General features: G+C 43.0%; 4 protein-coding genes, 1 non-coding gene and 1 pseudogene across 6 annotated transcripts; 3 read left to right on the top strand and 3 right to left on the bottom strand.

Annotated features, from left to right (window-relative positions):
- Nucleotides 1–5034: 5034 nt before the first annotated feature.
- PP2D1 (protein phosphatase 2C like domain containing 1) lies at nt 5035–34385 on the top strand. Its single transcript, XM_044295529.1, has 3 exons — nt 5035–5240; nt 11111–12069; nt 33715–34385. The coding sequence occupies exons 1-3, from the start codon at nt 5035–5037 to the stop codon at nt 34383–34385; spliced, it is 1836 nt and encodes a 611-aa protein (XP_044151464.1).
- Nucleotides 34386–42033: 7648 nt separating this feature from the next.
- On the bottom strand, nt 42034–81748 carry RAB5A (RAB5A, member RAS oncogene family). 2 transcript variants are annotated; one of them, XM_044293786.1, is made up of 6 exons: nt 81597–81748; nt 66538–66783; nt 61309–61460; nt 56848–56970; nt 53987–54080; nt 42034–43132 (listed from the first exon to the last, which is right to left on the bottom strand). In XM_044293786.1, the coding sequence occupies exons 2-6, from the start codon at nt 66701–66703 to the stop codon at nt 43017–43019; spliced, it is 651 nt and encodes a 216-aa protein (XP_044149721.1). In that variant the 5' UTR covers nt 66704–66783; nt 81597–81748; the 3' UTR covers nt 42034–43016. The 2 variants fall into 2 exon arrangements, with proteins under 2 accessions (XP_044149721.1, XP_044149720.1); XM_044293785.1 differs by having other exon boundaries at nt 81574–81730.
- Nucleotides 81749–103937: 22189 nt separating this feature from the next.
- On the top strand, nt 103938–174202 carry EFHB (EF-hand domain family member B). Its single transcript, XM_044295255.1, has 13 exons — nt 103938–104060; nt 123391–123453; nt 128578–128721; nt 128938–129118; nt 133519–133629; nt 147108–147237; nt 147491–147574; nt 162660–162727; nt 164385–164539; nt 166767–166953; nt 170773–170931; nt 171445–171626; nt 174012–174202. Exons 1-13 carry the CDS (start codon nt 103983–103985, stop codon nt 174177–174179), a joined length of 1710 nt encoding a protein of 569 aa, XP_044151190.1. The 5' UTR covers nt 103938–103982; the 3' UTR covers nt 174180–174202.
- A 96387-nt stretch (nt 174203–270589) lies between these two features.
- On the top strand, nt 270590–270780 carry LOC122939722. The gene has a single exon (XR_006390159.1). It is a non-coding gene; the product is annotated as a U2 spliceosomal RNA (small nuclear RNA).
- Nucleotides 270781–471307: 200527 nt separating this feature from the next.
- Nucleotides 471308–1110142, bottom strand: KCNH8 (potassium voltage-gated channel subfamily H member 8). Its single transcript, XM_044294135.1, has 16 exons — nt 1110067–1110142; nt 866953–867186; nt 789435–789566; nt 762039–762166; nt 743426–743666; nt 691258–691415; nt 685796–686000; nt 583722–583919; nt 578461–578660; nt 572257–572506; nt 548912–549126; nt 541179–541217; nt 508971–509293; nt 501019–501125; nt 492151–492221; nt 471308–472006 (listed from the first exon to the last, which is right to left on the bottom strand). Exons 1-16 carry the CDS (start codon nt 1110140–1110142, stop codon nt 471308–471310), a joined length of 3276 nt encoding a protein of 1091 aa, XP_044150070.1.
- On the bottom strand, nt 587730–588767 carry LOC122938554 (annotated as a pseudogene).
- Nucleotides 1110143–1153433: the final 43291 nt, after the last annotated feature.

The raw sequence follows: 1153433 nt of genomic DNA, 5'->3' as shown, positions 1-1153433 counted from the left end.
TAACCTTGAGTACAAACTACTCCTACCCCCATCGGCTCACCGTAGCCTCGCGTATTGCCCCTGCGGTCCGGTTCGCTGCACGCTGAGCAACCATTAATGCACAGTGCTTCAGACCTTAACTGGACGACTCCAGGTTCCACTGTTGTTAGCTGAGAATAAGAATTTTTGATTACAACCAGCTAAGGCCTTGTGCATACTGTGGATCGGATGCAGACCCATTCATTTCACTTGGGCCGCAACAGAACAAAAAAATAGAACAGCTCCCATTCTTGTCCGTTTTGCAGACAACAATAGGCATTTCTAACGGAGGGTAGGGCTCACGAATCTGCGAAATGCGGAACACACATGCCCGGTATCCATGATTTGCGGATCTGCATTTTGCGGACCGCACATGGCTGCCACTATGATAATAGTTTAGTGCTCTCATTAAGAGAAACAAAATAAGAGTATTGCAGGTTTGATACCTTTTTATGGCTAACAAAAATAGAAGTAATGGTGTTACATAGCGAGCTTTCGAGACATCACCAGTCTCTTCATCAGGCGTACTACAAGAATATATGAAGAAACAGCGATATATATACAATAAGAACAGAGGCATGGGGGGAATGAATGGACATTTGAAAAAAACAGAACAACATATTAAAGATCTTGAGAATGAGTCCTTAATTATCTTACAGATAAGGGGTGTGAAAGTTTTATGGTCTCTAAATTGATGTTATCTCAGAGACCTGGTGCCCCGACTATGTCTATAGAAGACTCTTTAGATCTTGTAGTGTCTCCTATAGACATAGTCGGGGCACCAGGTCTCTGAGATAACATCAATTTAGAGACCATAAAACTTTCACACCCCTTATCTGTAAGATAATTAAGGACTCATTCTCAAGATCTTTAATATGTTGTTCTGTTTTTTTTCAAATGTCCATTCATTCCCCCCATGCCTCTGTTCTTATTGTATATATATTGCTGTTTCTTCATATGTTCTTGTAGTACGCCTGATGAAGAGACTGGTGATGTCTCGAAAGCTCGCTATGTAACACCATTACTTCTATTTTTGTTAGCCATAAAAAGGTATCAAACCTGCAATACTCTTATTTTGTTTCTCTTAATAAGAGCACTAAACTATTTTTCTATTGGCTAACACGGTACCAGACTTTTTCCTTTTTCTTTCTGCCACTATGATAGAAATGCCTATTCTTGTCCGTGGCTGCGGGGCCGCGGAACAGAAGTACGGATGCGGACAGCACATGGTGCGCTGTCCGCATCTTTTGTGGCCCCATTGAAATGAATGGGTTGGCACCCGTTCTGTAAAATTGCGCAACAGATGCAGACCCATTCATGTGGACGTGTGAATAGACCCTAAGGCCTCACGAACACGGCCGTGTCTGTATGTTGGTCTGCAAACCTCAAATCGCCAAATACAGATACCTTGTATGTGCATTCTGCATTTTTCTCACTTCCATCAATAGAAAGGACTATTTTCATCTGCAATGCAGACAAGAACCGGACGTTCTATAATATGTAGAATGGCCCATACGGATCTGCAAACAATATGTGTGCTTGGCCCCATAGAAATGAATGGGTCAGTGTGCTACCTGCAAACAAGGAAAAATACTGGGGAAGAGTCTGGGGAACTTTGAAATCAGCTTTCCTTGGTCTGCATTGCCATAATTTAAATCACGGAAAAAAATAGAGGCGCTAAAAACTAAAGCTTTTATTAGTATTCACTAAAAGAGAGGGAAGGAATTCATAAACCCTTTAAAACCCCTATCGGTGGCAGACACATAACTGCGCTCAGAGGACTTTAATACATAGGTCTTGAGTGTCAGGCGTGGAATGTATATGCTTGATGCGTCACCACCCACCTGTTACTGCCACAGGGGGGAAAATGTATATCTTGTCTGATTGACGTTTTATACACTGAGCCCAGAGTGTATCATAAACATAAAACACCCCACACGGGGACCCAGTGAATGGAAAAACGATAAGCCATATTAAATGGAGAGGATTCTCTGCAGCCAGGGCCAAATCAAACCCCTTAATGTAGGGGGAAAGAAGAAAAACTGTGTTTAAGTAAATACATACACCTGAGGCTCAACTGGAGCAGTGAAAAGATCCAAGCCAAACTAGTATAGATCCACAAGGGTGCCCCACATAAACTAGGGGATTTATAAATAACCCTATATGTGGGATACAAGGAGGGAATCCCAATACATCTGTAAAGTATCTGGTTTTAAGGACAGATGAAGGCACCGATCCTCTGTACTCGGAAACGACATCAATAGCTCAGCTTCATCAGTATCCGGCAGCGCGTCCTAGCTCAACGCGTTTCTTCTAAGATCATCAGGAGCTTTATCGTCTGCCTAGGAGTATGCAAAGCATCAGCTGTCCTACCAACGTGGTGACAGCATCGGCGCTAGTTTGGCCGTGAAGCGGCGGCCAAACACACTTCTTTTTAAGGACGGGGTCCCTCCCTCTATGTGACGCGGGGATCCCATGCGGACGAATCGCGGGCCAGGGGGCAACTGGGGTGTACGCATTTTTGCGGATGTCATTGAGATGTTCTCCTATGCGACGTCGGAACTCACGTATAGTCTATCCCACGTATTGAGTACCGCAGGTAAACGTAATCAGATATATCAGTCCAGAAGATCTGCAATTAATAAAAGTACGGATAGTATATGATTTTGTAGTAACCGTACTGCAGAATGTGGACCCAGGCTTAATGGAGTCGCAAGCTATACACCCGCTACAGCGAAATGTCCCTTTTAAGGGATTCACCAGACAAGTCCATGATGTTGATGTCTGGAAGAAGCTGTGGCATAGGCGATTCTTCAGATTGCGACCCCTCCGATACGTGACTGCAGGAGTGGGGCTGACAAGCTGACCAACGTCAGGATCCATCTGCAAAATCCCCCAATGCCTCCGAAGGATATCCCGAATCAGACCATTTGCCCCACCAAAGGTAGCAATTAACCGGACCTGTCCCTGACCAATCTCCCTCTCACAAGGGTTAAGGAGTGATTCATGGGCACAGGAAAATGAGTGCTGGTAAGCAGTGGAAAGGACCTTACGTGGAACCATTTTGTAGCGCTTAGTGGTTTTGTAACAGTCACATGTACCTTTCACATACCACCAACATGTCAGTTTGTAAATTTGGGGCATGTAAACCTCGCCCCAAGAACGCCGCATTGCACACTTGTGAACATGGGTTTACACAAGCCCCACCAATTTCAGCCCAGGACACCCCAAATGTGCTGGAACAATATCTGAAATTTAGGTACAGTCCCTGAATATTTGGGACTGTTGGCGACTATGCTTTTATCACCCAATAATACACCACTTTGTATGGGAGAAAAGAGAGGGCGAGACCTGGGACTGTGCGGCCCTGCACCATGTACGACCATTGTGTCTCACACACCAGACCTAAGTAATAGCTAATATCCAGGCTGCAGGTGCTGTTAGAAATGTAGCTAGGGTTACGGTAACCGTAGTAACGTGTAAACACGCATGCTACATACATCAAAGCAAGGACATTACCTGAGACTTCTGCACAATCCATGGAGCAGCTTTCTATTACCTCAGGTGAGTTTGTGTTGGGAGCTCCATAAATCATGTGATAAATCTGTCGCCTTCCGCTATCTACGGTGTCTCTGTACCGTTTAGGAGGGACAGTCATACCCTAACGCGGGTTCACAAGGTAGAACATATTTTTGTATATTCATTTTAAGGATAGGTCCTTAATGTTAAATCGGTGGGGGCCCCTGTTCTGTGACTCCCATTGATCACTAGTACGGGGTCCGTCCCTCTGTCTTCACACTCACAAAAGCTTGTGTATACTGTGGTTGGGAAAATGCAGAAAGGTGATCAGTGGTGCTGATCAGAGGCAGATTTTATTTATTTAAAAAAAAAAAAAATTATTAGGTTTTTTTTTGGGGGGGGGGGGGGGGGGGGTATGGAGCAGTCGCTAAACCCAGACCACTCAGTTACAATTGTGATTCCTCCCCTCTCCTAAAATTAAATTGCATAAATACAACTGAATATAACAGCAGCGCTGGTGATACAAGGTGCAAGGGAGCCTTACTAAGTTCCTTGCACCAGTGCGCAGCGCTTGCTCTGCGATGCAGGAGGCGCAACAGTGTCATCACGCCATCTGCATCATTCTGCAAGTGGCTGGATGACAACGTGTATTCTATACTCGGGTGCTTTATTTTATAATTATGCATACTTCCATTATGTCTATAAAAAAAAAAAAAAAAAAAAAAAAAGCCATCCGTGCCTTGTACTTTCAGATGTTGGAGAACATAGGACCCGCCTGTGAACTGTTGCTCAGCAGCAAGGCACATGCCACCATGGCTAGTGGAGCAGCTGTTAGGCTACTTTTACATTAGCGTTTTTTGCGGATCCGTCATGGATCTGCAAAAACGCTTCCGGTACAATAATACATTTTCGTGCCTTCCTTTTCGTTCAATGAATGGGCTAAAACGGAAGCGTTTTCTTCCGCTATTGAGATCCTATGATGGATCTCAGTAGCGGAATTGAAAATGCTAATGTGAAAGTAGCCTAACGGCCAGGGTCAGTACTTGTCTTTCCGAGCCCCCTGGGTCAATGTTTTGCGCAGCAGTGGGGACGCAACACCACGGCAACGCTCCTATTGAAACCTCTATGTTTATTTCAGTCTGGTTTGCACAACAGGGTCTTATCCACATCTTCCCTCCTTGTCTGTCTCGATGGGCTTCCTCCTATCCCTAACAGAAACTGGGCAGAGCTTTGCTTCCACTCCCGCTCCTTCTTTTCATATGTGTAAACTGAAGCATTGTTATGCTGTCTTCGAACTGAAGAGCCTGGGCGAAAGTTGCTAATTTGCATCAAGCAATACATTTCTTGCTGGATGTCTCCCTGGTAACTACAACTAGGCAAGGTAGTCAGTGACAATGGCAGGAACATTGTGGCTACGTTGCATTTGGGGGAAATAACACATGCTGATGCACTACACCACCACAACGTCATCTTCCCCTGATATTTATATTAGAGAAAATGCTCATGCTGATGCAACAAGGGAAGGTGGAAGAAGAACAGCTTCCACATTTTGCTGACCACCATGTAGCTGTTGGGGACCCGCATGGACAAAGTCCCATGGAGGGGAAAGTGGGGGAGGATGAAGAGCTACCACTGGAAGAGGAGTCGGTGGCACAGGAGCACAAGGCTGATGATGACAACACTGACCATGATTACCAATCATTGTAGTGGGGAGGGGGGAGGGGTGTATAGCCAGAAAGAACAGGGTCCTCAGGCACACCAGTGAGCATGGAAAGCTGAACGCTTGCTTATGTGCTGACAGGTGTATCTTTAACATCAAGTAAACATGCTTTTAGACCCTCACTATCAAAGCAAAATGGGGAATGTTTTCATGATGGCAAAAGAGAGGCATAATTGCTATATTACCAGGATAGATGCCTGCCATCCTCATGTCTGACCTGGAGGCCCCTCTCCGCCCTACTGAGTCACTGACCTCCTGCGGTCTCTGCTACCACAAGTAGCAGAAGCTGTAGCAGTACCCAATTCAGTTTAATGATCATGATGGAGCAGGTTTTTCATGTGCCACACCAGGTTGACACACATCAGCAAACGAATACGTACCTCCTAAACAACCAGGTTCAGTCCTACCTGGACTGTGCCCCTTCTCTGACATATATCCACATCTACAGCCTTGCCACTACTACCTCTACAAAGTTGCACATCTACTGCCTTGTCCATTAAGTTCCATGCTGTGCTGATGCTGCCACTACTATTGATGCTACTATAACCCCTACACAGTCGCACATCTCCTGCTTTGTCCATGAGGTTCCACATCCACATTGTACTGCTACAGCTCCCAAAGAAGGGAGAGTTTATTGTTGCTAGTGTGTGTGTGTGTGTGTATAACACAGTCTGGCATTGTCCCTTGTAGAGGAATAATTTCTGGATGCTCATTCAGAACAAGCTACTGATTCTTTTGATACTACCATATGTATATAAACATGGGCAGGCATATGCCCCTGTTAAGGCTTATTTTTTGGGTGCTTGTTCAGAACAAGCACATGTTTTTCCTCCAATAACGCTGTGTGTGTTTAAACACCATCTGCACCCAATAACAACCCAATAAGGGACAATTTTTGGAACATTTTTCAATTTACAAAAAGCATAACAAATCCAACAGAGCAGTGTGTTTTCAAACACTCTGTTTGTTAACACAGTCAACCATGCTTTATCACATAGTTATATACTGTATGTCAGAGTCAGTCTGACATTATTTACTATTGTTGTCATTGAGTTAAGAGTTTAAAAAGGTAGACAGATAGAAAGACAAGGGAGATAAATATGTGTCATCAGAGACTTCTGAGTGTCATAATACCAATTTTCAGGCTGATTGGAGCACCTTTGATTTGGGAAGAATTGATTTGGACCTAAATCAATTTTTTTTACCAATTCATTAGAATTGGACCTGAAACAAATTTCAAAAAGTCCACGTATCTCTAGGTGCAAATTCCATTTTTACCTTACTTAGGCTTCTTACTGTCACATATTGTATATTATGAGTAAGACTGGATTCAGACAGTTATAAAGCGAACAATTAGACTTTGGAATTGTTCAGTGCTCTAAGTTAGATTCAGCAGAGCCATGGGGCTCAGACTGTGGCACATTACTGCTGTCTGAAACCAGCCATAATAGCAATTTCCAAATATAGTGTTATTATCAGAACTTTCCCTTTACAGCAGGATAAATCGAATAATTTGTATCCCTGTAAACCACAAAAACATACTATATCCCTAGGATACACCCTTTCTGTAAAATGATGTACAGTACATGCCCATGTCAGGCTACTGCCATTTTATGCGATCTTCCTGTAATGGCTGTAGGTAGGGACAGACAAGAACAGTGAGCCCTAAGGCTAGAACCCAGCCCGCTTTACCTACCTACTTGCAGTAAAAGCTCTAGATAGCTAGACCGCAACTGATCGACGGTCTCTATGCTACTTAAGTGAAGAGATGGACAACAAACAAAGACAAACACAATACCAGAGTTGTACATTAATGGGGAAGAAAAACTAACGAATCAGCACCTCCATAATAAGTAAATTTGAGAATGCAGGTGCACGCTACCATGGCTGAAACACAATGGGATTAGTAGAACTACAGGTAACAGCACACTGCTAGTCAATTGCACAAAGATATACATAAATATTGAATAAAAATAGCGGCTTGGTGGCCACTATACAAATCGTGAATAAAAACTGAATGCAATGATGTGGATGTGCCAACTTCTAATATTTTTTCAGAATACAACATAAATCACGGAACAAAAGTTTAAACTGAGAAAATGTACCATTTTAAGGGAAAAATATGTTGAATCAGAATTTCATGGTGTCAACAAATCCCCAAAAAGTTGGGACAAGGCCATTTTCACCACTGTGTGGCATCTCCCCTTCTTCTTACAACACTCAACAGACATCCGGGGACCGAGGAGACCAGTTTCTCAAGTTTAGAAATAGGAATGCTCTCCCATTCTTGTCTAATACAGGCCTCTAACTGTTCAATCGTCTTGGGCCTTCTTTGTTGCACCTTCCTCTTTATGATGCGCCAAATGTTCTCTATAGGTGAAAGATCTGGACTGCAGACTGGCCATTTTAGTACCCGGATCCTTCTCCTACGCAGTTATGATGTTGTGATTGATGCAGAATGTGGTCTGGCATTATCTTGTTGAAAAATGCAGGGTCTTCCCTGAAGGAGATGACGTCTGGATGGGAGCATATGTTGTTCTAGAACCTGAATATATTTTTCTGCATTGATGGTGCCTTTCCAGACATGCAAGCTGCCCATGCCACACACACTCATGCAACCCCATACCATCAGAGATGCAGGCTTTCTGAACTGAGCGTTGATAACAACTTGGGTTGTCCTTGTCCTCTTTGGTCTGGATGACATGGCGTCCCAGATTTCCAAAAAGAACTTCGAATCGTGACTCGTCTGACCACAGAACAGTCTTCCATTTTGCAACACTCCATTTTAAATGATCCCTGGCACAGTGAAAACGCCTGAGCTTGTGGATCTTGCTTAGAAATGGCTTCTTCTTTGCACTGTAGAGTTTCAGCTGGCAACGGCGGATGGCACGGTGGATTGTGTTCACTGACAATGGTTTCTGGAAGTATTCCTGAGCCCATTCTGTGATTTCCTTTACAGTAGCATTCCTGTTTGTGGTGCAGTGTCGTTTAAGGGCCCGGAGATAACGGGCATTCAGTATGGTTTTACGGCCTTGACCCTTACGCACAGAGATTGTTCCAGATTCTCTGAATCTTCGGATGATGTTATGCACAGTTGATGATGATAGATGCAAAGTCTTTGCAATTTTTCGCTGGGTAACATCTTTCTGATATTGCTCCACTATCATTGTGGATCTACCCATCTTGGCTTCTGAGAGACACTGCCACTCTGAGAAGCTCTTTTTATACCCAATCATGTTGCCAATTGACCTAATTAGTGTTAATTGGTCTTCTAGCTCTTCGTTATGCTCAAATTTACTTTTTCCAGCCTCTGATTGCTACTTGTCCCAACTTTTTGGGGATTTGTTGACACCGTGAAAATTTGAATCAACGTATTTTTCCTTTAAAATGATACATTTACTCGGATTAAACGTTTGATCTGTCATCTACGTTCTATTACAAATAAAATATTGCCATCTCCACATCATTGCATTCAGTTTTTATTCACAATTTGTTTAGTGTCCCAACTTTTTTGGAATCCGGTTTGTATATCCTATACATGCCTCTCCCAGGCTGTCAGCCTGCAATATGGGCAAGGTAGGATACAGCTGTACAATCTATCAAATTAAAAGCACATGGTAAATGGGCAGGAGGTGCACGGTTCAAACTCACCACCAGGGGGCGCCACCCCCCAATGGCAGTGACAATAGGGAAGAAAAATAAACGAACCAGCACCTCCATAATAAGTAAATTTGAGAATGCAGGTGCACGCTACCATGGCTGAAACACAATGGGATTAGTAGAACTACAGGTAATAGCACACTGCTAGTCAATTGCACAATAATATGCGTAAATATTGAATAAAAATAGCGGCTTGGTGGCCATACTTACTGCTAGACATATGTTTGATCAATTATATGCGCAAAGAGCTTCTATCTGCTTTTGCAGTAAGTATGGCCACCAAGCCGCTATTTTTATATAAATATTTACGTATATCTTTGTGCAATTGACTAGCAGTGTGCTGTTACCTGTAGTTCTACTAATCCCATTGTACGTTAATGGGTCAGAACCCGATGGCCTACGCAGTAACAAATGAGAGACAGAGAGTGGTCACAAGCCAGGGTCAGAGGCACGAGCAATCTAGTAAAGCACAGGAACAAGAACCAGGAACACAGCTAGTGAGTCCAAAGACTATGACCGGTAATGGTGTATGACCAGGAAGGGATCAGAACTTGATAAGTAATAGAGCAGCTGAGCTAATCAGCCCACTGCTAATCTCCCCCAGCACACGCCTGCTGCAGAGAGAAACAGAGCATTGCATCCTTTCACTACGGATGTGGTTGCGTCACTAGGGGTGTGGCTCAGCAGTGCGTCTTTCCCAATGTGGCCATGCTGAGCATCGCGCCGCTGTAGCCCGGACAGGTAAGTTTATTACACTTCTGTAGAATAATGAAATGACTGACATTGATACTCCCACACTAGACAATCATTCAACATTCATCAATGTGTCACCAAATGGAGAGGGCTCCTTTTGTTCACCGTTCACCTCGAGGACTGTGCCCTGGGAGTGCATATTAGGGTATACTTTAGGGCAGTGTTTCTCAAAAGGATCTTGCCCCCTGGTGAAAGAAATATCAAACAAGTCAATCTATAGTCTATTCAAATTTTAAAGGGGTTGTCCAGATTTTTAGACTTTGTTTTAACTTTCCCTAGCAGCTTGTTGTACCTTCCTGCTCTGCTCTGACTCCATTCAGTAATATTCTGGTCCCTGTCCTGCAAACTTCCAGACGGATGGGGCCATGTGCACTGCTGAAGCCAATCAATGGCCTCAACAGTGACATGTTCCCAAGCAACATGTAACATTTTGGGACACGTCATCAAGGCAATTCTTTTACTGCAGTAGCGCACATGACCTCGCCCGTTCAGACGTTTACAAGCCAGGAAGCGGAAGATTGGAGCCAACCAGGGAGCCAAAACAGAATGATAGGGAACAGGTGAGTATGATTTTTTTTTAATAGGTACCATACGCTGCAGTCCCAAAAACGGGATCACCCATTTAAGAAACTGAACTCAGTGGGCAACATATTAGATTGTGATGTAATTCAAGCTTAAAGCAATCACAAATAATGGATTATAATAGGCGTAGAAAGGCAGCATGAAGCTCCTAGTAGGTTTCCTTTAAAGTAGCACCCAGTGATAAAGCTAATACAAGATCAGAGGGACTGTTTTTGCCATAGATTCTCTTTTCCATGCACCATTAGGACAGGATTGGCACTGGTAGATGTTGGAGGAGACTGCTGACACCTTTTTTTATTTATAAAAACAAAGGAAACATGGATATAAACTTATCAGCAATAACTTGTGTTAATGTCATGATGATGGTACCATACTTTGTATCTCTGATCTGTTACACTCAATCATTGGGATCATCCATCACATATTCTGTAATAATATTCTGGGAATATAGCAGCAAGCAGTGCTATTTTGTCCTGCAAAATGAGGGGAACCCAATGGGCTCTGTTATAGTCACTGTGATCCGTCAGGAGGTGTTCAAATCCTGCGCTTCCATTATTTTTGTTGTTTTTCTCCTATACTGGAGAAGAACATTGGAAAAACAATGGAAAAAAGAATTCACAAAGAGAGGATAAGGTCCAGTGCTGATTGTGGGTTAGTATTTTGGAGTATTTTTAGTGTTTAGTGTATTACCCCACAGCTATTGCTTGGTGTGCCCTCTCAGTCTTACCTGAACAGTTCCTTTCAGTTCATAAGAAGATACAATTTATGGAAAATGTTAAAAAAATGTATTACTTTTTTTACACAAATTACATGCTTTATAAATATATTATCAGTGTTTTTTTTCTTACTTGATTGTAGAATGAGAAAATCCCTACCAACTATCGCAGAAGCATCAAATGTGGATTTACGTACTCCAGATGATAAGAATGAGCAAATACCTCAAATGAATGAGACTTGGTTTCCTTGTTCAACATGCCAGGAACTAGTTAATCTGTGTTCACTTATGAACCACAAACAATGCCACCGAGCTAATAAAGTACTGGGCTGTAAGCCAGGGGACAATCCATCAAATCTTCATATCCTCACAGTCCAAAAGGAGAAAATGATATCTCGGATTGGAAGCTCTTCGGAATATAAATATCGAGAACACCAGAAGATTAATCAATCCTATGAAACACTAAAAGGAAATCTGCTTTCTATAGCACCATATAATTGCCGAACATGCATGCCCTTTGAAGCTAGTTGCCATGTTTATGACATGGGAGGAGACAGTAGCTTAATAAAATCTATAGTAATCTGTTCTGATAAAAATACTTCCTGGCAAAGTAGCATGGAAGACTCATTTACAGTTCATAATAACTATGGGCAAAGGCCAAACACATGTTTTGCTGGTATATTTGATGGGTATCACGGGAATGTGGCAGCAATTACTGCAGCCACAGAGTTTCCTATTTTACTGCTAGATCATATTTCAGCAATGGATCCATCTTACAAGTTGAATGAAGAAGAAAAGCTCTTTATCGGATCATTTGATACTGTTTTTAAGGACAATTATAAAGAAACGGAGCATATTTTCTCCATAGGGAACGAGAAAGGAACCAAAGAACCAGGTGTTGAAGGTATACAGCTCGCCTATGCTAAAGCTTTTTGGCGCATGGAGAGACTATTGAAGCTAGGAAGAGCAGAGAGTTCAAAGTCAAGATGGAGTGGATGTTCTGCCGTGACCTGTCTCTTAGATGGATTTAAAATAATGGACCCCCAGATATCAACACTTAAAGATAAAAAAAGGCTTGGCATGCTCCATGTAGCAAATATTGGTAAGTGAGCTCTTACCAGAATGCAAAAGAAAGCGAGAATTCAAATGTGGCAGATATTAGTACAGACATTTCTGTGACTGCAACTTGCAGAAATCTATGTGGTTGTTGCCAAAACAGGTCCATGAATGGAACTGATCTCTGAAACTAAATCTGCAGCGTGTGAATCCACCCTAATAATAATATATTCCAATAAATACACTGTAAACTGAAAGCTATGAAGGGATGTGACCAAAAAGTATAATTCTACCTTCACATCTGTGGCTGGCTGCTCCGGCAGAGAATGGCTGGAATCAGGTGGACAAAAAGCGCTGCACACAGAGGTTTTTGTCTGGCCAATTCTCGGCATATTTGCTGGTAAGCAGCCGGATCTCTGACGGACTCCATTAGAGGAAATGCTGGATCCGGAGATCTCTGGCAGCCTCTTCTCTACTGGAACAGCCTACCAGAGGCTCTGCCGCAAATGTGAAACTAGCCTAAGGCTTCTTGCACACGGCAGAACTACAGGTCCATCTTGTATAGGGTCATAATACATCTCTCATAAAGATGCATGAGGCTTCTTCTGAATCTTCATATCCCTCCATTTTTTATAAAACCTGACAGAAAAAATGTCTATGCACAAAGAAAACAAAATAGGGCGTACTGGTCAGTGGTCAAAATCGCTGATATGTCGAGAGTGTTGGTTATCCCCTGGCCTGTCCCTAAGAGAACAAATAAGTATATGTTCATAAAGGTAAAAATTAGTGTTGATCGAGCACCAAAGTGCTCGGGTGCTTGAGTAGAACACTTTGGGATGCTCGGGTGCTCTACAGAGCACCAGAGCCCAATAGAAGTCAATGGGAGAACCCGAGCATTAAACCAGACACCCCCTGCTCTGAAGAGGGGAGGGTGTCTGGTTCACAGGAAAAGGTCAGAAATTGATGGAAACGCCACCGAAAAGAGCTGACCCTCTAAAACATTAGGGGCGAGGGCCTGCTGCTGATCTGACCATCTAAAAAATTAGGGGTGAGGGTCTGCTGCTGATCTGACCATCTAAAACATTAGGGGCGAGGGCCTGCTGCTGATCTGACCATCTAATAAATTAGGGGTGAGGGTCTGCTGCTGATCTGACCATCTAAAACATTATGGGCAAGGGCCCGCTGATGACCCTCTAAAACATTAAGGGTGAGGGTCTGCTGCTGAGCTGACCCTGTAAAACATTAGGAGCGAGGGCAGCTTGATAAGCATGTTGATATGATGGAGGAGGAGGACGAGAAAAGGAAGATTAAACCATATACCATTTTTTTGTGGTGAAGGGTGCATGGGAATACAGTGTATTCAATATACCATAAAAGCCACATTTAAAGTGCCTTTATGTTCAGCCACTTTCCTCTGGTGGAGTACAGAAGTCAGGAGCAATCCAGGCCTTGTTCATTTTGATAAGAGTCAACCTGTCAGCATTTTAAGTTAACAGGCGGATGTGCTTATCAGTTATTATGCCCCCAGCAGCACTAAATACCCGCTCTGACAAAACGCTGGCAGCAGGGCAGGCCAGCACATCCAAGGCGTAGAGCGCTAGTTTGTGCCACGTGTCCAGCTTGGACACCCAATAGTTGTAAGGCACACAGGGATCACTGAGGATGCTGACACGGTTGGCTACGTACTCCTTGACCATCTTCCAAAACTTTTCCCCCCTTGTGACACTAGGATGCGCATCAGGGTGAGGGTGCTGGCGGGGTGTCATGAAACTGTCCCAGGCTTTGGAGAGTGTTGCCTTGCCTCTGTTGGAACTACTGTGTGCTCCCCTCGTCTCCCCTCCTCGGTTGCCCAAGGGATTACATACTCTGCCACCAGCGTTGTCAGCTGGAAATTTTTGGAGCAATTTTTTCACAAGGACCTTCTGGTATTGCACCATTTTGCTAGTCCTCTCTTCCACAGGAATGAGAGATGAAAATTTCTCTCTGTAGCGGGGGTCGAGAAGGGTGAACAACCAGTAATAGGTGTTGGCCAAAATGCGTATAACGCGAGGGTCATGGGAAAGGCAGCATAACGTCAGCCCTGTGTGCTAGAGTCCCAACAGACAAGACTTCGCTGTCCTCATCAAGAGGATCTCCTCATCCTCTTCCTCCTCTTTGGCCCATCCACACTGAACAGTTGGAATAAACCTGCTATGGGTACTACACTCTGTAGCGGAGGCAACCATCTCCTGTTCCTCCTCCTCCTCATCCTCCAATTCACGCTGAGAAGACGAACTGAGGGTGGTCTGGCTATCACCCTGTGTACTGTCTTCCCCCATTTCCATCTCTTCCACGTGCAAAGCGTCCGCCTTTATTGTGAGCAGCGAGTGTTTGAGTAGACACACACCATCTGTGTTGATTCCTCAAAGTTGCGTAAAACCTCACAGAGGTCAGACATCCATGCTCACTCGTCGCTTGTGAAGAGTGGAAGCTGACTGGAAAGGCGACGACCATGTTGCAGCTGGTATTCCACTACTGCCCTCTGCTGCTCACAAAGCCTGGCCAATATGTGGAACGTGGAGTTCCAGCATGTGCTCACGTTGCACAACAGTCGGTGAGCTGGCAATTGCAAGCGCTGCTGCAGTGTTGCCAGACCAGCGGCAGCTGTAGATGACTTTCGGAAATGGGCACACATGCGACGCACTTTCACCAGGAGCTCAGGCAAATTGGGGTAGGTTTTGAGAAACCGCTGAACCACTAAGTTGAACACGTGGGCTAGGCATGGTATGTGTGTGAGCTTGCCGATCTCCATAGACGCCACCAAGTTACGGCCATTATCAGACACAACCATGCCTGGTTCTAGGTTGAGTGGTGAGAGCCACAGCTCAGTATGGTTCCTTATACCCTGCCACAGCTCTGCGGCGGTGTGCGGTTTGTCACCTAAGCAAATTAGTTTCAGTACGGCCTGTCGCTGCTTCCCCACTGCAGTGCTACACTGCTTCTAGCTACTGACTGATGGCTGACTGGTGCTGCAAGATGAGAATTCAGAGGCGGAAGTGGAGGAGGAGGTGGAGGAGGAGAAGGGGGGGGGGCTTGCTGCCACTAATGTAGGTGGTGGCGGAAATCCTGATGGAAGTAGGGCCCGCAATCCTTGGCATCGGTAGTATCTGTTCACCCAGTGTGCCGTCAGGGAAATGTAGCGTCCCTGGCCACAAGCACTTTTCCATGTGTCAGTCGTTAAGTGAACCTTCCCAATAACTGCGTTGGTCAGGGCACGGGTGATGTTACGGGACACATGCTGGTGTAAGGCGGGGATGGCACACAGGGAAAAATAGTGGCAGCCATCAGGCTGCAGAAAGCCTCAGAGTCCACAAGCCTAAATGGCAACATTTCTAGGGCCAGCAATTTGGAAAGGTGGGCATTTAGTGCTATGGCCTGTGGATGGGTGGCTGGGTATATGCGCTTTAGTTCAAAGGCCTGGGGTATGGACATCTGTATGCTGCGCTGGGACACAGAAGTGGATGTGCTAGCTGATGGTGCTTGCGAAGGTCCAGGTGCAGGGCAGGAGGCATCCGGGCCTGCGTCTTGGACAGGGGATTGGCCAGCACGTAACACAGGGGAAGAGGAGGCAGTGGTGTGACCCGCAGACACTGATTGTGTACCCAGGCATTCGGCCCACCTATTAGGGTGCTTTGATGCCATGTGGCGGATCATGCTGGTGGTGGTGAGGTTGCTAGTGTTCATTCCCCTGCTCATTTTGGTACGGCACAGGTTGCAAATGACAATTCTTTTATCGTCTGCACTTTCCTCAAAAAAGCGCCAGACTGCGGAACACCTACCCCTTGGCAAGGGAGGTTGCCGCAAGGGGGTGCTCCTGGGAACAGTTGCAGGCCTCATTGGCGTGACCCGCCTTCTCCCTTTTGCCACCCCACTGCCTCTCTCAGCCTGTTGCGATGCTGCGGATCCCTCCCCCTCTGTACTGCTGCCCTTGCTCGGATTGCCACCTTCCCAGTTTGGGTCAGTGATTTCATCATCCACCACCACCTCTTTAACTTCCTCACTCTGGTCATCCTCCTGACTTGTTGACCTAACAACCTCACTTATTGACAACTGTGTGTCATCCTCATCATGAACCTCTTGAGACACTAATTGCCGTTGACTTATTGGCAACTGTGTCTCATCATCATCATCCACCTCGTGAAACACTAATTGCCAACCGTCATCTTCTTCTGACTGGATGCTCAAGAGTTTGGGAATCAGTGCACAAGATCTCCTCATGTCCTTCTTCATGCGGGCTTGGCGAGAGGCCCAAATCAAGGAATGGCGATGAAAAGAACTCCTTGGAATATCCGAGTGTGGGATCACTTGTTTGCCAAGACTCTCCATGGTGGGAGGAAGGAGGATAAGGGTGAGGATTCTGTTGATCAGAATCTTGGCTACCGAGACTGGACTTTGTGGAAGACAGGGTGGTGCTTAACCGACTGGAAGCCTTATCTGCTGCAATCCAATCGACCATCTGGTCGCACTGGTGTGACTTCGAGAGTGGTGTCCTGCGCCGCCCTGCAAACTGGGACATGAAGCTAGGTATCGTGGATGAGTGTGTTTCTTGTGCTCTGGCAGCAGGTACAGTTTCACCGCACCCAGGGCCACGGCCTCTGCGTGCACCATCAGCAGCACAGCCACTTCCCTGTCCTTTACTGCTCACCTTGAGCATATTAAATGGTATATATGCTTGCAAGTATGTCACACGTACAGTAGCGCAGGTTTTGTAAGTGTATGTGCAAATAAATTAGACTGAATGTGACAAATATTTAGGAAGCGCAAATGTTATACAGGAGATGTAGCGCAGGTAATTTTGCTGTCACCAGCAGGGAAATAATTACACTTAATGTGACAGATATTTAGGATGCACAAACGTTACACAGGAGATGTAGCGCAGGTAATTTTGCTGTCACCAGCGGGGAAAAAATTAGACCGAATGTCACAGATATTTAGGATGCGCAAACGTTACACAGGAGATGTAGCGCAGGTAATTTCGCTATCACCAGCGGGGAAAAAATTACACTGAATGTCACAGATATTTAGGATGCGCAAACATTATACAGAAAATGTAGTGCAGGTAATTTCGCTGTCATCAGCGGGGAATAAATTTGACTGAATGTCACAGATATTTATGATGCGCAAACGTTATACAGGAGATGTAGCGCAGGTAATTTCGCTGTCACCAGCGGGGAAAAAATTACACTGAATGTCACAGATATTTAGGATGCGCAAACGTTATACAGAGAATGTAGTGCAGGTAATTTCGCTGTCATCAGCAGGGAAAAAATTAGACTGAATGTCACAGATATTTAGGATGCGCAAACGTTACTGTCACGAGGGCGTCAAGAACCACACCTGACGCCGTTATACCCGGGGTCAGGAAGTCGCAGCGGTTGGCTGCGTGCTCTATGTAGAAAGATAGGGCTGTTTCTTTATGGTAGCTTTCTGGGTTTGCTTTGCAACCCTTTTTGGCTCACTCAGGGATCTGTAGCTCCTTCTCCTCAGCTGTTCCTTGTCCAGCACTCCCAACCTCCTTATATTCCCCTCTCCCACTTCTCTGGTTGCCAGATATAGAGCTTCCTGCCTGGACTTCTATACTGACCCACTGGAGCTGTGTTGCTGCGTTCCCTGGTTGTTGTTCCAGAACGTTACCCTCCGGATCCCTGTTGGGCCTTTGTGGTCGCCCACCTGGGTTTATGTGTTTGTCTGTATTGTCTGTCCTCTCCTTGGTGTTTTCCTCTTAGTGTCAGTGGTGCGGACTAGTGATCCCACCGCCCCGTTCACTGCCTAGGGCTCATCTTAGGGAAAGCCAGCATTTAGGGACGTGATGGGCGTACGGGTGAGGAACCCGTCTAGGGACGTCAGGGCAGTCAGGTGCCAGCCGCAAGGTGAGTCAGGGGTCACCACCTTTCCCTCTCCCTTGGGCAGGGCCTTCCCTTTTCCCTCCCTTTGCGTGATGCCGGTCATTACAGTTACACAGGAGATGTAGCGCAGGTAATTTCTCTGTCACCAGCGGGAAAAAAAAATTACACTGAATGTCACAGATATTTATTAGGATGCGCTAACGTTATACTGGAGATGTACCGCAGGTAATGTCGCTGTCGCCAGCGGCCAAACAATTGCGCTGAATGTCACAGATTTTTAGGATGCGTCAATGTAACACGACAGATGTAGAAGAGGTTGTGTCACTGTCAGCAGAGCGGAAAAAAATGCCACGCAATTTAGCGCAGGTTGCGCTAATAATATATACAGTAGCTAGATAAAACAATAGTCCTTAAAAGGACTTTTGGGTCTCTAACATCTTTCAACACTAAACAATTCCTGTCCCTACACTCTCTGTCCCTTCTGCTTCCGGCCAGCCAATCACTTCCCCACACGTTTTTTGGCTGCGTAGCAGCCAACAAAAGCACGGGGAGGAGACTCGAGCATCGCGCTCGAGCACACGCGTTGTTAGGCCGAACACTGTGATGTGCCAAGCATCGCGATGCTCGAGTGAAAATGGTGTTCGGCCGAGCATGCCCAACACAAGTAAGGGCTCTTTCACACTTTTCTTCCGGCATTGAGTTCCGTCGTCGGGGCTCTATGCCGGAAGAATCCTGATCAGTTTTATCCTAATGCATTCTGAATGTCTTCAGTTTTATCCTAATGCATTCTGATGTCTTCAGTTCCGGGAACGGAACGTTTTTTGGCCGGAGAAAATACCGCAGCATGCTGCGCTTTTTGCTCCGGCCAAAAATCCTGAAGACTTGCCGCAAGGCCGGATCTGGAATTAATGCCCATTGAAAGGCATTGATCCGGATCCGGCCTTAAGCTAAACGTTGTTTGGGCGTATTGCCGGATCCGACGTTTAGCTTTTTCTGAATAATTACCATGGCTGCCGGGACGCTAAAGTCCTGGCAGCCATGGTAAAGTGTAGTGGGGAGCGGGGGAGCAGTATACTTACCGTCCGTGCGGCTCCCGGGGCGCTCCAGAGTGACGTCAGGGCGCCCCACGCGCATGGATGACGTGATCGCATGGCACATCATCCATGCGCATGGGGCGCTCTGACTTCATTCTGGAGCGCCCCGGGAGCCGCACAGACTGTAAGTATACCGCTCCCCCCGCTCCCCACTACTACTATGGCAACCAGGACTTTAATAGCATCCTGGGTGCCATAGTAACACTGAACGCATTTTGAAGACGGATCCGTCTTCAAATGCTTTCAGTACACTTGCGTTTTTCCGGATCTGGCGTGTAATTCCGGCAAGTGGAGTACACGCCGGATCTGGACAACGCAAGTGTGAAAGAGGCCTAAAAATGTGCCATGCTCTATTAGATGCTGCATGTATGGAGGTATTACTACCTAGAAGCACTGCTTCTAGAGGTAAATACCTCACTACATTACTAGAGAGCCATATGGGCCCCTGGGCAAGAACCATTAGACTATAGGCTAAGCTCCTCTAGGCAGAGAAGTTAGTTATTTGGTTTTTATTTCCTATTATGCAGAAATAGCTCTATCAGACTTCATGATCAAGGAAGTTTCACCTTTATACATTCAGTTATGGAAAAGTTTTAAAATGTATTCACCGTTATCTGAATTGAAGAGGTAGCCTGCTTTAGGCAACTTCTTTTATTTAGGAGTGCTCTCCAACCAGCTGATCAGAGGGAGTCGTACTGCTGGGACCCCTCAGTGATTAATTGTAATTTGTTGGGGAAGCTGGAAACAAATATTCAGTTCTCCTGCAGAGAAAAATGAAGTAATACACAGTTTCTAGTCATGTTGGTGGGATGCCCATGTAATGCATGCACATACCGTTTCTTCCAGAGAGAGATGCTCGTTGTAGCCATTTTTTGCTGCAATATATGAAGGTCCTGAATGAGGTATTTGAAAATTGGCTTTTCAAACCAGGCAACAAACTGACCCTGCATGTCTTCTGCGGAAGCCACCTTGACGCCTGGTAGATGGGCCCGACACGTATGTGCGCTAAGAGCTTCCATTATTCATGTATACTCATTTATAGTCAGTATTGTACCACTTTTACCTAGAATGACCCCCATTTCCTAGCTCTTTTGTTTGTGTATATAATGGTGTGCAGCCATTTTGTTTTTTTGTAAGCCTGCATGTCTTCCACCATGAATGGGTGTATTTTGAGTGATTTTCTACTCATACAGTACATTCAGAATTTTAAAAATTACACTGATACAATTTACATAAAGAAATTATAGTTTTATTCATCAAAAAGTTGTAAAATTACTAAATGATTATACATATAATCAAGATATTAATAGGCTAAAAATAATGATTTCTGCTTAAAACGACGATTTAGATATACAAACTTTGTTTCCAGCCCCTGCTTAGTGAAGCTCCTCCCACAAGTTAGATTGGCTTGTCGGCACTGTTCTCCAACCATATGGTCAAGCTGCTCCCACAACAGCTCAATAATGTCAGGTAATTGAACTGGCTATCAGATGCAGACAGAATATTAGATGATTGCTTTGTTCCTAAAAAGGTCCTGCATAAACTGGGGCATTCACTGCATTATTGTCCTGTTTGAAGCATGACATTGCTCCAGTCAAAATTATCTAAGGGTCATCACATATCAAAACAGAATTATGGCCTTCTAGGTTTTAGATTTCTTTTACCAGCAACCAGGAACACGCGGATCATCACATTTCCTTGAGTAGTCATCTAGCATATTTTCATTTGCTTTGCACCTCTTCAGTCTATTGCTTTATTTTTACTGGCTAGTTTCAAATATGGCTTGTTCTTAGAAGCATTTGTTTCACGCACTAAAGACACCAATGTGTTTATCGCCCTGCGCAGTTCTACACCAAGGCAATACAAATTTGTAAAATATCTTCACTTGGCAATTTGCTGCGCATAATAGCCTTCATTTCTCAGAACAATAGATTGACGGGTTTCAGAAGAAAGCACTTTCTAACCAGCCACTTTCAGCACATAAGGCAATAAATGTTAATTCCCCAAGGTGGGCTGTCTGGGCCCATTTACACATGCCAAACATTTCCACTCACCAATTGACATCATGATTTACTAATTTCTGAGCAATGTAGGTGTACAAAAATCAATTTAAATGCCATAAAAATAATTATCTGTGGCACGACCGACAAAGTAAGTACCCCTTTGTGGCATTTACAGAAGGCTTTGCTTCCTCGTGAACAGCATGGTCTTCAGCAGTGCAGACTGTTCCACCACCATACTGTGACTAATTAACACAGTGGTGTGGCTGAATAACACCACCCTACCAGAAATGGATACTCCGATACATAACTAAATACCAGCAGTGACTGAATAATACCTCCATACTGTTGCTGAATAAAAAGAATATAGAAATACCAAAATGACCACCCTACTAAGACCCTATACAAAGATGGTTGTCCCTGATATGTGTACCAATAAACTAACAAAATACTAATTAGAGGTAAAAAACTGATTAAATCTAGTAACTCACAGGTGACATCTATACTAGTCCCCCTCTTCTCCATCTGGTCCAGACTACCATGACAACTTTGGCTCCATGCTTTTCCAGCTCCTTCCCACCCTCGTTATCCAACTCCAGCTTCCAACTTCTATCTTGCTGTTACCCTAATATACAGTAAATCTACTTCACTGCTGTAATAGACAGTTCCTTTTTCCTACTGCGAGAGCTATCTCTGTCAGTCTCATAGAGATTAATTGAGCAGGGACTTAGGAACCTCATTATTGTGATCATGGGGGGTCCCAGCAGTTGTCCCAACAGCAATCATATACTTATCACTTATTATCTGGTGACAATAGGTGATATTATTTTTATTTTGGTGGAACAAACCCTTTTAAGACCTTGAAGGTCAAAGATTGAAAATATTTGGGCAGGTTACTATTAGTGCCTTTTTAAAGGAGTTATACAGCGATGACTCTAATGTGTCAGGCGTGGCACGAACATCTATTCTGCTCAGCAAAAATAAATAATACATTACAGGTCACTGAAATGAGCCAGAAGAAGGGACAAATATGGGCAATAATAAATCTGCCCCTGTGCGTTCAGGAACTGATTGTTTTTTTTATTGGCTGTTATTTGAGATTTGTCAAATGTATGCATTTCTCACACTGTCCTTACCATAGGTTTACTGTAAACAAGCAAACAGCCTCCTCGCCTTTGCTATAGTCATCACCATGTGATAGTTGATCATATGGATGAAGAATCAAGACACGTTTCAGGTCCTTCATTTTGAGTTTCTCCCAAATGCATGCTCATAGGTCTGACATGTGTTAGCAAATGGAGATTAGTGAAAGCAAGCCAAATGGCGAGATCTTGCTTACCTTGTCCATTAGCAAGCCTAACAAATAGGTATAATGCCGCAATTAATAGACTTTCTGCCTCTAGGGAAGTCTGTGCAAGGTACATTTTATAAATTGGGTCAGACAAGCAAGCACTGCAAGAATGAAGTATGTGCAGGTAATTTCACTGGACTGCACGTATTTTGTAAAAAGACTGAAAGAAAATGGAATTCAATCTAATGTAGTCTCAAACCGAGAACACAAACAATATGCTGACGTGTAATAGTATTCCATTAACACAGTTTTCACTGTGAAGCATTCTCTTACGCTAAAATAGCCATTTTACAGGCACTGAAGAAGCACATAATTTTGGTCTCAGGAAAGACTTTGATCTTGAGGAGTTGTGATATATTTAATGTGCAGAAAACAATGGGAAAAATTCTCTTATTCACCCAAATACAGTAAAGTTCCTAAAAACGCTTCTTGAAACTGGACAGTGTGTACCATCAGTTACCTATACAAATACATATCTACCATCATTTAATGCAAAGCACCCAATCAAGTACGGGCAAAACAGGGCAGCACTAACAAGAGTACTAGTACAGGTATCAGGGACTGCCATAGACAGGCCAAGATCTATAAGGTAAAATGCTGTTAATTCGCTAGGGACTGCCATAGAGAGGCAAAGATCTATAAGGTAAAATTCTGTTCATTCTCCAGGGTCCGCCATAGACAGGCAAAGAACAGGTAAAGTCCTATTAATCCATTAGGGACAGCCACAGACATTCAGAGATCAATAAGGTAAAATGCTGTTAATCCTCCAGGGACTGCCATAGACAGGCCAAGATCTATAAAGTAAAATGCTGTTAAACCACCAAGTACAGCCATAGACATACCAAGATCTATAATGTAAAATGCTGTTCATTCGCTAGGGACAACCATAGAGAGCACTAGATCTATAAAGTAAAATGCTGTTAATCTGCCAAGGACAGCCAAAGACATACCAAGATCTATAATGTAAAATGCTGTTAATTCGCTAGGGATAACCATAGACATGCCGAGATCTATAAGGTAAAATGCTGTTAATACGCCAGGGACTACCATAGACATGCCAAGATCTATAAGGTAAAATGCTGTTAATCCGCCAGGGACTGCCATAGACATGCCAAGATCTATAAGGTAAAATGCTGTTAAAACGCCAGGGACTGCCATAGACATGCCAAGATCTATAAGGTAAAATGCTGTTAATCCGCAAAGGACAGCCATAGACAGGCAAGATCTATAAGGTAAAATGATGTTCATTCGCTAGGGATAACCATAAACATCATAGACATACCAAGACCTATAAAGTAAAATGCTGTTAATCCGCCAGGGACTGCCATAGACAGGCAAGATCTATAAGGTAAAATGCTGTTAATCTGCCAAGGACAGCCAAAGACATACCAAGATCAATAATGTAAAATGCTGTTAATTCGCGAGGGATAACCATAGACATGCCGAGATCTATAAGGTAAAATGCTGTTAATACGCCAGGGACTACCATAGACATGCCAAGATCTATAAGGTAAAATGCTGTTAATCCGCCAGGGACTGCCATAGACATGCCAAGATCTATAAGGTAAAATGCTGTTAAAACGCCAGGGACTGCCATAGACATGCCAAGATCTATAAGGTAAAATGCTGTTAATCCGCAAAGGACAGCCATAGACAGGCAAGATCTATAAGGTAAAATGATGTTCATTCGCTAGGGATAACCATAAACATCATAGACATACCAAGACCTATAAAGTAAAATGCTGTTAATCCGCCAGGGACTGCCATAGACAGGCAAGATCTATAAGGTAAAATGATGTTCATTCGCTAGGGATAACCATAAACATCATAGACATACCAAGACCTATAAAGTAAAATGCTGTTAATCCGCCAGGGACTGCCATAGACAGGCAAGATCTATAAGGTAAAATGCTGTTAATCTGCCAAGGACAGCCAAAGACATACCAAGATCAATAATGTAAAATGCTGTTAATTCGCTAGGGATAACCATAGACATGCCGAGATCTATAAGGTAAAATGCTGTTAATACGCCAGGGACTGCCATAGACATGCCAAGATCTATAATGTAAAATGCTGTTAATTCGCTAGAGATAACCATAGACATGCCGAGATCTATAAGGTAAAATGCTGTTAATAGGCTAGGGACTGCCATAGACATGCCAAGATCTATAAGGTAAAATGCTGTTAATCCGCCAAGGACAGCCATAGACAGGCAAGATATATAAGGTAAAATGCTGTTCATTCGCTAGGGACAACCATAAACATCATAGACATACCAAGATCTATAAAGTAAAATGCTGTTAACCAGCCAGGGACTGCCATAGACAGGCAAGATCTATAAGGTAAAATGCTGTTAATCTGCCAAGGACAGCCAAAGACATACCAAGATCTATAATGTAAAATGCTGTTAATTCGCTAGGGATAACCATAGACATGCCGAGATCTATAAGGTAAAATGCTGTTAATCCGCCAGGGACTGCCATAGACAGGCAAGATCTATAAGGTAAAATGCTGTTAATCTGCCAAGGACAGCCAAAGACATACCAAGATCTATCATGTAAAATGCTGTTAATTCGCTAGGGATAACCATAGACATGCCGAGATCTATAAGGTAAAATGCTGTTAATAGGCTAGGGACTGCCATAGACATGCCAAGATCTATAAGGTAAAATGCTGTTAATCCGCCAAGGACAGCCATAGACAGGCAAGATCTATAAGGTAAAATGCTGTTCATTCGCTAGGGACAACCATAAACATCATAGACATACCAAGATCTATAAAGTAAAATGCTGTTAATCCGCCAGGGACTGCCATAGACATACCATGATCTATAAGGTAAAATGCTGTTAATCCGCCAGGGACTGCCATAGACATGCCAAGATCTATAAGGTAAAATGCTGTTCATTCGCCAGGGACTGCCATAGACAGGCCAAGATCTATAAGGTAAAATGCTGTTAATCTGCAAAGAACAGCCATAGACATGCCGAGATCTATAACATAAAATGCTGTTAATCCGCCAGGGACTGCCATAGACATTGCCGAGATCTATAAGGTAAAATGCTGTTAATTTGCCATACAATTGAAATAAAGTCATCAATCCTTTTAAAGGCGTTATCCCGGAATTTTATATTGATATCCTATCCTCAGGATAGGTCATCAATATCAGATCGGCGAGGGTCCGACTCCCAGCACCCCTGCCGATCAGCTGTATGAAGAAGCTTTGATGAGCACCGTGGTCTTTTTGCAGCTTACCAAGCACAGCGCTGTCCATTGGATAGTGGCTGTGCTTAGTATTGCTGATCAGCCCCATTCACTCAAACGGGACTGACCTGCGCCTAGGCCATGTGACCGATGTACGGTGACGTGCCGGGATTTGGACATCCACCATCTGATACTGATGACTAGAAATGAGCGCATGTCTCAAAAATTCGGACGGTTTGGCGAATTTTTAGAAAAAATGTGGTTCGATACGAATTTATTTGTGGCAAAAACGGCTATTTCATGGCTGCAGAGAGCCTTTATAGTGGTGTAGAACACTGTGCCTTGCAGTAACACGCATAGCGAGTCTACTGTGGTAGTGAAATAATACTGTGAGTCAGTATGACATGCAGATGACAGGCGTCGCTCTTAGAATCACTGCACACTTCACTTATTTGTTCAGTTACGGGGCCAAAACTGACCAAATACCTCAAGTGTGAACTCAGCCTTACAGGTCAATGTTAGCGTCAAGAAGAAGCGCACTCCTTTTACAACGTCGGCAGCTGATTCCACTTAGATGTCTACAGGACCTGTTCTATTAAACACTTATACAAGCAGATCCCCCCCCGACAGAGTGGAGAGGGTGTCAGCAGTAAGTTTGTGTTGAGGTCACTGATTATTTTGCCCTTCCTCTGATCCGTCAGAACAATAACCCCCAAAAAACGGATCCTGTCTGTGGAGCATCCGCCTTCATTCGGTCAGCATTTGGTCAGTAATCCATCAGTATTGCTAAAGCCCCCCCCAAAAAAACAGGAGTGGATCCAAAACAGAGATGACACGTGAATGGAATATTTGCATGTCTTCTGTGTTTTGTACCCACTCCTGCTTTTGGCTACCAAATTATAAGCCAATTCTGATGCAAAATAGGGACCATGTCATGCAGGCCTTACAGCTGTTACCTAGACAGGATCCGTTGTGAGTCTCATTTCCCCTTCCTTCTGACAGATCAGAAGAAGGGTCAAATAAATGATGATGTCAGCCAGGCCGAAAGGCAAAATAGTGGCTCAGTCCTGAAATGGGGAGGGTGGGAACAGCATGAGAAGTCCACAGTGTGGCCCTATGACATAGTGGTGAGGTAGAAGCAGCATGAGGAGACCACAGAGTGACCCAATGACAGATTCTGGAGGTGGCAGCAGCATCAGGAGGAGGCCACAGGGTGGCACAATGACAGTGTGGAGGTGGCAGCAGCATCAGGAGGCCACAGAATGGCACAATGACAGAGAGTGGAGGTGGTGGCAGCAGCATCAGGAGGAGGCCACAGGGTGGCAAAATGAGAGTGTGGAGGTGGTGGCAGCAACAGCACCAGGAGGAGGCCACAGGGTGGCACAATTACCGTGTGGAGGTGGCAGCAGCATCAGGAAGCCACAAAGTGGCACAATGAAAGAGTGTGGAGGTGGCGGCAGCATCAGGAGGAGGCCTCAGGGTGGCACAATGACAGTGTGGAGGTGGCAGCATCAGGAAGCCACAGAGTGGCACAATGAAAAAGTGTGGAGTTGGCGGCAGCAGCAGCATCAGGAGGAGGCAACAGGGTGGCACAATTACCGTGTGGAGGTGGCAGCAGCATCAGGAGACCACAAAGTGGCACAAAGACAGAGTGTGGAAGTGGCAGCAGCCGCATCAGAAGGAGGCCACAGGGTGGCACAATGACAGTGTTAAGGTGGCAGCAGCATCAGGAGGCCACAGAGTGGCACAAGGACAGAGTGTGGAGGTGGCGGCAGCATCAGGAGGAAGCTACAGGGTGGCACAATGACAGTGTGGAGGTGGCAGCAGCAGCATGAGGATAGTACAGAGTGGCAATGACAGAATGTGAAGAGGGAAGCAGCAGTATCAGGAGACCACAGAGTGGCAAGGTGACATAGTGTGGAGGTGGCAGCAGCATCAGGAGACCACAGAGTGACCCATTAACAGAGTGGGGAGGTAGGTGGCAGTACCAGCTGAAGATGGTGGGTGAAAGAAGGAGCACTTGGCATCAGATGTGTGGCATCTGGAGGGTGGCAGCATCAGAATAGTAGCTGGGGCAGGTAGCTAGAAGAAACCAGTCTCTTTTGTCAAAGTGTTGGTGTGGCACCATGGATGATCTAGTCTGATGCATCAGGCATTGGTAGGTTAAAATCCTGGCTGATCCACGCCTGATTCATCTTGACAAAGATTAGTCTCTCCACACTTTGGGTGGACAGGCGAGTTCTTCTTGGGGTAACTATGGCCCCCGCCTCACTAAACACCCACTCTGATGCCACACTACTGGCCGGGCAGGACAGCTTTTCCAGGGCAAACTCTGCCAGTTGCAGGCACAAATCCATTTTGACTGCTCAGAAGTCCAGCGGATCTTCAATGTGGGGTGGCAGGGTGCTGTCCAAGTATGCCACCCCCTGCTGGTTCAGGTCCTGCTCCAGGTCTAGCTGCTGCTGCTGCTGCTGGTAAGTAGTTTCTTCACTAGGCGGGTGAAGAAAGCTGCTCATCAGCGACTCTAGACTAAAGTTACTGCTGATGGAGCTGGAACTGCTCCTAACCCCCCACCCTGTCACAGCAGCCAAGGCAGAGGAACGTGAGCGCAGAGGGCCACCCCGGTCAGACCTGCGAGAGGATGGACGATGGCGCAGATAGGCAGCGGCCAACTGACTACATAGGATGTCTCTATAGTAGTTCAGTTTGTCCTCCCTCTGAGTGGGTGTAAAAAAGGCCCACATTTTGGACCGGTAACGAGGGTCCAACAAGGTGGAGAGCCAGAAGTCATCCCTCTGCCGAATGGTGACAATTCGGCTGTCACTACGCAAGCAAATGAGCATGCATCGGGCCATTTGTGCGTGTGACTTGGAGGATCTCCCCGCCTCCATCTCCACTGCATACTGCCACGGTGTGTCTGGGTCCTCTGCCTCGTCTTCCTCATCGCCCTGTAGCTCCTCTGGCTGCTCCTGCTCTCCTGTCACCTGTGTAGAAAAACTACCCATTTTGCTACACATTGCTTGTGGTCCAATGTCCTCCTCGTCCTCCTCATCCTCCAATTCAGCCACCACATGTGGCGTGAGATCTAGGCGCCACGTCTCCAGTCCCTTGACCAGCCAGATTTACCAGCATCTGTTCCAGGACACCAAGCAGTGGAATGACATTGTTTATCCCGTAGTCCTGGTGACTGACAAATAACTTGGCCTCCTCAAAGGGCCTGAGCAAATGGCAGGTGTCACGCATGAGCTGCCACTGGTTGACATCGAAGTTACACAGGGGAGTACTCCTGTCCGCTTGGATCATCGTTTATGTACTCTCTCTGTTCGTATAGTCGGTCCAACATATGGAGGGTGGAATAACAAGTGGAAACGTTGCATGTCAGCCTATGTTGAGGGATGCCGTTCTGCTGTTGCAGATCAAGGAGGGTGTGCTTTGCGGTGTATGAGTGGCTGAAGTGCGTGCAAAGTTTCCTGCCCATTTTTAGGATGTCTTGCAGATGGGTGGAAGACTTCAGGAACCGCTTGACAACCGGATTGAACACGTATGCCATGCAGGGTGCATGGCTCAGCCCTCACTGATGCAGCGCCAACACCATGTTCTTCCCGTTGTCAGTCAACATGGTTCCAATTTTGAGTTGTTGCGGAGAAAGCCAGGATTCGATTTCTTGATGAAGGACACGGAGCAGTTCTTCTCCTGTGCAACTCCATTCGCCCAGGCAAACAAGGTGCAGAACAGCGTGACACCGCCGTGCCCTGCACATGTGGTATGCTAGAGGGGCACTGTGAATTGTCCCTGCAGTGTAGGCTGAGGAGGCAGAGGCGGAAATTGTCGCAGGACCAACGGCATGAGAACGTGGAGGGGGAAGCTGTCTCAACTGGCCAAGTTGATGGTGTGGCTGTGCGGGAACCACATTCACCTAGTGGGCCGTAAAGGACATGTATTGTCCCTGACCGTAGTTACAGCTCCACACGTTGGCGCTGCAATGCACTGTGGCAGACACCGACAGGCTCAAGGACTGGCACACATACTGTTCTACATACGTGTGCAGGGCTGGTACTTCCTTTTTGGTAAAGAAATGACGGCTTGGGACTCTCCACCTCGGCTCGGCAGAAGCCATCAGTTCTCTGAAAGGTGCAGAGTCCACCACTTGGAAAGGGAGGCACTGCAGCACCAGCAACTTGGCCAGGAGCACATTCAGCTTCTGCGCCGTTGGACGAGTGCACGCATACTGTTGTCTCTTGGCAATCGCTTCGGTAATCGATTGCTGACAGAATAACTTACGAGGAGTAGGAGGAGGAGCATCAGGACCAGCAGATGATGGGAAGGACAGACATTTCCCTTCAGCTGAAATGGTGGAGCCTGAAATCGGGTCTGTGCCACTGGGCGATGCAGCAGGCTGGACCACCAGATCGGAGCCACGGTTCTCTCAGGCCACTTTATGGTGACTCTGAATATGTTGACGCAGGGCCGTGGTGCCAACATTGGCACCCTGGCCACGCTTCACCTTCTGTCCACAGATTCTACAAACGGCCATGTTCACCTCCTCTGGCGGCTTTAAAAAAAACGCACAAAACTCAACACTGACTGACTGCTACCGCCGCTGCTTCCATGAACCCCTGCACCACTACTTTCCAGGCAAGTAGGCTCCTGCAAAGCGTGTGGTCTACCCCGGGCACGTTTGGCTCCCAACCTCCCACTGCTGCCACCCTGCTGACTCCCGGCCACACTAGCGACTTGCTAGCTCCGCCGCTGCCTCACGGGCAAGCTGCCACCCTCTTTTTCCGATGTTGATGAAGTCCCTAATTCACCTGGCTCCCAAGTGCGATCAGCTACATCATCATCATCGAGTACTGTCTGTACGTCACTGATGTCCTCCTCAACGGTCTCTGGGTTTAGGAGCCTGACCGCTCGCAACCCCATCTCCCACGCCACTCTTCTCATCACTACTTGCCCACCTACTGGAGGAAGCAGCGGATGCCTCCTTCACATCTTGGTTGGCCAGTAGCTGCTGACTGTCATCTAGTAGCTCGTCCTCGCTGTATAGTGGAGCTGAGCCCACAGGATATAATTCTTCTCTGGCTGAGTTAACAGAAAAGGACAGAAGCAGGTTGAGGACAGGTGAGGGCACAGGGCCTGCTCCCGGGCCATGCCAACTAAGGGTTGTGTCTGACGAACCCACCGACTCTTGGCTGGGGGTGTCTGATGTCACTTGGAACAAATGGATGACCGAGTCAACCATTCAAGAACTGCTGGGTTGCTGGTCAAGACTTGACCGCTAGATGACACTGGTAGCTCAGGCCTCTCGCTGTGACTCCTGCTGCCACGCCCCCTTACTCTCCTGCGACCTGTGTCTGTGCCAAAAACATTTAGGCCTCTGCCACTCCCCTGTGCAGGGCCTGGCACTTCTCTGTCTGACATACTGTTAGATCAAATAAATAAATAAAAAGGAAATGAAAACACCCCAAAAAAATTCTGTAATTTTCTCACTTCACCACACAACGGCTAATAAGCCCTTTTGTTTTCCACTAATACACGCCAAAAAGGGCTTTAGAACATACAACTGCACCGCTGAATGGCAAATAGGCCCTTATTTTTTTCCACTTATACACGCCACAAAAGGCTTTAGAAGATATAATTGCACTGCTGAACGGCAACTATATTTTTTTGCCACTAATACAGGCCAAAAAGGGCTGTAATTTTCTCACTTCACCACACTACGGCAAATACTTTTTTGTGCCACTAATACACGCCAAAAAGGGCTTTAGAACATATAACTGCACCGCTGAACGGCAAATAATATATATTTTTTTGCCACTAATACACGCCAAAAAGGGCTTTTGAACATTTAACTGCACCGCTGAACGGCAAATAATATTTTTTTTTTGCCACTAATACATGCCAAAAAGGGCTTTAGAACATATAACTGCACTGCTGAACAGCAAATATATATTTTTTTGCCACTAATACACGACAAAAAGGGCTGTAATTTTCTCACTTCACCACACAACAGCAAATACTTTTTTTTGTGCCACTAATACACTAAAAAAAAGGCTTTAGAACATATAACTGCACCGCTGAACGGCAAATAATATATACTTTTTTGCCACTAATACACACCAAAAAGGGCTTTAGAACATATAACTGCACCGCTGAACGGCAAATAATATATATTTTTTGCCACTAATACATGCCAAAAAGGGCTTTAGAACATATAACTGCACCGCTGAACGGCAAATAGGCCCTTACTTTTTTCCACTTATACACTCCACAAAAGGCTTTAGAACATATAACTGCACCGCTGCATGACAAATAATATATATTTTTTGCCACTAATACACACCAAAAAGGGCTTTAGAACATATAATTGCACCGCTGAACGGCAAATAATATATATTTTTTTGCCACTAATACACGCCAAAAAGGGCTTTAGAACATATAACTGCACCACTGAATGGCAAATAATATATACTTTTTTGCCACTACACACCAAAAAGGGCTTTAGAACATATAACTGCACTGCTGAACGGCAAATAGGCCCTTACTTTTTTCCACTTATACACTCCACAAAAGGCTTTAGAACATATAACTGCACCGCTGCATGACAAAAAAATATATATTTTTTGCCACTAATACACACAAAAAAGGGCTTTAGAACATATAACTGCACCACTGAACGGCAAATAATATATATTTTTTTGCCACTAATACACGCCAAAAAGGGCTTTTGAACATTTAACTGCACCGCTGAACGGCAAATAATATTTTTTTTTGCCACTAATACATGCCAAAAAGGGCTTTAGAACATATAACTGCACTGCTGAACAGCAAATATATATTTTTTTGCCACTAATACACGACAAAAAGGGCTGTAATTTTCTCACTTCACCACACAACAGCAAATACTTTTTTTTGTGCCACTAATACACTAAAAAAAAGGCTTTAGAACATATAACTGCACCGCTGAACGGCAAATAATATATACTTTTTTGCCACTAATACACACCAAAAAGGGCTTTAGAACATATAACTGCACCGCTGAACGGCAAATAATATATTTTTTTTGCCACTAATACATGCCAAAAAGGGCTTTAGAACATATAACTGCACCGCTGAACGGCAAATAGGCCCTTACTTTTTTCCACTTATACACTCCACAAAAGGCTTTAGAACATATAACTGCACTGCTGCATGACAAATAATATATATTTTTTGCCACTAATACACACCAAAAAGGGCTTTAGAACATATAATTGCACCGCTGAACGGCAAATAATATATATTTTTTTGCCACTAATACACGCCAAAAAGGGCTTTAGAACATATAACTGCACCACTGAATGGCAAATAATATATACTTTTTTGCCACTACACACCAAAAAGGGCTTTAGAACATATAACTGCACTGCTGAACGGCAAATAGGCCCTTACTTTTTTCCACTTATACACTCCACAAAAGGCTTTAGAACATATAACTGCACCGCTGCATGACAAAAAAATATATATTTTTTGCCACTAATACACACAAAAAAGGGCTTTAGAACATATAACTGCACCACTGAATGGCAAATAATATATACTTTTTTGCCACTACACACCAAAAAGGGCTTTAGAACATATAACTGCAATGCTGAACGGCAAATAGGTCCTTATTTTTTTCCACTTATACACTCCACAAAAGGCTTTAGACCATATAACTGCACCGCTGAATGGCAAATAATATTTTTTTTTTTGTGCCACTAATACATACCAAAAAGGGCTTTAGAACATATAACTGCACCGCTGAACGGCAAATAATATTTTTTTTTTTTGGCACGGATCTCACACAAATCCAGGGAGATATAGCTGCAAAATTGTTACTGTATGTATCACGGATTTTAAAATGTGTGGATTGGGTTTTGAAAACTCCATCCATACATATTGTAATTTAAATTACAGCAATTCTTGAGCATCTGAATATAGCCTTATAATGCAATCCCTGCTGGGGATCATATCGAATATGTTGCAGATTTCTACCCATGGTATGACCCTTGCAATGGGTTAATAGCTAAAACCACCACATCTGAATGACAAGGCTGTAACCAAACATATGCATAATCTAAGTGTAACGTGCATGTATGCCTGAAGGTTCACTTATCTTTTTTCATTCTTTTATTTTTAAAGGAAACATTAAGGCAGTCTTATGTAAAAATGGAAAGAGTCACTGTCTTACTAGAGACCACAGTCCAGCGAATGGTGAAGAAAGAAAACGAGTCTTGGAATCTGGAGGATCTGTTAGTTCTAATGAAAGCTGTGGATTAATTGATGGATTCAGTAGAGTTACAAGGGGACTTGGTTTCCATGGCGACCCCCAACTTAAGAATTCAGTTATCCCGGCCCCCTATACCATATCCATTCCAATATATAACTCATGCCAGTTCCTCATCCTTGCCTCCAGTGGCTTGTGGGACGTTCTGAACAGCAGGGAAGTTGTAGCAATGGCCCAGGATCTATTGACAACTTTCTTAATGTACCCACAAGATAGAAATCTGGGCAGTATAAGAATGGAGGAGGACATTCCGTCAGATGTCACACAAAGTGGTCAATATGATGATCCAAAAAAACCTGAAGATCTCCATGCTACTAGTGCAAAAGAAGATTTTCTAGAAAACAGTTCAGATAGAGCGACAAAGGCAAATAATACAAGTCAGCTGTATGATATGGCAGCAGTTAGTGTTTGCAGGCAGATAGTGAAGGCAGCGATGTTGGCAGGATCTCAACAAAACATTACTGTGTGCCTCATTCTTCTGCCCGGGTGTGAAAAGGCTACCAGTCCAGAAAAGTCGTCCAGTTGACAGCGCTATTTAACAAAAATCCCAAATAAACTACAACGTTCAGTCTCACTGGGGTTAGACACCATTTCTAATCCAGGCAGTTGCTCCCTAGCACCAGATTATAATGGGTCATTCAATGATCACTGTTACTAAGGATCAACAGAACACAAATTCTCTGAAAGTTCAGATTTTGTTCAGAATCACACTAGTTTTTAACATTTACAAGGGAATTCAGCTTCTGCAGTGATGGGCTACATTTGGGCTTCCTTCACACATATTTTTCATGGCTTTTTTTTTTTGGGTGGTAAAAAAGTTTTTTTGCAGATTTTTTTCTGCATTTTATTCAGCGTATTCTTCAAAACAGGCGTATTTCAAAAACTCCAGTGTTACTAAGGACCAACAGAACATCTATAAAACATGGGGCACATTTATGAAGACTTTGTCCACACACTTTTTTTTATTTTTTATTAAATCCTTTTTTATTTTTCAACAATAACATACAAAATATTAAAGTTTACACACTCTGAGTCTTCCAAGATTTTTTTTTTTTTTTACTCATAACATATCCTCTGGATAGGTCATCAGTATTTGATTGGTGGGGGTCCAACACCGAGGACACTCGCGGATCAGCAAAATTGGCGTGGAAAATGATAAATGTGTCGGGCCGGCTGGCATGCATGCTTCCCCGCCCACTTTTCTCGCCACTTCGGAAAATTTGCAGAATTTGCCGCAAAAATGTTGGGTGTCAAAATCAAACCACTATTGTGGCGGATATAGCTTAACAAATGTCCCCCTACTTGAATATGTATATAAGAATATGTGTATATATATATTTAAATAGGCTATACCTTTCATTTATATGTATTGGTAAAAAAATAAATAAAATCGAGGGGCTATTGATTATAATTAATAAATTAAATAAAATGAATATTAAAAAAAAGGACCAAAAGAACAGTAGTTCATCGAAACGTTCTGATTTTGTTCACAATCACATTAGTCTTTACCTTGTACAAGGAAATTCAGCTTCTACAGTGATGGGCTATATTTGGGCTTCCGTCCAATATATGGTGGTAAAAAAGCCTTGCTCTTCTTAATTTTTTCCAGCATTTTATTTAATGCATTTTTTAAACGGACGTTTTTAAAAAATTGCATATCTAGGGCATGCTGCGTTTTGTCAAAAGCGCTAAAGATGCACAGGCTCAATGCAAAAAAAAAAAACTCTTTGTAGTGAATCTCATAATTCATAAACTTTAAAGTATAATTTGGCCGCAAAAAACAAAACAAAAAACCAGGCTCATTCTTTAGAAGTAACTTTTCAATTGCTGTTACATTGTAGTATTACAGTAAGGGCTCATGCACACAAACGCATTTTGTTTCCGCATCTGATCTGCATTTTGTGTGGGTCGGATGCAGACCCATTCACTTTAATGCGTCCACAAAAGATGTGGACAGCACACCGTGGCACCCGCCAAAAAAATAGAACAAGTCTTGTCCGTTTTATGGACAAGGATAGGACTGTTTTATAGAGGCTAGGATGTTCTGTTCTGCAAAATGCAGAACGCACGCGGCCGGTATCCATGTTTTGCAGACCGCAAAACAGGCTACTGTCTTGTGCACGAGCCTTGACTCAATGTTTCCCCGTGGAAAGAGCTGTCAAATATTTGTGGAGCCTGAGCCTCAATGTGTGACCACCATCATCTTCCCCTGGGGATATCAACAGACTGCCAGGATTTCCGCAACTATGCCTAGCTTTGGAGAAGTCGTTACCCAGTTGTGACAAGCCATTTTTTGTAACCAACCAGAAGGGCACCTACTGGAGATGCCTTTAGGAAAGGGAAAATATTTCTTTTCACTGATATGTGTGAAGTGTCAGACTAGAGTCTTCTTAGTTCTGCTGCAAACATCTGACAGGTCTGCATGGTAAGTCAAAACCAGTCAGCAAATCTAAAGAGACAATGTTGATACATACTTGTATTCCCCATAAAGTACCAATTCTGGAACATGTACAGTTTTTCTGTTATTCCTCCTAAAAATGTATGAAATAAACTGACTAGTGCAACCACTACCCTTTTTAAAGGGGAGATGCTTCCAACTGGGTGAGAAATGGCAAAATATAGAATTCTAAGTAAAGATGCTTCAGAATTGTTATTTTATGGTGAATCCAAGTATTTACTAAAACAGACAAGTCAGAAGAGACAGGTCTGTTTTAAAGGGATATTTCGGATGCAGCTCGGTCTCATGTACTAAATGATGAGGTGCTTAGTAATATAACAACATCTGGTGTCAGCTTTGTTTCTAGGCAGGTACGGATCTTGGATTCCATGGCTATCCTTCCCTGGATCATATTAATGTGATCATTAGAAATGTAACATATGCATGTATGTTAGCGTTATCCCATGAAAAGTATTACTATGCAACAAGTAGTGCATTTTAAAAGAAAGATTATTGTAATATACATGCAATAAAAACATTGAAAGTTTATGTACATTGCATTTTGCTCTTTGGCAGCGCCCCCTGCTGTTTATCCTTCAGATCCACCTTATCCTGCATTCAGTGGTGGACTAACACGTTTGGTACTTTCGCTGCACCCTTTCCTTCCCCCTCAGTGCTGGCATAGTGGAGCAGGTTAAACAACAGAGACGCCCTTCATTCATTTGTCCGTACTTCTAAATTAATTCAAATAAATAGCTACAGGTGCTTCTCAATAAATTAGGACATAATCCAAAAGTTAAAGGGGTTGCACTGATGCCCTATCCTCAGGATAGGTGATCAATATCTGAGCAACAGTCCAGTTCTCTTTCTCCTTAGCCCGGGTAAGATGCGTCTGGCGTCTCTGGGTCATGAGTGGCTTGACATGTCCTGGATACATCTGTGTCTAGTGGCTCTTGCAGCACTGACTCCAGCCGCAGTCCACTCCTTGTGAATCTCCCCCAAATTCCCCAATGGCCTTTTCTTGACAATCCTTTCAAGGCTGTGGTTATTCACTGTTGCTTGTGCACCTTTTTCCTTCCACTCAACTCCCCATTAATATGCTTGCATATAGCACTCTGCGAACAGCCAGCTTCTTTAGCAATGAACTTTTGCGGCTTCTGGACAAATGTCAAGTCAGCAGTCCCATGATTGTTTCGGACCATTTAAAGGCTTAGGGAACCTTTGCAGGTGCTTTGTGTTGATTAGCTGATTAGAGCGTGTCACCATGAGTCTACAATATTGAACTCCTCCACAATACTCAAATTTTCGGAGATACAGATTTTTACGTTTTCATTAGCTGTAAGCCATAATCATTAACATTAAAATAAACACTTGAAATAGATTCCTCTGTGTGTAATGACTCTATAGGAGTTTCACTTTTTGAATTGAATTACTTAAATAAGGCTACTTTCACACTTGCGGCAGAGGAATCCGGCAAAACGTATGCAAACTGAAGGCATTTCAAGACTGATCAGGATCCTGATCAGTCTTACAAATGCATTGCAAGAACAGATCCATCTGTCCGTTTGTCATACGGACAAACGGATCCGTTTAGATTCACATTTTTACTGGTCTGCGCGAATGACGATTTCGGCATTCCGGTATTTTGAATGCCGGATCCAGCACTAATACATTTCTACGGAAAAAAATGCTGGTTTCGGCGTTCAGGCAAGTCTTCCGTTTTTTGGGCCGGAGATAAAACCGTAGCCTGATCAGTCAAAAAGACTGAACTGAAGACATCCTGAACGGATTGCTCTCCATTCAGAATGCATTAGGATAAAACTGATCAGGTAAGTACAGCTCTGAGAGCATTGACATCAATGTGGAATGGTCTCTACTGGAATAACAGTCACATGGGAACTGTGCCTGACCCGAGACACCAAACAACCCAAACCCTAACTACTTGCCCCACTTAGCTAGAACTACCACATATAGCGTCTAGGCAAAAGCTCGACGCGTTTCATCACTAACAATCATCAGGAGCGGCTTTCAGTGCATGTGGTGAATTGTAGCAAGAAAAGCGCTGCCACACTAATGGTATGTGGTAGCGTGTCCGGTGCTAGGATGGCCATGATTGCACAGTATCCTACTGTTTATTAGTGTAATTGTCGAGGCTGGGACTATTTTCTATGCTTTGTCAGGTTGGATGAGGACAGTTGGTGGACAGCCATTTTCAGGTCTCTCTGGAAATATTCGATTGGGTTCAAGTCAGGGCTCTGGCTGGGAATCTCAAGTAGAGTGGATATAAAAAGTCTATACACCCCTGTTAAAATGTCAGGTTTCTGTGCTGTAAAAAAAATGAGACAAAGATAAATAATTTCAGAACTTTTCCCACCTTTAATGTGACCTATAAAACTGTACAACTCAATTGAAAAACAAACTGATATTTTTTAGGTGGAGGGAACAAAAAAAACCTAAAATAATGTGGTTGCATAAGTGTGCACTGGGGATGTAGCTGTGTTCAGAATTAAGCAATCACATTCAAAATCATGTTAAATAGGAGTCAGCATACACCTGCCATCATTTAAAGTGCCTCCGATTAACCCCAAATAAAGTTCAGCTGCTCTAGTTGGTCTTTCCTAAAATTTTCTTAGTTGCATCCCACAGCAAAAGCCATGGTCCACAGAGAGCTTCCAAAGCATCAGACGGATCTCGTTGTTAAAAGGTATCAGTCAGGAGAAGGGTACAAACAAATTTCCAAAGCATTAGATATACCATGGAACACAGTGAAAACAGTGACATTACCAAGAACTGGAAGTCCCTCCAAAATTGATGAAAAGACGAGAAGAAAACTGCTCTGGGAGGCTACCAAGAGGCCTACAGCAACAATAAAGGAGCTACAGAAATATCTGGCATGTACTGGCTGTGTGGTACATGTGACAACAATCTCCCGTATTCTCCATATGTCTGGGCTATGGGGTAGAGTGGCAATACAAAAGTCTTTTCTTACGAAGAAAAAAATCCAAGCCAGGCTACATTTTCCAAAAACACATCTGAAGTCTCCCAAAAGCATGTGGGAAAAAGGCTTTATAGTCTGATGAAACCAAGGTTGAACCTTTTGGTCTTAATTCCGAAAGATATGTTTGGCGCAAAAACACTGCACATCACCAAAAGAACACCATACCCACAGTGAACCATGGTGGTGGCAGCATCATGCTTTGGGGCTGTCTTCAGATGTAACTGGGGCTAGAGGGAATTATGAACAGTTCCAAATACCAGTCAATATTGGCACAAAAACTTCAGGCTTCTGCTAGAAAGCTGAACATGAAGAGGAACTTCATCTTTCAGCATGACAACGACCCAAAGCATACATCCAAATCAATAAAAGAAATGGCTTCACCAGAAGATTAAAGTTTTGGAGCCCAGACCTGAATCCGCTTGAAAATCTGTGGGGTGATCTGAAGAGGGCTGTGCACAGGAGATACCCTCACCATCTGACAGATTTGGAGTGTTTTTGCAAAGAAGAGTGGGCAAATATTGCCGAGTCAAAATGTGCCATACTAATAGACTCATACCCAAAAAGACTGAGTGCTGTAATAAAATCAAAAGGTGCTTCAACAAAGTATTAGTTTAAGGGTGTGCACACCTATGCAACAATATTATTTTATTTTCATATTTTTTCTTCCCTCTACCTAAAAGATTTCAGTTTGTTTTTCAATTGAGTTTATAGGTCACATTAAAGGTGGAAAGTTCAGAAATGATTTATCTTTGTCTAATTTTTTTTACATCACAGAAACCTGACATTTTAACAGGGGTGTGTATACTTTTTATATCCACTGTACATTCACAGAGTTGTCCCCAAGCCACTCCTGTGTTGTCTTGGCTGAGGTCCAGAGCACTCTACATGAGGTTTTCTCTGTATCCAGCGTAGCCAGATGTTACCGCAATGCCAGCCAGCCCCCATTGACTATAATGAGATCCAGCAGAGATCTGGCCACTACCCAACAAATATGCCTTGATTTAGCTGAACAAAAACGCTGCATGCAACATCTTTTGTCCGGCCGAATCCCGGCATATTTGCCAGGTGGCGGCTGGATCTCCATCGGATCCCATTTCAGTCAATGGGGGCTGGCAGGCATTGTGATAACATCTGGCTATGCCGCATCCAAAGAGCTCTGGCAAGCATGCTAGAGAGCACATCACAGATGTGAAAGAGGCTTTATGTGCTCTTGGGAAATTTCAGCGCAGCAGAATTTTTTTGGTACCCTTCTCCAGATCTGTGCGTCCACACAATCCTGTCTCTGAGCTCTACAGCCATTTATTTCCTCCTCATGGCCTGGTTTCTGCTCGGACATGCATTATCAGTTGTAAGACCTTATATAGACAGGGTTGTGTCTTTCCAAATCATGTCAAATCAACTGAATTTATGACTCCAAATCAAGGTGTACAAACATCTCAAGGATAACCAAGAGAAATGGGAAGCCCCTAGAACAAAATTTCAAGTGTCATAGTTTAAAAAAGTGAAAGGGTCTGAAGACTTTCCAAATGCATGGTATGTACTCTATCTAAATTCTCTAAGTGCATGTGGAAGATACATTCCATGTTTCATTTCAGGGCATAAAGAGGGTTTTCATACCTATCAGAGGGTTAAATTACAAAAGGAAACTCCAACTGAGAAGCACACTGGAATTATATTTGTCTTCAGTCACATCATCTTAAAGGGATGAATTTATGGTAAGATCTCATTTACCACTATTGAGTCTAGCTTCCATTTATCCTTTTCATGTTCTTGTAATCATTCGTTTTTTGTGGGTCTATATGTGTATTTGTATTCTTACTACTGTAGTACTGAATGTACAGAGCTGTGCCTGGTAAACAATTAAGAGTCACCTTCTGAATTCAGACCCTACTGATGACCTATCCTAAGCATTAATCATCAATGTTACTTTACTGATTTACTGATCAAAAGATTGTGTGTTCTAGTCCCCTTGTTGGACTATTTAATGGTTAAAAAAAGAGGGGTAAAAAAAAAAAAATGCTTTTTCCATTGAAAAAGCGCTTTTCAACAGAAAAAAAATTGAAAATTTAAATCTCCCTCATGTTTGGTAGCCACGTTTGTAACGACCCACACTACAAAAATATCATGTAAATTATCTTATGCAGTGAATGGAAAAAAAAAAAAAAAAAAAACGATCAAAAAGTATGTATGTATCCCAAAATGATACCAATGAAAACTACAAAATTGTCTCACAGAAATCGAGCCCTCACAGCTCTGTACAAAGAAAAATAAAAAAAAGTTATGGGTCTTAGGATGTGGCGATGCAAAAAGACTTTCTTATAAAAAAAAAAGGATTTTTATTACGCAAAAGTAGAACATTAAAAAAAAATAAAAAATTATTTGATATCACTGTAATTGTACTGACCCACAGAATAAAGTTATGTAATTTATGCTAAAAAATAAATGCTGTAAAATTTATAACGTCAAAAACTCAGTAGCAGTATTGCTGTTTTTTTCCCCATATCTCCCTCCCAGAAAGCGTTAATAAAAGTTATTCGAGTTATGTGTACCCCAAAATGGCACTATTAAAAACTACAACCCACAGAAAACAAGCCCTCATACGGCTACATAGACAGAAAAATAAAAAGGTTATAGCTTTTGGAAGGCATTTTGGCTCGTTCCATATGTATGCAATGCTGTCAGCTACAATGTATTTTTTTTAGATGTTATTTATTCCAACTAGACAAAATAAAATCCAAATAGAGGAAAAAAATTAGCTTTTTATTTCATCATTTTAGTAACTGTACAATTTTAACCAAATCTTACAAGTAACAGAACATATTAAACATAAATGAAGACTACAATCCAGTACCCTATTTACAATACAATTTTACCATCCAATTTTAAGATAATTAAATGGAGTACACATAATTGTTAGAACATTGTATTTGTATTGGGCAAAAAAACAAAAAGAAACCCCATGAAAGCAGAATTAACGGATACTAGAGTGTTCTGTAAGGGAAAAGAAAATTACATCTCTGATGAATCACCTTTGAATAATAGCGGACAATTTAGCATGATTTTAAGGAGTTGCTCTGGAAATAAAACCGTAAACTGTTCCCCAAAGAGCTAATGAAACCGGTATCGCACTTCCCATTCTCCTAGGTAAGAAGCAGAACGATTAGTGGCTGATAAGTTACACAGTAAGAAGCGGAATGTACATTTTAGCAGAGGAGGCGACTTTCAGTGAACACTGTGAAGAGGCGGAACCCATTTCTTATTATACTTTTTACTCATATTAAAAATTTTTGAACAAACCATTTAAAACGTTCCCCTATGGATTAATGATAATCATTATGAATTAGTCATACCCGGAACTCATCACTGATAAAAGTTAGGAGGTGCTAATATTTGGCGACAGGTTCTCTTGACTGTTCCATGTGTATCTGCTACAAGACAACATTTTTATCTGCTTTCAGAAGTTAATGCATGCATGTTAAAAACCAGATTCAGCACGTAAAGAACTGAAAAGGGGGGGGGGGGGCGGGAGAGACGACACTGCAAGTCTCTTCTGCTGTTTAAAGTTTCACTGGGCCACGTTATTGAACCTATTGCCTGGGGAGACTTCCAACACATTGCGCTGAAGGGTCGGCGCCGAGGCTGAAAAAGGGTTAGACACTCAATTGTTATTTTAACAATTAGGAAGCAAGAGAATATCGAGAGTTTTAAAAGTACGTGAAGGCTTAGTTACTACAGCATTGACTTTTGCTAGGTTGTGCGCTTTCGGTAAGATCTACTCCACGTCCTCGAACAGTGTTGCCTCCACCAGTCTGTGGTTCCGTCTTCGGAAGCTTTTTGGCTTTATAACAGAAAAAAGGGGAGGGGAAAAAAGAAGTGATATTACAAATCAAAGAAATGGTAGGACAGGCCGTTTTTGAATTTCTAATGTGCAGGATTACCAGATGTCAGAATAAGCACATACATATATAGTGCCTTGAAAAAGTATTCATACCCCTTGAAAGTTTCCAAATTTTTTCACATTACACCCACAAACTTAAATGTGTCTTATTGGGATTTTATGTGATAGACCAACACAAAGTAGCAAGTATGCGTGAAGTGAAAAGAAAATGATACATGGTTTCCAAAATGGTTAATAACTGAAAATCTGAAAAGTGTGGCCTGCATTTGTATTCAGCCCCTTGTACTCTGATACCCCTAAATAAAAATCGAGTGTGACTTACTTAGTAAATAGAGTCTACCTGTATGTAATTTATTCTCAGTATAACTAGAGCTGTTGTGTGAAGGTCTCAGAGGTTTGTTAGAGAACATTAGTGATCAAACAGCATCATGAAAACCAGGGAACATACCAGACAGGTCAGGGATAATGTTTTGGAGAAGTGTAAAGCAGAGGTAGGTTATACAAAATATCCCAAGGTCTGAACATATCACAGAGAACTGTTCAATCCATCATCTGAAAATGGAAGCAGTATGGCAAAATTCCAAACCTACAAAGACACGGCTGTTCACCTAAACTGACAGCCCAGTTAAGGAAAGCACTAATTAGAGAAGCAGCTAAGAGGCCAATGGTCACTCTGCAGGAGGTGGAAGAATCTGTCCACAGGACAACTATCAGTTGTGTATTCCACAAATCTGACCCTTATGGAAGAGTGTCAAGAAGAAAGAAAGATTTTTTTGAAAGCAAACCATAAGAAGTCCCATTTGCAGTTTGCCACATGCCATATAGGGGACACAGCAAACATGTGGAAGAAAGTGTTCTGGTCAGATGAGACCAAATTTGAACTTTCTGGCCTAAATGCAAAATACTATGTGTGACGGAAAACTAACAATGCACATCACCCTGAATACACCATCCTAACCATGAGGCTGGGTTCAGACCTGAGCGTTTTACAGCGCGTTCCTACGCGCTGTAAAACGCTCAACAGGCAAGAACCAATGATTCCCTATGGGAATGGTTCTCACCTGAGCGTTTTACAGCGCGTACGAACTCGCTGTAAAACGCCCGACGCCCCAAGAAGTACAGGAGCTTCTTTGGGGCGTCTTGTCGTGCGTTCCCGTACATAGACTTCAGCGGGAACGCGCGACAATGGGCGTTCGCTTGTCTCTGTATGCGCGATTGCAAACGCCCGTACAATCGCGCATACAGAGCGCACGTTCAAGTACGCTCAGTCTAAACCCAGCGTGAAACATGGTGGTGGCAGCATCATGATGTGGCTATGCTTTTCTTCACCAGGAACACGGTAGCTGTTAAGAGTTGATGGGAAGATGGATGGAGTAAAATACAGGGCAATCCTGGAGGAAAACCTGGTAGAGGCAGCAAAAGACTACAGATTGGGGCGGAGGTTCTCCTTCCAGCAGGACAACGTTCCTAAACATACAGCCAGAGCTACAATGAAATGGTTTAAATCAAAGCATATTCATGTTTTAGAATGGCCCAGTCAAAGTCCAGACCTAAATCCTATTGAGAATCTGTGGCAAGACTTGAAGACTGCTGTTCACAGATGCTCTCCAACCAATTTGACAGGAATGGACAAAAATTTCTGCCTCTAGATGTGCAAAGCTGGTAGAGGCATAATCCAAAAGACATGCAGCTGTAATTGCAGCGAAAGGTGGTCCTACAAAGTATTGATTCAGGGGGGGCTGAATACAAATGCACAACACACTTTTCAGATTTTTATTTATTACCAATTTTGAAAAACATGTATGATTTTTTCACTTGCTACTTTGTATTGGTCTATCACAGTGGTCGGCAAACTGCGGCTCGCGAGCCACAAGCGGCTCTTTAGCCCCTTGAATGCGGCTCTTACAGGTGATTGTGTGGCGGTGCTGCTAAGATTTGTAACTTCGCTACTGTCGCTCCGCTAAGCGCAGCTGCCAATGGAGTCCTGAGCGGCGCGCGGTCCGGACTAATATGGAAAGGAGGGGGCCCCCCCCCCCCCGCCGGCGGCCGCTCTGCCTGCCTCTTTAAGAGACTCGACGAGCAGTGGCTGTGAGTGAGCGTTCCGCATCTGTCTGACGTTGCCACAGCTCCGCCAACAGAACAGAGAAGAAGAACCAGCGGCAATCAGCCACAGCCCACAGACTGCCAGGGAAGGCCCGCAGCCTGCCGCCCACACACACAGAAGACTTAAGGACTGTGACAGGAGGCAGCCAAGTTCCAACAGTTACTACTAGGTGGGTTGGTTAGTTATAACAACTTAGTTACTGGATCCCATTCCCACCATCTCACCCGTCCCAGTAGTGCCAGCCAGTGTACTGTAACTAGCCTGTCCTGGTTCTGTTTTTTTGGACTGGACTGGAGAAATGTGCATTGGATTGGGGAAATGTGCCATGGGGCCGCCCTGGTTCTTTTTGAACTGGAGAAATGTGCATGGGGTGGGTGGGGGGCGAATGACTCAGAGTCATGAGAGAGATGTGACAGAACCAGGGCGGCACCATGGCACATTTCTCCAGCAGTGCCAGCACATGCACAGACATCTCTCTCATGACTGAGTCATTCAAACCCCTCCCCCCATGCACATTTCTCCAGTCCAAACAGAACCACGGCGGCCCCATGGCACATGCACAGACATCTCAGATCCATGAGATAGATGTCTGTGCATGTGCTGACACTGGAACTGCTGGAGAAATGTGCCATGGGGCCGGGGCCGCGGCCGCCCTGGTTCTGTTTGGACTGGAGAAATGTGCATTGGGGGGCCCTTATTGTTTTTCGCCCCAGGGCCCCATTTCACCTAGCAAAGCTGGAGAGGGTGTGTACATCTCATATCACCCATATTTCCTCCCACTATTAGGAACCTCCTCCTTCCAAACGTCGGAACGTGCTGCGTCACAACAGGAAGTGACGAGGGCAGTGAAAGTTCCCGGGTAGGGAAAAAAATGTGTCTCTTAAAAGAAATTTCAATCGCGGGTTTTATTAAAATTTGGCTCAGTTGACTAAAAAGTTTGCCCACCACTGGTCTATCACATAAAATCCCAATAAAATACATCTAAGTTTGTGGGTGGAATGTGAAAAATGTAGAAAAGTTCAAGGGGTATGAATACTTTTTCAAGGCTGCAAGGATCTCTCCATTCTACGGGAGTCAGCTGTATTTGCCTGGATGTGGCAAACAGGGGACATCTCACAAAGGTGGGACCTGCATTACCGAGACATTTATGGCATATACTGTGGACATGCGACACTGATGTCTAAGATAGGAATATCCCTTAAAAGTACCTTTTTGTGATATTTGTATTTGATGTGGCTGAATCAGTTGGAAGGTTCGATTACAAATAAATTTGACCCTAATTGAAAGTGCTCCAAATCTCCTGAAAAGTTGTGGATGACATTATGGGGTCTCCTAGGACTGTATGAAGCAGACTTCAAACTCTTTAAAAGGGGTTGGTCGGTGTCCTAGATTGATGACCCATCTCCAAGATCCCGACTCCCGGCACCCCCTCATAATTGTATTTGATGTGGATAGGTCATCAATATAAATTCCTGGATAACCCCTTTAGCTTTGTCTACATGATAAATGTCACTTGCTGAAGTGAGACAACCCCTTTAAAGGGAACAGCCACCAAGTTCTAAACAGAAACATACATACGCCGCCAAGGTAGTACACAATTCATGAATAAGGCATTAATAAATGTAGAATACTTATGAAGTAAAAAGGTAGGCGGACATGGTGTGCAGGTAAATACGCCCCACGTGTATCGCCAGTCAGAGGTCCATGTACTGAGGCAAACAAAGATTGGGTAATTTGGAGACCAAATTTGTGCAATATGATGAGGATAAAGTGGATATGTTTTATGTGAAATTGAGGGAAACATTGGAACGTTATGATGGTGGGTAAGAAAACAAAACTTCATCCAGATAAATTGGACTTTGATAGGAAACAGGCCTTTAAATGGAAACATACTGGTAACATACGTGGCCAGAGGAGGGATTAGGAATGTTAATATGGCAGCAAAAAATGTGGCTAGCATAAGTGATGGGGATTTTTTTTTATCTGAAATCAGCGACGATGGAGGACTAGAAGGGGATTACGTAAATCTCTAAAAAAAAAAAAGTGTCCCCAGCATCGCAAGGGCAACAATTATCCCAGAAGAAACGTCTGCCGCAACAATAGATCCTCTGAGTGCTGACTCTCTTCAAGTGATTAATCTTTCTTCACATGTTTTGATGTTGGTTGGATGAGAAGTCATTATTAGAGAAGGGATTATCTTTTTCACCTATGTGTACTCTGGATAAATTTTAATTTGTTAAAGATACTTATTTTTTTGCAGACAGTTATATGACCAACCATCGATGGTCCAAGATCTTGTAGAGGACAAATGAGGGGTCTTTTTAGACCTTATGGACCTGCTCCGGGAGAATGACTCAAATACAGGTAGGAGGTGTTTCACCCTACGTAGACCCTCCTCAATTACACCTTCTTTCAGCTTGTTCCCTAACGTTAGCCTGTTCTGTCAAACAATTCTACTGGAGATTCAGAAATTGACACCAAGTACTGATCTCTATATATGAGGCATTGAAAAACAAATTGTTTTATACTCCATTACATTTAGATCCTACCGGAGTATTTAAAGGGTTTCTACCACTTGGATTTCACATAATTAGGTGTCAGACACTAGCGCTCCGCTAGTGTCTGCTCTGCCAAACTATCCTGCTATAATAGCTTTTGGGGCAGCCGTTTACCTAAAATAAAAGAACTTTTATTAATATGCTAATGACCCTCTAGGTGCTATGGGGGCGTCATTAGCACCTAGAGGATCGGTCTACCTTCTCAAGATGCCGCCGCTCAGCGCCTCCCTCCAGCCCGCCCATCTGCTTCGGAATGCATCAAACGGACGACTTCACGCGCATGCGCCGTGCGCGGCTGTATTCGGCGCATGCGCAGTGAATGTCCGACCGTTTCCCTGCTCAGACATCTCCACTGCGCCTGTGCCGATGACGTCATTGGCGCAGGCGCAGTGGAGATGTCTGAGCAGGGAAGCGGTCGGACATTCATTGCGCATGCGCCGAATACAGCCGCGCACGGCGCATGCGCGTGAAGTCGTCCGTTTGATGCATTCCGAAGCAGATGGGCGGGCTGGAGGGAGGCGCTGAGCGGCGGCATCTTGAAAAGGTAGACCGGTCCTCTAGGTGCTAATGACGCCCCCATAGCACCTAGAGGGTCATTAGCATATTAAAGAGGACCTTTCACTACTCTACAAACGAAAAACTAACTATACCTGTGGGCAGAGCAGCGCCCAGGGGTCCCCCTGCACTTACTAGCAAGTCTGGGCGCCGCTCCGTTCGCCCGGTATAGGCTCCGGTGCCTGCGCTCCCTCTGACTGTTTTCTTGTAGGAGGCGTGTCCCTTGTGAAAGGTCCTCTTTAATAAAAGTTCTTTTTTTAGGTAAACGGCTGCCCCAAAAGCTATTATAGCAGGATAGTTTGGCAGAGCAGACACTAGCGGAGCGCTAGTGTCTGACACCTAATTATGTGAAATCCAAGTGGTAGAAACCCTTTAAGAAAAATTGGACAAACTCCTAACTACTGCTTGTAATATGAATATTTTCACCAAGAGGTTGGTCATCTTATTAGCCCTACTTTTTATATGTTACCAAACGTGCACAAGAGCCTTACTAATCCCCCAGGCCGCCCAATTGTGGCCAGAATTTGTAGACTTTGCGAACAGGCCTGTATTTATTAGAATTTTTTTCTTCAACCTTTTGTTTTAGGCCTGGAGTCTTATGTTTGTTATTCTATGCATCTGATTGAAAGTCTGTGTCATATTACCGCCGAACACTTTGTTGGTCACATGTGATGTTGAATCGATGTATTCAAACATTTCACATACTGATGGCATCACTGCCACCAAGTACTTCTTGGCAAAATCTTTAATGGGTGATCCAGAAAATCATTCCATTTTGGCAAGTTTATTGGAGTTTATCCTTAACCACAATTATTTTGTGTTTGACTGCAGATTTCTGGTACGGCAATGGGTGCCCGTTGTGCGCCCTCCTATGCCAACCTCTTCTTGGGTTGGTGGGAGGAGGCACACGTGCACCCATTGGATTTGTTCCGGGAAAATGTAGTGGGCTGGTATCGCTACATCGATGAGGTTTTCATTCTTTGGCAGGGACCAAAAGACACATGTGAACGATTCATTGGTTTATTGAATCAAAATCGGCTCAACATCTTCCTGACATATAGGATCCCGGAAGTGGAGGTTGATTTTTTGGATTTGAAGATTCGGATGGATGGCCCTCACATTGTAACATCTTTGTTTCGCAAGAATACTGCTACTAATAGTCTACTCCACTACTGCAGTTTTCATCCAACTCACCTTGGGAAGTGGATACCGAAGGGCCAGTCGCAACTGTAGACTCCGTCGCAACTGTACCTCCATGACGGACTTCAAAGGAGGCTTCTGCTGACCTATCGTCACTTTTCCAAAAGAGGGGATACGCGAAAAAGATCATTTCACAGGCTTACCAACTTGCTAAGGGATCGAATAGCGTCGGTAGCATCTCATTTTTGGGATTTCCACAGAGGTAGGTTCAGCGGTCTTAGGGTTGTGGGGTTGGATCTTGTTCACAGTAATATTAGGGGAGCACGTGTGTCTCAACAATTACTTAAATCTGAATCCAGGCGGATCTTAAACCTAGGGTCTCTTAGGCTACTTTCACACTAGCGTTCGATCGGATCCGTTCTGAACGGATCCGATCATAATAATGCAGACGGAGGCTCCGTTCAGAACGGATCCGTCTGCATTATTTTTAGCATATAACAGCTAAGTGTGAAAATAGCCTCGTACGGATCCGTCCAGACTTTCAATGTAAAGTCAATGGGGGACGGATCCGCCTGAAGATTGAGCCATATTGTGGCATCTTCAAACGGATTCGTCCCCATTGACTTACATTGTAAGTCTGGGCGGATCCGCACGGATCCGCACGGCCAGGCGGACACCCGAACGCTGCAAGCAGCGTTCAGCTGTCCGCCTGTCCGTGCGGAGGCGAGCGGAGCGGAGGCTGAACGCCGCCAGACTGATGCAGTCTGAGCGGATCCGCTCCATTCAGACTGCATCAGGGCTGGACGGCTGCGTTCGGGTCCGCTCGTGAGCTCCTTCAAACGGAGCTCACGAGCGGACCGACGAACGCTAGTGTGAAAGTAGCCTAATTGGTGTTTTTATTATTATTAGTCATATTTGAAATGGAATATTTAGTTCATATTATATTTTTTTGATCATATATGTATGGACTGGACATCATGTTTATACTGATCATATTAAATAGTTTTTTATTTTATGATCATAGTTATATAATCACATTATGATTTAATTCACACACACACACATATATATATATATATATATATATATATATACACACATATACACACACACACATATACATATACACACACACATATACACACACTGCCTGTCCGCTGACCGCTGCGCAAAGCCTTCTGCAGCACATCCCAAAGATACTCAATGCGGTTAAGGTCTGGACTCTGTGGTGGCCAATCCATGTGTGAAAATGATGTATCGTGCTCCCTGAACCACTCTTTTACAATTTGAGCCCAATGAATCCTGGCATTGTCATCTTGGAATATGCCCGTGCCATCAGGGAAGAAAAAGATCCATTGATGGAATAACCTGTTCATTCAGTATGTTCAGGTAGTCATCAGACCACATGACCTTCTATTGCTCCAGAGTCCAATCTTTATGCTCTCTAGCAAATTGAAGTCTTTTTTTCTGGTTTGCCTCACTGATAAGTGGTTTTCTTATGGCTACACAGCTGTTCAGTCCCAATCCCTTGAGTTCCCTTTGTATTGTGCGTGTGGAAATGCTCTTACTTTCACTACTAAACATAGCCCTGAGTTCTACTGTTTTTCTTCGATTTGATTTCGTTAAACGTTTACGATCATTCAGGATTTTTTTGCTGCCCCATTTCTTCCTCAAATGCGATGGGTCCCCACTATCCTTCCAGTTTTTAATAATGTGTTGGACAGTTCTTAACCCAATGTTAGAAGTTTCTGCAATCTCCTTAGATGTTTTCTCTGCTTGATGCATGCCAATGATTTGACCCTTCTCAAACAGACTAACATTTTTTCCACGACCACGAAATGTGTCTTTCGACATGGGTGTTTAAGAAATGAGAGGCAACTTATTGCACCAGTTGGGGTTAAATAACTTGCTGCCAGCTGAAAGATAATCATCCATGCAGTAATTATCCAATAGGAGGCTCATAACTATTTGCTTAGTTAAATCCAAGTGGCGATTTTTTGTTTGGACAGGCAGTGTATATGTAAAAATATATATTTTTATTTATTTATTATTATTTATTTTTTTAACTCATGAGCTTTATTATTTTGTTATGTCATATTATTGGGTTATAGAACACAGGAAAATGGATCATGAATTATATGTATTTTTATGTTATTTTATTGGTCTCCACTGTGCAGTATGGTGGTGGGGGCATCATGGTTTGGGGCTGCTTTGCTGTGTCAGGGCCTGGACGGATTTCTATCATCTAAGGAAAAATGAAATTCCCAAGTTTATCAAGACATTTTGCAGGAGAACTTAAGGCCATCTGTCCACCAGCTGAAGCTCAACAGAAGATGGGTGTTGCAACAGGACAACGAGCCAAAGCATAGAAGTAAATATACAACAGAATGGCTCAAACAGAAGAAAATACGCCTTCTGGAGTGGCCCAGTCAGAGTCCTGACCTCAACCCGATTGAGATGCTGTGGCATGACATCAAGAAAGCGATTCACACCAGACATCCCAAGAATATTGCTGAACTGAAACAGTTCTGTAAAGAGGAATGGTCAAGAATTACTCCTGACCATTGTGCACGTCTGATCTGCAACTACAGGAAACGTTTGGTTGAAGTTATTGCTGCCAAAAGAGGTTCAACCAGTTATTAAATCCAAGGGTTCACATACTTTTTCCACCTGCACTGTGAATGTTTACATGGTGTGTTCAATAAAAATATGGTAACATTAAATTCTTTGTGTGTTATTAGTTTAAGCAGACTGATTGTCTATTGTTGTGACTTAGATGAAGATCAGATCACACTTTATGACCAATTTGTGCAGAAATCCATATCATTCCAAAGGGTTCACATACTTTTTCTTGCAACTGTATGTTGTTTCAGGGATATGCATTTACTCTTTCACTAATATTAAGTTTATGATGGATCAATACACATGTATATTTTTATATATTTATTAAGGTACATCGTTACTGTTATTTTTTTATAAATGTCTTTTTTCTGATGCCATGGTATTGAACTTTTCTATTTTCAGATGTTATATGTGGGGTCCAAGATACACTTCCTGTATCAGGAACGCATATTGACACGCAGGTTCGGGAGCCAGCGCAGGCGCACACTGGCGCTAGCTAGGATCGTAATGCGTGTGCGGTATTTGGAACGTATCATGGGTGAACTTACGGTATGGCGCCATTTTGCATGTGCGCAGATTGTACCTCCCACATGCCATCCTACTATGGACGGCGCCATCATCCAAGGATACGGGCCCTGCAGCGGGGACACTTATGCAGCCTCACCACACCCCCTTGCCTCCTACAGAGTAATCTTTTACAGGTGATTTCTATTGCTCTTTAATTATTCATGTATATATATTGGACACATTTGCCTCACTGGCGATACGTGTGGGGCGTATTTACCTCCACACCATGTCCGCCTACCTTTTTACTTGATAAGTATTCTGCATTTTTCGATGCCTTATTCCAGAATTATGTACTACCTTGGTGGCGTATGTATGTTTATATACAAATGAATGGAGACGTGTCGGCTGGGCATTTCTAGATCTGGACGTGTCCTTGTGGTCATGGCACTAATTACGACCAGCTTTCTTTGATTGGCTTGCCAGATGTGTTCTGCGCCATCTACAGTCAACAATAAATCTTATGTATGTGCCAAAGGCTAGAATACCAGTAGAAACAGCCTGGTCTGGGCAGTGGCCTCATATTCCTTCCGTTCATGTGCTTGTTTAGAGCTCAGCCTTGCCTTAGTGGCACACAAATATATATTCAGAAAGATCTCTCCATCACCTGTATGGCAGTTGCAGTAGTTCAGGGGGGCATAAAAACAGCTGGCATGCTTCTTTAAATGCTCCCCATATGCCCGGGCCTCTCACACACAATGTACTTACCTCGCTTAACAGCACCCGCACGGCCGCCGCTGCATCTCCCTGTCGCACGTATTAAAACATCCGGTGTCAGGGGAAGCCAATAGTAGGCGGTGATAGGAATGAGCCTTTCTAGCATCATGGGTGACGCTAGGGAGGCTCGTTACCGTCACTGCCTGCAACTGGATGCAGCGGCGGCTGTGCAGGCTTTAGAAGTGATGTGGGTGCTGGGGAGTGAGGGAAGTTCAACCTCTGTCAGGGGGCATTTCAGGGGTGGGATAACCCCTTTAAGAAGCTATGAGGCCAATGTGGCCATCACAACGTTGCAACCATGATTAGCGTCGGGTACAGTACAATTAAGAAAGTAAATATATCCGAAAGACTTATTTTTCCATTGGGAACATTTTTAGGAGGTGGGGGAGGGGGTTCCTTTAAGCAGCGGGCAGAGAATTCTGAGTACATCTCCCAGCTCTGGAATGGAAATGAAACTTACTCTGCGTTAATGAAGCACATCCAGAATATCCAATATTCTTTGTATATCAGCATGTCATTCATTGTTATGCTTACCTATGGCCATGAATATTTCATTCACATTCGCTGATGTTTTGGCAGAAGTCTCCATAAACAACAAGCTGTTGTCATCTGCATAAGCCTGAGCCTCCTGCAAAATATCCAGGCGCATATTACTCATAACACACGACATGAAACAATAGGACAATGTGCTGTATGCATTCCAAAAAAATTAAAGGGAACCTGTCAAACTGTAAGAATAAATAAAAATAATTGCAAGTCAAAAGTCTTGATTAATGGGGATCCAAGGGCTGAGACCACAATGGTCTCTAAAATGACAGGGCAGAGGCTCTTTCCCAGCAACCGCCACAGCTTCCAACAGAAAATTGAAACAGAGCGCGTGCAACCACCTCAGTGAGGTGGATAAGAGATAAGGAAAAGGACAAACAGCAGGTGGCGCTATACAGATACATTTTACTGAATAACTCAGTGACCGTACAACATTTTTAATTACATACAATTCCCAAAGCATTCAGATCCAGGTGCCGATTTGAAAGATGTTGAGTATTTTTTGTGGCACAAACCCTTCAACCACTTTACGACCGCCTCACATAAATTTACATAGGCTGTCGGGTATTCAAAAATGGTGCCCGCCCGCATGCGCAGTGTGCGCCATAGCCGCCAGGTGCCTGTTGTTTTAAACAGTAGGAACCCGGGATAGCGTTGATCGCCTACATTAAATCCCTCATATGCCATGGTCAAATGTGACCACGCCATCTAGGAGGTTAAAGACCGGGAGCATGCACTTCCGGCCGTGCCCCGGATCCCCCACCTGCAAGTATTGGGCGAGTGGAATGGAGTGTGCGGCAGCCTCGGTCCTCCCGAGTTACAGGGAACTGCCACACGTTTGTTCCTGTGGAGAGCCTGCCTTTGGCAGGACTCCATAGGAACATCGAGGGAGATTTATCAAACTGGTGTAACTAGGGCTGCAGCTAGCAACTATTTTTGTAATAGAGTATTCTATCGATTAATCCAACGATTAAAGGGGTTGTCCGGGTTCAGAGCTGAACCCGGACATACCCTTATTTTCACCCCGGCAGCCCCCCTGAGCCTAGCATCGGAGCATCTCATGCTCCGATGCGCTCCCGTGCCCTGCGCTAGATCGCGCAGGGCACAGGCTCTTGTGTTTTCAATAACACACTGCCGGGCGGTAACTTCCGCCCAGCAGTGTGTTCGGTGACGTCACCGGCTCTGAGGGGCGGGCTTTAGCTCTGCCCTAGCTGTTTTACTGGCTAGGGCAGAGCCAAATCCCGCCCATCAGTGCCGGTGACGTCACCGGGCTGCCTGTCAGCCCCATAGAGAGCCCCGGTACGTCACCGGAACTCTGAAAAATGCCTTTGCCCTGCGCGATTTAGCGCAGGGCAAAAGAGAGCATCGGAGCATGAACTGCTCCGATGCTCATGTCAGGGGGGCTGCCGGGGGGAAAATGGAGGTATGTCCAGGTTCAGCTCTGAACCTGGACAACCCCTTTAATTGAGTACTCTAATAACAAAAACTCATCAGCCCCCCGTGCAATCAATCAGATGCCCACTCAGTGCCATCAGCTGTCCCCCCCAGTGCCACCAGCTTGCCCCCCGCCCAGTGCTACCATCTTGCCCTCCTAGCCATGTCCTCAGCGCCAGTGAAACAAAATACTTATCTCTCCTCTAAGGGCTTCTTCCTCTTCTCCACACGCTGCACTGTCGTCCTGACATCACACAGCTGCACGCTGTGTCAGGACTGAAAGTGCAGCGCTGTGCGGGCTGGAGGGTGACCACGGAGCGGTGAGTAATAGCAAGCGCTTCACTCCTGCTCCGTGGTCACATTTCAAACTAATCCACAACGCAAAAAAATTGCATTGAGGTTTTTTTTTGTGTCTAATTAGTCAAATTAATAGAGTAATCATTTCAGCCCTAGGTGTAACGCAGACCTGGCTTAGTTGCCCATAGCAACCAATCAGATTCCACCTTACACCAGTTTGATAAATCTCCCCCATAGTGTATTTCGGATAGACTCCAATGCCATTAGAAAATACAACCTGTTCCTCCCTCATACGACTATGTGAATGAAAAAATAAAAAAAGGGTATGGCTTTGGGAAGGCTGGGAATAAAAAAACAACAAAAAAAAAAAAAAGAATATTAGCCGGTCTTGAAAGGGTCTATCCTCAGGATAGGTGATAAATATCAGATCAGCATCAGTCACATTGAGGATAGGTCATCATCATCATTTCCTTGAGAACCCCTTAAAGTTAACAGAGTTGTGTGCCAACTATATATAAAACTTATTGAAGATCACTGCTATATGGGATCTGGATCTGAAATTCTAGCTTCTTCTAAGGCAGAGGGGTTTTTGGACCACCTCAGGAACCAAAGCCCAGATGCAACTGCAAATTCTGCAACTTCTATAGCTACACTCCTTCCAGTTGGTTCCCAATTTGTTCTCCTACCCTTACCTCTTAGCAATGATATTACCCTGATAAAGTGGCCGTGCAGTTTTACCCAATATGGATACAGACATTCCAAACAGAAAATTAAGTCTTTACTGATTGAGCTTCGTTTGCAAAAAACTAGAAAATCCATTTAACCCAACATGCCCTTGATTACGTTATTATAGCCCTTCTGCAAAAGGGACCTTCATCATCATCTCATTCCTATGCATACAGTAATTAGAAGAGCCTGGGATAAAATGACATCTACAGAACACCGACGAGCAATTATTACACATAATCACAGTCGTCTTCTGCGGCTGACACCAGACATGGACATTGCAATTATGTTACATAAAGATATATATCTCACCAACAGTTTGTGGCAGACATGATCATATGACATAATGTGAAAAGGATTCAAAGACAAATATGTAAAAAGGAGAAACGTACCTGGAAGTCCACAGCTCGCTTGGAAGCCAGATCGGCTTTGTTACCAGACAGCGCTATCACAATATTGGGGCTCGCTTGTCTCTGGAGTTCTTTTACCCAGTTCTTTGCTCTTGCAAATGATTCCTGCAATAGAATACAGTCAGTAGATGAAAGCTATATGAGGCAATATGAGTGCTGGGTCTCATGGCCGGGTAACTTGTGCACACAAATGAGGTCTCTGCCACCTAAAGTGGTTTAGGGCTGCTTTAGCTGCATTTCAAGCTTTCAAACAATACTGGAATAACAGCATTATCTTCACTACATCAGAAGATATTGCTGTTATAGCTCATGCATATGACCGTTGCCTGTTTTGCGGAACAGAACGTCCAGACCATCATAGAACAGACCTATCCTTGTCCATAATGCGGATAAGAATAGGACATGTTATATAATTTTGCAGGTGCCACGGAATGAGTCCGCATCAGACCCGTACAAAATGCTGATCGGACCAAGAATACGTTTGTGTGCATGAGGCCTTAGAAATCGGGATGGCAGTGAATGCAGCTGAAAGTGAAAGTAAATGTAGATTTTACCGGGTTTTTTCCAGAATCAATGTCTAACTGATATCTCATGCTGATGTTGTGCTAATGTTATGATTCTGGTCTTGTATAAAAGCTTGGATTGTCAGCTTTCAAACAATACCAGTCCCATATCTAGCTGCTACCAGTCCAGAGATATGAGCAGCTAAAGCAGCCCCTCCCCCCCTCCTTTCCCCTGCTGCCCAAGCTGTGCTCGGGCAGAACTGTTAGGTGGTTAAAGGGGTTGCCCGGGAATACATTATTTCTGTCAGTTGCCGGCAGCCTGTCTCCTGTACTGAAAGGATCATACTTTCCGGCTCCCTGCTGGCTCCCATATCTCTGTCTTCTGGCTCAGGGTTTGTTTTCTTCCTCCTCAGCATGGTCACCTGATCCTCTTCAGCCAACCGCTGGTTTCTGCAGTAATGTGTCTACAAGAGACTGTGCTGGGGAGGAAGAAAATGAACCCTGGACTGGAAGATGAAGACAAAAAGGGTGCCAGCGCAGAGGACCGGAGAAGAGGGGAGCAGGTAAGTATGAGCGTTTCAATATGGGAGGCAGACTGCCGGCAACTGTTAGAAATGATGTATTCCCAGACAACCTCTTTAAGGGTCCTCTTACACAGGCCAATAACACGTGCTGACTGAAGACATATATGCTGATCAGCTAAAGTTTTAAGTTTTCATACACTCCAATTAGGGATGAGCGAATCGATTCGCATAAAAGTTTGTTTTAATACTGTATGGAGCTGGTGGCACTGGGGTGGGGGAGAGCTGATGGCACTGTTTTTTTTTGGGGGGGGGGGGGGGGGGGTGTTTCCGCGCGGTATGGAATGGTATCGAGTATCGCAATACTTTATTATGGTATCGAAATCAAATCAAAATTTAGGTATCGTGACAACCGAACCAGAGTTTGATACAAAGTTTTTTTTACTGTAGAAATAATTTCCGAAGTTATTACACGAAGTCTCGGAGCCAATACATTCTAATTCTGTACGGAGCACCCAAGTTAAAACAAAGATTTATGCGAATCGACTTCGGATGAAGCATCCGAAGTCGATTCGCTCATCCCTAACTCCAATGCTAAGGACAATGCGTCGTGATTTTAAGTGCCCCATGAAAGACATAATCGTCCGATATTGATCATTTGTCAGGTTTTCGGCGGCACCTTTATATGCCAGTTATTGGGAACAAGTAGTTGTATGACCTTTCATTCCAAATAATTGGTCTGATACTAAGCCAACACTGGGGTCTTCGGTTCTGTTCACATCTCGATTCTGGAGTATTTTGTGACTTCTATCTCCTATGTGCTCAGAGTGTCCTTTCGGCAAACGCTGGACTGGTATGCGCCAGCCTACTTTTTCTCACAGGATGGGAAAGTGCGGTCTACTATGCTTTCCTATTTAGACGGATAATGTTTATTTTTCTTTTGTTAACATTTTTTTTTATTTCAATCGGTTACTGTATGCCATCACAAAGGGGAATACTCCTGATGTGTACCTCTGACAGCCAAAAACGAGATGTGAATAGAGCCTTATCTAAGGAGGGCTGGTGAGTTTCTAAAAGTATTAGCGTTGGGGTAAAGCATCATTTCATGCTGTGAAGAGGGGGTAGAGGGCAGTTCAGCTGAGGACGCCGCTAAAATATTGAGTACAAAGCTTTCACAGCGTGCACATTAATAACTCAAACAAGCCTTGATGGGGTTTTTTTTTAAAATAATGTTTTCCTCAGAATTTGAAGAATTGGCAGTGGTAGCTGTATTCAGTGAGTTCAATGAAATGCGGTCACTTGGGTTCCTACAAGGAAAAGAACTAAGCAAATAGTGTCTCCCAGCGACGATCTCTTATTCCTGTAAGGTATACATGGAGTCACAGACCGGGTCACTCGCAGGTCCACTATGGTAATCCTCATAGCCGCCCTGCGGGAATACTAATGTCTTCCTAAATAAGCACTAACTTCCCTTTACATTTTGTGATCCAAGGAAACTAATGAGCTGGAAAAGCAGACGCATTATGTAGGAATAGGCGTTAGAAGCCGCCTGATGTTGGCTCTGTGCCCAGCCATGGCTAGTGTTAGTGAACAGGTCTAATAAAGCTTGTAGTGTCAACACTTTGGGAAAAACTAAAAACTACAAAGCAGCAAATGTTATAAAGTAACAAAAAACATCCAAAAGGAGAGGCTGCTGCCGCCACCCAGCGGTTCTTGGCCCGGTGTTCTGCCACTTTTCTATACCCTGACAAAAGTCTACACCCGGAAGTGATGTAGCTGCACCGGACGTCACGTGGACGCGTTGGAATCAGCTGAAGGAGGGGGGGGGGTTGTGCGCTGCGCAAGCGCATTCGGTTAAAGTATAGCAATCTGGCAGAACGCCGCGAGCCCGTAATCTACATTAATTTGTACGCTCGCCACGCATCGGGTTCGGCCTCGCTGCGCTCGGCATTTGCTAAAACTAACTCTATGCCGCCATTGATAGTAAAGAAAGATGGATGGTAAGGAAAGAGATGGATAGTAAAGAAATGGAGGGCTGGGAAAATGCAGGGGCATTCTGCCAGATTAACATACTTTAGCCGAATGCGCTTGCGCAGCGCGCACACCCCCTCCTCCAGCTGATTCCAACGAGTCCACATGACTTCCAGTGCAGCTACATCACTTCCGGGTATAGACTTTTGTCTGGGTATAGAAAAGTGGCAGAACACTGGAATCCGGACCAAACTCCACTATCATCATACTCTGGTCCAGGGGTGGATTGGCCATAGACCTTACAGGGAAATTTCCCGGTGGGTCGATGCCCCATCTCTGCCTCTGGTTGGGTACATAATAAGCCATCAGTGGTAATTAACTGACATGCCCTCCTTTTTGCCTTCTTTTTAGCATTTGTTGCTGTTTTTTTGTTAAGGACCGAATAACCTCTTTAAATGGGTGCTCTAAACTCAAGGAATAGGGAAGTAGTTATAACAAACACAGGTTATACGGACACCGAAATACTGCCTGCCAAGGGATCCATTCACATTGCATCATTCTGAACGGTGCATTTTACCACTATTGTAATCCAGAATAACTACGTACCACAATTCCCAGCACGCTCTGCACTCACAGCAGATATAGAACATGAAGAAGGAACTGACCAGTAATGACAGCTCCTGATTGATTAGGACTGAAAGGTCGACCACTTAAAAAGAAAGTTACCTTGCTTCCAAGAACTTTGAAATATGCTGTTTGTCAGTCTTAGGCTTCATTCACACATCAGTGTTAGGTCTGGTTTTTCCGTCAGTGATTGTGAGCCAAATCCAGGTGCGGGTCAGAAACACAGAACAGGTGCAAAATTTTCCATTATACTCTCTGTGGAGGCTTCACTCCTAGTTCTGGCTTACAATTAGGGATGAGCGAATTAACTTCGGATGAAACATAACTTCAGAAATTGATTTATACTGTAAAAAAACATTTCCTGAACTCTGGTTCAGGAAATGTTTTTTTTTTTACAGTATAAATCAATATCCAAGTTATTATGTGAAGTCTCGGGAGACTTCGGCCCACCTAATACTGTACAGAGCAGACTCGCTCTGTACAGTATTGAAATGAAGTTTTATGCGAATCGACTTCGGATGTTTCATCCAAAGTCGATTCGCTCATCCCTACTCACAATCACTGATGGAAATCACTCACTGTGCGAATAAGGCCTAAGGTCACGTGCACATGGCGGTGTCCGTGTTTCTGTCCGCAAACAATGGACTGCAAAATATGGATACCTTCCGTGTGCACACAGCTTTTTTTCACTCCCACTAATAGTGGCTATTCCTATTCGCAATGCGTTGTGGAACGGTCAAACAGATTGAAAATATGGTCGTGTCGAGTCCTAAGCATGAAAAGAAATACATCCACATACAAACCCGCAATATAACGCACAGTACCTCATTTGTGATGTCATATACAACTATGGCCGCTTGGGCTCCTCTGTAGTACATTGGCGCTAGGCTGTGGTACCGCTCCTGGCCTGCTGTATCCCAAATTTCAAACTTTACTGTTGTATCATCAAGACACACAGTCTGGGTAAGAAATGCAGCTGTCGAAAAAAAAAATGTAAAATTATAAAAATAAAAAATAAAGAAACACATTTCTACAACAGGTATATACGTAACGTGACTTAGCTGCATACACCAGTCAATGACATTTTCATAAAATGCGGTCTCAAAAGACAACTCCTTTTAAACTGAAGCTGACCCGCTATCGACTGACCACCACAAGCCCAGCCTCAGAAACCCCTTGTGAAAATCAGCAGTCACCACGGGGGGGGAGCCTCTGCACATGAAATGTAGGGCACAGGCTCCACGTTACCCATGGTGCCCCTCTGACTTCCATGTATCCCCATGCGGCATATGGAAAGTATCTGCGTTTAGGAGACAATCCCTTTAAAGAGGATCTCATATCTGTTTTAGGAAACACTTAGGAAATGACGTTTCTCTATTATCCCTCCAGGAAATGTATGGGTACTGCCATTCACCTTGTCCAGGGAATGTGTTCCTACACAGTCCGGCGCTGATTTCACACTGTCAGAGTGAGTAGGGACACATCCCCAACTGGTGATACCCAGCTATCAATTTATTCATACATTTCTGGGAGGAATAACAGAGGAAAAGCACAGTTCTAAGAAAAGATGTTCCAGAATTGTTGTTTCATGGGGGTATAAATATTTACCTAAACAGACATTTCAGGAGAGATGTTAAAGGGAACCTGTCACCGGGATTTTGTGCATAGAGCTGAGGACATGGGTTGCTAGATGGCCGCTAGCGCATCCGCAATACCCAGTCCCCATAGCTCTGTGTGCTTTTATTGTGTAAAAAAACGATTTGAAACATCTGCAAATTAACCTGAGAGGAGTCCTGTATGTGAGATGAGTCAGGGACAGGACTCATCTCAGGTTCATTTGCATATGTATCAAATCATTTTTTTTTTACACAATAAAAGCACACAGAGCTATGGGGACTAGTTTTTGCGGATGTGCTAGTGGCCATCTAGCAACCCATGTCCTCAGCTCTATACACAAAATCCCAGTGACAGGTTCCCTTTAAAGGGGTTGTCCCACTTCAGTAAGTGGAATTTATCATGTAGAGAAAGTTAATACAAGGCACTTACTAATGTATTGTGATTCTCCATATTGTCTCCTTTGCTGGCTGGATTCATTTTTCCATCACATTATACACTGCTCGTTTCCATGGTTACAGACCACCCTGCAATCCAGCAGCGGTGGTCATGCTTGCACATTATAGGAAAAAAACATCAGCCTCTCTAGTGGCCGGGACCATGGGAGCTCACATAGGCTGGTGCTTTATCATATAGTGTGCAAGCACAACCACCACTGATGATGGATTGCAGGGTGGTCGTGACCCCTGGATATGAGGAGTGTATAAGGTGATGGAAAAATGAATCCAGCCAGCAAGGGAAGCAGTATGGGAAATCACAATACATTAGTAAGTGCCTTGTATTAACTTTCTTTATATGATAAATACCATTTGCTAAAGTGACACAATCCCTTTAAGGTGCAATAATATCAGTAAAATTGAAAGAATTATTTGGGTATACAGAAGGGGGTGAGAGTAGGGACTGTTTTTTTATTTTATTATTGGGTGTCACTCTTAATAATAGAACAGGACCACTGCTAGCAAATAACTGTTCACAGTGTCTGTTTCAGGATCAAAATAGATTTTTAGTCCGATAGGTGCCATATCCAGGGTTCCTTCAGACGAGACTTGTCTACAACACAATGGGGAGATTAATAAAAAGGAAAACTGGCTTAGTTGCCCATAGCAACCAATCTGATTTAATCTTTAATTTTTCAGGGCTCCTTTGGAAAATGAAAAAATCAGGCTGGTTGCTATGGGCAACTAAGCCAGTTTTCCTTTACACCAGTTTTGATAAGTTTCCCCCAATGACTGCATGTATTTGAAATGTATATTAAACTGTTGCCCTTAAAGGGGTATTTCCCATGTCAATACTTATGGCACATCAACAGGACATGCCATAAACATCCGACAGCTGCGGTCCTGTCTTGCAGAGTATGTGAGTGGAGAGGTGGCCACACAAGCATGACTTTCTCCATTTATTTCTATGGGGGTTCTGGAAATGGTTACGCTTCACATCTAGGGTAGCAGCGTTTCGGTAGCCTGTTCCGGCAGGCAAGCAGAGGATCGGCAGAACGTAAACCGCAGCATGCAGCAGTTTGTGTCCGGCGGGTTTTCCATGTGTCAGCAAGCTGTGAACACAATGTCTGCTGGACCTCATTATACTTTGATGGGGCTGGCGGACATTCCGTTTGGATCCGGCAGCGCCGGACCTGGGTCATTCTCAGACGGAACAGCCTGCCGGCATGAAATACGCAGATGTGAAGCTGGCCTAAGCTAAGCATGCTTGACGATTTTGGGAACTCCCATAGAAGTGAATAGAGAGAGATGCATATGCGGGCAATCTGTGTATTCAAAGCAGCTGTGAGACAGGGACCAACCTCAAGAGAGATGGGGGAGGGGGGTATAAAAAAAATATTTTAAAAAATGACATAAGGGGCAGAATAGGTTAAAAAAAAAAAAAAAGCATCACTAACCGATACCCGCAGATGCCGTTCCAACCTTTAGCTGGTCCCAGCTCACCACACAGGACATGGCGGGAGATGCACACTCCACCAATCACTGGCGGCATCGGTGACCCACATCAGCAATTTTTTAACCCATTTTGCCCCTTATACAAAAAAAAAAAAAAAAGGGCAAGCCAGAGGTCCCCTTTAAAGAGCCTTTCCACCTAACATCAAATCAGACGCAAGTTGTTCTCTTTGGTCAAGTAGTTCCAGAATTGTACTCGGCCATTTCTTATTTAGATATGTTTCTGGGAAAAGGGGAGAACAGGTCTGCCATGACATCTCCCACAGAGGGTGTGAGACGGGCGAGGTGGAGTTACTGCTGCATGACTAGGTTCCTCACAATAGAGACAGGCAAACTTTGGTGCTGACATACAGTGGTGGCCATTTGCACTTAAAAAAAATATATATCAAGGTCCAAATTTTTGTGATGGTCGCAAAGTCACTTGCAACTCTGGTCCCCACAAGTAAACCCTGAAGTCAGGGTGCAAGGCACAGTCATAGCCTCCTAAAGGTCTGCCTAGTTATACTTACAATCTCCATCCACTGCAGAAGAGACACCGAGGTGTAGATCCAGCCCCCGAGCTACTCTGCACGGTAGGGGTGCAGGGTGCCGGACCGCCGCCGATCAGACATTGAAGGCCTATTCTGAGGATGGTCCATCAACAGTAAAGGAGTGGACAACCCCTGTTTTCTAACTTTATATAAAGAGTGTGTTTCTATTTCGCACCATCTTCAAGAGCAGGGTTAGGTATGAGCAGGTTTACTGTCACTGACTGTAAACAACAATGTTCTCATTCACTGACAGCAAACAGATCTGGAAAACAATCTAAAATTGTAGCACAAAGTATATCAGAAACTTGAAGAACTTTTAATTCATACAATGGTTAAAAGGGTTGTCCGGGCTTCAGATACTCATAGGATAGGTCGTCAGTATTTGGTGGGGGCCCACACACCGGCACTCCCACCAGTCAGCTATTCCAGGCTGTTGCGGTGCTGAAAGCCAGCAGTGTACAAAGCGGAAGCCTCTGTAGACGGTGTCGTTTCTGGCACTGGAGTACTAGGGGCCAGTTCACATGGAGTTTTTGGGCGCAGTTTTTGTTGTGTTTTCACCTCAAAATCAGCTCCAAAAATGCCTCAAAAAAGAGCCTCCCAATTAATTTCAATGGGAAGCAGAACTTGCTTTGTTTTTTCCACATGGAAAAGAGAATCAGCATGTCCTATCTTAGGCTAGTTTCACACTAGCGTTCGGCTGTCCGCTCGTGAGCTCCGTTTGAAGGGGCTCACGAGCGGACCCGAACGCTTCCGTCCAGCCCTGATGCAGTCTGAATGGATGCGGATCCGCTCAGACTGCATCAGTCTGGCGGCGTTCAGCCTCCGCTCCGCTCAGCAGGCGGACACCTGAACGCTGCTTGCAGCGTTCGGGTGTCCGCCTGGCCGTGCAGAGACATGCGGATCCGTCCAGACTTACAATGTAAGTCAATGGGGACGGATCCGTTTGAAGATGCCACAATATGGCTCAATCTTCAAACGGATCCGTCCCCCATTGACTTTCAATGTAAAAGTCTGGACTGATCCGCTCAGGCTAATTTCACACTTAGCTTTTTTTTGCCAATATAATGCAGACGGATCCGTTCTGAACGGAGCCACCGTCTGCATTAATATGATCGGATCCGTTCAGAACGGATCCGATCGAACGCTAGTGTGAAAGTAGCCTTAAAAAAACTATGTGCTGAAAATGCAGTTTTGTATTGAAGTAAAAACCATAGTTAAAGAAAAGGCGTGTTGAAAAACGGCATGCAAAAAAAGTGTAAAAAAAAAAAGCACTGAAAAAAATAATAACAAAAAAGACACACACAAACAGATTCCACGCTGAATTTTTTAGGAGGATTTTCAAAATCGGTTTTGTGAACATAACCTGAAGCTTAGTTCCCTGAATGAGAAGTGAGCTGCAGTACCCAGGCACGGGCACCATACCATCTACAGAGCTCCATACACCAGCACCGCAGCCCAAAACACCCAATCGGTAGAGGTGCCAAGTGTCAGACCCTCACCTATCGGATACTGATGACCTATCCTGAGGACAGGTCATCAATATCTGTAGCTCCATTTACAAACTAACTGGGAAACCCTTTACACTGGGTTCAGACCTGAGCGTTCGGGATGTCACGCTCTGTATGCGCGATTCTACGGGCGTCTGACATACGCGGCTCCGGAACAAGCGAACGCCTATTGTCGTGCATTTCCGCTAAGTCTATGTACGGGAACGCGCGACAAGATGCCCCAAAGAAGCTCATGTACTTCTTGGGGCGTCGGGCGTTTTACAGCGCGATCGTACGCGCTGTAAACCGCCCAGGTGAGAACCATTCCCATAGGGAATCACTGGTTCTTGCCTGTTGAGCGTTTTACAGCGCGTGGGAACGCGCTGTAAAACGCTCAGGTCTGAACCCAGCCTTAAAGTGGTAACTGGGCTTTGGACAGTAACTGCTGGGTGCAGTAAGTGGTATTTTCTAACCTCCGATCGTGCTTTCTTGGAACTCGTGAAACTGTCCCTTGACGAAGCGTAGCACTAGGCTGGACTTTCCCACAGCGGACTCTCCTAGGAGGACGAGCTTGAACTGACAGATTTTATTCCCGGCGTTGGGCCCATTAGGTCTGGAGGCTCCTCCTCGGTTCGCCATGTTTAAAGGTGGACAGACAAGTCTAATGTGTTTGGCAGTCCGGGAAGCAGAGCTCTGGGATCACTTAACCGTCTGGAAATCTGTAGGTAAAGCAGAAAGAGACAGGTTATAGTGTGAGGCCTATGACAGGTTTGAAGGCCTCAGTGCAGTCACAGCAGGTCCTAGACCAGTGGAGGAGGAGTGGGTCACTGGGACAGTTGTACCATTCAGTGCAGCCCCCTCGGCAGAGGAATCAACTGGACAATGCTCGTGTTGTGTGCAAGCTACTTTACACAAATGAAAACTTATATGGGGAATATTTTAACCACTTCTCAGAGGGAATACAATGGCTTCCTAAGAAATAGCTCTGATTGGCTAGAATGGAGTACGGACCTGCCGCCAGTGTCCAACATAGTCTATCACTAAAGCTGCCCGTACATTTTAGCGTGTTCAGTTGGAAGTTATTCCTCCCAATCCACCCTACACATGCATGCTTGGCCGAGAAAAAATATCCTCTAAATGGGGAGAAAAGCGCTGACAGACACTTTTGGCAGCAGTTTATCTCCTTGAAAATATAGGCATCCGGCATGTGGAAATCCAGCCGTCCGATCCTTCATTCCCCAATATCTCCCATCAGGGGAGAGTTGAGAGGCCCCATACGCATTAGATCAGGGGGTCAACAACCTCCGCCACTCCAGCTGTGGTAAAACTACAATCCCAGAATGCTCCATTCACTTCTATAGGAGCTCTGACAAAAGCCTAATAAGTGTGCATGATGGGAGTTGTGGATTTAACACAACTGGAATGTCGGAGGTTGCCGGTCCTTGCATTGGATGGTCAGCCGACGTGTACATTTTTATCTCCCAATACGTTACTGAGGCCATGCGCTGTCAAGGGCTGTGGATCTCAATGGGGAGCGAACCAGCACCTTTTCCAGTCAGCGCAGACCGTGTCATAGCTCTGGTTCACTCCAAGCGGAGAATCACGCTACCTTGACAGTGTACGGTCTCAATGGCATTTTGGGAAGAGAAACTACCAGCAGCGATTGTTCAGGGACAGGGGAGCTCTGCTGAGGCCAGTGATTTATGGCATGTCAAGAGGGACCAGGAAGTAGAGACTGGTGAGGACCGGGAGACCACAGAGCAGCTACAGCGGAGGATCCGTACTCTGACTGGCAGTTATTTTACGGATCTAAGCCCGTTTTTTTTAAACACATAATTAAATCAACGGCCATCAATGTAACTCACTGACAGACCAGGTCTGCGAAAGCAGGGGTCTGTACGACGCCCATTTGGGCCAATAGTGTCTTAAAGGGGTTCTCTGGGGATTAGGAAAATGAAAATACTTCAATATTACTTTATTATAAATATATTCCCAAATAACTAGCCATTATAACTAATGAAAGGCTTGTCTGGGGAGCAATCATTAGGATAAATAAAATGGCAGCCATCCTATTAGTACACACAAAACCTGTCCTAATCACACAGGAGGACAAGTTACTTCACAACACTGAGCTAAAGAGCAGCCTACTCCTCCTCTCTGCTCTGCTTGTCAGGGATTATCGTCCTGAATACAGATAAGATGTTCAGCTGAATCTCTGTAGATATGGAGTCCATGAGGAGACATGAAGTACAGAGAGGACGGACAGGACAGACTGTGGGAATGGAGACTGCACACAAGTGCTGCTGCTCATTACCACATCCCCACCTCTTCTCTGTACTTCTTTTCTCCTCATGAACTCCATTCCTAAAGAGATTCATCTGAAGATCATATTATAGTGTATTCAGGACCATAATCCCTGACAAGCAGAGCAGAGAGGAGGATGAGGCAGCTGTTTACCTCAGTGTTCATGTCCTGCTGTGTGATTAGGACAGGTTCTGTGTCTACTAATAGGATGGCGGCCATTTTTTTTCTCCTAATGATTCCCCCCCAAAGAAAACTAGCCATTATAACTAAGGATAGGAATATATTTATAATAAAGTAATATTTAAGTATTTTTATTTTCTTAATTCCTGGAGAACCCCTTTAATGAGAAAACCCCTTTAAAAGGGAACCTGTCACCATGAAAATGCAATGTAATCTGCAGCTAGCATATTGTAGAGCAGGAGGAGCTGAGCAGATTCTAGGCTCTCTCTGTATAGACAATCACGGATAGGACCGCCTCCTTGACTTCAAAGCCCAGAATGACACGAATTTACATGTATAAATTGCAAGTTTTACTCAATCTGTTCCAATAAAACTATATATCAATCTGCTCAGCTCCTCCTGCTCTATAACATGCTGCCTGTAGCTCAGAGACCATGTTCAACACGACATTCTCTTTAATGCAATCAGCCAAGCATATACATAAACATTAATAGAAACTAGTAACCAATTAGATATCTTCTTTTGTTTTCAATTATAAACTATAAAAGCTGGAACCTGATTGGTTGTTCTGAAGGGGTTGTCTGAGTCTCACTGCTGCTCCCCACCCATCCGCTAAACTTCACTTTCATTTTCAACACCTTGTAATAATGGAGGTCGCGGAGCTGGTTAGGTGATCGTTTCCTCTGCTACTGCATCACCTGCGCTGACGTAACAACCATGACTCCCATCACGCCCTGTCTCGTAAGGCAATGATGTAAAGGCCATGTGACTTTGCTGTGGACCAGGTAACATTCCCCACACCCAGCGCATGCACAGATACTGCGACCCCCCCCCCCACTTCAGCGTGTGCCACCCTAATTTCACGGTAGGCCCAAGTGACGTGCTCTCTGGGGAATAAAACAAGCAAAATGGACAGTGCAGGAGCCGGATGTGGTATCCAAGTGCGAGTGTCTGTGTGAGAGGACTAGAGAATACTTTGTGGGACCAGTCAGGGTTCAGAAATAACAGAAATGCCCACAACCAGGAAAATCGGCATGTACACAGAGGGAAGCAGAAGAAAATCGGGGTTTGGCTGAATTATATGCAGGCCAACAGGAAAAGAAGCAGCTATATCTAGTCAGGCGAAAGAGACTGCAGTGTTATACAGTGCAGAGCAGACGGCTTCATCAGGGGGCCGAGGAAGGGCAAGTCCTAGGTAAAAAAGATTTCCTCCCTAGGATAGCGCCAGTCACTAATTAGAGGAAATGCCCAGAGAACCCCTTTCCACTAATAATTTTCCCCGAAAACTATGTATTGGTCTGAGTGGGACTGCGAGAGCTCACATACAGCTGCTTCCGACAGGTGATTAAAAAAAAATTAAAGGGGTTATTCAGGAATCTGTGATAGTTATAGCCTATCCAATATCAATTCGGGGGGGGGGGGGGGGGTCCCAGGAGTTGGAGCTGTATGAAGAGGTTGCGGCACTCTGTGATCACTTCGGCCTCTTCCTAGGCCAGTGAAGTTACGGTACATTGGTTGCATGTTTTAGGCACAGCTTAGTCACATTCATACCGCTATACACTGTACAGTGATGTTCTTAGTAAGCTGTGAAGAGACCACCGTGTTCACCAGAGCTCCGACGAGTGTAACAGCCTCTTTAAACAGCTGATCGGCGATCAATATCATCAAACTCTTGGATAACCCCTTTAAACCATTCAGCTTTCAAGGATAAATGAGTACATCCCCACGAGCGGAAATGTGCCAAAAGTTATAATCACCCCTTTTCTCTCCTGCCACTTCCTGTTCCCTGCTTTGTGCTCCCGCTAGTGTACTTTTTCTGGCTGCAGTAATTAATTTATCGCACTTACATAGCGCTGATGTATTGCGCAGAGCTTTACAGACATTAGCATCAAGCTGTCCCCAATGGAGCTCACAATCTAAGGTCCCTATCAGTATGTCATGGGAGCGTGGGAGGAAACCTACGCAAACACGGGGAGAACATACAAACTCCATGCAGATGTTGTCCATGGTCAGATTCGAACCTGTGCTGCCCTCAGCAGTAACATTCCATACACAATGTCACTACTGCAGCCAATCACTGGCATGAGCAGTCATGTGCCGTAACCTGCACCAAGAGCCATCTCCCCCACATAACTCCTACCCCTGAGCAGATCCAGGTTTATATCCGCACTATGGCTTTCATTAATAAGTAGTAGTTTTCACAGCAAGAATAATGGTTCTATTTTTACGGATGAAGGGGGAGACTCTCCCCCGAAACGCATTGTTTTTAACGTTGTTTTTAAATAAAGAATAAGTTTACTATACTTTTATCTGAGAACGTATGACTCCATGGGGCAGCGCTGACAATTTCAGAAGTCTTCCCCTTTTGATTCTAATACTTATCTGAACTCTCCCGGTGATCCCGAGACGAGACCGGCCCGGGGTCGTTGGCAGCAGCAAGGAATGACGAACACCTAACTAAAATCTACATGCTTTTTAAAGGGGTTATCTAACCCCTATAATGCCCGGGCCTCTCACATAGGTTATACATACACTGCTCCCCGCACGGCTGCCACTGCATCTCCCCGTCGTGCAGATGAAAACATCCGGCAAAAGTGGGGGGGAAGCAGCCAATAGCAGGACACGACGGGAACGAACCTCCCTAGCGTCACCCGCGATGCTGGAGAGGGTCGTTCTCGTCGCGGCCTGCTATTGGCTCCCACCAACGTCACTGGATGCAGGCATCAGGAGTGACACGGGTGAAGGGGAGCGAGGTAAGTATAACCTGTGTGAGGGGCCCGGGCATTTTGGGGGCATTATACGGGATGGATAACCCCTTTAAGTTGTTGTGACACAACAGAAGGTTAGAGTAATACTTACCCATACCCTGGGTATACCAGATGGTATTTCGCACTAGACACTCCATATGTTGTTCTTTTTCATATCTGCATTCTGGCTTTCACTAATAAGCAGTAGCTGACAGCAAGAATAGTGATCAAGAGAAACACCTGATAGATGGAATCTGGCACCAAGATGTCAGCAACAGATCCTTCATAGATTGGACTTCTTTTTCCGTTAGAGAATACCGAACGGTTGTACTTGGACTGCAACACTGTTTAGGTGATAAGTATCAAAGTAACAACTACTTGTGTCAAAGTAACATCCGCTTGATTCCCAGGACCGAAGCTTTCCCAGCAGAACATCGTCCAGAACATCACACTTGCTTCCTTCATCTTGGTGCCATCTCTTCCCCAATGTTTCTGGCCATCCACATGATGTAAAAAAAAAAAAGATTATCAGACCAGCCCACCTTCTTCGTTCTCTCCATGTTCCAGTTCTAATGCTCATACGACCACTGTAGGTGCTTTTGGTAGTGGACAGGGGTCATCCCCTTGCTCATCAATGCATGCTGGACACCTATGACCCTGTTGCCAGCTGCTCTTCCTTACAGCCATTTGTTAGGTACTAACCACAACATACCAGGAACAACCCCAACGTATTGGAGATGCTCTGACCCAGTCACCTAGCCATCATAATTTGCCCCTTGACCATTTATCTTGTTGCTGCCTGCTCCCTTTCTGCTTTTCATATCCAACCCTTGACAGGCGCCGATGTCAGTAGCTTATCAATGTTAGTCACTTCACTAGTCAGTGGTTTGAGGCTGGGTTTCCACGTTCAGGTTTTCTGAAGCAGTTTTTGAAGCAAAAGGTGTCACTAATGTGTCACTTAAAAAAAAAAAAAAAAAAAAGTATCTGTTCTCTTCCTTCACACCTGGTTTTGGCTCCAAAAACTGCATCAGAAAACCTGAACATGCAAAGTCAGCCTCAATGTTATGGCTGATCAGCGCACACTATAGGCATGGAAGTCAGCAGCGGCAGACGTCTGGAGCTTTTCTACATTTCTACATTCCAGGGCGCTATGACCTGTTTGTACTTGGCAGGTGATGTCATTCAGACAAGGGCGTAAGGAAACTCTAGACTCAGCAGACACACCTCTGCTTACCACGAATTATATAACCTTCAGGCAAATTGTGAAGTAAGTACAAAGTATGAACAGGTCTTACCTAGTGTATACACTATCAATGGAAGCAGCTGTTACCCTGTTTATGACAAAGTGTATGGGAGAAGTCCAGGTTCTGGTCAAAAGTGAGGAATCAAGGTCATTTATGGACCTCTAATAGCAAGGGTGAAGCTAGTTTCACACTAGTGGCAAGGAACTCCGTCAGGCTGTTCCAGCGGGTGAACAGTCTGTCAGATCCGTCCAGCCGCTAGTGCACGCAAACCGCCGGAGGTCCGCCCCAGCACCTATGACTATAATGGGGGCAGGCCGGAGGTCCAGCGGCAGCACGGCAAACATGCCGAGAGGCGGCCGGAATAAAATTACGACATGTCTGCGACAGCCTGCCGGAGTTCCTTGCCGCTAGTGTGAAAGTACCCCGAGGATATCTTCACACCAGATTTTCACACTGTCAAGATCCACCACTTATAATGAATAGGGCTGTCTCGATACCAAAAAAGTATTGCGATACTCGATACCACGCAAAAATAAAATACAAAAAAGCTGGAGGTCCGGCCCCAGTACGGCAAACAGGCAGAGGCGGCCGGACAAAAACCGCATAGTGCTAGAGCTTTTGTCCGGTCGTCTCTCGACCTGTTTGCCGTACTGCGGCTGGACCTCCAGCCCGCCCCCATTATAGTAAATGGGCCTGGAGCAGACTTCCGGTGGCACGGTGGGCTAGCATTAGCATGGATCCGGCAGGCTGCCACAAGTGTGAAAGTAGCCTAAGTGGCCTGTATTCTGTAACTCATTACCCCCATGTTGCCCATTATGTGAGATGGTACTTTGGGGGTCACTTCCTATTAATGTGAGGCACATGGGGTCCAGTCCAAAAGCGTGTGCCCAGCCTGACATTGAAAACAAGTGACCCCCATCATGTTTAAAACATGGTAGTGGTAAGATTGGGGTTAATGAGTCACATTAACCCCAAATGTTGCTGGCTGCCTCATACATGTTTTTTGCCTGCCTATATTGTGGGCCTGGTACCTGCGCTGGCTGTTCAGTGGACTAATGCACGCCGACGCTGGGGAGAACACCAGACTCCACTTTATGCTGACCTCACTGAGGGCAGCATAAAATAGTGACAGAAATGCTGATTTCTGCGCTGTGTCACTCATGAGCAAAAAGTAAGTGGTTGCTGAGAACCAGCATCATAATCATTGCAGCCCAGGCCTCGAAAAGAGTCCAATCTACCTGAGAAGAGTCCTGGTTATACATAATCTCCTGCTCTCTTGTCCATCTGCTGCTGATTGGCAGTTCTCTCCTAGGGAGAAAGGGAGACAACTAGGTAGAAGCCTGTCAGTCATCAGCAGGTGGCAGGAGAGCAGGAATTCATGTATGACCAGGACTCTTCTCAGGTGGCCGGGAATCTTTTCCAGGCCCAGTCTGCAATGATTGTGATGTTGGTTCTCGGCAACCACTTACTTGTAACTTATAAATGACAGACCGCTGAAATCAACTCACCTGTCTCTACTTTATTCTGCCGTTAGTATGGGAAGCATAAAGTTGATGGCAGGTTCCCTTTAAACCACTGGCCCCCTGAAAAGCAGCGCTCCCATTGCATTTTCATTTTTCATTCCCTGCCTTCACAAAGCCATAACTTTTTTAGGTTTCCGTTCACACAGACGTATAAAGGCTTTGTTTTGTTTTTTTGTGGGACAAGTTTCACTTTCTAGCAGTATCATTTAATATTACACGCAATGTAGCGAGAAGCTGGAAAAAAATCCAAATGGAGTGGAATTGGAAAAAAGGCATTTCCATCATAGTTTTATGGGTTTTGTTTTTACTTTGTTCCCTAGGCAGTAAAACTGACCTGTTCCCTATATTCTCTGGGTAAGGCTACTTTCACACTAGCGTTTTTGTTGGATCCGGCATCTGCATTCATTATGAACGGTTCCGGCTGTATTATCTGTAACATAGCCAAGACGGATCCATCATGAACTCTATTGAAAGTCAATAGGGGACTGATTTGTTTTCTATTGTGTTAGAGAAAATGGATCCATCCCCATTGACTTGCATTGTGGGTCATGGCGGATCTGTTTTGCTCCGCATCCCAGGACAGAAAGCAAACCGCAGCATGAGCAGGTATGAGAACGGAACAGAATGCATTTTGGAGCATTCCGTTCAGTTACGTTTTGTCCCCATTAACAATGAATGGGGACAAAACGGAAGCGTCTTTTTTTCCGGTATTGAGACTCTATGACGGATCTCAATCTCAATGAGGCTGTACAGCGCAGTATTCTGCTGTACAGCCTCTCCGGGGGCTGTATTTCCCCTGTAACTGGGGCTACTATGTCAGCCCCAGTTACAGGAGAAATCAATAGTGTGAATACAAAATAAATGTATGACCTTTTGGGGGACGCAAAGCGTAAAATAAATGGTATTGCCGTGTCCCTGACAGCCAGCTCTATAAATATATAACATGATCCACCCTGTCCGATAAACACCATAATTTTTTTTTTTTTAAACTGGGTAAAAAAAATTAAAAGCCATTTTTGTCACCTTTCATCACAAAAAGCGCAAAACCAAGTGATCAAAAAGGCATGTCTCACAAAATGGTACCAATAAAACAGTCACCTCATCCCGCAAAGAATGATCCCCTACATAAGAAAATAGCTTAAAAAATAAAAAACTATAGCTCTCAGAACATGGAGACACTAAAACATTATTTTTTTTTTTTTTATGCTATTATTGTGTTACAGTGAAATAAAAAAAATACTATACATATTAGGTATCGCCGCGTCCGTAACAACCAGCTCTATAAAAATACCACATGACCTAACGCCTCAGGTGAACACTGCAAAAAAATAAAAACAGTGCCAAAAAAGCCATTTTTTGTCACCTAACATCACATAAAGTGCAACACCAAGCGATCAAAAAGGCGTATGCCACCCAAAATAGTACCAATCAAACCGTCACCTCATCCCGCAAAAAATTTGACCCTAACTAAGACAATCAGTCAAAAAAAGCTATGGCTCGTAGACTATGGAGACTGTAAAACATCAATTTTTGGGTTTTAAAAATTCTATTATTGTGTAAAACTTTAATAAATGAGAAAAAGTATACTTATTAGGTATTGCCAAGTCCGTAACGTTCTGCTCTATAAAAATGTCACATGACCTAACCCCTCAGGTGAAAAAAAACTTCACCTCTCCCTGCAAAAAAACAAGCCCCTGCACAAGACGATTGGCAGAAAAAATTAAATAAATTAATAGCGTTCAGAAAATGGAGACACAAAACATTTTTTCTTTCAAAAATGCTTTATTATGTAAAACTGAAACAAAAAGTAGACATATTTGATATCAATGCGTCCGTAATAACCTGCTCTATAAAAATAGCACTTGATCTACCCTGTCAGATGAATGTTGTAAAAAATAAAAACAGTGCCAAAACAGCCATTTTTTGGTTACCTTGCCTCTCAAAAAATGTAATATAGAGCAATAAAAAAATCATATGTACCCCAAAATAGTACCAATAAAACTGGCACCTTATCCCCTAGTTTCCCAAATGGAGAGAGTTTCTACTGTAAGGGTGCATCAGGGGGGCTTCAAATGGAACATGACATCTAAAAATCAGTTCAGCAAAATCTGCCTTACAAAAACCAAACAGCGTTTCTTTTCTTCTGTGCCCTGCCGTGTGCCTTTACATCAGTTTACGTAAACATGTGGGGTGTTTATGTAAACTGCAGAATCAGTGTAAAAAATATTAAGTTTTGTTTGGCTGTGAACCCTCGATGTGTTAAAGAATAAAAATGAAAAATCTGCAAAAATAGCCCAGATGGAAAGTAGTTAGAAAAAAATAGAATAATTTCATGAGATATTTATTTTTTTGATATTTACGTCTATGGAGCGGTGTGATTTTTTTTTTTGCGGGGCGATCTGTAGTTTTTAGTGATACCATGAGGGGCTGTTTATGCCTTTTTATTATTTTTTGGGTGGGAAGCGAAACAATGAAAAAAAGGCAAATTGTTTTTTTTTTTTTTTTCCTGTTACAACATTCACTGTACGGAATAAATACTTAATAGTTTGGGCATTTTGGGACACAGTGATGCTAATGATGTTTTTTATTGTTTATTTTTATTATGGAGAAAAGGGGGAGATTTGAATTTTTATACATTTTTTTCCCTTTCACTTTTTAAAGTTCCCCTGAACATTTGTGCTGTCCACATCCATATGTCCATTCTGCAAATTATAGAACGTGTCCTATTCTGGTCCGCAAAATACGGTCCACTGACCCATTGAAGTCAATGTGTCCACAAAAGAATGCGGAGGGCACACGGACAGTATCAGTTTTTTGGAGTATACAGTTGTGTGCATGCAGCCTTATCCTGTCCATTAGTAAGAATCCAAAGCCACGGGTGAACTGACCCCTACTAATACTAGTTTAATATTATAGAAACCCATACCGAATGTAAAGGTTGTGTGGGATTTACATATTGATGACCTATCCTTGAGATAGGTCATCAGTAACAGATGGGTGGGGGTGCAGAGAGTGAAACAGCTGTTTGAGGGGGCTGCAGCACCCCTGTAGGTGCAGCCTCTTTGCAGCTTACCGAGCACATCGCTGCACACTATATAGCAGCTGAGCTTGGTATTTCAGCGGCGCCTCTTCATTCAGCTGATCGGCAGTGGAGGATGGGTCAATGTGTAAATCCCGGAGAACCGCTTTAAGCCATACACATTAAAGGGATTTTTGGCCTATCCTCAGGATAGGTTATCAATATCGGTGGGGATCCAAGACCAGTGACGCCATGCTCATTGATCACATGGCCTATTTGCTGCTAAGTCCCATTCAAGTGAAAGGGCCTGGGCTTTATGGCCGTTTTTGCCGGTAGTGCTCCGGCCCTTTCCAGCTATGCCAGGTATGATGAACTCTTGGCAGGCTGTTACTCTGCTGGAACAGCCTGCCGGATGGTTGTAGCACTAGTGTGAAGCTACCCTTATGGCGGATTTACACCGCACAATTTTACAGCCGATTGTTGGGAAGAAAGCGTTCCTTCCCGACAGTCTGCTGCTCGGTCAGTGAAGGAGACCAGATCTCCTTCACAGTATGAAGGGATCGCTATAGCAATTGCTTGTCTCCACACAGAATCGTTGTTTTTGGACAGCACGACCTGCTGCCCAGGAACGACGATTCCAGTGCCAGCACGAACGACAGGATCACCCGATGAACAAGCGGCGCATTTAGATGGGCAGATTTCCGGGACCAGGCGTTCGTAGGAACAGTCTGCTTAGAAGTCGGGCAGTCTAAATGCACCTTCAGCTGACATGAGTCTTGGAACGACGCGGCTTTATGGCATGGAAAAAACTAACTGCGCAGTATAATGACAAGTATTCATATATTTGACAAACACAAGCAGAAAGGCAGCTCCACCACTAATCCCCATGTAAATATGCAGCATATACTTGTTCCACCACCACTGGGGGACGTGGAAGTCTCAGCTACTGGTCAGGCTCGATTTACCTGGTGCCCAAAGCCCATGTTTGTCGTATACAACGGGAAAAGCCAAATGTCTCCTGATGGAGGTCAAAAAGTGTCCTTGTGGCTATTACCGGCCAACATAGGTCAGTAGGGAGCAGAAAGCAGTTCACAGTGGGGACCCTGGCATAGATGGGTTGTCAGCAACATGGGATGAGCGAGATGAGTAAAAGTTGGGGGGGGGGGGGGCAGGCCAGAGAAAAGCCTTTTTGGGGGGAATACTACCTTTAGATTAGGCTTGAGCGAATCAACCTTCGGATCACAGATCCAAAGGTCGATTCGTTCAAAAACTTCAATGTCATTGCTGTTTCCGTACAGCAGTAATATGTATGGGCTCTGTGGAGCCAAAATTCATCTCGCCCAAAGTCGCGCGAGACCGGTGAATTACTACTGCGTATTTAAAACCAATTTAAAATAGTAATCCGAAGTAGGCTTTGGTACCGAGGTACCAGCCAGCACCGAAGCCTACTTTGGATTCCTATTTTAAAATTCTTTTAAACACGCAGGAATACCGTACTAATTCACCAAAGTCTCATGCAATTTCGGGCGAGACGAAGTTTGCCTACGCGGAGCCAATACATTTTAATGCTGTACGGAAATAGCATTAAAAACTAGGTTTTTTAACAAATCAACTACAGATCTATGATCCAAAACGCCATTCGCTCAAGCCTAGTCATCAATATTAAACATCCAGAAAAACTTTAACCGTCTATGTGTGAATATTTTATTATGTACTTTTGAATAAAATAAAAAAAACGTGTGGATAGTTTCCTGGATATCATTTATGAAGTCACTCCATCTATTCTACTTCCTGTCCCGATTCTGTAACTTCCTCCTTTACAGCTTTGCTCAGACCATCCACTATGATCAGAGAGGGAAGGGAATGAGTGACTCAATTAGAGCATCTCACATTACACTGGTCTATGCTCGTCTCTGGATATGCATATCTAGGCCTATCAAGAGCAATCATACTGTTATCCCAATTCTGCTAACTTACTATTATACTAACAGATAACACCTTAGCTGAGCATGGATTACCTATCTACATAGCAGTATCATCACGCTGTGCTGACTGCTAAAGCAAGATCATTTATTTCATTACATTTTTTAATAGCATAGTACTGCCAAAACGGAAAAAGCTTGCACATAAAACAGAAGCATGAGCAGAAGAACGGGCAGATTTCCTAATACAGCCTAAAAACACCTGATTTTTCGCAGTGGCGCACCTACAGAAATTTGTACCCGAATTTTGGTGTAATTTTGAAGCTCTTCCCGATTCCCTCATCTTGTGGGCCATCTCACTGTTCCCATGGCAACATTGGACTAAGCACCAGCCCTAGGTGGGCAGGTTTAAGAAAACAGCCGAGTGGGCTGGCGCTGCGCTGTTCCTCTAACTCCCATTTCAGTGAGTAGGAGGCACACGAACCGCTCAGCAGAAGTAGTGGCTTGTTGTACTACGCTGTGTGTGGCCCCTATTCACTACAATGGGAGATACGGAAACAGCGGAGTACCAGTCCGCTTATCTGTTTGGGTGAGCCCGTCCACCTGGGTCTGGTCGCTGTGGAAACGGTGAGATGGGACAAGCCTTTTAAAAGTAAATTTACCCCAATCTCTGTACAAGCAGTTCCCATAGTGTATAACGGATCCTAGTCCTTACAGCGCCAAGACGATCAGCATTGCTGTGTGCTGTTGGCTCTAGTGCCACGGATCTGTAGCTGTAATATGCCAATCTCACATAGGCCAGTCCATGAAGCTGACTAGACAGTCTTACCCCAATCCAAGAGTCACATAATACAGCTGAATACAGAGGAGACCCCTTAGGGGCGGCAATGTGCCGAGGAGATCTGTATAACGCAATGGACGGCGGACCAATCCTCCTCCTTACAACCTACTAACAGTGTTCGCTCTCATCCCGAAGGGTTGTCCGGCAGGATTATATTTTATATTATAGGTGCCTCACCAATCCTCCGCTGCTGTATGCTGTACCGGGTCCCCGCGGGAAATGCTTGCTCAGCAAATCCCTGACTGAGGCGGTCACTGCAGGGACCAGGAGGAGGAATCCCCCGCCATTACCTGTGTGTCAAAGCGGGACAAGAAAGTGGAGACTAGGGATGAGCGAGCTTGTGTTTTCAAGATTCGGGTTATCTAAGAATTCCGCTATGGATTCTGCTCCACAGACCATAACTTATGCTCTTTGGTAGCGGAACCGATAGATAACTCAAACCTTGTACGCCGAACTTGAAAACACAAGCTCGCTCATGCCTGGTGGAGCCAGTAAATGCCGGACCGGCAACGGTGATGGATCGCAGAGGTGAGTAAAGTATCTTCTTTTTTAATCCATTCTGCCCTATATAAAAATACATAACGGCACTGGACAAACCCTTTAAAAGGCTTCTGAGGGCTTTTTTTTGGGGAAATCCTGGTGTCTTCAGATCATTTCCTCTACCTACCCACCGACGTCGCCATGACTGCTGCAGGCTCTAATGTTTTCCCAAGTCTTTCGGTTCAGCTGCACAGACAGGAAGACTTGGGGAGAACACCTGTCCAAGCGCAGGATGGTGGGGTAAGGCTCCATTCACATGTCTGCAATTCTGTACTGCCGAAAAAAATAGAACATGTCCTACTCTTGTCTCAAGATTAGGCATTTTCTATTTGCCGTCAATGTGCGGTCCGCAAAATGCGGAATGCACATTTCCGGTGTTCGTGTTTTGCGGATCCGCAAAAGACATACGGATGAGTTAATGGACCCTAAGCACAGAGAAAACGACTTCCTGCCCAGGATCTGAAGACGCCAGGATAATGACCCAACCCCCCCAATGCCCGGGCACCTCCATCGTGTAACAAATGCCCAAGAATCTTCTAGTGGGGTGGTCTTCTCAAAAGAGCTCAGCAGTATGCATAACATATAGTAGAACTGAACATCTGATCAGGGTGGTGGTCCTAAAGAGGTTACACTGTGGATGATATATACTTATATACTGTATAATACTCATTGATCACTGGCGGTCTGCACTTCCAGTGGTGCCCACCTACTGATGGTGATCAGAACCATCCTGCACTGGATCACATGCAGTCTATGCTAGGGGCCGGTCTCAGGACATTTGGTGATCAGAACCATCCTGCACTGGATCACATGCAGTCTATGTTAGGGGCCGGTCTCAGGACATTTGGTGATCAGAACCATCCTGCACTGGATCACATGCAGTCTATGTTAGGGACCGGTCTGAGGACATTTGGTGGTCAGAACCATCGTGGACTGGATCACATGCACTCTATGTTAGGGACCGGTCTGAGGACATTTGGTGATCAGAACCATCCTGCACTGGACCTGTGGATTCCCAGCACTGGGGCCGGTCTCAGGACATTTGGTGGTTCACTTCTCTATGGTCACAGGCCTGAGGCCGGTCCCAGGCAGGCGCTGGGCCGTGTTATAGGGTCAGGATCCCCCGTCCAGCGGCGCCATGTAAATAACAACACACGCACATCAATACGCCCCCGGTCACGGCTATTACCGGAGAGCGGAGCAGACACTCACGGCAGCCGCACGGTCATATCAGGCGGACGGACTCCTTTCCTGGCTCTCCCTGCACTCTGCCAGCTTCCTGGGCTACCCGACGGCTCCGTTCTGGCCCAATCACATGATCTCGATGACATCAGCCCAGATACGGGGAGTCGCTGGGCCAAAACTCCTCCAGTGTCACAGCGCGTTTTTTTTCCACCCTCTTCCTCCTTCTTTCAGCCGGGTTATTACGTTGTGCACCCACTATGACAAGCCTGTGTGGGTGGGGCTGGCACATGCCCATGGGTGGAATACTTTATGTCTGATTCTGCCCCAAAATAACATACCCCGTATGGAGTGTGCAGATAATCTTATCATAAAGTGCGTACACAACCATAAAGAGCTCAGATAATGCTGCCCTATAGTATACTGCCAGTCATATAGAGAGATGTCAGTGCACATTGGGGTGAAGCCAGTTATAGCAGTGCTCCCAATGCCAAGCTCATCAGCATCTGTATAATAATGGCCCGTAGACAGGGTCGCTAACCAAAATTTTTATTTTTTCATTTATCCCAAAATTACAGACAGACAGGGATCTGAACCCGGCTGACAAATGCATTGAAACACCGAATCTGTCTCTCCGGTGTTATCCGGAAAAACGGATCCAGTATTTATTGAGCATCCGTTTTTCCGGAACACTTGGTGCCGGATCTGGCATTAATGTATTTCAATGGAAAATAATACCGGCAAGTGCTGCAGTATTTTCTCTGGCCAAATACCGTAAGAGTGACTGAACTGAAGACTGATACATACTGAACAGATTGCTCTCTTTTCAGAATGCATTAGGATAAAACTGAAGCGTTTTTTTCCGGGATTGAGCCCCTAGGATGGAACTCAGTACCGGAAAACTTTAACGCAAGTGTGAAAGTAGCCTTATTTATTCTCCGATGCTGCAGTTATGACAGTAACGGGTCCCTGATGGGCTCCACTTCTTGCTACTGCCCTAACGTGGCAGGAAATGACTGTGAATACTTCTAAGCCAATCACTGGCCACAGCCAATGACCCACCACAGCCAGTAATTGGATCTTTTACAGAGAGCCATAAGTGTCCCTCTTTGGCCAAAAAGTTGGGTGTTATGTAGTAGTTATGCCCCCTTAGTGCCCCCACATTAATTTTTTTTACCCATAGTGACCCCACATGGTAATTATTACACATTATTGCCCCCTCACAGTAGTCATACCCCTTAATGCCTACACAGTAGTTATACCCCCTTAGTGCCCCACACAGTATTTATTCCTCGTTAGTAATGTCCCCCTTGTGCCCTCACACACACAAATGCACATTTAATGCCCCCACATACAGTAGAATGCCCCCTTATTGCCAGACACAGTAGTTATGTGCCCTTTACTGTCCCACACAGTAGTAATGACAGGGGCAAGGCCGAAATTGGCGCTTGCCCCTCATGGTGTCATTGAGACACGTTTTTTATGGTATGGCCATGTTTTCTCACCCCCCCTTTCTCTTTTCTCTCCTTGTTTTTCTCCTCAGGTTAAGCTGGCAGCTGGACGGCAGGTGATTGGCTCAGGAGGGTTGCTGTCCGGTTGCTGGGCTTAGGCTATGAATCGAGGATTGGCCAGGAGGTTCTGTGGCGGGAACTGGACCACTATTTAAGGTCGGTCACTCACCTGGGTCTTGGCTGTTGGAATCTTCAAGCAAGAAGGAAGCATCCCCCGCCCGCCCTTCCAGTTTATGTCGCGGTCTTGTTGAATATGGGGGGGGGGGGGGGGTTAGTCGCCCAGTCTTTTGGGTGGACGGATATTAACTTAAGGGATTGTTAGGTATTTATTTAATTTGAACTCAGTATGATTAATTTATTGTGGTAATATTTATTGGTTAACCCCCAGATTTAATAAAGACCGCGGCCTTATTTATCCACAATTGGTTGTCTGTCGTTATTATAGGAATTAGTTATAAGGGGTTTTTTAGTTGTTGATTGTGACACCATGCCCCATTTGTGCCCCCCCAACAGAATGCCCCCACACACAGTAGAATGCCTGCTTAGTGCCGCACACAGTAGTTGTGCCCCACACAATAATGCTGATTCGCTGCCCCCTTACAACTGTGATGCCGGAAGCATTAACAAAATAAAAAACTGTCAGTCACCATCACCCTGCCCCTATTGAATGGAGCTCATTCTGCTCCCCCCGCAGCAGGTGAGAGGAAGTGACGTCATTGCTCCTGCTGAGCTGAGCACATAAGCTCACAGGTACGAGGAGGATGCTCATCATTCCCCGGCCTGTGCGTTCTCTTACTCATCCCAGCAGACTCTGCTTCACCTTTATATCCTCAGGACACAGAAGCAGTTGGAAGAGGGTCATAGCCGTCCCAGGACTACGGGACAGCTGCTGGATCGGGACGGTTGCGAGGTAAGTTAGGCATATATCAGTGGGTACTTGTCTCTCCTTATGGAGTGCGCCTAGTAGGTGTAAGTAGTCTTCTATATAGATTGGGGACCTTAAAACCAGCAGGGCTCAATGTAGAGTTCGATTTAAAACCGTGTCTGGTAGAGTGAAGAGGGAGCGAGGGGTGAGTGTCGCTACCGTGGTGGATCCATGCAGGATAGTGGAATTCCTTCCTTGTAGTGTCACGTCAACGGGTGGTGTGTCCTTGGATGCTCGACTATGAATGAAGCTATTGTGGTGGGCTGCTATTGGATCGAGGGGAATCATGTGGTTCGGGTGTTGACAACCCTGTGTTTATGAATGAGAATGGAGGGAGGGAGTTGTTTTGTATTGTATACTCTGTTCATTTATGTTATTTTGTTATTTTACATTAGTACATCTTGAGCCGGAGAAGGCTTTGAGATTCTTGGTTAGTTATTGCATTATGTGAACATCCAAAAGGAGAAAACAATATAGGAATATGTATACTAGTGGGCGGCCCTTGGAAGGGGTCGTGGCTCAATAAATACTGCACCTGTGGGGCAGGATATCATCGCCCCTGACGAAGCTGGACTGGCGAAACCCGGGTCGGGTGGATTGTTTTTATGACTGAGATTTTAGACCTTTTTGTAAGTAGAATAAAACCTGCTGATTGCGATAAATACCTGGTGGAACTTCCCTATTTGTACTAATACTTCCCTCTAGGGTGCAGGTGTACGTGAAGGCACCTAGCCTCTGGTAACCGATTGTGTGGCTACAAAGTGAAACAAACTGAGCATTGGAAAAAGAGGGTCTGGGATTGGAACTTTTGCACTCAGAAGGCAGCGCGATCAACAAACTTGTGGACATTTTAACTGTGAAGCGACCTATACTCACGTCGCTTGGTGGATCTGCAGCGCCGATAAGTACACCAAAAATTGGAGACTCTTTTTATATTGTTTATTAGTCTTCTAGGCCAGGCAGTGCGCCTCTGGGAAACAAGTATGCAAATTAGCCTTCTTTCAAAAATGAAAAGAAAGTTGAGCCTCTAATGCCACGAGAGGTAAAGGTAGCTATTCTGCACGTTTTTTCCTGAACGTAGAGATGATCAATGAAAATTGGTGCTTATGTGCACAGACCCAACCCATTAAAAACGAATGGGTCAGGATTCAGTCCAGATGCTATGGGTCAGGATTCAGTCCAGATGCTATGCATTCACTACAATTGCCACATCTGGACAAAAAACTTGTTCATGTGCAAGGCCCTAAGTCAGGGATGGCCAACCTGCGGCTTTCCAGCTGTAGCAAAACTACAACTCCCAGCACGCCCAGACAGCCTACAGCAGCACATGGTGGGAATTGTAGTTTTACAAAAGCTGGAGAGCCGCAGGTTGGCCAGCCCTGCCCTAAGTCAATGTCTGACCTTTTAAACAGTCCTTGAGACATAATTTAGGATTATAGCTAAGACAGTACCTCATCTGCAGACAGCTGAGGTGATTGCCCCTCATCAGTGCAGAACGGGGTACTGGCTCAACTGGGCGAGAAGCCTACGCATATGTACACATAACACTGTAGTGCCCATATAATGTCAACTACACTGCACATGTAAGGCCCCTTTCACACTGGCGAGAATTCCATGCGGGTGCAATGCGTGAGGTGAACGCATTGCACCCGCACTGAATCCGGACCCATTCACTTCAATGGAGCTGTGGAAGATGAGCGGTGATTTTCACGCATCACTGGTGCTTTGAGTGAAAATCGCAGCATGCTCTATATTGTGCGTTTTTCACGCAATGCAGGCCCCATAGAATTGAATGGGGCTGCGTGAAAATCGCAATCATCCGCAAGCAAGAGCGGATGCGGTGCGATTTTCACGCATGGTTGCTAGGAGACGATCGGGATAGGGACCCGATCTTTATTATTTTCCCTTATAACATGGTTATAAGGGAAAATAATAGCATTCTTCATACAGAATGCTTAGTAAAATAGTGATGGAGGGGTTAAAAAATAAAAAACAATTAATAAACTCACCTTAATCCACTTGAACGCTCAGCCTGGCTTGTCTTCTTTCTTTTTTGATGAAAAGGACCTGTGGTGACGTCACTGCGCTCATCACATGGTCCATCACCATGGTGATTGACCATATGATGAGCTCAGTGACGTCATCATAGATCTTTTAGCCAGGTCCTGAAGAAAGTAGAAAGAAGAGGAGATCCGCTACGCGATCAAGTGGATGGGGTGAGTTAAATGTGTTTATTAATTTTAACCCCTAAATGGACATTTTACTATGCATTCTGTATTAAGAATGCTATTATTTTCCCTTATAACTATGTTCTTCTGTGAAGAAGGTCTGGGTACCAAACATGCCGATTCTTCTCACACACGTGCAAAACGCATTAAAACGCTTTGCACTCGCGTGGAAAAATCGTGCATTTTCCCGCAACGCACCCGCATCATGTCTGGCCCTCACACGCGACGCCTGTGTGAAAGAGACCTTATAGTGCACAACTTCACATATACACACAGTACACAACAAATACATACAGGTAACAGATTCTATGTCGATTTTGCACCTATTTTACCCATGCATCAAACATAATACAATATGCGTTATGCCTGATCCACACAAACGTATTTTAGACATATTATACTCCTGTAGGCGGGGGTCCAACACCACTCCGACGCCGATCAGCTGTTCTGCAGTAGCTTCAGCGCTGAAAGTCAGAATGGGAGTACATAGTCAGCTGTCCTGAATTAGCAGGAACTGTCCCTGATTTTCTGAGACAGTCCCAGCAAATTTGGACTGTCCCGATGTGAAAATGGGCAGGGCTATTGATATCCCCGCCCATAAGTAGGTGTTTCCCAGGGGCGGGGTTTTGAGTGCCCCGATTTTTCCATCCTAAACATTAGTAAGTATAGGAGCAGTGCTGCAGTAACCACACCACGGAGAGAGCTGTGTAGTTTCGGTGCAGATCTGCAGAGTGTCTGTCATGAGGGTGTCCCGACCTATCGCTGTCCCTGTTGTGCCTGGGGTCAGAAGGTCGTAGAGGGTGGCTACACGCTCAGTTTCTCAAGGGATCGCTCCATGACCTAATGGTGCGAATGGATTCCGGTCCAGGTTTTCCTGCTTAGGTTTGCGATCCTTTTTGTCCCGTTTTGGAATCTGTGGCTTTTCCTTTCAGCTGTTCTCTCTCAGCCACTCCCAGCTACTATATATTCTCCCTTTCTGCTTCCCTTGTTGCCAGATATAGACCTTCCTTCCAGATCTTCTATTCTGACCTCAGGTGGACAACTGTTGCTGTGGAGCTGTTGGATCTCCGGTTCACTCCTGTTGTCTCTCTTCGGGGATTGTTTGTGGTGTTGGTCCTTTCCCTATTGTTACCCTAGGTGTCAGTGATGAGGACTAGTGCTCCCACTGCCCTATTCGCTGCCTTGGGCTTATTTTAGGGTAAGCCAGGGACAAGGCACATGATCGGCATATGGGTAAGCAGCCAACCTCTCCCTAGTGGAAGGGTACTCTTCCCTCCCCTCTGCGACGCATGTCTGTTACCTGCCATCTCAGATGTGATAGTGTCGGACCCATACTGATCAGACAGTGATGGCCTACTCTGAGGATCGGCCATCAATTGTAAAGTGTTTGGCACCCCCAATAAGGGCGGGTCACACACTGCTTTTGTGGCAGTTATCTATGCAGTTTTTTTTTAGCCAAAACCAGAAAATGAGTTGGTAGGGAATGAGAAAGATAAAGGAATAAGGTATACGTCTCCTTCCTGCTGGGCCCACTTCTGACTTTGGTTAAAAAAACTGGCACAAAAAGCAGTGGGTGACACCAGCCTTATGTGCTGAGACTGATCAACACGTATTTGCTGCATTTCCTATGATGTTTTTGAGTGGGCAAATTTGCGTGTATAGGGGCCCTTACAGAGACTCCAGGGGGGATTTATTAGACTGTACGGCACCTGAGGGGTTAATTGTGCGGATCACAGCCCCCTGTAAGAGATCGGGTGCTGCCAGGCAGCAGGGGGCAGTCATGTACACAGTTCTTAGTATATTCTAACTTGAAGCGTCCCCATCACCATAGGAACGCCTCTGTGTTAGAATATGCTGTCGGATCTGAGTTTTCACGATATAACTCAAATCCGATGGTATATTCTAACATAGAGGCGTTCCGATGGTGAGGGGGACGCTTCAAGTTAAAATATACCCTGACTTTACATTAAAAGTCAATGGGGGACGGATCCGTTTGCAATTGCACCATATTGTGTCAACGTCAAACGGATCCATCCCCATTGACTTGCATTGTAAGTCTGGACGGATCCGTTTGGCTCCGCACGGCCAGGCGGACACCAAAACGACTTTTACTTTCCTTCATGTCTGGTGATCCTCCAAAAATCACGGAAGACACACGGGGAAAAAAAATGGACACGGATCAACGGAGCCCCGTTTTGCGGACCGTGAAAAAAAACAACTGTCGTGTGCATGAGGCCTTAAGGGAAATGATAAATAAAAGTGATGTTTTATAGAAATACAACAGCACATGAAATAAGACGTAGATAGGTCCTAATGGACCATTGGTTAGTTTACTAATATAGTTAACGTCGACATGTGCTGAGAGGTCACTTTAAACTGTAGTTGTTGACCAGTGTATTGCGGAAGCGCCGTATGCGTCCCGCAGCACAGGCATGGAGCCCTTACGTCCGCGTGAACAAGCCCTAAGGATGACTTTTTTTTATTCCAATTTTACAATTAAACTTTTAATAGAAAAAAAAACCAAAAACAAAAAAAGAAACACAAGTTCATTAGAAATCTGGGACGTTGCACTTTGCATTCTGCATTGCCTGGGGGTGTTTGATGCAGGTGTACAGGGAAACTAGGTGTGGCAGTGGGGGCATACTGAATTTTGCTATGGGGCCCAATGAGATTAGTTTACGCCTCTGCCCGGCTGGGGCATGGACATGACTATGTGCACTGCTGGTCTGATATTGATTGCTTATCCTGAGGATAGGCCATTAATATTAAAATCCCGGACAATCCCATTAGAGGCAAAAATAGACTTGTCCTAAATGGCGTTAATCAAGTATATACAGTCATGTGAAAAAATTAGGACACCCTTTGAAAGCATGTGGTTTTTTGTAACATTTTTAATAAAAGGTTATTTCATCTCCGTTTCAACAATACAGAGAGATTAAAGTAATCCGACTAAACAAAGAAAACTGAAGAAAAGTCTTTTCAAGATCTTCTGTAAATGTCATTCTACAAAAATGCCTATTCTAACTGAGGAAAAAGATAGGACACCCTTGCCCCTAATAGCGAGTGTTACCTCCTTTGGCTGAAATAACTGCAGTGAGACGGTTCTTGTAGCCATCTACCAGTCTTCGACATCGGTCTGAGGAAATTTTACCCCACTCCTCAATGCAGAACTTTTTCAGCTGTGAGATGTTTGAGGGGTTTCTTGCACGTACAGCCCTTTTCAAGTCACCCCACAGCATCTCAATGGGATTCAAATCTGGACTTTGACTTGGCCATTCCAGGACTCTCCATTTCTTCTTTTTCAGCCAATCTTTGGTTGATTTACTAGTATGTTTTGGGTCATTGTCATGTTGCATGGTCCAGTTCCGCTTCAGCTTTAATTTTCTAACTGATGGTCTCACATGTTCTTCAAGCACCTTCTGATACACAGTAGAAGTCATCGTGGATTCTATGATGGTGAGCTGACCAGGTCCTGCTGCAGCAAAGCAGCCCCAAACCATGACACTTCCACCTCCATGCTTCACAGTTGGTATGAGGTTCTTTTCTTGGAATGCTGTGTTTGGTTTACGCCAAACATGTCCTCTGCTGTTGTGTCCAAATAATTCAATTTTGGACTCATCTGTCCAAAGAACATTATTCCAGAAGTCCTGGTCTTTGTCAACTTTATCTCTGGCAAATGTCAGTCTGGCCTCGATGTTTCTCTTGGAAAGCAAAGGTTTCCTCCTTGCACACCTCCCATGCAAGTTAAACTTGTACAGTCTCTTTCTGATTGTAGAGGCATGTACTTCTACATCAACAGTAGCCAGAGCCTGCTGTAGTTCTCGAGATGACACTTTAGGGTTTTTGGAGACCTCTTTTAGCATCTTGCGGTCTGCTCTTGGGGTGAACTTGCTGGGGCGACCAGTCCTGGGCATGTTGGCAGTTGTTTTGAAAGCCCTCCACTTGTAGACTATCTTCCGGACAGTGGAATGGCTGATTTCAAAATCTTTTGAGATCTTTTTAAATCCCTTCCCAGACTCATAGGCTGCTACAATCTTTTTTCTGAAGTCCTCTGACAGCTCTTTTGCTCTCACCATGGTGCTCACTCTCACTTCAACAGTCAGGAGCACACCAAACTAAATGTCTGAGGTTTAAATAGGGCAAGCCTCATTCAACATGCAGAGTAACGATCTACTAATTATGTGCACCTGGTGTGATATACCTGTGTGAGATCTGAGCCAATTTAAGAGGGAATACATGTGAGGGTGTCCTATCTTTTTCCTCAGTTAGAATAGGCATTTTTGTAGAATGACATTTACAGAAGATCTTGAAAAGACTTTTCTTCAGTTTTCTTTGTTTAGTTGGATTACTTTAATCTCTCTGTATTGTTGAAACGGAGATGAAATAACCTTTTATTAAAAATGTTACAAAAAACCACATGCTTTCAAAGGGTGTCCTAATTTTTTCACATGACTGTATATGTTTATTTTTATTTTTATAGATGTATTGGAGCAATTTACAAAAAAAGTCAGATTTTTTCAGCAGTGGATGGACAGGTTGGTTGTATACCATACAGGAAAAGGGTTCCTAGCAATTCTATAATATTGTTTCATCATGCCATGTGGTCAATAAGGTCTAATATGGGGAACTTGTGAGGCTCCCTTGCAACTGTTCTAATAATGACATTTTTGGGGCAGAAACGGACCGATTATGCAAAAGATTAAAGGGGTATTCCTATCTAGACATATATGGCATATTTGCAGGATACGCTATAAAAGTCTGCTAAATACAGTTCCCACCTTACAGCAGGTCATACATGCACAGCAGTCTTATGCATTCACTTACATGGGACTTCAGAAGAGGAAGCGAGCAAGCATGCTTGGCTATTTTTGTATGTCCCATAGGAATGAATGGAAAGAGATGGGCATGTGCTGCGTGCTCGCCATTCATGGTGGTATAAAATAGGTTCCAATAAGATATCAGCAAGTATAAAATTGAATGGAAAGCAGCAGATAAAATAGAATGAAAAGCAGCAGATAAAATAATACCGACAATAAGATAGGTAATGGATTATAAATGGCAATAAAAACGAAGTATATAAATATATTAAATCAGACAATATATTCGGTGTGTATATGGATCCCAATATAAACTTTTAAGATAAAAACATTGAATTTGAATATTCGATCAGATAATGTAGATCACTGGTTGAGCTTGGTATAATGTTCCATACAGGATTTATGCGATAATATAAATCACCCTCATACCAGACGCGTTTCTGGTATTAATCCCCCCATCAAGTAGAGAGACCCTGCAAGACCGAGGAAGTCTGGATAACCGCTACCTTAACCAGGGAATTGCCGAAGTCAGCTACTGCTATTATACGAAAGGTAACCATACCACGTGCAGCAAACAAACCTCACTGGCGCCAAAATTCGAATCTGGACATCAGCTCTTGAGACCGGAGTCAAGACAGACACGCCGAGTCGAGAGCCCACTATCCAGCATTGAAAGACCCTCGGGTAAGCCTCTACATATCTCCAGTAAGCGATCGCTCTTCATATTAAACACAGCGGGACGCCGCTCTGCGCATGAACAGCCTGACTACTGTATAACCAAACTCTCAGGCTGCATACGCTTGGGACTTTTGATTACTGCCAATATTGGCGACCAAGGACTGTCTGCAGGAGAGGGTGATTTATATTATCGCATAAATCCTGTATGGAACATTATACCAAGCTCAACCAGTTATCTACATTATCTGATCGAATATTCGAATTCAATGTTTTTATCTTAAAAGTTTATATTGGGATCCATATACACACCGAATATATTGTCTGATTTAATATATTTATATACTTCGTTTTTATTGCCATTTATAATCCATTACCTATCTTATTGTCGGTATTATTTTATCTGCTGCTTTTCATTCTATTTTATCTGCTGCTTTCCATTCAATTTTATACTTGCTGATATCTTATTGTATTGTTATTAATAGTGTTATTAAAGATCCCTATACTTTTAGAGTGTGCCCCACTTCCATTATTTATATTATTCACTACTTTCCGACTGGGTGTTGTCTGTTTAGTGGGTGCACCTCTGTGTGGTTCTCCACCTCATTTTAGTGCGACATTACGTTTTTCGTTAATTATAAAATAGGTTCCCTTAGGTGGAAACCACACCTATTGGCATTAATACATGGAATACCCAGAGTTTATTTTAAAGGAAATGTGTGTTCAGAAAATGACCTATTGTTTAAATCATTGGAAAAATTATTGGAAAAAAATATATAAAAAATCTAAAATCCTAAAGATATTTAACATAAAAACTGGATTTTAACAACAGGTTATTTTCTGATGACATATTACCTTTAAGTCATGCACTTCAAAGAGCAGCCATGTTTGGACTACGGTAATCTATTATGTGAAGGTGGCGGTAGGACATGTAGGAATAAGGAGGCAGGTGTTACGCCATGAATGATGTAAAAAATGAAAGTCAGACATCATGTAGAACATGACAATTTCTAACAAAGCTAGAACCAGCCCTGTACCTCACATGGATCCAGAGATCTCCCCATTCATTGCTCCAATTGCTCTGATAGATTATCTTCAGCCTGGCAGCTCAGGGGGAGTGTCCTTTCTGCTGAAGGTCTTTTCCTGTAACTGACACAGCTTCAAACAGAGCATATGGACAAGAAACCGAGAGCGTATGACCACCTTAGTGAGATGGACAAGAAATAAGGAAAAGGACAAACAGCAGGTGGCGCTATACAGATACATTTTATTGAATAACCCAGTGACTGTACAACATTTTTAATTACATGCAATTCCTAAAGTATTCAGATCCAGGTGCTGGTTTGAAACCACTTCCAGACCGGGTTATTTGCCCCCTTCCTGACCAGGCCTAATTTTGCTAATTTACTTATCCAAGCCATTCAGAGATTGTTTTCTCGTGACACATTGTACATCATGTTAATAGTATATTTGAGTCAATATATTTCACCTTTTTAAATTAAATAATCCAAAAGTTAACGGAAATTTGAAAAATGTCAACGTTTTCTAAATTTGAATCTCTCTGCTTTTAAGACAGATAGTGATGCCTCATAAAATACTCATTAATTAACATTCACCATATGTCTACTTTATGTTGGCATCAGTTTGGTAATCTAATTTTATTTTTTTAGGAGGTGTGGGGGGTTAGCTCTTCTCCGGGGGTCATTCACACAAGTATTGTCGCCAGACACCAAGTTTCAGGACCAAACATTGCTTTATTTGACACCTCAGCAAACCAAACATAAATGATACAAAATAAACACCTGCCCCGCTGGGGTATAACTAAACATATAATAACCTGACTCTCCTAAAGGACCGTTCACACACGGTCATAACATGCGGCTTTCTCAGCCCAATAGTCCAGCAGCCTCCAGGCTGTAGCAAATGCAAGTCCCTTTGGGGGATTGTGGTCCAGCAGTCCTCCCGACTCTGACCTTGTGGCCCTTGTGCTGCAGGCGTCACTGCGCCCCCCAAATTCCAGGCTGTCACTTAGCCTCGTGGTCCCTCAGCCTAACCCGGCTGAGACCACACACACAGAGCCTCAACAGGTCTCTGTTTCTGGAAAACACACTCTCCTTCCCCAGACTGGGAGCCACACCCAAGTCCAGCAACAGGATTAAATACCATCCCTGGACATTGGCATATTCCAAAATTCCGGACTGGAGCATGGGGAACAGGCACCCACCCAACACATTGCCTGTTTCCAGTAAAAGCCCACCCCGGACTAGCTGGAGCCAGCTAAGCTAAGTAGCTTGGTGTCCACCAACTAGCTTAGTGGCCACCTATATCTAGGGCCTTTACTCCACCAAGGCCGGGCCCCTTGGTGACACGCTCCTGTTGCAAACACCCCTTTTTCATGCTTCCCCGGGACTTTACTGCACCCATCACTATTCACATTGCCACAGAGGTTAGAAAGTTTAGAATTTTAGAAGCAATTTTAGAAATTTTTTAAAATTTCCAAAATCAATTTTTTTTAAGGACCAGTTCAGTTCTGGAGTCATTTTGAGGAGCTCACATAATAGAAACCACCCATAAATACCCCATTTTAGAAACTACAGCCCTCAAACTATTCAAAACTGGTTTTCTTTTCAACATTTTATTCAAATTTTTCAGTTGAACATTTCCAGAAGCATATGGATAATATCGACAAGTTCATTCGTCAGTAATACATATATGCAGGAATAATATCCATTTTACATAGACAAGTGCATACATTTCATGTCCCTATTCTACCTTCAAATTCCCCAATGACCCTTTTAAGTCTCTAACCAGATACCACTCTGTATGTTTGAAATTTGTCATAAGAGTATTAAAATGTTCTGCAGACAGATGTTTAGAAATAAAAGCATTCCACTTGTCTAGGAATCTGGTTGACTTCTGATTTTTATGTGCCTCTGCCTCCAGTTGATCCATCAGTAAAAAGTGTCTCATTTGATTCTGGAATTCTCCTTCTGATGGTGTCTCAGGGACTAACCATTTGCGCAATAGACATCTCAAAGCTACAAGTATCGCACCATCTACTAACCCTGGGATCTTAAGACCTTCCGGGAAAACATGAAATAGTATCACCCCCGGTTCACAGGGCAAATCTAGTTGCCAAGTGTCTTTGATCCAGGATAAGATCCACTCCCAAAATAGACGTACCTTTGGGCAAAGCCAAATACAGTGATCAAGAGTAGCTTTAGGAGTACTACATTTAGGACATTCGGTCAATCTGTCCCTGTTGACGCCTGAGCCTGGAATGTTAAAGGCATATATTGCTCTGTGAATCAATTTTAATTGCGACTCCCTCCATCCTTCACACACTACTGTTTTCCTAGTTCTCAACCACCCATGTATTATTTTATCTTTCCAATCTTCTTCCTCCCCCAATAACGCCTTCCATCCCCTACATAGTTGGCCAAAAATTGTATCATTCTCTCTGTCCCTCAGATGTTTATATATTCCCGACAGTGACATCTTATTCCCCAATTGTTTGAGTAATATATCAAAACTATTTGCTGAACATTCTCGACTTACATCTCTCAATCTGCTTTTACAAAAATGCATAAGTTGATAATACTGAAGTTCATGCCCCTTTGGTATTCCAAATTTTCCCTGTATTTCCGAGAAAGTATGATATCTGGGATCTCCATCATGGAGGAGGTGACGAAACAACACAACACCCCTATCTTTCCATAGACTAAATAATTTATTTTGGCTTCCTATTGCGAAATCAGGGTGGTTCCAGAGTGACATAAATTTAGAAGCCAAAAAGGGTAAGTTATACAACTTCCTCACCTCCTTCCAAGTAACTATTGTGTCTCTCACTGTCACCACCGATTTAATGTCTACTGGTAACAATGCTAATTTGGTGTGTAAAAGTGCACCTAAATCCCAACCCTGAGCTAATTCTCCTTCTAGTTTAGTATTAGAATAGTGAGATGTCTGTGCCAACCAATCTTTGCAATGTCTGAAAAGGCTCGCCAAGTTGTATCGTCTTATATCTGGAAAGCCCACTCCTCCTTTTTCCACAGGTAAGAATAAGGTTTTTAATGTCACTCTTGCCCTGTTTTTGACCACACAAATTGTGCGAAAGCGCCATTCAGCCTTTTTATGTCTTTGTGTCGGATCAAAATAGGTAAGGTCTGCATAGGGTCTAATAATTTAGGGAAACTGACCATTTTTATCAAATGGCATCTGCCCAGGAGTGATATAGGTAAATTTTGCCACCTGTTTAGGTCTTGAGTAATTTGTTTTATTAGGGGTGTATAGTTCAGGTTATAAAGTGAGTGGGTTGAGTGTCCAATTTTAATTCCCAGGTACGTGATGTATTGTTTGGCTATTAAAATTGGGCATCCCTGGATAACCTTGGCCTTCTCGGGTCCAGTGCCCCTATGTATAGCAGTTCACACTTACTAGTGTTGATTTTAAAACCCGACACCTTCCCAAAGTCTTCTATTACTGCAATTATTTTGCCTATGTCTTTTGGGGGGTTGGCCAGGAAGAGTATAATGTCATCAGCAAAGAGAGATATTTTCACTTCCTGCGTACCTATTTGAATCCCCTCAAATACATCAGATTGTTCTAGGTATCTTGCGAGAGGTTCTATTGCTATGTTAAACAAAAGTGGGGAAAGGGAACACCCCTGTCTAGTTCCTTTAAGTAACGGAAAGGATTTCGATAAAAACCCTGGTAATGCTATTTGCGCTTTTGGGTCTGTATATAATGTCGATAAGTATGCTCTGAATGCCCCCCTAACATTCATGGAGTCTAGGACCCTCATCAACCAACCCCAGCTCACATTGTCGAATGCCTTCTCGGCATCTATCGTCAACAAAGCCATGGAACCAGAATTTGTTTGTTGCCTATTGGCATAGTCTAGCACTGCCATTACCCGTCTTATGTTGAAAACTGACGATCTTCCTTTTACAAAGCCTACCTGTGAAGGTCCTATTAGGTCCGGCAACATCAAAACTGGTTTTAGAAATGTTGTTAACCCTTTAAGTATTCCACAGGAATTAAAGCAAAATAGAGGTTTTGCAGATTTCACATTTTAATCAATATTTTCCTGTAACACATCAAGGGTTAACAACAAACCAAACCTCAATATTTATTACCCTGATTCTGCAGTCTACAGAAACACCCCATATGTGGTCGTATACCGCTGTATGGGCACACGGCAGGGCGCAGAAGGCAAGGAGTGCCATATGATTTTTGGAGGGCAGATTTTGCTGGAAAAGTCTTTGGGCACATGTTGCATTTGAAGAGACCCTGAGCTAACCCCACAGTGAAAGCCCCCAAAAGTGACCAACTTTTGTAAACTACACTACCCAAGGAATTTTTAAGGGGTGCAGTGAACACTTGACCCAATAGGCGTTTCATAGAATTTATAATACTGTGAAAATGAAAAATATATATTTTTTTTTTACAAGAAAATTGTGCTTTAGGCCCAAACTTTCTTTTTCACAAAGGATAACAGGAGAATATCCCCCCCACAATTTGCTACCCATTTTCTCCTTAATACAGTAACACACCAATTGTGGTTGTAAACTGTTATTTGGGGATATGCCAGGGCTCAGAAGGAAGGAATGGCATCTGGATTTTCTAGGCAAGGAGTGACATGGAATTTTCTTGGTTTTTAAGAGCGATAACTTTTTTATTTTTTGTTGACTGAGCTTCGTGAGGGCTTATTTTTTGCAGAACAAGCTGTAGTTTTTATTGGCACCATTTTGTGGGTACATTTGGCTTTCTGGTAGCTTTTTATCTCATATTTTGGGAGGTGAACTCACACCGTTCACTTGATGGGGTAGATTATGTGATAGTTTTGTTTTAGATGCAACAATACCAAAATTGTCTATTTTTTATTTTTACGTTTTACACAATAAGAACATTTTTAGAAAGAAAATCATGTTTTTGGGCCAATTTCTTAGAGCCATATTTGTTAAATTTTTCTGGCTATGGTCTTGTGTGAGAGCTTGTTTTTTGTGAGATGAGGTGACATTTTTTTTGCTACCATTGGGTACATGTGACTTTTTGATCTATTAACATTATGTTTTTTGCGAGATGAATAAAAAAGCTGTTTTGGCTAATGTTTGTTTATTTTTTTACGGCATTCACCTGATGGGGTAGATCATGTGATATTTTTATAGAGCTGGCCATCACGGAAGCGGCAATACCAAACATGTCTAATTTTTTATAAAAAAATTTTTAACATTTTTTATATGATTGCCCCAGTTACAGGGGAAATACAGCCCCCAGAGGGGCTGTACAGCGTAAGGCCTCATTCACACATATACGTGGACCGCGGGGAGCCGGCTTGGTGGTGGCCGGTCTGGTCCACATATGTGTGAATGAGGCCTTATACTATGCTGTACAGTCTATGGAAGACCCGGCAGCTCCTACACTCTCCCGGCCCCAACGCTCACATGACCACCGGGCCGGTACAAGAAGCAGCACATTGCTTCCTCATCTGTATACACAGCGCTCGTTCGATGCTGTGTATACAGCGATCTAAAAGGCAGCTAAGTATGTTGCACCAGAATTATGGTGTAAAATGCACCCAAAAAAATGGCGTTTTGATTTGCACCAAATATATCAACAGTTTTCTCCAGAATTTTTGCCATAAAGAATGCATCATGCCAGAAATGAGTTATAAATGTCAAAGTGGGCGTGGCTATAAAATTGGCGCATATTACTCCTCAGTTATCATCCTCATATCTGCAGAAATGGCTCAAATTGTTGCAGACAATTAAGCCAGCTTATGTGGTGGTGTTTTGTGTTAAAAGTCGCATTTATGGCAGAAAGATGAGACTTTTTGTCAAAAAGTTGCACTTATGAAAAGAAAATCAATTTGTGGGAACAAATTACATAGTTAGGGTCCATTCACACGTCCGCAAAATGGATCTGCACCCGTTCCGCAATTTTGCGGAACGGGTGCAGACCCATTCATTTTCAATGGGGCCGGAATGTGCTGTCCGCATCCACATTTGCGGATCCGCACTTCCCCATCCGTGCTTCCGTTTCCGCAAAAAAATAGAACATGTCCTATTCTTGTCCGCAATTGCGGACAAGAACAGGCATATTCTATTAGTGTCGGCAATGTGCAGTCCGCAAAATGCGGAACGCACAGTGCCGATTTCCGTGTTTTGCGGATCCGTGGCTCCGTGTATCCGCAAAACAGGTTGCGGACGTGTGAATGGAGCCTTTTACATAGTTGTTAAGGTTGGAAAAAGACAAAAGTCCATCAAATCCAACCTGTAATCCTGCTGTATAGATCCACGGATCGATCCCTGGATCAACGTTCATCTTCCTTTTAGGCCTCATGCACACAGCTGTTGTGCACGCCGTTCCGTGCATTGGGGACTGCAATTTGCGGTCCCCAATGCACGGGCAACGTCCGTGCGGCGGTCGGGACCCATTCAACTTGAATGGGTCCGTGATCCATCCGCACCGCAAAAAAATTGTCCGCTCCGCGTCCATGATGCGGGGAGCACATGGCCATTTTTTGTTTCCATTGTGTTTCTGTTTTTCCGTATAGCATATACAGTATACAGTAATTACATAGGAAAAAATTGGGCTAGGCATAACATTTTCTATAGATGGTTCTGCAAAAACGGAACAGATACGAAAGACATATGAAGTACATTCCGTATGTGTTCAGTTGTTTTTGCGGACCCATTGACTTGAATGGAGCCTGCAGAACGTGATTTGCGGGCAATAACAGGACATGTTCTATCTTTCAACGGAAATATGGAAACGGAATGCATACGGAGTACATTCCGTTTTTTTTTGCGGAACCATTGAAATGAATGGTTCCGTATACGGAACAGCAAAAAAAGGGTCCGTAAATGGAAAAAAAAAAACGGAGTCCTAATAGAAACGATCTAAACTGCAGGATTTTGTCAGTAAATTGACATCCAACAAAAATAAATAAATAACATAAACGTCACGAATCTGAGACAAAAGTCGCAATTTACCACTGTAAATGTCGCAAATATGCTTCAAAAGTCGCAAATATGTTGAAATGTCTCAAGTGTGGTCTGGCAGTGGGGTTGGCTGAAATGGGGCATTTTAGTTAAAAAAAATAAAGTTACATTTTAGTGTCCATTGGTGTTAAAATGTTACATATAGAGAGAAATAGGCGGATAATCAGGTTTATATTTTAAAAAGTCAAATTTTAAAACTGGCGTGCGCCTTTTGATATGAGGTGAAACAAATCACCACTTTTGATTTGTGATGTTAGTATTTTTTTTTAGCAAACGACATGATTATTGATAAATGTCCCCCAAGGTCTCTTATGCTACTTGCGGCAGGTGTAGGCTTCAGTATGGGGGACATACTATGGGCTCACGCTGTGTTATACCCCTCTGCGGGTTTTTCCGTCAGCGGTATATGTTTGAATACCTGAAAACAGTCTTCAATATATACCGCAATGCATTTACTGTAATGGGTCATACGAAGTCCAAAGGATTATTCTTTAGACTTCTTTTGATCTGCTTTCCGTTTTGCCAGACAGAATATCGCAGTCTACCACACCTTAGAACATGAGGAGCCCGAAAGCTACACATTGGTGTGTGTTGTCTCTGTAGTGTGACATCACTGTGTGCATTATCCTTGTAGTATGATACAGAGTTTCTATTATCTCTGCTGCTTCATCGATAGCCTTTAGCAGCTACATCACTACATTTCTTATCACTGTACTGTATAATCAGTGTAGCCCTTAGCTTTTATTGGTATCGGTGACATCACTACATATTTTATCGCTGTACTGTCATTGCGGTCCTTAGTCTTTATCGGTAAAGGTGACATCACAGCAATTATTATCACTGTGACGTCACCCGCTCAGAAGTGAGCGAGAGCAACAGGTAACGGGAGCATACCGCCACCGGCCGGGGCGAACTCCCACACTTGAATACTATGAAATAGCCTATGCTGAAGCCACCTTCCCTCGGATCTGTTTCCTGCTGCCCCACGTATAGAAGAGGAGTGAGGATCGCCGCATGGTAGAAAACCACAGCACGGACACCTATATCAAGGTAGGATTGATATATTAAGATATCAGTGCTGTGGTATATATCTGTGTGAGAGTAGGAAGGTGGGGACAAGTTAGCGAACTATTGTAGAGTAGAGCGTGCAGTGTTACATTGTGTATTATCACTGTACTGTGTCGTTAGTGTAGTCTATAGCCTTTAAAGGGGTTGTCTCATCATGGACAATGGGGGCATATAGCTAGGATATGCCCCCATTGTCTAATAGGTGAGGGTCCCACTGCTGGGTCCCGCACCTATATAGAGAATGGAGCCCTGAAAGTGAAGGAGAGCGCACTGTGCATGCGCAGCAGCCCTCCATTCATTTTCAATGGGGCTGGCAAAAATAGCCGAGCCAGCTGTAGGAATTATAGAAATTAATGGGAGCAGGAGCCGCGCATGCGCGGTACGTTCCCATTCACTTCTATGGGGAGCCGGCTTGGTGGTGGCCGGACTGGAGTCCTCCAGCCACCACGTTGCCGGACTCCGTTCTCGATACCCGCATCCTAGAGATATGCTCCCATTGTCCATGATGAGACAACCCCTTTAAGGCTACTTTCACACTAGTTTTCCGGTATTGTCCCTATTCATTGCCAATGGGGACAAAACTGAACGGAATGCTCCAAAAGGCATTCTGTTCCGTTTAGTTGCGTTTCCATACCGGAGAGCGAACCGCAACATGTTGTAGTTTGCTTTCCGTCCTGGGATGCGGAGCAAGACGGATCCGGCATGACCCCCAATGCAAGTCAATGGCGACGGATCTGTTTTCTCTGACACAATAGAAAACTGATCCGATCCCCATTGACTTTCAATGGAGTTCATGACGGATCAGTCTTGGCCATGTTAAAGATAATACAATGGATGCAGACGGTTGTATTATCAATAATGGAAGCGGTTTTGCTGAACCCTGCCGGATCCAGCAAAAACGCGAGTGTGAAAGTAGCCTTAGGGTCCATTCACATATCCGCAGAATGGGTCCGCATCCGTTTCGTAAATTGCGGAACGGGTGAGGACCTATTCATTCTCTATGTGGCAGGAATAGATGCGGACAGCACACAGTGTGCTTTCCGCATCTGAATTTCTGGAGCGCGCTTCCGGTCCGCGGCTCCGGAAAAAAATAGAACATGTCCACAATTGCGGACAAGAATAGGCTGTTCTATGGGGGTGCCGTCCGGGTGTATTTAGGATCTGCAATTTGCGGATCCGCAATACACTATGGACGTGTGAATGGACCCTTAAAGTGACATCAATACTTTTCTCCTGAAAGTTTTGTGACATTCCCGCTGTTCAGTGACATCACTGTGTTCATTATTTCCATACTCGCATCACTTTGTACAATGTCATCTATTACTGTGACTAATATTCCTGTGCCGCTACTTCACGTTGCTCATTGCCCTTGTGCTGTGACATCAGTACCTTTATTGCCCATAGGCAGAGCTGTCACTGTTTATTATGTCTCTATGGTGACATTATTGGGGGCTCATGTATTAATCCTGCTTACATTTAGACAGCCTAAAGGGCTTGTTCAAGTTAATAAACAATTATGATGATCAAAAAACAGCGATTCAGACATTTTTATTTTTTTGCTGCTACGGCCTTCACCACGGGATAAATACATTTATATTAATAGCATGGGCACTGGACGCAGCAATATCAATTGTGTTTAAAGGGTTATTCCCATCTCAGGCTTTGGGGGTATATCGCTAGGATATGTCCCCAATGTCTGATAGGTGCGGAACCCACCCCTGGGACCTCCACTTATCCTTAGAACGGAACCCGGAAAGTCCCGGAGGGCGCACCGCTCATACACAGCTGCCCTCCATTCATTCCTATGATATCACTGAAAATAGCCGACTGCTTGCCGTCAGCCCCATAGAAGTGAATGGCGCAATGGATGCGTTTACCCAGTACTGCGCCTCCCATTTATTTCAATGGGACTTCTGGAAATACCCAAGTGCACTGTTCGTCTATTTTCAGCGCCCCCATAGGAATGAATGACTTTGCGCGCTCTGTTCTAAGTACGAGGTGCCAGTCCTAGAGGTGTGACGTGCACCCATCAGACATTGGGGGCATATCCTAACTATGTGCCCCAATGTCTGAGATAGGAATAACCATTTAACGTCTTGTTTATTTTAGTCCTCCTTAGGGACTTGAACATATTGTTTGATTGCTTATACTATAGCCTGCAATAGTTTACTATGTAGATTGTGTGATCCTTCACAAGGCCGCAGACTTCCATGACGAGTGATAGGTCCCCCAACGCAATTTTGCCACAGGGGCCAACTGGAGGTCAGAAGGATCCCCTTCCCTCTAACCGCTTAGATGGTACTGTCACTATTGACCGCAGTATCTGAGGGTTTAAGTGTCTGTGATCAGAGTTATCTCCAATCATGGACACTGCTCGCTGGCGGCATCTGTGTAACACAGCCATCCCCTGCCTGCTATAGCACAGGCTCAGCTCCTGAGCAGGCACCATCTTTAAACTCTTGACATTTGCCACACATATAAGGCGGATATCGTGTAGGGGTTAATGTTTTTTTTTCAACCCTATATATTTTTAGTGTAAACTGAATGTGAGATGAAATTAGAAAACAATAGGGGGAATTTATTAAGGCTGGCATTTGATACAGCGCTGGAGTAGGAAAAGCCAAATTTATTAAGAGTTGGCGCATCTTCAGGCAGCCCATGCACCAGAACAGCTATAATATGGCATCCATTTTATTTTGTACAGAAACTAAAGCAAGCCGTGAGAGGACGCGCCCCTCCCGCTAATCTCTGCGCCACCTTTCCAGATGTACGCCATAAAGCTGGCAAACTGGCCTTGATCAATTCCCCTCATTCTGGTGGTTCTGTTCCCGAAGTCCACCACCACCTCAAACACGATTGCCATGATGTGTGTGGAGATGATGCAACAGCATGGCTTTGAAGCAGTAAACAAGGACTGGTGTGGGGGCAGAAGCAGATCTTACATCAGATTTTATTATTTTAACTCCCATTTAGTTTTGGAGGTTGAAACCATTGCCATAGCCTGCCGATAGAGGGCAGTGTCACAGCCGGGAAGCCCAGGGCTCCACCTACAGGCGTGCTAAGGAATAGAAGAGCAGCGCGGAGTGACGTCACTGGTTGCCGGGTAACGCACTGTACACAGCCGCCGTTGCCGGGCAGCAGTGGAGTCTTGAGTGGAGCTCCGGGAGTGAAGTTACCGGACGTATAATGGGAGCGGAGAGGTCCGAGGAGCCGGCGCCGCTGTACCGGGGGAGGTTTATAGACCGGGCGCCCCATGTCCGCTCTGTGAGTACCTGCAGACCAGTCAATGGAAGCTCCTCTATAGTAAATCCCACCCTAGGCTATAATATCGCTGCAGCCTACGGTAGTTACTGCTTTACACAGGTTTTTGATGGTGGTTTTCTGCATTTTTAGTAGCATTGTTTTTCCCCATCATTATTTTCATTTTTTTTTCATTTTTTTATTTATTTCTTCAGCAGGGCTATGAATTTAGCTTGTAAAAACGCCCAAATAAGCGCTGCGCTTTTTATCTTTGGACCCCCGTGGTTTTGCGTGTTTCTGGCGTTTTCTTCATGGCTTTTTCCCCCATAGAGAAGGTGATGTCAAAACGCCAGAGTCCTGCGTGCTGCTGTGTTTTATTTTAAAAGAAGGAAGAAAGACGGGAAAAAAAAAGCCACCTAATAAAACAAAAAGCGTAGGAAAAAAATAAAAATAAAACACGTGTCCTTCGTTTCATATTTCCCATAGACCTTCAGTTACTAAGCTTGTGTTTTTTTTTTTTTTGCGGAAAAAACGAAAAAGTGCAGAAAAATTCCAGAAAAGAACCTACGGTTGACTTCATGCGTGGCGGAAAAATCGCCAGAAGATTTTTACAATGGTGTGGATTTTGGTGAAGATTATTTGTAGATTTATTCTGCAACCGCGCACAGGGCAGGAATTGACGCTTTTTAACCCCATAACATAGGGGGGGGAGTCTTTATGCTGTGTATTTGCTGGCACATTTTTCTGCCATGTGTGGCGGCGCCCTGAAGAAAACACTAGTGGTAAGACACACTGGGGGACGTTTAGTGGCGTAAAAAAAAAGTCGGAAATGATGGTACTCGCCTTATCTGCGACTTTTTGAGCTTCTCACATTTCCAAAGTGTTGCGAAAACATGCAGGGCTTAGTAGGACGGGACGAGGCTTGTCGAGGCCCACCGGATTTACCAGAACTTCCAGCAGAAACTGACGAAGACTTGAGTTTGTGGCGCACAGACTGCCAGAGATGAGACTAATATAGTAAGGCCAGGGGCGTAGCTAAAAGCTCATGGGCCCTAGTGCAAGAGTTCAGCTTGGGCCCCCGTCCCTCAGTGCTTGTTGGCAAGGGGCAGGGGAGCACGTAGCCTTCCTGCTGCCTGAGGCAAACATTGAAAGGGCACCCCCTCATGCCAAATTCCTAACCTAACCCCTTCCCTCCAGCCAGAGGTGTAACTTGACCAGCATGCACCTTCTATAAAACAGGTGTCTTCTCATGTGGTACAAGGGTCTTTGGGGCCCCTCAGGCTCCTGGGCCCGGTAGCGACTGGTACCTCTGCACCCCCTATAGCTACGCCCCTGAGTAAGGCGCATCTTACACCACCACAGGGGGATCATATGGGAACGCTGGCCTTGATTAATCTCCCCCACTGTATGCAAAGTATGCCAGAAAAAAATGCCTAAAATAACGTGAGTAGTAAATAAATAAAAAGACTCCTGCTGTAATTCTGGTATTTTTAACCCCTTAAGGACCAGGCTCATTTTCACCTTAAGGACCAGGCCATTTTTTGCAAATCTGACCAGTGTCACTTTAAGTGCTCATAACTTTAAAACGCTTCGACTTACCCAGGCCGTTCTGAGATTGTTTTTTCGTCACATATTGTACTTCATGACACTGCTAAAATTGGGTCAAAAAAGTTAATTTTTTTGCATAAAAAATACATTTTTTACCAAAAATTTTGAAAAATTAGCAAATTTCAAAGTTTCAGTTTCTCTACTTCTGTAATACATAGTAATACCCCCAAAAATTGTGATGACTTTACATTCCCCATATGTCTACTTCATGTTTGTAGCATTTTGGGAATGATATTTTATTTTTTGGGGATGTTACAAGGCTTAGAAGTTTAGAAGCAAATTTTGAAATTTTTGAGAAATCTTCAAAATCCCACTTTTTATGGACCAGTTCAGGTTTGCAGTCATATTGTGAGGCTTAGATAATAGAAACCTCCCAAAAATGACCCCATTCTAGAAACTACACCCCTCAAGGTATTCAAAACTGTTTTTTCAAACTTTATTAACCCTTTAGGTCTTCCACAAGAGTTGATGGCAGATGGAGAAACAATTTTGAAATTTCTATTTTTTGGAAAATTTTCCAATATAATCAATTTTTTCCAGGAGTAAAACAAGGGTTAACTGCCAAACAACACTCAAAATGGGTTGCCCTGATTCTGTAGTTTGCAGAAACACCCCATATGTGGTCGTAAACTACTGTTTGGCCGAACGGTAGCACATAGAAGGAGGGGAACACCATATGGGTTTTGGAAGGCAGATTTTGCAGGACTGGTTTTGTTTATACCATGTCCCATTTGAAGCCCCCTGTTGCACCCCTAGAATAGAAATTTCAAAAAAGTGACTCCATCTAAGAAAGTACACCCCTCAAGGTATTCAAAACTGGGTTTACAAACTTTGTTAACCCTTTAGGTGTTCCACAAGAGTTAATGGCAGATGGAGAAACAATTTTGAAATTTCAATTTTTTGGAAAATTTTCCAATATAATCAATTTTTTCCAGGAGTAAAACAAGGGTTAACTGCCAAACAACACTCAAAATGGGTTGCCCTGATTCTGTAGTTTGCAAAAACACCCCATATGTGGTCGTAAACTACTGTTTGGCCGAACGGTAGCACATAGAAGGAGGGGAACACCATATGGGTTTTGGAAGGCAGATTTTGCAGGACTGGTTTTGTTTATACCATGTCCCATTTGAAGCCCCCTGTTGCACCCCTAGAATAGAAATTTCAAAAAAGTGACTCCATCTAAGAAAGTACACCCCTCAAGGTATTCAAAACTGGGTTTACAAACTTTGTTAACCCTTTAGGTGTTCCACAAGAGTTAATGGCAGATGGAGAAACAATTTTGAAATTTCTATTTTTTGGAACATTTTCCAATATAATCAATTTTTTCCAGGAGTAAAACAAGGGTTAACTGCCAAACAACACTCAAAATGGGTTGCCCTGATTCTGTAGTTTGCAAAAACACCCCAAATGTGGTCGTAAACTACTGTTTGGCTAAACGGCAGGACATAGAAGAAGGGGAACGCCATACGGTTTTTGGAAGGCAGATTTTGCTGGACTGGTTTATTTACACCATGTACCCTTTCAAGCCCCCTGATGCACCCCTAGAGTAGAAACTCCATAAAAGTGACCCCATCTAGGAAACTACGGGATAAGGTGGTTGTTGTTTTGGGACAATTTTTGGGGTAAATTAGATTTTTGGTTGCTCTATATTACTCTTTTTTGAGGCAATGTAACAAAAAAATTTAATTCTAAAATTGTTTCTACATTCGCTATTTAGTTTTGTGGAACACCTAAAGGGTTAACATAGTTTGTAAAGTAATTTTTGAATACCTTGAGGGGTGTAGTTTCTTAGATGGGGTCACTTTTTTGGAGTTTCTAGTCTAGGCTACATCAGGGGGGGCTTCTAATGGGACATGGTGTAAAAAAAAAAAACTGTCCATCAAAATCTGCCTTCCAGAAACCGTATGGAGTTCCCTTCGTTCTATGCCCTGCCGTGCGGCTATATAGCCATTTACGACCACATATGGGGTGTTTCTGCAAACTACAGAATTGGGGCAATAAATGTTTAGTTTTGTTTGGCTGTTAACCCTTGCTTTATTACCGGCAAAATGGATTTAAATTTAAATTTTGCCCAAAAATAGGTGTTTTGGCACCGTTTTTATTTTATATTTTTAACACCGTTCATCCGAGGCGTTTGGTAAAAAGTTATTTTTATAGCGACGACTTTTACGCACGCGACGATGCCCAATATGTATGGCTCTCAGACTTTGGAGACACTAAGCAGGCATCCTAAAACTGCGGCCCTCCAGATGTTGTAAAACTACAATTCCCACCATGCCCTGATGATGGCTGTAGGTTGTCTGGGCATGCTGGGAGTTATAGTTTTACAACATCTGGAGGGCCGCAGTTTGAGGATGCCTGCACTAAAACTAATATTTTTTGGGGAAAGAAAAATTGTTTTCGTGTCTCCAAAGTCTGAGAGCCATAGTGTTTTATGTTCTCTAGTGAACTGTTGGGGATTATAAAAATTTAGTACTCCATGGAAGTGTGATACTCCCTGAAGCAATCGATAATGCAGAGGCCCGGATGATCGGGGCACGTGTCACATTGAGTTGTGGTGTCCTTCCGTATCCCCCTCTTGTGACACACTCTGCACTTTTTTTGGGTTCGTCCCTTCTTTCCAGTATGGGGGACCACACCTGGAAAGTGTTGGCCAGGGACGATCCGGGCGCCTCCAGTTCCCGAGGTACTCCGGCCTGCTCTTTCCCGGTCCGAAAAGATCAGGTCTTTGAGGACTGCCTCATAGAATTGGAGGAATGTCCCTGTGCTGCCAGCGCTTCGGGACAGCACAAAAGAGTTGTACATGGCAACCTGCACCATGTAGACCGCAACTTTTTTGTACCATGCCCGGGTTTTGCGCATGGCGTTATATGGCGTGAGGACTTGATCAGAGAGATCAACTCCTCCCATATACCGATTGTAGTCGACGATACAATCGGGCTTGAGGACCGTTGCCGCGGTACCTCGCACAGGGACTGGGGTGGTGCTGTTACCGTGGATTGTGGACAGCATAAGGACATCCCTCTTGTCCTTATACCTGACCAGCAACAGGTTTCCACTGGTAAGTGCACGGGTCTCACCCCTGGGGATAGGTACCTGGAGGGGGTAGGCAGGGAGGCCGCGTTGATTTTTCCGCACGGTCCCACAAGCGAACGTGGATCTGGCGGCAAGGGACCTGAACAAGGGAATGCTGGTATAAAAGTTGTCCACGTACAAGTGGTAACCCTTATCCAGCAGTGGGTACATAAGGTCCCACACGAGTTTCCCGGTAACACCCAGAGTGGGGGGACATTCTGGTGGTTGAATCCGGGAATCTCGCCCCTCGTACACACGAAATTTGTAAGTGTACCCTGAGGTACTCTCACAAATTTTGTATAGCTTCACGCCATACCTCGCCCGCTTTGTGGGAATGTATTGGCGGAAACTGAGTCTCCCCTTGAACGCAACGAGAGACTCATCAACCGCGACCTCCCTTCCAGGTACGTAGGCCTGCTGAAATGTGGCCCCAAAGTATCTTGTACAGCCGGTCATAGGCAGGATCACCTCGGGGTGGACATGCTGCATTATCGGAATAATGCAGACATTTCCGGATGGCCTCAAACCGGTGACGTGTCATGACCATACTGTACAGTGGGGTCTGGTACAGGACGTCCCCACTCCAGTATTGCCTGACACTGGGTTTTTGGACTAGACCCATATGCAGCACGAGGCCCCAAAATGTCCTCATCTCGGCTGCACTGACCGGCGTCCAGCCACCGGGTCTAGCCAAAACTGAGCCTGGGTTTTGAGCGACGAACTGTTGGGCGTACAGATTCGTCTGCTCCACCATCAAATTCACCAGTGGGTTACTGAAAAAAAAACTAAAAAAGTCTATTTCAGTAAACCCCACTGTGGGAATCTGGATTCCAGGATTGCCAGCGAAATCCGGAATCTCAGGCTCAAAGTCCACTGGGGGACACCAGCTAAGTTCATCGGCAGGGGGCTCCGGTGAACTTATTTGGTGGGCCGGGAAACCAGTACGAACCCCAGGGCGGCTCGTACTAGGGTGGGCCACAGGATCCCTAGCATGTGTGGCCCCTGGCTCCGCCTGGCGGCGTCTCCGCTGCCTTGGTGGCTCATCGTCATCCGATGATGATGAGGAGGATGCGGATGACAAAAGGAACGTGGGGTCATCCTCATCCTCACTGGGGCTCTCAGAGTCGGAGGCAATCTGGGCATATGCCTCCTCGGCCGAGAACACCCGGCGGGCCATGGGTGTGTGTGTGTGCGTGTGTATGTGCGTGCGTGTAAAACTTTATTCTATGTGCGTGTGTGTGGGGGCACGGGTGTTCACGTACTAAAAAGTCCAGGCAAAAAAAAGTGTTAGGAAAAAAAAAAAAAAAAAAGTTCAAACTTGCTGATCTGCGGTTCAACGCTGATCAGCGGTCGGTGGGGTGGTGGGGCGGGCGATGCGCTAACAGTGGACGGACGCTAAAAAGTGCCGGCCAGTCAGCGCACGCAGAAAAAAAAAAAAAGTGAAGGGTCTGGTGGTGGGGGGAGGGGGTTGGTGGGTGGGGGGGGGGGGGCTGGTGGTGGGGGGGATGCGGGGGGGGCTGGTGGTGGGGGGGATGCGGGGGGGGGCAAGTGGCAGGGGGGGTCTGGGGTCTGAAAGTTGAAAAAAAAAAGTTTGGAATAAATGTGCTTTTTTTTTTTTTTTTTCTAACTTTTCCCTTCTATCCCTGCCTAAAGGTGCCTCTCCCTCACTGACCCTAACCTACCTGGGTGGCGATGGGTGAAGGAGGGTGATGGATGCCGATTTAGGGGGACACAGGAGCTGGTGCTGGACGATGCTGCACGGTCAGGGTGCTGGACAGGAAGAGGAGGGGAGAGAGGAGCGCAGGAAGTTTGAATCTCGCGCCTCTCTCCCCTGCACCAATCAGCACCCTGGACAGCGGCGTTCAGCACCAGGGCCAGCTCCGCCTCTGCAAATCCTCGGACTGCGATTGGTGGTGTAAAATTACGCCACCGATCGCAGTCTTTTTCCGGTTCATCGGGTCACAGGACACCCGAATGGACCGGAAACGCAGAAAACCGCAGGTCTGAATTGACCTGCGGTTTTCTGCGATCGCCGATACGGGGGGGTCCAATGACCCCCCCCTGCGTTGTTACGGGATGCCGGCTGAATGATTTCAGCCGAAATCCCGTTTCGATTAACCCCCGCGGCGCCGGAATTCAGATTTTAAGTCAGGACGTACCGGTACGTCCTCGGTCCTTAAGGACTCGGGAAATAGGGCGTACCGGTACGTCCTCGGTCCTTAAGGGGTTAATGAAACACCACCGCCAAATTCGTGTGGGTACAGACCCTTAGATTGTGTTTATTTATTTTTTGGGCTTGTACTTACTAATGTCACACGGTCAGGTTTCTGCATTCAGTTTTGGGAGCCAAAAGCAGGAGTAAATTTTAAAGAAAAGGGCAATTCGTATGTGTCCTTTAGGCTGGGTTCACACTTGAGCGTTGCGCAAACGCGCGTTTTACGCGCGTTTTTGACGCGCATTTTTATGCGCGTTTTTGTAATAGTAAACTTTGACGCGCGTTTGTGTGATTCACTACAGTGTCCTATGGCCACAAACGCCCCAAAAGTCGCTCATGTACTTTTTGGAGCGTCGGGCGTTTTACAGCGCGATCGTACGCGCTGTAAAACGCCCAAGTGTGAACCATTCCCATAGGGAATCATTGGTTTCTCCTTGTTGAGCGTTTTACAGCGCGTAGGAACGCGCTGTAAAACGCTCAGGTGTGAACCCAGCCTTAGGCCTCATGCACACGACAGTTTTTTTTCACGGCCCGCAAAAACGGGGTCCGTGGGTCCGTGATCCGTGACCGTTTTTCCGTCCGTGGGTCTTCCTGGATTTTTAGAGGATCCACGGACATGAAAAAAAGTCATTTTGGTGTCCGCCGGGCCGTGCGGAGCCAAACGGATCCGTCCTGAATTACAATGCAAGTCAATGGGGACGGATCCGTTTGACGTTGACACAATATGGTGCCATTTCAAACGGATCCGTCCCCATTGACTTTCAATGTAAAGTCTGGAGTTCTGTTATACCATCGGATTGGAGTTTTCTCCAATCCGATGGTATATTTTAACTTGTAGCGTCCCCATCACCATGGGAACGCCTCTATGTTAGAATATACTGTCGGATATGAGCTACATCGTGAAACTCATTTCCGACAGTATATTCTAACACAGAGGCGTTCCCATGGTGATGGAGACGCTTCAGGTTAGAATATACAAAAAAACTGTGTACATGACTGCCCCCTGCTGCCTGGCAGGTGCTGCCAGGCAGCAGGGGGCAGACCCCCCCCCCCCTGTTTTTAACTCATTGGTGGCCAGTGGGCCCCCCCTCCCCTGTTGTTAACTCGTTGGTGGCCAGTGTGCGCACCCCCCTCCCTCCCTCCCTCCCTCCCTCTATTGTTTTAATACATTGGGGCCAGTGTGCGCGCGCCCCCCAACCCCCCCTCCCTCCCTCTATTGTTTTAATACATTGGGGCCAGTGTGCGCGCGCCCCCCCAACCCCCCCTCCCTCCCTCTATTGTTTTAATACATTGGGGCCAGTGTGCGCACCCCCCCCTCCCTCCCCCCATTGTAATCATCATTGGTGGCAGCGGAGTAGAAGATTTTCCTACTTACCTGGCTGCTGGCTGCTGCGATGTCTGCGTCCGGCCGGGAGCTCCTCCTACTGGTAAGTGACAGCAATGCGCCGCACAGACCTGTCACTTACCAGTAGGAGGAGCTCCCGGCCGGACGCAGACATCGCAGCAGCCAGCAGCCAGGTAAGTATGAAAATCTTCTACTCCGCTGCCACCGATGATGATTACAATAGAGGGAGGGAGGGGGGGGGGGGGGGGTTGGGGGGGTGCGCACACTGGCCCCAATGTATTAAAACAATAGAGGGAGGGAGGGGGGGGGGGGTGCGCACACTGGCCCCAATGTATTAAAACAATAGAGGGAGGGAGGGGGGGTTGGGGGGCGCGCGCACACTGGCCCCAATGTATTAAAACAATAGAGGGAGGGAGGGGGGTGCGCACACTGGCCACCAACGAGTTAACAACAGGGGAGGGGGAGGGGGGGGGCCGCACAATGATATTCAAACTGGGGAGGGGGGGGTCTGCCCCCTGCTGCCTGGCAGCCCTGATCTCTTACAGGGGGATATGATGGGGTTAATTGTACTATCATATCCCCCTGTAAGAGATCGGGTGCTGCCAGGCAGCAGGGGGCAGTCTTGTACACTGTTTGTAGTGTATTCTAACTAGAAGCGTCCCATCACCATGGGAACGCCTCTGTGTTAGAATATACTGTCGGATCTGAGTTTTCACGAAGTGAAAACTCAGCTCTGAAAAAGCTTTTATGCAGACGGATCTTCGGATCCGTCTGTATGAAACTAACCTACGGCCACGGATCACGGACACGGATGCCAATCTTGTGTGCATCCGTGTTCTTTCACGGACCCATTGACTTGAATGGGCCCGTGAACCGTTGGCCGTGAAAAAAATAGGACAGGTCATATTTTTTTCACGGCCAGGAAACACGGCTCACGGATGCGGCTGCCAAACGGTGCATTTTCCGATTTTTCCACGGACCCATTGAAAGTCAATGGGTCCGTGAAAAAAAACGGAAAACGGCACAACGGCCACGGATGCACACAACGGTCGTGTGCATGAGGCCTTAGGGTGTGTTTTGCGGTCCGAAAGTCGCAGATCTGCAAAACATGGATACCGGCGGAGTGCATGCCGCTATTTTTTTTAACCTGTAGACATGTCCTAACCTTGTCGGCAAAACTGACATTTTAAATTTTTTTGCGGCTCCGTTGAGATAATTGGATGTGAACCCAAACTACGGCTGTGTGCATGAGCCCTTAGGCTCCTTTCACACTGGCGTTTTGGCTTTCCGTTTGTGAGATCCGTTTCAGGGCTCTCACAAGCGGTCCAAAACGGATCAGTTTTTCCCTAATGCATTCTGAACGGATAAGGATCCACTCAGAATGCATCAGTTTGCCTCCGTTTTGTCTCCATTCCGCTTTGGATGCGGACGTTTTGGTGTCTGTCTCACGATGCGGAGGCAAACTGATCCGTCTTGACCACAATTGTAAGTCAATGGGGATGGAACCGTTTTCACTGACACAATATGGCACAATAGAAAACGGATCCATCCCCCATTGACTTTCAATGGTGGTCAAGACGGATCCGTTTTGGCAATGTTAAAGATAATACATAACGGATCCGTTCTGAACAGATGCATGCGGTTGTATTATCTGAACGGATGCGTTAGTGCAGATCCATGACGGATCCTCACCAAACGCGAGTGTGAAAGTAGCCTTATACTTTCTCCCCTTTTATGATTCACTCCTTTCAAAACTGCATGCAGAAACCTGATTGTGTGGTGGCACCCTTAGGAAAAAAAAATGCCACAAAAGCGTCGTGAGGTGCCACTTTTCAACACACTGTTAGGCTGGGTTCACACCTGAGCGTTTTACAGCGCGTTCCTACGCGCTGTAAAACGCTCAACAAGGAGAAACCAATGCTTCCCTATCGGCATGGTTCTCATCTGGGCGTTTCACAGCGCATACGATCGCGCTGTAAGACGCCCCAAGAAGTACATGAGCTTCTTTGGGGCGTCTTGTCGCGTGTTCCCGTACATAGACTTTCGCGAACGCATGACAATGGGCGTTCGCTTGTCTCTGTATGCGCGATTGCAAACGCCGGTACAATCGCACATACAGAGCGCTCCTTTCAGAACGCTCAGGTCTGAACCCAGCGTTATGGTGTTTGGGACAAACTTTTCAGATGTTTAAGAAAAAGTGCCCGGGGCTTCAGAGCTGCAAGGAGTGTGTTTCATTGAGGGTGGTTTCACCCATGGCATTAGGCTGTGTTCACATGGCACTGTTATGCTGCCACTTTTCCACCCAAATTTGCGGAGGGTTACAGTGGCAGCAAATATCTCATCAAAAATTGCAAAAAAAAATCCATGCGGATAACGTGTAACATTTCACTGCAGATTTGACCTTTTGCAATGCAAGCATTGATATTTGGGGCAAATCCGTATTTAATAAATGCAAAGAAAAAAAGGGGGCCAATCAGCACATCCCAATGTACAGGTGCAAGTCGCCATGGCTGAAAGCGCAGAAGCAAAAAACACAAGGCAACAGCACAAACGAAACAAAAAATAAAAATAAATATATATATATATATTAAATAGTGCCATAGTCACAATAGAGAGTGCACTAGTACTAATGCTATTCTCACTATTAGGGATGAGCAAATCGACTTTGAGCGCTCCGTACAGTATTAGAATGTATTGGCTCAGTTGACCAAGGTACCACTTGGAACAGAGTTCAGAGTTCGGTAAAAGTTTTTTAACAGTAGAAATTAATTTTTGAAGCTATTACCCGAAGTCTCGCAAAGTAATAACTTCTGCTCATCGGAGCCAATACATTCTAATACTGTACGGAGCGCACACTCAGTACAGTATTCTAACGAAGTTTTATGTGAATCGACTTCGGATGTTTCATCCAAAGTCGATTCGCTTATCCCTTCTCATTATATAAATGTGAGGTTCTTGGCAGAAACATTTAGTACAAAATCATTTATGGACACTGCTCGTTTCTGAGGAGTGCACGGCATTATGCTGATTTATAATGCTATGTGTCTCTTCATAATCTTATTGCTACAAAATCAAAGTGACTGCAAAATTTCAGTATAATTCAGTAGCAGTAAGATCATGCAGAGACACACAGCATTATAAATCAGTATAAGGCCCCATGCACACGGCCGTTGTTCACGGCCGTGTGCGGGCCGTGGAACCGCGGCCTGGATCCCTTCCTGTGAGCTGGAGCGCACGGCGTCACTGGTTGCTATGACGCCGTGCGCTCCCTGCTGCCGCCGCAATACAGTACTACACTGGTATGATCTATACCAGTGTATTACTGTACTGTGTCGGCAGCAGGGGGCGCACGGCGTCATAGCAACCAGTGACGCCGTGCGCTCCAGCTCACAGGAAGGGATCCAGGCCGCGGTTCCACGGCCCGCACACGGCCGTGAACAACGGCCGTGTGCATGGGGCCTTATACTGATTTATAATGCTGTGTGTCTCTGCATGATCTTACTGTGCATGGGGCCTAATGCTGTGCACTCCTGAGAAACGAACAGTGTCCATAATGGGGAATCGCGCTAAGATTCCCGCACAGGACATGTTACAAACACTGCTTTTTTGTGAGGAGTTTTGGTCACTTTTCGTGCATTCTTTGGGTCAGTGCCTTTAAAAAAAACAAAAAAACAAAAACAGGTGTGATGTTCGTAAACTGAAGTGACACATCAATGCAGCACTAGCAGCCAGTGAGTGCGGTACATCTTTTATTTGAGTCATCTACTTCATAATAGTAAGGTGTTCAGCTGCCCACAGCCCCACCGTTTCCGTTCCACTGCCCTTTTCCCATTAGCTTTCAGTCCCTGCTGGTCCAGACGTTGCTTGGTCCCATGACAGCTGCAGCCAGAAACTGGCTTCAGCAGACATGTGCTTGAATGGTATGTCGCTAACCTATCAGTAACAGTGACTCACTGGTCAACCACATGTGACTGCTGAGGCCAGTGATTGGCAGCGGTCACGGGGACCGCTTCTGGTGTGGTGGTGTCACGGCCACGGTTATGGTCGTGACTCCTTGGGAGCCGCATACAGTTGCCCGCGGTTGTGGTTGTTGTGTCAACCGCAGCTGAGGCATAATGTAGTTGGCCTCAGTGCGGTTGCCGCGGACAACAGCTTTGTGTGCGGTTCCCGGGGAGTTGTGTGCGTGTGTGGATGCACTTGGTTTGTATGTCTGGTGTGCACTGTGTTTTATGTTTGTGTGCGCACGGACATCATTCCCCGCACTGTGGTTGCCCGTGGCAACGTTTGGTTGTTGTGTACATGTGGTGGCACTGTCCCGGCCCTCGGGCTGACTCCCTGGACGGCTGCTACCCATGCCGTTGCCAGCGTTAACAGCCACAGTGTGTTCTGTTGGACACTTTCCCTTTTATGTGAGTTTCCCTTCTGTGGTGTTTGTAGGGTTAACTCCCTTCCCAGTGTGTGTGTGTGATGTCACTGGGTGTGTCCGACTGTGGGTGTGGCTTCTTGGCCTATATAGTCTGGGGCGTTGCCAGGGCTCAGTAGGTTGCTGCAGCCCTGCTAGCTGGAGCAGCCTCCTGTGTTTCCCATTCTGCCTGTGAGAGCCACCACTGTGGTCATAGGTCTATGTTATGGTCAATATGTATAGTTGTATGCCTATGTCTTTCTGTGTGTGTTGTAGCAAGTTGTTTCTGTTGGGACCTTTATATGTTTCTGTGCAGCATACGGTTCTGGATCCCTGTTTGTGTAGGGATCCAGTCAGCAAGGCTGTGGCAGGTTGGTGAACTTGTTGTTCGCCTGCCATTTCCGTATTGCTGTTTCTGTCCCCCTTTTCCCAACAGCTTGGCCATTGAGACTCCTGCTCCTCCGTGCCAAGGAGGAGTAGGTCGTCTTACCCAGCTCCTAGCGCAGGGATCTGCGGAGGGTAAGATAGGGCTCCGAGGTTCCTGCGCATGGGCCCTCCTACCATCAAGGTCGGCCCATGCAGGTTAGGAGTTAGGGTCAGGGTAGGGATGCTGTAGGAGGTGACCTGCTCCCTATCCTGTTCTCATGGCCGAGTAGCCGCTACAACACCTGGCATCTCACGGCTGAGGGTTTCCCCCATCCTCAGCCGTGACAGGTGGTTACTGGAAACAGTCAGGAATGGTGGCCTGTGGACCGGTGAGTGTTTTACTTTTCAACTTGCCACCGACAAATGTCCATTGGAGTTGTCAGCTCCTAAGCTTGACAACCCCTTTAACATGTACAGTGATACTTGAAAGTGTGAGAGCCCTTCAGTATTTTCCATATTTTTTGCATAAGTTTTACCTAAAACTATATCAGATTTTTACACAAATAAAGATAACCAAATCAAACAAATGAGTCAAAAATATGAGACTTGGTCCTTCATTTATGGAAGTATGTGAACCTTTGCTTTCATATATGTGGTGTGACCCTATTGTGCAGTAATACCTGCAACTAAATGTTCCCGGTTGATTAGTTCTACACATCGGCTTGGAGGAATTTTAGCCCATTCCTCCATACAAAACAGCTTCAACTTGGTTATGTTGGTGGTTTCCTCCCATGAACTACTCACTCCAGGTCCTTCCACATTGTTTCTACTGGACTAAGGTCAGGACTATGACTTGGCCATTCCAAAAGTTACCTTCCTTATTCTTTAATCATTCTTTGGTAGATGTACATATGTACCTAGGGTCGTTGTCTTGATGCATGACCGAAGTTCTCTTGAGATTCATCTCACAGACAGATGACATTTTTCTTTAGAATTTGCTGGTGTAATTCAGAATTCATTGTTCCATCAATGATGGCAAGCTGCCCTGGCTCAAATACAGCAAAACAGGCCAAACCACGATGCTACCACCACCTTGTTTCATAGATGGGATGAGGTTTTTATCCTGGAATGCTGAATTGTCCTTTCTCCAAAAATAACACTTCTCATTTAAACTAGAAAGTAGTACTTTGTGGGTTTGGGAGTGTGCCTCAGGCTACCGCAGTCATAGATTACCTTTCCGGTAGCTGTGATGGCCCTGTGCTAAAAAGCAGCCAAGGAGCAAGATCTGAGGAAAGTAAATCCCCCTTTGTGGATACTGACTTACGTATAATTTCTCAACTCCTGACTTTCGGGTCACTTAAATAAATTTTTTTTTTATAAAATCTGTACTATTGTACAGTACCTACTGAATGACCCCATAAACTCCTGTTTAAATGGGTTGTCCAGGCTAGCTCTCTCACCTGATCTGTTATTGGTCAGGTTTCTGAGGAAATTGATACCCAGTGAGGATCATGCAAAGATCCAATTCTAACTTCTAGCAACCAGAATATTCTTTTAACTAGAAGTCCTGTGGATAGGGGATAACTATGAGATCAGTGGGGGTCCTACTGCTGGGAGCCCCACTGAGTATTAAAACTGGGGCAACTTTACTCCTTGGAGCCCCCTGAAACGACCAAAGCGACAGGTCAAGCATGCTCACCGACGCTCCATTCATCTCAACGGGATTTCTGGAGATAGACAAGTACAACACTCTGCTATTTCCGGAACTCCCACAGAAATGAATAAAGCGCCAGTTTGCATGCCCAACCTGCCGCTCTGTTCCTTTAGGGGGCTCCAAGTGGTACGGGGTCCCAGTTCTCATGATTGGTGGGGGTCCCAGTGCCAGGACACCCATCGATCTTCTAGTTATCCAATATACTTCTTTCTACCAATACTTCTGTCATTGCCTGACTTCTAGTGTTGTCATGGGGAACAATTGCCTGATATTATACACATCTTTGGGGGGAGATTTATCAAAACTAGTGTAAAGGAAAAGTGACTTATTTGCCGTTTCCACTTTTCATTTTCTAAGGTTCCATTCACATGTCCGTATGAATGGTCCGGATCCGTTCTGCAATTATGCGGAACAGGTGCGGACCTATTCATTTTCAATGGGGCCAAAAAAGATGCAGACATCTTTTCCGGTCCGTGGCTCCTGCAAAAAAATAATCATGTCCTATTCTTGTCGGCAGCTGCGGACAAGAATAGGAATCCTCTATATAGTGCCGGCCATGTGCGGTGTCAGTGTTTTGCGGTCCTCAATTTGCGGATCGCAAAACACTACGGATGTCTGAATGGACCCTAAAGGAGCTCTGAAAAGTGAAGGGTGGAATCTGATTGGTTGCTTTGGCAGGTGTAATTACAAGTATGGCACTTCTATGGGATGGCTCTGTCTCTTCAAGTGAATACTACAGAGCCATCCCATAGAAGTGAATGCGGACGCCATACTTGTAATTACACTGCTCACTACTGCAATTGCTTCGGTGAGCAGGTGAACGGAGCACTCGTATGAACGCTGCCTACTCTTCAAACAACTGATGGGCAGGGGTGCTGGGAGTCGGACCCCTGCCGATCTGATAGTGATGACCTATGCTGAGGATAGGTTATCACTATGAATAAAGCAGACAACCCCTTTAAGGGCAAAACACATGTCGGGGTCTGAGGTAGAGGTTGCTGCCTGTATTCCTCTTAATGGTTACAGTCTCACCTGGACAGGTGGATCCGCTAAGCCACTTCTCTGGTAAAGCAGTGGCACAGATAGGCAGCAGTGGCGTAGCAGCTTTGGGAAGTTAAACACTAGAGCAGAGCTGTACGTAGTGCTGGAGTAAACTAATTGTAGACGTGAATGTAGCAGAGCTGAACCCATGGATGTAGCAGAGGCAGATGACTGGTATGGAAAGAGCTGGATTGCTGCTGTAGCCGAGTTGAGCTGGAGGACCAGTGTAGCAGAGCTGAATTGGAGGGTGGATGTAGCAGTGCTCAGCTGGTGGACTGATGGAAATAGCGGGATGCAATGGCCGAGTTTGAAAAACCCACCTGGATATGGCAGGAGGAGAGACTCAGCAGGTCAGAGGAAGGGAGCGAGGCAGCGCACAGCACTGGATCCAGAGCAGGTAAATAACATCGGGTTAGTATTCTGACTCTTTAGGTGGATTGAACTGATATATGGCTTAATGATTAACCCATATTCACCTGTAGGACCCACACTGTTTCCAGCATCGCCACTCCTCTGCCTCCCGCAGTCTTTGTTTGCCTGGACGCAGCAGTGACATGCCCATATAGAAACATGACTGCTACCAAATTCTGTCTTTAGCGGTCTCATGTCATATACCTCAGAGGCCGGTGACTGGCTGCAGCAGTCACATGTATATACAGGAATGTCACTGCTGCACCCTGGTAAACAAAGACTGGAGGGAGACACCTCCACCAGTCCTCCGGTCCCCGCTGCTCTGCACTTCCTGTCCTGGCTCCACACAGCTGGAAACGCTAGGAAAGGCCTGCTCAGCCAATCACTGGTTGAGGCGGGGCACTGCTAACATCAGTGATTGGCTGAGTAGTGACAGGAAGTGCAGAGCAGTAGAGAGAGAAGCAGTGGTGGGGGACCAGTAGCTGAGTTCCCATAATTTGCTATTTTTAACAACTTTTGCCCCCCCTTTTTTTAAACTTCCCAGAAAACTCATTTAAAGTGTAACTGTCATATATATATATATATATATTTTTTTGCTAATGTGTAGGGACAGTTATAGGGTACACAGTGCTGTACTAGGGAGTGCAGGGGGGTAGGGGGAAGCTATAACAGTACGTAGGGGCAGTTATAGTATATTACTGTCGCTATGTCCCTATGTACAGTAGAAGAGCTCCGCCTTGCTGCATTGCTTGTAGTGAGCGCTCACATAGGCATCGCTCCTGGGAGCTGGTTAATCACACAGCGCACTGGGCATACAGGAGGAGAGCTGACAGCGGTGGCTACAATATACATTTATTTATATATTAATATATATTTACACTAGTTATTACTTTATTAGTCCCACTATATGAGGGAGCCCCGAGGGCAGACGCCCGCCAGCTCCCAGCCGTCTCCCTACAGCACTGGGACGGACGGCTGCTAAAGGACATCTCAGACCTAGTTTTCTACTATAAATAAAGGTTTTCCCCAAATAAAGTATGTTGGAAAAATGTTCCCTATTCCTGTCCCTACACAACAGCAAAACAAAAGTAACAATGAAATAGTTCCACTTTAGGCCTGTACACACTATACATCGTTTTGTTTGCTTTTAATGAAACTGAAGCAACAAGACATTGACGATGGGGACAAAGCAAGACTCGCAAAAGGCGCAAATGACTCGTAGTCCCCGCTGCAGACTGTGCAAAGGAGATAAGGTTGATAAATGTCACCCATCAGCGGTCACTTTCTCAGTTACACTTTAATTGATGAATCCTTTATAGACTGTTACTATTTTGAGTTGTAGGCGCCTGAGGCGTACAATACTGGGCATTCTGCAAGACCTTTCATACCAAACCATTGGAAAGTATACACCCGCAGAGGAAACCGAGAAAATGAAAGGCATGCTTTACTGGTTATGGTATTTGTGTTACATTCATCCGTTTTGAAACATTAGGTCTATGCTTTTCTGACATTTTGTTCTAGTAGCTGAAGCTTTATGCAACTTTACCCTATTTCCCCCAAAACATTGTAATATTATAAAATGAAAAGTAATTTATACGCTGGACTGATTTGTTAGATCTGCTTATTTTGTTCAAGAATTCAGTCCCAATATATTTTTTGTTTTACAGAGTAAATGTAATTTTAGATAACTTTTCTGAATTGCTGCCTTGTGTGTGTACATGAGGAATCGCGGGATATCTGGCCATTTTATGACTTATATCCTGTATTTTTCTCTCTACATGCTTCATCTTTAATTGTCAGTTGTCCCTAAGGTTAAGAGTAGCTGCTGTGATGTCTCCCATACATAGCAGACAGAGGATCATGGTTCCCTGTCCGGGCGCACAATAGCCTTAGGAACATTTACCCACCCTCCTGCTCATTGTTTCTTGCGGCCTGTGCCATCTAGTGCTCCGTCCGATCCATACAGACTGAGGCCTACTTAATTCCAGCAGTGCCTCTCACTGCCCATAGGGGAAGTGCAAGCGCTCCCTATCTGGCTCTTAAAGGGCCACTGTTACACTTACTACTCGTTCTCAACTCCTGTCTGACTGCCAAATTTGACCCTCTGCTGCCTGACCTGACTTTTGCCTGATTCCTGGATTTGAACCTGTGCTGTCTGCCTGACCTTTGGTCTGTTACTGGATTGTAAGAACGCCTGCCTTCCCTGACCTTACTTGTCCTTCAATAGGTAGCAGCCCGGTAGCTCCCTGCAATAGAGTCCAGATCCCTGTACAAGGGTTAGGGGTAAAGGCCAGGGGCCTGCTGAGACAACACCCTTATGATTGACCCCAAAACCAAGTCTGTTCAGTAGCACAACGAGTAAAGTACGTTGCTTTGGTGCTGCTTCCCCAGGGAGCACAGTAATAAAGCAGTGCAAGGATCACTGGGTTCTGAGCAGTCAGACCCCCACCAATCAGAAAGTGATGGAATATGCTATTGATGGGAATAACTCTTTAAGAGCAGGGTATGACTTTAGGAAAGGCAATCAGTTTTACATCAGTGGGCACCGCTGCAGACCAGCTGTTTTGCAGGGTCTTCATTGCTGACGTTGGATTTTACACTGGTTTGGGCTGCAGTCATCATAGTATTCGTAGTGACTATACTTTGTATAGTTTAAGTGAATTAAAAAAAGCTACAATACGAAGCACAGCCACTACAAAAAGAGAAGAAGCTGCAGCACCACAGACTCTTCAAACAGCTGGTCTGCAAGGATATGCATCCTTACCGATTCAATATTGATGGCCTATCTTAGGTTTGAAGGGGTTGTCCACCTGAGGGTGGCCTTTCAGCCAGACAGTTCCCTTGTCGCCAGGGCTGTGGAGGGAAGCATGCTTACCTGCTCCATGACATGTGACCCAGTGATGTAACGCATAGGGTTCTTATCACTGCTGTGGCCAGTCATTGGCTCCAGATGCACATGTAACCCCATTTAAACTGGATGAGTGGGACCACTGAAGGACCGAAGGAGTCAAAACCCATTGCTGGGGAGCAGGTAAGTATAGTTTCATCTGCAGGTCCGGTGACGTGAAGGGGTCTGGATGAAAGGGGTCTGGGTAACCCCTTTAATACAGGAACTAATACAAATGTAACCCTTTCACACCTACAGAAAACATTCAACCTTTGATCTTGCTGTTGCAGGCTGGAAAACTATTCCCCACAGGAGAGAGAGCAGAAAGCTGTTTAGCTGAAGTTTACCGTAGGGTAAGAAAAAAATCATATTTTTTTTTATTATTTAACCCTTTTTACCCCGGGCCAGTTTTAATTTTTGCAAATCTGACTTATGTCACTTTATGTAGTAATAACTTTGGAACACGTTTACTTATCCAGGCCATTCTGAGTCTGTTTTCTCGTGACACATTGTACTTCACAACAGTGGTAAATTTGAGTCAATATATTTTACCTTTTATTTATAAAAAAAAATCCCAAATTTACCAAAAATTTGGAAAAATGCACAATTTTCTAAATTTGAATTTCTCTACTTTTAAGACAGATATAGTTATTAGTCATCATTCCCCATATGTCTGCTTTATGTTAGTAAATGTAATTTTTTTTTTTTAGGACCTTAGAAAGCTTAGAAGCTTAGAAGCAATTTTTTAAATTTCCAAAACCATTTTTTAAGCACCAATTCAGATATAAAGTGATTTTGAGGGGCTTGCATAATGGAAACCACCCATAAATGACCCTATTTTAGAAACTACACTCCTCAAATTATTCAAAACTGATGTTACAAACTTTGTTAACCCTTTAGGTGTTCTACAAGAATTAAAGGATAATGGAGGTGAAATTTCAAAATTTCATTTTTTATGCAGATTTTTCAACGTTTCGGCCTTCATCAGTCTTTCTCAAGCAATACCTATTGCTTGAGAAAGACCGATGAAGGTCGAAACGTCGCTTTACCAGACTGTTTCGTGAATAAATCACCACTTGATTCACTACATTGGCGAGTGCTGCGGATCTTTTTGCAATTCACTGGCAGTATTTTGTGATGGACTGTGGTATTTGGTTCTTTTGGGGTGGTATAATGAGCCACAATGTGGAATCACTGGCCCTGCCTTCCATCATCTTGGACCTGGCTACAAAACGTGGTCCACTTTTAGTATTTTTTCCAGGGCCACTTTAAGTTCCCAGTCCGCCCCTGGGAGGAGCGATCGTTATACCATAACTCTTCCCTGTACTGAATCATTATTTGCCGGCAGCAGATCGTGATTAGACACCACAATCTGCCGCTTATAAATGTTATTATTTTTTTTTTTTTTACATGTCAAAAGATTTGGATTGCCTGCTGAATTAGTGCTTGTTTCGTTCATCGGACACTCGCGGCAGTATTAGACTGCCAGATGATTGCTCAGGAGCATTCGTTTACGTGTGTATTTTATGGTAGGCACAGCAGTCAGAGACAGTGACACAACAGCTCAGTTTACACAGGAATTTGCCTGTTTTCTTTATTTTCATCCACAAGCAAAAATATAAGGCCTTTTTATTCAGGCAAAAACACAAAATAAATTCCTGCTCGGCTGAGCACTAACTAAACACAAGATACGGGTGGCCTACTACCAGCCGCACCACACAACACAAAGTAAACTTGGTCCCCTTTTTGTCATTTTAGCAGACTTCAGTGGTAATGGTGAATGACAGTCTTATTCAACCAGTCCCCACCCACACAAGCTCATAGTGCAGACCTTTATAGCCCAGAAAGGAGCTCCATCACCTGGCTGAGAGCTCTATAGGAAACCTGTTCTGGACAGGAAGAGAATGAGGAGCCCCACTACCAACCTGCTCATCATTCCATAAAAATCCAGGCCCGACAACACCATTAACCAAAGTCCTCAGCAAACAATGTTTTGCTAAGGCAACCCATCTTTCCTAGATTTCTGAGATCTCACCCAGATTTTTATAGTTGAGAAATCAACTTCATGTAGCCTAGTACATTGTAAATGAAAGAAACATAGGCGAAATATAACAATTCTCTACCACTTTTCCAGTCACTGTCTCACAATTTGTTAACTCCTTCTGCATTTCCCAGTTGCAACCTGCAGATCCTAGATATGGATGGTTACATCGTCTCAAAATGTGATGGGTGCCGCAGGCAATTAATTCTTTACTCAGCAATAAAGTCTTCAATGCCATAAACAAGCTGCATCTTACTGTCTGAATCCTGTGCACAGTCTTGGTGGTTCTAGACCTTCTATAAGTTTTTCTTTCCCTTAGGCCTCATGCACACAACCGTTTTTTTTTTAAGGTCCGCAAAAACGGGGTCCGTAGGTCCGTGATCCGTGACCAATTATTTTTCGTCTGTGGGTCTTCCTTTATTTTTGAAGGATCCACGGACATGAAAAAAAAAGTCGTTTTGGTGTCCACCTGGCCGTGCGGGGAACCAAACGGATCCGTCCTGAATTACAATGCAAGTCAATGGGACGGGGACGGATCCGTTTGACGTTGACACAATATGGTGCAATTGCAAACGGATCCTTCCCCATTGACTTTCAATGTAAATTCAGGAGTCCCTTTTATACCATCGGATCGGAGTTTTCTCCAATCCAATGGTATATTTTAACTTGAAGCGTCCCCACTCTCCACCATGGGAACGCCTCTATGTTAGAATATACCATCGGATTTGAGTTGCATCGTGAAAACTCATATCCGACAGTATATTCTAACACAGAGGCGTTAGCATGGTGATGGGGACGCTTCTAGTTAGAATATACTACAAACTGTGTGCATGACTGCCCCCTGCTGCCTGGCAGGTGCTGACAGGCAGCAGGGGGCAGACCCCCCCCTCCCTCCCCTGTAGTTAACTCATTGGTGGCCAGTGCGGCCGGCCCCCCCTCCCTCCCCTGTAGTTAACTCATTGGTGGCCAGTGGGGCCTCCCCCTCCTTCCCCCTCCTTCCCCCTCCTTCCCCCTCCTAATTAAAATCATTGACTTTCAATGCAAAGTCAGGACGGATCCGTCTGACTAACAATTAGACTTAGATTTTTTTCTGAAATATAATGCAGACGGATCCGTTCTGAACGGATACCATCGTTTGCATTATAGGAGCGGATCCGTCTGTGCAGACACCAGACGGATCCGCACCTAACGCAGGTGTGAAAGTAGCCTAATACTGCCCTGTACTGCATTCATGGACATGTAGTAGTTCAGGTTTCTGCAGAGAATATAAAATAAAAAACATGAAGCAACTTTTCAGATATGTGTATCTTTACCAGCACTCTGAGTGTTACCCTAAGTTCACACTTGCGCGTTTTACAGCGCGTTCGAATGCGCTGTAAAACGCATAACCGATGCAAACCAATGCTTCCCTATGGGACTAGTTCACATTTTCGCGTTTTACAGTGTGTTCAAACGCACTGAAAAACGCCTGACGCATAAACAAGTTCTTGAGCTTCTTTGGGGCGTTTTGTCGCGCGTTTCCGTACATAGACTTTCGGGAACGCGCGACAATGGGCGTTCGCTTGTCTCTGTATGCGCGATTGCAAACGCCCGTACAATCGCGCATACAGAGCGCTCCTTTCAGAACGCTCAGGTGTGAACCCAGGGTTACTGTGTGCATAAGACAGCTTTGTGTAACGTACAGAGACAGGCTTCTCAGCCGGCCTCTTCTTTCTCTACCCAAGCAATCTGACTTGCTGCCAAGGAAAGTGCAGGGATGATGGAAATAAGCAGAATTGCCAACAATCCGTGCTGGCTGCAAGTTGGATAAGCAGGGACAGGTCAGAAATATCATAGGGCACATGTAGGGAGTCAGAGGCTAGGGTAAGGAGAGAGTTACACATAGCCATTGTCAACGTACGGTACACACTGAACACGCGCTCTCCTTAGCAATTCAAGAATGTTGCTAAGCAGACACTTTACAGGCCACGTTCTTATATGAAAAATACACACATTTCCCTAATAAGGTATATTACAAAAATAATTCAAATCTCTGTCCGTACACAATATAAGAAAGTGAAATAAGGCTAGTTTCACACTTGCAGCAGCGTGATCCGGCAAGCAGTTCCGTCGTCGGAACTGCCCGCCGGATCCGCCGATCTGCATGTGACTGAAAGCATTTGTGAGACGCATCCGGATGCGGATCCGTCTCACAAATGCATTGCAAGAACGGATCCGTCTCTCCGCTTGTCATGCGGACAGACGGATCCGTCTTGTATCTTTTTTTCACAGTTTTACCGGTCTGCGCATGTGCAGACCGGAAGGACGGATCCGGCATTCCGGTATTTTGAATGCCGGATCCGGCACTAGTACATTCCTATGGGGAAAAATGCCGGATCCAGCATTCAGGCATGTCTTCACTTTCTTTTTGCCGTATGTAAAACCGTAGCACTACGATTTTCTCTTTTGCCTGATCAGTCAAAATGACTGAACTGAAGACATCCTGATGCATCCTGAACGGATTAGGCTCCATTCACACGTCCGCAGAATGGGTCCGCATCTGTTCCGCAATTTTGCAGAACGGGTGCGGACCCATTCATTCTCTATGGGGACGGAATAGATGCGGACAGCACACAGTGTGCTGTCCGCATCCGCATTTGCGGTGCGCGGCCCTGATCTTTAGGTCCGCAAAAAGATAGAGCATGTCCTATTCTTGTCCGCAGCTTGCGGACAAGAATAGGCATTTCTATGGGGGTGACGGGCTGGTGTGTTGCGGACCCGCAATTTGCGGGTCCGTAACACACCACGGACGTGTGAATGCAGCCTTACTCTCCATTCAGAATGCATGGGGATATGCCAGATCAGTTATTTTCCAGTATAGAGCCCCTAGGACGGAACTCTATGCCATAAATGAAAAACGCTAGTGTGAAAGTACCCTTACAGTTACGTTTTAAGCCCATTAAAGAGGTTTTACCATTTACACCATTTATCATGTTCCACAAGACAATGGGTAATAGGCAATAAATGTATGATCTGTTGGGGTCCATCCGCTAATACCCCACAGTCCTGAAAACAGAAGTCCACAAGTTTTCTTTGTGAATGGAGTAGCGCTGACCACCGCTCCATTAACTTCTATTGGATTGGCGGATATAGCGGAACACTGTAGTGGCAGTACCATAAGTATTGAACTGAGAAGTCATCTAGATCAGGGATGCTCAACCTGTGGCCCTCCAGCTGTTGAAAAACTACAACTCCCACCATGCCCTGCTGCAGGCTGATAGCTGTAGACTGTCTGGGAATACTGGGAGTTGTAGTTTTGCAACAGCTGGAGGGCCACAGGTTGAGCATGCCTGATCTAGATAGGTGATAGGTGATGCATTGATTGGTTGTTATTGGCCTTTAAGCATTGTCGTGTTTTTACTAGATCACACAGAGATACTGTTTCATCTGTTTTTAGCCTGCTACTCCTCCTGTTGTGCAGAAGTTTCTTAATTCAAGACGCCCCAATCCAGGTGTGCGAACTGTTTTCTATGGCAAAGCCAATGACCCTAAGAAGGAAAACTACATCATTCATGGTGTGAGCACCCGCCCTTCATTAAGTGTAAGTAGCTTGATGGTGTTTGTAAATCTGAATTAGCGCAGTATAATGGAACCATACATTTCATGCATTTTGCTTATATGTTTTGCCTTATGCAAGAAAAGGATTGTCTTAATATTCAATTTGAATCTTACATCATGAATTTTGTATGCATTGTTTCTATCATCATTGTTTACGTATGTTTGTCATATGATTTTTGTCTGCTTTTTCATAACTTAGGCTGGTTCACTAATAAATGTGCCATTAAAAACTTTGTTCCAACAAAAATTACTGGAGAAGAAAGAATCTCTATATTCTAGTGCCAGGAGAACACCTCTTGGGAAATCTCATGATCAAGCAGCAGCGTTCCCAGCTGATATCAACTTCAATGAATCTACATTTGGGCGAAAATATCAACGCAGTTAGTAAACAGTTTTATTCAGTTTTGTAATTTTATAGAGGAGATTATATTATGTTTTTTATATCTTTCTGATTAAATTATACCTTTCTTTTGGATGACGTGAAACAATTTACTGCTCATTTGCTGAGGATGCAAGTTATTATGAGTGAAGTTGTAAAAACACTCAAAACTAATTAAATTTCTTCTAGTTGTTTAAACCCTACAAAAAGAATGAAAAAAATCTACATTAAAGTAGTTATCTGGAAATTAATAAAATACAATGACTGAAAATACTTAAATATTACTTTATTAGAAATATATTCCCAAATAACTTTCATTAGTTATAATGGCTCCCTGAATGAAGGTATTTTCTAATATAAAGGGGGCAGGAATATTATTATATCAATAAAGGACCTTTCATCTGTTTAGCCCTAGTCTAATTAGGGTCTTACCTTATAGGGGAGGGTCCCACTGATGTCAACGTACTTTTTTTTTTCTTTTCAAAAGACCCCCCCCAGTTCATCCGCTGTTGCCCCCGTTGATTTTGGCGCCTTATATTCTAATTAGCCGACTTGGTTATACTAGGCAGAAACTGGAGCGGTTCTCTTCTCCCTGGCTGTGAACGCATCCAATCAGAGTGCACCACTTATAGCCAGGGAGGAGCTCATTCTCCCTGGCTATGAGCGGTGCGCTCTGATTGGATGCGTTCACAGCCAGGGAGAAGAGAACTGCTCCAGTCCCCGCCTAGTATAACCAAATCGGCTAATTAGAATATAAGGCGCCGAAATAAACGGGGGACAACAGCGGTCTTCGGAGAAAAAAAAAGTGCGATGACATCAGTGGTGGCCACCCTATAAGGTAAGACCCTAATTAGACTAGGGCTAAACAGATGAAAAGGTCCTCTTTAAATCTATACATTTTATTTCCCCTGATGATTGCTCCCTAGACAAAACAAGCCATTATAGCTAATGAAAAGTATTTAAGAATATATGTCTAACAAAAAGTCAAATGTAAGTATTTCAGTAGTTTTAATTTATGAATTCATGGACAACGTCTATAGAAGAAGAAAACACTCAGAAAAACAGGACATTATATAGTGTTATAAGCAATAACAAATGTAGATGTATAAGCATTTAACAACCTGTATATATATAATACTGGTCCTTTATTAATATAATAATATTCCTGCTCTCTTTATATTAGAAAATATCTACATTTACAATAATTTTTATTAGATTAGTTTATATATTGCCAACATATTCTGCAGCACTGTACAGAAGTACCCACATTAGTCTGCATTGGTGCCCACAATCGAAATGCCATATTACCCTATCAGTATGTTTTTGTAGTGTGGGAGGAAAAGGGAGTTTCCAGAGGAAACTCACACAAATATGAGCAGAACATAAAACTTCATGCAGATGTTGCCCTTGGTTGGATTTGAACCCAGAACTGCAAGGCAGACGTGCTGGAGTTCTGCTGATTACTATTAGAAGCTACAAAAATCTAATAGCTCGATGTTGCCCATCATGGATTTTTTTCCTTGTACAGTTGTTTTTTTTTTCATTATCCCTCCTTACCCCCCCCTCCACAAAAAATAATAATAATAACAATAAAAGTTGATTGATGATGTCAATGGGAAAATGAAAATGTTCTTACTCTCAGAATGCAGTGATGAAAAAAATAAGTGAAAAAAATGCTGCATCCTGAAAGCCAGGTTGTCTTTAAAGGTATTTTCTGTGAATAGAGAAGGCCCCTAGCCTGCATTGCCTCCTGAAAGATTCATACCTGCCTGTTCCGCGTCACTCCAATCCTGTACACAAGCTCCCCTTTCTCCATCTTCCGGTCCACAGCTTGTTTTCTTCTGGCTGGGGCATGAACTTGGTTACTGCAGAAATTAGATGTCACCGATGAAGCCAATCTTTGGCTACAGCAGCACACATGGCTATGTCCAAGCCCTAGCCAGAATAAGAAGATAAGCAGAGGACCAGAAGATGTAGGAACGGGACCAGCATGCATGACTGTGCAGTGGCGAGGAGCAGTTTAGTATGAATATTTCAGCAGGTGACGCAGGTTGGGAGCCTCTCCTTGATAGTTACTATTCCCAGAGAACCAGGTACACCTACAGTATCTCACATCCCTAACAATTTTGTAAATATTTTATCTTTTCATGGGACAACAGTGTAAATTTGGTGTGCCCTAAAAATAACTCAACACACAGCCATTAATATGTAAAACACTGGCGACAAAGCTGAGTACACCCCTAAGTTTAAAAGGCCAAATTTTGCACAAAGTGTCAATATTTTGTGTGGCCACCATTATTTTCTAGCACTGCCTGAACTCTCTTGGGCATGGAGTTCACTACAACTTCACAGATTGCCAGTGGAATCCTCTTCCACTCCTCCATGACGACATCACGGAGCTGGTAGATGTTAGGCTACTTTCACACTAGCGTTCGGGCGGATCCGTTCTGAACGGATCCGCTCATAATAATGCAGACGGAGGCTCCGTTCAGAACGGATCCGTCTGCATTAAAATGGCAAAAAAAAAGCTAAGTGTGAAAATAGCCTCGGACGGATCCGTCCAGACTTTCAATGTAAAGTCAATGGGGGACGGATCCGCTTGAAGATTGAGCCACATTGTGGCATCTTCAAACGGATCCGTCCCCATTGACTTACATTGTAAGTCTGGACGGATCCGCACGGATCCGCACGCCTCCGCACGGCCAGGCGGACACCCGAACGCTGCAAGCAGCGTTCAGCTGTCCGCCTGTCCGTGCGGAGGCGAGCGGAGCGGAGGCTGAACGCCGCCAGACTGATGCAGTCTGAGCGGATCCGCTCCATTCAGACTGCATCAGGGCTGGATGGCTGCGTTCGGGTCCGCTCGTGAGCCCCTTCAAACGGAGCTCACGAGCGGACCGACGAACGCTAGTGTGAAAGTAGCCTAAGAGACCTTGCGCTCCTCCACCTTCCGTTTGAGGATGCCCCACAGATGCTCGATAAGGTTTAGATTTGGAGACATGCTTGGCCAGTCCAGCACCTTTACCCTCAGTTTCTTTAGCAAATGGTCATCTTGGAGGTGTGTTTGGGGTCGTTATCATGTTGGAATACTGCCCTGCGGCCCAGTTTCTGGAGGGAGGGGATCATGCTCTGCTTCAGTATGTCACAGTATGTGGCATTCGTGGTTCCCATAATGAACTGCAGTTCCCCACAGCCGGCAGCACCCATGCAGCCCCAAACCATGACACTCCCACCACCATGCCTGACTGTAGGCAAGACACATTTGTCTTTGTACTCACCTGGTTACTGTCACTCACGCTTGCCACCATCTGAACCAAATAAGTTCATCTTGGTCTCATCAAACCACAGGACACCGTTCCAATCCATGTCCTTAGTCTGCTTGTGTTTGGCAAACTTTATGCAGGTTTTCTTGTGCATCATCTTTAGAAGAGGCTTCCTTCTGGGACGTCAGCCATGCAGATCATTTAATGCATTGTGCGGCGTATGGTCACGGACAGACTGACCCGCCACCCCTTAAACCTCTGCAGCAATGCTGGCGGCATTTATACCTCTATTTTGAACAGACAACCTCTGGATATGACGCTGAGCACGTGCACTCAGCTTCTTTGGTCAACCATGACGAGGCCTGTTCTGAGAGGAACCTGTCTTGTTAAACCGCTGTATGGTCTTGACCACCGTGCTGCAGCTCAGTTTCAGGGTGTTGGCAATCTTCTTATAGCCTAGGCCATCTTTATGTAGAGCAACAATTCATTTTTTTCCGATCCTCAGAGAGCTCTTTGCCATGAGGTGCCATGTTGAACTTCCAGTGACCATGTTGAACTTCGAGTGACCAAAAAGCCATAATGTTTTCATATTCTCATCATTGACATCACTGATCAACTTACATTATTATTTTAATTTTAAATATTCTCTGACAACCCCCTTAAAGGGGTTAATGTTTATTATTAGAATAGCTGATAATATTTATTATATGCTTTAGTTTATAACGCACTCATTACAACAAGAGGGAGGAAATGTTTCCGAACACAAGTTTACCAGTTCATCAAATTATATAAGATTAGGAGCTCAATGTGTTGCTGTTTTTTTTACAGAAATGTGATTATATAGCCAGGATTAATGTGTAAGGCCTCGTTCACATTTCCGCATCAAGGATCAAAGTAATGCATGTCCCTGTGATTTTTTTTTACTGACCCACGGTCAGTAAAAAGATGCTGAAATGTGAACAGGTACATTTAAATTAATGGGCACGTGTGCTGTCCGCAGAAAATGCGGGCAGCACACGTCGGTGAGAAACGGAAACGTGAACGAGGCCTAATGCTTTTTCTTACCCCTCCTTTGTAGTGTAATAACGAGTAATAAGCCATTTATTAATTACAGAAACTCTTTCCCTTGTTTTCTATTAAGGTTTATCAGCAGGTGTTCTTATAAATCCTTCTAGAAGCTTGCGAGAAATAGAGGAAGACTCGGGCAGAGGACATGATCTTTATGTGGTTACACATAACGATTATGACGTTGGTGAGTACATAATATATTTCACAACTAGAGCTTCAACAGAACTGAAAACTTACAGCATGTCGAAACTAGCAAAAAGAGCAAACACATGATCAAAAGGCAGTGTATTATAAAAACATGACTGGCATATTATTTGAATGTTGAGATGTTTTTATACATTTTACTATGAACATAAATATATAAACATAGATATATGTATATATATTTTTTATATGACTGCCAAAGCTGCACCCTCTTCAAAACTTTACCTGCATATCGTCTCGTGCCGTGTAATTACAACTGTGTCGGGCCATTCAAATGAATGGGATCAGCAATTCTAATTACCCTGCACTGCCGCTACGGCAGCGGCGACATGCAGCTAAGCTTTGAAGTGGACCCAGAAGAGGGAGGAGCAGACTGGCGGCGGCAGGAAGCAGGACTATAAAGGTATGGTGGGAAATCAAATCTTTGTGTACTCCACCATGGAAGGGCCAGTGTCTGGTTGGTCTGTGCCGGGTTCATGTAAGTCAGGTTTGCTATATTGGCCCTGTAATAATACTTTTGGATTTCTGCATAGTTAGCAGTTTGTTTTGTAATTTCAGGATGATAAAGATGTGGTGCATAAAAATCCTTCTGAGCCTAAAAAGAAACTGAAAAGATGCGCTACTTGTGTTGGGCTACTTTCACACTAGCGTTTTTTTGCTGGATCCGGCAGGATTCAGCAAAAATACTTCCGTTACTGATAATACAACCATCTGGATTTGTTATGAACAGATCCGGTTGTATTATCTTTAACATAGCCAAGACGGATCCTTCATGAACTCCGGGGACGGATCTGTTTTTTTATTGTGTCAGAGAAAACGGATCTGTCCCCATTGACTTGCATTGTGGGTCATGACGGATCTGTTTTGCTCCGCATCCCAGGACGGAAAGCAAACTGCAGCATGCTGCGGTTTGCTCTCCGGTATAAGAACGGAACGGAATGCATTTTGGAGCATTCTTTTCTGTTCAGTTATGTTTTGTCCCCATTGACAATGAATGAAGCGTTTTTTTTCCCGGTATTTAGACCCTATGACTGATCTCAATACCGTAAAATAGAAACGCTAGTGTGAAAGTAGCCTTAAGAAGTTGGCAGAGTCTTACTCTAAACGACTTTGCAGTTCCTGCATTGATAAATTGATGAAAGAAGAACAGCCATCTTTATTAGCTGAAATTACGAAGATTATAAAGGAGGAAGTACGCTTCTCAGTGGTCAAATTCATGCCCAAATCTGTTCCGTAGTCTCATGTTAAAAGACCTAGGGCCAGATTTATCACGACTCTGACAGCTCACTCCACTTTCACATGGCTAAAGTCAGTTTCAGCCAAGTCAGATTTATGATCGGCCCTTTAAGACTGTAATAAATGTGGTTTGACGGTAGCAGTTTATCCGTCAGTAAGCAGCTTTACAAAAGTCGCACGTCCTTACGAAAAAGTTGCATGTTCTATTAAAAAGTCTCATAAGATAAACATGGGCCTCACTGGAGTGAAATTGCGAATTTTTTTGCGACTTTTTTGCAACTTTTTAAAAAGTCCCAATAGTAAATCTGTCTAGAGATTCATTTACATAAGAAAACACGCCCACTTTCATAAAACTGGCGAGCATAGTGCAGAGCAGAATAAAGTCGCAAATTTGTGCGCAGTTTTAGCGTTTGCGCTTTTTTTTGTGTGACTTTTTCACTCCATTATTCTGATTTGAGCTAATGATAAATCTGGCCCCTAGAGTTGATATGGACTCGAATTCAGAGGCTAAATCTACTAGTAACATTAGATCAGAGGGAGAAATAGATGATATTGAGGAAGATGAAATGGCTTCTTGTTCTGCGGAAGAGGGAAAAAAGTTCTTTTTTTCATCCAAGCATTTAGACGTTCTCATTTCTGCTGTCCGTCAGACAATGGAAGTTGAGGAAGTCGCCCAACCTCGTTCTATACAGGGCGAGATGTTTGGTGGACTAAAAGCAAAAAAGAAAACACTCTTTCCAGTAAATGAAAATCTAAAATTACTCATATTGGAGGAATGGGCGGAGTTTAAGAATCGTCTAGCCTTTAATGCAGAAGATACAAAATTGTGGCTGGATACCACGAAAATTTATATACCAATTGAGAAAGTAATTAAAAAAACCTCCTTGAGGATTCCTCGCAACTCAGGGACGCTATGGATAGAAAAATAGATGGTCTTTTAAAAAATCCTGGGAGGTATCTTCTGCATTGATCAATAACAATTTTTCGGTTACTTCAGTGTCTCGATCGTTATTTTTATGGCTCTCCCAACTACGGTAGATAACAATCTAAAGATGAAAACCTCCAGTGAAGTCCATTCCACTCTTAATAATGGCAACTGCGTTTGTCTCTGTTGCTTCAGCGGAATCTATTCCCTTTTTAATGCCTCCAGACGTGCGTCGTGGCTTAAAACTTGGTCTGGGGACATTCCGTCAAAAAATAAACGTGGCACGTGCGATGTGTGGAGGGAGGGAAAAAGGAGCCATCTGGTCCCTGCGCTGATGTGACGGAGACCCGATGGCAGGGAAGGCAGCCCGATGCCTTCCTTAGGCATCATGGCTGCCTTTCAGGAGAGCCTGTGAGATCCAGCCTGCTGGATCTCACAGGAAAGCAGTCTGTAAGTGTATTACAGTCTGTAATACACTTACAGCCAATGCATCACAATACAGAAGTATTGTAAAGGGGATCAGACCCCCAAAAGTTGAAGTCCCAGAAGTGTAACAAAAAAGTTTTACAAAACAATTTAAAGTTTCAAGTAAAAAAAAAAAAAAAGGCCTTTTCCCAAAATAAAGTAGAAAAAATTTGTAAAAATATAGGGAAAAAAAGAAAAGTAGACCTATTAGGTATCGCCGCGTCTGTATCGACCGGCTCTAAAAATATTATATGAACTGACCCCTCAAATGAACACCATCAAAAAAATACAATAAAAACTGTGCTTAGAAAAAAACAACTTTTTTTTTGTCACCTTACATAACTAAAAGTATAACACCAAGCGATCAAAAAGTCGTGTGCCCCCCAAAATAGTACCAATCTAACCGTTACCTCATGCTGCAAAAAATATACTTTACCCAAAACATAAAAAAATTATGGCTCTCAGAATATGGAGACACTAAAACATGATTTTTTTTTTTGTTTGTTTCAAAAATGATATTATTGTGTAAAACTTAAATAAATAAAAAAAGTATACATATTAGGTATCGCCACATCCTTAACGACCAGCTCTATAAAAATATCACATGACCTAACCCCTCAGGTGAACACCGTAAAAAAATTAAAGATTAAAAACGGTGTCAAAAGCCATTTTTTGTGACCTTGCATCACAAAAAGTGTAATAGCAAACGATCAAAAAGTCATATGCATCCCACAATAGTACCAATCTAACTGTCACTTCATCCCGCAAAAAGTGATCCCCTACATAAGAGAATCGTCCAAAAAATAAAAAAAACTATGGCTCTCAGAATATGGAGACACTTTAACATAATTTTTTTTGTTTAAAAAATGCTGTTATTGTGTAAAACTTAAGTAAATGAAAAAAGTATACATATTAGGAATCACTGCATCCGAAAGAACCTGCTGTATAAAAATATCACATGACCTAACCCCTCAGATGAACACCGTAAAAAAAAAAAGTGTCAAAAAGTTATTTTTTGTCACTTCACATCACAAAAAGTGTAATACCAAGCTATCAAAAAGTCTTACGCACCCCAAAATAGTACCAATCAAACCGTCATCTCATACCAAAAAAAATTAGTCCCTACATTATACAGTCGCCCCAAAAAAATGCAAAAAACTACGGCTTTCAGAATGTGGACATGTGGAGACACTAAAAAATATTTTGTTTTCAAAAATGCCTTTTTATGTAAAATTGAAACAAACAACCAAAGTAGTCATATTTGGTATTGTCGCGTCCGTAACAACCTGCTCTATAAAAATACCACATGATCTAACCTGTCAGATGAACGTTGTAAATAACAAAAAATAAAAACTGTGCCAAAACAGCTATTGTTTGTTACCTTGCCTCACAAAAGTGCCACCTTATCCTATAGTTTCCAAAATGGGGTCACATTTTTGGAATCTCTACTCTAGGGGTGCATCAAAGGGGCTTCAAATGGGACATGGTGTCAAAAAACCAGTCCAGCAAAATTTGCCTTCCAAAAACCATATGGCGTTCCTTTTCTTCTGCGCCCTGCCGTGTGCCCATATAGCAGTTTACCACCACATATGGAGTGTTTCTGTAAACTAAAGAATCAGGGCAATACATTGAGTTTTGTTTGGCTGTTAAACCTTGCTTTGTTACTGGAAAAAATGGATTAAAATGGAAAATCTGCCCAAAAAGTGAAATTCTGAAATCTTATCTCCATTTTCCATTCTTATGGAACACCTAAAGGGTTAGCAAGGGTTGTAAAATCAGTTTTGAATGCCTTGAGGGGTGTAGTTTCTAAAATGGGGTCAATTTGGGGTGGTTTCTATTATGTAAGCCTCACAAAGTGACTTAAAAAGTAGGTTTTGGAAATTTTAAAAATTTTAAGATTTGCTGGGGAATGAAAAGTAATGTCTATTTTTGGAGGTATCACTATCTATGATAAAAGTAGAGAAATTTAAATTCGAAAATTTGAAATTTGTTTTACAATTTTTGGTAAATTTGGTAATTTTTCATAAATAAAAATGAAAATTTTTTGACTCCATTTTACCACTGTCATGAAGTACAATATGTGATGAGAAAACATTCTTAGAATGGCCTGGATAAGAAAAAGCATTTTAAAGTTATCACCACATAAATTGACACGTCAGATTTGCAAAAAATGGCCTGGTCCTTAAGGTGAAATATGGCAATCCCAATACTACATAACAAAAACAATGACGTTCTTCCAGTGGGAGGAAGACTGAAAACCTTCCTTCCACAGTGGAGAAAAATTACTCACAATACTTGGATTTCAAAAATAATAGAAGAAGGTGTAACAGCAGCGCACAGCCGGTGCTTCCCATTCACTGCTGCAGTCCTGGGCTCTGTCTGTGTGGGTGCTGTTCTGGAATCCGCTCCACAGTTTGCTCTCAGCCTCGGCCACAGCATGCTTGCTGTTTGTTTCCTGCAGCACTTCCTTAAGGTGCGGCGCGTGTCACTTCCTGGGCTTTATGGGTTAGGTCATGTGACCTTGCTGGCCTATCCTAGCCCTCCTGTGCATATATGTAGCCCAGCCCCCTTCCCAGATGCCTCAGTGTCAAGGTCCTTGTGTCCTACTATGCTTCCTGGTTTCCGCTAGTGTTCCTAACTCGTATCTGTATTCCTGGACTATGCTACCTGTTAGATCCCGATCTGCTTGCATTGAATCTCCTGTTGCCAACCTGGATTGCCTGACCTGTGCCGCCTGCCCTGACCTTTTGTCTGTCTGACTACGCCTCGGCCTCATCCTTCAGTCCTGCACCTCTGGTATCTCCTGGTGTACCTGGACCAGCTGCCTCGTGTGCCTATCCTCCTCAAGAGGTAGCGACCTGGTGTTCCCCTTGGAAAAGTCTATCCCCACCATCAGGGGTACTGTGAAGATCCAGGGGTTTACTTAGACAATGCCCTTAGAGGAGGTAGTACACATGGCACAGTGGCTTCACACCCGCTGATTCGTGACAGAAGGATACAGAATAGAATTTTTATATCCTCACCAAGGAAATTTGTTGTGACATTTTGCTCAACCAGAACAGAATTCTGCAATAATGTCAGATTTGGAAAAACTATTGCGTCTGCAAGCCATCAAGCCAGTACCACCAGAAGAAATCGGTCTGGGACATTACTCAAGAGTTTTGTTTTTTTTTTGTAAAAAGGTCAAATAGGACATATCGATCCATTCTAAACCTAAAAATACTGATTCAGTGGGTGAAATATCGACGATTCAAAATGGAATCAATAAATTTGCAATTCAGTTGATTTGTCCAGGAGCGGAAATGTGCACAGTGGACTTAAAAGATGTTTATTATAATGTCCCAATATTTCCAGAGCATCAAAAATTTCTGAGATTTGCGGTTCAGATGGATTCATCCATTCAACATTTCCAGTTCCAGTGTCTACCCTTCAGCCTATCCTCAGCACCAAGAATCTTTACAAAAATAGTAGCAGACGTTGTGTCCTGGTTGAGAAAAGAAGAGGGTATAATAATTATACCTTATCTGGACAACTTCCTATTGACAGGTCCATCTGCCACCATTCTAATTAAACAGCTGGAACTCACCTTGTCAAGTCTTTCCCGCTTGTAATGAATCATAAACCTAGAAAAATCTAACCTTATTCCAGAAACTAGGAACCCTATTGAACTCGGAAAAACAACGTTAATTTCTGCCGATAGAAAAACAGGCAAATATGCGCCAGATTTCCTTATTCCAAAGGAAAGAAGTCTGGTCTAGTCAATTCCATTCAAGACCTTCGCAGAAAACAGTTCTCATTTGTTGGAACCCAGATCTAAATACTTTGGATCAGACGCTAAGACGGAGTCTTTCATGGTGGATAAATCCAGAGAACTTATCATTGTGATTTCCATGGACTTAAGAACCTCAGATTCTAGTAACAACAGATGCCAGTAAGTCTGGCTGGGGAGCCCAGGTGCAGGACTTATACTTCCAGGGTCCCTGGGGTCACAACCAAAGGTCTACCAAAGGTCCTCAAACTTCAGGGAGTTGAGAGCAGTCTTGAAAGCTTTCCTAAAAGTGGAAAATCTTCTAAAGGGCCTACATGTACGGGTTCTCTCAGACAACATTGCAATAGTATCATTCCTGAAACATCAAGGTGGGGAGGGGGGTCCGAGATTTCCGCCCCTTCAGCATTTATCAGATCGGATATTCAGCTGGACAGAGAAAAATGTACTGTCAGTTTCAGCAATCCACCTGAAAGGAGATAAAAATGTGACCGCAGATTTCTTAAGCAGACATTCCATACATTCAGGGATTGGTGTCTCAAAAAATAGGTATTTCATGTACTTTGCAAGAAATAGGGGACTCCTCAATTGGACCTCTTTGCCACAAGAAAAGATACCCTTCTTCCGTTTTTTTTCTTCTCACTGAATCCGTGGGACAGACCAGTGGCAGTAGATGCTTTGTCTCAGAGTTGGGATATGGATCTGGCCTATGCCTTCCTGCCTTTTCCTCTAATTGGGCCAATCCTGAAAAAGCTGAGGTCAGAATGTGTAACTCTGGTCCTAATAGCTCCATATTGGCCGAAGCAAAGCTGGTTTCCAATTCTAAAGAACTTGGCATTGGAGGAACCCTTCTTTCTTCCCCCAGAAGAAGACGTATTGTCTCAGCGGCCTCTTTGGCATTCACAAGTGCACAGGTTGAAGCTGGCAGCATGGTTTCTGGAGAGCAGATACTACGAGCCAGGGGCCTGTCAGAAAGAGTTATAACAACCATACTACAAAGTCACAAGAAGGTTACTTCTGCCATCTACAGTAACATTTGGAAGAAATTCAGTTTCTGGTCTGTTTCTCTTCAAAAAGAGTTAGTTTCCCCTCCTATTCAGGACATTCTAGAATTTCTGCAGGAAGGTTTTGACATGGGTCTCAGGTCCAGTACTATAAAAGTTCAGATTTCGCCTTTAAGTTGGTTTCTTGACTTCCATCTAGCAGAGCACAATTGGAGGAAAACATTTTCTCGTGCCATCTCCAGGATCCGGCTTTTGATAAGAAAGTCAGTTCCTCCTTGGAACTTGTCACTAGTATTGAAGCACCTATGTAATCCTCCTTTTGAACCTTTAGAAAACTGTGAAATAAAAATACTCTCTTTCAAAACAGTATTTCTAGTGGCCATAACATTGGCAAGGAGAGTAGGAGAGATACAGGCTCTCTCTTCAAGAAAACCATATATGAGGATTCTGGATGACAGAGTAATCTTAAAATAGGACCCAACTTTTATGTCAAAAGTCGTCTCATCTTTTCATCGTAACCAGAAAAAAATTCTACCCTCTTTTTGTACAGATCTGATGAATATGAAAGAACAATGTTTTCATACTCTAGATGTTCGTCGTTCAGTAATACAATATTTAGAAGTCACTCGCCCCTTCAGGAAAGATTCAGCTTTGTTTGTACAATTCGTGAAAATCTATTGCAAGATGGATTAAATCAACAATCCAGCAAGATTATACTTCCCAGAACAAAGACTGCCCATTCAAAGTCACAGCCCATTCTACTCGAGCTGTGGCCGCTTCTTGGGCAGAAAGAGCTAATGCCTCAGTGGAACAAATCTGCAGGGCAGCTACCTGGTCTAGTTTTCAAACCTTCTGCAGACTAGACCTATCTGCTAATAGAGACTTAGCCATTAGACATAAAGTCCTACAGGCTGTGGTTCCTCCCTAAAGTAGTATTATCTGGTATTGCCCCATGTGTGCTGTCATGGAGGACATCCTGGAAAGTAGAATTTAGACTTACCGGTAATTCGTTTTCCAGGAGTCCGACATGCCAGCACCCTACTTATTTCTCTCTAAAGATATATGGTTTATTTCTCGAGAATATATATATATATATATATTTATTTATTTGCTGCTTGACCGTTGTGATGATTTAAAAACACTGGTGTTGGAGGGGAGGCTTTTAACCTCTCCGTGCTTCCTGTCCCTTTAGAGGTATATAAGGACATCCTCCATGTGTGCTGTCATGTCGGACTCCTGGAAAACTATTTACTGGTAAGTCTATATTCTACTTTCTTTTGTTGATCTGAGGCTCCGTTCTTGAGTTATGATGCTTTTTTTTAATGTACAAATTGAGCCTTTGGTGCAGTAAGGGTGTCACCATTGCTCTTGTTGCACCCAAGCTGCACTCCCAGAGAGGGGCTGGCCACAGAAAGGAGTGTAGCTTGGTTGCAACAAGAGCAATGGTGACGCCCTCATAGCACCAAAGACAATTTAACCCTAATTTGCATATTAAGAAAAAGTATAATAACTTGGGAACAGATCCTCAGATCAAGAAAAGAAAAACACCATTTTAATCAGGTGAAACACAGCTACAGGGAGTGCAGAATTATTAGGCAAATGAGTATTTTGACCACATCATCCTCTTTATGCATGTTGTCTTACTCCAAGCTGTATAGGCTCGAAAGCCTACTACCAATTAAGCATATTAGGTGATGTGCATCTCTGTAATGAGAAGGGGTGTGGTCTAATGACATCAACACCCTATATCAGGTGTGCATAATTATTAGGCAAAATGGGTCAAAAGAAGGACTTGACAGGCTCAGAAAAGTCAAAAATAGTGAGATATCTTGCAGAGGGATGCAGCACTCTTAAAATTGCAAAGCTTCTGAAGCGTGATCATCGAACAATCAAGCGTTTCATTCAAAATAGTCAACAGGGTCGCAAGAAGCGTGTGGAAAAACCAAGGCGCAAAATAACTGCCCATGAACTGAGAAAAGTCAAGCGTGCAGCTGCCAAGATGCCACTTGCCACCTGCAACATCACTGGAGTGCCCAAAAGCACTAGGTGTGCAATACTCAGAGACATGGCCAAGGTAAGAAAGGCTGAAAGACGACCACCACTGAACAAGACACACAAGCTGAAACGTCAAGACTGGGCCGAGAAATATCTCAAGACTGATTTTTCTAAGGTTTTATGGACTGATGAAATGAGTGAGTCTTGATGGGCCAGATGGATGGGCCCGTGGCTGGATTGGTAAAGGGCAGAGAGCTCCAGTCTGACTCAGACGCCAGCAAGGTGGAGGTGGAGTACTGGTTTGGGCTGGTATCATCAAAGATGAGCTTGTGGGGCCTTTTCGGGTTGAGGATGGAGTCAAGCTCAACTCCCAGTCCTACTGCCAGTTTCTGGAAGACACCTTCTTCAAGAAGTGGTAAAGGAAGAAGTCTGCATCCTTCAAGAAAAACATGATTTTCATGCAGGACAATGCTCCATCACACGCGTCCAAGTACTCCACAGCGTGGCTGGCAAGAAAGGGTATAAAAGAAGAAAATCTAATGACATGGCCTCCTTGTTCACCTGATCTGAACCCCATTGAGAACCTGTGGTCCATCATCAAATGTGAGATTTACAAGGAGGGAAAACAGTACACCTCTCTGAACAGTGTCTGGGAGGCTGTGGTTGCTGCTGCACGCAATGTTGATGGTGAACAGATCAAAACACTGACAGAATCCATGGATGGCAGGCTTTTGAGTGTCCTTGCAAAGAAAGGTGGCTATATTGGTCACTGATTTGTTTTTGTTTTGTTTTTGAATGTCAGAAATGTATATTTGTGAATGTTGAGATGTTATATTGGTTTCACTGGTAAAAATAAATAATTGAAATGGGTATATGTTTTTTTGTTAAGTTGCCTAATAATTATGCACAGTAATAGTCACCTGCACACACAGATATCCCCCTAAAATAGCTAAAACTAAAAACAAACTAAAAACTACTTCCAAAAATATTCAGCTTTGATATTAATTAGTTTTTTGGGTTCATTGAGAACATGGTTGTTGTTCAATAATAAAATTAATCCTCAAAAATACAACTTGCCTAATAATTCTGCACTCCCTGTATGTGTCTATGCCAACAGTTTGATAGGGTGTTGCTGATGAGATTCCCTTTTAAGCGTATTCCGTGTGCTGACTTCCACTGGAGTACTGTTTAACATGAAATATGCATGATCCAGAAAGTAATAATTATATACATAAAAAATTTGCAAACTGAATGTACCGTGCTCTAATAAATATACAATAGATTGATTCTGTAGTTCATACCTGGAACATATCTTGTGTCCAGACAAAAGATTCAAAAAGCTTCACGCTCTAACACCGTCCAATCACAGCTTCATCAGTATGATCTCTCTCTAAATATATTGGCGCTCAGAATGATGAAGATGACTCCACCTCAGTAGAAGACTTGTGGGAGCCACCCCTTTTGGCAAACCACTAAAAATTTACATATAGGGCACCAGAAGTACCTAGGACAATATCTTGGCGTATCTCATAAACTGGAGGGCAAAGGATGCCCAGACAAATAAAATAAACACCAAAGGAAACAGCAAAACAGCCACTAATTCAGGCAAGGAGCTAGCGTTGAATATTTAACCCCTTTAGGAGACAAACATTTTTCAACTTGCTGATAGAGCCTATTTTTGCAATTCAGATATGTGTCACTTTATGTGGTAATAGCTTTGGAATGGGTTTACTTATCCAAGCAATTCTGAGATTGTTTTTTCGTGAACAATTGTACTTTATGGTAAAGGTAAATTTAAGTCGATATGTTTTACCTTTATAAAAAAAATCCAAAATTAACGGATTTTTTTTTTTTTTAAATTGATATTTTTTTTACATTTGAATTTCTCTGCTTTTAAGATTGTGATACCTCATAAAATACTTAAATTAACATTCACCATATGTATACTTTATGTTGGCATCATTTTGTAAATGTCATTTAATTTTTTAGGAAGTTAGAAGGCTTAGAATTTTAAAAAGTAATTTTTCAAATTTGTAAGAAAATAATGTAGATCATGTAACATTTTGATAAAGCCGGTCATTAAGGACGTGCCGATACCTAACGTGTATTCGTATTTATTTTTCATTTTATTTTTTACATTCATTTTTATTGATGAGGGGAAAGGGTGATTTTTTTATTTTTGCTTGTAACTTTTAATTTTGTATTAATAAAATCCACTTTTTGAACTTTTTTTTTTTGTCCCACTGTGGGACATCAACTTTTGTGAGTCTGATCCCCGCTACAATGCATTACAATACAGGAGACTGGGTGTCATAGGCTTCTAAAGCTGGCTCTGATGCATGTGGAAGGCATTGGCAGCTGCATGTGGAAGGCATTGGGCTGCCATTTACCAGCCATTGGGTCCCCATAACTTCCCGCTGCCCTGTACATGTATGGCAGATGTTGAGAAGGGGTTAAAGAAGACCTGTGACATGTATGTTTTTAGTAACTACTGTACTTGCATTCCCCATGTAATAACAATTCTGGAGCATCTATTCTTATGGCTTTATGTTGTGTCATTTCTGTATTATTTCTACTAGATCTACTGCTAATTGCTAGCAGTCTGCAGTAAGGGTACAGAGGGGTGGTAACCTGTTTGGTGTATGTACCTGCACAGTCTGAAAATGGCAGCACTGATTGGATACAGTGAGTCTGTGCAGGTACACTCCCCCCCCCAACTGGTTACCACCCCCCCCCTGTACCCTTACTGCAGACTGCTAGAAATTCATTCATAACTTCTAGCAGGAATAATAAAGGAATGGAACAACATAGAGTCATAAGAATAAATGCCTCAGAATGGTTATTTCACGGGGAATGCATGTAGTTACTAAAATAGACATGTCAGGAGCGGTGACAGGATCTCTTTAAACGGGTCCTTTTTAAGGTCCTGTTTACATCATGGCTGATATTATGTTTGATCTCATATACCACACCTTTGGCCAGGGATAGTCTATGAGCATGTTGACATATGTCAGCAAATGCTGCAGACATGTATGTGAAATATAGATCCGGATTGTGATGTGTTCACTGCTTAACATAAAAAATAACAAGCAGTATATAAGAATTCTTTTTGGGTACATTCACACAATTTTGTGTATTCGCTCATCTCTACAACCAACCTATATATAGGTGAAGGCACTATAGCAGGTTGCCACAATGTAATGTTAAGGGTGCATTCACACGACCATATGTTTTTTGTGGTCCGCAAAACACACATGACGTCTGTGTGACATCCGTGTTGCATCCGTTTTTTATGTGGACCCATTCCTACGGCCAAGAATTGGACATGTTCTATCTTTAGCGGAATGGACTTCCGGATGCAGAAAGTACACAGATGTCTTCCAGACGTCACAGAGATGTCAACTGTATTTTGCGGATCCGTGTTTTGTGGACCGCAATATACATAGTCGTGTGAATGCACCCTTAACGTTACATTGTGGCAACCTGCTGTAGTGCCACCTAATATTATATACTTTATATTGGTTGGCTGTAGAGATGAGAGAATCAATTTGTCTCATTAGCCAGACTTCTTCAGCTGTGGTGGGGCTGTCCACCTACCGTATGATTGACAGGGCCGGACAACCTGGGTGACCCTGTCATTCTCCTGCCTGTGCTGCTGAAGCTTAAATTTAGGCTCGGGAGCAGCTACTGCGCATGCGCTGCTACCCAGAAGTGTAGCAGCACATGCACAATAGCTGCTTCCGCAACCGAATATGAGCTTTGGCAGTGGCACAGGCAGAAGATTGGCAGGGTCACCCAGGATGTCAGTCCTTGTCAATCATACGGTAGGTGGACACTTCTTCACCTGGGGAGACAGCCCCACCACAGCTGAAAGTCTGGTTAATGAGACAAATCTACTTATTAGAATCAATTCACCCATCTCTAGTTGTTTTTATATAGCAGAAACATTGGATATAGATATAAGATTTCTGTTCGTAAATGAGGGACCAAGTTGCAGCTTTTATTTCTCATTTTATTTTGTAAGTTTATTTTGTATTAAGGTATTAATACGGTTCCTTATATCTTAGGGGAGATAAGAAACAGAAAATATGACTGGACAAAATATAAAAAGGACACCAGGTTTGGAATTGAGACGCCTCACTTTAATGATGGCCGAAATGTTGCACGAAGCTTAAGGTGGCTTCAGGAAATGAAAAAGTAGGTTCTTCAGCACTGGACTGTATGTATTGTTGGGCTTTATTTTGTTATAGCTGCTGTAAGTAACCCTTATTTATTAAGATAACCCGAAGCAATCTTAGTACAAGATGTACCTTGTATGGCATTACCCTTCAAGGGTTCACAATATAAACATTTTCTATGAAAACCATTGCCCTTTTATTCTTTTCATAAACTCAATAAACAATAAGCAGATATATTAGAAAATAATGACCTGAAAACGTCTGTGTTTTAGGAATGAAGCAGCTAACATAGTTTCAAAAAGAGTCGATGATTTCCGGGAACGTTCACAGCATCAACTTGGGAAGGTTCTGGACCCGTAAGTGCCACCAACTCTCCGAATTATCCTACAAATGCTAATATCAAGAGTTAGGGTCCATTCACACGTCCGTGTGGGTCTTGCAGATCTGCAAAACACGGACATCGGTGATGTGTGTTCCGCATTTTGCGGACCGCACATCGCCGGCACTTAATAGAAAATGCCTAATCTTGTCCGCAACTGCGGACAAGAATAGGACATGTTCTATTTTTTTCGGGAACGGAATTGCAGACCCGTGCTGCCTCATAGAAATGAATGGGTCCACAATTCCGTTCCGCAAAATGCGGAACGAAATTGCGGATGTGTGAATGGAACCTAACTCTTTCTGTTCTCAAATTTTAATTTCATTGGTCTGAAACAGAATGTTTCCTATGTGTATGTACGGTGACTATATGGCACATACTAATATAGTCTTTGTTGCCATTCTGTGCTGCTTCATTATCCATGTCCTTATAGGGCAAATCTTCTGTGCTGTCCGCATAGATGTCCTGTCCATAAGATGGCCGCTGATAGAGGGTCATGTGACTAGACACCTCACTTGGACTCCTCCATCCTAACACACTCCCAACCATCAAGTGCTGATGGCAGGTGTAGTGTATTTGAATGGAGAAGACTGAATGACATGTCTGAGTGACATATCTGGGCATATGACTCTCCATCAGCAGTCATGTTTAGCAAATAGACTTGCTTTACAAAGGGACATGGCTTACGAAGCAGAGAAAATGGCGCCCAACATCAACTAAGCCTTTATTAGTAAGTGCCATAGCTATAAACCTGTGCTGATATATGCGTTATACACTTATTTTTATTGAGATATTTTAGGATTGCATCTCTTAGAAAACCTTCAGTTTACCAACAATTGAGGTTAAAGAGGACCTCCCCTTCTGGACCTCCCCTTTATTCTTCCTCCTAGAAGTTTTGAATGAATTGCTAGCTGTTTGCTTTGAAGGCCCAGATGGGTGTTACCAGTTGGGGGGGGAGGGGTGCTCCTGCATAGTCTGACAATCATAGCACTGATGGGATAATGTGAGACTGTGCAGGGACACCCCCCTCCAACTGGTAACAACCATCTGGGCCGTCATTGCAAACTTCTTGTAATTGATTAAGGCTACTTTCACACCTGCGTTCAGGTGTCCGCTCGTGAGCTCCGTTTGAAGGGGCTCACGAGCGGCCCTGAACGCAGCCGTCTGGCCCTAATGCATTCTCAGTGGAGGCGGATCCGCTCAGAATGCATCCGTCTGCCAGCGCTCAGCCTCCGCTCAGCTCAGTGAGCGGACACCTGAACGCTGCAAGCAGCGTTCGGGTGTCCGCCTGGCCGTGCGGAGGCGAGCGGATCCGTTCCGACTTATAATGGAAGTCAATGGGGACGGATCCGCTTGAAGATGACACCATATGGCTCAATCTTCAAGCGGATCCGTCCCCCATTGACTTTCAATGTAAAGTCTGAACGGATCCGCTCAGGCTACTTTCACACTTAGTTATAATGCAGACGGATCCGTTCTGAACTGAGCCACCGTCTGCATTAATATGAGCGGATCCGTTCAGAACGGATCCGCTCGAACGCTAGTGTGAAAGTAGCCTTACAACTTCTATCAGAAGAAATAAAAGAATGGCACATCATAGAGTCTTTGTTTTGTTTTTTCTTTGTAGTTTTTAGTGCTTCTTTACTGCCTTTCTGTTTTAGGAATTTAAATGCTTTTGTCACGTGACCAGATAGTGAACGCAATAAACAAAATCCCCAAAAACTATGGTGGAATGGTGAAATTTTGTCTTTGTCTCGTAATAAAAAAATTCACTATACAAATTTCACACTGGCCACTAGGTCTTATATATGTCAAGTCATCCTGTTCTTTGAGAGCTGCCCCATGGGCCATAGACACAATGGAGGGGACCTCATTGACTTCTATGGTAGATTTTTCTAGGCATAATTGGTGACTTGAAAGGGTTGTCCAGCCGTTAATATTGATGACCTTCCGTCAGGATAGGTCATCAATATCTGATCGGCAGGTGGTCCGACACCCAGAACTCCTGCTGATCAACTGTGAGACGAGGAGGCGGCGCTCCATGCGAGCACCTAGTCTTCTCACTACATCTAATCTCCTGTGGAGCGGTGGTGTAGTGTAATTACAAGTGCCAGCTCCATTCACTTGAATGGAGCAAATACTTATATTACACTTCTTCCTAGATGAAGTACAGAGTAATAAAGAGGAAACGGCGGTCGCATGGAGCACTGCCTCCTCTTCAAACAGCTGATCGGCGAGGGTGTCTCGTGTCGGACTCCCACCGATCAGATATTGATGACCTATGCTGACGATAGGTCATCTATATGAATGGCTGGACAACCCCTTTGAGTTGGTAAGCTGTGATATCGCCTATTGAGAATGGTGGATCCCGTGTTATCTATACAGAGTTGATAGCTGTCAATGTAATTCTGCCTGCCTGTGATTATAATGTGATATCTACTGAAAAGTTACCTGAACAGAACAGGAAATCTCAATATATTATTAGGCTTAACCTCTTCAGGACCCTGCCATTTTTCACCTTAAGGACCAGGCCAATTTATGCAAATCTGACGTGTCACTTTACGTGGTGATAACTTTAAAACACTTTTACTTATCCAAGCCATTCTCAGATTGTTCTCTCGTCACATATTGTATTTCATGACAGTGTTAAACTTGAGTCAAAATATTTCATTTTTATTTATAAAAAAATACCAAATTTACCAAGAATTTGGAAAAAATTTCTATTTCTTTGCTAAAATAGTTATTACTTTACATTTCCCATATGTCTACTTCATGTTTGGATCATTTTGTAAATTACATTTTCTTTTTTTTGGAAGCTAAAAGTCTTTTTTCAGAAAATTTCCAAAACCCACTTTTTAACAACCAGTTCAGGTCTGAAGTCACTTTGTGAGGCTTATATAATAGAAACCACCCATATATGGCCCCATTTTAGAAACTACACTCCTCAAGGTATTCAAAACTGATATTGCAAACTTTGGTAACCCTTTAGGTGTTCCACAAAAATTTAAGGAAAATGTAGTTGAAATTTCAGAATTTAACTTTTTGGGCAGATTTTCCATTTTAATCCATTTTTTTGAATTAACAAAGCAAGGGTTAACAGCCAAATAAAACTCTATTTATTGCCCTGATTCTGTAGTTTACAGAAACACCCCATATGTGGTCGAAAACTGCTGTGTGGGCACACGGCAGGGCGCAGAAGGAAAGGAATGCCATATGGTTTTTGGTCTGCCATGTCCCATTTGATGCATCCCTAGCCGCCACCGGACCGCCTAACGCAGATGTGCGGTCCGGAGGCGGCAGCCCTGCGCAGAGTCACGCATATATGCGTCATCTCGCGAGGGCCGAGATTTCCTGTGAACGCGCGCACACAGGCGCGCGCTCACAGGAACGGAAGGTAAGCGAGTGGATCTCCAGCCTGCCAGCGGCGATCGCTCGCTGGCAGGCTGGAGATGTGATTTTTTTTTTAACCCCCTAACAGGTATATTAGACGCTGTTTTGATAATAGCGTCTAATATACCTGCTACCTGGTCCTCTGGTGGTCCCTTTTGTTTGGATCGACCACCAGAGGACACAGGTAGCTGTGTAAAGTACCACAAAACACTACACTACACCCCCCCCCCCTGTCACTTATTAACCCCTTATGAACCCCTTATGAACCCCTGATCACCCATGATCACCCCATATAGACTCCCTGATCACCCCCCTGTCATTGATCACCCCCCTGTCATTGATCACCCCCCTGTCATTGATCACCCCCCTGTCAGGCTCCGTTCAGATGTCCGTATGATTTTTACGAATCCACGGATACATGGATCGGATCCGCAAAACACATACGGACGTCTGAATGGAGCCTTACAGGGGGGTGATCAATGACAGGCGGGTGATCACCCATATAGATTTCCTGATCACCCCCTGTCATTGATCAGCCCCCTGTAAGGCTCCATTCAGATGTCCGTATGATTTTTACGGATCCACGGATACATGGATCGGATCCGCAAAACACATACGGACGTCTGAATGGAGCCTTACAGGGGGGTGATCAATGACAGGCGGGTGATCACCCATATAGATTCCCTGATCACCCCCTGTCATTGATCACTCCCCTGTCATTGATCACCCCCCTGTAAGGCTCCATTCAGATGTCCGTATGATTTTTACGGATCCACGGATACATGGATCGGATCCGCAAAACACATACGGACGTCTGAATGGAGCCTTACAGGGGGGTGATCAATGACAGGCGGGTGATCACCCATATAGATTCCCTGATCCCCCCCTGTCATTGATCACCCCCCTGTAAGGCTCCATTCAGACGTCCGTATGATTTTTACGGATCCACGGATACATGGATCGGATCCGCAAAACGCATACGGACGTCTGAATGCAGCCTTACAGGGGGGTGATCACCTCATATACACTCCCTGATCACCCCCCTGTCATTGATCACCCCCCTGTCATTGATCACCCCCCTGTAAGGCTCCATTCAGACGTCCGTATGCGTTTTGCGGATCCGATCCATGTATCCGTGGATCCGTAAAAATCATACGGACGTCTGAATGGAGCCTTACAGGGGGGTGATCAATGACGGGGGGGTGATCAATGACAGGGGGGTGATCACCCCATATAGACTCCCTGATCACCCCCCTGTAAGGCTCCATTCAGACATTTTTTTTGGCCCAAGTTAGCGGAAATTTTTATTTATTTTTTTTGTTTTTTCTTACTAAGTCTCATATTCCACTAACTTGTGTCAAAAAATAAAATCTCACATGAACTCACCATACCCCTCACGGAATCCAAATGCGTAAATTTTTTTAGACATTTAGATTCCAGACTTCTTCTCACGCTTTAGGGCCCCTAAAATGCCAGGGCAGTATAAATACCCCACATGTGACCCCATTTCGGAAAGAAGACACCCCAAGGTATTCCGTGAGGGGCATATTGAGTCCATGAAAGATTGAAATTTTTGTCCCAAGTTAGCGGAAAGGGAGACTTTGTGAGAAAATACAAAAAAAATAAAAATTGCCGCTAACTTGTGCCAAAAAAAAAAAAAAATTCTATGAACTCGCCATGCCCCTCATTGAATACCTTGGGGTGTCTTCTTTCCAAAATGGGGTCACGTGTGGGGTATTTATACTGCCCTGGCTTTTTAGGGGCCCGAAAGCATGAGAAGAAGTCTGGGATCCAAATGTCTAAAAATGCCCTCCTAAAAGGAATTTGGGCCGCTTTGCGCATCTAGGCTGCAAAAAAGTGTCACACATGTGGTATCGCCGTACTCAGGAGAAGTTGGGGAATGTGTTTTGGGGTGTCATTTTACATATACCCATGCTGGGTGAGATAAATATCTTGGTCAAATGCCAACTTTGTATAAAAAAATTGGAAAAGTTGTCTTTTGCCAAGATATTTCTCTCACCCAGCATGGGTATATGTAAAATGACACTCCAAAACACATTCCCCAACTTCTCCTGAGTACGGCGATACCACATGTGTGACACTTTTTTGCCGCCCAGGTGGGCAAAGGGGCACCTTTAGGATTTTACAGGTCATTTTTTACACATTAGGGCCCCTAGAATGCCAGGGCAGTATATCTACCCCACAAGTGACCCCATTTAGGAAAGAAGACACCCCAAGGTATTCCGTGAGGGGCATGGCGAGTTCCTAGAATTTTTTTTTTTTTTGTCACAAGTTAGCGGAAAATTATTATTTTTTTTTTTATTTATTTTTTCTAACAAAGTCTCATATTACACTAACTTGTGACAATAAATTAAAAATTCTAGGAACTCGACATGCCCCTCACGGAATACCTTGGGGTGTCTTCTTTCCAAAATGGGGTCACTTGTGGCTTAGTTATACTGCCCTGGCAATTTAGGGGCCCATATGTGTGCGAAGTAGTTTGAAATCAAAATCTGTAAAAAATGTCCGGTGAAATCCTAAAGGTGCTCTTTGGAATGTGTGCCCCTTTGCCCACCTAGGCTGCAGAAAATCATGTGCTATTTTTATAGAGCAGGTCCTTATGGACGTGGCAATACCTAATATGTATACTTTTTTATTTATTTAAGTTTTACACAATGTCATTTTTGAAACAAAAAAATATCATGTTTTAGTGTCTCCATAGTCTGAGAGCCATATTTTTTTTTTTTTTTTTGTGCAATTGTCTTATGTAGATGCTCATTTAGGTAGTGCATCATTTTTGCGGAATGAGATGATGGTTTGATTCGTACTATTTTGGAGTGCATATGACTTTTTGATCGCTTGCTATTACACTTTTTGTGATGTAAAGTGACCAAAAATGGCTTTTTGGGCCTTTTTTTATTTTTTACAGTTTTTACCTGAGAGGTTATCTCATGTGGTATTTTTATAGAGCAGGTTGTTACAGATGCGGCAATGCCTAATATGTCAACTTTTTTTAAACAAAAAAAAATCATGTTTTAGTGTCTCCATAGTCTGAGAACGATAGTTTTTTTTATTTTCTGGGCGATTTTCTTATGTAGAGGCTCTTTTTTTGCGGGATGAGGTGACAGTTAGATTGGTACTATTTTGGGGGGCATACACCTTTTTGATCGCTTGGTGTTGCACTTTTAGTGATTGTAAACATTTTTTAGCACAGTTTTTATATATTTTTTTTTTTTATAGAGCCAATTGATACGGACGCGGGGATACCTAATATGTCGACTTTTCTTTTTTTTCCCCTGTTTATTTTTATTTTTTTATTACTTTATTTTGGGAAAATGACATTTCTTTAGTTTTTTTTTACATGAAACTTAAATTTTTTTGTAAATATTTATTTTTTTTACTTCTTTTTTTACTTAATTATTTGTCCCACTCTGGTACTTCAACTTTTGGGGGTCTGATCCCCTTTGCAATGCATCACAATACACTTACAGCCTGCTTCCTGTGAGATCTAGGGGGCTGGATCTCACAGGCTGTCACGAAAGGAAGCCACGATGCCTAAGGAAGGCATGGGGCTGCCTTCCCTGCCATCTGGTCCCCGTCACAGCAGCATGGGAACCCAATGGCCACCCCGCACTCGGCAGGATCCCGCACGTGCCACGGTCAACGCTTACCGCCGTAGTGCAAGGGTTAATGCGCCGGCATCGTTGTTTTCACGGAATGCCGGCGCATACAGCAGGGGTCCGACTATCAGTGACTGCTGGACCCCTGCCGCTGATCGGGTGGGCGCAGCTCTTCCACCCGCCCCATCAGCCCGCTGTACATGTACGGCGCTGGTCCTTAAGTCACATCCACCAGCGCTGTACATGTACAGAAGTAGACAGAAGTTGGCTGATGATTGAACACCAGTTGAACAAACAAACATCTGGTGAACGATCTGTTTGAAAACGCGGCCATACACATTTTAGTCCATTTTAGCCATTACTGTTATCCAAATTGGCCATACATGTTCAATGAAGCTAAGCCATGGACAAAAAATATTTCTGTGAATGTTCTTTCGTTCATGAATGATCTTTCTTTTAAATGAAAGGTGTTTCATCCAACTATTAAAAATATTAAAATCTGAAACAAGCCCAACTTCTTTTCAAACGATAATGGTCTATTATCGGTTGGCTAAAATGATCGTTTGTTAAATTTTAACCAATGAACATTAATTTTGCTGAAATCATTCTTTTTCTACTTTAGACTAGATTTGTAAAAACGCCTCAATTTCCTTTTTGGTGAGACATTGTAAGAAAACATAGTATCCCTAAGGCCCCATTCACACGGACGTATTTTTGTTTCGCATCCATTCCCTATTTTTTGTGGATTGCATGTGGACCCATTCATTTAAATGGGGCCACAAAACCAGCACATCCATACGTCTGTTTCATGGCCCCACAAAAAATTGAATGTCTTATTCTTGTCCGTTTGTGAACAAGAATAGGTATTGTTACAATGGGTCTGCAAAAAATAAATAAACAGATGCAACATGGACGTCACACGGACAACATCTGTATTTTTTGTGGTGTCATGTGAACGCACCCTAATGCTTAGGATGCAGATGCTTCTAGAAGTATTTTAGTTTCTGACCCCGTTGTCACATGTATTGCCTCTTTTTCTAGGAGGGGAGAAGGAAAGGAAAATGTGCTGTGCAGAATGTTGGCGTATATCATAAATGCATTGTAATTTGAATCTGAAAAGAGGTTTTCAAAGCTGGGCACCACTGTGCCTATTGTACGTATACAGTTGTTATATAAAATATTTTCTAGTTATAATTGTGTAATATAATTATCGGATTTGTCATTTGTGCACTTTTTTGTGTATTCATTGTCTCTCCTTTAGCTCGAAGGCCTCTTTCACATGGGTGTTGCGGAAAAATGTGCTGGTGCGTTGCAGGAACACGCACGATTTTTCCGCGCGAGTGCAAAACATTGTAATTCGTTTTGCACTTGCGTGAGAAAAATCGGCATGTTTGGTACCCAAACATGGGATCGTTGTTGTCACGGATGGTGTAACAGAAAACAAGAAGTTACAAATAAGGATCCGACTGGCTTGATCCGAAACTAAGGAACAAAAGGGTGACCCCTATTTAAGCCCTGAAACTCTCCCTGTCTTCTCAGCCCATGCAAAGATCTCTGATAGAAAATTGCATGCCCTCGTGCCTCGACTGTATGATACCTGAACACCCTATAATATTGAGGGGACACGACCACCGGCTCCCTACACTTAATACGGAGGGAGTCAGGGACACCTAGGATCAAGCAAACAGGAAAACACAAATGAATGAACAGACTTATCTGTAGAAGCATCAGTTGTAGCATCCAGCATGTACACACTCCAGGAAGTTGTATAAACCACAAAGTGATGCAGTATGGGAGGGGATTTAAAGGGATGCAATCAGTGCAACTAGATGACAGCTGAGAGAGGGAAACGAGATGACAAAACGAAAGCAAAACAAAAGAACCTCAAGCAGGAGGTTCTGAAGAACGTCTGTCAGAGCTTCTCAGATGTCTGGCGTTGACAGTACCCCTCCTTCTACGAGTGGACTCCGGACACTCAGAGCCCACCTTCTCAGGATGGGACCTATGGAAAGCCCTGATGAGACGCGTGGCCTTAATGTCCGTCACTGGGACCCACATCCTCTCCTCAGGACCATAACCCTCCCAATGAACGAGGTACTGGAGAGAACCGCGGACAACCCGAGAATCCACAATCCTAGAGACCTGAAATTCAAGATTACCATCAACCAGAATCTGAGGAGGAGGCAAAGAGGAGGGTACAATGGGTTGGACATAAGGTTTTAATAGGGACTTATGAAAAACATTGTGGATCTTCCAAGTCTGAGGAAGATCAAGACGGTAGGCAACAGGATTGATGGCGGACAAGATTTTGTAAGGCCAAATAAACTTAGGACCCAACTTCCAGGAGGGAACCTTCAATTTGATATTCTTAGTAGACAACCACACCAGATCACCAACATTCAGGTCCGGACCAGGCACACGTCTCTTATCCGCCACACGCTTATATCTCTCACTCATGCTCTTTAGATTATCCTGAATCTTTTGCCAAATAGATGACAAAGACGAGGAGAATCTCTCCTCATCAGGTAAACCAGAAGGCCCCTCTCCAGAGAATGTCCCAAACTGCGGATGAAACCCATATGCACCAAAAAATGGTGACTTATCAGAGGACTCCTGACGATGGTTCAGCAAACTCAGCAAGGGACAAAAAAGCACATCAATCCTCCTGATTCTCCACCACAAAACAGCGTAGATATGTCTCCAGATTCTGATTGACGCGCTCTGTTTGGCCATTCGACTGCGGGTGGAAAGCAGAAGAGAATGACAACCTAACCCCCAAGCGAGAACAGAAAGCCTTCCAGAATCAACTGCGTGCCCCTATCAGAGACTATGTCTGAAGGAATACCATGCAATTTGACAATGTGATCAATAAATGCCTGCGCCAGCGTCTTAGCATTGGGCAACCCAGGAAAAGGTATAAATGCGCCATTTTGCTAAAACGGTCCACCACCACAAGAATAACAGTCTTCCCCGAAGAACGAGGCAGGTCCGTAATGAAGTCCATGGACAGATGTGTCCAGGGACGGGAAGGAATGGGTAACGGAAGAAGAGGACCTGATGGCCGTGAATGAGGGACTTTGGCACGAGCGCAGGTCTCGCAGGCTGCCACAAAACCCTCAACTGACTTACGAAGCGTCGGCCACCAGAATATCCGAGCGATGAGATCCACTGTGGCTCTACCCCCCAGGTGCCCAGCAAGGACAGTATCGCGGTGCTCCTTAAAAACCTTGTGTCTTAAAGCGAGAGGCAAAAACAACCTCCCAGGAGGACAAAGATCAGGAGCCTCTGCCTGGGCTGCCTGAACCTCTGCCTCCAAATTAGGATAAAGAGCAGAGACCACCACACCTTCAGCCAAAATGGGACCCGGGTCTTCAAAATTCCCGCCTCCCGGAAAACAACGTGACAGGGCATCCGCCTTCACATTCTTAACCCCAGGGCGGAACGTGACAACAAAATTAAACCTTGAAAAGAACAAAGACCATCTGGCCTGTCTCGGGTTCAGACGCTTGGCTGACTCCAAGTAGGCCAGATTCTTATGGTTGGTAAACACGGTAATAGGGTGTCTGGCTCCCTCTAGCCAATTGCGCCATTCCTCAAAAGCTAACTTGATGGCCAACATCTCCCACATCGTAATTTCTCTCTGCGGAAGAGAGTTTCTTCGAGAAAAAGGCACACGACCGCACCCACACCCACCTCAGAAGCGTCCACCTCAACTATGAAGGGCAGAGCGATATCAGGTTGTACCAAGATGGGAGCGGAAGCAAAACTCTCCTTGATACTAGAAAAGGCCTTACGCGCCTCTACCGACCAGGAGGAAAAATCTACCCCCTTTCTAGTCATATCAGTGAGTGGTTTAACAACAGAGGAATAATTCAAAATAAACTTCCTGTAATAATTGGCAAAACCCAAAAAACGCATCAGCGCCTTCTGATTCTCAGGAAGCTCCCACTCAAGCACAGCGCGGACCTTCTCGGGGTCCATGCGAAAACCAGACGCTGAGAGAAGAAACCCCAGAAATTGAATTTCTGGAAACGCAAACACACATTTTTCCAGTTTAGCATACAATTTATTCTCCCACAGGATGAGCAAGACCTGATGTAGGTGGTCCTTATGAGTTTTGAAATCAGGAGAAAAAATCAGAATGTCATCTAGATACACTAGTACAAATTTCCCCATTAAATGATAAAAAATGCTGTTCACAAAATGCTGAAAGACGGCTGGAGCATTCATCAAACCAAAAGGCATAACCAAATTCTCAAAATGGCCCTTAGGGGTATTGAAGGCCGTCTTCCAGTCGTCTCCTTCTCTGACCCTATTACCAGGTTGTATGCCCCTCTTAGATCCAACTTGGAAAAAACTTTAGCCCCAACAACCTGGTTTAACAGGTCCGGGATCAGAGGAAGCGGATAAGGGTCACAAATTGTGATACTGTTCAGCTCCCTGAAATCCGGACATGGACTTAAAGAACCATCTTTTTTCTTAACAAAGAAAAAAACTGCGGCAACAGGTGACTTTGAGGGTCGTATGTGTCCCTTTCTCAGGCTCTCAGAGATATAAGCACGCATAGCGACCCTTTTAGGTTGGGAGAGATTGTATAAACGAGATTTAGACAGCTTGGCGCCTGGGATGAGATTAATAGGGCAATCGTACTCCCTGTGAGGGGGGCAACTCCTGAACACCACTCTCAGAAAACACATCTGAAAATTCAGAGAGAAAAGATGGTACAGTCTTAGTAGAAACCTCTGAAACAGATGTTGTGAGGCAATTCTCTCTGCAAAAGTCACTCCAACCATTTATTTGCCTCGCTTGCCAATCAATGGTGGGGTTATGTTTAGTGAGCCAGGGTAGCCCCAACACTAGAGGAGTAGGCAACCCGCTTAGGACGAAACATGACACATCCTCAACATGAGTATCACTCACAATCAAACGGATATTGTGAACTATGCCCTTTAATGATTTCTGAGAAAGTGGAGCAGAATCAATAGCAAAAACAGGTATATCCTTTCCCAAAGTGCCTACCTGGAAACCATGTGTTATAGCAAATTGATTATCAATGAGATTGACAGCTGCTCCACTATCTCCAAAAATCTCACAAAAAATGTTCTTGCTCTCTAGCGCCACCCTGGCAGGTAGGACAAAACGGGAACTACAAGCAAACGGAAAACCTTCAATTTCCGCATCAACCTTGCCAATAGTAACAGATGGAACATTTTTAGAGGATTTTTTTCTTTTTGTTTCTTTATTACTCTCAAAAAACTGCCTGAATCTCCTAGAGGGACAAACATTTGCCAAATGATTTATACCTCCACAACAGAAACAAACCCTCCTCTGAGAGCTGAATCTTCTATTGTCAGAGGCAAGCAAACCCAGCTGCATGGGCTCCTGCTCATAGGGGATTGAGAGAGACTGAGACCCCTGCGAACTGAATGAGACCGCCGCACTGTCCTTGTACTGAGTATGACAGGAAGGAGTGATTTCTCCTCTCTCTCTAAGACGCCTGTCAATACGAACGGCCCGAGACATGGCAGAGTCCAAGGAGGTAGGTCTCTCATGAAAGGCAAATGCATCTTTCAATCTCTCTGAAAGACCATGGCAAAATTGACTTCGGAGTGCAGCATCATTCCAACCAGTATCAGCTGCCCATCTCCGAAATTCTGAACAGTATATCTCTGCGGACTGTTTACCCTGGCATAAAAGACGTAGTCTAGACTCAGCCAGAGCAATACGATCCGGATCATCATATATCTGACCCAGGGCTAAAAAAAATTCATCCACAGAACGGAGGGGCCGTGCCCCCACCGGCAGCGAAAAGGCCCAAGACTGAGCGTTATCCCTGAGCAGCGAGATAATGATCCCCACCCTCTGCTCCTCATCACCAGAGGAATGGGGAAGTAGGCGAAAATGGAGTTTGCAAGCCTCTCTAAAACGAACAAAATTCTCACTACCCCCAGAGAACGTATCCGGAAGCGAGATTTTAGGCTCAGAACAAATTCCATGAACGCAAGCAGAAACGGTCACCTCAAACTGAGAGACAGTTTTCCTGAGATCTGCTACCTCCAGTGAAAGACCCTGCATGCGGTCAATCAAGGTTGAAACCGGATTCATGCTTAAGACGGTTTTGGCGGTTTATAATGTCACGGATGGTGTAACAGAAAACAAAAAGTTACAATAAGGATCCGACTGGCTTGATCCGAAACTAAGGAACAAAAGGGTGACCCTATTTAAGCCCTGAAACTCTCCCTGTCTTCTCAGCCCATGCAAAGATCTCTATGATAGAAAATTGCAATTAATAGTGAGGGGACACGACCACCGGCTCCCTACACTTAATACAGAGGGAGTCAGGGTCACCTAGGATCAAGCAAACAGGAAAACACAAATGAATGAACAGACCTATCTGTAGAAGCATCAGTTGTAGCATCCAGCATGTACACACTCCAGGAAGTTGTATAAACCACAAAGTGATGCAGTATGGGAGGGGATTTAAAGGGATGCAATCAGTGCAACTAGATGACAGCTGAGAGAGGGAAACGAGATGACAAAACAAAAGCAAAACAAAAGAACCTCAAGCAGGAGGTTCTGAAGAACGTCTGTCAGAGCTTCTCAGATGTCTGGCGGTGACAGTTGTTCTGTAGATTGTATTATTTTCCCTTATAACATGGTTATAAGGGAAAATAATAGCATTCTGAATACAGAATGCATAGTAAAATAGCGCTGGAGGGGTTTAAAAATTATACAAAATAATTTAACTCACCTTAGTCCACTTGATCACGAAGCCGGCATCTCCTTCTGTCTTCATCTTAGCTGTGTGGAGAAACAGGACCTGTGGTGACGTCACTCCGGTCATCACATGATCCATCAAATGATCTTTTACCATGGTGATGGATCATGTGATGACCGGTATGACGTCACCACAGGTCCTTTTCCTGCACACCGCACAGAAGACAGACAGAAGAGATGCCGGGCTGCGCGATTAAGTGGATTAAGGTGAGTTACATTTTTATTTTTATTTTTTTTAACCCCTCCAGTGCTATTGTACTATGCATTCTGTATTCAGAATGCTATTATTTTCCCTTATAACCATGTTATAAGGGAAAATAATAATGATCGGGTCTCCATCCTGATCGTCTCCTAGCAACTGTGCGTGAAAATCGCACCGCATCCGCACTTGCTTGCGGATGCTTGCGATTTTCACGCAACCCCATTCATTTCTATGGGGCCTGCGTTCCGTGAAAAACGCACAAAATAGAGCATGCTGCGATTTTCACGCAACGCATAAGTGATGCGTGAAAATCACCACTCATGTGAACAGCCCCATAGAAATGAATGGGTCGGGATTCAGAGCGGATGCAATGCGTTCAACTCACGCATTGTATCCGCACTGAATACTTGCCCATGTGAAAGGGGCCTTATAGTAGACATTTTAAAACAGTTGTTTATACTGTACTCTTTTTCACCAATGAATTTCCGTTAGATACCTTTAGTAGAAATTGCAGATCACCCCTGTGACTCCAGCAACTGCTAATGGGATGAGTGTTGTGCGAGTTCTGTGTCTGAACAGAAATGTATGGGCTGTAAAGATAGGAAAAGACTACTTTGAATCTTTAATGTTATTTCCATCACTTGATTTCTGTGATTTTGCAGACATTGAAAAACGACACATATACCTATGCTATGCCCACTCATACACATTGTTCTCAGTAACATTTATCAATCATAATAATCATATATTTTATGCTAAATGTAAAGTGAAGAGAAACTAATTAATAAATAGATTTAAAAAAAATTATATTGTATAAGTAGAATTTTCATAAAGGGGTATTCTTATACATTTATACGTATATACCGTATAGATATATCCATGAGATGAGGCCAAAATGTCTGATAGATGTGGGTTCCACCCCTACAGATTTTTGCGCCCTGGAAATAAATAATGAAGTTCCCATTGAATGTCTGCAAGCAAAGTCTTGAAAGTCGCATGATATTAGTACTGAGACAATTTAAAATGTCTACAACATCTGAAATAAAAAGGAAATCATTTCCTATTCTTCACAGGATCGCAGACAGTTTGAAAGTTCCTGCTGATCATACTTTTGGGATTCTGCTTCGACCTGAAAAATATGGTAAGAATTCTTTTTTGTAGTGAAAATCTAATTTTACATTTCTCATTTCTTTTAGACATGCTTCGCTAATTTTATTTCCGTGGAGTGAGAAAACTACGAAGCCTGAGTACTTTGTATGTGATATAAATTAGGTTGTAGATAATTATCCAATTTCTCAGACAGCATCCTTTCCAAGTGTAAACCCTTAAAGGGAATGTGTCATCAGAAAATGACCTGCTGTTTAAATCACTTTTTTATGTTTAACATATTTTTAAATAATTTTTGATGCTGTTATATTACATTTTTCATGTCATTTTTACATTTAAACTAAAACAAAAAATGCTGCAGTTTTTGCACTGGCCCCTATGTTTAATAATGGGGACCACTTTTTAATTTGTACAAATCACTTTACTGCAGTTTTTTATTATTCTAATCCTGCCTGTATTGAAAAGGAGATATCACCTCTGTGTATAGATAAGACAGGATCTACCATTTACAATAGGTGATTGTCAGAGCTTATCTGTTCTTTCCTTGTACAATGACAGGTCACAGAAAATGCCTAGAAAACTCTCCCATAGAAGTCAATGAGGTCTCCTCCTGACCATCGTGTCTATGGCCCATAGGGCTGCCGTAAAGCAATTTTTAATGCTTTGTAAATGCTCTTAAGAAGAGCTCAGGCAAGATGGCCGCCCCCATAATAATGTTTAGGAAACAGAATAAAAAAATCTACAATCAAAGAGTAAATGTGTTACTATCTGGTTTTAACTGGCAGGTACAATTTTTGGTGATCATTTTCCTTTAAAGAGTAACTAAACTTTTGTATATATTTTTGTTACCCTGTCCCTAATGCCCTAATAACACTTTTTGTAATATAGTCTATTAATGTTTTTAGTATTTTTATTTCACTTTTCCCTACCTAAAGCACATGTTTCGCTGTGTGGTTAAAATCTACTGTGTGGTTAAAATGACATTTTTATCAATGGGGCTGCAGCACAGCGAGTACGGGCAGGAGAGCATATTGCTGCTCCTGCCTGTGCCCCTCGGAGGTTTACTAAATGCTGGCATAGCACATGAGTACTCTGACCTCAGGTCAGACAAAAAAAAAAAAATCAACTATCACCTCTCCTGTTCCATATGCCGCTGCTGCTGCTCCTGAGATCCAGCGCACTTTCTGCCATGCTGTGCTGTGACCCAACATCGCACAGCGGGAGGTGGCTGAGCATGCCTACGTCCTTATGTGTGCAGGTCACAGCATAGCGTGCGGCACCAGCAGCCAAAGAGCAGGGAGCGGTGGGTACAACCAGCACAAAGGGCGCTATATTCACTGCTCCTTGGTCCTAATGTAGTAAGGACTACTGTAAAGGATACACATATATTAGTATTTGCCCCATAAGACGCATTGACATTTTCAAAATGTCTTATAGGGTGAAAATATGGCATATCGCCATCTGAGCCAAAAGTAGTAAAATATAAAAATAAAAGCTATACATATTTGGTTAACAGTGGAAAAAAATGCAAAATCTGATCAATAAATGTACCCAAAATAATGCTAATGAAAAATACAATTTGTCACACACACAAAAATAGCCCTTATAGCTCTAAATAAACAGGAAAATATTGTGTGGTAAGGTCATTAGGAACCAAATAAAACTAAACTTTCATTCTTCTCTTGTTTCAGGAGTTGGAGATGTTCTTCACTACAGAGCCCCCAAAGATTTTCTGCGTGGTAAAGAGAAGCAAAGGGCCATACTGGCAACTGTTCAGCAACACTTGAAGAAAGCAAATCATCAACATTTTACATCATTATTGGAAGCTTTCAGGCATTATGACAAGGTTGGCTGCTGTACTGCTTGCAAAGCATCAGTAGTTTGTGCCTTTGCATACTATATGTATAGAATTAGAAAACGGCGGTAATGGGTGCTAGCCGCTGTAAAAGGGGAAGTGGCAGCCAGAAAAGTTCAGGTAGTAGGTAAGGGCCAGGATTGCTTGTAGTCTCCCAAGCAATTTGTCCATAGAAGTCAGGGATGAAGTCCAGCACTCTTCTGAAGTAAATATAAAATTACTAGAAAAATTAATGGCTGACGCGTTTTGGACTGTATATCTTTCTTCATAACCTAGATTATGAATAAGGGTGTATACGTCCAAAACGCATAGGACATTGCTATGGACTTTTCTTCTCTTATCATGTATCTACTGTAAATTGAGTAATTTTTTTCACTACCTCTAAAGAGTGCTGGACTTCATCTTTGTTTTCTATGGACAGTAGTAATAGATGATAGAAGGGAGTGATAGTACAAAGCAGAAACTATAGGAAACAATGCATGTAACAGAGCTTAGTCCATGGAAGTATATGAGTGGAGTTCCTCTGGCTCTATATTGTGGAGCTGTAGGTACAATGTGCCTCTTTTTGTCACCATATTAAGGAGGTATTCTCTAAAATGTATGCTTCTTTGAGAACTTGCATCCATAAATATGACAACTGACTGCCATAGGGGGTTCATTTCTCCTATATCAGATGACCGTACAATACCTGGTATAAAGACTGCACCTCCCAGAATGTAAATCTTTAGTTGGCAAGGAGATTTCTACTCTGAAGCCAGCAGAATGGTAAGTGCAGCCTGAAGCCCAGACCCTGTAATAAATAGTACAGTGTATTTATAAGGTTACTCAATGTTTTTGTAGATGAATTCTACAGGTAAGGGTGGGTTCACATCACGTTTTTCCCATCCTTTTAACGTATACAAAAAAACGGATGCTTCAGACTGATGCAATACAGTGGGATCCGTTTACCATAGAGTTCCATTGTGGGGAAAAAAAAACTATACTTTTTTTTTTTTTTTTACTAGACGTCGCAGGATATAAGAACGTGGTGTGTTACGTTTTTGTATCCTTTTTTTTGTAACGTATATGTCAAACGGAGACAAAAAACGTGTGAACCCAGCCAAAGCTGTAAAATGGTGTCCAAAGATGAGTATGCACTCGGACAATGTCCAATGAGTTCTGATAATGTCAAAGTGTGTCGGGACACCCCCAATGTAGTAGAATGGTGCCTGCCAGTTGTCAGTTTCTTCATACATGTCTAGGTGTGATAACAGAGCAAAGGCACAACACAGAATTTGAAAAAATGCGCTGACATTGTTATTTCAAAAAGAATATGCCATATTTTTGGGACTATAAGACTCACTTTCTTATGTCAGCTGTGTTGCATAGCTGTGTTACTAACAAGTACTGACATTGGACCCTCCACTTCATTAAACCACCAGGGAAGCTTTAATTCTTCAAGTTTTATGTTGTCTAATCCTGGGGTGCGTCATGGTCTGGTCTGGTGCATCTTATAGTGCGGACAATATGGCATGCATTTACTAAAGCAGACATCTCAGTACAAGTGACAGGTCCTATTAAACCTATGCCGTCCCACAACCCTGCTATTCTCTGACAATTCAACTGTGAAATGGCAAAATAAACCCAGTGAGCATTTTACATCTAACTCTTAAAGGGGTTGTCTGGGATTTTTTTTTTTTATCGGACTGCCAGCCAGTGAGACCTGTGAAGGCAAACATACTTAGCTTCTCCTCGCCACTCACTTACCACTCCATGACTCTCAGGCTTTCTGCACTGCACTTCTAGTCCCATCTGTGAACATCTGCATGGCCGGGGTCACGTGTGCTACAGCAGTCAATGACTAGCTTCAGCAGTGATGTGTCCCATGACCCAGCAGTGAAGTCCCATTTGGGGACATATCTTTGCCTGCAGTGGTGCACATGACCGTATGTTCACCGACGGGGGCTGGAAGTGCATTGCAGACAGTGTGGGAACCACAACCAAGAACTGAAGAGCAGGTAAGTATATTTTTCTTCACAGGTACCACTGGTGCGATAAAAAAATAAATCCTGGACAACCCCTTTAAGACTTATCCTGTCCATGTTAATGGTTTTGATACTTATAGCCAAGCAGATTAACCAGAAATGGTATTTAGATGTTTCCTACTGTTCTTTGTTCGTTCCCTCTATTTGACCACTAAGAACTTTTTCCTATTGATTTTATTATATTTTATCCTTAGAATGGTGATGGAAAAATCGATAAGGATGATTTGAAAAAGACCTGTGACCAGTTTGGTCTTGATTTGGACCCTGTTCTCTTGGACTCCTTAATAGAATATTGTGATGTAGACAAAGATGGTTTGATAAGCTTCATAGAGTTTGCAAACTTCCTGAACTGGAAAGATAAAATGTCAATTGGAAGTGAAGGTAAGAGTACATAACCCACTATTTATCTATTCACATTCAGGTTTGATGTGCTTTCAATTTGGTTTTATGAAATAAAAAAATAAAAAAAAAAAAATAAAAAAATATATATATATATATATATATATATATATATATAAAAATTGATATTATTCTGTATTGTAAAACAAAAAGGACAATTTAAAAATGTAAAAATGTATTACAATCACATAAGAAAGGTGGGTGAGCTGGAAGGGTAATATAAAGTAATCGCTAGCGTAAAAACAGCCTTCTTACAATTGTATAGATCCCAATAAAGATGCAGTTGCCCCCCATTTAGCAATGTTCAGTATCGAACATTAGCTATTTACTAATGTCAGTTGAGTCCATATATATCACTCTTACCTCTCTCTGTGCTGTAATTTCTTAAAAAATCTTACTTTTATAATATGCTAATTACCTCACTACCAGCAAGTTGGGCGGTTACTATAAACACGCCCCCTCCTCCACTAGATAGACAGGGCCAGTGAGCGCTCTCCTCCTCCCGCTGGCCCTGTCTACCCATGAAATCCCGCGCCTGCACCATACCGGTCCTCATTCGGCGCAGGCGCACTGAGGAAGGAGCTGGCAAGCGAGCACCCTTCTCTCAGAGCGCCTGCGCCGAATGAGGACCGGTATGGCGCAGGCGCGGGATTTCATGGGCAGACAGGGCCAGCGGGAGGAGGAGAGCGCTCGCTGGCCCTGTCTATCAAGTGGAGGAGGGGGCGTTTTTATAGTCCGAGGATGATGCGGCTACCAGCAAGTAACTGCCCAACTTGCTGGTAGTGAAGTAATTAGCATATTATAAAAGTACGATTTTTTAAAGAAATTACAGCACAGAGAGAGGTAAGCGTGATATATATGGACTCAACTGACATTAGCAAATGGCCAATGTCCGATACTGAACATTGCTAAATGGGGGGTGACAGAAGCCCTTTAAAGTCAAGACGTATACATTGTAGGCTACAAAACAGAAAAACAAAATGGTCAGAACGCCATTAAAAAAACTAAGAAGTGAAACAGCGGAATTGAATATAAAAAATTTCTGGTGATTAAACTACCACAAATTTTCACAAATCTCATCCACATGAGAGCGTCAGCACTGGAATCTGTCAAGTTATGCTGCAATTTTTACCTTTTAAGACTCAATATGAAATCTGTGGAAAATCTGCATAATCTCTGCACAGAAATTGACACGTGGATTTTTGCCAGATACACTGCGGATTTTCCTGCTCCGTGTGGCTGTACTAAAGGTCTGTGATCTTATGGGGGTAAGGAGAGGGTACAATGAGTATTAAAATTAAATAGAAAATAAATACAAAGAAAAAAACTATTATTATATAAAAATAACTGTAACATAAAGTGGGACACAGCTTAGTTATATTTAAAAAATTGCGAAAAATGTGAAAACAGATGCAATGAAAAATCCAAATAGAGAAATGTAATAAAAATAAAGCTGCACGTGTCATGCTAAAAGGAGATGCAAAAGTGATTGAAATTACCAAACAAAAAATATAAAATAAAACATTATTGCTTTCAATAATATACTATTATACTACTGTATATCTGGTCATGAACAGAGGAAAATGGCCTAGGCTCGAACTGGTTAAGCCATTAATATAACTACCAATTTTTTCCCGCTAAACGGACAAGAATAGCGCAGGTTATTTTTTTTTGCGGAGCAACGGATGCGAAAAGCACACGGAGTGCTGTCCGCATCTTTTGCGGCCCTATTGAAGTGAATGGGTCCACATCTAAGCCACAAATACTGCGGCTCGGATGAGGACCAAAACAATGGTCGTGTGCATGAGGCCTAATTTGCTGATTATTTTTTTATTTAATGCCATGATGATAATGGTTTAATTGAGCAGTTAACTCTATCGTAATCTATATCAGAGTGCACCCTAACTTTTATTTTAAAATCCCCATCGATTTATCATTTGTTAGGGTCTTTTTATATGGGGCAGTTGCAGCCCCAAATAAGTTCCAATTGACTACATACAAGTCAATCTACACTCATTTAAAGGAGTTATCCCATGACTAATGTAAAAAATTTAAACCAGACAATATATAGTACATGACAACCTCTTTCTAACAAAGCTAGAACCAACCCTGTTCTTCATATGGATCCAGAGATCTTCACATTCATTGTTCTGCAAAATTTATATCAAGCTGACCGCTCAAGGGGAGTGTCTTTTCTGTTGCAGCTGAGGGGGCGTGTCCATGCTCTCCCTATCACAGCTCAGGAGGCAGCTGAAGGATGAAACTGAGCATGTGCGGCCTTCTCAGTGAGCTGGACAAAGAAATAGGAAAAAAACAAACAGCAGGTGGCGCTGTACAGATACATTTTATTGAATAATTCGCTGGCTATGCTAAATTTTGAATGACCTGCAACTACAAAAGTATTCAGATACAGGTGCTGGTTTAAAAACTGTAGAATATTTTTCGTGGGACAGCCCTTTCACATGGTCTGAAAGTGAATGGGGACGAATTATCTTTATTGCAATCGTTCATTTCCCATTCAGTTTTCATATTGTCAGCAGCGCATTTAATGTTTACACAATGTGAAAATGATTTTTGGTGCCACATGACAGATTCCCCGACAAATTAGTTTTTGCCCGTTTGTCAGTGGATTGGCAGCACATTTACCTGGGACAATTATCATAACAATGTTTTGCATGTGTAAAAGGGCCATCCATCCAGTGGATAGGTGATAAATGTGTATGGCTGCAATACTCCTCAAGTTATATGTATAACAAGCATATTGTGACCATTAACGGGGTTGTGCAGGCAGTACATATCGATGACCTATCCACAGGATACATCATCAATATCTGATCAGTCGAGTCCGACTTCCAGCTCCCCCGCCAATCAGCTGTTTGAAGAAGAGGCGGGGCTCTCACTTGCGACAACACGCATTGTAATCTTGAAGAGGAAGTGGAGCTTACACGAGTGCTGCCTTCTCTTGAAACAGCTGATCGGCAGGGGTGTCGGGAATTGTAACCCCGCTGATCAGATACTGATGACCTACCCGAGGATAGGTCATCAGTATGTTCTGGCTGCACAACCCCTTTAAAGGGAGTCTGTGAGCAGTATAAACATACCTTTTTTTTTTAGAGCTATTATTATCAGGAGTAGTGTGAGTATGAAATTTTATTCAGCCAAGTTCTGTTCCTGCAAGTGCACTGTTTTGAGCTGCTTCACAACCCCTCCCCTCTGCTTTGCATGACAGCTGTAGTGGTCTTCTGGTTTGATGTTACAGCTGTTTCTCAGAGAACTGGTGTGGAGGGGGGTTGTGAACAAGCCAATACAGGGAGCATTTTCTATTGAAGCTGAGCCGCCAGGATACTTGCAGGAGCAGAAACTTGCAGAATTAGGGCTCACTCACACGAATGTGTGCCAGCCCGGTCCAGGCTGTGGACCGCAAATTGCGGTCCACAATGCACGTGAACCGAACGCGCGCCCACCATTGCGGGTTCCGCAATCTGCATCCGATGGTCCGCACCGCAAAAAGTAGTGAATATTCCATAGTACTTCTGTGGGCTTCCGATGCCATGCCTCCATTCTGCACCGCACCATATCATCGTGATTCTGGACCTATTCAAATGAATGGGTCCACATCCGTTATAAGGTGCACACTTAAAACTTTATATTCACACTACTCCTGATAATAAAAACACCACAGTATGTATTTTTGTACTTTTCTCCCCAGCCCTGACTTCATACTGTCAAGTTTAGCATTGTCAAAACTCCCTTTAAACATTTAGTTAACTATATGAAAACTTAAAGAAGACACTTCTGTAGTTTCACCTGAAGGTCAACTGAAACCTGAAGATCTCATGTTGGAAGAAGGGGCATCAGAGAAGATACTCCGGACTCTTTCAAGGGGAAACCAAGCTCCTGAATTTTACGAGACCTCATCTTCTAGGATAAATTCAGCGGTTGGACATCTAAGTTCTTCTTGTAAGTGCTATGTAATCTATAATCCTGCACAGTGTATTATCTTAGTTTTTTTAGTGTCTGGCAAAGGGAACCTGTCTCGTTGAACATGGTGTCAGAGCTGCAGACAGCATGTTATAGAGCAGGAGGAGCTGAGCCGATTGATATATAGTTTTGTGGAGGAAGAATAAGTTAAACTTGTGTTAATTCATTTATATTCCTGTTTATTCTAGAGGTTCTCCTATCGGTGATTGTACAGCCTTCCCTCTATGACTGTGTATACGGAGATAGCTGTCAATCACTAATAGGACCATCTCCTGGACTTCAAAAGCCAAAATGAGCAGAAATGTAATTGAATAACTTGAAAGTTTTACAAAATTTTTCCCCATAAAACTATATATCAATCGTCTCAGCTCCTCCTGCTCTATAACAGGCTGTCTGCAGATCAGACACCATGTTCAACGTGACAGGTTCCCTTTAAGATGTCAGACTGAGATTGATTGACTTTTAAAATGTATTTATCTTTTTGTTACTCAGATATTCAGACTTATGGCATACCTACTATTCGGACAGATCTTGCACCTCCTAGACTTCGCAGGATCAGTGATAGAACTAATTATGGGGATGAGTCAAATGCATTTGGATTGCTGTGTCCATCCATCTTTACTCAACACATGGTCTATGAATGTGATATGTTTAAATCAAGACCAAAGGAAGAGGTAATAGTAAAGCACTTTATCTTTGCTGTGCTACAGTTTGGGTTTGCTGGTGGTCTCTGATCTCTCATTTCAGTATGTGTTATTGTACACATTTTAGGTTACTTTCACATTTGCGTTTTTGCCTGATCCGGCAGGAATCGGCAAAAACGCTTTTTCGTTATGAACGGATCCGGTTGTACGGTATTATCTCTAAAATAGCCATGACGGATCCGGCATTAAAACCATTGTAAGTCAATGGGTGCCGGATCTGTTTTCTATTCTGTCTGAGAAAATGGATCCGGCACCATTGACTTGCATTGTGTGTTATGCCGGATCCGTTTTCCTTCACATCCCATGCCGGACAGAAAACCCCTGCTTGCAGCAGTTTTCTGTCTGCTATGGGAATGCAACTAAATGCATTCCGGTGCATTCCATTCTGTTTAGTTCAGTTTTGTCCCCGTTGACAATGAATGGGGACAAAACCGAAGCGTTTTATTCCGGTATTGAGATCCTCTGCTGGATCTCAATACCGGAAAAGAAAAACGCAGATGTGAAAGTAGCCCAAGCCCCATGTACGCAACTGAAAAGCATTACCAACATATTCAGGACGAGTTATACAATCATGTACCTGACTCCCTTTTTGTAGCATCTGAGGGATTCTTAAATGCATTATAAGGCTAGGTTTACACGGGTAAAATCCATGTGAGCCAAAACAGTGGCAGATCAGCAGCACATTTTTGGAAAAACTCCACCAAAAACGTGCCCAAAAAAAAATGCTAGCTAGCTTTATCCTTTTGACTTTAGTAGAGAACACAGCTAAAACCCCCTTAAAGAAGTAACATCACTTCTCAAGCAGATTTGAAATTAGCGTCAGACAAAAATGCAGCCATGTGAGTATTTTTACATTGGGATCAATGGGAGGCTGTTCGTGGCGTTTTTTATGTGGATTCCGCAGCCTTCTAAATAAGTATGTATATGGCAGTTTACTCTGGAGCCTAGCAAGAGGTGTGATTGTTTAGCATGCTTTGAAATGCATAGAGTGAAATCCACAGCGCAACCGCACCAAGATCTGTGACAAAATTCCACTGTACTACATGAGGGGTTTTATTTCAGATTTGCTGTGAAATCTGCAAAGGCACTCAGCCTAAAGCCTCATGCACATGACCGTATTTTTGGCCTCCATCCGATCGGCATTTATTGTGATTGCCTGCTTTTTTTTAGCAACTCCAAGAAATGAAAGGGTCCCATTCATTTCTATGGGGTTGCATAAAATGCAGACAGCACACAGATATCATCCGCGTGCTTTCCACATCCATGGGGCCGTTCCACAAATGATAGAACAATAGCCATCTGTACAATAGGGGCCTTAAAATACATATGGTCGTGTGCCTGTAGCCTAATACTGGTTGTAACTCGACAAATACAGAGGAAGTCATGTAATGTATCTTGTCACGGTAGGTGAGGGAAGGGAAGCAAACCAAGTACAACAAAAGCAACAACACACCAGGCTAGGCCCCAAAGCTAGGGAACAGGGAAAGGTCACCACCTGACAATCCCTGAGTCTTTCCCTGACTGCTGACGACATGAGCAAATCCTAAAGGTGAAAGTGCTCATGCGCTGGAACCTAAGCCTAGCTGAAACTGAAACACACCCTCAGCTAGGAAGCTAGGCATAAGACAACCGGTTCCTAGCGCATAGTGCAGGAACCAGCGTCTTCCTGAGGCCTAGCCAGAGCAAACAACAAAAGGGAAGGAATAGGACATAGCTTAAGACGGACGGGGAGCAGGAGATCCACCAAACACTAGCTGAGAACTCACGCCTCTCACAGGGCAGGGCGTGACATAGCTACAAAGTTAGGCTACATGCACACGACCGCGCTGTGTTTTGCGGTCTACAAATTGTGGATCCACAAAGCACGGATGCCGGCCATGTGCGTTCTGCAGTTTATGGATCAGGCCGCGCATTATAGAAATTCCTATTCTTGTCCGCAAAACGGTTTGATCTGCTCTGGCGATCAACTGTGGGTCAAGCTCTCTACACTTCTGGCAAACAGCTGATTTCCCCATTCAAGGGAAATGGAAAATTACACAGATGTCATTCAGATGAACGACTGTCAATGTAATACATGGATGGCTTGAATCCACCAGAATAGGAGCTGCGTTATCTCTGTTCTGGCTTATATAAGGGGGTCTTGGCCTGGGGACCACCCTCTATGACATCCATATGATCTAATATGACATGTGGAAAGAGGTAGTTTTCTTAATGTAGTACAGTTCTAAGGCTGGAAACTGGTGCTCAAAAGCAGATATGGAAGGTACTCGAGAGCTGTCCTCTGGAGCTGGTGATAAATCTTTGACAGATTCTGTGAACATTCGGTGAAGGAAATCTTTTTCTCCTCTTTTGCAGATTGCACGCATTCTACATAATATTGGTGTTAATATTCCAGATAACACTTTTGAAGAGCTGTGGAAATTCGCTGAAAAGAGACATCCAAAAGGAGAAGTTTCTGTTGAGACGATGAGAAGTGTTTTAGATGATGTGCAGTCAAACACCAAATTATACTCAGTGGCTTGAATAGCAGTTTAGTTAAATGCATAATTTCCCTGGAAATACATTGAGCTAATTTAAATATTAATTGTGTATTGTTAAAGTATTTCACATGAATCGTATGTAAAAAAAAAAAAAAAAAAAAAGTTCGATGTATGGGTAAATGTATCTTATATAACTCCATTTAAATGCATATTCTTTTATTATTGATATAATGGATATTTGTTGGAACCTCAATTTTGGAAGATCTTTAAAAGGGTTTTCCGAGAATTTTGAGTACTGATATCTGATCGGTGGGGGTCCTATACCTGGGACCCTTGGCAATCAGCTGTTTGAGAAGGCACCGTTGCTCGCAGTAGTGCCGCAGCCTTCTCACTGCTTTCCCTAAGCCACGTGACATCACTTTCATTGGTCACATGGCCTAGGCGCAGCGTAGCCCTATTGAAATGAATTGGGCTGAGCTGCGATACCAAGCAAAGCCGCTATCAAATGGACGGCGCAGTGCTTAGTGAGCAGAGAGAAGGAGCGTCAGTGCCTTCTCAAACAGCTGGTCGGCGAAGGTCCTGGGTGTCGTACCCCCCCCCCCCCCCACCAATCAGATACTGATGACCCATCCAGACGATAGTAAAGTCTTGGAAAACCCTTTTAACGAGCATAGGTCATCAGTATTTGTTTGGTGGGACCTGACACTGGGCAGCGAACCGAGCACATCGCCATAGCACCATACATTATACAGCGGCTGAGCCTTATATTGCAGCCCAGGCGCATTCACTTGAATGGGACTGAGCTGCACATAGGCCACGTGACTGATGAATGTGATATCACTGACCTAGGAAGAGGCCACAGTGTTCACCAGGGCGCCACAGCCTCTACAAAACAGCTGATCGCCGGGAGTGATGGGAGTTGATCAGATATGATAGGTCATCAATATTTTACTCCCATAAAACCCCTATAAGTTACATTATAAAGCCAAATTATTGGGTGTTACTTTGTATCCAGCAAGGTTAATATCATACTGGAGGCCACTGACATGAACATTTTTTTTCTAATGATTTAAATAATGTTTCTATTAGCTATCAACTCTTTGGCATTAAAAATGTTTCAAATAAAGGAAATATGCCCAACTGGTCAGAACCCTAAGGCCACATGCACACAACCATATTTGTTTTGCGGTCCGCAAACAGTGGATCTAAAAGATACAGACACCAGCCTGTATGTGCATGCCGCAATGTCTTTGTAAAAATGCCTATTGTCCGCAGAATGGACAAGAATAGGACATGTTCTATCATTTGCGGAGCCGCTGCATGGATGCAAACCGCACACAAACCACTGCTCAGGTGACTTTTCAGAATAGGCTGTCATATGTGTGACCATCATATGACTGTTATTCTGTATTTATCAGACATTTTCTCTATCTCTAATTGTTTGTCCTGAGCTTAGCCCATGTGGGGAGGAGACTAGCTGCTATGACAGCTATACAAGGCACACCGAGAAGAAGAGATCCTGCTCCCCTATCTTTCTGTAACACACCCTTAGAAACTGCAGCATGGAGGATATTATACTACAGTAATGAGCAGTGTAGCAGTGAATCCAGCTGTAGGGTCAGGTAGCAAAACCCTTGCTAGAAGCAGCAGAATTGAGCAGGGAATGCTCCCCTTCTGTGAGAAGCAGCTGTAACATGATTCATCAGTAAGGTGATAATACGACCCCTCCCAATGGTGCAATCACCTTGTGAAGGCTGCTTCTTTGAATATGGATATTACCAGTGAATTCAGAGTATGATTGCTGACGCTCAGGGCTTTATGCCACTTCCACATAGTGAGGATTTGACCAGTATTTTTCCTTTATATTTAAGGGGAGTCTGTCAGCAGTTTTAACCTCTTTATTCCCCTTCATGCGGCAATCTCAGGTGCCCCATGGCATTCTTGTCATTTGCAGTATCCCAGGCTGTCTGCACTGAATGCTCCATGGCCCCTCTCCTTTACTATAGGGTGACTGCTCTAGTGTTCTCCTTACTGAAGACCAGTTAGTTACTTAGATCACAGGGGAGGGTTGACCAGCCTATCACAAATTTTCCAAAAGCGCTGTAAGCTACACTATTTTGATGATATAAGGGAATCTGGCCTGATGTTCTCATATGGGAAGTACAGTCCCCTTTTTTAATATAGTCTCTTCACTGACTAAATGGTGCTCCGGTGTGGAACATGGTCAACGATGAAAGGGCACGACTAGTACATTAGTCGTTTCCATTGTGTAATATTTTGCTTTCTTTAGTTTCTAATGCCATGTGCAGTGTTATTCAATAGCGACTAATGATGTGGTCATGTTTCCCTACATCAGCATACATGGGGAGCACCACTCCGTCAGTGAGGGGACTGAAGTTTTGTAGCATGTTTACTGTGAGAAAACTCCTTCAAATAATCCTAAATATTCTGCTAGTGGACAATTTAAGGTGTTGCCCAATAACCTCAAGTAGGACTACCTTCTAAATAGTATTATGAGGCAGTGCATCCCAGGCAACCTGTCCCAGAGTCGAGTAGCATTCTATTTAAAGGGGTTCCTTGGCATTTTGATATTGATGGCATATCCTCAGCAATATCATCAGCAGGCGTGTGACTCCCCGCATCCCCTCCGATCAGCTCTTCGAAGAGGCTTTGTGCTCTGTGAGTGTTTAGGCCTCTTCTTAGGCCAGTGACCTCACCGTATATCGGTCTCGTGGCCTAGGAGCAGCTCAGTCAAATTTAAATGAATGGGCCTGTATGGCCCTGTGCTTGGTAACCTGTGAGAAGGCCGCAGTGCTCCAGTGAGGTCAGCTGCCTCTTTAGCTGATTGTCGGGGGTCTGAATTCCACGGACCTGGTATTGAAGGCCTATTTTAAGGATAAGCCATTAATATCAAATTCCTGGAGAACCCCTTTAAGGCTGAAATAGCCCTAACCTGAAAAGAGAAGGGGTAGGAGGCCTGTCAGTACTCAGACCAGACCATTTTGTGACCATTTTATATGAAGTTAGATTTTTCTGTTTTGGCTGTGTTTGTTTGGCAATTCTTTGTGAGTAACACACTAGTCCCTCACTGACAGCTGCTACATTTATGCTTCTGATAATCTTTATGAAGAGCAAACCTAGGGTAATCCATGCAAGATAAATTGGTATTGGTATTTTCAAAATGTTTATACATCAAGGGGAAAACAAATCTGAGCAAACCTTTTCTATTTTGCCATTTTGATTTTGTACGCCGCTGTTGCGTGAAGCTCATTCATCTATGTGGACATTGGCACATTCATTTACTTTCCTTCAGCCAAAATTTCTTTCCCAATTCCACTGCTGGGAAAAATAACATTGTTCAGACAGTTTGTCTGAAAAATCAAAATGAGGACTAAATAAAAAGAGCTTCATTCCTTTCGCCAGTTTGTTATTGCTGAGTGAATAGAGGTTCCCTGTTGAAGTCAGATTTGAAGTGAACTTGAATCAATGCTTCTCCAGCCTTTTCATCTTTATAAAACCCATTATGGGTAAGTCTCAGAACAGGCTATTGAATTCTGTCTTGCTTTGACTCACAATATGCACTAAACAGTTCTGTAAAATGTAATCACTCAGACACATAGATATGAGAGCATTGTCAAAATGGAACAGACTTTATGAAATGAAAGTGCTGTAAGAATTCTGGAATACATAATGAATGCATATAAATTGGAGCACTAAACTAATTTCTCATAAGCCTTTTGCCTTCTGTTTCCAGATCCAAGTAAACTGTTCCACAATGAAACACTCAGAAAAGTCGATTTTGTACTGTATTTAAAATTTTGTGGAATAATGCAAGTTAATTAAGGATGAAGTCATTCGATGTTAATGAACCTTGGAAGTTTAGGCTACCAGACGTGGTATTATATTTTATCCCGTTTTCAACATTTGACGTACATGTACGTCAAAATTAGTGTTGATCACAAATATTCTCATTTGCAAATTTATATTGCGAATATCGGCACTTCGAGAATTCGTGAATATTTTGAATTTTATAATTTTTTTAATCATTACACATGATCCCTCCCTGCTTCTAGCTTGAGAAGTCTGCAATATCTTTGACTTTAGGAGTAGTGTTGATTGCAAATTTTCAGAATGCTAATTTTTATAGCAAATTTTTCAATTGCAGATTTTCGCAATCAAGAAAATAAGGACTGGAGATAATGAATTCGCAAATTCGCGAATATATGGAGAATATTTGCCCAAATATTTGCGAAATATCACAAATTCGAATATTGCCCCTGCCGCTCATCACTAGTAAAAATAGCAGAAGGGGTATATGGAGCGCCAGGAGCTCAGGAGCTTGCGGTTTTATACAGTTGACAACCTACTGTAACAATGACTGATTTCACTAAATGGAGTGAAAAAAATTAATCACCGGAATAATATACTAATACTCAAAGGTGAATTTCATGTATGAGATATTTGTCAAATTAAAACATAGCCCTTAATTAATCCACTAAAATATACCCCTACCGGAATCCTGTACAAGAAAAACCAGAATGGCCATCTGAACTTCATTAAGAAGGACTATGCCAACGTCTTTGTAATCATTCCAGGACGTGGTAGGACAACAGTGTTATTTGTACCATTTTGGTTGGTGCTGCCGTGCACTATGGTACCGCCGTGTACCAAAACAGGTATGTTTCAGGAATTATCTTGTCTATTTTTGTGTCTGTGTACACTATATATTTTAGTGGATTGATTTAAAGGTTACGTTTTAATTTGACAACTATACCATACATGGAATTCACCTTTGAATATTAGTACAGTTGACAACCTCCCTCATTGACCAGTTAGACTCATCTTGTCCTTTGATTGCTCCCCCCCTCTGAGGTGAAATCGCAGGGTGCCGATCAGTTGTCTTGGCAATCCAGGCCTGTTATGTAAGTATTTTGTGGCAGGGCTTAATAGGAAGACATCACAAGTACCACAGACTGCAAAAGTAAAGTGCCCTATAGGAACTAAAACAAGGAAAAAACTTTTTTTTAAACATTTAAAAAAGTATAAAAAAATTGAAATAACTTTCTTTCCAAATTTACATATAAAAAGAAACAAAAAATAAATATATTTGGTAGCATCATGTCTGTAAATTATTTATTTATATATTTATCTTACGTTTTTTGGCATGCTGCAGTTTTCTCTCCGGCTAAAAATCCAGAACACTTGCCGGAATGCCATTGAAATGTATTAATGCTGGATCTGGTACTAAGTGTCCGGTTTCTTGATCTGCTCATGCGCAGACCTTTAAAAATAGGAAGAAAAAATATATTGGATCCGTTTTTTCCGAAAAGACAGATCTGGTATTGCAATGCATTTGTCAGATGGATCCACATCCGGATCCATCTCACAAATGCATCTGGATTGCCGGATCTGCCTGCCGGAATCCTCTGCCTGTGACTACCCTAAGACTACAACCCCAATTCCAAAAAAGTTGTGGTGCTGTGTAAAATGAAAATACATGTAAATAAAAACAATGCAATAATTAGCAAATCACATAAACCTATATTTTACTCACAGTAAACATAGAAAACATATCAGATACTGAAAGTGACCCCTGACGAAGCCAGTTTGCTGGCGATTCGCATAGGGTACTTTCTCCCTCCCTGGGGTCAGATTGAGCTGCTGGACACATGGTATTATAGGTTGCTTTCAATATGTTTTATTGGGCCATGCTTGTCTTACACATTAACCTGTTCTGACCTGTCCTTCACATTTGTTGTGATTCTGGGGTACAGGGAGTGGGTGATGGCTTACCATGGCAACCCCCATGTGTGTTTTATTTTAAATGTTTTTATGGTGTTAGTTATATATGGTATGCATTTGGGACTTTAATAAAGCTTGATAATATCTTTTATTTTTGCCTTTGGTGTGCTCAAATGTATTGACTACCACTTTTCTTTAGTGTTGCATGGTAATCTCCAGGTATGGCAGTTGCTTGTATATATTTTGAGTAGTGCCCACTTGTTGCTGGTATACAAGATGCTGAAGGTGAAACATTTAACAATTTCATGAAAAAATTTACTCGTTTAGAACTTGATGGCAGCATCGCATTTCAAAAAAGTTGGGACAGAGCCATGTCTCCCACTGTGTAGCATCCCCTCGTATTTTAACAGCAGTTTGTAAACAAGTGGGAAGAGAGGAGACCAATTTTGCTGGAGTTTTTGGAGAAGAATGTTGTTTCATTCTTGTCTGATGTAGGATTCCAGCTGATCAACAGTCCTGGGTCTTTGCCGGATTTTCAGTTTCATGATGTGCCAAATGTTTAATGTTGGTGAAAGGTCTGGACTGCAAGCAGGCCATTTCGGGACCCGGATTCTTCTTTTGTTATGATGGATTTAGTATGTGATTTAGCATTGTCTTGCTGATCTATGCAAGGCCTTCCCTGAAATACACATTGTAGGGGAGCATATGTTGTTCTAAAACCTCTGTATATTGTTCAGCATTGATAGTGCCTTTCCAGATGTGTAAGCTGCCCACACTATAGGTACAAATTCAGCCCCATACCGTCAGATACAGGACTTTGTACTGGGTGCTGATGACAAGCTGGATGACCCTCTCCTCTTTAGGGTGCATTCGCACTACTGTAAGTGTTTCGTGGTCCCCAAATTGCGGATCTGCAAAACACGGATACCTCACTCCGCATTTTGTGGTTAAGAATAGGATATGCTCTATATTTTTTTAGGGGCCGCGGAACAATGGAAGTGGACAGCACACAGTGTGGACTCATTTATACGGTCATGTGAATGCACCCTAAGTCCACAGGACACAATATCTGTGGTTTCCAAAAATAATTTTGATTCTTCTGACCATAAAAAAGTTTTCTATTTTGCCTCAGTCCATTTTAAATGATCTTTGGCCCAAAGAAGATGATTGTGTTTCTGGATTGTGTTGACATATGGCTTCTACTTTGCATGAGACAGCTTTAACTTACGTTCGTGGATTGCATGGCAAACTATGTTAACATACAATGATTTCTGGAAGTGTTCCTGAGCCCATGCAGTGATCTCATGTACAGAATCATGCTTATTTTTAATGCATTGGCAACTATGGTTCTGTAGATCACCAGCATCCACTATTGACAGTTCACCTTGTCCCCTGCTCACATGGATTTCTAAAGATACTCTAAATCTTTTGATGATATGTGCTGTATATTGTGGGATATTCAAAATCTTCTCAGTTTTACGTTTAAGTACATTTTCCCCAAATTGTCCCACAATTTTTAGATGCAGTTTTTCGCAGATTAGTGAACTTCTGCCCATATTTGCTTCTAAGAGACTGTTTAACATCCTCCTATTACACCCAGTTTTGTGACTTACCTGTAGTTGCAAATTGCTTCTCAAGTTGTTTTGTATTGGTACCACTTAGTTTTCCAGCCTTTTGTTTCTCCTGTCCAAAATTTTTTGAGATGTGTTGCTGCCATCAAGTTCTAAATGAGTTCATTTTATTCATGAAATGGTAAAATGTCTCACGTTCAATGTCTGATATGTTGTGAATCAGAATAAGACCACAGCACTCATCCACTAACGGCTTTTATGGGTGCACGTCCCAGGTTGATTCCTTCCACCACAGAAATCTGTATATATCCTGTCTATTAAGTTTGAGACAGCACGCCAAAGGAATGATTTCAAAAACTCTGCTTTTCTTCATTCAAATTTCAACACCAGTGGAACATTTATTGCAATGTTTCGGGCCCAATTTTGGTGCCCTTCTTCAGGGCAAAAAGATAAAGATGCACAATCACAATACATAAAACTTGATCATCACTTGATGAAAAAAAATAAAAAAATGCACTTAATTACAAAGAACAGAAAAAATTCTTGCATGATTAGAACAAATCGCTTTATAAACCCACGGCGTGCACCATGTGCACCATATATTTTTTTTTTTATAAGCTTTGTTGCAGATTCATGATCGCTATGTAGGCTTGCTATATATGCTGGTCTTCAGTGACCTTTGACTAACATTTTCCTATGAAGTACGTGTGATGTTTATTCCACTGCATCCTAATGGCTCTCTTTCTGTCAATTGCTGATGGGTATATTAACCCAGGATTTCGGCTCGAGATATTTGTGAGATCACTTAGGAAATAAAATTCAATATAATAGGCAGTTGTATATTTGCCTTGTAGCTATATATGTGTACTTTGGTCCTGTGGCAATTTGTTTTCCTCCTGACACTTGATCCCTAATTTGTATCATGTTTAGCCCTGTGATATTTTGATAGTACTTGACCTTTTATATATCTCAATATCACTAGGCCATGTAATCATGACATTGTTTTATTGTTCTTCCCCCTTTGTTTGAGAATTATGTCAATGTCATTGAATCATGTTATATGATGACACAATCATGTATATCACCATAATGAAATTATGCATAGTATTTTAAGCTGATCATGGTAAAATTTTCTGATTATGATTTACTGCCATAGTTATCAATCATGTAAATGAATATTTGTTCTAATCATGCAAGAATTTTTTTCTTTTCAATTTTTTTCATCAAGTGATTTTTATATTTTCTGATTGTGCATCTATATCTTTTTGTAGCCTGAAGAAGGGCACCAAAATTAAACCCGAAACGTTGCAATAAATGTTCCACTGGTGTTGAAATTTGAATGAATAAAAGCAGAGTTTTTGAAATCATTCCTTTGGCGTGCTGTCTTAAACTTAATAGACACAATGTCTGATATGTGTCTTGTGTTATATTGGGAATAAAATATAGGTCGATGAGATTTGCAAATCATTTCATTCCATTTTTATTTGTATTTATACATCTGTCGTGGGTAAACTGTTTAAAGGTTTTCTAAGAGATGCTGTCTTGGAGTACCTCAATGAAAATAAGCAAATAACACCATATCAGCATGGCTTCATGAGAGATCGGTCATGTCAAACTAATGTAATCAGTTTCTTTGAGGAGGTAAGTTCTAGACTTGACAGTGGCGAATCAATGGATGTCGTGTATCTGGACTTCTCCAAAGCATTTGACACTGTACCGCATAAAAGGTTAGTATATAAAATGAGAATGCTCGGACTGGGAGAAAATGTCTGTATGTGGGTAAATAACTGGCTCAATGTCAGAAAAGAGAGGGTGGTTATTAATGGTACACACTCAGATTGGGTCACTGTCACCAGTGGGGTTCCTCAGGGGTCAGTATTGGGCCCTATTCTCTTCAATATATTTATTAATGATCTTGTAGAAGGCTTGCACAATAAAATATACATTTTTGCAGATGACACTAAACTGTGTAAAGTAATTAACACTGAAGAAGTGTCACCACCAGACATCTGAGAAGCTCTGACAGATGCCTTTCAGAACCTCCTCCTTGAGCTTCCTTTGTTTTGGTTTTCAGTTCCTCATCTCGTTAGCCTCTCTCAGCTGTCTTGTAGTTGGACTGATTGCATCCCTTTAAATTCCTCCCCATAATGCATTAGTGTGCGGTTTATACAACTTCCTGGAGTGTGTGTGCATGCTGATCCTATTTTCCAGTCTTCTACAAGCTAAGTGTTGTACATTCATTTGTGATTTTCTGTTTGCTGGATCCCAGGTGACCCTGACTCCCTCTGTGGCTAGTGTAGGGAGCCAGTGGTCGTGTCCCCTCACTATTATAGGGTGTTCAGGTGTTATACAGTCGAGGTACGAGGATATGCGATCATCTACCATTGGGATGTTCGCATAGGCTGAGCAGTCAGGGAGAGTGCCAGGTCTTATGCAGGGGTCTCCCTTTTTGTTCCTTAGTTTTGGATCCAGTGAGTCATATATTCATTTTGTATCGTCTTGTTTCCTGTACACCTTCTGTGACATTGTAAACCGCCAAAACCGTCTCAAGCATGGATCCGGTTTCACTTTTGACTGAACACTTCCAGGGTCTTTCATTGGAGGTAGCTGATCTCCGTAAGACCCTTTCTCAGTTTCAAGTGACCGGTTCAGCTTGCGTTCATGGAGTTTGTTCTGAGCCTAAGATCTCGCTCCCGGATACGTTCTCCGGGGGTAGTGAGAATTTTGTGCGTTTTAGAGAGGCTTGCAAACTCCATTTTCGCCTTCTTCCCCATTCCTCTGGTGATGAGGAACGGAGGGTGGGGATCATTATATCGCTGCTCAGGGGTAACGCTCAGTCGTGGGCCTTTTCGCTGCCGGTGGGGGCACGGCCCCTCCATTCAGTATATGAATTCTTTTTAGCCCTCATATATAATGATCCGGATCGTATTGCTTTGGCTGAGTCTAGACTACGTCTGTTATGCCAGGGTAAACAATCCGCAGAGATATACTGCTCAGAATTTCGGAGATGGGCAGCTGATACTGGTTGGAATGATGCTGCACTCCGAAGTCAATTTTGCCATGGTCTTTCAGAGGGATTGAAAGATGCATTTGCCTTTCATGAGAGGCCTATCTCCTTGGACTCTGCTATGTCTCAGGCCGTTCGTATTGACAGGCGTCTTAGAGAGAGAGGAGAGATCACTCCTTCCTGTCATACTCAATCCCAGGACTGCAGCGGTCTCATTCTGTGCGCAGGGGTCTCAGTCGCTGTCAGCCCCTTCTGAGTAGGAGCCCATGCAGCTGGGGTTGATTGCCTCTGACAATAGAAGATTCAGCCTGCATGGGAAGGTTTGTTTTTGTTGTGGGGGTATAAATCATTTGGCAAATGTTTGTCCCTCTAGAAGATTCAGGCAGTTTTTTGGGAGTAATAAAGAAACAAAAAGGAAAAAATCTTTTAAAAATGTTCCATCTGTTACTATTGGCAGGGTTGAGGCGGAAATTTAAGGTTTTCCGTTTGCTTGTAGTTCTCGTTTTGTCCTGCCTGCCAGGGTGGCGCTAGAGAGCAAGAACATTTTTTGTGAGATTTTTGTAGATAGTGGAGCAGCTGTCAATCTCATTGATAATCAATTTGCGATAACTCATGGTTTCCAGGTATGCACTTTGGGAAAGGATATTCCTGTTTTTGCTATTGATTCCGCTCCACTTTCTCAGAAATCATTAAAGAGCATAGTTCACAATATCCGTTTAATTGTGAGTGATGCTCATGTTGAGGATGTGTCATGTTTCGTCCTTAGCGGATTGCCTACTCCTCTTGTGTTGGGGCTACCCTGGCTCACTAAACATAACCCCACCATTGATTGACAAGCGAGGCAAATAAATGTTTAGAGTGACTATTGCAAAGGGAATTGCCTCATCTGTTTCTGAGGTTTCTACTAAGACTGTACCATCTTTTCTCTGAATTTTCGGATGTCTTCTCTGAGAGTTGAGTTCAGGATTTGCCCCCGCACAGGGAGTACGATTGCCCTATTAATCTTATCCCAGGCGCCAAGCTGCCTAAATCTCGTTTATACAATCTTTCCCAACCTGAAAGGGTCGCTATGCGTGCTTATATCTCTGAGAGTCTGAGAAAAGGACACATACGACCCTCGAAGTCACCTGTTGCCGCTGGTTTTTTCTTTGTTAAGAAAAAAGATGGTTCTTTAAGACCTTGTCTGGATTTCAGGGAGCTGAACAGTATCACTATTCGTGACCCTTATCCGCTTCCTCTGATCCCGGACCTGTTTAACCAGATTGTTGGGGCTAAAGTCTTTTCCAAATTAGATCTAAGAGGGGCATACAACCTGGTCAGGGTCAGAGAAGGAAACGAATGGAAGATGGCCTTCAATACCCCTGAGGGCCATTTTGAAATTTGGTTATGCCTTTTGGTTTGATGAATGCCCCAGCCGTTTTTCAGCATTTCATGAACAGCATTTTTTATCATTTAATGGGAAAATTTGTATTAGTATATTTGGATGACATTTTGATTTTTTCTCCTGATTTCAAAACTCATAAGGACCACCTACGTCAGGTCTTGCTCATCCTGTGGGAGAATAAATTATACGCGAAACTGGAAAAATGTGTGTTTGTGGTTCCAGAAATTTAATTTCTGGGGTTTCTTCTCTCCGCTTCTGGTTTTCGCATGGACCCCGAGAAGGTCCGCGCTGTGCTTGAGTGGAAGCTTCCTGAGAATCAGAAGGCGCTGATGCGTTTTTTGGGCTTTGCCAATTATTACAGGAAGTTTATTTTGAATTATTCCTCTGTTGTTAAACCACTCACTGATATGACCAGAAAGGGGGTAGATTTTTCTTCCTGGTCGGTAGAGGCGCGTAAGGCCTTTTCTAATATCAAGGAGAGTTTTGCTTCCGCTCCCATCTTGGTACAACCTGATATTTCTCTACCCTTCATAGTTGAGGTTGATGCTTCTGAGGTGGGTGTAGGTGGGGTCTTGTCTCAGGGTTCCTCTCCTGCCAAATGGCGACCGTGTGCCTTTTTCTCGAAGAAACTCTCCTCCGCAGAGAGAAATTACGATGTGGGAGATAGGGAGTTGTTGGCCATCAAGTTGGCTTTTGAGGAATGGCGCCATTGGCTAGAGGGAGCCAGACACCCTATTACCGTGTTTACTGACCATAAAAATCTGGCCTACTTGGAGTCAGCCAAGCGTCTGAACCCGAGACAGGCCAGATGGTCTTTGTTCTTTTCAAGGTTTAATTTTGTTGTCACGTTCCGCCCTGGGGTTAAGAATGTGAAGGCAGATGCCCTGTCACGTTGTTTTCCGGGAGGTGGGAATTTTGAAGACCCGGGTCCCATTTTGGCTGAAGGTGTGGTGGTCTCTGCTCTTTTTCCTGAATTGGAGGCAGAGGTGCAGGTAGCCCAGTCAGAGGCTCCTGATCTTTGTCCTCCTGGGAGGTTGTTTGTGCCTCTCGCTTTAAGACACAAGATTTTTAAGGAACACCACGATACTGTCCTTGCTGGGCACCCGGGGGCAAGAGCCACAGTGGATCTCATCGCTCGGAGATTCTGGTGGCCTGCGCTTCGTAAGTCAGTTGAGGGTTTTGTGGCAGCCTGCGAGACTTGCGCTCGTGCCAAAGTCCCTCATTCACGGCCATCAGGTCCTCTCCTTCCCTTACCCATTCCTTCCCGTCCTTGGACACATCTGTCCATGGACTTCATAACGGACCTGCCTCGTTCCTCGGGGAAGACTGTGATTCTGGTGGTGGTAGACCGTTTTAGCAAAATGGTGCATTTCATCCCTTTTCCTGGTTTGCCCAATGCTAAGACGCTGGTGCAGGCATTTATTGATCACATTGTCAAATTGCATGGTATTCCTTCAGACATAGTCTCTGATAGAAGCACGCAGTTTGTTTCCAGATTCTGGAAGGCTTTCTGTTCTCGCTTGGGGGTTCGGTTGTCATTCTCTTCTGCTTTCGACCTGCAGTCGAATGGCCAGACAGAGCGTGTCAATCAGAATCTGGAGACATATCTGCACTGTTTTGTGGCAGAGAATCAGGAGGATTGGTGTTCTTTTTTGTCCCTTGCTGAGTTTGCTTTAAATAGCCGTCGTCAGGAGTCCTCTGATAAGTCACCATTTTTTGGTGCATATGAGTTTCATCCGCAGTTTGGGACATTCTCGGGAGAGGGGTCTTCTAGTTTACCTGATGAGGACAGATTCTCCTCATCTTTGTCATCGATTTGGCAAAAGATTCAGGATAATCTAAAGAGCATGAGTGAGAGATATAAGCGTGTGGCAGATAAGAGACGTGTGCCTGGTCCGGACCTGAATGTTGGTGATCTGGTGTGGTTGTCTACTAAAAATATCAAATTGAAGGTTCCCTCCTGGAAGTTGGGTCCTAAGTTTATTGGGCCTTACAAAATCCTGTCTGTCATCAATCCTGTTGCCTACCGTCTTGATCTTCCTCAGACTTGGAAGATCCATAATGTTTTTCATAAGTCCTTATTAAAACCTTATGTTCAACCCATTGTACCCTCGCCTTTGCCTCCTCCTCCGATTATGGTTGATGGTAATCTTGAATTTCAGGTCTCTAGGATTGCGGATTCTCGTGATGTACCTCATTCATTGGGAGGGTTATGGTCCTGAGGAGAGCATGTGGGTCCCAGTGACGGACATTTAGGCCACTCGTCTCATCAGGGCTTTCCATAGGTCCCATCCTGAGAAGGTGGGCTCTGAGTGTCCGGAGTCCACTCGTAGAGGGAAGGGTACTGTCACCACAAGACATCTGAGAAGCTCTGACAGATGCCTTTCAGAACCTCCTCCTTGAGCTTCCTTTGTTTTGGTTTTCAGTTCCTCATCTCGTTAGCCTCTCTCAGCTGTCTTGTAGTTGGACTGATTGCATCCCTTTAAATTCCTCCCCATAATGCATTAGTGTGCGGTTTATACAACTTCCTGGAGTGTGTGGGCATGCTGATCCTATTTTCCAGTCTTCTACAAGCTAAGTGTTGTACATTCATTTGTGATTTTCTGTTTGCTGGATCCCAGGTGACCCTGACTCCCTCCATGTCTAGTGTAGGGAGCCGGTGGTCGTGTCCCCTCACTATTATAGGGTGTTCAGGTGTTATACAGTCGAGGTACAAGGATATGCGATCATCTACCATTGGGATGTTCGCATAGGCTGAGCAGTCAGGGAGAGTGCCAGGTCTTATGCAGGGGTCTCCCTTTTTGTTCCTTAGTTTTGGATCCAGTGAGTCATATATTCATTTTGTATTGTCTTGTTTCCTGTACACCTTCCGTGACAAGAGGACAGTATACTGCTAACAGAGGGATCTGGATAGATTGGAGGCTTGGGCAGATAAGGTTTAACACTGACAAATGTAGGTTATGCACATTGGAAGGAATAATTTGAGTCGCCCGTACATACTAAATGGTAAAACCCTGGGTAACACTGACATAGAAAAGGACCGAGGACATTTAGTAAACCGTAAACTAAGTTGTAGAATCCAGTGTCAGGCAGCTGCTGCCAAGACCAATAAGATAATGGGTTGCATAGATGCCCGTGATGAGAACATAGCCTTGCCACTTTACAAATCACTAGTCAGACCACACACAGAGTACTGTGTACAGTTCTGGGCTCCTGTGAACAAGGCAGACATAGCAGAGCTGGAGAGGGTCCAGAGGAGGGCAACTAAAGTAATAACTGGAATGGGTGGACTACAGTACCCAGAAAGATTATCAAAATTAGGGTTATTCACTTTAGAAAAAAGATGACTGAGGGGAGATCTAATAACTATGTATAAATATATCAGGGGTCAATACAGAGATCTCTCCAATCATCTATTGGACTATGACGAGGGGTCATCTACTGCGTCTGGAGTAAGAAGGTTTGTACACAAATATAGAAGAGAATTCTTTACGGTAAGAGCAGTGAAGATGTGTTTTTTTTTATTTTTTATTGCGAAGCAAACAACAAATAGGACAAAGAAAAAATATGGGGAATTCAGCCCGCACAACCCCTAGCAGGTGCAGATTGCTATGGCGAAATACAGATACAAGCGCAAAAACACAAAATGCAATCGCACACTGCAACCAGCACTCTGCCCTGCCTTTATGCTGGATGTTGAATAAGGCATTGGTGTACATTTTGGCCAAAGCGTAATAAGCCACTCACCACGTCAAGGTTGCCTTAATGAGTGGTCCCTAACACTAGTTCCTACCTTTTATGGGCCATGACAGCCACACAAAGTCCAGGGAGCGCAGGTACAGCATGCACGCCAAGCACGATCTGCTTTTAACCCCGTCCGGTGCCATTACAGCTTTCATGCGATCCAGGGATGCAAGTACCAACATGCATGCTGAGCCCACTATATACTTCTCCTGGAGCCAAATGGCTACTGGTAGGTGCTATATAAGCAGACTCAGTTTTATACTGACTTTAAAACCAGCCTCCAGGGCATACTAGCTGGTCAGGTGTGCATGACTGCTTGGAGATCGCCACGCCTCCAATATATACTACAAAGAAAAAATATGGGGGATTCAGCCCGCACAACCCCTAGCAGGTGCAGATTGCTATGGCGAAATACAGATACAAACGCAAAAACACAAAATGCAATCGCACACTGCAACCAGCACTCTACCCTGCCTTTATGCTGGATGTTGAATAAGGCATTGGTGTACATTTTGGCCAAAGCGTAATAAGCCACTCACCACGTCAAGGTCGCCTTAATGAGTGGTCCCTAACACTAGTTCCTACCTTTTATGGGCCATGACAGCCACACAAAGTCCAGGGAGCGCAGGTACAGCATGCACACCAAGCACAATCTGCTTTTAACCCCGTCCGGTGCCATTACAGCTTTCATGCGATCCAGGGATGCAAGTAACAATATGCATGCTAGGGGTTGTGCGGGCTGAATCCCCCATATTTTTTCTTTGTAGTATATATTGGAGGCGTGGCGATCTCCAAGCAGTCATGCACACCTGACCAGCTAGTATGCCCTGGAGGCTGGTTTTAAAGTCAGTATAAAACTGAGTCTGCTTATATAGCACCTACCAGTAGCCATTGGGCTCCAGGAGAAGTATATAGTGGGCTCAGCATGCATGTTGGTACTTGCATCCCTGGATCCGATGAAAGCTGTAATGGCACCGGACGGGGTTAAAAGCAGATTGTGCTTGGCGTGCATGCTGTACTTGCGCTCCCTGGACTTTGTGTGGCTGTCATGGCCCATAAAAGGTAGGAACTAGTGTTAGGGACCACTCATTAAGGCGACCTTGACGTGGTGAGTGGCTTATTACGCTTTGGCCAAAATGTACACCAATGCCTTATTCAACATCCAGCATAAAGGCAGAGCAGAGTGCTGGTTGCAGTGAACAAATAGGACAAAATAACAGAAAAAGTCAATGTGCATAACTATTCACCCCCCTAAGGTCAATACTTTGTAGAGCCTCCTTTTTCGGCAATCACAGCTCCAAGTCGCTTTGGATAAGTCTTTATGAGCTTGCCACATCTTATCACTAGGATTTTTGCCCATTCCTCTTTGAAAATCTGCTCCAGCTCCTTCAAGTTGGATGGTTTGCGCTTGTGAACAGCAATCTTTAAGTCTGACCACAGATTTTCTATTGGATTGAGATCTGGGCTTTGACTAGGCCATTCCAACACATTTACATGTTTCCCCTTAAACCACTCAAGTGTTGCTTTAGCAGTGTGTTTGGGGTCATTGTCCTGCTGGAAGGTGAACCTCCATCCTAGCCTCAAAATCACACACCGAGTGGTACAGGTTTTGCTCAAGAATATCATTGTATTTAGCACCATCTATCTTTCCCTCAACTCTGACCAGTTTCCCAGTCCCGGCTGCAGAAAAACATCCCCACAGCATGATGCAGCCACCACCATGTTTCGCTGGATGGTGTTCTTTGGGTGATGTGATGTGTTGGGTTTGCGCCAGACATAGCGTTTTCTTTTATGGCGGAAAAGTTACATTTTAGTCTCATCAGACTAGAGCACCTTCCTCCATACATTTTGGGAGTCTCCCACATGCCTTTTCGCAAATTCACAATGTGCCTTTTTGTTTTTAGCTTAAAGTAATGGCTTTCTTCTGGCCACTCTGCCATAAAGCCCAACTCTATGGTCGAGCGTACGGCTTATTGTCATCCTATGTACATATACTCAATTCCCTGCTGTGGAACTCCGCAGCTCCTCCACGGTTACCTTAGGTCTCTGTGCTGCCTCTCTGATTAATGCCCTCCTTGCCCGGTCCGTGAGTTTTGGTGGGAGGCCGTCTCTCGGCAGGTTTGCTGTTGTGCCATGATCTTTCCATTTGGTTTTCTGATACATTTGATGGTCCTCCTGGGGATCATCAAAGATTCTGATATTTTTTTAAAACCTAACCCATACTTCTCAACAACATTGTCCCTTACTTGTTTGGAGAGTTACTTGGTCTTCATGGCAGTGTTTGGTTAGTGATGCCTCTTGCATAGGTGTTGCAGCCTCTGGGGCCTTTCAAAAAAGGTGTGTATATGTAATGACAGATCATGTGACACTTAGATTGCACACAGGTGGACATCATTTCACTAATTTTGGGACTTCTGAAGGTTATTGGTTGCATCAGAGCTTTTTATGGGCTTCCTAACAACGGATACGCACATGCCAATTTTTTGTTTTCTATTTCTAAGCAATAGTTTTATTTATATATTTTTCTCATTTCACTTCACCAACTTAGACTGTTGTGTTCTGATCCTGCACATAAAATTCAGATTAACAAAACATTGAACTTAAAGGGACACTGTCAGGCCTTCTGAGCACAATTAGATCTTTATATGCCCTCCTAGGTCTTGTAATAAGTTTCCAATTCATATAAGTATTATCTCTGTGCGCATTGTTTACAGTGAAAAATAATCTTTATAATCACCTGTCAATCAACTGTCCTTTATGCCCAAGGGGCGTTATTTGCGCCGCATTTGTGCCCAGCCACGCCCCAACTGCCAGATCCTTAGACACGCCCATCTTATTAGAATTCACTTCGCTGGGTGGTATTTTCCTGACCCAGACATTCCGAGATCCTGCGCATGCGCCCGGCACCCTCACTCGCCGGGATCACATCGCGCCTGCGTCCCCTATTGAGGCCGATGACCGTAACTTCGTATTGGGCATGCGCGGGATCTCCGAATGTCGGGGACAGGAAAATACCGCCTAATGAGGACAACGCTACAGTACACAATACCCGCAGGACAAGGGAATTCTTCCAGGAGAATAACATCACTCTTTTGGCCCATCCTGCGTGTTCCCCTGATCTAAATCCATTTGAGAACCTTTGGGGATGGATGGCAAGGGAAGTTTACAAAAATGGACAACAGTTCCAGACAGTAGATGGCCTTTGTGCGGCCGTCTTCACCACTTGGAGAAATGTTCCCACTCACTTCATGGAAACGCTTGCATCAAGAATGCCGAAACAAATTTTTGAAGTGATAAACAATAACGGCGGAGCTACTCATTACTGAGTTCATGTTTGGAAGTTGGATTTCTGTTTTGGGGGGTTTAGTTTTTTTTTGGAGGTGTGGTCCTAAACTTTTGATCAGCTGAAAAACAGCCTGTTTCAGTTTATTCGTTGTTTTCATTAAATTGAATGCTCAAAAAATGTTTTGTCTCACTCCCATTTCTTCTTGTTGCATGTTGACGCTCTACTTGGAACCTTGTTAAGATCCAGCCATGCTAAATATGATTTTTTGCCATTTTTCAAGTGGTCTTAAACTTTTGATCAGGACTGTATTTATATATATATATATATATATAACACAGAAAAATCCGCGGCACTCCTTAAAGTAGAAAAATTTGCAATTTATTCACACATGTCAGCAAAGACAACGTTTCGGTTCTCTCACAGAACTTGACTTGAAAAAGGTTCTGTGAGAGAACCGAAACGTTGTCTTTGCTGACATGTGTGAATAAATTGCACATTTTTCTACTTTAAGGAGTGCCGCAGATTTTTCTGTGTTACATTACTGGTCCTGGATCGAGGGATCACTGCGGGCACCGCTACAGCTTCAGCTGCATATTAAGGAGTGCTGCCTGACCTTTGTTATGGATATATATATATATATATATATATACACACACAGTACAGACCAAAGGTTTGGACACACCTTCTCATTCAAAGAGTTTTCTTTATTTTCATGACTATGACAATTGTAGATTCACACTGAAGGCATCAAAACTATAAATTAACACATGTGGAATTATATACATAACAAAAAAGTGTGAAACAACTGAAAATATGTCATATTCTAGGTTCTTCAAAGTAGCCACCTTTTGCTTTGATTACTGCTTTGCACACTCTTGGCATTCTCTTGATGAGCTTCAAGAGGTAGTCACCTGAAATGGTTTTCACTTCACAGGTGTGCCCTGTCAGGTTAAATAAGTGGGGTTGGGCCCAGCACACCACTGAATGCACTAAGACTGAGTGAACAGATGAATGTGTGAACAGGGTCAAACACATGACGCCAATACTTACTGATAAGCAGTGAAGAAGCTCTTAGCGCATATTATTGATCAAAAATATGTCGGGCCCACCTACCAGACGACAAGGTAGCTTCTTATCAGGTAGGACCTACTCTAACACAGAGGGTCCAGCTCCATTGTTACTCTGATTAAAAACACCAAGGGGTGGGGGATGGACTCGAAGTGCTAAGTTCCCAAGAGGATGCCTAGTCCTCTATAATATACATATAACCAAAAAACAGAATAATATGCACTAAGAGTTTCTTCACTGCTTATCAGTAAGTATTGGCGTCATGTATTTGACCCTGTTCACACATTCACCTGTTCACTCAGTCTTAGTGCATTCAGTGGTGTGCTGCTACTTTATTTGTTTGCTGTATTATTGCCGGGTAGCTTGCACCTACAATTTGTCTCTGGAGGTGCTGTTCTGTTTTTTGGTTATATGTATATATATAGATATATATTTATTTATTATACTGTAATTCCTTGAATTATTATATCCCCTTCGGTGTCCCAGTTATATAAACATAATTATGAGCCTCTGCTAGCTCAGCTACAGGCAGAGGTGCACCATCTGACCAAGTATGAGATCTCTTGGATAGTATTCTTGCACACACACACACACACGATTATAACAGTACCTTTGTTGTTTTTGTCCCATCTAGTAAGGCTGACAAAACTAGTTTATAAAGTTATGGAAATGAGGGCACACAAGTGCCCAGGATTGGCATTCTGGCTGCAAGTGCCCTGGCCCCTCTGTGATCTGCATGCCTAACCCCTCCCTATTGTTTCCTCTGGCCCGCCCTGTAATGTGTAATGATCAGTTCTTGTCACGGCCTATCGTTTACGCTGTGACCCTGTTGCCACACTTGCGGTTGCCCGCGGCAATGTGTTGCTGTTAGAGCATGCGGTGGCATTGTCTCGGCCTTCTGGGTGATTGCCATGGCATAGTTGCCATGCATGTTGTTGCCGGAGGTAACGTGTGGCTTAGTTTGCTTGTGTTTGCACTTCCCCTTTAAGTGGCTTCCTTCCTCTGTCTGGTGTCGGAAGGGTTAACTCCCTTCCTAGTGTTTTGTGAACACTGGGTTTATGTGTTTGTGGGTGTGGCTGCTTGGGCTATTTAGTCTCTGCTGGAAGTCTGTAGCTGAGGGTTCATGGCTCCTGGCTTTACCATCAGTCCAGTGAGGGCCACCCTTGTGGTCATAGATGTTCTATGTCATCCTGGTGTCTCCTTCCCTTCTTGTCCCTATTTGTATGGAGTGGGTTATGTGCAGGGTGTTTGAATGTCTAGTTTGGTGTTACATGTCTGGTTGTGTTTGGTGTCATGTTTACTAGACATTCCCCTGTCTCACGTTATTGCAACTATAGTGTCCTGGGTTCCTGTGTGGTTTGTGGTGTGTGCTGTGTCCTTTTTATGTTGGTGTGGACACTAGCACTTGTGCACGGGTTCCAGTCAGTGTGTCTGTGGCAGGTAAGTGTGTTACTGGTTTCACTTACCTGCCATCTCCTTTAGCTGTATGTGTTTCCCCTGCTTGCAGCCTGGCCTTAGTTAGAGACTCCTGTTCCTCCGTGTTGTGGATGAGCAGGTAGTCTCTCCCCTGCTCCTAAGTGATGGATTTCTAGGGCGACTCAGGATATTAGGTATCCCGTGTATAACAATATAACAAAACAATAACAAATACAGGTGCACTCTGCAGTCTCACTAAACCCTCAAACTGATTTTAAAATTGAGAGATTAGTCAATATGTCCTACGGTGTAGAACATGTCTAAGCCCGGGCACCACGTCAAGGTTTCTCAAGTAGCCCGAGACCTAACACTCTCCTACCTGAGCCGTATGGGCGATACCAGGAGCCAGTGGGCAAATTACAGGAGCATGAGGCCGACTCACAAACAGATCACCAGTTACCTCCAGCATGTAACCATGCTTGCAATGGGAGGTGGGAGGAGTCTGCAAATCCCACTCAAGACTGACTGATATGGCCCAGGCCTCACAGGTGCACCTAAATGTGGCCTGTAGATGGAAAACAGGCACATTTAAATTGGAGTTTATACACCTCCAGGAATCTATATATACAAACCAAAAAGACAAGGTGGCATTAGCAGGAGGTGCTCAAACCCACATGCAGTCGTGCATATATACAGGGGAGCAAATCCTGCACTTGTGGCCCGTTGCTAATGGCGATCCCCAGCAAAATGCATACGGTGGAGGATGCCCGCGGCGAACCACAAGTACCACAATAGACATCTCACACAAGGTAACAAGTGCGGATGTCATAATCAATATAACAATATAACAAAACAATAACAAATACAGGTGCACTCTGCAGTCTCACTAAACCCTCAAACTGATTTTAAAATTGAGAGATTAGTCAACATGTCCTACGGTGTAGAACATGTCTAAGCCCGGGCACCACGTCAAGGTTTCTCAAGTAGCCCGAGACCTAACACTCTCCTACCTGAGCCGTATGGGCGATACCAGGAGCCAGTGGGCAAATTACAGGAGCATGAAGCCGACTCACAAATATATCTCCAGTTACCTCCAGCATGTAACCATGCTTGCAATGGGAGGAGGGAGGAGTCTGCAAATCCCACTCAAGACTGACTGATATGGCCCAGGCCTCACAGGTGCACCTAAATCCTGTGTATAAGCCGTCCCACCATCACGGTCCGCTCATATGGTGAGGAGTCAGGGAGAGGATTAGGGACGCGGTAGGAGGTGACCTGCTCCCTTATCACTCCTTTCGGCCAGGCTGATCCCCTTTTTGCCTCCTCACCGCACGGTGGGGGGTTTTCCCCACTCCCCGGCGTGACAGTTCTTGCCTGTTCACTTCACCTCCTGCCCCAGGCAGGCGCAGTGCTCATAGCATCTTTACAGTGGCAGGCCTGGGAGCCTTCACAAGACTCCTGGCTGGCATAGTAACTGAACGGCTCCCCTGATCTCGTTGATACCATTTGATCATCAGATGGATGGAGCCACATCCTTCTAAATGACCTCTCAGATCCTGTGGTTGCAATTCACTGTGGCATCTGAGGGTTTAAATATCAATGATCAAAGTCATCTATGATCATAGATACTTCAGGCAGATGTTTGCGATGCAAAACAGCAGGCACCCACCAGCTACGGCATCCACTCAGCTCCTGAGTCACTGCAATATATAAAGACTTGACATGTCTGGCAGATGTTGCTAAGGGGTTAAAAAATTCAAAATATTCTAGTCAAAAATATAGTAACAAATGGGTTTATTTAGCAAACTGGTGTAAAGTAGAACTGGCTTAGTTGCCCATAGCAACCAATCAATTTTCCAACTTGCATTTTTGACAGCTTCTTTGGTGAGATAAATGCCCCCAATAGTTTGTAAAGCTAAAAAATAAAACACAAGTTCATCCAGTTTAGCCTATTACCTTGCTACAGTGTATTGATCCACAGGAAGGTAAAAGACCCCATGAGGTAGAAGCCAATTTTCCTTAACTTAGGGGAAAGATTCCTTTTCACTTCCAAAGCTTACCATCAGAATGAGTTCCTGGATGACCAACCCTTCTCCAGTAACCTAATAACTATAACATGTAATATTATTACACTAAAGAAAGGCATCCAGACCCTTTTGGACTTTTTAGTGAGTTCACAATCACAAATTCCTCTGGCAGAGTACCATAGTCTCACTGCTCTTACCGTAAAGAATCCTCTTCTATGTTTCTTTACTTTACATCTGTGGATGTCCCCTTTATACAGTTATGATGCTGAGTATAAATACACTGGACAAAAATATAAACGCAACACATTCGGTTTTGCTCCCATTTTGCATGAGCTGAATAGCTGAGACCTATTACTCTCAAATATTGTTCATCAATCTGTCTAAATCTGTGTTAGTGAGCACTTTTGCCCCTTTTGCTGATGTAATCCATCCCACCTCACAGGTGTGGCATATCAAGGTGCTGATTAGACAGCATGAATATTGCACAGGTGTGCCTTAGACTGTCCACAATAAAAGACCGCTCTGAAATGTGCAGTTTGATCACACAGCACAATGCCACAGATGTCGCAACGTCTGAGGGAGCGTGCAATTGGCATGCTGGCTGCAGGAATGTCTACCAGAGCTGTTGCTCGTGCAATGAATGTTCATTTCTCTACCTTAAGCCGTCTCCAAAGGCGTTTCAGAGAATTTGGCAGTACATCCAATCGGCCTCACAACTGCAGACCACGTGTAACCACACCAGCCAAGGACCTCCACATCCAGCATGTTCACCTCCATGATCGTCTGAGACCAGCCACCCGGACAGCTGCAGCAACAATTGATTTGCATAACCAAATAATTTCTGGACAAACTGTCAGAAACTGTCTCAGGGAAGCTTATCTGCATGCTCGTCGTCCTCATCAGTGTCTGGACCTGACTGCGGTTCGTCGTCGTAACCGACTTGAGTGGGCAAATGCTCACATTCGATGGCGTCTGGCCCGTTGGAGAGGCGTTCTGTTCACGGATGAGTCCCAGTTTTCACTGTTCAGGGCAGATGGCAGACAGCGTGTGTGGCGTTGCATGGGTGAGTGGTTTGCTGACGTCAACGTTGTGGATCGAGTGGCCCATGGTGGAGGTGGGGTTATGGTATGGGCAGGCGTATGTTATGGACAACAAACACAGGTGCATTTTATTAATGGCATTTTGAATGCACAGAGATACCGTGACGAGATCCTGAGGCCCATTGTTATGCCATTTATCCACGACCATCACCTCCTGTTGCAGCATGATAATGCATGGCCCCATATTACAAGGATCTGTACTCAATTCCTGGAAGCTGAAAACATCCCAGTTCTTGCATGGCCAGCATACTCACCAGACATGTAACCCATTGGGAATGTTTGGGATGCTCTGGATCGGCGTATACGAGAGCGTGCTCCAGTTCCTGCCAATATTCTGCAACTTTGCACAGCTATTTAAGAGGGGTGGACCAACATTCCACAGTCCACAATCAACAACCTGATCAACTCTATGCGACGGAGATGTGTTGCACTTCGTGAGGTAAATGGTGGCCACACTAAAACAATTTGTATTTCCTACTTGGCTTGAATAGTACCAACAATATTGTGTTTAGGCCCGAATTCCTTGTGGCAAGAGCCAAGAAGATATTCATTCTGCTTTCAGAGTGAATTCATTCAGAAATAATGAAATGACCCACCAATGTCCCTTTACAATGTGAGACTTTGGTTTTCACTGAACATTCTCATTTATTTGCTTCATCTCCATTGAAGACAGCAGTGTAGCCAGTGTTGCAGTGGTGTTCCTTGGTTCCATGAACCCTCCATCTATACAGAACATGTGTACATCCAATTGCAGTTTTAATCCCAAATGTTTATTTTCATTGCACATACAATCAATGATCAATAAGGCCAAACAGGTAGATTGTGATTTAAGCCATATGAATTACATTCTAGTAGCAAGTGATTGATTCCAAGAAGGATTGCCTCTTGCTAAACCTTTGGAGCCTAGGACCATTAATGGATCCAGTGGTATTATGGTTACCCTAATTGATAATGATTTTAGCCTAAGCCCTTTTTTTTTTACTAAAGAAGGGGACAAAGTGGATACCTCTTAAGACACATTTGGTAGACTTTAATAGCTTGGTTTGTGATATGGAACTTGACAGAACGGGATAAAAAAAAAGAAGGGTAATCAGGGGTGTAGCTAAAGGGGAAGTGGCTGTTTTGGGGCCCGAATTCAAAAGGGGCCGACCGAGGATAAAGACTAAAAGGTTTTACTGTCAGGACCCCAACAGTATTATACAATGACATTATATACAGTGACATGGTAGCAAATGGACCGAGCAGCTGCCGGGCCTCGTCTGAGAGAGAGATCTTGACTAGCCACAAGAGTGAAGGTTGCATGGGAGGAGGGGGTTGCAAAAAAGTTTTTGGAGATGGGGCCTGTTCAAAAATTTGCCATGGGCCCAGTCATTTCTAGTTACACCACTGTTGGTAATTGCTGCTTTTTTTGCTGTGTTTTATTATTGCTTATATCTCAATTTATTGTCCCTTTAACCCTTTCAGGACCAAGCCATTTTTCACCTTTCTGCCTAGGCCATTTTTAGCAATTCTGACATGTGTCACTTTATGTGGTAATAACTTTAAAACGCTTTTACTTATCTAGGCCATTCTGAGATTGTTTTCTTGTCACATATTGTACTTATGACGGTGCTAAAATTGAGTAAACAAATGTAATTTTTATTTATATAAGCTGCCATGTCACATTTGAAGACCCCCTGATGCACCCCTAAAGTAGAAACTCCCAAAAAGTTCCCCCATTTTAGAAACTACACCCCTCAAGGTTTTTTTTTTACGGTGTTCACCTGAGGAGTTAGGTCATGTGATATTTTTATAGAGAAGATCGTTATGGACGTGGCAATACCTATCATGTATACTTCATTTTTTTTATTTATGTTAAGTTTTACAGAATGATATCATTTTTTTAAACAAATAAAAAAACATGTTTTAGTGTCTCCATAGTCTGAGAGTCATAGTTTTTTCAGTTTTTTAGAGATTGTCTTAGGTAGGATATATTTTTTGCGGGATGAGATGACGGTTTCATTGGCACTATTTTGGGGTGCATATGACTTTTTGATTGCTTGCTATTACACTGTTTATGATGTAAGGTGACAAAAAATTGCTTTTTTGACACCGGTTTTATTTTTTATTTGTTTATGATGTTCACCCAAGGGGTTAGTTCATGTGGTATTTTTATAGAGCAGATTGTTGCGAATGCGGCAATACCTAATATGTAAACTTTTTTTTTTTTTTACATTAAACACAATAAAAGCATTTTTGAAACAAAAAAAATCATGTTTTAGTGTCCCCATAGTCTGAGAGAGCCATAGTTTTTTTTTATTTTTTGAGTGATTGTCTTAGGCATGGGCTCATTTTTTGCGGGATGAGGTGACTGTTAGATTGGTACTATGTTGGGGGGCATATGCCTCTTTGATCGCTTGGTGTTGCACTTTTAGTGATGTAAGGTGACAAAAGTGTTTTTTTTTTTTAACAGTTTTTTATTAAAAATTAATTAATTCACCTGAGGGGTTAGGTCATGTGATATTTATATAGAACCAGTTGATACGGACGCGGAGATACCTAATATTATTTCCCTATTTTTTTACAATTTTCTTTTTACTTTATTTTGAGAAAAAGATCCTTTTTTTTAACTTAAAACTTTTTCTTTTTTCACTTATTTTTCTTTTTACTTTATTTTCTTGTCCCACTCTGGGACTTCAACTTTTGGGGATCTGATCCTCTTTACAATGCATCACAATACTGTATTGTGATGCATTGGCTGTAAGTGTATTGCCAGTGTAATATACTTACAGCCTGCTTGCCTGTGAGATCCAGGGGGCTGGATCTCACAGGCTCTCCCGGAAGGCAGCCACGATGCCTAAGGAAGGCATCGGGCTGTCTTCCCTGCCATCGGGTCCCCATCACAGCAGCGTGTGGACCCCATGGCTGCCTCCTCCTTGCACGGACATCGCACGTGCCGCGGTCAGCGCTGACCGAGGCCGTGCAGGGGTTAATGCTCCGGCATCAGTGATTTAACTGATGCCGGCGTATACAGCAAAGGTCCGGCTATCAGTGACTGCCGGAACCCTGCCGCTAATCGGGCAGGCGCAGCTCCTGCACCCGCCCAATCAGCGTGCCGTACATGTACGGTGTTGGGCGTTAAGTCACGTCCAGTTGCACCGTACCTGTACTGCGCTGGGCGTTACGGGGTTAAGCAGAACACTGAAAGCATTTTATTCAGTTACTATTATAGCTGTCATGGGGAACAGATGTCCATATTTGAAAGCAATAGGTGAAGCATTCCATCTTGTAACACAAATATAATACTGTAAGTTAATTAATATAAGTTGATAGCCCTGTGTTTGTGAAATGCTTGGAAAGCTCCTAAATGAAGACTGTCAGAATTCATTTGGTTTCTAAAAATGCAGTTGTGCTTTCCTCTGAAATGATTACTGTGATTATGACTCGTGCCTTTATTATCGACAAATCTATGTTGACACAGTTGAGGTGAATGTTTGACATAGAAAGCATGTAGATGGAATACATTACAATGAGATGGTATGTTAAAAGAGTGAACAGCAGCAAACAGCTGATTGGTGGGGTGTTTGGTGTTGGACCCCCACGACCTGATACTGATGACTTATCTGGAAGATAGGTCATCAATATAAAAAAGCCAAAATAGCCCTTTAAAGTACAGTGTACCGTGGTTGTTAATTATACAGCATAGACTATAAGGGTTATTTACTATACTGAAATATGCCTAAATTAGGCGCATTTTAGGTGCAGACGGAGACTTCAACTTGCTCACGCCAAGTCTAAAATTGTGGATGTGGCGTGCAAGGGGCGGGTGTCACCGCCAGACATCTGAGAAGCTCTGACAGACGTTCTTCAGAACCTCCTGCTTGAGGTTCTTTTGTTTTGCTTTCGTTTTGTCATCTCGCTAGCCTCTCTCAGCTGTCATCTAGTTGCACTGATTGCATCCCTTTAAATCCCTTCCCATACTGCATCACTTTGCGGTTTATACAACTTCCTGGAGTGTGTACATGCTGGATGCTACAACTGATCCTTCTACAGATAAGTCTGTTCATTGATTTGTGTTTTCCTGTTTGCTTGATCCTAGGTGACCCTGACTCCCTCCGTATTAAGTGTAGGGAGACGGTGGTCGCGTCGCCTCACTATTATAGGGTGTTCAGGTGTACAGTCGAGGCACGAGGGCATGCAATTTTCTATTATAGAGATCTTTGCATGGGCTGAGAAGACAGGCTGAGAAGACAGGGAGAGTTTCAGGGCTTAAATAGGGGTCACCCTTCTGTTCCTTAGTTTCGGATCAAGCCAGTCGGATCCTTATTTGTAACTTCTTGTTTTCTGTTACACTATCCGTGACAGCGGGCTGGCAGACCAGTCTCATTCATCTTTTTCATCTGGTTTAGGTGTAGAAAATGGTCTAAATGCACAGCAAGGAAGCTGCTTTACATTTAGAACCAGCGCTGGATGCGCCGAAGTTATGGAGAGGCCTGCGCCAACTACGGGGCTTTATTAAGACCAGCGTCTAAAACGCCAGTCTTAATAAATGTGCCCCTATATCCTTTGGTGGTAATCAAGTGCCTCAATATATCAACTTGTGTTGTATACCTTCATTACAAAAAAAAGAACTATTTTGAATACACATTTTTATTCTCGTGGAAACCTATGAAAAATATAGGAGTTCATTTAGTACTTGGTGTCACTTCAATAGACTTTCATGGATAGAGTTACATGGTTCAGTCAAGCCAGTTTCTGATTAGTCCTAAACTGTATCAGGTTTATAATGCAGTATGTAATGGACATGAATGTTTGGTATAAAATGAGTTTTAATAACTACTTTGAGAGTCAAGTTTGTATTAACCACTTCAGCCCCGCTAGGTGAAACCCCCTTCATGACCAGAGCACTTTTTACACTTCGGCACTACACTACTTTCACCGTTTATCGCTCGGTCATGCAACTTACCATACAAATGAATTTTACCTCCTTTTCTTCTCACTAATAGAGCTTTCATTTGGTGGTATTTCATTGCTGCTGGCATTTTTACTTTTTTTGTTATTAATCAAAATGTAACGATTTTTTTGCAAAAAAATGACATTTTTCACTTTCAGCTGTAAAATTTTGCAAAAAAAACGACATCCATATATAAATTTTTCGCCAAATTTATTGTTCTACATGTGTTTGATAAAAAAAAAATGTTTGGGCGAAAAAAAAAATGGTTTGGGTAAAAGTTATAGCATTTACAAACTATGGTACAAAAATGTGAATTTCCGCTTTTTGAAACAGCTCTGACTTTCTGAGCACCTGTCATGATTCCTGAGGTTCTACAGTGCCCAAACAGTAGAAACCCCCCACAAATGACCCCATTTCGGAAAGTAGACACCCTAAGGTATTCGCTGATGGGCATAGTGAGTTCATAGAACTTTTTATTTTTTGTCACAAGTTAGCGGAAAATGATGATGATTTTATTTTTTTTATTTTTTCTTACAAAGTCTCATATTCCACTAACTTGCGACAAAAAATAAAAAATTCTAGGAACTCGCCATGCCCCTCACGGAATACCTTGGGGTGTCTTCTTTCCAAAATGGGGTCACTTGTGGCGTAGTTATACTGCCCTGGCAATTTAGGGGCCCATATGTGTGAGAAGTACTTTGCAATCAAAATCTGTAAAAAATGACCGGTGAAATCCGAAAGGTGCACTTTGGAATATGTGCCCCTTTGCCCACCTTGGCATCAAAAAAGTGTCACACATCTTGTATCGCCGTACTCAGGAGAAGTTGGGGAATGTGTTTTGGGGTGTCATTTTACATATACCCATGCTGGGTGAGAGAAATATCTTGGCAAAAGACAACTTTTCCCATTTTTTTATACAAAGTTGGCATTTGACCAAGATATTTTTCTCACCCAGCATGGGTATATGTAAAATGACACCCCAAAACACATTCCCCAACTTCTCCTGAGTACGGCGATACCAGATGTGTCACACTTTTTTGCTGCCAAGGTGGGCAAAGGGGCACATATTCCAAAGTACACCTTTCAGATTTTGCAGGCCATTATTTACACATTTTGATTGCAAGGTACTTCTCACACATTTGGGCCCCTAAATTGCCAGGGCAGTATAACTACACCACAAGTGACCCCATTTTGGAAAGAAGACACCCCAAGGTATTCCGTGAGGGGCACTGCGAGTTCCTAGAATTTTTTATTTTTTGTCACAAGTTAGCGGAAAATGATGATTTTTTTTTTCTCTTTTTTCCTTACAAAGTCTCATATTCCACTAACTTGCGGCAAAAAATAAAAAATTCTAGGAACTCGCCATGCCCCTCACGGAATACCTTTGGGTGTCTTCTTTCCAAAATGGGGTCACTTGTGGCGTAGTTATACTGCCCTGGCAATTTAGGGGCCCATATGTGTGAGAAGTACTTTGCAATCAAAATCTGTAAAAAATGACCGGTGAAATCCGAAAGGTGCACTTTGGAATATGTGCCCCTTTGCCCACCTTGGCATCAAAAAAGTGTCACACATCTGGTATCGCCGTACTCAGGAGAAGTTGGGGAATGTGTTTTGGGGTGTCATTTTACATATACCCATGCTGGGTGAGAGAAATATCTTGGCAAAAGACAACTTTTCCCATTTTTTTATACAAAGTTGGCATTTGACCAAGATATTTTGCTCACCCAGCATGGGTATATGTAAAATGACACCCCGAAACACATTCCCCAACTTCTCCTGAGTACGGCGATACCAGATGTGTGACACTTTTTTGCAGCCTAGATGCGCAAAGGGGCCCAAATTCCTTTTAGGAGGGCATTTTTAGACATTTGGATCCCAGACTTCTTCTCACGCTTTAGGGCCCCTAAAAAGCCAGGGCAGTATAAATACCCCACATGTGACCCCACTTTGGAAAGAAGACACCCCAAGGTATCCAATGAGGGGCCTGGCAAGTTCATAGATGTGTCATTTTACATATACCCATGCTGGGTGAGAGAAATATCTTGGCAAAAGACAACTTTTCCCATTTTTTTATACAAAGTTGGCATTTGACCAAGATATTTTTTTATTTTTTGCATAAGTTAGCGGAAATTGATATTTTTTTTTTTCTCACAAAGTCTCACTTTCCGCTAACTTAGGACAAAAATTTAAATCTTTCATGGACTCAATATGCCCCTCAGCAAATACCTTGGGGTGTCTTCTTTCCAAAATGGGGTAAGTTGTGAGGTGTTTGTACTGCCCTGGCATTTGAGGGTCTCTGCAATCATTACATGTATGGCCAGCATTAGGAGTTTCTGCTATTCTCCTTATATTGAGCATACAGGTAATGAGATTTTTTTTTCCGTTCAGCCTCTGGGCTGAAAGAAAAAAATGAACGGCACAGATTTCTTCATTCGCATCGATCAATGTGGATGAAAAAATCTCTGCCAAAAAAAAAAAATGGAGGGGAAAGGCGTCTGCCAGGACATAGGAGCTCCGCCCTACATCCATACCCACTTAGCTCGTATGCCCTGGCAAACCAGATTTCTCCATTCACATCAATCGATGTGGATGAATAAATCATTGCCGGGATTTTTTATATTTTTTTATATATATATACAAAGTGCTTGCCAAAGCATAGGAACGCCGCCTCCTCCTCAGCTCGTATGCCTCGGCAAACGTATCTGTCACTGCAGAGGAGAAAATCCCGTCTTGCAGCGCCGCATACACCGACTTGCGTGTAATCTGACAGCAGCGCAATGCTTCTGTCAGAATGCACATCGGTGCTGCAGCTAGTCAATCGGTTGGTCCACCTGGAAGGTAAAAAAAGAAAAAAAAAAAAAAAAGAAAAAACCAGGCCGCAACGCAATAATTTTATTAACTTTGCAACAGAACATATAAACTTTAACTTTTTTAACTGAACATTAACGTGTTTGCTTACTGGTGTGTTTTTTTTTTTGTTTTTTTACCTTTATAGAACAAACCTCTCCTTCCCCATGGGTCAATGTGCAAAGCGCAAATCGCCCAAAGATGTGGCGAAGTGCGTTATGCACTTTGTCCCATGTGAAAGGAGACGTTTGCAGCAGCAGTGAGTGAATGGGCCCTAATAGCCCTGTGTGCCTGTCCTGGTGAGATGATCCCTATGCTAATAGTGTACCTATGAGTGGTACTTCCGGAAACACTCTCCAAAGCATAGGGCAGGGTGGTCCGGACAGTCAGGACAGAAATAGCGGGTGTCACGCCTTATTCCACTCCTGCTACAGACACGACATCTTTTTCGGGGTGACTGTTGGGTTGAGGTACCAGGAGCGACATTGGGGAAATGTCGCTCGTGTAGACGGCTAACTACACTGGTGGTTGGGGCCACGGAACCTCCTGGATACAGGAGGTTCTCGATGATCTCTTCCTGAAATTTGAGGAAGGATCCAGTTCTCCCAGCCTTACTGTAGAGAACAAAACTATTGTACAGAGCCAATTGAATTAAATATACAGACACCTTCTTATACCAGCGTCTGGTGCGTCGGGAAACTAAATACGGAGACAACATCTGGTCATTGAAGTCGACCCCTCCCATGTGGAGGTTATAGTCGTGGACTGAGAGGGGCTTTTCAATGACACGGGTTGCTCGCTCAATTTGTATTGTCGTGTCTGCGTGAATGGAGGAGAGCATGTAAACGTCACGCTTGTCTCTCCATTTCACCGCGAGCAGTTCTTCGTTACACAGTGCGGCCCTCTGCCCCCTTGCAAGACGGGTGGTAACGAGCCGTTGGGTGAAGCCCGCGCGACTAGTTCGCGCGGTACCACAGGCGCCAATCCGTTCTAGAAACAAATGCCTAAAGAGGGCCACACTTGTGTAAAAATTGTCCACATAAAGATGGTACCCCTTGCCGAATAAGGGTGACACCAAGTCCCAAACTGTCTTCCCACTGCTCCCCAGGTAGTCAGGGCAACCGACCGGCTCCAGGGTCTGATCTTTTCCCTCATAGACCCGAAATTTGTGGGTATAGCCTGTGGCCCTTTCACAGAGCTTATACAATTTGACCCCATACCGGGCGCGCTTGCTTGGGATGTATTGTTTGAAGCCAAGGCGCCCGGTAAAATGTATCAGGGACTCGTCTATGCAGATGTTTTGCTCTGGGGTATAAATATCTGCAAATTTCTGGTTGAAATGGTCTATGAGGGGCCGAATTTTGTGGAGCCGGTCAAAAGCAGGGTGGCCCCTGGGACGGGAGGCGGTGTTGTCACTAAAGTGCAGGAACCGCAGGATGGCCTCAAAACATGCCCTGGACATGGCAGCAGAGAACATGGGCATGTGATGAATCGGGTTCGTGGACCAATATGACCGCAATTCATGCTTTTTTGTCAGGCCCATGTTGAGGAGGAGGCCCAGAAAAGTTTTAAGTTCGGAAACTTGGACTGGTTTCCACCGGAAAGGCTGGGCATAAAAGCTTCCCGGGTTAGCGGTGATAAATTGTGTGGCATACCTGTTTGTTTCGGCCACAACTATGTCTAAAAGCTCCGCAGTCAAGAACAGCTCAAAAAATCCCAGGGCCGAACCGATCTGAGCCGTCTCAACCCGAACTCCAGACTGGGCAGTGAAAGGGAAAACTACAGGTGCGGCTGAAGTTGGGGACTGCCAATCAGGGTTTGCCAGCACCTCTGGGATTCTAGGGGCTCTACGGGCACGTCTTTGCGGTGGCTGCGACGGGGTCACTACTGCACGTGCCACCGTACCAGCTTCAACTGCCCTTCTGGTGCTCGCTACTTCACCAGGTTGTACAGCAGTGCTGCTGGTGTATGCCTCACCACGTAATCCGACAGCACCAGCCCCACTCTGCTGCTCTTGAAGCGGATCCTGCGCAACCTGCGGTCTAGCGACACGGGGCCGGGTACGCCTGGTGGTATCAGGGACCTCAGCCTCCTCGTCCGAACTTTGGGTCAGAGAGCCACTGCTTTCTACAGGTTCGTATTCTGACCCGCTGGATTCATCAGATGAGGGTTCCCACTCCTCATCCGACTGGGTCAGAAGCCTGTAGGCCTCTTCAGAAGAATACCCCCTGTTAGACATGTGGGCAACTAAATTTAGGGGTATTCCCTGAGACTACCCAAGAAAAAAAAAGCAAGCCTGTCTTACAAAGGGGAGGCTGGCGAAGTACCGGAGGCCGCTGCGGTTGATAAAAAATATCAAAACTGATTTTTTTATCGCCGCAGTGCGTGTAAAGTGAATGTGCAGTGATCAAAAAAAATTATTTTTTTTGTCACTGCGGTGGGGCGGGTGTGGGCGAACGCACGTGTGGGCGACCGATCAGGCCTGATCGGGCAAACACTGTGTTTTGGGTGGATGGCGAACTAAAGTGACACTAGTACTATTATAGATCTGACCGTGATCAGTTTTGATCACTTCCAGATACTATAAAAGTACAAATGCTGATTAGCGATACGCTAATCAGCGAATAACGGACTGCGGTGCGGTGGGCTGGGCGCTAACTGATCGCTAACTACCTAACCAAGGGACCTAAACTATACCTAAAACCTAACGGTCAATAACAGTGAAAAAAAAAAGTGACAGTTTGCACTGATCACTTTTTCTTTTCACTTGTGATTGACAGGGGTGATCAAAGGTGTGATCAAAGGGTTAATTGGGGTTCAGGGGGGTGATCAGGGGCTATAGTGTAGTGTTTGGTGTACTCACTGTGAAGCCTGCTCCTCTGCTGGATCCAACCGACGAAAAGAACCAGCAGAGGAGCACAGCAGCCATATAACAGATCATATTTACAAATATGATCTGCTATCTGGCACTTTGATTGGATTTTTTAAAAATCAGCAACCTGCCAGCCACGATCATTGGCTGGCAGGTTGCTGACGAAATACTTCTGTGCGAAATGCCGGCGCGAACTGCGCATGCGCGCGCGCATAGTCGCGTCATCTCGCGTCTAGCGAGATGACGCGTATATGCGTGACTGTGCGCAGCGCTGCCACCTCCGGACCGCACATCTGCGTTAGGCGGTCCGGAGGTGGTTAAATAAACCGTTATAGTATGGATAAAATGAGACTAGAAATAAAACTAATAGGAGTGTTTGGGTGACATCACATTTTAGGCTGTTTACACAAGCCATTTTTGCTACTGTTTTGGCATTATTTTTGCTGGAACTTTGCAGCTTTTTTTAAAGACTTTTTTTCCCCCAAAGGCTTGGCCTATAAGATTGCTTTCTGTGAGTCAATGACAGTCAATAATGCTTTGGAATTATAAGTATTAAAAACATGATATTAGTGATCAAATGATCACAGCTTTAAAGGGGTTGTCTGCCTGTCTGCCCGACCTGCCAGGTGGCCAGACCTGCAGAAGGGAGCATACTTGACTGCTCCCCACTGCTGGGTTTCAGTTCCTTCGGTCCTTTTCTGCCACTGCCTCTCTCCAGTCTCCACCTGTCAACATCCTGTTTGATGTGGGTTACGTGGCCACTGCAGACAATGACTACTGCAGTGTTAACGTGTCCCCATGCGTGACGTGACTCAAAAGTAATTGTGGATTAGCTGTTTTATTGTATTACTGTTCCCAAAATGGTACCTGTAAAACAAATACAACTTTTCCTGCAAAACAAGCTACCAAAAGCTTATAAAAAAAATTGAAAATTGAAAAGTTATGGTCCTAAGGATACACAATAAAAAAAACATTAGGCAAGTATACCATATAGTATGGTATTATATAATAGTATGCCATGACAAATGACAAACTAAATTTCAGTGCATTCCTAAATGTGAGCAGCTCAGTGGCTCAGTGGTTAGCGGTGGTGCTTTGCAGCACAGGGTTCAAATTCAAGCAAGGGCAACATCATCAGGAAGTTTGCATGTTGTTCCTGTGTCTGTGTGGGTTTCCTCCCAAACGTTCACGAATGGGCGATCCGGGCGAACCGCCATTGACTTCAATAGGCAGGCGAATTTTAAAACCCACAGGGACTCTTTCTGGCCACAATAGTGATGGAAAAGTTGTTTCAAGGGGACTAACACCTGGACTGTGGCATGCCGGAGGCGGATCCATGGCAAAACTCCCATGGAAAATTACGCAGTTGACGCAGAGTCGGGTTTTAATCCATAAAGGGCATAAATAACCTAACATTCCTAAATTGTTTGGAATAAGGTGCTTTAAAACATCAGGTATGATGTTGTATCGATCAGGTAGTGTAAGGGTTACGCCTGCTTCACAGTGACAGACCAAACTCTGACAGACCAAACTCCCCGTTTAACGCACCGCAAACAAACGCAAACAGTCCATTTGCACAACCGCAAACTCCCCATTTGCACAAGGTTGGATACCAAGCTAGCCATGTCCCGTTCCTTGTCCTCACTCACGTCATTGAAGGTCTCTTCCTCCACCCAGCCACGTACAACACCAAGGGTCCCCGAAAGGTGACAACAAGCGCCCTGGGACGCCTGCTGTGGTTGGTCTTCCACCTCCTCAAAGCCACCTTCCTCCTCTGACTCCTCTTCTACAGACTCCTCTCTCTGATTTTCCGCAGGTCCAGCAATGGACGACGACAAGGCTGCTTCTGGTGGTAATGGTGACCACAACTCTTCCTCTTCATGCTCATCTACGGCCTGATCCAGCACTCTTCGCAGGGCACGCTCCAGAAAAAACGCATATGGGATGAGGTCGATGATGTTGCCTTGGGTTTGACTGACCAGGTTTGTCACCTCCGCAAAACGACGCATGAGCCTACAGCCATTGTGCATGAGCGTTCAGTAACGCGGCCAAAAAATACCCAGCTCCGCAGAGGCTGTCCTCTTTTTTTTAATTAAAAAAAATCTGTTCTTACCAGTTTAATCTCTGTTTTGTCCCGGTGTATGGAATAGATTTTAGGAACCGGGAGATGGAAAAAGATGCTTGGTCGGTCCTTTTACTTCCAATTTGGGGCACTGCGTGTGCGCCTTGCAATGTACTGTGCTACCCGATATGAGTGGTATGTGAAGTAGTGCTATTCCTATCAGTTTAATCCCTGTTACGTCCCCTATCAGTGGACGTGTATGGAAAGGATTTTAGGAACCGGGAGATGGAAAAAGATGCTTGGTTGGTTCTCTTACTTCTAATTTGGGGAACTTCACTTGCGCCGTGCAATGTACTGTGCTACCCGATCTGAGTGGTATGTTAAGTAGTACTATTCCTATCAGTTTAATCCCTGTTACCTCCCCTATCAGGGGCCGGTGTATGGAATAGATTTTAGGAACCGGGAGATGGAAAAAGATGCTTGGTCGGTCCTCTTACTTCCAATTTGGGGCACTGCGCGTGCACCGTGCAATGTACTGTGCCACCCTATATGAGTGGTGTGTTAAGTAGTACTATTCTTATCAGTTTAATCCCTGTTACGTCCCCTATCAGTGGACGTGTATCGAATATATTTTAGACAACCGCAAAGAGTTATCAATAGTTGACACACTCATGACATAAATTTTATTCCTCTATGCGTCAATCTTGGTGTGGTGATGACTGTGCTCGTGCGTGCATTTGGGAGATTGCAGGCGATGGCAGTTTTTCAAAGCCTATGGTCATGCTGAGGTAGTTCAGTGACAGTTAAGTGACCCAGAAAACAACGATTCTGCAGTGTGGGCCCATTGTTGGCCTAGTAGGCTTTAATGATCACCTTAGATGATCACAAAGAAAATTCATGTTTTTTCTATGCAAAATAATCCAGCCGATCGCTTTTGGTCTGTTCACAATGAAGCAACAACCTTATCATCTGGGGTGTGCCAATATTGCCAACACACTCATAGAGGTGATCGCTTCATTGTGATACGCAAGCCCCTTCACCACAACAAGTTAACGATCACGAAGGGGAATTGACACATGTATGTGCCTTTTTTTTTTTGTCTTAGCAGCCACAGTGCAGCACCAGAGGCCAGAAAAATTAGGCATGTACACATGCCTGAAAAATTAGGTATTGTTGCAGCCGCTGCTGTAGCAGTGGCCGGAAAAATTTATGTTTTCCAGGCAGAAAGTGCACTAAAACATTGCGGCTTGAACCCTAGTTGGTGGCGGAGAAGTCACGCAAGTCATCCAGCATGCAGAGATAAAATACAGCAGCGTGTGGACCATTTTTAGCCAAAGGCATCTCATCTCATCAGGCCTTTTTTAGTCAAATGTATCGCTCACTGTCAGTCCCTTCAGGATCCATGCCTCATTCATCTTAATAAAGGTGAGGTAATCTAGACTTTTTTTTACCTAGGCGACTTCTCTTCTCAGTGACAATACCTCCTGCTGCACTGAAGGTCCTTTCTGACAGGACGCTTGAAGCGGGGCAGGCTAGAAGTTCTATCACAAATTGGGATAGCTCAGGCCACAGGTCAAGCCTGCACACACAGTAGTCAAGGGGTTCATTGCTCCTCAGAGTGTCGATATCTGCACTTAAGGACTTAAAAAGCTCTGCATGTCCTCCATCAACAACACGTCTGTAAAGCGTCCTGTCCTTGCCGGTGTGGTCGTGGTAGGAGGAGGATTACTTTCACCTCTTCCCCTGTTAGATTCCCGTTGTGCTGTGACATCACCTTTATACGCCGTGTAAAGCATACTTTTTAACTTGTTTTGGAACTGCTGCATCCTTTCCGACTTCCGGTAATTCGGTAACATTTCAGCCACTTTCTGCTTATACCGGGGGTCTAGTAGCGTGGCCACCGAGTACAGGTCGTTCTCCTTAAGCCTTTTTATTCGAGTGTCCCTCAACAGGCATGACAGCATGAAAGACCCCATTTGCACAAGGTTGGATGCCGAGCTACTCATGTCCCGTTCCTCGTCCTCACTGATCTCACTGAAGGTCTGTTCTTCTCCCCAGCCACGTACAACACCACGGGTACCAGATAGGTGACAACGAGCACCCTGGGATGCCTACTGTGGTTGGTCTTCCTCCTCCTCAAAGCCACATTCCTCCTCTGACTCCTCTTACTCAGACTCCTCTTCAGGCGTTGCCGCAGGTCCAGCAAGTGATGCTGATAAGGCTGTTTCTGGTGGTGATGGTGACCACAACTCTTCCTCTTCACGCTCATCTACGACCTGATCCAGAACTCTTCGCAGGGCACGCTCCAGGAAAAAAACAAATGGGATGATGTCGCTGATTGTGCCTTCGGTGGGACTGACTAGGTTTGTCACCTCCCCAAAAGGACGCATGAGCCTACAGGCATTGCGCATGAGCGTCCAGTAACGTGGCAAAAATATACCCAGCTCCGCAGAGGCTGTCCTAGCACCCAGGTCATACAAATACTCATTGATGGCTTTTTCTTGTTGGAGCAGGCGGTCGAACATTAGGAGTGTTGAATTCCAACGTGTCGGGCTGTTGCAAATCAAGCACCTCACTGGCATATTGTTTCGCCGCTGAATATCTGAAAAGTGCGCCATGGCTGAGTAGGAACGCCTGAAATGGCCACACACCTTCCTGGCCTGCTTGAGGACGTCCTGTAAGCCTGGGTACTTATGCACAAAGCGTTGTACGATCAGATTCAACACATGTGCCATGCACAGCACATGTGACAACTTGCCCAAATTCAATGCCGCCAACAAATTGCTTCCGTTGTCACACACCAGTTTGCAGATCTCCAGTTGGTGCGGAGTCAGCCACTGATCCACCTGTGCGTTCAGGGCGGACAGGAGTGCTGGTCCGGTGTGATCTCTGCTTTCAGGCAAGTCAACCCCAAGACGGCGTCACACTGTCGTATCCGGGATGTGGAATAGCCCCTGGGGAGCTGGTTGGGTGCAGTTGATGTGGAGCAAGACGCAGCAGCAGAAGAGGACTCGGCCGAGGAGGTTAGCGAAGATGATGGAGTAGGAGGAGTAGAGGAGGTGGCAGCAGGCCTGCCTGCAAGTCGTGGCGGTGTCACCAACTCCTCTGCAGAGCCACGCATTCCATGCTTGGCAGCTGTCAGCAGGTTTACCCAATGCGCAGTGTACGTGATATACCTGCCCTGACCGTGCTTTGCAGAGCAGGTATCAGTGGTCAGATGGACCCTTGCCCCAACACTGTGTGCCAGACATGCCATGACTTCCTTTTCCACAATAGAGTACAGGTTGGGGATTGGCTTTTGTGAAAAGAAATTTCGGCCGGGGACCTTCTACTGCGGTATCCCAATAGCTACAAATTTTTTGAAGGCATCAGACTCCACCAGCTTGTATGGTAAATGCTGGCGGGCTAAGAGTTCCGACAAGCCAGCTGTCAGACGCCGGGCAAGGGGATGACTCTGTGACATTGGCTTCTTACGCTCAAACATTTCCTTGACAGACACCTGACTGTGGGCAGATGAGCAGGAACTGTTGAAGGTGAGAGGCGGAGTGGCGGATGGTTGAGAGGGGGCAAGGAGGACAGCAGTGGTTGACGTGACTGAAGATGCTGGACCAGGAGGAGGATGGTGGCTTTGGTTTGTGTGCTGCTTGTACTCATCATATGTTGATCCCATAGGCGTTTGTGATGTGAGATCATGTGCCTTCGCAAAGCAGTTGAACCTAGGTGGGTGTTGGACTTCCCATGACTCAATTTCTTTTGGCACAGATTGCAAATGGCATCGCTGTTATCAGAGGCAGACACACAAAAAAAATGCCACACTGCTGAGCTTTGCAATGACGGCATTCTGGTGGTGGCAACAGCATGCGTTGATTGGCGCGCTGTCTGGCTGACCCCGGGTGCCGATACATGCTGTCTGACTGTGCCACTAGCTCCTTGCGACGACCTCCCCCTGCTTCCAACTCATCTCCTCCTCCTCTCTGTCTCCCCATCTTAAATTTCCCCCTGTTCTTCTTCTCTTCGAGTGGGCACCCACCTGACATCCACGGACACATCGTCATCATCAACCGCTTCACTTGTATCTGACAACTCAGCAAAGGAAGCAGCAGCGGGTACAACATCATCATCATCGCACCGTACGTCCATGTGTGTAATGCTGCCTGACTTAGACATATCCCTGTTATCTATATCCTTTGGCAAATATGGTTGCGCATCACTCATTTCTTCCAAATGATGTGTAAATAACTCCTCTGACAGATCAAGTGAAGCAGCTGTGGTGCTAGTGTTGGTGGTGGCGGCAGGCGGGCGAGTGGTAACTTGAGAGGTGCCCAAAGCTGAGCTGGAGGAGGATGGTGCGTCAAGGTTCCAAGCTGAAGCTGTAGAAGATTGGGTGTCCTGTGTTAGCCAGCCAACTATGTCCTCAGAACTTCTCGAGTTCAGGGTACGTGGCCTCTGAACACTGGGCATTATTCTAGGGCCAAAGGAAATCACAGCACCCCGACCACGATGGCCACTGCGGGGTGGCCTGCCTGCCTGTCATTTTTTTTCTGATTAGTTGTACTATGCGTGCAAGCTACCAGATATGAGTGGTGGCACTGGGCACTGGCAATAGTGGGCACAGTACACGCTGTAGGCCTGACACACACGCTTGCAGGCAACTGCAATTATATTACAGTGAAAAAAGTTTTTTTTTTTTTTAAATGCAAGCTACTGTGACACCAGATATGAGTGGTGGCACTGGGCACTGGCAGTAGTGGGCACAGTACACGCTGTAGGCCTGACACACATGCTTGCAGGCAACTGCAATTATATTACAGTGAAAAAATCGTTTGTTTTTAAATGCAAGCTACTGTGACACCAGATATAAGTGGTGGCACTGGGCACTGGCAGTAGTGGGCACAGTACACGCTGTAGGCCTGACAAACACGCTTGCAGGCAACTGCAATTATGTTACAGTGAAAAAATGTTTTTGTTTTTTTTATGCAAGCTACTGTGACACCAGATATGAGTGGTGCAACTGGGCACTGGCAGTAGTGGGCACAGTACACGCTGTAGACCTGACACACATGCTTGCAGGCAACTGCAATTATATTCCAGTGAAAATGTTGTAGTTTTTTTTTTTTAATGCAAGCTACTGTGACACCAGATATACGTGGTGGCACTGGGCACTGGCAGTAGTGGGCACAGTACACGCTGTAGGCCTGACACACATGCTTGCAGGCAACTGCAATTATATTACAGTGAAAAAAGTGTTTTTCTTTCAAATGCAAGCTACTGTGACACCAGATATGAGTGGTGGTACTAACAGTAGTGGGCACAGTACACGTTGTAGGCCTGACACACATGCTTGCAGGCAACTGCAATTATATTACAGAGAAAAAATATATAACAAGGAAGACTGATGTACTAGCCCTAAAAAGGGCTTTTTGGGGTGCTGTCAGGATGCTGTCCTTACATCAGATCAGATGAGTATTTGAGGACTGGAGTGGACACAGAACACTGCCCTAGCTATCGATTTCCCTATTAAATCAGCAGCAGCTGCACTGTCCCTGCTCTAGCTAACACTGCAGCTTCCGAATGAATTTAAGATGGATGCTGTCCTTGCGTTTTGCTAGGAGGTGGGAGGGTCTGGGAGGGAGGGTATGCTGCTGATTGGATGTGTCTGCTGACTGTGAGGTACAGTGTCAAAGTTTGCTCAATGATGACGTATAGGGGGCGGTCCGAACATTGCATATGTTCGCCCACCGCGGGAACTGTTCGCCGGCGAATAGTTCAGGACATCTCTAATGATAATGTCTGTAAAGTGCCGTGGAATATGTCAGTGCTATATGAGCAAGCAAAAGGAATAAACTAATTGTGTCTAATGTTTCATGTGTTTTCAATGAACACAACACATAGAAAGGCTGAGTACATTGTAGGACATTTATCAAGCCTGATATTTCCATACACCAATCTTGATACCCTCTGCGCTGGAGTAAGCTGCACCTAATTTATTAAGAGGCAGAGATTAGATGCATCTCTGGCACTCCGTGTGCCAGATACTTAAAGGGGTTTGTCCCATGAAAAAATATTCTACTGTTTTCAAACCAGCACCTAGATGTAAATACTTTTATAATTACATGTAATTAAAAATGTATTCAATAAATTGTATCTGTATAGCACCACCTGCTGTTTGTTCTTTCCTTATTTCTTTATCCAGCTCACTGAGATGGCCGCACATGCTCAGTTTCATCCTTCAACTGCCTCCTGAGCTATGATATGGAGAGAGCTGCAGCAGAAAAGACATGCCTCCTGAACTGTGATAGGGAGAGAGCTGCAGCAGAAAATACACGCCTCCTGAGCTATGATAGGGAGAGAGCTGCAGCAGAAAAGACATGCCTCCTGAACTGTGATAGGGAGAGAGCTGCAGCAGAAAAGACACGCCTCCTGAGCTATGATAGGGAGAGAGCTGCAGCAGAAAAGACACGCCTCCTGAGCTATGATAGGGAGAGAGCTGCAGCTGAAAAGACACGCCTCCTGAGCTATGATAGGGAGAGAGCTGCAGCAGAAAAGACACGCTTCATGAGCTCCAGCAGAAAAGACACTCCCCTTGAACTGTCAGCTTGATATAAGTCTAGTAGAGCAATGAATGGGGAGATCTTTGGATCCATGTGAGGTACAGGGCTGGTTCTAGCTTTGTTAGAAAGAGGTTGCAGTGCACTATATGATGTCTGATATGATGTTATAGTACATCCAGTGGGGAGTGATAGGCTATGCCCAGCATACTAACTCCTACTCCTTTCCTTACAATTTTCGGAAAGTGACAACCTTGTGGCTTATATAGGTTAGTAAATGCCCCTGATTATCTTGTAATTAAATTGTGTCTTTGGTCATGATTTGTGCACTATCACAGCAAAATCTGAATTTGAATCTAAGACCTTATTCAGATGGCGATATTATATTTGAGTCTTACTGTCCGTATTGCAGATAGAACACTCAGACCATTCATAGATCTATTAGACTGCACCGATACCTGCATTTATCAGATTTGTGCTATTGCTATGTTACTACATTTTTTACATTTAAATACATTTAATAGCAAAGGTTTAATTTTCAATTTAACACCAGAGTTTCCTATATAACTCTTCTCTCCTTGATTCTCTATTCATTCTATTTGTGTCCCAAAAGATCACCTTCCCCCTTCTTTTTTTTTTTTTACAAATCTCAGATCAGATCTGTTTCTGCCTGTAAGGCAATTGACTACAACAGTAGCCACTTCCCACTGCTCCTCTGCAGAAGAAGACTAAACTCATTAATCTTCACACCTTTAATAAAATTAACACCTCTGGGCAAATTTTTCTTTTGTCTACCTTATCACTGACCGATACTGATCTTGTGTTTCCTAACTAGCATCATCAAAAGTAGGAAAATAAATGTTTGCACTTATGTTATATTGGTAACTCTTGGTAACAAAAGTGTCAGAAGGGAACATCTCCAACCCTCACAGGACCTTCTTCTTTATTCTCCTCTTCTCTGTTCCTCACACAATCTCCTACAAGATTTCTCACGTGCATCCTCCATACTTTGGAACTCACTACCCCAGCATCAGACTCTCCATCTATCCTCCAACATCCAAATGTTCAAAAGCAACCTGAAAAGCCACCTCTTCAGGAAAGCCTACCATCTTCAATAAGCATGCTCCCACCATACAGCCAGATCAGCAGCTTTTACCCTCACCCACTGTGTATTTTCCCTTACCCTTGTAGATTGTAAGCTCTCGCGGAAAGGGTCCTGGGGAGCAATGTGTAATAGGTTAGACAACCCTATTAGGGCTTGTTCACAAGGTGGATTTCTGCCTATCATTGTTTTTAATGACAATTAGTGCTGCTGTTCCTACAACAATTTCTAAAGTACATGCGTTTCCAAACAGCAGCAAGAAAGGACATGTCCCTTCTTGACGTGGTTTCTGTGCAGAAAATGTTCAAAACGCCATGGTGGGTTACCCCAATTCGATGTGGAGGCGGATCAGCAGCCACAAGTGGAAAACCTTGAAATCTGAGTCTTGGATCTGTGATGTGGATTCCTCAGAAGGTTTCTCCATCATGTGAACATACCTTTGATTAAGGCGCTCTCTCCCCCAGGAGAGATATTACCCTCCAAAAATATACCTTTAAGGCTCCATGGACTTCTGTGCATAAGGCCTGAGTATATATGTAATTTGTTATTTGTATTAATAATTAGGCAATGCACTGCAATCATAAATGTCTTATTTTTTAGATGGAAATGTATTTGCTAGTTTTCTGTCACTGGAAACATGTTGATGGGCCAATTTCATTTAATGAATGGAGGTTGTTAAACAGATCAGGGATATATGACTGCTATGTGACCCGAGGGCTGCGTGTAATGGTTTCAGACCCATGCATTATATTGCCTTCAATAAATGATTCCTTCAGTATAATTATTCACAGGTTGACATTATCCTTATTCCCATTCACTTTTTCAGTTTATTAGTTATGTCTGAACATAAGACCCTGGGGCAGAGTGGTCAGTTCTTGAAAATAATGATGCTTGAATGGTAAATGTGTCGTAAGAACAATCATGGACTAAATATTTTTATGAATGTTTTAGCCTATGATTCATTGGAGAATTGTAACAAAGCTAGTAGATAGCCCTGCACCTGACATAACAGAATTTGACAGATGTGAAATAATTCATGGACATTTACCAGCTAATAATAGTTTACATGCCATACATGATTCCCCATGGATTGCACAGTAAACATAAACTATAGTTATAAGTGATAGTTATAGTGCTTTTCATATATACTGACTGTTGTGTAAGCTTTTTATGCAATTTTAAGAACCCTAATGTGTGTGAGTGTTACGCTGCACAGTTTGTTTTCTCCACATTTATCAGTTTAATGGAGGCTAAAAACAATGTCAGGTCAGAAAATGTATGGAAGATGCAGATAAATGAGTGTATTGTATGGTCACCAATTCTAGCTCTCATTAATGAACACTATGAAAAAAATACTTAGTAGTGGATGCTCCCATTAAAATGTCTAACAAATTTACTATTTTTTTTAATTTATGCAAAAATATTTTAATAAAAAAGTCACTGTTTTACCCACTTACCATCTTCTACGTCAGAAAAAAGGAACACCATACAGCTGTAAATGCTCTTCTTCCACTCACACAATAGAGTCTTCAGGAGATGTGTAGCTACCATTGAATTTACTGGAAAATGTAAATATATGTAATATAGGTATATATATATATATATATATATATATATATACCGAGCTCTGCTTATAGTGGCATTTTCAGGATGCCACTACTCACAGGGAAAAAGTGGGTTGGCAGTACATGTGCCAACAGCACTGTCCTGTACTTCTAGTAAAGGCCAAAGCTCCTTCCCCAGAAGCCACAACTCCAGTGGCTAGGTTCTCCTCTGTAGGTTACATGCAATCAGATAGGTATGATGACGCCATGGACTCTTGGTTCGATGAAAACTCAGTGTTGGGATGTCCTGCAGCTCATTTAAAGCATGCTGTGGAGCCCTAATCCAATTGTAAGTCTCTCTCCTTACTAGTGTCACGGTTCCCATGTACAAGCCATGACAGCTACAGTATGCAGGATCCATTTTTGAACAGATACCAGCAAAATCCGTCAGACACCACTGACTCTCATCGGCCCTTCAACATCAACAATTCCTATGACATTCCTGAAACAATTGCACTGAATGGAAACTTTAAAGGTTATGTACACCTGCGGAGGCAATTTTTTTTTAGCATTGAATTTAATTAATTTTGAGCTAAAAATATTTTTTAATTGGTCTTTTTAAAAAATATTGAGCTGTTCTGTCACAAAGAGTTAACTGTTTGTCTAGCTGTGTGAATTGCACTTTTTATTTTCACTTTGTGCCTGTCATCTAATAACCCTTATCTGTAATTTACTAAGAGGTCGTAAACACTTATTTAAGCCGCATTTTTATCAGTAATATAAGAACTGAGCTAAAATGAGTGTTTATAATGTCACAGAGCAGAGATAAGGAGTCCATCAGATTAGCTTCCTGATAGAGCAGAGAGAAAACTCAGACCCCTCTGTTAGAGCATTTCAGCCCTGTACAGAAAAAAGGGCTCCATATTTGTAATAAAGACCAATATTAGCTCAAAATAAGTACAATGCAATACTAGCCTTTTGCTTATTTAAAGAGGATCGTTGATGGTGTATGTTTTTGGTAGAAGACCATTACCTTGAATACGGTGTCATAATTCAAAACTCTGCATACATGCTCACCTACCTACATTCTGTAAAAAGTTATACCAATATTAAAAAGATTTTCTTTTGTAGGGTAATTCTCATTGGAGGAATATCCTGTGGGTATGCAATTGCATGTAATCGGAATATCCCTTTAAGACTTCATGCACACATCTCTGTTATCAGGGTTCTCTGAGCAATAGTACAACCCACCAGGAGTGCAGCAGTCTCTCTTGGTGTCCAAACAGGGGATTCAGAGTGTGGTTCGTCCCTCTCTCACCTGACGTCTACTAATGGCAGTTGGACAGACAATTATTGTGGTCTGTTGCTCCCTACATACCCACCAATCCCTACAGTTCTTATTTAGAGTGCCCCTGTATTCACTGCTTGTGCTCCAATTGGTTGTTTGAAAAGCAGAACATTGATATTTTATAATTCTTAAATTTTGTTCCTCGTCCTAAATGGCTCATGATTCCTTTTCTGTGATTTTTTTTATTTTTATTTTTGTGTGTGTGTGGGGCTCTATAAAAATGCTCTGAAAACGAACATTTTGTGGGTGGTGTACTTCTTTGCATTTAAAAAAAATATCTCAGTTGACCCAAAAAATGCACCAAAAATGATTAAATAAATATAAAAAAACAACGACAAAATATTTACTATTTCCCCATTGCCTAACTGCTAACATCTGTCTGTAGCAGCGGAAAAATCCTGGAGAAATGACACTGCCATATAGACTACCAGATCTTCAGACATGGCAAATGACTACCATCAAGTAGGGTAGTAAAATTCCTTTAGCTTCCCTTTCTTGCCATCAGTATTTTGCTTCTTCCACTTCATCTTAGGTAGAACAGCACAATGAATATTTGTGGGTTCTGCTTAGACTCATAAGACAGCTCTGTTGGAATGATCACAAAACCAGAATTTCAAAAAATAAAGTTTTATTACATAAACCATATAATTATATGGTCAATTGCTTCCTTTACAAAACTGGCTACTGGGAAGTTTTATATATATACCAGATGGGGGCACCAGAGGACCATGATGATTCATTTTGAAACCAACTTCCCAGCATTGTCTATAGGATACATCTGAAGCAGCATGCATTTTCTAAGAATTACAATATTAAATTATAGTATTGTAACCGTTGTATTATATCTAGGAAACACTTGTTTTGCAACCACTTCAGCTAACGTATTCATTTCTATTTTCTAGAAATAGCTAAATCTTAAGTACACATTAAACTATACCTTTTATGTGGAGCAGAAAGAAAAAGTAGAGCAGACTTTATGCAGTTGATAATGGAACAGCATGTGTCTATCTTACCCTGCTCATTTTTATTCTGTCAACACTTAGGAATATAAGTCATATTTCGTACAGTGTTTAACAAGAACCTGCATTCATTTTTGTTTGTTTTCGAGCAGATGCATCCTTCCTACCACCTGCAATACCTTTGTTACCAAGTCAGAGACAGATGACGTCATCAGTGACACGTGATGCGTTGCTAGGTAGCCTTTAAAATGATATATTTTTAATGGCAAGCAACAGTCGAAATGACAAGATTGACAAAATTGCCATAAATAAGGACATGTGAGGGAGAAAGCCTTTGCCTACAAAAGACACAATTCTTGACTTTACTTGTTTTATTTAAAAACCCGCAAGCCCCATAACCTTTACAAGTAATGTATAATACATCAGATGGAAATCAATAATTTATTTCATTCCTAAAAGCAACTTAGTAGAACTAAGAAAATATGTATCACACCTGAGTGGACGGATTAGCCACGTATGGTTTCCTGTAATACTTTGTGCAAGAATGAATGTGGATTCCTGCAGCATAAATGGGTTAAAGCATGAGGATTCAGAAGAGCACATGGGATTTCAGTGACCTATATATGAGGATAATTTGTGGTTGAGTGTGTTAGCTGATGGTGTGGCTATTAGATTTCTTCACCAGTACTTCAAGACATATTGGAAATCTACCTTTTTATGCTTGCGAAGTTAAGGTCCTTTTAGATGAAGCGATCATCAGGCCAATTTGATATGCCCACTCCCGATAATTGTAAATTGTAACGTTTCCAGTAGTCACCTGATGAATGATCATCCGGGAATCGTGTCTCTTATCTAGCACCAAAAATTATTGTTTCTGGTCAGCAGATCATCCAGTATAAATAGGGATATGCTTTCCAGAAACAGTGATTCTCTATCTATGATCACTGCATGTAAACTTCCTCTCCTCTGACAATCAGGCAATTATCAGGAATGTTTGGTTCATTTCCGATAATTGTCTGAAACATCAGTCCATGTAAAAAAGACAATACGTTATGTTAGAAGTATCAACTTTTTAAACCAATTTTTTATAATTAAAAAAAAATGCTTACCAAATTGAGGCTACCATCCCAGGGCTATAACTGTAGGAAGGCTTCTATATAATGTATGTTTTTTTTTTAATCACATTTTCACTTTTGCGTCACTCACTACAGAGTTTAATACTGTCTGTGGAAATGATATCAGGATGAAAACTGTGCATCACAAGCTTGGTGAAATAAGGTATCATAGTCATATCATAGCAGAAGATCATCATGCACAATGGCAAGCATTGGCTAGTGTGGTTGAAGTCACAGTGCCACTGGACTATGGAGCAGTGGGACCACTGGAGTGATGATTAGCTATCTGCCAGTCTGACAGATGAATCTTGCTTTGGTGATTGCCTTGAGAATGCTACATACTAGAATACAAATTGACTACTTCAACATTTGGTGGAGAATGAATTATAGTATGCGGCTGTTTTTTTTAGGTTTGGTCTAGGTTCCTTGTTTCAATTGAAGGGTAATGCTATAACAAACAAAGATATTTTAGATAACTGTATCCTTCCAGCTTTGGGGAAGACACTTTTACACAAAGTGAGGTCCATAAAAACATGGTTTGATGAGTTTTGAGTGGAGGAACAGAAGTGGTCTGTACAAAACCCTGACTTTTGGAATGGAACACCATTAATGAGCTAGAACTTCTCAGCCACAATACATGCCTGAGCTAACAAATGTTCTTTTGGCTGTATAGGCATAAATTCCCACAGGCACATTGTGAAAATCTCATGAAAGCCTTCCTTGACTACTTAATGCTTGAATAGTTAGAGAATGAGATTTGGACAAATTCAGCCCCTTCTATGTAAGGCCCCTTTCACATCTGCGTTCTTTTCTTCCGGCATAGAGTTCCAGTCATCGGGGCTCTATGCCGGAAGAATACTGATCAGGATTATCCTAATGCATTCTGAATGGACAGTCCGTCCTTCAGGATGCATCAGGATGTCTTCCGTTCCGCTTTTTGCTCCGGCCAAAAATCCGGAACACTTGCCGCAAGGCCGGATCCGGAATGAATGCCCATTGAAAGGCATTGATCCGGATCCGGCCTTAAGCTAAACGTCGTTTCGGCGCATTGCCGGATGCGACGTTTAGCTTTTTCTCAATGGTTACCATGGCTGCCAAGACGCTAAAGTCCTGGCAGCCATGGTAAAGTGTAGTGGGGAGCGGGGGAGCAGTATACTTACCATCCGTGCGGCTCCCGGGGCGCTCCAGAGTGACGTCAGAGCGCCCCAAGCGCATGGATGACGTGATCGCATGGATCACATGATCCATGCGCATGGGGCGCTCTGACGTCATTCTGGAGCGCCCCGGGAGCCGCACGGACTGTAAGTATGCCGCTCCCCCGCTCCCCACTACTACTATGGCAACCAGGACTTTAATAGCGTCCTGGCTGCCATAGTAACACTGAAAGCATTTTGAAGACGGATCCGTCTTCAAATGCTTTCAGTACACTTGCGTTTTTCCGGATCCGGCGTGTAATTCCGGCAAGTGGAGTACACGCCGGATCCGGACAACGCAAGTGTGAAAGAGGCCTAACCCCTGTTCCAAATTAAGCAACAGTGTATATACTAGCAGCTTGGAGAATCAGACAAACACAACTGGTACTGTGATCTAAATCAATTCTACTTTATTGTAGTCAGTGTGGGGCTTATATACCCCTTCAAAAAAAAGTTGTAAGCATCATAAATTTTAGGGGGGGGGGGGGGGAGGGTCATGTGGACAGAAAGGGTGCTGGCTTCGCAAACTCAGTAGAGAAGCGCATCTTCAAGCAAGTTGCTCGTTACCTTTATCCCAGCCAGCAACAAGCCCAAGGATGCACTGTACCGAGATAACACATACCAAAGCAAGTACATGTATGGGGTGACCTCTAAGGAAAGTGTTGCATACAGGGTTATAGGTGAAACTGTTGAGAGAGAGAGAAAGAGAGACAAGATGGAGTTCATAATGAATTCTCTCACAGGGCCAACCATATACTAACACCCTTGATTTTGAAATGGAATGTCCAACATGCTCCTATTGGTGTGATGGTCAGGTGTGCACTTGCTTTTGGGTATATAGTGTTACTTTTCCCTACATGTGTGATCTAGGAATGCAAACATGAAAGTATACTTAGTGGTGATGAGAGGAAAAGAGAGAAGATGTGCTTCCACAGAAAAGAATTATGATTATTTGCTACTAGAGGGGGAGAAGGTGTAAGGGGAAAACGTAGTGCCAGAAAGTAAAAAGGGGAATTGAAAAAAAAAGGTAAGCAATGTGTCACTAAAGCAGTTTGGGGGAGTGAAGAGGAAAGGGAAGTGGGAACACATGTTGTTAGAGCAGGAAATTAAAGGTGAGTCTGACCCACATTTAACGAGGCTGCAATTAAATAAAATTGAAGGAAACATCATCAGTGACTCATTGGATTTAAAGCATACTTACACATTTAGATGACTTTTCAGAATAAGCAGCTCATATTTGTGTATGTGACTAATAGCACTATAACAGGACATAATATGACTTGTATCCTGCACTGCATTTTTTATTTTTTTTGCAGTTTACCCATCTGCAGGTTCTACCTCTAATTCTCAGTTGCTGGTTGGTAGAGATGTCTGTTGTCTGTCATGATAAGGATCACACAGAATGTAGAAGAAATTCTGCTGATTTAGGACTTTCTAAAGAAAAGAAGAACCTTAAGAAGGTCCTTAAGGTAAAATATGGCAGGGTCCTTAAAGGGAACCTGTTATCGGGATTTTGTGTATAGAGCTGAGGACATCCTAGCACATCCGCAATACCTAGTCCCCATAGCTCTGTGTGCTTTTATTGTGTAAAATAAACGATTTGATACATATGCAAATTAACCTATGATGAGTCCTGTCCCTGAGATGAGTCAGGGACAGGACTCATCTCAGGTTAATTTACATATGTATCAAATCATTTTTTCTACACAATAAAAGCACACAGAGCTATGGGGACTGGGTATTGCAGATGTGCTAGCGGCCATCTAGCAACCCATGTCATCAGCTCTATACACAAAATTCCGGTGACAGGTTCCCTTTAACTCCTTAAGGACCGGGCTAATTTTCACCTTAAGGACCAGGCCATTTTTTGCAAATCTGACCAGTGTCACTTTATGTGGTGATAACTTTAAAAACGCTTTGACTTATCCAGGCAATTCTGAGATTGTTTTTTTTTTCGTCACATATTGTACTTCATGACACAGGTAAAATGGAGTAAAAAAAAATAATCATTTTTATTTACAAAAAAATACCAAATTTGCCCAAAATTTTGAAAAATTAGCCAAAAAATTTCCAAGTTTCTATTTCTCTACTTCTATAATACATAGTAAGGCTACTTTCACACTAGCGTTCGGGGATCCGCTTGTGAGTTCCGTTTGAAGGCTCTCACAAGCGGCCCGAACACATCCGTACTGCCCTAATGCATTCTGAGTGGATGTGAAAGTAGCCTAATACCTACAAAAATAGTTATTACTTTACATTCTCCATATGTCTACTTGATGTTTGGATCATTTTGTTAATGACATTTTATTTTTGGGGGATGTTACAAGGCTTAGAAGTTTAGAAGCAAATTTTTCAGAAAATTTCAAAAACCCACTTTTCAAGGACCAGTTCAAGTCTGAAGTCACTTTGTGAGGCTTACATAATAGAAACCACCCAAAAATGACCCCATTCTAGAAACTACACCCCTCAAGGTATTAAAACTGATTTTACAAACGTTGTTAACCCTTTAGGTGTTCCACAAGAATTAATGCAAATAAGAGATACAATTTCAAAATTTCACTTGGCAGATTTTCCATTTTAATAATTTTTTTCCAGTTACAAAGCAAGCGTTAACAGCCAAACAAAACTCAATATTTATGGCTCTGATTGTGTAGTTTACAGAAACACCCCATATGTGGTCGTAAACCGCTGTACGGGCACACGGCAGGGCACAGAAGGAAAGGAATGCCATATGGTTTTTGGAAGGCAGATTTTGCTGGACTGGTTTTTGTTGGTACTATTTTAGGGTACATATGATTTTTGGTTGCTCTATATTACACTTTTTGTGAGGCAATGTAAGGCTACTTTCACACTAGCGTTCGGGTGTCCGCTTGTGAGCTCCGTTTGAAGGGGCTCACAAGCGGCCCCGAACGCATCAGTCCAGCCCTAATGCATTCTGAGTGGACGCGGATCCACTCAGAATGCATCCGTCTGGCAGCGTTCAGCCTCCGCTCCGCTCAGCAGGCGGACACCTGAACGCTGCTTGCAGCGTTCGGGTGTCCGCCTGGCTGTGCGGAGGCAAGCGGATCTGTCCAGACTTACAATGTAAGTCAATGGGGATGGATCCGTTTGAAGATGACACAATATGGCTCAATCTTCAAACGGATCCGCCCCCCATTGACTTTCAATGTAAAGTCTGGACGGATCCGTTCAGGCTACTTTCACATTCAGAAATTCTTTAACAATATAATGCAGACGGATCCGTTCTGAACGGAGCCACCGTCTGCATTATATGAGCGGTTCCGTCTCAGACGGATCCGCTCTGAACGCAAGTGTGAAAGTAGCCTAACAAGAAATAGCTGTTTTGGCACCGTTTTTATTTTTTGCTATTTACAACATTCATCTAACAGGTTATGTCATGTGGTATTTTTATAGACCAGGTTGTCACGGATGCGGCGATACCTAATATGTATAAGTTTTACACAATGATTTCATTTTGAAACAAAAAAATCATGTTTTAGTGTCTCCATAGTCTGAGAGCAATAGTTTTTTTTTCAGTTTTTGGGCGATTATCTTGGGTAGGGTATGATTTTTTCAGGATGAGATGACGGTTTGACTGGCACTATTTTGGGGTGCGTATGACTTTTTGATCGCTTGCTATTACACTTTTTGTGATGTAAGGTGACAAAAATATGGCTTTTTTAACACTGTTTTTATTTTAATTATTTTGCGGTATTTGAGGGGTAAGGTCATGTGATATTTTTATAGAGAAAGTTATTAAGTTATTACGGATGCGACTATACCTAATATGTATATATATTTTTTTTTTATGTAAATTTTACACAATGATTTCATAAAAATAAAAAATAAAAAAATCATGTTTTAGTGTTTCCATAGTCTGAGAGCCATATTTTTTCAGTTTTGGGGTGATTATGTTAGGTAGGGTCTCATTTTTTGCGGGATGAGATGATAGTTTTGATTGGCACTATTTTGGGGTGCATATGACTGTTTGATCGCTTGCTATTACACTTTTTGTGGTGTAAGGTGACAAAAAAATGGCTTATTTAGCACAGTTTAAATTTTTTACGGTGTTCATCTGAGGGGTTAGGTCATGTGATATTTTTATAGAGCCGGTCGATATGGACGCGGAGATGCCTAATATGTATACTTTTTATTTATTTATGTAGGTTCTACACAATAACAGCTTTTTTAAAATAAAAAAAATAGATTTTTTAGTGTCTCCATATTCTGAGCCATAGTTTATTTATTTATTGGGTGATTGTCTCAGGTAGGGGCTCATTTTTTGCGGGATGAGGTGACGGTTAGATTTGTACTATTTTAGTGGGCATACGCCTTTTTGATCACTTGCTGTTGTACTTTTTGTGATGTAAGGTGACAAAACAATGGTTTATTTAGCAGTTTTTATTTTTTGCAGTGTTTATCTGAAGCGTTAGGTAATGTGATGTGTTTATAGAGCCGGTCGATACGGACGCGGCGATACCTAATATATTTTTTTTCCCCCTATTTTTTACCTATTTTCTTTTTACTTTATTTGGGGAAAATTACATTTTAGTTTATTTGTACTTGAAACTTTAAATTTTTTTGGGAGAAAACTTTTTTTCACTTTCTTTTTTGTACCACTTTGGGAATTCAACTTTTGGGGGTCTAATCCTTTACAATGCATTCCAATACTTCTGTATTGGAATGCATTGGCTGTATAAGTAATACAGTGTGTATTACTCATACAGCTTCCGGCCTGTGAGATCTATGGGCTGGATCTCACAGGCTCATCACAGGAAGGCAGCGCTGATGCCTCAGGAAGGCATCGCGCTGCCTTCCATGCTATCGGGTCCCTTCTACAGCCCCACGGGGACCCGATGGTACCGCCGCCAGCCGCAACCTGTAAAAGCCGCAAACTGCAGGTCTGAATTGATTTGGGCTGCGGTAATCGGAAATACACATGACGTACTGGTCCTTAAGTACCGGGACAACAGGGAGGTTAAAGGGTTAAAGGCTATGTACACCTTTTGTTTATTAATGCACTGTACTCATTTTGATCTCAAAATCATTTCTTCAATTAGTCTTTATTAAAAATGATGAGCTGTTTTCCCTGCACAGCTTTGAATTTATATACTAGCAGGGTCTGTATTTTCTCTCTACTCCATCAGGCAGGGAGCTCAGAGACTCCTTATCTCTGACCTTATAAACACTAATCAAAGCTCCAGTCTTATCTTACTGATAAGAATGTGGCTTAAATAAGTGTTTATAGCCTTTTAGTAACTTAGAGATAAGGGTTATTAGATGACCGACACAAAGTGAAAGTAAAAAGTACCATTCACAAAGCTAGTAAAACAGTTAGCACTCTGTGACAGAATGGCTCAATATTTTTGTCTCCGAAGATGTACATAGCCTTTAAACAAAGATGGCGATTATTTTGTTAAAACCTTTATATCGTAATTCACAGGTAAAGTTTAGGATTTTTGTTCCAAGTTTTTGCTCCAACAAGATGTGCTATATTCACAAAGCCTGTGACATTTAATATGAAAACTGGCAGTTTTCTTACAATACCATTTCTTGCAATGAACATGAAATGCTTGTGTATGGATCTTTCATAAGGGGTCTATGGTACCATGCAGTGTCTGCCACTTGTCTCTTTATCAAGTGATTAGGTCACTATGCTCCCATAGATTTTCTTTTAAATTCAACTGCACCCTAAGAATCTGACATTTAGCAAGGCTTTAATATAATTCTTTCAGACATAATAAAATGGATTTTGAAGAAGAAACAAACATTCTGTCAGTGCACGAAAGGAGAGTTGTGGATTCCCTGTAGTGCACAATAATAAATTTCATCCTTCTGTTAGCTCTGCAAATAATTAAGCTTGTATTATAAATCAACTCTTACAATTACCGAATTACCTGTGCCTAAAGGAGAACACAGAAACTGAATTTATAATTCAGGGATATTGTTTTCTTCTAATACACATAGGTAGAAACTTATAGTAAGATCAGTCCTGTACCTACCATGTAGAGAGACTACGCGACTACTATGGGGCCTGGGCAAAATGTGGCAGAGTACTAAACTTCTGTTCCTGACATAAATCCATAGTATTTTCCGACAGCTGCCACTTGGGGGAGCTTGGCGTAAAGAGATTTTTTACAGCTTCTTTTAAGTTCAGTTGTACTGTATAACTTCCTATGCACTGAGCTCCATCTAGTGGTGGCTGCAGGCAGACCGTTTTATAATGCACTGGATAAAGAGAATCAGGATTTAGAACTGTATGGGGAGATTTATCAACAAATTCATGCCAGTTGTCTGATGTACATACATTGAGCAATATGGTGTTTACAATGAGTGCCATATTTATGAAGCAGCTGTTAGATTTTTTTTTTTTCGACATAGAAGTTGAGGAAAGAGGGTGAGGGCGGTAAAGTGGCCCATGTATTTTAATATAACTGAATAGAATGAAATAATTTCTTATACTGTATGTTCTGACATCTTTTTATGTAATAAGTGAGATATTTATATAATAATTGGATAATTGAGAAGACTATATGAGACCAATGATAGCATTATTGCTCACGTCATAACATTATAGAACTGAGAGAGGAGTAGTTAATGGAAGAATTACTGTGTAAAAATGATTTTATACTTATATGTGGTCATTTATCACACTGGTATAATGTAGAACTGGCTTAGTTGCCCATAGCATTCAATCAGATTCCACCTTTCAATTTTGACAGCTCCTTTGGAAAATGAAAGGTGGAATCTGATTGGCTGCTATGGACAACTAAGCCAGTTCTACTTTACACCAGTTTGATAAATGACCCCAATAATGTATTAGCATACTCCTGTATACTAATACATTATCATCTGTGTCTCTATGGCACAGGTTGTAATTAGGGCAACACCAATGTGCCCTAACAGCAGAATTACTGAAGTTACAGTCCTGGGTCCTTTCTAGGTCCCTGGGCTGATTGCCAAGGGCTTACCTTGCCTCCTTTCAGATCACTATGACCCAATCAGAGGGTTAATTCCCCTTTGATTATGCTGTGATCAAAGACTGTGGCAATAAAAGGGATAATAGTTGGGATTGGAGCTACCCCTGATCCTTGCTGTAGAGCAAAATGCTGCTCTAAGAACTGGAGCTCTTAGATATAGTTCATTTGTACAGCAGGAGTTGCTCTGCTACCTTTAAAATAGTGACAACAAAAGACAGTGGGTGGTCCTTAAGAGGTTAAAGTAATAGAAATGAATGTACAAAGTATGTTAAAGATTATCAAATATTTCATACTGTCTGTAAACAAAAATTACTGGACATACACTACTGACAAAAAGTTAGGGATATTTGGCTTGTGGGTGAAATTTCCAGATGAACCGAAAATGTACTCCAACCTTTATAGGTGAACGTAATGTGACCTTCTCTAAACTTTTTAATGCAAATATCCAACTGTTAAATGTTTCAGTACTTTTTGCACAACTTGCTGTTCTCTAACAAGGAGCTTAACAGCAAAATTCACAACAGGTGTTTGATACATGAATCGCCCAATACATTTCATGGTTCAATTAGAATTGTTATTTAAACAGTCCTCCTCATCAGGTTGTTCACATTTTAAAATCATAAAACCAAGACGACACCTAACAATTGATCAACAGTACCTCGCCATTGAGAGGCTTCAAGCAGGATGTTCTCAGACAGAAGTGGCCAGTGAGCTTGGAGTGTCACAGAGTGTCGTCAGCAGGTTACAACAGAGATACAGAGAGACTGGAAGAGTCACAGAAAGGCATAGAAGTGGACGTCCTTTGGCCACATCCCATACTGATGACTACTTCATTGTGAACAATGGCCTGCAGATCTGGATGATGACTACCACACAACTCCAGGTACATTTAAGGGAGGTAAGAGGCACCCAAGTGTCATGTCAGACCATTCAAAACCATTTTCATCAGCGTGGACTGCATGCTAGACATCCTGCAAGGGTACCTGACCACAGGCATCATCCTCTTCCATGGGTCAGGGAGCATCTACGCTGGATGAGGGACTAGTGGGCCTCAGTGCTGTTCATTAATGAAAGTCGATTCACACTGAACAGAAATGATGGCCGTCGACGATGTTGATAAAACGTCAAAGAGAGTGCTATGCATCGGCCACTGTTATAAGAAAAAAAGGGATTTCAGCTCACCCACCGTCCTCCTTCGCCATCATGATTAAGACGTACAGTCCAAACGTGTAGACCTTGCCTGTCTGGTCAGCCTATAAATTTTATAATGAAGAAATAAAGAAATTGGATTTTATCCTGAGCCTGCTGCTGAATTTTTTTCTACTGTTTTGATCAGCCACTGTTGTCTTATTTTTTTAACTATATATTTCAAGAATTGTTATATAAAATAGCCAGTGTAAAATGAAAGGTGATCCTGGATGAATGGAACCTGTATGACTTTAATGTCCTTGCAGAACCAATGTCTGTGGAGATAAAAGAGAGTGACAGAAAGAGGTGAGTTAATGACTCATTCTCTGAATTGACTGAGGTCAGTAATTTGGACCTTCATGGTCACTTTTGTGGAAATAACAGTTTTGTATAACTTTGTAGAAATTGTGGATAATCAGCAGGATGTGGCATTTGAAAGATTTAAAGGATACCTGCAGAAATAGAAGTGTTTAAATAAGCGGCGAAAGAGATGATTATGCATCTTTATTAATATTTATTGCTAGAGGTTGAAGTACTATTTCCCTGCCTATGCCTGGGTATTGCCATTGGGAAATGGTTATAAGCTACAGGTTGACGAAAGAATCAGGCTCTTTAAAGAAAGTCAATGTCATACCATAGAACATTATATGCTGCGGGACCTCTGGGCTTTCTAATACTTATTAGATAGCAGTCATATCCAGTTGATATCAGCAGAATCTTCCAACAAGTATTAAGGCTGTAGAGAGCCTGTATTTGTGGGCGGGGCGTCAGTGCCCTATATATACCCGTTACTCCTGATCACCAGCGGTGTGTCTCACGTACCCCCCCTCCCACCCCATTTCCATACACTTCAATAGGGTATGCCCTCTCCAGGCCTATCCACGCACGTGGCTCCAGGCACAACTCAGCCAAATAGCTTGGGTTTTGGGCATGCCTTACCCATGATCATTACGTGTCAGCCCAGTCCACAATTGATATTAATTGTTGGACATTCAGGCATAACATGGCACTGTTTATGGGGGGTCATGGAATATTTTTGCCAAGACACCTCTGCTAACCTTGATCCTACCATGTTTGTTAATGCCTCTTAGAGTAAGACCATGCGGTGCGGTTGTGATGCGCTAAAGAACCGCAGCATTCCCAATAGAAGTCAATGGGAAAATAGGTTTCTGAGTTGGAGCTGGCACTTTCAAAGTTGTGATGAATGCACCTGATTTACATGTGGTTGACAGTATGTAAAACATGTCCTGCTGCTTGCAGCTGCTAACCACATGGGATATACATTTCAGTAGCCACTTGAGATATATGGTTAACCTATTTTATCACGATTTGTCAACCAGAATGCCAAAGAACCATGGAAATTCACAACAGTTCAAACAACAGTCGATAAATGATAGACACCCTAAAAGCATGATTATGCATCCAGTGACCACATCCAGTAGGCCTTATGCATTCCATAACCACATCATGACCGCACTGCGCTGTGTGGCCGTACCCTAACAAAAATCTGTTCTACTTCCTAGTTGTGATTTTTCATCTGCTGACATGACCCTTGGCTATACCTATGACTCTCCTCTCTGCTTCTAAAATAAAGAAGCACTCCCCTCCAAAAAATTTATTCCTTGGTCTATTCCTAAAAGAAATGTTCAATTGTGACAAAACTCGGCATGCAGTTATGTCTCAGGCAGATATTAAACTGATTACAGATTTGGTCTGATTAGACACTCTTACGACAATTAGGTATAAAAGTGCTTCCAAGCTGTCCTATAAACAAAAGCTCTCACAAACTACTTTTGGGTAGTGTACCTCTTGGTGAGAAATCGTTGACTGCTAGACATGCCTCTACGATGCACTAGAAGATATATTGCCCACTGATAGACTTTGAGAGGAGGCGCATCTTTGGACTGACAGAAGCAGGATGGCTGTTTTGATGAACTGTCCACCATTCAGGCCCTTCTGACATAGATGTTAAGAGCAGATGTTACGTGAGGGCATAAATGCATGGTAAACAGTCTCTGGACGGCCCAGACAGAGCACCAATAGAGAGGATTATTTGATCCACTAACAAGCACCATCAGCTCTTACAGTTTTGTTGTCCACCATCCAAACACAAGCGGCACCTTCATTAAACACCTCTGTCTCTACCCAGACCATTTCCAAAACTTAGCAGAAGGAAATTTGGTGTCCTGTCAATGACAGCCATTCACCGTCACCTTTGTTTGCAAGGGTGTTGTGCATGATAAACCTGGACTGCTTCAGACTGCAAATATTACCTTTAGAGATGGATCCCAGTACTGTTTGGGATCCCACTACAGTTGGACTCAAATATGGAGACCTAGTGGTGAACGCTTAAATCCTGCCTTTGTTGAGGAGCGACACAATTCTTCAATTGCTGGTGGGATGATCTGGGGATAAGTCACATATATGAGTTTGTCACCCCTAGTAGTTATTAGTGTTGAGCGCGAATATTCGAATATCGAATTTTTTTCGCGAATATCGGCACTTCGCTAATTCGCGAATATTTCGAATATAGTGATATAAATTCGATATTTCGAATATTCTTTTTTTTTTTTTTTTTTTTAGTGTTATATTTTTTTCTTTCCCACTTCCCTAAAGTTGTTCTTACCTGTCCTTTGGATTCCTGGCTTCCTGGCTGCTCCAGTCAGTGCCCGTTGCCGCTTCTGCCGACTTCCATGCTCATGGAGCGTCCCCATCACCATGGGAACATCTCCATATACTAGAATGTACTGTCGGATTTGAGAATTACGTTGAAATCGCAATTCGATTTTTTTCAAGTTATAATAATCGAATTTCGATTTTAACTTAGCACTGCTATATGCCATATTAGTTAGCCTAATATGGCATATAGCAGTGCTAAGTTAAAATCGAAATTCGATTATTATAACTTGAAAAAATCGAATTGCGATTTCAACGTAATTCTCAAATCCGACAGTACATTCTAGTATATGGAGTCGTTCCCATGGTGATGGGGACGCTCCATAACTAAGCATGGAATATGGCTTCAATGGCTTGGTAGAATTAGCGAATTGACGAATATATTCGTTATATTCCACAAAACGAATATAACGAATGTATTCGTCATATTCCACAAAACGAAGATAACGAATGTATTCGTCATATATCACAAAACGAAGATAACGAAGTATTCTGCATCTTCATTTTAGCTACCTATTCATCAATTTCGCTAATTCTAGCAATGATATAGGAAAGTTGACTATAGAGACAGCTAAGTTTAATTCGCTATGCGATTATATGACTGCTTTTTTTTATAAATAGTATAATTATAATAATTATCAGGTATTATAATTATTCTATTTATTAAAAAAAAAGCAGTAATATTCGATTTTTTTCAAGTTATAATAATCGAATTTCGATTTTAACTTAGCACTGCTATATGCCATATTAGTTAGCCTAATATGGCATATAGCAGTGCTAAGTTAAAATCGAAATTCGATTATTATAACTTGAAAAAATCGAATTGCGATTTCAACGTAATTCTCAAATCCGACAGTACATTCTAGTATATGGAGTCGTTCCCATGGTGATGGGGACGCTCCATAACTAAGCATGGAATATGGCTTCAATGGCTTGGTAGAATTAGCGAATTGACGAATATATTCGTTATATTCCACAAAACGAATATAACGAATGTATTCGTCATATTCCACAAAACGAAGATAACGAATGTATTCGTCATATATCACAAAACGAAGATAACGAAGTATTCTGCATCTTCATTTTAGCTACCTATTCATCAATTTCGCTAATTCTAGCAATGATATAGGAAAGTTGACTATAGAGACAGCTAAGTTTAATTCGCTATGCGATTATATGACTGCTTTTTTTTATAAATAGTATAATTATAATAATTATCAGGTATTATAATTATTCTATTTATTAAAAAAAAAGCAGTAATATAATCGCATAGCGAATTAAACTTAGCTGTCTCTATAGTCAACTTTCCTATATCATTGCTAGAATTAGCGAAGTTGATGAATAGGTAGCTAAAACGAAGATGCAGAATACTTCGTTATCTTCGTTTTGTGGAATATGACGAATACATTCGTTATATTCGTTTTGTGGAATATAACGAATATATTCGTCAATTCGCTAATTCTACCAAGCCATTGAAGCCAACCATATAGTAAACCAGGTCCAAGTTGGAATCGCAATTCGATTATGTCAAGTTATAATAATCGAATTTCGATTTTAACTTAGCACTGCTATATGCCATATTAGGCTAACTAATATGGCATATAGCAGTGCTAAGTTAAAAATCGAAATTCGATTATTATAACTTGAAAAAATCGAATTGCGATTTCAACGTAATTCTCAAATCCGACAGTACATTCTAGTATATGGAGATGTTCCCATGGTGATGGGGACGCTCCATGAGCATGGAAGTCGGCAGAAGCGGCAACGGGCACTGACTGGACAGCTAAGTTTAATTCGCTATGCGATTATATTACTGCTTTTTTTTTAAATAAATAGAATAATTATAATACCTGATAATTATTATAATTATACTATTTATAAAAAAAAGCAGTAATATAATCGCATAGCGAATTATACTTAGCTGTCTCTATAGTCAACTTTCCTATATCATTGCTAGAATTAGCGAAATTGATGAATATGTAGCTAAAATGAAGATGCAGAATACTTCGTTATCTTCGTTTTGTGATATATGACGAATACATTCGTTATCTTCGTTTTGTGGAATATGACGAATACATTCGTTATATTCGTTTTGTGGAATATAACGAATATATTCGTCAATTCGCTAATTCTACCAAGCCATTGAAGCCATATTCCATGCTTATGGAGCGTCCCCATCACCATGGGAACGACTCCATATACTAGAATGTACTGTCGGATTTGAGAATTACGTTGAAATCGCAATTCGATTTTTTCAAGTTATAATAATCGAATTTCGAATTTAACTTAGCACTGCTATATGCCATATTAGTTAGCCTAATATGGCATATAGCAGTGCTAAGTTAAAATCGAAATTCGATTATTATAACTTGAAAAAATCGAATTGCAATTTCAATAGGAGAGTAGCCTTTAAGTTAAAATCGAAATTCGATTATTTAAATCGCATATTAATCGCGATAACAAGAATAATGACGAATATTCGATTTCGACGAATATAAAACGAATATTCTATCGAATATTCGCGAATTTCGTCGAAATCGAATATGGCACCTGCCGCTCATCACTAGTAGTTATACAAGGGACACTAACAGCTTAGCAATATGTGCAGGACATCCTGAGGCCACATGTGTTGCCTCTCATGACAGGACTTCCAACTGCAATTTTTCATCAGGATAATACATCAATGGTTTCTCAGGAATGTCTCTACCAGACTGCAACACTTCCTTGGTTTGCCCAATTGCCTGATTTTTTGCCAATCGAGCATTTATGGGACCAGCTTGGACACCAGCTTTGGCAACCTACAAGTGTGCAGAATCTACAGGCCCAGCTGCAACATCTGTGGGCAAATGTGCTACAAGATACTATACATAACTTGTATGTCTCCATGCCCAACCTTATCTTATTTTGTATACAGTCTAGAGGTGGCCTAATAGGGTGCCAGAACCTCCTTTCAATTGTACAGTTTTCCCCAATAAACTTATCCTTTCTCTTTAATATTGTAGTCACTTAGATCTATCTTCATTACATTCACACATGGAAAGTTTCAATCAACAACTCTTTCTTGGTGCATTATTTCCTTGTGAATGAGTGCATATAATGTAAGTAGTAGGACATGTAGTTTGCTTAGAAAGATTGATGCTCTAGACCTCTGCTGTACCACGTGACCGACACACAGATTCTGCAATTCACACAGCCTCTTATGTGGACCGAAAGTCACTTTCTCTTTTCATACCTATGGGATGCTCTATCTGAGTCTCATAGAAATGAGTAGAGAAAGTGACATCTGGTTTGCACATTAGAGAATGTGTGACTCAGTCCGAGGTCCTGAATTCTGGTCACATGGTTCAACAACGGGCCAAAACAAAGGTCCATGGGTGAATTGGCAATAGATGCCCAGGGGGCCACTTATTCCCTCCTCTTGGCCGTCAGAAAGGTACATAAAGATCTGATGCTCTCAGCATTACTTAATGTAGGAGCATCAGGCACTTATGCACTTGGCCACTGTGGGGTGGGTGGCAGTATTTTGTGCTGCATTGTAGTATTGTGTTTTCCCAGAGGCATTATTTTGTACTGCACTGTGGTATTTGGTTCTGCTGGGACAGTATATTGTGCTGCACTGTGGAATTTGGTTCTGCTGATGCAGTATTTTGTGCAGCACTGTGATATTTGGTTCTGCTGGGGTAGTATTTTGTCCTGCACTATGGTATTTTTAGCCCCGCCTATGCCTTTTGCTCCGCCTTCTGTCAATAAAGACTGCCTACAAAATGAGGTCACTTTTAGTTTTTTTTTCCAGGGCCACTTTAAGTTCCCAGTCTGCCTATGCAGAGGTCTTCTCTTCTGAATAAAGCCATCACTAACCAAACTACCTGCCATACTAATTTCATCATTTAAAGGGCTTCTGTCACCCCACTTTTTTTTTTGTTTACTTATAATCCCTATACTGCGATTAATGCATACATAATCTAATTAATCATTTTGGTCCAGTAGATTTTGTTTAAAACGTGCTTTTAAAATATGCAAATTACCTTGCTACCAGCAAGTAGGGCGGCTACTTGCTGGTAACAGCCGCATCCTCCGATCCTAAAGACGCCCCCTCCGCATGTTGATTGACAGGGCCAGGGAACGGGATCGACCTCTGCTGGCCCTGTCTGCTATCAAGATCTCGCGCCTGCGCCGTAACGGTATTCAGTCGGCGCAGGCGCACTGAGAGGCGGCCGCTCGCTCGGCCGCTCCATCCTCAATGCGCCTTCGCTGATGACGTCACATTGACACCCGGCGCAGGCGCATTGAGGATGGAGCAGCGGAGCGAGCGGCCGTCTCTCAGTGCGCCTGTGCCGATTGAAGACAGGTACGGCGCAGGCGCGAGATTTGGAATGCAAACAGGGCCAGCAGAGAACGATCCCGTTCCCTGGCCCTGTCAATCAACATGCGGAGGGGCGTCTTTAGGATCGGAGGATGCGGCTGCTACCAGCAAGTAGCCGCCCTACTTGCTGGTAGCAAGGTAATTTGCATATTTTAAAAGCACGTTTTAAACAAAATCTACTGGACCAAAATGATTAATTAGATTATGTAGGCATAAATCGCAGTATAGGGATTATAAGTAAACAAAAAAAAAAAAAAACGGTTTAGTGGGGTGACAGAAGCCCTTTAATTTATTAATGGACTAAAGTATAAAAGGTTTTGTGGGAGTACTTCTTTCTGAAAGAAGGAGAAGATTTAACATTTTGATCTTGTATCTAAAATATATTTCTCTATTATCTATAAAACTAGCAAATAATCCTTTTATAGTGTATTTCAATAGAACCTTCTATAAATAGTTGTCTAATTTAAGACACAGTTTGAAGTCCTCTTTACTTCTAAAACCTTCCCATTAATGAAAGCATAATGTAGAACACCGGTAGGTTGTTGGATTCAGAAAAACATAGTCTAACATCATTCTCTGTTCACTTATTCCTAAAAATATCTCTGCAGTAAAACTGACAAAATATAATAATGTCCTAATAGGTAGAAACACATCTTTCCTGAATTTGATAACGAGTTTCTTATACATTTATGCATAGGCATTCATTTTGGCAGTTTACATAGTATATACCTTCTAATAATAGAGACCAGGCCAGCACAGTGTTAGGAATACATTATGTTATTTGTTCCATATGGAAGAAATATATTTATTAAATGACATAGTTTACAAGTGAAATCACTTATTAACCCCTTAAGGACACAGCCAGTTTTAACCTTATGGACCAAACCAAATTTTGCAATTTGAATGTGTCAATTTAAAGTCAGGTCCATAAATATTGGGACATCGACACAATTATAACATTTTTGGCTCTATATACCACCACAATGGATTTGAAATGAAATGAACAAGATGTGCTTTAACTGCAGACTGTCAGCTTTAATTTTAGGGTATTTACATCCAAATCAGGTGAACGGTGTAGGAATTACAACAGTTTGCATATTTGCCTCCCACTTGTTAAGCGACCAAAAGTAATGGGACAGGATAATGATCATAAATCAAACTTTCACTTTTTAATACTTGGTTGGAAATCCTTTGCAGTCAATTACAGCCTGATGTCTGGAACGCATAGACATCACCAGACGCTGGGTTTCATCCCTGGCGATTCTCTGCCAGGCCTCTACTACAACTGTCTTCAGTTCCTGCTTGTTCTTGGGGCATTTTCCCTTCAGGTTTTGTCTTCAAGTGAAATGCATGCTCAATCGGATTCAGGTCATGTGATTGACTTGGCCATTGCATAACATTCCACTTCTTTCCCTAAAAAAACTGTTTGGCTGCTTTTGCAGTATGCTTTGGGTCATTGTCCATCTGCACTGTGAAGCGCCGTCCAATGAGTTCTGAAGCATTTGGCTGAATATGAGCAAATAATATTGCCCGAAACACTTCAGAATTCATCCTGCTGCTTTTGTTAGCAGTCACATCATCAATAAATATAAGCGAACCAGTTCCATTGGCAGCCATACATGCCCATGCCGTGACACTACCACCACCATGCTTCACTGATGAGGTGGTATGCTTAGGATCATGAGCAGTTCCTTTCCTTCTCCATACTCTTCTCTTCCCATCACTCTGGTACAAGATGATCTTGGTCTCATCTGTCCATAGGATGTTGTTCCAGAACTGTGAAGGCTTTTTTAGATGTCGTTTTGCAAACTCTAATCTGGCCTTCCTGTTTTTGAGGCTCACCAATGGTTTACATCTTCAACCCTCTGTATTCACTCTGGTGAAGTCTTCTCTTGATTGTTGACTTTGACACACATACACCTACCTCCTGGAGAGTGTTCTTGATCTTTTCTTCACCAAGGAAATAATTCTTCAGTCATTCACCACAGTTGTTTTCCATGGTCTTCCGGAAAACTGGTGTATTCCTTCTTTTTAAGAATGTTCCAAACAGTTGTTTTGGCCACTCCTAATGTTTTTGCTATCTCTCTGATGGGTTTGTTTTGTTTTTTTCAGCCTAATGATGGCTTGCTTCACTGATAGTGACCGCTCTTTGGATCTCATCTTGAGAGTTGACAGCAACAGATTACAAATGCAAATAGCACACTTGAAATGAACTCTGGACCTTTTATCTGCTCATTGTATTTGGGATAATGAGTGAATAACGCACACCTGGCCATGGAACAGCTGAGAAGCCAATTGTCCCATTACTTTTTGTCTCTTAACAAGTGGGAGGCACATATGCAAACTGTTGTAATTCCTACACCGCTCACCTGATTTGGGTATAAATACCCTCAAATTAAAGCTGACAGTCTGCAGTTAAAGCACATCTTGTTCGTCTCATTTCAAATCCATTGTGGTGGTGTATAGAGCCAAAAATGTTAGAATTGTGTTGGTGTCCCAATATTTATGGACCTGGCTGTATGTGCTAATAACTCTGGAGTGGTACATTTGGGTCAATATGTTTTATCTTTATGAATCAAAAAAAATCTGAATTTACAGAAAATGTGGAAAAATTCACAATTTTCATTTTTCTTTTATTTCTCTGCTTTTAAGACAGTGGTAACTCACAAAATAGTTATAACTTAAAGAGAATCTGTCACCTGCTTTTAGCATTTTAAGCTTTTACCATTGCCATGTTCAATAAAGTACCTTATTTCCTGCAGTGGTCTTCTTACTTTATTTAGTTTTGTCATTTTGATAAAAAAGATCTTTTTCTGATATGCTAATAAAGCTCCAAGGTGCCCAGAAGGGTGTTTTTTTTCCTCTCTGGAGCCCAGTGACGCCCCCCCCTGCAGTGCCCAGCCCACCTTAATTTGAAGCCCAAGAACGCCTCCTGATCCTGAAATAACCTCCCACAGCCCCAGCAAACGGTTCCGTTCTCTCGCCACGTCATCTTCTACCTTCAAGAAATGCCTCGTTCTTCTTCCTGTCGGCCGCCAGAAATCTCGCGCAGGTGCACTACCGCCTGCGGCCTGCGCCTGCACGATCATCAAGCTCCTGAGGCAACAGTGCTCAGATTACGTCACTGGGCTCGGCGCATGCCTAGTGAAACTTTTGAGGCTGTTGCCCTCAGGAGCTTGATGATCACGCAGGCCGCAGGCGGCACTGCACCTGCGCAAGATTTCTGGCGGCCGACAGGAAAAAGAACGGGGCATTTCTTGAAGGTAGAAAATGACGTGGCGAGGGGGTGGAACTGTTTGCCGGGGCTGTGGAAGGTTATTTCAGGATCAGGAGGCGTTCTTGGGCTTCAAATTAAGACAGGCTTGGCACTGCAGGGGGGGGGGGGCGGGGGGGGGGCGTCACTGGGCTCTTCAGAAAAATATCTTTTTTATAAAAATTACAAAACGAAATAAAGTACGAAGACCACTGCAGAAAATAAGGTACTTTATTGAACATGGCAATGTTAAAAGCGTAAAATGCTAAAAGCAGGTGACAGATTCCCTTTAACATCCACCTCATGTCTACTGTAGGCTACTTTCACACTTGCGTTTGGTGCGGATGCGTCATGGATTTGCACAAACGCTTCCGTTCAGATAATACAGCCGCATGCATCCATTCAGAATGGATCAGTTTGTATTATCTTTAACATAGCCAAAAGGAATCCGTCTTGAACATTGTGTCAGTGAAAACGGATCCGTTCCCATTAATTTACATTGTGTGTCAGGACGGATCAGTTTGGCTCAGTTTTCGTCAAACGGACACTAAAATGCTGCAAGCATTGTTTTGGTGTCCACCTCCAAAGCAGAATGGAGGCGGAATGGAGCCAAACTGATCCTTATCTATTCAGAATGCATTAAGGGCAAAACTGATCCGTTTTGGACTGCTTGTAAGATCCCTGAACGGATCTCACAAATGGAAACCAAAACGCCAGTGTGATAGTAACCTTATTTTGGCATCATTTTATTTTTTGAGGACTTTAGAAGGTTTAGAATTTTAGGAGCAATTTTTCTAAATTTCAAGAAAATTTCCAAAACCGGCTTTTTAAAGGACCAATTCAGTTGTGAAGTGATTTTGAGGACCTTACATAATAGTAACCACTAGAGATGAGCAAATTTAAAAAAAATTTGATTAGGCAGATTAGCTGAATTTTCCGAAAAGATTAAATTCGATCTGCAGAGAGCCTGTACAGTGGTGTACAACACTGTGCCTTGCACGCATAGGCAGTCTGCTGTGGTAGTGAAACAATACTGTGAGTCAGTATGACATGCAGATGACAGGTGTCACTCTTAGAATCACTGCACATTTCATTTATTTGGGCAGGTACGGGGCCAAAACTGACCAAATAACTTACGTGTGAACTCAGCCTCACAGGTCAATATTAGCGTCAAGAAGAAGCACACTCCTTTTACACCCTCGTCAGCTGATTCCACATAGATGTCTACAGAACCTGTTCTATTAAATGCTTATACAAGTAGAACCCCCGACAGAGTGGAGAGGGTGTCAGTAGTAAGTTTGTGTTGACATTGCTAATTATTTTGCTCTTCCTCTGATTCGTCAGAACAATAACCCCAAAAAAATGGATCTTGTCTGTTGAGCATCCGCCTTCTCTCGGTCAGCATTTGGTCAGTAATGCATCAGTATTGTAAAAGCCAAAAGAAAAACAGGAGTGGATCCAAAACAGAGATGACACGTAAATGGAATATTAGCATGTATTCTGTGTTTTGTACCCATTCCTGCTTTTAGCTACCAAATCATAAGCCAATTCTGATGCAAAATAGGGACCATGTCATACAAGCCTTACAGCTGCTTCATAGACAGGGTTCGTTGTGCATCTAATTTTTCCTTCCTTCTGACAGAATAAATGATGATGTCAACCAGGCCAAAAAGGCAAAATAGTGGCATGGAGTGGGGAGAGTGGGAACAGCATGAGAAGTCCACAGAGTGGCCCAGTGACATAGTGGTGAGGTAACAGCAGCATGAGGAGACTACAGAGTGGCAAGGTGACATAGTCTGGAGGTGGCAGCAGCATGAGGAGACCACAGCATGGTGATGTGGCAGCAGCATGAAGAGACCACAAAGTGGTGAAGTGGCAGCAGCATGAGGAGACCACAAAGTGGCACAATGACAGAGTGTGAAGGTGGCAGCAGCAGCATGAGGAGACCTCAGAGTGGCCCAGTGACATAGTGTTGAGGCAGCAGCAGCATGAGGAGACCACAGAGCGGTGATTTGTCAGCTGCATGAGGAGACCACAGAGTGGTGGAGTGGCAGCAGCATGAGGTGACCACAGAGTGGCACAATGTTCAGAGTGTGGAGGTATCAGCAGCAACATGAGGAGGCCACAGACTGACAAGGTGACATAGTGTGGAGGTGGAAGCAGCACGAGGAAGCCACAGAGTGGCCCAGAAACAGAGTTGTGAGTTGGCAGCAACATGAGGGGACCACAGAGTGGCAAAAGGTGTGGAGGTGGCAGCAGCAGCATGAGGAAACCACAGAGTGGCCCAGAGACAGAGTTGTGAGTTGGCAGCAGGATGAGGAGACCACAGAGTGGCAAGGTGACATAGTGTGGAGGTAGCAGCAGCATGCGGAGACCACAGAGTGGTGATTTGGCAGCAGCATGAGGAGACCACAGAGTGGTGAAGTGGCAGCAGCATGAGGAGGCCACAGAGTGGCACAATGTTCAGAGTGTGGAGGTGGCAGCAGCAGCATGAGACCACAGAGTGGCCTAGAGACAGAGTTGTGAGTTGGCAGCAGCATAGGGAGACCGCAGAGTGGCAAGGTGACATAGTGTGGAGGTGGCAGCCGCATGAGGAGACCACAGAGTGGCCCGGTGACAGAGTGGGAAAGTGAGTGGCAATAGCAGTACCCGCTGACAATGGTGGGTGTAAGAAGGAGCACTTGGCATCAGATGTGTGGCATCAGGCGGGTGGCAGCATCAGAATAATAGCTGAGGCAGGTAGCCAGAAGAAACCAGTCTCTTTTGTCAAGGTTTGGGTGAGCCAGCAGGGATGATCTAATCTGATGCATCAGGCATTGGTGGGTGGAAATCCTGGCTGATCCACGCCCGATTCATCTTGGCAAAGGTCAGTCTCTCCACATTTTGGGTGGACAGGCGAGTTCTCCTTGGGTAACTATGGCTCCCACTGCACTAAAAACCCGCTCTGATGCCACACTACTGGCCAGGCAAGACAGCTTTTCCAGGGCAAACTCGGCCAGTTGTGGCCACAAATCCAGTTTGGCTGCCCAGTAGTCCAGATGATCTTGAATGTGGTGTGGCAGGGTGCTGTCCAAGTATGCCACCACCTGCTGGTTCAGGTTCTGCTCCAGGTCTAGCTGCTGCTGACGGTGATTAGTTTCTTCACTAGGCGGGTTAAGAAAGCTGCTCATTATCGACTCTAGACTCAAGCTGCTGCTGATGGAGATAGTACTGCTCCTACCCCCCCACCCCGCCACAGCAGCCATAGCAGTGGAACGAGAGTGCAGAGGACCCCCTGGTCAGACCTGCGAGAGGATGGACGATGGTGCAGATAGGCAGTGGCCAACTGGCTACATAGGATGTCTCTATAGTAGTTCAGTTTGTCCTCCCTCTCAGCGGGTGTAAAAAAGGCCCCCATTTTGGACTGGTAGCAAGGGTCCAACAAGGTGGAGAGCCAGAAGTCAACCCTCTGCTGAATGGTGACAATTTGGCTGTCATTAACCAAGCAAGTGAGCATGCAGTGGGCCATTTGCGCAAGTGAATCGGAGGGACTTCCTGCCTCCATCTCCACTGCATACTGCCACGGTGTGCCTGGGTCATCTGCCTCATCTTCCTTATCTCCCCTTGTTTCTTTCGCTGCTCCTGATCCTCCTACACCTCCTCTCCTGTGTAGAAAAACCACCCATTTTGCTACAAATTGCTTGTGCTCCAATGTCCTCCTCCTCCAGTTCAACCCCCACAGGGCTCATGTGGCCATGAGATGTAGGCACAACGTCTCCAGTTCCCTGACCCGCCAGATTTGCCAGCATATCTTCCAGGATATGAAGCAGTGGAATGACATTGTTCATCCTGTAGTCCTGGCAATTGACAAATAACGTGGCATCATCAAAGGGCCTGAGCAAATGGCAGGTGTCACGCATGATCTGCCACTGGCTGACATCGAAGTTACATATGGGAGTACTCCTGTCCGCTTGGATCATCAATAAATCATTTATTGCTTTTCTCTGTTCATATAGTCGGTCCAACATATGGAGCGTAGTATTCCAATGGGTGTAAATGTCGCATATCATCCTATGTTGGGGGACGCCGTTCTGCTGCTGTAGCTGAAGGAGGGTGTGTTTGGCACTGTACAAGTGACTGAAGTGCATGCAAAGTTTCATGGCCATTTTTAGGATGTCTTGCAGATGGGTGGAAGACTTCACAAAACCGCTTGACAACCAGATTGAACACGTGTGCCATACAGGGTGCATGGCTCAGCCCTTGTTGACACAGCGCCGACACCATGTTCTTCCCGTTGTCTGTAACCACGGTTCTGATTTTGAGTTGTCGCGGAGAAAGCCAGGTTTTGAATTCTTGATAAAGGACACAGATCATCAGTTCCTCCCCTGTGTGACTCTGTTCGCCCAGGCAAACGAGAGGTGGAACAGCTTGACACCGCAGTGCCCTGCACATGTGGTATGTTGGAGGAGCACTCTTAATTGTCCCTGCAGTAGAGGCCGAGGACACGGTGGTGGATGAGGAGGCAGAGGCGGAAATTGTCGCAGCACCAACGGCGTGAGAACATGGAGGCGGAAGCAGCATCATCTGGCCAAGTCGCTGGTGTGGCTGGGCAGGAACGACATTTACCCAGTGGGCCGTAAAGGACATATATTGTCTTTGACCATAGTTACAGGTTGCTCTTCCTGAGGATTGCTATACCAAGTGGCTTCTGATTAAGTGGAGTTTAAAGAATCGGACTTCTGGTGCTGAGTGTGATTTCCTGGGAGTGATAGCAGGTGGCTGAATGTGGTTTGAAGCAAAGATACCTGAAAGTTACGTTTTTGCAATTTAGTACTGCAATTTAAAACTTTTTTATTCTCTGCTGTGTACTACTATTTAAATCCATATTTTTTCTCTGCTTGGTTAAGGGGAGTTGCTTGGGCAATCAGGTGCTATAAATTGAACCACTGAACTCCCCCAGAGGCTTGCTGTACCAATTGGCTTCTGATTAAGTGGAGTTTAAAGAATTGGACTATTGTACTTTTTGTGATGTAAGGTGACAAAAAAATTGCTTTTTTGACACCGTTTTCTTTTTTCGTTTTACGGTGTTCACCTGAGGGGTTAGGTCATGTGATATTTTTATAGAGAAGATTTTTACAGACGCGGCGATACCTAATATGTCTACTTTTTTTATTTACACTAATATCATTTTTGAAACAAAAAAAATAATCAGGTTTTAGTGTCTCAATAGTCTGAGAGCCATAGTTTTTTTTATTTTTTGGGCGATTGTCTTATGTAGGGGCTTATTTTTTGCAGGATGAGGTGACGGTTAGATTGGTACTTTTTGGGGGGCATATGCCTTTTTGATCGCTTAGTGTTGCACTTTTATTGATGTAAGGTGACAAAAATGGCTTTTTGTGACAATGTTTTTATTTAAAAAATGTTATGGTGTCTATCAGACGGGGTAGATCATGTGATATCTTTATAGAGCCGGACGTTACGGACGCGGCAATATCTAATATGTGTGTTTTGTTTTAAAAAAAAAAAAATTATAACATTTTTATTTTTTTAACTTGAAACTTTTTTTATTGAAAACCCATTTTTTTAAACTTTTTTTAAAACTTTATTTCTGTCCTACTCTAGGACTTCATCTTTTGGGGGTCTGATTCCCTCTGCAATGCATTGCAATACATTTGTATTGTAATGCCTTGCCTGTTAGTGTATGACACTGAGTCATACACTAACAGATTGCCTATGAGACCCAGCCTGAGGCTGGATCTGCTCGGCTCCCGTAGAAGGCAGGTCCCGATGCCGTGCAAGGCATTGGGCAGCCTCTGCACCGCATCGGGCTGCCTTCTCACCCAGAAAGGAGCTGATATCTGTGGCGCTGGGGCTGTTAGCACATCCAGTGATATACTCAATTGGCTAACTGTAGATATGGTCCAAGAGAAGTTAAATAGGGTAAATGGGAACAAAGCTCCGGGTCCAGATGGAGTACACCCAAGAGTGCTTAACCTCTTGCGGACACAGGGGCGTATCTGTACACCCTGATGTCTGAGTCCTTAAGGACACAGGGCGTACAAGTACGCCCTATGTATTTCTGATCACTGCCGCGCGGCGGACGGTGATAGGAACCGGGTGCCTGCTCAAATCATTCAGCAGGCACCCTGTGACAATGCCGAGGGAGGTCGCTGTGTATCGGCAATCGCTGCGGACCGCAGCATAGAAGGGGTTTGTGGTTGAGGGAGCCCATTGAGTCACCTGATGGGTGAGAAGGCAGCCCGAAGCTGTGCAGAGGCTGCCCAATGCCTTGCACGGCATCGGGACTTGCCTTCTACGGGAGCCGAGGAGATCCAGCCTCAGGCTGTGTCTCCTAGGCAACCTGTTAGTGTATGACTCAGTGTCATACACTAACAGGCAATGTATTACAATACAGATCTATTGTAATGCATTGCAGAGGGGATCAAACCCCCAAAAGTTGAAGTCCCAGAGTAGGACAGAAATAAAGTTAAAATATTTTTTTTTTAAGTGTTTTCAATAAAAAAAATAAAGTTTCAATATCACATGACCTAACCCCTCGGGTGAACAACATTAAGAAAAATTATAAAACGGTGTCAAAAAAGCAATTTTTTTGTCACCTTACATCACAAAAAGTACAATACCAAGCAATCAAAAAGTCATATGCAACCTAAAATAGTACCAATTAAACCGTCATTTCATACCGAAAAAAATGAGCCCCTACATAAGACAGTCGCCCAAAAAATAAAATAAATATGTAATTTAGAATATGGTGACACTAAAAAATATTTTTTAAAAAAAAAAGCTTTATTATACAAAACTGAAACAAACAACAACAACAAAAAGTCAAATTTGGTATTGTCGCGTCCGTAACAACCTGCTCTATAAAACTAGCTCATGATCTAACCTGTCAGATGAACTTTGTAAATAACAAAAAATAGTGCCAAAACAGCTGTATTTTGGTTACCTTGCTTACAAAAAGTGTAATATAGAGCAACCAAAAATCAGCTGTACCCTAAAATAGTACCAACAGAACTGCAACCTTATCCCATAGTTTCCAAAATGGGGTCACTTTTTTGGAGTTTCTACTCTAGGGGTGCATCAGGGGTTTTTCAAATGTGACATGGCAAGTTAAAATTATCCCAGTGGAATCTGCCCTCCAAAAACCATAAGGTGTTCCTTTCCTTTTGTGCCCTGCCGTGTGCCCGTACAGCAGTTTATGACCACATATGGGGTGTTTCTGTAAACTACAGAATTAGGGCAATAAATATTGAGTTTAGTTTGGCTGTTAATCCTTGATTTGTTAGCGGAATTTTTTTTATAAAAATGGAAAATCTGCCAAAAAAGTGAAATTCTGAAATTTCATCTCCATTTTCCATTAATTCTTGTGGAACACCTAAAAGGTTAACAACGTTTGTAAAATCAGTTTTTAATACCTTGAGGGGTGTAGTTTCCAAAATGGGGTCATTTTTGGGTGGTTTCTATTATGTAAGCCTCACAAATTGACTTCAGACCTGAACTGGTCCTTAAAAAGTGGGTTTTGGAAAATTTCTGAAAAATTTTAAGATTTGCTTCTAAACTTCTGAGCCTTGTAACGTACCCAAAAAAATAAAATGGCATTCCCAAAATGATCGAAACATGAAGTAGACATATGGGGAATGTAAATTAATAACTATTTTTGGAGGTATTACTATGTATTATTGAAGTAAAGAAATTGAAACTTGGAAATTTGCCAATTTTTCAAAATTTTTTGTAAATTTTGTATTTTTTGTTATAAATAAAAATGAATTTTTTTGACTCAATTTTACCAGTGTCATGAAGTACAATATGTGATAAAAAAACTGTCTCTGAATGGCCTGGATAAGAAAAAGCATTTTAAAGGTATTCACACATAAAGTGACACTGATCAGATTTGTAAAAAATGGCTTGGTCCTTAAAGGGCTTCTGTCACCCCCCAAAAGTATTTTTTTTTAGGCTAATTAAAATCCTTATACTGTGATTTTTCAATATATAGTGCTCTTAGCCTTTTCTGTTGGCTAGTTTCTTTAAAAACAGCACTTTTATAATATGAAAATTACCTCTCTACCAGCAAGTAGGGTGGTTACTTGCTGGTAGCCGCCACATCCTCTTTTCAAAAAAACGCCCCCTCCTCCTGCTGATTGACAGGGCCAGCGAGTGCTCTCCTCTGGCTGGCCCTGTCTGCAATTCAAATCCCGCGCCTGCACCTCATTCGGCGCAGACGCTCTGAGAGAAGGACGCTCACTTCCTCAGCACTTCCTTAGTGCGCCTGCACCGATGACGTCTTCTCTTTCGGGTTTAGAGGTGACGTCATCGGCGCAGGCGCACTGAGGGAGTGCTGAGGAAGCGATGCGACTAAAATGATAACGGGCATGGAGGGTCTTAGTTATGAAGAAAGATTAAAATAATTGAATTTACTTCTCTAAGGGGGGAAATGATTAACCTATACAAGTATATAAATGGGCCATAAAAAAATATGGTGAAAAGCTGTTCCATGTAAAGGGTGCACTGCCTCCGACTGAAGAAGAAAAAGTTCAGTCTCCAGAAGCATCAAACCTTCTTTACTTAGAGAACTGTGAATCTGTGGAATAGACTTCTTCAGAACGTTGTCACAGCAGGAACAGTGGACAGTTTATAAAAAGTCCACTGGTCCACTGTCCTATTCCTTGGTTGAACTTGATGGACGTACAGTACAGACCAAAAGTTTGGACACACCTTCTCATTCAAAGAGTTTTCTTTATTTTCATGACTATGAAAATTGTAGATTCACACTGAAGGCATCAAAACTATGAATTAACACATGTGGAATTCTATACATAACAAAAAAGTGTGAAACAACTGAAAATATGTCATATTCTAGGTTCTTCAAAGTAGCCACCTTTTGCTTTGATTACTGCTTTGCACACTCTTGGCATTCTCTTGATGAGCTTCAAGATGTAGTCACCTGAAATGGTTTTCACTTCACAGGTGTGCCCTGTCAGGTTTAATAAGTGGGATTTCTTGCCTTATAAATGGGGTTGGGACCATCAGTTGCGTTGTGGAGAAGTCAGATGGATACACAGCTGATAGTCCTACTGAATAGACTGTTAGAATTTGTATTATGGCAAGAAAAAAGCAGCTAAGTAAAGAAAAACAAGTGGCCATCATTACTTTAAGAAATGAAGGTCAGTCAGTCCGAAAAATTGGGAAAACTTTGAAAGTGTCCCCAAGTGCAGTCACAAAAACCATCAAGCACTACAAAGAAACTGGCTCACATGCGGACCACCCCAGGAAAAGAAGACCAAGAGTCATCTCTGCTGCGGAGGATAAGTTCATCCGAGTTACCACCCTCAGAAATCGCAGGTTAACAGCAGCTCAGATTAGAGACCAGGTCAATGCCACACAGAGTTCTAGAAGCAGACACATCTCTAGAACAACTGTTAAGAGGAGACTGTGTGAATCAGGCCTTCATGGTAGAATATCTGCTAGGACAGTGTTTCCCAACCAGTGTGCCTCCAGCTGTTGCAAAACTACAACTCCCAGCATGCCCGAACAGCCTTTGGTTGTGCGGGCATGCTGGGAGTTGTAGTTTTGCAACAGCTGGAGGCACACTGGTTGGGAAACACTGTGCTAGGAAACCACTGCTAAGGACAGGCAACAAGCAGAAGAGACTTGTTTGGGCTAAAGAACACAAGGAATGGACATTAGACCAGTGGAAATCTGTGCTTTGGTCTGATGAGTCCAGATTTGAGATCTTTGGTTCCAAACACTGTGTCTTTGTGAGACGCAGAAAAGGTGAACGGATGGACTCTACATGCCTGGTTCCCACCGTGAAGCATGGAGGAGGAGGTGTGATGGTGTGGGGGTGCTTTGCTGGTGACACTGTTGGGGATTTATTCAAAATTGAAGGCATACTGAACCAGCATGGCTACCACAGCATCTTGCAGTGGCATGCTATTCCATCCGGTTTGCGTTTAGTTGGACCATCATTTATTTTTCAACAGGACAATGACTCCAAACACACCTCCAGGCTGTGTAATGGCTATTTGACCATGAATGAGAGTGATGGGGTGCTGCGCCAGATGACCTGGCCTCCACAGTCACCGGACCTGAACCCAATTGAGATGGTTTGGGGTGAGCTGGACCGCAGAGTGAAGGCAAAGGGGCCAACAAGTGCTAAGCATCTCTGGGAACTCTTTCAAGACCATTTCAGGTGACTACCTCTTGAAGCTCATCAAGAGAATGCCAAGAGTGTGCAAAGCAGTAATCAAAGCAAACAGTGGCTACTTTGAAGAACCTAGAATATGACATATTTTCAGTTGTTTCACACTTTTATGTATATAATTCCACATGTGTATAATTCCACATGTGTTAATTCATAGTTTTGATGCCTTCAGTGTGAATCTACAGTTTTCATAGTCATGAAAATAAAGAAAACTCTTTGAATGAGAAAGTGTGTCCAAACTTTTGGTCTGTACTGTATGTCTTTTTTCAACCGTATTAACTATGTAACTATGTAACTAGCTGGGCATTGTAAGTTGTGGTGCCAGAGCTGTGGTAGAAGAAGGAAAAGTGCATCATGGGTTTGGTTGGATACAGCAATAGGAAGTGATACATATTTGATGCAAACCAGAGTTATTTGTTTACATGGTGAGGAATAGGAATAATCCAAATGAAAAAAAAAAATTGTGTGGGGAAGATGTAAGTAAAAAGTGAAGTTCTTGGTAATGGAGCAACCCATTCATCAAAGTGTTTGATGAATAGGTTGCTCCAGAGTTTGCTACAAGAAAGGTAAGAACTAAGTACAATCCAGATTTTCAAGTGGCTATCACATCATAACTCTCTTCCTGAAGCTGGGTCTTTAACCGCTTGCCGTCACACTAACGCCGAAAGGCGTGAGTGCGGCGGCTCTCTTAGGTCACACTAACGCTGAAAGGCGTCATCTCGTGAGACCCGAGATTTCCTGTGAACGCGCACGCGCATGCGCGAGCGTTCACAGCGGCGTGCTGCTCGGAAGTTATACTACAGCCTGCCAGCGATGATCATTCGCTGGCAGGCTGTAGATGTTTAAATAATCGCATCAAAAAGGTATATCAGACGCTGTTTTGTTAACAGCGTCTGATATACCTGCTACCTGGTCCTCTGGTGGTCCCTTTTGCTTGGATCGACCACCAGATGACACAGGCAGCTCTGTAAGTAGCACCAATCACCACACTACACCAATCACCCCCTGTCACTTATTAACCCCTTATTAACCCCTGATCACCCCATATAGACTCCCTGATCACCCCCCTGTCATTGATCACCCCCCTGTAAGGCTCCATTCAGACGTCCGTATGTGTTTTGCGGATCCACGGATCCGCAAAACACGGACACCGGCAATGTGCTTTCCGCATTTAGCGGATCCGCACATTGCCAGAACTATATTGAAAATGCCTTTTCTTGTCTGCAATTGCGGACAAGAATAGGACATGTTCTATATTTTTGCGGAACAGAAGTGCGGACCCGGAAGTGCAGATCCGCAATTCCGGATCCGAGCGGGACAAAGTCTGTCCCCATAGAAATGAATGGGTCCGCAATTCCGTTCCGAGAAAATGCGGAACAGAATTGCGGACGTGTGAATGGGGCCTAAGGGTCCCTTATCACCGTCAGTTAGTTAGCTACTTTTTGCCACAAGTTAGCGGAAATTGATTTTTATTTTTTTTTCTTAAAAAGTCTCATATTCCACTAACTTGTGACAAAAAATAAAATCTTACATGAACTCACCATACCCCTCACGGAATCCAAATGTGTAAAAATGCCCTGTGAAATCCTAAAGGTACTCATTGGAATTTGGGCCCCTTTGCGCATCTTGGCTGCAGAAAAGTGTCACACATGTGGTATCGTGGTACTCAGGAGAAGTAGAGCAATGTGTTTTGGGGTGTATTTTTACATATACCCATGCTGGATGAGAGAAATATCTCTGTAAATTGACAACTTTGTATAAAAAAAATTGAAAAAGTTGTCATTTACAGAGATATTTCTTACACACAGGATGGGTATGTGTGAAAAGACACCCCAAAACACATTGCCATACTTCTCCTGAGTACGGGGATACCACATGTGTGACACTTATTTGCAGCCTAGGTGCGCAAAGGGGCCCAAATTCCAATGAGCACCTTTTAGGAGGGCATTTTTAGACATTTGGATTCCAGACTTCTTCTCACGCTTTAGGGCCCCTAAAATGCCAGGGCAGTATAAATACCCCACAAGTGACCCCATTTTGGAAAGAAGACACCCCAAGGTATTCCGTGAGGGGCATGGCGAGTTCATGTAAAATTTTATTTTTTGTCACAAGTTAGTGGAATATAAGACTTTGTAAGGAAAAAAAAAAAAAATTCCGCTAACTTGTCCAAAAAAATAAAAAAACTTCTATGAACTCGCCATGCCCCTCACTGAATACCTTGGGGTGTCTTCTTTGCAAAATGGGGTCACTTGTGGAGTTTTTATACTGCCCTGGCATTTTAGGGGCCCTAAAGCGTGAGAAGTAGTTTGGAATCCAAATGCTTAAAAATGCCCTGTGAAAGCCTAAAGGTACTCATTGGAATTTGGGCCCCTTTGCGCACCTAGGCTGCAAAAAAGTGTCACACATGTGGTATCGCCGTACTGAGAAGAAGTAGGGCAATGTGTTTTGGGGTGTATTTTTACATATACCCATACTGTGTGTGAGAAATATCTCTGTAAATGACAACTTTTTAATTTTTTTTATACAAAGTTGTCAATTTACAGAGATCTTTCTCTCACCCAGCATGCGTATATGTAAAACACATTGCCCTCCTTCTTCTGAGTACAGCGATACCACATGTGTGACACTTTTTTGCAGCCTAGGTGCGCAAAGGGGCCGAAAGTCCAACGAGTACCTTTAGGCTTTACAGGGTTGCTCACAATGTAGCCCCGCCCAAAATGCCAGAACAGTAAACACACCCCAGAAACACACCCCATTTCGGAAAGTAGACACCCCAAGGTATTCACTCAGGGGCATAGTGAGTCCGTGGGAGATTTATTTATTTTTTCCTCAGAAAGTGTCATTTTCCGCTAACTTGTGAAAAAAAATTAAATCATACATGAACTCACCATGCCCCTCCGCAAATACTTTGGGGTGTCTTCTTTCTAAAATGGGGTCATTTGGGGGGTATTTATACTATCCTGGCATTCTAGCACCTCAAGAAACATGACAGGTGCTCAGAAAGTCAGAGCTGCTTCAAAATGCGGAAATTCACATTTTTGTACCATAGTTTGTAAACGCTTTAACTTTTGCGCAAACCAATAAATATACACTTATTGGATTTTTTTTATCAAAGACATGTAGCACAATAAATTCTGACACAAACTTGTATGGAAATGTAATTATATTTGAACTATTTTACCAGAAAAGTTAAAAAGACACTTTTTTTGAGAAAATTGCGGTCTATTTTGATGAATACCAGAAAAACTAAAACTCTCAGCAGCAATCAAATACCACCAAAAGAAAGCTGTATTTGTGAGAAGAAAAGGAGGTAAAATTCATTTGGGTGCCAAGTTGCATGACCGAGCAATAAACCATTAAAGTTGTGAAGTACCAATTTGTAAAAAAGGGCCTGGTCACTAGGTGGGTATAAACCTGTGGTCCTTAAGTGGTTAAACATGGCAGGCACCATAGCCACAGGATTTCAGCTGTTTTAAACATAAGACACCCCGAGCTAATGTCTGTTAGTGATGAGCGGCAGGTCCCATATACAAATTCGCGATATTTCGTGAATATTCGCTAGAATATTCGTTTCATATTCACGAATATTCGCATTCGAGATTATTTTTGCGATTAATCTTAATTGAAAAAATCGCGTAATGCGAAGTTGATCAAAAAAGAATATATAGCAGTAAATATAGTGCTATATATATTTGTTTTAAGAATATTCGTCATATTATAAAATAAGAACATATTACAATATAGCGAATATTCGAGAAAATACAAACAGAGCAATTTAGCTAAGCTAATATAGTGCTATAATATTTATTTTTAATAGTGTCAATTTTAAAAGTTCAGACTATAAAACAAAATATTATAGCACTATATTAGCTAAATTGCTCTGTATATGTATTTAGCGAATATTCGCTATATTGATATATATTCTTGTTTTAGAATATGACGAATATTCTAAAAAACTAATATATAGCAATATAGCGAATATTCGTAACATTCACATATAGACTGCAATTTAGCTAACATAATGTTCATAAGAGAAAAAAAATTACGACTATGAAAAAACGTTTATAGCACTATATTACCTAAATTGCAGTCTATATGTGTATTTTACGAATATTCGCTATATATTCCTGTTTTTATATTCTAAAAAACAAAGTTATAGCAGTATAGCGAATATATTCGTTATTTAAAATATTCGTCTTTTTTATCTTAATATGTACTGTTATTCCATTTTGGCATACTCCTCCCCGACAAGCGTCCCCGTCACCATGGGAACGCCTGTGGGTTAGAATATACTATCAGATCTGAGTTTTTACGATCTCAGGGAAAACTCAGATCCGATAATATTTTCTAACCCACAGGCGTTCCCATGGTGACGGGGACGCTTGTCGGGGAGGAGTATGACAAAATGGAATAACAGTACACATAAAAAATAAAAATAATTAATATTCTGCATAACGAATATATTCGCTATATTGCTATATATTCGTATTTTAGAATATTAGTCATTTTCTTCCCCATATGAAAACATGATTCCTTCCTGCTTAAGTTGCTTGTGGGCCAATGACTCATTGACCCACAAGTAAGAAGCAGGGAGGAATCATGTTTTCAGATGTAAAAAAATGACGAATTTTCGATATAGCGATATATGAAATATTTGTGTATTTGTGATATTTGTGATAAATATTCGCTTTTCGAATATTCGCACTCAGCACTAATGTCTGTGATCTGTGATAACAATGATCATGTATATTTTTAACCCCTCCAATTCCATGGTCAATTGTGATAATGGCATCTGAGAAGCTTTTCCCTGGGATTGCTTTTTCTCCCAGGGCCCAAATGACTCCCCTACACAGAGATCAGAAGGCTGTTTGTTTGTTTGTTGTGGTAGCCTTAAGGCTTGTAAAGGCTCCGCGGCCACCTTAGCTACAGTGCCTATGGAGCCCTGCCACATAGACTGCAATGGTAATTTATTGCAGTCTATGGGAGAAGTGACCTAATGATCGCATGTTCAAGTCCTTTAAGTGAGAAACCAAGTAAAAAAAGTTTTAAAAATATATAAAAACATAAAAATGTAAAACATCCTTCTTTTGCCATATTAAAAATGAAAATAAACATCATTAGCATTGCCACATCCTAAAATGATCAAACTATTACAATATAAATTCATTTATCCCGTACATTGAACACTGTAACAGAAAATAATCTAAATGGTCCAGTTGTCATTTTTTGTTTCTTTACCTCCCAAAAAAATTTAATAAAAGTGATCAAAATATTATACACTCCTAAATGTTATCAATAAAAACTACAGATTGCTCCACAAAAAATTAACTCTCACACAGCCCATATAATATAACAAATGTATGGGGGTCAGAATATGGTGATGCAAAGAAATACATTTTTTCAAAGTACCTTTTTACTTTTTTTCCAAAATATTAAAACAAAAGAAAAACTATATAAAAGTGGTATTACTATAATTGTACTGACATTACATTACATACATTAACAGGTCAGTGTTACCACCACTAAACGCATACAACTTTTTTAAATTCAACTACATTTGGACATCTTTTGCATATATTATATGCAATAGAAAAGGATGCTGTTAGAAAGTACAACTACAAAAAAGTAAAAGAGTAAAAAATGAAAATACAAAAATGGAAAATCGCAAAGTCTTGAAGGGTCCAAGGTATTGACATGTTGTCTCTATACTGCCATGACCAGCTTTACCCTCACCTACTGTGTCTTTTCCCATTCCTTGTAGATTGTAAGCCCTTGCGGGCAGGGTCCTCTCTCCTTTTGTACCATTTTGTAACTTATCTTGTTCATGAATATTGCAGTTGTCTGTATTATGTACGTATACCGATATTCATATGTATTTCGTATGTATTTTTTTAAACTTAAAAAAATGGTCATTACAGCCTTCATCCAGATATCCTTTGAAATCGTACCCCTCTGTTATATGATTTGCACAAATAGCTAAAAAGGCCCTTAGTGCCCTATGAAGAAGAAGTTTATGGTAGTTATTTAGAGGACTTATTCTTTTTCAGAAATAGTATATTCTTTAGGTTCTAGCTAGCAACATAACAAAAAAGTGGATTGCTGCAATTGCAGAAGCTATTTAGGGCAATTCTGCTTGACGTGAATGGCTTTTTGTTTGTGCATTTCTGTTGCATCTATCTCGAGTATATTAGCATACAGTATAGTACTTGCTCAGACTAGTGTATCACTCATGTATTGATCATTTTGGAGATGGAGCATAAAAACTTTCAGAGTTCTGAGGTAATCTTAGAAAGCCTCATAAAGAGGACCTGTCAGCCCTGACATTTCTATTTTAGTGAGCATATCGGGATGAGCTGGATTTTGACCAATAGTGAGCCACTTCCAAGAGGCAGGGCTAGCGAGAAGGTTCTCTTGCTTGGGAGATATTTATTTCCATAAAATAACAGTTCTTGAGCATCTTTTCTTAGAAGTCTGTGTTGTGCCGATTCTCTGTTATTCCGCCAAAAGATTTATGAATACATTGACAATTTGGTGTTACCATTCCACTTGCCAAGGGAATGTGTTCCTACATAGTTTGATTCTATCAGCGCTGATTGGACTGAGTGAAGGCACAATGCTGACTTCTAAGAAAGATTCTCCAGAATTGGTATTTTATATGCAATAAATTATTAATAAAACAGACATGTCAGGAGAGAAGACAGGTTCTCTTCCTCTGCTTGATTTAGGAAAATAAAAATCCTTTCAATATATTTATAGTCATAAAAACCGAGTTCACACATTCCTGGTCTCTGTTTAGATTGCCTGGTAGTCTTATGACATCTATTGAGACTTCACATAACGGTAATATTCCTGTGATTCCTCAATGGATATAATTTAACTACAAGGTCCCTAGGCCCTGAGCAGGTAAAAATGCTAGCCTCAGAAGTGTATGTTTACATCAAGCATACAAATTCATGAGAATCTCAGAAAAGGCCTTTAAGCGTCACTGTTGGCCACAGCAACCATTCTACAATCAAGGTCATCAGATATCGATTCCAGCACTGGACTATTGGGGAATTCCCCATGGAAGAAATCCTATTATGGATGTTATATAAAACCTGCTTAATTCTCTAATAATTACTGAACAATTGTTTTAAATATGGCACTTCTCTTTATCATATAATAAAACTGACCATATTCAATAGAATATGTTGGAAAATGTAAAAAAACACAATTGGGAATACATCCAGGAGGTAAATGAATATCAGAAAAATAATGAAAAACAGCAGAGGAGTATTTTATGTGAGATTTATTAATGAAGGCTTTGAAGAGCCATGAAAAGGAGTTCTGATAAGTTACTGAATCCTGCTTGTCATATGAGATTGATAAAAAAATGTTAGATGACCCTGTGACATTAGAAGGTCCTTATGGTGAATGTGATTCATACGCCACCATAAAGAGCGGCAGAGGAGTGAGACAGGGTGGTGATTATGTGGCTAGAGATAAAAAATGTAACTGTCGGCCAGTACAAACCCCAAAAATTAGCCAATAGGCATTAACCTGACAGCAAAGAACTTTGGATTCTGTGGCTGGAGGTGCATTAGGCAGTCACAGGATAAAAATGTATCTTTCGGCCAGTACAGGCCCCAAAAATTAGCCAATAGGCATTCACCTGGCAGCACAGAACTTTCGATTCTGTGGCTGGAGGTGCATTAGGCTGTCACAGGATAAATATGTAACTGTCGGCCAGTACAGGCTCCAAAAATTAGGCATTCACGTGACATAAAAGGCCTTTTATGCCGCTGTTTATACATAAGGCAAGGACTATTCTTTGTTCTGTGTGGTGGAGGATATGTGTGGGCTGGCATGAGGAAATTCAATTACACGTGGTCATCACAGGTGTTGAATTCCTCCGAGATCTATGCCTCATTCATTTAAAAAAATGTGAGGTAGTCCACACTGTTGTGAGCTAGGCAAGTGCGATTATCGGTCACGATCCCCCCTGCTGTGCTGAACGTCCTTTCGGACAGGACACTCGATGAGGGCCAAGCCAAGCATTCTATGGCAAATTTTGCCAGCTCTGGCCACATGTTAAGACTGCACACCCAGTAGTCAAAGGGTTCCTCGCTTCTCAGAGCGTCCACATCGGCCGTTAACCCGATGAAGTTGGACACCTGTCGGTTTAGACTTTCCCTGAGGCTGGATCCGGAGGGCGGCTGTCGATGGGTTGGCTGCAAGAATGATCTCATATCTGAAGTGACCAACACATCTTCAAACCGCCCTCTTTTTTCAGGTGAGGTAAGATTGGTAGCAGAACCTGTTTCGCTGTGGGTGGAAATTCCTATGCCAGTGTCCGCAACAGCAGAATGCAGCATTTCTCTAACAGCAAGTCCTGGAAATGCTGCATTCTGACAGCCCTCTGTGATGCTGATAACTTGTCCGCCATTTTGTGTTTGTACTGGGCGTCTAAGTACATTGCCACCCAGTACAGGTCCTTGACCTTTATGCTTTTTATACAGGGTCCCTCTTCAAACACTGGAGCATGAAGGCCCAATTTGCAGTAAATTGGAAACGGGGGAGTTTCCTGGCTCCTGCTCATCGCCCAGGAGAATGTCGTCCTCAGTCTCCTCACCCCAGCCACGAATAACACCAGGGATCCCCGAAAAGTTTAAAGACTGCTCTTCTTGCTCCCCCTCCTACTCCTCCTCTCCCCAGCCACCATCCTCCTTTGACTCCTCTTCTGACTCCTGGTGACTTGTCTCAGATGGAGTACCCCCCCTTGGAATTCATTCAGCATTGCGACTTCCTCATCTTCCAGCTCCTGCTCCTCGACAGCTTGATCAATGACACGACGCAATGCACACTCCAGAAAGAAGGCGTAAGGTACGATGTCACTGATGGCGCCCTGACTGCGACTGACCAGTTTGGTGATCTCATCAAATGGCTACAGAAGTCTGCATGCATCGCACATGAGCAGTCACTGGTGCAGTGAACAAAACCAAGCTCCCCAGAACTTGTCCTGCCACAGAGTTTATACAGGTAGTCGTTAACCGAACGTTTCTGCTGGAGCAGCCTATCAAGCATATACAAGGTGGAGTTCCAGCGCGTAGGGCAGTCACAAATAAGATGTCTGATGGGAAAGTGGTGTCGCTGCTGAATGTCAGCAAGGCGAACAATGGCCGTGTAAGATCTTCTAAAATGGCCAGAGATTTTCCTGGCCTGCTGCAAGACATCCTGTACCCCGGGGTATTTGGCAACGAATCGCTGCACAAATAAGTTCAGGACGTGTGCCATGCATGGCACGTGTGTCATTTTGCCCTCTTTCAGCACGCTCAGCAGATTGTCACAGTTGTTGCACACAACCTTACCAACTGTCAAATTGAGCGGGGTTAGCCACTGATCGGCCTGTGACCGCAGAACTGAAAGGAGTGCAGGACCAGTGTGGCTCTTGGCTTTCAGCCACAGCACAGCATGGCAACGTCTCAACTGGCATGTCAAATAGGTTCTGGGGAGCTTGGGGGGTGCAGCAGAAGAGGTGGTAGCAGTGGAAAAGGAGTCAGCCGAGGAGGAGACGGAGGATGGAGGAGGAGAAGAAGAGGCAGGCCTGCATGCAATCTGTGGTGGTAACACCAAATCCACACGGGTGCCACAGGTTACAAGCTTGACGGCCGTCAGAAGGTTCAACCAGTGGGCAATAAAAGTTATGTACCTTCCCTGCCTGTGTTTGCTAGACCACGTGTCTGTTGTCAGATGTATCTTGGCACCGACACTGTGTGCCAGAGATATATTAACTTGCCGCTGAACGTGGCCATATAGTTCAGGGATGCCCTTCTGGGAGAAATATTTCATTCCGGGGACCTTCCATTATGGTGTGCCAATGGCCACAAATTTTCTAAAGGCCTCTGAGTCCACCAATTTATATAGCAGTAGTTGGCAGACTAGCAGTTCCGACAAGCCAGTGGTCAGCCGTTGGGCAAGAGGATTATCCAACGTCATCATTTTTTTACGCTCGAACATTTGGGCCACGGAAGCCTGACTTGTGCCAGAGGAAAGAGACGATGGCACGGTGGAAGGTGTAGTGGAGGACAAATAAGAGGAGAGAGGGGAAGGAGAAGAGGCAGAACGTGGAGCGCCGGGAGTGTGGCTTTGTGGGTCCTGACAGCGTTGCTCCCACTGGGCTCGGTGATGGGAGGCCAGGTGCCTTCTTAAGGAGGTCGTCCCTAGGTGAGTGTTGGGCTTACCGCAACGTATGTGTTGACAGCACAGGCTGCAGATGGCAACACTATTATCAGCAGCGGACACATTAAAAAAGCCCACACTGTGGAGCCATGTGCCGGCATCCTGGGAGCGCAATATGTGACCGTGCATGGTGGATGGCTCACTCCAGATACATTTGCTGTCTGCTTTTTGCCTCCTGTGCACCTTGAGTTCTGCCTGCTTCTCCTCCTTCTCCTCCCTATCTGCTGCTCAGTCTTTCCCTCTGAACTCCCCTCCTCTTCCTCTCTTGTGGGCACCCACGGGATGTCCATTATCGTCGTCACCTTCACCACCACTGACATTTGAGATCTCGGAGTAGGCGGCAGCAGCGGGGACCACCCTCCTTGGGCTGAACTGGGTACTGTTGTCAGACCGCTGGGTGGCGGCTGTTTCTACCCCCTCTTTCTCATCCGATGCCAAGATCAGTAAGGTCTGGGAATGGATCGAAAAATAATTCCTCTGATTCGAGTGGAGGGGGTATGGTCATGGTGGTGGTAGTGTCTTTAGGGGTGCACACAGCAGAGAGTGAGGAGGATGCAGATACAGAGAATGAGGAGGGTGCTGAAGCAGAAGGCTGAGTGAGCCACTCAACGAACTCTGGTGTGCCCTTTGAAGTTATAGCACTTGCCTTCTCCAACTTTTCACTTAGGCTCCGGCGTGGTGCACCTGCCCGACCCCTACCACCCCTGCGGTACGGTCTGCCTCTTCCTCTGCTTGTCATTTTCTAAATGACCCTCTGCCTAAATCCGTAGAGAAGAGAAGTATTTGTGGAAGAAGGTATATAGCAGCCCTTAATCAGTATTTGATGGAAAAAGGTATATATCAATAGCACCCCTTAATCAGTATTTTGTGGAGGAAGGTATATGGCACCCCTGAATTAGTATTTGGTGGAAACAGGTATATAGCACCCCTCAATCAGTATTTGGCGGAAACAGGTATATGGCACCCCTCAGTCAGTATTTTGTGTAAACATGTGTATCGCAGCTCTCAATCTGTCACGGCCTATGGTGTACGCCATGACACTGTTGCCACGCCTGCTGTTGCCGGTGGCAACATGTTGCTGTTTTGGCATGTTGTGGCAGTGTCACAGGTTTTGTTGTGTGCGCCGTGACTTGCTGGCCACGCATGCTGTTGTCTGCGGCAACCTGTTGCCTTTTTGCTTGTGTGAAATTCCCCTTTAAGTAGTGTCTCCCTGCTGTGTGGTGTGTGGGGTTAATTCACTGGCTGGAGCAAAGAGGTGAGTTGGGTGTGGTCTCTGGTCTCTTTATATACTTTGGCCTTGAGACTGAGATCAAGTTTTGGTTTGTCTGCCTTGCATGAGAGATGCCTGCTCTGTGCATGGATGAGTTTCTGAGGGCCATTAAAGTTTGACATCAAGGTTATTGGCAGTGTCATCTGCAATGTCTTACTGAGTGTTTCCTCCTTGTCTTCTTTCCCCTCCTGGTGTGTCATTTATGGTGTTGGTTAAGTAGCAGGTTTGTTGTACGTCTTGTTTGTGGTTGCATGTCTGGGATGTTGTTGGTGTTTGTCCCTGCATGTGTGCAAAACGTCTCCCTTTGTGTGTGTTACCTCCGAAAGGGGGTCCCATTGGTTTCCCGGAGGGATGAACCTAAAGATATATGCAGCCTTGCCTGAAGCCACCTTGCATCGGTGTCCGCATGGGGGTCCAGGTTGTTTTGGTGTTTTTCCATCATTACGGTAGGTAAGTGTTTGATGTTCAGTTGTTACACTGTGTTCTTACATGCTGTGCAGTTGCTGCATTGTCTTTCTCCATGTCAGCTACTGGGCCGCTGGAGACGCCTTTCATCCGTGGTGATGGATGAACAGGAGGTCTCTGCTCTGTCACGATTTTGAGGGCGATACAGGAATTCCTAGACTTCTAGGTTCATGGGTAAGGATTTGACTGGCTTGATCCGAAACTAAGGAACAAAGGGGTGACCCCTATTTAAGCCCTGAAACTCTCCCTGTCTTCTCAGCCCATGCAAAGATCTCTATGATAGAAAATTGCATGCCCTCGTGCCTCGACTGTATGACACCTGAACACCCTATAATAGTGAGGGGACACGACCACCGGCTCCCTACACTTAATACGGAGGGAGTCAGGGTCACCTAGGATCAAGCAAACAGGAAAACACAAATCAATAAACAGACTTATCTGTAGAAGGATCAGTTGTAGCATCCAGCATGTACACACTCCAGGAAGTTGTATAAACCGCAAAGTGATGCAGTATGGGAAGGGATTTAAAGCAATGCAATCAGTACAACTACATTACAGGTGAGAGAGGCTAACGAGATAACAAAACGAAAGCAAAACAAAAGAACCTCAAGCAGGAGGTTCTGAAGAACGTCTGTCAGAGCCTCTCAGCTGTCTGGCGGTGACAGTACCCCTCCTTCTACGAGTGGACTCCGGACACTCAGAGCCCACCTTCTCAGGATGGGACCTATGGAAAGCCCTGATGAGACGAGTGGACTTAATGTCCGTCCATGGGACCCACATCCTCTCCTCAGGACCATAACCCTCCCAATGAACGAGGTACTGTAGAGAACCGCGGACAACACGAGAATCCGCAATCCTAGAGACCTGAAATTCAAGATTACCATCAACCACAATCGGAGGAGGAGGCAAAGACGAGGGTACAATGGGTTGGACATAAGGTTTTAATAAGGACTTATGAAAAACATTATGGATCTTCCAAGTCTGAGGAAGATCAAGACGGTAGGCAACAGGATTGATGACGGACAAGATTTTGTAAGGCCCAATAAACTACAGGCCCTAAAACAATTACAAAAGACTGAAAAAATCACTATACGGCCTGCTGACAAGGGAGGAGCCATTGTCATTTTGGAGACAGAAAAATATGATGCAGAGTGTCAAAGACAGTTGTCAGACACTGACACATACTCCAAACTGATGAAGGACCCCACAAAAGAATATATGGAGCAGTTGGTGGACTATGCCAGAGATGGTTGGGAAAAGGGAATAATAAATGAACAGGAGTTTGGATTTATTAGTACCACCCACAGTAGACTACCAGTATTCTACTGTCTTCCAAAGGTCCATAAAGATCAAATGAACCCGCCTGGTAGACCAATCATCTCTGGTATAGGTTCACTAACCTCCAATTTGTCAGAATACATTGACAAACTTCTACAGCCAAGTGTGAAAAATAATTTTGCATATATTAGAGACACAACTCAAGTTATTAAAATAGTGGAGGGGTTAAAATATGAAACTGACTGGATATTGGGGACTTTAGATGTAAGTTCCCTTTATACAGTTATAAATCATAATCAGGGAATACAAGCATTGAGGAACCAACTAAAGATACATAGTGATTTCTCTGAGAAACAAATAGATTTTATAGCGGAGGGGGTAAAATTTATTCTAACCCATAATTATTTCGCTTATAATCTGGACTATTATCTCCAGACCAGGGGAACTGCCATGGGTACCAGGTTTGCCCCCAGTTATGCGAATTTATTCATGGCAAATTGGGAATGTGAAGAGATGTTGCCCATTCTGGGGGCAGGCCTGGTACTCTGGCATAGGTTTATCGATGATATCCTATTTATCTTGATATATTCCTTGCAAATATTGATACCAATGCATATAATCTAAAGTTTTCTGCCAATATAAATATAGAGAGAATAGAATTCCTAGACCTACTAATCAAAGTACGGAACAACCAGTTAATCTGTAGTACATATCAAAAAGAGGTCTCCCGAAACAGTTATATACTGTTTTCAAGCTGCCATCTACCAAGATGGTTGCTTGAAGTACCAAAGGGCCAATTTAAACGCATAAAAAGGAACTGTACAGATGTAAACGATTTCGAAGTTGAGGCCGAAATTACGAAAAAACGTTTTTTAGAGAGAAATTACCCGAGCAATGTATTGGATAAGGCACTCACAAAAGTTAAAAATATGCATAGAGAGACCTTCTTTGTAGAAAAAATAAAGAAGGACAGAGAAGAAGAAGAAAAAGATCAGTTGAGAATGATATTACCCTTCAACAAACAACATAGAAAAATAGAAGGAATTGTGAGGAAACATTGGCATCATTTATTAAGTGATAGACTAATAGGCCCTTTGGTTAGCAATGGTCCTCAAATAAAATACTCAAGAGCTCAGAATTTGTCCTTAAAAGTAGCACCAACTGTTCCAAACAAAAGGAACAAATCATCCATGCAGGGTTGGTTGAATTTGAGTGGCTTCTACAAATGTGGGAAGTGTAGAATATGTAAAATCACATCATTTCCCAAGAAGACCACTGAAATACAATCACGTGTTAACGCTTTTACATGGAAAATAAAGGAATTTCTGACTTGCAGCTCAACTAATATTCTGTATGTCATAGAATGTCAGTGCAAAAAACAATACATTGGACGGACAAAACGTACATTGAAAAAAAGACTGTCAGAACACATTACAAATATAAGAAATGGTTATGAGAAGCATTCTCTCTCATTACATTATAAAGAATACCATAATAGAAACCCTGAAGGTATGGTCTTCGCAGCTTTCGAAAAAGTGGATGTGCACTGGAGAGGGGGAGACCATATCGCCAGGATGTCAAGGCAGGAATCCAGAAGAATCTTTGATTTTGAAACACTCCTCCCACGAGGACTTAACTCGGACTTTGAGTTGTTTGGTTTCCTGTAGACATTGGGGATGGGTGCCCTCCTCTGATGGTGACATCCTGAGTCGGGCTGTTTAGCAGCACCAGGATCTCCCCTCGGAGTTGGGCCCCCTCCCCAAAATTCATCCATCTATCTTGCAAAGTCTATTGACTTTGCAGAACAACTCAGGAATGAGAAGTAATAAGATTGGAATTAAGAAACAAATCACATATCCATTTTCTTTGTCTCTAAAATAACTTTTTTTGCCCTCAAGTAATAGGGGATAACAAAAAAACTATAGGGAAGCATATAATGAAAAAAACGCATCGAAAACGCATATGCGTTTTTTTCAAATGCGATGCGTTTTTCCTAAAATTTGATGCGTTTTTTGTTTAATATCTATTAGAACTTATACAACAACTGAAGAATCTAATATGGGGTAAATTTAAAATAAGGATTAATAAAATTTTAATGAATTGAGTGAGATTTAAAAGAAGGAAAAGGAATCCAAAGACGTTTTTCTGAACGTTCTTCTGAACCTGAATGTATTTTATATTTTATCTGTATTTTTATTAATGTCAGTTTATTAATAAAGTTAAAATTGTCTATAGAGATATATATATATATAATGATATACATTGAATATAAGACAAAATACTATATATGAAGACTAACAATCCATGTCGGGTATTTGGTGGGGCTTGTGATAGAGGAGTATATAAAGAAGAGGGTAGAGGCACTCGCAATATAGCCACTGAGGAAGAGGGAGACCCCTCGAAACGCGTCTGGCTGGTCCTGCGAGTGATACACTACCCACCTGAACCCAAGGAAAGAGATCCACAAGTTATCGGCAATATTATCAGCTAATACAAGCCTCTAGATACCAGCAAAAGAGGAACTGATTGGAACTATCGCGAGATTACGCGATCCCTGCATGCTGCTTCCTGGAAGGTGACACGCACTGACATTACGTGGAATGCCGAGACCGGAGAGCAACAAGCGGGAAGTTTAAAGTTCTAAAACAGCAGATCTCATATCGAGTGCTACAAAGGATTCAATTCTATCGGCAGTAGAAACTACACAGCGACAAGCATTCTGAAAGGCAAGGTAAGAGGGTTTACAGTGAGGGGGACGCCAGATTACTACCTATATCCTTGTACTTGGAGTGCGGACTCTGTATGCTGATACATTTGTGTCTTCACTCTGCTACAGCAGCGTTACTAAATACTGGACTGAACTCCATGTAGGGAAACCAATAAGTTGCTACAACAACTTTATATGGACACAGTTATCATATGTTTCACTTTATTTATATATTTATCATTATTATTTCTTTCACAAATTAATATTTTTTCACAAATTATTATCACAATGTATTTAATTTAATTCATCTATATTGATGTAAGCAATTTTTCTGAACCCCAACAGTATTTTGTCAACCATAGATAAATCAAGCTCAGTGTATTTACACTATTATCAGTATTTTATATTATATTATATGTTTTATAACTTTTATGTGATATTTTATTGCACATTCTACTATATAAATATTCTACTATAGACATACCAGTTGGTGAGTGCCTGTTTTTATTTTTATGTTAAAATACATTACGCAATTGCAATATATTGTTTTATTGGATGATCAGGTGAAACATCCTAAAAACAGAGCACCTTGACCACACTAACAGACATGGGTGAGCCACATTATATTTGTGTTTTATTCCAATAAACTTAGGACCCAACTTCCAGGAGGGAACCTTCAATTTGATATTCTTAGTAGACAACCACACCAGATCACCAACATTCAGGTCCGGACCAAGCACACGTCTCTTATCCGCCACACGCTTATATCTCTCACTCATGCTCTTTAGATTATCCTGAATCTTTTGCCAAATAGATGACAACGACGAGGGGAATCTGTCCTCATCAGGTAAACCAGAAGACCCCTCTCCAGAGAATGTCCCAAAGTACGGATGAAACCCATATGCACCAAAAAATGGTGACTTATCAGAGGACTCCTGACAACGGTTATTTAAATCAAACTCAGCAAGGGACAAAAAAGAACACCAATCATCGCTTCTCGGCCTTTTGGCTAAGATCAAGTGTAGTATCTGTTCTTATCAGTTTAATATCTGATACGTCCCCTATCTGGGGACCATATATTAAATGGATTTTTCGAACAGGGAGATGGAAAAAGAGCTTGCTCTGTCCACTCCACGCATTGACCTGGTATTGCAGTACCTCCAGGACCGGTGCACAAAAAAAAAAAAAAAAAAAAGAACACAAATCCTCCTGATTCTCCGCCACAAAACAGCGCAGATATGTCTCCAGATTCTGATTGACGCACTCCGTCTGGCCATTCGACTGCGGGTGGAAAGCAGAAGAGAATGACAACCGAACCCCCAAGCGAGAACAGAAAGCCTTCCAGAATCTGGAAACAAACTGCGTGCCCCTATCAGAGACTATGTCTGAAGGAATACCATGCAATTTGACAATGTGATCAATAAATGCCTGCGCCAGCGTCTTAGCATTGGGCAAGCCAGGAAAAGGAATGCTAAAACGGTCCACCACCACCAGAATCACAGTCTTCCCTGAGGAACGAGGCAGGTCCGTAATGAAGTCCATGGACAGATGTGTCCAAGGACGGGAAGGAATGGGTAACGGAAGGAGAGGACCTGATGGCCGTGAATGAGCGACTTTAACACGAGCGCAGGTCTCGCAGGCTGCCACAAAACCCTCAACCGACTTACGAAGAGCCGGCCACCAGAATCTCCGAGCGATGAGATCCACTGTGGCTCTACCCCCCGGGTGCCCAGCAAGGACAGTATCGTGGTGCTCCTTAAAAACCTTGTGTCTTAAAGAGAGAGGCACAAACAACCTCCCAGGAGGACAAAGATCAGGAACCTCTGCCTGGGCTGCCTGAACCTCTACCTCCAATTCAGGATAAAGAGCAGAGACCACCACACCTTCAGCCAAAATGGGACCCGGGTCTTCAAAATTCCCACATCCCGGAAAACAACGTGACAGGGCATCCGCCTTCACATTCTTAACCCCAGGGCGGAACGTGACAACAAAATTAAACCTTGAAAAGAACAAAGACCATCTGGCCTGTCTCCGGTTCAGACGCTTGGCTGACTCAAAGTAGGCCAGATTCTTATGGTCGGTAAACACGGCAATAGGGTGTCTGGCTCCCTCTAGCCAATGGCGCCATTCCTCAAAAGCCAACTTGATGGCCAACAACTCCCTATCTCCCACATCGTAATTTCTCTCTGCGGAGGAGAGTTTCTTTGAGAAAAAGGCACACTGTTGCCATTTGGCAGGAGAGGGACCATGAGACAAGACCGCACCCACACCCACCTCAGAGGCGTCCACCTCAACTATGAAGGGCAGAGAGATATCAGGTTGTACCAAGATGGGAGCGAAAGAATAACTCTCCTTGATACTAGAAAAGGCCTTACGTGCCTCTATCGACCAGGAGGAAAAATCTACCCCCTTTCTAGTCATATCAGTGAGTGGTTTAACAACAGAGGAATAATTCAAAATAAACTTCCTGTAGAAATTGGCAAAACACAAAGAAACGCATCAGCGCCTTCTGATTCTCAGGAAGCTCCCACTCAAGTGCGGACCTTCTCGGGGTCCATGCGAAAACCAGAAGCGGAGAGAAGAAACCCCAGAAATTGAATTTCTGGAACCGCAAACACACATTTTTCCAGTTTAGCGTACAATTTATTCTCCCGCAGGATGAGCAAAACCTGACGTAGGTGGTCCTTATGAGTTTTGAAATCAGGAGAAAAAAATCAAAATGTCATCTAGATACACTAATACAAATTTCCCCATTAAATGATAAAAAATGCTGTTCACAAAATGCTGAAAGACGGCTGGAGCATTCATCAAACCAAAAGGCATAACCAAATTCTCAAAATGGCCCGCAGGGGTATTGAAGGCCGTCTTCCATTCGTCTCCTCCTCTGACCAGATTGTATGCCCCTCTTAGATCCAACTTGTAAAAAACTTTAGCCCCAACAATCTGGTTAAACAGGTCCGGGATCAGAGGAAGCGGATAAGGGTCACGAATTGTGATACTGTTCAGCTCCCTGAAATCCAGACATGGTCTTAAAGAACCATCTTTTTTCTTAACAAAGAAAAAAACTGCGGCAACAGGTGACTTCGAGGGTCGTATTTCTCTGTCCCTTTCTCTGTCCCTTTTCTCAGGCTCTCAGAGATATAAGCACGCATAGCGACCCTTTCAGGTTGGGAGAGATTGTATAAACGAGATTTAAGCAGCTTGGCGCCTGGGATGAGATTAATAGGGCAATCGTACTCCCTGTGAGGGGGCAGCTCCTGAACACCACTCTCAGAAAACACATCCGAAAATTCTGAGAGAAAAGATGGTACAGTCCTAGTAGAAACCTCTGAAACAGATGTCAAGAGGCAATTCTCTCTGCAAAAGTCACTCCAACCATTTATTTGCCTCGCTTGCCAATCAATGGTGGGGTTATGTTTAGTGAGCCAGGGTAGCCCCAACACTAGAGGAGTAGGCAACCCGCTTAGGACGAAACATGACACATCCTCAACATGAGTATCACTCACAATCAAACGGATATTGTGAACTATGCCCTTTAACGATTTCTGAGAAAGTGGAATGGAATCAATAGCAAAAACAGATATATCCTTTCCCAAAGTGCATACCTGGAAACCATGAGTTATAGCAAATTGATTATCAATGAGATTGACAGCTGCTCCACTATCTACAAAAATCTCACAAAAAATGTTCTTGCTCTCTAGCGCCACCCTGGCAGGTAGGAAAAAACGGGAACTACAAGCAAACAGAAAACCTTCAATTTCCGCATCAACCTTGCTAATAGTAACAGATGGAACGTTTTTAGAGGATTTTTTTCTTTTTGTTTATTTATTACTCTCAAAAAACTGCCTGAGTCTCCTAGAGGGACAAACATTTGCCAAATGATTTATACCTCCACAACAAAAACAAACCCTCCTCTGAGATCTGAATCTTCTATTGTCAGAGGCAAGCAAACCCAGCTGCATGGGCTCCTGCTCAGAGGGGATTGAGAGAGACTGAGACCCCTGCGCACTGAATGAGACCGCCGCACTGTCCTTGGACTGAGTATGACAGGAAGGAGTTATCTCTCCTCTCTCTCTAAGACGCCCGTCAATACGAATGGCCCGAGACATGGCAGAGTCCAAGGAGGTAAGTCTCTCATGAAAGGCAAATGCATCTTTCAATCCCTCTGAAAGACCATTGACTTCGGAGTGCAGCATCAGTCCAACCAGTATCAGCTGCCCATCTCTGAAATTCTGAACAGTATATCTCTGCGGACTGTTTACCCTGGCATAAAAGACGTAGTCTAGACTCAGCCAGAGCAATACGATCCGGATCATCATATATCTGACCCAGGGCTAAAAAAAATTCATCCACTGTACGGAGGCCGTGCCCCCACCGGCAGCGAAAAGGCCCATGACTGAGCGTTATCCCTGAGCAGCGAGATGATGATCCCCACCCTCTGCTCTTCATCACCAGAAGAATGGGGAAGTAGGCGAAAATGGAGTTTGCAAGCCTCTCTAAAACAAACAAAATTCTCACTACCACCGGAGAACGTATCCGGGAGCGAGATCTTAGGCTCAGAACAAACTCCATGAACGCAAGCTGAACCGGTCACCTGAAACTGAGAGACAGTTTTACGGAGATCTGCTACCTCCAATGAAAGACCCTGCATGTGTTCAGTCAAAAGTGAAACCGGTTTTGGCGGTTTATAATGTCACAGATGGTGTAACAGAAAACAAGAAGTTACAAATAAGGATCCAACTGGCTTGATCCGAAACTAAGGAACAAAGGGGTGACCCCTATTTAAGCCCTGAAACTCTCCTTGTCTTCTCAGCCCATGCAAAGATCTCTATGATAGAAAATTGCATGCCCTCGTGCCTCGACTGTATGACACCTGAACACCCTATAATAGTGAGGGGACACGACCACCGGCTCCCTACACTTAATACGGAGGGAGTCAGGGTCACCTAGGATCAAGCAAACAGGAAAACACAAATCAATGAACAGACTTATCTGTAGAAGGATCAGTTGTAGCATCCAGCATGTACACACTCCAGGAAGTTGTATAAACCGCAAAGTGATGCAGTATGGGAGGGGATTTAAAGGAATGCAATCAGTACAACTACATGACAGCTGAGAGAGGCTAACGAGATGACAAAACGAAAGCAAAACAAAAGAACCTCAAGCAGGAGGTTCTGAAGAACATCTGTCAGAGCCTCTCAGCTGTCTGGCGGTGACAGCTATAGGAGGTGACCAGCTCCCTTTTCCCTGCTTATTTCCTAGTAATTGGTGACATTGTACGGTGGGGCGTTTCCCTTACTCCCCACCGTGACACAATCAGTATTTGATGGAAGAAGGTATATAGCAATAGCACCCCTCAATCAGTTTTTAGTGGAAGAAGGTATATGGCACCCCTCAATCAGTATTTGTCAGAAACAGGTATAGAGCACCCCTCAATCAGTATTTGACGGAAACAGGTATATGGCACCCCTCAATCAGTATTTTGTAGATGCAGGTGTATTGCAGCCCTCAATCAGTATTTGTGGAAGAGGGTATATAGCAATAGCACCCCTCAATAAGTATTTTGTGGAAGAAGGTATATGGCACCCCTCAATCAGTATTTGGCGGAAACAGGTAAATAGCACCCCTCAATCAGTATTTGGCAGAAACAGGTATATGGCACCCCTTAATCAGTATTTTGTGGAAGCAGGTGTATTGCAGCCCTCAATCAGTATTTGGTGGAAGAAGGTATATATAGCAATAGCACCCCTAAATCAGCATTTAGTCGAGCAAGGTATATGGCAACCCTCAATCAGTATTTGGCGGAAACAGGTATATAGCACCCCTTAATCAGTATTTGGCAGAAACAGGTATATGGCACCCCTCAATTAGTGTTTTGTGGAAGCAGGTGTATCGCAGCCCTCAATCAGTATTTGGTGGAAGAAGGTATATAGCAATAGCACCCCTCAATCAGTATTTTGTGGAAGAAGGTATATGGCTAACCCTCAATCTGTATTAGGCAGAAACAGGTATATAGCACCCTTCAATCAGTATTTGGTGGAAACGGGTATATGGCACCCCTCAATCAGTATTTTGTGGAAGCAGGTGTATCGCAGCCCTCAATCAGTATTTGTCAGAAACAGGTAAATAGCACCCCTCAATCAGTATTTTGCAGAAACAGGTATATAGCACCCCTCAATCAGTATTTCGTGGAAGCAGGTGTATCGCAGCCCTCAATCAGTATTTGGTGGAAGAAGGTATATAGCAATAGCACCCCTCAATCAGTATTTTGTGGAAGAAGGTATATGGCTAACCCTCAATCTGTATTAGGCAGAAACAGGTATTTAGCACCCTTCAATCAGTATTTGGTGGAAACAGGTATATGGCACCCCTCAATCAGTATTTTGTGGAAGCAGGTGTATTGCAGCCCTCAATCAATATTTGGTGGAAGAAGGTATATAGCACCCCATAATCAGTATTTGGCATAAACAGGTATATGGCACCCCTCAATCAGTATTTTGTGGAAGCAGGTGTTTAGCAGCCCTCAATCAATATTTGGTGGAAGAAGGTATATAGCAATGGCATTCTTCAATCAGTATTTTCAGGAAGAAGGTATATGGCACCCCTCAATCAGTATTTGTCAGAAACAGGAAAATAGCAACCCTCAATCAGTATTTGGCGGAAACAGGTATATGGCACCCCTCAATCAGTATTTTGTGGAAGCAGATGTATTGCAGCCCTCAATCAGTATTTGGTGGAAGAAGGTATATAGCAATAGCACCCCTCAATCAATATTTTGTGGAAACAGGTATATAGCATTACTCAATCAATATTTGGCAGAAACAGCTATATGGCACCCCTCAATCAGTATTTTGTAGATGCAGGTGTATTGCAGCCCTGAATCAGTATTTGGTGGAAGAAGGTATATAGCAATAGCACCCCTCAATCAGCATTTTCTGGAAGAAGGTTTATGGCACCCCTCAATCAGTATTTGTCAGAAACAGGAAAATAGCACCCCTCAATCAGTATTTGTCAGAAACAGGCATATGGCACCACTCAATCAGTATTTGGCAGAAACAGGTATATGGCACCCCTGAATCAGTATTTTGTGGAATCAGGTGTATTGCAGCCCTCAATCAGTATTTGGTGGAAGAAGGCATATAGCAATAGCACCCCTCAATCAGTAATTTGTGGAAGAAGGTATATGGCACCCCTCAATCAGTATTTGGTGGAAAAAGGTATATGGCACCCCTCAATCAGTATTTTGTGGAAGCAGGCGTATCAAAGCCCTCAATCAGTATTTGGTGGAAGAAGGTATATAGCAATAGCACGCGTTCAATCAGTAATTGTGGAAGAAGGTATATGGTACCCCTCAATCAGTATTTGGCGGAAACAGGTATATAGCACCCCTCAATCAGTATTTTGTGAAAGCAGGCGTATCACAGCCCTCAATCAGTATTTTGTAGAAGCAGGTGTATCACAGCCCTCAATCAGTATTTGGTGGAAGAAGGTATATAGCAATAGCACCCCTCAATCAGTATTTTGTGGAAGAAGGTATATGGCTAACCCTCAATCAGTATTTGTCAGAAACAGGAAAATAGCAACCCTCAATCAGTATTTGGCGGAAACAGGTATATGGCACCCCTCAATCAGTATTTTGTGGAAGCAGATGTATTGCAGCCCTCAATCAGTATTTGGTGGAAGAAGGTATATAGCAATAGCACCCCTCAATCAATATTTTGTGGAAACAGGTATATAGCATTACTCAATCAATATTTGGCAGAAACAGCTATATGGCACCCCTCAATCAGTATTTTGTAGATGCAGGTGTATTGCAGCCCTGAATCAGTATTTGGTGGAAGAAGGTATATAGCAATAGCACCCCTCAATCAGCATTTTCTGGAAGAAGGTTTATGGCACCCCTCAATCAGTATTTGTCAGAAACAGGAAAATAGCACCCCTCAATCAGTATTTGTCAGAAACAGGCATATGGCACCCCTCAATCAGTATTTGGCAGAAACAGGTATATGGCACCCCTGAATCAGTATTTTGTGGAATCAGGTGTATTGCAGCCCTCAATCAGTATTTGGTGGAAGAAGGCATATAGCAATAGCACCCCTCAATCAGTAATTTGTGGAAGAAGGTATATGGCACCCCTCAATCAGTATTTGGTGGAAAAAGGTATATGGCACCCCTCAATCAGTATTTTGTGGAAGCAGGCGTATCACAGCCCTTAATCAGTATTTGGTGGAAGAAGGTATATAGCAATAGCACGCGTTCAATCAGTAATTGTGGAAGAAGGTATATGGTACCCCTCAATCAGTATTTGGCGGAAACAGGTATATAGCACCCCTCAATCAGTATTTTGTGAAAGCAGGCGTATCACAGCCCTCAATCAGTATTTTGTAGAAGCAGGTGTATCACAGCCCTCAATCAGTATTTGGTGGAAGAAGGTATATAGCAATAGCACCCCTCAATCAGTATTTTGTGGAAGAAGGTATATGGCTAACCCTCAATCTGTATTTGGCAGAAACAGGTATATAGCACCCCATAATCAGGATTTTGTGGAAGAAGGTATATAGCACCCCATAATCAGTATTTGGCATAAACAGGTATATGGCACCCCTCAATCAGTATTTTGTGGAAGCAGGTGTATCGCAGCCCTTCAATCAATATTTGGTGGAAGAAGGTATATAGCACCCCTCAATCAGTTTTTTGCATAAACTGGTATATAGCAGCCTCAATCAGGATTTTGTGGAAGAAGGTATATCGCAGCCCTCAAGCAGTTTTTTTTGGGGGGAAACAGGTATATCACACCCATTGCAATTAGTTACTCCAATACCGTCTGTCCCTCACATCTGCTGCACAATACCAATACATTATAATATAATTTATATGTTAGAAAGTATATTATAAGTATATCACACCCCTCTATATTGCACCTATCGATAACACACCTATACCAGTCCTTAAAACGACTTTTGTGTCCCTAACTGTCCCTGCTCCAAAATGCAACATCTCCCTGCACTGGCAAAACACATAATGTAAAATGGCTGCAAGAATCTGTTATAGGGTTGGGGGTGGGTCCATTTGCTGAAACATCTCAATTGACTGTCCTGTCCCACCTGATCGATGTGTCATGGGTCAAAGTTCAGCTCTAAGCAAAACAATATGGCGCATGCGAATATCGCCATATGTTCGCATTTTTTGTGAATTGCGAACGAGCAAAGTTCGCCGCGAACCGCAAGGCCATCTATACTCGGCACATGGTGGTATTCGGCCGAATACCACATTTGCTCGAACGCAATGCTCGAGTCTCCTCCCCGCACGTTTGTTGGCTGCTATGCAGCCAATAAGCGTGCAGGTAAGTACTGCCCTTCACTGTAATGTCGTAGCCATGTTGGTTACTGGCATTACAGTGATTGGCTGACCGGTACGCATCATTGTGTGCTATATAACACCCGATGACATGTGTTCGGCTCAGTGTTAGTCAGGGAGATCTGTGCTAAAGAATAAAAAGATAGTGTAGGGAGTAGGGAGAGCACCCGAGCATCCTGAGGTGTTCGACCCAAACACCCGAGCACTTTGGTGCTCGATCAACACTATTTACTACATAACCCTGCTCCACTCCGATGCTGGTTTTCACAAGTAGTGAATATAGCTATGCTGGTAGATAGATTTGCAGCTTGTTGTAGCATTTAATGAGATAATCTGTGCAATTTAATGCAGTCGTAGAGCACGTTTATCCTACTGCTTAATGTCATTCACAGTTTTTGTGTCTCAATTGTGTAATTCAAGCCAGTGGTAACACTATTAGTATACAATCACCAATGTATAAAGTGTATCTACAATGGTAAATTATGTAGACCATAGGCCCTAGGCTTGTTCTCAAATTTGCCTCTTATGCCCCACTGTCCTTCACATCCCTGCCAATAAATATCACTACTGTTCTGTGCTAACATTTACAACTGGGTATTACCATTCCCCTGTCATATGGTTGTGCCGTATACCCCTATATACTGACTGTGTTCATTCATTGCTGACAGAATCATACTGTCTTGGGACACATCCTCTTGACAAGAGGAATGGTAATACCGAGCTTTAAATTTGGTCTGTGCTTCATGGAGAAGTAAAACAGACATGTCAGAAGAGGTGACAAGTTCTCTTCCAGTGACTCAACTGTAGTCTTTTCTTCTTTATCCAGCCCAGACCACTATGAATACTTCTCCGTGTGACTGCAGATCTGCAGCCATCCCCAGCCTTAACATTAAAACCAATAGACCAAAAACAGAATGCAAAGTAACCACAGAACCAAAAATACAGTAAATACAAATCCCAATGAATAAATAAGGAGGATACCACACTCACTAAACTATTTCAACAGTTATAAGTTTACAACTGCCCTGAAAATACTGTAGATTATATCAGTAAGTAGACATAAATATACAGTAATATTATAATAAGATATTCTTCTTTAGCAACAACCACAGTAAAAGAATAATTAAAAACATCCATTAAAATCGCAATAGTGATGGACGATGTGCAGAGCATGGCATCAATAACAATATCACCTAAATACCAGATCACCGGAGAGAGTAAGTCACATAAATATATATACAAGTGCAACCTGAAACTTCTAAAGTAGGTAACCAAAAAAATAAATATTACCCACACACACTATACTGTCCAGCACTCCAGTGTGAGTTCCAGCTTCGTCAAGGAATGCTGGATCAGGGTTGGCCTCAATTAATCACATAACTGGGCCTGCTATGTATCTTACCGGGCACATGTTCAGGGCGATGAAGTTAAAGCACCATCACAACCAGCGTCTAAGAGTAGGGGACTGTATGTGATGCTACTATATAATTAATTGCTACTATATAACTTTCCATTTAAGATCATTGTCCAAATTGCCCATAATATAATCCACTACTGTCTACTATCTACTATTACCTTTGAGTTATTTTTATTTGCACAGATACAATATGAAATTAATGAGGAATAGGTGTATCTTTATAATGAAAAAACTCCAAATCCTCTGCTTCTCATGACACTGTCATAATGGGTAAATGATGATTATTTTCAGCACCCTCAGGGGGAACCTTGCCCTGATATATATATTTTTCATTTATATGAAAATATTTAATTTCTATACAACTATTGATGTTAAAGATAGGTGAGTAGGTGACCCCTATAGGGGCAATGATGCACAGACACATACAAAGACATCCATAACTGTCTAGAGTGATGTAGCATTACAGTATCAGTTACAGTCCCTTTTCTTCAAATTAATTTAATTCTATAAAAAAAAGTCTTCTTATTTAATTCCCTAGATCCCAAAGTTTCCATTATTGGTGGATGTACTGCAAATAACTTCAAGTGGCCTTGTCTCGTGGGACCACCAAAGTATAGCAAATTTGAATCTTCTAAAGCCTGTGCAGCCACTAGAAAATGTTGCTTTCTTCACATTTTAATGATTAGGACTACCTATAACCATTCCAAAATCATTTATATTATCCTGATCCCATGGAGTTCAGAAGTAACTGCTTCTTTCCTGCTATAAGACTTGAGGGACCTGCACCTTCTCCAACACACGGAGAGGTACAGTCTCTAAAAGTTGTTATGTACAAATCTATAAAAAGCTTTCCCTTCTAGGTTTACATCAGTCTCTTCAGACTCTCCCTGCTTCGGGGAGTATGGTATTAATTCAACAGTCCAGGTTTCAAACAGGCCTCTTTTTCCATACCTCACTTTTCCATAGTGTTTGGGGGAGACTCTAATCCACCATCTGACTCATGATCTTCCATGAACTCCAGTGAACCCGCTGACAATCTCTTACTCCATTGCTTCATTGCAGTCAAAGGGGTTGTTCTTCATACGTCACACTTCTCCCAATTGCACAGTAGCAGTGCCCACATGATCCGAACTTCATAACAGTATGACACAGATAATTTTAGGACTCCTATCTTTGCTATAGTATTACAATAAATACAAAGAATAAAAATAATTAACAATAATTTAGGTTCTGCTATTTCCATCCCTCTCTTCCTATAAGTGTCCAGTAGAAAATATATAGAGACTTAGTCGTCAGATTGAAAACAGAGACATATGACCATGATTCCACCCTTTTATCCTCAAAGTGCCACTATTTCCTAACTAAACCACAATATATATATCTCAAGTTGCCTCAAGCATGGAAAAGTTCCTTCAGACCTCAAACTGGCAATCTGACAAATCCCTGGACCATCATTCTGATCATCATACAGCATATTGCTGATAATGCCTGTAGCTTCATGTATTTGGTGTTTGAAAAAACATATTCAGCTTTTTCTTAATTTGACTGTTTCTGCTAGCACAAGTTCCAGTGGGAGGTCAAGCAACAGTTTTATGATTTTAACACTAAATATCTATTTATAACTGGAGATTAAAGGAGCACTAAAGTATATCTTCATTTTATGTACAGGCCACCGTAATCTCTTGTTCCCTGGAAGCAGCTATTTCAATGGAATTATTGTCAGGATTGCTTCTGCCCCACAATCACAAATCTATTTTACCTACCTGTCCAGTTTTGAGAAATACTTGAAAAAATTCCATACAAATTCATAGATAATACTTGGCTGCACCTTGTTTGGACTCATAAATCTCAGTCTGTGCAGCTATTTGGTTTAGTAGTCCGTACTTTATAATAATTCTGCCCTTGCTGTTATAGGAATCAATTCACTATGCACTGCATTTTTTTCTGTATCTCTGGTAGATACAGAAGCCACAGCTGCAGAGGGAGCGACATCCAAAAGTAATGGTGAGACAGGAGGTGTTTCTCAGGCTACCTCAAACTACCGGTAGGCACTATAGTTACATTGTAGTCACAGAACACAGCTATTCCATAATAGTGATGCGCTAAAAGACAGCCAAAGAGCAATCATTGATTGAAATATGGTACACATGAGCTATTGACAATATTATTATTAGAGATGGCCTTGCAGTTCGCCCAGTGGTCGTTTCGCGGTGAACTTTGCTCGTTCGCAGTTCGCCGAACGGGCGAAAATATGGTGATTAGAGTTGAGCGGACACCTGGATGTTCGGGTTCGACGAGTTCGGCCGAACTTGAAAAAAAAGTTTGGGTTCGGGACCTGAACTTGACCCGAACTTGAACCCGAACCCCATTGAAGTCAATGGGGAACCAAACTTTTGGGAACAAAAATGGCTCTAAAATAGTCTTGGAAAGGACTAGAGGGCTGCAAAAGGCATCAAAATGTGCTTAAGAGCATGGGAACTGTTCTGCAAACAAATGTGGATAGGGAAATGACTTACAATAACAGAAAATACAGAAAAATTAAAAATAACAATCTGGATCTAGGAGTAGGAGGTTGAGGAGGCGGTGGATGTGGCGGTGTAGGTTGACGTGGAGGTGTAGGTGGAAGCGGCAGTGAAGGAGGAATAGGTAGCCAACACTGATTTGTGTTATTTTTTATTTTTAAATTGGCGTATCCCCCAAAATATTGGGACATATAACAAAATAAAACTAAGAATAAGTGCACTTGAGTACAAGAATGGATGGTTGATGCTGGTATAAATGGCTCGCGGTGGCCCAGCTGCGTTAGCGACCTCTTCCTCCTCCTCTGACTTCGTCTTGTGCTTCTACTGTGCCCCCGCTGTCAGGTGGGAATGCTAACATCAGTGTGCGCTTGTAGTTGCACATCTTCCGATCAGTAACAGATGTTTTCACTAAATTTTGTTCCCTGTCAGCAATGCAGAGCAGGGGTTCATTCACGGCAAAAGGGGGTTCATGTCACCCAGCAATAGAACAGAGGATTTTGAGAGATTTAGGCCCCTGTCACCCAGGCACGGCAGGGGTTTATTCACGGCAAAAGGGGGTTCATGTCACCCAGCAATAGAACAGAGGATTTTGAGAGATTTAGGCCCCTATCACCCAGGCTTAGTAGGGGTTTGTATACGCCAAAAATGGTAAAATGTCACCCGACAATTGAAAATAAGATTTTTTTCAATTTAGGGCACTAAAATTGGTACTTTTTTGCATTAAAATGGCTATAAATTAGTCTTTTAAAAGGCTAGAGGGATGTAAAAGGCAGTAAAATGTGCTTAAGAGCATGGCAACTGCTCTGCAAACAAATGTGGATAGGGAAATAACTTAAAATAAAATAAAATAACTAAAAATTACTCATTATTAACCTGCAACTCAGAGAAGGAGGTGGATATGGAGTCGGAGGTTGAGGAGGCGGTAAATGTGGTGTTGTAGGTGGAGGCAGCAATGGAGGAGGAGGAGGTAACCAACAAAGTTTATTTTTATTTTTTATTGGGGTAGGTAGCCCCCAAAATATTGTGATAAATAAAAAAATAAAAATAAAACAAAGAATCATTGCTCTTGACTTGAGTACAAGACAAGTCTTGTGGGATCCAAGCCTGGTTCATTTTAATGAACGTGAGCTTGTCCGCGTTGGCTGTGGACAGGCGGCTGTGCTTGTCTGTGATGACGTCCCCTGCCGTGCTAAACACACGTTCACATAATACACTGGCTGCAGGGCAGGCCAGCACCTCCAAGGCGTAAAGGGCAAGCTCAGGCCATGTGCCCAATTTGGAGACCCAGAAGTTGAAGGGGGCAGACCCATTAATCAGTACGTGTAGGTGTGTGCACACATACTGCTCCACCATGTTGGTAAAATGCTGCCTCCTGCTAAGATGTTCCATATCATCTGGTGGTGCTGGTTGTTGTGGCGTGCTGACAAAGCTTTTCCACATGTTGGCCATGCTAACCCTGCCTTCTGAGGTGCTGGCGGTGCCCCAGCTGCGTTGGCAACCTCTTCCTCGTCCTCTGCCTTGTGCTTCCACTGTGCCCCCGCTGTCAGGTGGGAATGCCACCAGCAGCGCGTCTTCCAGCATCACGCATCTTACGATCACGCTCCAGTGACGGAATTAAGGACAGTACGTTGTCCTTGTAACGGGGATCCAGCACTGGCCACCCAGTAATTAGCACAAGTTAGAGTGTGGGCAACTCTGCGGTTGTTGCGTAGACACTGCAGCATGTAATCGCTCATCTGTGCAAGGCTGCCCAGAGGCAACGAAAAGCTGTCCTCTGTGGGAGGTGTATCGTTTGTGTCCTCTGTATTCCCCCATCCACGCACCAGTAATGGCCATGAGCTGGTCTGGGTGCCACCCTGCTGTGAACATGGTTTCTCCTCCTGCATCTCCTCCTCATCCTCCACCTCCTCATCCTCCACAACTGTGCCCTGGCTGGACAATTGTGTACCTTGGGTTTGTGGGTGCAGGAACCCACCCTCGGAGCCACTTGGGAATGACTGTCCGGAAACCCTACAAAATGATCCCTCTTCCTCCTCCTCCTGTGCCACATCCTCTTCCATCATCGCCAGGAGCGTTTTTTCAACGAGGCATAGAAGTGGGATAGTAACGCTGAGAACTGCGTTATCGGCACTGGCCATGTTGGTGGAGTACTCGAAACAGCGCAACAAGGAACACAGGTCTCGCATTGAGGCCCAGTCATTGGTGGTGATGTGGTGCTGTTCCGCCGAGCGACTCACCCGTGCGTGCTGCAGCTGAAACTCGCACAGTCTGGCCAGCATGTGCAAGGTGAAGTTCCACCTTGTGGGCATGTCGCATATGAGGCGGTGAATGGGATGGCCGAAGTTGCGCTAACAGGTGAGCAGCAGCAGGGTGAGAACGCCGAAAGCGCGCACAGACGGCCCGCACTTTATGCAGCAGTTCTGACATGTCGGGGTAATTTTAAGAAATCTCTGCACCACCAAATTCAGCACATGCACCAGGCAAGGGATGTGCATCAAACCGGCTAGTCCCAGAGCTGCTACGAGATTTCGCCCATTATCGCACACCACCAGGCCGGGCTTGAGGCTGACTGGCACAAACCACTCATCGGTCTGTTGTTCAAGGCCCGTCCACAGCTTCTGCGCAGTGTGGGGTTTCTCCCCCAAACAGATACGTTTTAAAACTGCCTGCTGTTGTTTACCCCTGGCTGTGCTGAAGTTGGTGGTGAAGGTGTTACGCTGACCGGATGAGGAGCTGGCAGAGGATGAGGAAGCGGAGTAGGAGGAGGAAGCAAAAGGAGGCAAACTGAAGCACCCTGCAATCCTTGGTGGTGGAAGGACATGCGCCAAACTGCTATCCGCCTCAGGCCCAGCCACTACTGCATTTACCCAGTGTGCTGTTGTGGAGATATAATGGCCCTGACCGCGCTTACTGGTCCACGTATCCGTAGTCAGGTGCACCTTGCTACAGATGGCGTTGCGCAGTGCACACCTGATTTTGTCCCCTACTTGGTTGTGAAGGGAAGGGATGGCCCACCTTGGAAAGTAGTGGCGGCTGGGCACGACGTACTGTGGGACAGCCACCGCCATAAGGCCTTTAAAACTATCCATCTCCACCAGACGGAATGACAGCATTTCAAAGGCAAGTAATTTTGAAATGCTGGCATTGAGGGCTAGGGATCGCGGGTGGGTAGGGGGGTACTTCCTCTTCCTCTCCAGCGTTTGGGATATGGAGAGCTGAACGCTTCCGTGTGACATTGTGGAGATGCTTGGTGACCCAGGTGTTGGTGTTGCTGGCAGATCCTCTGTTTGTGGGGTGCCAGGTGGCACTGTCACTCCAGAGGTGGATGAAGAGGCCGCAACTGCAGCAGAAGAGGAAGCAGGAGGAGCCAGAGATCCACTGTCAGCAACCCAATCTACTATCGCCTGTACTTGTTCAGGCCTCACCATTCGTAGAGCAGCATTAGGCCCGACCAAATACTGCTGCAGGTATTTCACACGGTCTGAACCTGTGTAGGCCTGAAGTAAATCACTGCTGAAGAGCTGCAAGCAGCATCAGCCAACATAATCCGATGTGCCCAAAGATGCAGAGACGTGAATGGGAACCACTTTCAGCATCTTTTGTTTGTGGGTAATAAAAAATGCAGGATTTGCATGCAAAACTGTTAGCTTAGTGAATCAGGCACAGGCAGGAGCTCTCTCCACTCAGCTAATCCTGGCATAGCACATTGTTACAGGGTACCCATGTGCTATGCCAGCATTTAGCCATCCTCTGTTTGTGGGGTGCCAGGTGGCACTGTCACTCCAGAGGTGGATGAAGAGGCCGCAACTGCAGCAGAAGAGGAAGCAGGAGGAGCCAGAGATCCACTGTCAGCAACCCAATCTACTATCGCCTGTACTTGTTTAGGCCTCACCATTCGTAGAGCAGCATTAGGCCCGACCAAATACTGCTGCAGGTATTTCACACGGTCTGAACCTGTGTAGGCCTGAAGTAAATATATCTTTGCACAAAATGGCTGTATTTCAAATGGCTGTATTTCAAATGCCTAATTCAAACCCCTGTATGTATAGGGGGGATCACACACATCCTGAATCAGTATAGGCCTGAAGTAAATATATACTTGCACTATGACGCTTGTTGATTGGCTGCTGTGCAGCCTTTCAAAAAGTTACAAGAAAGCGGCGAACACCGAACCCGAACTTTTACGGAAATGTTCAGGGTCCCAAAATCCTAAAGTTCGGTACGAACCCGAACTTTACAGTTCGGACAGTTCAGGTTTGTTTCTGATAGCCGATCCGACCACAATTGTTAGACAAATGTATTTGTCAGATTTGTGGGAGGGGAGGCGGGTGAACGCTGCTATTTAGGGCCGTCCTCGGGCCCTTCGAGACGTCAGCACGCCGGCTTTTCACCCACCCACCCACACCATTTTACGTTTATTTCATATTACGGTGGCCCCCTTTAGGTCGCCCTACTACTACTACAGCAGTTATGGCATAACTCTAGGCCGAATTAGTGTGAGGTAGGTCAGGTTCGTTTCTGATAGCTGATCCGACCATAAATGAATAAAAGTTTAGTTACTCTTTAAGCAATAGGTCGTTTTCTGATGACACATTCCCTTTAAGCCTTATGCACACGACCTTTCTTTTTTTTTGCGGTCCGCAAACCGCGGATCCGCGAAAAATGGAAGCCGCCCATGTGTCTTCGGCAATTTGCGGAATGGGCGGCCCATTGTAGGAATAGGACATGTTATATTTTTTTTGCGGGGCTATGGAATGGAGCAACGGATGCGGACAACACTCGGAGTGCTGTCCGCATCTTTTGCGACCCCATTGAAGTGAATGCGTCCGCGTCCGAGCCGCAAAAACTGCCGCTCAGATGCGGACAAAAACAACATGTCATGTGCATGAGAACTTAAGAGGTTAATATAAAAACAATAACCCCCACTCTACACAAACTAATACTACGTTATAATATTATAAACACAGCTATTTTTTTTTTTTCATAGAAATGCTCACAGGTGCACTTTAATAAATGTATATTAATATTAAATAATTCAGTTCAAATTAAAATAATTAAATAATGTGGGTAGATGATAAAAATATTCTAATATAATTAGATGTGCGGCTTTATTGGGAGCATCACAGACGGCGTATATTTTTGTTCTGAATTATGTAATAAACTACGGTTGTTTATTTAGCAAAATATTTGATCTGTATTGATTATAGATAGAATATACGACAAACTAACATACTATATATACGTATATATATAAGGTATGCGACACAGATAGCCGTTAATGACACATTAGAAATTAAAATTGAAATTGCCTTTAGGTCTTAGCTGATGTAAAATGCCTTTTAGAGTAACCCCCAGCCAAACTCCAGCACAGCAGTGACAGCTGCACATTTACAAAGAATAAATGAATATATATTCTCCCTAGAGCATTAAGCCAAGTTGGCTGTTGGCTATCTATAAGGAGCAGATATTATTCTAGACTTGAACGGACATTTTTTCCTCAACAAAATTAATGTCTCAGCTCAGACCTTGAATTTCCTAAAATGATTAAACTCATTATCCCCATATTTCATATATCAATCAGTTTTGTTAAGATTTATTATTGGGTCTTGTCTTCCCAGTAAGTAAGGGAAATTACAATTTTGTGACTATTCTCTTTCAATTTTTCAGCCAGGGTCATAAGGGATTAGGCAGAATGTCTCCTGTCCTTCAGTCGTCTAAAAATACATATACCGTAATATTTATTGGCTTGCAGCTATTTTTGTCCGCATTTCCGTTTCCGAAAAAAATAGAACATGTCCTATTCTTGTCCGCAATGTTCTATTCTAGTGCCGGCGATGTGCGGTCCGAAAAATGCGGAACGCACATTGCCGGAGTCTGTGTTTTGCGGATCCGTGGATCCGCAAAGCACACTACAGATGTATGAATGGGGCCTTATATGCAAAATTTCACCTTTGAAAACATTGGTAGGAAAACAAGGAATACTGTACTACAATCGTTAACTCTGAGTATATCATTTTGACTTAAGTGTAATTGCTTTTTGTGCCTTATGGGAAAACTGAATTTAAAGTACCGAACCTGTAGAAGCAAAACCTATTAAAAGAAATGACAATACGATTGACAAGTATCTAAGTAAATGTCCCTGAAGCAGGCACATCACTCTTGTAATACTTTTGTATTTAATAACACAAAAGTATTCAACATCACCCTAAAAAGGAAGGAATTGTTTGATCACTTTTATAATGCTTTGAAATGCTTAGTATTCTAAAGCATTATACCCTCTCAGTGTTATACTGACAGGCAACCTCTTAGGCCCCACCTCTGGCATGGCTTAACTCCTTAACCCACCAAGATGTACATGAACGTTAATGGGAAGTATGGTGTGTACCCTGTATAATAGAGCAGACACCTGCTGGGAGTGACCGGGATCAAAGATAACTCAGATCCAGGTAATTTAACCCTTCAGATGCCCCGTCAATAGCAACTGCAGCATCTGTGGTGTTAGAGAGAGGGCAGAAGCTCCCTCTGTCTTCTGATGGGAGCCCCCAAGGTGAAATTGTGGGGGTCTGATCAGATGCTTGTGAGGTCTCCGAATACTGCCATAGCGAGCTGCCTGTGAAGCCAAGCCAGAGGCAAACTGTAAAAATTCCATAGACTGCAGTAGAATTCTATCGCAGTTTATGGGAAAAGCCATCAGAAGATCCCTAAGGGGAATAAAAAGTACAGTAAGAAAATAAAACTGATCAAACAATTCCTTCATTTTTAGGGTAAAACCATGGCAGTTGATTTTTACTATTCAAGGAGTACTTGTGAGTTGTCCTTCATGTTCTTGATTACTACTGGAATGTAAGTACTAAATGGGCTGTTTCATCAGAGACAACCTTTTTCAGAATGCAACTGTTTCATTGGTCAGCTGATCGCTGTGGGTCCTGATCTCAGAACCCCTGGCCAACAACTGACATTGCTTGACATGCAGAAAGCCACAGCCAGCCTGGAAACGCACAGTAATACTACATTGTGACACAAAGTTGGCTCTAGAGTGACCATCAGTTCTGTCTCAAAATGGGGAGGTCTGACAGGAGGATCCCCGCCATCATGTTCATATACCCTCATAGTGCGCATCGAGAGGGATTGTTTTTTTATTATTTTTTAAACCCTAAAAATATTAGACACACATGCACACTTGGATGTGCCTCATATCAATGAGAAGGCAAACTCTAAAACTTAACTTTTATTAATAACAAAAAGAAAAAAAAGCAGATAATACAAATTCAGTTATTTACTACAGACATCAACTAGTGTGATTGCTACTGGACACAAAATCATGCGTACAGAACATTGATCCAACACTGTCACTCTGTGAGAAATAGTAGAGATAGGGTAGCATAGAGCCAGGGGCGGACCATGCGACTGCTATGGGGTCCAGGGAAAGAGGGGGCCCAGTCTTAGTGGGGATCATCTGCTCTTCTACTGGGGGTGAAAACTTGGTCAGGACTCCACCCTGTAAAGGAACAACTTTTAGTAAATGAAGAATTAGAAAAATGTCCCAAGGGTCAGTGAAAGGTGTTTAGGCGGAAACCCTTCTGTCCTGTGTGGGGGCCTGGTTTGATCCTTGCTATGGGGCCCTTACTTCTCTATGTACGCCACTGCACAGAGCAAAGACTCATCCTAGTAAACTAACTATTACACTCTAAATAGCAGTATGATTGCCCAAAAGGGGGTGGCCTGGCAAGAAGCAACTGTCCCAGGTGCACCCTAGTACTCCCTAATACTAGACTCAAGTAAGAGGATCTACCCAGGGAACAGAGCTGGCCTGGGAAGCATAATGACATCAAATCATTACTGAAGTAGAGCATTCAAATATACTGACAGGGTGATACACCATAAAAACAAATTATTCCACAGTCCAAGTTCCTCCTGTAAAGGTAATAGAAGCATGCCAAAAAGTCATAAACAAAATTAGGATACCAATAATTTGTGGTGAGTTCAAACTCATGGTTCCCCACAATCCACGGTGGAGCATACAATCCCCAATTCCTCATCACCAATAGATGCACTGGCACATTTTTGGAATTGGCATTTCATATGCTTTGGAAGTGCTCAGTATACTGGCACCCCAAACCAGAACTGACACTTGTCAGGTGAAGGGGAATACCCACAAGAGATGTCAAGCCCATGAGTGGTAGACAATCACAAAGAGCGAGTGTACGTAAGCATATACATAAAAGATAGATCTGAATGAAAGAGGCACGGTCTACTTAGAAATGGGAGTGCCCATCAGTAGGTGGAATTCATTTGTCGCAGCGTAGTCGTATGAAGTGTCCATCAAGAGGTGGAGAGCCTGTGTGTTAGGTAAATACCAAAAGGAATAGGTTACTGTAGCATGGTATTAGTTCATTATGCAAATTAGGCATTTAGGGCAACAAGGTCATTGCCGTTGCTTTTGTTGCACCAAGTCCCAAGCCAGGCAGTAGGTACGTAATCTCCCTTTGTTCTGTATTCTCACACATGCGCTGTTCATTCGCATATTGACTCGTGCAGTACAGTGTTGCCTATGGGACTCAAACAAGGGTACTGTGCATGCTTCATTCAGTCTTATTTCCTTGCATGTGTGGTATTCTTGTTTGAGAATACAGAGCCAGGCAAGATGACATAGCCACTACCTGAGTGTTTCAATCAATGGTATGAGGAAGGGGCTGGTCAGAGCGGTACTTGTGTGCAAAGAGAGAACAGTGACACTCTTTTGGCACTAAAGGTCATTTGCATATTGATAGAAAGTGGAATTTCTCTGCAGGGGAGCCTACAACAAAATAAAGGCACTATTGTAATCAGTTGAGAAACACCAGTCTGGCACTGATTACATAGGGATGACACTTAGTGACCAGCCTGTTTTGGGCCTTACTGACCAAGCGTTTTTTTTCCCCCTATTTTCATCGTCGCGTTCCAAGAGCTATAATTTTATGTTTAAAAATGTTATACATTTTACAGTGTTAATTTTTCTGTATAAATAACATAATATCTTTATTCTCTGGGTCAGTATGATTAAAGTGATACCAAATACATATATTTTTTAACATTTTACAACTTTTTTTGCAATATAACCCCTTTTTTTTTTATAAATTGCTGCTTCCCAAGACCCATAACTTTTTTCTTTTTCTTTTTATGGAGTTGTGTGAGGAGTTGTGTTTTTGCTGGACGACTTGTATTTTTCATTGGTATCATTTTGGAGTAAATGGTGCTTTTTCATTGCTTGTTATTACTTTTTTCCAGTGGCAACTAAGAATGAATTAGCAGAATTCAGAAGTCAATCAACTTTTTACTCCACTTCTGAAAGTAGCAGGGGACGGCTCAGTGCTCAAAATGTCTCAAAATGTTAACTCAAATCCCTGCATGCGACAGCACTTGCGACTAGCGATGGATTAACATTTGCCGGGATAGTTCGCGAACGTGTGTTTGCTGAGGGCCCCATTGACTTTAATGGCAGGCAAAACTGAAAAACCTTCAGGTTATATTTGCAGCCACCAAAAACGTACTAGAAGTGCACAAATAGTCCCACAACATGTACAATGACATACCAGAGGGGGATCATTGGCAAAAATTCCCACCAAAAATATGTATTTTAGTCCGGGGCCAATTTTATTTTAGGCCACAGGAGTACAGGCCCCAAAAATTAGGAATTCATTTGACAGAAAAGAACTTGTGATTATGTGGCTGGCGGTACAGTACATTAGGCGGTGACTTGCTAAAAAATTTACTGTATGCCAGTAAAAGCCCCAAAAATTAGGCATTAACCTGACAGAAAACAAACTTGTGATTATGTGGTTGGAGGTACATTAGGCGGTCACTGGCTAAAATTTTTTACTGTAGGCCAGTACAGGCCCCAAAAATTAGGCATTCACCCAATGGAAAAGAACTTGTGATTATGCGGCTGGGGGAACATTAGGCGGTCACTGGCTAAAAATATTACTGTAGGCCAGTACAGGCCCCAAAAATTAGGCCTTCACCCGACAGAAAAGAACTTGTGATTATGCGGCTGGAGGTACATTAGGTGCTCACTAGATAAAAAAAAATTACTGTAGGCCAGTACAGGCCCCAAAAATTAGGCATTAACCTGACAGAAAAGAACTTGTGATTATGTAGTTGGAGATACATTAGGCGGTCACTGGCTAAAAATTTTACTGTAGGCCAGTACAGGCCCCAAAAATTAGGCATTCACCTGACAGAAAAGAACTTGTGATAATGTGGCTGGAGGTATATTAGGTGGTCACTGGATAAACATTTTACTGTAGGCAAGTACAGGCCCCAAAAATTAGGCATTCACCTGTCAGAAAAGGCCTCTTATGCCGCTGTATATACATAAGACAAGGACCATTGTCCTGGGTGGTGGCGGATATGTGTGGGCTGGCATGAAAAAATTCAATTACACGTGGTCGTCACTGGTGTTGGATTCCTCCGAGATCCATGCCTCATTAATTTTTAGAAAAGTGAGGTAGTCCACTCTGTCGTGAGCTAGGCAAGTGCGCTTATCGGTCACGATCCCCCCTGCTGCACTGAACGTCTTTTCGGACAAGACACTCTACAAGGGGCATGCCAAGAGTTCCATGACAAATTGTTAACCCGATGTAGTCGGACACCTGTCGGTATAGGCGTTCCCTAAGGCTGGATGCGGAGGGTGGCTTTTGATGGGTTGGCTGCAAGAATGATCTCATATTCGAAGTGACCAACACATCTTCAAACCGTCCTCTTATTGCAGGCGCGGTAGAATTGGTACCCGCACCTGTTTCACTGAGAGTGAAAATTCCTCTGCCAGTGCCCACAACAGCAGAATGCAGCATCTCTCGCAGCAAGGCCTGGAAATGCTGCATTCTGCCAGCCCTCTGTGATGCTGGTAACATGTTCACCATTTTGTGTTTGTACCGGGGTCTAAGTATGTTACCACTAGTGATAAGCTGCAGGGGCAATATTCGAATTTGTGATATTTCAGGAATATTTGGGAGTATATTTGTCATAAATTCGCTAATTCGAGAATTTGCAATTATTTTCTCGATTACGAAAATCGTCAATGTAATATGCGAATTGCTTACTGCCAGAAGTTTCCTGAGACTGGAGAAGATGGTTGCCAGCAACTTTCTTAAATGTGAGGATGAACTCCTGATCACTGTAAGTAATTTCACATTACACCATTGATTTTGAGTACATTTTGAATGCATGACAGAACAATAGCTTTATATGCAGATAGAGTGATTCAATATATTCGCGATTGAGAATATTGCGCATATTTTTGCGCAATACATACAACTTCACATTTTATCAGGTCTGAGTTGTTATTACTGACTGGTACACTAAGTATTGTCTGTAGCATGTATGTATGGACAGCAGAGAAATATCTCTAGCATGCACATTGCACATCTATTTTCCTGCCCCCCATACACTCACAGTCTATAGATTAGAGTTTGTGTCCTGTTGGTCAGGAGAAGGGTGCACCACAGGGATGTGAACCAGCTTTGCACCACATACCGTACCATCACTTCACTAGACGGGTACATCTCTGCTCAGCTGGCAAATATCCGATTGCTCAGAACCCACACTTACAATTGCAATCCAATCTTATAACGGTAACATTAACCCCTTCAACCCCGGGCCTGTTTTCACCTTCCTGCCCAGGCCATTTTCTGACGTGTCACTTTATGTGGTAATAGCTTTGGAACACTTTTACTTATCCAAGCCATTCTGAGATTGTTTTTTCGTGAAACATTATACTTCACGATAGTCATAAATTAGAGTCAATATATTTCACCTTTATTTGTGAAACAATCCCAAATTTACCAAAAATTTTAAATTCCCAAATTTCTATTTCTCTTCTTTTATAATAGATAGTGATACCTCATATAATAGTTATTACTTTACATTTCCAATATGTCTACTTCATGTTTGCATCATATTGAAAATGACATTTTATTTTTTGGGGATGTTAGGGGGCTTAGAATCTTGAAATTTTTCGGAAAATTTCCAAAACCCACTTTTTAAGGACCAGTTTAGGTCTGAAGTCACTTTGTGAGGCTTTCATATTAGAAACCACCCAAAAATGACCCCATTTTAGAAACTACACAGTGAGTAGTACACAACCAGGTTGCCTCCTCGGCACCCGTAGAAGGCAGGTCCCAATGCCGTGCAAGGCATTGAGCAGCCTCTGCATGGCATTGGGCTGCCTTCTGACACATCGAGTCCCCGCCACAGCAGCGGGGGGACTCGATGCGCTCACTCACCCGATACAAACCCCTTCTATGTTGCGGTCAGCGCGGACCTCGGCATAGAAAAGGTTAATCCGCTGGCATCGGCTTTTACAGCGATGTCGGCGGATACAGTAGGGGCCCGTCTACCAGAGACTGCCGGGCCCCTGCAGTGAACGCGCGCACCGCTCCGGTGCCCACGCGATCACCATGACGTACTATTACGTCAAATTGCGGGAATGCAGTGGTTTCCATGGGTCGGGAAGGGGTTAAATCTAATATTTCCCCTTCAAAGACTTAAATATTTTTTGCTGTGTTGTTGAGGACATTGTTTTCAATACTTGTAGTAAAAAAAAAAAAATATTGTGATTATATGCTTGCATCCTTATTGGAGCGGGGAAAGGATCGGACCAGGGTCCAAGAAGAGAAGCTGGCCATTGTGCGGGGGATACGGAAGGAGCTTTTGAGGGAGTTCAAGGGGAAGCACAGTGTGATGGCCGTCATTAAGCACTGGTCCGATCTTAAAAGGAGGCACATCGTATGGATCAATGATATACGTGACAGAATATCCCCAGGTACAATGCTTACATTACTTTTGTATCTTTAGTCAACACACTGTAATGTATATATACAGTTATACAAATAAGCATTTCATTTCTTTACAAATGATTACTTAGTACCTGGTGTGACATGTAGCAAATCATCCGGTTACATCATACATCTGTACCTTGCCATGAGTATACAGTATATATATTTAAACATATGGCGAGTAAGGCTACTTTCACACTAGCGTTCGATTGGATCCGTTCTGAACGGATCCGATCATATTAATGCAGACGGAGGCTCCGTTCAGAACGGATCCGTCTGCATTAAAATGGCAAAAAAAAGCTAAGTGTGAAAATAGCCTCGGACGGATCCGTCCAGACTTTCAATGTAAAGTCAATGGGGGACGGATCCGCTTGAAGATTGAGCCATATTGTGGCATCTTCAAACGGATCCGTCCCCATTGACTTACATTGTAAGTCTGGACGGATCCGCACGCCTCCGCACGGCCAGGCGGACACCCGAACGCTGCAAGCAGCGTTCAGCTGTCCGCCTGTCCGTGCGGAGGCGAGCGGAGCGGAGGCTGAACGCCGCCAGACTGATGCAGTCTGAGCGGATCCGCATCCATTCAGACTGCATCAGGGCTGGACGGAGGCGTTCGGGTCCGCTCGTGAGCCCCTTCAAACGGAGCTCACGAGCGGACCAACGAACGCTAGTGTGAAAGCAGCCTTAGAGATGTATGATGTAACCGGCTGATTTCATACGTTTCACACCAAGAAATAAGTAAATATATATATATATATATATGTATATATACATACATACACACACATACACAGTGTATATACTGGTGAAACTTGAAAAATTTGAATATCGTGCAAAGTTCATTTATTTCAGTAATGCAACTTAAAGGGATTCTGTCACCAGGATTTCACTTACTGAGCTGTTAATATGACCACATCAGTCTGCATGATTTATATTACAATATACTAGTATTACTGCCCTGTGTCTTGTAATTTGTCTATAAAATCGCTTTCATTAATATGCAAATTACCTAAATAAGGAGCCCAAGAGGCTGTCCCTCTGTCCATTGGAGCCAAGCCGCACCCCTTCTCCTTGGGCCCAGCACCGCCCCACTGCTAATTTATTCACTCCTGATCACTGACCTCATATGCCTGGTGCACCGTAATCTCGCGCATGCGCTGTGAATAGACCTGTCAGCGCCCGTGCGGTGTCCTGGCATCGGCCTCACAGAATACATTGCGCATGCGCTGACTGGTCTTTCCACGGAGCAAGATTAAGGTTCACCAGGCATATTAGGTCGGCGATGAGGAGTGAATAAATTTGCAGTGGGGCGGTGCTAGGCTCAAGGAGAAGGGGTGCGGCTGGGCTCCAACGGACAGATGGACAGCCCCTTGGGCTCCTTATTTTGGTAATTTGCATATTTATAAAAGCGATTTTATAGACAAATTACAAGACACAGGGCAGTAATACTAGTATATTGTAATATAAATATTGAAGACTGATGTGGTCATGTTAACAGCTCAGTAAGTGAAATCCTGGTGACAGAATCCCTTTAAAAGGTGAAACTAATATATGAGATAGACTTTTTACATGCAAAGTGAGATATTTCAAGCCTTTATTTGTTATAATTTGGATGATTATGGCTTACAGCTTATGAAAACCCCAAAGTCACAATCTCAGGCACCCTTTGCTCAGGGGGTATGGATTAATTAGCTGACTAGAGTGTGACACTTTGAGCCTAGAATATTGAACCTTTTCACTCAGCGAGGTACAGGTCGTCGACGGACGAGATGGAGGTGCTGGAGGTGTCCGCTGAGGAGGAGGGAGAGCGTGCCGGATCCTCCCAGTCGCAGCAGGATGGGCCACCCCCACCTGATGTGGGCGAAGAGGTGGAGGAGGCCAGACCCTCCTGGCAGCCGGATTCCCCCCCCCCCCCCCTAGCTCCAGATGAGGAGGAGGAGAATGTCACCAGCCTCCACCAGGAGGGTAAATGTGCGCACACAGGAATATAATTCTGTATCTATGCCTCTTAATCTGAATTGCAACATCTGGGAGCAGGTGCGTAAATTGGAGAAACTGCACCGCAAATGGATGAATGAGATGTTGGACCTGCATGACCTTCTTAAAAAGTTGCCTTAGAGACATTTTTGTTAATAAATGGTTTTTTTCTGTTCTAACCTTTGCTCACAGTTTTGGCGTAAATTTAACCGACAAGGTTGCAATAAGGCCCCTTTAGTCCAGGGTCAAACTCATCAGGATCAGAACAGACAGCATCAGCAGCAGGTACATAGTAACGGTCTAGTGTAAGGCCTACACATAACTTGACCAAAAACATCAGGATCAGGAGACGCAGTAGCAGCAGCAGCAAGTAATTGGGAATGGTGCAGTATAAGGCCTACACATAGCTTGTCAGACCCAAGTGGTGGACTAAGGGGAACAGCAGAAGTGGAGCCCCTGACCTGGCTCCACTGTCCCTCCCCCCGCTGATGCCTGGGTCTGACTAGGCACGGGGGTTCTGTGGCTGAAATCACCTGCACCAGTTGAAAGGGATGTCACTGGGGTACTGAAGGGCGGTACCTCTTCCTCCTCCTCCATCTCTTCCAAAAGGTCCTGACTGTCCGGACCAAGCTGCAGCTCACTCTCCTGCATTACCTCCCCCAGGATGTCACTGTCAAACAGCAGCAGGGATGAGTCTTGGGGAATGGGGGCTGGTCCTGCAGGAGGCAGAGAGCTGCTTCTGCTGCTCTGAGCCAGTGCAGAGGACTCTGTGCCACTGGCTTGTGTCACAAAAGACACCACTGCCTCAGCGTCTTGAGACAAAATTGGGCGGCTGACACGGCCAAAAGAAATTCGGATTAGGTGGACGCCCCTTCCAGTTGAGTCTGCCCCTCCATGGGTAGAGAAAAGGCCACTAAACATTAGATATCTGTAAGGAATAAATCAAGGCAACTGGACTTACTGTAGATTTCTTGAAAACGTTTCACTTGTTCTTCCAACGAGCTTTCTCAATTCTGAATGAAAGCTCGTTGGCAGAACGAGTGAAACGTTTTCAAGAAATCTACAGTAAGTCCAGTTGCCTTAATTTATTCCTTACAGATATACCATGACCTGGATAAATGAAAACCTTCACAGACACTCAACACTAGTGAACTTAAATATAGATTATTTGTATATAATCACTCACATATATCTTTGAAATCGTATTTTAGTGATCTGGATAAATTAAAACTTAGCTTTTATTATAGCTCCTATAAGATAAATGAGATTTGGTTCCTTAAAGTGAAAAATAAAGGGGGTAGGTAGTCGTAGATTGCTCGCAGTATCCCACGGTAACGGGGTTTGTACTTAGAGCAATATTCAAATGTCCACAAGACAGAAAATATGAAATGACTGATGTATTCCACACGTGATAATAAAGGCTTAGATGATTAGAGTGGTACACATCAGTATTCAAGCCACAAATTTCCGGATTTGGTACACACAGGCACCAATATCTGACACATCAGTATTCAAGCCGCAAATTTCCGGGTTTGGTACACACAGGCACCAATATCTGATACATCAGGTGGACATATAACAAATATTAAACAACAAGGACTATATGCACAACGACAAAACACAACATAAATAATGACATGGATGTATGTAAATATCGGTGTTACATTGAACACACTCATACATCCACGGCATATAGGTGCACGGCGGCACCGCTTGAAAAGAGAAAGATACACCACCAGGTGTCCTACCGTACAGGTGAGATGTACTCCAGGCACCTGTGTTCTTTGGTGTCTTAATCAGGCAGGGTGGTCCTTTTCGGCAGTTGGAGGGTATGTAGAGGGAATAAAAGCGATCCTTTGTTCTATCCCTAATTGGCCCTCACAGCCCTACAATAAACCTCCATGACTGACCACGAGGTGTCCCACTAGTTGGGCCCCCGTCTGGAACCTAGCCCTGGAATTGTGGTCCCTAAAGGCCCTACAAGGGTCCCTACATGCACGTTTCTGGGGTGGGGGACTAAACCCCTCCCCTCATCAGGGGATATAGTTTCTAAGGGCCGAAAAATACAAAAAGAGGGTCACCAGAGATGGTGGCTCTCCTGTAAAGTAAGGCGCACAGGTGAGTGTGCAGCCGGCAGCGGGAATGAAGGAGAGAGGACCGATAACATAAAGTTTCCTCCCTCCTATCACTGAAGTGGAGCGCACAGATGAGTGCACAGCCACAGTGTAAGGTGGAGCGCACAGATGGGTGCACAGCCGCAATAAAGATGGAGAAGGGGGACAGATGAAAGCGCCCCTTGTCCTCTTGTAGTGCACAGGTTGGTGCCGCAGGCATATGTCTTACCAAGACATATGCCTGCGGCACCAACCTGTGCACTACAAGAGGACAAGGGGCGCTTTCATCTGTCCCCCTTCTCCATCTTTATTGCGGCTGTGCACCCATCTGTGCGCTCCACCTTACACTGTGGCTGTGCACTCATCTGTGCGCTCCACTTCAGTGATAGGAGGGAGGAAACTTTATGTTATCGGTCCTCTCTCCTTCATTCCCGCTGCCGGCTGCACACTCACCTGTGCGCCTTACTTTACAGGAGAGCCACCATCTCTGGTGACCCTCTTTTTGTATTTTTCGGCCCTTAGAAACTATATCCCCTGATGAGGGGAGGGGTTTAGTCCCCCACCCCAGAAACGTGCATGTAGGGACCCTTGTAGGGCCTTTAGGGACCACAATTCCAGGGCTAGGTTCCAGACGGGGGCCCAACTAGTGGGACACCTCGTGGTCAGTCATGGAGGTTTATTGTAGGGCTGTGAGGGCCAATTAGGGATAGAACAAAGGATCGCTTTTATTCCCTCTACATACCCTCCAACTGCCGAAAAGGACCACCCTGCCTGATTAAGACACCAAAGAACACAGGTGCCTGGAGTACATCTCACCTGTACGGTAGGACACCTGGTGGTGTATCTTTCTCTTTTCAAGCGGTGCCGCCGTGCACCTATATGCCGTGGATGTATGAGTGTGTTCAATGTAACACCGATATTTACATACATCCATGTCATTATTTATGTTGTGTTTTGTCGTTGTGCATATAGTCCTTGTTGTTTAATATTTGTTATATGTCCACCTGATGTATCAGATATTGGTGCCTGTGTGTACCAAACCCGGAAATTTGCGGCTTGAATACTGATGTGTCAGATATTGGTGCCTGTGTGTACCAAATCCGGAAATTTGTGGCTTGAATACTGATGTGTACCACTCTAATCATCTAAGCCTTTATTATCACGTGTGGAATACATCAGTCATTTCATATTTTCTGTCTTGTGGACATTTGAATATTGCTCTAAGTACAAACCCCGTTACCGTGGGATACTGCGAGCAATCTACGACTACCTACCCCCTTTATTTTTCACTTTAAGGAACCAAATCTCATTTATCTTATAGGAGCTATAATAAAAGCTAAGTTTTAATTTATCCAGATCACTAAAATACGATTTCAAAGACACTCAACACTAGCAAAGTAATTCCTAAAATAACACAATGAACACAAACCCTATTAAAGCACAGTAATCCCTCCCTATCACACTCCATTGTATACATGACTACTGGGGATTGCCGTTCGCAACGGATCACATTTGCAGGATTTGCTCCCCCGGATGGAAGTCTGCTACAGCACAGGGGGTTTGGAGCATCTCCTGCTTTGTAAGATTCTGTGAATCTGTTTGTATATGCATGACTGGAGGTGTGGCAACTCCAGGACTGAATTTGCCTGATTTTTAACTATAGGTAATATTCAGGTGCACCTGTTTTGCCTGCGCCACATGAATCAGTGATAGGTGGGACATACAGCCTCCTCCCTCCTCCCATTGTATGTGTGATTTCACGCTGGAGGTAACTGGGGGTCAGCTGGCTGTGTGTTTATGCCCTATCAATAATTGCTTATATGGCATAGGTAGGGTAGCGTTAGGTCCCGTGAGACTATGAGAGACCTTGGCGAGGTGCGCGGGCTCTGGAATTTTCTTGATATAAGAATATATTGGCGAAAATCTCATTTTTAATACCAGTGTGAGGGTTTAGCCATATATTGTCAAGTGTACCATTTTTGTGCACTATTTCTTTGTCTACTCTTTGTTCTATTTTATTAATTAAATACGCATATCTGGATATCCTGTTTAGGATTTCCTTGTGGTAAATGTGGTCCGCTGCGGGTATCCTTCTTTGTAAGCAGGAAAAAATGCTGGGGGATTGCTGTTAGCAACAGACCACATGTGCAGGATATGCTCCTACGTTTAAGGTCCCATGCACACGGCCGTGTGCGGGCCGTGGAACCGCGGCCTGGATCCCTCCTGAGTGCAGGAGCGCACGGCGTCACTGGTTGCTATGACGCCGTGCGCTCCCTGCTGCCGCCGCAATACAGTAATACACTGGTATGATCTATACCAGTGTATTACTGTACTGTGCCGGCAGCAGGGAGCGCACGGCGTCATAGCAACCAGTGACGCCGTGCGCTCCTGCTCTCAGGAGGGATCCAGGCCGCGGTTCCACAGCCCGCACACGGCCGTGAAACACGGCCGTGTGCATGGGGCCTAAGAATGCGCAACAGCATTTGGCGTCTCAGCATTTTTCTGCCTTTCTAAACCACTTTGGTATGTAGGATGTTTTTGTGGCACATGTGGTCAGTTGCGGTAATCCTCCATTGTATACATGACTTCTGGGGATTGCCGTTGGCAACGGATCACATGTGCAGGATTTGCTCCCCCAGATGAAAGTGCGCCACAGGATAGGGGGTTTGGAGCATCTCCTGCTTTGTAAGACCACTTTATTCTGTGAATCTCCCTATCAGCTACATTATATCAGGATACCTAGTACTGGTCCTTGCCCTTTATGCTTTTTATATAAGGGCCCCTCTTTAAACACTGGAGCATGAAGGCCCCCATTTGCACTAAATTGGAAGCAGTGGAGCGTCCTGGCTCCTGCTCATCCCCCAGGAGAATGTTGACCTTGGTCTCTTCCCCCCAGACACAGACAACACCAGGGATCCCTGAAAAGTTGAAAGTCCCCCTCAAAGCCTGCTCTTCTTGCTCCTCCTCCTTCTCCCAGTTACAGCTAACAGTTCAAACAAGCCAGCGGTCAGCCATTGGGCAAGAGGGTTATCCAGCGTCATCAACTTTTTACTCTCAAACATTTGAGACACGGAAGCCTGCCTTCTGCCAGATGAAAGCGACGATGGCACGGTGAAAGGTGGTGTGGAGCACAAATCAGAGGAGAGAGGAGAAGAAGAGGCAGGACGTGGAGCGCCGGGAGTGTGGCTTTGTGGGTTCTGACGGTGTTGCTCCTACTGGACTCGGTGATGGGAGGCTAGGCGCCTTCTTAAGGTGGTCGTCCGTAGGTGAGTGTTGGGCTTACAGCGACTTATGCGTTGACAGCAGCTGACACGTTAAAAAAAGCCCACACTGCGGAGCCATGTGCCGGCGTCCTGGGAGCACCAGAAGTGACTGTGCATGGCAGATGGCTTGCTCCAGAAACATTTGCAGTTTGCTTTTTGCCTCCTGTGCCCTGCAAGCTCTGCCTGCTTCACCCTCTTCTCTTCCCTCTCTGCTGCTCCGTCTCTCCCTCTGAACTCCCCTCCTCTTCCCCTCTTGTGGGCACCCACGTGATGTCCATCGACATCTCATAATTCACCACCACTGACATTTGAGATCTCGGTGTAGGCAGCAACAGTGGGGACCTCCCTCCTTTTGCTGATCTGGGTACTGTCATCAGACCGCTAGGTGGAGGCCGTTGCTACCTCATCTTCCTCATCCGATGTCAAGACTGGCTGCGCATCGATAAGGTCTGGGAATGGATAGGAAAATAATTCCTCTGACTTGAGTGGAGGGGCTATGGTAGTGGTGGTGGTGTATTTGGGGGTGCACACAGCAGAGAGTAAGGAGGGTAGAGATACAGAGGATGAGGATAGTGCAGAAGCGGAAGGGTGAGTGAGCCACTCAACCAACTCTGGTGCGCCCTTTGAAGTAATCCAACGCGCCTTCTCCAACTTCCCACTTAGGCTCCGGCCTGGTGCACCTGCTCGACAACTACCACCCCTGCAAAACGGCCTGCCTCTTCCTCTGCCTGTCAATTTCAAATTAACCCTGTGCCTAAGTCCCTAGAGAAGAGCAGTATTTATGGAAGCAGGTATATCGCAGGCCTCAATCAATATTTGGTTGAAACAGGTATATCGAACTCCTTAATCAGTATTGTGTGGAAGCAGGTATCTCGCAAGCCTCAATCAATATTTGGTGGAAACAGGTATTTCAAACCCCTTAATCAGTATTGTGTGGAAGCAGGTATCTCGCAAGCCTCAATCAATATTTGGTGGAAACAGGTATTTCAAACCCCTTAATCAGTTTTTTGTGGAAGCAGGTATCTCGCAGGCTTCAATCAATATTTGGTGGAAACAGGTATATCAAACCCCTTAATCAGTATTTTGTGGAAGCAGGTATATCACAGCCCTCAATCAATATTTTGTGGAAGCAGGTATATCGAACCCCATAATCAGTATTTTGTGGAAGCAGGTATATCGAACCCCTTAATCAGTATTTTGTGGAAGCAGGTATATCAAGCCCCTTAATCAGTATTTTGTGGAAGCAGGTATATCGCAGCCCTCAATCAATATTTGGTGGAAGCAGGTATATCGAACCCCTTAATCAGTATTTTGTGGAAGCAGGTATATCGAACGCCTTAATCAGTATTTTGTGGAAGCAGGTATATCACACCCCTTAATTCGTTTTTTGGGGGGCAACAGGTATAGCACACCCGTTGCAAATAGTTGTTCCAATAGAGCTTGTCCCTCTATATAGCTGCGGTATAGCAGCAGAACCGCACACAACTGCTGCTCAATACAAATGCACTATATACTTTCTATGTTAGAAAGTATATGATAGACATATCACACCCCTCAATCAGTTTTTTTTTGGCGCAACAGGCATATCACATCCGTTTTAATTAGTTGTTCCAATAGCATTTGTCCCTCTATATTGCTGCGGTATCGCAGCAGAACCGCACACAACTGCTGCACAATACAAATTCACTATAATATACTTTCTATGTTAGAAAGTATAAGTATATCACACCCCTCATTATATCACACCTATCAATAGCACACCTATACCAGTCCTAGCGTTTGGTGTCCCTAACAGTCTGTCCCTGCTCCACAAAGCAACCTCTTCCTACACTGGCAAAACACAGAGTGTAAAATGTATGCCGGATCGGGTTCTTTGATAGGGTGGGGGTGTGTCCATTTGCTGAAATGTCTCAATTTGCTGTATTGTCCCACCTGATGGATGTGTCATGGGTCAAAGTTCGTTGCAATGCAAAATAATATGGCGCCCCGGACATCACCATATGTTCGCATGTTCGGCGAACGCGCAAAGTTCACACCGAAACGACCTTCCTGCGAGCCGCAAGGCCATCTCTACTGCGACATTTCCATGGCAAAAATCTGATGTTCCAGATTTGATAAATATCACCCTAGTGTATGTTTTTTTTTTTTATATTTGACAATGATACAAAAGCATTTTATTGATTTATTGTTAATAATGAAATAATACATTTTTCAAGAAAACTGAATAAGCAGAATATGCATAGGTAAACTATGTGTCTGCAGATAATACAGGTATAATTAATTTACTGCAAAGATCCAGCCCCACAATAGTTAGCTTTTCTTATCATTACATATGTTGAAACCCTAGAGGGAGTTTTAGGAAAAACAACTAAATTGGCTGAACTAATAAGCACTACATTTGGGTCCTGGCACATCACCCTGTTGGCTTGTTAAGGTGACAGTGATGCGGTGCATACAAGATTTTAGATATGTGCATTTTTCACAGTAGGATATAATTTACTGCTCAGTATGTTGTTCCCAACCCTACATCTATTATTAGCCTCCGTTACTGTCAGGATAAGGGAATGATTTGCAATTATTTTTTTCAACTCATCAGTTGTAAGAAACAAACTTTAAGTTGTGGCATTTGAACAGTGAATATGCCTGCCATTGGCTTGAGGCATACATCTTCAAACAGGATGAAATATTGGCCTTGTCAGGCAAAGGCATTATATCATCTAAAACATTGAGCTCTACCTTTCCATTAATGGACTGATCTTACTGCTCAATGCACGAGTCCCATCCTATGTTCAGCTGCTGGTGCACTGAGAAGAAGAGCATTTCACAGATCAAGAACCCTAGTTATACTCAGGATGTATAGAATGACGGGTGTGAAATATCAAATTCTGTACATCTTATGTGTCTTTTGTCTTCAGGGCTTAGTTTTATGATACCATAATCTATGAGATAAGACTGTAACATATTCTGTTATAGTCATGTATGTACCTGACTGATCTATCATACCACATTCCTGCTGGCTTTTGGTATAACAATATATAATGTAAAGAGGAGCAAATTGTTTCTGAATTAATTGGATTTGTTATGAATTTCCCAAAAGTTTCAGATTTCAGCAAATCCCAAACTTTTGTGATTCGTCTTTAAGGATTTGCTCTAAATTGCAATTTACCATTTTACAGATCAGAAGACAAAAAAGGAGGACGCTTGATGGCGGTTCCCCATAATACCTTTCAGGCAGCCCTCGCTTTATAACAGCCAATCATGAGGGACTATGAGGTCATGAGGTGTGAGCCACCTACGAGTCATAGTCACTATAAACAGCCCAACCAGGAAATGCTGGTGCTTTGTGGAGATATATCTACTAGCGATGTCCTCGTGTCATGATGCAGGTGGCTCAATGTCTTTATAGCTGCGGAAAAGTTGGAACTCAGGCTGCAGGCTGGAAGAGGCCTGTAGCCTGCTTCGCTGATTGAAATATGAAACAGGAGTCAGGGGAGTATTTGTTTTGTGTCACTTTTGGGGATACTATAGCTACTAGGGACACTATAGAGGGGCCTATAATATCTAATGGGGTATTATAGAGGTCGTATAATAACTACTGGTGGCACTATATTGGGGTCTTCATTTACTATTAGAGCACTATAAAGGGGCCTATACTAACTACCGGGGCACTATAGAGGGGCCTATATTAAATCCTGGGGAACTGCAAAGGGGCCTATATTAACTACTAGGAGCATTATAGAGGGGCCTATAATAACTACTGGAGGCACTATAGAGAGGTCTGTGATAATTACTGAGGACACTATAGAGGGACCTTTGATAACTACTGGGGGCACTATAAATCAAGCTTTCCTCATCATTCTGCACTCAATATCTCTTACTGAGAAAGTGAAAACTGAATTTTAGAAATGTTTGCAAATTTATTAAAAGGGCTATGACACTTGAAATTTTGCTCTGGGGGTCTCCTATTTCTTTTGATCATCTTTGAGGTGTTTTATACCTTGATTTGAGCCCACCTGCGATAAATTCAGTTGATTTGACATGATTTGGAAATCTACATCCCTGTCTATATAAGGCAGACAATGCTGACAATGCATATTGGAGCAAAAACCAAGCAATGAGGAGGGAAGAACTGCCTGTAGACGTGATCTAGAGGCGTGATCTTGTGGAGCCACAGATCTGTAGTAGGTTACAAAAACTTTATGTTGCCCTGAAAAGTTACCAAGAGCACAGTGGCCTCCATAAATCTTGAATGAAAGAAGTTTGGAACAACCAGGACTGTTCCTAGAGCTGGCCACCCCACCAAACTAAGTAATTAGGGTAGAAAGGCCTTGATAAGAGAAGTGACCAAGGCTTCAATGGTCACTCCAGCTGAGCTTGAAAGATCCTGTGTACAGATTGGAGAAACTTCCAGAAGGTCAACTATAGCATACAATCTAGGCTTTATGGCAGTGGCCAGCAAGAAGCCTTTCCTCAGTAAAATACACATGAAAGTTTGGAAAAAAAGAACTTAAAAGACTGAGAAACAAGATTCTCTGATTTGATGAAACCAAGATTGAAGCTTTTTACCTCAATTCTAAGCATTATATTTGGAGAAAACCAGGCACCGCCTAATACCATCCCTACTGAAGCATGGTGGTGGCAGCATCATGCTGTTGTGGGTGTTTTTCAGCATAAAGTACAGAAATATTTGTAAGGGAAACCTGATTCAGAATTCTATGGACCTCAGACAGGTTTACCTTCCAAGACAGAGGGTTAACTCTTTAAATGTGCTTACGTGGCCCAGCCAGAGCCCTGACTTGAACTTAATTTAACATCTCTGGAGACAACTGAACATGAATGTCCACCAATGGCCCCATCCAACCTAACTGAGCTTGAGAGGATCCACAGAGAAGAATGGCAGAAAATCCCCAAATCCAGACTTGGGGCTGTAACCACTGGCAAAAGTGCTTAAACTAAGTACTGAGTAAAGGGTCTGAATACCTACGTCAATGCAAGATTTTTCCTTTTTCAATAAATTTGGAAAGATTTAGAATATTCTTCACATTCTCATTATTGGGTATTGAGTGCAGTCTGATCCGAGAAAATGTGAACATATTTTTTTGTAGCACATAGCCCCAACAACATAACAAACTGTTAAAAAGTGAACTGTTTGAAGAATGCACTGTAGTGTGAGATCTGTGAGTCCAGTGGCTGGTGCCTTTTAATGACTGGCTGAGTTTTCTGCATGGCTGTGCATAGAGATAGTTGACAATCACTGAGTGGGCCTACCCAATGGACTCCTAAGCATACTGTAGAAAGAGCAAGTCTTTCAATGAATAAAATACAACACATCCTGATTATTTTCCAGCAAAACTATGTATCAGGAGTCAGCAACCTCTGGCATTCCAGTTGTGAAACTACAACTCCCAGCATGCTGGCAATTTGTAGTTTTGCAACAAGTGGCGTGAAAAAAGGTTTTTGGCCCCTTAGTTTTATAACATTTTACAAAGATATTGCCATTTTATATAACTAGCACTCATTGTGAGCATTATGAAATTCGTTCACACTTCATCTACTGAGGTTATGAAATTCGTTCACACTTCATCTACTGATAAAAGGTGAATTGCATTATGGATTCCGCTACCACGGACCACAACACAATTATATGACTGGACTCCCCTGCATAACGGAAATAGGACGGATCCGTTTTGCAGTCCATAGACTTCTATTATGATGGAATGAATAACGGAATGCCTCTAAAGGTATTCCGTCATAGAATTTCTTTATGGTCCGTGGTAACGGAACCCATAATGCAATTCACCTTTTACCAGTAAACGAAGCGTGAACGAATTTCAAAGTATGAAATTCTCTCATCTCTAGTCATATTAGTGACAGACAGTCACAATATATAAGTAAAAGGTAAAATGTCAAAATTAATTTAGTGCACAGATTATAAAAATACTTGGGCATGGATCTCATACACAGTAAAGTTCAAAATGTATGATGAGTGAACATTCATTCATGAACATCACACAATTATTATCTCTTATATATATATATAAAAATGAGTTTCTGTCTGTCTGTCTGTCTGTCTAGACGTCTTTCTGTTCTTTATGCGCGACCAAACGACTGAACCGATCTTCATTAAATTTGGCCCACTGGTAGATCAGGTGTCCGAGAAGGTTTTAGATTGGGTCTCAGCTCTCTAGGATGTACCGTTCTTGAGATTCCCAAAAAATGACCTGCATTAGCAATACAAGCCTGCAAGTCTTTCTCTTCAAATCCCAACTGCCATACACACAGTTTTACTCCAGGTTTCCATAACACATCCATTTTTATTCACTGGGTTAGGTCAGCTTTAGGCTAGGGCTATAGGACGACAATAAGTTGCACGACACATAGGGAAAACTACCCAGCTAAATGCATTTTTGCGACTGTCATGTTGCAGTTGCATTATGTCGCATGTTGCTGTGCGACACCATAGCATATCATTATAAAAATTGTTGAGACAAAATGTTGCGCGACACATGTTGTCGTGTAGTCCTAGCATTAAAGGGGCAGGGCGTCATGGAGGACACTATTAAATGGGCGGACACTGTGGAGGTCACTGTTAAAGAGGTGGGCACTGTGGAGGTCATTGTTAAATGGACAGGCACTGTGGAGGTCACTGTTAAAGGGGCGGGTGTTGTGAAGGTAACTGTTAAAGGGGCGGGCACTATCAAGGTCACAGTTAAAGGGGTGGACACTGTGGAGATCACTGTTAAAGGGGCGGACACTGTGGAGGTCACTGTTAAAGCGGCGAGCACTATTTAGGTCAATGTTAACCTCTTAAGGACATAGGGCATACAGGTACGCCCTTGTGCCCTGGTACTTAAGGACACAGGGCGTACATGTACGCCCTGTGCATTTTCGATCACCGCCGCACGGCGGGCGGTGATCGGAACCCCGTGCCTGCTCAAATCATTGAGCAGGCACTTGGAGCAAATGCGCCGGGGGGTCCAGGGACCCCCCCCATGTATGCGATCGCAGAAAACCGCAGGTCAATTCAGACCTGCGGTTTTCTGCGTTTCCGGGTTATTCGGGTCTCTGAAGTCCCGATAACCCGGAACAGGATGGTGATGGTGGTGTGATTTCACCCCACCAATCACCATCCAGCGATCCTGAGTGGTGATGGTGACATCACCACTCAGGATCGCTTTCTGATTGGTCTGTGGGCGGTCCGGCGGCAGATTCAAAAGAGGCAGGCGCTCCTCTCCTCCTCCTTTTGTGTTCCGGAGCCGGAGGAGCTGCCTGCACGTGTCTGCTGCACCGCTGCCTGCACCCGATCTGTGCCCCCCAGGACCCGATCTGTGCCCCCCAGGACCCGATCTGTTCCCCCCAGGACCCCATCAGGTACATAGGGACAGCTAGGGAAAGTTTGGTTTAGGCAGGGAAAAAAAAGGGAAAGTTAGTTTCTGAACTTTGATTGCATCACCCTAAGTTAGGGTGTCTGGGGTCCACAGCACAGCTGTGTGACCCTAGACCCCCCAGGGGTGCTGCCACTTCCCCCCTCCCCCCCCCCCCCCCCCACCTTTTTTGGGGTGCATTTTTTTTTTTCGATTGCCTCTGACTCCGAGAGTCCCAGTGAGGATGAGGATGACACCACATTCCTGTTGTCATCCGCATCCTCCTCATCATCTAGCGATGATGATGAGCCCCCAAGGCGGCGGAGACGCCGCCAGGCGGAGCAAGGGGACCGCCATGTTAGGGACCCTGTGGCCCACACTAGTACGAGCAGCTCTGGGGCTCGTACTGGTTTCCCGGCCCACCAGTTAAATCCACCGGAGCCCCCTGCCGGTGAACTTGTCTGGTGTAGCCCAGAGCGATACGAGCCTGTGATTCCTGATTTTGTAGGCCAATCAGGAATCCAGATTTCCACAGTAGGCTACACTGAATATGACTTTTTTTGTCATTTTTTCAGTGACCCACTGGTAAATCTGATGGTGGAGCAGACGAATCTGTACGCCCAACAGTTCGTCGCTCAACACCCGGGCTCCTTTTTGGCCAGGCCCGGTGGCTGGACGCCGGTCAGTGCAGCCGAAATGAGGACATTTTGGGGCCTCGTGCTGCATATGGGCCTGGTCAAAAAACCCAGTGTCAGGCTGTACTGGAGTGGGGACGTCCTAGACCAGGCCCCACTTTACAGTAGAGCCATGACATGCTCCCGGTTTGAGGCCATCCGGAAATGTCTGCATTATTCCGATAATGCAGCATTTCCCCCCCGAGGTGATCCTGCCCATGACCGTCTGTACAAGATACGGCCGGTCATCGATCACTTTGGGGCCAAATTCATGGAGGCCTAAGTACCTGGAAGAGAGGTTGCGGTTGATGAGTCTCTTATTGCGTTCAAGGGGAGACTCATTTTCCGCCAGTATGTGCCCTCCAAGCGGGCGAGGTATGGCGTGAAGCTATACAAAATTTGTGAGAGTACCTCAGGGTACACTTACAAATTTTGTGTATACGAGGGGCGAGATTCCCGGATTCAACCCCCAGAATGTCCCCCCACTCTGGGTGTTACCGGGAAACTTGTGTGGGACCTTATGTACCCACTGCTGGATAAGGGTTACCACCTTTACGTGGATAACTTTTATACCAGTATCCCCTTGTTCCAGTCCCTTGCCGCCAGATCCACGTCCGCTTGTGGGACCGTGCGGAAAAATCAACGCGGCCTCCCTGCCCACCCCCTCCAGGTACCTATCCCCAGGGGTGAGACCCGTGCCCTTACCACTGGAAACCTGTTGCTGGTCAGGTATAAGGACAAGAGGGATGTCCTTATGCTGTCCACAATTCATGGTAACGGCATCACCCCTGTCCCTGTGCGAGGTACCGCGGCAACGGTCCTCAAGCCCGATTGTATCGTCGCTTACAATCGGTATATGGGAGGAGTTGATCTCTCTGATCAAGTCCTCAAGCCATATAACGCCATGCGCAAAACCCGGGCATGGTACAAAAAAGTTGCGGTCTACTTGGTGCAGGTTGCCATGTACAACTCTTTTGTACTATCCCGAAGCGCTGGCAGCACAGGGACATTCCTCCAGTTCTATGAGGCAGTCCTCAAGGCCCTGATCTTTTCGGACCGGGAAAGAGCAGGCCGGAGTACCTCGGGAACTGTAGGTGCCCGGATCGTCCCTGGCCAACACTTTCCAGGTGTGGTCCCCCATACTGGAAAGAAGGGACGAACCCAAAAAAAGTGCAGAGTGTGTCGCAGGAGGGGGATACGGAAGGACACGACTACTCAGTGCGACACTTGCCCCGATCATCCGGGCCTCTGCATTGACGGTTGCTTCAGGGAGTATCACACTTCCATGGAGTACTAAATTTATATCCCAATTTAGCACTGACATCGGATAAAAAAAAACTGGTTCTCAGACTTGAGACACCCAAAAAAAACTAAAATAATTTATTAAAAGTAGACATATTAGGTATCGCCGCGTCGGTAATAATCTCCTCTATAAAACTACCCCATGACCTAACCCCCCCGATTTACACGGTCAAGGAAAAAAAAAAAAAAAGGTGCAAAAAAAGTTTTTTTTTGTCACCTTACATAATAAAAAGTTTAATAGCAAGCGATCAAAAAGTCATATAGCCCCCCAAAAAGTGCCAATAAAGCCGTCCGCTCATCCCACAAAAAATGAGCCCCCACATGAGATAATTGGATAAAAATTTTTTAACAAAAATGACCCTTAGACTTTAGAGATACCCCCAAAAAAATTTGAATCAAAAAAGATAATATAGTCTAAAACCAAAATAATTGTAAAAAAAGTTGACTTATCAGGTATTGTCGCATCCGTAAGAATCTCCTCTATAAAAATACCCCATGACCCAACCCCCCAGATTAACACGGTCAAAAAAATAAATAAAAATAGGTGCAAAAAAAGAATTTTTTTGTCACCTTACATAACAAAAAGTTTAATAGCAAGCGATAAAAAAGTCATATAGCCCCCAAAATAGTGCCAATAAAACCGTCCGCTCATCCCGCAAAAAATGAGTCCCCACATGAGATAATTGGATAAAAAAAATAAAAAATGACCCTTAGACTTTAGAGATACCCAAAAAAAGATTTGTATCAAAAAAGATAATATAGTCAAAAACCTAAATAATTGTAAAAAAAAAGTAGACTTATTAGGTATTGCCGCGTCCGTAAGAATCTCCTCTATAAAAATATCCCATTACCTAACCCCCCAGATTAACACAGTTAAAAAAAAAAAAAAACGGTGCCAAAACCGCTATTTTTGGCACTTTTCCATTTTAATCAGTTTTTTCCGGTAACAAAACAAAAACAAGGGTCAACAACCAAACAAAACTTAATATTTATTACCCTGATACTGCAGTTTACAGAAACACCACATTTGTGGTCGTAAACTGCTGTATCAGTAAAAGGGAGGCCGCAAAAGGAAAGGACCGACATGGTTTCTGGAAGGCCGATTTTGATGGCCTTTTTTATTGACACCATGTCCCTTTTGAAGCCCCCCTGATGCACCCTAGAGTAAAAACTCCCCAAAACTGACCCCATCTAAGAAACTACACCCCTCAAGGTATTCAAAACTGATTATACAAACTTCATTAACCCTTTAGGTGTTCCTCAACAGTTAATGGCAAATGGAGATGAAATTTCAGAATTTCAATATTTGGTAACCTTGCGTCACAAAAATGTAATATAGAGCAACCAAAAATCATATTTACCCTAAAAATAGTCCCCAAAAAAATGCCACCTTATCCCGTAGTTTCCAAAATGGGGTCACTTTTAGGGAGTTTCTACTCTAGGGGTGCATCAGGGGGCTTCAAATGGGACATGGTGTAAATAAACCAGTCCATAAAAATCAGCCCTCCAAAAACCAAACGGCGCACCTTTCCCTCTACGCCCCGCTGTGTGGCCGTACAGTAGTTTACGGCCACATATTGGGTGTTTCTGTAAACGGCAGAGTCAGGGCAATAAAGATAGTCTTGTTTGGCTGTTAACCCTTGATTTGTTAGTGGAAAAAATGGGTTAAAATGGAAAATTAGACAAAAAAATGAAATTTGCAAATTTCATCCCCATTTGCCAATAACTCTTGCGCAACACCTAAAGGGTTAACGACGTATGTAAAATCAGTTTTGAATACCTTGAGGGGTGTAGTTTCTTAGATGGGGTCACTTTTAGGGAGTTTCTACTCTAGGGGTGCATCAGGGGTCTTCAAATGGGACGTGGTGTAAATAAACCAGTCCATAAAAATCAGCCCTCCAAAAACCAAACGGCGCATCTTTCCCTCTACGCCCCGCTGTGTGGCCGTACAGTAGTTTACGGCCACATATTGGGGGTTTCTGTAAACGGCAGAGTCAGGGCAATAAAGATACAGTCTTGTTTGGCTGTTAACCCTTGATTTGTTAGTGGAAAAAATGGGTTAAAATGGAAAATTAGACAAAAAAAATGAAATTTGCTAATTTCATCCCCATTTGCCAATAACTCTTGCGCAACACCTAAAGGGTTAACGACGTATGTAAAATCAGTTTTGAATACCTTGAGGGGTGTAGTTTCTTAGATGGGGTCACTTTTAGGGAGTTTCTACTCTAGGGGTGCATCAGGGGTCTTCAAATGGGACGTGGTGTAAATAAACCAGTCCATAAAAATCAGCCCTCCAAAAACCAAACGGCGCACCTTTCCCTCTACGCCCCGCTGTGTGGCCGTACAGTAGTTTACGGCCACATATTGGGTGTTTATGTAAACGGCAGAGTCAGGGCAATAAAGATACAGTCTTGTTTGGCTGTTAACCCTTGATTTGTTAGTGGAAAAAATGGGTTAAAATGGAAAATTAGACAAAAGAATGAAATTTGCTAATTTCATCCCCATTTGCCAATAACTCTTGTGCAACACCTAAAGGGTTAACAACGTATGTAAAATCAGTTTTGAATACCTTGAGGGGTGTAGTTTCTTAGATGGGGTCATTTTTGGGTGGTTTCTATTATGTAAGCCTCGCAAAGTGACTTCAGACCTGAACTGGTCCCTAAAAATGTAGTTTTTGTAAATTGCTGAAAAATTTCAAGATTTGCTTCTAAACTTCTAAGCCTTATAACATCCCCAAAAAATAAAATATCATTCCCAAAACAATTCAAACATAAAGTAGACATATGGGGAATGTAAAGTCATCACAATTTTTGGGGGTATTACTATGTATTACAGAAGTAGAGAAACTGAAACTTTGAAATTTGCTAATTTTTCCAAAAATTTGCTAAATTAGGTATTTTTTTGGTTCAAAAAAAATATTTTTTTGACTTCATTTCACCAGTGTCATGAAGTACAATATGTGACGAAAAAACAATCTCAGAACGGCCTGAATAAGTCAAAGCGTTTTAAAGTTATCAGCACTTAAAGTGACACTGGTCAGATTTGCAAAAAATGGCCTGGTCCTAAGGTGTAAAAAGGCTGTGTCCTTAAGGGGTTAAAGGGGCGGCTTTGTTGAGGTTACTGTTAAAGGGGTGGGTGCTGTGGATGTCACTGTTAAAGGGGCGGGTGCTTTGGAGGTCAATATTAATGGGGCAGGCACTGTGGAGGTGACTGGTAAAGGGGCGGGCACTGTGGAGGTCACTGGTAAAGGGGTGGGCACTATCAAGGTCACTGTTAAAGGGGCAGGGCACTGTGGAGGTCACTGTTAAGAAGGCGGGAGCCACTATTAAAGAGGGAACTTCTGTGAGGTCACTGTTAAGGCAGAAGGGCACTGTGGAGGTCACTGTTAAGAGGGCAGGCCCATGAGGAGGTCACTGTCAAGAGAGTAGGGTGCTCTAAAACTCACTGTTACAGGGGCGGGCTGCTATGAAGGTCAAAGTTAAGGGGATGGGCTACTGTGGAGGTCCCATTTTGAAATGGCGGGGCACTGTGGGGGAGTCAGTGTTAAGGGGTGGGGAACTGTGGAGTTCACTGTTAAAGGGGCGGAGTACTGTTGAGGTCACTGTTATGGGGGATACTGTCGATATCTTTTAGCAATACACAGAAACATTAAATGCAATAGATAAAATATACCCGTGCGAAGCCGCGTCTTTCTGCTAGTAACTAATAAAAATGAAATATAAAATTTAATTTGTCATGACACATTAAGTAGCGATGATCCTGTCAAATCAGAAATAATATTATATGGATGAATGTTTATTTACGTAAAATATAAATTAACTGCTGTAGATTTTTTAATTAAAATAATAAAATATTCTAGCATTGACAGATGCTGCCCATGGACAGAGACGTGGTACTGCTCCTGGAAAAAAAAAACATGGTCCGTGGTAACGGAATCCATTACGGAATTCTTAGATAACCCTAACGCCAAACCTCCAAATTGCAAGTTCGCTCAACACTAGTAGCTACCTAAAAACAAATAATTTTTTGAAAAGTTTCTTATTGTGCAAAAGCAGTACAACATAAAAACTTGATATAGTATTGTCATAATCAGAATGTCACGAACAATAAAGTTACTATTTCATTTATCCCGCACAGGGAACATTGTAAAACCTAAACCCCAAAAACAATAGCGGAGTTTCTATTTTGCTATTTTTTACATTCTTCTCCTAGCAAAATGAATAACACATGTAATATATATATATATATATATATATATATATGTATATATACACAGTGGGGCAAAAAAGTATTTAGTCAGCCACCAATAGTGCAAGTTCTCCCACTTAAAAAGATGAGAGGCCTGTCATTTTCATCATCGGTACACTTCAACTATGAGAGACAGAATGGGGGGAAAGAATACAGGAAATCACATTGTAGGATTTTTAATTAATTAATTGGCAAATTCCTCTGTAAAATAAGCATTTGGTCACCTACAAACAAGCAAGATTTCTGGCTCTCACACACCTGTAACTTCTTTAAGACACTCATCTGTCCTCCACCCTTTACCTGTATTAATGGCACCTGTCTACAACCTCAAATAGTCACACTTCAAACTCCACTATGGCCAAGACCAAAGAGCTGTGGAAGGGCACCATAAACAAAATTGTAGACCTGCACCAGGCTGGGAAGACTGAATATGCAATAGGCAAGCAGCTTGGTGTTAATAAATCAATTGTGGGAGCAATTATTAGAAAATAGAAGACATACAAGACCACTGATAATCTCCCTCGATCTGGGGCTCCACGCAAGATCGCACCGTGTGGGGTCAAAATGATCACAAGAACGTTGAGCAAAAATCCCAGAACCACACGGGGGGACCTAGTGAATGACCTGCAGAGAGCTGGGACCAAAGTAACAAAGGCTACCATCAGTACCACACTACGCCGCCAGGTACAGTGCCAGATGTGTCCGCCTGCTTGAGCCAGTACATGTCTGGACCCGTCTGAAGTTTACTAGAGAGCATTTGGATGATCCAGAAGAGGATTGGGAGAATGTCATATGGTCAGAAGAAACCAAAGTAGAACTTTTCGGTAAAAACTCAACTCGTCGTGTTTGGAGGAGAAAGAATGCTGAGTTGCATCCAAAGAACACCATACCTACTGTGAAGCATGGGGGTGGAAACATCATGCTTTGGGGCTGTTTTTATGCAATAGGACCAGGACGACTGATCCGTGTAAAGGAAAGAATGAATGGGGCCATGTATCGTGAGATTTTGAGAGAAAACCTCTTTCCATTAGCAAGGGCAGTGAAGATTAAACGTGGCTGGGTCTTTCAGCATGACAATGATCCCAAACGCACCACCCGGGCAACGAAGGAGTGGCTTCGTAAGAAGCATTTCAAGGTCCTGGAGTTGCCTTGCCAGTCTCCAGATCTCAACCCCATAGAAAACCTTTGGAGGGAGTTGAAAGTCCATGTTACCCAGCGACAACCCCAAAACATCACTGCTCTAGAAGAGAGCTGCATGGAGGAATGGGCCAAAATACCAGCAACAGTGTGTGAAAACCTTGTGAAGACTTACAGATAACATTTGCCAACAAAGGGTATATAACAAACTATTGAGATAAACTTTTGTTATTGACCAAATACTTATTTTCCTCCATAATTTGCAAATAAATTCTTTTAAAAATAGACAATTTAGAGAAGCTCACCAGCAACCTAATGGAGCCCAGTCCTTCAGGTACCAACTGAAAACCAAGTAAATTTGAAAGACAATCAGACTGGCTCACAGTATTTTTGCATTTATTACAATTAATAAAATTACAATTATTAAAATATATTGCCTACTAAATATTATTATACATATCCTAATTGCATGTCAACATATTAGCATAATTATATAGGTATTTTAAATACGGAGCTCACGCATATACCTAAATGACAGGAGTACTCCAAAATGTGACCACTTGATTTTACTACGTGGTGTCTGTCTGCAGCGTGCTATACTTAAACCTTTCAAATGCTCAGATGCTTATGTGTTGACTTGCCGATAATCTACATACAAGTCGTTCAAAGAATGTTCAATTTGCGGTCACCGGTGCATGGTCTCGACATCCAAACATTACTTCATGCTTTTTGAATCTGCGTTGATTTCCTACCTCCTGCCACGAGGTAATGGCTCGGCTTATCCTTCTCGGCGTCTCACGTGACCTGACCTGGAGATGGTTTCCTGGTTAGTGATGTCATCCACCTGTGCCGGTCGAAGTAGCGGAGATCGATGTAGCAGAGCCACGCCGGTGCAACACTACACACAGTTTTACACCAGGTTTCCATAATAACCCAGCCATTTTTCTTTACTGCTGTAGGTCACAGTAAGGGGATGAGGTGCTGTGGAGGTCACTGTTAAGGAGGCTTGGTGCTGTGGAGGTCAAAGTAAAAGGGGCAGGCCCCGTAGAGGTTAATGTTAAGGGGCAAGGTCCTGTGGAGGTCACCGTTAAGGGGGTGGGGTGCTGTGGAGATCACATTTAAGGGGGTGAGCTACTGTGGAAGTCACTGTTAAGGGGGCAGGCTGTTGTGGAGGTCAATGTTAAGGGGTGGGGTGCTGTGGAGGTCACCCTTATAGGGCCAGGTGCTGTGGAGGTCACTGTTAGGGGGGCTGGCCACTGTGAATGTCATTGTTAAGGGGCAGACCTCTGTGGAGGTCAATATTAATGGGAGCGGTGATGTAGAGGTCAATATTATGGGGGCGGGGTGCTGTGGAGGTTACTGTTAGGGGCGGTGTGCTGTGGAGGTCACAGTTAAGGGGTGGGTCACTGTGGAGTTCACAGTTAAGGGGTGGGCACTGTGGGCAGTCAGTGTTACAGCGATGGGCCGCAGTCGAGGTCGCTGTTAAAGGTGGCAGGGTACTGTGGAGGTCACATTTTAACTGGGAAGGGCACTGTGCAGGTTACTGTAAAGGGGAAGGCAACTGTGGAGTTGAATTTTAAGGAGGTGGGGAGCTGTGGAGGTCACTGTTAAGGGAGCGAGTTGCTGTGAGGGGGTCACTGTTAAGGGGGTGGACAACTGTGGAGGTCACTGTTAAGGGGGTGGGACATTCTGGAGGTCACTGTTATCGCGGATACTGTTGATATCTTTTAACCACACACAAACACTCAATGAAATAGTATTAATATACCCGCACAAAGCTGGGCCATTCTGCTAGTACATTATATAAATCCTAAAATGGTACCATCAAAATAATGCAACTCACAAAAACACAATCCCTAATGTGGCTACAAAAATGGAAAAATAAAAAGCTTTGGCTCTCAAAACACAGTAGTGAGAGAAACTAAATAAAAAAAAAACCTGCATCACAATTTGATATTGCATTTTATCCATTATGGGTTAAAAAATGTTTTTTTCAATTGGTGTTTTTTAAAAATGTTCTGCTGTTCCTGAGATGCAAGGGTTAAAAATCTGTCTGTTTGCAAGGTGTCACAGTCTGTTTTCTTTGAATCCCATCAGCTGATGGCTTATGTGTAGCTCTTACCTCCGATCTCATAAGTTCTCATTATAGCTTAATTCTTATCGAACTGATATAAATATGGCTTAACTAAGTCTTTATGAGGCCAGGAGATTAGATTAAAAAAAAAACAAAAAAAAACTGACTGACAGCTTGCAAACAGACTCATTCTAAGGGTCCATTCACACGCCCGCAGAATGGGTCCGCATCCTTTTCGCAAATTGTGGAACGAGTGCGGACCTATTCATTCTTTATGGGGCAGGAATGGATGCACACAGTGTGCTGTCCACATCCGCATTTCCGGAGCGTGCCCTTGATCTTCCGGTCCGCGGCTCCGGAAAAAAATAGAACATGTCCTATTCGTGTCCGCAATTGCGGTCCAAGAATAGGCAGTTCTATGGAGGTGCCGGACGGGTGTCCGCAATACACTACGGATGTGTGAATGGATCCTTAACCCTTGTATCTCAGGAATGGGTAAAACAAGGAAAAATTTAAAAAATGATTTTTAGCGCAAAATGAGTAAAATGCAATCATAAAAAATGCCTTTAAAGCCCAAATCAGCTGTGTTCTTACAGGGTTAAAGCTCATGGTCCCCTTACCAACCACTTTATCCATAACGCATTTCAGCTAATTAACTGCATTTCAGGAGCATTTATGATTTCAATTGCCATCCATGCACTTGAAGGAGTGCTGCAAATTTTAAAACATGACAGAGGCTTCCTATTTTGCATTAACTCTCTTTACTAACTCCACAGCAGTAAAGAAAAAACGTAAAGAGTAACAAGTAGATCACTGCGCAGCATAGTATATAAGGGTCATGCTGCGTGTACACTTCCTCTTTCTTTACTGCTCCATCGCAGACAGGTCAGACTTTTTGCTCCCCTGGAGCTTTACTTACTTATTGTACTTTAATCTCGATTATTTTCTATTATTTTCTATTATTATCATTCCCTAACGGGTTCCCCCACTGCCCCTAAACCTGGAGTACCCTCTTGGCTTCCTCCTTGCGGCCAAAACCATTCGCGGCCGTTTTCGCGCCGGCCCGCTTCACAATCGCGGCCGGCCTAAAAATTTAGCCCCCGGCTTGCGGCCTACACTCGCAGCCGCCATTTTGGGTCGCAGACATTGTGAGATTTCGCGGCCATCTTAATTTACCTCAGACATTTCATTTGAGGACTCAGTGTGGCGGTACTAACTTGCGCTTACTCCTGCATTACTGGTTTTTCAGCCCTTTGTTTCTGGCACCCCTGTGCCTGTCTCGGTTTACCTGCTCAGCATTCCATCTGCTTCAAACAGACTGCTACTCAGTTCTCTGTGCCTCATCTCTATCCTGTGGCTGGGTCAGTCAGGTCAGTGCTGCTGCCTGTTTATTATTGTGACCTGCACTTAAGGGTCCCAACCCTGTGCAACCGGGGTGAGCCCCCACTATAAATACGCTGCTTATTGGGAGACTAGCTGTTGCAGTTCTCTCTAACTGGGTGAGCCCCAGTTTATAAGGTCATTATTATACCCTGCTTGGATTTGTAGTGGGCTCTGTTCCCATACTAATAAAACTGACCCTACGCCTGTTCTCAAGACCTGGGTGCCCGTTTATAATACTGTGCCTTTCAGTGATATACCAGCCTACCCTTATCATGGAAGATTCCCAGAACATCCCTGTCGACTTCCAAGCCATGATTAACGCAGCTGTTGCTGCCTCTGTGGAGAAGGCACTCTCCAAGGCCCGAGCCTCGTCTTCTGACGCACCTAAAACCCGCAGACGTCCACGTCACGAGTCGGACTCCGATCGATCCGACTATCAGACAGGAGATGAATCCCGCCCTACAAAACGCAATGACAAAGGCAAGGACTATGCACCCAAACCACCCAAGGGTAAGGCACCTGCCAAGCGTAAATCTGCCAAGCCACACACCTTGGCCCCCTCGTCAGGAGTACTCTTCAGATGAAGAGCAGGGCTCTGCCCAGTCCATGTCAGTGCTGGATGAGTGGCAAGCTGATGCTTCTGAGTGGGATTACGACGCATGGGGCTCGGACGAAAAGTCTGTCTCCGCTTTCATGCGGGAGACCCCCCTGGGTGCGGCCCAGACAGGAGGTATCGAAGACACTGCGGACGCAGAGCCTCCTCTTGACTCAGACACCATTCTGGACCCCTCAGGTCAGGCGATGTTTGACCCCCGCAACATACGGCACCCCAGATCGGGTGACTGGTCGCCTCCAGAACACCTTTCCAGGTTCATGCACCTGTGGCTCCGCAAACCTCTGGAGAAAGAGGTCCGCAACCGACTCAAGTCTGAATGCCCACGCCCTTCCCTGCCGGATAAGGTCGCTCAGACCCCAGAATTCGACAAGGTTATGACGACCTTTATGATGCGCAGTGGCAGAGACCCTCGACGGGGGGTAGAGAAAGGCCTATGGGGCGCCCAAGATAACCTGTTGGATTCCGTAGGCCCCCTCGCTCGCATTATGTATCTGGCAGATGACGCCTATGCCAAAGCTGATTCCTTCTCCACCGAGGACATCAGGGAATGGGCACATGACATTCGAGAGTGGGCACAACAGTGTTTTTGTTTCATCGGAAACACCAATGTAACGCTCTCTTCGGAGAGACGAAAAGCAGCGTTATACCGTATTAACGGTAAATTGGCAGACCTTGGCACAAAGGAGATTGGGCCCCAGGCACATGGGAAACTTTTCGGTGAACCATTCCTCAAGGAACTAAACAAACACGTCAACGTGTTCACCTCCCTAAATAAGGCACAATCCTCAGTGCGCAGTGTTTTCAGAAGCAACCCTACGCAACCTGGCCAGGATTGTGGGACTCCTCTCTGCTTCCATTCAAGCCATATTTCCGGGTCCTCTCCACTACAGGGCCATGCAACGTCTCAAGGCGAAATACCTACGCTGCAGTCCTACTTACGACCAAACCGTCCCTGTGACGAAGGAAGTTCGCGAAGAGCTGTCATGGTGGCTGGACAGCATGCAAGCCTGGAACGGCAAGGCCATATTCGGAGACACTCCAGATTTCGTTTTGGAATCAGACGCCAGCTTGTGGGGATGGGGTGCCACCAACGGAACCATCTCCACGGGAGGAACATGGACGATGCAGGATCTCTCCATGCACATCAATTGCCTCGAACTCCTGGCGGGGTCCTTCGCAATCCGCAGCCTGGCCCGGGAGTGCTCCAATTGTTGCATCCTCCTACGCATGGACAACGTCTCCGCAGTCCAGTACATCAACCGCCTGGGAGGCGCTCGCTCACGACTGCTGTCGGATATCACGAGGGACATCTTCGACCACTGCCTCCCTCGCAACATCACGTTACAAGCGGAATACCTGCCGGGAGAAATTAACCTCACAGCCGACTGGTTCTCTCGCCATTGGAGAGACGTCAGCGACTGGAAGCTAAACACGAGCATCTTCAGGGCCCTGGCAGCCCAGAGGGGTCCCTTTCATCTGGATCTGTTCGCCTCTCGCAACAATCACCAGACCCCGGAATTCTTCAGCTGGCTCCCGGACCTAAAGAGCAAGGCGACAGACGCATTTCTCCAACAATGGTCAGCGACAGGAGCCTACGCCTTTCCCCCATTCTCCATGATTGCGAGAACACTACACCGGATGCGGACGCAACAAATCAAACTGGTTCTCATAACACCCTTGTGGCAGAGCCAACCGTGGTTCCCGGACCTCCTGGCCTCCTCCTGCATGGATCCTCTCCTCCTTCCATCCTCCCAGGACCTGCTCACGGATCCCAAAGGGTGTCTCCACCCTCTCCTCCTGGAAGACCGGCTACCCCTGGTGGCTTGGTCTCTTTCCGGGGTTCCTAGCGAGTCAGCGGACTATCGCAGGCTGCTAGGGACCTCTTATGGGACTCATGGGCCCCGGGAACTAGACGCTGCTACCTTTCAGCTTGGGCCTCCTGGTCTACTTGGTGCATGGAACGGGACTCCGATCCATTTATGGCACCTGTTCCCATGATGATTAATTTTCTTTCCTCCTTGTTTTCTTCTGCCCGCTCTTATCGTTCAATCAACGTCGTTCGCTCCGCGATTTCTGCAGCCCATACCCCCGTCGGGGATCTCCCGGTCGGCAAAGACCCTCTGGTCTGCCGCCTACTTCGTGGCATGCGGCTCCGCCGCCCCCCCGGCCCCCGAATACCATCAACTATGGGACGTGGGACTGGTTCTCAGTTTTTTCAGGGATTGGCTTCCGAATGACCGCCTCTCCCTTCGCCAACTATCCGCTAAATGCGCTTTTCTCCTTTGTCTGGTGTCTTTCCGACGGGTTTCGGACGTTCGGGCCTTCGATGTTGATGCCTTTGAGGTGGCCCCTGAAGGAGTCACATTCCATATCTCTCGTCGCACTAAGTCGGGTTCGGCGTCGGTCTTTTACCCCTTTTTTCCAGACGACCCGTAGCTCTGTGTCGTGTCCACCCTCCGTAGATACGTTTCAGTTACCTCCTCACTCCATTCCTCTTCGTCGGGTCAACTCCTAGTTTCCTACGTGCGCCCTCACGCCCCAGTCTCGGTCACCACGCTGGCCCGTTGGATCCGCTGGATCCTTTCCCTCGCAGGTATAGACCCCGCTTTCGGCGCCCACTCCATTCGCGGAGCGGCGGCTTCATCAACCTTCCTAGCAGGGGCGTCCCTTTCGGATATTCTCCGAACGGCGGACTGGTCTAGGGAATCTACTTTCCGTACCTTTTATTTTCGCACTCCCCCTTCTGCGGGGACGTCTCTTCTTCAGAGTTAAAATTGCAAAATAGGAAGCCTCCTGTCATGTTTTAAAATTGAAGATTATGCTAGCTTTAGTGTACTAATAATCTTAATTTTAATAAGGACAGGAGGCGACTATTTTTCCTCCCTTCTGTTCCCTACCCTGACTCCTCGGGGGAGTGGATCTCAAGGTGACGGATATGAGGTTTGATTTTAATAATCTCTCTATTTTGGGACATATTCGGAACCTCTCACCCTCATATTGCCTTCTAGACGGACAGATTTTAATTGTAACTACATGCTTACACCTACCATACATTTAACCACTAGGCAATTTACACTCTGTTTGTAATGATTTAACTTTACACCATTCCGTTAAGGCCCACAGGCGTGAACAGTTACGGTTCATTACCTAACCTATATTTTATATACTCTCCTTTCAGTGTAACCCTCTTCAGGACCTCCACTGGTCGCTGGTTTGTTAACCTCACGACTCCATAAGATGAGATGAAGACTTCGTTTGGTCTTATCTCCAACCTTGTTACCAGGATTCTCCTCAAGTTCCGCTCGCCAGAAACCGCTGTTGCAGTTTTCGTTGTATATCTGGATGTTCGAGCTCAATCGAGACCTGGATGTCGCTTCTAGAAAGAGGAAATGTACACGCAGCATGACCCTTATATACTATGCTGCGCAGTGATTTACTTGTTACTCTTTACGTTTTTTTTTTTACTGCTGTGGAGTTAGTAAAGAGAGTTAATGCAAAATAGTCGCCTCCTGTCCTTATTAAAATTAAGATTATTAGTACACTAAAGCTAGCATAATCTTCAATTGCAAAGCATTGCTCTATTCCCAGATAACTGTCAGCTTTTGCTATCATTTACTTTAGTCCAAATTTTCTGGGTCGGATAATAGTCATCAATTCTCTTTGGTTGTACATTTAGACCTTGATATTTAGGTAAGCACTCTACAAGTATTAGTGTAATCAGATACTGAACAGAATATTTCTAGGGGCTTTTTATGTTTTGATGATTAGTTTCATTTACATGCAAATTATTTCCAGAGAATATATTTGAACATTTAGACAAACAAGGATTCTTGCCTTGTCACCTGTAATCTAACAGATTGCAAAGATCAAGGCCTAGATTTTGCTTTCACAGTTGGTTCTGAATTTAATTTTATATATTTAATTTATGGCAATTTGAAGGTCATCCAAACTACAACAGTCCCAAAAAAGAGAAAAATTCACTTTTTTCATTAATGATGTGAATCGCCATCTGTGCAGAACTTTTATCATGCTGTTTCGTTTCATATTAATCTATGACTGACAATTTATTCTCAGCTGATGTCAGTTGGCTCTTAGGTATACGGTGCGCTGGCATACAGATACTTAGCCGGCTAAGTAGTAAACACGTTATTGTCTTCATTTATCAAACTTGTGGTCAATTAATTATACAGGGAGTCGAAGAGAACAGCTGGTATTTTACATTGATAAGATCAATGGTACCTAAGGGCCCCACCACAATTTGTCTCCTGCTACAATTCAACATTGTTAGATTTTAAATATAATTTGAAATATGAAACGACTTTCTGTGGTAACGGGGATGATATTCATATTTTGAATTTCTATTTTATTTAAAGAGAACCTGTCACTATGAGATAGTGATTACGAAGCGAACATCAGTGTGATACCCTAATAAACTTGTAATAAACTCAATTACACCAACGAAACAGTCCCCCGAAGAGCCAAATGGGTCTGAAAAGAAAGCACTCTCTAGTCCAGTGATGTCACGTGGTGCTTCATATGATTTTTTCTAGGCTACTTTCACATCAGCGTTTTCCTTTCCGGTATTGAGATCCATCATAGGATCTCAAAACCGGGGGAAAACGCTTACGTTTTGTTCACATTCATTGTCAGTGGGAACAAAACTGAATGGAACGGAACTGAGTGCACCAGAATGCATTCCATTTCGTTTGGTTGCTTTCTCATGCCAGACAGAAAACCGCTGCAAGCAATGGGATACTGTTCAAGACGTATCCGACATGAAACACCATGTACATCAATGGTGCCAGATCCGATCTCGGACACGAAAGAAAACAGATCTGGCGCCCATTGACTTACAATGGTTTTGCTGAATCCGCTCAGAACAGATGCAGACGGTTGTATTATCATAACGGAAGCGTTTTTGCTGATCCATGACGGATCCAGCAAGAACGCTGATATGAAATTAGCCTTAGCCAATCAGTTGTTCTGAAAGGGATCATATGATGCAGTCACATTTACACAGCTTCTGAATGGCTAAGAGGGATCATGTGATTTACCATGTGATGCCACAGAATCAGGAACTGCGTTTTTCCTGCCCCCCTCCCAATTTCCCTTTGGGAGGCTGTTTGGAGGATCTGGTTACAGTCACTAATGTGAGTCAATGATTATTACATGGAACTGAAACTTTGGGGCAGATTTATCAGAACTGGTGTAGAGGAAAACTGGCTTAGTTGCCCATAGCCAACAATCAGTTTACCTTTCTTTTTCCAAAGCAGCTCTGAAAAATGGAATCTGATTTATTGCTATGGGCAATTAAGCCCGTTTCCCGTTGCAGCAGTTTTGATAAATCTGCCCTTTTGTCTGCAGTTAGTGTCCAGTGAACCACATAGGAAAGAGGGGCCATATAGCTAAAATGACAGTGTAGTGGTTTATGCTACTATAAGCCCCACTGCCCTATTCCTCGTGGAAAGAAAAAGCCTTGACTTTGGTCCCTTTCCTATTAAAGCATCATGGCCCTCTACAATATGTACTGTATGTCCTTGCAGGAGTCCTTTATCATACCACCAGACTTCTTCAGTCTACATTATTTTACTACTGGGTGACTGGGGTAAAGTAGTTTATGTGCTGTCACCAAAATAGATTCCACACACTTGCTAAAATATTTTGGAAAATTTGACAAACCATGGGTAAACACGTTCCGTATCCACAAAGTAAGGGTAGCATGGGTATCATATAACTGTAGGGATCAGAGGTGCAAAGCTTATTGGCTGCAAGGTGACTTTTTGTATTCCTTCCATTTTAACAAGAACACAAAGTTTCAAGGCACTACTATGGCAAACTATGGAATAAGGGGGCATCTTTATTTATCTTGATTTTAGATACAATGCACCATACACCTACAAATGTCCGATAATTTCTGCAACGGATTTAACTTGAATCCATAGCAAAATCCATGTCCTGCATCCATATTTTGTCGCAAATTTTGATGTGGATTTCACCCCATGTAGTGAAAAGGATAACATCAACTGTGATCTCAAATTTCTGTGTGGATGGAGTTTTACAAATGGTTGTAATAAAAAACGTTGAACTATTTGCCTTCTGCAGCCTGTGTATATTCACATACAGTGCAGACTGCTCAGTCCCATTAAGTGTGAAATCTATCAGGCAAGATCCCTGATGGCTCAATCTGTAACCCTAATTTTTGGTCTTCTGAATAATCTTCACAACCAAGTAAAAACTTGTTTATCTTCAGGGGGTGCTTCTGCCAGAACGGCGCAAGTCGCCAGACCTGCGAGGGAAACATACTTACCTACTCCCTGCCGGTGGGTTCTAGTTTCTTAGTGCCCTGCTACCTCGCTCCGATCACTCCTTGTGAACGTTCTGTTTGATGGCTGCAGCAGTGACATGTCCCTCATGTGTCTCGTCACTCAGTTAAGTGACACATGAGAAACACGTAAACACTGCAGCCAGTTATTGACTGTAGGGTCCAGGATACCCACATCAAACAAGATCAGCTGGGACCAGAGCAAGGCAGCGGTGGCGGGGGACCAAAGTAGCTGGAACCTGCAGAGGAGGGCAGGTAATTATGCTTCCCTCCGCCGGTCCAACAACATCGGGGAGGTCTGGCAGAAAGGCCCCCCAAAGGTGAACAACTTAGAAGAGTTTTATCATGTTTTGTGACAGGTCCCTTTTAGTAACTAATTGCAGTAACAATTCTGGAGCATCTATAACCCTGCTCTGTTCTGCTCCTCAGTTAATGCTACTGGAAGTTTATCAATGACTCTGTAATAGAGTGTTACCAATTTCTAGTAGAAAATCCTGAAGGACGTAACTAATAAAAGTAATATAAAAAGATACTCCATAATTGTTATTACATGGGGAGCACAATTATTTAGTAAAGCAGACAATGTCAGGAGACGTGGTAGGGCTTCTTTAACTAAAAAGCTCATTAAGGACAGAAGAGATAATAACAAAGATGTTTTTTTAATGGAGGCTAAAAAACCGTATCGCCACCCGTTGACTTTCAATGTATTTAGTGACTGATCCATTATTATATTTTTTCGTTTTGATTTGTCACAACCGCATCATAACGGAACGGATGGATCCTTCATATGCAAAATCAAAACAGATCCGTTTTATTCTGGTATTGAGATCCTCTACAAGTGTGAAAGTAGCCTAAGGTTGTAGTAGGATTAAATACCTGTGCTTAGTGGATATGGACAAGAGTCTTGTGTTCTATCAAGAGCTTGGTACATTATATTCTTTATATATTTGGTGTGACATATACAGTGGGATGCGAAAGTTTGGGCAACCTTGTTAATCATCATGATTTTCCTGTATAAATCGTTGGTTGTTACGATAAAAAAATGTCAGTTAAATATATCATATAGGAGACACACACAGTGATATTTGAGAAGTGAAATGAAGTTTATTGGATTTACAGAAAGTGTGCTATAATTGTTTAAACACAATTAGGCAGGTGCATAAATTTTGGCACTGTTGTCATTTTATTGATTCCAAAACCTTTAGAACTAATTATTGGAACTCAAATTGGCTTGGTAAGCTCAGTGACCCCTGATCTACATACACAGGTGAATCCAATTATGAGAAAGAGTATTTAACCACTTACCGCTAAGCTAACGCCGAAAGGCGTCATCTCCGCGGCGCTCCCAGGCTACGCTAACGCCGATTGGCGTCATCTCGCGTGAGCCGAGATTTCCTGTGAAAGCGCGCACACAGGAGCGCGCGTTCACAGGAACGCATAGTGCACAAGTTCATCTGCAGCCTGCCGGCCGCGATCATTGGCTGGCAGGCTGTAGATTTTTGAATCGTCCAATGAAATGGTTATGTCAGACGCTATTTTGAAAATAGCGTCTGATATAACTGCTGCCTGGTCCTCTGGTGGTCCCTTTCGCTTGGATCGACCACCAGAGGACACAGGCAGCTCAGTAAGTAGCACCAAACACCACACTACACATTAGATATTACCCTGTCATTTATTAACCCCTTATTTAGCACCTGATCACCCATATTAGACTCCCTGATCACCCCCTTGTCCACCCCCCTGTCATTGATCACCCCCCCTGTAAGGGTCCCTCATCCCTGCCAGGTAGTTAGCTACTTGCTAGGTAGTTTAGCGCCCACCGCACCGCACCGCAGTCACCGATTAGTCGCTGATTAGCGTCATCGCTGTCGCTAATCAGCACTAGTACTATATAGTATCTGTAAGTGATCAATACTGATCGCAATCAGATCTATATAAGTACATTAGGGTCACCTTAGGTTCTACAAAAAACGCAGTGTTCGCCCGATCAGGCCTGATCTTGTGCGCACACTTGCGTTCAGTCCGCCCCGCCGCAGTGACAGAATTTCTTTTTTCTGATCACTGCAAAAACACTGTAAAATCGCTGCGCCGCTATAAAGATCACTTTTGAGCTTTTTGGATCTTTATTAGCGATCGTAGCTTTACTTCGCAAGCACTCCTTTTTACTAGGCAGGTTTGCTCTTTTTCCCGGGTAGTCTCAGAGGAATACCCCCTAAATTTAGTGAACCCAAAATGTCAAACAAGGGGTATTCCGCTGAAGAGGCCTACAGGATTCTGGCCGTGATGGATGAAAGCGATGGGGACGCCTCATCCGCTGAATCCAGTGGTTCAGAATATGAACCTGTAGACAGCAGTGGCACTCTAACGGCTAGTGAGGATGACGAGGTAGAGGTCCCTGCTACGGCCAGACGTACCCGATCCCATGTCAGGGTTCTGCATACCCTGCATGATGATCCTCATTTTCAGCAGAGTGGTGCTAGCGCTGATCTTGTTTATGGTGCGGCATACACCAGCAGCGCAGCACAGCCTGGACCTTCTACCAGCACTGCCGTATTCCCTGGTGAAGTGGCGAGCACCAGAAGGGCAGTTCCAGCTGGTACAGTGGCACGTGCAATAACTCCCCTGTCGCAGCCACCGCGTTCACAGGCCCGTAGAACCCTTAGTCTCCCAGAGGTGCTGGCAAATCCTAATTGGCAATCCCCTGATTCCGCCGCACCCGTATTGCCCCCTTTCACCGCCCAGTCTGGAGTTCGCGTGGAGACGGCTCATTTAGGATCGGCCCTTCAGTTTTTTGAGCTGTTCTTCACCGCGGATCTCTATGACCTAGTTGTGGCAGAAACCAACCGCTACGCCACACAGTTTATTACCGCCAATCCGGAAAGCTTCTATGCCCAGCCTTTCCGGTGGAAACCAGTCACCGTTTCCGAGTTTAAATTTTTTTTGGGCCTTCTCCTCAGCATGGGTCTAACTAAAAAAAATGTATTGCGGTCATATTGGTCTAAAGACCCAATACATTTCATGCCCATGTTCTCTGCTGCAATGTCTAGGGCACGTTTTGAGGCCATCATGTGCTTTATGCATTTTACGGACAATAGCACCTGTCATCCAAGAGGCCACCCTGCTTATGACCGGCTCCATAAAATTCGGCCCCTCATAGACCATTTGTCATCCAGATTTGCAGATGCGTATACCCCTAATCAAAACATCTGCATAGACGAGTCCCTAGTACATTTTACCGGGCGCCTTGGCATAAAACAGTACATCCCCAGCAAGCGCGCCCGGTATGGGGTCAAACTGTATAAGCTCTGTGAAAGGGCCACAGGCTATACATATCGTTTTAGGGTCTATGAGGGAAAAGACTCAAAACTGGAGCCGGTCGGATGTCCTGACTACCTGGGGAGCAGTGGCAAGATTGTCTGGGACTTGGTGTCACCCTTACTCCACAAGGGGTACCACTTATACGTGGACAATTTTTACTCAAGCGTGGCCCTCTTTCGGCACTTACATCTAGTCGGAATTCAATGCTGTGGCACCGCGCGACCTAGTCGCCGGGGCTTCCCCCAACGGCTCGTTAGTACCCGACTTGCACGGGGGGAGAGGGCTGCCTTGTGTGACCAAGAACTGCTCGCGGTGAAGTGGAGGGACAAGAGGGACGTTTACCTTCTGTCCACCATTCACTCAGACACGACTGTCCAAATTGAACGGGCAACTGGAGTCATTGTGAAACCCCTCTCTGTCCACGACTATAACCTTTACATGGGAGGGGTGGACTTCAATGACCAGATGTTGGCTCCCTATTTAGTTTCCCGCAGAACCAGACGCTGGTATAAGAAGGTGTCTGTTTATTTGATCCAATTGGCGATGTACAATAGTTTTGTTCTCTACAGTAAGGCTGGGAGAACAGGATCCTTCCTAAAATTCCAGGAAGAGATCATTTCGGAAATCCTGTATCCAGGAGGGTCCGTGCCCCAAGGCCCTGATGTATTGAGCCGGCTACATGGCAGACACTTCCCGTCTGTCTATCCTGGTACCCCAACTCAACGTTCCACAAGAAAAAGATGTCGTGTCTGTAGCAGGGGTGGAATAAGGCGTGACACCACCTTTTTTTGTCCTGACTGTCCTGACCAGCCTGCCCTATGCATAGGGGAGTGTTTCCGCAAGTTCCACACTCAGGTACACTATTAGCATAGGGATTGCGTACACAGGACAGGCACACAGGGGTCTTAGGGCCCTTTCACACAGAGCTGCCACAAACCTCTCCTTTCACCTGGGACAAAGTGCATAATGTACTTCGCCGCATCTCTGGGCGATTTGCACTTTGCACATTGTCCCATGGGGAAGGAGAGGTTTGTTCAATAAAGGTAAAAAAAAAATAAAAAAAAAAAAATCACCGGTAAGCAAAAAAGTTATTGTTCTGTTTCAAAAGTTTATAAAAGTTAATGTTAATAAATTTATTGCGTTGCGGCCTGTTTTTTTTTTTTTTTTTTTTTTTACCTTCTAGGTGGACCAAGCGATCAAGCAGCTGCAGCACTGATGTGCATTCTGACAGAAGCATTGCGCTGCTGTCAGATTACACGCAAGTCGGTGTATGCGGCGCTGCAAGACGGGATTTCTCCTCTGCAGTAACAGATACGTTTGCCAAGGCATACGAGCTGAGGAGGAGGCGGCGTTACTATGCTTTGGCAAACACTTTGTATATATAAAAAAATATTAAAAATCCCGGCAATGATTTATTCATCCACATCGATTGATGTGAATGGAGAAATCGGGTTTGCCAGGGCATACGAGCTAAGTGGGTATGGATGTTGGGCGGAGCTCCTATGTCCTGGCAGACGCCTTTCCCCTCCTTTTTTTTTTGGGCAGAGATTTTTTCATCCACATTGATCGATGCGAATGAAGAAATCTGTGCCGTTCATTTTTTTCTTTCAGCCCAGAGGCTGAACGGGAAAAAAAATCTCATTACCTGTATGCTCAAATAAGGAGAATAGCAGAAACTCCTAATGCTGGCCATACATGTAATGATTGCGGAGACCCCCAAATGCCAGGGCAGTACAAACACCCCACAACTGACCCCATTTTGGAAAGAAGACACCCCAAGGTATTCGCTGAGGGGCATATTGAGTCCATGAAAGTTTTAAATTTTTGACCCAAGTTAGCGGAAATTGAGACTTTGTGAGAAAAAACTAAAAAAAAAATCAATTTCCGCTAACTTATGCCAAAAATGTTTTTTCTATGAACTCGCCATGCCCCTCATTGAATACCTTGGGGTGTCTTCTTTCCAAAATGGGGTCACATGTGGGGTATTTATACTGCCCTGGCTTTTTAGGGGCCCTAAAGCGTGAGAAGAAGTCTGGGATCCAAATGTCTAAAAATGCCCTCCTAAAAGGAATTTGGGCACCTTTGCGCATCTAGGCTGCAAAAAAGTGTCACACATGTGGTATCGCCGTACTCAGGAGAAGTTGGGGAATGTGTTTTGGGGTGTCATTTTACATATACCCATGCTGGGTGAGATAAATATCTTGGTCAAATGCCAACTTTGTATAAAAAAAAAGGGAAATGTTGTCTTTTGCCAAAATATTTCTCTCACCCAGCATGGGTATATGTAAAATGACACCCCAAAACACATTCCCCAACTTCTCCCGAGTACGGCGATACCAGATGTGTGACACTTTTTTGCAGCCTAGGTGGGCAAAGGGGCACACATTCCAAAGAGCACCTTTAGGATTTCACCAGCCATTTTTTACAGATTTTGATTTCAAACTACTTCTCACGCATATGGTCCCCTAAATTGCCAGGGCAGTATAACTACCCCACAAGTGACCCCATTTTGGAAAGAAGACACCCCAAGGTATTCTGTGAGGGGCATGGCGAGTTCCTAGAATTTTTTATTTTTTGTCACAAGTTAGCGGAAAATGATGATTTTTTTATTTTTATTTTTTTCCTTACAAAGTTTCATAATCCACTAACTTGCGACAAAAAATAAAAAATTCTAGGAACTCGCCATGCCCCTCATGGAGTACCTTGGGGTGTCTTCTTTCCAAAATGGGGTCACTTGTGGCGTAGTTATACTGCCCTGGCAATTTAGGGGCCCATATGCGTGAGAAGTAGTTTGAAATCAAAATCTGTAAAAAATGGCTGGTGAAATCCTAAAGGTGCTCTTTGGAATGTGTGCCCCTTTGCCCACCTAGGCTGCCAAAAAGTGTCACACATCTGGTATCGCCGTACTCAGGAGAAGTTGGGGAATGTGTTTTGGGGTGTCATTTTACATATACCCATGCTGGGTGAGAGAAATATCTTGGCAAAAGACAACATTTCCCATTTTTTTATACAAAGTTGGCATTTGACCAAGATATTTATCTCACCCAGCATGGGTATATGTAAAATGACACACCAAAACACATTCCCCAACTTCTCCCGAGTACGGCGATACCAGATGTGTGACACTTTTTTGCAGCCTAGGTGGGCAAAGGGGCACACATTCCAAAGTGCACCTTTCGGATTTCGCAGGCCATTTTTTACACATTTTGATTTCACACTACTTCTCACGCATATGGTCCCCTAAATTGCCAGGGCAGTATAACTACGCCACAAGTGACCCCATTTTGGAAAGAAGACACCCCAAGGTATTTCGTGAGGGGCATGGCGAGTTCCTAGGATTTTTTATTTTTTGTCACAAGTTAGTGGAATATGAGACTTTGTAAGAAAAAAATAAAATAAAAAATAAATCATCATTTTCCGCTAACTTGTGACAAAAAATAAAAACTTCTATGAACTCACTATGCCCATCAGCGAATACCTTAGGGTGTCTACTTTCCGAAATGGGGTTATTTGTGGGGTTTTTATACTGTTTGGGCATTGTAGAACCCAGGGGCGTAGCTAAACGCTCATGGGCCCTGGTGCAAGAGTTAGGCTTGGGCCCCCCTTCCCTCAGTGCTTTGTGTGTCTTCTTATGCAGCACAAGGGTCTTTGGGCCCCCTCAGGCTCCTGGGCCCGGTAGCGACTGCTACCTCTGCACCCCCTATAGCTACGCCCCTGGTAGAACCTCAGGAAACATGACAGGTGCTCAGAAAGTCAGAGCTGTTTCAAAAAGCGGAAATTCACATTTTTGTACCATAGTTTGTAAACGCTATAACTTTTACCCAAACCATTTTTTTTTTACCCAAACATTTTTTTTTATCAAAGACATGTAGAACAATAAATTTTGCGAAAAATTTATATATGGATGTCGTTTTTTTTGCAAAATTTTACAACTGAAAGTGAAAAATGTCATTTTTTTGCAAAAAAATCGTTAAATTTCAATTAATAACAAAAAAAGTAAAAATGTCAGCAGCAATGAAATACCACCAAATGAAAGCTCTATTAGTGAGAAGAAAAGGAGGTAAAATTCATTTGGGTGGTAAGTTGCATGACTGAGCAATAAACTGCTTAAGTTGTGGAGTGCCGATTTGTAAAAAAGGGCCTGGTCACTAGGGGGGTATAAACCTGTGGTCCTTAAGTGGTTAAGGGGGTCAATTGTAAGTTTCCCTCCTCTTTTAATTTTCTCTGAAGAGTAGCAACATGGGGGTCTCAAAACAACTTTCAAATGACCTGAAGACAAAGATTGTTCACCATCATGGTTTAGGGGAAGGATACAGAAAGCTGTCTCAGAGATTTCAGCTGTCTGTTTCCACAGTTAGGAACATATTGAGGAAATGGAAGACCACAGGCTTAGTTCAAGTTAAGGCTCGAAGTGGCAGACCAAGAAAAATCTCGGATAGACAGAAGCGACGAATGGTGAGAACAGTCAGAGTCAACCCACAGACCAGCACCAAGAGACCTACAACATCATCTTGCTGCAGATGGAGTCACTGTGCATCGTTCAACCATTCGGCGCACTTTACACAAGGAGATGCTGTATGCGAGAGTGATGCAGAGGAAGCCTTTTCTCCGCCCACAGCACAAAAAGTGCCGCTTGAGGTGGGCTAAAGCACATTTGGACAAGCCAGCTTCGTTTTGGAATAAGGTGCTGTGGACTGATGAAACTAACATTGAGTTATTTGGCCATTACAAGGGGCTTTATGCATGGAGGAAAAAAACACACAGCATTCCAAGAAAAACACCTGCTACCTACAGTAAAATATGGTGGTGGTTCCATCTTTCTGTGGGGCTGTGTGGCCAGTGCAGGGACTGGGAATCTTGTCAAAGTTGAGGGACGCATGGATTCCACTCAGTATCAGCAGATTCTGGAGACCAATGTCCAGGAATCAGTGACAAAGCTGAAGCTACGCCGGGGCTGGATCTTTCAACAAGACATCGACCCTAAACACTGCTCAAAATCCACTAAGGCATTTATGCAGAGGAACAAGTACAACGTTCTGGAATGGCCATCTCAGTCCCCAGACCTGAATATAATTGAAAATCTGTGGTGAGACTTAAAGAGAGCTGTCCATGCTTGGAAGCCATCAAACCTGAATGAACTAAAGATGTTTTGTAAAGAGGAATGGTCCAAAATACCTTCAACCAGAATCCAGACTCTCATTGGAACCTACAGGAAGCGTTTAGAGGCTGTAATTTCTGCAAAAGGAGGATCTACTAAATATTGATTTCATTTCTTTTTTGTGGTGCCCAAATTTATGCACCTGCCTGATTGTGTTTAAACAATTATAGCACACTTTCTGTAAATCCAATAAACTTCATTTCACTTCTGAAATACCACTGTGTGTGTCTCCTATATGACATATTTAACTGACATTTTTTATTGTAACAACCAACGATTTATACAGGAAAATCATGACGATTAACAAGGTTGCCCAAACTTTCGCATCCCACTGTATGTATTGTTCCAATATACAGCAGTTATAGATTTATTAACTAGTAACTAAAATAATCCCTTATAAACTTCCTAATCTCATTGATCCATCTCCCCATCTGTGCCTGCAGTCTCAAGCTGTCCTACCATTCTATTTCACTGGTTTCTGCTCTCATAATTCATTTGAGACATGACAAAGTACTGCATTTGTCAGTGTCTGTTTAGAGCCTCATTTGCATGGTGGCTTTGCTTTTTCTCTGAAACTTCATTTCTGTTGCAGTATTTTTATACTTGTGGTTCCCTTTTCTGTGACATATGTATGAATGTTACTCTATTTGTGTACGCCATAGTGGATACTACAGTAGGTATGTACTGCCCATAACATATAGTTTATGTTTTGATAATGAACCTGACCCTTTACAGGGAGTGCAGAATTATTAGGCAAGTTGTATTTTTGAGGATTAATTTTATTATTGAACAACAACCATGTTCTCAATGAACCCAAAAAACTCATTAATATCAAAGCTGAATATTTTTGGAAGTAGTTTTTAGTTTGTTTTTAGTTTTAGCTATTTTAGGGGAATATCTGTGTGTGCAGGTGACTATTACTGTGCATAATTATTAGGCAACTTTAACAAAAAACAAATATATACCCATTTCAATTATTTATTTTTACCAGTGAAACCAATATAACATCTCAACATTCACAAATATACATTTCTGACATTCAAAAACAAAACAAAAACAAATCAGTGACCAATATAGCCACCTTTCTTTGCAAGGACACTCAAAAGCCTGCCATCCATGGATTCTGTCAGTGTTTTGATCTGTTCACCATCAACATTGCGTGCAGCAGCAACCACAGCCTCCCAGACACTGTTCAGAGAGGTGTACTGTTTTCCCTCCTTGTAAATCTCACATTTGATGATGGACCACAGGTTCTCAATGGGGTTCAGATCAGGTGAACAAGGAGGCCATGTCATTAGATTTTCTTCTTTTATACCCTTTCTTGCCAGCCACGCTGTGGAGTACTTGGACGCGTGTGATGGAGCATTGTCCTGCATGAAAATCATGTTTTTCTTGAAGGATGCAGACTTCTTCCTGTACCACTGCTTGAAGAAGGTGTCTTCCAGAAACTGGCAGTAGGACTGGGAGTTGAGCTTGACTCCATCCTCAACCCGAAAAGGCCCCACAAGCTCATCTTTGATGATACCAGCCCAAACCAGTACTCCACCTCCACCTTGCTGGCGTCTAAGTCGGACTGGAGTTCTCTGCCCTTTACCAATCCAGACACGGGCCCATCCATCTGGCCCATCAAGACTCACTCTCATTTCATCAGTCCATAAAACCTTAGAAAAATCAGTCTTGAGATATTTCTTGGCCCAGTCTTGACGTTTCAGCTTGTGTGTCTTGTTCAGTGGTGGTCGTCTTTCAGCCTTTCTTACCTTGGCCATGTCTCTGAGTATTGCACACCTTGTGCTTTTGGGCACTCCAGTGATGTTGCAGCTCTCAAATATGGCCAAACTGGTGGCAAGTGGCATCTTGGCAGCTGCACGCTTGACTTTTCTCAGTTCATGGGCAGTTATTTTGGGCCTTGGTTTTTCCACACGCTTCTTGCGACCCTGTTGACTATTTTGAATGAAACGCTTGATTGTTCGATGATCACGCTTCAGAAGCTTTGCAATTTTAAGAGTGCTGCATCCCTCTGCAAGATATCTCACTATTTTTGCCTTTTCTGAGCCTGTCAAGTCCTTCTTTTGACCCATTTTGCCAAAGGAAAGGAGTTGCCTAATAATTATGCACACATGATATAGGGTGTTGATGTCATTAGACCACACCCCTTCTCATTACAGAGATGCACATCACCTAATATGCTTAATTGGTAGTAGGCTTTCGAGCCTATACAGCTTGGAGTAAGACAACATGCATAAAGAGGATGATGTGGTCAAAATACTCATTTGCCTAATAATTCTGCACTCCCTGTATTTGTATTTCCTTTTCATTTATTGCATCTTAGCAACCTTACATGTAAGCAACAGTCTTTGCTTTAGGCCGACCGTATTTTCGTTCCGCATCCGATTTTTGGCTACTCAAAAGCGGACCCATTCATTTCAACGGGGACAGCACACCAATGTCATCTTGTCCATTTTGCAGACAAGAATAGGCATTTTTACATTGGAGCCCGCTAAAAATGGAGCATGCACACGGACTGCAAAAGTATTTTGCACATCTGTGATTTGCGGACAGCAAAATGGATACAGGAGGCCTTATACTGTGTACTGCAGAATTACTGACACTTCTATTTTTTCATTATTTTTTTACTGTCACTTCTATTTATTCATTTTCCTTAACCCCTTACAGGTTCATGCACACAACCATATGTATTATGCGCTCCGCAAAACACAGATCAGCAGAAAAAAAATATATATGGATGACATCCGTATTGTATCATTTTTTTTTTTTGCAGATCCATTGTAACAATACCTATCCTGGTCCGCAAAACGGGCAAGAATAGGACATATTCTATCGGCCATGCAGACATATGGAGACGGAATACACACAAAGTCATTTCCATGTTTATGCAGACACATTGAAGTGAATGGTTCCGCAAAGAAAATGTAACGGACGTGGAAACAGAATGCGCTCATGTGCATGAGCCCTAAGGGTGAGGCCAATTTTCCCTTTTGTATTTTCATTTATTCTTTCTTCCTCTCTTTCAGGAGCCATTACTTTTTTACTTTTCTGTTAAAGGGAACCTGTCACCTAAAAAATGCCTCCCAAACCACCAGCATTACAATAAAGTAGCCAGCAGTACGCTTCTAAAGATCCTATTCTTCCTCCGACCAGATGCACCAAAATCTTGAAAAACGAACTTTATTCCCCTGCATGCGCTATGTAACAGCAGAGTTTGAAGTCAAGGGGGCCATCACTTTTGATTGACAGTAGATAGTTTTTGGCTGTTCAGCAAAGCCGGCCGAAGTCTCACACATGAGTCCTTTGCAGGCGATTGCGCATCAGAACGTTCACGTGCGTGGCTGTCAATCAGAGGTGAAGGGGCAGGGAAAGGGTGTGTGGTTATCCTGCCTTGTAGCGACGAGGCTGCTGCCCCCTTGACTTCAAACTCTGCTGTTACATAGTGCGTGCACGGGAATAAAGTTCGTTTTTCAAGATTTTGGTGCATCTGGCCGGAGGAAGAATAGGATCTTTAGAAACATACTGCTGGCTACTTTAAGGTAATGCTAGTGGTTTGGGAGGTGTTTTTTAGATAACAGGTTCCCTTTAACATAGCAGTATGAGGGCTTATTTTTGCGGAATAAATAGTTTTTTTAAATGGCACCAAATCATGTGTTTAAAAAGTGTAAAAGCAATTGTTTATGGTGTGAAATTATAGAAACCCCCTCAATTCATCCATGTTTTTTGTTTTTACAGTGTTCACTGTGTGCTGACAATGACATTATTTTGTATGATTTCAATGATAACGAAATTATAACTTCCGCTGTCAGACCAACAATGGCTGATTGGCGGCGGTGTGGAGTGTCAATCAGATATTGATGGCCTACCTTGATCATAGGCCATGCCTTATAAAATCCTTCATATCCTGTATGAGAAATGGGCTCCTATCAATGAAAAGGACATTCTGTCAGGCTTTTTCCACTGGCACCTTCTTCATACCACAGTCATTAACAAACACTGTAGCATTTCAGATGACACTCATGTGTTAAAGTGTAACTGTCATTCTATTTTTATTTGTGTAAGTTATAGAGGCAGTGATACTGACCATTTTTGTAATATACTTTAATTACTGTAATCATACATTTCTATTAGAAAAATTGCTCTAAAGTGGCCCATTTTGAGCCTTAGCAACAGTCCTCTGTCTTCTGTTTATATAACAGAGGAGACTTGCTAACACTGACTGTGTTATGTAAACAGAAGACAGAGGAGCGTTGCTAAGGCTCAAAATTGGCCACTTTAGAGCTATTTGTCTAATAGAAATGTATGATTTCAATAGTTAAAGTATATTATAAAAATGGTCAGCATCACTGCCCCTATACATTACACAAATAAAAACAGAATGGTAGTTATACTTTAACCCCTTCCCGACCAGCGCCGCGGGACGTGGCTTGCCGCCCAGCGCATTACTATTATGGCGAGCTGATTGTCCGGGTGCAGTAGCTACGCCCACCCGATCATCTGCATGGGACCCGCTGTTCCCATTAGCCAGACGCCTGCTGTATGCGCCGGAATCGGTGAAAACACTGATGCTGGCGCTTTAATCCCCTTCTATGCTGCCCAGGAGTTTCAGCCTCAGGCTGGGTCTCCTAGGCAACCTGTTAGTGTATTACTCTGTGTAATACACTAACAGGCAATGCATTACAGTACAGATGTATTGTAATGCATTGCAGAGGGGATCAGACCCCCAAAAGTTAAAGTCAGAAATAAAGTAAAAAAAGTAAAAAGCTGTGTTTTTAATTTAAAAAAGTTTCAAGTGAAAAAAGAAAAAGTAGACATATTTGATATCATTGCCTCCGTAACAACCTGCTGTAAAAAATTAGCACATGATCTACCCTGTCAGATGAATGTTGTAAAAAATATAAAATAAAAATTATGCCAAAACTGCCATTTTTTGGTTACCTTGCCTCACAAAAAACGTAATATAGAGCAATTAAAAATCATATGTACCCTAAAATAGTACCAACAAAACTGTCACCTTATCCTGTAGTTTCCAAAATGGGGTCACATTTTTGGAGTTTCTACTCTAGGGGTACATCAGGGGGGGATTCAAATGGGACATGGTGTCAAAAAACCAGTCCATCAAAATCTGCCTTCCAAAAACCACATGGCAATCCTTTCCTTCTGTGCCCTGCTGTGTGCCCATACAGAATCAGGGCAATAAATATTGAGTTTGGCTATTAACCTTTGCTTTGTTAGCGGCAATCAAAATGATTAAAAATGGAAAATCTGCCAAAAAAGTGAAATTCTGAAATTACATCTCCATTTTTCTTTAATTCTTGTGGAACACCTAAAGCAGGAATGGCCAACCTGAGGCTCTCCAGCTGTTGCAAAACTACAACTCCCAGCATGCCGAGACTACCTACAGTTATCAGCCTACAGCAAAGCATGGTGGGAGTTGTAGTTTTACAACAGCTGGAGAGCCTCAGGTTGGCCAGCCCTGACCTAAAGGATTAACAACGTTTCTAAAATCAGTTTTGAGTAGCTTGAAGGGTGTAGTTTCTACAATGGGGTCAGTTATGTTTTTTTATTTTTTTATTATGTAAGCCCCACAAAGTGACTTCAGACCTGAACTGGTCCTTAACCACTTCAACCCCGCTAGCTGAAACCCCCTTAATGACCAGGCCACTTTTTACACTTCTGCACTACACTACTTTCACCGTTTATTGCTCGGTCATGCAACTTACCACCCAAATGAATTTTACCTCCCATTCTTCTCACTAATAGAGCTTTCATTTGATGGTATTTTATTGCTGCTGACATTTTTACTTTTTTTGTTATTAATCGAAATGTAACAATTTTTTTGCAAAAAAACGACATCCATATATAAATTTTTCGCTAAATTTATTGTTCTACATGTCTTTGATAAAAAAAAAAATGTTTGGGTAAAAAAATAAAAAATGGTTTGGGTAAAAGTTATAGCATTTACAAACTATGGTACAAAAATGTGAATTTTTCTCTATACCCATGCTGGGTGAGAGAAATATCTTGGCAAAAGACAACTTTTCCCATTTTTTTATACAAAGTTGGCATTTGACCAAGATATTTCTCTCACCCAGCATGGGTATATGTAAAATGACACCCCAAAACACATTGCCCAACTTCTCCTGAGTACGGCGATACCAGATGTGTGACACTTTTCTGCAGCCTAGGTGGGCAAAGGGGCACACATTCCAAAGAGCACCTTTAGGATTTCACTGGCCATTTTTTACAGATTTTGATTTCAAACTACTTCGCACACATTAGGGCCCCTAAATTGCCAGGGCAGTATAACTACCTCACAAGTGACCCCATTTTGGAAAGAAGACGCCCCAAGGTATTCCGTGAGGGGCATGGCGAGTTCCTAGAATTTTAAATTTTTTGTAACAAGTTAGTGGAATATGAGACTTTGTTAGAAAAAAAAAAAAAAAAAAAAAAAAAAAAACAGCATTTTCCCCTAACTTGTGACAAAAAAAATAAAAATCTAGGAACTCGCCATGCCCCTCACGGAATATCTTGGGGTGTCTTCTTTCCAAAATGGGGTCACTTGTGGGGTAGTTATACTGCCCTGGCATTCTAGGGGCCCTAATGTGTGCAAAGTAGTTTGAAATCAAAATGTGTAAAAAATGACCTGTGAAATCCTAAAGGTGCTCTTTGGAATGTGTGCCCCTTTGCCCACCTAGGCGGCAAAAAAGTGTCACACATGTGGTATCGCCGTACTCAGTAGAAGTTGGGGAATGTATTTTGGGGTGTCATTTTACATATACCCATGCTGGGTGAGAGAAATATCTTGGCAAAAGACAACTTTTCCCATTTTTTTATACAAAGTTGGCATTTGACCAAGATATTTATCTCACCCAGCATGGGTATATGTAAAATGACACCCCAAAACACATTCCCCAACTTCTCCTGAGTACGGCGATACCACATGTGTGACAATTTTTTGCAGCCTAGATGCGCAAAGCGGCCCAAATTCCTTTTAGGAGGGCATTTTTAGACATTTGGATCCCAGACTTCTTCTCACGCTTTCAGGCCCCTAAAATGCCAGAGCATTATAAATACCCCACATGTGACCCCATTTTGGAAAGAAGACACCCCAAGGTATTCCGTGAGGGGCATGGCGAGTTCCTAGAATTTTTTATTTTTTGTCACAAGTTAGCGGAAATTTATTTTTTTAGTATTTTCTCACAAAGTCTCCCTTTCCGCTAACTTGGGACAAAAATTTCAATCTTTCATGGACTCAATATGCCCCTCACGGAATACCTTGGGGTGTCTTCTTTCCGAAATTGGGTCACATGTGGGGTATTTATACTGCCCTGGCATTTTAGGGGCCCTAAAGCGTCAGAAGAAGTCTGGAATATAAATGTCTAAAAAAAATTACGCATTTGGATTCCGTGAGGGGTATGGTGAGTTCATGTGAGATTTTATTTTTTGACACAAGTTAGTGGAATATGAGACTTAGTAAGAAAAAACAAAAACAAAAAAAAAACAATTTCCGCTAACTTGGGCCAAAAAATATGTCTGAATGGAGCCTTACAGGGGGTGATCAATGACAGGGGGGTGATCAGGGAGTCTATATGGGGTGATCACCCCCCTGTCATTGATCACCCCCCTGTAAGGCTCCATTCAGACGTCTGTGCGATTTTTACGGATCCACGGATACATGGATCGGATCCGCAAAACGCATACGTGTCAAGGAACCATGAACCAGACGTACAACAAGAGATAAGTGGAAATAAGAAGGCTTTATTGAAAATCAAGCTGTAAGGCAAAGTCCAAACGGATGGCTAAACCGAAGCAGGGTCTTGCGAAGCCAGAGGTCAGGAACCAGGAGGGTAATCAGACGAAGCCTGGATTAGGAACCAGCAGGGTAGTCAGACGAAGCCTGGATCAGGAACCAGCAGGGTAGTCAGGCGAAGCCAGGATCAGGAACCAGAAGGGTAGTCAGACGAAGCCAGGATCAGGAACCAGAAGCAGCAGCAGACTTAGAAGCATGTGAACACAGGAGGACCAAGCAAGGAACTGAAGCCACAGACCTCCTATATATATGAGCTAGGCATCCAGCTCCTCCCAGTGGGAAGGAGAAGCCGCCGGGTGGGAGGCTACAAGAAACCCAGAAACCAAGATGGCCGCCAGCACATGTCAAACGAAGGAGAACAGCAAGAAGGTAAGACCATGACAGTACCTCCCCCTCAAGGGCCCCTCCTCCGCGGAGTAAAGAACGGTTTCTGAGGGAAGCGTGCGTGGAAGGCTCGGAGCAAGGCAGGAGCATGGACATCTGCGGAGGGAACCCAGGAACGCTCCTCTGGACCATAACCACGCCAATGGACCAAAAACTGCACCCGACCGCGGACCAGGCGTGAGTCCAGGATATTGCTCACCTCATACTCCTCACGATTGCCCACTTGGACCGGACGAGGCCGAGGAACCGAGGAAGTGAAACGATTACACACCAGTGGCTTCAACAGGGAGACATGAAACACGTTGGAGATCCGCATGCCAGGAGGAAGCGCAAGGGCATAGGCTACCGGGTTTACCCTGCGAAGCACTCGGAAGGGACCAACAAAGCGAGGCGCCAGCTTGGGAGTGGGCACTCGAAGGTTGAGGTTGCGGGTGGACAACCATACGCGGTCTCCGACCTGGTAGGAAGGAGCGGGTGCTCGTCTGCGATCAGCCTGGAGTCTCTGGCGCTGCGCAGAGACCTCAAGGGACCTCTGGATCTGTACCCAAGAAGCACGTAGGACGGAAAGGTGATCCTCCACAGCCGGAATATCCTGGGGAGAGAATACCTCCGGTAACACGGCAGGTTGGAACCCATAATTGGCCATGAAGGGAGACGTCCCAGAGGAAGAGTTCACCGCCATGTTCCTGGCAAACTCAGCCCAAGGCAGGAGGTCAACCCAATTGTCTTGGTGATCGGAGACATAGCAACGAAGGAATTGCTCCAAGGCCTGATTGGATCGTTCTGCGGCCCCATTGGACTGAGGGTGGTAGGCCGAGGAGAAAGAGAGATGAATCCCCAACTGGGAGCAAAAGGAGCGCCAGAACCTGGACACAAACTGACTCCCCCGATCCGACACAATCTCCTTGGGCAAACCGTGCAACCGGAAGACCTCCCTGGCAAAAATCGTGGCCAACTCTTGTGCAGAGGGTAACTTCTTGAGAGGAACACAGTGGCACATTTTGGAAAACCGATCCACAATCATGAGAATGACCGTATGGCCTCGGGATACAGGGAGGTCCACAATGAAATCCATCCCCAGGTGTGACCATGGACGCTCCCCGGTGGCTATGGGTTGCAAAAGGCCCAACGGACGGTGCCGAGGGGACTTACTCTGGGCACAAACGGAGCATGCCGCTACATATGCGGCGATGTCGGAACGTAGAGAAGGCCACCAGAACAGACGTGAAACAGCCCAGGACAGCTGATTCTTTCCAGGATGCCCCGCGGCCTTGGAGTTATGGTAGGTTCGCAACAACCGAGTGCGCAACTCCTCAGGCACAAAACATCTGCCGTTGGGTCTCCCAGAGGGAGCACCAGATTGAGCCGCCAAAATCTGCTCACCCAGGGGAGAGGTCAGGCTGGTGCGAATGGCGGCCAGGATCTGATTCGGAGGTATGACCGAAGTCGGAATCGACTCCTCCCCGGACAGCTCGGAGTACTGCCGTGATAAGGCATCCGCTCTGATGTTCTTGGAACCGGGTAGGTAGGAGACCACGTAATTAAAACGTGACAAGAACAGAGCCCATCTGGCCTGACGTGGTGTCAATCTCTTGGCCTCAGAGAGGTAGGTCAGATTCTTGTGGTCCGTCAGGATGAGAACCGGAACCACCGAGCCCTCGAGCAAGTGCCTCCATTCTTTAAGGGCCTGCACGATGGCCAATAACTCCCTGTCACCAATCTGGTAGTTGCACTCCGCGGAAGACAGTTTCCGGGAGTAAAACCCACAAGGAAGCAGAGGACCCTCTGGTGTTCTACGCTGAGACAGAAGGGCGCCTACTCCCGTCTCAGACGCGTCCACCTTGAGGACAAAAGGCAACCCAGGGTTGGGATGCGACAGAATCGGAGCCGACACAAAGGTGGACTTTAGAGCCTCAAAAGCTCGGATGGCCTCGAGCGGCCAGACCTGGGGATTACTGCCCTTCCTGGTCAGATCCGTGAGAGGCTTGGCTAGCATGGAAAAGTCCCTGATGAACTTCCGATAATAATTGGAGAAGCCCAAAAAGCGCTGCAGGGCACGAAGACCACTGGGCTGGGGCCACTGTAAGACAGCCGAAACCTTCTCAGGATCCATGGAGAACCCCTCAGCGGAAATGATGTAACCTAAGAAGGTTACCTGGGATCGGTGAAATTCGCATTTCTCAAGCTTACCGAACAGCTTGTTTTCTCGTAACCGTTGCAACACTCGTCTGACATCCAGAATGTGGGCCTCCATGGATTCAGAATATACCAAGATGTCATCCAAATAGACCACCACACACTGCTGCAACAGGTCACGGAAAACATCGTTGATGAATTCCTGGAAGACTGCGGGCGCATTGCACAACCCAAAGGGCATAACCAAGGATTCATAATGACCGGTCCTGGTGTTAAACGCGGTCTTCCACTCATCGCCCGCCTTGATCCTTACCAGGTTATATGCCGCCCTCAGGTCGAGTTTGGTAAAGACCGTGGCCCCTTTGAGGCGATCGAACAGCTCGGAAATCAAGGGTATCGGGTAAGCGTTCTTGATCGTGATGCGATTGAGACCCCTGTAATCGATGCAAGGCCTCAACTCACCGCCCTTCTTTTTCACAAAGAAAAATCCAGCCCCTGCCGGGGACGAGGATTTGCGAATGTGTCCGCGTGAAAGCGCCTCCCTCATGTACTCCTCCATGGCCTCATTCTCCGCTACCGACAGTGGATAGACTTTGCCACGAGGAGGAACGGCACCAGATTGTAACTCTATGGCACAATCGTATGGGCGGTGCGGAGGTAGGGCAACCGCACGCACCTTATCGAATACATCCCGATACTCCTCGTATTCAGGAGGCAACAGAGAGTCCGAGGAAGTACACAGCAACTTGACAGACCCATGGATGCAACTAGCCCCACACTGCGGTGACCACGAGAGGATCTCGGCCGACCTCCAATCGAAAGTCGGATTATGCTTCTGGAGCCAGGGGTACCCCAAGACCACCGAGTAGTGTGGAGACGAAATAACCTGGAGACAGACCGACTCTCTGTGAACAGCACCAATGGCCATCCCCACTGGAAGGGTCTCATGAGTCACGTGTGGCGGCAGAAGGGGTCTGCCGTCTATCGCCTCAAGAGCCAGTGGGGAACCTCGAGGCTGCAGAGGAATGGAATTGGCGGCAGCGAACACACTATCAATGAACAAACCACCAGCACCAGAGTCCACCAACGCCTGAGTCGTCACCGAGCCCCCGACCCAGGAGAGGACAACAGTAATCAGTGGTTTGTCAACACGGGTAACCGGGGACGAGGAGACTCCACCCAAGATCTGCCCCCGACAGGATCTCAGGTGCGAGCGTTTCCCGGACGGTTCGGGCATGCCAACCGAAAATGCCCACCGAGACCACAGTACATGCATCGGCCCTCGTGTCTCCGGAGTGCCCTCTCCCCCTCGGACAGGCGAGCAAACCCCAGCTGCATGGGTTCACCCCCAGACAAGTCATCCCCAGGAGGCGTGGGAGGAGAGGGAGGCACGGGTGGGACAGCAAACGTAGGCGCCAATCTGTTAGAAGACCTCCGCAGGCTCTCCTTAAAGGAAGGTCTCTCCCTGAGTCTGGTGTCAATCAAAATCAGGAAGGAAATAAGAGACTCGAGCTCCACTGGTAGGTCCTTAGCTGCAACCTCATCCTTCAAGGCATCCGAGAGACCATGAGAGAAAGCAGCGACCAGAGCCTCATTATTCCAGCCCACCTCTGCTGCCAGGGTACGAAACTCAATGGCGTATTCAGCTACGGATCGTGAACCCTGTCTGATGGACATAAGGAGCTTCGCAGCAGAGGCAGCACGAGCCGGCACATCGAATACCTTCCGAAGAGAAGCAACAAAACCGGAAAACTCGGCAACCACCGGATTGTTGTTCTCCCATAAAGGGCTGGCCCAGGCCAAGGCCTTGTCCGAGAGCAGCGAGATCAAGAAGCCCACCTTTGATCTCTCAGTAGGAAAGGCATGTGGCAGCAACTCGAAATAAATGCCCACCTGGTTAAGGAAACCTCGGCACTGAGTTGGCTCTCCCCCAAAGCGCTGTGGAAGGGGGGCAGAACCGGTCATACCCCGAAACACCGCAGGCGCAGCAACAGGTGTCGGGGTAGACTCTGGCGCAACAACCGGAGCGGCAGTAGGAGCGGGCCCAGGAGCGACAACCGACCCATCGGCAACGAAAGCTAAATGAGCCGTGCGTTCAAGCAGGGTTTGCAACGCCACAGCGAACCGACCCAACAGGTGATCCTGCTGATCAAGTCTGGCAACCAGCGTAGGTAGCGAGGATGGCCCTGTACCGTCAGAATTCATGGCTTGGTCCTAATGTCAAGGAACCATGAACCAGACGTACAACAAGAGATAAGTGGAAATAAGAAGGCTTTATTGAAAATCAAGCTGTAAGGCAAAGTCCAAACGGATGGCTAAACCGAAGCAGGGTCTTGCGAAGCCAGAGGTCAGGAACCAGGAGGGTAATCAGACGAAGCCTGGATTAGGAACCAGCAGGGTAGTCAGACGAAGCCTGGATCAGGAACCAGCAGGGTAGTCAGACGAAGCCAGGATCAGGAACCAGAAGGGTAGTCAGACGAAGCCAGGATCAGGAACCAGAAGCAGCAGCAGACTTAGAAGCATGTGAACACAGGAGGACCAAGCAAGGAACTGAAGCCACAGACCTCCTATATATATGAGCTAGGCATCCAGCTCCTCCCAGTGGGAAGGAGAAGCCGCCGGGTGGGAGGCTACAAGAAACCCAGAAACCAAGATGGCCGCCAGCACATGTCAAACGAAGGAGAACAGCAAGAAGGTAAGACCATGACAATACGGACGTCTGAATGGAGCCTTACAGGGGGGTGATCAATGACAGGGGAATGATCAATGACAGGGGGGTGATCAGGAAGTCTATATGGGTGATCACCCCCTTGTCATTGATCACCCACCTGTAAGACTCCATTCAGACGTCCGTATGCGTTTTGCGGATCCGATCCATGTATCAGTGGATCCGTAAAAATCATACGGACGTCTGAATGGAGCCTTACAGGGGGGTGATCAATGACAGGGGGGTGATCAATGACAGGGAAGTGATCAGGAAGTCTATATGCGTGATCACCCCCTTGTCATTGATCACCCCCCTGTAAGGCTCCATTCAGACGTCCGTATGTGTTTTGCGGATCCGATCCATGTATCAGTGGATCCGTAAAAATCATACGGACGTCTGAATGGAGCCTTACAGGGGGATGATCAATGACAGGGGGGTGATCAATGACAGGGGGGGTGATCAGGGAGTCTATATGGGGTGATCATGGGTGATCAGGGGTTCATAAGGGGTTAATAAGTGACAGGGGGGGTGTAGTGTAGTGGTGTTTTCTGGTACTTTACACAGCTACCTGTGTCCTCTGGTGGTCGATCCAAACAAAAGGGACCACCAGAGGAACAGGTAGCAGGTATATTAGACGCTGTTATCAAAACAGCGTCTAATATACCTGTTAGGGGTTAAAAAAAAATCACATCTCCAGCCTGCCAGCGAGCGATCGCCGCTGGCAGGCTGGAGATCCACTCGCTTACCTTCCGATCCTGTGAGCTCGCGCGCCTGTGTGCGCGCGTTCACAGGAAATCACGGCTCTCGCGAGATGACGCATATATGCGTGACTCTGCGCAGAGCTGCCACCTCCGGAACGCGAATCTGCGTTAGGCGGTCCGGAGGTGGTTAAAAAGTGGGTTTTGGAAATTTTCTTAAACATTTTAAGAATTGCTTCTTAAATTCTAAGTCTTCTAACGTCCTAAAAAAATAAAATAACATTTACAAAATGATGCCAACATAAAGTAGACATATAGGGAATGTTAAGTATTAAATATTTTATGAGGTATCACTTTCTCCTGTCACTGGGATTTTGGGTATAGAGATGAAGACATAGGTTGCTAGATGTCAGCTAGCACATCCGCAATACCCAGTCCCCATAGCTCTGTGTGCTTTTATTGTGTAAAAAAACTGATTTGATACATATGCAAATTACCTGAGATGAGTCCTGTATGTGAGATGAGTCAGGGACAGGACTCATCTCAGGTTAATTTGCATATGTATCAAATCAGTTTTTTTACACAATAAAAGCACACAGAGATATGGGGACTGGGTATTGTGGATGTGCTTAGCGGCCATCTAGCAACCCATGTTCTCAGCTCTATACACAAAATCCAGATGACAGGTTCCCTTTAAAAGCAGAGAAATAAAAATTTTTAAAATTGCACATTTTTCATAATTTTTAGTAAATTTTTCATAAATAAAGGTGAAATATATTGGCTCAAATTTATGACTGTCATAAAGTACAATCTGTCACGAGAAAACAATTGCAGAATGGCTTGGATATGTAAAAGTGTTTCAAAGTTATTACCACATATAGTGACACATGTCAGATTTGCAAAAAATGGCCTGTGCCGGAAGGTGAAAACTGGCCCGGGGTAGAAAGGGTTAAAGTGTATATGCTGTATAAAAGTGCAGATTAGTAGAGCAAGAATTTATATGTTGTGATGGGGATGAAAGAACAAATGAAGAAAAAAATTGCTGGATAAATGTCTTTTTTTCGATTTTGTTTATACTGTAGCTCAATATTCCCTAGAACTGAACTAAAGTCTTTGCCAAAACGTAGAAAAACTGTAACTGAAAATAGAGCAGTATACTGTACAGAAACATTTGTTTGCCTTGATATATGCAGCCCCTCTCCAGGGCACTCATAACATTTCCTCACCACTACAAAAACATGGCTTAATTGAAAGTAGTGGTATTTTTCTCTTTGATACATATAATGCAATATGCTACAATTGGATTTTTAGCAAACGCTGATAAATAACCCTCAAGTTATATGAAATATTAATCATTTTCAAGCCTTTACGTTTGTGTATCATGGTAGATAAAATATTGTTCAATATTGTGCATTCCATCCAAGATGCATTTGAAGTAACAGATACAACTTGTGAAAATAAGGTTTGATAAAAAGGTCTGTATTTTTTTCTAATAACATCACCGCTCTTGTCCATGGGCTGTGTCTGGTATTGTAGTTCAGCCCCTAAATGGTGTATCAGGTAGCTGCAAGGATTCAATAACGGAAAACCCTCCAAATAAGCCCACTCATTAGGTAAAAACACCTAAAGACAAAAGACATCAAGCTCTAAACAAGCTCTTCAAAGTCATGCTTAACCTAGAAAGTAAGGGGGCTCTCCAGGACATTTTTTGAAAATACTATGTGGTAATATCTGTAGAAGAAATAGAATAGAAATATAATTTTATCCATTCCAACACTGCTGGTCACTCTGTTGGATAACTCCCTATAGCCTGTTTGTATGGGTATCATCATTGAAGTCACACACATCAGGGCAGGATTTTTAGGCATACTGCACATGCAGCACAGGACTGTAGAATAGAAGTCCCAAAATTTGGGAGAAGTCTTAAGGAGGCACTGCATTAGCGTGTACAGCTAACGCTGGCACAGCTGCTGGTGCAAAGCATTAAAGGGGTTTTCCCATGAAAAATATTCTACAGTTTTCAAACCAGCACCTGGATCTGAATACTTTTTGTAATTGCATGTAATAAAAAATTTACCATAGCCACTGAGCAATTCAATAAAATATATCTGTATAACGCCACCTACTGTTTGTTCTTTTATCTTATTTCTTTGACCTGTTCACTAAGAAGGCCGCACATGCTCAGTTTCGTCCTTCAACTGCCTTCTGATCTGTGATAGGAGAGCATAGACACGCCCACTTAGCTGCAGCAGAAAAGACACTCCCCTTGAGCTGCCAGCTTGATATAAATCAGGCAAAGTGGTGGATGGGGAGATCTCTGGATCCATGTGAAGTACAGGGCTGGTTCTAGCTTTGTTAGAAATAAACTGTTGTGTACTATATGATGTCTGATTTTCATTTTTTACAATAATCATGGAGAAAAAGTGCCGGGAAGAGCAGATCCCAGAAGTTAGGGATGTCAGCAGAGCAACCAGGACTGCAAAAGTGATATGGGCAATTGGGGCGGACTGTGATTTTGCACACAGCAGTTATTTGGCCCAATTACAAATGGGATTAGGAGTGCAATAAAACAATTAAAAAAATATTCAATAAGAGTAGCAAAGAACCCCTTTAATAACATAGTAACATAGTACATAAGGCCGAAAAAAGACATTTGTCCATCCAGTTTGGCCTGTTATCCTGCAAGTTGATCCAGAGGACGGCAAAAAAAAAAACTGTGAGGTAGAAGACAATTTTCCCCAAATTCCTTTCTGACTCCAATCAGGCAATCAGAATAACTTCCTGGATCAACGACCCCTCTCTAGTAGCTGTAGCCTGTAATATTATATTACACTCCAGAAATTCATCAAAGCCCCTCTTGAATTCCTTTATTGTACTCACCATCACCACCTCCTCAGGCAGAAAGTTCCATAGTCTCACTGCTCTTACCGTAAAGAATCCTCTTCTATGTTTGTGTACAAACCTTCTTTCCTCCAGACGCAGAGGATGTCCCCTTGTCACAGTCCTGGGGATAAATAGATGATGGGATAGATCTCTGTACTGACCCCTGATATATTTATACATAGTTATTAGATCTCCCCTCAGTCGTCTTTTTTTCTAAATTGAATAACCCTAATGTTGATAATCTTTCATGGTACTGTAGTTGTCCCATTCCAGTTATTACTATAGTTGCCCTCCTCTTTACCCTCTCCAGCTCTGCTATGTCTGTCTTGTTCACAGGAGCCCAGAATTGTACACAGTACTCCATGTGTGGTCTGACTAGTGATTTGTAAAGTGGTAGGACTATGTTCTCATCACAGGCATCTATGCCCCTTCTGATGCAACCCATTATCGTATTGGCCTTGGCAGCAGCTGCCTTAATCAATAAAACCAAAATGCAAACTCTTGCCGATTTCTCAACTTACAATTAGTTCTGCAAACTCCAGGAAAAAAAAACAGGATGGATATTTTATCTTGTTTAGACTGTTGTGTCAGAAGGTGTTGGAGCTCACCTAAGCATGGTGTCAATTGAACTCAGGTCAGAGGAGAGTAGACATTTCTGTATAACCTCCCTGGTTTCTTCATCTTGTATGTAGCACTTCCTGCTGCTGTGTCCATCATGCACTTCTCCTTTATCTGCCACGGCTCCATGACCGCCCCTAACAACATCAAGCTAGTTTGTAGCTCTTCCCACTCCTATCACGGTCTCTGCTGCTGCTTTGACACACCCATAGACATAATATCACAGGAAAAAAAGGAAGAGATGAATGGAAATGGTCATGTGATCACAGTCCAGAAGACAGGAGCAAAAAAGGTTACAAAATTACAGCTACTTTCATAAAGGATTATTTTAAAGGATTTTGATACAAACCTTAAAACTTCTTTGAGATTGGCCATACACACGAGCTAACTGTTTGTTCATATGACAGCTATATCTCTTAATCCTCCCACACATATTCATGTTTGGCTCAGAGGAGCATGTGTATGTAGTGACTGAGGAGAGGGGAGAAAAAACTAAAGGATTGAGCAGTTGAAATTCAACTTGCCTGATCCTTGTCTCACCCATCCGCTGTTAGCAGGACCCATATACATTATATAGTCGCCAAACGCGCTAAAATCATAGACATAGGATATGTTCACACAATGGATTTTCAAAATCCACCTACAAAATTTTGCATGGAATTCGTGTGTTTTTCAGTGCACTTTTTGTGTGGTTTTGCTTACTTTAAAGAGTAACTAAACCTTTATATAAACTTTTAATAAGTTCTCCCTAATAAAACTATCTGTAATATACTTTTTTAATACATTTTCTATTTTTACTACACTTTCCCTGCATAAATTGCACCACTCACTGTGCACTTAAAACTCTGTTCTCTGTTCACAGCTCACAACTCAGCAGTGTACGGAGTACATTTTATCAATGGGGCAGCAGCAGCACTGTGAGTACTGGCAGGAGTGCATATTGCTGCTCCTGCCCGTGCTCCCTGGACGATTACTAACTCTTGGCATAGCACATGGGTACCCTGTACCCATGTACTATGCCAGGATTAGCTGAGCTGAGCAGGCTCCTGCTTCACTAAGATAATGGAACTGCATGTCAGCTCTTAGCTTAGCGGAGCAGGCAGAAGCAGGAGCCAGCTAATCCTGGCATAGCACATGGGTGAAGAGTACCCATATGCCATGCCAAGAGTTAGTAATCGTCCAGGGAGCATGGGCAGGAGCAGCAATATGCGTTTCTGCCCGTACTCACAGTGCTGCTGCTGCCCCATTGATAAAATGTACTCCGTACACTGCTGAGCTGTCAGCAGTGTACAGAGAACACAGTTTTAAGCGCACAGTAAATGGTGCGCTTTAGGCAGGGAAACGTGTAGTAAAAATAGAACATTCCTTAATAAAGTATATTAGAGATAGTTTTATTAGGGCATTAGGGAGAACATATTAAACATTTATATAACATTTTAGTTACTTTTTAATTCAGCATTTTCAGCTTGTGTTTTTTGGTGCAGAACCCTGCAGAATATGCAAAAAAAATAATGCATGGACACATGGAGAGCGTTCACGTTTCTCATTCATTTGAATGCTGATTCCTCCCCTTTGTAAAAAACAAACAAATGCTGCTTCCTATTGAAATGAATGGGAGGCTGTTTTCAAGGCATTTCTTAGAGCTGATTTTGAGGTAAACTAGCCAAAATCAGCGTCAAAAAGCTGTGTAATGCGTATAGCCACCATAAGGGTACTTTCACACTTGCGGCAGAGGATTCCACCAGGCAGTTCCGTTGTCAGAATCCTGACGCAAACAGATGGCATTTGTCAGACGGAGCCGCATGCGGCTCCGTCTGTCAAATTCATTGAAATACCGGATCCGTCTCTCCGGTGTCATCTGGAAAAAAAGGATCCGGTATTTATTTTTTTCACAGATTTAAATATCTGCACATGCGCGGATTGGAAGAACGGATCCGTCAATGCGGCAATTTTAATGCGGCACAAATGGAAATTAATGTACGGATCCGGGATTCCGGCAAGTGTTCTGGATTTTTGTCGGGAGAGAAAAATGCAGCATGCTGCAGTATTTTCTCCAGCCAAAAATCGTAAGAGGGACTGAACTGAAGACATCCTGATGCATACTAAACGGAATGCTCTCCAATCAGAATGTATTAGGATAAAACTGATCAGTTTTTTTCCGGTATTAAGCCCCTAGGACGGAACTCAATACCGGAAAAGAAAAACGCTAGTGTGAAAGCACCCTAACTCTCTATCAGTGTTTCTCTTTTTCCTGCAGATACATAGACTTTTCCACAAAACCATTTAATTGTTAATGAGTATCTATGAAGATGAGGAGATAAGTGCTAAAGCTGGGAAAAGTCAATGAAATGGATGCAGTTGCTGTAAGTGGGTAATTAACGATCAACAAATGTACAGTATTTATACTGCAGATTAGATTTGTAATTACATGACTTAAATGGGGCTGATGCTTTTTTCGATGATTATAACAGACTTAAATTAATGGTGATCAGAAATATGTTCAAAAGTGTCTGCTGTATAGGAAATTACTAAAAAGACTATTATCTGTAGCTGTAACAGTCTATGATCGTTCTATCCGGACATTCTGATATAACATGTACATTTTTCACCTAGTACAGCGTGTTCCTCTACTTCCACCCACTCCCTGTCCCTTTCTAAAGAATATTCAATTGAGAATTCTTCCTCATTATAGAGAAGCAAAGCAAGATATTAATTTTATCATTAAAATAATGGGCATTTTGAAGGATAAATCGCTGACTCCTCTTAGATTAATTGTCTCCCACAACAATTTTATTTCAAATCTGAAAGCGTGTGTCTGATGGCTGATTCAATTTCATCTTGTGAGCTTGTGATACTGTATCTGCTCTGTTTAATCTGGATTACCTCATGTTGACAGCCTGTTAGTTTGTGACAGGTCATTATTATCTTGCTCTTCCTCTAGCTATGGATATGTCTCCGAATTGGAGTCTAATCAGATACTATTGTATGTGACCCGGAGCCTCCTATAACTCAGCTACGGCAGATCAGAAGCCTCGTCATGTGATGTGCACTTCCGACACGACATGCTGCTCGTCACTTAATTATTTTGGGAGTTTTCATTTTTATCAGCAATGAGTATGTGATTATAATTTAGGAAAATGTAAACGTACCGACCCAGAGTCACATGTAGTCACATTCAGTTGTGTGTCTTTCTCAAACATTTTTATATTTTTTTGAAGCTTCAAAGTGCCATTTCTGCAAAGTTCCCCTTTCTATTGCTTGCCAAATGTGGGTTAGACAGGAAAGCACATAGCTGTAAGCTAGTAAACAATCTACTGGAAGGCTATAAAAATGCCTTATGGAGAAGATATTGACAGGGGCAAGGCAAGACAAGAACATTTTTTCTTTGTTGTAAAATTGAATTTTTAGGTATAACATTTGATACTGTAGCTATGGAGTTCAGGCTTCCAATGGATAGTTAATACGTTGTTAGAGCTCTTTAGAAAGATGTTATTGGTTAAGAAAACTACATTGAGGAAATTGTTCTGTTCGTTTTTGCTTCAAAAATAATTCCTATTGGGAGGGTATTTTCTAGAAGACTTTACATGGAAACTAAAAGTTTTAAAGTCTCAGTTTTACCACATAAGATTATCCATATCGTTAAAAGATGATTCAAGAGTTTGGGAGGAATTTCTGATTCCTTTTAATGGAGATAGCATGTGGCAGCGTTATCGATTCTGAGGCATTAGGCCTAGTCACTGACACATCAGGTTCATAGGGTTATGGAGCATGTTTTCAGGGCCAGTGGTCTGCGGAACCATGGCATGAGTCTTGGAAATTGGATAGCGTTTTGAAGAATTTATTGTTACTTGAGTTATTGCCATTAGTCATGTCTTTAGTAATATGGGGGCAGAAGCTTGCTGATAAGAGAGTTTTGGTTTATACAGATAATAAAGGTGTCTTATTTGCAGTGAATTGTTTCTCCTTTAATAATGAGATGGTAGTAAAGTTCCAAAGTTTTTTGGTTCTTTGTTGTTTTCTTAAGAATATATGGCTTAAAGCTACTTATAGTAATAGTAGATCGAATTCAATAGCAGATTCTCTTTCTCACGCACAGTGTGAGAAGTTCAACACATTGGTTCCAAATGGGGAGAAGGAAGGCATTCTGTGTCCACATTACCCGTGGAGTCTAATTTAGCATTGATATGTGAGCAGACCCGGAATTCTTTGGCGTCTAATACGTGGAATGGGTATGTGTTATCTTGGAATAAATGGATGTTAGTTGTATTATGGATTTTATTTGTAGTTTGGTTACGGCAGGTTTGGCGTGTTCAGCCGTTCAGAAAACATTATCAGGGGTGTCTTTCTTTTTCAAGTTAGCAGGTCTTCCTCCTGTCAATAGTTAATTTGCGGTCAAGCAATTTATTAAAGATTTCATGAGAGGTAGTGTTCTTCCTGACGTCCAAAGGCCTATTACAATTGATTTATTATTTAGATTGATTTCTGCCTTGCATCATTGTTCAGCTTCGGTTTATGAGTTTAATTTGCTTAGGTCTGCATTTGTGTTAGCATTTTTTCAAGCTTTGAGGGTTAGCAAGCTAGTGGTCCCCAATGTCCATGAAGTTTCTTCTTTGTTGATGTCTGATATTCAGTAAATGTCTTCCTTTGTTTTGATTATGGTTAGAAAGTCTAAGATGGATCAGTTAGGGAAGGGTTTGGTCATTTCACTGAGTCAGTTCTGCGGTTCAGTGATTTGTCCAGTATTAGCGGTAAGGGAATTCCTGGATGTCAGGCCCCTGGAAGTGGTTCCTTTCTAATCCATGTCGATGGCTCTTCACTTTCTAAATTTCAGTTCAATGCGGTTTTTAAAAGATTGAGGAAAAGAATAAAGTAAGGCGGCTCAACTGCTCAATTGAATGGCAGAGGTGCTGAACTGCTGATTTGACTCACACAGTCAAAAGAGAGCAATATATAGTAAGAAGGTAGCAGGCACACTCATAGATGGGATTAGATAAAATAGTTTTATTTTAAATACTTAATTAAAATATGTATGAGATTGTTCCTGGGCACTGATTGTGTGAGCCGGATAAGAGGGTATGTGGTAAGATTATTGGTGAAAACAATTGGTGAATCAAGTCCATATAAATTGATGGTTGAAGTGAAAGTAATTAAAAATTAAAAAGGATAACAAAAAGTGGTAAAAGTTGATAAATGGCTGTACAAGCCATGCGAATGTTAGTGCTGACAAGCAATTTGTATTATAGTCCTTTTTGATGGGATACAGTGGAGTGGTCTCCCTTCCCAGCGGTTGGTAATAGTAAAGTATTACTTTGTTTAAAATCATTTGTAGCTTCGCTGCAGAGTAGTATTTGTATGTGTATACAGTCACGTACAATATCATGCAGGTCTTTGCTAAATAAAGAAGAAGAAATACTGTGGGGGAATTGGTATTCTGAACCTGAGTACAGCGTCTAGTACTGTCTTGGGTTCAGAATTCACTTACCCACCACGCAATGATGTCCTCCGTCAGTATTCCGAGTGGGTGCTTCTTGCAGCTCGGCTCTCCAGCTCACGGCATCCCACGTGGTATCCAAGCGCGCGCGTCTGTTGTGTGACGTAATGGGTGCACGTGACCTTGTGTTGGACTCGTGAACGGGATCCGCTGGGCTGTTTAGGTGAAGCAATTGAATCAGTGGAGCCCTCCTAAATGAAATTCCTAAGTAAGGATTCTTGGTTGTAGGATGTTGCTTGTATGTAAGCAGCGGTCCCCCGTACTCTTAAACGTGCTTCGGGACTCCACTCGATCCCTTCATCAGTAAGTGGAGGACTTGCATCATCTGCATGGTATTTTATTCGGTGGACCATCCAAATTCAATCAATCAATTAGAGTTGATTGGGAAATTATATTGGTCTGTGGCTTACTTGGGAAAAAGTCCCAATGTGAAACAGGAAAATGTCCCAATATAAAACAGGAATGTGTCCCAATATAAAAAAAATGGGATTAAAAGTAGAGGCAAGATCTGGAAATCTTGGGATGTGAAAATATAGAATGTATAAAAATATATGGAGATATAAACAGAGTTTATATATTTGTATGTGACGAATAAGGGAAACTATAGGTGAAAACATGAACTATATAAATGTAGGATATGTGTGTGTGTGTGTGTGTGTATATATATATATATATATATATATATTGTGAGAAGGCACAAAGTGCCATAATAGATGATAGATACGTGTCACCGAGGTGCCTGGCCTCAGTGAAATGAACCGGTAATGTTTTGTCAGTAACCCTAGGTTACTGACAGTTGCTAGAGGTAGTTTAGCTGCTAGCTGCAGCTGATTCGGGCCGGGTTTCATTGGAGTAGTCAAAGAGCAGGGTGGGATGACTACTCCCATGTATCCAGGCCAGGTGTTGGCTGGCCTATTTAAGCCAGGAATCCCAGGAGAGCTGGGGGGGTGGTTCCTAGTCTGGAAGTGTAACAGACTGGGAGTAAAGCTGTGTGGTGTGTTGCTGTGGATAAGCCTGCCGTTGCCTACTCTTTTCCCCCCTCTCCAGCGGGTGGTGGAACTCTGGAACTACAGAGGACTGTGAGTTGTACCATTTCATATGAACTGTGTTTCTTTGTGTTTACCCGTTGAAATAAGCGAGCATTTGTTGAGGCTGTGTTGAACAAAATAAAATACTATTCTTTAAATGACACCTGAAGTCACTGTTTGAGCTGATCCCCACAAGTGGTGTCGGATGCGGGCATAAACCCGCGGTTGAATTACATGTCCTGGGTCAAAGCTGCAACACAGAGTCAACCCACACCAGCTGCCATGGAGGAAGTGATTAAGCACCTGGTGCAGGCAAACTTGCAGCAACAGAAAGCACTTACGGACGCCATGCAAGCCCAGCAAGAGACCAACAAGCTGCTCATCCAGCAGATGGCCGTTCTGACCGACGCCGTTCGCACCCGGGAGAGTTCAACTCCTCCCACTCCAATTGATGGTCATCGTGTCAGGAGGACTGTGAGGGAAGCTTTACAAAAGATGACCCTGGAGGATGACGTCGAGGCTTTCCTCACGGTGTTCGAGCGGGTGGCTGACCGGGAAAAGCTACCACTGGATCAGTGGGCTGAAGTCCTGGCCCCGTATTTAACTGGGGAGCCCCAAAAGGCCTATTATGATCTTGCCCTGCAGGACTCTAAAGAGTACCCCAAATTAAAAGCTGAGATCCTGGCACGGCTGGGTGTTACTTTGGTCCCAGCTGTTTGACTTGCTACATCTGGTTCAAAAGTGGTTGCAGCCAGAGGTTTTCTCCCCTGCTGAAATGGTGGAGCGTGTAGTCATGGCCCGGAAGGACTCCGATAGTCAGAGACTAGGGGCCAAGCCTACTTGAGAGGGTCGTGTCAAGGTCAGGGGGATGCCTGAACCCATACCTAGAGGAATCTCTCGGGAAATCATTTGCTGGAGATGTCGGGCCCCGGGTCACATGGTAGCCCAGTGTCCCCTCACCACGGAGCCCATGGACTGTTCTGTGGGCCGGCGCAGTTCCTTCTTTGCGCAGCCAGCTTGCAGCGCCGTACCAACGGGGGGGGGGAGGGACCCCAGATGTGTACACTAACCGTCAATGGAACTCTGGTATCAGGACTGTTGGACTCAGGGAGCTTGGTCACCCTGATCTCGGCCTCTCTTCCTCATGTGTTGGTCCCTGGGAAAATTCTGGGAGTCACATGTATTCGAGAGGACACCAGAGTTTACCCGGTGGCCCAGGTTACTCTGGAGACGGGGTGGGCTGCCCTGACCCACCACGTGGGAGTAGTGAAATGCTTACTGCATGAGTTTATTATTGGTCGTGACTGCCCCCTGTTCTGGGACCTGTGGGCAAAGGTTGCTATGCCGAATTACCCCGCAGGCCCATGCAACTGTGGGTGGGAGTCCAGAGGCAACCCAGGAGTTTCCTCTGACTGTCCTGCTAGGAGACAATGAGGAAGAGGATACCCCATAGGAAAATGTCCCCGACTTGGAGGTATCCCAGGGAAAGTTTGGTACAGCCCAACTTTGAGATTTGACCTTAAAAGGGGCACTAGAAAATGTGGAGGTCTTTAATGGGGCTCCGCAAGAGCCGAGGGTCGACCAATGGTTTCAACACTTTGCACTGAATCAGGATCTATTATACCGGGTGACCAAGATACGGGACGAAGTGATAGAGCAGCTACTAGTCCCGGGACCATATCGACGTATGGTTATGGACATGGCCCATTCCCATGTGTTAGGTGGTCACCTGGGTGCAGACAAAACACTTAAGAGGGTCCTACAATGATTTTATTGGCCGGGGTGTTACCGAGAGATTAGGGAATTCTGTCAATCGTGTCCAGTTTGTCAGGTCACTTCCCCGGTAGCACACTTCCGTAGCCCTCTCGTCCCCTTACCAATCATTGAGGTCCCCTTTGAAAGGATAGCAATGGATTTGGTAGGCCCATTGGTGAAGTCCGCTAGGGGGCATCAGTACATCCTCGTAATAACTGATTACGCTACCCGGTACCCCGAGGCTGTTCCCCTACGGAACCCCACATCCAAAAATATTGCCTGGGAGTTGTTCCATGTCTTCTCCCGAACGGGTATTCCCAAAGAGATTCTTACAGATCAGGGGACCCCGTTTATGTCAAAAGTGATGAGGGAACTGTGCAAGGTTTTAAGAGTCACTCAGCTGCGAACCTCCGTATACCATCCTCAGACGAATGGCCTTGTGGAGTGTTTTAATAAGACCCTAAAGGCCATGCTGAGGAAGGTGGTAGAGAAGGATGGGCGGGACTCGGATTGTCTGTTACCATACCTACTGTTCTCTATTAGAGAAGTGCCCCAGTCCTCCACAGGTTTTTCACCCTTTGAATTAGTATATGGCAGACACCCCAGAGGTCTCTTGGATGTGGCAAAGGAAACGTGGGAAAGTGAGGCCACTCCCTACAAAAGTGTAGTAGAGCATGTAGCACAGATGCAAGAGAGGATGCCGAGGGTGATGCCCATTGTAAAGGAACATATGCTTCAGGCTCAGGAGACACAGGCCAGGGTATATAATAGGACCGCTTGTCTAACACAGTTTAATCCGGGAGATCGGGTGTTAGTCCCTACTCTCGAAAGCAAATTCCTAGCCAAATGGCAGGGTCCCTACGAGATAGTGGAAAAAGTGGGAGAGGTCAACTATAGGGTACACCAGCCAGGGAAGAGAAAGCCCTACCAGATATACCATGTCAATCTGATCAAACTCTGGAAGGAGAGAGACCCACCTGAAGCTTCTTGCCTGGTGGCTCAACAGGGGTCCACCATCAAAGCTGTTAAAATTTCAGAGACCCTATCCCCCTCCCAAAAACAACATTTTAGGGAACTGCTGCAGAGGAATACATATCTCTTCACAGAAACCCCTGGCTGTGCAAATGTGATAGTACATGAGATCCTCACAGATCCCCAAGTGAGAGTGAACTTAAAACCCTATAGGATCCCTGAAGCCCGCCAGAACGTGATTTCCAAAGAGGTTAGGAGGATGATGGAGCTAGGGGTGATTGAAAGGTCTAAAAGTGGCTGGTCCAGCCCCATAGTGTTAGTGCCAAAACCAAACGGGGGGGTGGAGTTTCTGCAATGACTACCGCAAGCTTAATGAAGTGTCCACAGTTGATACTTACCCTATGCCCAGGGTAGATGAGCTGCTCAAACGGCTAGGCCCCGCAAGGTATATTAGCACCTTAGATCTCACTAAAGGATACTGGCAGATCCCACTGTCGCAAGAGGCTAAGGAGAAGACTGCGTTCTCTACACCTGAGGGGTCTTTTCAGTATGTAAGAATGCCGTTTGGCTTGCAGGGGGCCCCTGCCACCTTCCAAAGGGCTATGGACCAAGTACTACGGCCCCATAAGGAGTATGCCGCGGCATACTTAGATCACAATGTCATTTTTAGTCGCAATTGGGAAAGCCATCTAGGAAAAAGTTTAGGCCATCCTTGATGCTCTAAGGAAGGCGGGGTTTACGATAAACCCAGCCAAATGTGCCCTAGGCATAGAGGAAACCAGATACCTAGGCTACATAGTGGGGAGAGGGGAGATTAAACCCCAGCTTAACAAGGTAGAAGCCATTCAGAATTGGCCCCGTCCACTAACTAAGAAGCAGATCAAGGCATTTCTGGGTATTGTGGGCTACTATAGGCGGTTTGTCCCCTGGTTCGCAGAAATAGCGGCTCCCCTGACTGAGCTGAAAAAAGGGCAAAAAGTCTGCTATGGTGAGGTGGTCCCCAGTAGCGGAAAGGGCCTTTCAAGAGCTTAAACAGGCTCTGTGTAAGCAACCAGTGTTGATAGCCCCGGATTTCTCCCGTGAGTTTGTGGTCCAGACTGATGCCTCCGATGTGGGTCTGGGTGCAGTCATGTCTCAGGTAGTGAATGGAGAAGAGCACCCAGTGATGTACCTGAGTATAAAACTGTCCCCAGCAGAAAATAATTATGCCATCGTTGAGAAGGAGTGTCTGGCCATAAAATGGGCACTAGACTCCATTAGGTACTATTTACTAGGAAGGAAGTTTAGGTTAGTGTCAGACCATGCTCCCCTAAGGTGGATGCGAGAGAAGAGGGGGAATAATGCCTGAGTTACCCGCTGGTTCCTTGCACTTCAAGATTTATCCTTCTCAGTAGAACACAGGCCAGGCAAGAGGCAAGGGAATGCAGACGCCCTGTCAAAGGTACTGTCATGGAACCATGAACCAGACGTACAACAAGAGATAAGTGGAAATAAGAAGGCTTTATTGAAAATCAAGCTGTAAGCAAAAGTCCAAACGGATGGCTAAACCGAAGCAGGGTCTTGCGTAGACAGAGGTCAGGAACCAGAAGGGTAGTCAGACGAAGCCTGGATCAGGAACCAGCAGGGTAGTCAGACGAAGCCAGGATCAGGAACCAACGGGGTAGTCAGACGAGGCCAGGATCAGGAACCAGAAGCAGCAGCAGCAGTCTTAGAAGCATGTGAACACAGGAGGACCAAGCAAGGAACTGAAGCCACAGACCTCCTATATATATGAGCTAGGCATCCAGCTCCTCCCAGTGGGAAGGAGAAGCCGCAGGGTGGGAGGCTACAAGAAACCCAGAAACCAAGATGGCCGCCAGCACATGTCAAACGAAGGAGAACAGTAAGAAGGTAGGACCATGACAGGTACACAGTCTGGGGGCTAAAGATGTCCAAGCCCCCGGCTTTGGACAGAGGGGGGGATATGTGAGAAGGCCATAATAGATGATAGATACATGTCACCGAGGTGCCTGGCCTCAGTGAAATGAACCGGTAATGTTTTGTGAGTAACCCTAGGTTACTGACAGTTGCTAGAGGTAGTTTAGATCCGGGCCGGGTTTGATTGGAGTAGTCAAAGAGCAGGGTGGGATGACTAGTCCCACGTATCCAGGCCAGGTGTAGACTGGCCTATTTAAGCCAGGAATCCCAGGAGAGCTGGGGGTGTGGTTCCTAGTCTGGAAGTGTAACAGACTGGGAGTAAAGCTGTGTTGTGTGTTGCTGTGGATAAGCCTGCCGTTGCCTACTCTTTTCCCCCCTCTCCAGCGGGTGGTGGAACTCCGGAACTACAGAGAACTCTGAGTTGTACCTTTCATATGAACTGTGTTTCTTTGTGTTTACCCGTTGAAATAAGCGAGTATTTGTTAAGGCTGTGTTGAACAAAATAAAATACTATTGTTTAAATGACACCTGAAGTCACTGTTTGAGCTGATCCCCACAATATATATATATATATATATATATATATATATATATATATATATATATATATATCCAGAAAATCAGCAGCACTCCTAGCTTCAAGCAGTTCAGGTGCCAGCATTATCCCCTTGGTCCTGGGGTCCAAACACAATCCAAATATAACGCAGCACTCCTTGGGAAAAAAAAGTGAAAAAAAGTGATATTTATTCAACAACACATGTTGATACAAGCAACGTTTCAGCTCTCTCACAGAGTCATTATCCAGCCAAGTGATAATTGACTTGATAATGGCTCTGTGAGAGAGCTGAAACGTTGCCTGTATCAACATGTGTTGTTGAATAAATATCACATTTTTTCACTTTTTTATCCAAGAAGTGCTGCGTTATATTTATTTGGAATATATATATATATATATATATATATATATGGAATTATCTATAGAATGTAGAAGACGTGGCTGTTCCATGGAAAGGGATCCTATATAAAGATGTCGCAAAGATGTTTTTTCAATGCAAAATTATCCAGCCGATTGCTTTTGGTCTGTTCACAATGAAGCAACGACCTTATCATCTAGGGTGTGCCAACATTGCCATTGCCAACACACTCATAGAGGTGGTCGCTTCATTGTGATACGCAAGCCCCTTCACCACAACAAGGTAACGATCACGAAGGGGAATATAATAGCCCTGGTTTATTGTGGGAGTCTTTTGAAGACATTGACTTTGGGAGCACAGAAGAGTCTAGATTTTGAGACATTACTGACTACAGGGGGGACTTGCACAATTGGTCTACAACTAGTGGGGTGAGGGCAGATCTGACCTTTCTGGTCCAAAGGGAGTGGGAACTGGAGCAAGATTATCAACAGTTGTTTCGCTCCATTCAAGCCCAGCACAAGATACAAGACAGTTGGATACCAGGCCCAGACCTGCAGCCCTACCCCTGGCAAGTCACAGCTGAGGTATCCCCTAGTTCCTCACCAACTGTGGAGGTAGGGGACTTCATAGACTGGTACTGGGAGGAACCCCAGTCGGCAGGTGGAGATGGGACCGAGATCTCTCCACCGGCCCTACAGGGATGCTGGGCAGTCGGCCCAGATCCCCAACGGCAGCCGGAGTTTCAGGGAGTAGGGACAGTTGGTCCTGCTCCCCAGCGGCAGTGTAATTTGAAGGGAGAGGAGACAACCGGTCTCTCTCCCCAACCACAGGGGGACAGCACCCCTAACTCCAATGATGCAGATGGGACCGCAGTCTCTGCACCAGGCCTATCGGGATGCTGGACGGCCGGTACAGAGTCCCCACCAACCCTGCAGGAATGCCAGGAGGAGGAGGTAAGCGATCCCTCCTCTCCACAGCTGATCCGCAACAAGGTCCTGGGGGTAGGATTCCCTGACCCCATCCCAGCGGAAGAGCTGGCATCTGGGCAGAGCGCAGTTGGCCTCTGCCCTCCCCTATGCTCTTCTCCAGAGGCTGACTCCACACAGGCTTCCCCAGCGGAAGAGCTGCCATCTGGGCAGAACACAGTTGGCCTCTGCCCTAACTTTCCTTTTGTCACCGGGCAGGACTATACCCCGGTTGCTCCAGCGGAAGAGCTGGCAACGGGGCAAAGCACAGTTGGCCTCTGCCCTCCCTTGTCCCCTTGTCCCAGGCTCATCTATCTGCAGGTCCCCCCAGCTGAAGCGCTGGCACCAGGGCAGAGTACTGCCGGTCTCTGCTCACTCAGCGACCCACAAAGTCAAGAGACCAGTGCCCATCACAGCCATGGTGAAGCCATGGGACCGAAACAAGCTACAAAATTGCCCAGGTGCAGTAACCAAGTGTTGGGGGGGGGGGGGGGGGGGACTGCACTGCGGATTGTATATTATTGTGGGGCGGCTGTCTTGTTGATTGTAATTTACTGTGGGTGGGTGACTCGACTAACTCAGGCACTGACCAACAGAAGGTCAGCTTTCACACTTGCGTTGTCCGGATCCGGCGTGTACTCCACTTGCCGGAATTACACGCAGGATCCGGAAAAACGCAAGTGTACTGAAAGCATTTGAAGACGGATCCGTCTTCAAAATGCTTTCAGTGTTACTATGGCAGCCAGGACGCTATTAAAGTCCTGGTTGCCATAGTAGGAGCGGGGGAGCGGTATACTTACAGTCCGCGCGGCTCCCGGGGAGCTCCAAAGTGACGTCAGAGCGCCCCATGCGCATGGATGACGTGCCATGCGATCACGTGATCCATGCGCTTGGGGCGCCCTGACGTCACTCTGGAGCGCCCCGGGAGCCGCACGGACGGTAAGTATGCTGCTCCCCCGCTCCCCGCTTTAGCATCCCGGCAGCCATGGTAACCACTCTAAAAAAGCTAAACGTCGGATCCGACAATGCGCTGAAACGACATTTAGCTTAAGGCCGGATCCGGATCAATGCCTTTCAATGGGCATTCATTCCGGATCCGGCCTTGCGGCAAGTGTTCAGGATTTTTGGCCGGAGCAAAAAGCGCAGCATGCTGCGGTATTTTCTCCGGCCAAAAAACGTTCTGTTCCGGAACTGAAGACATCCTGATGCATCCTGAACGGATTTCACTCCATTCGGAATGCATTAGGATAAAACTGATCAGGATTCTTCCGGCATAGAGCCCCGACGGAACTCTATGCCGGAAGACAACAACGCAGGTGTGAAAGAGGCCTTAGTCTCCCCCCGAATGGGAAGATATGTGGCGAAAGCCACTTCGCCGCAGTGTTTTGGAGGGAGCTGTTTGCCAGCCTCCTTCCCCAGGATTATGGGCCCTCTCATCAGCCAGGCCTCCTCTGTTCACAAAGGACTTGGACTAACTTGAACCCCTGGTCTAATTCGTGCCATTTTGGGATGTTAAATGTCTATGTGTATTGAAAAGGGTGGGACATTGTATACGTTGAGTAGTGACGTCTGTTCCATTGTCTCTCTGTGTGTATTGGCGATGTCCTTTGTCCTGAGAGATAATTGAATTACTTCTCGGTTGTCTCCAGGACAGAGCATATTGTGTATTCGCCTGCCTGTGATGATTGCATCAACCCAGTGTGAGTTAATTGTATCACAGGCAGAGGGGAGGATTTTGTGTGGGAGTGTCTTAGTGTATTGTACGTGGTTATTGGCTGTTTTTACAAAACCCTGTGGGTGATAACCTCATTGGAAGATGTGTATAAAATGCTTGTGTGTTAAAATAAAGAGGCTGCTTTATACCTTCATGAAGTTTTGGCTCATGTTTGGGGAATGGGATAACTACACTCTTGGGGATTGCTATATCACAATACTCCCCTGAGTTTAAGCTCTTGTAAGAGCTTGTTCATGGTTCCTGCTCTCTGGATGTAGGAGAGGTTCACCCACTGGAAGCTGAAGCCCAGTCTTGGGTCCAGCGTGGGTGGAGGACGGTGAGACCCCAACCAAGCTGCGGCAGTTCGTGGGGTCTGCAGTGCGTACGGTGTCAAGTGGAGTGCTTAGAGTCCTCGGAAAGCACTAGGAGCATCTATCGACGGAGGTACCCGGTCGGGGTGCCAGGAGATCCGTTACACTCCCCATCTGAACTTTCCCCCTGTTCTTCTTCTCTTCTAGCGGGCACCCACGTGACATCCACGGACTCATCGTCATCATCAACCGCTTCACTTGTATCTGACAACTCAACAAAGGAAGCAGCAGCGGGTACAACATCATCATCATAACACCGTACGTCCATGTGTGTAATGCTGTTATCTACATCCTCTGGCAATAATGGTTGCGCATCACTCATTTCTTCCAACTGATGTGTAAATAACTCCTCTGACAGATCAAGTGAAGCGGCTGTGGTGCTAGTGTTGGTGGTGGCGGCAGGCGGGCGAGTGGTAACTTGAGAGGTGCCCGAAGCTAAGCTGGAGGAGTATGGTGCGTCAAGGTTCCTAGCGGAAGCTGTAGAAGATTGGGTGTCCTGTGTTAGCCAGTCAACTATGTCCTCAGAACTTTTCGAGTTCAGGGTATGTGGCCTCTGAACACTGGGCATTATTCTAGGGCCAAAGGGAATCACAGCACCATGACCACGACGGCCCCTGCGGGGTGGCCTGCCTCTGCCTGTCATTTTTTTTTCGATTAGTGGTACTATGCGTGCAAGCTACTGTGACACCAGATATGAGTGGCACTGTGCACTGGCAGAAGTTGGCAGAGTAGACACTGTAGGCCTGACACAAACGCTTGCAGACAACTAACTGCTATTCAATCTATTACAGTCAAAATTGTAGTTTTTTTTTAAATGTACACTACTGTTACACCAGATATGAGCTGCACTGGTGTGACACTGTGCCCTGGCAGGGCCTGAAACGCACACACGCGTGCAGGCAACTGACTGCTATTATTTCAGAGTCAAATTTCAATTTATTTTATTTTATGTACACTACTGTTACACCAGATATGAGTTGCACTGGTGTGACACTGTGCCCTGGCAGGGCCTGAAACACACACGTGTGAAGGCAACTGACTGCTATTATTTTACAGTCAAATTTTTATTTTATTTTTTGTAATGTACACTACTGTTACACCAGATATGAGTTGCACTGGTGTGACACTGTGCCCTGGCAGGACCTGAAACACACACGTGTGAAGGCAACTGACTGCTATTATTTCACAGTCAAATTTGTAGTTTTTTTTTTAAATGTACACTACTGTTACACCAGATATGAGTTGCACTGGTGTGACACTGTGCCGTGGCAGGGCCTGAAACGCACACGCATGCATGCAACTGACTTCTATTATATTGCAGTCAAAAAAGTTTTTAGTTTTTTTTAATGCAAGCTATTGTGACACCAGATATGAGTGGTGGGACTGGGCGAGTGGGCACAGTATACGCTGTGAGCCTGACACACACGCTGGCAGGAAACTGCAATTAGATTACACAGGAAAAAAAATAAAAGCAGACTGCTGTTCTAGCCCTAAAAAGGGCTTTTTGGGGTGCTGTCCTTAAAGCAGAGATCAGATTAGTCTTTCAGGACTGTAGTGGACACTGAATACACTAGCCTAGCTATCGATTTCCCTATTAAATCAGCAGCAGCTACACTGTCCCTCCTCTCACTAAGAATGCAGCTTCCGAATAAATCTAAAATGGATGCTGTCCAGGAGGTGTGAGGATCTGGGAGGGAGGGTCTGCTGCTCATTGGCTGGAATGTGTCTGCTGACTGTGAGGTACAGGGTCAAAGTTTACTCAATGATGACTAATAGGGGGCGGACCGAACATCGCATATGTTCGCCTGCCGTGGCGAACGCGAACAAGCGATGTTCGCCGGGAACTCTTCCGTATAACAAAGGACCCAATACTTATGAGGTAACTAGTTTGTCTGTAGGGTCAAAGTATATTGTAAGGAATATGGTACTTGGCATTGTAGCTGTTCCATTTTAAAAGGTTCCTAATCTTGGAAAGAAACTGTTGGCCTTATGTCAATATGAGTCTATTGAATGTCAACACTGGTCCGTGTGGCAAAAGACCCAGTGGTGAGAAGACAATAACCGATTGACCATAAGGCAAAAATGTATTACTAGAATATTAGATTAATAAATTGCATATTGTATAGCTTATATAACTGGAATGTATATATTTGATAGTGACGGATATAAAATCATATAGTGGTCTAGTGTAGAGAACCAGTGATGTATGATATTCCTATATAGTATATAATAGAGGGTGGTTAGGCTTGATTATATCTTCTATAATATTCCCAGTCTGGGGGTGGTGTAGTTGGAGATCTCTGGATTACTCCGAATGTCCATGTTATTATGTTGCGAATTGGCGGTGGCTCTCCACCAAGGGGGGACCAGAGCACACATTAATAGTCTCATCGGTCCCCCATTGGCGGGCAGCAGCCACCCAAATTTAACGTTTCAGAGGAAGCCAAAGATCTCCATTTCTGCGTTCAACCCATTTGGTACAATCAAGTCGAATTCAAAGATCCTTCTGGATTCTAATCTTGACATCCTGTGTATATGATTGTCGCCCATCCAATCTTTTGTTACTTTCTCTAATGCTGTGTATTTTAATCCAGTGGGGTCTTTATTGTGGACGAGTTTGAAATGTTTTGATACTGTATGTTTTTCAGATCCCTTTTTTATGTTTGAAATATGTTCAGATACCCTTTTTTTTTAGAGTCCTTTTGGTTCGGCCTATGTAGATTTTTTGACATGGACATTCCAGGGCATATATGACGTTGGTTGAACTACACGTTAAAAATTCTTTGATCTCCTGTTTGTGTGAGTTTGTCTTGGATATAACATGTGTGTGTTTTTTTAGGAAATGATGTTATATTGCAATTGTTGCATTTTCCACACCTGTAAAAGCCCGTAATGTCTATCCATTCTTGGAATGGAAGAATTTTTCTTTGGGGTCTGTTTGATAGATTGGGCTACTTTTAGGCCTAGATTTTGTCATGAGGGTGTCAAGAGCCACGTCTGACTCCGTTATACCCGGGGTCAGGAAGTCGCAGCGGGTGGCTGCGCGCTCTATGTCTAAAGATCACGTTGTTTCTTAGTGATTGTTTTCTGTGTTTGCCTTGCAATCCTTTTTGTCTCACTCAGGGATCCGTAGCTTCTCCTCCTCAGCTGTTTCTTGTCTGCCACTCCCAACCTCCTTATATTCTCCTCTCACACTTCTCTAGTTGCCAGTTATAGAGCTTCCTGCCTGGACTTCTATACTGACCCACTGGAGCTGTGAATCCTGGTTGTTGTTCCAGAGTGCTACCCTCCGGATCCCTGTTGGGCTTTTTGTTGTCTCCTGTTGTCGCCCACCTGGGATTATATGTTGAGTCTGTATTGTCTGTCCTCCCCTTGGTGTTTTCCTTTAGAGCTAGTGGTGCGGACTAGTGTTCCCACCGCCCTGTTCACTATCTAGGGCTCATCTTAGGGAAAGCCAGGGTTTTAGGCATGTGATCGGCGTACGGGTGAGGAACCCGTCTAGGGACGTCAGGGCAGCCAGGTGAGGGGTCACCACCTTCCCTCTCACTTGGGCAGGGCCTTCCTCTTTCCCTCCCTCTGTGTCACGTATGTGATAGTCACGCCGATCGTGATAGATTTGGGGCCTTCGTAAATGTTATTTGTGGGATGGTTGGGATGATAGGTCCTATGGTTTTGTCTTGTTTTATATGGTGCCAGTGGTTGTTGATGATTTGTTAGATTTTTTTTGTGTTGTGAGTTGTAAGGAAGGATGATTCTAAAGGAGGTGTCTTTCTGTGTGTATTTTTCATAATTTTTGATAAAGAAATCTTTTCTGTCCATATGTCAAACTTGATTTAATGATGAGTCGATGAGTGAAATTGGGTATTTCTTATCTACAAATTGTTTTCTAATTTTTTGTGCTTCTTCCTCAAATTATGTTTCCAATGTGCAATTTCTTTTTACTCTTCGGAATTGTCCTTGTGGTATATTTATCAGCCAGGAAGGTAAGTGGCAGCTATCAAATTGTATGAAGCTGTTTTTAGCTGTGGGTTTTTGATATGTTGTGCTGGTTTTTAAAAGATGTTTGTCTTTTCTGGGTTTAGAGTCTGAGCCTTATTTATCTCATTCTTTTCTTATTGGTGCCACCACAGAGGCGGCTAGAATGGTCTTGGATAAGGCCCTGATTAAGAAAATTGGAAGGTGGGAATCTGATAGATATAAGCTCTATATTAGACCTAATTTGGTGTTGCTATAATTTAACTCTTTTTCAGATTCTGATCAGATCTATGTTTGGATTTTCAGTCATTCCTTTGATTCCTGGGCAGAGAAGAAGGCTTCAGTTCGTAACTATGCTCAACAATTGTTTTTTGATATTCTTTCTGTATCAGTTTATTAGTTAGGATTTAGGGGGTTGCGTTGGAACCAAGTTGTTCTTATTATTAAGGGTGAATTGCAAGTTCATCTTCCTCCTCAGGTCATTATATTTCACTTAGTGGGTAATGATTTGGGGAAAATGAAAACGCTAGATTTATTGGCAGACATTAAAAAGGATCTGGCCTACATTAGTCAGTAGTTGCCAGGAGTTATTTTGGTTTTCTCTGAAATTATTACCCGATTTTTATGGCATAATTCCCATCTTCGTTTCTTGGATAAGATCCGTAAGAGGATTAATAGGGGATTAGCGAAGTTCCTGCCTTCTGTGAATGGGTGGTCATTTCAACACCTTGAATTAGATGGTTTGGTTATGGGGCTTTATCGGGGTGATTTGGTTCATCTCTCTGACATTGATTTAGATATTTTTAATATGGGTTACATTCAATCATTGAGAGAGCTGCAGTTTTGTTGGGGGGACGGGGGCAAGTTTGGCTGATGCCGCACTTGGCTATTGGGGGTTAGTCGCCCAGCTTTCTGGGTGGACAGAGGATTGGTCAGTAATGGACTTTTATTAATATATTTGGAATTTTAAGGGTTAATTATTTATGAATTTTTGTTACCCCCAAATTTAATAAATACTGCGGCCATTTTTATCCACAATTAGTAGTATGTCTTTATTTATAATATTTATTAATATTAAAGGGCTTCTGTCACCCCACTAAAGTCATATTTTTTTGGGGGGCTAGTTAAATTCCTTATAGTGCGATATATGAAAATATAATGGTGTTACTTACTTTCCTTCAGCCGTTTCTTATAAAAACGAAGTTTTATAATATGTAAGTCAGGTCTCTACCAGCAAGTAGGGTGTCTACTTGCTGGTAGCAGCCGCAAAAAACGCCCCCTCGTCGTGTTGATTGACAGTGGGCATCAGATAATGGGGGCATATCCTAGCAATATGCCCCCATGTATGTGATGGTAAAACCCCTTTAACTTCTGGAGTATTTTGTGTCCATCAAAAAGGGTATAAATACTACCTGCAGATCTCCGAAGGTAAACTCTAAACAAGACATCTTTAAAGAGGCTAACCTGTGTCTTTGATATCCATATTGGGCATTGCTGCACAGTGAAAGCTTGCTCAAATTTGACCCAAGCTAAGGGATTGCTTTTTTACTTTATGTGCTTTTATATAATATAACAACTTCTGTATCTGTTTACTATGATTTGAACTAAAAAGGTAATTTATCAAACTAGTGTAAAGTAGAACTGTCTTAGTTGCCCATAGCAACCAATCAGATTCCTCCTTTCATTTTCCAAAGGAGATGTCCAAAATGAAAGCTGGAATCTGATTGGTTGCTATGGGCAACTAAGCCAGTTTTACTTTACACCAGTGTGATAAATGACCCCCTAAGGGTCCATTCACACATCCGTGTGTGTTTTGTGGATCCATGGATCCGCAAAACATGGACACCGGCAATGTGCGTTCCACATTTTGCAGACCACACATCGCCGGCACATTATAGAAAATGCCTATTTTTGTCCGCAAATTCTATTTTTTTCGGGATCGGAATTGCGGCCCCATAGAAATAAATGGCTCCGCAATTGCGTTCCGCAAAATTCGGAACAAAATTGTGGACGTGTGAATGGAGCCTAAGAGTCCTTTCCATGTAGTAAGAGTCCCTGCTTATATCATCTGCTGTCAGTGCCAATTTCTGTTGAATCACTCCTCTCCATGTTTCTCATCACTAATCAGAAAGTTATTATCTGGGGGAGAAAAACAGAAGTGGATCGCACATCCACAATGCTATGTTTTGATCTAACTCGCTTCTCAGTGCTATATTAAAGTGTACAGCCCCCCCATACTGCATGCTGTACAAGAGGCAATAGTGTACATTTTGATCTTTAAAATGGCCTGGTGTTTCTGGGAATCCATGATGCCGGGTACAAAATCAAGGTTGCTAGTCTCTGCTACAGAAAAACAGCCCAACATCATCAATGGCCCATCTCCATGCTTAACTGTGGGGATGGTATTCTTCAGGTCAAAAGCCTGGCCTTTCGCATGCCAGACATGCACTGTAGTCTTATTTAAATTCCTCCTGGTATATTCTAGTCAACTTTTTATGTTCTTTTTGGTCAAGAGTGGAGTACGGCCATGAAATCCTTGTTTATTCAACGCACGTCTTATAGTTGCCACTGAAGCACTTGTACCAGCCTTCATGTCATCCTGTAGTTGTCTTGCAACTAGTAGTTGTACTAAGTTGCCAAGGGTCCATGATGAAATTCTTCCATGGCCAGGCAGGTTTGCAGTTGTTTGCTCCCAATGATGTCTCTTGGAATGTTTTTGGGAAAACTTCTTATACTCAAGGTGCATTTTAATAATCTTCTCCCTCGGCTTTTGTGGAAGCTCTTTAGTCTTTCCCATAATTGCAACTGACCTTGACTACCTTCATGGGTGGTGTTTATATATTCATCACAGCTGAAGCAAATGAAGGATTATTAAAGAGTTCCAAAAGGCTTAGTTAGTTTTCAACTTCACTTTATGCCATAAAACCCGTCAGAAACCCTTTAAAACAACAATATTATATAGGGGCTGAATAACTGTGACATAGCTATTAGTGTTCAGCATGAATATTCGAAAAGCTAATTTTTATCTTGAATATCGCCACTTTGAGAATGTGCGAATATTTTTAATATAGTGCTATATATTCATTATAGCGAATATTCGTCTGTTTTCCATCTGAACACATGATTCCTCCCTGCTTCTTTCTTGTGGGCCAATGACTCATAGGCCCACAAGCAACTTAAGCAGGGAGGAATCATGAGTTCAGATGGAAAAAAATGACTATTATTCTAAAAAACTAATATATAGCACTATATTCAAAAGTGCTACAGTATATATTCGTTTTTAACACACGACTGTATTTAATGCGTAATATTTGCATATTATGCGATCATTACCTTGCCGATTTTTGAGTAAGAAGCTAGATGTGTCCCTACTCCAGTTAGCCACTCCAGGTATTTGGGGTAACTGTGGCAAGTCTCCAGCAGAGTGGAGATTTATAGGTGCAGAGTTCAGATATTGGTGGCTCTCTTCCCCTGGTACAAACTGCTGTAAGGGCTCATGCACACGAAAGTATTTTCTTTCCGCTTCCATTCAGGTTTTTTTTTGCAGACCGTATGCGGAACCATTCACGTCAATGGGTCTTCAAGAACAACGGAATGTACTCCGTGTGCCAGTGGCGTAGGGATCGCCATAGCAACCATAGCAGTGGCTATGGGGCCCTACGCCACTGGGGGCCATCCGGGCCGGGCTGCTTTCTGTTGACACACACTACAACACAGGCAGCCGTAACTACCAGCGTGTGTGACAGTTTATTTTCAAGTTAGTTAAATATGATTCTTGTTTCAGTTCAGGGCCCCTTCACAGCAGCAGCGGCAGCAGACCCCTCACTTACGTGATCTAAGGGTTAACCCAATGCGTCTTTCTCAAACATCCTAAACTGTGTATACATAATCATGTTAATACATACAGCTCTGTCAACTTACTGTGATGCGTAGTGTGAACCAGGGGATAACGCCGCTGCGGTAGACTCCAATGACACGTGCGGCCGATCGCATCACTTCCCTCAGCATTCCTCCATGTCAACTGCGCCTGCGTTTTTCCTCCATGACGTCAGCCGCAGGACGCTCAGCTGGTGCCATGGAGACCGGGCGCCTTCCATCCCCGTCACCGCTAGAGTAGAACATGCGATCACGTCTAACCTCCGTAGTGACAAGATCCAGCGTCAGGCCTCCTGTCACCATGTAACGCCCCTACAGCCGCTGCCATGGTAACGCTGTATACAATTTCCTTCTGAGTGAAGCCTATAATAAAGGCTTCTATTTTATTGTATATTTTTATGTATTTTCTACCCATAGTACGGGGCAAATCGGTCCCTGTTCCTTTATACTAGGGGTTGGTTTAAGCATTGATGTTCACTTAAAAAGAACTTGTGAGTAAGGGGAACGTATATAAATAAATGAACTAGGTGTCCACTACTCGTCCATACCTAAGGCTGAGTTCACACGGGCGAGATTTCCGCGCGGGTGCAATGCAGTAGGTGAACGTATTGCACCCGCACTGAATCCTGACCCATTCATTTCAATGGGGCTGTGCACATGAGCGTTTTTTTTCATGCATCAGTTCTGCAATGCTTTAAAATCGCAGCATGCTCTATATTCTGCGTTTTTCACGCAGCCCTGGCTCCATAGAAGTGAATGGGGCTGCGTTAATAACGCATTGCATCTGCAAGCAAGTGCGGATGCAATGCGTTTTTCACTAATGGTTGCTAGGAGATGTTGTTTGTAAACCTTCAGTTTTTTATCACGCGCGTGAAAAACGCATCAAAACGCATTGCACCCGCGCGGAAAAAACTGAACAACTAAACGCAATTGCAGCCAAAACTGACTGAACTTGCTTGCAAAATGGTGCGAGTTTAACTGAACGCACCCTGAACGCATCCGGACCTAATCTGTCACGCTCGTGTGAACTCAGCCTTAGGATTAGAGTACCCAGTCATTAAGGTGATCCAGAGAAAGGCAAAAAAAAAACCTTTGAGGTAGAAGCCAATTTTCCCCACTTTAGGGGAGTAAAAAATTCCTCCCGACTCCAATCAGGCAATCAGACTTAGGCCTCTTTCACACGGGCGTCATGTTTTTTGCCCAGATAAGAGGCGGGTGCGTTGCGGGAAAATGCGCGATTTTTCCGCACGAGTGCAAAACATTGTCATGCGTTTTGCACTCGCGTGAGAAAAATCACGCATGTTTGGTACCCAAACCCGAACTTCTTCACAGAAGTTCGGGTCTGGGATTGATGTTCTGAAGACTGTATTATTTTCCCTTATAACATGGTTATAAGGGAAAATAATAGCATTCTGAATACAGAATGCTTAGTATAATAGTGCTGGAAGGGTTAAAAATAATAAAAAAGTTAACTCACCTTCTCCTCTTGTTAGCGTAGATGCCGGTCTGTTCTTTAGCTGTGGACTGAATGACCTGAGGTGATGTCAGATCACATGCTCCAATCACATGGTCCATCACCATGGTGATGGAGCATGTGATCTGACGTCATCAAAGGTCCTTCAGCCACAGCTAAAGAACAGACCGGGATCTACGCTAACAAGAGGAGAAGGTGAGTTAACTTTTTTATTATTTTTAACCCTTCCAGCCCTATTATACTATGCATTCTGTATTCAGAATGCTATTATTTTCCCTTATAACCATGTTATAAGGGAAAATAATACAGTGAATAGACTGTCACCTAGAACCCATGCGTGAAAATCGCACCGCCTCCGCACATGCGTGCGGATGCTTGCGATTTTCACGCAACCCCATTCATTTCTATAGGGCCTGCGTTACGTGAAAAACGCACAAAGAGGAGCATGCTGCGATTTTCACGCAACGCATAAGTGATGCGTGAAAATCACCGCTCGTGTGCACAGCCCCATAGAAATGAATGGGTCAGGATTCAGTGCGGGTGCAATGCGTTCACCGCACGCATCGCACCCGCACGGAAAACTCGCTCGTGTGAAAGGGACCTAACTCCCTGGATCAACGACCCCTCACTAGTAGCTATATCCTGTAATATTATTACACTCCAGAAATACATCCAGGCCCCTCTTGAATTCCTTTATTGTACTCACCATCACCACCTCCTCAGGCAGAGAGTTCCATAGTCTCACTGCTCTTACCGTAAAGAATCCTCTTCTATGTTTGTGTACAAACCTTCTTTCCTCCAGACGCAGAGGATGTCCTCTCGTCACAGTCAAGGGGATCAGGCTGGCGCCACCCATAAGGAGAGTAGGCCACCGCGTAGAGCGCACTCTGCCTGGGGGCGCCAGCAGGAGTCTGAATCCCAAGCAGTAGCTCCCTGCCGCCGCCTGAGCCCTGCCCCCTACTGACATCATCTCCTTCACTTCACTGCTTCTGTTCTTGCCGGCCAGATGCGCTGCGAGTATGATCAGTCACTTCAGGCAGAGCGTTCGCATCAGCTGACACATAGCTACAAGATCATTTAGAATGCTTTTCAGAAAAGTATGTCCTGGGATTCATGACCTCTACACATCAGAGGCAAGGCATTTACCCTCACAGCCATGAAAGCTGTATAGCTAATTGCTTAAAAAAAAAAAAAAAAAAAAAAAAAAGACTTCTACTGATACCTAGTGTACTGTTACCTATTGTACAACCATACACATGACAGCTGCCCACTGTGTATGGATGTAGCAGAGCTGGGTGTGTTGGGGCAGCTGTCATGTGTATGGTTGTACACTAGGTATCAGTAGAAGTCTTATATATTTTTTTTTAAGCAACTAGCTGTAGTTGTAGTTTTGCAACAGCTGGAGGCACACTGGTTGGGAAACACTGACCTAGTGTACTGATACCTAGTGTACAACCATACACATGACAGCTGCCCCAACACACCCAGCTCTGCTACATCCATGCACAGTGGGCAAAGTTATCTACAGTAGAAGTCTTATATTTTTATTTTTTTTAAGCAACTAGCTATACAGCTTTCATGGCTGTGAGGGTAAATGCCTTGCCTCTGATGTGTAGAGGTCATGAGTTTGAATCCCAGGATAAACTTTTCTAAAAGTGTTTTTATTTTATTTTTTTAAATACCGGACTGTTACTTTACTGCCACGGGGGAGGGGGACTATTGGCGCCATGATACTGGCACATGAAGGGGGGAGGAGAGTGGCACTTGATACTGGCACATTAGGAGACAGGGGGAGAGGATGGCACTATGATATTAGCACATGGGGGGGGGGGGGCAAGAAATGGACATGAATCATGAGGGGCAGAAATGTGAAATGATTGGGGGGGGGGGGGGAAGAAATGGACATGAATCATGAGAGGCAGAAAATGGACATGAATCATGGTGTCAGAGGCTGCAGGACAGTGACTGACAGCAGGGTGGCACACACTTGTGTACAGGGGTCAGGGCACACCTGTTGCTTGACTAGGGGCTATAGATTCTGACTGGCACAGGGTGCCCAGCAGTGGCACATGGAGCCTAATAGGTGGCACAGACTGTCTAAAGGGCTATGAATGGTACAGGGTGCAGGACAGTGCCAGACTGGCAGAGGGCACAGGGCAGCATACTGTTTTATGTTGCCCTGGTGGCACAGGATTTCAGACAGTGGCTGAATGGCGCCTGACAGTGAATAGGTGGCACTGCTCGTGTTTGGTGTGTCCTGCTGAACAGCGCATCTCTGGGATGGTACTAGGTGGCAGACAATGGCTGGATATTACATATACATGACCATAGTAAGACTGGCACAGGGTACACGACCATAATTAAATGTTACATGCAATAGGTGGCTGAAAAAGGGGCAGGTAAAGGGGTGTGGTCAATGGGTGGAGTCAAGGGGGCAGCAAAATTAGCTTTTGCCTAGGGTGGCAAAAATCCTTGCACCAGCCCTGCTGGGGATACATAGCTGATGGGATAGATCTCTGTACTGTCCCCTGATATATTTATACATATTAATTAGATCTCCCCTCAGTCGTCTTTTTTCTAAAGTGAATAGCCCTAATTTTGATAATCTTTCAGGGTACTGTAGTTGCCCCATTCCAGTTATTATTTTAGATGCCATTCTCTGGACCCTCTCCAGTTCTGCTATGTCTGCCTTGTTTACAGGAGCCCAGAACTGTACACAGTACTCCATGTGTGGTCTGACTAGCGATTTGTAAAGTGGTAGGACTATGTTCTTATCACGGGAATCTATGCCCCTTCTAATGCAACCCATTATCTTATTTGCCTTGGCAGCAGTGGCCTGACACAGTTTTTTGCAGCTTAGTTTGCTGTTTATTAAAATTCCTAGATCCTTTTCCATGTCAGTGTTACCGAGTGTTTTACCATTTAGTATGTACGGGTGACTTGCATTTTTCCTTCCCATGTGCATAACTTTACATTTGTCAGTGTTAAACCTCATCTGCCACTTATCTGCCCAAGCCTCCAATCTATCCAGATCCCTCTGTAGTAGTATACTGTCCTCATCAGTGTAAATTACTTTACACAGTTTAGTGTCATCTGTGAAAATTGATATTTTACTATGCAAGCCTTCTACAAGATCTTTAATAAATATATTGAAGAGAATAGGGCCCAATACGGACCCCTGAGGTACTCCACTAGTGACAGTGACCCAATCGGAGTATGTACCATTAATAACCACCCTCTGTTTTCTATCACTGAGCCAGTTACTTACCCACATACAGACGTTTTCTCCCAGTCCGAGCAGTCTCATTTTATATACTAACCTTTTATGTGGTACAGTGTCAAATGCTTTGGAGAAGTCCAGATACATGACATCCATTGATTCGCTGCTGTCAAGTCTAGAACTTACCTCCTCATAGAAACTGATTAAATTAGTTTGACATGACCGATCCCTCACAAAGCCATGCTGATATGGTGTTATTTGCTTATTTGCTAAGATAGCGTCTCTCAGAAAACCTTCAAACAGTTTACCCACAACAGATGTTAAACTTACCGGCCTATAGTTTCCAGGCTCTGTTTTTGGACCCTTTTTGAATATCGGCACCACATTTGCCATGCGCCAATCCTGTGGGACATTCCCTGTCAGTATAGAGTCTACAAATATCAGAAATAAGGGTCTGGCTATGCCCAGCTCCTCTTGATTAATTCCACTGTTCCCTGCATCGTTGGCGAAATCCCACGCCGGCTTCCTCACTGTGACGTAGTCGGCGCAGGCGCAGTGAGGAAGCCGGCACCAGGATCGCATCATTCACTCACTGCGCCTGCGCCGAAGACCGAAGTGAACAGCGCAGGCGTGGGATTTCGCCAACGATGCAGGGAACAGTGGCATTAATCAAGAGGAGCTGGGTGGGCACAACACAGGACCTGGGCGGAATACAGGGTGAGTGGACGGAGCCTCTAGATGCTGATTTTACGCCCACATAGCACCTAGAGGCTCATTAGCATATAATAAAAGTGCTTTTTTTTAACAAAAACGGCCGCAGGGACTAACATTAGAAACATACTGTTATGTAGTGCTGACATGGGCGCATCGCTAATGTCAGTCAGCTACATAACAGTATTTCTGGTAGTAGAAACCCTTTAATTCCTTTAGGATACGGGGGTGTATGCCATCCGGTCCTGGCGATTTGTCTATTTTAATCTTTTTAAGTCGCTGATGTACTTTATTTTCCTCAGTGAATACATTGTATATATATATATATATACACACATAAACACACACACAAAGCTTATTAGGCAGAGAGAAGGGGCTCTTGGCTCAATATCTTGCTTCTGACACATGGCATAATTCTACACACACACTCTTTTTTCTGAAATTGCTAATGTTTACCCTATCAAGCAGCATAAATTTGAAATTGTCTTTTCAAACGGCATTCTTGCCTATTCTTCAAAAACGCAAAGTGACAGGTCCATTTAACAGCTAATAGAAGAAGAAATGTTCTCTGTTAATTGTTGGTGGTACAACTGTGAATCATTATTCTGTGGATGGATGTTTGCATACAGTTGCCAAAACACATGTAACAAAAAAGTCTGACTTGAAAAGTAAAACCAATTTCTAAAATAAAAGAATAAAAACAAAAAACATAATACATGAATATATTTAACCCCTTCAGGACATTATGATTTTTCGTTTTGGCATTTACATTTTTTACTGTTCCTTCCTGAAGCTGCAAATGTTTTATTATTTTTTGTTCACGTAGACGTATGAACTACAGTATAACAGCTTGTTTTTTGCAGGACAAGTTGTACTAGTAGCCAGGGGCGTACCTAGAGCATTTGGCACCCCCCCCCCCCCAAGAAAGTTAAGAAAACATGCACAAACTTTTTTCAATGTTTTCAATAATATTTATTACAAATTTTCGGATCCGCAAAACACATGCGGACGTCTGTATGGAGCCTTACAGGGGGGTGATCAATGACAGAGGGGTGATCACCCATATAGACTCCCTGATCACCTCCGTCATTGATCACCCCCCTGTAAGGCTCCATTCAGACATCCGCATGTGTTTTGCGGATCCGATCCATGTATCAGTGGATCCGTAAAAATCATACGGACGTCTGAATGGAGCCTTACAGGGGGGTGATCAATGACGGAGGTGATCAGGGAGTCTATATGGGTGATCACCCCTCTGTCATTGATCACCCCCCTGTAAGGCTCCATTCAGACATCCGCATGTGTTTTGCGGATCCGATCCATGTATCAGTGGATCCGTAAAAATCATACGGACCTCTGAATGGAGCCTTACAGGGGGGTGATCAATGAAAGGGGGGTGATCAATGACAGAGGGGTGATCAATGACAGGGGGGTGATCAGGGAGTCTATATGGGGTGATCAGTGGTTCATAAGGGGTTAATAAGTGACAGGGGGGGGGGTGTAGTGTAGTGTAGTGGTGTTTTGTGGTACTTTACACAGCTACCTGTGTCCTCTGGTGATCGATCCAAACAAAAGGGACACCAGAGGACCAGGTAGCAGGTATATTAGACGCTGTTATCAAAACAGCGTCTAAAATACCTGTTAGGGGTTAAAAAAAATCACATCTCCAGCCTGCCAGCGAGCGATCGCCGCTGGCAGGCTGGAGATCCACTCGCTAACGCTTACCTTCCATTCCTGTGAGCGCGCACGCCTGTGTTCGCGCGTTCACAGGAAATCTCGTGTCTCGCTAGATGACGTGTATATGCGTCGCTGTGCGCAGCGCTGCCACCTCCGGACCGCACATCTGCGTTAGGCGGTCCGGAGGTGGTTAATAAAATAAAAACCTGCACCCCCTTAAAAAAAATCACTTTCCATCTGCACCAAAAAGAAAAAAAATCCAAATCCCCATCAATAAAATGAACAAATCCTGCACCCCCCCTTAATTACACCCTCTCTTCTCCCCTTAATTACACCCCCTCCCTTAATAACACCCCCCTTAATTACACAGTGTAATTAAGGGGGGGTGTTATTAAGGGAGGGGTGTAATTAAGGGGGGGGTGCAGGATTTGTTCATTTTATTGATGGGGATTTGGATTTTTTTTCTTTTTGGTGCAGATGGAAAGTGATTTTTTTTAAGGGGGTGCAGGCTGCACCCCCTTAAAAAAAAATCACTTTCCATCATCTGCACCAAAAAGAAAAAAAATCCAAATCCCCATCATCAATAAAATGAACAAATCCTGCACCCCCCCTTAATTACACCCTCTCTAGGTTCTCCCCTGATAACATCCTCCCTTAATTACACCCCCTCCCTCCCCACCTTAATTAAAATTTACACGGTACACCCCGACCCCCCCCCCCTTAATTACACAATTATTTACTTTACTTTTACTGTGTGTCTCACATTTATTTTGAATGATGCCCGTTGCCCGCCGTCCGGCCGCTGGTATAAGATGGATGGGATCCGATCCTTCTTCTGATCCGTGAAGGCGGCGGCGTGGCGTCAGCGTCGTGACGTCATCACGTCATGTTGCGCGCCGCCCGCCGCAATAATCCGAGTCGCGTCGCATGGTCGCAGCAGTGGATGGAGCCGGCCCGGGGACGGGTGACTCCGGCGTCAGCACCCCCCTTGTGAGTGGCACCCGGGGCGGCCCGCCCCCCCCGCCCCCCCCCCCCTTGGTATGCCACTGCTAGTGGCACCAATTTATATTGCAGGCAATGTAATAGGCAGGTGGGAAAAAAATCCAAATTGAGTGGAATTGGAAAAACTAAATTCTGACACAGTTTTGTATTGTTTTTACGATGTTCCTAATTCAGTAAAAATCAGCTGTTACCATCATTCTTAAACTACAGTGATACTACAATTATATAATTTTTGTTGAGTTTTAATGCATAAAAAATAAAAACTTTGCATCTCCATATTCATATTGTGACCCTAATAACTTTTTATTTATAGTTATGTCTACAGAGCTACATGAGGGCTCACTTTTCAGGGTGATCTGTATCTTTTATTGATACCATTTTGGATTGTGTATGACTTTTTGATTACTTTTTATTCAATTTTTTGAGTGGCAAAGTTATAAAAAATTATAAATATTTTTTTCTGTTTTGGTGTTCACTGTACAAGATAAATACATTAATATTTAATAGTTCGGGCATGCTGGAATGCAGCCATAGATATGATCTTTATTTTTTTATTATGTATTTTTAACATGTAAACATGGGGTCATTTTATTTTGTGTATTATTTTGGTTTTTAATTATTTTTTGCTTCTTTTTAAACCCACCCTTTTTAGTTCCCCTAGGGGACTTGAACATGTGATCATCTGCTTGCTGCTCCCATACACTGCAATAAATCACTATTGCAGCCTATGGGTGTCTCGTTACGTTCCTATTGAGCTCTGCTGCAGGCAAGGCTCCATAGGAACTATTTCTGTGGGAGCCTTGGATTCTTCCTCAGACTTGAGGCTATCACAGAAATCAAATGCCTTCCCCGATCTTATGTGTGGGGAAAAGCCTCTCAGATGCCATTGTTGACCTTGGTATCTGAAGGGTTAAATATCCATGATCAACGTTGTTGATCACAGATATTAGCCCTGGATGTTTGCAGTTTAAAAGAGCAGAACCCTGGCGACTATGAGCGGGCAACATGTGTAAATGCTGGACTTCCACCATACATGTATGGCAGAGGTCTGAAAGGGGTTAGAGAGGTTTACAGGAACAGGAACTATTAAGGGAAGGATCCTAGCCTGCATTGTTTCCTCAATTATCTATAGGTACTTGCCTCCCGTTATTCCATCTTTAAGTCCCTGGTATGACTTCTTCCAGCTGGGGCATGGACTTGGCCACATGCCACACTGCAGCCAATGACTGGCTTCTGACTGGGCTATGTCCATGCCCTAGGGAGAAGATAACAAGCCAGGACTAGAAAATGGAGGAACAAAATCCAGTGTGCAAGACCACAGAGACAGAGAGCAGGTAAGTATGAATCCTTGTGTTATGCTGGCAGCCAGTGTCCGCCCCTCCACTAGCTATTTGTCTGTCTGTCAAGTATATACAGGTCCTTTAAAAAAAATTAGCATATTGTGATAAAGTTCATTATTTTCTGTAATGTACTGATAAACATTAGACTTTCATATATTTTAGATTCATTACACACCAACAGAAGTAGTTCAAGCCTTTTATTGTTTTAATATTGATGATTTTGGCATACAGCTCATGAAAACCCAAAATTCCTATCTTTTAGCATATCATGAAAAGGTTCTCTAAACGAGCTATTAACCTAATCATCTGAATCAACTAATTAACTCTAAACACCTGCAAAAGATTCCTGAGGCTTTTAACTCCCAGCCTGGTTCATTACTCAAAACCGCAATCATGGGTAAGACTGCCGACCTGACTGCTGTCCAGAAGGCCATCATTGACACCCTCAAGCAAGAGGGTAAGACACAGAAAGAAATTTCTGAACGAATAGGCTGTTCCCAGAGTGCTGTATCAAGGCACCTCAGTGGGAAGTCTGTGGGAAGGAAAAAGTGTGGCAGAAAACGCTGCACAACGAGAAGAGGTGACCGGACCCTGAGGAAGATTGTGGAGAAGGACCGATTCCAGACCTTGGGGGACCTGCGGAAGTAGTGGACTGAGTCTGGAGTAGAAACATCCAGAGCCACCGTGTACAGGCGTGTGCAGGAAATGGGCTACAGGTGCCGCATTCCCCAGGTCAAGCCACTTTTGAACCAGAAACAGCGGCAGAAGCGCCTGACCTGGGGTACAGAGAAGCAGCACTGGACTGTTGCTCAGTGGTCCAAAGTACTTTTTTCGGATGAAAGCAAATTTTGCATGTCATTCGGAAATCAAGGTGCCAGAGTCTGGAGGAAGACTGGGGAGAGGGAAATGCCAAAATTCCTGAAGTCCAGTGTCAAGTACCCACAGTCAGTGATGGTCTGGGGTGCCATGTCAGCTGCTGGTGTTGGTCCACTGTGTTTTATCAAGGGCAGGGTCAATGCAGCTAGCTATCAGGAGATTTTGGAGCACTTCATGCTTCCATCTGCTGAAAAGCTTTATGGAGATGAAGATTTAATTTTTCAGCACAACCTGGCACCTGCTCACAGTGCCAAAATCACTGGTAAATGGTTTACTGACCATGGTATTACTGTGCTCAATTGGCCTGCCAACTCTCCTGACCTGAACCCCATAGAGAATCTGTGGGATATTGGGAAGGGAAAGTTGAGAGACGCAAGACCCAACACTCTGGATGAGCTTAAGGCCGCTATCGAAGCATCCTGGGCCTCCATAACACCTCAGCAGTGCCACAGGCTGATTGCCTCCATGCCACGCCGCATTGAAGCAGTCATTTCTGCAAAAGGATTCCCGACCAAGTATTGAGTGCATAACTGAACATAATTATTTGAAGGTTGACTTTTTTTGTATTAAAAACACTTTTCTTTTATTGGTCGGATGAAATATGCTAATTTTTTTAGATAGGAAATTTGGGTTTTCATGAGCTGTATGCCAAAATCATCAATATTAAAACAATAAAAGGCTTGAACTACTTCAGTTGGTGTGTAATGAATCTAAAATATACGAAAGTCTAATGTTTATCAGTACATTACAGAAAATAATGAACTTTATCACAATATGCTAATTTTTGGAGAAGGACCTGTATCTGTGAACAGGAGCTTATTTCAGTGTATCTTACCTCAGTTTCAGCATTGCAAGTGTTACAGCCTTTCTTTCCTTGCTTTATATATTGCTGTCCAGCTGCTGACCTACTAGTTAATCGAGCTCCCCTATAAATGCCTGCTTGTCTCTCTTACTCTTTGCCATATCAATACAAGTCCTGCTGGGTTCTTCTAGTTTGCTTTGCCAGGCTATGTGAGCTACAATCTGTTCACCTGTCTGTATACTGACAGTTGTCTTCTTGGACTATGACCTAAGCCTGTTGCCAAATATAAGTTAGCCCGATTCCTTTGGTACTCAGTTCTGGTGTCTCTTAAACCCTATGGGCCAGCAGCCTACCACTTTTGGGTGGTTGGTACAGTGGATCTACATCAACAGATCTGACACATTGAGGAGCTGATGCAGGCTAGGTGCCTTACCTTAGTAGTTAATATTCCAGGGAAACCCCTTTAAAGATATTATTGCATAATTAATGTAAAAATTTTAAAATTAATGTAAAAAATGAAAATCGGACATCATATAGTACATGACAATCTCTTTCTACCCCAATGATAGAACTAGTCCTGTACCTCACATGGATCCAAAGAGTTTCCCATTGATTTTTCCAATTGTTCTGCTAGATTTATTTCAAGCTGGCAGCTCAGAAGAAGTGTCTTCCTGCTGCAGCTCTCTCCCTATCGAAGTTCAGGAGGCTTGCTCTTTCTGCTGCAGCTCTCTCCCTGCAATTGGTTGGTGATGACTGAACCTTGCACCACCGCCTATTTAACGGGTGTTTTTAATAAGCAGGATTACATAGCTGTGCTTTGCCCATATTATACGATAAAAGCCCAGGAGAGGCATGTAACTTATAGCTGGATCCTACTTTGCCCATATTGTAGGCTATTAGCCCAGGAGAGGCATGAGTTAGAGTAGGTCCCGACTTTTCGAAGCCACTTTGTCGCTGGTAGATGGGCCCGACATATTTTTGATCAATAATATGCACAAAGAGCTTCTATTTTTTCTAACAGTGAGCATAGCAACCGTGCAATTTATTTTGCATTCATTGTTTGCGTATATCTTTGTGCATTTGATAGAGCAGTGTGCTGCTACTTGTAGTTCTATTGTATTGTGGTGTGTTTCAGCTGGGTTCTCATATCTATACATTATGGAGGTGCCGGTTTTCTTTCCCTGTAACTGTCAGAGCTTTTAACAGGAGATATAGCTGGTGGCAGTTGAAGGATAGAACTGGGCATGTGTGACCACCTCAGTAAGGTGGACACAGAAATTAAGAAAATAAACAGCAGGTGACACTATACATATACAGTTTATTGAATAACTCAGTGGCTATACTACATTGTTAATTACATACAATTACAAAAGTATTCAGATCCAGGTGCCGGTTTAAAAGCTACAGAATATTTTTCACGGGACAACCAATTTAAGGAAATACATTGCTGCTGTATACGTTACATTAGAAATCCATTGCCAGTTTGAATTGTATTAGCACTGGCGTGCCTAGGGTGTTTGGCACACGGAGCGGGTCCTTTCTCTGGCACAGTAGTATTGCCCTAATTGTAAAACCTTCAAAGTAGTTTTGCACAGATGTGTGCCCCCCACAGTAGTTATGCCCACATTGTGCCCCCCTCACAGTAGGTATGCCCTCTCTGTGCCCCTTTCACAGTTGTAATGCCCTCTTTGTGCCCCCTTCATAGTAATAATCCCCATTGTGTCCCCTTCATAGTAATAATCCCCATTGTGCCCCCTTTATACTAATAATGCCCACCGTGCCCCTTCATAGTAATAATGCCCTTTGTGCCCCCTCACAGTAATCATGCCCACTGTGCTAGTAATGCCCCCTTTGCCCCTCCATAGTAGAAATTCCCATTATGACCCCTTCACAGTAATAATGCCTACTCTGCCCCCTTCACAGTAATAATGCCCACTCTGCCCCCTTCACAGTAATAATGCCCTCAGTGCCCCTTCACAGTAATAATGCCCACTGTGCCCCCTTCACAGTAATAATGCCCTCTGTGTCCCCTTCATTGTAGTAATGCCCTCTGGCTCTGTGACCCCTCCATAGTAATAAAGTCCTCTGTGCCCCCTCTATAGTAATAAATCCCTCTTTACCTCCTCTGTATTAAAAAAAACAGTAACTACTAACCTTGTCCTGTTCCTGAAGCTCACATACCTCTCTTCCCTGCAGGCACAGATCGCTCTGCAGCACTGTGTGGGTGAAACGTATGCAGATTTCCTGGCTACAGGCTCCGCCCCCCACACAGGCCGGCAGCACAATCTGTGTCTACAGGCTGAATGGTGGAGCAGGAAGAAGTCTCACTGCTTCACTATTCAGAGCGCCGCCGGCCTGAAGGAGGGGAGTAGTGTTGAGCGTGAATATTCGCATTGTGAATTTTAATCGCGAATATCGGCACTTTGAGAATTCGCAGATATTTAGAATATAGTGCTATATATTTGTAAAATCAAATTTTCATTTTTTTTGTCTTGTTTTTTACACAGCACACATCAGGTGATCATCCCTCCCTTCTTCTAGCTTGTGGGCCAAAGGCTGTATTGATGGAAGTGCTCATTGCTTCTGGCACCCCCCTGAGAGCCGGCCCCCAGGGCGGACCACCCCTCACGCCCCCCCTTAGTACACCACTGTGTATTAGCATGTATAATGTTACTTTCACACTTTCCGGTATTGAAATCTGTTATAGGGTCTCAATACTGAAAAAAATGTTTCCGTTTTGTCCCCATTCATTGTCAATTGGGACAAAACGTAACTGAACAGAATGGAATGCTCCAAAATGCATTCCATTCCGTTCTCATACCGGAGAGCAAACCGCAGCATGCTGCGGTTTGCTTTCCGTCCTGGGATGTGGAGCAAAACGGATCCATCATGACCTACAATGCAAGTCAATGGGGACGGATCTGTTTTCTCTGACGCAATAGAAAACGGATCCGTCCCCCATTGAGTTTCAATACAGTTCATGACATATACGTCTTGGCTTTGCTAAAGATAATACAATAGTTGTATTATCAGTAATGGAAGTGTTTTTGCTGAACCTTGCCGGATCCAGCAAAAATGCTTGTGTGAAAGTAAGCTTAGTGTGTAGGTACAACTTCTGTAACCTCGCTGTAGCCATAGATGGTCTTTGTCAAACAATGATTTTAAAGTGCTGATTAGAGTTGAGGGCTGCAAATGGCAGCAAAATGTGGTTAAGAGCATGGCAAGTGCTCTGCAAACAAATGTGGATAGGCAAATGACTTAAAATAACATAGAATATGTAAAAATAAAAAATTATAATCTTGATCTAGGAGGAGGAGGTCCATATGGAATAGGTGGTTGAGGAGGCGGTGAATGTGTTGGTGTAGGTGGAAGCGGCGGTGGAGGAGGAAGTAGCCAACACTGCTTTTTGGTTTTGTTTTTAATTTTATTTTTTGTTTAAAAGAGTGGGAAATATCAAAAATACAACAATGAACAATTGCGCTGGAGTTTAACAATGGCTGGGTAAAGCTGGTACATTTCTATTCTGCACAAGGTACGGACAAGTCCTGTGGGATCAATGCCTGGTTCATTTTAATGAATGCGAGCTTGTCCACATTGGTGTGGACAAGCTCGCTGTGCTTGTCTGTGATGACGCCCCCTGCCATGCTAAACACACGTTCAGACAATACACTGGCTGTAGCGCAGACCAGCACCTCCAAGGCATAAAGGGCAAGCTCAGGCCATGTGCCCAATTCGGAGACCCATTATTCAGTAAGTGTAGGCGTGTGCACACATACTTGTCCACCATGTTGGTAAAATGCTGCCTCCTGCTAAGACGTTCCATATCAGCTGGTGGTTCTGGTTGTTGTGGCATGCTGATAAGCTTTTCCACATTTCGGCCAGGCTAACCCTGCCTTCTGAGGTGCTGGAGGTGCCCGACCTGCGTTGGCGACCTCTTTCTCCTCTGCTTTCGCCTTGTGCTTCCACTGTGCCCCCGCTGTCAGCGTGCGCTTGTATTCGCGCATCTTATGATCACACTCCAGTGATGGAATTAAGGACGGTTGTCCTTGTAATGGGGATCCAGCAGCGTGGCCACCCAGTAATCAGCACAAGTTAGAATGTGGGCAACTCGGCGGTCGTTGCGGAGACACTGCAGCATGCAATCGCTTATGTGTGCCAGGCTGCCCAGAGGCAACGAAAAGCTGTCCTCTGTGGGAGGTGCATCGTCCGTGTCCACTGTATCCCCCAGCCACGCACCAGTGATGGCCATGAGCTGGTTTAGGTGCCACCATTCTGTGAACATGGTTCCTCCTCCATCTCCTCCACCTCCTCCTCCACCTCCTCCTCCTCCAGAACTGTGCCCTGGATGGACAATTGTGTACCTGGCATTTGTGTGTGCAAGAACCCATTCTCTGAGCCACTTGTGAATTACTGGCCTGAAACCCTATGAAATGATCCCCCTTCCTCCTCCTCCTCCTCATGTGCCACATCCTCTTCCATCATCGCCAGCAGTGGGATAGGAACGGTGAGAACAGCGTCATAGGCACTGGCCATGTTGGTGTAGTACTCGAAACAGCACAACAAGGCACACAGGCCCACTCATTGGTGGTGAAGTGGTGCTGTACCGCAGTGCGACTCACCCGTCTGGCCAGCATGTGCAAGGTGGAGTTCCACCTTGTGGGCATGTCACATATGCGGTGGTGAGCGGGAAGGCCGAAGTTACGCTGCAGCGCTGAGAGGCAAGCAGCAGCAGGGTGAGAACGCCGAAAGCGCGCACAGACGGCCCACGCTTTATGCAGCAGCTCTGACATATCGGGGTAATTTTTAAGGAACCTCTGCACCACCAAATTCAGCAAATGCGCCAGGCAAGGGATGTGCATCAAATGGCTAATCCCGCCCATTATCGCACACCACCAGGCCATGCTTGAGGCTCACTGGCACCAACCACTCATCAGTCTGTTGTTACATGCCCGTCCACAGCTCCTGCGCGGTGTGTAGTTTGTTTTAAAACTGCTTGCTTTTGTTTTCCCCTTGCTGTGCTGAAGTTGGTGGTGAAGGTGTTAAGCTGACCAGATGAGGAACCGGTAGAGGATGAGGAAGTTGAGTAGGAGGAGGAAGCAACAGGAGGCAAAGAGAAGCGGCCTGCCTTCCTCTGTTATGGAAGGACATGCTCCAAACTGCTATCCGCCTAAGGCCCAGCCGCCACTGCATTTACCCGTTAGGGAGATATAACAACCCTGACCATGCTTTCTGGTCCACGTATCCGTAGTTAGGTGGACCTTGCCACAGATGGCGTTGCGCAGTGCACACCTGATTTGGTCCCCCACTTGGTTGTGGAGGGCAGTAATGGCTCGCCTGGAAAAGTTGTGGCGGCTGGGCACGACGTACTGTGGGACAGCCACCGCCATAAGGCTTTTAAAACTCTCCGTCTCCACCAGACGGAATGACAGCATTTCAAAGGCCAGTAATTTTGAAATGCTGGCATTCAGGGCCAGGGATTGCGGGTGGGTAGGGTGGTACTTCCTCTTTCGCTCCAGTGTTTGGGAGATAGAGAGTTGAACGCTTCCATGGGTCATTGTGGAGATGCTTGGTGACCCAGGTGGTGGCATTGCTGGCAGATCCTCTGTTTGCGGGGTGGCAGGTGGCACTGTCACTCCAGAGGTGAATGAAGAGGCCGAGACTGCAGCAGAAGAGGAAGCAAGAGGAGCCAGAGACCTTTCTTTGTTTTTGAGGTGTCTACTCCACTGCAGCCTGTGCTTTTCACTTAGATGCCTCGTCAAGCAGGTTGTGCTCAGGTTGAGAACGTTTTTGCCTCACTTCAGGCTCTGATTGCAAAGCGTGCAAACCACTCGTGTCTTGTCGTCAGCACATTGTCTGAAGAACTGCCACGCCAGGGAACTCCTTGGAGCTGGCTTTGGTGTGCTCGGTCCCTTGCTGCGGTAGGCAGTAGCAGGCATACTGTCTAGGGGACGGCCGCTCCGCTTTTGCACCCTGCTCCCTCTTCTGCTGTGCTGGTGGCTCTGTGCGACCACCGCCTCATCCTCCAAACTACACAGGTCACTCGCATGACCTTGATTCAATGGGAAACTCTGCAAGCAGAGTCATCAAAAAGCAGAAGAGACTGCTCCAGGACTTGGGGCTCAGACTGCTTGGTTGATTTGCAAGGGGGTGAGGTGAAGGACTGATGGCCATGGGCTGCAGGTGCCAACTCTGATCTTTCAGCAGGAGACTGGGTGGGAGACAATGTGAATGAACTGGAGGCACTGTCAGCCACCCAATCTACTATCTCCTGTACTTGTTCTGGCCTCACCATTCGTAGAGCCGCATTCTGCCCTAGTAAATAACGCTAAAGGTTCTGTCGCCTACTCGCACCTGAGGAAGGTGTTTCACTTGTACATGTAGCTGGCACAGATCGACCACGTCCTGTCCCTGCAACAGGAGCTCCACCAGCAGCACCACAACCGGGGCCACGTCCCTTAATTGACGCTCTCCTCATTCTTTGCGTTCACTCACCAAACTAACAGATGATTTATGTCAGGCGACAATGTAACCGCCAATAGTAAACAATTAAGTTCACTGAGAGTAAGGCAGGGCCAGTGTCATGAAGAGGAAAAATTTCTTGAGGTCACACAACAGTGTGACAGGCGAATTTTATACAATTACTTCACGGTCACAAAAAATGTTCATTTGTAAACTAACAATGTAACTGCAGTATTGACTGGTTGTATTTGACTGTGACAAATGCAGCAAAGGCCCCAGATGCAGGGTATTGCAAAAAATGGGTGTTTTTTTAAAACCAGAATATAATTGCAGTATTTCAAGCTTGTATTTCACTGTGACAAATGCAGCAAAGGCACCAGATGTAGGGTATTGCAAAAAATTGGTGTTTTTTTTTTAAACCCAGAATATAATTGCAGTATTTTAAGCTTTTATTTCACTGTGACAAATGCAGCAAAGGCCACAAATGTAGTGTTTTTTTTTAACCCCTTAAGGACACAGCTTTATTTCACCTTAAGGACCAGGCCATTTTCTGCAAATCTGACCAGTGTCACTTTAAGTGGTGATAACTTTAAAACGCTTTGACTTATCCAGGCCATTCTGAGATTGTTTTTTCGTCACATATTGTACTTCATGACACTGGTAAAATGAAGTCAAAAATTATTATTTTTTTGCATAAAAAAATACCTAATTTACCAAAAATTTGGAAAAATTAGCAAATTTCAAAGTTTCAATTTCTCTACTTCTGTAATACATAGTAATACCCCCAAAAATTGTGATGACTTTACATTCCCCATATGTCTACTTCATGTTTGAATTATTTTGGGAATTAAATGTAATTTTTTGGGGATGTTACAAGGCTTAGAAGTTTAGAAGCAAATCTTGAAATTTTTCAGAAATTTACAAAAACCCAATTTTTAGGGACCACTACAGCTCTGAAGTCACTTTGCGAGGCTTACATAATAGAAACCACCCAAAAATGACCCCATTCTATAAACTACACCCCTCAAGGTATTCAAAACTGATTTGACAAACTTCGTTAACCCTTTAGGTGTTGCACAAGAGTTATTGGCAAATGGGGATAAAATTTGAGAATTTCATTTCTTTGCCTAATTTTCAATTTTAACCAATTTTTTCCACTAAGAAAGCAAGGGTTAACAGCCAAACAAGACTGTATCTTTATTGCCCTGACTCTGCCGTTTACAGAAACACCCCATATGTGGCCGTAAACTACTGTACAGGCACACAGCGGGGCATAGAGTAAAAGGTGCGCCGTTTGGTTTTTGGAAGGCAGATTTTGCTGGACTGGTTTTTTGACACCATGTCCCATTTGAAGCCCCCTGATGCACCCCTAGAGTAGAAACTCCAAGTGACCCGAGCTAAGAAACTTCACCCCTCAAGGTATTCAAAACTGATTTTACAAACATTGTTAACCCTTTAGGTGTTGCACAAGATTTAATGGAAAATAGAGATACAATTTCAAAATGTCACTTTTTTGGCAGATTTTCCATTTTAATATTTTTTTTCCAGTTACAAAGCAAGGGTTAACAGCCAAACAAAACTCATTATTTATGGCCCTGATTCTGTAGTTTACAGAAACAGCCCATATGTGATCGTAAATTGCTGTACGGTCACACGGCAGGGTGCAGAAGGAAAGGAACGCCATACGGATTTTGGAAGGCAGGTTTTGCTGGACTGTTTTTTTTGAAACCATGTCCCATTTGAAGCCCCTCTGATACACCCCTAGAGTAGAATCTCCAGAAAAGTGACCCTATTTTAGAAACTACGGGATAGGGTGGCAGTTTTGTTGGTACTAGTTTAGGGTACATATGATTTTTGGTTGCTCTATATTACACTTTTTGTGCAAGGTAACAAGAAATAGCTTTTTTGGCACAGTTTTTTTTGTTATTTACAACATTCATCTGACAGGTTAGATCATGTGGTAATTTCATAGAGCAGGTTGTCACGGACACGGCGATCCCTAATATGTATACAATTTTTTTTATTTATGTAAGTTTTACCCAATGATTTCATTTTTAAAACAAAAAAAAGTTTTAGTGTCTCCATAGTCTAAGAGCCATAGTTTTTTCAGTTTTTGGGCGATTATCTTAAGTAGGGTCTCATTTTTTGCGGGATGAGATTACTGTTTGATTGGCACTATTTTGGGGTGCATTTTGATCGCTTGCTATTACACTTTTTGTGACGTAAGATGACAAAAAATTGCTTTTTTTACACCGTTTTTTTCGGTGGTCATCTGAGGGGTTAGGTCATGTGATATTTTTATAGAGCCGGTCGATACGGATGCGGCTATACCTAATATGTATACTTTTTTTTAAAATTTATGTAAGTTTTACACAATGATTTCATTTTTGAAACAAAAAAATGATGTTTTAGTGTTTCCATAGTCTAAGAGCCATAGTTTTTTAGTTTTTGGGCGATTATCTTAAGTAGGGTCTCATTTTTTGCGGGATGAGATGATGGTTTGATTTTTACAATTTTGGCCTACATGCAACTTTTTTGATCACTTTTATTACCTTTTTTTGGGAAGTAAGGTGGGCAAAATTTCAATTTCATCATAGTTTTTTATTTTTTATTTTTCTGGCATTCACTGTTCGGGTAAAGTAACATGACCGTTTTATAGATCAGGTCGTTACGAACGCGGCGATACCAAACATGTGTAGGGAATTTTATTGTTTTCATTTTTAATCAGTGATAAATGTGTTTTTTTTATATTTTAACTTTTTTTTCACTTTTTTTCACTTTTTTTTTTACCCAGACCCACTTGGTTCTTGAAGATCCAGTGGGTTTGATGTCTGTAAAATACAGTACAGTACACCATATAGGGTTCTGTACTGTATTTTACTTACACTGAACAGATCTATGCCTTCAGCACAGATCTGTTCAGCACCATGGACAGCAGGACGCCTGAGAAGGTGTCCTGTTGCCATGGGAACCTTCCCCGTCTGCCACAACTTCGCAGACTGGGAAGGGTAAGCATGGGGCTGGCGGGGGACTGTCTGGGAGCTCTCTCCCTCTCCATCGGTGGGCTGCAAAGGCACAGCAGCCCCCTGATTGGAGAGGGAGGGAGCTCCCTGAGCTGTTAACCTTTTCCATACATCACCGATGTCAGCCGTTTATACCAGGGTGCCAGCAATGTGCTGACACCCTGGTATACCCACTGTACACCAATGATTATTCAATGAGAGGCGGGCGGGGGATCGCGATCCCGCCTGCCGCACCGCCTCACCTCCCGCACCGCCCGCAACCCCCCCCTGCACCTCCCACCAGGCTAAAATCATTCAGAGGTGCAGGGAGGGTGATAAATATAAATTTTCGCCACACTAAAGTTTCTGATCGCCGCGGTCAGGGATCACGGGGATCAGAAACGGCAGAAATCGCAACAAACCGCAGGTCTGAATTGACCTGCGGTTTGTTGCGATCACGGACATGGGGGGGGGTCACGGGACCCCCCCCGCGCATTTAGCCGAGGTGCCTGCTCAATGATTTGAGCAGGCACCTTGTTCCGATCACAGCCGGCCGGGGGGCAGTGATCGGAACAACACATGACGTACCGGTAAGTCATGTGTCCTTAAGGACTCGGGAAACATGCCGCACCGGTACGTCATGTGTTCTTAAGGGGTTAAACCAGAATATAACAGCAGTATTTAACGCTTGTATTGGACTGTAAAAAATGCAGCAAAGGCACCAAATGTAGGGTATTGCAAAAAAGGGGTGTTTTTTTTAGAGCCAGAATATAATTGCAGTATTTCAAGCTTGTGTTTCACTGTGACAAATGCAGCAAAGGCCCCAAATGTAGGGTCTTGCAAAAAATTGGTTTTTAAAACCCAGAATATAATTGCAGTATTTCAAGCTTCTATTTGACTGTCACAAATACAAATATGCTTTGCTGGTGCATAAAATGGCCGCCGTCACCCACCTAACTAACAGACGGATAAAAGTTATTTTTCTGTGTCACTGGGCTCAGAGCAGGGTAAAAAAATTGTGCACTGCACCCACAAAACTAAATCGCTGTAGATCGCTGATTTAACAAGTACTTCTGATAACTGATTCTTTCCTATTCTCTCCCTCACATCAGCAGCATCCTATCCCTACACTGATCAGAGCAGAGTGACGTGCAGCGCTACGTGACTCCAGCTAATATAGAGGCTGGGTCACATGCTGCACTGGCCAATCACAGCCATGCCATTAGTAGGCATGGCTGTGATGGCTTCTAAGGGCACAAAAGTTAAAAGCTTGTTGATTGGCTGCTCTGCAGCCTCTCAAAAAGCGCCATTAAGTCGCCGAACCCCGAACTCGAACCCAAACTTTTACTGAAAAGTTTGAGTTCGGGTCTGGGGTTCAAAAATCCTAAAGTTCGGTATGAACCCGAACTTTACAGTTTGGGTTCTCTCAAACCTTGTGCTGATCTGTAGTTGTCCCTGTGTGTACACATTTTTTGTAGTTGTTACATTATCCTTGATTTTATGTCATTAGTCAAGGACTAAGCACTGTAGAGGAGAATTTCAGATAAGACATTTGATACAAAATAGAACTAACATCCTCATGATTATAATCGGCAACTGTAATATGTTATTAAGGCTTTGAGTGAAATTTACAGATGCAAATGACTATTTCCATTCTAATGCATAATTGAGAAATTGAGTTTAATTAACATTAATAGCATCAGGGCCACCTTGATACCCTTTCAAGTACTGAACAGAGCAGATGTCAGAGAATATGGCAGTAATAATGTTTGAAACTCCCTGGTGAATCACTGGTATTTAAGTTTCTTTTTACATTAAAGAATCATCACATCAGGTTCAGAGGCTTTTAGAATACAGCAGGTTTCTTTATGACACAGTGAATGCTGATACCAGTGCTAATTACTTTTCTTGTCACAGTGGTATCACACGATGTCTATTTGCTCTGGATGCCAAGAATGGTGCCATGTAATGATCATTTTTTAGCTGGGATGTGAAGCTCTTTATCAAACCAATGGAGAAAGAAAGTTCTCCAGGGGACAGTTTCCTTTGCTAATGTCAGCTGCATTGTGTAGAGGCAGAAGTAATAGATTGTTTTTCATGTTGCTTCTATGTGTTGCTGTCCCTGCCTATTTAATATTATATTACTAGTAAAACATAGTTTTTTGTGTGTGACCCAGAAAATCTACTTAGTGTTCTTAATTTGGTACTGGTAATGGGTAACAGGTTAAGACTGGGGTTCCTTGGGCCAACCAGAGAAAATAATTCTCGGAGCCCAACCCCCTTATCATCAATAAAGTATAATACATTTTGAGTCAAAGTAAATAGGCCATAGTGACAATTTGTCATCATCACCAAAGGCGAGCCTGGGCCCACCAGAGGATGCTCTGGTTCTCTGGTAGGCCAATCTGACGCTGGTGTTTTTTGTAAAGTTGTACAATAGACATATTAGTTATTATTTGATTGGAAAAATTACTCTTTAATATAAGATGAAAATAGTGTAGTATGGGTTAGAAATAGGGTTGAGCGAACCCGAACTGTAAAGTTCGGGTTCGTACCGAACTTTAGGATTTTTGGCTCCCGGACCCGAACCCGAATATTTCAGTAAAAGTTCGGGTTCGTTGTTCGGCAATTTCTTAGCGCTTTTTGAAAGGGTGCAGAGCAGTCAATCAACAAGCGTTTAACTGACTGACCTTAGAAGCCATCTAATGGCATGGCTGTGTTTCGCCAGTGCAGCATGTGACCCAGCCTCTATATTAGCTTGAGTCACATAGCGCTGCACGTCACTCTGCTGTTACAAGTGTAGGGATAGGGTGCTGCTGTGATTTCAGGGAGAAAATAGGAGAGAATCTTTTTACCCTGCCCTGAGGCAAGTGACTGAAAAAAATAACTTTTATCCATCTGTTAGTTAGGTGGGCAGCGGTGGCCATTTTATGCAAGCTGAGTGCACCAGCACTGCATCTGAGCTTTTGTGACATTCAAATCCAAGCTTGAAATACTGCAATAATAATCTGGTTTTAAAAAAATCACAATTTTTTTGGGCAATATACAACATCTGGTGCATTTGCAGGATTAGTCAGTGTGCAATTTAAGCTAGAAATACAGCCAGAATTTTCTGGGTTTTTAAAAACACACTTTTTTGCCAAAATACAAAATTTTACATCCCTTGCAGCATCTGCACATGTGAAATTAAAGAGTTATATATAGCTTTCATATTGAGTTAGTAAAAAAACACCCTTTTTTGGCTGATTATTTTTCCGCTTGCGTTCAAATGCCTGGGGTAAGGACATTTGGACGCTGCGCTGGGACACGGAAGTGGATGTGGTCGCTGATGGTGCTTGTGAAGGTCCAGGTGCAGGATGAGAGGCATCCAGGCCTGCGTCTTGGACAGGGGATTGGCCAGCACGTAACACCAGGGAAGAGGAGGCAGTGGTGTGACCCGCAGACACAGATTACTGTGCTTTCATGCCATGTGGCGGATCATGCTGGTGGTGGTGAGGTTGCTAGTGTTCACGCCCCTGCTCATTTTTGTATGGTACAGGTTGCAAATTACAATTCTTTTGTCATCTGCACTTTCCTCAAAAAATTACTGCGGAACATCTACCCCTTGGCAAGGGAGATTTCCGCAAGAGGGTGCTCCGTGGAACAGTTGCGGGCCTGTTTGGTGTGGCCCGCCTTCTCCATTTTGGCACCACACTGCCTCTTACAGCCTGTTGAGGTGCTGCAGATCCCTCCCCCTCTGCACTGCTGTCCTCGCTCGGCTTTCCACCTTCCCAGGTTGGGTCAGTGACTTCATCGTCCATCACCTCCTCATCCACTTCCTTACTCTGCTCATCCTCCTGACTCCATAAGGAAGGGCCGCACGTGTCAAACAACATTGCCAACGTGGGAGATCAGATGGACATCGCCTGTAGGACATCGGTCCACATTAATACCGGACCTCCGTCCAGAGCGACATTGGGGTGGAATCGAGGCATACGGTAGGATTATTCCAGGTTTACGTCGGCATATATATATAACAATTAAACTGACAGTAGAGGAGTTCAGTGGGATGCCGCTGTTACTCCAATAGAGCAGGATACCGCTTCAAGTGGATATCATTTCCAGCAATATTTTGTTGTGGAATATAGGACCAGTAAAATTACAATAAGACATTACCACAATACTTTGAGCGCGATCACCCTACAACTTTTGCATTATATTGGGATCGCATCATCTCGACGCAATTACAGTATTGCTATAGTCATACTAGCATTGATGTATGAACTGGATTATATTTGTAGTTCCTTTAGGGGTCAAGGGATAATTTATTCAATTATTCTAATAATGATATTTATATGTTATCATTTGATTGATTGCTGCTATATCATTCTGGACCTTTTAGCTAACATATATTTTGGGTCAAATATTTATTGTATCTGTTTACTCATTTGAATTATATATTATATATCTATTAAATTACAAGATCCTGTGAGTGCTCAGTTTTCTCTAGATTTTATATACACGTATGAGATACAGCCTTTACATACTGTGGTTCTATTCAATTATATGAAATACAGCCATTTTGGGCAAACAAATTTAATTGCGGCCTAGTCTGAATCAGTCGGTCTGAGATAAACCCTTTATATACTGTGGTTATATTCTTCTATTAATGAAACAGCCTTTTTTGGGCAAAATACACAATTTTTCTGGCCTTGCACCATCAGCACGTGTGAAATTCAAGGGTTATATACTGATGTCATATTCAGTTATTAAACAAACACCCGTTTTGGGCAAATTTTTTTATTTTGCACTCTTTGCTGCATATGTCATTGTGAGATACGGCCCTTACATACTGTGGTTCTATTCAGTTATTAAACAAACACCCATTTTGGGCACAAATCTTTAATTGCGCCCTAGTCTGGATCAGGGCGTGTGAGATACACCCTTCAGATACTGTGGTTCTATTCAATAATTTGAAAAACTGCCATTTTTGGCCCCAAACTTTAATTGTGGAAGTGTGACATACACCCTTTACATACTGTGGTTCTATTCAGCTATTAAACAAACACCTATTTTGGGCAAAAAACTTTAATTGTGGACTAGTCTGCATCTGTACGTGTGAGATCCAACCTTTTTATACTGTCGTTCTATTCTGCTATTAATTAAACACCCATTTAGGGCAAGATCCTAAATTTGAGAAATATGAGGAGAGCGTCAAATAAGGGACGTGGCCTAGGTCGTGGTGCTGCTGGTGGAGCTCCTGTTGCAGGGAGAGGAAGTGGTCGATCTGTGCCAGCTACACGCACAAGTGAAACCCCTTCCTCAGGTGCGAGTAGGCGACAGAACCTGCAGTGGTATTTGGTCGGGCCTAATGCGGCTCTATGAATGGTGAGGCCTGAACAAGTAGAGGCCATAGTAGATTGGGTTGCTGATAGTGGCTCCCACCCAGTCTCTTGATGAAAGATCAGTGTTGGCAACAGCAGCCGATGTCCAGCAGTCTTTCACCTCACCCCTTGCAATTCAGCCAAGCAGTCTGACCCCTAAGTCATGCAGCAGTCTCTTCTGCTTTTTGATGACTCTGTTAGCAGGGTTTCCCAGGGCCATCCACCTATCCCGCCCCAAAAGTGCACCGATGCCTAACCACTTATGTTTCAAGATGAGTACATGGGAGGACCATCTGTCACCACCAGACATCTGAGAAGCTCTGACAGACGTCCTTCAGAACCTCCTCCTTGAGATTCCTTTTGTTTTGCTTTCATCTTCTCATCTCGTTAGCCTCTCTCAGCTATCATGTAGTTGCACTGATTGCATCCCTTTAAATCCCTCCCCCTACTGCATCACAGCCACCAGCACAGCAGAAGAGGGAGCAGGGTGCAAAAGCGGAGCAGCCGTCCGCTAGACAGTACGCCTGCTACTGCCCACCGCAGCAAGGGACCGAGCACACCAAAGCCAGCTCCAAGGAGTTCTCTGGCATGGCATTTCTTCAGACAATGTGCTGACGACAAGACAAGAGCCTGAAGCAAGGAATAAACGTTCTCAACCTGAGCACAACCTGCACAACCAGGCATTTAAGTGCTAAGCATGAGCTGCAGTGGAGTAGACACCTCAAAAACCAAGAAAGGTCTTCCTCTTCTGCTGCAGTCTTGGCCTCTTCATCCACCTCTGGAGTGACAGTGCCACCTGCCACCCCGCAAACAGAGGATCTGCCAGCAACACCACCACCTGGGTCACCAAGCATCTCCACAATGTCCCACAGAAGCGTTCAGCTCTCCTTCTCCCAAACACTGGAGAGGAAGAGGAAGTACCCCCCCTACCCACCCGCGATCCATAGCCCTGAATGCCAGCATTTCTAAATTACTTTTTATTACTAATTACCTTTGAAATGCTTTCATTCCGTCTGGTGGAGACATATAGTTTTTAAAGGCCTTATGGTGGTTGCTGTCCCACAGTACGTCGTGCCCAGCCGCCACTACTTTTCCAGACGAGCCATCCCTTCCCTGCACAACCAAGTGGGGGACCAAATCAGGTGTGCACTGCGCAACGCCATCTGTGGCAAAGTGCACCTCACTACGGATACGTGGACTAGTAAGCATGGTCAGGGACGTTATATCTCCCTAACAGTACACTGGGTAAATGCAGTGGAGGCTGGGCCTGAGGGGGATAGCAGTTTGGCGCATGTCCTTTCACCAACGAGGATTGCAGGGCGCTTCAGTTTGCCTCCTGTTGCTTCCTCCTTCTACTCCGCTTCCTCATCCTCTACCGGCTCCTCATCTGGTCAGCGTAACACCTTCACCACCAACTTCAGCACAGCCAGGGGTAAACGACAGCAGGCAGTTTTAAAACTTATCTGTTTGGGGGACAAACCCCACACCACGCAGGAGCTGTGGACGGGCCTTGAACAACAGACCAATAAGTTGTTGGTGCCAGTGAGCCTCAAGCCCGGCCTGGTGGTGTGCGATAATGGCCGAAATCTCGTAGCAGCTCTGGACAAGCCGATTTGACGCACATCCCTTGCCTGGCGCATGTGCTGAATTTGGTGGTGCAGAGATTCCTTAAAAATTACCCCGATATGTCAGAGCTGCTGCATAAAGTGCGGGCCATCTGTGTGTGCTTTCTGTGTTCTCACCCTGCTGCTACTCGCCTGTCAGCGCTGCAGCGTAACTTTGGTCTTCCCGCTCACCGCCTCATATGCGACGTGCCCACAAGGTGAAACTCCACCTTGCACATGCTGGCCAGACTGTGCGAGTAGCAGCAGGCAATAGTGGAGTTTCAGCTGCAGCACGCACGGGTAAGTCGCTTTGCGGAACAGAACCACTTCACCACCAATGACTGGGCCTCCATGCGAGACCTGTGTTCCTTGTTGCGCTGTTTCGAGTACTCCACCAACATTACCAGTTTTGATAACACCGCTCTCAGCGTTACTATCCCACTTCTATGCCTCCTTGAAATGGCGATGATGGAAGAGGATGTGGCACAGGAGGAGGAGGAGGAAGAGGGATCATTTCATAGGGTTTCAGGCCAGTCATTCACAAGTGGCTCCGAGGGTGGATTCCTGCACCCACAAACGCCAGGTACACAGTTGTCCAGCCAGGGCGCAGTTCTGAGTTTTGACACCTACAAGGACTTAAATCTTTTTGTCAGAAAGCTCCGCTGGCATAAGTTTTACAAACTTCAGGAAAAGAAACAGTGCGGCGAGTTGGGCATACCTTTAGACATCCTAGCAGATGTCCGTCTCTTGTATGGACTAGACGGAGAATTTGACAAACAAGGTCAGGGACCCTTCACCAGTCTTAAGTTGAAGAGTAACAAAATGCCCCCTAATTTGGGCGAGCTATCGTTTGTGGATGTCTTCCTCAGCACGGTCTTGCAAGAGATTGAGAATCTACGCCCCTCACATTTCTCCAACATTGACCAGGTTCATACCAGTGCCATATCGAGTCTGGAGACTGATCACTCCATAGTGATCAAGCCCTCTGATAAGGGGGGCAACACTGTTATTATGGACCATGGCCAATACACTGACATGCCCTGCTGAGGGATTCATCCACATACGAGGTTCTATCATTGAACAAATTTAGGTCACAACTCAAAAATATCCTAGATAAAGCTAGGACCGCGTCAATTATTTCTGACGACTAATACAGATTCATGCTGCCGATCCATCCCCGCTTGGCGACATTCAACTGCTTGCCTAAGCTACACAAGGGGACATGTCCACTGAAGGGGCGTCCCATTGTATCGGGGGTAGGTAACTTATCCCAAAATGTCAAGATTTATGTGGACCGAGTCCTGGCCCCATTCGTTACCGCATTACCCTCGTACACTCGGGACACCACACACCTGCTCAAGCAATTGGAGGGCATTCACGTCGAGAATGCAAGCCTTTTGGCTAGTATCGACGTGGAGGCCCTCTATTCGAATATTCCTCATGCCCTGGGCCTCAGGGCGGTCAAGTATTTTCTGAGCACCCGTGGATGTCAGTACCGCGCCCACAGCCTTTTTGTCATCTCTCTCTTGGAGTTCACCCTGACCACCAACGTCTTCTCTTTCAATGGGAGACTCTACCACCAGCTCAGGGGCACCGCGATGGGGAGTTCCTGTGCCCCGTCATATGCCAACCTGTTCCTGGGCTGGTGGGAGGAGACCCTGGTGTTCAGGGATGAACGTTCCATTCTTATGGACCGGGTAGGCATGTGGGTGCGGTACATTGACGACATCTTCATCATATGGAGCGGGAACGAATCCTCGTTCCGTGCCATGGTGGAGATGCTCAACAATAACCAAATCGGCATGCACTTTACCTGTGAGGTTGGGGGCACCAGATTACCTTTTCTTGATGTCCTCATCTCTACAACATCGTCTGGTGAATTGGAGACGTCGATTTATCACAAACCCACGTCTACCAATACCCTGCTTAGGTGGGAGAGCAGCCACCCTGGAGTATTCCCAAAGGACAATATCTCAGGCTAAGGAGAAATTGTTCAACCAAACGGGAATTCATCAGACAAGCCACTGATCTACGTACCAGGCTTCGCCAGCGTGGTTACCCTGACAGTGTTCTGAGGAGGGCATTTGAATTCGCCCTGCACTCGGACAGAACATCTCTCCTCACTCCCAAACCCTGCATGGTGCCACCTGTCAGTATCATCCGCCCCATCATGACTTTTGATAGGGCTGTGGCTGATATCAGACAAATCCTCCAGACTAATTGGGGCATTCTTCAATTAGACCCAGATTTGAGAGCAGTGGTGGGGGACTACCCACATGTCACCTACCGCCGAGGACGTAGCCTCCGTGACACATTGGTATCTAGTGAATTCACCCCCCCCCCATTCCGTCGGGCTCAACATGGCTCAGATCCGACGTGAAGGGATGCTACAGGTGTAGTGGCTGCATTGCCTGTCCCTATTTAAAATCTGGGAAAGTATTCAGCAGTGCGGCCACAGGCAGGGAATACCGCATACACCATTTCATCAACTGTAGGACTCGCGGTGTCATCTACCTCCTGCCATGCGAGTGTGGCAGGGGGTATGTGGGTAAAACCATACAGGAACTCCGCAGACACATTGGGGAACACCTTAGCGACATAGCAAAAGCTAAGGACACCCCTGTCGCCAATCACGTCTACAGTGAACACAACGGTAAAGCCCGCATTTCGGTAATGGGGATTGACCGTATCCTGCCCCCAAAGCGTGGAGGGGACTGGGACCGCGCAATTTTGCTGCGAGAATCACGCTGGATTTATTATTTAAAAACCATGGCCCCTTTGGGCTTGAATGAGCAGCTCAATTTCAGTTGTTTTATTTAGACTTTCTCCTTTTCTTTTCTCTTGCGCTTTTATCATGCCAGAAATATTTCTCCTGCGGCCGGTGTCCCCTGAGAGCCTGCCTCTAATAGTTTGGTCTATTAAATGTTTAACTGTTACCATGGGAACCCTCTAACTATGGGTCCCTTCTGCAATCATGTTGGTCTGCATTTACCTTGCGACCACAGCATTGCATGATGCTCAATCCCGCCCCCTGTTTGAACTATAGACCGCTCCCATTCTGGCACCTGGGCGGTGGGCGTTCTCTCCTGGGATGACGCGCTCCTTGTTCATGCAATTCTTTGCATGCTGTGTGACGTCATCATTTGGAGCCGCGCATCTTGGATCGCATCTCCTTTGGAACGCACGCTCACTTCCCTGCGTTCCACCACACATGTGACTGGAGTCACATGACCGGAAGTGGGGTGGTACAGGGTAACCGGCGCGATTCCTTGCATCTTCATAAGACGCTTACAGGTGAGCGCACTCTGCTGACAGCCCCCCTGGATTTTTGACTATCCTGTGGTTATTATCTGTTCAGTATAGTTGGTACCCACTGGTGCAGCTATACCCTAATTAGGAGGTCCTTTGTTGCGGTCATCTAGGTGTTATTGTCTGACTGACTCTACACCTCTGTCCTATTTTTGACTAATGACCCCTACATCCCCTCCTCTACCATCTATTTTTATGGTTATACAAGCCCCATCTATAACCTTGTTATTTCCATACTCTCCCCTGATGATTTTCTTTCACGAATTGAAACGTGACACGTAGGGAGCACCCTCATAGGGTATATTAGGGATTCTGCCCTTACAGGGTCAGGCATCCGGACGGGGACGCCCCTTGCGGGGCAAGTTCCTCGTGTAGATAGGTAGGGCGTACTAGCCCCTGTCCCCCATTTAGGGTTGTCTAGGGTTAACTCGCCCCGTCACCCCACTACGCAAAGGGGCGCTTACGCCTGTTACCTTCCAGTATGGTGATCCAACAACACAGGTCCGTCTCTATCCTCAACAACCTCTGAGAGAACCCTTGGTCTACATCTACAACCGGGTGAGAACGTTCCTTTTTGTTTTTCCATACCACCGTTCCCGTACTGTTTTTGTGTGTTCAGTCTAGGCCTTTTGGGCTGTTTTTCATGTTGTACGTTACAGAGGCTCATCCTCTAGTGTCTATTTATTTTAGAATTGACCATATTAAATGTTAAGTCTTACCCCTCTGTCCCCTAGAGGATCAGTACATACATCATATTAATTCTTGGGAGTAAATAGGTCCGGTCGCCAAACCCGGCCTTCTTGTGTTTTCTTTTCTCGGCTTTAAGATATAGGCACATTTATCTAGTTCACCTGCTGTGCCATTTATGCTTAATCTGTTCTGTTATACATAGACTTACTGTGTCAAACTCATTGTCAAAAGGTAGTTTTTATGTAGGCCTATTTATCTAGTTCACCTGGTGCACCATTAATACTTAATCTGTTCAATGATACATAGACTTACTGTGCATCAGACTTAGCGTCAACAGGCAATCTAATTTATAGGCGCGTTTATCTAGTTCATCAGCTTTGCCATTTATACTTTATCTGTTCTGTTATACAAATAATTATATAGGCAAGTTTATCTATATTAGGTCTAATATATAGGCAAGTTTATCTAGTACATTTTCTGGGGTATTAATACATAATCTGTTCAGTTGTAGATAGGCTTACTGTGCGTCAGACTCATTGTCAACAGGCGGTGTAATATATAGGCACATTTAGTTCTCTTGCTGCACAATTAATACTTAATCTGTTCTGTTATACACAGACCTACTGTGTGTCAGGCTTGATGTCAACAGGGGCTTTAAGATATAGGCACATTTATCTAGTTCACCTGCTGCGCCATTTATGCTTAATCTGTTCTGTTATACATAGACTTACTGTGTCAAACTCATTGTCAAAAGGTAGTTTTTATGTAGGCCTATTTATCTAGTTCACCTGGTGCACCATTAATACTTAATCTGTTCAATGATACATAGACTTACTGTGCATCAGACTTAGCGTCAACAGGCAATCTAAATTATAGGCGCGTTTATCTAGTTCATCAGCTTTGCCATTTATACTTTATCTGTTCTGTTATACAAAGAATTACTGTACGTCAGACTCCTTGTCAACAGGCGGTGTAATATGTAGGAACATTTAGTTCTCTTGCTGTACCATTTATACTTAATCTGTTCTGTTATACACAGACTTACTGTGTGTCAGGCTCGTTGTCAACAGGGGGTCTAATATATAGGCGCATTTATCTAGTTTACCTGCTGCGACATTTATGCTTAATCTGTTCTGTTATACATAGAGGCATGTGAGATATTCATTCAATATGGCGGTCGCGCTGCCACATTCAGTATATAACTTCTGAGTGCAGGTTAATATATTACAGTCTCTTCTAGTGCAGCCGAACATCTGAGTTTCAACTGAGTATAGTCCTTGCCATAAGGGATCCTTCTGTAAATTTTAGCGTTTAGAGCACAGAGTGAAGGTCCAGCAGCCTTAATTTATCAATAAGATTTTATTATCAATTATATTATATTATACAAGGATATAAAATCTACAGGCATTTAACATTAATCCACATTCAATCGTGTTCAACAAAGCAGGCATGTGAGATAACAGCAGGGTGGAAGCAGTGGGAGATCTGGAGCCAAACCCATCCAGGGTAGACTGTCTGCTACTCAAGAGCCTACCTGTCAGGAAACAGCTAGCGGTGCACAGATTCATAAAGGCAAAGGAAGGCAGTCAGCACAGCGTTGTGGGGTAAAATTCACAGTATGTGAATGTTTTATCAGGTTTCTGGAGGACAATAGCATAGTGGTCTGCAGTATATTTGGGCAGAAGGTGAAGGTTTCTCCAGGGGTGTAATGTTGGTACCACAGTCCTGCATCAACACATGTATCGTCACCATAAAGTGGCCTGGGAAAACCGTGGCACTAATGTATTCGTACAGCCGAGCACAGCAACTGCTGCACCTCCCAGTAGCCTGCAGCACTCAGGGCTCATCAACCTCAGCAAAAGCAAGCTGTCATTCCTTCCCTTTGTCTATTGCTCCTGATGCTCCTCCTACCCCTCATCACGTTTTTCTCCAGCAATCAATCACCAAAGCGATTGCATAGAGACAGCAGTATGCATGCACTCATCCAACGGCACAGAAGCTGAATGAGCACCTGGACAAATTGCTGGTACTAAAGTCTCTACCTTTCGATATTGTAGACTCTAAACATTTTATAGAACTCATGGCTTGTACTCACCCAAGGTGGAGAGTCTCAAGCTTTTATTACTGCTCAAAAAAAGCTGTACCAGCCCTGCACTTGTATGTTGAGCAGAAGGTGAGCCTGTTTGCGTCTGGTACAGTTAATGCCTGCACTGATGTGTGGAGCTGTAACTATGGTCAAGGACAATGTATATCCTTTACAGCCCACTGGCTAATGTGTTTTCAGCCCAGGTATACCAGCAACTTGGCCAAGTGATGGCGATGGCGCCTCCACATTGTAATTGTGGGATTTGTGAGCCAATGTCCTCTTCTGCTTCCTCATCCTCCACCTTGTTCTCAGCCTCCACTGTAGGCACAGTTCAGAGTAGTACTCTAGCATACCACATATGCAAAGTAATGCATTGTCATGCGGTTCAGCACCTTGTCAGCCTGGGCAAACTGAGTCAATCTGGGGAGGAATAGCTCCATGTCATCAACCAAGAAATCAAATCCTAGCTGTCTCCTTGCCAACTGGAGATAGGACCCATGGTCACCGATAAGGGGAAGAACATTCTGTCTTCATTGTATCAGGGCGGGCTGATCCATGCACCCTGCATTGCATACATCTTCAATCTGGTTGTCATTCGGTTTTTGAAGTCTTCCACCCAACTGCATGTACTTCAGCCACTCTTATTGTGCGAAACACACCCTTCTTGAGCTGCAAAAGCAGAATGGTGTTCCCCTACATCACCTCATATGCAAGCTTTCCACATGTTGGAACTCCACCCTCTACATGTTTGACCGACTGTATGAGGAGAGGAAGCCTAAGACTGATTTATTGATGTTGCTGACGGACAGGACTACTCCTCGGTGTAACTTTGACGTTAGACAGCGGCAGCTCATGCGTGACACCTGCTGTTTGCTGAGGCCCTTTGAGATGGCCACATTGTTTGTCAGTCCCCAGGACTATGGGATGAATGGTGTCATTCCACTACTTCACATCCTGGAGGGGATGCTGATAAGTCTGACTGGCAAACAGACAACTTACGTGTTGCCTGTCTCATGGCCACATGCCCTGTGGAGGCTGAAATGGCATAGGAAGAGGAGGAGGACATAACTAGGTGGTTTATCTGCCCCAGTGACAGGAGAGGAGCAGGAGGAGCTTGAGGATGACGACGAAGATGATGCAGATGACCCCGACAGACCTTATCAGTCTGCAGTGCAGATGGATGCAGGGAGTCCTTCCAAGTCCCTTTCGCAAATGGCCAGATGCATGCTGAGTTTCTTGCATAGTGACAGCCGCATTATGACAATTTGGCAAAGGGATGATTACAGGATCTCCATAATAGAACCTCGCTATCGGTCCAAAATGGGGGCCTTTTTTTACACCTTATGAGATGGATAAAAACTACTATTGAGACATTATTTGTAGTCGGTTGGCCACTGCTTATTTGGGCCAACGCCCATCCTCACAAAGGCTTAACTATGGGGACCCTCTGAGCTCATGCTCCACTGCCATGACTGCTGGAAAGGAGGGTGGGGGCAGGATCAGCACCAGCTCAATCAGCAGCAACTTAAGTTTTGAATCTCTGATGAGCAGTTTTCTTCCGCTGCCTACTAAATAATCCACCCAGCAGCAGCAGGACATGGAGCAAAACCTTAATCAGCAGGGGCTTGCATACTTGGACTGCACCCTGTCACCCCATATCCAAGATTCCATGGACTTCTGGGCAGCCAAACTTGAACTGTGGTTGCATTGTGGTTGCAACTGGCCGAGTTTGCACTGGGAAAGCTTTCCTGTCCGGCCAGTAGTGTGGCATCAGAGCAGGTGTTTAGTGTGGCGGGGGGCACAGTTACCCCAAAGAGAACTCGCCTTTCAACACTAAATTTTGAGAGATTAACCTTTATAAAGATGAATCAAGCGTTGATCAACCAGGATTTCCAGACACCAGTGCCTGATGCAACAGACTAGATCATTCTGGAACTAACGATCTGACTATAATGTGCTGCCAAAAAAGAACATTGTGACAGATGCCCTGTTACTTCTGCTTACATGCTGCTGCCACTATTCTGATGCTGATATCTACCGGATGCCAGACACCTGCTGCCTCTACAGCCACCTGCTCTTACTGAGATCTGACACTGCTTTTGTCGCCCCCACTCCGGGGCCACTATTGTGACTCTTCATTAGTGTTGAGGGCGAATATTCTAATCGCAAATTTTTATAGAGAATATCGGCACTTCGAGAATTTGCGAAGACCTAGAATATATTGCTATATTTTCATAATAGCGACTATTTTTTTAAATCACTTTATAAACCTATAATCTTTTCTCACTTATTGCATATAGCTATCCTTAATCCTTATTATACTATCTATCATCCATACCTATTCACAAATCTGTCTAAATTTGTGTTAGTGAGCACTTCTCCTTTGCCGAGATAACCCATCACACCTCACAGGTGTGGCATGTCAAGGTGCTGATTAGACAGCATGAATATTGCAAAGGTGTGCCATAGATTGCCCTCTGAAATGTGCAGTTTGATCACACAGCACAATGCCACAGATGTTTTAACGTTTGAGAGAGCGTGCAATTGGCATGCTGACTGCAGGAATGTCTACCAGAGCTGTTGCCTGTGCAATAAATGTTTATTTCTCTACCATAAGCTGTCTCCAAAGGTGTTTCAGAGAATTTGGCAGTACATTCAACCGGCCTCACAACCACAGACCACATGTAACCACACCAGCCCAGGACCTCCACATCCAGCATGTTCACCTTCATGATAGTCTGAGACCAGCCACCCGGACAGCTTCAGATACAATCGGTTTTCATAACCAAAGAATTTCTGCACAAACTGTCAGAAACCATTTCAGGGAGGCTTATCTGCATGCTCGTCGTCCTCATCGGGGTCTGGACCTGACTGCAGTTCGTCGTCGTGACCGACTTCAGTGGGAAAATTCTCACATTCGATAGTGTCTGGCACGTTGGAGAGGTGTTCTGTTCACAAATGAGTTCCGTTTTTCACTGTTCAGGGCAGATGGAAGACAGCATGTGTGGCATTGCGTGGGTGAGCGGTTTGCTGACGATATAGTAGAGGTAGGGTTATGGTATGGGCAGGCGTATGTTATGGATAACGAACACAGGTGCATTTTATTGATGGCATTTTGAATGCACAGAGATACCGTGACGAGATCCTTAGGCCCATTGTTGTGCTTTTTATCTACGACCATCACCTCATGTTGCAGCATGATAATGCATGGCCCCATATTGCAAGGACCTGTACACAATCCCTGGAAGCTGAAAACATCACAGTTCTTGCATGGTCAGCATACTCACCGGACATGTTACCCATTGAGCATGTTTGGGATGCTCTGGATTGGCATATATGACAGCATGTTCCAGTTCCTGCCAATATTCTGCAAATTCGCACAGCTATTGAAGAGGAGTGGACCAACATTCCACAGGCCACAATCAACAACCTAATCAACTATGTGACGGAGATGTGTTGCACTGCGTGAGGCAAATGGTGGCCACGCCAGATATTGACTTGTTTTCTGACTCCCCCCCCCCCCTCAGTAAGGCAAAACTATGAACATTTCAGAGTGGACTTTTATTGTGGGCAGTCTAAGGCACACCTGTGCAGTATTCATGGTTTCCAATCAGCACCTTGATATGCCACACCTATGAGATGGGATAGATTATCTTGGCAAAGGAGAAGTGCTCACTAACACAGATTTAGACAGATTTGTGAACAATATTAGAGTAATGGGTCTTTTGTTTATGTAGAAAATGTTTCAGATCTTTGAGTTCAGCTTATACAAAATGGGAGCAAAACTGAAAGTGTTGCGTTTATATTTGTGTTCAGTGTATAACAGACAATCACACAAAGGTTGTATGCCAAAAGCCGGGTATGTGCAAGCCAACAACTTATCCACGAGACAGGTACAGTCAGCATACCTTACAACTGAAACCTTGTGCACTATGAGACATGCAAGACCAGCTTTACATTTTTATTATAAAAAAATTTACAATTAAACAATTTCATCAAAAGTTACTCAAGAAGCACATTCCACATGTTAATATTCCACAATGTAGCAGCTCTAACACAGAAGCGTTTTCTGTCACGTGAATAGAAAACATAAATCTCACTTAAAGCAAGTTTGATGCATTATTTTTCATCAATCAAGTCTCTCCTAAACAACAAAATATTAAGAACTTTCCATAATGCATTTTTCAAGCAGTTCACCATAGTCCATAATACCTGCTTCTTACCTGTCTGCGGCACAGTACAAAGTCCATACATTACTAGTTTGTGATTCAAGAAGCCCAGATCACAAGTATGCTTCAACAACACACCCACCCTCCTCCATAAGTTCTGTGCATACTTACAATTCCACATTATGTGGAGAGAGGTTTCATCCACACAGTCACTTCTTGGACACTTTGCCGTTGACACCAGTCCTCTCCTGTGCTGAAAGGCTCTCATCGGTAGACAATCCTGCATTACCATCCAGGCTAAGTTTTTTAAACACTTTGAGAGGTAAGCACAACTACAAAGCTTCAAACATTCCAAAGACTTAGCTTCTTTATAATTTGAGACTGGACAGACTTGTTCCTTATTATTCAGATGTTGTATTATTTTTTTTAGCATTATTCAAACAGTCTCTTTCACAATTATCTAGGGAGTACTGTTGAATGATCTTCTCAATTAATAGATATTGCCTTGGTGGGACAAGCAACAGTGGTACTGTTAAAGGAATTTGTATCCATTGGCATTTCCGGAACAAATGTCCTTCTGCATACTTTAGGAAAAAAGACCAGGTATTCTCAGTACTTTTAATCATCCTGAAGCACAGGAGAAAGAAATGCAGATACAGGATTTTCTTAATATTAGGTATTCCTTTGTCTCCAAACTTTTTTTGTTTATACATTGTCTCCCTGTTGACTTTCTCCATTTTCGAGCTCCAAATAAACTGAAAGATTCCTCTCTGAAGATACTTCAGATGATGATCACTTGGAGGGAAGACTACATTCAAGTACAGTAGAATTTGGATTATTAGGGCTTTAATGATAACATTTTTCCCTATTGTTAATTTGCGCAGCTTCCAAAACTCCACTTTCTTTTGGACTTTTGCTTTGACTTTCTCCCAACTCTTTTGATCGTTGTTGTTGTCATCAAAAATTACTAAAAGTATTTTTATGTGCTCTTTTTGTATTTTTAGATCCGGGATATTTGCTTCTCTCTAGTGTCCTATGGCAAAGCAATCACACTTTGTTCTATTAAGACAAAAGGCAGAATCTTGGCAAAAGAATTCTAGAATTTGTACGGCTCTTCTCAGTGCAGGTATTGTTGTACACAAGATTGTGACATCGTCCATGTAGGCCCCTGTTTTAACAGTAAGTCCATTACCAACAGGTATAGAGACACCCTTGATTACCTTGTCTTTTCGTGGTAGTGGCTCCAAAACACAAATAAACAGAATGGGTGACAAGGGGCAACCTTGCTTGACTCCGGAAAACAAAGTGAATTTTCCAGACAGAAAATCATTAATAAGAATTTGGCTGAAGGATTCTTTGTAGAGCAATGATATCTGTTTTATTACAACATCTAGAAATTTCATTTGCTTCAGCACCAACCACAGAAACTCATGTGACACTCTGTCATATGCTTTGAGAAAATCCAAAAATAGTATGGCTAGATCTTGTTTTCTCTCATTCTGATACCAGATACAGTCTATTATTATGTTGAGATTTTCCCATACTCCTCTACCTGGGACTGCACATACTTGGTCTTTATGTATCACTTTGCAATTACTTTTTTAATCCAGTTCACAAGCAACATGGCCATAACTTTGTAATCCGTATTTAGGAGTGTGATTGGTGTCTAATTTTCTAATTGCGATTTGTCGCCTTTTTTGTATAGTAATGTCACAATACCTATCCTCCAAGATTCTGGCAACACTTCTGTATTTAAAGCTTTCTTGAAGATAGCTATCATGTTTCCTTTCAATACATTCCAGAATGTTAAGTACAATTCTACTATAAGTCCCTCAGACCCTGGAGTTTTGTTTTTTTGCGAAACCTTTAAAGACAGCATGCAATTCTTCTAGCGAGATGTCTTTGCAGAGGATTTCTTGCTCATCTTTCTCCAGCTTGTTTTCTAAAGAGTTTAAGGCATCTTCAACAAAGGCTTTATCTATTTGTTTTTTTTATTAAACAGCTCTTGATAGAATTGTTTGACTTTAAGCATTCTTTCTTTCTTTGTTTCACCTGATTTTTGCCCAGGTGTTTTTTCTTTTTAAGAAGAATTTTGAACACTTTTCATCAGCTTCAAGCGGCTTAACTTTGGTATTAAATATTATTTCTTTGCCTTTCTGATAAATTGCCTTTTTAGTTTATCATTTTGTTTTCTCCATCAGGTCTGAGACATTGATGACTCCATTTCTCATCTTCAGGTAAGTCTGTAGTTTGGTATTAAGATTTTTTAACCACAGTTTTTTCTCTTTTGCTTTTTTAATTCCAATTTTGAGGAAAAATTCATTAGTTTTTGGTTTTTACATATTTCCACCATAGCAATATTGAAGTGAACCTTTCCATTTCTTGTAGTTTTAAAAGAATACCTTCAAAATTTACATCTTCATCATTAAAGAGATCTTCATTTAGCCTCCATACACCTTTTCCACCTTCAGTTACTTGAATTTGCACTAGAAGCAACTTATGATCAGAGAATATATAACCCTCCAGGGACAGCGTCACAGGGAGGGTTATAACCCTCCAGGGACAGCGTCACAGGCTTCAGGCTTCAGAAATGAAGAAATAATCCAGTCTTGATTGAACTAAAGAGTTACTCCATGTTTATCCTGGTTCAATGTCCTTTACATTATTACAAATGTCAATTAAATTAAAGTCCAAAATCTTATTTTTAAGTTGCTGCACTGTTTTGTCCCTTCTTGCTTGCTCACCAGTTCTGTCTTCCTCTTTTAGGGCACAATTAAAGTCTCCGGCCATAATCACTGGTGATCGACCAGCTAAGAAAGGTTGTATGTCCTCTAGCATCTCAGCTCTTTCGTGAAGTTCAGGTGAAGCATATACATTTAGTAATTTGAATTTTCTGCCATTTAAGTTGCGATTTACTAATATAGCTCTTCCTGAAAGCAATTGCATGCATGAAATGATTTGGCAACAATTTTCTTTAAACAGTATTCCAACTCCAGTAGCTTTGTTATTGTTGTCTCCAGACCACAATGAAGGGCCCTGCATCCAACATTCCGTTAGGTCTGCACAGTTCGGGGAGTATTCTATTCCACATTCTTGTAAAAAGATGATGTTGCAATTGACTGTCTCTAGATAAGCCAAAAAAGCAGCTCTCTTAGATGCTTCCTTAGTACTCCTCACGTTAAGGGAGATTTTTAGTGTATCAGACATTGTCCATTAAGAAAAACTTCAAATAACAGAAGGTCTCTTTGCATACAAAAGGAGCTCCCTTTGTTGAGCTCTCTCAAAATGTCTCACTTTCTGTGAACCTGTTCTTCATGACCACTCTCTTTTCTTTTTGTTTCTTTTGTCTGTAGGTCCATGGCTTTGTCTCATTCACTCCTGTGTCAGTAGCAGGTTCCCCTGCCTCCTTTGCAGGAGCAGATTTTCCACGAGCACTCTTCACAGGATCCACCATTTTCTCCTTCTTCAGCACTCTGGATGTTCCAGGTATGCTTGCAGTCTCAGGTTTCTCTGGTTCTTTCATAGCAGGTGCAGCTCCAGGCTTTTTGGGGGCCTCCGGTTCTTTTGTAGGTCCTTTGCCTACGGCAACATCCGTATAGTAACAAGCTCTACACCACTTTGGACAGTCTTTAAAGGCGTGGCCTGCCATCCTGCATAGGTTACATATAATCACATTCTGACAGTCGGTGCTTTTATGCCCCGCTTGTTGGCACTTCCTGCAAAATCCTGCCTCCTCTTTATAGTCGGCTTGTACGTGGCCAAATTGATGACACTTTCGACAAAATTCCGGCATCCCTGGTTAATAAATGTCTCTTTCAATTGTGAAGCTTAATGGGGGGGTGATTAAATCCTCCAATTGCTTCAGTCCACTTTATTCATAATCTTCCGGCCAGAAAAAAAATCAATGTCAATAAGGAAACAAAGGGGTTGTACATATGTACAATTAGTGGAATTTCCCCCTTCGAGTAGAGTAAAACAAAATTAAGTCCATGTAGAATAGGATAAGCGTGATGGATTTTCAGCTGCTCTTACGTGACAATCCAAAAGATTAACAAATGTTACAATGTACACATGTTTCCTTGAATAGTTGAGAGCAAGAATTCTTTAGTAGAATGTTGTTCACAAAGAAAAATAGCTCTCCTTTCTTTTCTTCTTTTTCTTTCAAGATTTCAATCTGCATGGAATTTTGGATCCTCATTTTGCCTTGATTTGTGAAACAGACATTTGGCATATATAGTGTCATCCTTTAGCTGGGTAATCACCTTCCAAGTCATTGCTATGAAGCTCTGACAACCCCTTGCCCAAGTCTGCTCAAGCCAGAAATCTTAGGCAAAGAAGCAATCAACTAGGCCAAACCAGCTCTCTAACCAAAAGGATAAACCCAGCAAGCCTCAAAGTTGCTTGATTTCAGTTGGATGGCTTGGGGGACCTACCCACCTAGATCATTATCTTTAGGGTGACAAAAATTGTAATATTTTTTGGGGATACCAGCTAACTCTTCTCTCACTGCTTAGGATGGCTGCAGAAATGTTCAGTAACATTATATTTAATAACCTTTCCATACTGTTTTGTCATGTGATCTAATTTGCATAAACTTGGGCATATGGGAAAGACGTGCAAATAGTGTTTCAGCTGAAAAGAAGGCAGATTCTGCTAATTTACATGTCTTTCCCATATGCCCACGTTTATGCAAGTGTTTTTACATGACAAAAAAGTTCAGAAAGGTAATTAAAAATTGTGATGCAGCCCTCCTAAGCAGTGAGAGAAGAGTTAGCTGGCATCCAAAAAAAAATTACAATTTTTGTCACCCTAATGATAATGACCTAGGGGCGCAGGTCCCCCTAATCCATCAAACTCCAATGAAGCGGCTTTGAGGCTTGCTGGCTTTCTCCTTTTGAATAGAGAGCTAGCTTGGCCTTGCTGATTGCTCCTTTGCCTTTTGCATGAGATTTCTGGCTTAACTGGACTTGGGCAAGGGGTTGTCAGAATTTCATAGCGATGACTTGGAAGGTGATTACCCAGCTGAAGGATGGCAGTATATATGTCGAATGTCTGTTTTGCAAACCAAGGCAAAATGAGGATCTGAAATTTCGTGCAGATTGAAAGCTGGAAAGAAGAAAGGGAAGCTATTTTTCTTTGTGAATGACATTCTACTAAAGTCTTGAACGTGAAGGAGGGACGCATTCTTGCTCTTAACAATTCAAGGAAAGGTATACATTCTCACATTTGATAATATTTCTGACTGTCACAACTTGAAAGTGCAGTTGAAAATCCATCAAGCTGATCCTATTCTACATGGACTTAATTTTGTTTTACTCTACTAGATGGGGGAAATGCCACTAATTGTACACATGTACAATTCCTTTGTTTCCTTATGTGAACTTTGAATTTTTTCTTTCAAGATATTCTTTAACTTTGAAATCTGGCCAGAAACTTATGAATAAAGCGGACTTATGGACTGGAAAGTATACATTTTTTGTCACCTTCAGGGAGGCCCCAGAAGGAATTGGATGGTTAAATCTTTCCCCATTAAGCTTCACAATTGGAAGAGACAGAGGGTACATTTATTAAACAGGGATGCCGGAATTTTGTTGAGTGTCATCAATTTGGCCACATACAAGCCAACTGTAAAGAGGAGGCAGGATTTTGCAGGAAGTGCCAGCAAGCAGGGCATAAAAGTGCTGACTGTCAGAATGTGGGTATATGTAACCTGTGCAGGATGGAAGGCCATGCATTTAAAGACTGTCCAAAGCGGTGTAGAACTCGGTCTTATGTGGATGTTGCCATAGGCAAGGGACCTACAAAAGAACCAGAGGCCCCCAAAAAGGCTGGAGCTGCACCTCTATGAAAGAACCAGAGAAACCTGAGATTACGAGCATACCTGGAACATCCAGAGTTCTGATGAAGGAGAAAATGGTGGATCCTGTGAAGAGTGCATATGGAAAATTTGCTCCTGCAAAGAAGGCAGGGGAACCTGCTACTGACGCAGGAGTGAAGGGGACGATCGCAGGAGACAAAGCCATGTACCTAGAGACAAAAAGAAAAGTGAATGGTCATGAAGAACAGGTTCTCAGTGTCAAAAGAGTATCCTGTGAAAGTGCAGATGAGAGCCACAGCGGCTTAAGACCAAGGTGACCTTATCTGATTCTATGCACAATCTTCAGTTTGAAAGCTTAGCAACACCAGAGCTATTAGTTCCATTTATTTCAAGTAGTTCATCTGATGAAATGACCTGATGCACAATGCTTTTCCTACAAATTCATCTCACAGAAAGTGAGACATTTTGAGAGAGCTCAACAAAGAGAGCTGCTTTTGTATGCAAAAAGACTTTCTGTTATTTGAAGTTTTTTCTTAATGGACAATGTCTGATACACTAAAATTCTCCTATCTTAACCTAAGGAGTATTAAGGGAGCACCTAAGAGAGCTGCTGTTTTGGCTTATCTGGAGACAGTCAACTGCGACTTCATCTTTTTCCAAGAATGTGGAATAGAGTACTCACCGAACTACACAGACCTAAGGGGAAGTTTGACACAGGGCCCTTCATTGTGGTCTGAAGACAACAATAACAAAGCTACTGGAGTTGGAATACTGTTTAAAGGAAATAGTTGCCAAATGATTTCATACATGCAATTGCTTTCAGGAAGAGATATATTAGTAAATAGCAACTTTAACCACTTAAGGACCACAGTTTTATACCCCCCTAGTGACCAGGCCCTTTTTTTACAAATCGGCACTCCACAACTTTAGCAGTTTATTGCTCAGTCATGCAACTTCTCACTAATAGAGCTTTCATTTGGTGGTATTTTATTGCTGCTGACATTTTTACTTTTTTTGTTATTAATTGAAATTTAACGATTTTTTTGCAAAAAAATGACATTTTTCACTTTCAGTTGTAAAATTTTGCAAAAAAAACGACATCCATATATAAATTTTTCGCAAAATTTATTGTTCTACATGTCTTTGATAAAAAAAAATGTTTGGGTAAAAAAAAAATGGTTTGGGTAAAAGTTATAGCGTTTACAAACTATGGTACAAAAATGTGAATTTCCGCTTTTTGAAACAGCTCTGACTTTCTGAGCACCTGTCATGTTTCCTGAGGTTCTACAATGCCCAAACAGTATAAAAACCCCACAAATAACCCCATTTCGGAAAGTAGACACCCTAAGGTATTCGCTGATGGGCATAGTGAGCTCATAGAAGTTTTTATTTTTTGTCACAAGTTAGCGGAAAATGATGATTTATTTTTTATTTTATTTTTTTCTTACAAAGTCTCATATTCCACTAACTTGTGACAAAAAATAAAAAATTCTAGGAACTCGCCATGCCCCTCACGAAATACCTTGGGGTGTCTTCTTTCCAAAATGGGGTCACTTGTGGCGTAGTTATACTGCCCTGGCAATTTAGGGGACCATATGCGTGAGAAGTAGTGTGAAATCAAAATGTGTAAAAAATGGCCTGCGAAATCTGAAAGGTGCACTTTGGAATGTGTGCCCCTTTGCCCACCTAGGCTGCAATAAAGTGTCACACATCTGGTATCGCCGTACTCGGGAGAAGTTGGGGAATGTGTTATGGTGTGTCATTTTACATATACCCATGCTGGGTGAGATAAATATCTTGGTCAAATGCCAACTTTGTATAAAAAAATGGGAAATGTTGTCTTTTGCCAAGATATTTCTCTCACCCAGCATGGGTATATGTAAAATGACACCCCAAAACACATTCCCCAACTTCTCCTGAGTACGGCGATACCAGATGTGTGACACTTTTTGGCAGCCTAGGTGGGCAAAGGGGCACACATTCCAAAGAGCACCTTTAGGATTTCACCAGCCATTTTTTACAGATTTTGATTTCAAACTACTTCTCACGCATATGGGCCCCTAAATTGCCAGGGCAGTATAACTACGCCACAAGTGACCCCATTTTGGAAAGAAGACACCCCAAGGTACTCCATGAGGGGCATGGCGAGTTCCTAGAATTTTTTATTTTTTGTCGCAAGTTAGTGGATTATGAAACTTTGCAAGGAAAAAAATAAAAATAAAAAAATCATCATTTTCCGCTAACTTGTGACAAAAAATAAAAAATTCTAGGAACTCGCCATGTGTCATGGTCTTACCTTCTCACTGTTCTCCTTCGTTTGACATGTGCTGGCGGCCATCTTGGTTTCTGGGTTTCTTGTAGCCTCCCACCCTGCGGCTTCTCCTTCCCACTGGGAGGAGCTGGATGCCTAGCTCATATATATAGGAGGTCTGTGGCTTCAGTTCCTTGCTTGGTCCTCCTGTGTTCACATGCTTCTAAGACTGCTGCTGCTTCTGGTTCCTGATCCTGGCCTCGTCTGACTACCCCGTTGGTTCCTGATCCTGGCTTCATCTGACTACCCCGTTGGTTCCTGATCCTGGCTTCGTCTGACAACCCGTTGGTTCCTGATCCTGGCTTCGTCTGACTACCCCGTTGGTTCCTGATCCTGGCTTCGTCTGACTACCCTTCTGGTTCCTGACCTCTGTCTACGCAAGACCCTGCTTCGGTTTAGCCATCCGTTTGGACTTTTGCTTACGGCTTGCTTTTCAATAAAGCCTTCTTATTTTCCACTTATCTCTTGTTGTACGTCTGGTTCATGGTTCCATGACATTAGGACCAAGCCCTGAATTCTGACGGTACAGGGCCATCCTCGCTACCTACGCTGGTTGCCAGACTTGATCAGCAGGATCACCTGTTGGGTCGGTTCGCTGTGGCGTTGCAAACCCTGCTTGAACGCACGGCTCATTTCGCTTCCGTTGCCGATGGGTCGGTTGTCGCTCCTGGGCCCATTCCTACTGCCGCTCCGGTTGTTGCGCCAGAGTCTACCCCGACACCTGTTGCTGCGCCTGCGGTGTCTCGGGGTATGACCGGTTCTGCCCCCCTTCCACAGCGCTTTGGGGGAGAGCCAACTCAGTGCCGAGGTTTCCTTAACCAGGTGGGCATTTATTTCGAGTTGCTGCCACATGCCTTTCCTACTGAGAGATCAAAGGTGGGCTTCTTGATCTCGCTGCTCTCGGACAAGGCCTTGGCCTGGGCCAGCCCTTTATGGGAGAACAACAATCCAGTGGTTGCCGAGTTTTCCGGTTTTGTTGCTTCTCTTCGGAAGGTATTCGTTGTGCCGGCTCGTGCTGCCTCTGCTGCGAAGCTCCTTATGTCCATCAGACAGGGTTCACGATCCGTAGCTGAATACGCCATTGAGTTTCGTACCCTGGCAGCAGAGGTGGGCTGGAATAATGAGGCTCTGGTCGCTGCTTTCTCTCATGGTCTTTCGGATGCCTTGAAGGATGAGGTTGCAGCTAAGGACCTACCAGTGGAGCTCGAGTCTCTTATTTCTTTCCTGATTTTGATTGACACCAGACTCAGGGAGAGACCTTCCTTTAAGGAGAGCCTGCGGAGGTCTTCTAACATATTGGCGCCTACGTTTGCTGTCCCACCCGTGCCTCCCTCTCCTCCCACGCCTCCTGGGGATGACTTGTCTGGGGGTGAACCCATGCAGCTGGGGTTTGCTCGCCTGTCCGAGGGGGAGAGGGTACTCCGGAGACGCGAGGGCCGATGCATGTACTGTGGTCTCGGTGGGCATTTTCGGTTGGCATGTCCGAACCGTCCGGGAAACGCTCGCACCTGAGATCCTGTCGGGGGCAGATCTTGGGTGGAGTCTCCTCGTCCCCGGTTTCCCGTGTTGACAAACCACTGATCACTGTTGTCCTCTCCTGGGTCGGGGGCTCGGTGACGACCCAGGCGTTGGTGGACTCTGGTGCTGGTGGTTTGTTCATTGATAGTGTGTTCGCTGCCGCCAATTCCATTCCTCTGCAGCCTCGAGGTTCCCCACTGGCTCTTGAGGCGATAGACGGCAGACCCCTTCTGCCGCCACACGTGACTCATGAGACCCTTCCAGTGGGGATAGCCATTGGTGCCGTTCACAGAGAGTCGGTCTGTTTCCAGGTGATTTCATCTCCACACTACTCGGTGGTCTTGGGGTACCCCTGGCTCCAGAAGCATAATCCGACTTTCGATTGGAGATCGGCCGAGATCCTCTCGTGGTCACCGCAGTGTGGGGCTAGTTGCATCCATGGGCCTGTCAAGTTGCTGTGTACTTCCTCGGACTCTCTGTTGCCTCCTGAATACGAAGAGTACCGGGATGTATTCGATAAGGAGCGCGCGGTTGCCCTACCTCCGCACCGCCCATACGATTGTGCCATAGAGTTACAATCTGGTGCCGTTCCTCCTCGTGGCAAAGTCTATCCACTGTCAGTAGCGGAGAATGAGGCCATGGAGGAGTACGTGAGGGAGGCACTTTCACGCGGACACATTCGCAAATCCTCGTCCCCGGCAGGGGCTGGATTTTTCTTTGTGAAAAAGAAGGGCGGTGAGTTGAGGCCTTGCATCGATTACAGGGGTCTCAATCGCATCACGATCAAGAACGCTTACCCGATACCCTTGATTTCCGAGCTGTTCGATCGCCTCAAAGGGGCCACGGTCTTTACCAAACTCGACCTGAGGGCGGCATATAACCTGGTAAGGATCAAGGCGGGCGATGAGTGGAAGACCGCGTTTAACACCAGGACCGGTCATTATGAATCCTTGGTTATGCCCTTTGGGTTGTGCAATGCGCTCGCAGTCTTCCAGGAATTCATCAACAATGTTTTCCGTGACCTGTTGCAGCAGTGTGTGGTGGTCTATTTGGATGACATCTTGGTATATTCTGAATCCATGGAGGCCCACATTATGGATGTCAGACGAGTGTTGCAACGGTTACGAGAGAACAGGCTGTTCGGTAAGCTTGAGAAATGCGAATTTCACCGATCCCAGGTAACCTTCTTAGGTTACATCATTTCCGCTGAGGGGTTCTCCATGGATCCTGAGAAGGTTTCGGCTGTCTTACAGTGGCCCCAGCCCAGTGGTCTCCGTGCCCTGCAGCGCTTTTTGGGCTTCGCCAATTATTATCGGAAGTTCATCAGGGACTTTTCTATGCTAGCCAAGCCACTCACGGATCTGACCAGGAAGGGCAGTAATTTCCAGGTCTGGCCGCTCGAGGCCATCCGAGCGTTTGAGGCTCTAAAGTCCGCCTTTGTGTCGGCTCCGATTCTGTCGCATCCCAACCCTGGGTTGCCCTTTGTCCTCGAGGTGGACGCGTCTGAGACGGGAGTAGGCGCCCTCCTGTCTCAGCGTAGAACACCAGAGGGTCCTCTGCTTCCTTGTGGGTTTTACTCCCAGAAACTGTCTTCCGCGGAGTGCAACTATCAGATTGGTGACAGGGAGTTATTGGCCATCGTGCAGGCCCTTAAAGAATGGAGGCACTTGCTCGAGGGTTCGGTGGTTCCGGTTCTCATCCTGACGGACCACAAGAATCTGACCTACCTTTCTGAGGCCAAGAGATTGACACCACGTCAGGCCAGATGGGCTCTGTTCTTGTCACGTTTTAATTACGTGGTCTCCTACCTACCCGGTTCCAAGAACATCAGAGCGGATGCCTTATCACGGCAGTACTTCGAGCTGTCCAGGGAGGAGTCGATTCCGACTTCGGTCATACCTCCGAATCAGATCCTGGCCGCCATTCGCACCAGCCTGACCTCTCCCCTGGGTGAGCAGATTTTGGCGGCTCAATCTGGTGCTCCCTCTGGGAGACCCAACGGCAGGTGTTTTGTGCCTGAGGAGTTGCGCATTCGGTTGTTGCGAACCTACCATAACTCCAAGGCCGCGGGGCATCCTGGAAAGAATCAGCTGTCCTGGGCTGTTTCACGTCTGTTCTGGTGGCCTTCTCTACGTTCCGACATCGCCGCATATGTAGCGGCATGCTCCGTTTGTGCCCAGAGTAAGTCCCCTCGGCACCTTCCGTTGGGCCTTTTGCAACCCATAGCCACCGGGGAGCGCCCATGGTCACACCTGGGGATGGATTTCATTGTGGACCTCCCTGCATCCCGAGGCCATACGGTCATTCTCATGATTGTGGATCGGTTTTCCAAAATGTGCCACTGTGTTCCTCTCAAGAAGTTACCCTCTGCACAAGAGTTGGCCACGATTTTCGCCAGGGAGGTCTTCCGGTTGCACGGTTTGCCCAAGGAGATTGTGTCGGATCGGGGGAGTCAGTTTGTGTCCAGGTTCTGGCGCGCCTTTTGCTCCCAGTTGGGGATTCATCTCTCTTTCTCCTCGGCCTACCACCCTCAGTCCAATGGGGCCGCAGAACGATCCAATCAGGCCTTGGAGCAATTCCTTCGTTGCTATGTCTCCGATCACCAAGACAATTGGGTTGACCTCCTGCCTTGGGCTGAGTTTGCCAGGAACACGGCAGTGAACTCTTCCTCTGGGACGTCTCCCTTCATGGCCAATTATGGGTTCCAACCTGCCGTGTTACCAGAGGTATTCTCTCCCCAGGATATTCCGGCTGTGGAGGATCACCTTTCCGTCCTACGTGCTTCTTGGGTACAGATCCAGAGGTCCCTTGAGGTCTCTGCGCAGCGCCAGAGACTCCAGGCTGATCGCAGACGAGCGCCCGCTCCTTCCTACCAGGTCGGAGACCGTGTATGGTTGTCCACCCGCAACCTCAACCTTCGAGTGCCCACTCCCAAGCTGGCGCCTTGCTTTGTTGGTCCCTTCCGAGTGCTTCGCAGGGTAAACCCGGTAGCCTATGCCCTTGCGCTTCCTCCTGGCATGCGGATCTCCAACGTGTTTCATGTCTCCCTGTTGAAGCCATTGGTGTGTAATCGTTTCACTTCCTCGGTTCCTCGGCCCCGTCCGGTCCAAGTGGGCAATCGTGAGGAATATGAGGTGAGCAATATCCTGGACTCTCGCCTGGTTCGCGGTCGGTTGCAGTTTTTGGTCCATTGGCGTGGTTATGGTCCAGAGGAGCGTTCCTGGGTTCCCTCCTCAGATGTCCATGCTCCTGCTTTGCTCCGAGCCTTCCACGCACGCTTCCCTCAGAAACCGTTCCTTACTCCGCGGAGGAGGGGCCCTTGAGGGGGAGGTACTGTCATGGTCTTACCTTCTCACTGTTCTCCTTCGTTTGACATGTGCTTGCGGCCATCTTGGTTTCTGGGTTTCTTGTAGCCTCCCACCCTGCGGCTTCTCCTTCCCACTGGGAGGAGCTGGATGCCTAGCTCATATATATAGGAGGTCTGTGGCTTCAGTTCCTTGCTTAGTCCTCCTGTATTCACATGCTTCTAAGACTGCTGCTGCTTCTGGTTCCTGATCCTGGCCTCGTCTGACTACCCCATTGGTTCCTGATCCTGGCTTCGTCTGACTACCCCGTTGGTTCCTGATCCTGGCTTCGTCTGACTACCCCGTTGGTTCCTGATCCTGGCTTCGTCTGACTACCCCGTTGGTTCCTGATCCTGGCTTCGTCTGACTACCCTTCTGGTTCCTGACCTCTGTCTACGCAAGACCCTGCTTCGGTTTAGCCATCCGTTTGGACTTTTGCTTACGGCTTGCTTTTCAATAAAGCCTTCTTATTTTCCACTTATCTCTTGTTGTACGTCTGGTTCATGGTTCCATGACACCATGCCCCTCACGGAATACCTTGGGGTGTCTTCTTTCCAAAATGGGGTCTCTTGTGGGGTAGTTATACTGCCCTGGCAATTTAGGGGACCATATGCGTGAGAAGTAGTGTGAAATCAAAATCTGTAAAACATGGCCTGCGAAATCCGAAAGGTGCTCTTTGGAATGTGTGCCCCTTTGCCCACCTAGGCTGCAAAAAAGTGTCACACATCTGGTATCGCCGTACTCGGGAGAAGTTGGGGAATGTGTTTTGGGGTGTCATTTTACATATACCCATGCTGGGTGAGATAAATATCTTGGTCAAATGCCAACTTTGTATAAAAAAATGGGAAATGTTGTCTTTTGCCAAGAAATTTCTCTCACCCAGCATGGGTATATGTAAAATGACACCCCAAAACACATTCCCCAACTTCTCCTGAGTACGGCAAAACCAGATGTGTGACACTTTTTGGCAGCCTAGGTGGGCAAAGGGGCACACATTCCAAAGAGCACCTTTAGGATTTCACCAGCCATTTTTTACAGATTTTGATTTCAAACTACTTCTCACGCATATGGGCCCCTAAATTGCCAGGGCAGTATAACTACGCCACAAGTGACCCCATTTTGGAAAGAAGACACCCCAAGGTATTCCATGAGGGGCATGGCGAGTTCCTAGAATTTTTTATTTTTTGTCGCAAGTTAGTGGAATATGAGACTTTGTAAGGAAAAAAATAAAAATAAAAAAATCATAATTTTCCGCTAACTTGTGACAAAAAATAAAAAATTCTAGGAACTCGCCATGCCCCTCACGGAATACCTTGGGGTGTCTTCTTTCCAAAATGGGGTCACTTGTGGGGTAGTTATACTGCCCAGGCAATTTAGGGGACCATATGCGTGAGAAGTAGTTTGAAATCAAAATCTGTAAAAAATGGCTGGTGAAATCCTAAAGGTGCTCTTTGGAATGTGTGCCCCTTTGCCCACCTAGGCTGCAAAAAAGTGTCACACATCTGGTATCGCCGTACTCAGGAGAAGTTGGGGAATGTGTTTTGGGGTGTCATTTTACATATACCCATGCTGGGTGAGAGAAATATCTTGGCAAAAGACAACATTTCCCATTTTTTTTATACAAAGTTGGCATTTGACCAAGATATTTATCTCACCCAGCATGGGTATATGTAAAATGACACCCCAAAACACATTCCCCAACTTCTCCTGAGTACGGCGATACCACATGTGTGACACTTTTTTGCAGCTTAGATGCGCAAAGGTGCCCAAATTCCTTTTAGGAGGGCATTTTTAGACATTTGGATCCCAGACTTCTTCTCACACTTTAGGGCCCCTAAAAAGCCAGGGCAGTATAAATACCCCACATGTGACCCCATTTTGGAAAGAAGACACCCCAAGGTATTCAATGAGGGGCATGGCGAGTTCATAGAAAAAACATTTTTGGCATAAGTTAGCGGAAATTGATTTTTTTTTAGTTTTTTCTCACAAAGTCTCAATTTCCGCTAACTTGGGTCAAAAATTTAAAACTTTCATGGACTCAATATGCCCCTCAGCGAATACCTTGGGGTGTCTTCTTTCCAAAATGGGGTCAGTTGTGGGGTGTTTGTACTGCCCTGGCATTTGGGGGTCTCCGCAATCATTACATGTATGGCCAGCATTAGGAGTTTCTGCTATTCTCCTTATTTGAGCATACAGGTAATGAGATTTTTTTTCCCGTTCAGCCTCTGGGCTGAAAGAAAAAAATGAACGGCACAGATTTCTTCATTCGCATCGATCAATGTGGATGAAAAAATCTCTGCCCAAAAAAAAAAGGAGGGGAAAGGCGTCTGCCAGGACATAGGAGCTCCGCCCAACATCCATACCCACTTAGCTCGTATGCCCTGGCAAACCCGATTTCTCCATTCACATCAATCGATGTGGATGAATAAATCATTGCCGGGATTTTTTATATTTTTTTTATATATACAAAGTGTTTGCCAAAGCATAGGAACGCCGCCTCCTCCTCAGCTCGTATGCCTTGGCAAACGTATCTGTTACTGCAGAGGAGAAATCTCGTCTTGCAGCGCCGCATACACCGACTTGCGTGTAATCTGACAGCAGCGCAATGCTTCTGTCAGAATGCACATCAGTGCTGCAGCTGCTTGATCGCTTGGTCCACCTAGAAGGTAAAAAAAAAAAAAAAAAAAAAAAACAGGCCGCAACGCAATAAATTTATTAACATTAACTTTTATAAACTTTTGAAACAGAACAATAGCTTTTTTGCTTACCGGTGATTTTTTTTTTTTTTTTTTTTTTTACCTTTATTGAACAAACCTCTCCTTCCCCATGGGACAATGTGCAAAGCGCAAATCGCCCAGAGATGCGGCGAAGTACATTATGCACTTTGTCCCAGGTGAAAGGAGAGGTTTGTGGCAGCTCTGTGTGAAAGGGCCCTAAGACCCCTGTGTGCCTGTCCTGTGTACGCAATCCCTATGCTAATAGTGTACCTGAGTGTGGAACTTGCGGAAACACTCCCCTATGCATAGGGCAGGCTGGTCAGTGCAGTCAGGACAAAAAAAGGTGGTGTCACGCCTTATTCCACCCCTGCTACAGACACGACATCTTTTTCTTGTGGAACGTTGAGTTGGGGTACCAGGATAGACAGACGGGAAGTGTCTGCCATGTAGCCGGCTCAATACATCAGGGCCTTGGGGCACGGACCCTCCTGGATACAGGATTTCCGAAATGATCTCTTCCTGGAATTTTAGGAAGGATCCTGTTCTCCCAGCCTTACTGTAGAGAACAAAACTATTGTACATCGCCAATTGGATCAAATAAACAGACACCTTCTTATACCAGCGTCTGGTTCTGCGGGAAACTAAATAGGGAGCCAACATCTGGTCATTGAAGTCCACCCCTCCCATGTGAAGGTTATAGTCGTGGACAGAGAGGGGTTTCACAATGACTCCAGTTGCCCGTTCAATTTGGACAGTCGTGTCTGAGTGAATGGTGGACAGAAGGTAAACGTCCCTCTTGTCCCTCCACTTCACCGCGAGCAGTTCTTGGTCACACAAGGCAGCCCTCTCCCCCCGTGCAAGTCGGGTACTAACGAGCCGTTGGGGGAAGCCCCGGCGACTAGGTCGCGCGGTGCCACAGCATTGAATTCCGACTAGATGTAAGTGCCGAAAGAGGGCCACGCTTGAGTAAAAATTGTCCACTTATAAGTGGTACCCCTTGTGGAGTAAGGGTGACACCAAGTCCCAGACAATCTTGCCACTGCTCCCCAGGTAGTCAGGACATCCGACCGGCTCCAGTTTTGAGTCTTTTCCCTCATAGACCCTAAAACGATATGTATAGCCTGTGGCCCTTTCACAGAGCTTATACAGTTTGACCCCATACCGGGCGCGCTTGCTGGGGATGTACTGTTTTATGCCAAGGCGCCCGGTAAAATGTACTAGGGACTCGTCTATGCAGATGTTTTGATTAGGGGTATACGCATCTGCAAATCTGGATGACAAATGGTCTATGAGGGGCCGAATTTTATGGAGCCGGTCATAAGCAGGGTGGCCTCTTGGATGACAGGTGCTATTGTCCGTAAAATGCATAAAGCACATGATGGCCTCAAAACGTGCCCTAGACATTGCAGCAGAGAACATGGGCATGAAATGTATTGGGTCTTTAGACCAATATGACCGCAATACATTTTTTTTAGTTAGACACATGCTGAGGAGAAGGCCCAAAAAAAATTTAAACTCGGAAACGGTGACTGGTTTCCACCGGAAAGGCTGGGCATAGAAGCTTTCCGGATTGGCGGTAATAAACTGTGTGGCGTAGCGGTTGGTTTCTGCTACAACTAGGTCATAGAGATCCACGGTGAAGAACAGCTCAAAAAACTGAAGGGCCGATCCTAAATGAGCCGTCTCCACGCGAACTCCAGACTGGGCGGTGAAAGGGGGCAATACGGGTGCGGCGGAATCAGCGGATTGCCAATTAGGATTTGCCAGCACCTCTGGGAGACTAAGGGTTCTACGGGCCTGTGAACGCGGTGGCTGCGACAGGGGAGTTATTGCACGTGCCACCGTACCAGCTGGAACTGCCCTTCTGGTGCTCGCCACTTCACCAGGGAATACGGCAGTGCTGGTAGAAGGTCCAGGCTGTGCTGCGCTGCTGGTGTATGCCGCACCATAAACAAGATCAGCGCTAGCACCACTCTGCTGCAAATGAGGATCATCATGCAGGGTATGCAGAACCCTGACATGGGATCGGGTACGTCTGGCCGTAGCAGGGACCTCTACCTCGTCATCCTCACTAGCCGTTAGAGTGCCACTGCTGTCTACAGGTTCATATTCTGAACCACTGGATTCAGCGGATGAGGCGTCCCCATCGCTTTCATCCATCACGGCCAGAATCCTGTAGGCCTCTTCAGCGGAATACCCCTTGTTTGACATTTTGGGTTCACTAAATTTAGGGGGTATTCCTCTGAGACTACCCGGGAAAAAGAGCAAACCTGCCTAGTAAAAAGGAGTGCTTGCGAAGTAAAGCTGCGATCGCTAATAAAGATCCAAAAAGCTCAAAAGTGATCTTTATAGCGGCGCAGCGATTTTACAGTGTTTTTGCAGTGAAAAAATTCTGTTACTGCGGCGGGGCGGACTGAACGCAAGTGTGCGCACAAGATCAGGCCTGATCGGGCGAACACTGCGTTTTTTGTAGAACCTAAGGTGACCCTAATGTACTTATATAGATCTGATTGTGATCAGTATTGATCACTTACAGATACTTTATAGTACTAGTGCTGATTAGTGACAGCGATGACGCTAATCAGCGACTAATCGGTGACTGCGGTGCGGTGCGGTGGGCGCTAAACTACCTAGCAAGTAGCTAACTACCTGGCAGGGATGAGGGACCCTTACAGGGGGGGTGATCAATGACAGGGGGGTGGACAAGGGGGTGATCAGGGAGTCTAATATGGGTGATCAGGTGCTAAATAAGGGGTTAATAAATGACAGGGTAATATCTAATGTGTAGTGTGGTGTTTGGTGCTACTTACTGAGCTGCCTGTGTCCTCTGGTGGTCGATCCAAGCGAAAGGGACCACCAGAGGACCAGGCAGCAGTTATATCAGACGCTATTTTCAAAATAGCGTCTGACATAACCATTTCATTGGACGATTCAAAAATCTACAGCCTGCCAGCCAATGATCGCGGCCGGCAGGCTGCAGATGAACTTGTGCACTATGCGTTCCTGTGAACGCGCGCTCCTGTGTGCGCGCGTTCACAGGAAATCTCGGCTCACGCGAGATGACGCCAATCGGCGTTAGCGTAGCCTGGGAGCGCCGCGGAGATGACGCCTTTCGGCGTTAGCTTAGCGGTAAGTGGTTAATGGCAGAAAATTCAAATTACTAAATGTATATGCTTCACCTGAACTTCATGAAAGAGCTGAGATGCTAGAGGACATACAACCGTTCTTAGCTGGTCAATCACCAGTGATCATGGCCGGCGACTTTAATTGTGCCCTAAAAGAGGAAGACAGAACTGGTGAGCAAACAAGAAGAAGGGACAAAACAGTGCAGCAAATTAAAAATATGATTTTGAACTTTAATTTAATTGACATTTGGAGTAATGTAAGGGACAAAGAACCAGGATAAACATGGGGTAACTCTTTAGTTCAATAAAGACTGGATTTTTTCTTCATTTCAAAAGCCTGTAAAGATGTCCCTGGCGGGTAATATCTTCTCTGATCATAAGCTGCTTTTAGCGCAAATTCAAGTAACTGATGTGGGAAAGGTAAAGGCGTATGGGGGCTAAATATGGATCTATTGAATGATGAAGATGTAAAGAAAGTATTCGTTCAAAACTACAAGAAATAGACTTGTTGTAAAGAAAAGTTCACGTCAATAATTGCTATGGTGGGAATATGTGAAAGCCAAAACTAAATAATTTTTCCTCACAATTGGAATTAAAAAAAATTAAAAAAATCTTAATACCAAACTACAGACGTACCTGAAGAATAGAAATGGAGGCATTGATTTCTCAGACCTGAAAGAGAAAACAAAATGAGAAATTAAAAAGGCAATTTACTAGAAAAGAAAAAAATAATATTTAATACCAAAGTGAAGCAGCTTGAAGCTGATGAAAAATGTACAAGATTCTTCTTCAAAAAGCAACTGGGCAAAAAACAGTAATATCAAATATCGGTGGTGAAACAAAGAAAGAAGAAATGCTTAGAAAAGTCAAACAAATCTATCAAGAGCTGTAATAAAAACTAAATAGATAAAGCCTTTGTTGAAGATGCTTTCAACACTTTAGAAAACAAGCTGGAGAAAGATGAGCAAGAAATGCTCTGCAAGGACATCTCGCCAGAAGAATTGCATGCTGTCTGAAGGACTTATAGTAGAATTTTACTTAATATTCTGGAATGTATATAAAGGATACATGATAGCAATCTTTAAAGGGAACCTGTCACCAGTTTTATGGTGTCCTAACTAAGGGCAACATAAATAAGTGACTGATTCTCTTAGCAAAATGCTGGGTGACTTTCTTTAATTGACCCATTCAATCTGCCAACATATTGTATTGAAAAGCTCCAGCTCAATGATGAGTCCTGAATATTGATGAGCTCCTGACTCTCCCCGCCTACCTGCTGCTGATTGACAGTTATTTTCCATATGAATCAGCAGCAGGTGGGCAAGGGAGTGGCTATAGCATTGAATAAAAAAAAAATCTGGACTCACTGACATCAGGCTGGACTCAAATGCGCTCATTAGCATGCGGCAACTGGCATCTTTGTGTGTATATTATGAGGTAAGCATCTGTCACACCAGTAAGTGAATACATCTAAGGCACTTTTTAGTAGTTAATGATTGTATATAATTAGTTAGATTATAATCAAATATCCACATGACAGGTTCCCTTTAAGGAAGCTTTAAATACAGAAGTGTTTCCAGAATTTGGAGGAAAGGTATCGTTACATTATTATACAAAAAAGGCAACAAATCACAATTAGAAAATTGGAGACCAATCACACTTCTAAATACGGATTACAAAGTTATGGTCATGTTGCTTGTGAACCGGATTAAAAAAGTAATTGGCAAAGTGATACATAAGGATCAAGTATGTTCAGTTCCAGGTAGAGGAGTATGGTAAAATCTCAACATAAGAGACTGTATCTGGTATCAGAATGAGAGAAAACAGGATCTAGCCATACTATCCTTGGACTTTCTCAAAGCATATGACAGACTGTTACATGAGTTTTTTGTGGTTGATGCTGAAGCAAATTAACTTTCCAGATTTTGCAATAAAACAGATATCATTGCTCTACAAAGAATCCTTCAGCCAAATTCTTATTAATGGTTTTCTGTCTGGAAAAGTCACTTTGTTTTCTGGAGTCAAGCAAGGTTGCTCCCTTCTGTTTATTTGTGTTTTGGAGCCACTACTCTAGCTACTACAAAAAGACAGGGTATTAAGGGTGTCTCTATACCTGGTGGGAATGGACTTACTGTTAAAACAGGGGCCTACATGGATGATGTCACAATCTTGTGTACAACTATACCTGCACTGAGAAGAGCCGTGCAAATTACGGAATTCTTTTGCCAAGATTCTGCTTAGATTCATCTTAATAGAATAAAGTGTGATTGCTTTGCCATAGGAGACTGGAGAGAAGCAAATATCCTGGAACTAAAAATACAAAAAGAGGACATAAAAATATTTTTGTAATTTTTGATGACAATAACAACGGTCAAAAGAGTTGGGAGGAAGCCAAAGCAAAAGTCCAAAAGAAAATTGAGTTTTTGAAGCTGTGCAAATTAACAATAAAAGGAAAAAATGTGATCATTAAAGCCCTAATAATAATAAAAGTTCGGAGGCAAAGGGATACATAATATTAAGAAAATCCTGTACCTGCATTTCTTTACTCTGTGCTTCAGGATGATTAAAAGAACTGAGAATACCTGGTCTTTTTTCCTAAAGTATGCAGCAGGACATTTGTTCTGGAAATGCCAATGGATACAAATTCCTTTAACAGTGCCAGTGTTGCTTGTCCCACCAAGGCAATATGTATTAATTGAGAAGATCATTCAATAGTACTCCCTAGAGAATTGTGAAATAGACTCTTTGGATAATGCTAAAAAAATAATACATCTGAATAATAAGGAACAAGTCTGTCTAGTCTCAAATTATACAGAAGCCAAGTATTTGGAATGTTGGAAACATTGTAATTGCGCTTACCTCTCAAACTGTTTAAAAGACTTAGCCTGGATAGTAATACAGGATTGTCTACCGACGAGAGCCTTTCATCACAGAAGAGGACTGGTGTCAACGGCAAAGTGTCCAAGAAGTATCTGTCACGGCTGAGGATGGGGAAAACCCTCAGCCGTGACAGTATGACCACAAGGGTGGCCCCCACTGGCAGGTGGAAAACACAGGAGGCTGCTCCAGCTAAGCATGGCTGAAGAAACCCTCAGACATGTGCTAAACACAGAGGCTTTATAGGCCAAGAAGCCACACCCAACAGTCAGACACACCCAGTGACTCACACACACACACTGGGAAAGGAGTTAACCCTTCCAGCACCAGGGAAGAGAAACACAAACTAAAAGGGAAAGTGTCCAACTCAAGAACACACTGTGGCTGTTGGCAACCATGTCCTGGGAGTCAGCCCAAAGGCCGGAACACTGCCACCACATGTACACAATACAAGCAAATGTTGCCACGGGCAACCACAGTGAAGGGAAGATGTCAGTGCACACCACACATAAAACAGAGTGCACACAGACATACAAAAGTGCGTACATACACGCACACAACTCCAAGGCAACCGCACACACTCCTGTTGTCCGCGGCAACCGCACTTGAGGCAAACAACATTATGCCTCCAGCTGCGGTTGACACAACAACCCAAACCGCGGGCAACTGTATGCGGCTCCCAAGGAGTCACGGCCAAAAACATGGTCGTGACAGTATCTGTGTTATGCATAAGACCTCTTTTAACGTAATGTGGAATTGTAAGTATGCAAAGAACTTATGGAAGAGGGTGGGTGTGTTGCTAAAGCATACTTGTGATTTGGGCTTCTTGAATCACAAACTGGGCCGGTAAGAAGCAGATATTATGGACTATGGTGAACTGCTTGAAAAAATGCATTGTGGAAAGTTTGTAATATTCAGTTGTTTAGGAGAGACTTGATTGATAAAAAAGAATGCATCAAAATTGCTATAAGTGAGACTTACCGCATTTTTCGCCCTATAAGACGCACCGGCCTATAAGACGCACCTAGGTTTTTGAGGAGGAAAATAAGAAAAAATATTTTTAACCAAAAGGTGTGCTAATGAACTAATGGTGGTCTGTGCATGACATTATTATGGGGGATCTGTGGATGATGCACTGTTATGTGGGGGATCTGTGGATGGCACTGTCATGTGGGAGGATCTGTGGATGGCACTGTCATGTGGGGGGATCTGTGGATGGCACTGTCATGGGGGATCTGTGGATGGCACTGCTATGGGGGATCTGTGGATGGCATTGCTATGGGGATCTCTGGATGGCACTGCTATTGGGTGGGGGATCTGTGGATGGCACTGCTAGGGGGGGGGATGGCACTGCTATATATATGTATCATCCACAGATCCCCCTCATAACAGTGTAGTCCCAAAACACCGGCCCGCCGATCACCGCAGTATTTATAAATATTAATCCTTAACCTGTTAATAAGTTTAATCAAAGCTGCGCTCTCCCCTGTATCAGTACTGTACTTACTAACAAGCTTCCATAGCAGGCAGAGCGGACGGCAGCAGTAACGTCACTCACTGATGTCGCGCCCCTGCTCCGCCTGCAAAGTGGGAGGAGCAGGCGCGCGATGTCAGTGAGTGACGTTACTGCTGCCATCCCCTCTGCCTGCTATGGAAGCTTGTTAGTAAGTACAGTACTGATACAGGGGAGAGTGCAGCTTTAGTTAACTTATTAATAGGTTAAGGATTAATGTTTATAAATACTGCGGTGAGTGGCGGGGTCCGGTGTAAGAGTACAGTGACTGCACCGAGCCCCGCCCCAAGTTCCGGACTCCAGCCCCTCCTCTCTCCCCTCTCATACATCGCAGGCCGCAATGCTGCAGCATCGCAGATTGCGATGTAAAATGGAAGCATTCGCCCCATAATACGCAGGGGCATTTCCCCCCCACTTTTGGGAGGGGGGGGAAGTGCGTCTTATGGGGCGAAAAATACGTTATGTTTTCTATTTACATGACAGAAAACATTTAGGTGTTACAGCTGCTACATTGTGGAATATTAATAGTTGGAATGTGTTTCTTGAGTAACTTTCAATGACATTTTTTGTTTTGTACGTTTTTTAATTTTATAATAAAAATGTAAAGCTGGTCTTGTATGTCTCATAGTGCACAATGCTGCCATTGTAAGATATGCTGACTGTACCTGTCTCCTGGATAGTTTGTTGGCTTGAACATACCCGGCTTTTGGCATATATCTTTTGTGTGATTGTTTGTTATATGTTATAGGTAATGAAATTGCACGCGCAATACGTGCATATTACATTGCCAATTTTTGCAATTGCGAATTTATGGTAAATATTTAGCTAAAAATGTGCTAAATATTCTAATATTGCCTTTACCGCTTATCACTACTCTTCATGCTGTTGCCACCCTCACCACTCTGTTCCTGGGCCACTATTGTGACTCTTTATGCTGTTGCCACCCTTATCAGTTTGTTACAGGGACACTCATGTCCCTGTTTGGCTGTGTTGATATCACCGTTTATCTTTCTGTACTTCCGATCTGCCATAAGCACAGAAAAAAAAAGAGTCCTGTGATTGCGCGCCCATAAGGCCTCTATCACACAGTCAGTATTTTGCATCAAGATTTGATTATGATTTGGAAGCTAAAAACAGGAGTGGGTCTAAAACAGAGAAGGCATGTAAATATTTTCATCACATGCTATCTCTTTTTTGGACCCACTCCTATTTTTGTCTTACCAATAATGATGCAAAAAACGGACTGTGTGATAGAGGCCATTGAAAACTGATGCAAATTGAGCATGAGGCCTCTATCACACGGTTAGTATTTTATATGAGAATTTGATCATGATTTGGAAGCCAAAAGCAGGAGTGAGTCCAAAACACAGAACCAATGCAAATATTTCCTTCATATTGCATCTCTGTTTTGAACCCGCTTCTGTTTTTGCCTGGCAAATACTGTTCAAATGCTGACCAAATACAGATGGTTTGAAGGCGGATAGTCAAAATACAGGATCTGCTTTTTTGAGCTGTTCTTCTGATGGATCAGAAAAACAAAATAATAATGCTGTAATGATGTGAACACAGTCTTCCTGCTGTCATGGGGCTACTACTTGAATCTCAGGCCACTGCACGGTTAACTCCACGCCGATAAATTAGACCTGACAATCACATTGACTTGAGTTAATTAAGACTCATTGACTAAGAGTTCACACTTATGTTATTAGATCAGTTATTTCCATCACTTATTGAATAAAAAAAAATTCTGTTTACGTTCCGTTTTTTTGCATTCTGTATATGGTCCGTATACGGAAGCATTCATTTCAATGGGTCCGCAAAAAAAAATGTACTCCGCATGCATTCCGTTTGCGTATTTCCGTTTTTTCCGTTCCGTTCAAATATAAAACATGTCTTATTCTTGTCCTTATAACGGGCAAGGATAGTACTGTTCTATCAGGGGCCAGCTGTTCCGTTCCGCAAAAAACGGAATGCACACAGATGTCATCCGTATTTTTTTCGGATCCATTTTTGTGGACCGCAAAATACAGAAAAAACCATACGGTCGTGTGCAATAGGCCTCAGCCAAATTCAGGAGCCAAGCTTACTCTCTGATTAGGTATCATGAATAGATTTACACCTGTTCTGTGGTTTTGACCTGCACCTGCTTTGGGCTGACAATAACTAATGAGAATAACTGACCAAATAAGTGAAGTGTAAACTAAGCCTAATAATGGCACACAGTCATTCTACATCTAATAGAAGGGATTCAAAAGCATGTGTTTGCACAGCCACAACATGTATTAAAATAACCTTTTTCTCTCCAATACTTTACAGGCCCTGCCTCCATGTCATTCGGACACAGCTCCTGCAGGGTCGTGCAGCGATTTTTTTTTTTTTTACTGAAGGCTGCTGTTTTTCTTTTGGTTTAGCTAAGGGTTCTCTAGAACTGTTGGTGGCCTGCATGATGATGCGCACATCCATATATTAGATATGCTTGTGGTCGTGGCAACCAAGTACGTGTCTGTCCTACCTGAGCTACCCTACCCCTAAGCGGTCAGAGTTGTGCCGTGACCGTGTCGTGGAGGGACGCCTGAAAGAGGGCATCCCCTTTGAGAGTAACAGGAGAAAAGGGTGGGTGGGAGGGAGGACTCTGCACTACGTACGTTTGTGGGAGGGCGCCAGCCGTTGAAGTAGGTGGCCAAGCCCCTCCCACAAATACAGGCCAATGAATCGGCCTTACACTTGTGGTCGTGGCAACCAAGTACGTGTCTGTCCTACCTGAGCTACCCTACCCCTAAGCGGTCAGAGTTGTGCCGTGACCGTGTCGTGGAGGGACGCCTGAAAGAGGGCAAAAGACATACTGGTAGGCAGAAGTGTTTTATTGCAAAGACGTTACAAAGCTAAAGTTTGAAAGGCTGCCGACATTTCGGTTTCAGGGTGTGGTATGTAACGGTTGAAACAAGACGAGTGCCAACGCCCCAGTTTCTGAATGACATGCGCAGGCACTCGGTTCTTGGAGGCCGCGGATGCCGCGCCTATGCGGAACGAATGGCCCGAAATGGTGGCAGGGTCGCCGCCCGTGCTGGCCACTAGTGACCTAACGTGGGATATGAACTGCTGGGTGGTGAGCGGCACCACCCCGAAGGGTAACAGAGGACTGTTCGGTCCGGCCCCGGACAAGGCGGACCGTAACCGACGAAGCACCGTGACGGGACACCATTGATGTGCTGTGGGAAAGTAGGATATCTGGACAGGGGGTCCCAACTGGGAGGTCTTAGACGTCTTGAGCAGCAATGTGAACCCGTCGGAGTTCTGGACCAGTTGGCTGACCGTGAGGAAATTGTCGCTGCCTGGTGAACAGGTGAACTCCCCAGGTCTCAGGAAGCCGTAGAAGGCCAAGTAGATGGCGGATTTAAGTACCAGGCTGGCCAAAACCCCGAAAGGATTACCGTCCAAGGCATCAGACAGTTTGCGGAAAAGAGGGCCGGTGACCGGCTGCCTGCGTACTTGGCTTTGAGGCCCCTACTTGCTCAAACCCTTGAGGGCGGCTTTGACAGTGTGTAAGGTGAACACTGATGCTAGCTCGGGGTGGCCAAGAGAGAGAAAGTGTTGCACTCCCGCCAGGTATGACCTCACTGTAGCGTGGGAGAGCTTGCGTACAGAGTGGCAATACCCGATGAACGCCAGGATGTACTCTGGAAAACTGGAGTCCTCCTGAGGACATTCTCCTCGAAACTTGCAGAACGTCTTCCACCCGGTGTTGTACGCCCTGGTCGTGTTAGGCGAGAGGGAATGGCGTATTAGAGCGTGGGCCGTCCCAAGGTGGTCGGCTACACTAGCCTTAAGGACTCGAGAGGAGGGATGGTGGCGCCTGTCGCATCTGCCTCTGGCATTATCTGGAAGAAACGGGAGAAGTTAGCCCTCGACAAGGCGTCAGCAGCCCCGTTCTGCGCACCTGGCACATGCGCACTAAAAATATGAAAGTGGTGTTGCAGGGAGAGCTGCACTAACCGTCTGAGAAAACACATGACTTGGCTAGATTTCGACAGTCCACTATTGAGAATGTCCACTACGGCTGTGTTGTCAGTCACGAACAGAACAGACTGACGTGCCCAAAACTTGCCCCAAATGTGGGCGGCTACCACAATGGGGTACAGCTCGAACAGCGCCGAGGTCTGGAGGAAGCCTGGGATTTGTCCCACCTCGGCAGGCCATGCGTCTGCCACCCAGTGGGTGCCGAAAATGGCGGCAAACCCTGAGCCCGCAGCTGCATCTGAAAAGACTGTAGGCGACTGACACGACAGCTCGGGTACAAATAAGGAGACCCCGTTCCACTGGCTCAGGAAATGATCCCACATGTGGAGGTCCGCTAGGGCTTGACTGTCCAAGCACACCGGGCTGTCCTGTTCTGGGGCGGAACTCAAGAGCGCGAGTAGGCGGGATATGAAAGCTCTGCCCTGTGGGATGATGCGCATGGCGAAGTTCAACATGCCCAGAAGAGACTGAAGGTCCGCCTTAGTGACCACGGTCGTGACTGCGAACCTGTGAATGACTCCTCTAATCCTTGTTAACTTGTCCGCCGGCAATCTAGCTAGCATGCGCTGGGAATCTAATTCGATGCCAAGAAAGGTGATGACTGTGGCCGGGCCTTCTACTTTCTTGGGGGACACCGGGACATCTAATTGGGAAAAGCACCTGAGTAACTTGCCCAGCCCTAGGGGGAGTGCCCCTGGCCTCTCAATCAGCAGGAAGTCATCCAGGTAGTGGATGACAAATTCACAGAGGACTACGTGTTCCAGGATCCAGTGGAGTGCCTGAGCCAACTGATCGAAGAGCCAGGGGCTACTCTTGGAACCGAAGGTGAGCTTAGTGGAGAAATAGTACAGGCCTTTCCACTTGATGCCGTGCCACTGCCAGAGGGCTGGCATGATGGGAAGCAGCTTGAAGGCATCCGATATGTCGGCTTTGGACAGCCAGGACCCTGGGCCCGTTTTCATGATGATAGCGATAGCCTGGTCTATCGAGGCATATCTCATGCCCACTTCCTCCGAAGGAATGAGGGAGTTGAGGCTGGGGACCTGGGAGCCGTGTGGGGCCGACAAGTCGATGATGAGTCTCTCCTTCCCGCTGAACTTGCCTGTGACTACCCCCACGGGACTGACTCTCCAGCGTTGAAAAGGGGGCACACCAAAGGGACCGATTAAGAACCCCTTGCTCAACTCGGCTTCTATCAGTGCGTCTACCGAGGCGGGATTTCTTTCGGCTGACTGAAGGTTTTTGCACTCGTGTGTGGACTCTGGAGTCGTGATCAGTCCCGTGTGGAAACCCTCGTGAAATCCTGTCACCAGGAACTGAACAAACCCAGGGTTGTGGTGGCCTTGCAAGAATTCTTGTAGACGGCTGATATTGACCACACTCATGTAGCTTTTTACGGATTTTAATGAGCATGCTACTCGGGGGTGGGCCCTGAAACAATTGGTACAGATATGCAACAACCGGCACTGCCCAAAATTACAAGAGGCGTAATTAAAGTTGTTGCATATCTGTGCCCTTCCAAGCTGAATGATGGGCCGGCCCAGCTTGTCTACTGAGCTGGGGGGCCTGAAGACCTCAAGAGGACCAGCTGCCGAGCTGGAGGGGTAAGACGCCGTGCTGACGGCGGACTTGTCGCACCACTCAACCGAGTGGAAGATAGATTGACAGGCGGAACAGGAGGGAGCCTTCAGACCTGCAAAGTGTCTGCAGAAAAGCTCAGTGTCCAGGTTGGACCAGTCAGTGACGTGCTGAAACTGGGAGAGAGCCGCTGCCGCCTTAGCTGCAAATGAGCAGTGGTAGTCGTAGAACGCGGTTCCTCCATACCTATGACCCAACTCTGTGACCCTGAAGAGATAATGGTCTAGTTCCTCCCTCCTGTCCGGCCTGGCAGTGCAAATGACATCCCTGAAAAGACTAAATGCCATAACGAATTCCGGGATGGACAATTTGCGGTTGAGCCGGTGGTCGCGGCTCCTTAGTACCACCGACACTTCTCCACAAGCTATAACCCTGTTATCAGAGAGGTCCCTAGATGCTATGAGTAGAGACGCAAGATTGACATCCCTACCCTCCAGGATGTCCTTCCTGATGTTGAGCGGGACATAGTGGGAGGGAGTCACGTTAGGGACGGACTGGGCAGAACGAATGTCTGCTATGGCGGAGGTGGAGGCGACCGGAACCTCGAGGGAGGAAACTGGTGCGACTGTGCTGCGAGCCTCGATGGACTCCAACCTCGCCTGCATGGATGTGACGGCCGACGTCAGACTGTTTAGCATGACGTGTATCTGAGTCAGCGATGTTTGCATCGTAGTTGCAGGGGGATCATTGGCGCTGGGTGCCAGGGAGTCTCTCCACAGCCGATATAGTTCAGCTTTCCTAGCGGTTGCCGGGAAAGGAACGCCCCGCTTTGTCAACTCCGCCATCAGCCTAGGAATTGTCCAAGCACGTAGGGACGGTGTGCTGCCCCTCTCGGATGTCTGTGCTACGACCTCGTCCACCGACGCGTCGACAATGTCCGAAGCACGTGACATAGCGGCTGTGGAAAGAGTAACGTAACATGACCGACTAGCCTGATGGTCGCTGGCACCCGTGCAGCTGTCTAACCACGTACAGAAAAGTGAACAATTGCCGTGAGGTATGCACACTGAACCAGAAGAGCCGTGAAGGAATGGCCAGGAACCGCCACCCGGGAGTCCATGCAAGGAGACCCGACGTACTTACCAACTGAGAATCCCTATGCACTGACTTCACGGAAGTGAAATGAAATGAAAAATGACCTGTGCGTTGACAAAAAAAAACATGAGACCCCAGCCTGAGGCCAACCACTTCCCATCCCCCAACGTGTACCTCACTACCTTGGTAGCCAAGGAAAAATCAATTGAGATCCCACCAACTTCTCTCAGACTAACCACTGTATAGAACCTGGAAAACAACAACGGAACAAATGCAAAAGAACCAGTCAATGCGTGAGGCTCAATACCAGGACGTGTACGTGAGGGGAGGTATGGTGACTGGTGGGAGAGGGTGTTTTTTTTTTTTTTTCTCTTCTCTGCATTGCGTTGATGATGGAAAAAACCCCTACCTATCTAGGCGGCACGGCGGCCCGTGCCAGACTTTAATGTGGGCGGGGAGCGAGCCGTTGCCTGCACCGCCGTGCTCCATGGTAACCGCGTGGGGAACGCGGAGTTCCCTGGTACCATGAACCACGTGGGGATGGATATTGGCAACGGCTGACAATCCCTGCAAACATGAGACGAGTGCCACGTGGAGAGCTGACGCATGTCCCTGACAGGGTGCTCAGTGCGGGGCCCTCTCTGTCCCTGGGTGGCGCCGTCCGCCGGCTGAGCACTTCTGCCGCGTGGGGAGCAGCGCAGCCCTCAGGCATGAGGTCGGCCCAGGGGGGCCCCTGGCGACGAGGGCCCCATCTTGCCGAGGCTAAGCGTGCCGCGTGGGGGGCCTCACCGGTCCCTGATGGGGCGCCCAGTGCGGGGGTGCCCCCCTTACTCCACGGGGGGCCGCCTCCCGCCGGCTGGGCACCTCCACCGCGTGGGGAAACGGAGCTGCCCCCTGGCATAGGGGGGAGGCCTAATCAGACATGCCTCCCCCCTTCTGTGTGAGACGTGCCACGTGGGGGGCGCACCACTCCCTGATGGGGTGCCCAGTGCGGGGGTGCCCCCCTACTCCACGAGGGGCCGCCCCCCGCCGGCTGGGCATCTCCACCGCGTGGGGAGAAAAATGCGCCCCCTGGCAATTGGGGAAGTGTATGTGTCGCCGATCCACAGCTGTCTGCGCTGCCCACCAGGTGAGGGAGCGAGGCAGCGCAGGCTGTGTACCGGCCGAGAAGAGGGGGGCGGGAGCGGGCGGGGAGTTTGGCCCTCATGTGACCACTGGCTCCGCCCCCCGCCGGAGAGCGGTGCCGAGCACGAGCCTGGGCGGTGGAGGAGGGGGGTGCCGTAAGCGTGGCTCCATTCCCCCCCCCCCCAGAGGCTGACGAGGTGCCGCATGTAGAAACGGGCAGGAGGGGTGAACCAGACGCAGCGTATGGCGGCCCCTACGTACCAAAGGGCCGACCACCGCACTCCTGCCTGCACTTACCCGATCCACCAACAGGACTGCCAGGTACGAGCGCACGCTTCCAAGGACTCTGCACTACGTACGTTTGTGGGAGGGCGCCAGCCGTTGAAGTAGGTGGCCAAGCCCCTCCCACAAATACAGGCCAATGAATCGGCCTTACACTTGTCATTCTGATGCACAGTAACTGTTTTGCTACCAGAAAGGAGTAGCTGCAATGGACAGTGATACCTACACCAAGATACCTTCTCCCTAAACTGCAGGCCAGGAATAGACTTGATTTAACATGGTTCATGACAAATTAATTTGTAATGTAGGAATTTTTTTGGAGAAGTTTCGCAAAATGCCCAAATCCTATCTTTTAAAACTTTGTTAATCTCTAGTTACTAGTGATAAAATCAGTATGAAAAAATGCAACTGGCTCTTAAAGAGGACCTTTCACAGTTTTTTTTTTTATTGTAGAAAAATACCTTTACTTGTAGGTACTGATGCTGCCACCCTGAATGTTTTTTAAAATATTGTTCCTGCGCCCTGATGTGCCGTCCTGTATTCTTTCCGCTCAGTATGTTAATACTGAGCATCGGTACAGTAGGAGAAGACGCCAGGGTTTCGCAATTGGTGTCTCCTCCTCCCTGGCCGCGGTGAGATCCAATCACAGCGGAGAGCGTCACAGCCAGGGAGAAACCTACAATTAAAAAAAACTGTGAAAGTTCCTTTTTAAATACGATCCGTATGCCATATGGACGCTAGCACTCTTACCTCTGGGTATGCCATCTCTGTCCCCTGTATGCTGTTTCCTGTGTGTCAACACTCTGTCCCAGTATGCCCGTTGTGCACAAATACAATGGGCTCTTAAAAACAACTGTTTGCCATTTCTGCAATAATTGAATGAATGAAACATTAAAATAAAAACATGGAAGCATTTACAGGAAGAGAATTCTTCCAGGGAAGGCGATGTGGAGCCATCCCACATGTTGCGTCATAGCTTTTTTTTTATTATGGTACATTTGGCACTATGTACTGTGAAGCTTGATCAATACTGGTGTAAATTAAAACTGCCTTTGTTGCCCATAGCAACCAATCAGACTCCACCTTCCATTTTTCAGAGTTCCTTTGGATACTGAATGATTGATTCTGATAAATCTACCCCAGCATGTCTGCTTCAACTTGCCATAGATTGTTTAATTCTCCTTGCACATCTGTATCATACTTTTCATACATTTGTTTCATACTCCACACATTTGTATGATAATCCTCATATTAGTATCATATTCCTTATATATTATTCTCACTTACAGTTGTATCATACTTCTCACACATCTATTTCATACTCTGCACACAGTTTAGCATATTCTTCAGACAGTAGTACCTTTATATCATACTCCTCACACTTTGTTATCATATTCTTTATACATTTGCTTCATAGTATTCACAAATTTTTCACATATCTGTACATTTATGTAGTACTTCTCACACACGTTTTAAACTTCTCATACGTTTGTATCATATTTGCCATACATTTCTATCATACTCTTCCCGCTTCAGTATCATACTCTTTAAAGATTTGTATCATACTCCTCACACATTTGTATCACACTCTTCACACATTTGTATCATACTCCTCATACATTTGTATCACACTCTTCACACATTTGTATCATATTCTTCATATATTTGTATCATACTCCCCACACATCTGTTTTATACTTTTTATACATTTATCTCACATTCTTCATACATTTTTATATTATACTCCTCACACACTTGTATCATACTCTTCATAAATTTGTATCATACTTTTCAAATATTTGTATCGTAGTCCTAACACATTTGTATCATACGCTTCACACATTTGTATCACACTCTTCACACATTTGTATCATACTCCTCATACATTTGTATCATACTCCCCACACATCTGTTTTATACTTTTCTCACATTCTTCATACATTTTTATATTATACTCTTCACACACTTGTATCATACTCTTCATAAATTTGTATCATACTTTTCAAATATTTGTATCGTAGTCCTAACACATTTGTATCATACGCTTCATAAAGTTGTATCATACTCCTCACATATCTGAATCATATACTGCTCACACATTTGTATCATACTCCTCAAACAGCTGTATCATGCTAATCAAAATTTGTACCATACTTTTCATACAGTATTATTCTTGGCACATTTGTATCTTATTCTTCATACATTTGTATCATACTTTTGTCTCATCTGGACCATACTGGTCACACATTTGCATCATATTCTTCAAACATTTAAATCATACTCATTGTACAGTCCAACATGCATTCATACTGTTTCTGTTGCTTTACAAATAAACTAATTTGTTTAGCAATTGTATAAAACTTGGATCTATAAGGAAAAAAAAAGACCTGCACTTTTATTGGCACTGCAATGCCTTTCAGAATGATCTGCTGCTGAGCGTAGATTACTAAAACAGGCGGCAGCAGTTGGGGGTATCACAGCCACTGAGCTTTCTATGTCCCATTAGGAAGTCATTTCAAAAGAGGCATGCATTACAACCATATGGGACCAATCAACAGTAGTGAAGTCAAATGTCAAAACAAGAACTGTCTGGTCATTAATCAAATGGGAAATATTATTACCTATTCTTGTTCACTTAAAGATACAGCAACATTTCACTAGAGGTGGCCTTGCGATTCGCCTGACGACCATTTTGCAGCAACTTTTGCTTGTTCGCGGTTCGCCAAACAGGTGAACATACGGCGATGTCCCCTGGCGCCACATTCTTTTGCATTGTGCCGAACTTTGACCCATGATACATCCATCAGGTGGGACAGGACAGTCAATTGAGATGTTTCAGCACATGGACATACTCCTACCTTATACTCCAGTGTTTGAAGAGGGACCCCCGTATAAAAAGCATAAAGGGCAAGGACCAGTTCTGGGTGGCAATGTACTTAGACCCCCGGTACAAACACAAAATGGCGGACATATTACCAGCATGTCAGAATGCAGCATTTCCAGACCTTGCTTCGAGAGATGCTGCAATCTGCTGTTGTGGGCTCTGGCAGAGGAATTTCCACCCACAGAGAAACATTTGCAAGTACCAATCCTACAGAGCATGCAAAAAGAGTGCGGTCACTTCAGATATGAGATCATTTTTGCAGCCAATCTACCGACAGCTGCCCTCCGGATCCGTCCTCAGGGAACGCCTAGACCGACAGGTATCCAACCACATTGGGTTAACAGACGATGTGGATGCTCTGAAAAGTGAGAAAACTCTTGACTACTGGGTGTGCAGGCTTGACCTGTGGCCAGAGCTGGCACAATTTTCCATGGAACTCTTGGCTTGCCCCTTGTCGAGTGTCCTGTCCGAAAGGAAGTTCAGTGCAGCAGGGGGTTCGTGACCGATAAGCACACTCGCCTAGCTCACGACAGTGTGGACTTCCTCACATTTCTTAAAATTAATGAGGCATGGATCTCTGAGGAATTCAACATCTGTGGCGACCACATTTAATTGAATTTCCCCATGCCAGCCCACACATATCCGCCATCACTCAGAACAAATAATGGTCCCTGTCTTATTTAAATACAGCGGCAGAAAAGGCCTTTTCTGTCCGGTGAATGCCTAATGTTTGGGACCTCGGAGGAATTCAACACCTGTAATGACCACGTATTATTGAATTTTAACTATTATCATTTGTTTTTTTTCAAGAAGGGGGATTTCTTTAGCCATGTTTTTAGTCCAATTTTATATTTTTTGTTCTTTTAAACATATGTATTTGACAAGTATTTGTACTGGCCTGCAGTAAAATTGATATCCAAAGACCGTCTAATATACCTCTAGCCACATAATCACTTGATCTTTTATGTACAGTGAATGCATAATTTTTGGGGCCTGTAGTCTACTGGCCTGCAGTAAAATTGATATCCAATGACCGTCTAATATACCTCCAGCCACATATTCATTTGACCTTTTATGTACGGTGAATGCATAATTTTTGGGCCTGTGATCTAACTGGCCAACAGTAAAATTGTTATATGGAGACCGCCTGATGTACCTCCAGCCACATTATCAATTGTTTTTTCTGTACGGTGAATGAATAATTTTTGAGGCCTATAGTCTACTGACCTGCAGTAAAATTGATATCCATTGACAGTCTTATATACCTCCAGCCACATAATCACTTGATGTTTTCTGTCCGGTCAATGAATAATTTTTGGGGCCTGTAGTCTACTGGCCTGCAGTAAAAATGATATCCATTGACCGTCTAATATACCTCCTGGCCACATAATCACTCAAATCTTTTCTGTACGGGGAAAGACTAATTGTTGGGGCCTCAAAGGAATTCAACACCTGTGATGACCACATGTTATCGAATTTCACCTATTATCATTTGGTAATTTCACAGACATATTATCATTTGGGGTTTATTCAAGAGGGGGGGACTTTGTTAGCCATGTTTTTAATCAAATTTAACATTTTTAGTTATTTTAAACATACAGTATGTATTTGATTTTTTTTGTACTGACCTGCAGTAAAATTGATATCCAATGACCGTCTAATATACCTCCAGCAACATAATCACTTGTTCTTTTCTGTACTTTAAATGAATAATTTTTGGGGCCTGTACTCCACTGGTCTGAAGTAAAATTGGTTTCCAATGACCGTCTAATATACCTCCACCCACATAATCACTTGATGTTTTTTGTCTGGTGAATGCCTAATGTTTGGGGCCTGTACTCCAGTGGCCTAAAATAAAGTTTTAGGCTCCAGCAGGCCACATTTTTGACAGTTTCCCTTTAAGACGTATAAAAATGGCCCCTGATTAAAATACATATTTTTTGTGGACATATTGCACCAGTAAAGTTTTCACCTGATGAACGAGCATCTACTCATTCATGGCATGATCGGCACTTTTACCATGGGCGATTATCGGGATGGAACGTTCCTAGTCATATTCCTTTACAATAATTGCTCTGATCATTGGCCTATGAAAAGAGGCCTTTAGATATAGAAAGAGGAGTATTGTTTGTGTGAGCAGGTTTTATGTATACTATCGTGAGCAGATATTACTGTAGATATACAGTATATCACATATTATTGTGAGTGTGAATGTTTTACTGTGAGCCAACGCAATTAGTTCTTAAAAAAGTGGAGTGGAGGGTGGGCATGGTAGTGGATCCTGTTATTATACAGTCTATAACAGTGGCTATCCTCTCAACATGGCTCTCTAGCCCAGTGCAGCGCAAGTAGGGGGCACCCTTTCTTCCCACGGGGAACACTCTGGTTCTGGGGCTTCTGCCTGATTGTTAGAGATGTCCTTGCGGTTCTTCTGGCGGTTGATGTCCGCCAGCGCCATATTCTTTTACATTGTGAAGAACTTTTACCCATGACACATGATCCATCAGGTGGTACAGGACAGCCAATTGAGACGTTTTAGCACATGGACATACCCCCTGCCTTATAAATAAACCTGATCTGGCCGCCAATTTATATTCTGTCTTTTGTCAGTGTAGGGAGAGGTTGCTGTGTAGAGCAGGGACAGGCTGTTAGGGACACCAAACACAAGGTAATAGGGCAACAAAAGTACTTTTAAGGACTGGTATAGGTGTACTATCGATAGGTGTGACTTACTGAGGGGTGTAATATACTTATAATATACAGTACAGACCAAAAGTTTGGACACACCTTCTCATTCAAAGAATTTTCTTTAGTTTCATGACTAGGAAAATTGTAGATTCACACTGAAGGCATCAAAACTATGAATTAACACATGTGGAATTATATACATAACAAAAAAGTGTGAAACAACTGAACATATGTCATATTCTAGGTTCTTCAAAGTAGCCACCTTTTGCTTTGATTACTGCTTTGCACACTCTTGGCATTCTCTTGATGAGCTTCAAGAGGTAGTCACCTGAAATGGTCTTCCAACAGTCTTGAAGGAGTTCCCAGAGATGCTTAGCACTTGTTGGCCCTTTTGCCTTCACTCTGCGGTCCAGCTCACCCCAAACCATCTCGATTGGGTTCAGGTCCGGTGACTGTGGAGGCCAGGTCATCTGGCACAGCACTCCATCACTTTCCTTCATGGTCAAATAGCCCTTACACAGCCTGGAGGTGTGTTTGGGGTCATTGTCCTGTTGAAAAATAAATGATGGTCCAACTAAACGCAAACCGGACGAAATAGCATGCCACAGCAAGATGCTGTGGTAGCCATGCTGGTTCAGTATGCCTTCAATTTTGAATAAATCCCCAACAATGTCACCAGCAAAGCACCCCCACACCATCACACCTCCTCCTCCATGCTTCACGGTGGGAACCAGGCATGTAGAGTCTATCCGTTCACCTTTTCTGCGTTGCACAAAGACACGGTGGTTGGAACCAAAGATCTCAAATTTGGACTTATCAGATCAAAGCACAGATTTCCACTGGTCTAATGTCCATTCCTTGTGTTCTTTAGCCCAAACAAGTCTCTTCTGCTTGTTGCCTGTCCTTAGCAGTGGTTTCCTAGCAGATATTTTACCATGAAGGCCTGATTCACACAGTCTCTTCTTCAAAGTTGTTCTAGAGATGTGTCTGCTGCTAGAACTCTGTGTGGCATTGACCTGGTCTCTAATCTGAGCTGATGTTAACCTGCGATTTCTGAGGCTGGTGACTCGGATGAACTTATCCTCTGCAGTAGAGGTGACTCTTGGTCTTTCTTTCCTGGGGCGGTCCGCATGTGAGACAGTTTCTTTGTAGCGCTTGATGGTTTTTGTGACTGCACTTGGGGACACTTTCAAAGTTTTCCCAATTTTTCGGACTGACTGACCTTCATTTCCTAAAGTAATGATGGCCACTTGTTTTTCTTTACTTAGCTGCTTTTTTCTTGCCATAATACAAATTCTAACAGTCTATTCAGTAGGACTATCAGCTGTGTATCCGCCTGACTTCTCCACAACGCAACTGATGGTCCCAACCCCATTTATAAGGCAAGAAATCCCACTTATTAAACCTGACAGGGCACACCTGTGAAGTGAAAACCAAACTCTTTTGAATGAGAAGGTGTGTCCAAACTTTTGGTCTGTACTGTACTTTTTAACATAAAAAGTTTATTATAGTGCATTTGTATTGTGCAGAAGCTCTGTGCGGTTCTGCTGCGATACTGCAGCTACACAGAGTGGCAAACGCAAATAATTTCTACTGATATACCAGTTGCCCCCCCCAAAAAAACTGATTGAAGCGGGGGTGTGATATACCAATAATATACTATCTATATAGTGCATTTGGGTAGTGCAGCATTTGTTTGTGGTTTTGGTGAGTTACCTCAGCTACACAGAGTGACAAACGGTATTGGAACAAATAATTTCTACTGGTGTGATATACAAGTTGTCCCCTAAAAAAACTCATTGAAGCAGGGGTATTTTATACCAATAATATATTTTCTATATAGTGCATTTAGGTAGTGCAGCATTTGTTTGCGGTTTAGCTGCGTTACCTCAGCTACAGATAGTGACAAACGCCATTGGAACAAATTATTTCTACTGGTGTGATATACCAGTTGCCCCCCAAAAAACTGATTGAAGCAGGGTGTTAGATATCAATAATTTGATTTCTTTATACTGCATTTAGGTTGTGTAGCATTTGTTTGCAGTTTTGCTGCGTTACCTCAGCTACACAGAGTGACAAACCCCATTGGAACAAATAATTTCTACTGGTGTGAAATACCAGTTGCCCCTCAAAAAAACTGATTGACGCAGGGGTGTTATATACCAATAATTAGAGTTGAGCGGACACCTGGATGTTCGGGTTCGGCGAAACTTTACAAAAAAGGACCCGAACTAGACCCCGAATCCCATTGAAGTTAATGGGGACCCAAACTTTTGAGCACTAAACTGGCTTTAAAAATGTAATGGAAAGGGCTAGAGGGCTCTGCCAGCAAAATGTGGTTACGAGCTAGGCAAGTGCTCTGCAAACAAATATAGATAGGGAAATGACTTTAAATAACATAAAATATGTAAAAATAAAAAATTATAATCTTGATCTTGGAGGACGAGGTCCATATATAGTAGGAGGTTGAGGAGGCAGTGGATGTGGCAGTGTAGGTGGAAGCGGCGGAGGTGGAGGAGGAGGTAGCCTACACTGCTTTTTGGTTAAAAAAAAAAATTATTTTGTTTTATTCGTGTACACTCCAAAACATTGGGAAATATAACCTGTGATAACCCCCTCCAGTCGTGCTAAACACACGTTCAGACAATACACTGGCTGCAGGGCAGGCCAGCACCTCCAATGCGTAAAGGGCAAGCTCAGGCCATGTGCCCAATTTGGAGACCCAGAAGTTGCAGGGGGCAGACCCATCAGTCAGTTGGTGTAGCCGTTTGCAAACATACTGCCCCACCATGTTGCACGTCCCCGCGATGTTCACGATCCAATTGGGTATCTGTATCAACTTTCGATGTTCTTTTCTGCGCCTACCATGTTGATCGCGGTTAGCGGCGAATCAGGGTTCCACCCTGAAGAGGGAGCGTGAGAAAGGGATAGCACATCCAAGGGAGATCAATGGATGAAATTTAATTGTGATTGAGTGGAAATGTGGGAGACGCTATTAAAACTGAAGAAGTGAAGGAAAGGAGGGGGCGCGCGGCCATTACCCACTCCCGACTCCGGGAGGTAGTGACGATAAATAACAATATAGAACTCTTAAGATGCCCTGGTATTTGAATGATTAATTAAAATTACATGGAATATCACTGCAGTATTTTGTATTAGGAAACGTTAGACAGGAGAGGCCCTGCTGCCGCTTTGTTGACTCTATATAACTTCTGCCTGATCGCACGTCCCTGTGACGTACACCACCCATTTGGATATCTTCTGTATCAACTTTCGATGTTCTTTTCTGAGTCTACCATGTTGATCTCGGTTATCGGCGAATTAGGGTTCCACGCTGGAGAGGGAGCATGAGAAAGAGAGAGCACATCCAAGGGACATTAATTTTTTCAAATTAAATATGATAGAGCGGTAATGTGGGACAAACTATTGAAGCGCAAATGGGACAACTTGTTAAAGATTAAGCATTGAATGAAAGGAGGTGGCGCGCATCAATTAAAGGAGAATTTCAGAAATTAAATTCCCTGTCACCTATGCAAAGCAGGGGTTTTTATCCGGAAAAATTGGTAAAATGTCACCTGACAATGTAATAGACGATTTTTTGAAATTTATGTTCCTGTTACCTATACAGAGGTGTCCCGTGACGTCCACCATCCATTTGGATATCTTCACTATCAACTTTCGGTGTTTTTTTCTGAGCCTACCATGTTGATCACAGTTATCTGAGAACCAAGTCCTGTAGGATCCATGCCTGGTTAATTTTAATGAACTTGAGCTTGTCCACATTGGCTGTGGACAGGCGGCTGCGCTTGTCTGTGATAGCGCTCCCCTGCTGTGCTAAACACACGTTTAGATAATACACTGGCTGCAGGGTAAGCCAGCACCTCCAAGGCGTAAAGGGCAAGTTCAGGCCATGTGCCTAATTTGAAGACCCAGAAGTTGAAGGGGGCAGACTCGTCATTCAGTACGTGTAGGCGTGTGCACACATACGGCTCCACCATGTTGCTGAAATGCTGCCTCCTGCTAAGATGTTCCATATTCGCTGGTGGTGCTGTTTGCTGTGGCATGCTGACAAAGCTTTTCCACATTTCGACCATGCTAACCCTGCCTTCTGAGGTGCTGGCGGTGCCCCAGCTGCGTCGGTGACTTCTTCCTCGTCCTCTCCCTTCGCCTTATGCTTCCACTGTGCCCCTGCTCTCAGGTGAGAATGCCACCAGCAGCGCGACTACCAGCGTGCTCTTGTACTCGCGCATCTTACGATCACGCTCCAGTGATGGAATTAAGGATGGTATGTTGTCCTTGTAATAGGGATACAGCAGCGGGGATACCCAGTAATCAGCACAAGGTAGAATATGGGCAACTCGGCGGTTGTTGCGGGGACACTGCAGCATGTAATCGCTCATGTGTGCCAGGCTGCCCAGAGGCAACGAAAAGCAGTCCTCTGTGGGAGGTGTATCGTCTGTGTCCTCTGTATCCCCCCAGCCACGCACCAGTGATGGCCATGAGCTGGACTGGGTGCCACCCTGCTGTGAAGAACAAGGTTCCTCCTCCTCCTCCATCTCTTCCTCCTCATCCTCCACCTCGTAATCCTCCAAAATTGTGCCCTGGTTGGACAATTGTGTACCTGGCGTTTGTGGGTGCAGGAACCCACCCTCGGAGTCACTTGTGAATTACTGGACGGAAACCCCACAAAATGATCCCTCTTCCTCCTCCTGTGCCACATCCTCGTCCATCATCGCTAGCAGCGTTTTTTCAAAGAGGCGTAGAAGTGTGATTGTAACGCTGAGAACGGCGTTATCGGCACTGGCCATGTTGGTGGAGTACTCGAAACAGTGCAACAGGGAACACAGGTCTCGCATGGAGGCCCAGTCATTGGTGGTGAAGTGGTGCTGTTCCGCAGAGTGACTCACCCGTGCATGCTGCAGCTGAAGCTCCACTATCGCCTGCTGCTGCTCGCACAGTCTGGCCAGCATGTGCAAGGTGGTGTTCCAACTTGTGGACTCGTTGCATATGAGGAGGTGAGCGGGAAGGCCAAAGTTACACTGCAGCGCTGACAGGCGAGCAGCAGCAGGGTGAGAATGCCAAAAGCGTGCACAGACGGCCCGCACTTTATGTAGCAGCTCTGACATATCGGGGTAATTTTTAAGGATTCTCTGCACCACCAAATTCAGCACATGCGCAAGGCAAGGGATGTGCATCAAACTGGCTAGTCCCAGAGCTGCTACGAGATTTTGCCCATTATTGCACACCACCAGGCCGGCTTGAGGCTCACTTGCACCAACCACTCATTGGTCTGTTGTTTAAGACCTCAGTTCCTGCGTGGTGTGGGGTTTGTCCTCCAAACAGATAAGTTTTAAAACTGCTTGCTGTCGTTTACCCCTGGCTGTTCTGAAGAAGTTGGTGGTGAAGGTGTTACGCTAACTGGATGAGGAGGCGGTAGAGGATAAGGAAGCGGAGTAGGAGCAGGAAGCAACAGGAGGCAAACTGATGGGCCCTACAATCCTCAGTGGTGGAAGGACATGCGGAAAACTGCTATCCGCCTCAGGCCCAGCTGCCACTGCATTTACCCAATGTGCTGTTATGGAGATATAACGTTCCTGACCGTGCTTACTGGTCCATGTATACGTAGTGAGGGGCACCTTGCCACAGATGGCGTTGCGCAGTGCACACCTGATTTTGTCCCCCACTTGGTTGTGCAGGGAAAGGATAGCTTGCCTGGAAAAGTACTGGCGGCTGGGCACGACATACTGTGGGACAGCCACCGCCATAAGGCCTTTAAAACTCTACGTCTCCACCAGACGGAATGACAGCATTTCAAAGGCCAGCAATTTTGAAATGCTGGCATTCAGGGCCAGGGATCGTGTGTGAGAAGGGGGGGTACTTCCTCTTCCGCTCCAGTGTTTGGAAGATGGAGAGCTGAACGCTTCTGTGGGACATTGTGGAGATGCTTGGTGACCCAGGTGGTGGTGTTGCTGGCAGATCTTCTGTTTGCGGGGTGGCAGGTGGCACTGTCACTCCAGAGGTGGATGAAGAGGCCGAGACTGCAGCAGAAGAGGAAGACCTTTCTTGGTTTTTGAGGTGTCTACTCCACTGCAGCTCATGCTTAGCACTTAAAGGGATTCTGTCATCAGAAATTAGGCCTATAACCTAAACATATGGCAAGGTCCGTACTAATACACAGAATCCTAAATTGACCTTATCAAATGCGCCTGTGGCTCTATAATCATGTAAAACAGGTTTATATAACCTGTCACTCACGTCACAATTGTGTCCAAGGGGACGTTTCACAGTGCAATGTGCCCGGCTGCAGCCATCTCCTTTCTGTGCCCAGCGCCGCCTTCTGAATCGAAATCGCCGCCCTCCTTTTCATTAGATCCGCCTACCTCAGTTCATCACCGCCTCTCCTCAGCCAGATCCCGCGCCTGCAAACGGGTGTTTGTTTAATAACTGAATATGACAGCAGTATATAACCCTGGAATTTCAAACGTCTTGATTATGCAAGGCCAGAAAAATTGTGTATTTTGCCCCCAAAATTGTGTTTTATTAATAGAAGAATATAACCCCAGTATATAAAGGGTGTATCTCACACGCCCTTATCCAGACTAGGCCGCAATTAAAGATTTGTGCCCAAAATGGATATGAATATGACAGCAGTATATAACCCTTAAATTTCACACGTGCTGATGGTGCAAGGCCAGAAAAATTGCGTATTTTGCCCAAAAAAATGTGTTTTATTAATAGAAGAATTTGTGCCCAAAATGGCTTTATTTCAAATAAGTGAATAGAACCACACTATGTAAAGTCTGTATCTCACAATGACATATGCAGCAAAGGCTGCAAAATAAACTTTTTTTTCCCCAAACTCATGTTTGTTTAATAACTAAATATGACAGCAGTGTATAACCCTTGAATTTCACACGTGCTGATGCTGCAAGGGCTGTAAAATGGTGTATTTTGGCAAAAAAGTGTGTTTTAAAAAACCCAGAAAATGATGGCTGTATTTCTAGCTTAAATTGCACACTGACTAATCCAGTTGTTGTATATTGCCAAAAACGTTTTTTCTTTTTTTTTTTTTTTTTTTTGGAACAGAATATGAAAGCTGTATACAGGGTGGGCCATTTATATGGATACACCTTAATAAAATGGAAATGGTTGGTGATATTAACTTCCTGTTTGTGGCACATTAGTGTATGTGAGGGGCGAAACTTTTCAAGATGGGTGGTGACTATGGCGGCCATTTTGAAGTCGGCCATTTTGAATCCAACTTTTGTTTTTCCAATAGGAAGAGGGTCATGTGACACATCAAACTAATTGGTAATTTCACAAGAAAAACAATGATGTGCTTGGTTTTAACATAACTTTATTCTTTCATGAGTTATTTACAAGTTTCTGACCACTTATAAAATGTGTTCAATGTGCTGCCCATTGTGTTGGATTGTCAATGCAACCCTTTTCTCCCACTCTTCACACACTGATAGCAACACCGCAGGAGAAATGCTAGCATATGCTTCCAGTATCCGTAGTTTCAGGTACTGCACACCTCGTATCTTCAGAGCATAGACAATTGCCTTCAGATGACCCCAAAGATAAAAGTCTAAGGGGGTCAGATCGGGAGACCTTGGGGGCCATTCAACTGGCCCACAACGACCAATCCACTTTCCAGGAAACTGTTCATCTAGGAATGCTCGGACCTGACACCCATAATGTGGTGGTGCACCATCTTGCTGGAAAAACTCAGGGAACATGCCAGCTTCAGTGCATAAAGAGGGAAACGCATAATTAGTGTGTGAAGAGTGGGAGAAGAGGGTTGCATTGACAATCCAATACAATGGGCAGCACATTGAACACATTATTTAAGTGGTCAGAAACTTGTAAATAACTCATGAAAGAATAAAGTTACATTAAAACCAAGCACACCATTGTTTTTCTAGTGAAATTTCCAATAAGTTTGATGTGTCACATGACCCTCATCCTATTGAAAAAACAAAAGTTGGATTCAAAATGGCTGACTTCAAAATGGCCGCCATGGTCACCACCCATCTTGAAAAGTTTCCCCCCTCACATATACTAATGTGCCACAAACAGGAAGTTAATATCACCAACCATTCCCATTTTATTAAGGTGTATCTATATAAATGGCCCACCTTATATATTAAACTTTCATTTCACACATGCAGATCTGTAAAATAGTGGATTTTGGCAAAAAAAAGGGTGTTTTAAAAAACCGCAGAAAAGCATGGCTGTATTTCTACATTTTGTAGCTTAAATTGCACACTGACTAATCCAGATGTTGTATATTACCAAAAAAGTGGGTTTTTAGGTAACAGAATATGAAAGCTGTATATATTAAACTTGAATTTCACACTTGAAGATCTGTAAAATAGTGGATTTTGGCCAAAAAAAGTGTGTTTTTAAAAACCCAGAAAAATATGGCTGTATTTCTAGCTTAAATTGCACACTGACTAATCCTGCAAATGCACCAGATGTTGTATATTGCCAAAAAAAAGGGTGATTTTTTACATCCAGATTATTAGTGCAGTTTTTCAAGCTTGGATTTTTAATGTCACAAAAGCTCAGATGCAGTGCTGTGCACTGAGCTTGCATAAAATGGCCGCCGCCGCCCACCTAACTAACAGACGGATAAAAGGGTTTTTTTTTCGGTCACTGGGCTCAGGGAAGGGTAAAAAGATTGTGCCCTGCACCCACACAACTAAATGTATGTCGATCGCTGAGTTAGATTCACGTTCTGAACAAAGATTCAGTCCTATTCTCTCCCTGAAATCACCAGCCGCATCCTCTCCCTACACTAGTAACAGCAGAGTGACGTGCAGCGCTACGTAACTCCAGCTTATATAGAGGATTGGTCATATGCTGCACTGGCCAATCACAGCCATGCCATTAGTAGGCATGGCTGTGATGGCTTCTAAGGTCAGACAGTTAAACGCTTGTTGATCGGCTTCTCTTCAGCCCTTCAAAAAGCGCCAAGATAGCGCCAAACACCGAAACCAAACTTTCACTGAAAATTTTCAGGGTCGGGTCAAGGGTCCAAAAATCCTAAAGTTCGGTACGAACCTGAACTTTACAGTTCAGGTTCGCTCAACCCTAGTGGAGAGGAACTGGCCCCCAAGATCTGACCTCAAACCTAGTGATCCAAACATTTTACATGAGCCACTTGTTGACAGTAAGAACATTATATTCTCACCTTTGCACATGAAACTGGGTCTCATGAAGAAATTTGTTAAAGCTTTGCCAACTGAAGGAGACTGTTTAAAGTACCTCATTTTGGCATTTCCTAGCCTGTCATTTGAAAAAAATAAAAGCTGGTGTGTTTGATGGTCCATAGATTTAGCAATTTATCAAAGATGAACATTTTATCAGGACAATGTCAGAACTCCAAAACAATGCTTGGTTATCATTCAAAGATCTTGTCAAGGACTTTCTTGAAAATACACGAGAAAACAATTATACCGAAATTGTCCAGAAACAAAAAGCTTGGTTGCAACATGAGCATCAAGGTGCATTTTCTGCATAGCTGTCTTGCTAACTTCCCAGAAAACCAGTCATCGATGAGCAAGATGAATGATTCCACCAAGATTTGAAGGTCATAGAGGGACGGTATCAGGGTGGATTGGATGTACATCTGATGGCTGACTATTGTTGGAGCATCAGAAAAGATTGTCCACAGATTGAACACTTTGGGGAAAGCTATAAGTGTACATTTTTGTAAACTGCTACCTAACCATACTAGTTGCACACAATTTGACTTACAATATATGAACAAAATAACTCTAAATAAACATCATATTCAGGTATTTTTTTGCATTATTTCCCATTGTATGTATATTTTGTATGGTTTTTAAATAAAAAGGGAGGGTATCCTGTAGCTTAAAATTTTGTTGTACTAGAGAAACATTTAGGTCACTTTTGGATTCAGAAGCCAAAAGTTAGTCAAAAACAAGTGTCAGATGTAACTTAAAAGAAAATTGTGTTCCCCAGTGTAATCCATCCTATCTTGAGAATGCACTGGGAAATGCTTACCTTTGGAAAATTCCACTAAATGTTTTCATAAACAGGATTCTAATACTGAAAATTATGTGTTGAATGCTTGTCTTTGTAATTGATTTCCATTAAACTAACTGCTTGTATCCCTAGAGATTCATCATTATCTCTGCAGAAACAAAACTTGCATATAAATATAAGCATTGTACTGGGAAGCAATGAGCTTGCAAAATATTCGTTTGTTTATGTCTGTTTTTTGTTAGTCAGTATTATGGATCCATCACTTCTAAGAATTGTCAATAAGTTTGTGATTTATGTCAAGGCAGCTTGTTTTTTAATGTATGCATAAAATGGTCCTTATTTTTTATGTGGTTACTGTGAGGGAATCATGCAAAGGACACATGACAGTTAATTTTCATTCCTATTAAAAATCCAATTTATGTAGAGGTTAGTTTGATTAGAAAGATGCCAATAATATATGCACAAGTGAATAACAGAAACATTAGGATCCATAAATATAGTAAAGCATGGCAGTTTCCATGAGACTGCACCATTGGATGATGAGGCAGAATACAAGAACCCTTTAATGTTATAAAAATTCGATGTACATACAGTATTTGCATTAGAGTTGTGCAACTTTTTTGAAATTTGTTTCGTGTCTGATGCGCAACCTAATGTTGTCCAATGGCATCAAATTATAGCATGTTTGATGGTATTAACAAACAGTCTGGTTAAAAACACACTGCGCCTTTACATTTGTTATGCTTTTTAAAATTAAAAACATTCCAAATAGTGTCCCTTATTGGGGCAGATGGTGTTGTTCGCAACAAGCATTCTAAAAATTATGCCTTAACAGAAGCAGATGATTGCCCTTGTGTATACACATACATGGCTGTGTCAAAAGAAGCATTCACTTGTTCTGATCAAGCATCCCAAAATGATACATTAATAGAGACAGATGCTTGCCTCTGTTTATATATATACACAGCTGTTAATGTCAGAAGAAACAAAGTAGTAACAAAGAATGCAACAGACAAAGCAGTAGATGTGTGTGTGGCCGTGTAGGGGGTGATAATATTCATAGTTGTCTTAGCTGGGTAGGGCTAATGATTGTGTCAATATAAAGTGTAGTAGATGTAGCAGCAGCCATACAGTATGGAACATGACGGTAGGTAGGCAGCCAGCGTTAGTGGCATAATGGGCTTTCAATAAATATTCACCTTCATAAATGGCAGATATATTAATTGGCCTGAGCTGGAAATATGTCAAAACCCTCACAGATCCACAGAGGATGTGATGGAGGAGAATAAGCACCTAGTGTGAGAACAAGACATGCATCATGGTGTCAATAGAACCTGGCCTTGCTGCTATGGTTCTGCCCCACCATTGCTACAAAAACATTGACCTAGTAGGCTGTGAAAGACATGCATTGTCCCTACTGGTAACAGCTGCTAAGTTGCAAGGAGTGGTCTATGTTCTCCACCATGTGACAGTACAAGGCAGGGGTGACTTTTTTGAAGAACTAATGGTGGCTAGGTATCTTCCAGTGAGGCTGAGTGTATGCCATCAGTTCCCTAAAGGCAGCAGAATCCACTAAGTGGTATGGCACCACCAGCAACTTTCCCAGATGGGAGTTAGGCTTGCACATCAACTGATTGCTGGGTGCTTAAAGTTGTTTCCTGGCCATACATTCTGTTAGCGATGGCTGATGATGGAGCAGGAGGAGGAGTAGTCTGAGTGGGAGAAACAGTAACTGATGATGACAAGGACACTGTACTACACATGGATGTGGCCTGGCTGTCACAATGGAGACCAGAAGAAGAAACACAGTCTGATGTGGATTGCTGGAGGCTAGTTGTATATTTCCACAGGATCTGGGGATGCCGCTTCATGTGCTGCAATAGAGCCTTAGTGCCTATGTTTGTGTTGGAACGCCCACGACTTATTTTCAACCTACAGATTATGGACATGGCAGTACTTTTGTCCTGAAAAACCACTTTAAGGAATATGAGCACTTGTTGAGACATTAAACACCATTGTGTGGCACTATGCTACAGAATAACACTTTGTACCACAGAATTATATCACCAAATGCCTTTCTGTCACACAAGTGAATTTTATGAAGTATATTTTTATACAACAGATTATTTTCTTACTATTCCTTTTTGTATAAAATAGCAGTCTTAAGAAAGAAAAATAAAGGTTATTTACCACAATTTGAACTTTTCCCTCTTTTCTTTATTTGAAAAATCAAAACAAATATCATATAAGAACTTTTATTTTCTGTAATAAAATACGTCATGCACAATTTAAATAACTTTTTTTTCAAACATTTACAGCAAGAAATATGTGTTTCAATTAATATATATGTTCGCTTTTCAGAATAAATTAACCTATATGCAGTGTTAGTTTTCAATTCAGTATGTTTTAGCATCAGCAATTTGTCAAAGGAGCCCTCTAAATCAAAGGTAATACACTGTTATACTTGGTACAGGGCCTGTGGTATGAGGAATGAATTCTCTATTTAGTGTTTTTATAATCAATGCACCTCCCCTTTACACAATGTATCAGTATAGCCTGGAAGGTTTCTTTAAATTGACCGTTCTTTTTAAACAAAGCCATGGGCATGAATACTCAACAACTATCCCTTAATAACATTTAATCACTGATTTCATATGAACCCCATGTATTTAGCAATTCTGTAATTGTGCCATGTGTCATTTACAATAGGTAATGTCATTTTACAAGCTGAAAGTGACCCCGGTAAATATGTGGAAAGTGTACAAACCATGTACAGGAAGACAATCATTGATTTCTCTTGGATTAATGTAAACATTACATGTTCATAAAGAGTTAACAAATAGTTCTCATGTTAAAAAAGTCATCATAGTAACCTGCAGTCAGGGAACTTCCTACAGCATTCATTATTGCAATATGCTATTGACCCTTAAGGCTGCAAAATATGGTTAAAAACAATACAGATACAAAACTTGTGAATTCCGCCAAAGTAAATTAATCATTTAGAAAAATAAAAGTGGAAAACATTTACTGTTTACATTGATATTGCCTCTCTACACCTAGCATGTTGTTACAATACCATGAATTCACTGTTTGTTCTGTGCTATTTACGGTAGTTTAATTCTTTTTGTATGCTTCACGTCATTGCTTGTGTTCAAATTCTTAACAAAAAAGTTATATAAAATCTTGTAGTATTTACACACAAATAAAAGATACAAACAGCCTTAAATAACAATGCTATCACATTATTCCTTATTAATAACATAGTAAGAAGATGGTAGTTAGTTTACAAAGGACAACATAGCCTCTGAGCATACAGTTATATATATTGGAAAATGGAACCGACATTGTGGATACATAGGTGAGGGAACATAAATCATATGGTTTACTCACCTCCCATCTTGGCTACATGCTGCTTATCCAATTACACAAGAACTTCCTGGCTTGCCTCATGAACAGCTAAAGTTTGTATATAGAAAGCTTTTTTATTTTGTCTTTGAGACAATTTAGACTACTTTCACACCAGCATTTTTGCTGGATTTCTCATGGATCAGCAAAAACACTTCCGTCATGATAATTATGAACGGATCCAGTTGTATTATTTTTTAAAAACGGATCCGTTTTCTCTGACACAATAGAGGCTTACATTGACTTACTGTCACGGATGGTGTAACAGAAAACAAGAAGTTACAAATAAGGATCCGACTGGCTTGATCCGAAACTAAGGAACAAAAGGTTGACCCCTATTTAAGCCCTGAAACTCTCCCTGTCTTCTCAGCCCATGCAAAGATCTCTATGATAGAAAATTGCATGCCCTTGTGCCTCGACTGTATGACACCTGAACACCCTATAATAGTGAGGGGACACGACCACCGGCTCCCTACACTTAATACGGAAGGAGTCAGGGTCACCTAGGAGGATCAAGCACACTGGAAAACACAAATCAATGAACAGACTTATCTGTAGAAGGATCAGTTGTAGTATCCAGCATGTATACACTCCAGGAAGTTGTATAAACCGCAAAGTGATGCAGTATGGGAAGGGATTCAAAGGGATGCAATCAGTGCAACTACATGACAGCTGAGAGAGGCTAACGAGATGACAAAGCGAAAGCAAAACAAAAGAACCTCAAGCAGGAGGTTCTGAGGAACGTCTGTCAGAGCTTCTCAGATGTCTGGTGGTGACACTTACATTGTGTGTCAGGACGGATCTGTCTTGCCCCACACCACATCGCAGACAGAAAAACGCTGCTTGCAGTGTTATTCTGTTCGCAATGGGGAAACAACCAAATGGAACGGAATGCATTCCGTTTTGTTCAGTTCAGTTTTTTTCCCATTGACAATGAATGGGGTCAAAACAGAAGCGTTTTCCCCCGGCTATTGAGATCCTATGACGATCTCAATAGCGGAAAGGGAAAGCGCAGATGTGAAAGTAGCTTTGGGTGCCCCTGGTTTATCATACAAATTAGACCTTTTTCAAAAAGAAATAAAAGACTTGCCTCTAGTGTTACCAGATGTACTGCAAGGTGCCATTTTCCCAGAAGAGCCTTGCATTGCCTGTAAGACTCCTCGTATCTACTAGATGCTCTCCACAAAAAAAAAAAAAAAGTGACCACTGGATCCTGAGAAAATCCTCTCACTCAGTTCAGCTAGTTTCGTCCTCTTTGCACTGATGAGTGACAATCACTCCAAAATAGCTGTCTATAGATGAGGTGCTAGTTTAGATATAATCCTAAATTATATTTCCAGGCTTCTTTTAAAAAGGTCAGACATTTTCTAGGATAGCTAGGCTTACATATGGAAACATAGAGGTTGCCGGCAGAAAAAGACCACCTGGTCCATCTAGTCAGCCCTTTATTTATTTATTTATTTTTGTTATCTTAGGAGAAACATGTGTTTATCCCAGGCATGTTTAAATTCACTTACTGTAGATTTCCCAACCATATCTGCTGGAAATCTGTTCCAAGCTTCAACCACTCTTAGTAAAATAATATTTCCAGCTATTGCTCCTGATCTTACCCCCAGCTAATTTCAGATTGTGCCTGTGATACTAGAAGCACAACTTTCATTTCTTTTTGGAAAGAGAGTGAATTTGCATACTTTTTCCCAGAGGAGCATCGTATAGCCTATAAGACTACTCATCCCTACAAGGTGCTCGCCACAAGGAGACATAATGTCCCCAACATGCTGCTTTAGTAAGACTATATTTTCGCTACATACCATATTAGAGGCAAAAATCTGGGTCACTTTTTGCCATCTGTTACTTAAAGGGGTATTTCTCCCTTGGATATTTATGGCAAATACAATGGATATACCATAATCTCATGATATATGCAGGTCTCAAGTTTGGAACCCAGGTCAATGTAAAGAACAGGGCTTACAGGCATACAAGCGCATAATGAATCAAAAAATGTCTGGCTACTCATGCATGTGGCTGTCTCCATTCACTTCTATGGACATCAGTAATTGTGAACCAAAACGAGGAGAGGGGCCTACACAGAGATCAGGTATAATCAAAAGCTCTGCACCTCTTATTTCTGACCCACACCTGGTTTTGGATCACAATTTCTGATGGAGATCACTGATCAAACACTATGTGAATTAAGGCCTCCTGCACACAACAGTTTTTTTTCCCCGTTTATGTTTTTTTTTTTTTGCGTTCCGTATACTGTCCGTATAAGGAACCATTCAGTTCAATGGTTCCGCAAAAAAAAGCAATGTACTCCGTATGCATTCCGTTTCTGTATTTCCATTTTTCCGTTCCGTTGAAAGATAGAACATGTCCTATTATTGCCCGCAAATCACGTTCCGTGGCTCTATTCAAGTCAATGAGTCCGCAAAAAAAAGGAACACATACGGAAATGCATCCGTATGTCTTCCGTATCTGTTCCGTTTTTGCTGAATGTAATTACTGTATACTGTATATGTCATACGGAAAAACTGAAAAAACTGAAACGGAAACACAACGGTAACAAAAAACGGAATAACGGTTCCGTGAAAAACAGACCACAAAAGACTGAAAAAGCCATACAGTCATGTGAAAGAGGCCTAAGTCTGTGGGCTCAACTATTTTTGTACAGCTGATTGGCAGGGGGGCCATCCAAATTTAAAACTCGGTTATCCCATTTTGGTATAATAAATAGCTAACAATAGGCTGATCATGGGGTACCCTGCTGCTCTTTACATTTGCTCTCTGATCTGTCTAATACAGGGTGGCCCATGAAAAAGTAGCCAGCGATAGTATGACAAGATGAACAAGCAAATGGATTGTTTTTTTTTAATTACCCACAAGTCACAAAAGATGCTGAAAGTGGTCTCCGTTCACATCTATGCATCTTTGGGCACGTCGGACTATGTTGGCTGATACTGCTCGCAGCTCTTCAACAGTGATGCTGCGGATAGTCTTTGGGATGTTTTCCTTGAGGTCATCAGGGGATGTGAATTGTTATCACACACTTTCTGTTTTAACCCTTTCACGCCCAGCACCGTACATGTACGGCACTGGGCAGGTGTTTAAAGTCGGCGCCCGCTCCTGCCCGCTGTGGGCGCCATAGCTGTGGGTGCCCACCTGCTTCTTCTAGCAAACACCCACCGCTAATGTCCACAACTGGAAGTAATTACGATCACGGACATTTAACCACTCAGATCTGAGCGTGCTGAAACCGAAAGTGCGCGCTTTCGATTGCGCTCCGGCCCCCCCGGAGAGTGTGTGAAGCAGCCCCTGTCTTTGTGAATGACAGGAGGCTGCTGCATAGTATTTCCTATGAAGCCCTTGCCTGTAATAGGGCTCCATAGGAAACTAGTAAAATCATCATAGATTCCAATGCAAGTGTATTGGACTCTATGACAATAACAACCAGATGATTGATTTTTATAAAAAAAAAGTGTAAAAAAACATCAAAATTCTAATCACCCCCCTTTTCCCAAAATAAAAATAAAAGTATAAATACACATCATGGGTGTCGCAATGTGCGAAAACGCCCATAGTATAAAAATATAGAAATATATTCCCCAAACGGCAAACAGCAAAACGGAAAAAAGCGTCCAAATGGCCCATTCGCCTTTTTTGGTCGCCTCATTTTCTACAAAAAAATTGAATAAAAAGTGATCAAAAAGTCATACACACCCCAGAATGGTGAAGTTCAGAAAAGTTCAGATCGCCTCACAAAAAATGAGCCCCAATACAGCTCCATAACATAATTGCAAAAAAGTTATAGGGGTCAAAATATGGCGACAAAAAAATAAAACAGATTTTGTCCCACTTTTAAATTTTTTTATCGCTATCAAAATGCAAGAAAAACTATACATATAAGATATCGCCAGATTTATACTAACCTGTAGAATAAAAGTAACTGGTCAGTTTTATTGCACATCGAACGTCGTAAATAAAAAACCCATAAAACTGTGGTGGAATTGCTTTTTTTTTTGCAATTTCACCCCATATGGATTTTTTTCCCACTTCCCACTACATGATATGTAATATTAGTGTCTCCAGTGAGTTCCGTGAGGTGTGACATGCTGCCCCATCTTGTTGGGAAAAGCAGGACATTTTTCTGCAGCATCACTGTTGAAGAGTTGCGAGCAGTATCAGCCAATATAATCTGATGTGCCCAAAGATGCATAGATGTGAATGGGGACCACATTCAGCATCTTTTGTGACTTGTGGGTAATTAGAAAAAAAATCTACTGCTGGGGCAGGCTACTTTTTCATAGGTCACCCTGTAGAATGCGGTCCTAAACAGAGAAACCTGCTCATAGCGGGGGACTTCATAGAAGGGGCCCACAAGCCCAGGATCCCCTCCATATGCCATTATTAAAAGCCTTCATTAATTTACTGCAGGGTAAATGTATACCTAGACATGGCTCCTTGTCATGAAAGAGAAGCAGGACGGCTGGCTATTAACTGATTGCCATCCAGACCTCCTAAAAATTAGTCTTCATGTATCTTTATAATTTATTTAGGAGTTTTAGGTATTAGCTGTAAGCAGTATATACTCCATGTAATAGAATTACAGCTATATAAGTCTGGCGGTTAGATATGATAAATAAAGCTCATTGGAAATATGACCACAGTATGGATGCAGTCACAGTCTACTCTTTCTGGTTGTTTTTTTTTCGGATTCTTGGACTGTGAACCTACATCCACATTTGTTTGGGGTGTAGTGTGGACTTTGGTTTTTCTGGACTAAATATGAAGATCAGATTGCTGTGCATGTAGCTAGCAGACATGATAAAAAGGAGCGAGGGAAGAAAATTGGGTGGCCTAAAACTAAAGCTATAGGTAGCTAAAATGGTGAGATACATTTATTTCACAAAATCCAGACATTTAACTTTATTAGTCTTTGGTTAAACATTTTATTTTCTTTTTTTTTTGTGTTTCTAATATAAAAAATAAAAAAAAAGGTGACACTACACAGCCTGGTGACAACATTTTCTATAAGGTACCTAAAACCAAAGAAGAGAGGACTAGAAATATAACTGGTCTGATATGAAAATGGGTAAACTGCAAGTAAGATATTTTTTTCTTCTGATATTGGTTATGTATATATAGTTGTTTCCTTTCTTTATACAGTAAGGCTCTGTACACTCTAAAACAGAGCCATGACAACTACTGGACTCCTTGGAGAATGGTTCCTTATGGATCCCATTAACTTATAATGGGCTCTGCCTTGTTCCTTTGGAGGTTCCAGAATTTATGAAAGCTACAAAAATGCTGCAGACTGCACTTTTCTTGCATTAGAAATAGTATTAACTTTCAATGGAATGCCAATGATGCATGTATCTCATCTTACTTTTAGATCCTAACCATTAACAACCTAAAGGACATGGATTTAATGGAAAAAAAAAGTTAAATGTTTTTTAACGTGGTCAAATATGGTAACATTCTCATTTAATGAATGTATGAAACTAATTTTTAATACTATGTTTTAATATCGGAATCAGATTTGCTTGGCATCTTATATACTGTATATATTTATTAAACTATCAGTTGCATACATTCATCCACCTTACATGCAACATGAGATATTATATTAAGTATATACATGTTTTTTTCTGAATAAATAAATGAATTCAATATGCATAAGAATTGTGCATTTCTTTTTGAAAACGGCAAGCTTTTACCAAAAAAAGACATTTAGTTATATAAATATTGGAGATACTTTAAATACATATTTCATACCAAGAATATAAAAATAGCATTTTTATATGATAAATAAATTAAGAGATTTCCTTAAAATGACAAATAACGTGCAACAACTAATCATCTACCAATTCTATTTGGTTGATTGTCTAGGAGATGACATGCAGCGAAAATTGTCCCTATGCCGTCTCTGAACTGACAAATAGACAGCAGGAGTCATGGTTACCTGAAGTAAGCATTGACAGTGCTATTGTTTGCAAATGACAGTCAGGCACTCAAGAAAGAGTGTTTGCTTTGTGATACAATAACTCCCTATGACATTTGTGGTCTTGTGTTCTTTTGTTTATGACTCCCAGCTGCTTTTGACCCTTTGGGTCTTCAGTCTGTAAGAAAAAAGTCTGGCTTATAGACCCACAGCTTACATAAGTAACAGCCGCACACCCGCCACACTTGTAGATAAATATGGTGAGTTACTGTGCTTTTTTGTATTAAGTTCTCAATAAAAGCATTTTTCAACAATATTCCTTTGCTATTTCATGCATGGATCGTTACCATGTCGCTGCTCCTGTTGAATATCGATTATTAGTTATCACTATACATTTATGGCTTTGTCATCTTTAAACTCTATTGTACTTGTAACAACGTCACTTGGGTAATCCTCTGTTGACTGTCCGTGCGACGGTACAGTTGTCCCTTCTACATCCCAGGATCCTGGAAGGTTTTCAAGGCTTAGTGAACTAATCGCTCCTTGGCTGAATCCTTCTTCAGATCTACTGGGCAGCACCAGCTGCAGAGAAGTGTCAGAGGATGAACATATAGATGGAGAAAGAGTTGCAGATATAGACTGCAGAGGAGTTAATGTAGTATCCGAATGAGGAGATGTGCACTTTAAATATGGCAAATGCTCTGCCTGAATAACTTGGTAATGTGAAGGAGAATATCCAAGGCCTGAAGTATAATAATATTCGCCTTCTAATGTATTGTCTACATTGGATACATTTCTCATGGGGCTGCTTCCTACACTTGCAGAGTCAATATTCCACAGGTCAGATACAACTGTACCCTGGCTTTCACCCTGTCTTTCCATGCACTGTTGATTTGTCGTCCATGTCATTCGAGTCTGCATCTGATCAGTTGGGGAACCTATTGTAGTTCCCATTGCTTCCAGCACCGTGCCATATGTCGAATAGTATCCAACTGGTCGTTGCACTGCTAGGAGGTTTTCTAAAATATTCATGACAATCTTCATATCTTTGCTTAACTGAGAAACTTCGTTGGTTAAGGTACTTACCTAGAACAAAGATGTAATACACATTTAGCAAATAGAGGTATGTCATTATATAGGCACTAAATACATGTCTTATAGCAAGGAAGTGAGAATCCTTTCTCCTGGCTGTATTCATCATTACGAGAAGATATTCTGGTTGGTTTACGACATGAAATGTAAATGAAACATCTTTCACTCACTGATGTACCTAGTTTACTGCAGAAAGAATTAGGCCATAACATTTGTAGGTGTCAATTCTAATGCTCTACAGGGCCATAATTAGCATTCAGTGAATCGAAGTTAACGAAGAGGACTTCGATCTGAATTTCAGAAACAATTCTAATCATCATGGAGTTGAATTTCGTAACGAATCAATTTTTCCTGAAATGGCGGTAAAAAAACAAAAAAAAAAAAACAAACTCAGCCAATTTATTTGCTCAAGAGGACCGTCACAGCCATCTTGATTGATGAAAACGCGGCAAATCACTGATGACGTCACCGTGCCTGGCCATCGTGATGATGTGGTGACCTCACACGCAAGATTTGCCACATTTTTTTTTCAATCAAGATGACCGAGACGGCCTCTTTGCAAGCAGATAGATAAGGGGAGTATGCATATATATTTTTTTTTTTAACCCCTGAAAGGCCTGAATGTGACTATGAGATGCCCCGATCTGAGGGGTTAGATGGCAGGGGGCGGTGCTGTCATTTTGCCCACAACATACAATGGAATGCGATTCGTGATGAAGTAATATGTAACATTTCGAATTTCTTTGTGAACTTTGGCAAAACAGCCAAATCAAATTTTTTATAAATTCGCTCATCTGTAGCCATAATATATAATGACTATAAAATAAGACCACTGACTATGTACTACGTCAAGGGGTCATATTTATTTCCCTACCACTTATTATAAAGTTCTTGCTTTCATTGCTTTGGCATGTGCTTATAGATGAGTTTGAAGGATGGCATAAAGACAGACTGGTATTACTATCTGGGGCTATATTATATAGCTAACACAAGTAGTGGCACATTTATCAAGATGACCAGCACATTACACTGCAATCCAAGTACAAAATGATCAGATGGCTGTCATAAGAGATATTGCTATACGTTGTTTTCTTTGATACTTAAAGAAAAGTGTTGCCTCATATATTGAAATTATATAAGATATCCAATATTTTTTTATGCAGTAATTTTCAAAAAGTAACTCACTTTTTTGTCTGTCCAACAACTTTATAAATGCTGTAAGTATTCTCTCACTATCTAGCTAAATCTGGCCATATGCATTAGATCAGAATTGGCTGACGCTGCTGATTTTGATGTGTCAGTCAACATCTAACCTACAATAGCGGTAGTGGACAGAAAGGATTGACAGGCACGTTGAATTTCAACATGCCTAATTCTTTGTACCCCTAGACGATAAATCACTTTCATGATGGCATGTGTTGAGGAAGGGTTGAGACGTATGCATATATATCCATGCATGCCTGCAAACACGTGCGGGCATGTATGGTATATATATGCATACATTAACCACCGCATCATGGGGTGATGTGCGCAGATGTGCCCAGCATCTGCGCATGTCTGCCCATGGTGATCCCCAGGGGCTCATGGTGGCCCCTGTGGGAAATATGTGGTCCCTGGAAGCTGTGCCCCCTTATAATCCCCCTTATATTAGTATATATGTGCCCCCTTATATGTGTCCCCTTATAGTTAGTATATATTTACCGTGTATATATTGGCCCTGTATGGCAAGTGGGGACATATGCATGTCCCCTGTATATGATGCCCCAGATATATGCGAGGGTGTGTGTATATATAGATATGTGTGTATGTATTTGCACACGTGTCTATGTATATACACTTATGTCAGCATGACAGTATGTATGTGGGCTTATTGCTGCCAATTCATACCCCCGGTTCAATTCCAACTGTTATCAACAGAGTTGTTTAGAGAAAAACTTGTGCTGATAGCCTGTAGGATAACAGCTGATTAGCATCTAGTCCCCTTTTGTTCAGGCCCAAAGCAATCAGACTCTTTGGCACCATTTGTGAGGGGACCTTCTAACCAGAGACATCAAAAACCACACTATGATGTCACATGCCTGAGGAAGGAGGAGGGGGCTGTTTTGGGGCTATAATAACCCAAACCGAACAGAGGTGGGCTCTCTTGCAACCAGACTAGATTCAGAGACACATGAGGACTGCTGCCTGAAGGAAGAGAGGCCCATTTGGCCCTGGAGATGGCTGAGTATACGCTGGCATGGCATTGTTACCTCCCTTGCAGTGCCAACCATATTCACCCCCCTTATTTCCCTACCACTATCCCACCACCGATTTAACCCTTTGTATCCCAGACCCCATGCTGCCCCTTGTAACCCCTGTTATCCCTTATCCATTAACCCCTGCTGCACCAGTCCCCTGTTAACCGCCTTCTCCTACTCTGCACACCTTCTCCTACTCTGCCCTGCTGTGTCCCTGGACCCTTGCTGTATACAAACTGTATAACCCTCTTGTAACCCCGTAGGGACAGTATAGAGCTAGGCGGGTGGGTTGTTATACTTGTATGTGTGTATTGTATAGTTAGTTTATGGGTGGAATTGGGAACTTGTAGCGTAGTTTGAGTATTGTATATGTGTAGTGCTGTGTATTGTTAGTGTATTGCGTGCTTAGTGTGTTAAATAAATACCGTTATATTTGTACCCTTTGTGTAGCGTGTACTTGTTAGCGGTAGCGAGTTAGTAAGGCGCATGCAGCTAGTGTAGCGATCAGTGTAAGCATAGCGAAAGTATTGTGTTATTGTTATATAAAGGCATAAATAGGCGGAGTCTTCACTAGACGGCTCCTCTTATTTAGGAATATTAATTATCGATATTCGCATAATATTGGTGATTAATATTCCCCCTTTACAGCATGTATGATGAAATGCATGGCAGGGTTTACCTCTTCTTTACTGAATTAACAGCTGATCTAAGCATGCATGGCAGAAGGGACAGCTGGTAGAATAACATTAAGCTCAGGTGCATGGCTATGTTTAATGAACTTGTGGATTTCCTAAGACTTCTAATCTAAGTATTAAATAGGTAATACATTACATAGTGATTTATGCATTACAGTAGAGATATGTCCTCCCTTATGTTTGCTCATGGCTCAATATATATATGATGTAAGATGACCAGCTTTTTCTTAACCCCCCAAAAAACAACAACAAAAAAACATGATTTTCAATATGGTATCACAAGATGTCTATCCAACATATGTCTGTGTGGACACCCAGTGGTAGTGATGTGAATTGCAGCCTGTTAGGGATTTTGCCAGCATGTTGTAATATTGTATTAAATTTGTTCTGTGAGAAGTTTTAGAAAATATTAAACTGGACATATCTGTAGTTTTCAAGATAAAAGCTGATTATCTAATGCATTCTTCTCTAATAAAGCAAACACTCGATTGAATACGCATTTTTTTTAAGGTCGCTCCACTGCCACTAGCCCAGTGGAAATAAATACAGCAATTTGTAAAGAATGATGTTGCACTGCCATGACAGCAGATCCTCATTACGAACATGAACTCAGCTGTCAGATTCATAGATAATGTGACAGGTACATTATTTACTGACATTCAAAGCTACAAATGCCACCAATTAGTCAGAATTATAAAATTGCTTAGTTATCGAATTTTTGATGCACATTTGACAGTTGAACAAAAAATGTGGCTCCAATGTGGTTTTATTTTAATATGATTAGACAGTTATATTCATACTAAAGGGGGAATTTTCTTAGACTGGCATTCCCAGTTCAAAATGTTGTCACATCCATGAGAGGACAAGGAGCTGTTGTTGATTTCAGAGGTAATATGCGCCAGTTTTCTGGTGCACATATTGGGGAATGTAAAACTGGCATGCCAGTTTTCTGTCAAAGAAAACATGCAAATATTGGTGAAAGTCCCATTACAGCACACACATGTATAACAATATCCTTACAAAAAGACATGCATGTACATCACAGGTAAACCAGAATGCACATACATGGAAAGCATACATACATGTCTGTGGATAAACACACACACACAGATCAAAACTTTCCTTCCTGCACCCTTAGTGTCGAGCACATAATAAAAGTTCATTATAACTGGTGTTGAGCTATACAAAACATAATTCGGTCCCAAGTTTTGGAAAACTCCTCACACTTCATGGTAAAAAATCAAGTTTACCTAAAATGACGCTGCACATGTTACAAAGTGAAAGTAAGAAGCTCAGGAACGCTAGATAATGCCGTGATGACGTAAAGCCAGCCAATCTGCAGGTAGTCACAACCCTATAAAAGCCTCGTCTCGCTCGGTCTCCTGTGAGCTGAGCATAGGGAGAGACGTGGCAAGCGCTCAAGCACTACACCTCAATGTGGGCAAACACCACATTAGGAATGCTCACAGACTTCCGGCATCCTCTCAAGAACTACAATCTGGATACCTATCCTTTTAATGCCTGTTCCTTATTCAGACAATGTGATTTCCAAGATGGTGGTGCTTCCTGCCACTCAGGCCTTGCAGCAAGTGACACCAGTCTTGGAGAGCAGATTTTCTGAAGACCTGTCCTTCCTGCCACTTCAGCTGCAAATTGCTAAAGTATCTTTCAAGTCTACTTCGCAATAGCGCTCCTCCATTGGTAATGGTATCAAATAGATTTGGGTACAACCATGAGGAACTGTAATAGACTACAAAGTACAAAATGTGCCAAGCTAAATCTCACTCTCCGTTTCTAAATAATGCCAAAGCGAAGTAGATTTGCCTTTCAGGTTCCTGGGAAAGCTGGGTTACCACCATGTGGAACTGTAATGGAGTCTGCAGAATACTAAATTTACCAAGAAAAATCCCCTTTTTCACTCCTAAATAGTGCCACCGCTAGGCAGATTTGCCTTTCAGGATCCTGGAAAAGCTGGGTTACAACCATATGGAACTGTAATAGACTACAGAATACTAAAAACAAGATAAACTCCCCTCTCCACTCAAATATTTACAAATAACCCAGACAAACGGTTTGTAGTGATAGTCAGTGAGAGAAAATGCTTGTTCTGATAGCAACTTTCCCTATCTGTCAGAAATCTGTCATTTTCTAATGTCATTATCATTCCTGTGTTGTCTTGGCTATGTGCTTAGGGTCATTGTCTTGTTGGAAAGTGAACCTTATATAGAAGCAGGGCAGCTGAGAAACAAGGACAGAGGAGATAGGATCCATGGCTATGCCTGCTAAAAGAAGAGCAGGTGCACCTCAAAAGGGGCAAATACTTTCATTTTGTTTCCCCATTTTCACAGAAATCCTTTTTTTGTGAGGTTCAAAATATTATTAAGCAGTATATATATATATATATATATATATATATACAGTACAGACCAAAAGTTTGGACACACCTTCTCATTCAAAGAGTTTTCTTTATTTTCATGACTATGAAAATTGTAGATTCACACTGAAGGCATCAAAACTATGAATCAACACATGTGGAATTTTATACATAACAAAAAAGTGTGAAACAACTGAAAATATCTCATATTCTAGGTTCTTCGAAGTAGCCACCTTTTGCTTTGATTACTGCTTTGCACACTCTTGGCATTCTCTTGATGAGCTTCAAGAGGTAGTCACCTGAAATAATTTTCACTTCACAGGTGTGCCCTGTCAGGTTTATTAAGTGGGATTTCTTGCCTTATAAATGGGGTTGGGACCATCAGTTGCGTTGTGGAGAAGTCAGGTGGATACACAGCTGATAGTCCTACTGAATAGACTGTTAGAATTTGTATTATAGCAAGAAAAAAGCAGCTAAGTAAAGAAAAACGAGTGGCCATCATTACTTTAAGAAATGAAGGTCAGTCAGTCCGAAAAATTGGGAAAACTTTAAAAGTGTCCCGAAGTGCAGTCACAAAAACCATCCAGCACTACAAAGAAACTGGCTCACATGCGGACCGCCCCAGGAAAGGAAGACCAAGAGTCTCCTCTGCTGCAGAGGATAAGTTCATCCGAGTCACCAGCCTCAGAAATCGCAGGTTAACAGCAGCTCAGATTAGAGACCAGGTCAATGCCACACAGAGTTCTAGCAGCAGACACATCTCTAGAACAACTGTTAAGAGGAGACTGTGTGAATCAGGCTTTCATGGTAGAATATCTGCTAGGAAACCACTGCTAAGGACAGGCAACAAGCAGAAGAGACTTGTTTGGACTAAAGAACACAAGGAATGGACATTAGACCAGTGGAAATCTGTGCTTTGGTCGAAATTTGAGATCTTTGGTTCCAACCACCGTGTCTTTGTGCGACGCAGAAAAGGTGAACGGATGGACTCTACATGCCTGGTTCCCACCGTGAAGCATGGAGGAGGAGGTGTGATGGTGTGGGGGTGCTTTGCTGGTGACACTGTTGGGGATTTATTCAAAATTGAAGGCATACTGAACCAGCATGGCTACCACAGCATCTTGCAGCGGCATGCTATTCCATCCGGTTTGCGTTTAGTTGGACCATCATTTATTTTTCAACAGGACAATGACCCCAAACACACTTCCAGGCTGTGTAAGGGCTATTTGACCATGAAGGAGAGTGATGCGGTGCTGCGCCAGATGACCTGGCCTCCACAGTCACCGGACCTGAACCCAATCGAGATGGTTTGGGGTGAGCTGGACCACAGAGTGAAGGCAAAAGGGCCAACAAGTGCTAAGCATCTCTGGGAACTTCAAGACTGTTGGAAGACCATTTCAGGTGACTACCTCTTGAAGCTCATCAAGAGAATGCCAAGAGTGTGCAAAGCAGTAATCAAAGAAAAAGGTGGCTACTTTGAAGAACCTAGAATATGACATATTTTCAGTTGTTTCACACTTTTTTGTTATGTATATAATTCCACATGTGTTAATTTATAGTTTTGATGCCTTCAGTGTGAATCTACAATTTTCATAGTCATGAAAATAAAGAAAACTCTTTGAATGAGAAGGTGTGTCCAAACTTTTGGTCTGTACTGTATATATATATATATAAACATTAGTGCATTTAGTGGTGTGCTGCTACTTATTTGCTTTTCTACATAGTTGCTATGGTAGCTTGCACCTGCTTTTAAATCAATTATCTCTGGAGGTGCTGTTCCTTTTTTTGATTATATATATATATATATATATATATATATATAAAAAACAGCAAATACCGCAGCAGCACAGTCAGGCTGTGTGCACTGGGTGCAATTCCTCACAGAGGTCGGCTTCTCCTCCAAGATATGTACTTTTCAAAGAACGAGGCAGCACTTCCAGATTTCGGTGGCAGGGTGAAGACCCCAAAACTTTATTCCCAGCAACGTTTCGGCCTACTCAATGAGGCCTTTGTCAAGCTACACAACAGTGCAAAATACTGGGTATATATACCCACAACTCAGTGCAAACACAGTGTAATTAGTGAACTCACATGTTAGCAATAAAGTCACATGACTTCCAGCAATAACATCACATGATACTCAGTGCCAAATAAATACTAGTGATACACACGAGTGTGGCTGGGTCCTTGTATAAAGAACAGGTGGACCCCAGTGGGTGACTCCATGGACATATCACATCAGGCAGGATACTTATTTGGGTGTAACTCACAGAATTGTTACCATGTTAGTGGTGGAATGCAGAGACACTGGTCATAAACCAATAATGCCAGTCAGTATGAATGGTATTCACCACGGTTTTGTGTAAGCTGATGGGAAGGGTTTATTTTATTGGAGCAGCACTAGCGAGTCCAGTGGGAGGGGGTTGGCCGAGGGTGCAACTATAGGTCTCTTTCTGACCTCTTTACGATCAGGCGATTTGAGATTGGCTATGTTGCTAATGACAACGTAGTGCCATCCGTTTTCACCCCTCAGCCCCCTCACCCACTGATGTATAGCTGATGAGTTACCTACGTGGAAAGTATGCATGTATGTGATGGTCCTGTTGCCCCACTGTTGTCATCACCGGGATGTTTACATCCCAGGTTGCCATGGCCACTGGCACGCCCCCTCGATGCGCATGGCAGAGTGGCAGAGATGGGGACGCCAGCACTCGCGGCCACTATAGATCCATTGGCGGTATGCAACACTATTTTAAGGGTCATAGGATACAGCTGTATCCTTCTTAATAGGTTTTTAACCCCTTACACACTGAGCACTTTTATAATTCATATGAGATAAGATTCTTGGCCCCTTTTGTTTGAAGTTAAGGGCTATAGATATTTATATAGGAAATACTACCTGTATTGTATAACACTGATTGTCTGTATAATCACTAGAAATATGGGTTTTACTTTTGAAATGCATAAGTATGTATCACTAGTATTTATTTGGCACTGAGTATCATGTGATGTTATTGCTGGAAGTCATGTGACTTTATTGCTAACATGTGAGTTCACTAATTACACTGTGTTTGCACTGAGTTGTGGGTATATATACCCAGTATTTTGCACTGTTGTGTAGCTTGACAAAGGCCTCATTGAGTAGGCCGAAACGTTGCTGGGAATAAAGTTTTGGGGTCTTCACCCTGCCACCGAAATCTGGAAGTGCTGCCTCGTTCTTTGAAAAGTATATATATATATATATATATATATACATATATATATATATATATATAATCTTGAGAAAAATAGGACTGCACTCCAGATAAAAGTGAAAAATAAGTGGAACTTTATTCACCCATTATATGGCAACTTTGCGATGTTTCGGCTCACAAGAGCCTTCTTCTTTGGCTCGAAGAAGGCTCTTGTGAGCCGAAACGTCGCAAAGTTGCCATATCATGGGTGAATAAAGTTCCACTTATTTTTCACTTTTATCTGGAGTGCAGTCCTATTTTTCTCAAGCCATATTATTGGGGCATTGCCGCTGCCCTTTTGGATTTTGCACCCGTTTCCTGGTTGGTGCTCCCGCTGGATTTACTTCAATATATATTTATATAGAAACGGACAGCACTTCCAATAGAAAACCGTGATTTATTCAGCCACAGTGGCACAGTGAGACAACATTTCGGCTCGAATACAGAGCCTTTCTCAAGCATACACGTGATTACTGCATCAACGCCCATGGTGGGACAGCAATCTTCCCGTGTCTGTTAAGTTAAGCATCACGCCTCAATCGTCCATTTAAGTATTGATTACTACAAGTCACAAGGTATAGCAGCAATCTACCAGTGTGCATTAATGAGAGATTGAGCATCAAGCCTTAGTCATCCGTTTATGTATTTTCTGTTTCCTCTCCATTGGAAGATAAATGTTTATTGGCATTGTTAAATGTAGTTAAACCAGCATATATATGTGATTAAAACAAGACACAAGGTATAGCAGCAATCTACCAGTGTGTATTAACGAGAAATTGAGCATCAAGCCTCAGTCATCCGCTTATGTATTTTCAGTTTCCACACGGTTGGAATTATTTTTTTTAATTGGCATTGTTAAATGTAGTTAAACTAGCATATATATATATATATATATATATATATATATGACATAAGGTATAGCAGCAATCTACCTCGGTGTATTAGCGAGAAATTCAGTATCAGGCCTCAATTGTCCATTTCCGTTAATTATATTTCCACATGGTTGCAATTTAAATGTTTTTTGGGACTTGTTCAATTAAATTAAACCAGCATATAGGTGCTCAAAGCCAATACACAGGCCAACAGACAAAAGTATCTGTTTTCCTTTATTTCTGTGTTCACAAACATGTTTCCAATCAAGTTTTTTTTGAATGGGGATTGATTATTAGAGATGAGCGAAGTTTTTAAAAAATTCGATTCGGCTGCTTCGCCGAATTTTACAAAAAAATTAGCTTTGTGACAAATGACCATCAAAAAGCGCTTTTATTTGTAAGAAGCGGGTGCAATGACAGGGAATTGCGATAGCACCGCTCCCCATCATTGTACCATTGTACCCCTCGATGCCGCGTTCATACATGATCGCGGCATCTGAGAGTAAAAACAGTGATCGAATTTCACTTTGTTGGATTCGATTTGCTCAACTCTATTAAATATTAATTATATTGATTATATTCAAACTAGAAGCATGTATACATGATTACTACACCAAATTAACAGAAGAAAAAAATTAAATCATACTTACCACCTCAATTTACTCGCATCATACGCCATACATTACCACACACGGTATTTCGGCTGAGATCTTCAATCAAAATGGCTGTGGCCGGCCCGTCGCGAGCAAATGGAGTTGGTAAGTATGATTTTTTTAGTTTTTTTTTTCACTACTACAGGTTAAATCAATTCGCTACCATTAAGCATGAGGAAATTTTGAATGATTATTGATTATATTCAAACAAGTAGCATATATATGTGATAACTACACCAATAGACAGGTTATCACACATAGATATATGGGAGTGAAAACGAATTTAGGCCCAAATCCATTTTTGTATTTCACACATTTTTAATAAAAAATATTTTTTGGGGAGGGGTTGTTGATTATATTCAACCTAGCAGTATATACAAGTGATTACTACACCAATAGACAGGGCAGCACACAAAGGTATCTGGGACTGATACTGAATTTAGGCCAAACAAATTTCTGTATTTCACGTTTTTTTAATCACATATTTTTTTTTGACCCCAGGCATAGCCTTGTTGACGGTGGTAGTAGTAGTACCCCCGTAGCCACGCTATTGGTGTTGGGGGCAGTGACAATCAGGGAATAGCAGGGGAGGGGGGGCCACATCAGAAGAGGAGGATGATGACAGCAGCAATATAGAGCAAAGGCTACATACCCCCCAAAGAAAAGCCAGCGCCACATCTGATTTGGGATCTGGTGATGCCACTGATGCAATGGGGGGGGTTAGGCCCAAAACGTGCCAGAGTTAAGCTCAGCTCAGCCGCCTCTACCCCTGCACGAGTATTTCTCATTTGGCAGCTTTTCTCCATGCTGCCGCAAAAAAAATGCATTGGTTTGTTCCAGCTATGTAAGAACAAAATAAAATGTGGGCAAGCAAACACGTGGGCAGGCAAACACAAACGTTGGCACCACAGCTCTATTAAGCCACATCCCATGGTGGAATCACCTGCCATGGGATGCCGCCATGTGGGCAAACAGAAGTGTCAGCCAGCCACAGCAGCAGTAACTGCCTCCTTCTCCTGGTCCAGCTTGCAGCAGCGATACCGCATCCACGAGCAGTGCGGTTTCTTTCACATCGTCATCGGCCTTTTTCCTTCTCCTGCTCCGCCGTCAGCCATCGATAACAGAATACGCGGCCGGGTAAAACTCTACGTGCCCAGAAATCTGGCGGTGAGCAAGCTTAATTCCCTCCGACCAAGTTACTGGCGGTGCAGTTACTGCTGTACCATTTAGTTGAATCTGATGCTTTTAGGGAGCTAATGGCATGCACTCAGCCTCGCTGCAAGATTCCTAGCCGGCATTATTTCTCCCAAAAAGCCATCCCTGCCTCATATTTTCACGTGGCACACAACCTGGGCTACTGTTTGTGATTCTCACTGTGCGCCAAGGTTCACGCCATGGTAGACAACTGGAGAAACTCTAACGGACAGGTACAGTACATGTCTTTCACAGCCCACTGGATTAATGTTTTCTCTACAAGTGGCTAGGCAGCACCCCGGCCCACGATTGTGTCGGTCAGGTTCGCACATAAGGCGCCTCCTCCTCCTCCATGGACACATTCCCATCGCCGACAGCAGTTGGGCACAGGGTCGCTCACACTACCCCTCCTGCAACATCGTGCCCACCCTTAACCTTTGCAAAATAACACATGCTCCCTGCATGGTGCACGTCATCAACCTAGTGGTGCAGCGCTTTCTAAATAAGTACACTGGTTTGTGGAAGGTGCTTGTAAAGTCCAGGAGACTGCCAAGCACTTCAGCTACTCATATGTGGTGAGGAACATTCTCCTGGACCTGCAGCAACAGAACAGCATGCCGATACACCGCTTAGGGTCCATTCACACGTTCGCAAAAGGGTCCGCACCCGTTCCGCAATTTTGCGGAACGGGTGCGGACCCATTCATTCTCTAGGGGCCCGGACGTGAAGCGGAGAGTACATTATGTGCTCTCCGCTTCCGCATTTGCGGAGCACGGCCCCAAACTTCCAGGTTTCGGCCCCGAACTTCTGGTCCGCTGCTCCGCAAAAGATAGAACATGTCTATTCTGGTCCGCTGCTGTGGACAAGAATAGGCATTTCTATAGCGGGTCCCAGCCGTGTGTGTTGCGGATCCGCAATTTGCGGGTCCACAACACACCACGGACGTGTGAATGGACCCTTAATCTGTGGCGTGCTAACTCTCTGGAATTCGACATTGCACATGCTCAAGTGTCTGCATGAGCAGCAGAAAGCTGTGAATGATTTTGTCATGCACCAGACAGCATCAGCAGCAGGGAGCATGTGCTACTTTGAGGTCAGGCAGTGGCAGCTCATCCGAAACACCTGTTGAGTGCTGAAGCCCTTCGAAGAGGCTGCAAAGTTTGTCAGCAGGAACAACTGTGGCATTAACAACGTCATCCCTCTTATTTTTATCCTAGAACAGATGCTGATGCTCATGCAGCAGGGGACCATGGCAGAAGAAGAGCAGCTGAAGCATCTTGATATCTGACCTGTAGCTGTTGGGGAAACACAAAGGGAATCTGCCATGGAGAAGGAGGATGAGGAAGATGAGGATAAGGAGCTGCCACTGCAAGAGTAGGAGGATGATTCAGAGGTGAAGGAGCAAGAGGACTATGGTGAGGATGGCACTAGCCAAGACACTTAATAGTCTCAGTGAGGGTCATAGCCGGAAATAAGTGGCTCCTCGGGCAAGCTGGCCAGAATGGCCACCTGTGTGCTGGCTTGCTTACGCAGTGACAGGTGTATCTTTAACATCAAGCAGTCTGATGATTACTGGATATCCATGCTTTTAGGCCCTCGCTACCAACACAAAATGGGGGACTGTTTTCCTCTGGCAGAAAGGGAGGACAAATTACTAACAGGAAACACTGTGTATGCAGCTTCAGGAATCTTACGGTGAGCAGACACCTGCTGCCTGCATGTCTGAGAGGGAGGCCCCCGTACAACCAACCCCTTGCTGCCATCAAGAGCAGAAGAAGCTGCAGCAGCGGTAGCAGCCATTTTAGTCTCCTCAACATGATGGAGCAGTTTTTGCACATGCCACACCCAGCTGAAGCCAGTCAGCAAGCCAACAGCTGCTGCCTAAACACCCAGGTTAAGGCCTAAACTACCTAAACTATGGCCAGTCTCTGTCTCATACTCAATTACCAGACCCCATGAATTTCTGGGCTTGCAGACTGAAACAGTGGCTTGAATTGGTATAGCACGATCTCTATCTTTTTTCTTGCCCTGCGTCCTGTGTCATCTCAGAGAGTGTTTTCAGGGTTGCGGAGGGTGTGTTGACACCCAAACGGATCAAGTTGTCCTCTGCCAGTGTCCAAAACATCACTTTTGTTAAAAAGAACCGAACCTGTATTCAGGTTTTTTTTCCCCACTTCTCTGGCTGATTCTGATGTGTAGACCTCTCCCACCTCACTTTGCTGGAGGTGCCCCGTCTTGCCACTATTTATGTCTGTCTGCTGTCTGTCTGCCTAATATGACGGTCTGTATGGCTGCTGCTGATGCTGCGGTCTGCATCATGCTACTAATGCCTTTTAATTGTCAGTTTACGTGTATTCAGTTTCCACACTTGCGGGCACTCTGTAGAGCTTTAAAAGGAGCCACTAGTGGAATGGCTGGTGCATTCCTTTTCATCTTAGTGCCCACATCTTAGGTATTTTTTAGTACCATATTCAGCGCTTACTCATCATTTAAGCGCTGAATCAGAGTTCCCTGATGAATCATGTGGACATCACCACTTGGGGAAATGCATCGGGAAGTGTGAAGAAGCCATCAGGGACATCTAGGGTCTCTCAGGGTTTAGCCACCGATAAATGGGGTAGCCCCTCTCGGGGCGGGCACTCCGCTTTTAGGCAGGGGTAGCCATAGGGACATCCTAGGGATTGTACATCTTCCCCACCCCATCTTGTCGGCTGCTACCCCTGGAGACAGTCTCGTATCAAGTAACTGTGAGCTTTATAGAAGCAACCTCTGGTTATTTTCTGCATCGTTACGTTATACCAAAAAATGCAGTTGTAATGATATTTTTGTCCTTGTTGTCTTCCTTTGTGGTACGTGCACTATACTGACCATTCATCCTGAGTGTAGACACGAGTCATCATTTGTGTATTATCTTATTGCTATCTATGTTTTGGGGCTTATGTGATATTTTAATGTTTATATTAAAGGTTATATTTTAGTTTTTTTTTGTTCGCTCAGTGATAGTCAGTTTCCACACAGTTGATTTAAAATGTAAAAATTCTGTTGATGCTTACAGATAAAAATAAAAGTAAAATTGTGGGTTGAGGGGTGGTTAAATTTCTTTAAGGGATTTATTACTGCGTCAATACCAACATTGCCACCGCAACTAATGCCTAAGGGTCAGTTTCCATGTACTCACTTTCCACACATTGAAATTTAGACTTTTTTGTTTGGTGGGAAGGGGGATTAAATTTCATTAAGCAGCATATGTATGTAATTACTGTATGAATACAGAAATGTACTCACAATCCAGGCAGGCTGAATGCAATCAATAGACCTCTCCTTGCTGCCAGAGCCCGTCTTGCCACTCTTGCTGTCTGTATGTCTGCCTACCTACCATCATGTTGTGTACAGCTGCTGCATGATGTGGCCTGCATCATGCCACTTTCCAGCAATCACATTCTGTACAGCTGCTGCTGTGGCCTATATCATGCCACTAATGACACTTGCCAACCATCACGTTCCCCTTTGGTCATCAGTATCTGGTTGGTTAGGGTCCAACACCTGGTACCCCCGCCAATCAGCTGTTTAAGAAGGCTCCTGTGAGCAATGCGGCCTTCTCTTCATTCACCAAGCACAGCACTGTAGACTGTATAGCGGCTGTGCTTGGTATCGCAAATCAGCCCCATTTACTTACCCATCGGGCTGAGATGCGCCTATTCTACGTGACCAAAGAACATGGCATCACTTAGCCTAGGGAAAGCTGAGAGAAGACAGCTGCCTTTTCAAACAGCTGATTGGCAAGGGTTCCCGGGTGTTGGATAGAACTGTGATGGCTAACCTCCGGCACTCCAGCTGTGGTAAAACTATGACTCCCAACATATACACTTGCTTGGCTGTTCTCAGAACTCCATGGAAATGAATGGAGCATGCTGGGAGTCGTAGTTTCACCACAGCTGGAGAGCCAGAGGTTAGCCATCACTGGGATAGATCATGAGTATTTAAGTCTCAGAAAACCCCTTAAACTATTGAATGATAAATGACATTTCTTGTCTATTTCCACCCATATCACAAGGAGGATCCATTTCCTGTTTAAAGGATAGAATAATTTGTAGGTGTGAGTGGCTGTACTTGGCAATGGAACTCAGTACCATTCACTTCTGTTGATGGGCAGGGTTCTAAGATATCTATCAAATCTATCAAATTCATATATTCACTGTACACAATGGAGGGAAAAATATTTGATGTCCCCTAGATGACAACTCCTTTTTCCTGGGGGAAGGGGGTAATAATTTAATTTTGATATAAACTACAGATGTGTACACAGTATGTGTATAGGTGAAAACTATAGAGTACTACTAACAGATATGCTTTAGCAGATTGTTGCATTATAAAATGTTTAGTGGGTAATGTATTATTGGGGAAAAAAATGAAAAATTGATTATTGCTCTTGGGAATAATGTGCAATATTATTAACAAAGACATGTTTAAAAAAATCTATGAAAAATAAATTGCCTGAAACAAAAAGGTGTTTTTTTTACTCGATATTGTACATGAAATGCCTTTTATTTTTGTTTAATTCTGCTGATGAGTTTGCTGTTTTTTATTCACGAGTCACAACTATTTTCCAGTGATGTGAGTAATGCAAGTCAGTTGTTTCAGATTAGTTCTAATGGATTAAACTCTTCATATTCACATTTTAGGCACTTTATTTAATGAATTAGACTTACAGTAGTCTGACTAATGTGCTTAATCCGCCGTTCACCTGAAACAAATACTATAAACAAGTTTTCAGAAGGGAAATGCATAAAAAATAAATTTCATTCCTCTAGAATTACTAATCAACCACTGGAATCCTCCAGCATGAATTAAATTAGGTAGGTGAACTGCGAAAGTGCCTCAGGCATATCATCTGGGGTATCAAAAAATAAAAGATGAACCTTTTTTTTTACTAGATGCCCAAGATAACTCATGATATTTTACCTAAATTGTAGGCTGTGTACACTGAAGGGCATGTACTGTACCAAGCTATTCACGGCAATATTGTGGTGTTAAAAAAATCTCAAATTATTGAAGGGGGAGTGGGGCTTAGTGAGAGGGGTGGAGACTAGAGATGAGCGAATCGAAGCTGATGAAGTGGAATTCAATCTGAATTTCAGGAAAAATTCGATTCATAGCTAATGTGAATTTGCTTTTGCTTTGTGGTAACGAATCACAATCTTCCTAAAATGGTAGCTGCACGTGTGAGGACTGAGGACATGGGGCAAGGAACTCTGGGTAGGCGGGATCACCCAGATTGACTTGCTTGCATGCAGCCAATCAGCAGCCAGCTAGTCTTGTGATGTCACAGCCCTATAAATACCGCAGCCATTTTAGATTCTGCCATTTTACAGCGTTCAAAGTGCAGGGACAAACATGTGAGGGCGCAAAGGACAGAAATTTGAAAAAGCTCTATGTTTAAAAAAAACTGAAAAAAGGATTTATAAGTACAGGGAAAGGATAGTGAGGAATCATTTCAAAGCATCTTAGTGCAGAGAGAGAAGTCAGAATGCGCTAGGGACATTGACAGGAAAGTGATTTACAAAAGCAGGGAAAGGATAGGGAGGAATCATTTTACAGCATCTTAGAGCAGGGAGAGATGTCAGAAGGCGCTAGGGACATTGATAGGAAAGTAATTTACAAGTGCAGGGAACAATTATTTGGGGATCCAAATAGTCATTAGACAGCTTTGTCATTCTAGCTTTTTGTTATTGGGCTGCAAGTGTAATGTTGAAAAGCCTTTAGTGGCTTATATCTTAGCAACTTAATCAGTACGACAAGAAAAATATATACGCATTTTACTTCTGCAGTTATTTCTGTTGAAAGCGTATAGGGGCGTATTTAAGTACAACAGAAAAATATATACACACTGCACTGTTGCAGTTATTTCGGGTGAAAGCGTAATTCTGTACAACAAGAAAAATATATTCTCAGTTCACTTCTACAGTGTTTTCTGTTGAAAGCGTTTAGGGGCATATTACAGTAAAAAAAGAAAAATATATATGCACTGCACTGTTGCAGCTATTTCTGGTGAAAGCGCATGGGGCGTATTTCATTCCAACAACAAAAATATATATACGCATTTCACTTCTGCAGTTATTTCTGTTGAAAGCTTATAGGGGCGTATTTTGGAACTGCAAGAAAAATATATACGTACTTCACTCTTTGATTTCTTTTTGGTCAAAGCGTATAGTGGCCTATTTCAGTCCAACAAGAAAATTTTATATGAACTGCACTGTTGCAGTTATTTCTGGTGAAAGCATATAGGGGTGTATTTTGGAACTACAAGAAAAATATATAGTTACTTCACGCTATGATTATTTTTTGGTCAAAGCGTATAGTGGCCTATTTCAGTCCAACAAGAAAATTATATATGCACTGCACTGTTACAGTTAGTACTGTTTAAAGTGTGTAGGGGTCTATTACAGTAAAAAAAAAAATATATATATACGCAATGCACTATTGCAGTTATTTCTGGTGAAAGCGTATAGGGTCGTAATTCAGTAAAAAAATATATATATATATATATATATATATACGCACTGCACTGTTGCAGTTATTTCTATTTAAAGTGTATAGGGGCATATTACAGTAAAAAAAGAAAAAATATATACGCACTGCACTATTGCAGTTTTTTCTGTTGAAAGAGTATAGGGGCATATTATAGTAAAAAAAGATAAATATATACGCACTGCACTGTTATTTCTGGTGAAAGCGTATAGGGGTGTATTTCAGAACTACAAGAAAAATATATACTCACTGCACTGTTGCAGTTATTTCTGTTTAAAGTGTATAGGGGCGTATTACAGTAAAAAAAGAAAAAGATATACATACTGCACCATTGCAGTTATTTCTGGTGAAAGCATATAGCGGCGTATTTCATTAAAAAAAGAAAATATATACACTCTGCACTGTTGCAGTTATTTCTGTTTAAAACATATAGGGGCGTATTTAATTAAAAAAAGAAAAATATATACGCACTGCACTATTGCAGTTATTTCTGGTGAAAGCGCATAAGGACATATTTCAGAACTAGAAGAAAAATATATACGCACTGCACTATTGCAGTTATTTCTGTTTAAAGCATATAGGGGTGTATTACAGTCCAACAAGAAAAATATTTACACATTTCACTTCTGCAGTTATTTCTGTTGAAAGCATATAGGGGCGTATTACAGTAAAAAAAGAAAAATATATACGCACTGCACTGTTGCAGTTATTTCTGGTGAAAGCATATAGGGGTGTATTACAGTAAAAAAAGAAAAATATATACGCACTGCACTTTTGCAGTTATTTCTGGTGAAAGCATATAGGGGTGTATTTCAGAACTACCCAAAAAAATATATGCACTTCACTCTTTGATTGCTTTTTGGGTCAAAGCGTATAATGGCCTATTTCAGTCCAACAAGAAAATTATATATGCACTTAACTGTTGCAGTTATTTCTGTTTAAAGCTTATAGGGGGCTATTACAGTAAAAAAAGAAAAATATATAAACACTGCACTATTGCAGTTATTTCTGGTGAAAGCGTATAGGGGCATATATTTTAGTAAAAAAATAAAAATATAAACGCACTGCACTGTTGCAGTTATTTCTATTTAAAGTGTATTGGGGCGTATTACAGTAAAAAAAAATAAATAAAAAAAATATATATATATATATATATATATATATACGCCCTGCACTGTTGAAGTTATTTCTGGTGAAAGCGTATAGGGGTGTATTTCCTTAAAAAAATAAAAATATATACGCACTGAACTGTTGCAGTTATTTCTGGTGAAAGCGTATAGGGGCGTATTTCAGAACTACAAGAAAAATATATGCGCACTTCATTCTTTGATTGTTTTCTAGCCAAAGCGTATAGTGTCCTATTTCAGTACAAGAAAAATATATACACACTGCACTGTTGCAGGTTTTTTCTGCTTAAAGCATATAGGGGGGTATTACAGTAAAAAAATAAAAATATATACGCACTGCACTGTTGAAGTTATTTCTGGTAAAAGCGTATATGGGCTTATTTCAGTCCAACAAGAAAAATATATACACATTTCACTTCTTCAGTTTTTTCTGTTGAAAGCATATAGGGGCATATTAGAGTAAATATATATATATATATATATATATATATATATATGGGGGGTATTACAGTAAAAAAAAAAATATATATATACGCACTGCACTGTTGCAGTTTTTTCTGGTGAAAGCGTATAGGGGTGTATTTCAGAACTACAAGAAAAATGCATACACACTTCACTCTTTGATTGTTTTCTGGTCAAGGCATATAGTGGCCTATTTCAGTCCATCAATAAAAATATATACGCACGGCACTGTTGAAGTTATTTCTGGTGATAGCATATAGCGGTGTATTTCATAAAAAAAATTGAAAAATATATATGCACTGCACTGTTGCAGTTATTTCTGTTGAAAGTGTATAGGGGCATATTTCAGGAAAATAAGAAAAATATATACGCACTGCATTGTTGCAGTTATTTCTGGTGAAGGCGTATTACAGTAAAAAAAGAAAAATATATATGTACTGCACTGTTGCAGTTATTTCTGGTGAAAGCGTGAAGTGTGCAGTGATTCTAAGAGCGATGCCTGTCATGTGCATGTCATACTGACTCACAGTATTGTTTTGCTACCACAGCAGACTCCCTATGCGTGTTACTGCAAGGCACAGTGTTCTACACCCCTAGAAAGGCTCTCTGCAGCCCCTAAATAGCTGTTTTTTAACGCGATTCATCGCGAATAAAATCGTATCGAAGCTAATTTTTCCCAAAAAAGACTATCACTATAGATTTAGTACTGTGAGAAAAAATATTTACATTTCATAAATTTCATAACAATAAAAAAACAATATACCTCATGATTAAGTCGGGTGATCTGTTGTTTTGTTTCTTCTGCAGTAATGAAAAGCATTGCTGGGTTGAAATCTGAAAAATCTGCAAAAGATAAAGAACAAACAGCATATGTAAAACACACAATATTAGGTCATTATAGTAAGGGTACTTTCACACTAGCGGCATTGACCTCTGGCAGGCTGTTCCGGTCGGTGAACATCGTGTCGGATCCATCCTGCAGCTAGTGCACGCGGGCCCCCTGGACAACCGGTCCGGCCCCATTGATTATAATGGGGGCGGGGTGGAGATCCGGAGGCAGCACGGAGTACGAATAGAAGTGTTGTACTTTCATTCCGGCGGCCTCTTGGCGTGCGCTGCCGTGCTGCCACTGGAACTCCGCCTCACCCCATTATAGTCAATGGGGCCGGAGCGGTAGTCCGGGGGCATGCGTGCCCTAGTGCCAGGATGGATCCGACAGGCTGTTCACCCACTGGAACAGCCTGATGGAGGTCCGTGCCTCTAGTGTTAAACTAGCCTAACAAGTATATCAACCTTTTACCCCTCTGTAATAATAGCAGTGTTTACAAAAAAGAATATAGACGCATGGCAGAAAGAGCAAACCCTGTTGTACATAGGATAGATTATTGTTTTGAAAACTGGGATAAGTGCACATCACATTGAATGCATGCAGTCAGATCTGTAGGCAGTAGGATTAGCGGGAAATGAGCTGAGTATACTGATCTAGTATTAGATGTTTGTTGCGCAGTTCTGCTTAGCAATTGACAGATATACATGTATGCACGCCCATTGTAAGTTCACTAAATGATATATACGCTGATATATATATATGCTGTCTGCAGATTGGACTGCATTTTCAATATGATGGGTTCCCTTTAAAGGAAAGCCGTCACTATGAAAATGCAGTGCACTCCGCAGGCAACTTGTTATACAGCAGGAGGAGCTGAGTATATTTATGTATAGCTTTTTAAGAAAAGATTCAGTAAACCTTGCATTTTATTCAATTAAACCTCTGCCCTTTTTAGGTTTTTATGCAGTGGCACTTAGAGCTTGGCAGCTAACTCTACATGACTAGGCGTACAGGGAACGCCGTCAATCTTTTCAGTACGCGTAGGCATGCAGAGTTAGCTGCCAAGCTCTAAGTGCCACTGCATAAAAACATAAAAAGGGCAGAGGTTCAATTGACTCCTAAGTATAAAAAGAGCAGAGACCTTAATGAATAAATTGCAAGTACAGAATCTTTTTCCCACACAACTATGTATCAATCTACTCAGCTGCTCCTGCTCTATAACATGCCGACTGCATTGCATTTTCTTGGTCATAGGTTCCCTTTAATCATAGTCTAATTCTCAGTTGCAGACTACCATGAACTTTAATCTGTAGACACCTGATGATGCATTCTTGCTAAGTGGACAGGACCTTTCTGGTGTGATGTGGGAATTGTGCTTTGTGCCTCCCCTTGCTGCTACTGCTTCCCTCTCCTCCACCTGCTGAGTTCTGGAACCACTGAGTATAGCTAGTATTACACTTGCAGATACAGCCGGCAATTGTTCAGGAGCGTTCCGTCCCGGCAATCGCTCGCTCGTCAGTAGAGGAGACCTTTGCTATTACATGCAGCAATCTCCTCCTCAATATGGTGAGGAGCAATTGTTATGCCGTTGCTCGTCTTCAGACAGACTAGTTATTTCCGGCAGCAGATTGTGATTACACAGCACAATCTGCCGCTGGCAAACCATGATTTATAGGCATGCTTAAAAATCGCAATTGTCCAATGAACGAGTGTTTTCTCGTTCATTGGGTAGTCGTTGGCAGTATTACACTTCCAGATCATCGCTAACAATCGTTTCTTGGAACGCCCATTAGCAATGATCTGCAGACAATCTGCCAGTGTACTATAAGCTTAAAGGGAACCTGTCACCTGCATTTTGGGTATAGAGCTGAGGACATGGGCTGCTAGATCGCCGCTAGCACATCCGCAATACCCAGTCCCCATAGCTCTCTGTGCTTTTATTGTGTCAAAAAAAGATTTGATATATATTTTAATGAGGCAAGTAAGAAGCCCAAGGAGCTGTTACTAACGTTTCCGGAGCCCAGCCACGCCCACTGTGAAGAAGCCCAGCACTGCCCTGCATCCTCTGAATCTCCTTCTTGCTCCCCAATGTCACAAAGCTAGAGCGCCGTAATCTCGCGATGCTCAAAGTTAGCGCATGCGCAGTGTCGGCATAGTGTTCCTTCCCTCAGGAAACAAACTGTGCATGTGCTAGTTCGCGCATCGCAAGATTACGGCGCTCTAGCTTCGTGACGTTGCGTAGCAAGGAGGAGATTCGGAGGATGCGTGGTGGTGCTGGGCTCAGAGTCAGAGAACGCTGGACTCATCTCTGAAACATGGAGGAGACAGGACTCAGCTAAGGTTCATTTTCATATATATAAAATAGTTTTTTTGACACAATAAAAGCACACAGAGCTATGGGGACTAGATATTGTGGTTATGCTAGCGGCAATCTAGCAGCCCATGTCCTCAGCTCTATACCCAAAATCCAGGTGACAGGTTCCCTTTAAGAAGCTATATCTTTCTCCTCCCTGTCTTCTTTGAACTATTTTACTGTACATAGGGTTTTTGGAAGCTGAGACGTTTCTGAAGAGGGCTGACAAACAGTGAGAGGGGGACTACAGGGGGTTGAAAGCTACCCATAATAATTATCAGGTTTCATACAGTATATTCACGTGTGCCACTTAATATTTTGTAATATATACTTGAACCCAGAAGGTAATTAATTTTTACTTTTAAGACAATTACTGAAAGAAAACGTAAGACAAATTGCTAAATATAACATGTTTACTGAGTTGTTTTGGCCTCAAAATAATAAAATACTGTATAATTGTTTTAGTGTACGTAACCTTTACTCATATTTAAGCCCCTGCTGCATTGGAGCTTTCAATGTAATTTTCCTAATAATTGCTGTTTAGGAATATGTCTGTTAACCTAAGAGAAAGCTGGGGCTACTGTAAGAAGTCTCTGTAAGGAAAAGAGTAGAACCAATTAAAAATAATGATTCCTATCTGTATCCTTTCCTCATTAACGGTGACATTCTAGGATATAATGGTTCATATGTTCATGTCTAATGTATCAATTGGCATTGAACTGCGCTATAATAATTTTGTTTCTTTACAGAGGTATGGTTCTTCTGCAATACCTCAAAAAGCATTGCCGACCTCCAACACAATTGTACCGAGTGCCTTCCATTTCATATAACTTCTGCCCACTGTAAACGAGTAGAGAAATGGGGGTACTGGGGCATACAACTGGTACATATGGGAAATATAGCAATATAATATTATCGGTATATCTGTTTAAATGGGAGCAGGAAAGCATACAGGAAATGGAAGATTAAACAGATACTTCAATTATTTTCAGCTCATGGACAGAAGCAAACATACAGACAGCAGCTATCCAATTACAAGAAGACATCAGCAATAAGAAAGGCACAGCGGGAAGGATTACACAGCAGTAGTAGAGTTACTTGCCAGCAGTTGAGTTAATGAGTATGTTATTGGAAGGGATCTGACGTTGCATTATATTGCTGCGGTATATGTTCTGTCGAGAAGCCACTTTGTAGTACAACATAAGATAGTGTAAAATGTTTTCCCGATGGGCAGAGCCGTAAACACTAGAAAAACACTGCCATCCTTTCCTGTCACCATTACCTGAGCTACAGTATATTGTTAGATGCAACAACAACAAAAAAATCTGTTATGGCAATTTACACTGACCTAAAATAATATTTTCTGTATATGTTAGGTGGCTTCTCCGGTCAAGTGCTCTATCCGCATTAAATTCAGGCTCTACAGTCATAAAATACCATATTGTTGAATCATGGATTTAAAGGGATGCTTCTTGCAAAGCTTGATTAAATTGATTCTTGATTAAAATAAAATATGGGTAGTTGCTGGAATTCTGTGGTGGGTAAGAGTTCTCAGCTGTTTGCGTAGCTCCCACAGGCTTGTATAGAGCAGCATTCCATACAATTCCTGCCCACTATAGATGTGCTGAGATTGGGTAATGGAATTCCCAGCTCTAGCAAATAATGGATGTCTCAGCAGTCAAATCCAATAAGTTGAAATTCCTTTATTTTAAAGGGGTTGTCCCACGAAAAAATATTCAGCAATTTTCATATTAGCACCTGGATCTGAAAACTTTTGTAATTGCATGTAATTAAAAATTGTCTATAGCTACTGAGTTATTCAATTAAATCTTTCTATATAGCGCCACCTGCTGTTTGCTCTTTTTGTAATTCCTTTGTCCTGCTCATTGAGATGGAAGAACATGCTCAGTTCCATCCTTCAACTACCACCAGCTGCAGCAGAAAGAACACCCCAAAGAAAGGGTACCCCCCCTATCCTAAGTTGACAGCTTGAAATAAATCTAGCAGAACAACTGGAGCAACGAATGATGAGATCTCTGGATCCATGTAAGGTGCAGGGATGAGTCTAGTTTTGTTACAGAAAAGATGTCATGTGCTAGATTATGTATGATTTTTTTTTTTTACATTAATCATGGGATCACCCCTTTAATTAAGATACATTTTACACAATTAGATTTTATTGAAGATAGTCAATGAGGTGGTAGACAAGTTTTGAAACTCTCACCAGACAGAAATTTTTATTCTTATGGCCATATTATGTAAGAATGACCCTGAATTCAATTCTGACCAGAGCTCTATAAACATAGGGCCAGATTTATCATTAGCTCAAGTCAGAATAATGGAGTGAAAAAGTCGCAAATTTTTGCGCACATAGTTTTCCTATGTAAATTAATCTCTAGACAGATTTACTATTGGGACTATTTAAAAAGTCGCACAAAAATGCGCAATCTCACTCCAGTAAAGACAGGGGCGTACATATAAATCATTGGGCCCCATAGCAAGAATCTGAATTGGGTCCCCTAACCCCATCCACTACCTTGGCCCATCCCACCTCCTGCCCTTGCTCCTCCCCTGCCACACCCCCATTTGCCAATAAACAAATGTATACATGACCTACTGAGGACTCCAGCATAACGCAAGCCGGACGGATCCGTTATGCAGGCCCTAGACTTCTATTATGACAGAATGAATAATGGAATGCCTATAAAGCTGCCTATAAAGGCATTCTGTTATGCATTCCGTCATGGAATTGCATTATGGTCTGTGGTAACGGAATCCATAATGCAATTCACCTTTTACCACCAAACGAAGCGTGAACGAATTTTAAAATATGAAATTTGCTCATCTCTAATATTGAACAAACTGGGGACGACTAATGCTGGCTGTTTTATTTGTGTTTTTGAGGTGACAGGTTCCCTGGGGGAGCGAGGGGGGGGGGGGGGGGCACTGTCCTGAGTCCTCTATGAGCCTACAGTACCGCCCTCCCCCAAAGGAACTCTGCTTGCTGCTGCCCTCAGAAAGTCCCATTACCCACCCTGTCCTGGCTGTCCCCCTCCCCACCCCTCCTCTCTCTTGCTGCCTGGCCTGTCAGTGTCTGACAATCTGACATTATCATACCTAGTCTCTGCTGACTGAGTCTGCTCTCTCTCAGTCTCACTCTCAGGCAGCCAGGGCCAGGCAGTGACACGGCAGCCTTCAGGATGAACGGTTCAGGCCAGGGACAGGGTGCTTCTTCGTTTCCTCAGGCACCCTGGCAACAGCCGACGGCGAACCAATTCTCCCGCCTCCCTTGCGCACACTGGTCAAACAGCAGCTGCCTCAACAGAGTTGCCTTGTGCTGATTGGCCAGTGAGCTCTACTTGCAGGCTGGCTTGATCCTGATTCCGCAGCAGTCAGGATCAGGTCAGACTCCGGGCGGGAAGGGGGGCGGCTGGTGGCGGAGATTGCGGAAGAAGAGGTGGCTGAGAAGCTGAGAAGAAATGCAGCCGCATAGCCGCATGTCATGAGTGGGCGGGGTCAAATAGTGTGGGCGGGGCCTTCTCTTCGCTCCGGGCCCCCCAGTGCCGCGGGCCCCATAGCAATGGCGTGGTCTGCCTCTATGGGCGGTACGCCACATAGTAAGGACCATGCTTATCTTATGAGACTTTTTAATAGAACATGCGACTTTTTCGTAAAGACGTGCGGCTTTTTCGTAAAGCTGCTTATTGACAGATAAACTTGACAGATAAACCACATTTATTACAGTCTATAAGGGCCGATCATAAATCTGACTTGGCTAAAACTGACTTTAGCCATATGTGAAAATGGAGTGAGCTGTCAGAGTCATGATAAATCTGGCCCATAGACTCTAGAGCAGGGATGGCCAGCCTGAGGCTCTCCAGCTGTCGCAAAACTACAACTCCCATCATGCTTGGACAGTCTACAGCTATCAGCCTACAGCAAGGCAGGGTGGGAGTTGTAGTTTTACAACAGCTGGAGAGCCGCAGGTTGGCCATGCCTGCTCTAGAGTTTACATCTCTCCTTTTGGTATTGATTTGTTCAGAATTCTGGTTTCTTGAACCTAAAAATGTAATAATATATTTGAAGTTGGAGGTACACTTTAAAGGGCCTCTATCAGCAGACTTGTACCTATGAAACGGGTTGACCTGTTGCATTTTTACCATTTGGCCCCATGTTTATATGTGCCCGTATTACTGAGAAAAGTGAAGTTTTCATATATGCAAATGATCCTCTAGGAGTAATGGGGGTGGTCTTTTCTGTTCTGCGAGCCTCTTCATTGTACTGCACCTCCAGCAGATACTGAAGTGCACAGCGCTGGAAGCTGAATTACAAGTTGCTGGAAAATAATTTACTCACTGCTGACCCATTTATATAATAGTGTCACTATATCTCAAGTAGTCAGAGGTACGTAATAATACACCAAGTGATATTGCATCGTAAAATTATGCTACCTAATAAATTTGGGTCAATGAGCTGCCATACAGAATTACCAGCAAATGCATTTTTAACATGTATATAAAAGGGGGATGTTATTTTCTCTGCAACATGTACAGAGAAAGACAATAAAAATATGAATGTGTGTTAGAAAAAATGGTCCACCATATATTGGGCAATAAACACTAATATTGTTACTGACATTGTTCTTTGCTCTTTCCCAACCATCATCTGTGCAATAGAGCGAGAATTAATGTGTATCCCTACAGCAAAACATGGCACTACTTTGACTTGTAATTTGCTTTTTAAACAATGGTTTGATCTTTGCCTTTGAAGAATAAAAATACATAAGGTGCTGCACGAGGCCACATACAAACCCTTCCTTTCAACATACTACTGAATTTATACAGCAAATATTAAACGCAAAGTATCATGAGATGCTCACCCGAAGTCAGGCAACTGGATTCTTCTGAGTTGAATAAATTAAATAGAAAAAACAAAACAAAAACAGTGTAAATATGTTATTATATATATAATATATACTAGCTTGTTTTTTTTACTCATCAAATTAATTATATCTTCCCTCATCCTTCTAATTGTGTTTTTATTGTTATAATTAGAGATGAGCAAAGTTTTGGAAAATTCGATTCGGCTGCTTTGCCGAATGTAAAAAAAAATGTTGCTTTGTGACGTATTATATCATCACGAAGCACATTTTTTTGTAAGCAGCGGATGCAACGATAGAAAGCTGCAATAGCAGTGCACCCCATCATTGTACCCCACAGATGCCGCGTTCATACTTGATCATGGCATCTTAGAGTAAAAACTGCGTAAAATTGACATTAAAAAAAATGAAATCATACTTACCACCTCCATTTGCTCGCAACAGCCCGTCTGCCACCATCTTGCTTAAAGATCTGGCATGTAATCTCAGGCGGCCCGAGATGATGTCGTCACGCCGGCTGGCGTGGTTACATCATACGTCACCACACATGGGATTTTGGACAAGATCTTCAATCAAGATGGCGGCCTGTCGTGAGCAAATGGAGGAGGAAAGTGTGTTTTTTTTTTTTTACACTATTTAAATCGATTTACTACCACAAAGAACGAGGAAATTCAGCTTCAAAGAGGATCAAATTTGTCCTGAAATTCGGATCGAATTCCACTTCATTGGATTTGATTTGCTCATCTTTAGTTATAATTATTAAAGTTTAAGATATATGTGTTATTTTGATTTCTACATTATTCTGGTTTGTGTGAATCCAATAAACACATAGGACCAGATTTGATAATTGTAATATTTAGACAGCATAAACATAAACAGAGCTAAAGATGTGCCAAATTCATCTTTGTTAATCACACTTTTGTCTAAATTGATTGGCAATTTTGATGCATGTTGTCACATTTTAAACCACGCTCCCTTCCTGGTAAGCCATGCTCTATTTTTCAAGCAAGACTGAATAAGTGTCTAAAACACTTAATAATTGTAGTGAAAGCCATGTGTGTCAGTATTCTACAGAATTTCACTAAGTAAATCTATCCTAAAGTTTATTTTATTTAATTCAGTCAAAAAGCAAAAATCAAAAATGTTGGTTAAAAAGATTTTTTTTTTTATCACGCAAAACTAGTTAGTTACTTTTGTAATTTACTTTCTGTTATGAAAATGCTCCAGTTGTGAGATATTCTTTTTACTTCATTATAATGGTGCCCCCTGGTGCTTAATCAGTACAGCTGGGCGCACATGCTCAGTTCTATCTGTGAACAGACACCAGCTATATCTACTGTTAGAAGCTGTGACAGTTACAGGGAGAAAGCTGCAGCAGAAAGGACATGCCTCCTGAGAATGGACACACCCAATGAGCTGTAATAGTGAGAGAGCTGCAGCAGAAAAGACAATGAACTGGTTCTAGTTTTGTTAGGAAAAGATTGGCATCTACTATATGAAGTCTGATTTGCATTTTTACATCAATCATGACATAACACCTTTAAATTGTAAATTATTAAATCTATAGTACCTGCTTCAACATTTTTATTTAGTCGTGCTTGTTGTCTCAACTGATAAGCTTCAAAATCAAATGCTTGACCTTCATCGAGACCATTATCTTCAATACCATCAACAACTCTGTTAAAAGAAAAAAGGTTCTTATAAATACTGTTACATTAAAAGCATTCTGACACCTATAATAAAAAAATACATAGAAATATATTCCACATACAGAGAGGTTTTGTTGTCATGTTGTCAAGTTTTTGACTTATTCTTTTTTTATTAGGTCTCAATTACATATTTCATGTACTTTACTGTTGCATTAAAGAATCATGATGTCCATTTAAATATAACTAAATTTTTTTATGTTTAACTAATATTAACCATGTTCACCTAACAATTCATTTAAGCAAATTCAAATTTAGTTTGGACAACATATGGTCTGACTCTTGTTCTTCTCCAGTGGTTTGTATAATTCAGTTAATATTACAAAAGAAGAGCCTCATGGAACATTATGTGAATGATACGACTACAGCACATGTTAAAATTAAATTACTATTAATTAATTACAACATTTTTTTGTGTGCAAATTTTGTATTTGCATTGTGAGAATATTCCCCATAGGATAATATTTGATTGTCATGTGTAAGTCATTAATGTCATGTCAAGTTCATGATATCAAACAAAGCACTGATTATTCTACAATATTCAAGCTTTTGATTAGAACAACCTATTTTTCCTACAACTTATGGCACTTTTGGGGGCACAATTATCTTTGGGACACAACAGGGGACACTTGTTTTTTGAGTTATGGGGTACTATTATTGTGTGGAGCACAAAAAAGGGGTTGCTATTACTGTGTGGAGTAATAAGGGGCATTGGTATACTCAGGAACACTATGGAAGGGAGTTTGTGTAGAGGTGGAGAAAGGGAGGAGAGGATGCTGTAGCAAGGAGTTGAAGATAGCTTGGTAGAAAATTATGCAAAGGTGAGTCCACTGATGAAGGAGTGAGTATACACTTCGAAACGCATATGGTTTGGATCCCCATGTCGCAGGACCTACTCTTGACTCATCATCGATGAATATTTGAAAGATAGAAACGCTTCTATATTACGAACTTTCATACCACCTCTGATAAACAAAACTCGACTGTACAGCCAGGAATTAAAATTCTACCCGAGCACGTGGGATGCCGAGTTGACACCTCCAGGACTACGCAGGGTATTGCACTCGGACGGCGAACGAACATGGCCTGAGTTATCCGTAGGAGGGAGGTAAGGTCAGTTACTGCCTGCTCCGTGGGATGCCACGTAGTAGCGGAGGTGCAGACCGACAATCAACTATTACTTTTACATTATATTTTTGCTTCTACTCTTGACTGGGTGGGTCAACACCTGACTAGAGCTCCTATCCATACCTCCAGTTGGGTGAGCCTTTATTCCTTCCTCTTTCTAAGATGTATCATTGGGCTAGTGATAAATAGCAACTGTCAGCAACAGCAAATATCTTCATTGTCATCAGCTGGAGATGTATGGAAATCCTCACGTTTCCACGTGCCTGATTCATTTTGACATTTGTAATGTTTTGGACACTTACGCAGAACAATGTTGCCTGCTTGTGTGTGAAGATGCTACCTGCCATGTCCTTCTCTGAGAAGACACAGGAGGCTGGACGGTAGACTTATAGAAAACTGCCAGTTCCAGCCACTGTTGCAATCTGCTTCCACAGAAGTCCATGGGGTCAGTGAACAGGGTATGTGCTGGAGAAAGGGCACAGTCCAAACTGAACTGGCTGATGCGCCTTCTGATACTTGTTTTAGCAGAGACAGAGGTAGAATAGTGAATTTTGGTGAAGGACCAGAACTGTGCCACATTTGCAGAATGACAAGACGTGTTTTACGGACAATCGTCTAGAAGTGATAAAGCCTGTCTGGTAGTTCAGCTTGATTACATCTAAATGAGTAGAGCTATTTTATGGCCACACATTCCACCTTCTGTGGCTGGTGACAAAGCAGAGAAGCAGGAGGAGTAGTCTGAGATGGAGAACAAGCAACTGATGATGACTATAACAAGGACACTGTACTAGTTGTGGATGTATCCTGGCTGCCGCAAATACAGTAAGAGAAGGAGAAGGAGGATAGACTTTTTTCAATTGCTGGTCAGTTTTATTTTCCCACTCAATCTGGTGATGCCGCCTCATGTGCTTGGAACTGCACAACAAGTAAGAGAACTTTTACAGACAACTGGACATAAGTAGTAATACTTTAAAACATAATTGATTGTGGCAGAAAGATTGGAACTGTGCCACATTTACCACACCTAAGTGGTACAACAGCAACTGCAATGCCAGCAACTTAGCCAGGTGGGAGTTCAGCTTTCACACAAGCCAGCTACATATTCAATTATGGATGTCTCACAATGGAGTGGAGGAAAAGGAAGAGGAGTTTGAGTAGGAGAACTAGTTGATGAGGATGACAAGGACACTGTGCTGCTTGGGGATGCAGCCTGGCTGCCACAAAGAAGACTGTAAAGGTGGACAGAGTGTTCTGAATGCTGGCCAGTTCTATTTTATTACTTGATCTGGTGACACAATAGAGCTCTAGTACCTACAGTATGTTGGTGTTTGAACACCCATGGATTATTTTGATCCTGCAGATCTTGCACAAGGCAGTAGTTTTGTGTACCGACCTTATGGAGAAAAAATGTCATACGGGAGATATCAGAGATTATTAGCAGCCGAGCTTGGCCTAGGTATGGCATCTACTGAGCCTGTGGCCACAGTATCAGTGGCATCACCAAGTGCCAAGCTAAACACAATTGAAGTAGATATGGCCTTGACAGTTCTTTAGGCAGTTTTGGCTGTTCCTTTTGGTAGTGACTAGGTTGGTCACAAGAAGGATGGTGGTGAAGGAAGTCAATGATGAGACACAACGATGTGGTTCGAAAAGTACTTTTGTGTATAAGTGTATCCCCTCCATAATCATTTCCTCCATAGTCCACTAAGTAAACACTATAAAATAGACTAAATAAAAATGATACAGATATTGTCATCTTTCAATGTGCTGTCATCTATGACTATGGGGAACTTAGCATATCATTTTTTAAGAATGAGTATATGCCATGATTTGCTGACAGTATAATTATATTGAGGCCTGAGGCAGATAATTATCGTACAGCAGCTTGTACTATACAATTTGCTTATTTGTCATTAAAAAAGAAGAAGTCTGTAATGTAAAATGTATTAATATATTAACTATATCTGGGTTTTATTTTAGCATATATGCATTGTGAACAAGTGTATTTTCTTCTAGAGTGTTATCAACTAAACAAGCTTGCAAGCAGAAATCCAGCAATCCTGTCGTACTATCATGTATGATAGAGTATTTTCTATGAAGACAAATGAATCCCCCTTGCTGAGTCTATTTTAGTTCAGTTGACATTCTAGCTTTGCCTTTTATTTGTGAAACTTGTCAATCATTTGAGGCCTGTATCATTTACTTGTGAATGCCTGAGGCAGAAGATCCAGGTCAGCTTTTACATTTCCACTGTGTCAAGATTCAAGACATAGGTATTCAAGACACAGGTAATTGGACAAGCAAGGAAAAGACTGTCCAATTATTGACAGCAGAAAACTTTTATGAGGCTTTTAGTATAATTAGTTGTCATTGATTGTTTATCTATATTGTAATATTAACTTTAATATTACTCTGCAGATCAGTGAATGACCCCATGCAAGACCTGCCAACTAACTAAGTCTACTTTCACATTTGCGTTTTTGCTGTCTGGCTTGGAGATCCGACATGGGATATCAAAACAGCAAAACGCTTCCGTTATATCGGTTGTTTTTTATCGAAAATGAATTAACTGGATTTGGCACTAAAACCATTCTAAGTCAATGGGCACTGATCCGTTTTTTTCATGTAAAAAAAAAAGGATCTGGCACCATTGACTTATATGATCCAGCTTCTTCAGTTTCCCATGCCACACACAAAAACGCTGCTTGCAGTGATTTTGTGTCCTGCATGGGAATGCAACAAACTGGAACAGAATGCATTCTGGTGCTCTCCATTCCGGTTTCTTTAGTTTTGTCCCCATTGACAATGAACGGGGACAAAACTGAAGCGTTGTGCTGCGGCACAGAGTCTCAAAACCGGACAGCACAATGCAGATGTGAAAGTAGCCTAAGTCAGTTCAATACTGTAAGAGGCATAGGGGGAGGTTTATCAAAACTGGTACAAACTAATACTGGTTTAGTTGCCCATAGAAACCAATAAGATTGAAAAATGAAAGGTGGGATTTGATTAGTTGCTATTGGCAACTAGGTCACTTTTTCTTTGAACAAGTCTTAATAACCCCCCCCCCCAACAGTATTTTGGAAAATGTTGGTATAAGTGGCTGTTCTTTAGCCTTGCTAAGAGCTAGATTAGTTAAGTCTAGCGATGAGCTAATTAATTCTAATGTAATCAAGTTTTTTACAAACATTCCCAAAAACTTAAATTCCAATGAATATGAAACTTTAGTAATTCATTTCTGACTTGTCAGGAGACAGAGATAAAGACATCTTCCACCAAATAGGGAAAATTGAAACTTTTTTTTTACTTAAAAAATATGGATGTGCAGTGTGTTTTTAAAGGGGTTTTTCAAGACTTAAAGGGGTTGTCCAAGTTATATTTATTGATGACCTATCCTCAGAATAGGTCATCAATATTAGATCGGCTGGGTCAGACACCCGGCACCCCCTCCGATCAGCTGTTTGAAGAGAAGGCGTGCGCGGTGTCAGCGCTGTCTCCTCTTCACTGTTTACCTTCTAGCCGTTGCATCTGCAGTGGTGAGCAGTTGTAATTACACCCAAGCCTTCCTATTGAAATGAATGGGACGGCTTGGGTGTAATTACACCTGCTCACCACTGCAGATGCAACGGCTAGAAAGTAAACAGTGAAGAGGAGACAGCGCTGACACCGCGCACGCCTTCTCTTCAAACAGCTGATCGGAGGGGGTGCCGGGTGTCGGACCCCCGCCGATCTGATATTGACCTATCCTGAGGATAGGTCATTAATAAATATAACTTGGACAGCCCCTTTAAGAAGGCGGCTAGTTACCACCATCTACCATCAGTTACCATCTGTTATAACTGATAACTAATTGTGATGAAAAATTTCATATTTTAGGACCCGCCATTTCCCTGCTAAGGACCACCCCTTTTTTCGGAAGGTGCAGATAATTTCTCTATCCCTAGATACACCAATGTGAGCCACATCTTGCCCCAATTTATGTCAAAATCTAGGTACACTTACATTAGTAAATGTGGGTCAGTGATTTCTAAAAGCTGAATTTATTGCCTCCAAGTTTGCATAGGGGAAATAGAGGAACACTGTTGTAATGTGGGCTAGGTAAAGTGATATGATTTCATGTGTGTGCTCGAGTTTTTGTACATTTACTTAACAAATTATTCAATTTTAAAATTAATTTGTAGGAGAGATGGAACAGCAAGAAAGATTTTATCTATAGAAGTTTGCTCCTTTTATGTGTTCTATGTATACGAATACAGAAGATATTCATGTAATCCGCCTGCTATGATGTCCTGGCACTGGGTTTGGGATTTTTATGTCATTTAAAAGGCTTGAAATAGTGCCTGATCTGGAAAGCCAATACTAATTGGAAGGGGTCGGCACACAGCCAGGCAGACATCTAGTATTCCAAACTATAAATCAAAGTGTAAAAATATCAGTGTAAAGTTTTCCTTCACTGAAAAAAAATGTTGCTTTTGCATATAGAGAATAGGAAAATATATATTTTAGAAAGAAAAAATACATATTGTGGAAATGATTTTATAAAAAATAAACATTTTAATAAAAATGCTATTGTGGATAACTCTTAAAAATGTCATGAAGTAAAATGTATTTACAGAAAAGAACATGACATTATGAATAAATGAATAAATGTAAAAATGAGAACTAAAAATCAGTAGATAAAAGCAAAGTGATATGATAACAAGATCTATAACTTGCAATAAAAAATATTTTATAAGATTTACCTCTCTTGAACATAATTGGAAATTTACTTTGTTGAATTGCCTGATATAAAGAATTGTAGCATCAATTTCTGATGTGCGTTATGATGATGCCACATTGAGGTCAGTTGCCAGTACACACGGATTAGCATTAGCACAATATACAGCTAAAGAAATATAACATGTTGCACGAGCATTGGAAAAGGTCTTGGAAAACTATAGCCATTGGCTTTACACCATTTTATCTGGCTTAAAGAGCACCTATCAACAGGATCAACCCTATCAAACCAGGAATATTGCCTGGTAGTGTTTAATCTCCTGTTTACAATTATATCTGTTTTGCGAAAATAGGTTTCTGTGTTACAGAGGAAAAAAAAAAATACTTGCATTCCTTATTACAATGAGGGCTTCAGTGCACTTGTAAGTGGGGCCTAGCTCCTTGGTGCACTTCAGCTCCTCAGCTTTCCACTGCTGATCGCACCCCTTGGGACATTAAAGCTGTTTTTGCATGAAGAATGACAATGCCACTAGTGATTTTCCCGAGACAGTATGCATACTTTAATAGTGTTGATCCTGCTGACAGAAGCTCTTTTAAGAAGATCAACTAAGATTATTAAACAATATTATGCAATTATACAACTTTTGAAGAATATTAATTCAGAATTACCTAAGCATAGAGTCTATGGCAAGAAAATTACACAATCTTTCTCTGGTACATTTCTTCTTGTAGTGAGGTGCCCTTAAAAGGCTTGTCTCACTTTAGCAAGTGGCATTTATCTAAAGGCACTTACTAACATATTGTGATTGTCCATATTGCCTCCTTTGCTGGCTTCATTCATTTTTCCATCATGTTATACACTGCACTTTTTCCTATAGTGTGCAAGCACGTCCACAGCTGCTGGATTGCAGGGTGGTTGTAACCTCTGGATGCAAGCAGCGTATAATGTAATCTAAAAACGTATCAAGCCAGCAAAGAAGGCGATAGGGACAATCACAATACATTAGTAAGTACCTTGTAGTAACATTGTCTACATGATAAATGTAATTTCCTGAAGTGAGACAACCCCTTTAACTGATCACCGTTTTCAACTGCTGAGAACACAGGCCATAGTCTGTAATCTATGGAGGAATCTGGTAGTAATTCTTCCTATTAAATTCTCTGGTATACCAGGACTATTAAATACACCTCTCTAAACCCCCAAATGCAAGTTTCCATATACTATAGATCAATTGCCCCACAGGCAGTAATAACTACTGCAGGATGGCAACAGAAGCAACTCTGCAAATATTACCTGAAGCTGCACCTCACTATTCAGCATATAATACTACTTATACAGAGTGTATTCTTAACATCCACTTTTTGCTTTCTGGCCAAACGCATGGAAACCAGCGGAAAGTCAACACAGAGATCTTAATAGTGGACCTATCATGTTAAATGCTAAATATGTATTTGGCTATAAAACCTTATCTATTTGTATGCTTCCCTGCTATAACCCCAAAATGTGTCCCTTATCATTTCTGGATCCATTTACTAATTATCAACATTTGAAATTTTTGCTTTAAGCAGAAGGTGCACAAAGGTTACAAAATGTTGTGCATCCACTAAAATAAATATTACCTATAGTTTATTATGGAAGCTTTTTCGAACTGTGTGTAATAATGATATGTATGTGTAATATAAATAATAATAATAATAATAATAATATGTTTGACTTTTAAAATACTGGAATAATAAATACAATGGAACATCATAACTTAATATCCACAATATTTTATAGTATAATTGTAATAGTAGTAGCAGCAGCAGTATTTTTACAATTACCGGTATATTAAAGAAGCAACAGAAATAAAATGTAATGATATAATAGTACATAAATCATTAATTATAATGATGATAACTCTAGCTACTTTCATGTGGCATTATTTACTTCACCAACAATAAATTCCAAATAAATAATATGAACGATGCAAACCTGGGACTTAAATCCGGTGGTCCAAGGCTTGTGACTTTTGGAAGATTAAGCATTAAATTCTTATCCAGTCTTCTATTAAGGTAAGATTCATTATCCTGTCTTGAGTATAGATTAGAAGACTTTGTTGGAGATTTAAATGGAACATTCCCAGAGAATGGTTTTCGATTGATCCCCAGAGAGCTGTTTGAGGATTTTTTGTATTTAGATGTCGTATTTCGAGTATGTATTGGAGATGAAGATTCTTCCTCTCCTGTGTCTTCATCATCGTCTTCAACTATTGAGCATAGTCTATTATTTACACTTCCATTTCCTCTCGGTTCCAACTGAAAGATATAAAATATTTTTCTATGTTAAACATAAATTATTATTTTCCAGTATTTGAGAGTTTGCTTTTGAGGTTAGTATCTTGGTATCATTTCAAAAAATAATTGTCTAGCTAGGGCTTTTCCAGTGGCTGGAGAAAAAAGCTGCAAAATATTATAAAATAACAAAAAAAAAACATGACTCACCTTTTCTATCCTTCACCCATCTAGAGCAGCATGAAACAAAGTTCAGCAAAGGACCACCAGAACATTTGTGCCAGAGCGGCAGGGCGTTGAAGAGGTGATTAGTGTTTTCTTGGTATACTTTTATATTTTCTTTTATAACAATTAAAGCTTTTAAAATTTTTCAAGATTCAGACTATCCCTTTAAAAGGCAAATCAAACCTGTGGTTTCATTTAAACACTGTAAAAAGTTAACGCTGTTATGACTATAAACAAAGTTTTAAGACCTTCTAATATTTTTTTTCTGTTCCACCAAATACAGATTTTTACTTTTGATTTGTAGATGAAAATATTCTTGTTTGCATCCAGCATCTGAAAACCTGCTTGCAAGTACACAACTCATTAGGGGAAATTTACTATGAATGGTGATTCCTATGCAAGTCTTAGAAAAAGACTGATGGCCTAACATGCACCAAATGTATTATTAATTTTGGCCCACGTGAGGTCTTCTCACCAGACACTGAAATCTAGGCATCTAGGAACTGTTGTACATTTCAACTGTACTTTACACCAGTTTTCTAGGTAAATTAATGCTAAATTTGTCAAAATCACATAGAAAATACAATCTATTTACAGTTTATATCAAAACTACTACTTTATTTTATTCCTTTTTCTTTTGTAAACATGAATATTATTTGATTCAGCATTATAGTTAGTGCTTAGCAAAGCATTCAAAGCAGAATTAAGTAAGAACTTTAGAAAAACGTAGATTCTAAATGAATCCACATTTTATCATGCTTCATGGTAAGGAATCAGGTTTTCCTAAAATGGCACCTGCACGTGTTACATAGTGAAATTAAGTGTAGAGGTGGCAAGCCCAGGAACGCAAGATCACCTATAACGCCAGCCAATCTTCCGATAGCCATCCCCGGAGATGTCACAGCCCTATAAAACCCTCTACGCCATTGTCCTGTGAGCTGAATACAAGGAGAAACATGGCAAGCGCTCATGCGCCAGGGACAGCATTGCTGAAAGCGATTAATAGAAGAATATTGGAGAGGGAGAGTACAGGGGAACTGCAGAGAGACTGCAGGGAGACTTATTCTATGTCAGTGATATTTATTTATTCTGACATTTACTTATTTCTACATAAGCCATAAATGTAATTCAATATCAATAAGATGGAAGCTTTTATTATTCCAGTGCCAACGTGCCAACCAATACCATCCAGTCTGCACTCCTTAGGGTGGCAAGGTCTTAATGATGACCATCCTCATCTTTTTCTAGCTTTAATTCTTCTAAATCAACCTTCAAAGTCTCCATGTCCTAGAAAAGTCAGCAAGATGCAGAGAGGAGGAGCTGGATGTTCCTGATGACATATTCTCATCTATATTAGATGATATGGAAAAGCAGATGGTATAAGAAGGGCTTCCACCTGTAGGGCAGAGGGAGAGTGCTGGGGCTGGAGAAGAGGGTATGTCAATGCTGAGTAATATTCTGTGTTTACTGTCAAATAACCTGCAGGAGATTGCAGGCCAGACCAGCAAAAACTTGCATAGTGTGCCCCCCACCTATCCAACCAAACACCTTACCAGCAACAGCCCCTGTTTAAAGGTGCATTAAAGATGCTGCACAGTCTTCATTATTAAATAAAAGGCAGCTGCAGGCTAATTGGCTGCATGGTTCTTCACTGCAGCATGGCCGTAACCTGCCCACAGTAAGGCCGCTTCGTGTAGCTATACCCTAAGGCAGAGTGGTCTGATTATACCTGATTTATAGCTACTCAAAACTTTGCTCATCTCTAATTATGGTGTTGATTTATAGCAGCTTATTTGGTTTATATGATAAAGCTATTAATAAAACATATATGTCAAACAAGACAACTATTCTTTTGACTTTGTCTTTCATTATAAAATACCATTCATTCTGAAAGTCTTCAGACCTTTTTACTTTTTTAACCAGTGCAAAATTCATTTGATTGGACATGACTTGAGAATACACATCCCTGTCTATTTAAGGTCCCACAGCTGATAATGAAATAATAGCAAAAACTAAGCCATGGGGAGGAAAGAACTGCCTGTGGAGATAAGACACAGGATTGTATGGAGGCACATATCTGGAGAAGACACATTCTATACACATATCTGAACAATTTATTCTCCACTGAAAGTTCACAAGCGCACAGTGGCTTCCATAATTATGGAGTGGGAGATATTTAGAACAGCCGGGACTTTTCCTAGAGCTGGTCCTCATAAAATTAATTTGTAGAAAATGTCCTTGGTAAGGGAGGTGACCAAGAACACAATGGTCACTCTAGTTGAGCTCCAAAGATCCTGTGTGCAGATAGAAGCTTCCAGAAGGTCAACCATAACTTCAGCATTCCATCAATCTGGGTTTTAATGAAGAGTGGCCACAAAGAAGACTTTCCTTAGTAAAATAAACATGAAAGTTTGCAAAAAGTACCTAAAGTACTCTGGTCTAATGAAACCTAAATTGACCTTTCTGGCCTCAATCAACACAGGAGTAACTTAGGGATAACTCTGCAAATGTCTTTAAGTGGCCCAGCCAGAGTCCTGACTTGAACCCAATTGAATATCTCTGGAGATACCTTAAAATGGCTGTCTAGCGATGGTCCCCATCCAGCATGGCAGAAAATCCCCACACCCAGATGTGCAAACCTTGTGGCATCATACAGAAGAGGACTAGAGGTTATAATCACTGCCAAACGTGCTGAAGTATTGAGTAAACGGTCTGGAATCTTATGTCAAAGCAACATTTTAGTTTTTCCTTTTCAATAAATTAACAAAGATTTTGAACATTCTGTCCATTTTTCAAGATCCATTTTTGTAGAGGCCTGTATTAGGCCTTATTGGTTGAATTACTTTAACTTACTTTGAGGCAAACTGTCGGATCTTATGTCATGTCTCTTTTTGCAAAGCCATGCCCTATTTTTTCCCACTAAGTCACTCCCCTCATCAAGTGAGGCACAATGGATTACAAATTTTGCCACATTGCTTCAAAAATATGTGGAAAACTTTATGCAACATAGTAAAGAAAAAAATTAAAAATAGAAAAAATAAAGAAAAAACTTAAAGAAAAAAAGTGGGACACTCTCTTCAAATATACTACAAGAAAATTTAGACTAGCACATTCATAATTATAATCACAGGTGCATATCCATCAAGCAAACATGGTTGATAAAAAAATGGGCCCGACACACGTTTGATAAAAAATTTGCTCATTTATAGTAGGTATAATACCACTTTAATCTAGAATGATCCCCATTTCTAAATTCTATTGTTTGCATATGAAATGTTGTGCAGCCATTTTTTTATCAACACTCTTCAAATATGTCAGTTATAATTTTGATATTCTAACAGACCAAAGGAGAGTTAGACTAGAATGAGTTTTATGCTTATCACCAGGATTACTACAGATAAACAATTTAACATACAGATAAAAATAATAAAAGGTAAATAATATTAGTACAAGTTATGTCTTTCATTTTGTATACTGTTTCGAGCACTACTTTTATTGTAGTGTATATCAAACTCCTTTATAGCAATGAGGGACACATGAGGTTACCCATTCTAAGGAGGCGATGGCAACCTCAGTTCACTGATATTTTCGACCGGACTAAAAAGGGTCAAATATGTAATGATTCTCTTGGATATGTTCCCAGAAATAAAATGAGAATCCATTAATAATTACTGGCTGATTGCATCACTAAACTTCACGGAGGCTAAGCAGTCATAAGTAATGTGAAAAATGTGAATTATTTTTCAGCTAACGATGTATGAACCAACCATTTTATGTAATTCTTCATTTTGCCACAAACTAACACAATTATAAACAGTGCATTAAATATTATAGCTTTCTAGTTACATTATATGTAATATTATAGCTTTCTAGTTACATAACAGTGAATCCAGTGTTTGTTTTAATTTGTAGCAATGAGTAGTGTTGGGCGAGCATGCTCGGCTGAACACTAGTTCGGCTCGAGCATCGCGATGCTCGGCACATCATGGTGTTTGGCCGAATATCGCGTGTGCTCGAGCGCGATGCTCGAGTCTCCTTCAGCCAATAAACATGCAGGTAAGTACTGCCATTCACTGTAATTGGCTGGCCAAAACACGTCATCGGGTGCTATATACGTGTTCGGCTCAGTATTAGTCAGGGAGAGCTGGAGAGCAGAAGGGAGAGTAAGTGTAGGGATTGAAATAGCAATAATTTTACTTTTTATACTTGTTATAGACCCAAAAGTCCTTTTAAGAACTATTGTGTGTGGCAGCAATATATATTTTTAGCGCAAACTGAGCTAAATTGCTAAAACTTGTTAGAGACCCAAAAGTGCTTTTAAGGACTATAGTTGTATCTGGCAGCAATATATATTTTTAGCGCAACCTACGCTAAATAGCTTGCAATTGTTTGGCCGCTGCAGACAGCAACATTATCTGCACTACATCTCCTGTCTAACGTGTGTGCAGCCTAAAAATATCTGACATCCAGTGTACTTTTTCCGTAGATGGTGTCCGCTGCGGACAGTTACATTACCTGCACTACATCTCCTGTATAACGTTTGCGTATCCAAAATATCAGTGACATTCAGTCAAATTTTTTTGCTGCTGTGGCAGCGACATTACCTGCGCTACATCTCCAGCATAACGTTAGCATATCCGAAATATCAGTGACATGCAATGTAATTTTATTCGCCGATAGTGACAGCGACATTATCTGTGCTACATCTCCTGTGTAACATGTACACAGTCTAAAAATATCTGTGACATCCAGTGTACTTTTTCTGTAGATGGCGTCCGCTGTAGACAGTGACATTACCTTTGCTACATCTCCTGTATAACGTTTGCGTATCCGAAATATCAGTGACATTCAGTCAATTTTTTTTGCTGCTGGTGGCAGCGACATTCTTCCTGTATAACCCTCCTGTATAACGTGTGTGCATCCTAAATATCAGTGACATTTATTCAGTGTAATTTTGAATTAGGCGGTGGTGACAGCGACATTACTTGCGCTATACCTCCTGTTTAATGTGTGCTCATCCTAAATATCAGTAACATTCATTTAGTGTAATTTTTTATTAGGCGGTGGTGACAGCGACATTACTTGCTCTATACCTTCTGTATAACGTTTGTGCATCCTAAATATCAGTGACAATCATTCAGTGTAATTTTTTATTAGGCGGTGGTGACAGCGACATTACTTGCTCTATGCCTCCTGAATAACATTTGTGCATCCTAAATATCAGTGACATTCATTCAGTGTAATTTTTTATTAGGCGGTGGTGACAGCGACATTACTTGCGCAGCTTGTGCTGTACCTCCTGTATAACATGTGCACATCCTAAATGTCAGTGACATTCATTCAGTGTAATTTTTTATTAGGCGGTGGTGACAGTGACATTACTTGCGCTATATCTCCTGTTTAATGTGTGCACATCCTAAAAATATCTCTGACATTCTGTCACTTTGTTTGAGCATACACTTACAAAACTTACTACTGTACGTGTGACATACTTGCAAGCATATATATCATTTAGCATGCGCAAGGCGAGCAGTAAGGGACAGGAAAATGGCCGTGCTGCTGATGGTGCACGCAGAGACCGTGGCCCTGGGCATGGTGAAACTGTGCCGGCTGCCAGAGCACAAGAAACACACTCATCCACTATACATAGTTTCATGCAGTGCGGCACAGGACTCCACTCTCCGCCAGACCAGTGCGACCAGGTGGCCGGTTGGATTGCAGCAGATAATGCTTCCAGTCGGTTAAGCACCACTCTGTCTTTCACAAAGTCCAGTCTCAGTAGCCAAGAGTTTGGTCAACAGAATCCTCTCCCTGATACTCCTTCCACCCACCATGGAGAGTCTTGGCAAACAAGTGATCCCACACTCTGATATTCCGAGGAGCTGTTTTCATCACCATTCCTTAATTTGGGCCTCTCGTCAAGCCTGCTTTAAGAGGGACATGAGGAGATCTTGTGCCCTGATTCCCAAACTCTGGAGCATTCAGTCAGAAGAAGATGACGGTGGGGAACGGCAATTAGTGTTTCATGAGGTGGATGAGAATGATGAGACACAGTTGCCAATAAGTCAACCCCAATTAGTGTCTCAAGAGGTTCATGATGAGGATGAAACACAGTTGTCAATAACTGAGGTTGTTGTTAGGTCAACAAGTCAGGAAGATGACCAGAATGAGGAAGTGGAAGAGTAGGTGCTGGACGATGAAGTCACTGACCCAACCTGGGAAGGTGGCCACACCAAACAGGCCCGCAACTGTGCCCCGGAGCAACCTCTTGTGGAAATCTGCAGTCTGGCGCTTTTTTGAGTAAAGTGCGGACGATAAAAGAATTGTCATTTGCAACCTGTGACGTACCAAAATGAGGAGTGGCATAAACACTAGCAACCTCACCACCACCAGCATGATCCGCCACATGGCATCAAAGCACCCTAATACGTGCCCCGAACGCCTGGGTCCACAACCAGTGTCTGCGGGTCACACCACTGCCTCCTCTTCCCCTGTGTTACATGGTGGCCAATCCACTGTACAAGACGCATGCCCGTATGCCTCCCGCCATGCACCTGGACCTTCGCAAGCACCATCAGCTAGCACATCAACTTCTGTGTCCCAGCGCAGCGTACAGATATATATATACCACAGGCCTTTGAACAAAAGCGCAAATACCCAGCCACCCACCCACAGACCATAGCACTAAATGGGCACCTTTCCAAATTTATGGCCCTGCAAATGTTGCCATTTAGGCTTGTGGACACTGAGGCTTTCTGCAGCCTGATGGCAGCGGCTGTCCCCAGCCGCCAATATTTTTCACGGTGTGCAGTCCCAGCCTTACACCAGCATGTGTCCTTAACATCACCCGTGCCCTGACCAATGCAGTTATTGGGAAGGTCCACTTAATGATTGACACATGGACAAGTGCCTTTGGCCAGGGATGCTACATTTCCCTGACGGCACACTGGGTTAATGTTGTGGAGGCCGGGAGCGAGTCGTACCCTAGGATGGCACAGGTGCTACCAACACCAAGGATTGTGGGTCCTACTTCCATCAGGGTTTCCGCCTTCACCTACGTTAGTGGCTGCAACTCCCCCTTCTCCTCCTCCACCTCCTCATCCACTTCCACCTCTGAATTATCATCTTACAGCACCAGTCAGACATCAGTCAGTCACTGGAAGCAGTGTAGCACTGCAGTGGGGAAGCAGCAACAGGCCGCGACAAACAGCACACCGTCGCATAGGTGTTGCAGTGAATAAGGGACTAGACTGAGCTGTAGCTCTCGCCACTCAACCTACAACCAGGCATGGTTGTGTCTGATAATGGCCGTAACTTGGTGGCTGTTTTGGAGCTCGGCAAGCTCACACACATACCATGCCTAGCCCACGTGTTCAACCTAGTGGTTCAGCGGTTTCTCAAAACCTACCCTAATTTGCCTGAGCTACTGGTAAAGGTGCGCCGTGTGTGTGCACATCTCCACAAGTCATCGACAGCTTCCGCCGGTTTGGCAACGCTGCAGCAGCGCTTGCAATTGCAAGCTCACGACTGTTGTGCGATGTGAGCACGCGCTGAAACACCACGTTCCACATGTTGGCCAGGCTTTGTGAGCAGTAGTCTTTGCCTTTCCAGTTAGCTTCCGCTCTTCACAAGCAACAAGTGGGCATTGATGTCTGACCACTGTGAGGTTTTATTCAACTTTGAGTAATCAACACAGATGGTGAACGGCGATAATGGTATTATCAGCGTAACCATCCCACTTCTGTGTCTACTCAAACGCTCTCTGTTCACAATTAAGGCGGACGCTTTGCATGTGGAAGAGGTGGAAATGGGGGAAGAACGTACACAGGGTGATAGCCAGACCACCCTCAGTTCGTCTTCTCAGAACAAATTGGATGATGAGGAGGAGGAGCAGGAGACCGTTGCCTCCACTACAGAGGGTAAAACCCATGGAAGTTTTATTTCATCTGTTAAGCGTGGATGGGTAGAAGAGGAGGAAGAGGATGAGGAGATTGAGAGTCATCCTCCTGATGAGGACAGCGAAGTCTTGTCTGCTGGTACGCTGGCACACATAGCCGACTTTATGTCAGGCTGCCTTTCGCGTGACCATCACGATGTATGCATTTTGGCCAACACCGATTACTGGTTGTTCACCCTTCTTAACTCCAGATACAAAGAGAACTTCTCATCTCTCATTCCTGTGGTGGAGAGGATGAGCAAAATGGTGCAATACCAGAAGGTCATTTTGGAAAAATTGCTCCAAAAATTTCCAGCTGACAACGCTGGATGCAGAGTGTGTAGTTCCTTGGCCAACCGAGGAGGGGAGATGAGGGGAACACATAGCAGTTCCAACAGTGGCAGGGCAACACTCTCCAAGGCCTGGGACAGTTTTATGACACCCTGACAGCACCCTCAACCTGATGCGCAGTCTAGTGTCACAAGGAGGGAAAACTTTTGGAAGATGGCGAATAAGTACTTAGCAGACCGTGTCAGCATCCTCAGTGATCTCTGTGTGCCTTACAACTATTGGGTGTACAAGCTGGACACGAGGCACGAACTCTACGCCTACGAGGTGCTGGCCTGTTAGAGGGTGTATTTAGTGCTGCTGTGGGCATAATAAATGATAAGCGCATCTGCCTGTCAACTGAAAATGCTGACTGGTTGACTCTTATAAAATGAACAAGGCCTGGATTGCCCCAGACTTCTCTATTCCACCAGAGGAAAGCGGCTGAACATAGAAGCACTCTAAATGTGGCTTTTATGGTGTATTGAATGCACGGTATTCGGTTCAATCTCCCTTTTCTCCTCCTCCTCCTCCTCCTCCGTCATATCAACATGCTGCCCTCATTAGGCTGCCCTCATTCCTAATGTTTTAGAGGGTCAGCTTAGCAGCGGGCCCTCACCCATAATGTTTTTAAGGGTCACCAGCAGGCCCTCACCCATAATGTTTTTCAGGGTCACCAGCAGGCCCTCAACCATAATGTTTTAGAGGGTCAGCTCACCAGCAGACCCTCACCCCTAAATTTTTAGATGATTAGCTTGGCAGCATGCCCTTGCCCACAAAATTTATTAGCTAATCACCTCGGCAGCAGGCCCTCGCCCACAAATTTTTTTAGATGGTCAGCTCGGCAGCAGGCCCTCGCCCACAAATTTTTTTAGATGGTCAGCTCGGCAGCAGGCCCTCTCCCACAATTTTTTTTAGATGGTCAGCTTGGCAGCAGCCCTCGCCCACAAAATTTTTTAGATGGTCAGCTCGGCAGCAGGCCCTCGCCCACAATTTTTTTTAGATGGTCAGCTCGGCAGCAGCCTTCGCCCACCAAATTTTTTAGATGATCAGCTCGGCAGCAGGCGCTCACCCCTGTTTTAGATGGTCAGCTCAGCAGCAGACCCTCATTCCCAATGTTTTAGATGGTCAGATCAGCAGGCCCTTGCTCCAAATGTTTTTGAGGGTAACCAGCAGGCCATCAATCATAATTTTTCAAGGGTGTGTATGATGCCCTCTTTTATGTGTAACAAAGGATGTTTTGGAGTGCTGGTTCCTTGTAATTTTTGGCAGCCCTTTCATTTAGTGCATACGCTTTATGAGTGTAGGAGTCCCACCACCTGAACTATTATACCACAATGTGAATGAGGCCCTCCATTATGTGATATACAGGTTGTATCGGAGTACCTCTTCCTTGTAATTTTTAGCAGCACTTGCACTTTTTATGCAAGTAAATATACAGGAAATAATGTTTCTTAACAATTTATTGGGTTTTGTGCGTATTATTGTCAGTCTGTAAAAGTGGTGCACTACTCCGACAACAACGTTCCCAGCAGCGACCTGGGAGTCCAAGATACATCCAGACATCCTCCCCATGCTGTTCCCAAACTATTTCGGTGGTGTTTCCATGAATTTCTGACCTTTTTCTATGAACCAGGCACCCTCCCCTCTTCAGAGCAGGAGGTGCCTGGTTTAATGCTCGGGATCTCCCATTGACTTTTATTATACTCGGGTGTTCGGTCGAGCACCCGAATATCCCGATATGTTCGTCCAGAACACCCGAGCACCTGAGCACTTTTGTGCTCGATCAACAATAGTTTTTATCACTTGTTTGAGTTACAGTTTTTTTCTTCACATTAAATTGACATAATTTCAACTTCAGATTACAATCCATCATATTAGTGGGAAAATTATATGGATTAGCAGATGTTCGCATATTGTACTCTTAACCTTCCTATTCCCAACATTATAAAAAATAGGTGCCACCAAATTATTGTATGTGAGCTAGTAGGACAAAGAAACTGGTAGATCCACACCATATAAAAACTGATATAAAAGAACAACCACGCTTATGATAAAATAAGAAAACAAATCATGTAGAGGTTTTATTTTTAATACTGCTTTCTAAACTGCATAAATATGCATTTTGACTTCCATTGTACCGAGCACCCGAGCATCCTGAGGTGTTCTACTCGAGCACCCGAGCACTTTGGTGCTTGACCAACACTAGTAATGAGCCCTCTTGGGCATATTAATATATAAAAAAAATATTAAATATTAAAACTAGATTTTAATAAATAAAAAAATTGTTGGTGACCAATGTTATTTTTCAAGAAGATAATGAGAATTTATTAAAATGCTTTCATATCCATTTACATCTTTTCAGGGTTGACAGCCTTATTTTGTTAGTCTTTAGACAACTTACTGTATCTAAAAATGATAGACAGGAAATATTTTTTTACTGACACATTAGAAAACTATACTGAATCAATAAAATCATAAGTGATGTATGTGTAGAGCCCAGAATACTGATATGAAGACATCAGTAGCATGTACTATGAATGCTAAAATGATAATAGTTGCAATCACAATAACCTGTACAGATATTATTTAGAGCAGCCACACGGACCACAAGAACCTGTAGTCTGGAAATAATTAATTTACTTCAATACATTTCCTGGTTCAATTAGAATTGGTATGTAAACAGTACTCCTCATCATGCTTTTCACTAGAGATGACAATTTTTTTTTTTAAAGTCGATTCTCTGGTTTGCCTAATTTTTCGGGAAAAATTCTGTTCTATCCGAAAATATTTGAGGCAAATTACCTTAAAAATGTCTATTTCCTGGCTGCTGAGAGCCTTTATAGTGGTATAGAACACTGTGCCTTGTAGTAACACGCATCAGGAGTCTGCTGTGGTAGTGAAACAATACTGTGAGTCCGTATGACATGGAGATGACAGACGTTGCTCTTAGAATCACTGCACACTTCACTTTTTAGGACAGTCACAGGGCCAAAACTGACCAATTAACTCAAATATGAACTCACCTAACAGGTCGATGTTAGCGCCAAGAAGAAGCGCACTCCTTTTAGGCTGCTTTCACACTAGCGTTCGCTGGTCCGCTCGTGAGCTCCGTTTGAAGGAGCTCACGAGCGGACCCGAACGCAGCCGTCCAGCCCTGATGCAGTCTGAATGGAGCGGATCCGCTCAGACTGCATCAGTCTGGCGGCGTTCAGCCTCCGCTCCGCTCGCCTCCGCACGGACAGGCGGACAGCTGAACGCTGCTTGCAGCGTTCGGGTGTCCGTCTGGCCGTTCGGAGGCGTGCGGATCCGTGCGGATCCGTCCAGACTTTCAATGTAAGTCAATGGGGACGGATCCGTTTGAAGATGCCACAATGTGGCTCAATCTTCAAGCGGATCCGTCCCCCATTGACTTTACATTGAAAGTCTGGACGGATCCGTACTAGGCTATTTTCACACTTAGCTGTTCTATGCTAAAAATAATGCAGACGGATCCGTTCTGAACGGAGCCTCCGTCTGCATTATTATGAGCGGATCCGTTCAGAACGGATCCGCCCGAACGCTAGTGTGAAAGTAGCCTTACACCGTCGGCAGCTGATTCCACATAGATGTCAACAGAACCTGTTCTATTAAATGCGAATACAAATAGAGCCCCCCGGAAAAAGTGGAGAGGGTGACAGCAGTAAGTTTGTCTTGACGTCACTGATTAATTTGCCCTTTCTCTGATCCGTCAGAACAATAACCCACAAAAAACAGATTCTGTCTGTGGAGCATACGCTTTCCCTCGGTCAGCATTTGCTCAATAATCCATCGGTATTACTAATGCCCAAAAAAATAGGAGTGGATCTAAAACAGAGATAACATGTGAATGGAATATTTGCATGTCTTCTGTGTTTTGTACCCACTCCTGCTTTTGGCAACCAAATCATAAGCCAATTCTGATGGGACCATACCGTCCTTACAGCTGCTGCACAGACAGGATCCGTTGTGCGTCTCATTTTTCCTTCCTTCTGACAGATAAGAAGCATCAGCAAAACGCGCGTCGGGGTTCGGTGGTCTATCCAAGTTCTCGGTCTGTATAGGAAACTCCTCATAATGATCTGGTGTTATTTTCATGGCATTTTATCACATATGTAGCAGTAGCCTGGTGCCCAAGTGGGGTGTATTATGGTAATTTTTTTTGCCTTAAATATTTGGGCTGCTTTCTGAATGTGTGTCCCAATGCCTTGTGCAGGATTAGGGTGCAGTATGTAAGTGTGGTACACTACCGATTATAGTGGTCACTATACATTGACTTTTGTCTATACTCATGTGAGTTATAGTTAAAGTTAACCTGTCACCTCCAAAACACATTTTAAACCAACATCTCTACCTTACAGTAGCCACCAGTGTATTCCTAATCATGTTTTTCATTCCTCCACTGGTTGTTGTATACTTTATAAAAACGCTGTTTTAATCTGTGTTTTCGCTGTCCTCAGAGTCAGCTTGAAGTCAAGGCGGCAGCGTCCTCCTTGCTTCAAGTCAATCTCCTTGTCACTGTGCGATCCTGTCTCTGGCTCCCACACTCAGCCGGCCTCTTTCCTCTCTCTGCGCATGCACTGGGCGCGCAAGCGCTCAGTGGAAAAGTCTGGCGCATGCGCAGTGAGGAAAGCGGCTGGCTGAGTGCAGGAGACAGAGACGGGATCGCGTAGTGACAAGGAGTGCACCGCACATGCACGATCCCAGCCTCACAGCAGGATGTCAATCACAGTGAAGGGAGGATGGGAAGAGGTGGGCTTAGCTTGACTTGAAAAAAGGAGGCCGCTGCCCCCTTGACTTCAAGCTGACTCTGAGGGTGGGAATAGCATGAGAAGTCCACAGAATGGACCTCTTACAAAGTGGTGAGGTGAAAGCAGCATGAGGAGACCATACAGTGGCCTAATGATAGAGTCTAGAGGTGGCAGCAGCATCAGGATGCCACAAAGTAGCACGATGAGAGATTGTGGAGGTGACAGCAGCATGAGGAGGCCACAGAGTGGCACGAAGACAAAGTGTGGAGGTGTCAGCAGCATGAGGAGGCCAGAGTAGCTGTCACGGCGGACGTACACTTTGTACCAAAGATAACACACCAACCAGGCTCTGGACGAGAGACAGGGGAAGGGTCACCTCCTAGCTTATCCCTGACCTCTTTCCCTGCACTGCTCAGCCCACAGCAGACCTTGAAGGTAGGTGTGCTAGTGTCCTCCAGCCTGGGCTAACAAAAACCCTGAACTCCCTAAGATGGTGAAGTGGAGAGATAGGAGCAGTCTGCTCGCACAGAACCTGGATGGACAAGAAGACACAAACAACCAAACTAGGAATGACACTTATCTCTGAGAGCAGGAACTGACAGCCAACCTTCTCTCCAAACTTCCCAGACCAGAATGAACAGTGTAATCCGCTCAGGACACTGGGCAGTGTGCTATTTAAACTAAAGACCCCACCCAGTGCACCTGAGAGAGGCGGATCCAGCACGGCTCCAAAGCAATCACTAAACTCGTGCTGCTATCCTGGCTGACCTCCGCACATCGTCAGAGTGGGGCATGACAGTAGCATGATGATGAAAGATTGTGGAGGTGGCAGCAGCATGAGGAGGCCACAGAGTGGCACAATGACCGAGTCTGGACTTGGCAGCAGTATGAGGAAGCCACCAAGTAGTACAATGACCGAGTCTGGAGTTGGCAGCAGCATGAGGAGACCACAGAGTGGCCCAGTGACAGAGTCTGGAGGTGGCGGCAGCATCAGGAGGCCACAGAGTAGCACGACGACGAGAGATTGTGGAGGTGGCAGCAGCATGAGGAGGCTACAGAGTGACACGAAGACAAAGTGTGGAGTTGTCATTAGCATGAGGGGACCAGAGTAGCACAACAATGAGAGATTGTGGACGTGGCAGCAGCATGAGGAGGCCAGAGTAGCATGACGATAAGAGATTGTGGAGGTGGCAGCAGCATGAGGAGGCCACAGAGTGACACCACGGAAAAGTGTGGAGGTGATAAAAATATTAGAACACACAGCTTAAACACGGACCATATAGTAAGACAATAAGTAAAACAATATAGTATCGATTATAAAATGGCAAATACAGAAATTGGGTGATAAAATTATGGTGAAAATTGTGCAAGTTGTAAAAATAAAGTCTTGGTAGGATTCAATTAAAAATTGAATAAAAAATCTAATAAAAAAATTGAATACAAGTCAAGTGAGGATTCCTTGCTGGTGGAAATTATGTTCAGTAGTTCGGCTTCCTTAGCCCCACAGACGCGTTTCAAGGTGACCTCACCTCTTCATCAGTGGCAAGGTGACATAGTGTGGAGATTACAGTAGCAACACCAGCATCAGGAGGATACCACAGAGTGGCAAGGTGACATAGTGTGTTGATGGCAGTAGCAGCAGCAGCATCAGGATACCACAGAGTTGCAAGGTGACATAGTCTGGAGATGGCAGTAGCAGCAGCAGCAGCAACAACAGGATACCACAGAGTGGCAAGGTGACATAGTGTGGAGATGAAAGTAGCAGCAGCAGTAGCAGCAGGATACCACAGAGTGGCAAGGTGACATATTGTGGAGATGGAAGTATCAGCAGCAGTTTTAGGATACCACAGAGTGGCAATGTGACATAGTGTGGAGATGGAAGTATCAGCAGCAGCATCAGGATACCACAGAGTGGCAAGGTGACATAGTGTCGAGATGGCAGCAGCAGCAGCAGCATCAGGATACCACAGAGTGGCAATGTGACAGTAGTGAACTGAGAATATATTTTTCTTTTTGTACTGAGATAGGCCAGTAAATGCTTTCAACAGAAATAAATGCAGCAGTGAAGTGCGTATACATTTTTCTTTCTGTACTGAAATAGGCCAGTAAACGCTTTCAACATACACTCACCTAAAGAACTATTATGAACACCATACTAATACGGTGTTGGACCCCCTTTTGCCTTCAGAACTGCCTTAATTCTACGTGGCATTGATTCAACAAGGTGCTGATAGCATTCTTTAGAAATGTTGGCCCATATTGATAGGATAGCATCTTGCAGTTGATGAAGATTTGAGGGATGCACATCCAGGGCACGAAGCTCCCGTTCCACCACATCCCAAAGATGCTCTATTGGGTTGAGATCTGGTGACTGTGGGGGCCATTTTAGTACAGTGAACTCATTGTCATGTTCAAGAAACCAATTTGAAATGATTTGAGCTTTGTGACATGGTGCATTATCCTGCTGGAAGTAGCCATCAGAGGATGGGTACATGGTGGTCATGAAGGGATGGACATGGTCAGAAACAATGCTCAGGTAGTCCGTGGCATTTAAACGATGGCCAATTGGCACTAAGGGACCTAAAGTGTGCCCAGAAAACATCCACCACACCATTACACCACCACCACCAGCCTGCACAGTGGTAACAAGGCATGATGGATACATGTTCTCATTCTGTTTACGCCAAATTCGGACTCTACCATTTGAATGTCTCAACAGAAATCGAGACTCATCAGACCAGGCAACATTTTTCCAGTCTTCAACAGTCCAAATTTGGTGAGCTTGTGCAAATTGTAGCCTTTTTTTCCTATTTGTAGTGGAGATGAGTGGTACCCGGTGGGGTCTTCTGCTGTTGTAGCCCATCCGCCTCAAGGTTGTGCGTGTTGTGGCTTCACAAATGCTTTGCTGCATACCTCGGTTGTAACGAGTGGTTATTTCAGTCAACGTTGCTCTTCTATCAGCTTGAATCAGTCGGCCCATTCTCCTCTGACCTCTAGCATCAACAAGGCATTTTCGCCCACAGGACTGCTGCATACTGGATATTTTTCCCTTTTCACACCATTCTTTGTAAACCCTAAAAATGGTTGTGAATGAAAATCCCAGTAACCGAGCAGATTGTGAAATACTCAGACTGGCCCGTCTGGCACCAACAACCATGCCACGCTCAAAATTGCTTAAATCACCTTTCTTTTCCATTCTGACATTCAGTTTGGAGTTCAGGAGATTGTCTTGACGAGGACCACAACCCTACATGCATTGAAGCAACTGCCATGTGATTGGTTGACAAGATAATCGCATTAATGAGAAATAGAACAGGTGTTCCTAATAAGTCTTTAGGTGAGTGTATATAACTGTAGAAGTGAACTGAGAATAATTTTTTATTTTTGTACCTAAATAGGCCAGTAAACGCTTTTAGCAGAAATAAATGCACCAGTGAAGTGCGTATATATTTTTCTTCCTGTACTGAAATAGGCCACTAAACCCTTTTGCCATAAATAACTGCACCTGTGAAGTGCGTATATTTATTTCTTTCCATAATGAAATAGGCCACGAAACGCATTTGCCACAAATAAGTGCACCAGTGAAGTGCGCATATATTTATTTTCTTTTTACACTGAACAAGAATATCAATGCAACACTTTCAGTTTTGCTCCCATTTTGCATGAGCTGAACTCAAAGATCTGAAATATTTTCTACATACACAAAAGACCCACCACTCTCAAATATTGTTCACAATTCTCTCTAAGGCCTCATGCACATGACTAGTGTTGATCACGAATATTCGAATTGCGAATTTTAATCGCGAATATCGGCACTTCGAGAATTCGCGAATATTTTGAATTTTGCTAAATATATTCGTAATTACGAATATTCGATTTTTGTGGAAATACCAGTTCATGCGAATTTTTATGCGAAATAAATGTATGCGAATTTTATGCGAATTTTTCGCAATCAAGAAAATAATGCCTGGAGATCATGAATTCGCGAATTCTCGAATATATGGCGAATATTCGCCCAAATATTCGTGAAATATCGCGAATTCGAATATTGCCCCTGCCGCTCATCACTACACATGACCGATGTTTTATTCCGTGTCCGTTGCGCCGTTTTTCGTGATTTTCTGCGGACCCATTGATTTTCTCGGCTACTGCCATTTGCCATCCGCGTCTGTGATCTGTGGTTCCAGTCCGTCAAAAAAATATAACCTGTCCTATTATTTTCGCTGAAAGCGGTTTGCAGACCCATTCAAGTCAATGGGACCGCTAAAAAACATGGAGGCACACAAGATTGTCATCCGTGTCCGCGTCCCTTTTTTTCCTATCATTTGCATGGCAAACCTGTCTTAGACTTTTTTTTACATTCCTTTATGTCTGGTGGTCCTCCAAAAATAAAGGAAGACACACGGAAACAAAAACGGAAACAGATCACGGAACAACGGAACCCCACAACGGTCGTGTGCATGAGGCCTAAATCTGTGTTAGTGAGCACTCCTCCTTTGCCGAGATAATCCATCCCACCTCATAGGTGTGGCATTTCAAGGTGCTGATTAGACAGCATGAATATTGCACAGGTGTGCCTTAGACTGCCCACAATAAAAGATCATTCTGAAATGTGCACAGTTTTGCCTAATTGGGGGGGGGGGGGGCAGAAAATCTGTCAGTATATCAGTATATGGTGTGGCCACCATTTGCCTCATGCAGTGCAACACATCTCTTTTACATAGAGTTGATTAGGTTGTTGATTGTGGCCTTTGGAATGTTGGTCCACTCCTCTTCAATAGCTGTGGGAAGTTGCAGAATATTGGCAGGAAATGGAACGCGCTGTCGTATACGTTGATCGAGAGCATCCCAAACATACTCAATGGGTGACATGTCCGGTGATTATGCTGGCCATGAAAGAACTGGGATGTTTTCAGCTTCCAGGAATTACAGATCCTTTCAATATGGGTCCATGCATTATCATGCTGCAGCATGAGGTGGTGGTCGTGGATAAATGGCACAACAATGGTCCTCAGGATCTCGTCACAGCATCTCTGTGCATTCAAAAAGCCATTAATAAAATGCGCCTATGTTCGTTGTCCATAACATACGCCTGTCCATACCATAAGCCTCTCGATCCACAACATTGGCGTCAGCAAACTGCTCACCCACACGACATCTGTGGCATTGTGCTGTGTGATCAAACTGCACATTTCAGAGTGTCCTTTTATTGGGGGCAGTCTATCCTGTGCAATATTCATGCCTGTGAGGTGGGATGGATTATCTCGGCAAAGGAGAAGTACTCGCTAACACAGATTGAGACAGATTTGTGAACAATATTTGAGAGTAATGGGTCTTTTGTGTATGTAGAAAATGTTTCAGATCTTTGAATTCAGTTCATGCAAAGTGGGAGCAAAACCAGGGAAGCGCATATATTACATAGTAACATAGTACATAAGGCCGAAAAAATACATTTGTCTATCCAGTTCGGCCTGTAATCCTGCAAGTTGATCCAGAGGAAGGCAAAAAAAAAAAAAAACATGTGATGTAGAAGCCAATTTTCCCCACTTTAGGGGAATAAAAAATTCCCTCCCGACTCCAATCAGGCAATCAGAATAACTCCCTGAATCAACCACCCCTCTCTAGTAGCTATAGCCTGTAATATTATTACACTCCAGAAATACATCCAGGCCCCTCTTGAATTCCTTTATTGTACTCACCAATACCAACTCCTCAGGCAGAGAGTTCCATAGTCTCGCTGCTCTTACCGTAAAGAATCCTCTCATATGTTTGTGTACAAACCTTCTTTCCTCGAGACGCAAAGGATTTCCCCTCGTCACAGTCCTGGGGATAAATAGATGATGGGAGAGATCTCTGTACAGACTCGTCTTTTTTCTAAAGTAAATAACCCTAATTTTGATAATCTTTCAGGGTACTGTAGTTGCCCCATTCCAGTTATTACTTTAGTTGTCCTCCTCTGGACCCTCTCCAGCTCTGCTATGTCTGCCTTGTTCACAGGAGCCCAGAACTGTACACAGTACTCCATGTGTGGTCTGACTAGCGATTTGTAAAGTGGTAGGACTATGTTCTTATCACGGGCATCTATGCCCCTTTTGATGCAACCCATTATCTTATTGGCCTTGGCAGCAGCTGCCTGACACAGTTTTTTCCAGCTTAGTTTGCTGTTTATTAAAATTCCTAGATCCTTTTCCATGTCAGTGTTACCGAGTGTTTTACCATTTAGTATGTACGGGTGACTTACATTATTCCTTTCCATGTGCATAACTTTACATTTGTCAGTGTTAAACTCATCTGCCACTTATCTGCCCAAGCCTCCAATCTATCCAGATCCCTCTGTAGTAGTATACTGTCCTCTTCATTTTTAATTACTTTACACAGTTTAGTGTCATCTGCGAAAATTGTTATTTTGCTATGCAAGCCTTCTACAAGATCATTAATAAATATATTGAAGAAAATAGGGCCCAATACTGACCCCTGAGGTACCCCACTAGTGACTGACCCAATCTGAGTGTGTACCGTTAATAACCCCCCTCATGCTATCACTCAGCCAGTTACTTACACACATACAGACATTTTCTCCCAGTCCGAGCATTCTCAATTTATATACTAACCTTTTATGTGGTACAGTGTCAAATGCTTTGGAGAAGTCAAGATATACGACATCCATTGATTCGCCGCTGTCAAGTCTAGAACTTACCTCCTCTTAGTTTGGCATGACCGATCCCTCATAAAGCCATGCTGATATGGCATTATTTGCTTATTTCCGTTGAGATGCTTTAAGATAGCATCTCTTAGAAAACCTTCAAACAGTTTACCCACAACAGATGTTAAACTTACCGGCCTATAGTTTCCAGTCTCTGTTTTTGGACCCTTTTTGAATATTGGCACCACATTTGCTATGCGTTAATCATGTGGGATATTCCCTGTCAGTATAGAGTCCGCAAATATCAGAAATAAGGGTCTGGCTATGACATTACTTAATTCCCTTAGGATACGGGGGTGTATGCCATCCGGTCCTGGTGATTTGTCTATTTAAATATTTTTAAGATGCTGTTGTACTTCTTCCTGGGTCAGACAGGAAGCTTTTAATTGGAAATACATTTTTACATTCAGCATGTCATCCGACAGTTTATTTTCCTCAGTGAATACATTGGAGAAAAAAATATTTAACAGCTTTGCTTTCTCCTCGTTGCTCTCTGCGACTCCCCCCTCATTACTCTTTAAAGGGCCGACAACTTCAGATTTATACTTTTTAACATTTATATAATTGAAGAACATATTTGGGTTAGTTTTACTCTCTTTGGCAATTAATCTCTCGGTCTCTAGTTTGGCCGCTTTTAATTGTTTTTTACATGTTCTATTTTTTTCCTTATAGTTTTTCAGTGCTTCCGTGCTACCCTCCGGTTTTAATGATTTATATGCTTTCTTTTTGTCATTTATTGCTTTCTTTACAGTTCTATTTATCCACATTGGTTTCTTTTTGTTCCTTAACCTTTTATTCCCATACTGTATGTACCTCTCACAATGAGATTTTAGGATGCTTTTAAAGAAATCCCATTTTGTGGCTGTATTTTTATTTTTGAGGACTTTGTCCCAGTTAGTTAGGCCTATGGCCTCTCTTAGTTGGCTAAATTTAGCTTTTTTGAAGTTTGGTATGTTTGTTCCTCCCTGTAGAAACACTCTTTTGAATGATAATTGGAAGGTTATTACTTTATGATCACTATTTCCCAGGTGTCCCCCAAACTGCACATCTGTTGTTCTGTCAGGCCTATTGGTTAATACTAAGTGAGTGGGGAGAAGTCGCAGATTGCACCAAAACATTGCATGAAAATGTAGATGTACAAGAAATAGAAATGATGAAAGTTCAGACCTTGCATAATACACTATATACTGAACATTTCATCATACTTCGTGAAATAGGGTATCTCTCATTTGGAGATGATTTCAGAATAAATTAAGCAAGCTTTGTATTATTTAATAATATCCTAGCTGCTTTGGGACAAAAGAGCATATGCACCATTTTTAATTTTATTTCAGCAGATTATGCTTGGCAGCTCATTAATCACTATAAAGAAATAAAGTTATGTGATTACAATAATATATGGGTTTAAAATAACTTTTATAAAAAAGAATCACTATGGTACCTTTACTGCAATCTAATCCATAGAGTATAAATTCCAAAAGTACCAGTAACAAATCCATTTTAATTATGAAGCTAGTACATTTGTATATACATTCGTATAGTACATACAGTACCTACAGTATGTTATATGTAAGGCTGGCTGACAACCAACAGTACTTGGAGACAATTGCAGTTTCCCTCATTTCTATCGACCGCACTACCCATGCTCTCTGTTCTGCCAATGATTTACAACTAACATCCTCCATTATCTGAACCTCTCACTCTCTAAGACTTCTCTCGAGCTGAACCAGTTTTCTAGATTGCACTACCCTAGACAATCAGATTAAATCCCAATAACCATAGTTTTAGGTGCTTTCTATAAACACTTTTTTTTTTAACGTGGTCTTTCACATTCCTTAATTTAACTCTTCTCCATTCAACCCCCTTCAATAATTGTATTGCATTGTATTTTAATTGCATTTGTACTATGTGATGAAAAAACATATTTCCATCAAATAAGGGCTACAAACTGAGTCATTAGATCTCCTCTTAAAGGTTTCACATTGAATAGGACTGTGCAGTCCTTAATGGAAGAGAAAACATGCAGGCTGCAGAAAACAAACTGAGCAACAAAAAAATTGCAAACATGTTTTATCCCATAATACGACCAATGTAATAAAAGAATTGTTCTAATCAGAGATTAGACAGTGGACACAATGCACCAGATGGTATCTGGCTTCAAGTCTTCCACAGGTTTAAAGATCCCCAAAGTTAAATTATTGGTCCAATCAATAGAGGTCAACATTTTCTGCCATGTGGCATTTTCTGCACCTTTCTTTACCCTAACATAACTGTCCAGTCCACTGAGGTCCAGGGTGGGAATATGTCATTATACACAGATCAGGCATGCAGATGACCGTGAACTGTCATATCCTATGACAGTATGCTTATCTGCAGTTACCACATCAAGTCCCTCAGATCATAAATTAAGCCATGACCTAGTTTTTAAAAAGTCTAATCTCCATAGTGTCTAGAAAATGCATTGCAGTATAATATACTTTCTTTATGTAGTGATGATAAAGCTGCACAATTTATTATTTTCCCCTACATAAATGATCTGATATCATCATTGATGCCAGTTACTAAATTAAACCCTGATGCAGTTAATTATCTATATAGCATTGACTTGAAAAACTGTGACTTTCTGAAAAAAGATGTAAGATAAAGCAAAGCTTTGTTTCTACAATGCGGCACACCTGACCTGCCATTTGTTTCTATGTGTTGAGATCTTACTATGTATTATTTCTGTTTAAACGCGTGCGTGTGAATTTACTCAATGTTTCACAAAAATGCACCACCAATTTTATCTAAGCTAAAAAACTTCATAAATAACAAGTATAAACAACTGAAGCCAGAGAAACCTGAGGGGATCCAAAGTAATACGCATATATAGGTAAAACCTCTTGGAACTCAATACATTTCAACCGTCCCAGTAGCCTAATTAGTCAGTGTATATAGTTTGTCATCTGTCAACAAATTTGTACCTATGAAACTGGCTGACCTGTTACATGTGCACTTGGCAGCTGAAGGCATCTGTGTTGGTCCCATTTTTATAAGTGATGAGCGGCAGGGGCAATATTCGAAGTTGCGATATTTCGCAAATATTTAGTATAATATTCGTCATATATTTGCGAATTCGAGATTATATTCTTGATTGCAAAAATCGGCAATGTATTATTATGTGTAATGCATGCAAAATACCGGCGTGGGTAACTTATCCTACATTTTTCAAGCTGGTATAAGTTTCCTGAGACTGGAGAAAATGGTTGACATGGTAGAACATTAGAATAGTTTTATATGCAGATAAGAGTGCTCCAATATATTTGCGAATTTCGGCAATTAATGATGCACATATTTTTTCGCAATACGTGCAACTTGTATAGTAAGGGCTCTTTCACATGGGCGTCATATTTTTGGCCCAGATAAGATGCAGGTGCGTTGTGGGAAAATGTGTGATTTTTCTGCGCTAGTGCAAAACATTTTAATGCGTTTTGCACACGTGCGAGAGAAATCGGCATGCTTGGTACCCAAACTTCTTTGGGTTAGGTGTTGTTATAAGGGAAAATAATAGCATTCTTAAAACAGAATACATAGTACAATAGGACTGGAGGGGTTAAAAAATAATAAAAAATAATTTAACTCGCCTTAATCCACTTGTTCGAGCAGCCCGGCTTCTCTTCTGCCTTCATCTGTGAGGAAAAGGACCTGTGGTGACGTCACTGCGATCATCACATGGTCCATCACATGATCCATCTGTATTAAGAATGCTATTTTCCCGTATAACCATGTTTTAAGGGAAAATAATAATGATCGGGTCCCCATCCCGATCGTCTCCTAGTAACCGTGCGTGAAAATCGCTTGCGGATGCTTGCGATTTTCACACAGCCCCATTCACTTCTATGGGGCCTGCGTTGCGTGAAAAACGCACAAAATAGAGCTTGCTGCGATTTTCACGCAACGCACATGTGATGCGTGAAAATCACCGCTCGTGTGGACAGCCCCATAGAAATGAATGGGTCCTGATTCAGTGCGGGTGTTCTCCTCACGCATTGCACCTGCGCGGAATTCTCGCCCGTGTGAAAGGGGCCTAAGGGGCAGGCAACTTTTCTATTGGTTGCTAGGGATGTTGCTAAGCTGTGACAAAGCCTTCTCATTGGCCCACAAGCTAGAAGAAGGGAGGGATGATCACCTGATGTGTACTGTGTTAAAAAAAACCTGGCCTATGTAAAAAGCTTGTTCATTGGTTGAGCTTACCTTTCTGCCCTCACCTAAAATCATTTCTAGGAAGCAGATTGGCCTTGCCTAAACAGGGATCTGCAGACTAGAAACAATGAAACAATATTTTGTAACTTTTTTATATATATATATATATATATATATATATACAGTACAGACCAAAAGTTTGGACACACCTTCTCATTCAAAGAGTTTTCTTTATTTTCATGACTATGAAAATTGTAGATTCACACTGAAGGCATCAAAACTATGAATTAACCAATGTGGAATTATATACATAACAAAAAAGTGTGAAACAAATGAAAATATGTCATATTCTAGGTTCTTCAAAGTAGCCACCTTTTGCTTTGATTACTGCTTTGCACACTCTTGGCATTCTCTTGATGAGCTTCAAGAGGTAGTCACCTGAAATGGTTTTCACTTCACAGGTGTGCCCTGTCAGGTTTAATAAGTGGGATTTCTTGCCTTATAAATGGAGTTGGGACCATCAGTTGCGTTGTGGAGAAGTCAGGTGGATACACAGCTGATAGTCCTACTGAATAGACTGTTAGAATTTGTATTATGGCAAGAAAAAAGCAGCTAAGTAAAGGAAAACGAGTGGCCAGTGGCGTACCTACCATATAGGCAGACCACGCAGCTGCTATGGGGCCCGTGAGGAAGAGGGGCCCGCAGTGGAGGAGAGTCCCCGCCCCCATCTATCTTCCTGTCTCCCGTCTGCTAGCCCCGCCTCCTAGCTCCGCCTCCCGCCGGCTAGCTCCGCCTCCCGCCTGTTCGCTCCATTATGCCTGATTCCTCTCTGGATTGCCACTGCCCCACCAGTAATGAAGTAAGTGACCACTTGTAGGTGAGGACAGTGCAGGGGGGGGGGGTCACTTAGCTTTCCCAGGCTATTCCTCTGCACATATGCCATTCAGAACGGGAGGAAAGCTGGGTGCTATTATGTAATGTGACTCGGCTTTCCTGATGTCCTGCATGGCACAAGTGCAGAGGCCTGAGGAGATATGAGGGTAGGTGGGAGTTGTGTCACTTAGCTTTCCCAGGCTATTCCTCTGCACATATGTCATTCAGAACAGGAGGAAAGCTGGGTGCTATTATGTAATGTGACTCGGCTTTCCTGATGTCCTGCATGGCACAAGTGCAGAGGCAGGAGAAGATATGGGGGGAGGTGGGAGCTGTGTTACTCAGCTTTCTCAGACTATTCTCATGTCTCTCCACATGTGCCATGCAGGACAGCAGAAAAGCTGGGTGCTATTACATCATGCAATGTCCCTCAGATTTCCTGCTATCCTGCAAGGCATAAATGCGGATAATAAGAACATGGAATGGCAGGGGAGAGGGGTTCACCCAGCTTTCCCAGAGACTCCTGTCTCTGCACATGTGTCATGCAGGATAGCGACTAATGTCAGTGTCTCCCAGCTGTCCTGCATGACACAGAGGATATTGGAAGGGGGGCACTCGCTTCCTCAAACTTTTCTCATGTCTATGTGCATGTGCATGTGCCATGCTGGACAGCAGGAAAGTTGGGTGGTATTACATCATGTAACGCCCCAGATTCTTGTCAATATATGCTGAACACTGCCGGGACCTATCAGATCCCATTCTCTATAAGGCTACTTTCACACTTGCGGCAGGACGGATCCGACAGGCTGTTCACCATGTCGGATCCGTCCTGCGGCTATTTAGCGCGACCGCCGCTCCGTCCCCATTGACTATAACGGGGGCGAAGCTCTGGTGCAGCATGGTGGTGCACGGCGAAAGCTGCCGGACTAAAAGGTACTGCATGTCTGACTTTTTAGTCCGGCGACTTTCGCCGTGCACCATATAATCAATGGGGACGGAGCGGCGGTCCGGCGGCACGGCGAAATAGCCACAGGATGGATCCGACATGGTGAACAGCCTGTCGGATCCGTCCTGCCGTAAGTGTGAAAGTAGCCTAATGGGTCTTTTGGGATCCGGCATGAGTACTGCCATTTTGTAGAACAAAATACTTCTGCATGAGGTGGGGCAGGGGAGAAGTTAGGGAGGGTAGTGAGAGGAGCCAGGGTGCATAGTAGGAGGGACTAGGAACGGGCATGGGGGCCCAATCTAAATTCTTGCTATGGGGCCCAATGATTTCTGTGTACGCCCCTGCGAGTGGCCATCATTACTTTAAGAAATGAAGGTCAGTCAGTCTGAAAAATTGGGAAAACTTTAAAAGTGTCCCCAAGTGCAGTCACAAAAACCATCAAGCGCTACAAAGAAACTGGCTCACATGCGGACCGCCCCAAGAAAGGAAGACCAAGAGTCACCTCTGCTGCGGAGGATAAGTTCATCCGAGTCACCAGCCTCAGAAATCGCAGGTTAACAGCAGCTCAGATTAGAGACCAGGTCAATGCCACACAGAGTTCTAGCAGCAGACACATCTCTAGAACAACTGTTAAGAGGAGACTGTGTGAATCAGGCCTTCATGGTAGAATATCTGCTAGGAAACCACTGCTAAGGACAGGCAACAAGCAGAAGAGACTTGTTTGGGCTAAAGAACACAAGGAATAGACATTAGACCAGTGGAAATCTGTGCTTTGGTCTGATGAGTCCAAATTTGAGATCTTTGGTTCCAACCACCGTGTCTTTGTGCGACGCAGAAAAGGTGAATGGATGGATTCTACATGCCTGGTTCCCACCGTGAAGCATGGAGGAGGAGGTGTTATGGTGTGGGGGTGCTTTGCTGGTGACACTGTTGGGGATTTATTCAAAATTGAAGGCATACTGAACCAGCATGGCTACCACAGCATCTTGCAGCGGCATGCTATTCCATCCGGTTTGCGTTTAGTTAGACCATCATTTATTTTTCAACAGGACAATGACTCCAAACACACCTCCAGGCTGTGTAAGGGCTATTTGACGATGGAGAGTGATGGGGTGCTGCGCCAGATGACCTGGCCTCCACACTCACCAGACCTGAACCCAATCGAGATGGTTTGGGGTGAGCTGGACTGCAGAGTGAAGACAAAAGGGCCAACAAGTGCTAAGCATATCTGGGAACTCCTTCAAGACTGTTGTAAGACCATTACAGGTGACTACCTCTTGAAGCTCATCAAGAGAATGCCAAGAGTGTGCAAAGCAGTAATCAAAGCAAAATGTGGCTACTTTGAAGAACCTAGAATATAACATATTTTCAGTTGTTTCACACTTTTTTGTTATGTATATAGTTCCACATGTGTTAATTTATAGTTTTGATGCCTTCAGTGTGAATCTACAATTTTCATAGTCATGAAAATAAAGAAAATTCTTTGAATGAGAAGGTGTGTCCAAACTTTTGGTCTGTACTGTATATATATGTGGAGTATTGAGAATTGCTAAATCAGGATCCTTGACGTTAGTAAGCTACTGAGACTTTGGGAATTTATATTGAGATGCATTATCTTTGTAGATTATATTCTGACTGACCGGACTTGGTGATGTCTTATGTTTGAGCTGGTTCTGTTGTCTTTGATGCTCTACTTTTACTAACCATTATTGCCTACATTTGTAACTTGCCACTTCAGCCTACATAACACAATTAAAAAATTAAAAAAACAAAAGCAATCTGTAAAAATAACTGATTTCAAGGCAAAAATTTTCTGCCTTAAACATCAATAAAAACATTAAAAAATATTGTTTTTAAAATGTTTCTTCTATCTGGGATCCATTTTTTATTGGCACAAGTCAAATGTATCAATGTGTTTTCCTTAATTTTCCATAGGTCTATTGAGCATTTTAATGTGTACATATGATTTCATTTTTGAATTTAAATAGATGCACAGTTTTGTGCTAATTCATTTAATTATATTTGTTTATAGTGTTGTAGTTCTAGTGTTTTCAACAATTTCAGTTCGTATAGCCATAAAGTTAAATGGTTTGTCACATCAGGACAACCTGTTGACATAAGCTTTATTAGGGCACATGCATTGCAAAGTATGTTGTAGAAGGGGGTCAACCATTATCGGGCTGAGCTGCAAATTGTCCCTCCTGCTCTGGAGTGCTTGGTAAAACCATTTACATTCCACTGATTAGCTGCCATGTAATCCTATATTTTTACTGTAGGAACAACGTACAATATGGTAATAAAAGCTGCAGCTAGAGATGAGCAAAGTTTGGAAAAATTTGATATGAACGATTCGCTGAAGTTCGTCAAGAAATTAAATTTGTTCTGAATTCATTTGTCACAAATCGCAATGAATCTGGTGTACACAGGCCACTGCCTAATGATATGCATCCCACTTGGTGGCCCAATCTCAGAGTGAAGGCTTTTAACTTACACTGCCACTTACATGTTACATGCCACATTCATAGTTAATCCGTTCTGTAGGTACTATGCCATTAGTATTACAGGCAGTTATAATTTATTGCCATCTAAATCACTATGCATGACCCCAAGATTCATAACTAATCCTTTCTGTTAGCTAGCACAGGAGTGAGTTGAAAACTCAGAGAAATAAAATGTAATGGAATTTTTTGCATCTCATTTGTGTTTTGGACCCACTCCTGTTGTTGATCAAATACTGATGCAAAACACTGTCCAAACACCGACTAAAAGAACGTATTAGCTACGATAAATTTGGGTAGAGTTGGTGTAGCTATTTGTGTGGTTTATTCTGATAATCAATGACACTCCTCCCTTATGGCAATAATACAATTGTTTGGCCCTTCCAGCAATTTCAGCCTATTTGTTTTTAACCCAAATACATGTTGAAAGCAAAATATCATTAAGTTCATAGTATGGATGGATACAGGACTTTATGGAGGGATCCACATGGGTTAAAATTTTGTTGCACTGCACATTGACACAGAATTTGTCTAAAATTTGTTGTGGCTGCCAATGTGACACAGAATAAAAAAAAAGGTAGGAATCATGAATTTGAGTTCAGTTGATGGAAAGATTTGTTTGGTAATACCGTAGAAGTTCCGAACATCAACGATTGCAATAACAAGGCAGACAAATTTTTTCACTAAAAGAACCTATTAGCTACAATGAATTTGGGTTGAGTTGGTGGAGTGATTTGTGTGATTCATTCTCATAACAAATGAGACATCTTCCTTATGACAATAATCCAGCTGCCATGTTTGATCCAACCAGCCGATTTGGCCCATCTGCTTTTAACCCAAATGTAAGGAGTTATTTGGCCCCAGGAGGTCCGTGTCCAACATCTTCAAAGGACAAGTGACGTTTAGCACTAACTGTTCTGTGATGCCCTTACATGTGTGGGGCTGCACGAGTTGCACTGCAGGGATCGCCATGTGTCTACCCTTTCACGACAGGTATGAGTTATGCCTCCTCAGACTCGTAAGGAAAACAATCATATGTCCAATAATGTCTAATTAAAGTTGCTGCAGTTAAAAGGCTCTTCCTTGCATCTGTAGCCATGCCCTAAAAATGACTTAAAATTGAACACTACCGAGTCAAACTTCCTGGAGAGCCAAGTGCCGATCAGCTGCACACATTGCACTGAAGGGATCACAGTGTGTTTACCCTTTGCAAACAGGTGCGGGTTACCCGCTCAATGTTGATCATCATAGGGATCGGGAATTGTAATACTGGAGCAGACTAATTTATTTGGTAAAAAACGAATTTTTTTAATAAAAGACAAAATTATTAGCTAAAAGACACATTTTTCGCTACAAAACAAATGTTTTTGCTAAAAGAATCATTTTTCAGATAAAAGAATATTTTTTTTAGCAAAAAACGACGATCAACTTGTGGGCAACTCAATCAATTTATTTGCACTGCCCACACGGTGTTAAATAAGACCACTCTGCAACACTAAATCACAGTAACTGTTTGACTAATGGTTAAGCGGTTAAATATTAATGTGGTACGGTCAAACAGTAGAATGAGACAGGTGTATAAACCCAATTTGTGAATCAGAGCTTAATAGAATTTCTCATCTACGAATTAATGTGGACACATCACAAACAGTAGAATGAGACAGGCTTATGACCCCAATTTGTGAATCAGGGCCTAATAGAATTGCTTACCTTTTAATCAATGTGGACACGCCACAACAGTAGAATAAGACAGGTGTATGACCCCAATTTGTGAATCAGGGCCTAATAGAACTGCTTATTTATTAATCAATGTGGACACGCCACAAACAGTAGAATTAGACAGGTGTATGAACCCAATTTGCAAATCAGGCCTTAATAGAATTATTTATCTGCTAATCAATGTGGAGACGTCACAAAAAGTAGAATAAGACAGGTGTATTACCCCACTTTGTGTGCCAGGGCCTAATAGAATTACTTATCTATTAATCAATGTGGATACCCCACAAACAGTAGAATGAGACAGGTGTATCACATCAATTTGTCAATCAGGTACTAATAGAATTGCTTATCTATTAATCGATGTGGACACGCCACAAGCAGTAGCATGAGACAGATGTATCACCCTAATTTACGAATCACAGCCTAATAGAATTGCTTATCTATTAATAAATGTGGACACACCACAAACAGTAGAATGAGACAGGTGTATCACCTCCAACTTGTGAATCAGGGACTAATAGAATTGGTTTTCTATTAATCAATATGGACTCCCCAATCTGGACACTGTTCAATCAGATCATTCTCTGCCCTACACCACAAATGAGTCAACCTTAAACGGATTAATTCAACAGGTTAAGTCTTCATGGCTCAGCAGGTGAACTAGATAGGCACACTTATATATTAGACCGCCTGGTGACACTGAGTCTGCTGCACAGAAAGTCTAGCAGATTAAGTATTAATGGCACAGCAGGTAAACTTGATAAAAGTGTCTATATATTAGAACGCCTGTTGACAATGAGCCTATGTATAACAGAACAGATTAAGTATGAAAGGAGCAGTTGAACAAGATGCACAAGACAATTACACTCAACCTGCACTGTCCCTGCAGTCTCCCTAGGTTTTCCCTAAAGTGTCTAAAAACTCTCCCTACACTGTGCCTGCAGTGTCCGTGCACTCTCCCTATCCAATATTCTCCAATAAAAAGCTAATAGTCAAATAGCAGAGACTTCATGGGATGAGGTTTTTATGGGGTTATGACATCATAGGGGATGGCTATCTGTGGATTGGCTGGCTGCATGGTATTATGGGTCATACCGCATTCCCAGGCTTCTTACTTTCACTTTAGTGTAACATGTGTAGCTGCTATTTTAAGGAAAAAAACAATTTGTTACCATGAAGCACTAGGAAATTCGGCTAAGTTGCAAATCATATTTTTCCTAAACTTTCGAATTCCACTTCGGATCCCTTGATTCGGTCATCTCTACCCACAATTATCAGCTCATTGTCAGTAGATCTGCACTCATTGTTCTAAAGGAACAATTCCTCTTAATGGTGAAATCCTAGCTGTCTTCCTTCACTGTTTCTTGGAGCTTAGGTGCATGCTGAAGATGGATTTAATATTGAGTTAAAAGCAGCTCTATAAATTCCTCCTCAGTTAGCGCCCCCTAGTGGAAGGAGGCAGTCAGAATTTTAGTGTTTCATGCTAGAACTGTGTGAAGGGGAGTAGGGAATCTGGTGAAATGTGTTAAATAACAAAGCTCTGACCCATATAAAGATATACTGAATTATGAAATTAAAAGGACTATCCCATTTAATCAGCACAGACATTTAAAACTATATTTAGATAAATAAAATAAAATTATATGATTGACACAAGTTTTTTCTTGGGGCTTGAATGGTAATCTATGTATTATGTGATAACATAAAACAAATGGTTAATATGTACTATACCTGTGATAGAGCTGATTTGCATGAGAGTCTTGACATTCTCTAAAATAAAAAATAAAAATATTACTTAATTGATAAAAAAAAAGAAACAAATGTCAGTAAATGCCATTAGAAAAAAAGATGTCATGGACAACTATTTGCAAGTGTGTACGATATATGTGTTTCATGAGTACTGTATGTATGTATATATATATATATATATATATATAATTACTTAGTATACTGTAGCAAGGTTGGGACAAAACCATATTTTCAGGAAGGGTTGATCCAAGGCGGTGTTCCTCTGATTTACCGAATATGAAGAAAAACTATTCATGCTACAATCCAACCATGTATTTTGTTACGTTAGTTACCAACCTCTGTGTCTTCTTTAGTTCTGCTACAGTGCTACCCATAATTATTCATACCCCTGGCAAATTTTGACTTAATGTTACTTTTATTCAACCAGCAAGTAATTTTTTGACGGGAAATGACATAGGTGTCTCCCAAAAGATAATAAGACGATGTACAAGAGGCATTATTGTGGGAAAAAACCACATTTCTCAGCTTTTGTTTACATTTGAGCAAAAAGTGTCCAGTCCAAAATTATTCATACCCTTCTCAAAAATCAATAGAAAAGTTGTTTATTAGCGACCATGATTCCCAAGTCTTTTTCTACCTGCTTTTTCAACCGTTCCAACTTATTAATTTGAAGGGGTTCAATACAATTTTTTTTTTCTATTTGTTTTGCTCTAAATGACAGACAGTAGACAAAAGTTACTCAGAACCTTCTACAAAATTAGGTAACTATGTAGGTGCACAACACCATGGCTGAAAAGACAAAAGTAAAAGCAATCACAATGTGACAGCACTCTGCAAACCTAGAATATATGGGCTAATACTATATTCATTATATAAAGTACTTTATATTTTGATCAAAATCATTTGCGCCCAGCTGCCCATGCACCAGGGCAAGGTGAACTCAATCTGGATGGGAACCTACTTTATAATACCTCTCTTTGTGCCAGCAGGCCTCTGAATTCAAGGAGAGCAGACTTAAGCTATGTAAGGGAAAAGGTCTCTATTTAAAGAGTTTGTCCAGGTTGTTATAATTGATTGCCCAGGATAGATCATCAATTTTTGCTTGCTGGAGGTCCAACACCTGGCAACCCAGCTCCATAAACAGTGTAATGACAGAGCTGGTTAATGCAGTGCATTTCCCATTGACGTGAATGAAAGCAGTGCGGCAATTACCAGCTGCATCCACTACAAAATTCATGTAGTGGTGTATTGTCAGCGACAACTTTTGGCACCAAGCCTACTCTGATGCAGCTGTTCAGGGTGTGTGGGGTGTGTGGGAGCTGTCAGACACCACTGATCTGATATTAACACTTTAAAGCGAATGCTTGAGTATATAGTGTAAATAAGCATATTATATATCCTATGTAAAATATACTGCACAGTAAAAGAGGAATACTAAGATTAACTCAGATCCCTGGGCCACCATTAATAATTCCATGAAATATGACAAGGATGAACTTAAACGGTTCATCCAGTAATTTATTAGACTGGTGTGGGTCCGACACCTGGGACCCCCGGCGAGAAAGCTTTTAGAAGATGCGGAAACTATGTGAGCTCCGCAACCTCTTCCTAGGCCATGTGATGTTACTGTTCATCAGTCACATGGCCTAGTTACAGTTCATCCCCATTCAAGTCAATGGGCTGAGCTGAAATGCACAGCTGGCATACAATGTCAGCGAGTGCTTCTGCTGTATTCCTGGTATGCTGAATAACTAAGCAGCCACTGGGAGATTTGTGCCAGCGATCAGTAAGCACTCACTATTTTCAATGCAGGGAGCAGCTGTTGTACAGTATATAGGGACAGTTATAGTATATCTATAAATATAGTATAGTATGTAACTGGTTAATTTCTCAGTGCTCTGGGAATACAACAGAAGCACTCACTGACAGTGTTGGCCACAGAAAATATCTATTTAGGGTACACATATTAATCTATTGTCCAACTACGGTATGTGAGGCAGCAGTGAGGGCAGAAGCCCAGCAGTTCCCAGTAACGCTGCTAGGAGACATTTCTAGGCAAGTTTTCTACTATAAACGTGCAAATTCTCAAAATAAACTATGTTAAGAAAATGTTCCCTATCTCTGTTCCTACACATTAGCAAAAAAATAATACACAATAAAGGAGTTGAGCTGAGGAGCTGCTGACCACACCCCACTCACTTTTTGGCAAAGTGGCAATAGTGTCGGAAAAAAGCTAAAAAGTCACAAATTTTGTTGCAAAATGGCACACTTGTGACAAATCTGGTGTAGAATGTTGGCGCATGACTCTCACTGGGTTTATGGTTAAAAAGAAAAGATACAAATCATCCATTTATGCAAAAACATAACATGAATGAGAGACATCATTCATAACTGAATAGACAGTCTTACTCTCTAATACTGTTAGCAATTTCATATTTTTTTTATTCTCTGTCATCTCATAACAGCTATGTTGCTTCCAAGACTGGGTAAATGGGGTAGGCAAGGGTAGGCGACCGAGGTCTAGGATTTCCATAAGGAACTTATATTTACAAGAAGATTTTTTTCCTGCAGCGCAATCCTCCTCCACATTTATCTACATAGCGGACTTTTCCCACATCGTCTTTTGGATTTGCAGCGCTAGAGAGAACAAGTATTTCAAACAGAGACTCATATCTTTTTATTTCTTGAAGGGTAGGCGACCACCTAGGGCAGCACCTCGTAGTAAGTATGTACGTCGGGCATAATTTAGTATTAAAAAATATTCCTTCCACCACAAACATTAAATCGCCAGCCCATCTTTCACCTAGATTGTTTCCTACCTGTGCCTTTGTTCCAGCCCTAGCACTGTATCTGACTGCCTGACAAAAGTATTGCTAGGGCTGGGAACATGGCAATGGGTGCATGCATAGCTATAGCTATGTAAAGGGCCATGACCTAGGAGCACATTAACCAATGAACACTTCCATTATCAGAATAACGGAGGAACACATTGGTTGTTTCATTGACAAATATGTGCTTGCACTTCCATTAATGTAAAGTGGAAGAAAGGAACATCCCTCGGCGCAAGGAACCAACCTGATGCGAATGGCGTATCTTCAGAAGTATTTATTGCAAGCTCACGAGTTTGCTCATCTGAGGACACCTGCATCCGTGGTTGCATACCTACCTACCTATTGGGGATTGATTTTTATCTCTGACACGTCTTCAATAGCGTTGTGCCTATATATGCACAACCGTTCAAGGTGAGCCTCCTAAATTGGAGTTTATTCAATTTCCCATACGTTTTCACCCTATGGTGCGCCCTGTTTTTCTGTTTATACAGCAAACACCACGCTTGTTCAATTAACTTTGTGCTTCCATTAATGACTGAAGTGACTGCGCTGCCCCTTACATTACTGAACTGATAGATGAATCTTGAACCACATCAGGAGGTGAGCTCCACGCTAGAGATTACGGTGAATTGTAAGGTTCTTCTTAAAGCAACTTACGTGGGGTTTAAAAACCCGCATATAATCCCCACAGTAGTATGATATGGCAGTTTCAATTATACTTTCTGTCCAAATTCTCACCTGTTCGATGGCAGAGCCTCTATGTGCCACCAACAGTCAGTATTTATAACGGTATACTGATGTCATCTTACATGAAAGTCTCGGACACAATGGCATCTGGGCACTGTTAATGTCTTCCATCAAGTGGCCTACTGATATCATCAGTATTTCTATTATACCGTAATGTAAATACTGGCAAGTGGTAGAGCACATAAGTGGCCATGGAAAGGAGTGGCTATAATTAGTACATAATAGCAAGTTCCCTGGAAAGGTAAATGTTCTGCAAATGAAGGAACAGGAGAATCAAAAGTAAAAAAAAAAGAATAGATTGGCCATATGTATTGTCTAAGTATTCCCTGTAGCCTGATTAACAGAGTGGGAGGTGAGTCATCCAGGGTGCCTGTTCAGCGCAAGCTAGAGTCTGGATTGAGTGGGTGCAGTGAGAGCAAATAAAACTGAGAGAAGCAGCAGAGAGTGAAATTGCATAAAGAGAGCTGAATAATGAGAACAATGGCAAAGTGGCAGAGAGGGCATGGTCAAGTGCACTGCTCACAGGATGAACTGCCGTGCAGAATGAGGTACAGGCTGGGCTGAGGCAGACTCACTAAGCAGCCTGAGCAGAGGTGGGCCAAGCAGTACTTCCAGAGACTAATCTAAAAGTTAGTAGGCCCAAGAGATGACTGTGTTAACTGTGAGTGTATCAAGTCAATATCACTCTCCAGTCTTTCTCCAGCAACGGAATCATGAGCCAGGCCAGCTAGCATGACAGGATGTCAACTGTTATAGAGAGAGCGAGATGGTGCAGAGACAGCAAAGTATTGCCATATAGAGAAAGAGAGAGAGAGAGTACCCAGAAGGATGGATAGCTGCCACCTCAGTGCCAAGCAAGTGAGATGGTGTCATTCATTTTACCAATTCCATTGTTTACCACCACAAGAAGTAGACTGAAAGAGACAAGGACTGGCCCAGGAGCTGCACAACATTTTCTGGCATATTATGGGTTGCTGTAGTTCTATTAGCTAGTGTTGAGCGCGAATATTCTAATATCTAATTTTTTTTGCGAATATCGGCACTTCGCTAATTTGCGAATATTTCGAATATAGTGCTATAAATTAGATATTTCGAATATTTTTTTTTTTTTATTGTTATATTATTTTCTCTCCCACTTCCTTAAAGTTGTTCTTACCTGTCCTTTGGATTCCTGGCTTCCTGGCTGCTTCAGTCAGTGCCCGTTGCCGCTTCTGCCGACTTCCGTGCTCATGGAGCGTCCCCATCACCATGGGAACGTCTCCATATACTAGAATGTACTGTCGGATTTGAGAATTACGTTGAAATCGCAATTCGATTATTTAAAGTTATAATAATCGAATTGCGATTTCAACTTAACACTGCTATATTCCATATTCATTAATTCTAGACTAATATGGAATATAGCAGTGCTAAGCTGAAATCGCAATTCGATTAATTCAAGTTATAATAATCGAATTGCGATTTCAACTTGGACCTGGTTTACTATGGTTGGCTTGGTAGAATTAGCGAATATGACGAATGTATTCGTCATATTCCACATAACTAATATAACAAATGTATTCGTCATATTCCACAAAACGAAGATAACAAAGTATTCTGCATCTTCGTTTTAACTACCTATTCATCAACTTCGCTAATTCTAGCAATTATATAGGAAAGTTTACCATAGAGACAGCTAAGTTTAATTCGCTATGCGATTATATTACTTTGCTTTTTTTTTTTTATAAATAGAATAATTATAATAATTATCAGGTATTATAATTATTCTATTTATTTTTAGAAAAAGCAAAGTAATATAATCGCATAGCGAATTAAACTTAGCTGTCTATATAGTAAACTTTCCTATATGATTGCTAGAATTAGCGAAGTTGACAAATAGGTAGCTAAAACGAATATGCAGAATACTTTGTTATCTTCGTTTTGTGGAATATAACGAATATATTCGTCATATTCGCTAATTCTACCAAGCCAACCATAGTAAACCAGGTCCAAGCTAAATTTCGCAATTCGATTAATTCAAGTTATAATAATCGAATTGCGATTTCAACTTGGACCTGCTATATTCCATATTAGGCTGGAATTAACGAATATGGAATATAGCAGTGCTAAGTTGAAAAAGAAAGTCGATTATTATAACTTGAATTAATCGCATTGCTATTTCAATAGGAGAGTAGCCTTTAAGTTAAAATCGCAATACGCGATTATTTAAATCGCATATTAATTGCGATAACTAGAATGACGAATATTCGATTTTGATGAATATAAAACGAATATTCTATCGAATATTCGTGAATTTCGTCGAAATCGAATATGGCACCTGCCGCTCATCACTACCATTTACCCTTTCTGTGAGAACTACTAAGTTTTGTACTCATCATTGAGAAAATAACCAGTAGCTGTGTTAGAATTTTATAGACAGCTAGACTTTCGCCTTTTAGTGATCATTGCCAAGAATGATGCCTCTCGAGAGTTTGAGTAAGAATCTGTATTGCAACATTCTTGTCGACAGAGTCCTGCACCCTTGCACCTTTTCCCCAGCTATTATATTATATGTGACAATGTAGACTAACTCATACATTGATTTATTTTCATTGTATTATACAACAGTTTTGCAAAGGAGAGGAAACTTTCTATATGGTGGAAGTCATCCGAGTCAGTTGAGTGGCTCCTAAGTAGTGTAGTGCCACTGATCTATGTATAATCAATGCATTCTTAACGCAGACATCGCATAGGCAAATACTCTTATTTGTCATCATCAACTCAATACTGGCCATTATAAAATTAATTTTCAAATAAACCTTAAAGGCTATGAACACTTTCAGGGACTTTTTATCATTGCATTTTACTCTTTGGGACTCTTTAAAATGATCTTTAAAAAAAAAAATCTGTAGTTTTTGTCATAAAGAGTTATATTTTTGCCTAGCTGTGAGCATCTTACTTTCACTTACACTTCATCTGGCAGCTATGTATAGTCCTTATCTGTGAACTCCTGACAACTTATAAACACCTAATTAAGCCATATTCTTATCAGCTTGGTAAGAACTGAACTATGTATAATGAGCATTTATGAGCTGTCAGGAATCAGACATAATGTTTCATATGAGCCATCAGTTGAGTTCCCTGTAGGTTTCTGGTAAATAATTGTTTCTATTTTATTATTCCGCATCTTGATGATGGTGTCCAAAAAGTTTATTTAAGTAAAGTTTATTCTGTGTTAAATTGATTGTGGAATGAAACTAAGTGAAGAGTTTATGGGATTTCCCTGCACTTACTATTATCCCTGTCTCCTTCTCCCAGCCTGGGAGAAAAAAAACTGTAAGGCTATGAGCTGAGCACTGCAATTGGCAGTGCTACAGCCTGGGAGAAGGAGACGCCCAGGAGAACAAGAGCAGGCTCCTCCCAGTTGAGCCGAAAATCTGAAGATACCGGAGCCTATACCGGGAGAATGGAGCGGCGCCAAGGGATAATAGTAAGTGCAGGGAGATCCCTGGGCGCCGCTCTAAGTTGAGCCAAAAATCTGAAGATACTGGACCCTATACCGGGAGAATGGAGCAGTGCCCAGGGATAATAGTAAGTGCAGGGAGATCCCTGGGCACCGCTCTCCATGTCTGTATACTTAGATGGGATTTTTTATCGTAATGAAAGGTCCTCTTTAACATCAATTTTCTCATGTACCTCATTATTCCTATATACTTCGGTGTATACATATGTGTATCTTAAAATACTGTCTTAATAGACATCTGAGGAAAAGGCCCAAGAAGCATTCGAAAGCTTGCAATTATGTCATCATCTTTTCAGTTAGCCATTAATAGTTATCAACTACTGAGGAATCTCAATCCTTTTTTTTTATCTTCATAGCCTTTAAGGAAATTCTAGATACCTTACATATTTTTAGATTTCATTCAGTAACCTAATATAGTATATTAAATACAGTAGGTTCATAACCGCAGTGGAAAGCTATTTCAGACATCTGAGGAAATACTATTGTATTTTATCCATCACAATCTTAGCGAAGAACCCAATTATAGCTGAGTTTGAAACTGAAACAAGTTATAAGTGGTGAAGAGTATGCCATAATGCAGATCATAACACTTTATATGCTTTCATTAATATCACTTTTGTGGTGATAGCACTTACATCACTTTCATGACCTTCTCTAAGGTTATATGTAAGGTCTTGCTGGATGTCTTCTACAAACTTATGTGCATATTCAGGGTAAAAGTCCAAAACTTCATAAAGGCCTTTGAGGATGATACACTGAAGATCGCAGTAGGTCAGTGCCTTGACATCTGCATTGGTTTTAATGACTTGATCTTTAATTGGTAGATTTGCTCCAATTAAATCACCTTTACCTGTATAGAAAAATGGCAAAGTTACTATACAAATTTTAGGGGTAATTCTGAAATGCAGATTACTCTAAATGCTAAATTATAAGGACTTCAATTTGTAGCTATCATTTGAGAGATACTGTTATTACATTTACATAAATCCTCATGTTTTATATGTCTTATTCATGTTCCATCTTTAACTTCCTTTAAAAAAACAACAATAGAGAATAGGGTATTCTGGTTTTAATGATTACATTTATTTATTTAGCGAATAGGATGCTGAACATTTTTCTAATATACATCTATTTTAAAATGTAAAACTCAGATGTATTATATCCATACTGTAGATGCTCTCAAAAAAAATGTCACAGCCCATTTTAGTCCTGTAAAATGCATCCATAGGAGAGCTGGATATCACTAAACATGGCGTCAGTCATGTGAGCCATCATGTACCCTCACAAGTATCACACTGCTGCTTAATGAATGTCAGGGGTTATATAATGTGAAGAATGTCATGTGACTGACACCATGTTTTAGTTAGGCCAAATGGATACATTACACAGGACTGATAAATGGGCTATACCATTTGACTGCATAAAAGGGTTAACTGAAAGGGATGTATGTAAAATTTTAAATACATTTATATTAGAAAACTGTATCATTTCCTGTTATATAAACATCTAAAAAAATAATTACCCCATTAAATTCAGAATGCATGGCAATCTGTATTTAAAGAGGACCTTTCACCGATTATTACAATGTGAACTAAGTATACAGACATGTAGAGCGGCGCCCGGGGATCTCACTGCACTTACTATTATCCCCGGGCGCCACTCCGTTCTCCTGCTATGCCCTCCGCTATCTCCGCTCACTAAGTTATGGTAGGCGGAGTCTGCCCTTGTTCTGCTCTAGCGCTGGCCAATCGCAGCGCAGAGCTCACAGCCTGGGAGGTTATTTTCTCCCAGGCTGTGAGCTCTGCAATGCGATTGGCCAGCGCTACAGCAGAACAAGGGCAGACTCCGCCTACCATAACTTAGTGACTGAAATCTCCACCTACTATAACTTAGTGAACGGAGATACCGGAGGGCATAGCAGGAGAACGGAGTGGCGCCCGGGGATAATAGTAAGTGCAGTGAGGTCCCTGGGCGCCGCTCTACATGTCTGTATACTTAGTTCACAGTGTAATAATCGGTGAAAGGTCCTCTTTAACCACTTCAGCCCCGCTAGGTGAAACCCCCTTCATAACCAGGCCACTTTTTACACTTCGGCACTACACTCCTTTCACCGTTTATCGCTCGGTCATGCAACTTACCACCCAAATGAATTTTACCTCCTTTTCTTCTCACTAATGGAGCTTTCATTTGGTGGTATTTTATTGCTGCTGACATTTTTACTTTTTTTGTTATTAATCAAAATGTAATGATTTTTTTGCAAAAAAATGACATTTTTCACTTTCAGCTGTGAAATTTTGCAAAAAAAACGACATCCATATATAAATTTTTCACTAAATTTATAGTTCTACATGTCTTTGATTAAAAAAAAATGTTTGGGCAAAAAAAAAAAATGGTTTGGGTAAAAGTTATAGCATTTACAAACTATGGTACAAAAATGTGAATTTCCGCTTTTTGAAACGGCTCTGATTTTCTGAGCACCTGTCATGTTTCCTGAGGTTCTACAATGCCCAAACAGTATAACTACCCCACAAATGACCCTATTTCGGAAAGTAGACACCCTAAGGTATTCGCTGATGGGCATAGTGAGTTCATAGAACTTTTTATTTTTTGTCACAAGTTAGCGGAAAATGATGATGATTTTTTTATTTATTTTTTTTCTTACAAAGTCTCATATTCCACTAACTTGCGACAAAAAATAAAAAATTCTAGGAACTCGCCATGCACCTCACGGAATACCTTGGGGTGTCTTCTTTCCAAAATGGGGTCACTTGTGGCGTAGTTATACTGCCCTGGCAATTTAGGGGCCCATATGTGTGAGAAGTACTTTGCAATCAAAATCTGTAAAAAATGACCGGTGAAATCCGAAAGGTGCACTTTGGCATATGCGCCCCTTTGCCCACCTTGGCATCAAAAAAGTGTCACACATCTGGTATCGCCGTACTCAGGAGAAGTTGGGGAATGTGTTTTGGGGTGTCATTTTACATATACCCATGCTGGGTGAGAGAAATATCTTGGCAAACGACAACTTTTCCCATTTTTTTATACAAAGTTGGCATTTGACCAAGATATTTTTCTCACCCAGCATGGGTATATGTAAAATGACACCCCAAAACACATTCCCCAACTTCTCCTGAGTACGACGATACCAGATGTGTGACACTTTTTTGCTGCCAAGGTGGGCAAAGGGGCACATATTCCAAAGTGCACCTTTCGGATTTTGCAGGGCATTTTTTACACATTTTGATTGCAAGGTACTTCTCACACATTTGGGCCCCTAAATTGCCAGGGCAGTATAACTACCCCACAAGTGACCCCATTTTGGAAAGAAGACACCCTAAGGTATTCCGTGAGGGGCACTGCGAGTTCCTAGAATTTTTTATTTTTTGTCACAAGTTAGCAGAAAATGATGATTTTTTTTTTTTTCTCTTTTTTCCTTACAAAGTCTCATATTCCACTAACTTGCGACAAAAAATAAAAAATTCTAGGAACTCGCCATGCCCCTCACGGAATACCTTGGGGTGTCTTCTTTCCAAAATGGGGTCACTTGTGGCGTAGTTATACTGCCCTGGCAATTTAGGGGCCCATATGTGTGAGAAGTACTTTGCAATCAAAATCTGTAAAAAATGACCGGTGAAATCCGAAAGGTGCACTTTGGCATATGCGCCCCTTTGCCCACCTTGGCATCAAAAAAGTGTCACACATCTGGTATCGCCGTACTCAGGAGAAGTTGGGGAATGTGTTTTGGGGTGTCATTTTACATATACCCATGCTGGGTGAGAAAAATATCTTGGTCAAATGCCAACTTTGTATAAAAAAATGGGAAAAGTTGTCGTTTGCCAAGATATTTCTCTCACCCAGCATGGGTATATGTAAAATGACACACCAAAACACATTGCCCAACTTCTCCTGAGTACGGCGATACCAGATGTGTCACACTTTTTTGCTGCCAAGGTGGGCAAAGGGGCACATATTCCAAAGTGCACCTTTCGGATTTTGCAGGGCATTTTTTACACATTTTGATTGCAAGGTACTTCTCACACATTTGGGCCCCTAAATTGCCAGGGCAGTATAACTACGCCACAAGTGACCCCATTTTGGAAAGAAGACACCCTAAGGTATTCCGTGAGGGGCACTGCGAGTTCCTAGAATTTTTTATTTTTTGTCACAAGTTAGCAGAAAATGATGATTTTTTTTTCTTTCTCTTTTTTCCTTACAAAGTCTCATATTCCACTAACTTGCGACAAAAAATAAAAAATTCTAGGAACTCGCCATGCCCCTCACGGAATACCTTGGGGTGTCTTCTTTCCAAAATGGGGTCACTTGTGGCGTAGTTATACTGCCCTGGCAATTTAGGGGCCCATATGTGTGAGAAGTACTTTGCAATCAAAATCTGTAAAAAATGACCGGTGAAATCCGAAAGGTGCACTTTGGCATATGCGCCCCTTTGCCCACCTTGGCATCAAAAAAGTGTCACACATCTGGTATCGCCGTACTCAGGAGAAGTTGGGGAATGTGTTTTGGGGTGTCATTTTACATATACCCATGCTGGGTGAGAAAAATATCTTGGTCAAATGCCAACTTTGTATAAAAAAATGGGAAAAGTTGTCGTTTGCCAAGATATTTCTCTCACCCAGCATGGGTATATGTAAAATGACACACCAAAACACATTCCCCAACTTCTCCTGAGTACGGCGATACCAGATGTGTCACACTTTTTTGCTGCCAAGGTGGGCAAAGGGGCACATATTCCAAAGTGCACCTTTCGGATTTTGCAGGGCATTTTTTACACATTTTGATTGCAAGGTACTTCTCACACATTTGGGCCCCTAAATTGCCAGGGCAGTATAACTACGCCACAAGTGACCCCATTTTGGAAAGAAGACACCCTAAGGTATTCCGTGAGGGGCACTGCGAGTTCCTAGAATTTTTTATTTTTTGTCACAAGTTAGCAGAAAATGATGATTTTTTTTTCTTTCTCTTTTTTCCTTACAAAGTCTCATATTCCACTAACTTGAGACAAAAAATAAAAAATTCTAGGAACTCGCCATGCCCCTCACAGAATACCTTGGGGTGTCTTCTTTCCAAAATGGGGTCACTTGTGGCGTAGTTATACTGCCCTGGCAATTTAGGGGCCCATATGTGTGAGAAGTACTTTGCAATCAAAATCTGTAAAAAATGACCGGTGAAATCCGAAAGGTGCACTTTGGAATATGCGCCCCTTTGCCCACCTTGGCATCAAAAAAGTGTGACACATCTGGTATCGCCGTACTCAGGAGAAGTTGGGGAATGTGTTTTGGGGTGTCATTTTACATATACCCATGCTGGGTGAGAGAAATATGTTGGCAAAAGACAACTTTTCCAATTTTTTTATACAAAGTTGGCATTTGACCAAGATATTTATCTCACCCAGCATGGGTATATGTAAAATGACACCCCAAAACACATTCCCCAACTTCTTCTGAGTACGGCGATACCAGATGTGTCACACTTTTTTGCAGCCTAGATGCGCAAAGGGGCCCAAATTCCTTTTAGGAGGGCATTTTTAGACATTTGAATCCCAGACTTCTTCTCACGCTTTAGGGCCCCTAAAAAGCCAGGGCAGTATAAATACCCCACATGTGACCCCACTTTGGAAAGAAGACACCCCAAGGTATCCAATGAGGGGCCTGGCAAGTTCAAAGAATTTTTTTTTTTTTCGCATAAGTTAGCGGAAATTGATTTTTTTTTGTTTTTTCTCACAAAGTCTCACTTTCCGCTAACTTAGGACAAAAATTTCAATCTTTCATGGACTCAATATGCCCCTCAGCAAATACCTTGGGGTGTCTTCTTTCCAAAATGGGGTCAGTTGTGGGGTGTTTGTACTGCCCTGGCATTTGAGGGTCTCCGCAATCATTACATGTATGGCCAGCATTAGGAGTTTCTGCTATTCTCCTTATATTGAGCATACAGGTAATGAGATTTTTTTTTCCGTTCAGCCTCTGGGCTGAAAGAAAAAAATGAACGGCACAGATTTCTTCATTCGCATCGATCAATGTGGATGAAAAAATCTCTGCCAAAAAAAAAAAATGGAGGGGAAAGGCGTCTGCCAGGACATAGGAGCTCCGCCCTACATCCATACCCACTTAGCTCGTATGCCCTGGCAAACCAGATTTCTCCATTCGCATCAATCGATGTGGATGAATAAATCATTGCCGGGATTTTTTTTTTTATATATATATATATATACAAAGTGCTTGCCAAAGCATAGGAACGCCGCCTCCTCCTCAGCTCGTATGCCTTGGCAAACGTATCTGTCACTGCAGAGGAGAAAATCCCGTCTTGCAGCGCCGCATACACCGACTTGCGTGTAATCTGACAGCAGCGCAATGCTTCTGTCAGAATGCACATCGGTGCTGCAGCTAGTAGATCGGTTGGTCCACCTGGAAGGTAAAAAGACAAAAAAAAAAAAAAAGAAAAAAACAGGCCACAACGCAATAATTTTATTAACTTTGGAACAGAACATGTAACTTTAACTTTTGGAACTAAACATTAACCTGTTTGCTTACCTGTTTTTTTTTTTTGTTTTTTTTTTGTTTTTTTACCTTTATAGAACAAACCTCTCCTTCCCCATGGGTCAATGTGCAAAGCGCAAATCGCCCAAAGATGTGGCGAAGTGCGTTATGCACTTTGTCCCATGTGAAAGGAGACGTTTGCAGCAGCAGTGAGTGAATGGGCCCTAATAGCCCTGTGTGCCTGTCCTGGTGAGATGATCCCTATGCTAATAGTGTACCTGTGAGTGGTACTTCCGGAAACACTCTCCAAAGCATAGGGCAGGGTGGTCCGGACAGTCAGGACAGAAATAGCGGGTGTCACGCCTTATTCCACTCCTGCTACAGACACGACATCTTTTTCGGGGTGACGGTTGGGTTGAGGTACCAGGAACGACATTGGGGAAATGTCGCTCGTGTAGACGGCTAACTACACTGGTGGTTGGGGCCACGGAACCTCCTGGATACAGGAGGTTCTCGATGATCTCTTCCTGAAATTTGAGGAAGGATCCAGTTCTCCCAGCCTTACTGTAGAGAACAAAACTATTGTACAGAGCCAATTGAATTAAAGGGATTCTGTCACCTCCCCTCAGCCAAAAAACGATTTAAAAGCAGCCATGCAGCACAGCTTACCTGGATTAAGCTGTGCTGTTTAATCTTGAAATCCGTCCAGCAGTTACTTTAAAAAAAGACTTTGATCAATAAGGAAATGCGTCCTGAAGGTGCCCAGAGGGGCGTTTTTTTCTTCCTAGTGAGCCCAGTACCGCCCCTCTTTCAGTGCCCAGCCCGCCTTCCTTGTATTTTCTAACTGCCGCCCCCAGCCTGCCACAGCCTCTCCTGCCTCTCCTCCCCCTCCCTCACGCCGAACGAAGTCTCGCACAGGCGCAGTACCCACTGAGGGCTGCGCCTGTGCGATCATCAGGAGACTGAGGGCGGCAGCTTCATCTTCGTCACTGGGCATGCGCCGAGCCCAGTGACGTCCGATGCTCGCTCTTCCCTCAGTCAGCAGGGAAGAGCAAGCATCGGACGTCACTGGGCTCTGCGCATGCCCAGTGACGAAGATGAAGCTGCCGCCCTCAGTCTCCTGATGATCGCACAGGCGCAGCCCTCAGTGGGTACTGCGCCTGTGCGAGACTTCGTTCGGCGTGAGGGAGGGGGAGGAGGGGGAGGAGAGGCTGTGGGAGGCTGGGGGCAGCAGTTAGAAAATACAAGGAAGGCGGGCTGGGCACTGAAAGAGGGGCGGTACTGGGCTCACTAGGAAGAAAAATACGCCCCTCTGGGCACCTTCAGGACGCATTTCCTTATTGATCAAAGTCGTTTTTTAAAGTAACTGCTGGACGGATTTCAAGATTAAACAGCACAGCTTAATCCAGGTAAGCTGTGCTGCATGGCTGCTTTTAAATCGTTTTTTGGCTGAGGGGAGGTGACAGAATCCCTTTAAATATACAGACACCTTCTTATACCAGCGTCTGGTGCGTCGGGAAACTAAATACGGAGACAACATCTGGTCATTGAAGTCGACCCCTCCCATGTGGAGGTTATAGTCGTGGACTGAGAGGGGCTTTTCAATGACACGGGTTGCTCGCTCAATTTGTATTGTCGTGTCTGCGTGAATGGAGGAGAGCATGTAAACGTCACGCTTGTCTCTCCATTTCACCGCGAGCAGTTCTTCGTTACACAGTGCGGCCCTCTGCCCCCTTGCAAGACGGGTGGTAACGAGCCGTTGGGGGAAGCCCGCGCGACTAGTTCGCGCGGTACCACAGGCACCAATCCGTTCTAGAAACAAATGCCTAAAGAGGGCCACACTTGTGTAAAAATTGTCCACATAAAGATGGTACCCCTTGCCGAATAAGGGTGACACCAAGTCCCAAACTGTCTTCCCACTGCTCCCCAGGTAGTCAGGGCAACCGACCGGCTCCAGGGTCTGATCTTTTCCCTCATAGACCCGAAATTTGTGGGTATAGCCTGTGGCCCTTTCACAGAGCTTATACAATTTGACCCCATACCGGGCGCGCTTGCTTGGGATGTATTGTTTGAAGCCAAGGCGCCCGGTAAAATGTATCAGGGACTCGTCTATGCAGATGTTTTGCTCTGGGGTATAAATATCTGCAAATTTCTGGTTGAAATGGTCTATGAGGGGCCGAATTTTGTGGAGCCGGTCAAAAGCAGGGTGGCCCCTGGGACGGGAGGCGGTGTTGTCACTAAAGTGCAGGAACCGCAGGATGGCCTCAAAACGTGCCCTGGACATGGCAGCAGAGAACATGGGCATGTGATGAATCGGGTTCGTGGACCAATATGACCTCAATTCATGCTTTTTTGTCAGGCCCATGTTGAGGAGGAGGCCCAGAAAAGTTTTAAGTTCGGAAACTTGGACTGGTTTCCACCGGAAAGGCTGGGCATAAAAGCTTCCCGGGTTAGCGGTGATAAATTGTGTGGCATACCTGTTTGTTTCGGCCACAACTATGTCTAAAAGCTCCGCAGTCAAGAACAGCTCAAAAAATCCCAGGGCCGAACCGATCTGAGCCGTCTCAACCCGAACTCCAGACTGGGCAGTGAAAGGGAAAACTACAGGTGCGGCTGAAGTTGGGGACTGCCAATCAGGGTTTGCCAGCACCTCTGGGATTCTAGGGGCTCTACGGGCACGTCTTTGCGGTGGCTGCGACGGGGTCACTACTGCACGTGCCACCGTACCAGCTTCACCTGCCCTTCTGGTGCTCGCTACTTCACCAGGTTGTACGGCAGTGCTGGTACTAGGTCCAGGGAGGGCTGGGCTGCTGGTGTATGCCTCACCACGTAATCCGACAGCACCAGCCCCACTCTGCTGCTCTTGAAGCGGATCCTGCGCAACCTGCGGTCTAGCGACACGGGGCCGGGTACGCCTGGTGGTATCAGGGACCTCAGCCTCCTCGTCCGAACTTTGGGTCAGAGAGCCACTGCTTTCTACAGGTTCGTATTCTGACCCGCTGGATTCATCAGATGAGGGTTCCCACTCCTCATCCGACTGGGTCAGAAGCCTGTAGGCCTCTTCAGAGGAATACCCCCTGTTTGACATGTGGGCAACTAAATTTAGGGGTATTCCCTGAGACTACCCAAGAAAAAAAAAGCAAGCCTGTCTTACAAAGGGGAGGCTAGCGAAGTACCGGAGGCCGCTGCGGTTGATAAAAAATATCAAAACTGATTTTTTTATCGCCGCAGTGCGTGTAAAGTGAATGTGCAGTGATCAAAAAAAAATTTTTTTTTGTCACTGCGGTGGGGCGGGTGTGGGCGAACGCACGTGTGGGCGACCGATCAGGCCTGATCGGGCAAACACTGCGTTTTGGGTGGAGGGCGAACTAAAGTGACACTAGTACTATTATAGATCTGACCGTGATCAGTTTTGATCACTTCCAGATACTATAAAAGTACAAATGCTGATTAGCGATACGCTAATCAGCGAATAACGGACTGCGGTGCGGTGGGCTGGGCGCTAACTGATCGCTAACTACCTAACCAAGGGACCTAAACTATACCTAAAACCTAACGGTCAATAACAGTGAAAAAAAAAAGTGACAGTTTGCACTGATCACTTTTTTCTTTTCACTTGTGATTGACAGGGGTGATCAAAGAGGTGATCAAAGGGTTAATAGGGGTTCAGGGGGGTGATCAGGGGCTATAGTGTAGTGTTTGGTGTACTCACTGTGAAGCCTGCTCCTCTGCTGGATCCAACCGACGAAAAGAACCAGCAGAGGAGCAGGCAGCCATATAAGAGATCATGTTTACAAATATGATCTGCTATCTGGCACTTTGATTGGATTTTTTAAAAATCAGCAACCTGCCAGCCACGATCATTGGCTGGCAGGTTGCTGACGAAATACCTCTCGATGAAATGCCGCCGCGAACTGCGCACGCGCAGGCGCATACTCGCGTCATCTCGCGTCTCGCGAGATGACGCGTATATGCGTGACTGTGCGCAGCGCTGCCACCTCCGGAACGCACATGTGCGTTAGGCGGTCCGGAGGTGGTTAAAGGAGATGTCCATCTTTTTACCACATTTTTATTTTAACCTCCTGCCAGACCTGTGGAGGGAAACATACCTGCTCCCTGTTTACCACTGCATTTGCCATATGCTGGTCCCTACTTGTAAACTTCGGACATGGACAGCGGTCACGAGTGCGGCGTATCACTGGGTCACATACTGCTTGGGGGACACTTCACTGCTGGGGCCAGTCATTGGCTACAGCGATGCACATGACCTCGGTGTGTTCCGGAAGTTTTATGATCGGGGACTAGCATGTGGCAACACAACGGTGGACCGATGAAGCCTGAACCGAGCAGCTAGGAGCAAGTAAGCATGCATTTCTCCACAGATTTGTCAGGAAGTAGGGAGAAACAAAATTTGTTCCGTTCTTATGTTCTTATGTGTCTTTTTTAGTTTGTCTATATTGAAAGGGTTTTTCAAAACCTACTCTTTATTCATAATGGCAGTTAAAATCCAAGATCCTATAATTTTCCCTTTAACGCCCATTTTAATTTTGATTATGCTGATCCAGTAGTGGTCTCAAGATCACATCTATCATATTCAGCTCCTGCTTTAGATTGCATGACCTACACATGTCCTCTTCTTACTATATTCCACCTCCCAGTCTACGCATCATCATTTACCTGATATTACATACAAAGGTGGGCTATATGGCTCATGCATGTGTAAAGCAGGCATCAAGGAACAATAACTTAAGATAGCCCATGTACATAACATAATTCTAACTAGCTAGGAGGTCATGAAGAAAGAGTCGTTAAGAAAATGGGAGGCTTACTGGATGGTAATTGATAGAACTGGTAGGTGTAGTGAGTAGGTGATGAACCGCCAAAGATTGCAAGAGAATTGCAACCTTGGATTAGTAGTAAAGGGATTATTACTAAACTACTAACCATGCACTAAATCAGGAAGTGCTGAGGGAGAACAAGCTGCATGGGCCCTCACTATCAGGGCAGAAAAAAGTACTAAAGGTATTTGTTTGTTTGTTTCAACTTAAAACATGTTTGTACATTGAATGCAGGATTTTCAAGGCCCAGAAAACCCCTTTAAGTGACAGTGACAATAAATTGACCTGCCCATGGTAGGACCGTTTATCACATTCAAATCAGCAGGGTCTGATTAATGTTAACCTCTACAATATAGTGACAAAAGCCTTGCCACTTCAACTCATGCTCAGGTATTTTTGGGTGGCCATATAATTACAGTCAAAAAGTGGAGAAAAGCAGATAGGAAATTAGGTGGCAGTGAACTTTCCTAGCACCAATAACTTATCATTCTAGACATATTTCTTACCGATATGTCGTCCATTGTCTTTCATTATACAACCTATTTAAAGATTAATTATTTGAACTAAAGTGAAGGGTTGAAAAAATGTTGTATTGAAAAAAAAAAAGGCTCAGTGGACTTCAGCTTTCTTGTAATTTGGGACCCCTATCTATAGCACATGATACCATTGGAATACCCCTTTAAACATTATTAGTTAGGAGTGAACTAAGAATAGTGTTCATTAGAACATTGTAGAAATAGCACTGTACAGTCATATGTGAATAACAAGTCAGAAATCAGTCATTTGAAGCAACTTTAGTGATGAAGTCTTGAGCAACTTAAAAATATAAAATCACGTATCAGATATTAGCAGTTTCCCAACTCATGTTAATTTTGGATTTTACTGGTGAGACAACCCATATTGTACTGATTACAACTCATTTAAAAATAACTGCAATTCCTTAGCCGAAGAGCTAATGAGCAGCTGTCAAGTGAAGAACACACAATCATCTCAAAATTATGCATCATTATGGTATCATACCTTGTTTATACAGTAGCTGAAGAACTGGTCATTTTGGATACTGTGAAGACTGGTGCACTTTTAGATACTAAATATAATTTGATTTTAAAGTTAAAACTTTTTTTACTTTAATGATAATATAAGCATTTTTCGTTTATTTTGCCGAGAGACATTTGAAAGACAGATGTGTACAGTATATATATATATATATATATATATATATATATATGATTATCACACCTCTCGGCCCCGCCTGACGTCACCTACATCGAGCTCACGAGATAAGGTTTAGTCACTGGTTTCAAGACGTTATGTTACGCCCTATGTTACGCCCTCCCTGGGAGCACATAAGGTCAGCTTGATACAGTTTACACAGATGCCTCCTGTCCAAGCGGGCACAGAGACACAGGGAGGTGAGAGACGGTGGTTCACACGGCCTCCGGCATAACTACACACTCGCTCACAACCCTGACAAGCTGAGAGAGCCTTTTCACTGCCCCAGTGAAACAGAGCTTTCTAAGCCCGGTAGACTGCCACCAGTTCCTCGTTTGATATAAGCCCGGTCCGCTAATGGGATTATATAGGGTGAGAAACCAACCCGCAGTAGTGTACAACTATGTCGAAACATAGACGTGGGACTTCATGGAACGCACAAGATTAATTTATATATTTAATTGCCTTAAAGGCGCACTAGACAATACACTATACACACAGAGAATATATACAGTGGTCAGATGTGCAAATATAGGTGGTATGATACAACAGGTAAACAGAACAAGGGTCAGTTACCAGCCGGATGAGTCGTCCTTTGGGTTATGATGAGTCCTGGGTTGCTGTAATGCTTGGCTGTAGTCAAATGGGGCAGTGAGGTCAGCAGTTTGTCCACGGTCCCGCCAAACACATTACTCGATGTGACCCCCTTTAACGAAAATACCCTGGCCTCTGGCCTGCATGCGCCTTTCCACCTATAGTCGGTCATGCCCCTCCCTCCCTCTGGGAGGAGTCCACCCTCCCTTCCTTGTCCTGGTAGCCAAAACCTACAACATCCATTATGGCCCATAGATCCAGACCGGAAGCTCACAAGGAGATGGTTCTGGGACCAACAGGTGTGCCTGGGTTCCGGCTACAGGTGGAGACTAAACATGGTGCTGAGTTTCCTGCTGGGAGATCTCTATATCTCCTCTTCCCACCACCCAACCCCCGAACTATGACCAGGGGCAGTTCGTCTTGGCCCCAGGGTCACAGATATAATTGGTTTATGCCTGTGATGGACGGGCAATTCATAATTCCTTATGAATCCCTGATTCCATGATGTATGATAGATTTGAGTGATCTGGTAATAGCTGAGACCCCTGTAGGATGAGTTGGATATACAGTATTTCCTGTAGGATGAGTTGGCCTCTGTGCTGGCTGAGTGAGGTGTGAATTGTACGCATGTGGCCTGTTTGAAGCCAAGACCCCTGGGGAGAACTCCCTCTGTTAAATTCCACATTTCTCTCTCTCTCTCTCTCTCTCTCTCTATATATATATATATTTATACACATGTTTTAGGCAGGTGTGAAAAAAGGTGTGGAAAAAAGTAAGAATGCTTTCAAAAATAGAAGTGCTAATAGTTTATTTTTATTAATTAACAAAATGTGAATTGGATGAACAAAAGAGAATTCCAAATCAAATGAATATTTGGATAATTCTTCTAGAAACACTTGCACACAGTTTTTGAAGGAACTTGGCAGAAAGCTAACCATAGATCTTCTATGGATGTAGGCTTGCTCTTTATGTAATATAAATTTTCTTTTCTTTTTTTTTATTCCCAGACAAAAAAGATGATATTGAGATCAGGGTTGTGTGGGGGCTATAGTATCCCTTCCAGGGCTCTTTGATCTTCTTTATGCTAAATATAGTTCCTAATGATATTAGCTATATGTTTGTGGTTGTCCTGCTGCAGATGCTTCACTGTTGACTGCAGGCACTCATTATTTTACAACACTCCAGCCCTTTGGAGAACAAACTGCCTTCTGTTACAGCCAAACTTTTAAAGTTTTAAATCATCAAATCAAACCAGCTGCAGTTTTTCTGCACATGAAAAGACAGAAAATGATTTGAGCAAACCTTATATCTACATATGATCTGTGGTTAGTTCTACAAGATGTTTGGAACAACCTCCATGTTGAGTTCCTTCAAAAACTGAGCAACTGAATCAAGATGGTTTGGGATGAGTTGGACCATAGAGTGAAGGGAAAGAAGACAAGTTCTTAGCACTTCTAGGAACTTGTTCAAGACTGTTAGAAAACAATTTCATGTGTCTAACTCATGAAGCTGGTTGAGAGAATACCAAGAGCATGCAAAGCTGTCATCAAAGCAACATGGGGCTACTTTAAAGAATCTAAAATATTAACCCCTTAACACCTTAGGGACCAATGACGTATCGGTACGGCATGATTCCCGAATCCTTAAGGACCCATGACGTACCGGTACGTCATGGCTTTAATTCGCGATTCCGGCGCCGCGGGGGTTAATCGGAACGGGATGCCGGCTGAAATCATTCAGCCGGCATCCCGTAACAACGCAGGGGGGGGGGGTCATTTGACCCCCCCGTATAGACGATCGCAGAAAACCGCAGGTCCATTCAGACCTGCGGTTTTCTGCGTTTCTGGTCCATTCGGGTGTCCTGTGACCCGATGAACCGGAAAAAGACTGCGATCGGTCGCGTAATTTTACACCACCAATCGCAGTCCGAGGATTTGAGGAGGCGGTGCTGGCCCTGGTGCTGAACACTGCTGTCCAGGGTGCTGATTGGTGCAGGGGAGAGAGGCGTGAGATTCAAACTTCCTGCGCTCCTCTCTCCCCTCCTCTTCCTGTCCAGCACCCTGACCGTGCAGCATCGTCCAGCACCAGCTCCTGTGTCCCCCTAATCGGCATCCATCACCCTCCTGCACCCATCGCCACCCAGGTAGGTTAGGGTCAGTGAGGGAGAGGCACCATTAGGAAGGGAAAGAAGGGAAAAGTTAGTTAGGGAAAACAAAAAACAAAAAGAACTTTTACACAAAACTTTTTTGATCCATCTATCAGACCCCAGACCCCCCCTGCCACTTGCCCCCCCTACCAGCCCCCCCACCCCCCCCACCCATCCCCCCACCAGCTCTCCCCCAGCCCCCCCCCCTCACCACTAGCCCCCTTACCACCACTTTTTTTTTTTTCCTAACACTTGCCCCTTTATTTTCCTTTTTTTAGTACGCGAACACCCGTTGCCCCCACACACACGCACATATAATAAAGGTTTCCACACACGCACACCTACACGCACACACACCCATGGCCCGCCGGGTGTTCTCAGCCAAGGAGGCATATGCCCAGATTGCCTCCGACTCTGAGAGCCCCAGTGAGGATGAGGATGACCCCACGTTCCTTTTATCATCCGCATCCTCCTCCTCATCATCGGATGACGATGAGCCACCAAGGCGGCGGAGACGCCGCCAGGCGGAGCCAGGGGCCACACATGCTAGGGATCCTGTGGCCCACCCTAGTACGAGCCGCCCTGGGGTTCGTACTGGTTTCCCGGCCCACCAAATAAGTTCACCGGAGCCCCCTGCCGATGAACTTAGCTGGTGTCCCCCAGTGGACTTTGAGCCTGAGATTCCGGATTTCGCTGGCAATCCTGGAATCCAGATTCCCACAGTGGGGTTTACTGAAATAGACTTTTTTAGTTTTTTTTTCAGTAACCCACTGGTGAATTTGATGGTGGAGCAGACGAATCTGTACGCCCAACAGTTCGTTGCTCAAAACCCAGGCTCATTTTTGGCTAGACCCGGTGGCTGGACGCCGGTCAGTGCAGCCGAAATGAGGACATTTTGGGGCCTCGTGCTGCATATGGGTCTAGTCCAAAAACCCAGTGTCAGGCAATACTGGAGTGGGGACGTCCTATACCAGACCCCACTGTACAGTATGGCCATGACACGTCCCCGGTTTGAGGACATCCAGAAATGTCTGCATTATTCCGATAATGCAGCATGTCCACCCCGAGGTGATCCTGCCTATGACCGGCTGTATAAGATACGGCCGGTCATCGATCACTTTGGGGCCAAATTTGAACAGGCCTACGTACCTGGAAGGGAGGTCGCGGTTGATGAGTCTCTCGTTGCGTTCAAGGGGAGACTCAGTTTCCGCCAATACATTCCCACAAAGCGGGCGAGGTATGGCGTGAAGCTATACAAAATTTGTGAGAGTACCTCAGGGTACACTTACAAATTTCGTGTGTACGAGGGGCGAGATTCCCGTATTCAACCCCCAAAATGTCCCCCCACTCTGGGTGTTAGTGGGAAACTCGTGTGGGACCTTATGCACCCACTGCTGCATAAGGGTTACCACTTGTACGTGGATAACTTTTATACCAGCATTCCCTTGTTCAGGTCCCTTGCCGCCAGATCCACGTTCGCTTGTGGGACCGTGCGGAAAAATCAGCGCGGCCTCCCTGCCCACCCCCTCCAGGTACCTATCCCCAGGGGTGAGACCCGTGCACTTACCAGTGGAAACCTGTTGCTGGTCAGGTATAAGGACAAGAGGGATGTCCTTATGCTGTCCACAATCCACGGTAACAGCACCACCCCAGTCTCTGTGCGAGGTACCACGGCAACGGTCCTCAAGCCCGATTGTATCGTTGACTACAATTGGTATATGGGAGGAGTTGATCTCTCTGATCAAGTCCTCACGCCATATAATGCCATGCGCAAAACCCGGGCATGGTACAAAAAAGTTGCGGTCTACTTGGTGCAGGTTGCCATGTACAACTCTTTTGTACTATCCCGAAGCGCTGGCAGCACAGGGACATTCCTCCAATTCTATGAGGCAGTCCTCAAAGACCTGATCTTTTTGGACCGGGAAAGAGCAGGCCGGAGTACGTCGGGAACTGGAGGCGCCCGGATCGTCCCTGGCCAACACTTTCCAGGTGTGGTCCCCCATACTGGAAAGAAGGGACGAACCCAAAAAAGATGCAGAGTGTGTCACAAGAGGGGGATACGGAAGGACACCACCACTCAATGTGACTCGATTGCTTCAGGGAGTATCACACTTCCATGGAGTACAAAATTTTTATAATCCCCAACAGTCCACTAGAGAACATAAAACACTATGGCTCTTAGACTTTGGAGACACAGAAACAATTTTTTTTCCCCAAAAAAATATTAGTTTTAGAGCAGGCATCCTCAAACTGCGGCCCTCCAGATGTTGTAAAACTATAACTCCCAGCATGCCCAGACAACCTACAGCCATCAGCAGGGCATGGTGGGAATTGTAGTTTTACAACATCTGGAGGGCCGCAGTTTTTAGGATGCCTGCTTAGTGTCTCCAAAGTCTGAGAGCCATACATATTGGGCATCGTCGCGTGCGTAAAAGTCGTCGCTATAAAAATAACATTTGACCAAACGCCTCGAATGAACGGTGTTAAAAATATAAAACAAAAACGGTGCCAAAACACCAATTTTTGGGCAAAATTTCAATTTGAATCCCTTTTGCCGGTAATAAAGCAAGGGTTAACAGCCAAACAAAACTCAATATTTATGGCCCTGATTCTGTAGTTTGCAGAAACACCCCATATGTGGTCGTAAATGGCTATATAGCCGCACGGCAGGGCATAGAACAAAGGGAACTCCATACGGTTTCTGGAAGGCAGATTTTGATGGACAGTTTTTTTTTTGACACCATGTCCCATTAGAAGCCCCCCTGATGTAGCCTAGACTAGAAACTCCAAAAAAGTGACCCCATCTAAGAAACTACACCCCTCAAGGTATTCAAAAGTTACTTTACAAACTATGTTAACCCTTTAGGTGTTCCACAAAACTAAATAGCGAATGTAGAAACATTTTTAGAATTTAATTTTTTTGTTACATTGCCTCAAAAAAGAGTAATATAGAGCAACCAAAGATCATATTTACCCCTAAAATAGTCCCAAAACAACAACCACCTTATCCCGTAGTTTCCTAGATGGGGTCACTTTTATGGAGTTTCTACTCTAGGGGTGCATCAGGGGGCTTGAAAGGGTACATGGTGTAAATAAACCAGTCCAGCAAAATCTGCCTTCCAAAAACCATATGACGTTCCCCTCCTTCTATGTGTCCTGCCGTTTGGCCAAACAGTAGTTTACGACCACATATGGGGTGTTTCTGCAAACTACAGAATCAGGGCAACCCATTTTGAGTTTTGTTTGGCAGTTAACCCTTGTTTTACTCCTGGAAAAAATTGATTATATTGGAAAATTTTCCAAAAAATAGACATTTCTAAATTGTTTCTCCATCTGCCATTAACTCTTGTGGAACACCTAAAGGGTTAACAAAGTTTGTAAACCCAGTTTTGAATACCTTGAGGGGTGTACTTTCTTAGATGGAGTCACTTTTTTGAAATTTCTATTCTAGGGGTGCAACAGGGGGCTTCAAATGGGACATGGTATAAACAAAACCAGTCCTGCAAAATCTGCCTTCCAAAACCCATATGGTGTTCCCCTCCTTCTATGTCCTGCCGTTTGGCCAAACAGTAGTTTACGACCACATATGGGGTGTTTCTGCAAACTACAGAATCAGGGCCGCCCATTTTGAGTTTTGTTTGGCAGTTAACCCTTGTTTTACTCCTGGAAAAAATTGATTATATTGGAAAATTTTCCAAAAAATTGAAATTTCTAAATTGTTTCTCCATCTGCCATTAACTCTTGTGGAACACCTAAAGGGTTAACAAAGTTTGTAAACCCAGTTTTGAATACCTTGAGGGGTGTACTTTCTTAGATGGAGTCACTTTTTTGAAATTTCTATTCTAGGGGTGCAACAGGGGGCTTCAAATGGGACATGGTATAAACAAAACCAGTCCTGCAAAATCTGCCTTCCAAAACCCATATGGTGTTCCCCTCCTTCTATGTCCTGCCGTTTGGCCAAACAGTAGTTTACGACCACATATGGGGTGTTTCTGCAAACTACAGAATCAGGGCAACCCATTTTGAGTTTTGTTTGGCAGTTAACCCTTGTTTTACTCCTGGAAAAAATTGATTATATTGGAAAATTTTCCAAAAAATAGAAATTTCTAAATTGTTTCTCCATCTGCCATTAACTCTTGTGGAAGACCTAAAGGGTTAATAACGTTTGTAAAAACAGTTTTGAATACCTTGAGGGGTGTAGTTTCTAGAATGGGGTCATTTTTGGGAGGTTTCTATTATCTAAGCCTCACAATATGACCACATATGGGGTGTTTCTGCAAACTACAGAATCAGGGCAACCCATTTTGAGTTTTGTTTGGCAGTTAACCCTTGTTTTACTCCTGGAAAAAATTGATTATATTGGAAAATTTTCCAAAAAATAGAAATTTCTAAATTGTTTCTCCATCTGCCATTAACTCTTGTGGAACACCTAAAGGGTTAACAAAGTTTGTAAACCCAGTTTTGAATACCTTGAGGGGTGTACTTTCTTAGATGGAGTCACTTTTTTGAAATTTCTATTCTAGGGGTGCAACAGGGGGCTTCAAATGGGACATGGTATAAACAAAACCAGTCCTGCAAAATCTGCCTTCCAAAACCCATATGGTGTTCCCCTCCTTCTATGTCCTGCCGTTTGGCCAAACAGTAGTTTACGACCACATATGGGGTGTTTCTGCAAACTACAGAATCAGGGCCGCCCATTTTGAGTTTTGTTTGGCAGTTAACCCTTGTTTTACTCCTGGAAAAAATTGATTATATTGGAAAATTTTCCAAAAAATTGAAATTTCTAAATTGTTTCTCCATCTGCCATTAACTCTTGTGGAACACCTAAAGGGTTAACAAAGTTTGTAAACCCAGTTTTGAATACCTTGAGGGGTGTACTTTCTTAGATGGAGTCACTTTTTTGAAATTTCTATTCTAGGGGTGCAACAGGGGGCTTCAAATGGGACATGGTATAAACAAAACCAGTCCTGCAAAATCTGCCTTCCAAAACCCATATGGTGTTCCCCTCCTTCTATGTCCTGCCGTTTGGCCAAACAGTAGTTTACGACCACATATGGGGTGTTTCTGCAAACTACAGAATCAGGGCAACCCATTTTGAGTTTTGTTTGGCAGTTAACCCTTGTTTTACTCCTGGAAAAAATTGATTATATTGGAAAATTTTCCAAAAAATAGAAATTTCTAAATTGTTTCTCCATCTGCCATTAACTCTTGTGGAAGACCTAAAGGGTTAATAACGTTTGTAAAAACAGTTTTGAATACCTTGAGGGGTGTAGTTTCTAGAATGGGGTCATTTTTGGGAGGTTTCTATTATCTAAGCCTCACAATATGACTGCAAACTGAACTGGTCCATAAAAAGTGGGATTTTGAAGATTTCTGAAAAATTTCAAAATTTGCTTCTAAACTTCTAAGCCTTGTAACATCCCCAAAAAATAAAATATCATTCCCAAAATGCTACACACATGAAGTAGACATATGGGGAATGTAAAGCCATCACAATTTTTGGGGGTATTACTATGTATTACAGAAGTAGAGAAACTGAAACTTTGAAATTTGCTAATTTTTCAAAAAAATTGGTAAAATTTTTATTTTTTTGTGCAAAAATTTTTACCTTTTTGACCCAATTTTAGCAGTGTCATGAAGTACAATATGTGACGAAAAAACAATCTCAGAACGGCCTGGGTAAGTCAAAGCGTTTTAAAGTTATGAGCACTTAAAGGGACACTGGTCAGATTTGCAAAAAATGGCCAAGTCCTTAAGGTGAAATAGGGCTGAGTCCTTAAGGGGTTAAGGACCTTACTATTTTTCACCTTAAGGACCAGGCCATTTTGTGCAAATCTGACATGTGTCACTTTATGTGATGATAACTTTAAAATGCTTTTACTTATCCAAGCCATTCTGAGATTGTTTTCTCATCACATATTGTACTTCATGACAGTGGTAAATTTGAGTCAAAATATTTAATTTTTATTTAGAAAAAAATCCAAATTAACCAAAAATAAATAAAAAAAATTGCAATTTTCTAAATTTTCTATTTCTCTGCTTTTAAAACAGATAGTGATACCTCATAAAATATTTATTACTTTACATTTCCCATATGGCTACTTCATGTTTAGATCATTTTGTAAATTAAATTTTCCTTTTTTGGGATGTTAGAAGACTTAGAAGTTTAGAAGCAAATCTTGAACATTTTCAGAAAATTTCCAAAACCCACTTTTTAAGGACCAATTCAGATCTGAAGTCACTTTGTGAGGCTTACATAATAGAAACCACCCATAAATGACCCCATTTTCGAAATTACACCCCTCAAGGTATACAAAACTGATTTTACAAACTTTGTTAAAATCTTTTTTCGCAGATTTTCCATTTTAATAAAAAAATTCTACTAACAAATCAAGGGTTAACAAAGCCAAGCCAAACTCAATATTTATTGCCCTGATTCTGTAGTTTACACAAACACCCTACATGTGGTCATAAACTGCTGTACGGGCACACGGCAGGGCACAGGAGGAAAGGAACGCCATATGGTTTTTGGAAGGCAGATTTCACAGGGAAAAATTTTAAGTTGCCATGTCACATTTGAAGACTCCCTGATGAACCCCTAGAGTAGAAACTTAAAAAAATTACCCCATTTTGGAAACTACAGGATAAGGTGGCGGTTTTGTTGGTACTATTTCAGGGTACATATGATTTTTGGTTGCTCTATATTACACTTTTTGTGAGGCAAGGTAACAAAATATAGCTGTTTTTGCACCATTTGTATTTTTTGTCATTTACAATGTTCATCTGACAGGTTATATCATGTGGTATTTTTATAGAGCAGGTTGTTATGGATGCTACAATACCAAATATGGCAAAAAAAATTGGGTTGATTGTTTCAGTTTTAAATAATAAAGCATTTTTGAAAAAAATAATTTTTTAGTGTCTCTATATTCAGAAAGTCATATTTTTTTTATTTTTTGGGTGACTGTCTTATGTAGGGTATCATTTTTTTCAGTATCAGATGCCAGCTTGAATGGTACTATTTTAGGGTGCATATGACTTTTTGATCGCTTGGTATTACACTTTTTGTGATGTAAGGTAAAAAAAATGGCTTTTTTGACACACTTTTTATTTAAATTTTTTTACAGTGTTCACCTGAGGGGTTAGGTCATGTGATATTTTTCATACAGCAGGTTCTTACGAATGCAGCAATACCTAATATGTATACTTTTTTTAAGTTTTACACAATAACAGTATTTTTTAAACAAAAGAAAATCATGTTTTAATGTCTTCATAGTCTGAGAGCCATAGTTTTTTTATTTTTTGGGAGATTGTCTTAGGTAGGGTCTCATTTTTTACGGGATGAGATGACGGTTTGAATGGTACTATTTGGGGTGCATATGACTTTTTGATCGCTTGCTATTACACTTTTAGGTGATAAAAATGTTTTTTTTTTACACTTTTTTTTAATGGTGTTCATCTGAGAGGTTAGGTCATGTGGTATTTTTGAAGATTTTGAAGAGTGGGTCGATACAGACACGGCAATACCTAATATGTCTTTTTTTAAAAATTTACACTTTTTTTACTTGACAAAAGGACACTTTTTTTAACTGGAAACTTAAAAAGATTTTTATTTTTTTAATTTTTTCACATTATTTCACACTTTTTTTACTTGACAAAAGGACACTTTTTTACTTGAAACTTTTACATTTTTTTTGTTAAACTTTATTTTTTTGACTTTTTTCGCATTATTTTTTGTCCTACTCTGGGAGTTCAACTTTTGGTGGTCTGATCCCCTTTACAATGCATTACAATGCTTCTGTATTGTAATGCATTGGCTGTAATACACTTACAGCTTTCTGCCTTTTAGTCACAGGTCACACAGCACTAGGAAAGGGGTATGGGTGTCTGAGGGGGACTAAGTGCAGCTGATGGGGTAACTGCAGCTAAGAGGGAAGGGCAGGCACAGCTAACTGGTCACACAGCTCCCCAAACATCAGGGAGCTCTAATGAAGGGCTATAGATGTGTGAGGGGGACTGACGGGGTTACCTGCAGCTCAATTAGTTTTGTCAAGGAAATCCTTTTATTAGAAAGGGCTTGCCCAAAGTAAACAAACCCTTTAAGAATTTATTTAAAGGTACAGTTTCTATATTATATAACTCCACAGCCCACAATAAGAAAGTTAAGAAAATATAACTAAATATATATATATATATATATATATATATATATATATATATATAATTTTTAATATGCTAGACTAGTACAAAAAAAATCATTTGCATATGTACAAATGTCTACCCTACATTTTCAGCACCAGTAATTTCAATAAAATACAATATTTTGTAACACATTAACATTATTGAAGATCAGATGAAGAAGAGAAAAGAAGGTGTTTGGGTGGCATCAGTAGCTACCTATTTTGTTGGTAGAAATATTTATTACACTGTAAAATGTTTTTCATAAAACATTACATTTTGTGACGAAAACCATACCTACAGAATTTTTGGTAACTGTTGGGTTGCAGCTATTTACAAGCTCATTCACTTTTATTATCTTGCAATGTACTGTATAGTACAATAGCATCATCATGATGATCTCTTTAGGCTTGTCATATGTGTTGTGGACACAGTCTCCATATAGCCAAAGTCTAATACATCATATAATCATCATATAATTGAAGGCTCTTGTTTTTGGCAATAGTAGTAAAAGTACATACCTAGTATAGCCAAAACCATTCCGTCTTTTAAAACTTCCATGGAACCTGAGCACACCAAGTAAATTGCCTGCAATGCATCTCCCTGCCGGAGTAGGTACTCTCCAGGAGCACAGAAGGAAGTTTTGATATGCAGAGATAAAGACCTGAGGCATCCGCGGCTAGCGCTCTCAAATAGAGACAGTTGTAGAATCTCCTTGTTTAAATGCATGGTTATATCTGAACGTAGCTCGACTGGAAATTCTTTCAGGAGCTGTCAAGACACAAACAAGGAATTAATGCAGCTAGAAATATATTTTGAAGGTTTAGAAGATAGAAGCTTTCAACCATTTAGCTTAGCAACAAATCTCACCTACATGGTTTTTGACTTGGAAACTTGCCATAAGAATAAATATTCGTACAGATACTCTGGAAATGAAACTTAAAATTTAGAGATGCTATGAAATTCAGACCTAATATATAGAAAATAGACTACTTCCCTTTACTTCTAATGGGCATAATTAAAACATTTCTTTTATCAGTAAAAATGTTTCTTAATTATTGTTGTGTTAATTGGACATCACAATTTACTGTAATAAAATACTAACTCAAGCTACATAATGTCAAGGGGTTGGCCGGTCTTGTAAGTCATCAATATCAGATGGGTGGGTGTTCCGGGTGATTAACTGCACTGCACAGCTGTTTGCAGCATCCGCTGGAGCCAGAAACATTATGGTGGATGGAACTGGGAGAAGAAGGCTCCATCCACTGCGTAGTGGCTATGCTGGTGTGACCAGTTCAAAGTGGACAGAGCTTTCTGCTTCTGACTCCGTCCACTGGTATGTGTCTGTGTCTGCTGCAAAAAGATGGTCGATGTCAGAGGGTGTGAGATCCCCACTGATCCTATGTTGATGATCTATCTGGAGGATAGGTCATCAACAGCTAAAAGGTGGACAGCCCCTTTAGTATGACTTAACCCATTAGTGACCAGCCTGTTTTGGGCTTTACTGAGCAAGCGTTTCAAGAACTACAACTTTTTTTATTTTTCCGTTTATATAGCTTTATGTTGGCTTGTCTTTTGCGGGACAAGTTGTAGTTTTTAATGGCTTCTTTTTGGGGTACACATAACTTTCTGATTAACTTTTATTAGATCTTTGTGGGAGGGAGATGGGAAAAACTGCAATACAGCATTCATTTTTGGTAAAAATAACATAATATCTTTATTCTATGCGTCAGTACGATTACAGTGATACTTAATACATATATATATTTTTTTACGTTCTACTACTTTTTTGCAATAAAACCCCTTTTAAAAAACAGAAAAAAAATGTTTTTGCATTGCTGCTTCCCAAGATCTATAACTTTTTTATTTTTATTTCTATGGAGTTGTGTGCAGGCTTGATTTTTGTGGGACGACTTGTATTTTTCTTTGGCATCATTTTGGAGTAAATTACGCTTTTTAATCGCTTGTTATTTAGTATTTTTCTGTGGCAACTAAGAATAATTTAGCAATTCTTTTTTTTTTTACGGCGTTCACCATGGGGATAATTTATGTGATATTTATGTAGTCTGGGTCGTTACGGATGCAGTAATACCAAACATATCGGGAAGATTTTTTTTGCTATATTTTTCACTGAAAAGCGTATTTTTTATGGAAAATAGAGTAATTTAGTTTTTTTATGGGATTTTTTAATTGAATAAATTTTTTTTTTACCATTTAATAGTCTAACAAGGGGATCATAACAAACAGCTTTTTGATTGATTTTAAAATGCAATTCACTATCCCTATAGTGCACTGCATTTTAAAGTCAGTGCTATTCTGACATTGACCAGCAGGCTGGCTTGGGGCCTTTATAGAGCCCCTCCAGCCTTTACACACATCGGCACCCCGCAATCTAATTTGCGGGGTGTCGATGGGAGACAGAGGGAGACAGCTCCCTCTGTTAGTACTTTACATACGGCGGGCAATGGTGGCATGTAAAGTGTTAAACAGCCTGGATTGGCACTCCTGTGAGAGCCGGGTCCCCACTCCCTGCTGCACGGGGGACCTGTGCAGCGCTTAGACTGAGCCCCTTCAAAAAGCAGCGACCCAGCCCAAGGCCCCTTAGTGACCTCTGTAAAAAGGCATATGGGTGGTCACCAAGGGATTAACACTACCATTCCTTTTTGAAATAAGCTAATAACTTGAGTTAATATTTTCCCACATAAAAACTACATTGTGTAGCCCAATAAGCATGATTATTCTGTTGCCAGTAAATGCAATTCTAATAGGTTTAAACAGCATTATGCATAAAACAGCATTATGCTTTAAGTCTCATGCACACAACCGTATGTATTTTGAGGTCCGCAAAAAATACGGATGACATGCGTGTGCATTACGTATTTTGCGGTACAGAACAGCTGGCCCCTAATAGAATAGTCCTATCCTTGTCCATAATGCGGACAATAATAGGACATGTTCTATTTTTTTGTGGAACAGAAATATGGACATACAAAAACGGAATGCACATGGAGTGCACGTTGTGTGTTTTGTGGTCCGCATTTCCCACCATTGGCCAGAATTGTTGTTAAAACCAGACAAAATCAGCAATCAAATTTTTTAAATTGCCATTAAAAACCCCAAAATGTATTGTTTTTTTCCTTTCATTTAAGGTCCTCTTTTACACAACCGTATGGCTTTTTCAGTGTTTTGAGGTCCGTTTTTCACAGATTCATTGTTCAGTTTTTTGTTTCCGTTGTGTTTCCATTTCTGTTCCGTATTTCAGTTCAGTTTTTTTTTCGTATGGCATATACAGTAATTATATAGAAAAAATTGGGCAGGGCATAAAATTTTCAATAGATGGTTCCGCAAAAACGGAACAGATATGGAAGACATACGGATGCATTTCCGTATGTGCTCCATTTTTTTTGCGGAACCATTGACTTGAATAGAGCCATGGAACGTGATTTGCGGGCAATAATAGGACATGTTCTATCTTTCAACGGAACGGAAAAACTGATATACGGAAACAGAATGCATATGGAGTACATTCCATTTTTTTTAGAACCATTGAAATGAATGGTTCCGTATACGGACCGTATACGGAACGGTAAAAACAGCCTGAAAACGGAAAAAAATAAACGGTCGTGTGAAAGAGGCCTAAGGGTGCTTTCACATTGACATGAAAAAATGTTCTGAAATACAAACTACTCCAAAGTATTGTACAAATGATCCAATAAATTGCTTCTTTAAAGGGAATGTGTCATCAGAAAATGAGCTATTGTTTTAATCATGTTTTTATGTTAAATATATTTTTAAGACCTTAATGACCACGCCATTTTTAGCAAATCTGACATGTGTCACTTTATGTGGTGATAACTTTAAAACGCTTTTACTTATCCAGGCCATTCTGAGATTGTTTTCTCGTCAGATATTGTACTTTATGACAGTGTCAAAAAAATAAACATTTTTATTTATAAAAAAAATACCAAAGTTACCAATTTTTTTTAAACATTAGCAAATTTCCAAATTTAAATTTAATTTTTTTATAATGGATAGTAATAACTCCAAAAATAGTTATTACTTTACATTTCCCATATGACTACTTCATATTTGGATCATTTTGTGAATGCCATTTTATTTTTTGGGGACGTTAGAAAGCTTAGAAGTTTAGAAGCAAATCTTAAAATGTTTCAGAAAATTTCCAAAACCCACTTTTTAAGGACAAGTTCAGGTCTGAATTCACTTTGTGAGGCTTACATAAAAGAAACCACCCAAAATGACCATTTTAGTAACTACACCCCTCAAGGTATTCAAAACTGATTTTGCTAACTTTGTTAACCCTTTAGGTGTTAATTAAGAATTAATGGAAAATGGAGATGAAATTTTAGAATTTCATTTTTTGGGCAGATTTTCAATTTTAATCAATTTTTTCAAACTGACGAAGCAAGCGTTAAGAGCCAAACAAAATGTAATATTTATCGCCCCGATTCTGCAGTTTACAGAAACACCCCATCTGTGGTCGTAAACTGCTGTACGGGCACATGGCATTGCGCAGAAGGAAATGGTTTTTGGAAAGCAGATTTCACTGGTATAATTTTAAGCTGCCATGTAACATTTAAAGACCCCCTGATGCACCCCTAGAGTAGAAACTCCAAAAAACGGACCCTAATTTAGAAACTACACCCCTCAAGGTATTCAAAACTGATTTTTACAAAAATTTGTTAGCCCTTTAGGAGTTACATAAGAATTATAGGAAAATGGAGATGAAATTTTAGAATTTCACTTTTTTGGCAGATTTTTCATTGTAATCTAATTTTTCCGCTAACAAAGCAAGGGACAACAGCCAAGGAAAATTCAATATTTATTGCCCTGATTCTGTAGTTTACAGAAACACACCATATGTGGTCATAAACTGATGTACAGGCACACCGCAGGGTGCAGAAGGAAAGGAACGCCATATGGTTTTTGAATGGCTGATTTCATTGGTATAATTTTAAGCTGCTGTGTCACATTTGAAGACCCCCTGATGCACCCCTAGAGTAGAAAATCCTAAAAAATTATCCCATTTTGGAAACTATGGGATAAGGCGGCAGTTTTGTTGGTACTATTTTAGGATACATATGATTTTTGGTTGCTCTATATTACACTTTTAGTGAGGCAAGGTAACAAAAAATTGCTGTTTTGGCACTGTTGAAATTTTTTTTATTTACAATGTTCATCTGACAGGTTAGATCATGTTATATTTTTATAGAGTAGGTTGTTACGGATGCGACAATACCAAATATGACAACTTTTTAGTTTTTTGTTTCGGTTTTACATAATAAAGCATTTTTTTAAATCATTTATTTAGTGTCTACATATTCTGAAAGCCATATTTTATTTTTATTTTTTGGCGACTGTCTCATGTGAGGTTTTAATTTTTTTGGTATGGGATGACGGTTTGATTGGTACTATTTTAGAATGCGTATGACTTTTTGATCAGTTGTTATTAAACTTTTTCGAATGTAAAGAGGCAAAAAATAGCTTTTTTGACACCTTTTTTTCTTCTTTTTACGATATTCACCTGAGGGGTTAGTTCATGTGATATTTTTATGCAGCAGGTTCTTTCGGACGTGGCAATGCCTAATATGTAAACTTTATTTTTTTATGTTTTACACAATAACAGCATTTTGTAATTTAAAAAAAATCATGTTTCACTGTCTCCATATTCTGAGAGCCCTAGGTTTGTTTGTTTTTGGGGCGATTGTCTTATATAGGATCTTATTTTTTGTGAAATGAGATGACGGTTTGATTGGTACTATTTTGGGGTGCGTATGACTTTTTGATCGTTTGGTATTACACTTTTTATGATGAAAGTTGACAAAAAAATTGCCTTTTTGACACCATTTTTATAAAAAAAATTACGGCTTTCATCTTATGGGTTAGGTCATGTAATTTTTATGGAGCAGGTTGTTATGGACGTGGCAATACCTAATATGTAAAAAGTATTTTATTTATTTAAGTTTTACACAATAATATAATTTTTGAAACAGAAAAAAAAAAATCATGTGTTAGTGTCTCCATATTCTGAGCCATAGTTTTTTTTGGGGGGGCAATTGTCTTAGGTAGGGGCTCATTTTTTGCGGTATGAGGTGATGGTTAGAATGGTACTGTTTTGGGGGGCATACGCCTTTTTGATCGCTTGGTGTTACACTTTTAGTGATGTAATACGCTGATAGCAACTTAAGCAGCGAGGAATCAGATGTAAAAAAATTACGAATATTCTAAAAAACTAATATATAGCACTATATTCAATTTCGTGCTATATATTAGTTTTTAAGAATATTCAGCATTTTTTTCCATCTGAAATCATTATTCCTCCCTGCTTAAGTTGCTTGGCAAGCAACTTAAGCAGGGAGGAACCATAACTTCAGATGGAAAAAAATGCTGAATATTTTAAAAAACGAATATATAGCACTATATTCTAGTGCTATTTATTCATTTTTGACCCACGCCTGTATTGATCGCGTAATATTTGCATATTACGTGATCATTACCTTACTGATTTTCGAGTAAAAAAAAAAGTTGAATATAATGAATGTTTGAATTTGAGATTATTCAATGAATATTCCACAAAATATTCACGAAATATCGCAAATTCAAATATGACCCCTGCCGCTCACCACTAACATTACATTTTTGAATTATTTTCCTTTTTGTTTTTACACTGCTACGGTATATAAAAATTCCAAAGGTATTGAAAGTACCTCGTGAGAATCTATCCCGTTATTGACTGACCAATTGGTCTGGAAATATTCAAGCATTCTCTGCTTCAGCTGTTGTGGAAGGTGATGTACCCGTATAAAATCCTTCAGATCCTTGGTTCTTGTATGATAAAGGGACCATCTGGAGTACATTCGTTGGATTATAGCTGTTACATTACCAAATACCAAGGCATGCATCAAAGCTGTACAGGAAGATAAAAAGAAAGTAAACATAGTATGTTGCATAATTAGTGTATGCAAAAAGGGTCTGACAGTGAATTAAAGGGCATCTGTCAGCAGATTAGTACCTATGAAACTGGCTGACCTGTTACATGTGCACTTTGCAGTTAAAGGCATCTGTGTTGGTCCCATGTTCATATGTGCCCGCATTTTTTTTTTAATATATGCAAATGAGCCTGCTCATGCCTGCTCACTGCTGTGCCCTCTGTACTTTGATTGACAGGGCCAGGCAGTAAAATGTCATACCCCCTTCCTGGCCCTGTCCATCAAAGTGCAGAGGGTGTGTCAGTTGCAGAGAGAGCAGAGCATCTAGGTGTAATGGCAACGCCCCTGTTGCTCCTAAAGGCTCATTTGCATATATTGAAACTTTATTTTTCTCAGCAATGCGGGCACATATAAACATGGGATCAACATAGATGCCTTCAGCTGCCAAGCACAAATGCGACATGTCAGCCAGTTTCATAGGTGCTAATCTGCTGACAGATGCCCTTTAAATGGAATCTGTTAGCAAAAATGAACTGTAGCTTAAACCACATTTTTATGTTAAACATTTGTTTTTGAGTTTTTGGTGATTTGTGTTATGTGATTTTCACTAAATAATCTATATAAAAAAAATAAAAAAATTATGCATTTTTCACACTGGCCACCAGGCCTAATGATATGTTGAGACTCATGTCTGGTACTGGTAACTTTTCAGTAGCCATGACATTATCATCACAGGCAGAATTTCAATAACAGATATTACCTTGTATAGATAGCACAGGATCCACCATTCATAACAGGAGATAGCACATCATATCTACTCCCTCCTGACCTCTGCACAGGCCACAGAGCATGACTGGAAACATTTCCAATAAAAGTCAGTGAGGTCCCCTTCTGTGTCCATTGTGTGTATGGCCCAAGTGGCTACTCTCAAATGAACAGGAAGCCTTGGCGTATATTAGGCCTTTGGTGTCTTAAGGATTTTTTTTTTATATATAGATATGGACATGAAAAACATTTTAAAGAAAACACAAAAAGAGGTGTATATAACATCATTTTTAAATTTCAGACAATTGGGGGCTTGTCTGACATTTTAAATTATAATTTTAATGGGTATATGTGCAAACATGACTAGTTCAAATAAAGAAAACTTGTAAAGGGATAAACTGGTTTTAGTACTAACTAATGGTACTTTTAATGCACTGTCTTCACTATTGTCCTGATAATACAATGACAAGTAACACAATGTATGTCTCTTAATATTCATGTTTTCAAATCACCATATTCTGACCCCTATAATTTTTTATAGTTACATCTACTCAGCTGTTTGGTTGTTTATTTTTTTGTGGAACAACCTGTAGTTTTTATTGATACTATTTTGAAGTCTGTATGACTTTTTGATCACATTTTATAAAATTTTTAGGGTAAGAGAAGCAATGAAAAAATGTCAAATTGGCCATTTTGACCCTTTTTTCCATTAGGCCATTTGCCATTTTGAAAATATATTTTTAAATTTTAATAGTGCGTCATTTTTGGTTGAGTTGATACCCATGATGTTTATATTTATTGTTATTTATTTATTTATATTTTCATTATACGGAAAGGTGGATGATTTAAACTTTTATATTTTTTTAATTTGTATTTTTAAACCGTTTTTTTTTTCTTTTTGTTATAATTTTTAAGCTCATATTTGAGCCTACAAAATCAAATTTTTTGTTTTTTATTCTGAATATTCATGGATTTTTTACAGCCATTTACAGGTGAAAATCGAAAAAATTTGAATATCGTGCAAAAGTTCATTTATTTCAGAAATGCAACTTAAAATTTGAATATTTTGAAAAGGTTCAATATTCTAGGCTCAAAGTGTCACACTCTAGTGAGCTAATCCATACCCTCTGAGCATAGTGGTACCTGAGATTGTGACTTTGGGGTTTCATAAGCTGTAAGCCATAATCATCCAAATGATAACAAATAAAGGCTTGAAATATCTCGCTTTGCATATTATGAGTCTATCTCATATATTAGTTTCACCTTTTTAGTTGCATTAATGAAATACGCTAAATGAACTTTGCATGATATTCAAATTTTTCACCTGTAAATGTCAGAATTGCAAATTTTTTATGTTGACCTGCTGGCCAAAATAAGAATTGCAGCTTAAATGCCCTATGTCTCTTCAGCGAGACCTAGCGCATTAAAATCAATTATTGTACTTTTACACCAGACTTGGGAAGCTAAAATGAAAACAGAAAATCTTTATTGATTACGAATAACTTATTAAAAAAATGGAGGGAATATACCAAGCAGTTCTTCAAATACTAGTCAATAGTGCAAATATGGAGCCAGATTAGGATTACTCCATTAATCTGATTTAATACCCACACAACTGAGGGCTGTAGTGGCCTGCACCATTTCTCATTTACCACAGCAATAACTTTGCTTAATAAAGAGCCCAAAGGCAAATACTGTGAACTAATTCCAAAAGCCCTGACTGAATACAATATTTCCAGGAGATACTGAATCACTTCGTTTTGTATCAAGTTAAACGGCTGAACTCATCACTCACGCTGGAGGTACACGCAGTTGACATCAGCCTAAGTATCCTTTGTACTCAGCGATTATAAAAAATGTTATGCCGCTAACTGCTCATATAAAGACAACTAGACTATGCTAACTGTTCATTTCCATTGCTCGACGGGTTTCCTACAAACATCCTCAGGAGCCCTGTACTAAGAAGCATAGTATAGCACATAAATTGTGCTGCCCTCCAGTATATAAAGGCAGATCTCTGGCACTAGTGCGTCCCTGAAGCGGCTGCCGCAACCGCCAGTATTTAAACCTATAATCCCTCCCATATCCATCAGGTACCACGCCCACCCAGCATCACATGATCGGAGCATATCACTCCTACTTAGATACACTGGCTCAAACAGTGGGGGACCTAGAATCGGGGACAAACCCCTCATTTTAACTAGCGACCTTGACACTCCAGCTGTGGTGAAACTGCAACTCCCAGCATGCTCCATTTATTTCTACAGAGTTCTGAGAGCAGCCAAGCAAGGGGGGCATCTTAGGAGTTGTAGTTTTACCACAGCTGGAGTGCCAAGGTTAACCATCACTGGTATAGGCAAATTTTAAATTGGCTGGAAGCTCATACAATAAAGACAAAATGATGAGGATATGTACAGTTTTGTACTGATAGATGGTGATAAGCTGTGATACATAAAATGTATAATGTCCTATAGCTGTCAATATAAATATGATATTATAATCAACATATAATCTGATTGTGACATATACAATATAAGATAGTGTGCCAATCCATCAATATCCTCACCCATAAAAAAATGGAAATAAATAGGACATTGTAATTGCACCACTATATAATGTAATAGTTAGAAATGCAGGACAACAAATTTCATGTAACCACAGCGCTCAGGGGCATATAGTAAATGTGTTGTGTGACCCCATCTTTCCATGAGGAACCAAAGTCTCTTTAGAAAGGAAGCACAATGGATCTTTCATTTAAAAACAGTGCCTCCCAGTGGTCTAAATGAGCACATATCCTTTGCATGTTTTCTGTAAATAGGGTGATTGCCATCAATGTATTTACATTTATGGAGGTCCCTCATGGAAAGATGGGGTCACATTTCTAACTATTACATTGTATAGTCAGAACCAGAGAAACAGAGTCAGAACCAGGGCAGATGGTTATAGCCCAAACAGCAGATGAGGGGTTAATCCAGAAACTAGCCATAGTCAGAACACCAGGAGAGTCTATAGGAAATACCATTGCAGTCTATAGGAAAATTGTTTTCCTATTAAAGGGATTTGCGTATATCATACATTGGGGAAATATACTATGTCTGCTAGGTGTGGGTCCCACCTCTAGTACCTGAACCTATCTCTAACACAGAGAATGCAAAGTGATGGAGAACAGACCTTGCATGCATGACTACCCTCCATTCATTTTTATTGACTGTCAAAAATAGCCAAGCACTGGCTCAGCTATTTCTGATAGCCCTATAGAAGTGAATGGAGCAGTGGTCGCGCTTGCTTGACTATTTTCAGTTATTTGGCACTCCAATAGAAATGTAAGTCGGTTGCACTTGCACTGTCCACTCTCCATCAATTTATGGTCTCTATTCTAGAGATAGGTGCAGGTCCCCTTTATGCCCTCAATGTATGAGATGGGCCAATCCCTTTAAGCTCTGCCAAAGATTGTTAACCTTTTTAATTGCCATTGCAACCAAACATCTTCTGCAAGCTCGTCACAGTGTGGGGCATTCTGTCACTGAGAGCATCCTGCTCAAGGTAAATAACCTCTAAGTTGCCTTGATTGCAATGAACTTGGCACCTAAGGGGTCAAATGTCTGTTATTGGAGTTGTCTCTACCAGCTATGGTACCCGCTCCATTCCTGAGTTGGCACCATCTTGAAAGACCTGACTCTTGCCATCCATGTACAATAGATGTCAAAAATGGGTAATAATCAGACACCTAGTGATGGAAGCATCCTCAGGCTCTGCATGAGTGTAAGGATAATTAAATTATTTATTAAATACTAAAGAAACAGAACCAAATGCTGATGATCATATATTATGTACCAAATGTAAGCTATTTTCGCTTACTTGCATTGTTGTTGATTAGATAACACTTTAACATTTCAATAGAAATCCACATCTACAATTTAAGAGTCTGTAATGGAATCATAAACACACAAAACATTTTCTATAAAGTGCTCAGTGTCTGTATACCTATTATTGGGCTTAAAAGGGTTATCCAACCCCTAAAATTCATTGCTTCACATACTAGCACGGCCGCTGCGTCATCTCCCTGTTGCACGGATAAAAACATCCAGCTTTGGGGGTGCAGCCAATAGCAGGCCACAACAGAAAAAAGCCTCCCTAGCTTTGCAGGTTACACTAGGGAGCTGACCCCACCCCCCAGGGCCCGGGAGTAATTTAAGTACAACCTATGTGAGGGGCCTGTGTGCGTATGGGGAGGCATTTTAGGGCTTGTGTGATGGTATCAGAAAGGGTATTACCTCCAATTAGCATTATACAAATAGAAAAGATCTTCTCAGCATCAGTGTTAGCAGAAACATTTCCAAAGCCAACACTAGTCAGACTGCTGAGTGTGAAGTATAATGATGCAATATATGTACTTCGGATGGTAGGACCACCTTGTGTATTATTGCTATAGAAAGGGGATTCCAGTCTTTTTCCCAGTTCATGTAGCCAACCTGCCAAAAGAAACAAAAGGCATATTAGAAAAATATATTGCATATTTGACATCTACTTGATAGCTCATCAGAAAAATGTCAAAACGCTATTGCTTTTCCAGTGTCAAATGTTTTACTTGGCCCATACACATCATATAGCCACAACTCAAAACTGTACTTATACATTTCACTTGTCTGTACAACGTATCCAAACACACAGAAACATGTCATGTAGTGTTGAGCGAGCATGCTCGGCCGAACTGCTGTTCGGCTCGAGCATCGCTATGCTCGGCACATCGGAATGCTTGACCGAATACTGTGGGTGCTCGAGTAAAATTTAATACAATGAAAGTCAATGGGAGACCCGAGCATCTAACCAGGCACCCCCTGCTCGGAAGAAAATACGGTGTATGGTTCACAAAAATGGGTTAGAAATTGATGGAAAACCCATAAAAAAGGTTTGGAACCAACATTAAGAGGATGGCTGGATGCATCTTGGACTCCTATTATCTACGATATACAATAGACAACCACACAAAGGCTATATGCCAAAAGCCAGGTATATGCAAGCCATCAATCTATCCATGAGACAGATGACAGGCTAAGTCAGCATACCTCATAATGGCAGCCTTGTGCGCTATGAGACATTCCAAACCAGCTCTCATCTGACTGAGAGCCAGTAAGCCTCAAAGTTACTTCAGATCTGTTGGACGGCTTAGGTGGACCTGCGCACCTACATCAATATCATTAGGGTTACAAAAAGTTTTTTGATTGTCCTAACATAATATTTAATAACCTTTCTATACAGTTTTGTGATGTAAAAACTAATTTTCATAAACATTGGCATATGGCAAAGACATTCAAATAAGCAGAATCTGCCTTGTTTTTCAGCTGAAAAACCATTTGCATGGAAAATTTACACTACTCATGAACCCATTTTATAGTCTTATGACAAGACTATCAGTCTTGTCAAAAGACTATAAATCCAATAGATAGCGCTGTTTATAGTGATGAGCTGCAGGGGCTATATTCAAATTCACGATATTTCACAAATATTTTGTAGAATATTCTGCATATATTTGCGAATTTCGAGAATTTGAGATTATTTTACAGAATGCGATTAATGGGCAATGTAAAAAAATAGTGTAATGCAAATTCGTAACGCGAAATACAGGCGTGAGTCACTTTGGCTACATTTTTCAAGCTGGTATAAGTTTTCTGAGACTGGAGAAAATGGTTGGCACGGCAGAACATTAGAATAGCTGTATATGCAGATAGAGTCATGTGTTCCAATATATTCGCTATTGCGCTAATCGGCAGTGATTAGAATATTTTATTGCACTACGTGCAACTTCACATTTTAGCAGGTCTGACTACAGATTAGTGTAGATTGCGAATATCCTAAACGCACAATTTTATCGCAAATTTTCCATGCAAAATGATACACTAATAGTCTTGTCATAAGACTATGAAACCAATAGATGGGGCTGTTCATGAGTCATGAACAGCGCCATCTATTGGTTTAATAGTCTTATGACAAGACTATTTAGTCTTGTCATAAGACTATGAAACCAATAGATGGCGCTGTTCATGAATAGTGTAGATCGCAAATTTTCCATGCAAATGGCTTTCAGCTGAAAAACAAGGCAGATTCTGTTCATTTGCATGTCTTTCCCATATGCCCATGTTTATACAAATTCGTTTTTACATCACAAAACTGTATAGAAAGGTTAATATTATGTTAGGGCAATCAAAAAACTTTTTGTAACCATTATGTTATTGATGTAGGTGCGTAGGTCCACCCTAGCCATCCAACAGATGGGAAGCAACTTTGATGCTTACTGGCTCTCAGTCAAATGAGAGCTGGTTTGGAATGTCTCATGGTGCACAATGCTACCATTGCAAGGTATGCTAACTAATCCTGTTATCTGTCTCATGGATAGATTGATGGCTTGCACATACCTGGCTTTTGGCATAAAGCCTTTGTCTGGTTGTCTATTGTATGTCGTAGATAATAGGAGTCCAAGACATAGTAACATAGTTACATAGTACATAAGGCTGAAAAAAGACATTTGTCCATCCAGTTTGGCCTGTTATCCTGCAAGTTGATCCAGAGGAAGGCAAAAAAAAAAAAAAAAAAAAAACCTGAGGTAGAAGCCAATTTTTCCCACTTTAGGGGAATAAAAAATCCCTTCCCGACTCCAATCAGGCAATCAGACTAACTCCCTGGATCAATGACCCCTCTCTAGTAGCTATAGTCTGTAATATTATTACGCTCCATGAATACATCCAGGTCCCTCTTGAATTCCTTTATTGTACTCACCATCACCACCTCCTCAGACAGAGAGTTCCATAATCTAACTGCTATCCAGCTATCCTCTTAATGCTGTTTCCAAACTCTTTTGATGGCGTTTCCATCAATTTCTAACCTTTTTTTGTGAACCAGACAACCTCTTCTCCTCCGAGCAGGGGGTGCCTAGGGTTCTCCCATTGACTTCCATTGTGCTCGGCACTGGGTAGATGCTAGAGAGATCACTAAAAACATACCTATATTTATCAGGAATATGGAGTATGTGAACGCTTATTCTGCCAGATTCTGCTACTTTATAGTGAAATGCTCTCTGCATTGACCTTTTTAACCATCCCTCCCTTCTAACAGTTGCCCCCTAAAAAAAAAAATTATATACTTTCTATATAGTGCATTTGGGTAGTGCAGCATTTGCTTATGGTTTTGATGCGTTACCTCAGCTACAGATAGGGACAAACGACATTGGAACAAATAATTTCTACTGGTGTGATATACAAGTTGCCCCCCCAAAAAACTTATTAAAGCAGGGGTGTTATATACCATTTATATACTTTCTATATAGTGCATTTAGGTAGTGCAGCATTTGTGTGCGCTCCTGCTGCGTTACCGTAGCTACACAGAGTGACAAATGCTATTGAAACAAATAATTTCATCTGCTGTGATATACCAGTTGCCCCCTAAAAAAAACGTATTAAAGCAGGGGTGTTATATACCAATAATATGCTTTCTATATAGTGCTCTTTTGTAGTGCAGCATTTGTGTTATCGAATTTCAATTATTATCATTGGGGTTTTTTTTCCAAGAGGGGGGATTTTGTTAGCTATGTTTTTAATCCAATTTTATATTTTTTGTTGTTTTAAACATATGTATTTGACCTGTATTTGTACTGGCCTGCAGCAAAATTGATATCCATTGACCGTATAATATACCTCCGGCCACATAATCACTTGATCTTTTCTGTCATGTGAATGCCTAATGTTTGGGGCCTGTAGTCCAGTGGCCTACAGTGCAATTTGTATCCATTGACCGCATAAATGTACCTCGAGACACATAATCAGAATTCTTTTATGTCAGGTGAATGCTTATTTTTTAAGGCCCGTACTCCTGTGGCCTAAAATAAAAAAATTCTAGGCTCCAACAGGGCACATTTCAGAGAATTTCCCTTTAAGACACATTAAAATGTCCCCTGATTAAGATACATATTTTTTGTTGGAATTTTTGTCATTGATCCCCCTCTATTATGTCACTGTCCATGTTGTGGGACTATTTGTACACTTCTACTAAGTATTTGGTGGCTGTAAATATGAGATGAAGGTTTTTCAGATTCGCCTGCCATTTCGTGAACATTTGATTGCGTTCGCGCGATCGTGTTTGCGAACTGTCCCAGCCGATGTTTGTCCATCACTAGTAAGACCTGGTATAACATGTAGTAAACACTGCAGGGATGATGTCTAAGACATCTAAGATGTCCGGGAGGTCCTGAACATTGTGGACAAGGTCTGAGATGAGAGTCGTCTATGTGTTCAATACTGAATGTTATTGATGGTCAGCTCCGTTATGAATCCCAGCACTCGGATTAGTTAGTCCTTACTGAGGAACTTCACAATGCGCTGATGCCACAGATGCTGTCACCTTGATGAGCTGGGTCGCCGATAAGTAGATTATAAAGTGTCTGAAGAAATGTGAGTAAAGATATTGGAATAAACTGTACGCCTTCTCCAATGTGACTTCGTCCTTTGATTTATGAAAATCATTCCATAAAGTCTTGAAGTCCTCTACGTGGATGGCATAAGAAATGTTCATGCAAGGTTCGACGGGCACCGAAAAAACAAGCTCTGTTGCCGACACTGATCCAGACACGTCATACCCGGTCCACATCACTGCTAGCTACGTAAGGTCCTGACTCCTGAGAACTGATCACCAGATTACCGAAACAACAGTCAAAGTTTCTTTGGAACCACGTCCCTACGATAGCCGTGAGCGCCTCGGAGCGATTATACAGGAAGAGCGGGAGGCAAGTAAATGTCTCTGGTAACACCTCCAATCGATCGTCCTCTATGTACGTCCCACAGAACCAACCTGTCCACACAACCCAGTCCTCTGTGCTTGCCTTGGTGAGTGAAGGCTTGGATGAAATCTGTGTGAGCAACGCCAGTGGATCTCTGTCCTTTCCTTTGAGTCCAGGTAAACAGGAAAATGTGTTTTTTAGGTTCAGCACTGAGCCCACTTCAATGCCAAGACCCTTCCGCTTCTCGTCAGCTATGTGGGCAGACAGGTTCTTGGAATACTCTTTCAGTCTGGTTGCATGAGAAATTATACATCAGTGTCACGCTGTACAGAGTCCATTGTTGGTGAATGAGCAAAGCAGCTTGTGCCAGATCAAGAGTTTACTCCTAGGGGGTGCACTGCAGGATTTTTCTTTTAGACAAGATTTGCAATGCAGACCGTCGACTTGCAAAGGTCAAGCTTCCGGGAGGATACTTTGAGCTGTGGCAATGACTGCTTCTTCATGCCTAATGCCTACTTCTGGGGGTTAACATCCCATCGGTAGGTGTTTGCATATCCTTGCGATAAATGATGTTCCCGTTCACTGACTGTAAACAGAGATCTTGACAGACAAATGTATCAACCTGGCCAAGTTGCTGGTGTGGCTGAGCAGGAACCACATTTACCCAGTAGACCGTAAAGGACATATATTGTCCTTGACCATAGTTTCCATTTCCGACCAATTTTCCCAAAAAAGGCTATATAACAGCCGTTCCCCCCAGGTTGGTTGATATTATGTTACATTACTGTTCTCAGTCCACAATTTAGGGAGATGGCTGTCCTATTAGATGGCTACCTTATTACCTTTCCACTTGATTAATTCTCAGGAGGCCATTGGCACTATTATATGCATCAAGTTGGCCTAGTTATTTTGCACAGTGCCTGTTGAACTATATTACTGCATGTTATTTCCACCACTGTAGGGATTCTTTTTCTCCACTATCCTGCTTCCCTTTAATATATGTCATTTTAAATGTTTGTACAATATGTATTTCGTCATTTTGGACTAATAAAAATGTTATGCATTATTTTTTGTGTGGTGTAGAATTTATATATAGGAGTTTGTGGTATGGTTCCATACATACTGAGTTGTTGATGTTCTATTGGTGTTGATCACAAACAAATTTCACCACTGAATGGCTAATCAACGTAATTTGGCTCATACAGAATAAAGTCTACAGTCACCCATTAATTTTCCCCATAAATGCTGTTTCACAAAATAATTTCACCAATGAATGGCTAATCGACTTAATTTCGTTCATACAGAAGAAAGTCTACAATCATCCATCAATTTTCCCATTTTCTTTTTCCTAATAATACACTCCCAAAAAATGAATATAACAATCACAATTCACAATGGAACTTCACCTCTGAACAGCAAATATTTTTTTTTTGTGCCACTAATACACACCAAAAAGGGCTATAATTGTCCCACTTCAACACACAACGGCTAATAAGCCTTTTTCTTTTTCTCCACTAATACATGCCAAAAAGGCTTTAGAACATATAACTGCACTGCTGAATGCAAAATATATTCTACTTTTGCCACTAATACACAACAAAAAGGGCTTTAGAACATATGCACCGCTGAATGGCAAATATATTTTTATTTTGAAATATTGTTGGATAGACTGGCACACTATAACTGGTAGCAAATACTACTGGTGTACTACGATACCCGCATGTCCGAACAGTAAAAGGACAATACAGAAAGTGCTTCCACATACAATCACTGCCCAGAGATCCACTACAGCCTCCCTGGCAGAGACTATCAGCATAGAGTAACCACGTGACATGTTGAACTCATTAAGCAGCATGTGATACGCCGAGTTAACATACAACCACGTGGGACACCAAGCGCTGTGAGTGCACAAAGCCCAACACCACGAGGACGCCGTCCCTGCTGCACACCCGGAGAGGAAACTGGTGCTAAAACCGACATCGGCCAGTGATCTTTGAAGACATCAGACAGGTAACAGAAGACAGTGTGTCGTCTTCCTGTGGGACGCCACAGGAACGATATATACAACACTTGCCTGCTATAGACTTCTGAATATTGGCCACGTAGGCCCACAGCTGTTTCTATATCATTTTCTGTTGACCGACTAGAATGCTGGATCAATTATTAACTCTTATGAACATTGATTCATTATTTTTGGAATATTGACTACCACTAGATCTCGGAGTATTGACTATTACCAACCCTCCAGATCATTGACTGCATTAAGTTTCTGAACAAAAAGTCTTTCTACTGATCAAAAAGATTTTCCACTGAGTCATTATTGCTCTTTTATCACAATTATTATCCTATGAGGCGCGAATTTATATCCCCACATAAATATCCTTATGTATTTTTTACATCTATATTTTTAATCTTTTCCTCCATTTTTACTATTCCTTCACTATTTTGCAATCAGTTTTACCTTAAAGGGGTTCTGCACTTTGTTTAAACTGATGATCTATCCTCTGGATAGATCATCAGCATCTGATTGGCGGGGGTCCGACACCCGAGACCCTCGCCGATCAGCTGTTTGAGAAGGCAGCGGTGCTCCAGCTCTGTTCACTTGAATAGAGCTTAGCCCCGCCCAGGCAAGTTGATACTAGTCGTGACGTCACTGGGCCGGTGGTAAATAGTGAGAAGGCCGCAGTGCTGCTGGTGCGCCGCTGCCTTCTCAAACAGCTGATCGGTGGGGGTCCCGGGTGTCGGACCCCCGCCGATCAGAAGCTGATGATCTATCCAGAGGATAGATCATCAGTTTAAATAAAGTGCACTTCAACACACAACTGCTAATAAGCCCTTTTTTCCCACTAATACAAGCCAAAAAATGCTTTAGAACATATAACTGCACCGCACAACGGCATATAAGAAATATAAAAATGTCCTTGTAATAAACCCTGTTAATGGCCGTAACACCCTATTAACAAGAACTGTTTGCTGGAATTACAGAGCTGTATAATGACAATTTGGATCCCTGGTACGTGCAGCAAGGTGTAATAGGATTGTTCCTGTTACCCAGGCTGTAACCTCCCCTACTGAATTCTGTTCAACATAAATGCTGTTGAATAATTCCTCCCTATTCTTTCCCTACACCTTGAATAATTTTTCCCTGAACTTGTAAATCGTTTTTTTTAGCACAATTAAGTTTTTTTTATAGCACTGCATTAGGTACACTGGAAAATGGCAGAATCCAAGATGGCTGAGGCTAGTTACAGGGCTGTGACATCACAGGGCTGGCTGGCTGCTGATTGGCTGCATGCATGGAATTATGGGTGATCCCACTTTCCCAGAGTTCCTTGCTCCATGTCCTCACACGTACAGCAGTCATTTTAGGAAAAAAATTAATTCGTTACCACGAAGCATGAGGAAATTCGGATTTGGTGCGAATCAAATTTTTCCTGAAATTCAGATCAAATTCCACTTTGTCAACTTCGATTCACTCATTTCTAAAAACCATGCATTTAACATATGCATGCAAAAAACTCCAGTGTAGATTTGATTTTTTGGAGTGTGGACCTCCTGAGGATACACTAAAATTACTAGGATGTGTGTGCCTCCTAATAATTCTAGTATATCGTACACCAATATGTTTTCTTTTTAAGACTTGCATTAGAAACATCAGTCTTTATAAATTCCCCCTTTCCTTGCTATACTATACCAAACCAAAAACTGTTTAGATTAACATAATAGATAGGCATATATATAATACTATACAACACAGTTATGAGAACAGATATTCCATTGGGAAAAACAGATTATAATATTTATATTAAAACATAGTTTAACCCAAATTAAATATTCACTCATATACTTGTTATAATTGGTTGTCCTTTGCAAACATTATTTTGCCAAGACATTATTAACCTTCAAGAATTTTGTAACTTTTTTTAAAGATCTTAATGAGACTACTATGGCTCTACTCCTGCCACTGATTGCTATGAATATTAATATTATATATTCTAATGTATAGCATTTTATTAACAAAATGTATTATATATTGTTAATGTCTACTCAAAATGTTGATCCTATGAAGTTTATTCTAAAGTGTTCAATCTGAACAGATTATAGTTATTATTTCATTTTAATATTGTAACTCATATGTTAATATTTGCACTGTGGTTAACACTTTATTTTGTTAAGGAAGCATAGGAATGGATTCCTTTTTATATAAAAATCAAAACAATATTAAAACAAATATTTTAAAGTATTTTTGCATAACATTCTTTAATATATACCTATAACATTCAATAATGAAATTTCAGAGGCACAGTACTTCCCATGTTATAAATGCATTTGAAATTATAATTATTTTTTGCACTTGGTCTTCTTAAAGAGATAAAATGCTAACATATTTATTCTTTAATTTTATTTGGATACAATAACTTCTGAAACATAATAATCTTGTCATTTTTATTGCTTTTAGAAAATAAACTATGAGATATTTAGTACAAGCTTTGTATAAAAAAAATTGGTTGTCAAATTGATATCTGTGCCTATCGACTTTATGCCTACTACCTTATGCTGGTGGACCATTATACAAAATAAGTACTTTTTCCCTTTCCTTCAATCTTATTTCCTTTGCTTACATTGTAAGCTTTTGCAAGCTGGGCCCTCACTCGGATTTTCTGAATTGCTTATTAGTTTGTTACTATGTACTATCTGATTATATTTGTAAATATGTTGCCACTATATAAATAAAAAATTTTTGTAAAAATATGAAAATCATTATCACAAAAAAATCTGTATCATTAAGACGACAGAAATAGTATATTTAGTTAAATGCACCAAACTGCTTTATATGTTTATTACAAATTTAAAAATTGCTTTTTTTTAATAATTATAAGTAGGTAAAGCATTATGTAAATGCAAAACTTTGATTAAAATATTTTTACTGTTTAATGTAATGTGTTTATTAATTTAATTGGCAAAAAGTAGGTTAGGATATGTGAAGAAGAAATTATTTATGTCAAGGTTATGTCAATTTTTATTTCTAATAAGTCTTTGTCAACAAAAATATATAGTGAGGACTTATATTAAATTTTTATCATAAAATATAATTTGGCCAAATTATTAACGTTATATAAAAAAAATCAGGATAAAATAAGGCACTTACTTTTAGGGCGAATTTTTAGAGCCTTAGATTCAATGGTGTTTGACTCAGTTACAATCCACTTCCCGGACTTATTTGTTTCTTCTTTGTGAATACACCCAGAGAAACAGGAAGGGAAAAAAGATGACAGTAGTGTAATAAGGATCTAATCGTTTTTGTTCTGACATTTAATGGCTGCTATACTAATTAACTACACATCTATTTTTATTATTTTCCAGGGATCAATATATATATAAATATCTACATATATTTTTCAATTAAATGAAGGTAAGTGTAATTTGCTATTTTTATATATACAATACTAGTTTCCATTATAAAAAAAATGTGATATGAAATCTAGGGATCACAGATATGACTACATATAACTAATGATAAAGATTGGAGAATATGAAATTGATTTTGCGTTGGTTGGTTAAATCAAAAAAGTCTACTAATGCAGAAACTAAATAGGTAAAATTATCATTACCTGGTTACACAGCTAAAATGGCATATAGATGTGACGAATCTGAAGTTGAACTCCTTAAAATGGTGAACATTTTAGAGTTCCTTCCTAGTTGGAGCAGTTAATTTATTATACCCTTTCACACACTCATCGATAGTTTTTACTTTCTTTTTCTTCTTGCTAATTACCAGCCTTGCCAAGCAGATTAAAAAATTACTAGACATGACAGAATTCATACCAAGTGAAATTTTCATATATTTCTAGCAAATTATCAGTATAGCTTATAACCTAAGTAAGAATTTAAATATTGTATAAATAGTCAGGGGTGGGCACAAATAGAGGAAGACGCCTGAGCAATAGCATTACTTTTTCTACTATTTAGATGAGATCAAAGACCACCCTAAAGATGACTCGCCAGACAATCCCTCACCAGTGGTTTAGTCCACCATTGATTGTCACTAATGGAGTTATTAGCACAATCCTTTGCATGCAGCATAAAAGACAGTAGGGAGTGCTATTTTTTATTTTTAAGTGGTAGTAAACCCTGTCTGGAACCTTGGGTAACTTCACAAGTTACATATATGGTTTTATCAGTATCTGTAAATAGTGACATTATACCAAAGTCTGAATAATTATAAGTCCAAGTACCTGTAAACATCCAAATTTCTTCAGATCAAAAGAACCTTTTGTACATCAAGACTCAGAATATTATATTGACCTATTTTTAAAGTTCCTTGATGTCTTAAATAAGTCTCATTGATCTAGATATATTTTGTAGAGTACAGGACATATGGAACCTTATAATGCAGTCTATATGTAATTTATTTAAGTTTTCCTGTGCTTTCAAAAAATGTTTTTCATACCAAATGTTTTGATCGGTGGCACTTTCTTTCCTCGCTAAAAGAGTTAAAAATCAAGTTTTGCTCATAGAATTTCAATTTTCATCTACTGCAGCGAGGAGACAGCTGTATGTAAGAGCTTCTTTCTCCTCGTTCCACTGATCAGAGTGCGTCTCAGCACTAAGGCACCCACAATTAAACCCTTTGATGTCGCTTTCAAAGGATTTCTCAAAGTAAAGGGATACTTTAAAAATGTGTTAACAGACAAGGATACTTGGTGCCATTTTGATGCCTTTTTTCAAGGCCATAAGTAGATCCTAAAGAAAAAATAAAAAAAAACTGAAGGTCCCCATGCACCGTCAATTGCTTTTGAGTTAACAAAAGTTCCTGTTGCTCTTGACAACCCCACACACATGCATGCTTGGTTTGGCCAAGCGTTCCTGCATTTTCAGTCTATGGGTTAATGAAATGAAAATCTTGCATTATAGCTTGTAAGAGTCTATGCCTGGGAAATACAAATCAGAAAGTCTTGCAAACCATTATAATTTGCCTCAGTTGTCCTAACACTAGGTATATACAGTAGACGACGGATGTTCTTTCTATCACTAGCAAATGAGGATTAGTCAGGATGAGTCATCTGCTGATTGACGTCAGGACAACTCATTCACTAACTGATACAGCTGTTCCTGAAAACATGCATTAATTACAGGAGGAGGGGGTTTGAGAGGCAGCTTAAAATCCTACTAGTCTTAATCATTATTTTAAACTAGGAGGATAGTTATATATTTTTTAAAGCAAAGTACAGATATCACATATATTTACTAGTTTCCGGTTTGACCTGCTATGCTATGACTCTGTTTTGTCAGTTTCACATTTTCTAATGTATTTTATATTATGAATCAAAATAATTTTATAGTGAAAAACAATATTCAAACTGCATCTAATTTACTGTATGTCTGAGCAGAAAACATGGAACAGATAATATCCAGCATGTTAAAGGGTAAACAATAATTATTGCAGACATAACATACTAAGCTATAAATATTTAAAGAAGTATGTCCACGAACATATGTATTCTTTGGCCCATTAGAAAGATATATGATATGAATTGTAGTGAAGGTTACCTTCCCTGGGCTGTATTTGTTAGTTATCAATAACCTTCTGCTCATAAGCCAGCATTAGTAATGACAAAGTACCAGCGGTAGTGTTGATCGAGCACCATAGTGCTCGGGTGCTAGAAGGCTTGGGCTGAACACATCTGGATGCTCAGGTGCTCGGCTGAGCACCCGAGTATAATGAAAGTCAATGGGAAAACCTGAGCATTAAACCAGGCACCCCGTGTTCTGAAGAGTGGAGGGTGCCTGGTTCATAGGAAAAGGTCAGAAATTGAAGGAAACACCACTGAAATGGCTCGGGAACACCATGCGGAGGATGTCTAAATGCATTTTGGACTCCCAGGTTGCTGCTGGGAACGATGTCGTCCGAGTAGTACGCAACTTTTTACAGACTGACAATAATACGCACCAAACCGAAGATAAAATCGATTTTAGATTAAAAATTGCTAGGAAACATTATTTCCTGTATATTTACTTGTATATAAAGTTCAAGTTCTGCCAAAAATTACATGGACGAGGCACTCCGATACAACCTATTTATCACATAAAAGGAGGGCCTCATTCACATTGTGGTCCAATTGTTCAGGTAGTGAGACTCACTCATAAAGCCTATGCACTAAGTGAAAGGGCTGCCAGAAATTACAAGGAACCGGCACTACAATACACCCTTTGTTACACATAAAGGGCATCATACACAGCCTTTAAAAATTATGATTGATGGCCTGCTGGTAAACCTCAAAAATATTTGGAGCAAGGGCCTGCTGATCTGACCATTTAAAAAACATTATGGGTGAGTGCTTGTTGCCGCTTTGGTGACTCTAGATAACCTGGGGCCGATTGCACGTCCCCGTGATGGTGACGATCCATTTGGATGTCTGGCCTATCAATTTTCAATGTTATTGTCAGCGCAAACCATGATGAATACGGGTAACGTGGAATCAGGGTTCGATTCCGGAGAGGGAGCCTGAGAACCAGCTACGGCTACCACATCCAAGCAAGGCAGTATGTGCGCAAATTACCTATTAGGTATAATTAAGTTGAGGGCCTTCGGGTGATCTGACCCTGTAAAAGATTGTAGGTACAGGCCTGCAGTTGAGCTGACCATGTAAAAGATTTTAGGTGCGGGCCTGCTGGTGAGCCCTACTGGTTAGCTTATCCTGTAAAAAATTATATGCGAGGGCCTGCTAGTGAGCTGACCCTGTCAAAATTATATGCTAGGGCCTTCTGATGAGCTGACGCTGTAAAAGATTTTAGGTGCGGCCTGCTGGTGAGCTGACCCTGTAAAAGATTTTAGGTGCGGCCTGCTGGTGAGCTGACCCTGTAAAAGATTTTAGGTGAGGGCCTGCAGGTGAGCTGGCCCTCTAAAATATTATATGCGAGGTCCTTCAGGTGAGCTGACCCTGTAAAAGATTGTAGGCGAAGGCCTGCTGGTGAACTGACCCTGTAAAACATTATATGCGAGGACCTGCTGGTGAACTGACCCTGTAAAACATTATATGCGAGGGCCTGCTGGTGAGCTGACCCTGTAAAAGATTGTAATCAAAGGCCTGCTGGTGAACTGACCCTCTAAAAAATTATATGCGAGGGCCTGCTGGTGAGCTGACCCTGTAAAAGATATTAGGTGCGGGCCTGCTGGTGAGCTGACCCTTTAAAAGGTTGTAGGTGAGGGCCGTAGGTGAGCTGACCCTCTAAAACATTGTATGCCAGGGCCTTCAGGTGAGATGATCCTATAAAAGATTGTAGGCGAAGGCCTGCTGGTGAACTGACCCTGTAAAACATTGCATGCGAGGGCCTGCTGGTGAGCTGACCCTCAAAAAAATTATATGCGAGGGCCTGCTGGTGAGATGACCCTGTCAATAATTACATGCGAGGGCCTGCTGGTGAGCCGACCCTCTAAAGAATTATATGCGAGGGCCTGCTGGTGAGCTGACCCTGTAAAACATTATATGCATGGGCCTGCTGGTGAGCAGACTCTCTAACAAATTATATAAGAGGGCCCGCAGCTTAGCTGACCCTGTTAAACATTATATGGGAGGGCATCATATGCGACGAATAAGCATGTGTTGATATGATGGAAGAGGAGAAGGAGGATGAGAAAAGGAAGATTCAACCATACACCCTTGTTTTTGGTGGAAGGGGTGCATGGGATGGGAATACAGTGTATTCAGTACTTTATAAACAACACATTTAAAGTGCCTTTATGTTCATCAGCTTTCCGCTGGTGGAGTCGAGAAGTCATGGTCAATGCAGGCCTTGTTCATTTTTATAAGAGTCAACCTGTAGCATTTTTAGTTGATAGGCGGATACGCTTATCTATTATAATGCCACCAGCAGCATTAAATACCCGCTCAGATAAAACGCTGGCGGCAGGGCAGGCCAGCACCTCTAAGGTGCAAAGCACCAGGTTGTTCCACATGTCCAGCTTGAACAATCAGTAGTTGTAAGGCACTGAGGGATCATTGAGGATGCTGACACAGTCTGCTACAGTATGTACTCCCTCACCATCTTCTAAGATTTTTCCTTCCTTGTGACAATAGGTCATGCATCAGGGTGAGGGTGCTGGCGGGGTGTCATGAAACTGTCCCAGGCTTTAGAGAGTGTTGCCCTGCCTTTGTTGGAACTGCTGTGTGTTCCCCTTGTCTCCCCTCTTCGGTAGGCCAAGGAACTACGGACAATGCCGCCAGTGTTGTCAGATGGAAATTTTTGGAGCAATTTTTCTACAAGGATCTTCTGGTATTGCACTGTTTTGCTCTTCCTCTCCACCAGAAGAATGGGAGATAAGAAGTTCTCTTTATAGTAGAGGTCAAGAAGGGTGAACAACCAGTAATCCATGTTGCCTATAATGCGTATAACGCGCGGGTAGCGGGAAAGGCATCCTAACATGAAGTCAGCCATGTGTACCAGAGTACCAACAGGCAAGACTTCGCTGTCATCATCAGGAAGATCACTTGCAAGCTCCTCATCCTCTTCCTCCTCTTCTGCCCACCCACGCTGAACAGATGGAATTAAACTTCCATGGTTACTACGCTCTGTAGCGGAGGCCACCATCTCCTGCTCCTCCTCTTCATCGTCCAATTCGCGTTGAGAAGACGAACTGAGGATCGTCTGGTTTTTACCCTGTGTAATGTCTTCCCCCATTTCCACCTCTTTCACATGTAAAGCGTCGTCCTTTATTGTGAGGGGAGAGCGTTTAAATAGACACAGAAGTGGGATGGTTACGCTGATAATAGCTTAATTGCCACTCACCATCTGTGTTGATTCTTTAAAGTTTCTTAAAACCTCACAGAGGTCAGACATCCATGCCCACTCCTTGTTTGTGAATAGCGGAAGCTGACTGGAAAGGTGACGACCATGTTGCAGCTGTTATTCCACTACTGCCCTCTGCTGCTCACAAAGCCAGGCCAACATGTGGAACATGGAGTTCCAGTGTGTGCTCACCGCGCACAACAGCCGGTGAGCTGGCAATTTCAAGCGTTGTCGGAAATGTGCACACATGCGGAGCACCTTCACCAGTAGCGCAGGCAAATTGGGGTAGGTTTTGAAAAACCGCATCACAGCCGCCACCAAGTTACGGCCATTATCAGACACAACCATGCCTATTTCTAGGTTGAGTGGCGAGAGCCACAGCTCAGTCTGGTCTCTTATCCCCTGCCACAGCTCTGTGGTGGTGTGCTGCTTGTCCCCTAAGCATATCAGCTCAGCACAGCCTGTTGCCGCTTCCCCACTGCAATGCTACACTGCATCCAGCTACCGACTGATGACTGACTGGTGCTGCATGCAGATAAATTGGAGGTGGAAGTGGAGGAGGAGGCGGAGGTGAAGTGGGGTTTTAAGCCACTAATGTAGGTGCTGGAAGAAACTCTGATCCACGTAGGGCCTGAAATCCTTGGCCTCAGTAGCACCTGTGCCATCCCAGGGTACAACTCGCTTCCGGCCTCCTCAACATTCACCCAGTGTGCCGTCAGGGAAATGTAGCGTCCCTGGTCGGATGCACTTGTCCATGTGTCTGTGGTTAAGTGGACCTTCCCAGTAACTGTGTTGGTCAGGGCACATGTGATGTTATGGGACACATGTTGGTGTAAGGCGGGAATGGCACACCTTGAAAAAAAGTGACAGCTAGGGGCTCCGTAATACGGGGCGGCTGCCGACACCAGGCTGTGGAAGGCCTCAGTGTCCACAAGCCTAAATGGCAATATTTCCAGGGCTAGTAATTTGGAAAGCTGTGCATTTAGTGCTATGGCCTGTGGATGGGTGGCTGGGTATTTTTGCATGCGTTCAAAGGCCTGGGGTAAGGACATTTGGATGCTGCGCTGGGACACAGAAGTGGATGTGGCCACTGATGGTGCTTGCAAAGGTCCAGGTGCAGGGCGGGAGGCATCCAGGCCTGCGCCTTCGACAGGGGATTGGCCAGCATGTAAAATTGGGGAAGAGGAGGCAGTGGTTTGACCCGCAGACACAGATTGTGGACCTAGGCGTTCATCCCACTTATTACGGTGCTTGGATGCCATGTGGCGGATCATGCTGGTGGTGGTGAGGTTGCTAGTGTTCACATCCCCAGCTCATTTTCGTATGGCAGAGGTTACAAACTACTATTCTTTTGTCGTCCGCACTTTCCTCAAAAAAGCCCCATACTGCAGAACATCTACTCCTTGGCAAGGGAGATTTCCACAAGGGGGTGCACCGTGGAACAGTTGCAGGCCTGATTGGTGTGGCCCGCATTCTTCCTTTTGCCACCCCACTGCCTCTTCCAGCCTGTTGTGGTGCTGCAGATCTCTCCCCCTCTGTACTGCTGTCCTCGCTCGGCTTTCTACCTTCCCAGGTTGGGTCAGTGACCTCATCATCCACTACCTCATTAAACACTAATTGCCGTTCCCCACCGCCATGTGCTTGTGACTATGGATGCTCAAGAGGTTGGGAAATCAGGGCACAAGAACTCATGTCCCTCTTCAAGAGTGCTTGGCGAGAGGGCCAAATCAAGTAATGGCAATAAAAAAAGGTCCTCGGAGTATCCGAGTATGGGATCACTTGTTTGGCCAGACTGTACATGGTGTGAGGAAGGAGGATCAAGGTGAGGATTCTGTTAACCAGACCCCTGGCTACTAAGACTGGACTTGGAAGACAGGGTGGTGCTTAACCGACTGGAAGCATTAACTGCTCCAATCCAACCAACCACCTGGTCGCACTGGTCTGACTTCAAGAGTGGTGTCCTGCGCCACCCTGCAAACTGGGACATGAAGCTAGGTATCGTGGATGATTGTTTGATTGTTTTTCTTGTGCTCTGGCAGCAGGCACAGTTTCTCTGCACCCTGGGCCATGGCCTCTGCGTGCACCATCAGCATCATGGTCACTTCCCCGTCCCTTACTGTTCGCCTTCCACATTTTTAATGTGATATATGCTTCAAAGTATGTCACACATACAGTAGCGGAGGATTTAGAAGTGTATGCGCAAAAAAATGTACAAAGGTATTTGTGATTAGGAAACGTTATACTGGACAGGTACCACAGGTAATGTCACTGTTCGCAGTGTCTATGAAAAAAGGTACACTGGATGTCACTGATATTTTAATGATGCGCACACTGTAAACAGGAGATATGGCATGGATAATTTAACTGTCCGCAGCGGACACAGTCTACAGAAAAAGTGCATTGATGTCACTGATATTTTAGAGATGCGCTCATTTTAAACAGGACATGTGGTGGGGATAATTTAACTGTCCGCACAGAGACACCGTCTATGGAATAAGTGCAATGGATGTCACTGATATTTTAAGGATGTGCACACCTTAAACAGATGTGGCGCGGATAATTTAACTGTCCGCAGCGGCCTATTACATGGTATTTAGCGCAGGATAAAAATATATATTGCTGTTGTCACACACAATAGTCCTTAACAGGACTTTTGAGTCTCTGAAAAGTTTTTGACCCGATGACTCGTTCTGGCCAGCCAATCACTGTAATGCCAGTAGCCAACATGGCTACTGGCATTACAGTAAGGGCAGTACTTACCTGTATGTTTATTGGCTGCATAGCAGCCAAGAAACGTGCGGGGAGGAGACTCGATGCTCGGCCGAGTACCGCCATGTGCCGAGCATCGAGATACTCGAGCCAAACAGGCTCGATCATCACTAACCAGCAGCATATTGTAAATGTTGCTTACTTCGCTGTTCTGGTCTCAAATAGCAGCTCTGGTTTTGTGCGATTTGTGGGTGAGGAATACCCCAAAAATTATGATTAATTGGAAATTAAAGTTTTGGACATTTAGGGTCCTTATGTACAGTTCATTTGGAAAGTCTTCAGACCCTTTTATCTTTTGCTATTTTAGCCTTGTGCTAAAATAAAACTAAATTAAAGTTTTTGCCCTTTATTCAGGACTCAGTACTCCATAATGACAAAGTAAAAACAGAATGTTAGAAATCGTTGACAATATTTTGAAGAGAAAATACTAAAATATTACATAGAAATAAGTAGATTACGTGGATCACTGGATAAGCGTCCTGTCTATGCCAACAGTGTAGTAATCTCACTCACTTGCGACCCCATGTGACCAACCTGGGTTTATATCTCTGGGCATGCAAGTATTAATTATGTGATCAGTGCAATATGTAACATGCACTACATTTATGTAATACTCTGCACATCATGTGTTGACATAAATATCTAAGGGTAGCTTTGAGTTCACTAGCCAAACTAAACCTATGGCTTATACTTCTATTTTGATGACTGTCTGCGGCTGAATAAATTATTGACTATCGGTATATTGTTACCATTGAATGTCTGCTATTCTATCTGTATCTGTTTGATGCCGATTGGAACTCTTGTTTAGTGTCGCCTGATGTGCCCGATTTATCATACTGGGCTGAAACACGTTGGAATTAAGGGACCTAAAGGATACATGTTGTCATCTATATTTGTTTAGGTGCCCTTCTAAGAATACTTGATTTGGTTGAGAGTGTACTGGCGTCTACCGAATTATTGCTTTGTTCATAGCATTCTCTACTGCTGATTTGTGAACTCTATCATTGATTTGATTTAAGTATCTTTGATGTATTTAGCATTTATTATTTTTGCGTATATAGATTAGGCCAAAATATATACCCATGGGCCACCTTATCATTGTTTGCCTGTTTCACCTGTTTTCAGTGCCATCCTAGGGCTTCTAGGAGGTTCCTGAATATGGGATCGCCCCTAGCAGGGCAGCCATTAAGTTATTTAGGCAGGGACATATGGTACACGGTGAGTATTAGGGAAAGATCCCCAAATGAGTACTATCACCCTGCCTATGGGACTGCCCCCTCCTACATCGTGGAGGATTGATGACCACTGAGTCGCTATCGTATTCATAATTTTTTGTTTTGTTCAAAATATGTTTTGTGTTGGGTTGTTTTAAATTAGCATAATAAAGGTTACGTTTTCAGACCCTTTGCTCAGGACTTAGTTGAAGCACCTTTGGCAGCGATTGCGGCCTCCAGTCTTTTTAGGATGGTGCAACAAGGTTTGCATATCTGGCTGTGGTCATTATCTTTCATTCTTTTCAGCAGATCCTGTTAAGCTCTGTCAGGTCGAATGGGGACCGTCAGTAGACAGCCATTTGCAGGTCTCTACAGAGGTGTTCAATTAGGTTTAGGTTAGGGCTCTAGCTGAACCACTCAAGGACATTTACAGAGTTATTCCTAAGCCATTCCTGTGTTGTCTTGGGTTTGTGCATACAGTCAGTGAGGAATATTTATTTTAAAGACTTCTGTTCCCATACGCCAGTCTTGATCCCTGTGCACTGGAATGAGATTAACCTAATTTATTTAGAGACAGATGCTGCTAAATAAATTAGGCACATCTCTGAAAATCTCTGTCCATGAAACTAAAGTCTTCATGTATAACTTACACCACTTCCTGGAGTAAGTTGTATTAATGTCATTGGGCTATACTATGCCCTGTCCCCCCAATAAGCCTTGCCCTTTTTTCGACACTTTAGAAATGTGTCGAGAATAGAGTTGAGCGGACACCTGGATGTTCGGGTTCGACGGGTTCGGCCGAACTTCGGAAAAAAGTTTGAGTTCGGGACCCGAACTTGACCCTGAACCCGAACCCCATTGAAGTCAATGGGGACCCGAACTTTTGAGCACTAAAATGGCTGTAAATATGTCATGAAAAGGGCTAGAGGGCTGCAAATGGTGTCAAAATGCGGTTAAGAGCATGGCAAGTGCTCTGCAAACAAATAGGGAAAGGATAGGGAAATGACTTAAAATAACATAAAATACGTAAAAATAAAAAATAATAATCTTGATCTAGGAGGACGAGGTCCATATAGAGTAGGAGGTTGAGGATGTGGCGGTGTAGGTGGAAGCGGCGGTGGAGGAGGAGGAGGTAGCCTACACTGCTTTTTGGTATAAAATTTTATTTTTAAAATTAGGGTACACCCCAAAACATTGGGAAATATAACCTGTGATTACCCCCTCCAGTCATGCTAAACACACGTTCAGACAATATACTGCCTGCAGGGCAGGCCAGCACCTACAAGGGGTAAAGGGCAAGCTCAGGCTATGTGCCCAATTTGGAGACTCAAAAGTTGCAGGGGCTGACCCCTGTCAGTCAGTTCGTGTAGGCATGTGCACTCTTACTGCCCCACCATGTCGCATGTCCCCGTGATGTTCACGATCCAATTTGATATCTGCTCTATCAACTTTCTATGTTCTTTTATGCGCCTACCATGGTGATCACAGGTGGCGGGGAATCAGGATTCCAGGCCAGAAAGGGAGCGTGAGAAAGAGAGACCACATCAAAGGGAGGATTCATTTTTTCAAATTTAAAATTATAGAGTTGAAATATGGGAGAAATTATTAAAGCATAAAAGTGTTACAACTTTTCAAATTTTAAGCATTGAATGAAAGGATGTGGTGCGCATTAATTACAGAATAATTTATTAAACTTTATTCCCTGTTACTTATGCATAGCAGGTGTTTAATCACGTCTGAAATTGTATAATGTCAACCCAAGAATGTAACAGAAAATTTTTAGAAATGTATTAAGCTGTCAACTAGGTAGAGGAGGGGTATATTACACCCAAAAATTGGTGAATTTTACAAAGAATTGTAACTGACAAATGTATTTATTATTTTCGGTCTACTAGGTATAGGAATGCTACATCACACCCAAAAATTGGTGAATTTCACCAGAATATATAACTTACAATTTTTTTTACGTTTAACCTATCTACTAGGTATAGCAGTGGTACTATACACCCAAAAATTTGTTAATTTCACCCAAAAAAGTAACTGACAATTTTTTATTTATTTTTTACGGGCTATTAGGTATAGCAGTGGTACTATACACCCACAAATTGGTTAATTTCACCAGAAAATGTTAATGACAATTTTTGTTTTTGTTTAACCTGTCTACTAGGTATAGCAGTGGAACTATACACCCAAAAATGTGTTACTTTCACCATAAAATGTAACTAACAATATATTTTTTTTTACCGATCTACTAGGTATAGCAGTGGTACTATACACCCAAAAATTGGTGAATTTTACCCTAAAATGTAAATGACAAAGTGAAATGATATAAAATAAAACACGTAAAAAAAAAAAAAAAGGATTTATGAGGTGGAGTTCCATATGGAGTAGGAGTTTGAGGAGGCGGTGGACGTAGCAGAGTAGGTGGAAGCTGCGATGGAGGAGGACAAAATAGCCAACACAGGTTTTTGGTTTTAATTTAATTTTGTAAAATTAAGGTACAGTCCAAAAGAGTGTGAAATATCCAAAATACAAACATGAGCAATTGCGCTGCAGTATAACAATGGCTGCTTAGTGCCGGTATACATATCTATTCTGCACAAGGTACGGACAAGTCCTTAGGGATCCATGCCTGGTTCAATTTAATGAACGTGAGCTTGTCCGGATTGGCTGTAGACAGGCGGCTGCGCTTGTCTGTGATGACACCTCCAAAGCGTAAAGGGCAAGCTCTGGCCATGTGCCCAATTTGGTGACCCAGAAGTTGGAGGGGGCACACCCGTCTTTTACTACGTGTAGGCGTGTGCACACATACTGCTCCACCATGTTGGTGAAATGCTGCCTTCTGCTAAGACGTTCCATATCAGCTGGTGGGGCTGGTTGTTGTGACGTGCTGACAAAGCTTTTCCACATTTCGGCCATGCTAACCCTGCCTTCTGAGGTGCTGGCGGTGCACCAGCTGCGTTGGCGACCTCTTCCTCGTCCTCTGCCTTCGCCTTGTGCTTCCACTGTGCCCCCGCTGTCAGGTGGGAATGCCACCAGCAGCGCGTGTACCAACGTGCACTTGTACTCGTGCATCTTACGATCACGCTCCAGTGACTGAATTAAGTACGGTACGTTGTCCTTGTAATGGGGATCCAGCAGCGAGGGCACCCAGTAATCAGCACAAGTTAGAATGTGGGCAACTCGGCGGTCGTTGCGGAGACACTGTAGCATGTAATCGCTCATGTGTGCCAGGCTGCCCAGAGGCAACGAAAAACTGTCCTCTGTGGGAGGTGTATCGTCTGTGTCCTCTGTAACCCCCATCCACGCACCAGTGATGGCCATGAGCTGGTCTGGGTGCCACCCTGCTGTGAACATGGTTCCTCCTCCTCCATCTCCTCCATCTCCTCCTCCTCATCCTCCACCTCCTCATCCTCCAGAACTGTGCCCTGGCTGGACAATTGTGTACCTTGGGTTTGTGGGTGCAGGAACCCACCCTCGGAGCCACTTGGGAATGACTGGCCGGAAATCCTACGAAATGATCACTCTTCCTCCTCCCCCTGTGCCACATCCTCTTCCATCATCGCCAGGAGCGTTTTTTCAAGGAGGCCTAGAAGTGGGATAGTAACGCTGTGAACGGCGTTATCGGCACTGGCCATGTTGGTGGAGTACTCGAAACAGCGCAACAAGGAACACAAGTCTCGCATGGAAGCCCAGTCATTGGTGGTGAAGTGGTGCTGTTCCGCCGAGTGACTCACCCGTGTGTGCTGCAGCTGAAACTCCACTATCGCCTGCTGCTGCTCGCACAGTCTGGCCAGCATGTGCAAGGTGGAGTTCCACCTTGTGGGCACGTCGCATATGAGCGGGAAGGCCAAAGTTACGCTGCAGCGCTGACAGGCGAGCAGCAGCAGGATGAGAATGCCGAAAGCGCGCACAGACGGCCTGCACTTTGCAGAAGCTCTGACATGTCAGGGTAATTTTTACGGAATCTCTGCACTACCAAATTCAGCATATGCGCCAGGCAAGGGATGTGCATCAAATCGGCTAGTCCCAGAGCTGCTACAAGATTTCGCCCATTATCACACACCATCAGGCCGGGTTTGAGGCTGACTGGCACAAACCACTCATTGGTCTGTTGTTCAAGGCCCGTCCACAGCTCCTGCACAGTGTGGGGTTTGTCCCCCAAACAGATACGTTTTAAAACTGGCTGCTGTTGTTTATTCCTGGCTGTGCTGAAGTTGGTGGTGAAGTTGTTACGCTGACCGGATGAGGACCTGGTAGAGGATGAGGAAGCAGAGTAGGAGGAGGAAGCAACAGCAGGCAAACTGAAGCGCCCTGCAATCCTTGGTGGTGGAAGGACATGCGCCAAACTGCTATCCGCCTCAGGCCCAGCCCCCACTGCATTTACCCAGTCTGCTGTTATGGAGATATAACGGCCCTGACCGTGCTTACTGGTCCAAATATCCCTAGTCAGGTGCACCTTGCCACAGATGTCGTTGCACAGTGCACACCTGATTTTGTCCCTTACTTGGTTGTGCAGGGAAGGGATGGATCGCCTTGAAAAGTAGTGGCGGCTGGGCACGACGTACTGTGGGACAGCCACCGCTATAAGGCCTTTAAAACTATCCGTCTCCACCAGACGGAATGACAGCATTTCAACGGCCAGTAATTTAGAAATGCTGGCATTCAGGACTAGGGATCGCGGGTGGGTAGGGGGGTACTTCCTTTTCCTCTCCAGCGTTTGAGATATGGAGAGCTGAATGCTTCTGTGGGACATTGTGGAGATGCTTGGTGACCCAGGTGTTGGTGTTGCTGGCAGATCCTCTGTTTGCGGGGTGCCAGGTGGTACTGTCACTCCAGAGGTGGATGAAGAGGCCGCGACTGCAGCAGAAGAGGAAGCAGGAGGAGCCAGAGACCTTTTTTTTGTTTTTGAGGTGTCTACTCCACTGCAGCTCGTGCTTTGCACTTAAATGCCTGGTCATGCCGGTTGTTCTCAGGTTGAGAACGTTTATGCCTCGCTTCAAACTCTGATTGCACAGCGGGCAAACCACTCGTGCCATGTCGTCAGCACATTGTTTGAAGAACTGCCACACTAGGGCACTTCTTGGAGCTGGCTTTGGTGTGCTCGGGCCCTTGCTGCGGTGGGCAGTAGGAGGCGTACTGTCTAGACGACGGCCGCTCCCCTTTTGCACCCCGCTTCCTCTTCTGCTGTCCTCTTCCTCCGAACTACATAGGTCACTCGCATGACCTTGATTCCATCTGGGGTCGAGGACCTCATCGTCCTCCACATCATCTTCCACCCAATCCTCACCCCTGCCCTCCTTGTCGGTCTGAACACTTTCGAAAGCCCCAGCAGTTGGCACCTGTGGCACCGAGACGTGCTGTGATGGTCCTCCCATGTACTCATCTTGAAAGATAAGTGGTTGGGCATCGGTGCACTCAATCTCTTCAACTTCTGGGGCAGGGATAGGTGGATGGCCCTGGGAAATGTACTATGTACTATGTTACTATCTTACTTGTGCGTGTAGGTGGCACAGATCGACCACGTCCTCTCCCTGCAACAGGAGCTCCACCAGCAGCACCACGACCTGGGCCACGTCCCTTATTTGACGCTCTCCTCATATTTCTCAAATTTAGGATCTTACCGTAAATTGGTGTTTAATTAATAGCAGAATAGAACAACAGTATGTAAAGGGTGTATCTCACACGCCCTCATACAGACTAGGCCGCAATTAAAGATTTGTGCCCAAAAATGGGTGTTTGTTTAATAAGTGAATAGAACCACAGTATGTAAAGGGTGTTTCTCACATGCCCTGATCCAGACTAGGCTACAATTAAAGTTTTTTGCCCAAAATTGGTGTTTGATTAATAACTGAATAGAACCACAGTATGTAAATCGTGTTTCTCACATGCCCTGATCCAAACTAGGCCTCAATTAAAGATTTGTGCTCAAAATGGCTGTATTTCAAATAACTGAATTGAAACACAGTATGTAAAGGGTGTATCTCACACACCCTGATCCAGACTAGGCCGCAATTAAAGAGTTGTGCCCAAAATGGGTGTTTGTTTAATAACTGAATAGAACCACAGTATGTAAAGGGTGTATCTCACAGGCCCTGATCCAGACTAGGCCGCAATTAAAGTTTTTGGCCCAAAATGGGTGTTTGTTTAATAACTGAATAAAACCGCAGTATGTAAAGGGTGTATCTCACACACCCTGATCCAAACTAGGCCACAATTAAAGTTTTTTGCACAAAATGGGTGTTTATTAACTGAATAGAACCACAGTATGTAAAGGGTGTATCTCACAATGACATATGCAGCAAAGACTGCAAAATAAACTTGTTTGCCCAAAACGGGTGTTTGTTTAATAACTGAATATGACAGCAGTATATAACCCTTGAATTTCACACGTGCTGATGCTGCAAGGGCAGAAAAATTGTGTATTTTGCCCAAAAAAGGTTGTTTTATTAATAGAAGAATATAACCACAGTATATAAATGGTGTATCTCACACGCCCTGATCCAGGCTAGGCCGCAATTAAAGATTTGTGCCCAAAATGGCCTTATTTCAAATAACTGAATAGAACCACAGTATATAAATGGTGTATCTCACATCGACTGATCCAGACTAGGCCGCAATTAAATTTGTTTGCCCAAAATGGCTGTATTTCAAATAACTGAATAGAACCACAGTATGTCAAGGGTGTATCTCACACGCCCTGATCCAGGCTAGGCCGCAATTACAGATTTGTGCCCAAAATGGCTTTATTTCAAATAACTGAATAGAACCACAGTATATAAATGGTGTATCTCATATCGACTGATCCAGACTAGGCCGCAATTAAATTTGTTTGCCCAAAATGGCTGTATTTCAAATAACTGAGTAGAGCCACAGTATCTAAATGATGTATCTCACATGTACTGATCCAGACTAGGCCGCAATTTAAGTTTTTTGCCCAAACTGGGTGTTTGTTTAATAACTGAATATGACAGCAATATATAACCCTTGAATTTCACACAAGGGCTGTAAAATTGTGTATTTTGGCAAAAAGTGTGTTTTTAAAACCCCAGAAAATTATGGCTGTATTACTAGCTTAAATTGCACACTGACTAATCCAGATGTTGGATATTGGCAAAAAAGTGTTTTTTTTTAGTAACTGAATATGAAAGCTGTATATAACCCTTGAATTTCACACGTGCTGATGCTGCAAGGGCTGTAAAATTGTGTATTTAGGCAAAAAAGTGTGTTTTTAAAAACCCAGAAAACTATGGCTGTATTTCTAGTTTAAATTGCACACTGACTAATCCTGCAAATGCACCAGATGTTGTATATTGCCAAAAAAGGGTGATTTTTTTTAAAACCAGATTATTAGTGCAGTATTTCAGGCTTGGATTTGAATGTCACAAAAGCTGAGATGCAGTGCTGGTGCACTGAGCTTGCATAAAATGGCCGCCACCGCCGCCCACCTAACTAATAGATAAAAGATATTTTTTTCTGTCACTGGGCTCAGGGCAGGGTAAAAAGATTGTGCACTGTACCCACACAACTAAATGTATGTAGATCACTGAGTTAGATTCGAGTTCTGATCACAGATTCTCTCCTATTCTCTCCCTGAAATCATCAGCAGCATCCTCTCCCTACACTAGTAACAGCAGAGTGACGTGCAGCGCTACGTGACTCAAGCTTATATAGAGGCTGGGTCACATGCTGCACTGGCCAATCACAGCCATGCCATTAGTAGGCATGGCTGTGATGGCTTCTAAGGTCAGACAGTTAAACGCTTGTTGATTGGCTGCTCTGCAGCCTTTCAAAAAGTGCTAAGAAATCGCTGAACATCCATCGAACCTGTCACGGCGGGGAGTGGGGGTAACCCCCCACAGTGCCTCGGTGTTCGCTGCAACGCAGAAAAGCAGGGAACAGGGAGCAGGACACCTCCTAACATGACCCTGAAGATCTCCCTAAACTCCTAATGCATGAGCTGCCTCAGAAGGTAAGGGGGCTCATGCTCTCCAACCTAGAACCCTAGGTATCCCTGCTATGCCCTAAGCCTGAAGACAGGGCAGAGACCACCCATTCATCCAGCACAATGGATGCATGGTGTCTCCAGAAGCCCAGCAGCTGGCCACCAACTAGACAGGGTTCACAGCCGAACGACAGGTTAGTAACAAAAGGCAACAGACAATCTAGGTTACCAGAACTTACCTGCCTCCGACAAGATGGACCGGAAACGCACTGTCTAGATGTTTGCTTAAACCCCTCCGGGAAAGCAGCCCCCTTTTGGAGGAAACACACTACAACACAATAACCTCCAAACAATGCCCACACCATAACAACATACACCAGGTGGGAGAGGGAAAACAGAAACACGCCGGAGGGGACACACAGACAGAGCAAGGGAAACAATATAATAAATAAGGGTGACTCACACAGACATAATCACAAACAGCCCAGGAGCAGAGCTCCACACCAAGCTGACAACCAAAATCAAACTGACCTTCAGGCTCCACCACACCAACATATAAGGAGGCCTGAGGTCACACCCACCACTCCTACCACACACAACTTAACCCCGTGCACACCAAACTGAGAAAGTGCACACATAAAAACACACGTTGCCAGAGGCAACCACATGCATTGACAGCGAGCCACCTAGCAACAAGCTCAGGCTGCTACACTGCCAACAACACTATGTTGCCAGCAGCAACCGCACGTGAGGCTACCAACTAACAGCCCTCACCTGCAGTAAACAACCAAACCTGGCCACTGGTAACTGCATGTGGCTCTAAGAGTCACAACCATGACCATAGTCATGACAGAACCCGAACTTTTACTGAAATGATCGGGTTCGGGTCCGGGGTCCAAAAATCCTAAAGTTCGGTTTACAGTTCGGGTTCGCTCAACCCTACTTAGGAGAAGAAATAAGCAAATCAAAGCTGACGCAGTGGAATTCGCACCGAATCTGAATTTCCTAGTGATTCATTGTAACGAATTGCAGTTTTTTCCTAAAATGGCTCTTGCACGTGTGAGAACATGGAGCAAGAGTTACATGGAGCAGAAACTCTGGGAAGGCGGGATCACCAATCATGCTGTGCATGCAGCCAATCAGCAGCCAGCCATGTGATGTCACAGCCCTATAAATATCCTCAGCTATCTTGGATTCTGCCATTTTCCAGTGCACTTAGAGCAGGGAGAGACATCAGCAGACGCTAGGGACAGTGCTAGAAAAAACGTACTTGTGCTAAAATTGAAACGATTTACAACCGCAGGGAAAGATTATCCAAGGTGTAGGGAAAGGATAGGGAGAAATCATTCTGCATCATTTAAGTCAAACAGGTTCAGTATGGGAGGTTACAGCCTGGGTAAAAGGAACAATTCTATTACACCTTGCTCTGCTGACTCTGGATCCAAATTGCAATTTTACAGCTCTGTAACTTCAGAAAACCTTTCTTCTTAGAGTGCAAGTGCTGATTGATACAGGCATTAACAGGGTTTATTACAAGGAAATATTTCCCCATGTGAATATTGTGCCCTTGTGTTCCAAAGCATTTTTTGGCTTTTATTAGTGGGAAAAAGGGCTTATTAGCCATTGTGTGGTGAAGTGCTAACATTACAGCCCTTTTTGTCTATTAGTGGAAAAAGTTAAATATATTTGCGGGTCAGCGGTGCCGAAATATGTTCTAAAGCCTTTTGTGCCTTGTATTATTGAAAATAGAAAAAATATATTTGCCATTCAGCGGTGCAGTTATATGTTCTAAAGCCTTTTCTAGCTTGTATTAGTGGAAAAAGAAAAAATATATTTGCCGTTCAGTGGTGCAGTTATATGTGGTAATGCCTTTTGTGGCATGTATTACGGGCAAAAGTAAAAATATATTTGCTGTTCAGCGTTATAGTTATCTGTTTTAAAACCTTTTGTGGCATTTATTAGTGGAAAAAGGAAAAATATTTTTGCCGTTCATCAGTGCAGTCATATGTTCTAAAGCCTTTTGTGGCGTGTATTAGTGGCAAAAGAAAAAATATATTTGCCGTTCAGCGGTGCAGTTATATGTTCTAAAGCCTTTTGTGGCGTGTATTAGTGGCAAAAGAAAAATATATTTGCCTTTTCATTGGTGCAGTTATATGTTCTAAAGCCTTTTCTAGCGTGTATTAGTGGCAAAAGAAAAAAATATATTTTCCATTCAGCAGTGCATTTATATGTTCTAAAGCCTTTTGTGGCATGTATTAGTGGCAAAAGAAAAAATATATTTTCCGTTCAGCGGTGCAGTTATATGTTCTCAAGCCTTTTGTGGCATTTATTAGCGGAAAAAGGAACAATATTTTTGCCGTTTATCGGTGCAGTTATATGTTCTAAAGTCTTTTGTGGCGTGTATTAGTGGCAAAAGAAATATATATATTTGCGGTTCAGCGATGCAGTTATGTGTTCTAAAGCCTTTTGTGGCGTGTATTAGTGGAAAAGAAAAAATATATCATGGAGACCGACAACGGGAAAACCATGGTGTCGGTGCTACGTCAAGGAGTGCTGAGCCATGCGACCTGGATGGCACACGTGTTCAATCTGGTTGTCAAGAGGTTACTGAAGTCTTCCACCCATCTGCAAGACAACCTAAAAATGGCCAGGAAACTACATGGACTTCATCCACTCGTACACCGCAAAGCACACCCTCCTTGAGTTGCAGCGGCAGACCGGCATTCCCCAACATAGGCTGATATACCACGTTTCCACCTGTTGAAAGTCCACCCTCCATATGTTGAACTGACTATACAAACAGAGAAAGGTCTTAAACAATTTTTTTATGAACCAAGTGGACAGGAGTACTCCACTGTGTAACTTCGATGTCAGCCAGTGGCAGCTCCTTTGAGGAGGCCATGTTATTTGTCAGTCACCAGAACTACAGGATAAATAATGTCATTCCACTGCTTCATGTCCTGTTACAGATGCTGGTAAATCTAGCTGGTAGGGGACTGGAGACGTGGCGCCTAGATCTCGTGGCTACATGAGCCCTGTGGGGGCTAAACTGAAGGAGGAGGAGGACATTGGAGAACAAACAATGTGTAGAGAAATAGGTGGTTTTTCTACACAGTTGACAGGAGAGGAGGAGCAGGCAGAGGAGCTAAAGGGCAATGAGGAAGACGAGGCAGAGGACCCAGACACACCGTGGCAGTATGCAGTGGAGACGGAGGCAGGGAGTTCCTCTGTATCACCTGCGCAATTGGCCCAATGCATGCTCTCTTGCTTGCTAGTCCTGCCCGGCCAGTAGTGTGGCATCAGAGCGGGTATTTAGTGCGGCGGGGGCCATAGTTACCCCAAGAAGAACTCGCCTGTCCACCCAAAATGTGGAGAGACTGACCTTTGTCAAGATGAATCAGGCATGGATCAGCCAGGATTTCCCCTCACCAATGCCTGATGCATCATACTAGTGTTGGGCGCAAATATTCGAATTGCGAATTTTAATGGCGAATACCTGAAGAATTTTGAATTCCCGAAGATTTAGAATATAGTGCTATATATTCTTATTCTCAAATATTCTAGATTTTTTTTTCATCAGTAACCTCCCTTCTTGCTTGTGGGTCAATGAGAAGGCTGCAATGTCTTTGTCTGAGCTTAGCTACATCCCTAGCAACCAATAGGAAAGTTGCATACCCCTTACTATAAGAACCTCCCCAGCAGCCATTTTCTGTAGTTTTATGGAGTCCTGAGAGAGAAAGCAGTGTCATTGCTGTGATCCATGCTTTACTGTTTAATTACATTAGATAGTTAGTTAGTTAGCTTATATATATAATAAATATAGTTAGTGGGAGATCGTGATATAGTGTAGCTGATAGGTTCCAGTGCAGGGTGTTAGGTAGTGTGACAATACTTAGTCCATCAATCAGTTATATGTACTCAGACATGCTAAAATGTGAAGTTGCACGTACTGAGCAAAAATATGCGCAATTTGCGCATCATTAATTGCTGATTTGCACAATCGTGAATATTTTGGAGCGCTCTATCTGCATATACAGCTATTGTAATGTTCTGCCATGCCAACCATTTTCTCCAGTCTCAGGAAACTTCTAGCAGCTTGAAAAATGTAGCAACAGTTACCCAGGCCTGTATTTCGCGTGCAATATGCGCATATTACATTGCTGATTTTAGCAATCAAGAAAATAATCGCAAATTCGAATATTGCCCCTGCCGCTCATCACTACATCAGACTAGATCATTCATGGTGCCACACCAACACACAAAATAGACCATTTTCTTCTGGCTATCTGCCTCAGCTACTGTTCTGATGCTGCCACACATCTGATGCCAAGTGCTCCTTCTTTCACCAACCATAAACAAGAGTTACAGGCTTTCACCGACCACATCAACTCAGTGTATTATAACATCAATTTCACGCGGGAAGATATGCAGAACAACAAACTGGCGTTTCTGGACTGTCTTATAACAGTGGAAGAGGGAAGGCAGCTGGGAATAGAGGTCTATCGAAAACCAACACACAGACTAGTACCTGCTATTTGATTCCCACCATCCTCTAGACCACAAACTGGGAGTCATCCAGACTTTACACCACCAGGCAGAGAAAATCCCCACCAGCACAGAGGCCAAGGCGAAGGAATTCAAACACCTCAGAGGGGCACTTAAAACTTGTGGGTATCCAGATTGGGCCTTTGTTAAAACAGAAGGAAGGAGAAGAAAGAGCACCAAGACTACCAGTGAGGGCGAGAAGCATGACAGATGCAAGAATATGGTTATCCCATATGTAGCTGGGGTGTCTGAGAAACTCAAAAGGATTTTTAATAAACATCACATCCCTGTCTGCTTTAAACCCAGCAACACACTGAGGCAACAACTGGTTCACCCAAAAGACCCAACGCCTAAACACAAGATGGACAACATTGTGTACGCAGTCCAGTGCAATAAAGAATGCTCAGAACTGTATCGGTGAAACAACACAACCACTACATCAGCGTATGGCTCAGCATAGAAGAGCCAAAACCTCTGGTCAAGATTCAGCCATGTACTTACATCTAAAAGAAACAGGTCACACCTTTGAAGACAGTCAAGTACGTGTTTTGGATAAGGAGGCCGATTGGTACAAACGAGGTGTGAAGGAGGCCAATCTACGCAAAAATGGAGAAGCCAAGCTTGAATGTCTTGACACCTATTTCTGGGAGGTCATTATTAGTGTTGAGCGCGAATATTCGAATTGCGAATTTTTTTCTCGAATATTGCAATTTCGAGATTTCGCAAATATTTAGAATATCGTTCTCTATATTCGCGAATTCGAATATTCGTTGTTTTTTTTTTATTATTATATTTTTTCTTTCCCACTTCTCTTAAGTTGTTCTTACCTGTCCTTTGGATTCCTGGCTGCTCCAGTCAGTGGCGTTTTCAACTTACTGCTATATTCCATATTAGCTAAATTACAATCTAATCTATATGTGTATTTTACGAAATTTCGCAATAGTCGAAATTGCGATGCGAGTAATATAACACGAAATAATCGCATGAAGATTTCAACTTAGCACTGCTATATTCCATATTCTAGCCTAATATGGAAAATAGCTGTGCTAAGTTAGCACTGCTATATTCCATATTAGGCTAGAATATGGAATATAGCAGTGCTAAGTTGAAATCTTCATGCGATTATTTCGTGTTATATTACTCGCATCGCAATTTCGACTTTTGCAAATGTTCTTAATATTGCTCTAACTTCGTCTTTTAGAATATTCGTAATATTCTGAAAGACGAAGTTAGAGCAATATTACGAAATTTCGTAAAATACACATATAGATTGTAATTTAGCTCATATAGTGCTATAATCCCTTTTTTTTCCTCTAATTTTTTTTTGCCTCTTCTGAACTTAAGTTTTGTAAAATATGTACACTATTAAAAAATATTACTATAGCAGTATATTAGCTTAAATACAATCTATGTGTATTTTACGAAATTTCGTAATATTGCTCTAACTTCGTCTTTTAGAAATTTCGTAATATTGCTCTAACTTCGTCTTTTAGAATATTCGTAATATTCTAAAAGACGAAGTTAGAGCAATATTAAGAACATTTGCAAAAGCCGAAATTGCGATGCGAGTAATATAATACGAAATAATCGCACAACTTAGCACAGCTATATTCCATATTAGGCTAGAATATGGAATATAGCAGTGCTAAGTTGAAATCTTCATGCGATTATTTCGTATTATATTACTCGCATCGCAATTTCGGCTTTTGCAAATGTTCTTAATATTGCTCTAACTTGGTCTTTTAGAATATTACGAATATTCTAAAAGACGAAGTTAGAGCAATATTACGAAATTTCGTAAAATACACATAGATTGTATTTAAGCTAATATACTGCTATAGTAATATTTTTTAATAGTGTACATATTTTCCAAAACTTAAGTTCAGAAGAGGCAAAAAAAAATTGGAGGAAAAAAAAGGGATTATAGCACTATATTAGCTAAATTACAATCTATATGTGTATTTTACAAAATTTCGTAATATTGCTCTAACTTCGTCTTTTAGAATATTCGTAATATTCTAAGAGACGAAGTTAGAGCAAATCACGAAATTTTGTAAAATACACATATTAGCCTAGCCATTGTCAATTAGCATAGGAACGTTGCCTTATACTATCAAGATAAATAATCGCAATACGAGAAAAAAAAATCTGTATATTATTCGCGATAATTGGAATAATTACGAATATCGATTTCGACGAATATAACACGAATATTCATTCGAATATTCGCAAAATATCGCGAAATTGAATATGGCACCTCCCGCTCATCACTAGTCATTATCACCTACTAACTCCAATTAGGATAATGGAATCAACACCTTTGACCCCATGCTGGGTATAATGACCTCTGACCCCATGCTGGGTATAATTACCAGATGTTGATTCAGTTACATATTTATTCCCAGAGAATTCTTGTACAGTCACTAAGAATTGAGAAAGCTTGTTGGAAGAACGAGTGAAACGTTTTCAAGAAATCTACAGTAAGTCCAGTTGCCTTGATTTATTTTTTTTACAGATATACAGCATGAGGAGACCACAGAGTGGCACAGCGACGAGAGATTGCGGAGTTGGCAGCAGCATAAGGGGGCCACAGAGTGGGCACTTTGTCTATTCATTTATAGGGAATATGGAACAGAAAATAAGTTTAAAATGTCTCAACTTTATAAAGTGTTGCTTAAAACACAATTTAATAATATACGTTCTCTGGCACAAAAGGCTTGGCAAATTGATTGTCCGTGAATTTCCGTGATAATATATTGGCGAATTTAAGTTTACTTTCTTATAATTTTAATCAAGTTTTGGTTCAATTTAGTATTCAATATTTAATAATTTAATAATAAAAATTAAGTGTTGCCTAAGACAGTATAGAATCCGCCAGTCTTCTGTTTATTCAACGACATGGTTACGATGAAGAAAGTATTCCAAAAAACGATTTCTCTCTACCTGGATACGAATCCTGTCAAGATTGATGGACCCAAATACTTCTGGGGGAACCTGCCTGGCATGAACAGGCCTCTAGTAGCTTCAGACAATAAGAAAAAAAAGAGTCAAGATAGCTTTGAGCCCGGAAGAGTTGTGAAGTTCATCAACATACCTCACTAAACATTTTACCGCATATAACCGCAGCACTGACCAATGATTTAATTTAGTTTTTGACCAAAATATATCAATAAAGATTTTACTGCATATAACCGCAGCGCTGAACACTGAATAAATTTAGTTTTTAGACCAAAATACTTCAAAAATGATTTTACCACATATAACCACAGCGCTGAATGCTGAATAAAATAACTTTTTCGACCAAAGTATGTCAATAAACATTTTACCGCATATAACTGCAGTGCTGAACGCTGAATAAAATTTGTTTTTCGAATAAAATACTTCAATAAAGATTTTACTGCATATAACTGCAGCGCTGAACGCAGAATTATTTTTTTGGGCCGAACTACGGCCCAAAAGGTTTTACCGCATATAACTTCAACCAATAATGATTTTACCACATATAACGGCGCACGGAGATGGAGCGGGTATTCGGATTTCCCCCGCACTATACGGACGCCTCAGAAATGAACTGCTGATCCCGACAGCAGCTTCTGAGAAGGTCATGAAGGGTCCCAATCATCCGGCATCTATGCGCACCGCTGAAGGATTATTTTGAAAGCGTGTAGAAGTCACGCGTGGGCCCCCATGCTGCAGATTTATCATGGATACGACATGGAGATTTTGCCGCATATAACTGCAGCGCTGACCGGTGAATACATTTTGTTTTTCGACCTACTGTAAATACTTCTATAAAGATTTTACCAAATATAACTGCAGCGCTGACTACTGAATTAATTTTGTTCTTCAACCGAAATACTTCAGTAAAGATTCTACGGCATATAACCGCAGCTCTGAATGCTGAATAAAATTTGTTTTTCGACCGAAAGAAGTCATTAAAGATTTTACCACATATAACTGCAGCGCTGAACGCTGAATAAATGTAGATTTTATTGAAGACAGGAGGCTCCCATTGTGCATTAACTTTCTTTACTACTCCCATTAGCAGCAAGAATAAGTATTACAACAGGTAAAAGAGTTTTTTCAAAACAGGTAGTAAATATGTAAATGAGGAAGTCCAGGTAGCCAATCAGTGATCCTCTTAGTGTATAAATGATGGTGCTGGTATAGATTCTGCCTCTTTCTTGCTGCTCCCAACCAAGGAAAGATATGTATTAGTATCATTTACGTTTTTCAAATGCATAAAATGTAATTTCATGTTTATCTTCCATATTTACATGCGGTGCTTTACTGGCGCATTTCCCCAGTCAGGTACCGTATCTTCAGCCACCGCTTGTCATTGCGGTACTGCATTTTTCCTCACTGACTTAATAAATCTTCCCTGAGCACTTTATATACACATTTCTTCCTTCCACCCATTACTGTACCAACAAATCTTACCTCCGTTTCCTCCTTCAGTCCCCAGACACCGTTTCGAGCGCTCCACTCTCTGGTCTGTGAGGTGATTGCGCGCGCTTTTCAAATCTCCTCAGCGCAGCTGAATCACCTCACAGTGATAAAGCACGTCCATACAGTTTTCTCCTCCTCAGAGTAAAACAACGATTACATATATATATATACACATTCTTACATATATCTACCTCATCTATCCAATTGTAAGTATACTTAATATATTTACTGTGCATGCATTCAGGGACTTATACTGGTCTGTATATATTTATGCTGACTAAGTATACTGTATGTACCTGAGTGCGCGTACTTGTGTTCATACAGGTATAAAACACAGATTTTTCTCCCATTTTCTCTTCCATTTCATATACACTTATTTAGCAATATGAATCCTTCTGAGGAACAAACTAATACCCAATCCATTCAACCCATTCCCATTGGCTATGAGGTATTAATTTCGGATTCTATCCAGCAAATGGTGGATCAATCCGTCTCAAAATCTGTATCTGTGGCGATACAATCAGCCATGGTATCCATTCAGGACTCCATTGCTAAATCTCTTTCCCTAGTAGTAAACCAAAGGTCCCCTCAAAATTATCCATCTACCCCAACTGACAACTTCCTCTCGGCGGAAGATTCAATTACGGAGCTGGCCAAAGGTGTTAAACAACCGGGCAAATCAGCCAAAAAGAGAAAGTTTACAGAAGACCCAAAATCCTATACACTGGGAAAGGGTCAAAATCTTAAAGAATGTCCGCACAAAACTTGCGGAAAAGGTAATGGTGGCGAAAATCCCCACAAAAGGACCCTCCACCCGGGAGGAGACTAACAATAGCCAGGTTATGACAGCCAGTAAGAGGGCTAAGTTCATCTCTTACAAAGATATATCTTCCTCTGCATCATCAGATGATTCGGATTCAATCCTGACAGACGAACTCCCATTTTATTATGAGGATGACTATCCCGAGGACCCTGAAGAATCCCCTTCAACCAGCCAAATCCCAGAATCTTTAATTTTAGATAGTCAGGGTATCCCTTTCTTTAATCCCGACCAGATAAAACACCCTAGATCTGGAGAATGGGTTCCCCAACCCCAAATTTCAAAATTTCTGACGCACTGGGTCAATAAATCCTTGGATAGATCCTCTAAAAACAAATTAAAAACAGAATGTCCAAGACCAACTTTACCACATAAAAAATCCCTAAGGGCCGCTTCACACGAGCGGATGCCGTGCGTGGCATCCGCTCCGTGAAAGAGTGCCAAGACCCGCTGCAGACTGCAGAGGCACGGAGCAGTAACATGACTGTTAATGCTCCGTGCCTCTCTGTGATCTCTTTACTACGAAATCACAGTTGTCACTGTGATTTCGTAGTAAAGAGATCACAGAGAGGCACGGAGCATTAACAGTCATGTTACTGCTCCGTGCCTCTGCAGTCTGCAGCGGGTCTTGGCACTCTTTCACAGAGCGGATGCCACGCACGGCATCCGCTCGTGTGAAGCGGCCCTAACTCCTGAGCTAGACCCTATCATTTTTAAATATTTAAATAAAACGGGTAAGAACCCCAAAAGAGGTCTGGACAGATCTTTTAAAATTTGCCAAGACAAACTTCTAGATTTATTGGGGCCCCTCACAAAAATATTAGATCTATCAGAGCAATCCACTATTACAGGCCAACCGGTAGACACGTCGGTCCTTCGGGGCTGGGCCCAAAGAGCCATCTGTTTCTTTGGAAATGTTAACTCTGCCCTGAGTGCGGAAAGAAAACGCAATATACTAATGAAATTAGACCCACAACTCTCTCATCTGGCCAATTCAGACCCTGATGAGTCGGCTGAAGGCCTCCTGTTCGGAGATTCCCTTATCAAGGAGATAGGGAAATTTGTAGGAGTATTTTCCTCCCTTGACAAGGCCAAGACATCCCTAAAGAAAGTGGGTCAACCCAAAATTTTTGGCAGGGCTGGGAAAGGCAGGGGCCGCTTTCCCAGCCGAAATACACAATTCAGACAAATTCAACAGGCTCCCTTCCAACAAGACAGACCTTTTACCTTCACACCATCCACTACACCATTTTTCCCTACCAGAGGACGCCCATGGAGAACCCGAGGCCAGCGAGGTTTCCCTAGATCCAGACCATCATTAGGTAAGCTCTTTTACCCCAAACTGTTCCCACATTCCTCTAGGGGGAAGACTGAAACATTTTTTCCAAACATGGTCTTCTCTAACCTCAGACTCATGGATCCTGAACACCATCTCAGGATATCAGATAGATTTCCAATCCTCTCCCTGACAGAACCACATTCCTCAACCAATACATTTCTCCACTCGAGATCAAGACCTCATAGAGTCAGAGATACTAGATCTTTTCCACAAGAGAGCTATCATTCAAGTACCCCCTCTATCTCCAGGCTTTATCAGCAACATCTTTCTAGTGAAAAAGAAAGACGGAGGTCACAGACCGGTCATAAATTTGAGAACCCTCAACGATTTCGTGACTTATCATCACTTCAAAATGGAGGGAATTCACCTTCTCAGAGACCTATTACTCCCTCAAGACTGGCTAATAAAAATAGACCTGAAGGACGCGTCTCTCACCGTACCCATACATCCTCTCCATCAACCTTTTCTACAATTTTTCTGGAACAACCAAAAATGGCAATTCACTTGCCTTCCATTTGGCCTATCATCAGCCCCTTGGTGTTTCACCAAATTAATGAAACCAGTGATATCATCCCTAAGATCCCGAGGGGTACGTCTAATCATATATTTGGACGATATCTTAATTATGGCACAATCACTCTCTTTAATTCTTACCCATTCACAAAGGACCATTTCTCTTCTAACCAGTCTGGGTTTTCTAATCAATTACAAAAAATCCATCCTATCCCCATCCAAAGAAGTAGAATTTTTGGGATTCAATATCAACACCGACTCTGCTCTACTGAGTCTTCCTACCAAAAAACTCACTTTGATTCGAAAAGAAATCCGTTCAATATTAAACAAACATCTAGTCTCACTACGAACCATTGCACGGATTGTGGGCCTCTTGTCGGCCTCCATACAAGCAATCTTCCCCGCCCCATTACATTACAGAGCCCTACAACGTCTAAAAACTCAACATTTAAGGGAGGGCCTACAATATTCGGACAAAGTCCCACTATCCTCGGAAGCCAAAGAAGAACTTCTTTGGTGGCTTCAACATATTCAGATATGGAATGGGAAGATGATATTCAATTCCCTACCAGATCTGATTCTGGAATCAGACGCCAGCCTTTCGGGATGGGGCGCTCGTTGTGGTCCTTATTCCACAGGAGGGAAATGGTCAGGTTCAGAATCTCAGCTACACATCAATTGTCTGGAATTACTAGCCGCCTTTTTCGCCATGAAGAGTTTCGCGAAAGACAAATCACACTGCTGCATCCTTCTACGTATGGACAATATTGCGGCAGTTCAATACATCAACCGTTTAGGGGGCACTACCTCCAAGATACTAACCGACATTGCCAAAGAATTTTGGCACTTCTGTCTAGACAGGGATATCATTTTAAAAGCAGAATACCTTCCAGGTCTAATAAACTCAGTTGCCGACTGGAATTCCCGATACCTTACGGATTCCAGTGACTGGCAATTGAACCCGTTCATCTTCAAACAAATCAACAATCTATGGGGTCCCCTCCTCATAGATCTATTCGCATCACGACTGAACACCCAACTTCCCACCTTCTTCAGTTGGCGCCCGGATCCAGAAGCCTTAGCCCTAGATGCTCTCCGCCAAATTTGGCCACAAGGACGCATTTACGCCTTTCCCCCCTTTGCACTAATCTCCAGAGTTCTACTTCAGACAATCACTCAGAAATCCACACTGGTGATCATCGCCCCATGGTGGCCGTCTCAAACATGGTTCCCCACACTACTCAGTCTGACGATAGATATCCCGAGAATTCTTCCCTCTCCACAAGACCTCCTCCGAGACCCTTCGGGTCACCTACACCCTCTAATCCTATCGGGACACCTAACACTAATAGCTTGGCTGATTTCAGGCAACAAACAATCTATCACGACCTTTCACAATCTGCTATTGACATCCTCTCCGACGCTTGGGCCCCGGGTACCAAAAAAGGCTTATAGATCAGCCTGGAAAATTTGGCTTCATTGGTGCACTCAACGGAATCTGGATCCCATTCATGCACCTGTTACCCACATATTAAATTTTCTTTCCGAATCTCTTAATATGGGGAAAGCTTATAGGACCATAAACCTCTATCGTTCTGCAATATCATTGGAACATGCCCCTATTAATTCAATCTCCGTGGGCAAACATCCCTTGGTTTGTAGACTTATGAAAGGTATTCGCTTTAGAAACCCCCCGAGACATAGATATCACTCCACTTGGGACGTTACCTCCCTTCTAAATCTTTTTTCTACGTGGGAAGATAATGAACATCTCCCATTAAAATTACTCTCCTTCAAAATCACGACCCTCTTATGTCTCATATCCATTAAAAGGGTTTCAGATGTTAGAGCCTTAGACATTTCTCACAGATTCTTCACCCCTAACGGTGTAACCTTCCAAATCACCAGAAGAACCAAAACCAATCTCCATACGGTCTCTTACCCGGCCTTTCCTTCTAACAATAAACTATGCATCGTCCGTTGTTTAAAAACATACGAATCCATGACCCAATCTTTACGCTCTCCTCAATCGTCCCAACTCCTTATCTCCTTTTGCAAACCACATCTTCCAGTATCTTCCCCTACATTAGCAAGATGGATTAAACTGACCATGCAAATGGCAGGAATTGATACAGCAATCTTTGGCCCACATTCTCTTAGAGGGGCGGTTTCCACTAAAGCATTCCAAAAAGGAGCTTCCCTCTCTGAGATTTTGAAGGCCGCGGATTGGTCTTCAGAATCCACTTTTAAAACCTTTTATTTTAAACCAGATTCTCATGTATCCATGTCTATCATATAAACTACATTTGTGACTTTGGATATACATTTTAGCTTTAAACTTGCACAATGGGAGCCTCCTGTCGCAATAAAATTGGAGATTTTCCTAGCTACTGTAACGGAAAATATAGATTTTATTGAAGACAGGAGGCGAGCATTGTCCCCCCCTATTAACCCAACCCTAATCGTGTATATATTTTCTGTTTTCCATAGCATACTAGAATATCTTCAATTTCCTCAATCCTTCAGCGACCATCGAATGTTCCTGTTACTCCGGTTTTGTTCCCTCCAGATTTATTCTACATTCCGTTTATACTCAAGATCCATTTAATTCTACTTACTACATCTCAAGCCATCAAGAAAGAGGCAGAATCTATACCAGCACCATCATTTATACACTAAGAGGATCACTGATTGGCTACCTGGACTTCCTCATTTACATATTTACTACCTGTTTTGAAAAAACTCTTTTACCTGTTGTAATACTTGTTCTTGCTGCTAATGGGAGTAGTAAAGAAAGTTAATGCACAATGCTCGCCTCCTGTCTTCAATAAAATCTATATTTTCCGTTACAGTAGCTAGGAAAATCTCCAATTTTTGACCAAAATAAGTCAATAAACACTTTACCACATATAACTGCTTAACACTGAATAAAATGAGTTTTTCGACCGAAATACACCAATAAAGATTTTACCACATATAACCTCAGTGCTGAACGCTGAATAAAATTAGTTTTTCGACCAAAATATGTCAATAAAGATTTTACCATAAATATTACTGCAGCGCTGAATGTTGAATATATTTTGTTTGTTGACCAAAATACGTCACTAAAGGTTTTGCCACATATAACTGCAGCAGTGAATGCTGAATATATATATATATTTTACTGAAATACGTCACTAAAGGTTTTACCACATATAACTGCAAAAGTGAATGCTGAATATATTTTGTTTTTGCACTGAAATATAGTGATGGACGAACATCTGCCGGGACAAGTTCGCAGGCGGGTCCCATTCATTTTAATGACAGGCGAACCTAAAAAACCTTTTGCTCATATTTGCAGCCAATAAATAATTACTAGAAGTGCAAGAATGGTCCCACAACATGGACAGTGAGATACCAGATGTATTATTTGAATTTCCATTATGTTTTTCAATGCGAAATATCGGCAATATAATTTTCGCGTACGCGCATGCACAAATGCACTATACAGTACCCAAATGCACTATAAATAAAGTATATTGGTATACAGTATAACACCCAGAAATTAGTTGTTCCAATAACGCTTGTCCCTCTATATACCTGCAGTATCACAGCAGAACCGCACACAACTGCCGCACAATACAAATGCACTATAATATACTTTCTAACGTAGAAAGTATATTATAACATTGTACAAGGAAAGCAATCCATTAGAATATACATAAAGATAAAACATAACCTTTAATAATTTTACTATGGGGATCCATTCACACATCCGTAAGTGTTTTGAGGATCCGGAAAACACAGACACCGGCAATGTGCATTCCGCAATTTGTGGACCGCACATCGCCGGCACTATAATAGAAAATGCCTAATCTTGTCTGCAATTGCGGACAAGAATAGGACCTGTCCTATTTTTTTGCGGAAACGGAAGCACAGATGCGGAAGTGCAGATCCGCAAATGCGATTGCGTATCCGCAAATGCGGATGCAGACAGCACATTCCGGCCCCATTGAACATGAATGGGTCTGCACCCGTTACGCAAAATTGCAGAACGGATGCGGACCCATTTTGCGGATGTGTGAATGGAAAAGATATCCCTCAAAATGAAAATAAATAAAATTATTAAAGTTAAAGGTGTTCTACACTTTGTTTTAACTGATACAGTGTAAGTGCTGCCAAACATTAAAAGTAAGAAGAGATACCGCCTGTATATCACATAGAGGAGGGCCTCATTTACATGGTGCTACAATTGTTCAGGTAGTGGGACTAAGCCTATGCATTAAGTGAAAGGGCTTATCATTGATGGCCTGCTGGTGACCCTCAAAAACATTAGGAGCAAGGGCCTGCTGATCTGACCACCTAAGAAGTTAATTGACCCGGTCAGCACAGGCTACCAAGAAAGAATTACCAATTTCTAATCGCAATGTTCCTTTGGGTTCCAGAGAACCTCACATAGCAGAGTTAGCGCAGGGAATGGCAGTCAGCACAGGCTGCCAAGAAAGAATGACCAACTTCTAATCGTAATGTTCCTTTGGGTTCCACAGATCGTCACATAGCAGAGTTAGCACAGGGAATGGCGGTCAGCATTTGTTGCCTCTTTACATTATAGAACTGTACCACAATTACAAGCTTCTATCTGAATATCTTGGAATTCTATTGTCTACCCCAAAGAAAGATCTAGGGAAAGTGGCACATACATTGAAAAAAAGGAATACAATTGTAATTCCTCCAGGCCCCAAAAGGGTCCAATATCTCCTGAAAAAGCATCTGCAAAGGAGAGAGGAGAAAATGGAGTCAAGCCTGACATTTTTTTTTTTTTTTTATTGAAATATTTACCCCTGTGCCACTATATAAAAAACTGAATCCTGTAAAAAAAACACATGCATGAAAGAATCACCACTGAAGGAAACCAAATTATGTTTCCTTCCAAGTCTGAAACATAGAAAATAATATACCATATCAGCTGACCCCCAAAAAAATTGTAGGTGAGGGCCTGCAGGTGAGCTGACCCTCCCTGAAGAGGGACATGAGGATATCTTATGCACTGATCCCCAAACTCTTAAGCCTCCAAAGTCAGAAGAAGATGACGGGGGGGAATGGCAATGAGTGTTTCACTTGGTGAATGATGGGCATGAGACACAGTTGTCAATAAGTTGGGTCTTTTTAGGTCAACACAAGTCAGGAGGATGACCAGAGTGAGGAAGTGGATTTGGAGATGGGGAACGATAACATCACTGACCCAACCTGGGAAGGTGGAAAGCCAATCGAGGACAGCAGGACAGAGGGGGAGGGATCCACAGCACCACAGCAGGCTGGAAGAGGCTGTATGGTGGCAAAAGGGAGAAGGCGGACCACAATAAACAGGCCCGCAACTGTTCCCCCTTGTGCAAATCTCCCTTGACAAGGGATAGGTGTTCCGCAGTCTGTGTGTCCCGGAATATCACCCGTGTACTGAGCAACGCAGTTATTGGGACACATGGACAAGTTCTTTTGGCCAGGGATGCTACATTTCCGTTACGGTACACTGGGTGAACCTTGTGTAGGCCGTTAGCGAGTCAACCCTGGGATGGCACAGGTGCCACCGACGCCAAGGATTAAAAGGGCACTACTTTTATCAGGGTTTCTGCCACAACCTACATTAATGTCAGAACCCCCCCCCCCCCTTCTTCTCCTCCGCCTCCACTTCCTCCTCTACTGCAAACTCTGAATTCTCATGAAGAAGCAGCAACAAGCCTTGCTGAAATTAATATGCTTGAGTGATAAAAAGCACATGGCCGCAGAGATGGGCAGGGTATAAGGGACCAGGCTGGCTGCGTCTGATAATGGCCTTAGCAAGTTGTTGGCAGGTTTGTAGCTTGGCAAGCTCACACACATGGCAATCATACAGCATATATGTACCATGCACAACAAACATCCCAAACTTATACACTAATATAACTAAAAACCTAACAAACAAGAGTGGAGTTAAACCAATGACATGAACTTTTTAAATAACTATACCATATTTTATTTTACAGCCTAGTCTTAAAATCTAACTCAAACAATAACAATAAAAACATGAAGCCCTGGAACATAACAGGCCCAGCCCTCAGCGAATCAGGGCCATCACAGGGCAGAAAACAAGCTCTGCCCAATGAAGAAGGTAAAATTGTACATGGGGAAAATGCTGATATGGCCATCACACCTTAATGTCCAGGATCCAGCCATACCATGCCTAGGCCATGTGTTCTCAATTTTCTCCCAACCTCCCATTTTGCCTGAGCTACTGGTGAAGGTGCACTGTGTGTGTGCCCATTTCCAAAAGTCATCTACAGCTGCAGTCGGTTTGGCAATGCTGCTGCAGCACTTGCATTTGCCAGCTAACAGACTATTGTACGGCGTGAGCATGCGCTGGAACTCTACGTTCTACATGTGATCCAGGCTTTGTGAGCAGCAGAGGGCAATAGTGGAATACCAGATGCAACATGCTCTTGTATGTCTGACCTCGGTAAGGTTTTTACGCTTCTCAGTGTGAATTGTATGATGATGAGGAGGAGCAAGAGACAGTTGCCTACTCTACAGAGGGTAGTAGCAATAGCAGGTTTATTCCATCTGTTCTGCATAGATGCACAGGAGAGGAGGAATAGGATAAGGAGAATGAGAGTGATCCTCCTGATGATGACAGCAAAGTCTTGCCTGTTGGGAATCTGGCACACATGGCTGACTTCATGTTAGGCTGCCTTTCCAGCGACCCGTGCGTTACACACATGTTAGACCACACGGATTACTGGTTTTTCACCCTTATCGACCCCCCCTACAAAGGGAACTTCTTATCTCTTGGACGAGCAAAACGATGCAATAACAGAATGTCCTTGTTTAAAAATTGCTTCGAAAATTTCCATATGACAACAGTGGAGGCAGAGAGTGGAGGTAAACCAATGGCAGGGCCTGTTAATTAACACATAAACAACCAAATAACCAAAACATATTTTACAACAATAAACCATAATAACAATTATAATACCAACTATAATACAAACAAAAAACTATAATAATAACAAAACAGAATGTCATTGCAGAAATATTTACAGCTGACAACTCTGGCGGCAGGGTATGTAGTTCCTTGGCCAACCCAGGAGGGGAGATGAGGGGGACACACCGCAGTTCCAACAGAGACAGGACAACACTCTACAAGGCCTGGGACAGTTTCATGACACCCCGTCAGCACCCTCACCCTGATGCGTGGCCTAGTGTTACAAGGAGGGAAATATTGTGCAAGATTGTGAAGGAGTACATAGCAGACTGTGTCAGCATCCTCGGTGATCCCTCTATGCCTTACAACTATTGGATGTCCAAGCTAGACACGTGGCACAAACTTGCACTCTAAGCCTCAGAGGTGCTGGGATGCCCTGCCACCAGCGTTTTGTCAGAGCAGGTATATAGTGTTGCTGGGGGCATAATAACTGATAGGTGTATCCGTCTGTCAGCTGAAAAAGCTGGTGAACAACAAGGCACTTTAAATGTGTTGTTTGTAAAGTACTGAATACCCTGTATTCACATGCGCCTCTGCCACCACCAAAAAGGTTATATGGTTCAATCTTCCTTTTCTCGTCCTTCTCCTCCTCCTCCTTCTCCATCATATCAACATGATTTTTAGGCTGCCCTTGCTTATAATGTTTTATAGGGTCAGCGAAACCCTTGCACAGGTGCCAGGGGCAACACTCAGAGCCATCTCAGAGGCACCCTTACTCTTGAAAAAGTCTATGGTGCACCAAAATGCCTTACAGTTTTCCTGCAATTCATCAGCGTCAGGTACACCATGAATGGCACAGGCAGCACCTTGACTGTAGGCAGGCCACTATAGCTAAATAATAAGGAACATGGAAGATATTCTATAGGACTATCGACTGTAGTATTCAGGATAAATGATCGTGTGGGCACTTTGTGATACATAAGTGTGTTTGTGGTTGCAGTTTGGGCAATCGGTCTCTAAAAGTTTCACCATCGCCTTCACTGTTTTAGAGGGTTAGCACACCTGGAGGCCCTCATCTACATTATTTTACTCTGTTTCATTAAGCCCAGGGCCACAGCCTCTGCGTGAACCATCAGCGTAACGGCCACTTCCACGTCCCATACTGGCCGCCTTCTTAATATGAAATGTTATATATGCCTAAAAGTATCTAACACCTACAGTATTATAGGATATGTACGTGTACACGCCAATCAATTAAAACAGGTATTTTGTATGCGCACACTTTACACAGGAGATGTAGCTCTGATGATGTCACAGACTACCATACACCGTCTGCGGATGAAGTACAGTATATGCTAGTAATATGTATGTGCATGGGGTACTGTATTTGAAACAGAGAGCCACGCACTATGGACACTAGATTTTGAACAGATTATTTATTTTGTCGCTAGACACACAAATTTTAATTTTGACTCAGTATATGCCCCAGTAATGAAAAGAATATGGACACTAGATTATGCACAGATTATTTAGATTGGCGCAACGGACACTCTTTTCAAATGTGATAGAGTATTTGTCACATGAATCCACAGTACATGGACAGTATAGAAATAAGTCTCTGTGAAGTACTGTATATATGGTTGCGGACTAAATTCACACACACATGAGTACCTAAATACTGAAATTTGTCCCAAATAAAAAATAATTCTCTGCTGAACTACTGTATATATGTCTAAACGCAGACACAGATGTGTCCAAAACTAGTGAAATTTGTCCCAAATACAAATAATTCTCTGCTGAACTACTGTATATAAAGTTGCGGCCTAAATTTACACACAGAAGTCACCCAAACTAACGAAATTTGTCACAAATAGAAATAATTCTCTGCTGAACTACTGTATATTAGTGAGGAGCGGCAGGGGTCATATTCGAATTCACGATATTTCGCAAATATTTTTTAGAATATTCGTCGAATATTCAAAAATTCGCCATTTTTTTCTTGAAAAATTGGCAAGGTAATGACTGTGTAATATGCAAATTTTCTGATTCTATTTTTCGGATTCAAATTTTTATAGCGAATTTTTCAACTTACAACTATTAGACAAAGAAGATTATAGCACTATATTAGCTAAATTGCTCTATATTCGATTTTTTTGAATATTCGCTATATTGCTATAACTTAGTTTTTTCGAATATTCGTAATATTCTAAAACAAGAATATATATAGCAATATAGTGAATATAAAAAAAAAACAATTATAGAGCAATTTAGCTAATATAGTGCTATAATCTTCTTTGTCTAATAGTTGTAATTTTTTTCTCATCTGAAGTTCAGATTGGAAAAAAATGACAACTATAAAAAAAAATTATAGCACTATATTAGCTAAATTGCTCTATATTCATTTTTTTTCGAATATTCGCTATATTGCTATAACTTCGTTTTTTCAAATATTCTTAATATTCTAAAACAAGAATATATATAGCAATATAGCGAATATTCGAAAAAAAACTAATATAGAGCAAAATTCGCAAACACTACTACTCCTAAAGTCAAGTATATTGCAGCCTTCTAATTGGCCCACAAGCTAGAAGCAGGGAGGGATCAAGTGTACGGATTTAAAAAAAAAATTGAATAAAAAAATTATAATCGAATATTCAAAATTACGAATATATATAACTATATTCGAAATATTCGCGAATATTCGTGATCAACACTACTATATAAATGGTTGTGGCCTAAACGCAGACACAGATGTGCCCAAAAGTATAGAAATTTGTCCCAAATAGAAATAATTCTCTGCTGAACTACTGTATATATGGTTACGGCCTAAACGCAGACACAGATGTGCCCAAAACTAGTGAAATTTGTCCCAAATAGAAATAATTCTCTGCTGAACTACTCATCCAAACGAAAGGCAAAATCCAGCTCAATCTCGTAGAGATTGTGAGCTGCAAGTTCGACATGTGATTAAATATATTGCATAAGTGGTATTGCAGTTAAGATAGGATTTCACTTGAAAGTCCTAGCTACCACGGTATGGTCGCAGCTTATAAATTTGTTATGTCCACATTTGTAGCTGCCCTTTGTCTTTAGCCAATTGGGTTGTGATGTCTTTATATCCTAAAAGAGGCTTGGACTGACAGGTTGCTACTGTGGGGGCTCTGCGGGCCGCACATCTTACACCTCCCCTGCTATTTTTGCCCATTGTTTATCAAATGCCAAGACCGAAAAATGTTGCTTAATGATCTTACAGATCTCAGGAAACTCCACGCTATATTGTGTTACAAATGTACTCTTGGGGGTTATGTCTGATGATACATATGATTCAGTTTGTAGCTGTCTCCTCGCCGGGTAAACTAGCAGGTTTCTATCCATGTCTAACGTCTGCTGTACATAACTATCTATATGTTTACGTGAATATCCCCTTTTTGTCAATCTGCTCATAATTTCCCCTGCTTCCTCCATAAAGGAGTCCACATTTGTGCAGTTCCGTCTAGCACGGATCATTTCACCCTTTGGTATATTGTGTACTGTATGTGGTGGGTGACAAGAGGATCCGTGCAATATAGTGTTGCCTGCCAGGGATTTCCTAAAGGTGGAAGTGTGTATAATAACAATGGCCGAGTCCCCCCTCAGGCGCAAATCCAAAAAGGAAATATCCCGTGGTTCATGATGCACTACAAAGGAGATAGCATTAACACAAGAATTGAGGTATTGGGCTGCTACACCACCAGATCAAATTACTATTAGGTCATCAATGTAGCGGCCATACCACCTGATATGTTCCCAAAAAGGATGAGTGTCAATGAGGAGAAAGCGCCTCTCCCACCATTCCATAAAAATGTTGGGTATGAAGGGAGAGCACTTAGCCGACACCCCAGAGACCTGTAAGTAAAATGAACTATTTAACATGAAGAAATTGCACCTGAGGAGGAAGTCCACCACCATAACTACATACTCCTGCAGTCCCATTGTGAAGTCAGTGTATGTCCTCAAAAAGCATGCAAGGGATCTAAGGGCCAGGCCAGCTCATGTGGTATGTTTGTATATAAAGAGACCACATCAGCTGTGATCCATACATAATGTTCTGAAGATTGACACATGTGAATGCCAGCATGGAATTGAGGTCATATGATAACCCAATTAAGAGAACAGGTGGGAATCCACTATATCTGCTGCATTCATTTGTATCTTACTATGTCATGAGTAAGGGCTTACATTCTGAGTAGCCCGAAATGCGTAGACTAAGATTGCTTTTCCCGGATGTATTTTTATACCGCTTCAATAAGGTATCGATTTTACCTCTGCAAGATTGAGCTGGATTTTGCCTTTCGCTTGGACTTCCAGTTACCCGCATACAGGTGTGTTTTTTTCCGTGCTCACAGCAAAGAAGGAGCAGGTGAGAGCAGCTTTTTCTTAATTGTTATGTGGTTTCTGCTGAACTACTGTATATTTGGATGCGGACTAAATTTACGCACAGATGTGACCAAAACCAGTGAAATTTGTCCCAAATAGAAATAATTCTCTGGTGACTAACTAAATATATGGTTGTGGCCTAAATTCATGCACAGAAGTTGCCCAAACTAGTGAAATTAGTCCCAAATAGAAATAAATCTATGCTGGATTACTGTATATATGGTTGCTGCCTAAACGCAGACACAGATGTGCCCAAAAGTATTGAAATTTGTCCTAAATAGAAATAATTCTCTGCTGAACTACTGTATATATGGATGCGGACTAAATTCACACACACATGAGACCCTAAATACTGAAATTTGTCCCAAATAATTCTCTGCTGAACTACTGTATATATGGTTGCGGACTAAATTCACACACACATGAGACCCAAAATACTGAAATTTGTCCCAAATACAAATAATTCTCTGCTGAACTACTGTATATATGGTTACGGCCTAAACGCAGACACAGATGTGCCTAAAAGTATTGAAATTTGTCACAAATAGAAATAATTCTCTGCATTAGAATTACTGTATATAACGGTTGCGGCTTAAATTCACACACAGATGAAACCCAAACTAGGGAGTTTTGTCCGAAATAGAAAAAAATCTCTGCTGAATTACTATATATGGTTGCAGTCTGAATTTACGCACAGTTGTGACCCAAATTAGTAAAATTTGTCCCAAATAGAAATAATTCTCTACTAAATTACTGTATATATGGTTGTGGACTAAATTCACCCACAGATGTGACCCAAACTATGGAAATTTGTCCCAAATAGAAAGAACTCTCTGCTGAATTACTGTATATATGGTTGCGGCCTAAATGCAGACACAGATGTGACCCAAACTAGAGAAATTTGTCCCAACTAGAAATTATTCTAGGCTGAAATACTGTATATAACGTTTGTGGATTGAGTGTGCACACAGATGTAGCACAAATGAGGTTAATTTCCCCAGAAAAATACATTTCTATTATGGAGCGGCGTATATCTCACTAGCAGGCACACTCTAGTGATCAAGCCCCTTTTTAGAATTTCTGCTAAACACACTGCTTTCTGATGGTGTACTGTAGATCTCACTGATATGTAATATTTCTTTCTTTTGAAAGCTTTTTGGTACTGAACAACTGATTTTCCAGCCCTGCACTATCTGTTCCTTCCTGCAGATGCCAGTCCTTAATACTGCTGAAACTTAACCCTTGTTAAAAAAAAAAAATGCTGCACTGCTGTCAAACACACACTTTAGTCCTGAAGAGGACTGTTTTGTCTTCCAAGAGCTTTTTGGGAGTTTAATCGTTGCAATTTCAGCAAACTGCTATATGTCCCTGCCTACTGTTGGCTCTCCCTGACGCTGAATGATCCGTGTGGGGGACGTCGGCTCCTATATAAACTAGTACTATGTGTTCCAGCCAGCCAACCAGTGTAAGTCTTATAGCTAACATGGCTATGGCATTACACTGGAGGGAATTACTTACCTGAATGCTGTTTGGATGCTTTAGGAGGTGCCAAACGTGCGGGGCGGAGACTCGAGCAATGGGATGAGCACACGTGGTATTCGGCATAGCGATGCTCAAGCTAAACCGATACTCGGTCGAGTATGCTCGCTCATCACTAATAACCGCCGCCGACGTGAACTGAGAATATATTTTTCTTATTGTACTGAAATAGGCCACTAAACGCTTTCAACGCAAATAACCGCCAAAGTGAACTGAGAATATATTTTTCTTATTGTACTGAAATAGGCCACTAAACGCTTTCAACAGAAATAACCGCCAAAAAATTCACAGTAGAGAAAAATATATATATAGTGTAGGAATATAAGCTGTATATCACTGAATAGTTATCCTACTTAAAACTTAACTTTTAGTCATTATTAATTAAAATAGGTCCCACAGAAAAATTTCGATAGCTGCATATATCAGATACAGTGGACTTATGCACAATGAGGCACAGGGTAAAAGTACAAAATAAAGAGCACGAATTTGGACCAAATAGTCCCACTCACGGTTTGGTGATTGTTCTGTTTACGGAGATGAATCGTACCGCAGCAAGATAGTGGGAAGGTCCACAAAAACTGATAAAGGGGTATTGTAGTCACCGGCTCTTCTTATACAGGACAGGTGGATAGCTGGGAAGATTAAATCCCTATCCGACTGGTGAGGCCCTGCCTAAAAGCGGAGAGGTCTCCCGCCTATATGCGGGAGAATCACCCCCAGAGGGAGCGACCCCACTTATCGACGGCTGTCCCTGTTATCCTGTCCCTGAAAAAATATATATGTATCTCCCAGTGTCAGTACAGCCAAAATAAAGTTGTTATATAATCCCAACGCGTTTCCTCCGATACATATATTACCGGATTCATCAGGGGATGTAAAAAATATAAAGATGTAGATGATCAGATGGATAAATGGCACGATAGCCGTCAGCCCAATAGCTCTCTGTAGATATGTCCAACCGAATGATGCAGTCCAGAGTACTCTCTGCGACTGCCCCTCTATATATACTGATTCTAATTAGCATTATATATTAGATAAATACCTCATAGTTTTTTGATGTGCGGCGTGCGTTCCACCATCGTCCAAGTCGAGACCGGAAGTGCGTCATAGTATGAGCGCCGACCGCTACCATTGGCTGCTGGTGGAACGCAAACCGGAGATGGAACGCATGGAAGACCGGAAGTCGGCATAATGCGCCGGAAGTGACGTAAACGGGACACTGGAACGCATGGTATATGCGTTCCAAAGTGATTCGATCATAAATATGCGCTAGAATTTTAGATAATACATCGCAAAATGGAAGAAATATTACATGTAAGGGCATAATCAATAAACATGATTAGAGGTTATAATTCATTGAGGTAAAAATATCATAATAGTGTATATATAGATCACTTTAGGAGTTGGAATGAATGGTATGGGACGGTAAATGGAAACAAGGGAGGACATTCTATTGTTTATACTAGAACTAATGATTTAGTCCTACCACCTGATAAGAATACCATTTAAATATAGATATTGAAATGTAGACCTATTCCGGTCTGATATTTTCATTTGTATAATCCGAACAATAATATACTATAATCATGATCAACGAGATTATATACGACAAGTTTTCAAAAAGTAAATATATTTAATCTGTCCAGAAGGGTGAGAATAATGGTTAAACTTAATTAAATAGTGTATTATTCTCAAAACCTAACTAGAGATAACCGAATGAGAAAACGCACCACAATATATTCGAACACAATTTTTTAGATAAAGCAACCAAAGGACAAAATTTCATTGAGCCCACATGGGTTCATCGTTTTCAGTCGGTAAGTCCATTCGGACTCTTTTTGTAAAATTCTCCTATTGAGGTCGCCTCCTCTAGGGGATGGGCGAATAAGGCTACTTTCACACTAGCGTTCGGGCGGATCCGTTCAGAACGGATCCGCCCATAATAATGCAGACGGAGGCTCCGTTCAGTACGGATCCGTCTGCATTATTTTAGCAAAAAAAAGCTAAGTGTGGAAATAGCCTGGGACGGATCCGTCCAGACTTTCAATGTAAAGTCAATGGGGGACGGATCCGCTTGAAGATTGAGCCACATTGTGGCATCTTCAAACGGATCCGTCCCCATTGACTTACATTGTAAGTCTGGACGGATCCGCACGCCTCCGCACGGCCAGGCGGACACCCGAACGCTGCAAGCAGCGTTCAGCTGTCCGCCTGTCCGTGCGGAGGCGAGCGGAGCGGAGGCTGAACGCCACCAGACTGATGCAGTCTGAGCGGATCCGCCTCCATTCAGACTGCATCAGGGGTGGACGGCTGCGTTCGGGTCCGCTCGTGAGCTCCTTCAAACGGAGCTCACGAACGGAATACCGAACGCTAGTGTGAAAGCAGCCTAACCTCAATAATACAGAATTTAAGACATTTGGGGTTTCCATCATGGAGATCATGAACATGTCTAGAGAGGGTGGTATCCCTTTTATGTTTAATGTCCCCTAGATGGTCTCCAATTCTTCTTCTGAATTCCCACTTGGTCTTACCGACATACTGAAGTTGACATGAACAGATACAGAGATATACCACCCCGGTCGTTTTGCAATTTGCAAAATCCCGAATATCGTATGTTTTGTTGGTAGTATTATTATGTGATTTATGCCCTGGTCGATTGCACAATATTCCCCTGATGAGTGTTATATGAAACATGCATGTAGGGATCAGCTACACTAGGGCACAACAGGGCCAAGTAGCGTGAGGGCAAGGTTCCGGACGGGGTCGCTCTTCTCAGGATGGGTGCTCCATGGCTAGGACGTCGGGGTCACGTCAGCACCCATACGCTAGGGTTGTATAGGGACTTAAAGCCCACCATCATTCCCGTCAGGTTCCTGCCGTCTTATTTTCCGCAAGACTACATCCACTGAATATCTGTAAAGACCGGAAGACTCCTGGATTATGGTAGGACAACCGGTTATTTTTCAGGTGCCGTCGCGCACCAAGAATTTTATGTGTTATTGTGCACTACATTGTTAATATTTGTTATATTTAGGGACCCTTTTTCTACTGAACGAATTAAAAGTTACGTTTTAACAAGGCTCACCACTCCATTTTTCTTTGTACTCTATAATGAAATAGGCCACTAAACGCTTTTGCCACAAATAAGTGCACTAGTGAAGTGCGTATATACACTCCCTGTCCCCCCCAAAAAGTCGCCACCTGGATTTAACAAAGCAAATAGTTATGAGCCTCCTATTGTATAATTACTGCATGGGAAATTATCTTTAAGCTGGAAACAAGTTATTTAACCTCAACTGGTGCAATGAGTTCATTTCTTAAACAACCATGTCGAAAGACACATCTCGTGGTCGTGTAAAAGATGTTAGTCTGTTTGAGAAGGGTCAAATCATTGGCATGCATCAAGCAGAGAAAACATCTAAGGAGATTGCAGAAACTGCTAAAATTGGGTTAAGAACTGTCCAACACATTATTAAAAACTGGAAGGATAGTGGGGACCCATCGCATTTGAGGAGGAAATGTGACGGGAAAAAAAATCCTGAATGATTGTAATTGGCGAACACTTAAATGTTTGGTGAAATCAAATCGAAGAAAAACAACAGTATGACTCAGGGCTATGTTTAATAGTGAACGTAAGAGCATTTCCACACGAACAATGTGAAGGGAACTCAAGGGATTGGGACTGAACAGCTGTGTAGTCGTAAGAATACCACTAATCAGTGAGGAAAACCAGAAAAAAAATGCTTCAATTTGCTAGAGAGCATAAAGATTGGACTCTGGAGCAATGGAAGAAGGGCATGTGGTCTGATGAGTCAAAATTTACCCTGTTCCAAAGTGATGGGTGCATCAGAGTAAGAAGAGAGGCAGATGAAGTGATGCACCCATCATGCCTAGAGACCAATGTACAAGCCTGTGGGGGCAGTGCTATGATCTGGGGTTGCTGCAGTTGGTCAGGTCTAGGTTCAGCAACAGTATGTGCTCCAAGAATGAGGTCAGCTGGCTACCTGAACATAATGAATGACCAGGTTATTCCATCAATGGAATTTTTCTTTCCTGATAGCACGGGCATATTCCACGATTCATCAGGCTCAAAAAGAGTGGTTCAGGGAGCATGATACATCTTTTCTCCTCTTCCTTAATGTATGGATATTTGCATTATTTGAAAAAATATAACTGAAAATACTCAGTATAATGATACTATTGTATTATGCTTTTCAATAATACTTTAATAAAAATACAATTATAAAAGAAAAGAACTATAAAGAAAGCAATAAATGACAGAATCACTAAAACAGGAGGGTAGCGAGAAAGCACTGAAAAACTATAAGGAAAAAAAATCGAATATGTAATAAACAAATAAAAGCAGCCAAACTAGAGACCGAGAAATTAATTGCAAAAGAGAGCAAAACTAACCCTAAAATGTTATAAATAAACCCAAAAATTATATAAATGGTAAAAAGTATAAATCTGAAGGTGTCGGCCCTCTATAAAGTAATGAGTGGGAAGTTGCAGAGAGCGATGAGAGAAAGCAAAGCTATTAAAAAAAATTTCTCCACTGTATTCACTGAGGAAAATAAACTGTCAGATGAAATGCAGAATGTAAAAGTATATTCCCCATTAAAAGTGCCCTGTCTGACCCAGGAAGAATTACAGCGTAGTTAAAATCTGCAAATCTCCAGGACCAGATGGCAAACACCCCCGTATCCTAAGTGAATTAAGTAATGTCATAGCCAGACCCTTATTTCTGATATTTAAGGACTCTATACTGACAGGGAGTGTTCCACAGGATTGGCGCATAGCAAATGTGGTGCCAATATTAAAAACGGGTCGAAAAACAGAGCCCAGAAATTATAAGCCGGTAAGTTTAACATCTGGCATGGGTAAACAGTTTGAAGGTTTTCTAAGAGATGTTATCTCGGAGTACTTCAATTAAAATAAGCAAATAACGCCATATCAGCACGGCTTCATGAGGGATCGGTCATGTCAAACTAATTTAATCAGTTTCTATGAGGAGGTAAGTTCTAGACTTGACATCGGCGAATCAATGGATGTCATATATCTGGACTTCTACAAAGCATTTGACACTGTACTGCATGAAAGGTTAGTATATAAAATGAGACTGCTTGGAGAAAATGTCTGTATATGGGTAAGTAACTGGCTCATTAATAGAAAACAGGTTATTAATGGTACACACTCAGATTGGGTCACTGTCACTAGTGGAGTACCTTAGTGGTCAGTATTGGGCCCTATTCTTTTCAATATATTTATTAATGATCTTGTAGAAGGCTTGCACTGTAAAAAATAAATTTTTGCAGATGACACTAAAGTGTGTAAAGCGATTGACACGGAAGAGGACAGTATACTGCTACAAATGGATATGGATAGATTGAAGGCTTGGGCACATGGGAAGGAATAATGCAAGTCACCCATACATACTAAATGGTAAAACACTGGGTAACACGGGATATTATCCCAGGGGACCCTACATCCAGCCTCCCTGGGACACCCCCACATGAGCCCCAGCAAAACCTCATATCTCACAATGATCCCGAAGCCTGGGTAGGATCCGCATGAATGACCTTAAGATTTTCACCAAAACCCTAGCTACCCGACTAAACGTCTTTCTCCCCTCCCTGATTCATAAAAATCAGGTGGGGTTTGTCCCGGGCCGTCAGGGGGCCGACAACACACGAAGAAACATTGACCTGATAGATGTCATATCTTGCTCGGGGGAAGAGGCATTACTTCTTAGTTTGGATGCAGAAAAGGCATTTGACCGTTTAGGTTGGCCATTCATCTTTGCTACCCTCCAGGCTTACGGCCTTTCTGGCCCTTTTGTTAAAGCCATCCATAGTCTATACTCCTCCCCCACAGCGATGATCAGATTCCCTCATGCTCAATCTCGACCCATAAACATTGCTAATGGAACGAGACAGGGTTGCCCCCTATCTCCTCTACTTTTTGCCATGTGTATCGAACCCCTGGCGGCCAAGATCAGGGCTTGCCCGGATATTAGAGGTGTTATGGTCAAGGATAGGGAGTTTAAGCTATCGCTATATGCTGACGACATTCTCCTTACCCTTACCAAGCTTTACATTTCCTTACCAAATCTCCACTCCATCTTACAGGAGTTTGGTCGTCTTTCGGGGTATAAGGTCAACACTCATAAAACTGAGGCCCTCCCTCTTAATCTTTCTCAGACGGCCCTGAGCTGTCTCAAAGTGAACTTTCCTTTCCATTGGAAGACGGACTCACTGTGATATTTGGGGGTTGACCTAACTCCCCGATTTGGCGAGCATTACAAAGCTAATTTCCCAAGCATATACACAGAGATCAGGGGTCTTCTAGATAGGTGGCACCCTCTCCCACTCTCTCTCATGGGGCGTATTGCTGCGACTAAAATGACGATTCTACCGAAGCTTTTGTACCTTTTTGAGACCTTACCGATTAAAGTCCCTCTTAAAGACCTGAGATCCACTCAATCCCACCTCCTCAGATTCATATGGGCGGGAGGGCGGCACAGAATCCCGAGGTCGGTTCCTTTATCTAGTAGGCATCAGGGCGGTCTGGGGGTTCCAGAACCTAACTAAATATTATTGGGCGGCCCAGCTACGCTCTGTTACGGCCTGGGCTTCCTTGCACCCTTATTCTGTCTGGATGCAGGTAGAAAGACTCTGCCTAGCTCCTGTACACCCTAACTCCATGCTATGGGCTGGGCCTGACAGGACTCGGCCAGACAAGGATCTCCTAGGGCCCATGGCGTGTACCAGACGCATCTGGCAGCGGTGCAGTAGTAAATTCCCTCTAGAGTCCACTCATTCCGCCATGACCTCCTTCCTATATCACCCCATGCTTCCTGCTAGTCTTATCACATCTACAACGAGACTGTGGTTTCAACGGGGGGTGTTTCGGTTTGCTGAAATTGTGGACCCCTTCACTAGGGTCCTCCTACCGTTCACTATTCTGCAGGCCAAATATGATCTCCCACCTTCCTCCAACTTCTTCTATATCCAGATTAGGCACTTTACCCAGTCCATCTTTTCGGGGGTTATGGTTTACCTTCCGACCTCCTTTGAGCGCATATGCAGGGAGGGGGTACATGGGAGGAATACTTGGGGAGGGCCTTACCGGACTCACTCTGGCACCTTATATGGAGGAGGACAGCGAAATCATCTATGTCGGTACTTCACCAGGAAAACCAATATAAGATTTTTTTTAATCAGATTGGTTTTAATGAGATTTCAAAAACATTAAAGAGAACAAACAGTACCCCCCCAGTCCCAAATGTCCTAGATCCAAGGAGAAGATTTCCAAAAGTCTCTTCAAAGAAGAATCCGATCCTGAAAAGCAATAGTAACTCTAATCAGCTGGTAGCCCGGTACATAATTCCCAATTGTGTAATACATACCAATATAAGATCTTAATGTACTGGTATCACACTCCTGACCTCCTCCATAGAATTAATCCAGTGGTTCCGGGTGATTGCTGGAGATGTGGCTTACATAGGGGTACATTGCCTCACATTTTCTGGGATTGTCCCAAGATAGGCCCTTACTGGTCTGAAGTCAGCGCTCTCCTGACCGATGTTTTTGAAACCGAAATCCGACCGGAACCTGAGTCCTTCCTGCTTAATGTGGTCTTCAAACAAGTCAAAAAACATGCACTCAAGCTGCTGCTACTGATCCTAACAGCAGCTTGTTTTTTAGTCTCCCGATCTTGGAAAAGCCCCAACCCACCACGGGTCTCTGATTTGTATGCCAGAGTGATGGAGGTCCGAACAATGGAGTATTCCACTGCTATGTATCAGGACAAAATGGCACTCTTCAACGCCATATGGGACATATGGGACACTTATTGGGCCACTAGGCAACCTTGAAGTCACATGGTGAAAGGATTGGTCCCTTTCACCTCCCCTATTCCCTCCCTCCCCTCTCTGTATTTGTCCATGTCATTTGTCATGTCTGTTGGCTACTTGAAGGGTTGGGTAATTCTGGTTGAGAATCTTTTGGGACTTAGGGCCCTTATGGCTATCTCGCTTCTACCTGATGTAATTTTTATTTATTTTTTATTTATTTTTTCTCTCTTCTTTTTGTTTAAGATATATTGCACAGCAGTTTTTGTTTTCTTCTTTTTTTTCTTTTCAGGCTGTTGCAGATGGATGCAGTCTCAGTTAGTTCAATTCAACGCTTTATTTTTGTTTGGTCTTCAATGCTTCATCACTGAATATTATCAAGTGTTACATATGCTCATCCAATATGTATGTGATATATTTTGTGTATTACCCTTTCCTTGAACTTCTGTGCACTATGCTATTGTAAAAGTATATTCACGTTTTTTGTTTTATATATTATAATAAACATACAATTATAAAAATAAAAAAAACACTGGAAACACTGGGTAACACTGACATGGAAAAGGACCTAGGAATTTTAGTGAACATCAAATTAAGCTGTAGAAACCAGTGTCAGGCAGCTGCTGCCTTGGCTTATACATTAATGGGTTGCATTAAAAGGAGCATAGATGCCCGTGATGAGAACATGGTCCTACCACTAATCTAATAACTATGTATATCAGGGGTCAGTACAGAGATCTCTCCCATCATCTAGTTATTCCCAGGACTGTGACTGTGACAAGGGGACATCCTCTGCGTCTGGAGGAAAGAAGGTTTGTACACAAACATAAAAGAGGATTCTTTACGGTAAGGGCAGTTAGACTATGGAACTCTCTGCCTGAGGAGGTGGTGATGGTGAGTTAACTAAAAAAGTTCAAGAGGGGCCTAGATGTATTTCTGGAGCGTAATAATATTACAGGCTATAGCTACTAGAGATGGGTCGTTGATCCAGGAAGTTATTCTGATTGCCTGATTAGAGTCAGGAAGGAATTTTTTTATCCCTTAAGTGGAGAAAATTGGCTTCTATCTCACACGTTTTTTTTTTGCCTTCCTCTGGATCAACTTGCAGGATAATAGGTCGAACTGGATGGACAAATGTCTTTTTTTGGCCTTATAAACTATGTTACTATGTAAAATGATTCAGTAAATTAATTAATTTAGATCTCTGCACATTTTGGGTTTGGAAGTCCAATGGGTGGTCCTACTCTGTGACTGACAAACTTTTCTGTATGTGCACAAAAGAGATAGCTGTCAATCACTAATAGGACCACCCAGTGGACTCCTAAACACAAAATCAGCAGATATTTAAATGAATAAATTACAGGTTATACTGAATCTTTGCTCCTATTACAATTACTCAATCTATTCAGCAACTCTTGCTCAATAACCTGCTGCCTACAGATAGGACTACATTTTCATATGTGACAGCTTTGCTTTAATTATTTATTGGAATATAGCGTGTGACTGAATATGATTTTTTTTTCTCATGTATTTTATTTTTTTAAGTTAATTTATTCAGTTTTATAACACAAATTTACAGAAAGAAAGTTTGACAGTGCCGATAGTGCATCAACACCGATTCTGCCAACATGGCAGACATAATACATTATATATCACATTATACAGATAATGGAATAAGGATCCAATACATAGCACAAAAATTCCTATTCCCTTCCGTATTACATTAGACTCGTTCTCCCGCTGTCAATCCAAACTTATCACCCCTATTCCCCCACCCCATGGTGGTTATCTCGGTGATCGTCGCCAATGGTCACTCCAATCTCTTCCCCCTAACTTACCCCGTCCGCTCACCCAGCGGAAGAGGCATTTATGCTGTACCTGCAGCGTGTTCCTCATATTTCTCGATCCTTGCCAGAAGATTCTTCCATTCCCTGATGCTAGGTGCTGTTTTTGCTCCCCATTCTCTTGCGATAACTACTCTACTCTGCGTCTACTCTGCCACCATTAGACCTCTTGTCCAGATCCTTTTTTTTCCTCTTCCCCTAAGTGATGATAGAGGACACCCTAGAACTGCCACTTCCGGCTTATATGGGAGGGATAATAGGGACTCTGCACTTAGGAAACTAAAGACCCTTCGCCAGTACGATTGCATACTCGGACAGTACCATATCATATGGATATAGTCAGCGGGTTCTTGATTACACCTTAACATTTTGGTTCTCGTTCTTTGTAGATCTTGCTTAATAATATTGGAGTCAGATATATTCTGCGAATGATGTTAAAATAGATAATCCTAAAATTACTAGATATCGTTGTCTTTTTTATATTTCTGTATATATTGCCCCACTCAATTGTGTTTAATCCTATATCTTTTGCCCATTTTTCTTCACTATTAAACTTTAGTGTTTTCCCCAATCCCTTCCTTATTGTCCTGTACACCAGAGAAATGGTCGCCTTTGTTGTTGTGTATTTGTTACAAAAATCTATAAATCATGGTTTATTGTGATAAAAAAGTCCCTATTTTGTGTAGCTTCAAATACGTGTTTTAATTGATAGTACCGATATTGACTCATGAAATCTATGCTAATTCCAGGGCATAGTTCTTTTAGTGTTCTTTATTTACAATTTTTAACTAATTGTGAAGCATAAATAATGCCGTGATTAACCCAATATTTATAATCCGTGATTGATTGAAATTCTACAATGTTGCTGTTGCCCCACAAAGGTGAGAAATTTGTAGTGTTAGAAATTCCCTAAAATTTTTATTCTTTCCCCAAGACAAGTCCACCATTCGACAGATTAGGCATTTTTTTACCTTTGTTTGTAATAAATCCTGTCTCCAATATGCTAAATATACCCTCTGACTTTATCCACTGAACTTGAGCGGCCAAGTAATATACCTGAAAAAAAGGAACCGATAGTCCTCTGTCCTCTTCCGCTAACCAGAGATATTTTTGCTTAAGTTTTACCCTTTTTCTTCCCCAGATTAAGACATTCAGCAGTCGTTCCAAATGGTTGAAGAAATAATCCTCTATCCAGAGTGGACATGACGCCAAAATATACAGAATCTTGTGGAGCAAAATCATTTTTATTAATGCTATCCTGTCCGCTTGTCCCATAGATAACTTCTGCCAAACACCAATTTTACTTTTACATCTAGTTATCAGAGGGGTGACATTCAATCTCACAAATAGGGATGAGCGAACTCGAACTGTATAGTTCGGGTTCGTACCGAATTTTGGGGTGTCCGTGACACGGACCCGAACCCGGACATTTTCGTAAAAGTCCGGGTTCGGGTTCGGTGTTCGTCGCTTTCTTCGCGCTTTTGTGACGCTTTCTTGGCGCTTTTTGAAAGGCTGCAAAGCAGCCAATCAACAAGCGTCATACTACTTGCCCCAAGAGGCCATCACAGCCATGCCTACTATTGGCATGGCTGTGATTGGCCAGAGCACCATGTGACCCAGCCTCTATTTAAGCTGGAGTCACATAGCGCCGCCCGTCACTCTGCTCTGATTAGCGTAGGGAGAGGTTGCGGCTGCGACAGTAGGGCGAGATTAGGCAGATTAACTCCTCCAAAGGACTTGATTAACTGATCGATCTGCAGCTGTGGATCATTGAGCTGCTGATCCTCAATTGCTCACTGTTTTTAGGCTGCACAGACCGTTTGTCAGTCACATTTTTCTGGGGTGATCGGCGGCCATTTTGTGTCTTGTGGTGCGCCAGCACAAGCTGCGACCAAGTGCATTTAACCCTCAATGGTGTGGTTGTTTTTTGGCTAAAGCCTACATCAGGGTGAAGCTGTCACACCAAGTGCATTTAACCAGCAATAGTCTGTTCATTTTTTGGCCATATACAAAATCACGGGCAAGCTGCGCCTGTCACCAAGTGCATTTAACCCTCAATGGTGTGGTTGTTTTTTGGCTAAAGCCTACATCAGGGTGAAGCTGTCACACCAAGTGCATTTAACCAGCAATAGTCTGTTCATTTTTTGGCCATATACAAAATCAGGGGCAAGCTGCGCCTGTCACCAAGTGCATTTAACCCTCAATGGTGTGGTTGTTTTTTGGCTAAAGCCTACATCAGGGTGAAGCTGTCACAGCAAGTGCATTTAACCAGCAATAGTCTGTTTATTTTTTGGCCATATCCCAGTCTAATTCTGTCACTAAATCCATACCGGTCACCCAGCGCCTAAATACTAGGCCTCAAATTTATATCCAGCTAAATCTGTCCCTAGTGCTGTAGCTGGGCGAGTTATTTAGTGTCCGTTCAAGCACATTTCTTGTTCTGGGATGAAATACAATTCCCAATTTAGCAATTTCATAATTTAGTGGTTTCTGCTATATCAGAGCTATTTGAAATCTATCCCTAAAAGGGTATATAATATTCAAGGTGCACATTGGGTCATTCAGAATAACTTCACACACACCCGCTACTGTGTATTTCCAAGTCTAATTCTGTCACTAAACCCATACCTGTCACGCAGCGCCTAAATACTAGGCCTCAAATTTATATCCAGCTAAATCTGTCCCTAGTGCTGTAGCTGGGCGAGTTATTTAGTGTCCGTTCAAGCACATTTCTTGTTCTGGGTTGAAATACAATTCCCAATTTAGCAATTTCATAATTTAGTGGTTTCTGCTATATCAGAGCTATTTGAAATCTATCCCTAAAAGGGTATATAATATTCAAGGTGCACATTGGGTCATTCAGAATAACTTCACACACACCCGCTACTGTGTATTTCCAAGTCTAATTCTGGCACTAAACCCATACCTGTCACCCAGCGCCTAAATACTAGGCCTCAAATTTATATCCCGCTAAATCTGTCCTTAGTGCTGTAGCTGGGCGAGTTATTTAGTGTCCGTTCAAGCACATTTCTTGTTCTGGGTTGAAATACAATTCCCAATTTAGCAATTTCATAATTTAGTGGTTTCTGCTATATCAGAGCTATTTGAAATCTATCCCTAAAAGGGTATATAATATTCAAGGTGCACATTGGGTCATTCAGAATAACTTCACACACACCCGCTACTGTGTATTTCCAAGTCTAATTCTGGCACTAAACCCATACCTGTCACCCAGCGCCTAAATACTAGGCCTCAAATTTATATCCCGCTAAATCTGTCCTTAGTGCTGTAGCTGGGCGAGTTATTTAGTGTCCGTTCAAGCACATTTCTTGTTCTGGGTTGAAATACAATTCCCAATTTAGCAATTTCATAATTTAGTGGTTTCTGCTATATCAGAGCTATTTGAAATCTATCCCTAAAAGGGTATATAATATTCAAGGTGCACATTGGGTCATTCAGAATAACTTCACACACACCCGCTACTGTGTATTTCCAAGTCTAATTCTGGCACTAAACCCATACCTGTCACCCAGCGCCTAAATACTAGGCCTCAAATTTATATCCCGCTAAATCTGTCCTTAGTGCTGTAGCTGGGCGAGTTATTTAGTGTCCGTTCAAGCACATTTCTTGTTCTGGGTTGAAATACAATTCCCAATTTAGCAATTTCATAATTTAGTGGTTTCTGCTATATCAGAGCTATTTGAAATCTATCCCTAAAAGGGTATATAATATTCAAGGTGCACATTGGGTCATTCAGAATAACTTCACACACACCCGCTACTGTGTATTTCCAAGTCTAATTCTGGCACTAAACCCATACCTGTCACCCAGCGCCTAAATACTAGGCCTCAAATTTATATCCCGCTAAATCTGTCCTTAGTGCTGTAGCTGGGCGAGTTATTTAGTGTCCGTTCAAGCACATTTCTTGTTCTGGGTTGAAATACAATTCCCAATTTAGCAATTTCATAATTTAGTGGTTTCTGCTATATCAGAGCTATTTGAAATCTATCCCTAAAAGGGTATATAATATTCAAGGTGCACATTGGGTCATTCAGAATAACTTCACACACACCCGCTACTGTGTATTTCCAAGTCTAATTCTGGCACTAAACCCATACCTGTCACCCAGCGCCTAAATACTAGGTCTCAAATTTATATCCCGCTAAATCTGTCCTTAGTGCTGTAGCTGGGCGAGTTATTTAGTGTCCGTTCAAGCACATTTCTTGTTCTGGGTTGAAATACAATTCCCAATTTAGCAATTTCATAATTTAGTGGTTTCTGCTATATCAGAGCTATTTGAAATCTATCCCTAAAAGGGTATATAATATTCAAGGTGCACATTGGGTCATTCAGAATAACTTCACACACACCCGCTACTGTGTATTTCCAAGTCTAATTCTGGCACTAAACCCATACCTGTCACCCAGCGCCTAAATACTAGGCCTCAAATTTATATCCTGCTAAATCTCTCGTTAACGCTGTCCTGTTGTGGCTGGGAAAGTTATTTAGTGTCCGTCAAAGCACATTTTTTGTTCTGGGTTGAAATACAATTCCCAATTTAGCAATTTCATAATTTAGTGGTTTCTGCTATATCAGAGCTATTTGAAATCTATCCCTAAAAGGGTATATAATATTCAAGGTGCACATAGGGTCATTCAGAATAACTTCACACACACGCTTCTGTGCATTTCCAAGTCTAATTCTGTCACTAAATCCATACCGGTCACCCAGCGCCTAAATACTAGGCCTCAAATTTATATCCAGCTAAATCTGTCCCTAGTGCTGTAGCTGGGCGAGTTATTTAGTGTCCGTTCAAGCACATTTCTTGTTCTGGGTTGAAATACAATTCCCAATTTAGCAATTTCATAATTTAGTGGTTTCTGCTATATCAGAGCTATTTGAAATCTATCCCTAAAAGGGTATATAATATTCAAGGTGCACATTGGGTCATTCAGAATAACTTCACACACACCCGCTACTGTGTATTTCCAAGTCTAATTCTGGCACTAAACCCATACCTGTCACCCAGCGCCTAAATACTAGGCCTCAAATTTATATCCCGCTAAATCTGTCCTTAGTGCTGTAGCTGGGCGAGTTATTTAGTGTCCGTTCAAGCACATTTCTTGTTCTGGGTTGAAATACAATTCCCAATTTAGCAATTTCATAATTTAGTGGTTTCTGCTATATCAGAGCTATTTGAAATCTATCCCTAAAAGGGTATATAATATTCAAGGTGCACATTGGGTCATTCAGAATAACTTCACACACACCCGCTACTGTGTATTTCCAAGTCTAATTCTGGCACTAAACCCATACCTGTCACCCAGCGCCTAAATACTAGGCCTCAAATTTATATCCCGCTAAATCTGTCCTTAGTGCTGTAGCTGGGCGAGTTATTTAGTGTCCGTTCAAGCACATTTCTTGTTCTGGGTTGAAATACAATTCCCAATTTAGCAATTTCATAATTTAGTGGTTTCTGCTATATCAGAGCTATTTGAAATCTATCCCTAAAAGGGTATATAATATTCAAGGTGCACATTGGGTCATTCAGAATAACTTCACACACACCCGCTACTGTGTATTTCCAAGTCTAATTCTGGCACTAAACCCATACCTGTCACCCAGCGCCTAAATACTAGGCCTCAAATTTATATCCCGCTAAATCTGTCCTTAGTGCTGTAGCTGGGCGAGTTATTTAGTGTCCGTTCAAGCACATTTCTTGTTCTGGGTTGAAATACAATTCCCAATTTAGCAATTTCATAATTTAGTGGTTTCTGCTATATCAGAGCTATTTGAAATCTATCCCTAAAAGGGTATATAATATTCAAGGTGCACATTGGGTCATTCAGAATAACTTCACACACACCCGCTACTGTGTATTTCCAAGTCTAATTCTGGCACTAAACCCATACCTGTCACCCAGCGCCTAAATACTAGGTCTCAAATTTATATCCCGCTAAATCTGTCCTTAGTGCTGTAGCTGGGCGAGTTATTTAGTGTCCGTTCAAGCACATTTCTTGTTCTGGGTTGAAATACAATTCCCAATTTAGCAATTTCATAATTTAGTGGTTTCTGCTATATCAGAGCTATTTGAAATCTATCCCTAAAAGGGTATATAATATTCAAGGTGCACATTGGGTCATTCAGAATAACTTCACACACACCCGCTACTGTGTATTTCCAAGTCTAATTCTGGCACTAAACCCATACCTGTCACCCAGCGCCTAAATACTAGGCCTCAAATTTATATCCTGCTAAATCTCTCGTTAACGCTGTCCTGTTGTGGCTGGGAAAGTTATTTAGTGTCCGTCAAAGCACATTTTTTGTTCTGGGTTGAAATACAATTCCCAATTTAGCAATTTCATAATTTAGTGGTTTCTGCTATATCAGAGCTATTTGAAATCTATCCCTAAAAGGGTATATAATATTCAAGGTGCACATTGGGTCATTCAGAATAACTTCACACACACCCGCTACTGTGTATTTCCAAGTCTAATTCTGGCACTAAACCCATACCTGTCACCCAGCGCCTAAATACTAGGCCTCAAATTTATATCCCGCTAAATCTGTCCTTAGTGCTGTAGCTGGGCGAGTTATTTAGTGTCCGTTCAAGCACATTTCTTGTTCTGGGTTGAAATACAATTCCCAATTTAGCAATTTCATAATTTAGTGGTTTCTGCTATATCAGAGCTATTTGAAATCTATCCCTAAAAGGGTATATAATATTCAAGGTGCACATAGGGTCATTCAGAATAACTTCACACACACGCTTCTGTGCATTTCCAAGTCTAATTCTGTCACTAAATCCATACCGGTCACCCAGCGCCTAAATACTAGGCCTCAAATTTATATCCAGCTAAATCTGTCCCTAGTGCTGTAGCTGGGCGAGTTATTTAGTGTCCGTTCAAGCACATTTCTTGTTCTGGGTTGAAATACAATTCCCAATTTAGCAATTTCATAATTTAGTGGTTTCTGCTATATCAGAGCTATTTGAAATCTATCCCTAAAAGGGTATATAATATTCAAGGTGCACATTGGGTCATTCAGAATAACTTCACACACACCCGCTACTGTGTATTTCCAAGTCTAATTCTGTCACTAAACCCATACCTGTCACGCAGCGCCTAAATACTAGGCCTCAAATTTATATCCAGCTAAATCTGTCCCTAGTGCTGTAGCTGGGCGAGTTATTTAGTGTCCGTTCAAGCACATTTCTTGTTCTGGGTTGAAATACAATTCCCAATTTAGCAATTTCATAATTTAGTGGTTTCTGCTATATCAGAGCTATTTGAAATCTATCCCTAAAAGGGTATATAATATTCAAGGTGCACATAGGGTCATTCAGAATAACTTCACACACACGCTTCTGTGCATTTCCAAGTCTAATTCTGTCACTAAATCCATACCGGTCACCCAGCGCCTAAATACTAGGCCTCAAATTTATATCCAGCTAAATCTGTCCCTAGTGCTGTAGCTGGGCGAGTTATTTAGTGTCCGTTCAAGCACATTTCTTGTTCTGGGTTGAAATACAATTCCCAATTTAGCAATTTCATAATTTAGTGGTTTCTGCTATATCAGAGCTATTTGAAATCTATCCCTAAAAGGGTATATAATATTCAAGGTGCACATAGGGTCATTCAGAATAACTTCACACACCCGCTACTGTGCATTTCCAAATCTAATTCTGTCACTAAACCCATACCTGTCACCCAGCGCCTAAATACTAGGCCTCAAATTTATATCCCGCTAAATCTCTCGTTACCGCTGTCCTGTTGTGGCTGGGAAAGTTATTTAGTGTCCGTCAAAGCACATTTTTTGTTCTGGGTTGAAATACAATTCCCAATTTAGCAATTTCATAATTTAGTGGTTTCTGCTATATCAGAGCTATTTGAAATCTATCCCTAAAAGGGTAGATCATATTGAAGGTGCACATAGGGTCATTCAGAATAACTTCACACACACGCTTCTGTGCATTTCCAAGTCTAATTCTGTCACTAAATCCATACCGGTCACCCAGCGCCTAAATACTAGGCCTCAAATTTATATCCCGCTGAATTTGAATACAATACATTGGGCCAAATAATATATTTGTTGTTGTGGTGAACCATAACAATGAGAAAAACATCTAGTAAGGGACGCGGACGTGGACATGGTCGTGGTGGTGTTAGTGGACCCTCTGGTGCTGGGAGAGGACGTGGCCGTTCTGCCACATCCACACGTCCTAGTGTACCAACTACCTCAGGTCCCAGTAGCCGCCAGAATTTACAGCGATATATGGTGGGGCCCAATGCCGTTCTAAGGATGGTAAGGCCTGAGCAGGTACAGGCATTAGTCAATTGGGTGGCCGACAGTGGATCCAGCACGTTCACATTATCTCCCACCCAGTCTTCTGCAGAAAGCGCACAGATGGCGCCTGAAAACCAACCCCATCAGTCTGTCACATCACCCCCATGCATACCAGGGAAACTGTCTCAGCCTCAAGTTATGCAGCAGTCTCTTATGCTGTTTGAAGACTCCGCTGGCAGGGTTTCCCAAGGGCATCCACCTAGCCCTTCCCCAGCGGTGAAAGACATAGAATGCACTGACGCACAACCACTTATGTTTCCTGATGATGAGGACATGGGAATACCACCTCAGCATGTCTCTGATGATGACGAAACACAGGTGCCAACTGCTGCGTCTTTCTGCAGTGTGCAGACTGAACAGGAGGTCAGGGATCAAGACTGGGTGGAAGACGATGCAGGGGACGATGAGGTCCTAGACCCCACATGGAATGAAGGTCGTGCCACTGACTTTCACAGTTCGGAGGAAGAGGCAGTGGTGAGACCGAGCCAACAGCGTAGCAAAAGAGGGAGCAGTGGGCAAAAGCAGAACACCCGCCGCCAAGAGACTCCGCCTGCTACTGACCGCCGCCATCTGGGACCGAGCACCCCAAAGGCAGCTTCAAGGAGTTCCCTGGCATGGCACTTCTTCAAACAATGTGCTGACGACAAGACCCGAGTGGTTTGCACGCTGTGCCATCAGAGCCTGAAGCGAGGCATTAACGTTCTGAACCTGAGCACAACCTGCATGACCAGGCACCTGCATGCAAAGCATGAACTGCAGTGGAGTAAACACCTTAAAACCAAGGAAGTCACTCAGGCTCCCCCTGCTACCTCTTCTGCTGCTGCCGCCTCGGCCTATTCTGCTGCTGCCGCCTCGGCCTCTTCCTCCGCCTCTGGAGGAACGTTGGCACCTGCCGCCCAGCAAACAGGGGATGTACCACCAACACCACCACCACCACCTCCGTCACCAAGCGTCTCAACCATGTCACACGCCAGCGTTCAGCTCTCCATCTCACAAACATTTGATAGAAAGCGTAAATTCCCACCTAGCCACCCTCGATCCCTGGCCCTGAATGCCAGCATTTCTAAACTACTGGCCTATGAAATGCTGTCATTTAGGCTGGTGGACACAGACAGCTTCAAACAGCTCATGTCGCTTGCTGTCCCACAGTATGTTGTTCCCAGCCGGCACTACTTCTCCAAGAGAGCCGTGCCTTCCCTGCACAACCAAGTATCCGATAAAATCAAGTGTGCACTGCGCAACGCCATCTGTGGCAAGGTCCACCTAACCACAGATACGTGGACCAGTAAGCACGGCCAGGGACGCTATATCTCCCTAACTGCACACTGGGTAAATGTAGTGGCAGCTGGGCCCCAGGCGGAGAGCTGTTTGGCGCACGTCCTTCCGCCGCCAAGGATCGCAGGGCAACATTCTTTGCCTCCTGTTGCCACCTCCTCCTTCTCGGCTTCCTCCTCCTCTTCTTCCACCTGCTCATCCAGTCAGCCACACACCTTCACCACCAACTTCAGCACAGCCCGGGGTAAACGTCAGCAGGCCATTCTGAAACTCATATGTTTGGGGGACAGGCCCCACACCGCACAGGAGTTGTGGCGGGGTATAGAACAACAGACCGACGAGTGGTTGCTGCCGGTGAGCCTCAAGCCCGGCCTGGTGGTGTGTGATAATGGGCGAAATCTCGTTGCAGCTCTGGGACTAGCCAATTTGACGCACATCCCTTGCTTGGCGCATGTGCTGAATTTGGTGGTGCAGAAGTTCATTCACAACTACCCCGACATGTCAGAGCTGCTGCATAAAGTGCGGGCCGTCTGTTCGCGCTTCCGGCGTTCACATCCTGCTGCTGCTCGCCTGTCTGCGCTACAGCGTAACTTCGGCCTTCCCGCTCACCGCCTCATATGCGACGTGCCCACCAGGTGGAACTCCACCTTGCACATGCTGGACAGACTGTGCGAGCAGCAGCAGGCCATAGTGGAGTTTCAGCTGCAGCACGCACGGGTCAGTCGCACTACAGAACAGCACCACTTCACCACCAATGACTGGGCCTCCATGCGAGACCTGTGTGCCCTGTTGCGCTGTTTCGAGTACTCCACCAACATGGCCAGTGGCGATGACACCGTTATCAGCGTTACAATACCACTTCTATGTCTCCTTGAGAAAACACTTAGGGCGATGATGGAAGAGGAGGTGGCCCAGGAGGAGGAGGAGGAGGAGGAGGAAGAGGGGTCATTTTTAGCACTTTCAGGCCAGTCTCTTCGAAGTGACTCAGAGGGAGGTTTTTGGCAACAGCAGAGGCCAGGTACAAATGTGGCCAGCCAGGGCCCACTACTGGAGGACGAGGAGGACGAGGATGAGGAGGAGGTGGAGGAGGATGAGGATGAAGCATGGTCACAGCGGGGTGGCACCCAACGCAGCTCGGGTCCATCACTGGTGCGTGGCTGGGGGGAAAGGCAGGACGATGACGATACGCCTCCCACAGAGGACAGCTTGTCCTTATCCCTGGGCAGCCTGGCACACATGAGCGACTACATGCTGCAGTGCCTGCGCAACGACAGCAGAGTTGCCCACATTTTAACCTGTGCGGACTACTGGGTTGCCACCCTGCTGGATCCACGCTACAAAGACAATGTGCCCACCTTACTTCCTGCACTGGAGCGTGATAGGAAGATGCGCGAGTACAAGCGCACGTTGGTAGACGCGCTACTGAGAGCATTCCCAAATGTCACAGGGGAACAAGTGGAAGCCCAAGGCCAAGGCAGAGGAGGAGCAAGAGGTCGCCAAGGCAGCTGTGTCACGGCCAGCTCCTCTGAGGGCAGGGTTAGCATGGCAGAGATGTGGAAAACTTTTGTCAACACGCCACAGCTAACTGCACCACCACCTGATACGCAACGTGTTAGCAGGAGGCAACATTTCACTAACATGGTGGAACAGTACGTGTGCACACCCCTCCACGTACTGACTGATGGTTCGGCCCCATTCAACTTCTGGGTCTCTAAATTGTCCACGTGGCCAGAGCTAGCCTTTTATGCCTTGGAGGTGCTGGCCTGCCCGGCAGCCAGCGTTTTGTCTGAACGTGTATTCAGCACGGCAGGGGGCGTCATTACAGACAAACGCAGCCGCCTGTCTACAGCCAATGTGGACAAGCTGACGTTCATAAAAATGAACCAGGCATGGATCCCACAGGACCTGTCCGTCCCTTGTCCAGATTAGACATTAACTACCTCCCCATAACCATATATTATTGGACTCCAGGGCACTTCCTCATTCAATCCTATTTTTATTTTCATTTTACCATTATATTGCGATGCTACCCAAAGTTGAATGAACCTCTCCTCTGCCTGTGTGCTAGGCCTAAATATATGCCAATGGACTGTTGCAGTGGTGGCTGACATGAAGCCTGATTCTCTGCTATGACATGCAGACTAATTCTCTGCTGACATGAAGCCAGATTGTCTGTTACGGGACCTCCCTCCTCTGCCTGGGTGCTGGGCCTAAATTTATGACAATGGACTGTTGCAGTGGTGGCTGACGTGAAGCGTCATTCTCTGCTATGACATGCAGACTGATTCTCTGCTGACATGAAGCCAGATTGTCTGTTACGGGACCTCTCTCCTCTGCCTGTGTGCTAGGCCTAAATATATGCCAATGGACTGTTGCAGTGGTGGCTGACGTGAAGCCTGATTCTCTGCTATGACATGCAGACTGATTCTCTGCTGACATGAAGCCAGATCCTCTGTTACGGGACCTCTCTCCTCTGCCTGTGTGTGTGCTGGGCCTAAATATATGCCAATGGACTGTTGCAGTGGTGGCTGACGTGAAGCCTCATTCTCTGCTATGACATGCAGACTAATTCTCTGCTGACATGAAGACAGATTCTCTGTTACGGGACCTCCCTCCTCTGCCTGGGTGCTGGGCCTAAATATATGCCAATGGACTGTTGCAGTGGTGGGTGACGTGAAGCCTCATTCTCTGCTATGACATGCAGACTAATTCTCTGCTGACATGAAGCCAGATTGTCTGTTACGGGACCTCTCTCCTCTGCCTGTGTGTGTGCTGGGCCTAAATATATGCCAATGGACTGTTGCAGTGGTGGCTGACGTGAAGCCTCATTCTCTGCTATGACATGCAGACTAATTCTCTGCTGACATGAAGACAGATTCTCTGTTACGGGACCTCTCTCCTCTGCCTGTGTGTGTGCTGGGCCTAAATATATGCCAATGGACTGTTGCAGTGGTGGCTGACGTGAAGCCTCATTCTCTGCTATGACATGCAGACTAATTCTCTGCTGACATGAAGACAGATTCTCTGTTACGGGACCTCCCTCCTCTGCCTGGGTGCTGGGCCTAAATATATGCCAATGGACTGTTGCAGTGGTGGGTGACGTGAAGCCTGATTCTCTGCTATGACATGCAGACTAATTCTCTGCTGACATGAAGACAGATTCTCTGTTACGGGACCTCTCTCCTCTGCCTGTGTGTGTGCTGGGCCTAAATATATGCCAATGGACTGTTGCAGTGGTGGCTGACGTGAAGCCTCATTCTCTGCTATGACATGCAGACTAATTCTCTGCTGACATGAAGACAGATTCTCTGTTACGGGACCTCCCTCCTCTGCCTGGGTGCTGGGCCTAAATATATGCCAATGGACTGTTGCAGTGGTGGCTGACGTGAAGCCTCATTCTCTGCTATGACATGCAGACTGATTCTCTGCTGACATGAAGCCAGATCGTCTGTTACGGGACCTCTCTGCTCTGCCTGTGTGCTAGGCCTAAATATATGCCAATGGACTGTTGCAGTGGTGGGTGACGTGAAGCCTCATTCTCTGCTATGACATGCAGACTGATTCTCTGCTGTCATGAAGCCAGATTGTCTGTTACGGGACCTCTCTGCTCTGCCTGTGTGCTAGGCCTAAATATATGCCAATGGACTGTTGCAGTGGTGGGTGACGTGAAGCCTCATTCTCTGCTATGACATGCAGACTAATTCTCTGCTGACATGAAGACAGATTCTCTGTTACGGGACCTCCCTCCTCTGCCTGGGTGCTGGGCCTAAATATATGCCAATGGACTGTTGCAGTGGTGGGTGACGTGAAGCCTCATTCTCTGCTATGACATGCAGACTAATTCTCTGCTGACATGAAGCCAGATTGTCTGTTACGGGACCTCTCTCCTCTGCCTGTGTGTGTGCTGGGCCTAAATATATGCCAATGGACTGTTGCAGTGGTGGCTGACGTGAAGCCTCATTCTCTGCTATGACATGCAGACTAATTCTCTGCTGACATGAAGACAGATTCTCTGTTACGGGACCTCCCTCCTCTGCCTGGGTGCTGGGCCTAAATATATGCCAATGGACTGTTGCAGTGGTGGGTGACGTGAAGCCTGATTCTCTGCTATGACATGCAGACTAATTCTCTGCTGACATGAAGCCAGATTGTCTGTTACGGGACCTCTCTCCTCTGCCTGTGTGTGTGCTGGGCCTAAATATATGCCAATGGACTGTTGCAGTGGTGGCTGACGTGAAGCCTCATTCTCTGCTATGACATGCAGACTAATTCTCTGCTGACATGAAGACAGATTCTCTGTTACGGGACCTCTCTCCTCTGCCTGGGTGCCGGGGCCTAAATATCTGAGAATGGACTGTTCCAGTGGTGGGTGACGGGAAGCCAGATTCTCTGCTATGGAACCTCTCTCCAATTGATTTTGGTTAATTTTTATTTATTTAATTTTTAATTTAATTCATTTCCCTATCCACATTTGTTTGCAGGGGATTTACCTACATGTTGCTGCCTTTTGCAGCCCTCTAGCTCTTTCCTGGGCTGTTTTACAGCCTTTTTAGTGCCGAAAAGTTCGGGTCCCCATTGACTTCAATGGGGTTCGGGTTCGGGACGAAGTTCGGATCGGGTTCGGATCCCGAACCCGAACATTTCCGGGATGTTCGGCCGAACTTCTCGAACCCGAACATCCAGGTGTTCGCTCAACTCTACTCACAAAGTCTAATATGCTTGCGCTTAGCTTTATACCCAGAAAGTCCATCGATTCCATAGTTTCTAATACCTTGATACCTAAGGGGTTCAGTGGATTTTTCTGGTCCAATGTTAGCAATACTGATTTTGCCCAGTTGACTTTATATCCCGAGATGTCACTGAACTTATTTATTAGTTCCATAAGATAAGGCAGCTGTAATGTTGGGTTCTCCAAGAAAACAAGAATGTCCCGACCTACTTTTAGCGGCCAGTGGTTCTATAAATAAGTAGAGATGTCCCGAACTATTCACCGGTGAACAGTTCCCGGCAAACATTGCTTGTGTGCGATCGCCGCGGCGGGCGAACATATGCGATGTTCGGTCCGCCCCCTATTCGTCATCATTGAGCAAACTTTCAACCCTGTACCTCGCAGTCAGCAGACACATTCCAGCCAATCAGCAGCAGACCCTCCCTCCCAGACCCTCCAACCTCCTGGACAGCATCCATTTTAGATTCATTCGGAAGCTGCAGTCTTAGTGAGAGGAGGGACAGTGTAGCTGCTGCTGATTTAATAGGGAAATCGATAGCTAGGCCAGTGTTCTAATTGCAGTTGCCTGCCAGCGTGTGTGTCAGGCTCACAGCGTATACTGTGCCCACTTGCCCAGTGCCACCACTCATATCTGGTGTCACACACAGTAGCTTGCATTTAAAAAATAAAATAAAAATTTTGACTGTAATATAATAGCAGTTACTTTTCTGCAAGCGTGTGTGTTAGGCCTACAGCGTCTACTCTGCCAACTACTGCCAGTGCACAGTGCTACTCATATCTGGTGTCACACACAGTAGCTTGCATTTAAAAAATATATATATATTTTGACTGTAATAAAATAGCAGTTACTTTTCTGCAAGCGTGTGTGTTAGGCATCTGCTCTGCCCACTTCTGCCAGTGCCACTCATATCTGGTGTCACACACAGTAGCTTGCATTAAAAAAAAATAGCACAATTTTGACTGTAATATAATAGCAGTTACTATTCTGCAAGCGAGTCTGTTAGGCCTACAGAGTCTACTCTGCCAACTACTGCCAGTGCACAGTGCCACTCATATATCTGGTGTCACACACAGTAGCTTGCATTTAAAAAATAAAATACAGATTTTGACTGTAATAAAATAGCAGTTACTTTTCTGCAAGCGTGTGTGTTAGGCCTACAGCGTCTGCTCTGCCAACTACTGCCAGTGCCACTCATAAATCTGGTGTCACACACAGTAGCTTGCATTTAAAAAATAAATAAAAATTTTGACTGCAATATAATAGCAGTTACTTTTCTGCAAGCGTGTGTGTTAGGCCTACAGCGTCTACTCTGCCAACTTCTGCCAGTGCCACTCATATCTGGTGTCACTACGGTAAGAGCAGTGAGACTATGGAACTCTCTGCCTGAGGAGGTGGTGATGGTGAGTACAATAAAGGAATTCAAGAGGGGCCTGGATGTATTTCTGGAGTGTAATAATATTACAGGCTATAGCTACTAGAGAGGGATTGTTGATCCAGGGAGTTAGTCTGATTGCCTGATTGGAGTCGGGAAGGAATTTTTTATTCCCCTAAAGTGGGAAAAATTGGCTTCTACCTCACAATTTTTTGTTTGCCTTCCTCTGGATCAACTTGCAGGATAACAGGCCGAACTGGATGGACAAATGTCTTTTTTCGGCCTTATGTACTATGTTACTATGTTACACACAGTAGCTTGCATTTAAAAAAACTAAAAACTATTTTGACTGTAATACAATAGCAGTTACTTTTCTGCAAGCGTGTGTGTTAGGCCTACAGCGTCTGCTCTGCCAACTTCTGCCAGTGCAAGTCATATATCTGGTGTCACACACAGTAGCTTGCATTTAAAAATAAAAATAAAAATTTTGACTGTAATATAATAGCAGTTACTTTTCTGCAAACATGTGTTAGGCCTACAGCGTCTACTCTACCAACTTCTGCCAGTGCCACTCATATATCTGGTGTCACACACGGTAGCTTGCATTTAAAAAGATAATAATAATTTTTTGACTGCAATATAATAGCAGTTACTTTTCTGAAAGCGTGTGTGTTAGGCCTACATCGTCTACTCTGCCAACTTCTGCCAGTGCCAATCATATCTGGTGTCACACACAGTAGTTTGCATTAAAAAAAAATATATATATTTTGACTGTAATAAAATAGCAGTTACTTTTCTGCAAGCGTGTGTGTTAGGCCTACAGCGTCTGCTCTGCCAACTTCTGCCAGTGCCACTCATATCTTGTGTGTTACTTTTCTGCAAGCGTGTCTGTTAGGCCTACAGCGTCTACTCTGCCAACTACTGCCAGTGCACAGTGCCACTTATATCTGGTGTCACAGTAGCTTGCACGCATAGTACAACTACGGTAAGACCAGTGAGACAATGGAACTCTCTGCCTGAGGACAGTGTTGCTCACGAATATTCGAATTGCGAATTTTAATCGCGAATATCGTCACTTCGAGAATTTGCAAATATTTCGAATATCGCAAAATATATTTGTAATTGCGAATATTAGATTTTTGGGAAAATACCAGTCCATGCAAATTTTTATGTGAAAAAATTTAATGCAAATTTTATGCGAATTTTCGCAACTTAAGAAAATAATGCCTGGAGATCATGAATTTGCGAATTCTCAAATATATGGCGAATATTCGCCCAAATATTCGCAAAATATCGCGAATTCGAATATTGCCCCTGCCGCTCATCACTTCTGAGGAGGTGGAGATGTTAAGTACAATAAAGGAATTCAAGAGGGGCCTGGATGTATTTCTGAAGCGTAATAATATTACCGGCTATAGCTACTGTAGTGTCCCACTAGGTAGGGGTGGGCACTACACAAGGGTCAATTGGGTAACGTGTTACTTCTGCTCACAAGGGACAGTGATATTATATTTATCCATGCATTGTAATGTATTTCCTGTGTGTTTTTACATTGGTATGTTTCCCCTGTTAATGCTTAGCAGGCCTAGTTGGGTGTAATTAGACATCCAATACACTAGAGGGAGATAGGGAGCCCCTAGTATAAATGTCCAGGCCCAGACAGGGAGGGGTTAGGTCATAGTCAGGAGTCTGTGGAGACAGAAGTGAGAAGGCACCAGCCTAAGATATGCTGAGGGCCTCCTCCTGACATGCAGCTAGATAGTCCTGGTTTCTAGTTGCACCAGGAGGCTAGAAGGAGTACAGCCTGCCTGGAGACCAGTAATCCAGATAACACAGATGAGACACCCCAGTAGTAGGAGAGCACCTCCTGGGAGAAACCTGCAGCCACCTTTCCAATCCAGCAGAGAAACCAGCTAATAAGCAAACGTACTGTAATATTTAAAGCAAGTGCCAATACTGGAGGAAGGATTTTATATACCAAGGATTTGAGCCAACAATTAGGCATCCGGGCCTTGGGATCCAGCCAGCTAGAATAGCTGTGGGGATAGAGCAGCATTGTACTGCAAAGCATTAACTGTATACCCTCCAAGTATCTTGCAAGATTGAAACCTGCTGTGCTGTGAAGTAAACCTGCTGTGCATTTGTACTGTAAAGGACTGCATTATCAACGACTGCAATTTATTGCTTGTATAAAGTTGGACTGTTTCCTAAAGTAAAGCAACGTTTGGTTTAACATCTGTGTACTCCATTAATCCTCCTGCAAACCGGTGTGCCACCGTTACAGGCACTGGTGTCACGATTCTTAAAGGGACCTTACCTAAGGCACTCAAAACACCTGCAACATCCAGGGCACCTCACACACCATCAGGCCTGGTCCCTATTTACAGAGTGTGCCCCAGAGGAACTAGTGTCTACCTCTCCTTCACTCGCATGCCTGCCCAGGGTTCTCCTCAGAAAAGTGAGTAACCCTCGATTGCCCATAACCGTGACCTCACTATCGCTATACCCTGCAGGTCTGGCGTGCTGCAGCTACTAGAGAGGGGTAGTTGATCCAGGGACCAACACTAGCACCACAGCTGCTTCACTTGTCAGAGGAGTTATTTACAGATCAGTTGGAAGAAATGAGTGATGCGCAACCATTATTGCCAGAGGATGTAGATAACAGGGATATGTCTCAGTCAGGCAGCATTACACACATGGATGTACGGTGTGATGATGATGATGTTGTACCCACTGCTGCTTCCTTTGCTGAGTTGTCAGATACAAGTGAAGCGGTTGATGATGACGATGTGTCCGTGGATGTCACGTGGGTGCCCGCTCGAAGAGGAACAGAACAGGGGCAAAGTTCAGATGGGGAGACAGGGAGGAGGAGATGAGTTGGAAGCAGGGGGAGGTCGTTGCAAGGAGCTATTGGCACAGTCAAACAGCATGTATCGGCACCAGACAGCACGCCAATCAACGCATGCTGTTGCCACTACCAGAATGCCGTCATTGCAAAGCTTAGCAAAGCTCAGCAGTGTGGCATTTTTTTTGTGTGTCTGCCTCTGATAACAGCGATGCCATTTGCAACCTGTGCCAAAAGAAACTGAGTCATGGGAAGTCCAACACCCACCTAGGTACAACTGCTTTGCGAAGGCACATGATCTCACATCACAAACGCCTATGGGATCATCACATGATTACAAGCAGCACACAAACTCAAAGCCACCATCCTCCTCCTGGTCCAGCATCTTCAGCCACGTCAACTACTGCTGTCCTCCTTGCCCCCTCTCAACCACCTGCCATTCCGGCTCTCGCCTTAAACAGTTCCTGAATTTGGGAAAGTTGACACATTGCATGGCACATGTGTGTAATCTGATCGTACAACGCTTTGTGCAAAAGTACCCAGGCTTACAGGACGTCCTCAAGCAGGCCAAGAAGGTATGTGGCCATTTCAGGTGTTCCTACACGGCCATAACGCACTTTTCAGATATTCAGCGGCGAAACAACATGCCAGTGAGGCGCTTGATTTGCGACAGCCCGACACGTTGGAATTCAACACTCCTAATGTTCGACCGCCTGCTCCAACAAGAAAAAACTGTCAACGAGTATTTGTATGACCGGGGTGCTAGGACAGCCTCTGCAGAGCCGGGAATTTTTTTGCCATGTTACTGGACGCTCATGCGCAATGCATTTTCTTCCTGGAGCGTGCCCTACGAAGAGTGCTGGATCAGGCCATAGATGAGCGTGAAGAGGAAGAGTTGGAGTCACCATCACCACCAGAAACAGCCTTATCAGCATCGCTTGCTGGACCTGCGGCAACGCTGGAAGAGGAGTCAGAGGAGGAATGTGGCTTTGAGGAGGAGGAAGACCAACCACAGCAGGCATCCCAGGGTGCTCGTTGTCACCTATCTGGTACCCGTGGTGTTGTATGTGGCTGGGGGGAAGAACAGACCTTCAGTGAGATGAGTGAGGGCGATTAACGGGACATGAGTAGCTCGGAATCTAACCTTGTGCAAATGGGGTCTTTCATGCTTTTATGCCTGTTGAGGGACCCTCGTATAAAAAGGCTGAAGGAGAACGACCTGTACTGGGTGGCAACGCTACTAGACCCCTGGTATAAGCAGAAAGTACCTGAAATGTTACCGAATTACCGGAAGTTGGAAAGGATGCAGCAATTCCAAAACAAGTTAAAAAGTATGCTTTACACAGCGTATAAGGATGATGTCACAGCACAACGGGAATCTAACAGGGGAAGAGGTGAAAGTAATCCTCCTCCTACCACGACCACGCCGGCAAGGACAGGATGCTTTACAGACGTGTTGCTGATGGAGGACATGCAGAGCTTTTTAAGTCCTACACATCGCCACAGCCCTTCGGGGTCCACCCTCAGAGAACGACTCGACCGACAGGTAGCAGACTACCTCGCCTTAACTGCAGATATCGACAATCTGAGGAGCAATGAACCCCTTGACTACTGGGTGTGCAGGCTTCACCTGTAGCCTGAGCTATCCCAATTTGCGATAGAACTTCTGGCCTGCCCCGCTTCAAGTGTCCTGTCAGAAAGGACCTTCAGTGCAGCAGGAGGTATTGTCACTGAGGAGAGAAGTCGCCTAGGTTAAAAAAAAAGTCTAGATTACCTGACCTTTATTAAGATGAATGAGGCATGGATCCTGAAAGGACTGACAGTGGGCGATACATTCGACTAAAAAAGGCCTGATGACTGAGATGAGCTGCCTTGAGCTAAAAATGGTCCACACGCTGCTGTATTTTATCTCTGCATGCCGGATGACTTGCGTGACTTATTTCCATGGGAGTTTTGCCATGGATCCCCCTCCGGCATGCCACAGTCCAGGTGTTAGTCCCCTTGAAACAACTTTTCCATCACTATTGTGGCCAGAAAGAGTCCCTGTGGGGTCTTAAAATTAGCCTGCCTATTGAAGTCTATGGCGGTTCACCCGTTCGCGACCATTTGCGGAAATTACTAATCGCGAAAGGAAAATTTTATGTTCGCGACATCTCTATAAATAAGGCGAACAATAAGGGAGAGAGGGGACATCCCTGTCTTGTTCCTTTATGCAGCTCCACTTGTTCAGACCATACTCCATTGATGTTGATTCTGGAGATATCCCCACTCCACCCTGTCAAATACCTTCTCAGCGTCTAATGACAGGATGGAGCGCGAGCCACCCCCCTGATCGACCTGGATGTTTAAAAAGGCTCTGCGTACACTAGATTGTACCACTCTCTTAGGTATAAATCCGGTCTGGTCTGGGTGAATTAACCTATCAATTACTCCCTTTAGTCTGTTAGCAAATATTTTTGCGCAGATTTTATAGTCTGCATTTAAGAGGGAGATCGGGGGAACTTCCGGTTCCGGCGCGCACATGTAAGGAGGTGTGCAGAGAGAGCTCCGTCTCCCCGGACACTGACAGCGGGCGTAGCCGAGACCCGGGGCTCATTACCCCGACGGATTATCTCCCCAACATACCGGAAGGTAGATGGAGAAGTTTGTAGTGCGCAGTGGCACCCCGCTGACCAGCTCGCCTCTCCCGCCGCGCGACCTGGCTGATCTTCAGAGGAGCAAGATGGCGGACGCCGGCAAGAGAATGACTCGCTCGACCGCACAAAATCCTCAGTCGCAGGAGACGGCGGAGTCGATATATACACAACTGGACACTGCTCAGCAAGCTGGAGATCTGGAATCCTCCTGCAGAGACATGGCCATAGCGGTGGCTAAATTGCTGGCGCCAGATATTAAAGTCACTCTGGAGGCTACAATCTCAACTTCTTTACAGCAGCTCCAGGCCACGGTGAACCAGCACACGGAGCAAGTGCAGGAGCTTGAGCAGAGAATGGGTATTGTAGAGGACGAGCTGGAAAGAGTTCACACCCAGCTTAGAGACGTTACGCAATCTAATAAGGCGCTCCGAGACAAAGTTGAAGACTTGGAAATCAGGTCCCGCAGAAGTAATCTGCGTATTCTCGGCCTACCTGAAAACATCCCAGCGCACCAGCTGTCCCGAATCTGCTCGATGGAGTTGCCGCAAGCGCTGGGGCTTCACGACCCTGCGATAGTCGAGAGAGCACATAGAATCGGCCCGCCGCAGGATAACTTGGAGGCCGAGCCTCAGAAACGACCCAGAACGACCATAGTGAAGTATCTGAAGTACGCAGATAAAGAGGCCATCTTGTTCAAGTATAGACGGCTTAAACAGCCGCTCAAACTGCGTGGCCATCAGATCCTAATCTTTGGGGACTACTCCATGGAGGTTTCCAAGAAAAGGAGAGCCTTCTCTCACATCTGTACTAAGCTAGTACACAAGAAAGTTAAATTCGCCCTAATTTATCCGGCAATACTGAGAGTCTTCAGGAAAGATGGAGGAGTGGACACTTACCTTACACCTTCGGACGCTGCAGAAGCCCTAGAGGACTGCAATCTACCAAAGGACCCAGTCACAGGATCACCAGATGGTGGAGCGGACTCACCAAGAGGGGGACGCTTTAGGAATACAAGACGTATGCGGTCAACAACATCACCTGAAGCTTCTCCAGGAAGAAGGAGAGATCCTGCCGCCAGTCCGGATTGGAGATGAACGTTCTATCTACAGTTTAGAAGGTTGATAGTCGCGACTCTTTGCTGAAGAAGGTGCCCCATGCTCTTAAGGAATTTAGTAAGGGATGTATGGGGTTTCGCTCCTTATTTGATTATGTTTTGCGGAGGGAAAGTTAGCATACCAGTTTCATAACATGATTATGTTTTGTCCGGGGAGGGGAGGTCGGTGAGGATAGAAGTGGTTTTAGGGAATGGACTCTGGGCTACAGGTGTGCAGCGATCTAGCCCAGGTCGGTGCGAAAAAAGAGAAGTCCACAGAAGATTTGCTGCATTGTTTGAGCACTCTCCAGTTTCTCGGGGAAGGGAGTGTTCGTGTGTTTATCGGGATTATGTTGGGAGGAGGGATTATGTTTGCTATGCCATCTAATGTCATGTTTGCAATGTACCTAGCGGGTAATGGGAAAGGTTGTTCGCCGGGAGTCGGCCTCCCAGAGGTGTCTCTATTTCACCAATACCACCTACCCAGCTCAAATGATTAAACTAGTTTCCTGGAATGTTAGAGGACTGAGGTCCCCACATAAAAGAATAATGGTTCTACGTCACCTAAAGAAACTTCAAGCTGATATAGCCTTGATCCAGGAGACGCACCTTGGGGAGGCCGACTTTTGGCGGATGCGACGAATGTGGGTGGGACAAATATACGGTTCTCCCTCAGATGGAAGAAGGGCAGGTGTGATGACATTGATCCATAAGAGGCTTAGATGTGAGGTGTTATCAACGGAGGTAGATGATAAAGGCAGAATATTGAAGCTTGATCTAGATACAGATGCGGGCAGGCTGACACTGTTTAATGTATATGGACCTAATGCCATGCAAACTAGTTTTCTCTCAGAGTTAGAAATGAGGGTTGTACAGGAGAATCGTAGTAGTATGATAGTAATGGGTGACCTAAATGTAGTACATGATACCCAGGAAGATTGTAAGAGGGTGGAATCACTGGATAGGGGGAGGCGGGGAGCAGGTGTCCAGAGAGTGACGCTTGATTCCTTCCTGCAATCTACTGCTCTGACAGATATATGGAGGCACTTAAATCCGGCGGAGCGTGAGTTTACTCATTTTTCGTCTGCCCACCAGTCCTGGTCTAGAATAGACTATGCTCTTGTCTCACCGGGACTGATGGGGAAGGTGAAAGGAGCAGAGATACTAGATATTTTAATATCAGATCATGCCCCAGTATCCCTATCCCTTTCGGAAAATATACCCAGAGGTACAGATTTCATTTGGCGTATGCCTAGCTATTTGGCTATGGATGAGGAATTCCTCCTGCAGTTGAAAGGGTGGTGGTGGGAATTTGCGGATACTAATAGGGAGCACCGAGACAACTATACCCTATACTGGGACACGGCTAAGGCAGTTATTAGGGGATGCATAATTTCTTATGCTGCAGCTAAAAAGAAGAAGCTGGCCCTAAAATTGAACGTAGCGTCAGATGAGGTAAGACGTACATATACGACTTTCCTAAATAGCCCGACAGATGCCAATAAAATTCATTGGGTTACGGCTAAACACAGTTATGATTTTTATGTTGAGCAGACTACAAAACTGTCCGGGGATTATAAAAAAGCACAATTATTTAAATATGGAAATAAAGCAGGGAGGATGCTGTCTAATCTAGCTAAACCTTATGTGCCCAACACTAATATCAAAAGCGTGCTGAATGCATCGGGACACAGGGTCACAGACCCAAAGGGAATAGTAGAATGCTTTGGGCAATTCTATGCTTCTCTATACGGCCGAGCAGACTATGATGCTAAATTAGCAGAGGAGCTTATTTCTAAGATCTCACTACCACGACTCACAGTAGACATGTGTACCCATCTTAATGCCCAGATCACGGAAGATGAGGTAAAAAGTACCATTAAATCTCTTGCAAATGGGAAAGCTCCGGGCCCTGATGGATTTGGAGCGGACTTTTACAAGGGACTCAATGCGGAAATTACCCCTTTTTTAACATTGTTGTTCAATAGCTGCCTGGAAGGTCATAGCATTATGCAATCTGGGAACATGGCATATATTAAACTTATCCCCAAACCAGATAAGGATTTGGCGCAGCCCGCCTCATACCGACCAATCTCTTTAATTAACCAAGACCTTAAAATACTGACCAAATTGTTAACTAATAGATTGGCGCAGCATATGCCATACCTTATAGGGCCGCACCAGGTAGGATTTATAAAAAATAGAGTGGCGGTGACAAATGTCCGATCGGTATTGGTGGCGCAGGACTATATACATCATGGTCCTGGTTGTGCGGGAGGGGGCCCTGCCTTGTTGTCTTTCGATGCGGAGAAAGCATTCGACACTGTAAATTGGAACTGGTTGTGGAGATCCATGTCTGCCTTTGGCATAGAGGGATCATTCAAATCACTGGTTGAAAACATTTATCAGAACCCGCAGGCTCAGGTTAGTGTACCCGGCTTTCTATCGGCTCCTTTCCGGCTCGGCAGAGGTGCAAGGCAGGGCTGCCCCTTGTCTCCCCTCCTGTTCAATTTGGCTCTGGAGCCACTAGTACAACATCTGATCCAATCGGATATTTTTAAAGGGATTCAGATAGGTAAAAAAGAGATTAAACTGGTCTGCTTTGCAGATGACATCCTGCTGTTTATAGACTCCCCTCACCTTTGCCTTAAAAAAATACTAGATACATTTGAGTACTTTGGAGGTACCACTGGATACAGAATAAATGTCACTAAGAGCCAATTGCTATTCTTGGATAACAGAAGTCCTCGAGTTCAGCTAGAACGTGACCTTTGCAACGTGGAGGTGGTTCCACAGTATCTGACTTACTTAGGTATCAAAGTAGGGCGACACCCATCCTCGCTGTATAAGTTGAATTATGATCCCCTAATTAGGAAAATAGAACTGGAGCTAGGCAGGTGGACTAACTTACCACTTTTGCTTTTCGGGAGGGCATATCTTTTAAAAATGGTAAGTTTCGCGAGACTACTCTATCCAATTCAAACAATACCCCTCTTGCTGACGCACAATGATGTCAACAGAATCCAAAGAGCGTTAGTGCGGTTCCTCTGGCAGGGGAAACGCCCAAGAATAGCGTATGATAAACTTTGCCTCACTAAATGGGAAGGAGGAATCCAGATGCCATCGATAAGAAGATACAATCTGGCCTCATTATTTAGACATGCTAGGGACTGGCTAAAAGGCACCTCGTTTTTCTCAAATACCCCACTGGAAAGTGAATTGGTAGCGCCTTGGGATTTAGTAGCCTTGTTACATACTAGAATAAGGGACCTCCCTAAACCGTTCAAAAACTATGTAATTTTGAGGGATACTCTGGCTGCATGGCGGAGCATACGTAGATTGTACAAATTGCCCATGTATATTACTCCCTATATGCCATTATGGAATCTCCCAGCATTCCCGGAAGGTGGGGACTTGTATTGAAACATTTGCTGAACGAGGGAGGTACTGAGCTCTTATCATAGCCTGAGGTTCAATCCAAATATCAGATCCCAGCTTCTCATTTTCTGTCGTATAAGCAGATACACTCATACTGCGGAGCGCAATCAGTGAGTCTGGGAGATCCTGAGAGATTGACCTGGTTTGAGGCCCTGGTGGGAACCCAGGAACACTCTTTATCTGACCTCTATAAAAGAATGCAGAATATTCTCTCTACCCCCATAGGGGATAAAGTATATAAGAAATGGGAAGAAGAACTAGGGGAAGGTGCAGTCACTCCCAAATTGAGGAAAGGGATGGAAAGAGTGAGGCAGGCGATTACAAGTGAACCGTGGAGGGAGATGCATTTTAGGATCCTCCATAAGGCTACGTATGCCTTTGATCTGTCTTATAGAGACGCGCCCGCGCATTACCTGAGATGCTGCCCTAAATGTTTGCACCAGAAAGCTAACCTGTTACATGGGCTTTGGCATTGCCCTCGCTTGAAGTCTCTATGGGAGGACTCTGTCGAGTATATCCAGCAGGTTTGGGGTATAAAACTACAAATGACACCTTTGCATTGCATTTTCCATTACATTCCACTGGATGAAAAGGGAGAAATATCCCATTCTACTAATATTAAAGGGATACACTTGTTCCTTTTAGCAGTGGTAAAGACCGTACTCAGGCACTGGATATATCCCACAGTTCCTACATTTCAGGAGGCACTGGGGACTATGAAATATGTCATGTATCTAGACAGGGTAGATGTAGAAAGTACCAAGGAGAAGTCTGCAAAACGATTCTTTCATACTTGGAAAAGTTTTATTGTATACTCTTGTTAGACCTTTTGTACATACTAAGTGGTATCTAGAAGGGAAATTGAAGGGTACTTTGGGAGGACTGGAGGTGGATTAGTGGTGACAATACTAATGATTGATGTCTCTGCCGCGCTTGAATATGTGATACTTTACCCGGAGGACTCACTGCGAGATACTGACATGGCATTGTGAGTTGGGAAACAGTTGGGAGGGAAGGGAGGGAGTTGTTTATTAAGGGGGGGAGAAAATTGAAAATTCGGATTAGGCGCGTATTACTTACATGCTAAACAGATATATATTGTGATGTGAGAATGTATCCATGCCTGCGAGCATGAGCTGTTGTGATCTGTATACTTGTACACTGCCTTTTTATTCCGAAATAAAAATTGTTTTAAAAAAAAAAAAAGAGGGAGATCGGGCGATATGCATCGATCTCTCTCTCATCCTTACCCTTTTTTAGAATAAGTGTGATTACTGTTTCGGATAGGGATACGGGTAACTGACCTATCTGATAGGTATTATTTAGGACCTGTAATAGCATTGGCAGGATTACATCCCCATATTGGCGATAGATTTCAAACGGGAGCCCATCAGTCCCTGGGGAGGAGTGTCCCTGAATAGTCCCGAGGGCCTCAAATACTTCCTTTAATTCTATAGTTTGGTTTAATATTTTGCACTCCTGCTCTGTTAATTTAGGGAGGTTGATGTTCTCCAGGAACCTTTCAATATCTCCATCCTGCTGGTTTTTGTTGTTAGTATATAAGATATTGTAGTACTTGACAAATTCTCGCTCAATATTCTCCAGGCACGTAATTATCTCTCCGCTTTGTATATTTTTTTATTCTGTTCTTTTTTTTTGTTTTGGATCAGGAGTGACAAGAGGTTTCCTGGTCTCTCTGCTTGCGAAAATTTAGCTCCGGTAAAAAAAAACGTATGTTGTGCCTTTTCATATAGATAATTTTTATATTCTAGTCTGGCTTCCTCAAAATGTGATTGTACAGTGGTGTTGTTGTTGAGTAGCTCTCCCTGTAGGTGCTGGACCCTTTTTTTAAGAGCAAGTTCTTTTGCTGCATATTCTTTCTTTTTCCCGTTGATTTTGGCTATGTATACCCCGCGCAAGAATGCTTTAAAAGAATCCCATACTATATGCAAGGGTGCAGACGGAGCATTCAATAGCCAAAGCTCCAGGATTTCCTTTGTTATACTTACCTGGTCCTTAATTAACTTAATCCAATGAGGATTTAATCTGAAACTCCTTGTTTTCCTTTTAACATTTCCCATTTTTATTGTGATGACCATAGGGGAGCTATCAGATATCGTGTGCATTTCATACTTCATTTTTTTTATGCAGTCTAAAAGGCCAGGATTGGCAAAAGCTAAATCTATTCTAGACATGACAGTATTTGCCCGGTTAAAACAAGAAAATGCATTTTTTTCCTTGCCATATAGGTATCTGTCAATGCCAGATATCTGTCAATGCCATTTCCCAGGAGATCCTTCTTAATGGTGTTGGTTTGTCCTTATCTACTTTATAGGGATGATCCTTAGAGTATCTGTCTTCCTCCAAGTCCATGACATCATTGAAGTCACCAGTTACGAGAACCGGACAGCGTGCTCTAGAGCCTATAAAGTCTGCCAAGTGAGACATAATACACATGGAGAAGGGAGAAAGGACATATACAAATGCCAATATACAAGCATTACCATCTAGATAACAATGCAGGAAGACAAATCTACCTTCTTTATCAATTCTACGGGCAATTGGAATATAATCCATAGATCCATGGACATAGACACTAACACCCCGGGAATACGCAGAGCAGCAAGCATGGTAGTCATATTTTGCCCATTTCCTTTTCATGTAGTTAATGTTCTCATATATAAGATGTTTCCGAAAGGCATACTATTGCAGGAAGATGTCTAGCAACTACATCAAATATGACCACCTGCTTAGTCCCCTCGGCCATTCCACATACAGTATATAATTCCACATGTGTTAATTCATTGTTTTGATGCCTTCAGTGTGAATCTACAATTTTCATAGTCATGAAAATAAAGAAAACTCTTTGAATGAGAAGGTGTGTCCAAACTTTTGGTCTGTACTGTACGTTAAATCCAAAATGATCAGTATATAAACACATGGTTTATTTAAACCGCAGTTAACGAATGGCCATATTTGTGGCCAAAATGTGACTGTATTCTATGTACGTTAAATTCAAAATGAGCAGTATATGAACACACGGTTTATTTAAACCACAGTAAACGAATGGCCGTATTTGTAGCCAAAATGTGACTGTATTCTATGTACGTTAAATTCAAAATGAGCAGTATATGAACACACGGTTTATTTAAACCACAGCAAACGAATGGCCGTATTTGTGGCCTAAATGTGACTGTATTCTATGTACGTTAAATTCAAAATGAGCAGCATATGAACACACGGTTTAATTTAACTACAGTAAAGGAATGGCTGTATTTGTGGCCTAAATGTGACTGTCACCTATGCATGTGTAATCAAAGATTACCAGTATATGAACACACGGTTTATTTCAACCACAGTAAACGAATGGCCGTATTTGTGGCCTAAATGTGACTGTATTCTATGTACGTTAAATTCAAAATGAGCAGTGTATGAACACACGGTTTAATTTAACTACAGTAAAGGAATGGCTGTATTTGTGGCCTAAATGTGACTGTCACCTATGCATGTGTAATCAAAGATTACCAGTATATGAACACACGGTTTATTTCAACCACAGTAAACGAATGGCCGTATTTGTGGCCTAAATGTGACTGTATTCTATGTGCGTTAAATTCAAAATGAGCAGCATATGAACACACGGTTTATTTCAGGCAGTTATAAGGCAGTTATTCTTAGTATTTATCCCTGATCTGTCCCTGACAGCAGCAGCATCCTCTCCCTACACTAAGAATAGCAAAGTGATGTGCTGGGTCACATGCTGCAGTTGGCCAATCACAGCCATGCCAATAGTAGGCATGGCAGTGATGGCTTCTAAGGGCACACAGTTAAACGCTTGTTGATTGGCTGTTTTGCAGCCTTTCAAAAAGCGCCATAAAAATCGCTGAACACCGAACCCAAACTTTTACGTAAATGTTCGGATTCGGGTCCAAAAAAAGCTAAAGTTCGGTACGAACCCGAACTTTACAGTTCGGGTTCGCTCAACTCTACTTATAAACTTTACTGAATGAAAAGCTCTGGCCATTTTTTAACCAGCAACATACGATTGGAGGGGATTATTCCCCTATGAGTCGAGGAAAAACTCCTTAACCTACACCTACTTAGGTATCCAAATTCTAGTGACTCAGTTTAAGATCTACTACTCCATTAATATCCTATACTTATAATTATATACCTATAATTCTGTGAATTACATTCCTGGACTGTCCTTTACTGGTTAGTGTCACCTTATTAAAATGATTTGCTTCCTGATACAGTACTTTTATTTCTGCTACAAACACTACTAATATGATTATGATAATAAAGAAATCTGATAAAGATACCTTACAGAAAATGTATTTTGGGTAATGCTTGGAGTATATATATATCTATATATCTATATACATATATATATATATATATATATATACACACAGGTCCTTCTAAAAAAATTAGCATATTGTGATAAAGTTCATTATTTTCTGTAATGTACTGATAAACATTAGACTTTCATATATTTTAGATTCATTACACACAACTGAAGTAGTTCAAGCCTTTTATTGTTTTAATATTGATGATTTTGGCATACAGCTCATGAAAACCCAAATTTCCTATCTCAAAAAATTAGCATATTTCATCCGACCAATAAAAGAAAAGTGTTTTTAATACAAAAAAAGTCAACCTTCAAATAATTATGTTCAGTTATGCACTCAATACTTGGTCGGGAATCCTTTTGCAGAAATGACTGCTTCAATGCGGCGTGGCATGGAGGCAATCAGCCTGTGGCGCTGCTGAGGTGTTATGGAGGCCCAGGATGCTTCGATAGCGGCCTTAAGCTCATCCAGAGGGTTGGGTCTTGCGTCTCTCAACTTTCTCTTCCCAATATCCCACAGATTCTCTATGGGGTTCAGGTTAGGAGAGTTGGCAGGCCAATTGAGCCCAGTAATACCATGGTCAGTAAACCATTTACCAGTGGTTTTGGCACTGTGAGCAGGTGCCAGGTCGTGCTGAAAAATGAAATCTTCATCTCCATAAAGCTTTTCAGCAGATGGAAGCATGAAGTGCTCCAAAATCTCCTGATAGCTAGCTGCATTGACCCTGCCCTTGATAAAACACAGTGGACCAACACCAGCAGCTGACATGGCACCCCAGACCATCACTGACTGTGGGTACTTGACACTGGACCTCAGGCATTTTGGCATTTCCCTCTCCCCAGTCTTCCTCCAGACTCTGGCACCTTGATTTCCGAATGACATGCAAAATTAGCTTTAATCCGAAAAAAGTACTTTGGACCACTGAGCAACAGTCCAGTGCTGCTTCTCTGTAGCCCAGGTCAGGCGCTTCTGCCGCTGTTTCTGGTTCAAAAGTGGCTTGACCTGGGGAATGCGGCACCTGTAGCCCATTTCCTGCACACGCCTGTACACGGTGGCTCTGGATGTTTCTACTCCAGACTCAGTCCACTGCTTCCGCAGGTCCCCCAAGGTCTGGAATCGGTCCTTCTCCACAATCTTCCTCAGGGTCCGGTCACCTCTTCTCGTTGTGCAGCGTTTTCTGCCACACTTTTTCCTTCCCACAGACTTCCCACTGAGGTGCCTTGATACAGCACTCTGGGAACAGCCTATTCGTTCAGAAATTTCTTTCTGTGTCTTACCCTCTTGCTTGAGGGTGACAATGATGGCCTTCTGGACAGCAGTCAGGTCGGCAGTCTTACCCATGATTGCGGTTTTGAGTAATGAACCAGGCTGGGAGTTTTTAAAAGCCTCAGGAATCTTTTGCAGGTGTTTAGAGTTAATTAGTTGATTCAGATGATTAGGTTAATAGCTCGTTTAGAGAACCTTTTCATGATATGCTAATTTTTTGAGATAGGAATTTTGGGTTTTCATGAGCTGTATGCCAAAATCATCAATATTAAAACAATAAAAGGCTTGAACTACTTCAGTTGGTGTGTAATGAATCTAAAATATATGAAAGTCTAATGTTTATCAGTACATTACAGAAAATAATGAACTTTATCACAATATGCTAATTTTTTGAGAAGGACCTGTATATATATATATATATATATATATATATAGTAGATGAAAAAAGTCCAGTGGGAGCACCACCAGAGTACGGGTGCAAGGTCCAACACAGGGCAGTGGCAAACCCCAAAATTGTATAAAGCGAAGAAGTAGGACTGCACTCCAAAATGTAGTAAAATAGCAGTGATTTATTTACCCATGATATGGCAAGTCTTGCGACGTTTCGGCTCACAAGAGCCTTCCTCAAGCATAGTAACAGTGAAAATCAGAACATATAAAGGCATTTACAAAGTGTCCAACCCACAAAGGTGTGGTCACAATCAATTACAATTACATACATCTGGTTGAGATCAATAAAGTGCAAATACATAAAGTGACAAGTGCTGAATAATGTACAACTCTAGGGATGCCTTACCCTCAGCGAGAGCCAAAATGTGTACAATACTTTGTATAGGTAGATTCACAATTAAATAAGTGACTTATTGAATGTGGATCACAGAAATACGGCCTTCAGTGGCGATGGGGCCCACATATGCCATCGCGTTCGTTGCGAGTCTTCAACTCATCAATGCGCATGTTCGCACTGACCTCATGGTGTGCGTCATAGTGTAAAAGGCACCATTTTGCTTAAGGGAATCCACCCTACAATTCTATTTGTATTATATGTGACTGTTATATAAATAGGATCGTTATATAAACATGCGACCGCTGTAGGGATCTCCTACAAAAGCCTGCCTCTGGACCGGGATCCCGACCTTGCGAGCGAGACACCTGACCAGGGGGCCGTGAATGCCAGGGGAGCGCATTTCCATGATCTCCGCCGGCAGTCTAGGCCCATTGCTGGTAATTAAAGCAGTCATGAAGAGATACTCACTCCCAAATAAACAGTCATATCATATAAATATAAAGGTACAGATGTATATCTGAAGTGACGCATGGATGTAAAGACGCCGATGTCCACGCTGGGCCGCATCATCCACAAAGGCAAAAAATTCAAGGATCCACATCCAATAGTGTGAAAATATATAGTAGGGTGGATTTGCGCGCATGCGCGCGGATTTTACACTATGACGCACACCATGAGGTCAGTGCGAACATGCGCATTGATGAGTTGAAGACTCGCAACGAACGCGATGGTATATGTGGGCCCCATCGCCACTGAAGGCCGTATTTCTGTGATCCACATTCGAAAAGTCACTTATTTAATTGTGAATCTACCTATACAAAGTACAAAGTATTGTACACATTTTGGCTCTCGCTGAGGGTAAGGCATCCCTAGAGTTGTACATTATTCAGCACTTGTCACTTTATGTATTTGCACTTTATTGATCTCAACCAGATGTATGTAATTGTAATTGATTGTGACCACACCTTTGTGGGTTGGACACTTTGTAAATGCCTTTATATGTTCTGATTTTCACTGTTACTATGCTTGAGGAAGGCTCTTGTGAGCCGAAACGTCGCAAGACTTGCCATATCATGGGTGAATAAATCAATGCTATTTTACTACATTTTGGAGTGCAGTCCTACTTCTTCGCTTTATATATATATATATATATATATATATATATATATATATATATAGTCCTTTTATGTTTACAAGACCACAAAAACCCACAATTCGTAGAAGGCAATCCTTTATTATAGTATACAGTTCAAGCCTGGTGAGCCACCAGGAAGCTGGCATTGTAGAGCTATATTTCTCAGTCTCATTTTTATTCAAAGGCAATCTAAACTTTCTTGTAGGAAAACATCCTCAGAGTTATGATCTTTTAGATGAAGCAGGGTGTAGCATAATTTTTTGGACAGCTCATTTAAACCTATCATATTCACATGTCTCACATGTTAAATTAGTGCCATCGGTAAATCAGCTATTCACATATTTACAAATCAGACACTATGTGGAATTGGTAACATGTGAAATTCCAGAGAGATCCAGAGATAAAGCCCTAGACCTGAATATACTAAGAGCCAAATGATTCCCATTATCTCTAAACCACCTACGGTATCTCACAAAACTGAGTACACCCCTCACATTTTTGTAAATATTTTATTATATCATTCCATGGGAGAACACTGAACATATGGCACTTTGATACCAACAACATTTCTTGTGCCATAAATATAACTCAACACATGCCAGCCATTAATATCTAAACTGCTGGCAACAAAAGTGAGTATACCCCTAAGTACATAATTGCCATATTGTGCCCAAAGTGTCAATACTTTGTGTGGCCACCTTTATTTTTCAGCACTGCATTGACTCTCTTAGACATGGAGTTCACTAGAGCTTCACAGGTTGCCACTGAAATTCTCCTTCACTCCAACATGAGGACATCACAGAGCTGGTAAATGTTAAAGACCTTGCGCTCTTCCACTTTCCATTTGAGGATGCCCCACAAATGCTCAATAGGGTTTAGGTCTGGAGACATGCTTGGCCAATCCAGTGCCTCAGTTTCATTAGCAAGGCAGTGGTCATCTTGGAGGTGTTTTTAGGGTCGTTATCATGTTGGAATACTTCCCTGCGACCCGGTTTCCGAAGGGAGGGATCATGCTCTGCTTCAGTATGTCGCAGTACATATTGACATTCATGCTTCCCTCAATGAATTCTAAGACTCCACAGCCAGCAGCACTCATTCAGCCCCAAACCATGACACTCCCACCACTATGCTTGACTGTAGGCAAGAAACACTTGTCTTTGTACTCCTCAACTAGTTTCCGTCACACGCTTAAAACCATCTGAACCAAATAAGTTTATCTTGGTCTGATCCAGTAATCCATGTCCTTAGTCTGATTGCCTTCAGCAAACTGTTTGTAGGCTTTCTTGTGCATCGTTTTTAGAAGAGGCTTTCTTCTGGGATGACAGCAATGCAGACCAATTTGATGCAGTGTGCAGCATATGGTCTGAGCACTGAAAGTCTGACCCCCACCCATTTAACCTCTGAAGCACTCATACATCTATTTTGAAAAGACAACCTCTGTATATGATGCTGAGCATGTGCCCTCAACTTTTCTGGCTCACAATAGCGAGGCCTGTTCTTGTTAAACTATTGTATGGTCTTGACTCTGGACTGCAGGTCAGTTTCAGGGTGTTGGCAATCATCTTATAGCCTAGGTCATCTTTATGTAGAGCAACAATAGTTTTTTTCAGATCCTCAGAGAGCTCATTGCCATGAGGTGAATGAACTTCCAGTGACCAGTATGAGAGTGTGTGAGAGAGATAACAGCAAATCTTACACACCTGCCCCCAATTCACACCTGAGACCTTGTAACACTACTGAGTAACATTATACCAGGGAGGGAAAATAGCAAATTGGGCACAATTTTGTCATTTTACCTTAGGGGTGTACTCAATTTTGTTGCCAGCAGTTTAAACATTAATGACTATGTGTTGAATTATTTTGAGGGCACACCAAATTTACACTGTTATACAAGCTGTACACTGACTACTTTACATTGTATCAAAGTGTAATATCTTCAGTGTTGTCCAATGAAAATATATAATAAAATATTTACAAAAATGTAAGGGATATACTCACTTTTGTGAGATACTGTATATAGGTTGCTCAAACTGGCTATTAGCTGGAATAATGCCTCTCCACATCCAGGAAAATGGCCCACACAATTTTCCCCTCTCTCAGTCAGAGTTGTATTAGGAACTATCCTGAAACTTACAGTAATAAGACTATGGGGTACATTTATTAAGACCAGTGTTTTAGACCGGGATACCTGGTGGATCCGCATGAGTTATGAAGAGGTTCTGGCCTCTACATAACTTTGGCGGATCCTTTGCCACTTCCAAATGTTAGACAGCTTCCTAGCTGTCTTGCATGTAGACCATTTTTTACCTCTAAAACAGGAGTAGAACATGGTAAATGAGATGGGCCTGCCCATGTTAGGCCCATTTTTTTAGACCTGGCATGAGCGGGGAGAAGTCGCAGCAATCTGCGCCATAAATATGCCTAATTTAGGCATATTTCTTTGATGAATGATTTCCTATGTCTCTATAATAGGGAATATGTTACACCCTGGTCAAAATCTAAGATGTCCTCCACTGGAAACTGTAATTGATAGAAATATACAACACCAGCATAGGATATCTTTCACTGTTTATGGGAATGCAACAAAATACTAAAAGTTTGGAAAATGTCTTAGCAAAGTCTCAGGGATTTTATTCATATTACTGCTCCTCTTACTCCCGAATAGGCTGTCTTTAGTTTTCTTTTAGACCATGAGAGTCATAGATATACATTCTCTGAAAGACGCTTATTTGCAATCTGGTCTGCATCCACCCAAGAAAGTATATTGCATTAAAGGACCCAACTTGTTATATCGGCTTTAAGTCTTATCTCAAGTAAAGTCAAAGACCGTTTTAGAATGAACCATTAAAGCAGTGTTGGACAAAGCGAAATTAACTGAGAAATGTTTTTCAATTAGGGCGAAATACCTTGAAACACTACCTCTCTCTACTAGAAGGCTGCTATTTTATTACTGTCAATACAACGAATGGTACTTAAAGGAAAAAAAACTATCTGGACACCATAATAGAAAAGGCAAATATCTATGGAAGCTATGACAATTTAAAATCTCTTTTTATTTCTTTAATTGCTTCTGATTGTGGAGTGCTGGGAGGAAGGGGAAGTGTTACTTTAAAAAGGGTCATGGTTTTCCAATTGATTTATTAATGATCGTTCATTGTCATTCTAAGATTTTTCATGTTATGTACAGCTCCCACTTTAATGTAGAATGTACCTTAATTGACCCAATAAAAAAAGTTTAAGAAAAAAATGTTTTCATTTACTCAGGCTGAAACTCTTACTGTAGACATTGAGCCTGGTAAAGTCAGGTGTCCAACTTTTCATTGGAAAGCTATTAGAGATAAAACCATTTTTTGGAAATTTGTTTCAGGTGTTATTGGCGTAAATCAGTTATTAGAATCAATTTGGGTCTGAATAAATTTTACCTAAATTGAAAATGTCCCTATTGACCTAAAAACTGATGCACAACATTCTCTGACCAACTAGGACCCCTCCTTTCAAGCTCTTTAATGCCAAAACAGCATTAATAATGTCAAAGTGGTAGCAACATATATGGCAATGGGTAAATGGATGGTAGCAAGTGGAACAAACAGCTTCTTTAAAAAATACTCTACTGCCAGATTTTTTTTAAATTAATAAACGAGGCAAAAATTACTTGAACCGTTTAAACTCATGTATCAAAGCTAACAATAAAACTAGCAATCAGAACAATGTCATTCATTGCGATGGACAGATTTTGTCAGACGTTTTTTTATAAATGAGGTTTTATATGCTTAATCATACCTTATGTGGACTATCATTTATGGCCATTGATTCTGTCACTTATCCTTGGCAAGATCAAACCTAATTAAGTTGTCGTAAAGGTAACACTGTATATAATTAATATAGCTCTGACATATTCCACAGCTCTGTACAGGCACTAGTCTTCGCAATGTTAGAAGAAACCCAAGCAAACAAAGTCTGCAGATGCTGACCATGGATGAATTTGAGCAGGGGCGTAGCTATAGCTCATGGGCTCATTCAGCTTGGCCCCCTTTTCTCTCAGTGCTTTGCGGCTTTTGCGCTGCCTGAGGCAAAAAATTTAAATGGCAGCCCCCCTCTTGCCATGCCGAATTCTTGCTCTAACCCCTTTACTCTAGCCAGAGGTGTAACTTGATCTATATGCACTTTCTACAATACTGGTGTCTTCTTATGTGGCACAAGGGTCTTTTGGCCCCCTCAGGCTCCTGGGCACGTTAGCGAGTGCTACCTCTGCACCCCCTATAGTTACACTCCTGGTTTGAGCTTAGGACTTTAGCGCTACAAGGCACCAGTGTTAACTAATGAGCCACTATGCTGATATAAGTTAAGCTGCATTGTCATCCTTTGATAATGCATACAATCTGACTGACTTATTGTTTAATACTAAAATTACTTTAGATTTTGTGGTATGCAAAAATATTTTTTTTATCACAAATTGATGTACATCAATGCAGTTGCTCCATTCAATATCAATCAAATCATTCACTTAGACTTTGGTGTTATGTCTCAATACCCATTTCAGCACAGTATCTTGAAATTACCAAATCTAAATACACATAAGCTATGGATATGATGAAAATGGATATACAGTCATGTGAAAAAATTAGGACACCCTTTGAAAGCATGTGGTTTTTTGTAACATTTTTAATAAAAGGTTATTTCATCTCCGTTTCAACAATACAGAGAGATTAAAGTAATCCAACTAAACAAAGAAAACTGAAGAAAAGTCTTTTCAAGATCTTCTGTAAATGTCATTCTACAAAAATGCCTATTCTAACTGAGGAAAAAGATAGGACACCCTCACATGTATTCCCTCTTAAATTGGCTCAGATCTCACACAGGTATATCACACCAGGTGCACATAATTAGTAGATCGTTACTCTGCATGTTGAATGAGGCTTGCCCTATTTAAACCTCAGACATTTAGTTTGGTGTGCTCCTGACTGTTGAAGTGAGAGTGAGCACCATGGTGAGAGCAAAAGAGCTGTCAGAGGACTTCAGAAAAAAGATTGTAGCAGCCTATGAGTCTGGGAAGGGATTTAAAAAGATCTCAAAAGATTTTGAAATCAGCCATTCCACTGTCCGGAAGATAGTCTACAAGTGGAGGGCTTTCAAAACAACTGCCAACATGCCCAGGACTGGTCGCCCCAGCAAGTTCACCCCAAGAGCAGACCGCAAGATGCTAAAAGAGGTCTCCAAAAACCCTAAAGTGTCATCTCGAGAACTACAGCAGGCTCTGGCTACTGTTGATGTAGAAGAACATGCCTCTACAATCAGAAAGAGACTGTACAAGTTTAACTTGCATGGGAGGTGTGCAAGGAGGAAACCTTTGCTTTCCAAGAGAAACATCGAGGCCAGACTGACATTTGCCAGAGATAAAGTTGACAAAGACCAGGACTTCTGGAATAATGTTCTTTGGACAGATGAGTCCAAAATTGAATTATTTGGACACAACAGCAGAGGACATGTTTGGCGTAAACCAAACACAGCATTCCAAGAAAAGAACCTCATACCAACTGTGAAGCATGGAGGTGGAAGTGTCATGGTTTGGGGCTGCTTTGCTGCAGCAGGACCTGGTCAGCTCACCATCATAGAATCCACGATGAATTCTACTGTGTATCAGAAGGTGCTTGAAGAACATGTGAGACCATCAGTTAGAAAATTAAAGCTGAAGCGGAACTGGACCATGCAACATGACAATGACCCAAAACATACTAGTAAATCAACCAAAGATTGGCTGAAAAAGAAGAAATGGAGAGTCCTGGAATGGCCAAGTCAAAGTCCAGATTTGAATCCCATTGAGATGCTGTGGGGTGACTTGAAAAGGGCTGTACGTGCAAGAAACCCCTCAAACATCTCACAGCTGAAAAAGTTCAGCATTGAGGAGTGGGGTAAAATTTCCTCAGACCGATGTCGAAGACTGGTAGATGGATACAAGAACCGTCTCACTGCAGTTATTTCAGCCAAAGGAGGTAACACTCGCTATTAGGGGCAAGGGTGTCCTATCTTTTTCCTCAGTTAGAATAGGCATTTTTGTAGAATGACATTTACAGAAGATCTTGAAAAGACTTTTCTTCAGTTTTCTTTGTTTAGTCGGATTACTTTAATCTCTCTGTATTGTTGAAACGGAGATGAAATAACCTTTTATTAAAAATGTTACAAAAAACCACATGCTTTCAAAGGGTGTCCTAATTTTTTCACATGACTGTAGCTATTAAGAAAAGAGACATCTAAATGTGTGGAATGTTTTAAAAATTCTAATAGTTTATCGAAAGGATATTCTGAAGAACTCCACTGATTGCATAGATCTGGTAAAATGGTATAAAATAACTTTGGTTCATGAGCCCTTAGTAAACTTCATAGATTTTTTTTTTATGTAAAACTTGACAATTATAATTAACATTTTCAACAAAAAAAAAATATTAAACAAATGTTTATTCTTGGTGCTATAATATTACATTTATCTTTATTAATTTATATGAGCATTATTGATACATCTATATGCGGTATATTTCTAATTTAGACACCCCCCCATCCCCACCAAAGTAATACATTGTTTCTGGGGACAATGGAAAGCAACCTAAATATATAAAAGTGGGAATTTTAAAATTGAAGTAAGCATTGCAGTGGGTAACAGACTCAATATGTGCCAGCCTTAGAGACTTTATTGGATAAAGGACATAATCCTTTTAGCATGTTTTGCTAAACACAGCCAAAACCCAAATGACAGAGCCATGTGCAAAAACCCCAGGAAAATATGTACATAGTCCTTGCTCTGTACTATGTATACATGTGTTTTCTAGGTTAAGCCCTGTTATAGAGCTCCCCCCGCCCCCCTCCAAAGTAATGCATCTATATATTTTTTGCTTAATTTATATAGAATATAACAAGGAAAAGAATTTGCTTGCCTTCATATGAAAGCAGAGGCATACAGAGGTTGAGTATTGTCCAAAGACTTCTATGGCAGTGGTATTATGGTTTGGTGGAACTATAAATTATAATAAGACAGATTATGGTGAGCTCATGTTTAGCTAGAAGTTTACCACAAGCTCCTAGTTATACAGTATAAAGTAAGTTGAGGCTTTATAGTCAAGGGCACAAAGAGCTCTTCTTATAGTTTCAGTAGAAAACTAAATATTTACAAAATGTCATATTCCATAGGTGTGGTGGACACATATGCATATAAACACATCCATTATTTTTGATATAGAGGATGATAACAGGACCTTTATAATACTATATGTTTAAATTGAAATTGTATTTGCTAAATTAGGGCATAAAATTCAAGGTTACATAATATTTTTATTTGCAAGTGTCTTACCTATATCCCAGGAGAGTGGGTTTTCTTCCATTTCCATCCTGCCAATGACATACCAAATACAAGCCATCCAATGAGCCAGAAGAGCAAACATGGACATAAGTAAAGTAAGGACTATTGTGCTGTGCTGGGAATAGCGATCCAACTTCTGAAGAAGACGTAAAAGTCGTAATAATCTGATGGTTTTCAAAAGATGAACTAGAGAAACCTACAGAGTAATCATAGTAATGATATTAACATATGATTGTGTGCTTTCTATACATAACTGTCTCTAATCTTGCAACTAGAGATGTTGAGTAATTGAAAAATCTGCAAAAAGTACATTAGATTTTAATATTCAAAAAACTAAAACACTAATTTTCTCTTTCAATTAGACAATGAACCATGTAGAGTAAAGCAATGGACAAGTAATATACGATGTTAGTAATAAAGCCTATTTTTACCGATTTATTGACTATATATCAAGAGACCATTTTTGAACTTTACCTTTTAAAGCTTTTATATTCAAACATAATTTTTTTTAAATGTAAATTGCTTAGGGTCTGTTCCCACTAATTCAATCAGGGTTTCCAATATTTCTCAAGTAAGGGGGTTATTCTTGCCATCTAATATGCCATAACTCCAACGGATGCCTGGCAAATCCTGGATAAGAGCTGCTAAGATTTGTCGGTTTCAATTTTCAAACAGATCTAGCATGGCTGTTATGATTCCGTTATACATAGAAACCATGACACTAGTGTGAACACAGCTTTATATTAGTACATACAGGGTATGGAATTAACTTGAAACTAGGAAGATGTTATGAAAACTGCACAATGAAATGCCATGAAACACAAAGTAACTAACAAAGGAATAACAGAGACAAAATAAGGAATGATTAGAAGTGGAACCTTCTATGAAGCCTGTATACATGCTACTAAGTAATAGCATACATATAACAAAAAGCCTATTTATCTTAATTTAGTTGAGTTTAGAACATTTTTTAAGTACAATCTGACTTTGACTTAAATAGGAAACTATACTAAAATAGTATTTGAATTTGAATTCAATTTTTGAGCATTGTGGTATGGGGTAACTCCATGTTTTATGTATTCCTGGGAATGTGTAAAATTATGTATTTGGTCTTTTGATTGCATGATTTGTGATGGTGACAGAGAGGTGATATTGTTATTATTACATAAATATTTTGTGAAGTCTACCTATCACTTAGATACACAAGAATTAACACTCTGTAAATGAAGTTACCCTTAAAAATAATGGAAAATTTGCAGATTATATGAAATATAATTTATTAGGTTTTTTGATTTAGGCCCTTATTTTTCATGAGGATCTATTTTTTTTATGTATATGTGCATTAAACCGATATTTAAGTAACTATTGATTTTATAAATGTAAAACATGATATTTATATATTACTCCGGCTATTACATTATTCTAAACATTAATAAAACATTTTTAAGCTGTCTAAAAATATTAAGAAAAAGTACATACAACGCTTAAAATTATATAGATGTGGTTTAATTTTTTTTTTTAAATTTAGATATTTTTATGAGCTGACAGTTTTTTCTTTTTCTGTTTTTAAGAATCCAAAAATGAACAATGAAATTTGTAACTAAATTTAATGCCAACTCTGATGACTTTAAGAACAGGATGCAGATGCTTAAAGAAAATGATAGGCCCTTTAGAATAAAGTGGAGAGGTAAAGACTAACATTTGGCATTCATTCCTTGGTGCATACCAGGTTGTCCTTTTGTGGGCATATGCCAACGTCATTGATAGAAGGCAGCAAAGGAAGCATTGTAAAAAATAAAAAATAAAGAAAAATAAAAAATATATTTTTTAATGTGTTGGTTTTAATATCTGAAAAATGTTTATATTACAAATCATGGCTACATGAAAATTTTAAGTTACTTACTGACATAGTTTTGCACTTTTAAGGTGTTCTGGCATCATTTATGCTAATATCAAAATAGCTTCTGTATTTTATTCAATTTTCTTTTTACAATTCCTTGAAATTTGACTTTGTTTACTTCCTATGTTGTTTTAATAGTTCTACTATTGTCAATTTGAAGTTTCTATACATTGGTAATGATTAAGTACCGGTAATTAAATATGAATTATGTTAGATTTGTGCACTACTTTTATGACACCAAGCCATGAAGATAAAATGATCAGATGTTTTTAATTGTGTGATTAGACTACTGGTGCCATTTTTCTTAGCAATTCCTACAAATTATTTGGGGAAATGAAGGTAACTTTAAACCACTAGCATGGCTATGATTGGACACAATAGATAAAATATTTTGTAGATTATTGTATGTATTTGTCTTCGTAGAGCATGGCAAATTTTGTTTCTTATAAACCAAGGTTAATTATCACTCACTTGAGCTTAATGTTAACTGCTATAAAAATATATGTCCTGTTTCTTGATGCAAACCTTTTGTTTAGAATCAACAAATTACTGACAATGAAGATTAAATATGCAGACTTTGGAATAAAACCATACATATTACTTTATATTGCAATTATCTTGTTGTAGATGATTACCACATTTGGCGATACTTAGCCTACATACACTGAAGAGCAAAAGGGTAACAATGTTTTGAACTTTTGACTTTCAGGCTCCATATCTCGCCATCCACTACAGCTTTGAACGTGAGACTACCATCATTTTATAGACAGTCATCTTTGCTATCTTATACTTAAATTGGACTTACAACTATTTAGCATATGATTAGTTATACAGATTCTTGTCATGTAACCTTATTGTTACTATTTTGCTCCTAAAAATTCTAAATTTGAAATTTTATTATTTTTCTGGTATTCTGTAAATCCACCTTTGACTTTCAACACTGCCTGAATCCTGCTGGGCATACTCTAGATCAGATTTAAGCATGTCTCGACCAAAATCTGTTCCCAGGTCTTTTCTACATATTCCCAATGTTGGTTGACTCAATTCTGTGCAAATATAGATTTTTTTTATCAACTCTACTCACAAGCATTTGATTGATTTGACACCTGGGGACTATGTGGGCCAATCCAGCACCTTTACTTCATTGTCAGTGAACCATTATTTTGCCAATCATGGCATATGCTTCGGGTTGTTGTCAAGTACTCGAGTGTACAAAGCAATTCATCTTGTATGATACTCACATATAACTTAGCATTGAGACCACGATTGAGCCTGTACAAGTATCCAACACCTTTGGCTATGAAACAATCCCATATCATCAGTTTTCCTCCACCGAACTTGACAGACACTTCCTTAATTTTTTTTGTCCTTTAGCCCCCTTTTCCCCTGTATCTTCCAGACCCATTTGAACCCATCAGAGCTTAGTCTATTAACTTTTGTCTCATCTCTCCAAATCAACTGTTTCCAATTTTCTACTGTCCACTGTTTGTACTTTTTTGCCAACTCGAACTGACACTTCTTATGACAATATTGAAGTTAAGGCTTCTTCATCTTTTTTATGGCCATCATTCCAGACTTGCGTAATGCATATCGCATGGTGCACATCGCAAGAAGAAAAAGATTGTTCAACCACCAGGAGCAAAACAGAAACAATGCAGTTACATGGCAAGAATCTGCATACCTATTCATATGCTAAATAGTTGAAAGTCCAGTTTATGTATGAGATAGCCATGAAGATTGCCTATAAAATTATGGTAGTTATTACCCTTTTGCTCCTCAGTGTATATATGGAACTAAAAGCACAATTTATATGTGCCTCTAAAAACACAATTTAGCATTTGAAATCTTTCATTACATAAATTACAATAATTAAAATGCAATTATAATTTGAACTGTCTAAACAACATTTCACTACTTAGCACCATGTGCACTTCAGTATACAATGGGGACACTTCTTAAGAAAGTTCAGTAATTCAGAATATAAAATCTTGACTGGTACCAATTTGGTAGCCATATAGATGTGGTTATTGTATGACAGTCACATATAATTTAAATGATCTCAAATCAAAAGATATTAGTATTTTTTGTTATTCTGAGTATTTTTCTGTTACCTTTCTTATGCCCATTTAAATGGTTTTCCCACAGTATATGCTATTATTGTATGATAGATGCAGGTCTGACCACTGTTACTCTTGCCAATCAACTCACTGGATTACTATGTGCCAGGTTGCATTCAAGCACATATTAGATTGATAGTTGGTTCTATTCTAGTCATGTGATATTTTTACATAGGTGCAAACTATCTCTATTCACTCATTGTTAGCAATCTTGGTATAGCACACTAGGGGGCAGAGGACTCCTGTTGTCTTGATAAGAAGGAGTCCCAAAATTAAGACCTAAAACCTATTAAACACTTATGGCATATCCTTTTAATATGACTTAAAGTTCTAAGATGATAGAAATGGCATACATATTGGCATCTCTTTCAAATTCCTATAAAGTAATGTTTTTATCGTTGCTTCCTTGTATTATTTATCTCAATTTAAAGTTAGCGAGTAGAGGTGGAGCTGTGTGATCAACAGAATTTGCAAAATATGATGACTCATTTGGAGGTGCTAAATGATATGGTAAGTTATTATTTCTAAATGGTTAATAGAATTGGTTATCTGTTGCCAGAACATCCTTAGCAGGGCAAAACAATGTGTCAATAAGTGAATAGCACTTCTGTGCAGTGGATATCATGCAATAAACATTGTGCAGTAAATTAATGTTTCAATGAGTGTTAAAGATTAAAAAATCTTAGTAAATCATGAATGATCTACACATTGAAAAATAGTCTCAAACAAGATACACAAATGAAAAATAATTTTGCCATGCTCTAGATATTTATGTATATGAAAACAGTTTAAACATGCTAAACTGTGTAAAGAATAATTCTACTTTCATATATTCATTTAGCTGTCAATAATCAGCATTTACTACTATTTGATGTAACAATAATTATAGCTAAACAAAGCTGCATGTCTAGACTAACTAAAATTATCTGTAAGTCAAATTGCCCTTAAAAAATGTATTAAAATATATGCTGCTTGAAGCATTAGAAATAAAAAAAAATTGCTAAGGTTAAAAAATATGTTAATATGGATGAATATTTTGTGTATTATACAGTATTTGAGATTTAAATGCTTAGAGAACTAAATTCAGAATATATAAGAGTCCACAAGCAGCAAATTTTAAATCCTATATGTATAAAATGTAGGCCACCTAGGGTAACAAGATACAAACATAAAGGCATGGAATATGCATCTAAAGGTATGGTGAAAGGGAGAAGATAAAGTGAAGCGTTGGTAAGTATAAAATTTATTTGAAGAAAGGAAAGGATTATATATAGGTCTATATGTAAAATGAATCAAAGTAGTATATTTTTGCTGAGAAGGTAAATAAAAATAAAAATTATACAATATATTACAAATTCATATACCTAATAAATTAAGGATCAGAATCCTGTAGGCTGGTATTTAGCTCTAAAAAAGAGATGTTATAAACTACTTACCACAGTGACATTAAAAGCATAAAGGAGATCAAAGGGAAGAGCAGCAATTAAATCAATGACGAACCAAGTTGTAACATAGTGGATACAAATAGATCTTGCTTTAAATATAACTTGGCCCGACTTGCTGACATAGGTTGTTCGGAAATTTAAAATAATATCTGCTTGGCAAAAAAAAGAAAAAGGAAAAAAGACAGATATGACATATTATGATAAAGAAGATATAAGTAAAAGTAGTAAATTGTAAAAAGAAAATAATTAAATAAACAATTGAAAAAATACAATCCTATAGAACCTGGAAAAAAATATATAAATCTCTTGCCCAGTTTTAGGCAATGAGCCTGTACAGAAGGAGATAGCATATGCAGTGCCTGTGGTTCTATACTGTTCAGCAGTAGTCCTTTGTGTAGCCATATTATAGAAGTTTTCTCCCCTAGAAACAATGCTTCTAGAGTGGAACTGCCCATATAATAAGCCATCCAAAGGAACATGCCACAATTACTTTTACCGGTTGCATAAATTCTCTATGTGCTGCCATAAGTTATGTCTTCAGAGTTGGTAAAAGAGAACTGGTACTGGCACATTAGTGGTGACCCTTTAAGAATGCCCAAGGAAGTACAAGAAGTCAGCAAGTAGAGTCAAAACTAGAAGAGACAGATACAGTCAACGTAGCAAACAAGGTGTAAATCCAAAGTCAGGTCAGTAATAGAACCAGGAGACTCAGCAGCCACAGAGTTAATCCAGAAACAAGATAGTAGTCAGTCCACCAGGAAATTCAATATAAGCTAGTACAGCAGCTAAAGGGTTAATACAAAAGCAAGCCACTAGTCAGATCCCCTGAAAAGTCAATAGTATATTATATAGTATACAGCCCTGATACAAACAGAATCATAGGCAAGTTAATCAGGAACCAGAAGTATTAAATCCCCAATTTAGCTATGGGATTAGACACAGAGTCAGAAGCCTGAATAGTTTGGCTAATTGGCATAGCAATCCAACCAGCACAGCAATGCATAGTGGTTTGGCTGGATGAATTCCTGACAATGTGATGTATAATTCATATAATTTCATTATGGGAAGTACCATTTTTACACTAAACACAGTAGTTATTATATAAAATTAGCAAATAGTATACACAATGTAAAAAAGAAACATGAAAAACATATATAGGTATAGGTCACAGGACCTAGGGTGACTTCTAATCATTCATATTTTGAATATATATATTTAACCACTATATACTATCACTATTATTGATTACTATGTAAGTTATACATTATGTGTCAATATATTTTTTGCCTGTTACTGTAATTAATAATGAATTGAGTAGCTTGATTTGATTGCCACTTGTTTTGTTGTGCTTAAAAGTTGCATTGGGTTAACAATACAGGATCAACAGAGCTTTTGTCAAGTGAGGCATGAATTTCTACACTGAATATATATATAAGCCCATGTTATGCCCTAAGTCTAATACATTTTTGCCATAAAGTATAGGTCTTTACTAAGGTCAAGGTAATAAAATAAAAAGCAGGTATGTTTAAATAAAAGTTGTTTTATTTTGTAATAATGAAATTACTACTTCCCAAATGTGAGTAGCACTGTGCACTAAATATAAGAAAATCCACAGATGAATTGTAAATGATGGCAATATTGCATGTTCTCTAACTTCTTTAGCATCAAGAAAAGTTCAACCACCTGCATAATTAGTTTGTGTACATATATTTTCTACCATCTCGTAACCTGAATGGATAACAGCTGAGTAAATAAGCATTGCTTCGGCTGCATTGTAAACTGTCATCAGATTACTCAGTTATCTCAAGAAAGAACAATAATATGGCATGTTGCTGAAAGGTAATGTTTGGTTATTTTATCTTTTTCCTTTGTTTATTCATGCTACAATATAAAGGAAATGAAAACTATTCAGAATAACTGGACGCAGATTCAATGTGTCCAGTGATGATAATTTATTCAGTTTTGACTGTAAATTGTAAGCATTTTTATATAATACATTAAAAAGGTGTTCTATTTGAAAATTTAGGCTTTATTGATTTAATAATAAAATGTATGCCTAGAGATTAATTTAACCCCTTCCTGACATATGATGTACTATTATGTTATGGAAGTCGGTGACTTCCCGCATTTTGACGTAATAGTACGTCATGGTGATTGGTCGGGCACTGGAGCAGTGCGAGCCGATCACTGCAGGGGTCCGGCAGTCCCTGATAGCCGGGCCCCTGCTATATCCACTGGCATTGCTGTTTACAGTGATGCCAGCGGATTAACTCCTTCTATGCCATGGTCAGCGCTGACCAGGACATAGAAGGGGTTTGCTGCGTGTGAGGGAGCCAATTGAGTCCCCGCGCTGCTATGGCGGGGACCCGATGGCATCGGGACCTGCGCGGCATCGGGACCTGCCTTCTACGGGTGCCGAGGAGATCCAGCCTCAGGCTAGGTCTCCTAGGCAAACTGTTAGTGTATTACTCTGGGTAATATGCTAACCGGCAATGCATTACAATACAGATGTATTGTAATGCATTGAAGAGGGGATCAGACCACCAAAATTTGAAGTTGGGACAGAAATAAAGTAAAAAAAAGTTTAAAAAAATGTGTTTTTGATAAAAAAATAATAATTTTAAGTTAAAAAAAGTAAAAAACTCCTAATACAAAATAGAAAAAAAAGGAAAAACACATATATTAGGTATCGCTGTATCCGTAACGACTGTCTCTGGCTCTATAAATATATCACATGATCCACCCTGTCTGATAAACACCATCAAAAATAAACAAAAACTGTGTCAAAAAAGCACAAAAAGTGTCCTAAAAAAATCACAAAAAGTGCAACACCAAGCGATCAAAAAGGCAAAATTAGACCCTACATAAGAAAATCGCTAAAATAAAACTATAGCTCTCAGAACATGGAGACACTAAAACATATTTTTTTTCTTTTAAATATGCTATTATTGTGTGTATACATATTAGGTATCTCCGTGTAAAAAAATAAAAACGGTGTAAAAAAAAATGCCATTTTGTCACCTTACATCACAAAAAGTGCAACACCAAGCGATGTCCCCCAAAATGGTACCAATAAAACCATCACCTCATCCTGCAAAAAATGAGTTCCTACCTAAGAACTGTTGGGGTGTTTTAGTGTAAAGAAATTTATATATATATATATATATATATATATATATTTACCGCTTAGCAGTGCAGTGATTTCTTGTAAAGTGTTTTGTGACGTGTATTAGCACAACAAGAAAAAATATATTTGCCGCTCAGCTGTGCAGTTATCTGTTATAAAGCCTTTTGTGGGGGTTTTAGTTTAAAAAGAAAAAATATATTTGCAGCTCAGCAGTGCAGTGCAGTCATCTGTTGTAAAGCCTTTTGAAGGGGTGTTTTAGCATAAAACATATATATATATATTTGCCGCTTAGCGGTGCAGTGATTTCCTGTAAAGCGTTTTGTGAAGTGTATTAGCGCAAAAAGAAAAATATATATTTGCCGTTCAGCGGTGCAGTCATTTCTTGTAAAGCCTTTTGTGACGTGTATTAGAGCGAAAATAAAAAATATATTTGCCGCTCCGTGGTGCAGTTATTTGCTGTAAACACTTTTGTGACGTGTATTAGCGGAAAAAAATTATATTTGCCGCTCAGCGGTGCAGCTATTTCTTGTAAATCCTTTTGTGACGTGTATTAGTGTAAAAAGCAAAAATATATTTGCCTCTCAGTGGGCAGTTATTTCTTGTAAAGCCTTTTATGACGCGTATTAGCGCAAAAAGAAAAAATATATTTGTCGTTCAGTGGTGCAGTCATTTCTTGTAAAGCCTTTTGTGACGTGTATTAGCGCAAAAATAAAAAATATAATTACCCCTCAGCGGTGCAGCTATTTCTTGTAAAGCCTTTTTTTACGTGTATTAGCGCAAAAAGAAAAAATATATTTGCTGCTCAGTGGTGCAGTTATTTGTTGTAAAGCCCTTTGCGAAGTGTATTAGCGTAAAAAGAAAATATATATTTGCCGCTTAGCAGTGCAGTTATCTGTTGCAAAGCCTTTTGTGGGGTGTTTTAGCATAAAAAGAAAAAATATATTTGCCGCTCAGCGGTGCAGTTATTTGTTGTAAAGCCCTTTGTGAAGTGTATTAGCGTAAAAAGAAAAAATATATTTGCGGCTTAGCAGTGCAGTTATCTGTTGTAAAGCCTTTTGTGGGGTGTTTTAGCATAAAAAGAAAAAATATATTTGCCACTCAGCGGTGCAGCTATTTCTTGTAAATCCGTTTGTGATGTGTATTAGTGTAAAAATTAAAAATATATTTGCCTCTCAGTGGGCAGTTATTTCTTGTAAAGCCTTTTATGACGCGTATAAGTGCAAAAAGAAAAAATATATTTGTCGTTCAGCGGTGCAGTCATTTCTTGTAAAGCCTTTTGTGACGTGTATCAGCGCAAAAATTAAGAATATAATTACCGCTTAGTGGTGCAGCTATTTCTTGTGAAGCCTTTTTTGACGTGTATTGGCACAAAAAGAAAAAATATATTTGCTGCTTAGTGGTGCAGTTATTTGTTGTAAAGCCCTTTGTGAAGTGTATTAGCGTAAAAATAAATAAATATATTTGCCGCTTAGCAGTGCAGTTATCTGTTGTAAAGCCTTTTGTGGGGTGTTTTAGCATAAAAAGAAAAAGTATATTAGCCGCTCAGCGGTGCAGTTATTTGTTGTAAAGCCTTTTGTGAACTGTATTAGCACAAAAAAAATATGTATCTGCCGCTCAGCGGTGCAGCTATTTCTTGTAAAGCCTTTTGTGACGTGTATTAGCGCAAAAAGAAAAAAATATATTTGCCACTCAGCAGTGCAGTTAATTCTGGTAAAGCCTTTTGTGACGTGTATTAGAGTAAAAAGAAAAAATATATTTGCCGCTCAGCGGTGCAGTGATCTGTTGTAAAGCCTTTTGTGGGGTGTTTTAGCATAAAAAGAAAAACATATTTGCCGCTTATCGGTGCAGTTTTTTGTTGTAAATCGTTTTGTAACATGTATTAGCGCAGAAAGAAAAAAATATATTTACAGCTCAGTGTTGTAGTTATTTGTTGTAAAGACTTTCATGGGGTGTTTTAATTTCCTTTTTATTTATTTATTGGATTTAACAGTATGTCAAACAGAGAAGTGCCAGACCGTGCATAGGGGAGTGGCAGAGACCTAAATGTTTCTGGCGCAGGCACCGGTCGAAGCAAAGTAAGGGGGTGGGGCAGCAGGGGTCACAGCGAGAGGCCTGAGCTCCCGGTGTCATTTAGCGGTCGTTTCTTGACCAGCAACTCAGCGGTTCTGGAATGGTTAACTCGGTCATCCACTTCATCCCAAGTGACATCAGACATTTCTAGACAAGAGTCGGTGGGTTCCTTTGACGCTTAGTTGGCATGGCCCAGGAGGACCTATCCTGAACCTTCCTCTTCCATTTTCAGTTCCCTCACCGAGAGAAGTATTATATGCCGTTGGCTCGGCTCCACTTTTAGTGGGCAGTCAGCAGCTACTGCCTAGCCAGGATCTGTAGAAGACACCCGCCGCTTCCTCCGCTAGACTGGCAAGTAGTGATGAGGAGAGTGGCGTAGGAGATGGTGTTGCGAGCGGTCAGGCAACTGACTCAGAGACTGTTGAGGAGGAAATCAGTGACGTGCAGACAGCACTCGATAATGATGATGATGTAGCTGATCGCACTTGGGAGCCGGGTGACGAAGGGGCTTCTTCATCATCGGAAGAAGAGGGTGGCGGCTTGCCCATAAGCCAGCGGCAGAGCCAGCAAGTCGCTAATGTGGCCGGGAGTCAGCAGGGTGGCAGCAGTGAGAGGTCAGTAGCCAAACGTGCCTCCGGTACACCACCCGCTTCTTGGGAGCCTACCTGCTCGGGAAGTAGCAGTGCAGGGGTTCATGGAGGCAGCAGTGGTAGCAGTCAGTGCAGAGTGTTGTGGGTAAAATCACCTACTCGGTGGTGTGGCAGTTTTTTTTTAAGTCGCCGGAGGAGGTGAACATGGCCATGTGTCAAATCTGTGGGCAGAGGTGAAGCGTGGCAATGGTGCCAATGTTGGCACTACGGCCCTGCGTCAACATATGCAGCATCGCCATAAAGTGGCCTTGGAGAACCGTGGCTCCGATGTGGTGGTCGAGCCTGGTTTCAGGCAGTCCTGGCTCCACCACCTTAGCCAAAGGGAGCTGTCTGTCCTTTCCATCATCTGCTGGTCCTGATGCTCCTGCTCCTCCTCGTCACTAATTCCATCAGCAATCGATCACCGAAACGATTGCCAAGGTACAAAAGTATGCGTGCACTTATCCAACGGCGCAGAAGCTGAATGTGCTCCTTTCCAAGTGGTGGACTCTGCACCTTTCAGAGAACTGATGGCTTGTGCCAAGCTGAGGTAAAGAGTCCCAAGCGGTCACTTATTTGCCAAGATGGCAGTCTCAGCCCTGCATGTGGTATGTAGAACAGAAGATGGGCCAGTCCTTGAGCCTGTCGGTGTCTGCCAAAGTGCATGGCAGCGCCGATGTGTGGAGCCGTAACTATGGTCAGGGACAATATATGTCCTTTATGGCCCACTGGGTAAATGTGGTTCCTGCACAGCCACACCAGCAACTTAGCCAGGTGACGTCGCTTCCGCCTCCACGTTGCCACGCTGTTGTTCCAGCGTCAATGTCCGTCTCTGCCTCCTGATCCTCCACCGTGTCCTCAGCCTTCACTGCAGGGACAATTCAAAGTGCCCCTATAGCATACCAAATGTGCAGGGCATGGCGGTGTCATGTGGTTCTGCACCTCGTTTGCCTGGGCGAAAGGAGTCACACAGGGGAAGCACTGCTTTGGGACCTTCAGCAAGAAATTGAATGCTGGCTTTCTCCGCAACAAATAAAAATCGGAACTATTATGTACGACAACGCGAAGAACATTGTGGGATGAGCAATGCGCACTGCAAGGCACATGTGTTCAATCTGGTTGTCAAGCGGTTCCTGAAGTCTTCCACCCATCTGCAAGAAATCCTAAAAATGGCCAAAAAACTTTGCATGCACTTCAACCACTCGTACACCACAAAGCACACCCTCCTTGAGCTGTAGCGGCAGAAAGGCATCCCCCAAAATAGGCTGATATGTGACGTTTCCTCTTGTTGGAATTCCACCCTCCATATATTGGACCGACTGTACGAAAGGAGAAAGTCCGCAAACGATTTCCTGATGATCCAAGCGGACTGGAGTACTCCCCTTGTGAAATTTCGATGTCAGCCAGTGGCAGCTCATGCATGACACCTGCCGTTTGCTCAGGTCCTTTGAGGAGGCTATGTTATTTGTCAGTCGCTCCGCTTTTGCACCCTGCTCCCTCTTCTGTTGTGCTGGTGGCTCTGCGTGACCACGGCCTTTTCCTCGGAACTACACAGGTCACTCGCATGACCTTGATTCAATGTGGGGTCGAGGACCTCATCGTCCTCCACATCATCTTCAACCCAGTATTCACCCCTGCCCTCCTTGTCGGTCTGCACACTGCAGAAAGCCACAGCAGTTGGCACCTGTGTTTCGTCATCATCCGAGACTTGCTGCGATGGTCCTCCCAAGTACTCATCTTAAAAGATAAGTGGTTGGGCATCGGTGCACTCAATCTCTTCCACTTCTGGGGCAGGGCTAAGTGGATGGCCCTGGGAAACCCTGCTAACAGAGTCATCAAAAAGCAGAAGAGACTGCTGCATGACTTGGGGCTCAGACTGCTTGGCTGATTTGCAAGGGGGTGAGGTGAAAAACTGATGGACATCAGCTGCAGGTGCCAACTCTGATCTTTCAGCAGGAGACTGGGTGGGAGTTCATGCGAAGGAACTGGAGGCACTGTCATCAAACCCAAACTACTATCGCCTGTACTTGTTCTGACCTCACCATTTGTAGAGCCGCATTAGGCTCGACCAAATTTCCCCTGCAGGTTCGGTCGCCTACTCTCACCTGAGAAAGGTGTTTCACTTGTGCGTGTAGCTGGCACAGATCAACCACATCCTCTCCCTGCAACATGAGCTCCACCAGCAGCACCACCACGACCGGGGCCAAGTCCCTTATTTGACTCACTCCTCATATTTCTCAAATTTAAGATCATGCCCAAAATGGGTGTTTTTTTTTTCATAACAGAATAGAACAACAGTATCTAATGTGTGCATCTCACAAAAAAAGGCTGCAAAATTAAGATTTGTGCCCTAAATGGGTGGGGGTTTTATTATACCAGAATAGCACAGCAGTATCTAAAGCACGTATCTCACACGTTCAGATGCAGACAAGGCCACAAATTAAGATTTTTGCCCAAAATGGTTGTTTATTTAATACCAGAATAGCACTGCAGTATGTAAAGGCTGCATCTCACAATGACAGATGCAGCAAAGCTGCAAAGTTTAGTATTTTGCTTTAGATAGTTTTTGTTTATAGCAGAATAGAACAACAGTATCTAAAGAGTATATCTCACTATGACATTAGCAACAAAGGCCGCAAAATCAAGTTTTTTTGCCCTAAATAGGTGTTTTTTTTAATATCAGACTAGAACAACATTATCTAAAGGTTGTATCTCACAATGACATATCCAACAAAGGCTGCAAAATTAAAAAAAATTGCCCTAAATGGGTGTTTTTTTATAGCAGAATAGAACCACAGTATCTAAAGGGTGTATCTCATAATGACATATGCAGCAAAGGCTGCAACATTATGTTTTTTGCCCTAAATGGGTGTTTTTTATAGCAGAATAGAACAACAGTATCTAAAGCGTGTATCTCACATGTACAGATGCAGACAAAGACACAAATTAAGATTTTTGCCCAAAATGGGTGTTTATTTAATACTAGAATATCACAGCAGTATGTGAATGGTGTATCTCACAATGACAGGTGCAGCAAAGGATGCAAAATTTAGTTTTTTTTTTACCTAAATGGGTGGGGTTTTTTTTATAGCAGAATAGAACAACAGTATCTAAAGGGTGCATCTCACACGTACAGATGCAGACAAGGCCACAAATTAAGATTTTTACCCAAAATGGGTGTTTGTTTTATACCAGAATACCAAAGCAGTATGTAACGGGTGTATCTCACAATGACAAATGCAGCACAGGCTGCAAAATAATTTTTTCCCCCTAAATTGGTGTTTTTTTAATAGCAGAATAGAACAAGGGTGTATCTCACACGTACAGATGCAGACAGGTCCACAAATTAAGTTTTTTTGCCCTAAATAGGTGTTTTTTTAATATCAAACTAGAACAACATTATCTAAAGGTTGTATCTCACAATGACATATGCAACAAAGGCTGCAAAATTATAAATTTTTGCCCTAAATGGGTGTTTTTTTTTATAGCAGAATAGAACAACAGTATCTAAAGGGTGTATCTCATAATGACATATGCAGCAAAGGATGAAAAATTAAGTTTTTTGACCTAAATGGGTGGGGGGTTTTTTAATAGCAGAATAGAACAACAGTATCTAAAGGGTGTATCTCACACGTACAGATGCAGACAAGGCCACAAATTAAGATTTTTTACCCAAAATGGGTGTTTTTTTTAATACCAGAATAGCAAAGCAGTATGTAAAGGGTGTATCTCGCAATGACAAATGCAGCACAGGCTGCGAAATATTTTTTTTCCCCTAAATGGGTGTTTTTTTAATAGCAGACTAGAACAAGGGTGTATCTCACACGTACAGATGCAGACAAGTCCACAAATTAAGATTTTTGCCCAAAATTTGTGGTTTTTTAATACCAGAATAGCACAGCAGTATGTAAAGAGTGTATCTCACAATGACAGATGCAGCAAAGGCTGCAAAATTAAGTTTTTTGCCCTAAATGGGTGTTTTTTTAATAGCAGAATAGAACAGTATCTAAAGGGTGTATCTCACATGTACAGATGCAGACAAGGCCACAAATTAAGAATTTTGCCCAAAATGGGTGTTTTTTTTAATACCAGAATAGCACTGCAGTATCTAAATCGTGTATCTCACATGTACAGATGCAGACAAGTCCACAAATTAAGATTTTTGCCAAAAATGTGTGGTTTTTTAATACCAGAATAGCACAGCAGTATGTAAAGAGTGTATCTCACAATGACAGATGCAGCAAAGGCTGCAAAATTAAAGGGGTTCTGCACTTTCATTTCACTGATGATCTATCCTCTGGATAGATCATCAGCTTCTGATCGGCGGGGGTCCGACACACGGGACCCCCGCCGATCAGCTGTTTGAGAAGGCAGCTGCGCTCCAGGAGCGCCGCTGCCTTCTCACTGTTTACCGCCGGGCCGCCCGCCCACTGACGTCACGACTTGTATCAACTAGAGTGGGCGCGGCTAAACTCCATTCAAGTGAACAGAGCTTAGCCGCGCCCACTCTAGTTGATACAAGTCGTGACGTCAGAGGGCGGGCGGCCCGGCGGTAAACAGTGAGAAGGCCGCGGCGCTGCTGGAGCGCCGCTGCCTTCTCAAACAGCTGATCGGCGGGGGTCCCGGGTGTCGGACCCCCGCCGATCAGAAGCTGATGATCTATCCAGAGGATAGATCATCAGTGAAATGAAAGTGCAGAACCCCTTTAAGTTTTTTGCCCTAAATGGGTGTTTTTTTAATAGCAGAATAGAACAGTATCTAAAGGGTGTATCTCACATGTACAGATGTAGACAAGGCCACAAATTAAGAATTTTGCCCAAAATGGTTTTTTTTTTTTAATACCAGAATAGCACTGCAGTATCTAAATCGTGTATCTCACATGTACAGATGCAGACAAGGCCACAAATTAAGATTTTTGCCCAAAATGGGTGTTTTTTTAATACTAAAATAGCACAGCAGTATGTAAATGGTGTATCTCAAAATGACAGATGCAGCAAAGGCTGCAAAATTAAGTGTTTTGCCCTAAATGGGAGTTTTTTAATAGCAGAATAGAACAACAGTATCTAAAGGGTGTATCTCACACGTACAGATGCAGACAAGGCCTCAGATTAAGATTTTTTGATTAAAATTGGTGTTTTTTTTAAATACCAGAATAGCACAGCAGTATGTAAAGGGTGCATCTCACAATTACAGATGCAGCAAAGGCCACAAATTAAGATTTTTGCCCAAAATGGGTGTTTATTTAATAACAGAATAACACAGCAGTATCTAAAGCATGTATCTCACATTGACAGATGCAGACGAGGCCGCAAATTAAGTATTTTGCCCTAAATGGTTGTTTTTTAAAACCCAGAAAATTATAGCTGTATTTCTAGCTAAATTGTTTTTCAAAGGCAGAATTTTTTTTGACTATTTCTAGCTTGTTTTAACAATAACAGATACAGCAAAAGCTGCAATATTAAGTACTTTGTCCAAAATGGGTGTTTTTTTAATAACAGAATATGACAGTAGTATATAACGCTTGAATTTCACACGTACAGATGCAGCAAGCACTGCAAAATTTAGTATTTTGCCCAAAAAGGGTGTTTTTTAAAAACCCTGAAAATTTTAGCTTTTTTTTAGCTTAAATTGCACACTGACTAATGCGGCAGAGGCCCAAGATCGAGGTTATTGCCAAAAATGGGTGTTTTTTCAAAGCCAGAAAGATTTTGTAGTATTTCATAGTAACATAGTACATAAGGCCGGAAAAAAAAAAACAATAGTCCATCCAGTTCGTCTTGTCATCCTGCAAGTTGATCCAGAGGAAGGCAAAAAATATATAAAACTGTGAGGTGGAAGCCAATTTTCCTCACTTTAGGGGAATGAAAAATTCCTTCCCGACTACAATCAGGCAATCAGAATTACTCCCTGGATCAACGACCCCTCTCTAGTAGCTATAGCCTGTAATAGTATTACGCTCCAGAAATACATCCAGGCCCCTCTTGAATTCCTTTATTGTACTCACCATCACCACTTCCTCAGGCAGAGAGTTCCATAGTCTCACTGCTCTTACCGTAAAGAAGCCTCTTCTATGTTTATGTACAAACCTTCTTTCCTCCAGACGCAGAGGATGTCCCCTCGTCACAGTCACAGCCCTGGGATAGATGATGGGATAGATCTCTGTACTGACCCCTGATATATTTATACATGGTAATTCGATCTCCCCTCAGTCGTCTTTTTTCTAAAGTGAATAACCCTAATTTTGATAATCTTTCAGGGTACTGTAGTTGCCCCATTCCAGTTATTACTTTAGTTTTCAAGCTTGTTTTAACAATAACAGATGCAGCAAAGGCTGCAATATTCAGTTCTTTGCCCAAAATGGGTGTTTTTTTATAACAGAATATGACAGCAGTATTTAACGCTTGAATTTCACTCTTACAGAAGCAGCAATGTCACAAAAGCACATATGCAGTGCTGGTGCACTCAGCTTGCATAAAATGGTCACCGCCGCCCACCTAACTAACAGACGGATAAAAGTTATTTTTCTGTGTGACTGGGCTCAGGGCAGAGTAAAAAGATTGTGCACTGTACCCACAAAACTAAATCTATGTAGAGTTCGCAAGCACTTCTGATTAAAGATTATTTCCTATTCTCTCCCTCAGCAGCATCCTCTCCCTACACTAGTAACAGTAGAGTGACGTGCAGTGCTACGTGACTCCAGCTCTGTAGACATCTATGTGGAATCAGCTGATGACGGTGTAAAAGGAGTGTGCTTCTTCTAGACGCTAACATCGACCTGTAAGGCCCCGTGACTGCCCAGATAAGTGAAGTGTACAGTAATTCTAAGAGTAATGCCTGTCATCTGCATGTCATATGGACTCACAGTATTATTTCACTATTAAAGCAGACTCTCCCCAGAAGGTCTGAGTATGGATCCTAAAGTCAAAGCTGTAATAGATTGGCCCACTTCAAGAAATCTTAAAGATGTTCAGCAATTCATAGGGTTACAAATTTCTACAAGAGATTCATAAAAGACTTGTCTAAAATCATCTTACCAATCACTTTACCCACAAAGAAAAAGCAAGTATTTTTATGGTCTCCAGAGACACAAGTTGCTTTTGACCAGCAAAAGACTTTTGCGCCCAAAATGGTCCATCCAAATCCTGAATTTCCTTTTGTTGTTGAATTAGATGCCTCAGACTCTGCTGTGGGAGATCTCCTATCTCAACGAGTTGGAGTCAAGTGGGAACTCCATCCATGTGCTTTTCTTTCTCATACTATGTCATCGGCAGAAATAAATTACGACATAGGAAACAAAGAACTGTTGGCCATTAAAGTTGCTTTCTCTGAATGGAGACATCTTTTGAACGGAGTTAATCATCCAGTGACTGTCCTTACTGACCACAAAAATTTAGAGTACATCCATACAGCTAAGAGACTGTCTGCAAGACAAGCAAGATGGGCCTTTTTTTTTCTCTAGATTTAATTTCCTAATTTCTTATCGGCCAGGTTCAATAAATGGCAAGGATGACCCTTTGTCCAGAAATCTTGCTGAACCACAGGAGGGGTCTAAAACAGACCACTATTTTATCTTCCCAAAATTTTGTAGGAATACTGGACTCTGAAGAACTTTTAACCTATTAATGACCTGGCCATTTTGCACCTTCATGATTAGGCTTTTTTTTTTTTTTTATCTGACATGTATCACTTTATTTGTAATGACTTTGGAACACTTTTACAAACCGGATTCCAAAAAAGTTGGGACACTATACAAATCGTGAATAAAAACTGAATGCAATGATGTGGAGATGGCAAATGTCAATATTTTATTTGTAATAGAACATAGATGACAGATCAAACGTTTAATCCGAGTAAATGTATCATTTTAAAGGAAAAATATGTTGATTCAAAATTTCACGGTGTCAACAAATCCCAAAAAAGTTGGGACAAGTAGCAATAAGAGGCTGGAAAAAGTAAATGTGAGCATAACGAAGAGCTGGAAGACCAATTAACACTAATTTGGTCAATTGGCAACATGATTGGGTATAAAAAGAGCTTCTCAGAGTGGCAGTGTCTCTCAGAAGCCAAGATGGGTAGAGGATCACCAATTCCCACAATGTTGCGCAGAAAGATAGTGGAGCAATATCAGAAAGGTGTTACCCAGCAAAAAATTGCAAAGACTTTGCATCTATCATCATCAACTGTGCATAACATCATCTGAAGATTCAGTGAATCTGGAACAATCTCTGTGCATAAGGGTCAAGGCCGTAAAACCATACTGGATGCCCGTGATCTCCGGGCCCTTAAACGACACTGCACCACAAACAGGAATGCTACTGTAAAGGAAATCACAGAATGGGCTCAGGAATACTTCCAGAAACCATTGTCAGTGAACACAATCCACCGTGCCATCCGCCGTTGCCAGCTGAAACTCTACAGTGCAAAGAAGAAGCCATTTCTAAGCAAGATCCACAAGCTCAGGCGTTTTCACTGGGCCAGGGATCATTTAAAATGGAGTGTGGCAAAATGGAAGACTGTTCTGTGGTCAGACGAGTCACGATTCGAAGTTCTTTTTGAAAATCTGGGACGCCATGTCATCCGGACCAAAGAGGACAAGGACAACCCAAGTTGTTATCAACGCTCAGTTCAGAAGCCTGCATCTCTGATGGTATGGGGTTGCATGAGTGCGTGTGGCATGGGCAGCTTGCATGTCTGGAAAGGCACCATCAATGCAGAAAAATATATTCAGGTTCTAGAACAACATATGCTCCCATCCAGACGTCATCTCTTTCAGGGAAGACCCTGCATTTTTCAACAAGATAATGCCAGACCACATTCTGCATCAATCACAACATCATGGCTGCATAGGAGAAGGATCCGGGTACTGAAATGGCCAGTCTGCAGTCCAGATCTTTCACCTATAGAGAACATTTGGCGCATCATAAAGAGGAAGGTGCAACAAAGAAGGCCCAAGACGATTGAACAGTTAGAGGCCTGTATTAGACAAGAATGGGAGAGCATTCCTATTTCTAAACTTGAGAAACTGGTCTTCTCGGTCCCCAGACGTCTGTTGAGTGTTGTAAGAAGAAGGGGAGATGCCACACAGTTGTGAAAATGGCCTTGTCGCAACTTTTTTGGGATTTGTTGACACCATGAAATTCTGATTCAACATCTTTTTCCCTTAAAATGGTACATTTTCTCAGTTTAAACTTTTGTTCCGTGATTTATGTTCTATTCTGAATAAAATATTAGAAGTTGGCATCTCCACATCATTGCATTCAGTTTTTATTCACGATTTGTATAGTGTCCCAACTTTTTTGGAATCCGGTTTGTACTTATCCAAGCTATTCTGAGACTATTTTCTCATGATACATTGTACTTCATGACAGTCATACATTTAAGTCAATATATTGCACCTTTATTTATGAAAAAAAAAAATTACCAAAAATTTAGAAAAATTCCCAATTTTCAAAATTTCTATTTCTTAGCTTTTAAAACAGAAAGTGATGCCTCATTAAATATTTATTACTTAACATTCCCTAAATGTCCACTTTATGTTGGCATCATTTTTTGGGGGACGTTAGAAGGCTTAGAATTTTAGAAGCAATTCTTAAAATTTTTAAGAATATTTCCGAAACCCACTTTTTAAGGACCAGTTCAAGTCACTTTGTGGGGCTTACACAGTATAAACTCCCCATAAATTATCCCATTTTGGAAAAAACACCCCTTATCTTACTCAAAACTGAGTTTACAAACTTTGTTTACTCTTTAGGTATGCCACAAGAATTAAAGAAAGATGGAGATTACATTTCAAAATTTTACTTTTTTAGCAGATTTTCAATTTTAATCCATTTTTGTCTTTAACACATCGAGGGTTACTAGCCAATCAAAACTCAATATTTATTACCCTGATTCTGCGGTTTACATAAATACCCCACATGTCGTGGTAAACTGCTGTATGGGCACATGGCAGGGTACAGAATTAAAAGACCGCCGTATGGTTTTTGGAAGGCAGATTTTGCTGGACTGGTTTTTAGACACCTTGTCCCATTTGAAGCCCCCTGTTGCCCAGTACAGTAGAGACTCCCAAGAGTGACCCAAATTTGGAAACTACGGGATGAGGTGACAGTTTTATTGGTACTATTTTGGGGTACATATTATTTTTAATCGCTCTATATTATGTTTTTTATGAGGCAAGGTAACCAAAGAATGGATGTTTTGGCACCATTTGTATTGTTTGTTTTTTACAATGTTCATCTTACAGGTTAGAACATGTGCTATTTTTATAGAGCAGGTTGTTACGTTGCGATAATATCAAATATGTCTACTTTCTTTGTTTAAGTTTTACATAATAAAGCATTTTTGAAAAAAAATATGTTTTTGTGTCTCTATTTTCTGAACGCAGGGACTCGTTTTGTTTAGGGACTAGTTTTTTGCAGAAAGAGTTGACATTTTTATTGGTACAATTTTTGGGTACATATGATTTTTAGATCATTCATTATTACACTTTTTGGGGCAAGGTGATAAAAAAATTGTAATTTTGGCACAGTTTCTATTTATTTATTTTTATGGCATTCACTTGATGGGTTAGGTCATGTGATATTTTTATATAGCAGGTAGTTACGGATGTGGCAATACCTAATATGTATACTTTTTCTTATTTATTTAAGTTTTGCACAATAATACCATTTTTTAAACCCAAAAAATGTTTTTCTGTGTAAATTGTCTGAGATCCATAGCTGTTATATTTTTGGGCCAATTGTCTAATGTAGGGTCGCATTTTTTGCGGGATGAGATAACAGTTTGATTGGCACTATTTTGGGGGGGCATTCACCCTTTTTATCGCTTGTTGTTACACTTTTTGTGATGGTAGGTGCCGAAAAATGGCTTTTTTGGCACTGTTTTATTTTTTTATTTTTTATGGTTTTCACCTGAGGGGTTAGGTCATGTAATATTTTTATATGGGAAAATTTAAGATTTTTTTTTTACTTTATTTTTTCCTTTTTTCATATTTTTTTAAACTTTTTTTATATTTTTTTTTGACTCAGACCCTCTTGGTTATTGGAGATGCAGTGGGTCTGATGGCTCTACAATACACTGCAGTACACTGTATAGTGTACTGCAGTGTATTTTCATTCACAGTAAGCCTGATCAGGCTCCTGCCTCTGGCAGGACCCTGTCAGGCTTACATACCATGGCAAGCCTGGATGCCTATATAAGAAGTCCAGTTGCCATGGTAACCATCGGGATGCTGCCACAGCAGTGCAGCATCCGATGGGGGAGGGAGGGAGCTTCCTCCCTGTTAATCCCTTCCATACAGTGGTACCTATGGACCACGGCATGAAAGGAGTTAAACAGCCGACATCAGTGCCAGCACCGATGTCGGCTATTACAGTAGATTGTCAGCTGTATGTTACAGCTGACAATCTACTACCGCTTGGCCATCCTAAAAGATTGTGGGGGTGGGGAATCCCAGTCAGCCATCATGAAATATTGTGAGGGCTGGGGGTCCCACTCGGCCTTACTGAATGGAGGGGGTGATCAAAGCAGCAGCATAGCCCCGATCTCCTCAACACTCACTGAGGAGATCGGAGCTGCGCTGTTGAACACTGTGATAGGTCAGTCAAATCTAACTGACTAATCGCAGGGACCGCACTGTTTGGTCCCCTGCTGGGTGCCCGGGTTTTGTCCATGACACTCGTTTACATGTCGATGTCACCGCAAGTGTACTCCCGGTAACACTTTGATCTCATGACGTACTGTGTACGCCAAGATGCGGTAACTAACACCACATCATTACGTACACAGTACATCATTGGTCATTAAGGGGTTAACCATGCTCAAAGAGTGATACCAGAATGACTCTTTTCTCAATCATCCTTCTAAAGATATGGACCTTTCCTTTTAAAGAGGGGTTTGGAAGCAGGAACACAGAATAAATGTCCCTGAATCTGCTCGACTTGAAGTCCTCAAACTTGTCCACGATTCTAAACTTGCAGGGCATCTTGGAATTATGAAAACTTACAACCTACTGCTTTGTTCATTTTGGTGGCCTAATTGTAAGAACAATGTATAAAATATATTTTCTTCTGTTTAACATGTGCGAGAAACAAGACACCGTGATATCCTCCTCTAGGTCTTCTTCAACCGCTTCCAGCTCCATCTAAACCTTGGGGATCAATTTCCATGGATTTAATTGTGGACCTTACTCCTTCTAAAGAAATGACTACCATCCATGTTGTTGTGGACTGACTCACAAAGATGGCCCATTTCATTCAAATTAGAGGAATTCCTACTGCAGAACGAACTGCAGAATGAATGATTAAGCAGATATTTAGGTTGCATGGAATTCCTGACAATGTATTTTCAGATAGAGGTGTTCAATTTACATCAAGATTTTGGGAAAACTTCTGTACAGCTTTAGGAGTTACAGTTAATTTGTCTTCTGCTTTACATCCTCAGTTCAATGGCCGGAAGGAAATTACAAACCAAACTCTTCAAGATGATTGGGTGGACTATTTACCAACAGCAGAATTTGCCTACAACTCCAAACATAGTGCTACACCTCAAAGTCAATTTTTGGCAAACTTTTGCTTACATCCAGTATTTATTCCTAACCTCCCTTTTAGTACACCTATTCTTGCTGTAACTCACAGACTAACAAAATTGCAAGGAACCCAGAGGAAACTAATAGAGATGCTACAAGAAGCCCAAGAAGACTATAAGAAAGCAGCTGATAAACATCACAAAGTTCCTCATACCTTTAAAGCTGGTGATAAGGTTTGGCTATCTACAAGAAATCTGAAAACAAATGTTCCATTTCCAAAATTGGGCCAAAAATTCAAAAGAACTTTCCATATTTCTGCACAAGTTAACCAAGTTGCCTTCCGTCTCAAACGTCCTAACAGATTGAAAAATACACCCTGTGTTCCGCGTGTCATTTCTCAAGACATTCAATGAAAATCCCTTTCCAGGGAGAAATATGCCACCTCCTGCACCAGTAAAAGTCCAAGGGGAGGAAGAATTTTGGACTCTAGAATTTTCAGAGGTCAAGTGCAATGTCTGGTGCAATGGAAGCATTATGGACCAGAAGAAAATTAATTGGAACCAGAAAACAATGTTCACACCCCTAGACTTTCATCACAGACATCAAGAGAAACCAGCTCCTAAGATGTCATTCCTGAAAGGAGAGAACTTTTGTCAGGACTTAAACCCAGGGACTCCTGGGTCCAAAGTGGCAGCTCTACCAACTGAGCTATTCAGCTTTCTGGACAGTTCCTTTGCTGAACTGAAGCCTAGTTCCCTGTGCCTCTAGTTTCAGTTCCTGCCTCCCTGGTTTGCTCCACCCTGTTCCCTGATTGAACATCCTATTTAAACCCAGCCTTGCTCTTCCTCCCTTGCAAGATTATTGTGCTCTGAGCCTATAATCAAGCTAGTCTCATCTGCTCTGCTATGAATTCTGACGCTCATCTTGTGCATCGACCACTGGCTTCCTTCTGACTATGTTATTTGCCAACCCCTCTAATACTGACGCTCAGCTTGTGCATCGACCACTGGCTTCCTCCTGACTATGTTATTGGCCTTGCAATTACCTCAAGCAGTTTCAATAATACACTCTGAACCAGACCCGGACTGTTACACGACCTGTCTGAAGTATCTTCAGAGGAAATGTTCCATAATGTTGGGGTCATGATTTTGGAAGATTGTTGGGTCAAAGTCAGTGTTATAGCTCATGAATTAGGCATTTCAGTTGGCACAGTTTCAGTATCATTCTTAGTGTTTTCATCATGCAAGAAGTCAGTTTCCCATGGGTGCCATGAATGTTGATGAGCAAGAAGCTTATCACTGGTGATGGATAAACATTGGCTAGGACGGTTCGCAAGAACGCACGTTTGCGCCGGGCCCCATTGACTTTAATGCCAGGCGAACCTGAAAAACCTTCAGGTCATTTTTGGAGCCACCAAATACTGCGAAAATAGTCCCACAACATGGACAGTGACATACCAGAGGGGGATCATTGGCACAAATTCCCACAAAAGATATGTATTTTAATCAGGGGCCATTATGTGTCTTTAAGGGAAATTCTCAAAAATGTGTCCTCCTGGAGCCTAGAAACATTTTCTTTTAGGCCACAGGAGTACAGGCCCCCAAAATTAGGCATTCACCTGACAGAAAAGAACTTGTGACTATGTGGCTGGAGGTACATTAGGCGGTCACTGGATAACATTTTTACTGTAGGCCAGTACAGGCCCCCAAAAATAGGCATTCACCTGAAAAGAACTTGTGATTATGTGGCTGGAGGTACATTAGGCGGTCACTGGATAAAAATTTTACTGTAGGCCATGGAGTACAGGCCTCAAAAAGTAGGCATTTACCTGACAGAAAAGGCCTTTTATGCCGCTGTACATACAGTCGTGGCCAAAAGTTTTGAGAATAACATAAATATTGGAAATTGGAAAAGTTGCTGCTTAAGTTTTTATAATAGCAATTTGCATAAACTCCAGAATGTTATGAAGAGTGATCAGATGAATTGCATAGTCCTTCTTTGCCATGAAAATTAACTTAATCCCCAAAAAACCTTTCCACTGCATTTCATTGCTGTCATTAAAGGACCTGCTGAGATCATTTCAGTAATAGTCTTGTTAACTCAGGTGAGAATGTTGACAAGCACAAGGCTGGAGATCATTATGTCAGGCTGATTTGGTTAAAATGGCAGACTTGACCTGTTAAAAGGAGGGTGATGCTTGAAATCATTGTTCTTCCATTGTTAACCATGGTGACCTGCAAATAAACGCGTGCAGCCATCATTGCGTTCCATAAAAATGGCTTCACAGGCAAGGATATTGTGGCTACTAAGATTACACCTCAATCAACAATTTATAGGATCATCAAGAACTTTAAGGAAAGAGGTTCAATTCTTGTTAAGAAGGCTTCAGGGCGTCCAAGAAAGTCCAGCAAGTGCCAGGATTGACTCCTAAAGAGGATTCAGCTGCGTGATCAGAGTGCCACCAGTGCAGAGCTTGCTCAGGAATGGCAGCAGGCAGGTGTGAGTGCATCTGCACGCACAGTGAGGCGAAGTCTTTTGGAAGATGGCCTGGTGTCAAGAAGGGCAGCATGGAAGCCACTTCTCTCCAAAAAAACCCATCAGGGACAGATTGATCTTCTGCAGAAAATATGATGAATGGACTGCTGAGGACTGGGGCAAAGTCATATTTTTAGATGAAGCCTCTTTCCGATTGTTTGGGGCATCAGGAAAAAGGCTTGTCCGGAGAAGAAAAGGTGAGCGCTACCATCAGTCCTGTGTCATGCCAACAGTAAAGCATCCTGAGACCATTCATGTGTGGGGTTGCTTCTCATCCAAGGGAGTGGGCTCACTCACAATTTTGCCCAAAAACACAGCCATGAATAAAGAATGGTACCAAAACACCCTCCAACAGCAACTTCTTCCAACAATCCAACAACAGTTTCATGAAGAACAATGCATTTTCCAGCGCGATGGAGAACCGTGCCATAAGGCAAAAGTGATAACTAAGTGGCTCGGGGACCAAAACATTGACATTTTTGGTCCATGGCCTGGAAACTCCCCAGAAGTTGATTGAGAGCATGCCCAGTCGAATTGCAGAGGTCTTGAAAAAGAAGGGACAACACTGCCAATACTGACTCTTTACATAAATGTCATGTAATTGTCGATAAAAGCCTTTGAAACGTATGTAGTGCGTGTAATTATATTTCACTACATCACAGAAACAACTAAAGCAAAGATCTAAAGCAGTTTAGCAGCAAACTTTGTGAAAACTAATATTTGTGTAATTCTCAAAACTTTTGGCCACGACTGTTTATAAGACAAGGACCATTCTTTCTGAGTGGTGGTGGATAAGTGTTGGCTGGCATGAGGAAATTCAATTCCACGTGTTCGTTACAGGTGTTGAATTCCTCTGAGATCCATGCCTCATTCATTTTTAGTAATGTGAGGTAGTCCACACTATCGTGAGCTAGGCGAGTGCACTTATTGGGCACGATCCCCTGAAAGAGGGGCAATACAAGAGTTCCATGGCAAATTGTACCAGCTCTGGCCACAGGTCACGCCTGCATACTCAGTAGTCCAGGGGTTTCTCACTTCTCAGAGCGCCCAGATTGGCCGTTATCATGACATAGTCAGACACCTGTCGGTCAAGGCGTTCCCTGAGGCTGGATTCGAAGGGCAGCTGTCGATGGGTTGGCTGCAAGAATGATCTCATATTCGAAGTGACCAACACATATTCAAACTGCCCTCTTTTTGCAGGCATGGTATGATTGGTACCCATGCATGTTTCGCTGTGGGTGGAAATTCCTTGTCACCGCCAGTTCTGTGAGAAGGTCTGGCAGACGTCTTTCTCTACCTCTTGCATGACGTTATTTGTTTTGGTTTCACTTTGTCATCTCCTTTCCTTCTCCCAGGTGTCACCTATTTAGACTAATCGACTCCCTTTAGATTCCCCATACTGCCTCACTTTGCGGTTTATACTACTTCCTGGATGAAGTGTTCAATGCTGGAGGCTGCTGCTGCTGTTTGCTCAGATAAGTCTTTTCATGTATTGTGTTTCCTTGCTGGCTTGATTCTAGGTGACCCCGACTCCGTTCGTATTAAGTGCAGGGAGACGGTGGTCGTGTCCCCTCACTATTAGAGGGTTTTCAGGTGTCACACAGTCTTAGCTACATGGGCATGCAATTGTCTACCATTGAGACCTTTGCATGGGCATAGCAGTCAGGGAGAGCTCTTAGGGTTTCATAGGGCTCACCTATATGCTCCTTAGTTTGGGATCAAGCCAGTCGGACATTTATCCATAAGTTCCAGCTATCTGCAACATCATCTGTGACATTGCTCTGCCAGCGCCCGCAACAGCAGAATGCAGCATCTCTCACAGCAAGGCCTGGGAATGCTGCATTCTGCCATTCCTCTGTGATGCTGGTAACATACTTGCTCCTGATGAAGGGGAAACCTTGATCTCTGAAACGCGTTGAGCCATATATCATACAATAAAGGTGATTTGATAAGAAGCGATCTGCCTCGCTGCCATCATTCACTGAGATTCTACACACGATCCTGGCCAGGTGGGAACCGTCACAGGTGTTTTATGCTTATCCTGCTGATGACCCCCCCAGTGAAGTAAGTGCCTCACTGGATGTTTCCTATCCATTTTATCTCATATTTCTTGTTTTTAACCTTTTGTTTTTAATCTCCTGCTGATACCGTTAGCGGGAAGTGAACTTTATCTGTCTATTGGTTTCAATCTACCTTGTACTTTTTAATATACCTTGTACTTTTATTTTATTCCACTTTATATTGTGTTACTATACCACCAAGATACTACATTCTTTACCCACTCATAGCTTGGTTTGGCGCTTTTGTACATTTCCCCACCTCCCTTGGTCATTTGAACTCTGTTCAATTGACCTCTACCCCCCTTGTGTATTTCATGCTGGTAACATGTCTGCCAATTTGTGTTTGTACCGGGGGTCTAAGTATGTTGCCACCCACTACTAGTCCTTGCCCTTTATGCTTTTTATATGGGGGTCCCTCTTCAAACACTGGAGCATGAAGGCCCCCATTTGCACTAAATTGGAAGCGGTGGAGCGCCCTGGCTCCTGCTTATCACCCAGGAGAATTTCGTTCTCGGTCTCCTCCCCACAGCAAAGTACAACACCAGGGATCCCTCAAAGCCTGCTCTTCTTGCTCCTACTCCCCCCAGCCACCATTCTCCTTTAACTCATCTTCAGACTCCTGCTGACTTGTCTCAGGTGGAGTAGCCCCCTGGGAATTAATTCAGCATTGCGACTTCCTCATCTTCCAGCTCCTGTTCCTCGATGGCTTGATCAATGACACAACGCAATGCATGCTCCAAAAAGAAGGCGTAAGGTACGATGTCACTGATGGCCCTGGCTGCGACTGACCAGTTTGGGGATTTAATCAAATGGCCACAGAAGTCTGCATGCGTTGCGCATGAGCAGCCACTGGAGCGGTGAAAAGAAACCAAGCTCCCCAGAACATGTCCTGCTGCAGAGTTTGTACAGGTAGTCATTAATGGCACTTGCAGCTGGAGCAGCCTATCAAGCAAATACAAGGTGGAGTTCCAGCACGTCGGGCTGTCACAAATAAGACGTCTGACGGGCAAGTGGTTCACTGCTGAACATCAGCAAGGTGAGCCATGGCTGTGCAAGATCTTCTAAAATGGCCAGAGATTTTCCTGCCCTGCCGCAAGACAACCTGGTCCCCAGGATATTTGGCAACGAATCGCTGCACAACTAAGTTCAGGACATGTGCCATGCACGGCAAGTGTGTCATTTTGCCCTGTTTCAGCGCGCTTAGCAGATTGTCACCGTTGCCGCATACTACTTTACCAACTGTCAAAATGAGCGGGGTTAACCACGTCAAATAGGTTCTGGGGAGCTTGGTGGGTGCAGCGGAAGAGGCGGTAGCAGTGGAAAAGGAAGAATCAGCCGAGGAGGAGACAAGGATGGAGTAGGAGGAGAAGAAGAAGAGGAAGGCCTGAATGCAATCCTTGGCGGTAGCACCAAAATCCACACGGGAGCCACAGGTTACATGCTTGTTGGCCGTCAGAAGGTTCACCCAGTGGACAATAAAAGTTATGTACCTTCCCTGCCTGTGTTTGCTAGACCACGTGTCTGCAAACTGATGTATCTTGGCACAGACACTGTGTGCCAGAGATTTATTAATTTGCCGCTGAACATGGCCATATAGCTGTGGGATGCCCTTCTGGGAGAAATATTTCCTTTGGGGACCTTCCATTGCGGTGTGCCAATGGCCACAAATTTTCTAAAGACCTCCAAGTCCACCAGTTTATATGGCAGTAGTTGGTGGGCTAGCAGTTCCAACAAGCCAGCGGTCAGCCGTTGGGCAAGAGGGTTATCCGGCATGATCAATTTTTTACAATCGAACATTTGGGTCACGGAAGCCTGCCTGCTTCCAGATGAACGTGACGAGAGCACGGTGGAAGGAGGAGTGGAGAACAAATGGGAGTAGAGAGGAGAAGGAGAAGAGGCAGGACGTGGAGCGCCGGGAGTGTGGCTTTGTGGGTTCTGACGGCGTTGCTCCCACTGGGCTCTGTGATTGGAGGCCAGGTGCCTTCTTAAGACGGTCGTCCCTAGGTCAGTGTTGGGCTTACCGCAACTTATTGTCACGGCTGAGGATGGGGAAAACCCTCAGCCGTGCGGTATCAGAAGGCGGATGGTCAATGCCAGGCCAGGACAGGAATCAGGGAGCAGGTCACCTCCTACACATCCCTAATTCTGACCCTGTATCCTATCCGTATGAGCCAACCCTGATGGTAGGAGGGCTCATACTCCGGAACCTGATATTCCTGCTAGCCCTCAGGGTGGCCCTGGACTAGGAGCAGGGAAAGACGACCTGTTCCTCCTAGACACGGAGGAACAGGAGACTCACTGGCCAAGCTACATAGAAAGGGGAACATGAACAGGCATATGGCAATGACAGGTAAGTGAGACTAATACCACACTTACCTGCCACAGACACACAACCTGGAACCCATGTACAAGTGCTGCTGTCGAACCCAGGAAACCATATGCTGCAATAACAAGGAGACCAAACAAACATCTTCTAAACACCATACGTGAACTTATGACCACAAGGGTGGCCCCCACTGGCAGATTGAATAACACAGGAGGCTGCTCCAGCTAGCCATGGCTGAAGTATCCCTTAGACTAGTGATATTCACTGAGGCTTTATAGGCCCAAGTAGCCACACCCAACAGACACACCCAGTGTTCACACACACAGAAGGGAATTAACCCTTCCAACACAAGGCAAGGGAAGACGGCCACTCAAAGGGGAAGTACACACATAAACACACATACTTCACCTGTTGCCGCGGGCAACGGCATGCATGGCAATCATGTCCTGGGGATCAGCCATAGGGCTGAGACACTGCCACCACATGCACACAACACCACACGTTGCCATGGGCAACCAAGTGAAGGAAAGTGTCACAAAACACACCACTGGCCGTGACACTTATGCGTTGACAGCACAGGCTACGGATGGCAACACTATTGTCAGCAGTTGACACGTAAAAAAAAAAAACACACTGCGGAGCCATGTGCCAGCATCCTGGGAGCACCAGAAGTGACCATGCATGGTGGATGGCTTACTCCAGATACATTTGCTGTCTGATTTTTGTCTACTGTGCTCTGCGAGCTCTGACTGCTTCTCCTTCTTCTCCTTCTCTGCTGCTCCGTCTCTCCCTCTGAACTCCCCTCCTCTTCCTCTCTTGTGGGCACCCACATGACGTCCATCGACTTGCCATCATCATCACATTCACCACCACTGACATTTGAGATCTCAGAGAAGGCAGCAACAGCGGAGAACTCCCTCCTTGGGCTGATCTGGGTACTGTCATCAGACCACTGGGTGGCGGCTATTTCTACCTCCTCTTCCTCATCAGATGTCAAGAATGGCTGCGTGTTGGTATGGTCTCGGAATGGATGGGAAAATAATTTCTCTGACTCAAGGAGAGGGGCTACAGTGGTGGTGGTGGTGGTGTATTTAGGGGTGCACACAGCAGAGAGTGAGGAGGGTGCAGATACAGAGGATGAGGAGGGTGCAGAAGCAGAAGGCTGAGTGAGCCACTCAACCAACTCTGGTGCGCCCTTTGAAGTAATCGCACGCGCCTTCTCCAACTTCCCATTTAGGCTCTGGCCTGGTGCACCTGCCCGACCCCTACCACCTTTGCAGAACGGCCTGCCTCTTCCTATGCCTGTCATTTTCAAAATGACCCTGTGCCTAAGTACCTAGAGAAGAGCAGTATTTGTGGAAGCAGGTATATCGCAGGCCTCAATCAATATTTGGTGGAAACAGGTATATCGAACCCCTTAATCAGTATTTTGTTGAATAAGGTATATTGGAGGCCTCAATCAATATTTGGTGGAAGCAGTTATATCAAACCCCTTAAATCAGTATTTTATGGAAGCAGTTGCATCGCAGGCCTCAATAAATATTTTATGGAATCAGGTATATCGAACCCCTTAATCAGTATTTTGTGGAAGCAGTTATATCAAACCCCTTATTCAGTATTTTGTGGAAGCAGGTATATCGCAGGCCTCAATCAATATTTGGTGAAAACAGGTATATCGAACCCCTTAATCAGCATTTTGTGGAAGCAGGTATATCAAACCCTTTATTCAGTATTTTGTGGAAGCAGGTATATCGCAGGTCTCAATCAATGTTTGGTGGAAACAGGTATATCGAACCCCTTAATCAGTATTTTGTGGAAGCAAGTATATCGCAGGCCTCAATCAATATTTGGTGGAAGCAGCTATATCGAACCCCTTAATCAGTATTTTGTGGAAGCAGATATATCGCACCCCTCAATTATTTTTTTTGCCACAACAGTTATATCACACCACCCTGTTTATATGTGGCAACAGGTATATCGCAGCACTCAATCAGTATTTTGTGGAAGAAGGTATATCACATCCCTCAATCAGTTTATTTTGGGGCAAGAGGTATATCACACTCATTGCAATTAGCTGTTCCAATAATGTTTGTCCCTTTATACAGCTGCGGTATTGCAGCAGAACCGGACACAACTGCTGCACAATACAAATGCACTATAATATACTTTCTATGTTAGAAAGTATATTATAAGTATATCACACGCCTCAGTATATTACACCTATCGATAGCACACCTATAACAGTCCTTAAAATAACTTTCTGTAGCCCTATTAGCTAGTGTTTGGTATCCCTAACTGTCCATGCTCCACAAAGCAACCTCTCCCTACACTGGCAAAACACAGAATGTAAAATGGCTGTCAGATCGGGTTCTTTTATAGGGTAGGGAGTGTGTCCATGTGCTGAAACATCTCAATTGGCTGTCCTGTCCCACCAGATGGATGAGTCATGTCATGGGTCAAAGTTCGGCGCAATGCAAAAGAATATGGAGCCGGCGGACATCGTCTTATGTTTGCATGTTTGGCGAACGTGCAAAGTTTGCTGTGAAACGACCGTCGGGGAATTTAGCCTAGATAATTTAGACACACTTATAGAAAATCCAGGATGGGTCCAACACTCTGATCCAGAGACCAAACAAGAGTCTATGCAATGGAAGCACAAGGGTTGACCAACTCCAAAGAAATGTTGTGTGCAGCAGTCACCTGGGAAGATCATGGCAACAGATTTTTGGAATATAGAAGGTGTTTCATTACTAGAATTTATGTCACACAAGATAACCATTACAGGAGACACCTATGCTTCAACAATGAAGGCATTACATGAGGCAAACAAAGAGCAATATCAAGGGAAGTTGTCAACAGGTGTGTTGCTGCCTTACAACAATGCGCCAGCTCACTAGTAGAGATGAACGACATAGGCAATATTCGTTTTCACTATATTTCAGTAATTTTCGCATAATATTTGCTATAAATTTGCAAATTCTAGAATTCATAATCTCCAGTAATTTTTTTGGCGATTGCGCAAATCGCCACTAATGATGCGTGTATTTTTTGAGCAATACATGCAACTTCACATTTTATCAGGTCTGAGTAGATATTACTGATTGGTGCACTAAGTATTGTTGTGACATCACAGCACTATGCCTGTAGCATGGACAGCAGTGAAACAGTAATTCCTATCACACTACCTAACACCCTGAACTGGAACCTATCAGCTACACTATATCACTATCTAACCTACACTGACTATCTCCCACTAACTATCTGTATTATATATATGAGCTAACTAACTATCTAATGCAATTGGATAAGAAATAGGATCCAGATGAAAGAACAGAGCACAGCAATGTCACTGCTCTCTCTCTCATAACTGCAAAAAAACTGCAGAAAATGGCTGCTGGGGAGTTTCTTATATTGTAAAGGGGTAGGCAACTTTCCTATTGGTTGTTACGGATGTTGCTAAGCTCTGACAAAGATATTACAGCCTTCTCATTGGCCCACAAGCAAGAAGCAGTGAGGGTACTGATGGAAAAAAAATCTAGAATATTCGCGATTACGAATATATAACACTATATTCTACATCTTCGCAAATTCTGAAAGTGACGATATTCGCGATAAAATTTGCAATCAGAATATTCCCAATCAACACTACTCACAAGTCTAGTAAATCACAAGCTGCTATCTAGGAATGTGGCTTCATGGAGCTTAACCATCCACCCTACAGTCCAGACCTGGCTTTTAGTTATTACTTTGTCTTTTGGAACTTAAAGAAATTTCGGTTGGGCAACAATTTCTTGATAATAATGTAGTTAACGAGGTGCAGCATCAAGAAGTCACCTTGTATTCTAAGGGCTTCTGATCACTGGACATGAAGTGGGATAAGTGTGTTGAAGTCAAGGGGGATTACATTGAAAAGTAGTAAGTAAAATTTTCTCAAAAATTATTTTTTTCATATTCAGGTAGATAACTTATTGAACACCCCTTGTATCTAGCCACTATACTTACTGTATAGAAATGACTACAGCCTAGTAACATGCACAATACTACACTGAGTCTGACCCTGCATTGTCGTTAACTAAAATCTTTTTGTTAATTAATTAACTCTAACTATCTAGATTAGTGTTGATCAAGCACCAAAGTACTCGGGTGCTCTGGCCGACCACATCGGGATGCTCGTGTGCTCTACCAAGCAACTGAGTATAAAGAAAGTCAATGGGAGAACCATAGCAATAAACCTGCTCTGAAGAGGGGAGGGTGTCTGGTTTACAGAAAAAGGTTAGAAATTGATGGAAACACTACTGAAATGGTTTGGAAACAGCATGGGAAGGACATCTGGATGCATCTTGGACTCCTATTAACTATGACATACCATAGACAACCACACAAAGGCTATATGCCAAAAGCCAGGTATGTGCAGGCCAACAATCTATCCATGAGACAGATACAGTCAGCACACCTTACAATATCAGCCTTGTGCACTATGAGACATTAAAAACCGGCTCTCATCTGATTGAGAGCCAGTAAGCCTCAAAGTTGCTTTATATCTGTTCTGTAGTGTAGATCGCAAATATTGTAATCTTAATGTCAAGACCATGGTCATGGTCGTGACTCCTGTAACTGCATGCAGTTGCCTGCGGTCTAGGTCTGGTTGTCAATCACAGGTGAGGGCTGTAGTATGTTGCCTCACCTGTGGTTGCCGCTGGCAACATTGTTTATGTGGCAGCATAGCAGCCTGAGCTGTTGCGAGGCAGCTTGCTATGTTGTGCATGCGGTTGCACCTGGCTACCCGTCTTTGTAGGTGTGCCTTTTATGTGTTTGGTGTGCACGAGGTTACGGTGTGTGCACTGTGACTCTTCCCTTCACTGGTGGCTGCCCGTGGCAACGTGTTCTATATTGTACATGTGGTGGCAGTGTCTCGGCCTTTTGGCTGACTCCCAGGACATGGTTGCCATGCATGTCGTTGCCAGTGGTAACAGCTCCAGTGTGTTTGTGTGTGTATTCCCCTTTAAGTGGTTTCACTTCCCTGGTTGGTGTTGGAAGGGTTAATTCCCTTTCCTGTGTGTGTCTGTGTGGGTGTGGCCACTTTAGGCTATAAAGCCTCTTTGGAGACTTGAAGCTGAGGGCTTCTTCAGCCATGCTTTGCTGGAGACATCCTCCTGGTAATTCACCATCTGCCAGTGGGGGCCACCCTTGTGGTCATAAGTTATGTCACACATGATGTTATGAAGGTGTGTTTTTGGTATGTTTGTTTATTGCAGCTTATGGTCCTGTGTTTCTGTGTGTTGTGTGGTGTGTGCTGTGTCCGTGTGTGTTTTTTGGACAGCAGCGCGTCTGCATGGGTTCCAGGCTTTGTGTCTGTGGCAGGTAGGTGCTATACTTGTTGCATTTACCTGCCATTGCCATAAGTTGTTTATGATTCCCCTTTATTGTAGCCTGGCCTGTGAGACTCCTGTTCCTCCGTGCCTAGGAGTAACACGCCATCTTACCCTGCTCCTAGTTGAGGGCAACCCTGAGGGCTAGTAGGGACTTCAAGGTTCCGGAGTATGAGCCCTCCTACCATCAGGGTCGGCTCATACAGCTAGGAGTCAGGGTCAGAGTTAGGGATATGATAGGAGGTGACCTGCTCCCTGATATCTGTTCTGGCCTTGCAGCGACTCCATCTTCTGGCATCGCACGGCTGAGGGTTTTCCCCATCCTCAGCCGTGACACTCAAATTTTAATTGCCAATTTTCCATGGAAATTGTTTTCAGCTGAAAGACAATGCAGATTCTGCTCATTTGCATGTCTTTCCCACATACCTATGTTTATGCAAATGAGTTTACATGACAAAACTGTATAGAAAGGTTATTGAATATTATGTTAGGACAATCAGAAAACCTTTTGTCACCCTAATGATAATGATCTAGGTGTGCAGGTCCACCCAAGCCATCCAACAGTTACGAAGCAACTTTGAGATTTACTGTCTCTGTCAGATGAGAGCTGGTTTTGAATGCCTTAGACAGGATGGAACGTTTAGGAGTGATAGAACTTGATAAGAAAGTATGTAATAAAGTCTGATTATGGGATGGAACATTTATGAGTGATCGTAAATATTCCTATCTGAGAAAAAAAAAACGGTTTTGAATGTCTCATAATGCACAAGGCTGCCATTGTAAGGTATGCTGACTGTATCTGTCTCATGGATAGATTGTTGGCTTGCACATACCTGGCTTTTGGCATATAGCCTTTGGGTGGTTGTCTATTGTATGTCATAGGTAATGGGAGTCCAAGATGCATCCAGACATCCTACCCATGCTTTTTAAAAACCATTTCAGTGGTGTTTCTATCAATTTCTAACCTTTCTCTGTGAACCAAACTACCTCTCTTCTTCAGAGCAGAGGGTGCCTGGTTTAATGCTCGTGTGTCACGAGGGTGTCAAGAGCCACGCCTGACTCCGTTGTACCCGGGGTCAGGAGGTCGCAGCTGGTTGGCTGCACACTCTATGTCAGATAGGGAAGTTTCCTTATTGTAGCTTTCTGGGTTTGCTTTACAAACCCTTTTGGCTCACTCAGGGATCCGTAGCTCCTTCTCTCAGCTGTTCCTTGTCCAGCACTCCCAATCCTCCTTATATTCCCCTCTCACACTTCTCTGGTTGCCAGATATAGAGCTTCCTGCCTGGACATCTATTCTGACCCACTGGAGCTGTGTTGCTGCGTTCTCTGAGTGTTGCCTTAGAACGCTACCCTCCGGATCCCTGTTGGACCTTTGTGGACAGTTGTTGTCGTCCACCTGGGTGTTTGTGTTTGTCTGTGTTTGTCTGTCCTCTCCCTGGTGTTTCCCTCTTAGTGCAGTGGTGAGGACTAGCGATCCCACCGGCCCGTTCATTATCTAGGGCTCATTTCAGGGAAAGCCAGGGTTTAGGCACGTGATCGCCGCACGGGTGAGGAACCCGTCTAGGGACGTCAGGGCAGGCAGGTGCCAGCTGCAAGGTGAGTTAGGGGTCACCACCTTTCCCTCTCCCTTGGGCAGGGCTTTCCCTGTTTTCCTCCCTGTGTGTGTTGCCGGTCATTACATTATATCTGGCCCTTATTTTTGTGTAGGTAAAAAAAAAAAAAAAAAAAATTTTTTTTTTTTTACCTACTTAGAATCCAGTATGGATCCAATTGCTGCTCTGTCCGAACAATTTCATGGCCTGTCTTTGGAGGTGGCAGGATTGAAGGCGTCGGTCCTCCAGCAACAGCAGCAATTACAACAGACCGCAAGCCCAGCGGTTGCTACTGGTAACCAGGTTGTTGCGGAACCCAAGGTCCCTCTCCCTGACAGATTTTCTGGGGGAAGGGACAAGTTTTTGACGTTCCGTGAGGCCTGTAAACTATACTTTAAACTGCGTCCTTACTCCTCTGGTAATGAAGAACAGCGGGTGGGTGTTGTTATTTCCCTGCTGCAGGGGGACCCGCAGTCCTGGGCGTTCTCTTTACCTACTGATTCCCAGGCTCTTCGGTCAGTGGATGAGTTTTTCGGGGCCTTGGGTCTCATATATGACGACCCTGACCGAGTCGCACTGGCTGAATCAAAATTACGGAGACTCCTACAAGGAGAGCGGCCGGTAGAGGAGTATTGCTCTGACTTCCGTAGGTGGGCTACGGATACCCAATGGAACGACCCGGCTCTCAGGAGTCAGTTCTGCTCTGGGTTATCCGAAAGGGTTAAGGATGCGCTTGCATTGTATGAGACCCCCTTTTCCCTTGATGCAGTTATGTCCCTTTCTATCCGTATAGATAGACGCCTTAGGGACAGGTTGAAAAAACAGGAGCCATTGGTAACCCCTCCCAAGCAGCAGTTAGTCTGTACGGACATAGACGAGCCTATGCAGCTAGGAGGAACTACTCGTCAGGTCCGTCCTCCTGAGGTTCGCCGTAGGCGTGGGGGTTGTTTTTTTTGTGGGGAGAGGGGTCATTTCATTAACGTCTGTCCTTCTTTCCTCAGAAACAAAAAAAACTTCGGAAAACTACTAACCCCAGGCTGTGTGGAGGATGTCAGCCGGGGGGTATACGTTTCCTCCATACGTACATCGCAATTTGTGTTGCCAGCGGTTATTGTTTTTGGTGATAAGACAGAGACTGTTTCTTTCTTTCTAGACAGTGGAGCAGGGGTAAATTTGATAGATGCCCATTTTGCCCGCACTATGGGTTTGTCTCTCTGTACGTTACAGAGACCTATTCCCATATTTGCTATAGATTCTGCTCCTCTGTCTCAGAGAAACCTCACCCACATCGTTCATAATTTACACCTTCGGGTAGGGGACCACCATAACGAGATGCTCTCATGTTTTGTTCTGGAGGGGCTTCCCACTCCGGTGGTGCTGGGCCTTCCCTGGTTGGTAGCGCACAATCCAGTGGTGGATTGGCAGGCCAGGGAGATATTGGAGTGGAGTGAGCCGTGCAGAGAAAATTGCTTAAATAGCAATTGCTTAGTCGCCTCCATAACTACCCTACCTACATTTGTTTCGGACTTTGAGGACGTTTTTTCTGAAAAGGGTTGTCAGAAGTTACCACCTCATCGTCCTTATGATTGCCCGGTTAACCTTATTCCCGGCGCAAAATTGCCCAAGACCAGGTTATATAATCTTTCAGGTCCAGAGAGACAAGCCATGAAGGATTATATCTCCGAGAGTTTGGCTAAGGGACACATCAGACCCTCTTCTTCACCCGTGGCTGCAGGGTTTTTCTTTGTTAAAAAGAAAGATGGGGGCCTGCGTCCTTGCCTAGATTTTCGTGAATTAAATCGGATAACCATCCGAGACCCATACCCTCTTCCTCTCATTCCTGACCTGTTTAACCAGATTGCGGGTGCTAGGTGGTTCTCCAAACTCGATCTTAGGGGGGCCTACAATCTGATTCGTATTAAAGAGGGGGATGAGTGGAAAACAGCTTTTAACACCCCTGAGGGGCATTATGAAAATCTAGTTATGCCTTTCGGCCTGACCAATGCTCCTGCCGTCTTTCAACATTTCGTTAATGACATTTTTAGTCATCTAATCGGCAGGTTTGTGGTAATATACCTAGATGATATCTTAATTTATTCGTCTGATCTGAAAACACATGAGGAGCATGTCAGACAAGTACTACAGGTCCTACGGACGAATGAATTATATGCTAAAATTGAAAAATGTGTTTTTGCCGTTCAGGAGATACAATTCCTAGGTTATTATTTATCTGCGTCAGGTTTCCGTATGGATCCTAGGAAGGTCCAGGCAATTTTGGATTGGGATCTTCCTGAGAACCTCAAAGCACTACAACGGTTCTTGGGCTTCGCGAATTTCTATAGGAAATTCATTAAAAATTATTCGGTGATTGTAAAACCCCTTACTGACATGACTAGGAAGGGGACTGATTTTTCTAAATGGTCTGACGCCGCTAAAGTTGCTTTTTCCTCTCTAAAAGAGAGGTTTACCTCAGCACCTGTACTAGTCCAACCTGATGTCTCCCAGCCTTTTATTGTTGAAGTCGATGCGTCAGAGGTGGGAGTGGGGGCTGTGCTGTCTCAGGGTCCGTCTCCTGGCAAATGGCGTCCTTGTGCTTTCTTTTCTAAAAAACTATCTGCAGCAGAACAGAACTACGATATTGGCAATAGGGAACTGTTAGCTATTAAACTTGCGTTTGAGGAGTGGCGTCACTTTTTAGAGGGGGCAGTCCACCCCGTCACTGTGTTTACGGACCACAAAAATCTGCTGTACCTCGAATCAGCTAAGCGTCTCACCCCTAGACAGGCTAGGTGGTCGCTATTTTTTACCAGGTTTAACTTTGTGATTACCTATCGTCCTGGGGTAAAGAATACCAAGGCTGATGCACTATCTCGTTGTTTCCCTGGAGGGGGTAATGTGAGTGATCCGGTACCCATTCTACAAAGAGGAGTAGTTGTCTCTGCGGTACACTCTGCTTTGGAGGGGAAGGTGTTAGAGGCCCAGGGGGACGCCCCGGTCTCTTGCCCCTCAGAGAAATTGTTTGTACCGTTGAACCTACGTCTCGAATTATTAAAGGAACATCATAATTCGGCACTTGCTGGGCACCCGGGTAGTAAAGCAACCTTAGAGCTATTGTCTCGTCGTTTTTGGTGGCCAAGGTTGCGTCAGGATGTATTGGATTTTGTGTCTTCTTGTTCTACCTGTGCGCGCGCAAAAGTTTCACATACACGTCCTGCAGGGTCTCTATTACCACTCGTCATTCCCAATAGACCATGGACACATCTGTCTATGGATTTTATCACTGACTTACCTTTGTCTGCGGGTAAAACAGTGATTTTGGTAGTAGTGGACAGGTTTAGCAAAATGGCACACTTTATTGCGTTACCCGCACTACCTAATGCTAAAACTCTTGCTCAGGTATTCGTCAGTGAGATCGTGAAGCTTCACGGGGTCCCCTCCGATGTTGTTTCGGATCGGGGAACCCAGTTTATTTCTAAATTTTGGAAAGCTTTTTGTTCCCGTTTGGGGGTTCACTTGTCCTTTTCCTCAGCTTTCCATCCTCAGTCGAATGGACAGACTGAGCGTACCAACCAAAACCTGGAGACATATCTAAGATGTTTTGTGTCTGAAAACCAAGAGTTGTGGTCGTCATATTTACCGTTAGCTGAGTTTGCCATAAATAATCGCCGTCAGGAATCCACTGGCAAGTCACCTTTTCTTGGTGCATATGGTTTTCATCCCCAATTCTGTACTTTCAAAGAGGGGGGGTCTTCTGGGGTTCCCGAAGAGGAACGGTTTTCGTCATCTCTTTCATCAGTATGGCAGAAGGTGCAAGCTAACTTGAAAAATATGGGAGGTAAATACAAAAGCATGGCTGATAAGAGACGGTCGCCAGGTCCGGACCTAGGAGTGAATGACTATGTGTGGTTGTCTACTAGGAATATCAAGTTGAAGGTTCCCTCTTGGAAACTGGGTCCTAGGTTTATTGGTCGTTACAAGATTGTAGCCATCATCAACCCCGTGGCTTTTCGCCTGGAGTTACCTCAGACTTTTAAAATCCATAATGTCTTTCATAAGTCGTTACTCAAAAAATATGTTCCACCTCTAGAACCGTCACCGCTGCCACCCCCTCCTGTTGTCGTGGATGGTAGTTTGGAATTTCAGATATCCAAAATTGTTAATTCTCGTCGGGTCCGCCGCTCTCTCCAATATCTGGTGCACTGGAGAGGTTACGGTCCCGAGGAAAGAATGTGGGTTCCTGCGTCTGAGGTAAACGCCGACAGGCTAGTCCGGATTTTTCATGCCTCTCATCCTGAGAGACCTGGTCCTGAGTGTCCGGAGGCCCCTCGTAGAGAGGGGAGTACTGTCACGAGGGTGTCAAGAGCCACGCCTGACTCCGTTGTACCCGGGGTCAGGAGGTCGCAGCGGTTGGCTGCACACTCTATGTCAGATAGGGAAGTTTCCTTATTGTAGCTTTCTGGGTTTGCTTTACAAACCCTTTTGGCTCACTCAGGGATCCGTAGCTCCTTCTCTCAGCTGTTCCTTGTCCAGCACTCCCAATCCTCCTTATATTCCCCTCTCACACTTCTCTGGTTGCCAGATATAGAGCTTCCTGCCTGGACATCTATTCTGACCCACTGGAGCTGTGTTGCTGCGTTCTCTGAGTGTTGCCTTAGAACGCTACCCTCCGGATCCCTGTTGGACCTTTGTGGACAGTTGTTGTCGTCCACCTGGGTGTTTGTGTTTGTCTGTGTTTGTCTGTCCTCTCCCTGGTGTTTCCCTCTTAGTGCAGTGGTGAGGACTAGCGATCCCACCGGCCCGTTCATTATCTAGGGCTCATTTCAGGGAAAGCCAGGGTTTAGGCACGTGATCGCCGCACGGGTGAGGAACCCGTCTAGGGACGTCAGGGCAGGCAGGTGCCAGCTGCAAGGTGAGTTAGGGGTCACCACCTTTCCCTCTCCCTTGGGCAGGGCTTTCCCTGTTTTCCTCCCTGTGTGTGTTGCCGGTCATTACATCGTGTCTCCCTTTGATTTTCATTGTGTTCAATTGTGCTTGAGCATACACAGTATTCAGTCAAACACTACGACGTGCCGCGCATAGCGATACTCCAGCCGAACTGCTGTTCGGCCGAGCATGCTCGCTCAACACTAATCTAGATGCTATATCATCACTAAAACTGCATATTTCTGACCCTAAACCAGCTGTATTGTGTGTCTAAGGATAAGCCTTCTTTGCTTTCTCTCTGACAGATGTCACTTAATAACAATATACTAGCTCAGAATACACATACACTGCTTTGGATCTTATATAGTGCCTATGGTATATGCCAATTTCATCCCTCCTGATTGGCTGAGGCTGACTACAAGGCATTATGGACAAGCCTGCCTGCTAGGATTCTGCCCAGTGTCATGTGATCCTACTTCATCATCCCCCCTGCCCTGCTGTGCTGCCTTTTGCTCTTAAAAATGGCTGATGCCATTTTGAGCAATTTGAATCAGAAAATATTCAGATTCAATGGAATGCTGAAGTTTTGTGAAATTTGAAATAAATTTAATTAGTTTCGAACTGATTTGCTTATCTCTAAATCTGATTCAGTTACATAGAAATGAAGTGGATTGAAATTGTGCACAACAGGATAACTGCTTAAAGGGGTTTTCTTATCTTGACATTACTAAGGCAAGTTGTCCCAACCAACTCCCGGTCAGGAAACAGCACAGTGTTCCATTGTCGTACATGAGAGCTACTGAAACAGCGTAGCACAGCTATGCTTTTTCCCTCAGAAGCAGCATAGCTCATTGTGCTACACTGTTTTAATACCTGTAATGCATGGCAAAGGTTGCTACTGAAAGGTGGAATAATGGCAAGATGAGACAACTCTTTTAAACATCATATAGTCATACAGTGAGAAAAAAAAAAGTACACTGGTACACTGGCAATTTATATTGTAGGTACACTTCAACTGTGAGAGAATCTAAGAAAAAAAATACAGAAAATCACATTGTATGATTTTTAAATATTTATTTACTTTATGAAAAAACTATTTGATAAAATAGAAAAACAGAATTTAATTTTTGGTACAGAAACCTTTGTTTGCAATTACAGAGGTCAGATGCTTCCTGTAGTTTCTGACTAAGTTTACACACATTGCAGCACAGATTTTGGCCCCCTTCTCCATACCGATCTTCTCCAGATCTGGGCTACATTAAGTTTCAGCTCTCTCCAAAGATTTTCGATTGGGTTCAGGTCTGGAGACTGGCTAGCCCATTGCTTCTTACAGAGCCACTCCTTAGTTGCCCTGGCTGTGTGTTTCGGGTCATAGTCATGCTGGAAGACCCAGCCATGACCCATCTTCAATGCTCTTACTGAGGGAAGTAGGTTGCTGGCCAAAATCTTGTGATACATCCACCCTTCAATATGGTGCAGTTGTCATGTCCCCTTTGCAGAAAAGCAAACCCAAAAAATGATGTTTCCACCCCCATGCTTCACGGTACGGTAGGGACAGTGTTTTTTGGGTTTTGCACTCTTCCTTATTCCTCTAAACATGGCGAGTGGAGTTGATAACAAAAGTTCTATTTTGGTTTCATCTAACGACATGACCACCTCCCATGCCTCCTCTGGATCATCCAGATGGTCATTTGCAAACTAGAAATGGGCCTGGACATGTGCTGACATGAGCAGGGGGACCTTGCGTGCACTGCAGGATTTTAATCCATGACTGCGTAGTGTGTTACTAATGGTTATCTTTAAGATTGTACATAGGTCATTGACCTGTCCTAGCTCTCTTCAGGTCAATGACCTGGTCCTCCTATGTAGTTCTGGGCTGGTCTCTGACCTTTCTCAGAATCAACCTTGCCCCACGAGGCAAGATCTTGCATGGAGCTGCAGACCGAGAAAGATTGACAGTCATCTTGTGTTTCTTCCATTTTCTAATAATTGCACCAACAGTTGTTGCCTTCTCACCAAGCTGCTTGCCTATTGTCCTGTAGCTCATACCAGCCTTGTGCAGGTCTACAATTTTGTCCCTGGTGTCCTTAGACAGCTCTTCGGTCTTGACTAGAGATGAGCGAATTTCACAAAAAATCGATTCGGCCGGTTGGGCGAATTTTTCAAAAAGATTTGCTTCGAATTGAATTTATCTGCGGCAAATTACTTTAGAAAACAGCTATTTTCAGGCTGCATAGAGCATTTATAAGGGTGTAGAACACTGTGCCTTGCAGTAACACGCATAGGGAGTCTTCTGTGGTAGTGAAATAATACTGTGAGTCAGTATGACATGCAGATGACAGGGGTCGCTCTTAGAATCACAGCATACTTCACATATTTGGGCAGTCACGGGGCCAAAACTGACCAAATAACTAAAGTATCAACAGAGACTTACAGGGCGATGTTAGCGTCAAGAGGAAGTGCACTCCTTTTACACCCTTGTCAGCTGATTCCACATAGATGTCTACAGAACCTGTTTTTTTAAACACTTATACAAGTAGAGCCCCCCTGACAGAGTGGAGAGGGTGTCAGCAGTAAGTTTGTGTTGACACTGATTAATTTGCCCTTCTTCTGATCTATCAGAACAATAACCCACAAAAAACGGATCCTGTCTGTGGAGCATACGCCTTTACTCAGTCAACATTTGCTCAATAATCCATCAGTATTGCTAATGCCCAAAAAAACAGGAGTGGATCTAAAACAAAGATAACACTTAAATGGAATATTTGCATGTCTTCTGTGTTTTGTACCCACTCCTGCTTTTGGCTACCAAATCATAATATTCTGATGGGACCATACAGGCCTTACAGCTGCTACACAGACAGGATCCATTGTGCATCTAATTTTTTCTTCCTTCTGACAGATCAGAAGAAGGGTCAAATAAATGATGATGTCAGCCATGCTGAAAGGCAAAATAGTGGCCCATTCATGAAGTGGGGATGGTGTGAACAGCATGAGAAGTCCACAGAGTAGCCCTATGACATAGTGGTGAGGTTGAAGCAGCAGCAGGAGACCACAGAGTGGCCCAATGACAGAGTGTGGAGGTGGTGACAGCATCAGGAGGCCACAGAGTGGCAAGGTGACATAGTGTGTAGATGGCATAACATTCATATTTTCAACTCATTGAAGCTGCTTGATTTAATTGTGAATAGATGGTAAAGGCACCTATCAATTTTAAAATAAAAAATAAATTGAAATAAAAAATTTCACAACTATGTAATTCGGTCCTTATAGCAAAAGGAGCTCTTCTTGCACCCATAAATTTTCCCGATAAAAAACATGTTTGAAATAAATAATTTCGCAACAACGTAATTAGGTCCATACCACATAAAGGACTATACCACATATAACTGCACGCCAAATATATTTTTCATTTTCTACTGATATACACCACTAAAGGCTTTACCATATATAACTGGAACAGTGAATGCCGAGTATTTTTTTTCCACGTATATACGCCACTAAAGGCTTTTCAACAGAGGGTTATAGGCTGTCAGTTTAAAAAACACCGGCGCCTGTTGTCCACGCTGGAAGAGCGAGATGCGGTGCTGGTGAGGTTTCTGTGCTGCAGAGAAGTCCACGTAGTGTCCAGTAAGCAATAGCGCAGATAGATGCAGTCTGGTGTGAATTATTTCACATTTTTGTGCATGGTTAGTGCATAGTGTATTCACCTGTATTGGTGCACCGCTCTTATGGACGTGCGGTGACGTGCCTGCAGTCCACAGCACACACACGCTCCTCTGTTCCTGACTTCCAGACAGTTCCCAGGAGGACCAGGAGTCTAAAAACCAGACTGTCCGGCCAAAAAACGGACGTCTGGCCACCCTACACATCCATCTGCAGAGAAGGCCAAGAGAGCCGTCAGTGTCACTTCTGACAATGCTGAATTTTTCCAAACTTTACTGTTTCCAATTTTAAAACTCCTGGAAAACAGCATCCGAATCCTCACAATCACAGCATGCTCCATACACAACTTTAAGTGAATTCAGTAGCACCTTAAGCTTTCCAAGCCTCGATTTGAAAGGCAACTGGCCAACCTCAATCAAAAAGGCATCGATGAATGATTTTTTTTTTTTAATCTCTTTTTATTCAAAGTTTTTTTCAATAATACAGCATGCCTCCAACATAATTCTTAGATCTCTACATGAAAATAATTGATTTGCTGTAAATCAAGAGAGGGGCATAGTTGGAGACATTGACTTCACAAGAGATGCAGAGCAGCAGAGTTTAGCCACCTCTATTTGCCACTAATACATGGCATAAAGGGCTTTATCACATATATCTGCACCACTGAATGGTATAGTGGACAGAGTGTGGAGGTGGCGACAGCATCAGGAGGCCACAGAGTGGGCCTATGACATAGTGGTGAGATGGAAGCAGCATGAGGAGATCACAGATTGACCCAGTGAAAGAGTGGGGAGGTGGGTGGCACTACCAGTACCTGTGACAAAGGTGGTTGAAAGAAGGAGCACTTGGCATCAGAGGTGTGGCATCAGGCTGGGTGGCAACATCAGAATAGTAGTGTCACAACCAGACAGCTGAGAAGCTCTGACAGAGGCCTTTCAGAACCTCCTCCTTGAGTTCTCTTTGTTGTGCTGTTCAGTTCCTCATCTCGTTAGCCTCTCTCAGCTGTCATGGAGTTGGACTGATTGCTTCCCTTTAAATCCCTCCCCATGGTGCATTGCTGGGCGGCTTATACTTCCTCCTGGAGTGTGTGTGCATGCTGATCTTGTTTTCCTGTCTGCTACAAAGTTAAGTGCTGAACATTTATCTGTTATTTTCTGTTTGCTGGATCCCAGGTGACCCTGACTCCCTCCGTGTCTGGAGTAGGGAGCCGGTGGTCGTGTCCCCTCACTATTGTAGGGTGTTCAGGGGTTATATAGTCGAGGTACGTGGATATGCAAACCTCCACCTTTCGGATCTTTGCATAGGCTGAGCAGCCAGGGAAAGTCCCAGGTCTTGTGCAGGGGTCTCCCTTTTGGTTCCTTAGCTTTGGATCCAGTGAGTCATATATGCATGTTGCTTTGTCTTGTTTCCTGTACACCGTCCGTGACTAGTAGCTGAGGCAGGTAGGCAGAAGAAACCAATCTATTTTGTCAAACTGTTGGTGTGGCACTATGGATGATCTAGTCTGATGCATCAGACATTGGTGGGTGGAAATCCTGGCTGATCCACGCCTGATTAATCTTGACAAAGGTCAGTCTCTCCACATTTTGAGTGGACAGGCGAGTTCTTCTTGGGGTAACTATGGCCCCTGCTGCACTAAACACCAGCTCTGATGCCACACTACTGGTTGGTTAGGACAGCTTTTCCAGGTCAAACTCGGCCAGTTGCGGCCACAAATCCAGTTTGGCTGCCCAGTAGTACAGCGGATCTTCAATGACTGGTGGCAGGGTGCACACCAAGTATGCCACCACCTGCTGGTGAGTAGTATCTTTACTATGCGGGTGAAGAAAGCTGCTCATCTGCAAATCTAGTTGCAGAGGAAGAAAGAAGATGAACCTTTGGATGGTTTTATATTGTATACTGTCCTGATGAAGGGGGCCCTCCGCCCCTGAAACGCGTTGACTGAAAATAAAAGTATTGTTATCAATACCCACCTGCTTCTGACTCCTGCTGACAGCGCCATCCAAAGGTTCATCTTCTTTCTTCCTCTGCAACTCACTTCTCCCCGACGAAAGCTTCCAAGGCACGGGGCTGGAACCTAGGCAGCAGCGCAGGCACCCCGCACGCTGATCGGGAAAATCAGCACAAGCTTCATATAGGTGTTGTGACTTTTCACAACACCTTCCGGTAAGAGTTTTTTATCCATCTCTTGCACCTATTAATATACAATACCACACATGAGGCGCTGCCTCCTATCTCTCTTTTATCTTCATCTGCAAATCTAGACTCAGGCTGCTGGCTCTGCTGTCACTTGTGATGAAGTCGAAGATCGAGTCAACCAATCAAGAACCCCTGGGTTGCTGGTCAAGACACGACCGCTAGCTGACACTGGGAGCTCAGGCCTCTCAAAATGACCTCTGCTGTCATGCTCCCTTACTCTTCTGCGACCTGTGCCTGCGCCAGAAGCATTTAGGCCTCTGCCACTTCCCTGTGCAGGGCTTTGCACTTCTCTGTCTGACATACTGTTAGCTTACTATATAAATAAAAATGAAATTTTAAACACCCCTAAAAATGCAGAATATATTTTTCCTTTTGTAATTAAATACGCCACTAAATGCTTTCAACACATAGCTGCAGAAGTGAACTGCGTATATATAAATTTTTTTGTACTGAAATACGCCACTAAACGCTTTCACCACATATAGCTGCAGAAGTGAACTGAGAATATATTTTTCTTCTTGTACTGAAATAAGCCACTAAACGCTTTTACCACATACCATATAACTGCAGAAGTGAACTGAGAATATATATTTTTTGTACAGAATTAGGCCACTAAACGCTTTCACCACATATAACTGCAGAAGTGAACTGAGAATATATTTTTCTTTTTGTACTGAATTTGTACTGAAATAGGCCACTAAACGCTCTTACCGCAAATAACTTCAACAGTGAACTGTGTATATATTTTTTCTTTTAGTACTGAAATACGCCACTAAATGCTTTCACCACATATAACTGCAGAAGTGAACTGCGTATATATTTTTCTTTTTGTAATAAAATACGCCACTAAACGCTTTCAACACATATAGCTGCAGAAGTGAACTGCGTACACATTACTAAATTGAAGTCATACCTGCACATTAAATGTTTACCCCTATTTACTCATTTTAGGACACTGTTGTATTCGTCATACATTTAAGGGGTAATCCAGGTTCATGATATTGATGACCTATCCTCTATTGCACTAGTGCCACAGGCCCTTCAAATAGCTGATCAGCCAAGAGTCAGATCTCCTCCAAACTGTAATTGATGACTTATTCTAAGGATATGCCATAAATATCACAAAACTGGAATTTTTTTAACTTTAAATGGTATTCTACCTTCAACATCCAATTTAGCTAGGGCCAGGACAGGCCTGTACCAAAAGTAAAAAGGTACCCACCTATTCCATGCTTCTCAGTTCCAACACTGAGCATCTGATCTGGTCCCTGACATATAAACATCCAGATTCCAGATGCGAATAAATGTGATATTGCGGCCAATCACTGGCTTCAGAGGTCCCCAAGCGGCATGTGACCCAGCAGTAATGTGCTGGAGTATACCTCTTGTATAAGAACTATATTATAGCATTTATAACAGTGATCTTGTAGTTTGGGGTATGCATGGACTAGACAATTATAGTACTTCTTCTGATAAAAATAAGTGTTAAAAAAAAAAAGTTGGCATTTTATATAGATTCTACTGTAAGCCAGCGAAAACAAACTGCAAACACATTTTTCATGTTGAGTTCAGTTCCATCTTACAAATTGAGAGAAACATAGCATTTTAGTTTTCTCTGATAAACTTGGACGTAATGTACAGCATTCTCTTCCACTTCCATTAATAAAGCCAGATAGGCCTGTAGATTAAAGCAGAAAAGGTTATGTGACCTTGATACTGTGTCTCACCCAGTAAAGCAATATCTGCATCCACAAAAAAGCTTCTATGTTGCAGTTGTTTCTAACCAAATTACTTTCTTTAAAAAGTCTAGGCTATATTTTTTATATTTTTTATTTTATGATCTTATATTTTACACCTTTAGCTTAGAGCTATGAAACATTTAAGCATAATATGTATTCTACAGGTTTTTAAAAGTGATATTCTATCTACAAAAAAAAGGTCATTCTATCTACAGAGGTGCTTGAAAGCTTGTGAACCCTGCAGAATTTTCTATATTTCCTCATAAATGTGACCTAAAATTACAGATCAGATTTTCAAACAAGTCATGTACAGTATTTTGCTAAACATTCATTGGTAGAACAACTTGTGTTCTTAATGTGGCTCTGCCACCAGATCACTTCTATTAGACCAGGCACATCGCCTGGTAGGGGTAATCCTGCAGTTTAAAATAATACCTTCCTCCCTCCTCACTGTTGGCGCCATGGTTTTTGATAAAATCATAATTTTATTCCTTTGCTGGAAGGCAATTTTGAGCATTAGGAGGCAGGCTTTTTCAGTACAAGCATTGCTAAGTGACACCTACCGATGTCTAAACACACCCCCACCCCTTGATTGACAGCACTAGAGTATGACTTTAAATTGGTGTAGCACTGTCAATAAAGGGAACGGAAGTGTTTAGATGTCGGTAGGCATCGCATAGCGGTGCTCTTACTGAAAAAGCGCACCGTCTGGTGCTCTAAATTGACTGTGAGCAAAGGAATTAAAGTATGATTTTACTAGGCTATGTACCTGGTTTAATAGGCAGGCCATAGACTTCTATTATAATGGAATGCAATACGGAATGCCTCTTATAGGCTTCTGTGGTGCATGCTGTCATAGAATTCTGTTATGGTCAGTGGTAACGGAATCCATTATGGAATACTTAGATAACTCAAACCCGAATGCCAAACTTTCAAATCACAAGTTTTCTCAACATTAATCTTTATCAAACTGCAGATGGACAGCAATGTTCTTTTTGGAGACCGATGGCTTTCTCTTTGCAATCCCACCACACACCATTGTTTTTCAGTTTTCTCCTGATGTTGGACTCTTGATCATCTACATTAGCTAATGTGAGAAAGGCCTTTAATTGCATTCTCACATTAAGTGTTTTGCATGGAAATATAAACAGGAGCCTGGTCCTGATCCATTACCAGAGGACTGGATAGAAAAGGATCAGAAAACACTATGGGGGTAATTTATTATACTGGTGTAAAGTAGAAATGGCTTAGTTGCAAAATGTAACCAATCAGATTCCACCTTTTATTTTGGACAGCTCCTTTGGAAAAAGAAATGAGGAATCTGGTTGCTATGGACAACTAAGCCAGTTCTACTTTACACAAGTTTGATAATTGACCCCTTATCTCTCTTAAAGTTCTTTTGCATGAGTCAATAATCAGGGCAATTATCAGGAAGAAGCTATCAAGTGAATGGAACAAGCAGTTGTAATTACCCTGTAATGCCGCTACAAAAGAGACGGCATGCAGGTCAACTTTGAAAAGGAAGCAGTGCTCATCACATGATCACCATGACCCCTTCAAACAGTAGATTGGAGGGGGTGCCACAAGTCGGACAACTGGCGATCTGAGGATATTACACCACTTCACAATCCCTTCAACACATTTGGGAGAATAGCAAATGTGCTACTTGCTCCAATGGGGATTGAATATAAAAGCGGGATTACAAAAGCCATTTTAAAAAGCAATGAAATCATGTTCCAGACCACTACACCATACAACCCAAACAGCACCTAATGGTGCAGCAGAGAGAAAGCACAGAACTTCCTGTGAAAGTGGAATAACTATGCTGTTTGAAGTTAAGTAATCTATACAGCTTTGTATCTTCCAACAGCTCCATACAGGGGTACACCACCAATAAAGCCAGGTGAGGCGATCGCCTAAGGCAGCACCAGGTAAGAGCAAGAGGGAGGCAGCGGAAGGGCCATGGGCAATGAATGCTTTCATTGTGGCAAAGGGGTTATGTTAAGAAATTGGCATGGGAGGGGTGCCATTTCAGTTTTCTCCTCAGGCAGCAGAAAGATTAGGTGCACCCCTGGCTCCATAGACAGAAAAATGTAAAAGTTATGGGTGTCACTATATAGAGACACAAACAAAACATTTTCTTCAAAAGGTATTGTGTCAAAAAAGCAGTGGAGGCATTATTAAATAAAGCAACCTGTACTCGCTCACATATCACAGCTACAAGGGTAGCTCAATTCTTTGCTAATGAGTAAATAAACGGCACAAAAGAGACTCTAACCCAGTTACAAGGGTCTTTCAATGCAAACTGAAGACACAAATCTACAGATATCTGCAAAAGGAGATCTGGAATTGGACAATGCTGGATAATCAAGTGGTTAATCGATCAAATTAGGGAAAAGTCTATTTTTTTGTTACAGTAGAAATCGTCATTTGCATTATCATCTACTGAGGCAGAATATGCGTTGTGCCAGCCAAAAAGTGATTTAGTCGAATCAACTGTTACAGGATCTCGCTGAAGCACAAATCACCACCAAGTGTGATTTGTAGACAATCAGGGATGCATTAAAGTTGCTTACAGTGAAAAAATCTTTTCAAGGTCAAAGCACATAGATATAAAACATCGCTATCTACCTGATTTAGTGGAACATGGTGTAATTTAGGTTCTTTGCCATGGAATTGACAAGATGATATCTGATGCATGCATAGCAAGAGCCAATGTTGACATGATGGGACTAATTAAGTAAGTAGTTGTTGAGTAGGGCATTGGAGTAATACTTGTTGTTATGGTTACTGCAAAAAACGCTTAAAGGGGTATTCCCATCACAGACAATCGGAGCATATTGCTAGGAAATGCCCTCATTGTCTGATAGGTGCGGATCCCACCTCTAGGACCCGCACCTACGCTGAGAACAGAGCGGGGAGAGCGTTGGCTGGAAGACCCCCTTGTTTCCCGATGTCACGCCATTGCCAAGCAATCTCCCCATACAAGTGAATGGGAGCGCACCACACTTGCGCGGCCTCCGCTCCCATTCATTTCTATGGGGCGGACGGAAATATCCAAGCCAGTGCTCGGCTATTTTTGGCTGCCCCATAGCAATGAATGGAGGATGGCTGCGCATGAGCAGTGCAACCTTCACCACCTTTCTCCGATTCGTTCTCCGATTCGTTCATTTCTATGGGGCGGACGGAAATAGCCAAGCCAGTGCTCGCCTATTTTTGGCGGCCCCATAGCAATGAATGGAGGATGGCTGCGCATGAGCAGTGCAACCTTCACCACCTTTCTCCGATTCGTTCTTGGTGTAGGTGCGGGTCCCAGAGGTGGGACCCACAGCTCTCAGACAATGGGGGCATATCCTAGTAATATGCTCTCATTGTCTGTGATGGGACAACCCCTCTAACTGTGTGAATGAGTCAGTCATGGGATGTCATGCTGTTAATAAAGTTGCGTTAAAAAACATATTCTGTCATAGAGATGACAGGGAGAACACAGGAATAAATGCTACTGTACAGAGTAAAAGATATGCTAAGATTTTATCCTGTGAAAAGTACTTTATAAGTTTGGCTCTTGAATAAACAGTGGTTTACATGGACAGTGTCCTAAATAATCCACTAGTAAGGCTAGTTTCACACTAGTGCTAAAATGTTCCAGCAGGCTATTCAGGTAGCATAGACGGATACTACCTTTCTCCACCGCAGCACATTTAATATAATGGGATACGGTGGTGATCTGGCCTGTTTCTGGCATTAGTGCTGGGATTTACCCAGACCAAAACTGTTGCTTGTGGAGGTATTTGTGTAGCCAATGCCGTCAATGACTAATGTCGTCAGTGCTCTTAGGCTATGCCAGATATGATGAACTCTGGCAGGCTCTTCCTCTGCTGGATCTGCCTGCCAGAACTTTTTAATGCAAGTGTGAAACTAGCCTAACGCTATATGTGCTATATAGCCTAAACCAGGCATCAGCAACTGCTGGCACTCCAACTGTTCAGAAACGACAACTCCCAGAATGCTTCATTCACTTCTGTGGGAGTTAGAAGAACAGCCAAGCATGTTTGCATGCTGGGAGTTGTAGTTTTAAAGCAGCTGGAGTGCCTAAACTATCATAAGAACACTTGAAACATTTGAACACTTGCCTAGTGATACTAAAACATTTGTCTACCAGAGAATCAGAGGATGTACCCAACCTTTGGCAAAAAATAAATAAAAAATGGCCTCAAATGGGCAGCAGAAGACAACCATATATGCAGCTAATTAATAGGAAATAGCCGGCACCAGAGTCTATTTCATAAAAGTCCAATTATGTCTTAATGAAATGCCTAGATTAAGACACATAAAGGTGCAGATGTATAAATAAAGTTCTAAAAATCATGAAGGCCTGCCATTTCCTCCACTGGCACCCACTGACTTACAACAAGGTCCTATGTGGTGTCCGTCATTTTACTGGTAAGAAAAGCATACATGCAGCGATATTCTTCTCATCAAACTGGAATCTGCAACTGAGACTTTGAAAGTCTCTATGAACAAAGCCTTAATGTTACCTAGTTTATAAATGATCACACTGAGGCGTTATTTACAAGCATTAAACCTAGAGACACTTTAAATATAAATAAAGTATAAAGTCACACATCTCTGTAGCACCAAATGCAGACCTCATGCCAGGTCTAAAAAAGTAGGACTGGTGTGTGCGGGGAAGGGCCAGTAGGCCCGTCTCATTCATCATTTTCTACGCCTGGTTTAGGCATAGACAATGGTCTAAATATAAGACAGAAATGAAGCTGTCTTACATTTAGAATTGCCTCTGGATGTGCCAAAGTTATGTAGAGACCGGCACCTGTACATGACTTTGGTGATCCACCACCAGCTATAGGGGATATTTAAACCAGTGTTTTAGATTAATAAATGTGCACCATGGTGTTTGTGACTTTTTTACGCCAGAAAACTGGCATGAAGGCAATGATAAAATCCCCAAGTTCTATTTAAGGCTACTTTTACACTTGCGTTATTGTTTTCTCCGGTATTGAGATCCAAAAAAAAAACATTTCCGTTTAGTTCTCATGCATTCTGAATGGAAAAAGATCTGTTCAGGATGCATCAGGATGAGTTCCGTGTGGGCAGCATTCTGTTTTGTGACTGCAAGCAGCGGTTTTGTGTCCGGTCATAAAAAAAAACAAAAAAAAAACGGATCAGGCACTTAAGACAATGTAAGTCTATGGTGATGGATCTGTTTTTTTTTAGGAACCTAAAAAAACAGTGCAGTCACCCATTGACTTTCAATGCATTTAGTGATGGATCCGTTTTGATTACAGACAACCGCATCCTTACGGAACAGATGCTTCCTGTTGTGCAAAATCAAAACAGATCCTTTTAATTCCAGTATAGGGATCTCAGCCAGATTTCAATGCCGGAATTAACAATGCAGGTGAGAAAGTAGCCAAAGTGGTTTACCAAATAATAGCATAAGAGATGATATATACATGTATATATAGTTTATATTATTGCTGAGCGCTGAGCAGAGATGACTGTGTTATCTTTAACAAGATTATATTCACTCTCAAATGCGCTAATCCATATTTAGAGGACGTTCTACAGTCATGCATTTACTCATTAGCCAATGACTGCCACTTCACAAACTTGGAGTACCTAATCTCATTTCGTACTTAATTAAATCTACTAAATCAAGTACATAGTAGTGATAAACATAATGTCAGGTGATTTTCACCCACTGTTGTCTATTACGTTATTACGGTACTTTACACTAGACAAGATAGCCTAAATCCTTTTATCTACATATACAGTGTTATCAATAATCCCTTACTAGAAATAGCTTGTTACTATACAGGCAGTGCTTATAGGCTCCTTTACATTGGCTGACAGGAGGCAATTATCAGGAACCATTCATTCCAGATAATAAAAAAAAGTGGCCTTCAAGGGGTTGTCTCACTTCAGCAAGTGGTATTTATCCTGTAGATGCAAGCCACTTTCTAATATATTGTGATTATCCATATTGCTTCCTTTGATTACGTGATTCATTTTTCTACTACATTATACACTGCTTGTTTCTATAGTTATAAGTGTCCAATCTACAATCCAGCAGTGGTGGAGAGTGATGGCCAGTTTGCATTGGTCGCCTGCGAACATATGCGGGCTGCCATCTTTTTTCACAAGTCCGGTGAGGCACAGATAAGCCCTTACCTGTGCCGCGAGCCGGTCTGAAAACAAATGCGGTCACCGGGAGCAGGCAGTACCGAAAACAGCCTGATGAAGGCCCCCAGTGGTTGTTCTCGGAACTGCCTGCTCCCACTGACCGCACTTGTTTTCTGACCGACTCGCGCACAGGCACAGGTAAGGGGTCACCTGTGTCTCGACGGACTTGTGAAAAAAGATGGCATCACGCATATGTTCGCGGGCGAACAATGCGAACTGGCCATCACTGGTGGTGGACGTGCTTGTAAAGTATAGGAAAAAGCCCTGGCCTCTCTGGTGGCTGAGACTGTGGGAGTGCACAGAGCACTTTTTCCTGTAGTGTGAAAGCAAGACCACCACTGCTGGATTGCAATTTCGTCATAACCGTAGAAATGAGAAATGTTTAATTCAATGGAAAAATGAATCAAGCCAGTGAAGGAAGCAATATGGACAATCACAATACATTAGTAGGTGCCTTGTATTAAGTTTCTCTACATGATAAATTGGCTGAAGTGAGAACCCCTTTAAGTAAATGTCAATCCTTGAAACCATTGTTTTTAAATTTTATAAATGCACATTCAAATTTCTGTGCTATATATATATATATATATATATATATATATTATTTTTTAATTTTTTTTCATTACATGTTTATAGTGTTTGGAACTCAGTGTTCGGCATCATGCACATGACTGTACATACTTTTCAGTCCGCAAAATGCACCTTCATAAAATATGCATGATGTTATCCATATTTTGTAGATTGGTGTTTTGCAGACCGCAAAATACATACGGTCATGAGCATGAGGTATTAACAGTAGGTCCATAAATCCTACATAGACATATGATTAAAAGTTAGTATTCTGGTTGCCTTTAACTACCACTAGAGGGAGCTTAGGCTAATCTCACTAATAAAATAAAGTGTAGTAAGCTCCTTAGTGCCCACTAATAGTGGCTAAAGACACCAAAAATGTATTTAGTAACCTAGGGTCTATGTAGCAGAAATAAAGATTAAAACAACTGAGCTCAGACATCTACAAAAGTATATTAAAATAATTAAAGAGGCTTACATAGCAACATATAAAAAATAAAAAAAACACTAATTGAATTAATATAATTTAAGATAATAAATCAATTTTATGTTTGACTTTTGCACATTTTAAATTAAAATATAACATACATATAATGAGCATGGTCAAAGAGAAGTAGATCTTACCTATAATAAAAAGAATTTCCACTGATATATCGCTAACAGTTGTGCTTCTGGTTGATGACAAGTCATCGTTGTCCACAAAGGATACATTGTAAGGTACAGTAACAGCAACATAAAACGTTGCTAATAATATAAGCCAGTCCCAGGCAGCTTTAAAAGTGCTAAAATGTAAAATGATGAACTTTGTTTTTTTTGCATCTGAAACTTTATATTCAGGAATTGCTGGTTTGTCTACAAAAACATTCTGCAAAACAAAATAAGAGCAAAAAATAAAAAAAACAATATTTATATTTGTTACTTAAAGGGGTTCTGCACTTTGTTTTAACTGATGAGCTATCCTCTGGATAGATCATCAGCTTCTGATCGGCGGTGGTCCGACACCCGGGCCCCCCGCCAATCAGCTGTTTGAGAAGGCAGCGGGGCTCCAGTAGCACCGTGGCCTTCTCGCTGTTTACCGCAGGCCCACTAACGTCACGACTAGTATCACTGATAAAGGGGCGGACACTGTGGAGGTCACTGTTAAATGGTCGGTCACTGCTAAAAGGTGGGCACTGTGGAGGTCACTGTTAAAGGGGCAGGCACTGTGCAGGTCACTGTTAAAGGGGTGGCCACTGTGGATGTCAATGTTAACCACTTCAACCCCCCCTAGCTGAAACACCCTTAATGACCAGGCCACTTTTTACACTTCTGCACTATACTACCTTCACCGTTTATTGCTCAGTCATGCAACTTACCATTCAAATTAATTTTACCTTTCTTCTCACTAATAGAGCTTTCATTTGGTGGTATTTCATTGCTGCTGACATTTTTTGTTATTAATCAAAATGTAACTATTTGTTTGCAAAAAAATGACATTTTTCACTTTCAGTTGTAAAATTTTTCGGAGAAAAACGACATCCATATATAAATTTTTCGCTAAATTTATTGTTCTACATGTGTTTGGTAAAAAAAAAATGGTTTGGGTAAAAGTTATAGATTTACAAACTACAAAAATGTGAATTTCCGCTTTTTGAAGCAGCTCTGATTTTCTGAGCACCTGTCATGTTTCCTGAGGTTCTACAATGGCCAGACAGTACAAACACCCCACAAATGACCCCATTTCGGAAAGTAGACAGCCTAAGGTATTCACTGATGCGCATAGTGAGTTCATAGAACTTTTTATTTTTTGTCACAAGTTAACGGAAAATGATGATGTATTTATTAATTTATTTTTTCCTTACAAAGTCTCATATTCCACTAACTTGTGACAAAAAATAAAAACTTCCATGAACTCGCTATGCCCATCACGAAATACCTTGGGGTGTCTTCTTTCCAAAATGGGGTCACTTGTGGGGTAGTTTGAAATCAAAATCTGTAAAAAATTAACGGTGAAATCCGAAAGGTGCTCTTTGGAATATGGGCCCCTTTGCCCACCTAGGCTGCAAAAAAGTGTCACACATCTGGTATCGCTGTACTCAGGAGAAGTTGGGGAATGTGTTTTGGGGTGTCATTTTACATATACCCATGCTGGGTGAGATAAATATCTTGGTCAAATGCCAACTTTGTATAAAAAAATGGGAAAAGTTGTCTTTTGCCGAGATATATCTCTCCCACCCAGCATGGGTATATGTAAAAAGACACCCCAAAACACATTGCCCAACTTCTCCTGAGTTATATAAACGAAAATTACATAACATAATTCCTTTATAGATGTAAGTGGCGCCAATATCCATCAGCTGTTGTGTATAAACATAATTACATTAATTTAAAAATAGGAGGAACAAGCCATGGGAAAGGTGACATACCACATGTAGACAGCATATTCCCTCATGTCCGCAATGGCCAAAATTGGCGTCTACCTCTAAGGAGTGCGCAGGCGTCAGGATGCGTCTCAGCAGGATGACGTCACGCTATGTCCAAAACAGGCGCATCGCCCCAGTCGAACGCAGCGGGACCAGAGAAATCTGTCAGCTCTCCAACGCGCATGCCCACATGTGTGGAAGCGCCATGTTGGATACTGGCAGAGTGACCCATAGTTGTAAAATTTGTATTATAAATGGCTCGTAGGAGGCAGAAGAAGGAACCTAACACCCCTTTCAAGGGGGTACAGTATCCTTACATTGGGCGTGCAATATGAGCCCAATCGGCATTGCCATGTCGATCGTGCATACAAGTGCCGCCCCAACTACACCTCCTATCTATGCCACAAAAAAGGGGTTCTCCTGACAACTGCAGGGTCTACATCTATATGTTTTTATTTGTTCGTATAAAATCTGTTGAGACACAACCTAAACCAGATCACAATATACTCAAAAATATTCAAGTGTTATAAAGCGGACATTAGGGCACGGTGTCTTCCAATATGGTAGATCAGCGTAACAAACACTTTGCTCTTCTTCTTGTGTGGTATCGAATCATCTGTAAACAGGACAGATGAAAAAATAGAAGGTTAGAATCATGAGTTAGATCTTGTATAAACACTTATAGCTAACTAACATTACCTACTCCAGGACAAGGGACAGAACAGACGACACAGGGAGACACCATAGGGCAAACCACCTCTTTATGAATATACCTAAATTGTAATCTATATTAAGAACATTAGGTCTCAGAGTATTGAGTGTGTATATTCAAAAAAGCTCCTTCTTTTTGAGTAACAGATTTCTATTGCCTCCACGCCTAGGCTGCGGAATGTGATCAATTATTCTCTACAAAGTGCTTCGGAATGGGTAGATCCTTACGTTTTTTTTCTTATTGTAGAACAGTGATTGTTTAAACGAGTTTTGAGGTCAGTAGATGTCTCACCTACATATAGTAATCGGCAAGGGCAACTCAAAACATAAATAACAAAATTAGAATTGCAAGTGAGGTAAAAAAAAATTGGGTACCCCACATTAGTAGTTGGATGTATGAACATCTTGCCCTTGCAGATATGTTTACAATTGACACAGCTGAGACATGGGAAACATCCCTTACTCTGCTGTGTCAATGTACTCTGTATCAGTCCAGGACCTGGACCGATATCCGCTCGTACCAATTGATCCCATAAGTTCCTAGATCTCCGACAGGAGAATAAAGGAGGAGATTTAAATTCTGGGATATCGCTCAGGCAGCCACCTAAAATACTCCAATGCTTGCTAATGACTCGGTTGATTATCCGGCTATGTTCAGTATACTTTGTAATAAAGGGGATCCTACTCTGAGGACCCTTTTTTTCTTTCCTTATTAGTAAATCACATCTGTCTGTATTTTTAATCTTGTCAATTTGAGATTGAAGTAACTTGGGGGTAACCCCTTTGTTTAACCATAGTCTCCAATGATTTCTCCAAATCCCCAGGGTCAGAGATGATTCTTTATGCTCTGAGGAATTGGGAAAAAGGGAGGTGTTTAACCATATTCCGTTGATAGCTACTCTCAAAATGTAAAAGGCTAATTTTATCAGTAGATTTAGTAAATAAACTAGTGTACAGCTGACCATCCTGATATTTGACAGTCGTGTCTAAAAATTGTATCTCTGTGTCTGAATAGAGGGACACCGGTCATTTTTTGCCTACATCTGGGCTTCCATTCCTGGAGGGTCTTGATTGAGAGACGCCGAATCTGAAAATCTCTATCATGAGATATTGCTGATGGAGGATTGGTCTCCACTTCCCCTGACGAACCAGTCGGAAAATATTTGGACTGGGGAAACGTAGCGTTGGGATTTGTATGTTTGTATCTGTTTTTCTAGTGTGTCTTATATGCCTAGCCTTTTGGCAATTAGGATAGGGTGATAAAGGGAGAGCCAGTATAGGCACAAGGACAGGGAGCCTCTACCATTAAGGGGTGTCCCTGGGCTGAGTCTATGTAGGGTCATGAAGGGACATTTATAGGATAGGATTATTGTTTCTACTATTGGATATCACATTTGTGAGCTGTATTATTGCCATCATGACCTACAGACCACCTCAATCATCATTAGTGCGAAATAATCATCGTAACGCTTCCTTTACCAGCACCAGATCTCCGTCTAGTTATGGAGCACTACACCCCTTGACGACTGAGCTAACCATCCTATTCCATCTGCCCTGGTATTTCAGCAATCGTGAGTAACCATCTGATTCCATCTGTTCTGGTATTTCAGCAAATCGTAAGTTACCAAGTAACCTTGGCTGTGGTTCAACAATATGTGAATATTCACGATATACAGACTCAGTATTTTCAGCTAACCGTGAACAATTATTGAATGTGTATCATATTTCAGCTAACCGTGAACAATCACGGAATGTGTATTTTATTTCAGCTAACCGTGAACAATCACGGAATGTGTACCATGTGAACTTATGCAATAGGATTAATAGTGAACTACAATATATTGGTTTCCTTAACGATTTTTTCTGGTCCTCAACTGTGCCTTACACTCAGAGTACCTTGTGCAGGGGTAATCAAAATCCCCAGGATTGCTTACCAGTCGTGTATCTTTACCTTGATATAGGTGTAACTGTAGCCATTCCTTTTTTGCCATTATAGGACATTGTTTGTTGACTTTCCTTGTATGTGTAGTCCGGCTGTAGGCCAGATTTTAATAGAATATCATTAAAAGGTATATTTTAATTGGGAAGGTGTTCCAGTATATATTCAATTATTCTTCCCTTAGATTTATTTACTGCCAAGCAGGTTTGTGATGTGGCTGAATAGACCAGAGTAAACTGTAACTCCTTATTAATACTGTTGAGATAACACTGGAAATCCAATAGTTCAGAACAGTCAGCCAAATGAGAAAGATGTCGTCGATGTATCTCCACCACCTCAGAATTTTGCTGTGGTGGTGGGATACATGAACGACATCTTTCTCAAAGCATCTCATGAAAATGTCGCCACACCCCTAATCTGTTTATAAAATGTCTCCTGAAACAGAAAATAATTCTGTCTGAAAATGATATTTAGGAGATCAACAACAAAGTCATAGGTCTGTGCAGTCAGAGATGATAACTCCAGCATACGTCTAACCGAATTGACACCAAGGTCATGATTGATAAACGTATACAAAGACATCACATCAAAGGATGCCAGGATAATTGTTTGTGTGTCACTAAAATCAACTTCTCCTAACTTAAATAAAAAATCGGTAGTGTCCTGAATAAATGATTCTGCCTCCTATGCATAAATCTGTAACAATGCATCCCAAAAAATTGAAATATTACTGAAAATAGATTCAGACCCCGATACAATTGGACGATCTGGAGGGTCGACCAATGATTTATGTACTTTTGGAAGCACATACAACACCGGTGTAACCGGATGATTAACGGTACAAAACTCAGCAAGATCATTGTCAATGATGCCAGCTAGGACTGCATTGGTTAAAAATCTATCAATCATTCTAGCAATTTTGAATTTAGGATCGGTCTGGAGTGCTAAATAGACCTTAGTGTCATCGAGTTGTCGTCTGATCTCCCCAATATACTTTGAGGTATCAAGGACCACAATCCCACCACCCTTATCTGCGGGTTTCACAGTAAGGAGGGGGTCATTTCTCAATTGCTCAATTGCCTCAATCTCATCTGTGAGAGATTGGGGCTCTTGAGTGGGCTGGCATCACAGGACAATTTATAACTCGACAAATCAGATCTTACCGCAGTTATATAGGCATCAATGGCAGATTCACTGATCATAGGAGAAAAGTTACTTTTCAGATGAAGACTGCCCAATGTGAGTTCGCTCAGCTGGGCGGTGTTGCTCCGTGTCTTGTTATGGAACCGAGCTTTAAGCTTAATTTTACGGAAAAAAAAGCAGTTGTCAATGTCCAAATCAAACTAATTTAGTGTAGTTGGTGGGCAAAACGTTAATCCTCTACTCAGGACACTTACTTGCATTGGAGTGAGGACTTTGGAAGACAATTATTTCCTTTTTGGCATCTGTACTTTGCCAACTTGTGTCTGTATCTTGTTGTTGTGCAATTTTGGGGGTTTGTCGATGTCTGCGGCCACCACGTCTGGTACGGCCTCTCTTTGGTGCTGGTTGCTGGTTCTGTTTCCTAAAAAAGAAGCAGGCTGTTCTGTTCCTGATGTCTGTGTGTTTTTCTTTCTCTTTCTGTCTTTTGGATTGGACAAATTATTTTCAAACTGTCACTCATAGATGGAACCTCTTTTATAATCCTCCAAATCGCGAGTCCATTTTGTGTGTTTGCCCTCCTTAAGCTCAGCTTTTAATTTAGAAACATGATGTGATACACTGTTCGAGTATAGGGTAAATTCCTCAAGGGACAAAGATGTCTGTAGTGCCCGTTCAATATCACTTATTTCAGCAGCTGTGGTGGTGGAGATACATCGACGACATCTTCCTCATTTGGACTGGTGACTGTTCTGAACTATTGGATTTCCAGTTATCTCAACAGTATTAATAAGGAGTTACAGTTTACTCTGGTCTATTCAGACACAGAGATACAATTTTTAGACACGACTGTCAAATATCAGGATGGTCAGCTGTACACTAGTTTATTTACTAAATCTACTGATAAAATTAGCCTTTTACATTTTGAGAGTAGCCATCCACGGAATATGGTTAAACACCTCCCTTTTTCCCAATTCCTCAGAGCCAAAAGAATCATCTCTGACCCTGGGGATTTGGAGAAATCATTGGAGACTATGGTTGAGAAGTTTAAACAAAGGGGTTACCCCCCAAGTTACTTCAATCTCAAATTGACAAGATTACAAAATACAGACAGATGTGATTTACTAATAAGGAAAGAAAAAAAGGGTCCTCAGAGTAGGATCCCCTTTATTACAAAGTATACTGAACATAGCTGGATAATCAACCGGGTCATTAGCAAGCATTGGAGTATTTTAGGTGGCTGCCTGAGCGATATCCCAGAATTTAAATCTCCTCCATTATTCTCCTATCGGAAATCTAGGAACTTACGGGATCAATTGGTACGAGCGGATATCGGTCCAGGTCCTGGACTGATACAGAGAACATTGACACAGCGGAGCAAGGGATGTTTCCCATGTCTCAGCTGTATCAATTGTAAACATATCTGCAAGGGCAAGATGTTCATACATCCAACTACTAATGTGGGGTACCCGATTTCTTTTTACCTCAATTGCAATTCTAATTTTATTTATGTTTTGAGTTGCCCTTGCCGATTACTATATGTATGTAAGACATCTACTGACCTCAAAACTCGTTTAAACAATCACCGTTCTACAATAAGAGAAAAACATAAGGATCTACCCATTCCAAAGCACTTTGTAGAGAATAATCATTCTGAAAATCAACTACAGTGTTGGATAATTGATCATATTCCGCAGCCTAGGCGTGGAGGCAATAGAAATCTGTTACTCAAAAAGAAGGAGCTTTTTTTGGATATACACACTCAATACTCTGAGACCTAATGGTTTCAATGTAGATTACAATTTAGGTGTATATATAAGATGTAGTTTGCCCTATGGTGTCTCCCTGTGTCATCTGTTCTGTCCCTTGGAGTAGGTGATGTTAGTTAGACATAAGTGTTTATACAAGATCTAACTCATGATTCTAACCTTCTATTTGCTTCTTCTTTACACGAAGAAGAGCAAAGTGTATGTGACGCTGATCTACCATATTGGAAGACACCGTGCCCTAATGTCCGCTTTATAACACTTGAATATTTTTGAGTATATTGTGATCTGGTTTAGGTTGTGTCTCGACAGATTTTATACGAACAAATAAAAACATATAGAAGTAGACCCTACAGTTGTCAGGAGAACCCCTTTTTTGTGGCATAGATAGGAGGTGTAGTTGGGGGCGGCACTTGTATGCATGGCAATGCCGATTGGGCTCATATTGCACGCCCAATGTAAGGATACTGTACCCCCTTGACAGGGGTGTTCGGCTCCTTCTTCTGCCTCCTACGAGCCATGTATAATACAAATTTTACAACTATGGGTCACTCTGCCAGTATCCAACATGTGCACATGTGGGCATGCGCGTTGGAGAGCTGACAGATTCCTCTGGTCCCACTACGTTCGACTTGGGCGATGAGCCTGTTTTGGACGTAGCGCGACGTCATCCTGCTGAGACGCATCCTGACGCCTGCGCACTCCCTAGAGGTAGATGCTAATTTTGGCCATTGCGGACATGAGGGAATACGCTGTCTACATGTGGTATGTCACCTTTCCCATCGCTTGCTCCTCCTATTTTTAAATTAATGTAATTATGTTAATACACAACAGCTGATGAATATTGGCGCAACTCACATCTATATAGGAATTATGTTATGTAATTTTCGATTATACTTTATATCCAATTATGTATTATCATTTGTATCACCTAATTTATAATCATGTTATATTTGCCTGTATACATGTTTTTATCACATTGATTGTATTGATTGATTACTCTATGCCCTAATTATGTATATCTATTTATATCATATGTTACACTTATGTTTGATGCTTGAGAAAGGCTCTGTGTTTTGAGCCGAAACGTCGCCTCACTGTGCCACTGTGGTTGAATACATTTTCCACTCTCTTCTACTGGATGCGCTATCCGTTTTCGTCTATATATATATATATATATATATATATATATATATATATATATACACTACGTGCAGAATTATTAGGCAAATGAGTATTTTGACCACATCATCCTCTTTATGCATGTTGTCTTACTCCAAGCTGTATAGGCTCGAAAGCCTACTACCAATTAAGCATATTAGATGATGTGCATCTCTGTAATGAGAAGGGGTGTGGTCTAATGACATCAACACCCTATATCAGGTGTGCATAATTATTAGGCAACTTCCTTTCTTTTGGCAAAATGGGTCAAAAGAAGGACTTGACAGGCTCAGAAAAGTCAAAAATAGTGAGATATCTTGCAGAGGGATGCAGCACTCTTAAAATTGCAAAGCTTCTGAAGCGTGATCATCGAACAATCAAGCGTTTCATTCAAAATAGTCAACAGGGTCGCAAAAAGCGTGTGGAAAAACCAAGGCGCAAAATAACTGCCCATGAACTGAGAAAAGTCAAGCGTGCAGCTGCCAAGATGCCACTTGCCGCCAGTTTGGCCTTATTTCAGAGCTGCAACATCACTGGAGTGCCCAAAAGCACAAGGTGTGCAATACTCAGAGACATGGCCAAGGTAAGAAAGGCTGAAAGACGACCACCACTGAACAAGACACACAAGCTGAAACGTCAAGACTGGGCCAAGAAATATCTCAAGACTGATTTTTCTAAGGTTTTATGGACTGATGAAATGAGAGTGAGTCTTGATGGGCCAGATGGCTGGATTGGTAAAGGGCAGAGAGCTCCAGTCCGACTCAGACGCCAGCAAGGTGGAGGTGGAGTACTGGTTTGGGCTGGTATCATCAAAGATGAGCTTGTGGGGCCTTTGGGTTGAGGATGGAGTCAAGCTCAACTCCCAGTCCTACTGCCAGTTTCTGGAAGACACCTTCTTCAAGGAGTGGTACAGGAAGAAGTCTGCAAGGTAAGAAAAACATGATTTTCATGCAGGACAATGCTCCATCACACGCGTCCAAGTACTCCACAACGTGGCTGGCAAGAAAGGGTATAAAAGAAGAAAATCTAATGACATGGCCTCCTTGTTCACCTGATCTGAACCCCATTGAGAACCTGTGGTCCATCATCAAATGTGAGATTTACAAGGAGGGAAAACAGTACACCTCTCTGAACAGTGTCTGGGAGGCTATGGTTGCTGCTGCACACAATGTTGATGGTGAACAGATCAAAACACTGACAGAATCCATGGATGGCAGGCTTTTGAGTGTCCTTGCAAAGAAAGGTGGCTATATTGGTCACTGATTTGTTTTTGTTTTGTTTTTGAATGTCAGAAATGTATATTTGTGAATGTTGAGATGTTATATTGGTTTCACTGGTAAAAATAAATAATTGAAATGGGTATATATTTGTTTTTTGTTAAGTTGCCTAATAATTATGTACAGTAATAGTCACCTGCACACACAGATATCCCCCTAAAATAGCTAAAACTAAAAACAAACTAAAAACTACTTCCAAAAATATTCAGCTTTGATATTAATGAGTTTTTTGGGTTCATTGAGAACATGGTTGTTGTTCAATAATAAAATTAATCCTCAAAAATACAACTTGCCTAATAATTCTGCACTCCCTGTATATATATAGCATTGTAAAAATGAGGATGCAGCACACTATATAGACGAGGGGTGCACGTCCGGCCAGTGTGGACCAGCACCTAGGTCCAATGAACTAGAAATGGAAAAACGGCCAGCAGCACTCCAAAATAGCAAAGAAAACGTGTGGTTTATTAACCCAAAGTCAAGTGACGTTTCAACAGCTTGTTGCTGTCTTTATCAAGCCTAGTGCACATGTGTTACAGGCATGCTTTATACAGGCATATTAACACGTGGCCTGTCACTGTTGCGTGACACCCTTTCTCTACTTTCTGTATTGTCTCCTTATAGCCATCATAATGGGTTGACAAGACGCTGAATCTAGTGACATTAATGTATATGTCATGTGGATCGCAGGTTTGCAGTGTTCTAGACTCTGATATCATTATAAGACTCCTTAAAAATCATATTAGCAGAATCCTGTTCCTTGTATCTGCTGTTATCTATTTACATGACTACGATTACGTAGTGACTGATGGGCGGCTCCTGCTACGGTCTGGACATGCGCACACTAGCTGCTGGGCTGTCTCAGCCATCTTGGTTGTTGTTGCCAGTCAGTCCCCAGACGCCAGAGGAATCGCAAGATTTGTTCCTCCAGCGCATGTGCGGTTACTGAATGGGAACGCCGCGGAGCTCGCGATGGATGTTGCATACAGTTACCCAGCTGACAGTGAGTTTTAATTTCATGTGATTAGGGTATTCACCTGCACTCATTAAGATTTTTTTTCACATGACTGAAAGGACGATGTACTAATAGTTTATTATTTATATGCACTGTACTTGCCAAATTGTGGCGGTCTTTTATATGAATTTATGTAACCGTTTGTATCACTACATTTATGAATTTTGATTGTAATTGTTTTAATTGATGTTAATTCATGTTTGATTAATGTGCCTGTATAAAGCATGCCTGTAACACATGTGCACTAGGCTTGATAAAGACAGCAACAAGCTGTTGAAACGTCGCTTGACTTTGGGTTAATAAACCACACGTTTTCTTTGCTATTTTGGAGTGCTCTATTTTCCATTTCTCTCTCTCTCTCTCTCTATATATATATCCAACAAAGAAAAACAGCAGCACTATGCTGTGAATCTAGGTGCAATTTCCTCAGACCGCGGACAAGGCAATCATCAGTGGTTATAGTTCTCCAAAACAGAGGCAGCACTCCAGTATATTGAAGGTGAAAATCCCGCTTTATTGTCCCTCTGCAATGTTTCAACTGCTCAGTGCAGTCTTTATCAAGCATACAAAATAATGCCAAAACATCCACATTTATACCCACAATACCTTGTGAGCCAATTAGTGATAATTATACAATCAAGTAGAAAAACATATAATATAAAGTACATAATCAAACCAGTGATCAAGAGGCCCTCTATGCAACTTATCAGGCCATGATTGCAAAAAGTTAAAAATCGCATATTTCATTGTGTATTCAAATAAAGTGCTACAGTGCATAAATTGATCAAAGTGTGTGTGTGAAATCTATCATTAGTGAATAGCCAATCGGCCGCATAGACTATATAAAAACTACTTACACAGCAATGTAATCGGATGGCGCCAACCCCAGCCTCCCATGTCTGCCAATGCGCATGTCTGGTAACCAGGACACAGGACATGTCTGGTAACCAGTACACAGCCACCTGAAGGTGAAAGGTCACAGCCGGGGACAGACATGGAGTGGGATTTGAAAATCACCTATGGGGCATGAGAAGATTGTCTGGTATAGAGATACTAAATAGTGAATCCACTAAACAAAGGATATCAAGCAGTATATGTAGGAAGAAATAAAGTGATGCGTTCCCAAAAGAGAAGCTATTAGGGAACACTCACTACTGTGACTATATTAAACAGGGGGAGGGGGGGTTTATGCTGTTGTATCACTGCAATGATCATCGCCGCACACCAATTATGGCACCAAGGTGTAAAGTACGGTCAGCACCAAACACCATCAGGACCAAGGTCCACCCCATTGCCCATCATCTTTAGACCATAAGTAAAAACCTTCCAACCACAACATATCCACAGTACGATTATCTTAATCATAGATTTATTAAAAACAATTCCAATCATGCTCCCAAGTATAAACCTATTAGACACTATATATGACCGCCATCATTTTCCACTGCTGTGATGAGCTTGAAAAGATCAATCAGATCTGATAAAATCTGAAATTAAAGAGAACATGATAAATATACATAAATTGCTTGACACCATAGGTGATCACAACATCAGAGCACAGAATAAGAGACACAATCCCACAGGGTAAAGGATCCCATTAGCATCAGATTATATTCCATTTGAACTCAACATTCAGACCCTGGGGTTTGAGGGTCTGGGGACGATGTATCCATCGCAATTCCCTCTGTTTGAGGGTCAGTGTACGGTCACCACCCCGTCTGGCTCTAGGGACTTGATCAATAATCATACATTTTAACTCTCTTTCAGTGTGGCCACATTCAACAAAATGTTTGGGGACTGGCAAATCCGTTCTTTTCCGCCTGATTGTAAAATGGTGATTATTCAATCGTGTTTTCATGTCACATGTAATCTCCCCCACATAGAGGAGGCCACATGGACATTGGAGTACATATATAACAAATGTACTGTCACATGTCAGGAAATGGCATATTTCATATTGTATTCCTGTCACTGAGTTTGTGAAAAAGTTCCCCTTCAAAATATAGGGACAATTCACACATGTCAGACAAGGGAAACAACTAGTTTTCCTAGAACTTAAAAAAGTCTGCACCTTTCTTTTAATGGGGACGTCAGCCCTCACCAACTTATCACACAGGTTAGTGGGACGCTTAATCTGTCTAATCCCATTCCCTGGGAGTTTTGTGTAAGTGTAAAGGCAATTTCACTGTCCCATTGATTCAGAAAACCGTGAAATTGCTCTAAAGACTCCAAATCTCCTTGCCAATTGAGGAAGACGTCGTCTATGTATCGCCACCACCCCAGCAATCTGCTGAAGTGGTGGGACACATAGACAAGATCCTCCTCAAGAGCCGCCATGAAGACATTCGCGTATGTGGGCGCCACATTCGACCCCATGGTGGTCCCACGTAACTGCAAGAAAAATTGATCCCTAAACATAAAGTAATTATGTCTCAGGACCAAATTCAACAATTCAATAATAAAATCACAACATTCTGTTGAGAAATCACTATAATCCAAACATCTCATGACTGCTTTTTCCCCCCCGTGAATGATCAATTGATGTATGCCACCAGACATTTTTCAGGCAGTTTAACAGTGGAGATCTTTTGCAGAAAATCCTCTGCGTATCTGATATACGATTTGGTGTTAATAGCATACGTACAGAGTATGTGGTCAAGAAAAATGGATATATGTGAACAAACAGAATCAATACCCGACACAATGGGTCGACCGGGAGGGTTTATCAAGGACTTATGTATTTTTGGTAACACATAAATGACTGGCGTACGTGGACATTCTATCAATAAAAGGCGTATAATCCTTCATCAATAATGCCCTGATCGCGTGCCATGTCCAGCACACTTTTTATTTTTTTAATGTACTTAAATTTAGGATCACCAGACAATTCTCTATATACATTTTTGTCACTTAGCTGTCTCATTATTTCACCCATATACCATGATGTGTCTATGACAACAACCGCCCCGCCCTTATTGGCCGGCTTAATGGTGAGGCTGTTGTCATGGCACAACTCCTCCAAAGCCCCAATATCAGCAACAGTCATATTGGGGTGTTGTAATGGTGTGTCAAAGTCCCTGGATTTAAGCCTGTCAATATGAAGAGCTACAGCTCTAGTGAATGTATCCAAGGTGTGGGAACTGATTTGTCGTATGAAATCACTCCTGGACACCAGATCAAATTGTTCAAGAGTGAGTTCAGACTTCCCTGTAATAGACGAGTGATCAGAAAGAGGTGGTTTCCACCATGGGGTCGAATGTGGCGCCCACGTATGCAAATGTCTTCATGACGGCTCTTGAGGAGGATCTTGTCTATGTGTCCCACCACTTCAGCAGAGTGCTGGGGTGGTGACAATACATAGACAACGTCTTCCTCATTTGGCAAGGAGATTTGGAGTCTTTAGTGCAATTTCAAGGCTTTTCTGAATCAATTGGACAGTGAAATTGCCTTTACACTTACACATTCTGACAAACAGGTACAGTTCTTGGACACGATGGTGTCTATTGTCTGTGACAAATTGTCTACAGACATTTTCACCAAGCCAAATGACTGTAATACATTGTTGCGCTATGAAAGCGTTCACCCCAGGCCCACTATTGAATCATTACCCTGTAGCCAATTATTACGCGTGAAGAGGATTGTACAGGACCCTGAACGCCTACCTATACGATATGAACAAATGATTAATAAGTTCAAAACTCCCAGGGAATGGAGATTAGAGAGAGGAAACTTAAACCTAGGCAGATTCCATTTGTTTCAACATACTCTGAACAGAGCAAAGATGTAGCCATTATTTTAAAGAAACACTGGCCCATTTTAAAGAACAATTTCCCATCGATTGAGGCCTTCTCTTCTCCCCCGCTTTTGTCATACAGGAGTCCCACTAACCTGCGTGATAAGTTGGTGAGGGCTGACGTCCCCATTAAAAGAAAGGTGCAGACTTTTTTAGGTCCTAGGAAAACGGGTTGTTTCCCTTGTCTGACATGTGTGAATTGTCCCTATATTTTGAAGGGGAACTTTGTCACACACCCAGTGACAGGAATACAATATGAAATATGCCATTTCCTGACATGTGACAGTACTTTTGTTATATATGTACTCCAATGTCCATGTGGCCTCCTCTATGTGGGGGAGATTACATGTGACATGAAAACACGATTGAATAATCACCATTTTACAATCAGGCGGAAAAGAACGGATTTGCCAGTCCCCAAACATTTTGTTGAATGTGGCCACACTGAAAGAGAGTTAAAATGTATGATTATTGATCGAGTCCCTAGGGCCAGACGGGGTGGTGACCGTACACTGACCCTCAAACAGAGGGAATTGCGATGGATACATCGTCTCCAGACCCTCAAACCCCAGGGTCTGAATGTTGAGTTCAAATGGAATATAATCTGATGCTAATGGGATCCTTTACCCTGTGGGATTGTGTCTCTTATTCTGTGCTCTGATGTTGTGATCACCTATGGTGTCAAACAATTTATGTATATTTATCATGTTCTCTTTTAGTTATCTGTGGATAAGTCGTGGTTGGAACGTTTTTACTTATGGTCTAAAGATGAGGGGCAATGTAGTTGACTTTGGTCCTGATGGTGTTTGGTGCTGACCGTACTTTACACCTTGGTGCCATAATTGGTGTGCGGCGATGATCATTGCAGTGATACAACCCCCCCTCCCCCTGTTTAATATAGTCACAGTAGTGAGTGTTCCCTAATAGCTTCTCTTTTGGGAACGCGTCACTTTATTTCTTCCTACATATACTGCTTGATATCCTTTCTTTAGTAGATTCATTATTTGGTATCTTTATACAAGACAATATTCTCATGCCCCATAGGTGATTTTCAAATCCCCCTCCATGTCTGTCCCTGGCGGTGCCCTTTCACCTTTAGGTGGCTGTGGTTCGCTAGATCTGGGATGCCGTTTGGGTACAGGTTACAGCTCACGTGATGTGGTTATGTGATTCTGTGACTTGATGACGTGGGTGCCGTTTCTGGCACGTCACTGATCACGTGTGGTCAGGTGACAGGTCGCGTGACTTAGTGTGTACTGGTGTCCTGGTTAACAGACATGCGCATTGGTAGACATGGGACGCTGGGGTTGGCACCATCCGATTACATTGCTGTGTAAGTCATTTTTATATAGTCTATGCGGCCATTCACTAATGATTGATTTCACACACAGGTGATCACTTTGATCAATTTATGCACTGTAGCACTTTATTTGAATACACAATGAAATATGCAATTTTTAACTTTTTGCAATCATGGCGTTATAAGTTGCATAGAGGGCCTCTTGATCACTGGTTTGATTATGTACTTTATATTATATGTTTTACTACTTGATTGTATAATTATCACTAATTGGCTCACAAGGTATTGTGGGTATAAATTTGGATGTTTTGGCATTATTTTGTATGCTTGATAAAGACTGCAATGAGCAGTTGAAACGTTGCAGAGGGACAATAAAGCGGGTGTTTCACCTTCAATATACTGAAGTGCTGCCTCTTTTTTGGAGAAATATATATACTGTATGTACAGGGAGTGCAGAATTATTAGGCAAATGAGTATTTTGACCACATCATCCTCTTTATGCATGTTGTCTTACTCCAAGCTGTATAGGCTCGAAAGCCTACTACCAATTAAGCATATTAGGTGATGTGCATCTCTGTAATGAGAAGGGGTGTGGTCTAATGACATCAACACCCTATATCAGGTGTGCATAATTATTAGGCAACTTCCTTTCCTTTGGCAAAATGGGTCAAAAGAAGGACTTGACAGGCTCAGAAAAGTCAAAAATAGTGAGATATCTTGCAGAGGGATGCAGCACTCTTAAAATTGCAAAGCTTCTGAAGCGTGATCATCGAACAATCAAGCGTTTCATTCAAAATTGTCAACAGGGTCGCAAGAAGCGTGTGGAAAAACCAAGGCGCAAAATAACTGCCCATGAACTGAGAAAAGTCAAGCGTGCAGCTGCCAAGATGCCACTTGCCACCAGTTTGGCCATATTTCAGAGCTGCAACATCACTGGAGTGCCCAAAAGCACAAGGTGTGCAATACTCAGAGACATGGCCAAGGTAAGAAAGGCTGAAAGACGACCACCACTGAACAAGACACACAAGCTGAAACGTCAAGACTGGGCCAAGAAATATCTCAAGACTGATTTTTCTAAGGTTTTATGGACTGATGAAATGAGAGTGAGTCTTGATGGGCCAGATGGATGGGCCCGTGGCTGGATTGGTAAAGGGCAGAGAGCTCCAGTCCGACTCAGACGCCAGCAAGGTGGAGGTGGAGTACTGGTTTGGGCTGGTATCATCAAAGATGAGCTTGTGGGGCCTTTTCGGGTTGAGGATGGAGTCGTCAAGCTCAACTCCCAGTCCTACTGCCAGTTTCTGGAAGACACCTTCTTCAAGCAGTGGTACAGGAAGAAGTCTGCATCCTTCAAGAAAAACATGATTTTCATGCAGGACAATGCTCCATCACACGCGTCCAAGTACTCCACAGCGTGGCTGGCAAGAAAGGGTATAAAAGAAGAAAATCTAATGACATGGCCTCCTTGTTCACCTGATCTGAACCCCATTGAGAATCTGTAGTCCATCATCAAATGTGAGATTTACAAGGAGGGAAAACAGTACACTTCTCTGAACAGTGTCTGGGAGGCTGTGGTTGCTGCTGCACGCAATGTTGATGGTGAACAGATCAAAACACTGACAGAATCCATGGATGGCAGGCTTTTGAGTGTCCTTGCAAAGAAAGGTGGCTATATTGGTCACTGATTTGTTTTTGTTTTGTTTTTGAATGTCAGAAATGTATATTTGTGAATGTTGAGATGTTATATTGGTTTCACTGGTAAAAATAAATAATTGAAATGGGTATATATTTGTTTTTTGTTAAGTTGCCTAATAATTATGCATAGTAATAGTCACCTGCACACACAGATATCCCCCTAAAATAGCTAAAACTAAAAACAAACTAAAAACTACTTCCAAAAATATTCAGCTTTGATATTAATGAGTTTTTTGGGTTCATTGAGAACATGGTTGTTGTTCAATAATAAAATGAATCCTCAAAAATACAACTTGCCTAATAATTCTGCACTCCCTGTATATATATATATATATATATATATATATATATACATATAAGACTTTGCCTGTCTGGACGTCTGTCTGGACATCTGTCTGGACGTCTGTCTGTCCCTCCATAGAAATGAATGGAGGGCGGCTGCGCATGCGCAGTGCGCCCTCCTCAAGTTTCTCCGTTCTGCTTGTAGGTGCGGGTCCCAGCGGTGGGACCCGCACCTATCAGACAATGGGGACATATCCTAGCGATAGTCCCCCATTGTCTATGATGGGATAACCCCTTTAAGAGAGCAGGGTGCTGTGGAGGTCACTGTTAAGAAGGATGGGTGCTGTGGAGGACACATTTTAAGAGGGCAGGGACCTGTGGAGTTTACTGTTAAGGTTGCAGGCCACTGTGAAGGTCAATGTTAAAAGGGGTGAGGAGCTGTAGATGTCACAGTTAAGGGTGCTGGGTGCTGTGGAGGTCATTGTTAATGGTCAGGGTGCTATGGAGGTCACATTTTAAGGGGGTAGGACACTATGGAGATCACTGTTATGGGGGTGGAGAACTGTGGAGGTCACTGTTATGGGGGTGGGGCACTGTGGAAGTCACTATTAAGAGGGTTAGACACTTTGGAGGTCACTGTTATGGGGGATACTGTGGATATCTTTTAACTACATACACAAGCATTAAATAAAATAGTCAACATATACCGGTGTGAAGTCGGGTCATTCCGCTAGTATATTATAAATATTGAGTTCTTACTTTATTAAGCTTTAATTTGTTCTTTTCTCTCCTTTGTAGGTGACCCGAGATGTGATAAAGGACAGCCCGACTCCGTCTCCTTGCTGCCTCAAAATGTGACCCTGCTTTCCCTCTGCTTCTATATTTTTCTGTAGAACAAAAGTAACAAGCAATTAAATATCACCACATGCAACTTCAACCTTTTTGAGCTGAACTTCTATGACTCTCTTTAAAATGTAATAAAATGTAATGACAGATTTCACTATTATTCTTGCATTAAAATAAAAACTAGATCATGACAAATCAAAAAGTACGGTAACTGGATTTCTTGAGAATAAATGCAGGCATTGAGGAGAAGCGTTATCATTAAGATCATTTTGACATTGCAATTCAGATATAAAATTATTAATAAGCACTTATATTTAAAGGGTTTGGAACCACTGTGGGGTAGACAAGCCATATTAGACTTCAATAAATAAGGCAATACATCAGCAAGAAACCGCTCAGCTTGCAAATTTCTGAATGCAGTGCTTGTCAATCATGCTTATCCATTTCTTACTGCATGCCTCTAAGCATGCCCAATAAAATCCCAAACTTACCCAGTCCCATATGTGCTCCACAAACAGTAATGATGTCCCTATAGTTAGCCCCACACAGTAATAATGCCCTCTTAATGCCCCCTCACGTTAAAGATTGCCCATAAGTCCTTACCTACGCTACTGAGCCCCTATTAATGTTACCAATATACAGTAAAGTTGCCCCATTTCTGATCCCTACACAGTAGAGATGCATACTCCAAAGAAATAGTGTCCCTGATAATTCCTCTGTAGTGTCCCCATACAGTACGATAGCTTCTTGGTTTCTAAGTACCCTCTCACAGCAGGATGTTCCTATGGTGTCTCTTCACACAGTATAATTACCTCTAAGAGTCTCCTTCACAATATGATACCCCTTTAATATCCCCCTTCTGAATATGATGTCCCTTAAGTGCCTACACACAGTATGATGTTCTCTACACAGTATTATGCTCCCTTGAGTCCCTTCCTGCAGAGTATGATGCCCCATTTAGTTCCTCCCACACAATATGAGTCCCCTGATAAATACCTATTCCCATTTTATTTTTGTGTGTCAGAAAGGGAAGATGGTAATTATTGAGGTCCTGCAATATGTCAGACCTCTACATAACCTGGACTCAGTAACAGTGATTTTGTTAAATTCTACCACATAATAATTCCTGCACAAAAGTGTACATTTATTCATCAGTGTATGCTAGTTAATGGGATGAAATATGCCTTAAAAGTTTAAAATGATGACTTATGCTATATTTATGAAAAATGTGTGGCTTGTATGGTACGATTAAGAAAAAAACTGTTTTTTGGGATACTGTTCTTTAGGTCATCGATGGAGAAGAGAGAAGTTTTGGAAAATTCAATTGGGCAAATTCATCACAAATCGCTATAAATCAGGTATACCCAAGCCACTCTGCCTTAGGGTATGGCCACACAGAGCGGCTGTGCTGTGGGCGGTTTGCTCCATGTTGCTTTGAAAAAAGCCTCATGCACACGTCCGTGGAACACGGACCGTGTGATACCGACCTGGATTTCTTCTGAGCGCAGGGGCGCAAGGCGTCATTGGTTGATATGACGCTGTGCGCTTCCTGCTGCCACCGCAGCACAGTAATACACTGGTATAGATCATACCAGTGCATTACTGTACTGCGGCGGCAGCAGGAAGCGCACGGCGTCATAGCAACCAATGACGCCGTGCGCTCCTGCAATTAGAAGAAATCCAGGCCGTTATTGCAAGGTCCGTGTTCCACGGACGTGTGCATGAGGCTGAACTGTGTGGCTAATTAGCCCGCAGCTGCCTTTCATTTAATACAAAAGACCGCACTGTATAGTCGGTATTTATTGGCTGGAATACACACTGGGTACACTAATGTATACACAGATAGCCAAGTCATATCAAAGTGTATATCTCTGTGAGCATAAAGGAAATGACCATCAATACCCTGAAGTTGAGCCATAAGCAGAGATGTATACATACATATAGATCAGTCACTTAAATGGCCGTGTCCACTATTAGTGAGCACAAACTCTATAAGAAGGGGATCGCAACAAGTAATTGCAAACAGTGATCCCTCTATCACATATAACAAATGGCCAAGTGTACTAGACATATAGCATATGCAAGCACCCACCACTAATACAAAAGCCTCACACCATGGAATAACATACCCATGAACCAATAGTGCAATCCTCAAGAGAGCCACATACCCCGACGTGTGTTTGGGCTAAAATGCCTTCCTCTATGCTGAAACCCCTTGGACTACCTCTTTTCCTCCTCTTCTTCTGCTACTCCTATTTTGTTCTCATTTTCAGTTTTTTTCCTTTTTTTCTCATAATTAGTGTTCAGCGAACCCGAACTGCAAAGTTCGGGTCCGTAACAAACTTTGCACATTCGTGTACCTGGACACGAACCAGAACATTATGGCAAAAGTTTGGGTTTGAGGTGTCACGGCCACGGTTATGGTCGTGACTCCTTGGGAGCCGCATACAGTTGCCCGCGGTTGTGGTTGTTGTTTCAACCGCAGCTGAGGCATATTGTAGTTGGCCTCAGTGCGGTTGCCGCGGACAACAGCTATGTGTGCGGTTCCCGGGGAGTTGTGTGCGTGTGTGGATGCACTTTGTTTGTATGTCTGGTGTGCACGTGTTGTTGTTTGGTGCGCACGGACATCGTCCTTTCACTGTGGCTGCCCGTGGCAACGTTTGGTATTATGTACATGTGGTGGCAGTGTCTCGGCCTTCGGGCTGTCTCCCAGGACGGCTGCCACCCATGTTGTTGCCAGCGGCAACAGCCACAGGGTGATCAGGTTGGTCACTTCCCCTGTATGTGTGTTTTCCCTTCTGTGTGCTGGAAGGGTTAACTTCCTTCCCAGTGTGTGTGTTGTGTCACTGGGTGTGGTTGGCCGGTGGGTGTGGCCACTTTGCCCTATAAAGCCTGTGTCTGGAGCACAGCTCAGTAGGTTGCTTTCAGTCATGCTTGGCTGAAGCAGCCTCCTGTGGATTCCATCCTTCTTGTAAGGGCCACCCTTCCGGTCATAAGTTTAAAACCTTTGTTACACGGTGTTATCTAGGTGTGTGTGGGGTTTTGTGTTATTGCAGCTTATGGTCCAGGGTTCCTGTGTGATGTCTGGTGTGTGCTGTGTCCGTTGTTGTCTTGTACTTACAGCACCTGCACATGGGTTCCTGGTTGTGTTGTCTGTGGCAGGTGAGTGATGAGTTGGTTCCATTTGACTGCCACTGCCATAGCTGTTTTTGTATCCCCTGTGTTGCTTGGCCGTTGAGACTCCTGCTCCTCCGTGTCTAGGAGGAGCAGGTCGTCTTACTCTGTCCCCTAGTTCAGGGCCGACTTGAGGGCTTGCAGGGACTTTTAGGTTCCGGCGTATGAGCCCTCCTACCACCAAGGTCGGCTCATACTGACAGGAGACAGGGTCAGCGTTAGGGACGCAATAGGAGGTGACCTGCTCCCTAACTCTGTGGTCCCGGCCAAGGGGTAACCCTACCAACTCCTGGCACCGCACGGCTGAGGATTTCCCCCATCCTCAGCCGTGACAGTGGTCAGTGTTTTTAAGCTTTTAAGCTGTGGGCACTTAGAAGCCATCAAAGCCATACCAAGTAATGGCATGGCTTTGATTGGCCCGGTGCATCATGTGACCCAGCCTGTATACAACCTGGATCACATGTAGCACCACCCATCAGCTCTGAGTAGTGCAGGGACAGGAAGCAGGCAGCTGAAGTGAGGGAGAGTGTTAGGAATCTCATCTGTCTATTTATTCTGTGGGTGACCTATAGTGATTTTTTTGTGGGTGCAATGCACCATCTTTGTACCCCTGACACAAAAAAATTATAGTTAATCTGTTTGTTAGTTTGGTGGGTGACATATACCCATTTTTGGTGTGATGTACACCTGCACTGCATACGTAACAGGGAAATTACTATAGTTAATCTGTCTGTTAGTTCGGTGGGTGACATATATCCATTTTTTGTGTGAGGCACACCTGCACTGCATCCCTGACAGGCAAATTAATATAGCTAATCTGTCTGTTAGTTTGGTGGGTGACATATACCCATTTTTGGTGTGAGGTACACCTGCACTGCGTCTATGACAGGGAAATTAATATAGTTAATCCATCTGTTAGTTCAGTGGGTGACATATACCCATTTTTTGTGTGAGGTACACCTGCACTGCATACGTGACAGGAACATTAATATAGTTAATCTGTCTGTTAATTAGGCTACATGCACATGACCGTGGTGTGTTTTCCGGTCCGCAAATTGCGGATCCGCAACACACGGACAGCCTTATATAACTGCCTATTCTTGTCAGCAAAGCGCGGACAAGAATAGGACACGTTATATTTTTCGGGGCCAGAGAACAGAGCAACAGATGCAGACGGCACATAAAGTGCCGTCCGCATCTTTTGCGGCTCTATTGAAGTGAATGGGATCGCCAAAACTGCGGCTCGGATGCGGACCAAAACAACGGCCGTGTGCAATGGGTGACCTCAAAGAATGAGGAGAGCATCAAATAAGAGACGTGGCTCTGGTCGTGGTGCTGGTGGTGTTGGTGGAGCTCCTGTTGCAGGGAGAGGACGTGGTCAATCTGTGCCAGCTACACACCCAAATGAAACACCTTCCTCAGGTGCACGTAGGCGACGGAACGTTCAGTGTTATTTTGTAGGCCCAAATACCGGTGTACGAATGGTGAGGCCATTTGAGGACAAATAAAGGCGGTAGCAGATTGGGTGGCTGACAATGCCTCCAGTTCCTTCACAGTGAGCCTCAATCCTGGCCTGATGGTGTGCGATAACAGGCAAAATCTTGTAGTAGCTCTGGGCCTAGACGCTTGATGCACATCCCTTGCCCGGCGCATGTGCTGAATTTGGTGGTGCAGAGGTTCCTGAAAAATTACCGCGATATGTCAAAGCTGCTGCAGAAAGTGCAGGCTATCTGGGCTATCTGTGCCCGCCTGTGCTGCAGCATAACTTCAGCCTACCCGCTCACCTCCTGATATGCCACGTACCCACAAGGTGGAACTCCACCTTGCACATGCTGGAGAGACTGTGCGAGCAGCAGCAGGCGATAGTGGTGTTTCAGCTGCAGTACGCACGAGTGAGTCGCTCTGCGGAACAGCACCACTTCACCACCGAGTGTGACTCCATGTGGGACGTGTGTGCCGTGTTGCGCTGTTTCGAGTACTCCACCAACATGGCCAGTGCCGATGACTCCATCCTCATCGCTACTATCCTACTTCTATGTCTCCTTGAAAAAGCGCTTTCTGCGATGATGGAAACGGATGTGGCACATGAGGTAGAGAAGGAGGAAGAGGGATCATTTCCATGGTTATCAGGCCAGTCATTTACAAGTGACTTGGAGGGTGGGCTCCTGCACCAACAGAGGCCAGAAACACAACTGTTCAGCCAGGACACAGTTCTGGAGTATGAGGATGATGATGATGAGGAGGAACTATGTTCACAGCAGGGCACCCAAAGCAGCTCATGGGCATCATTGGAGCGTGGCTGGGGGGATACAGAGGACGATACACCTCCCACAGAGGACAGCTTGTCGTTGCCTCTGGGCAGCCTGGCACACATGAGCGACAACATACTGCAGTGCCTGCGCAATGACCGCCGAGTTGCCCACATTCTAACCAGTGCTGATTACTGGGTGGCCACCGCCCGGATCCTTGCTACAAGATCCTTGCTACTTTGTGCCGTCCCAAATCCGTCAATGTAGCGTCATCCGAAGATGCATGACTACAAGCGCATGCTGGTAGACACATTGCTAATGGCATTCCCGCCTAACAGTAGAGGCTCAGTGGAAGCACAAGGCAAAGGCATAGGAGGAGGTCAGTCACCAATGCAGCTGTGGAACCGCCAGCACCACAGAAGGAAGGGTTAGCATGGCCGAAATGTGGAAAAGTTTGTCAGCACACCACAACAACCAGCACCACCAGCTGATACGTAACGTCTTAGCAGGAGGCAGCATTTCAGCAACATGGCAGAAAAGTTCATGTACATAAGCCTACACGTACTGACTGATGGGTCTGCCCCATTCAACTTCTGGGTCCCCACATGGCCTGAGCTTACCCTTTAAGCCTTGGAGGTGCTGGCCTACCCTGTGGCCAGTGTATTGTCCAAGCGTGTGATTAGCACGGCGGGGGGGGGGGGGGGGAGTGGTGATAACAGACAAGCGCAACCTCCTGTCCACAGCCAACGTGGACAAGCTCACGTTTATTAAAATGAACCAGGCATGGATCCCACGGGACTTGTCTGTACCTTGTGCTGAATAGACAATTATACTGGCCGCACCCAGCCAATGTTATACTCCAGCTCTCTTTGCGTTCTCTTTTCCATTTCCCAATGTTTTGGGGTCTTCCCAAATTTATAAAAAATAAATAAAGACTATCTCCTCCTCTTCCACCGCCGCTTCCACCTACACCACCACGTCTACCGCCTCCTCGACCTCCTACTCCACTTTGACCTCCGTCTCCTAGTTCAAGATTATTATTTTTTATATTCTATGTTATTTTAAGTCATTTCCCTATCCTCATTTGTTTGCAGGGCAATTGTCCTGCTCTTACCCCCACTTTGCTTCCTTTTGCAGCCCTCTAGCCCTTACTATGACTATTTTACAGCCATTTTAGTGCACCAAAGTTTGGGTCCCCATTGACTTCAATGGGGTTTGGGTTTGGGTTTGCTTATCCCTACTCATAATGTTAACATTGCCCCTTTTGTACTGTTTTAACAGCATATTTATATGTCTGAATTTAGGCATTAAGCTCTCCTGCAGAACAGCCTACCGTTTCAAGGTCCCATGCACTATAACAATGCAGACGAGCTCCTGTATGATTATTCATCATATAACTGTCTACCATTGATTCTTATTGTATATATTTTTTCTTTTTGTTTACATTTATTGTACTGTTAGTTAAAAATTAAATCTTAATAAAACTTTTGAATGAGGAAATAAAAAACAACAACAAGGCAGCGAAAACACAAGAAAACAGCTTTGAAGGGGTTGTGCACTAATTTCCAAACCACCCAGACTGGCAGGATCCGTGTCGCTTATCAAATTTACCTGATCACCGATGCTGGATTCCGGCTCATTCTCTCCCCGGTCTCTGCTGCTTGTCTCTGCTTAGTGCACAACCCCTTTAAAACACTACTATACAGTAGAAAAAGCAGTGTTTGTAGCAAGTTTAAAAATTTCCTGTTGGCAGCATGTAACATATGATGATTTTTGCTTCATGAAAATCTACATCTTTAAAAAACAAAAAACATAGTGTGAAACCACCAGAATAAGGAAGAAAGTTAGAAAATGTAGCAAATTTTGGCAAACCTACGTTCTGCCAATGGCGTGCTCCTCAGCAGGCAGTGCTGCCATCATTTAGTTGTCAGAACAATGAGGCCTGGCTTCCTGGTTCAGGAAGTGCTAGCCAATCAGAGATGCGCTGATGTCATCAGACATGTGACACTGGACGGATCACATGACCTGGAAGTGATGGCCATTTAAACTGCTTTCCATAAGGGTCCAGCACCAGGGCAATGTCCAGACAGTACCGGGGGCGGTGGCATCCTCTCAGTCTCTTGAACAGCATATGAAATTACCTGACCTTGAATTCTGCAAGTGGTGTGTGGCTTCAGGGTGGAATGACCCGGCTTTGAGAAGTCAGTTTTGCCATGAACTTTCAGATTCATTGAAGGAGATGTTAGTCAGTCACCCTTCATTGGATGATATTATGACCCTGACAGTGCCTTTGGACAGATGACTAAAGAAAAGACACAGGGAACAAATAACAAAAACAATAATATTAACAACTATCAACTCCCTTGACAAGATCTGACCTGGAGTCCTCTTTCCCGGTACCAAAAACCTCAAGGGACCAATGCAGCTTGATGCGAATATGTCCCCACAGAGATTAGAAGGAAAAAAGGACTCTGCTTCTACTGGGGAAGTTCTGAGCACCTGTTGAGAGTCTTCCTTAAACGTTCAGCCACGGAGAGACTTCAGCATCTAAAGGACAATTCTAGGAGTCACTTAGGCAACCAGGTATTTCCTAAGATTCCGGAAAAAAAATCTCCCTGTACATATTATATTTATTTGACTCAGATGTCGGGTCAAGCATTTTTGGATTCTGACTCCTAGTATCTCCATGACGATTGTTACAATGCATACTGAGATGCTATAACTTTTTGTAATGAAAGATATACCTACTCAAGTTATTCTGGAGCTAACAAAATGGCTACAGCTGCACAATCCAGTAATCCACTAGAATACTGTTGAACTTGAGAAGTGGGGAACGGATTGTGTTGCTAACTGCCTTACAATGTTGCAAGCTGGCCTTGATGGTCAAACTCTCCAGGAATATGTCAGAGATTTTGTTAAAGTATTTGCAGAGAATGGTCTGAACTTCTTCCTCTGCATATACCTTAAAATTGTGTGATTAATCTGGTGCTAGGTTCTAGATACGCAAAGGGGCAGATCTATAATTTGTCTGTCCCTGAATAACTATGCGGGACTATATACAAGAGAGCCTGCAAAAAAGACATATTAGGCCATCTCTTACAGGGTCTGAAGCATTGTATCAACTACAGGGAATTGAATAAGATCACGGTTAAAAATCTGTATTCTTTGACATGAATTCCGGATCTATTCAATCAAATTTTTGGGGCTCAGTGGTTTACCAAATTAGACCTCAGGGGTGCATATAACCTCATTCGCATAAAGAAGGGCGATGAGTGGAGGACAGCGTTTAACACCCCTGGGGGCAACTTTGAATATTTGGTAAAGTAATGCACCTACAGTATTTCAGAATCTTGTAAATTATATTTTTAGGGACATGATCTAAAAATTTCCAGTGGTTTATCCAGACAATATACTAATTTACTCTCCTGACTGGGAATTCCATGTGACACATATTAGGATGGTTTCTCCATGAAAACCAATTAATCATGAAGGGTGACAAGTGTGTGTTCAAGGTACAAAAAAATATTGTTTTTGGGTTACATCCTTACCCCACAAGAATTCAAGATGGATGCTCCGAAGGTTCAGGCCATTGTAAATTGGGTTCAAACCTCATCCTTCAAAGCATTAAAATGTATGTTAGGGTTTGAAAACTATTACAAAAAATTCAATAAGACTTTTTCAGTCATTGTCAAACCTCTCACTGACATGACTAGAAAGGGATCAGATGTAGGTAAATGGCAGCCTGATGCTATTAATGCATTTGAAACTTTGACAATATGTTTTCTTGAGGGCCAAATTTTAGTTCAGTCTAACCAGACTAGACCTTTTAATGTAGAGGTAGATGCATTTGAGGTGGCTTCTTTTTCTGCAAGTTTTCCTCAGCAGAGATGAATTATGGTGTGGGTACTCATGAGCCCCATGCCATAAAGTTGGCTTTTAAAGAATGGCGCCACTTCAAATATCTGTGATTACCAATCTCAATAATGTATCATACATGGAATCTGCTAAACAATTGAGTCCTAGACAGGACAGACGGACATTGTACTTTACACATTTTTATTTTATCGCTTTTAGGCCAGGAACTAAGAACACTAAAGCAGTGCCATTCATCCTCCAGGTATTGTTGTGGCCTTTATCTCTTCCAATCTGACGATGACGATCATAAAGGGACAGGCTATGGCTCCTGAGAGGTGTCCACTTGGCAAACTATTTGTTCCAGGTCATGTCTGTCTCCAACCTCTGGGTGAGTGTCATGACTCACTTCTTAATGGGCATCCGGGAATTTTGGATACCAGGAAGTTAATGTCTAGACATTATTGATGGCTTACAATGTCCAGGGATATTTTGTCCTATGTGTCAGCCTGTGAGGTTTGTGCTAGGTCTAAGACAACTAGAACTCATCTGGTTGGCGAACTATGACCCTTACCCACTCCCCTAAGATCATGGTCCCATCTATCCATTGACTTTATTACTGAGTTGCCCGCCTCTCAGGGCAAGATGATGATATGGGTAATTGTCGACAGTTATAGTAAGATGTACCATTATTTAAGTTATCTAATGGCAAAATTCTGGCTTCCCTATTTATAGATCATATTTTACGTCTGTGTGGGATTCCAAAGAACATTGTTTCTGATGGGGGGCTGCAATTTACAGATTTTGGAAAACTTTTTGTGATAAGTTGGAAATGTCTTTATCATTCTTGACAGCCTTTCACCCGGAGACCAATGGTCAGACTGAACGGTTGAACCAATCTCTGGAACAATACTTGAGATGCTACATTTCTGACAATCAAACTGACTGGGTGTCTCACATTGCACTTGCAGAGTTTGCTGTCAATAATCATGTGAACTCTTCCACTGACAATTCTCCCTTTGTCTGTAATTGTGGTCTTAATCCGTAAATCTCAGCATTTTTCTGAACTTAAGATCACCCCATGTACAGCTATCAGTGATTGACAGTTATCTCTGTATACACACACAGAGAATGCTATCAATCACTGATAACACCTCCCTGTATACAGCTGAAGTAAAATATAGCAGAGGATTAAATGTATAAATGACATGTTTTACTTAATCTTTTCCTATAAAACTATATATCAATCTGCTCATCTTCTACTGATAATCTGCCCAATACTCGGTCAGTGTAAAGGAGCTTTAAGGCTCTGGCTGTTCCTTTAATTGTCCCCTGATGAACCACCTAAAATTAAACATTTTTTTCCGTTCAACTGCTTTTCCTCTATCTTGATATACTGTATGAATGAAGATCAAATATTGTTAGTATGTAAAAAAAAAAAAAACTATTACAATATAACATGGTGTTTTCAGACTTTTTCATACATAGCTGACTGGTAAATTACCTAACTAGGTGCCATTTGTGTGATTTATATATATATATATATATATATATATATATACGTAAAAATTGTATTAATGCTATGTTTTTTACAAGTTTTGGTCAAAGTTAAATTTTATCAATTTTTATTGAAATAATGAAAGATTATGCTGTAAAAGTTTCAAAAGCAGAAAAGAACATAGGTAAGACAGTAAATTGAACAGTATAATATTAAACGACATGGACAGAAGACTGGAATTTATACTTAGATTTAGAAAAAAGTTAACAGTATGAAAATTAGTGAATCTAAATGCATATTATTTTCTTATGTAAGTGCCCTTTTAAATTAAAGCAATAATTTTAAGTGGAATAGATGTTCTAGGAATATAAGGAGTATTCTTATTTCTTTTTACAATTGTTCTTTCCCCTAATAAGCCCAGACAGAACATCTCACTTGGATAAAAATCAGATAAATGGATTTATAATTTTAGACTGGTTTAGCACAATACTTAACAGAGCGGAAACAATTTTTAGATAGCACCACTGGGTGTATGAAGAAATATATTGGATGAGAAAAAGCAGTTTTCATCTTCACTTCCGTTCAAACTCTTGTTAGAACCAAATTATGCTGAGTGACCTTATGCTCGCAATTTAATTAAAGAATAGAAAACCTAATGTCTTCCTGTGGAGCCAAAAATACTGCACAATAATGATTTCTACTAGATTTCAGATTTTGATAGCTATGGAATGAAAACTCTTAAACTGGTAAATTTAGCTTCATGTCCATTCTCCACTAGGGTCCAAAAAATTGGTGTACACGATTAAAAGAGACCAGCACTATACAGTCGTGGCCAAAAGTTTTGAGAATGACACAAATATTAGTTTTCACAAAGTTTGCTGCTAAACTGCTTTTAGATCTTTGTTTCAGTTGTTTCTGTTATGTAGTGAAATATAATTACATGCACTTCATACGTTTCAAAGGCTTTTATCGACAATTACATGACATTTATGCAAAGAGTCAGTATTTGTCCTTCTTTTTCAGGACCTCTGCAATTCGACTGGGCATGTTCTCAATCAACTTCTGGGCCAATTCCTGACTGATAGCAACCCATTCTTTCATAATCACTTCTTGGAGTTTGTCAGAATTAGTGGGTTTTTGTTTGTCCACCCGCCTTTTGAGGATTGACCGCAAGTTCTCAATGGGATTAAGATTTGGGGAGTTTCCAGGCCATGGACCCAAAATGTCAACGTTTTGGTCCTGGAGCCACTTAGGTATCACTTTTGCCTTATGGCACAGTGCTCCATTGTGCTGGAAAATGCTTTGTTCTTCACCAAACTGTTGTTGGATTGTTGGAAGAAGTTGCTGTTGGAGGGTGTTTTGGTACCATTCTTTATTCATGGCTGTGTTTTGGGGCAAAATTGTGAGTGAGCCCACTCCCTTGGATGAGAAGCAACCCCACACATGAATGGTCTCAGGATGCTTTACTGTTGGGATGACACAGGACTGATGGTAGCGCTCACCTTTTCTTCCCTGGACAAGCCGTTTTCCTGATGCCCCAAACAATCGGAAAGAGGCATCATTGGAGAATATGACTTTGCCCTAGTCCTCAGCAGTCTATTCACCATATTTTCTGCAGGAGATCAATCTGTCCCTGATGTTTTTTTTGGAGAGAAGTGGCTTCTTTGCTGCCCTTCTTGACACCAGGCCATCTTCCAAAAGTCTTCGCCTCACTGTGCGTGCAGATGCGCTCACACCTGCCTGCTGCCATTCCTGAGCAAGCTCTGCACTGGTGGCACTCCGATCCCGCAGCTGAATCCTCTTTAGGAGACGATCCTGGCGCTTGCTTGACTTTCTTGGACGCCCTGAAGCCTTCTTAACAAGAATTGAACCTCTTTCCTTGAAGTTCTTGATGATCCTATAAATTGTGGATTGAGGTGCAATCTTAGTAGCCACAATATCCTTGCCTGCAAAGCCATTTTTATGCAACACAATGATGGCTGCACGCGTTTCTTTGCAGGTCACCATGGTTAACAATGGAAGAACAATGATTTCAAGCATCACCCTCCTTTTAACAGGTCAAGTCTGCCATTTTAACCCAATCAGCCTGACATAATGATCTCCAGCCTTGTGCTCGTCAACATTCTCACCTGAGTTAGCAAGACGATTACTGAAATGATCTCAGCAGGTAATGACAGCAATGAAATGCAGTGGAAAGGTTTTTTTGGTATTAAGTTAATTTTCATGGCAAAGAAGGACTATGCAATTCATCAGATCACTCTTCATAACATTCTGGAGTATATGCAAATTGCTATTATAAAAACTTAAGTAGCAACTTTTCCAATATTTATGTAATTCTCAAAACTTTTGGCCACGACTGTACATAGAATTTAGAATTGAGACCTCTGGTTTTGTCCTACAAAGATAAACACCCTGAAATTAATAGCTATAGGTTCCTAATGAACTGATGGCATACCGGCTTATTTTATATTGAGAAATCATCTAATTGACAAAATTACGAATCACCAAATAACCAAAGTCAAAGCAAAACAACATATTTTATGTGTCCCTTTTATTATCGATTTCCTACAGTTTGTATTTAAAAATTAAGTATATATTTTTTAATATATGTTTCTCCGTGGTATATATCATATTCTTCCCAAGAGCAGATCATTGTTGAATGGCCTCTGTGATTAAGAATAAAATCACTCTTGTTTGTGTTACAGTTATGTTTGAAGATAAAAGGAGCATGGGTGATGTTAGCCTCTTTGGCTAAGTATGATTCTTCAACACTAACTATAGTGCTGGATTTAGCAGGATGTTTTGTTCACACACCAGATCCCTCTGACACAGTAAGTCTCCTATGTTTTTATATGTATAAATTATTGATGTGTTAAGATGGGGATACATTTTTGTGGAGCGAAATGTGTTTAACAATTTTCTCATTCATGTCTGGTCCCAAAAATTAAATGTCTGAGCTTTCCTTCCCCCCTGGAAGACATCACATTAGGCTCCATTTTGCAGAACGGAATTGCGGACCCATTCATTCCTAAGGGGCAGCACTATGTGCTGCCCAGACACGGAATTGTGGACCCGCACTTCCGGGTCTGCAATTCCGTTCCCGAAAAAAATAGAACATGTCATATTCTTGTCCGCAACTCCGTGGATCCGCAAAACACGTTGCGGACGTGTGAATGGAGCCTTATCCTAGCAGATCTGTTTACTTTCTCCCCTTCTTTTTTGTTGAATACATAACTTTATTGATAGACAAGCCTGGCTGCACTGCACAGTGACACCCCCCCCCCCCCCCACTCTGCTCTGCCTGCAGCAGCTACTCCATCTATAACTCCTGTGTCTGTCTATCTTTCTACATCTACACCTAGACATTAATCTACTTCTCACTCAGTGTCTAAATCACATTACTGACCGTCCACAGGCTCTTCCCTCACCATCTCCAGAGTGTGATAAACAGCTGGAATCGGAAAGCACATCCAAACACATCTGTATCTAATCCTAACATGTATGTGTGCAATACTTCCTGCTGAGATGTGTATCTAATCCCATTTTGTATGATACAGCCTGCTGAGTTGTGTATCTAATCCCATCTTCAATGATACAGCCTGCTTAGCTGTGTATCTAATCCCATTATGTAAGATACAGCCTGCTGAGCTGTGTATCTAATTACATTTTGTATGATACAGCCTGCTGAGATGTTTATCTAATCCCATTTGGTATGATACAGCCTGCTGAGCTGTCTAGCTAAACCCTTATGCACACGACCGTATCCATTTATCCGCTAAATAAGGATACTGTCCATGTGTGACCCGTGTTTTTTTTTTGCAGTCCCATTGATTTATATGGATTTCAGCTCTGCATTATGATGACCAGAATAAGACATGTTCTTTTTTTGCAGAACTGACATATGGATGTGGAAAAAACATGGACTTCATCAGTGTGCTTTCCACATCCATATATCAGTACAGCAAAATATAAAACATGTCTTATTCTGGTCCTCATAATGCAGATCTAAAACCCATAGAACTCAATAGCTCTGGAAAAAAACGCACATCTCACATAGGCAGTATCCTTATTTAGCAGATCTGCTACTTGGAGAAAACAGAACAGATACGGTCCTGTGCATGAGGCCTAATTTTATCTTTTTTGGTCCTGAGTCTGACTGCTGAAGGGTTTTTCTTGGGCCAACATGTGTGATACACGTGAGATAAGACTATGATCAGCCTGGGAAACACGGACCGCGCATCGCCACATCTCCCAGGCCGACCGCACTCTCCTGACCGAACTGACTATATGACAGTAATGTATGATACAGTCAGTCTCTTATCTGGTCAGGGGAGCCAAGGTTGGCCTGGAAATTGTGGCTGACACATGGACTGAGACATGGATTCCTGGGCTGATCACAGTACTTTGCATGATCCCTATCACTCATACTGAGCCGCCATAACAGTTACATCTAAAGCACCCCCATTACAGTGACATCCACAGTGCTCCTAAAACAATAACAGTGACATCCACAGTGCTCCTAAAACAATAACAGTGACATCCACAGATCCCACATAACCGTATCATCCACAGTGTCCCCATAACAATGACATCCACAGGCCCCCATAACAGTGACATCCACAGTGTCCCCATAACAGTGACATTCACAGATCCCCCATAGCAGTGACATCCACAGTGCCCCCATAACAGTGACATCCACAGATCCCTCATAACAGTGACATTCACAGATCCCCCATAGCAGTGACATCCACAGTGCCTCCATAACAGTGACATCCACAGTGCCCCCATAACAGTGACATCCACAGTGCCCTCATAACAGTGACATTCACAGGCCCCCATAACAGTGACATCCACAGTGCACCCATAACAGTGACATCCACAGTGCCCTCATAACAGTGACATCTAGAACATGTCATGACCATGGTCATGGTCGTGACTCCTGAACCGCATGTTGTTGCCTGCGGTCTCGTTTGGTTGTTTCAACCACAGGTGAGGACCACTTATATGTTGCCTCACTTGTGGTTGCTGCTGACAACATGTTCTTATGATGTATGTGGCAGTATAGCAGCCTGAGCTGTTGCTAGGCAGCTTGCTGCAATGTGCATGCGGTTGCACGGGGTGTTATATGTTATGTGTGAACTTTCCCCTTTAAGTGGCTTCCATCCCTGACCTGGTGTAGGAAGGGTTAACTCCTTCCTAGTGTGTGTGCACTGGGTGTGTCTGTGTGTGGGTGTGGCTACATGGTCTATAAAGCCTCAGTTAAGATCAGTAGTCTGAGGGGTACTCCAGCCTTGTAGTAAGCTGGAGGCACCCTCCTGGTCTCTAATACCATCTGCCAGTCATAAAAATGTTGTTATGTGATGTTAAGTTTATGTTTATGTGATGTCTGTATTATTGCAGCTATGGTTCTGGCTTCCTCTGTGTCTATGTGTGCTGTGTCCATTTATGTCTCTGTGTGGACTCCAGCACTTGAGCTCAGGGATCCAGTCAGTGTGTCTGTGGCAGGTAGTGTTGGAAGTCTTTAACTCTCCTGCCATATCCATAGTCTGTTTCTGTTTATATCCCCTTGCAGCTTGGCCAGTTTATACTCCTGTTTCTCCGCATCCAGGAGGAACAGGTGGTCTACCCAGCTCCTAGTTCAGGGATCGGCGGAGGGTGAGTAGGGATCCGAGGTTCCTGAGCATAAGCTCTCCTACCTTCAAGGTCGGCTCATGCAGCTAGGAGTCAGGGTTGGATTAGGGATGCGTTAGGAGGTGACCTGCTCCCTTATTCTGTTGTCCTGGCCGAGCAGCGACTAACATCACGTGGCATCGCACGGCTGAGGGTTTTTCCCATCCTCAGCCATGACAGAACAACCCCATAACAGTGTCACTGTTATGGATTTGATGCAGATTGGAAACATGTGGATGTCCACACCCTCAGTGGAGACACTTCATCGGCGCAACTGAACGACCAGGCGGATATTGATAGAAAGCTTCTATTTATGAGAGGCGATAATTATATTATCAGTGTAACCATCCCTCTTCTGTGTCTATTCAAATGCTCGCTGCTCACAATTTAGGCGGGCGCTTTGCATGTGGAAGAGGTGGAAATAAAGGGAAGACAGTACACAGGGTGATAGCCAGACCACCCTCAGTTCGTCTTCTCAGCACAGATTGGATGATGAGGAGGAGGAGCAGGAGACGGTTGCCTCCGCTACAGAGGGTAGTACCCATGGAAGTTTTATTACATCTGTTCAGCGGGGATGGGTAGAAGAGGATGAGGAGATTGAGAGTCATCCTCCTGATGAGGATAGCAAAGTCTTGTCTGTTGGGACTCTGGCACACATGGCTGACTTTATGTTAGGCTGCCTTTTCCGTGACCCTCGCGTTGTACGCATTTAGGCCAACACTGATTACTGGTTGTTCACCCTTCTCGACCCCCGCTACAAAGGTGGAGGGGACGAGCAAAATGGTGCAATTCCAGTAGGTCCTTGTGGAAAAATCGCTCCAAAAATTTCCAGCTGATAATGCTGGCTGCAGAGTACTTAGTTCCTTTGCCAACCGAGATGGGGAGACGAGGGGAACACACAGCAGTTCCAACAGAGGCAGGGCAACACTTTGGGACAGTTTTATGACACCCCGCCAGCACCCTTAATCTGATGCGTGGCCTAGTGTCAAAAGAAGGGAACATTTTTGTAAGATTATGAAGGAGTGCGTAGCAGACCGTGTCAGTGTTCTCAGTGATCCCTCTGTTCCTTACAACTATTGGGTGTCCAAGCTGGACATGTTGTACGAACTGGCGCTCTACGCCTTGGAGGTGCTGGCCTGCCCCGCAGCCAGCTTTTTGTCAGAGCGTGTATTTAGTGCTGCTGGGGGCATAATAACTGATAAGCACATTCACCCGTCAACTAAAAATGCTGACCGGTTCCGACAAATTTTTTTAGATGGTCAGCTCAGCAGCAGGCCCTCGCCCATAATTTTTTCCATGGTCAGATCAGCAGCAGGCCCTTTCCCCTAATGTTTTAGATGGTAAGCACAGCAGCAGGCCCTCGCCGCTAGTGTTTTAGATGGTAAGCTCAGCAGCAGGCCCTCGCCCCTAGTGTTTTAGATGGTCAGCTCAGCAGCAGGCCCTCGCCCATAAAGTTTTAGATGATCAGCTCAGCAGCAGGCTACTTGCCAATAATTTTTTCCATGGTCAGATTATCAGCAGGCCCTCGCCCCTAATGTTTTAGATGGTCAGCTCAGCAGCAGACCCTCAACCGTAATGTTTTAGATGGTCAGCTCAGCAGCAGACCCTCACCCATAATGTTTTTGATGGTCAGATCAGCAGCAGGCCCTCGCCCCTAATGTTTTAGAGGGTCACCAGCAGGTCCTTGCTCCTAATGTTTTTGAGGGTCACCGGCACGCCATCAAACCACATTTTTCAAGGATGTGTATGATGTCATCCTTTATGTAATAAAGGGTATATTGCAGTGCCGGGTCCTTGTAATTTTTGGCAGCCCTTTCCCTTAGTGCATAGGCTTTATGAGTGTAGTCCTACTACCTGAACAATTGTACCACAATGTGAATGAGGCCCTCCTTTATGTGATATACAGGTTGTATTGGAGTGCCTCTTTCTTGTAATTTTTGGCAGCACTTGCACTTTATATCCAAGTAAATATACAGGAAAGAATGTTTACTAACAATTTTTCCTCTAAAATCGATTTTATCTTCGGTTTGGTGCGTATTATTGTCAGTCTGTAAAAGTGGCGTACTACTTGGACAACATTGTTCCCAGCAGCGACCTGGAAGTCAAAGATGCATCCAGACATCCTCCCCATGCTGTTCCCGAACCATTTCAGTGGTGTTTCCATCAATTCCATCTGACCTTTTCCTATGAACCAGACACCCTCCCCTCTTCAGAGCAGGGGGTCCCTGGTTTAATGTTCGGGTTCTCCCATTGACTTCCATTGTGCTTGGGTGCTCGGTAGAGCACCCGAGCATCCCGAGGTGTTCTACTTGAGCACCCAAGCACCCGAGCACTTTGGTGCTCGACCAACACTAATAAGGATGTTTTTGATGACAGAGGCCCCTTATTTGACAATTTAATAGTGTTTTCAAAAAATTTTATACTGATAACTAGTGATGATTTAGCACCCCGATGCTCGGGTGCTCTGCCCGAGCACACCGGGATGTTCAGGTGCTTTACCGAGCACCCGAGCCCTATAGAAGACAATGGGAGGACCCGAGCATTAAACCAGGCACCCCCTGCTCTGAAGAGGGGAGGGTGCCTGGTTCATAGAAAAAGGTCAGAAATTGATGGAAACACCACAGAAATGGGTCCGGGACAGCATGGGGAGGATATCTGAATGCATCTTGGACTACAATGTCGCTGCTGGTAACGATGTTGCCCGAGTTGTACGCCACTTTTACAGACTGACCATAAAACTCACAAAACTGAAGATAAAAGCAATTTTAAATGAAAAATTGTTAGGAACTGGGGTCATGACTAAGAGGGACGGCCGGTGGTTTCGATTGTGTTGACTCTTGGACGATCAAACTGAACTAATTGGAAGAGGAACGGCCGGTGGCCTCCGTATTGTACCTGTAGAGGTGAAATTCTTGTACCGGTGCAAGCCGAACCACAGCCAAAACTTTTGTTGCCACAAATGTTTTCATTTATCAACAACTTAAGTTGGAGGCTTGAAGACGATCCCCGGCCGCGTTATTCCCATTTCCTGCCAAGCATTTTCTGGGAAACTAAAGTCTTTGTCTTTGAATATGGTTGCAAAGCTGAAACTTAAACTAATTGATGGAAGGGCACCACCAGGAGTCGAGTCTGCGGCTTGATTTGACTACGCACGGAAAGCCTCACCCAGCCCGGACACAGAAAGGATTGACAGATTGATACCTATTTTGCGATTCTGTGGGTGGTGGTGCATAGCCGTTTTGAGCGTGTGGATCGAGTCGATTTGTGTGGTTCATTCCGATAACCAAAGACACTCCTCCATGCTAATTAGTTACGTGACCCCCGTTGATCCGTTGATTACGATTGTTTTGACCAGACTATCATCTGATGATAATGAATTTGGAAGAGGAACGGACGTTGAGCTGACCGTCTAAAAAATTGTAGATGAGGGCCTGCTGCAGCTTTGTTAACTCTAGATAACTTCTTAGCTGATCGCACGTCCCCGTGATGTTGACGATCTATTCGGATGTCTGCTCTATCAACTTTCGATGTTCTTTTTTGCGCCTACCATGGTGACTACGGGTAATGGGGAATCAGGGTTCGCTTCCGGAGAGGGAGCCTGAGGGATGGCCACGGCTACCACTTCCAAGAAAGGCAGGCGGGGGCACACAAATTTCCCAGTACCGACTCAGGGAGGTAGTGACGATAAATAACAATACAGGACTCTTAAGTGAGCCTGCCATTGGAACGAGTACAAAAAAATTACAGGGAATGTCATAGATATTTAGGATGAGGAAACGTTATACAGGAGAGGTAAAGTATGATTGATGGCCTGCTGGTGACCCACTAAAACATTAGTGGTGAGGGTCTTCAGCTGAGCTGACCATCTAAAACATTATGGGTGAGGGCCTGCTGGAGAGTTGACCATCTAAAACATTATGGGTGAGGGCCTGCTGGTGAACTGACCATCTAAAACATTATGGGCGATGGCCTGCTGGTGAGCTGACCTTCTAAAAATTATGGGTGAGGGCCTGCTGGTGAGCTGACCATCTAAAACATTATGGGTGAGGGCCTGCTGGTGAGCTGACCATCCCAAAAATTATATGAGAAGGCATATACGTGATGGACGAGGAGGAGGAGGATGAGAAAAGGAAGATTCAAACATATACCCTTTTTTGTGGCGGAAGGGGTGCATGGGAATACAGAGTATTCAGTACATTCTAAACAACACATTTAAAGTGCCTTTATGTTCAGTCATAGCTTTCCTCTGGTGGAGTGGAGAAGTCAGGGGCAATCTAGGCCTTGTTCATTTTTTTAAGAGTCAACCTGTCAGCATTTTCAGTTGACAGTCGGATACGCTTATCTGTTATAATGCCACCAGCAGCACTAAAAACCTGCTCAGACAAAACCCTGGCAGCAGGGCAGGCCAGCACCTCCAAGGCGTAGAGCGCCAGTTCATGCCAGGTGTCCACCTCGGACACCCAGTAGTTGAAAGGCACTGAGGGATCACTGAGGACGCTGACACGGTCTGCTACATACTCCTTTACCACCTTCCAAAACTTTTCCCTCCTTGTGACACCAGGACGTGCATCATGTTGAGGGTGCTGGCGGGGTGTCATTAAACTGTCCCAGGCCTTGAGGAGTGTTGCCCTGCCTTTGCTGGAAGTGCTGTGTGTTCCCCTTGTCTCCTCACCTCAGTTTCCCAAGGAAGTATGGACTCTGCTGCCAGCGCTGTCAGATGGAAATTTTTGCAGCAATCTGTCAACAAGGAACTTCTGGTATAGTACCATTTTGCTCATCCTCTCCACCGAAAGGAATGAGAGATGAGAAGTTCTCTTTGTAGGGGGAGTCCTGAAGGGTGAACACCCAGTAATGACTGTTATCTAAAATGCGTATAACACGGGGGTCATGGGAAAGGCAGCCTAACATGAAGTCAGCCATGTGTGCCAGAGTACCAGTGGGCAAGACTTCGCTGTCGTCAGGAGGATTACTGTCCATCTCCTCATCCTCTTCCTCCTCTTCTGTCCACCCACGCTGAACAGATAGAATTAAAGTTCCATGGCTACTACCCTGTATAGAGGAGGCAACCGTCCCCTGCTCCTCCTCCTCTTCCTCCTCCAATACGTGCTGAGAAGACAAACTGAGGGTGTTCTGGCTATCACCCGGGGTCATGTCTTCTTCCCCCATTTCCAACTCTTCCCCACAAACAGCGTCAGCCTTAATTGTGTGCTTGCGTTCAAATGCCTGGGGTGAAGAGTAGACACAAAAGTGGGATGGTTACACTGACAATAGTGTTATCGCTGCTCACCATCAGTGTCGATTCCTCAAAGTTTCTTAACACCTCAGACATCCATGCCCACTCCTCGCTTGTGAAGAGCAGAAGCTAACTGGAAAGGTGACGACCGTGCTGCAGCTTGTATTCCATTACTGCTTGCCCTTTGCTGCTCACAAAGCCTGGCCAACATGTGTAACGTGGAGTTCCAGTGCGTGCTCACGTCGCACAACAGCCAGTGAGCTGGCAATTTCAAGCACTGTTGCAGCGTCAACAGACCGGCTGAAGCTGTTGATGACTTGCGGAAATGTGCACACATGCGGCGCACCTTCGCCTGTAGCTCGGGCAAATTGGGGTAGGTTTTTAGAAACCGCTGAACCACTAAGTTAAAAACGTGGGCTAGGCAAGGGATGTGTGTGAGCTTGCTGAGCTCCAAAGCTGCTACCAAGTTACGCCCATTCTCACACACAATCATGCCTGGTTGCAGGTCTCTTATCCCTTGCCACAGCTCTGAGGCGGTGTGCTGTTTATCCCCTAAGCATATCATCTTCAGCACGGCCTGTTGACGCATCCCCACAGCAGTGCTACACTGCTTCAGGCTACCAGCTGATGGCTGACTGGTGCTGCACGTGGAGAATTCGGAGGTGAAAGTGGAGGAGGAGGCGGAGCCACTTACATAGGTGCTGGCGGTAACCCTGGTGGAAGTAGGGCCCGCAATCCTGGGCGTTGGTAGCACCTGTGCCATCCCAGGGTACAAGTCGCTCCCAGACTCCACTACATTCACCCAGTGTGCCGTCAGGGAAATGGAGCGTACTGGCCACAAGCACTTGTCCATGTGTCAGTAGTTAGGTGGACCTTAGCAGTAACTGCGTTGGTCAGGGCACGGGTGATGTTAGCAGACACATGCTGGTGTGCGGGGACGGCACACCGGGAAAAATAGTGGCGGCTGGGGACAGAGTACCAAGGGACGGCCGCCGACATCAGGCCGCAAAAGGCCTCGGTGTCCACAAGCCTAAATGGCACCCACAGGCCATGGCACTAACCGCCAGTAACTTAGAAAGTTGGGCGGTTAGTGCCATGGCCTGTGGATGGGTTGCTGGGTAGTTGTGCTTGCGTTCAAATGCCTGGGGTGAAGACATTTGGACGCTGCACTGGGACAGGGAAGTGGATGCGGTCACTGATGGTGCTTGTGACTATACAGGTGCAGCGCGGGAGGCATCCAGGCCTGCACCTTTGACAGGCAATTGGTAGTCACCCAACAGGAGGCAGTGGTGTGACCTGCAGACGCAGATTGTGGACCCAGGTGTTCCTCCCACTTATTGCGGTGCTTGGCTGCCATGTGGCGGATCATGCTGGTGGTGGTGAGGTTGCTACTGTTTACACCTCGGTTTTGGTTTGGCACAGGTTGCAAACTACTATTCTTTTGTCGTCTGCACTTTCCACAAAAAAGCGCCATACCGCGGAACACCTACCCCTTGGCAAGGGAGATTTCTGCAAGGGGGTGCCCCATGGAACACTTGCGGGCCTGTTTGGCGTGATCTGCCTTCTCCCTGTTGCCACCCCACTGCCTCTTCCAGCCTGTTGCGGTGCTGCAGATCGCTCCCCCTCGGGACTGCTGTCCTCGCTCGCGTTTCCGCCTTCCAATGTTGGATCAGTGACCTCATCGTCCACCAAGTCCTCTTCAACTTCCCATTCCGATCATCCGCCTCATTTGCTGACCCCAACACAACTTCAGTGATTGACAACGGTATATCATCCTCTTCATCAACCTCTGCAGACAGTAATTGTGGTTGACTTGGCAACTGTGTCTCGTCATGATCCACCTCCTTAAACACATCATCTTGTGAGTGTGAAGGCTCTAGAGGTTGAGAATCAGGGCACAAGATCTCATGTCCCTCTTCAAGAGTGCTTGGGGAGATGGCTAAATTAAGTGATGGGAGTGAAAATAGCTCCTCGGAACATCAAACCGGATCGCTTGTTTGGCCAGACTCTACATGGTGGGAGGAAGGATGATCAGGGTGAGGATTGTGTTGTTGACCAGACTGTCGGCTACTGAGACTGGACTTGGTGGAAGACAGGGTGGTGCTTAACCCAGTGGAAGCATTATCTGCTGCAATCCAACCGACCACCTGGTCGCACTGGTCTGACTTCAAGAGTGTTGTCTTGCAACGCCCTGTAAACTGGGACATGAAGCTAGGTATCGTGGATGACTGTTTTCCTTGTGCTCTGGCAGCAGGCACAGTTGCAACGCGCCCTGAGCCACGGCCTCTGCGTGAATCATCAGAATCACATCCACTTCCCCGTCCCTTAATACTCGCCTTCTTCATATTGACACTGGATGTCACTGATATTTGGATTAAATATAGGCCTCACACACTCTATAGAAATAAGTGTAGATTTGCTTCTCACTGGTCACAGCAAGCAGAGTTTGAACAATACAGAAACTGACTGTAACTGCTATTTGGATTGAATATAGGTGTCACACACGGCCTAGATATCGGTGCTGATTTGCTTCTCACTGGTCACAGCAAGCAGAGTTTGTATAATACAGAAACTGACTGTGACTGCAATTTGGATTAAATAGAGGCATCACACACGGCCTAGATATCAGTGCTGATTTGCTTCTCCCGGGTCACAGCAAGCAGCGTTTGTAGAATGCAGAAAATGAATGTCACTAACGGTCGCCCTGACAAAAAAATAATTCCCCCAAAATAAATTTTGCTGCCACCTCTAACAATAGTCCTTAAAAGGACTTTTGGCTCTCTGAAAGGTTTGAGATCAAATTCGCTCTGTCCCTTCCTAACAGCAGCTCTCCCTGACTAGCAATGAGCCGAACCCACATGACGTGTTCCGGCCAGACAATCAATGTAATGCCAGTAGAAAACATGTCTAATGGCATTACATACTTACCAGCATGTTTATTGGCTGCTTAGAGGGCGGCAAACATCCGGGGAGGAGACTCGAGCACATGTGGTACTCGGCAAAGTGCTCGGATCTGCCTAGCATAGCGATGCTCGAGTTGAACCGATACTAGGTCGAGCATGCTCGATCATCACTACTGATAACCCATCCTCAGGATTAGAGGGTATAGCCTAAGGACAGCCGTGCCGCAGGCCAGCTACGGTGTACCTTTCATTTAATAATGACCGTACCATATAGTCCTTCTTCATTGTTAAGGGCCATGTGGCACCTTTAAACAGGGGCTGTTGCTGGTATGGGGTTTGGCTGGCTAGGTTGGGAGCACAATATGCATATTATTGCTGTTCTTTTTTGTGATCTCCTGCAGGTTATTTGACAGTAAATACAGAATATTACTCAGCTTTGGCATACCCACTTCTCAAACCCCAAAGCTATCCTGCCTACAGGGGGAGCCCTTCTTCTGTCATCTGCTTTTCCTCCTTTTCCACATCATCTAATATCGATGAGAATATGACATCAGGAACATTCAACTCCTCCTCTCTCTGCATCTTGCAGAATTTTCTAGGACATGGAGACTTTGAAGGATAATTTGGAAGAAGTAAAGCTAGCAAAAGATGAGGATGGTCATTATTAAGACCTGCCCCCCCTAAGGGGTGCACTGACACTGGAATATGAAAGGCTTCCATCTTTTTGGTATCAAATTACAAATCTTAATTTATGGCTAATGGAGTAATAAGTAAATGTAGGAATAAATAAACAAAACTGACGGAGCATAAGTCTCCCTGCACTGTCCCTCTCCAATATTTTTCTATTAACCCTTTGGCTACCGGAGGTTTTTTTGTTTTTGCGTTTTCGTTTTCATTACCTATTTTTATTTTTCCGGTCACATAGCTGTATTAGGGCTTATTTTTAGCGGGGCAAGTTGTACTTTCTAATGCCACCATTAATTATGGCATAAAATGTTGTGGGACGCAGTTAAAAAATTCCAAATGGGGTGGTATTGGAAACAAAACACAATCCCTCCACCGTTTTACGTGTTTTGTTCCCACAGCTTTTTGTTTACGGCAAAATTGACCCATGCCCTTCATTCTCTGGGTCAGTATGATTACAACGCTACCCCATATGTATAGGTTTTTGATGTCTAAATAGTGTAAAAATAAATGTAAACTTTGAGAGAGAAAAATTGCGCAACAATCTGTACTTTTAATTGATACCATTTTGGAGTATGCATGACTTTTTGATCACATTTTATTACATTTTTTTGGTTTAGAGAAGCAATGAAAAAATGGCAAATCAGCCATTTTGACCCTTTTTTCCGTTATGCCATTCGCTGTATTGGAATTTTTGTATTTTTTGTGATCATTATGTGCTTACAACTTTTTTTTTGGGGGGGGTTTATCAGGAATTTATTATTTGTTTATTTTGCTCACTTTTGCTCATTTCTTATCCTGGCCTGCCAAAATAAGAATTGCAGTTTGAATACTGTTAGCCTACTCAGTAAGGCTACCAGTATTCAGTGCAACTACCTATGCCCGGATTGGACACACGGGGCATAGGTATAAAGCCTGGAAGCTTGAGCTTCCTGGTTTTTGCGCATTTAGGTGCCATGATTTCACTTGATCACAGCATCTAAAGCATTTCATTACCGCGATCGGCATTATTGCCAGAAACCGAAATTAGCCACAGGTCTCTGCTGTATGAAACAGCAGAGATCTGCAGGCCATGACGCCCGCTGCACGTGAGAACGGGCATCATGTTTACACATCGCACTAGCGCCGTACATGTACGACACTGGTAGCCTAAGGGTTAATCGTTTTCAGCAACACTGCCCTTAGTGCATGAATGCTTGCCACATCTCTCTCTCTGCACTAAGTACACAGGAAAATGGCGGAGACCGCTCAGGATGAGGTTTTTATCGGGCTGTGACATCACAGGGGATTGCTGCGGATTGGCTGGCTGCATGACAATATGGATGATCTCGCTTTCCCAGGATTCTTTCTTTCACATTATAAAACATGCAGTTGCCATTTTAGGGAAAAAAAGTTTGTAACCACGAAGCTTGAGGTAATTCGGAATCATTGTGAATCAAAGTTTTCCTAAATTCCACTTTGAGTGCTTCACTCAACACTAATCATGAGAAAAATTTAAGCCTTAGGCCTCATGCACACGAAATACCGCGGATCTGCCTGTGTGCCTTCCGCAATTTGCGGAACGGAAGGGGTGGCCCACTGTAGACATGCCTATTCTTGTCCGCAAAACGGACAAGAATAAGACATGCTATATTTTTGGGGGAGGGTCACGGAATGGAGCAACGGATGCGGACAGCACATGGAGTGCGGCCCCATTGAAGTGAATGGGTCTGCGTCCGAGCCGCATTTTGCACGGTCATGTGCATGAGATCACTGAGTTCACACTTCAGTTATTTGGTCAGTTATTTCCATCAGTTATTGTGAGCCAAAACCAGTAGCGAAGCCTACTCAGAGATATTCTCCGGTTCTGTGTTTTTGACCCACACCTGGCTCTGATGGAAATAATTGACCAAATAACTGAAGTGTGAACTTAGGAACTTACTTAGGAATGTCATAATTCAGAAGTGTTTTGCCACGCTGAGCTGGTTAATATTAATGATTTACATTTTTATCTTGAGTATTTATAATGTACACCATCTTGAAGTATAACATAAATTATATACAAACCTTCTTTTTTATCTTCTTGTGCAATCTTTACTTTCGTGTCTGTAATGTCCTTAAAAGAAGACAAAAACAGGACCACGTCACCTTTCTCATTCTTTATAGGAACAATATCCAGTAGGCACCAGAATGATGTACCTAAAGGTTGTAAAAAAAAAAAAAAAAGACAGAAAATTTAGGTCTGAAACAAAAAAAGTACAAATCTAGAGTTGCAACTAATGTAATTTTAACCAAATCTTATTGGAAAGGTCAATAGTCAAGAAACCCCAGCTGTTCAGTGAATATAAATCTGCTTGTCTCATCAGCTTAGCCCTCTCCTCGTTGTGGAAGTAAACCATTGATTTTAATGCAAAATTTATCTGATGGGATCATTACAATGTCTTAATGAAGTTTCTTATTACTTGGAAATTACACTTTTGCTTTGAACCTGTTATCGATCACAGCTATCTTATTCAAACAGAATATTTCCAGGATGTTGAATCTGACATGTACAGTTTGCTATTTACAGAGCATGTCTGTCTCTGAATTAATTAGAAAGTTGTCTTCCTCTCATCAGCCTGCCGCACAAGACCTAATGTCCATTATATCCGTGTAACTAATTCAGAAAGCTGAAACAAATTTGACTGCTACTTTAAATAGAACTGTTCTTATATCCTTTTCAAATGCTTAAAGTACAGCTTTAGTTGCAAAATTTGAATAAGAACCTCGACGCCATGCAGGACATTAGAAGATATGTAGATTGGATATATTTACTTATTGCATATTATTATTATATAATTGCTTAATATATTGAAGTACAATAACAATAGTACCTTAAAGGGGATTTCATGGATTATCATTATTTATAAAATCTATGTTCATATAATTGTTCATATAATCTAATTTATTATTATTCTATTTATTATTTTACTCATATATTATTTTACTCACTTATACAGCGCTGACATATTGCTCAGCGCTTTACAGATATTATCATCACATGCTATCTCCAATGGGGCTCACAATCTCAGTTTCTTATCAGTATCCTATCTTTGTAATGTGGGAGGAAACCAGAGTAGCCAGAAGGAACCCACACAAACAAAGGGAGAACGCAGGGAGAAACTTCCATGCAGATGTTGTTCTTGGTCACATGTGAACCTTGGACCCAGCACTGAAAAGCACCAATGCTAACCACTGTGCTTCATCATGTTTTCAGTATGTACTCTCCTGACCCATTTTTACTGTGTAAACAAATCAATCTGGTTAATTTCCATGCTGTACGTTACGTAGCACTTCCTCTTTCCATATCAAACCAAACCATTGATGCACTTCTCCATTCTCCCCCATTGTTACAGCCTTGTCTTAACAGCTTTCAAACAAGACCAGGCTCACATCTCTAGCTGCTACACAGCCCAAGAGATAAAGGGCTTAAAGGGCGTCTGTCACCGCTATGTGACCATGTACAGCACTTACATGGCGCTGTAGCACACCTATACATGATTCTAATGGTACCTTTGTTATTTTCTTTAGACATCCAGAAGCAGTAAAAAAAACGTTTATTTCATATGCAAATGAGCACTCGCAAGTGCCCAGGGGCGGCGTTCAGTGTGTAGGTGCCCAGGCTGCTCTGCCTTTTTTAGCGTTACTCCTTCCCAGCCTCTTCCTTTGCCAGCCCTCCTATTCCCTAGTATCATCCCTAGGTCCGGCCGAGATCCCGCGCTGCGCACTGCTTCGCTGGGCTGGGGCATGCACACTGCAATGCCCATTTTGGGTACGGCTTAAATTCAACTAGTGTGCATGTGCCAGCCGGTGAAGCAGTGTGCAGGCGCGGGATATCGATCGGGCCTTGGGATGATACAAGGAAATAAGAGGGCAGGCAAAGGAAGAGGCTGGGGGAGGAGTAACACTTGCGAGTGCTCATTTGCATATGAAATAAACATCGTTTTTACTGCTTCTGGATGTCTAAAGAAAATAAAAAAGGTTCCATTAGAATCCTGTATAGGTGTACTACAGCGCCATGTAAGTGCTGTATATGGTCATATAGTGGTGACAGACTCCCTTTAAGCAACCCCCCCCCCCCCAACACACACACACTTTTTGCAGGTTGTGCTTTCAGCTAGCCTGGAGAAGGCGAGGGGTTCAGTTCAGGGGGGAGCTGACAGGTTGCAGGGAAGAGAGAAAAAACATCCTCTCTCATGACCATAGGGGGAGGGTAATATGGACTTCTATGAGTGGTACCTATTCCCTCTCCTCCATCAATCAGCATACTTGTTCTGTGGTTGTCACATATGGGGTTCTTTTTTTCCAGGAAAGCACATACCCATCTAATCACCCCACTCTGCTTTTTTTTTTGACACCATGATAGAGATGGTTACCAGGATCCAGATCAAGGTGTCACATAAAGTATGTGGATCGTTTCTCTAGCAATACCCATTACATGTTGCCAAAACAAGCAAAAATGATTATTAGTAGAGAGGAATCTAATATATGAGCCCTCATATGATTATGTCATCAGAAAAATAAAATGGCCTGGGTCTTGGAATGCAGCGACACAAACACAGATTATTTAGTGACCCACAGAATAAACTTATCATATTACTTATACCACACAGTAAACACGGTAAAAATGAAATTGTACTTTTGTTATCCTCCCCTAAAAATAAAAAATTAATAGTTATTTAATACACTATAGGGGTAATTTACTAAACTGAAATACGCCTAAATTAGGCGTATTTCAGGCACAGATGGCGGGCAATGGTTAGTTGCACCGCTATCTGTGACTTTTGCCCGCTCACATCAGGTCTAAAATTGTGGGCGTGGCGTGGGCTGGGAAGGGGACAGACAGGTAGGCCCGTCTCATCATTTTCATCGCCTGGTTTAGGCATAGAAAATGGTCTAAATGTAAGACAGCTACAGTAGGAATCTGCCTCACATTTAGAACTGGCACTGGATGCGCGGAAGTTATGGAGAGGCCGGTGCCTCTTCATAACTTCAGCGGATCCACCACCAGCTATAGGCCTTTATTAAGACTTGCGTCTAAAATTACAGTCTTAATAAATATGCCCTTATATGTACCCCGAATGGTTTCTAAAAAAACCAACAGCAAAATCCTCATATAGTTATATTGAAGAAAAAAAAAAAAAAAAACACTGGAACACCGAGGGAAAAATAAGTTTATTGGTCCTTAGAGGGGTTGTGCAGGCAGTACATATTAATGACCTATCTTCCGGAAAGGGAAAGGTCATCAATATCTGATCAGTGGGAGTCCAACTCCCGACAAGCCAGCTTTAAGAGGAGGATGCGCTTGTGCAAGTGCTACTTCCTCTTCAAGATTACACTGCGCGTTGCATCTCCGGCAGCTGTGGTGTAGTTAAAAGTGCTCGTCCCATTAAAGTCAATCGAACAAGCACTTGTAATTACACTGCCCTGCTGAGACTTCTGAGATGACACACAGTGAAATCTTGAAGAGGAAGTGGCACTCGCATGAGTGCCGCCTCCTCTTCACACAGCTGATTGGCAGGGGGTGTCGGTAGTCGGACTCTCATCGATCAGATATTTTTAACCTGTCCTGAGGATAGGTCATCAATACAGACGTGGACAAAATTGTTGGTACCCTTTGGTCAATGAAAGAAAAAGTCACAATGGTCACAGAAATAACTTTAATCTGACAAAAGTAATAATAAATTAAAATTCTATAAATGTTAACCAATGAAAGTCAGACATTGTTTTTCAACCATGCTTCAACAGAATTATGTAAAAAAATAAACTCATGAAACAGGCATGGACAAAAATGATGGTACCCCTAGAAAACACAGAACATAATGTGACCAAAGGGACATGTTAATTCAAGGTGTGTCCACTAATTAGCATCACAGGTGTCTACAACCTTGTAATCAGCCATTGGGCCTATATATATGGCTCCAGGTAATCACTGTGTTGTTTGGTGATATGGTGTGTACCACACTCGACATGGACCAGAGGAAGCAAAGGAAAGAGCTGTCTCAAGAGATCAGAAAGAAAATTATAGACAAGCATGTTAAAGGTAAAGGCTATAAGACCATCTCCAAGCAACTAGATGTTCCTGTGAGTACAGTTGCACATATTATTCATAAGTTTAAGATCCATGGGACTGTAGCCAACCTCCCTGGACGTGGCCGCAGGAGGAAAATTGATGACAAATCTAAGAGACGGATAATCCGAATGGTAACAAAAGAGCCTAGAAAGACTTCTAAAGAGATTCAAGGTGAACTTCATGCTCAAGGAACATCAGTGTCAGATCGCACCATCCGTCGTTGTTTGAGCCAAAGTGGACTACATGGGAGACGACCAAGGAGGACACCATTGTTGAAAACGAATCATAAAAAAGCAAGACTGGAATATGCCAAACTACATGTTGACAAGCCACAAAGCTTCTGGGAGAATGTCCTGTGGACAGATGAGACAAAAATCGAAGTTTTTGCCAAGGCACATCAGCTGTATGTTCACAGACGAAAAAATGAAGCATATCAAGAAAAGAACACTGTCCCTACTGTGAAACATGGAGGAGGCTCTGTTATGTTCTGGGGCTGCTTTGCTGCGTCTGGCACAGGGTGTCTTGAATCTGTGCAGGGTACAATGAAATCTCAAGACTATCAAGGAATTCTAGAGAGAAATGTACTAGCCAGTGTCAGAAAGCTTGGTCTCAGTCGCAGGTCATGGGTCTTGCAACAGGACAATGACCCAAAACACACCGCTAAAAACACCCAAGAATGGCTAAGAGGAAAAAATTGGACTATTCTAAAGTGGCCTTCTATGAGCCCTGACCTCAATCCTATTGAGCATCTTTGGAAGGAGCTGAAACATGCAGTCTGGAAAAGGCACCCTTCAAACCGGACACAACTGGAGCAGTTTGCTCATGAGGAGTGGGCCAAAATACCTGCTGAGAGGTGCAGATGTCTCATTGACAGTTACAGGAAGCGTTTGATTGCAGTGATTGCCTCAAAAGGTTGCGCAACAAAATATTAAGTTAGGGGTACCATCATTTTTGTCCATGCCTGTTTCATGAGTTTATTTTTTTACATAATTCTGTTGAAGCATGGTTGAAAAACAATGTCTGACTTTCATTGGTTAACATTTATAGAATTTTAATTTATTATTACTTTTGTCAGATTAAAGTTATTTCTGTGACCATTGTGACTTTTTCTTTCATTGACCAAAGGGTACCAACAATTTTGTCCACGTCTGTATGTACTGGCTACAAAACCCCTTTAAGACTAAAAACATTTATGTCATTAAAGGGTTAAAACTCTCTTCAGTCCCTTGGCTCTGTGCCAACTAAATTTACATAATTAATTTTAATTTACATAAATTGAAAATTTACAATAAAAAGTTACATTTTTGAGAATGTTTTTTCAAATTTAATGTGACTGTTGGGGGGATTAAAAGATGTTAATGCAACCTAAAAAAAAAAACTTTAAAGCCCCTTTCACACCTAATATGGAATTCACCCGAGTTCAGTGCTTCAGTGTTTTCTGCAAATCTGTTTGTATTTTCAGCACAGGTTCAATCAGTTTCTGATGTGTTTGTAAGGTAACTTTCACACTAGCGTTTTTTGCGGATCCGTCATGGATCTGCAAAAACGCTTCCGGTACAATAATACAATCGCATGCATCCGGCATAAACAGATCTGGTTGTATTATGTCTTATATAGGCATGACGGATCCGTCATGAACACAGTTGAAAGTCAATGGGGAACGGATCCATTTTCTATTGTGTCAGAGAAAACAGATCCATTCCCATTGACTTACATTGTGTGTCGGGATGGATTCGTCTTGCTCTGCACCACATCGTGAACAGAAAAACACATCACTTAACATCTCCAAGCAACCATTGGTAAAATGGTTCAGCGGTGCAGTTATATGTTCTGAAGCCCTTTTTGGCGTGTATTAGTGACAAAAACTATATATTATTTGCTGCTCAGCGGTGCAGTAATATGTTCTAAAGCCTTTTTTGGCATGTATTAGTGGCACAAAAAAAGTATTTGCTGTTGTGAGGTGAAGTGAGAAAATTACAGCTTTTTTTCACGTGTATTAGTGGCAAAAAATATATATATTTGACGTTCAGCGGTGCAGTTATACGTTTTAAAGCATTTTTTTGGCATGTATTAGTGCCAAAAAAATATATTTTGTTTGCCGTTCAGAGGTGCAGTTATATGTTCTAATGCCTTTTTCGCCTTTATTAGTGGAAAAAAGGGGCTTATTAGCCGTTGTGTGGTGAATTGAGAAAATTACAGACTTTGTTGGGGTGTGTTAATTTCCTTTTTACTTATTTATTTGATCTAACAGCATGTCAAACAGAGAAGTGCCAGGCCCTCCATAGGGGAGTGGCTGAGGCCTAAATGATTCTGGTGCAGGCACAGGTCGCAGCAGAGTAAGGGAGCGTGGCAGCAGGAGTCGCAGCGAGAGGCCGGAGATCCCAGTATTATCTAGCGGTGGTGTCTTTACCAGCAACCCAGAGATTCTTGAATGGTTGACTTGGTCATCCACTTTGTCCCAAGTGACATCAGACACCCCCAGCCAAGAGTCGGTGGGTTCATCAGACAAAACCCTTAGTTGACATGACCCGGAGCAGGCCCTGTGCCTTCACCTGTCCTCAACCTTCCTCTGTCCATTTATTTTACTTTAGCCAGAGAAGTATTATATGCTTGGGGCTCAGCTCCACTATACAGCGAGGACGAGCTACTAGAGGACAATTAGCAGCTACTGGCCAGCCAAGATGTGGAGGAGACATCCGCCGCTTTCTCCGGTAGGTGGGCAAGTAGTGATGAGCACAGTGGCGTGGGAGCTGGTGTTGCGAGAGGTCTGGCTCCTGACCCAGAGACCGTTGAGGAGGACATCATTGACATAAAGACAGTACTCGATGATAATGATGTAGCTGATCGCACTAGGGAGCCGCGTGAATTATGGGCTTCATCATCATCGGGAGAAAAGGGTGGCAGTCTGCCCAAGAGGCAGCCGCCGAGCCAGCAAGTCGCTAGCATGGCCGGGAGCCATCAGGGTGGCAGCAGTGGGAGGTCGGAAGCCAAACGTGCCCTGGGTAGACCACATGCTTCGCAGGAGCCTACCTTTTCAAAAAGTAGTGGTGCAGGGTTTCATGAAAGCAGCGGTGGTAGCAGTCAGTCAGTGCATAGTGTTGGGGGTAAAATCACCTACTCAGCGGAGCAGGTGAACATGGCCATTTGTAGAATCTGTGGGCAGAAGGTGTATTGTGGCCAGGGTAAAAATGTTGGCGCCACGGCCCTGCGTCAACATATGCAACGTCACCATTAAATGACCTGGGAGAACTGTGGCTCCAATGTGGTGGCTGTCTATCCTTCCCATCATCTGCTGGTCCTTATTCTGCTGCTCCTCCTCCTACTCCTCATCAGTCATTCCGTCAGCAATTGATCAACGAAGCGATTGCCAAGAGACAACAATATGCGTGCACTCATCCAACGGCGCAGAAGCTGAATGTGCTCCTGGACAAGTTGCTGGTGCTCCCTTTCCAAGTGGTGGACTGTGCACCTTTCAGAGAACAGAAGGTGGGCCAGTCCTTGAGCTTGTCGGTGTCTGGCAAAGTGCACGGCAGCGCCGACGTGTGGAGCTCTAACTACGGTCAGGGACAATACATGTCGTTAACGGCCCACTGGGTGAATGTGGCTCCTGCACAGCCACACCAGGAACTTGGCCAGGTGACTCCCCTTCCGCCTCCACGTTGTCACTAGTGATGAGCGGCAGGGGTAATATTCGAATTTGTGATATTTAGCGAATATTTTGTAGAATATTCGTTATATATTTGCAAATTAGCGAATTCAAGATTATTTTCTTGATCGCGAAAAAATGGCAATGCAATATTTGCGTAATACACGCGAAATACAGGCGTGGGTCACTATAGCTACATTTTGCAAGCTGCTAGGAGTTTCCTAAAACTAGAGAAAATGGTTGGCACGGCAGAACATTACAATAGCTTTATATGCAGATAGAGTGCTCAAATATATTCACGAAATCTGCACTAATGATGTGAATATTTTGGCGCAATACATGCAACTTCACAATTTAACAGGTCTGACTACTTATTAGTGATTGGTGTGAACTTGTGACATCACAGCACTATGTATGTATGTATGTATGTATGTATGTATATATGTATGTATGGACAGCAAAACCAGTTACACAATATCATTATCTAATCTACACTGACTATCTCCCATTATATATATAAGCTAACTAACTAACTACTGTAAGAAGGAACAAGGAGCCGTCTTCGACGGAAGATACGTGTCACCGAGGTTCCTGGCCTCGGTGAGGTAAGAACCGGGTTTTTCCTGAAGTGTCAGGTCTGTAGTGCAATCTGACACTTCAACTGTTAGAATGGCTGTAAAGCCAATCCGGGCCGGTTCTTATTGGGAGCAGCCAAAGAGCAGGGTGGGTGGCTGTTCCCCACGGTTCCAGGCCGGGTTTTGGCTGGAATATAAAAAACCCAGCCAGCATGTTCAGGTGTTGGATTATCCTCCATGACAGAGGAGCTGAGGAGTCTGTGGTTTGAGACACTGAGGCATCTGTTTGTGTGAGCCATAGGCTGGGGAAACAGGCCACTAAAGACTGCTGCGGACTCTGGGTGAAAATCATCTGCTGACCAGGTGACGTCTTTTTGCACTGTGAACTTTGTGTGGTGTGAACAGGCACCAAAACTGAACACTTTCTTTTGGCTTGTTTTCTTGCTATGTGTGAATAAACACCGAACTTTGATTTGAACCTTGGTTTTTGCCTCTGTACTGCGTCCGCTTACCCTGCCTACCAAAGCGAATGCCCACACTACATATATAATATAATGACACAGGAAAGCAGAGAGCATAGCAATAACAATGCTATCTCTTTCAGATCTGTAAAATACTGCATACAAGGGCTACTGGGGAGGTTCTTATAAAGTAAGGGGTAGGCAACTTTACTATTGGTTGCTAGGGATGTTGCTAAGCTCAGACAAAGACATTGCAGCTTTCTCATTGGCCCACAAGCAAGAAAGGAGGTTACTGATGAAAAGAAAATCTACAATATTCGAAATTACAAATATATATCACTATATTCTAAATATTCTCAAATTCTCGAAGTGACAATATTCGCGATTAATATTCGCTATTCAAATATTCGTGCACAACACTAGTTGTCACGCCGTTGCTCCTGTGACAATGTCCGCCTCTGCCTCCTCATCCTCCACCGGGTCCTCAGCCTCCACTGCAGGGACAATTCACACTGCCCCTCTAGCATATGTGCAGGGAACAGCGGTGTCACGCTATTCTACACCTCGTTTGCCTGGGCGAACGGAGTCACAAAGGGAAGGAACTGCTCCGTATCCTTCATCAAGAAATCAAATCCTGGCTTTCTCTGTGGCAACTCAAAATCGGAACCATGGTGACCGACAACGAGAAGAACATGGTGTCAAGGGGGGCTAAGCCATGCGCCCTGCATGGCACACATGTTCAATCTGGTTGTCAAGCGGTTCCTGAAGTCTTCCATCCATCTGCAAGACATCCTAAAAATGGCCAGGAAACTTTGCATGCACTTCAGCCACTCTTACACCAAAAAGCATACCCTCCTTGAGCTGCAGCGGCAGAACAGCATCCCCCAACATAGAATGATATGCAACGTTTCCACCCATTGGAATTCCACCCTCCATATGTTTGACCAACTATACGAACAGAGAAAAGCCATAAACTATTTCTTGATGTTCCAAGTGGACAGGAGTGCTACCCTGTGTAATTTTGATGTCAGCCAGTGGCAGCTCATGCGTGACACCTGCCGTTTGTTCAGGCCTTTTAAGGGGGCCACGTTATTCGTCAGTCACCAGGACTACAGGTTGAACAATGTCATTCCACTGCTTCATCTCCTGGAACAGATCATATGCTGGTAAATATGCCTGGGACTGGAGACGTGGTGCCTAGATCTCACAGCCACACGAGCCCTGTGGGGGCTGAATTGGAGGAGAAGGAGGACTAAGAGGAGTAGGACATTGGAGCACAAGCAATGTGTAGAAAAATGGGTGGTTTTCTACATAGGTGACAGGAGAGGAGGAGCAGGAGCAGCCAGAGGAGCTACAGGGCAATGAGGAAAACGAGGCAGAGGATCCAGACTCACCGTGGCAGTATGCAGTGGAGATGGAGGCAGGGAGTCCCTCCGAGTCACTTGCACAAATAGCCCGATGCCTGCTCACTTGCTTGCGTAGTGACAGCCGAATTGTCACCATTCGGCAGAGGGATGACTTCTGGCTCTCTACCTTGTTGGACCCTCGCTACCGTTTAAAATGGGGGCCTTTTTTACACCCGCTGAGAGGGAGGACAAACTGAGCTACTATAGAGACATCCTATGTAGTCAGTTGTCCGCTGCCTATCTGCGCCATTGTCTATCCTCTCGCAGGTCTGAACTGGGGGGCCTTCTGCGCTCACGTTCCTCTGCCATGGCTGGTGTGGTAGGGTAGGAGCAGTTCCAGCTCTATTAGCAGCAGTCTAGCTTGAGTCTAGAGTCGCTGATGAGCAGCTTTCTTCACCCGCCTAAGAATTTCAGCAGCAGCTAGACCTGGAGCAGGGTCTGACCCAGCAGGTGGTGGAATACTTGGACAGCACGCTGCCACCCCAAATTGAGGATTCATTGGACTACTGGGCAGCCAAACTAGATTTGTGGCTGCAACTGGCCGAGTTTGCCTTGGAAAAGGCAGGTAGTGTGGCATCAGAGCGGGTGTTTAGTGTGGCGGGGGCCATAGTTACCCCAAGAAGAACTCGCCTGTCCACCCAAAATGTGGAGAGACTGACATTTGTCAAGATAAATCAGGTGTGGATCAGCCAGGATTTCCACCCACCAATACCTGATGCATCAGACTAGATCATCCATGGTGCCACACCAACACTTTGACAAAAGAGAACGGTTTCTTCTGGCTACCTGCCTCAGCTACTATTCTGATGCTGCCACCCACCTGATGCCACATATCTGATGCCAAGTGCTACTTCTTTCACCCACCATTTTCATCTGGTACTGGTATTGCCACCCAGCTCCCCACTCTGTCACCGGGTCACTCTATGGTCTCCAGATGCTGCTGCCACCTCCACACTATGTCACCTTGCCACTCTGTGGCCTCCTAATGCTGCTGCTGCCACCTCCACACTGTCATTGTGCCACCCTGTTGCCTCCTCCTGATGCTGCTGCTGCGGTCACCTCCACACTCTGTGGCCTCCTGATGATGCTTCTGCCACCTCCATTCTGTCATTGTGCAACCTGTGGCCTCCTCCTGATGCTGCTGCTTCCACCTCCACATTCTGTCATTTTGCCACTCTGTGGTCTCCTCATTCTGCTGCTGCCACCTCCACACTGTCATTGGACCACTATGTGGCCTCTTCCTGATGCTGCTGTCACTTCCAGACTCTTTTTGTATCTCTACATTCTACTTCCAGACTCTGTCATTGGGCCACTCTGTGGTCTCCTCATGCTGTTTCCTCCTCACTACTATGTCATAGGGCCTCTCTGTGGACTTCTCATGCTGTTCCCACCCTCCCCACTTCATGACTGGGTCACTATTTTCCCTTTCGGCCTGACATCATTTATTTGACCCTTCTTCTGATCTTTTAGAAGGAAGGAAAAATTAGAAGCACAATGGATCCTGTCTATGGAAAAGCTGTAAGGCCTGCATGACATAGCCCCTATTTTGCATTAGAATTGGCTTATGATTTTGTAGCCAAAATCAGGAGTGGGTACAAAACACAGAAGACAGGCAAATATTCCATTCACGTGTCATCTCTGTTTTGGATCCACTTTTTTGGGGCTTTAGCAATACTGATGGATTACTGACAAAATGCTGACCGAGTGAAGGCAGATGCTCCACAGACAGGACCCGTTTTTTGGGGGTTATTGTTCTAACGAATTAGAGGAAGGGCAAAATAATCTGTGACGTCAATCATAGCAATTATGATAGGCAGTCTATTACATCAAGGCAGAAACTGGGACATGGTAGACCTGGGGGTCTTCAGAAGGCCCCTGGCTGCAACGACAAATACTCAACACCCTAAAATTGTGTTTGCAGGGTGCCAATTAGAGGATAGAGGGTAATCCATCCTTCTATGTAGCCTCTCAGATGCCATAGTCCCTATTGACTATGATATCTGAATGGTTAAACTGCTGGGATCAGAGTTATCTCCATTCCTGTCAGTGGGAGCCAAGTGGCAGATGTATAATACAGCTCCTCAGTCTGCACCATTGTCATGATTTATTAACACGGCAATACCTGCATTTAATGACACAGTAGCATGTCACTGGACTGGAAGCCGTTAACCTTTTCAGGACATAGCTTAATTGTCTTTTTTAATTTTCGTTTTTCCTTCCTCACCTTCCAAGAACCAATATATTTTTTTCTATTCTATTCATATAGCCATACAAGTATGTGTTTTTTTGCGGGATAAGTAGTATTTTTTTATTGACACTGTTTATTTTACCTTAGCTTGTATTGGGAAATTTGATAAAATTCCTTGTGTGGTAAAATTGGAAAAAAATAAAATTCCTCCATATTACACTGTTAACGGTGTGCTAAAAATACAAACCGGATTCCCAAAAAGTTGGGACACTACAAATCGTGAATAAAAACTGAATGCAATGATGTGGAGGTGCCAACTTCTAATATTTTATTCATAATAGAACATAAATCACGGAACAAAAGTTTAAACTCAGAAAATGTACCATTTTAAGGGAAAAATATGTTGAATCAGAATTTCATGGTGTCAACAAATCCCCAAAAAGTTGGGACAAGGCCATTTTCACCACTGTGTGGCATCTCCCCTTCTTCTTACAACACTCAGACGTCTGGGGACCGAGGAGACCAGTTTCTCAAGTTTAGAAATAGAAATGCTCTCCCATTCTTGTCTAATACAGGCCTCTAACTGTTCAATCGTCTTGGGCCTTCTTTGTTGCACCTTCCTCTTTATGATGCGCCAAATGTTCTCTATAGGTGAAAGATCTGGACTGCAGACTGGCCATTTCAGTACCCGAATCCTTCTCCTACGCAGCCATGATGTTGTGATTGATGCAGAATGTGGTCTGGCATTATCTTGTTGAAAAATGCAGGGTCTTCCCTGAAAGAGATGACGTCTGGATGGGAGCATATGTTGTTCTAGAACCTGAATATATTTTTCTGCATTGATGGTGCCTTTCCAGACATGCAAGCTGCCCATGCCACACGCACTCATGCAACCCCATACCATCAGAGATGCAGGCTTCTGAACTGAGCGTTGATAACAACTTGGGTTGTCCTTGTCCTCTTTGGTCCGGATGACATGGCGTCCCAGATTTCCAAAAAGAACTTCGAATCGTGACTCGTCTGACCACAGAACAGTCTTCCATTTTGCCACACTCCATTTTAAATGATCCCTGGCCCAGTGAAAATGCCTGAGCTTGTGGATCTTGCTTAGATGGCTTCTTCTTTGCACTGTAGAGTTTCAGCTGGCAACGGCGGATGGCACGGTGGATTGTGTTCACTGACAATGGTTTCTGGAAGTATTCCTGAGCCCATTCTGTGATTTCCTTTACAGTAGCATTCCTGTTTGTGCTCCTTAAAAATGATACATTTACTCGGATTAAACGTTTGATCTTTCATCTACGTTCTAATACAAATAAAATATTGACATTTGCCATCTTCACATCATTGCATTCAGTTTTTATTCACAAAGTTTGTGTCCCAACTTTTTGGGAATTCGGTTTGTACATGACAATCTTATTCTGCAGGTCAGTACAATTATTTTGGTACCAAATGTATATAGTAAAGTATTGTATATATTTTATTACGTTTTCTTTTAATTGCCATAATTTTACAGCCATAACTTTTTTATATTCCTGTCTAAAAAACTATATAGAGGTTTGTTTTTTGCAGGCTGAGTTGTAGTTTTTAATGTTTACTATGGAACTATTTTGGGATACATACGACAATTTTATGGTGGTGGTTGATAGCTAACCCATAGGATGTGTGAAGCACCAAGGGATCAGGCAATACTTGTAGAACAGGCTGAGGTCAGTGCAGGCGGAGTTAATGCAAAATCATGAAATAGGTCAGGCAGCACAGGGTCACTACAGGGAACAGGCAAAGGTCAGGTCAGAAGGCAGAGGGTCAGAATCCAGGAATCAGGCCGAAGCTGGTACATGGGCAGACAAATAGATAATAGCACCTTTGCAGGATATAGAAAGCTAATTCATCTTTTTGCTCAGGCACCCTCCTATATTTAAGTTCCTAAATTACCACAGTCTGCCAGTTGGTGAAGATTAGGGTTTAAGGGCTGGGGATAGTGCGCACACAAGCAAGCAAACACAGATATGGCCTGTAGCGGGGAAGAGCCATGGAATTCAATGATTCTACTGTAGGTGAGTAGAGGATGGCAAGCAAGTCCAGACCACAAGGACAACATAAGAAGTTGAGTGACTGATGCAGTGCCAGTGTCCACTGCCTCTCTGCTATCCAGGACACACATAGCCACCGCATCAGTAACACACCATAGCCATAACAACATACTGAAATCTCTTGTGTAATGCAAAACTCCACCATTATTTTTTAGCCTTTTTGAAACTTTATTAAAAAATAAAAGAGCCATAGAATTCAGGCAACTGTACCTAGGTGGGCAGAGGATCTCAAGCAGTTCTTGACGCCAGGACAACATCAGAAGCTGCCTGCTGCCTCCTCTCTATTCAGGGTGTGCATGGCCGCAGCATCAGTCTCCCGCCACTGCCATAACAGCTAGCATGTCCTGCAATCTAGCTAATTTAAATTTAAAAAAAAAATGTCTATGTCATGCCATAATAGGAAACTACATATGGCAGCCGTAGGGGCTTTTCTTAGGCTCCTAGCTCTCATATTTTTAATTGTATCCCAGGGAACGGTGATGGGACAACAAAACGAGTCTGAACCTTGGTTTTAATCCCTTAGATGCTATGGTCATGGTTGCCCTCAACATCTAAAGGGGCTAAGTGGCTCCGATCTGAGTTGGAAAGTAACTCAGTGCTAAAAATGAAAGTTCCTACCTTTGATGAAAAGAAGTATAAAATAAAGTATACATTTATTTTTTAGGAAAATCAGTGAAACAAAAAACTCTAGGCTTGAATGGGACATAGCGGCAGTATGTGTCTCAGGTATTCGCAGTTTGTATAAATTCTGTTTTGACCGTGGTCTGTGCCCACAGCTGCTCCACTCCTTCTGTTGGACACAGTCACTGCCTTGCTCACCCCATTCATAGCTCTAGGTCTCTGGCAGTCTGGTCCCACCATCATCCCTCACTTCCTTACAGTGGCCTCTGCTACCAGAGAAATGCTGTTTTACCACACAGACAGGAGCCTGCTTACTACTAGCAATGTCTCTCACTGCCCATAGTCATTATGCACACTCTCTGGCTCTTAATGGACCATCATGCATGCACCTTAATCTTCCCAAGCCAATGGCTGTCTACCATGGGTTACTTAAGACACCTTCCCCTTTGGAAAGGTGCAGGGAGCAATACGTTTTAGTAGTCTTTTCTCCTGCAAAGGTGTGCTGTTAACTCGTTTTCCTGTTCTATTTACCAACTTCTGCCTGACTCTGCTCCCTGAACTGACCTCTACCTGCTCTCCATACTGACACTGACCTGCCCTCCCTGACCTTGGAGTGTTTTTTTTATTTATTGCACATACTCCCTGACCTCAACCTGTCCTTGACTACAGTTCTTGCCTGATCCCTTAGTGCTCTGGACTAGTGTCTCCTCACTTCTCTGGGTCAGCAGTCACTTGAACAGAGACTATTTCAAGGGGTAGCGGCTTGGTAGGTTCCCCTGCAGAGTCCAAATGACTTCACAGGGGTTAAAGGGTACAGACCAGGGGAGCTACTTAGATAATGTCCCAAGTTAAATTTGTTCAAATGACATGGTGGATCCACATCTGTTTTGTAAAAAATTCATTGATTGCAAGCATAGATCTCTAATATGTAAGCTATAGCAAAACAAAGCATATTACAAAGTTGTATGAGGTCTATTTACATAAAACAAAAAATCTAAAAATACTTCAGAGTGCACATTTTTTAGATCTAGAGTATGTACATTGAAGGCTCTTTTAGCAATTATTATCTTGGTTGACAATTTCTTTGCATGTAGTTTGCTTATTGTATCATCATATTATGTGTATAACATTTGATTGAATACCATTTTACTATTTAAGTTAGCATTGTGTTCTATGGTCTTTAGAGGCTAATATGATTCTCTTTACAACACTGTGATATAAACATCTTTGTTGTGTAATATGTTATATCTTTAGAAAATGGCTATCATCAATCTTTTTCATTGCTATTTCTTTCTCAGCCATGACAAATCAGTGACTTCTTGTTGAAGAGGGATGTTCGAAGTTATACCACATAGAAAAGAATAATAGCAGTAATCCAATTGCAAACCTTGTAGATAAGATGTTAGATTTATTATACTGATAAACAAGTCACAGAGGAACATTCCAACAAAGCTGGTTACTTTAGCAGAAGCATGTTTTCAGCTGTGTATATTGTATCATTTAAGTCTAAGGCTATGTTAACATCACGTTTTGGCTCCCATTTAACACATACAGTACACATGATGTATATGTTAAAGGATGTTAAGCCCACGCAGGGCAAGGGCATTTTTATTTACAATAACACACTGCCGGACAGAGGCTTACGCCCAGCAAAGTGTTCAAAGTTATATATATGTTCTAAAGCATTTTGTGGCGTGCATAACTGGAAAAAAGTAAGGGCATATTTGCCATTCAGCGGTGCAGTTATATGTTCTCTAGCCTTCTTTGGCATGTATTAGTGGAAACTAAAAGGGCTTATTAGCAGTTTTGTGGTGAAGTGAGAAAATTACAGACTTTTTGGGGGTGTTTTAATTTCCTTTTTATGTATTTCATCTAATAGGATGTCATACAGAGAAGTTCCCTGTACAGGGAAGTGGCAGAGGCCAAAATGTTTCTGGAGCAGGCACAGGTTGCAGCAAAGTAAGGGGGCGTGGCAGCAGGAGTCGCAGCGAGAGGCATGGGATCCCGGTGTCATCTAGCGGTCGTGTCTTGACCATCAACCCAGCGGTTCTTGAATGTTTGACTCGGTTGTCCACTTTGTCCCAAGTGACATCAGACACCCCCAGCCAAGAGCCGATAGGTTCATCAGACACAACCCTTAGTTGGCATGGCCCGGGAGCAGGCCCTGTGCCTTCACCTGTCCTCAATCTGCCTCTGTCTTTTTCTGTTCCCTCAGCCAGTCAAGTATTATATGTATGGATGAGCAAATTGACTTTGGATGAAACATCCGAAGTCGATTCACATAAAACTGTGTTCCAATACTGTATGGAGCAGGAGCTTCATACAGTATGAGAATGTATTTGTTCTGAGGATCTGAAGTTTTTGCTTTGAGATGTCTCGCGAGACTAGGGATGAGCGAATAGACTTCGGCTGAAACATCCAAAGTCGACTTACACTAATACTGTACAGAGACTTTGGGTAATAACTTCATAAATTAATTTGTACTGTAAGAAAACATTTCCCGAACTTGGATTCGGTTACAAGTGATTGTCACGCTTCGATGTGGAGGGAAACACCACACCAATCATAGGAGGGAAGGGGGAACAGGGAATCAGGCCTTAGAACTAGGGAAGGAAAATGGACACCTCCTAGTGAAAACCCAAACCAAAATCCTGACTGACTACGAATATGAACAGACCCCAAAGGTAGGTGAGTTCTTATGCAGGAATACCTAGAGTCCTATTAAGCCCTATAGGACCCTGATACTAATGGCAGGGACGAAACTACCTATTCCTCCAAAAGGAAGGACAAACAGGAGTCTCCTTCAGGCCTAACCCTGCTTTCACACCTGAGCGTTTCCCAAACGCGCGTCAAACGCACGTTTTTGACGCGCGTTTCTGACGCGCTGTTGTTGTAATAGTAAACGCCCCAAAGAAGCTCAAGTACTTGTTTGAGCATCGGGCGTTTTACAGCGCGATCGTACGCGCTGTAAAATGCCCAGGTGAGAACCATTCCCATAGGGAAGCATTGGTTTTCAAGTGTTGAGCGTTTTACAGCGCGTTTGAACGCGCTGTAAAACGCTCAGGTGTGAACTTAGGGTAATACAAACAATAGAGAAATGCACAGAACCCAAACAAAATGCAAAAGGGAAAGGAAAGCCTTAAATTCAAAGGAGCAATGGAAGCACCAGGAACTCAGCCGAGATCCAACCATAATCTATTCAGTAATTATAAATAGAGATGGTTAAATGAACTGAATAGCCACACCTGGGGAAAGAAGGTGTGGCAAGCACCAGAAACAATACAGACGTCATTTGATTCAAACGGAAAACATGTCAGATCAAACCACATGTTGCCATTCTCACCGATCTCCTGCCACTTGTCGCAGGCATGTCCGTGACAGTAGTACCTTGCAACTGAACCCGGGAAAGTTCAGGAAATAATTTTTAACAGTAAAAAATTAATTTATGAAGTTTTTACTCAAAGTCTCCGTACAGTATTAGAACAACGTTTTATGCAAATTGACTTTGGATATTTCATCCAAAGTCTATTCGTTCATCCCTAATTATATGCTGTGGGCTCAGCTCCACTATACAGCGAGGACAAGCTACTAGAGGACAGTCAGCAGATACTGGCCAGCCAAGATGTGGAGGAGACCTCCGCCGCTTCCCCCGGTAGGCGGGCAAGTAGTGATGAGGAGAGGGGAATGGGAGCTGGTGTTGTGAGCGGTCAGGCCATACACTGCCCTAACCCCTGAGGACGCCGTGATACGGCGAAACATGTCGGGGGGCAGCGTGAGGCTCGAATTTTAAAACAGTAATCACTGTGGCCTATGTATAGTGAAGAACACTAGATACAGTGCCGTTAACAAATACAGGCAAGCGCGCAGCCTGTTATGGCAACAATGTGTCTAGGCATATGAAGTCAGCCAAGTTTACTGACAACAGGTCCCAAGTGACAAATAAAGGCCAGTGATACTGGGAATTTTAAATCACTAAATGTGTGTCGGTGCACTACCAAAAGTTTTATTCAAGAAGTAATAAAAGTTAAGTCTTAGGCAATTGGTAGGTGCAGGATTAATAGGTGATAAAAAGTCCTAAAGGACATTAGTAGTAGGTAGCTGTTGTTTAACACACCTTATTCTTGCACCTAAAGGGAAAGCGTAGAAGTTGACGGTCAGGCTCATGACCCAGAGACCGTTGAGGAGGTCATCAGTGATGTGCAGACAGTACTTGATGATGATCATGTAGCTGATTGCACTTGGGTGCCGGGTGAATTAGGGGCTTCATCATCATCGGGAGAAGAGGGTGGCAGCTTTCCTGTGAGGCAACGGTGGAGCCAGCAAGTCACTAGCAGCATGGCAGCAGTGGGAGCTCGGAGCCAAACGTGCCCGGGGTAGACCACCAGTTTCCCATGAGTCTACCTGCCCAGAAAGTAGCGGTGCAGGGGTTCACAGAAGCAGCGGCGGTAGCAGTCAGTCAGTGGAGAATGTTGGGGGTAAAATTACCTACTCGGTGGTGTGGCAGTTTTTTGTTAAGCTGCCAGAGGAGGTGAACATGGCCATTTGTAGAATCTGTGGGCAGAAGATCAAGCGTGGCCAGAGTGCCAATGTTGGCACCACGGCCCTGCATCAACATATGTAGCATCACCATAAAGTGGCCTTGGAGAACCGTGGCTCCGATGTGGTGGCCCAGCCTGCATAACGCAGTGGCACGCACCCGGTTTCAGGCAGTCAAGGCTCCACGACCTCAGCTGAATGGAGCTGTGTGTCCTTCCCATCATTTGCTGGTCCTGATGCTCCTGCTCCTCCCCCTACTCCTCATCAGTCATTTTATCAGCAATCAATCACTGAAGTGATTGCCAAGAGACAACAGTATGCATGCACTCATCCAATGGCGCAGAAGCTGAAAGTGCTCCTAGCAAAGTTGCTGGCGCTGCAGTCCCTCTCTATCCAAGTGGTGGACTCTGCACCTTTTAGAGAACTGATTTCTTGTGCCAAGCCAAGTTGAAAAATCCCAAGCTTTCATTTCTTTGCCAAAAAGGCAGTATCAGCTCTGCACGTATGTAGAACAGAAGGTGGGACAGTTCTTTAGAATGTTGGTGTCTGCCAAAGTGCACTGTAGCGCCGACGTGTGGAGCTGTAACTACGATCAGGGACAATACAGGTCCTTTACGGCCCACTAGGTGAATGTGGTTCCTGCACAACTACACCAGCAACTTGGCCAGGTGATGCTGCTTCTGCCTCCACTTTCTCACGCCGTTGAACCTACAACAATGTCCGCCTCTGTCCTCATCCTCCACCGTGTCCTCAGCCTCCACTGCAGGGACAATTCACAGTGCCCCTCCAGCATACCACATGTGCAGGGCACGCCGGTGTCACACTGTTCTGTACCTCGTTTGCCTGGGCGAGCAGAGTCACACAGGAGAGGAACAGCTCTGAGTCCTTCAACAAGAAATCAAATCCTTGCTTTTTCCACGGCAACTCAAAATCAGAACCATGGTGACCGACAACAGGAAGAACATGGTTTCCGTGCTGAGTCAAGGAGGACTGAGCCATGAGCCCTGAATGACACACGTGTTCAATCTGGTTGTCAAGCGGTTCCTGAAGTCTTCCACCAATTTGCAAGACATCCTAAAAATGACCAGGAAACTTTGCATGCACTTCAGCCACTCGTACACCACAAAGCACACCCTCCTTGAGCTGAAGCGGCAGAATGACATCCCCCAACATAGGCTGATATGCAACGTTTTCACCTATTGGAATTCCACCCTCCATATATTGGACCGACTATACAAACATAGAAGGTCCTTAAACGATTTCTTGATGATCCAAGCGGACAGGAGTACTCCTGTGTAACTTTGATGTCATCCAGTGGCAGCTCATGCGTGACACCTACCGTTTGCTCAGACCCTTTGAGGAGGCCATGTTATTTGTCAGTGGTTGAACAATGTCATTCAACTGTTTCATGTCCTGGAACAGATCAGATGCTGGTAAATCTGCCTGGTCAGGGGACTGGAGACGTGGTGCATAGATCTCACAGCCACATGAGCCCTGTGGGGGCTGAATTGGAGGAGGAGGCAATGTGTAGAAAAATGGGTGTTTTTTCTACACAGGTGACAGGAAAGGAGGAGCAGGAACAGCCAGAGGAGCTATAGGGCAAGGAGAAAGACAAGGCAGAGGTCCCAGACACACTGTGGCAGTATGCAGTGAAGATGGAGTCAGGGTGTCCATCCGAGTCACTTGCAAAAATGTCCCTTTTGCATGCTCACTTGCTTGCGTAGTGACAGCCGAATTGTCACCATTCGGCAGAGGGATGACTTCTGGCTCTCTACCTTGTTGAACCCTCACTACCGGTCCAAAATGGGGGCCATTTTTACACCCGCTGAGAGGGAGGACAAACTGAACTACTATAGAGACATCCTATGTAGTCAGTTGTCAACGTATCTGCGCCATCGTCCATCCTCTCCTAGGTCTGACTGGGGGGGCCCTCTGCGCTCATGTTCCTCTGTCATTGCTGCTGTGGCAGGGTGGGGGTTAGGAGCAGTTCCAGCTCTATCTGCAGCAACTTGAGTCTAAAGTAGCTGATGAGCAGCTTTCTTCACCTGCCTAGTGAAGAAACTACTCACCAGCAGCAGCAGCAGCTAGACCTGGAGCAGGATCTGAACCAGCAGGTGGTGGAATACTTGGACATCACCCTGCCATCCCACATTGAAAATCCGCTGGACTACTGGGCAGCCAAACTGGATTTGTGGCCGCAACTCGCAGAGTTTGCCCTGGAAAAGCTGTCCTGCTCGGTCAGTAGTGTGGCATCAGAGTGGGTGTTTAGTGCGGCAGGGGCCATAGTTACTGCAAGAAAAACTCGCCTTTCCACCCTAAATGTGGAGATACTGACCTTTGTCAAGATGAATCAGGCATGGATCAGCCAGGATTTCCACCCACCAATGCCTGATGCATCAGACTAGATCATCCAGGTGCCACACCAACACTTTTACAAAAAAGACCGATTTCTTCTGGCTACCTGCCTCAACTACTATTCTGATGCTGCCACCCACCTGATGCCACACATCGGATGCCAAGTGCTCCTTCTTTCACACACCATCTTCAGCTGGTACTGGTAATGCCACCCACCTCCCCACTCTGTCACTGGGTCTCTCTGTGGTCTCCTGATGCTGCTGCCACCTCCATACTATATCACCTTGCCACTCTGTGGTCTCCTGATGCTGCTGCCACCTCGACACTATGTCACCTTGCCACTCTGTGGTCTTCTGATGCTACTGCTACCTCCACACTATGTCACCTTGCCACTCTGTGGTCTCCTGATGCTGCTGCCACCTCCATACTATGTCACCTGGCCACTCTGTGGTCTCCTGATGCTGCTGCTACCTCAACACTATGTCATTTTGCCACTCTGTGGCCTCCTCATGCTGCTGTTGTCACTTTAACTCTGTCATTGTGCCACTCTGTGTCCTCCTCATGCTGCCAACTCCACACTGTCATTGTGTTACCCTGTGGATTCCTCCTGAAGCTGCTGCTGCCGCCACCTCCACACTCTGTTATCGTGCCACTCTGTGGCCTCCTGATACTGCTGCCACCTCTGCACCTTGTGGCCTCCTCCTGATGCTGCTGCTGTGGCCAGCTGCGCACTCTGTCATTATGACACTCTGTGGCCTCCTCATGCTTCTGCCAACTCCATACTGTGATTGTGCCACTCTGTGGCCTTCCCCTGATGCTGCTGCCAACTCCAGACTCTGTCATTGGGCCACTCTGTGGTCTATTCATGCTGATTCAACTCACCACTATGTCATAGGGCCACTCTGGACTTCTTATGCTGTTCCCACCCTACCCACTTCATTACTGGGCCACTAGTTTGCCTTTCGGCCTGCCTGACATCATCAGTTATTTGACCCTTCTTCTGATCTGTCAGAAGGAAACAAAAATGAGACGCTCAACAGATCCTCTGTGTAGCAGCTGTAAGGCCTGTATAGTCCCATTAGACAGTGATTCTAAGAGCAACGCCTGTCATCTACATGTTTTCTGAATCATAGTATTGTTTCACTAACACAGTAGACTCCCTATGTGTGTTACTGTAAGGCACAGTGTTCTACAATACTATAAATGTTCTCTGCAGCCAGGAAATAGCCGTTTTTTAACGCGATTCGCCACAAATAAATTCTATATAAATATTTACTATAATATGTACACCAACTAAACTGATTTATCGTGCAAATCTACAGTATGCCAGCTTTGTGTTTTTTTGGTGCACAGACATGCAAAGATGTCTCTGTTTATAAATTTATTTCATCTTACTCTAGTGCAGCTTGGACTATGATCAATGTATTGTATGAAATATCCATCTTAGTAAATGCCCCAAGTGTGCTTTAACCCCTTTACTACCGAGCCAGTTTTCAACTTAAATCCCAGGCCGATTTTTGCAAATCTGACGAGTGTCACTTTATGTGGTAATAACTTTAAAACGCTTTTACTTATCCAGGCCATTCTAAGATTTTTTTCTCATCACATATTATACTTCACGACAGTGGTAAAATGGAGTAAAACATTTTCATTTCTATTCATACAAAAATACCAAATGTACCAAAAAATTTCAATTTCTCAACTTTTATAGTAGATAGTAATAACTCCAAATATAGTAATTACTTTACATTCCTCATATGTATACTTCATGTTTGGATCATTTTGAAAATTACATTATATTTTTTTGGGACGTTAGAATGCTTAGAAGTATAGAAGTAAAGAACGTTTCCAAACCCCAATTTCTTCAGGACCAGTTTCTGTTGTGAAGTCACCTTCTGGGGCTTACATATTAGAAACCACCCATAAATCACCCCACTTTAAAAACCACACCCCTCGAGCTATTCAAACTGAATTTTTACAAAGTTTGTTGACCCTTTAGTTGCCACATGAGAAATGAAATTAAAATGGGAAGGAAATTTGAAAATTGCACTTTTTTTTTCAGATTTTAAATTTTTATCTATTTTTTCTTCAACACATCATGAGTTAACAGCCAAACAAAACCCAAAATCTATTGCACTGAATCTGGAGTTTACAGAAACACCCCATGTGTGCTCAAAGACGGATGTATGGGCGCACAGCATGCTTCAGAATGGAAGGAGCACCATATGGCTTTTGGAGAGCAGATTTAGGCTATGTCTACACAACGACATTTTTCGCGCGACATTTTGTTGCACTAATGTCGTGCGACAATTTTTATAATAGCAATCTATGGTGTCGCACTGCAACATGCAACATGCTGTGACTGTGACACGACAGTCGCAGAAAATCCATTTGAGGTGGATTTTTCTGCGACTGTTGCGTCGCAGTCGCAGCATGTTGCAGTGCGACACCATAGACTGCCATTATAAAAATTGTCGTGCGACATTAGTGCAACAAAATGTTGCGCTACAAATGTTGCAGTGTAGTTGTGCCCTATCTGTCTGACAATAAGTCGCGCAACAAATGTCATTGTGTAGACGTAGCCTTAGCTGGAATGTTAATTGGGAGCTATGCCACATATGAAGATACCCTGAGGTGGCCCTACAGTGGAAATCCCCAAAAAGTTACCCCTTTCTGGAAACTACACCCCTCAAGAAATATTTCAAAATGTGTAGTAAGAACTTTGTCCTCAAAGGGGATTCATGGAATTGGCTTTGAAAAATGTAAAATTCTCTCAGGGGAACTGGAGAGAATGCACCCCCTAATTTTTTGTACCTGATTATAGCAATACCCCATATGTGCTTGTATACTGCTATATGGGCGTACCACAGGGGTCAGAAGGAAAGCAGCACCAAATGGCTTCTGGAAGGCAGATTTCACCGGAATAATTGACAGACATCATCTTGCAATTGAACACACCCTGAGCTACCCCTAGAGTGAAAACTCCCAAAAAGTGACCCCATTCTGGAAACTACACCCCTCATGGAATATTTTAAGGTGTGTAGTGAGCATTTTGACCCATCAGGCGTTTCACAGAATTAGGAAACACTTGGCTGTGAAAATAAAAAATTACATTTTTTTTCTGAAAAAGTTGCTTTAAAACCACATTTTTCACTTTCACAAGGGGAAACAGGTAGAGTTGAGCAGACACCTGGATGTTCGGGTTCCGCCGAACTTGAGAAAAAATTTCTAGTTCGGGACCCTTAACTTGACCCGAACTTGACCCCGAACCCAAACCCAATTGAAGTCAATGGGGACCCGAACTTTTGAGCACTAAAATGGCTGTAAAAATGTCATGGAAAGGGCTAGAGGGCTGCAAAATGGCATCAAAATGTGGTTAAGAGCATCACAAGTGCTCTGCAAACAAATGTGGATAGGGAAATGACTTTAAATAACATAAAATAGGTTAAAAAAAAATCTGGATCTAGGAGGACGAGGTCCATATAGAGTAGGAGGTTGAGGAGGCGGTGGCGGTGGCGGTGTAGGTAAAAGAAGCGGTGGAGAAGGAGGAGGTAGCCTACACTGCTTTTTGGTTTTAATTTTTTTTTTGGGTACACCCCAAAACATTGGGAAATATAACCTGTGATAACCCCCTCCAGTAATGCTAAACACACGTTCAGACAATACACTGGCTGCAGGGCAGGCCAGCACCTCCAAGGGGTTAAGGCAAGCTCAGGCTATGTGCCCAATTTGGAAACCCAGAAGTTGCAGGGGATGACCCCTGTCAGTCAGTTCGTGTAGGCGCGTGCACACTTACTGCCCCACCATGTCGCACATCCCCGTGATGTTCACGATCCAATTTGATATCTTCTCTATCAACTTTCGATGTTCTTTTATGCGCCTACCATGGTAATCACGGGTGGCGGGGAATCAGGGTTCCAGGCCAGAGAGGGAGCGTGAGAAAGAGAGACCACATCCAAGGGAGAATTTTTTTTTTCAAATTTAAAATTATAGAGTTGAAATATGGGAGAAATTATTAAAGCATAAAAGTGTGACAACTTTTCAAAGTTTAAGCATTAAATGAAAGGATGTGGTGCGCATTAATAACTGAATAATATATTGCATTTATTCCCTGTCACCTATGCACAGCAGGTGTTTATTCATGTCTAAAATTGTATAATGTCAACCCAAGAGTGTAACAGAAAAATTATTGAAATTTATTAAGCTGTCAACTAGGTAGAGGAGGGGTATATTACACCCAAAAATTGGTGAATTTCACCCAAAAAGTGACAATTTTTTTTTTAAACCTGTCTACTAGGTATAGCAGTGGTACATCACACCAAAATTGGTGAATTTCACTTGAAAATGTAAATGTCAATTATTTATTTTTGTTTAACTTGTCTACTAGGTATAGCAGTGGTACTATACAACCAAAAATGTGTTAATTTCACCAGAAAATATAACTGACTATTTTTTTTTTATTTTTTTTACAGCTCTACTAGGTATAGTAGTGGTACTATACACACCAAAATTGGTGAATTTCACCCGAAAATGTAAATGACAAAGTAGTAAAATAATATAAAATAAAATATGTACAAATAAAAAAAAAATTAGATTTATTAGGTGGAGTTCCATATGGAGTAGGAGTTTGAGAAGGCGGCGGACGTAGCGGTGTAGGTGGATCAGCGGTGGAGGAGGTAGTCAACACAGGTTTTTGGTTTTAATTAAAAAAAAATTAAATTATGGTACACTCTAAAAGTGTGAAATATCCAAAATACAAGAATGAGCAATTGCGCTGCAGTATAACAATGGCTGGTTAGTGCCGGTATACATGTCTATTCTGCACAAGGTACGTACAAGTCCTGAGGGATCCATGCCTGGTTGATTTTAATGAACGTGAACTTGTCCACATTGGCTGTGGACAGGCGGCTGCGCTTGTCTGTGATGACGCCCCCTGCCGTGCTAAACACAAATTTAAAATGGCTGTATTTCAAATCCCTGATTCAAACCCCTGTATGTAGAGGGAGTATCTCACAGGGCCTGAACCAGTGTAGGCCTGAAGTAAATATTTATTTGTCCAAAATGGCTGTATTTCAAATGGCTGTATTTCAAATCCCTGATTCAAACCCCTGCATGTAGAGGGGGTATCTCACACGGTCTGAACCAGTGTAGGCCTGAATTAATATTTCTTTGCCCTAAATGGCTGTATTTCAAATGGCTGTATTTCAAATCTCTGATTCAAACCCCTGTATGTAGAGAATGTATCTCACATGGCCTGACCCAGTGTAGGCCTGAAGTAAATATATCTTTGTACAAAATGGCTGTATTTCAAATGGCTGTATTTCAAATCCCTGATTCAAACCCCTGTATGTAGAGGGAGTATCTCACAGGGCCTGAACCAGTGTAGGCCTGAATTAATATTTCTTTGCCCAAAATGGCTGTATTTCAAATGGCTGTATTTCTAATGCCTGATTCAAACTCCTGTATGTAGAGGGGGTATCTCACATGGTTTGAACCAGTGTAGGCCTGAATTAATATTTATTTGCCCTAAATGGCTGTATTTCAAATGGCTGTATTTCAAATCTCTGATTCAAACCCCTGTATGTAGAGGGTGTATCTCACATGGCCTGAACCAGTGTAGGCCTGAATTCAATATTGGTGCACCAAATGGCGGTATTTAAAATCTCTGAATGTAACCCAAATGTATTAAGGGTGTATCTCACAATGACATCTGCATCAAAGGTTGCCAACTACATTTTTTGTGCCCAAACAACTGTTTGTTTAACAATTGAATTTGACAGCATTATATAAACCTGTAATTTCACATGTGCTGATGCTAAAAGGCCTGAAAATAGTGTTTTTTGTCAAAAAAAGTGTGTTTTTCAAACCCCAGAAAATGATGGGTGTATTTCTAGCTTAAATTGCTTAATCAAGATGTAGATTGCCCAAAAAGTCTTTTTTTTTGGTAACAGAATATGAAAGCTGTATATATTAAACTTGAATTTAACACTTGCAGATCTGGAAAATACAGTTTTTTGAAGAAAAAAAAGTGTTTTTCTTTTTAAACCACAGAAAATGATGAGTGTATTTCTACCTTAAATTGCACACTGACTAATACAGATGTTGTAGATTGCCCAAAAAAGTCTTTTTTTCTAACAGAATATGAAAGCTGTATATATTAAACTTGAATTTAACTCTTGCAGATCTGGAAAATACTGTTTTTGGAAAAAAAAAAAGTATGTTTTTCAAACCCCAGAAAATGATGGGTGTATTTCTACCTTAAATTGCACACTGACTAATCCAGATGTTGTAGTTTGCCCCCCAAAAAATTGTGATTTGCAATGTCCCAAAAGCTCAGATGCCGTGCTGATGCACTGAGCATGCATAAAATGGCCGCCGCCCCCCACCTAACTAACAGAATTATAAAAGTTATATATTTTTTTGTCAATGGCCTTAGGGCCTTGTAAAACGATTGTGTCCTGCACCCACACAACTATTTCTAGGTAGATCGCTGAGTTAGATTCTCTCCTATTCTCTCCCTAAAATCACAAGTCCAGCAGCATCCTCTCCCTACACTTGTAACAGCAGAGTGACGTGCAGCGCTACGTGACTCAAGCTTATATAGACCTTGGGTCACATGCTGCTCTGGCCAATCACAGCCATGCCATTAGTAGGCATGGCTGTGATGGCCTCTTGGGGCAAGTAGTATCATGCTTGTTGATTGGCTGCTGTGCAGCCTTTCCAAAAGCGCCAAGAAAGCGCCGAACACAGAACCCGAACTTTTACAGAAATGTTTGGGTTCGGGTCCGGGGTCCAAAAATTCTAAAGTTCGGGTTCACTCTACCTTAATGACAACCTCTTTCTAACAAAGCTAGAACCAGCCCCGTACCTAACATGGATCCAGAGATCTCCCATTCACTATTCTTATTAGGCCGAATGCACACGGCCATGTTCTGTGGCAGAGAGCGGTTCGTGGTATGCCGGGCTGGATTCCTGTTTAGAGCAGGAGTGCACAGCGTCATTAGTTGCTATGACGCCGTGCGCTTCATGCCGCCGCTGCACTACAGTAATACACTTGTATAGTGTATTACTATAGTGCAGCGGCTGCATGAAGCGCACGGCATCATAGCAACCAATGATACCGTGCGTTGCTGCTCTGTAGAGGAATCCAGCCCGGCATACCACGGACCGCTCTCGGCTGCGGAACACGGCCGTGTGCATTCGGCCTTAATCTGCTAGATTTATTTCAAGCTTTTGGCTTAGAGGACGTGTCCTTTACTGGGGGGTGTCTTTTTTGCTGCGGTTTAGGAGGCAGTTGTAGGGTGCAACTGAGCATGTGCTGCTGTCTCAATGAGCATGACAGATAAATTAGAAAAAGAGCAAACAATAGATGGTGCTATACAGATAGATTTAATTGCATAACTCAGCAGTCAGTAGCTATGATACGTTTTTAATTACAGTCGGGTACAGAAATATTCAGATCTAGGTGCTGGTTTGAAAACTGTAGAATATGTTTTGGGGGGAAAGCCCTTTAAATAAAAGGCAGCTGTGGGCTAATTGGCCGTGTTTTGATTTATCATTTTGACTTTCTGATCCTGATCAAAAAGTCTCAAGTCACCAGAAAGAGTCTCATGTGTACTCTATTCCCCTGGTGGTGTAAAGACCATCAGAAATCTCTATAATAAGTGAGGGTGTGATGATTGAAATGGTCAATGATAAATGTGGTGCCGGTTGTGGTGCCGGGACCTCCACCAATCTGGTATTTATAACTAGAGATGAGCAAATTAATTCTAAACTAATTGAATCTGTTTTTTTCTTTAACAAAAATTAATCTTCTAAACAAAACCACACTTGATTCGTACAAATTGCTCGAAATGGCATCCTTTAGTTTTTGTATCACAGAACAGTAATGAGAACAGCAGGGTGGGGAAGCTGCAGATAGATGAACACATAATCCCAGGTGGAGTTCTAGTCGGTGGGTTCATTCATGAAGCCTTATAGTCAGCCTCAGCCAATCAGGAAAGACGATATAGACATGTCATAGGCACTATATACAACTCCAAACAATGAAATTAAATGATGTCATTATGAACTTGGGCATTGATGATGCAGGATCTCTCTGCCACACATAGAGCAGAGTGAGATAGTAACCTTTAGACACAAACAATACAGCAGTTCATGGTCATAAGGCTGTATTACACTGGCTGATATTTCAGCCAACAATCGATAACGAGTGTTCGCATGAACGCTCACTAGCGATCATCTTGCAGTGTAATACAACTGCCAATTGCCCAATGCTTAAAAATTAGCACTTGTCGGCGGCAGATCGTACTGTCTAATAGCAATCAGCAGCCAGCAATGTGATTGCTGGGAGGTAATGCTTCTATCCCAACAACCACTTTCTGATCTGCCTGTTTAATACAGGCTTTTCAGAGAAAAATGATTGATAAAAAGAGAAAGAGATTTTAGGGGTGGGACAAGATCAGTTAGTGTACTGTGTATTACTTTGCTTCCACCAGTGATACTGTGCTTGCTTTGCTATTTAATGCCACAGTAGTACTCCTTTTTTTCTAATGTGCAAAAGCCAGCTTGCAGACCAATTTACAGGTGTAACGCGAAAAAATTTGAATATCATGCAAAGTTCATTTATTTCAGTAATGCAACTTAAAAGGTGAAACTAATATATGTGATAGACTCACTACATGCAAAGCGAGATATTTCAAGCCTTTATTTGTTATAATTTGGATGATTATGGCCTACCTTTAAACCCATGGCCTGCCTCTAAACCCCAAAGTCACAATTTTGAGGTACCCTTTGCTCAGGGGGTATGGATTAATTAGCTGACTAGAGTGTGACACTTTAAGCCTAGAATTTTGAACCTTTTCACAAAATAAAAATTTTAAGATGCATTAATGCAATTCATTTTAATTTGCACTACTGAAATAAATGGACTTTTGCACGATATACAAATTTTTCGAGTTTCACCTGTATATGAAAAATCCTATGTAAAGAGAATTTTTTTTTGCAATTTTCCAAATTTCTCGCAAACTAATATTTGCCATATGTTCATTGTATAATGGCATGATTTTTCAAAGGTACTTTTATTTTTTGGAGACGTTAAAAGGCTTATTTTTATCAGCAAGTTTACACATTTTTGAGAACATTTTAAAATCCTATTCAGTGGCTTTAAGGGGCCTATATATTAGAAGCCTTTCTAAATTACCACATTTTTAAAATAACACCATAAAAGTATTTAAAATAATGCTTACAAAGCTTTTTAATCTTTTAGGTGTTTCACAAGAATTAATGCAAAATGAAATTTAAAATTAATATTTTTTTGCACATTTTAAATTTTAATCAATTTTTTTAAACTTCAGATGATAAAATACAAATAAAACTATGCATTTATCACCCTGATTCTGCAGTTTTGAGAAATATCCCCTATGTGGGCCTAGTGTGCCACTTGATTCAAATAGTGGCCTCAGAAATAAAAGAGCACAATATCTGGAAACTACACTTCTTTAGAAATAATAATATATTATAAAAATATATTATAAAAAATAATATATAGGTGTTCAGTGCACATTTATACTTCACAAGTGTTTCATAGAATTTGTTATAATAAGAGCAAGAAAAAAAAATATATACACTGCCTGTCCATCTGGATTTAACTAAGCAAATGCTTATGAGCCTCCTATTGGATAATTACTGCATGGGCAATTATCTTTTAGCTGGCAATAAGTTAACCCCAAATGGTGCAATGAGTTGCTTCGCATTACTTAATCAACAATGTCGAAAGACACATCTCGTGGTCGTGGAAAAGATGTTAGTCTGTTTGAGAAGGGTCAAATCATTGGCATGCATCAAGCAGAGAAAACATCTAAGGAGATTGCAGAAACTACTAAAATTGGGTTAAGAAATGTCCAACACATTATTAAAAACTGGAAGGATAGTGGGGACCCATCGTTTTCGAGGAAGAAATGTGGCGGGGAAAAAATCCTGAATGATCGGGATCGGCAATCACTTAAATGTTTGGTGAAATTAAATCGAAAAAAAACAACAGTAGAACTTAGGACTATGTTTAATAGTGAAAGTAAGAGCATTTCCACATGCACAATGCGAAGGGAACTCAAGGGATTGGGACTGAACAGTTGCGTAGCCATAAGAAAACCACTTATCAGTGAGGCAAACCAGAAAAAAGGCTTTAATTTGCTAGGGAGCATAAAGATTAGACTCTGGAGCCTTGAAAGAAGGTCATATGGTCTGATGAGTCCAGGATTCATCGGGCTCAAATTGTGAAAGAGTGATTCAGGGAGCATAATTTTCACACATGGATTGGCCGACACAGAGTCCAGACCTTAACCCCATTGAGAATCTTTGGGATGTGCTGGAGAAGGCTTTGCTCAGCAGTCAGACTCTACCATCATCAATGCAAGATATTGGTGAAAAATGTATGCAACACTGGATGGAAATAAATCTTGTGACATTGCAGAAGCTTATATAAACAATGCCACAGTGAATGCGTGCCATAATCAAAGCTAAAGACGGTCCAACAAAATATTAGAGTGTGTGACCTTTTTTTTTTTTGATGGCGCCTTTTTTTTGGGGAAAGACAGTGTATATTTGAACAATAATATTTAGTTATTTAGTTATCAGAAGGGAAGGAGCGGCATCTAACTTTTCAAATGCTGATTTTACTGGAATATGTTTGGGCACCATATCGAACTTGTAACACCTCTAAGGTACCAGTACAGTGATAAACCCAAAAAATAACCCAATTTTTTAAACGAGCTAGTGGTGTTTATGATGGTTTTGACCACATTGGAGTTTCATAGAACTTTTTCAACATTTGACCGTGGAAGAATTAATTTTTTTCCTATAGTACATTGAATTAGCTGAAATGTTTAAGAGCTATAATTTAATTTTTTGTTGACGGTGCTATGTAGGTGAGGGCTCTTTTTTATGGGAGAAGCTGTAGTTTAAATTGGTACCACTTTGGGGTAAATTTTGCTTTGATCACTTTTTTTCATTATTTGGAAGGTGAGGTGGGCAAAAACTGCAATTCTGTCATTTATATTTAAATTTTATCTTTTATGGGGTTCACTATGAGGTATAAATGAAATATTAATTATATTTTGAGAGTTGATAGCATTATTTTGATACCATATTTATATCATTTATTTTATGTTTTACCATTTTTGTGCAGTAGCCCAGAAGGAGTGTGTGGATGATGGGAGCGGTAGTAATCACAGATCAAGATAGAAATCTCTACTCTTGCGCTGCCTAGGGCCATATAGTGACTGGAAGGTGTACCCTTTCTTTCCTGCCTTGTGTTGGTTGGGGAGCCCTTAATGTTGGATGATTTGCTGGGTGCAAGGCAGGACCGATGGAATGTGTAGACAATGATCAGGCCCATTAGTTGCAATAAATAATGAAGTTGATGATATGGATAGTAGTACAAATAGCAGCAAGGCACAGTTTCACAGTATATCACACTGCAAGTAGTAGCATATGAACAGCAATAATGATGGTGGCTGTAGTACTCCTCTTTCTCTGTAATGAACACTTTTCAGTCTCTAAGCAGAAAGTGCATGCATGCAACAAGGGTCTTAGTAAGTCCTTCTGCAATCCTACTACAGTCCCTAGAGACTGAGGGGTGCAGAAATGTAGAAATGGGTGGCCAATCCATCTTAACCGATGGAGGTTTCCTCAGAGGTAATACTTCCAAAGCAACAAAAACCCTTCTGCCATAAAAGAGCACAATACCTTGCTGTCGGAAGCTTGCACAGTCTTGTAAGTTCTAGACCGTCTAGATAGCTGGTCTCTATCTGGGTATTTTAGTAATAGGGTTACTTCCATGGCATTTGTAGAGATTAAAGTTCTCTAAACTTGAGCCTTTATGTACAGGAGCTGAAACACCTGTCTTCTCTCTTGAAATGCTCAGACTATACTCTCCCAACAATAACTAGTCAGGAGTAGAGTTGAGCGGACACCTGGATGTTCGGGTTCGAGAAGTTCGGCCGAACCCGATCCGAACTTCGTCCCGAACCCGAATCCCATTGAAGTCAATGGGGACCCGAACTTTTCGGTACTAAAAAGGCTGTAAAACAGCCCAGGAAAGGGCTAGAGGGCTGCAAAAGGCAGCAACATGTAGGTAAATCCCCTGCAAACAAATGTGGATAGGGAAATGAATTAAAATAAAAATTAAATAAATAAAAATTAACCAAAATCAATTGGAGAGAGGTCCCATAGCAGAGAATCTGGCTTCACGTCACCCACCACTGGAACAGTCCATTCTCAGATATTTAGGCCCCGGCACCCAGGCAGAGGAGAGAGGTTCCGTAACAAAGAATCTGTCTTCATGTCAGCAGAGAATCAGTCTGCATGTCATAGCAGAGAATCAGGCTTCACGTCAGCCACCACTGCAACAGTCCATTGTCATAAATTTAGGCCAAGCACCCAGGCAGAGGAGAGAGGTCCCGTAACAGACAATCTGGCTTCATGTCAGCAGAGAATCAGTCTTCATGTCATAGCAGAGAATCAGGCTTCACGTCAGCCACCACTGCAACAGTCCATTGGCATATATTTAGGCCCAGCACCCAGGCAGAGGAGAGAGGTCCCGTAACAGACAATCTGGCTTCATGTCAGCAGAGAATCAGTCTTCATGTCATAGCAGAGAATCAGGCTTCACGTCAGCCACCACTGCAACAGTCCATTGGCATATATTTAGGCCCAGCACCCAGGCAGAGGAGAGAGGTCCCGTAACAGACAATCTGGCTTCATGTCAGCAGAGAATCAGTCTTCATGTCATAGCAGAGAATCAGGCTTCACGTCAGCCACCAGTGCAACAGTCCATTGGCATATATTTAGGCCCAGCACCCAGGCAGAGGAGAGAGGTCCCGTAACAGACAATCTGGCTTCATGTCAGCAGAGAATCAGTCTTCATATCATAGCAGAGAATCAGGCTTCACGTCACCCACCACTGTAAGAGTCCATTTTCATAAATTTAGGCCCAGCACCCAGGCAGAGGAGAGAGGTCCCGTAACAGACAATCTGGCTTCATGTCAGCAGAGAATCAGTCTTCATATCATACCAGAGAATCAGGCTTCACGTCACCCACCACTGTAAGAGTCCATTTTCATAAATTTAGGCCCAGCACCCAGGCAGAGGAGAGAGGTCCCGTAACAGACAATCTGGCTTCATGTCAGCAGAGAATCAGTCTTCATATCATACCAGAGAATCAGGCTTCACGTCACCCACCACTGTAAGAGTCCATTTTCATAAATTTAGGCCCAGCACCCAGGCAGAGGAGAGAGGTCCCGTAACAGACAATCTGGCTTCATGTCAGCAGAGAATCAGTCTTCATGTCATAGCAGAGAATCAGGCTTCACGTCAGCCACCAGTACAACAGTCCATTGGCATATATTTAGGCCCAGCACCCAGGCAGAGGAGAGAGGTCCCGTAACAGACAATCTGGCTTCATGTCAGCAGAGAATCAGTCTTCATGTCATAGCAGAGAATCAGGCTTCACGTCAGCCACCACTGCAACAGTCCATTGTCAGATATTTAGGCCCAGCACACAGGCAGAGGAGAGAGGTCCCGTAACAGAGGATCTGGCTTCATGTCAGCAGAGAATCAGTCTGCATGTCATAGCAGAAAATCAGGCTTCACGTCAGCCACCACTGCAACAGTCCATTGTCAGATATTTAGGCCCAGCACCCAGGCAGAGGAGAGAGGTCCCGTAACAGACAATCTGGCTTCATGTCAGCAGAGAATCAGTCTTCATGTCATAGCAGAGAATCAGGCTTCACGTCACCCACCACTGCAACAGTCCATTTTCATAAATTTAGGCCCAGCACCCAGGCAGAGGAGAGAGGTCCCGTAACAGACAATCTGGCTTCATGTCAGCAGAGAATTAGTCTGCATGTCATAGCAGAGAATCAGGCTTCACGTCAGCCACCAATGCAACAGTCCATTGGCATATATTTAGGCCCAGCACACAGGCAGAGGAGAGAGGTCCCGTAACAGAGGATCTGGCTTCATGTCAGCAGAGAATCAGTCTGCATGAAATAGCAGAAAATCAGGCTTCACGTCAGTCACCACTGCAACAGTCCATTGTCAGATATTTAGGCCCAGCACCCAGGCAGAGGAGAGAGGTCCCGTAACAGAGGATCTGGCTTTATGTCAGCAGAGAATCAGTCTGCATGTCATAGCAGAAAATCAGGCTTCACGTCAGCCACCACTGCAACAGTCCATTGTCAGATATTTAGGCCTAGCACCCAGGCAGAGGAGAGAGGTCCCGTAACAGAGGATCTGGCTTCATGTCAGCAGAGAATCAGTCTGCATGTCATAGCAGAAAATCAGGCTTCACGTCAGCCACCACTGCAACAGTCCATTGTCAGATATTTAGGCCCAGCACCCAGGCAGAGGAGAGAGGTCCCGTAACAGACAATCTGGCTTCATGTCAGCAGAGAATCAGTCTTCATGTCATAGCAGAGAATCAGGCTTCACGTCACCCACCACTGCAACAGTCCATTTTCATAAATTTAGGCCCAGCACCCAGGCAGAGGAGAGAGGTCCCGTAACAGACAATCTGGCTTCATGTCAGCAGAGAATTAGTCTGCATGTCATAGCAGAGAATCAGGCTTCACGTCAGCCACCAATGCAACAGTCCATTGGCATATATTTAGGCCCAGCACACAGGCAGAGGAGAGAGGTCCCGTAACAGAGGATCTGGCTTCATGTCAGCAGAGAATCAGTCTGCATGAAATAGCAGAAAATCAGGCTTCACGTCAGTCACCACTGCAACAGTCCATTGTCAGATATTTAGGCCCAGCACCCAGGCAGAGGAGAGAGGTCCCGTAACAGAGGATCTGGCTTTATGTCAGCAGAGAATCAGTCTGCATGTCATAGCAGAAAATCAGGCTTCACGTCAGCCACCACTGCAACAGTCCATTGTCAGATATTTAGGCCTAGCACCCAGGCAGAGGAGAGAGGTCCCGTAACAGAGAATCTGTCTTCATGTCAGCAGAGAATTAGTCTGCATGTCATAGCAGAGAATCAGGCTTCACGTCACCCAACATTGGAACAGTCCATTGGCATATATTTAGGCCCCGGCACCCAGACAGAGGAGAGGTTCATTCAACTTTGGGTAGCCTCGCAATATAATGGTAAAATGAAAATAAAAATAGGATTGAATGAGGAAGTGCCCTGGAGTACAATAATATATGGTTAAGGGGAGGTAGTTAATGTCTAATCTGGACAAGGGACGGACAGGTCCTGTGGGATCCATGCCTGGTTCATTTTTATGAACGTCAGCTTGTCCACATTGGCTGTAGACAGGCGGCTGCGTTTGTCTGTAATGACGCCCCCTGCCGTGCTGAATACACGTTCAGACAAAACGCTGGCCGCCGGGCAGGCCAGCACCTCCAAGGCATAAAAGGCTAGCTCTGGCCACGTGGACAATTTAGAGACCCAGAAGTTGAATGGGGCCGAACCATCAGTCAGTACGTGGAGGGGTGTGCACAAGTACTGTTCCACCATGTTAGTGAAATGTTGCCTCCTGCTAACACGTTGCGTATCAGGTGGTGGTGCAGTTAGCTGTGGCGTGTTGACAAAACTTTTCCACATCTCTGCCATGCTAACCCTGCCCTCAGAGGAGCTGGCCGTGACACAGCTGCCTTGGCGACCTCTTGCTCCTCCTCTGCCTTGGCCTTGGGCTTCCACTTGTTCCCCTGTGACATTTGGGAATGCTCTCAGTAGCGCGTCTACCAACGTGCGCTTGTACTCACGCATCTTCCTATCACGCGCCAGTGCAGGAAGTAAGGTGGGCACATTGTCTTTGTAGCGTGGATCCAGCAGGGTGGCAACCCAGTAGTCCGCACACGTTAAAATGTGGGCAACTCTGCTGTCGTTGCGCAGGCACTGCAGCATGTAGTCGCTCATGTGTGCCAGGCTGCCCAGGGGTAAGGACAAGCTGTCCTCTGTGGGAGGAGTATCGTCATCGTCCTGCCTTTCCCCCCAGCCACGCACCAGTGATGGGCCCGAGCTGCGTTGGGTGCCACCCTGCTGTGACCATGCTTCATCCTCATCCTCCTCCACCTCCTCCTCATCCTCGTCCTCCTCGTCCTCCAGTAGTGGGCCCTGGCTGGCCACATTTGTACCTGGCCTCTGCTGTTGCAAAAAACCTCCCTCTGAGTCACTTCGAAGAGACTGGCCTGAAAGTGCTAAAAATGACACCTCTTCCTCCTCCTCCTCCTCCTCCTGGGCCACCTCCTCTTCCATCATCGCCCTAAGTGTTTTCTCAAGGAGACATAGAAGTGGTATTGTAACGCTGATAACGGCGTCATCGCCACTGGCCATGTTGGTGGAGTACTCGAAACAGCGCAACAGGGCACACAGGTCTCGCATGGAGGCCCAGTCATTGGTGGTGAAGTGGTGCTGTTCCGCAGTGCGACTGACCCGTGCGTGCTGCAGCTGAAACTCCACTATGGCCTGCTGCTGCTCGCACAGTCTGTCCAGCATGTGCAAGGTGGAGTTCCACCTGGTGGGCACGTCGCATATGAGGCGGTGAGCGGGAAGGCCGAAGTTACGCTGTAGCGCAGACAGGCGAGCAGCGGCAGGATGTGAACGCCGGAAGCGCGAACAGACGGCCCGCACTTTATGCAGCAGCTCTGACATGTCGGGGTAGTTGTGAATGAACTTCTGCACCACCAAATTCAGCACATGCGCCAGGCAAGGGATGTGCGTCAAACCGGCTAGTCCCAGAGCTGCAACGAGATTTCGCCCATTATCGCACACCACCAGGCCGGGCTTGAGGCTCACCGGCAGCAACCACTCGTCGGTCTGTTGTTCTATACCCCGCCACAACTCCTGTGCGGTGTGGGGCCTGTCCCCCAAACATATGAGTTTCAGAATGGCCTGCTGACGTTTACCCCGAGTTGTGCTGAAGTTGGTGGTGAAGGTGTGTGGCTGACTGGATGAGCAGGTGGAAGAAGAGGAGGAGGAAGCCGAGAAGGAGGAGGTGGCAACAGGAGGCAAAGAATGTTGCCCTGCGATCCTTGGCGGCGGAAGGACGTGCGCCAAACAGCTCTCCGCCTGGGGCCCAGCTGCCACTACATTTACCCAGTGTGCAGTTAGGGAGATATAGCGTCCCTGGCCGTGCTTACTGGTCCACGTATCTGTGGTTAGGTGGACCTTGCTACAGATGGCGTTGCGCAGTGCACACTTGATTTTATCGGATACTTGGTTGTGCAGGGAAGGCACGGCTCTCTTGGAGAAGTAGTGGCGGCTGGGAACAACATACTGTGGGACAGCAAGCGACATGAGCTGTTTGAAGCTGTCTGTGTCCACCAGCCTAAATGACAGCATTTCATAGGCCAGTAGTTTAGAAATGCTGGCATTCAGGGCCAGGGATCGAGGCTAGGTGGGAATTTACGCTTTCTCTCAAATGTTTGTGAGATGGAGAGCTGAACGCTGCCGTGTGACATGGTTGAGACGCTTGGTGACGGAGGTGGTGGTGGTGTTGGTGGTACATCCCCTGTTTGCTGGGCAGCAGGTGCCAACGTTCCTCCAGAGGCGGAGGAAGAGGCCGAGGCGGCAGCAGCAGAAGAGGCCGAGGTGGCAGCAGCAGAAGAGGCCGAGGCGGCAGCAGCAGAAGAGGTAGCAGGGGGAGCCTGAGTGACTTCCTTGGTTTTAAGGTGTTTACTCCACTGCAGTTCATGCTTTGCATGCAGGTGCCTGGTCATGCAGGTTGTGCTCAGGTTCAGAACGTTAATGCCTCGCTTCAGGCTCTGATGGCATAGCGTGCAAACCACTCGGGTCTTGTCGTCAGCACATTGTTTGAAGAAGTGCCATGCCAGGGAACTCCTTGAAGCTGCCTTTGGAATGCTCGGTCCCAGATGGCGGCGGTCAGTAGCAGGCGGAGTCTCTTGGCGGCGGGTGTTCTGCTTTTGCCCACTGCTCCCTCTTTTGCTACGCTGTTGGCTCGGTCTCACCACTGCCTCTTCCTCCGAACTGTGAAAGTCAGTGGCACGACCTTCATTCCATGTGGGGTCTAGGACCTCATCGTCCCCTGCATCGTCTTCCACCCAGTCTTGATCCCTGACCTCCTGTTCAGTCTGCACACTGCAGAAAGAAGCAGCAGTTGGCACCTGTGTTTCGTCATCATCAGAGACATGCTGAGGTGGTATTCCCATGTCCTCATCATCAGGAAACATAAGTGGTTGTGCGTCAGTGCAGTCTATGTCTTCCACCGCTGGGGAAGGGCTAGGTGGATGCCCTTGGGAAGCCCTGCCAGCAGAGTCTTCAAACAGCATAAGAGACTGCTGCATAACTTGAGGCTCAGACAGTTTCCCTGGTATGCATGGGGGTGATGTGATAGACTGATGGGGTTGGTTTTCAGGTGCCATTTGTGCGCTTTCTGCAGAAGACTGGGTGGGAGATAATGTGAACGTGCTGGATCCACTGTCGGCCACACAGTTGACTAATGCCTGTACCTGCTCAGGCCTTACCATCCTTAGAACGGCATTGGGCCCCACCATATATCGCTGTAAATTCTGGCGGCTACTGGGACCTGAGGTAGTTGGTACACTAGGACGTGTGGATGTGGCAGAACGGCCACGTCCTCTCCCAGCACCAGAGGGTCCACTAACACCACCACGACCATGTCCACGTCCGCGTCCCTTACTAGATGTTTTCCTCATTGTTATCGTTCACCACAACAACAAAAATATTATTTGGCCCAATGTATTGTATTCAAATTCAGCTGAATATAAATTTGAGGCCTAGTATTTAGGCGCTGGGTGACCGGTATAGATTTACTGACAGAATTAGACTTGGAAATGCACAGTAGCGTGTGTGTGAAGTTATTCTGAATGACCCTATGTGCACCTTGAATATTATATACCCTTTTAGGGATAGATTTCAAATAGCTCTGATATAGCAGAAACCACTAAATTATGAAATTGCTAAATTGGGAATTGTATTTCAACCCAGAACAAAAAATGTGCTTTGACGGACACTAAATAACTTGCCCAGCCAGAACAGTACAGCGGTAACGACAGATTTAGCGGGATATAAATTTGAGGCCTAGTATTTAGGCGCTGGGTGACCGGTATGGATTTACTGACAGAATTAAACTTGGAAATGCACAGTAGCGTGTGTGTGAAGTTATTCTGAATGATCCTATGTGCACCTTGAATATTATATACCCTTTTAGGGATAGATTTCAAATAGCTCTGATACAGCAGAAACCACTAAATTATGAAATTGCTAAATTGGGAATTGTATTTCAACCCAGAACAAAAAATGTGCTTTGACGGACACTAAATAACTTGCCCAGCCAGAACAGTACAGCGGTAATGACAGATTTAGCGGGAAATAAATTTGAGGCCTAGTATTTAGGCGCTGGGTGACCGGTATGGATTTACTGACAGAATTAAACTTGGAAATGCACAGTAGCGTGTGTGTGAAGTTATTCTGAATGACCCTATGTGCACCTTGAATATTATATACCCTTTTAGGGATAGATTTCAAATAGCTCTGATATAGCAGAAACCACTAAATTATGAAATTGCTAAATTGGGAGTTGTATTTCAACCCAGAACAAAAAATGTGCTTTGACGGACACTAAATAACTTGCCCAGCCAGAACAGTACAGCGGTAACGACAGATTTAGCGGGATATAAATTTGAGGCCTAGTATTTAGGCGCTGGGTGACCGGTATGGATTTACTGACAGAATTAATCTTGGAAATGCACAGTAGCGTGTGTGTGAAGTTATTCTGAATGACCCTATGTGCACCTTGAATATTATATACCCTTTTAGGGATAGATTTCAAATCGCTCTGATATAGCAGAAACCACTAAATTATGAAATTGCTAAATTGGGAATTGTATTTCAACCCAGAACAAAAAATGTGCTTTGACGGACACTAAATAACTTGCCCAGCCAGAACAGTACAGCGGTAACGACAGATTTTGCGGGATATAAATTTGAGGCCTAGTATTTAGGCGCTGGGTGACCAGTATGGATTTACTGACAGAATTAGACTGGGATATGGCCAAAAAATAACCACACTATTGCTGGTTAAATGCACTTGGTGTGACAGCTTGACCAACCACACTACTGAGGGTTAAATGCACTTGGTGACGGGCGCAGCTTGCCCCTGATGTAGTATATGGCCAAAAAATGAACAGACCATTGCTGGTTAAATGCACTTGGTGTGACAGTTTCACCCTGATGTAGGCTTTAGCCAAAAAACAACCACACCATTGAGGGTTAAATACACTTGGTGACAAGTGCAGCTTGCCCCTGATGTAGTATATGGCCAAAAAATGAACAGACTATTGCTGGTTAAATGCACTTGGTGTGACAGCTTGACCAACCACACTACTGAGGGTTAAATGCACTTGGTGATGGGCGCAGCTTGCCCCTGATGTAGGATATGGCCAAAAAATAAACAGACTATTGCTGGTTAAATGCACTTGGTGTGACAGCTTCACCCTGATGTAGGCTTTAGCCAAAAAACAACCACACCATTGAGGGTTAAATGCACTTGGTGACAGGCGCAGCTTGCCCCTGATGTAGTATATGGCCAAAAAATGAACAGACTATTGCTGGTTAAATGCACTTGGTGTGACAGCTTGACCAACCACACTACTGAGGGTTAAATGCACTTGGTGTGACAGCTTTACCCTGATGTAGGCTTTAGCCAAAAAACAACCACACTACTGAGGGTTAAATGCACTTGGTGACGGGCGCTTCTTGCCCCTGATGTAGTATATGGCCAAAAAATAAACAGACTATTGCTGGTTAAATGCACTTGGTGTGACAGCTTCACCCTGATGTAGGCTTTAGCCAAAAAACAAGCACACCATTGAGGGTTAAATGCACTTGGTGACAGGCGCAGCTTGCCCCTGATGTAGTATATGGCCAAAAAATAAACAGACTATTGCTGGTTAAATGCACTTGGTGTGACAGCTTCACCCTGATGTAGGCTTTAGCCAAAAAACAACCACACCATTGAGGGTTAAATGCACTTGGTCGCAGCTTGTGCTGGCGCACCACAAGACACAAAATGGCCGCCGATCACCCCAGAAAAAAGTGACTGACAAACGGTCTGGGCAGCCTAAAAACAGTGAGCAATTGAATTTCAGCAGCTCAATGATGCACAGCTGCAGATCGATCGATTAATCAAGTCCTTTGGAGGAGTTAATCTGCCTAATCTCGCCCTACTGTTGCAGCCGCAACCTCTCCCTACGCTAATCAGAGCAGAGTGACGGGCGGCGCTATGTGACTCCAGCTTAAATAAAGGCTGGGTCACATGGTGCTCTGGCCAATCACAGCCATGCCAATAGTAGGCATGGCTGTGACGGCCTCTTGGGGCAAGTAGTATGACGCTTGTTGATTGGCTGCTTTGCAGTCTTTCAAAAAGCGCCAAGAAAGCGTTACAAAAGCGCCAAGAAAGCGACGAACACCGAAACCGAACCCAGACTTTTATGAAAATATCCGGGTTCGGGTCCGTGTCACGGACACCCCAAAATTCGGTACGAACCCGAACTATACAGTTCGAGTTCGCTCATCCCTAGTCAGGAGGTGGATCTGGTATGTCCTGTGGCAACCTAACACAATTTTTCAAGTTGTTAACCATACGCTATCAATACCATAGTGGGTACATATAACTTTTTTTATAGCTTTTTATTCAATTTTTTGGGGAGGTGAGGTAGGCAAACATTTCAATTCTGTCAATGTTATTTCTTCTTAATTTTTTAGGGGCTTGACCATGCAGTATATACAGAGGTGCACTGCCAATAAAGCGAGGTGAGGCGATTGCCTCAGGCAGCACCAGGTAGGGACAAGTAGGGGGCAGCAGAAAGGCCTTGTGCAATGAGTGCTTTCATTGTGTAAGTGTTCATCTCTGCATTTTCAACTGTAGCGCTATATTAACCAGTAATGTAGCACTATATGTAATGTATTCCAAGTATGCCTTTAACATTAAGGCTGGATGGAAGGGGATAGGCTGATAATTTGGCATGGAGAAGGGGGGGGCGTACTTTCAGTTTTAGCCTCAGGCAGCAGAAAGGCTAGGTGCATCACTGAATATATATATATATATATATATATATATATATATATTATAACTTTATTCTGCAGTTTAATATGATTATGGAAATACTAAATTTATATTAGTTTTCATGTTTTACAACATTTTGCATGAACATATCACTTTTTTAATTAAAAATCAGTTGTATTTTGCATGGCCATATACTTGTTGTTTGAAGGACGGGCTGTAGGTTTTATCATTACCAGTCTGGAATACATATAACTTTTTGATTTGCTTCATATTTAATATTTTAAATATTTTTGGAAGGAGAGGTGGGCAAAAAATACAGTTCTGTCATTTTTTAATATATTTTTTTCTCCATGGGGTATACAGTATATATTATTCTGTGCGTTGATAAAACTATGGCGGTACCAAATTGATATTGTTTTTAATTTTTTCTACCTTTTCATTATAAAGTCCGTTTTTAAATAAAAAATATATATTTACTTTTCATTGTCATTAGAGATGAGTGAATAATTGAAAAGTTCAATTCAGCTGATTCGCCGAATTTTACAAAAAAATTTGCTTCATGACGAAACACATTTTTTTTGTAAGTAGCAGGTGCTATGACAGGGAGCTACTATAGCTCTGCCCACATCATTGTACCCCTCAGATGCCGCGTTCATACATGATCGCGACATCTGAGTGTAAAAACTGTGTAAAATTAACAATAAAATCATTTTTAATCAAACTTACAATCTCCTCCATTTGCTTGCGACAGGCCGGCCGCGCCATCTTGCTTGAAGATCTGGAGCGAAATCTCGCTCTTCGCGAGATTACGTCATCACGCATGAGATTTTGGCTGAGATCTTCAATCATGATGGATTGCATTGCGATTACAACTTTCTCAAATCCGACAGTACATTCTAGCATGGAGCAGTTCCCATGGTGGGTGATGGGGACGCTCCATGAGCACGGAAGTCGGCAGAAGCTCTAAGTTGAAATCGCAATGCGATTAATTCAAGTTCTATAAATCGCATCGCGATTTCAACAGAACTTCTGCTGACTTCCGTGCTCATGGAGCGTCCCCATCACCATGGGAACGACTCCATGCTAGAATGTACTGTCGGATTTGAGAAAGTTGAAATCGCAATGCGATTAATTCAAGTTCTATAAATCGCATAGCGATTTCAACTTACCACACTCTGCGTCAACTACGTAATTTTCCATGGGAGTTTTGCCATGGATCCCCCTCCGGCATGCCACAGTCCAGGTGTTAGTCCCCTTGAAACAAATTTTCCATCACTATTGTGGCCACAAAGAGTACCTGTGGGTTTTCAAATTCGCCTTCCTATTGATGTCTATTGCGGTTCGCCCGGTTCGCACGTTCGCGAACATTTGCGGAAATTCGCGTTCGCGAACGGAAAATGTTATGTTCGTGACATCACTATGTGCGGGGCGGGTGCGGGGCAGGTGCAGGGCGGTGCGGCAGTGCGGGTGGGAGGGCCGTGATCATCAGGGTGGTGCTGGGGGGGACGGGCAGGCACACGATCATCCGCCTGCCCCCTCTCTCAGGATGGCCGAGCGGTTTGCAGAGTGCTCCCTCCCTCTCCCTTCGAGGTAGCGGTTTGCAGCTCCCTCCATCCCCCATCGGGGGATGCTGTGCCTTTTCAGCCCCCGATGGGAGAGGGAGGGGCCCCCCTCCCTCCCCATCACTCACTGCTCTGCTTTGGAAGCGAGTGATGGTTACCATGGCAACTGGACGCCTTCACAGGCGTCCGGCTGTCCATGGTGCTGATCAGACTTCTGCTAAAGGCAGAAGTCTAATCAGACTTTGTAAAGTGAAAATATAAAAACACATTTATCACTGATTAAAAATGAAAAAAAAAATCCCTATGCATGTTTGATAACACTGCGTCCCTAACAACCTGATCTATAAAACGGTCATGTTAATTTCCTTGCACGTTGAATGCCATAAAAAAAATAAACTATGATGAAATAGAAATTTTGCCTACCTTACTTCCCAAAAAAGGTAATATAAGTGATCAAAAAGTCGTATGTACGCCAAAATAGTACCAATCAAACCGTCACCTCATCCCGCAAAAAATGAGCCCCTACATGAGGCAATTGCCCAAAAAATATAAAAAACTATGGCTCTCAGACTATGGAGACACTAAAACATTATTTTTTTTTTGTTTCAAAAATGATTATATTGTGTAAAACTTATATAAATAAAAAAGTATACATATTAGGTATCGCCGTGTCTGTAATAACTTGCTCTATAAAAATGTCTCATGACCTAACCCCTCAGGCGAATACCGTAAAAAAAATAAAAAATAAAAGGATGTAAAAAAAGCCTTTTTTTTCACCTTACATCACAAAAAGTGTAATAGCAAGCGATCAAAAAGTCACGCACCCAAAATAGTGCCAATCAAACCGTCATCTCATCCCCCAAAAATCACACCCTACCCAAGATAATCGCCCAAAAACTGAAAAAACTATGGCTCTCAGACTATGGAAACACTAAAAAAAGGTATACATATTAGGTATTGACGCGTCTGTAATAACATGCTCTATCAAAAATATCACATGTAAATATCATCATGTCTCCCTATGGGCGAGTTTTGCTTATAGCCTTTATTAGATGGTTTGGTGTATGGGGATTTATTTATTTGAGTACTTAAGATAGATACTATTTCACTTCTTGCTGCCATTTGTGTATCATTAAGGACCCTACACCTATACACTTGCTTAGTGGCTATGCAATGGAGTGATGATCACAGTTATTTTTAGTGGTTAGTACCAGACACCACTTACCTGTGAATCACCCCATTGCATACTATACATACACCTGACATGTGTTCAACCTTTTTGGCGGCTCACTGAGACACCGGCCGGGGGACTACGGCATCCAGGTTTTCTGCTGACTTTTTCCAATTTTTTGTGTAATCTTTTATATCTATGTAATCATAATCTATTTATGATAAAATAAAGTATATATTTTTGAATATATTGGGCATTCTATGGTTGTTTTTTAGCAACACTTTTCGGTTTGTACGGTTGGTTTTCCGTTTGCCCTACCCTACTGCATTGTAGTGAGGCTTTCTTCTTTAGTTCTACACTCCATTTGAGGTACCCTAGTCTCCAGCAGCCATTCCTAATGATGTGACCTCGATATGCTGGCGCATTAGGCCAATGTTGATAATGCAGAGGCACGAGGACTGGATTATTGATGTTATTCAAGTATTATGGGCTTTTCACTGTACCATTCACAAAGTGTAGGGCAGTTCTGTATTGACCATACACACCTGTCCACACTGTAGCACCACCAACACCAAAGGCTTGTCTGGGGACAACAGTGGCTGATGCATAGCGCGCTCCTTGACGTCTCCAACATTGTTGGCGGACATAATTTCTGCTCAGCATGAATTGTGAACAGCACTGAGTCACACTGGTCTCTCATCCAGAGTAGATGCCCCCTGGCCCATTCAAGACAATGATGCCTGTGGTCAGTTGCCCTTGCAGATCATCTAGCACACAGGCCATGCTTATATAAATGGTTTTGAATGTTCTGACAGGCCACTTGGGTGAGGCATTCATCATTCAGTTCCGCAGGGCATTTTTCACAATGAAGCAGACATCAGTGTGGGATGTGGCCAAAGGACGTCCACTTCTATGCCTTTCTATGACTCTTCCAGTATATCTGCATCTCTCTGGCAACCTGCTGATAACACTCTGCGACACTTTAAGCTCAGTGTCCACTTCCATCTGAGAATGTCCTGCTTGAAGACTTGTAATAGTGAGGTAGTGTTGATCAATTGTTAGGTGTTGTCTTGGTCTCATAATGTGAACAGCATGATGAAAATGACTGCTTAAATACCAATTCTAATTGAACCTGGAAATGTATTGGGCAATTAATGGGTCAAAAGCCTGTTGTGAATTGTGCCGCTCCCTGTAAGAGAACAGCAAGTTGTGCAAAAAGTACTGAAATACTGAACAGTTGGACATATGCATTCCAAAGTTTAGAGAAGGTCAAATAAATTCACCTGTAAAGATTAGAATGCATTTTAGGTTCATCCTGAAATTTCACCCACAAGCCAAATATCCCTAACTTTTTGTGAGTAGTATACTTGATGGATTTTTTTCAACCATATTAACTATGTAACTATATAATTAAGCTAAGCTAACTTGCATATGTTTCCCAGAAATGCAGAGTAGTGTTGGCTGTACTACTATACTCCTCATGCATACTAGGTGATCTCCTTAGGCTGCTCAGCTAATCAGGGCAATTTTCTCTTGAGACATTGAGTACTTTTTGAAGTATGTCTTCTATACTGCGATATTCAGTACTCGCGTCCTTTTGTATTAACTTTTTTTTTTTGTAAATTACAATTTTTCAGGATAGCATATACGCATTACAATGCAGTGAGCAAAGATGATATGAAAAAAAGTATACGTAATATATAAAAGCATATAAAAACATGTCAAATAAATAGAAAAAGTTATAAAAAAGTAGAACTGTACACATCGGTGCTATGGGCATCTGAGCTAAATACTAATTTTAAGGCTGCTGAAAAGAAAATATCAGCGGTAATTGATCATATATTTGAAACTCACATAGCTCTTTCTTCGAAGCTGATTCTTTTCAGTGTATTTGATCACCGCACTTCAAAAATTAGGCACCCTCTAACTCTTCATATTCTCAACGCTGCAAAAATACTAATCCCAAGATTATAGAAGGATAGATCTCCCCCTTCAATAAATGACTGGCTAACGGAAATGCATACCCTACATAAATATTGTGACACAGTAAAGGGAGTTGTATGGGGAGGCAGCAATTTTCCTCTCAGTGTGTGCTGCTGGGCTGATTAGCGGCCAGGTGGGGTCAAACACCGGACTGGACTCATGTGCCGGTCCAGGTTTTGACAACACCTAGCTGCCTTTAAAAGACAGCTGGGTTCAGCAGAAAATGTCTCTGTATTGGGATCTGAGGCTTGTGCTGGGCTTGGAGGTCTGAGACCAGTGTGAGGGGAAACAAATCTGTTCATGGACTCTTTGAGGCAAAACTGCCAGCTGGGTGTAAACCAACACCAAAACCAAAAGGTGACTGTTTGTCTTGAATGTGACTTTTTGTTTATGAAGTTGTCAAGAGTGTGAATAAACACTGAACTGTTTGATTTAAGAATGGGTTGGTGCCTCTATACTCCTGTCTACCAGAGCGAATCCCCACAGTTGGTGGAGGATGCGCGCAATCGCAGTGAGACTGGCGTAAAGGCCGAAATTCTTTTTTTTCTTTCTCTGGGCACGGATGTATGTCCTGGATTAAACCAGCTAAATTTCAACCTGTGTTACGCGGTTAAATGGAAGCTGTAATGAAGGCCCTCTTGGAGGCTAACCTGCAACAGTGGGAGGCTAATTAGCAGCATCAAGAAACAAACCAGCTGCTGTTGCAACACGTAATGGGTCTACAGATGGCAGGAGCATCCCCGAGCATTCACGATGCCCAGAAAGCGGTTCGTACGGCGATCCCCAAGATGGCACCCATGGATGATGTCAAAACCTACCTGGTGGTATTCGAGAAAGAGGCAGTGAGGGAGAATCTACCCCGAGATCAGTGGGCTGAGGTCGTCACTCCGTTCCTGGCATCCCAGTCCCAGCAGGTGTATTTTGACTTACCAGACGAGCAAGCGGCCGATTACCAGATAGTCAAAGGTGAGATCCTGGCGAGGCTGGGAGTGAATGTGTTGGTCCGGGCCCAGAGGGTGCACCAGTGGGAGTTTAACCTGGCTGAGCCAACGAGACCCCAGTATTATGCTTTATTCCACCTTGGCTACAACCGGACGTACTGAGTCCCACTGCTATGCTGGACAGTATTTTAGCTATGTTCTGGAGGGTGTTGCCATACCCTCTTCAGCATTGGATTGCCCTTGAGATGGTGGACCTGGTTGAAAGATATGAGGCTACCAGGAAACTAAAGGAGGGCTCTTTCGGGAAGGGGGCAGTTAAACCCTGACAATCCCCACACCAGCCCCAGAGACTGGAGCCGAAAAAGCCCGCCCAGGAGGTACCCACTGCGGACCTGGGTCCGGTGATCTGTTGGCGGTGTCATGAGCCTGGTCATGTATGGGCCAACTGTCCCCGTAGGGTTGAGCTCATGGACACTAACTATGGCTACGGTCGGTCGCTATATGCCAGGATGCTATGTGCAACAGGTACCAGGGAGTCTGTAGATAATAATCACCTGTGCCAGGTGGAAGTAGGAGACACTACAGCGGCGGCTCTGCTGGACTCTGGGAGTCTGGTGACCCTGGTAAGGGCTACCCTGGTGCGAACCGCTGAGTTTACTGGCCGGAAAGTCGAGGTAATGTGCATACATGGTGACTTAAAAAACGACCCCATCGCTCTGGTGTCTTTAACCATGGTTGCCAGCAGGAGGATTCATGAAGTGGCCGTTGCCACAAATCTACACTATGAACTAATAATAAAAACAGACTTCCCAGGCTTCTTGGAACTGTGGCCATCTATGAAACTTACTGGTCCCCAAGAGTCGGAGATAACTCTAGGGGATTGGCCTTGCTCAAGTGGGAAGCCAGGACCCTAGGAACCTGAGGCCGAAGGGCCAGCGGTAGGGGTGACTGCCACTTTGGTGGATGAGGGTGGAACAACTGCATTTAATGTGATGGTTGGGAGGTGGAGGACTTGCCACCAGGCCCTGAATTGGAAGACTTGAATGTCTCCGGTGATAACTTTGGTACAGCACAACACAGGGACCCGACATTATCCCGAGCCTAGGAGAATGTGTTAATGATCGATGGAGAACCACAACAACTGGGGCTGAGTCGATATTTCCGCATTTTGTGGTTCTCTATGATTTGCTGTATCAGATCAACCAACTACGGGGGAAGAATGTGGAACAGTTGGTGGTGCCCAAGGCTTATCGCAAACTGGTACTAGATCTAGCACACCAACATGTTCTTGGGGGTCATCTGGGATTGCAGAAAACACAGGACCATATACTACAGCGGTTTTACTGGCCCAGTGTGTTTAGAGAGGTGGAAGAGTTTTGTAAGTCTTGCCCGACCTGCCAGATAACTAGCCCCCAGCCCCATTTCTGTAGTCCCCTTAGTACCTCTCCCAATCACCGAGGTCCCGTTTGAAAGAATCTCTATGTATCTCACATGACCAGTACCAAAGTCCACCTAGAGGGCACAAACACATTCTAGTCATTCTAGACTATGCCACTCGGTACCCGGAGGCGGTGCCACTGCGGTATATATCGGCCAAACTCATATATAAAGAGTTAATGGAGATGGTTTCCCGCATAGGACTACCCAAAGAGATTTTGATAGACCAAGGGACCCCATTCATGTCCAAGGTCATGAGGGAATTGTGCACATAAAAGTTGCTGCACATAAAACAGTTACGAACGTCCGTCTACCATCCGCAAATGGACTGGCTGATAGAAAGGTTTAACCAAACCTGAAAAAATATGTTAAAAAGAGTGGTGTCCAAAGATGGAATGGACTAGGATCTCCTCCTGCCCTATCTCATGTTTGCAGTGCGAGAGGTGCCGCAGGCCTCTACTGGGTTCTCACCCTTCGAACTGCTATATGACAGACATCCTCGCGGGCTGTTGGACGTAACCAAGAAGGTATGGGAACAATAGCCAACTTCATATAAAAGTCTTATTGCATACGTCACCCAGATGCAAGAACGGATAGAGATCATGTTGCCTCTGGTTCGGGAACATATGGAGGTGGCTTAGCGTGCCCAGAGTCGAATCTATAACTGGCAGGCTCAAGTCCAGAGCTTTAACCCGGGTGATCGGGTCTTGGTTCTGGTACCGACAGTGGACAGTAAGTTCTTGGCTAGGTGGCAGGGGCCCTATGAGGTAATAGAGAAAATTGGAGATGTAAATTACAAGGTACACCAGCCAGGGCAGCGAAAACTGGAGCAGGTCTATCATATTAATCTACTTAAACCTTGGAAGGATAGGAAGACCTGCGCTGAGGACAGACCGCGGTCGGTTTGTCTAGGGGAAGAGGTTTTGGCCCCTCTGTCTGCTGCAGGGGAAGCGGTTGCGCAATAAGAATTGCTGACAGCCTCTTCTCTAAACAGGCTCAGGAAGCCAGGGAGTTTGTTAGTCGGAACACTGATTTGTTCTCGGAACTCCCTGGACACACTTCCATAATCCAGCATGATATTGTCACCGAGCCCCAAGCAAAAGTCTGGTTAAAGCCGTACCGGGTGGCCGAGGCTCGGCAACAATCCATCTCGTAAGAAGTGCACCTAATGCTGAGGCTGGATGTCATAGAGGAATCTAAAAGTGAGTGGGCCAGCCCAATAGTTCTAATATCCAAGCCAGACACGACATTACGGTTCTGTAATGATTTTAGTAAATTAATTGAGATTTCTAAATTTCATGCGTATCCCATGCCCCGGGTGGAAGAGCTAATCGAGCGGTTAGGACCTGCAAGTATTTCTCGGTCTTGGACCTCACCAAAGGGTACTGGTGAGTTCCCTTAATGGAGTCTGCCAAATAAAAAACTGCCTTTATCACCCCTAAGGTGCTGTATCAGTAGGTGTTACCCTTTGGCCTTTATGTCACCCCTGCCACGTTTCAACGATAAATGGACATTGTACTTCGCCCCCATCGTAGGTACGCCTTGGTTTACCTGGATGGTATTGTCATTCATAGTGCCGACTGGGAGAGTCACCTGCCCAAGGTGCAGGCCATAGTGGACTCTCTTCGGAAGGCTGGACTAACCTCTAACAGAAAAAAATGTGCAATAGGGCTATAGGAGACCAAATACCTAGGATATGTCATTGGGCGCAGACTCATCAAACCTCAATTGAACTAAATAGAGGCGATACAGAACTGGCCCCGACTTGTCACCAGTCCACTGGGCAAGTAAAGTCGTTCCTGGGAATGATGGGCAATTATATGAGGTTCGTTCCCCATTTTGCAACTTTAGCGGCTCCATTGACAGGGCTCTTGAAGGGACGGAAGTCCGCGATGGTCCACTGGAATGACCAGGCGGAAGAGGCTTTTTCAGCGTTGAAAAAGTTTGTGGTAGAGAACAATGCCTCTGAAGTAGGCCTCGGAGCTGTACTCTCTCAGGAAATCAATGGGGAGAAGCATCCTGTTGTTTTCCTGAGCAGCAAACTTACCCCAGCCAAGACTAGGTACAGTATAGTGGAGAGAGAGTGCCTGGCCATCAAATGGGTACTCGAGTCTCTCCGCTATTATCTTTTGAGGAAAAAGTTCCGTCTGGTGACCGACCACTCCCCTCTCAAGTGGATGAGCCAAGCCAAAGAGAGGAATACTCGGGTTACCAGATGATTCTTATCCTTACAGAACTTTAAGTTCTTGGTAGAACACAGAGCAGGCCAGTGAAAAGTGGATGCCCTGTCCCAGGTGAACTGTTTGGCATGTGTTCACCCCCTCAAGGTTGAACAAATGAGGGGGATGTGACACAGTAAAGGCAGTTGTATGGGGAGGCAAGTATTTTCCTCCCAGTGTGTGCTGCTGGACTGATTAACGGCCAGGTGGGGTGAAACACTGGACTGGACTATTGTGCCAGTCTGGGTTTTGACAACACCTATGTGCCTTTAAAAAACAGCTGGGTTCAGCAGAAAGGGTCTCTGTATTGGGATCTGACGCTTGTGCTGGGCTTGGAAGTCTGAAGGCAGTGTGAGTGAAAACAAGCCGCCTAAAGTCTGTTCATGGACTCTTTGAGGCAGAACTGTCAGCTGGGTGTAAACCAACACCAAAACCAAAAGGTGACTTTTTGTATTGAATGTGATTTTTTGTTTGTGAAGTTGCCAAGAGTGTGAATAAACACTGAACTGTTTGATTTAAGAACTGGTTGGTGCCTCTATACTGTGTCCTCTTATCCTGTCTACCAGAGCGAATCCCCACAATATGAAAAACTGAGACTTCAAACAGCAGACAAGTTATAACAATACACTAAAACTTGGGATCTTTGGAATGTATTTATTGAAAGCAAATTTATCACTATGTTTCTCTGAAGCCTCTCAATCCTATTGCTATTCTCATCCTGATTTGTGTACATGAATTGAGTCCCTGTACCCCTGAACTTCCCTTCCCCGGTTACTTTCTCTATTTAATTCTACTGTTATATATTTTAGATGACATAGCTTACTTGTTCTGTTATCTTTTACCTAATAATTACTTTTATTTAGCACTTAGGAGCATATGAGCAATAATATTGCCCTTTATACATATACACACTACGTTTGAATTAGTTCAGTACTCTTGTTCTTTTGGAAGGACAAATGGCTTGCATGTCTCACTCAGAGAAGTACTGCATTATGTGTGGGTTTCTCTCTTTCACCCTCTCTTATTTGCCTGAGATAAATCACAAGAAGTTTGGGATGAATTCTGAATTAGTAGAATTGAGTTGCTAATTTCTATTGAAAATTCTTTCATAATGAATGATTGCATCCCATCAAAGCTTGTTCTAATCTGTTTGAATTATTGTTTTAACTTATGGTTCAAGATAGCACTCTTCAAATACCAACCACGAACAAAAAAAAAAATATCTTTAGAAAACAGAAGTCTGAAATTCCTAAAATATGGTCAATTTTACCTAATCATGGAACATCCATGAAATGGCTGGATAGAAGCTTAAATGTGATAAAGTATCAGAATGTCTATTCAGAATATTTACCTAAAACTAATCTGAACCCCTATGTAGTAAAGCACCATAATTAGCTGCTCTAGACCATATGACATTCACTGAAAGCCCTTTGATCGTAGGAACATTGGAGCATATTTCTCCAAAGCAATTCCCTCTGGATTTGTTAGAACTTGTATGAAATTGATTTATTTAAGCTGGTGGTGAAAAGACATTCAATTAATATAAATTAATTGAATGAAGTATTATAGTAAACTATATAAATGTAAACTTGATTCAGTAATCACATTTTATCTAGTTATTATTTTCTGGAAGTCCGTTTGTTTATTTTATCAGAATTCAGAACCAGGGCATGAATTTCCATAGCAACATTTTGCAATTAAACATTTTTGAGGGTGAATTTTTATTTTATATGCATTTTTGGGGCACTCAGGTCATTTTCATAGTACCAACACAGAGCAGTTGTTTTTATATAAAGTAAAACAACCACAAAAAGGAAATGCAATTTTCCTTCTATTTTACATTTGTAATATAATTAGTTTAAACAAACAGATTACTAATTTCCTTCTCCTGTCTTTAAAGTTCTAAACATGCTTTATATCACCAGTTCCTACCAGGGGGCACTTATAGGTGGAAAATACAGATGAACTTCCACTCACATATCACACAGAACATTTAGGAGATGGGTGCCTGCTTAGTATTCTAATCACACACAGACAAGTATCATATATCTATCTATCTATCTATCTATCTATCTATCTATCTCCTATCATCTTTTATTAATATACATAATCACAGACTAGCTCATATTTTTAAAACAACTTTATGGCTGCAATAATTTACGTTAATTCCAGACAAGGAACAAGCCATTTGGAACTAAATAACAACAGCAGACAGCATTTCCACAATTGCAAGGACCGTGCTTATTCATCATTTTACTAGATTACATGCTGAGACAATATGTTCTTTTTTACTTCGAAAATAGTGCATAGATTCCTGTGGGGAAACTCTTGCCTGACTGAGATGTCAATTAGAGAATTCAGGCCACATTTGGAATTCCACATGTTCGTTTGCAATAAATCTTTTTGAAAGTGACATTTCTGTCATATGGCCAAGTTGTCAATATCTCAAAACCAGCCTTTGACTAAGGACATGTGATATTAACCATATAGTGCATTACAGGTCTTGCATCAATATGCATTTTGTGAAATATCTTTGAGAAAATAAAAAATAATTCTAACTGCGTCTTTTCTTGACACAAGTGAGTGTTACAACTGGCAAAAAAGGCAGATATCAGTTCAAAGGATTTGTAATGTTTTTTTTTTTCTTGTTGGGTTTAGTCATTGACAATTCTTGACTACTTTGGGAGAGGGGGGAATGGATTCTTCTAATATAAATTCATAATACAATTCATGAAAACAATGCATCTACTTTCTCAAATCTAAGAATTGCTTGTCCAGAAATTTATTTAAAGGGCATCTGTCAGCAGATGAGTACTGATGAAAGTGGCTGACCTGTTCCATGTGAGCTTGGCAGCTGTGTTCACCCCATGTTCATATATGGCCACATTGCTGAGAAAAATGATGATTTAATATAAGCAAACATAAGAGGAACAGGGGCGTTACCGTTACAACTAGAGGCTTAGCTCTTTCTGCACCTGCCGAGCCCTCTGCACTTTGATTGACAGAGCTATGTGTCATGTTTACACTGCCTGGCCCTGTTAATCAAAGTGTAGAGGGCCCGGCAGTTGTTGAGACAGCAGAGCCTCTAGGTGTAACGGCAACGCGATCATCGCTCCTAGAGGCTCCTTTGCATATATTAAAACATCCTTTTTCTTAGCAGTGTGGGCACATATGAACATAGGACCAACACAGTTGCTTTCAGCTGCCAAGCATACATGTAACAGATCAGCCAAATCTGCTGACAGATGCCCTTTAAAAAAATAATTGAATACTCGCCTTTCTGTTCCTGTTCTGATACCTCCCCAGTCCCTTGCCAGTTGCTTTTTCCTGCTCTCTCTCAACATGGGTATGTGACGCTGCAGCCAATAAATGGTTGTAGCATGTCACCACAGTGTTGACTGATTGACTGCAGCCGTCACATTTCAGTGTCAACTGGTGCCAAGTAGAAGAGACTAATGAGGGAACTCTGAACACATCAGAATTAGAATTTCATATATAAAAAAATGAAGTTTTACCCAAAAATTTAAGTTTCAAGTAAAATAAAGCAAAATAAAGCAAAAAAATTAAATATAATAAAATAGGAAAAAGAGAGAAGTAGAAATATTAGGTATCGCCACGTCCGTATCGACCGGCTCTATAAAAATATCACATAATCTAACCCCTCAGGTGAACACCATGAAAAAAATAACATAAGGGGTGGTGGAGCCTGCACCTCATGGAAGCGGCTGTGTGAGGTTGCTGCTCCGTACACCACATAACCCTATCTTCCTGGAAATACAGCCTGTGGGATCAATAATGGTCAAGATTGGTGGCTCTAAAGCTGGGGAAGCTACTGGTCAACATAAAACCACAGTGAGTAGCGGTGAAATGGAGAAATTCATCAAAAAAGCTGCCGCCACTTATGTAGCCTGGCAATTCTAGATGGCGGTGGCCACAGCTTGCACGGCGGGGCACAAGCAGCCAGAGAGCTCAGATGTGGCGCAGCATAGAGAGGAAGAAGCCGACAGTTTCCTTATATCCCACACTTACCTAAGAGAAGTACTGGCTTCCTTATTAACGGCAACACTGGAGCCATTGAGCTCGGACTTGTCAACTATCAAACATTACGTCAGACATATATGGAGGAGAGTGGAATCGTTAGAAGAGTCCCACACCAGTATCCTTCAGCATCAATCAGCCGTAACCCAACACATATACTCTATACAGAAACACATGAATATATTATATAATGCAATAGAGGATCAAGAAAACCGCGGGAGGCGGAACAATCTAAGGTTCCAGGGCATCCCTGAAACAGTTGCCCCTGGAGACATCCCTAATACAGTGGTGCAAATCTGCCTCTCTCTACTGGGCCCAGATTACGCAGCCTTCGGAACCTCCTAGGGACAATATTTGTAAATTTCTGAACTTCCCTGTCAAAGAGGCCATCCTAGCAAAGGTTAGAGATACACAGGCTGTTGAATGGGACGGTACAGGAATAAGATCATTTTCCAAGACCTTGCACAATCTACTTTAAAGAAAAGGAGAGCCCTAAAACCTCTTACAGATCTCAGAGCACATAAAATATTATATAGATGGTCATTTCCCTTTGGCTTATCTTTCATGCATGAAGGACACAGAATGACAGTTTCTACATTCCTGGATTTGGAAGCAGTGTACGAACACCTGAAGATCAGCCCATTGGATATTCATAATTGGGGCCTCATACAGGACTTGTCAAATCTCCCAGAACTGCCAACTGCAGAACCCTGGGAACGTCAGCGTACCCCAAAGGCCCACAGAAATAAGAGATGAACATTGCTGTCTTCTAGAAGATTGCCAATGGAAAATTGAAGCTAAATGGGTTTTTGTAATCATCATAATTCCTTTACTATAACTGCTGTTTTTCCTTTCATCCTTTCAGGTCCTTCTTCCCTTCTCCAGCTATACCAATGCTTTCTTTGACCAGGTTCCTTTTACACCTACATACAGTGGGATGCGAAAGTTTGGGCAACCTTGTTAATCGTCATGATTTTCCTGTATAAATCGTTGGTTGTTACGATAAAAAATGTCAGTTAAATATATCATATAGGAGACACACACAGTGATATTTGAGAAGTGAAATTAAGTTTATTGGATTTACAGAAAGTGTGCTATAATTGTTTAAATAAAATTAGGTAGGTGCATAAATGTGGGCACTGTTGTCATTTTATTGATTCCAAAACCTTTAGAACTAATTATTGGAACTCAAATTGGCTTGGTAAGCTCAGTGACCCCTGACCTACAGACACAGGTGAATCCAATTATGAGAAAGAGTATTTAAGGGGGTCAATTGTAAGTTTCCCTTCTCTTTTAATTTTCTCTGAAGAGTAGCAACATGGGGATCTCAAAACAACTCTCAAATGACCTGAAGACAAAGATTGTTCACCATCATGGTTTAGGGGAAGGATACAGAAAGCTGTCTCAGATATTTCAGCTGTCTGTTTCCACAATTAGGAACATATTGAGGAAATGGAAGACCACAGGCTCAGTTCAAGTTAAGGCTCGAAGTGGCAGACCAAGAAAAATCTCCAATAGACAGAAGCAACGAATGGTGAGAACAGTCAGAGTCAACCCACAGGCCAGCACCAAAGACCTACAACATCATCTTGCTGCATATGGAGTCACTGTGCATCGTTCAACCATTCGACGCACTTTACACAAGGAGATGCTGTTGCGAGAGTGATGCAGAGGAAGCCTTTTCTCCGCCCACAGCACAAAAAGTGCCGCTTGAGGTGGGCTAAAGCACATTTGGACAAGCCAGCTTCATTTTGGAATAAGGTGCTGTGGACTGATGAAACTAAAATTGAGTTATTTGGCCATAACAAGGGGCGTTATGCATGGAGGAAAAAGAACACAGCATTCCAAGAAAAACACCTGCTACCTACAGTAAAATATGGTGGTGGTTCCATCATGCTGTGGGGCTGTGTGGCCAGTACAGGGACTGGGAATCTTGTCAAAGTTGAGGGACGCATGGATTCCACTCAGTATCAGCTGATTCTGGAGACCAATGTCCAGGAATCAGTGACAAAGCTGAAGCTGCGCTGGGGCTGGATCTTTCAACAAGACATCGACCCTAAACACTGCTCAAAATCCACTAAGGCATTTATGCAGAAAAAACAAGTACAACGTTCTGGAATGGCCATCTCAGTCCCCAGACCTGAATATAATAGAAAATCTGTGGTGTGACTTAAAGAGAGCTGTCCATGCTCGGAAGCCATCAAACCTGAATGAACTAAAGATGTTTTGTAAAGAGGAATGGTCCAAAATACCTTCAACCAGAATCCAGACTCTCAGGAAGCGTTTAGAGGCTGTAATTTCTGCAAAAGGAGGATCTACTAAATATTGATTTCATTTCTTTTTTGTGGTGCCCAAATTTATGCACCTGCCTAATTTTGTTTAAACAATTATAGCACACTTTCTGTAAATCCAATAAACTTCATTTCACTTCTCAAATATCACTGTGTGTGTCTCCTATATGATATATTTAACTGACATTTTTTATCGTAACAACCAACGATTTATACAGGAAAATCATGACGATTAACAAGGTTGCCCAAACTTTCGCATCCCACTGTACCTCAAAGAGATAACTCTTTGACCCGATCCACAACCCAAACTAGGGGAAAGATGTATGTTGCTTATATACTTAACCCCTAATATCTTTTCAACTACTCTGCCTTTTATTATAAAGCAGAATGTTGTATTGGTGCTCTATAGTGCCACCATTGGTATGTTTTGTTTGGTTATATTTTGTTTCTGTTATTTCTTTTACTAGTAGATGCTTCCCTGAACATGCAAGGCTGGGAAGTGGATGGAAGACTCTGCTGCTGAATCTGACGGCTGCGCTCTGGGAGGCTGAGTACCAACCTGCTACTTTTGTGCATATGGTTGCCCCGTCCTTCATTTTAATATAGTAAATATGGCAGAATTACACATGATTTCTTACAATGTTAAAGGTTTTAATTCACCCTCTAAACGGTGCCAAATCCTTTCACACATGAAGAAGAAAAAATGTTCAGTCCTCTTTTTACAAGAAACACATTTCAGATTTAACCATTATACAACCTTTTCCCATTCCGCCTTCCCTACATGGTTCCATTGTGGATCAGATTCCTCGGCCTCCAAGGGTGTGAGCATTGCATTCAGCAGGGGGACTCCATTTCAATATTGTGATCATATGCAAGCTACTGAAGATACGGAAGGTAGATATATTTTTTTGAAAGGTACTATCACAAATCAGATGTATACGTTTATCAATGTCTACACTCCTAATATTAACCAGATTACCTGGTTTACTACCCTCTTTCCACTGGTGAAGACCATAGGCGTGCGCACGGGGTGTGCCGGGTGTGCCTGGGCACACCCTAATAGGTTCGTCACCTCGTGCGCACTGCCCCCCAGCTGATTCCCCTGTCTGTTTTTCTGGCTGCTGCCGCCCGCCGCACTGTCAGTTCATTTACAATACCTGGCAGTGGGCTGCCGGCAGGCGGTGGCTAGTATTCAAATAGGGGGGCGGAGTACCGGACCCGGCGGAGGCAGAGAGGGAGTGCGTGCTGTGCGGCGCAGGCTGAGTTGACGTCACGTCACGCTGCATCTGAGTATCCTGCGCGCCTTGCCGCCTGCTAGCTGGTGAGGTGAGGGCATATAAAAAAAAAAGTATGTACCCCCCGTCCCACAGTGCTGCCTACGAATCCTCTGTTGTCACCTGTATTACCCTGATAACCCTCAGTTACATAATATATCTGAGGGGTATCAGGGTAAATTATACAGAGGGTAATATAACTAGGGGTATCAGGGTACATGAGGGGTAATATAACTGAGGAGGGCTAGGCTACTATTAGACATTATACAGGGGTAATATAACTTATCTTACCCCTCACCCCTGTATTATGTCCCTGATAGCCCTCCTCACTTATATTACCCCTGTATAATGTACCCTGATAGATACCCCTTAGTTATATTACCCCCTGTATAATGTACCCTGATACCCCTCAGTTATATAATGTCACTGAGAGGTATCAGGTTAAATTATACAGGGCGGGGTAATATAACTAAGGCTACTTTCACACTTGCGGTAGGACGGATCCGACAGGCTGTTCACCCTGTCGGATCCGTCCTTCTGCTGTTTCGCCGTGCCGTCGGACCACCGCTCCGTCCCCATTGACTATGATGGGGACGGGGCGGCGCTCCGGCGCAGTAAGGCAGTTCGCGGTCAGAGGCCGTTGGACTAAAAAGTCGGACATGCAGGACTTTTAGTCCGGCGGCCTTTCGCCGTGCACTGCCATACTGCGCCGGAGCGCCGCCCCCGTCCGGATTATAGTTAATGGGGACGGAGCGGCGGTCCGACGGCACGGCGAAATAGCGGAAGGACGGATCCGACAAGGTGAACAGCCTGTCGGATCCGTCCTGCCGCAAGTGTGAAAGTACCCTAAGGGGTATCAGTGTACATTATTATACAGGGGTAATATAACTAAGGGGGGCTATCAGTGGACATTCTACAGAGGCAATATAACTTATATTAGCCCTGTATAATGTCCTTGATAGCCCTCCTCAGTTATATTACCCCTGTATAGTGTACCCTGATACCCCTTAGTTATATTACCCCCTGTATAATTTACCCTGATACCCTTCAGTTATATTACCCCTGTATAATGTCCCCTGATAGCCAATTCTCAGTCAGGTGTCATCCACAGATCCCCCATAACAATGTGTCATCCACAGATCCCCCATAACAATGTGTCATCCACAGATCTCCCATAACAATGTGTCATCCACAGATCTCCCATAACAATGTGTCATCCACAGATCTCCCATAACAATGTGTCATCCACAGATCCCCCATAACACTGTGTCATCCACAGATCCCCCATAACACTGTGTCATCCACAGATCCCCCATAACACTGTGTCATCCACAGATCCCCCATAACACTGTGTCATCTATAGATCCACCATAACACTGTGTCATCCACAGATCCCCCATAACACTGTGTCATCCACAGATCGCCCATAACAATGTGTCATCCACAGATCCCCCATAACACTGTGTCATCCACAGATCCCCCATAACAGTGCACCTGCGCACTATGGAGAGACTGAAAGGAGGGGAAGATCTGCGGAAACAAGCAGAGGACAGCACAGCAGATGACTGAATAGCTTCTTTTGTAAGTAAATTATTTTATCATAGTGCTGAAACTGCTTTAAACTCTAAAGAAAAGTTTTGGAGAGTGTTTCTCTCTTTCTCATGTCTGAAGCAATACTGAGGAAGAAAGGAAACCTCTTGAAAGCTTGTCTTTTAAGTATTAGGATAGTACAATAAAAAGGTATCCCTGCATACCGCAATACTCTTGTATTTTGTAATCTTATTTATATATACTTATTTTGTTTTTTTCAGTAGTATGATTAAATGGTGAAAATTATTAGTGCCCCCCCCCCATTTTTGACTTTGGTATATTATATGCCCTCCCCCCTATATATTGTTCCTAGGCGCAGAGGCGGAGTCACGGCAATGCTAGGGTGAGGCCCAGCCTGTGTGTATATGTGTGTGTGTGTGTGTGTGTGTATATAATACATAATACATACATACATAAATACACACGTGCGCGGTGCGTGTGTGTTTGTGCTTTAGGGTGCACACCCTAAAGCAAGAGGCTGCGCACGCCTATGGTGAAGACATTCAAGGAGGGTGTGGTCATCTTGGGAGGTGATTTTAATGTTACTCTTGAACCTCTTTTGGATTCTACATCTCGTAAATTAGCCCTATCGAAAAAGGCCTTAAGTTCCATATGTAAAAAAAAACTCCATAATGCCCACTTGGTGGATGCTAAGGGTAAAGCCCCAGGCCCAGATGGTTTCCAAGCAATCAAAAAGTCATATGCACCCACTATAGTGCCAATCAAATCGTCATATCATCCCGCAAAAATTGTACCCTACCTAAGACAATCGCCAAAAAAATAAAATAAAAATATGGCTCTCAGACTATGGAGACACTAAAACATGATTTTATTTTGTTTCAAAAATGATATTATTGTATAAAACTTGAATAAATAAAAAAAATATACATATTAGGTATTGCCACTTTCGTAATGACCGGCTCTATAAAAATATCACATGACCTAACCCCTCAGATGAACACCGTAAAAAAATTATATAAAAATGATGTAAAAAAAGCCATTTTATTGTCACCTTACTTTTTAAAAAGTGTAATTCCAAGAGATCAGAAAGTCATATGCACCCCAAAATCATACCAATCAAACCGTCATCTTATTCCGCAAAAATGATACCCTGCCTAAGACAATCGCTCAAAAAATAAAAAAAACTATGGCTCTCAGAATATGGAGACACTAAAACATGATTTTTTTTTGTTTAACAAATGCTGTTATTGTGTAAAACATAAATAAATAAAAAAAGTATACATATTAGTAGTGTTGAGCATGAATATTCGAATAGCGAATATTAATCACGAATATCGCAACTTCGCAAATTTGCGAATATTACGAATATAGTGCTATATATTCGCTATATTGAATATTCGTCATTTTTTAACATCTGAAAATATGATTCCTCCCTGCTTCTTTCTTGTGGGTCAATGAGTTATTGGCCCACAAGCAACTTAAAGGGAACCTGTCATGTGGATATTTGATTATAATCTAACTAATTATATACAATCATTAACTACTAAAAAGTACCTTAGATGTATTCACTTACTGGTGTGACAGATGGTTACCTCATAATATACACACAAAGATGCCACATGCTAATGAGCTGATTTGAGTCCAGCATGATGTCATTGAGTCCAGCGTATATTTAATTCAGAGCTATAGCCACTCCCCTGTCCACCTGCTGCGAGTCATATGGAAAAAAAACTGTCATTCAGCAGCAGGTGGGTGGGAAGAGTCAGGAGCTCATTAATATTCAGGACTCATCATTAGGAGCTGGAGCTTTTCAATACAATATGTTGGCAGATTGACTGGGTCAATTAAAGAAAGTGACCCAGCATTTTTCTAAGAGAATCAGTCACTTATTTATGTTGCCCTTAGTTAGGACACCATAAAACTGGTGACAGGTTCCCTTTAAGCAGGAAGGAATCATGTTTTCATATGGAAAATAAAATGCCGAATATTAAAAAAAAATGAATATATAGCAATATAGGGAATATATTCGTTATTTAGAATATTCTTTTTTTTTTTTTTCCAAGCTGTGCGGTCGTTCCACAAGAGATCCCTGAGATCGTAAAAACTCAGATCCGATGGTATATTCTAACCCACAGGCGTTCCCATGGTGACGGGGACGCTTGTCAGGGAGGAGTATGCGAACGACCGTACAGATTGGAAAATAAAAAAGACGAATATTCTAAATAACAAATATATTGTTCTAACTTAGTTTTTTAGAATATTCGTCATATTCGTCATATTCGAAAACACAAAGTTATAGCAATATAGCGAATATTCGTGAAATACACATATAGACTGCAATTTTGCTAATATAGTGCTATAGTATTTTTTTTTTAGTGTACATTTTTTCCAAATCTGTACTTCAGAAGAAACAAAAAAATTTGACTATAAAAAAAAGATTATAGCACTATATTAGCTAAATTACAGTCTGTGTATTTTCTGAATATTCGCTTCCAAAAACCATATAGCGTTCCTTTCCTTCTGCGCCCGCCGTGTGCCCGTACAGTAGTTTACAACCACATATGGGGTGTTTCTGTAAACTACAGAATCAGTGCAATAAATATTGAGTTTTGTTTGGCTGTTAACACTTGCTTTGTTACTGGAAAAATATGATTAAAATGGAAAATCTGCCCTAAAAGTGAAATTCTGAAATTTCATCTACATTTTCCTTTAATTCTTGGGGAACACCTAAAGGGCTAACAAATTTTGTAAATTCAGTTTTGAATACCTTGAGGGGTATATTTTCCAAAATGGGGTTATATGCACCCTAAAATAGTACCAATCAAACCGTCATCTCATAACAAAAAAAATAAGCCCGACATAAGACAGTCGCCTAAAAAATAAAAAAAATATGGCTTTCAGAATATGTAGACATTAAAAAAATAATTTCTTTAAAAAATTCTTTATTGCATAAAACTGAAACAACCAACAACAAAAAGTTGTCATATTTGGTATTGTCACATCCGTAACAACCTGCTCTATAAAAAAAACACATGATCTACCCTGTCAGATGAACATAAATGTAAATGACAGATGAACATAAATGTAAATGACAAAAAATATAAACGGTGCCAAAACAGCTATTTATTGTTACCTTGCCTCACAAAAAGTGCAATATAGAGCAAACAAAAATCTTATGTACCCTAAAATAGTACCAACAAAACTGCCACCTTATCCCGTAGTTTCCAAAATGGTGTCTTTTTTTGGAGTTTCTACTCTAGGGGTGCATCAGGGGATCTTCAAATGTGACATGGCAACTTAAAATTACCCCAGCGAAATCTGCCCTCCAAAAACCATATGACATTCCTTTACTTCTGTGCCCTGCCATGTGCCCTTACAGCAGTTTCTGGAAACTACAGAATCAGGGTAATGAATTCTTACTTTTGTTTGGGTGTTAACCCTTGTTTTGTTACTGTAAAAATATTATCAAAATGGAAAATCTGCCCAAAAAGTGAAATTCTGAAATTTTATCTACATTTTCCTTTAATTCTTGTGGAACACCTAAAGCAGGCATGTCCAAAGTCCGGCCCGCGGGCCAATTGCGGCCCGCGTTCCGGAATGATAAGGCCCCACAGATAAGTTGCCAAAATATAGATCTTACAGCCCCCCAGTTAGTCCCCGGGCGCCGCTCAGGACTTCTAGGATCTCTCGCCATGGGAGTTGACGCAGGGGGAAGGAAATCCCAATTCTCGTGACATTCGAGATCTCACGATATTTTAGCTTTCCTTCTCCCTGCGCCTATTTAAGTGACTGTCACCTACGTGACATTTCGCGCATGAAAACCACAGCCCCGCTCGCTGTAGTGCATTCATCGTGACAGTGAGTACAGCCGGACCTGTTATCAATAGGAGAGAGATTGTTTGTTTTACACAGGAGTAACACTTTAACTGCCTTTGCGTGTATGTGCGCAGTTTAGGACACGAGGGGACACATAGGGCCATGAGGGGGACCAGCATAAGATGCTATATGTCTTATGCTGCCCCCCCCCCCCTCATGGCCCTATGTGTCATAGCACATATCCCCTATAACAGCATCCTCCACAGATCCACCCCATAACAGCGTCCTCCACAGATCCACCCCATAACAGTGCCATCCACAGGTCCCCATAAGTGTCCTCCACAGATCCCCCATAACACTGTCCTCCACAGATCCACCCCATAACAGTGCCATCCACAGGTCCCCATAAGTGTCCTCCACAGATCCCCATAACACTGTCCTCCACAGATCCCCCACATAACAGCTTCCTCCACAGATCCCCCACATATGCTGCATTTCCCACCCTAGTCTTATACTTGAGTCAATAATTTTTCCCATTTTTTGGGGGTAAAATTAGGGGCCTCGGCTTATATTCGGGTCGGCTTATACTCGAGTATATACGGTAATAGTAATTTAGACTTGGTTAAAAACCCATAATATAAAAAAATACCAAAAAAATTTGATACATTTTAAGACAATTTAGCATTTTGTGGCAAATCATGGCGTCTAGGAGTTTTTTCAATATTTTATTTGTTTTCAGCACACCAAAATACATGGAAATTTTTGTCGCAGACCTGTGTTTATTGGATGGAATCAGAAAAATGCAGTTGTACCATTGTTTTATGGATTTTATTGTTACAGCGGTCACTGTCTGGTAAAAATTACACATATACATTTTTTGCAGTACAAGTTGTAGTTTTTAAGGGCACCAATAAATTTACCATATATTTTATTGGAAAATGAAGATACAATTCTTTGTGGGGTTAGACTGAAAAAAAATTCTGACTTGGATTTTGGGGTTTTATTTTTATGGTGCTTACTGTGCACTAAAAATGATCTTGACAGCGTAAGTATGCCGATTAATACAATTAAGGCTATACCAAATTATTATAGACCTTTTATGTTCTAATACTTTAAAAGCAATAAAATATGTTGAAATAAAATTTCCTTGCATCACCATATTCTGACACCCTTATGGTGCTTGAACATGTGCTATGATTGCTTATACCGTAGGCTACTTTCACACTCGCGTTTTGGCTTTCCGTTTGCGAGATCCATTAAGGACTGTCACAAGCGGTCCAAACGGATCAGTTTTGCCCTAATGCATTCTGAATGGAAAAGGATTCGCTCAGAATGCCTCAGTTTGCATCCTTTCCGTCTCCATTCTGCTTTGGTGTCCGTCTGATGAAACTGAGCCAAACAGATCCATTCTGACACACAATGTAAGTCAATGGCGACGGATCCGTTTTCTATGACACAATCTGGCACAATAGAAAATGGATCCGTCCTCTATTGACTTTTAGTGGTGATCAAGACGGATCCGTCTTGGCTATGTTAAAGATAATACAAACTGATCCGTTCTGAACGGATCCGTCTCTGTTGATCCATGACGGATGCGCACCAAATGCGAGTGTGAAAGTAGCCTTAGACTGCAATAGTATATTATTACAGTCTATGGGATTTTTACTACCTGCATATTAAGCCCTGCTGTAGGCAGAGCTTAACAGGCATTTTACCATGACAGGCCTGTGAGCCTTCACAAGGTCCCAAGCTGCCATAGTAACTGATTGTAACCCTGTGATATTACCGTAGGGGCTCCAATTAGAGAACAGAAAGAGCTCCCCTCCCTCTATATAACTTCTCATGCTGCGAATGCCATTTACTGTGCCATATTATGGGTCAGATGACCAGGATAGGAATCATTGTGGTCAGTTTCAACCATATTAGACAGCCAACAGACTCTCATAGACTATGTCTGGTAGTGTACGGTAGTTTAGCCATATCATTGAATGGGGAAGAATGCAATAATAGACATAGCCCATTGACCAAAGTGGAAATCCTTATGGCAGAAAGCAGCCATGTTTGTTTGCATCCATTTAATGTTGCATCTGTTTTATATTTTTTATTCTCGTTATCTTCTATATAACAATACCAGATACATGACTTTCGCCCAAAACACCTGAGAACAATGATCACACTGGGTCATTAATAGTGATGAGCGGCAGGGGCAATATTCGAATTTGCTATATTTTGTGAATATTTTGGAGAATATTTGCATATATTTGAGAATTAGAGATTATATTCTTGATTGTGAAAATTGGCAATGTATTATTATTCGCGCAATGCATGCGAAATACCCGCGTGGGTCACTTATGCTACATTTTTCAAGCTGGTATAAGTTTTTTGAGACTAGAGAAAATGGTTGGCACGGCAGAACATTAGAATAGCTTTGTATGCAGATAAAGTGCTCGGAAATTAATGATGCGCATATTTTATTGCAATACATGCAACTTGTGATATCACAGCACTATGTAGCATGTATGTATGGACAGCAGAACCTATTACACTGCCTAACACCCTGCACTGGAACCTATCAGCTACAATATAGATCAATCTAACCTACAATGACTATCTCCCCCTAACTTTCTGAATTATATATATATATATATATATATATTTGGAAAAAATAACCAGCAGCACCACCAACCCAAAAAACAAAGTAAAAAGGGTGCACTGCCCGAGTATGGTGACTGGTGCTTACCCACTAATACGGAACAAAGAAATTGGACTGCACTCCAAAAAGATCTTCAGTGAAAAAGGATTTATTCGCCCATGAGGTGGCACAAGCGACGTTTCGGCTCACATATGAGCCTTTCTCAAGCATTGATAAGAGGTGAGCAGGTTACATATAAAGGTGTACCAATCATAACAATTAGTGCTTCAACTTAATTGACACTTACAAACATATCGACAAAAAATGTTACAAATGAAAAAAACATACTTTCAATTTGATATAATGAAAAAAAGTGACACGTGCGGTAAGTACATAAAGTGCATAGTGCATCAAAATTACATATAATTCCTCAAAATCCATAATTATTCTCAGCTGTATTATACAAAACGTGATAATCACATAGATCATAATAATACACATGTGTGGGGGGGAGGGACCAGTCAATTGATACCTGGTATAGTGCTAGCGACCACGTAGACCATCGCGCTGTACAGTGCGTCCTTGTAATTCCTTTGCGCATGTCCCGATAGGCTACTGCGTCATACTCAAGCGCCTGCCATGGTACGCACTGACATGTGACCTTGCGACGCACGTGCGTACCATGGCAGGCGCTTGAGTATGACGCAGTAGCCTATCGGGACATGCGCAAAGGGATTACCAGGACGCGCTGTACAGCGCGATGGTCTACGTGGTCGCTAGTACTATACCAGGTATCAATTAACTGGTCCCTCCCCCCCACACATGTGTATTATTATGATCTATGTGATTATCACGTTTTGTATAATACAGCTGAGAATAATTATGGATTTTGAGGAATTATATGTAATTTTGATGCACTATGCACTTTATGTACTTACCGCACGTGTCACTTTTTTTCATTATATCAAATTGAAAGTATGTTTTTTTCATTTGTAACATTGAAACGTCGCTTGTGCCACCTCATGGGTGAATAAATCCTTTTTCACTGAAGATCTTTTTGGAGGGCAATCCGATTTCTTTATTCTATATATATATATATATATATTTGTGCTCGGAATTTAATATGAGCTGGATAGTGTCAGAGAAATAAGTTGGTTGTGGTGTGCCGAAACCAACGTCCGAGTGGGCCTGTAAATAAAAGAGGGCCCACCAAGGAGGATTGTATGCGCCAAGGGTGCTGGTGGGTGGGGACACTTGGACTAGACGGCAGAGGTGAGTAGGGGCTGGGCGTTTAAGTAGGGGACTAACTCCTCCCACAAATACAGGCCTAATGGCCTTATTACTTGTGCTCGGAATTTAATATGAGCTGGATAGTGTCAGAGAAATAAGTTGGTTGTGGTGTGCCGAAACCAACGTCCGAGTGGGCCTGTAAATAAAAGAGGGCAAAGAGAAGTTCAAAAAACCACACTTTATTGCATTTGTTTACATGACTAAATTCCTGAAGGCTAGGCGAAGTTCTCTTTCTGGTTGTGGAATGTACGCATTGTATATGGAGGACTTCCAGCGACCCAGTTTCTTTATGATGTGGACCGGGGTGTTAGTGCTAGAGGCTGATGAAGCGGCTCCTATACGAAAGGAATGCCTGGAGAATGAAGTTGGGTTGTGACCCAATTTCCCCAGTAGGATTCTAACGTGTGTGGTGAACTTTGCTGTAGTGTGAGGGCGCCCTTGCAGTTGTAAGAGTGGAGAGTCTGATAAGTGCGTGCTATTCGTTGACCGTAAGAGGTCTAGTGTCTTAACTGGGCACCAAGCATTATCTGTTGGAAAGAGAGGAATGATAGTGGGGTGTGAGGACTGATTAGTTTTGGTAGATGGGATTGAGAGAATGTAATGGTCATCTGTTTTAGTGAGTTGTGAGGTTTTAAGGCTGTGGGTGGTATCTCCTTGACAGACAACAGTAAATTCCCTAGGTCTTAAGAACCCATAAAAAGCCAAATAGATAGCTGATTTGATCACTAGGTTAGTGTTGGGATCAAAAGGGGATTCGTCGAGGAGGTTGCTAAGTGCTCTAAAGATAGGGCCATCTATAGGTAGTCTGGTGGTGATAGGTGGAACCGATACTTTAGAGATCCCCTTTAAGATTTTCTTGATGGGGTATGATGACAGAAAGGGGGTATTGTTAGGGAAATTAGTTAGGCTGTGATGCTGTACCCCCGTGAGGTATAATTTAATTGTGTTGTGGGAGAGTTTTAAGTGTAAGTGGCAAAAAGAGGCGAAAGCCACCATGGTTTGGGTCGAGAAATCACCTTGTAATCCGAATTCAGCTGTGAATTTGTTGAAAATGGTAAGTGCCCTATTGTAGGTGATAGTAGTGTTTGGTGATAGTGCTTGGTGCGTAAGAGTCCTAGCGTGGTGCATGAGTGCGTTCAATCCAAGATTAGCTCGTGAAAATTCGGTGTTCTGGATGGTTGATGGTGGGCTGACGGGAGTGTCTGGAAAAACACCTGAAATTGAGATCGAGACAGAGCGTCAGCAGCCATGTTGTGAATGCCCAGGATGTGAAGGCAAATTAAGTGAAACTGGACGGTTGCTGCCAACCAGGTCAGCTTGCGAATCAGCCGCATGATGGTGAGAGAGGAAGAGCGCCCTTTGTTAATGATGTCGCAAGCTGACGAGTTGTCGGAATAACATTTTTACTGCCTTGCCGGACCAGAGGTGACCCCAAGTGTATGCGGCCGCCACGATAGGGTAAATCTCAAACAGAGCTGAAGTTTCTCTAAACCCCGGCAAGGCATCCGTCTCTGCTGGCCAGTGACCCCTAAACCAGTGATTGCCAAATATGGCTGCAAAACCCGTGTTGGCTGCAGCATCAGTGTAGATGCAGGGAGAGGAATCGGAGAGAGGGGGAATGAACATGGAGATGCCGTCCCATTGGGTCAAAAACTTCCCCCACATGGCGTGTTGGTCCAACACGATAGGGCAGGCGTCTGGAACCCCGTGAAGTAGACAGAGGAGCCTGGACACAAAGGATCTACCCTGCGGAACGATGCGCATCGCGAAATTCAGGGACCCCAATAAGGACTGAAGTTCTTTCCTGGTGCAAACATCCTTCTGCAGGAACATATCTATATCCCCTCTTAGGCGGACCAGTTTCTCAGGGGGAAGGCTGGCGCGGAAGGTACCAGAGTCCAGCTCTATCCCCAAGAAAGTGAGTTTAGTGGTGGGGCCAATGGTTTTAGCGGGGGACAAGGGTACCCCGAGGGTGGCGAAGAGAGCAGAGGTGCTGAGGATATCTGTGGGTGTGCGTGTGCTTGGTTCTATGATGAGGAAGTCATCCAAGTAGTGAATGACGGCGTGACATCTAATAATGTTCAGGAGCAACCAGCAAAGAGTTTCGGCGAAAATATCAAACAGTTTTGGGCTGCTTCTGGACCCGAAGGTGAGACGCGTTGAAAAGTAGTATCTGTTTCGCCATTTAACACCGTGCAAGTGCCAAAGTGATGGGTGCATGGGCAGTAATTTAAATGCGTTGGTAATGTCTGTTTTACTAAGCCAAGCGTTGCTACCAGATGAAATTATGGTTTGTATTTCGTCGTCTATTTTTGCGTATTGTAGTGAGAATTCATCTGCGGGAATGAGTGCGTTGATGCTAGGGACAAAAGAGGAGTGCGGTGCTGATAAATCAATAATCATACGCTTTTTATTCGAATATTTGTGTACAGCTATGCCAATAGGGTTAGTGCGCCAGGAGGAAAATGGTGAGGCGGTGAAGGGGCCGATCATGAAACCTTGAGTTACTTCTGTGGAGAGGAGAACGTCCGTGGCCTCCGGGTCTAGGCAGGCTGATAGGAGATTGGGGCATTCCAGTATCCCTGGGGGAATGGCCACGAGACCCGTGAGAAAGCCCTGGGTAAAACCTGTTATCAAATACTCCACCAGATGTTTACTCGGATGACTTTTTAAATAAAAAGCCAGGTTGTCGATATTAATGTCGGTTAGTCATTTGTTGGGGGACAACCTGGCCGGGCACATGGTCTTTGTGTGTGCCCTGAAACAGATAGAGCAGATGTGCAACAATCTACAAGCGCTGAAGCTGCAGGAACCTGCGTTGAAGTTGTTGCACACCTGCGCCTTCCCTAAAAAAGAGATGGGCCTCCCTAGTTTATCCCGCTGTCCGCCTTCCTGTTTGAGGTGAGGAGTGGAAGAGGATTGAGGGGTGGTGGTAGATGGGTCGGCCATGGAAGGGCACAAATCGGCCAGGTGGGTAGAGGAATTGCAAATGGCGCAGGACGGGGGCCTCAGACCAGCGAAATGGCGACAGAAGAGTTCTGTGTCCATTTGACACCAGTTGATTCTGACATTGAACTGTTTCAAATGTGTCGCCGCTTTCGCTGATATCGATTTATGATAATCATAAAAAGATGAGCCCCCGTACTTGACGCCCAAATCCACAACTTTATGGAGATAGAGGTCCAGTTCCTCTCTCCTGTGGGGATACACGGAGCAGATGACATCACGGTATATTCCGAAGGCCAACACGAAATTAGGAATTGACAATTTCTTGTTGAGCCTTGGGTCTCTGGTTTTAAGGACCACCGAGATATCGCCAAAATTGTAAGCCCTGTTCTCCAGTACGTCCTGGGAGGCGATGAGTAAAGACACCAGACACACGTCCTTCCCATCAAGGATTTCCTTCCTAATGGAGTCTGGGACAGAGTGAGCTGGTGACACGAAAGGTGACGTGACAGGAGCAGGGGCTGGAGGGGGAAGCGCGGGGGCGGGTGCTGGTGCCGTGGGTACTGCCGGGACAAGGGCTGAAGGATCAGGAAGGTTACCTGGGGAGGCTATAGCATTTCCACCTTGCTTAACCTGCTGTTTAAGGTCTGTAGGTTGGCCAGGATTGCCGCGAGGGTGTCCTAGGTGGCAATGCCGGCACCGGAAGGTTGCCATTGAGAGCTACTGCCTGGCCTAGGCTCAGGGGCTTGGTTAGTTAATAGTCTGTATAATTCCGCCTTTCTAGCCGTAGCAGGAAAGGGGATGCCCCTGAGTCTAAGTTTGGCTGTGATTTTGGGTATGGTCCATGCTCTCAAAGACGTAGGGGTAGAAGGGGCGAGAGATACTCCAGGGGAAACTGGTCTGACAGGAGTGGATATCATATCCTCATCAGGTACCTCATTCATGGGAGACGCGTCTTGCGACATTCTAGAAAATGAATTAATGAGTTGGATTTAGTAGGGCTGTCTGAGAAAAATAAAATAAATTCAAGGGGTTGGGGGGGGGGGGGTTGCTCCTGTGAACTGGACTGTAAGGCTAATGCCGAAGCGAAAAACTTAACTTAGACTAGTGACGGATGAGACCCTGCTAATGCCAAGTGGCGGTGAGAGGCTCTATCTATGGTTTGGGCGAGGTGAACTACGTTGCCACAGATGTGGTGGCGGGATGTTGGCCTCTCGATGACGGTTAAAAGGTTCAAAAACGTGTGGCCGTGAGAGGTGAGGCCCTGGCTATGGCCCTATAGAAGAGCGAATGAGGCGTCTAACTATGATTTGGGCGTTGGGCCGTACCTCCGTGTTGAGGTGGGAGATGGTTGGTAAATGCCTCGGTGAGCTAGGTCTGACGTCCAGACCCTGTGAGCCAGTTCATGTACCATCTATGGGATAATTGGCGAATTATTATGAGATGGTAGAATACTAACCTTGATGGTGATTATACCCAGGGATTTGATCTTTGGGTATATGGAAGACAGGCCCAGCGGTAGTTGATATCGCCGACGAAGCCTAGGGGGTTTGAGACAGATGTAAATCTGTGAGCGTGGCGTGTGAGCGCCTGGAGAACTACTGGGGGCATGAATGAGAGGTATGCGAGCGTGGTAAATGACAATGGGGGCTGACTGCGGCTTTGAATATAACGGAAACAAAACTATGCCTGGATAAAAGGAACGAGAACCAGGTTCTTGCGTTTTAACTTATGGAGAAGTTCAGTTTGTTAGACGTTTTTTATGAGGAAGAGACCTGGGGGTTTAAGACAGATGTAAATCTGAGCGAGCGTGATGTATGGGCGTACTATGTGAGGAAGTGAAGCGTTGGATAAAAAGGAATTATACCTGGATTATGAACGAGAATCAGGGTTTTGACACGTGAGGAAACCGAACCGGACGGTGCTATTTCGGAAAGAGAACCCCTTTATTTTTTTTTATTATTTTTTTTCTTCACACAGTATGATCTGTAGAGAAAAGAAAGCTTATTTATGCAGGGCTGAGTGTAATTATGTACGTAAGGCATGGAAACTATTGTGCGAATGATTTTGCGTGGTGACTTCCAGGTAAGCGTGCAACTGGCTACTGCTTTGGTGCCAGGTAAATGCATGATGTGGAAAGACAGGGAAGAGAAGAAAAGAAAAAAAAAAAAGGAGAAGAAAAAAAAAAAAAAAAAAAAGAAAAGAGCATCTGAGAGCCACTAGGTGGCGCTGGCAGGCCAAACAGGATGCAATTTGAATACAAGCCCGGAGTGAATGAAAGTTTAGAGGACGGTAGGTCTGTGATGCAGAACTGGCCTTCCCACGTGCTGCGGCCTAAGGAATAGTGTTATAACCCTCCCCACCCCAGACGTGCACTGACCAGCCCAGATGCCGACGGGGGGGGGGGGGGTGGACTGCGGGTGGTCCCCTGTATATTACCGGCATGTGCGCTCCGGTCCCTGATGAGACCGCCGTGCGGTGTGGTGGGGACCGGAGTAGCACAACTTACGATTAGGCTGGAGCCAGACCGGACCGCCTAACACGCTGTGCCGCCCCAAACGTCGGACGCCCGAACCGGAAGTGACGCGGACCCGCAGATGCGCAAACCGGAAGTGCTTGGACACTTGGACTAGACGGCAGAGGTGAGTAGGGGCTGGGCGTTTAAGTAGGGGACTAACTCCTCCCACAAATACAGGCCTAATGGCCTTATTACATATATATATATATATATATATAAGTTAACTGTCTAATGTAATACAACAAAGCACAGAGCACAGCAATTACACTGCTGTCTCTTTCATAACTGCAATAAACTTTAGAAAATAGCTGCTGGGGAGGTTCTTATATAGTAAGGGGTAGGCAACTTTTCTATTAGTTGCTAGCGATGTTGCTTAGCTGTGACAAAGCCTTCTCATTGGCCCACAAGCAAGAAGAAGGGAGGGATGATCACCTGATGTGTTCTGTGTTAAAAGACAAACAAAAAACCCTGAATATTTGTCATTACAAATATTTAGCACTATATTCTAAATATTTGCAAATTCTCGAAGTGCCGATATTCGCTATAAAAATTTGCTTTTCGAATATTCACGCTCAACACTAGTCATTAATTCTTGCTTGTCTCCCACCCTTAACCGGAACAGGATATATGTTAATGGACAAAAAGTACTAGTGTTCAAACATTTTTTTATTGCCTAAAGCATTTACAGGTGGAAACTCTGGAGGCAAAAATAGTGACTGAAATTATAACTTTAATAACATTAATATCCATAAGGAGGAATTCTGACACAGATCATGTTCTCCCAACTTACTTCTCTCAGGTTAGGCTACAAAAAATTAGGGACAACAGAATAGAGAATGATGGTAGGATCAGACTACACAGGGTTTGTTTGTAGTCTATTACCATGGATATATATGCCTTTGCATAGGAGCTGTAGACACAGTAGGTTGCTGTAGGACATTTTTTAATACAGACTATTTGCAGAGCTACTTAACTTTTTTAAGAATACTGTAATTATTGGAGCATAGACAGACATATCCTTAAAGGACCGCTAGGGTAGACTGAGTAATGGAAACTTCAGAGCCAGCTGCATCATGTTTTTTCCTTAATTCTCATAGCAATCAACGGGAGCTGCGCGCACAGCATAGCACAGCTATCTACATTGCTTCCGTAATTCTTGAGTTACCAGAACCATCATAGCTTGCTGAGCTACACTATTTGCATTGCTCCCATTCACTGCCATGAGAGTTATGGAGCCAGCGCAGAGGTTTCCATACCCCTGACCACTCCCAGCAAGATCTCACCCGGGTTATTTCTATCTTGGCCACAGAAAGTCAAGATGGGACAGTCTGCTTAATAAGGCTTTCAATTGAATTGATAAAATATTACCAGTATTATTGCTATTCTATTTGATTCATAAGAACATTTTGAATACTAAAGAAATAATTCAAGATTTATATATGTAATTTACTGACCTACACATCCCACTATTGTTAGTCATGAGATGGAAAATCAATGGCTCACTAATCATAGTATACCATATACCGTAACTGTCTTGCATAAACCAGTCAGTGAAATGTCATGGGTATAAATATTTGTACATCTGTTCATATCTTTATTCAATGATCACAAAAGCATTGCTCTATAAATGTTCCAAGCTCAATTTCAAATGAATAGATGTTTATAGCTAGGCTGCTTATTAAATCCTATAAATTACCACTGACCTTTAAGGTACTTGTACTATTTTGGTTACTAAAATGAAATTATGATTGAAAACATGAAAAGCATAAAGGCATAAAGGGAACTGTATAGTTCTTCAGTGAAATTACGTATAATCCTCACAAACATCCAAAACACTTAACTGATAACACAGAAGAAAACAAAATCACTTACCATTCTTTTTGTAAAACATGATTTCCCCCTTGAATTCACTCTTTTCCTCTAATGACATTTCAATTTCAAGTGTTGTCTGTTCATTTGTTTCAGCACCATACAAAAATTTACAGCTGCAACTCTTCTGCATGACCTCAGTTCGTGCAAATCCAGCAAGTTCACAAAAGCCATCTGAACAGTAAACTATAGGGAATCCTTTGGCCACCTGAGCATTTGCAAGAATGAAGTTGCTGTCTGAAAACAAATGCAAATAAATAAGTTTAGTATATTAACAGCAACTATAGGAAGCTGTAGTATGACTCAGTATTTTATACCGGCAGCATAAGCCCTTTCATCATGGTGCTTGATTTACCTGGACAGCATTATTAGAGCTCATGCACATTATCATTATACATGTATGCAGGGACATAGATATAAGTGGTGCAGAATAAACAGTTGTCACTGGTGCCTCATACATAGTAGTAAGGGGGCCAATTACAGATTGGAAGATTCATAGACTACTATGTTATAGATTTCTATTGTACAGTTCAATACGGGGGGTTTCAGTCTGGATACAAACATGGGACTAATTCGATATAGCCAGAATGCAATTCATTTGGACAGTTTTTCCCCATCAAACTGTATTCAATACCTCATAATAACGGTGCATTCAGATGACCGTAGTGTTTTGTGGATCCGCAAATTGCGCTTTGCACAATTTGTGGATTGCACATGGCCGCAACCGTAATAGAAAATGCCTATTCTTGTCCGCTTGATTGCGGACAAGAATAGGACATTCTCTATCTTTTCTATGGAGCCACGGAATGGAACCACGGATGTACACAGCACACGGTGTGCTGTCCATATCTTTTGCGGCCCCATAGAAATCAATGGGTCCGCAGCCGTTCTAAATGAGCCCTAAGAAAATGAAAACAGATTTTAAGAAATCTTTGCATAGTTATTGAATGGAAAAACTAAACTTTTGCATGGACATAAGTATTCAATTCCAGGCCCTTTGTTATGAAATTGGTAGTTTAGATTTCTTGGTCATCTTTGAGATGGTTCTACACCTTGATTGGAGTTCACCTGTGGTAAATTCACTTGATTGGACATGATTGGAAAGACACACCCCTGTTTGTATAAGGTCTTGCAGAAAATGCATATCAGATCAAAATCCAAGCCATAAGGAAGAAAGAACTTCCTGTAGAGATCAGAGACAGGATTGTGTGGAGGCACAGATTTGGAGAATGGTACAAAAAATGTGTTGCACTGAGAATTCCCAAGAGTACAGTGGCCTCCATAATTCTTAAATTGGATAGGTGGCATAGAATTCAGTTCAGATGCACAGAATGAGGTATAAATCAGGTCACCTGGTTATGACAGCCCAGCAAACGTCTCTGGGCTATCATAAATCTGCCCTATAGAGTTCTGAATCCTCTATGTATACAAGCAGCTTAGGAGCTGTCTGCAGTTTCCTGGTTGGGATCTTATACTGTGCCCATGACTAGGGGGTGAGTGAATTGAGCTTCAGATTCAAGATCCAAAGTCGATTCGTTCCGAAACTCTGTTTTAATGCTGTATGGAGACCTGTCTCCGTATAGCATTAAAATGTATGAGCTCCAGCGACTTCGCATTCCTGTTTTAAAATGTTTTTAAAGTCATAGAATCAAAGCCCAATGTTATTCACCAAAGTCTCATGTGATTTAAATTTTACCTTGCCGAAGCACATATTTCAATGCTGTGCGGAGACTGTATTAAACCGACTTTGGATCTTGGATCCGAAGCTCAATTTGCTCACCCCTACCTATGACCCATGCTGGCCAGGGCACGTCATGATGTCATGTAATCCTTCATCTTTCCTCCACTTTTGTGCTGTCTTCTGATGGTTGATACCATTTTGAATGATTCATCTGAAACCCCAAAGTTTTGGGAAATTCAAGATGAAATTGACCTATTTCTAGTCAATATTGTATAATTATACAGGCATATAATATATCATATAATTACTTATTCATATACATTGCACTATATATTGTGCTAAGATTATGTGAAGACTGAAGATTGAATTAAAAATATGAATATGGAAGAACATTAAGGATAGGACAATATTTTGACATCTACAGTAATTTTGTGACCAGGGTAGGCGTGATAACTTGGCAACAGTTTTTTCCAGATAATTAAACTGATAGTGAGATTACCGCTACTTTCGCTCAAGTGGAAATTGCTGCTTCTAGTGATCTGCATTGCTTGAAATTAATGTGGCAGTTTACAGCCAGGGGGATACTTTTCCTCTTTTAACCTCAATTGCAGAATATATTTTTTAAAGGCAAAGTATATAATAGTTTGTATGATGTTGCAAATATTAAATATTTCTGTAGTACACATTTAGATGCTATAGAAATAAAAAAAAATATTCTTTGCAAAAAAAATTGCAGGTCATTACCAAAAATACAAGCACATGATGAAAATGAAAGACAGGGAATGATGTGATTGGTAACACAAAGTGGCAATACAAACATCAGAAAAAAAAGAAACAAAGAAAATCTTTGGTTGTTGAATCATTATTTGCATAAGTTTTCTATTGGCAGAAATGGCATCAGCGTCAACAGACTCTCTGGATTTTTAATCATAGACCTCCATAAGAGATTACAGATGGTTTTCTGGTCCTATTGCTATAAATTAAAAAAAAATTAGTTTTCTTTATAATTTGGCTGTATTTTCTGAATTGTGGCTCAACTCAGTTTGACATCACTATGGTTTACTTGGGAATGCAGACAAACCTTAAAGGGACTCTGTCAGCAGTTTTCACCCTGCAAAACTGCTGACATCATTAGTTCCAAAAAATAATAATCCATGTTTTAGTGCTGTTCTCGCTAGACAGTCACTGCTGTTTTGGTACAAAATTAACTCTTAGCCATTCAACTAATCATATGGTCCAGCTGGTTGGCAATCAGGAGGTTTGGCCAGAGGACCAAGGGCAGCTTTGATAGCCAATCAGAAACTTCTGAGCTGTTTATATTTTACTTGTATTTATATATGGACAGGTATTACCCTACAATTAGGTGCAATTCTAGACTGTGATATTGATTTCCCCTAGATTATCCCATTCTCGACTGCATTGATTATGACTAGAGATGAACGAAGTTTGGAAATATTTGATTCGGCTAATCCGCTGAACTTTGAAAAGAAATAAAATTTGTCACAAATTAATTTGTAACAAATTGCGATAAATCAGGTTTATCGAGGCCACTCTGCCTAATCATATTCAACCCACAGAGTAGCCCAATCTCAGTGTGGCTTGGAACTTAAGCTGCAGGGAGATTGCAAGGTGAGTTTATTGCCATGTGCATTGCAGTTCTAGTGCACCCACATTCATAGTTAATCCATTCTATAGGTACTGTGCCGTCAGTATTGCAGGTGTAATTTATCGCCATCTAGATCACTGTGTAGTGCACCAAGATTCATAGCTAATACTTTCTATTAAAAAGAATAGCCAAAAACCCATGAGTGCAGAAATGGCTCCTTAATGCAACAAAATAAAAAAATGGAGGCAGCACCAATAAAGTAGTGGAAAACATGTTCTTTTAATGCATAATGTGGCAGTCCAAACACATACTTTTTAATCCCTTCGGGTATTGTAGTATCACAGGTCAATGTTAGCATCAGGTCCAATTTATTGCCATGGACTTAACTGTGTAGTGCGCCAAGATTCAAATAGTGGCTCCATGACAGTGGGGAGGGTGGCAGCAGTAGTGTCAGTAACAGTGACAATAGTGGCCCCATGAAAGAGTGGGGAGAATAGCAGCAGTCACAGTACCAGTGGCAGTTGTGGCCCCATGACAGAGTGTGAAAGATGGCAGCAACAGCCTCCTGCCACAATTAACATCCAGTACTGGCTGGGCAGGAAAGCATGACCATGGCAAACTGGGCCAGTTGCGGCTACAATTCAAAGTTGCATGCCTAGTAGCTTAAGGGATCTTGGATCATGGGTGACAGGGTATACAGTAGTCCAAGTATGTCACCACCTGCTGGTTGAGCTTCTGATGCATGTCCTGCTGTTGCTGGGTGGTTTCTTCAGGCGGCTGAATAAACCGCTCATCACAGACTCCAGACTGAAAATGCTGCATACTGAGCTGGTGCTACTACTGCCCCCTCCCACCAGTCATGGCAGTGGAGTGTGAGTGCAGAGGGTTCTTCCAGTCAGACCTCAATGAGGACGGGCGATGGCGCTCATAGTCAGCGACCGACTGACTACAGAGCATGTCGCTAGAGTAGTCCATTTTTGCATCCCTCTTAGAAGGTCTAAAAAATGCCCTTATTTTTGACCAGCAGTGAGGGTTTAACAATGTGGATAGCCAGTGGTCATCCCTCTGCTGAATCCTGTGGCTGTCAATAAGCATACAAGAAAGCATCCATCTGGCCATTTTCACAAGGGACTTTGAGAACCTTGGTTCCTCTATCTCCACTGCATACTGCCATGGTCTGTCTTGGTCATCTTTGTTGCCGCTCTACAGGTCGTCATGTTCCTCCTGCTCCTCATGCCCCTTTCCTGTCACTTGGGCAGACAAACCACATAGTTGTGCATAAAATTCCTGGGCATTTATGTCCTCCTCCACCAGTTCATCCTCCTCAGGGCTCAGGTGGCTATGAAATGGAGGTGCCATGTCTCCTGTCCCCTCACCAATCAGATTTGTCAGCATCCCCTTCAGGACGTGAAGGAGTGGAATTACATATTTATCCTGGTGTTCTGCCGACTGACAAATAAATTGGCCTCCTCTCAGGGCCTGAGCAAACGGCGCGTATCATGCATGACCTGCCACTGGCTAACGTGGAAGTTACACTGGGGAGTAGACCTGTCCATCTGCAGCATTAAGAAATCATTGACTGCCTTCCTCTGCTCATACAATCGGTCTCACATATGAAGCTTGGAGTTCCAATGGGTGGAAATGTCGCATATCAGGCGATGTTGGGAAGATCATTTTGCATTTGTAGTTTAAGGAAGGTGTGTTTTGCATTAGAGTGGCTAAAGTGCATGTACAGTTCCCTAGACATTTTTGATAGCTTTTGAATTTCAGTGGAAGACTTGAGGAACTGGATCACAACAAGATTGAAGATGTGCGCCATGAAGGGTGCATGAGTCAGCCCTCCCTGATGCAGTGCAGACAAAATGTTCTTCCTGCTATCATTAACCATGGTTCCTATCTTCAGTTGGCGAGGAGACAGCAAGTGTTAAATTTCTTTATTGATGACGCCGTGCAGTTCCTCCCCAGTGTAGCTGTGTCCAGAAAGGCTGACCACATGCACAACTGCATGACAATGCCTAGTTTTGCATAAGTGATCCCCTGGAGGGCCACTTTGAACTGTGCCTAGAGGGGAGGGTGAGGACAAGGTGGAGGATGAGGAGGCAGAGGAGGACATTTGCACAGAAATCTCAGCATTACAACACGGAGACGGAATTGCCATCACCTTGCCAAGTTTCTGGTGTGCCTGTTCCAGAACAACATTTATCCCTTGGGCTGTGAAATACATATATTATCCTTGACTATAGTTATAACTCCATATGTCAGCGCTAGCATGAACTCTACCAAACACAGAAAGGCCCAGGGACTGGCTAGAAAGCTGAACATGAAGAGGAACTTCATCTTTCAGCATGACAACGACCCAAAGCATACATCCAAATCAACAAAGGAATGGCTTCACCAGAAGAAGATTAAAGTTTTGGAATTGCCCAGCCAGAGCCCAGACCCGAATCCGATTGACAATCTGTGGGGTGATCTGAAGAGGGCTGTGCACAGGAGATGCCCTCGAAATCTGACAGATTTGGAGTGTTTTTGCAAAGAAGAGTGGGCAAATCTTGCCAAGTCAAAATGTGCCATGCTGATAGACTCATACCCAAAAAGACTGAGTGCTGTAATAAAAGCAAAAGGTGCTTCAACAAAGTATTAGTTTAAGGGTGTGCACACTATTCAAGCATATTATTTTTATATTTTTTCTTCCCTCTACCTAAAAGATTTCAGTTGGGTTTTCAATTGAGTTGTACAGTTTATAGGTCACATTAAAGGTGGAAAAAGTTCTGAAATGATTTATCTTTGTCTCATTTTTTTATATCACAGAAACATGACATTTTAACAGGGGTGTGTAGACTTTTTATATCCGCTGTACATGTACAGGGCTGGTACAGCTTTTTTTGGAAAAGTAATGTCAGCTTGAGAATCTCTACCTTGGGTGGGCACAAGCCATTAGTTCTCTAAAATGTGCATATTCAACTACATGGAAAAATAGGGACTGTAGTACCAGTACCTTGGCTTCTACGCCGTTGGATGAGTGCACACATACTGTTGTCTTTTTGCAATTGCCTCAGTGATTGATTATGGTCGAAACAAGTAAAGAGTAGTAGGAGGAGGTGCATCAGGAGAAATATATGACATTAAGTTGATGAAAAGGAATGACATCTTCCTTCTTAAGATGTTGTTGAGCCATGACTGCTGGAGAGGGGATGTGGACTGGTGGGAGATGGAGCGGTTGCTGCATCAGGTTGTAATACTAAACGAGTGGCACGGTTTTCCCACACCACTTTATGGTGACACTCCATGTGTTGATGCAGGGCCATCTGCACTGGCTTGTAACTGCTTACTGTCCTCACAAAGCTCACCCTCGCTGAAAAGCGGAGTAGAGCCATCAGCCATCATTACTTGGCTTGCAGAAGGAGCAGCAAGAGCAAAAGCAAGAAGATGGTTCAGTATAGGTGAGGGCATAGAGGCAGTTTCTGGGCCATGCCAACTAAGTATAGTGTCAGAGGAACTCACTGTTTCCTGGCTGTGTGTATCTGTTGTCCCTTGAGATGATGTAGAACAGTGAGTCAATCATTCCAATAAAGAAGGATTGTTGATCAAAACATGACTGCTGGATGATCGCTGGCCTGTTGCTATGGCTGCTACCAACCCTCCTCCTTCTTGTGCCAGCTGCAGCAACATTGTTGCAGCTGCCTATTTCTTTGGAGGGGTCAGGCAACTGTCTGTTGTCTATAGTGTACAGTAACTGTATCAGTAATGTAACGGATTAACTAAAAATGTGACAGCAGTTGAGCAAGATAAACACAGCAATATGTTAGACTGCCTTGTAATACTGAGTCACAGTAATTCTATGTATATACTAACAGATTAACATACAATGTCCCTCCTGTCTCCCTATGCTTTCCCTACAGTCTCAAAAAACTCTGCCTACAATCTTCCTGCACTCCCCTTACACTCTCCCTATCCAATATTCTTCTACTGTATTAATAGCGTTATTGAACACTGTTCCTAGCGTATAAGCGCTTGTTACTTTTTTCCCTAAGCTCAACTCACAGTGAAATGGTGGAGACCACATGGGATGAGGCTCTTATAGGGCTGTGACATCATAGTGGATGGCTGTCTGCGGATTGGCTGGCTGTAGGGATGAGTGAATCGACTTCGGATGAAATCCAAAGTCGATTTGCATAATACTTTGTTTGAATACTGTACAGAGCGAGCACTCCGTACAGTATTAGAATGTATTGGCTCCTATGAGCCGAAGTTATTACTTTGTAAAGTCTCGCGAGACTTTGCATAATAACTTCATAAATCAATTTCTACTGTAAAAAAAAACATTTCACGAACTCGGGTTCAGTTCCAAGTGATACCTTGGAACTGAACCCGAGTTCGCGAAATGTTTTTTTACAGTAGAAATTGATTTATGAAGTTATTATAAGTACGGGAGATGTTTTTTTACAGTAGAAATTGATTTATAAAGTTATTATGTCTCGCGAGACTTCGCAAAGTAATAACTTTCGGCTCATAGGAGCCGATACATTCTAATACTGTACAGAGTGCTTGCTCCATACAGTATTTAAACAAAGTATTATGCAAATCCACTTTGGATGTTTCTTTTGAAGTCGATTCCCACATCCCTAGCTGGCTTCATGGCATTATGGTTCATTTTGCATTCCCAGGCCTCTTACTTTCACTTTGTAACATGTGCAGCAGCTATTTTAGAAAAACAAACAAACAATGACGAGTGAGGAAGTTTGTATTTGTGGCAAATCGAGTTTTTCCTAAACTTTGGATTGAATTCCACTTTGGATGCTTCAATTCGCTCAACACTAGTTATGATCCCAAGCAGCTTGACCTTTCTTTTGTCAATCATTTTGTCAACAGTAGTGCCTCCTGAATCTGAATTTGGATTCGGTTTGGCCTGACGTTCTCTCTATTTCCAGTCATTGGTCCAGAAGCTCAAAGTCCTGACGTTTAACATACATCACTGAGGGAGCTGCAGTGTTCACATTCTAATTAATTTCTTGTCGATCTAGGACCCTCCACCATGCACTTTTATAGAAGATTGATATAATTGACGCTGCTCAAGTATATGCAGCTGTGTCTCTCTTCTAATCTGTTCATTTTTTTCATAGACTCATGTACTTAGGTCTCCAACATTTGCCACTTTCCCAGGACTTGTAATGTTTGCTTGTTTCACTTTGCATAAGGAAGGAAGTTATTTCATAAAAACTTTTGATAGCAGGTTAAAAAAGTAAAATAAAAATGTCCAAAGGTGCATTAGAACACTGAGTATATCTAGTATAAGTTATTTAACGTTGAACTAGATTAAAAGCGACACCATTTTCAGGTTTGTTCCAGACATAATAATACTATGCATATTAATAGGTTTTAATGTTGCACCCAACCAAATTGTATTTAAAAGTTAAACAACATTATATCGAAACTAAATGCACTCTACAAATTAAAATAAATTCTTCCATTGTATCCCCATTAAATTTTTATAACATATTCATGGGCTTTAAGTCACTTTTGACCTTTTAAACAAAACCAACATAACCAACACTGTCTCATATTTTATTAACAGCTCATTCCTCACGGCAGAAGCTGTTCCATTGTTACATATTGAAAAGGAAGATAATATTGTGCATTTCTGTTTTTTTTGTCAAAGCAGTCCATTGATATTGCTTGAAGGGAATTTGAAGGTTATATTTCACTTGGTTTACTGGATTGTACAAAATGCCACAATTCAAGTTAGAAAACCAATATAGTTCATTGCTGGGAAATATACAGCAGATTATATACATTTGAAGACCATTTTGACTTAGAGATCCAAAAAGATGAGACTTGGGTTTTGTTTCAGACTGAAATGTAATAAATTACTGCAGCAACATTATTAACAAGTATTGCTATAAATATAATGCTACAAAATGATCTCAGTGACAACAAAAACACTAGCAAATGTGCCTACATAAAGGGAACCTGTCATATTGTACAGACAAATATAAAAAGTAGTGTTGATCCAATCGAACTTCGGATCTATGATCCAAAGTCAATTCATTCTAACACTTTGTTTAAATGTTGTCCCTAATGGTGACCATTAAAGGGGTTGTCCAGCTGTTAATATTGATGAGCATCATAAGGATAGGTCATCAATATTAGTGTTGGGTGCAGATACTTTATTATTTTCTTTTCATTTAAAAAACATGTAATCTTTCATCACATCAATGACATAGTATAAAGTGTTCCACTTTTCCATATTACTACAAAAAATAGATATTATTGATTTTCCTCCTGACACCCACCCCCCAGCCCTAGGGAAAAAAGGGAAAGGAGAGGAACGGGACAAAAAAAAAAAAATTCAACCTAATATGGCCATTTATTCCAAATCTCCTCTAGTCCCAGTGGATTTTTGGTGTAGCACCCGGAAAACCGTTGGATTTTAATAAGGTTAACAATTGCTTCCCGCCACTGTCCCACTGTGGGCGGATCTTCTTTTATCCAATTTCTACGTATAAGGAGTCTAGCTTGAAAGAATATTTTACCCAAAACCAGCCGTACTCCCTTCTTTAATTTCAAATGTTCAGTTGCTCCCAGTATACAGACTACTGGATCTTCAGACACCTGAACTTCCAAAAATACCAATACAATCTCTGCTATCTCCTTCCAATATCTGAAAAGTCTGGGACACCTCCAAAAACTGTGAATTAAATCTGCCTCCTTTTCCCTACATTTTGGGCAATTATCCGACGTTCTAACCCCAGACGTTCTAACGTTCAGATATTTGAATTGCGAATATCGCCACTTCGAGAATTTGTGAAGATTTTGAATATAGTGCTATATATTCGTATTCTCGAATATTCAAAAAAAAAAATCCCATCAGTAACCTCCCTTCTTGCTTGTGGGCCAATGAGAAGGCTGCAACATCCCTAGCAACCAATAGGAAAGTTACCTACCCCTTACTATATAACAACCTCCCCAGCAGCCATTTTTTGTAATTTTATGGAGTTCTGAGAGAGAGCAGTGTCATTGCTGTGCTCTGTGCTTTACTGTTTAATTACATTAGATAGTTAGTTAGTTAGCTTATACTTTGTATATAGAATACAGATAGTTAGTGGAAGATAGTCAGTGTAGGTTAGATCGTAATATAGTGGACAGGTTCTGCTGTCCATACATATATGCTACAGACATAGCGCTGTGATGTCACAAGTTCACAACAATACTTAGTGCACCAATCAGTAATATGTAGTCAGACCTGCTAAAATTAGAAGTTGCACGTATTGCGACAAAATATGAGCATTATTAATTGCTGATAAAAGAAAACAAAGAGAAAGTGCGCTGGAATATAACGATGGCTGGGTGCGGCCTGTATACTTGTCTATTCTGCACAAGGTACGGACAAGTCCTGTGGGATCCATGCCTGGTTCATTTGAATGAACGTGAGCTTGTCCACATTGGCTGTAGACCGGAGGCTGAGCCTGTCTGTGATCACCCCCCACCATGCTAAACACACGTTCGGACAATACACTGGCCGCAGGTCAGGCCAGCACCTCCAAGGTGTAAATGGCAAGCTCAGGCCATTTGCCCAATTTGGAGAACCAGAAGCACCGCCAAGCACCATTGACTATAATGGGACCTGGTGGAGATCCAGCCGGTTTCTGACATTAGTGGCAAGATTCGGCTGGACAAATACCGCTAAAAGCAGTGTTTTTTGTCCAACCAAATCCCTGCACCGATGCCGGAAACAGGTTTGATCCCCACTGGATCCCATTATTGACAATGGGCTCTGGCAGGGAAAGGTGGAATCCAGCTATGCCGGATACAATGAACTTCGGCAGGCTGGTCCTCTGCCTGTACATTTTAGCGCCAGTGTGAAGCTAGCCTAAGCAGATTAAGCTGGAAAGGACAGAGCTAAAGTAACAACACGTGAGGTCACCTAACGCAATTACAGATCTAACGGTCAGAAGGATGTGGTAATTTTTAACTCTAAAACTTCCAGAGCACACAGCTTAAAGGGAACAGTGGTATGGTCTGGGGTGTGCATTAATTTCAGTGCCTGGTCCTGGGTCCACATTAATTTAGCAGTCAGGTCTGGGGTCTGAATTAATTGAGGAGTCTGAGTTTTGAATTAATGTATGGGTCTAGTCTGCACTCTGAATTAATATAGGGGTGTAGTATGGGGTTTAAATAAATGTAGGGGTTAAGTTTAGGATTTTTAATTAATGTCTCAGCAGATAGCTGGTTCCTAATTTAGCTAATGGCTTTCTTGACCTGTCTATTTTAGTAAAAACTTGTATTACATACAAAGAGAGACAAGAAATCTATATGTGACCTTGGCTTAATAGACAACTGAGTACAACTGAGGGGAACAGCCAAGGACCTATGGCCTACTTAATTTGTTTCAGCTCTTAAAGTTGCTTTTTATGCATGGCAATGTTGTTTTCTCAGGAGAGATACAGTAAATTAACAAGCTGCTTCCTAATGAAATAGTGATGCCATTGATAATTCTTATAAGATCATTTCCGAATACTAAAGGCCATACAAAATAATCAGGCCCCACTGCTACTAAATGCCAGAGAGATAATTTATAGAGAATGAGATTTGAACTCTCAGTAGGAAAGTATTTGGGAAACATTGTGAAAGTAGAATCTATGCTAATAGATGAAAACAATATTAAAACTGGCTATTTATTAATTCAGCAATGGGCAGCAATTAAAATAGTTTACTTCTGGGTATCTGCTGTTTTTGGAACAAGTAAGTAAACTCATATATACTGTGTGTGTGTGTATATATATATATATATATATATATTTTTTTTTTTTGGGGATATACATTTATTAAGACCAGCATTTTACAAGCTGGTCTTAATTTCTTTCTGTTGACATCTGATGCAACATAATTATTAAAAGGTGCGTACCTCTTAATATTTGTGTTGCATCTGTGCAGGTCTATGCTCCAAAGCAGAGATCTACACCAGCAAGGGAGCTAATGTAGACCTCTGCTATAACATATGCCCGTTTCTTGGTGTAGATTATAGGGTACTGCCTACTCTGGCCCCTCACTGCTCACTACTTTGAAAACTGGCAAGCGGTGAGTAAAACCCCCAGAAAGGCACAAAATTGTGCGCAAACAGCAGCATGCACCACAGTTTTTTGGCACAAAATAATTAATATTATAATTATTTATATTATAGCCATACACATGTTTAGTATTTAAAAGCATAATTTTATATATTATGATAACTAAAAAGCTAAATGCACTTTAAAGCAACCTATATTATTTTTTTTTTATTGTTTAGATATTTCTCTATGACAGACAACATACTGTACGAACCCTATGTGTTCAAATCCTGCAGTGATGTGTTAAGGCTCCTTAACATATGGTCGATGATTGGGGACAAACATTTGTAGAAATGTTCTTTCAGCCAACCACTGGCCTATAAAAACCACACAGATCTTTTTTGAAGCTGCAAAAATCATTTGTTGGCAGCATATCTCCCCATGTAAATATGAGATGTGCTGTTGACAATATGCAAACTTTAAAGGGGACGAATGATCATGCTTAAAAGTGTTTTCCCTCTCTGCGTTTTGAATCAGGCATGTAAAGACCCTTTAAAACTGATCAACATAGCTGAGCTTGCTATGGCCTGGCATTGGGCTCTGTAAAAAGACCCTTACCTATTGTCTCTGTTCTTTCATCTTGGTAACCTGCTTAGAGCCAATAAGATGTCTCCTCCAATGATGTAACTTGAAAACCATTAGCAAAATTTGTAAAAGTGCCCCTACTTAGTATGTAACATTTTGGGGTACATATAGCTTATTAAATAATCATCAGCAGTAACTGTGATAAGAACCCCCTTTGTGTGAGTCTCTGAGGAACAATCTAGATTTGTCTATGCGTGGCCACCAAGTGGTTGTGATGTGAATTGCAGCATGTCAAGGCATTTGTATTTAATTTCTATGGTGAGAAATTGTAGTCCTTAACAATATTTGTGGAAAGGTAATGGTGGAAACATTTGTATGTTTGTTAAGACAGTATAAACTGGCTTCAGAATCAACCAACAGAAATCTGATTGCCACTTATTTTACATACATGCTGTAACTCTAGAACATATGACATGTACTGGTAAACCATGTGGTTGCATTGGAGATTTTTTTTTTTGCAGTTGTATCCATTATTTTAACAGGTGCAATGAACCTGGAGGAATCTCGCCAACACAGGCCCTATAAAAGCTGTAGGGAGTTGACCCAAGGATCATGGAAAGCAGATGGGAAGGGGGGGCTAAAAAAATCACTAGGTTACCCTGTACCTTGGTTAGATGTATAGGGCCACTAAAACCCCTCTTTCTGTGAGGCCCCCTCATTTCCATGAATGCCCATGGTTTAAGATAGACCTACAATTCTCTAGGTAAGTACCATATGAGAAAAACAGGTGTTGACCTTTCCGATTGTATGAGAAAATAAAGCAATAATAAAATAATAGGTGATGATATATGACACAGTGTTTGCTAATAACATGCTGTGTGTAACATTTGCTGTCAAAACAATATAAGGTATATGCCAGAAAAGAGACAGGTACTATTTTAAGACTGTACAGTAACTTCTGAAGTGTGACAAGGCTAAGAAGTTCCAAGTATTGTTTTGAAAGATGCCAAGGGTTTATATCAAGATAAGTGACTTTTGCCTGGCAGGAAAAATATGCTAATGATAATAAGGTGATTGTTTATATTGTTACTTAGCTAAAAGTATAAACCTTTTTTACTCCTAATTGTAAATAAGGACAGGAAAAGTATGACTAGTTTTATATCCGATGGAGACATGTGCAGTAAATTAGTTTGCGCATAAATGGGGGAGATGGCAGCCCTGCTAAAGAGAATTTACATACAGTATGTGTTTCATAAAATGCTTAAAGTCCCCATAAAATGTCAAGTTCCGAAGAATCTTTTCTTGGAACACTGTATTGTGTAGTTCCTCTGTTATTCTACCTGGAAATGGGAAGGAATGCATAAATTGAGAACTGGGTGCTACCATACCCTGTGTCAAATGAATGCTGAAAATCCTTATGTCGGTAAATTCATACAGGGACCAATAAACACTGACTACAGACATAATCCTCTGCACTATACATGAAGTGCAGCGTAGTATGCAAGAGTTAAAAGGATCACATGTTCAAGAATAATAAAAATGAATAATAAAAAAAAACACAAAATAGCTTCTTTAACAATAAAAAAAATAGCTGGGCCCCTGCTGTATCCGCCGGCAGGGCTATAAAAGCCAATGCTTGCAGATCAACCCCCTCTATGCTGCGGCCAGCGCTGACCGCGGAATAGTATTTGCGGTAGGTCTGAGAGCCCATAGGGTGAGCAGGGACCCGATGGGTGAAAAAGCAACCCGATGCCTTGCAGAAGCTGCCCAATGTCTTGCAAGGCATCAGGACCTGCCTTCTATGGAGGCCGAGGAGACCCAGCCCCAGGCTTGGTCTCCTAGGCAACCTGTTAGTGTATTACTCAGTGCAATACACTAACAGGCAATGCATTACAATACAGATATTGTAATGCATTGCAGAGGGGATCAGACCCCCAAAAGTTGAAGTCCCATAGTGGGACAGAAATAAAGTTTTAAAAATAAAAAATAAAAAGTGTTTTTAATAAAAAAAATTAGTAAAAAAAAGAAAAAACGCCCCTTTTCCCTGATTTTATAATAAAAAATAGAATAAAAGGAAAAACACACGTATTAGGTATTGCTGCATCTGTAACGAACGACTCTATAAATATATCACATGATCCATCCTGTCCGATAATAAAAATAAGTAAAAAAGCAATTTTTGTTACCTTACATCACAAAAAGTGCAAAACCAAGCGATCGAAAAGGCATATGCCCCCAAAAATAAAACAATCACCTGATCCTGCAAAACAACAAGCCCCTACATAAGACAATCACCCCCCCCCCCAAAAAAAAAAATATATAGCTCTCAGAATATGGAGACACCAAAACATATTTTTTTTGTTTCAAAAATGCTATTGTTGTGTTAAAGTGAAATAAAAAATAAAAAAAACATATCAGGTATCACCGAGTCCTTGACAACCAGCTTGTATGCACTCATACAATAATATAATGTCAGTTATGCAGCACAGTAAATGCTGTGAAAGTAAAAAAAAAACTGAATTGCTATTTTTGTTCATGCTGCTACCAAAAATTGGAATAAAAAGTAATCAAAAAGTCATTTTATTGTGCAAAAGTAACATAAAAACATAAATAAAAAAGTTAGACTTGCTAATTTTCACGCCCCCACCAAAGAATTAATAAAAGTTAATAAGTATCAATATGTATCCCAAAATGGCTCGCTCTGCCAATCACCTGCCATAGCCAGAGGCTGGCTGAGCTGGCCACGGGCTAGGAAGTGAAGAGCAGCGGGTATAAGACCAGCGTAGGTTGGTATAGTTATAGTTTTAGTTTTTTTTATATATGATTATATATATATATATATATATATATATATATATACACACAATATGCAGTAAGCTACATCATTCATAAATTATGTGAAAGATTATGCAGCAACTAATAAACATACAAAATACAGCACGTTTTGCTTTGTCCAAAAAGTGATATCTTTTACACCTTAATCTAATATAAAGCACTTTGAGAGGCTATTAGTGTTGCTGTGAGTCATAAAACACCAGTTAGAATTAAATTAAGACCATTCTAATTTGCTTTTAACCAGGAAGCAATGTTTCATGCCGCAAAAAGTTGATATTAATATCTATTACTTAATATGTATCTAAGAGGAAGCAAATGGAAAAAAAACAAACTCTAGTCTCACAATTATGCAGTTAAAATGATCTCACATGGTCTAGGAGAATGTGTCATCGGAAAATGACCTGTTGTGTAAATCAAGTTTTTACATTAAACAGCGAGCAGATTTCTAATATTAATATTTCTACAACATTACCTACTCCCTATTGACCTATGCACAGGTCAGAGAAGCTGATGTGTAGAAAAATCTCCTATAGACATCAATGAGGTCACCTCCGGTCTATGGCCCATAGTGACTGCTGTAACACATATCCCTAATTGCTGTCAACAACCGCGCAGGCAAGATGGTCACCCCATTATCATTTTCAGGGAGAGGGAGATTGAGCATCAGAATAGCATGCACAGGGAGATTGAAGCACTTTTGATTTTGGTAGAATTGATTCAGGTCAGAAAGGGGTGCCTGATTCAGTCAAATCGGACACCAATCCAATGTCTAGGAATTCGCTAATCACTAACGGGGACAAAAAACGGCTTTGAGGAAATCCATGTCTCAGTTTCATATCTGTTATTGTTGCTGCTTTTTCTATCACTAAATACATGTTTTATAAATACAAGTTTTATAACAGAGACATAATTACCTAATCTTATATAACTATTGGTTACTGAAATAAATTACATTGAAAATGTGAAATTGGTTCTTCTTTGGAAGTTACAGAGGGAAAAAAAGGAAAGAACATTTATCAAGCTATTTACAACATTATTGTGGCTTTAAAAAGTCACAAATTATGGTGTGTGCCACAATTTGGCTATTTTTAAGCTTCTTGATGAATTTTTAAATGTGGCAAGTAAAGAGGTGGGGATTTTCTATAACTTACACCAGAAACTGGCCTAAGTTACAGCTCAGGTTTACACCACCCCCTAGACTCCTCAATTAATTTAGACCCCAGACCTGACTTCATAGATTTAATTTTCTGGTGCACTGAGTGCAATAGATACTGCTAATTTATTGAGAGGCATCTGCCTCTTAATAAATTAGGTACATCCCATTCCAGCATTCGAGGGACCAAGAACGTATGCTATGGGCAGTTGGGAAGTGGTTAATGGAGACGACATCTAAATGGGAATAGAGGTTATGCAGCTTCAAGGACACTCTGCAGCTCATTCAGGAACTAGACGTTCATCTACAAACTGATGGAAATTTTCAACTCTGACATTTTCAAACTAACTAGTGACACAATTTTGAAAGCCTTCCATGCTCCTCTTTTGCTGTCCTTTAACCAGCTCTTTTTTTTTTTTATTAACAATTTTTATTGTTTTTATATTTTCATAGTTATAATAATAACAGCGAGCATTGATTAGTATACAATATCAAAAATTGTACGTATGTGGGAGTGACATTTCAAAATGCAAGAAATACATCGTGCTTTTTGCACCCACGAAAGAAGGCCTGAGAGGCCGCATGAGAGCATATGTCAAGTAAGAATAAACAGTAACATTAGGTTAACCAAACTTTGTGACAGGATGGTAAGGTAATAGCGTTGATAATAGTAATGACAATAACAGTAATGAGGGTTATATCGACATGGTGCAGGAACGAGCCAATGGTAATAAGACAAGGCATTGAGGCATTGTAGCGCGACATTGGAGTGAGACAGTGGCCCAGGAACTAGAGGGCAGAAGATATGAGTTAGGGGAAATTTCTATAGGCTTTCCAAGGGGACCAGATTTGGAGAAAGGTGTGTCTGGTGCGGGATTCCCAGTGGGAGATCTCCTCCATTCTGTAGATCTGATCGACTCTATTTGACCACTGTTCCACACTAGGAACTTCAGAGGACAGCCAGTGAGTTGGTAAAATTAATCTGGCCGCAGCTATTAGAAGGGAAAAAAGAGTGGACCTATGTGAGTTAACCCCCCCTAGTCCTAGGGATAGTAGAGCCATACCCGGTGAGCAGGGGAAGGAAGTCTGACAGATCTGGTTGCACAGTCCGATCAAGGTGAGCCACCAAGGGTTGATCAGATCGCAGGACCACCAGATATGAAGGAACGACCCTTTGGCTTTGCAGCATCGCCAGCAACTATCTGAGGCTGTAGGGTTGTATAGGCAAGTCTTATCAGGAGTCTTGTACCACCTCGTGAGGATTTTGTAGCTATTTTCCTGGATACGCACACACCTGGAGAGCTTATGTGGGGCATTTAGAACTTTGGCTATTTCAAGAGGTGTCAGGGTTTTTTGGAGGTCTTTTTCCCACAAACTAATTATCGCAGGTTTGGGAGCAGAGGAGGGGGACATCAGGTGTCTATAGATTGTGGACACAATTTTAGGAGGGTACTTCTTGTTGCCGATCAATTCTTCAAACCAACAGATATTGTCAGAAGAGGAGGTCTTTTTTGCAAGGAGGAGAGACTCGGTTTTGATGAAGCTCATAAGGACAGGGTTGTGGATCTGAGTGCCCAAGACTTGACCAACTTCCAGGTCTGGGAGTACACACCCGTTTGGATCTAGGAGCTGGGACACAGGGGCGTCCAGAGAACATATAGCCAGAGGGCTGCTATCCCTCAAGTCTTTAGGAGCTAAACCAACAAGGTCTCTTATCTGAAGAAGGGGAGAGGGCAAATTTAAAACCCTAGACGTTAGCGAGAAATTTTTCCAAACTTTTAATGTATTTCGAGTAAGAGGGTTCGAAATAGAGCCAAGCGAGGGGGGTAGTTTGTCAGCTAATACAAGAGCCCTAATGGGAGAGGATAAGAAGGCGTTTTCCAATATGACCCAGGATTTATGCGGGGGATGTCTAATCCAGTCAACAACTCGGGAGAGCTGTATAGCTTTCATGTAAGTCTCCGGGTCGGGAAGACCAATACCACCCCTGGCTTTAGGTTTAGTTAATGTAAGGAATGAGATGCGTGGGTGTTTACCGCTCCAAATAAATTTTCTTATAAGCTTATTTAGAGTAGCAAAGAAAGATTTGGGAATTTCTATAGGGAGTACTTGCATTAAGTATGTGAGTCTGGGGATAATTAGGGACATTAAAATATTTTTTCTTCCAAACCAAGATAGGTATGGAAATTCTAATGACTCTATTTGGGTTTGTATAGATGCTAGGAGAGGTTTGAAATTCAAGCTAAATAGATCCGACAGGTGAGGGGAAATCCTGACCCCCAGGTAAGTTAATAATTGGGTATGCCAATTAAATGGGGAATTTATACGGAGGGATGAAAGAGTTAGGGGAGATAAACCCATATGGAGAATTTGAGACTTTGAAGGGTTAACCTTGAAATTGGACAGAGAACCAAATAAGGAGAGTTTCGATATAATTCTGGACATGGAGGTGAGGGGATTGGTGGTTAGGATCAGTAGGTCGTCTGCAAAGGCTGCTAGTTTAAACTCATGGTGCTCAACCAACAAGCCCTTGATTTCCCTGTCCTGCCTGAGAGCCTGCAAAAGGGTTTCCATTATTAAAACGAATATAAGGGGGGAAAGTGGGCAGCCTTGTCTTGTGCCGTTTCTTATTGGGAACTGGGACGACATGAGCCCATTGACTGACACGGATGCCGAAGAATGCTCATACATAGAGAACACGGCATTTATATATTGTAAAGGCAGACAGAATTTTGAGAGGGTCATCCTGATGTACGTCCAGTCTATTCTATCGAATGCCTTTTCGGCATCCGTGCCAATCAAGACCAAAGGGATGGCTTTATGGGAGGCATAAAACAGAGCATTGAGGCTTTAACCAGCTCTTAAACTTTTAATCATCTTAAAATTTTTATCAGCAGTTTTGACTTTTTCCCTATCTTGTATGTTCAATGTCATTTTTGTGTTCAGCACTACAAAATTATTTAAAATTACTTAATCATGTCTTGGTTACAAAATACTTTCAAATTTTGTAGAACAGTAATATTAGATCTCCACTCCAGGGGTTGGGGTGACATGGATTATACAGTATGTCTCTTGACAGAGTATCACAAAATCATGTATTTTTTCAAAGCTAGTCATCTTGCATCATACATCTGGGGATACAATATGTCGAGCCAATAAGAAAGGTAAGGAAGGGCACATCTGTAGGACCAGCAGATTATCTGAACACCTCAGATGAAACTGCATTGCATTTCTTTTTCCTACGTCAAATTACTATACAGTCCTTGTTGATCTGATAACAATTACATTCAAATCATCTGCTCAGTGCATACTTAACCAACGGGGGCTGGTATTAAGGCCTCTTTCATATTTTTAGCGAATCATTGATGTCCACTGTCCATAAAAAGCACACGTAGCCACTGACTTTAATGTGTTTACACACATATCAATGGCATACCATGGGTTCGCCGTGACACCATGGAAGCATGCCCTATTTTTGTTCATGATTATGCAATACCCTAGACCTGGGGGTATCTGCAATTGCTTTTTATATTGTATATTATACAGTCAGGTCCATAAATATTGGGACACCGATGCAATTCTAAAATGGCTCTATACACCACCACAATGGATTTAAAATGAAACGAACAAGATGTGCTTTAACTGCAGACTGTCAGCTTTAATTTGAGGGTATTTACATCCAAATCAGGTGAACGGTGTAGGAATTACAACTGTTTGCATATGTGCCTCCCACTTGTTAAGGGACCAAAAGTAATGGGCCAATTGGCTTTTCTGCTGTTCCATGGCCAGGTGTGTGTTATTCCCTCATTATCCCAATTACAATGAGCAGATAAAAGGTCTAGAGTTCCTTTAAAGTGTGCTATTTGCATTTGGAATCTGTTGCTGTCAACTCTCAAGATGAGATCCAAAGAGCTGTCACTATCAGTGAAGCAAGCCATCATTAGGCTGAAGAAACACAACAAACCCATCAGAGAGATAGCAAAAAAATAGGCATGGCCAAAACAACTGTTTGGAACATTCTTAAAAAGAAGGAACGCACCTGTGAGCTCAGCAACACCAAAAGTCGCGGAAGACCAGGGAAAACAACTGTGTTGGATGAACGAAGAATATTTTCCCTGGTGAAGAAAACACCCTTCACAACAGTTGGCCAGATCAAGAACACTCTCCAGGAGGTAGGTGTATGTGTGTCAAAGTCAACAATCAAGAGAAAACTTCACCAGAGTGAATACAGAGGGTTCACCACAAGATGTAAACCATTGGTGAGCCACAAAAACAGGAAGGCCAGATTAGAGTTTGCCAAACGACATAAAAAAACAACATCCTATGGACAGATGAGACCAAGATAAACTTGTACCAGAGTGATGGGAAGAGAAGAGTATGGAGAAGGAAAGGTACTGCTCATGATCCTAAGCATACCACCTTATCAGTGGTAGTGTCATGGCGTGGGCATGTATAGCTGCCAATGGAACTGGTTCTCTTGTATTTATTGATGATGTGACTGCTGACAAAAGCAGCAGGATGAATTCTGAAGTGTTTTGGGCAATATTATCTGCTCATATTCAGCCAAATGCTTCAGAACTCATTGGACGGCGCTTCACAGTGCAGATGGACCCAAAGCATACTGCAAAAGCAACTAAAGAGTTTTTTAAGGGAAAGAAGTGGAATGTTATGCAATGGCCAAGTCAATCACCTGACCTAAATCCGATTGAGCATGCATTTCACATGCTGAAGACAAAACTGAAGGGAAAATGCCCCAAGAACAAGTCGGAACTGAAGACAGTTGCAGTAGAGGCCTGGCAGAGCATCACCAGGGATGAAACCCAGCGTCTGGTGATGTCTATGCGTTCCAGAGTTCAGGCTTTAATTGACTGCAAAGGATTTGCAACCAAGTCTTAAAAAGTGAAAGTTTGATTTATGATTATTAATATGTCCCATTACTTTTGGTCCCCTAACAAGTGGGAGGCACATATGAAAACAGTTGTAATTCCTACACTGTTCACCTTAGGCCTCTTTCACACTTGCGTTGTCCGGATGCGGCGTGTACTCCATTTGCCGTAATTACACGCCGTATCCGGAAAAACGCAAGTGAACTGAAAGCATTTGAAGATGGATGATGTTTATGGCCGTGACTCCTTGGGAGCCGCATACTGTTGCCCGCGGTTTGGGTTGTTGTGTCAACCGCAGCTGGAGGCATTTTGCTGTTTGCCTCAGGTGCGGTTGCCGCGGACAACAGGTATGTGTGCGGTTGCCTTGGAGTTGTGTGCGTGTATGTATGCACTTTTGTATGTCTGGTGTGCACTCTGTTTTATGTTTGGTGTGCACTGACATCTTCCCTTCACTGTGGTTGCCCGTGGCAACGTTTGGTTGTATTGTGTACATGTGGTGGCAGTGTCCCGGCCTTCGGGCTGACTCCCAGGACATGGTTGCCACCCATGTCGTTGCCTGCGGCAACAGCCACAGTGTGTTCTTGGGTTGGACACTTCCCCTTTGAGTGGTGTTTTCCCTTCTTTGGTACTGGAAGGGTTAACTCCCTTCCCAGTATGTGTGTGCTCTGGGTGTGTTTGTTGGGTGTGGCTACTTGGGCCTATAAAGCCTCAGTGTTTAGCACATGTCTGAGGGTTGCTTCTGCCATGCTTAGCTGGAGCAGCCTCAAGTGTTTTCCACCTGCCAGTGGGGGCCACCCTTGTGGTCATAAGATTTATGTCACATTAAGTTTATGTCAAGTTTATGTGTGATGTCTATGTGATGTTCAGTTGGGATTTTCCTTTTGTTGTTTGGTGCAGCTTATGGATCTGGATTCCTGTGTGTGGATATGTGTTTGCTGGGTTCATTTCATGTTCTGTGGACATCAGCTTGCCAGCACAGGGATCCAGTCAGCAAGGCTGTGGCAGGTAGGTGGAAGTAGTTCAGTTCACCTGCCATATCCTTAAGACTGTTAGTGTTCCCCTTTTCCCTGCAGCTTGGCCAGTGAGACCCCTGTTCCTCCGTGTCCAGAAGGAACAGGCCGTCTTACCCTGATTCCTAGTCCAGGGACCGGTCGGAGTTAGGGATCCGAGGTTCCTGAGCATGGGTCCTCCTACCTTAAAGGTCGGCCCATGCAGCTAGGAGTTAGGGTCAGGTTAGGGACGCTTTAGGAGGTGACCTGCTCCATAATCCTGTCGTCCTGGCCGAGCAGCCTAACATCTACTGGCATCGCACGGCTGAGGGTTTTCCCCATCCTCAGCCGTGACAAAAATGCGTTCAGTGTTACTATGGCAGCCAGGACGCTATTAAAGTCCTGGTTGACATAGTAGTAGTGGGGAGCGGGGGAGCAGTATACTTACCATCCGTGCGGCTCCCGGGGCTCTCCAAAATGACGTCAGAGCACCCCATGCGCATGGATGACGTGCCATGCGATCACGTCATCCATGCGCGTGGGGCGCCCTGACGTCACTCTGGAGCGCCCCGGGAGCCGCACGGATGGTAAGTATACTGCTCCCCTCTCCCCACTACACTTTACCATGGCTGCCAGGACTTTAGCGTCCCGGCAGCCATGGTAACCATTCAGAAAAAGCTAAACGTCGGATCCGGCAATGCGCCGAAACAACGTTTAGCTTAAGGCCGGATCCGGATCAATGCCTTTCAATGGGCATTAATTCCGGATCCGGCCTTGCGGCAAGTGTTCAGGATCTTTGGCCGGAGCAAAATCAGAGTATTTTCTCCGGCCAAAAAACGTTCCGGTCCGGAACTGAAGACATCCTGATGCATCCTGAACGGATTTCTCTCCATTCAGAATGCATTAGGATAAAACTGATCAGGATTCTTCCGGCATAGAGCCCCGACGACGGAACTCTATGCCGGAAGAAAAGAACGCAAGTGTGAAAGAGCCCTTATTTGGATGTAAATACCCTCAAATTAAAGCTGACAGTCTGCAGTTAATGCACATCTTGTTTGTTTCATTTCAAATCCAATGTGGTGGTGTATAGAGCCAGACATGTTAGAATTGTGTCAATGTCCCAATATTTATGGACCTGGCTGTATGTTCTGCCATGTTATGTTCTGCCGTGTACTCCAGCAGAAGTGGTATTGTGGGGCAGTAACATAGTAACATAGAATATAAGGCAAAAAAATACATTTATCCAGGTAGAGGTAGAAGCCAATTTTCCCCACTTAAGGGTAAAAAAAAATCCTTCCCGACTCCATTCAGGCAATCAGAATAACTTGATGGATCAACGACCCATCTCTAGTAGTTATAGCCTGTAATATTATTACACTCCAGGAATACATCCAGGCGCCTCTTAAACTCTTTTAGTGAACTTGCCATCACCACCTGCTCATGCAGAGAGTTCCATAGTCTCACTGCTTTTACCATAAAGAATCCTCTTCTATGTTTGTGTACAAACTTTCTTTCCTCCAGACGCAAAGGACGTCCCCTTGTCACAGTCACAGTCCTGGGGATAAACAGATGGGAGAGATCTCTGTTCTGACCCCTGATATATTTATACATACCGTAGTAATTAGATCATCCCTCAGTCGTCTTTTTTTTAAAAGTGAATAAACCTAATGTTGATAATCTTTCAGGGCACTGTAGTCCCCCCATTCCAGTTATTACTTTATTTGCACTCCTCTGTACCCTCTCCAGTTCTGCTATGTCTGCCTTGTTCACAGGATCCCAGAACTGTACACAGTGCTCCATGTGTGGTCTGACTAGTGATTTGTAACCCATTATCTTATTGGCCTTGGCAGCAGCTGCCTGACACGGGTTTTTACAGCTTAGTTTGCTGTTCACTAAAATTTCTAGGTCCTTTTCCATGTCAGTGTTACCCAGTGTTTTACCATTTAGTATGTACGGGTGACTTGCATTATTCCTTCCCATGTGCATAACCTTACATTTGTCAGTGTTAAACCTCATCTGCCACTTATCTGCCCAAGCCTCCAATCTATCCAGATCCATTTGTAGCAGTATATTGTCCTCTTCCGTGTAATTACTTTACACAGTTTAGTGTCATCTGCAAAAATTGATATTTTACTGTGCAAGCCTTCTACAAGATCATTAATAAATATGTTGAAGAGAATAGGGCCCAATACTGACCCCTGAGGTACTCCACTAGTGACAGTGACCCAATCTGAGTGTGTACCGTTAATAACCACCCACTGTTTTCTATCACAGAGCCAGTTACTTACCCACATACAGACATTTTCTCCCAGTCCAAACATTCTCATTTTATATACCAACCTTTTATGCGGTATAGTGTCAAATGCTTTGGAGAAGTGCAGATATACGATATCCGTTGATTCATTGCTGTCAAGTTTTAGAACTTACCTCCTCATAGAAACTGATTAAATTAGTTTGTCATGACCGATCCCTCATAAAGCCATGCTAATATGGCGCTATTTGCTTATTTTCCTTTAGGTACTCCAAGATAGCATCTCTTAGAAAACCTTCAAACAGTTTACCCACGACAGATGTTAAACTTACCAGCCTGTAGTTTACGGGTTCTGTTTTTGGACTCTTTTTTTTTTAATATTGGCACTACATTTGCTAGGTGCCAATCCTGTGGAACACTCCCTGTCAGTATAGAGTCCTTAAATATCAGAAATAAGGGTCTGGCTATGACATTACTTATTTCTCTTAGGATAAGGGGGTTTATGCCATCTGGTCCTGGCGATTTGTCTATTAAAAAAAATTTAAGATGCCGCTGTACTTCTTCCTGGGTCAGACAGGGCACTTTTAATGGGGAATAACTTTTACATTCTGCATTTCATCTGCCAGCTTATTTTCTTCAGTGAATTTAGTGGAGAAAAAAATATTTAATAGTTTTGCTTTCTCCTCATCACTCTCTGCAATTCCCCCCTCATTACTCTGTAGAGGGCCGACACCTTCAGATTTATACTTTTTACCATTTATATATTTAAAATACATTTTAGGGTTAGTTTTGCTCTCTTTGGCAATTGATCTCTTGGTCTCTAGTTTGGCTACTTTTATATGTTTTTTACATATTCAAATTTTCTTTCCTTATAGTTTTTCACTGCTCCTCGCCTCCCTCCTGTTTTAGTGATTGAAATGCTTTCTTTTTGTCATTTATTGCTTTCTTTACAGTTCTTTTTATCCACATTGTTTTTTCTTGTTCCTTAACCCTTTATTCCCATAAGGTATGTACCTCTCACAATTTGATTTTAGTATGCTTTAAAAAATATCCCATTTTGTGGCTGTATTTTTATTTTTGAGGACTTTTTCCCATTTAGTTAGGCCTATGGCCTCTCTTAGTTGGCTAAATTTAGATTTTTTGAAGTTTGGTATTTTTGTTCCTCCCTGAAGAAACACTTTTGAATGATACTTGGAAGGTTATTACTGGTCACTATTTTCCAGGTGTCCCCCAACCTGCACATCTGTTGTTCTGTTAGGTCTATTGGTTAATACTAAGTCCAGTATGGCAGTCCCTCTAGTCGGGTCCTGAACCAGTTGGGAAAGGAAATTGTCTTTGGTTATTGCCAAGAACCTGTTTCCTTTATGAAATATACAAGTTTCAGTTTCCCAGTCTATATCTTGGTAGTTGAAGTCCCCCATAATAACAACCTAATTATGATTGTTCTTCCCCTCCTGGCAGGAGTGGACTGTTCCTATTTCCTGCCATGAAGGGGAGTTCTAATGATATGGTAAAGAGATAGGAAGTCCTTGCCAGAGCTCCTAATCTTAGGGAACTTAACAAGTGCTCATGTGAGTAGCATTCCAAGGAACCTGCCAAACTCAAGAATACTCCAAAGAACCTCAGAGTCCCTAAGCAGCAGAGTAATCAGCAAAATCACAGTTTTACAGACCCTGCAGCAGGTGAGGGACTATGGGCCAGACACTCATCAGCTAGACGTCTTCCAGGCCAGTAAAACACCAGGCCTGCTTCATACTGTGGACACCTATATCCACAAATGCCTATAAGTGTCAGTAATTGTACCTTACCAGCCACCATATCTTATGACCTGGTAACTAAAACTGCACTTTGTACCTTCTACTGCTGGATGTACTATAAGTTATATTTTGTACTAAGTAAAGAGAGACTGTTATACTTTTGCTGCTTGCTAGATTGCTCAAGCCACCTTTCCGCTACACTGATCCTTAGGTAGCAACGGCCTGAGGGAGTACACTGTGACAGCTTATCAGGGCCACTATCACTCTCATCCTCTGCACCAGTTCCTCAGGGGCTCACTGCAATTACAGATCTCTCACGCACACCATAGTTTATAGGTCTATAAAAACCACTGACACAACACAGATGTCATACATGTTTTGTCCATGGTTTTCATGGATTGTTCCTAGGAAACCCTTTGGAAACTAATTTTCAGGGGTTCTAGATATGGGTACTCTGGTAGATCGGGTAAACGGGCGCAGTACAGAGGCAAAGTACAAGTTCTTAACTCAAAACATCAGTGTTTATTCACGCTTGAGGCAATTGCACAAAACAGCACGTAACTTTGAAGTCTTGTTGTTAATTCACACACAATGGAAAGTTCATATAACACAAGTCACCTTGCTGGCAGTTCTGCCTCCAGAAGTCCACAGCAGCCCAGCTGCACATGCCTGGAGGAAAATACCTGTCTTGCCAGACACAACCCCTCACTGTCACATAATGTATGTAGAACGTTACAGATTACAGATCCCTTGGAGGGGATTTATCATAGAGCACCATTTTACTCCTGTCTTGATCCTCTGCACTTCTGGAGAATGCACCTAATTTATGATGAGGTTGATGCTTCGCTGTAAATTTGGCAGGCCATGCATCTAAAGAGAAATCTACAGTAGCCCCAAGGTGTACATTTTAGTCTTCCTTTATGTCAGAAAACTGGCATAAAAGAGGATAAATTTGTTGGACCAAGCAATGATAAATTAATTATTATTGCCCTGAAATATTTATTATGTATTATTTGTTTAAGAGCATACAGTACAGTGCATCAATTTACACAGAATGTATTAATTCACACAGCAAGAACTAAAAATCAAAGCAGTTGTCAATGAATTCCAGCTTAGATTCATTTTTACAAATATCCATCACTGGGACCTTGTGGGTACTACGGAATGTACCTTCATAGCATGAGCGGACTATATAAAAACCTCTGTCTTTATAAGTGAAAAAACATCATATAAAACAGGTTCCTATAAAAATATCAAACTTGACATTGAAAGCACATTCATAAAAACAGAATTAGACTTGAAACAATACCACCATATTAAGTGTTTCTGTTAAGGGCCTCAGGGTCACCTGACTTCTCTGGATAAGGCATAACCACTTTTCCTGAAACAAACCCTGAACTTACTAATTACAACTTGTCGAATACAGTGCTTACGCTCCAAGAAGTGCAACCACATCTTGAGCCTTGCATATCTTTTTTTAGATTTACTGTGAGCCTCTTTCTGCTTTTTCTCTTGCTCTTTGAATTGAATTCACTGCCCAGACACCCATGAAATTGCAGTGGAATGGCCCCCAAAGTGTATCACCAAGTTAGGCCTCATGCACATGACCGTTACCCAGCCGTGCCCGTATTGCGGCCCACTAACAGCGGTTTCGCAATATGCAGACACCAGCCGTGTGCACCCCTCATCACGGATGCGGACCCATTCATTTGAATGGGTCCGCAATCCAGAAGGTCGGTGTGAAACGGAGGCACAGAACCCCACAGAAGCACCACTGAGTGCTTCCATGGGGTTTCTCTCCATGCCTCCACACTGCAAAAAAGTAGTGCATGCACTACTTTTTTGCGGTGTGGACAGACCACAGATCCATTCAAGTTAAATGGCTCTTGATCCGTCTGCACAATCAGCACGGATTGTGCCCATGCATTGAGGACCGTAAATTGCAGTTCAACGGCCATGTGCATGAGGCCTTAGCAAATGGACTTGGAAAGTTCATCCTAATGGTTGTTTCACAGTTTGCGTCAAAAGTAACAGTTTGCTCTTGTGAACATTCACTGGGACCATGTTCTGAATGAGATATCATAAGTAGCCCCTTTCCACAAATGTCTTCTGCATGTCATCTTCTGGCAACTTAACAGAGGAGTGTAGCATATGATTGCAGGATTAGACTGCAAACAGGTTTTATTGCAGTCTGTAACTATGGAGACACATAGATCTGCATTGGAGTTATTAATAAAGACTGTAATAAAGACTATTTGCTTGGCATGAACCCATCACCTGTAATAGGTCAGAAGAAATTGAGCAAACATGTACTGTATAATTTTGAGCAAATAAATATCAGTATAACGTGCATTGAATTCATTTACAGTACCTATCTACTCATTCTGAGTTTAGCAGTCATGTGGGTGGTCCTACTAAGTGAGTTACAGCCGTCTTTGTGTGACTGTGTAGAGAGAGATAGCCATCTCTATAAGCAGAGATTATAGTGAATTGAATACAAATTACAGTATACTGAATATTTTCTCATGAAAATATATAGCAATCTGCTCAGCTCCTTCTGCTCTATAACATGCTTCTTGCATTTCTAATGTAACAGATTTGCAAGTTATTATTATTTATTTTATTTTAGATGTTTTCTAGCAATACTGCATCAACTGTCAATGGTTCTTGAATTGGATCCAGAATATACATGGTGGGCTGCTGACAGCCCTACTGTGGAAACGTACTTAAAGAATTTGGAATGAATTTATTTCTAAATGAAAATCCGATGGTAACCTTTGAAAAAGCTGTTTGGTTTTGAGTCAGACACATTTATTAAGAGCTTCGGGTATTACCAGTTCTTTCCCATAATATATAAACCATTTTTCTTTCTAATTAGCCTAAAACTGTCAGTTTAAAATAGACTCCTGAATTTTCACAAATCAAGCAGAGATTACTGTAGGTGAAGCTACACACAGTGAAATAAAATATAGCCTGTGCATTTAGTCTCATTGGTAGATTGAACTCACTTTTTGAGCATTCTTTTCTATTCAATTATCTTTATTATTGAAGATTTTATGTCTGAAAGTTTTTAGGTAGAAATATGGAATAACTAGTAAATAAAGTACATAGGGGCATATTTATTAAGCTTTTTAGACGCCAGTTTTAATAAGCCCCGGTGCTGATAGTGGATCGCTGAAGTTATGTAGAGGTGCCGGCCTCTACAAAACTTCGGGGTCTCCACCATCAATTCTAAATGTAAGTCAACATCCTTGCTGTCTTACATTGACACCATTTTCTCTGCCTAAACCAGGTGTATAAAATGTTGAATATGACGGACCCACAGGCCTGCACCCTTTCCAACCTACAGCACACCCTCTTTTTAAGAACTGGTATGAGCGGGGAAGAAGTCGCAGATTCTTCAGCAACATGCCATGCAACAGAATATGCTTCAGATATATACGCCACAAAAGTCGCATATATAGGTTTATAAATGACCCCCATATTTTGTATTTGTACAAGGGGAGATGCAGTTCAAGTGAACAGTGATGTAATTACAGGATCATTAATTGTTAACTTACAAAAGCACTACTGTTCAGTCTCTGAACTCTGTGCATCAAAACCATCTACAATCCCATCAAAAGCTTATTCCTACAGGAATAAAAAGTACTCACCTTATCCATTTGATCGCGAAGGGTCAGCTGTGGCCATCTTCATTGAAGATCCAGCGCAAAATCTCATACGGTGCATGGTAACATCATCATTCTGTCTTTAGGGAAAATTGATTTGATACCACAAAACATGAGGAAATTTGGCTTCGAGGCGAATCAAATTCTTCCTGAAATTCAGTTCAAACTCCACTCCATGAACTTCAATTCGCTCTTGCATGAAGCCTCATGACTCTCTTTCTGTGTTATCCTGACCTGTTGTCAACAGACTACATCTGAACAAATTTATGTCATAAATTTGGATATTTGGGTATTTTCACCATCTGACATGGATCTTTGACATTCACTTTGTATTGTATGTGTATTGCATGTGATATAAAGAAGTCCTGATCTGCATTGATGTGAATTAAGCACATGCGTGAGATATAACACAAATTAGCTGACAGAATTTGCCTCTGTCTCTGTCTTTCCTCCTCTTTTTGTACACTTTTTTGGGCAGCTGTAATTTGATCCATTTAACAGATAATTCAGAGTGAATGTTAGTTTAGGGGGGTTAGGGAGTCTGATATGGGCAGAAAGTGGAATTGTTTCTGATATAATGTATTACATGGTGTTTTATGTTCACCTGATTTATGCAAATTTCATAGGTTAGTGGCCACTTTAGAATAACAGGATAGGAAATAATTTAATGACAGATGCATTAACTAGAATATTAAGAGAGGCAGAGAGGCCTGCTGCAAGCGTAGTCAAAAAAGTAGATTTTCCTGGATTCCCTTGGTCTGGCTTAGAGTAAATTTACACTGAATTCAGAATAATGTCTAATAATTATGTATTTTCTATATAGTAGTAATATTTTGTAATCTTCATTACTCTATTTTCAGGGCCGTCTTTAATATTGATTGGACCCTGGGCAAAAATTTACTTGGGCCCCCTGGATCCCGCCTTCCCACACCTTAGCAGGCAATCAAGCCCTCCACCACAACACACACACAAAAAATCCACACATCTGGTAGAGTACTGTAAATGACTGTAAATACTTCCAGTTCTGAAAACTCAGGATCAGTGCTCTGGGCAGCTGGGCTCAGGCTGGAAGTGGGCACCGCTCTGCAGGTAGGAGACCAGGGCTCGGCTCACCCTAGTGTTACAGTGCACCCCAGCACCCCACAGTATGCAGTATAGCAACCCACACTATACAGTACCCCACAGTATATAGTAGAGCAGTATAGCAGCCCAGAGTATACAGCACCCCACAGCATACAACACCTCACAGTATACAACACCTCACAGTATACAGCACCCCAAACTATACACGATACAGCCCCCCACACTATACAGTACAGCAGTATAGCACTCCACACTATACCGCACCCACAGTATACAGTATACAGACCCCCACAGTATACAGTACAGCAGTATAGCCCCCCACACTATCAGACCCCCCCACACTATACAGGCTCCCCCAAACTATACAGGCCCCCACACAGTATACAGCCCCCCACACTATACAGGCCCCCCACACTATACAGCCCCCCCCCACCCACAGTATACAGGCCCCCCCACAGTATACAGGCCCACCACACAGTATACAGGCCCACCACACAGTATACAGCCCACCACACAGTATATAGCCCCCCACACAGTATACAGCCCCCCACACAGTATACAGGCTCCCACACAGTATACAGCCCACCACACAGTATACAGCCCCTCACACAGTATACAGCCCCACACAGTATACAGGCCCCCACACAGTATACAGCCCACCACACAGTATACAGCCCCCCACAGTATACAGCACCCCACTATACAGTAGTTTACAGTATATTAACATAACAGCCCCTGTCACCTTTTTCTGATGTAATCTTCACACAAAAAAGCTCCAAAGTTAACTTCTGCAACACTCCTGGTAGGACCTGTGATGACCTCATAGCCATGTGACCAGTAATATTGCTAGGTTACTAGTCACATGGTGATGATGTCATTAAGGTCCTAGATCACAACTTTAACACAGTACGATCATGATGCCTGGACTCAGTGCCGGCTGGCATGGCATGGCAGCACCCCCTGTGTAGCTGACAGCTTGACACCCGGGGCAGTAGCTAGCAGGGCTCAAGAGGCAGCTGCCTTGGGCCCCCCAGGAGCAACTGGGCCCGGGGCAGCTGCCCCTTTTGCCCCTTGGTAAAGACGGCCCTGTCTATTTTATAAAGTTATTTTATAACTCACATGAACAAAATTTCATGCACAAATGTTGAATAGAACATACTTATATTTTGCAGACTCCGATAACAGAATGCAAATTTCTTTTTACTACAGTCAGTATTCTGTCTATGGAGGATGGGCAGTAAAATATTATTTCAACAGGGAAAAAGCAGCAGTAAGTACAGGCTGTCATAAAAAAAACTGTGTCTGCACTAATTAATTAGCAAAACAAATTCAGTAATTAGAATTTTCCATTCAGCCTTGGTAGTGATGGACTATCTTAAAATACAAAAGCTAAGTGAATGAAGCATCTAAATAGAATTAGTCAGCACATACCCACAAGCCAACCCACTTTGTAGATATGTGCTTTCCTCCTCAATACAATGGACTTTCTCCCATCCTGATCGGAGGTTCCATTTATAAGAAAACACATTTTCATGATATGCTAATGTACTGTATATGCTCAGAAAAATTTAACAATACACATAATATATATAATCTGACAAACAAGCTTAGGCTACTTTCACACTGGCGTTTTGGTTTCCGTTTGTGAGATCCGTTCAGGGATCTCACAAGCGGTCCAAAAGGGATCCGTTTTGCCCTTAATGCATTCTGAATGGATAAGGATTCGCTCAGACTGCATCACTTTGACTCAGTTTGGCTCTGTTCCACCTCCGTCTGAAGAAACTGAGGCAAACTGATCCGTCCTGACACAATGTAAGTCAATGGGGATCGATCCGTTTTCACTGACAATATGGCACAACAGAAAACGGATCTATCCCCCATTGACTTTCAATGGTGTGCAAGACGGATCCGCTTTGGCTATGTTAAAGATAATACAAACGGATCCGTTCTGAATGGATGCATGCGGTTGTATTATCTGAACGGATGCGTTTGTGCAGATCCATGACGAATGTGCACCAAACGCGAGTGTGAAAGAAGCCTTAATCATAATATGAAGATAATACACAAGTGATAGTATCAGAAATAATTGAACAATCGCAATTGAGATTAGTTTAATGTAACTTTTCAGTTTTCTTTCAAAGGAGATAGAATCTGAAATATAATATGGAAGAATAGGTGTATTACTAAAACAGATTATGTATAGAATGATTAAGTGGTGATTAAGAATCCATTGTTATTGAGGATCATTTAATTAAAAATAATATCCTACCTAGACATTCATGTGCAAGACAAAAGAATTGGTCTTGGGTAGTGATGATCGAGCATGCTTGGCCGAACACCAGTGCTCGAGCACCATGCTCGAGTCTCCTCCCCGCATGTTTGTTGGCTGCTACGCAGCCAATAAACGTGCTGGTGAATAGTGCCACTCACTGTAATGCACTTATAGTGTAGCACTTGTTATTTCCATGCAATTTTTGTACTATATATTGCAGTGTATTGTCAGTCTTTCATGTTATTTCCCTGCCCCAGCAATGTGCTCCTGCGGTTGTTATGTGACTGAGCCCCTTTTTTGGTTTCCCTTGTAGTTTGTAATTGAGGTGTGGCTGCCTCCTCAGTCTCACATTTCTGACCACCCTGTCTGCCCCATTGGCTGATTTTAATTAGTGTCAGTGCATAGTCAGGCCTGCTCCACTTCATTCACTGAAGCCATAGCACCAGGACTCTCACTGCGGTCCTTGGTGGCTTTTAGGCGCCGGTGGTGTTGTGGAGTGGGCCTGCTGTGTAGCCTGCATTCCCTGAAGTGGATGGTAGCCGTCATGGCACCCAACAGGTAGGTTACAATGCAGGTACGTGGAACCTACACTCCCTGAAGTGTATGGTAGCCGTTATGGCACCTAACAGGTAGAATTTAGCGTAGGAACCCGTCTAACAGAGAACGCCTTGACGCTTGGCAGACGGGCTCAAATAATTTTGTACAAAATAATTTGCCAAGTATCTCGCACTTATAGTGTAGCACTTGTTATTTCCATGCAATTTTTGTACTATATATTGCAGTGTATTGTCACATTGCATGTCTGTCTTTCATGTTATTTCCCTGCCCCAGCAATGTGCTCCTGCGGTTGTTATGTGACTGAGCCCCTTTTTTGGTTTCCCTGGTAGTTTGTAATTGAGGTGTGGCTGCCTCCTCAGTCTCACATTTCTGACCACCCTGTCTGCCCCATTGGCTGATTTTAATTAATGTCAGTGCATAGTCAGGCCTGCTCCACTTCATTCACTGAAGCCACAGCACCAGGACTCTCACTGCGGTCCTTGGTGGCTTTTAGGCGCCGGTGGTGTTGTGGAGTGGGCCTGCTGTGTAGCCTGCATTCCCTGAAGTGGATGATAGCCGTCATGGCACCCAACAGGTAGGTTACAATGCAGGTACGTGGAACCTACACTCCCTGAAGTGTATGGTAGCCGTTATGGCACCTAACAGGTAGAATTTAGCGTAGGAACCCGTCTAAAAGAGAACGCCTTGACGCTTGGCAGACGGGCTCAAATAATTTTGTACAAAATAATTTGCCAAGTATCTCGCACTTATAGTGTAGCACTTGTTATTTCCATGCTATTTTTGTACTATATATTGCAGTGTATTGTCACATTGCATGTCTGTCTTTCATGTTATTTCCCTGCCCCAGCAATGTGCTCCTGCGGTTGTTATGTGACTGAGCCCCTTTTTTGGTTTCCCTTGTAGTTTGTAATTGAGGTGTGGCTGCCTCCTCAGTCTCACATTTCTGACCAACCTGTCTGCCCCATTGGCTGATTTTAATTAGTGTCAGTGCATAGTCAGGCCTGCTCCACTTCATTCACTGAAGCCACAGCACCAGGACTCTCACTGCGGTCCTTGGTGGCTTTTAGGCGCCGGTGGTGTTGTGGAGTGGGCCTGCTGTGTAGCCTGCATTCCCTGAAGTGGATGGTAGCCGTCATGGCACCCAACAGGTAGGTTACAATGCAGGTACGTGGAACCTACACTCCCTGAAGTGTATGGTAGCCGTTATGGCACCTAACAGGTAGAATTTAGCGTAGGAACCCGTCTAACAGAGAACGCCTTGACGCTTGGCAGACGGGCTCAAATAATTTTGTACAAAATAATTTGCCAAGTATCTCGCACTTATAGTGTAGCACTTGTTATTTCCATGCAATTTTTGTACTATATATTGCAGTGTATTGTCACATTGCATGTCTGTCTTTCACTGTAATGCCGTAGCCATGTTGGTTACTGGCATTACAGTGATTGACCGGTCAGAACGCGTCATCGGGTGCTATAAAGCACCCGATGACACGTGGTTCGGCCAGTCTTAGTCAGGGAGAGCTGTGCTGTAGAAGAGACAGTGTAGGGAATTAAATTTAATTTTTGGGTTAGGCAGGGTTGGTGTTAGAGACCCAAAAGTCCTTTTAAGGACTATTGTTGCATCTGGCGGCAATATATATTATAAACGCATCCTGCGCTAAATTGAGTGCAATTGTTAGAGACCCAAAAGTCCTTTTAAGGACTATTGCTGTATCTGGCAGCAATATATATTTTTTTGCGCAACCAGTGCTAAATAGCTTGCAATTGTTTAGCCGCTGCAGACAGCGACATTATCTGCGCTACATCTCCAGTGTAACGTGTGCGCAGCCTAAAAATATCTGTGACATCCAGTGTACTTTTTACATAAACGGTGTCCGCTGCATACAGTCACATAACCTGCCCCACATCTCCTGTATAACACTTGCGCATCCTAAAAATATCTGTGTGTGCGGTGAAACTGTGCCTGCTGCCAGAGCACAAGAAACACACTCATGCATGATACCTAGCTTTATGTCCCAGTTGGTAGGGCGGCGCAGGACACCACTCTCGAAGTCACACCAGTGCGACCAGGTGGTCAGTTGGATTGCAGCAGATAAAGCTTCTAGTCAGTTAAGCACCACCCTTCAAAGTCCAGTCTCAGTAGCCAAGAGTCTGGTCAACACAGTCCTCACCCTGATCCTCCTTCCTCCCACCATGGAGAGTCTTGGCTAACAAGTGAAACCAAACTTGGATATTCCGAGGAGCTCTTTTCATCGCAAATCCTTGATTTGGGCATCTAGCCAAGCCAGCTTGAAGAGGTATATAAGGAGATCGTGTGCACTGATGCCCAAACTCTTGAGCATCCACAGTCACAAGAATATGATGGTGGGGAATGGAAATTAGTGTCTCAAGAGGTGGATGATGAGGATGAGAGACAGTTGTCAATAAGTAAGGTTGTTGTTAGGTCCACAAGTCAGGAGGATAACCAAAGTGAGGAAGTGGAAGAGGAGGTGCTGGACGAGGAAATCACTGACCCAACCTGGGAATGTGGAAAGCCGAGCGAGGACAGCAATACAGAGGGGGAGGGATCTGCAGCACCGCAACAGGCTGGAAGAGGCAGTGGGGTGGCAAAAGGGAAAAGGCGGGACACACCAAACAGGCCCGCAACTGTTCGCCGCAGAGCTGTGGCAGGGTATAAGGGACAAGATTGAGCTATGGCTCTCACCACTCAACCTTGAACCAGGCATGGTTGTGTCTAATAATGGCCGTAACTTGGTGGCAGCTTTGGAGCTCGGCAAGCTCACACACATACCATGCCTAACCCACGTTTTCAACTAGTGGTTCAGCGGTTTCTCAAAACCTACCCATTTTGCCTGAGCTACTGGTGAAGGTGCGCCGCCTGTGTGCCCATTTCCGAAAGTCATCCACAGCTGCTGCCGGTCTGGCAACATTGCAGCAGCTCTTGCAATTGCCAGCTCACCAACTGTTGTGCGATGTGAACTCCACATTCCACATGTTGGCCAGGCTTTGTGAGCAGCAGAGGGAAGTAGTGGAAAACCAGCTGCAACATGGTCGTCGCCTTTCCAGTCAACTTCCGCTCTTCACAAACGACGAGTGGGCATTGATGTCTGACCTCTGTGAGGTTTTACGCAACTTTGAGGAATCAACACAGATGGGGAGCGGCGATGCCGCTATTACCAGCGTAACCATCCCACTTCTGAAACGTTCACTGCTCACAATGAAAGCAGATGCTTTGCATGTGGAAGAAGTGGAAATGGGGGAAGACAGTACACAGGGTGATAGCCAGACCACCCTTAGTTCATCTTCTCAACGCAAATTTAATGATGAGGAGGAGGAGGAGCAGGAGACGGTTGCCTGCGCTACAGAGTGTAGTACCCATAGCGGGTTTATTCAATCTGTTCAGCGTGGATTGGCCGAAGAGGAGGAAGAGTATGAAGCGATTGAGAGTCCTCCTCCTGATAAGGACAGAATAGTCTTGTCTGTTGGGACTCTGGCACACATGGCTGACTTTATGTTATTCTGCCTTTCCAGTGACCCTCGCGTTATATGCATTTTGGCCAACACCGATTAATAGTTTTTCATCCTTCTCGACCCCCTGCTACAAAGAGAGCTTCTGATCTCTCATTCCTGTGGTGGAGAGGACTAGCAACAAAGGTCCTTGTGGAAAAATTGCTCCAAAAATATCCAGCTGACAACTCTGGCTGCAGAGTACGTGGTTACTTGGGCAACCGAGGAGGGGAGACAAGGGGAGCACACAGCAGTTCCAACAGAGGTAAGGCAGCACTCTCCAAGGCCTTGGACAGTTTTATGACACCCCACCAGCAACTTCACCTGACGCGTGGCCTACTGTCACAAGAAGAGAAAGGTTTTCGAAGATGGTGTAGGAGTACGTAGCAGACCGTATCAGCATCCTCAATGATCCCTCTGTGCCTTACAACTATTGAGTGTCCAAGCTGGAGAAGTGGCACAAACTGGCACTCTACGCCTTGGAGGTGCTGGCCTGCCCTGCCGCCAGCGTTTTGTCAAAGCGGGTATTTAGTGCTGCAGTGGGCATAATAACTGATAAGCGCATCCGACTGTCAACTGAAAATGCTGAAAGGTTGAATCTTATCAAAATGAACAAGGTCTGGATTGCCTCTGACTTCTCTACTCCAACAGAGGAAAGCGGCTGAACATAAAGGCACTTTAAATGTGGCTTTTATAGTGTATTGAATACACTGTATTCCCATGCACCCCTTCCACCACAAAAAAGGGTATATGGTTCAATCTTCCTTTACTCATCCTCCGCCTCCTTCTCCTCCTCCATCATATCAACATGCTTATTAGGCTGCCCTCGCTCCTAATGTTTTAGAGCAGGCATCCTCAAACTGCGGCCTTCTAGCTGTTGTAAAACTTCAAAACCCCAACTGCCCTGCCGTAGGCTACCTGTAGGCTGTTCGTGCATGCTCTAAGTTGTAGTTTTGCAAAAGCTGGAGGGCCACAGCTTGAGGTGGCCTGTTTGAGGTTCAGCTCAGCAGCAGGCCCTCAACCTCAATTGTTTCCATGGTCAGCTCAACAGCAGACCCTCAACCATAATTTTTTAGATGGTCAGCTCAGCAGCAGGCCCTCTTCCATAATTTTTTCGATGGTCAGTTCAGCAGCGGGCCCTCGCTCCTAATGTTTTTGAGGGTCACCAGCAGGCCATCAATCATAATTTTTCAAGGGTGTTTATGATGTCCTCCTTTATGTGTAATAAAGGGTGTATTGGAGTGCTGGTTCCTTGTAATTTTTGGCAGCCCTTTCACTTAGTGCATAGGCTTTATGAGTGTAGGAGTCCCACTACCTGAACAATTGTACCACAATGTTAATGAGGCCCTCCTTTATGCGATATGCAGGTTGTATCGGAGTGCCTCTTCCTTGTATTTTTTGGCAGCACTTGCACTTTATATACAAGTAAATATACAGGAAAGAATGTTTCCTACAAATTTTTCCTCTAAAAATGATTTTATCTTTGATTTTGTGTGTATTATTGTCTGGGAGTCCAAGATGCAATCAGACATCCTCCCCATGCTGTTCCCGAACAGTGGTGTTTCCATCAATTTCTGACCTTTTCATGTGAACCAGACACCTTCCCCTCTTCAGAGGAGGGGGTGCCTGGTTTAATGCTCGGGTTCTCCCATTGACTTCCATTGTGCTGCCTGCTGGTCACCCTCAAAAACATTATGGGTGAGGGCCTGCTGGTGACCCTCTAAAACATTATTGTTAAGGGCCCGCTGCTGAACTGACCCTCTAAAACATTAGGAGCAAAGGCAGTCTAATAAGCATGTTGATATGATGGTGGAGGAGGACGAAAAAAGGGAGATTGAAACATATACCCTTTTTTGTGATGGAAGGGGTGCATGGGAATACATTGTATTCAATACACCATAAAAGCCACATTTAGAGTGCCTTTATGTTCAGGCGCTTTCCTCTGGCGGAGTAGAGAAGTCAAAGGCAATCCAATTTTTTTTATAAGAGTCAACCAGTCAGCATTTTCAGTTCACAGGTGGATGCGCTTATCAGTTATTATGCCCCCAGCAGCACTAAATACCCGCTCTGACAAAACGCTGGCAGCGGGGCAGGCCAGCACCTCCAAGGTGTAGAGAGCCAGTTCATGCCACATGTTCAGCTTGAACACCTAATAGTTGTAAGGCATACAGGGATCACTGAGGACATTGACATGGTCTGCTACGTACTCTTTCACCATCTTCCAAAAGCTCAGTCTGGTCCCTTATCCCCTCCCAGAGCTGTGCGGCGGTGTGCTGTTTGTCACCTAAGCAGATCAGTTTAAGCACAGGCTGTAATCGCTTCCCCCCTGCGATGCTACACTGCTTCCAGCTACAGACTAATGTCTGACTGGTGCTGCAAGATGATAATTCTGAGGAGGAGACGGAGGAGGAGAAGGGGAGTTGTAGCCACTAACGTAGGTAGTGGCTGAAACCCTGATGGAAGTAGGGCCCGCAATCCTTGGCATCGGTAGCACCTGTGCCATCCCAAGGTACGACTCGCTTCCGGCCTCCACAACGTTTACCCAGTATGCCGTCAGGGAAATGTAGCGCCCTTGGCCAAAATCACTAGTCCAGTCGTTAAGTGGACCTTCCCAATAACTGCGTTGGTCAGGGCACGGGTGATGTTACGGGACACATTCTGGTGTAAGGCTAGGACTGCACACCATGAAAAATATTGGCAGCTGGGGACAGAGTACCGCGGGACAGCCGCCGTCAACAGGCTGCGGAAAGTCTGTGTCCACAAGCCTAAATAGCAACATTTCCATGGCCAGCAATTTGGAAAGATGCGCATTTAGTGCTATGGTCTGTGGGTGGGTGGCTGCGTATTTGCGCTTTCGTTTAAAGGCCTGGGGTATAGACATTTGTATGCTGCGCTGGGACACAGAAGTGGATGTGCTAGCTGATGGTGCTTGTGAAGGTGCAGGTGCATGGCGGGAGGCATTCAGGCCTGCGTCTTGGACAGGGGATTGGCCAGCATGTAACACAGGGAAACAGGAGGCAGTGGTGTGACCCGCTGACACTGGTTGTGGACCAAGGCGTTCGGCCCTCCTATTAGGGTGCATTGATGCCATGTGCCGGATCATGCTGGTGGTGGTGAGGTTGCTAGTGTTCACTCCTCTGCTCATTTTGGTACGGCACAGGTTGCAAATGACAATTATTTTATTGTCTGCACTTTCCTCAAAAAAGCTCCAGACTGTGAAACACCTAGCTCTTGGCAAGGGGTGATCCAGGGAACAGTTGTGGGCCTGTTTGGTGTGTCCCACCTTCTCCCTTTTGCCACCTCACTGCCTCTTCCAGCCTGTTGCAGTGCTGCGGATCCCTCCCCCTCTGTATTGCTGTCCTTGCTCGGCTTGCCACCTTCCCAGGTTGGGTCAGTGATTTCCTCGTCCAGCACCTGCTCTTCCACTTCCTCACTCTGGGTATCCTCCTGACTTGTTGACCTAACAACAACCTCAGTTTTTGACAATGGTGTCTCATCCTTATCATGAACCTCTTGAGACACTAATTGCGGTTGACTTATTGGCAACTGTGTTTCATCATCATCATCCACTTTGTGAAACACTAATTGCCTTTCCCCCACGGTGATCTTCTGACTGTGGATGCTCCAGAGTTTGGGAATCAGGGCACAAGATCTTTCTCATGTCCCTCTTCAAGCGGGCTTGGCGAGAGGCCCAAATTAAGGAATGGGGATGAAAACAGCTCCTCGGAATATCCAAATGTGGGATCACTCCATGGTGGGTGGAAGGAGTAGCAGGGTGAGGATTCTGTTGACCAGACTCTTGGCTACTGAGACTGGACTTTGTGGAAGACAGGGTGGTGCTTAACAGACTGGAAGCATTATCTGCTGCAATCCAACCGACCACTTGATTGCACTGGTGTGACTTCGAGAGTGGTGTCGTGCGCCGCCCTGCAAACTGGGACATGAAGCTAGGTATCGTTGATGAGTGTGTTTCTTGTGCTCTGGCAGCAGGCACAGTTTTACCGTGCACAGGGCCACGGCCTCTGCGTGCATCATCAGCAGCACGGCCACTTCCCCATCCCTTACTTCTCGCCTTGTGCATATTAAATGATATATATGCTTGCATGTATGTCACACGTACAGTAGCGCAGGTTTTGTAAGTGTATGCGCAAATAAAGTACACAGAATGACACAGATATTTTTAGGATGTGCACACACGTTAAACAACGTCACCACCGCCTAATAAAAAATTACACTGAATGAATGTCACTGATATTTAGGATGCACACACGTTAAACAGGAGGTATAGCGCAAGTAATGTCGCTGTCACCACCACCTAATAAAAAATTACACTGAATTAATGTCACTGATATTTAGGTTTCACAAACATTATACAGGCGGTATAGCGCAAGTAATGTCGCTGTCACCACCACCTAATAAAAAATGAATGACACACTGAATGACATATGAATGTCACTGATATTTAGGATGCGCAAACGTTATACAGGAGATGTAGCCCAGGTAATGTAACTGTCCACAGCGGACACTGTCTACAGAAAAAGTACACTGGATGTCACAGATAGTTTTAGGCTGCGTACACGTTACAAAGGAGATGTAGCGCAGGTAATGTCGCTGCCACCAGCAGCAAAAAAATTTGACTGAATGTCACTGATATTTCGGATATGCAAACATTATGTAGGAGATGTAGCGCAGGTACACCGTCTATGGAAAAAAGTACACTGGATGTCACAGGTATTTTTAGGCTGCGCACAAGTTAGACAGTAGATGCATTGCATTGCTCGAGTAAAATTAGTGTTCGCCCAACACTAGTGCTCGGTAGAGCATCCTGAGGTGTTCTACTCGAGCACCCGAGCACTTTGATGGTCGATCAACACTAGTCTTGGGTTTTTCTAAATCATTGCATTATCTAACATATAACAGAGGAAACATACAGTGAATATCTATTTTTTAGTATCAAATAAACTCCTGACATTCACAGAGAGCCTGGCATATCCGTTCATTTTAGTCCATACATTTTTATGCATACCATTTGCCCTGGGGTGTCACTGTAAGGGAAATTCAACACTTGTTGCCATGTTTCTTTGTAGAGTAAAGCTACTTGCTGGGGGACCCTATTAAAAGCTTATTTTTGTGTGAACAAAATTGGATTTTCCAACCTGTTTACTGATACTGTTGCTGACTTTCAACAATGTGGCTGTGGGAAACAATTATTCTCATTATGTTTTTTTTTTAATACCTTGATTTTATTGAAGGTTTTTCACAGAAAACAAAACATATCATTATGGAGCAGGGTTCCTCAATTAAATATATGTGACATTCTGCCAAATTGATCAGTTGTCTGAGAATGCTATCTATAAAAAATGACATGAGAATATCTGCCATGAAAGGAGGGAATGTGGATGAGTGGGAGATGAAATGACATCTGAGGAGATAGCTTAAAATAATGGTTATTTTTTTGCCATGCCTTCCACTTAGAGACTAGTAGGCAGTTTGTTCCCACCTCGGCCAGCAGCTCACGATAGGAAAGGTGCAAGGGAGAAGATAAGGCCAGCCCCAGTGTGAACGAGCGGTCCAGTTCACAGCCAGTCTCGTAGTAAGTCCCTTTCAGCCAATATGTCACTACTCTAGGTAAACATGCCACGTTAACTCCCCCATTTATTCTCAGCTTTTTGGGGTAGGTATATTGGGAGGATATGAAAAAGATAAAGAATGCATGGAAATTCCACCATTTTAAGTAAATTGGCCCTTTCCACGTATGATAGAGTAATATCTTTAATTTTACCTAATGTGGATTCCAGGTTGTTAATATAGAGATTGATCTTGAATCTATATAATGTAGCCAGGTGTGTCATCACAGATATTCCCAGGTACTTTAATTTGTCAGTTTTCCATTAACAAAAAAAGGCTAAGGACCATAGTGGTTTGGGAGGGCCGTCGAGTAGTATCCTAATTAATAATGTAGCCCTACAGACCCCCCATACTTTCCAGTTCTTGTATGAGGCCATACATGACCTGTTTGGGTTTAGTGACTACAAGCAAGATATCACCGACAAACACCGCAGTCCCTCAAAAGCCGGGGTTTGCAATAAGTGATGCAGAAAAGGGTCTATGTCTCATCATATTTTTATCTTGTAATAATAAACTTAGGCAGACATGTTTTTAATATGGAATTTTAATGCTGCAGAAGCCAAGAGTATATGGGGAAAGTTTTACATTTACTTGTAGAATTGGCTTGGTTGATATTATCCCTTATTTTAACTCTACTGACATCATGCTAATAAATGGGTGAAAAAAATCCTAGAATACATCATTTTAATATCTCCAGTGCTTCCCTGATTCTTGGCAATGTCTGATTCTTGGAGACAGGATTACCCCATATTCTCATTAGGTCAGCTTTATCAATAATATTGAAAAGAAAACAGAGCTTAATTTTAATTGACTAAATTGTTCAAGAAAAAATGGTCAGTGATTGGTTGCTATGGGGAAAAATGAATTACTAGCTAAAAGTTCCAATTGTTATCATAATCAGAGCCTAACACATGCTCAATACAGGGCTTTCAGACAAGTATGAACATTGCATTTTTTTTTCATGTATATTTTAATTGTCTTGACCAAGATTATGTCATAGCACTGTGTAGGCACATTACTCCGATGACGAGTAAAAATCCTATTTCTTTTTGTCTATACAAAGCTTTGATATCACAAGTAACAGCTCCTGGCATAGCATTATCACTCAACTATAGACTTAAAGTTGTGCTTGATAGCATAAATCATGCTTTCACATGTAATGGAGAAGGCCATTGCTACCCTATCTGCATTTGTCAGCAAGCACATGCACATCATGTATTGCAGAGAAAGCATAAATAGAAATAATGTCATCTTGTACTCATTAGTCTTGTAGTCATTTGAGACAAGAATAATTGTACCTTTAGAGAATAACCAAACCTGATACAAGAAATTAGATATTTCTTTTTGTAATCTACACTAAAAATAGCCATTGCTTCTGTTAAAAAAAGATCCAAGTAGAAATGATCGAACCAGTCTGATTTGCCAAATTTTTTAAAAAGTTTGGTTCAGACCAGAATCGGTTTCGGCTGAACCAATGTTGCCCCAATTGCTCTGAAAGTTGGTATATAACCCCCTCTAGCCTCCTAGGACACATAATTTTTATAGACTTTTTTTGTCTTTTTCTTTATTTTTTATATTTTTTTCCCTCCCCAAGATCTAGCATGCAATGACAGCAATAGTAAATGATGTCTGAATGACACTGACATACATAGCTATGGGTAAACCAAAATTTTACACCGTTAACAGTCAGTATGTTTAAATAGACACCGTGTTGTGACATGTGTTATGTTTTTTCATATTCCGAAGCTTCCAAAAATTGTAAACATTTGAACCACATGGAAAGTGAGTACACGGAACTGACCCTCAGGCAATAGTGGCATGATGCATTGCAGGCTACAGCTTTTCCTGGACTGTGAAAAAATGGCGGTATTCATGCAGATATCCACTAAAATTAGGCGGCGCCAGTACGCCTTCAAAAAGATTTCATTTTCTGAAAAGGCATGTACAACTTTTTTTTATCACTTTTTATACCATTTTTTGGAAAGTCAGGTGGGCAAAATTGCAATTCTATCATAGTTTTTCTTTTCTTTTTTTTTCATGGTGTTCACTGTGCAGGAAAATTAACATGATCCTTTTATATCAGGTTGTTATGGACACAGAATTATTACACATGTGTAGTATTTTTTTTTTTAATTTTTAACCAATAAAAATGTGTGCAGGAAGCCATTACGGATGCGGCAATATAAAAAATATGAGGAAGATTTTTTTTTTCTTGCAATTTTTTTTCATTGGAAACCGCAAAAAAAGCATGGGATTAATGGGATTTTTTATTGATTTTTATAGATTTTTTTTTTTACTTTTTTACCATTTAATATAACACACAGATTCTTGATTGCTTTTAAAATGCAATGTACTATTCCTTTAGTGCATTGCATTTTAATGACAATGCTATTCTAACATTGACCAGCAGGCTGAGCCAGAGAGGTGCAGCCTGCTGGAAATTACTGAAGGCTGGTCTGGGGCCTACATCAAACCCCATGTAGCCTTCACACACATCGACACCCCGCAATTGCATTTGCTGGGTGCCGATGGGAGACAGAGGGAGTCTGCTCCCTCTGTCAGCACTTTACATGCGGCGGGTGCCATTGTGTGAGAGCCAGGTCCCTGCTCCCTGCTGCACGGAAGACCTATGCAGGTCTTAGACTGGGCTGCCATAAAATAGCGGTGGCCCTCCTAAAGCCCCTTAGTGACCACCGTAAAAACACATGGTTAATAGATTTATTACATTGCTTTTAATGAATGAAAACAAATAATTATTTATGCAATATGACATACATGTAAGACTGGGTTTATATCACAATTTTGCCCTGCATTTAACATATACATTTGGAATAAAAGAATGCAAAAATGTAGTACACTATGTTTTTTCCATCCTACAGAGTCCAGTAAAAATAAGTAGACATTAACGTATACATTTTTGTATTACAATGAATCTCTATGGTGAAGGATGCCACTGACATCCATCAGAGGCATCTGTTTAACGTATACAGATGTAGCAAGCACCAAAATCAGTGGGTTAGCATGCCATCCCAACAGTGTAACTTGATAGCAACTTTAAAGTGAATGTGTCATAAGAAAATGACCTATTGATGAAATCACATTTTTATGTTTAACATATTTTTGAAGAATATTTTATGGTGTTATTTTCAATTTCTATGTCAATATCTATATTTAAACCAAAAAAACTAAAACCCAGCCTAAGTGTATTAGAGTCTGGTAACCCATCCAATGACTTTGGGTTTTGTATAATATTTGAATGTGGAGCACTATATTCACTCATAGATTTGACCACTGGAATGTCAAAATAAAAGCTGTGTGAGGTATGTAGGGTACATTTTCCACTTTGGGATTCCTTTATCAGGGGGTTGCCCAATGAACATACTGGTCTCTACTGATGATCCACATAAGTATAATTAATAGGAAGGGTGATCCTGTCTGGTTAGTGATCTAGAGGGAGCTTGAAGCTTGTTTTTGTTTTCCCGAGATTAGTTTAACTGCCTCTTACCAAAGTGTTTACCCCCTTCCTTACCAGGCCAATTTTTCAGTTGCAAATAACGAATTACTTTCTGAGCCAACCTACATATATTTCATATTATTTTTCATGGAACACCTTAGACCTTTCTTTTGCGCCGTTAGATGACAAATATAATATTTTAAAAAATATTTAAGGAAAAACTATTTCATGAACAAAAATTTGTAAAATCATTACCGTATATATTTATACCATGAAAATGGCCACTATTTGTGTACTTTATCTACTAGTTGGGTCTCCCACATAATTTAAATGACTGGAGCACATTTTGGCAGCCTAATTTTTATTGGAAAAAATATGTGAATTTGTATATTTTATGCACAAAAAAGTCCTTTCATACTAATAAAACAAATACCAATTTTTTTTTATCCTTTTTATGAACAAAAAAGGTAAATAAAAGTGTAAGTGTATATTTTACACATACTATTGCTAAGACTAATATATATATATATATATATATATATATATATATATTACTATTTTTTTTATGAAACAAAAAGGGGGGGAAATGTGTGTATGTTTGTAAATAGTCTGCTATACCATTGCTAAAACTAATAACAATGGCTCTAACTTTTTTTTAAAAATTTATTTTATTTTTAATTATTTGACTTTTAATTTTTTTTTATTTATTTACTTTTTTTTATTAAAAAGTGAATTAATCCTTTCCTGCCACAGTCAGGGCAGGAAGGGGTTACTTCACATACTGCAGGCTTGTTGTTAATTTACGGCCAGTATGGGATCCTCTCACATCAAGAAGAGTGTGTGCCCTGTTATAGAGATATACCAAACAGGGAGACTACTTTGTCTGGCCTCCAGAATATTTACTGTGATCACAGCTGTCTAATGACAGCCAGCAGATCGCAATGCAACCCAGCCCTTTTATACGTATATAGTCATGAGGCAGTAGGGAAGAGGTAATTGGGAACCTATCACCAGGAAATGTAGTAAATTTGAAGGCAAAATGTCATAGAGCAGGAGGAGCTAAGCATTTTGATATATAGTTTTGTCGGAAAAGTTTCATCAAAACTTGTAATTAATGCATTTATGTCTCTTCAGTTTTTGAGCTCAGTTGTATGTACCGAATGGGCTGTCTTGAGGTCAGAAAGAACAGAGTAAAATTTTTGAAAATATGCATTTTATTGAATCTTTTCCCACAGAACAATATACTGCATCAATCTGCTCAGCTCCTTCTGCTCATTATCATTCTCCCTGCAGATTCTATGTAGTTAAAGCACTGTCTCTGCAAAATAGAACCATCTCTCTAGTGCCACCTTTTAAAAGGCGCTCCTTATGAGTCAAAGTCAGAATTTTAACAAGCCTTGGGACATGACAAGGGAAAATAGCTAAGCCAAATATCCATCTGCCGGCCTGTCCACTCCCCCCCCCCCACGCCATGCCAACTTTTTTAGACCTGCCATGAGCGGGAAAAGCTGTACTCTGTGCCGGAAATCAGCCTAATAAAGGCGCGTTTCAGCTTCATAACTTACCCTTGTAGTGGCTATGCTACATGGGAAAATAATATGCAAGCTGGCAATATCTATTACTGGTAATATTTCATGGTATGGAGACTTAGTGGCTTTGCTCCATGGGAAACTAATATGCAAGGTGTATCTCCAAACAAAATAGCACCATCCCACTAATGCCACTTTTTGGAAGTTGTTCCCAATGGGTCAAAGTCTAACTATTTAACAAGTCTTAAGACATGACAAAGAAAAATAGCGAAGCCAAATATCAATCTGCAGACAGCTGTTTCGGGGTGTTTTACCCTCATCAGTACAAAGTAGGATTTTGGCTGGCTGAGTGAAATGCCTTGGATGCACTTCCAAAAAGCGGTTCTGTTTCCCTGGGAGAGACGTCTGTGAATATTATTTTTCCATGGAGCATTGCCACTAAGTCTATAAGAAGAGCCAGTACCTGTCCTAAATAGAGTAGCACTGTGTTTAGTATACTAGCCATATTAGTGTACAGTGTGATATATTGTAAATAGTTATTATGACCCACTAGTGGCTTGCGTGAGAAACAGTTAAATATATGTATTATTTATATAATAAAATGTGACCACATTATTTTTTTTCATTTTATTTATTGTATGATTTAGCCATTTCTTTTCTAATATACTGTAATTCTAATTTCCATGAGTATATGTTTGGTCTTATGAAACTGTCAACATTAACAGAGGTTCTTGTCTGTGCACTTATCTCTCTTTAGCTATAATAATGAGCCAACATAGTATTTAACAACTGCAATTAAACTTGAGAAGCACAATCAACTAAGTACTGTACATCCCTTTTAATGAAATTGCTTGGAGGAAAATTGGAACACAGCCAATCTGAGAAAGTGTTTATCATTTTAATATGTACACATGTGTAAGCTGTCGGTGACAAATAAATAATTTAGAGCATCAACTGCATACATTTCCTTTTATTCTATATAGAACATAAATGGTAAAAGGGTTTAAACACTAAATGTTGTAGCAATTTTGGAATATCATAGAATTAGTCAATGTTTCTTCATTGAAGTCTTAAAGAGGCAAATACATTTTGTACATATTTTTCTGTAAACTTTTATTTAAAAGGAATTACATTATTACTGGCTTATTATTACTGATTTACTATGACCTAGATGAATGATAACCTTTACAATCATATTGCTCTGGGTTTATCTGTTTAAAAAAGATAGAGATTATACTAAACTCAAAATTAAAAATCTTTCAAATCTTTTTCCTAGATGGTTTATTTACCTATACTATATCCCCCAAAAGGTGCACGCTACACTGGGAAAGTAGATTGGTGGACCCCTGAGTGGATACCAAACTTAATAAACTCATCCACTATAGGTAGCAATGAAAGTTATCCAAAGAGACAAGAAATAGTATTTCTTGGCTAAGAGGAGCAACATAATAGCTGCCTATGGATATAGATAAGATATTAAAGCCTCCTTTGTCTAACACCATCCTTCTAATTTAGACTAGTAATGGACGAACATGAGTGTGCAATTTAAGCTTGAAATACAGCTTTTTGGGCAAAATACTAAATTTTTCAGCCCTTGCTGCATCTGTCAGTGTTAAATACAAGCATGAAATACAGCAATAATTTTCTGGTCTTAAAAAAGCAACCCTTTTTGGCAATACCCTCCATCTGGACCATATGCAGCATTAGACAGTGTGCAATTTAGGCTTAAATTACTGCAATAATTTTCTGGGTTTTAAAAAACACCCTTTTTGGGCAAAAGAATACATTTTACAGCACTTGTTGCATCTGTCAGTGTGAAATACAAGCGTTAGATACTACTGTCATATTCTGTTATTAAAAAAACACCCATTTAGGGTAAAATACTAAATTTGCGGCCTTGGCTGCATCTGTCATTGTTAAATACAAGCTTAAAATACAGCAATAATTTTCTGGGTTTAAAAAAGCACCCATTTTTGGCAATACCCTCCATCTGGGGCCTATACAGGTTTTGTCAGTGTGCAATATAAGCTTGAAATACAGAAATAATTTTCTGGGTTTAAAAAAGCACACCTTTTTTGGCAGTACCCTCAATCTGGGGCTTATGCAGCATTAGTCAGTGTGAAGTTTAAGCTTGAAATACTGCAATAATTTTCTGGGTTTTAAAAAACACCCTTTTTGGGCCAAATACTAAATTTTACAGCCCTTGTTGCATCTATCAGTGTGAAATACAAGCGTTAGATACTGCTGTTATATTGTGTTATTAAAAAAACACCCTTTTTGGGCAAAATACTAAATGTTACAGCCCTTGTTGCATCTTTCAGTGTGAAATACAAGCTTCAGATACTGCTGTTATATTGTGTTATTAAAATAACACCCTTTTTGAGCAAAATACTAAATTTTACAGCCCTGATTGCATATGTCAGTGTGAAATACAAGCGTTAGATACTGCTGTCATATTCTGTTATAAAAAAAACACCCTTATTGGGCAAAATACTAAATTTTGCAGCCCTTGTTGCATTTGTCAGTGTGAGATACACGCGTTAGATACTGATGTTCTAATCTGTTATTAAAAAAAGCACCCATTTTGGCCAAATACTAAATTTGTGGCCTTGGCTGCATCTGTCAGTGTGAGATACACGCGTTAAATAGTGGTGTTCTATTCTGTTATTAAAAAAACACCAATTTTGGACCAAATATTAATTTGCGGCCTTGACTGCATCTGTCAGTGTGGGATACAAGCGTTTGATACTGGTGTTCTATTCTGTTATTTAAAAAATATATATTTTGGTCAAAATACTAAATTTGAGGCCTTGGCTGCATCTGTCAGTATGAAATACACGCACTAGATACTGCAGTTCTATCCTGTTATAAAAAAAAACCTATTTTTGGCAAAAATACTTAATTTTGCATCCTTTGCTGCATTTGTCAGTGTGAGATGCACGCATTAGATACTGCTGTTCTATTCTGTTATTAAAAAAAAACACACATTTTGGGCCAAATACTAAATTTGCGGCCTTGGCTGCATCTGTCAGTGTGAGATACAGGCGTTAGATAGTGGTGTTCTCTTCTGTTATTAAAAAAACACAAATTTTGGGCAAAAGACTTAATTTTGCAATCTTTGCTGCGTCTGTTAGTGTGAGATACACGCCTTCTGGTGTTCTATTTTATTATTTAAAAAAAAAAAACATTTAGGGCAAAATACTTAATGTTGCAATCTTTGCTGCGTCTGTTAGTGTGAGATACACGTGTTAGATAGTCCTGTTCTATTCTGTTATTTAAAAAAAAAAAAAAAAACATTTTGGGCAAAATACTAAATTTGTGGCCTTGGCTGCATCTGTCAGTGTGAAATTCACACGTTAGATACTGTTGCTCTATTCTGTTATAAAAATGATGTGGAAGATGATGAGGTCCTTGACCCCACATGGAATTAAGGTCATGCGAGTGACCTGTGTAGTTTGGAGGATGAGGCGGTGGTCGCACAGAGCCACGAGCACAGCAGAAGAGGGAGCAGGGTGCAAAAGCGGAGCGGCCGTCCCCTAGACAGTATGCCTGCTACTGCCCACCGCAGCAAGGGACCGAGCACACCAAAGCCAGCTCCAAGGAGTTCCCTGGCATGGCAGTTCTTCAAACAATGTGCTGACGACAAGAAATGAATGGTTTGCACGCTGTACAATTAAAGCCTGAAGCAAGGCATAAACGTTCTCAACCTAAGCACAACCTGTATGACTAGGCATCTAAGTGCAAAGCACGAGCTGCATTGGAGTAGATACCTCAAAACCAAGAAAGGTCTCTGGATCCTCCTGCTACCTCTTATGCAGCAGTTTCGGCCTCTTCATCCGCCTCTGGAGTGACAGTGCCACCTGCCACCCCGAAAACAGAGGATCTGCAAGCAACACCGTCACCTGGGTCACCAAGCATCTCCACAATGTCCCACGGAAGCGTTTAGCTCTCAATCTCCCAAACACTGGAGCAGAAGAGGAAGTACCCCCTACCCACCCGCGATCCCTGGCCCTGAATGCCAGCATTTCAAAATTTGAAATGCTTTCATTCCGTCTGGTGGAGACGGAGAGTTTTAAAAGCCTTATGGCGGTGGCTGTTCCACAGTACGTCGTACCCAGCCGCCACTACTTTTCCAGAGGTGCTATACCTTCCCTGCACAACCAAGTGGGGGACAAAATCAGGTGTGCACTGCACAATGGCATCTGTGGCAAGCTCCACCTAACTACGGATACGTGGACCAGTAAGCACGGTCAGGGACGTTATATCTCCATAACAGCACTCTGGGTAAATGCAGTGGCGGCTGGGCCTGAGGCAGATAGCAGTTTGGCACATGTTCTTCCACCACCCAAGGATTGCAGGGTGCTTCAGTTTGCCTCCTGTTGCTTTCTCCTCCTACTCCACTTCTTCATCCTCTTATGGCTCCTCATCCGGTCAGTGTAATACCTTCACTACCAACTTCAGCACAGCCAGGGGTAAACAAAAGCAGCCAGTTTTAAAAGTTATCTGTTTGGAGGACAAACCCCACACCGCGCACGAGCTGTGGACGGGCCTTGAACAACAGACCGATGAGTGGTTGTTGCCAGTCAGCCTCAAGACCGGCCTGGTGGTGTGTGATAATGGGTGAAATCCCTTGCCTGGCACATGTGCTGAATTTGGTGGTGCAGAGATTCCTTAAAAATTAACCTGATATGTCAGAGCTGCTGCAGAAAGTGCGGGCCGTCTGTGCGTGCTTTCGACATTCTCATCCTGCTGCTGCTCGCCTGTCAGTGCTGCAGCGTAACTTCGGCCTTCCCTCTCACCGCCTCATATGCAACGTGCCCACAAGGTGGAACTCCACCTTGCACATTCTGGCCAGACTGTGCGAGCAGCAGCAGGCGAAATTGGAGTTTCAGCTGCAGCACGCACGGGTGAGTCGCTCTGCGGAACAGCACCACTTCACCACCAATGACTGAGCCTCCATGCGAGACTTGTGTTCCTTGTTGCGCTTTTTCGAATACTCCACCAACATGGCTAGTGCCAATAACGCCATTCTCAGCGTTACTATGCCACTTCTATGCCTCCTTGAAAAAACGCTACTGGCGATGATGCAAGAGGATGTGGCACAGGAGGAGGAGGAGGAAGAGGGATCATTTCATAGGGTTTCTGGCCAGTCATTCACAAGTGGCTCCGAGGGTGGGTTCCTGCACCCACAAACGCCAGATACGCAATTGTCCAGCCAGGGCACATTTCTGGAGGATGACAAAGTGGAGGATGAGGAGATGGAGGAGGAGGAACCGTGTTCACAGCAGGGTGGCACCCAAACCAGCTCATGGCCATCACTGGTGCGTGGCTGGGGGGATACAGAGGACACAAATAATACACCTCCCACAGAGTATAGCTGTTCGTTGCCTCTGGGCAGCCTGGCACACATGAGCGATTATATGCTGCAGTGTCTCCGCAACGACCGCAAAGTTGCTTACATTCTAACTTGTGCTTATTACTGGGTGGCCACGCTGCCGGATTTCCATTACATTAAAAACGTACCGTCCTTATTTCCGTCACTGGAGCGTGATCGGAAGATGCGTGAATACAAGCGCACGCTGGTAGACGGGCTACTGGTGGCATTCCCACCTGACAGCTGGGGCACAGTGGAAGCCCAAGGCGAAGGCAGAGGAGGAGGAAGAGGTCGCCAACGTAGCTTGGGCTCCACCAGCTCCTCATAAGGCAGGGTTGGCAGGGCCAAAATGTGGAAAAGCTTTGCCAGCACGCCACAACAACCAGCACCACCAGCTGATATGGAACGTCTTAGCAGGAGGCAGCATTTTACCAACATAGTGGAGCAGTATGTGTGCACACGCATTCACGTACTGAATGACGGGTCTGTTCCCTTCAACTTCTGGGTCTCTAAATTGGGCACATTGCATAAGCTTGCCCTTTACACCTTGGAGGTGCTGGCCTGCCCTGCAGCCAGTGTATTGTCTGAACGTGTGTGTTTAGCACGGCAGGGGGCGTTACTACAGACAAGCACAGCCGCCTGTCCACAGCCAATGTGGACAAGCTCACGTTCATTAAAATGAACCAGGCATAGATCTCACAGGACACCCGCGCGATAAAAACTGAACAACGGAACGCAATCGTAGTCAAAACTGACTGCAATTGCGTACCTACTCGCGCGGGTTTGCCGCAATGCACCCGGGACACATCCGGAGCCAAAACGTGACGTCCCTGTGAAAGAGGCCTAATTTGTCTGTTATATTTTCGGGTGAAATTAACAAATTTTTGAGTGTGATATACCACTGCTATACCTAGTAGACAGGCAAAAAATGTCACTAATTTATCTATTACAATCTCGGGTAAAATTCAACAATTTTTGGGTATGATATACCCCTGCTATACCTAGTAGACATGTAAAAACATTTCACTAATTTGTCTGTTACATTTTCAGGTGAAATTCACCAACTTTTGGGTGTGATATACCCCTGCTATACAAAGTAGACAGATAAAAAAAGTCTATAATTTGTCTGTTACATTCCCAGGTGAAATTCACAAAATTTAGGCTGTGATATACCCCTGATATACCTAGTAGACAGGTAAAACCATTTTACTAATTTATCTGTTACATTCTTGGGTGACATTTGACCATTTTTGCAGTGATTAAAGGTGACAGGGACATAACTTTAAAAAAATACAAAAATACATTTCAGGTGACAGTTTACCAATTTTGCCGTATACAAACCCCTGCTTTGCATAAGTGATAGGGAATTACATTGCAAAAATTCTTCTTTAAATGACGCGCGCCACCTCCTTTACTTGTAAGCTTCGACTTCAATAATTTGTCCCACTTTTCCGCTCGATCAACATTTAATTTCATCAATTGACCTCCCTTGGATGTGGTATCTCTTTCTCATGCTCCCTCTCCGGCGTGAAACCCTGATTCGCCAATAACCGTGATCAACATGGTAGGCTCAGAAAAGAACATCGAAAGTTGATAGAGAAGATAGCCAAATGGATCGTGGACACGGGGACGTTCGATCAGGCAGAAGTTATCTAGAGTCAACAAAGCGACAGCAGGGCCTCTCCTGTCTAACATTTCCAAAACCAAAGTACGCCTACACGTACTGACTGATGGGTCTGCCCCCTTCAACTTCTGGGTCTCCAAATTGGGTACATGGCCTGAGCTTGCCCTTTACACCTTGGAGGTGCTGGCCTGCCCTGCAGCCAGTGGATTGTCTGAACGTGTGTTTAGCATGACTGGAGGGTTTTATCACAGGTTATATTTCCCAATGTTTTGGGGTGTACCGTAATTTAAATGAAAAAAATAAAAAAACTTAAAACCAAAAAACTGTGTAGGCTACCTCATACTCCTCCACTGCTGCTTCCACCTACACTGCCACATCCACTGCCTCCTCAAACTCCTACTCCACATGAACCTCATCCTCCTAGATCAAGATAATATTTTTTATTTTATGTGTTTTATGTTATTTAAAGTCATTTTCCTATCCACTTCTCATGCTCTTAACCACATTTTTCTGGCATTTGCAGCCCTCTAGCTCTTTCCATGACATTTTTAGAGCCATTTTAGTGCTCAATAGTTCGGGTCCCCATTGACTTCAATGGAGTTCGGGGTCAAGTTCGGGTCCCGAATTCGAACTATTTTGTGAAGTTCGGCCGAACCCGTCGAACCCGAACATCCAGGTGTCCGCTCAACTCTAATTATAGGTATATCATACCCCTCAATCAGTTTTTATTTTTTGGGGCAACAGGTATATCACACCAGTTGCAATTCGTTACATCAAATAGCGTTTGTCCCTCTATCTAGCTGCGGTATCTCAGCAGAACCGCACACAACTGCTGAACAATACAAATGCTTTCTATGTTAGAAAGTATATTATAAGTATATCACACCCCTCTATATCACGCCTATCGATAGCACACCTATACCAGTCCTTAAAAATACTTTTGTAGCCCTATTAGCTAGCGTTTTGTGTCCCTAACAGTCTGTCCCTGCTCCACACAGCAACCTCTCCCTACACTGGCAAAAAACTGAATGCACAATGGCTGACAAATTTTATTTATTTTTTTATAGGGTAGAGGGTGTGTCCATTTCCTGAAACGTCTCAATTGGCTGTTCTGTCTCACCTGATGGATGTGCCATGGGTCAAAATTCAGCGCTATGCAAAAAAAAAAATGGCTCGTGCAAATATCGCCATATGTTCGCATTTTCGGCGAATCCCGAACGAGCAAAGTTCATCACGAAACGATCGCCGGATGAACCAAAAGGCCATCTCTAATAAAGACTATAGTTCTGAAAGCATACTTTCTATGCATACTTCACATCCCAGAAAGAATATTACCATAATGCTTCATCATGCAAATAAACCCTATTACATATATTCTCTTTTTAAGCTGCATATTTTTCTTTATGTATAAAGCTCGTTTTAATCTTGCTGCAAGAAGCCAAAGAGAAAAAGTAATGAATAGATCAATGGCAGACTCACAGCAAGACAGTTTTCTTTCTATAGTGAAATGCCAGCCATTCACACCACACCAGCTATCTTAGAAGTAAAAGTATTATATAGATAGTGTATAATGAAAATCTTTTGTCCCAAAAAGCGAACCTCAAAAAAAATAAAAAATAAATCACTTTAATCACTTTATTTATATCCAACATAATAAATGTACTGACCAATGTAATTAAATAGGACTTTAAGAGTTTAAGGATTAAACAGATCATCTGCTTTTAGAGTTCAGCACACAGTAAATAGGTACAAACACAAAGTAATGAATAAACAAAATAACAAGTCAAAATACGTGCAGGCATGGAACTGGGCTGGAAATAATAACACTATATGCACATGGACGAGAAGAAGCATAAAAAGGCAAAAAAAAAAAAAATCATCAAAAGACCAACATGCAATTATTTTCAAAATATGCTGCTTGCAATTAAAAATTTAATAATATGCAACATCATCACAGGACACTGACCACTTTAAACATGAAAGTCAAGGAAGCATGTGAGCAAGTTTTGTATCTACCCAACCATTCCAGACTTCAATTATCATCTGTCTATGGAAATGTGACTTGAAAGGGATGAATTTGAATGCAGAAAAAAATTGCAAGAGAAGGCCAGTCACAGACACAGCACGACACATCAGCATATTTCTCTCGTGTGGCAGTTCCTGTGAGATTTATCCAGGATAATTAAAAGAGATAGACTGTGCTTCATTACACTATCTTCTTAAAAACAGCTCACTACTGAATAGATGGGGATAGATGGTAAGCCTTATTGGCAGAGATGGTATTACGAAATACCAGTAAGTACATCAGCTGAAGCTTGTATACAAGGTACTCAGCTACTTTTTGTAAAGGTCAGCTTCTCTGAGTTTGCCAGTGGGTGAAGGTCCAAGCTAAACACCAATAGGGTTGAACAGAGGCATATGGGGTTAAAGGGAGGTGCATGCATTTATTGATAAGAGGCACTTAATGTTACTTATTATTAATATAAGTTAGATACAGTTGCTAAATTTGTGTGTTGCTGATTGCTAATGCTAGTAGTACGGCACATGATTACTGAGGTCACTGATTGGTTGCACTGATCACATGTGCTAACATCTTGTAATGAAAGACCAACATGGAGCATCTGCATTGGATCAACAGGAGACTGAATAGGCTTGTAGTGTTTTTTCATTGTATAACATTTGCTGCTCTTTTTGTATATTTAAAAAAAAGAAAAAAAAACTCCTTTAGCAACCCTGTGCACCTCACATTAGTCACCCCATATCCCTTTTGCAGCCTTTTTAATAAGGTCACCTTTAAAATCCCCACATCCAGTACAGTGCATGGCAGTCACATGATAGGCTCAGGCAAGACGGGTAGAAGGTCTTTGCCTGCTACAACAGTATTCCCAACATACCTGCCTCCCTAAGCCCCTCCATTAGGGCTCCTTCTGCCCTTGAACTTTTAAGCAATTGGTGGCAGTGGTCACGCAAATGGTATAGGTGGAATGTCCCTCTTATGATTCAGCCCAAAGTATGATAGTATTTTGAATTATAGTCCACCACTTGAGTTCCATTTATCAGCACCTTTCAATAAACTTTGCATTTATCAATAGTACAATGTGTGTACATGAGGAATAACAGTATGGCCACTGTACGACTTGTGTCTGACATTTCTAGCAGTTTTCTAATCTCCAGCAGCTCATACTTGAAAACTAGTTCCCATCCACTGCACAAAGAAAGTAGAGGAAAATCTGCTTCCTAACTGTTACTCCCAGGATCATGGAGGTCATTATGGAAAAGTACTGACCTGTATGGATGTCAGTAACACACTTGGACTAAGATACAAACTGTTTAGCGGGTAATCTCTTTGGCGTCTCTCTCGCTCTGTGTCATTAAACTCCTGCTCTCTCCTCCTTCTCGATAGATTTCTAAAGGATTATTTAATCTGATCTTTGAGTGAGCAGGCAGTCTGTCTTGGTCTCACAAAATGGATATCTCACAAATTTTAGAGACAATTTAGAAAACTAGTGTGTATGTGGGGAGGAGCCGCTTATATGTCTAGAACAATGTACTTTGCTCTGGTAAGTTATATGACAAAGTTTCTTATAGTTGCCTATATTATTAATTTATGCAAAATTGTGTGATAAATTAGTGCCCATTTAAGTCTGACATTAGCCTGAATTTTATGGACAAACAGATAGCTATGAAATGATAGATAGTTAAAGATGGACGAAACCTTGCTGAATGTGTCATATAGCATATGCCAATGGCACATGACAGATTCCATTAATTTACAGAGGAGATGGTGGTGGTTCCATTGCAGTGTCTGCCATTTTTACTGCATACATTGCTATTTTCTTTTTTTAGTGTCAAATATGATGAAATTGCTTATGAAGGCTCTGAAGTTGGAACACAACAGATAGATTAGACACAGCTGACCTCGTATATGACAGTGCTACAATTATTTTTTTGTTATCTGTTCAATTAAAATATCTATCATGATATTCATATGTGAAAGTTATCTCTAAGAGAACCAAAATGCAGTTGGTGTCACAATGTAAGTAAAAAAGATACCTACATACTGCAATGTAATACCTCAATAAAAATGAAATATCACTGAATAAGAAGAGTAAGTGTGACAGTGTCTATTATGTCATGTAACGGAGTCTAGAAATTTATCTAAAGTACCCCTCTATTATAACTAATAATAGCATTTAAGCACTGCTGGAATGCTGTGGGATATTCTAAACTTTGAAGTAAGAAATCAAAACGTACAGCATAGTAATGCAGTATAGAAATCTTTAGTAAAAATGATTTTTAACAAATGCATAGAACACTATTGAACAAAACATTTCTATTTTTTCAAAAGGAATTTTACTTGTAGGAACCCTGACATGCAGTTTAGTCATAGGTTGTCATGAGATAGGGGACATATTGAAGATAATATAACTGCATACAGTTGTAGACAAATAACAATAGGAATTTTTAGAGTCAAGACCATTTGCAGAGTTGATTAATTTTAGATCCTTTAGAATACAATGTTAAAAGAGTTTCCCAAGACTAATATTAAGGTTCCTAGGATCAGGAACCCCTTAAAAAAATAAAAATTACTTACCTATTACTGGAAAATGTGACCTACCCTCTATACGCAAGACACTGTTGTTGGCCAATCAATGGCCTCAGCGGTGGTAATATCACATGCCATAGCTGCACACATCACCATTGAGGCCATTGATTTTCTGGTAGCAGTGATATGCGTGTATATGGCACATCACACTTCTAATCCTGCATGGACAAGAAGCTTGGCACTGGAGCTAGAGCACCAGGGAAGTGTGAAGATTTTAGTTTAACACCTACCTATACACAACTTTACATAAAATTGACAAAAAGTACTATTTTGTTCATGTTTTTCCACACTTAAACATATAGCATGTCAAGTTTAAGAATAAGAATACATTTTCTGCTTCTTCCTCAACAAGGTCTACAAAACACATTCATGATGTTGAACAGTATTTAGCGAATCAAAGTGAAACGAATTTACTTGGAATTCGAATTTTAGAAAAAAAATTAAAAATTTGCCACGAATAGGAATTTCCTCGCACTTTATGGAAGCAAATAATTTATTTCTTAAAATGGCGGCTACACATGTTACAAAGTGAAAATAATAAGTCCGGGAATGTGATATTACCCATAATGCCGTGCAGCCAGCCAATCAGCAGATAGCCATCCCCTGTGATATAACTATAAATGGTTCATCCTGCGAGGTCGCTGCCATTTCATTGTGAACTGAGCATAGGGAGAGACCTGGCAAGCGCTAGGGACAGTGTTATAAAGTGTAGAGACAAGGCAGGGACAGTGTAGGGAGATCAAAGGGAGAGTTTTTAGACATTATAGGGAGAGCATAGGGAGACTACAGGGAGAGTGCGGGCTCAGTGTAATCACCCTGTGCATCTTGTTTACCTGCTGTGCCATTCTGTGTGTGTCCATATTTATTAAAAGATAAGCAATTTTATTAGGCCCTGCTTACAACTGTCTCATGCTACTGTTTGTGGCGTGTCCATATTGATATTTAACCACTTCTGATAACCAACTACTGTGATTTAGTGTTACAGAGCAGTCTTATTTAACACCCTGTGGAAAGTGCAAATAAATGGATTTTTCACACAGCAGAGTTGCCCACTAGTTGATCGCTGTTTTTTGTCAGAAAAAATATTTTTTATCTGAAAAAATGATTCTTTTAGTAAAAGCATTAGTCTTGCAGCAATTTTTTTTGTCTTTTAGCAAATAAATTAGCATTTTACCAAATAAATTAGTCTGCCCCAGTATTACAATCCACGATCCCTATGACGAATGATGTTGAGCGGCTAACCTGCACTTGTTGGTAAAGGGTAGAAACATAGCGATCCTTTCAGTGCAGCACATATGCAGCTCCGGACACGTAAGGGTATCACAGAACAGTTAGTGCTGAATGCTACTTGGCCCTCCAGGAAGTTGAACACAGAACTCCTGGGGTCAAATAAATAATTGTATTAGGTTTAAAACCAGATGGGCCAAACTTGCTGGATGGATCAAACATGGTAGCTGGATTATTGCCATAAGGGAGGAGTTTCGTTGAATGAACCACACAAATCACTCCACCAACCCACCAACTTAACACAAATTCATCGTAGCTATTGTTCTTTTAGCAAAAAAATTAGTCTTTGCCATTACTGCAATTGTTTATGGTCGGAACTATTTCCAGACAAATCGTTCCACCAACTGGACCCAAATTCATCATTCCTAGCTACCACATTCTGTTATGTCACTCTGACTGCAACGAAAAATTTTGATCAAATTCTACGTCACTGTGTAGTGCAACACAATTTTAGCCCATGTAGATCCCTCCATAAGGCCCGGGATCCCTCCATACTGTGAACTTAAAAATATTTTGCTTTCCACATGTTTTAGGGTTAAAAACAGAGGGACCAAATGCTAGATGGATCAAACATGGCAGCTAGATAATATCCATACGGGAGGAGTGTTGGTTTTTGGAATGAACCAGACAAATCACTCCACCAGCTCGACCCAAATTCCTTGTAGATTATACGTTCTTTTAGTCAGTTTGGTCAGTGTTTTGCATCAGTATTTGATCCAAATTTGTAAGCCAAAAGCAGGAGTGGGTCCAAAACACAGATGAGATGCAAATCATTCTATAATATTTTATCTCTGTTTTGGACCCACTCCTATTTTTGGCTTACAATTAGTGATCAAATACTGTTTGTCACGGTTATTACCACTGCTGCTGCTGCCACTTTCCTCACTATGTCATGGGTCCCCTATTTGAATCTTGGGGCACTGCACGGTTAAGTCCACGGTGATAAATTAGACCTAACATTTTATTTACCTGTAATATTGACACACAGTAATTGTACAGCTAACAGAAGGGATTAGCTATGAATTTTTGTCCACTGCATAGTGATGTCGACGAGGATAAATTACAACTGCCTGTAATATTGATGGAACAGTACCCACAGAACGGATTAACTATGAATGTAGGTGCACTAGAACATAATGCACATGGAGATACCCTCTCCCTGCACTCTCCCTGCAGTTTAGGTTCCAAGCCTTCCCACTGAGATTGGGCAAACAAATAGGATGAATATGATTAAGCAGAATGGTCTGGGTATACCAGATTTATTGCGATTTGTGCCAAATTAATTCGGAACTAATTGAATTTAATGAAGAACTTTGGCGAATCTAATTTTCCAAAACTTCGCTCATCTATAATGCTAAGGTCTGGATTCTGAGGTGTACAATCGATTGAGAATACCAACACTTCCTTTGTTTGGTATTTGCCACCGTATCTTTGAAGTCATCTTGTTGAGGACTGACTTTTTCTCTCTTTTTTCACAGACTATTATATCAAGTCTTCATTCAAAAACAAATCATAAATTCTAGATGCTGGTACACATCTCCAAACTTGCCAGGATCCTCCGCCATGTAGGATTTGAAGATATTTAATTGGTTCAGCTAATCTAAAGTACTCCACAACCATATACATTAAGATATCCAGTTTTGGTATCCAAGTCCAAATTTTCTTCTTTTTTAAATATTTTCTTTCGTTATCAACAACTCCTCTAGGGTATAGGCACTCAGGGTACATTTTATGCAGTGGATTTGTCACGGATGTGCCACAGATTTCACATCTTGTCTTACAAAGGGGGAAATGTGCAGACAGAAATGACATGCCACAGATTTAAAATCCACAAAAGTGATAAATTTACACTGCAGATTTTATTGCAGCGTGTGGATGAGATTTCTTAAAATCGATGGACAAAAAGTGGAGTTCGATTTTAAAATTGTTAAAAAATTGGCAGCTTTTTTTGTTAAACCGCATGTGGTGGTTTAACGGTTGTAACATTTTGCTGATATTAGCACTTTTTAATGTTTTTAGCATTTTATCTTTTCTTAGTTTTATTTTGGGAAAACTGCAAATTTTCTTAACCCCTAAATGACTGCTATGTGTTTTTTATAGGTGGTCATAAATGGGCTTTATTCTAGGCTGCTGCCTTTTTACTGTGGTCTAGAATAAGCTCTGCAGGGGTCTCCCATGCAGCAGAGAGCAGGATCTCCCCTCTCATTTAAGAGCCAGGTTCCTGCTATAATGGCTCAGATCAGCAGAAGTGCCCATCTGGGACATTTCATTCTTAAGATGTTACGGTCAATAGCAACTGTGGAATCTGAGTGGTTTAGAGGGAAGGGGTTCCTTTTGTTAACCATCGGCACCCTTTGTGAGATTGTGGGGTGCCAATGTTTGTACATGGCAGTCAGGAGTCCTATGAAGGACCACAGGTCTGCCCTTTATATAAGCCTTATTAGGTTGTGCCATAGGCATTGCCTAATAATGTGCTTGTCATAATCTTACTGACAGCATAGTACATGCTACATAAGTAGTACAGTGTACTATTTGAGTTGGATTACATAGTAACATAGTAACATAGTACATAAGGCCGAAAAAAGACATTTGTCCATCCAGTTGGACCTGTTATCCTGCAAGTTGATCCAGAGGAAGGCAAAAAAAAAAAAAAACCCTGTGAGGTAGAAGCCATTTTTCCCCACTTTAGGGGGGATTGCAAGTGATTACAAATAAAGTAAAAACAAAATTCACTTTTTTCCCTACAGAAATGCTATTCAATGGAACAAAAATTGAAAATATAAAATCCCCTCCACATATGTAAAAAGACAACAGCAGTATTGTTTTTTTTTTCATTACTTCACAGAAAGAGTTAAACGGAACCTGTCACCGGGATTTTGGGTATAGAGCTGAGGACATGGGCTGCTAGATGGCCGCTAGCACATCCGCAGTATCAAGTCCCCATTGCTCTCTGTGCTTTAATTGTGTAAAAAAAAAACATTTGATACATCTGCAAATTAACATAAAAGAGTCATATCTTACTTGTGTGACCAGAGAAGAGTCATATTTTCAAGCTCTGACTCATCTCAGGTTAATTTGCATATGTATCAAATCGATTTTTATACACAATAAAGGCACACAGAGCTATGGGGACTGGGTATTGCGGATGTGCAAGCGACCATCTAGCAACCCATGTCCTCAGCTCTATACCCAAAATCCATGACTACATGTACCTCAAAATGGTGCCATTAAAAACAACAACTTGTCCTGCAAAAAACAAGCATTCATATGGCTAGATTAATGAATAAATAAAAAAAGTTATAGCTCTTGATACGAGACAATCTAAAAATTAAAAAATTAAATTGCTTGGTCACTCAGGCCCCAAATGCATAAATGGAAAAAGGGTTCAAAAGTATATTTTTTTTTCAAAACTACAGCTTTTTATTTTTTAAATATGTAAACTGACACCAAAATAAATGATAAAAATGGGTTACCTATTTTGTGTCGGTCATTTTGATGAATGAGCTGATAATGGTGACTGTTTTGTTTGGCATGGGTTTTTTTATTTTATTTTCATTTGATATATCTTTTACTTATTTTTTACATTTACATTTGGTTATTTTTGGCATATCATCATTAAAAGACCTTTGGGGATCATTGAGAATTTTTTTTGGGTATTTTGCACTTTTTCCAATTTAACTGGAGCATTCAAAGGTTTCGAGGTAAAACAGCCTCCTGTGGGGAAATTGTACAAGGCAGAGCTATTCAACCCTACTCTGCCTCCAAGACACCTGGTGATCACATGAATGCCTGGTCCAATAAAGGAAGCGGCATAGCGGCTTCCTCTTCTCTCCACATAGCACATATTGAGTGCCATGCACCTAGAACAAGAGAAGGCAAAAGAGGTAGTTAACTACTTCTGTCTTCTCCTTCGGATCCCCGGCTGTCACTGACAGTGTGCTTCATAATTAAAGATTTGCTTTAAAAAAAATTCCATCAAGAGAATAACATAAGGTAATAAATCACTAATAGGTTGATATCATGCAGCACTTTACTTTGACTCAAGAGCTGTTTTTCAACATGTGGGTGTTAACATTGATGAAAATGTGCTCAGATACACTTAGTGCCACATTTATTAAGACTGGCGCCAGTCTTAATAAACCCCTAAGCTGGCGGTGGATCCACCAGGAGTTATGCAGAGGTGCAGGCCTCTTCATAACTTCCTTGCCGTCTTACATGTAGACTTTTTTCTATACCTGAAACAGGCCTGCCGTCCTGCCCCCTTCCTGCCCACAATTTTAGACCTAGCGTGAGCAGGGAGAAGTCACAGATTGTGGGGCAACTAACTGTTGTGCCACAATCTGCGCCTGAAATACACCAAATATCGGCATATTTCAGCTTAATAAATGACCCTCTTAGGCCTATTGCACACGGCCGTTTTTTTTCCCCTTTACTGGCTGTTTTTTGCGTTCCGTATACGGAACCATTCATTTCAATGGTTCCGCAAAAAAAACGGAATGTACTCCGTATGCATTCCGTTTCCGTATTTCCATTTTTCCGTTCCGTTTTAACATAGAACATGTCCTATTATTGCCCGCAAATCACAGTCCGTGGCTCCATTCAAGTCAATGGATCCGCAAAAAAAACGGAACAGATACGGAAATGCATCCGTATGTCTTCCGTTTCCGTTCCGTTTTTTCCTGAACCATCTATTGAAAATGTTATGCCCAGCCCAATTTTATCTATGTAATTACTGTATACTGTATATGCCATACGGAAAAACGGAACGGAAAAACGGAACAGAAACGGAAACGCAACGGAAACAAAAAACGGAACAACGGATCCATGAAAAACGGACCGCAAAACACTGAAAAAGCCATACGGTCGTGTGCAATAGGCCTTAGTTTGTAGAACATGTGTACAAGTATTATGCTAGAGTACATGACAGTGGAAAAAATAAATCTGTTAATAACGGCAAAACAGTCCATTTTTAACAGACTTTTTTCACTGATACCTTTCTAAGAAAAGAACGTTAACAGCAGTCCCCTTCAATTACATAGGGGCTGTTGGTCAGTGAAAATGGACAGAAAAAAAACGTTCTATTTTTTGTTATCCAATATCACTGGCTGTCAAAAAACTTGTTCTTAAAATAGATATATGACGGCCGTAAATAAAAACAACCGTCACTCATCCATTTTTCACTGTCATGTGAATCTAGCCTTAGTTGTAGAGATGAGTGAATTGATTCTTAAATTGGAATGGAATTTTTTTAATTTTATGTGATTATTTTCTCTCTCCTTAATTCCAAAAAATTGAGGGAAGAGCGAGATGAGAGAGAGAGATTATATCTTAGCTTATAATTACTTGATCAATGACTGCATGTTGTTTTAAAGGGAATTGTGAGCAAATAAAGTTATATGCTACACAAGATACTAAATGGCAATGTCACACAAAGACTGGTAATTCCAAGCATTTGGGCCCCAAACAAAGCACATAAGGTAATATTAGGATATTGGCAAAAATCAGGTCAGATAAAAAAACTGTGGCAAATAATTTTTTTATGTCAATGTAAGGCCTCTTTCCCACGAACGTATGCCCTCCGAGATATACGGTCCATGAGCGGGCCATATGTCCAGAGCGGCATTGATCGTGCACATGGGAGCACATAGCATCATAGATGATGCTGTGTACGTCGGGCCACCCGTATGACTATTGTCCTGCACTCATATGATCATATGAGTGCAGGACAATAGCCCCGCGGGCAGCCAGACATCCACAGAATCATTGTAATCTATGATGCTGTGCGCTCCCGTGCACACAATGGCGCTCCGGGACATATGGCCCGCTCACAGAATGTATATCTCGGAGGGCATACAGTCGTGGGAAAGAGGTCTAAGGGGTTATTTACATCATGTTTAGAGCCTTATGTCAGAGGTATATGGCAGGGTGACCCCCGACATTTACTTAGGACTCCCAACATATACCTATAGGTCATCAATATTACAAAAGCAGAAAACCCCTTTAACCCTTTCCTCAGGCAGTTCACTAGCTATCCTAGGCTCCCTGAACTGCCTTCAGGCTCTAGCTCCCCCTTTTAGCTAGCCATCCACCCACTGACAAACACATCCTCTAGGGACATGAGAATTTATATCTCTTCTGTTCTCCTATTGCCAAGATCTGAGTATCTGTCCACATATTAATATACTGTACCAGATACTTAGGTCACAGCACTTGGAGGACAGAGGAGATACAAACCCTCAATCAACTCCTACACAACCCTGAAATCTGCAGAACAGTAGATCACTCTTTCCCAACTGGGAGGCCATTTTAATAAAGATTACAATGCTTCCTCTGTGGTCTGCTTTGAGGAGCTCCTTTGACAACTGCAGGGACGTCATAGGAGTTCTATGAGGCATCCATTGAACAGAGGCTAGTGATGGGTGCCATAAAGAGAAATCACTGGAATGATTTCTGGCTAAAGTCTCAGTTCTTAAAATCATCTTGAGGGATTAGCCAGTGTTGTCAGTTGCATATTATTGTGGTGCATCTTTCGCAGTGATTTATGTATTTTTACATTTTCAGCCACACACTACTCCATCTTGTGTAGGATGCCATTGTGGTGCATGTGGTCCACTGCCGACATCCTCCATTGTATGCATTTTTGCTGGGGATTGCCGTTAGCAATGGATCACATGTGGAGGAATTTCTCCCCCGGCTATAAACACACCACAGTGTTTGGGGGTTTGGAGTATTTCCTCCCCTTTAAGCCACTTTATTTCAGTTATTTTTCTTGAATTGTTTAGAATGTGCCATTGCGTACTGCTGATAGCATTCTGTTACACCTGGTAGCCTGTGTCACATGGCCTGTTATAGGTGGGGCTTACAGCCTTATCATCTCTCCACTACCTGAGTGATCTCACTATGGAGGTATGTGGGAGCTTGGCTGTAAGTTGTATCTTAGCGCCTCTCAGACCGTTGTTCACACTCCGTAGGTAGTTTAGTGGTAGCAACTCATGCCACGCTGAGATACCTTCACGGTGGTGAAAAAGGTCCCTGATGTGTTCCTTCCTTCATTTTCTTTTTTTTTATAAATGTAAGATAAAAAATACCTCCAACATTTTTTAGGATCCTCCTTTTCCAATTTTGTAGCTGTGACACTGATACATTTACCACTATATTTCTACATATAGAACATATTCCCTTTAATAGAGTGTTTCTATATTTGCAAGCATTCTGATGAGCAAAAGTCCTTTCACAACTTATACATAAACATTAACGGATGGATTTACTAATGCAAGGACTGAGAATTCAAGCAGAAATGCATTCAGAAATCCATGCACTTCATGTGCAAATAAGCATAAATAGGAGAGTTTATTATAATGTGAGCAGACATCATGCTGAGTGCGTTATAGACAGGGAAGCAGAGTGTATACACATTTAATAAGCAAAAATATGCAGATGTAAAAAGAATGTCTTGCTAGCTTCAGACACACAAAAAGGTACAGCAGAGGCAGTTATGCGAAGTTTCCTATGGTGCCAGTCACTGAATAATGAGAATGTACAGTTACATTAGTTTAACAAATGTGTTTCATTAAATCCTGAGCAAGAAAATAATCACAGCACAAGAAATTCAAATTTTTTTTAAAATTAAACTTTTAAAATACATAAACCTTGTACACTATTTCTATATTCATGAGTGCATAGCGATCCCTTGAATTCTAAGTGTGCTGGAAATGTGGTACAATCTGGTGAGAATGGTGCTTTATATCAATGCTGTAATATTAGTTTACTGGTTGTTATTAGTGTTGATCGAGCATGCTGGGCCGAATGCCAGTTCGGCTTGAGCATCTCGATGCTCGGCACATGGCTGTATTCGGCTGAATAACGTATGTGCTCGAGCGCAATGCTCGAGTCTCCCCCTCCCACACATTTATTGGCTGCTATGCTGCCAATAAACATGCAAGTAAGTACTACCCTCACTGTAATTCCATAGCCATGTTGGTTAGCATTACAATGATTGGCTGGCCGGAACGCGTCATCAGTTGCTATAGAGCACCCGATGACATGTGTGCGGCTCAGTCTTAGTCAGAGAGAGCTGTGCTGAGGAGGGAACAGACAGTGTAGGGAGTGATATAGGAATCTTTTTATTAGAAACATTTTTCAGAGACCCAAAAGTCCTTTTTAGGACTATTGTGTGTGTCAGGAATATCTATTTTTAGCGCATCCTGCGCTAAATAGCATGCGATAGTTAGGTTGCTGCAGACAGCGACATTAGCTGTGTCAAGTGTGCGCATCCACAATATATCTGTGACATCCAGTGTACTTTTTCCAAAGACGTGTCCGCTGCGGTCAGTGACATTTGCTGCGCTACATCTCCTGTGTAAAGTATGCGCATCCAAAAAATATCCGTGACATCCAGTGTACTTTTTCCGTAGACGGTGTCTGCTGCGGACAGTGACATTAGCTGCTCCACATCTGCAGTGTAACATGTGCACAGAATTTTTTTAGCTGTGACTTCTAGTGTACTTTTTCAATAGACAATGTCCGCTGCGGACAGTGACATTACCAGTGCCACATCTGCAGTGTAACGTGTGCACTGAAAAAATGTATCCATGACATACAGTGAACTTTTTTAATAGACGGTGTCCGCTTCTGACCTGTCTGACCCAGGAAGTACAGCGGTGTCTTAAAAAGATTAAAATGAACAAATTGCCAGGACCAGATGGCACCCCCCCCCTCCCGTATCCTAAGAGAATTAAGTAATGTCATAGCCAGACCCTTATTTCTGATATTTAAGGACTCTATACTGACAGGGAGTGTTCCACAGGATTAGTGCATAGCAAATGTGGTACCAATATTCAAAAAGGGTCCAAAAACAGAGCCTGGAAACTATAGGCCGGTAAGTTTAACATCTGTCATGGGTAAACTGTTTGAAGGTTTTCTAAGAGATGCTATCTTGGAGTACCTCAAGGAAAATAAGCAAATAACGCCATATCAGCATGGCCTCATGAGGGATCGGTCATGTCAAACTAATTTAATCAGTCTCCATGAGGAGGTAAGTTCTAGACTTGACAGCGGCAAATCAATGGATGTCGTATATCTGGACTTCTCCAAAGCATTTGACACTGTACCGCATGAAAGGTTAGTATATAAAATGAGAATGCTTGGACTGGGAGAAAATGTCTGTATGTGGGTAAGTAACTGGCTCAATGATAGAAAACAGAGGGTGGTTATTAACGGTACACACTCAGATTGGGCCACTGTCACTAGTGGGGTACTTCAGGGGTCAGTATTGGGCCCTATTCTCTTTAATATATTTAATGAATGATCTTGTAGAAGGCTTACACAGTAAAATATACATTTTTGCAGATGACACTAAACTGTGTAAAGTAATTGACACGGAAGAGGACAGTATACTACTTCAAAGGGATCTGGATAGATTGGAGGCTTGGGAAAATAAGTGGCAGATGAGGTTTTAAACTGACAAATGTAATATTCCTACCCATGTGCATAACCTTACAAGTCACCCGTACATACTAAATGGTAAAACACTGGGTAACACTGACATGGAAAAGGACCTAGGAATTTTAGTGTCAGGCAGCTGCTGCCAAGGCCAATAAGATAATGGGTTGCATCAAAAGGGGCATAGATGCCCGTGATGAGAACATAGTCCTACTACTTTATAGATCATAGTACAAAGATCTCTCCCATCATTTATTTATTCCCAGGACTGTGATGAGGGGACATCCTCTGTGCCTCGAGGAAAGAAAGGTTTGTACACAAACCTAGAAGAGGATTCTTTACGGTAAGAGCAGTGAGACTATGGAACTCTCTGCCTGAGGAGGTGGTTATGGTTAGTTCACTAAAATAATTCACGCTGGGCCTGGATGTATTTCTGAAGCGTAAATAATATTACAGGCTATAGCTAGTAGAGAGGGGTTGTTGATCCAGGGAGTTCCCCTAAAGTGGCTTCTACCTCAGTTTTTATTTTATTTTTGCCTTCCTCTGGATTAACTTGCAGGATAACAGGCCAAACTGGATGGACTAATGTCTTTTTCGGCCTTATATACTATGTTACTATGTTACATTACCGTTGCCACATCTGCAGTGTAAAGTGTGCGCTTAAAATTTTTATCTGTGACATACAGTGTACTTTTTCGGTAGACACTGCAGACGGTGACATTACCGGTGGTACCTCTCCTGTATAACGTTTCCTCATCCCAAATACCTGTGACATTCCCTGTAATTTTTTATTAGCCGCTGGTGACAGCATTGACATTATCTGCGGGATATCTCCTGTATGGTGTTTCCACATTCCAAATACTTTTTTTTATTTATTTGCACATACACTTCCAAATGGGTGGTGAAGATCCTTCATTTGGCACCCACAGACTTTTATGGGGTCCTACTGTATCTCTGTCCTTCAATTTAATTGTGGAATCCTCCATAGGGCATCATACAATAAGCTGCTGTGCACAAGAGGCATTGTTTCTACAGATGAATATCTTCTGATACAACACTGCACAAAACACCTTATGGCGGCAAATGATGTTCCTATGGCTCTGCTTTGTTTAGTTTTTTGTTTGTTTTTTCAGAAAGCTTTTATTATACTTACATGATTAAAATATAAAAATATGATATGGTTTTGGACCAACAGAGCCAAACAATAATGCTATCTAACATGCATTGTTCTCAGAACAATGAGAAGACTCAAATGGCTCTTCAGTAAATATACAAAAGAAATATGGATTTTCTTTATTTTGGAAAAAATAGTGCTTGTTAATCACCTATACCAAAAATGTATACTACAGGGCACCCTCCCCTACCCTGTAAACATTTCAAATGGAACTTTTCACAAAAATTTGACAGTACTCAAAATCCAGGGTATAAAGATAATCCTATATGCAAACGCTACTACCTTGTATGGCAGTAAATGATTGACAAGAACTGCTAATCTGACTTTCCCATGTATGCAACACATTTCAAGCCTTATAATTTACTTTACAGGGAACCTACTAAGTTGAACAAGCAGTGTGATCTGCCAGAATCTGCCAGCTCTTTTACTTTGGAATCAATATTGTTTCTTGGCTTTTTTTAAAATAAAGTGAGAATGAGCTGGTGCTGAAGACAACACAGCACCCAGATTGAATAATAAATGTGAGGTAAATATTTATATGAGTACATAAATATAGAAGTAGCACAGTAATGGTTTAAAGCAAGTTCAGGTTTTCCATCTACATTTACGCATCTATAATTTATTTTACATTTAGATGCAAGAAAATTTTTCAAATCTGTTCAAAAAATTTAAGGAGAAATTACTGAAGATATCAGGTGTAAAGTTTGCATTATGAAAGCACAGATTTTAAAGCATACCTATCATTACCAAATCACTCCTTGTGTAGATATAGATGTATGTTACAAGTAATGCAGCCAAAATGTTTTGTATTACCTACATATTTGGGGTCTTTTTTTTCTCTCCGCTCCCTGCTTTATGTGTATATTTTCTCTTTTTAATTGGGTAGGCTGTTCCTGTGAAATATAACAGCTATGCTATGTGATTTGAGACAATCAGACTTCTCCCTCTTGAGTCTCTCCTCCTCTCTATATCTATCACCTCCATGTCTAGTGCATTACACACAGAGGGGCTTGCTACAAGTTTTCTAATAGCACTGAGTAGACCCTTCTGGAGCGGAGAGAAAAAAAAGACCCCAAATATGTAGGTAATACAAAATATTTTGGCTGCATTACTTGTAACATACATCTATATCTACACAAGGAGTGATTTGGTAATGATAGGTATGCTTTAAAATCTGTGCTTTCATAATGCAAACTTTACACCTGATATCTTCAGTAATTTCTGGGTAACAGTAATATAGGGAGCCTATACATGAGGGAAGCTTTAAAATCATTTCCCAAATAAATGTCATCTTTTTCCAATTAATTAATAAAGAAATCTCTCCTTAGCTCTTAAGACAGATTTCCTCTTTTTGCTTTCACTTTAATTCAGGTCTCCTCTCTTTTGGTATCTCTTGATTTCTGGTCCATCTTCCCAGAGACTTAGAAGAAGTCTCTGGGAAGATGGACCAGAAATCAAGAGATACCAAAAGAGAGGAGACCTGAATTAAAGTGAAAGCAAAAAGAGGAAATCTGTCTTAAGAGCTAAGGAGAGATTTCTTTATTAATTAATTGGAAAAAGATGACATTTATTTGGGAAATGATTTTAAAGCTTCCCTCATGTATAGGCTCCCTATATTAGGCAGGCGGGACACAGAGTTTGAAGTGTTTTACATCCATGCATTTATAAAATTTGTGTTTATGCCCTTTGGGTCATTAAGGAGGCAGTACCCTCAAAGTGGGGCTTTAAACTGTGATTTCCCTGTTGGACTTTGGATTATTTTTTATGTTTGAAGCATTGAGATCACACATTTTAGTTCCTAGGAGGTCAATGGCTGTGTAGCAACTTTAAAGATCCATGGAGGCACAATTATCCCCCTTCAAAGTGACTGGTACATCTCTGCAAGTGCATACAGACAGAGAATAGCTCCTCAGATACCAATAACTGCATGGTACGTTAGGCTACATAGCCTAAAGTTACTTTAGCAGAACCTGATCTGGTGGGAACTACTGCCAAAGTCGAGCTCTCAATCCTGGTTAAGGACCACCCTTTTTTACTTATAAATATGTAGTAGTGCATATCAGTGTCTTGCTTTGGAGACGCTCATACATGTATTAGTATTTTCTGAAAAAAAAAAGGTTATAACCTTTCCATTTAAAATAATTTTAAGTTGATTGTTTTTACTTTACAGTTAAGTCATTCAGATAAGAAAAATTGTCCCCAAGATAATACAATGTACACATATGATACAATATTGAAGCAAGGTAGGTCACCCCACAGATGATTGTGGCACTAATCATGCCACAATCATCTGTGGGGTGACCTATCTTGCTTCAATACTGTATCATGTGTACACATTGTATTATCTAATTATCTTGGGGCCAATTTTTCTTATCTGATTAAAATTAAAAGTTATGTTTTATATTGATCCTCTATTCATTTTCGCTGTACAACTCGATTCCAATTTTTGGTTATCTTTATTGTTATATATACGTAGCCATTATTTAACAGAAATATTTTTGCCAAATGCTCCTTCCAAAACTCTCATTTTGTCTCTAAAGCCTATTGTCTTCTCTTTCATCAGGCATGCTATATCATATAAGACAACAAACAATAGTTTCCACAACATCAATATAAACTATAAAACTATGAAAATACATTTTCGGTAATGGAATAAATTACATTTTCAAATTAGTGAACTGTTCAAAAGTTTTAAGTGTTTAAAAGCAGCAGTGATAATTTCTTAAGCTAGGTGGCTACCAAAGTTTTGAAGTTCTTGGAGTGAAGTAGTGAAATACTATTTGTAATTATCTGTTTTGAATATGACCAAATGCAAATTATGTTTTCTTCTGTCACATTTTAAAAAGTTTATTCAATGTCAAATATGTCAAATTTTCTACTAATCAATCCAAATCACCTCTTGTATAATTAAATATTTATGTCTCCATTTTAAGTTTCCATTTAAACATAAAAACATAACAACCCTGGTGTAGGCCTGGTAAAACATTCTATATCTCCTGAAGGCTTCCCCAGCTGTATACCAAGTATCTATAAGTAGACTGACATTAATATGCCAGCATTAAGGATCCATTCACATGTCCGTATGTGTTTTGGGGATCCGCCAATTGCGGATCCGCAAAACACAGACACCGGCGATGTGCATTCCGCATTTTGCGGACCGCACATCACCGGCACTCTCATAGAAAATGCCTTTTCTTGTCAGCAATTGTGGACGCGCACAGCACATTCCGGCCCCATTGGAAATTAATGGGTCCGCACCTCTTCTGCAAAATTGCGGAACGGATGCGGATCCATTTTGCGGACGTGTGAATGGACCCTAATGTAAGAGAAAAATTTTACTGCCGCAGTCTTCCAGGCAACCTCTTTATGTTTTAAGCAACCTTAGGGTTCCAGAAAAAACTGATTAAGAAACAATTAATTATCGCATGATGACTCAGCTATTATGATTGCACTAAAACACATTGGCCCTCACTTTGAATCCAATCTGCATAAAGTCTATACATGTCCTCCCTGTACTTGTGTACATTTTTCTCTAGGTACTCTAGTGTCTTCTGTATGTTAAAAATAAACTAGTTGAAAAGAGTGACTTCCTATAGGGTTTGACTCCTAACAAGTATGTCTGTGATTAAAACAGAAGTCCAGGCTGCAATCCCTTCTGCAATTATATGATATTATTATTATGATATGAATTATATTGTTCTAACCCAGTTAGTCTAGTTTTAAACTATAATTACTTGCCATTCGGGTGTTCTGTATCCTGATTTAGAAAATCAGATGGCTTCTCCTCCTTTTTCCCAATCTTCAGCTGCTACCTGAACAAAGCGCGGCCCCACCACTGTCTGTATTCAGCCCTTCGCAATCCTGATTTTCTAACGCAGGAAACAGAACACCCCAAATGGCAAGTAATTATATTTAATTCTTTACTTGTTCTGACATTATATAACATAGTAATTGTGACATTTTTGAGACTTTGACAAACAAGTAAACTATCATTGGTTAGCATGGGTATTGAAAGATTTAGGTTGATATTTCCATATTTGTAGGGTTATGGGCAGGTGATCCTTTAACAAATAACCAGCAGCAATGTCAGTCAGGAGGAGCGCAATCTATAGTAACGCTGTGCACTCTCCCACAGTGATAGTATTAAAACACGCTAACTCACTCATTTAGTAAGGAAGCGCAGGAGTGGAAATCTGTTATTGTGATTTATTTTTTAAATAAATTTGTATTTTTTTTTACAACGTATTCCATAGAGATGTACCTAGAATTTGGTGACATCAGTACTAGTTATCACTAGGTCTCAGTCACAATCTATTCTTTCTCTCTCAGCCATGTACTGTATATACTATGCCCTATTCAATAGAATGCCCATTTACCTTATCAGAATATTAGGAGTGTGTGGGAAAAGTTGAATACCTGCAAGAAATCATACTACAGATACAACAGTGCAGATGATGCAATATTCCTTCACATTTTAGCAACTAGTCGAAAGATATTTATGAGACTTGCATATTTTTATGCCAACATAAAATTGCTGGATACATTTGAGATCAGTATGACATCAGTCCTAGACTCATTGGGCCAGATTTATCATGACTCTGACAGCTCACTCCACTTTCACATATGGCTAAAGTCAGTTTTAGCCAAGTCAGATTTATGATCGGCCCTTTAAGACTGTAATAAATGTGGTTTGACGGTAGCAGTTTATCCGTCAGTAAGCAGCTTTACAAAAGTCGCACGTCCTTACGAAAAAGTTGCATGTTCTATTAAAAAGTCTCATAAGATAAGCATGGTCCTCACTGGAGTGAAATTGCGCTTTTTTTTTTTGACTTTTTTGCGACTTTTTAAATAGTCCCAATAGTAAATCTGTCTAGAGATTAATTTACATAAGAAAACACGCCCACTTTCAGAAAGCTGGCGACCATAGTGCAGAGCAGAAAAAGTCACAAATTTGTGCGCAGTTTTAGCGTTTGTGCATATTTTTACGACTTTTTCGCTCCATTATTCTGACTTGAGCTAAAGATAAATCTGGCTCTTAGTCTATAAGTCAATAAGTGTCTAGAAAATGGATTTTGAGCTCCACTGGGAACAAGGACTGATATATATGGTAGTTATATTCTGTATGCACTGCTGTGAAATAAGCAGGCATTAAAAAATTGTTTAGTTATTAAGAAATACAGTTTTTTTTCCCCTCTTGGAGTTATTTTTAAGATTTTGACAGGGCAGATAAAGGACATTACTTTAACAATAAACTGTTCTTGTGCAATCTTGTGACTTCCTTATCGATGTGCAATGCAGTAGTAAAATCATTGTCAGGTTGCTTCATCCGCAGTCGAAGGATCTGAAGAGTAGATTATAATAAAATGCGGCCACACTCAAGTAGCAGTGACATAATTGTTCATTATCTTGTTCTTACAGAGAACATTTTACCATGAAAATGTTATCTAATCTATCAGCATAAAATAGAGCAGGATGAGCTGAGCAGATTGATATAGATGGATAGATAGATACGCAAAGACAATAGTTATAGCAGCACTACTTTAAAATGCCAGTTGCAAAGTCCCTGTAAAGTCCCGGACGAAGAAGCCAAAACCAGTAGTCGAGTAGATAACAAGGCAGCACTCCGGTGGATCTTTTATTACACCCAATGCATTGTTTCAGCTCATCTCTATTAAGCCTTTGTCAAGCAGTGATAACGGTCCTTAAAACCAGTGTATATAAAGGGCTCTGAAGTGTATGAAGGTTTACATGATTGTTGTCAATAAATGAATCAACATGATTTAAAATAATACATTTCATATTAAAAATTATTACATGTGAAGCTGTGAGCAATTAATAATCAGATAAAGTGCAGATCAAAATTATACATACATCCATAAATGCTAATTGCGATGCATCAAATATAATTAGTATGATAAAGTGCACATGTGCTGATTAAAATCATATGAAACAATTTGTAAGACATACACCCACCATGATTCCTGCCATGTGAGGAAAAACTGGCGTTTTGAGCACTGTTATCACTGCTTGACAAAGAGTCAATAGAGATGAGCTGAAACGTTGCAATGGATGTAATAAAAGAGCCACTTTTTTTCATGGAATTTCAATCAATACATTTTGTATTATGCCGAATCCCACTAAACTGTATATCATCTGCTCACAATTCCCAGCTTCTCCTGCTATATAGCAGATAAGACTGCCTATTGGACATGAGAGGTTCTCTTTTATATTTGATATATGTTAAGGATGAATGCTACAGTAGTCAACGAAGAACACTCAGAAAGGAGCTTACCATCTTTTCTGTCTGTAAAATTGGCTCTTTTACTGTATGTGACAGAAGCACTTTATTTCTCCTACACTTTGATTCTAGACCAATATTTTCCATTTGAACTATTGTTGCCTTCATCTGATCTGGCTCTATTCTCTTTATTAATAACATAGGCTCAATCCATACTGTGCTAAAAGAACTTACAAGTTACCAAAATTACATGTACAATGAAATCTTGATTAAATTTCATAATGCCTTTAAGTGTGAAAAGTTAAGCAGAAGACCTCAAATGCTTGTAGTCATTATAAGGTAGGATGTCTAAGAATAAATGAAAACTCATTTAAAAATCCATCAGAAAATATTAAAATAGCTAAAAAACCTTTCATGAAGGAGAATTTTTTATAAAATATATTTATACTGGATTACCCGCACTGGCTAAATGGTATCTAAAAAGTATCCGCCTACAGTATCTACAGTATCCGCTTATTTAGGATGAGTGTTTGGAAATACACATATATCGTTATTGTTTCTGTGGTTTACTTGTAGTTGGTGGTATTAATGGTTGAGAAATCAATCATGTCTTTCTTTTTGGCACTTGACAACTGGATGCTCTGCAGTAATTCTCGTCTTCTGCCCACACAGTCGTGCATCCCCAGCCAGGGGCGTAAATAGAAATCACTGGTCCCCATAGCAAGAATCTAAATTGGGCCCCCATTCCCCTTTTATAGACCCTCACATTACCCATTCCAGGCCTCTCCCTTTGTTCCATGAACTATTCTTGCTGCTGCGTTTTATAATTTATGCCATCAGGGCCGAAGTGGGATTACAAAACAGCCCTGGCACACAAAATAACTATAATAGATGCAGTGTGTACAGATGTATAGTATATAAAGCAGTGTACTGTTAAAACTTTCAATAAAAATCTATTGAATACTAACAGTATAAAGAACAATAAGATGTTATGTGAGGTACGAGGTATAATACATGCAGTGTGTACAGGTATATAGTATATTCTGTAGGGTACTGATATGTGAGGAACAGGGTATAATATGCACGGTATAATAGATTAAGTGTGTACAGGTATATAGTATATACAACATTGTACTGATAAGTGAGGTATGGGGTATAATATATGCAGTGTGTACAGGTATATAGTATATACAGTAGTGTAATATGTGATGTACAAGGTATAATGGATGCAGTTTGTACAGATATATTGTATATACAGCCTGTACTGACATGTCAGGTACGAGGTATAATAGATGCAGTGTGTACAGGTATATAGTAAATATAGCAGTATATTGACAGCTCGTACCTCACATATCAGTACACTGCTGTATATACAATATACCTGTACACACTTAATCTATTATACCTTGTACCTCACATATCAGTACACTGTTGTATATACTATGTATCTGTACATACTGCATCTATAATACTGTGTAATATATGCAGTGTGTGTATATATATATATATATATATATATATATATAGGAAAGTAAGACAGCAGCACTCTCTAGGTTGCCAGGTGCCAATCCCACTTAAATTCCTGGACCAGGAACAGTAGAACAAAAGCTGTGAAATGAGGGCAGCACTCTGGTCTTGTGGTGAAAAAGGTGGACTTTATTACACCCAACAGCAATGCATCGTTTCAGCTCTCTCAATGGAGCCTTTGTCAAGCTTGAACAAAGGCTCCATTGAGAGAGCTGAAATGCTGCATTGCTGTTGGGTGTAATAAAATACACCCTTTTCACCAGAAGACTGGAGTGCTGACATCATTTTGCAGATTTTATATATATATATATATATATATATATATATATATATACATATATACACACACAGAGCAGTGTATTGATGTGAGACATACAAGGTATAATACTGTAGATGCAGTGTTTACAGAAATATGTGGTCAGTTATATATTCTGGTCACTGTGTGTGTGAGGTGCATGAGTTAGGTGTCACTGTCTGAAGTATTATACATGAGTGAGCAAGGAGTAAAAACAGGGCATGGGGGGGGGGGTAAATGACAAGAAGTGGAGGACCTCCTCTTACCACTCCAATCCAATCTGTATGGATCAATGCAGAGCTGATTGTGAACTTCTAATACTTGCTGTTAGGGGTTGAAGGACCTGTGATGATGTCACAGGTCCTGGCAGATGTACCTTTCAAACCTAGGAACTACACCATTTTTGGTGCAGTTCCTTTGCTATATTCTGCAGGATATTCTGATGTTGAAGATGTCATCACAGGTCCTGGCAGATGCACTGTTTTAATTTTTAACCTGGGAACTACACTTTACGCTGTGCAGTTCCCTTACAGGACCTGTGATGACATCATCAAAGGTCCTTTATCTTTAGAAAGATAGACAGGAGCAATTAGGGGGCAGGGCCTCTCCTCCACTTCGGGCCCCTCTTTCTCATGGGCTCCATAGCAGCTGCGTGGTTGGCCTATATGGTAGATACGCCACTGTCCCCAGCCTATGGCTCATGTGTACGTGGGGAAGCTGGCAGGTGGGCACTTGGAAATTCTTCTCTATGAGGTCACACTACTATGCCATGGATACTTGTAAGATCCACAAACCTTCCGACGCATTTTGAAATACTCAAATTCCATTGGCAGGAATGGGTATGGGTGTTGTCCTTAGATGCTATATATGCGTTCTGTTTCCATAGTTCCCTGCTGAATTTTTTTTCATAAAGAACTATCGCACCTCTGTGGACTTGCCTAAATGATCAATACAAAAACTTCCACATCTTCAAGTCCAAACTGCACAAAATAACTTGATCTACCTATACCCAGTGTCCATATATGTTTGTGCAGTGGCCCTTTTGTCTTTTAAAAACTGCATGATGTGTACACAGACCTGCAGACATTGTCATTCTGTCCTCTTAAAAACTGGGTTCCCTACATCTACTATCATTGTACCTTTCTATTTCACTTGTTTTGTATTCATTATTGTTGTATCCATTTTGTTTTTATATTTTAGTTCATTGATTTTAATTCATTTTTTTTATACGCATTATACTATGCCTATCCATTCTTTTTTCTTATTTTGAGTTTTTGTGTGCTTTTCAGAAGGCAAACAATTATATTTCCTGATTAAATCCCCTTGTTGCGAGACTATTCAGATTGTAGAGCCACCTGCTTTTAGCCCTACTCATTTGTTTGATGTAATCTCCTCCTATGTTGTCTGGTTGTATCTTTTCTATGCCCCCAAAGGGAGACCCTTTAAATTCTACTCAATTTTTTTCGATAAAATGACGTGATAGAGTTAAATTTATTTTTAATATTGTTAATGTGCTCGCCTATTCTTATTTGTAAAGGCTACATCGTTCTACCCTCATAAATCGTATAACAAAGCCATTTAATAAAATATATTACACCCTTGGAGTTGCTAGTAATGTAGTTATAGATCTTATGTTCTTCCTCTCCACTAGTGATGAGCGGCAGGGACTATATTGAATTTTCAATATTTCACAAATATTTTGTAGAATATTCGTCATATATTCATGAATTTCGAGAATTCAAGATTATTTTATTGGATGCGAAAAATCGGCAATGTAAAAATCGCATAATGCAAATTCGTAACTTGAAATACAGACGTGGGTCACTTTGGCTACATTTTTCAAGCTGGTATAAGTTTCCTGAGACTGGAGAAAATGGTTGGCACGGCAGAACATTACAATAGCTTTATATGCACATAGAGTCAAGTGCTCCAATATATTTGCGATTGTGCTAAATTAACAGGGATTAGAATATTTTTTCGCACTACGTAAAACTTTACATTTTAGCAGGTCTGACTACAGATTACTGATTGGTGCACTAAGTATTGTTGTTAATGTGACATTGCTTCCTTCCTATTGACCCACAAGCAAGAAGCAGAGAGGAATCATGTGTTCAGATGGAAAAAAAAAATCAGAATATTCAATATAACGAATATATAGCACTATATTTAAAATATTTGCAAATTCTCGAAGTGGCGATATTCACAAAACGAATTTGCTAATCGAGTATTCATGCTTAACACTGCTCTCCACTATCTACGTGGAAAATGGGTTCCCTGTGTATTGTATGCAAGCTTTACATATTTTGCATGGCTAAAAGCCCTGATTCTCAGCCTGAAGGAACGTTAAATATGAAAATAATAAATATTTTAATTCAATAAAGGGGTATAGATAAAATCAGGCATACAGGAAATCAGAAATGCGGAGAGGGATCAGGTAATAGTCCATCCGGCACTCTGAGAGCCTGACTAGTAACCTGTGTATAGGGCCAGCATCCAATGTTGTGGCACACTGATAGACGTGTAGCCTATATCCACAGGGTATTGTGAACGCACCACTCAGTGCAGGGACTGACACTATTGATTTAATCCACTTGTCATTTGCATTTGCTCAGGGTTCCTAGCAATGTTGTGGACAGTCAATGCTGTAAAAGCAGCTCTAATGGGTTTTGGTGCACCGTAACACTGCTGCCCTAACAAATGAATGATGTGTCTGCTTAAGTACGCTCACATACAGATAGTTCTTGTGACAAGATTATCACTTAATAAAACTGGCCTATTGAGTGAGCAATAGATGGCACGGCAATCGCATTACGCTTTTCAACAGCCTTAATGTGCAGGCCTTGTACAGCTCTATTATACACGACACTGTATGTCTAGCTGTACGGGCCTTCCTTCAACAGAGGGGTGCACACCTCAATCGACATAACGCTTTTGTATTGGAACTATTGGACTTTGTTCTGAGTCATAATGTGTTCCTTTTTGATAGTCACTTTTTCCACCAGCTCAGGGGAGTTGGGATGGGCAGTCCCTGTGCCCCTACCTACGCAAATCTCTACCTGGGCTGATGGGAACACGTCGTCGATAATAATCTGGATCAGATATATCGACAACGTGTTTATACTGTGGAAGGGGACCAAGGATTTGTTCACCAAATTAGTAGCTGAACTTAACAACAATCATCTAGGTTTATTCTTTATGTCTGAGATTAATGAGTGGGCCATCACGTTTCTGGACCCGACTGTTTCTGTGGGGTCAGATAGGAAGATCACGACAAATCTGTTTCGCAAGCAGACTGCCACTAACAGCCTACTGAGGTGGGATAGTGGCCATCCCCTGGCTCTCAGGAGTGGCATTCCCAAAGGCCAGTACCTGAGAGCCAGGAGGAACTGCTCAGAAATGAGGCATTTCAAGGTGGCTGCTAATGACCTGAGGACACGATTTAAGCTCAGGGGATATCCTGAGCAAACACTCAAGAGAGCATAGCATCACTCTATGAGCGTTAGCCGTGACCAACTACTGATTCCCAAACAGAGGCCGCAGGGCCAGAATTTTCCAAGGATTATAGCAAACAAACAAAGCAGAGAAACGTGTACGTGATATCCTTCAGAAACATTGGCCAATTTTGCAGTCTGATCCAGATATTGGCGAGTTGGTGTTAGATCATCCCTCCATTACATTTTGCCGCAGTTCCAACATACGTGATGGTCTGGTCCACAGTATCACCACTAATAATGCTAATATTTTGGGGGAATAAGTGCAACTTCACATTTTAAGAGGTCTGACTACTTATTAGTGAACTTGTGACCTCACAGCACTATGTATGTATGTATGTATGTAGCATGTATGTATGGATAGCAGAACCTATCAGCTACACTATACTACTACTATCTAAGCTACACTGACTGACTATCTCCTACTAACTATCTGTAATATATATATATATATATATATATATAAATATATATATATATATATATATATACAAACCGGATTCCCAAAAAGTTGGGACACTATACAAATCGTGAATAAAAACTGAATGCAATGATGTGGAGGTGCCAACTTCTAATATTTTATTCAGAATAGAACATAAATCACGGAACAAAAGTTTAAACTGAGAAAATGTACCATTTTAAGGGAAAAATATGTTGAATCAGAATTTCATGGTGTCAACAAATCCCCAAAAAGTTGAATCAATGTATTTTTCCTTTAAAATGATACATTTACTCGGATTAAACGTTTGATCTGTCATCTACGTTCTATTACAAATAAAATATTGACATTTGCCATCTCCACATCATTGCATTCAGTTTTTATTCACAATTTGTTTAGTGTTCCAACTTTTTTGGAATCCGGTTTGTATATATATACATACTAACTAACTAACTAATGTAATGACACAGGAAAGCAGAGAGCACAGCAATAACACTGCATACAAGGGCTGCTGGGGAGGTTCTTATATAGTAAGGGGTAGGCAACTCTCCTATTGGTTGCTAGGGATTTTGCTAAGCTCAGACAAAGACATTGCAGCCTTTTCATTGGCCCACAAGCAAGAAGGGAGGTTACTGGTGAAAAAAAAAAATCTAAATTACGAATATATATCACTATATTCAAAATATTCGCAAATTCTCGAAGTGCCGAAATTCGCGATTAATATTCGCTATTCGAATATTCGCACCCAACACTACTGGTGGGGTTTCATAAAACTGTCCCAGGCCTTGGAGAGTGTTGCCCTGCCTCTGTTGGAACTTCTGTGTGTTCCCCTCCTCTCCCCTCCTCGGTTGGTCAAAAACCTATGTACTCTGCAGCCAGTGCTGTCAGATAGAAATTTTTCCAAAAGAACCTTCTGGTATTGCATAATTTTGCTCATCCTTTCCACCACAGGAATGAGAGATGAGAAGTTCTCTTTGTAGTGGGGGTCGAAAAGGGTGAACAACCAGTAATTGGTGTTGGCCAAAATGCGTACATTGCAAGGGTCACAGGAAAGGCAGCCTAACATAAAGTCAGCCATGTGTGCCAGAGTCCCAACAGACAAGACTTTGCTGTCCTCATCAGGAGGATGACTCTTAATCTCCACATCCTCTGTAGCGGAGGTAACCGTCTCCTGTTCCTCCTCATTATCATCCAATTCCCGCTGAGAAGGCGAACTGATGATGGTCTGGCTATCATCAACCTGTTTACTGTCTTCCCTTATTTCCACCTCTTCCACATGCAAAGCGTCGTCCTTAATTATGAGCAGCGAGCGTTTGAGAAGACACAGGAGTGGGATGGTGACACTGATAATAGCGTTATTGCTGCTTGCCATCTGTGTTGATCCCTCAAAGTTGCGTAAAACCTCACAGAGGTCAGACATCAATGCCCACTTGTCGCTTGTGAGGAGCGGAAGCTGACTGGAAAGGCGACAACAATGTTGCAGCTGGTATTCCACTACTGCACTCTGCTGCTCACAAAGCCTGGCCAACATGTAGAAGGTCAAGTTCCAGTGTGTGCTCACGTCGCACAACAGTCAGTGAGTTGGCAATTGCAAGCGCTGCTGCAGCATTGCCAGACCGGCAGAAGCTGTCGATGACTTGCGGAAATGGGAGCACAGGCAGCGCACCTTCACCAGTAGCTCAGGCAAATTAGGGTAGGTTATGAGAAACCGCTGAACCACTAGGTTAAACATGTGGGCAAGGCATGGTATGTGTGTGAGCTTGCCGAGCTCCATACCTGTCACCAAGTTACGGCCATTATCAGACACAACCATGCCTGGTTCTAGGTTGAGTGGCGAGAGCCACAACTCAAACTGGTCCCTTATCCCCTCCCACAGCTGTGCGGCAGTGTGTTGTTTGTCACCTAAGCAGATCAGTTTCAGCGCGGCCTGTTGCCGCTTCCTCACTGCTTCGAGCTACTGACTGATGGGTGACTAGTGGTGCAAGATGATAATTCTGAGGTGGAAGTGGAAGAGGAGGTGGAGTAGGAGAAGGGGAGGTTGCAGCCACTAACGTAGGTGGCGGCGGAAACCCTGATGAAAGTAGGGCCTATGCCATCCCAGGGTACGACTCGTTCCCAGCCTCCACAATATTCAGTCAGTGTGCCGTTAGGAAAATCTAGCGTCCCTGGTCAAAAACACTTGTCCATGTGTCAGTCGTTAAGTGGACTTTCCCAAAAACTGCATTGGTCAGGGCACGGGTGATGTTACGGGACACATGCTGGTGACTAAAATAATAGATGGAGGAGGTGCAGTAGACATCGCTTATCTAGACTTTAGTAAGGCTTTTAAAACTGTCCCACATAGAAGGCTTATCAATAAATTGCAGTCTTTGGGCTTGGACTCCCATATTGTTGAATGGATTAGGCAGTGGCTGAGGGACAGACAACAGAGGGTTGTAGTCAATGGAGTATAGACTATGGTATTGTTAGCAGTAGGGTACGTCAGGGATCTGTTCTGGGACCTATATTGTTTAATATCTTTATCAGCGAAATTGCAGAAGGCCTCGATGGTAAGGTGTGTCTTTTTGCTCATGACACAAAGATTTGTAACAGGGTTGATGTTCCTGGATGGATACACTAAATGGAAAAGTATTTAGGAAAACTAGAGGAATGGTCAAAAATCTGGCAACTAAAATTTAATGTTGATAAGTGCAAGATAATGCACCTGGGGCGTAAAAACCCAACATAAAAAAATCTGTGATACAGTCCTAACCTCAGTATCTGAGGAAAGGGATTTAGGGGGTCATTATTTCAGAAGACTTAAAGATAAGCACGCAGACAATGTCATAGAGCAGCAGGAAATGCTAGCAGAATGCTTGGGTGTACAAGGAGAGGAATTACCAGTAGAAAGAGGGAGGTGCTCATGCTGCTCTACAGAGCACTAGTGAGACCTCATTTGGAGTATTGTGCTCAGTACTGGAGACCATATCTCCAGAAGGATATTGATACTTTGGAGAGAGTTCAGAGAAGAGCTACTAAACTGGTACATGGATTGCAGGATAAAACTTACCAGGAAAGATTAAAGGACCTTAACATGTATAGCTTGGAAGAAAGACGAGACAGAGGGGATATGATAGAAACTTTTAAATACATAAAGGGAATCAACAAGGTAAAGGAGGAGATAATATTTAAAAGAAGAAAAACTGCTACAATCGGACATCGTTTTAAATTAAAGGGGCAAAGGTTTAAAAGTAATATCAGAAAGTATTACTTTACTGAGAGAGTAGTGGATGCATGGAATAGCCTTCCTGCAGAAGTGGTAGCTGCATATACAGTGAAGGAGTTTAAGCATGCATGGGATAGGCATAAGGCCATCCTTCATATAAGATAGGGCCAGGGGCTATCCATAGTATTCAGTATATCGGGCAGACTAAATGGGCCAAAAGGTTCTTATCTGCCGACACATTCTATGTTTCTATTGTGTAAGGCTGGGACTGCACACCATGAAAAATATTAATGCCTGGTGACAGAGTACTGCGGGACAGCCGCAGCCATCAGGCTGCGGAAAGCCTCTGTATCCACAAGCCCAAATGGCAACATTTCCAGGGCCAGCAATTTGGAAAGGTGTGTATTTAGTCCTATGGTCTGTGGGTGGGTGGCAGGGTATTTGCGCTTTCGCTCAAAGGCCTGGGGTATAGACATCTGTACGCTGCAACACAGAAGTGGATGTGCTAGCTGATGGAGCTTGAGAAGGTGCAGGTGCATTGCGGGAGGCATCCAGGCTTGCATTTTGAACAGGGGATTGGCCAGTACGTAACACAGGGGAAGAGAAGGTAGTGGTGTGACCCGCAGACACTGGTTGTGGACCCAGGTGTTCGGCCCATCAATTAGGGTGCTTTGATGTCATGTGGCGGATCATGCTGGTGTTGGTGAGGCTGCTAGTGTTTACGCCCCTACTCATTTTGGTACAGTACAGGTTGCAAATGACAATTATTTTATCGCCCACACTTTTCTCAAAAAAGCGCCAGACTGCGGAACACCTACCCCTTGGCAGTAGAGATTGCCGCAAAGGGGTGCTCCGGGGAACAGTTGCCTGTTTGCCTGCCTTCTCCCTTTTGCCACTCCGCTGCCTCTTCCAGCCTGTTGCAGTGCTGCAGATCCCTCCCCCTCTGTACTGCTGGTACTGCTGTCCTCGCTCAGCATGTCACCTTTACAGGTTGGGTCAGTGACTTCATCGTCCATCACCTCATCTTCCACTTCCTCACTCTAGTCATCCTCCTGACTTGTTGACCTAACAACAACCTCTGTTATTGACAACTGTGTCTCATGCTCATTATGAACCTCTTGAGACTCTAATTGCGGTTGACTTATTGGCAACTATGTCTCTTTATCATCATCCACCTCGTGAAACACTAATTGCTGTTTCCCACCGTCATCTTCTTCTGACTGGATGTTCCAGAGTTTGGGGATCAGGGCACAAGGTCTCCTAATATCCCTCTTCAAGCCAGCAGCCAACATGACTATGGCATTAAAGTGAATGGCAGTACTTACCTAACAAACGTCCGGGGAGGATATTCGAGCATCACGCTCGAGCACATGCAGTATTCGACCGAACACGAGCATGCTTGCCCAACAGTTGAACATCGTAAAAAAAAAAAAATTATAATAATAATTTACAGAAAGTGTATTAGCAAGCGATCAAAAATTCATACGCACCCTAAAATAGTACCAATCCAACCATCATCTCATCCCGAAAAAAATTAGCCCCTACATAAGACATTCACCCAAAAATGTAAATACAACTTTGGCTTTCAGAATATGGAGACACTAAAAAAATAATTTGTTTTCGAAAATGCTTTATTATCTAAAACTGAAACAAACAGCCAAAAAAGTAGTCATATTTGGTATTTGTGCATCCCTAACAACCTGCTCTATAAAAATACCACATGATCAAACCTGTCTGATGAACATTGTAAATAACAAATAATAATGGTGCCAAAACAGCTATTTTCTGTTATCTTGCCTCACAAAAAGTGTAATATAGAGCAACCAAAAATCTTATGTACCCTAAAAAAGTACCAACAAAACTGTCACCTTATCCCATAGTTTCCAAAATGATTTTTGGGGTGCATCAGGGGGTCTTCAAATGTGACATAGCAGTTTAAAATTATCCTAGTCAAATCTGCCTTCCAAAAACCATATGGCGTTCCTTTCCTTTTGTGCCCTGCCATGTGCCCGTACAGCAGTTTACGACTACATATGGGGTGTTTTTGTAAACTACAGAATCAGGGAAATAAATATTGAGTTTTGTTTGGCTGTTAACCCTTGCTTTGTTATTGGAAAAAGATTAATTAAAATGGAAAATTTGCCAAAAAAGGGAAATTCTGAAATTTCATCTGCATTTTCCATTAGATCTTGTGAAACACCTAAAGGGTTAACAAAGTTTATAAAATCAGTTTTGAATACCTTGAGGGGTGTAGTTTCTAAAATGAGGTTATTTGTGGGTGGCTTCTATTATACAAGCCTCCCAAAGTGAATTTGGATCTGAACTGGTCCTTAAAAAGTGGGTTTTGGAAATTTTCTGAAAAATTTCAGGATTTGCTTCTAAACTTCTAAGCCTTCTAACGTCCCCCAAAAAATTAAATGGCATTCACCAAATTATCCAAACATGAAGTAGACATGTGGGTAATGTAAAGTAGTAACTATTTTTGGAGTTATTGCTATTTATTATAAAAGTAGAGAAATTGAAATGTAGAAATTTTTCAAATTTATTAGTAAATTCAATATTTTATTATAAATAAAAATTAAATTTTTGACTCAATTTTACCATTGTCATGAAGTACAATATTTGTCGACAAAACATTCTCAGAATGGCCTGGATAAGTAAAAGCATTTTAAAGTTATTATCAAATAAAGCGATACATGTCGGATTTGCTAAAAATGGCCTGGCCAGAAAGGAGAAAAATGGCTTGGTCCTGAAATAGTTAAAATGCCAGCTTGAACATATTATAGTGAAAACCATTTAGTATGCACATAAACCATAGTATGCACATAAAGACATCCATATTGCCTATATGCTAGCCAAAGTACTCATCTAAATTACTAGCTAAAAGCCTTCATAATACCTGCCCACATATTTTTTTCTTCCAAAAGACTGAAGATGGGAAAAAAGAACTTATACAAAACAATTTTATTCTTATCTATCTAATTCTTTGCCTTAAGGTCCTCAGTGTACATTTATATGATGATTTATAAAAATACCACTTGCAGTGCCCTCATAAAATTACAATCCACAGCACCTTTTATTATTCCAGATAATGTACCTCTCATAATCATCCAACTTTTATTTATATGGATTTAGGGGGACATTTGCTATGACCGGAGATTTAGATGCCAGTCTTAGTCCATGTCCACTGCTGCTTGATGCACCTTACTAGTGACCGTGCAATTTGCTTAAATCTACACCAGCTCCCTTACTGACATAGATTTAAGTAATTTTCTAGACCAAAAACTGGCATAGAAAATGATCAATCAGACGGGCCTGCTGGCCCGCCCCCTTCATCTACCCTTTTTCTGTCACTTCGGAAAAGTGGCATGAGTAGGGAAAAGTCAGATTCGGCCGCAAATTCCTTTTGCGACCAAATCTGCCTCAAAAGTACACTATAAAAGTCTACTTCTCATAATAAATTACCCCCATTAGTTTATACAGGGTGGCTTACAAAAAAGTAGCCCGTCTCCAGTGATAGTATGACAAGATGAATGAGCAAGTGGATTTTTTTTTTTTTATTACCCACAAAATATGCGGAAAGTGGTTCCCATTCACGACTCTGCATCTTTGGGCACGTCAGATTATGTTGGCTGATGCTGCTTGTAGCTCTTCAGCAGTGATGCTTTTTTCAACAAGATGGGTAAACATGCTGCACCTCATGGGACTTACTGGCACGGATTCATGAACTTTTTACGGAGGAGCGAACTGTGTGCAAGGGGGTTATGGGCATCACGTTCACCACTTGGTCACTTGTTCACATGTGATTTTTAGCTCTGGGGAAATTTTAACAGAAAATGTACGCTAACAATCGACATACCCTGGATGAACCCAAGGGAAAAACTTCACAAACACTATCCACAGCATAATTGGAGTATACTAGCATACAGGAGTATACTAACACATTATAAGCATAGAACAATTGTGTAATTCATTAACCACCTCCGGACCGCCTAACGCAGATGTGCGGTCCGGAGGTGGCAGCGCTGCGCAGAGTCACGCATATACGCGTCATCTCGCGAGACGCGAGATGACGTGCTTTGCTGGCCCGCGCATGCGCAGTTCGGGCCGGCATTTCGTACAGGAGTATTTCGTCAGCAACCTGCCAGCCAATGATCGCAGCTGGCAGGTTGCTGATTTTTTAAAAATCCAATCAGAGAGCCAGATAACAGATCATATTTGTAAATATGATCTGTTATATGGCTGCCTGCTCCTCTGCTGGTTCTTTTCGTCGGTTGGATCCAGCAAAGGAGCAGGCTTCACAGTGAGTACACCAAACACTACACTTTAGCCCCTGATCACCCCCCTGAACCCCAATTAACCCTTTGATCACCCCTTTGATCGCCCCTGTCAATCACAAGTGAAAAGAAAAAAGTGATCAGTGCAAACTGTCACTTTTTTTTTTCACTGGTATTGACTGTTAGGTTTTAGTATAGTTTAGGCCCCTTGGTTAGGTAGTTTAGGGATCGGTTAGCGCCCAGCCCACTGCACCGCAGTCCGTTATTCGCTGATTAGCGTATCGCTAATCAGCATTTGTACTTTTATAGTATCTGGAAGTGATCAAAACTGATCACGGTCAGATCTATAATTGTATTAGTGTCACTTTAGTTCTCCCTCCACCCAAAACGCAGTGTTTGCCCGATCAGGCCTGATCGGTCGCCCACACGTGCGTTCGCCCACACCCGCCCCACCGCAGTGACAAAAAAAAATTTTTTTTTGATCGCTGCACATTCACTTTACACGCACTGCGGCGATAAAAAAATCAGTTTTGATATTTTTTATCAACCGCAGCGGCCTCCGGTACTTCGCTAACCTCCCCTTTGTAAGACAGGCTTGCTTTTTTTTCTTGGGTAGTCTCAGGGAATACCCCTAAATTTAGTTGCCCACATGTCAAACAGGGGGTATTCCTCTGAAGAGGCCTACAGGCTTCTGACCCAGTCGGATGAGGAGTGGGAACCCTCATCTGATGAATCCAGCGGGTCAGAATACGAACCTGTAGAAAGCAGTGGCTCTCTGACCCAAAGTTCGGACGAGGAGGCTGAGGTCCCTGATACCACCAGGCGTACCCGGCCCCATGTCGCTAGACCACAGGTTGCGCAGGATCCGTTTCAAGAGCAGCAGAGTGGGGCTGGTGCTGTCGGATTACGTGGTGAGGCATACACCAGCAGCCCAGCCCTTCCTGGACCTAGTACCAGCACTGCCGTACAACCTGGTGAAGTAGCGAGCACCAGAAGGGCAGTTGAAGCTGGTACGGTGGCACGTGCAGTAGTGACCCCGTCGCAGCCACCGCAAAGACGTGCCCGTAGAGCCCCTAGAGTCCCTGAGGTGCTGGCAAACCCTGATTGGCAGTCCCCAACTTCAGCCGCACCTGTAGTTTTCCCTTTCACCGCCCAGTCTGGAGTTCGGGTTGAGACAGCTCAGATCGGTTCGGCTCTGGGATTTTTTGAGCTGTTCTTGACTGCGGAGCTCTTAGACTTAGTTGTGGCAGAAACAAATCGGTATGCCGCACAATTTATCACCGCTAACCCGGGAAGCTATTATGCCCAGCCTTTCCGGTGGAAACCAGTCCAAGTTTCCGAAATTAAAACTTTTCTGGGCCTCCTCCTCAACATGGGCCTGACAAAAAAGCATGAATTGCGGTCATATTGGCCCACGAACCCGATTCATCACATGCTCATGTTCTCTGCTGCTATGTCCAGGACACGATTTGAGACCATCCTGCGTTTCCTGCACTTTAGTGACAACACCGCCTCCCGTCCAAGAGGCCACCCTGCTTTTGACTGGCTCCACAAAATTCGGCCCCTCATAGACCATTTCAACCTGAAATTTGCAGATTTGTATACCCCAGAGCAAAACATCTGCATAGACGAGTCCCTGATACATTTTACCGGGCGACTTGGCTTCAAACAATACATCCCAAGCAAGCGCGCCCGGTATGGGGTCAAATTGTATAAGCTCTGTGAAAGGGCCACAGGCTATACTCACAAATTTCGGATCTATGAGGGAAAAGATCAGACCCTGGAGCCGGTCGGTTGCCCTGACTACCTGGGGAGCAGTGGGAAGACAGTTTGGGACTTGGTGTCACCCTTATTCGGCAAGGGGTACCATCTTTATGTGGACAATTTTTACACAAGTGTGGCCCTCTTTAGGCATTTGTTTCTAGAACGGATTGGCGCCTGTGGTACCGCGCGAACTAGTCGCGCGGGCTTCCCCCAACGGCTCGTTACCACCCGTCTTGCAAGGGGGCAGAGGGCCGCACTGTGTAACGAAGAACTGCTCGCGGTGAAATGGAGAGACAAGCGTGACGTTTACATGCTCTCCTCCATTCATGCAGACACGACAATACAAATTGAGCGAGCAACCCGTGTCATTGAAAAGCCCCTCTCAGTCCACGACTATAACCTTCACATGGGAGGGGTGGACTTCAATGACCAGATGTTGTCTCCGTATATAGTTTCCCGCAGAACCAGACGCTGGTATAAGAAGGTGTCTGTATATTTAATTCAATTGGCTCTGTACAATAGTTTTGTTCTCTACAGTAAGGCTGGGAGAACTGGATCCTTCCTCAAATTTCAGGAAGAGATCATCGAGAACCTCCTGTACCCAGGAGGTTCCGTGGCCCCATCCACCAGTGTAGTTAGCCGTCTACACGAGCGACATTTCCCCAATGTCGTTCCTGGTACCTCAACCCAACCGTCACCCCGAAAAAGATGTCGTGTCTGTAGCAGGAGTGGAATAAGGCGTGACACCCGCTATTTCTGTCCTGACTGTCCTGACCACCCTGCCCTATGCTTTGGAGAGTGTTTCCGGAAGTACCACTCACAGGTACACTATTAGCATAGGGATCATCTCACCAGGACAGGCACACAGGGCTATTAGGGCCCATTCACTCACACAGCTGCTGCAAACGTCTCCTTTCACCTGGGACAAAGTGCATAACGCACTTCGCCACATCTTTGGGCGATTTGCGCTTTACACATTGACCCATGGGGAAAGAGAGGTTTGTTCTATAAAGGTAAAAAAAAAAAAAAAAAACACCAGTAAGCAAAAAAGTTAATGTTCAGTTAAAAAAGTTAAAGTTTATATGTTCTGTTGCAAAGTTAATAAAATTAGTGCGTTGCGGCCTGGTTTTTTCTTTTTTTTTTTTTTTACCTTCCAGGTGGACCAACCGATCGATTAGCTGCAGCACTGATGTGCATTCTAACAGAAGCATTGCGCTGCTGTCAGATTACACGCAAGTCAGTGTATGCGGCGCTGCAAGACGAGATTTCTACTCTGCAGTAACAGATACGTTTGCCGATGCATACGAGCTGAGGAGGAGGCGGCGTTCCTATGCTTTGGCACTTGTATATATATATTTAAAAAAATGCGAGGGGCATGGCGAGTTCCTAGAATTTTTAAATTTTTTAAATTTTTAAATTTTTGTCGCAAGTAGAGTTGAGCGAACACCTGGATGTTCGGGTTCGAGAAGTTCGGCCGAACATCCCGGAAATGTTCGGGTTCGGGATCCGAACCCGATCCGAACTTCGTCCCGAACCCGAACCCCATTGAAGTCAATGGGGACCCGAACTTTTCGGCACTAAAACGGCTGTAAAACAGCCCAGGAAAGGGCTAGAGGGCTGCAAAAGGCAGCAACATGTAGGTAAATCCCCTGCAAACAAATGTGGATAGGGAAATTAATTAAAATAAAAATTAAATAAATAAAAATTAACCAAAATCAATTGGAGAGAGGTTCCATAGCAGAGAATCTGGCTTCCCGTCACCCACCACTGGAACAGTCCATTCTCAGATATTTAGGCCCCGGCACCCAGGCAGAGGAGAGAGGTCCCGTAACAGAGAATCTGTCTTCATGTCAGCAGAGAATTAGTCTGCATGTCATAGCAGAGAATGAGGCTTCACGTCAGCCACCACTGCAACAGTCCATTGGCATATATTTAGGCCTAGCACACAGGCAGAGGAGAGAGGTCCCGTAACAGAGAATCTGGCTTCATGTCAGCAGAGAATCAGTCTGCATGTCATAGCAGAGAATGAGGCTTCACGTCAGCCACCACTGCAACAGTCCATTGGCATATATTTAGGCCCAGCACACACACAGGCAGAGGAGAGAGGTCCCGTAACAGAGAATCTGTCTTCATGTCAGCAGAGAATTAGTCTGCATGTCATAGCAGAGAATGAGGCTTCACGTCACCCACCACTGCAACAGTCCATTGGCATATATTTAGGCCTAGCACACAGGCAGAGCAGAGAGGTCCCGTAACAGACAATCTGGCTTCATGACAGCAGAGAATCAGTCTGCATGTCATAGCAGAGAATGAGGCTTCACGTCACCCACCACTGCAACAGTCCATTGGCATATATTTAGGCCTAGCACACAGGCAGAGCAGAGAGGTCCCGTAACAGACAATCTGGCTTCATGTCAGCAGAGAATCAGTCTGCATGTCATAGCAGAGAATGAGGCTTCACGTCACCCACCACTGCAACAGTCCATTGGCATATATTTAGGCCTAGCACACAGGCAGAGCAGAGAGGTCCCGTAACAGACGATCTGGCTTCATGTCAGCAGAGAATCAGTCTGCATGTCATAGCAGAGAATCAGGCTTCACGTCAGCCACCACTGCAACAGTCCATTGTCATAAATTTAGGCCCAGCACCCAGGCAGAGGAGAGAGGTCCCGTAACAGACAATCTGGCTTCATGTCAGCAGAGAATTAGTCTGCATGTCATAGCAGAGAATCAGGCTTCATGTCAGCCACCACTGCAACAGTCCATTGGCATATATTTAGGCCTAGCACACAGGCAGAGGAGAGGTTCATTCAACTTTGGGTAGCATCGCAATATAATGGTAAAATGAAAATAAAAATAGGATTGAATGAGGAAGTGCCCTGGAGTCCAATAATATATGGTTATGGGGAGGTAGTTAATGTCTAATCTGGACAAGGGACGGACAGGTCCTGTGGGATCCATGCCTGGTTCATTTTTATGAACGTCAGCTTGTCCACATTGGCTGTAGACAGGCGGCTGCGTTTGTCTGTAATGACGCCCCCTGCCGTGCTGAATACACGTTCAGACAAAACGCTGGCTGCCGGGCAGGCCAGCACCTCCAAGGCATAAAAGGCTAGCTCTGGCCACGTGGACAATTTAGAGACCCAGAAGTTGAATGGGGCCGAACCATCAGTCAGTACGTGGAGGGGTGTGCACACGTACTGTTCCACCATGTTAGTGAAATGTTGCCTCCTGCTAACACGTTGCGTATCAGGTGGTGGTGCAGTTAGCTGTGGCGTGTTGACAAAAGTTTTCCACATCTCTGCCATGCTAACCCTGCCCTCAGAGGAGCTGGCCGTGACACAGCTGCCTTGGCGACCTCTTGCTCCTCCTCTGCCTTGGCCTTGGGCTTCCACTTGTTCCCCTGTGACATTTGGGAATGCTCTCAGTAGCGCGTCTACCAACGTGCGCTTGTACTCGCGCATCTTCCTATCACGCTCCAGTGCAGGAAGTAAGGTGGGCACATTGTCTTTGTAGCGTGGATCCAGCAGGGTGGCAACCCAGTAGTCCGCACAGGTTAAAATGTGGGCAACTCTGCTGTCGTTGCGCAGGCACTGCAGCATGTAGTCGCTCATGTGTGCCAGGCTGCCCAGGGGTAAGGACAAGCTGTCCTCTGTGGGAGGCGTATCGTCATCGTCCTGCCTTTCCCCCCAGCCACGCACCAGTGATGGACCCGAGCTGCGTTGGGTGCCACCCCGCTGTGACCATGCTTCATCCTCATCCTCCTCCACCTCCTCCTCATCCTCGTCCTCCTCGTCCTCCAGTAGTGGGCCCTGGCTGGCCACATTTGTACCTGGCCTCTGCTGTTGCAAAAAACCTCCCTCTGAGTCACTTCGAAGAGACTGGCCTGAAAGTGCTAAAAATGACCCCTCTTCCTCATCCTCCTCCTCCTCCTCCTGGGCCACCTCCTGTTCCATCATCGCCCTAAGTGTTTTCTCAAGGAGACATAGAAGTGGTATTGTAACGCTGATAACGGTGTCATCGCCACTGGCCATGTTGGTGGAGTACTCGAAACAGCGCAACAGGGCACACAGGTCTCGCATGGAGGCCCAGTCATTGGTGGTGAAGTGGTGCTGTTCTGTAGTGCGACTGACCCGTGCGTGCTGCAGCTGAAACTCCACTATGGCCTGCTGCTGCTCGCACAGTCTGTCCAGCATGTGCAAGGTGGAGTTCCACCTGGTGGGCACGTCGCATATGAGGCGGTGAGCGGGAAGGCCGAAGTTACGCTGTAGCGCAGACAGGCGAGCAGCGGCAGGATGTGAACGCCGGAAGCGCGAACAGACGGCCCGCACTTTATGCAGCAGCTCTGACATGTCGGGGTAGTTGTGAATGAACTTCTGCACCACCAAATTCAGCACATGCGCCAAGCAAGGGATGTGCGTCAAATTGGCTAGTCCCAGAGCTGCAACGAGATTTCGCCCATTATCACACACCACCAGGCCGGGCTTGAGGCTCACCGGCAGCAACCACTCGTCGGTCTGTTGTTCAATACCCCGCCACAACTCCTGTGCGGTGTGGGGCCTGTCCCCCAAACATATGAGTTTCAGAATGGCCTGCTGACGTTTACCCCGGGCTGTGCTGAAGTTGGTGGTGAAGGTGTGTGGCTGACTGGATGAGCAGGTGGAAGAAGAGGAGGAGGAAGCCGAGAAGGAGGAGGTGGCAACAGGAGGCAAAGAATGTTGCCCTGCGATCCTTGGCGGCGGCAGGACGTGCGCCAAACAGCTCTCCGCCTGGGGCCCAGCTGCCACTACATTTACCCAGTGTGCAGTTAGGGAGATATAGCGTCCCTGGCCGTGCTTACTGGTCCACGTATCTGTGGTTAGGTGGACCTTGCTACAGATGGCGTTGCGCAGTGCACACTTGATTTTATCGGATACTTGGTTGTGCAGGGAAGGCACGGCTCTCTTGGAGAAGTAGTGCCGGCTGGGAACAACATACTGTGGGACAGCAAGCGACATGAGCTGTTTGAAGCTGTCTGTGTCCACCAGCCTAAATGACAGCATTTCATAGGCCAGTAGTTTAGAAATGCTGGCATTCAGGGCCAGGGATCGAGGGTGGCTAGGTGGGAATTTACGCTTTCTATCAAATGTTTGTGAGATGGAGAGCTGAACGCTGGCGTGTGACATGGTTGAGACGCTTGGTGACGGAGGTGGTGGTGGTGGTGATGGTGGTACATCCCCTGTTTGCTGGGCGGCAGGTGCCAACGTTCCTCCAGAGGCGGAGGAAGAGGCCGAGGCGGCAGCAGCAGAATAGGCCGAGGCGGCAGCAGCAGAAGAGGTAGCAGGGGGAGCCTGAGTGACTTCCTTGGTTTTAAGGTGTTTACTCCACTGCAGTTCATGCTTTGCATGCAGGTGCCTGGTCATGCAGGTTGTGCTCAGGTTCAGAACGTTAATGCCTCGCTTCAGGCTCTGATGGCACAGCGTGCAAACCACTCGGGTCTTGTCGTCAGCACATTGTTTGAAGAAGTGCCATGCCAGGGAACTCCTTGAAGCTGCCTTTGGGGTGCTCGGTCCCAGATGGCGGCGGTCAGTAGCAGGCGGAGTCTCTTGGCGGCGGGTGTTCTGCTTTTGCCCACTGCTCCCTCTTTTGCTACGCTGTTGGCTCGGTCTCACCACTGCCTCTTCCTCCGAACTGTGAAAGTCAGTGGCACGACCTTCATTCCATGTGGGGTCTAGGACCTCATCGTCCCCTGCATCGTCTTCCACCCAGTCTTGATCCCTGACCTCCTGTTCAGTCTGCACACTGCAGAAAGACGCAGCAGTTGGCACCTGTGTTTCGTCATCATCAGAGACATGCTGAGGTGGTATTCCCATGTCCTCATCATCAGGAAACATAAGTGGTTGTGCGTCAGTGCATTCTATGTCTTTCACCGCTGGGGAAGGGCTAGGTGGATGCCCTTGGGAAACCCTGCCAGCGGAGTCTTCAAACAGCATAAGAGACTGCTGCATAACTTGAGGCTGAGACAGTTTCCCTGGTATGCATGGGGGTGATGTGACAGACTGATGGGGTTGGTTTTCAGGCGCCATCTGTGCGCTTTCTGCAGAAGACTGGGTGGGAGATAATGTGAACGTGCTGGATCCACTGTCGGCCACCCAATTGACTAATGCCTGTACCTGCTCAGGCCTTACCATCCTTAGAACGGCATTGGGCCCCACCATATATCGCTGTAAATTCTGGCGGCTACTGGGACCTGAGGTAGTTGGTACACTAGGACGTGTGGATGTGGCAGAACGGCCACGTCCTCTCCCAGCACCAGAGGGTCCACTAACACCACCACGACCATGTCCACGTCCGCGTCCCTTACTAGATGTTTTTCTCATTGTTATGGTTCACCACAACAACAAATATATTATTTGGCCCAATGTATTGTATTCAAATTCAGCGGGATATAAATTTGAGGCCTAGTATTTAGGCGCTGGGTGACCGGTATGGATTTAGTGACAGAATTAGACTTGGAAATGCACAGAAGCGTGTGTGTGAAGTTATTCTGAATGACCCAATGTGCACCTTGAATATTATATACCCTTTTTGGGATAGATTTCAAATAGCTCTGATATAGCAGGAACCACTAAATTATGAAATTGCTAAATTGGGAATTGTACTTCAACCCAGAACAAAAAATGTGCTTTGACGGACACTAAATATCTTGCCCAGCAACAACAGTACAGCGGTGGGTAACGAGAGATTTAGAGGGATTTAAATTTGAGGCCTAGTATTTAGGCGCTGGGTCACCGGTATGGATTTAGTGACAGAATTAGACTTGGAAATGCACAGAAGCGTGTGTGTGAAGTTATTCTGAATGACCCTATGTGCACCTTCAATATTATATACCCTTTTAGGGATAGATTTCAAATAGCTCTGATATAGCAGAAACCACTAAATTATGAAATTGCTAAATTGGGAATTGTACTTCAACCCAGAACAAAAAATGTGCTTTGACGGACACTAAATATCTTGCCCAGCAACAACAGTACAGCGGTGGGTAACGAGAGATTTAGAGGGATTTAAATTTGAGGCCTAGTATTTAGGCGCTGGGTCACCGGTATGGATTTAGTGACAGAATTAGACTTGGAAATGCACAGAAGCGTGTGTGTGAAGTTATTCTGAATGACCCTATGTGCACCTTCAATATTATATACCCTTTTAGGGATAGATTTCAAATAGCTCTGATATAGCAGAAACCACTAAATTATGAAATTGCTAAATTGGGAATTGTACTTCAACCCAGAACAAAAAATGTGCTTTGACGGACACTAAATATCTTGCCCAGCAACAACAGTACAGCGGTGGGTAACGAGAGATTTAGAGGGATTTAAATTTGAGGCCTAGTATTTAGGCGCTGGGTGACAGGTATGGGTTTAGTGACAGAATTAGACTTGGAAATACACAGTAGCGGGTGTGTGTGAAGTTATTCTGAATGACCCAATGTGCACCTTCAATATTATATACCCTTTTTGGGATAGATTTCAAATAGCTCTGATATAGCAGGAACCACTAAATTATGAAATTGCTAAATTGGGAATTGTACTTCAACCCAGAACAAAAAATGTGCTTTGACGGACACTAAATATCTTGCCCAGCAACAACAGTACAGCGGTGGGTAACGAGAGATTTAGAGGGATTTAAATTTGAGGCCTAGTATTTAGGCGCTGGGTCACCGGTATGGATTTAGTGACAGAATTAGACTTGGAAATGCACAGAAGCGTGTGTGTGAAGTTATTCTGAATGACCCTATGTGCACCTTCAATATTATATACCCTTTTAGGGATAGATTTCAAATAGCTCTGATATAGCAGAAACCACTAAATTATGAAATTGCTAAATTGGGAATTGTACTTCAACCCAGAACAAAAAATGTGCTTTGACGGACACTAAATATCTTGCCCAGCAACAACAGTACAGCGGTGGGTAACGAGAGATTTAGAGGGATTTAAATTTGAGGCCTAGTATTTAGGCGCTGGGTGACAGGTATGGGTTTAGTGACAGAATTAGACTTGGAAATACACAGTAGCGGGTGTGTGTGAAGTTATTCTGAATGACCCAATGTGCACCTTCAATATTATATACCCTTTTTGGGATAGATTTCAAATAGCTCTGATATAGCAGGAACCACTAAATTATGAAATTGCTAAATTGGGAATTGTACTTCAACCCAGAACAAAAAATGTGCTTTGACGGACACTAAATATCTTGCCCAGCAACAACAGTACAGTGGTGGGTAACGAGAGATTTAGAGGGATTTAAATTTGAGGCCTAGTATTTAGGCGCTGGGTCACCGGTATGGATTTAGTGACAGAATTAGACTTGGAAATGCACAGAAGCGTGTGTGTGAAGTTATTCTGAATGACCCTATGTGCACCTTCAATATTATATACCCTTTTAGGGATAGATTTCAAATAGCTCTGATATAGCAGAAACCACTAAATTATGAAATTGCTAAATTGGGAATTGTACTTCAACCCAGAACAAAAAATGTGCTTTGACGGACACTAAATATCTTGCCCAGCAACAACAGTACAGCGGTGGGTAACGAGAGATTTAGAGGGATTTAAATTTGAGGCCTAGTATTTAGGCGCTGGGTCACCGGTATGGATTTAGTGACAGAATTAGACTTGGAAATGCACAGAAGCGTGTGTGTGAAGTTATTCTGAATGACCCTATGTGCACCTTCAATATTATATACCCTTTTAGGGATAGATTTCAAATAGCTCTGATATAGCAGAAACCACTAAATTATGAAATTGCTAAATTGGGAATTGTACTTCAACCCAGAACAAAAATGTGCTTTGACGGACACTAAATATCTTGCCCAGCAACAACAGTACAGCGGTGGGTAACGAGAGATTTAGAGGGATTTAAATTTGAGGCCTAGTATTTAGGCGCTGGGTGACAGGTATGGGTTTAGTGACAGAATTAGACTTGGAAATACACAGTAGCGGGTGTGTGTGAAGTTATTCTGAATGACCCAATGTGCACCTTCAATATTATATACCCTTTTTGGGATAGATTTCAAATAGCTCTGATATAGCAGGAACCACTAAATTATGAAATTGCTAAATTGGGAATTGTACTTCAACCCAGAACAAAAAATGTGCTTTGACGGACACTAAATATCTTGCCCAGCAACAACAGTACAGCGGTGGGTAACGAGAGATTTAGAGGGATTTAAATTTGAGGCCTAGTATTTAGGCGCTGGGTCACCGGTATGGATTTAGTGACAGAATTAGACTTGGAAATGCACAGAAGCGTGTGTGTGAAGTTATTCTGAATGACCCAATGTGCACCTTCAATATTATATACCCTTTTAGGGATAGATTTCAAATAGCTCTGATATAGCAGAAACCACTAAATTATGAAATTGCTAAATTGGGAATTGTACTTCAACCCAGAACAAAAAATGTGCTTTGACGGACACTAAATATCTTGCCCAGCAACAACAGTACAGCGGTGGGTAACGAGAGATTTAGAGGGATTTAAATTTGAGGCCTAGTATTTAGGCGCTGGGTCACCGGTATGGATTTAGTGACAGAATTAGACTTGGAAATGCACAGAAGCGTGTGTGTGAAGTTATTCTGAATGACCCTATGTGCACCTTCAATATTATATACCCTTTTAGGGATAGATTTCAAATAGCTCTGATATAGCAGAAACCACTAAATTATGAAATTGCTAAATTGGGAATTGTACTTCAACCCAGAACAAAAATGTGCTTTGACGGACACTAAATATCTTGCCCAGCAACAACAGTACAGTGGTGGGTAACGAGAGATTTAGAGGGATTTAAATTTGAGGCCTAGTATTTAGGCGCTGGGTCACCGGTATGGATTTAGTGACAGAATTAGACTTGGAAATGCACAGAAGCGTGTGTGTGAAGTTATTCTGAATGACCCTATGTGCACCTTCAATATTATATACCCTTTTAGGGATAGATTTCAAATAGCTCTGATATAGCAGAAACCACTAAATTATGAAATTGCTAAATTGGGAATTGTACTTCAACCCAGAACAAAAAATGTGCTTTGACGGACACTAAATATCTTGCCCAGCAACAACAGTACAGCGGTGGGTAACGAGAGATTTAGAGGGATTTAAATTTGAGGCCTAGTATTTAGGCGCTGGGTGACAGGTATGGGTTTAGTGACAGAATTAGACTTGGAAATACACAGTAGCGGGTGTGTGTGAAGTTATTCTGAATGACCCAATGTGCACCTTCAATATTATATACCCTTTTTGGGATAGATTTCAAATAGCTCTGATATAGCAGGAACCACTAAATTATGAAATTGCTAAATTGGGAATTGTATTTCAACCCAGAACAAGAAATGTGCTTGAACGGACACTAAATAACTCGCCCAGCTACAGCACTAGGGACAGATTTAGCTGGATATAAATTTGAGGCCTAGTATTTAGGCGCTGGGTGACCGGTATGGATTTAGTGACAGAATTAGACTGGGATATGGCCAAAAAATGAACAGACTATTGCTGGTTAAATGCACTTGGTGTGACAGCTTCACCCTGATGTAGGCTTTAGCCAAAAAACAACCACACCATTGAGGGTTAAATGCACTTGGTGACAGGCGCAGCTTGCCCCTGATTTTGTATATGGCCAAAAAATGAACAGACTATTGCTGGTTAAATGCACTTGGTGTGACAGCTTCACCCTGATGTAGGCTTTAGCCAAAAAACAACCACACCATTGAGGGTTAAATGCACTTGGTGACAGGCGCAGCTTGCCCCTGATTTTGTATATGGCCAAAAAATGAACAGACTATTGCTGGTTAAATGCACTTGGTGTGACAGCTTCACCCTGATGTAGGCTTTAGCCAAAAAACAACCACACCATTGAGGGTTAAATGCACTTGGTGACAGGCGCAGCTTGCCCCTGATTTTGTATATGGCCAAAAAATGAACAGACTATTGCTGGTTAAATGCACTTGGTGTGACAGCTTCACCCTGATGTAGGCTTTAGCCAAAAAACAACCACACCATTGAGGGTTAAATGCACTTGGTCGCAGCTTGTGCTGGCGCACCACAAGACACAAAATGGCCGCCGATCACCCCAGAAAAATGAGACTGACAAACGGTCTGTGCAGCCTAAAAACAGTGAGCAATTGAGGATCAGCAGCTCAATGATCCACAGCTGCAGATCGATCAGTTAATCAAGTCCTTTGGAGGAGTTAATCTGCCTAATCTCGCCCTACTGTCGCAGCCGCAACCTCTCCCTACGCTAATCAGAGCAGAGTGACGGGCGGCGCTATGTGACTCCAGCTTAAATAGAGGCTGGGTCACATGGTGCTCTGGCCAATCACAGCCATGCCAATAGTAGGCATGGCTGTGATGGCCTCTTGGGGCAAGTAGTATGACGCTTGTTGATTGGCTGCTTTGCAGCCTTTCAAAAAGCGCCAAGAAAGCGTCACAAAAGCGCGAAGAAAGCGACGAACACCGAACCCGAACCCGGACTTTTACGAAAATGTCCGGGTTCGGGTCCGTGTCACGGACACCCCAAAATTCGGTACGAACCCGAACTATACAGTTCGAGTTCGCTCATCCCTAGTCGCAAGTTAGTGGAATATGAGACTTTGTAAGGAAAAAAGAGGAAAAGAAAACCATTTTCCGCTAACTTGTGACAAAAAAAAAAAAATTCTAGGAACTCGCAGTGCCCCTCACGGAATACCTTGGGGTGTCTTCTTTCCAAAATGGGGTCACTTGTGGCCTAGTTATACTGCCCTGCATTTACTAAATTGCATTTACTAAACAAGTAAATTTTATGCCCAATAAGGTAGGCTTGATGCATAGTTTTTCCATAAAGAAGAGCTGCCTCCTTCCCTGACTTGTCTGTTTTATGAAACACTTGAATTCTCTATAAAATATTTTTCAGAACATCTTTTGTTATTCCGTTTAAATATTTATTGATGCATTGAAAACTGTTTGTTACTATTTCTCTTGTCATATGTCACAGTCTGGCTAATTGGACAATGTCAGATTGTGTAGGGTAACACCCAGTTGTCAATTTATTCATAAATTTATAAAAGGAATAACAGAAAAAACGGCATAACACGGCACCCTAAGAAAAGATGATCCAGATCTGAAATTTGATGCAGAACAGAATTTTTTTTTACTAAACCAGACATGTCAGGAGCAGACAGATCCTCTTTATACGAATGACCATAATTGTCCTAGTTGTAATCCAGACTAAGTAAAATGGAAATATACACATCCTATCAGTCTCAAAAATATGTAAACATATCAATACATAAAAGGCACATTTAGAATATCCTGCTGTTTAGGGTGTGCTATAATGTAAGCATAGAAACATAAAGCTTCTAGGTACACTAACATTAATCCTGCTAGTAGAAGTGACAGATGATCATGTAATTTTTTCCCTGATGACAGATAATCTTAAGCTGCATCAGCATGCATCAATGCTATATAGAACACAGATTGTGGACTATTACGTTTTCACAATTACATCATTGCCTAGGATATATAAAATACATAAATATTTTTGCTTTCCGCATCACTGTTCTGTGTATGAAGGGACACAATTCAATATATTAAATGTGCCAATTATTTTTCATTTAAATAAAGCAACATATGCAGTACTGTATTACTCACTTCCGTATGACAAAAAAAAACACACGTATTATTCAGTGGACCTAGTAGCTTTAAGTGAAAATCCTTGCTGTCATAGACTGGGATTTTTATTGGAAGCCATTGGATTTGCAGCTTTTAGCTTTTTAGACTAGAACTCTGATTATAGAAAACAAAACACACTGCAAAATATTTTAAAACTACAAATTCATTTTTATTAATGATCGAAACTATAAATAAAAAAAATCTATCTAGCAAATTTCAGACACTTACTACAACATATAATTCCTTTGCATTTTTGATCTATAAAAAAGATGAATTAATTGTATTTTTAAATATTCAGTAGTCTGCTTTGTTTTCTATAATCAGAATTCAGAGTTTCACGTTTTCCACTGATTTTTAGCATTTTTGACATTGGATTGGTTTATTGACTCCTTAGACTAGAAGCTCACCGACACCAAAATCATAGACAATAATATTAAATGTGAGTGTAATCAATCTTTGTTATATAGTTACATAGTTAATATGGTTGAAAAAAGACATGTCTTTGCCTTTCTTTTTCCTGCACCTACTGTAGTATGCCACTGTGTGAAATAAATGGAACTAACTCATAGACCGCAATTATTTTAATACTCTAATGTTCTAATTACAGGCATGACATTTGAAATGGTCAATCTGTTTAGACGATTGCTAAGTTATAAAAAGCATAATGAGAGGTTATCATTCAGAGAATATGGGAATGCCAAATGTAATGTATTAAAGATGTTGGATTATTTCATATATTTCCTAACTTCTCACTTTGTCATATTAGATGGATTATATCTCATGATCCATGTAATGCTGTTACGTACGAATGCTACTTTATCCAGTAGCTGCAATTAAATTCTAAAGAACTGGGTCATGTTATGTAGTGCTGATAAATGACATATATCCTGTATCAGACTACAGTCGTGGCCAAAAGTTTTGAGAATTACATAAATATTGGAAATTGGAAAAGTTGCTGCTTAAGTTTTTATAATAGCTATTTGCATATACTCCAGAATGTTATGAAGAGTGATCAGATGAATTGCATAGTCCTTCTTTGCCATGAAAATTAACTTAATCCCAAAAAAACCTTTCCACTGCATTTCATTGCTGTCATTAAAGGACCTGCTGAGATAATTTCAGTAATCGTCTTGTTAACTAAGGTGAGAATGTTGACGAGCACAAGGCTGGAGATGATCATGTCAGGCTGATTGGGTTAAAATGGCAGACTTGACCTGTTAAAAGAAGACTTTTGGAAGATGGCCTGGTGTCAAGAAGGGCAGCAAAGAAGCCACTTCTCTCCAAAAAAACCCATCAGGGACAGATTGATCTTCTGCAGAAAATATGGTGAATGGACTGCTGAGGACTGGGGCAAAGTCATATTCTCTGATGAAGCCTCTTTCCGATTGTTTGGGCCATCAGGAAAAAGGCTTGTCTGGAGAAGAAAAGGTGAGTGCTACCATCAGTCCTGTGTCATGCCAACAGTAAAGCATCCTGAGACCATTCATGTGTGGGGTTGCTTCTCATCCAAGGGAGTGGGCTCACGCACAATTTTGCCCAAAAACACAGCCATGAATAAAGAATGGTACCAAAACACCCTCCAACAGCAACTTCTTTCAACAATCCAACAACAGTTTGGTGAAGAACAATGCATTTTCCAGCATGATGGAGCACCGTGGCAAACGTGATAACTAAGTGGCTCGGGGACCAAAACGTTGACATTTTGGGTCCATAGCCTGGAAACTCCCCAGATCTTAATCCCATTAAAAACTTGTGGTCAATCCTCAAGAGGTGGGTGGACAAACAAAAACCCACTAATTCTGACAAACTCCAAGGAGTGATTATGAAAGAATGGGTTGCTATCAGTCAGGAATTGGCCCAGAAGTTGATTGAGAGCATGCCCAGTCGAGTTGCAGAGGTCCTGAAAAAGAAGGGCCAACACTGCAAATACTGACTCTTTGCAAAAATGTCATGTAATTGTCGATAAAAGCCTTTGAAACGTATGAAGTGCATGTAATTATATTTCACTACATCACAGAAACAACTGAAACAAAGATTTGGCCCAGAAGTTGATTGAGAGCATGCCCAGTCGAATTGCAGAGGTCCTGAAAAAGAAGGGCCAACACTGCAAATATTGACTCTTTGCAAAAATGTCATGTAATTGTCGATAAAAGCCTTTGAAACGTATGAAGTGCATGTAATTATATTTCACTACATCACAGAAACAACTGAAACAAAGATCTAAAAGCAGTTTAGCAGCAAACTTTGTGAAAACTAATATTTGTGTCATTCTCAAAACTTTTGGCCACGACTGTAGTCTTTAAAACAAAGTTCTTTAAGAGCCCAACTTACTTTTTTTAGGTTACTGATTAGAGATGAGCAAATTTCAGATTATGAAATTCGTTCTCACTTTGTTTACTGGTAAAAAGTGAATTGCGTTAAGGATTCTGTTACCACGGATCATAACACAATTTTATGACGGAATGCATAACGAAATGCCTTTAGAGGTATTCTATTATTAATTCAGTCATAATAGAAGTCTATGGGCTGCATAACAGATCTGTCCCGTTTCCGTTATGCAGGAGAAAACTCCCCTGCATAACGGAAGCGGGACTGATCAGTTATGCAGCCCATAGACTTCTATTATGACAGAATGAATAATGGAATGCCTCTAAAGGCATTTCGTTATGCATTCCATCATAGAATTATGGTCCGTGGTAACAGAATTCATAATGTAATTCACCTTTTACCAGTAAACGAAGTGTGAACAAATTTCAACATATGAAATTTGCTCACCTCTATTACTAATATTTTATAAATGGAACATAATTTGGTCATTAAGGGGAACCTGTCAGCACCAAAATGGTCACCAAACCGCATGCAGTACCTTACAGCTAATGTCATGTGGTTTCTAATAATCACTGCAAATCAACTTTTTTCTGTTGCAGGCTATATGCAAACGAGGATCTTGAAGTAAAGGGGGAAGCTGCTTTCACGCTTGAAGTCAAGTTTACCACACCCAATTCCCACTGCTTTGCACTTGATTGATGATTTTTATTATTTCCTTCATGCATGATTCCTTCTTGAGATCTCGCACATGCACAGTATGGTCTCTAGCATGCTCTCTCAAGATCTAAAGAAGGAATTGCCAATGAAGAAAATTAAAAATTCCATCAATTAAACACAGAAGCCCATCTTTTCAGAGAAAAATGCCTTCTCTCTTCTTTTTTCTTCCCTCGTTCCCAAAATAACATTCACTCTGAATTCTGTGATAAATTCATCTTGAGATACTAAAATGGACTGCTGACTCAATTAAGGATCAGATCCCAAGCTCCCAAGGTTAGATTGAGAACCAGGGGCGTAGCTATAGGGGGTGCAGAGGTAGCAGGTTATGTTTTTTTTCCAGCACTCCAATGTAGTTGTTGTGTTGCTTATTTCTTTATTTGTGGTAACAAAATTGTGGCATGTAGACAAATCCTTACACTTCAACACCAGTGTACGCATATTTTTTTTTTTCACAGATATAAGCCACTAAAGGCTTTTCAACACAGCACTTGCACCCCAATAACAAGAACAAATTGCTGGAATGCCAGAACTGTATAATGCTATTTTGATACCCAAATAATGTTTCCCTGCACTTGTAAATCGTTTTTTTCCCACAATGAGGTTTTTCTAGCACTGTCCCTAGCGACTTCAGATGTCTCTCCCTGCACTAAGATGCTGTGAAATGATTCCTCCCCAACCTTTCCCTGCACTTGTAAATATCTTTTTTGGCAATGTCCCTAGCACCTTCTGACGTCTCTCCCTGCACTAAGATGCTTGAAATGATTCCTCCCTATCCTTTAACAATAAATGCAGTTCCAGCACTCCAATGTAGTTGTGTTGCTTATTTCTTTATTTGTGGTAACAAAATTGTGGCATGTAGACAAATCCTTACACTCCAACACCAGTGTATGCGTTTCAGACACTTAGTCCTTAGTCATAACTTTCCCTGCACTTATAAATTGTTTTTTTTTCACAATTAGATTTTTCCTGTTGCTGTCCCTAGCACCTTCTCAGGTCTGTCCCTGTAGTCAGAACGCTGTTAAATGTCTGACTCTAAGATGGCCGCCGTATTTATAGGGCTGTGACATCACAGGACTGGCTGGCTGCTGATTGGCTGCATGCATGGCACTATGGGGTCAGCCCGCCTTTCCAGAGTTCCTTGCTCCATATCCTCACACATGTAGCTGCCATTGTAGCCGCCATTTTAGGAAAAATTGTGACTCGTTACCACAAAGCGCAAGTAAATTCATATTTGTTGCAAATCTAATTTTTCCTGAAATTCGGATCGAATTCCACTTCGTCTGATTCAATTTGCTCATCTCTAATACCACCTATTAGTTGGCAATTTTGGTGTGTGATATCAAAACTTAGGCCATGGCCATTTCTGCTAACTAGAGATGAGCAAATCGAATCCCACGAATTCGATCTGAATTTAAGGATAAATTCGATTCACCGAATTTCATCGTGTTTCGTGTCAGCGAAACGATTTATCCTGAAATAGTATAAAAAAGGAAAAAAATTCTAACTTATTACCTCCATTTGCTTGCGATGGGCCACCAGCCTCCATCTTTCTTGAAGATCTTGACCGAAATTCCGTGCGGCACGAGATTACATCATCAAGTCATACCAGCCGGCGTGATGATGTAATCTCTTGACGCATAGGATTTCAGCCTAGAACTTCAGGCAAGATAGCGGGGCCAGCCCGTCGCAAGTAAATGGAGGCGGTAAGTTTGTTGTAATTGTTTTTTTACTGTTAATTTTACACTGTTTTTGAACTCGGATGTCGCGATCATGTATGAATGTGGCATCTGAGGGGTACAATGACGGTGCTATTGCAGCTCCCTGTCATTGCACCTGCTACTTACAAAAAATGCGCTTCATGACGAAGTAATTCTCTAAAACATTATGGGCGAGGGTCTGCTGCTGAGCTGACCATTAAAAAAATGATGGGAGAGTGCCTGCTGCTTAGCTGACCATTGAAAAAATGTACAGTGTTCAAAGCAGGCCCGGGTCGCATGTATACTTCAGCTAGGAATAATGGAATAGGACTCCGGTTCTATTTTGTTAGTTTTAGAAACTGGGGCGATGATTAAGAGGGACGGCCTGGGGCATCCATATTGCACTACTAGAGGTGAAATTCTTGGACCGGCGCAAGAAGAACCAAAGTGAAAGCATTTGCCAAGAATATTCTCATTAATCAAAAACGAAAGTCGGAGGTTTGAAGACAATCAGATACCTTCGTAGTTCCAACCATAAACGATTCCGACCGGCGATCCAGCAGCATTATTCCCATGAACCGCCCAGCAGCTTCCGGGGAACCAAAGTCTTTAGGTTCCGGAGGAGTATGGTTGAAGCTGAAACTTAAATGAATTCATGGCAGAACACCACCAGGAGTGGAGCCTGCGGTTTAATTTGACTCAACACGGGAAACCTCACCTAGCCCGGACAAGGAAAGAATTGACAGATTGATAACATTTTCTTGATTCTGTGGGTGGTGGTGCATGAACGCTCTTAGTTGGTGGAGCGATTTGTCTGGTTAATTCCGATATCGAACGAGACTCCTCCGTGATAACTAGTTACGCGACCCCCAGCGGTGAGGATTGTGTTGAACAGACTCTTGGATAGTGATACTGGACTTGTAGATAAGGGTCTGCTGGTGAGTTGACCATCTAAAAAATTATATGCGAGGCCCTGCAGTTGAGCTGACCCTATAAAGCATTATATGTGTTGGCCTGCAGGTGAGCTGACTATATAAAAGAATGTAGGTGGGGGCCTGCTGGTGAGCTGACCCTCTAAAAAATTAAATTCGAGGGCCTGCAGGTTAGCTGACCCTGTAAAACATTATATGCATGGGCTGGCAGGTGAGATGACACTATAAATGATTATAGGTGAGGGCCTGCTGGCGAGGTGACCCTCTAAAAAATTAAATGCGATGGCCTGCAGGTTAGGTGAACCTGTAAAACATTATATGCGAGGGCCTGCAGGTGAGCTGACCCTATAAAACATTATATGCGTGGGCATGCAGGTGTGCTGACCCTGTAAAAGATTATAGGTGAGGGCCTGCTGGCGAGCAGGCCCTCTAAAAAATTATATGCCAGGGCCTGCAGGTGAGCTGACCCTGTAAAAAATTATATGCATGGGCCTGCAGGTGAATGGACCCTGTAAAACATTGTAGTTGAGGGCCTGCTGGTGAGATGACCCTCAAAGAAATTATATGCGAGGGCCTGCCGGTGAGCTGACCCTGTAAAACATTAGACGCAAGGGCATATATGCGAGGGCATTATATGCGACGAATAAGCATGTTGATGTGATGAAAGAGGAGGAGGAGGAAGATGAGAAAAGGAAGATTAAACCATATACCCTTTTTTGTGGGGGAAGGGGTACATGGGAATACAGTGTATTCAGTACATTATAAACAACACATTTAAAGTGCCTTTATGTTCAACCGTTTTCCTCTGGTGGAGTCGAGAAGTCAGGGGCAATCCAACCTGTCAGCATTTTCAGTTGACAGGCGGATACGCTTATCTGTTATAATGCCACCAGCAGCACTAAATACCAGCTCAGACTAAAACGTTGGTGGCAGGGCAGGCCAGTACCTCCAAAACATAGAGCGCCAGTTCGTGCCACGTGTCCAGCTTGGACATCCAGTAGTTGTAAGGCACTGAGAAATCATTGAGGACGCTGACACGATCTGCTATGTACTCTTTCACCATGTTCCAAAAAAATTTCCTCATGGTAAGGGTGCTGGCAGAGTGTCATGAAACTGTCCCAGGATTTGGAGAGTGTTGCCGTGCCTCTGTTGGAACTTCTGTGTGTTCCCCTTGTCTCCCCTCCTTGGTTGCCCAAGAAACTACGGACTCTGCTGCCAGCATTGTCAGATAGAAATGTTTGGAGCAATTTACCAACAAGGACCTTCTTGTATTGCATCGTTTTGCTTATCCTCTCCACCAGAGGAATGAGCGATGAGAAGTTCTCTTTGTAGCGGGGTGTAACGGACCGTTTCAGCAGACAAGGGGTTAAAATCCGTTTAGGCGATATGCCCCTTTCCGAGAGACAGGCACAGCTATTGCAGAACACCAACCTCCCGAACTGGATACAAAATAGCACTCCAAACTGGAACCTCGCAAGTAGCTGCCAGCAGACGAACAGGAAAAGCGTATCAGTCAGCTTACACTCCTGGCAATCAGTCTCCAACAGCATACAGGGAATCCCCCCAATAACGAGACAAGGCTCCGTGTTCAGGGTCAAGCAGTGGTCTGAAGTGCTGGCACACCCAGCCTGGTTTTTATTAGTTGTTGCAAATACAGGACAGATACAACACATCCCCACAATGCATCATGGTTTCCTCCTCTCTGTCCCGGAGACAACCGAGACCAATCCAATTATCTCTCAGGACAAAGGGGAGGTCGCCAATACACATGTGGAGACAACAGGACAGACATCACCATTTAAACACACAATGGGACAATGGGACAATAGAAACACACCCACACAAAATCCTCCTCTCTGCCGATGATGATTATTTGAACACAAGGGCGAATATAATTATCAAAGGCAGAGAAATACAGTTTTATAAAACATATCACAGGAACCCCAAAACATGCAATAACCCCATAACCAATATATCCTCGGAACCGGGGGATCTGGGTGAACCACATATCCAAAATTCACCCACATCCGTTCAGTAGTTTGGAAGATGCAGTTTTATGCCAGTTACACTGAAAATATACAAGTTATACAGAAAATAGTCACTAATAAATGTGTCCCCTGTTGGTAGTTTCAAACTACTGAATGATGTCTCTGTGCACCAAATACAGGCAAGATAGCACCGTGTTGGAAAGTCAGAACAGTGTCTGTGAGTTACAATGGCCGCTATCTATTGTTCTCACCATGTGCTTCATCCAAGCAAGTAAGGCAGAGGATGCAATCCAGGGACAGAGGGCTCTGTCCCAAGTGCCTTACGACCCAATAACTTAAGGGACCATAATCCCAGGGCAGGAGGCTGGTAAACAGCCCCCTCCAAAACACCGTGGCGAGGTTGGTTTCGCCACACATCTCCCCCCCCCAGGGAAGACTAACCAGATTCCTGACCTCACGCCGGTCGGTACCTGAGTTAGTCTGGCAGGCCACCCACAACCCAATACTGGACCTGCTGAATTTCGTAGCCTGTCTCTGTCCAGTGAATCCACCAAGATTATATTTGCAGCTGGTACTCCCGGTCTCTGAGTTGCTCCCTGGCTTGGAGTGGAGGTTGCTTTGTGGGCAGGGATCAGCGGTACTCTGCCCTGGTGCCAGCGTTACCACGGAAGAAGCCTGGTTGGAGTCTGGCTGTTGGAGGGGGAAAACCGACTGTCTCCCCTTTGGCTAAACAGCCCTGTTGCTGGGGGACAGGACCGACTGTCCCTACCCCCTGTGCTGTAAGTGCAGAGACCACAGTCCCATCTGCACTGTTGTGGGGCTTACTGTCTCCCCCTGGTGCGTTAAGCTGCTGCTGGGAAGAGGGGGTAACGTGCTCCTCTCCCATACATACTTCCAGCCGCTGGGGAGGGCGACCGACCGCCTCCGCTCCCAATAGAGTGTCCTGCTGCTGGGGAAAGGAGACTGGGCTCTCTATTCCCTGTAGGACACTCTGCCGCTGGGGGACAGGACCGACTGTCTCTGCCCCCTGTAACTCCGCCTGCCGCTGGGGAATGGAGACTGGGCTCCCAATTCCCAAAAAATCATGCTGCTGCTGGGGGGCAGGAACAACTACCTCTGCCCCCTGTAACTCAGCTTGCCGCTGGGGAGGTAGGACGTTGCTCTCCTCTCCCTGCACTTCACACTGCCTTCCCGGCATATCACTCTGCTGCTGGGGGGCAGGAACAACTACCTCTGCCCCCTGTAACTCAGCCTGCCGCTGGGGAGGGAGGCCGCTGCTCTACCTCTCCCTGCACTTCACACTGCCTTCCCGGCATATCACTCTGCTGCTGGGGGGCAGGAACAACTACCTCTGCCCCCTGTAACTCAGCCTGCCGCTGGGGAGGAAGGCCGCTGCTCTCCCCTCCCTGCACTTCACACTGCCGCTGGGGAATGGAGACTGGGCTCCCACTGTCCCGCAACCGTAACTTCCGATGGAGGTCCACCCAACGTGGCAGCTGACCGTCACCTTCTGCCCGGTATAGTAGGGTCTTAGACACTAGACTCCTCACGAACTTCACGTATTTCTCAGCTGGATTGGGTCCGAAGAAGTTCAGCCGCAACCACATCATACGGTCAAATTCCTCCAATGAGTATCTGTACTCCACTGCTGGTTCCATCCTGGTGCTTTTAGGGTCGCTGTACTGAGACATGCGTTGCCCTTAAATTGTAGAATCCACAGAAATGGTGTCTCCTGTAGCTGTCCTTCTGGCTGTAGGAATGATCCCGCTGCTTGCCACCAATGTAACGGACCGTTTCAGCAGACAAGGGGTTAAAATCCATTTAGGCGATATGCCCCTTTTCGAGAGACAGGCACAGCTACTGCAGAACACCAACCTCCCGAACTGGATACAAAATAGCACTCCAAACTGGAACCTCGCAAGTAGCTGCCAGCAGACGAACAGGAAAAGCGTATCAGTCAGCTTACACTCCTGGCAATCAGTCTCCAACAGCATACAGGGAATCCCCCCAATAACGAGACAAGGCTTCGTGTTCAGGGTCAAGCAGTGGTCTGAAGTGCTGGCACACCCAGCCTGGTTTTTATTAGTTGTTGCAAATACAGGACAGATACAACACATCCCCACAATGCATCATGGTTTCCTCCTCTCTGTCCCGGAGACAACCGAGACCAATCCAATTATCTCTCAGGACAAAGGGGAGGTCGCCAATACACATGTGGAGACAACAGGACAGACATCACCATTTAAACACACAATGGGACAATGGGACAATAGAAACACACCCACACAAAATCCTCCTCTCTGCCGATGATGATTATTTGAACACAAGGGCGAATATAATTATCAAAGGCAGAGAAATACAGTTTTATAAAACATATCACAGGAACCCCAAAACATGCAATAACCCCATAACCAATATATCCTCGGAACCGGGGGATCTGGGTGAACCACATATCCAAAATTCACCCACATCCGTTCAGTAGTTTGGAAGATGCAGTTTTATGCCAGTTACACTGAAAATATACAAGTTATACAGAAAATAGTCACTAATAAATGTGTCCCCTGTTGGTAGTTTCAAACTACTGAATGATGTCTCTGTGCACCAAATACAGGCAAGATAGCACTGTGTTGGAAAGTCAGAACAGTGTCTGTGAGTTACAATGGCCGCTATCTATTGTTCTCACCATGTGCTTCATCCAAGCAAGTAAGGCAGAGGATGCAATCCAGGGACAGAGGGCTCTGTCCCAAGTGCCTTAAGACCCAATAACTTAAGGGACCATAATCCCAGGGCAGGAGGCTGGTAAACAGCCCCCTCCAAAACACCGTGGCGAGGTTGGTTTCGCCACACATCTCCCCCCCCCCAGGGAAGACTAACCAGATTCCTGACCTCATGCCGGTCGGTACCTGAGTTAGTCTGGCAGGCCACCCACAACCCAATACTGGACCTGCTGAATTTCGTAGCCTGTCTCTGTCCAGTGAATCCACCAAGATTATATTTGCAGCTGGTACTCCCGGTCTCTGAGTTGCTCCCTGGCTTGGAGTGGAGGTTGCTTTGTGGGCAGGGATCAGCGGTACTCTGCCCTGGTGCCAGCGTTACCACGGAAGAAGCCTGGTTGAAGTCTGGCTGTTGGAGGGGAAAACCGACTGTCTCCCCTTTGGCTAAACAGCCCTGTTGCTGGGGGACAGGACCGACTGTCCCTACCCCCTGTGCTGTAAGTGCAGAGACCACAGTCCCATCTGCACTGTTGTGGGGCTTACTGTCTCCCCCTGGTGCGTTAAGCTGCTGCTGGGAAGAGGGGGTAACGTGCTCCTCTCCCATACATACTTCCAGCCGCTGGGGAGGGCGACCGACCGCCTCCGCTCCCAATACAGTGTCCTGCTGCTGGGGAAAGGAGACTGGGCTCTCTATTCCCTGTAGGACACTCTGCCGCTGGGGGACAGGACCGACTGTCTCTGCCCCCTGTAACTCCGCCTGCCGCTGGGGAATGGAGACTGGGCTCCCAATTCCCAAAAAATCATGCTGCTGCTGGGGGGCTGGAACAACTACCTCTGCCCCCTGTAACTCAGCTTGCCGCTGGGGAGGTAGGACGTTGCTCTCCTCTCCCTGCACTTCACACTGCCTTCCCGGCATATCACTCTGCTGCTGGGGGGCAGGAACAACTACCTCTGCCCCCTGTAACTCAGCCTGCCGCTGGGGAGGGAGGCCGCTGCTCACCTCTCCCTGCACTTCACACTGCCTTCCCGGCATATCACTCTGCTGCTGGGGGGCAGGAACAACTACCTCTGCCCCCTGTAACTCAGCCTGCCGCTGGGGAGGAAGGCCGCTGCTCTCCCCTCCCTGCACTTCACACTGCCGCTGGGGAATGGAGACTGGGCTCCCACTGTCCCGCAACTGTAACTTCCGATGGAGGTCCACCCAACGTGGCAGCTGACCGTCACCTTCTGCCCGGTATAGTAGGTTCTTAGACACTAGACTCCTCACGAACTTCACGTATTTCTCAGCTGGATTGGGTCCGAAGAAGTTCAGCCGCAACCACATCATACGGTCAAATTCCTCCAATGAGTATCTGTACTCCACTGCTGGTTCCATCCTGGTGCTTTTAGGGTCGCTGTACTGAGACATGCGTTGCCCTTAAATTGTAGAATCCACAGAAATGGTGTCTCCTGTAGCTGTCCTTCTGGCTGTAGGAATGATCCCGCTGCTTGCCACCAATGTAACGGACCGTTTCAGCAGACAAGGGGTTAAAATCCATTTAGGCGATATGCCCCTTTCGAGAGACAGGCACAGCTACTGCAGAACACCAACCTCCCGAACTGGATACAAAATAGCACTCCAAACTGGAACCTCGCAAGTAGCTGCCAGCAGACGAACAGGAAAAGCGTATCAGTCAGCTTACACTCCTGGCAATCAGTCTCCAACAGCATACAGGGAATCCCCCCAATAACGAGACAAGGCTTCGTGTTCAGGGTCAAGCAGTGGTCTGAAGTGCTGGCACACCCAGCCTGGTTTTTATTAGTTGTTGCAAATACAGGACAGATACAACACATCCCCACAATGCATCATGGTTTCCTCCTCTCTGTCCCGGAGACAACCGAGACCAATCCAATTATCTCTCAGGACAAAGGGGAGGTCGCCAATACACATGTGGAGACAACAGGACAGACATCACCATTTAAACACACAATGGGACAATGGGACAATAGAAACACACCCACACAAAATCCTCCTCTCTGCCGATGATGATTATTTGAACACAAGGGCGAATATAATTATCAAAGGCAGAGAAATACAGTTTTATAAAACATATCACAGGAACCCCAAAACATGCAATAACCCCATAACCAATATATCCTCGGAACCGGGGGATCTGGGTGAACCACATATCCAAAATTCACCCACATCCGTTCAGTAGTTTGGAAGATGCAGTTTTATGCCAGTTACACTGAAAATATACAAGTTATACAGAAAATAGTCACTAATAAATGTGTCCCCTGTTGGTAGTTTCAAACTACTGAATGATGTCTCTGTGCACCAAATACAGGCAAGATAGCACCGTGTTGGAAAGTCAGAACAGTGTCTGTGAGTTACAATGGCCGCTATCTATTGTTCTCACCATGTGCTTCATCCAAGCAAGTAAGGCAGAGGATGCAATCCAGGGACAGAGGGCTCTGTCCCAAGTGCCTTAAGACCCAATAACTTAAGGGACCATAATCCCAGGGCAGGAGGCTGGTAAACAGCCCCCTCCAAAACACCGTGGCGAGGTTGGTTTCGCCACACATCTCCCCCCCCCCCAGGGAAGACTAACCAGATTCCTGACCTCATGCCGGTCGGTACCTGAGTTAGTCTGGCAGGCCACCCACAACCCAATACTGGACCTGCTGAATTTCGTAGCCTGTCTCTGTCCAGTGAATCCACCAAGATTATATTTGCAGCTGGTACTCCCGGTCTCTGAGTTGCTCCCTGGCTTGGAGTGGAGGTTGCTTTGTGGGCAGGGATCAGCGGTACTCTGCCCTGGTGCCAGCGTTACCACGGAAGAAGCCTGGTTGGAGTCTGGCTGTTGGAGGGGGAAACCGACTGTCTCCCCTTTGGCTAAACAGCCCTGTTGCTGGGGGACAGGACCGACTGTCCCTACCCCCTGTGCTGTAAGTGCAGAGACCACAGTCCCATCTGCACTGTTGTGGGGCTTACTGTCTCCCCCTGGTGCGTTAAGCTGCTGCTGGGAAGAGGGGGTAACGTGCTCCTCTCCCATACATACTTCCAGCCGCTGGGGAGGGCGACCGACCGCCTCCGCTCCCAATACAGTGTCCTGCTGCTGGGGAAAGGAGACTGGGCTCTCTATTCCCTGTAGGACACTCTGCCGCTGGGGGACAGGACCGACTGTCTCTGCCCCCTGTAACTCCGCCTGCCGCTGGGGAATGGAGACTGGGCTCCCAATTCCCAAAAAATCATGCTGCTGCTGGGGGGCTGGAACAACTACCTCTGCCCCCTGTAACTCAGCTTGCCGCTGGGGAGGTAGGACGTTGCTCTCCTCTCCCTGCACTTCACACTGCCTTCCCGGCATATCACTCTGCTGCTGGGGGGCAGGAACAACTACCTCTGCCCCCTGTAACTCAGCCTGCCGCTGGGGAGGGAGGCCGCTGCTCACCTCTCCCTGCACTTCACACTGCCTTCCCGGCATATCACTCTGCTGCTGGGGGGCAGGAACAACTACCTCTGCCCCCTGTAACTCAGCCTGCCGCTGGGGAGGAAGGCCGCTGCTCTCCCCTCCCTGCACTTCACACTGCCGCTGGGGAATGGAGACTGGGCTCCCACTGTCCCGCAACTGTAACTTCCGATGGAGGTCCACCCAACGTGGCAGCTGACCGTCACCTTCTGCCCGGTATAGTAGGTTCTTAGACACTAGACTCCTCACGAACTTCACGTATTTCTCAGCTGGATTGGGTCCGAAGAAGTTCAGCCGCAACCACATCATACGGTCAAATTCCTCCAATGAGTATCTGTACTCCACTGCTGGTTCCATCCTGGTGCTTTTAGGGTCGCTGTACTGAGACATGCGTTGCCCTTAAATTGTAGAATCCACAGAAATGGTGTCTCCTGTAGCTGTCCTTCTGGCTGTAGGAATGATCCCGCTGCTTGCCACCAATGTAACGGACCGTTTCAGCAGACAAGGGGTTAAAATCCATTTAGGCGATATGCCCCTTTCCGAGAGACAGGCACAGCTACTGCAGAACACCAACCTCCCGAACTGGATACAAAATAGCACTCCAAACTGGAACCTCGCAAGTAGCTGCCAGCAGACGAACAGGAAAAGCGTATCAGTCAGCTTACACTCCTGGCAATCAGTCTCCAACAGCATACAGGGAATCCCCCCAATAATGAGACAAGGCTTCGTGTTCAGGGTCAAGCAGTGGTCTGAAGTGCTGGCACACCCAGCCTGGTTTTTATTAGTTGTTGCAAATACAGGACAGATACAACACATCCCCACAATGCATCATGGTTTCCTCCTCTCTGTCCCGGAGACAACCGAGACCAATCCAATTATCTCTCAGGACAAAGGGGAGGTCGCCAATACACATGTGGAGACAACAGGACAGACATCACCATTTAAACACACAATGGGACAATGGGACAATAGAAACACACCCACACAAAATCCTCCTCTCTGCCGATGATGATTATTTGAACACAAGGGCGAATATAATTATCAAAGGCAGAGAAATACAGTTTTATAAAACATATCACAGGAACCCCAAAACATGCAATAACCCCATAACCAATATATCCTCGGAACCAGGGGATCTGGGTGAACCACATATCCAAAATTCACCCACATCCGTTCAGTAGTTTGGAAGATGCAGTTTTATGCCAGTTACACTGAAAATATACAAGTTATACAGAAAATAGTCACTAATAAATGTGTCCCCTGTTGGTAGTTTCAAACTACTGAATGATGTCTCTGTGCACCAAATACAGGCAAGATAGCACCGTGTTGGAAAGTCAGAACAGTGTCTGTGAGTTACAATGGCCGCTATCTATTGTTCTCACCATGTGCTTCATCCAAGCAAGTAAGGCAGAGGATGCAATCCAGGGACAGAGGGCTCTGTCCCAAGTGCCTTAAGACCCAATAACTTAAGGGACCATAATCCCAGGGCAGGAGGCTGGTAAACAGCCCCCTCCAAAACACCGTGGCGAGGTTGGTTTCGCCACACGGGGGTCGAGAAGGGTGAACAACCATTAATTGGTGTTGTCTAAAAAGCGGATATCGCGCGGGTCGCAGGAAAGGCAGCCTAACATGAAGTCAGCCATGTGTGCCAGAGTACCAACAGGGAAGACTTCGCTGTCATCATCAGGAGGATCACTCTCAATCTCCTCATCCTCTTCCTCCTCTTCTGCCCACCCAAGCAGAACAGATGGAATTAAACTTCCATGGGTACTACCCTATGTAGCGGAGGCAACTGTCTCCCGTTCCTCCTCTTCATTGTCCAATTTGCGCTGAGAAGATGAACTGAGGGTGGTCTGGCTCTCACCCTGTGTAATGTCTTCCCCCATTTCCACCTCTTCCACATGCAAAGTGTCATCTTTAATTGTGAGCAGTGAGTGTTTGAGTAGACACAGAAGTGGGATGGTTACGCTGATAATAGCGTTATCGCCGGTCACCATCTGTCTTGATTCCTCAAAGTTTCTTAAAACCTCACAGAGGTCAAACATCCATGCCCACTCCTCGCTTGTGAATAGCGGAAGGTGATTGGAAATGCTACGATCATGTTGTAGCTGGTATTCCACTACTGCCCTCTGCTGCTCACAAAACCTGGCCAACATGTGGAACGTCAAGTTCCAGTGCGTGCTCATGTCGCGCAACAGCACCTTCACTAGTAGCTCAGGCAAATTGGGGAAGGTTTTGAGAAACCGCTGAACCACTAAGTTTAAGACGCGGGCTAGGCATGGGATGTGTGTCAGCTTGCCGAGCTCCAAAACCGCCACCAAGTTACAGCCATTATCAGACAAAACCATTCCTGGTTGTAGATTGAGTGGTGAGAGCCACAGCTCAGTCTGGTCTCTTATCCCCTGCTAAAGCTCTGCAGCAGTGCGCTGTTTGTCCCCTAAGAATATCAGCTTCAGAACGGCCTGTTGCTGCTTCTCCACTGCAGTGCTACACTGCTTCCAGCTACCGACTGATGGCTGACTGCTGCTGCACGCGGATAATTCAGAGGTGGAAGTGGAGGAGAAGGCGGAGGAGGAGAAGTGGGGGTTGTAACCACTAACGTAGGTGCCTGCAACACTTGGTGTCAGTAGCACCTGTGCCATCCCAGGGTACAACTTGCTCCCGGCCTCCACCACATTCACCCAGTGTGCCGTCAGGGAAATGTAGCATCCCTGGCCGAATGCACTTGTCCATGTATCCGTGATTAAGTGGACCTTCCCAGTAACTGCGTTGGTCATGACACGTGTCATGTTACAGGACACATGTTGGTGTAAGGCATGCATGGTACACCTTGAAAAATAGTGGCGGCTGGGGACTGTGTAACGCTGGGTGGCCGCTGTCATCAGGCTGCGGAAGGCCTCAGTGTCCACAAGCCTAAATGGCAACATTTCCACAGCCAGTAATTTGGAAAACTGCGCATTTAGTGCTATAGCCTGTGGATTGGTGGCTGGGTATTTGTGCTTGCGTTCAAAGGCCTGGGGCAAGGACATTTGGATGCTGCGCTGGGACACGGAAATGTACAGTACAGGCCAAAAGTTTGGACACACCTTCTCATTCAAAGAGTTTTCTTTATTTTCATGACTATGAAAATTGTAGATTCACACTGAAGGCATCAAAACTATGAATTAACACATGTGGAATTATATACATAACAAAAAAAATGTGAAACAACTGAAAATATGTCATATTCTAGGTTCTTCAAAGTAGCCACCTTTTGCTTTGATTACTGCTTTACACACTCTTGGCATTCTCTTGATGAGCTTCAAGAGGTAGTCATCTGAAATGGTCTTCCAACAGTCTTGAAGGAGTTCCCAGAGATGCTTAGCACTTGTTGGCCCTTTTGCCTTCACTCTGCGGTCCAGCTCACCCCAAACCATCTCGATTGGGTTCAGGTCCGGTGACTGTGGAGGCCAGGTCATCTGGCGCAGCACCACATCACTCTCCTTCATGGTCAAATAGCCCTTACACAGCCTGGAGGTGTGTTTGGGGTCATTGTCCTGTTGAAAAATAAATGATGGTCCAACTAAACGCAAACCGGATGGAATAGCATGCCGCTGTAAGATGCTGTGGTAGCCATGCTGGTTCAGTATGCCTTCAATTTTAAATAAATCCCCAACAGTGTCACCAGCAAAGCACCCCCACACCACCACACCTCCTCCTCCATGCTTCACGGTGGGAACCAGGCATGTAGAGTCCATCCGTTCACCTTTTCTGTGTCGCACAAAGACATGGTGGTTGGAACCAAAGATCTCAAATTTGGACTCATCAGACCAAAGCACAGATTTCCACTGGTCTAATGTCCATTCCTTGTGTTCTTTAGCCCAAACAAGTCTCTTCTGCTTGTTGCCTGTCCTTAGCAGTGGTTTCCTAGCAGATATTCTACCATGAAGGCCTGATTCACACAGTCTCCTCTTAACAGTTGTTCTAGAGATGTGTCTGCTGCTAGAACTCTGTGTGGCATTGACCTTTTCTCTAATCTGAGCTTCTGTTAACCTGCGATTTCTGAGGCTGGTGACTCGGATGAACTTATCCTCCGCAGCAGAGGTGACTCTTGGTCTTCCTTTCCTGGGACAGTCCGCATGTGAGCCAGTTTCTTTGTAGCGCTTGATGATTTTTGTGACTGCACTTGGGGACACTTTCAAAGTTTTCCCAATTTTTGGACCGACTGACCTTCATTTCTTAATGATGGCCACTAGTTTTTCTTTACTTAGCTGCTTTTTGCTTGCCATAATACAAATTCTAACAGTCTATTCAGTAGGACTATCAGCTGTGTATCCACCTGACTTCTCCACAATGCAACTGATGGTCCCAACCCCATTTATAGGGCAAGAAATCCCACTTATTAAACCTGACAGGGCACACCTGTGAAGTGAAAACCATTTCAGGTGACTACCTCATGAAGCTCATCAAGAGAATGCCATGAGTGTGCAAAGCAGTAATCAAAGCCAAAGGTGGCTACTTTGAAGAATCTAGAATATGACATATTTACAGTTGTTTCACACTTTTTTGTTATGTATATAATTCCACATGTGGTCTGTACTGTATGTGGTCGCTGATGGTGCTTGTAAAGGTCCTGGTGCAGGGTGGCAGGCATCTGGGCCTGCACCTTTGACAGGGGATTGGGCAGCATGTAACATAGGGGAAAATGAGGCAGTGGTGTGACCCGCAAACACAGATTGTGGACCGAGGCGTTCGGGCCACTTATTACGGTGCTTGCGTACCATGTGGCGGATCATGCTGGTGCTCGTGAGGTTCCTAGTGTTCATGCCCCGGCTCATTTTGGTACAGTACACATTGCAAACTACTATTGTTTTGTCATCCGCACTTTCCTCAAAAAGCGCCATACTGCGCAACACCTACCCCTTGGCAAGGGAGATTTCTGCAAGGGGGTGCTCTGTGGAACAGTTACGGGCCTGTTTGGTGTGGCACGCCTTCTCCCTTTTGCCACCCCACTGCCTCTTACAACCTGTTGTGGTGCTGGAGATCCCTCCCCCTCTGTACTGCTGTCCTCGCTCGGCTTACCGCCTTCCCAAGTTGGATCAGTGACTTCATCGTCCACCACCTCGTCTTCCACTTCCTCACTCTGCTCATCCTCCTGACTTTTTGACCAAATCACAACCTCAGTGATTGACAACTGTGTCTCATCCTCTTCATCAACCTCTTGAGACACTACTTGCCGTGGACTTATTGGCAACTGTGTCTCATCATCATCCACCTCATTAAACAGTAATTGTCGTTCCCCACAGTCATATTCCTGTGACTGTGGTGCAGCTAATGTCACTGTCAGGAGCGGACAACGTCTATTGAAAAAGTACACTGGATGTCACAGATAAATTTTGGATGCGTACGCTTTACACCGGAGATGTGGCACAGCTAAACCGCAAGTTCGCGGCGGAGCCCATTCACTTTAATGGCAGGCGAACCTAAAAAACCTTCAGGTCATATTTGCAGCCACCAAATACTTACTAGAAGTGCACAAATCATCCCACAACATGGACATATCAGGGGGGGATTAATGGCAAAAATTCCCACAAAAAATATATATTTTAATCAGGAGCCATTTTTATGCGTCTTAAAGGGAATCTGTCATGTGGATATTTGATTATAATCTAACTAATTATATACAATCATTAACTACTAAAAAGTACTTTAGATGTATTCACTTACTAGTGTGACAGATGGTTACCTCATAATAGTCACACAAAGATGCCACATGCTAATGAGCTGAGTCCGGAGTCCGGCATGATGTCATTGAGTCCAGCGTATATTTAATTCAGAGCTGTAGCCACTCCCCTGCACACCTGCTGCTGATTCCTATGGAAACAAACTGTCATTCAGCAGCAGGTGGGCGGGGAGAGTCAGGAGCTCATAAATATTCATGACTCATCATTATCAGCTGGAGCTTTTCAATACAAGATGTTGGCAGATTGACTGGGTCAATTAAAGAAAGTGACCCAGCATTTTGCTAAAAGAATCAGTCACTTATTTATGTTGCCCTTAGTTAGTACACCATAAAACTGGTGACAGGTTCCCTTTAAAGGGAAACTGTCAAAAATGTGCCCTGCTAGAGACTAGAAAAATTGTATTTAGGGCCACGGGAGTACAGGCCCTAAACATTAGGAATTCACTGAACAGATGTGATTATGTGGCTGGAGGTATATTAGATGGTTATTGGATATCAATTTTATTTCAGGCCAGTGGACTACAGGGCCCAAAAATTATTCATTTACCGTAAGGAAAAGAACAATTGATAATGTGGCTGAAAGTACATTAGGCAATCACCTTATAACAATTTTACTGTTGGACAGTTAGATTACAGGCCTCAAAATGTATGCATTCAACGCACATAAAAGATCAAGTGATTATGTGGCTGGATGTATATTAGACGGTCATTGGATATCAATTTTACTGCAGGCCAGTACAAATAAATGTCAAATAAATATATTTAAAAGAACTAAAAATATAAAATTGGATTAAAAACACTTGGTCATCACAGGTGTTGAATTCCTCCGTGGCCCCTTACATTCGGCATTCACCGGACAGAAAATGCCTTTTATGCTGCTCTATTTACATAAGACAGGGAACATTCTTTGTTCTGGGTGGTGGAGGATATGTGTGGGCTAGTATAAGGAAATTCAATTAAACATGGTCGTCATAGGAGTTGAATTCCTCAGAGATCCATGCCTCATTAATTTTTACAAATGTGAGGTAGTCCGCACTGTCATGAGCTAGGCGAGTGCGCTTATTTTGTTCCTCTGCATAGCTGTGGTATCTCAACAGAACCGCACACAACTGCTACACAATACAAGTGCACTATATATAAAGTATACTATATTTTTATCACACCCCTGCCTCAATAAGTTTTTTGGGGGGGGCAACTGGTATATCACACCAGTTGCAATTAGTTGTTCCAATAGCGTTTGTCCCTCTGTATAGCTGTGGTATCGCAGCAGAACCACACACAACTGCTACACAATGCAAATGCACTATATGGAAGAAATATTATAGGTTTATCACACCCCTGCCTCAATAGTTTTTTTGGTGGGGCAAATTGTATATCACACCAGTTGCAATTAGTAGTTCGATAGCGTTTGTCCCTCTGTATAGCTGCGATATCTCAGCAGAACTGCACACAACTGTTGCATAATACAAATGCACTATAAAGATAGTATATTATAGGTATGTCACACCCCTGCCTCAATCAGTTTTTTTATGGGGGCAACTGGTATATCACACCAGTTGCAATCTGTTGTTCCAATAATGTTTGTCCCTCTATATAGCTGCGGTATCGCAGCAGAACTGCACACAACTGCAGCACAATACAAATGCACTATATAGAAAGCATATGATAGGTATATCACACCCCTGCCTCAATCATTTTTTGGGGGGGGCAACTGGTATATCACACCAGTTGCAATTAGTTGTTTCAATAGCGCTTGTCCCTCTGTATAGCTGCGGTATCTCAGCAGAACTGCACACAACTGCTGCACAATACAAATGCACTATATAGAAATTATAGGTATTTGGGGGGGGGGGGGCAATTGGTATATCACACCAGTTGCAATTAGTTGTTCCAATAGCGTGTGTCCCTCTGTAAAGCTTCACACAGCAACCTCTCCCTACACTGGCAAGACTTAATGTGAAATGGCTGCCAGATCAAGTTTATTTATAGGGTAGGGGGTGTGTCCATGTGCTGAAACATCTCAATTGGCTGTCCTGTCCCACCTGCAGGATATGTCATGGGTTAAAGTTCTGCAAAATGCAAAAGAATGTGGCGCCAGCGCACATCGCCATATGTTTGCCTGTTCAGCGAATTGCGAACGAGTAAAGTTTGTGGTAAAATGATCACCCAGCGAACCGCAAGGAAATCTCTAGTCTCCATTACCAGAGCAACAAATTACCACAGCCTGTCCTGTCCATTCTCTCTGTACCTCTTGAACTAAATTCCCCAGAGATTCTGCTTAAGATCTTATCATCTATATTCAGGATCATAATCCCTGACAAGTAGAGAGAAGGAGAAGGAGGAGGAGGAGGCAGTTCTTTTCCTCAGTGTTGTAAAGTAACCTTTCCTTATGTGTGATCAGGACAGGTTTTGAATAGGGATAAGCGAACTCGAACTGTATAGTTCGGGTTCGTACCGAATTTTGGGGTGTCCGTGACACGGACCCGAACCCGGACATTTTCGTAAAAGTCCGGGTTCGGGTTCGGTGTTCGTCGCTTTCTTCGCGCTTTTGTGACGCTTTCTTGGCGCTTTTTGAAAGGCTGCAAAGCAGCCAATCAACAAGCGTCATACTACTTGCCCCAAGAGGCCATCACAGCCATGCCTACTATTGGCATGGCTGTGATTGGCCAGAGCACCATGTGACCCAGCCTCTATTTAAGCTGGAGTCACATAGCGCCGCCCGTCACTCTGCTCTGATTAGCGTAGGGAGAGGTTGCGGCTGCGACAGTAGGGCGAGATTAGGCAGATTAACTCCTCCAAAGGACTTGATTAACTGATCGATCTGCAGCTGTGGATCATTGAGCTGCTGATCCTCAATTGCTCACTGTTTTTAGGCTGCCCAGACCGTTTGTCAGTCACATTTTTCTGGGGTGATCGGCGGCCATTTTGTGTCTTGTGGTGCGCCAGCACAAGCTGCGACCAAGTGCATTTAACCCTCAATGGTGTGGTTGTTTTTTGGCTAAAGCCTACATCAGGGTGAAGCTGTCACACCAAGTGCATTTAACCAGCAATAGTCTGTTCATTTTTTGGCCATATACAAAATCAGGGGCAAGCTGCGCCTGTCACCAAGTGCATTTAACCCTCAATGGTGTGGTTGTTTTTTGGCTAAAGCCTACATCAGGGTGAAGCTGTCACACCAAGTGCATTTAACCAGCAATAGTCTGTTTATTTTTTGGCCATATCCCAGTCTAATTCTGTCACTAAATCCATACCGGTCACCCAGCGCCTAAATACTAGGCCTCAAATTTATATCCCGCTAAATCTGTCCTTAGTGCTGTAGCTGGGCGAGTTATTTAGTGTCCGTTCAAGCATATTTCTTGTTCTGGGTTGAAATACAATTCCCAATTTAGCAATTTCATAATTTAGTGGTTTCTGCTATATCAGAGCTATTTGAAATCTATCCCTAAAAGGGTATATAATATTCAAGGTGCACATTGGGTCATTCAGAATAACTTCACACACACCCGCTACTGTGTATTTCCAAGTCTAATTCTGGCACTAAACCCATACCTGTCACCCAGCGCCTAAATACTAGGCCTCAAATTTATATCCAGCTAAATCTGTCCCTAGTGCTGTAGCTGGGCGAGTTATTTAGTGTCCGTTCAAGCACATTTCTTGTTCTGGGTTGAAATACAATTCCCAATTTAGCAATTTCATAATTTAGTGGTTTCTGCTATATCAGAGCTATTTGAAATCTATCCCTAAAAGGGTATATAATATTCAAGGTGCACATTGGGTCATTCAGAATAACTTCACACACACCCGCTACTGTGTATTTCCAAGTCTAATTCTGGCACTAAACCCATACCTGTCACCCAGCGCCTAAATACTAGGCCTCAAATTTATATCCCGCTAAATCTGTCCTTAGTGCTGTAGCTGGGCGAGTTATTTAGTGTCCGTTCAAGCACATTTCTTGTTCTGGGTTGAAATACAATTCCCAATTTAGCAATTTCATAATTTAGTGGTTTCTGCTATATCAGAGCTATTTGAAATCTATCCCTAAAAGGGTATATAATATTCAAGGTGCACATTGGGTCATTCAGAATAACTTCACACACACCCGCTACTGTGTATTTCCAAGTCTAATTCTGGCACTAAACCCATACCTGTCACCCAGCGCCTAAATACTAGGCCTCAAATTTATATCCCGCTAAATCTGTCCTTAGTGCTGTAGCTGGGCGAGTTATTTAGTGTCCGTTCAAGCACATTTCTTGTTCTGGGTTGAAATACAATTCCCAATTTAGCAATTTCATAATTTAGTGGTTTCTGCTATATCAGAGCTATTTGAAATCTATCCCTAAAAGGGTATATAATATTCAAGGTGCACATTGGGTCATTCAGAATAACTTCACACACACCCGCTACTGTGTATTTCCAAGTCTAATTCTGGCACTAAACCCATACCTGTCACCCAGCGCCTAAATACTAGGCCTCAAATTTATATCCCGCTAAATCTGTCCCTAGTGCTGTAGCTGGGCGAGTTATTTAGTGTCCGTTCAAGCACATTTCTTGTTCTGGGTTGAAATACAATTCCCAATTTAGCAATTTCATAATTTAGTGGTTTCTGCTATATCAGAGCTATTTGAAATCTATCCCTAAAAGGGTATATAATATTCAAGGTGCACATTGGGTCATTCAGAATAACTTCACACACACCCGCTACTGTGTATTTCCAAGTCTAATTCTGGCACTAAACCCATACCTGTCACCCAGCGCCTAAATACTAGGCCTCAAATTTATATCCCGCTAAATCTGTCCTTAGTGCTGTAGCTGGGCGAGTTATTTAGTGTCCGTTCAAGCACATTTCTTGTTCTGGGTTGAAATACAATTCCCAATTTAGCAATTTCATAATTTAGTGGTTTCTTTCTGCTATATCAGAGCTATTTGAAATCTATCCCTAAAAGGGTATATAATATTCAAGGTGCACATTGGGTCATTCAGAATAACTTCACACACACCCGCTACTGTGTATTTCCAAGTCTAATTCTGGCACTAAACCCATACCTGTCACCCAGCGCCTAAATACTAGGCCTCAAATTTATATCCCGCTAAATCTGTCCCTAGTGCTGTAGCTGGGCGAGTTATTTAGTGTCCGTTCAAGCACATTTCTTGTTCTGGGTTGAAATACAATTCCCAATTTAGCAATTTCATAATTTAGTGGTTTCTGCTATATCAGAGCTATTTGAAATCTATCCCTAAAAGGGTATATAATATTCAAGGTGCACATAGGGTCATTCAGAATAACTTCACACACCCGCTACTGTGCATTTCCAAATCTAATTCTGTCACTAAACCCATACCTGTCACCCAGCGCCTAAATACTAGGCCTCAAATTTATATCCCGCTAAATCTCTCGTTACCGCTGTCCTGTTGTGGCTGGGAAAGTTATTTAGTGTCCGTCAAAGCACATTTTTTGTTCTGGGTTGAAATACAATTCCCAATTTAGCAATTTCATAATTTAGTCGTTTCTGCTATATCAGAGCTATTTGAAATCTATCCCTAAAAGGGTAGATCATATTGAAGGTGCACATAGGGTCATTCAGAATAACTTCACACACACGCTTCTGTGCATTTCCAAGTCTAATTCTGTCACTAAATCCATACCGGTCACCCAGCGCCTAAATACTAGGCCTCAAATTTATATCCCGCTGAATTTGAATACAATACATTGGGCCAAATAATATATTTGTTGTTGTGGTGAACCATAACAATGAGAAAAACATCTAGTAAGGGACGCGGACGTGGACATGGTCGTGGTGGTGTTAGTGGACCCTCTGGTGCTGGGAGAGGACGTGGCCGTTCTGCCACATCCACACGTCCTAGTGTACCAACTACCTCAGGTCCCAGTAGCCGCCAGAATTTACAGCGATATATGGTGGGGCCCAATGCCGTTCTAAGGATGGTAAGGCCTGAGCAGGTACAGGCATTAGTCAATTGGGTGGCCGACAGTGGATCCAGCACGTTCACATTATCTCCCACCCAGTCTTCTGCAGAAAGCGCACAGATGGCGCCTGAAAACCAACCCCATCAGTCTGTCACATCACCCCCATGCATACCAGGGAAACTGTCTCAGCCTCAAGTTATGCAGCAGTCTCTTATGCTGTTTGAAGACTCCGCTGGCAGGGTTTCCCAAGGGCATCCACCTAGCCCTTCCCCAGCGGTGAAAGACATAGAATGCACTGACGCACAACCACTTATGTTTCCTGATGATGAGGACATGGGAATACCACCTCAGCATGTCTCTGATGATGATGAAACACAGGTGCCAACTGCTGCGTCTTTCTGCAGTGTGCAGACTGAACAGGAGGTCAGGGATCAAGACTGGGTGGAAGACGATGCAGGGGACGATGAGGTCCTAGACCCCACATGGAATGAAGGTCGTGCCACTGACTTTCACAGTTCGGAGGAAGAGGCAGTGGTGAGACCGAGCCAACAGCGTAGCAAAAGAGGGAGCAGTGGGCAAAAGCAGAACACCCGCCGCCAAGAGACTCCGCCTGCTACTGACCGCCGCCATCTGGGACCGAGCACCCCAAAGGCAGCTTCAAGGAGTTCCCTGGCATGGCACTTCTTCAAACAATGTGCTGACGACAAGACCCGAGTGGTTTGCACGCTGTGCCATCAGAGCCTGAAGCGAGGCATTAACGTTCTGAACCTGAGCACAACCTGCATGACCAGGCACCTGCATGCAAAGCATGAACTGCAGTGGAGTAAACACCTTAAAACCAAGGAAGTCACTCAGGCTCCCCCTGCTACCTCTTCTGCTGCTGCCGCCTCGGCCTATTCTGCTGCTGCCGCCTCGGCCTCTTCCTCCGCCTCTGGAGGAACGTTGGCACCTGCCGCCCAGCAAACAGGGGATGTACCACCAACACCACCACCACCACCTCCGTCACCAAGCGTCTCAACCATGTCACACGCCAGCGTTCAGCTCTCCATCTCACAAACATTTGATAGAAAGCGTAAATTCCCACCTAGCCACCCTCGATCCCTGGCCCTGAATGCCAGCATTTCTAAACTACTGGCCTATGAAATGCTGTCATTTAGGCTGGTGGACACAGACAGCTTCAAACAGCTCATGTCGCTTGCTGTCCCACAGTATGTTGTTCCCAGCCGGCACTACTTCTCCAAGAGAGCCGTGCCTTCCCTGCACAACCAAGTATCCGATAAAATCAAGTGTGCACTGCGCAACGCCATCTGTGGCAAGGTCCACCTAACCACAGATACGTGGACCAGTAAGCACGGCCAGGGACGCTATATCTCCCTAACTGCACACTGGGTAAATGTAGTGGCAGCTGGGCCCCAGGCGGAGAGCTGTTTGGCGCACGTCCTTCCGCCGCCAAGGATCGCAGGGCAACATTCTTTGCCTCCTGTTGCCACCTCCTCCTTCTCGGCTTCCTCCTCCTCTTCTTCCACCTGCTCATCCAGTCAGCCACACACCTTCACCACCAACTTCAGCACAGCCCGGGGTAAACGTCAGCAGGCCATTCTGAAACTCATATGTTTGGGGGACAGGCCCCACACCGCACAGGAGTTGTGGCGGGGAATAGAACAACAGACCGACGAGTGGTTGCTGCCGGTGAGCCTCAAGCCCGGCCTGGTGGTGTGTGATAATGGGCGAAATCTCGTTGCAGCTCTGGGACTAGCCAATTTGACGCACATCCCTTGCTTGGCGCATGTGCTGAATTTGGTGGTGCAGAAGTTCATTCACAACTACCCCGACATGTCAGAGCTGCTGCATAAAGTGCGGGCCGTCTGTTCGCGCTTCCGGCGTTCACATCCTGCTGCTGCTCGCCTGTCTGCGCTACAGCGTAACTTCGGCCTTCCCGCTCACCGCCTCATATGCGACGTGCCCACCAGGTGGAACTCCACCTTGCACATGCTGGACAGACTGTGCGAGCAGCAGCAGGCCATAGTGGAGTTTCAGCTGCAGCACGCACGGGTCAGTCGCACTACAGAACAGCACCACTTCACCACCAATGACTGGGCCTCCATGCGAGACCTGTGTGCCCTGTTGCGCTGTTTCGAGTACTCCACCAACATGGCCAGTGGCGATGACACCGTTATCAGCGTTACAATACCACTTCTATGTCTCCTTGAGAAAACACTTAGGGCGATGATGGAAGAGGAGGTGGCCCAGGAGGAGGAGGAGGAGGAGGAAGAGGGGTCATTTTTAGCACTTTCAGGCCAGTCTCTTCGAAGTGACTCAGAGGGAGGTTTTTGGCAACAGCAGAGGCCAGGTACAAATGTGGCCAGCCAGGGCCCACTACTGGAGGACGAGGAGGACGAGGATGAGGAGGAGGTGGAGGAGGATGAGGATGAAGCATGGTCACAGCGGGGTGGCACCCAACGCAGCTCGGGTCCATCACTGGTGCGTGGCTGGGGGGAAAGGCAGGACGATGACGATACGCCTCCCACAGAGGACAGCTTGTCCTTACCCCTGGGCAGCCTGGCACACATGAGCGACTACATGCTGCAGTGCCTGCGCAACGACAGCAGAGTTGCCCACATTTTAACCTGTGCGGACTACTGGGTTGCCACCCTGCTGGATCCACGCTACAAAGACAATGTGCCCACCTTACTTCCTGCACTGGAGCGTGATAGGAAGATGCGCGAGTACAAGCGCACGTTGGTAGACGCGCTACTGAGAGCATTCCCAAATGTCACAGGGGAACAAGTGGAAGCCCAAGGCCAAGGCAGAGGAGGAGCAAGAGGTCGCCAAGGCAGCTGTGTCACGGCCAGCTCCTCTGAGGGCAGGGTTAGCATGGCAGAGATGTGGAAAACTTTTGTCAACACGCCACAGCTAACTGCACCACCACCTGATACGCAACGTGTTAGCAGGAGGCAACATTTCACTAACATGGTGGAACAGTACGTGTGCACACCCCTCCACGTACTGACTGATGGTTCGGCCCCATTCAACTTCTGGGTCTCTAAATTGTCCACGTGGCCAGAGCTAGCCTTTTATGCCTTGGAGGTGCTGGCCTGCCCGGCAGCCAGCGTTTTGTCTGAACGTGTATTCAGCACGGCAGGGGGCGTCATTACAGACAAACGCAGCCGCCTGTCTACAGCCAATGTGGACAAGCTGACGTTCATAAAAATGAACCAGGCATGGATCCCACAGGACCTGTCCGTCCCTTGTCCAGATTAGACATTAACTACCTCCCCATAACCATATATTATTGGACTCCAGGGCACTTCCTCATTCAATCCTATTTTTATTTTCATTTTACCATTATATTGCGAGGCTACCCAAAGTTGAATGAACCTCTCCTCTGCCTGTGTGCTAGGCCTAAATATATGCCAATGGACTGTTGCAGTGGTGGGTGACGTGAAGCCTCATTCTCTGCTATGACATGCAGACTAATTCTCTGCTGACATGAAGACAGATTCTCTGTTACGGGACCTCCCTCCTCTGCCTGGGTGCTGGGCCTAAATATATGCCAATGGACTGTTGCAGTGGTGGGTGACGTGAAGCCTGATTCTCTGCTATGACATGCAGACTAATTCTCTGCTGACATGAAGACAGATTCTCTGTTACGGGACCTCTCTCCTCTGCCTGTGTGTGTGCTGGGCCTAAATATATGCCAATGGACTGTTGCAGTGGTGGCTGACGTGAAGCCTCATTCTCTGCTATGACATGCAGACTAATTCTCTGCTGACATGAAGCCAGATTGTCTGTTACGGGACCTCTCTCCTCTGCCTGTGTGTGTGCTGGGCCTAAATATATGCCAATGGACTGTTGCAGTGGTGGCTGACGTGAAGCCTCATTCTCTGCTATGACATGCAGACTAATTCTCTGCTGACATGAAGACAGATTCTCTGTTACGGGACCTCTCTCCTCTGCCTGTGTGTGTGCTGGGCCTAAATATATGCCAATGGACTGTTGCAGTGGTGGCTGACGTGAAGCCTCATTCTCTGCTATGACATGCAGACTAATTCTCTGCTGACATGAAGCCAGATTGTCTGTTACGGGACCTCTCTCCTCTGCCTGTGTGTGTGCTGGGCCTAAATATATGCCAATGGACTGTTGCAGTGGTGGCTGACGTGAAGCCTCATTCTCTGCTATGACATGCAGACTAATTCTCTGCTGACATGAAGACAGATTCTCTGTTACGGGACCTCCCTCCTCTGCCTGGGTGCTGGGCCTAAATATATGCCAATGGACTGTTGCAGTGGTGGCTGACGTGAAGCCTCATTCTCTGCTATGACATGCAGACTAATTCTCTGCTGACATGAAGACAGATTCTCTGTTACGGGACCTCCCTCCTCTGCCTGGGTGCTGGGCCTAAATATATGCCAATGGACTGTTGCAGTGGTGGGTGACGTGAAGCCTCATTCTCTGCTATGACATGCAGACTGATTCTCTGCTGACATGAAGCCAGATTGTCTGTTACGGGACCTCCCTCCTCTGCCTGGGTGCTGGGCCTAAATATATGCCAATGGACTGTTGCAGTGGTGGCTGACGTGAAGCCTCATTCTCTGCTATGACATGCAGACTGATTCTCTGCTGACATGAAGCCAGATTGTCTGTTACGGGACCTCTCTCCTCTGCCTGTGTGCTAGGCCTAAATATATGCCAATGGACTGTTGCAGTGGTGGCTGACGTGAAGCCTCATTCTCTGCTATGACATGCAGACTGATTCTCTGCTGACATGAAGCCAGATCGTCTGTTACGGGACCTCTCTGCTCTGCCTGTGTGCTAGGCCTAAATATATGCCAATGGACTGTTGCAGTGGTGGGTGACGTGAAGCCTCATTCTCTGCTATGACATGCAGACTGATTCTCTGCTGTCATGAAGCCAGATTGTCTGTTACGGGACCTCTCTGCTCTGCCTGTGTGCTAGGCCTAAATATATGCCAATGGACTGTTGCAGTGGTGGGTGACGTGAAGCCTCATTCTCTGCTATGACATGCAGACTGATTCTCTGCTGACATGAAGCCAGATTGTCTGTTACGGGACCTCTCTCCTCTGCCTGTGTGATAGGCCTAAATATATGCCAATGGACTGTTGCAGTGGTGGCTGACGTGAAGCCTCATTCTCTGCTATGACATGCAGACTAATTCTCTGCTGACATGAAGCCAGATTGTCTGTTACGGGACCTCTCTCCTCTGCCTGGGTGCTGGGCCTAAATTTATGACAATGGACTGTTGCAGTGGTGGCTGACGTGAAGCCTGATTCTCTGCTATGACATGCAGACTGATTCTCTGCTGACATGAAGCCAGATCCTCTGTTACGGGACCTCTCTCCTCTGCCTGTGTGTGTGCTGGGCCTAAATATATGCCAATGGACTGTTGCAGTGGTGGCTGACGTGAAGCCTCATTCTCTGCTATGACATGCAGACTGATTCTCTGCTGACATGAAGCCAGATTCTCTGTTACGGGACCTCTCTCCTCTGCCTGTGTGTGTGCTGGGCCTAAATATATGCCAATGGACTGTTGCAGTGGTGGCTGACGTGAAGCCTCATTCTCTGCTATGACATGCAGACTAATTCTCTGCTGACATGAAGACAGATTCTCTGTTACGGGACCTCCCTCCTCTGCCTGGGTGCTGGGCCTAAATATATGCCAATGGACTGTTGCAGTGGTGGCTGACGTGAAGCCTCATTCTCTGCTATGACATGCAGACTAATTCTCTGCTGACATGAAGACAGATTCTCTGTTACGGGACCTCTCTCCTCTGCCTGGGTGCCGGGGCCTAAATATCTGAGAATGGACTGTTCCAGTGGTGGGTGACGGGAAGCCAGATTCTCTGCTATGGAACCTCTCTCCAATTGATTTTGGTTAATTTTTATTTATTTAATTTTTATTTTAATTCATTTCCCTATCCACATTTGTTTGCAGGGGATTTACCTACATGTTGCTGCCTTTTGCAGCCCTCCAGCTCTTTCCTGGGCTGTTTTACAGCCTTTTTAGTGCCGAAAAGTTCGGGTCCCCATTGACTTCAATGGGGTTCGGGTTCGGGACGAAGTTCGGATCGGGTTCGGATCCCGAACCCGAACAATTCCTGGGATGTTCGGCCGAACTTCTCGAACCCGAACATCCAGGTGTTCGCTCAACTCTAGTTTTGAACTAATGGGACAGCAGCCATTTGGTTTTTCCTGATGATTGCTCCCCAGACAAAACAAGCCATTATAAATAATGGAAGGTATTTGAAAATATATTTATAATAAAGTAATATTTAAGTATTTTCATTTTCTTAATCACCGGATAACCCTTTTAAATGCTGTTGGAGTGTAAATACTGCCAATTGGTTGCTTAACCAATTGATAAATTAAGACTAATGGAATGCATGTCACATAAAATAAATGTATCTAATAGCAACATGATGATTTCCATTCCCTTATAAATTGCTTCCTCTGCTCTTTCATCCTTATAGACTAAGTCATTTTGCATATTGGCCAACTATGGTGAAAATTTCTATATATAAAAATAATGATGAGAAATATAATTAGATATTTCTTTACTTGAAATGCAAATTCACTTGCTGTTTTTTCCTGGAATATTTTAATAGACTCTGCAAAAAATTAATTGCAGTTTGTTAATGACGAACTTTGCCTTATGACAAATTTGACTTGCTGTTTTCTGCTTTTCACAAATCATTGTATATTCTGTTTTGCATGGACACAAAATAAAGGACATTTTCATCTTCATTGATCTGATATTGCTGAATTAAATGGAGGAGAGGTCATCAATATAAGTAAGCTGGAATACCACTTTTTTGTCTGCTTGTTTACTGTCTGAAAGAATAAGCAATTAGAGACTTGTATAATTACCTATAGCAAAATGGTAATTACACACATTCCAATGTGAGCTCTACAGATTCAAATAGTAAACTGTGTATAATGTTTGCCAAGTATAGCACAAACCTTTTCATGCATAATTTTGAGAGTGGAGAACATGGAAACATTAAAATAGTTTAATTGAAAGGAGTGCTTCTAATAATGAGAGTTATACTAAACTAATAAATACACCACTTTTTCATTCTTTTGGAAGATTACCCTGGTGACTGTTTACTTCTAGTGCCAATTTCCAACTCATTAGACAACAGCTAACAGACTATACCCCAAATAAAGAATTCCACTTATTTACTTTGCTTTGCAGCATTTTTAATAATATAACTTAGCAGACATTAGCATAACAAACATTTCAGCAAGGTCTTTGCAATTAAAAATATATCGCTCGCTATGCAAAGCTTTCTGCAATATGTAAATAAATCCAGTAAGCTGAGGTGTGATTTATTGAATAATGTTTTATTAAATATAGTTTATTATATCTATAAACCCCTTCTGGTCTTTAAATATAGTGTCCGCTCGCAAGCGCAATGGGTGCCATAACCACCAGTTTTCTGCTGTTTTACACATCAGATGCCATGGGGTAATGTCTATGATCGGCAGTAATGCCAATTGTGAATATTTAATCCCTGAGATGCCGTAGTCAAATGTGACCACAGCATCTGGGAGCGCTAAAACCGGAAGCCATGCGCTTTCTGGACCGGGCTGCCTTCCCCTGGCTGAAATCAGGGAAGGTTGCTTGTACTAGTAATAGGGCTAAGCCTGTACCAGGCTTACAGGCTGATTACAAGTATATTCCAATGCTGGCCTGCAAGTGGTATTACAACATTGGAATATACAGAATCCTGTATTTTATAATGCATAAATATGAACTATACTTAACTAGGGAGACTTAAAACAGTAGAAAAAAAATAATAATATATATATATATATAATAATAAAAATTTCAAAATAACCCTTTTACTCTAGAATAAAAAATGTAACCCCTTAGTGACCACCCATACGTGTTTTTACTGACGTAAACAAAGGGGGTTTTAGCTAAACAGCTGGCTTTAATCAATCATTACATGTACTTAAAATTGTGCATTAAAATCTATAACTTGTCCTGCAAAACATAAGACCTCATACAAGTACATTTATGAAAAAACAAAAAAGTTCCAGCTCTTGGAATGCAATTTATTAAAAATGTGCTTGGTCACGAAGAAGTAAATAAATGCATAAAAAATAAACTAAACATCATGGGCATCACCACATCTGAAAATGCCCATAAATATTTTTCCCATATGGTGAAGGGTATAAAGGAAAGAAGTCGTAAAAACTCGAAAATGCTATAAAAAAAACTACAGATCGTCCTGCAAAAAGGTTAGTCCCATTAACATAACTATAAAAATTTTATGGGGTCAGAATATTGATATTTTAATATTTTGGACATTTTTGGACGTTATGATGTGTTATGTTTATTTTTAATTGTTTATTTTTTGCCCTGTATCTGGTCCTACCTTGATTAAGCCATATGTAGCCCCCTCCCCCTTGGTCACACCTGATTGAACACTGAGTGGTATAAATCTAAGTCCTTAGGTCTTTTCAAACCTTAGTCTTTTCAATGCACCATCTTTTAAGTGCAACTCTTTACGTGCACATACAAAATTATACCAGAATTGGACCAGAAGGGGACCACATGTAATTACAGAAATAATAAAATGCAAACAATGTTTCACTTTTTCATCTTACTCTTCCCACATTTCCAAAACCTCCTGAAATACCCCCACATCCATTCACCCAGAAAGGAACTATTCATCTCTCCCTCCATCTTACTATCTCACCCAACCGCTTGCACAAACATGTTTGGCAACATAAAACACTTTCTTACCAAACACACACAGATACCTCCTGCCCTCTTTAACTCTCACCTACTAACACTTTCTCTGCTTCTCCTTATTGCTGGTGATATCTCTCCAAATCCAGGCCCCCCCTCAGCAAATCCCCACTATCACCTCCATGTCCCACTACAAATCTCCATCTACAAATTTCTGCAACCCCTTAAACCTAATAACCATTCCTCTGACCCCTGCACCTTTGGTTCCTCTTGCAGGAGCATTATGGAATGCTCGCTCTGTCTGTAACAAACTGTCCTACATTCATGAACTCTTCATCTCTCAAAAACTTTCCATTCTGGGTCTCACAGAAACATGGCTGACACCCTCTAACACCTCCTCCCCTGCTGCACTCTCATATAGTGGATTTTAATTCACTCACACCCCCCATCCCCGACTGCAAACATGGTGGAGGAGTTGGTCTTCTCCTATCAGACACCTGCTCATACAGCCCAACTCCACTGCCACCCTCCATTATGCTTACCTCATTTGAAGTACACCCTGTTTGCATCTACTCTCCCTCCAACCTTCAACTAGCTGTCATTTACCGCCCCCCAGGCCCAGCCACCATCTTTCTTGACCACTTTAACACCTGGCTACTACACTTTCTTTCTGGCGACATCCCCACTATTATCATGGGTGACTTCAACATCCCTATTGACACCTGCCACTTGGCCGCCTCTAAACTCCTATCACTCTCTTCCTCCTTTGGCCTATCTCAGTGGTCTTCAGCTCCCACCAACAGAGATGGTCACACTCTGGATCTAATCTTTACCCGCCTCTGCTCCCTATATAACCTTTCTAATTTGCCTCTCCCCCTATCTGACCACAACCTACTCACCTTCTCTTCTTTGGTCTCTTCTGCTGCTCCCCCGGGCCACACATTAGCACACCCCTGCAGGAACATTAAACCTCTTGACTTTCGCTTGCTTTCTGACTCTCTTCTCCCACTCTCTACAATCTGTTCCCTCCAAGACCCAGATGCTGCCACCACCCTATATAACACCACCATAACTACAGCTCTGGACACTGTTGCCCCCTTCACACACAACAAAACCCGAAAAATCAACAGACAACCCTGGCACACCAACTTGACCAAAAAACTCAGACAAGGTTCCGGGGCTGCTGAGCGGCGATGGAAGAAATCCGATTCTAAAGATCAATTCACCGCATACAAGCAATCCCTCCTCCTATTCAAATCCTCACTTGCTGATGCAAAACAGGCCTACTTCTCATCTCTCATATCTTCCCTGGCCCATAGCCCTAAACAACTTTTTAACACTTTTAACTCTCTTCTCCGTCCCCCAGCGCCCCCACCCTCTCCTCTTTTCTCAGCTGAGGACTTTGCCAAATACTTCAAACAAAAGATAGTCAACATCAGAGAAAGCTTCAGTACACATTTCCCACAGACTCTCTACACAACTGCTAGGTCCTCTTCTCCCAAAACCCGCTTCTCCACCATTACAGAAGAAAAACTCTCCACTCTACTCTCCATATCACATCTCACGACCTGGTAGAAAAAAGGAGATCCAGCTTCCGAATAACGTGGAATCTTTTTAATAATTCAGTGCAATAAAAACCATGAACTATACAGGTTTACGTGTTTCTGATCTTACAATATAGATCCTTACTCATGACAAGGAAAGGATTGTGAACCGAGACTAAGTAGTGGTCAGCTGAAACAAACAGGTGGCCACAATTAGTCATAGCCACACCTCCATACCAAAAGATTGACTAAAATACATCAAGGCAAATAAAAAAACTCTATAAAACAGATGGTGTATCATCATAAATACAGAAAAAAAAATGAGAAAGATCAATAGTGCAATATTAGATAGTTTCTACGATTTAAACCCATAATGCATGAACCCATTCAAAATATCCAGTATGATTCCCTGTTCAGCAATTTTTTCCTGTAATCACCTCCTCTGACTGGTGGGTTAACTCTTTTTAGACCATGAACTTGCATTCCCTTTGTGTTACCTCCATGAACCGCTGCATAGTGTGAACTGGCCGCAGAGACGTTTCTGGTTAAAGCATGTGGAATATCAGAGACGCATCTGCAGATTCTAGTTTTTAAACTATTAGAGGTGCAGCCAATAAATTGGAGACAACACAGGTTATACACAGGTGAAGGTTATACAATACACCATGAAGGTAGTGCCCCTGCCAATGATGTTTGACCATTAACTTTCAGTATGCAGGATTGACAAATGTTTAGTCACTATATGGCTAATGTGAGAAAATTCGGGACTATAGTTAGTCACAAAGACCGGGATCGATTTTTTCAATCCCGCACACTGAATTTTATTGGAAGGATTACAAGCGGCTTGAGGAAATATCAAATTGACTCAGGAGATATCAGCAATATTTTTCCTAGTTTGCTGTAATAAAGCGCTGGAATATTTTCTATCCCAAAGTCGATTAGTGACAGCACCCAGCTCCGTACGGCATGCTCGCATTTCTCTACGATCTGTAGAGAAATTCCGCATAGTACGAATAAATTCCCCTTTGGGAATATTTGTTACTACATGTGGCGGATGACAGGATGTTGCATGCAGGATGTACCCGCTGTTTCCTTACGATAAGTATGGGTGATCACCGCATTGTTCTCGAAAATCAAAAAAAGATCTAAAAGTGGAATGATGGAAGCATCATGATGTTAAGTGAACTTCAAACCCCATGTGTTGTCATTAAGGAAATCTCCCATCTCACCACTTGTGCATTTAACCCAATCCCATCCCACCTCATCTCTTACCCCACCACAGTGTTTATCCCAGGCCGAACTCATCTCTTCAACCTATCACTAACCTCTGCTTTTAAACATGCTACCATTACACCCATCCTCAAAAAGCCTTCACTTGACCCCTTTTCTTTGTCCAGTTATCGCCCCATATCACTTCTTCCGTATTCCTTCCATTCTGAACTGTCCTCTCACCTCTCTTCCTGCTCCCTCTTTGTCCGCCTACAATCTGGCTCCCGACCCCACCACTAGACTAAGACTGCCCTTACCAAAGTCACCAATGACCTACTAACAGCCAAAATCAAAAAACATTACTCTGTCCTCCTTCTCCTTGACCTTTCCTCTCCCTTTGACACTGTTGACCACTCCCTTCTGTTGCAAACTCTCTCATCTCTTGGCATCACTGACCTGGCCCTCTCCTGGATCACATTATACCTCACAGACCGGACATTTAGCGCCTCCCACTCCTCGTCTCATTCCCTCTCTGTTGGTGTCCCGCAAGGCTCTGTCCTAGGACCCCTGCTCATCTCATAGAGTCCCATGACTTTCAGTATCACTCTTATGCTGACGACACACAGATCTACCTCTCTGGTCCAGACATCACCACCTTACTATCCAGAATCCCACAATGCCTTCTTCCATATTCTCCTTCTTCCCCTCTCACTTTCTAAAACTTAACATGGATAAAACATAATTCATCATCTTTCCCCCATCTTGCTCAACTTCCCCCAACAGACCTATCACGATCAATGTCTACACTCTCTCCCCGGTCAATTAAGTCCGCTGCCTTGCAGTAACCTTGAATTCTGCCCTCTCCTTATGACCGCACATCCAAGCCCTTTCCACCACCTGCTGCCTCCACTCAAAAACATCTCCCGCATGCGCGCTTTCCTTAACTTTGAATCTGCGAAAATGATTGTACATGCCCTTATCATCTCCCGTCTAGACTACTGCAACATTCTCCTCTATGGCCTTCCATCTAGCACTATTGCACCCCTTCAATCTATCTTCAACTCTGCTGCCCGACTAATCCACCTCCCACCCTGTTGCTCCTCTACCTCTCCCCTCTGCCAATCCCTTCACTGGCTCCCCATTGCCTAGCGAATTCAGTTCAAAATACTAACAAATACATACAAGTCCGTCCACAACCTGTCACCTCCCTACATCTCTGAGCTACTTTCCTGATGCATCCCCACACGCGCTCTCCAATCCTCACAAGACCTCCTTCTCTCCTCTACTCTTATCACCTCTTCCCACAATCGCCTCCAAGATTTCTCCCGTGCATCCCCCACACTCTGAAACTTGCTACCCCAACATATCAGACTCTCACCTACAGTGGAATCCTTCAAAAGAAACCTGAAAACCCACCTCTTCAGGCAAGCCTACAACCAGTGACCCTGCTGCCTCTATACCGCCATAACCAACTTCACCCGCACCTACTGTGTCCTTCTTCCATACCATGTAGATTGTAAGCCCTCACAGGCAGGGCCCTCTCTCCTTCTGTACCAGTTTGTAACTCATCTTGTTTATGATTAATGCAATTGTCTGTATTATGTATTTATACCCCTTTTCATATGTACAGCGCTATGGAATGAATGGCTCTTTAATAATAAATAATAATATTTTTTATACATAAATTGGTAAAGGGAGGTGATTTGAATTTTAAATATTTTATTTTTTAAACATTTTTACTGCCATCCCTTAGGGTACTTGAACATCTTGAAATGGTTGCTAGTCACATAGACAATATAATACTATAGAAGTCTATGGGATTGTGACAGCCTTTCTGAGAAGACTTGCACTCATAGCTTAACTAAGTGTTTATGAGATCAGCAATAATCAAAAAGCCCCCAAAGGTGTACATAGCCTTCAAAATATATAAAGCATAAATAATTTATGAATATATATATATATATATATATATATAAATCCAGAAAAACGGGCGGCACTCCAAAGGATAAAAGTAAGTGAACCTTTATTCACCCAGGTGGTGCAACATTTCGGCTCTGCACTTGAGCCTTTTTCAAGCTTGAAAAAGGCTCAAGTGCAGAGCCGAAACGTTGCACCACCTGGGTGAATAAAGGTTCACTTACTTTTATCCTTTGGAGTGCCGCCCGTTTTTCTGGATTTATACATTGGGGTAAGAAGCCTATTCCCCTTGGGACGTGCACCCTAACTTTATTTGATTTTGCACCAGTGCCGCCATTTTTCCTTGATATATATATGAATATATATATATATATATATATATATATACAATTTGTCCAATATAAAAATATAGGGCATTCTGCAGGCAGCGTGTTATAGGGCAGGAGGAGCTAAGCAGATTGATTAATAGTTTTGTAGGAATAGTTACATTATAGCTCGTCATTAATTTATTTCAATCTCTGTTCTGTTTATGCTTAGGGCTTGAGTCATGTGGGTAGTTCATAATCAGTGCTGGACAGCTCTCTCTAAATGCATGCTTATATAGAAATAACTGTCAATTGCTTTCTAGGAGTGCCCATTGGATGCCTATGTCCAGAATTTAAAAAAATGAAACTAAAAAAATGAAAAAATAAAATAAAATACACAGGAAATTATATAAGATTTTTTTCTAAATATCAGTCTGTTTAGCTCCTCCTACCATAAAATATGTCGCCTACAAAATTCATATGATTTGCATGGTCATGGGTGCACTTTTAATAATTTCATTTTATAGTAGTGTCTGAGCTATGTATGATTATTTTCCCTGATACTTTGTATAGCATAATACTTTCATAATACTTTCATTTAAATTACTTAAAATGAATCTGTTACAAGATCCAACATTTCTTATGACTTGCTAGTCCTTTGTTAAGTACAAGGACCGGTAGGAGAAGGTATATCCATCTCTGAAGACTCTAAGTCTGACTGAATACAGAAGAGGAAGGTGCCATCATTTAGCCTGAATAGGAATTTAGATATGCTGAGTATTTTGACAGATTTACTATAAGTACTACAAGAGACTAAATGTGGTTGAAGGATTAGGTAAAAATGATATTTATCATTATGGAGTGGTTAAAAAGCACAGCAAATAATTGCATGCAAAGTGATCAAAACATCATTTGAGTTTCCAGATATTGATTTTAAAGGGAATCTGTATCTAGATTTTGTATGTATGCAAATAAGTCTCTAGGAAAAATGGGGAGATTGTCGTTACACCTAGAGGCTCTGCTCTCTCTGCAACTGCCAGCCGTCTGCACTTTAATTGACAGGGATAGGCGGTGAAAATGTCTCAACAATAACAATCAATTTCTGTATTATGTTGACTGTATGAGATACATATTGCACTTGGTTTATAAGAAGGAGCATTATGGTTGTGGGGTACCTATTATGTGAAACAATAATCTTATCATGGGGAAAAGATACTTTTGTTGTTTGCCCAAATGTATGTAATATTTTGTAATTTATTTATTTTTACTTTTTTTTATGTGTGGTCACAGCAGGTACCTTGATCATTTGATCACTTGATCGTTAACATAATAAACTGCAATACCTCCTGTACATTAGGTTAAAACAGAAAGAAGAATACAAAAAACACATAGAAGGCAGACCTGGGGACCTTCATTAGGCCCCAGGCTGCAATGATGGCCCTTACCATCTCATGTGCCTACTATGTAGCTGCAGCACTAACTACCTAGTAGCAGCAGTAGAAAAGTATGGCAGATAGAGCAACAGGGATATGTTTGCCAATACATTCAATTATTGACCAAATTATACACCTGACAGGCATCTACATCAAGGTTGTCAACTAGAATTTAACTTTTTTATTTGGACAACTTATTCATTAAATCACAGCCAACATTTTTACGGACAAATCGGAAAACCATAATGAATGATGAAGAGAGTAATACATGCCTATAGCTCAATCTCCGGATAAGAACTCATTTCCAGCATTTACTTTGCGCTGTAAAATGATAATAATTACCACCCAAACATTTTGTCAAGTACTATTAGCCCCAAAAAAATAAATCACGGACAAATTTGTGATCTATTTTTACAGACTGTCCAGAAATTTCTGGACAGTTGGCAACCCTGACAAGCATATAATACACCTAAGGCATCCACAAACACTTCATGCGTCTCAACGTGTGTATAAGCTAATAAATTTATAGGAGTGGAATTACTAATCCTATACAGTACATGGAATAAACCTAGACAGGCTGTCTAGACCGGCACCAGATTTATCGAAGTGGCTCAGGATGGATGATAAATGTGGTACAGTGATAGACACTTTTGTCTCACTGTATATCAACTGTTGATTGGGTTGGCTTAGATTAGCACAAAGTGGTGCACATTAACCCATGAAAATTCAATGTCGTTCCAGTACTCCAGTATAAAACCATTGGCCTTGATTTATCATGCTTTCACTCCAGAATTATGGCTTCAAAAAGTCTTTTGTGGAATTTTATAACTTTTTGCACTCATTATCGAAAAAAAAATACTTATCGAAAAAAAAAAAAACTTTTTGCATTCTTTTACGACTCACTCCAGTTTTGAAAGTAGGTGGGAAAATGGGCGTGGTTACCTATTTTAATGAGTTTCACTCCAGATACTCCAGTAGGAAGGTGGAGTACAAAATCTGGAGTTGATTTTCTAGATGTATTAGGTTTAAGGATAAGACAAATTTATCAAACAAATATGACATTTGAAAAATGTGACCTAAGGTGCACCAACACTGGTTCAAGCAAAACTCAGTTCAAACATTCTCCTCATGATAAATTCTCCCCATTAACCTTATTCATCGCTCATCAAAACAAAGTGCTTGCACTCCAGAAACTTCTTACACGGTTTGAACTAAGTGTCATTCTTAGTCATAGCCTAAACAAATAGGATTATTAAGACATCTGTACAAAAAGAAAAAGTACCTCTCCTCTATTGACATCTCAAAAAGGGTTGTACTGGTGAACAAAAACTCTGTATTACAAAATTACTTAGTGTTAACTAAAACCTATTAAATTCTGGTATGACAAGGCACATGCGTCTAGTAAAAATACATAATATATTTTCAAATATAACCTGTTAGGTGTGCCAATGTCTCTTGCGGGAATCTAGAAGGCTTCAAATATGAAGAGTTTCTTTATCCAGTCCTCTTCTCTGTTTAGATAGTCCACTCTGTCCATACTGTTACTTTTAAAGAGTTTACACTGCCATCATGCCATACACCCATTGCAAGTATCATGGAAATCATATCTTATTCTTTGCAACACGTAGCTGATTGCTCTTATTGCTATATTGAGTTTTACAGTTCCTTTCATGCATATTAACCTCAATATTTTGGGCCTTAGTGACCAAGCAATTTTTTTTCATCATTGCTAGTGTTTAGCGAATCAAAGTATCCAAACTGGAATGTGACCCGAAGTTTAGGAAAAATTGCCTGCCTGTCAAAGTAACTGTAAGCAGAAAGGACTAGCTATGCATGTTGCTGCAATATACAGTGATATACACCGAGATACACTCTCCCTGAAGGGAGGGATAAAGCTGATTAAATGTGCTTTGTGACAAATTAATTTGGAATGATGCATATTTTTTGAAAAAATGTGGCAAAGCATCGGAATCAAATTTTTTAAGTTTGCTCATTTCGAATTGTCGCAAGTTGTTGTTTTTAATGGCACCATATACATATAACTCACTGATAAACTTTTATTAACTCTTTCTGGAAGGGGATGGGAAAAAAACTGAAATAGCGTCATTTTATTTTTCTGTTGTTAATTTAGTAACATTCTCTTTGAAGCATAAATAATATGATAATTTTAGTCTGGGCCAGTACAATTATAACTATACCAAGTATATTGTTTTTTTTTAAGGTTTGACTACTTAAACCCTTAAAAAAAGATGTGTTTGAATTGCTACATCCCAAGATTCATAACTTTTTTTAAAATTTTTCTTTCTAAGGAGCTGTCTGGGGGTTTGATTTTTATGGGAGATAACAAATATGTGGAGTGGATTATTATTATATTTGCAACAATTTTTTTTATTAAAAAAGCATGATTTTTAAATAGAAAACAGTATATTTTTTATGTAAACTGTCTGTAGTTTTTCCAGAGAGACCAAATATGGATGAAGGTGCTCCTAGTTTTAAGCTCCCAGTGGGAAAGCTCCTCTAGTCTATAAAATTGACAGTATATTTTTTAACTTGGAGATTTTTTTTTTTTTACTAAAACTTTCTCCCCACAGGGGGACTTTGACAATACACTGTCCTGTAGTGTATTTGTATTGGTAGTTGCCCTTTTCAATTCAACCATAAACTTCCACAGCAAAGATCCAAGAATATGTGCAGCGTATTCAACTATTCCTATAATATGGTTGATGCTGGCCACTTTGAGTTGCAGAACGGTAGTTATGGGATCCCCACCCATTTAACATTTACTGTATATCTTGAGGGTATACCATAAATGTGTTGAACGGATTGTCCTGCCACATATATTGATCTATCGTCAGGATAGTTCATCAATATCTGATCAGTGGGGGTCTGACACCTGGGACCCCTGCCAATCATCTGGTAGAAGAGGATGCAGCGCTCCATGCAAACACTGCTTCCTCTTCATTAAACAACAAGTCATCTCCTGTGAAGCAGCGGCGTAGTATAATTACAAGTACTCACACCATTCTAGTGAAATGAGCTAGTACTTGTCATTACACTGCATTTCCAAGACGACAGGAAGTGTAATAAACATGAAGCAGTGTTCACATGGAGCGCCACCAAACAGCTGATTGGCAGGGGTGCCGATCAGATATTGATGACTAGAGTTAAGCGGACACCTGGATGTTCGGGTCCGACGGATTCGGCCGAACTTCGCAAAAAAGTTTGGGACCCGAACTTGACTCTGAACCCGAACCCCATTGAAGTCAATGGGGACCTGAACATTGGAGCACTAAAAAAAGTCATGGAAAGGGCTAGAGGGCTGCAAATTGCAGTAAAATGTGGTTAAGAGCATGGCAAGTGCTCTGCAAACAAAATTGGTTAGGGAAATGACTTTAAATAACATAAAATACATAAAAATAAAAATTACTAAACTCGATCTAGGAGGTCGAGATCCATATGGAGTAGGAGGTTGAAGAGCCTACACTGGTTTTTAGTTTTAAAAAATCATTTTTTTTGTTTAAATTAGAGTACACTCCAAAACATTGGGAAATATAACCTGTGATAACCCCCTCCAGCCATGCTAAACAAACGTTCAGACAACACACTGGCTGCAGGGCAGGCCAGCACCTCCAAGGCGTAAAGGGCAAGCTCAGGTCATGTGCCCAATTTGGAAACCCAGAAGTTGAAGGGGGCAGACCCATCAGTCAGTACGTGTAGGCGTGTACACACATATTGTCCCACCATGCCCCACGATTTTGCACGTCGCTGTGATGTCCACGATCCAATTGGATATCTTCTCTATCAACTTTTGATGTTCTTTTCTGCGCCTACCATGTTGATCACGGTTAGCGGCGAATCAGGGTTTTATGCTGGAGAGGGACCTTGAGAAAGGTATACCACATCCAAGGGAGGTCAATGGATGAAATTAAATGTGATCGAGCGGAAATGTGGGACAAATTATTGAAGCCAAAGCTTCCAAGTAAAGGAGGGTGCGCGTGGCAATTACCCACTCCCGACTCGGGGAGGTAGTGACGATATATAACAATACAGGACTCTTAAGATACCATGTTATTTGAATGATTCATAAAAAATTATAGGAAATGTCACTGGAATATTTTTTATTTGGAAACGTTAGACAGGAGAGGCCCTGCTGCCACTTTGTTGACTCTAGATAACTTCTGCCTGATCGCATGTCCCCGTGACGTCCACAATCCAATTGGATATCTTCTCTATCAACTATCGATGTTCTTTTCTGCGCCCACCATGTTGATTACAGTTAGAGGCGAAAGGGATACCACATCCAAGGGAGATCAATGGAAATGTTGGACAAGTTGTTAAAGCGGAAGGATCGATTGAAAAGAGGTGGCGCGTCAATTAAAGACGAAATTTAGAAATTTAAGTCCCTGTCACCTATGCAGAGCAGGGGCTTTTCACAAATGGAACAGACAATTTTTAAAAATTTCGGTCCCTGTCAACTATGCAGAGCAGGGGTTTATTCACAGCAAAACTTTGTTCATGTCCCTTACCAATTGAACAGATGATTTTACAAAAATTAGGTCCCTGTCACCTAGGCAGAGCAGGGATTTGTATACGGCAAAATTGGTAAAATGTCACCTGACAATGTAACTGATGATTTTTGGAAATTTATGTCCCTGTCATCTATGCAGAGCAGGGGTTTATTCACGGCAAAAATTGTAAAATGTCACCCAAGAATGTAACAGACGCTTTTGCACCCTGCTCCCTCTTTTTCTGTGCTGGTGCCTCTGTGCGACCACTTCTAGAACTAGACAGGTCACTTGCAAGACCATGTGGGGTCTAGTATATCATCATCCTCCACATCATCTTCCACTCACACCAGAGGCGTACATAGGAATCACTGGGCCCCATAGCAAAAATCTGAATTGGGCCCCTTAACCCCGCCCACTACCCACCATGGCCCCTCCCACTTCCTGACTTTGCTCCTCCCATGCCACACCCCCATTAAATAAATTTATACATGACCTACAGAAACTGTTAGGGGTTTCCTGGGGGTGACCTGTCACATGGGATATCTGCTGCAGCCTGCAGGTCTCCTTATTTGGGGTGCCATGTTAGGCTACTTTCACACTTGCGTTCGGGTCTCCGCTTGTGAGTTCCGTTTGAAGGCTCTCACAAGCGGCACCGAACGGATCCGTCCAGCCCTAATGCATTCTGAGTGGATGCGGATCCGCTCAGAATGCATCAGTCTGGCAGCGTCTGTCCTCCGTTCCACTCAGCAGGCGGACACCTGAACGCAGCTTGCAGCGTTCGGGTGTCCGCCTGGCCGTGCGGAGGCAAACGGATCCGTCCAGACTTACAATGTAAGTCAATGGGGACGGATCCGTTTGAAGTTGACACAGTATGGCTCAATTTTCAAACGGATCTGTCCCCCATTGACTTTCAATGTAAAGTCAAAACGGATCCGTTTGCACTATCATGCCCAGTGACGATGTTGAAGCTGTTGCCCTCAGCCGTATTATCAGAGCGCAGGCGCAGGCAATCGCCGGCACTGCGCCTGCGCGGGATTTGGGACGCCGACGAGAGGAGGATCGGGAGTTTGCAGAGCGCGGCGCTGAGGAGGGGGGCGGGTGTTGAGGACTTAGCCGCGCCTCTGGGAGGCGATTCAGCTAAACATGGGGGAGGGGGCCCTGGGGAGAAAAGCAGCCGCATAGCCGGCTGCAGGTCATCAGTGGGCGGGGCCTTATCTGCGCTACGGGCCCCCCAGTGCCGCGGGCCCCATAGCAGTGGCGTGGTCTGCCTCTATGGGCAGTACGCCACTGACTCACACTTTACCCATGCCCTCCTTGTCGGTCTGCATACTGTAGAAAGCCACAGCAGTTGGCATCTGTGTTTTGTCATCATTCGAGCCCTGCTGCGGTGGTCCTTTCATGTACTCATCTTGAAACATAAGTGGTTGGGCATCGGTGCACTCAATCTCTTCCACTTATGGGGCAGGGCTATGTAGATGGCACTGGGAAACCCTTCTAGCAGAGTCATCTAAAAGCAGAAGAAACTTCTCCATGACTTGGAGCTCAGACTGCTTGGCTGATTTGCAAGGGGGTGGGGTAAAGGACTGATGGACATGGGCTGCAGGTGCCAACTCTGATATTTCAGCAGGAGACTGGGTGAGAGACAGTGTGAAGGAACTGGAGGCACTGCCAGCCACCCAATCTACTATCGCCTGTACTTGTTCTGGCTTCACCATTCGTAGAGCCGCATTTGGCCCTATCAAATAACGCTGAAAATTTTGTCGCCTACTCGCACCTGAGGAAGGTGTTTCACTTGTGCGTGTAGCTGGCACAGATCGACCACGTCCTCTCCCTGCAACAGGAGCTCCACCAGCAACATCATGACCGGGGCCACGTCCCCTATTTGATGCTCTCTTCATTCTTTGCGTTAACCCACCAAACTAACAGATGGTTTATGTCAGGCGACAATGTAACCGCCAATAGACAACAATTAAGTTCACTGAGAGTAAGGCAGTGCCGGTGTCATAAAGAGGAAAAGTTTGATGAGGTCACACAACAGTGTGACATGCGAATTTTATTCAATTACATCACGGTCACAAAACATGTAAAATTGTCAACCAACAATGTAACTGCAGTATTGACTGGTTGTATTTGACTGTGACAGATGCAGCAAAGACCGCAAATGTATTGTCTTGCCCAAATGGTTGTTTTTTTAAACCCAGTATATAATTGCAGAATTTAAAGCTTGTATTTGACTGTCACAAATGCAACAAAGGCCCCAAATGCAAAAATCTGTGTTTTTTTTTAAACCCAGAATATAACAGCAGTATCTAACACTTGTATTGGACTGCCAGAAATGCAGCAAAGGCCCCAAATGTATTATCTTGCCCAAAATGGGTGTTTTTTTTAAACCAGAATATAAAAGCAGTATTTAAAGTTTGTATGTGACTGTCACAAATGCAACAAAGGCCGCAAATGTATTATCTTGCCCAAAATGGGTGTTTTTTTTTTAAAAACCAGACTATAACAACAGTATCTAACGCTAGTATTTTACTGTGACAAATGCAGCAAAGGCCCCAGATGTAGGGTCTTGCAAAAAATTTGTTTTTTTTTAAAACCATAATATAATAGCAGTATTTAAAGTTTGTATTTGACTGTCACAAATGCAGCAAAGGTCGCAAATGTATTATCTTGCCCAGAATATAATTGCAGTATTTAAAGCTTGTATTTCACTGTGACAAATGCAGCAAAGGCCCCAGATGTAGGGTCTTGCAAGAATGGGTGTTTTTTTCTTGCAAAAATGGGTGTTTTTTTAAACCCAGAATATAATTGCAGTATTTCAAGCTTGTATTTCACTGTCAGAAATGCAGCAAAGGACCCAAATGTAGGGGCTTGCCAAAAATGGGTGGATTTTTAAACCCAGAATATAATTGCAGTATTTAAAGCTTGTATTTCACTGTGACAAATGTAGCAAAGGCCCCAGATGTAGGGTATTGCAAAAATGGGTGTTTTTTTTAAACCCAGAATATAATTGCAGTATTTCAAGCTTGTATTTCAGTATTTCAAGCTTGTATTTCACTCATAATATAACTGCAGTATAACTGCAGTATTTAAAGTTTGTATTTGACTGTCACAAATTCAGCAAAGGACCCAAAATGTATTTCCTTGCAAAAAATATGTGTTTTTTTAAACCCTGAATATAACTGCAGTATTTAAAGCTTGTTTTTGACTTTCACAAATGCACTTATGCAGTGCTGGTACACTGAACTTGCATAAAATGGCCACCGACGCCCACCTAACAGGCGGATACAAGTTATTTTTCTGTGTCACTGGGCTCAGAGCAGGGTAAAAAAAATTTGCACTGCACCCACAAAACAAAATCGCTGTAGATCGCTGAGTTAACAAGCACTTCTGATAACAGATTCTTTCCTATTCTCTCCCTCACAGCAGCAGCATCCTATCCCTACACTATCAAGAGCAGAGTGACGTGCAGCGCTACGTGACTCAAGCTTATATAGAGGCTGGGTCACATGCTGCACTGGCCAATCACAGCCATGCCATGTCATTAACTCGCCGAACACCGAACTCGAACCCAAACTTTTACTGAAAAGTTCGGTTTTGGGTTTGGGTCCGGGGTCCAAAAATCCTAAAGTTCGGTACGAACCCGAACTGTAAAGTTTGGGTTCGCTCAACCCTATTGATGACCTATCCTGATAATAGTTCATCAAAATATATTGCAGGACAACCCCTTTTAAGTGAGAAACCTCCTTTTTGCTACTGGTCAAAAGAAATACATTTTCTTCAGGCATAAAGAATTAGCTTAGTGCAATGTATTCTATTACATTAAGCAATCAGGAATCATCTACACTGAAAGCTAAATGTCACATGGCATGTTTAAATTACAATATTTTATAGCAATCTAAAGGTTTTACATTTAATCATTTAATTTTTAATTAACTATAAAAGTACCAAACATTTAAAAAAAGATTAAATGAGGTATTATCGATCTTCATTTTTATTTCTTATAAGCTAGCCTTTGAGTATATTATTAGTAGCCATTATTTCTGTCCAATTTCCTCATGAATTAGCACTGGTCCCAGGAAACAAGAACAGTTGGAGAAGATATTTAAAAAGGAATAATTAAGCCACCGGTGAATAACCTTTGGTCTGAACACTATAGCAGTCAAAGCAAGAGACTCTAATGAGTAGCTAGTGAAATATGGTCAAATAAAATGTGATTCCCTCCAAATTAACAGTCAATTATAGATCCTAGCAGAGAACAAAATGGTCAAAGCTGTTTTAAGATTGACAAATGTTATTCCTCATTAAAAAAGAAATTGTTGTTATGGATAGAAAAAATGATGAATGGCTTGTGCAACCACGCATGTAAAAATGGCAGTTTCCTCACATTGGGATTTTAAGTTATCAGAGATTAATGTTTTAGACAGCAATCAGTGTTCGTTAGACTGATAAAAAAACTGAAAGACGGAACGAATAGCCATAGCTGACTATGGGAAACTAATGTCTAGCTTATTGTGAAGCCTGGTTTGGTTGTTTTGGTCTACAGATAGGAGAGAATGACAGTTGTCAAAACCCACCAACCAGACATTGATGAGATATCTAAGTGGCAATTTTAGCAGTGTTTCACAATAAAACATGCAAACTGCATGAAGGGGAATACTTTTATAGGCACTGTATACATGTATTAGTTTTTAAAATAAAGCATCCCAGCAATAAAAAATGTTATGCTATATAGTACAGTATGGGCTTGCTGCACTAAGTGGGCTTCTGAATAAATGGAGTTTAAAGAACCGGAGTTTAAGGCTACATCTAAGGTTTGCTAGATTTTCCTTGTGTGTTGGCTTGATTCTAGAACGTTCTCCAACTACAGCAGACAGGTTCTAAATCTAACTAATATTTACTGTTTTCCTTCTTTACTGTACATCCCCATTTAAACATATGCTCCATGGACAATGCCACTAAGTGTGTGTCCTGTGCAATGTATGCGTGCCTTGAAGAGCCATTCGAGGGTGAATACATTTGCACTAGATGCAAGCATGTTGCATATTTGGAAGCCCAGATCCTGGATCTAAATAGGCAGGTTGAAATACTTAAAGGTATTGCAAACTTGGAGAGAGGCTTAGACTCACTGTGCAGGCACTGGCTGGGGTCAGTTAAATGGAGGTTGGAGGAAGAAGGCAAGATCAGGACTATCAGGTCAGCAATTCGGTTAATGTAGGAAGAAGGGGTAGAGGGAAAAGTGCCAGGGAGGCTAGACCTGAGCTGGAACACCCTGGTAAATATGCCTATTTGGCTGATATTAGGGATGAAAGCCCAGGGCTCGCAAAACTTCAGCAGGGCTTATCTGCTAGCAACCAGGAAGATGACTGCTGCAGGAAGGATCACAAAAGGAGTGCAGCAAAGGTCAGACAGATGCTGGTGGTAAAACAAAAAAAGAACTAAAAAATATCAGACTAACTAATCATGTGTTACTCAAATGAGCACAAGCCTATTGAAAAACCATAATACAAAAACCTATAAAAAAATAGTTTATTAATAAATAGAGTTGAGCGAACACCTGGATGTTCGGGTTCGAGAAGTTCGGCCGAACATCCCGGAAATGTTCGGGTTCGGGATCCGAACCCGATCCGAACTTCGTCCCGAACCCGAACCCCATTGAAGTCAATGGGGACCCGAACTTTTCGGCACTAAAAAGGCTGTAAAACAGCCCAGGAAAGAGCTAGAGGGCTGCAAAAGGCAGCAACATGTAGGTAAATCCCCTGCAAACAAATTTGGATAGGGAAATGAATTAAAATAAAAATTAAATAAATAAAAATTAACCAAAATCAATTGGAGAGAGGTCCCATAGCAGAGAATCTGGCTTCACGTCACCCAACACTGTAAGAGTCCATTTTCATAAATTTAGGCCCAGCACCCAGGCAGAGGAGAGAGGTCCCGTAACAGAGAATCTGGCTTCATGTCAGCAGAGAATTAGTCTGCATGTCATAGCAGAGAATGAGGCTTCACGTCAGCCACCACTGCAACAGTCCATTGGCATATATTTAGGCCCAGCACCCAGGCAGAGGAGGGAGGTCCCGTAACAGAGAATCTGTCTTCATGTCAGCAGAGAATCAGTCTGCATGTCATAGCAGAGAATGAGGCTTCACGTCAGCCACCACTGCAACAGTCCATTGTCATATATTTAGGCCCAGCACCCAGGCAGAGGAGAGAGGTCCCGTAACAGACAATCTGGCTTCATGTCAGCAGAGAATCAGTCTGCATGTCATAGCAGAGAATCAGGCTTCACGTCAGCCACCACTGCAACAGTCCATTGGCATATATTTAGGCCCAGCACCCAGGCAGAGGAGAGAGGTCCCGTAACAGACAATCTGGCTTCATGTCAGCAGAGAATCAGTCTGCATGTCATAGCAGAGAATCAGGCTTCACGTCAGCCACCACTGCAACAGTCCATTGTCATAAATTTAGGCCCAGGACCCAGGCAGAGGAGGGAGGTCCCGTAACAGAGAATCTGGCTTCATGTCAGCAGAGAATCAGTCTGCATGTCATAGCAGAGAATGAGGCTTCACGTCAGCCACCACTGCAACAGTCCATTGGCATATATTTAGGCCCAGCACACACACAGGCAGAGGAGAGAGGTCCCGTAACAGAGAATCTGTCTTCATGTCAGCAGAGAATTAGTCTGCATGTCATAGCAGAGAATGAGGCTTCACGTCAGCCACCACTGCAACAGTCCATTGGCATATATTTAGGCCCAGCACACACACAGGCAGAGGAGAGAGGTCCCGTAACAGAGAATCTGTCTTCATGTCAGCAGAGAATTAGTCTGCATGTCATAGCAGAGAATGAGGCTTCACGTCAGCCACCACTGCAACAGTCCATTGGCATATATTTAGGCCCAGCACCCAGGCAGAGGAGGGAGGTCCCGTAACAGAGAATCTGGCTTCATGTCAGCAGAGAATCAGTCTGCATGTCATAGCAGAGAATGAGGCTTCACGTCAGCCACCACTGCAACAGTCCATTGGCATATATTTAGGCCCAGCACCCAGGCAGAGGAGGGAGGTCCCGTAACAGAGAATCTGTCTTCATGTCAGCAGAGAATCAGTCTGCATGTCATAGCAGAGAATGAGGCTTCACGTCAGCACCACTGCAACAGTCCATTGGCATATATTTAGGCCCAGCACACACACAGGCAGAGGAGAGAGGTCCCGTAACAGAGAATCTGTCTTCATGTCAGCAGAGAATTAGTCTGCATGTCATAGCAGAGAATGAGGCTTCACGTCAGCCACCACTGCAACAGTCCATTGGCATATATTTAGGCCTAGCACCCAGGCAGAGGAGGGAGGTTGTCATGGTCTTACCTTCTCACTGTTCTCCTTCGTTTGACATGTGCTGGCGGCCATCTTGGTTTCTGGGTTTCTTGTAGCCTCCCACCCTGCGGCTCCTCCTTCCCACTGGGAGGAGCTGGATGCCTAGCTCATATATATAGAAGGTCTGTGGCTTCAGTTCCTTGCTTGGTCCTCCTGTGTGCACATGCTTCAAAGACTGCTGCTGCTTCTGGTTCCTGATCCTGGCCTCGTCTGACTACCCCGTTGGTTCCCGATCCTGGCTTCGTCTGACTACCCCGTTGGTTCCTGATCCTGGCTACGTCTGACTACCCTCCTGGTTCCTGACCTCCGTCTACGCAAGACCCTGCTTCAGTTTAGCCATCCGTTTGGACTTTAGCTACGGCTTGATTTTCAATAAAGCCTTCTTATTCCACCTATCTCTGTTGTACGTCTGGTTCATGGTTCCATGACATTAGGACCAAGCCATGAATTCTGACGGTACAGGGCCATCCTCGCTACCTACGCTGGTTGCCAGACTTGATCAGCAGGATCACCTGTTGGGTCGGTTCGCTGTGGCGTTACAAACCCTGCTTGAACGCACGGCTCATTTAGCTTCCGTTGCCGATGGGTCGGTTGTCGCTCCTGGGCCCGCTCCTACTGCCGCTCCGGTTGTTGCGCCAGAGTCTACCCCGACACCTGTTGCTGCACCTGCGGTGTTTCGGGGTATGACCGGTTCTGCCCCCCTTCCACAGCGCTTTGGGGGAGAGCCAACTCAGTGCCGAGGTTTCCTTAACCAGGTGGCCATTTATTTCGAGTTGCTGCCACATGCCTTTCCTACTGAGAGATCAAAGGTGGGCTTCTTGATCTCGCTGCTCTCGGACAAGGCCTTGGCCTGGGCCAGCCCTTTATGGGAGAACAACAATCCGGTGGTTGCCGAGTTTTCCAGTTTTGTTGCTTCTCTTCGGAAGGTATTCGATGTGCCGGCTCGTGCTGCCTCTGCTGCGAAGCTCCTTATGTCCATCAGACAGGGTTCACGATCCGTAGCTGAATACGCCATTGAGTTTCGTACCCTGGCAGCAGAGGTGGGCTGGAATAATGAGGCTCTGGTCGCTGCTTTCTCTCATGGTCTCTCGGATGCCTTGAAGGATGAGATTGCAGCCAAGGACCTACCAGTGGAGCTCGAGTCCCTTATTTCTTTCCTGATTTTGATTGACACCAGACTCAGGGAGAGACCTTCCTTTAAGGAGAGCCTGCGGAGGCCTTCTAACAGATTGGCGCCTACGTTTGCTGTCCCACCCGTGCCTCCCTCTCCTCCCACGCCTCCTGGGGATGACTGGTCTGGGGGTCAACCCATGCAGCTGGGGGTTGCTCGCCTGTCCGAGGGGGAGAGGGTACTCCGGAGACGCGAGGGCCGATGCATGTACTGTGGTCTCGGTGGGCATTTTCGGTTGGCATGCCCGAACCGTCCGGGAAACGCTCGCACCTGAGATCCTGTCGGGGGCAGATCTTGGGTGGAGTCTCCTCGTCCCCGGTTTCCCGTGTTGACAAACCACTGATTACTGTTGTCCTCTCCTGGGTCGGGGGCTCGGTGACGACCCAGGCGTTGGTGGACTCTGGTGCTGGTGGCTTGTTCATTGATAGTGTGTTCGCCGCCGCCAATTCCATTCCTCTGCAGCCTCGAGGTTCCCCACTGGCTCTTGAGGCGATAGACGGCAGACCCCTTCTGCCGCCACACGTGACTCAGGAGACCCTTCCAGTGGGGATGGCCATTGGTGCCGTTCACAGAGAGTCGGTCTGTCTCCAGGTTATTTCGTCTCCACACTACTCGGTGGTCTTGGGGTACCCCTGGCTCCAGGAGCATAATCCGACTTTCGATTGGAGATCGGCCGAGATCCTCTCGTGGTCACCGCAGTGTGGGGCTAGTTGCATCCATGGGCCTGTCAAGTTGCTGTGTACTTCCTCGGACTCTCTGTTGCCTCCTGAATACGAGGAGTACCGGGATGTATTCGATAAGGTGCGTGCGGTTGCCCTACCTCCGCACCGCCCATACGATTGTGCCATAGAGTTACAATCTGGTGCCGTTCCTCCTCGTGGCAAAGTCTATCCACTGTCGGTAGCGGAGAATGAGGCCATGGAGGAGTACGTGAGGGAGGCGCTTTCACGCGGACACATTCGCAAATCCTCGTCCCCGGCAGGGGCTGGATTTTTCTTTGTGAAAAAGAAGGGCGGTGAGTTGAGGCCTTGCATCGACTACAGGGGTCTCAATCGCATCACGATCAAGAACGCTTACCCGATACCCTTGATTTCCGAGCTGTTCGATCGCCTCAAAGGGGCCACGGTCTTTACCAAACTCGACCTGAGGGCGGCATATAACCTGGTAAGGATCAAGGCGGGCGATGAGTGGAAGACCGCGTTTAACACCAGGACCGGTCATTATGAATCCTTGGTTATGCCCTTTGGGTTGTGCAATGCGCCCGCAGTCTTCCAGGAATTCATCAACGATGTTTTCCGTGACCTGTTGCAGCAGTGTGTGGTGGTCTATTTGGATGACATCTTGGTATATTCTGCATCCATGGAGGCCCACATTCTGGATGTCAGACGAGTGTTGCAACGTTTACGAGAGAACAAGCTGTTCGGTAAGCTTGAGAAATGCGAATTTCACCGATCCCAGGTAACCTTCTTAGGTTACATCATTTCCGCTGAGGGGTTCTCCATGGATCCTGAGAAGGTTTCGGCTGTCTTACAGTGGCCCCAGCCCAGTGGGCTTCGTGCCCTGCAGCGCTTTTTGGGCTTCGCCAATTATTATCGGAAGTTCATCAGGGACTTTTCCATGCTAGCCAAGCCTCTCACGGATCTGACCAGGAAGGGCAGTAATCCTCAGGTCTGGCCGCTCGAGGCCATCCGAGCTTTTGAGGCTCTAAAGTCCGCCTTTGTGTCGGCTCCGATTCTGTCGCATCCCAACCCTGGGTTGCCTTTTGTCCTCGAGGTGGACGCGTCTGAGACGGGAGTAGGCGCCCTCCTGTCTCAGCGTAGAACACCAGAGGGTCCTCTGCTTCCTTGTGGGTTTTACTCCCGGAAACTGTCTTCCGCGGAGTGCAACTATCAGATTGGTGACAGGGAGTTATTGGCCATCGTGCAGGCCCTTAAAGAATGGAGGCACTTGCTCGAGGGCTCGGTGGTTCCGGTTCTCATCCTGACGGACCACAAGAATCTGACCTACCTGTCTGAGGCCAAGAGATTGACACCACGTCAGGCCAGATGGGCTCTGTTCTTGTCACGTTTTAATTACGTGGTCTCCTACCTACCCGGCTCCAAGAACATCAGAGCGGATGCCTTATCACGGCAGTACTCCGAGCTGTCCGGGGAGGAGTCGATTCCGACTACGGTCATACCCCCGAATCAGATCCTGGCTGCTATTCGCACCAGCCTGACCTCTCCTCTGGGTGAGCAGATTTTGGCGGCTCAATCTGGTGCTCCCTCTGGGAGACCCAACGGCAGATGTTTTGTGCCTGAGGAGTTGCGCACTCGGTTGTTGCGAACCTACCATAACTCCAAGGCCGCGGGGCACCCTGGAAAGAATCAGCTGTCCTGGGCGGTTTCACGTCTGTTCTGGTGGCCTTCTCTACGTTCCGACATCGCCGCATATGTAGCGGCATGCTCCGTTTGTGCCCAGAGTAAGTCCCCTCGGCACCTTCCGTTGGGCCTTTTGCAACCCATAGCCACCGGGGAGCGTCCATGGTCACACCTGGGGATGGATTTCATTGTGGACCTTCCTGCATCCCGAGGCCATACGGTCATTCTCATGATTGTGGATCGGTTTTCCAAAATGTGCCACTGTGTTCCTCTCAAGAAGTTACCCTCTGCACAAGAGTTGGCCTCGATTTTTGCCAGGGAGGTCTTCCGGTTGCACGGTTTGCCCAAGGAGATTGTGTCGGATCGGGGCGCGCCTTTTGCTCCCAGTTGGGGATTCATCTCTCTTTCTCCTCGGCCTACCACCCTCAGTCCAATGGGGCCGCAGAACGATCCAATCAGGCCTTGGAGCAATTCCTTCGTTGCTATGTCCCCGATCACCAAGACAATTGGGTTGACCTCCTGCCTTGGGCTGAGTTTGCCAGGAGCACGGCGGTGAACTCTTCCTCTGGGACGTCTCCCTTCATGGCCAATTATGGGTTCCAACCTGCCGTGTTACCGGAGGTATTCTCTCCCCAGGATACTCCGGCTGTGGAGGATCACCTTTCCGTCCTACGTACTTCTTGGGTACAGATCCAGAGGTCCCTTGAGGTCTCTGCGCAACGCCAGAGACTCCAGGCTAATCGCAGACGAGCGCCCGCTCCTTCCTACCAGGTCGGAGACCGTGTATGGTTGTCCACCCGCAACCTCAACCTTCGAGTGCCCATTCCCAAGCTGGCGCCTCGCTTTGTTGGTCCCTTCCGAGTGCTTCACAGGGTAAACCCGGTAGCCTATGCCCTTGCGCTTCCTCCTGGCATGCGGATCTCCAACGTGTTTCATGTCTCCCTGTTGAAGCCATTGGTGTGTAATCGTTTCACTTCCTCGGTTCCTCGGCCCCGTCCGGTCCAAGTGGGCAATCGTGAGGAATATGAGGTGAGCAATATCCTGGACTCACGCCTGGTCCGCGGTCGGTTGCAGTTTTTGGTCCATTGGCGTGGTTATGGTCCAGAGGAGCGTTCCTGGGTTCCCTCCACAGATGTCCATGCTCCTGCGTTGCTCCGAGCCTTCCACGCACGCTTCCCTCTGAAACCGTTCCTTACTCCGCGGAGGAGGGGCCCTTGAGGGGGAGGTACTGTCATGGTCTTACCTTCTCACTGTTCTCCTTCGTTTGACATGTGCTGGCGGCCATCTTGGTTTCTGGGTTTCTTGTAGCCTCCCACCCTGCGGCTCCTCCTTCCCACTGGGAGGAGCTGGATGCCTAGCTCATATATATAGAAGGTCTGTGGCTTCAGTTCCTTGCTTGGTCCTCCTGGGTGCACATGCTTCAAAGACTGCTGCTGCTTCTGGTTCCTGATCCTGGCCTCGTCTGACTACCCCGTTGGTTCCCGATCCTGGCTTCGTCTGACTACCCCGTTGGTTCCTGATCCTGGCTACGTCTGACTACCCTCCTGGTTCCTGACCTCCGTCTACGCAAGACCCTGCTTCAGTTTAGCCATCCGTTTGGACTTTAGCTACGGCTTGATTTTCAATAAAGCCTTCTTATTCCACCTATCTCTGTTGTACGTCTGGTTCATGGTTCCATGACAGAGGTCCCGTAACAGAGAATCTGGCTTCATGTCAGCAGAGAATCAGTCTGCATGTCATAGCAGAGAATGAGGCTTCACGTCAGCCACCACTGCAACAGTCCATTGGCATATATTTAGGCCCAGCACACACACAGGCAGAGGAGAGAGGTCCCGTAACAGAGAATCTGTCTTCATGTCAGCAGAGAATTAGTCTGCATGTCATAGCAGAGAATGAGGCTTCACGTCAGCCACCACTGCAACAGTCCATTGGCATATATTTAGGCCCAGCACACACACAGGCAGAGGAGAGAGGTCCCGTAACAGAGAATCTGTCTTCATGTCAGCAGAGAATTAGTCTGCATGTCATAGCAGAGAATGAGGCTTCACGTCAGCCACCACTGCAACAGTCCATTGGCATATATTTAGGCCCAGCACCCAGGCAGAGGAGAGAGGTGCCGTAACAGAGAATCTGGCTTCATGTCAGCAGAGAATCAGTCTGCATGTCATAGCAGAGAATGAGGCTTCACGTCAGCCACCACTGCAACAGTCCATTGGCATATATTTAGGCCCAGCACCCAGGCAGAGGAGGGAGGTCCCGTAACAGAGAATCTGTCTTCATGTCAGCAGAGAATCAGTCTGCATGTCATAGCAGAGAATGAGGCTTCACGTCAGCCACCACTGCAACAGTCCATTGGCATATATTTAGGCCCAGCACACACACAGGCAGAGGAGAGAGGTCCCGTAACAGAGAATCTGTCTTCATGTCAGCAGAGAATTAGTCTGCATGTCATAGCAGAGAATGAGGCTTCACGTCAGCCACCACTGCAACAGTCCATTGGCATATATTTAGGCCCAGCACCCAGGCAGAGGAGGGAGGTCCCGTAACAGAGAATCTGGCTTCATGTCAGCAGAGAATCAGTCTGCATGTCATAGCAGAGAATGAGGCTTCACGTCAGCCACCACTGCAACAGTCCATTGGCATATATTTAGGCCCAGCACCCAGGCAGAGGAGGGAGGTCCCGTAACAGAGAATCTGTCTTCATGTCAGCAGAGAATCAGTCTGCATGTCATAGCAGAGAATGAGGCTTCACGTCAGCCACCACTGCAACAGTCCATTGGCATATATTTAGGCCCAGCACCCAGGCAGAGGAGAGAGGTCCCGTAACAGACAATCTGGCTTCATGTCAGCAGAGAATCAGTCTGCATGTCATAGCAGAGAATGAGGCTTCACGTCAGCCACCACTGCAACAGTCCATTGTCATATATTTAGGCCCAGCACCCAGGCAGAGGAGGGAGGTCCCGTAACAGAGAATCTGGCTTCATGTCAGCAGAGAATCAGTCTGCATGTCATAGCAGAGAATGAGGCTTCACGTCAGCCACCACTGCAACAGTCCATTGGCATATATTTAGGCCCAGCACACACACAGGCAGAGGAGAGAGGTCCCGTAACAGAGAATCTGTCTTCATGTCAGCAGAGAATTAGTCTGCATGTCATAGCAGAGAATGAGGCTTCACGTCAGCCACCACTGCAACAGTCCATTGGCATATATTTAGGCCCAGCACACACAGGCAGAGGAGAGAGGTCCCGTAACAGAGAATCTGGCTTCATGTCAGCAGAGAATCAGTCTGCATGTCATAGCAGAGAATGAGGCTTCACGTCAGCCACCACTGCAACAGTCCATTGGCATATATTTAGGCCCAGCACACACAGGCAGAGGAGAGAGGTCCCGTAACAGAGAATCTGTCTTCATGTCAGCAGAGAATTAGTCTGCATGTCATAGCAGAGAATGAGGCTTCACGTCAGCCACCACTGCAACAGTCCATTGGCATATATTTAGGCCCAGCACCCAGGCAGAGGAGAGGAGGTCCCGTAACAGAGAATCTGGCTTCATGTCAGCAGAGAATCAGTCTGCATGTCATAGCAGAGAATGAGGCTTCACGTCAGCCACCACTGCAACAGTCCATTGGCATATATTTAGGCCCAGCACCCAGGCAGAGGAGGGAGGTCCCGTAACAGAGAATCTGTCTTCATGTCAGCAGAGAATCAGTCTGCATGTCATAGCAGAGAATGAGGCTTCACGTCAGCCACCACTGCAACAGTCCATTGGCATATATTTAGGCCCAGCACACACACAGGCAGAGGAGAGAGGTCCCGTAACAGAGAATCTGTCTTCATGTCAGCAGAGAATCAGTCTGCATGTCATAGCAGAGAATGAGGCTTCACGTCAGCCACCACTGCAACAGTCCATTGGCATATATTTAGGCCCAGCACACAGGCAGAGGAGAGAGGTCCCGTAACAGACAATCTGGCTTCATGTCAGCAGAGAATCATTCTGCATGTCATAGCAGAGAATCAGGCTTCACGTCACCCAACATTGGAACAGTCCATTGGCATATATTTAGGCCCCGGCACCCAGACACAGGAGAGGTTCATTCAACTTTGGGTAGCCTCGCAATATAATGGTAAAATGAAAATAAAAATAGGATTGAATGAGGAAGTGCCCTGGAGTCCAATAATATATGGTTAAGGGGAGGTAGTTAATGTCTAATCTGGACAAGGGACGGACAGATCCTGTGGGATCCATGCCTGGTTCATTTTTATGAACGTCAGCTTGTCCACATTGGCTGTAGACAGGCGGCTGCGTTTGTCTGTAATGACGCCCCCTGCCGTGCTGAATACACGTTCAGACAAAACGCTGGCCGCCGGGCAGGCCAGCACCTCCAAGGCATAAAAGGCTAGCTCTGGCCACGTGGACAATTTAGAGACCCAGAAGTTGAATGGGGCCGAACCATCAGTCAGTACGTGGAGGGGTGTGCACACGTACTGTTCCACCATGTTAGTGAAATGTTGCCTCCTGCTAACACGTTGCGTATCAGGTGGTGGTGCAGTTAGCTGTGGCGTGTTGACAAAAGTTTTCCACATCTCTGCCATGCTAACCCTGCCCTCAAAGGAGCTGGCATTGACACAGCTGCCTTGGCGACCTCTTGCTCCTCCTCTGCCTTGGCCTTGGGCTTCCACTTGTTCCCCTGTGACATTTGGGAATGCTCTCAGTAGCGCGTCTACCAACGTGCGCTTGTACTCGCGCATCTTCCTATCACGCTCCAGTGCAGGAAGTAAGGTGGGCACATTGTCTTTGTAGCGTGGATCCAGCAGGGTGGCAACCCAGTAGTCCGCACAGGTTAAAATGTGGGCAACTCTGCTGTCGTTGCGCAGGCACTGCAGCATGTAGTCGCTCATGTGTGCCAGGCTGCCCAGGGGTAAGGACAAGCTGTCCTCTGTGGGAGGCGTATCGTCATCGTCCTGCCTTTCCCCCCAGCCACGCACCAGTGATGGACCCGAGCTGCGTTGGGTGCCACCCCGCTGTGACCATGCTTCATCCTCATCCTCCTCCACCTCCTCCTCATCCTCGTCCTCCTCGTCCTCCAGTAGTGGGCCCTGGCTGGCCACATTTGTACCTGGCCTCTGCTGTTGCCAAAAACCTCCCTCTGAGTCACTTCGAAGAGACTGGCCTGAAAGTGCTAAAAATGACCCCTCTTCCTCCTCCTCCTCCTCCTCCTCCTGGGCCACCTCCTCTTCCATCATCGCCCTAAGTGTTTTCTCAAGGAGACATAGAAGTGGTATTGTAACGCTGATAACGGCGTCATCGCCACTGGCCATGTTGGTGGAGTACTCGAAACAGCGCAACAGGGCACACAGGTCTCGCATGGAGGCCCAGTCATTGGTGGTGAAGTTGTGCTGTTCTGTAGTGCGACTGACCCGTGCGTGCTGCAGCTGAAACTCCACTATGGCCTGCTGCTGCTCGCACAGTCTGTCCAGCATGTGCAAGGTGGAGTTCCACCTGGTGGGCACGTCGCATATGAGGCGGTGAGCGGGAAGGCCGAAGTTACGCTGTAGCGCAGACAGGCGAGCAGCAGCAGGATGTGAACGCCGGAAGCGCGAACAGACGGCCCGCACTTTATGCAGCAGCTCTGACATGTCGGGGTAGTTGTGAATGAACTTCTGCACCACCAAATTCAGCACATGCGCCAAGCAAGGGATGTGCGTCAAATTGGCTAGTCCCAGAGCTGCAACGAGATTTCGCCCATTATCGCACACCACCAGGCCGGGCTTGAGGCTCACCGGCAGCAACCACTCGTCGGTCTGTTGTTCTATACCCCGCCACAACTCCTGTGCGGTGTGGGGCCTGTCCCCCAAACATATGAGTTTCAGAATGGCCTGCTGACGTTTACCCCGGGCTGTGCTGAAGTTGGTGGTGAAGGTGTGTGGCTGACTGGATGAGCAGGTGGAAGAAGAGGAGGAGGAAGCCGAGAAGGAGGAGGTGGCAACAGGAGGCAAAGAATGTTGCCCTGCGATCCTTGGCGGCGGAAGGACGTGCGCCAAACAGCTCTCCGCCTGGGGCCCAGCTGCCACTACATTTACCCAGTGTGCAGTTAGGGAGATATAGCGTCCCTGGCCGTGCTTACTGGTCCACGTATCTGTGGTTAGGTGGACCTTGCCACAGATGGCGTTGCGCAGTGCACACTTGATTTTATCGGATACTTGGTTGTGCAGGGAAGGCACGGCTCTCTTGGAGAAGTAGTGGCGGCTGGGAACAACATACTGTGGGACAGCAAGCGACATGAGCTGTTTGAAGCTGTCTGTGTCCACCAGCCTAAATGACAGCATTTCATAGGCCAGTAGTTTAGAAATGCTGGCATTCAGGGCCAGGGATCGAGGGTGGCTAGGTGGGAATTTACGCTTTCTCTCAAATGTTTGTGAGATGGAGAGCTGAACGCTGCCGTGTGACATGGTTGAGACGCTTGGTGACGGAGGTGGTGGTGGTGGTGTTGGTGGTACATCCCCTGTTTGCTGGGCGGCAGGTGCCAACGTTCCTCCAGAGGCGGAGGAAGAGGCCGAGGCGGCAGCAGCAGAAGAGGCCGAGGCGGCAGCAGCAGAAGAGGTAGCAGGGGGAGCCTGAGTGACTTCCTTGGTTTCAAGGTGTTTACTCCACTGCAGTTCATGCTTTGCATGCAGGTGCCTGGTCATGCAGGTTGTGCTCAGGTTCAGAACGTTAATGCCTCGCTTAAGGCTCTGATGGCACAGCGTGCAAACCACTCGGGTCTTGTCGTCAGCACATTGTTTGAAGAAGTGCCATGCCAGGGAACTCCTTGAAGCTGCCTTTGGGGTGCTCGGTCCCAGATGGCGGCGGGCAGTAGCAGGCGGAGTCTCTTGGCGGCGGGTGTTCTGCTTTTGCCCACTGCTCCCTCTTTTGCTACGCTGTTGGCTCGGTCTCACCACATGCTGAGGTGGTATTCCCATGTCCTCATCATCAGGAAACATAAGTGGTTGTGCGTCAGTGCATTCTATATCTTTCACCGCTGGGGAAGGGCTAGGTGGATGCCCTTGGGAAACCCTGCCAGCGGAGTCTTCAAACAGCATAAGAGACTGCTGCATAACTTGAGGCTGAGACAGTTTCCCTGGTATGCATGGGGGTGATGTGACAGACTGATGGGGTTGGTTTTCAGGCGCCATCTGTGCGCTTTCTGCAGAAGACTGGGTGGGAGATAATGTGAACGTGCTGGATCCACTGTCGGCCACCCAATTGACTAATGCCTGTACCTGCTCAGGCCTTACCATCCTTAGAACGGCATTGGGCCCCACCATATATCGCTGTAAATTCTGGCGGCTACTGGGACCTGAGGTAGTTGGTACACTAGGACGTGTAGATGTGGCAGAACGGCCACGTCCTCTCCCAGCACCAGAGGGTCCACTAACACCACCACGACCATGTCCACGTCCGCGTCCCTTACTAGATGTTTTTCTCATTGTTATGGTTCACCACAACAACAAAAATATTATTTGGCCCAATGTATTGTATTCAAATTCAGCGGGATATAAATTTGAGGCCTAGTATTTAGGCGCTGGGTGACCGGTATGGATTTACTAACAGAATTAGACTTGGAAATGCACAGTAGCGTGTGTGTGAAGTTATTCTGAATGACCCTATGTGCACCTTGAATATTATATACCCTTTTAGGGATAGATTTCAAATAGCTCTGATATAGCAGAAACCACTAAATTATGAAATTGCTAAATTGGGAATTGTATTTCAACCCAGAACAAAAAATGTGCTTTGACGGACACTAAATAACTTTCCCAGCCACAACAGGAGAGCGGTAACGAGAGATTTAGCGGGATATAAATTTGAGGCCTAGTATTTAGGCGCTGGGTGACCGGTATGGATTTATCGACAGAATTAGACTTGGAAATGCACAGTAGCGTGTGTGTGAAGTTATTCTGAATGACCCTATGTGCACCTTGAATATTATATACCCTTTTAGGGATAGATTTCAAATAGCTCTGATATAGCAGGAACCACTAAATTATGAAATTGCTAAATTGGGAATTGTACTTCAACCCAGAACAAAAAATGTGCTTTGACGGACACTAAATAACTTTCCCAGCCACAACAGGACAGTGGTAACGAGAGATTTAGCGGGATATAAATTTGAGGCCTAGTATTTAGGCGCTGGGTGACCGGTATGGATTTAGCGACAGAATTAGACTTGGAAATGCACAGTAGCGTGTGTGTGAAGTTATTCTGAATGACCCTATGTGCACCTTGAATATTATATACCCTTTTAGGGATAGATTTCAAATAGCTCTGATATAGCAGGAACCACTAAATTATGAAATTGCTAAATTGGGAATTGTACTTCAACCCAGAACAAAAAATGTGCTTTGACGGACACTAAATAACTTTCCCAGCCACAACAGGACAGCGGTAACGAGAGATTTAGCGGGATATAAATTTGAGGCCTAGTATTTAGGCGCTGGGTGACCGGTATGGATTTACTAACAGAATTAGACTTGGAAATGCACAGTAGCGTGTGTGTGAAGTTATTCTGAATGACCCTATGTGCACCTTGAATATTATATACCCTTTTAGGGATAGATTTCAAATAGCTCTGATATAGCAGGAACCACTAAATTATGAAATTGCTAAATTGGGAATTGTACTTCAACCCAGAACAAAAAATGTGCTTTGACGGACACTAAATAACTTTCCCAGCCACAACAGGACAGCGGTAACGAGAGATTTAGCGGGATATAAATTTGAGGCCTAGTATTTAGGCGCTGGGTGACCGGTATGGATTTAGTGACAGAATTAGACTGGGATATGGCCAAAAAATAACCACACTATTGCTGGTTAAATGCACTTGGTGACGGGCGCAGCTTGCCCCTGATGTAGTATATGGCCAAAAAATGAACAGACTATTGCTGGTTAAATGCACTTGGTGTCACAGCTTGACGAACCACACTACTGAGGGTTAAATGCACTTGGTGACGGGCGCAGCTTGCCCCTGATGTAGTATATGGCCAAAAAATGAACAGACTATTGCTGGTTAAATGCACTTGGTGACGGGCGCAGCTTGCCCCTGATTTAGTATATGGCCAAAAAATGAACAGACTATTGCTGGTTAAATGCACTTGGTGTGATAGCTTGACCAACCACACTACTGAGGGTTAAATGCACTTGGTGACGGGCGCAGCTTGCCCCTGATGTAGTATATGGCCAAAAAATGAACAGACTATTGCTGGTTAAATGCACTTGGTGACGGGCGCAGCTTGCCCCTGATTTAGTATATGGCCAAAAAATGAACAGACTATTGCTGGTTAAATGCACTTGGTGTGATAGCTTGACCAACCACACTACTGAGGGTTAAATGCACTTGGTGACGGGCGCAGCTTGCCCCTGATGTAGTATATGGCCAAAAAATGAACAGACTATTGCTGGTTAAATGCACTTGGTGACGGGTGCAGCTTGCCCCTGATTTAGTATATGGCCAAAAAATGAACAGACTATTGCTGGTTAAATGCACTTGGTGTGATAGCTTGACCAACCACACTACTGAGGGTTAAATGCACTTGGTGACGGGCGCAGCTTGCCCCTGGTGTAGTATATGGCCAAAAAATGAACAGACTATTGCTGGTTAAATGCACTTGGTGTCACAGCTTGACGAACCACACTACTGAGGGTTAAATGCACTTGGTGACGGGCGCAGCTTGCCCCTGATGTAGTACATGGCCAAAAAATAAACAGACTATTGCTGGTTAAATGCACTTGGTGTGACAGCTTCACCCTGATGTAGGCTTTAGCCAAAAAACAACCACACCATTGAGGGTTAAATGCACTTGGTGACAGGCGCAGCTTGCCCCTGATTTAGTATATGGCCAAAAAATGAACAGACTATTGCTGGTTAAATGCACTTGGTGTGACAGCTTCACCCTGATGTAGGCTTTAGCCAAAAAACAACCACACCATTGAGGGTTAAATGCACTTGGTCGCAGCTTGGATGCACTTGGTCGCAGCACCGCACAAGACACAAAATGGCCGCCGATCACCCCAGAAAAAAGTGACTGACAAACGGTCTGGGCAGCCTAAAAACAGTGAGTGAGCATTTGAATTTCAGCAGCTCAATGATGCACAGCTGCAGATCGATCGATTAATCAAGTGAAGTCCTTTGGAGGAGTTAATCTGCCTAATCTCGCCCTACTGTCGCAGCCGCAACCTCTCCCTACGCTAATCAGAGCAGAGTGACGGGCGGCGCTATGTGACTCCAGCTTAAATAGAGGCTGGGTCACATGGTGCTCTGGCCAATCACAGCCATGCCAATAGTAGGCATGGCTGTGACGGCCTCTTGGGGCAAGTAGTATGACGCTTGTTGATTGGCTGCTTTGCAGGCTTTCAAAAAGCGCCAAGAAAGCGTCACAAAAGCGCCAAGAAAGCGACGAACACCGAACCCGAACCCGGACTTTTACGAAAATGTCCGGGTTCGGGTCCGTGTCACGGACACCCCAAAATTCGGTACGAACCCGAACTATACAGTTCGAGTTCGCTCATCCCTATTAATAAATAAATTCAGAAGTTAAAAACAAGTGCAGTTGCAGGGAAAAGGCAACATCAGCCAGAGGAGAACACAATGGAAACAGTTCATATCTGTCCACAGAAGAAAAAATTCAAAGGTAAAGTGCAAGTGCAATAAATAACAATAACTAAATGTATACAGGACAGAAATCATTTACCCATAATGTGTCTCCTCAGGGATGTCACCAACCCCCACATGTGTTTTAGCGAACCTTCGTCTGGGGATTAGGAGGACAGACAGGGTCATCTGTCACCGAGACAGTATATTGTCTTCCAGGTGCTCAGTTTTGGCATATTGAAGATCAGATTGACAGATTGCTGGGTGGGACTGGGGAAGATCCAGCAGTCATGGTTCATATTTGGCAATGACAAAATCAGGGGGAGATGGAAGGTCCTTAAAAATGATTTTAGGGAACTAGGAGTGAAGCTCAAGTTCAGGTCCTCAAAGGTAGTGTTTTCAGAAATACTACTAGTGCTACGAGTGTCACCAGAGAGACAACTTAGTGGCTCATAAGCTGGTGCATGAAGGAAGTGTTTGGGTTCATGGAGAACTGGGTCGAACTTCTCTGTCGGTTACAGGCTCTATAGTAGGTACAGGATGCACCTTAATAGGGAGGGTCCAACTGCTCTGGGGGAAAAATGGTTAGATGGCTGGAGGAGCTTTTAAACTAGGATCTGGGGGAGGGTGGGTTATCATACTAATAAGGGGGTAGATAGTGTATATAAAGAGTTGGATATAGGAGGGGACAGTGGGGATTTAGTGGGGGCTGGGGTTAATGAGGAAAGTAGGAAGAAGACTGTTCATAACTGTACACCAATGAAAAATAGAGCTGCTTGTAACAAGAACCTGTTACATACAAACATTAACCAAGGTAACAAAAAAATCATGGCTATTCACTTTACAGGCAATAGTAATTTTAAATGTATTTTCAAAAATGCCAGAAGTCTAGCTAGAAAATGGGGGAGCTGGAGGCTAATGTACTAAAAGAACACATATATGTATTTGGTGTGGCTGAGACATGGTTGGACTCTTCGCATGACTGAGCTGTAAATATTAAGGGTTTTACACTTTTTAGGAAAGATAGGGTCAATAGAAAAGGTGGTGGTGTGTGCCTGTTTGTGAGGAGCGACGTGAAGACAAGTGTGAAAGAGGCAATTGTGGGTGAGGGTGATGAGGATCTGTAAACCTTATGGGTGGAAGTTCAAAGGGCTGTAAACACTGAAAAAATAAAACTTGGTGTAATCTATAGACCCCCTAACATCACAGAGGATATAGAAACGCAACTGTATAACCAAATAGAACGGGCTGCACTAGCTGGTACAGTGGTCATAATGGGAGATTTTAACTTCTCAGACATTGATTGGTGACATGATTCTGCGTCAACCGCAAAGGGGAGAAGATTCCTCAAATTGCTACAGGACCACTTTATGGGCCAATTTGTAGAAGCTCCCACTAGTGGCAATGCTTTGTTGGATCTGGTAAATTATAATGATGCAGAGCTTGTTGGAAATGTTACTGTTCGAGAAACACTAGGTAATAGTGACCACAATATAATTATATTCCCCCTACACTATAAGACGCAAACTCTGTCAGGCAGAGCAAATACACTGAATTTTAAAAAGGCTAATTTCCCTGGGTTAAGGGCAGCATTTCAGGGCATACACTTGGAGCAGCTACTGTCATATAATAATACTGAGAATAAATGGTAGAGTTTTAAATCCACATTGAGTAATTGCACAAAAAAATTTGTTCCTTTAAGTAACAAGTATAAACAGCTAAAAGTACACCCTATGACTTACAGCTACTGTAAAAAGGGCAATAAATGACAAAAAAGGGCATTTAAAAAATACAAATCTAAAGGGTCAGATGTAGCCTTTGAAGTTTACAAAGGACTTAACAAAATCTGTAAAAAGGAGATAAAATTTGCAAAAATACAAAACGAACAGCAGGTGGTAAAAGAGAGCAAAACAAATCCCCCAAAAATGTATTCAATATATACCTGTAAATGCTAAAAAAAAAGCAAGGTCTGAGCAGGTAGGATTCCCTAAATAATGTTAAAGGGAGTTAGTCACTGAAAATAAGGAAAAGGCAGAGTTACTAAATGGGTTTTTAGCTCTGTATATATAAAAGAAGAGAATAGAGCTGATATCTGTGGTGCTGGGGCTGTTAGTACATCCAGTAATATACTAAATTGGCTAACTGTAGATATGGTCCAAGACAAGTTAAATAAGGTAAATGTTAACAAGGCTCCGGATCCAGATGGATTACACCCAAGAGTTATTAAAGAGCTTAGTTCAATCATTGCTTTGCCCCTGTTTATAATTTTTTAAGATTCTCTAGGTACTGGTACAGTGCCAAGTGATTGGCGCAAGGCAAATGTGGTGCCCATATTCAAAAAATAATCTAGGTCCAGTTAGTTAAACTTCTGTGGTGGGAAAAATGTTTGAAGGACTTTTAAGGGACTATATACAGGAGTATGTGACTGTAAATAATATTATAAGTGGTAACCAATATGGGTTTACCAAGGACAGAAGTTGTCAGATTTACCTGATTTGTTTTTATGAGGAGGTGAGTAGTAGCCTGGACAGAGGAGTGGCTGTGAATGCAGTGTTTCTGATTTTTGCAAAGGCGTTTGATACTGTCCCTCATAGATGTTGAATAGGTAAAGTAAGGTCTATAGGCTTGGAAAGTTGTGGTTAATTACTACTATTCAGAATGGTCCCGGATTATATGTGGTGTACCCCAGGGGCGTTGCTAGGGTCTCAAAAGATCCGGGGCCCAAGCACCAATGCATATGGCCCAATTCTCTAAGTTGAACAACCGCATCCCCCCCTGCAAACACTAGCACTGAAGACATTTTACTGTACTTGCTATACATGCTGTATAGCAGCAGCATGTACCTCTCACATTCAGGGCCTCCCATATGACGTCTCCTCTGATATAGATCTTCTTTGTCATTATCATCTCCATTCGGTCCGGAAAACTTCTCTCAGCCGTCTTTGCAGAGTGTTACACACAGACATCTTCGCTTCCTTACTTTTCTGTACCCCCAAATACTATCCTGAAGAAAAATGAGTGCCATAGAGATAATCTTCCCCATAGTAATAGTGCTCCTTATAGTCCCACCAATGTAAATAAAATCACCCCCTCCCCAGCCACCTCCAACATGCAGTCCCATGTAAATAACATTATCCCTTAACATTCAATCCCATGTAAATAATATCACTCCCTCCCAAACCTGCCTTCAACATTAAGTCCCATATAAATAGCATTACCCCTCAACATACAGTCCCAAGTAGAAAACATCACCCTACCCCAGCCACTTCCAAATTTCAGTCCCATGTAATTTACATCACTCCACCTCACGGTCCCATGTAAATAACTTCCCTCCCTTAAGCCCTAACATACAGTCACAGTTAAATAACTACAACTTCCAACATTGCTCTTCCTCTCACACTGAGTAATCTTTACTTACCTCTCCTCATGTAGCAGACCTCACCTCAGCCTCTTTCCAGGACTTCTCTTCACTGCTGAGCCGTTTTCTCCTGAACTGATCACATGGTGACATCAGTCCTTTTTAGCTACTGCATTTAGAACTGATCATATGACCTATGATGTCATCCCAGGTCCATCAGCTCTTGCAGTGCATTAGATTCAATTGTATTTCTGCCCTGAGGATGGCAATACAGTTAAATCTAACAGCCAGGCAGTACATTCGGGACCTGGGACAAAACATCAGGGGCCCAGGCCCCAAATGTTTTGACCTAGCAACGCCCCTGGTATACCCAAAGGTTCAGTGCTGGGTCTTCTATTATTTAATTTATTTATTAAGGATGATAGTATTATTATTAATGATAATAGCACAATTTCTATTTTTGCTGATGTCACTAAGCTATGTAGTACTGTGCAGTCTATGGAAGATATCAATAAAATACAAGCTGACTTGAACACTCTAAGGGATTAGGCATCATCTTGGCAAATGAGGTTCAATGTGGACAAATGTAAAGTTATGCACGGTAGTGATATTATCCGTGCATTATATGTCCTAGGGGATGCAACACTGGGAGAGTCACTTATAGAGAAGGATTTGGGTGTCCTTGTAGAACATACAGTAGATTAAATAACAGCATACAATGTCAATCAGTTGCTTCTAAAGCTACCAGGGTATTGTCATGCATTAAACAAGGCATGTGCTCGCTGGGCAGGGATGTAATACTACCACTTCATGTGGCATCATGTGGAATATGTAGTTCAGTTCTGGGCACCAGTCCATAGAAAGGATGCTCTGCAGCTGGAAAAAGTACAGAGGAGAGCGACTAAACTGATAAGGAGCATGGAGGGTCTAAGTTATGAAGAAAGATTAAAATAATTATATTTATTTAGTCTTGAGAAGAGACGTCTAAGGGGGCACATGATTAGCCTAAAGAACTATATAAATGGGCCATTCAAAAAAAACTGCAAAAAAAATTTTCCATGTCAAATTCCCTCAATAGACAAGGGGCACTGCCTCTGAGAGGAGAAGAAAAGTTTAGTCTCCAGAAGCGTCAAAGCTTCTTTACTGTACGAACTGTGAATCTGTGGAATAGACTTCATCAGGACGTGGTCACAGCAGGAACAGTGAACAGTTTTAAAAAGGGTTTAGATGAATTCTTAAAAGTAGATGACACTAATGCTTATGAAAATGTGTAAAACTCTGAGTCTCACTTTCTTCTTGGATTCGTGTCCCCACCTTAACTTGATGGACTTATGTCTTTTTTCGACCGTATTAACTGTAACTATGTAGAGGCTCTTATGTATGCCTTTTGTATACCTGTTTTAGTTGATTTATGAATTATTAATTGTCTGCCATCATGTTTCTGTCTTCCCATCTGATTTTCTTCTCCAAATACAGCCTATGAAAATTTTACATTAGGCCTATGGCTTTACAAAGACATAGGGACAGTGTCTCATCGCACTACTGCAATTGATCTCCTCTGTCCTATCTAAGGGCAGCAAGTGATCGAGCAATAACATAGAAATGTTGTTCTCTAAATCACACTACAGAGTCTCAGTACATTGTTATGTATTACAGGCAGCCTCAGCCTACTCTCCCCGGCCTGAAGATGAGTCGGCCAACACTCGCTGAAATGCACGCCGGGATAGGACCGGTTCCACGTGTAGTTGAATGGAAAATCCCAGCAGACGTGTCTTGGATGCTCATAGAATTTTATAGTCATATAACAATATGTCCCATATTCTAGGACGCGTTTCGGCTAGACTGCCTTTTTCGTTTTGGCTTGAAAAAGGCAGTCTAGCCGAAACACGTCCTAGAATATGGGACATATTGTTATATGACAATAAAATTCTATGAGCATCCAAGACACGTCTGCTGGGATTTTCTACTCTCCCGGCCTTCTGCTTGTGATATGTTTCTCCCTGTCAGCTGTTAAAAGCAGGAAAGGAAAGGGTAGCATTGTGAAGCAGCATCACATAAATACACTGGATACTCTGCACACATCATTCATAGATAGGATAGACAGGCAGAGTGAGTCAGGGAAGTTTTATAACTTTGCAGATCATCAGGATAGGGAATTATCTGTGATGGTTTTTATTTTTATTTCGGGGAAAGGGAGTGATTTGAATATATATATATATATATATATATATATATATATATATAATATATATATATATATATACAGGGAGTGCAGAATTATTAGGCAAGTTGTATTTTTGAGGATTCATTTTATTATTGAACAACAACCATGTTCTCAATGAACCCAAAAAACTCATTAATATCAAAGCTGAATATTTTTGGAAGTAGTTTTTAGTTTGTTTTTAGTTTTAGCTATTTTAGGGGGATATCTGTGTGTGCAGGTGACTATTACTGTACATAATTATTAGGCAACTTAACAAAAAACAAATATATACCCATTTCAATTATTTATTTTTACCAGTGAAACCAATATAACATCTCAACATTCACAAATATACATTTCTGACATTCAAAAACAAAACAAAAACAAATCAGTGACCAATATAGCCACCTTTCTTTGCAAGGACACTCAAAAGCCTGCCATCCATGGATTCTACCAGTGTTTTGATCTGTTCACCATCAACATTGCGTGCAGCAGCAACCACAGCCTCCCAGACACTGTTCAGAGAGGTGTACTGTTTTCCCTCCTTGTAAATCTCACATTTGATGATGGACCACAGGTTCTCAATGGGGTTCAGATCAGGTGAACAAGGAGGCCATGTCATTAGATTTTCTTCTTTTATACCCTTTCTTGCCAGCCACGTTGTGGAGTACTTGGACGCGTGTGATGGAGCATTGTCCTGCATGAAAATCATGTTTTTCTTACCTTGCAGACTTCTTCCTGTACCACTGCTTGAAGAAGGTGTCTTCCAGAAACTGGCAGTAGGACTGGGAGTTGAGCTTGACTCCATCCTCAACCCAAAAAGGCCCCACAAGCTCATCTTTGATGATACCAGCCCAAACCAGTACTCCACCTCCACCTTGCTGGCGTCTGAGTCGGACTGGAGCTCTCTGCCCTTTACCAATCCAGCCATCTGGCCCATCAAGACTCACTCTCATTTCATCAGTCCATAAAACCTTAGAAAAATCAGTCTTGAGATATTTCTTGGCCCAGTATTGACTTTTTAGCTTGTGTGTCTTGTTCAGTGGTGGTCGTCTTTCAGCCTTTCTTACCTTGGCCATGTCTCTGAGTATTGCACACCTTGTGCTTTTGGGCACTCCAGTGATGTTGCAGCTCTGAAATATGGCCAAACTGGTGGCAAGTGGCATCTTGGCAGCTGCACGCTTGACTTTTCTCAGTTCATGGGCAGTTATTTTGCGCCTTGGTTTTTCCACACGCTTCTTGCGACCCTGTTGACTATTTTGAATGAAACGCTTGATTGTTCGATGATCACGCTTCAGAAGCTTTGCAATTTTAAGAGTGCTGCATCCCTCTGCAAGATATCTCACTATTTTTGACTTTTCTGAGCCCGTCAAGTCCTTCTTTTGACCCATTTTGCCAAACGAAAGGAAGTTGCCTAATAATTATGCACACCTGATATAGGGTGTTGATGTCATTAGACCACACCCCTTCTCATTACAGAGATGCACATCACCTAATATGCTTAATTGGTAGTAGGCTTTCGAGCCTATACAGCTTGGAGTAAGACAACATGCATAAAGAGGATGATGTGGTCAAAATACTCATTTGCCTAATAATTCTGCACGTAGTGTATATATATATATATATATATATATATATATATATTAAACTTTCTTAACTTTTTTAAAACTTTTTTAAGCCCCCAAGGGCCTAGCAACATGCAATCATTTAATTTATTTCATTACTGAATTGAAAATTCTGTATATTCCAATGGAGTGCTCCCTTCTGCAGGTTTGCATTGGAATATACCAGAAATAGGCCTGGAAACCTTGTACAGCAGGGATGTCAAACTCGTGGCCCTCCAGCTGTTGCAAAACTACAACTCCCATCATGCCTGGGCATACTACAGCTATCAGGGAATGATGGGAGTTGTAGTTTTGCAACAGCTGGAGGGCCATGAGTTTGACATCCATGTTGTACAGACTAAGGCCTATTACTACTAAGGAATGCCTTCCCCAATCTCAGAGAGGGAGATGTTCAGCCCGGGTAACATGCACTCCTGGGATCTTTAGCTCTCAGATGTCAAGGCCACATTTTATCATTTTATCTAATGGGGTAAATATTTATGATTGCAGTTATCGCCAATCGCAGATATTTCCCATGACCCTCTCTTGTTTGAAACAGCAGAAACCTGGCAGCTAAGGCGTGTGTTGCACTTGTGAGTGATCCTCATATTTAAATAGGTGACTTCCGCCGTACATGTTTGGCTGCGGTCATCTAAGGGCTAAAAGGGCTATCTCATAACTAATGTAAAAAATGAAAATCAGACATCATATAGTACATGGCAATATATTTCTAACAAAGCTAGACATCTCTAGATCTCCCCTTTGCTTCAATAACGTTGTTAGATTTATTTCCGGTTGGCAGCTTCTTGTCCTTTCTTCTGCAGCTGGGGGCAATTGAAGGATGGAACTGAGCATGTGTGTGCACCACCGTAGGTGGACAGAGAAATGAGAAAAATATTACGCTATACAGATAGATTTTATTGAATAACTCAGTTGCTATACTAAATTATTAATAACATGCAATTACTAAAGTGTTCAGATCTGGTGCTGGTTTCAAAACTACAGAATATTTTTCATTGGACAACCAATTTTTAGCAAATTTGCTCTTTGTCACACAAGTAATGGTGGGAACAAATATACGTTTTTAGATGCTCAACTATAATTTAAAAGCTTAATTATATTTATAAAAAATGCAAGGAGTCTCTGAGTTAGTATTGGGGACAGTGATTATATATAGCTTTAGCATTCTTTACACTTGAATTATTAATGAATATTTCACTGTGCAATGAAAAAATAATGTGCAAGGTACCTGTTTCAGTCATGAGTGACAAAATTGTCAGCATTTTCATGCTTGTCTCGTACAGGTAATGTATATTTATGTACTGAAAATAAATAATTTTTCAAATAATCACTCATGAATGCTTTATTGAGTTAACTCTGTCCTTTTAAAGGTTACGGATCCAGCTGACTGGACTAGTTACATATGTTTCCATTCAGTTAAAGAGGAACTGTCACCACCAAATGCAATGCAATCAGAAGGCAACATGTAGCATTAGGGTCCAGTCACACGTCTGTATGTGTTTTGCAGATCCGCAAAACACGGACACCGGCAATGTGCATTCCGCATTTTGCGGACCGCTCATCGCCGGCACTCATAGGAAATGCCTTTTCTCGTGCGCAATTGCGGACAAGAATAGGACATGTACTATTTTTTGCAGAACGGAAGTGCGGATCGGCAAATGCGGATGTGGACAGCACATTCCGGCCCCATTTAAAATGTATGGGTCCGCACCTGTTCCGCAAAATTGCGGAGCAGATACGGACCCATTTTGCGGACATGTGAATGGACCCTTATAGAGCAGGATGAGCTGAGAGGATTATATATAGTTTTTGGGGAAAAAATCTATAAAACTTGTAATGTATACATTTATATCTCAGTTTATTCTGAACTTAAAGGAAATGTGTCATCAATAATTTTATCTGCCAGGTAAAAACAGATAGCAGCACATATCTTTTTTTTTTTTTATCTCTATTTTTTTCTGATTACAGTTTTTTTTTATTCTACTTTCTGAACATTACTATGGGGGTGGCCATCTTGCCTCCGCTGTTCTTTACTGCATTTAGAAAGCATTAAAACAAATTGCTTTACGGCAGCCCCATGGGCCATATACACAATGGTCTGGAGGGGACCTCATTGACTTTTCTGGGAGAGTTTTCTAGGCATGCTCTGTGACCTGTGCAGAGGAAAGAATAGATACTCTTTGACAATCACCTATTGTAAATGGTGGATCCTGTCTTATCTATACACATAGAGGTGATATTCTTACAGGCAGGATTAAAATGACAGATAAGCAGGTAACTGCAGTAAAGTGATCAGTGCAGACCAGGAAGTGGTGCCTATTATTAGGCCTAGTGGTGAGTTTTTTTTTCCCAGAGCTAAAATCAAGTTTAATATTCAGGGGATCCTAATAAATATCTAACAAAAGATATTAGAAGAGAGCATTATAGGGACTTAGAGAGTATCTAACATGGGAGTAATAGTGTTTATTTTTTTAAAAGAATAAAAGCACTCAAATATTTTCCTCTATTTCCATTAAAAAAATATCGAAAAACACACAAAAAATAAGTTTAAGGTAATTCATGACATATGCAAATGACCAGACTCACTGCTGTCGTAACACACCACCTAACTAAGGTGGTGTGGGCTCCTGTTGTGCTACCAAAACAATTCATTGAGGCATGAACTCCAATTGTGGTCTGTTGTAGTATCTTGCACAAAAAAGTTAGCAGCTAATACTTTATGCCCTGTAAGTTGCGAGTTGGGGTCTTTTTAGATTGGGCTTATTTTTTTAGCACATTTCCCAGATGTTAGATTATATTGAGATCTGGGGAATTTAGAGATAACGTAAAATCAACATCTCAAATGCTGCGTTCACACCTGAGCATACGGGATGGAGAGCTCTGTATGCGCGATTGTATGCGCGTTTACAATCGCGGCTCCGGAACAAGCGAACGCCCATTGTTGCGTGTTCCCGGAAGTCTATGTACGGGAACGCGCGACAAGACGCCCCAAAGAAGCTCCTGTACTTCTTGGGGCGTCGGGCGTTTTACAGCGCGATCGTACGCACTGAGAAAAACGCTCAGGTGAGAACCATTCCCATAGGGAATCATTTGTTCTTGCCTGTTGAGCGCTTTACAGTGCGTAGGAACGCGCTGTAAAACGCTCAGGTGTGAACCCAGGCAAAGTCTTTGGCGGGGCACAGAAAAAATACTTCCATCTAAACATATATACAAAATATATAAGACAAGCTGTTACCTAAGTATGCACTAAAAACAGGTATCCTGAAAGAGAGTCCTAGGGTCCTTCAATATTCATATCTAGAGAAGAGCAAAGTTTAAAAAAATTATATTCGGCTAGTTGGTCAAGAAATTCAATTCGTAACAAATTAATTTGTCATGAATTGCTATTAATAAAGCATTCCCAGGCCACTCTGCCTTAAGGCACGATAACATGAAGTGGCCGTGCTGCAGTCGGGTTGTGGCCATGCTGCGGTGAAAACCTGTTCCGCCAATTAGCTCACAGCTGCTTTTCATTTAATAATGAAGACTGCACTGTATAGTCTGTCTTCATTGTTAATGGCCATGCAGCACCTTAAGGCTACTTTCACACTAGCGTTCGTCGGTCCGCTCGTGAGCTCCGTTTGAAGGAGCTCACGAGCGGACCCGAACGCAGCCGTCCAGCCCTGATGCAGTCTGAATGGAGCGGATCCGCTCAGACTGCATCAGTCTGGCGGCGTTCAGCCTCCGCTCCGCTCGCCTCCGCACGGACAGGTGGACAGCTGAACGCTGCTTGCAGCGTTCGGGTGTCCGCCTGGCCGTGCGGAGGCGTGCGGATCCGTGCGGATCCGCCCAGACTTACAATGTAAGTCAATGGGGACGGATCCGTTTGAAGATGCCACAATATGGCTCAATCTTCAGGCGGATCCGTCCCCCATTGACTTTACATTGAAAGTCTGGACGGATCCGTACGAGGCTATTTTCACACTTAGCTGTTATATGCTAAAAATAATGCAGATGGATCCGTTCTGAACGGAGCCTCCGTCTGCATTATTATGATCGGATCCGTTCAGAACGGATCCGATCGAACGCTAGTGTGAAAGTAGCCTTAAATAGACACTGCTGCTGGTATGTTTGGCTGGTTAGTTTGGGGCATAATATGCTGGCATACCCAGTTTTTTAACCCTAGTGCTCTCCTGCCATAGAAGTGGGAATCCTTCTTCTGCCATCTGCTTTTCCTCCTTTTCCACATCATCTAATATTGATAAGAAAATGTCATCAGGGACATCCAGCCTCTCCTTTTTCTGCATCTTGCTGACTTTTCTAGGACATGGAGACTTTAAAAGATGATTTGGAAGAAGTAAAGCAAGCATAGAAACATAGAAATATAGAATGTGTTGGCAGATAAGAACCATTTGGCCCATCTAGTCTGCTCAATATACTGAATACTATGAATAGCCCTTAGCCCTATCTTATATGAAGGATGGCCTTATGCCTATCCCATGCATGCTTAAACTCCTTCACTGTATATGCAGCTACCACTTCTGCAGGAAGGCTATTCTATGCATCCACTACTCTCTCAGTAAAGTAATACTTCCTGATATTACTTTTAAACCTTTGCCCCGCTAATTTAAAACTATGTCCTCTTGTAGCAGTTTTTCTTCTTTTAAATATTTTCTCCTCTTTTACCTTGTTGATTCCCTTTACGTATTTTAAAGTTTCTATCATATCCCCTCTGTCTCGTCTTTCTTCCAGCAAAAGCAAAAGATGAGGATGGTTATGATTAAGACCTGGTCCCCCTAAGGGGTGCAGACTGGATGGTATTGGTTGACATGCTGGAAGTGGGTGTCCCCTCGTCACAGTCACAGTCACAGTCCTGCGGATAAATAGATGATGGGAGAGATCTCTGTACTGACCCATGATATTTATACATAGTTATTAGATCTCCCCTGAGTCGTATTATTTCTAAAGTAAATAACCCAAATTTTAATCATCTTTTTGGGGACTGTAGTCCACCCATTCCAGTTATTACTTTAGTTGCCCTCCTCTGGACCCTCTCCAGCTCTGCTATGTCTGCCTTGGTCACAGAAGACCAGAACTGTACACAGTACTCCATGTGTCGTCTGACTAGTGATTTGTAAAGTGGCAGGACTATGTTCTCATCATGGGCATCTATGTCCCTTTTGATGCAACCCATTATCTTATTGGCCTTGGCAGCAGCTGCCTGACACTGGATTTTACTGCTTAGTTTGCTGTTCACTAAAATTCCTAGGTCCTTTTCCATGTCAGTGTTACTCAATGTTTTACCATTTCGTATGTACGGGTAACTTGCATTATTCCTTTCCATGTGCATAACCATACATTTGTCAGTGTTAAACCTTGTCTGCCACTTCTCTGCCCAAGCCTCCAGTCTATCCAGATCCAACTGTAGCCATATACTGTCCTCTTCTGTGTTAATTACTTTACACAGTTTAGTGTCATCTGTAAAAATTGATATTTTACTGTGCAAGCCTTCTACAAGATCATTAAAATTTTTTCAAAGGATAAGAATTGATGGAATTTTGATGTTTAACCCCTTAAGGACCGAGGACGTACCGGTACGCCCTATTTCCCGAGTCCTTAAGGACCGAGGACGTACCGGTACGTCCTGACTTAAAACCGTAACTCCGGCGCCGCGGGGGTTAATCGGAACGGGATTTCGGCTGAAATCATTCAGCCGGCATCCCGTAACAACGCAGGGGGGGGTCATTTGACCCCCCCGTATCGGCGATCGCAGAAAACCGCATGTCAATTCAGACCTGCGGTTTTCTGCGTTTCCGGTCCATTCGGGTGTCCTGTGACCCGATGAACCGGAAAAAGACTGCGATCGGTGGCGTAATTATACACCACCAATCGCAGTCCGAGGATTTGAGGAGGCGGTGCTGGCCCTGGTGCTGAACACTGCTGTCCAGGGTGCTGATTGGTGCAGGGGAGAGAGGCGCGAGATTCAAACTTCCTGCGCTCCTCTCTCCCCTCCTCTTCCTGTTCTGCACGAGCACCCGGCAGCATCGTCCAGCACCAGCTCCTGTGTCCCCCTAATCGGCATCCATCACCCTCCTGCACCCATCGCCACCCAGGTAGGTTAGGGTCAGTGAGGGAGAGGCACCGTTAGGCAGGGAAAGAAGGGAAAAGTAAGTTAGGAAAAAAAAAACTTATCCAAACTTCCATCTATCCATCTAACCCTAACCCAGACCCCCCCCTGCCACTTGCCCCCCCCCCACCAGCCCCCCCACCCCACACCAGACCCCCCCCACCCCACCCACCCCCCACCAGCCCCCCCACCCCCCACCAGCCCCCCTCCTCACTTTTTTTTTTCTGCGTGCGCTGACTGGCCGGCACTTTTTAGCGTCCGTCCACTGTTAGCGCATCGCCCGCCCCACACCCCACCGACCGCTGATCAGCGTTGTACCGCTGATCAGCAAGTTTTAACTTTTTTTTTTCCTAACACTTGCCCTTTTTTTTTTGCCTTTTTTAGTACGCGAACACCCGTTGCCCACACACACACGCACATATAATAAAGTTTTACACACACGCACACCTACACGCACACACACCCATGGCCCGCCGGGTGTTCTCGGCCGAGGAGGCATATGCCCAGATTGCCTCCGACTCTGAGAGCCCCAGTGAGGATGAGGATGACCCCACGTTCCTCTTATCATCCGCATCCTCCTCATCATCATCGGATGACGATGAGCCACCAAGGCGGCGGAGACGCCGCCAGGCGGAGCCAGGGGCCCCACATGCTAGGGATCCTGTGGCCCACCCTAGTACGAGCCGCCCTGGGGTTCGTACTGGTTTCCCGGCCCACCAAATAAGTCCACCGGAGACCCCTGCCGATGAACTTAGCTGGTGTCCCCCAGTGGACTTTGAGCCTGAGATTCCGGATTTCGCTGGCAATCCTGGAATCCAGATTCCCACAGTGGGGTTTACTGAAATAGACTATTTTAGTTTTTTTTTCAGTAACCCACTGGTGAATTTGATGGTGGAGCAGACGAATCTGTACGCCCAACAGTTCGTCGCTCAAAACCCAGGCTCAGTTTTGGCTAGACCCGGTGGCTGGACGCCGGTCAGTGCAGCCGAAATGAGGACATTTTGGGGCCTCGTGCTGCATATGGGTCTAGTCCAAAAACCCAGTGTCAGACAATACTGGAGTGGGGACGTCTTGTACCAGACCCCACTGTACAGTATGGTCATGACATGTCACCGGTTTGAGGCCATCCGGAAATGTCTGCATTATTCCGATAATGCAGCATGTCCACCCCGAGGTGATCCTGCCTATGACCGGCTGTATAAGATACGGCCGGTCATCGATCACTTTGGGGCCACATTTCAGCAGGCCTACGTACCTGGAAGGGAGGTCGCGGTTGATGAGTCGCTCATTGCGTTCAAGGGGAGACTCAGTTTCCGCCAATATATTCCCACAAAGCGGGCGAGGTATGGCGTGAAGCTATACAAAATTTGTGAGAGTACCTCAGGGTACACTTACAAATTTCGTGTGTACGAGGGGCGAGATTCCCGTATTCAACCCCCAGAATGTCCCCCCACTCTGGGTGTTAGCGGGAAACTCGTGTGGGACCTTATGTACCCACTGCTGGATAGTGGTTACCACTTGTACGTGGATAACTTTTATACCAGCATTCCCTTGTTCAGGTCCCTTGCCGCCAGATCCACGTTCGCTTGTGGGACCGTGCGGAAAAATCAGCGCGGCCTCCCTGCCTACCCCCTCCAGGTACCTATCCCCAGGGGTGAGACCCGTGCACTTACCAGTGGAAACCTGTTGCTGGTCAGGTATAAGGACAAGAGGGATGTCCTTATGCTGTCCACAATCCACGGTAACGGCACCACCCCAGTCCCTGTGCGAGGTACCGCGGCAACGGTCCTCAAGCCCGATTGTATCGTCGACTACAATCGGTATATGGGAGGAGTTGATCTCTCTGATCAAGTCCTCACGCCATATAACGCCATGCGCAAAACCCGGGCATGGTACAAAAAAGTTGCGGTCTACTTGGTGCAGGTTGCCATGTACAACTCTTTTGTACTATCCCGAAGCGCTGGCAGCACAGGGACATTCCTCCAATTCTATGAGGCAGTCCTCAAGGACCTGATCTTTTCGGACCGGGAAAGAGCAGGCCGGAGTACCTCGGGAACTGGAGGCGCCCGGATCGTCCCTGGCCAACACTTTCCAGGTGTGGTCCCCCATACTGGAAAGAAGGGACGAACCCAAAAAAAGTGCAGAGTGTGTCACAAGAGGGGGATACGGAAGGACACCACAACTCAGTGTGACACGTGCCCCGATCATCCGGGCCTCTGCATTATCAATTGCTTCAGGGAGTATCACACTTCCATGGAGTACTAAATTTTTATAATCCCCAACAGTTCACTAGAGAACATAAAACACTATGGCTCTCAGACTTTGGAGACACGAAAACTATTTTTCTTTCCCCAAAAAATATTAGTTTTAGTGCAGGCATCCTCAAACTGCGGCCCTCCAGATGTTGTAAAACTATAACTCCCAGCATGCCCAGACAACCTACAGCCATCATCAGGGCATAGTGGGAATTGTAGTTTTACAACATCTGGAGGGCCGCAGTTTTAGGATGCCTGCTTAGTGTGTCCAAAGTCTGAGAGCCATACATATTGGGCATCGTCGCGTGCGTAAAAGTCGTCGCTATAAAAATAACTTTTGACCAAACGCCTCGGATGAACGGTGTTAAAAATATAAAATAAAAACTGTGCCAAAACACCTATTTTTGGGCAAAATTTCAATTTAAATCCATTTTGCCGGTAATAAAGCAAGGGTTAACAGCCAAACAAAACTCAATATTTATGGCCCTGATTCTGTAGTTTGCAGAAACACCCCATATGTGGTCGTAAATGGCTATATAGCCGCACGGCAGGGCATAGAACGAAGGGAACGCCATACGGTTTCTGGAAGGCAGATTTTGATGGACAGTTTTTTTTTTTGACACCATGTCCCATTAGAAGCCCCCCCTGATGTAGCCTAGACTAGAAACTCCAAAAAAGTGACCCCATCTAAGAAACTACACCCCTCAAGGTATTCAAAAGTTACTTTACAAACTATGTTAACCCTTTAGGTGTTCCACAAAACTAAATAGCGAATGTAGAAACAATTTTAGAATTTAATTTTTTTGTTACATTGCCTCAAAAAAGAGTAATATAGAGCAACCAAAAATCATATTTACCCCTAAAATAGTCCCAAAACAACAACCACCTTATCCCGTAGTTTCCTAGATGGGGTCACTTTTATGGAGTTTCTACTCTAGGGGTGCATCAGGGGGCTTGAAAGGGTACATGGTGTAAATAAACCAGTCCAGCAAAATCTGCCTTCCAAAAACCATATGGCGTTCCCCTTCTTCTATGTCCTGCCGTTTAGCCAAATAGTAGTTTACCACCACATATGGGGTGTTTCTGCAAACTACAGAATCAGGGCAACCCATTTTGAGTGTTGTTTGGCAGTTAACCCTTCTTTTACTCCTGGAAAAAATTGATTATATTGGAAAATTTTCCAAAAAATAGAAATTTCAAAATTGTTTCTCCATCTGCCATTAACTCTTGTGGAACACCTAAAGGGTTAACAAAGTTTGTAAACCCAGTTTTGAATACCTTGAGGGGTGTACTTTCTTAGATGGAGTCACTTTTCTGAAATTTCTATTCTAGGGGTGCAACAGGGGGCTTCAAATGGGACATGGTATAAACAAAACCAGTCCTGCAAAATCTGCCTTCCAAAACCCATATGGTGTTCCCCTCCTTCTATGTGCTACCGTTCGGCCAAACAGTAGTTTACGACCACATATGGGGTGTTTCTGCAAACTACAGAATCAGGGCAACCCATTTTGAGTGTTGTTTGGCAGTTAACCCTTGTTTTACTCCTGGAAAAAATTGATTATATTGGAAAATTTTCCAAAAAATAGAAATTTCTAAATTGTTTCTCCATCTGCCATTAACTCTTGTGGAACACCTAAAGGGTTAACAAAGTTTGTAAACCCAGTTTTGAATACCTTGAGGGGTGTACTTTCTTAGATGGAGTCACTTTTCTGAAATTTCTATTCTAGGGGTGCAACAGGGGGCTTCAAATGGGACATGGTATAAACAAAACCAGTCCTGCAAAATCTGCCTTCCAAAACCCATATGGTGTTCCCCTCCTTCTATGTGCTACCGTTCGGCCAAACAGTAGTTTACCACCACATATGGGGTGTTTCTGCAAACTACAGAATCAGGGCAACCCATTTTGAGTGTTGTTTGGCAGTTAACCCTTGTTTTACTCCTGGAAAAAATTGATTATATTGTAAAATTTTCCCCAAAATAGAAATTTCTAAATTGTTTCTCCATCTGCCATTAACTCTTGTGGAACACCTAAAGGGTTAACAAAGTTTGTAAACCCAGTTTTGAATACCTTGAGGGGTGTACTTTCTTAGATGGAGTCACTTTTCTGAAATTTCTATTCTAGGGGTGCAACAGGGGGCTTCAAATGGGACATGGTATAAACAAAACCAGTCCTGCAAAATCTGCCTTCCAAAACCCATATGGTGTTCCCCTCCTTCTATGTGCTACCGTTCGGCCAAACAGTAGTTTACGACCACATATGGGGTGTTTCTGCAAACTACAGAATCAGGGCAACCCATTTTGAGTGGTGTTTGGCAGTTAACCCTTGTTTTACTCCTGGAAAAAATTGATTATATTGGAAAATTTTCCAAAAAATAGAAATTTCAAAATTGTTTCTCCATCTGCCATTAACTCTTGTGGAACACCTAAAGGGTTAACAAAGTTTGTAAACCCAGTTTTGAATACCTTGAGGGGTGTACTTTCTTAGATGGAGTCACTTTTCTGAAATTTCTATTCTTGGGGTGCAACAGAGGGCTTCAAATGGGACATGGTATAAACAAAACCAGTCCTGCAAAATCTGCCTTCCAAAACCCATATGGTGTTCCCCTCCTTCTATGTGCTACCGTTCGGCCAAACAGTAGTTTACGACCACATATGGGGTGTTTCTGCAAACTACAGAATCAGGGCAACCCATTTTGAGTGTTGTTTGGCAGTTAACCCTTGTTTTACTCCTGGAAAAAATTGATTATATTGGAAAATTTTCCAAAAAATAGAAATTTCAAAATTGTTTCTCTATCTGCCATTAACTCTTGTGGAAGACCTAAAGGGTTAATACAGTTTGAAAAAACAGTTTTGAATACCTTGAGGGGTGTAGTTTCTAGAATGGGGTCATTTTTGGGAGGTTTCTATTATCTAAGCCTCACAATATGACTTCAAACCTGAACTGGTCCATAAAAAGTGGGATTTTGAAGATTTCTCAAAAATTTCAAAATTTGCTTCTAAACTTCTAAGCCTTGTAACATCCCCAAAAAATAAAATATCATTCCCAAAATGCTACAAACATGAAGTAGACATATGGGGAATGTAAAGTCATCACAATTTTTGGGGGTATTACTATGTATTACAGAAGTAGAGAAACTGAAACTTTGAAATTTGCTAATTTTTCTAAATTTTTGGTAAAAAATGTATTTTTTTATGCAAAAAAAATAACTTTTTTGACCCAATTTTAGCAGTGTCATGAAGTACAATATGTGACGAAAAAACAATCTCAGAACGGCCTGGGTAAGTCAAAGCGTTTTAAAGTTATGAGCACTTAAAGTGACACTGGTCAGATTTGCAAAAAATGGCCCGGTCCTTAAGGTGAAAATGAGCCCGGTCCTTAAGGGGTTAATGACAGCACTGATCTCATGCACAAGCTGTGTCTTGTATTGCACCTAAACTCCTTTAAATAGAATGGAGCTGAGCTGAATTACCACAGAGCCTTAATAAAAGCACTGATGTTTCCTTAAAACTTTTATACAAAATAGAGCTTACAGGGTTCTATTGGTAAAATCTTCAATGATAATACATTGATTTTGAAGTTACAACTCATGAAACCTCTTTAATATATTCTCATTTAAGCAAACCTACACTTTGAGAATATGTAAGTGACTATGTGTGGCCATTATACAGTACAACTTGTATCTGTATGTTTTAACAGTTTACCCCTCTGCAGGTTCCATCTTTAATGCTCAGCTTTCCCTGAGCTGATGGGTGGAGACTAGCTGATATGTTGTCTCCCACAGAGTGCATATGGAGAAAACAGGAGATTCTGCTATCTTACTTTCTCACTCACTCACTCACTCACTCACTCACTCACTCACAATTACTTAGAACCATACTCCACATGCCCTCTCCCCTGTCATCACTTTTATGGCCAGCTGTAATTTTATCCACTTGCCATCCCCTCACATACACTCCTAATTTGATCCTTCTTTGAGCTGACAGTCTGGCCCTTCAAAATGAATTCAGCAGAGAAGTTAGAGCAAATATAGTTTAGGAAAGGGGGGATAAAATGAGCTGATAAGTGGGGAAAAGGCAAGATATATTACAAAGTTTCTTATATTCACCTGTACTTCAGATGTATGCAATATTATATAAACCATTAGTGACAAGGTATTTTCATTTCATTATTTTAGATACTTGATATTTTCCATAAAAAATAAAATTCATAATTTAAGTTACATTCCTAACCATTACCTAGGCCAGTACCAACTGCAAAATTATACTGATTCCCAAACAAGATACACATTCTCCTTCATTAATTTACATTTACACATGATACTTGAAAATGGGCTTTCTAAACCAGACAATTCCTCTAAATTGCAGGAATCTGTCAGTAGACTACAGTATCTGTGCCCTGGCAATGGATCAAGGCTACAGACTGTTATCTGCTGGTCTGTATGGAAGTAGTAGGCAAAGTGAGGATATTATTCATATGGTTTTAAAACAGAAAAGATAATGTATTGTGGAAATGTTCCTACCATATTCTTTAAAGTGGTCCAAAGCTGGAGCTTCCTTTTTGTTAAGTATTTTTTACTTTTTAAGAAGCAGCTCAATTTGTGCTCTAAAATATCCTTAGCATTTAGTAGTTTAATTTGTCTGGAAAGAACAGCGCATCAGCCTTGGTTCAGAAGACCAGAAACTAAAACTGCCATAAAACTCCTGTTATAAAACTCCCGTTATAATTGCGAAGCTGTAGAGAACTGTAAGCGAGTTCAGAATCAAATTATATAATTAGTTAAAAGTGTTTATAAGGAACAGAACTGTGATGGTAATTATAATAAATCTCAAACATATTTGGACTGAGGGTGCAACGGCATGGTCTAGACCACAGGGAAATTGCATTAGTCATATATATCATTTACATCATCTGCATAATTAGAATGCACTGTTGTCAGGCATGTAATGACCTGGGCCATAGGCCACTGTGCTATCATAACATTACACACTATAACTGTGCATTCAGCATACCAGATAATAAGGAAATAATACTGCTGGCCTGTCAGATTTATATACAGTCAATATTTTATTTCTCTAAACAGCCAACTAGATGAATAAGAAAAAAAGGTAAACAGTATATCCTGGATTAGTATTATATGTAGACATTTATCAGTAGTGTTTAATAATCCCTAGAATGAAGTCATGGCATTCCTTGTTTGTTTTTTTTTGGTCCCATTAAAGTCAATGACCATGCAGACAACATAATTTGCAACTTTTTCTTCTACCCCAAAACAACATATCTTACCTATCACATAGGGGGTCATTTACAAACAGAAATTCACCTATTTTTGATGTATTTCTGGCACAGATTGCGGCACAAAGGTTATTTGCGCCGCAATCTGCAACTATCCCCTGCTCACACCAGGTCGTTCCTAATTTATCATTTTTCTAAACCTGTTTTAGCAGTAGAAAATGGTCTAAATTTAGACCAGCGGTGGATGTGCTGAAGTTATTTACAGGCCGACACCTCTTTATAACTTCAGCGTATCCACTGTCAGCTCACAGGGTTATTAAAACTGGCATTTAAAATGTCCATAATTTGAAAGGACTGTCCCAGATTTTCAGACAGTCCTGGCAAATTCAAGCTGTACAGGGGTGTAAATAGGTGGGACCAACACCCCCCCACCCATAAGTGGGTGTTCTTGGGCAGGGTTGGGAGATTCCCATGGGCGGGGCTTAAAGTACCTGATTTTAGCAACTGAAATGTTGCAACAATACACATATACATGCTTCTGAAATATACATTGTTAAACAATTGTCACGGAAGGTGTACAGGAAACAAGACAACACAAAATGAATATACGACTCACTGGATCCAAAACTAAGGAACAAAAAGGGAGACCCCTGCATCAGACCTGGCACTCTCCCTGACTGCTCAGCCTATGCGAAAATCCCAATGGTAGATGATCGCATATCCTCGTACCTCGACTGTATAACACCTGATCACCCTATAATAGTGAGGGGACACGACCACCGTCTCCCTACACTAGATACGGAGGGAGTCAGGGTCACCTGGGATCCAGCAAACAGAAAAACACAAAAGAATGCACAACACTTATCTTGTAGAAGACTGGGAAGTAGGATCAGCATGCACACACACTCCAGGAAGAAATATAAACCGCACACTAATGCACTATGGGGAGGAATTTAAAGGGATGCAATCAGTACAACTACATGACAGCTGAGAGAGGCTAACGAGATGAGGAACTGAAAGCAAAACAAAGGAAGCTCAAGGAGGAGGTTCTGAAAGGCATCTGTCAGAGCTTCTCAGATGTCTGGTGGTGACAACAATATAACCATATCAAATAAATGAAGGTGGGTAATGTAATCTAAAATATACATCTTAAGAACATAAAAGGGTCTTCTGGATTAACATATATAAAGAGTTACTCACGAAGTTGAAGGAAGTGCAATTTCATCTCTAAACTGTTTGACAACAGCTGCACCAGGATAGTCACTTTAACACAATTTGCTGTATTAATGTAATGTGTTTTTGTTGCATTAACCCCTTCAACCACCGTGATGTACCAGCATATCACAATGATTGAGGGAATGTATGGACAGGGCCCCTGCATTGAGCCAGCTCCATACGTGGCTGCAATGATGGGGAATGGCAATCGCACTTAACCCTGCCATTTAAACCCTCAGATGCCATAATCAACTTCTGATCGCAGCATCTGTGATTGGGCAGAGGGATGCGTCTCCCTCTGACTTCCGAACGGAGCCCCTGCAGTAAAATAGTGGGACTCAGATCAGTTACTATGGCAGCTTCTGAAGCTTTCCAGGCCTACAATGGTAAGCTCCCTGCTGAACTGTGCACAAAGCACAGCTTAGCAGGAAATGCATCTGGATCTTGTTCACCCTAATAGATCTCTCTTAGGGTCAATGGGACAAAGGATCAAAAGATCCAAGGTTCTAGCCCCTTAAGGGGGTTAAACTTATTTACTATAAACGTAGAAAAAAAAAGTAAAATAAAAACTATAAAATATTACAAATTTTAATTGTCTCCCTTTCCCAATTATATATATACAAATATTTTAACAATAAAAAATAATAAACATATCAGGTATCGCCTTGTCCCAAAATGTCTGAACTATTAAAATAACAAAATAAATTCCTGTGCAGTGAATGCCATAATGTAAAAAAATGAAAACCACGTGATTCGCCATTTTTGGGTCACCAGGGATCAGTGATTTAGTCAGCAGAGATCAAAAGTCATACATACCACAAAAATAGTACCCATAAAATTACAGTTCATCACGCAAAAAAAAATATGTCCTTATACAGCTCTGTGGATGGAAATATAAAAAAGAAAATGTACATTTTTTTCCAAGGTTAATTTTTTTTTTTAAGTAGTAAAACAAAAAAACCTATATAAGTTTGGTATAGCAGTATTCATATTGAGCCACAGAATAAGGACATCTTGTTATTTTTAGTGCACAGTAAATGTCATAATGTGAAAACCCCCAGAACCTTGTGTTGTTTTTTAATATAGCCCTACAAATAATGTTTTCCCAATTTTCCAATAACAAACCATTTAATGGTGCCCTTAAAAAATACAACTTATCCTGCAAAAAAAATAAGCCCTCATATGGCTAATATGAATGGAAAATGTTCTAAGTTATGGGTATTGGAATGTGAGGAGAAAAAAATGAAAATGCAAAACAAAAAATGGGCCCGGTACTTAATGGGTTAATGTGTTAATCCAGTCATAATAATGATGGCTGCATCTGATATATCTTATTCTATACCATGCACCATGACCAATTCAATGTTTTTATTTACATTTTCTCAGGTCAATAGTAAATGTTACTTAACCCCTTCCTGACACATGATGTAATAGTATGTCATGGTGGCAGGTGACTTGCTCCATTTTGACGTACTATTACATCATGGTGATCGGGCGGGCACCATAGTGGTGTGCGCCCGATCACTGCAGGGGCCCTAGCTGTATCCACCGGCATCGCTGTAAAAGCTGATGCCGGTGGATTAACCCCTTTTATGCTGCAGTCACCGCTGACTGTGGCATAGAAGGGTTTTGCTGTCAGTGAAGGAGCCCATCGGGTCCCCGCTCTGTGGTGACAGGGACCCGATGTGTGAGAATGTAGTCTGATGCCTTGCAGAGGCTGCCCAATGTCTTGCATGGCATTGGGGCCTGCCTTCTATACAATCCGAAGATATCCAGCGCCAGGCTTGGTCTCCTAGGCAACCTGTTACTCAGTGTAATACACTAACAGGCAATGAATTACAATACAGATGTATTGTAATGTATTGCAGAGAAGATCAGACCCCCAAAAGTCCCAGAGTGTAACAGAAATAAAGGAAAAAAAGTGTTTTTAATAATAAAGAATAAAGTTTCAAGTACAAACAGAAAAAAATGCTCCTTTCCCCTGATTTTATTATAAAAAATATATATAAAAAAAAGAAAACGCATACCTAATGACCAGCTCTATAAATATATCACATAATCCATCCTGTCAGATAAACACAGTGAAATTATTTTTTTGTAAAATAAAAACATTTTTGGCACCTTACATTACAAAAAGTGCAACACCAAGCCGTCAAAAAGGTGTATGCTTCCCCCAATATGAATCAGACTATTGAAACACTAAAACATCATTTTTTTTGTTTAAAAAGCTTAAATATATAATAAAAAGTATACATATTAGGATTGCCCCTCCTTTTGATCAAAAAATCATATGTACCCAAAAATGGTACCAATAAAAATGTCAAAAAACAAGCCCCTGCCCAAGACAATCGGCATAAAAAAAGGCGTTCAGAAAATGGAGACACAAAAACATATTTTTCTTCAAAAATGCTTTATTATGTAAAACTGAAACAAAGAATGTAGACATATTTGATATCATCATATTCGTAACAACCTGCTCTATATAAATAGCTCATGATCTAACCTGTCAGATGAACATTGTAAAAAACAAACAATAAAAACGGTGCCAAAATAGCAATTTTTTTGTTACTTTGCCTCACAAAAAACGTAATATAGAGCAATTAAAAATCATATGTACCCCAAAATAGTAACAATAAATTTGTCACCTTATCCCGTAGCTTCCAAAATGAGGTCACTTTTTGGGAGTTTCTACTGTAAGAGTGCATCAGGGGGGGCTTCAAATTGGACCAGCAAAATCTGCCTTCCAAAAATCATATGGCGCTCCTTTTCTTCTGCACCCTGCTGCGTGCCCTTACGGCAGAATCAGGGTAATAAATATTGACTTAATTGATTAAAATTGAAAATCTGTCAAAAAAGGGAAATTTTGAAATTTCATCTCCATTTTCTGTTAATTCTTGTGGAACGTCTAAAGGGTTAACAAAGTTTGTAAAATAAATAAATAAACTTCTAGTGGCTCAAACTACACCTAAGTAGGGAATGGGTGCACACACCTTTAGACACACCAAATGGTAGCATAAAATAAATAGGCTGGCACTCTCTATCTGGCACTGATCAATTTTTTTATTTATTGAGATCTCACCTATAAAAAAAAGTTAAATACTAAAAATTAAAATAAATAAAATACAATAATTAAAATCACATGTAATTCCACTTGTAGATGTAGATGTATATCTGAATATCTACACTCTTCTTAATATTGTAGGTGAAGAAGTATAGACGTTAGTTGCTTGATTACTATGTCGGTAATAGTTCTCTTAATTTCAATGTAGGGTATCATTAACTATATTGTAATACCCTACATTGAAATTAAGAGGACTATTACCGACATAGTAATCAAGCAACTAACGTCTATACTTATACAATATTAAGAAGAGCGTAGATATTCAGATATACATCTAAATCTACAAGTGGAATTACATGTGATTTTAATTATTGTTTTTTATTTTAAATTTTTAGTATTTAACTTTTTTTTTTATAGGTGAGATCTGAATAAAAAAAAAAATCTACATATATCATATAGTTATGTGATTGATCCATACATTGCCGGATAGAGAGTGCCAGCCTATTTATTTTAAGATTGTAAAATCAGTTTTGAGTAACTTGAGGGGTGTAGTTTCTAAAATGGGGCCATTTATGGGTGGTTTCTATTATGTAAGCCCCACAAAGTGACTTCAGACCTGAACTGGTCCTTAAAAAGTGGGTTTTGGAAATTTTCTTAAAAATGTTAAAGGACTTCTGCCACCCCACTAGTCATTTTTTTTTTTTGGGCTAGTTAAATTCCTTATACTGCGATAAAAACAAACTTTTATAATATGTAAATTAGGTCTCTACCAGCAAGTAGGGCGTCTACTTTCTGGTAGCCGCCGGAACAAACCACCCCCTCGTCGTGTTGATTCACAGGGTCAGCCGCGATTTCCTTCTCCGGCTGGCCCTGTCTGCATTTAAAAAATCGCGCGCCTGTGTTGATTCGGCGCAGGCGCTCTGAGATGAGGAGGCTCACCTCCTCAGAACTCCCTCAGTGCGCCTGCGCCGATGACATCACCGAAAGAGAAGACACAGGCGCGCGATTTTTGAAATGCAGACGCGGCAGGCCCTGTCAATCAACACGACGAGGGGGCGTTTTTTTGCGGCGGCTACCAGCAAGTAGACGCCCTACTTGCTGGTAGAGACCTAATTTACATATTATAAAAGTTCATTTTTATAAGGAACTGCTGAAGGAAAGTAAGTAACACCATTATATTTTCATATATCGCAGTATAAGGAATTTAACTAGCCCCCCCAAAAAAATGACTTTAGTGGGGTGACAGAAGCCCTTTAAGAATCGCTTCTAAAATGCTAAGCCTTCTAACGTCCTAAAAAAATAATGCCCATTTACAAAATGATGCCAACATAAAGTGGACATATGGGAAATATTAAGTAATACATATTTTATGAGGTATCACTTTCTGTTTTAAAAGCAGTGAAATTAAAATTTTGAAAATTGCTAATTTTTCTAAATCTTTGGTAAATTTGGGATTTTTTCATAAATAAAGGTAAAATATATTGACTCAAATTTATAAATGTCATGAAGTACAATGTGTTACGAGAAAACAATCTCAGAATGGCTTGGATAAGTAAAAGTGTACCAAAGTTATTATCACATAAAGTGACACAAGTCAGATTTGGAAAAAATGGCCTGGGCAAGAGGGTAAAAACTGACCCAGGGTAGAAGGTGTTAAATGGGGTTTTGTAGGAGTTTTATGTATATTGATGGCCTATCCATTAATATAATGTGAGTCTGAAAAATGATGCTCTGGTGAGAGCTGTGCAGCCTTTTCACAGCTTGCAAAGCACAGAACTGTACATTGTATAATGACTGTACTTGGTATTGCAAACAGGCCATTGCCAATGAACATGATGTCACCTAAGAAGATGGAGCGCTGTGGTCTTTTCAAGCAGCTGATCGTATGGGTGCCACAAGTTGGACCCCTACAGATAAGATATCGATGATCTACCCTAAGGATAGGTTAACCTTTTAATTGATGCTTCTGTATTGCATAACCCTCTTTTTATTATGCCTTTTTATGTTGCCACCCCACCCCCTTGTCTCTGCTTCAGTGTAAACTGGCTTTAAATTGGTTATTGAACTAATTAATTTTCTATTCGATGTGAGGAAGTCTAGAGAACAAAGCTGAATTGTTAGTATAAAGGCTCATGCACACGACCATATTTTCTTTCTGTGTCCGATTTTTTGCAGACCATATGGGAGACCATTCATTTCAATGGGTCTGCAAAAAAATGGAAGTTACTCCATGTGCATTATTGTCCACATTACAGACAAGGATAGTACTGTTCGATTAGGGGCCAGCTGTTCAGTTCTGCAAAATATGGAATACACACAGGCGTCATCCATATTTTTTGTGGATCCTTGTTTTGCGGACCGCCAAGTACGTACAGTCATGTGCATGAGTCCTAAGGAGGAGTGCCAGCCTCTTTCAGATCTTGACTGTACACCCAGATTTTTAGTATAGGTAGGAAGACTAGGTTATATAGTCAGATTGTTGTTAAGAGGATACAGAATGTAGATTTAGAAGAAGGGCAGTCTACTTGAGCACAAAATGTAAAATGTGTTTCTTTTTAGCTTTACCAGCCAGTTATTAAGTCATTGTTAAAGATAAGCTACATTACTTATTGCATCTCTGATACTTTGTGGGAGATTTGTCTTTTCTTTGTGCATATACAGTACATGTATGCATTGATAATCTCAAATCCCAATGGTATATATTCTCTAAGAGCAATGTAAATCAAACCTCTCTAAAGATTAAGCTAGAGATATTAGAATTTCATGAATGCCCGTGAAATTTGCTTCTAAATAAGCACAAATAAATTGTTGTGGAACACATTGGTTTAATAAGTATAACCAAGGGAAGGGCTGCTATAAAACACACAACTAGTAGTGTAATCATAATTACCTGACAAAAATGCTCTAATTATGTATGACAGTTTTAATCAAGTTTCCACTGTAGTAAAAAAAATATAATTACAGTAATAAATCTGAGCAAGCCTGCACAAAATATTACATTAGAAAATTTTGCATTTGTGCACAAGGCCCAAGGCAGTTTATAACCTCAACACATAATTCAGAGAAATAAGGGACATGCCAGGCTTGCACCCCAAAAATGCTGAAAATCAAGTCTAACACTACGGTAAATTCACAAGAGGCAAATTTATGCAAATAAATTGTTCAACTAAAAGTGTTCATTTGGTGGTAAGCATATGGATTTCTTAAAGCTCCTTTTAGATGAATGGGACAGTGGGAGAAATGTCGGAAACAAATCTGTTGCATGTGAATTTTAGTGATGAGCGGCAGGGGCAATATTCGAATTCGCGATATTTCACGAATATTTGGGCAAATATTCGCCATATATTCGAAAATTCGCGAATTTGTGATCTCCAGGCATTATTCTCTTGATTCCGAAAATTTGCATAACATTTGCATAAAATTTTCTGAAAATTTGCATAAAAATTTGCATGAACTGGTATTTTTTTTAAAGAAATAGCAATTACGAGTATATTTTGCAATATTCTAAATATTTGCGAATTCTCGAAGTGCTGATATTTGCGATTAAAATTCGCAATTCGAATATTCGTGATCAACACTAGTGAATTTAAGAGTTCCCTAATCAGTTATGTTAGGCAAGCTTGGAACTTTTACTTTTTATACATTTCCTCAATGGTATTCACCTCTTAGAATTGCAAGGATACACTTATTTTATTTTCAACCACTGGGTATTTCCCAATTTAAATGAAAGTATTTGTAGTACCAAGGGGATATTAGTAGAGGTATTTTATATGCATGTAAAAAATAAAATCATTTTTTGCCTGATAAGACACACGCCAAAGTGGGGGAAATTGGCAGTGTGTCTTATGTGGCGAATACTAATAAGCACTTCCATTATAGAAGTGCTCATTAGTACAGGAGGACTGGGGAGGGGTGAATGCAGCTCTTCCCAGGCTTTGTACTCGCCACTTCAATGTCTTCACCAGCTGCTTGCTGTGTTATGACCTATGCACAGTGTGAGGGCATAGGTGTGTTCTGTGACCTCCTGCTGTGTGACGTGGGGTCAGAGCACAGCATGGCAGAAAGAGCAGGAGCTGGATCTCAGCAGCGGCGGCATCCATAGCAGGAGAGGTAAGTTGATTTAGTTTTTTTTTCTCTGATATGAGGTCTGATTAACAAAGGGTCTTATTAACATAGGGGTCTGATCTGAGGTCTGATTGGGAGTCTTAGAAACATTGGGGGTCTAAACTAAAGTCTGATTGGGGGTCTTAGAAACATTGAGGGTGTGATCTAAGGTCTGAATGGGGGTCTTAGAAACATTGGGGGGCTGATCTGAGGTCTGATTTGAGGTCTTATTAACATTGGGGGTCTGCTCTGAGGTCTGAATGGGGATCTATAAACATTAGGGATTTTATTAACATTGGGGGTCTGATCTGTGGTCTGATTGAGGGTCTTATTAACATTGGGGGTCTGAGATGAGGTCTGATAACAAAATATGTTTTTCTTATTTTCTTCCTCTAACACTCCTCTAGGTGCGTCTTATGGGTTGGTGCATCTTATAGGGTCCAAAATATGGTATATAAATATATATTTATTTTTTTCCACATAGTTTTTTTTCCTACAGGAATTGGTGGCATATCAGGGGAAAAGATAGACCATTTAAAACACATTGTAGGACTGAGGACTAAGACTAAGATTTACCAACACTTTCATGGGACAATTCTCCGGGCAATCAGATATTTGCTAGCACCTACTGTATAAAGGCATACCGCCTTTATACAGTAGGTGCTAGCAAATATCTGATTGCCCGGAGAATTGTCCCATGAAAGTGTTGGTAAATCTTAGTCTTAGACACTCATTGGGGATCATTTTTTTTATCTATCCACCCACTGGCATCAGATGTGACATAGTTATTAAGAGGTGTCAAGAAATGAAATCTTTGCCAGTAAGAGAACTGGTGCAGGTTTCAGATACAATCTATGTCAGGTTCTGCCCAGCAATACCCATTCCTTCCCCTGTTCCACCCACTTTTAAAAAGTGATGAGCAGTCCCATTTTGCGCAAGTGGGATGTGTGCCAAACCATGCTACTATTTGACTGAAGTTTTCTGGCATACAGGGGCTGATAAAGGTCCCCCACTAAGCTTTCTTCATATAGCTAGAGAGAGGGAAATACTATTTACAGTATACTATATATTGGTTCTTCTCTCCAGAATCAAAAATTGTAATGGCCGCTGTAAGTAGACATATTAGAATTCCTTAAGGGTTAGCCACAAGAATTTAATTTAATAAAACATAGAGCAGGTGAGAATGTGAGGAAAATAGGTGGTTTCCAGCACAAACTGCAGGAATCATGGATGACTTATAATGAAGACAAAAAGATCAGAAGGATGCTTTGCAGAATTGACCGGGTAGAATTTTAATAGCAGTGGAATATGTTTAGTGTACCTGACAGTTTTATAGTAGACTTTACATACCAATTATTCAATAGAGTATTCCACTAAACATTGGCTGGAGCATTTACTAGACCTTCTCATTATTCAAAAGCTTTGATGTTCTGGCATGCTAGGCCTACCTGTATGGTTTTTTCAGTACAGATGGAGAAATTGTTCTTTTACAAAATGAGAATGCCATGAACTCATTATGTGTTGTAGTAAAACAGATCTTATAAAGTTCAATGCAAGAAATCATTAAAGAAAAGTGAGAAAACCGATGTTTCATCATTATAAAGAAGGCAGGAAAGAACTTGGATCAAGAAAACATAAGTTCAACCAGGGTGAAATGGTGTCTACGATGTTTACCCCATTCACCTTTTTTTATTAAACACCATACTTTTTTCAATCAGGATAGCTGTGTCCCTGTGTAGGAGATTGTAGTAGGAGATTGATTTTTCTTTGCAATTATGTTTTCACCTCTGGCATTCGTGACACAAATTCAAATTCATTGATGAATATGAGCCATATATGTGGGGGAAAAAAGCCCAATACTAAATCTGCTTAATTAACTCAAATTGATTTGATGGTATTTATATTTTGAGTGGGTAAGGAATAGCATATAAATGTCAATGGAAATTAGAATCACACAAATTATTACCACACTGAGATTTTTTTAGTGTAGAAAAATACTTCAAAATTCATTTATTTAAAGGAATGTAGAGGCAGGGCAGTGTAATTACAACTACAACAGTGCGTCCCATTCTAGTGAACGGAACTAGCAGTTGTAATTACACTGCACTGCCATTGCAAAATTTATGGGGCAGTTAATTTTGAAGAAGAAACAGAGCGCCGTTTCCCCTTCAAACAGCTGATAATCAGGGTGCTGGGAGTCAGATTCACTCAGATCTGATATTGATGACCTACACTAGTTTAGAATATATGTTTTATAGTATTCTAAAGCATTGTTAAAAAATCATGGGGCAGAACAAGCCCTTTAATTCAGACCTAGAATAACTCCTTATGTGCAAGTCAAAGAGGTGAGATCTTAGGACTACACATGAGCGGTTACCCTAAAATCTGAATACTGAAAAAATTACTCTGTCCTAGTCAGAAGAAAAATGTCTGGTTTCTTGTGTAAGGTGCTTCTATGGGGTGAATCCATACAGTTAATGATGTAAATTTAGTGTTTTAAGTTCTTCTGTCCTAGATGGGAGGATCTAGACATTAACTCATTCTGTGCTGCCTGCAGGACAATAGTGAGTTGTCTATTGTCAAAATAGTGTATAAATTAGTGTTTCCCTTTGTAATATGGCTTTTAAATTATAAGTGAATGATAGTGTGCTTTTTACACCAAGGAGTCGTGTTGTCAGTGTTGTCAAACATTATCAAATGTAACTCATAGAATGTAAAATACACATGGACTATGACAATGCCATGGAAGCGAAAGGTGCCAATAGCAATGATCAAAATGCATCAATGATCAAAGATATAGTGTTGGGATTTGCCCCCCAGGATAGAAGGGCTGATCATTCTTTTTATCTTCCAACCATGGGCCAAGTCCTCACCCCTTTGTTTGTTAAAAGTTCAGTTTTTCTGGAGAGTCCTTAACAGGTTCTTTCTAACCTCTGAAGGCTGGGTTCATATCACATTTCTATCATTTCTATTATTCACTCAATGCATCTGTTTGCATCTATTTTACATAGATTTCATTGCTAAAGAAAACATATCCGTCACTGTACATTTTTGTTGACGAACACAAAAACATGATAAACTCCTCTATTGTGTCTTCTAAAATATAATATACTGTGATGGATATGTTGTTTCAACATTGAAGTCTCTGTAAAATGGAAGTCTTTTTGTTGGTAGCCATTTGCATCCATTTTTCATGGCGATTATGGCACTCTGGATTTGGGTCAAATTTATCCAAATCGGAAACAAATCTGACAACTGATTTATGTGAATTATACCAGAAACAAATTTCAAGAAATTCGCATCTCTACTTATGATCAAGTTTAAGACACAAGAAACAAAAAGTGTCTACAAATACACACAGACATCTATGCACATTTTTCTTACTGGCAAAGCAGTATGGCTCCAAATCACAATAATAGGCAAATTATACAGGTTGACCCTTCAGTGTAAACGAAATGAGAAAGAACAGTTGTTTGCTACAATCTGCTATAAAATGGATGTGTGATAACCTGTCTTTGTGTAAAACGTAAAAATGAACAGTACGGAAGCAAGCAATTAACCATTGTGAGATGCGAGAACAAGACCAGTTAAGGGTACACACACTGACTTTTAGGCTATTACACATACATGTTCAAAGCTCTTGAGACAATAAATCCATGTAAAGCAAAGGCAACTGTGAACTGCATGGACAAAGAAACATAGCCAGCTGGTATTGTATTTAATTGAGCGATATAGCTGGAGCCTTCATTGAGAGGTACTCTATAATTTTAGTATAAATATCAATCTATTAATAATTTTTTGATAGATGAAAGAGTACGCCATGTTTTGACTAGTGCAAAACATATGTGCCGTTTTTTGGTTGTCATCCTGAATTGAAGACCTTACTAAGATAAGACATGTTGGTTGCTAGTAGAAATAGGGTTACCTCCCTAAAAACCCCATTTAGGAGGTTAAGCTTTAATGACAATGTATTCAAGGAAATCAGACATTCTGAAATGTATGAAAGGGTAGCTCAATGCTGGATTGACACTGTGCACACAGCAAAGAAAGAGACATCAAGACATGTTGCTCCTTAACATATATTGGTCAGATTTTGCTTGAAGAAATTTAGGGAGGTAACTTTAATGAATGAGTTGTCCTATTTGAGGGAATCTGAACGACTTCTCCATCTGTGAAGGACTGTCCTCTACAGATGATTCCTCACTGTGCCGACAGATTAACATCACCTCACAACTCACACAGCCATGGTAATCTCGCACATGTATCATTATTGCGAGTATTGGCGCATGTGCAAATGATATTTCTACAAAAACAAATCAGCAGTGCATTCTTTTAGCAGTGCATGCAAATTCATTGATGTGGATTCGTAGACATGTGATAATCGCAGTAATGGTGCATTTGCCAGATTATCAAGGCCATGCAAGATGGGCAACCATGTTAATCTTCTGGCAGAGGGTAGATCTAAAGCTGTGGGGGAGCTCCCTCACAAGGGTGAATTCATTTGTAAATTGATTCACTCGTTACCATACCCTGGGTGCATATTCCCTATTACAGCACATGGGCATCATAACATGACCCTACCCTCAGTGAGATCATGTGTTACACCTTCATCCATTCATTTGAGGGGAATCTGTCACAATAAATATGTAGTGTGATTTTCATGAGGAGTTGGGTAGATTGATAAATAGTTTTGTGGGAAAAGATTACAAGCCCTGAGTACCTAGAAGCCCAGTGAATGGTGTTTGTCAGTGGTTGACAGGTACAGTATGTCTCTATGCACAGTTATACAGCAAAGGCTGTCAATCACTAAGACCGCCCATTGGACTCCTAAGCATAGAAAGGACAGAGTTCTAAATAAACGAGACACAGGAATTCTAGGGTAATTTATCAATATGTACTGGCTGCACCACCACTTTGACAGAATATGCTATGCTTTAATCAACAATAATAGCGGTGTCAATAGCAGAGTACAGCATTTGAAAATGTGGCTTTGTTTATCTCAAAAAATTTGAGCAATGATCACATTCACCGCATAGTTCCTGGATCCAAAATTGCTTGTTTGCAAAGCCAAGGATAGTATATGTCCCTTCCTTATGCAAATATCTGAGCAATGCAAGAAATTTTTCAGTCAGCAAATGTTGTAATGATGTTGCTGAATTTTGCCAGAAAAGACATATTTCTGCTGGCATCATTAAGTTGCTTGCTTCCAAGCTATAGCAGCATCAACAAAAATTGCTGTGCAGTATCATGGCCAGAAGTAAGTGCCTCTAGAGCACTGTGGGGATCCAAGAGATGCGGTACTGCTGTTAAAGGTGAGAAAATACACATCTATTAACTTTTTTTTACTCTACCAGAAGTAAGAGCACATATGTTTGTACTAAGTGTAAGCCTTGTAATAAAATGGTGAAGCTTTCAAGCACTCATTCAGCTCCTCAGCTACCTGCCAATTTGCATGATCAATGTCTACTTAAAGAGTTGATGTACTTATTACAAAAATAGCATTCACCATGTACTGAAAGTTAATATAAGGCACTTGCTAGTGTTGATCGAGAACCAAAGTGCTCGGGTCGAACACCTCGGGATGCTCGGGTGCTCTATGGAAGTCAATAGGAGAACCCGAGCATTAAACCAGGCACCCCCTGCTCCGAAGAGGGGAGGGTGTCTGGTTCATAGGACAAGGTCAGAAATTGATGGAAAAATGGTTTGGAAACAACATGGGGAGGATGTCTGGATGCATCTTGGACTCCCAGGTCACTGCTGGGAATGATGTTGTCCGAGTAGTACGCCACTTTTATAGACCGACAATAATACGCACAAAACCGAGTATAAAATAGATTTTAGTGGAAAAATTGTTAGGAAACATTCTTTCCTATATATTTACTTGTATATAAAGTGCAAGTCCTGCCAGAAATTACAAGGAAGAGGCACTCTGATACAACCTGTATATCAAATAATAGAGGCCCTCATTCACATTGTGGTACAATTGTTCAGGTAGTGGGACTCCTACACTCACAAAGTCTATGCACTAAGTGAAAGGGATGCCAAAAATTACAAGGACCGATCTGAGCATCGAAAAAATTATGGGTGAGTGCCTGCTGCTGAGCTGACCATTGAAAACATAATTGGGCAAGGGCCTTCTGGTGAGCTGACCCTGTAAAACATTATGGTTGAGGGCCTGCTGGTGAGCTGACCCTCAAAAACATTATATGCAAGGGCCTGCAAGTGAGCTGACCCTCTAAAAGATTGTAGGTGAGGGCCTTGAGGAGAGCAGATCCTGTAAAACATTATGGTTGAGGGCCTGCTGATAAGCTGACCCTCATAAACAATATATGCGTGGGCCTGCAGGTGAGCTGACCCTCTAAAAGATTGTAGATGAGGGCCTGCTGGTGAGCTGACCCTCTAAAACAGTTATCCTCAAACTGCGGCCCTCCAGCTGTTGTAAAACTACAACTCCCACAATGCCCTGCTGCAGGCTGATACCTGTAGGCTGTTTGGGTATGCTGGGAGTTGTAGTTTTGCAACAGCTGGAGGGCCGCAGTTTGAGGATGCCTGCTCTAAAACATTACATGCGAGGGCCTGCAGGTGAGCTGACCCTCTAATAGATTGCAGGTGAGGGCCTGCTGGTGAGCTGACCCTCTAAAACCTTATATGCGAGGGCCAACAGGTGAGCTGACCCTCTAAAAGATTGTAGGTGAGGCCTGCTTGTGAGCTGACCCTCTAAAACATTATATGCAAGGGCCTGTAGGTGAGCTGGCCCTCTAAAAGATTGTAGATGAGGGCCTGCTGGTGAGCTGACCCTTTAAAACATTACATGCGAGGGCCTGCAGGTGAGCTGACCCTCTAAAAGATTTCAGGTGAGGGCCTGCTGGTAAGCTGACCTGCTAAAACATTATATACGAGGGCCAACAGGTGAGCTGACCCTCTAAAAGATTGTAGGTGAAGGCCTGCAGGGGAGCTGACCCCCTAAAAGATTGTAAGTGAGGGCCTACAAGAGAAAAGGATTGAAAGATTGAACCATATACCTTTTTTGTGGTGGAAGGGGTGCATGGGCATTCAGTGTATTCAGTACATTATAAACAACACATTTAAAGTGCCTTTATGTTCAGCCGTTTTCCTCTGGTGGAGTAGAGAAGTCAGGGTTCATCCAGGCCTTGCTCATTTTGATAAGAGTCAACCTGTCAGCATTTTCTGTTGACAGGCAGATGAGCTTATCAGTTATTATGCTCCCTGCAGCACTAAATACCCCCTCTGACAAAACGCTGGCGGCAGGGCAGGCCAGCACCTCCAAGGCGTAGTGCGCCAGTTCGTGCCAAGTGTTCAGCTTGGACATCCAGTAGTTGGAAGGCACAGGGGGATCCTTGATGACGCTGACACGGTCTGCTATGTACTCCTTTACCATCTTCCAAAATGTTTCCTTCCTTGTGACAGTAGGACACGCATCAGGGTGAGGGTGCTGTCCGTGGTGTCATGAAACTGTCCCAGGATTTGGAGAGTGTTGACCTGCCTTTGTTGGGACTGCTGTGTGTTCTCCTCATCTCCCCTCTCTGGTTGCCCTAGGAACTACGTACTCTGCCACCAGGGCTGTCAGCTGGAAATTTTTGGAGCAATTTTTCCACAAGGACCTTCTGGTATTGCACAATTTTGCTAATCCTCTCCACCACAGGAATGTGAGATGAGAAGTTCTCTTTGCAGCAGGGATCAAGAAGGATGAAAAACCAGTAATCAGTGCTGTCGTCATCAGGAGGATGACTCTCATTCTCCTCATCCTCTTCATCCTTTTCTGCCCATCCACGCTGAACAGATGGAATTAAACTTTCATGGGTACTACCCTCTGTAGCTGAGGCAACCATTTCCTGCTCCTCCTCCTTCTCCTCATCATCATCCAATTTGCGCTGAGAAGACGAACTGAGGGTGGTCTGGCTATCACCTTGTGTAATATCTTCCCCCATTTCTACCTCTTCCACATGCAAAGCGTCGGCCTTAATTGTGAGCAGAGAGCTTTAGAGTAGATGCACAAGTGGGATGGTGATGCTGATAATAGTGTTATCGCTGCTCTCCAACTGTGTTGAATCCTCAAAGTTTCTTAAAACCTCACAGAGGTCAGACATCCATGCCCACTCATCGTTTGTGAAAAGCAGAAGCTGACTAGAAAAGTGATGACCATGTTGCAGCTGGTCATCACTACTGCCCTCTGCTGCTCACAAAGCCTGGCCGGTGAGCTGGCAATTTCAAGTGTTGACAGACCGGCTAAAGCTGTCGATGACTTGTGGAAATGGGCACACACGCGGCGCAAACATACCAGTAGCCCAGGTAAATTGGGGTAGGTTTTGAGAAACCGCTAAACCACTAAGTTGAAGATGTGGGCTAAGCATAGGATGTGTGTGAGCTTGCCAAGCTCCAAAGCCGCCACTAAGTTACGGCCATTATCAGACACAACCATGCCTGGTTCTAGGTTGAGTGGCGAGAACCACAGCTCAGTCTGGTCTCTTATCCCCTGCCACAGCTCTGCGGCGGTGTGCTGTTTGTCACCTAGGCAGATCAGCTTAAGCACGGCCTGTTGCCGCTTCCCCACTGCAGTGCTACACTGCTTCCAGCTACCGACTTATGGCTGACTGGTGCTGCAAGAGGATAATTCTGAGGTGGAAGTGGAGGAGGAGGCAGAGGAGGAGAAGTGGGGGTTGGAGCCACTAACATAGGTGCTGGCGGAAATCCTTATTGACGTAGGGCCCACAATCCTTGGCGTCGGTAGCACCTGTGCATTCCAGGGTACAACTTGCTCCCGGCCTCCACAACATTCACCCAGTGTGCCGCTAGGGAAATGTAGTGTCCCTGGCCGAAAGCACTTGTCCATGTGTCAGTGGTTAAGTGGACCTTCCCAGTAACTGCGTTGGTCAGGGCCCGGGTGATGTTACGGAACACATGCTGGTGTAAGGCGGGCACGGCACACTGTGACAAATAGTGGCGGCTAGGGACTGCAAAACAAGGGACAACATCAGGCTGCAGAAGGCCTCAGTGTCCACAAGCCTAAATGGCAACATTTCCAGGGCCAGTAATTTGGAAAGTTGCGTATTTAGTGCTATGGCCTGTGGGTGGCTGGGTATTTGCGCTTGCGCTCAAATGCCTGGGGTAAGGACATTTGTATGCTGTGCTGGGACACAGAAGTAGATGTGGTTGCTGATGGTGCTTGCAAAGGTCCAGATGCAGGGCGAGAGGCATTCGGGCCTGCGCCTTCGACAGGGGATTGGCCAGCACGTAAGACAGGGGAAGAGGAGGCAGTGGTGTGACCCGCAGACCCAAATTGTGGACTAAGGTGTTCGGCCCACCTATTAGGGTGCTTTGATGCCATGTGGCAGGTCATGCTGGTGGTGGTGAGGTTTCTAGTGTTAACACCCCAGCTCATTTTTGCATGGCACAGGTTGCAAATTAAAATTATTTTGCCGTCCGCACTTTTCTCCAAAAAGCGCAGGACTGCTGAACACCTTCCCCTTGGCAAAAGAGATTTCTGCAAGGATGCGCTCCGGGGAACATTTGCTGGCCTGTTTGGTGTGGCCCACCTTCTGACTTTTGCCACCCCACCTCTTCCAGCCTGTTGCGGTGCTGTGGATCCCTCCCCTCTGTACTGCTGTCCTCGCTTGGCTTGCCACCTTCCCAGGTTGGGTCAGTGACTTCATCAACCACTACCTCCTCTTCCACTTCCTCACTCTGCTCATCCTCCTGATTTGTTGACCTAACAACAACCTCAGTTATTGACAACTGTGTCTCATTCTCATCATCAACCTCTTGAGACACTAATTGCCATTGACTTATTGGCAACTGTGTCTCATCATCATCATCTACCTCGTGAAACACTAATTCACTAACAATTCTGGATGCTCAAGAGTTTGGGAATCTGGGCACAAGATCTCATGTCACTCTTCAAGCGGGCTTGTCGAGAGGCCCAAATAATAAAGGAACAGCGCTGAAAAGAGCTCCTCTGAATATCTGAGTGCGGGATCGCTTTTTTGGCAAGACAATGGTGGGAGGAAGGAGGATCAGGGTGAGGATTGTGTTGACCAGATTCTTGGCTACTGAGACTGGACTTGGTGGAAGACAGGGTGGTGCTTAACCAATTGAAAGCATTATCTGCTGCAATCCAACCGACCACCTGGTCGCACTGGTCTGACTTCGAGAGTGTTGTTCTGCGCCGCCCTGCAAACTGGAACATGAAGCTAGGTATCGTGGATGATTGTTTTTTTTTGTGCTTCAGCAGCAGGCACTGTTTCACTGCGCCCAGGGCCATGGCCTCTGCGTGCACCATCAGCATCACGGCCACTTCACTGTCCCTTACTGCTCGCCTTCTTCATATTAAATTTTATATATGCTTAAAAGTATGTCACACGTACAGTAGCATAGGATTTGTATACGAAAATAAAAATAAAAAAGGTATTTGGGATATGGAAATGTTACAGAGAAGAAATACCGCAGATAATGTTGCAGATGTCAGCAGCGGCTAATATAAAATTACAGGGAATGTTACACGTATTTTAGATGTGGAAACATTATACAGGAGAAATACCACGATGATGTTGCTGATGTCATCAGCGACTAATATAAAATGACAGGGAATGTCATAGGTATTTGAGATGTGGAAACGTTACACAGGAGAACTACTACAGATAATGTCGCTGATGTCACCATCGGCTAATATAAAATGACAGGGAATGTCACAGGTATTTGGGATGTGGAAAATTTACACAGGAGAAATACCACAGATAATGTCACTGATGTCACCAGCGGCTAATATAAAATTACAGGGAATGTCATAGGTATTTGGGATGTGGAAACGTTACACAGGAGATGTACCCCAGGTAACGTTACTGTCCGCAGTGGTCACCATCTGCAGAAAAAGTACACTGGATTTCACTGATATTTTTTGGATGTGCACACGTTACACAGGAGATGTAGCATAGCTTTTGTCACTGTCCACAGCGGACACTGTCTACAGAAAAAGTACACTGGATGTCACGGATATTTTTTGGATGCGCACACGTTACACAGGAGATAAAGTGCAGATAATGTCGCTGTCTGCAGCGGCTTAACTATTGCACGCTATTTAGTGCAGGATGCTCTTAAAATAGATATTGCTGCCACACACAATAGTCCTTAAAAGGAATTTTGGGTCTCTGACAAGTTTAAAAAAAAAAAAATCACTCCCTACACTATCTTTCCCTTTTTCAGCATAGCTCTCCCTGACTAACACTGAGCTAAACACGTGTCATATAGCACCCGATGATGCCAGCCAATCACTTTAATGCCAGTAACCAACATTGCTACGGCATTACAGTGAATGGCAGTACTCACCTGCACGTTTATTGGCTGCGTAGCAGCCAACAAATGTGCGAAGAGGAGACTCGAGCATTGCACTCGAGCACATTTGGTATTCAGCCAAATACCGCCATGTGCCGAGCATCGAGATGCTCTAGCCGAACTGGTGTTCAGCCGAGCATGCTCGATCAACACTAGCACTTACTAATATATTGTGATTGTCCATATTGTGTCCATTGCTGGCTTGATTAATTTTTCCATCACATTATAAACTGTTCATTTCCATGGTTACGACCATTCTGCAATCCAGTGGTGGTGGCTGTGCTCGCACACTATAGGAAAAGGCGCCGCCACCTCTGGTGTCTGGGCCTCTGGCAGCACAAACAGGCTGGCAGTTTTTCCTATAGCATGCAAGCACGGTCACCAATGTCAGATTGCAGGGTGGTCATAACCATGGAAACGAGCAGTGTATAAAGTGATGGAATAATAAATCAAGCCAGCAGGGGAAGCAATATGAATAATAACAATACATTAGTAAGTGACTTGTATTAACCTTCTCTACATGATAAATGCCACTTGCTGAAGTGATACAACCCCTTTAAAGTCTCTGGGCGCTAAGAGCAATACGTCTCCCAACGGTCTCCGATCCTGTCTGCAGTCTTGAAGTAATTTGTTGATCACTTCTAAGCCATGCTTGTGTGTCCATCCATAACAATAACCTTGCACCGTTTGAGAACATCACCCATAGCTGTTTCTGCATTCAAAGTTGCAAGCAGGTGCTTCTTTCCTGGTCAGATCAAGTGGCAACTATTCCAGATGAAGCAATTGCAAGAGCAATTTTGCCAGTACTTCGCACCATGGCAAGATACAGATTAATCAGAAATGTTTTTCCTGGTCTTCGAGGAGCACCCATGAAGTAGATGCCTCCAGTGTTGTCAACCGTGGATTATAATAGGGATGTTACGGTTAGCAGCCTCTTGCCCAACATCTGTGTGGGGTTCAACGCTGCCCCAAATGACCACATGCACACAATGAATTCAGCAGCGCTCACAGCTGCTGACAGTCGCCATCTTCTGTCTCTTGCTTTGCCACTGTGGTCTAGTCAGAAGACAGGGAGGTCAGAGGAGCAGTGCGGCAAGAAGCAGGAGGGTGCATAAGACTGCAGGTAACATCTGCTATATTATCTGTGCACAGAGATGTTGTCTGCAGTTTTTGTTATCTGTGTTATTACATAGGACTGCAGGGAACATATACTACATTATCTGTACTCAGAGTGTTATGTGGGGTGTTACATAGGACTGCAGAGTACACCTACTATGATAACTCTGAGTATAGATAATGTAGTAAATGGTACCTGCAGTCCTATGTAACAACACGTATAACACAGTGATAGCTTTCTGAGTACAGATAATGTAGTAGATGGTCCCTGCAGTCCTATGTAACGCTGCAGATAACATAAGTTTATCCAGAATTTATATATTGATGGCCTATCATCATTAGTGATGAGCGCAGGGGTCATATTTGAATTTGTGATATTTCACAAATATTTTGTAGAATATTTGTCATATATTTGCGAATTTGTATATTCGTTCTATTCGACATTCTTTTTTTTTCCACGAAAATCAGCAAGGTAATAATCGCGTAATATGTGAATATTGCGTGCCCAATACAGGCGTTTGTCAAAAACTAATATATAGCACTATAGAATATTTTATTTCATTTTTTCCATCTGAACACATGATTCCTCACTGCTTCTTGCTTGTGGGCCAATGAGTCATTGGCCCACAAGCAACTTAAGCAGGCAGGAATCATTAAGTCAGATGGAAAAAAATGACGAATGTTCTAAAAAACTAATATATAGCACTATATTCTATATAGCTCTATATATTCGTTAAGATGAATATTCGTAATTTGTTTCCATCTGAACACGATTCCTCCCTGGTTCTTGCTTGTGGGCCAATGACTCTTTTTTACAGAAACACCCCATTTGTGATTCTAAAATGCTCGGGCACACGGCAGGGCGCAGAAAGAAAGGAACACCATTTTTTTGGGTCGGATGAAATATGCTAATTTTTTTAGATAGGAATTTTGGGTTTTCATGAGCTGTATGCCAAAATCATCAATATTAAAACAACAAAAGGCTTGAACTACTTCAGTTGTGTGTAATGAATCTAAAATATATGAAAGTCTAATGTTTATCAGTACATTACAGAAAATAATGAACTTTATCACAATATGCAAATTTTTTTAGAAGGACCTGTATATATATATATTTTAAAGATTTTTTAGTATCTCCATATTCTAAAAGCCATAGTTTCTTTATTTTTTGGGTGACTGTGTTACGTAGGGGCTAGGGATGAGCGAACCCGAACTGTATAGTTCGGGTTCGTACCGAATTTTGGGGTGTCCGTGACACGGACCCGAACCCGGACATTTTCGTAAAAGTCCGGGTTCGGGTTCGGTGTTCGTCGCTTTCTTCGCGCTTTTGTGACGCTTTCTTGGCGCTTTTTGAAAGGCTGCAAAGCAGCCAATCAACAAGCGTCATACTACTTGCCCCAAGAGGCCATCACAGCCATGCCTACTATTGGCATGGCTGTGATTGGCCAGAGCACCATGTGACCCAGCCTCTATTTAAGCTGGAGTCACATAGCGCCGCCCGTCACTCTGCTCTGATTAGCGTAGGGAGAGGTTGCGGCTGCGACAGTAGGGCGAGATTAGGCAGATTAACTCCTCCAAAGGACTTGATTAACTGATCGATCTGCAGCTGTGGATCATTGAGCTGCTGATCCTCAATTGCTCACTGTTTTTAGGCTGCACAGACCGTTTGTCAGTCTCATTTTTCTGGGGTGATCGGCGGCCATTTTGTGTCTTGTGGTGCGCCAGCACAAGCTGCGACCAAGTGCATTTAACCCTCAATGGTGTGGTTGTTTTTTGGCTAAAGCCTACATCAGGGTGAAGCTGTGACACCAAGTGCATTTAACCAGCAATAGTCTGTTCATTTTTTGGCCATATACAAAATCAGGGGCAAGCTGCGCCTGTCACCAAGTGCATTTAACCCTCAATGGTGTGGTTGTTTTTTGGCTAAAGCCTACATCAGGGTGAAGCTGTCACACCAAGTGCATTTAACCAGCAATAGTCTGTTCATTTTTTGGCCATATACAAAATCAGGGGCAAGCTGCGCCTGTCACCAAGTGCATTTAACCCTCAATGGTGTGGTTGTTTTTTGGCTAAAGCCTACATCAGGGTGAAGCTGTCACACCAAGTGCATTTAACCAGCAATAGTCTGTTCATTTTTTGGCCATATACAAAATCAGGGGCAAGCTGCGCCTGTCACCAAGTGCATTTAACCCTCAATGGTGTGGTTGTTTTTTGGCTAAAGCCTACATCAGGGTGAAGCTGTCACACCAAGTGCATTTAACCAGCAATAGTCTGTTCATTTTTTGGCCATATCCCAGTCTAATTCTGTCACTAAATCCATACCGGTCACCCAGCGCCTAAATACTAGGCCTCAAATTTATATCCAGCTAAATCTGTCCCTAGTGCTGTAGCTGGGCGAGTTATTTAGTGTCCGTTCAAGCACATTTCTTGTTCTGGGTTGAAATACAATTCCCAATTTAGCAATTTCATAATTTAGTGGTTCCTGCTATATCAGAGCTCTTTGAAATCTATCCCAAAAAGGGTATATAATATTGAAGGTGCACATAGGGTCATTCAGAGTAACTTCACACACACCCGCTACTGTGTATTTCCAAGTCTAATTCTGTCACTAAATCCATACCGGTGACCCAGCGCCTAAATACTAGGCCTCAAATTTAATTCCCTCTAAATCTCTCGTTACCCACCGCTGTACTGTTGTTGCTGGGCAAGATATTTAGTGTCCGTCAAAGCACATTTTTTGTTCTGGGTTGAAGTACAATTCCCAATTTAGCAATTTCATAATTTAGTGGTTTCTGCTATATCAGAGCTATTTGAAATCTATCCCAAAAAGGGTATATAATATTGAAGGTGCACATAGGGTCATTCAGAATAACTTCACACACACCCGCTACTGTGTATTTCCAAGTCTAATTCTGTCACTAAACCCATACCTGTCACCCAGCGCCTAAATACTAGGCCTCAAATTTAAATCCCTCTAAATCTCTCGTTACCGTTGTCCTGTTGTAGCTGGGAAAGTTATTTAGTGCCCGTCAAAGCACATTTTTTGTTCTGGGTTGAAGTACAATTCCCAATTTAGCAATTTCATAATTTAGTGGTTCCTGCTATATCAGAGCTATTTGAAATCTATCCCAAAAAGGGTATATAATATTGAAGGTGCACATAGGGTCATTCAGAATAACTTCACACACACCCGCTACTGTGTATTTCCAAGTCTAATTCTGTCACTAAATCCATACCGGTGACCCAGCGCCTAAATACTAGGCCTCAAATTTAATTCCCTCTAAATCTCTCGTTACCCACCGCTGTACTGTTGTTGCTGGGCAAGATATTTAGTGTCCGTCAAAGCACATTTTTTGTTCTGGGTTGAAGTACAATTCCCAATTTAGCAATTTCATAATTTAGTGGTTTCTGCTATATCAGAGCTATTTGAAATCTATCCCTAAAAGGGTATATAATATTGAAGGTGCACATAGGGTCATTCAGAATAACTTCACACACACCCGCTACTGTGTATTTCCAAGTCTAATTCTGTCACTAAACCCATACCTGTCACCCAGCGCCTAAATACTAGGCCTCAAATTTATATCCAGCTAAATCTGTCCCTAGTGCTGTAGCTGGGCGAGTTATTTAGTGTCCGTTCAAGCACATTTCTTGTTCTGGGTTGAAATACAATTCCCAATTTAGCAATTTCATAATTTAGTGGTTCCTGCTATATCAGAGCTCTTTGAAATCTATCCCAAAAAGGGTATATAATATTGAAGGTGCACATAGGGTCATTCAGAGTAACTTCACACACACCCGCTACTGTGTATTTCCAAGTCTAATTCTGTCACTAAATCCATACCGGTGACCCAGCGCCTAAATACTAGGCCTCAAATTTAATTCCCTCTAAATCTCTCGTTACCCACCGCTGTACTGTTGTTGCTGGGCAAGATATTTAGTGTCCGTCAAAGCACATTTTTTGTTCTGGGTTGAAGTACAATTCCCAATTTAGCAATTTCATAATTTAGTGGTTTCTGCTATATCAGAGCTATTTGAAATCTATCCCAAAAAGGGTATATAATATTGAAGGTGCACATAGGGTCATTCAGAATAACTTCACACACACCCGCTACTGTGTATTTCCAAGTCTAATTCTGTCACTAAACCCATACCTGTCACCCAGCGCCTAAATACTAGGCCTCAAATTTAAATCCCTCTAAATCTCTCGTTACCGTTGTCCTGTTGTAGCTGGGAAAGTTATTTAGTGCCCGTCAAAGCACATTTTTTGTTCTGGGTTGAAGTACAATTCCCAATTTAGCAATTTCATAATTTAGTGGTTCCTGCTATATCAGAGCTATTTGAAATCTATCCCAAAAAGGGTATATAATATTGAAGGTGCACATAGGGTCATTCAGAATAACTTCACACACACCCGCTACTGTGTATTTCCAAGTCTAATTCTGTCACTAAATCCATACCGGTGACCCAGCGCCTAAATACTAGGCCTCAAATTTAATTCCCTCTAAATCTCTCGTTACCCACCGCTGTACTGTTGTTGCTGGGCAAGATATTTAGTGTCCGTCAAAGCACATTTTTTGTTCTGGGTTGAAGTACAATTCCCAATTTAGCAATTTCATAATTTAGTGGTTTCTGCTATATCAGAGCTATTTGAAATCTATCCCAAAAAGGGTATATAATATTGAAGGTGCACATAGGGTCATTCAGAATAACTTCACACACACCCGCTACTGTGTATTTCCAAGTCTAATTCTGTCACTAAACCCATACCTGTCACCCAGCGCCTAAATACTAGGCCTCAAATTTAAATCCCTCTAAATCTCTCGTTACCGTTGTCCTGTTGTAGCTGGGAAAGTTATTTAGTGCCCGTCAAAGCACATTTTTTGTTCTGGGTTGAAGTACAATTCCCAATTTAGCAATTTCATAATTTAGTGGTTCCTGCTATATCAGAGCTATTTGAAATCTATCCCAAAAAGGGTATATAATATTGAAGGTGCACATAGGGTCATTCAGAATAACTTCACACACACCCGCTACTGTGTATTTCCAAGTCTAATTCTGTCACTAAATCCATACCGGTGACCCAGCGCCTAAATACTAGGCCTCAAATTTAATTCCCTCTAAATCTCTCGTTACCCACCGCTGTACTGTTGTTGCTGGGCAAGATATTTAGTGTCCGTCAAAGCACATTTTTTGTTCTGGGTTGAAGTACAATTCCCAATTTAGCAATTTCATAATTTAGTGGTTTCTGCTATATCAGAGCTATTTGAAATCTATCCCTAAAAGGGTATATAATATTGAAGGTGCACATAGGGTCATTCAGAATAACTTCACACACACCCGCTACTGTGTATTTCCAAGTCTAATTCTGTCACTAAATCCATACCGGTGACCCAGCGCCTAAATACTAGGCCTCAAATTTAATTCCCTCTAAATCTCTCGTTACCCACCGTTGTACTGTTGTTGCTGGGCAAGATATTTAGTGTCCGTCAAAGCACATTTTTTGTTCTGGGTTGAAGTACAATTCCCAATTTAGCAATTTCATAATTTAGTGGTTTCTGCTATATCAGAGCTATTTGAAATCTATCCCTAAAAGGGTATATAATATTCAAGGTGCACATTGGGTCATTCAGAATAACTTCACACACACACGCTTCTGTGCATTTCCAAGTCTAATTCTGTCACTAAATCCATACCGGTCACCCAGCGCCTAAATACTAGGCCTCAAATTTATATCCCGCTGAATTTGAATACAATACATTGGGCCAAATAATATATTTGTTGTTGTGGTGAACCATAACAATGAGAAAAACATCTAGTAAGGGACGCGGACGTGGACATGGTCGTGGTGGTGTTAGTGGACCCTCTGGTGCTGGGAGAGGACGTGGCCGTTCTGCCACATCCACACGTCCTAGTGTACCAACTACCTCAGGTCCCAGTAGCCGCCAGAATTTACAGCGATATATGGTGGGGCCCAATGCCGTTCTAAGGATGGTAAGGCCTGAGCAGGTACAGGCATTAGTCAATTGGGTGGCCGACAGTGGATCCAGCACGTTCACATTATCTCCCACCCAGTCTTCTGCAGAAAGCGCACAGATGGCGCCTGAAAACCAACCCCATCAGTCTGTCACATCACCCCCATGCATACCAGGGAAACTGTCTCAGCCTCAAGTTATGCAGCAGTCTCTTATGCTGTTTGAAGACTCCGCTGGCAGGGTTTCCCAAGGGCATCCACCTAGCCCTTCCCCAGCGGTGAAAGACATAGAATGCACTGACGCACAACCACTTATGTTTCCTGATGATGAGGACATGGGAATACCACCTCAGCATGTCTCTGATGATGACGAAACACAGGTGCCAACTGCTGCGTCTTTCTGCAGTGTGCAGACTGAACAGGAGGTCAGGGATCAAGACTGGGTGGAAGACGATGCAGGGGACGATGAGGTCCTAGACCCCACATGGAATGAAGGTCGTGCCACTGACTTTCACAGTTCGGAGGAAGAGGCAGTGGTGAGACCGAGCCAACAGCGTAGCAAAAGAGGGAGCAGTGGGCAAAAGCAGAACACCCGCCGCCAAGAGACTCCGCCTGCTACTGACCGCCGCCATCTGGGACCGAGCACCCCAAAGGCAGCTTCAAGGAGTTCCCTGGCATGGCACTTCTTCAAACAATGTGCTGACGACAAGACCCGAGTGGTTTGCACGCTGTGCCATCAGAGCCTGAAGCGAGGCATTAACGTTCTGAACCTGAGCACAACCTGCATGACCAGGCACCTGCATGCAAAGCATGAACTGCAGTGGAGTAAACACCTTAAAACCAAGGAAGTCACTCAGGCTCCCCCTGCTACCTCTTCTGCTGCTGCCGCCTCGGCCTATTCTGCTGCTGCCGCCTCGGCCTCTTCCTCCGCCTCTGGAGGAACGTTGGCACCTGCCGCCCAGCAAACAGGGGATGTACCACCAACACCACCACCACCACCTCCGTCACCAAGCGTCTCAACCATGTCACACGCCAGCGTTCAGCTCTCCATCTCACAAACATTTGATAGAAAGCGTAAATTCCCACCTAGCCACCCTCGATCCCTGGCCCTGAATGCCAGCATTTCTAAACTACTGGCCTATGAAATGCTGTCATTTAGGCTGGTGGACACAGACAGCTTCAAACAGCTCATGTCGCTTGCTGTCCCACAGTATGTTGTTCCCAGCCGGCACTACTTCTCCAAGAGAGCCGTGCCTTCCCTGCACAACCAAGTATCCGATAAAATCAAGTGTGCACTGCGCAACGCCATCTGTAGCAAGGTCCACCTAACCACAGATACGTGGACCAGTAAGCACGGCCAGGGACGCTATATCTCCCTAACTGCACACTGGGTAAATGTAGTGGCAGCTGGGCCCCAGGCGGAGAGCTGTTTGGCGCACGTCCTTCCGCCGCCAAGGATCGCAGGGCAACATTCTTTGCCTCCTGTTGCCACCTCCTCCTTCTCGGCTTCCTCCTCCTCTTCTTCCACCTGCTCATCCAGTCAGCCACACACCTTCACCACCAACTTCAGCACAGCCCGGGGTAAACGTCAGCAGGCCATTCTGAAACTCATATGTTTGGGGGACAGGCCCCACACCGCACAGGAGTTGTGGCGGGGTATTGAACAACAGACCGACGAGTGGTTGCTGCCGGTGAGCCTCAAGCCCGGCCTGGTGGTGTGTGATAATGGGCGAAATCTCGTTGCAGCTCTGGGACTAGCCAATTTGACGCACATCCCTTGCTTGGCGCATGTGCTGAATTTGGTGGTGCAGAAGTTCATTCACAACTACCCCGACATGTCAGAGCTGCTGCATAAAGTGCGGGCCGTCTGTTCGCGCTTCCGGCGTTCACATCCTGCTGCTGCTCGCCTGTCTGCGCTACAGCGTAACTTCGGCCTTCCCGCTCACCGCCTCATATGCGACGTGCCCACCAGGTGGAACTCCACCTTGCACATGCTGGACAGACTGTGCGAGCAGCAGCAGGCCATAGTGGAGTTTCAGCTGCAGCACGCACGGGTCAGTCGCACTACAGAACAGCACCACTTCACCACCAATGACTGGGCCTCCATGCGAGACCTGTGTGCCCTGTTGCGCTGTTTCGAGTACTCCACCAACATGGCCAGTGGCGATGACACCGTTATCAGCGTTACAATACCACTTCTATGTCTCCTTGAGAAAACACTTAGGGCGATGATGGAAGAGGAGGTGGCCCAGGAGGAGGAGGAGGAGGAGGAGGAAGAGGGGTCATTTTTAGCACTTTCAGGCCAGTCTCTTCGAAGTGACTCAGAGGGAGGTTTTTGGCAACAGCAGAGGCCAGGTACAAATGTGGCCAGCCAGGGCCCACTACTGGAGGACGAGGAGGACGAGGATGAGGAGGAGGTGGAGGAGGATGAGGATGAAGCATGGTCACAGCGGGGTGGCACCCAACGCAGCTCGGGTCCATCACTGGTGCGTGGCTGGGGGGAAAGGCAGGACGATGACGATACGCCTCCCACAGAGGACAGCTTGTCCTTATCCCTGGGCAGCCTGGCACACATGAGCGACTACATGCTGCAGTGCCTGCGCAACGACAGCAGAGTTGCCCACATTTTAACCTGTGCGGACTACTGGGTTGCCACCCTGCTGGATCCACGCTACAAAGACAATGTGCCCACCTTACTTCCTGCACTGGAGCGTGATAGGAAGATGCGCGAGTACAAGCGCACGTTGGTAGACACGCTACTGAGAGCATTCCCAAATGTCACAGGGGAACAAGTGGAAGCCCAAGGCCAAGGCAGAGGAGGAGCAAGAGGTCGCCAAGGCAGCTGTGTCACGGCCAGCTCCTCTGAGGGCAGGGTTAGCATGGCAGAGATGTGGAAAACTTTTGTCAACACGCCACAGCTAACTGCACCACCACCTGATACGCAACGTGTTAGCAGGAGGCAACATTTCACTAACATGGTGGAACAGTACGTGTGCACACCCCTCCACGTACTGACTGATGGTTCGGCCCCATTCAACTTCTGGGTCTCTAAATTGTCCACGTGGCCAGAGCTAGCCTTTTATGCCTTGGAGGTGCTGGCCTGCCCGGCAGCCAGCGTTTTGTCTGAACGTGTATTCAGCACGGCAGGGGGCGTCATTACAGACAAACGCAGCCGCCTGTCTACAGCCAATGTGGACAAGCTGACGTTCATAAAAATGAACCAGGCATGGATCCCACAGGACCTGTCCGTCCCTTGTCCAGATTAGACATTAACTACCTCCCCATAACCATATATTATTGGACTCCAGGGCACTTCCTCATTCAATCCTATTTTTATTTTCATTTTACCATTATATTGCGAGGCTACCCAAAGTTGAATGAACCTCTCCTCTGCCTGTGTGCTAGGCCTAAATATATGCCAATGGACTGTTGCAGTGGTGGGTGACGTGAAGCCTGATTCTCTGCTATGATATGAAGACTGATTCTCTGCTGACATGAAGCCAGATTGTCTGTTACGGGACCTTTCTCCTCTGCCTGGGTTCTGGGCCTAAATTTATGAAAATTGACTCTTACAGTGGTGGGTGACGTGAAGCCTGATTCTCTGCTATGATATGAAGACTGATTCTCTGCTGACATGAAGCCAGATTCTCTGTTACGGGACCTCTCTCCTCTGCCTGGGTGCTGGGCCTAAATTTATGACAATGGACTGTTGCAGTGGTGGCTGACGTGAAGCCTGATTCTCTGCTATGACATGCAGACTGATTCTCTGCTGTCATGAAGCCAGATTGTCTGTTACGGGACCTCTCTGCTCTGCCTGTGTGCTAGGCCTAAATATATGCCAATGGACTGTTGCAGTGGTGGCTGACGTGAAGCCTCATTCTCTGCTATGACATGCAGACTGATTCTCTGCTGTCATGAAGCCAGATTGTCTGTTACGGGACCTCTCTGCTCTGCCTGTGTGCTAGGCCTAAATATATGCCAATGGACTGTTGCAGTGGTGGGTGACGTGAAGCCTCATTCTCTGCTATGACATGCAGACTGATTCTCTGCTGACATGAAGCCAGATTGTCTGTTACGGGACCTCTCTGCTCTGCCTGTGTGCTAGGCCTAAATATATGCCAATGGACTGTTGCAGTGGTGGGTGACGTGAAGCCTCATTCTCTGCTATGACATGCAGACTGATTCTCTGCTGACATGAAGCCAGATTGTCTGTTACGGGACCTCTCTGCTCTGCCTGTGTGCTAGGCCTAAATATATGCCAATGGACTGTTGCAGTGGTGGGTGACGTGAAGCCTCATTCTCTGCTATGACATGCAGACTGATTCTCTGCTGACATGAAGCCAGATTGTCTGTTACGGGACCTCTCTGCTCTGCCTGTGTGCTAGGCCTAAATATATGCCAATGGACTGTTGCAGTGGTGGGTGACGTGAAGCCTCATTCTCTGCTATGACATGCAGACTGATTCTCTGCTGACATGAAGCCAGATTGTCTGTTACGGGACCTCTCTGCTCTGCCTGTGTGCTAGGCCTAAATATATGCCAATGGACTGTTGCAGTGGTGGGTGACGTGAAGCCTCATTCTCTGCTATGACATGCAGACTGATTCTCTGCTGACATGAAGCCAGATCCTCTGTTACGGGAGCTCTCTCCTCTGCCTGGGTGCTGGGCCTAAATTTATGACAATTGACTGTTGCAGTGGTGGGTGACGTGAAGCCTGATTCTCTGCTATGATATGAAGACTGATTCTCTGCTGACATGAAGCCAGATTGTCTGTTACGGGACCTTTCTCCTCTGCCTGGGTTCTGGGCCTAAATTTATGAAAATTGACTCTTACAGTGGTGGGTGACGTGAAGCCTGATTCTCTGCTATGATATGAAGACTGATTCTCTGCTGACATGAAGCCAGATTCTCTGTTACGGGACCTCTCTCCTCTGCCTGGGTGCTGGGTAGTGTTGAGCGCGAATATTCGAAAAGCAAATTTTTTCGCGAATATCGCAACTTCGCGATTTCGCGAATATTTCGAATATAGTGCTATATATTCGTAAAAACGAATATTCGTTTTTTGTTTCCCCCCCCCCCCCCCACAAAATTACAGTACACATATAATTGATTGTTTCCCAAAGGTCCAACAGCTCAGATCTTACTCACATTGCCTAGAAAGTGATTGAGGCGCGAATCTTCGTAAGGCGATTTTATTAGCGCACATGCGAATATCGGCACGTCCCAGAACAGAGGCAAAGGGCTTTGCATTCATACATTAGTGAATTGAGTTGCGAATCTTCGTAAGGCGATTTTATTAGCGCACATGCGAATATCTACACTTGTCCCAGAACAGAGGCAAAGGGCTTTGCATTCATACATTAGTGATTGAATTGAGCTGCGAATCTTCGTAAGGCGATTTTATTAACGCAAATGCAAATATCTACACTTGTCCCCAGAACAGAGAGGCAAAGGCCTGTGCATTCATATAGTATAGCACCATATTCGCGAATACGTAGAACTTCGTAAAAGTCGATTTACGAATATTCGTATTTTTTATTTTACTTTCCACCTTACAGATTACATTGATCTGTACTCTGTCAACTACTGTCATCACCCCCCACTGTATCTCGATTGATTCCCAAAAGTCTCACATTCCCTAGAAAGTGATTGAGGTGCGAATCTTCGTAAGGCGATTTTATTAGCGCACATGCGAATATCTACACTTGTCCCAGAACAGAGGCAAAGGGCATTGCATTCATACATTAGTGATTGAATTGAGTTGCGAATCTTCGTAAGGCGATTTCATTAGCGCACATGTGAATTTTGCATAGCATATGTATTATGCGATAATTCGAATTATCGCATATGCGAAATAATAACGAATTTGAATAATCGCGAATATTTTACGAATATTCTTTCGAATATTCACAAAATTTCGCGAATTCGAATATGGGACATGCCGCTCAACACTAGTGCTGGGCCTAAATTTATGACAATGGACTGTTGCAGTGGTGGGTGACGTGAAGCCTGATTCTCTGCTATGACATGCAGACTGATTCTCTGCTGACATGAAGCCAGATTGTCTGTTACGGGACCTCTCTCCTCTGCCTGGGTGCTGGGCCTAAATATATGCCAATGGACTGTTGCAGTGGTGGCTGACGTGAAGCCTCATTCTCTGCTATGACATGCAGACTAATTCTCTGCTGACATGAAGACAGATTCTCTGTTACGGGACCTCTCTCCTCTGCCTGGGTGCCGGGGCCTAAATATCTGAGAATGGACTGTTCCAGTGGTGGCTGACGTGAAGCCTCATTCTCTGCTATGACATGCAGACTAATTCTCTGCTGACATGAAGACAGATTCTCTGTTACGGGACCTCCCTCCTCTGCCTGGGTGCTGGGCCTAAATATATGCCAATGGACTGTTGCAGTGGTGGCTGACGTGAAGCCTCATTCTCTGCTATGACATGCAGACTAATTCTCTGCTGACATGAAGACAGATTCTCTGTTACGGGACCTCCCTCCTCTGCCTGGGTGCTGGGCCTAAATATATGCCAATGGACTGTTGCAGTGGTGGCTGACGTGAAGCCTCATTCTCTGCTATGACATGCAGACTGATTCTCTGCTGACATGAAGCCAGATTCTCTGTTACGGGACCTCTCTCCTCTGCCTGTGTGTGTGCTGGGCCTAAATATATGCCAATGGACTGTTGCAGTGGTGGCTGACGTGAAGCCTCATTCTCTGCTATGACATGCAGACTGATTCTCTGCTGACATGAAGCCAGATTCTCTGTTACGGGACCTCTCTCCTCTGCCTGTGTGTGTGCTGGGCCTAAATATATGCCAATGGACTGTTGCAGTGGTGGCTGACGTGAAGCCTCATTCTCTGCTATGACATGCAGACTAATTCTCTGCTGACATGAAGACAGATTCTCTGTTACGGGACCTCCCTCCTCTGCCTGGGTGCTGGGCCTAAATATATGCCAATGGACTGTTGCAGTGGTGGCTGACGTGAAGCCTCATTCTCTGCTATGACATGCAGACTGATTCTCTGCTGACATGAAGCCAGATTCTCTGTTACGGGACCTCTCTCCTCTGCCTGTGTGTGTGCTGGGCCTAAATATATGCCAATGGACTGTTGCAGTGGTGGCTGACGTGAAGCCTCATTCTCTGCTATGACATGCAGACTGATTCTCTGCTGACATGAAGCCAGATTCTCTGTTACGGGACCTCTCTCCTCTGCCTGTGTGTGTGCTGGGCCTAAATATATGCCAATGGACTGTTGCAGTGGTGGCTGACGTGAAGCCTCATTCTCTGCTATGACATGCAGACTAATTCTCTGCTGACATGAAGACAGATTCTCTGTTACGGGACCTCCCTCCTCTGCCTGGGTGCTGGGCCTAAATATATGCCAATGGACTGTTGCAGTGGTGGCTGACGTGAAGCCTCATTCTCTGCTATGACATGCAGACTAATTCTCTGCTGACATGAAGACAGATTCTCTGTTACGGGACCTCTCTCCTCTGCCTGGGTGCCGGGGCCTAAATATCTGAGAATGGACTGTTCCAGTGGTGGGTGACGGGAAGCCAGATTCTCTGCTATGGAACCTCTCTCCAATTGATTTTGGTTAATTTTTATTTATTTAATTTTTATTTTAATTCATTTCCCTATCCACATTTGTTTGCAGGGGATTTACCTACATGTTGCTGCCTTTTGCAGCCCTCTAGCTCTTTCCTGGGCTGTTTTACAGCCTTTTTAGTGCCGAAAAGTTCGGGTCCCCATTGACTTCAATGGGGTTCGGGTTCGGGACGAAGTTCGGATCGGGTTCGGATCCCGAACCCGAACATTTCCGGGATGTTCGGCCGAACTTCTCGAACCCGAACATCCAGGTGTTCGCTCAACTCTAGTAGGGGCTAATTTTTTTCGGGATGAGATGATGTTTGATTGTTATTTAAAAATTTAGAAAATATCATGATTTGGTGTCTCCATATTCTAAGTGGCTTAGAGTTCTTATTTTTTGGGCGGTCTTAAGTAGGATCTCATTTTTTGCAGGATGAGGGGATGGTTTCATTGGTACTATTTTCGGGTGCATATGACTCTTTGATCAATTGGTACTATACTTTTAGTGATGTAAGGTGACAACGGACGCCGCAATACCCAATATGTCTGTTTTTCCTTTTGTTTTCTAGCTTTTATTTTATTTTATGTGTTTTATTATCTTTGACTGCAGCATACAAGGGGTTAAGGCCTCTTTCACATTGGTGTTCCGGATTTGCTCAGTTTACGTTACGTTACGTTAAAGATCTTTTTGCAGGTCCTGAAAGAAGAAGAAAGACAACGATGCCGGCTGCGCAATCAAGTGGATGAGGTGAGTTAATTATTTATTTTTTTAACCCTTCAATCCACATTTTACTAAGCATTCTGTATAAAAAAATGATATTATTTTCCCTTATAACCATGTTATAAGGGAAAATAATACAGAGAATACACTTTAATGGTATTCGGGGTTGCTTTCATCCCTATCATCTCCTAGCAACCATGCGTGAAAATCGCACCGCATCTGCACTTGCTTGCCATTTTTACGCAGACCCATTCATTTCTATGGGGCCTGCGTTGCGTGAAAAAAAGCAGAATATAGAACATGCTGCAATTTTCACGCAACGCATAAGTGATGCGTGAAAATCACTGCTTATCTGCACAGCCCCCATTGAAGTGAATGGGTCCGGATTCAGTGCGGGTGAAATGCATTCACCTCATGCATTGAACCCACACGGAATTCTCGCCCATGTGAAAGGGGCCTAATACGCCGGCATCAGTGTTTTCACCGATGCCGTCGTATGCAGCTGTCACGGCTGAGGATGGGGGAAACCCTCAGCCGTGAGATGCCAGGTGTTGTAGTGACTACTCGGCCATGAGTACAGGATAGGGAGCAGGTCACCTCCTCAACGCATCCCTAACCTGATTCTAACTCCTAACCAGCATGGGCCGACCTTTAAGGTAGGAGGACCCATGCGCAGGAACCTCGGAGCCCTATCTTACCCTCCGCAGATCCCTGCGCTAGGAGCTGGGTAGACAACCTACTCCTCCTTGGCACGGAGGAGCAGGAGTCTCAATGGCCAAGCTGTTGGGAAAAGGGGAACACTAACAGACTAATGGAAATGGCAGGCGAACTAAGTAGTTCTACCAACCTGCCACAGCCTTGCTGACTGGATCTCTCAAGAGACAGGAATCCAGAACCATTAGCTGCACCAAAACATAGAAAGCTCCCAACAGAAGAACATACAACCTCACCAACATAAAGACATCAACAAGAACAATAATTTTTATGACCACAGGAGTGGCTCTCACAGGCAGGTCAAATACACAGGAGGCTGCTCCAGCTAGCAGGGCTAAAGCAACCTACTGAACCATGCAAGACACTCAGGCTTTATAGGCCAAGATGCCACACCCACAGTCAGACACACCCAGTGACATCACTCACACGCTGGGAAGGGAGTTAACCCTTCCAGCACCACAGAAGGGAAAGTCACAGACAGGGGAAGTGTCCAACAGATCACACTGTGGCTGTTGCCGCTGGCAACGACATGGGTGGCAGCCGTCCAGAAAGACAGCCCGAAGGCCAGGACACTGCCACCACATGTACAACATACCAGACGCTGCCACGGGCAGCCACAGTGAAAGGAAGATGTACGTGCGCACCAGTCATACAAACAAAGTGCATCCACACACGCACACAACTCCCCGGGAACCGCACACATAGCTGTTGTCCGCGGCAACCGCACTGAGGCCAACTACATTATGCCTCAGCTGCGGTTGACACAACAACCACAACCGCGGGCAACTGTATGCGGCTCCCAAGGAGTCAACACCATAACCGTGGCCGTGACAGCAGCAGGGGCCCGGCTGTCCGTGGCTGCTGGGTCCATGCTGCTGATCGGGCGGGCACAGCTCCTGCACCCGCCCGATCAGCCTACCTTACATTTACGGCGCTGGTCCTTAAGTCATGTCCACTAGCGCCAAGCATGTATGGAGCGGGTCCTCTACGGGTTACTACACAACCACCTTCATGCAACTTTTGCAGTAAACATTGATTATTACTAAAAATGTAATAAAAACTCAAATTGGTCACTAAAAATGCATACTACAGCAGAGTACTTAGGCAAATAATATACAGTCTTCTAAAAACTGAGATGTGAGGCATTCATACATGCTACACATGTCTACATTTATCGCATGATTCAAAGTACGGTAAGTGTAAAAAATTTGAAGTATAGATATTATACAGTATATGATTTTTATCTTTCTATAGAAACTGACGGTTTTGGCTTCCAAAACTGCATGCAGAAACCTGACCGTGTGGCTGCTTTTAGACAGGTATAAAATAGGTGCTTTATTATTCTTCTACTATTGACTGAACACATGAACCTCATCAAAAATGAGTTAGAGCTCCATACTTCCAGTTTTGATGAACCACATAATATGGCACAAAAAAGACCCTGTATTACACTTGTCTGAAAAAAAAAAAAAATCTGAATACAGTTAATTTTTTTTTAACATAGTGGAATAGAATATTCTCATTTGATCTTTCCAAACTGAGTTGTAAGGACATTTGTCACATGAATATGAGGAACATGGACTTTAATGGCAGTAGGTTGATATGAAACGCGTTACACAAGATAAATTGTACTCAAAGGAACAAGATTGCTCATAGAACCTTTTTTTCATTTATACAGTGATCATATTGTGCAGATTATGGACAGTGAAAAAATATTCAGTATGCAACATGACTATGGTCTAAAGGTCCTATTGATAAGGTCAGTAAATACTGGCAATAGCAAAAGTAACATGGTTGCTCTAAGCTGACAAATAATAGACCAGCACGAATTTCCGAATGCATGATCCAATGCCACTGCCCAAATGGCCAAGACGAGCAAAAGTCAGAAAAGGTTTGATAAAACCTGTCTGTTGTGGACACAGTCACCAACCCAAGATTCTTGAAGACTTGGAAAACATTGCCTGCTCTGGTGAATGGCAGAGTTAGGAATGAGAACACACTACAATTCCAGCAAGCATTGCATTAGCCGCCTAGTCTGGTGGTGTCATGGTCACCATTGTCTTTATGCTCTGCGCTCCATAAACTGCAGGTAGGTAGAACCGTTATTGGGCTAATTTACCTCATTAGTATGTTGTTTCCTGAGCATCCCTGGTCATGGTGTGGTGGTGGTACTAATGCACATTCTAGTTTATGTAGCTCCTCTCCACCATTGTTTGAATGCCTTTGAGCTCTGTCTTCATAAGATACTGTATAGTATCCCATAAAGACTGAACACACCCACATGACGAACACACCCATAACATTTTACACAAAATTTGCAATATCTTAAAGAAGAAAATAATGATTGTTAGGTAGGTATAAAATGCACATAAGTTAAATGTTAGATAACATGAATAGTGACTTATCATATTGCAAAAAAGTGCTTTAAATTTAGCCTGGCTACTCTCTGTGTTACAGAATGCCCACACATAAGCTGCAGATTTTACACTTCGGAACTACAGGTGTAGAATTCAACACATTTTACATAAGTAGCAGAGTAGGCACTGCCAAAGAGGTCACCCAGCAGAAGAAGGAACTAGAGGAACTGAGCATGTATGTCCACCTCTGATGCACTACACTAGGTGGCACTAATATATGTTTAAAAAACTGTATATCTTGATAAAAAAAAATCTAAAGGATTTATATGCTCTAGTCATACTGGAAAAGTCTTCTTTATAACTATCTTTATGCTTAACTATTATATATATATATATATATATATATATATATATATATATATTAATATGGGTGGCAATAGTTTAACTTTGGAGCCAGATGTAGCTTGAAGGATTAATTTGTGGAGTCTCAATCTCATGACCCACATGTTCCAGGCATCAGGAAGAAAGTCTGGGATTACTGCTACTGTCTCAGAATCTCACACTACTGCCCTGATCTCTTACAAATCACTCCCGCCAATGACTTTTGGTAATCCTTGAGTCTAAAGAATGGCATGGGAATCGGATGCTGTTTGCTGATAAAATCTGAACTCCTATTGGTAGAGAGTAGCTGAGGACCATAGAAGAGACAGTTGTGGTTTATTGTAGGAACATGGTATCTGGTAGCTTTCTGTTGGGAGTAACTGCTAAGGAAGTAACTTTTGCGTGCGAGTGGTGAGCATAATGGCATGGTCAATTCTTTGTAGATGTTATTATCCTGATGGTGCTACTGTTTAGCCTACACTGATGTATGCGACTTACATTGGAGAAAATCCTAAAATGGGTAGGAAAAGTAAAAAGACAGTCTGCCTTCCATATATTGGAATAATTCAAGGTTGTCCTTGTTGTACCATCAGTTTGGGCACTCAGAGAACAAAGTTATCTCATTAGTTTACAGATTAAAAGGTTGTCCCATGAAAAATATTCTACATTTTTTAAATCAGCACCTGGATCTGAATACTTTTGTAAATGTAAATACATTTTGCATAGTCACTGAGTTATTCATTGAAATCTGTCTGTACAGTGCCACCTGCTGTTTGCTCTTTTTCTAATTTCTCAGTCCTGCTCATGGAAGATGGAAGCATATGCTTAGTTCCATCCTTCAACTGCCACCAGCTGCAGTATAAGGGACATGCCCCCTGAGAAAGTTCACGCCGCCTAAGCTGCCCACTTGAAATAAATCTAGCAGAGCAATTGCAACAATGAATGTGAAGAATTCTGGATCCATGTGAGGTACAGGGCTGGTTCTAAGTTTGTTAGAAAAATACCACTATGTACTATATGATGTTGGATTTTATTTTTTACATTAATCATAGGATAACCCCTTTAAGGCAAATATAGAAATGAAATCTGAAATATTTGCATCAGTATGTACTTTTTTGCTGACATCACTGAGGCTTCTGAGAGGGCAGCCAAAAGCTATTGCTTCCAATACTCTCCTACTGATCCAATTCTAGGAAGATGGGGAAGTGCTACCAGACTCCTCAGACAGTGGCTTATCTCTCTGAGAACAAAACAAGATTGGACAATTGAAATCCAACTGCCTGATCCTTACCTTGGGAGTCCTCCAAACACATTAGATGGCCATCTGGTCCCACTGAAATTAGGGAGTTCAGCTGTCATGCATCTATTATGAATGGTGAGCTTTAGCTATTAGTGTTGCTTCCAAATGATATGTAGGAAGTGAATTTGGAAGAGGAAAATAAGAAAAAAATATTTTCCATCAGACCCTTAAATCACTCCCCCATTCTTCTTCAGACCTCAAATCAGACCCTTATCAGACCCCATTACTCATCAGACCCACAAATCATACACCCATTCTTTATAAAACCTCAGAATCAGGCCCCCATCTTCATTAGCCTCAGATTAGACCCCCCTACTGCCATCAGCCTCAGTTACAGTCATGTGAAAAAATTAGGACACCCTTTGAAAGCATGTGGTTTTTTGTAACATTTTTAATAAAAGGTTATTTCATCTCCGTTTCAACAATACAGAGAGATTAAAGTAATCCGACTAAACAAAGAAAACTGAAGAAAAGTCTTTTCAAGATCTTCTGTAAATGTCATTCTACAAAAATGCCTATTCTAACTGAGGAAAAAGATAGGACACCCTTGCCCCTAATAGCGAGTGTTACCTCCTTTGGCTGAAATAACTGCAGTGAGACGGTTCTTGTAGCCATCTACCAGTCTTCGACATCGGTCTGAGGAAATTTTACCCCACTCCTCAATGCAGAACTTTTTCAGCTGTGAGATGTTTGAGGGGTTTCTTGCACGTACAGCCCTTTTCAAGTCACCCCACAGCATCTCAATGGGATTCAAATCTGGACTTTGACTTGGCCATTCCAGGACTCTCCATTTCTTCTTTTTCAGCCAATCTTTGGTTGATTTACTAGTATGTTTTGGGTCATTGTCATGTTGCATGGTCCAGTTCCGCTTCAGCTTTAATTTTCTAACTGATGGTCTCACATGTTCTTCAAGCACCTTCTGATACACAGTAGAATTCATCGTGGATTCTATGATGGTGAGCTGACCAGGTCCTGCTGCAGCAAAGCAGCCCCAAACCAAGACACTTCCACCTCCATGCTTCACAGTTGGTATGAGGTTCTTTTCTTGGAATGCTGTGTTTGGTTTACGCCAAACATGTCCTCTGCTGTTGTGTCCAAATAATTCAATTTTGGACTCATCTGTCCAAAGAACATTATTCCAGAAGTCCTGGTCTTTGTCAACTTTATCTCTGGCAAATGTCAGTCTGGCCTCGATGTTTCTCTTGGAAAGCAAAGGTTTCCTCCTTGCACACCTCCCATGCAAGTTAAACTTGTACAGTCTCTTTCTGATTGTAGAGGCATGTACTTCTACATCAACAGTAGCCAGAGCCTGCTGTAGTTCTCGAGATGACACTTTAGGGTTTTTGGAGACCTCTTTTAGCATCTTGCGGTCTGCTCTTGGGGTGAACTTGCTGGGGCGACCAGTCCTGGGCATGTTGGCAGTTGTTTTGAAAGCCCTCCACTTGTAGACTATCTTCCGGACAGTGGAATGGCTGATTTCAAAATCTTTTGAGATCTTTTTAAATCCCTTCCCAGACTCATAGGCTGCTACAATCTTTTTTCTGAAGTCCTCTGACAGCTCTTTTGCTCTCACCATGGTGCTCACTCTCACTTCAACAGTCAGGAGCACACCAAACTAAATGTCTGAGGTTTAAATAGGGCAAGCCTCATTCAACATGCAGAGTAACGATCTACTAATTATGTGCACCTGGTGTGATATACCTGTGTGAGATCTGAGCCAATTTAAGAGGGAATACATGTGAGGGTGTCCTATCTTTTTCCTCAGTTAGAATAGGCATTTTTGTAGAATGACATTTACAGAAGATCTTGAAAAGACTTTTCTTCAGTTTTCTTTGTTTAGTTGGATTACTTTAATCTCTCTGTATTGTTGAAACGGAGATGAAATAACCTTTTATTAAAAATGTTACAAAAAACCACATGCTTTCAAAGGGTGTCCTAATTTTTTCACATGACTGTATGACATTTTAAACCTCCATCAGCTTCAGATCAGTCTTCCATCAGACCCCCTAGCCTCCATAAGCCTCACCCCCCCATGAGACCACCCAGCCTTGCCAGCCCCCAAACAGACCCCCTAGCTTTCAATAGCCTCAGACAGCCCCCATCAGAACCCCCAACCTCCATCAGACAGATCAGACCCCATCAGCCTCAGATTGGACCCCTCTAGCCTTTATCAGCCTCGTAATACCAATGAGCAATAAACAATAAAACAAAAATACTGAATACGGTTGTACAACATGAATAGAACGCAAGTGTCAAAAATGAAAAGCTCCTAGATGGGACAAGCCCAGTATATGAGTGCTTTATCAGACTCAGATCTGTTCCCCATTAGACTCCCCAGTCCCCATCAGCCTCAGATCGGACCCTCATCAGACCTCCCATCAGATGGTAAAAAAAAATTAATAAAATTAACTTTCCTCGCTTGCTCTGGATGGCGCTTCAGATTCAGGACTCAACGCAGCATTTCTTTTGGCCCTCACTGGACAGTAATGTGACATTTCACAGTGTCAGGTCATAGTGTGTGCCTACATGCATTACGTCATGACTCTGTGCACGGAAAGGCACCTGGAAAAAGACCAAGGTGAGAGAGTACAGCCAGTGCAGTGCTGCTCTCACCTCCCCGTGCCTCCCACATGCTGATTACTGCCCTTAGCATTTGGACTATAAGACTCACTGCCACTTTTCCCCACTTTCTCCATCTTATAGTCCGAAAAATACGGTATATATATCTATATATATATATATATATATATATACACACACACACTGAACAAAAATATAAATGCAACACTTTCTGTTTTGATCCCATTTTGCATGAGCTGAACTCAAAGATCTGAAACATTTTCTACATACACAAAAGGCCTATTACTCTCAAATATTGTTCACCAATCTGTCTAAATCTGTGTTAGTGAGCACTTTTGCCCCTTTTGCTGATGTAATCCATCCCACCTCACAGGTGTGGCATATCAAGGTGCTGATTAGACAGCATTAATATTGCACAGGTGTGCCTTAGACTGCCCACAATAAAAGGCCACTCTGAAATGTGCAGTTTGATCACACAGCACAATGCCACAGATGTTGCAACATTTGAGGGAGCTTGCAATTGGCATGCTGACTACAGGAATGTCTACCAGAGCTGTTGCCCGTGCAATGAATGTTCATTCCATCTTCAAAGGCATTTCAGGGAATTTGGCAGTACATCCGACCGGCCTCACAACCACAGATCAAGTGTAACCACAACAGCCCAGGACCTCCACATCCAGCATGCTCACCTCCATGATCCTTTGAGACCAGCCTCTCGGACGGCTGCAGCAGCAAGCAGTTTGCATAACCAAAGAATTTCTGCACAAACTGTCAGAAACCGTCTCAGGGAAGCTCATCTGCATGAGCGTCGTCCTCATCGGGGTCTGGACCTGACTGCAGTTTGTCATCGTAACCAACTTGAGTGGGCAAATGCTCACATTCGATGGCATCTGACAATTTGGAGAGGCGTTCTGTTCACGGATGAGTCCTGGTATTCATTGTTCAGGGCAGATGGCAGACAGCGTGTGTGGCGTTGTGTGGGTGATCGGTTTGCTGACGTCAACATTGGGGATCGAGCGGCCCACGGTGGCGGTGAGGTTATGGTATGGGCAGGCGTATGTTATGGACAATGAACACAGGTGCATTTTATTGATGGCATTTCGAATGCACAGAGATACCGTGACGAGATCCTGAGGCCCATTGTTGTGCCATACATCCACGACCATCACCTCATGTTGCAGCATGATAATGCACAGCCCCATATTGCGAGGATCTGTACACAATTCCTGGAAGCTGAAAACTTCCCAGTTCTTGCATGGCCAGCATACTCCCGGGACATGTCACCCATTGAGCATGTTTGGGATGCTGTGGATTGGTGTATACGACAGCGTGTTCCAGTTCCTGCCAATATTCTGCAACTTCGCACAGCTATTGAAGAGGAGTGGACCAATATTCCACATGCCACAATCAACAACCTGATCAACTCTATGTGACAGAGATGTGTTGCACTGTGTGAGGCAAATGGTGGCCACACCAGATACTGACTGGTTTTCTGACACCCCCCCCCCCTCCCCAGTAAGGCAAAACTGTGCACATTTCAGAGTGGCCTTTTATTATGGGCAGTCTAAGGCACACCTGTGCAATATTCATGCTGTCTAATCAGCACCTTGATATGCCACACCTGTGAGGTGGGATGGATTATCTCAGCAAAGGAGAAGTGCTCACTAACACAGATTTAGACAGATTTGTGAACAATATTTGAGAGTAATGGGTCTTTTGTGTATGTAGAAAATGTTTCAGATCTTTGAGTTCAGCTCATGCAAAATGGGAGCAAAACCAAAAGTGTTGCATTTATATTTTTGTTCAGTGTATATAACTCTTTGTAAAATATACTGATTTACAGTACATGTTATGTAAATGCACAAAGGCAGTATGAAACAGAAATGCTTGCTCACTGGTGTAAATTGACCTGGTTGAGACATTGAGTTCATGTGAATTTTCTCCCTTCAAGACTTTATTCTTGCATCAATGAATGGGAGAAATGCCTATTCACGTTAGTCAGAACCTCTTTATTATTATGCCTTGATACTTTTTTCATATTTAAATATTTCATTGTGCTCTGCTTGGTAGCTGCCTCTCAGATCCAAGCCACTTGAGTAATAAGCATATGTCATGTTCAACTGTATTAGAACAGTGTTCATTCAGTAGTGAATCTCAATGTTCATATTGACATTCTGATTTAAAAAAAAATATTCTGACATTAACTTCCATTTCAGATGAGCAGCTGCTTGTATTGTAGCCCTTCTACCAAAAAGTTTCCAAGGTTTTTTCATATCAACGAATTATTATTCCTTTTAACAATGTTAATCCAGAATTAATGCATTATACATATGGTATTGTGAATAATACATAATGCATATCACAAACATGACTTATGGAGGGATATTAGGTGTCTAACCCACAACTAGATGGTCCAATGCATAGGATGTAGAGGATCTTTGTCAAAGCTAAATGGAGTGATCGGCTGTTTTATTGAATGCTATAACAAAGAGCTACAAAGCACTAAAATACAGTCCATTTACTGCTGACAGACAGCAGCTAGCTAGATACTGACAGACAGCAGCTAGCTAGATACTGACAGACAATAGATAGATAAGTAAATAGACATATGGATTTTATCTGGATAGATGAATAGATATTTAGGTAGATAGATAGATAGATAGATAGATAGATAGATAGATAGATAGAAAGATAGATAGATAATAGATTGCAGGTAGAAAAATAGATACATATGTGATAGAAGGATAGGTAGAAGGTAGATAGGTAGATAGATAGATAGATAGATAGATAGATAGATAGATAGATAGATACTGGATGGATAGATAGATAGATAGATAGATAGATAGATAGATACTGGATGGATAGATAGATAGATAGATAGATAGGTAGATACTGGATGGATAGATAGATAGATAGATAGATAGATAGATAGATAGATACTGGATGGATAGATAGATAGATAGATAGATAGATAGATACTGGATAGATAGATGGATAGATGGATAGATAGATAGATAGATAGATAGATAGATAGATAGAGGGATATTAGGTGTCTAACCCACAACTAGATGGTCCAATGCATAGGATGTAGAGGATCTTTGTCAAAGCTAAATGGAGTGATCGGCTGTTTTATTGAATGCTATAACAAAGAGCTACAAAGCACTAAAATACAGTCCATTTACTGCTGACAGACAGCAGCTAGCTAGATACTGACAGACAATAGATAGATAAGTAAATAGACATATGGATTTTATCTGGATAGATGAATCGATATTTAGGTAGATAGATAGATAGATAGATAGATAGATAGATAGATAGATAGATAGATAAATAATAGATTGCAGGTAGAAAAATAGATACATATGTGATAGAAGGATAGGTAGAAGGTAGATAGGTAGATAGATAGATAGATAGATAGATAGATAGATAGATACTGGATGGATAGATAGATAGATAGATAGATAGATAGATAGATACTGGATGGATAGATAGATAGATAGATAGATAGATAGATAGATAGATACTGGATGGATAGATAGATGGATGGATAGATAGATAGATAGATAGATAGATAGATAGATAGATAGATACTGGATAGATAGATAGATAGATAGATAGATAGATAGATAGATAGATACTGGATGGATAGATAGATGGATGGATAGATAGATAGATAGATAGATAGATAGATAGATACTGGATGGATAGATAGATAGATAGATAGGTAGGTAGGTAGGTAGGTAGATACTGGATGGATAGATAGATAGATAGATAGATAGATAGATAGATAGATACTGGATGGATAGATAGATAGATAGATAGATACTGGATGGATAGATAGATAGATAGATAGATAGATAGATACTGGATAGATAGATAGATACTGGATAGATAGATAGATGGATGGATAGATAGATAGATAGATAGATAGATAGATAGATAGATAGATAGATAGATAGATAGATACTGGATAGATGGATAGATAGATAGATAGAGAGATATTATTGCTTATGAAAATTGAATATGTAAAAATGGATTTCTATGAATCTACCTGTTAAATATTAATTGCAGCACTGTGTGAGACAGCTATATCTATTCCACTATAAGATCTACAGATGTAGTAGTGCTGAGGTAGTCACTTCACATGATGTGCCATGCCTACCTGTGGTGTTTCATAGGACTGCAAGTAAACCGATTGAATTAGTATAACCCAGTGAGTTCTCCCAATCATCAAAAGTCATTGTGAAATGACAAATTCAGCCCCACTACATCTGCACATGTGAACACAGTCCCCCAGCCAATACTAATGATAACTACTGAATGACGCTTTAAACAATTAGAAATGTCCTCTATTTCCTCTGTATACAGTGTGGACATACTGAAGATGTGTACAATAACTATACACCCATTATATAACTTGCTACAAGTAAGGCTTTCCGGTGTAGAAGCCTCTGATAGCACAGCCACCGCTCTCACATCCATGTAACCTTGAGTCTCATAGAAGAATATCATTTTTTATGAAATGAAGCTGAGGTCACTCATTATGTGTTGTGTAAAATATGATTTAAGAACAGAGCTAAGCCTTAAGTGAGGCATATTTGCAGATGAAATCTGGATTGCCTTTCTGCATGGTTGGTCAACATTATAATTAATTCTCCCTTGGATTAGAGATTCAGTCCTGGATTAGTCTATCATTGATGACAGCATACTGCATCCTTCCAATGTGATATGCTTAAATTAAAAGAGTGCATTAACTTTAGTCATCTGCGTATGATCTAGATCACCACAAGTAATCTAACAAAATGAGTAAAAAATTAATAAATGCTATATTATTCCAGTTACTCTTTGCACAAGAAACAGATCAATGTAAAAGAGAAACAGTCATTAGAAATAGTTCAAAAGTCCAAATATTGGGCTCATCATGTAACCAAACATTAACAATGCAGCAGCTATTTGTAAAGACGCCTGCGCAGTCACACCTGGATATTAATATCAAAGCTGAGGGCAAGGCCAAAGGGAACTATGATATTTCAACATGTAAAGTGTGTAGAGACAAATGTAATGTAGAGACAAACACCAAAGGGCACAAAATAGTCATCATGGGCCAGCAGTGCTGAATTAGTATTCGGCTTGTGTTGTACACCTTGGAAATTTAGAGTTATTATAACCCAAAACATTTATTGAATATTCATAGATGATACCAAGATGAGCCCTGCCAAGTGACAAACTCACTCTTGCTGCACTGACCATTTCATATCTCTATATCTGTACAAAGTATCCACCATCCCAGCAGTGAAGAAAACACTTTAGCCAATGGCAAAATCCCAAATGCATTTTCCTAATGGCAGATATGATTGGGTATTCATTTTCTTTTCTATCAGAACATTAGTCTTGAGATTATCTTTATTAAATATGTTTTCAATGCAATCTCCTTTACAGAATCACTAAGCTCATTCCTAGAGAACAGAGGATTTATCCACAGAGTGTCCGTCCTCACAGACACCGGGGCAGCTCACCTGACAAGCACTCGTAGGCAGCACATTTCTGCTGAGCTACCAGGAAGCCTCCCAAACTGTTACTAATGCCCATCCCCTGACTGAACAGAAGATGCTGGCACATAGATGTGAGCTTCAGGGGAAGCGAGGGCACTGCCAGTCAGAGAAATGTATCAAATTGCAGAGGGAGCAATGGTTTATAAACAGGGGAAGAAAGTTGAGGCCAATGATATCACTGTATCATAGTGAAAAGTAGTATAATAGCACCACCACATTATACCGTATGTACTGCTACAATCTGCACTCATCGCATCTTACTGACATGCCATTGTATTCGAAAACATTCTATTATCTACCAAATTACCATCTAATACTACTTCACTATCTATCTATCTATCCTTGAGCCTATTATCGATTTGTCTATCATTAAGCCTATTATCTATCTATCTATCTATCTATCTATCTATCTATCCTTCATTGATCATATTATCTATCCTTGTCTGTCCTTGATCTATCTTTCTATCTATTTAATATCTATCTATCTATCTATCTATCTAGCCTTCATTGATCCTGTTATCAATCCTTGTCTGTCCTTGATCTATCCTTGAGCCTATTATCGATTTGTCTATCATTAAGCCTATTATCTATCTATCTATCCATCCATCTATCTATCTATCTATCCATCTATCTACCTACCTATCTACCATTGAGCCTATCATCCATCGATTTATGTCTATCATTGAGCCTATTATCTATCTATCTATCTATCTATCTATCTATCTATCTATCTATGCATCTATCTATCTTTGAGCCTACTATCTATTTGTCTATCATTGAGCCTACTATCTATCTAGCTATCTATCTACCATTGAGCCTATCATCCATCTATTTATGTCTATCATTGTGCCTATTATCTATCTATCTATCTATCTATCTATCTATCTATCCTTCATTGATCCTGTTATCTATCCTTGTCTGTCCTTGATTTATCTATCTATCTTTGAGCCTAACATCTATCTATCTATTTATCAATATATCTTTGTATCATTATTATTATAATTATTTATTTAAAAGCGCCTTTCATTCAATGGCGCTGTACATCAACAGTGGGTTACAAATACATAATATAAAAATACAATAAACAAGAAACGATTAACAGACTGGTATAGAGGGGGAGAGGACCCTGCCCGCAAGAGTTTTCTATCTATCTATCTATCTCTCTTATATATTTATCATAGACCTAGTACATTACTTATTCCATCATTTTTTTCCTGCCTTACAGATATTAGCAGTTCTAAGTAGGAGCTGGTTGGCTGTACCAAGCAGAATTCATTCCCTGTAAGGTTAACCTGACTGCAGCTCACATCAACTAAACTTCTCTGAGCAAGTAAGAAAAGCAGCCTAATGGTTAACTAATGACCGATTCTCCTCCATCAGCATCTGTGCCCTGCTAGAATGTAATCATCCTCTTAGAAATAAATTTACATAATCACAACCAAGATTGTATTGTCCTAAAAAATAACAAGAGGGATAATGCATGGCTCCTATGGATTGTCCCTCACTGCTGCCCTGCCAGAAGAACTAGGTTATGTCCAGAAAGTGGGACTGAAAGGAGCTGTCCATGGTGCTGAAATGACAAGCCTGGATGTTACTGGCTCCTCGCTATTAGACAAGATAAATTCATGATAAATGCCATCCACATGTGCATCACAGAGACCTTTGAAGGCTATACATAAGTCATTGACATGACCCTTGCACTGGAAGATGGGCTTGTCTTCATCCTCCAAGTTAGAAGTGACCTATAGACTGGACATGACCAGAAAACAAAGTGAAGACTTACGTGTTCCGTCGAATCTAGTCGCTATAGTATCTAAGAAGGTGTTCTGAGGTGCTAGTAATCCTTTCATAACAGGCATTTTTCCAGCCCGGTGTGGAATTCTCCATCAAAGTTTATAAACCAGGATGTTTTGGAAGAAAGTGCTGTGGGGGAGGGATGAAATGAGGAAGAGGAGGTGGTGGGTGAGGTGTTAGTGGTAAAAAGAGGAGGGGTGCCTGGTGACTCCTGATGATTATCCCTGGAAGCTCTCAGTCCACCACAAGTCCGCTTTATCCTGAATGCTGCAGCTCAGCACAGCTGTGACCTTCCCCAGTCAGCTCTCCAAACCAGAGGAATGGATTAATGTAATCTTCACTAAATGCCTCTGTATTTGTATAACCCAAGCCCAAAGTTACCAGACCCTAGTCCCTTCCATGGATGAAAAGCCAGCACACCAGAGCCAGTTAACCCCCTCTCCTCAGACTGAGCTAGTCAATGCTAGGTGACTGTCTCTGTCTTTTCAAGCCTTCAGCAAACCCTCCAGTGATTGTTCACTCCGCACTGTGGGCTTAAATTGCTCCATGCTATTCCACAGAACCATAACCTGACACACAGCTAAATTTAGATCCATGCAAAAGAAAGGGAAGAATACTGCAAGCGCTGACTTTGGGCTGCAACACAAAAGCAGGAGAGGTGATGGAGAGAGAGAAGCTAGCCAGGAGAGCAGCTGGGCTGTATGATAGCTCAAATGCAGACCTTTCTCTATTTAATTTAGCCATTTCTTGTTTGGAAAGTCGTTCTCTCCATGTGTTTTCTATAAGCTCCAGACAATGCCTAGCAGACCTCCAAAGGAAGCAGGCGGATCTATTGTGCCTCTCTGCTGTGAGTGATCTAGGACAACTTTGCCAGCATGGCTTTCACTCCTTCACTTCATTATTTCTGAATGGTTTGAACGACGAGCCATTAGCTACTGCTCTCTTACCTGGATATTAGTGCATCCAGTATATGATGCAGAAAGGAAAAGGACAGAGCTCTTGACACTTGTTTAACTAGTTACAGATAGATAGACATAGATATATTAGGGATAGATAGATAGATAGATAGATAGATACAAATATATGAGCCATACATAGATAGATAACTATGAAGATAGACAGACATAGATAGATATATTATGCATAAATATATAGATAGACAAATATATTCAGCATTGATAGATACATAGATAGATAATAGACAGACATAGATTAGGCAGAGATAGATAAAGATAGATAGATAGATAGATAGATAGATAGATAGATAGATTAGGCAGAGATAGATAGATCAGACGTAGATGATAGATTCAGCAATATGGTACAAGGAGGAGCTTAAAAAGCATGTGAAAGCTATCAAACGAGGAGACAACCACATCTGGATAAAAATAAGCAGCTCCATCCTTAGCTGTCAGTATTACATCTACCTCTGTGCAGCATACATCCCACCATCAGAGTCCCCCTATTGCAACCCAGACATCTATAAGGTCCTACAAAGGGAGGCTGCCCAATTCCAGTGGCAGGGTACTGATCTGCAGTGATCTCAATGCTAGAACTGGCACAGAAAAGGACTATCTAACCTCACAAACTTTTATATAAGCTTATATAAGTAAGACTGACAAGGGTTCACCCAAGCAGTGAAGGACTTTAATAACATCCTGTACACCATGGCAGAACTAGCAGGTCTGAAATGGACTAATTTCAAAAGACCTAATAACAAACAGTCCCATAAATGATTTGACAGCGACTGCAAGGCTGTACACCATTTCCTAAGTGTGTCTCCAACCAAAAACACAGGGACCCCGACAACAGAGATGTGAGGGAGGCCTACTACACTCTATGCAGGCGATACAAGCACACCCTCAGAGAGCGGAAACAGAGGCACGTCTTCCACAAACTCAAGCAGCTTAAGGACTCCCTCCAGGACAATTCATTCTGCGAAACATGGCACCAAATGGGCACAAAACATATGGGCAGAAACACTCCCTCCGCATTTAAAATGGCAGCATCTGACTCTATCAAAAACTTCCAGAACCCTCTGGACTCATCAATCACCATGCAAGAAATACAGGAAAGAATAACCCTGCTGAAAGGCAAAAAGGCGAGCGGTACTGATGGCATCCTGCCAGAGATGATTAAATATAGCTCCCCAGACATACACACTGCACTGGCAAAATTATTCACCCTAGTCCTCAGTGCAGGACACTTCCCCCAAGACTGGAACCAAGGCCTCATAACACCCATCTACAAGAATGGGGACCAATATGATCCAGCCAATTACAGAGGGATCTGCGTCACCAGCAATCTGGGCAAACTGTTTAACAGCATCATCAATAAAAGAATTCTCACCTTCCTCACACATCACAAGGTCCTCAGCAAAATCCAAACTGGGTTCATGCCAAACCACCGCACCACTGACCATATCTACACCCTGCATAGCCTCATCAAGACACACATCCACAATACCAAACGTGGCAAAATATTTGCCTGTTTTGTGGACTTTAAAAAGGCATTTGTAGCACCTGGCCTGTTCCTGAAACTCTTGGAGAGCGAAATAGGAGGGAGAATGCATGATGTCATCAAGAGCTCATACACCAGGAACCAATGCAGCGTAAAGGTGAACGAGAAGAGAACGGCTAATTTTCAGCAGGTACGAGGGGTCAGATAGGGCTGAAGCTTGAGCCTAACACTCTTTAATATCTACATCAATGAACTGGCTGCAGCTCTGGAGGCCTCCTCAGCACAAGGCCTCCCCTACATGAAGTTCCTGCTGTACGCCGATGACCTCCTGCTTCTGTCTCCAGCAGAGAGAGGCCTCCAAGACAGCCTGGCAGTACTAGAAAAATTAAGCACCACATGGGCACTACCCATCAATCCTAAGAAGACCAGGAAAGGCCAAAATAAAGCCCCCACTCCTTCCTTCACATTAAATGGGTCCACACTGGAGAATACCAACAGCTACACCTACCTGGTGCTGTAGCTTAACCAATCAGAGAGCTTCAAAGCAGCAATACAAACCCTGAAAGGCAAATCCTGCAAAACCTTCTACACCATCAGAAGGCAACTCTACCACCTCAAACCACCAGTCTGGTTCTGGCTGAAAATATTTCATGGTGTCATCACCCCCCGATCCTGCTCCATGGCAGTGAGGTGTGGGGCCTGGCCACCTACCCAGACCAGTCAAAGTGGGATTCCAGCCCAACAGAGACCTTCCATCTGTAGTTCTGTAAATACAGTCCTGACCACTTGAAAAATAGGAAAAAAAATCATATGTAGTATGGCTGGATTTTACCAAGGTTACAAGTAGAGCTTCAACATGCAACAAGAAGAAATGGGAGTGAGACAAAACATTTTTTGACCATTCAATTTAATGAAAACAACGAATAAACTGAAACAGGCTGTTTTTTAGCTGATCAAAAGTTTAGGACCACACCTCCCAAAAAAAACTAAACCCCCCCAAAACAGAAATCCAACTTCCAAACATGAACTCAGTAATGAGTAGCTCCGCCGTTATTGTTGATCACTTCAAAAATTTGTTTCGGCATGCTTGATGCAAGCGTTTCCATGAGGTGAGTGGGAACATTTCTCCAAGTGGTGATGACGGCCGCACGAAGGCCATCTGCTGTCTGGAACTGTTGTCTATTTTTGTAAACTTCCCTTGCCATCCATCCCCAAAGGTTCTCAATTGGATTTAGATCAGGGGAACATGCAGGATGGGCCAAAAGAATGATGTTATTCTCCTGGAAGAAGTCCCTTGTCCTGCGTGCATTGTGTACTGTAGCGTTGTCCTGTTGAAAACTCAGTCGTTACCACACAGACGACGGCCCTCAGTCATGAGGAATGCTCTCTGCAACATCTGGACATAGCCAGCGGACGTTTGACATCCCTGCACTTCCTGAAGCTCCATTGTTCCACTGAAAAATGTTTTGTCTCACTCCCATATCTTCTTGTTGCATGTTGAAGCTCTACTTGGAACCTTGTTAAGATCCAGCCATGCTAAATATGATTTTTTTTTGCCATTTTTCAAGTGGTCTTAAACTTTTTTTTTGTATTAACATTTTTTATTGTTTTTTATAAGGTCATAAATATTATGATATTGTACAGATACAATAAGAAGGAACATATTTCTTTACAGACAATAATAAGACAGTATCCAATTGAATACCAATAATCACATATCACGTAAAAGATACGATATTCAGGTTAGGCTTGATGTAGACCTGTATATAAGGTAAGGATGAAACAAAAAAGTTTTTCACAGTAACATAAACTGTAAGGTGAACAGAACCAAGTAACAAAAGGGGCAACATTAAGGTAGTTTTTGCCACAGAGCCTTATATATTACCAGAAGAAGAGGATGAATAAACATGAACTTCAAGGTAAGTAAGTTAGGCTAGGGATTATAGTTGGAAGGGTCAAAGAAAACCTCTGTATTGTTTCCAGGGTGACCAGATGGCTAGAAAGGTGGGCCTGGATCGGAGTTCCCAATGTGAGAGCTTTTCTAGCCTATAGATCTGGTCCACTTTTTGTATCCACTTAGCCATATCAGGAACCTCTGAGGAGAGCCAATGGGACGCAATGAATAGTCTGGCGGAAGCCAGGGGCATGAGGAGCAGGGATGTACGCCATTTGTTCAAACCCTTAATGCCTAAGTTCAGGAGGGCTGATTCAGGAGAGCAGGATAGAGTGGATTTACAAATGTGGTTGCATTTACTAATTATATTGCGCTACCAATCGTTAATAGGTTGGCATTCCCACCAGATGTGGAAGAAAGAACTCTTAGAGGTCTTGCATCTCCAACATATGTTAGAGCAGATAGAGGAGTAAAGAGAGATCGATTTGGGGGTCTTATACCATCTCATCAGGATTTTGTACCCGTTTTCTTGAATACGGATGCATCTGGATATCTTATGGGGAATCAAAAATGCTATAGAAATCTCTGTGGGAGATAGAAAGCGTCCCAGATCTTTCTCCCAGGAACCAATTATAGCAGGTTTAATAAGGGAAGAGGGAAATTTTAGTTGTCTATAAATAACCGAGATAGTCTTTTTAAGGGGTTGATTCGAACCTACTATAGTATCAAACCACAAGGATAGGAGAGGTATTGGGAATCCTTTAAGCAGCGATTTGACTTTGGAAGTGAGGAACCTTTGCAGGAAGGTAAAAGCAGCATGTTCCTTTTAGTCAGAAATGAGTAATTTAAGAGGTTTGACACAACCCCCTTCATCCAGTAGATCTGAAAGAGGAATATCTGATAATTTAATTGAAATGGGGCAGCTCTCTTTTAAAGCAGAAGGTGCCAGATGGTCTTAAACTTTTGATCAGGACTGTACCTCCTCCAAGTCCATCGCAGCACCTCCAACATTGCGTGCCCGGCAGAGCTGGGCAGGTTTCCACTATGGCTCACCATGCAGAAGAGGGTGATATCATTCTGGGCGCACAAACAGGGCAGCAGCCCAGGCTCTTACCACCACCAAAGCTGGCTGATCAGCCAAAACCCTGCGCCCTCCAACCAAGTGTCAGCTGCCTGATCAGCCAAAACCCCCAACATGCCATTAACAAAGCACAAATAAAGGGGGCCATAGAGGCTGCAAAGAGCAATACATAGAGGAATAGAGAACCGAAATAAACAACTCCCAGAAACTTACTGTATACAAATTTCTGCAAAGGGACTACACCATGGTGCCCTACCTGGAGAGGATACCCCACCCAAACACAGACAGACCCTGAGCCTGTACAGACAGAGTTCCCACAGCCTGGAGATGGAGATGGGGTGGCACAGGCAGACATACAAACCACAGGAGAGCAGACTGTGCCAGCACTGCTACACTGCAGAAAATACCCATGAGGGTTGCTTACTTCCAGAGACTCTCCGCTCACATCCCAGAAGTCACCTCCATAGATGAGCAAAGGAAACTCCACATCCTACTGGGGAAGAGGAGTCCACTGTCCCTATCCACACCATGGATGTGTCCCCATCCTCCAACTCTACCCAGTTATTTCTCACTTGCTTTGGCAATGCTAAAATGTATTTAGTCCTGCCAATAAAGCTGATTTGAAGTTGAATTGAATTTGATAAGATAGTTGGATGTGACAAACAGGTAGATATTAGATTGATCGATCGATCAATAGATAGATAGATAATTATATTATGTGTCATAGCATTTTATGTGTTATGACCATTTTTCTATAAAGCTGCAACTACCACTGTGCAATGTATATAAATCATTAGCAGCTACAGTTATACATGTGAGTTATATAGTCTTTCATATCCTATGTAGTAATCCATTTCTGGCTATTTCCCATAGTAATGGCATCCATTTCACTATACACGTTGGCTGTCGCCTAGATTTTCACATGGTTGAGAATGGAACGAGAATTCATTATTATGCAGATTCCTCTGTCCCTATGCCCCCCACTTTACCTGTCAGTGTTCATTATAGTCTATCACTTTGTTCTTGAATGAACAAACCCCATTATAAATAGTTCTGGGGGTATTTTAATTGATGGCACTAGTGCAGAATGATATCAATATAAACCATCCAGTTATAATCATTATGACCTATTGTGGCAATATAGGAGGGCTCCTGGAAAAGACACTGTTATTAGAAGGATGAAAAATTGCACACGAAGGACCAGCGAGGGAAATCTCTGTGTAAAAATAGCATCACCCTTTATCAGCGGCGGAGATGTTCTTCCCTTTTTTTTAGGAAGCTGTCTGATATCCAGCAGAGAGATTTACTGTGTATGGTACAGGAAGCAGCGTGATATAAGCAAAGTAACTGGAGGGCAGTCCTATTTAGCGGGTATGCCATAAATCATTTGCTAGGAGAGACCAATGGCTCAGAGGCAGTTGGTACTCAGAGGAATCATCCAGGTACCCATTGCTGAACACGCAGTCTCCAATGGAGCTGTAATTAGCTATTTCCCCTACAAAGCGGAGGAGATTCTCAGCTTCACTGTCAAGATATTTAACTACTAAGACGCCTGGAATGAATGATCTGTCATCATGTATTGTACATAATTAATGTGAAATGTCATTTCAATGTTTAATAATACAATGAAACAACATATAGCAAATGTCCAGGTAGCAGGTTATAATATCAGTAATTCATAGGGATCATGGGTGGAGATCAGCGAATTTCCTGAACTAAGTTTCTATTGATTCAGTCCAAATAAATTTGCCTTGTATCTAAAGTGTTCCAGTCGAAATGAATTTTCCCTGAAATTCGGATCGAAGTCCACTTCGTGGACCTCGATTCGCTCAACACTGTATATGACACTCTGGGGTCTCCTAGGACTGTATCCAATCCCTTCCAAGATCTTTAATGCCAAGACAGCATCTCTAATGTCAAAGTGACAGAGATATATATGGTTGTAAGCAAACAGATGCTAGCTGGTGGTAACAGCCTGGTTAAAAATACGGTTGGATTTTTATGCTTTTAAAAAAGGGTCTAAATTGACCCTGTTTTGGGGGCAGATGTCTTCTGTGTTTATACACACATTGTGGTTTTGGAAGGAGCAATGGCTTGCTTTTAACAAGCAATTAACCCCTTAGTGACCAAGCCTGTTTGGGCCTTAATGACCAAGCCAAATTTTGGAAATCTGACGTGTCATTTTAGCTTAGAATAACTTTGTAAGCTCGTCACATATTGTACTTTACTTAGGTGGTAAAATTATACCGATAAAATATGCATATCTTTATTAAAAAAGTGAACATTTATGAAAATATTTAAAAATTGGCACATTTTCCTATTTTCAACTGCAATATTTCACATACATACATAAATACTATTCAATATTTTTTATCAGAAATATATTACCACATCTTTACTTTATTTTGGCTGCACTTAAATTTTTTTTTACTTTTTATTTATTTATATATATAGGAGACATAACATTTCAACATAAAGTTTGCAGAGGCTTATAAGTGTCAGAATAATAGAATCTCCCAAAAGTGAACCCATTTTAAAAACTAGGCCTCTTAATGTATTTATCTATGGGTGTAATGAGTTTTTTGACCCACTAGTTTTTTAAAGAAATGAATGCTAAGAAAGTATTAATTTAAAGACATATTTTTCCTACAGAGCACATTATTATTGGTCCCTGATGGTTACTGTGCTGAAGGTAGATCTTTAGCACAGTAACAAGTGTGCATGTTTGCGCCATTTTTTATTAATTTTTTATTAGATGTGGGGGGTGCCCTAATAACTTTATTTAAACATATCTGGGGGCCATATTGCTCCGATCGGGGTGTTGGGCGACCCGATCGGGGCATTATTTGAACTTCTCTCTCCTCTCCTGAGGAGAGAGACCTTACTGTGAGCGGCGGCGGCTGGCTTTCAGTCTACACATGCGCCGGGCCGCTGCTGCCATCTTTCTTGAGGTAAGGGGGGGTGGGGGGTGAGGATCGGGACCCGGCTTAGGACCAGAAGCGCTGGGGGACCATTTCGCTGCACAGGAGACTTTCTCCCTCCTCTCTTACATGAGAGGAGGGAGAAATTTTAGTGCGGGCAGCTCCGCTGCCGGCATTTTCTGTGATGGGCGTGATAAAGTGTATCACAGCGATCACGTGATCAGAGACCGCTTGTCACGGTCTCTGATCACTGCCCCGAGCCCTCAGCTACCTCCGGTAGCTGCGGGCACAGAGCTACAGTGATTGATTTTATAGCTAACTTGGGCTGAAGTGCCTCTGTATAAAGGCGGCGCTCCAGCCCAAAGCCCCTTAGTGACCGCCGTAAAAACACGTATGGGTGGTCACTATAGGGTTAAAATATGATCAATTTTTGGGGAGTGACCACAGGTTTGCTGTTATTTTAAAATAACATATATTGTCCTGGAAAGTGAAGAATCCATAGGTTTTTACAAGAAGAAGAGTAAAAAAATAATTCCATTTTTTTGGAAGCAGTTTCAGAGTATAGGTTGGGGTTCCCAAAAGCAGCAGGACAAAATGGAACACAATGATTAAGGCAGGAGATGCACAATTGTTAAGGGGCAGTTGTAGTCGCAGCATAGAACGCAACAGGATGGACAAGACAGGAGATGTGCAGCTATGTGGTAAGAGTAGTAGTAGTAGCAATTGGCAGAAGTAAGGTTGATAACTGTGATGCACACCAATATGTTAGGTACACTAATCTGTGACCAACTTTTTTATGATAAACTTTGGAATATTTTTTTCTTAAAAAATGGTCAATTGGTCAGAGTCCACTGCAATATATGTTAACTGTATGTCAGGTGACACACTGGATAAATATTTTAAAAGATTTATTGCATTATGTGATGAATGTGGGGGTATTTATTAATAATCATTTGAGTTGAGGTATAGCCTCTTTGAGACAGCCTGACTGTCTGTGTTTGTGACCTATGTGATAATGATTGGGCTGATTTGCATTAATTGGAAGTTAAATTATAGATTTCAATTCTACATACTAGCAAAAGCAGTCCAAAATGGCTGCCACTACCGGCCTCCCTGAGGCAGCCTGAATAAGTTACACAATATGACACACTGTCTCTAAAACCTCTCTGTGAAACTATTACAAATCTAACTAGCCATTGTCTTCTCCTCACTGTGAAAGAAACTCTGTGACACTAAACTAGCTGTATTGTGTTTTTTTACCATCTCTTAACAGACGTGCCCCTATCTAACAGACATGCTATCCCTCAAACATCCAAGCCCAAAAAACACATGCAGGTCCTGGCTGCAAGGTTACAGAGTGCCTAAGCCATTTCCGCATACATCACAGTTATAGGTTATCATGATTGGCTGAGACTGTCCACAAGGCAATATGCGCAGGCCCACCAGAACAGCGAAACGTGATCCTCATTCATCTTCTCATCTTCCTCATATTGTGATGTAAAATGTCGGATGCCACTTTTATTATTATGCATGACAAACCCCAAAAATGTCAGATTTGCTCAACTCTAGTCATAAGCACTATTCAGAGTATGTAAATATCAGATAATATGCAAGGAAGGTACAGTAAGTCAAAAAAATAGAAAGATAGATCCCTTCTGACCCAGGTAGGGTACTGATACCTGAGCACTATAAGTTAGGAGAATATAAAAAATGAATAAGAAAAAAAACTAAAGAAGTCATACTGAACTCTCTGATCAACTACTGCTCCCATTCTGACACTTCTGGATTGGATGCTGGTCTCTACCTCCTGGTCCCTCTAAACACACAGAAAATGACTGCTCAGCCAAACCCTGGCAGCAGAGAGGATCCAATGCCAATACAAAACCTAATATTGACCATGTAGTTCAGTATCACAAGATTGTTGGATAGAGAGAATGTGGATGAATATTTAAAATACTTGAAGAGGTTTTTCTGCAAAAAATATTCTAGTTTTAAAACCAGCACCTAGATATATATACTTTTGTAATTGCATTAAATGTAGTTATTCAACAAAATCAACCTGTATAGTGCCACCTGCTGTTTGTTCCATTTCTAATTTTTCTGTCCACCTCACTGTTGTGGACATACATGTTCCGTTCCATCCTTCAGCTGCCACTAGCTGCAGCATGCAGGACACTCCTGCTGAGAAAGGTAATGCCCCCTGAAATAAATGTAGCAGAGAATGAATGTTTATTGATTGATCCCTTAACGACCTAAATCGCCGGCACTTAGCGCCAAAGGACGAGCGTTCTCATCCTGCAGTCGTTCCTCCCCCTCGCGTGCGGTCCCGTAATCAGCGGCAGAGATCCAGCTGTTACTGACAGCCAGATCCCTGCTGCATCCACCAGTGATACGCCGACGCTTAACCCCTCATATGCCGCGGTCAGCACTGACCACGGCATATGGGAGGTTTGCGCTCCCTCACCTCATCAATCGGGTCCCCGCGCTGCTGTGGCAGGGACTCGATGGATACCATGGCAAACCCAAGCCATTCCAAGGCTTGGGGCCTGGCATGTACGGAGGCCTAGGAGGCCTCAGATGAACACCGTAAAAAAACAAAAATGAAAACGGTGCTAAATTAAAAAAAATTATCACCTTACATTACAAAAAGTACAACAGCAAGCGATCAAAAAGGCATACGCACACCAAAATAGTACCAATCTAACTGTCACCTCATCCCGCAACAAATGAGCCTGAGACAATCGCCCAAAAAATAAAAAAATATGGCTCAGAATATGGAGACACTAAAACATATATATTTTTTTGTTTTAAAAAAGCTGTTATTGTGTAAAACCGGCTCTATAAAAATATCACATGACCTAACCCCTCAGATAAACACCGTAAAAAAAAAAAACTGTGCTAAATAAACAATTTTTTGTCACCTTACATCACAAAAAGTGTAATAGCAAGCTATCAAAAAGTCATATGCACCCCAAAATAGTGCCAATCAAACCGTCATCTCATCCCGCAAAAATCATACCCTACCCAAGATAATCGCCCAAAAAATGAAAAAACTATGGCTCTTGGACGATGAAAACACTAAAACATGATTTTTTTTTCAAAAATGAAATCATTGTGTAAAAGTGACATAAAAAAAAAGTATACATATTAGGTATCGCCGCGTCCATATCGACCGGCTCTATAAAAATATCACATGACCTAACCCCTCAGATGAACATGGTAAAAAATAAAAACTGTGCTAAATAAACCATTTTTTCTCACCTTACATCACAAAAAGTGTAATAGCAAGCTATCAAAAAGTCATATGCACCTCAAAATAGTGTCAATCAAACCGTCATCTCATCCCGCAAAAAATGAGATCCTACCTAAGACAATCACCCAAAAACTGAAAAAACTATGGCTTTCAGACTATGGAGACATTAAAACATGATTTTTTTTTGTTTTAAAAATGAAATCATTGTGTAAAACTTACATAAATAAAAAAAAGTAAACATATATTAGGTATCGCCGCATCCGTGACAACCTGCTCTATAAAAATACCACATGATCTAACCTGTCAGATGAATGTTGTAAATAACAAAAAAAAGGTGCCAAAACAGCTATTTTTTGTTACCTTGCCTCACAAAAAGTGTACTATAAGGCAAACAAAACTCATATGTACCCTAAACTAGTACCAACAAAACTTCCACCCTATCCCGTAGTTTCTAAAATGGGGTAACTTTTTGGGAGTTTCTACTCTAGGGATGCATCAGGGGGGCTTCAAATGGGACATGGTTTAAAAAAAACAGTCCAGCAAAATCTGCCTTCCAAAAAACGTATGGCATTCCTTTCCTTCTGCGCCCTGCCGTGTGCCCGTACAGCAGTTTACGACCACATATGGGATGTTTCTGTAAACTACAGAATCAGGGCCATAAATCTAGAGTTTTGTTTGGCTGTTAACCCTTGCTTTTTAACTAGAAAAAAAAATATTAAAATGGAGAATCTGCCAAAAAAGTGAAATTTTGAAATTGTATCTCTATTTTCCATTAATTCCTGTGGAACACCTAAAGGGTTAACGACGTTTGTAAAATCAGTTTTGAATACCTTGAAGGGTGTAGTTTCTTAGATGGGGTCACTTTTTAGGAGTTTCTACTCTAGGGGTGCATCAAGGGGGCTTCAAATGGGACATGGTGTCAAAAAAACCAGTCCACAAAGAACATCTCCAACTATGTAGTGAGGCTTCTATAGGTTCCATGCATCTCTCTGACCACTCCCCAATCTTCCTCTCTGTACTGGCCCCCAATAGTACCCCCGTACGCTTCAATTGGAGACTAAATTAATCTTTATTGGGACATCAGTCCACGATTGATTTGATCTCCGATCATATAAAGGAATTCTTTTGAATTAACAAGAGTCCCGACCTCTCTGCTAATTCGCTTTGGAATGCGCATAAACCCTACATCAGGGGCCAATTCATCAGTATTGGCTCTTACCAGAGGGAAAAAGCAATAGATGAGGCCCTTAAAAACATTCAAAGGCTTGAATCTTATCACAAAAGTAACCCCACAGATGCCCATCTCCAAGAATTGTCGAAGTTCAGAGCTGAGCTAAAAACCCTCCTCCAAGCTAAATCGGCCAAATTTATTTGAACTCCCAGCACAAATTGTTTGCCCATACTGATAAGGCTACTAAATTTTTAATGAATAGGATAAAGAGTAGGAGAGCTGCAAACTATATACATCAACTCACTTGCCCTGAGGGTAAGCCCATCTTTTCGGCCGTCCATATTGCTGCCCAGTTCCGTTCCTTTTATGAAAACCTCTACAACCTCCCCTCCAACGCAGCTCCTGATACATGAGCCCCCCTCATATCATCTTTTCTCAACTCCTCCAACATCCCTACCATAACGCCAGAACAAAAAACACTCTTAGAAGCTCCTTTTACCCTAGTTGAACTTAACAAAGCATTAAATCAAATGCCGAAAGGTAAGAGCCCTGGCCCAGACGGCTTACCTGTGCCGTACTATAAAACCTTTAAAGAGACCCTTTTACCACACCTTCTTGAAGTCTGTAATTTATCCCTTAAAGGGGTCCCACTATCCAGAGATATGACGGTAGCCCACATCACGCTCATACATAAAGAAGGGAAAGACCCCAAACAGTGTTCCAATTATAGGCCCATATCCCTCCTAAACATAGACCTCAAACTCCTGGCCAAAATGCTGGCCAACAGACTGGCTACTCTTCTCCCCTCTATTGTTCATAGGGATCAGGTGGGCTTTATCTGCAATAGGGAGGGTAAGGACAACACCTCTAGAGTGATCAATGCTCTCTGCCACGCCAACCACACCTCCTCTCCCTTGCTTCTTCTCAGCACAAATGCCGAGAAGGCATTCGACAGGGTGAAGCATGCCTTGCTCAGGTTTGGCCTCCCTGATCCCTTTGTTCAAGCCACCTTTACCATGTACGACCAAGCATCAGCTCGGATCATGGTCAATGGGAACCTCTCCTCTCCATTCGCCATAAAGAACGGGACGAGGCAGGGATGCCCTCTGTCTCCACTTCTGTTTATATTAGCCCTAGAATCGCTCTTGTCTATCATTAGGTTGGACAGGAGAATTGAGGGTCTATGTTTGGGAGGCAGGGAACAAAAACTTGCAGCGTTTGCGGATGACGTCTTAATGATGACGGTTAATCCTTCAGCCTCACTCCCTTGTATCCAGTCCCATCTCAACCTTTATAGCGCGGTCTCCAACTTCAAGATAAACACCAACAAATCCCTAGTTCTATGCTCAGGTATCAACCCCACTGCCAAACGACGCCTTATGGAAAACTTGCCCTTTAACTGGTCCTCTCCCACCATCTCCTACCTGTGTGCAACAATTAGCCCCAAGATAAATGATTTATTTTCCCTTAATTATGTCCCCCTTAAATCTTCAATCTTTAATTCCATTGACAGTCTGGCCCAATCCAACCCCACCTTGTCTTGGTTTGCACGCAAAAACCTGCTCTCTTCCCTCTTCCTCCCCCGCCTAACCTATTTACAACAGGTTCTCCCAATCCCTGTACCCAAACATTATTATGCAGCACTTCACAAAAAGTTCAGATCCTTTATCTGGAATGGGAGGAATGCCAGACTTGCCTTCTCCCTCCTCACTAGGCCTAAGAGGGACGGGGGGATAGGCATGCCTAACCCGGAGCTATATGGTAAAGCTATTCTCCTCGCTCGTGCAGTGGCATGGCTACGCCCAGCTACGCATTCTTCTGTAGTAGAAATGGAATTGGAGATACTAGGGAAGCCACCTAGGGCCCTCTTATTAGGACGCCAAAACATCGTATTTGAATCACTTTCTCACTCCCCTTTTGTCAAGGCTACTCTTGAGGCTTGGAAGTGGTTCTCTACATCCCATTGCTCAGAACCTTTCCCCTCTCCACTTCTTACAATAAAGGATGCGCTCGGCACAGCTCCCCCAGCCCTGAGAGCGACCACATCGCTAGGACTGTCCTCTTCAACAATCGCTCTCTCATCGCTGTTGGACCCTTCTGGCAAACCCCTTGGCTTAGACGCCATGAAAGGCCTTCTTAACCCTCGCCCATGTGATATGTTCTCAGTAATATATCTTAGAGCATACTTAAAGGGACTCTGTCACCAGTTTCTGACCCCCACTTTTAAAAATATGGTTCTGTGCATGGAGCCCTTGTGATTCCTATTGTGGTCTTATAAGCTAAATCTGCAGGCTCATTTAGTTAAAAAAACGTTTTATCTAACCTGTCAGTCATCTTGTTAAGGTGCCCAGGGCGTTGCTCATGGCTTGAAGATGCCGCCTGCCGCCGTTCGTGCCCAGCTCCTCCTCTGCTCTCATCAGCGCCGCCTGAAAATACTTAGATACGCCTCCGGCTCTCCCTCATTCCCCCCTCCTTCTTTTCTAAGATCCCGCACGTGCGGCAGTGTTCGCGTTATCGGGAGGTTGAGCGAAGTGCCCGCGCATGCGCACTTCGCTCAATGAGGCTGAACGGAAAAGTCCGCACGGGCGCATCAGGCACAGGCCTGTGTGCACGCGCGGGATCTTAGAAAAGAAGGAGGGGGGAGTGAGGGAGAGCCGGAGGCGTATCTACGTATTTTCAGGCGGCGCTGATGAGAGCAGAGGAGGAGCTGGGCACGAACGGCGGCGGCGGGCGGCATCTTCAAGCCATGAGCAACGCCCTGGGCACCTTAACAAGATGACTGACAGGTTAGATAAAACGTTTTTTTTAACTAAATGAGCCTGCAGATTTAGCTTATAAGACCACAATAGGAATCACAAGGGCTCCATGCACAGAACCATATTTTTAAAAGTGGGGGTCAGAAACTGGTGACAGAGTCCCTTTAAACCAACACATTCAACTAGATGCCCTCCAACGTCCCATAGTCTGGTTCGAGTCTGTGATCTTCCTCCCCTCAGCCCCTAAGAAATTGATCTCACAATTCTACAGTAGACTACGCTCGGCCCCTATGCTGGCCAAACCAGCCTTCCTGAAACAATGGGAAGCAGATCTGAATATTACTATCCCCTTCACATCCCTTCCCAAGCTTCTTGAGTCTCCCCACAAGACCTCCCGTTGTGTCCGTATCCAGGAGAATGGATACAAGATCCTCACAAGATGGTACCATACTCCTGATAGGACGGCTCTTTTTTCCCCCACTGCCTCAAACACTTGCTGGAGGTGCCTTCAGGGAAAAGGAGACTTCCTTCATATCTGGTGGTCTTGCCCCCTCATAACCAAATGGTGGTCCGAAATATTTTCTCTGGCAAACAGTATATGTCGTACCTCCATCCAGCCTTCACCCCAACTGGCCTTACTGTCCATTTATCAGGGAACGACTCCTTCACGACTCCCCTTTGTCTTCACTCAAATGATTCTAGCTGCTCGCCTCATACTCCCTAACTACTGGTTGCAAACCCAAACCCCCTCTTTAGAAAAGTGGATCAGTTGCACAGGTTTGAGGAAATGTCATCATGGGAAGCCCGTACGCATACCACATTCCTCAAAAAGTGGCTCCCATGGTCGACCTATAGGTCTCCGAACAGGTTAATCTCCCCGTGTCCAGCTCCCTAAGCTCCCTGGGCAAGGCCCAAAATGTCACTAGTCACACTCGCGAGATTTCTACCCGATCCACTGACTACCACCCTATAATAACGTTAGGCCTCTCAAAAACCATACCTCCCACTAGTCGACCACTAAGCTTCACTTCGTAACCTGTGGCCTACGGTTGTGACCTACATCCACTACCCCCCCTCAGGTCGCCACCCACCTCACAGGATGCTATACCCACTCCCAAACCGCCGGTATAACCGGCTACCCTCAATATATATCTCTAAATATGCCATGTACTTGATTGTATTTGTACCTTTTTTGTACCTACTTGCATGGCCTGCGTGCCTGTACCTGTAACCCTGTTACTTCCTGTTCTTTATTGAAAACCAATAAAAAAGTTAAATAATAAAAAAAAACTGTTCAGCAAAATCTGCCTTCCAAAAACCGTATGGCATTCCTTTCCTTCTGCGCCCTGCTGTGTGCCCGTACAGCAGTTTACGACCACACATGGGGTGTTTCTGTAAACTACAGAATCAGGGTCAAAAATATTGAGTTTTGTTTAGCTGTTAACCCTTGCTTTGTAACTAGAAAAAAAATATTAAAATGGGAAATCTGCCAAAAAAGTGAAATTTTGAAATTGTATCTCTATTTTCCATTAATTCTTGTGGAACACCTAAAAGGTTAACGACGTTTGTAAAATCAGTTTTGAAAACCCTGAGACCTTGAGAGGTGTAGTTTCTAGAATGGGGTCATTTTTGGGTGGTTTCTATTATGTAAGCTTCACAAAGTGACTTCAGACCTGAACTGGTCCTTAAAAAGTTGGTTTTTGAAAATTTCTGCGAAATTTCAAGATTTACTTCTAAACTTCTAAGCCTTGTAACGTCCCCCAAAAATAAAATGTCATTCCCAAGATGATCCTAACATTAAGTACACATATGGGAAATGTAAAGTAATAACTATTTTTGTAGGTAATAATATGTAATATAGAAGTAGAGAAATTGAAATTTGGAAATTTGTTAATTTTTCAAATTTTTGGCAAATTTAGTATTTTTTATAAATAAAAATGATTTTTTTTTTACTCCATTTTACCAGTGTCTTGAAGTACAATATGTTACGGAAAAAAATCTCAGAATAGCCTGGATAAGTCAAAGCGTTTTAAAGTTATCACCACATAAAGTGACACTAGTCAGATTTGCAAAAAATGGCCTGGTCCTGAAGGTGAAAATGAGACCGGTCCTTAAGGGGTTAATAGATGCCAGAAAAATAATAGTGCAGATCTGAGATCTGGAGGCAAAAGGCATTCTAGCATGACAATTACTGTATATATGCGATTATTTGAACTGTACTGTGTTCTATAAGACTATTATATGTCACCAAGGAATTCAGTTACAGTATAAAACATTTATACAGGTCACAAAACTCTCAGGAGGCTTCTAATCTTTATGATTTATAGTAGGAAAACATTTTTCCTTTAGTACACATCTCTGCTAGTGATGAGCGGCAGGGGCTATATTCGAATTTCCGATATTTCACAAATATTTTGTAGAATACTCGTCATATATTAGCGAATTTCGAGAATTAGAGATTTTATTTTATGTAAAAAATAGGCAATGTAAAAATCGCGTAATGCAAATTCATAACACTAAATACAGGCGTGGGTCAATTTGGCTACATTTTTCAAGCTAGTATAAGTTTCCTGAGACTGGATAAAATGGTTGGCACGACACAACATTAGAATAGCTTTATATGCAGATAGAGTCAAATGCTTCAATATATTCGCGATAGCGCTAATCGGCATTGATTAGAATATATTTTCGTAACTTCACATTTTAGCAGGTCTGACTACAGATTACTGATTGGTGCACTAAGTATTGTTGTGAACTTGACATTGCTTCCTTCTCAGAAGCAGAGAGGAATCATGTGTTCAGATGGAAAAAAATGCTGAAAATCTGATATAAAAAATATATATATCAGTATATTCTAAATATTCGCAAATTCTCGAAGTAGTGATATTCGCAATAAAAATTAGCTATTCGAATATTCGTGCTCAATAGTGTTGAGCGTGAATATTCGAATCATGAATTTTAATCACGAATATCGCCACTTTGAGAATTTGCGAATATTTTGAATATAGTGCTATATATTCATATTCGTGAATAGTTTAGAATATTCTAATGGCGAATTTATCGCAATTTTTTTGCGAATATATTACATTGCCAATTTTCGCAATCAAGTAAACAATGACTGGAGATCACGGATTCTAGAATATTGCAAATTTGAATATATTGCCTATGCCGCTCATCACTAGTGCTCAGCACTAATCTCTGTCTACACTGTATTTATAGGAGACATTCTCATCCTGAGGTATATACTGTATATTATGTTGTCCTCCAGGAGAACTGTTTAATACACCTTGCAATTGCTACACAACCTCATTTTTAAAAAGAGAGGGGATACCTCATGATAGTCCATCTGTGGTTAGCATGGTTAGCAGACAAGAATGGTCTTCCTGCAAAAGCAATCTGCGATGGATTGCTTCAAGGAGAAGAGATAAGCAACACCTGGGGTATGTAGCACCTCTCATCTTGGTGTACTCTTCATTCATCCTTAATTCTCGATATAAACAATGATGTAAATGAATATTCATTAATTATTCCAATATGTTAATAAGATTTGTAGTAAACTAGTAATTTGCGAGATATGATTTATGCAGCCAGTCTTATGCATTAAGAGTCACCTATTGTGTGAACATCTGGAGTAACCAGGTTAGCTGTTTGTAGGTCAATAGAATACTTCAAGAAGAATTGATTTACACAGATCACATTTTAGCACACTTGACCGTGCTGGAGGCATATGAGATAAAGAGTAAAATGCTGTAGAATAATAGATAGTCCCATTATCCCCAGGTATATCCTTGTGCAAACTTCTAGAAATCCTTACAAGAGGGCAGGCAAACATTGCAATGACAATTACAGAACGTTTGACCATTTCTACTGAAAATTAGCCACAGTGCAGGATGTCATCTCTTGTCCATTTAAAGCAAGCCTGTCATTCAAATGCTGCTCCCCTATCGGATAACAAGGTACAATTGAGGAAAATGTGTGTGATTTGGGGCAGGATTTCTGAGTAAAAGCAGAATACTTTAAATATGGACAGGACTTAGGAGAATCCAGATTACCCCGTCCACTCAGGATGATTGACAGCTTTCTGCGTAAACCATCTACAAGGTCATTAAAGGGTTCTTTCTGAAGCCGGACAAAACAGGGGATCTGCCTGAAATAAAGAAGTGGTCATTACTTACCTGACAGTGCTGTGCTGCTACTTTGGTTCTCCCAGCCATGATTTGTTTAACTTGCTGCAGCTTTGACATCATGTCAACATGTGACCACTGCAGGCAATCATTGGCTTCACTAAAGAGGCCAGTAATTGATTGCAGTGGTGATTTGATGTCATCCCTGCAGTCAGGTAAACAGATCTTGAACAGGAGAACCAAAGTGGAGGCATAGGATCTGCCAGATAAGTGATCCCTGCTTTATTGCAGGGGGATCTCCTGTGTTGTACAGTTTCCTCCTGAGACTGGACAAACAAAAAGGGAAAAGGGCCGAAGCAAAACTTTGGCCATCCTGCATGATTACTACCTAGTAGCACCAAGTATTGACAAGTATTATAGCTTCTAAATGCTTTTTGTAGCCTCCCAAAAGTCTTTCAATTCTTGATTTCCACTTGTGCTGGCTACAGAATAATTGTTGCCACTGCCCATTCCTCTGGAGGGCCCAGGCAACTTTCTGTTGGTCGTAGTGCAACTCTACGCTGGGTCCACCAGACACCGTCACAGTGTCACCTCGTGTTGCTGCTCTCCGGAAGGGATGGTAAGGCGTGGTTCACCCCAATGGGAAATAGGTCCAGAGAGTCAGAGTCTGCAGTCAACCAGTGTGCTCCTTTACTGGAGGAATTCAGGTGCAAAACAATACAGTCGAGTCATAGGGCTGGCTTCTCCAGCCTCCCCCTGGGCAGAAGAAGGGTTTGAAGCTGAGGAAAGGCCTAAGCTTGCTGTCTCTCCCTCTCTCTCTCTCCCTCTCTCTCTCTCAGAGAGGCCCATGGTCTGTAGCTCAGTAGTCCTGGTGGCTCCTTGGTCACAGGGTTGGTGACCCATAGTCTGTGGCTCAGCGTCTCCATCTCAGTGTCTTCTTCTGGTCACTCTTGCAGATTGGTATGAATCGCCCCTCCAAACTGCAGAACACTAGGGGCTCTGACTACTCTCCTTATATACCATTTCTAGCTAGACTGCAACCTTCCAGTGGGAGGGGTGGAGTGGAGAGGCTCAGCACAAACAGATACATTGTTTCAACCCCCATCTCTCATAGACTTACATTAGATCTTCAGTGATACTCAATGGCAATGACACTGCAGTTTTTCCAGACAAAAACAAGTTTCCAGACATAAAAACAGAGCTAAACCTGTCTGGGTTTGGTGGTAAACAACATCTGTCTTTTTCCCCTCCAAAACATGGTCCTCTTTAAACTCTATGGCAGCTATAAAAAATTACCAGCTTCTCATTCAAAGTCCTAACAGTCTCTCAGTGTTCATTAACCCTTTCCACAAAGCCTTGCAAATATAGTGCAACAGGATATATATCACAACATACATATAAAATGCAGTAACACCCTAATAAACAGTATACATTAACCCTTTTTTAAGATAAATAAATTAAGAAGTTTCAACTTTGCATAGGGGAAATAGGCAAATGTCCATAAATTTCCAAATGTCAAAGTACCCCCTGCTCCAGGGCACTTCAGTAGTGTATAAAAAATGTATCGCTAACGGGAGGATTTTGCTGTGATAAATTTCGTTCTACTGCACCCATGTACAGGGTAAAGTATTTAACTGTGGCCTAATACTGATGCTGAAAAACGCAACAGCTAATAGAAGGCATTCGCTATGATTAATTTTGCTCCACTGCAAACATGTGCAGGGCAAAGTATTTAACCATGGCCTAATACTGACGCTATGTAATGCAACAGCTAACAGAAAGCATTCGCTATAATCAATTTCATTCCACTGTACACATGTACAGTGTAAAAAATTACAGTGTTCTGGAATACGGATGCAATGTAACTGTCACTAAAATAAGGGATTAACTCTGAATGTGGGTGCTTAGAATGTGATGCACATGGCAATTACACTCAGCCTGCAGTCTCCCTACGCTCCCCCTACAGTCCCAAAAAACTCTCCCTACGATCTCCCTGCAGTCTTCCTGCCTTCTTCATGCACTCTCCCTCTCCAATATTTATTTTTAAAACTGTTTTCAGCAACACTATCTATAGAGCATCAGATCATAGCAAACTGGCTGCGACCACGAGGGATGAGGGTTTTATAGGACCTTGAGATCACAGGGGATGGCTATCTGCGGATTGGCTAGCTGCACTGAATTATGAGTGTTCTCGCTTTCCCAGGTTTCTTACTTTCGTTTTGTAACACGTGAATCCGCCATTTTAGGAAAAATTGATTTCTTACCACTAGGGTTGAGAGAAGCTGAACTGGAAAGTTTGGGTTCGCACCAACCTTTAGGATTTCTGGACCCCAAAACCGAACCCAAACTTTTCAGTAAAAGTTTGGCTTCGGTGTTCGGCGAGTTAATGGCGCTTTTTAAAAGTCTGCAAAGCAGCCAATCAACAAGCGTTTAACTCGTGTGCCCTTAGAATCCATCACAGCCATGCCTACTAATGGCATGGCTGTGATTGGCCAGTGCAGCATGTGACCCAGCCTCTATATAAGCTGTAGTCACGTAGTGCTGCACGTCACTCTGCTCTTATTAGTTTAGGGATAGGATCCTGCTGCTGTGAAGGAGAGAATAGGAAAGAATCAGTTATCAGAAGTGCTTGTTAACTCAGCGATCTACAGCGATTTTGTTTTGTGGGTGCAGTGCACAATTTTTTTACCCTGCTCTGAACCCAGTGACACAGAAAAATAACTTTTATCTGTCTGTTAGTTAGGTGGGCGTCTGCGGCCATTTTATGCAAGTTCAGTGCACCAGCAAAGCATATTTGCATTTGTGACAGTAAAAAAAACAAGCTTGAAATACTGCAATTATATTCTGGGTTTTAAAAAAACACCAATTTTTTCCAAGACTCTATATCTTGGGCCTTTGCTGCATTTGTCACAGTGAATTTCAAGCCTAAAATACTGCAATTATATTCTGGGTTTTAAAAAAAACACCCATTTTTTGCAATACCCTACATCTGGGGCCTTTGCTGCATTTTTCACAGTGAAATGCAAGCTTGAAATACTGCAATTATATTCTGGGTTTCAAAAAAATACAATTTTTTTGCAGTACCCTACATCTGGGGCCTTTGCTGCATTTCTGACAGTCCAATACAAGCGTTAGATATTGCCGTTATATTCTGGTTTTAAAAAAAAAACTACATTTTGGGCAAGATAATATACTTGTGGCCTTTGTTGCATTTGTGACAGTCAAATACAAAGTCTAAATACTGCAGTTATATTCTTGGTTTAAAAAAATACTATTTTTTTTGCAAGACCTTACCTTTTGCAAGGCCTTTGCTGCATTTGTCACAGTCAAGTACTAGCGTTAGATACTGCTGTCATATTCTGGTTTAAAAAAAAACACCAATTGTGGGCAAGATAATACATTTGTGGCCTTTGTTGCATTTGTCACAGTGAAATACAAGCTTGAAATACTGCAATTATATTCTGGTTTATAAAAAAAAAACAGTTTTTTGCAATACCCTACTGTCATGGAACCATGAACCAGACGTACAACAAGAGATAAGTGGAAAATAAGAAGGTTTTATTGAAGAGCAAGCCGTAAGCAAAGTCCGAACGGATGGCTAAACCGAAGCAGGGTCTTGCGGAGACAGAGGTCAGGAACCAGAAGGGTAGTCAGACGAAGCCAGGAACAGGAACCAACGGGGTAGTCAGACGAAGCCGGAATCAGGAACCAACGGGGTAGTCAGACGAAGCCGGAATCAGGAACCAACGGGGTAGTCAGACGAGGCCAGGATCAGAAACCAGAAGCAGCAGCAGTCTTGGAAGCATGTGAACACAGGAGGACCAAGCAAGGAACTGAAGCCACAGACCTCCTATATATATGAGCTGGGCATCCAGCTCCTCCCAGTGGGAAGGAGGAGCCGCAGGGTGGGAGGCTACAAGAAAACCCAGAAACCAAGATGGCCGCCAGCACATGTCAAACGAAGGGAACAGCAAGGAGGTAAGACCATGACAGTACCTCCCCCTCAAGGGCCCCTCCTCCGCGGAGTAAGGAACGGTTTCTGAGGGAAGCGTGCGTGGAAGGCTCGGAGCAAAGCAGGAGCATGGACATCTGCGGAGGGAACCCAGGAACGCTCCTCTGGACCATAACCACGCCAATGGACCAAAAACTGCACCCGGCCGCGGACCAGGCGTGAGTCCAGGATATTGCTCACCTCATACTCCTCACGATTGCCCACTTGGACCGGACGAGGCCGAGGAATCGAGGAAGTGAAACGATTACACACCAGTGGCTTCAACAGGGAGACATGAAACACGTTGGAGATCCGCATGCCAGGAGGAAGCGCAAGGGCATAGGCTACCGGGTTTACCCTGCGAAGCACTCGGAAGGGACCAACAAAGCGAGGCGCCAGCTTGGGAGTGGGCACTCGAAGGTTGAGGTTGCGGGTGGACAACCATACGCGGTCTCCGACCTGGTAGGAAGGAGCGGGCGCTCGTCTGCGATCAGCCTGGAGTTTCTGGCGCTGCGCAGAGACCTCAAGGGACCTCTGGATCTGTACCCAAGAAGCACGTAGGACGGAAAGGTGATCCTTCCACAGCCGGAATATCCTGGGGAGAGAATACCTCCGGTAACACGGCAGGTTGGAACCCATAATTGGCCATGAAGGGAGACGTCCCAGAGGAAGAGTTCACCGCCGTGTTCCTGGCAAACTCAGCCCAAGGCAGGAGGTCAACCCAATTGTCTTGGTGATCGGAGACATAGCAACGAAGGAATTGCTCCAAGGCCTGATTGGATCGTTCTGCGGCCCCATTGGACTGAGGGTGGTAGGCCGAGGAGAAAGAGAGATGAATCCCCAACTGGGAGCAAAAGGCGCGCCAGAACCTGGACACAAACTGACTCCCCCGATCCGACACAATCTCCTTGGGCAAACCGTGCAACCGGAAGACCTCCCTGGCAAAAATCGAGGCCAACTCTTGTGCAGAGGGTAACTTCTTGAGAGGAACACAGTGGCACATTTTGGAAAACCGATCCACAATCATGAGAATGACCGTATGGCCTCGGGATGCAGGGAGGTCCACAATGAAATCCATCCCCAGGTGTGACCATGGACGCTCCCCGGTGGCTATGGGTTGCAAAAGGCCCAACGGAAGGTGCCGAGGGGACTTACTCTGGGCACAAACGGAGCATGCCGCTACATATGCGGCGATGTCGGAACGTAGAGAAGGCCACCAGAACAGACGTGAAACCGCCCAGGACAGCTGATTCTTTCCAGGGTGCCCCGCGGCCTTGGAGTTATGGTAGGTTCGCAACAACCGAGTGCGCAACTCCTCAGGCACAAAACATCTGCCGTTGGGTCTCCCAGAGGGAGCACCAGATTGAGCCGCCAAAATCTGCTCACCCAGAGGAGAAGTCAGGCTGGTGCGAATAGCGGCCAGGATCTGATTCGGGGGTATGACCGTAGTCGGAATCGACTCCTCCCCGGACAGCTCGGAGTACTGCCGTGATAAGGCATCCGCTCTGATGTTCTTGGAGCCGGGTAGGTAGGAGACCACGTAATTAAAACGTGACAAGAACAGAGCCCATCTGGCCTGACGTGGTGTCAATCTCTTGGCCTCAGAGAGGTAGGTCAGATTCTTGTGGTCCGTCAGGATGAGAACCGGAACCACCGAGCCCTCGAGCAAGTGCCTCCATTCTTTAAGGGCCTGCACGATGGCCAATAACTCCCTGTCACCAATCTGATAGTTGCACTCCGCGGAAGACAGTTTCCGGGAGTAAAACCCACAAGGAAGCAGAGGACCCTCTGGTGTTCTACGCTGAGACAGGAGGGCGCCTACTCCCGTCTCAGACGCGTCCACCTCGAGGACAAAAGGCAACCCAGGGTTGGGATGCGACAGAATCGGAGCCGACACAAAGGCGGACTTTAGAGCCTCAAAAGCTCGGATGGCCTCGAGCGGCCAGACCTGAGGATTACTGCCCTTCCTGGTCAGATCCGTGAGAGGCTTGGCTAGCATGGAAAAGTCCCTGATGAACTTCCGATAATAATTGGCGAAGCCCAAAAAGCGCTGCAGGGCACGAAGCCCACTGGGCTGGGGCCACTGTAAGACAGCCGAAACCTTCTCAGGATCCATGGAGAACCCCTCAGCGGAAATGATGTAACCTAAGAAGGTTACCTGGGATCGGTGAAATTCGCATTTCTCAAGCTTACCGAACAGCTTGTTCTCTCGTAAGCGTTGCAACACTCGTCTGACATCCAGAATGTGGGCCTCCATGGATGCAGAATATACCAAGATGTCATCCAAATAGACCACCACACACTGCTGCAACAGGTCACGGAAAACATCGTTGATGAATTCCTGGAAGACTGCGGGCGCATTGCACAACCCAAAGGGCATAACCAAGGATTCATAATGACCGGTCCTGGTGTTAAACGCGGTCTTCCACTCATCGCCCGCCTTGATCCTTACCAGGTTATATGCCGCCCTCAGGTCGAGTTTGGTAAAGACCGTGGCCCCTTTGAGGCGATCGAACAGCTCGGAAATCAAGGGTATCGGGTAAGCGTTCTTGATCGTGATGCGATTGAGACCCCTGTAATCGATGCAAGGCCTCAACTCGCCGCCCTTCTTTTTCACAAAGAAAAATCCAGCCCCTGCCGGGGACGAGGATTTGCGAATGTGTCCGCGTGAAAGCGCCTCCCTCACGTACTCCTCCATGGCCTCATTCTCCGCTACCGACAGTGGATAGACTTTGCCACGAGGAGGAACGGCACCGGATTGTAACTCTATGGCACAATCGTATGGGCGGTGCGGAGGTAGGGCAACCGCGCGCACCTTATCGAATACATCCCGGTACTCTTCGTATTCAGGAGGCAACAGAGAGTCCGAGGAAGTACACAGCAACTTGACAGGCCCATGGATGCAACTAGCCCCACACTGCGGTGACCACGAGAGGATCTCGACCGATCTCCAATCGAAAGTCGGATTATGCTTCTGGAGCCAGGGGTACCCCAAGACCACCGAGTAGTGTGGAGACGAAATAACCTGGAGACAGACCGACTCTCTGTGAACGGCACCAATGGCCATCCCCACTGGAAGGGTCTCATGAGTCACGTGTGGCGGCAGAAGGGGTCTGCCGTCTATCGCCTCAAGAGCCAGTGGGGAACCTCGAGGCTGCAGAGGAATGGAATTGGCGGCAACGAACACTCTATCAATGAACAAACCACCAGCACCAGAGTCCACCAACGCCTGGGTCGTCACCGAGCCCCCGACCCAGGAGAGGACAACCGTGATCAGTGGTTTGTCAACACGGGAAACCGGGGACGAGGAGACTCCACCCAAGATCTGCCCCCGACAGGACCTCAGGTGCGAGCGTTCTCCCGGACGGTTCGGACATGCCAACCGAAAATGCCCACCGAGACCACAGTACATGCATCGGCCCTCGCGTCTCCGGAGTACCCTCTCCCCCTCAGACAGGCGAGCAAACCCCCGCTGCATGGGTTCACCCCCAGACAAGTCATCCCCAGGAGGCGTGGGAGGAGAGGGAGGCACGGGTGGGACAGCAAACGTAGGCGCCAATCTGTTAGGAGACCTCCGCAGGCTCTCCTTAAAGGAAGGTCTCTCCCTGAGTCTGGTGTCAATCAAAATCAGGAAAGAAATAAGAGACTCGAGCTCCACTGGTAGGTCCTTAGCTGCAACCTCATCCTTCAAGGCATCCGAGAGACCATGAGAGAAAGCAGCGACCAGAGCCTCATTATTCCAGCCCACCTCTGCTGCCAGGGTACGAAACTCAATGGCGTATTCAGCTACGGATCGTGAACCCTGTCTGATGGACATAAGGAGCTTCGCAGCAGAGGCAGCACGAGCCGGCACATCGAATACCTTCCGAAGAGAAGCAACAAAACCGGAAAACTCGGCAACCACCGGATTGTTGTTCTCCCATAAAGGGCTGGCCCAGGCCAAGGCCTTGTCCGAGAGCAGCGAGATCAAGAAGCCCACCCTTGATCTCTCAGTAGGAAAGGCATGTGGCAGCAACTCGAAGTAAATGCCCACCTGGTTAAGGAAACCTCGGCACTGAGTTGGCTCTCCCCCAAAGCGCTGTGGAAGGGGGGCAGAACCGGTCATACCCTGAAACACCACAGGCGCAGCAACAGGTGTCAGGGTAGACTCTGGCGCAACAACCGGAGCGGCAGTAGGAGCGGGCCCAGGAGCGACAACCGACCCATCGGCAACGGAAGCTAAATGAGCCGTGCGTTCAAGCAGGGTTTGCAACGCCACAGCGAACCGACCCAACAGGTGATCCTGCTGATCAAGTCTGGCAACCAGCGTAGGTAGCGAGGGTGGCCCTGTACCGTCAGAATTCATGGCTTGGTCCTAATGTCATGGAACCATGAACCAGACGTACAACAAGAGATAAGTGGAAAATAAGAAGGTTTTATTGAAGAGCAAGCCGTAAGCAAAGTCCGAACGGATGGCTAAACCGAAGCAGGGTCTTGCGGAGACAGAGGTCAGGAACCAGAAGGGTAGTCAGACGAAGCCAGGAACAGGAACCAACGGGGTAGTCAGACGAAGCCGGAATCAGGAACCAACGGGGTAGTCAGACGAAGCCGGAATCAGGAACCAACGGGGTAGTCAGACGAGGCCAGGATCAGAAACCAGAAGCAGCAGCAGTCTTGGAAGCATGTGAACACAGGAGGACCAAGCAAGGAACTGAAGCCACAGACCTCCTATATATATGAGCTGGGCATCCAGCTCCTCCCAGTGGGAAGGAGGAGCCGCAGGGTGGGAGGCTACAAGAAAACCCAGAAACCAAGATGGCCGCCAGCACATGTCAAACGAAGGGAACAGCAAGGAGGTAAGACCATGACACCTACATCTGGTGCCTTTACTTGATTTGTCACAGTCCAATACAAGCATTATATACCGCTGTTATATTCTGATATAAAAAAAAAACAATTTTGGGAAAGATTATAAATTTGCGGCCTTTGCTGCATTTCTGACAGTCTAATACAAGCGTTATATACTGCTGTTATATTCTGGTATTCTTAAAACACCAATTTTGGGCAAGATAATACATTTGTGGGCTTTGTTGCATTTGTGACAGTGAAATACAACCTTGAAATACTGCAATTATATTCTGGGTTTAAAAAAACACAATTTTTTTTGCAATACCCTACATCTGGGGCCTTTGCTGCATTTGTGACAGTGAAATACAAACTTGAAATACTGCAATTATATTCTGGGTTTAAAAAAAATAAAAAAAAATTGCAATGCCCCATCCACTCATCACTGGTTATTTCTTGTTAAGCCTTAACAAGAAGAAAAAAGCACAAAAAGAAAAAATATATTTGCCGCTCAGCAGTGTAGTTTTTTCTAGTGTTGATCGCAAATATTCTAATCGCTAATTTTTATCACGAATATTGGCACTTTGAGAATTCGCGAATATCTAGAATGTAGTTCTATATCTTCGTAATGGCGAATATTCTAGTTTTTTTTTATCAGTACCCATGATCCCTCACTGCTTCTTGCTTGTGGGCCAATGAGAAGGCTGCAATATCTTTGACTTTAGAAATAGTGTTGATTGCGAATTTTCGTATCACGAATATATGACTAATATTCACCCAAATATTCGTGAAATATCGCAAATTTAAACCTCTCCCCATCCGCTCATCACTGGTTATTTCTTGTTAAACTTTTTGTGACGTATATTAGCATAAAAAGAAAATATATATTTGTTGCTCAGCGGTGTAGTTATTTCTCGTAAAGCATTTTGTGACGTGTACTAGTGCAAAAAGAAAAAATACATTTGCGGTTCAGTGGTGTAGATATTTATTGTTAAGTCTTTTGTGATGTGTATTAGCACAAAAAGAAAAAAATATATTTTCCTGCTTTGCGGTGCAGTTATTTCTTGTTAAGCCTTTTGTGACTTGTATTAGCACCAAAAGAAAAAATATATTTGCCGCTCAGCGGTGTAGTTATTTCTAGTATTGATCGCGAATAATTTTTAGCGCGAATATTGCCACTTGCGAGCATTCGCAAATATCTAGAATATGGTGCTATATCATCGTATCCGCGAATATTCTAGATTTCTTTTATCAGTACCCATGACCTCTCACTGCTTCCCTCACAGTACCCATATTCACTCAAATATTTGTGAAATATCGAAAATTTGAATAATGCCCCATCCGCTCATCACTGGTTATTTCTTGTTAAGCCTTTTGTGACGTGTATTAGCACAAAAAGAAAAAATACATTTGCTACTCAGCAGTGTAGTTATTACTTGTAAAGCGTTTTGTGACATGTTCTAGCGCAAAAAGAAAAAATACAATTGCCGTTCAGCGCTGCAGATATTTCTTGTTAAGATTTTTGTGATGTGTATTAGCACAAAAAGGAGAAAATACCTTTTCCTGCTCTGCGGTGCAGTTATTTCTTGTTAAGCCCTTTTTGATGTGTATTAGCACAAAAAGAAAAAATATATTTGCCGCTCAGCGGTGTAGTTATTTCTTGTAAAGCCTTTTGTGACGTGTATTAGCGCAAAAAGAAAAAATACATTTGCTGCAGTGTAGTTATTTCTAGTGTTGATCGCGAATATTCTAATCGCAAATTTTTATCGCGAATATTGCATCTTGCGAGAATTTTCAGATATCTAGAATATAGTGATATATCTTCATATCCGCAAATATTCTAGATTTTTTTAAATCAGTACCCATGATCCTTCACTGCTTCTTGCTTGCTGGCCAATGAGAAGGCTGCAATATCTTTGACTTTAGGAGTAGTGTTGATCGCAAATTTTCGTATCGCGAATATATGATGAATATTCGCCCAAAGCAAGAAGCAGTGAGGGATCATGGGTGCTGGTGAAAAAAAAATCTAGAATATTCGTGGATAAGAAGATATATCACTATATTCTAGATATTCGCGAATTCTCGCAAGTGGCAATAATCGTGATAAAAATTAGCGATTAGCATATTCGCGATCAACACTAGAAATAACTATACTGCTGAGCGGCAAATGCATTTTTTCTTTTTGTGCTAATACACGTCACAAAAGGCTTTACAAGAAATAACTATACTGCTGAGCGGCAAATGTATTTTTTCTTTTTGTGCTAATACACGTCACAAAATGCTTAAGGCCTCTTTCACACGGGCGAGATTTCCACGTGGGTGCAATGCGTGAGGTGAACGCATTGCACCCGCACTGAATCCGGACCCATTCATTTCTATGGGGCTGTGCACATGAGCTGTGATTTTCACGCATTACTTGTGCGTTGCGTGAAAATCACAGCATGCTCTATTTTGTGTGTTTTTCACACAACGCAGGCCCCATAGAAGTCAATGGGGCTGCGTGAAAATCGCAAGCATCCGCAAGCAAGTGCGGATGCTGTGTGATTTTCACGCATGGTTGCTAGGAGATAATCGGGATGGGGACCCGATCATTATTATTTTCCCTTATAACATGGTTATAAGGGAAAATAATAGCATTCTTAATACAGAATGCTTAGTAAAATAGGGATGGAGGAGTTAAAAAAATAAAAAATAATTTAACTCACCTCATCCACTTGTTCGCGCAGCCCGGCTTCACTTCTGTCTTCTTCTTTGATGACAGGAGGAAAAGGACCTGTGTTGACGTCACTGCGCTCATCACATAGTCCGTCACATGATCCATCCCTATGATTCCAATTTTACTAAGCATTCTGTATTAAGAATGCTATTATTTTCCCTTATAACCATGTTATAAGGGAAAATAATAAAATCTACACAATATGTAACCCAAACCTGAACTTCTGTGAAGGGGTTCGGGTTTCGGTACCAAACATGCCGATTTTTCTCATGCGCATGAAAAACGCATGCATCCGCATGTCACACGCGCCCGAAAAAAACACAATGCTATTGCATACAAAACTGAAACATTCGCAAGCAGAATCGCACAATTTTTCCGGAACGCACCCTGAACGCATCCGGCACAAATCCATGACGCCCATGTGAAAGAGGCCTAACAAGATATAACCAGTGATGAGCGGATGGGGCATTATTCGAATTTGCGATATTTCACGAATATTTGGGCGAATATTCGTCATATATTCGCGATACGAAAATTTGCGATCAACACTACTCCTAAAGTCTTCTTATTGGCCCACAAGCAAGAAGCAGTGAGGGACCATGGGTACTGATTAAAAAAAATCTTGAATATTCGTGATTACGAAGATATAGCACAATATTCTAGATATTCGCAAATTCTCGAAGTGCAAATATTCACTATAAAAATTAGCGATTAGAATATTTGCGATCAACACTAGAAATAACTACATTGCTGAGCGGCAAATGTATTTTTTCTTTTTGTGCTAATACACGTCACAAAAGGCTTAACAGGAAATAACTGCACCACAGAGCACAAAAAGGTATTTTTTTCTTTTTGGGCTAAAACACCCCACAAAAGCCATTACTACAGATTACTGCACAGCAGAGCGGCAAATGTATTTTTCCTTTTTCTGCTAAAACACCCCACAACAGCCTTTACTACAGATAAGTGCACAGCACAAGGGTAAATAAGACATATAAATATTTCCTTGTAATAACCTGTGTTATTGCCTGTATCAAACAGGACTTGCACCCTAATAAGAACAGTTTGCTGGAATTACAGAGCTGTATAATGGCAATTTCGGTGCCCAGTCAGTGCTGCAAGGTCTAATAGGAATGTTCCTATGACCAAGGCTGTCACCTCCCTGAATTAACCCTGTTCAACCGAAATGCGGTGGAATGATTTCTTCCTATCCTTTCCCTATACTTTGAATAATCTTTCCCTGTACTTTTAAATCTTATTTTTTATTTTTTGTAGAATGACTATTTTTCTATCACTCGCCCTAGTGCCTGCAGACACGTCTCTCCGTGCACTAAGTACGCTGGTGAATGGCAGAATCTAAGATGGCTGCCGTATTTATAGGGCTGTGACATCACAGGGCTGGCTGGCTGCTGATTGGCTGCATGCATGTTAGTCTGGGTGATGCCACCTTCCCAGATTTCCTTTCTCCATGTCCTCACATGTGCAGCAGCCATTTTTTTTTAATGCGATTTGTTACTACGAAGCGTAAGGAAATTCGGCGTGAATCAAATTTTTCCTGAAATTTGCAACAAATTCCACTTCCAAGCCACCCGTCTTTAACCAAGCTTGTTAACAGGATTGTGCAGTGTCACAATATTGATGACCTAGTTTTAGGATTAGAGATTAACGAATCGAAGCTGACGAAGTGGAATTTGATCCGAATTTCAGGAAAATTTTGATTAAAACTGAAGCGAATTTCCTTGCGCTTCGTGGTAACTAATCGCATTTTTTCCTAAAATCGCTGACGTACATGTGAGGACATGGAGAAAGGAACTCTAGGAAGGTGGGATCAGCCATATGCCATGCATGCAGCCAATCAGCAGCCAGCCCTGTGATGTCACAGTCCTATAAATAGCGTCAGCCATTTTAGATTCTGACATTTACCAGTGTACTTAGTGCATGGAGAGACTTCTGCAGGCGCTAGGGACAGTGTTTGAAAAAAAAACATATTTGTGCTAAAAAATATCAATTTACAAGTGCAAGCAAAGATTATTCAAGGTGTAGGGAAAGGATAGGGAGGAATCATTCCCCAACTTTTATGTTGAAAAGGGTTTGGTAGGGGAGGTTACAGCCTGGGTAATAGGAACATTCCCATTACAAATTGCAGCACTGACTGCGGATCCAAATTGCCATTATACAGCTCTGTAATTCCAGCAAACTGTTCCTATTAGGGTCCAAGTGCTAATTGATACAGGCAATAACAGGGTTTATTACAAGGCAATTTTTCTACGTCTTATTTGCCATTGTGCAATGCAGTTATGTGTTCTAAAGCATTATTTTGGTGTGTATAAGTGGGAAAAATTCATCACTGCGCATGAAAAACGCATGCATCCGCATGTCACACGCGCCCGAAAAAAACACAATGCTATCGCATACAAAACTGAAACATTCGCAAGCAGAATCGCACAATTTTTCCGGAACGCACCCTGCGTTGGACAGCATGGACTTCTCATGCTGTTCCCTCCCTCCCCACTAGTGATGAGCGGCAGGGGTCATATTCGAATTCATGATATTTTGCGAATATTTTTTTGAATATTCGTAGAATATTCAAAAATTCACGATTTTTTTATTACTTGAAAAATCAGCAAGGTAATGATTGTGTAATATGTGAATTTTTCAACTTACAACTATTAGAAGATTATAGCACTATATTAGCTAAATTGCTCTATATTCGATTTTTTTAAAATATTCGCTCTATTGCTATAACTTCGTTTTTTCGAATATTTGTAATATTCTAAAACAAGAATATATAGCAATATAGCGAATATTCAAAAAAAACTAATATAGATCAATTTAGCTAATATAGTGCTATAATCTTATTTGTCTAATAGTTGTAATTTTTTTCTCATCTGAAGGTCAGATTGGAAAAAAATTACAACTATAAAAAAAAAGATTATAGCACTATATTAGCTAAATTGCCCTATATTTGTTTTTTCAAATATTCGCTATATTGCTTTAACTTAGTTTTTTCGAATATTCGTAATATTCTAAAACAAGAATATATAGCAATATAGCGAATATTCGAAAAAACGAATATATTTGCCCCACATATCTTATTGCCCCACAAGCTAGAAGCAGGGAGGGATCATGTGTACTGATTAAAAAAAAAAAAAAAGGAATTTTTTTCCCCCGAATATTCGAAATTAGGAATATATATAACTATATTCAAAATATTTGTGAATTTTCGAAGTACCTATATTCGGGATAAAAATTCGAATTTCGAATATTTGTGATCAACACTACTCCCCACTTCATGACTGGGCCACTATTTTGCCTTTTTGGCTTGGCTGACATCATCATTTATTTGACCCTTCTTCTGTTCTGTCAGAAGGAAGGAAAAATGAGACATACAACGGATCCTCTCTGTGTAGCAGCTGTAATGCCTGTATTGTCCCATTAGAATTGGCTTATGATTTTGTAGCCAAAAGCAGGAGTGCGTACATAACACAGAAGACATGCAAATATTCAGTTCATGTGTCATCTCTGTTTTGGATCCAATCCTGTTTTCTTGGCTTTAGCAATACTGATGGATTACTGACCAAATGCTAACCAAGTGAAGGCGGATGCTCAACAGGCAGGATCAGTTTTTTTGGGGTTATTGTTCTGATTAATCAGAGGAAGGGCAAAATAATCAGTGACATCAACACAAACTTACTGCTGACAGGGTGTCGGGGGGTTCTACTTGTATAAGTGTCTAATAGAACAGGTTCTGTAGACATCTATGTGGAATCAACTGACGACGGTGTAAAAGGAGTGCGCTTCTTCTTGATGCTAACATTGACCTGTAAGGCTGAGTTGATACTTGAGTTATTTGGTCAGTTTTGGCCCTGTGACTGCCCAAATAAGTGAAGTGTGCAGTGATTCTAAGAGTGACACCTCTCATCTGAATGTCATACTGACGCACAGTATTATTTCACTACCAGAGCAGACTCCCTATGCATGTCACTGCAAGGCACAGTATTCTACACCACTATAAAGGCTCTCTGCAGCCAGGAAATAGACGTTTTTAAAATTAAATTCGGTGAATTGGCGAATTGAATTTTTGAAAAATTCGCTCATCTCTACTCCGGATATGTCACCTATAAAAGATCGACCAACTGCAACCTGAGGATAGGTCATCAATATTGTAATACCCTGAAACTGAACAATCCCTTTAACAAGAGGAGGAGTGGTTATATATTTCAGGAGCCACAGCAACAGCAGGAGAATTCGTAAGTGACGGATCAAAGTCCGCTCCGCAATGCAATCTTGTGTTGCCAGTGTGAGCATTTCACTGAGTGCTGCCATGCTGTGGATGACATGAACATCCACTGTCTGTGACTGGCCCACAACCCAGTCCTTGAATTTAGTTGTCCACTTCTGTGAAGTGCAAGGGGTTTTGGCTCCTCTCACTGGGTAGCAGTAGATTTAGGCAAACATTCTGACGTGGGAAAAGGCGATTGAGCCTCCCTTTACTAAGGGGAAAGTCTTTGGAATATAATGCAGCATTGAACTGCCAGCAACTGACCACACCAGAGGTCAGAAAGCTATCAGATTGCACCCAGGCAGTCTGCCCTTTCACTACTAATTAAATCCCCTGATAATCCATGTTAGGAAGAAATACATTCAGATGGGATGAAGGAAAAATTCCAGTATATTCTGCCATCCTTTTCACGACTATAATTCAATGTCTTCTCTGAGGGTGAAGTTACTGTACACACGTGTGTCAATCAATTTAAATCTTAAATACCAGAAAGTAGAGGTAAATAGTTGTTGCACATAATCAGAGACTAATATTGCAATATGAAATCTTGCTTTAGACCATCAGGAGAACATATTCCTAACATGAATAAGCGGAACGCTTCGTGACTGAAATTGGCACCATAATGCCGGTACATATAACATCAATGTATCACCAGCATAATTCATAAGCAAAATAAAGAAACCCAGCCGAGACAAATTTGGCAGATGGCCTCAAGATATTGGACAGCTGTTTTCTGGCTGCCACTGCAGGACGCAATATCTTGAGCTGCCACATACAGGACATCAGATGAATGTACACTACAGCTGAACCATGAGGGGCTACTATTGGACAGCTAAGTAGTTAACCCCTTCCTGACCTTTTACGTACTGTTACGTCATGGGAATCGCTGAGTTCCCGCAATTTCATAGTGATCGAGCGGGCACCGGATGGGTGCGCACGCGATCATTACAAGGGCCCGGCAGTCCATGGTAGCCGGGCCCCTGCTGTATTAGCCAGCATTGTTGTAAAAGCCGATGTGGGCGGATTAACCCCTTCTATGCCACGGTCCGCGCTGACCGCAACATAAAAGAGGTTTGTATTGGGTGAGGGAGAGCATCTAATCCCCGCGCTGCTGTGGCGGGGACCCGATGCAACACAAGGTAGCCCAATGCCGTACATGGCATTGGGAACTGCCTTCTACGGGAGCCGAGGAGAGTGTATGTTAGTGTATGACTCAGTATTGTAATGCATTGCAGAGGGGATAAGACCCCCAAAAGTGAATGTCATAAGTAAAGTAAAAAAAAGGGTTTTAATAAAATTAATAAAGTAAAAAAGAAAAAAAATCACCTTTCCTTTTATTTTATAATAAAAAACTGAAAAAAAAACAAACCCACACATATTAGGTATCGCCGCGTCCGTAATGACCAGCTCTATAAATATAGCACTTGATCCACCCTGTCCGATAAACACCATAAAAAAATAAAAATAAAAACTGTGTAAAAAAAAGGCATTTTTGTCACCTTACATCACAAAAAGTGCAACACCAAGCGATCAAAAAGGCGTATGCTCCCCAAAATGGTATCAATAAAGCCGTCACCTCATCCCGCAAAAATTGAGCCCTTACCTAAGTCAATTTCCCCAAAAATGTAAAAACTATAGCTCTCAGAACATGGAGACACTAAAACATCATTTTTTTGTGTGTCAAAACTGCTATTATTGTGCTAAAGTGAAATACATAAAAATAAATACATATTAGGTATCGCCATGTCCGTAACAAACAGCTCTATAAAAATATCACATGACCTAACCACTCAGGTGAACACTGTAAAATAAAAAAAAAGGTGTAAAAAAATAAATTTTTGTTACATTACATAACAAAAATTGCAACAGCAAGTGATCAAAAAGGCGTATGCCCCCCAAAATAGTATCAGTCAGTCCGTCACCTCACCCCAGCAAAAAATGAGACCCTACCTGAGAGAATCGGTCAAAAATTTAAAAAGCTATGGCTCTCAGACTGTGACACTAAAATATCATTATTTTGGTTTCAAAAATGCTATTATTGTATAAAACTTAAATAAGAAAAAGTAGACATATTAGGTATTGCCATGTGCGTAAAGATCTGCTCTATAAAAAAGTCACAACCTAATCCCTCGGTTAAACTCAGTAAAAATACAAAATAAAAACGGTGTCAAAACATCCATTTTTTTGTTACCTTGCCTCACAAAAAACAAAATATAGAGCAATAAAAAAAATCATATGTACCCCAAAATAGTACTAATAAAATTGGCACCTTATCCTGTAGTTTCCAAAATGTGGCCACTTTTTTGAGTTTCTATTGTAGGTGTGCATCAGGGGGGCTTCAAATGAACATGGCATCTAAAAACCAGTTCCGCTAAATTTGCCTTCCAAAAACCATATGGCGTTCCTTTCTTTCTGCGCCCTGCCGTGTGCCCGTACAGCAGTTTACGATTACATGTGGGGTGTTTTTGTAAACCACAGAATCAGGGTAATAAATATTGAGTTTTATTTGGCTGTTTACCCTTGCTTTGCTACTGGAAAAAAATAATTAAAATGTAAAATCTGCCAAAAAAGTTAAATTCAGAAATTTCATCTCCATTTTCCATCAATTCTTGTTGAACACCTAAAGGGTTAAGAAAGTTTGTAAAATCAGTTTTGAATACCTTGATGGGTGTAGTTTCTAAAATGGGGTCATTTTGGGTGGTTTCTATTATGTAAGCCTCACAAAGTGACTTCAGACCTGAACTGGTCCTTAAAAAGTCGGATTTGGAAATTTTCCGAAAAATTTCAAGATTTGCTTTCATACTTCTAAGCCTTCTAACGTCCCCAAAAAATAAAATGTAATTTTCAAAATGATCCAAAGATGAAAAGACATATGGGGAATGTAAAGTAAATGCTTTTTTTTAAGGTGTTGCTATCTATTATAAAAGTTGAGAAATTAAAATGTACTAATTTTCAAATTTTTCTAAATTTTGGGTAAATTTGGTATTTTTTTATGAATAATTTTTTTTTTTAACTTATTTTTACCAGTGTCATGAAGTACAATATGTGACGAGAAAACAATCTCAGAATGGCCTATATAAGTAAAAGCGTTTTAAAGTTATCACCACATAAAGTGACACATGTCAGATTTGCAAAAAATGGCCTCGGCAGGAAGGTGAAAACAGGCCCGGGGTTAAAGGGGTTAATGTTTTGCTTTATAAACAATTCAAAGAGTGATGCAAATATGTTCCTTCAGCATTATGAGTACCCTGTAGACTGGTCCTCTGAGGATTTGACATGGACCAATGAAACGCGTCGGAACAAGGGACAACTGTATTGATTTATTTATGGGACAATTTTGTTGAATTGATCATGCTCTTTCCCTTTTTCCCTTTCTGTTTCCTTATCACTTGACGAAACTGGGCAGTCACTGTTGCCTGTTTGATTGACAATAAGGGATACTGAGAGAGAGAGATTTAGCAGTTAGACACAGGGACATACAGGGACGAAGACCCAGTATCTTATTATATACAATATCTATCCCTCTGTACTCTCTGCTACCTGTAGACCATACAATTATCGTGAAACAGTTACTCTTTACATTTGGTGCACTTTGGTGCGACACCTGTTTGTATTTTCTTTTTATAAACTTCCATATCTGGGCCTATTTATTTTAATGAGCCACTGATTAAATGTTAAGTTTTAATTGCGGTCACTTACTTATGTGAAATTGCAGCTGTTTCCGCACCCTGATTTTTAAACTGCCCAATTTGCATCAGCAGAGTCCCACTCCAGTGCAAAAGAAAGGGTTAAAAATGTTTTCTTTATTATGTATATTGCTTATAGTTGCACAAATTACAAATAGGATATATCCTCAGCCGCCACTAGATGGGGCTGGTTTTACCCTCATATAAAGAGGGAGGAACATTCGAGAGTTGGAATTAGTCTGTTAGTGAGTGTTTCTAGAAGACAGCAAAGAGAACAGATGCTAAGATGTAGTGCCGACAGACTTTCCTGTCCTGGGCAGGTACCAACCAGGACAAGGCCAGAAAAGAACAACTACAAGAGTAGGCCAGGTGTGAAAAGGAGTTGTAGTGAAAGCCCAGTAAAGATAACCAAGAAGACTTACTGACTATATGGAATCCATGTTCAGGAGCTGCCTCCAGTGCCTAAGCGTACCAAATAACAGCTCAGTGTGAGAGATACTCACAAAGTGAATTCTGTGGAGTACTGCAACCTGTTAAAAATAGGTGCGGAGAGTTTGATTGTTGTTATGGGGAACCGCCCAGTTGGTTGCGTTGCCTAAAGTAAATTGTACCCTCCATGCCTGGATGTACAAATCAGCTAGTGAAGTGCAGAGTAAGGAAGACTACTTTAAAGTGATACTTTGGCCTGTTAACTACCTTTGCAGCCGTTAAACCTGTAACATCTGTGGAGTGTGCATTTTGTATACCAGCTGACAGTCCGATGCATACTAAAGAACTGTCCTTAAAGGGAACCTGTCACGTGGGTTTTGTGTATAGAGCTCAGGACATGGGTTGCTAGATGGCTGCTAGCACATCCGCAATATCCAGTCCCCATAGATCTGTGTGCTTTTATTGTGTAAAAAAAACGATTTGATACATATGCAAATTAACCTCAGATGAGTCAGAGCTTGAAAATATGAAGTGAAAAAGAAGGAGCATCCCTCGGCGCAAGGAACCAACCAATGGCGGATGATGTATCTTCAAAAGTATTTATTGCAATCACACTACGCGCTTCGGGGAAATAATCCCCTTCACCTGATGAAGGGGATTCTTTCCCCGAAACGCGTAGTGTGATTTCAATAAATACTTTTGAAGATACATCATCCGCCATTGGTTGGTTCCTTGCGCCAAGGGATGCTCCTTCTTTTTCACTTCACTCCAATCCTGTCACCACCAGACATCTGAGAAGCTCTGACAGACGTCCTTCAGAACCTTCTCCTTGAGGTTCCTTTTGTTTTGCTTTCGTTTTCTCATCTCGTTAGCCTCTCTCAGCTGTCATGTAGTTGCACTGATTGCATCCCTTTAAATCTCTTCCCATACTGCATCACTTTGCGGTTTATACAACTTCCTGGAGTGTATGCATGCTGGATGCTACTATTGAGTCTTCTACAGATAAGTTTTGTTCATTTATTTGTGTTTTCCTGTTTGCTGGATCCCAGGTGACCCTGACTCCCTTCGTATCAAGTGTAGGGAGCCGGTGGTCGTGTCCCCTCACTATTATAGGGTGTTCAGGTGTTATACAGTCGAGGTACGAGGAATATGCGATCATCTACCATTGAGATTTTTGCATAGGCTGAGCAGTTAGGGAGAGAGCCAGGTCTGTTGCAGGGCTCTCCCTTTTGTTCCTTAGTTTTGGATCCAGTCAGTCGGATCTTCATTTTGTGTCTTCTAGTTTTCTGTACACGGTTTCACTTTTGACTGAACACATGCAGGGTCTTTCATTGGAGGTAGCAGATCTCCGTAAGACTGTTTCTCAGTTTCAGGTGACCGGTTCAGCTTGCGTTAATGGAGTTTGTTCTGAGCCTAAGATCTCGCTCCCGGATATGTTCTCCGGGGGTAGTGAGAATTTTGTCCGTTTTAGAGAGGCTTGCAAACTCCATTTTCGCCTACTTCCCCATTCCTCTGGTGATGAGGAGTAGAGGGTGGGGATTATCATCTCGCTGCTCAGGGATAACGCTCAGTCCTAGGCCTTTTTGCTGCCGGTGGAGGCACGGCCCCTCTGTTCAGTGGATGAATTTTTTTTAGCCCTGGGTCAGATATATGATGATCCGGATCGTATTGCTCTGGCTGAGTCTAGACTACGTCTTTTATGCCAGGGTAAACAGTCCGCAGAGATATACTGTTCAGAATTTCAGAGATGGGCAGCTGATACTGGTTGGAATGATGCTGCACTCCGAAGTCAATTTTGCCATGGTCTTTCAGAGGGATTGAAAGATGCATTTGCCTTTCATGAGAGACCTACCTCCTTTGACTCTGCCATGTCTCGGGCTGTTCGTATTGACAGGCGTCTTAGAGAGAGAGGAGAGATCACTCCTTCCTGTCATACTCAGTCCAAGGACAGTGCGGCGGTCTCATTCAGTGCACAGGGGTCTCAGTCGCTCTCAATCCCTTCTGAGCAGAAGCCCATGCAGCTGGGTTTGCTTGCCTTTGACAATAGAAGATTCAGCTCTCATAGGAAGGTTTGTTTCTGTTGTGGAGGTATAAATCATTTGGCAAATGTTTGTCCCTCTAGGAGATTCAGGCAGTTTTTTGAGAGTAATAAAGAAACAAAAAAATCCTCTAAAGACGTTCCATCTGTTACTATTGGCAAGGTTGATGCGGAAATTGAAGGTTTTCCGTTTGCTTGTAGTTCCCGTTGTGTCCTACCTGCCAGGGTGGCGCTAGAGAGCAAAACCATTTTTTGTGAGATTTTTGTAGATAGTGGAGCAGCTGTCAATCTTATTGATAATCAATTTGCTATAACTCATGGTTTCCAGGTAGGCACTTTGGGAAAGGATATACCTGTTTTTGCTATTGATTCCGTTCCACTTTCTCAGAAATCGTTAAAAGGCATAGTTCACAATATCCGTTTGATTGTGAGTGATACTCATGTTGAGGATGTGTCATGTTTCGTCCTAAGCGGGTTGCCTACTCCTCTAGTGTTGGGGCTACCCTGGCTCACTAAACATAACCCCACCATTGATTGGCAAGCGAGGCAAATAAATGGTTGGAGTGACTTTTGCAGAGAGAATTGCCTCACGACATCTGTTTCAGAGGTTTCAACTAAGACTGTACCATCTTTTCTCTCTGAATTTTCGGATGTGTTTTCTGAGAGTGGTGTTCAGGAATTGCCCCCTCACAGGGAGTACGATTGCCCTATTAATCTCACCCCAGCCGCCAAGCTGCCGAAATCTCGTTTATACAATCTCTCCCAACCTGAAAGGGTCGCTATGCGTGCTTATATCGCTGAGAGTCTGAGAAAGGGACACATACGACCCTCGAAGTCACCTGTTGCCGCTGTTTTTTTCTTTGTTAAGAAAAAAGATGGTTCTTTAAGACCATGTCTGGATTTCAGGGAGCTGAACAGTATCACAATTCGTGACCCTTATCCGCTTCCTCTGATCCCGGACCTGTTTAACCAGATTGTTGGGGCTAAAGTTTTTTCCAAGTTGGATCTAAGAGGGGCATACAACCTGGTCAGGGTCAGAGAAGGAGACGAATGGAAGACGGCCTTCAATACCCCTGAGGGCCATTTTGAGAATTTGGTTATGCCTTTTGGTTTGATGAATGCTCCAGCTGTCTTTCAGCATTTTGTGAGCAGCATTTTTTATCATTTAATGGGGAAATTTGTATTAGTGCAGGTTGGGGGACACCTGGGAAATAGTGACCACAAAGTAATAACCTTCCAATTATCATTCAAAAGAGCGTTTCTACAGGGAGGAACAAAAATACCAAACTTCAAAAAAGCTAAATTTAGCCAACTAAGAGAGGCCATAGGCCTAACTAAATGGGATAAAGTCCTCACAAATAAAAATACAGCCACAAAATGGGATATCTTTAAAAGCATCCTAAAATCTCATTGTGAGAGGTACATACAGTATGGGAATAAAAGGTTAAGGAACAAAAAGAAACCAATGTGGATAAACAGAACTGTAAAGAAAGCAATAAATGACAAAAAGAAAGCATATAAAACACTAAAACAGGAAGGTAGCACGGAAGCACTGAAAAACTATAAGGAAGAAAATAGAACATGTAAAAAACAAATAAAAGCGGCCAAACTAGAGACCGAGAGATTAATTGCCAAAGAGAGTTAAACTAACCCTAAAATGTTCTTCAATTATATAAATGTTAAAAAGTATAAATCTGAAGGTGTCGGCCCGTTAAAGAGTAATGAGGGGGGAG

This window comes from Bufo gargarizans, chromosome 5, assembly GCF_014858855.1.
Source record: "Bufo gargarizans isolate SCDJY-AF-19 chromosome 5, ASM1485885v1, whole genome shotgun sequence".
NCBI lineage: Eukaryota > Metazoa > Chordata > Amphibia > Anura > Bufonidae > Bufo > Bufo gargarizans.
This window is presented reverse-complemented; position numbering and strand designations above follow the sequence as displayed.

What these genes read in the sequence shown, in the direction of transcription:
- PP2D1 (XM_044295529.1), top strand. Translation starts at nt 5,035, where the DNA reads ATGCTCATGCTGATGCAACAAGGGAAGGTGGAAGAAGAACAGCTTCCA. An exon ending in GACCATGATTACCAATCATT is followed by an intron (nt 5,241 to 11,110) that starts GTAGTGGGGAGG and finishes ACTTGATTGTAG; the next exon opens with AATGAGAAAATCCCTACCAA. An exon ending in GCTCCATGTAGCAAATATTG is followed by an intron (nt 12,070 to 33,714) that starts GTAAGTGAGCTC and finishes TTATTTTTAAAG; the next exon opens with GAAACATTAAGGCAGTCTTA.
- KCNH8 (XM_044294135.1), bottom strand. Translation starts at nt 1,110,142, where the DNA reads ATGCCTGTTATGAAAGGATTACTAGCACCTCAGAACACCTTCTTAGAT. An exon ending in CCCACTCTCCTGGGATATAG is followed by an intron (nt 583,920 to 685,795) that starts GTAAGACACTTG and finishes TTCTTTTGGCAG; the next exon opens with GTTGGCTACATGAACTGGGA. An exon ending in AATGGTTTTGGCTATACTAG is followed by an intron (nt 549,127 to 572,256) that starts GTATGTACTTTT and finishes TTTTCTATACAG; the next exon opens with GTAAAGGTGATTTAATTGGA.
- RAB5A (XM_044293786.1), bottom strand. Translation starts at nt 66,703, where the DNA reads ATGGCGAACCGAGGAGGAGCCTCCAGACCTAATGGGCCCAACGCCGGG. An exon ending in AGCGAGCTGTGGACTTCCAG is followed by an intron (nt 54,081 to 56,847) that starts GTACGTTTCTCC and finishes GATATTTTGCAG; the next exon opens with GAGGCTCAGGCTTATGCAGA. An exon ending in TGAAATATTCATGGCCATAG is followed by an intron (nt 43,133 to 53,986) that starts GTAAGCATAACA and finishes TCTGTTATAAAG; the next exon opens with CCAAAAAGCTTCCGAAGACG.
- EFHB (XM_044295255.1), top strand. Translation starts at nt 103,983, where the DNA reads ATGGGAGCGGAGAGGTCCGAGGAGCCGGCGCCGCTGTACCGGGGGAGG. An exon ending in GCACCCGCCCTTCATTAAGT is followed by an intron (nt 128,722 to 128,937) that starts GTAAGTAGCTTG and finishes TTCATAACTTAG; the next exon opens with GCTGGTTCACTAATAAATGT. An exon ending in TGGGCGAAAATATCAACGCA is followed by an intron (nt 129,119 to 133,518) that starts GTTAGTAAACAG and finishes TTTTCTATTAAG; the next exon opens with GTTTATCAGCAGGTGTTCTT.